The sequence below is a fragment of the Tursiops truncatus genome, chromosome 12 (assembly GCF_011762595.2).
Source record: "Tursiops truncatus isolate mTurTru1 chromosome 12, mTurTru1.mat.Y, whole genome shotgun sequence".
Classification (NCBI taxonomy): Eukaryota; Metazoa; Chordata; class Mammalia; order Artiodactyla; family Delphinidae; genus Tursiops; species Tursiops truncatus.
The window spans coordinates 5983135-7062964 of record NC_047045.1 but is presented as its reverse complement, the minus strand read 5'-3'; the positions used below and the strand labels follow the sequence as shown (position 1 = coordinate 7062964).

The following is a 1079830-nucleotide window of genomic DNA, read 5'->3' as shown; positions in this document are numbered from 1 at the left end:
TTGATAATTGAACTCCTCGTTTTTCTGGTCATACCAAACCTCCTTCTTTATTCATTTTTTTGACAGATGGCACTGGCACATACCTGGTTGCCAAAACCAAAACTCAAGCAGAGCTCCTTATCTCCTGTGTGTACCTGGCCCATCACTAATCAGGCCATGTTGCTCTCTGCTTAACTGTCCTTCCATTTTCCCTCTTCTCCATTCTTACTGTGTTACAGACTGAGTTGTGTTCCCCTCTGCCGCCACAGAAAAACTTCCCTGTTGAAGTCCTAACCCCTAGTAACTGAGACTCTGACTGTATCTGGAGATTGGGTCTTTAAAGAGGTAATTAGGTGGCGCCCTGATCCAGTATGACGGGTGCCCTTATAAGAAGAGGAGGAGACATCGGGGATGTGTGTGCATAGAGAAAAGGCCATGTGAGGACCTGCAGGCCAAGGGGAGAGGCCTCTGGAGAACCCGACCCTGCCGGCACCTTGATCGTGGACTTCCAGCCACCAGAACCGTGAGAAAATAGGTTTCAGTTGTTTATGCCCCCCAGTCTGTGGTATTTTGTTATAGCAGCCCAAGCCTTCTAACGCACACTGCTTCTTAATTTCCTCACTGGGCTTTCTGCTGAGTCCCAACTCCTTTCAATCTTTCCTCGACAGTGAAAACACAAATCAGATGATGACATTTCTTTGCTGTGAAAAGCTTTCCGTTATTTCAGAATGAAATTCATAGCTTTCATGTGACATCTAAGGCCGTTCTGGTGTGTGTCCTACCTACCTATCCAGTTTTCACTGCCATCCCCACAGATGTCTCACCATTATCCAAACGGCTCTGATTTCTCACATCCCCACTCTGCTGAACTGTCCCTTCTGCCTATGACACACTTCCCCTCCTCTTGTTTCCTCAGAGAATCCTTACTCTTCAGATCTCAGCCATGACGTTATCTGGTTAGTTACCTGCCCTAGTCTCCTAGGCACAGTTAGGTGCTGTCTTTTCCCTGCTCACAGGGCTCCCTGTACAGTGTGTTGTGACTGTTACCTTCAGGGCTGCTTCCTCTGGGCTGCAAGTCCTTGAACACATATCTGGTCGTTCAACTTTGACCCTGGTGTCAGAGCATCTCCCTGCACTTGGAAAGCACTCAGTTGGCAGGCGAATTTGCTAATTCAAAGCTTTATGGGAAAAGAATCAAGATACTGGAATAGAAGGACGTGGAGTTCACCTCCTCCCACAAATACATCAAAAATACTCATACATGTGGACAGTTCTCACAGAATACCTACTGAACGGTGGCAGAATATCAGGCACCCAAAATTGCAAGAAAGATCTCCACGTAACTGGGTAGGACGAAAAAGAAAAGAAATTGGGATGGGACCTGCGCCCCTAGGTGGGAGCTGTGAAAGAGCAGAAGTTCCCACATCCTGAGAAGCCCCTTCACTGGCAGAGAGATCGGCCAGGACAGAAAGGGAGCTTCAGAGGCGTGGAGGAGAGCGCAGCAGCAAGTTGACAGCAGGCAGAACAGAAAGAGAGCTGCATAGATGGTCCATGCCATTGCCCTGCACATGCCAGCCTGAGACTCGTTCGCTGTCGCGTGTGGGTCCGAGTGCTAAACTCGGACTTTAGAGGACGGACCCAGGGAGAGGGCTGGTGTCGGCTGTGCAGAGACAGCTTGAAGGGGCTGGCGTGTGGTATGGCTGCAACCAGGGGTGTACACGGAAGAAGCTTGGGCCTGCCATAGAAGTGAAGCGCTTTCATTAAGTGGTGCATGAAGGGAGGGGCCATACAGGCTACAAAGGGATGTTCCCTCATAAAAACAACCCTCCAAGAACACAGTTTCTCCTAAACTCATAGAATCAGAAATATAAGTAAAATGAAGAAGCAGAGGAACCACTCTCAATTAAAAGATCAGGAGAATTCCCCTGAAAGAACAATGAAACAGACCTCTTCAGACACCAAGTTTAAAAAGGATAACGAAAATACAGAAGGGATTAAAGTTTATTGAGGGAATTCCCTGGCGGTCCAGTGGTTAAGACTCTGCATGCTTTCACTGCTGAGGGCCCACGTTCAATCCAGGGATCTAAGATCCCACAAGCTACGTGGTGCGGCCAAAAAAGAAAAAAAGATTATCGATAGAAACGCAAATTATTGTAAAAAGGAACTAGAAACCATAAAGAGGAGCCTAGAAAAATTAGAAAACTCATTTCCGACACAAAAGCTGAGCTAAAGGCAATGAATAGCAGATTGAATAATGCAGAAGAACGAATAAGTGATCTGGAAGATAGAATAATGGAAGTCACCCAATCAAAATAACAGAAAGAGGGCTTCCCTGGTGGCACAGTGGTTGAGAGTCCGCCTGCCGATGCAGGGGACACGGGTTCGTGCCCTGGTCCGGGAAGATCCCATGTGCCACGGAGCAGCTGGGCCCATGAGCCATGGCTGCTGAGCCTGTGCGTCCAGAGCCTGTGCTCCGCAATGGGAGAGGCCACAACAGTAAGAGGCCCACATATCGCAAAACAAACAAACAAAAAAACAGACAAATGGAAAAAAAAATGAAAGCAATATAAGAGATCTATGGAATAATATAAAGTGAACCAATCTATGCATAATAGGGACCCCAGGAGAAGAAAGAGAAAAGGGGTTCAAAAATGTATTTGAAGACATGGCTGAAAACTTCCCAAACCTAAAGAAGGAAATATGTCCAAGTACAAGGTGTACAGAGGGTCCCAAACACCAAGACATACTGTGATCAAAATGGCAAAAGTTTAAAGTTGAAGAGAGGATTCTAAAGGCAGAAAGAGAAAAACAGAGTTAATTGCGAGGGAACCCCTATAAGGCTACCAGCTGATTTCTCTACAGAAACTTTGCAGGCCAGAAGGGAGTGGCATGATATAGGGAAAAATCTGCAACCTAGGATACTCTACCCAGCAAGATTATCATTTAGAATAGAAAAAGAGACAAAGAATTTCTCAGACGAGCAAAAGCTAAAAGAATACAGCAATACCAAACCTATCCTAAAATAAATCTTGAAAGATCTTTTCTAAATAAAAAGGAGCAAGAATCTATAGCAAAGAGAAAAATCACAATTGGAAAGTAAATCACTTAAATAAGCCAGTACACAGATTAAAAAGTAAAAAATCAAAACATTTTTGCTAAAGTGATGATAACCGCAATGAAGAAGGATAAACATGAAGATGTACAAGAGGACGTCTAAATCATAAAATGTGGGAGAGGAGAATAAGAACCTGTAGATTTTTTTTTTAGAATGTGTTTGAGCCTATATGACTACCAGTCTAAAGCAAGTAGATATAAGAAGGGCTTGACATACTTGAAAAACAGTAATCAGAAATCAAATGCATACAATAGAATCATAAAAATCAAAAAGAAGAAAACAAGCATAATACAAAAGAAAATCATCAAACCACAATAGGAATAACAAAAAGAAAAAGAAAGGAAGAAGAAATACAAAATCAACTGGTAAACAAGGTTTAAAATGGCAATAAATACATATAGAATAAGTACAATAATTACTTTAAATGTCAGTGGACTAAATGTTCCAATCAAAAGTCATAGAGTGGCAGATAAAAAAACCAGAGCCTACAATATGCTACCTACATGAGACCCACTTTAGGGCAAAGCACACACATAGGTTGAAAGTATCAGAATAGAAAAAGCTCTTTCATGGAAATGGAAATGATAAGAAAACGGGGATCGCAATACTCATATAAGACAAAAGAGACTTTAAAACAAAGGCCATAAAGATAAAGAAGGACAGTATATAATGATAACAGGATCAATAGAAGAAGAGGATATTACACTCATTAATATATATGCACCCAAATACATAAAACAAACACTAACAGACATAAAGAAATTGATGGAATACAATAATAGTAGGAGACTTTAACACCCCACTCACATCAATTGACAGATCTTCTAGACAGAAAATCAATAAAGCAACAGAGATCCTAAATTATCTAATAGAACAGCTGGACTTAATTGATATTTTCAGCACATTACATCCCCCAAAAACAGAATACACATTCTCTTCAAGTGTACATGGAACATTCTCTAAGATTGACCACATAACAGCACAAAACAAGCCTCAACAAATTTAAGAGGATAGAAATTATTTCAAGCATCTTTTCTGACCACAATTGCATGAAACTAGAAATCAATGACAGAGAAAGAAATGAGAAAAAAACAATTACAAAGAGTCTAAACAATATGCTACTAAAAAACCAATGGGTAAATGATGAAATCAAAGAGGAAATTTAAAAATACCTTGAGACTAATGGCAATGAAAACAACCATACAAAAATCTATGGGATGCAGCAAAAGCAGTTCTTAGAGGGAAGTTCATAGCCATACAGGCCTTTTTCAAGAAACAAGAAAAACCTCAACTAAACAAACTAACCTACCACCTAAAAGAATTAGAAAAAGAAGAACAAACAAAACCTAAAATCAGAAGGAAGGAAATAATAACAATCAGAGAAGAAATAAATAAATAGAGTTTTTTTTAAATAGAAAAAAATCAGTAAAATCCGAATCTGGTTCTTTGAAAGGGTAAACAAAATCGACAACTTCTGGCCAGGCTCACCAAGAGAAAAGAGACAAGACCCAAATAAACAAAATAAGAATGAAAGAAGAGAAATAACAACTGATACCACAAAAAAAACAAAAGAGAATACTATGAACGACTATATGCCAACAAATTAGACAACCTAGAAGAAATGGACAAGTTTCTAGAAACATATGCTCCACCAAAACTGAATAAAGAAAAAAAAGTAGTTTGAACAGATCGATAACTAGAAGTGAAATAGAATCTGTAAAAAAAAAAAAAACAAAAAAAACAAACAAAAAAAAAACCCAAAGCAAACAAACAAACAAAAAATCAAATGCCTACAAACAAAAGTCCAGGACCAGATGGCTTCACAGACCAGCCCTACCAAAAATACAAAGAAGAACTTATACCAGTCCTTCTCAAACTCTTCCAAAAGATTGAGGAGGAAGGAACACTCCCAAAGACATTCTATGAAGCCACCACCACCCTGATACCAAAACCAGACAAAAACACTACCAAAAAAGAAAATTACAGGCCAATATCTTTGATGAATGTAGATGCAAAAATTCTCAACAAAATATTAGTAAACTGAATCCAACAACACATAAAAGAGATCATATACCACGAGCAAGTTAGATTCATCCCAGGGTCACAGGATGGTTCAACATATGCAATTCAATCAGTGTGATACACCACATCAACAAAAGAAAAGACAAAAATCACATGATCATCTCAATAGATTCAGAAAAAGTATTTGATAAAATTCAACATCCATTCATGATAGAAACTCTTACCAAAGTAGGCATAGAGGGAACATATCTCAACATAATAAAAGCTATTTATGACAAACCCACTGCCAACATAATACTCAGTGGTGAAAACCTGAAAGCCTTCTTGCTAAAATCTGGAAAAAGAAAAGGTGCCCACACTCACCACTTTAATTCAACATAGTTTTGGAAGTCCTAACCACAGCAATCAGACAAGAAAAAGAAACAAAAGGAATCCAAATTGGAAAAGAAGAAGTAAAACTGTCACTGTTTGCAGATGATGTGATGCAATACATAGGAAATCCTAAAGACACGACCAGATAAATACTAGAGCTCATCAATGAACTTGTTAAAGTTACTGGATACAAAATTAATATACAGAAGTCTGTGGCATTTGTATAAACTGCCAATTTCTGTTATCAGAAAGAGAAATTAAGGAAAAAATCCCATTTACCATTTCATGAAAAAGAATAAAATAACTAGTAATAAACCTACCTAATGAGGCAAAAGACCTGTACTCCAAAAACTATAAGTCACTTATGAAAGAATTTGAAGATGACACAAACAGATGGTTTGATATACCATGTTCTTGGATTAGAAGAATCAATATTACTAAGATGACTATAATACCCAAGGCAGTCTACAGATTCAGTGCAATCCCCATCAAATTACCAATGGCATTTTTCACAGAACTAGAACAAAAAATTTTTTCATTTGTATGGAAACACAAAAGACCCCAAATCAAAACAATCTTGAGAAAGAAGAACAGAGCTGGAGGAATCATGCTTGCTGACTTCAGACTACCATATAAAGCTACAGTCATCAAAACTGTATGGTACTAGCACAAACAGACACATAGCTAATGGAACAGGATAGGAAGCCCAGAAATAAACCCACACACTTATGGTCAATTAATCTATGACAAAGGAGGCAAGAATATACAATGGAGAAAATACAGTCTCTTCAGTAATGGTGCTGGGAAAACTGGACAGCTTCATGTAAAAACATGAAATTACAACATTCTCTAACACCATACAGAAAAATAAACACAACGTGGATTAAAGACTTACGTTTGTAAGACTGGATACTGTAAAACTGCTAGAGGCAGAACACTCTTTGACATAAACTGCAACAATTTTTTTTCTGGATCCGTCTCCTAGAGTAATGAAAATAAAAGCAAAAATAAAGAAATGGGACCTAATTAAACCTAAAAGCTTTTGCGCAGCAAAGGAAACCATAAACAAAACAAAAAGACAACCCACAGAATGGGAGAAAATATTTGCAAATCATGCTACAAACAAGGGATTAATTTCCAATATATATAAATAGCTCATACAGCTTAATGTCAAAAAAACAAACAACCCAATCAAAAAATGGACAGAAGGGCTAAATATACATTTCTCCAAAGAATACACACCAATGGCCAACAGGCACATGAAAAGATGCTCAATATCGCTTACTATTAGAGAAATGCAAATCAAAACTACCATGAGGTACCACCTCACAGCAGTCAGAATGGCCATCATTAAAAAATACAGAAATAATAAATGCTGCAGAGGATGTGGAGAAAAAGGAACTCTACCACACTGTTGGTGGGAATGTAAATTGGTGCAGCCACTATGGAGAACGGTATGGAAGTTACTTAAAAAAAACCTAAAAGTAGAGTTAGCCTATGATCCAGCACTCCCATTCCTGGGCATATTCTGGAGAAAACTCTAATTTGAAAAGATACAGGCACCCCAGTGTTCATAGCAGCATTATTTACAATAGCCAAGACATAGAAGCAACCCAAGTGTCCATAGACAGATGAATGGATTAAGATGTGGTACGTATATACAATGGAATATTATTCAGCCCTAAAAAAGAATAAAATAATGCAATTTACAGGAACATGGATGGACTTAGAGATTATCATATTAAGTGAAGTAAATCGGGCAAAGACAAATATGATATATGTGGAATCTAAAAAAAATGATATAAATGAACAAATTTATAAAACAGAAATATTATCACAGACATAGAAAGCAAACTTATGGTTACCAAACAGGATAGTGAGAGGGGGAGGAGATAAATTAGGAGTTTGTGATTAACAGATACACACTACTATATATAATATAGGTAAACAACAAGGTCCTACTATATAGCACAGGGAGCCATATTCAGTATCTTGTAATAACCTATAATTGAAAAGAATCCAAAAAAAATATATGCATATGTTTAACTGAATTACTTTGCTGTACACCTGAAACTAACACAACATTGTAAGTCAACTATATACTTCAATAAAAAAAAAATCATTTTGCTAAAGGTAGTTTTATTAAACGAAAGGTTGGCTAATGACATAAAATTTATAAAACTACAGAAGGGGGACTGGTAAACTATGTGAAAAAGAATTTTCTTCAAATGCTTTTAGTATGTTGTTTCATAGTTTTTTCATGATTAAACATAACTTTTTCAGTTTAAAGGTGATATGAACTTGTAAAAGAATTCAAGCAATTCAGAGGTTTTAACTGACCTAGAGAAATAATAAATACAATATGCAGTGATCTCTGAATTTATTTGATCAGGGATTTGTCCTGTATCTTCTCATATGGATCCCAGTGGGAGAAATTATGGACAATATTATGTCTACATTACCTTCCACTTCCAATGTTTGTGTCCTATTTCTCTCTTTTGGTCAAAGAGAATTATAAATGTGACTCCAGAGTTGAAAATTGTGAATACAGTTGTCGCTTGGTATCTGCAGGGGATTGGATCCAGGACACCCCCAGTGGATACCAAAATTTATGGATGTTCAAGTCCCATGTGTAAAATGGTGGAATGTTTGAATATAACCTACCCACATCCTTCCATTTCCTTTAAATCTTCCCTGGATTACTTATAATACGTAATACAATGTAAATGTTATGTAAACAGTTGCTAGTGCACTGGAAGTTCAAGTTTTGCTTTTTTGGAACTTTCTGGAATATTTTCTTTCTGAACATTTTTAACCCCTGGTTAGTTGAATCTGTGGATGTGAGACCCTTGGATATGGAGGACCAACTCTACTAGTGATTATTCCTCTCTGTGTCACAGTTTCTTCATTTGTAAAATTGGAATAATAATATTATCCCCTTCATGGGATTACTGGAGACACAAAATCAGTATAAAATTCTTAGTTTCGTGTCTGTTAGGTGATAAATTCTCAATATTTATTAGCTATTTTTGTTCTTATTTCTAAGGTGCTTTCCTTTATTTAATAATGCTCTTTAATAATCAGGACTCCAAAAACTTTATATTTAAGAAATATTCCTGTAATCCCACCTCTAGTTTAAGTACCTAGTAGATTCAAAAACAAACATTTAATCATATTATGAGAGCTCAGAGTGTAAGAAACCCTAAAGAGGAAATATCCTTGAGATGTAAACTTTTGTAATGTAAATCATGGCTATTAATGTCTTTGTTTTTTCTGCTGAGAGACCTCACTTTCTCAAATTGTATTTCAAGACTCCAAATAATGAAATGCAAGAGTGAAACATCCCAATTACTTCAAGCAAAGGAGCAGTGAGTTATAGTCAGAGCACTAATTATGAAGCACAGCCATTGTGTTTCTCCTTCCTTACAGGCTCCCTTGCTGAGTGGCTAGGAAAAGACTACAGTACACTCTTTGTCTTCTAGGTTTTTGTGTTTCTGTTTACTTAAATGTACAGAGTGGAGAATTTCTCTTCAGTTCCTCCTGGGAACATTGTGAATTCAAAAAATAACATTTGTAAAGCTTTTTTCTCTTTCAGAGTGAATAAAAAGTGTACAGGTACCATCATTGTGGAGTTCAAAAACAAAGTAAAATTAAGTGAAACATTTGTCACTTTAGAGGCTAGAATTTGCAATTCATTACCTAAGCTTCTGTTTCCTCATACACCTCCACCAAGCTTGCTTCCATCAGCAGTGTGATAAAAGTACAAAGAGAAGAAAGACCTAGATCAAAATCTGACCTGAGGTGCTTAGTAGCTGGGTGAATTTAGGCAAGTTACTTTTACTTCTGTAAGCCTGTTTCTTCATCTGTAAAATGGGCTCGCATTGCCTACCCTGTTACCAAAGCACTCAGAACATAGCAGGCACTCAGGCACTTATCACCAAGGACCAGTCTACATACGTACAAGCCTTAGGAAGGCACATGGTTTCAAACCAGAATGGATTTGAGTGCTTTGGGTGGGATGTATATTCTCCAGGGAGCCACACTTCCAATCCAATAGCGTCACACATTTGCAAATACGTGCTCCAAGAAGGCTTCTGAGTTTGGCCCTCGGCAGTGGATTCTGTCCCTAGAGTTCAAATGGATAAGCTTCCCAAAGGAGTACACTGAAAACACAGGTTTCTCTTCCCATTCATTTCACAACTATTCCTGTGGGCTGACTGAGCCAAAGTGGAGACCTACAAAGATGTATAAAGCATAGCCCCTGGTGGGGCCCAGGGCAGGCTGCCCTAAAATGTGCCTCAATGGTATATTGATTCTTTTGAATGAAATTTACTTAAGAAATGGCCAGTGCAAAAAAGGACACTGACTCTCCTGTTTGTCTCCCTGAAAACAGGAAATAAATCTCTCATGTGAAAAGTATGCTTCCTGCGTCTGGAAGTAGAGGGACACTCGTCACCAGGGACAGGGAATTTGGGCTGAGAAGGCTGTATAAAGAAAGCTTGCTGCTTCCATTTAGTACCCCAAGCCCACACTCTTGTTTAGATTCTTCGCTAATTAAGCACCCAAAGCCTAAGTTTCTTTATCCTGTCAATTCCTCCCAAGTTTATTGTTTCTTTGTCTAAAAAGTATAAAAGCTGCCTGCTTTTGGTCAGTCTCTGAGCGTCATTTTATGATCTCCTGTGCACACAAAATTAAATTGTTTTTTCTCCTGTTAATCTGTGTCAATTTTATTCTTAGTCCAGCCATAAGCATTTAAGAGAGGTAGAGGGGGAAATTTCCCCCTCCTGACACTCCTATCCAAGGAACTTTTCCATTCGATGATTTTTTTTAAATAGTTGGAATTAAAATTATGTAGTATATTATGATCAGGGCAAATAAGTGTGACAAAATTGAAAGGCATATAAATATCAGAATTTAATGAATTAATTTTCTGTTTTACCTTTAACTCTTCTCAGCCTACATCTTTCTCCTAAAGCTTTAAAAATGGAACCTCTAATTTTTCATCTACGCTACTTCAGGTGCCAATTTTCGGTGTAAAATACAGTTTCACACTGTCGAAGACAAATGACCCCCCAGGAGCCCTTCTGGACGTGGTAGCTGTCTGTTACCTCAGCCTCTCCCTATTTAGTCGTTGAAGTAATTTCCTCAGAGAATTGTGCGTTTCTCTCTTTCAAAACTATCTTTCTCTTCCCTTTGGTTTGACAGATAAAGAAGAAATTTTAACCATGGAGACTCCACATTTCCCAGCATGACTCCACTTTTCTACTCAGTAAAAGCAATTTCTCACTTTTTTCTAAGTCCCAGTCAATCCTCTCCTTCTCCTGAATTTCTTTGTAGCTGTTGCTCATTCTTCCCTGATCCAAGTTGTTCACATGCAAAAGAGCCAGACTTTCCTCCAACATATATTAAAACAATATTGAAAAACGCATCTCAACAATTCAGCACGTTTTAAACCTAGATGTGAACGTGTCTCCCTACCATACATTTTTTAAATGAAGTAATCAAAAACCAAACAAAAGCCAAGCTTTGATCTCACTCCATAAAAATCACAGCAACTTCAAAGTTACATTTTTGTCCTGACCTTTTGAAATAGAGATGTAAATATCATATATTTATAAGATTAAGCACTTTTAGAATCATTAGAGAAAAGAAAAATAAACTCTATAGAAACTTCCAGAAGACCCCATAAAAGAAAGAGTGGCGTCAAGGGGTCATGCCCTGGCTGTAGCCTCAGTACCTCCCCCTCCAGGACTCCCCAGGTGTGTGTGGCCATTTACACAACAACCCAAAGAGCTCAACTAAGTGCCTAGGGTGACACCTGGCTTGTAGTAGACATTTAGTGAAAGGTAGTTGCTGCTACTTTGTACACTGGTGTTCCTACCAACAGAACTAAGTCTTCCAACCATCTCTCTGTCTTCGGAGTTGGGATAATGGCTTGCTACTTGATTTCATCCAACCATGTTCCCTCACCTCCCTGGATAAAATCATCACTGTTGGGAATGTCTAGGCATTAAGGCACAGCAGATGTTTTCTGTGAAAAGGAACTTTTGCAATTGTCTTAAGTGTTATATAATTTCTGAGAGTGTAGGGACCTTTTACTTGGGCAGTCTCTCACTCAACCTGCAATTAAGAGATACTGAAGAAGTAATCTAGCTGTGACTACGTTAACATTTCAAGATAAATCTCTCGTTACATTGATAGCAGCATTCCTTTGACATTATTTGCCTGAGAGCAGCAATTATTACGAGTCATGGTGACTTAACAAACACAGCGTGCTTTCAATCAGAAACATGTTGTGAACGTTTACCACGTGCCAGACTCCAGGAGATGCTGAGATTACAAAGACAAGTACAGCCTGCAAGACAGAATCCTCTCACCCCTTCGAGAAAGTCTCATTTCATAAATGGGCTTAGGAGCTTTCAGAAAAGCAGATTGTATGACTCTGACAGAGTGTGTGAGGCTAATAATACCAACAGCCCTCATCACCAAGGCTCCTGTCCACCTTCGGTTGGTGGCTGTAAATATTGTTTCCAAAATCCTTGGGCAATTCTCCATACATAATTTATGACCTTTGCTCCAATAAATTTATCTGCTTGTGAGTCACTGGATGGCATTTTCTAGCAATCAACAGGCATTCTAGAACCCACCTTGGGAAACACATGTGTAGACCTCTGTTTATACTCCCAGCTGTACCCAACAAGCTGGTAATTGGTACTTCTGATCTTTTTTTTTTTTTTTTTCTGGGCAGAATATCAACTGTAGCTCTTCCACTTCACTGATAATGAAGCATGGAAGAAGACAGGATTTTTACAAATAAATTGAAGGTGTGAGGATCCTTTTAAGTACAAAAGCTTTAGGTAAACACCCTGTCAAAAGTAAAGGGTTAGGAAATATTAACGCTGGGCTTTGATTTATGATGTTAGGATTTTGAAAATAAATATTTACAGACAACAAATGGATTGTTTCATACCAGAGAGGAGTAAGAGGCTCTGTCCTTTACCTGTAGAACTTACAAACAGTGCTGGGACCTCTGTGTTTCTCTCTCTCTTGTTCGTCAAGCCCCAAGTCTTTGTGATTTGGGTTCAGTGTCGTTTGTGCTTTATTATAAATAATGCCCAAAGTATTACTCAAATCCACTTTTCAAAAACATACTTTTTACTTAAGTGTTCAATCTTATATTTTCATTCTTATTAAAATGGTCATTGGGGAAAATATACCTTAGTTTTCAGAAATTCACTATAGACACGAGTCTTTGAAAGTTTGTTTTAAGCTGTTCAGGGAGATATGCCTGGAGGACATATCGGCGTCAGGCTGTGTGTTTGACTTAAAAAGTAATAGAATCTTGCCCGCTTGGATAATAGTCTTTCATGTCAAATTTCTTGTAGTGTGTTCTCCCTCTTGGAAAAAGTGTAAAGTTTGGTTGGTATGGTGAAATTAGTTATGATTTTACTCGATTTAAAAATCTTTAAACGTTTACTTTTTACATATGGATTTTTTGTGAAGTTTCTGTTATGAAGAACTGAGTTAGGGTGACAGCGCAGAAGAGCAGCTTTGTGGCAGCTTTTGGGGACTCTGGCTCCTCCAGCTTCATGCCCCTTAATGTTTGGCTCCCAGACCAGAAAAGCAGCATCACAGGAGAAGTGATGGAGAAGGGAACTCCGGTGGGGGTGGTTTACCCACATGGCGCCTGAGCCGTCTTCCCCTTTGTCCCTCTGTCCCTTCCAGCTCTCTGTGTTCTGGACCATTTTGTATTTTCCTGATTGGTAACCCTGTTCTCAGCTGTGACCATCTTATAGTTTGTCCATTGAAATTTAACTACTTATTATACATACGTGTTACATAGTAATTATATGATTTTAATTAAATGATCATATGGCAAATATATTAAAATCATTTAATTAAATTATGTACACGTATTTTTTCCAGAAAGTCTATTTTTGTGCTCTAATGTCATGTCTTTAAGATTTATTTTGAATTCTTTTGTGTCTTCACTCTTTTTCCTCAAAGGGAATGTTCTGCTCCGCAGGATCCATTTGGTCTTCTTTTTTCGGGTTACGTGCCCCCTTAAGTGTATTCTGATTTTGTTTTGCTTGCTTGCTCGTGTTACGTCCCCTCGACATTCAGGTTGTTTTGAACTCTCCATCCTTGTCAGCAGTGTCTGTCCTTGTGGGTCAGTGGTGAATGAACTGACCAATCACACTGCCAGTTCTGGGAGAGAGGGACTCTCGACCAGCAGGGGAGGAAAGGGGGCAGTTAAGCCCACCATGCAGTTCCTGCCCTTAGCTCCCCATCACCCAAGGCTGTTAGGATCCAACGAGCCCTCATAAGACCAGAGGTAGCAAGCGAGCAAATTCAGCCCCGCACTGCATCCCGTGCCCGCTCTGAGAACCACAGGGACTCTGACCTGCCCGAGTCCTGGAGAAATGTATGGAACAGGGTCCTTCAGGCCTCCCAGGACAAACCCTCCCCCAGATCCTCTGCTGTAGCTCCTCCCTGAAGTACCTAGATAAAAGTGTCTGATACACACTCCTGAGCTGTTTTACAGACCCCCACTAAACAGAAGAAATGAACTATTCGATGACCATGAGCACGTAGCCCCCAGACCTACTGGAGCCTGAGGACTGGTAACGTTAAGCCCTGTGCCACTGCCCTGTTACCACCATCAACCAACCAGAGGACTGCACAAACTGATCACACACCCTGGGACTCGCTCCGTCACCTGGCCTTTAAAAAGGCTTCCCTGAAACCCATCGGGGAGTTCAGGCTTTTTGAGCATTAGCTTCCCTGGACTCCTTGTCTGGTGCCGTACAAGAAACGCTGCACTTTCCTTCACCACACCCAGGTCAGCAGATTGGCTTTACTGCACGTGGGTCAGTGGACCCAAGTTTTGGTTTCATAAAAGGAAGACAAGGCCTCAAACCACCTCTTGTACATCAACTGTGTTAAGCATCAAGATAACAATTCCTTATTAGAGCAATGTGAATCAAAACTACAATGAGGTGTCACCTCGTTCCAGTCAGAGTGGCCATCATCAAAAAGTCTCGAAATAACAAATGCTGGAGAGGGTGTGGAGAAAAAGAAACCCTTGTAAAAAATCCCATTCTGTTCAGGGGCTCTATTTTTTGCAGTTGGATAGATAGCCACGAATATGACGGCTCTGTCCTTATTCCAATTGTATTGTTTGCCTATTGACTATCTTTATGATCTCTTTGCCATCCAAAGCATTTAAGGTTTATGTAGTCAATGAAATCTATCTGTGCCAGTTATTAAACATTTTGTTTTTAAGCTCCAAAGTCATTCCAAATGCCAGAGCTGAGACTTTGTAAATTACTTTTCTCCTTGCAGCTAGCTTCATGTAGGGTCTGTGACCCAGGCTCGTAGGCCCCCTGAGCTCCTAGGCTTTATAACCCCAACCTTTTCTCTCTGTTCTCCCAGCCTTGGAGTAGCGGGGTGTGTGTGTGTGTGTGTGTGTGTGTGTGTGTGTGTGTGTGTGTTCGTGCTGCTTCTGCAGTTACTATCTCTGGGTAATCTCAGCGTCTTCTTCTTGCCACTAAGCTCTCCAACAACGTGTACCAAATTTTTATACTAAATTCCCTCTGCTGAAACAATTAGTGCATTTCTTGCTTTCTTAAATTATACACAATTTCATAAAACTTATTCACAATTTCATTATCTTGACTTATACACAATTTCATAAAAACTTCTAGACCTTGATTTTAAAATATATTCCCTAAACACTAGTTTGTACATATCTTATATTTTATGTTGATAATTAATTTTCTGTACATTGAAATCTTTAATATATTTGAAATTTAGTTTTGGGTTCTTGTATAAGAGAAAGATTAAATTTTAATTTTATTCCAAATGAATACTCAGCATAGCAGCAGCTTATTAACTAATTCATTGTTTTCCCACTAAGTTATAATCTAAAATTATCATGTTAATTATCATATACACTAAGATATATTTCTAGAACCCAATCAATTTTAGATTACCTCTACTCATTCCATATTGCAATATTATAGTAGATTTATAGCTTGATATATTTAAAAATTTCCTGTTTCTATTTCTAGACACTTGTGTCTAGAAATCTTAAAAAGTTATTGATCTTTTTAATGTTTATCTAGTATTCAGCTTTTAAAATTAAATTCTTATTAATTCTAGAATATTTTTTCTAGAATCTCTTTAGTTGATGGGCTTATGATATATAAAGCTTAATTTGTATGAAAATAACACATGTTAGCATTGTTAAAACAAACATTTTTTGAAATTTATCTAATATTAATTAATTTGGATTTATAAACTTTTTTATTGGTAATTTTCTAGTATGTCTAGAAAATAATTTTCTACTATGTCTTTTTTATTCATTTACTTCAAACTTTCTCTATCCTTTATAATCTGCATGTGGCTAGATTTTTAGCTTATTTCTTAATACTGTCTGACAATATGTCTCTTTTAATTAAAATTTCAGTTCATTTAAATATACCCAATTATTTATAATATGGATTTTTCCTGCATATTTTATAGAGATTTTTATTTAACCTGATTTTTTGTTGTTATTTCTTTCTTCTTCATCCCTCCCTTCACTCTTTCTCTCCTTTCTTTCTTTCTTTTGACTTAAGCTCTATTGCATTGGGAATTATAATCTCTGTTTCAATGATTTTAGTTCATATTCTGGGAATTTAAAGTCTAAATATAGTCAATATCCTTATGCTTCCCTTCAACCAGGGATTGGTAAACTTTTTTTTTTATAAGGAATCAGACAGTAAATATTTTAACCTTCGGGATTTTCTGCAAATACAACTCTGTCATTGTAGCATAAAACAGCCATAGACAATACATAAAGAAATAGATGTAGCAGTGTTCCAAGAAAACTTTGTAAAAATTGATGCTGAGTTGTCACCAAGGGTCCAGAGTGGGGGGATGGGGCTCCTCTAATGCCAAGGGCTCAGAGGGTGGAATATTAAGCCATAGACTGTTGTGAGTTGAACTTTGTCCCACAAAAAGGTATGATGAAGTCCTAACTCCTGGTATCTGTGAATATGGCTTTATTTGGAAATAGTCTTTGCAGATGTAATCAAGTTAAGATGAAGTCATACCGGACTTCATCCTGGGGCTGGTGCCAGACTGCAGTCAGGCAGAGCTGGTTCCTGAATGTATACATATAACCAAATCACTTTGCTGTACACCTGAAACTAACACAAGCATCTAATGACTGTTGTCCCTGTAAGCAGGCCAAGAAGACACAAGCAGGCCCACAGAGGGAAGATGACCACATGAAGACAGAGGCAGAAATTGGACTGATGCAGCTACAAACCAAGGAACACCAAGAATTGCTGGCAATCGTCAGAATCTAAGAAAAGACAAGAACGAATACTTCCCTAGAAACTTCAGAGGAAATGGGGCCCTGCTAACTCCTTGATTTTGGATTTCTAGCCTCCAAAATGGAGAGAACACATTTCTATTTTCCAAAATAAAAGAAAATAGGAGGCAAATGAGTTTTCAGCCAAAGGACATAGTCTGTCAACCTCTGTCATAAACATCAAGTACCTTAGAATGCTTCAGCTCTAGTTGCCCCATCTGTTTGTAGGTTACATTCAAATGGTGACAGGCAATCTAGCTATATCCTTTTAAAAAAATTCTACAAAGTAGAAATTTTTTATTGTTTTTTATTACTATTATTTACTATTTACTGTTTTATATTAATATGTATTTACTGTTTTATATTAATATGTATTTAGATTTATCCATATGTTTATCATTTTTCTTTACCCACTTTTTTTCTGTCTCTGATCTCTTTGTAAAAAAAATTTTTTTAAATTGAAGTATAGGTGATTTACAATGTTGTGTTAGTTTCAGGTGTACAGCAAAGCGATTTGGTTATATGTATACATTTAGGAAGCAGCTCTGCCTGACTGCAGTCTGGCATTAACCCCAGGATCTAGCTGCACATGCCAGTGGTGGGCAACAGCCCCAGAGTCTTCAGGACTATGACTCTGCCCTCTAGTGAACCAGCAGTAGCCACAGGGATCCCCTAGGGTTCCACAACCAGCTACCTTGTGACCAGGCCCCACTAAACAGCAGCATCTGCACAAGGCAGGGCCTGGCAACCAACTGGGCTAGGGACAAACCAAGCTGACAAGACTGCCCACGTAGCCCGCCACAATAGAAGGACACATGTAGCCCTCTTAGGGGGAACCCCTAGAGCCCTAGAGCCTCGGGTGATGAGAGGGGAGTTCACTGCCAGGACAACAGGATGCCTCCTACAGACAGTCACTTCTCCAAAAGTCAGGAACACAACTAACCTACCACATACATACAAGTACCAAAAAAAAAAAACCCCCAAAACCAAAAAAAACCCAACCCTTCAAAACTTAGACTAAATGAGGCAGCAGAGGAATATGTTACAGAAAAGGGAACCAGATAAAACCTGAGAAACAAACTAAGTGATGTGGAGATACTCCAGCCATCTAACTGTGAAAGAGTTCGGGGCAATTTTTGTAAAGATGTTCAAAGGTGGAGGATGGATGCACAGAGCAAGAAGTTAGATGTTTTAAATAAAGAGTTAGAAAATATAAAGAACAAACAAATAGAAATGAAGAATGTAATAACCAAAGAGAAAAATACACTAGAAGGAATCAATAGTAGACAAATTGAGGCAGAAGAACAGATCAGTGAGCTGGAAGACAGAGTAGTGGAAATCACTCCTGCTAAACAGAAAAAATAAATAAATAAAAAGAAATGAGGACAGTTTAAGAGACCTCTGGGACAACATCTATGGCACTAATATTTGCATTATAGGGGTCCCAAAAGGAGAAAAGAAAGAGAAAGGGCCTGAGAAAATATTTGCAGGGTTAATAGCTGAAAACTCCCAAAGCCTGGGAAAGAAAACCATCACACAAGTCCAGGAAAGGCAGAGTCCCATACAGGATTAGCCCAAAGAAGAACACACCAGGATACATTGTAATCAAAATGACAAAATTTAAATACAAGAGAATACTAAAAGCAGCTAGTGAAGAGCAAAAAATAATGTACAAAGGAACTCCCATAAGGCTGGCTATTTTCTGGAACTACCATAAGGCTATCAACTATTTTTTCAGCAGAAACTCTGTAGGCCAGAAGGGAGTGGCATGATATATTTAAAGTGCTGAAAGAGAAAAAACTACAACCAAGGATACTCTACCCAGCAAGACTCTTGTTCAGATTTAATGGAGAAATCAAAAGCTTTAGAGACAAACAAAAGCTAAAAGAATTCAGCACCACCAACCAGCTTTACACCAAGTGCTAAAGGAATATCTCTGGACAAAAAAGAAAAGGCCACAACTAGAAATTTAAAAATTATGAAATGGAAAAGCTCACCAGTAAAGGCAAACACACAATAAAGGTAGGAAATCATCCATACACAAAACTAGTAGAGAGGATAAAAGATGAAAGTAGTAAAATCATCTGTATCTACAATAAGCAATTAAGGGATACACAAAACAATAAGATGTAAAATATGATATCATGAGGGGAAGAGAGTACAAATGCAGGATATCTAAAATGCATTGAAAATTAAGAGATCAGGGTAATTCCCTGGCAGTCCAGTGCTTAGGACTCTGCGCTTTCATTGCTGAGGGCCCAGGTTCAATCCCTGGTCAGGAAAATAAGATCCCACATGCCACGTGGCACAGCCATAAATAAATAAATAATTAAATAAAATTAAGAATTAATAGATCAGCCTCTTAAAATAATTATGTGTATGTATAGACTGCTATACAAAAAACTCATAGTCAACTGAAACCAAAAATCTATATTAGGTATATACACAAAAAGAAAAAGGAATCCAAACATAACACTACAGATAGTCACAAGAGAAGAGAACAAAAGAAGAAAAGGAAAAAAAAGACCTACAAAAACGAATCCAAAACAATTAACAAAATGGCAATAAGAACAGACATATGGGGCTTCCCTGGTGGCGCAGTGGTTGAGAGTCCGCCTGCCGATGCAGGGGACACGGGTTCGTGCCCCGGTCCGGGAAGATCCCACATGCCGCGGAGCGGCTGGGCCCGTGAGCCATGGCCGCTGAACCTGCGCGTCCGGAGCCTGTGCTCCACAACGGGAGAGGCCGCAGCAGTGAGAGGCCTGCGTACCGCAAAAAAAAAAAAAAAAAAAAAAAAGAACAGACATGTGGATAATTACCTTAAACGTAAATGGACTAAATTCTCCAAGCACAGACCAGTTGAATGGATTAAAAAACAAGACCTGTATACATGCTGCCTACAAGAGACCCACTTCAGATCTAGAGACACATACAGACTGATGTGAGAGGATGGAAAAAGATATTCCATGCAAATGGAAATCAAAAGAAAACCGGAGTAGCAATACTCATATCAGAAAAAATAGACTTTAAAATAAAGACTGTTACAAAAGACAAAGAAGGAAGCTACATATTGATCATGGAATCAATCCAAGAAGATACAACAACTGTAAATATATATGCACCCAACATAGGAGCACCTCAATACATAAGGCAAATGCTAACATCCATAAAAGGAGAAATCGACAGCAACACAATTATAGTGGGGGACTTTAACACCCCACTTACGTCAATGGACAGATCATCCATTCAGAAAATAAATAAGGAAACACAGGTCTTAAGTGACACATTAGACCAAATGGACTTAATTAATATATAGAGAGAGCATTCCATCTGAAAACAGCAGAATACACATTCTTTTCAAGTGCACATGGAACATTCTCCAGGATAGATCATATGCTGGGCTACAAAGTGAGCCTCAGTAAATTCAAGAAAACTGAAATCATATCAAGCATCTTTTCTGACCGTAACACTATGAGACTAAAAATCAAGTATAAGAAAAAAACTGCAAAAAACACAAACATGTGGAGGCGAAATAGTATGCTACTAAGCAACCAATGGATCTCTGAAATAATCAAAGAGGAAATCAAAAAATACCTAGCAATAAATGAAAATGGAAACAGGACAATCCAAAACCTATGGGATGCAGCAAAAGCAGTTCTAAGAAGGAATTTTATAGCCATACAATCTTACCTCAGGAAACAAGAAAAATCTCAAACAACCTAGCCTTACACCTAAAGCAACTAGAGAAAGAAGAATAAATGAAACCCAAAGTTAATACAAAGAAAGAAATCATAAAGATCAGAGCAGAAATAAATGAAACAGAGACAAAGAAAAGATCAATGAAACTAAAAGGAACTTGTTTTTTTTTTAAAGATAAAAGAAGAAAATAAAAAGAATGAAATAATGCAATTTGTAGCAACATGGATGGACCTAGAGATTATCAGACTAAGTGAAGTAAGCAAGGAAGAGAAAGACAAATACCATATGACATTGCTTATATGTGGAATCTAAAATATGATACAAATGAACTTATTTACAAAACAGAAAGAGACTCACAGACATAGAAAATAACTTTATGGTTACCAAAGGGGAAAGGATGGGGATGTAAATTAGAAGTTTGGGTTAGCAGATACAAACTACTATACATAAAATAAACAGCAAGGACCTACAGTATAGCACAGAGAACTATCTTCAATATCTTGTAATAACCTATAATGGAAAAGAATCTGAAAAAGCATATATATATGTGTGTATATATATGTGTATATATATATCAAATATATATATATATCTGAATCACTTTGCTGTACACCTGCAACATTGTAAATCAAATATACTTGAATAAAAATTTTTTAAAAAGATGTTCTATTTTCCCACCCATTTGTTCTATCTCTCCCTGCTCCCAGCTCTTATTATATGAGACCTTTACAACATCTTAACTTTCCTCCTCTCTTGTCTGTCTACCTCACTCCCAACTACATGAGACATCTAGAAAATTTTTACTTTCCTGTGTCCTTTCCACTGTATGAATTCTTAGGTTTTGCTGAACTAATTTAGTATTTTAGTTCTACATCATAATTAAAATTTCCATTGAATTCCCTTTTCAGAAATGACTTTGTTTTAACATGACATATTTAAAAGCATTTTTAGGCTTCCCTGGTGGCACAGTGGTTAAAAACCTGCCTGCCAACACAAGGGACACAGGTTCGAGCCCTGGTCTGGGAAGATCCTACATGCCACGGAGTAACTAAGCCCATGCACCACAACTACTGAGTCTGTGCCCTAGAGCCTGCAAGCCACAACTACTGAGCCCCTGTGTTACAATTACTGAAGCCCATGTGCCTAGAGCCCGTGCTCCACAACAAGGGAAGCCACTGCAATGAGAAGCCCGCACACCGCAATGAAGAGTAGCCTCTGCTCGCCGCAACTAGAGAAAGCCCACGTGCAGCAACAAAGACCCAACACAGCCAAAAATAATAAATTAAAAAAAAAGTGCTGTTCAAATTTTAATAAATAAATAAATAAAAATAAAAACATTTTTTCAGAAGGTCTAAGAGATAAAGCCATCAGACTTATCCATGTTCTCCGTTATTTCTTTCTCCCTCAGGGACACCCATTTTGAGGGCTCTGTTTTTCTCCATTTTTTAGTTTGAATAAAGCCCTTTCTAGAGTATTTCTCTCAGTTGGGGTATGTGATATGCTCTCTAAATTTTTGCATATATATAAGTATCTGTCTGGCTTGCTGGTGAATAATTTTGGGCTGGGTATAGGATTCTTGGATTGCAATACTTTTCTCCCATTATTCTCCCATAGTTTATCTGGGAAAACTAAGTCTCAGTTTATCATTAGATTTTCATCAGCAACATTGGTGACAGGAAAGGTGTGGACTCTCAGAGTCTAGATTTATTCCACTGCGTTCTTCTACTACCAGTGTTATATATATGAGAAGTCCAATATTAACATGAGTCTTCTTTTATCTAAATAACTTGCTATTTTATTTAAAGGTTTGATTTTTTTCCCTTTGTCCTAAGAGCTTGAAAATGATACCAGAGAATGCCTAGACGTCTCTTTTCCCACGAATCCTGCCTGAACTCATGAAGTCATTTAAAGCTGCAGGTTCAAGATTTCTTCACTTTAGGTAATTCTTTTCCTAGTACACGTTTAAGCAAATGTTTATGCGCCATGTGTTGTTTTTTCTCTTACTGGAAATGACTGTGATTTTCATGTTACGTATCCTGGCTCTATCATCCAACTCTTATTTTTTCCTTCATTCTACTTGGGGTAATCTGGACAATGCCTCTCCTCAAAGATGTCCACCTCTTAATCCCTGGAACCTGTGGATATGTTACCTCGCAGATATAATGAAGGATCTCAACATCAGGAGATTGTCCTGGATGTTCCTGGTGGGCCAAGGTAACCACAAGGGTCCTTTTATAGGGCTTTTCCTTTTTACATGGAAGCAGGATGTCAGAGCGGAGAGAGGGTGCTCGGCCACTGACTTTGAAGAGAGAGCAAGGGACCACAAGCCAAGGAGTGCACGTGACCCTAGAATCTGGAAAAGGAAGGAAACCCACCCCCCAGAGCCTCCTGAAGAAAAGCAGCGCCAAAGACCTAGTGTAGGCTTGTGATGTCTGGAACCGCAAGGTAATGAATCCGTTGTTTTAAGCCACTGGGTAAGTGGTAATTTGTTAGAGCAGCAATAGGAAATCAATACACCATCTTCTTATATTTTAAACTGTGGCTTGAGATATTTCTTGCATTGATTGTCCATGCCTGTAATTCAAGTATCACAACTATTAGCCTCTCTTTCAGTTCTCCTACGAAAATATTTAGTTGAAAAACATGTGGTTTTTCGGTAACTCCAGAAACTATTCCTTGCACTCTCAAGTATCCTTACGTGTGCCTATTATTGTTTTATTCATTTTGTCATGTGCCTCCTTTGCTGTTGAGCATTCTGTCCTGACTGATATATTTCTCCTTCTAGTTGCTGGGCCCTGTGTGATGTTATTTTTCTTTGCCAGCTCTCTGGGAATTCCTCCGGTGGGGGGGCATACATCTGTCTCCACCTGGTCCAACTGTGCAGAAGCAGACAGGCTGCCAGTCTCTTAACCAAGACACCTGGAGGAAGCCTCCCTGTTTTCTGGTCTCTTTCTTCCCTCCCAGGCTCCAGGCCAAGGAGCGCCTGACCATTATTCCAGCTTCTTCTTGGTATCCTCAGGGACAGGAAGTCTCCACAGGCCCACTCCTTTCCACCTGAGATTCCTAACAGCCTGGCTGTGATCCTCAGCCTGGGCTTCCCGGTGCTGGTCTCCCGGTGCTGACCCAGTCCCAGGGGCTTAACCTCACCTTATGTCTTTCACGGAGCCCACGGCCTTACTTGGATTTGGTTTCCTGTCAGCACCAACAGCGATTTGGCTCAAATGGGGCAGAATGATTGAAATTGATGCTGGAAAAGAAGGTCGTTATCTTCCTGGAATCCCAGGGTCCTGGATATTTTTTAATCCTTTGGAATATTCTTCATATGCCCCGTTTTTCCATTAAATTTAACATATATCAGCACTAATTTTAAGTTTTTTAATGGTGTCATCTCTATTCAAAAATTTATCTTCGTATCTAGTGTTCTGGAGTATGTCTTCACCTGACTCCTCTAAAAAGGTTAATATATTTGCATATCTGGGAATGTCATTTTGGTGACTTTCCACACAAGCAACACCTTGATTCATTCTTTTTGACTCTTTATAAGCGAGATTTCTTCAGATGTAACTCTTTTGTCCTGGCCTGGGTTCATCCAGAGGGGAAAAATATTTCTCTGAATTTTTATTTTCTATCCCTTTAGTATAACACTTTTCAAACTGCATGTTTGCAAAATTACTATTCTTTTTTTTACAGTTTTTTTTCTTTTTCTTTTGGCTGCACTGTGTGGCATGTGGGATCTTAGTTCCCCAACCAGGGATCGAACCTGTGCCCCCTGCAGTGGAAGCACGGATTCTTAACTGCTGGACTGCCAGGGAAGTCCCTGCAAAATTATTTTTACATGTAGCCAATTATTTTTTAAAACCTGAGGCACGGTGATGCCTATTTCTAAGCTTAATTACTATTTTACTTATGTTTGGAACTTCTTCTTAATTTACATGTTTTAAATACCAGTGTCCACATGCATTCATCCTGTGTTCTTCTTTGGAAAATGCTGTCATTTGTAGGTTAGATCTATTATCCCTGATTTTCATCTTTCTGCAGATGTTTTAATATTAACATTTATACCTTTGGTGACCAGGATATAGTTGTCACTTTCATTGTCTACCTTGCTGATTCAGCATTTTGTCATGAGGTCTGCTTTGCTATGATTTTAGGTAAAATTAACAAGTATGAACTACCTACCATGCGCTAGGAATAGATGCAGTGACATTACTTTATTGCAGACATTTAGCATGCTGTGATATGTAACTCCAGGGGCACCGTTTACATTATATCCCCCAGGGTTGTAAATGGGATGTTTCTGACTAGCCTAGAATGTACCATTAACCTCATTTTACATATGAAGAAACTTTTGCTCAGAAAGGGTGAGTGATTTTCTCATGATCACATAGTGTATAAATAACCAAAGCAGTTTTAATCCCAGATCCTCAGACTCCAAATCTCACACTCTCTCCACTCCATCACATAGCAGCTTCCCATAATAACGAGCTCTTGTCTGCTTCCAACAGTGATTTTATTTGGTCTATTGCAGATTTCATTTTGTTTTGTATTTTATTCTGGACTGTCCTTCTTTAATAGATGTCCTGTCCTTTTTTATCTCTTTGAGAATAGATTTTATCTCTTTTTTAAAATCTTCTTGCAGCAAATCTAATTTGGGGTTATGTTTATCTCGGAGCTCTCACAGTTTTGTTCCATTTTAGTGCTACAAAATTTTTCAGTGATCCCAGATTAGTTTTCTTCTGTTTACTCACCCTATCTTGAATTTAACCTGTGGGGCTTTGTGTTTCTGCTGAAAATGATCTATGTGTGAACTATTTCATAAACAAACAAACAAACAGAAACCTCATGAAATAGAGTCTGGAGACCAGCAGGGGGCGCTCTCACACCCTGTGAAGATGGCAGAGCCCAAAAGGAAGGAGAAAGACTCCTCTTCTTTCCTGGCAAGGACTCAGCCAGTGAAAAGCCGTAGACTCTTTGTTTATTTCAGCCCTCCCACCTTCCTTTCCCTCTATAAAGGTCTTCTTTTTCCCTTGCCATAAGGGGACTTGCAAGTGGCTCACCATGGTTGCAGACCCTGAATTGCAATTCTTGCTGATCCCAAATAAACCCACCTTTGCTGGAGAAATATCTGTCAGTTTATTTGTTTTATATATATATACATATACATATGAAATGAGGTGTAGCTATCTATAGTTTTTGCTTGTTTGCTTGCTTATTTGCCTTTGAGAAATACACACCGGCATAACATGGCAAATCTGGGAGCTTATATTAACAGTCCAATGTGTTTGAAAGGGATATCTCCTCCTTGAAGAAACAATACTGTATTCTTTTTGTTGCCTATCCCTCAAATTGCCCAACTTCTCGTAAGGTACGGCCAGTTTCCCACATCACAATTAGCATCCTGTGATTTCCAACAAGTTCTTTCTATTTTTATTGTTATTACTTTAATTCTACATTCTAAAACTCCTCTTCAAAATACGGGGATTAACTTATTTTGGAAACTAGATTCTCTCAGTAGATGTTCTCAAGTTACCATGAATAGAAACTGCTCAGAACCTGCAAAATATCCACTTACCTGACATCTCTTCAAAGCAGATATGGGTTTATTTTATTAGATTTCCTGCTTGTCTGATAACACTTGAGGAATATTCCATTTTTTCATTAAAACTACGCTGTTTTGAAGTGTTTAGCTTGGAGCTAAAAAGAAACTAAATTAATCAGGGTTGCATGTTCCTGTCCAGTGACTTATGTGAAATGACATTAATGACCTGGTCTTCGTTCTTGCTATGTAAATAAACTCCACATGTGAAAATTCACTTTGGCTGAATATATAAAGAAAAGAAAATATTTATCTACTCTTCCCAATCATGGTTTATAACGTAGCTTAGGCCCCAGTTTCTGCTGTCAAACCATTCTGATAAAAATAGTTCCGAATAGTTCAAAATGACATCTTTCCTGTTTGCATTTATAATCTCTTAGGTCTACTTCAACGATGAATAAAGGGATCAAACCTTCAGAGTGAGCAAGTTTCAACAAAGTAATTCAAAGGTTATCAAGCCCTTTTCAGTTATGTTTGTACTTATAAACAACATTCCAAAATTTCATTTAAATAAGTTTTTAACCAAGATCCAATTTTGGTATTTAGATTCCTCTCTCCTTCCTTCCAGAAAGATTATATAAGCAGTGAAATACAGGTTCACCAAATCTACTAAGCTCCACTACCTGCTAAGAACAAAAAGCAGATCACCTAGTTGGGCAGGCATGACAGGCATGTGATGTGATGAAGAGCAAGGGAAAAATAGCGAGAAAGGTCTGAAGAGCTGAGTAATGAAGAGTGACAAACCTCTGAATGGGAAGGAAGTGATTGATAGCCTGTTCATTAATAACAATGTCTAGAGAGGCTCTCCTGCCTCAACCCCAGGGGAGCTTGCCTTGCGAGTCACTGCATTAGGCCCAAGCAAATGGCCCCATTGAAACTGATGTGCACAATATCACAGACATCAAGTGTCAACAAGTTATTAAGAAACCTCTGGCACTTAAGTACACTGAAGAGGGCAACTTAGATGGGACGGCAAGTCTACACAAAACTGAGGAATCCTTAAACACGGAATTAATGCGGAAGAAGGTCTGTTAGAGGAAGTTTGACCTTATAATTTGTAAGGAGCTAAAAATTACCTTCCTCACAGGAGTGGGTTTTCCTATACAGAATTCCAGGATGTGCAGCTTCCTTAAATTATGCCCTTTCTTTAACAGTATTGGCCGTTGTTCATCACACTTTGGGGATGAATTGAAAAAGAGGAATGAAAATTTGTGAATAGGAAATGGAAGTGAAGCAAAGGGCAGAGAGGAAAAAAGATTTCTCAGAGAAAGTCTTGGCAAAAGAAAGGAAACTGGAGGTCCTATTAGGACCGAGTTGAGATTTAACAGCACTGGTAGGTCATCATACTGGAGACAGCTAAGATACATACCTATGTGGTTTGGAGAGGACCCTTGAGAAATAACTCTCAAAATATCCCAAACATCTAAAAAGTTACCCCAATCATCTGCGGCTTGTCCATTGCCCAGAGGTACCATACATGTGACCACTAGAACAAGCCCTCTCCACCCCCTAAAGATGTCAGTAAATGAATAAAAATCAGTGCCTGTAACAGAAATCTCACAGGCCCTTTTAGCCCTTGACCACTTGCTTTTGCTTTCAAATCACTGTTTCCAGTTTCTGAGCTCATTAAGATTTGGTCAACCATTTTCAGTTTTTGCAACATCTTTATTTCTCTTGACCAGAGTTATAGCCTGAAATCTCCCCTCTTCCTGGTCAGCTGGAAGTCACTGCATTTCCGCATCTCTGCATCTTGGATACTGAGTCTGGGGACAGGAGAAGTGAATTCACAGCTGAAACATCTAATCAGAAAGGCGTTGCAGATTTGGATATAGCACTAGACACAGAAAAAATCTCTCTCAGGACGCATCTTCTCTCAAATTTGGATTCCAACTTTTCTTAGATCCAAATTTTTTTTAAAAAGATGAGAAACATATGAGTTGTAGGGTTTTCTCTGCCTCCCAAATGCCCAAAGCCCTATATTAAACTCTCAGGACCATAGAGTGATACTCTTGGGGGAAACCATTGCTCTTGTCCTCCAAATCTGCATCATCAGTCCGGTCTATAAGAAGCTAGAAACAATATCTTTGCTGCCTTTGTAAAAAGCACTGATTCTTCCTGCCCTTGGATCACTCCTCTTAACTGGGTTCGTCCGAGGGGGGTTTCTTCCACTAACCTCCTGTGTAAAATTGATGGCAGGACTTCACTGGTGGCACAGCAGTTAAGAATCCACCTGCCAATGCAAGGGACATGGACTCAATCCCTGGTCTGGGAAGATCTCACATGCCACAGAGCAACTAAGCCCGTGCACCACAACTACTGAGCCTGCGCTCTAGAGGCTGTGAGCGACAATTACTGAGCCCGCGTGCCACAACTACTGAGCCTGCGTGCCACAACTTCTGAGCCCACATGTCACAACTACTGAAGCCCGCGCGCCTAGACCCTGTGCTCTGCAACAAGAGAAGCCACCGCAATGAGAAGCCTGCGCACCACAACTAGAGAAAGCCTGCGTGCAGCAACAAAGACCCAACGCAGCCAGAAAGAAATAAAACAAAACAAAAACCTGGTGGCAGGCGAACCTCAGACTTTTCTTATAGACTCGATAGTTACTATAGAATTAGAAAACCCTGGGTGAGTTTGCTCTGCTCCACTTCTCCCACTTCATTCCTTACCATCGCTTTCTTTCCTTTCCTTGAAAGCGTCATTCCTCCCTGGTCTTTGTACTTGCAAACCCTTTTGCTTGAAATGCTCTCTCTCCAGTTCTTCTCACATCTAGGTCCCTCCCATCAGGTAGGATTCAAAGAGGCTTCTCTAACCAGCCTATTGAAAGTAGCATCCCTTCACCCAGCAGGTGTTCTCTCTACCACTATACTGATTTATTGTCTTCAGAGCAGTTATCACAGTTATTAGGTGGGCTTGATTATTTTTTGTTTCTTCCCACTAAATTGTAAGCTTCATGAGAGTAGGGCCCCAGTCCATCCTGTTTACGGCTGCATCTCCAGCACCTGTCACAATGCCTAGCACATAGTAAGTGCTCAGTGAATATTTTTGAATGAATAAATGAATAAGTGAACAAATGGAAACACCTTATACAGGGCAAGGCATTATGCCTCCGGGGACCCAAATGACTCTGACAGTCCAGCGACCCTTTGGTGAACACAAGTTTGACTCTTCGGTGCGATACCTCCATAAGTAGAAGGGAAATCAGCAGCTGGCATGCTGATTGAAAGGCACCTGTAACTGTCCAGGTTTCTGCAGGAACCTGATGAGAAGGGTTTACTAAAGGGACTCTTTACAAAGTGGGGGCAGAAGAGAAGGGAAGAAACAAGGAGTGGAGGTTTATCAGGCTTGGGGACTGATAAACACATGAAGCATTACCACCCTTAGACATGAAGACACAGAGGAAGATGCAGCCAGTGGGCAGTGACCTGGCAAGGAGGTTGGCTGCGGGATGGTTCCTTACCTTCTTCTACTGCCCTTGGGTCACCTGCTGGTACCTCTCCTGGTGAGCCCAGGCTGGACCAGGGCAGCAGGGGAGTCTGCGGAGGCGTAAAGCAAGGTGAGGTGGATCTGGAGGAAATAAGAAAGGTCTAGCACAGCACCACTTACTCAAATTACCAGTGAAAGCCAGGAAGTCTCAGATGACCGGTATCTGGCAAAAGCTAGAGAAGCGAAGTATCCTGATTAAAAGCCTGGGCACTGGAGCTGGACAACCGGGGCTGAATGCTGGTTCCTTCACATACTATTTGTGTAATTGGATGTAGCAATGGCCTTACAGGTAAAATGGGATCAGAGAGATTTGTCATGAGGATTAAATAACTTAAATAAGCTAATGTGTAAAATGCTCAGAAGAATGCCTGACATTCTAAGTGTTGGGTTTTATGATAAGCTTCCTCTTTATTTCAGTGTCCTGATATGATATAGACTCTAAGCTCTAAGAACTAGCCTAAAATGATATAAAATATTGGTTGTCTGGGTCAGTGACTACAGTTATAGGACTTTAAGCTGAACATATCCTAAGTCTTTGATTCTGAGGTCCTGGTTTGAGGTTTCTTTTTTCTTATTAATGTCCTCGCTGGCTGCAAGACCACCTGTAATTATCATTAATGGATTGGGCTCCATCTTTTCAGAATCGAAGCTCATTTCTTGTCGTTAACTTTCTAATGCCCTGCAAATTTTGCTTGAGGCCCAACAGAATGGACATCTGTCATGGGACATATCCAAGCAATTCCAGTGTCTTGAGGAGAGAATTTTTTATTTATTTATTTATTTTTTTGCGGTACGCGGGCCTCTCACTGCTGTGGCCTCTCCCGTTGCGGAGCACAGGCTCCGGACGCGCAGGCCCAGCGGCCATGGCTCACGGGCCCAGCCGCTCCGCGGCATGTGGGATCTTCCCGGACCGGGGCACGAACCCGCGTCCCCTGCATCGGCAGGCGGACTCCCAACCACTGCGCCACCAGGGAAGCCCTGTTTTGCCTTTTTAGTTGACATAAGTGTGTAGAGGGTTTTCCTGAATTCACTTCCAACATCAGTCTCCTGAACTCCAATGTCTTAAACTTCCCTATCCTCTAAGTTTGGGTTTTTCAGGAATCTATTGAGGGACTAGAGTATTGTACTTTCACTGGATAAACCCAAGAAACCACCCGGCATAAATTGATGGCAATAGGTAAAATGGTCAACAAGTACTATAACCACCAAGGCCAAGAAACATGTGTGTTCACCTGGGTGAGGAAAGAGGCTTAAACAAGCCTTGAAGTCAGAGAATGAAAGGAAGAACCAAAATAAATTAATGACCTACAAATGGAATTAATTCTATCAATAACTAAAACACCCGAACTTCCAAACTAGGACCAAATGTTGATTTAGTCAAGGTATCAAATATAAAGTGGGTAAATTGAGAAATTTTAGGAAACCCAAAAATGTGAAATACAAATGAAACTTTGGTGTAAACATGCTCAGTATTTATTATATCTACAGAGCTGACAGTGTGCGTGGCACTTTTTTTTTTTTTGACACACAAATACATTTCCTGCCCCCAATACAAAAGACCATAGCTCAATAAATACAAAAGTACCTGTTACTCCACTTGCAATTTGTGTATAATACATATTTCAAGATGTCGGCCTACAGTTTGACTCAATTTTTTTTGGTAAAATTCACAATTACGCAAACAGTAAGTACTTTTAATTCTGTATAATTACAGTGAAAAAACTACTTCCAGAAAAATACAAAATTCTTTTTTATCATATAGGACACATTTTTTTACTTTAGATTGAAAATGTAAGACCATGGTTCCTTAATAAAAATAACAGGTTCCAATTTGAAAAGTTATTCTGTTGTCTAGAGGTAAGAGTTTCCCATTTAATGAGCTGTGTGACAGTCAAGTTTTAATACTTTTCCGAAAGCTTCGAAAAGCTACTCTCCTATAATCTAAGACAAAGTCTTATTTTGATATATTCTGAACAAAAAAGAGGATAGAGATTAAAAGCTTAGTATCACATCGTTTTCTCTATACCCAAGTTTTACCATTTGCTGAGCAGCTGCTGTCTGATTTTGACAACAATTTAGAGAAAACTACATTTTTCCTTATGTCCCGTTTCATCATAAGGCTCTTATCTGCTTTTCTGAGTCATTAGCATTTTTCATTTTCCATTGGGGTTTTATTTTCTATTGTGTATTAGTACATGCACACACATCCACCCTTTCCTCTAGAATAGACTCATTTGCCGGCTGGTAGCTTCAGCTGGGCTTTAGAGTGGTGACTTAGGACAGAGTTTATTGTTATCTAATTACTCAGCTGCAGATGAAAGTAAATTTGGGTAGTCTTGCTTGGCCTTACTATACTTTGCCTATAAAGAAAGAATTCATTAATTTTCCTCTTTGAACACAGGGTCTGGTCATTTTCAGCAGGGGCAATTCTTTTTAATGTGTGTAGTTTGCTAAAAAAAAATGCAAGTGTAGGCCAGTTTAATGTATCTTTTATTCTAATTGCTAAACATGGGTGCATCCAAAGTGGTGAGCCTCTATAAAATTAGTCAGAAAGAGTCTGAGCCTAGAGGTGTTACTAGAGAGCGGGAAAAGCAAGCTGACATTTATATCACTTTTTGAGGGGTTAGGGGTTAAGGTTTGAGTTGGTCGTTAGTGCATGCCCGCATCATGCTGCCACCAAAACAAAGAAGCAAAAACAGAAGCACTGCCACCTATTTGGAGTTAGGAGTCAGCACAGAGAAAGAGAAGTGAGTGGCTTTGGGCGTAGAAAACCAATCTGTTCTGGGCAACATTTTCCAAAGTGTGCTTGCTTTTCAGTTAATTGGGGTTCAGAGGGAAAGATGATTTCACATCAATATAATGACCTTGGGACCTGGGCAACTTGCTTGACTTCTCTAAGCCTCAATTTCCTGATCTCTAACTGGAGGTAATCATCACCTGTGGCACTGGATTGTTCTGAGAATCATGTAAGACCATTTAAGAGCTCAGCATGGGCCTCACACAGTGTTAGCTGGATCAATGGGAGGAATTTCAGGACCCTTTGTATTCCCACGTGTACTGTGATCTTTCAGTAGAGTGGTGTAAAATTTTCAACCTTTCTTGACTGCAGTTGACAACAGCTTCACTTCTTTTTCTTTTTTTTAACTTTTTATTTTATACTGGAGTATAGTCGATTAACAATGTTGTATTTGTTTCAGGTGAAGAGCAAAGTGATTCAGGTATACATATACATGTATCTATTCTTTTTCAAATTCTTTTCCCATTTAGGTTGTTACAGAATACTGGGCAGAGTTCCCTGTGCTCTACAGCAAATCCTTGTTGGTTATCCATTTTAAATACAGTAGTGGGTACATGTCAATCCCAAACTCCCAATCTGTCCCTTCTCCGCACCCTTCCCCCCGGTAACCGTAAGTTTGTTTTCTAAGTCTGTAGCACCACTTATTTTTCATTCTGTAGCCGTGGGATTATCCTTCTGAGGAAACATCTGTAGAAGACCTCTCAAGGGACAGTGTTTCATGTAATTTTGAGAGAGCAGCTAAGATGGCGGAGTAGAAAGACGCTGAGCTCACCTCCTCTCATGAACACACCAAAATCACAACTATTTGCAGAAAACCATCAATGAAAAAAACTGGAACCTACCAGAAAAGGTCTTCTACAACTAAAGACGTAAAAAAAGGAGTCAACATGAGACAGGTAGGAGGAGCAGACTCACAATATAATCAAATCCCAAATCCCCCAGTGGGCAACCCACTAACTGGAGAATAATTATATTGCAAAGGTTCTCTGATAGGAGTGAGAATTCTGAGCCCCATGTGAGGCTCCCCAGCCTAGGGGTCTGGCACTGGGAAGACAAGACCCCAGAACATCTGGTTTTGAAGGCCAGCAGAGCTTAATTGCAGGAGCCCCACAGGACTGGGGGAAATAGACTTCACTCTTAAAGGGCACATACAAAAATCTCATGCACACCAAGACCCAGGGCAAAAGCAGTAATTTGATAGGAGCCTGGACCAGACCTACTTGCTCATCTTGGAGAGTCTCCTGGAGAAGTGGGGACAGCTGTGGCTCACCCTTGGGACACAGACACTGGTGACAGCAAGATTTGGGAACATTCAAACACATGAACACTGCTGCTGGTGGCTGCCATCTTGGCTCATTAATGCCAAGACCTGGCCTCACCCAAAAGTCTGAAACTCCACGGCTGGGATGCCTCAGGCCAACAACTAACTGGATGGGACACATTTCAACCCATCAGCAGATAAGCTGCCTAAAGACTTCATGAGTCCACAGCCAACTCTAGACACATCCCTACACATGGCCCTGCCCCCAGAGGGACAAGACCCAGCTTCATCCACCAGGGGCAGAAACCAAAAGCCAGAAAACTATGATCCCACATCCTGTGGACAGAGTCCACCAACAGCCAACCAGACCTTACCCTGGGACTAGCTAGGTCCAGGCCCTAGCACTAGCAGGCAAATGTAAGGTTTGGGGCACTGCAGACCTCATACCTAATTGTGTCAGGAATCGACTCCTCCCACCAATGATCTGAAATGAGCTCTGGGATCCCTGGTCTCTGAAGCTAGACTCCAGGAATGAGCTCTTCCTGTGAGGATCTGGCTTCGCCTGCCAGTGGGCAGGCAAGAACTCTGGAGTCTTTGGGACCCTGACTCCACCCACTAGTGAGCCAGCACTAGACCCAGGACCTCATAGGATTCTGCAACCAGCTGCCTTGTGATCAGTCCCCATTAAAAAGCAGCCAGCAACATCTGCACAAGTTAGGGCCTGGCAACCAACCAGATTAGGGGCCAACCAAGCCTACCAAACCCTCTACATAGTCATCCCACCAAAATAGAAGGACCCACACAGCCCTCTTAGGGGGAACCCCTAGAGCGTATAGCTTGGGTGACGATGGGGTGGGGGGGTACACTTCTGGGGTGTATAGGATGCCTCCTACAGAGAGCCACTTCTCCAAGCTTGAGAAATGTAACTAACCTACCACATATATAAAAATACAGGTCTTCCCCAGTGGCACAGTGGTTAAGAATCCACCTGTCAATGCAGGGGACACAAGTTCGAGACCTGGTCCAGGAAGATCCCACATGTCATGGAGCAACTAAGTCTGTGCACCACAACTACTGAGCCTGCTCTCTAGAGCCCACGAGCCACATCTACTGAGGCCGCACACCACAACTACTGAAGCCCGCATGCCTAGAGCCCATGCTCTGCAACAAGAGAAACCACCGCAGTGAGCAGCCCATGCACAGCAATGAAGAGGAGCCCCCACTCGCCACAACTAGGGAAAGCCCACATGCACCAATGAAGATCCAATGCAGCCAAAATAAACAAATAAAAATAAATTGAAAAAAAATACAAATAGCAACTTAGACAAAATGAGGCAACAGAGCAATATGTTTCCACAAAGGAACAAGATAAAACCCCAGAAGAAGAACTAAGTGATGTGGAGAGAGGCAATCTACCCAAGAAAGACTTCAGAGTAATGTTTGTAAAGATGATAAAAGAACTTGGGAGGAGAATGGATTCACAGAGTGAGAAGTTAGAAGTTTTTAGCAAAGAGTTAGAAAACATAAAGAACAAACAAACAGAAATGAAGAATATAATAGCTGAAACAAAAAATACACTATAAGGAATCAAAGTAGTCTAAACAATACAGAAAAAAGGATCAGTGAGCTGGAATACAGAGTAGTTCATACTGCCACTTAACACAAAAAAAGTAAAAAGAGTAAAAAGAAATGAAGACAATTTAAGAAACCTCTGGGACAACATCAAACACATGGATAATTGCATTATAAGGGTCCCAGAAGGAGAAGAGAGAGAGAAAAGGCCTGAGAAAATACTTAAACAGATAATAGCTGAAAATTTCTCAAATCTGGGAAAGGAAACAGTCACCCAAGTTCAAGAAGCACAGGGTCCCAAACAGGATTAACCTAAAGAGGAACACAACAAGACACATTATAATCAAAATGACAAATTAAAGATAAAGAGAGAACACTAGAAGCAGCAGGGAAAAGCAACAAATAACATACAAGGGAATCCCATAAGGCTATCAGCTTCTTTTTCAGCAGAAACTCTGTAGGCCAGAAGGGAGTGGCATGATATATTTAAAGTGAAGCAAAGGGAAAACCTGCAAACAAGAATACTCTACCCAGCAAGGCTTTCTTTCAGATTTGATAGAGAAATCAAAAGCTTTACAGACAAGCAAAAGCTTAAAGAATTGAGCACCACCAAACCAGATTTACAACACAGGATAAAGGAACTGTTCTAGGCAAAAAAGAAAAGGCCACATTTAGGTGAAATAGAGAAGACCACAACTAGAAATAAGAAAATTATGAAATGAAAAATCACCAGCAAAGGCAAACATACAGAAAGGTAGGAAATCATCCACACACAAAGATAAGAGGGAGGCTAAAATATAAAAGTAGTAAAATCATCTGTATCCACAATAAGCAGTTAAGGGATATACAAAATAATTAGATGCAAAATATGATATCATAAACAGTAATCATGAGGGGAGGAGGGTACAGATGCAGGGTATTTAAAATGCACATGAAATTAAGAGATCAGCACCTTAAAGCAGACATGTGTATATATAGAATGTTACACAAAAACCTCATGATAACCACAAACGAAAAAATCTAAAAGAGATAAACACACAAAAAAGAAAAAGAATCCAAACATAACACTACAGATATTCATCAAATCACAGAGAAGAGAACAAAAGAACAAGGGGGGAAAAGGACAAAAAACAAATAACAAAATGGCAATAAGAGCACACACCTATAATTACCTTAAATGTAAATGGATTAAATGTACCAGCCAAAAGACACAGAGTGACTGAATGGATAAAAAAACAAGACCTGTATACACGTTGCCTACAAGAAACTCACTTCAGATCTAGAGAAACATACAGACCGAAAGTGAGGGGATGGAAAAATGTATTCCATGCAAATGGAAATCAAAAGAACCTGGAGTAACAATACGTATATCAGATGAAATAGACTTTAAAATAAAGACTGTTACAAGGGACAAAGAAGGACACTACATAATGATCAAGGGATCAATCCAAGAAGAAGATATAAAAATTGTAAATATATATGCACCCAGCATAGGAGTGTCTCGATATATAAGGCAAATATTAACCTATATAAAAGGAGAAATCAACAGTAACACAGTAATAGTGGGGGACTTTAACACCACGCTTACATCAAAGGACAGACAATCCAGACAGAAAATCAATAAGAAAACACAGGTCTTAAGTGACACATTAGACCAAGTGGACTTAACTGATATTTATAGAGCATTCCATCCAAAAGCAGCAGAATACACATTATTTTAAAGTGCACATGGAACATTCTCCAGGACTGATCACATGCTGGGCCACAAAGCGAGCCTTAGAAAATTTAAGAAAACTGAAATCATACTAAGAATCTTTAATGAAAATTATGCCATGAGAGTAGAAATTAACTACAAGAAATTAACTGTGAAAAACACAAATATGGGAGGAGCTTCAAGATGACGGAAGAGTAAGAAGTGGAGATCACCTTCCTCCCCACAAATACATCAGAAATACATCTACATGTGGAATAACTCCTACAGAACACTGACTGAACTCTGGAAGAAGACCTCAGACCTCCCAAAAGGCAAGAAACTCCCCACGTACCTGGGTAGGGCAAAAGAAAAAAGAATAAACAGAGACAAAAGAATACGGACGGGGCCTGCACCAGTGGGAGGGAGCCGTGAAGAAGGAAAGGTTTCTACACACTAGGAGCCCCTTCATGGGCAGAGGCTGTGGGTGGCGGAGGGGGAAGCTTCGGAGCCACGGAGGACAGCACAGCCACAGGGGTGCGGAGAGCAAAGTGGAGAGATTCCTGCACAGAGGATCGGTGCCGACCGGCACTCACCAGCCCAAGAGGCTTGTCTGCTCACCCTCCGGGGTGGGCGGGGCTGGGAGCTGAGGCTTGGGCTTCAGTCGGAGCGCAGGGAGAGGACTGGGGTTGGTGGCATGAACACAGCCTGCAGGGAGTTAGTGCACCACGGCTAGCTGGGAGAGAGACCGGGGAAAAGTCTGGACCTGCCGAAGAGGCAAGAGACTTTTTCTTCCCTCTTTGTTTCCTGGTGCGCGAGGAGAGGGGATTAAGAGCGCCACTTAAAGGAGCTCCAGAGATGGGCATGAGCCGCGGCTAAAAGCGCGGACCCCAGAGACAGGCATGAGATGCTAAGGCTGCTGCTGCTGCCACCAAGAAGCCTGTGTGCAAGCACAGGTCACTATCCACACCTCCCCTCCCGGGGGCCTGTGCAGCCCGCCACTGCCAGGGTCCTGTGATCCAGGGACAACCTCCCTGGGAGGACGCACAGTGTGCCTCAGGCTGTTGCATTGTCATGCCGGCCTCTGCCACCGCAGGCTCACCCTGCACTCCATCCCCTTCCCTCAACCAGCCTGAGTGAGCCAGAGCCCCCGAATCAGCTGCTCCTTTAATCCCGTCCTGTCTGGGTGAAGAACAGATGCCCTCAGGCGACCTACATGCAGAAGTGGGGCCAAATCCAAAGCTGAAACCCAGGAGCTGTGCGAACAAAGAAGAGAAAGGGAAATCTCTTCCAGCATCCTCAGGAGCAGAGGATTAAATCTCCACAATCAACTTGATGTACCTGCATCTGTGGAATACCTGAATAGACAACGAATCATCCCAAATTGAGGAGGTGGACTTTGGGAGCAATGGTATATATATTTTTCTCCCTTTTTCTCTTTTTGTGAGTGTGTATGTGTATGCTTCTGTGTGTGATTTTTGTCTGTATAGCTTTGCTTTTACGATTTGTCCTAGGGTTTGGTCTGTCCATTTTTTTTTTTTTTTAAAGTATAGTTTTTAGTGCTTGTTATCATTTGTGGATTTGTTTTTTGCTTTGGTTGCCTCTTTTCTTTCTTTCTTTCTTTTTATTACTTAAAAAAATTTTTTAATAATAATTTTTAATTTTAATAACTTTTCTTTTCTTTCTTTCTTTCTTTCTTCCTTTCTTTCTTTTGTTCATTCTTTCTTATCTCCCTTATATTCTGAACTATGTGGATGACAGGTCCTTGGTGCCTGAGCCAGACATCAGGGATGTTCTTCTGAGGTGGGAGAGACAAGTTTAGGACACTCGTCCACAAGAGACCTCCCAGCTCCACGTAATATCAAATGGTAAAAATCTCCCAGAGATCTCCATCTCAATTCAAGACCCAGCTCCACTCAATGACCAGCAAGCTACAGTGCTAGACACCCTAAGCCAGACAACTAGCAAGACAGGAACACACCCCACCTATTAGCAGAGAGGCTGCCTAAAATCATAATAAGGCCACAGACACTCCAAAACACACCACCAGATGTGGACCTACCCACCAGAAAGACAAGATCCAGCCTCATCCACCAGAACACAGGCACAAGTTCCCTCCACCAGGAAGCCTACACAACCCACTGAACCAACCTTAGTCACTGGGGATAGACACCAACAACAACAGGAACTACGAACATGCAGCCTGTGAAAAGGAGAATCCAAACACAGTAAGTTAAGCAAAATGAGAAGCCAGAGAAACAGACAGCAGATGAAGGAGCAAGGTAAAAACCCACCAGACCTAACAAATGAAAAGGAAATAGGCAGTCTACCTGAAAAAGAATTCAGAATAATGACAGTAAAGAGGATCCATAATCTTGGAAATAGAATAGAGAAAGTGCAAGAAACATTTAACAAGGACCTAGAAGAGCTAAAGAGCAAACAAACAGTGATGAACAACACAATAAATGAAATTAAATATTCTCTAGAAGGGATCAATAGCAGAATAACTGAGGCAGAAGAATGGATAAGTGACCTGGAAGATAAAATAGTAGAAATAACTACTGCAGAGAAGAATAAAGAAAAAAGAATGAAAAGAATTGAGGACAGTCTCAGAGACCTCTGGGAAAACATTAAATGCACAACATTCGAATGATAGAGGTCTCAGAAGAAGAAGAGAAAAAGAAAGGGACTGAGAAAATATTTGAAGAGATTACAGTTGAAAACTTTGCTAATATGGGAAAGGAAATAGTTAATCAAGTCCAGGAAGCACAGAGAGTCCCATACAGGATAAATCCAAGGAGAAACACAACAAGACACATATTAATCAAACTATCAAAAATTAAATACAAAGAAAAAATATTAAAAGCAGCAAGGGAAAAACAAGAAATAACATACAAGGGAATCCCCATAAGGTTAACAGCTGATCTTTCAGCAGAAACTCTACAAGCCAGAAGGGAGTGACTGGACATACTTAAAGTGATGAAGGGGAAAACCCTACAACCAAGATTACTTTACCCAGCAAGGTCCTCATTCAGATTTGATGGAGAAATTAAAAATTTACAGAGAAGCAAAGGCTAAGAGAATTCAGCACCACCAAACCAGCTTTAAAAGAAAGCTAAAGGAACTTCTCTAGGCAGGAAACACAAGAGAAGGAAAAGACCTACAATAACGAACCCAAAACAATTAAGAAAATGGTAATAGGAATATACATATTGATAATTACCTTAAATGTAAACGGATTAAATGCTCCAACCAAAAGACATAGACTGGCTGAAGGGATACAAAAACAAGACCTGGGTATATGCTATCTACAACAGACCCACTTCAGACCTAGACACACATACAGAGTGAAAATGAGGGGATGGAAAAAGATATTCCATGCAAATGGGAATCAAAATAAAACTGGAGTAGCAATACTCATATGAGATAAATTAGACTTTTAAATAAAGAATGTTAGAAGAGTCAAGGAAGGACTCTACATAATGATCAAGGGATCAATCCAAGAAGAAGATATGACAATTATAAATATATATGCACCCAGCATAGGAGCAACTCAATACATAAGGCAACTGCTAATAGCTATAAAAGAGGAAATCAACAGTAACACAATAATAGTGGGGGACTTTAACACCTCACTTGCACCAATGGACAGATCATCCAAAATGAAAATAAATAAGTAAACAAAAGCTTTAAATGACACAAAAGGCCGGATAGATTTAATTGATATTTATAGGACATTCCATCTGGAAAAAGCAGATTACACTTTCTTCTCACATGCACATGGAACATTCTCCAGGATAGATCACATCTTGGGTCACAAATCAAGCCTTGGTAAATTTAAGGAAATTGAAGTCATATCAAGCATCTTTTCCAACCACAATGCTGAGATTAGAAATCAATTACAGGGAAAGAAATGTAAAAATCACAAACACATGGAGACTAAACAATACGGTCCTAAGTAATCAAGATATCACTGAGGAAATCACGGAGGAAATCAAAAATTACCTAGAGACAAATGATAATGAAAACATGACGACCCAAAACCTATGGGATGCAGCAAAATCAGTTCTAAGAGGGAAGTTTATAGCAATACAATCCTACCTTAAGAAATAAGAAACATCTCAAATAAACAACCTAAACGTACACTTAAAGCAATTAGAGAAAGAAGAACAAAAAACCCCCAAATTTAGCAGAAGGAAAGAAATCATAAAGATCAGATCAGAAGCAGCTCATGCAGCTCAATATCAAAACAACAAACAGCCCCATACAAAAAATGGGCAGGAGACCTAAAAAGACATTTCTCCAAAGAAGATATACAGATTGCCAACAAACACATGAAAGAATGCTCAACATCATTAATCATTAGAGAAATGCAAATCAAAACTACAATGAGGGCTTCCCTGGTGGCGCAGTGATTGAGAGTCCACATGCCAACGCAGGGGACATGGATTCGTGCCCGGTCTGGGAAGATACCACATGCCATGGAGCAGCTAGGCCCGTGAGCCATGGCCACTGAGCCTGCACGTCTGGAGTCTGTGCTCCACAATGGGAGAGGCCACAAAAGTGAGAGGTCCGCATACCGCCAAAAAAAAAAAAAAAAACTACAATGAGATATCATCTAACACTGGTCAGAATGGCCATCATCAAAAAATCTATAAAAAATAAATGCTGGAGAGGGTGTGGAGAAAAGGGAACCTTCCTGCACTCTTGGTGGGAATATAAATTGATACAGCCACTATGGAGAACACTATGGAGGTTCCTTAAAAAACCAAAAATAGAACTACCATATGACCCAGCAATCCCACTACTGGGCATATACGCTGAGAAAACCATATCAAAAAGAGTCATGTACCACAATGTTCACTGCAGCACTATTTACAATAGCCAGGACATGGAAGCAACCTAAATGTCCATCGACAGAAGAATGGATAAAGAAGATGTGGCACATATATACAATGGAATATTACTCAGCTATAAAAAGAAAAAAATTGAGTTATTTGTAGTGAGGTGGATGGACCTAGAGTCTGTCATACAGAGTGAAGTAAGTCTGAAAGAGAAAAACAAATACTGTATGCTAACACATATATATGGAATCTAAAAAAAAATTGGTCAGGAAAAACCTAGGGGCAAGATGGGAATAAAGACGCAGATCTACTAGAAAATGGATTTGAGAATATGGGGAGGGGGAAGGGCAAGCTGGGACAAAGTGAGAGACTGGCATGGACATATACACTACCAAATGTAAAATAGATAGCTAGTGGGAAGCAGCCACATAGCACAGGGAGGTCATCTCGGTGCTTTGTGACCACCTAGAGGGGTGGGATAGGGAGGGTTGGAGGGAGGGAGACACAAGAAGGAAAAGATATAGGGACATATGTGTATGTATAATTGATTCACTTTGTTATAAAGCAGAAACTAACACGCTATTGTAAAGCAAGTATACTCCAATAAAGATGTTTAAAAAAAGGAAAGAAATGAAAAAGAAATGAAGCAAAGGATAGCAAAGATCAATAAAACTGAAACCTGGTTCTTGGAGAAGATAAACAAAATTGATAAACCATTAGCCGGACTCATCAAGAAAATAAGGGAGAAGACTCAAATCAATAGAATTAGAAATGAAAAAGGAGCAGTAACAACTGAAACCACAGAAATACAAAGGATCATGAGAGATTACTACAAGCGACTATATGCCAATAAAGTGGACAACCTGGAAGAAATGGACAAATTCTTAGAAATGCACAACCTTCCAAGACTGAACCAGGAAGAAATAGAAAATATGAACAGATCAACCACAAGCACTGAAATTGAGACTGTGTTTAAAAATCTTCCAACAAACAAAAGCCCAGGACCAGATGGCTTCACAGGCAAATTCTTTCAAACGTTTAGAGAAGAGCTAACACCTATCCTTATCAAACTCTTCCAAAATATAGCAGAGGGAGGGACACTCCCAAACTCATTCTACGAGGCCACCATCACCCTGATACCAAAAAGACAAAGATGTCACAAAGAAAGAAAACTACAGGCCAATGTCACTGATGAACATAGATACAAAATTCCTCAACAAAATAATAGCAAACAGAATCCAACAGCACATTAAAAGGATCATACACCATGATCAAGTGGGGTTTATTCCAGGAATGCAAGGATTCTTCAATATATGCAAATCAATCAATGTGATACACCATATTAACAAACTGAAGGAGAAAAAATATATGATCATCTCAATACATGCAGAAAAAGTTTTTGACAAAATTAAACACTCCTTTAGAATAAAAACCCTCCAGAAAGTAGGCATAGAGGGAACTTACCTCAACATAATAAAAGCCATATATGAAAAACCCACAGCCAATATCATTCTCAATGGTGAAACACTGAAACCATATCCACTAGGATCAGGAACAAGACAAGCTTGCCCACTCTCACCACTCTTATTCAACATAGTCTTGGAAGCTTTATCCACAGCAATCAGAGAAGAAAAAGAAATAAAAGGAATCCAAATCGGAAAAGAAGAAGTAAAGCTGTCACTGTTTGCAGATGACATGATCCTATACATAGAGAATCCTAAAGATGCTACCAGAAAACTACTAGAGGTAATCAATGAACTTGGTAAAGTAGCAGGATACAAAATTAATGCACAGAAATCTCTTGCATTCCTATTCACTAATGATGAAAAATCTGAAAGAGAAATTAGGGAAACACTCTCATTTACCACTGCAACAAAAAGAATATAATACGTAGGAATAAACCTACCTAAGGAGACAAAAGACCTGTATGTAGAAAATTATAAGACACTGATGAAAGAAATTAAAGATGATACAAATAGATGGAGAGATATACCATGTTCTTGGATTGGAAGAATCAACATTGTGAAAATGACTATAGTACCCAAAGCAATCTACAGTTTCAATGCAATCCCTAACAAACTACCACTGGCATTTTTCACAGAACTAGAACAAAAAATTTCACAATTTGTATGGAAACACAAAAGACCCCGAATAACCAAAGCAATCTTGAGAAGGAAAAACTGAGGTGGAGGAATCAGGCTCCTGGACTTCAGACTGTATTACAAAGCTACAGTAATGAAGACAGTATGGTGCTGGCACAAAAACAGAAATATAGATCAATGGAACAGGATAGAAAGCCCAGAGATAAACCCACACACATATGGTCACCTTATCTTTGATAAAGGAGGCAGGAATATACAATGGAGAAAAGACAGCCTCTCCAATAAGTGGTGCTGGGAAAACTGGACAGGTACATGTAAAAGAATGAAATTAGAACACTCCTTAACACCATATACAAAAATAAACTCAAAATGGATTAAAGACCTAAATGTAAGTCCACACACTATAAAACTCTTAGAGGGAAACATAGGCAGAACACTCTATGACATAAATCACAGCAAGATCCTTTTTGACCCACCTCCTAGAGACATGGAAATAAAAAAAATATAAACAAATGGTACCTAATGAAACTTCAAAGCTTTTGCACAGCAAAGGAAACCATAAACAAGATGAAAAGACAACCCTCAGAATGGGAGAAAATATTTGCAAATGAAGCAACTGACAAAGGATTAATCTCCAAAATTTACAATCAGCTCATACAGCTCAGTATCATAAAAACAAACAACCCATTCCAAAATGGGCAGAAGACCTAAATAGACATTTCTCCAAAGAATATATTCGGATTGCCAGCAAACACATGAAAGAATGCTCAACATCGTTAATCATTAGAGAAATGCAAATCAAAACTACAATGAGATATCATCTCACACTGGTCAGAATGGCCATCATCAAAAAATCTAGAAACAATAAATGCTGGAGAGGGTGTGGAGAAAAGGGAACCCTCTTGCCCTGTTGATGGAAATGTAAATTGATACAGCCACTATGGAGAATAGTATGGAGGTTCCTTAGAAAACTAAAAGTAGAACTACTATATGACCCAGCAATCCCACTACTCGGCATATACCCTGAGAAAACCATAATTCAAAAAGAGTCATGTACCACAATGTTCATTGCAGCTCTATTTACAATAGCCAGGACATGCAAGCAACCTAAGTGTCCATCGACAGATGAATGGATAAAGAAGATGTGGCACATATATACAATGGAATATTACTCGGCCATAAAAAGAAAGGAAATTGAGTTATTTGTAGAAAAGTGGATGGACCTAGAGTCTGTCATACAGAGTGAAGTAAGTCAGAAAGAGAAAAACAAATACTGTATGCTAACACATATATATGGAATCTAAAAAACAAACAAGAAATGGTCATGAAGAACCTATGGGCAAGATGGGAATAAAGACTCAGACCTACTAGAGAATGGACTTGAGGATATGGGGAGGGGGAAGGGTAAGATGGGACAAAGTGAGACAGAGGCATGGACATATGTACACTACCAAATGTAAAATAGATAAGCTAGTGGGAAGCAGCCACATAGCACAGGGAGATCAGCTTGGTGCTTTGTGACCACCTAGAGAGGTGGGATAGGGAGGGTGGGAGGGAGATGCAAGAGGAAGGGGATATGGGGATATAAGTATATGTACAACTGATTCACTTTGTTATAAAGCAGAAACTAACACACCATTGTAAAGCAGTTATAGTCTAATAAAGATGTTAAAAACACACACACACAAATATGTGGAGGCAAAAATAATTTGTTACTAAACAGCCAATGGATCACTGAAGAAATCAAAGAGGAAATAAAAAATACTAAAGACAAATGAAAGCAAAAACACAATAAGCCAAAACCTATGAGATGTGGCAAAATCAGTTCTGACAGGGAAGTTTATAGTGATACAATTTACTTCAGGAAACAAGAAAAATCTCAAATAGACAATGTAAGGTTATGCCTAAAGAAACTAAAGAAAGAAGAACAAACAAAATCCAAAGTTAGCAGCAGGAAAGAAATCATAAAGATCAGAGCAGAAATAAATGAAATAGCAAGTTAAAAAAACAATAGAGGGCTTCCCTGGTGGCGCAGTTGTTGAGAGTCTGCCTGCCAATGCAGGGGACATGGGTTTGTGCCCTGGTCCTGGAAGATCCCACATGCCACAGAGCAGCTGGCCCCGTGAGCCATGGCCACTGAGCCTGTGCATCCGGAGCCTGTGCTCCACAATGGGAAAGGCCACAATAGTGAGAGGCCCACATACCGCAAAAAAAAAAAAATAAAAAAAATAAAAAAAGAAAGAAACAATAGAAAAGATCAACAAAGCTAAAAGCTGGTTCTTTGAAAAGATAAACAAAAGTGATAAACTTTTAGCCAGACTCATGAAGAAAAAAAAAGGGAGAGGGCCCAAATCAATAAATTAGAAACAAAAAAGCAGTTACAACCAACACCACAGAAATACAAAGGATCATAAGAGACTACTATGAGCAAGTATATGCCAGTAAAATGGACAAACTAGAAGATATGGACAAATTCTTAGAAAGGTATAACCTTCCAAAACTGAACCAGAAAGAAAGAAAATATGAACAGACCAATTATCAATATTGAAATTGAATCAGTAATAAAAAAACTTCCACCAATCAAAGGTCCAGGATCAGATGCTTCACAGGTGAATTCTACCAAACATTTAGAGAAGAGTTAACACCTATCCTTCTGAAACTATTCTAAAAATTTGTGGAGGACAAAACACTTCTAAACTCATTTCTATGAAGCCAGCATCACACTGATACCAAAACCAGGAAAAGATATCACAAGAAAAGAAAATTACAGGCCAAATATCACTGATATATTGATACAAAAATCTTCAACCAAATACTAGCAAACTGAATCCAACAATATATTAAAAGTATCATAGACCATGATCAAGTGGGATTTATCCCAGGGATGCAAGGATTTTTTGATATCTGCAAATCAATCAATGTGACACACCACGTTAGCAAACTGAAGAATTAAAACCATATGATCACCTCAATAGATGCAGAAAAAGCTTTTGGCAATATCCAACATCCATTTATGAAAAGAACTCTCTAAAAAGTGGGCATAGAGGAAACATACCTCAACAAAATTAAGGCCATATATGACAAACCCATAGCTAACATCATACTCAACAGTGAAAAGCTGAAAACATTTCCTCTAAGATTAGGAATAAGACAAGGAGGCCCACTCACGCCACTTTTTTTCAACATAGATTTGGAAGTCCTAGCCACAAGAATCAGAGAAGAAAATGAAATAAAAGGAATCCATATTGGAAAGGAAGAAGTAAAACTGTCACTCTTTGCAGATGACATGATACTATACATAGAAAATCCTAAACACACCACCAAAAAACTGTTAGAGCTCAATGAATTTGGTAAAATTGCAGCATACAAAATTAGTATACAGAAATCTGTTGCATTTGTATAAACTAACAATGAACTATCAGAGAGAGAAATTTACTATTTCATTTACTATTCATTTACATTCATTTACTATTCATTTACTATTACTACCCATTTACTATGGCATCAAGAAGAATAAAATCCCTAGGAATAAACCTACCTAAGGAGGCAAAAAACCTGTAATCCAAAAACTGTAAGATGCTGATGAACAAAATTGAAGACAACATGAAGAGATGGAAAGATATACATTTTCTTGGACTGGAAGAATCAATATTATTAAAACGAACATACTACCCAAGGCAATCTACATATTCAATACAATCCCTATCAAATTACCAATGGTATTCTTCACTAGAACAAATAATTTTAAAATTTGTATGGAAACCCAAAAGACTCCAAATCACCAAAACAATCTTGAGAAAGAAGAATGGAGCTGGAGGAATCAGGTTCCCTGACTTCAGACTATACTGCAAAGCTACAGTAATAAAGAGAGTATGGTAGTGGCACAAAAACAGACACATACATCAATGGAACAGGATAGAAAGCCCAGAAATATACCCATGCACTTATGGTCAAATAATCTATGACAAAGGAGGCAAGATTATACAATGGAGAAAAGAAAATCTCTTCAGTAAGTGGTGCTGGGGAAACTGGACACCTACATATAAAGGAATAAACTAAGGCATTCTCTAACACCATATACAAAAGTAAACTCAAATGGATTAAAGACGTAAATGTAAGACAAGATACTGTAAAACTCCTAGGGGAAAACCTAGGTAGAACACTCTTTGACATAAATCACAGCAATATCTTTTTGGATCCACCTCCTACAGTAATGGAAACAAAAGCAAAAATAAACAAATGGGGTCTAATTAAACTTAAAAACTTTGCAAAGCAAAGGAAACCATCAACAAAATGAAAAGGCAACCTACAGAATGGGAGAAAATATTTGCAAATAATGCTACCAACAAGGAATTAATTTCCAAAATATACAAAGAGCTCATACAGTTCAATATCCAAAAAAAAATCAACCTATCCAAAAATGGGCAGAAGATCAAAGTAGAGATTTCTCTAAGGAAGACATATAGTGAATAACAGGCACATGAAAAGATGCTCAACATCGCTAATTATTAGAGAAATGCAAATCAAACCTATAATGAGGTAACACCTCATACCTCTCAGAAAGGCCATCATCAAAAAGTCTACAAATAATAAATGCTGGAGAGGGTGTGGAGAAAAGGGAACCCTCTTATGCTGTTGGTGGGAATATAAATTGGTGCATGCACTATAGAGAACAGTATGGATGTTCCTTAAAAAACTAAAAATAGAACTACCATATGATCCAGCAACCCCACTCCTGAGCATATATCCAGAAAAGATGAAAACTAATTCAAAAAGATACATGCACCCCAATGTTCACGGCAGCACTGTTTACAATAGCCAAGACATGGAAAGAATATAAATGCCCATTGACAGATGAATGGAATATATATATACATATATGGAATACACACACACACACACACACACACACACACACACACACACAGGAATATTACTCAGCCATAAAAAAGAATGAAATAATGCCATTTGAATCAACACGGGTGGACCTGGGGACTAACATAGTAAGTGAGGTAAGTCAGACAGAGAAAGACAATTTCATATGATATCCCTTACATGTGGAATCTAAAAAATTGATCCAAATGAACTTATTTACAAAACAGACTCACAGGCAATAGAAAACAAACTTTGGTTACCAAAAGGAAAAGGGGGGGGGTATAAATTAGGAGTTTCTGATTAACAGGTACACCGTACTATACATAAAACAGATAACAAACAAGGTCCTACTGTATAGCACAGAGATCTATATTCAATATCTTGTAATAAACTATAATGGAAAAAGTCTGAAAAAGAATATATATAACTGAATCACTGTGCTGTACACCTAAACCTAAGATAACATTGTAAATTAACTATACTTCAGTCAAAAAAAGTAATTTCACATAAATAAAACAAAAGCAAGTTAATTAAAAAATACAAGTAATAAATTTGGCAATAATGTCAACTTTCTTAACGCAATTCACAATTGTTTTAAATACTTAGAGAACAGCCACTTAAATCATTAACATTGCTTTGCCAAGTCACTAGCCAATTCCTCCTTGCTTCCGAGAGCCCCAGCCTCCGTCATGCACTGGCTTTCCTTCTTGGCCACCTTCAGAATTGACTAAGGGCTTCCTCTTCCACTGCAAATGTAGGCTTTTTGACATTATCTCCATGGTCATACAAAAAGTAGTTCTGATTTATATGTGTTTATTAAAAGCATTAATTTTTCATACAGAAAACTTTTACATATACTCTTTTTTGGTATTTTTCCATTTTGTAATATTCCAGAACATGGAAGGGAGGTGAATGAAGTGCTCACATCTCTACACCCCAAGCAACTTTGTCTGTGCTTCTGTTGATTGTGTGTGTTCCTCGAGTGTACTCCGCCCTGACTTCACCTCATCACACACCCTTCAAAACAGAACGCTGGTGGGGACTCCATCAACCTCCCGAGCTCTGGGGCTCAATAGCGGTCCTTTCCCCGCAATTACTCACCTTTGTCCCAGGTTGTCAAACACTGTAGAGTCAGTCCTCATACCTGCTGACCCATCCCCGCTGCTACAGTCATCAGGCTAAGTTAGGATCATTTTCATCCCTTACCTGGAAATAACTTCCTACCTTTTCTCTCTCTCTCTCTCTTTTATATATTTGCTCATATAAGATGCTTATAGTTGAGAAGATTTATACACACACACACACATCAGGTAACTATATCAAATATATATATATATAAAATGCCAAGTAAAATATATTTACATATATAAATGGACAATGTATACACACACACGCACACATAAACCTTCTCAGCTATAAGCATCTGAAAGGTAAGCCTTTGTCTAAATCATTTTTTATCTAATCCACAGTGCATAATAGGGAGAATAATGATTTATATTAAGGAGGAAGACAGGATGGACAGGCAAGGGAGAAAGCTAACTAGAGTGCTATATGACATAACATACGTTACACATGAACATATTAACATTATGTTCACAGAAACGTATTTAACATGACCTTTCCAATGCTGTCAATTTAGACAGTCACAAAGCAGAGAAAACGCACATGTTTTGCCTCTTTCATTATATGGTTTTTCACAAATCTCTTTTTTTTTTTTTTTGCGGTACGCGGTCCTCTCACTGCTGTGGCCTCTCCCGTTGCGGAGCACGGGCTCCGGACGCGCAGGCTCAGCGGCCATGGCTCACAGGCCCAGCTGCTCTGCGGCATGTGGGATCCTCCCGGACCGGGGCACGAACCCGTGTCCCCTGCATCGGCAGGCGGACTCCCAACCACTGCGCGTGGTTGTGAGTATCTTGTGCAAACAAATGAAATGCTTCCTATGTCAAACCTGGAAGCAATATTTCTGTTTTAGGCAAAGATTCCGAAGGTACAAACTGGGTTGAGTCAACTCCTTCACTGGAGGGGACTTGGAACCTTTCAAAACTTCTCATTTTACAGGTGAGGAAATGATGGACGTGCTGAGAGCTAACTAACCCAGAGCCATGCAGCTATTTAATTATCATTAGATTTAGGATTAGTATTCAAGGCCAATACGTCATACTTCCATAGTTCTTCTCGATGGGTTACGATAGAAGCCATCTGCTTTGGTTTTGCCAAGGCTTGTTCTTGGTCTGCAATACCTATTCTGGTACTAGTGTATCTGCTGTGGTGTAATATTGACCATGGACTGGAATGTTGTGTTATTTATTTAAAGTAAGTCTCCTCTGCCTCTTGACTGGGTAAAGTTGTATTTCTTCTTCTTTTAGATTGAAATGGGTTTATATTTCAATATAAGGGGTTGAGGCAAGGTAAGAAACTCTAACAAAGCAGAAGAACAGAAGAAATAATAGTAGATTCCAATCAAAGCACCAAAGAAAAACGACAGAAACTAGACCAAAAGGGTTTTATTTTAGCTCCATGAGGAAAGGAAGATTATTCAGTCTATGTGATAACTGGCCAAATCTGCTTGAATTATGAATTTTGAATCACCTTCTATGCCAGTCCAGCCTCTGATTTATGAACAAAATGATACTAAAATGAATTTGCCCATATCAAACATTGTTAATGAGATTTCTTGATATAAAAAGATATTATTGGTATCACCTTCCAAAAAGTTTAAAGAATATCTTGAAGTCATATAAGAAGTAGCAATTTTCCATTTTCTGTTTGTTAAAAAAAATTGCTTTGTTTTCTTTTTGATATTCCTTTATTTACAATGTATTAAGTACATACTATGTATCGGCTACTCTTTAAAAAAGAACCCATCACCTTTATTCTCAAAATTATTACTGAGGGCTTCCCTGGTGGCGCAGCGATTGAAAGTCCGCCTGCCGTTGCAGGCGACACGGGTTCGTGCCCCGGTCCGGGAAGATCCCGCATGCCGCTGAGCGGCTGGGCCGTGAGCCATGGTCGCTGGGTCTGCGCGTCCGGAGCCTGTGCTCCGCAGCGGGAGAGGCCGCAGAGGTGAGAGGCCCGCGTACCACTAAAAAAAAAACCCAAAAAACTACTACTGAAAAACTGCATTTCACCTGACATTTGTCATCTACACACGCACAACCAAAAACAGTCATGTCATTTCAAAGCTGATTTCTCTCCTATGTCTCCAGCAGTGACAAAAGTAAGACTGCATCTTCTTTTTTCATCCTGGCTTCTTTTCATGGTCTGCTGTGTTTCCTCTGTCTCCCTTGTCCCTTTTTGTTCCAGACCCTTCTTTCTTAAGACAAGAGTTCCTGAATCACTCCTAACGGCAGGGAACCAGGCTCACGCGGCATAGTCAGAGGCAGAGTAACAGCAACTCGGTCTTTCTAATTTAAAGGTTGACTAGCTTCCCCTGTAGCAGAGAGGTGTGGTTTTTGTTTTGGTTTGTTTTGTGGTTTTCTTTTCATAGGTTCACAATAGGAGGTCGACAAGGTGGTTCCGGCAAAGAAAAAGAAGAGGAAATCGCAGCCGTCATACGCCCACAGCCCAGATAATAACAACCCTGCCTGGAAGTGCACCCCACCTGAGCCCAGGGGTTAGGCTTCTCTTTCTTGGATGTCTGGCAAGCCTCTGCCTGCAGGCATGAACTGCGGCCACAAAGGTATGCAGAATTGCCTGCAGCCCTCAGGGCCTGTGTACGACCCAGGGCTCCACCCTTCCCATTTCCCCCCTAGTTTCTGTTCCCAGGAGCTCAGGCTGGGCTTGAATTCTTCCTCAGCAAGGACTCAATCAACCCTCTTCCTTCCAAAGATGCCTCATGTGCAACGTTGGAAAAGGAGAGCTCTCTGGGGCCTAAAGGGGCATTGCCCTCAAGCCTGCCCAGGCCCAGGAGCTGGAAACTGGGTGGTGGACCTGTGTTGGAATAAGGGAAAGAAGGAGGGTGTTGAAGAGGGGAAACATGAACAAAGCGGGGGATGGGGGGCTTCCCTGGTGGCGCAGTGGTTGAGAGTCCGCCTGCCGATGCAGGGGACACGGGTTCATGCCCCGGTCCGGGAGGACCCCACATGCCGCGGAGTGGCTGGGCTCGTGAGTCATGGCCGCTGCGCCTGCGCGTCCAGAAGCTGTGCTCCACAATGGGAGAGGCCACAACAGTGCGCGGCCCGCGTACCGCAAAAAAAAAAAAAAAAAAAAAAATGGGGGATGGGTAGGGGGGCAGGTAGGGAAGGTAAAACCTTCTGCGTTATTTAGCGTAGTGGTAACTGCTATAACAGATAAACCCACAAATTTCAGTCGCTAAATCCAAGAGAAATTTATTTCTTGTTCATAGGAAGTCTAAAACAAGTGTTTCTGATTGGCAAGCAGCTGTTTTCCTAAGCTACGATTCCAGGATCCAGATTCCTTCCATTCTGTGGCTCTACCATCTTTCATGTGTGGCTTCTTAGCGACTGTACATGAACCTAGAGGAGACAATAACCTAAGGGGTCAAGTGGTAAACTGGTCCAGGCTTAGGGGTGGCCCACAGCTCTTTCTTCCAATTCCATTGGCTAGAACTCAGTCACATGACATGCCTAAGGGCAAGGGAGTCTGGAAATTGTAGTCCAGCTGAGTGCCCAGGAAGAAGAATGGCTGAACAGCTAGCCAGTTTAACCCATTTAATTTTGCAAAAGGGAAACCCTGACAATAAGCCAAAAGGATAGGTCTGTAGATTGGAGTTATCATATTCCTGCAGTCAGAGGACTTCTCAGAGGTTGAATAAAACCTGGAGAACATTTAGATTGTGAATGCTGTCATCTGTGTCTTTTGATCATCTTGATGAAGTATGCCAAAATATTTTGGCTTCAACATCTGGTCATTAAATCATTGAAGAATCAAAGGCCTGAACCTATCATACTAACTGAAAATTGAGTCTTCCTTGCTAAGAGGGCCAAAAACTATGTTTAATTACGAGCAACAATGCTTTTTAAATATTTCCCCTCTACAACAAACCATCACATATCTCTACAAGATTTTTACCTATACCATATCATTCCACCTCCAGAGAGTCATATATATATGTTACCAATAGGTTAACAAATGAAAAAATCTTAGTGAAATCATTTTAAAGAGGATAAAAAATTTTAATGGCTAGGAAAACTAATTTAGCATCAGATTTAAAGATGTGCCCCATTATGTATCAGAAACTGGAACCTACAAGAAAAGGTCTTACCCTTGTTTTATATATGACATACGGGGGTTTTTGGTTATACTTAGAGGGGGAATAGGGAAAAGTTTATTTACTCCTTCTTCCCAGAAGTAGAAGTCCAATCTTCATGCAGTTATTTATTTATTTATTTTTAGTAATTTTTTTTAAACATCTTTATTGGAGTATAATTGCTTTACAAAGGTGTGTTAGTTTCTGCTGTATGACAAAGTGATCAGCTATACATATACATATATCCCCATATGCCCTCCCTGTTGTTTCTCCCTCCCACCCTCCCTATCTCACCCATCTAGGGGGTCACAAAGCACCGAGCTGATCTCCCTGTGCTATGCGCCTGCATCCCACTAGCTATCTATTTTGCATTTGGTAGTATATATAAGTCCATGCCACTCTCTCACTTCGCCCCAGCTTACCCTTCCCCCTCCCTGTGTCCTCAAGTCCATTCTCTACGTCTGCATCTTTATTCCTATCTTGCCACTAGGTTCTTCATGACCATTTTTTTTTTTTACATTCCATATATATGTATTAGCATACGGTATTTGTTTTTCTCTTTCTGACTTCACTCTGTATGATAGACTCTAGGTCCATCCACCTCACTACAAATAACTCAATTTCGTTTCTTTTTATGGCTGAGTAATATTCCATTGTATATATGTGCCACGTCTTCTTTACTCATTCCTCCAATGATGGACACTTAGGTTGCTTCCATGTCCTGGCTATTGTAAATAGTGCTGCAATGAACATTGTGGTGCATGACTCTTTTTGAATTATGGTTTCCTCAGGGTATATGCCCAGTAGTGGGATTGCTGGGTCGTATGGTAGTTCTATTTTTAGTTTTTAAAGGAACCTCCATACTGTTCTCCATACTGGCTATATCAATTTACATTCCCACCAACAGTGTATGAGGGTTCCCTTTTCTCCACACCCTCTGCAGCATTTGTTGTTTGTAGATTTTCTGATGATGGCCATTCTGATTGGTGTGAGGTGATACCTCATTGTTTTGATTTGCATTTCTCTAATGATTAGAGATGTTGAGCATCCTTTCATGTGTTTGTTGTCAATCTGTGTACCTTCTTTGGAGAAATGTCTATTTAGGTCTTCTGCCCATTTTTGGATTGGGCTGTTTGTTTTTTGATATTGAGCTGCATGTGCTGCTTGTATATTTTGGAGATTAATCCCTTGTCAGTTGTTTCATTTGCAAATATTTTCTCCCATTCTGAGGGTTGTCTTTTGGTCTAGTTTATGGTTTCCTTTGCTGTGCAAAATCTTTGAAGTTTCATTGGGTCCCATTTGTTTATTTTTGTTTTTATTTCCATTGCTCTAGGAGGTGGGTCAAAAGGATCTTGCTGTGATTTATGTCATAGAGTGTTCTGCCTGTGTTTTCCTCTAAGAGTTTAATAGTGTCTGGCCTTATATTTAGGTCTCTAATCCATTTTGAGTTTATTTTTGTGTATGGTGTTAGGGAGTGTTCTAATTTCATTCTTTTACATGTAGCTGTCCAGTTTCCCAGCACCACTTATTGAAGAGGCTGTATATTCTTGCCTCCTTTATCAAAGATAAGGTGACCATATGTGCATAGGTTTATCTTTGGGCTTTCTATCCTGTTCCATTGATCTATATTTCTGTTTTTGTGCCAGTACCATACTGTTTGGTGTCTATTCAGGTATTCCACAGATGCAGGTACATCAAGTTGATTGTGGAGCTTTAGTCCGCTGCTCCTGAGGCTGCTGGGAGAGATTTCCCTTTCTCTTCTTTGTTCTCACAGCTCCCGGGTTTCAGCTTTGGATTTGGACCCCGCCTCTGTGTGTAGGTCACCGGAGGGCATCTGTTCTTCGCTCAGACAGGACGGGGTTAAAGGAGCCGCTGATTCGGGGTCTCCGCCTCACTCAGGCCGGGGGGAGGGAGGGGTACGGAGGGCGGGGCGGGCCTGCGACGGCAGAGGCCGCCGTGACGTTGCACCAGCCTGAGGCGCCGTGTGTTCTCCCGGGGAAGTTGTCCCTGGATCCCGGGCCCCTGGCAGTGGCGAGCTGCACAGGCTCCCGGAAGGGGGGTGTGGATAGTGTCCTGTGCTCGCACACAGGCTTCTTGGTGGCGGCAGCAGCAGCCTTAGCGTCTCCCGCCCATCTCTGGGGTCCGCGCTTTTAGCTGCGCCTCGCGCCCGTCTCTGGAGCTCCTTTAAGCAGCGCTCTTAATCCCCTCTCCTCACGCACCAGGAAACAAAGAGGGAAGAAAAGGTCTCTTGCCTCTTTGGCAGGTCCAGACTTTGACCCGGACTCCCTCCCGGCCAGCCATGGCGCACTAACCCCCTTCAGGCTGTGTTCACGCCGCCAACCCCAGTCCTCTCCCTGCACTCCGACCAAAGCCCGATCCTCAACTCCAGGCCCCGCCCGCCCTGGCGGGTGAGCAGACAAGCCTCTCGGGCTGGTTAGTGCCGGTCGGCCCCGATCCTCTGTACGGGAATCTCCCCGCTTTGCCCTCCGCACCCCTGTGGCTGTGCTCTCCTCCGCGGCACCAAAGCTCTCCCCCTCTGCCACCCGCAGTCCCTGCCCGCAAAGGGGCTCCTAGTGTGTGGAAACCTTTCCTCCTTCACAGCTCCCTCCCACTGGTGCAGGTCCCGTCCCTATTCTTTTGTCTCTGTTTATTCTTTTTTCTTTTGCCCTACCCAGGTACGTGGGGGGTTTCTTGCCTTTTGGGAGGTCTGAGGTTTTCTGCCAGCCTTCAGTAGGTGTTCTGTAGGAGTTGTTCCACGTGTAGATGTATTTCTGGTGTATCTGTGAGGAGGAAGGTCGTCTCCTGCGTCTTACTCTTCCGCCATCTTGAAGGCCCCTCCTCTTCATGCAGTTTTTAAACATGTGGGTCTGGAACACAGTGAAACCTGGTAGATACTTATCAAGACTCAGAGCTACACGCAATTATATAAAAAAATAGATAACTAATAAGGACCTACTATATAGCACAGGGAACTCTTCTCGATACTCTGTAATGGCCTGTATGAAAAAGAATCTAAAAAAAGAGTGGATCTATTTATATGTATAACTTTGCTGTACACCTGAAACTAACAGCATTGTAAATCAACTATACTTCAATAAAAATTAATTTAAAAAAAGACTCAGAGCTAGGTTGTGAGGGTAGGAAAGAGAAAAGAGGGACAGAAAAGATGGGAGTAAGAGAAAAATCAAATGGAAGGCCAGAGCCACATGTATTCGAGGCGTGCTCTGGGTAGATGCTAGAACTCGAGTGTCTCTTCTCTTTGACCCTCCAACCCTCTACAACAGTGGGGAGCTAGGGTGAAGACAACTGGAAAAGTCCTTAAAATGATGTTGTAAAAACAAAAAGAGTACTAGTTAATAAAAATGCCACAGTTAAAAAAAAGCAACCTTGTAGACTTCTCCGAGTTGACTTTCAGTGAATTAATTTACAACTGTTTCATGTGAGCCAGACAGTGAGATGTAATAGCTACGGACTTTAGGAAAACCCAGCAAATGATTCATGAGAGTCTTTCTTATGTCATTCCTAAGTAAAAGCTGACAATTTAACTCTAAAATCTGACTCAGTGAAAGCGATTTAGAAATTATACTGAGATGGTAGTTCTATTTTTAGTTTTTTAAGGAACCTCCATACTGTTCTCCATAGTGGCTGTATCAATTTACCTTCCCACCATCAGTGCAAGAGTGTTCCCTTTTCTCCACACCCTCTCCAGCATTTATTGTTTGTAGATTTTTTGATGATGGCCATTCTGACTGGTGTGAGGTGATACCTCATTGTAGTTTTGATTTGCATTTCTCTAATGATTAATGATGTTGAGCATTCTTTCATGTGTTTGTTGGCAATCTGTGTACCTTCTTTGGAGAAATATCTATTTAGGTCTTCTGCCCTTTTTTGGATTGGGTTGTTTGTTTTTTTGATATTGAGCTGCATGAGCTGTTTGTATATTTTAGAGATTAATCCCTTGTCATTTGCTTCATTTGCAAATATTTTCTCCCATTCTGAGGGTTGTCTTTTTGTCTTGTTTATTGTTTCCTGCTGTGCAAAAGCTTTTAAGTTTCATTACGTCCCATTTGTCTATTTTTGTTTTTCTTTCCATTTCTCTAGGAGGTGGGTCAAAAAAGATCTTGCTGTGATTTATGTCAAAGAGTGTTCTTCCTACATTTCCTTTAAGAGTTTTATAGTGTCTGGTCTCACATTTAGGTCTTTAATCCATTTTGCATTTATTTTTGTGTATGGTGTTACAGAGTGTTCTAATTTCATTCTTTTACATGTAGCTGTCCAGTTTTCCCAGCCCCATTTATTGAAGAGAATTTTCTCCATTTAGTGCATGTATGTGGAATCTAGAAAAATGATACAGATGAACCTACTTGCAAAGAAGAAATAGAGGCACAGACCTAGAGAACAAACGTATGGACACCAAAGAGGGGAAAAGGGGTGTGGGATGAATTGGGAGATTAGGATTGACAGACACACACTACTATGTATAAAATAGATAACTAATGAGAACCTGCTGTATAGCACAGGGAACTCTACTCAGTGCTCTGTGGTGACCTAAATTGGAAGGAAATCCAAAACAGAAGGGATATATGTATACATATAGCTGATTCACTTTGCTGTACAGCAGAAAATAACACAACATTGTAAAGCAACTATACCTCAATAAAAAAATAAAAATTATACTGATCAATAACCATATACTAACATTCATCAATCACTTAATATGTTCAGTTACTGATGTGTATTCCTTTCCATTATTGGACACAATTCATTGACAGCAGTGGTTTAGGACTTTTTCTGGATCACTGACTCCTTTGAGAATCTGAGGAAAGTTATGGAAACAATCAATATATAAACAGAAAAGCATGTAAACAGAGAAAACACATATAAACAGAGTGGCTATTCAGATGGGCTGCACTGTGACCACATGCTGGCTGGCAACTATTTGGTCAAGGATATACTCCTATCAGTGGTGCCTGAACCACACTTGTTCTTAAATCTTTTAAATGTCAGCCCTGCATTATTAGCACCTAATTTTGTATAACAAGTCAGAAGGTTCCTGAGGTCTCCCCAGATATATTCCTGAACCACTCAGATACCATGGACCTCAAGGTAAGAACCCCTGATCCGGATAAGTGTGGACTGCTTATCTTTCAAAACATTTTCCATTAGTATCAGTTCTCTGACCCAGATTTCTATTACTTATTTCTGTTACTTATCTCAAGCAAGGGTTATATATAATTAGAGATGACTTCAGTACAATCTCCATCACTATTTAATTCAATTTTGGCTATATTCCCAGCTTTAGGCATGATTCACTTACCCTGATTCTCAAGATCCTTCTGAGAGCTGGGTCACTGACGTTTAGCAGCTTCTGTTGGTATCAAGCCTTGCACAACATCTCTTACATGGATTGCTTTACTCTAGTCCCTTGCTTCTTAAATAGTGGTATATGGACCAGCAATACTGGATCTGTTAGAACTGCAGAATTCATCTCTATTGAACCAGAATCTGCATTTTAACAAGATTCCCAGGTGATCTGTGTACTCAGCATTTGAGAAGCAACTCTCTTTCTCTGGAGAAAGATTCATTTCTTTATCAAGATTGTTTGTTCATTTGTTTTCATCCTTTTTGTTTGTTTGTTAGTTTTGGCTGCTTGGCTTGTGGGATCTTAGTTCCCTGACCAGGGATTGATCCCGGACCCTCAGCCATGACAGCATGGAGTCCTAACCACTGGACTGCCAGGGAATTCCCTAGGAAGATTGTGGTTGCCCCAAGATACACAGGAACGTTAGTAACACACTTTGTATAGGACGGCAAGTTACCCAACAATGGATTTAACTCTTGCCAAGTGAATCTACTATGAAACCAAGAAAGCTGCTCTGAGGATTTTGCTTCTCAGGTGAAAATTCGTTCTTGAGATTGAGTTCGAAAGAATGTATGCAGTTGGCTATCTCTTAACAATGATTCCCTTGAGGCCTTGCACCAGACTCTTGCAATTTTCCATTCAGCAAGAATAGGACCAACCAAAATAATGTAGAAATTCTCATCTCCTTTGAAAGTTTCAGAAACTTTATTGCTGATGATGGGGAGAGCCAGGGTTGCCAGATAAAATACAGGACACCCAGTTAAATTTGAAAATCAGATGAACGAGAAATGCCTTTTCAACATAAGTGTGTCCCAAATATTGCATGAGACATACTTATATTAAATATTCATGGGACATGATTATACTAAAAAAAAGTTGTTTATCCAAACTTCATTTTTATTTGCTAAGTCTGGCAGCCATAGGGAGGGCAAAACTTGAAAGAGACAAATTAATGGGAAATCAGAAGACAGTATTTGAATATCAGTGTTTATATTTTGATATAAAACATAAAGACACCCTTTGAGCCTCCAGAGATCACTCTCTTGGTATCGGGACAGCCAAATTTATTCCTACCAAATTGGTGAAGAAAGCAAATGGAAAAGACTTTGATTTTGCATTAATCTGGGTCTTGCTTTTAAGAATGAGTTTACCCTTGATGTAACACATCAAGCACCAGTCCAAATCTCAAATCAATTGCTATGATGTGAGAAAACCAGGTATGCTACCAGGCAATTAGCTCTTGACAGCTGCTAAGTTCAGTAGAGATTTCTGAAGCTGTATCCTTTGAGATGTTAAATTCTGGTAGCCTTGACTGCACAGCTGCAGAGAGTAGGATTCCTCCAACATATTACAATCAACTGTCCTGTAGAAGACACACCTGTGGCTCTTTAGGAACAAGAAATAGGAAAATGCTTGTTCATTCTGCCTTACAACTCAACCTAAATTAAATTTGACAAGTATTCCAAAATTACATAATTTTCCAGGTAACCAGTTTCTTCAGCAGCTTAGACGATATGAAGAAGTCATAAATTGGTTGGTAATTAATTCCTTGGGTAACTTATTCCTATGAAATTAGCTTAGGCTATGAAGTGCTCCTGGGTAATTGTAAAGTGAATTATGCAAGAGCAGTGTTTCACATCAGCAGTTTATATATATATATATATATATATATATATATATATATATATATATATATATATATATATATATATATAATTAAATGCTGCAAGCAAACTCTTAAAGAGTCTAATTCATTTCAGAGTATCATATTTTGCATCATCTAAAGATGGGAAAGTTTTGTCTGTGGTAAATGAGAGAGTTGAACATTCAATTTAGAAATCCATACTTTAGGATGGGTTTCCCCTTATGAATTCTTTTGTTTGTTATTTCACCATCATTATTTTTACTGAAAAAACTTAACTCCTGTTTATAACAGCTCCTTAGTATGAAAAATATCAAACAATCACAAAAGCAGAGAATATTATAATAAACTCTCTGGTGCCCAGAGCCCATCAGCACAATGTTTGCTCTTTCCCTTCATTTCTTCTCTCTACGTGGGATTTCTTGGAAGTAAATCCCAGACATCATCTCTCACCTGTGTATATTTCAGAATGTATCTGAAAGGCAAGGACTTCCCTTTTAAAATGTAGCCACTGTAGGGCTTCCCTGGTGGCGCAGTGGTTGAGAGTCTGCCTACCGATGCAGGGGACGCAGGTTCGTGCCGCGGTCCGGGAAGACCCCACATGCCACGGAGCGGCTGGGTCCGTGAGCCATGGCTGCTGAGCCTGCGCGTCCGGAGCCTGTGCTCCGCAACAGGAGAGGCCACAACAGTGAGAGGCCCGCGTACCATAAAATATATATATATATATATATATATATATATATATATATATATATAGCCACTGTATTATCATTACACGTTCCCCCCAAATAAACAATAATTCTTTAATGTCACCTATCTAGTGGTCATTCTCCACCTATTGTTATGTAAATATTAATTTTGTTCTTGTTTCTTTGTTTGACTTGGTATCAAAACAAGGTCTTGTTTCATCTATAGGTGTTTCATCCTTTTTTTTTTCTTGCTTATTTTCTGTTAATAAACTAGGTATTTGTCCTGTAAAAGTTGCTGATTGCATTCCTTTACCATGTTCTTCTGTCCCTTATTTACTATAAATTGGTATTTAGATCTAGAGGTTTCATTGGCATTCTATTTCATTTTTTTGGCAAAATTACATCATAGGTGGTGGTGTGTACTTCCATCAGGAGGTACATAAAGTCTGGTTGTTTATCTGCCCTGATATCTGTAAAACAGTGCTGTGAAAATCCATTTAATAGCTGGAATAGTTATATAAGGCGATACTTCCCCTCATTAACTATTTGCTTATGCTGAAGCATAGTACATATAGAGGAAGCAGAAAAATGCTAGATTCTTTCACTTTATTTACCAGTTTTCAAAATTATGTTTTGGTTTCTTGTATACTACAAAGGTGATCAATGGGATTTAAAAAAATATTTATCATTATGTACTCATAGACTTAAACATATTTTATATGTTTTAATCTACTGCCATTAGTATCCTTTTTGATGCTCAAATTGTTCCGTAGTAGCCTATTCAAATTGACTCCTGAGTACTTTTGACAGGACCCTAGTAGTCTTTGGTCACCTCATTTTGTTTTGTTTTGTTTTCTGGAATACCAAGATGCTCCAGGATCATTCTAACACATTTCTTGCCCAGACCTGGAATAAGCCACTTCTTCAAGGAGCCCTGGTTCCTTTTAGTGGGAAATGGTATTTAGACACAACAATCCAGGTGTTAGAGTTATTCTTTGCTACCAGGCAGGATCCTGTTTCTAGGCATTTTAAGAACTATGAAGGTTTTGAGATTTTACCTATTTGTAATTTATGAAATTTGCCTTCCAAAGTTTCACGAATATTGGTGGAAGACAAGAGATTCCTGGGTCAAAGATGAAGAAAAGATTATTACTCAATTCAGTAGAAGTAGCTACAGTATCAGCATTTTTACTTCAGTATCTCCCATTTCCCCATTTCCCACACAGTGGGCCAGGTGATACTGCACAGGAGCTGAGTGTGTTGTGCTGAGCTTAGGAAACCTGGATATTTTCTGAAGGGCAATAAGAATTTTTGCCCTGTGCTCTGGAGGAAAACTCTGTTTCCATCTTCCAAGGCTGTTCTCTATAGAAACATCCTTGAAATGATAGTTGGAAAAAAAGGGCAGTCAGTAGCTCTGCTTATAAGATGTGCAGAACTGTGAGACATCCATGGATTATTGTATCCCAACAGGTGTTTTCAGTGGACATTTGAAATGAAACAATGAATCCATTTCCAATTCAAATTTGGGACAATAAGGTTTTTTACTTCATCTGTTGATGTTACATTTGTATTTTCTTTACCACATGCCCCATATCCCAGTTCTCATGAACAACAACATAATTACCCATTTTCCTTGTCTAACTCAAGGAAATAATACTCAGAATAAAAATACCAGTAATAGCACTGAAAATATAAATAATATGATTCCTATAACAGTTAAATTTTTTTTTGCATTTTGTTCTTATGGGTATATATACAAGAATATACAGTCAATTTACAGAACAGAAACAGACTCATAGACATGGAAAACAATCTTATGGTTACCAAAGAGGAAAGGAGGGGAGGGATAAATTAGGAATTTGGGATCAACAGATACGTACTACTATATATAAAATAGATAAACACAAAGACCTACTGGGAACTATATTCACAAGGAGCTATATTCACTATCTTGTAATAACCTATAATGGAAAAGAATCTGAAAAAGAATATATATATTTAACTGAATCATTTTGCTGTACACCTGACAACAAAACATTGTAAAATTAACTATACTTCAATTTAAAAAAAATTAAAAAAAGAAAATACAGTCACATTTCTATGCTTTAAAGTCATTTGAATTAGTTGCCTTTGTATGGTTATTACATCAACTGGATACACAATATATTTTTTATGTTACTTTCAGTTTTTAGGAATTGTTGTTTTAAATTTAATTTGAGCTTCTAAATATGTAAAGTATTTGCAAGGCTTCAAAATAAAATATATGAAACAAGATAAATTCAGAGATGTCTAGCTTCTATTCCTGGTTCCTCCATGACAAATAGTATTAAAATATAAAGCCCTGTGGATTTATCTTTACATATTTTGGCCAGTCTAACTGTGGGACAGACAGAAGTGGGAACCCTGGATCAAAGGGTAGATGCATACACAAAGTGTTCCACAAGCTCAGTGTGTTTTAAGGTTTAACAATGTCAGAAATATAAATGTTTACAAAAACTTATCACTTGATGGCTCAATTATTTAAATTTCATTTACATACTTAATCTTGTCAGTTGGAAAAATAATTTTCTAATTTTAATTTTTCCATCAATGTTTGCATCATCTATGAGAGAGCCTAAAAAGTAAATAAAAATTATTACTTAAAATTCACAACAGTAAGTGAGTATATAAGAATATAAAAAACATTCAAATTATATTTTGTAGGCTTATAGCATTTATTGTTCTGAAGTTAATAAAGCTTAAAAATGCTCTAAGACTTTTGGGATACCCTAGGTTGCTAGGTTTGGTTGGTTTAAACAATAGAAATTTATTTTCTCACAGTTTAGAGGCTGAAACTCCAAGATCAAGGTGCTGGCAGGCTTGGTTTCTCCTGAGGCCTCTCTCCTTGGCTTGCAGGTGGCCGCCTTCCAGCTGTGTTCTCACACGGTCTCTCCTCTGTGCAGCTACATTTCTGTGTCCAAATTTCCTCTTCTTTTAAGGGCATCAGTCGGATTAGATTAGGGTACACTGTAATGGCCTCATTTTAACTTAGTCATCCATTTGAAGGCTCTCTTTCTAAACACAGTTATGTTCTGAGGTACTGGGGCTTGGAGCTCCAGCATGTGAATTTTGAGAGGTTACAGTTCAGCCCATAACAACATCAAAGTCTCCTCCGTGGGGTGGTGACATGTAGCATTCCCACGAGCACTGCCTGGAGGGCCCCTTCCTTCACAGCCTCACCATCAGAGTACATTGTGCATCTTTTGAATTTCTAACAACCTGGTGGGTGAGATATGATGTCTCAGTGTAGTTGTTTCTGTAACTTATCTTGTTGAAGTAAGAGATGCATGCAGTAAAGCACACAGATGTAATGTAAGGGCTCCATTAACTTCTTCAGAGGGAACATGCACATATATTCACTGCCCAAACCAAGACAGAAAACTGCCGTTATCCCAGAAACCTGTCTCAAGCCCCCTTCAGTCATTCTCCCCCTAAGGTGACACTCATCTGACTTCTATCACTCCAGATTCTGTGTGCCTATTTTTTGAACTTTATATAAATGATATCTTAGTTTTCTGTGTCTGGCTCATTTTGTTCATTTCTGTGATATTCATCCATATGCTTATACAGCAATAAAATACCCTCTTTCGTTGTATAACATCCCATTATGTGAACATACCAACATTTATTTATTCATTCTATTTATTGATGGCATTTGGGTTGTTTCTAGTTTGGTGCTACAGAATAACTATATTCAGCTTTAATAGACAGCAATTAATTTTCCAAAGTAGCTCTGCCAGTAACCTCCCCAGCAGCTGTGATTACAATTTCTTTGGTACACATCCCACCAACACTTAGTGCTGTTAGTTTTTAAAATTATAACCATGCAGATGTGTGTGAGGTGTTTTCTTATTATAGTCTTAATTTACCTTCTCTTGATGACTAATGATGTTGAGCACATTTTTACATACTTGCTGGCAATTTGCGTCTTCTGTTTTGTGAAATACCTACTCAGTTCACTCGACCATTTTTATTTTTCCTCATCAATTTGCCTTTTTCTTTATGTATTCTGTATACAAGTCTGTTCTTTATGTTTTCTATATGTAAGTCCTTTCCTGGATATAAGCATTACAAATATTTGTCCCATTCTATGGTGCAGATTACTTTAAAGGTGAATTTTATTTTAGAACAGTTGTAGAGTGACAGAAAAATTGCAAAGATAGTGCACAGAATTCCTGTATATCCCATACCCAGTTCTCTCTATTATTAAATCCTACATTAGTATTTTTCATTTGTTAAAATTAATGAACCAATACTGATACATAAACATTAACTAAATTTCATATTTTATTCAGATTTACTTAGTTTTTTAACTAACGTCCTTTTTCTGTTCCAGGATCCCATCTGGGTTATCACATTACATTTAGTTGTCATGTCTCCTTAGGTTCCTCTTGGTTGTGACAGTTTATTAGACTTTTCCTTGTTTTTGATGACCTTGAGAGTCCTGAAGAGTACTGGTCAGATATATTGTATAATACCCCTCTAATGGAATGTGTCTGATGTTTTTCTTTTTTTGCATTTTATACTTAAGGGTACACATATAAGAAGATACCGTCAATTTACAAAAGAGAAACAGATTCACAGACATGGAAAACAATCTTGTGTTTACCAAAGGGGAAGGCTGGGGAGGGATAAATTAGGAGTTTTGGATTCACAGAGTAAACTGGCATCATGGGCTTTGTGGAGGAAGATCACAGAGATAAAGTGGTCTTTTCATCACATCCTATCAAGAATGCATACTACAAGCATGACTTATTGCTGGCAGTGATAGCCTGATCAGCTGGTTGAGTTGGTGTTTTCTAGGTTCCTCCTCAGTTAAGTGTTTTCTCCTTTTGGGGGGAAGTCACTGTGTGCAGCCCACCCTTCAGAATTGGGAAGTTCAGTTGCTATGCCCCCCATCCTTGAGGGTGGAGTAGCTACAGAAATTATCTAGAAATCTTCTGCATGGGAGATTTGTCTCTTCTCCTTCGTTATTAACTTACTTCATTTATATCAATATGAACTCACAGATATTTGTTTTATTTTTTGGGTTATAATCTAAGACCATTTTATTTTGTTGCTCAAAATTTTGTTGCTCAAACTGTTCCAGCTCTGGCCATTGGGGGCTCTTTCAATTGGTTCCTGTGTCCCTTTGATGTCCCCCCAATATTGTGGGCTATTTTTTTGGGAGCACTTCCTTATTTTCTGGCTCTACAGAGATGCTCAGGTGTCATCTTATGTATTTTCTGTTCAAGTTCTAGAATCAGCCATTTCTTCAAGGATCCCTGATTCCTTTTATTAGAGGGAGGGCACTAGGTGGGATCATTGCTACTGGAGAGTCACTGCTTCTACGCCCTTTCAGCTGATAGAGCAAGGCTGTATATGTGCCTATACTAACCTGTGTATATGCACACATTATAAATGTTTCTGTGTGTAAACATTGATATCTGCATTAGCTAAATGAGTTCATTACTGATGAGTTCATGCTCAGCTAAATGAACTTATACACAGTGTCTAATCCATCACCACATGGATCATTCCAGCCTCTTCCACTTGCTTCTCAATAACCTCTGACTCCAACAGTAAGAAACCTGGATCCCACCTCCCACCATCCATCCATTTAATTGTTCAATTCTGGTACACATGGATAGTGGTATCAGAATTGTTCATCCATGACTCAACTTTATATAGAGTACAGTTTCTTTTGCCTTTAGTCTTATAAAGATGAAACTCATTTGCAAAGTTGTTTAGTTTAAAACACCCACCTCCTTCAGTGAGGTTGTGTCATAAATGTGTAATACAGTTAGATTGCTTTGTCACACTCTACATTCCGTCAATTTGCTAAAATTACCATTTAAGTGTTGCTACAAGTTTATGGCTCCAGTGACTTCTGCTCAGGGTAAGCTGATCTCAGTCGCTATATTGTTCAGCATGTGCCTGTTTCTTCACATTATGGTTTTTTTTGAATTTTATTTTATTTTTATACAGCAGGTTCTTATTAGTTATCCATTTTATATGTATTAGTGTATGTATTCATCCCAATTCATCACACACATTCTTCACATTTTGAAGTCACTGTTTGCCCTGCAATCCCATTCTTCTGATGGATTAAGCAAATTTGTTTATATTCAGTTTGTTTATGTTTTTCTTGTTTAAGGGTGGAGATGATGACTTCCAAGCCCTTTATATGTTGGAGTTTTGGTTTGATTTTTTACACTCTTTTTTTTTTTTGTGGTACGTGGGCCTCTCACTGTTGTGGCCTCTCCTGTTGCGGAGCACAGGCTCCATACGCGCAGGCTCAGTGGCCATGGCTCACGGGCCCAGCCGCTCCGCGGCATGTGGGATCTTCCTGGACCAGAGCACAAACCTGTGTCCCCTGCATCGGCAGGCAGACTCTCAACAACTGCGCCACCAGGGAAGCCTGATTTTTTACACTCTTAATGATGTCTTTTGATGAATTGAGATGCTTTTTAATGAAGTCTGAATTTTTACCCTTTTTGGGTATTACTTTTTCCTTCTCACTTAAGAAATCTTTGTTTTTCCAAGTTTGTGAAGCCATTTTCTATGTTCTTATCTAACAACTTTGTTGTTTTATCATTCACATTTTGATCTATGATCCATCTGAGATTGATTTTTATGTGTTGTGGAGGTGGAATTAAGATTCAATTTTTTCCCCTTGTGGATTTCCAACTGATTTAGCACCACTTGCTAAAAAGTCCTTCCTTTCCCTACTGCATTGCATTGGCACCTTTATTGAAAATTAGGTGATGATTTATTTAGACTCTTTCTAGACTCTTAATTTTGTTCCAATGGTCTATTTGTTTATCCTTGTATGAACATCACAGTGTTTAATTACTAAATCTTTACAATAAGTCTTGATATTTGGTAGTGTAATGTCTTAATATTTAGTAGTAGAAGTCTTTTAATTTTATTTTTCATCAAGATGGTCTTCTCTATCCTTGCTCCTTTCAATTTCTGTAAAAAATTTAGAATCGGTTCAACAATTTTCACAAAAATGTCTGCTGAAATTTTGAATGGGATTGCATTGAATCTTAGAGAAAATTGAGAAAAATTAATGTCTTAAAAATATTGACTCTTCCTATCCATGAATATGGTATATCCCTCCATTTATTTTGGTCTTCTTAAATTTGTTTTTAGTTTTTTCTGTAGTGGTTTCACATCTCTCTCAGTAAATTAATTCCCAGGTAGTTGATATTTTTGACTTACTATAAATTATTTTTAAAGTTCATTTTCTATTTGTTTTTGTCTAGTACATAGAATAACAATTTTTATATTGTCCTTATAGCTAGTTACCTTGTTAATTTAACTTAAGTCTAATAGTTTTTCATAGATCCTTTAAATTTTTCCATGTACATAATCTTATTATCTATCAATAATGACGGTCATATTTCTTCCTTTCCAGTCCTTGTAACTTTTCTTTGTTTTTCTTTTTGCAGTAATGAGGACTTCTCTTACGTTGTTGAATAAAGTCATGATAGCAGGCTTTCTTATTTTATTCTGTATGTCAGAGGGTAAAACTTACACTCTTTCAACTTTAAGTAAGACATTTGCTGTGTAGTCTTTTTTTAGGTAATATCATTGATTACATTATACTAATCAATGATAAGTAATAAGTAACAAGAAGTTTCCTTTTCATTCCTAATTTAATAAAATTATATATATGTGTATCTATACTTATAATGAGTTTTACATTTTTATCAAATGTTTTTATTTTGGCTTTTCTCCTTATTTTGTTAATATGGTTAATTAGGTTAATTGATTTTATATTTAAAAAATTTACATTTGTGGATTAAATCCAACTTGATCACAATGTTTATATTTTACAGAGTTGATTTACTAACTTTTGTAGGTGTTTCACATCTGTGTTGTAGGAGAAATCTCACTGCAATATTCCTTTCTTGTAATATTCTTGCCAAGTATTGATATCAAGGCTATGCCAATCTCACAAAATACTTAGAAAGTGTACACTCTTCTATAAATCTCTGCAAGAGTTTGCAAAAGCTTGGTGTTAAATATTTGTAAGAATTCACTAATGAAGTCATCTGGTTCTGGTGATTTCTTTGTGAAAAGCTTTTAAATTATAGATTCTAGTAGACTATAGCTGTAGGAGCATTTAGATTTTGTTTTTTATTGTGCCAGTTTTGGCAAATTGGATTTTTAAAGGATTTTGCTCATTCAATATTATTATCTTTTTAATATCTGTAGGATCTCTAGTGAAGTCCTTTGTTTACTTCTTAAAATTGGCAATTTATGTCTTCTTTTTTTTTTTTTTTTTTTTTGCAGTACGTGGGCCTCTCACTGTTGTGGCCTCTCCTGCTGCGGAGCACAGGCTCTGGACGTGCAGGCCCAGTGGCTGTAGCCCACAGGCCCGGCCGCTCTGCGACACGCAGGATCCTCCCGGATCGGGGCACAAACCCGCGTCCCCTGCATCGGCAGGCGGACTCCCAACCACTGCGCCACCAGGGAAGCCCTGTCTTCTCTCTTTTTCATCTTGATCAATTTTTCCAGAGATTTATTGATTTGATTAGCTTTTCCAAAAAACCAATTTTGGGCTTTTAAAAATTCCTAATTTTTTGTTTTATATTTTATTTATTTCTGCCTTTTTTTCTTTCTCAAGTCCTCCCTTCTACCTTTTTGAATTTTAACTTTTTCTTCTTCCTTTCCTTCTTCCCTCCCTCCCTCCCTCTCCTTTCTTTCTCCCCTTCCTTCCTTCTTTCTTTCTTCCTCTTTTTTCTTCTGTTTAACTTCCTGATTTATGTTGACAAACAACCTGTTGTACCTTATCAGGGACCTAGTTGGTAATGGCCCAGTGAATCACTTCTGAAATCAAGCATTAAGCCCAATTGTCTTAGGATCATAGTGGTGGTTACCTATAAAATATTGTCATTAAAACAACCTCAAAAATATTAGGATTCATAATCAATCAAATGAATTATTTATCAGAATTCACAAGTGTTCATTTTATTTTGCTTAATAATATGCTGTGAATATTTTTTCACAACACACTAATTTTTATAACACAATTTTTAATGGCTACATAATGTTCTAGTGTAAGAACAAAGCATACTTTATTGTTACATTTAATAAACAATTTTATATTGTTGGATACGTAAGATGTTTCTAATTTTTACGACTGATTTACTTATTGTGCTCTAACTTAGTTAGTAGATATGCTCCTGAAAATTATGTAGAATCTAATTTTTTGTGAATTAATGGTTATTGTGGAGAGAACAAGCATGGTAATTCATTGTGTTAAAAGGAGTAATTTGTTTTCTACAATATTTCTTCCAGGGCTTCCCTGGTGGCGCAGTGGTTGAGAGTCCGCCTGCCGATGCAGGGGACACGGGTTCGTGCCCCGGCCTGGGAGGATTCCGCATGCCACGGAGCGGCTGGGCCCGTGAGCCATGGCCGCTGGGCCTGCGCATCCGGACCCTGTGCTCCGCGGCGGGAGAAGCCGCGGCAGTAAGAAGCCTGCATACCGCAAAAAGAAAAAAAAGAATTTGTTCCAAACGTCTAAATGTTTACATAAAGTTTGACTTAAAATTGGCTGACAGCTGTGATATCATGCTCTTCACTGAATGTAATAATTTTTTTCCTCTCTCTCTCTAACACAACCATACACACTAATTTATATTTTCGGATTTGGCCCATTGGCTTTGTACAACAATAAATTGTTAGACTAAAGAGAACTTGAATTATTTTCTAGAATTTATAAAAATGAGCACTTAGACATAGGAAGATGATGTCACCTATAGTAAGAAGGAAGAAAGGGAAACAGAAGAGGAAGCTTTGCCTTTCATTGTGCTTATTGCCACCACCTGTGGCGCCTGTGTGGTGACTGACAGTTATTTCATGTGGAACCTGCTGGCTTCTTGCTTCCCTGTGCTGTGGAAATCACCTGACTTCACCCTCTGTGGGACGTCTTCCCAGCATTATCCCAAGGGGTATGAGATCGTCACCCTATTACATGATACACCAAGGCCGGGACCACTGAAGGGTTAAGTAGAGATTTTTTTATAAAGCACTTCAGAAATGAAAGATGTTCTACAGATGCCAAGATTATTAAGGCACTTGGCAGCATTTCAGAAAGTGGAACTTTTTCTGCTGACTTAGGTTTTGCTTAATCTTTAAAATGAAGGTGTCAAACCCTCAAATTTCAATTTAATTCAACAAACATTTATTGAGTATATATGATTTTCAAAGTTTGTAGACTAAAATGAATAAAACTTGTTCGTCCCCTTAAAAGGTTTACTGTTTAGTGCCTGGATAGACAGACACACAGCTCCTTATAATACAGGGAAAATCCCAAAAGTTCCTCAAAGAGGTGTACGGTGATCACTGTAGTTGTCAGAGCCAGAGGGCACTTCCAACTGGAGTTAACCAGAGATTGAGTTGTGGGGAAGGAGACGTCTGACCGTGGCCTTGAAAGGTGTTAACGTTTTAACAGAGCAGATCCTGGGAAAAGGGCATTTTAAGCAGAGGAAACTAGGCATTTAGAGGTGGAGAAGGCATTTCATGGAAAATGGAAGTGTCTCAACTTTGTGCATCCTGAGCAAAGATTGAGCTGAGGAAGTAGGGTGGGGTCAGATTATAGAAGACCTTTATTACCGGGCTAAGGAGGCAGCAGAGCACTGCTGAAGGCCTTTGAGAAGGGCAAGTGAGGATACAGGGCATGATTGGACACAAAAAGTAGACACTCAATTGTTTGCGGAGTCATCCAATGCATTACATTTTCTTAGGAACATTCTAATGCCAACAGCAGTTTTCTTAGATAAGTTCCCCTTTCTGTTCAAGGCAATGGGTCGAGTTTCTACGAAGATCCAGGTTGTGTTTTAAGTATATCTGACCTCTTGCTTTGGCAGAAGTGCTTCTCTTTACCTTGTCTTCACCGTTCCATCTTGGTCTCCTCCCAGCACCCCCATCCCCTTGAAGGCAAAGTCACTTCCCTGTTCACTCTTGTGCTGGCATCTCTGGTCGGGTTACTTTCCTTTTCTTACTGATTCTGAGTTCTATTGTTTCCCTTCAGAAAATGGAGAGCTAGGTGTACCCATGAACTTCTGTGATTCTCTTTTTTTTTCTTTTTTAAGTTTTCAGTGCTTAGCATGAATCACTGTAGAGAAAAGTGAAACGTGCTAGTGAACAAAAACAAAGCCCTGAGGGAAGAGAGAGCAGAAGAGAGATCTTTAAAGCATTTTTTAAAACTAGCTATTCAGCAAGAAAATATCTCTGCCTCAGCTTCTTCGTGTATCACAAGGAGGATGATAATGCCTACTGCATGTGTTGTTAAAAGAACTAAATGAGTTCATATTTTGAACAAAATGTTTAGCCAACCGACTTGTACATGGTTACCACGCAGTAAAATTTCCCTTAAACAGAAGGATGAACATTCAGTAGATATCCTAAAGTAATTTTATCATGGAAAAACAAGTTTGCTTTTTCTACTATCCTTATTCTACTTTTCCTCCATCTTGTTCCAGATTTCTTAAGTATTTGTAACCTTGAGAAAACATAACATAACCTCTGTGTAGAGATCCTCCTCTCTTCCAGAAACCAGCTAGTAGAAGAAAGGCCAAGTAGCAGCTGAAGAGACAACCACCTAAACTAAATTTGTATTGAAATCTTTCTTGCTTAACTCCAAATTTCATTGGTTACTTCTTATAAGTGAAGAATGGGATATCTCTTGTAAAAAATTAACGAGAGTCAGGAGGCCAGCAGGGGGCGCCCTCACACCCTGTGATGATGGCAGAGCCCAGTGGGGAGAAGAAAGACTCCTCTTCTTTCCTGGCAAGGACTCAGCCAATGAAAGCTGTGGACGCTTTGTTTACTCCAGCCGTCCCAGCTTCCTTTCCCCTCTGTGAAAGACTTCTCTATTTTTGCTGGGGACTCAGACGGTCACTCGCCATGGTTGCAGACACCAAACTGCAATTCTCTGTTGATCCTGAATAAAACCAGTTTTGCTAGAGAACTATCTGGCAGTATATTTGTTTTAGGTCAACACTCTGCACATATTTTATCTGATAAAGCTCACATATTTTACTCAGTCAATTTCAGTCATAATAGCTAGGATCAGTGATTCTCAATCAAGGGCACTTTCTTCTCCCAGGGAATAGTTGGCAAAGTCTGGAGACACTTTTATCACATCTGGGGGTTGCTGCCCATGGGTAGAGGCCGGAGATGCAGCTAAACATCCTACAGTACACACGATGGCCCTCCACACACACACACACACGAACATTACTCAGGATCAGATGTTAATAGTGCCAAGGTTGAGAAACTCCGGGTCATATTGAGAGGGTCTACGCTTTAGTGCCAGCTGAGAGTGAGGCTTTGAGGAGATGGTGCTAGAGAATGAGCAGGTGGAAAGTCAAGCTGACTACCTGGCATACCTGAGTGGAGGATTCTGGACCAGGGCAGGTAGGAGGAGGACCCTGTGATCCAGGGAGAATTTCTGGCAGTTGGGGTCTGAAACAAGTTTTGCTTATTTGTCAACTTGGTCAAGGCAATAGGAACAGGATATTCAGGGAATCACATGGCTGTAGGCAAGGGCTTGCTGTCATGTTTCTTCTGATTGAGACCCTCCCAAAAGGTATGAATGGTGACCTGGGCCAAGTTGAGGGGAGAATCCAGTGCTGATTAGCTCAGCGTTTGTGGGCACATTGCAATAAAGTCAAGAAAGCAGGAAGAAAACATGACCCGGAGCCAGAATCATTTAGAATATTTGCAATGAGATAGATATAAGTGGTGGGTTTAAAATATGTGCAAAATGCCTCGATATTCCCTTCAAAGGGGGAGCCTAATTCTCTTCCGTTTGAGTTTGGGTTGGGCTTAGTGATTTAGGTCTAATGATGGGCTAAAAAAGAAATAATGGAACATGACCTCCGTGGCTAGGTTACAAGATTCATGGCCTCCGCCTTCTTCTCTCTTTTTGGATCACTTTCTCTGGGGGAAGCCAGCTGTAGTGTCATGAGGACACTCAGGTAGACTCATGAAGACATATGAGGTAAGAAACTGAGGCCAACAGCCATGTGAGTGAACCACCGTGAAGCAGGTCCTCAGCCCTGGTGGAATGCTCAGATGACTGCTTGAGGACACATGGAGACTCTGAGCCAGAACTCCCAGCTGAGCCGCTCTCGTATTCCTGACCCTCAGAAACCGTGTGATAATACATTCTTGGTGTTTTAAGGTGGCAAATTTTGAGGTAGTTTGTTAAACAGCAATATATAACTAACATAAATATTCAGGAGTGAGTTTTTTCATTAAGGATTGTTCTAGATAGTATGCAGGAGGTTTAGGTGTAACTTTTAAGGAGTAGAGGTGTCGTTGCCTCTTCATTGTAAGAGATAGAATTTTGATTCAGAATTGTGTGGTTAGGAATATGGACTTGTGAACAGACTGCCAGGATTCCAGTGCTGATTCCCACTTACTAGCTTTGCGACCCTGGGCAACTTAACCTCTCAGGATTCAGTTTGCTCATTTTTAAAACAAAGATAAGGATTAATAGTTGTAAAGTGCTTATGAGAGTGTCTGGAACATAGTAAGCATGAAATAAGCATTAGCTGTTATTATTATTTCTGTAGTTGTATCACCTTACACTCAGAAGGTGATTCACATTTATAAAATACTCTGCGTATGTTATTGGAAAGCCTGGAGCCTGGGTCAGAATGGGCCCAATGAATGAATTCTCAAATTTAGCATAAAGGGCTATCTTTATGTGGGACCCTGTCCCACACAGTTTTCAGGCTGGCCTGGAGGCTGCAGCACTTAATGCCAACTGTGTGGTGGTTGCTTGTTAACTATTGTCATAAGAACAACCTCAAATACATTTGTGTGAGAGGCAAATAAAATGGTCGTAAAATGTTCATGTTTTTTGACAGCTTGGCTGTTAATGAATACTCTTTCCCCTGAACTCTTAAAGAAAATTTATCTAATTTTAGTGCCAGGTACATTAACTTTTCAAAGAAGGAGATGTGATCTCAAATGTCATGTGCCCTTACATACATTTTTACCCACTGGTTAAGGTTGATAATGATGTTATATGGATTTCAAGTAATTGGCACAAATCTGGAACTTGAAATATAAAATTTCAAAATAGAATTTAAATTTAGCAAAACTCTTCTCAAAACTATCTTTCTGTTTAAATGAGTATCAGTCCTGCGCCTGGCCATTTGCTATCTCTGTTACTTGCACCTGTGAGCTTTCAGAATAAACCCATTGTCATGCACTGAATGCTTGTGTCCCCTCCAAGATTCATAGTTGAAAACCTACCCCCCACAATTAACGGTATAAAGAGGCGGAGTCTTTGGAGGCAATTAGTATTAGGTGGGCTTGCTTCTGAGGACACAATGAGAAGTCAGCCATCTGTAGCTCACAAGAGAGTCCTCACCAGAACCTGACCGTGGGGCACTCTGATCTGGGATTTCCAGCAGCCAGAATATTGAGAAATGAATTTCTGTTGTCGATAAGCCATTCAGTTTATGGTATTTGTTATGCAGCCTCAGCTGACACCAGGCGTATTTACTAGACAGCATCACACTCAAGCCAGCTGTGTGTCTAAGGGGAGAGTAGGGCAGAGCAATGTATCACTTTGGATTTTTTTCTTTTTTTTCCTAATCTTGAAACAGCACAATAAGTGGAGAGGAATTTTAGAAAATTTTGCTGGAAAAATAAAATATGAGAAAATATACCAAGAGCATGTCTTTCTTGCTTAGAAATGGAAATGGCAGGTTTCCATCATGTTTATCAGAACGAAGGAAGAATAAAATCAAAGAATTTGAACTGCATGTGCTTTTAAAATGTAGAAAGAGCTGTACTGTTCAAGAGCCATAGTAAATCATAAAAAGACAGCTTGGCACATTTTATTGTGTGGGGAGGAAACTTAACTTCGCTAAAACTGACACTATTTAGAAAATCACAATACCACCTCTAATCACGGTGTATCTTGTATGGGTCTAACCCGTTTGCTTCACAGATTTTACTGAAATCAGTCTGACTTTGTTTTGTAATTTTTACTAGGATAAATCCTTAAGCAACTGCATTTCAAATTCCTTCTTGATATAAACTGTAGAAGTGATAGAAAGAAGAGAGGAAACTATTTGGGGAAAAATGCTCTCCTTTTTGTATGAAGAAAAGAATTTTGAAATAAATAACTATATTTTGTTTTTCTATAAATAGGGATAATAATATTTTCAACTTTATAGGGTTGTTATCAAAATGAGTTATCATTATGAGTTAATATTAATAAAGAATTTAGAACAGTGCCTTGGTCATAATGCATGTTATATCAGAGCTAGTTAAGTGCATAAATAAGAGAATTTTTAGGATGCAATTGTTTAGGGTAGAAATAAGTGTTAGTGATAATGTGGCATGAGGTAGGTCACTGGAGGTGTAATAGGAGGGTGACAGGCACCTAAACGTTCATTTGTGTGACGACTTCTGTTTGTTTCTTAGCAAACGAAGTTGACCCAAACCATTCAGACAGGTCTGCAGAGGTCTTCTGAGCAGACGAGGACAGAAGATGGGTTGCTTCAGTGCTGAAAATTCTTTGCTCTTCTTTCCTTTGTTAGGGCTTCACCCCTCCTTGCCTGGTTCTAGGAGAGGCTTTCGGATTTTTCTTTAAGGCTTTTTTGTTAAATTTCTTCCATCAGAATGTTCCCTAACCTTATTATCTTGCTTACTGAATTAGAAGAGTACAGTTTTAACATGGTGTATCGCCCCGAAGCATGTGCTCACCTACTCATGCACTCACAGGAATATCTCCTGGCATGAATGCTGGATAAGTTTCAACTAAAGTTTGGATTTCTTTTTTGTTAGAATTCACCTCCAGGGCGATTATTCAGTTAAGGGAAGGAGGGGCTGGGTACTCTGATTCTCTCTGAAGTAGGCTTAAACTTTCTGCGATAATATCAACAACTCACATTTGCTTCTGGCTTTACAATTAAAAAATACTTTCTGGAAATTATCCCTTTTGATTCGCATAACAATCCTGTAAAGTATTAATATTGTTCACTTTTATCTGAAGGGAAAACTGAGTCTCAGAGATTTAATTAACTACCCCAATACCACCACTATACGTAGAGTTAAGAGTTTCCAGACCTAAATTTTCTTCCCAACTTGCTTTCAGGCTACCACTCAGGGTTTTATTTTTAAAACCAGAATCAAGGCAAAAAATTCAATATGGTTAGCAGTTTTGTTTGTTTGTTAGTTTACTTTCCCCCCCCCCCTTTTTATGTTTCACCCTCTCTCCATAGTTGCTTAAAAGAACAAGTTTGAATATCAATTAGCCACACATTAATGCCTTTAGCTTGAGTTTTTTAGACCTTGTGGGAGGAAAAATTCCAGAGCTGTCTCCTATGATTCCCATTCCCTAGTTATCTCATCAGATAGTTGTCTACGTACTGTTGGACAGGGACTCTGCAGTTGTAATTAAGGTTACTAATCAGTTGACTTTAAAATAGGGAGATTATCTTGGATTTTCCAAGTGCACCCATTGTGACACACAAGCCCTTTGAAAGCTGGAGAGGAAATAGCAGAGAAAAAGCCAGAGGAATTCAAAGTGTGTTGACTCCATATTTTGTTGCTGGCTTGAAGGAGGAGGAGGCCAGAGAGGAATTCTGCCAACCACCAGTGAGCTTGGGTTAGGATGCTGAGCCCCAGGTGAGAACTGCAGCCCTGCCTGGTACCTTGGTTCCAGCCTGGTGAGACCCTGGACAGAGAATCCAGCCACGCTGTGCTGGACTTTTGGCCTACAGATCTGTGAGACAATAAATGAGTACTGTTTTTTTTTTTTTTTTTGCGGTATGTGGGTCTCTCACTGTTGTGGCCTCTCCCATTGCGGAGCATAGGCTTTGGACGCACAGGCCCAGCGACCATGGCTCACGGGGCCCAGCTACTCCACAGCATGTGGGATCTTCCCGGACCGGGGCACGAAGCCGTGTCCCCTGCATCGGCAGGCGGACTCTCAACCACTGCGCCGCCAGGGAAGCCCAATGAGTACTGTTTTAATATGCTAACTATGTGATAATTTGTTATGCAGCATTAGAAAACTAACACAGATATGTACATTTAAGTCTATATAATTCGAAAGAGAATATGTGAAATTTTTATTTACCACATTCTCGGCCTCACTGGACACTGAGATGAGAGAATGATAGCAATCTCCATTCATCATTGTCAGAAAGCACATGGCTCCAGGGGATTCTAAATAGCTTCTAAATTTAAGGGAATTCTACTACTCCCTAAGCAGCAGTAACATTGCTCTACCTGGTAATAAAAGGAGTCTGAGTCACTTCAAGAGGTTGTGCATTTGGGTGATTCCAGTAGTGATGATGTTGTCTGCCAAGACGTCTACATGCTATTTCACCTACCTACACTGGCCAGGGCCACACACTTCACACCATAGGGAGTCTGTGGTCTTTTTTTTTTTCTTTTGTGTGACTCTAATTGACCCCATGGCAATGAACCAAAGATCCCAGCCTCCTTTGTAAGGGTAGAAAAAAACACAGCCAGCACCTAAGTGCCATCCATTGGGCATTTTGTTTGGACCATGAGTTCTATTCCCAGAGATTATAGGCTGAATTGTGTCCCTCAAAAATTCATATGCTGAAGCCCTAAACCCCTATTACCTTTTCTGGAGTAGGGTCATGGCAGTGGTAATAAATTAAAATGAGATCATGCTGGAGTAGGGTAGAACACCCCAGTCCAATTTTACTGGTATCCTTATATCAATAAAAAGGGAAAATTTCGACACAGATATACACACACAGGGAGAATGCCATGTGGGAATAAAGGCAGATATTGGGGTGATGCAGCAAAAGCCAAAGAACACCAAACATGCCAGAAAACCACCAAAAGCTAGGAGAGACGCCGGAACAGATCTCTCCTCACTGCCCTCAGAAGGAACCAACACTTCCAACACCTTGACCTTGGACTCCTAGCCTCCAGAACTGTAAGACTATACATTTCTGCTCTGTAAGCTACTCAGTTTGCGGTACTTTGTTATGGCAGCCCTAGTAAACCAATATACTGCGTGATATAGAAACTATTCCCAGACCAGCCTTCATTACAGCTAAAGAATGACGGGGTAACCTGTTCCACAGGCTTGTGTCAATCTAGTTGTAATTTTGACCTTGATGGCAAAATTTTTCTGACACAACCAAGGTGTTCAGCAATCTGGTGTCATCTCTAAACCTTTTCCAGATCAAGTCTGCCTGTGTGATCCTATATTCATCAGTTACCCTGAAGCCCCACATGGAGGTGACAGCACCTAAGATAAGCATGTGACTCATTGATTTGAGATGGGCCAAATTCTGAGAAATATTTTATTGCTTGTCATAAAAATGTGTTAAGTAAGACCACAAAAAGTATTATCAAAGAACTACCATAGTTTCATGAACAATCAAGGCAATGGGTTTTCGGAAGTTAACAAAATCGACTTATTGGTCCTTTACATCAATATAAAAGTTTAGAATAGGGAAAATACTCAGCACTAAGCTTTTACTAATTCTAATAGCTTCTTGTATCAAATGCAAAAAATGCCAAGTATGTTTTTGTTTCTTTGTTTGTTTTTTTTTTTTTTTACGGTACGCGGGCCTCTCACTGTTGTGGCCTCTTCCGTTGCGGAGCACAGGCTCCGGACTCACAGACTCTGCAGCCATGGTTCACGGGCCCAGCTGCTCCATGGCACGTGGGATCTTCCCGGACTGGGGCACGAACCCGTGTCCCCTGCAACGGCAGGCAGACCCTCAACCACTGCGCCACCAGGGAAGCCCGCCAAGTATGTTTGACAACATTTGTCTGTAAAATAGAACATACATTTAAGAACAAAATGTTGTTTTTCTTATCTATGTATTTAGCAACATTGAAAGTTAAGGTTAGATGACAGAGAGAAATAGGAAAAATCTAAAATTTGGGAAACAAGTGTTCCACGTTCTGTTTCTGATATTAGGTACAGTTTTGGGCCATCGTTGTGACCTTCCTCTGTCTGGTTCTTCATCTGTGAAATGGAAGTGAGTGGGCTGCCATGATATTCTTCCCCGGAATGTTATGATGAGATAATGTGGAAGTTCTTTAAGTTCTTTGAAAAATATATCCAGTATGTATTTTCCCAAGGAAATATGAAAACTATTTCTGTACATGTGTGTGTGAAAACTCATCTGGTACTGTGGCTTCTAAGTCATCAACTTATTGGAATCGTTTTCTATAAAGATTTGGTTGAAAAGAGAGGAAAGTGAGCAGGGCATGGAGGCTACAAGGGAGCAGTGGATGCCCTGTGTCAGGGCACCAAGGCGGGAAGGAGACCAGGAGGGGAGGCTTCACTGTTACGAGGGTCTACATTTAGTACCAATACTGATATTATCAATGCCTATGACATTTTGCAAAAATGTTGAGGTTGGGTTGATTGGTAAGCTGGGACGAAGTGAGAGAGTGGCATGGACATACATACACTACCAAATGTAAAATCGATAGCTAGTGGGAAGCAGCCGCATAGCACAGGGAGATCAGCTCAGTGCTTTGTGACCACCTAGAGGGGTGGAATAAGGAGGGTGGGAGAGAGACGCAAGAGGGAGGAGATATGGGGATATATGTATATGTATAGCTGATTCACTTTGTTATACAGCAGAAACTAAGACACCATTATAAAGTAATTATACTCCAATAAAGATGTTTAAAAAATAAAAAAAAAATAATAAATAAAAACCATTTCCAGGGTTTCCTCCCCCCACTGTGTGACCCTTGCAAAAAAGCTTTAGTCTGCTGTAAGCTGGTAATCCGTTAATACATGGATACCCTGGTGGGGAAAATAAAATTGGATTGTATACCTTAAAAAAAAAATGCTGAGGTTGGGATGATTTTATATATGTACGTATATGCACACACACACTCTGAAGCTTCATATAATGAGGCCATGTATAGCAAGCACTTTATATAAAGTCTAAAGCAATATGGAAAGACACACATAAGGCTTTCTAGTTTTGAAAGGTTTATCTCGCAGCCTTCACCCTGACATCGATTCACCTGCATTCACAGATTCAGAGCGGTAAGAAATCCCTGAATTACAGGGTTGTGTGTACAAGAAATTCAAGCGGGGTAACTGGGGCAGATTGATCCAAAACAGCTCCTTATAAAACTTTACTCATTCTTCCAGGCTCAGTCACTTTTTTCCATGGAGTGTTTCTGACCTCCCACTTCCCATTCTGATGCCCCTGCACACAACTGATTCATTTCACGCCCGTAAACTTATCACGTGGTATTAGCTCAGAAATCGCTTTCCCTTCCTCTCGCACAAGCTTTTGGTGCTGAGGTCACAGCAGCGAGTGGTAGGGCAGACCCTGGCAGGGACTGGATCTCCAACCCTCCTCGACGCCATGCAGAATGCCTGCAGCTCAGGCACAGGCGATGGACCTATTTGATTCCATGAATGCCGTGTGTTTATTCAGGACATAGACCTGTGCCTGGCTTCAGTCGAGTTCTCGCTTCTGCCTCTAATCTTTTCTGTAATGGGCCCGATAGTAAATATTTCCAGCTTTGTGGGTCATGTGGTCTCTGTTTGCTCTGCTATCACAAGCGCAACCATAGACAAATGGACATGGATGTGTTCTGATAAAACCTTATTTGCAGATACAGGCGTTGGGCCAGATCTAATCACTCGTCCTGCCTTTTTTTCTCTCCCTTCCTATTTTTCTGAGTTAAGCTATTATCAAGATCCCTACCTAAGGCCTGGCAGTCGTGTCTATAACTGTACGCTGAATGAGCGAACGGACTTCTACACAATTTGATGCTGTGCAGTGTCTAGGAGCTCGGGCTCTGTGATCAGATTTGTACTGAAACCCTATCTTGGTCACTAATTAGCTTTGCGATTGCCGGCAAGTCCCTCAACTTCTGTAAGGCTCATCTGTAATACGCAGGTGACAGTATTTACCTTACAGTGTTATTTGAAGACAGAATCTCATATATAATTAATTATCCTTATGATTTTTTTTATGTCTTTTTTTGTTTATGCCCGCTGTTTACAGGGACCATCTTTATTCACATTTATATCTTCAGAACCTAGCGCAAGGCACCCTGATCTGGCAGTGGGTAACTTAGTGTGGGATAAATGGTAGGATCATGGCAGGTCACTGGAATTTTTGCAGAGACTTTTGTAGAGCAGTTTTAGGTTCACAGCAAAATGGAGAGGAAGGCACACAGATCTGTGATATGCCTGCACCCCAAAATGCATAGCTTCCCCCATTATCAACATCTTCCCCATTGATGAACCCATATTGATGAACATCACAATATGATTTTACATAAAAATATAGTTGGGGATAGAGGAAGAGTCTGCCATGCAGGAAGGCCACTTTTGGACTCACATCCTAGAGAAAACATGTTTTGGTTCTACTGATTTATTCAAATAAGAAGCAAGGGTCACAGAGATCTGCTCTCGGGGGTGTTTCCTGCCAGGACATGAGCTCTTGACACTGAGTGAATATTTCACATCCCTGCCTTAGGTCAGGCCACGCTGACTGTTAGCTACCAGTGAGACGTGTGCTACCAGCCTAAGGTCCACATCTGCCTCACCTGGGATAAAAGCGTCTTTAACTTTCTTCCTCTCAGGGAAAAAGGCATCAGCAGCCTGTGAAATTGCTTCTTGAAAATCAGATATAGGTTTTGCTCTTTGGGCAGACTCAGTGCTCCTCAAAATTTACTGAATTCTTGAAAAGAATATTTCTTAATGGACAATTTCACTTTGCTATGATATTGAAAGTAGCTTATGAAATTCTCACATGCAAAAATTTAACATTTTTGTATAATTACAAAATAATATATACATATTGTATGAAAGTCAGAAAATACATCAAAGAGCTGAGAGGATAACAAGAATCAAGATAAATATTCTGGATTTCTGGATATACATATACACACGTATCTATGTGCATATACACATATATTGAGTTATTCTAAGTGTTCAAATGTATTGTGTCATTTAATTTTCATGATACCTCAGTGAGTTAAGTACAATTACTCTTTCCATTTCACAGATGAGGAAAATGAGGCTTAAAGAGACTAAATGACTTGACTGAATTCATACAGATAATTGTGGAACCTGAATTTTAACTCAGATGCTGTGATTTGCATTTCTGTTCTTCAGTCTCTACGGGGTGTGTGTGTGTGTGTGTGTGTGTGCGCACACACATATGTACAAAACATTTATGGTCATATTGTATATATTCTGTGGAAACCTGTTTTTCAATTGGTTATAAATATTTCCAATGTCATTAATATTTTTCTATGACATAATTTTGGGTTATGGCATAGTTATCCATTCTAAAGCAGGATTTGTTTATTTAAAAACACATCGTTAGACATTAGAGACATTCTCTGACGAATATCAATACTCATAAGTATAATGGTGTCTACAGAATGCATTCCTAGAAGGAAATTGCTGGGTCAAATGATATGCAAATTTTAAGGCTTTCAATATATATTGAACAAAGTGTTCTAAGAATTGTTGCAACTTCTTCCTCTAAAACAGAGGTCTGTCTTACCAGATCTGGCCCAATGCCTGTATTTGCAAATAAAGTTTTATCAGTACACATCCATGTCCATTTGCCTATGGTTGCACTTGTGATAGCAGAGCAAACAGAGACCACATGACCCACAAAGCTGGAAATATTTACTATTGGGCCCATTACAGACAAGATTTACAATCCCCTTTCTACATAGTAGGTTATAAAAAGTATAAGTTTCCTTGCATTCCTGCCTATCTTGGATATAAACAGGTAGATGGACAGCTGTATATATATATATATATATATATACAGTCACAAATTTGGTAGGCTAGATTAGTGTTTCAGTGTAGAAAAGCAAATTTCTTACATTTACTGTCCAGTTGCCTTTCTTCTTTTGTGTCCATTATCCTTTTTTAAATGTTTTTACTCTCTTTATTTGCCATTTTGTTTGTTGAGTTCTTTATAAATTAAAGATGTCTACAAATTTCCCAATAGATGTATTTCCCTTTGAGTCATCTGTCTTTCATGTTATTTACAATGGCTTTTGTTATATAGGAGATTTGGATTGTTGTGTAGTGAAATCTGCCACTACGGTGAAATTTTTATTTAGGATATTCCTTCCTTCAATTAAATTTTACTTAGGAAACCCTGTTTTCCCTTGGGCTTTGTGCAATTCACACGTATTTTCACTTGGCTCTTTTATAATACACTGATTTATTTTTGCATTCATTTATTACTGTTATTTCTTTAATTTATCTGGACTATATTTTGAATGAGGCTTTCAAGTGAGGAACTAGTTTAAAATATCTAGACAGGCAATTATCCAGCCTTACTGATGGGACAATCTTTTGCTACTGATTCACTATTCCACTGTTATCACCTGCTAAATTCTGGTTCACATGAGTGTCTGCTTCTGACTTCTGTGACAGTTCACTCATGTCTGTTCTCAGGTTATCCACTAAATTCGTACTCAGTTTTAGTCGTTGAAAAAAATCTCCTCATTACACTTTTATAATTTTTTTTTGCATCTTCTATCCTGTTTATTCTTTCAACTGAATGAACTTTTGAATCACTTTTTCATTTTTTAAAAAATCAGGATTTAAGTTGAAATTCATTAGAACAATTATTTGAAAGGGATTGAAATCTACCATGTTAAGTCTTTCCATTGAGTCAGATTCTGTTATGTTTCTGAGAAATATTCAGTAGTTTATGCAGTATAAATCCTGCACACGTTTTCAAATGTTTATTCCTACGTAAATCAAATTCTCTTGTGCTAATAAACTTTCGTCCATTACGTTTTCTAAATGGATGTTCTTGGTATTTGAAAAAAGCTATTATTTTTCTAACAGGTTACTTTTGTGTCTTCTCTTAATACTTTAGTTATTCCTCAGTTGATTCATTTGGGTTTTCTAGGTAGAGAATCTTTTAAAATATTATACTTCTGATTTAAGGTTTTTATTGTGTCGGTCAGAAATTTTAGATAGTGTCAAGCCTTAGCAGCAGCTGTGTGCATCTTACCTGTGCATTGTTCCTCATTTAAAAGTAATTCCTTGAATGTTTCTCAGTTATACCTGAGGTTGGCTACTGGGTTAATACACACTTTCTATGTCACGTTAAGGAAGTATTCTGCTATTCCTATCATATTAGGGAGTTAGTTGTTTAAAGATAAGTGTTTGCTGAAATTTAGCAAGTGGGTTTAGATATCTGTCAACACAATTTGTTAGTCTGTGCTTTTCTTTTTGATCTATGCATAGGAAATGTTATATGAATAAGTCCCTAATGTTAAACCATCTTCGTTCTCATGGAATAAGTCCTACTTGCCATGGGGTATCATTTTTTTATACAGTGTTGAGTTTGATATCATAGCATTTTGTTTATTATTTTTAAAACTATAGTTATGATGAAAATGAACTGTAGTTTTATCTTTTTTTAGGTGTTGTTTTTACCAGTTTGGTAACATAAACTCAGGTGACTGCATGCTTTCTGTTGCGGTGGTAAGAACATTTAACACTAGATCTAACTTCATAATAAAATTTGAAGTGAACAATACAGTATTGTTAACTATAGGGGTAACGTCATACAGCAGATCTCTAGAACTTCGTCTTGCACAACTGAAACTTTATACCCATTGGATAGCAACCCCGACTTCTCCCTGCCCCCACCCCCTGGCAAATACCATTCTCTGTTTCTCTGAGTTTGCCTATTTTAGAGAGTTCATATAAGTGGAATCATGTAGCGTTTGTCCACTTGTCCTTCTGTGACTGGCTCATTTCATTTAGCATAGTGTCCAGTTTCATCCATCTTGTCATATATGACAGGATTTTCTTTTTTCTAAAGGCTAAATAGTATTCCATTGTGTGTATATACCACATTTGATTCATTCATTCATCCACCTGTGGACACTTTGGTTGTTTCCATGTCTTGGCTGTTGTGAATAGAGCTGCAGTGAACATGGGGGTGCAAATCTCTCTTCAAGATCCTCATTTCAATTCTTTGGGATAAATACCCAGAAAAGGGATTGCTGTATCATGTGGTGGCTCTATTTTTAGTTTTCTGGGAAACCTTCATATCAGCTGTGCCATTTTACGTTCCCACAAACAGTGTACGAGGGTTCTCCATAACCTCCCCAACACTTACCTTTTTTATTTTTTTAGGACAGTCATCCTGACAGGTGTAGCTGCTATCTCGCTGTGGTTTTGATTTGCATTTCCTTGATGATTAGTAAAGTTGAGCATCTTTTTATCTACCTCTTGGCCATTTGTATGTCTTGTTCAGAGAAATTTTTATTCAAGGTCTTTGCTCATTTGTTAATAAACATTCTGGAACAGCTTATGTAGCATGACAGTTATTAAAATTTAACAGAACTTCCTAGTGAATTCTGTGGACCTAGTGACTTTTATAAGGTTGCTAGTAATGTTTTAAATTGGCTTCTCTCTGGCTAGTGATTTCTTCCAATATTTTAAAAGTTTTGGATGAATTTAAGAAGTATGCCCAATCAGAATATGATGAACTCTCCTGGGTACACAGCTTGAAGATGACAGGACCTGTATGCAAGTAATCTTTTCTAAACCACTTGTTTTCAGTAACATCTTCCTGCTCTCAAAATTCCTGGAGTCTGCCAGCCCAGACACACTCTGCATTACCATCTCTAGGGGGATAAATCTCTGGTCTTCTGCGAGGTGGGAGAGAAGCAGTTGCTGGGCTGCAATTGGGGAAGGGATTCTTTTGTTTTTAATCTCATCCTCAGAGGCAGCTGGTACTGCCAATGGCTGAGTGTTTGGTGGGATTCTGTAGGGTAAACTGGCTGGCTGTACCCACCACTGGCTTCAGATTCAGCTCTTTGGATCTGTTAAGTCAATTACTACTCATTCATCTGTTTCCCTGTTTCCCAAGTTCTGTTACACCTGCTCATCTCTTTGTCCTTGTGGATTTATACTGTTTAAAAGTCACTTCTAGTGGAATTTTGTGGCAGCTGATGAAGCTACCTGCATTATTTACTTCCATATGTTTGGTTGTCTTCTCTTTTTGTTTTTTTAACTTTTTACATTAAAAAAATCTCAAGTCTATGGAAAGTTTCAAGAACATTTTCCTTAGATGTATCAATTGTTAACATTTTTATCACCCTTACTTTATCTCTCTACATATCTTTGATGTATTATTAGTATTTTGATAAACAATTGGCGAGTAGATTGCAGATGTCATGATCCTTTATTCCTAAAAGTTTCAGCATCTATTTCCTAAAAGCAGGATATTTTCTTACCTAGTCATAACACAATGAAAGTATTCAGGAAATTTGGCGCTGTGGCAACACTGATGCAATATTGTATCTAAAAGACAGCCTGCATTCAAACTTTGCCAGTGTTCCCAGCAGTGTCTCTACAGCAACTTGGTTCTTACACCGCATCTAGTTGTCCTGTTGCTTTGGTCTCCTGGATGAGGAACAGTTCCTTTCATTTGAAAAGCTTCCTCAGCCTTTCTTCAATTTTCAGGACACTGACACTTTTGAAGAGCACGAGTCAGTTGTTTGCACAGCGTTCCTCGTTTTTATCTATCTGACTGACTCCCCATGATGAATTCCCCGTTAGCATTTCTGGCGAGAATGCTACTAAGTGATGCTGTGTCCTTCTAGTTGTCACATCAGGAGTCACCTGTTGTCAATGTCTCCCATTACTGGTGATGTTAAATTTCACCACATTTACAGACTGAATTGTGTCCCTCCCCAACTCATATGTTGAGCCTTTAACCCCCAATAAGACTGTATTGGAAGATTGGGCCTTTATGGAGGTAATTAAGGTTAAATGAAGTCAGAAAAGTGGGGCCCTGACTCTATAGGACTGATGTCCTTATAAGAGGAGGAAGGGACACCAGGAGCATGTGTGCACAGAGGGAAGGCCACGTGAGGACACAGCAAGAAGGTGGTTGTCTGCAAGCCAAGAAGAGAGACCTCACTATAAATCAACCCTGCTGACACTTTGATCTGGGACCTCCAGCCTCCAGAAATGTGAGAAGATAAATGCCTGTTTCTCAAGCCATGCAGTCTGTGGTATTCCATTATAGCAACACGAGCAAGTTAATAAAACTACTTAGTTAAGGTTCTGTCTGCAAGAGTTCTCCATTTTATTTTAAAGGAAGTTTTATCTCCCTTTGTAATCAACAGAATATTTCAGGAGATACTTTGAGGTTGTGTAGATATCTTATTATCTAATGTGTAGTACTTTTTACTGCCATTATTCTTCTGGATGATCAAAAGTCCCAGATCCAGCCAGTGTCACCTCCTTCAGGCCGACTTCTTATTCTCTGGCACAAGGTGTTCTTTCCTACTCCACCTCCTATTTCCTTCCTACTTCACACCTGGAACTGGCCATTTCTCCAAGGAACCCACGTTCCTCTTACTGGGGCACATAGATGCACATTGCTGCTAAGGTGTCATTGTTTCTATACCCTTTCGGAAAACAGAGCCAGGAAAAACATTTTTTTAAGGAATGACTTCATACCAATACCTGAAATTCCATACAGTTTTTTCTCATCTTCCTTTATTCTGATTCATATTTTACTTCCCTTTTGATGGCTTTTATTTGCTAATAAACTGACAAATGATGTCAAGTTCAGCTGAGACCATGGAAGTGAAAGAAATAGTTGGAGTTTTGAGGAAAAAGGAGATGCATTATCAGAGAGTAAACTGATTACAAGAATATAGTAGGATTATGAGGTATGCTTGAGGGCCCACTTAAGGTCTGGAGGAATACAGTGGATCTAATCTGTACACATGTGTGTTTTTTTGTAAGCCAATGTCTACAGCTCAAGAACCAGCCTGGAGTAAAGAGAGAACTGAGTTTAATCGAGTTCAGATTTTGCCGACCTACATGAAGTCAAGGAATTTTAGAGTAAATGCAAGAGAGGGATTAAAATGATCATGGAGTCTAACTAGATAAGCAGGTGAGGGGGGAGATGAACAGTGGAAAAGTGGTAGGATAAATGGACAGCACAGAGGGAGAGAGTCCAAGGAAGTTGGCTGGAAAGATGAATGGTGGTGATCGGAAAGGCAGATCCCTGCGATGGGCAGTCAGGAACTGCTGCTGCTGTTGTCAGTGTTGACGTTTGACCACGGGATGCATGTGACAAGACCACTGGAGGAGAAAAAATAAAGAAATTGAGAGACTAGTGTTTGGATGGGATCATTCCTGTTGATATTGAAATAATGAAGAGTCACCATAGGAGTAGTGGTAACAGTAAAATGGAGCACGACTCTACGGTCATTCCTTCCCCAGGTCCTCTGCCTGCCTTTTTTTTTTTTTTTTTCGGGACACAGGCCTCTCACTGCTGTGGCCTCTCCTGTTGCGGAGCACAGGCTCCGGACACGCAGGCTCAGAGGCCATGGCTCACGGGCCCAGCCGCTCCGCAGCATGTAGGATCTTCCCGGACCGGGGCACGAACCCACGTCCCCTGCATCGGCAGGCGGACTCTCCACCACTGTGCCACCAGGGAAGCCCTCTGCCTGCCTTTTGTCTGTAGAAAAACTTTAGCCAAAGAATAAGTTTAATCAGAGAAATGAGAAAATGCAGAAGCAAAGGAAAGCAGTCAAATAAGACCAAATAATAATATAGTCATTAATCAAAGTCAAGGGCATTTAATTCCTCCTCAAGGGTTATAGACAATATTCTGAGCCATGTCTCTTGAGCTCTTTTGTAGATACTGAAAACTTCCCCAGGTGGAAGAAGTTAAGTGCATGATGACCAGACTATAACCATGACATAAGCTGCCACAGTTCGGAGAACTGGACTCAAAGAAATGGGAACAAATCGACCCTGGAACTGAAAACAAACTGTATTTAAAACGATCAAGATGACATTGATCTGACCAGGGCATGACCAATATCAAGACGACTGTCAGAGCTGCCTGTGTTCTTTCTGCATGTAGCCCCCTCCCTCTGCCTGTGCACCCCTGAAACTCCCCTTTAAAAGCTCTTGTCCATTTGCAGCGACATGGATGGATCTAGAGATTGCAGTACTGAGTGGAGTAAGTCAGACAGAGAAACACAAACATCATATTACATCACTTACATGTGGGATCTAAAAAAATGGTACGAATGAACTTATTTACAAAACAAAAAATGGAGTCAGAGATGTAGAAAACAGACTTATACTTACCAAAGGGGGAAAGGGGAGGGGGGAGGGATAAACTGGGAGATTGGGACTGACATATACACACTACTATATATAAGATCACTAATAAGGACCTACTGTAGAGCACAGAAAACTCTACTCAGTACTCTGTAATGACCTATATGGGAGAAGAATCTAAAAAAAGTCGATATATGTAAAACAGATTTGCTTTGCTTCACAGCAGAAAATAACACAACATTGTAAATCAACTATACTCCAATAAAAATTAATTTAAATAAAAAATTTTTTAAAAAAATAAAATAAAATCTCTTGCCCACCGACTGGCAGGGGGAAGTCGGCCTTTGGAGATAAGTCTGCCCTCTCCCCTTGTTGTCAGCCTCTGAAATAAAACAAGCTTTCTTTTCCACTAACCTTTCCTCTTGAGTATTGGCCTTCAAGCAGCAACCAGCTGACCCGACTTTCAGTAACAACTAGGAAAGTCACAAACAAGGTGCTAACACCAGGAAGAGGGTTGACTAGAGACTCAGTAGACAGCGCCCACAGGTGACATGTGCTTCAAAGGGGGTAGAGATTTATGGGAAAAGAGGCAAGAAAATTGTCTGAAGGTGTCCACAGGGATCAAGGAGGACCCACCCTACCTCCAGACCCTGAAGTATATGCAACGTTGGAGGAGAAGGTCCTACTGGAGCAGCTACTGGCATAGTCCTCAGGGTGGGATCAGATTTCTCCAGCAGAGAGTAAAGCAAAGGCTCTGTTGTGAGTTTGAGGATGAGGGATATTTTGCTGATATTAAGCTGCAAGTTACAGAATTCCCAGCTTAGAAGGTCTCAGAGGGGTTAGAGCATGGCTAGGATTAGGGGATCTACAGAGCTGTGTATGATGATTCCAGGTTATAAAAGATAACCCGAGGGCTTCCCTGGTGGCGCAGTGGTTGAGAGTCCACCTGCCGATGCAGGGGACACGGGTTCGTGCCCCGGTCTGGGAAGATCCCACATGCCGTGGAGTGGCTGGGCCCGTGAGCCATGGCCGCTGAGTCTGCGCGTCCAGAGCCTGTGCTCTGCAACGGGAGAGGCCACAACAGTGAGAGGCCCGCGTACCAAGATAACCCGAAAGTCTGGGAATGAGGCCAAACATGGACATAAAACAGAGGATTAATTCCAATTTTTTTTTTTGGAGGTGGGGAAACTGAACGAAGCTTATCTTTGCATCTGAATGTCTTTAAAATGAGAAAATCCTGTATTTAACTTACTGGGCGTAAAGAAAGATAGTGATAAATGAGGTCGAGAGCTTGAAAATGGAACTGACTTTTGATAACATGGGACAAATGTCGACCTCACACATTTGTGAACAAAATCATACAAGTATCATACCTTACATACTCTCAAACATTGAGCACTAAGCAGGTACGATAGAAGTAATTTGAAATCATCTTTACAACATAGATATTCTCTGACATGAAATGGAAGTCTTTGCTATCAGCCATTAATTATTATTTGAAAATGCTGCCCATTGAATCCTTTCCTTCAGAATAATTTGCTGAAGTACAATAGGAAAGCTGATCTTTTGTAAAATCAGGTTATCAAGACAAAAGGAAAGAATAATAGGAAAAGCAAAATCAAATCAGGAAACCGTAGGTTTAACATTTTAGTTATGGATTTGAAGAAGAATCAGAATTAACATTGTGAAACAATTTGCATTTATTCACTTTGTTTGTTTTTCTGTTAAGAAAACACACTTTTTCTACGTCTCATGCTTTCTTTCTGATCCCAAAGTCTGATATTTTTTGTGTTTGGTAACATACTGTCCCTCCAGCCTGCACTGTGGGCTGAGGTTATGTCATCGGGGCTGAGGACAAGTGAGAGTGAAGTGACACGGTGAAGATGCAGCCTCACCACCTGTGACATTTAGGAACCCAGCCCTCCGCTGGTAATCCTTTATGCTATAACCAGACTTACAGGAATCTGGTTGTCACCTGTGAATGCCAAGTACGTTTCCACGTCGTGTTTCACGTTTTATCTGCAGAGACAGTACACCCAGGAAATAACCGGCTTAAAGAATGTGCAAATTCACACCCCTGAACTGCTGAGAAATTCTTTAGTCTGACTTAGTAGCTGTCAGAGGGAGCTATATTTGCTCTCCCTGACTGACGTGTAACAGGAGTTCGAAAAGTCACTTATTTTTCCTTCCATTATTACAAATGTGACTGAACATAGAAGTAGAGTGCAAGGGTTTTGCTCCAAAGTTGAAAAAAATCACCGTTTGAGCAGCATCTGCTACACAGAGCACGGTGACCAGCGTGGAGGTTCCAGCCAGCCCTTCCTGGACCACTGAGGGCACCCGACAGACTGGAGGCTGTCATCTCCTCTAAGCAGGAAGGCCTGTGATGCAGTGCTTTCCTTGAGCGAAGAGAACTCACGACCTATGTGGGTGTCCTGGCTGATTTCATTAGGACAGGCCACTCTTCTGCACAATCTTAATATGCAGTCACAGTCTCCAAAATATTTCTCCTGGTATTGACATTTCCTGGGAGTAATTTGAAAAAGTGGAGGCATAATCGAGACAATGAAATATTTCTATTTCTCCACTAACTTTAGAACTGTGGAGGGGATAAATGCCAAGGCTGAAACCTTGCAGGAAGGCTGACTGTTCCCAGAAGAGAGGTGTTTGCCGCTGGATGAGAACAAGAGGGAGAGACTGAGGAAAATGTCATCTACCAGAGACAGAGCACGAACTTGAGCCCGAGGTTAGGTACGTCGTGGGCCTCAGCACATGACGTCTACCTTGAGTTTAGATTTATTTCTTGGCATGCGGTGTGGCAAGAAGTTAGTCTAGGATCTAGGTGGATGTGTTTGGAAACAGCTGGATCCTACAAGAATGCTCTTTTTAATTTTATGACTGAGTATGTTGACAGCTCATGTCAGACAAGGAGACTCCAGCCTAAGTAATGGTGGGTGAGAGTTTGCAAAGGGGAGGTGAAAAGGGCATGAGAAAAACCAGCGTTACCTCTGAAATAAATGAGGACTTTTCAGGGCAGTTATATGGAATTTCAGCTGCTGGATTACTCCTACAAAGAACACTTAAAACATTGCTCTCCTTCCCTCCCTCCCTCCCTTCTTTTCTTCCTTTCTTCCTTCCTTCCTTCCTTCCTTCCTTGTCAGACAAGCCATGATTTTTACTGCTTCAGTGCTATGCAGTGATGGGTGTGGGTTTATCTTCGGTATGGTATTAAATTAGAGTCGGGTTAGTTTCATTTTGCTGATGAAGGATGCGAGTGTAAGATCATTTTCCATTCTTTCTACCCTGTCCCCTTCCAGAGGCAAAATGGTCTTTGACTTTCTTTACTTTTCACCTCATCCACAAGCTTGTTCATTTTATTATCCATGGTGATGCTGTTATCTCAATCAATCTCTCTAGAGCAGTACTTTTCAAACTGACCTATACAGGGTCTTGAAATTAATTTAGTGGGTTGTAACCAGTGTTTAAAACATGAAGTAGAGGGGACTATATGATATTGGAATGCCTTGCACATTGGAAGAGTCTTGTTTTAATGAAACAGGTTTAATTTATATGCATGGCGGTACTATAAGAAATCTATCCCTTCCTGTGGACACAGATAAGAAAGATTGAAAACCACTGCGGAGGGACGGTGGGGATTCACTGGAGGCTGCTGAGGGGCCCCAGAGGGCAGTGACCACAGTGGCCCACAGACATGCCATCTGGATTACTTGAGGTGCCGTCTTGTGCAGATACCGTTCTTCTGTTTTCTGAGCTCTTGGAGTTGCATTAGTTTCCGTTGTCCAAGCCTTGTCTTTCAGACAGTTCTATAAACTCTCACTATCCTTCCGGTAAAATATTTTGCCGCCTAAGTGAACCAGAGTTGAACCATAGTACCTTGAAAAGGTCTCTGAATTATGCCCTACGTAGAAGAGTTAAACGTTAACCCACCTGATACTGACGCTGCTAGAGTTCTCACATGGGGGAGGTCAGCTGTCACTCGAGTCACAAATCCAAAATGTGTGTGGTTTACTCCCGGTCCCTTTTTTTCTGCCAGGACATACAAAGAAAGGCAAGTTGATTTCACTAATTAGGGTCAAACAGATCCTCCAATGAAGCAGTATTCTGAGTATTGGTGATGTCATTTAGAGTTTTAATGAGATTTAATATGCCACATCACTCTTTTTTTTTTTCCTTGAACACCTCTTTTTTTTATTGAATGATTCTTTAAATTTTATAGTTCTTTACAATTTTCAGAAGTTTCACACAAAGGATTTCATATAATCCCATAATATTTGAAATCTCCCACTCCTGTCTTCCCCCTCCCCCCTTCCCTCTCCCCACTGGTAACCACTAGTTTGTTCTCTATATCTGTTTAGTCTGCTTCTTTTTTGTTTTATTCACTAGTTTGTAGTATTTTTTATATTCCACATATAAGTGACATTATACAGTATTTGTCTTTCTCTGTCTGACTTACTTCACTTAGCATAATACCTTCCAAATCCATCCATGTTGCTGCAGATGGCAACATTTCATTCTTTTTATGACTGAGTAGTATTCCATTTTATATATATATATATATATATATATATATATATATATATATATATATATATATATATATATATATCTTCTTTATCCATTCATCTGTTGATGGACACTTAGGTTGTTTCCATACCTTGGCAATTGTAAATAACACTGCTATGAACATTGGGGTGCATGTATCTTTTCGAATTAGAGTTTTCATCTTTTCCGGATATATGCCCAGGAGTGGGATTCCTGGGTCATATGGTAATTCTATTTTTAGTTTTTTGAAAAATCTCCATACTGTTTTCCTCAGTGGCTGCATCAATTTACATTCCCACCAACAGTGCACGAGGGTCCCTTTTCTCCACACCCTCTCCAGCATTTGTTATTTGTGTTCTTTTTGATGATGGCCATTTTGAAGGTGTAAGGTTGATATCTCATTGTGGGTTTTTTTTTTTTTTTAAATTTATGGCTGTGTTGGGTCTTCGTTTCTATGTGAGGGCTTTCTCTAGTTGCGGCTAGCAGGGGCCACTCTTCATCGCGGTGCGCAGGCCTCTCACTATCGCGGCCTCTCTTGTTGCGGAGCACAGGCTCCAGATGCGCAGGCTCAGTAGTTGTGGCTCATGGGCCTAGTTGCTCCGCGGCACGTGGGATCTTCCCAGACCAGGGCTCGAACCGTGTCCCCTGCATTGGCAGGCAGATTCTCAACCACTGCGCCACCAGGGAAGCCCCTCATTGTGTTTGTTTGTTTGTTTTTAGGTACGCGGGCCTCTCACTGCTGTGGCCTCTCCTGGTGCGGAGCACAGGCTCCGGACGCGCGGGCTCAGCGACCATGGCTCACGGGCCCAGCCGCTCCACGGCACGTGGGATCTTCCCGGACCGGGGCACGAACCCGCGTCCCCTGCATCGGCAGGCGGACTCTCAACCACTGCGCCACCAGGGAAGCCCTCATTGTGGTTTTGATTTACATTTCCTTGATGATTAGCAACGTGGAGCATCTTTTCATGTGCCTGTTGGCCATGTGCATTTCCTCTTTGGAAAGATGTCTATTCAGTTCTTCTGCCCATTTTTAAGTCAGATTGTTTGTTTTTTTGATGTTGAGTTGTATGAGCTGTTTATATATGCTGGATATTAACCCCTTATCAGTCATATCGTTTATGAATATCTTCTCCCATTCATTGTTGTCTTTTCATTTTGCTTAGCCACTTTTAAAAAATATCTTTATTGGAACATAATTGCTTTACAATGTGTGTCAGTGTCTGCTGTATAACAAAGTAAATCAGCTATATGTATACATATATCCCCATATCCCCTCCCTCTTGAGCCTCCCTCCCAACCTCCCTATCCCACCCCTCCATGTGGTCACAAAGCACCGAGCTGATCTCCCTGTGCTATGCGGCTGCTTCCCACTAGCTATTTATTTTATGTTTGGTAGTGTATATATGTCCATGCCACTCTCCCACTTTGTCCCAGCTTCCCCTTCCACCACTGTGTTCTCAAGTCCATTCTCTACAACTGTATCTTAATTCCTGTCCTGCCACTAGGTTCAACCTCACATCTACTTGTTTTTCTCTTTCTGACTTACTTCATTCTGTATGACAGACTCTAGATCCATCCACCTCATTACAAATAACTCAATTTCGTTTCTTTTATGGCTGAGTAATAGTCCATTGTATATATGTACCACGTCTTCTTTATCCATTCATCTGTCGATGGACATTTAGGTTGCTTCCATGTCCTGGCTATTGTATATAGTGCTGCAGTGAACATTGGGGTACATGTATCTTTCAGAATTATGGTTTTCTCAGGGTATATGCCCAGTAGTGGGATTGCTGGGTCATATGGTAGTTCATTTTTAGTTTTTTAAGGAATCTCCATACTGTTCTCCACAGTGGCTGTACCATTTACCTTCCCACCAGCAGTGCAAGAGGGTTCCCTTTTCTCCACACCCTCTCCAGCATTTATTGTTTGTAGATTTTCCGATGATGCCCATTCTAACAGGTGTGAAGTGATACCTCATTGTTGTCTTGATTTGCATTTCTCTAATGATTAGTGATGTTGAGCATCCTTTCATGTGCTTCTTGGCCATCTGGATGTCTTTTCTGGAGAAATGTCTATTTAGGTCTTCTGCCCATTTTTGGATTGGCCACATCACTCTTAAGTAATGTTCACTGAGAGCCTATTGTTATACTTGGCAGTTAGAGTTGGAAAGGATTGTAAAGGGTAAAATCACCAGATGAAATTGTTTGAAGTAGGAAATTTTGTGTCTGTGCTAATAATTGAACCAAATATTAAACACTTATAGGGTTTAGGATCTAGGCAGAGTCCTAAGCTATAAGTAATATATATATAGAGAGAGCACTTCCTTTGTTCATAGTTGTACAAGATGAGACATAATCTAAACATTCATCAATAGGGAATTTTAACAATTAATTTAATTGTTAATTAATTAATTAATCCATTAATTTAATGGATATTTATATAATTGACTATGATGTAATGAAAAAAGAAAGTTTTCTTTATGTACTGGCATGAAACAATCTCTGAAAAAAATTAATTTAAAAAAGCAAGGTGGAGGGTGATGCATATAGTAAACCCCATTTGGTTAAAAGTAAAGAGAATATTACATGTTTGCTTAGGCATAGAAATACCTGTGGAAAGAGCCACAAGAAACTGATGCCTTTGGCAAAAGAAACTGGAGGACAGGGAAGGCTACTTTCCTATTATCTTCTGGACATTTTGAATCTTGCATTAAAAAAAATCAGTAAATTAAAAATGAAAAATATCTTCTACATGCTGATCTTTGATCTGTTTTTTGAGTTTATTTAAGCTTCGTTTTCTCTTTTTACCCTAGCCTTGGCGTGATGAAAATAATAGACTCTCAGAATTCCCCATTTGGGAGAATGTGGAATTGAGACGAATAATTAGCCTTGATGAATCCTGAAATACTGGGGACCCAGCAGCACATGACTTTCCAAGGGTGAAATTTGGCCCTTGTCACTTGGACCAAGTGTGTTTTGGCGTGTTCGAGAGAGCAGCAGCATCTGTTTGTTTATTTTATTATTATTTTGTATTGAATATGATCACTTGTGTTTCTACGAACGGCAGGTATTTAAAGCATGACACCAGATGTGCACAAATAAAAATATCCCCAGTGACGAGGACTTGATTGCTGTCATAACTCATCAGTGCTTCTGAAATTGTCTATTTTGTGACACCCAGGATTATCATTTGCTGCGACTAAACCCGTGGTACTGTCCACTTCTTATCAAGGTATTTCTATGATGTATTTGATGAACATAATTGCATTTTATATTTATGAAACAGATGAAAAAGTCTGATGCAATATACTGGTATTTAAAAAGGCACCGTGGCCTACAGCAGCAAGAACAGCACTTGGACCATAATCCTCTAAAGAACCCAAGAGAAAGGAAAATAATTAGATAATTTTAATAGAATGCTTATCTGTGCATTTGTTTAATAATTTAAACATCTATGCTTCCTATAATCTATATTTTTCCATGTTCTTTGAATTTTTCTAGTACCCAGAATGAAATAAACTCAACATCCCTCTCTATTTTTCCCTTTGAGCCCTCATTTAGATATTAGCATATTCGATCAATAAAAAATATATGTTGTCATAGCCATAGTATATTTCAAGAACTTGACCTAAAATTCTTGATGCATATTGGCTAAGTGGGCGCACTAATAATATTCAATATTCTATGAAGTTTTCTTAGTAGAGGTATAATAATAAGGTAAAAACAGTTTAAACTTTCAGGTTCAACTCCATAATATCTAATTCATTGTATGCATTTTAAAAGGTGTCATTTTCCACGGGTACAGCTTGCATACCATCTGTTCGGTGAGGGGATATTTGGAGTCACGCCAGTTGGCAGCAAAAGCTATTGTTGAAGCTTAAATTTGGCACTTAATACCCTCCTTCTTATCCCTACCATTTATCCATTCATCCACCAATAAATTTACCTGAGCTAAGTGGATAGGTTTAAACAATTCAACCATCCACAGAGTTTTTCTTTCTCTCAGACACAAAGTGACCCTGGAAGAATCTGCAGTAAAGATGTTTATCCCTCCCAAGGCTGCCTGTGAATTTTGGAATAGAAAATGTTTTATCTGTCTATCTGGCTGGCTATCTCTCTGTGTATATCTATATACAGATTTAAGATTTCCCCCTATGGAGTGAAGCTCCACAACATAAAGCAGCAGTATCAGGAATGGTGAGGCTTCTTGGTTGAAGGAAACTGATGATTTTGGAAAACATGAGGGGGAAGGAGGAGACAGTCCATTTGCAGAGTAACAGATGTCTTAGAATGGAAATAGATCTTGGGTTTGGCAAGAATTCGTCAAAGCTTCAGAGGTAACCTCTGCTACCAAAGTTGACATTACCTTTCTTTGTCCAGCAATCAGTTAACTTCAGTAACACCAGAACTTTGGGCCAACAATCTGGCAGGGAAGCTGATTTAAGTCAGAATAAAGATATTAATGTTTAGACAGAAACACCCTTAGGTTTTATGTGGTTATAAAATTGTTTTAAGTAATGCAAACAAATGAAAAATTCAAATTAGGTATTGCAAATGTTATTATAATTTCAGTTTCTTCTTGGTAATAATACATGCCTAGCGGTGCCTTTGCTACTTGGCCTCTGACTTCCTAAAAAACTGTGCTACATAGGGCAGAGCAATAATCAACCAGAAATGCGTTTAGTCCTTTCCCACGGATATATCTACATTTGTTTTTCCATTTGTGCTTCCAAAACATAAACTCTCACATGGATTTTGTTGAATTATTTCACTAGGAAACTGGTAAGTATATGTCCTTGTACTGATTAGGTATAAGGACCTTATTTTGAGACTAGACACGGAGAAACACTGTATCAATTTATTAAGTACATGCATGAAACCATCTTTTTCAGCTTTGCTTTTGATAGTGACACACTATGACTGCTATACTGTGTATCTATATAGTGAAACACATCGATGTCCAGAGAGTGGGGCTTTAGGGTTAAAAGCATGGGCTTTGGAGTAAAGTAAGTTTTGACAGATCTCAGCTCACCAGTTATTGGCTATAGGACTTTGGCAGAACTACTTAATCTGAGTGTCAGTTTTCATTTGTAAAATGGGGAAAGTAATTATACCTACATCAAAGATAGAATTAAATGAATTGCGTGTGATGAGTATTTTTCTTCTGTGGTCAGTTAGTTTTCTTTCTTGGCTTTTTGTCTAACATCTTATTGTTTTACTTATTGATAATCATGTTTTGTATATAATGCTAATAACTTATTATTATATTTGTGGTGAACAATCATTCCCAATTCATAGCCTTGCATTTTGTTTATGATATTTTAAATGTGCAGTTTTAGAATTTTGATGTTGGCAAAATTGCCTTATCCTCTCTAGATTATTTCTTCCATTGTGCTTTACAGTAAGAAAGTCTTTCCTTACCTAGAGATCAGGTCCTCCTAGATATACAAACAGTTGATCTTTGAACAACACCAGCGTAAGGGACATCGATCAAACTCAGAACATGTAGTACTATCGTACGTATTTATCAAAGAAATCTGGTATAAGTGGACCCGTGGAGTTCATACACACACACACACACACACACGGTCATTCCTCAGTATTCACAGGGGATGTCAGGACCCACCCATGGGTACCAAAATCCATGGATGCTCCAGTCCCATAGTTACCTTATCTGCTGATTCTGCATCCACAGATAAGGAGGGCCGACTGTATATGTATTTCTTGTTTTTATGCTTCAGTTTAACATTTATTTCTTCAATTTATTTATAATTAGCATATGATGCCAGATGACACCTTGAATGAATGTTCTTCCAAACAATTAGTCAATTTACCCAAAGGCAAAAATCTTCCCACATCTTCATGTATTTAAAATAATACAGTAAGTTCTTATTTTGCTAGGATTGACTTCTAAGTTTTTTTTTTTTTTTTTTTTTCCTGTTACACTGGTCTCTCTGTTAATTCTTCACTGCTTAAATTTTTCTGTTTATAGCATCTGGTATGGTCAGTCTTCCTTCATTAGACATTCTCAGAACTTTGAGCTTTTTTCCTACTGTTTTTCCAGATGTGTTTTAGACTTTGTGTAACGTTTTTATAATTTTAATTTTTATGTTTTGAAAATGTAGTAGCTGCACAAGCAATAGAGCAGAGAGTAGATATTCCTACCAACCCTGACTCCTACGTTTTCTTCCCCTTGCAGTTGCTGTGTGTAAGAAGTTAGGCATGTTACTTAATCTCTCTGCCTCAGTTTCCTCACCTGGAAAATAGGGATAATAATTGTACCTAACACACTGAACTTCTTTGATGATTAAATTATATAACTAAATTGTTTAGAACAATGCCTGGCCTATTGTAAGTGCTCTGTAAAACTTAGCTGTTTTTTTTGTTTGTTTGTTTGTTTTTTTGCGGTACGTGGGCCTCTCACTGCTGTGGCCTCTCCCGCTGCGGAGCACAGGCTCCGGACGCGCAGGCTCAGCGGCCATGGCTCACGGGCCCAGCCTCTCCGCGGCATGTGGGATCTCCCCGGACCGGGGCACGAACCCGTGTCCCCTGCATCGGCAGGCGGACTCTCAACCACTGCACCACCAGGGAAGCCCAAAACTTAGCTGTTTTTATCAGTAGCAAAGTTTCTTGTAAATCCTTCTAGAGGTAGTCTATGCTGATGAAACGTGCTTTATTGCTTTATACAAACAAATGGAAGCAAAATGTGTACATTCTTCTGCACTTTAAAAAAAAATATTAAATAGATCATGGAGCTCATTCTCTATCAGTATATATGTATTATATATATATATATATATATAAAATACATATATACTTATCTTTTCTTTTTAATTACTTCATAATATATTATTGTATAAATATATTTTTTATTTAAAAAATCTATTGCTAATGAATATTTAGATTGCTTGCAGTCTTTTGCTACTGTAAACCATGTGGCAATGAATGATTTCATCTTAAGCACATGTGTAAGTATATGTTGATCAATTCCTAGAGGTACAATTGTGGATCAAAGTGTATGTTCATATTAAATAGTAATAAATCTTTTTGATTTGACCTCCATAGATATTATATTAACTTGTACAGACATCAGTGATGTGTGATAGATTCTGTGTCAATACTGTATTACTAACACAAGAGATTATCAGCCTTGGTCTTTGTTAGTATGAGAGGTGAAAACTGTTGTCTCATGGTTTTAATTTGCAGTTGTTTATGATTAAGGTGATTTCCTCTGATATGCTTTAAAAATTATATTTATTTTTATTTGAGCAGTCAATGAATGTCTTTTGCCCATTTTTAAAATTAGAGTTTTGCTCTTTTTTATATTGACCTATAAGAACTTTTGGAATATTAAGAATATTTGGTCTTTGACATGTATGTGGCAAATGTATTTTTTCCATCTCTTCACTTGTCTCCCATAGTTCATGAATTTTTTTGAGGTGTAGAAATCTAAGGTTGCTCTCTGTGTCAAGTTAATCCATATTTCTTTCTGTGACTTCTGGGTTTTGACTTCTCTTTTGTGTCAAGGTCTTGGTAGTAGGTCACACCTGTTGTTCCCTACATTTTCTGGGTGCTATTCAGGAGTGAACTCAGGAGACTTAAGGGTTAGGAATAAGATGTTCACGCTCTGATGGTGATCCAGCCCAATTTAATGGGTTTTAAGGCGTGCCACCAGAAGATTAAAGTAATGGAGTCAGAGCAAGGCAATCATCGTCATGTCCATCTGTCATGAGAATGAGCTTAGTGTCTTCCTCTCTAGATAAGGACTGCTTGCTGGTGAACTGCCAACCCACAGGCCATAAGATATAAGCTATCATTTTCTCCCATTTGGTGACTTCTTTTCTTTGGGCAAATTACTAAAAGTGGAATTTTAGACCCAAGAATAGGGATATTCCTAAGGCCTTTGACATCTATTCATATACTATCCTCCATAATTTGTAGAAATTGGTACCAACAATGGGTGTGAGTTCCCTTTCCTAGAACCCTTGTTAAATTTTTAAAATCTCTCCCAATTTGTAGGTAAAATATAAAATTCCATTAATTGTGTAATTTGTATTTTTTTTAATTGCTAGTGAGGCTAAAATGTTTTTGCTTATTGTTTTTATGTTTTTAGAAATGATTATGTACTTAAATAATTTCAAAATTTTATGGTGTTTGACTTTTTATTATTGATTTATAAGTGCTCATTATATATTAAGTTTATTAATCCTTTAACTGTCATCTAGTGTACTGATTATTCAACAATCCAAATGTTCTCCTGGGTTCTGTTAAAATATGTGTATATCACATATTTATACTTAATTTTTACATATCATTTTACCATTTTTCTCTTACATATAAATGCCTATAAAAGATAACTGTTTATATAAATATAAATAAATGCCTATAAATATGCATTATTTCTTTTTAGATTTTAGATAACAATATGACTATAAAGGACATTCATTTACTGTGGCATATTGTTTTGAAATTTGTTTTAAAAATAGTATAATTATAAGTCTCTTTGTTAAAATTTTAGTGTAAGTTTTAGAAGTTCTACCCGTATAACCTTGTATTGAGTGTTAAGGACATTTTGCCTCTGTAATGTTGCTCCAGATGCTTTCTTTCATTAAGAACTCTCAGGAGGAGTGACATCAGCATCATGGTGGTGTGAGATGCTGTCTTTTTCCCTTCAATTTACAAACAGTAAAACATCCATAACTCAACAAATGTTCCTCTGTCCAACACACTAGGACACCAGAGAATTCCACACATTCATACTTCTGAAGGTGGGTGTATTGGAATATATGGAGGAGCAAAAGCTGAGGAGAGCCCACAACTCAAGTAACCCTAGACACAGCAGAGGCACCCACTGTCCTGGTGCCCCAGGTGGTGACACTAGTGACAGCAGTGATACTGGCAGCAACAAGGCACCAGCAACCGTGGAAGCTCAGGTACAACAAGGGCACCAGGTGACATTTCTGGCAGAGGCAATGGAGGGTAGAAAGTGCAGATGAGGAAACCTAAGTAAGAGAAACCAAAAACTTGTGCTATAGCGCCACCTACTGAAAAATAAAGATATCTAATTATCAAGCTGTTGAATTGTTAGAATCAAGTGAAAAAAACAAAAACAAAACAAAACAAAATAAACCCCTCTGCCTAAGGAAGAAAGGTGTTCACTACTTCAAATGCACTAAAAGAGGAACAACTTATCAAGCACATGATAAAACATGGTATCACAGTATTACAAAAAGAAAATGATAATTCTCCAGAAGCCAAACTTAAATTTACAGAATATTGTGATCTAACTGATAGAGAATTCAAAATAGCTGTCATGAAGAGACTCAATGAGCTACAAGAAAAGTCAGAAAGAAAGTTCAGTGAGCTCAGGAATAAAGTTAATGAACAGAAGGAGTACTTACCAAAGAGATGGAAACAATAACAGGAACCAAACAAAAATTCTGGAGGTGAAGAGCTCAATAAATGAGATAAAGAATGCATTAGAAAGCACTGGAAACAGAGAAGATCAGATGAAAGAGAGAATTAGTGAACTCAGTGATAGAAATGATACAGGAGAAAAGGAGAGAGAACTCAGATCTTAAAAAATTAAGAAATTCTACAAGAACTATCCAACTTCATTGGGAAGTTCAGCATAAAGATAATGGGTATCCCAGAGGGAGAAAGAAGCAGAGACTTTATTTAAAGAAATAATAGCTGAGAACTTCCCAAACCTGGGAAGGAACTGGGTATGCCAGTCCAGGAAGCTAAGAAAACACCTAATTACCACAATGCACAAAGACCATTTCTAAGACACATTATATTAAAACTGTCAAAAGTCAATGACAAAGAAAGAATTTTAAAGTGGCCAGGGAACAAAGGATGGCTTTCTCAGCAGAAACTCTATAGACCAGGAGAGAGTGGAATGACGTACTCAAAATATTGAAAGTAAAAACAGTCAACAAAGAATATTCTATCCAGGAAAGTTATCCTTTAGATATGAAGGAGAAATAAAGGCTTTCCCAGGCAAACAAAAGCTGAGGGAGTTCATCACCACCAGACCTGCCTTACAGGGTATTTTGAAAGGAGCTCTTCTCCCTTAAATGAAAGGGCAAAAGTACAGAAAAGTTTAAGTAAGATGATAAATAGAGAGACAGAATCAGAAAATCGCAACTCTATATCAGAAGAGGTTGTTAAACACTTAATTATAGCATAAAGATTAAAGGGAGAAAAAGCAGTAAAAATAACAATAGTTACTTCAATTTGATAACAAACTCCCAACATAAAAGGAGATTATTTGAGACAATAAAAACATAAAAGAGGAAGAGAAAATGGATGGAACTTGTATAGGCAAACAAAGACAAATTTTTATCAGCAGAAAAGGATTATTTTTATCTATGATGTTTTTTTGCATAAAAGGACTATTTTTTATATAAAAGGACTATTTTATACAAACCTCATGGTAACCACAAAACATAAATCTAGAGCAGAGACAGGAAACGTAGAAAAGAGGGGAAACTGAAAAAAATTATAGAAAACCACCAAACTAAAATGGCAAACAGGAACACAAGGACAAAGAAAAAATGGAGATACAGAGCAACCAGAACACAAAAGACAAAATGGCACAACTAAGTCCTCATCTATCAATAATCATCCGAATTGTACATGGATTTCATTCACCAGTCAGAAGACATAGAGTGGCTGGGTGGATTAAAAAACAAGATCCAAGTATATACCTCCTCCAGGAAACACACCTCAGCTCTAAAGACAAGCAGAGGCTCAAAAAAGAAGGGATGGAAGATGATACTTGAAGCAGATGGCAGCCAAAAGAAACCAGGTATAGCCATTCTCCTATCAGACAAAATAGACTTCAAGCCAAAAGAAGTAACAAGAGACAAAGATGGACACTTTATGATAAAGGGGATAATGCATCAAGAAAGTATAACAGTTATTTTTTATTTATTTATTTTAAAGTTTTGTTAGGCTTATAGGGAGCTTTGGTTTTTTTTTTTTCAACCAATGTTTTTTTTTTTTGTTTTGTTTTTTTAGATGTTGGGGGTAGGAGTTTATTAATTAATTTATTTAGTTTTGCTGTGTTGCATCTTCATTTCTGTGCTAGGGCTTTCTCTAGTTGTGGCAAGTGGGAGCCATTCTTCATCGTGGTGCACGAGCCTCTCACTATCGCGGCCTGTCTTATTGCAGAGCACAGGCTCCAGACGCGCAGCCTCCAGACGCACAGGCTCAGTAGTTGTGGCTCACGGGCCTAGTTGCTCCGCGGCATGTGGGATCCTCCCAGACCAGGGCTCGAACCCGTGTCCCCTGCATTAGCAGGCAGATTCTCAACCACTGCACCACCAGGGAAGCCCCAGTATAACAGTTATTAATATATATTCACCTAACATAGGAACATCAAAATATATAAAGCAATTATTGCCAGACCTAATGAAAGAAATGGACACTACACAATAACACTGGGGGACTTTAACACCCCACTTACATCAATGGATAGATCATCTGCACAGAAAGTCAACAAGGAAACAGCAGCCTTAAATGAAAGATTAGACCAGATAGACTTAATAGATTTATATACAACATTCCATCCAAATGCAGCAGAATACACATTCTTCTCAAATGTGTGTGGAACATTCTCAAGGATAGAACATATGTTGGGACACAAAACAAGTCTCAATAAATTTAAGAAGATTGAAAGCATATCCAACATCCTTTCTGTCTTCAGTGGTATAAAACTAGAAATCAACTGCAAGAAGAAAGCTGGAAAAATCACAAATATGTGGAGACTGAGCAACATGTTGCAGAAAAACTATTGGGTTAATGAGGAATGAAAAGAGAAGTAAAAAAATGACTGAAGAAAAATGAAAATGAAAATACAACATATCAAATTCTATAGAATGCAGCAAAAGTGGTAATGAGAGGGAATTTTATAGCAGTTTGGGCCATAAAATCTACCACAATCTAGATTGGGCCACAATCTACCATTACACCTAAAGGAAGTAGGTAAAGAATTAAAAAACAGAGCCCAAAGTCAGTATAAGGAAGGAAATAATAAAGATCAGAGCAGAAATAAATAAAATGGAGACCAAAAATAAACAAAAACGCACACATGAAAGATCAATGAAACTATGAGCTGGTTCTTTGGAAAGATAAACAAAATTGACAAACCTTTAGCTAGACTCACAAAGATAAAAAGAGAGAAAACTCAGATAAATAAAATCAGAAATGAAAGAGGAGAAATTACAGCAGATACCACAGAAATACAAAGGATTATAAGAGAATATTATGAATAGCTATCCACCAACAAATTGGTCATCATAGAAGAAATCAATAAATCCTTAGACTCGTACAACCTTTCAAGACTGAATCATAAAGAAATAGAAAATCTAAGTAGACCAATCACTAGTAAGGAGATTGAGATGGTAATTTTAAAAAACCTCTCAAAAAACAAATATCCAGGACTGGATACCTTCCAGGTGAATTCTACTAAACATTCAAAGAAGATTTAATACCTATTCTTTTCAAATTCTTCCAAAAAAATTGAAGAGGAGGTAATGTTTCCTAACTCACTTTGCATGGTTAACAACACCCTGATACCAATACCCGACAAGGACACCACACACACACAAAATTACAGGTCAATATCTCTGATGAGCATAGATGCAGATATCTCAACATAATATTAGCAAACCAAATACAATACATTATAGAATCATACACCATGATCAAGAGGGATTTATTCCAGGGATGTAGGATGGTTCAAATCTGCAAATTAATTAACATGACACGTCACATTAACAAAATGAAGTATAAAAATCAAATGATCATCTCAACAGATGCAGAAAAAGTATTTGACGAGATTCAATACCCATTTATGACAAAAACTCTCAACAAGGTGAGCATATAAGGAAAGTACCCCAACATAAAAAAGGCCATATACAAGAAACCCACATTTAATGTCATAATCAATGATGAAAAACTGAAAGGTATCTCTCTAAGATCTGGAACAAGGCAAGGACGCTCACTCTTGCCACTCTTGTTCAACATAGTCCTAGCCACAGCAATTAGGCAAGGGAAAAGAAAGGCATCCAAACTGGGAAGGAAGAAAAACTGTCATCATTTGCAGATTACATATGTATAAAACCCTAAAGACTCCATCAAAAGAACTATTAGAAATGTTAAATGAATACTGTAAAGTTGCAGGGTAGAAAATCAATATGAAAGTCTGTTGAATTTCTAGGCACTAATAACAAACTAGCAGAATGAAAAATTAAGAAAAGAATCTTTATGTCTTCTTTGGAGAAATGTCTATTTTGGTCTTCTGCCCAGTTTTTGATTGGGTTGTTTGTTTGCTTTTTGATATTGAGCTGTATGAGCTGTTGTATATTTTAGAAATTAAGCCCTTGTTGGTTGCAACATTTGCAAATATTTTCTCCCATTCTGTAGGTTGTCTTTTCATTTTCTTTATGGTTTCCTTTTCTGTGCAAAAGCCTGTAAGTTTGACTAGGTTACACTTGTTTATTTTTGCTTTTATTTCCTTTGCCTTGGGAGACTAATCTAAGAAAGTATTGCTAGGATTTATGTCAGAGAATGTTTTGTCTATGTTATCTTTTAGGAGTTTTATGTGTCATGTTTATATTTAAGTCTTTAAGCTATTTTGAGTTTATTTTTGTGTATGGTGTGAGGATGTGTTCTAACTTCACTGATTTACATGAGGCCATCCGGCTTTCCCAACACCTCTTGCTGAAGAGATTATGTTTTCCCCATTGTATATTCTTATTTTTTAAACTTTTTAGTTTATATTGGAGTATAGCTGGTTAACAATGTTGTGATAGTTTCAGGTGCACAGCAAAGTGACTCAGCCATACATATACATGTATCCATTCTCCACAAACTTCTCTCCCTTCCAGGCTGCCACATAGCATTGAGAGAGTTCCTTGTGCTATGCAGTAGGTCCATGTTTGTTACCTCCTTTGTTGAAGATTAATTGACTGTAGGTGTGTGGGTTTACTTCTGGGCTCTTTATTCTGTTCCATTGATCTGTATGTCTGTTTTGTGCCAATACCATGTTGTTTTGATTACTGTAACTTTGTAGTAGTGTCTAAAGTCTGGGAAGGTTGTGCCTTCGGCTTTGTTCTTTTTCTTCAGGATTTCTTTGGCATACAGATGGCCAACAGATACATTAAAAGATTCTCGACATCATTAATTATTAAAGAAATGCAAATCAAAACTACAATGAGGTACCACCTCATACCACTTAGAATGGCCATCATCAAGAAGTCTACAAATAATAAATGCTGGAGAAGGTGTGGAAAAAAGGAACCCTCCTACACAGTTGGTGGGAATGTAAATTGGTGCAGCCACCATGGAGAACAGTATGGAAGTTCCTTAAAAGACTAAAAATAGAACTACCATATGATCCAGCAATCCCACTACTGGGCATATACTCAGACAAAACTATAATTCTAAAAGATACATGCACCCCAATGTTCATTGCAACACTATTTACAATAGCCAAGACATGGAAACAACCTAAGTGTTCATCAACAGAGGAATGGTTAAAGAAGATGTGGTCTATATATACAATAGAATATTACTCAGCCATAAAAAAAGAATGAAATAATGCTATTTGAAGCAACCTAGAGATAATGATACTAAGTGAAGTAAGTCAGACAGAGAAATACAAATATCACATGGTATCACTTATATGTGGAATCTAAAAAAAATGATACAAGTGAACTTATTTACAAAACAGAAACAGATTCACAGGCATAGAATAAAACATATGGTTACCAAAGAAGAAAGGAGTGGGGAGAATAAATTAGGAGTTTGGGATTAACAGATACACATTACTATATATAAAATAAATAAACAACAAGGACCTACTGGGTAGCACAGGGAACTATATTCAATATCTTGTAATAACCTATAGTGAAAAAGAATCTGAAGAAGAATATATATATTCTTTATACCTATATATATAAATCTGAATACAGATAATATACAAACATGTATATATATGTATATCTGAATCACTGTGTCATACAGCTGAAACTAGCACAACATTGTAAATCAGCTATACATCAATAAAAAAAAAATCTCATTTACAAACTCAAAAAAATAATAAAATACCAGGAATAAATTTAAACACTGAAAATAGTACACTAAGAATGATAAGATATAGTTGAAAGAAATTGAAGAAGACAGAAAGAAATGGAAAAATATTCTGTGCTCATGGATTGGAAGGGTTAAATTGTCAAAATGTCCATAGTACTTACAGCAATCTACAGATCAATGCAATCCCTATTAAAATCCCAAGGATATTTTTCACAGAAATAGAACAGAAAACTTAAAATTTGTGTAGAATCACAAAAGACGGCAAATAGCCAAAGCAATCCTGAGGAAAAAGAACAAAGCTAGAGGTATCACACGCTCTGATTTTAAATTATATTACAAAGCTGTATTAACCAAAACAACATGGTATTGGCAGAAAACAGACACACAGATCAATGGAACAGAATCGAGAGCTCAGAAATAAACCCATATAGATACCGACAACTAATTTACAACAAAGGAGCAAAGAATATACAATGGAGAAAGATAGTCTCTTCAGTAAACGATGTTGGGAAAACAGGACTGCCACACACCAAAAGAAAGAAACTAAATTACTACCTTACACCACACACAAAAATTAACTCAAAATACATTAAAGACATGAATGTAAGACGTGAAACCATAAAACTCTTAGAAGAAAACATAGGCAATACACTCTTTGTAATTGGTCTTAGCAATATCTTTCTGGATTTGTCTTTTCAGGCAAGGGATACAAACAAAAATAAACGAAAGGGACTGCATCAACCTAAAAAACTTCTGCACAGAAAAAGACGACATCATCAACAACATGAAAAGACGCCTACCAAATGGGAGAAGATTATTTGTAAATCATATATCCAATGAGGGAGTAATATCCAAAATATGCAAAGAACTTACACAACTGAAGAACACCAACAACAGAAAAACCCAAGCTGATTAAGAAATGGGCAGAGGATCTGAACAGGCAGTTTTCCAAGAAGAAAAATGGCTCATAGGCACATGACAAGATGCTCAACATTACTAATTATAAGGGAAATACAAGTCAAAACCACTATGAGATATCACCTCACATCCATCAGAATGGCTATTATCAAAAAGGCCAGAAATAACAAGTGCTGGAGAGGGTGGGGAGGAAAAAGAACCCTCATAAACTGTTGGTGGGAATGTAATTTGATACAGCCATTGTGGAGAGCAGTATGGAGGTTCCTCAAAAAATTATGAGTAGAACTACCATATTATCCAGCTAATTCACTTCTGAGTATTTATTTGAAGAATATGAAAACACTAATTAGAAAAAATATATGCACCCCTATGTTTATTGCAACATTGTTTACAGTAACTTAGGTATGGAAAAAACCTAAGTGTCCATCTATGGATGAAAGGATAAAGAAGATGTGGTGTGTGTGTGTGTGTGTATATATATATATATATATATATATATATATATATATATATATGCCACCTGAATACTATTCAGCCATAAAAAAGATGAAATCTTGCCATTTGTGACAACACAGATGGACCTTGAGGGCTTTATGTTAAGTGAAATAAGTCAGACAGGGGAAGACAAAGACTGTATGATCTCACTCCTATGTAGAATTTAAAAAATAAATAAAATGAACAAACCAAACAAAAACAAACATATAGACACACAGAGAGAATAGTGATTGCCAAAGGGGATGGGGTGGGAAGAGGGTGCAATGGGTAAAGGGGGTTAACTGTATGGTAATGGTTGGAAACCAAACTTTAGGTGGTGAGCCCCCTGTCGTGTATATAGAAGCAGAAATGTAATGTTGTACATGTGAAACTTATATACTGTTATAAGCCAGTGTTACCTCAATTCCAAAAAAAAAAAAATGTTCACTTGAGTAAGACTGACATATTTTGAAGTATGCTTCTTTAGTTACTTTCAAGATGAAATTTCTGCTTCCTTACGCTGTTATTTCAATGTGCATAGAATTTTGAAACTGAAGATGCTTCAAAAGGGATTCTTCATTTCCTTGAGCACATGCAATTCGTTCTTAAAGCAAATCATTGGGTTGGAAGCCTGTATAACTCAGTTGTTTATCTAGTTCACAAAATATGCCTTGCTGATCAATTTGTCATTTTCCTGTGTTCTTTTTAATGCTCATCTCAGGATTCCAAGCCTCACTTTGTCAAATATAAAGCAAGTACTATCACTACACTGTGCTAAATACTGTTCCAAATACTTTCAGTTCACTGTCATTTACTCTTCACAAAAATTCTATAAAGTGAGGTATATTATTACCCCCGATTTGTAGATGAAGAAATTCAGGCACGGAGAGGGTGACTTTGCACAGATCATTCAGTCAGGGCAGCCAGGATTAGATCTACAGAGCCCCAGGTGCATCAGAAAGTTGTATTTTTATGTAAAATCTCTAGATCTGTTAATGGTGGTACCTAACTCAAATAAATTTTAAATATCGTGTGAGTCAACAAAACGCAGGCAAAAGACAAAATATCTGCACACTGAACACAGCTGCACATTCAGTTTTTGACTTCAGGCTTTTAGGATTCCTTCCTCATTTACATCTACCAGGTACTCCTGGCTTTGCTCACCACTGCTGTCTCTTCTGAATCTTTCTATGGGCCATTTACCACACTCTGATTTCCACATTATTAAGTTGGGCTTGTTCACCCTCTTCCTCTCACTTTCTTGCAAGTAATTTAAGAGGACAAATAGGCACAAATGAAGGAGGTGGACTGTGGGTAATGGAAGGACATATATTTATTGAAAAAAAATCTACGTATAAGTACACCCGTGCAGTTCAAACAAATGTTGTTCAGGGGTCAACTCTACACTGAAATAGGCTTTTGAAGATGACTTCAGGAAAATGAAAATGTTATATTCTGAGATGAATCAGGCAATCTTATAAAGAAGCTGTTCCTTGCCTCTTATCCCCTTTAAGAGGTTCTTTGGGCTGAAACACTGCAGTGCTCTGATTCATTAGTGGAGTGCATTAAGTCTATTGTAGGATTATGTTATCTCTCATCTCCATTCTGTTGCCTATAACTTCCTTTTAGAGTTTGAAAACTCCTCAGTTGAAGTTTCTTCCCCATGCTCTTTCTTGTGTTACGTTGGTCATACTTATGCTCTTTGCTTCCTTTCTTTTTTTTGCATATATATTGCTAGTGGTACTAGTCTTCACATTTCAGCTGCACTTTCATTGGGATATTTCATTTGAGTCCTTAAGCCTGTCAGTTTTACACTGTCTTGCTGACAACGTCCAGCAGAGAAATCAGTCCCATCAGTTTTCTCTTCTCTGGGTTGACATCATTGAAGTGCTCTACAGGAAAAGGAGGCCTTGATTCCAGACATAGAGAGAAACTTCATGAACTGAAGGGCTGGTGTGTGACCTGCAAAACCAAAAACAGGATTGACTAAACTGGGACATCTCTGCATTTTCCTGCTGCACTAAAATAGAGAATATATTCGGGTGACCCCATTTGTAGTCTGCTGTTTGAGGCCTCTGTGATAAGGACTAAATGATGACAGGGAATAAAATCTAAACGAATGCCAGGATTTAAAAAAATATATATATATATTTACAAATTCCTTTAAAGATGTAACTGATGCTACATTATAATTTTTTAAAAGAGATCATGATTGACAATTTTTTATTTTGTAGTTGAAACGTTTCCCCTCAATTTTTGTGAAAGGACCCTTTTGACTCATCCAATAATACTAAGCAACCAGATATATAATACTAAATGATATTTTATCTGAATTTTCTCAACATTCTATGTACAATGGAAATTTGGATGTACTCGTCTTCCTTCCTTAGTGAAAACATGCAAACATCTCACAGAAAAGAAATGGGTACAGTAATCTTTGACATGCCCTGTTTCAGAACAGTGGCCATATACTTATTAATATTATTTATTGTAAGAAGAAGAAAATAATTATATAGCAGGGTGATAGGAGGTTTGGGATTTTCTTTAAAATATCCCATAGAAATCTGACAAGTTCTACTTATATTTTAAGTTCAGCGTTTATTATACTTCCTAACTCTGCCAGGCAGAATTAATTATTTGCCTTTTCTGCTTCATAGAGTTTTGTTCAGTCATAGTACTTGGTGTGTTGTATTGTAATTTATATTTCTCTCTCCTCAGAAGGACTGTGGAAGACAGAAGAATTCTTCTGGAAGAATATATGGTATATATCTGCAAAGAAAAGGATCTCACTCAAGTGTTAACAATTATTAGCTTTGGATAGAGAGGTTATTTGTGATCTTTGCAAATAAATTATTTTTTTTCTGTTTACTTAAATTTTCTATTTTTTCTAGTATGTTGTCATTTTTTCCCAGCAAGTACATATTAGCTTTTTGTCAGGTATTGTTCTAGGAATTAGGTAGTATGTTGAGAACAAAACAGAGCAAAATCCCTGTCCTCATGGAGCTTATATTCTCATGAGAGGAATCACACAAAAAATGTAAAGAAGGAAAAGAAGGAAGAAGAGGGAAAAAGGAGGAGGAAGAGAGAAGATGGAGAAGAAAGAAAAATAACACTAGTAGTAGAGATCAATGATGGCTGGAGATCATTTGGAGGTGAAAGCAAGTGAAAGGGTGGTTTCTAAGCCCATGCACCACAGCTACTGAGCCTGCGTTCTAGAGCCCATGAGCCACAACTACTGAGCCCGCATGCCACAACTACTGAAGCCCATGCGCCTAGAGCCCATGCTCCGCAACAAGAGAAGCCACTGCAATGAGAAGCCTGTGTACCACAATGAAGAGAAGCCCCTGCTCGCTGCAACTAGAGAGAGCCTGCGTGCAGCAACGAAGACCCAACGCAGCCAAAAAAAAAAAAAAAAATTGAAGACATTTTTCAGAAAGTAGGAACAGAGGATAAGTAGGAACACAAGTGATGGAAAATAGGAGAATATATATTTAAAAAGCAGAGGATCCATTCAGGAGGCCTAATATTTTACAGGTAAGGCTCTAGTCAGGGAAACCAAAGTAATGAGACAGAAGAGATCATCGATGGACCTGCCATACAGCTTTCCAATTGAAGGGTCCGCCTAATTCACACTCACTCAAACCCACCAGTCAAATGTGAGGGCAGAACAAAGGCTCTTTATACATGTGGGGTCTCACAAAGTTATCTTCTATGTATTTTCTGGAAGTCGGTAGAGGAAGCGCTCCACCAAAACCAGAGGGTAAACAATACGGGAGAGACGTGAGGTCGAAGGACAGAGGGTTCTAACAAAGGGAGTGGGCGAAGGGAATTCCAAGCACGTGGGTGGAGGGAAGTACCAGGGCTTCCACTGGACAAGCGTGGGCTACAGCAGGACACCCTTGTGTGGGGCCACCACACGGAAGTCCCCTCCCAAAGACCCCCATGAACTGGTGACATACCTGATGGGTTTGTACTGAGATGAATCTGAGAGTTTGTTAGGAGATTTTTAAAATATATAACTTTGTGACGAATGCACAGAAGACTAAGCAAGCAAAGAAAATCAAGCAAACGAATAAGCAACAGTAACAAACAGACTAAAACACCCCAGTCAAATAGAAACACTAGAAAGAAGTAAATGAGGAGCAAATGTTAGAAAGAAAGAAAATACAATCCTATATGTACTATGTGAATGAGCTGTAACAACGTATACGTAATCACAATTTTGTTAAAAATGAATAGTGACTTAATAAAAATTATGATATAACCACATTGGGAGAATAGAGTAAGATGTATATGTATTTGCTCATATAAGAGATTTTAAAAAATGTACTTCTGTGTGGGGTGCCAATTGTCAATATCTAAAAAATAAAGATATACTATTTATAAGCCTGCTGTTTAGAAATGGGAAGTAAAACAATAGAATAAAAAGATAATATAGTTTAAAATGATGATCTTTTGGTGGTGGAAGTAAATGGTGAGGAAGGATAGGGCAGGACGCTGGTGTTTTTTGCTGTAAGCCTTACAGTAATAGTATTTGACTTCTAAAATATATACGCACGTTATTTTGAGGAGTTATTTTGAGGAAGGAAGGAAAAAAGGGAACAAAGCAGGAAAGGAAGGAGGGATGGAGGAAAAGAGGGAGGGATGAAAGGAGGAGGGCAGGAGAGAGACAAGGAGAGAGAGAAAGAAAGGAAGAAAGAAGAGTTAAGAGGAGGCAGAGAGACTACAGGCAAATAATAGAATAATAAGTACTTTAGCCCTGCAGAATACATCAGCTATTTTTATGTGTTATGAGGGCACTGGGGGTGGAGAGGGAGGGATGATCTATCCTCTACCTTTTTCCTCTTTGGAGCGAAAATCCCCAAATTCTTGTCATTATAGTGAGAATTCAACACCCAGCCTCACTTTCATTGACATGGAAGCATACAACCCCAGGCTGATCAGCGTTCTCTCATAATTCCGGACAAAGTGATTGGCTCAGGGATGGACATCACTGGTACAGACTGACATGGATACTGGGGGATAGAGTACGTCTTTCTTTTTCCTGGATTTCTTAGCTCTAACCCTGGAGCTGCTGGGGATCATCTTTGCTACCACATGATTGAATCTTTCTGGAATAAAGCAAACACAGAGGAAATCAGAGGGTAAAAAGACACAGCCTCAGATATGGGATGATATCATGCTCCAAATAGGTCAAGGATTTCTTAGTTATTCATGCCAATATCTCTCTCTTGTGCTTCGGCTAGTTTGATCTGGCTTCTGCCATCTGCCACCAGGAGTCTGAGTCACTGAGCCTTATCTCCATTCTCCATTCATTTTCTTCTTTGTCCCTGACTTGTTTATACCACCAACTTTAGGAATCCATAGCTCTCTTTTACAAAAATCCACATTCAAAAAATCTGTATAAACAGTTTTGGAAACAAATTAATATGTTAGCTTATTTGGGAGTATTTGAGTGTTGATATGGCATGAAATAGAGGTGAATATTAGGATGTTCTTTTGAATTTTGTTTTCTTTAGGATATTACTTAATTTATTATTTATGTTATTTATGTTGACTGATTGAAGTATAGTTGATTTACAATGTTGTGTTAGTTTCAGGTGTAGAGCAAAGTGATTCAGCTCTCTCTCTCTCTCTCTATGTGTGTATATATATATATATATATATATATATATATATATACGTTCTTTTTCATACTTTTCCCTTATAGGTTATTACGAAGTATGAAGTATAGTTCCCTGTGCTATACAGTAGGTCCTTGTTGGTTATCTATTTTATATATGGTAGTGTGTAAATGTTAATCCCAAACTCCTAATTCATCCCTCCCCTGCTCTGTTATTTATTTATATATGTATATTTTAAAATTGTATATGTTTAAGGTGACGATTTGATATACATACACATAGTGAAATGATTGCCACAGTCAAATTAATTAGCATATCTTCCCCCACAGTTACCATTTTCATGTGTTTAGTGAGAGCACCTGAAATCTATCCTCTTAGCAAATTTCCATATTCAGTGCAGTCTTCCTACCTACAGTCATCATGCTGTACACTAGATCTCTAGACTCATTCATCCTACATCAATGCAACTGTGCCCTTTGACCAACCTTGCCCCATTTTTCCCACCTCCCTGCATCTGGTAATCACTGTTCTATTCTCTGCTTCTATGTACTTGACATTTTCAGATTCCACGTATAACGGGATCATGCAGTTTTATTCTTTCTATGTCTGCCTTATTTCTCTTAGCATAGATCCAAGGATGGAGAGAATGGAGCATGCCCACCAAACGGAGAAGGTATCTTGAAACTGAAAAATGAAGGAGCCAGCCCCCTATAATCAATGGGTCAGTTTATTACTGAGTAACTTACATACAGTGTGGAATCAGGCAGACAGTGATCCCTCTGCTCTTCAGCAATTCTCTGCACCACCAAGGGGCCACTGGGACAACTGTATAGTCAAACTCAGGCGTGAGGGTACGTGCTCAGAGACAGGGCGTGCATTCCTAAGTCAAGACTGTATCTGATCTATGATGGGTAACTAGACTCATGAGTGCCGGGAACATGTCAGTGAAAAATCTTACTGTCCAAAGACTAACAGAGCATATGGGCTACCTAATGAACATTAAACAGTATTTATTAACTACAAAGCCTTTGACAACAGAGAAGAGATTTACTACACAGTAAAGTCCCAGGTAGGGTCAGAGGAAGAACAGGAGGAGCTGAAGGGGCCCAAGATGGTGTTAGTTATGCTAACAGCTGTACAACATGACAGCCTCCAGGTTCATCCATATTGTTGCAAATGGCAGAATCTCCTTCTTTAAGGCTGTGGCTATATACATACATTTTATATATATATATATAATATAAAATATATATAAAAAATATATATTTTATATATATAAAATATATATTTTATATATATAAAATATATATATATTTATATATATTTTAATATTTTTTATATTTTTTATTTTTATAAAAAATATATTTTATTTTATTTTTATTTATTTTTTTATATTTTTATATTTTTTATATTTTATATATATTTATTTATATATATTTATATATATATATATAAAATGTATGTATATAGATACAATTTCTTCTTCATCCATCCACTGATGGACACTTAGGTCTTATTCTTTAGCCTTCTTTAAGGCTGTGGCTATATATATATATATATATATATATAAAATATATATTTTATATATATATATAAAAATATATATATATTTATATATATTTATATATATTTTTTATATTTTTTATTTTTACAAAAAATATATTTTATTTTTTTTATTTTATTTTTTATTGTTATTTATTTTTTATATTTTTATATTTTTATATATTTTTTATATTTTTTATATTTTATATATATTTATTTATATATATTTATATATATATTTATATATATATATTTTTATATATATATATATAAAATGTATGTATATAGATACAATTTCTTCTTCATCCATCCACTGATGGACACTTAGGTCTTATTCATATCTTGGCTATAATGAATAATGCTACAAAGAACCTGGGAGTGCAGATATATTTTCAAGGTACTGATTTCATTTTCTTTGGCTATATTGCCAGAAGACGCATTGCTGGATCACAGTATAGCTTTATTTTTAATTTTTTAAGGAACCCCCATACTGTTCTCCATAGTGGCTGCACCAATTTACATTCCCACCAACTGTATACAAGGGTTCCCTTTTCTCCACCCCATCATCAACACTTATCTTTTCTCTATCCTTAGGATATTTTAACTGTCTGGAAATCTAGGTGATAATTAGTCAAGCTTCATAAAAGAGAAAAGAAGTATGTTTTAATTCTTGCAAACAACTTGAAATGTTAGCAAAAGCTGAGGTTACCTTTAAGTCATTGACCTCGTGGATGCATTTAAAGGACAACTTAATTCAGTCAATTATTTGTATCTCTTTAGAAATAAAATCATATTTCTAGAATGTGTAAATAGTCAAATAATTGATTTTTTTTCTTTTTCAAAAGTTAGATATATGTCACATAACGTGTGTGACTGTATTTTTCCAACATTTCCCTTCTCAATTATTCTTTCATTTCTCCTATCATTGCTAGAAATTTTAAGCCCACTAGAGAAATCCTTTTGTTGCTTCATGTTTTTTTCTCCCCCTCCTCTTTCTCCAGGGTGAGTACCTTGATTCTGAGAGCTGGCCATGGTGATGAGGCCTGTGTGGGATGTTTTCCTTGGATTGTCACAATGTTTGTACACATCAGTTTCCTGAATGAACTTTCTGGCTAAGAGCAAACAGAAACTGTACTTAAAGGAGCTAACATAGAAGGCATTTTGTGGTTTCTGGATTCACCGAATTAATCAAAAGAAGTCACTGAATTGACCCTTTTTAAATTTCTTAATTGGAAAGTTCTCAGAAATCAGCTGTAATATAAATTCCCAAATGGAAAAACTGAAGATCAGCAAAATTGAAAAACTTAACTAGATAAATGCATGTGTGTTTATTTCACCCACTCTGATTATAATTGTAAAATACCTGCCATAAATAGGGTGAAATTTTGGGTAACTTGGTGTAAGTGTACATGTTTACTGCTGACAGTCTTCATTTAGATTTTAAGAGCTCTTTGTAATTCTTAATGACTTAGCCTGAAACATTGTCTTTGTGAATGAGTAGTTCATCTCGTTACAAGTGTAACATCTGTACAGAGTACTGTTGTAACACCACGTCCTTCCCGTGCCAGGTAAAGGTCAAGCTCAGGAACTTCCTGCTGCTGTTGCAGATATGACTGGGGAGTTTTTATTACAGGGAAAGCTAAAGGTCAGACTGGAACTGAACCAGCACACACTTTATGTGGAGGGAAATGTCAGAGCCAGATGGAGGACAGTGGAATTTCTATCCATGATATAGGGGTGACCCCATCTTTCTTGAATGGTCCTACAGATTGGGAATGAGGACACCTCTGTGTCTAGTTAATGCCAGTTCTTCAAAGTACCATATTTGTGACAAGTTCAATTATGAAGTTTTCCATTTGTAAACTTTTCCAGAGATTAAATTTAGTGATAACTGTTCCTACCTTCTCCCTCTCAGGATTCATACTGCATCAGAATTGACATTCAGAATTACAGGGGAAAGAAGAATGAGAAAGAGATGTGCTTTGTTTACAATGAACCTGTAATCATAGAAATGTTCCTGCCCCTTCTTCATTGCCTCATTTTCACATCTTGTTCTTTCTTCACATCATAAAGATTTCTAATAATAAGTATTAGTGTTTTAAAATAGTCAGTAGTCCATATACTATTTAAATAAAAAGTTGTTATTTTTAAGGAAAAAGTTTCCCAGAGTCACTGAAAGTAGAATCAAAGAATACCAATTCTTAAGTGCAAACTGCAGGACAGTTTTCTCCGATATCAAAGCAACCTGAGATAGATGACCATACATCCTGCTCCAAGGCTTTCTGAGGATGGAGATTGTACTAATGTCTGCAGAAGCTTCTTTTTGAATGTTAAAATCTCTATCAACAAAACTCTCTTATCTCTAGTGTAAATCTCTTCTCAATCACAATTTAAATCCACTTCCCAGCTTATATAGCCCTCATAGTATGGAAATACTAGGAAGTACCCTTTATATAAAATTTTTCTACTTTTTAAAGTAGCCATCATCCCCATTACCTTCTTTTTTGAAGATTAAACAACCCAAATGCTTTATTCTGTCTTAATAGGCTTTAATCATCCCACCCATAATTTTGGTCTGCCAAATGGGAATCAGTGCCTACTCTCATCTGGCCAACTCCTCCAAGTATGAATTTTTAAAGAACTCAGTGCTGACTCATAATAAACTCATGGTCTGTTATCAGTTCCCATATTTAAAAAATGTGGTCCTGATGTCTAGCCAGTGATTTCCACAATTAGGATAGTGTTTGGTTTGGGACTTAAAGGACTGGGAGATAAATGGTGAAATCTTCCCCTTTTTCTAGTCTGACATTAATGATGTATGGTACCCCCATTGTGGAACTGTCAAAATTCTTTATCCTACTTTGGTGAATATAGTCTCATTAAGAACACGAAATATTTTAAGTACTTCAGGAGGAGAGCTACTTGTCAGCCAACTTGACATTGTTGTGTAGAGATACCTTCTCAATCAGTAGAAATAAGCCAGTGGTTATGTTTGAGAAGAATCGCCAATCTGAAACTCTTCTCAAACTTCATATGCATTCATCTGCAATTTGTACATTAGCATATTTATAACACACACATATGTTTATTGTGTATCCTCAGTGTGCTAGGGCAGTGTGCAGAAGGGAAACATAGTTCTAGTCTTTGCAAAATTTTGGAAAAAATAACTTTGCAAAACTGCAGCAGGTCACAAACAGAATATGCATCTGTATAAATATGGTCACATGCATTTAAAATATATACATGCTATAATTCTGCTTTTCTATTTGGGAATTTATTTTTTATTTTTTTCCTATTAAGTAGACCCAGGTAGATAATACAGAACAGTGTCAGACATATGAATCTAAATGTGAGACTCACTCCTTCTTAGACTCATACTTTTCTGAAATGTGCTTGAATTTAAGAAAGATTTTTAATGAAGGAGAAATGATGGTTTAACAGATGGCAGATGGGAGGTTGTTCTAGGTTTTCGAAATAGCATAAACTGTCCTATAAAGCATCTATAGAAAGAGACAGACAGAAGGGGAAGTGAGTGGTATTTCTTGATTACTGTGTTGGAAACAGGTGGGGGAAATGATGGAGGTGTTTACAGGTAGGCGGGCTGGGGAGAGTGACACGGACATCCTGACTGATTGGCAATGCAGGATAAAGCACCATAATCTTCCTCTGAGGATGAAGATCATTTTTGCAGCAGCAAAGGCAGAAGAACCAGCTACTTGCTAAGTGAGAAGAGATAGGATACGGAAAGTAAAAAGAGGAGACTTAGCATATGGTGAACATCCAACCCCTAGAGAGAGTTCCAGCTGCCCTTTCTAACTTCCCACCATCAACTTCCCTTCCTGAGGGTCGGCCTCTGAACTGAGTGCAGTGAGAAGCAGGTTTAACTGAAGAGTCTCTATCTTCCATAAACACACATCCTTCAGCACATCCACACAGGCATGTCTCCAGTCCACAGCACTGTGATCACAAAGGTGGGCAAAAGAGTGCTCCTAGGGCTGCCCTGGTGGCGCAGTGGTCGAGAGTCCGCCTGCTGATGCAGGGGACACGAGTTCGTGCCCCGGTCCGCGAAGATCCCACATGCCGCGGAGCAGCTGGGCCCGTGAGCCATGGCCGCTGAGCCTGCGCGTCTGGAGCCTGTGCTCCGCAACGGGAGAGGCCACAGCAGTGAGGAAAAAAAAAAAAAAAAAAAAAAAAAAGAGCGTTTCTCCCAATCCTCATGGAACTTGTTTTTTTGGGAAGGGATAAGAAAATAAGTAAGCAAACAAGTAAATACCTTACAAATTGTACTAGATGCTGTGAAGAGGAAATAAGAACGTGCAATAAGAGGGACTACTGGGAAATGTCATGGGGGGTGAGAAAACTATTTTAGACAGCATAGAGTTAATAGAAGCTTCCCTGAGGAGGTGATATTTGAGATTAGTCATAAGATCACACAAGTCAGCGCTCAGAGGAAAGAGTGTTTCAGGTAGAAGGAACAGCCTTTGTGAAGACCTTGAGGAAGGAAAGAGCTTAATGTGTTTGAGACTCTAAAGAAGGCCAGTGTGGCTGGAACAGGAGTTCAAGAATAGAAGCAGGAGAGGTGGGGCTGGGCCCGATCACAGTCTTGTAGGCCATGTTAAATGATTTGATTTTGTTCAAAGTGAAATGGGAATAATGGGAATGCTTTTAACAGGAGTGTGACATGGTCAGATTTATTTTTTTGAAAGATTGCTCTGGCTATTGTATTGAAAATAGCTGTAGCAAAGTTGGCAGAATTATACGCAGATATTGTAATAACTTGAACAAGGGTCATTAAAGCAGTGGCAGCTGAGAGGAAGAGACTCAAGATATTTTTGTCGTTGAGTTGATAGGGCTTGGAGGTAGATTAGACACTAGTGATGAGAAGGAAAGAGGGATCAAAAACAGCCCTCGGGTTTGAGCACCCGGTGAATGGTGGTACCATCTTTGGGAATATCAAGGACACACAGGAGAAAAACTGGGAGGTTGAGTATTGTAGGCACTGTGTCTGAGACACATGAAATTTGAGATGTCTGTAAGACATTCAGTTGGAGATATCAACAGCTCTCTGTTTGATATCACGATAAACAGGTGAGTCTGGAGCTCAGAGGAGACGTCTGAGTTGCAGACACACATTTGGAAGTTATCACCTTGTAGATGGTAGAGGAAACATTCATATGGACATACACCTATTCTGCGGACGGGAAATATCCAGGGTACATAAACAGGTATATTCTACCACAAAGTTACATTTGCCATCTTTGATATCTCAGGTCCTATAAACTTTGGACTTTAGGATGGGCTTTAGAGCCTAATTGAATTTTGTGGAAACTTCAGGATACATTTGAAGATGGAAGGCTTAATTTGTTTTAAAGACTATGCTCTGCCAGACAATTGGTGAAGAATCGAATTAGGATTCTCTAATGCAAAACTCTAGTCCCCCTCAGTTTTGCAACTGTTATCTTGCTTTTGCTATTGGGCCCAACAGATTTTTTTCCTTTATCCCTTTCACAGATGGTTGAGGACATCTGTATTAAGCCAACAATGAGGATCACTGCATTGTATTCTTCTTCTTGCCTTTTAGCTGTTATGATAATAATCAAAATTAGCATTTTGGAGTAATCTTTCATACCTTCCAGTTGTTTTTAAAAACACTTACTAATTATTCCTCAGTACACTCTTGTGTAAAAGGAAATGCTTTTATGGATGTAAGGATGGGAGAGCAGGTAAATTGATACCATTTTGACAGCTCAAATTATTTAAACCATCACTGAAATTGCTAGGTGAAATCTCTTAGCTAGTGAGTACAAGGCATTTACTTTTAAAAGAACAGAGTGACAAAGAATGAGTTCATGTCCATAAGAAAGGTAAATTTCAGTTATTCAAAAAACTGAGACTGAATCCTAAATAGCTGAACTATAGTCTATAAAATTATGTAAGTAAATAACTATACATATAAACATCTACATATATAAAAGTTTATATAACTATATATTAACTTAAACCTTTATAACATTATTTATATTATACATAACTATATATACCTTTATATATGATATATAAAGATATAATTTTATAAATAACTATATATATATATGAAAAGTTCGCCTCTTTTTCAGACTTGGAATGTCAACCATTTCGCATAAAATATTTGGAAGAAAACTTTACATCTTCTTTTTTTTTTTTTTTTTTTGCGGTACGCGGGCCTCTCACTGCTGTGGCCTCTCCCATTGTGGAGCACAGGCTCCGGACGCGCAGGCCCAGCAGCCATGGCTCACGGGCCCAGCCGCTCCGCGGCAGGTGGGATCTTCCCGGACCGGGACACGAACCCATGTCTCCTGCATCGGCAGGCAGACTGTCAACCACTGCACCACCAGCGAAGCCCCTACATCTTCTTAATCAGAACAAACTAAACGTAATTTAATATTTTCTAGATTACTTATAGGATTATCTCTATAAACATACACTATTGCACTGTCCTACAGTAATATGAGGCCCACTTCCCAGGAGCTGTGGAAGGTTTTCTTCTGGTTTCTCCATGAGATGGCAAAAGATGGCGGTACTCTTGCCCTTATCTGCTTTCAGTACTTTGCTTCCTGCTCATGCCTGTAACTCTTTTCCTAAATTCTCCTTTATTTACTTACCTCTCATCAATCTCATGCCCAAGGAACCCTATTGGGTAAAAATCAACAGATTTTTAAAAAATGTAAATTTTTTTCTACTTTTTAAAGTTTGTTTTTTATTAAGCTCCTTTAAGCTCTGTTTAGAGAAGTGAGTTATAATCAGAATAATAGAAATCCATCATATTTATCATGCATACATACATGAGTACGTATCATATTATACATACTCATGTATCCACATACAAAATGATTATAGTATAGATTGTCATTTGGATTACCCTCATGGTACCACAAACCCAAACTTAGACAGTAATATAAAAAGTTGCCTGGAAATAGTGAACTCCATAGAGCCATGAACGTGGCTAATTTAGAAATTTGCAATATGGATTTATTCCAGAAATATGATTTAATAATTTAAAAAAATAATAGAATTCACCACATCAGTAGATTAAAGGATAAAAATAATTTTATTATCTCAATAAATGTAGATAAATATTTGCTAAAATTCAACATATGTCCAGAAAACTAGGAATTGCTGAATCTTACAAGGGCTATCTATTAAAAAACCTACAGAAAACAACATACTTAATAGTGAAATATTGGAAGCTTCCTCCTGAGATTGGGAATAAGAAAAAGATGTCCATTCTCACCACTTCTATTTAACATTTGTATTAGAAGTGCAGTAAAGCAAGAAAAGAAAAAGGTAGAATGGATAGAAAGGAAGAAGGAAAACTGCTATTATTCACAATGACATGATTACATTCACAGAAAATTTAAAAACCCTGTAAACAAAATATCAATATTAGAAATAAGGAAGTTAGGTTGCAAGGTATAGATCAGTCTATTGTGTTAACAACCAACAAACAATTAAAATCAAATTAAAAGCAATATCATTTACAATAGCACCAAAAATCATATAGATAGAAATAAATCTAGTAAAAGGGCACAAAAAACTATATGATATTGCTGAAAGAAATTAAGGAAAATCAAATAAACAGAATGATTTACCATGTTCATGGATTAGAAAATTTAATATTGATTATATGTCAATTCTCCATAAACTGATCTGTATATTCAATTCAATCACAGTCACAATTCTAACAAGGTTTTTTGATGGAAATTGACAAGCTGATTCTAAATAGGTAGAAATTCCAGGGAGTGGCATGGACATATATACACTACCAAGCGTAAGATAGATAGCTAGTGGGAGGCAGCCACATAGCACAGCGAGATCAGCTCGGTGCTTTGTGACCACCTGGAGGGGTGGGATAGGGAGGGTGGGAGGGAGGGAGATGCAAGAGGGAGGAGATATGGGAACATATGTATATGTATAACTGATTCACTTTGTTATAAAGCAGAAACTAACACACCATTGTAAAGCAATTATAGTCCAATAAAGATGTAAAAAAATAAAATAAAATAAATAAATAGGTAGAAGTTCAAAGGACCTAGAATAAGGAAAGAAGCTATAAAAAGAAGAATAAAACTGTACATCTATAACATACTTCTTTCCTAAGAAGAAATACTTATACTAGCATATTAGTTACCTATATCATGTATAGCTAACTATCATATCAAGACTTATAGTAGTTACCTTTCAGGTGATATTGATGGATAGGAGCCACAAGGATGCAGGAAACATTCTATGTCTTTACTTGTGTAATAGTTTAGGTATATATTACATATGCAAAAACTAACTAAGCTGAATACTCAAGATTTGTGTATTTTAATATACATATAAATTGTACCTCAACTTTAAAATAAAATTGGTCTTTGGGAAGCCTTATAATCTGGAAAGTGCTTTCTATCAAAGAGGAGCTCACAGAAAAACATTACAAAGTACACAACAAAGTCCATCACCAGGAGAGAAAGAATTTGCTCCCAAGAACAGGGAACAATAGAGCAATATGAAAAACTGTTAAAATAACTGTGTTTAGAACCAGAAGGATAAATAGAAGTTTTATCAAAGAGCTAAATGAATTAGAATCCATAAAACCAAGATAAAATATTTTATGTATGTATGATATATGTATGTATGTCCTATGTATGTATGTATCTTTCTCCCTCGCTTCCTCAAGGTCTGTTTAAAACTAAAATCCATGTCTTGTTTCTTTGTTCCAATAAATTGCCTCCATAAACCATTAAAAAATTAAAGAAACTATTTCAATTCCCATACTGTTGGCACTGAAGTATTTAGAGTTAGGTTTTAGTGAAAGAATTAGTAAATATACATTAGGAAGTTGAATATTTATTATTAAGTCTAAGAAAAGTAAATTTACTTTATATTCATACTTAAAGTTCTTTCTGTATATTAATGAGACAATAGCCATTAAATATATATATATTTTTTTACATCTTTTTAGAGTATAATTGCTTTACAATGGTGTGTTAGTTTCTGTTTTATAACAAAGTGAATCAGTTATACATATATATATGTTCCCATATCTCTTCCCACTTGCGTCTCCCTCCCTCCCACCCTCCCTATCCCACCCCTCCAGGCGGTCACAAAGCACCGAGCTGATCTCCCTGTGCTATGCGGCTGCTTCCCACTAGCTATCTACCTTACGTTTGGTAGTGTATATATGTCCAAGCCTCTCTCTCGCTTTGTCACAGCTTACCACTCCCCCTCCCCATATCCTCAAGTCCATTCTCTAGTAGGTCTATATCTTTATTCCTGTCTTACCCCTAGGTTCTTCATGACATTTTTTCCCCTTAAATTCCATATATATATATATATATATATATATATATATATATATATATATATATATATATATATATATATATATATGTTAGCATAAGGTATTTGTCTTTCACTTTCTGACTTACTTCACTCTGTATGACAGACTCTAGGTCTATCCACCTCATTACAAGTAGCTCAATTTCGTTTCTTTTTATGGCTGAGTAATATTCCATTGTATATATGTGCCACATCTTCTTTATCCATTCATCTGATCATGGACACTTAGGTTGTTTCCATCTCTGGGCTATTGTAAATAGAGCTGCAATGAACATTTTGGTACATGACTTTTCTGAATTATGGTTTTCTCAGCACATATGTCCAGTAGTGGGATTGCTGGGTCATATGGTAGTTCTATTTATAGATTTTTAAGGAACTTCCATAGCGTTCTCCATAGGGGCTGTACCAATTCACATTCCCACCAGCAGTGCAAGAGTGTTCCCTTTTCTCCACACCTCATTGTAGTTTTGATTTGCATTTCTCTAATGATTAATGATGTCGACCATTCTTTCATGTGTTTGTTGGCAGTCTGTATATCTTCTTTGGAGAAATGTCTATTTAGGTCTTCTGCCCATTTTTGGATTGGGTTGTTCGTTTTTTTGTTATTGAGCTGCATGGGCTGCTTATAAATTTTGGAGATTAACCCTTTGTCAGTTGTTTCATTTGCAAATATTTTCTCCCATCCTGAGGGTTGTCTTTTCATCTTGTTTATGGTTTCCTTTGCTGTGCAAAAGCTTTGAAGTTTCATTAGGTCCCATTTGTTTATTTTTGTTTTTATTTCCATTGCTCTAGGAGGTGGGTCAAAAAGGATCTTGCTGTGATTTATGTCATAGAGTTTTCTGCCTATGTTTTCCTCTAAGGGTTTGATAGTTTCTGGCCTTACATTTAGGTCTTTAATCCATTTTGAGCTTATTTTTGTGTATGGTGTTAGGGAGTGATCTAATCTCATACTTTTACATGTAGCTGTCCAGTTTTCCCAGCACCACTTATTGAAGAGGCTGTCCTTTCTCCACTGTACATTCCTGCCTCCTTTATCAAAGATAAGGTGACCATATGTGCGTGGGTTTAACTCTGGGCTTTCTATCCTCTTCCACTGATCTATCTTTCTGTTTTTGTGCCAGTACCATACTGTCTTGATTACTGTAGCTTTGTAGTATAGTCTGAAGTCAGGGAGCCTGATTCCTCCAGCTCCGTTTTTCGTTCTCAAGATCACTTTGGCTATTTGGGGGTCTTTTGTGTTTCCATACAAATTGTGAAATTTTTTGTTCTAGTTCTGTGAAAACTGCCAGTGGTAGTGTGATAGGGATTGCATTGAATCTGTAGATTGCTTTGGGTAGTAGAGTCATTTTCATAATGTTGATTCTTCCAATCCAAGAACATGGTATATCTCTCCATCTATTTGTATCATCTTTAATTTCTTTCATCAGTGTCTTATAATTTTCTGCATACAGGTCTTTTGTCTCCTTAGGTAGGTTTATTCCAAGATATTTTATTCTTTTTGTTGCAATGGTAAATGGGAGTGTTTTCTTGATTTCACTTTCAGATTTTTCATCATTAGTGTATAGGAATGCCAGAGATTACTGTGCATTAATTTTGTATCCTGCTACTTTACCAAATTCATTGATTAGCTCTAGTAGTTTTCTGGTAGCATCTTTAGGATTCTCTATGTATAGTATCATGTCATCTGCAAACAGTGACAGCTTTACTTCTTCTTTTCTGATTTGGATTCCTTTTATTTCCTTTTTTCTCTGATTGCTGTGGCTAAAACTTCCAAAACTATGTTGAATAAGAGTGGTGAGAGTGGGCAACCTTGTCTTATTCCTGATCTTAGTGGAAATGCTTTCAGTTTTTCACCATTGAGGATGATGTTGGCTGTGGGTTTGTCATATATGGCCTTTATTATGTTGAGGAAAGTTCCCTCTATACCTACTTTCTGCAGGGTTTTTATCATAAATGGGTGTTGAATTTTGTCAAAAGCTTTCTCTGTATCTATTGAGATGATCATATGGTTTTTCTCCTTCAATTTGTTAATATGGTATATCACGTTGATTGATTTGCATATATTGAAGAATCCTTGCATTCCTGGAATAAACCCCACTTGATCATGGTGTATGATCCTTTTAATGTGCTGTTGGATTCTGTTTGCTAGTATTTTGTTGAGGATTTTTGCATCTATGTTCATCAGTGATATTGGCCTGTAGTTTTCTTTCTTTGTGACATCCTTGTCTGGTTTTGGTATCAAGGTGATAGTGGCCTCGTAGAATGAGTTTGGGAGTGTTCCTCCCTCTGCTATATTTTGGAAGAGTTTGAGAAGAGTAGGTGTTAACTCTCCTGTAAATGTTTGATAGAATTCACCTGTGAGGCCATTTGGTCCTGAGCTTTTGTTTGTTGGAAGATTTTTATGCGCAGTTTCAATATCAGTGCTTGTGATTGGTCTGTTCATATTTTCTATTTCTTCCTGATTCAGTCTTGGCAGGTTGTGCATTTCTAAGAATTTATCCATTTCTTCCAAGTTGTCCATTTTATTGGCATAGAGTTGCTTGTAGTAATCTCTCATGATCTTTTGTATTTCTGCAGTGTCAGTTGTTACTTCTCCTTTTTCATTTCTAATTCTATTGATTTGAGTCTTCTCCCTTTTTTTCTTAATGAGTCTGGCTAATGGTTTATCAATTTTGTTTATCTTCTCAAAGAACCAGCTTATAGTTTTATTGATCTTTGCTATCGTGTCCTTTATTTCTTTTTCATTTTTTTCTGATCTGATTTTTATGATTTCTTTCCTTCTGCTAACTTTGGAGGTTTTTTGTCTTCTTTCTCTAATTGCTTTAGGTGCAAGGTTAGGTTGTTTATTCGAGATGTTTCCTGTTTCTTAAGGTAGGATTGTATTGCTATAAACTACGCTCTTAAAACTGCTTTTGCTGCATCCCATAGGTTTTGGGTTGTCGTGTCTCCATTGTCATTTGTTTGTAGGTATTTTTTAATTTCCTCTTTGATTTCTTCAGTGATCACTTCGTTATTAAGTAGTGTATTTTTAGCCTCCATGTATTTGTGTTTTTTACAGATCTTTTCCTATAATTGATATCTAGTCTCATAGTGTTGTGGTCGGAAAAGATACTTGATACAATTTAAATATTCTTAAATTTACCAAGGCTTGATTTGTGACCCAAGATATGATCTATCCTGGAGAATGTTCCATGAGCACTTGAGAAAAATGTGTATTCTGCTGTTTTTGGATGGAATGTCCTATAAATATCAATTAAGTCCATTTGTTTAATGTATCACTTAAAGCTTGTGTTTCCTTATTTATTTTCATTTTGGATGATCTGTCCATTGGTGAAAGTGGGGTGTTAAAGTCCCCTACTATGTATGTGTTACCGTTGATTTCCCCTTTTATGGCTGTTAGTATTTGCCTTATGTATTGAGGTGTTCCTATGTTGGGTACATAAATATTTACAATTGTTATATCTTCTTCTTGGATCGTACCCTTGATCATTATGTAGTGTCCTTTTTGTCTCTTCTAATAGTCTTTATTTTAAAGTCTATTTTGTCTGATATGAGAATTGCTACTCCAGCTTTCTTTTGGTTTCCATTTGCATGGAATATCTTTTTCCATCCCCTTACTTTCAGTCTGTATGTGTCTCTAGGTCTGAAGTGTGTCTCTTGTAGACAGCATATATATGCTTCTTGTTTTTGTATCCATTCAGCCAATCTGTGTCTTTTGTTGGGAGCATTTAGTGCATTTACATTTAAGGTAATTATTGATACGTATGTTCCTATTCCCATTTTCTTAATTGTTTTGGGTTCGTTATTGTAGATCATTTCCTTCTCTTGTGTTTCTTGCCTAGAGAAGTTCCTTTAGCATTTGTTGTAAAGCTGGTTGGGTGGTGCTGAACTCTCTCAGCTTTTGCTTGTCTGTAAATATTTCAATTTCTCCAACAAATCTGAATGAGATCCTTGCTGGGTAGAGTAATCTTGGTTGCAGGTTTTTCTCCTTCATCACTATAAATATGTCCTGCCAGTCCCTTCTGGCTTGCAGAGTTTTTGCTGAAAGATCAGTTGTTAACCTTATGGGGATTCCCTTGTGTGTTATTTGTTGTTTTTCCCTTGCTGCTTTTAATATGTTTTTTTGTATTTAATTTTTGCCAGTTTGAGTAATATATGTCTTGGCATATTTGTCCTTGGATTTATCCTGTATGGGACTCTCTGTGTTTCCTGGACTTGATTAACTATTTCCTTTCCCATATTAGGGAAGTTTTCAACTATAATGTCTTCAAATATTTTTCTCAGTCCCTTTCTTTTTCTCTTCTTCTTCTGGAACCCCTATAATTTGAATGTTGTTGCGTTTAATGTTGTCCCAGTGGTCTCTGAGACTCTCCTCAGTTCTTTTCATTCTTTTTTGTTTATTCTGCTCTGCAGTTTTTATTTCCACTATTTTATCTTCCAGGTCACTTATCCGTTCTTCTGCCTCAAATATTCTGCTATTGATCCCATCTAGAGTATTTTTAATTTCATTTATTGTGTTGTTCATTGTTGTTTGTTTCATCTTTAGTTCTTCTAGGTCCTTGTTAAACGTTTCTTGTATTTTGTCTATTCTATTTCCAAGATTTTGGATCATCTTTACTATCATTATTCTGAATTCTTTTTCAGGTAGACTGCCTATTTCCTCTTCATTTGTTAGGTCTGGTGGGTTTTTATCTTGCTCCTTCATCTGCTGTGTGTTTTTCTGTCTTCTCATTTTGCTTATCTTACTGTGTTTGGGGTCTCCTTTTTGCAGGCTGCAGGTTCGTAGTTCCCATTGTTTTTGGTGTCTGTCCCCAGTGGCTAAGTTTGGTTCAGTGGGTTGTGTAGGCTTCCTGGTGGAAGGGACTAGTGCCTGTGTCCTGGTGGATGAGGTTGGATCTTGTCCTTCTGGTGGGCAGGTCCACGTCTGGTCTTGTGTTTTAGGGTGTCTGTGGACTTATTATGCTTTTAGGCAGCCTCTCTGCTAATGGGTGGGGTTGTGTTCCTGTCTTGCTAGTTGTTTGCCATAGGGTGTCCAGCACTGTAGCTTGCTGGTCGTTGAGTGAAGCTGGGTGCTGGTGTTGAGATGGAGATGTCTGGGAGATTTTTGCCGTTTGATATTATGTGGAGCTGGGAGGTCTCTTGTGGACCAGTGTCCTGAAGTTGGCTCTCCCACCTCAGAGGTACAGCACTGACTCCTGGCTGCAGCACCAAGAGCGTTTCATCCATACAGCTCAGAATAAAAGGGAGAAAGAGTAGAAAGAAAGAATTAGTAGAGGTAGAAAGAAAGAAAGAAAGAAAGAAAGGAAATAAAGAAAGGAGGGAGGGAGGGAGGAAGGAAGCAAGGGAGGAGGGAAGGAAGAAAGAAAGAAAGAAAGAAAGAAGATAAAGTAAAATAAAGTAAGATAAAATATAATGAAGTTATTAAAATAAAAAATAATTACTAATAAATAAAATTAAAAACAAACCAAAAAACCACGAATGGATAGAACCCTAGGATAAATGGCGGAAGCAAAGCTATACAGACAAAATCTCACACAGAAGCATACACATACACACTCACAAAAAGAGGAAAAGGGGAAAAAATCATAAATCTTACTCTCAAAGTCTACCTCCTCAATTTGGGATGATTCGTTGTCTATTCAGGTATTCCACAGATGCAGGTACATCAAGTTGATTGTGGAACTTTAATCCACTGCCCCTGAGGATGCTGGGAGAGGTTTCCCTTTCTCTCCTTTGTTTGCACAGCTCCCAGGGGCTCAGCTTTGGATTTGGCCCCGCCTCTGCGTGTAGGTCACCGGAGGGCGTCTGTTCTTCGCTCAGACAGGACGGGGTTAAAGGAGCCGCTGATTCGGGGGCTCTGGCTCACTCAGGCTGGGGAGAGGGAGGGGCACAGAACGTGGGGCGGGCCTGCGGCAGCAGAGGCCAGCGTGACATTGCGCCAGCCTTCGGCGCGCCATGCGTTCTCCTGGGGAAGTTGTCCCTGGATCCTGGGACCCTGGCAGTGGCGGGCTGCACAGGCTCCCGGGAGGGGGATGTGGATAGTGACCTGTGCTCGCACACAAGCTTCTGCCCGTCTCTGAAGCTCCTTTAAGTGGTGCTCTTAATCCTCTCTCCTCACTCACCAGGAAACAAAGAGGGAAGAAAAAGTCTCTTGCTTCTTTGGCAGGTCCAGACATTTTCCCCAGACTCCCTCCCGGCCAGCTGTGGTGCACTAACCCCCTGCAGGTTGTGTTCACGCCGCCAACCCCTGTCCTCTCCCTGCGCTCCGACAGGCTCAAGCCTCAGCTCCCAGCCCCGCCTGCCCCGGCGGGGAAGCAGACAAGCCTCTCGGGCTGGTGAGTGCCGGTCAGCACCAATCCTCTGTGCGGGAATCTCTCTGCTTTGCCCCCCGCACAGCTGTTGCTGCACTCTCCTCTGCTTCTCCGAAGCTCCCCCCTCCGCCACCCGCAGTCTCCACCCACGAAGGGGCTCCTAGTGTGTGGAAACCTTTCCCCCTTCACAGCTCCCTCCCACTGGTGCAGGTCCCAGCCCTATCCTTTTGTCTCTGTTTATTCTTTTTTCTTTTGCCCTACCCAGGTGCATGGGGAGTTTCTTGCCTTTTGGGAGGCCTGAGGTCTTCAGCCAGCATTCAGTAGGTGTTCTGTTGGAGTTGTTCCACGTGTAGATGTATTTCTGGTGTATCTGTGGGGAGGAAGTTGATCTCTGCATCTTACTCTTCCGCCATCTTCCCCTCGTCCCCCCCATTAAATATTTTAAAATAGAAATTGTTGAATCCAAAAATTATAAAATTAACTTTTTTTCTTTAGCTTAAATCATCATCTTTTGGTGCAGGCTGACAACTGCAAGTTGACTTTTTGTGTTTGTCTAAACATAAATATTTTTTCCCATTAAAAACTAATAATATAATGAACAAATTATGTAAACGTGTTCAATATAGTATTTTACCATTTTTGATACCTATACTCCAAAATGTTTCATCTACTTTGACTTCTAATTCCGTATGTGTGACCCCAACTTTACAAAGAAAGGTTGTAGAATTAGCACCTTTTAGTTGTTGTGAAGGAACAGAAATAAAATGTTTACAAGATTCCAGGAGTTTATTGTTCATATACCAGAATGCTAAATTCTTGGCCATAACAATCGTGTAACGTAGCTATAAAAATGAGTCGAGATGCAAATATTGGCCTTATACCCAGAAGATAAATCACTTGAAAACTCAGTAGTACAATAAACTGACAATTCAGAGAACTCGTCAGGATACATTTTTGTCTTATGACGCAGACAAACCATAAATTCAGACTAGAGAGTATATTTTACCTTTTGTTTCTGTTTTGGAAATTGTTACTGAGGGTGATTTATGGACAATATTTAAAGTAATCTTTTTATATTAGTGATGAATTTTACGACTTGAAAATACAGAGTATAATTTAGTGGCTTTATTTTGTATCCTGAAGATTGTTATGTTAGATAAAGCTGCTCTCAGATCCAGAAGAATAGAATTAATCTCATGTGACCTGACATCTATGCTCTTGTGTTTCCTCCTTGACACTTCATTTATGATTACTTTTAAGTCCTTAGCCATGCAGACTTGGTACATTACAGATGAGACAGCCCGGGAGACCCAGGGGTCCAGAGTTAGCTGGGCTGGGGACATATTCCTAGGTTTGAGAAAATTAGTCCATTATTAGATAGACTGAAGGAAGCAAAGGCCTTCTTGCATTATCAGTTGGCATTGTAGTATCTGTCTGTCTCACAGTAAAGAAAGAAAATTAATTTTAAGTTTTAGACGTTTTGGGGGTGGTATTCTGAGTTGGATTACTTCTAGATGTCTAGTTGTATCTGCTGGGAAGGAAAGGGCATTTCTTTTGGATCTGAGACTTGGGTGATATCCAATCAGGAAACCCCCCACTCCCCATATTATTCAACCCCTGAAAGCACACTACTTTAATAATAATAATAATATTATTATTATTAATAATGGAAGCTATTTATTGAGCACTGACTAGGAAAATTTTGCCTTAACCTAGTTGATTAAATGAAGTTAATCAATGTGGACTTCTTGTTTCAGTTTAAGGTTTTTTGTGCTTTCGTTTGGTTTTTGCATATATTGTATTTTTAAAATATATATTCATATTTATGTTGCAAATACACATAAACATCATGTTTTAGAACAAATGTACAGTGGTTGTGCTACATTGATACACAATTTAGATACTTTGGTCCTTTATGCTCTATGTAGGTCCAGGGCAGTGTTGTTATTTGAGTTGTATTTGAAACTGGTATCACTTATTATCAGTTTTGTAATCTTGGGCCCATCACTTTACCTAATGAAGATGATAATTGTGCCGACTTTGTTGGGTTATTGTGACACATTTATGACAATGTGTGACAAGGAACGATATACAACAACAGACAGCTGTTAAAATTCTTTTTAACATTTTCACGAGGCAAGTTTTCAGAGATCAGGGATCGTATTTCTAGAGAAGTCTCTTGGTAAAATTCCCAATATTACACAACGTGCCAGAAGGCTTCTGATAAATGCTGTTTGATTGCTTGATTCTGAATGATCAGGTAAGAAGGATTCAGAATTTAGGAGCTTTCTGGTGCTTTAGATAAATGAGTCAGTAAAATGTAAAGTGATAATAAATTCAAAGATTCCATGGCATAATTTAGTAGCTTTTCAATGATCTGCTAGCTGTTCTTTGATAATGGTGTTGTCCTGCCTTAACCAAATTTACTACTGACATTAAGTGGGGAAATTAAATTCCTGTGATTATCAACATCCTATTGCTTAGCATCAAAAGGAGAGCTCTCTGTTTGGTAAGAGTGGGTTTCTGATCATAGACCTTAAACCTTAGAACAGGGAGGACTGTCACTTTTAAGGGAGCATCATGGAAATGTTCTGTTGATTGTGGAAATGTTAGCAGGTGTTCATAGATATTTTTATTCCTATGTTTCCTCTGCAAACTAGGCTCTCTGCCAATATATACACAATCTCACACTTATCAAATTAAAAAAAAAAGGAAAATAACAACACAGAATAGTGGGATGGCATGGAAGGGAATGTCACCATCATATACTCAACTTCATTTCTGAAGAAATAGAAGACCTCCATGTTTTAATTTTGAGCATCTTCTAATTGTTCTCTCTAGAATAATCATTGTGGTTCCATTTTAGACCCAGGCATCAAATTCTCTTTGGATATTTTGACCATCTTGTTTACTCAGAAATGCTAATGTCTTTTAATTAGCTAATCTAAAATTTATATAGGAAGTTCTTTAATTTTCTTGTCACTTCTTCAGCTATATAACTGGATAAACTGGGGTAATCCTTTGTTTTTATTTAGTTTTAAGGCTTTCTGTTACTCTCTGTGCTTCAACTTTTCTAGAATCATGTGCCTGATTTAAAGTTTAACTTTTAACTTCAAAATGAATTCAAAATACTTTTCTTTGATAACTCATAATATGCGCTTGAGATTATTTTTAAAAATGGCTAGAAAAATACATATATATATATTTATAATATATATCTTTATATGTAATTTTCTATATATTTCTATATAAATATATATCCATCTAAAATTGCATATACATTTAAATATTATTTATATTACAAACTCATATGAAAAGCAAGAAATATGTTTAATAGCAAGTACTGTATAGAGATATTAATCCCATGGAGTAGGAGACTGGATTGCACTGATATTTTTTAAGATACAAATTACACGTTACAGGAATTCTAGCCTTCTCTATTTTACACAGGGAGAAACAGAAGAATCAGACTCTAATTTAGCCATATGTACTGTGTTCCCAAGATTTACTTTAATTCCTGGGAATCCTGGAAAGAGACAAGGAAGACTGAATGCCATTGCCTTTCAGACTTTTCTCTCCTTTTCAATTCATTTCCTTTGAATTTATTTTTGGAAAGTGGTATAAGGTGTATTAGAAATTTAGCATAGTTGGGAGTTAAGCCATTGTTGAGCCCTCTCTTTCCCCACTAATGAGCATCAGAATAATCCTTCATTTCTGCTACTCTTTATTTTTATCTGCATCTCCTCTTTTCTCCTCCATTCTTTTTTTCCTCACATAGATTCTTTTTGTTGTTCTGCCACCATCACGCTTTACAGAAAAATTTAAAAGGCAGTTTTATTATCATCAGTGTAGTACAGCCCACAGATTGCCTATGCAAATGCCATTCTTTCCTACTTCCTTAGAAGAAAGCCCAGAATTTACTCCAAGCAGTGATGTATGTCTACGTAAAGTCTCCAGGTCACAGCTTGCAGATATGGTGGCCATGAGATGTTACTGGGTAGGGATTCCCAAAAGGCTCCTCACAGGTCCTGACTTGGTAGGAGGTGTGATCTTTGCCACCCCCTTTCATCCCTCTTCCTTCCAGGAATGCAGATGGAATGGACGGTAAGGTGACCCTGAGCAAGGAAGCCATGTTCTACTGGTGGAACCAAAACGTATGAGAAGCCTCAGCCACTGGTAACCCTGGACCTGCCAGCCTCCAGATTCCCTTCCTCCAGACCTCAGTCAAGTGAGAGAAATAAATCTTTGTCTTGCTTAGGCCATGTACTGGGATTTTCTATGGTATACTGCAAAATTAAATCCTGTATATGCACATGTACACATAATACAGGATTTGATTTGGGTGCATATCAGAGAATATCCAAAAGTATTTCAAAAATTTTAAATGTCTATAGTGAATAGAATGTGTGCGTGTATATATATATATATATAATATAATATATATATAATATATATACATATATGTGTGTATATATACATATGTGTACATACATATATATTCAACGTAGAAATTTGTTAGAATATGAAAGAGCATAAAAAATTTAAGTAGAAACCACTTGTAACTCTATTACACAGAGACATACATTGTTAAAAATGTGTTTCCTGGGCTTCCCTGGTAGCGCAGTGGTTGGGAGTCCGCCTGCCGATGCAGGGGACACGGGTTTGTGCCCCGGTCTGGGAGGATCCCATGTGCCGCAGAGCGGCTGGGCCCGTGAGCCATGGCAGCTGAGCCTGCGCATCTGGAGCCTGTGCTCCGCGGCGGGAGAGGCCACAACAGTGAGAGGCCCGTGTACCGAAAAAAAAAAATGTGTTTCCTTCTATTCTTATTTTTTGAGACTTTTTTTTTTTTACAAAATTGAGATCTTCCTTTATTTACTTTATATCCTTTTATATCCTGTCTTTTTTCACTTACAATTATATCATATCGTTAAATATTCTTTCAGAATCTGATTTTAATAATCACATACTTGTCCATCTTTTGGATCCACTGCAGTTGATTTACCTAATCTCCAATTGTTGGATATTTAAATTGTCTCCAATGTTTTGCTAGACCAATTTTTAAATCAATCTTTCCATACTTTTATGAGTATGTCTTTAGAATAAATTTATGAAAATGACATTGTTAATCATAGTTTAAAATGGCACAAACATTTCTTAAATCCTTGACAAATTTTGTCAAATGGTATTATACAAAGAACATTCTCTTCATCACTAATATAGAGTACTGCCATTTAAAATATCTTGTGTAACTTGATTGATAAAAGTGGCCTCTCTTTTTTAAGAAGATGTGCTTATTTGATTACTAATGAAATCAAAACTTTTTCATACATCCCTTGGAAATTATCAGTTTTCCTTATCCATTTATAAAAGTACATTGCAGATTAAGGATATCGACAATTTGGGTTGAATTTGCATTGTGTTGTCTGGCGCAATGCTGGCACCTAGTAAGTGCTGACCAATGTTTCTTGATTTGGGGCATTTTTCCTTTAATATTTAAAGGTTGGAACACAGGAAAGTGGTACATTTTGGTTCGTGGTAGAATATAAAAAGGAGACATTCTGTTTTGGTTAAGTTGTTTTGGGGTGTTGATTGGGCATCTAAGTGGGAGTTGACCACACAGCAGTCTCTGGGAAGGTGTATGGGCACCACTTATGCTGTATGGAGAAAATATTGGAACATTTACTTGTGTTTATTTTTAATTTTTTATAAGGAATTGAGCTTTATGAAGTGTCACCTATGGATGGGCACTGGATGCCCTGACTGGTCCCTACATTTTTCACCAGGATGGGTTATACACAGTAAGTAAGATTTCCTGCACAGAGAGTTTAGTTTTGCACTGAGAATTGGGCTGACAGAGGTCCCTCACATGTCTAATCAGGGCCCTGCCACACAGTAACATTACTGGATAAATGGATTTACAGAGCTTATTATTGAGTTTTAATAAATATACCTCAAAAATGGAAAAGAGGTTTAAATATTAATATGGATATTAAACTTGAAAGTGATATCAAAAATATAAGCACCTGTGCACACAAGAAACTGTCAGAGCGACACTCGCGGTAGGAGCTCTTTGTCAGCCTCACTCCATGGTTAGAAACAGCGACCATCTGCTTAGATCTAACAGGGTCCACCAGATACTTTCGCATTATCCACATGTAAGTTTTATAATAACAGTAAGTGAGAAAATAACTGCCTTTTGTACTATAGAGAAAATATATTGAAAATAAACATCTGGATATCTTTTCACCATTTAGCAATACATGCCATTGATATAAATATATATACATACTTATACACACACACACCCCCTCTACACACATTTAAGAAAATTGGAAACAGAATTTTCTAGATAATTTAAAAATATTTCATGTTATTGGGTATTTGAAACCACTTGTGAAAAATATAAAGTAACACTGTCTAATGAGTTTTCAAGGACAATAGGATGAAATCAGAGAAAAAGCATATTTACCAGTTCAATATTTGCTTTTAATGACTGCCATGGCCAAATAAAAAATGTCTCACATAAATATCAAAATAAACTGAATTTCAAAACTGACCTGGAATCTAATTAATGTATAACAAAATACTAAACCAAGGTTTTCAAAAATAAGGCAACATCTTTCATCTCATTGTACTCAATATATTTGGGCAGAGTGGATAAATAAAACTTAAAAATACTGAAAGTGTTATATTGAAAATATTTAATCTCATTGTAAAATGATTTTATCTTTGCACAAGTGTTATAATATATGCAATATATTAATATATTAGCCCTTCAAAAACTTATACAGATAGGGGAACATTAAGTCAGAGACCACTGGAAATAAAAATGTAAGATTTGCCCTTTTTAAGATATTGGGTAATTGAAGTCATTAGGGATTGCATGTCCAACGAGAAAAGAACTAATCAGACAGTTCCTCTATCTCATGACCATTTAGAATCAAATCATAGAGTAGAAGCCTAGAGGATGCGTAATCCACAGAATCGATACTAGAAAGCAGGGTGAAAATGCAAAGGGCTTTGTGTCCAGAAGCCCTCACCTTCAATTCCGCTTCCACTATCCCTAGTTGTACAATTCTGGGCAATTTATTTCTCAGAAATTTAGACTCGCTATGTGTAAACTGTAAATAACACCTACTTCTTAGAATTACTCTGAGCGTTTCTGAGATAACCTGTGTAGGATACTTAGCCTCCCGCCTGGCACACTACAGGTGCTCAACCTACGGCAGTTTTTCCCACAGCATCTTTACAGGTACATGTTCAGTAGCCCGTTTGCTCAGTGTGATGTTATTGCTGGAGAAACTGGATATCCTACTAATTACCAGAAGAGGCTGAATTTCATTTGAGAATAGGAGTCACTACCATTTCTTTTGTTTTATTTTCATTACTACACTGATGTGAACTAGTATTTACTGCAATTTTGTGATTTTGGATGGATATATTTCTGGTTGGTGGATAGGGTTATAAAAGATTCATATTACCTATAGTAGGCTCCGAAAACCATTTGTGTTTTATGTCTGATAAATCATATTGCTTTATGATAGTATCCCCGTGCACTCTTGTCTTGCCCTTGCACCTCTCCACCCATCCCACTGTGATCAAGACACTACTTTTAGACCATCTATTTTTTAGACAGAACATAGTAATGAACAGTGCTGCTGGCCGCCCTACCAGGAAATCTTGCAAACATCTTTTGTAGCCTTTATAGTCTATCTACAGATGCTAGGAAATTCATATTTTATCAACCTCCTAGGGTCCAAATGGTACTCACAAAGTGCAGCCTTCAACTGAGCTTTGTGATTAATTGTTGCTGTCAGTCATTTGTTAGCAGAAATGGTGCCTTCACCTTTAGCTTTTCACCATAAATCAAAAGTCTGGAGACTGCCCTGGTGGTCCAGTGGTTGGGACTGTGGGCTTCCACAGCAGGGAGTGTGGGTTCAATCCCTGGTTGGAGAACTAAGATACCGCATGCTGCGAGGCCAAAAAATAATTAAAAATAAATAAAAATAAAATTTAAAAAAGATCTACATTAAAAAAAAAAGTCTGGATGAAAACAATCAAGAAGATGAGGGTAAAGTTAATGGTAGCTGATCTGAGCCTCCACCTAGAGATCCCTGGACGTCCCCTTCTCACTCAAGTCTTTCCCGTCTCCTGGAAGTGTCCTTTCCGTGTGACTCTTACAGACCTCTGTAGTTGTTATCTCTGCCAGCCTCCTCTGAAGCCCTGGGGCCTTGCAGATGTCCACCCCTCAAACCCCGTGACATAGATGGGAGGGAAGTAGAAACCATCTGCAAGAGCAGCTCTCTTTTTATAATTTTTTATTGAGATATAATTGATATATAACATTGTATAAGTTTATGGTGTACAATGTGTGGAATTGATACATTTGTTTATCACAATATAATTACCACTGTAGCATTAGCTAACACCTCCAACATGTCCCACCATTGTCATTTCTTTTTTGTGATAAGAACACTTAAGATTTAGTTTCTTAGCAACTTTGAAGTATATAATACAGTATTGTTAGCTACAATCACAGTGCTGGGCACTAGGTCTCCAGAACGTATTCATCTTCTAACCTCAAGTTTATGCCCTTTGACCAATATTTCCCCAATTCCTCCATCCCCAGTCCCTGGTAACCACCATTCTGCTCTCTGTTTCTACAAATACAGTATGATGTCACTTGTATGTGGAATCTAAAAATCAGGCTGTATTTTCTGTGGTGGGAAAAATGATTTTTTTAATTCCATTTTCAAAATTTTCAAATGGAATGGCCTTTGCTTATTTATTTATTTTTTAACACACTACTAATATTACGTATTTTATTTATTTCTATCTCCATTTCTCCAAGATCTTAGGGTAAACTCTGTAGGACTGACCCAAGGGAAAAATGAGAGCAATGCTCACGTTATTATACCCCTAGTCAGTTGTTTTTATATCTGGCTGTACATCAAAATCATTTGGAAAACCTTTTTCTCTTTAATTAATTAATTATTTTTTATAGACATATAGTTGATTTATAATATTAGTTTCAGGTATGAGACATAATGATTCAATATTTTAATGATTACACTCCATATAAAGTTATTACAGGGCTTCCCTGGTGCGCAGTGGTTGAGAGTCCGCCTGCCGATGCAGGGGACACGGGTTCGTGCCCCGGTCCGGGAGGGTCCCACATGCCGCAGAGCGGCTGGGCCCGTGAGCCATGGCCGCTGAGCCTGCGCATCCGGAGCCTGTGCTCCACGATGGGAGTGGCCACAGCAGTGAGAGGCCTGCGTACCACAAAAAAAAAGTTATTACAAATTAATGGCCATATTTCCCTGTGCTGTACAATATATAATTTTTACTTATTTACTTTGTCCATAGTAGTTAGTATCTCTTAATCTCCTACACCTGTCTTGCCCCAGTCCCTTTCCCTCTCCCAACTGGTAACCACTAGTTTGTTCTCTATATCTGAGTCTGTTCCTCTTTTATTATATTCATTCATTTATTTTATTTCTTAGCTTCTACATATAAGTGATAACATGATTGTTTTTTTTTCTCTGTCTGACTTATTTCACTAAGCATGATACCCTCTAGGTCCATACATGCTGTTGCAAATGGCAAAATTTTATTTCTTTTTATCCTGAGTAATATTACATTGTGCAAATATGTAACACACCTTTTTTATTCATTCCTCTGTTGATGGACGCTTAGGTTGCTTCTGTATCTTGGCTATTGTAAATTATGCTGCTATGAATGTTGGGGTGCATGTATCTTTTCAAATTAGTGTTTCTTTTGTTTTTGTTTTTTTTCAGATTAAATACCCAGCAGGAGCTTGCTGGGTTATACGGTACTTCTATTTTTAATTTTTTGAGAAACCTCCATACTGTTTTCCACAGTGGCTGCAGCAATTTACATTCCCACCAAGAGTGTAGGAGGGTTCCCTTTCTCCACACCCTCACCAACATTGGTTATTTGTGTTCTTTTTGATTATGGCCATTCTGACAAGTGTGAGGTGATATTTCATTGTGGTTTTGATTTGTATTTCCCTTATGATTAGTGATGTTGAGCATCTTTTCATATGCCTGTTGGCCATCTGTATATCTTCTTTGGAAAAATGTCTATTAAAGATCTTCTACCCAGTTTTTAATCAGGTTGTTTATGTTTTTGATGTTGAGTTATATGAGCTGTTTTTAATATTTTGGATATTAACCCCTTATTATTTGTAAATGTTTTCTCCCATTCAGAGGTTGTCTTTTTGTTTCTTCAAAGGTTTCCTTTGCTGTGCAAAAGCTTTTAAGTTTAATTAGGTCCCATTTATTTACTTTTGCTTTTGTTTCATCTGCCTTAGGAGATCGAAAAAAATATTGCTGTGATTTATATCAAAGAGCATCTTATGTTCTTTTCTGTCTGGATGATCTGTCCATTGATGTCAGTGGGTGTTAAAGTCCCAGACTATTATGGTGTATATTATAGTACATTTTTCTCTTTGTGTCTGTTACTGTTTGCTTTATATATTTAGGTGCTCCAGTACTGGGTGCATATATGTTGAGTGTAATGGCCTCTTCTTGTATTGATCCCTTTATCATTGTATAATACCCTTCTTTGTCTTTTGTTATAGACTTTCTTTTAAAGTCTACTTGGTCAGATATGAGTATTGCTATCCCTGCTTTATTGTCATTTCCATTTGCATGAAATATCTTTTTCCTTCCCCTCAAATTCAGTGTGTGTGTGCCTTTAGCTCTGAGGTGAGTCTCTTGTAAGCAGCATATAGCTTTCTCTTTTTAAAACTAATCATCCACCCTATGTCTTTTGTTTGGAGCGTTTACTCCACGGACATTTAAAATGATATTGATAGGTATGTACTTCTTGCCATTTTGCTACTTGAGTGTCTTCTTCATGAGAGGAATGTGGGTTTCTTACAGCCCCATGTCAGCCCCACTGGTTTTCTAGCCAGCTATGTGGATTCCTCTTTTCTGGTGATGGACCCCAGGGCTCGGTGCCCAATATGTGGCTCAAGCCACTCACACCCCAGGGTGGTTCTCCAGCTGTGAATCTCCCTTTTCCTCTGAGTCCCCTCCCAGGGGCCCAGGTCCTGACCTGATGGCTTCTCCTCCCTTCCTACCTGATTCTGTGTGAATCTTTCTTACAGCCTTGGTGGTACAGGACTCTTTCTGCCAGTCCCCAGATTATTTTCAGTGAGAAATGTAGCTGTAGATGTATTTTTGATGTGTTTGTGGAGGGAGGTGAGTTCCATGTCCTCCTACTCTGCCATTGTGATCTCTCTGGGAAAGTTTTTTCTTTCTTTAATTCTATGTTTTGGAGCCTAAACTTAAGTTCCCAAAACTTGCTGAATGCAAATGTCTAGGGTAGGACCCAAGAATCCCACCTAACACTTCACCTATGAGGGACAGCCAGTGAGTGTTTCTGAACCGCGTTCAAGTACCATATTTTCTTCCTGCCTCACAGTAAGGTCTATGCCTGTTTTCTCCCTGGTTCTCTCTACAATCTCCTTTTTGGAGCTTTTCCATCACTGGCCTTCAAATCTCTCCTCCCTCATCACACATGATTGCATTAGTTAGAACAAGGAGATTAAAGTTAGGGTATAATTGTGAGGACAAATACAAATTTAAAAGAAGAGACCCAGTTCCCTCTGTAGAAAATAAGGGAAGAAACTTCCCCCCTTCTAGTTTTTAGAGCATTTACTCTAGTGAGCTCTTTCTTCTTTCTTTAAAATTTTATAAATACGTTTGAGTACTAGATAGGCCTTTTGTTATCTTTATGACCCAGGAATGACTTTCTCAAGGACCTGGGAACCATCCTTTGGAATGTAAATGTCAAGACCAATACTGCCCAGTCTCTCCATCTCTGTGGGAGGGCTAGAGCCTAACTTTGGGGGTGCCTGGCTACAAGTTGCAAAACAGCCTCCTGTCACAAAAAGATGAGATTGTTTTCCCCTGGAAAAAGCCAATTATCTAACACAGACGGTCACCCCAATAACCAGGTACAGTCAGGATGAACTCTGTGTAACAAATGGTGCTGTCGAGTCCTCTTATGTAAGCACTAGTTATTATCTTGCAAACATATGGAATGGGCTGTATCTGCTCGGCTGTATAAAGGGTGAGATTTCTCTGTCTTTGTATCTATTAGTGGACTGCCTGTGATGCACATCACATTCTGGTTTAATGCTTATTCCATAATGAAACTGTTTTCTTTCTCCTCTCCCTTTGTGGGAAGGTTTTCTGGGTTGGGAGAAGATTTTTTTTTTTGCTGTGTTGGGTCTTCGTTGTTGTGTGTGGGCTTTCTCTAGTTGAGGCAAGCGGGGGCTACTCTTCATTGCAGTGCATGGGCTTCTTATTGCGGTGGCTTCTCTCGTTGCAGAGCACGGGTTCTAGGTACATTGGCTTCAGTAGTTGCAGCACATGGACTCAGTAATTGTGGTACGTGGACTCTAGAGCACGCAGGCTTCAGTAGTTATGGCATGTGGGCTCTAGAGCACAGACTCAGTAGCTATGGTGCACGGGCTTAGTTGTTCCACGGCACATGGGATCTTCCCAGACCAGGGATCAGACCCGTGTCCCCCACATTGGCAGGCGGATTCTTAACCACTGCGCCACCAGGGAATATTTTGTTTTTAATTATCTTTTTCTAACATAATCAGTGAAGGGAAGGCTTATGAAGGAAGGAATAGTGCTTACAGTGAATAAGATAAATTTAACTGCTGGAGAAGTCCCTGATGAAGATGAGGATAAATATGCGGACTGGACTGTAATAGGGTATCTAGGAGTAGATGGGGCAGAAATGTACAGGTGACCTAAGACATCTAAGAAGAACTGCTGCCTTAAAATAAAAGGTAATGAGTCCCTTTTGTTCCTCTTACCATTGGGGCTGAGGTCTCAGAATGATCTGAACCAAGGTTGGTGGAAATGATACAAAAGGTCATAACTTAATGACATCGTCTCGATAAGAAAAAGAAATTTTCTGATAAGAACTTCAAATAAGTAACAATGACTAATGAAGAAATCAAGAAGATTTGAACAAAATGTTCTGTGAAACTGGGGGAATAAGCCTTCGGGGATCTGGACAGGAACAAATTTACTACAACTAACAAAAGACTTGCGAGTCCCTCTGTTGCCATGCCTCCTGACAAGCTTTTGCTTCTTCCATAGTCTAACTCCCTCTGCAGATAGGCAACTGTCTGCCTCTCCAGGGGAGCCTGGCCATAAATAGTGAGTGCAGAGATGGTTTTCACTCACTTCTCCCTTCAGCGGCTCCTGGCACTTATCTGTAGATAGAATTTTTTTTTTTTTTTTTTTTTTTTTTTTTTTTGCGGTACGCAGGTCTCTCACCGTTGTGGCCTCTCCCGTTGCGGAGCACAGGCTCCGGACGCGCAGGCTCAGCGGCCATGGCTCACGGGCCCAGCCGCTCCGCGGCATGTGGGATCCTCCCGGACCCGGGCACGAACCTGTGTCCCCTGCATCGGCAGGCGGACTCCCAACCACTGCGCCACCAGGGAAGCCCTGTAGATAGGCTTTTGACGGGTACCGGAATCGATTCATTTGTAAGAATGTTCTAGGAGCTCTGCTGCCAACTAGAGTGCAGACACAGACTGTACATCACCATGTATGAACTGCAGGCTGGGTTTGCATAAATGGCCCTATACCTTGTAGATAAACGAGGGTTCATCTACCTTCTGCAGCTCCACAGGGGGAAAACTGCCTGCATGTTGGCTCAGGAAATGTTTGAGCTCTGACGTTTGAGTCCTTGACAAGCCAGTGCATTTCTGTTTGCTTCCTGAACTGGGACAAGTATAAACAGTATCTGAGTAGCTTTTTGTTCCAGTGTTTAAATGTATTTGTCTAACGTGCTGTCACTTAGGCAGAAGGTATGGCTGTGTAGCTTCCAGGGCCTCAGAGCATCTCATAAATCATAAAGGAAGGATTTGAACAAAGAATTGACCCACTCACTTCTGCGAAAGCGTGGCACATCTGTCCAATCTATCATACCTAAAGGTGATGTGCATTGTCTCAAGATGCCTTTACTAGGCAGCATGTAACTCTTTGCCTAAATGTCCATCATATGCATTTTCGAATTACCTAGGATGGGACAGATCTTCCTTTGGCTGGTTTGTACATTATGACTCAGGTGTTGGAAGACATTCTGTGTTTAAAGAATGAGCTTGTGAGCTCATGAGTACGTATGGCTCACTTTTGCCAAAATTTATTCGAATAAATCCATCAAATATTTGAGGTTACCTATAGTATGGAGACCCTGGAAATAAAGATAAAACAAAAGAAATTATATCCCAGTCCTTTAAAAGTCTACATTCTCACTGAGCATAAAAGATCAAACACATGACTCAAAGAATGTAATGCAGTGTGTAATCTCAGTTGTCCAAATCCATTGCACTTACTTTTAAATAGGAAAAGAGAAGAAAAATACTTCAGGATGTAGATACAGCATCAACTGCTTTGACTAGTTCATAAAATGTGGTCAAATGGAGAGGGCAAGGGGCCAGTCCAGCATCAGCAAAAGCATAGAGGTGTGGGAATAAGCATAACTGATTCAACAAGTTCTAAAAATATCAGCTTGTCTGCAAGAGAAATTTCCTATAGGAAAATGTGTCACTTGGGATGAGTTACAAGTGCAGAGAAATCTTAATTAGTGGAGGATTTTGTTTAACATAGAATTGCATTTCCCGCTCATGTAAAAACCCAGAGCTGGGCTTCCCTGGTGGCGCAGTGGTTGAGAGTCCACCTGCCGATGCAGGGGACACGGGTTCGTGCCCCGGTCCGGGAAGATCCCACATGCCGCGGAGCGGCTGGGCCCGTGAGCCATGGCCGCTGAGCCTGCGCGTCCGGAGCCTGTGCTCCGCAACGGGAGAGGCCACAACAGTGAGAGGCCCGCGTACCGCAAAAACAAAACAAAACAAAACAAAACACCCCAGAGCTATGTGATCTGAGGACTCTGATGTCAAGAACCCAGGATCTTTCCATTGTGTGGCTCTGTCATATATTAGCTCCCTGTCAAATCATTTGATTGTGCATGCTGGCTTTTCCAGTCATCTGGGCATCATTCCAGCTGGAAGAAAAGGCACACTTTCATCCTTTAAAGTCACTTCCTTCCTTGGAGGACAATTCCTGGAAATGGCATGCACAAGTCCACTGAATTCTCACGAATTTCATTGGCCACAAGACACAAGGGAAGCTGAGAAGTGTAGTCTTCATTTCAGGCTGTCATGTGCTTAGCTTAACAAAATTAGAGAAAGTAAGAATAAATGTAGGGAACAGAAAGACATCAGTGCCACAGAGAGTGATGAGAAATAAGGTGGAACACTTAGAGAGTCTAGATCAGGACTCTGCAAATGTTTTCTCTGAAGGACTAGATAGTAAATATTTTAGGCTTTGTGAGCTCTACAGTCGTTGGTATAACTTACTCAACTCCACCACAGACAGCAGTGAAAAAGCGACCATAGACAATAAGCAAACAAATGATCATGGCTGTGCTCCAATAAAACCTAATTTCCAAAGAGCAGGTGGAGAGCACAATTTGGCCCACAGACTATAATTTTTGATTCCTGGTCTAGATTATAAACTTGACTTGGAAATTTCGTGTGCAGGGCAATGTGAGGACTGAGCATGCCGTGGTAGAAGGAGCACTGAACTGTTTGGAGACCTGAGGCCCCGTCCTGGTCTATCACAAGTTAGATTTGCAAATTTGAGGAAGTCATTTTGCCTCACAGAGTAACAGTGTCCTCATTTTCCTAATGAGGGAATTGAATAGAAAGTCTCTAATGTTATTTTCAATTCAAAAAGACTGTGGAGATGGTGGACTTAAGATGTCTAATTGGAAAACTGTTGCAGGGATCCTGGTGTGAAATGGTGAAGCTAGGGAACTAGCAGGAAAAATGGAAAGAAAATTTCAAAGACAATTTAAAAGGAAAACAAACAGAAAACAAGTGGTGATTAGATAGATAAGGTAGTTAAGGAAAGTCATAAAATGCCTGGAAGGTTTTGAGCAGTGGGGCTGAGAGAATGTTGATCCCACATCACAGACAGAAACATAGAGGGGATACATCTTCAGTAAAAATTCCAGGGAGAATGATTCTTCTCCACTCAGATTTTTCCTTCTTTGTCAAGGGTCAGCAAACTTTTTCTGTGAAGGGCCAAAGAGCAAATACCTTAGGCTTTATGTGCCATACAGTCTGTCACAAACACTCAACTTTGCCACTGTATGGTGACAGCAGCCACAGACAACATGTAAGCAAAGGGGCATGGTTGTGTTCCGATAAAATTTTATTTATGGACACTGAAATGTAAGCTTCCTGTAGTGTTCATGGGTCAGAAAATATTATCCTTCTTTTGATTTTCTTCAATCATTAAAAAAATGTACAACCTATTTTCAGCTTGCAGGCTGTACAAAAACATGTGATGGGCCCATGGGCCATAGTTTGCTGACTCCTAGCCTGTGTGCAAGCAATTCTCTAGATTTCTCATCTTTCCCAACCATCTCTTTTTGGAAGTCTGTGGAGAGAAACTGGGCATGTGTAGCTCTGGGCCTTCTGTTCCCTTTGGTCTTGGAAGCTAGAGCTACCCTCCGTTCTGCTCCCGTCAGTTGGGGATGTAATACAAGACATAATGAGCGAAACTTCTCTGGTCAAGGCAAGGTACCTCTGTTTATTTCCGAGAAATTCTTTCGTCCTTAGATATAATCTGCATCCTCCCATCCAGGTTTACCTGAGTGACATTCTGACCTGCCACGAATTGATCTTATTGGGTTCAGAATTTGAACAGTAAGAGAGAGCTATTTATCAGGTGACCTCAAAGACCTTGGAAGTTGGCACGCGTTCCCAGAGGCCAAAAAAACCATTGCTTCAGAGATTTGGCCACAGTCAGTGGTGACTGGGCTAGTGCCTAGGACATGGGAGTTAATGGGTAAGTGACTGGATGTGTAAACACGAAAGCGTGGGAAGGTCCACCTTGATCCTAGGAATAGGATTCTGGAATGGGGGTAGGGGCCAGAGGTAAGTTGACTGTAACAAAACTGGGGTTATCTTCCTTCAACTCTGAAACTGCCCATCAGCTGATACACGCAGTTGTCAATGGTTTTGACTCAAGCTCTTAGGACTGATAAGAAAGCCTGGGACAACAGAGAACTTCATTTAAACCATTAAGCCCTTCCTGTTACCGAAACATGGGCTTGACTTTAGAGACAGAAACATAACCAATATACGTTTTTTAAATTTTAAGGAGCTGCTTGAGAAAAAAAAGAGTTAACTCCCTTTTGGTAAAAAGCATGCTGTTGCACGTCTCAGAAGCAGAGAGGGAGAAAATCCATTAAAAAGAGATTTATTTGGACTCCTAATTAATGCATCTAAATACAACAGGCAAATTGACAGCAATTACTGGAACTGTTACCCAGATTTAAAACCAGTGCTAAAGGAGTTTACATTTCAGCTTTGTAAGCAATCTGGTCTCTCCTTTTTTTTCATTCACCCCTTCTTAAGGTTTTTCTGCTCTTCTAGACAAGTTGGTCTAGAAAAGACCCTGGGCCTGTATCCCATTCTGTGGCATCTGTGCATGGTATCTCCCTTACTCAGTACACATTCCATGTGGCCTGTCCAAATGCAACCCACTCTTCAACACAAAGCCCAAGTTCCACTTCCTTTAGGATATATTCCCTGACTATTCCAACCCTGATTCATTTTCCCCTTCTGTAAACTCTTACAGTTCAAAAAATGTATTCCCTTTCTTCAGGAAGATGGATGTTGTTAACATTCAAGACCTACCCACGTTGGGCATACACTGGTCTTGACAAAACTATAGAAGAGTATTTCCTAGATCTGCACATGAATTTTGTTGCATAGTATTTATAAAGTGGTTTAATATATATTGACTAACTATAAATGGCACTCTGGTAACAGTTGCTATTTGTGTGATTGGGCCTAATCAAGACAGGTTGTGACTTAGGTTCACTCTCCAGGGCTTTAAAGTAACTCCATCCCTTTTTCTATTGAAGGAAGCCTAGCTGAATACAAGTGAAAGTGAAGTTTGGTACTATGTGGTATCCCATGTGCCTACTGCTGAGAAAAATAAACCAGCCAAAATTTAGTGGCTTAAAACAACAATATTAATTTTGCTCACAAATCTACAATTGGGCATGGATGGTGGGATGGGTCCACTTTGTGTCACTAGGGGTGACTCCGTGAGGGGCCAGAGGGTCACATCCAAAATGCCTCATGGGTGGAACATGGATGTGAAATTGGTGCTGGCAGCTGGCGGGAAGCTCAGCCAGAGCAGGGAGACCAAGGCCCGGCTTCCTTTCCACGTAGGCCTCCCCATGGGCTGCTTGGGCTTTCTCACAAGCGATAACTGATTTCCAAGAGCAAACATCCCAAGGAAACAAGGGGAGAGCACAGGGCACTGCTATGACCGTGCCTCAGAAGTCACTGATGTCTATCTTCCCTTCTCTGTTGGTTGAGGCAGTCTCAGAAGCCTACTTAGGTCCAAAGGAAGGGAGCATAAATGCAGCCTCTTGACAGAGAGTAGAAAGGGTCTAGAAGAGGATGTGGTGTAGGAGGTATTGTTGCAGTCTTCTTTGGAATATACGACCCGTCACAATGGCGTTTACTGTGAATGAATGGACTGCAATGCTCTAGTATTTTAACCACATTTTTGTAGAGGATCCGCTGATTTATAATCCAGTGTTCTGGATTTAATTTTAAATTGGCCTTAAATTATTTTCCCCTGGTTGCAGGTGTACATGGCTTAGTCCCCAAACTAGTTTAAAGGGCAAGGGCCATATCTATGGTTTCTAACCACTCACAAGCCTTGGTGGAATGCTGGACATCTAGGTGATTCAGGAAGTACACATTGGAAGGTGAGTAGAGAAGGGTTTGTGCCATAAAGTCTGTCTAAATAAAGAAATGAGGCTTATGCTTTAAGCAAAACCTATAGAAGTGGTAAAGAGACTGGCCCACAAACTCTCTCTCACCTCAGCCTCATCATGCGGTTGTCTCCTGTACTCGGGGGTGTAAAATGTTGCAGAATTCGGGAACAATTATGATGGAGGAATGGTGGGGATCAAGCCCAGTGTGATTACACTCCCTGAACCAGGTGATAAATCCACATAGCTGGGCAGAGGGAAGCAGTTATGAAAGTCAGGTGGCTTCTGTCTCTGTCCTAAGCATCACCTAAAAAATATTTTTAAGAAACTCCATGCTTTATTTGCTCCTATCTTGGAACTCTAAATTCCACGTTGATCTTTCTCTGTCTTCTGTGTGTGTGTGTGCATGAGCACGTGTGTGTTTAATACCTTGGAATGATTGTATACTTTTGATGAAACTTACCTTTAAAATGGAAATAAAAAGAAATAAGGATTTGGTTTGTACAAACATACCTCTGAGATATTGCAGGTTCATTTCCAGACCACCACAATACAGTGAATATTGCAATAAAGTTACTCACACACATTTTTTGGTTTCCCAGGGCATATAAAAGTTATGTTTACACTATACTATAGTCTATTAAGTGTGCAATAGCATTATGTCTAAGAAAACAATGAACACACCTTAATTAAAAAATACTTTATTGCAAAAAAACTCTAACCATCATCTGAGTCTTCAGAGAGTCTGAATCTTTTTGCTGGTGGAGGGACTTACCCCGATGTTGATGGCTGCTGACTCATCAGGGTGGCCACTTCTGAAGGCTGGGGCAGCCGGGGCAATTTCTTAAAACAGGACAACAGTGATGTTTGACACACGGATTGACTCTTTCTTTCATTAATGATTTCTCTCTAGCACGCAATGCTGTTTGATAATATTTTACCCACAGGAGAACTTCTTTCAAAATCGGAGTCCATCCTTTCAAACCCTGCCACTGCTTTATCAACTAAGTTTATGTCATATTCTAAATCCTGTGTTGTAATTTCAACAATCTTCACAGCATCTTCACCAGGAGTAGATTGCATCTCAAGAAAACGTTTTCTCTGCTCATCCATAGAAAGTAACGCCTCATTCATTCAAGTTTTATCGTGAGATTGCAGCAATTCAGTCACACCTTCAGGCTCCACTTCTAATTCTAGTTCTCTTGCTGTTTCCACCACATCTGCAGTTACTTCCCCAACTGAAGTCTGAACCCCTTCAAGTCATCCCTGAGGGTTGGAATCAACTTCTTCCAAACTCCTGTTAATGTTGATATTTTGACCTCTTCCCATTAATCATGAGTGTTCTTAATGTCATCTAGAATGGTGAATCCTTTCCAGAAGGTTTTCAATTTACTTTTCCCACATCCATCAGAGGAATCACTCTCTGTGGCAGTTATAGCCTTACAAAATACATTTCTTAAATCATGAGACTTGAAAGTCAAAATCGCTCCTTGATCCATGGGCTGACAAATGGATGTTATATTACCAGGCATAAAAAGAACATGAATCTCATTGTACATTCCCACCAGAGCTCTTGGGTGACCAGGTGCATTATTAATGAACAGTAATATTTTGAAAGAAATCTTCTTGTCTGAGCAATACAGTGGGCTTAAAACATTCAGTAAACCATGTTGTAAACAGATGGGCTGTCATCCAGGCTTTGTTGTTCCGTTTATAGAGCACAGGCAGAGTAGAATTAGAATAATTCTTAAGGGCCCTGGGATTTTTCAGAATGGTGAATGAGCACCGGCCTCAAGTTAAGTCACCAGCTGCAATAACCTCTAACAAGAGAGTCAGCCTGTCCTTTGAGGCTTTGAAGCCAAGCATTGACGTCTCCTCTCGAGCTATGAAAGTCCTAGATGGCATCTTCTTCCAATAGAAGATCGTTTCACCTACATTGAAAATCTGTTGTTTGTGTAGCCACCTTTATTAATTATCTTAGCTAGATCGTTTGGGTAACTTGCTGAAGCTTCTATATCAGCACTTGCTGCTTCATCTTGTACTTTCTTTAAACCTCATTAAACAACCTCTGCAACTCCGAAGTTTTCTTCTATAGTTTCCTAACCTCTCTCAGCCTTCAGAGAATTGAAGGGAGTTAGGATCTGGCTCTGGATCAGGCTTTGGCTTAAGGAAATGTTGTGGCTTGTTTGATCTTCTATCCAGACACTAGGAGTTTGCTATCTCCATATCAGCAATAAGGCTGTTTCACTTTCTTATCATTTGTGTGTTCACTGGGGTAGCATTTTTAATTTCCTTCAAGAACTTTTCATTTGCATCCACAACTCAGCTGCCTGTTTGGCACAAGAGGCCTAGCTTTCAGTCTGTCTTGGCTTTGGACGTGCTTTCCTCACTAAGCTTCATCATTTCTAGCTTTTGACTTAAAGTGAGAGATGTGTGACTCTTCTTTTCACTTGAACACTTGGAGGCCATTGTGGGTTTTTTAAATTGGCCTCATTTCAATATTGTTGTGTCTCAGGGAATAGAGAGGCCCAAGGAGGAAAGAGATAGGAGAATGGCTGGTGGGTAGAGCAGTCAGAACACAAAAAACATTTATTGATTACATTTGCCATCTCATATGGGCACGGTTCATGGTGTCCCAAAACAATTATAGTAGTAACATCAAAGATCACTGATCACACATCACCACAGCAAATATAATAATAATGAAAACGTTTGAAATATTCCAAAATTGCAAAAATATGACAGAGACACTAGTGAGCAAATGCTGTTGGAAGAATGGTGCCAATAGACTTGCTCCATGCGGAGTTGCCACAAACCTTCAACTTGTGAAAAATGCAATATCTGTAAAGCACCATGAAGTGAGATGCAGTAAAATGAGATGTGTCTGTAATTGTAGGTGAGGAAAACTTTTCCCTTCTACTCTTCTAGGTTCTTTGGTTGGTCTAAAAATTAAATTGACATAAGACAAATTAATGGGAGAAGAAAGCAAATTTAATTTTGTAAATATGGGAGCTCCAAGGATATGAGGTGCTCAGACAGTTAACTGAGGTTTATACAACATCCCGAGCTAAGGAGAAGGGGATAGGGGTCTGCGGCTTCAAAAAGGAGGAAGAGAACTCACAGGAAGGGGAAGAGCAAAGAACAGCTAAACAAATGTTTGCCCTCAGATGTCTTTCTCATGTAAAAAGTTATCTCTGGTCATAGCTCTTTTCCTGGTCCAGGCCCCCTGTATAAACTCTTCTAGGCAGTTAAGGAAGAGGTTAAAAACAAAAAACCCAACTCTTCATGAGTTTGTTAGGCCTTGATTGCCATCAGCTTAAAATAACCCACGTGCCAACGTGGCATACTTTGGGCTCATATATTCCACTCCTGTTTGTAATACTTCTCAATCTGAGCATGATTTAATTCACAACTTATCATTGTGTCTGGTGAGCAGACTTCCAAGATAGTGTTCATGCCTTTGTGTAATTCCCTCTTTTGAGTATGGACTGGACCTAGTAACTTGTTTCTAAAAAGCAGAGCACATTAAAGTGATAGGATGTCACTTCCATGATTATGAGACCAAAGACTCTGCCTTCCATGTTGGTGAGATGCTCTTTCCTGCCGGAAGGTTCTCTGTTGCATTCTCAGGTTTCTTGCTTTGAGGAAACAAGCTACTGTGTTGAGGAGACTCATGTGGCAAGAAGCCAAGGGTGGCCTCTGGCTATCGGAAGTGCCCTCAGTCCAAAACCCACAAGGAATTAATTCCTGCCATCAACCACACGAATGAGCTCGCAGGTGGATTCTTCCCTAGTTGGGCAGCCTGGCCACCAGCTTTATTACAGCCTGTGAGAGACCCTGAAGCAGGAGATGTAGCTAAGGTTCATCTAGTTCCCTGATCTACAGAAACTGAGGTAATACATTTTGTTGTTCGAAGCCACAAAATGTTGGAGTAGGTAGTTACACCACAATAGATAATTAATACACTGTGATGACTACAGCAAATCTTAATTCTAACATCTACAAGAAAATGAAATACAACCCTGCTTTGGAAAATATAATAATCACCCCAAATCAGGTGAGTGGTATGCAACTAGATATTTATTTTCCTTTTCATGACCTTCGTTCCTTTCTTAAAAAAAGGACAGTTCATCAGTGACAAACTAGTAATGGATTGAAGAAACAAAATATACTGAGTTTAAAAGCACTGGTTTTCAGTGTGAGTTATTTCAAACTTTGTCAGGTGCCAAGTTTTGGTAGAAGTTTTCAGTAGCACTTTCTTTTCCTTTTGCTTTACAATGAATGATACAAATTTATTTTGACCTCAATGATAATTCTGTCAGTAAGTCTGTATCATAAACAATTGCCAGTTGAGGGGAAAGCAATAAATGTAAGAACAAGAATGTAGGTGGTATGGGGCTTAGGTCATTTGAGCAAATGGTACATCCTGTGGGCACCAATGCATGTATATGAGTGTAGAGTCCCCATAGCAACAAGAATTTATATTTTGCAAAGATTTCATTGTAACTTTCTTTGGAAATTTTCCCGCCAACCCCATGTTGGAGGAAAAGCAGTCAAATGAATTCACTCCCTTCATTCGGGAATAATGGTCCAGTGACATTAAAATGATGATTGAATAAAATGCCAATTAGTCATTATTTCTCACAAATCTTTGGTCTCACAAATCAAATGTGGATTTGTCAATTAGGTTTACCTTGTTTCCTTTGGTGTGATGAAAGATAGCTTGTAACATAACAAGTTACATATGGAGGAGTGAAAAGCCCTGAAAAGGCAAGAATAAATTAGTTTTCCACCAACAGTTGGCGGTAGCTTGCAGTGGTCTTTGCCTTGTGTATATTTTTAATAAGTTTGGAGCCTTTACGGTTGGAAACATTCATCCTGTGCTATTTGTACCAGATTCATATTGTTTAACAGTACTACTCTATGAACTAGATGTTTCCTGGGAGATAACTGTTATGAGTGAGTTATTAAGATAACCTCATGGGAAAAATAAAAAACAATGATTGCTCTTCAATGGTGACACTTTGTTTAATGGGGCAATATTTTTCCTTACAGAACTTATTGCTTTCTGGCTAAGGGTAATGAGTGAACACAGGTAGAGCTGTAGCCTGATTTCAGTTATTTTCAGGGTGTGAGGGGTGGGAAATTCCCTCCCAACATCAGCTGTAACTGGCAGGGGCATAAAGCTGCTGCATGGGAATGGCTTACAATTTTTTGTTTTTGTTTTCATGGAAACAATATGCACAGGAAAATATAAATCAATACAGAGGCTGCACTAAGTTTCCAGAATTTGGTACCAAAAATATATGTGAAGAGGGATATGCTTTAGGGTTACCTACGACTAAGGAGGCTTTTTTTCCTTCAACTCTCACAAGAAACATTAATATTCATCTTTATAGTTACATAAGTTATGGGATTTATTAATAACTGCTCATTTGGGGAAATTTGGAGTATATAAAACATGCACAAATATGAAAACAAAAAAGATGCACACTCCCACTGCTTAGAGAGAACTGTGTGTTATGTCCTGGCGTGTGTGTGTGTGTGCATGTGTGTGCGCACGTGTGTGTGTCCAGCTTTGCCTCTTACTGTCTAATCTTAAGCAAATAACTGAATCTCCCTGTATTTTGGCTTCTGCATCTGTAAAATGATGATAATAATAGCATTTTCATAAGACTGATGTGATGATTAAATAGATTTATACACACATATGCCTGGCCCATTATAAGTAAAAGCTATTATTCCTACATACACAGAATTTGATTCAAACTGATATTATATTACACATATGATTTTTGAAACGTTAGCAGTATATTAGGAAAATTACTTCTAGTTCACGCAATAGCCTTTTCTGATAAGATTTAAAATGGCTAGATAGTATTTTGTCATACGAATGTACCACAATTTAACAAATTCTTTCTTGTTAGATATGTCATTTTTGTCGTTATAAATAACACCACAATCCGCCTCCTTTTATCTCCATCTTTACCACAGATCTGACTCTTTCTTTAAAATAAAGATAAAGAGGGGAAATTCTTGAATCCAATGGCATTTACGATTTTAAACTCTTTTTCTAAATTCTGCCCAGTTGCTCACCAGCATATACTCCCTTGGGAAATCCATGAGACTTCCTTTTCCCTGAAACCAAACAGTATGAAAAAACCCTCTTACCCTTCTTACTCCTTAAAAATCCAAACCAACACCAAAACCAAAACCAAAATTGTAACAATTTTATATGGGTAAAAGCAGTATTTTAATTTCCATTTTTATTATTAGCAAAGCTGATTTTTATGTTTATTGATTATTTCTAGTTATTATTATTTTGGTCTGGATGGTCACCTTTGAAAGCTTTATTTAGTTTCCTTTAGACATAAATTTAAAGAGACTGATAACTAAGAAAATACAAAGGAAGTAATTCTTCTATATCTTTGATTAAGGGCAGACAGAGAGGACCACAGCAACCTGCTACTCTGTTAAAGCACAGGTAAATTAAGTTTCAAAAGTTTTCAGCTTAACTTACAACTGACAAGGGTGATTAAATCAGTTAACACCTGAACTGATCTGGTTTAAAAAACAAAATATAAGTGAGATTTACTTGACTTGTGTCCACACGAGGGCTCTCAATGCTGCTAAACTTCATTTCTGGAGGAAACTTTTCTTTTTAGAGAAGATGCTTAATAGTTAGTGAATCCCATTTGATGATTAAATACTTTGGTCTTTAGGAATGTTCCACTATTTCATGTGAAATAAAATGTAAAGCAAAATGTTACAGATGGTGTGATTAACTGCCTTGAAAATCCAAGAGAATCTGCAGACACACTATTACAACCGAGAAATGAGACCAACAAGTTTGCTGAATACAGAAATCACCACCAAAAAAAATCTTATTTCTATATACCATCAAAACCAATTAGAATGTGTGATTTTAAAAACTATTTTGATATAGCAAAAAAAACAAAAAACCAAAAAAACCCCAAACTCTGTATGGTATCATCGAAAGATGAACTGAATGAAACACATTAAAATTTTCAAGAGTTTATTTGAGCATACGTCAATTTGAACTAGGCGGCACCAAACCAGAAGTGGTTAGGAGTGTTCCACCACCAGGAGCTAGGGGAGAGATTTTTATAGAGAAGATATGGAAGCCCAGCCAGCAAATTGTTTGATTGGCTATAGCGTAAGCAGTTACCTTATTTGGGAAAGGTTGGTTGGCTGTTTGTGACTGATTGTTCTTAAGTTTCATTTTCTCAAATTCCAATGTGCTGACTCTTAGGTTTTGATTGCTTATGTGACTCCCAAGGCATTGGGGCTACCGCATGCTAACAGCCTCCTTGTTTAATTACTTTCACTGTATCTAGGAATAAATATAACACAAATCATTCAGGTTTATTATGGAAAAAATCTTAAACCTTTACTGAAGGTAGACCTTAGTAAGTGGAGAGAAATACCATGTTGTGTGTGGAAAGACTCAACATTGTAACTGTTTCTATTTTGCCTGAATTAATTAATAAATTCAATACTATTCATATAAATCCCCAAAATTCTTTTCTTGGAACTTGATAAGATTATCCTAAATTTGGATGGAAGACTGAAGGGCAAAGAATAGCCAAGACAATTTAACTGATTAATTAATGTGTTTTTAAATTGAAATACAATTGACTTACAATATCATATTAGTTTCAGGTGTACAACAAAGTGATTCAATATTTTTGTACAATACAAAATGATCATCGTGATAAGTCTAGTTACCATCTGTCACCATAAAATAATTATAATAATAACTGTATTCCTTATGCTATACATGACATCCCTGTGACTTATTTCTTGTATAACTGGAAGTTTGTACCTCTGAATCTCACTGACCTATTTCACTCATTCCTCACATTGCTTTCCCCTCTGGCGACCATCAGAGTGTCCTCTGTATCTACAAATCTGTTTCTGTTCTGTTTGTTTTGTTTTTTAGGTTCCACATATAGGTGAAGTCCTACGGTAATTCTTTATCTATCTGACTTATTTCACTTAGTGTAATACCTCTAGGTCCATCCATGTTGTAGCAAATGGCAAGCTTTTATTCTCTTTGTGGCTGAGTAATAGTCCATTGTATACATACCACATCTTCTTTATATATTCATCTATCAATATACATTTAGGTTGCTTCCATATCTTTAGCCAAGACAATTTTAAAGGAGAGGAAAGAAGAGGAAATGGAGGAGTGCTTATTTATTCTATCAGATTAAAAAACTTATAAAGTCATCATAATTAAAACTGTGGATATTGATACTAGATTAGATAAATAGGTAAAAATGAACAGAATTTTGAAATTTAGGAAGAAGCTCATGTTTATAATAACTTGTTAAATGCTGAGGTTGCACTATACATTAGTAGAGAAAGAATAACTATTCAATATGTTCTTTCTCCATATGGAGCTGAGACAAAAATCACTATCTCTATGAAAAAAGGTAAAATACTACTCTCAACTTATACTTTGCTTACCCCCAAATTGCAGGTATATTAAAGACTTAAATATGAAAAAAGTAAATTCTAAAACTTCCATGAGAAAAATAGGAGACAATCTTTATGACGTAAGGATAATGAAGTTTTTAAAATAAAACACAATATGCACAAATCATAAATGAAAATATTGACCAATTTCTCTATGTCAAAAGACAGCACTGAATGTGAAGATAAGTTACAGCTTTGGTGAAAATATTTGTAAACCATAGATCTGATAAAAGATTAGTATCCCAAATACATAAAGGACATCTACCTTCCCGCAGGAAAAGAAGCACATCTCTCTCCTTCCTTCCTTCCTTCCTCTCTCCTTCCCTCTCTCTCTTCCTTCCTTCCTTCCTTCCTTCCTTCCTTCCTTCCTTCCTTCCTTCCTTTCTTTCTTTCTTTCTTTCTTTCTTTCTTTCTTTCTTTCTTTCTTTCTTTCTTTCTTTCTTTCTTTCTTTCTTTCTATCTATTTATCTGTCTGTCTACCTACATACCCATGATCCAGAGAAGAAAATTGAAGGGCCAATAACTGAGGGTTGAAAATACGTTCATCCTCACTCATTGTACAGTCAGGATCCACTCAGGAGACATTAATCATACCAATCATTTGAACAGGGAGATTTTAATACAAACAACTAGCTCTCAAAAATGGTTAACTGATAATAGAAGCTAAAAATGACTCTAAGGGTACAGAAGTTACAAATGAGGAAAGGAGCTACCACCTCTAAGCTGAGGGAGAATGAACAAGAAAGGAATTACGAGCTTAGATGACTCTGTCTCTCTTCTCTCTAAAGCTGCCAATGGGAAGAAACTTGCTGGAGGACATGGGCTAGCCAAGTGGCTGAGAAGCTTGCCTAAGGGCATGGGTAGGCTGGAGTCAGACCATGCAGGCCACTGAAGTGGGTACACACCACCAGACCTCTTGTGTACCAATTTGCTGGCTGCTGTGCTAGACTAGAAAAGCACACTGGATTGAGGGAGGGACACCCCTTCCTCTTGCTGTGGCTTTAAACTCCCTTCAGTGACCTCTACTGATGGAGCAATAAAAGGATGAAAGTTTAGAGGGTACAGCTCCAGTAACACAGAGCAGGACAAAAAGGATGGGTTTAAAGCTGAGAGTCAGTAAGTTGAAAACTGGTGCACTGGTAATCAATAAAGTGCATGTAAAACAAGGGGTTACCACTGACAAAACTTAAACAGGTGTGATAATACCAAGTATTGAAATGACAGCAATCATACCTTGCTGCTGAGAATGTAATCAACAAAGATGTTTTAAATTTACTTTTTATTGAAGGAAAGATTCCTTAAATTCTGTAGTACTTTACAATTTTCAAGTTTCACAGATGATTTCATATAATCGCATAGTAACCCTTTAAAAATAATCTCATACCCTTATATTGCCCCTCCCCTCTTTCCTCTCTCCACTGGTAACCACTAGTTTGTTCTTTATATCTGTGAGCCTGCTTCTTTTTTGTTTTATTCACTAGTTTGTTGTATTTTTTAGATTCCACATATAAATATTATATAGTATTTGTCTCTCTCTGTCTGCATAATAGACAAGAGTCCATCCATGTTGCTGCAAATGGCAAAATATCATTCATTTTTATGGCTGAGTAATATTACATTGTGTGTGTGTGTGTGTGTGTGTGTGTGTGTGTGTGTGTGTGTATATATGCTATACCATATCTTCTTTATCCATTCAACTGTTGATGAACACCTAGGTTGCTTCCATACCTTGTCAATTGTAAATAATGCTACTACAAACACTGGGGTGCATGTATCTTTTTGAATTAGTGTTCTTGTTCTTTTTCAGGTAAATATCCAGGAGTGGGATTGCTGGGTCATATGGCAGTTCTACTTTTAGTTTTTTGAGAAACCTCCATATTGTTTTCTACAGTGGCTGAACCAATTTACTTCCCACCAACAGTGTAGGAGGGTTCCCTTTTCTCCACATTCTCATCAATATTTTTTATTTGTGTTCTTTTTGATGATAACCATTCTGACAGAGATGAGATGCTATCTCATTGTGGTTTTGATATGCATTCCCCTGATGATTAGTGATGTTGAGATTTTTTTGTGTGTGTGTGGTACGCGGACCTCTCACCGTTGTGGCCTCTCCCTTTGTGGAGCACAGACTCCGGACACGCAGGCTCAGCAGCCGTGGCTCACGGGCCTAGCCACTCCATGGCATGTGGGATCTTCCCAAACCGGGACACGAACCCGTGTCCCCTGCATCGGCAGGCGGACTCTCAACCACTGCGCCACCAGGGAAGCCCTGTTGAGCATTTTTTGATGTGCCTGTTGGCCGTCTGCATTTCCTCTTTGGAAAAATGTCTACTCAGTTCTTCTGCCTAATTTTAAATCAGGTTGTTTGTTTGATTTTTTGTTGTTGAGTTGTATGACCTGTTTATATATGTTGGATATTAGCCCCTTATCAGTCATATCATTTGCAAATATGTTCTCCCATTCAGTAGGTTGTCTTTTCATTTTGTCAATGGTTTCCTTTGTTGTGCAAAAGCTTTTAGGTTTCATTAAGTCTCATTTGTTTATTTTTGCTTTTGTTTCCTTTGCTTTATTTATTTATTTATTTTTGCGGTATGCGGGCCTCCCCTGTTGCGGAGCACAGGCTCTGGATGCGCAGGCTCAGCAGCCATGGCTCACGGACCTAGCCGCTCTGCGGCATGTGGGATCTTCCCAGACCGGGGCACAAACCCGTGTCCCCTGCATCAGCAGGTGGACTCTCAACCACTGCCACCAGGGAAGCCCTGTTTCCTTTGTTTTAGAAGATGGCTGCAAAAAAAAATATTGCTGCAGTTTATGTCAAAGAGTGTTCTGCTTATGTTTTCCTCTAAGAGTTTTATGATTTCTGGTCTTATATTTAGGTCTTTAAACCATTTTGAGTTTATCTTTATATATGGTGTTAGAGAATGCTCTAATTTCATTCTTTTATATACAACTGTCCAGTTTTCCCAGCAGCACTTATTAAAAAGATTATCTTTTCTCCATTGTATATTCTTGCCTCCTTTGTCATAGATTAATTGACCATAAGTGTCTGGGTTTATCTCTGGGTTTTCTATCCTGTTCTATTGATCTATGTGTCTGTTTTTGTGCCAGTACATACCGTTTTGATTACTGTAGATTTGTCATATAGTCTGAAGTCAGAGAGCATGATTCCTCCAGCTCTGTTCTTCTTTCTCAGGATTGTTTCGGTAATTCAAGGTCTTGTGTGTTTCCATACACATTTAAAAAATTTTTGTTCTAGTTCTATGAAAAATGCCATTGGTAATTTGATAGGGATTTCATTGAAACTGTAGATTGCCTTGGGTAGTATGGTCATTTTAACAATATTGGTTCTTCCAATCCCAAACCACAGTATATCTTTCCATCTATTTGTGTCATTTTCCTTTTCCTTTTTTTTTTTTTTTTGGCTGTACCACGAGGCTTGCAGGACCTTAGTTCCCCAACCTGGGATCAAACCCGGGCTCCTGGCAGTGGAAACATGGAGTCCTAACCACTGGATCACCAGGGAATTCTCTTCAATTTCTTTCATCAGCATCTCATAGGTTTCTGAGTATAGGTCTTTTACCTCCTTAGGTAGGTTTACTGCTAAGTATTTTATTCTCTTTGATGTGATGGTAAATGGGATTGTTTCCTTCAATGAAGCCAGTTTAAATAGTAATTGTCAATCTTGAGCAAAGTTGAAGATGTACAGACCTCATCACCTGCAATGCTACTTCCAGGAACACACAACACAGGAGACCTCCCATACGTGTACAAGGAGATGTGTATGACAGTATATATTTCAGATATATGTTTAATGACCAAAAATTGAGCAGAACACAAATGTCTGTCCATAGGAGTATTACACAATAAATTGTGGCATTTTCAGTGGTATTTTAACTCTGCAGCAATTTGAAAATATGAAATATGTCTATAGATATCCACATTGATAATTTTCAAAAACAATGTGAGTTTAAAAAAGGAAGTTTCAGAAGACCTCTTTAACATGACATCATGTATATCCATTTTAAAAATGCAAACTAATACTTGATATCAGGGACTAGTAAAATTTTCTGTAAAGGGCCAAATAGTAAATATTTTAGACTTTGTGAGCCACATATAGTCTCTGCTGCATATACACATATTTTCTTTTCAACATTTTAAAGATATAAAAACTATTCTAACTCATGGCCATACAGAACAGGCCATGACTGGATTTGATACACAGACTATAGTTTGCATACCTCTGCTCTATATTGTCTACAGAAATGTATGCATGTGAAAGCATGGATAGGAAGGCTACATAACAACTTCACAATGGTGGCTACTTCTCAGAAGGGAGTAATAAAATCAGATTTGTAGATTATGGTAGAATGTTAATATTTTCTAGCCTTGGGAAATGAGTACATGATATAGCTCCCTTACTGTACCCTGTATTTTCTGCATATTTAATATATATTTTATAATTAAACATAACTTGTAGAAAGTATAATGAAAACCATTGGCATACATAACCAGCAGATTGGGACTGGTATATTGCAGGTATAATCTAGTTGAGATAGGCAACTGAGAATTATTTTTCTAGTAATTTTTGTATTATTTATATAAATATTCAGAATTAAAGCTGAAAGTATGTCTCATTGTTAATACCAGTTTGTAGTTGTTTTCTATAATATTTAGGAAGAGATAAGGGAAAAACTACTTAAGTAGTCTTGTTAAAAACAAACATGAAGAAGATAAAATGAGGTCTAGAGATAAAAGAGAAAATTATTTGAGGCAGATATTGCCCTTGTGATGAAAAAAGATGAATAAGGCATAATACCAGAGAAACCAACCTTTTAAAATTATGGGTTTAAATTTGAGGCATTATCTTCATAAACAATACCCATATCATGCATTGGGGGATAAGAAATTTGTTCCTGTTCTTAAATCCTTATGGGGAATCAGTAATATTTGAATTACAGAGTAAAAATCATGACAGATTTTATTTAACAGTGGTAGCTGTTTGCATTTAAAAATATTTTGGAATGCAGTTGTTTCTGCTATTGGTTTGGTAATGATAAAATTCATGTCATAGAGAGCAGTGCTTTACAGAAATGCCAAGGAGACAGTCATCGCCCCTTTTCAAGTGGTTGGAGCTTTTAGGTTTCTATTACATCTTTGTTGAAGGTCATGGAGCACCCTTAACTTATGTGCAGTGTAATGTAGTCTAACATTAGAAATGAGTAGTCTTGTTTTAATTTTAACTTACCTAACATCTTATTGTATTATCTGCCAGGGAAGTAATTTTAAAAGTAATTTAAAAAATATGACCAAACCAAAAATAGAGATCATTATACAAATGCTAGCACATGTTCAATGAGGTCAAATGCTCTTTAGAAGAATTAATTAAAATTTGTAGCTCTCTAGAGAAGTAAATAAATATAATTTTTCCTATGGAGCAGTAATCTTGACAGAGTAGAAGATTGCTTAGCATGAACCTTAGTTCAAAGTCAAATGGTGAGTCATTACCCAGGATGTAGTTTAACCACCATTGTCCTATCCCTCTAGCTTTGACTTCCCTGAGTGTAGTTTGATGTTGATGGTTACTGTGAAGTACCTCACAGGCATTCTCAGTTTATGACATGATACATGAGAAACATCTTTAGCTTTGGGGGGGAAACTTGCTCCAGAAATTTGACATTCATTTTAGGTGATGAAACAGGTAATTACGTCTACCAATATAAATAAATTGCTCATTAAGAACACGTGTACAGTTATGTTCACAGTAAAGTGAAAACCATTCTTCATGAGGGAATTTAACAATTTACATAAACACTTGAAAGATATGATCTTCTAGAGCATTTAAAAATTCATATCATTATATTTCAGGATGAAAGGATAATTGTTTTCACGTTCTATGATATAGATATAGATATCTATATCTATATATAGATATAGATAGCCAGATATGTAATTGATACATTGCAAAATTCCAGAGTTGGTAATACAGAACAAGGGAAATATTAACAACACATTTTTGGTTGGTGATGGGATATTCCACAAGGCTCTGACAAATGGTGATCTCGCATTAATGGTCATGAACCAGATGAATTGTTTATTAATGTATTAAATATTAAATCAATAGATTATGTTTAGAGGCTTCATTCCGGAATTTGCTTTCTTAAAAAGGTATTACTGTTGCTCTAACCAATTTAAAAACTAACCATAAAATCCAAAGAGTAAGTATAGGAAAAGCATTCACATTAGAGCATACTTTAGCAAATTTCCCTGTGTAATTGATTTCATGGAATATTGCTGGGCTGGCATGTTCCCTCAGCACTCCTGGGAATACTGGAAAGACAGGACAGCAACACTTAGTGCAGGGTTATAATAATAAGTTTAATTAAGATAAACCAACATTAATTCAATGGTTTGACTATGAGGTTGGCAGCACCTTTTCCTCTGTACTGCCAATGTCGTAATCTCATGAGTGTCTTGCTTGTTTAGAAGAGCTGAATGTGGGGAGTTTTCCTTTCAGACCTCCTTGAGGAAAGTGCACTTTCCTCTTGTTCAGGACATTTTCATGGTTACTCAAGGCAATTCTAAACTTCTTGGGACCAGTAAAATCCCATAGTCACCCTCTCAACCTCATACCTATGAAGCTTATCTAAAATCTAGACTCGTGACGATGTGACAATGAACGTTTCGTGATTTTTGCCACAGGTTGGGGAACTTCTCATTTTTTACAATGGAAATATAGTTGATTTATAATATTGTGTTAGTTTCAGGTATACAGAATTGTGATTCAGTTATATATATATGTATATATATACAATTTTTTTTCAGATTCTTTTCCATTATGGGTTATTACAGGGTATTGAATCTAGTTCCCTGTGCTATACAGCAGGTCCTGGTTGTTTATCTATTTTATATATAGTAATGTGTATATGTTAGTCCCAAACTCCTAATTTATCCCCTCCTTTCCCTTTCTCCTTGATAACCATGTTTGTTTTCTATAACTGTGAGTCTGTTTCTGTTTTATAAATAGATTAATTTGTATTATTTTTTAGATTCCTCATATAAGTGATATCATATAATATTTGTCATTTTCTGTCTGACTTACTTCACTTAGTATGATAATCTCTAAGTCCATTCATGTTGCTGCAAATGACATTACTTCATTCATTTTTATGGCTGACTAGTATTCCATTGTGTGTTGTGTGTGTGTGTGTGTGTGTGTGTGTGTGTGTGTATATATATATATATAAATATATATAAACAAATAATATAGATATACTACATATATATGTATATATATATGTACCACATCTTCTTTATCCATTCATCCATTGATAGACATCTAGGTTGCTTCAATGTCTTGGCTATTTTAAATAGTGCTGCTATGAACATTGGGGTACATATATCTTTTTGAATTAGAGTTTTCATCTTTTCTGGATATATGCCCAGGAGTGGGATTGCTGGATCATATGGTAGCTCTATTTTTAGTTTTTTAAGGAACCTTCATACTGTTCTCCATAGTAGCTGCACAAATTTACATTTCCACCAACAGTGCAGGAGGGGAACTTCTGTTTTATGACCTGAAGGCCTAGAGGCCTTCAAATGCCAGATTCATCACCTGGATATGGGAGCAAGGAGAGAAGAAGAAGTGTCAATCAACCCTAGCATTTTACTAATTTGCTGATTACTGGTGCACATGAACATGTTCAAACTGTAGTCTATGGATGATTAGAATACAGATTTGTAAAGACACTTGCAATTAAGTCCAGACTCACTCTCTTTTCAGGAATGCCCTCTGTGTGATCTTTCATAGATGAATCTTTCATTAGTCAGTGTTTCTGTAGTGATCATCCCAAAACATTTGTTTCATATTCATTTTGATGCTGGTGGCTCTGGCTCTGCACATGTCTTGTCATTGTAGGACTGAGGCTGAAAAAGTTCCCAAATTCAGGACATGCTGGCTTTGTGGCCAAGGGGAAAAAGCAAGAGAGACACAAGAAACTCATAATGCCTCTTCAAGCTTAGGTGCTGCATAAAGCCTTGCTGCTCAAAGTTTGGTCTGACGACCAGCAGCTGTGACATTACTTGGGAATTTTGTTAGAAATACAGTATCTCGGACCCCTCTAGACTTACTGAATATGAACCTTCATTTTGACAGGATCTTCACCTATTTTTAGACACATTAAAGTGTGAGAAATACTGGGGTACCTCACATCCCCTCACAGTCATTGACAAAACCTCAACGTGGATCAGGGAAGTGCACACCCACAGGAAGATACTGCAGGTCACATGGCAGTGGACAGGGATAAATAATCTTTCAGGAAGCAAAAACTTGAAAAAATAAGACAGTCTGCAGTCCTTAAAGCAGCCATGTAAAACCAGTGAGACTTACTATTTCTTGAGGCAGCCCATTTCAACAGCTGAATGTGTCTACTCATCTGGTTTTCATCCGTTGATTCTACTCTTGTCCTCTGCAATGAAGGATGCACCTACTCCCTATTCTGTATAACTTTAATTCAATGAGTTAAATGCACTGTCTGTGTCTTTCCCTCTCCTGAGTATCATCCAGTAGAAACAGACCTCCTCTCCTCAGCATTTTCCTTGGGTTGTCCAGCCCACTATCCTGGGATCCCTGTTTGGTAGCCAAGCTATTCAGGTCAGGAAACTAGAATTGAATCTGATCCTTTAGTATCTGCCCAGCACATAGAAGAGTGAGGCTATTTAATCCTTTTTTATCAGGACATAGTATTTCTATAATATGAGTTTTCATTAGGTTTATAGTGGTTGTGTCATTCTTGTGGACTCCTACTGTGTTTATGCCACCATCTTAGAGGTTTTCATATCTCTTTCCTTTTCCATTCTGCATCCAAGCAATTGATTATTTGTAGTTAATATCAGGACATTACCTTAATTCTGATAAATTAATCTTGGGATGTTGACTCATTCTTTTAGAAACTGAAGATTTAAAAATTCCTGATTCCATCATACTGTAAATTAAATAACCTACCCAGTTTCAATTTATCTATGGATTTATTAAGCTAGCATGCATGTGGGGCTGAAGCACATCCTTGTTTGGGGATCCTGAACCTTAATATAATTCTAGGAGTTCTTTTTAAAGAAAAAGAATGCTAAAATACATTAGTTTCCCAAATTTCACAAAATCAGTGCTAGGGCTCCTCCAAAGGCTTTGAAAGTGACCTATGGGAGTGAGCGCCTCTGAAAGTTAAGCATCATTAATTTCACAGTAATTCTGCCACTGAACTTGGGATATGATGTATGAAAAATTGAACAGTTGAAGTGTCACACAGTGTCAATATGCTTATTAAAACAGGTATTGATAGCTCTAGAATAGTAATACAGAAAGAAGAAAAAGAATATGGGTAGAGAGGATTGAAAAATAGCTATCTATAAGCTGAAATCAGGAGCTTGAATGAAATGAGCAGTTAAAGCTGGATTAATACCCTGTCTTTCCTTCCTTCTGTATCTTACAGATTATTAATAAAAATCATAAACCAGACAGGGCCATTAGAAAATTCAATAAAGTGCTAATTAAGAAAACCAATAAAAATGTATTTGTGTGAATGTGTGTATATATATATATAATATATATATAATATATATAATATATATTTATATTCCCTCTTCTATTTTATCCATTTAGAGTTCTCTAATTGAGGCCAATAAATTTCCTGTGGATCATGTATTAACTGTACTTTATGTGATACAATCCATCCCTTGACAAAAGTCCATCATTCTGATGTCATATATTTTTATCAAAGACATGCATACAGTTGACCCTTGAACAACAGGAATTTGAAATGTGCAAGGTCCACATAACCATGGAATTTTTTTCAATAATTACATGCCACAGTACTACATAATCTGCAGTTGGTTGAATCCAAGGATGTGGAACCACGGAAACAGAGGGCTGACTCTAAGGTTGTATGCGAAGGGTTGGCACCCCTAACCCCTGCATTGTTTGAGGGTCAACTGTGTTCTATTTTTACTTCATTATAATATAATTTTTTTTTTTTACTGTATTAGTTAGGGCTCTCCCCAGAGGAATAGAGTGAATAGGATTTGAATATATAGAGGGTTTTTTTTTTTAAAGGAATTGACTCACAGGATTATGGAGCCTGGCAAGTCCAAAATCTGCAAAGTAGTCTGGCAGGTTAGAGACCCAAGGAAGAGCCATTGCTGCAGTCCAAGTCCAAAGGCTGTACGCTTGCAGAATTCTTTGCTCAGGGGAGGTCAGTTTTTGTTGTATTCAGGCCTTCAACTGATTGGATAAACTCCACCTACATTATGGAGGGCAATCTCTTTTAGTCAAAGTCCATCCACCAATTTAAATGTTAATCTTACCTAAAATACATCCTCACAGAAATATCCAGTATAATATTTGGCCAAATATTTGGGCACAATGGCCCAGACAAGTTGACACATAAAATTAACCATCTCATTTACTATCATCACCATCAACTGGAAGAAGACTTGAAAAATCTTATTTGTACCCGCAATTGTTGTTTGCCACTCATGTCTTTGAAGTCTTGAGAACTATGTTCCATGTCCCTTCCAAGATTTTCCCATTTCCTCATTATGGAAATGAACCCAAGCTGTCCCAGAGAGTTTGACAAGGCTCATGAAGCCCATATCATGAACCATTTCTATTGATTCATGAAGGTACAATTTTATTGCCTGAAGGAACCAAAAATTCTTTGCTGTTACAGAAATCTGAAAAGAGATGAGGCTGATGAATCAAGAGATGAGCTTTATGAGTTTTGTCAAACTCCAGGACAGTTTGGGTTCATTCTTTTAATAGGGGGAAGAGGCATCTGGGAGAATCTTTTCTAGGACCTCAGACCACCCTACATAGAAAACCATGTAAGGAATGAGAGAGACCCTGAGAACTGAGGCTACTGTGGTATAACATATCAATCCTTTGTCCCTATTGTTTTGAGAGGTTGAAGCATCAGTGTGTGAGGTTACCAAGGTGGGTGGGAAGACCTACAAGAATAAACTTCAAAAGAACACTTGCAAAGTCTGAAAGGCATAAAATTCCATAAAATACAGAGAATAAGACACAAATTATTTTTAGACTACATAGTGGGTAGGAAAAGGAACAATAGAAAGATTTTAACTCATGTTTTATTCTCCACCTTGAATTTTATGGAACCTCCTGACCATTTGATTTTTAAAAATCTATGTGTATCCTCCAATAAAGTTTGCATAACATCTGAATGCCTTCATTATAATTTCCACATGCCCTTTTTTAAAAAAAATAGATTTATTTTTTGAGTAGTTTTCAGTTCACAGCAAAATTGAGCATAAAGTACCTTTGCCCCCTGTCCCCACACATGCACAGCCTCCCCCATCAGAAGTTCCCTGATTTCATAATTTTTTAAATATAAAAATGTGCCACTCTCCAAGGACAGTAAGACAGCCACCCTCTTAAGCAGCGAGGTTCCTCATGGATGGTCCCTGGGTGCTCCGTCGCTGCCAGGTAAGTTTTCCACTGAACTTTGAGTCTACAATTAGCCAATGAATCTTCCCAATTCTGTGAAGGAGACTGTCATCCATGGGCATTGTTGAGCATCAGGGGGACAGTTTTCACTGCAAGTAGCCTCTTATATTGCCAGTATTCACATCCATAACAGTCTAGGAGGTGTCAAGACATTGGTCCATACACAGCCATTTGAGGTAAACAGGAATCACTTTACTTCCTCCAAGATGATGTCCCAGGAAGATGGCACACTTCATAGTTACCCCTCAAGAGAGCTTCTAACTACCTTGATTTTGCTCTTCCTTCCAGGAGTGGCAATGAGACACTTCAGCTAGTGTCTAGGTGTTTCATTAAACATTGTTTGCTAATAATTTTTCAGAAGGGGGATATTTACCCTCCATGGGTCAAAACTCATACTTGTTTTTAAGTTGTGATTGTTTTTCTTCAGAATCCCATTCTTTTTACTCTCTAACTTCCTTACACTGACTGTGATTCCCTCCACTCCCACAAAATCATTTTCTTCCTGGTTTCCTTCTCTCAACTGGCAGGTCCTCATGGTTCTGTGGTGCATATGATAATCGATGATGTAATTATTATTACTAATTTTTGGGCTGGATTATAGTAAGCGTACATAGATGTACATACAATTTACTAGGTGTTTACTCTGTGCGAGGCACTGTACAAATCACCTATGAAATGTTATCTCATTATCTCATTTAAATCCTTACATCAGCCCTGAGGTGTGGGTACTATTATCTCCCTTGACAGATGAAGCAGCCAAGGCACACAGAAGCTTTGTAAAAATTTAGTGATTTTAACAACAATAAAAGACACAACACACAACATAAGAAAAGAAATCTTTTCATGATGACTGGACAGCATCATTTAGTCTCCTCACTGTAATAGCTTATTTTTGACATGACTGCACAGGTACATGTCATGAGAGGAACACCCGTGTCTTCAGCTGACATGTACCTACTTCAAGGTCACCCATACTGCTCTGTGAACGGATTTCTGGTTACTGCCCCGGCCCGGATTTCAGACCTTGACGGTGAAAATTTCTGTACAACAATGAATTACATATCGAAGAGAGCTGCTCTGTTTAACAGCCCCAAATCACTTTCTTTCAAATGCAGGGGACAGTCTCCATTCAAATAGAAGCTTCAGAGAGTTCACATTGCTTTAGAAGGGGTGGAAAATACAGTTGGATGGAAATGCTCACATGGTGCCCTTCTCTCTGTCACTGCTTGATTTAGTCTCTGAAGCTGCCTGCTGGGAAGGACTGGTCTCTGTCATAGTGCTTAGGTGTGTAGGCTCTTGAGTTAGTCTGGCTCACCCTGTACATCATCACTACCCATGAAACATGAGCAGGTTGCTGAAGCTGGGTCTCAGTGTCATCCTCTGTCAAGTGGGATTCATGACTGACCGACCTGGTAAAATTGTCTTATGGACTAAATAAAATATGTAAAGTATTTAGTGCAATACCTGGCACACAGGAAACAGTCTATATTAGAATCTATCATCAACAGTATTATTAATAATTATTACATTAGTGAGCAAAAATAGTATTAATAATAATAAATCTATGTCTACACTCCTTTATATGCAACCCAGTAGTTAAGAGTCTGGGCTCTAGAGCTGGGTCCACATTTGCTAGCTGTGTGTTCGGAGGAAAGCTCCTCTACCACCTGACCCTCAGCTTCCTCACCTGTATAATGGAGATAATAAGAGCACATACTTGATAAGGGAGTGAGAAATTATTTGAATCAATAATATACATAAAGCACTTGCTTAAAATCTGAATTGCTATTGTCATTCTTGTCATGAAGCTTTCCTTCTTGGATTTACCTACCTGTGATGGTTTCCTCAGGTAAATATAGAAAATAGGGACTCCCCTGGCAGTCCAGTGGTTAGGACTTTGCCTTCCAACGCAGGGGGTGTGGCTTCGATCCCTGGTCGGGGAGCTAAGATCCCACATGCCTCGCGGCCACAAAACCAAAACATAAAACAGAAGCAATATTGTAACAAATTCAATAAAGACTTTAAAAATGGTCCACATCAAAAATATCTTTAAAAAATATATAGAAAATATATTAAATATATATATACATATATATACACATAAACACACACATACATAAATATATATCTCATTCATTTCATCAAATAGCACATGCTGAGTTGCATGGCTTATCTTGTTTTGGATTATCCTTCCCCCATCAAGGATGTAAGTCCCTACCCAAAAGGTTCATGTTAACATTGCCATGCACACAAACTGACCCACACATACCTCCTTTGAATCCATATTTGCATCTGATTGACTGCAGGGTGCATATACCCTATGAATGCTCAGGGAGAACAAGTTATTTTGAGTGATTTGCAAATCATTCACTATTTTAGCACACATATTGAGAATCCACTGAGCGCTAGCACTGTTGCAGCTTCTGGGGCTACCACAGCATGTAAAGGGGATCCCTTCCAAAGAAGGGGGTTTTGTGTATCTCACTCTGTGGCAGTTTGGGGTTGAGAGCATGCTGGTGAAATATGAACGTGGAAAGAGGTGGCTGGAAAATGTTTGGTGACAAGATGCTGAGACGGATCGTATGGGAAGTGGAGATGTTGATGATGTTGCAGGGATGCCTGAGGGTTGTCCTCCTGAGTCATAACTGCTCCCCGGGCTCCCTTTGCAGCGCAGTTTCTGCTTCCCTGTCTTGTTGCTACAGTTCCGCCCCAGCCCCTGCCTGGGTCTCTGTCCATCTCTCATGACATGGCACTTGCTGGACTTCTCACTGACTCAGATTTTTGCTAAATTGTGTCTCTCCTCTGATATTTGTCTGATATTTTCATGTGGGACAGAGAGAGACGACACCATTCTTAAGGCTGGTAATTACTGATTAATCTATAAAAGAAAGGAGAGGCTAAGATAATCAAATCCACTTTCTATGCTGTTTTTGTTTATATAATAGCCATCTGACTAGTTTATAAGGATTAATCTGTGCATAAAGTGCCCAGTAAAGTGCCCAGGACTACATGTAGATCATTTGTATTCTCTTGTTTTGTAGGGAATGGGGGTGGAGAGGAGAAACTACAAGGTAATGAGAGCTTCATCTGAGAGCAGATATGTACTTAAGCTTCTGGCAAGTCAAGGATTAAAGAAGACTTTTCTTCTTGTTGCAGTTATAAGAAACCCAGGATCAGCGAAAAGCCTGTGCAGAGATGCTCTGTTTTACTCACAAGATTTTTGGGTAAACTATGGTCTATCATCCTCCGATCTCATCGTATTTGTTGCCTCATCCAGCAGCGTCTGTTTCCCAAATTATTTTTCATTCATTTCTTTATACCCTAGAGCACTGGGATACAATGTTGAAAGATACACTTAATACTTAATGGGATAGTTAATAGTGCTGAATGACATCTCTGTTGGTCACTCAGATACGTTTAATGGCAGAGACAATAATACTGGGTCAGTATTTTTTCTCAATTCTGACCTAGTCAGCCCCTGTACTTCCTTCTGACCCATCACAAAAGGGATAAATCTCAAAAAGCCTTCTCTTTTTTTCCTAATCAATCTCCACTCCTTCTGAACCTGAATAATATCCTAAAAGGAAAAATCCAATGTTTTTATGTATGTGTATCTTTCTTGCCTCAATGTAAGCCCTCCTAATTGAACATGGTACCATTTCCAAATATACAACATGTCTTCATAAAGTTAACTCTGCCTTATCTATAATCTTGAAATTGTTCCATGGAACTCTCAGAAATCTCACAGGAAGTAATCAAGCCAAACAGCTTAATTTAACAACAAAAATAAAATAAAAATGCAGTTGAGTGACTGTATATTAAACATATACTACAGCCAAGTCTAGCCTGCTGTCAATTATCAGATATTTTCAGCATGGCCAAGTCTACCAGCTCTGAAAGTTTTGTAAAACAAAACAAATGCAATAAACTTAGGGTCTTGAGCTTGGGGTTGGATGGAGTGGGTGCAATCCTGGGAAGTACAGGATTCTTCCCTTGTCCTATCGTTGGCTTTGAGGGGTCAAGGCTGGAGATGTTCCGTCAGAACTGTAAAAACACAGTTGGTTCTCCAATTAAGATTTTGAGGGATCAAATTATTCAGCAAAATGATTTAATTGGGGCCTTGGCTGAGCGAATTGGTTGATAATAAAAATATCTGTCTAAAAACTGATTTTTTTAAAACCTTCACTTGTGACTAATATTTGTATATTTTTATGTTACTTTTAGGGCCATGGTTGAGAACTTTTTTTTTAATATTAGAGGACATAAGTTTTAAAAGCAAAAATTTAAATGGAACTTCAAGCTATCAGCAAAGCACTGTTCTGCCTGAAGTTTGGTCTCTACCGCTTCACCCTAGGGATCTGTAGACATGGTTTGAAAGCCACTGTACTAGGATTTAAATTTCTAACAGCCTACGTAGACCAGTGGTCAAGAGGACAGGTTCTGAAGACAGATGAATTTAGGCTCTAATTTTAGCCCTGAGATTTATTAGTCTTGTGAACTTGGGAAAGTCATTCGACTTTCCATGCTTCATTTTCCTTAGTTCTAAAATGAAGATGATAATATTATCAATGTCATAAGGTTATAAGAATTAAATGAGACATTTTAGGGGTCCTTAACCCTTTAGGTGCCATGGAACCCTTTGGTGTAATTGAAGATAACATTTTTCAATTCATAAAATAAAATACATAGAATTAAAAGAAAACAAGTCATTTTGAAATAGTTATTAAAATATTAAAAATTGTGTGCCACACTAGTATACGTGGTTCTTTACACATGAAATAATAAGATCTGAGGACAAGTCAAATAACTCATAATTTCAATGTAGTAATAAGCATAAACAAGTATTTCAAGGTATCTCTCGTAAGTGTAATGTGTGATGAAAATATTTGTGATTTCTATTGGAAGACATGTTAAATTTCTGTTGAAAGAAGTGTTAATTTATGTTAAAAGTTAGGGAAAATTAAGATGTATTTTTTCCCATTCAAATTTATAGATCCCTGGATTTTATTGGATTTTTACTCAAGAACCCTTGTATTAGGAGGTTTTCGCACAGTATCTTATAGATTAGGGGTTTAAGGTATATTTGTTGTTGTTACAGTTAGTACCACCATCATCACTGTCACCATTGTCATCATTTCAGAAGGCAGGAATATGTATTTGGAATTATTAATTTAGCAATAATGTTTGAAACTTCTTAGGAGGTACTAGAAATAGACTAAAAGTTGAATATTCACTAACAATATGGAATGAAGTATGACAGCATCAATTTGGATATTTTCTTAAAACCAAAACGCAGAGGCTTAGAAATGTCAATAATTAGGTGCCTTGCTATCTCTAAAGTTTTTTTCATTTATATCTGTTGGAAAAGTTTTCTTTCTTTTCCATTATAATGCTGTTTTTCCCATCTCATCACTCATTTCCACATGTTGTCATGTTGAATAGATAAATAATTTGGCTTTAGAAACCACTGAAACTCATATAAATCTCTTCAGAAGTTTCTTTTTTGGGGGGGGGATGTATTTGAAGCATGTATTTATTCAACACTACAATTTTTTCGTGGTTTATGTGCATTAAATCATCAGAACACTGAGGTACAGACTCCTACCTCACCTCATCAGCAGGTGCACTCTCCACTCTGAGGTTTACAGTTTGCCATACTCCTCTAGGCGCTTATCCCTATTTTGAAAGCTCACAGCCTGAGAATGTACTGTTTTCCCAGAACCATTTTTACTCCACAGGAAGCCTGCTCTTTGTTCACTAAACTTTGAGTATATAATTCATCACTCAAACTCCACAATACATTCTTTGTCACCTTCTTTTATAAGATAGCTACAGATAAAGTAGTTAATCTGAATACCATGAGCCATTATTTATGTCTAAGATAAATGCACAGTGTGTATTTACCTTAGAAATTTGCACCGTGTATTTCTAAGAGGAGACTAGATGCTCCATGTTCCTTTGAGACACAGTAATCCATCTAGGAAAACCAGAAGTTGCCCTGAGACCAGGACTTGCTCACTGGTCCCAAGAGGACAGAAGCTTCTCGAAGGGGCAGCAGTGGGAGAATTCTATGACCGATATCCAGTAAAACTTCCTAAAATTTTTTCTTGACCGTCTTAACCCTCCAAGACCCATTTACGGGTGTTGCTCCCTACCAGCGATCCTTTCTTCCTGTGGTGCACATGTCATAAGCATACAGCTCAATAAATTCTTACAAGCTGAACTAACCAGCACCTGGATCAAGACATAAAACCTTACCAGGAAATCCCCTCATGCTCTGCTTAGGTACTACAACCCTCCAACAGGGTAGCATGACCTGACCCTTAACATCTTAGATTAATTTTGCCTGTTGTGCTTTTAGAAACACACAGAACTCTTTGGGTCTGGTTTAATTCAGTCAACATCACTTTTCTGAGATCCATCCATACTAACTCATGTAGTTGAATTTATTAGTTGCTGAATAGCATTTCATTGTGTGAACATACCACAGTTTGTCAGTTTTTCTGTATAGGCATTTGGATACTTTATTTTTTTTATTTTTTATTTTTTTGTGGTACGCGGGCCTCTCACTGTTGTGGCCTCTCCCGTTGCGGAGCACAGGCTCCGGACGCACAGGCTCAGCGGCCATGGGTCACGGGCCCAGCCGCTCCGCGGCATGTGGGATCTTCCCGGACCGGGGCATGAACCCGTGTCCCCTGCATTGGCAGGCGGACTCTCAACCACTGCGCCACCAGGGAAGCCCCGATACTTTATTTTTTATTTTTTGCGGTACGCGGGCCTCTCACTGCTGTGGCCTCTCCCGTTGTGGAGCACAGGCTCCGGATGCGCAGGCTCAGCGGCCATGGCTCATGGGCCCAGCCGCTCGGCGCCATGTGGGATCTTTCCGGACCGGAGCACGAACCCGCGTGCCCTGCATCGGCAGGCGGACCGTCAACCACTGCGTCACCAGGGAAGCCCTCATTTGGATATTTTATAGGCATTTTGGATTAAGAATAGTCCTAATATGAATATAACATTCCTGGGGCTTAGCTGAACATCTGAATGACTTCTGTTTGCCATTCATCTATGAGTGCAATTATCGTGTCTGATAGTATAAATTAACACACAGGAAGGAATTATCAAATCAGACTCACGTGAACCACAGAGATCTTATCCCTCAGCAAGCTTTACTAAATAATTTCAATTTGAAGGCGATTGACGATTTCAGAAAGAGAAGAGAGAGTTCAGGGCATCAAGGGTGGCTTCCCCAGTCTTGTCTTTCCTTGCCCAACATGTCCTGCTGGCCCAGAATAATAGATATTACATTTGCGGGGTCACCTCACAAGTCAGGAGCATTTAAATTGTGAAGCCATGGAGCTGTGTAATTTAGGTGAGGTTCTCCAGAGGGCCATTTCTCATGTATCCTGGGTTCTTTTTCTATGGGTAATCCTTAACTAAGACATCCTGCCAAGGGCATTTCAGATTGAAGGTCACTTCTCCCAAATATCATTAGTCTATTTATCTGGAGGTCTAGTTATAGAGCAGATTACACTGGATGACCCCAAGATCCTTTCTCCCAAGAGCTCCCCTTGGTAAGGGCAGTGAATGGATCAAAACCCAGTTGCTTTAACACCCTCCTCTCAGCATGGGCAGTTTTAATAGAGAATGCCAACGAGATTGACAAAGTGGTTATATAAATTTACACTCCCAACAGTATTGTCTGAACATTCCGGTTTCTCTACTTCCCCACCAACGCTTATTTTCCATTATCGTTTGTTTGTTTATTTTCCTTTTCACCATCATTGTAGGTGTGTGGTGAAATCTATTTGTGGTTTTAACGTGCATTTCTGTGATGACTGAAGAAGTTGAACACCTTTTCATACACTCGTTGGCTTTTTGGATATCCCCTTTTGTAAAATATTTGTTTGGGAATTTTTGTCCATTTTCGACTGGGTTTGTGTGTTCTTTCCCTATTGACCTGTAGGAGTTCTTTGTATATTCAGGATAGATTTATCCAGATATATGTGTTATGAATATCTTTTTCCACTCCATGTGCTGCCTTTATACTCTCTTATTAGTGTTTTTTGATGAACGGAAAGTCTTAATTTTATTATCCAGTTTTCCATGTCTTTTTAAAATGTAAAGCCACCTGCTAATGACCTTCCCATTTTCTCTGCCTATTAGTACTAATTTGGGAAATAAAGGAACCAGGGAATTCTGAACAAAGATGATGCCTTAGGAGGGGAGGGAACAGGGAAGATGATGCCTTAGGAGGGGAGGGAACAGGGAAGATGATGCCTTAGGAGGGAAGGAAACAGGGAAGATGATGCCTTAGGAGGGGAGGGAACAGGGAAGATGATGCCTTAGGAGGGGAGGGAACAGGGAAGATGATGCCTTAGGAGGGGAGGGAACAGGGAAGATGATGCCTTAGGAGGGAAGGAAACAGGGAAGATGATGCCTTAGGAGGGAAGGAAACAGGGAAGATGATGCCTTAGGAGGGAAGGAAACAGGGAAGATGATGCCTTAGGAGGGGAGGAAACAGGGAAGATGATGCCTTAGGAGGGAAGGAAACAGGGAAGATGATGCCTTAGGAGGGAAGGAAACAGGGAAGATGATGCCTTAGGAGGGGAGGGAACAGGGAAGATGATGTTTGCTAGTTTGTACATTTCACACAACCATGTAATTCATGTTGTCACATCTTATGCTCTGAATGGCTGGCGCTCTTGCTGTCTGACAGTTTTGGTGTTAGCAAGCCTGAGAATTTTGACTTTTTTTGTGGCTCAGCAGTATCTATGTGCTACTTTTGGCTCAAAAAATTATCACCTAATCCCTACTTTCCACATCAGACATTCAGACATGCAGAAGCTCTGTGTATGTGTGTTCTCTACCCAACACTATAACTAAGCACATTCCATATCTGCTCTTGTTCCCGAGATACAAAGGATTTTCGAAAGCCTTCAGAGGAAAATGGACTTTATCACCAAGCACTTTCTTCAGCCCCTTCCTAATGATTCACTCGTTTGAATAGGACAATTGTAAGAAATTTGTCTATAGTTTCTTAAATCTAAATATGTAACTTTGTGCATTTGCTATTTTCAGGTTTTTGGATTTTATCCATTCTAATAGTAGTGATATAGCACTGTTTTTTTTTTTTTTGCGGTATGCGGGCCTCTCACTGTTGTGGCCTCTCCTGTTGTGGAGCACAGGCTCCGGACGCACAGGCTCAGCAGCCATGGCTCACTGGTCCAGCCACTCCGCGGCCTGTAGGATCTTCCCGGACTGGGGCACGAACCCGTGTCCCCTGCATCGGCAGGCAGACTCTCAACCACTGAGCCACCAGGGAAGCTCAGGGAAGATAATTTTAAAATAAATAAAATTGAATATACTTAAAATTAAATTAGTCAAATCTCAGTTATCCAAAGGCTGGTTGTACTTATAGATTGTCGGTAGCTATGCCTTCTCACATTTCACCCAAGCGTCTCTGATTTGGAGCAATGCTCTTACTCAAATAAGACTTCCTAAAGTGGTTGGGAGTGGGGAAAAAAGAGGAAGGACAAAATCCAAGACCATTTTTTCTCTGTTAGAAACATCAGGGTAAGAAGTGAGGGACGAGGTTGAGACTAATAGATAAAGTGAAGTGTCAGGATCGTGGAAATGAGTTAGACTCTACCCCAGGCCTGCATTATTATACCCAATTGAGTAGATAATATAGAATATAGGATTGGAAAGAGTTTGGTGAACGTTATTAAGGGAAGACCTTGCAAAGTATGAGATTCATCCTCTTCACCTTGTAAAATTTTTCACTCCGTTCACAGTGGCTAGCAGAGTTTTCAAAGCCTTTAAATCATTTTCATCATCAGAGAAGGTTATCCTATTCAAGATTTGACAGTATTCTAAAGACCCACTTCTGTGACAATATGCCTCCACCAAAGAAGAAGGGTTATACATTAGCATTTGCAATGTGATCTGTCAGTTCCTATGAGTTATATCATGAGGTCTTTAAATTTTTTCCTGCAGATGATCAGGTGACATCCTTGGAGCTTTATTTCTGAAGAGCATAGTATAAACTAGTTGGAAGGCAAATAAAATGCTTCTACAAGCATTAACGCTTCATTGGCAAAGTATAGCCCTATGACTTGTATTTAGATGTTAGTTTCTTATTGCTGCTTTCAAAAACACCCCAAAATGTAGTGACATAAAATGACGATAATTGTTACCGAGCCCAAGTTCATACTGCTCGCCTCACGACAGGCCAATAAATCAAGAGCCGAGTTGTTGGGACAAGGAATAGAGACTTTATTCAGAAAGCCAGCAAACGGAGAAGATGGTGGACACATGCCCCAAAGAAACATCTTGCCTGAGTTAGAATTCGGGTTTCTTTTATACTGAAAGGGGAGGGAGTAAAGTCAAACATTTCTTGGTTCCCATCATACTCCAGAGGGGACGTGTTAATATCTTCCTTCCTGCAGCCATTCACAGGTGGGCCTGGTCAGGATGTTTCCTGTGGGCTAAACAAAGGTATTTTAGCTGAATGCTCATCACCTGTGAGACAGGGTTCTCAGCGTTGGGCCGTTGTGTACACTTTAAGGTTATAGGCAACTTTCCTTCAGTGATTAACTTGTGATAGAACACAAAGATTCTTCCCTATTATGTAATTGTTTATCTTTCATTGTTTTTGTAGGTCAGGGGTTTGGGAAGGGCTTGCTGGGGCAGGTCCTCTCTTGAGGGTCTCAAGCAGTTGCAGTCAGATGTCAGCAGAAGCTGCAGTATCATCAAAGTATGCCTGGGGCTGGGGTCCCTGCTGTAAGGTGGCTCACTTAGCTGGCAGTTGAATGCTGGCTCCTGGCACCCAGGTCTCTCCAGTGGGTAGCTTGAGTGTCCTCACCGCACAGCCACTGGCTTCCCCCAGAGCAAGCAACCATCTGAGAACCTAAATGCCCAAGGTGGAAGTTGCAGTGTTTGTTATAACCTCACTTTGAAATTTACAGCCACTCCCACTGTGTGTTATTGGTCACCAGTAGTGTGATTCATCATGGGAGGGTGCTGAGTGGAGCATAAATAGCAAAAGGTATGGCTCCTTAGGAGGTCTTGGAGGCTTGCTGCTGCTCAAACTTACATTTCTTATTTTTAGAAATATGTAATAATTGATTTTATTATTTCCACCCAACAACTGTTCCTTAGAAGCAAACCCATCATTATTATTCAATTTTCTTATACTTCTGCAATTATTTCATTTTTATGTCATTGCAATAGCCTAATGGACTAAATATTCTTCTTCTTTTTCTCTCTTCAATATTATGCTTAAAAACTGAAGTAGAAAAATATTTCTCTATAATAGCAATATGTCAGAGCCATCAACTAAACTATTAGTCAGAGCCATCAACTAAAATCCAGTTCTGTGTCTACAAGAAATCAGCCCATATCTTTATTTCCCAAGATGTATTCTGTGTGCAATAAGTTTCAAGGTTAGATACAATTGTGATATTCTGGGGTTTGCAAAGTTAAACATGCCTTGTTTTTATTTCTAGCTGGATTCTTTCACAGCACTAGTCTTTAATATGCTACATTCACTGCAGATTTCTAAGGGGGGATATAATACGCAACACATCCCAAAGTTCCTGGATCATGGAACAGTTTCCCCTTAGGACATTTTGCATTGGTGTTTTATGAAATATATTTTCGGAAGTGCTTAAATATCTTATTTCACCCACGTGTTCCTTCTGTTTGAAGCTTAGCATTGCCAGCAGCATTTGGGTTTAAACCCTTCCCCATGCCTTCCTGCAATTCATTTCCCATTGCTACAGTCAGTATGTTCTTTTAAAATGCAACTATCACCCAGCTGCATCCAAAAAGTCAAATAATATTCCAGTTTTTCTTACGATTAAGCCCAATCTCCTTCACAAGAGCTTGCATGGTCTGGCTCCTCCAAGTGCACACCCCCTCTCTGCACTGAGTCACACTGACATCACCTCAGTGTTTACTGCTTGCTATGCTTTTCCCATCACAGGGCTTTTCATTGCCTGTGTCTTCTACCTAGAACCCTCTTACCAGCCCTGTGTATCTGATTAATTCCACCTGATCCTCCAGATCTATGCTCAAGGTTTAACTGAAATTTCTCTCACTAGTCTTACTCTGTCAAGGCTCCCAGCATGTTCTACCCTTTGAAGTACTTATAGTATTTACAATTTTGTAATCATTTGTGTTATTATTTGATTACAGTCTGTCTCCCACAATAAATTATAAGCTCTATTAGGGCAAAGGCTTTTGACCACCATATTAGAGATTCCAAAAATATTTGTAAGTAACTAAATTGACTGCCCTCAGGAATTCCCCTGTCCTTTATCACCATTACCATGCTGGTTCAGGCCTTTATAATTCCATCCTTAAATTGCTACTGTCACCTGCTAGTAGATTTCCTTCATTCCAGTTTATCTATGTTCTAGTTCTTATTGAACACTGCAGCCAGACTTCTCTTTTGAAACTACTAATTGCCATATGTTGCTCTTTTATGAAAATGCTTTAAATGACACTCCGCTCTTCAGAGCAGGAGTCAAACCCAAAAGCCATCAGGTGAGGTCAAGTGGAAAACATGTGCTGTTGTTAAAGCCCATGGACCACCAGTATATGACCCTGATTCATAAGTATCTAAATGTGATGTCTAAATTCCTTAGCTTTGTACTCAGGACTCAGATTTGGATTTAACCTGAGTTTCCAGTTCTAATCTGTTCTACTATTACATCAATCACAGTTTCAGTCAAAAATGGTCTCTCTGGGCTTCCCTGGTGGCACAGTGGTTAAGAATCCACCTTCCGGTCTCTTCCCTCCACCGTCACTGAACTACCCCGGAGCCCGAGGGGAGGGTGGCCACACTGAGGCTGCTGGCTCTGGAGGGGCCCCAGCAGCTGAAGCTGCGACAGTCCTGGGGACCGCGGGCCAGTTGTTTCAACAAGTATCTTAAAGACAAAACGGAAAAACAAGGAGGTTTGTGCCTGAGATCATGTTGATATGAAACCAGGGATTGCCACCTTGTGCCAGCCAGCCGTGTGGATGACAGGCTCTTGGTGCTCCAGGCAGGCGTCAGGGCTGTGCCTCTGAGGTGGGTGAGCCAAGTTCAGGACACTGGTCCACAAGAGACCTCCCAGATCCATGTAATAACAAATGGTGAAAATCTCCCAGAGATCTCCAGCTCAAAGCCAAGTCCCAGCTTCACTCAACAAGCAGCAAGCTACACTGCTGGACACCCTATGCCAAACAACTAGAAAGACAGGAACACAACCGCACCCATTAGCAGAGAGGCTGCCTAAAATCATAAAAAAGGCCACAGACACCCCAAAACACACCACCAGACGTGGACCTGCCCACCAGAAGGACAAGATCCAGCCTCATTCACCAGAACACAGGAACTCGTCCCCTCCATGAGGAAGCCTACACAACCCACTGAACCAACCTTACCCACTGGGGACAGACAATGGGAACTACGAACCTGCAGCCTCCAAAAAGGAGACCTCAAACACAGTAAGTTAGGCAAAATGAGAAGACAGAGAAACACACAGCAGATGAAGGAGCAAGGCAAAAACCCACCAGACCTAACAAATGAAGAGGAAATAGGCAGTCTACCTGAAAAAGAATTCAGAATAATGATAGTAAACATGACCGAAAATCTTGGAAATAGAGTGGAGAAAATACAAGAAATGTTTAACAAGGTCCTAGGAGAACTAAAGAACAAACAAACAGAGATGAACAACACAATAAATGAAATTAAAAATTCTCTAGAAGAGATCAATAGCAGAATAACTGCGGCAGAAGAACGGATAAGTGACCTGGAAGATAAAATAGTGGAAATAACTACTGCAGAGCAGAATAAAGAAAAAAGAATGAAAAGAATTGAGAACAGTCTCAGAGACCTCTGGGACAATATTAAACCCACAAGATTCAAATTATAGGGGTCCCAGAAGAAGAAGAGAAAAAGAAAAGGACTGAGAAAATATTTGAAGAGATTATAGTTGAAAAATTCCCTAATATGGGAAAGGAAATAGTTAATCAAGTCCAGGAAGCACAGAGAGTCCCATACAGGATAAATCCAAGTAGAAACATGCCAAGACACATATTAATCAAACTATCAAAAGTTAAATACAAAGAACAAATATTAAAATCAGCAAGGGAAAAGCAACAAATAACACAAAAGGGAAGCCCCATAAGGTTAACAGCTAATCTTTCAGCAGAAACTCTGTAAGCCAGAAGGGAGTGGCAGGACATATTTAAAGTGATGAAGGAGAAAAACCTACAACCAAGATGACTCTACCCAGCAAGGATCTCATTCAGATTTGATGGAGAAATTAAAACCTTTACAGACAAGCAAAAGCTAAGAGAATTCAGCACCACCAAACCAGCTTTACAACAAATGCTAAAGGAACTTCTGTAGGCAGGATACACAAGAAAAGGAGAAGACCTACAATAACAACCCAAAACAATTAAGAAAATGGTAATAGGAACATACATATCAATAACTACCTTAAATGTAAATAGATTAAATGCTCCAACCAAAAGACATAGATTGGCTGAATGGAAACAAAAACAAGACCTGTATATATGCTGTCTACAAGAGACCCACTTCAGACCTAGGGACACATACAGACTGAAAGTGAGGGGATTGACAAAGATATTCCATGCAAATGGAAATCAAAAGAACACTGGAGTAGCAATACTCATATCAGATAAAATAGACATTAAAATAAAGAATGTTAGAAGAGACAAGGAAGGACACTACATAATGATCAAGGAATCAATCCAGAAGAATATGTAACATTATAAATGTATATGCACCCAACATCAGAGCACCACAATACATAAAACAAATGCTAACAGCTATAAAAGAGGAAATCGACAGTAACACAAAAATAGTGGAGGATTTTAACACCACACTTACACCAATGGACAGATATCCAGAGAGAAAATTAATAAGGAAACACAAGCTTTAAATGACACAATAGACCATATAGATTTAATTGATATTTATAGGACATTCCATCTGAAAACAGCAGATTACACTTTCTTCTCCCATGCACATGGAACATTCTCCAGGATAGGTCACATCTTGGGTCACAAATCAAGCCTTGGTAAATTTAAGGAAAATGAAATCATATCAAGCATCTTTTCCAACCACAGTGCTATAGATTAGAAATAAATTACAGAGAAAGAAATGTAAAAAACACAAACACATGGAGACTAAACAATATGGTGCTTAATAACCAAGAGATCACTGAAGAAATCAAAGAGGAAATCAAAAAATACCTAGAAACAAATGGCAATGAAAACACGATGACCCAAAACCTATGGGATACAGCAAAAGCAGTTCTAAGAGAGAAGTTTATAGCAATACAATCCCACCTAAAGAAACAAGAAACATCTCAAATAAACAAGCCAACCTTACACCTAAAGTAATTAGAGAAAGAAGAACAAAAAAACCCACCAAAGTTAGCAGAAGGAAAGAAATCGTAAAGATAAGACCAGAAATTCAATGAAAAAGAAATGAAGGAAACAATAGCAAATATCAATAAAACTAAAAGCTGGTTCTTTGAGAAGATAAACAAAATTGATAAACCCCATTCAGACTCATCAAGAAAAAAAGAGAGAAGACTCAAATCAATAGAATTAGAAATGAAAAAGGAGAAGTAACAACAGACATTGCAGAAATAAAAGAATCATGAGAGATTACTACAAGCAACTATATGCCAATAAAATGGACAATCTGAAAGAAATGCACAAATTCGTAGACATGCACAACCTTCCAAGACTGAACCAGGAAGAAATAGAAAATATGAACAGACCAATCACAACCACTGAAATTGAAATTGTGATTAAAATCTTCCAAAAAACAAAAGCCCAGGACCAGATGGTTTCACAGGAAAATTATATCAAATATTTAGAGAAGAGCTAACACCTATCCTTCTTAAACTCTTCCAAAATATAGCAGAGGGAGGAAGACTCCCAAACTCATTCTATGAGGCCACGATCAGCCTGATTCCAAAACCAGAAAAAGATGTCACAAAGAAAGAAAACTACAGGCCAATATCACTGATGAACATAGATGCAAAAATCCTCAACAAAATACTAGCAAACAGAATCCAACAGCACATTAAAAGGATCATACACCATGATCAAGTGGGGTTTATTCCAGGAACACAAGAATTCTTCAATATATGCAAATCAATCAATGTGATAAACCATATTAACAAACTGAAGGAGAAAAACCATATGATCATCTCAATAGATGCAGAGAAAGCTTTTGACAAAATTCAACACTCATTTATGATAAAAACTCTCCAGAAAGTAGGCATAGAGGGAACTTTAATCCACGTAATAAAGGCCATATATGACAAACCCACAGCCAACATTGTTCTCAATGGTGAAGAACTGAAACCAATTCCACTAAGATCAGGAACAGGACAATGTGCCCCACTCTCACCACTATTATTCAACATAGTTTTGGAAGTTTTAGCCACTGCAATCAGAGAAGAAAAAGAAATAAAAGGAATCCAAATTGGAAAAGAAGAAGTAAAGCTGTCACTGTTTGCAGATGACATGATAGTATACATAGAGCATCCTAAAGATGCTACCAGAAAACTACTAGAGGTAATCAATGAATTTGGTAAAGTAGCAGGATACAAAATTAATGCACAGAAATCTCTGGCATTTGTATACACTAATGATGAAAAATATGAAAGTGAAATCAAGAAAACACTCCCACTTACCACTGGAACAAAAAGAATAAAATATCTAGGAATAAACCTACCTAAGGAGACAAAAACCTGTATACACAAAATTATAAGACACTGATGAAAGAAATTAAAGATGATACAAATAGATGGAGAGATATACCATGTTCTTGGATTGGAAGAATCAACATTGTGAAAATGACTATAGTACCCAAAGCAATCTACAGTTTCAATGCAATCTGTAACAAACTATCACTGGCATTTTTCACAGAACTAGAATAAGGAATTTCACAGTTTGTACAGAAACACAAAAGACCCTGAATAGTCAAAGCAATCTTGAGAACGAAAAACGGAGCTGGAGGAATCAGGCTCCCTGACCTCAGACTATACTACAAAGCTCCAGTAAGCAAGACAGTATGGTACTGGCACAAAACCAGAAAGATAGATCAATGGAACAGGATAGAAAGCCCAGAGATAAACCCAGACACATATGGTCACCTTATCTTTGATAAAGGAGGTATGAATATACAGTGGAGAAAAGACAGCCTCTTCAATAGTGGTGCTGGGAAAACTGGGCAGCTACATGCAAAAGAATGACATTAGAACACTCCCTAACAACATACACAAAAATAAGCTCAAAATGGATTACAGACCTAAATGTAAGGCCAGAAACTATCAAACTCTTAGAGGAAAACATAGGCAGAAAACTCTATGACATAAATCACAGCAAGATCCTTTTTGACCCACCTCCTAGAGAAATGGAAATAAAAACAAAAATAAACAAATGGGACCTAATGAAACTTCAAAGCTTTTGCACAGCAAAGGAAACCTTTGCTTAAACAAGGTGAAAAGACAACCTTAGAATGGGAGAAAATATTTGCAAATGAAGCAACTGACAAAGGATTAATCTCTAAAATTTACAAGCAGCTCATGCAGCTCAATATCAAAACAACAAACAACCGAATTAAAAAATGGGTGGAAGATCTAAAGACATTTCACCAAAGAAGGTATATAGATTGCCAACAAACACATGAAAGGATGCTCAACATCACTAATCATTAGAGAAAAACAAATCAAAACTACAATGAGGGCTTCCCTGGTGGCGCTGTGGTTGAGAGTCTGCCTGCCGATGCAGGGGACACGGGTTCGTGCCCTGGTCCGGGAAGATCTCACATGCCGCAGAGCGGCTGGGCCCGTAAGCCATGGCTGCTGAGCCTGTGTGTCCCGAGCCTGTGCTCCTCAATGGGAGAGGCCACAGCAGTGAGAGGCCCACATACCGCAAAAAAACCAAAACAAACAAACAAAAAAACGACAATGAGATATCATCTCACACTGGTCAGAATGTTCGTCATCAAAAAATCTACAGACATAAATGCTGGAGAGGGTGTGGAGAAAAGGGAAACCACTTGCACTGTTGGTGGGAATGTAAATTGATACAGCCACTATGGAGAACAGTATGGAGGTTCCTTAAAAAACTACAAATAGAACTACCATATGACCCAGCAATCTCACTACTGGGCATATACCCTGAGAAAACCATAATTCAAAAAGAGTCATGTACCAAAATGTTCATTGCAGCTCTATTTACAATAGGCAGAACATGGAAGCAACCTTAGTGTCCATCAACAGATGAATGGGTAAAGAAAATGTGGCACATACATACAATGGAATATTACTCAGCCATATAGAGAAACGAAATTGAGTTATTTGTAATGAGGTGGATGGATGTAGAGTCTGTCATACAGAGTGAAGGAAGTCAGAAAGAGAAAAACAAATACTGTATGCTAACACATATATATGTAATCAAGAAAAAAAAATGTCATGAAGAACCTAGTGGCAAGATAGGAATAAAGACGCAGACATAGAGAATGGACTTGAGGACACAGGGAGGGGGAAGGGTAAGCTGGGACAAAGTGAGAGAGTGGCATAGACATATATACACTACCAAATGTAAAATAGATAACTAGTGTGAAGCAGCCGCATAGCACAGGGAGATCAGCTCGGTGCTTTGTGACCACCTAGAGGGGTTGGATAGGAAGGGCGGGAGGGACAGAGATGCAAGAGGGAAGAGATATGGGGACATATGTATATGTATAACTGATTCAGTTTGTTTTAAAGCAGAAACTAACACACCATTGTAAAGCAATTATACTCCAATAAAGATGTTAAAAAAAAAAGAGAATCCACCTACCAATGCATGGGACACAGGTTCGAGCCCTGGTCTGGGAAGATCCCACATGCCGCGGAGCAACTAAGCCCATGCGCCACAACTACTGAGCCTGCACTCTAGAGCCCACGAGCCACAACTACTAAGCCCTTGTGCCACAACTACTGAAGCCCGTGCGCCTAGAGCCTGTGTTTTCCAGGAAGAGAAGTCCTTGCTCTCCGCAACTAGAGAAAACCCACACATAGCAACGAAGATCCAACACAACCAAATAAATAAGTAAAATAAATAATTAAATAAATTTATATTAAAAAAATGGCCTCTCTGCTTATTAACTCCCGAACAACTTTTACCCTAACTTCCAGACAAGTCTCTGGTCACCACATTCCACTGACTTAGATTCCTCTTCTTCCAGATCTATACTTTTCAGATCTTCCAAAGGCAGGAATGCTTCCTATATCCCAAATCACTGCCCCAGCCAGGATTGATCCCTATCCCCTAGTGGTTAGTTAGCACTAAGATATTAAGGTACAATGTTATCTTCTTTATATTTAAAATATTACTGTTATTTGCATTTCCTTATCGAAAATGTTCTTCTTATTTAGTAAATTCATAATAAATGTTTATCAATTGCTTTTTTAAAACAATCAGCAGCAGCTGTTGTCAACAGGTGAAAATGTAGCAAAAGCTCCTTGAAGCATTACTTGTTAGGCTGAGAACTTATCACTTTCATCTATCTTCTTCAGTGAAGCCATCAAAGCAAATTTCTTCAATTTCCCCATTATTAACACCAATATGTATTCATTCAACTATGCAGAAGAAATTTTAAGTGTTATAAAAATAAAATAGCTTTTTAGGAAGAAAGTACAGCAGAAGTGGCTGCCATCCTATCCCATAGAAATCAATGGAGAAATTTTAGTTAAATTATTTTTTCTGGTCCCAGGAAATAGAATGTATGAAATAAATGTGAGATAGAGCATTGTGATTGATGATGGTTTGGAATGGGTAGAAAATATTGAACAGAGCCACAAACCTACTTCCAAGGAAAGTGCCACGAGAATCCTGGAAATAATCCAGTAGTAAGACATTTTTGAGCTGGGTTGGCAGTTCCATCAGTGACTGAGTGGAATCTGAAAGGACCTGTGTGGTGGTGTGGAAGAAATGCAACCATAGCAGAAAGTATTAGCAAGTCAGTACTTTGATGTTGCTGTTAGATCCTAGAATTACTGAACTATTAAGCTTGCCATGAAGAAATGACTAATATATATTGCCCACTTTCATTTAATAAGCTCTCCTTGTGCTTTATTTTGAACAATCACAATCTCTTCACTTAAAGCATGATCAAATATAGTCTTATGAATAGAGACACCAAGTTCTTGGAATTTATCTCTGGCTGGGCACATGACATTGAGCCAGTCATTATGAATCTTTGTTTCACACCTGGAAGTAAGCCCATTAAAAAATCTCACCAGCGAAGGTTCTTAAAATTCTGTGAGACTTTGAAATGGAAATTTTATATATCACTTCTGTAAATGGTGAGACAGCACATATATTTTATAAAGGACCTGTTAAGTCTAGCATTCTGTTTGCATAGTTCATGTAAGATTTATCTATGATATTATTCAAATTATCATGTGTAATTAATGTTATTGTTTTTAATGTAAGTATGCTACTTTATTGATTTTGTGCCCAAAGGCAACCTCTCTATTTTCTTGCACTGATGTAGCCTAAATTATGACTAATTTCCACTACCTTTTCTCTCCACTAACCCCTAGTTATTATTCCGTTTCTGTGGCATAGTAACCAGATTGGCACACTCAGTACCATTCCATCCCCTGCTATACTACAGAAACTAGCTGGCTACAAATCACACCTGGGGACTCCCTTGCAGCTGGGGTTCTGCACGTCTTTGGGTTCCTCCAAGCAGATACATCCACAGAAAACTGGAGGCAGAAATGAGCGATCAGAAAGGGGTGGCACCGCAAAGAGAGAGGGGTTCTTCCGGGAATACGTTTGAGAAAAACTGTAAGGCTCATATGCTGGAACAGAACAGCTGAGGGGAGTGTCTCAGGGAACCGAATTGGCGATCACATCCTGCAAGTCCTTGTAAGAGATTTTAAAGCCTTTGGTTTTATATTGAGCGAGATTGGAAACAACTGGAAGAGTTTGAACAGAGAGACATCGTCTGACTTCGGTTTAAAGGGAGTGCTCTGGCTGATGTTGAAAAGAGATTGTAACGCTGCAGGGGTGGAAACAGAACGACCAGTTAGGCGGTCATCACAAACAACCCAGAAGGAGGTGATGGTGGCTCCAGTTGGGTGTCGGCAGTGGAGGTGGGAAGAACAGTCAGATCCTGGGTGTATTCTGAAAGAATGCCTAGGGGTTTCCTGGGTTTTCTCATCCCAGATGACAGATGACTCTTCCACTGGAGAGTGGAGTTGCCAAGTGTATCCAGGAGGGGCGCACTCACCCACATCAAATGCTGCCCATAGACTGAGGAGAGAGAGGATTGAGAAGTGAAAACTGGTAATGTGGTTGTTATAGGTGACTGAGACAAGAGTGGTTTTGGTGAAGCTGGGCATAAAAGACACATTGGAATGTATTAAGAGAGAATAGGAGGGCAGTTGGAGACAGTGTAGATAGTGCTTTCGAGGAATTTTGCTCTAGGAAAGCAAAGCAATATAGTGCTACTCTGGCAGCAGAGAGACAAAGGAAAGTTTGTTTGTTTTTTTTTGTTTTTTGTTTTTTTATAGTACCGGAGAAATAACAGTGCATTTTCGTGGTAAAAGACTAGCAGAGAAAATAAATGTGTTGATGTGGGAGAGATAGAAGAGAATTGCTAGAACGATGCCTTTATGGAGGAAAGAAGAGATGGGGTCCTATGTTTATGTGGATGGCCTGGTTTCAGATAGATGCAGGGGTAGTTCACTCTTAGTTACAGATAGGAAGGCAGAGCATGTAGGTGGAGATGCAGGTAGGGGTCTGGAAGTTTTCTTCTAGTTGCTTCGATTTTATCAGTGAAAGAGGACTCAAGGGTAAGAGCTGCCCGTGAGTTCCAGATGATTATTGGGTCAATTAATGAGTAGTCAGGTGAGTGGTGATGTATCAGTCTCAGGTTAATTCAGGGTTAATCACACCTTTGTCCAGTGCCTTGGCATGGCTGGATGGAGAGTAGGGGGAGGTGAGTAAGAGAATGGAGTCTGAACTTTGTTAGGAGGAAACTAGGCAGGAAGTGGGGCAGGGCATCTGGGCCCAATTCAAGAAAACTTGGGGCTCAGAAGAGGTACTGATTGCAGCAGGGGGTAGGATCTGGGAAACACTCTGAAAATCAAGGCAAATGGTGAGGATGCACACGGAATGGGGAGAACCCCTTGTGTGAGGGGATGCACAGACCCCATCCCAGGGACAGCTAGATCCTAGCAGAAACCCTGGCTCCTATCCTACTTCTAACAGTCTGTTCAGGTGCTAGGAGGGCTGAACTGACACATGGAAGCCCTTTGTTGCCTGGAGCTTGAGAATCCTGTTGAAACAAACAGAAAATGGCAGAATTCAGTTTATTTTTGGTCTATCTACGTAATGGTGGAATCCTATCCATTACATTAATGTTTTGTCCACACAAGCACGTAAATTTAAGCAAATAGCTGATCACTGGGCTTGTTCCAACACCGTCTCTGATATCTCAGAATAAGAGTAATTTCTAAGTGAAGCAGATTGTAAAATGTATGTTCCCTTTAAACGATTCAAATGTTCGTATACACTGTAATATGTTATTCTGAGAGGCATAAACCACTGTGAATGAGAAAGCTGTGTGTTAGAGATCAAAACATCCAAGATCACAAGTGGTGATTGACAGGTCAGGACCCCCAATTCTGATTTTGATTCAATGAACACTCACTGAGTTGCTATGTGCCAGACACCCTGCTGGGTGGTTTGTTTCAGCCTCTTTATTTCCAGCCCTCTGCTCTTTGCTCCCCTCCCCCCACAAATAACATCATCTCAAGGAAGCTGCATCACCAAAAGGACTATTTTTTTAGACTAAATAATGTGAAATAATGGTCACATCTTGTATTGATCAATATCCTCCCATTATTTTCACTAATAAGCGATTTCAACTTAAATCTGCAATTATTTTCACAAGGAGGAGCTATAGCCATTTCTCCTGCAGAATTGTAACTGCCCATGTTCCAATTTTTTGTTGTTGTTGTTTAAAATATCATCTTCTGAAAGAATCTTATAAAATGAAGACTATTTTCAATTTGTTAGTCAAAGGAGAAAAGTGTTGGTGTTTTTGGTGGTAAGGCAATTAATGGTACTGAATTCATGTCCTGCCATTTCTCCAACGAATACTCTGTTTTTGACTTCAGACTAGTGTGCATAACAGAAAAATAAGAGGCAGTAAGAAAACTGTGCCTCTCTTGCACCTGTATTCATCTTAGAGGCTGGTGTTTATAGCTACTTTAAATGGGTGTTCAGATAATACGGTGAATTTTGCCATCACTATGCCAGAGCAAGTAATCAGACTCAAGAAAGAGATCTATATGCTTAAAGAAATCTGTCTAGGCTGACAAAGTTGATCTCTATGAAGAGCTAATGGGCTTGACTGTTTAAGTGGTTGCTTGGGAGAGCATTATGTAGACAAAACTAACAATGCCAGTGGCAGTTCAGGCTAACGCTTCAATTGTTTACAGTACTGGTATTTTAAGATCAATATTCCTTTAATTTATACAGTTTGGAGCCAGGATAGGACTTTATGTCTCAGAATTTCACTCTACCATCCAGGGGAGGTTGTTTTTTAAGAACGTACACAACTATCTGAAAATTCCAACATGATGTGTGAGACTTGGCACTCCCGCTAATAAAATATATATATTTTAAAGATCTTTCTTTAGGAAACACGGGGCCAGAAATTGGTACACTTGTTATGTTCTAAGTGTATTGATTAAGTTCTCTGACTTTCCTCTGCCTAACCTTGTTGCTTATCTGAAACAGGAATGGGCTTCTTAATAGAGCAGTGCAAATAGAAATGGGGCATAGTACTTTTAATAAAGAGCTAACACAATAGAGAAAATCCCAAAGGAATTTTCAGAAACCTGTATTTAAAAGCTGATCTTTCAAAAATCTAAACAAATTAGAATTGAGGGACCACTTGGTTCTCTTGTTAAAGAAAATAATTTTTATTGTTTAAAAAAATCTAGTACTTTCCCTAGGGCTGTTCAAACCATTTCTACCACCTTCCTTTAAATTTTTTATACTATTTTTTACCTTAACTTTATTTAGGTTTTTTCTTTTTTTTTACATCGTTATTGGATTATAATTGCTTCACAATGGTGTGTTAGTTTCTGCTTTATAACAAAGTGAATCACTTATACATATACATATGTTCCCATATCTTTTCCCTCTTGCGTCTCCCTCCCTGCCACCCTCCCTATCCCACCCCTCCAGGCGGTCACAAAGCACCGAGCTGATCTCCCTGTGCTATGCAGCTCTTTCCCACTAGCTATCTACCTTACGTTTGGTAGTGTACATATGTCCATGCCTCTCTCTCGCTTTGTCACAGCTTACCCTTCCCCCTCCCCATATCCTCAAGTCCATTCTCTAATAGGTCTGTGTCTTTATTCCTGTCTTACCCCTAGGTTCTTCATGACTTTTTTTTTTTTACTTAAATTCCATATATATGTGTTAGCATACGGTATTTGTCTTTCTCTTTTTGACTTATTTCACTCTGTATGACAGACTCTAGGTCTATCCACCTCATTACAAATAGCTCAATCTCATTTCTTTTTATGCCTGAGTAATATTCCATCGCATATATGTGCCACATCTTCTTTATCCATTCATCCGATCATGGACACTTAGGTTGTTTCCATCTCTGGGCTATTGTAAATAGAGCTGCAATGAACATTTTGGTACATGACTCTTTTTGAATTGTGGTTTTCTCAGGGTATATGCCCAGTAGTGCGATTGCTGGGTCATATGGTAGTTCTATTTGTAGTGTTTTAAGGAACCTCCATACTGTTCTCCATAGAGGCTGTACCAATTCACATTCCCACCACCAGTGCAAGAGTGCTCCCGTTTCTCCACACGCTCTCCAGCATTTATTGTTTTTAGATTTTTTGATGATGGCCATTCTGACTGGTGTGAGATGATATCTCATTGTAGTTTTGATTTGCATTTCTCTAATGATTAATGATGAGCATCCTTTCATGTGTTTGTTGGCAATCTGCATATCTTCTTTGGAGAAATGTCTATTTAGGTCTTCTGCCCATTTTTGTATTGGGTTGTTTGTTTTTTGGTTATTGAGCTGCATGAGCTGCTTGTAAATTTTGGAGATTAATCCTTTGTCAGTTGCTTCATTTGCAAATATTTTCTCCCATTCTGAGGGTTGTCCTTTGGTCTTGTTTATGGTTTCCTTTGCTGTGCAAAAGCTTTGAAGTTTCATTAGGTCCCATTTGTTTATTTTAGTTTTTATTTCCATTTCTCTAGGAGGTGGGTCAAAAAGGAATTTGCTGTGACTTATGTCATAGAGTGTTCTGCCTATGTTTTCCTCTAAGAGTTTGACAGTTTCTGGCCTTACATTTAGGTCTTTAATCCATTTTGAGCTTATTTTTGTATATGGTGTTAGGGAGTGATCTAATCTCATACTTTTACATGTACTGTCCAGTTTTCCCAGCACCACTTATTTAGGTTTTGAATGAATAATACTTTCATATGTTTCAAAAATAAAAAATAATATAAAGATATATACACAGAGAAGTTTTGCTACCACCCCTGTTTTCCTCCATCTCCAATAAGGAATAGTTGTGAAGAAACATTTATTTATTTTCTTGATACCATTTGTTGAGAATCTCTAAGCTCTTTGGGGATGCAGCCGTCCTTCTCAAAGCAAGATCCATTCCAAGCGAAGCCAAGTGAAGTGTACTCTTGATTGTTGTTTCACTGAATAAATACTATGCAGACAAAAAAACTATAGAAATAGCAATTTCTCTTTCCCCTTTTGGTCTGCATAAACACATGGGCACATCATCTCTAAAAGTGGATAAGTCCATCCCTCCATGGGTTGTAAGTACAACAAAATCATAATATATACACGGTACATAGGAAATGATTCACTAGTTCAAAAGAAGTCAAAGCAGACAAAATGGCCCCTGAGGAACTGACTTCTTCAAGAAAAATGACCAAGTTTAAAAAAAATCGAATGTGTCTACTCGTCAGGACTCAAGTGCTCTTGCATTTATATAAACAGAAGAATCAGAAACTGGGACAGTTTTATTTCAGGTGACTTGTGAGTACTGAATTTGAAAAATCAGTCATTGAACAGCAGAGTAGATACCACAGAAAACTGGATCAGTGAACTAGCAAAGCAGCTCAAGAAAGTCTCAGAGAAGATAAAGGAAAAAAATAAAGGAGTAGGGTACAAAGGACACAGAGGATAGATGCAGAAAAGTCAAATATAGGCATAAAGAAAAATACAGAAAGGCTTCCCTAATGTTTATGAGTGTGATAGCCACCTGGACACATTTAAAATGCTGTGTCCTAAGCCCCATCTTCAGAGATGCTAGTTGAGTATGTTGGGGACTCGACTGAGGTTTACCTATTTTTCAAAATATGAACATGGAGTGATTTTAATGATATGAAAATTTGGGAAAATACTGCCTCAGGTGAAGAAAAAGTACCTAAACAAACAAACAAGCCAAAAAAATTAAAATATTCATAGATATATATTATTTCCAGGAATTTTTTAAAGACTTGGTCTTCATAATAAAGGGGTCATCAAATCCAAATAAAATTAATGATGAGACATAGTCTACTAAATTGAATTTCAGAAACAAAGGGGAAATCGTTCAAATATCTAGTCAGAAAATCTTATAGAAGGCAAAAAATCCTTTTTGTTATACTTCTATGAGACTAAACACTAAAAGAGGAGGAAGAAATGTCAGCAGTTGTGGCATAAAAGCTATACTGCCTGAAAAGCCATTGTTCACTGCAATAGCAGGAAAGACATTTGCAGATAAACAACAGCTCAAAAAGTGCTTATTTGCTTACCTCTCCTGAAGTTATTGCACATAGAGGAATGTTAATCATAAATTAGAAATGGAAAAAGTGTAAGTCTAAAATTGTTAACATAGCTTAAAATGCCAAAAACATAATGTATTGAATTAGAATATATGTACTATCGGAAAAGAAAATTAATAATCATGATAAGCTGGATGTTTTGTTTTATTTATTTTTTAAAAAACATTTTATTTTCAAATAATTTCCAACTCTCGTGTTGCATGAATAGCATGACAAATTCCTGAATATCCTTGTCCCAACTTCAAGTTTTGCCCATTGTCAATGCCCTCATAACAAAAGGTCTAATTCAGGACCACACATTGTACCCAATTGTCATATCTCCCTGGCTTCCTTCAGTCTAGAAGAATTCCTCAGTCTGATTCCTCAGTCTAATTCCTCAGACTTTAATGACCTTGACGTTTTTTTTTTTTTTTTTTTTGGTACGCGGGCTTCTCACTGTTTTGGCCTCTCCCGTTGCAGAGCACAGGCTCTGGACGCGGAGGCTCAGCAGCCACGGCTCACGGACCCAGCCGCTCTGCGGCATGTGGGATCTTCCCAGACCGGGGCACGAACCCGCGTCCCCTGCATCTGCAGGCGGACTCTCAACCACTGCGCCACCAAGGAAGCCCGACCTTGACATTTTTGAAGGTCAATTATTCTGTAGAAACTTCCTAAATTTCTGTTTGATATTTCCTCTTGTGTATAACCAGGTTATGATTTTATTTGCTGAAATAATAGAGAAGTGATGCTGTATTCTTCTCATTGCTGGATTTTTCTTTTTTTAGAGACATTATTTCAACAAAAACTTGGGGATGGGAAGAAGAGGAGGTAGAAATATACTAACCTTTCACCTTATGTGTGGCTATCAATAAACATAGTTTATTTTTTACCTTGATAGACTAATATATGTTAAAATGTAATTAAAATGTGAATGCATGGCACCTGAAACAAAGACTACATTTCCCATGCTTCCTGGCAAGTAGGTGTGGCCATGGCGCCAGGAAGTGAGGGGAAGAAATACCAGAAAAGAAAGAGACATGAGGGGGAGCCCCCAAAACTGTGTACTAACTTCTCAAATCCTTCCACATGTGTGGAAAATGCCAGGATGCCCCAGCGGAAAACAACAGCTGGAAGGCTGAAAAAAAGAAGCGGTACAGAGATTTTAGCAGCTACCCTGATGCTGGAGAGACAGAGTTTGGAGTTTGATCCCCACCAATGTTTGGGAAACACCCCAAGCTTTCCATGGAATCCAGAAGGCCATGGTTTAGGAATGAGACCCATGTCTCAGGAGAAAGGGCAGAACTGAAACGCACCAGCTTTATTTAACAAAGCCTGAAACCACACCTCCACACTCTCAACGTGATCTGCCAACAATTTAATTATTTGCAGGAACAAAACTCAATACTTTTCAGAGGAAGTTAACACAGTTTTTTACTGGAAGCCAAGTGCACAAATAGATCAGTAGGATGGAATAGCTCAGAAACAAACCCAGATAAACATAATGTATCAGGTAGTACTAGGTTCAATTGCATTTAATTGAGAACAAAAACAAAAAATGGAACCCTCAGATAACTCTTGCTTAAAAACCTCCACAATGGGGCTTCCCTGGTGGTGCAGTGGTTGAGAGTCCGCCTGCTGATGCAGGGGACAGGGGTTCGTGCCCCGGTCCAGGAAGATCCCACATGCTGCGGAGCGGCTGTGCCCGTGAGCCATGGCCGCTGAGCCTGCGTGTCCAGACCTGTGCTCCACGATGGGAGAGACCACAGCAGTGAGAGGCCTGCGTACCACAAAAAAAATTAAAATTCAAAAAAAAAAAAAAACCCTCCACAATGTACCATCTACAAGGCTTAGTATACAATTTAAAAAATTTCTAGGTATATGATAAAACAGAAAATGTAATTCATAGTCAAGAGGAAAATATGGTTAACAGAAACAGAATAGCAGATCACCCAGATAATAAATTAGCATGTTTAATATGTTAACAAATCTACAGAAAAATATGGAAGCAGTGGGAAGAAATTAAGAAATTTTGGTAAAAAGAATCAAATGGAAATTCTAGAACTAAAAAATTACAATATCTGAAATAAAAACTTAATTGTATGATATTAATAGATTGTATAACTACAGCATACTTGGACTTAACATTTTAATTCTAAAAAATCTATCCAGAGGAAAGAAATATGTGAAGATAGATATTCAATGATATACATATATGTATGTTTATAATAAAAAATAAACATTCTGGTCTGTTGACATTTAAAGTGGTTATTGACAGGTGTATACTTATTGCCATTTTGTTACTTGTTTTCCTAGTTATTTTCTGTTCTTTTCTTCTTTTTGTTTCATTCCTTGTGGTTTGATGATTTTCTTTAGTGATATGTTTGTGTTCCTTTCTCTCTAGTTTTTGTGTGTCTATTTGTAGGTTTTTGATTTGTGGTTACCATTGGGTCCCTACATGTTATCTTATAACTACATCAACTTGTTTTAAACTAATAGTCATTTAAGTTCAAACACATTCTGCAGATCTACGTTTTTTATTCTCATTTCCCACGTTTTGTGTTTTACTTTTTCTTTTTTTTAAATTTAATTTTCTTATTTTCTTAATAGAGCAGGTTCTTATTAGTTATCTATTTTATACATATTAGTGTATATATGTCAATCCCAATCTCCCAATTCATCCCACTACCAGCCCCCCCCCCCCATTTTCCCTTCTGAGTGTCCATACATTTGTTCTCTACATCTGTGTCTCTACTTCTGCCCTGCAAACCAGTTCATCTGTACCATTTTTCTAGGTTCCACATTATGCGTTAATGTACAATATTTATTTTTCTCCTTCTGACTTACTTCACTCTGTATGACAGTCTCTAGGTCCATCCACATCTCTACAAATGACCCAATTTCGTTTCTTTTTATGGCTGAGTAATATTCCATTGTATATATGTGCCACATCTTCTTTATCCATTCATCTGTCGATGGGCATCTAGTTTGCTTCCATGACCTGGCTATTGTAAACAGTGCTACAATGAACATTGGGGTGCATGTGTCTTTTTGAATTATGGTTTTCTCTGGGTATATGTCCAGTAGTGGGATTGCTGGGTCATATGGTAATTCTATTTTTAGTTTTTTAAGGAACCTCCATACTGTTCACCATAGTGGCTGCATCAATTTACATTCCCACCAGCTGTGCAAGAGGGTTCCCTTTTCTCCACACCCCCTCCAGCAGTTGTTGTTTGTAGATTTTCTGATGATGCCCATTCAAACCAGTATGAGGTGATATCTCATTGTAGTTTTGATTTGCATTTCCCTAATAGTTAGTGATGTTGAGCACCTTTTCATGTGCCTCTTGGCCATCTGTATGTCTTCTTTGGAGAAATGTCTATTTAGGTCTTCTGCCCATTTTTGGATTGGATTATTTGTTTTTTTAATGATGAGCTGCATGAGCTGTTTATATATTTTGGAGATTAATCCTTTGTCTCTTGATTCACTTGCAAATATTTTCTCCCATTCTGGGGGTTGTCTTTTTGTATTGTTTATAGTTTCCTTTGCTGTGCAAAAGCTTTTAAGTTTCATTAAGTTCCATTTGTTTATTTTGTTTTTATTTTCATTACTCTAGGAGGTGGGTCAAAAATGGTCTTACTGTGATTCATGTCAAAGAGTGTTCTTCCTATGTTTTCTTCTAAGAATTTTATAGTGTCCAGTCTTACATTTAGGTCTTTAACTCATTTTAAGTTTATTTTTGTGTATGGTGTTACAGAGTGATCTAAGTTCATTCTTTTATGTGTAGCTGTCCAGTTTTCCCAGCACCACTTACAGAAGAGGCTGTCTTTTCTCCATTGTATATTCTTGCCTCCTTTGTCATAGATTAGTTGACCATAGGTGTGTGGGTTTACCTCTGGGCTTTCTGTCCTTTTCCATTGATCTACATTTCTGTTTTTGTGCCAGTACCATATTGTCTTCATTATTGTAGCTTTATAGTATAGTCTGAAGTCAGGGAGTCTGATTCCTCCAGATCCATTTACTTCCCTCAAGATTGCTTTGGCTATTTGGGATCTTTTGTGTCTCTATATAAATTTTAAGAATTTTTTTCTTCTAGTTCTGTAAAAAATGCCATTGGTAATTTGATAGGGATTGCATTGAATCTATAGATTGCTTTGGGTAGTATAGTCATTTTCACAATATTGATTCTTCCAATCCAAGAACATGTTATATCTCTCCATCTGTTTGTGTCATCTTTGATTTCTTTCATCAGTGTCTTATAGTTTTCTGAGTATAGGTCTTTTACCTCCTTAGTTAGGTTTATTACTAGGTATTTATTCTTTTCGTTGCAATGGTGAATGGGATTGTTTCCTTAATTCTCTTTCTGATATTTTGTTGTTAGTGTATAGGAATGCAAGAAATTTCTGTGCATTAATTTTGTATCCTGCAACTTTACCAAATTCATTGATTAGCTCTAGTAGTTTTAGGTGACATCTTTAGGATTATCTATGTATAGTATCATGTCATCAGCAAACAGTGACAGTTTTACTTCTTCTTTTCCAATTTGGATTCCTTTTATTTCTTTTCCTTCTCTGATTGCCATGGCTAGGACTTCCAGATGCTTTCAGTTTTTCACCATTGAGAATGATGTTTGCTGTGGGTTTGTCGTATATGGCCCTTATTATGTTGAGGTAGGTTCCCTCTATGCGCACTTTCTGGAGAGTTTTTATCATAAATGGGTGTTGAATTTTGTCAAAAGCTTTTTCTGCATCTATTGAGATGATCATGTGGTTTTTAATCTTCAATTTGTTAATATGGTGTATCACATTGATTGATTTTTGTATATTGAAGAATCCTTGCATCCCTGGGATAAACCCCACTTGACCATGGTGTATGATCCTTTTAATGTGTTGTTGGATTCTGTTTGCTAGTATTTTGTTGAGGTTTTTTGCCTTTATATTCATAAGTGATATTGGTCTGTAATATTCTTTTTCTGTAGTATCTTTGTCTTGTTTTGGTATCAGGGCGATGGTTGCCTAGTAGAATGAGTTTGGGAGTGCTCCTCCCTCTGCTATATTTTGGAAGAGTTTGAGAAGGATGGGTCTTAGCTCTTCTCTAAATGTTTGATAGAATTTGCCTGTGAAGCCACCTGGTCCTGGGTTTCTGTTTGTTGGAAGATTTTTAATGACAGTCTCAATTTCAGTGCTTGTGACTGGTCTGTTTATATTTTCCATTTCTTCCTGGTTCAGTCATGGAAGGTTGTGCTTTTCTAAGAATTTGTCCATTTCTTCCAGGTTGTCCATTTTATTGGCATATCATTGCTTCTAGTCATCTCTCATGATCCTTTGTATTTCTGCAGTGCCAATTGTTACTTCTCCATTTTCATTTCTAATTCTATTGATTTGAGTCTTTTCCCATTTTTTCTTGATGAGTCTGGCTAATGGTTTATCAATTTTGTTTATCTTCTCAAAGAACCAGCTTTTAGTTTTATTGATCTTTGCTGTTGTTTCCTTCATTTCTTTTTCATTTAATTTCTGATCTTATCTTTACGATTTCTTTCCTTCTGCTAACTTTGGTGTTTTTTTTGTTCTTCTTTCTCTAATTGCTTTAGGTGTAAGGTTAGCTTGTTTATTTGAGATGTTTCTTGTTTTTAACTATAATCTCTTCAAATATTTTCTTGGGTCCTTTCTCTCTCTCTCCTCCTTCTGGGACCCCTATAATGCGAGTGTTGGTGCATTTAATGTTGTCCCAGAGGTCTCTTAGGCTGTCTTCATTTCTTTTCATTCTTTTTCTTTATTCTGTTCCATGACAGTGAATTCCACCATTTTGTCTTCCAGGTCACTTATCTGTTCTTTTGCCTCAGTTATTCTGCTACTGCTTCCTTCTGGTGTACTTTTCATTTCAGTTATTGTATTGTTCATCTCTGTTTGTTCTTTAATTCTTCTAGGTCTTTGTTAAACATTTCTTGCATCTTCTTGATCTTTGCCTCCATTCTTTTTCCGAGGTCCTGGATCATCTTCACTATCATTATTCTGGTTTCTTTTTCTGGAAGGTTGCCTATCTCCACTTCATTTAGTTATTTTTCTGGGATTTTACCTTGTTCCTTCATCTGGTACAAAGTCCTCTACCTTTTCATTTTGTCTGTCTTTCTGTGAATGTGGCTTTTGTTCCACAGGCTGCAGGATTGTGGTTCTTGCTTCTGCTCTCTGCCCTCTGATGGGTGAGGTTATCTAAGAGGCTTGTGCAAGTTTCCTGATGGGAGGGACTAGTGGTGGGTAGAGCTTGGTGTTACTCTGATGGGAAAAGCTCAGAAAAACTTTAATCCACTTGTCTGCTGATGGGTGTGGCTGAGTTCTCTCCATGTCGGTTGTTTGGCCTGAGGTGACTCAGCCCTGGAGGCTACAGGCTCTTTGGTGGGGTTAATGGTGGACTCCAGGAGGGCTCATGCCCAGGAGTACTTCCTAGAGCTTCTGCTGCCAGTGTCTTTGTCCTCACGGTGAGCCACAGACACCCCATGCCTCTGCAGTAGACCCTCCAACACCAGCAGGTAGGTCTGGTTCAGTCTCCCCTGTGGTCACTGCTCCTTCCCCTGGGTCCTGTTGCACACACTACTTTGTGTGTGCCCTCCAAGAGTGGAGTCTCTGTTTCCTCTAGTCCTGTCAAAGTCCTGTAGTCAAGTCTGCTAGCCTTCAAAGTCTGATCCTCTTGGAATTCCTCCTCCCACTGTTGGACCCCCGGGTTGGGAAGAGTGACGTGGGGCTCAGAACCTTCACTTCAGTGGGTGGACTTCTGTGGTATAATTGTTCTCCAGTTTGTGAGTCACCCACCCAGTGGTTATGGGATTTGATTTTATTGTGATTATGCCCCTCTTACCATCTCATTGCTGTTTCTCCTTTGTCTTTGGATGTGGGGTGTATTTTTTGGTTAGTTCCAGTGTCTTTCTGTCAATGATTGTTCAGCAGTTAGTTGTGATGCTGGTGCTCTCACAAGAGGGAGTGAGCATACATCATTCTACTCTGCTATCTTGAACCAATTTCCCCCAATTTTTGTGTTTTTTATTTTATGTTTTATACCGTCATGTTTATCCCTTATCTGTTTATTGTAGTTATACAACTGTACTTGATTTTACAATTTTTGTCTTTTGATCTCTGTACTATCTTATTTAACTGGTTTATCCGTAGTCTTCACTATATATTTTCCTTTAGTAGGGGATTTTCCCTTTCCTATAACTTCTTACTTCTTGTTGTAACATTTTCTTTTCCACTTAGAGAAGACCCTTTAATATTTCTTTTAGGGTAGGTTTGGTAGAGTTGAACATTATTAGCTTTTGCTTGTCTGAGAAGTTCTTCATCTCTCCTTCAATTCTGAATGATAATCTTGCTGGATAGAGTGTCCTAGGTTGCAGGTGTTTCCTTTTCAGCACTTTGACTACACCACTGCCTTCAGACCTGCAACATTTCTGTAGAAAAATCAGCTACTAGCCTTATGAGGGTTCCCTTGTTCTCTTTGTTTTTCTCTTGTTGCTTTTAGAATTCTCTCTTTATTTTTAGTTTTGCCATTTTAACTATGATATGTCTTGGTGTGTGTCTGTTTAGGTTTATCTTGTTTGGGACACTTTGTGCTCCCTGTACCTGGATATATGTTTCCTTCTTCAGATTCAGAGCATTTCAGCCATAATTTCCTCAAATGCATTTTTGATCCCTTCCTGTCTTCTCCTTCTGGGACCCCTATAATGCAAATGTTGGTATGCTTGTTGTTGTCTCGGAGGTGCTTTAAACTGTTCTCATTTTTAAAAATTTGTTTTTCATTTTGCTGTTCCGATTGGGTGATTTCCATTATTTTATCTTCCAGATCATGTATGTGTTCTTCTGTATCACCTAGTCTGCTGTTAATGAGAAGGTCCTTTGCCAAGTTGTGCTTCACTGATAGAATATGTAACGCCTTTAATAATTATCATGTAGATACATGTTTCTCACTATGATATCTGTAATATGTTAAGTGAGGAAAAGCAGGTTTCAAAGTAAAATTCATAGTATGATCATACCTTTTTTAGAATTTAACATTATACACATTCATACACATGTGTATAGAAATAAGTCTCAGATAATAAGCATCAAAATATTAAGCATGGTTATCTGTGGGTGGTCAAATTACAAGTGATATTTTTATTGTTCATCTGGGTTTCCTAAGCAAATAATACAAGTTAAAGACAGTTTCTGGGGACTTCCCTGGTGGTGCAGTGGTTAAGAATCCACCTGCCGATGCAGGGGACATGGGTTCAAGCCCTGGTCTGGGAGTATCCCACATGCCGTGGAGCAACTAAGCCTGTGTGCCACAACTACTGAGCCTGCACTCTAGAGCCCATGAGCCACAACTACTGAGCCCACGTGTCACAACTACTGAAGCCCACGTACCTAGAGCCATGGTCTGCAACAAGACAAGCCACCTCAATGAGAAGCCCACACACCGCAACAAAGAGTAGCCCCAGCTCACCGCAACTAGAGAAAGCCCACACATAGCAATGAAGACCCAATGCAGCCAAAAATTAATTAATTAAAAATAAATAAATAAATACAGTTTCTATAGACTTTTTATACCCCTCCTGTGTTCTGGCTATATTCCTTGTCATCAGCTTATTGAGTAAAATAATCTTTAGAAAAATGAAGGGTTACTGCCGTGTAACAATTAGCGTCTTTTTTGAGGGGCACTTTGGGTTAAACAGGTTTCTGTGGGCTGGCATGTTCACTGTGTATAATGCTGACAGTAGGAGAAAATGAATCTGGGGTTCCAAATAACATTCTTAGGAATAAAAAATAGTGCAGGATAAGAACTTCTCATTCTTTTCTAGTCACTCTGTCCCTTTGGCAACCACTTGCTCTTTGGGCCATTGTGAGTCTCTGAATAAACAAGAGACAATCTGTGTTCATACTTTGAGTGGCCAGTTTAATATAGACAATCCGAAAATTTGAGAAAAGATTCCATCCACTCTCTCTGAGCGTTTTTTCCCCTCAAGTTGGCTAAAGCTCTTCCCACTGTGGTTGGGCTCAGACTTGTGTACATGGAGCTCTCTTGATGCGGTTCAGTACCAGCATCCTGTGGAGCTCAGTCCATTGTAAGCCATGAGAGCTCCTTTTAGAATCTCATCTTCTGTTTCTTGGGTTATGTAGACAACTGCACTCATGTGAGAGCAATACACAAATTTGTTACCAGGAGTGTAAGCTGCTTGAGTTCTGTAATAGGAAGGAAGAAAACCAGAACCTGTGCCACATTTAGATTAAGCATTGGGGAAAAAATGTGGGGAATTACATTGGCAATATGCTATTTCATGCGGAAACAGTAAAACTGAATGTCCATAAGGACAGTGTAGTCAAAGCCCAATGAATAACTAAACATGTTTCCTGTCTCCCTAATTTGGAAAACCATAGGTCCCTTTTAGCTATTGGTGTTGAAATTTTTAAAAATTATTACAGGTTGTCCTTACCTTGCACAGCTGTGAAGGAACAGTAAATGGCTGTGCCAGCTGACACCAAGCATGGAGATCTTAATCATAATTGGGAAAATTTATGATTGTTCTGTGCTATTAGAAACTGTCATCAAAACACTTAAAACTCTCTTACCGTTGGTTTTAAGTGTATAGGGAGATGTTTTTAAATACTAAAACTAATATTTATTTAACATACTGCTATTTAAAATATCAGAGGGAACTTCCCTGGTGGTCCAGTGGTTAAGACCCTGCCTTCCAATGCAGGGGGTACGGGTTTGATCCCTGGTTGGGGAGTTAAGATCCCACATGCCTCGCGGCCAAAAAAACAAAAACATAAAACAGAAGCAGTATTGTAACAAATTCAATAAAGACTTTAAAAATGGTCCACATCAAAAAAAATTAGAAACATTAATAATGAAAGTTTCATTTATTTGTAAAAAACGTACCAAGGGTAGCTTGAACAGTGATGCCCTTATTGTTATCATATAACTAACTGCCTTGGCCAATTATCACATTCCTTTGTAAATCTGGATCAGCTTCCCATGTTGTATCCTTTTCCCTTTCAATGTTGTGAAATATCTCCAATAATTTCTTTAATGAGACATCTTTGCCAGCATCACTTCCTCTAAGACATCATCCTCCTTTTCCTCACCACCGTCTTCTTCCTGTCTGTCCACACCTGTCTGTCCACAGCCTCACCTCCACTAGGCTCTCCGGCTGTAGGTCTAGAGCCTCCCCAATGGTGGCTGTGCCAGTGTCCCCACAGTCAGCTGGGACTCCGTGCAAGTTCCAGTGAAATATCTCTCCCAGTGTAATCACCCCTCATTTCTTTGCTGCACTTGCATTTTTTTCCTTCACTTCTTTATTGGAGTATAATTGCTTTACAATGGTGTGTTAGTTTCTGCTTTAAAACAAAGTGAATCAGCTATAGGTATACATATATCCCCATATGGCCTCCCTCTTGCATCTCCCTCCTGCCCTCCCTATCCCACCCCTCTAGGGGGTCACAAAGCATCGAGTTGATCTCCCTGTGCTATGCAGCTGCTTCCCACTAGCCATCCATTTTACATTTGGCACTGTATACATGTCAGTTCTACTCTCTTACTTCATCCCAGCTTCCCCTTCTCCCCTGTGTCCTCAAGCCAGCACTTTCATCTTTGTTGGCCACTTCCCTCTTTGATTATCCATTTTTGGAACGAGTCACCTGGAAGGAACCAGATGTCTTCAGGAACCACCTGGAGGCACCGCTGGGAGAATGAAAGGGGCGCCATGATGTTTCTACCCTGACGCATAAACGGCATGAAATATCATTTCATCTATAGGCTCAGTAATCTCCTTAACAGCAGTAACGCTAATAATCTTCATAATTTGAGAACCATTTATATCCAAATGAGAAGTCTCAGTAGTGGAACCTGCTACTAATAACCTAGAATGAGAGACAAGGAGGCAACACTAACACGTGCTTTCCTACCTGTGAACCAAACGGGATCTGCAGTGACAGACTTTGAAAGAAGCCATGTGTTTGGTCATGATCCTGAAGCGCGTCTCTTATTTACCTGGTGATTTGTGGACAGCGGCTCGCAGCGAAGTGTGTACTTTATGCAACTGCTCACAGTGATGAGAACATGGGAACTGAAATTTGAACTGTGTGGTTGGGGTCTGCTGCTTTTTAAACTAAGCTCTGGTGACTAGAGTTCTTGAAAAGTGAGGACAGCCGGTACTGGATCAGAATGACATCCTCAAAACTTAGTTGAGAGGAGACACAGTTCTGTGGGGAAAACTGGAGGCACTTCTGAACGTCCAGGGGCACAACTCTTCCGAACTGTTGTATTTGAAGCTGTGGATTGAACAACAAATCACTTTGTAGGCAGCACAACCCGAAAGACTCAGTTGCGTGAATAGAGCGGACACATACGTGGAGTACAGCTGATGTGAACCAAAACTGACATTCAGAGTGAGCCTGTTGGCAGAAATGTAGGGATAGAAAAGAGCTGTTCATCTCGGTGTAATCAGAAGGAAATGAGGAAAGTTGGAAAAAATGTGGAGTGGTTCTAAACATCATAAGTAAAGTCGAGATACTCTGATTTCAACAAGGCAAGAATTTCCCACAGGGGCCCCCCTGGTTATTGAAGGAAGCTAATTACATTAATATTTTCTCCTTGTCTTTCCTCTGTGGTACAGTGAATTGTTTTTCCAGGGTCTTAATATCACACCAAAACAGAACATATTTTTAAAAAATTAAATGGCTAAAATAGTGTCTGGATAACTAAAGTAAAATTTGAAAGAAGAAAAGTTTCTAATAAATAAGGCAAACATTGTGCAGTGAACAAGATTTTTTTTTCTTTTTTTTTTTTTGCGGTACGCGGGCCTCTCACTATTGTGGCCTCTCCCGCTGCGGAGCACAGGCTCCAGACGTGCAGGCTCAGCGGCCATGGCTCATGGGCCCAACCGCTCCGCGGCATGTGGGATCTTCCCGGAACGGAGCACGAACCCGTGTCCCCTGCCTTGGCAGGCGGATTCTCATCCACTGCGCCACCAGGGAAGCCCAACAAGAAGATTTTTTAAAAGTATGTGGGTTGTGCTGATTAAATCAATTAGCAAAAATATTTAAAATTATTTTACAGTAGGAAAGAATTTGTCAAAATAACTTTCAGGAAAATAATCAGAATGCTCAAGAACATTAAAATAGGGTCCAGAGATAAATCTTTGTTTTGACGCATTTTGTGAATCAATTTTGGAGCTCGTAAAAGGCAAGAATTCCATGCAGCCTAGAACTGTTATTTGCAGCTTCCTGAAAGATAGGTAAACACGTGAATTTAACATTAGGCCAGATGATTGTAGAAAAATCTGTACATATAGGAGCAATAATTATGAGAAGAGGTAAGAATAAATTCGATTTCGTCTTCAGCGTTGATTCTTTCCCAACGGTATTACATTAGTAAATACACAGAATGTGGCTCTGCATCTGAGGTTTGCTGGAATAATTGATAGAGTGTCTTGTGAATTGGATTTATTTCCCCAACTGGGTTTAGCAGGCTTGGAGAAGGGCAGCTGGGAATATTGCAATCTGGCTGACAAACCAAACCCTGATAATGGATGTGAGTGGGTCCAGCTGGAGGTAGGAAGGAACTGGTGGGGTGCCTCCCTAGTCACTATTAGATATGATCATAATTAGCACTTTTATGAGGGAATCTGAATAAGGAGTAAATACCAAATTAATGGAACGGCTGAAAAATGAACTAGGAGCCTTAGTTTATAGCAGTGGGGAATGTCATAAAATACAGGTAGGGGAAACTGAAGAACTGCAGTGAGAAAAAGGAAAGAAAAGAAAAACAAAATCGAAAGCTAGTGAATCATTTCCACAAGGATTTTCATCTGAAACTTAATTATAAAGTGCTCTGAAATGGCATAATAATAACTAAAGTTGCCTGCATAGACAATAGACTTGGGCATTATACGTTGTGATCAGGGTTTTGTCATCTGCAATGAATTATTCTGCCCGCCTACACCCGTATCTCATCTGTAGCAAGAAAAGGCCAGGATGAAATGCCTGGATTGGAGTTTCTGTCGCCAGAACATCAAACATACTGTCACACACACATATAAACTGTCTTTGGCAACAAAGCCCATAAATATTTCCATTGGTTATGAAATAACCCTGGATTGCCTTTTATAATCACAGATGTAGGACAGAACCGTAGCTTCATCCTAAGGCAAATGGCGGGTCTGAGGCAATGAGCACCCCGTCAGGTTGAACCCTGAAGGGCGTGTCCTTTACAGGAGGAGCTACAGCTGGCAAGCTCCCGAGGAATTGCTCCTTGAGTCTTGCTTCTTCCTCCTGTGTCCCTCTGCCTTTTTTTCCCCCCTCATACATCTGAATATACAAAGAATACATAGGATGCTGGCCGTTTTTAATCTCTAAATTCCTTTTCATTACATTTTTCAATTCTCTGACTAAGGGAGAACCTTCAGTGATAAATGGATTTCAGTGTCTACTTTAAGACTATAGATCTATCTTTCAAAAAGAGCGTTTTTCTGAAGCTTTTGGTTGGCCAAGCAAGAACCAGCTGGTAGGAGTTGTTATTTAATACCATATACAAATTCCAAACATTTTTCTAGCATTTAACATTTATACAGTTTCTCCTGTGTTCATTTGGAAAGTTGAATGGGTGGATAACATTCCTAATTAAGCAGCAAATCTAATGTAGCCCATGAAAACCAAACTGGAACCCATAAATTCACATGTGAAGGCTTCCTAGGTTACTGCCCTCCGAGGAGAAAAGAGCAGCAAACTGAATTCAGGCTGAATATTTTTCTGGTCTCTATGGAAAAAATTTTCTTCAACTTTTATTTTTTTACCTTTCTGCTCTTAAGTCAATTAAAATCACAGTTATAAGAGCAATTCCATCAACTTTGCCCTAACAGCCAAGGCCTTCAAATCCACTCAAATCCATTTTGTTCTAATGTAAGACTTGTTCTATCTTTTAACCTCAGACTATAAGTCCCCCTTGGCAGCCTGACAGATTCTTTTGTTGTCTCATTGTTGCCTCTAAACACACCGTGCCCTTCTTTTTTCTTGAATAAACTTAGCATTTTATGAGCAAAATCGTATGAAAGCTCTCTCTCAAATCTTTACCTTTACACCTCTATTGGAGTTAAAAAACAAAAATGAAAGCAAAAAAGTAAAACAAAACTAAATCCCAAGGTAACCAATACCAATAATCAACAACAACAACAGCAAAAACAATGACAAAACATCAGGAATTTTAAACTAAGGGCACTTTCAAATCAAGGGAGAAAATTTAACACAAACCACAGAAACAAAACTAAAATCCTTTATTGCTTATTTATTATGAATGCCTTTTTATATAATTTCAACTAGCAGTTATTCTCCTAGTTAAGCCATATAGATATTATGCAAAGAAACAGATTATCTCATTTATTCTTATAACCTCATGAGAATACAGTATCATTGTTCCTACTTTGCAGACAAGGGACGGGACGCACAGAGAAGTTCAGAACTTGCCCAGAGACACACAGTCTGAAAAAAAGGTGTTGAAGGACCCACACTCAATCAGCTGTTCCCAGTCAGCTAGCTCCATTTATTTCTCATTTTTGGTAACCCCATGTTTAAAAACCTAAAAAAGAAACATATCTCATTCATATTAAGAAAGAAGTTCAGTGATGCAAAAGGCCCAGTGGCAATTCAGAGTGGGACTCTTCACTGCTGGGTGAAGCAAAGTGTTCATTTTGTTTTCAACCTTCTAGTTCCAATTTAACCTCCTACAGCACCAGATGAGTGTTTATACTGAGCTGCCCAGCCCCTGCAGAGCAGGCAAATGATAGGGAAGCTTAGTGGAGATATTTATGCTAAAATATGATTGACGGGAAGGTTTCCTGCGTTCTTTCTGATGGAGGGAAGAGGCAAGCTGATTATGGACCTTAATGACATCTGTAAAGTCTCTTTTACCAAATAAAGTAACATAGTCCTGGGAATGAGATTCTGCTACATTAACGGTCCTGCCCATTCTCAAGGGGAGGGGATGATACAGAGTGTTTGCACAGAGAGGCAGGGATCTTGGGGACCAGCTTAGAATTCTGCCTACCACAGAGTAAGAGAAGCTTCTGTGAAATTTGTGTTGCCTCACATACAATAGAGGGAAAAAAACCCTGAGTATTACATCTGTGCACTGATAAAGTCGAACTTTCCCCAAACCCTGGGACCCTGGAAAACAGCTATGGTTAAGAAGTCCACCCACTCTTTTGTGTTTGGAAAAGCTGCTAAATGGAAAGAACCACTCTTCCCTGCATGACTGAGCTATAGCTCAGGGCTACCCCCCTTGTTTGCCTCTGATGAGGCCAGACAGGGACCCTCCAAATTCCCACTCTGCCTCGTAAATGATTAGCGAAACTGCTTTGTCTCTACTAATCAATTGCAGCAAAATACGCATGAATCTGTTATGATTGAACTTTAGTTAAGCTTCTCTCCTTCCCCCGGACCCCTGAACTTTGGTCCACCCTCAGCCTGAGTCAACCCCTCCTAAGAGTAGGCTGACCCTGAGTAGTGCATTCTCTGACCTACTGTCTTGTCACTGCTATGTCCACGCCACATTCACATCCGTCCACTGCCCTACGGCAGGCGCCCTCTGGTTTCCAGATCTGACAGTCAGAGCATCCTTCCCGTGGCAGTAATTCTTAGTCCCCCCTCTTGCAATAATCCTTCCGAATAAAGTCTCTCCTTAACCTAAGTCCCCGTTTGTGGTTTTTTTAAACATACAGCTGTGTCTTTCAAAGCAGTATTCTATTCAACTAATGTAATTTTTTAAACCATTGCTCTGAAAGCAGGGCAATTAATCCTCCATCTTAGCTGCTGTGTGCTGAGACAATGGCCCAAGTGAGTCCTGCAGAAATCTCCACGGAGTCATAGTTCCTTTCCTTGGAGCAGTTAATTAAAAATCACCCCTCTCAGACTCCAGTTTAATCCGGCTAGCTGAAATGAACACAACTAACATTAAAGTAAGTAAGAATTTCAAGGAAGAAAACTTCAAGGAAAGGTCACAACAGTGTTAAATGCATGAGATTGCCATAGATTTTGGCAGTGTGAGAAAACTATTTTTATTTAGAGGCTAAATCAGGATAAAAGTAATCCTAATCCCTTGACTTGGTCGTGTTCTGGGATCCGTATGGAATAAAGTATAACTCACCCAGCCCGTGATCTTCAAATAAGGCCTTATAGTCCAGTCTAGAAACTATTAGTCACACTACATCTTCATTTGGAAGTTTTAGAGTTCTGATGAGGACAAGTTGAAGTTATAACTGATTTTTAATGTTTTTTCATAAACCATAGTAATTGGCCATTATTACTTTACTTAATGATCAACTTTACTATTATTTTTTATTACTTTACTTAATGATCAACTTTACTATGAGATACAAATAGAAGATGCCACAGTTAAAACTACAAGAACCAACTTATTCTTTGATATTAGGTACGTTCAGGTTCTCAAAACTTGAATTAAGAAAACTCTTTGGATTACTGAGGACATTTAGACCTTATCTTTCAAAGTCTAAACATTTGGTTCAAATTTTAAAAGCTCCATTTCTACTGAGGACAGTCCCCTTACCAGATGTAGAGATTTAAAAAGCAAAACGGGACTCAGAGCTTAGAATTTATGGAGTCAAGCAAGTTTTAAAATATCTACTGGGCTGAATTCTCAGTAATAAACACTAGACTTTTATATTTGAATAATGTCATTTATCATACAACATCTACCATACCACATAGTTTAGAGGTGGAAAAGAAAGAAAAACAAATCAACTTAATGTATGTGTGATTTAAGACCTGATATATTTCTCTAGCCACTAGCAAAACAGAAAATCTGCTTTATTTAACATCTCCTTTTGCAGGTTAGCGTAAGCATAGTGGTAATTTGATAAAGGATATAAAAAGCCTGACTTAATGGCAATTAAGTGGGTCCATGTCAAGTCCTGTTATTATAATCTTCATCTATTTCTTCTTTCCTAGCCTATGTTTGAGAACACTGAATAACACTTAATCATCTAAGCTGATATGATGGATTGATATGAAGTTCTTTGGAATTGGGGTACATTTCCACAATTCTCTGGATCTCATTAACTTTGTAATATCACATGAACACCGTATAGATTAAAACAGGGAAATAGTAGCATAGTAGGATATTTGGCACACTAGGACAAAAAAGGGATAGAATTTGCTCTTCAAATGTAATTAGTTCAGGTACAATTTCAGAAGAAACAATAAAAGGAATCAACCTTGTCTAGATATTTCAAATATTTGAATACTAATACTATCTCTTAGTCTTAAGCCTACGGATAAATTACCGTTACCCAGCACGGTGCTATGATAATGTCAACATCATCACCAATTAGAGTCAGGACACAGCCAGTCCCACCACCAATTCATATGACTTGATTTTAGCGGGACCCACACCTGCATTCCGTAACCCTTTCTTCACCTTTAAATGATCACTGGATGCACTGCTCGTGGTACCGTAAGCATGGTGCATTTCTATTGTCCTCCAGTTCCAATTCCATTCTTAGCCTCTTTACTCTTTGTAGATGATTGCATATCAAGACAGGTCCACTACATAAGTTATTTACAAATTTTCTCTTCCATATCAAACTTTCTGCTTTTATTCATCGTATTCTTCGCTTCCACCCCAGAACAAGAAGTGAATTCTTTATTCCATTCCCTCTCACTTCCTCAGGCACCTTGTGCATTTATTAAATCCTATTTCATTGGCTCCTATCCATCTGCCTACGGATATTTTCAAGCCATTAGTTTTCCCACTTTTTCCTTCAAGGTCAATTTTTTCCTTCAAGGCCCTTTTGTTTTTGTTTTTGTTTTGTTTTGTTTTGTTTTTGCAGTACGCAGGCCTCTCACTGCTGTGGCCTCTCCTGTTGCGGAGCACAGGATCTGGATGCGCAGGCTCAGCGGCCATGGCTCACGGGCCCAGCCGCTCCGCGGCATGTGGGATCTTCCCAGACCAGGGCACGAACCCGTGTCCCCTGCATCGGCAGGCGGACTCTCAACCACGGAGCCACCAGGGAAGCCCTCAAGGCCCTTTTTCTCTAAGTTTGTATATGTCCATTTCCTCACTTGTTATGCAAAACTCTGTCCTCGGCAGTCTGGCTATTTCCCAACCATTAGTGACATCGCTATTGATTGCCTAGTTATCAAAGCTTTGAGAAAGAAAAGAAAGGGTAGCCCCTGAGATCCAAAAACACTCACGGCGGGGCCTTTCTTATAAGCTGGTCTGAGTCTCACAGCAAGGCCATATTGCTCTCTTGTTGGACATAAACAATGTCAGAGAATATCAACATCAGAAAAAGTCACTCTAAGACCATCATAAGTGGGACAGAAACAAGTCCACCATGCAACATACAAAATAACAAACATCCTGTGACCGCGACTTCCTTTACCAAATACAGCTTTAGTTTATCTATATAAAGTTATCTATGTATAGAATTTTATTCTCGTTTGCCAGCCTTGTATATAAGATTTATTGAGATACTCAATCACAGTGTGTATGTGTGTGTGTGAATTACCCGGATCCAGTCACAGTGATCCATTTCCCTGAAAAAGATGTCATGTTTCCTCTCCACAATGAGAAAGCCCGATAGTGAGAAAGAAGCATGAAGCCAATAAGCAGAAAAGTGGGGTTAGAAAAGGAGTTGGTGTCCTGAGGTTTCTCTGCCGGTGCAGGAGTTTGTTCAGCTGTTCCTTAGATTCTGAGAATTCATTAGTTTATCTTATTTGCTAAGCTCCAACTGAGTTTCTGTCACATGGAAATGAAATATTCCAAACTAATATTCTTAACTTTCTTCTGCTGATCTGCACCTCAGTCTTTGGGACCAGACCTTTAGAAAGAAGATGACCCATGTTTCTGGCTGGAGAACTGTAGAGGAGGATGTACTTCAAAGACAGACCCCTCTGACTTTGACCAAGATGTGTAGTTTGGGTTTGCTATGCATAGATAAGACCTATACTAGATCTTTCTGTGATCCTCCAGACATTTTTTAATTCTGGAAAAATATTCTAAATGAAAAATGACTTTTGTTGATATGCACCAGCCTTAGAGGATTTGCATGGGATGAACATGGTGGGAAAGTAAATGGTATATAAACTTTTGAAAAGAAGAAGAAGATACCAGCATCTAGCTAAATAATTTATGTTCTGATTGGAATTTCCATTTTTTTTCTAAAGAAACACACATACATTTAGGTAATAATACCTGAATAGCTTTGCAATTTGCAGAGGTAATAAACTCTAGTCTTAGTAAATAAAAATGAATGAACATCACTAACAGGTCTTATTTTATGACCAGATTTCTCCCCCATCTGGAAAAAGATCCTTGGTGTTAGCTCTAACAAGTGACTCAACGAAGGGGAAGGGACAAGCCACGGTCTTCATATTTAGTTCTAGGCAACCTCTATTTGTGAAGTCTCAGGGTTTCTAGACAAAGACTTACCAGAGAGAAAGGAAAAGGGGACCAGAAGAAAAGATGCTTGATTTCTTGACATTAAAATGGCAATGGATGTTTAATGTGGCCAGTGGAGTGTTACAATGAAAGAGTAACAACTATGCAAAAGAAACGTGGTTTCTTTTGATATTATATTCACATGTAACATGGTCCACTGGAAAGTCGTGAAGGACAGCATTGATTTCTTGAATCATCTGTTCCAGAAGATTTTGTTGAGCACCTGCCCTACGCCATGGGCTATTCTAGGTACTAGTGATACAGTGCTAAGCAAAACAAAGTCCCTGCCCTCAAGGAGCTTACATTCTCTAGTGGACAGCAATATACTGAGAATCTACGGTATGGCTGGTCTTCATCTTTGTAGACGGTGCTTGTGAAGACGACGACCATCTTTTTACATGCATGAGAAAGTTGCATCGTCCAAATGGAGTTGCAAAAGCAGGCGTCACTCAGCAAATTTTACAGCAGAAGCAAGACCCTTTGGGTAGGCATTTGCCCCTGAATACCTGTTTTGCCAACATACTGAGGCCTGGTCACAGGGGGTGAGGTCAACAGCCTTCTTCCTTCTATTTATATGGGAACTATATATAATTCATTTTCCAAACTAGGAGACCTTGGAAAGTAAAAGGAGTCACTAATAATAATTATGCCAGGACAACAGGCATCAAGTTAAGCCCTGTGCCCATCAGAGCAGCATTCTCCAAATCCCTTATTCCTGCTGGGGAGGTCTGAGGCTTTAAACAGCCATCTGGTGCCACCTAGCAAGACCCTCGAGCTTCAGAAAAAGCTGGTTGACTCCGGGGATACATATGAGACTCCAGTTTTGACTTCCGTAGTTTGTAGAGCTAGACAAAACTGTCAGCAGGGAATCCTTGATATTTTGACAGCCTCATCCCCAGTTCTACAAAGAAGGAGATGTTCTCTCCAAAAAAAGACCAATCTTTTTTGCTTTATCAGCTTCAAAAAAGGCTAAAATACAGGTTTGAATTTTGAGACCTTGGGGGCCTGTAAGTTAAGAGTGAACTGTGTAAGAGCTCCCTACAGCGCCCCTACTGGGTAATTGGGCCCATTGCACAATTCTCTAGGCTGCCACCCCAGGGGAGAGGGGCAAGACGATGTGACTTATAAAGGCCATTCAGTTTCTAATTTTTATGATATAATTTGTAATGCTTCATAAAAGTGACACTTTTACTATCCAGGTCACAAAACATGTAATCGTTTTGCTTGACAAATGTTGGTGCAGGAGAGTAATAGCTCTGGATTTGTTGTTACTATTTATTATTATTTAACCTTGATTGAACTCCAGTAGTATTGCTATTTCATAAGACACAGTCTTTGTGCTTTAAGAAACGTCTATTATGTTATTTAAAACTCATACACACGTATGTGAAAGTTTGGGGGCAGGGACAGGGTGGGAGAGATTTAGGGAGAAGCTTGCCTTATCTTGGGGTAACCAGTAATTACCAACTTAATTTTATTTGATGAATTAACCCACATTTCCTTCCGGCCCCACTTGTTCAGGCCTCTTTTGGACCACTTTCCCCCAAGACATCTATGTCCCTTCCCACTAGCCTTCAGATCATTGCTAGGATTGCTGGAAGACTGTACCTGCCTTGTTCTCTGTTGAATCCCCGACACCTTGCCCTGCTCATGACACAGTGGTTATTTGTTGAATACAGCAAGTAACATTTTTAGAAATTTATGTGGTTTGGTAACGTGCAGGATGTCAGCAACATTGAAACATAGAAGCTGCCAAAATATGACCTATACTCTGGGGAGTTATTTGACCACACTGTCGGCATATATAATTTCAGTTAACATAGTTTCTGCTGTATTTTAGAGATGAAGCAAGCATCTCTGTGATTTAATTGATGTATATCTAGCAAACATTCCTAAAACATAAACCCTCATCTATCATTTTAGTTTATTTCTTCTGAACTGAAGGACTTTCTTCAAGGGTCCCCTATTAAAATGCAAATAAACTCTGGACTGTTAATAAGCCCCATGGCTGAGATGAGCTCCCCAGGGAACCTGAGAGAGGGCTGCAGCCGTGTTCCCTGCACTGTCTGCCTCCAGTTTGCCCCACAAAGGTCCATGGTAGCATTTCCACATAGGTTCCAAAATACCTGAAAACCTGCAGCTTTGTGGGGAAAGACTCCACATTAATCAATATGTAACTTAAGATTACACAACTTGCAAAATAGCAACCGTAGGCATTATTTTCTCTTTTATGAATCCACAGCTGTTTTGGGGGATAACAACCCTGGATCAAGAGGAGGAGGGTTTAGCTCTTATTTCAAATTAAGATAATCATCAGTTTTTCGAAAACTTAAGAGCAGCAGTGCCAGTGTTATTAGCTTTTCTTTCTGTCTAACTTCCTTGAAAACTTTATTTCAGTAGTGAAGATAGGTTTTGATGGATGGGGTGAAAACTTGTTTTTGCCTTTGAAAAATGTGTTTACTCCTCGGGCACTCAAATTTCTCATGGCAGTGTTGATAATTTGGAGAAAGTTGGGAGCATGCAAGTTATGTTTTGGGTTTCAGAGGACAGAAGGCAGCACCTGTGAACATCAGATCTTCCCATCTGCTTGTGGAAGCACAGTCACTACTTTAATCTATAATCAATTGTCTTCCTTAATCAGAAAAGTGCAGTGGGTGGAAGAATCTCCTCCAGCCTACAGTGAATGCTTTGCAAGGTCAAACTATTTTAAATACGTACTGATGAGTCAATGGAAGCTTTAAAATGAAAATGTTATAACCAACATAGTTTTAAAGGGGTTGCAGAGCACCAAGTGGATGACGGCTTACAAAGAGTTTAGAAAAATGTTAATTACATGGAAAATTTGATGACATGGAAAAGAAAGGGTGAGGAGGTATTAAAATTACCTTACCTTTAATTATTCAAAATTACCTTTAATTATTCAAAATTAAAATTATGAATCACTGACTTCCCTGGTGGTGCAGTGGTTAAGAATCCACTTGCCAATGCAGGGGACACAGGTTTGAGCTCTGGTCTGGGAAGATCCCACATGCCACGGAGCAACTAAGCCCGTGCGTCACAACTACTGAGCCTGCACGCTAGAGCCTGTGAGCCACAACTACTGAGCCTGCGTGCCCAGAGCCCGTGCTCCACAACAAGAGAAGCCACCACAATGAGAAGCCCGTGCACCGCAAAGAAGAGTAGCCCCCGCTCGCCGCAACTAGAGAAAGCCTGTGCGCAGCAACAAAGACCCAACGCAGCCAAAAATTAAATAAATAAATAAATGAATAATGAATCACCCTTTCTACATAAATTACTTTAGCTAATTAACATTATGAAATCTTGGGCTTGTTGTAGATTTGCTGCACTGATGCAAGACTATTTTCACCTAAGGTGTTGTCACCATTGCCATTTAGACATCCTGCCTGTGATCAGCTTGTCTCTACCACACTTCACAAGCCCACACGTTCATGTCTCATCCAAATGTAATGGATCCAAAACGTGCCGCCCAATAAGAAGCAAAGAATGTCAACCCTGAGCTCATCCCCTCTGAGGACATATTTCTTAGCCCCTCTGCAAAAAAGATAGGTTTATATTTGAAATGATGTGGTACCATTATGGGCAGGTCATCTAATATAGTAAATCCTATTTCAGATCTGTTTATTAATATAAGATGAAGGATAAAGCAACACAGAAAACAATAATGTGAGGTGTAAAATAAAACACTTGTTTAGCTAAGGATCATCCCTTAACATAAAACCTCACTATTCTCCTGGCTGTAATATAAAGGTTTTAGCTTTTATTTTATTTTACTTTTGAAATGTATGCATGCCTCACTGCTCTTCAATCTGTCTTCTTCTATTTATATTACCATATCATGGAATGAAAAGATGCCAAAGATATGCAGAGGCCAAGTCCACCCAATTTGATATTCTAAAATACAGAGAAAAAATAACTTCCGATGATATGCAGACAAGAGGAATTTTGGTTCTGGGGCAGAAAACAGTCTTCTCCTACTTTTCTACCACTTATTTCTCTGGGTTTGCTTAAAATATATAGTAAATATATATATATTTTACAATGGCATCACAAAGATTCGGAAAAAAATGGATAAGCTGAGCTGAAGAGATTTTATGCTTACCTCTCTCTTTTTCCACATTGTGAGCTTTTCCTTAGGGTTGCATTTATTTATTTAATTTTATCCCCAGCACTTAGCAAAGTGTTTAGCACATGAAAAGTTGGTGCTCAAAAATGTTTGAATGAACGAGTGAATACAAAATACATAAAGATGAGAATTAATAAGAAAAATTGAGACTAGGAAAAGTGACAGGCCAAGGGACCAGTCAGTTCACCATCCTTTTCACTGTAAACGGGAAGGTTTTGGTCCCCTGATCTTCCTTCTTCTACTATTTATCTTTATAGAAAAATAAAGCGGGCTTCTCTGGTGGCACAGTGATTGAGAGTCTGCCTACCAATGCAGGGGACACGGGTTTGTGCCCCGGTCCGGGGAGATCCCACATGCCGCGGAGCGGCTGGGCCCGTGAGCCATGGCTGCTGAGCCTGCGTGTCTGGAGCCTGTGCTCTGCAAAGGGAGAGGCCACAACAGTGAGAGGCCCGCGTACCACAAAAAAAAAAAAAAAAAAAAATTGCCAATTGTCTGCCGCCTGAAGTTTCTGACTCCAGTTCCAAAAGAAAGCATATTCTCCTGTTTTTGTTTTTTCCCTATAAGGAGTGTTTTTCCTACACTTCATCACGATTACCTTGACCATGATCTGAATGCAGTAGATTCTCACGTTGGTGACTCAGGAGAGATCATGAACACACACACACACACACATTGAATTACTGAATAAATGTAGTTTTGCTCAAGCATTCTCAGTGATCCATTTCTTCCCGGTTTTTTCCACATACTTTGTACTGTTGTGTTAGCAGTAGGTCACAGTTTTGGTTTCTCTGCATCACTGGAGAACTTAATTGATGAGAGCAGCACGTTGAGTTTAACCCTCTTTGCAGTTATTTCCCTAAGAAAAGCCATGGCATTTATTTAAATGCATTTTTGTTCATATTTTATGATTTTTTAAAAAAACACTTTATTGTGGGATAATTGGCATACAACAAACTGCACATATTTCAGGTGTACAATTGGTTAAGTTTCGATATCTGTATTCACAGGTGAGACCGTCAGCATACTCAAGGGAATTAACACACCTGTCATCCCAAATTGCTTTTGGCCCATTTTCTTCAGCGTACTGGACCCTTTCTGAAAGAAGTGAGGTAAAGGGGTGAATTCATTTTGTTTTAGTTATTCTCTCTGCCTATTCCATTCCTGGGGTATAATTAAAACTTGTAAGAGAAATGTTATTTTTACAGTTTAAGATAACTTTATTACTTCTTCTCTGTGACACTGCTGAGGATTGCTTTTGTTTCTTCATACGGCAGAGAAGAGCTGGTTGTCCCCCACTCTCCACACTTCCCCTTTTCCTTATTAAGAGCCACCCTGCATTGTAGCTGGACAGACACACGTCCTCTTAATTGACAGCCAGGTTTCCCAGTTTTCCTTGTGGTTGGGTGTGAGCAGGTTCTGTCCAATGGAGTGTAGACAGAAGTAGCTCCTAGGAGTGCCTTGAGGGAAGGCGTGTAAGGCACTCCCCTTCAGCATCTTAGACCAGGAGACAGAAGCTGCAAGTTGGAGATGGGAAGACAAAAAACAGAAGACACTATCTCAGCCTGAGACTTTCCTAGCAAACTGTTATGTGGGAGAAAAATAACTTTCTGTCTTCCTTAAGATACTGTTACTTGGGGATTTTATTGTTGTTACTGTATCCAAACCTGTATTCTAATTAGTACCCTTCTATTTTATAAATAAGGAAAACTTGGACACAGAGTAGCTAAGTAAACAAATATGCTTTGAGCCATCTTATTAAAATAATTATTTGTTTCTTCTAAAATAAACTCAAGGATAAAGTGTACTATTCGAAATCATTTCCAGTGAGGGGCATAAAATATCAGATATTTATTCAGGAAAATGTTCCAGCAAGATTGGCAACTTGAAATGCTTGCATAGCTGTTGCTGGGCAGACTTCAATGTAGTTCCATAAAGTCTGTTCCCAAGAATTGTCCTCTGGACGAATACTTGGCTAGACACACTAGCATCATTTATTATATACGAGCGTTAACATTCTTCCTATTTCTCTAGGCCATTGCTGTTGCACCTTCATTAGAGGGGCAGTTAGAAACCTTTCTAGATTGATAACAAGAGTTGATTTGATATCATCAAGGAAATGACTCTTGCATGATGCTTCCTTAATGCTCTGCCAGGAAGGACTGAGTGTTAAATATGTCATCATTTTATACTTTTTATGTGCAGAAAGTCTCATTTGACATTATCTCAGTGCCATAGCTGCACCGAATTTCCTTGCTCCCTTCACAGCCCTCAACACTTGGAACTCCTTTATTAGAATGGTAGATATTATGTAATGAAGGTAGTTCTGAAAGGCCATAACATAACAGACGTTTACTGCTGCCGAATTGAAATATCAGGTTCAGAAGATGAACAGGTTGCCTAGCAACTGGTTCTGCAAGCTCCAGTGACTGCTGGTGCCCACTGAGATTGACAAGGGAGCCATCACAGGCTGCCTGTACCTTCCTATTTAGCAATTCTGACAGTGAGACCAAAGCTCCCAAAGGAGGAAAGGAGGTGATTAAATATTCGCATTTAAAGACGGAAATAAAGATATATCTTGTATATACAAAATATACTGGCTATAATATAGTTAGAAACTTTTCTTAGAGAAATTCCTGTATTGATTGAGAGAGAGAGAGAGAGTGAGAGAGGAAATCAAGAGAATGGAGGAAGTAGGAAATTAAGATTTGAAAAAGAGCAAGTTGGAAAAGGGACCTGCTGCGGGCTTTGGTTTTCCGTCTTCTATTGAAGTGCAGTTTATTTTGGCTGAGAGCCTTACCTGATGCATGCATGACTGGGCACGCCCAAGAAGATTTATCTTAGACTATAGCAACCATGAAATGGCTTTTGAATATCTGAGCAGGGGTAGCTCCATGTTCACGGCACTGTTTTATATGCAATCATACTTACGATATGTCTGCTCCAATTGTCCAGCTGTACCAGCGGTCTGACTTAGCAGTGCACAATTTCATCTGCTGGGAATGAGATTTTATTTTTTGTTGTGGTCCAGATAATTAACTCCTATGAAGGATTCCTCTTCTACACTGTTTCACAGACAGCATTTATTTCCTGCAGTTTGTGAAATATGTAAACAGGAAGCACCATTCAAAATGTATCTTTTTGAAATAGATTCAGGGTCTATTTATTGTGCATGACAATTCTTTTGTAAAATGTTCAAGCAAGGGATTGAAACCTCTTTTGTTTTAAGGGAAAAGAAAGAATTCATTTTAAGATCCTTCATATTTTGGAGGTAGATCATTGATTATAAGTTCTGTCCCATTTCAAATAAAATGAAATTCACATTTTGCTGTAAATTTCATCTAGGAATTAATATTTTTAACCTCATGGATATAAAGGACATGGCCCAGCTAGAATATTTTAAAAATACATATACCTTCTGACCTAGCCGGAATTTATCTTAGAATGTGCTCCTGATGTATGAAAACATATAGGTTAAAGGACCCTCAATAAATTATTGATAACAAGAGCAAAAATCTGATAACTTAATTGTCCATTAATAGGGTACTAGTGACATAAATTATTGTTGTATAGCCATAAAATGGAGTCCTAAGAATCTATTATATTATATATTATATATGTATATGTATGTGTATTATATGTATATATTATATATGTGTGTATATATATATGTCTGTGTATACATATACACAGACATACATACTAGGGATGTACATTTTTTGCAGGAAATATATTCAAAATACATTGTTCAGACACAATTTGAAGAAGACAATATAAAGAAAACCACAGAATACATAAATGTTTTATGTGATACAAGCCGTTACAGCAGTTGTTTCTGGAGAAGTGTTTAGGGTACACTGGCCGGTGAGTAAGGAGGGGTTTTCGCTGTTTACCATAAACACTTTTGCATTTTAAAAAAGAATCACACACATGTATTACTTTTATAATAAAAAATGCTAAAACACATATTACTTAGTACCGACATTATAAAATACATTGTTTCGTTTCTGCTTTGTGTAGACATATGCAAACCGAAAATAACTTTTTTTCATATCATTTTAGCACAGCATCTTTAAAATCATCTTGTCTTCAATAATCCTGTTAGGGAAAAGATCATAGAGGGTGTCTCGAGGTCTTCCTTGGGTCTGATGTGTGTTTCTAGGTTCTTAAGTAAATTAACTCATGAACTTTCTGAATTACAGGCAATTATCTTTTGAAGTCTTGAGAAGAGTTAGGGGATTAGGAAGGAACAAATGTAATACTGACCTCTTTCTTTCTTTGGAGCCCCAAAGCCAAATATAATTACCTTCTATTAAGTCTATTTCATCCCCTGGTAAAATAATGAAGCAAGTAGCAGTGAAGTGGCTCTGGAGCCTTGATCATCTCTTAAGCAAAGAGCGATTATTCAAGGATCTGTAGAGTCAATATTCTAACTGGGAGGAAACCGTGTGTCCACCTCGGATGGCGTCACCCTTCTGAACACTCCTCCAGAAACACAACTCATGTGCTTATTAGAGAAAAGCCATGAATGACTTAGGTGCTGGGAATTTGACAGTTTATGAGAATGGTCTGATGTTTTGATGGTTTCCTAACTCTGGTCTAAGATGAGATGGTTCCAATACAATCAGTTTGAGTTTTTTATTACAGCAAGAGCATCTGACTTCTGGTTACCAAAGGTTTTCTGAAAGGAAAGTTAAAATACAGAGGCCCCTAAAGTGGATGTCGTAGCCAATCCGTGGAAGGGCTCTAGCAGAGAAGCCTGAGCTATTTAAGAATTTGCACAAACTAACTCGCATTCCTTTGTAATATCCAGGTTATCCCGTGAAAAATCACACTGTCAATCAATGTAAAATGAATGAGTAATATAGTTTAAATATCCCTTACTATCCTCCAACTGAGGATTACTTCAAAGTGGGTTTTCTTGAGCATAAAAAGGTCTGTATTAAGCCAAAGGCCACTGTAGAATGCCCCCTCCCATACACCATCAGTCCTCCTGACTACCTTTATTCGTGGCATGTTTACTGTAGTAATTGATTTTCCCTCCACATAGATCCAGAAATGTTGCTTATAAATGTGAAATGTTATTCTGTCTCAGTCATTATTGCTGTGCAACAAACAACTCAAAACTTAGTGGTCTGAAACCATCCACATTTGATGATGATCAGAGAGTCTGGGGGTCAGGAACTTGGACAGGGCACAGCAGGGATGGCTTATCTCTGCTCCCGGCCTGGAACTTCAGCTGCGGGGACTCAAGGGTTGGGGGCTATGCATTGACTTGCCTGGAGGCTCTTTCACTCACACTTCTGGGCTGGGGGACAAAGACCCACACCAGCCACAGTGTGTTGGCAATACAGCCTCTCCACGTGGCATGGCTTCCTCACAGCATGGCGGCCACAGGGCAGTCCATCTCATGTGGGCTCTTGGCACAAGCAAACGGGCGGACACTCACAGCCCCTTTACAGCCCTGCCTCAGATGTCACACGGTGTCACCTCTACTGAACACTATTGGTTGAGGCAGCCACTAGCCTGCACAGATTCTGGGGCTAGGGATGCAGACCCCACCTCTGGGTCAGAGGAATAGTACAGGATTTTGGGAGACAATGTTTTGTTTTGTTTTATTGGAGTATAGTTGCTTTACAATGTTGTGTTAGGTTCTGCTGTGCAATGAAGTGAATCAGCTATATGTGTACAAATATCCCCTCCCTCTTGGACCTCCCTCCCCCCAGCCCATCCCACCCCTCAAGGTCATCACAGAGCACTGAGCTGAGCTCTCTATGCTATACCACAGGTTCCCACTAGCTAGCTATTTTACACTTGGTAGTGTTTTTATGTCAAACCTAATCTTCCAGTTCATCCCACCCTCCCCTTCCCCTCCCGTGTCCACATGCCTGTTCTCTGTGTCTGCGTTTCTATTCCTGCCCTGCACATTGGTTCATCTGTACCATCTTTTCAGATTCTACATGTATGCGTTAATATACGATATATGTTTTTCTCTTTCTGACTTACTTCACTCTGTATGATAGACTCTAGGTCCATCCACATTTCTACAAATGACTCAGTTTCATTTCTTTTCATGGCTGAGTAATATTCCGTTTTATATCTATATCTATATCTATATCTATATCTATATCTATATCTATATCTATATCTATATATATATACCACATCTTCTTTATCCATTCTTCTGTCGATGGACACTTTTAAAATTGCCATATTCTCATTTACAGAAACACATCAGCACATTTTGTTGGCCATGGAAAGTCTCTTAACATAAACCAGTGTCATCCGTAACCAGATCACTGAAGGCATAATCATGGAGCCTCTGCTCTTTGCCAGCCCTGTATAAAAACCTCCTATGCAGCAACTCTGCTTAACTGTAGTATTTTCAAACTAGACTATGAAAAACAAACCTTAGAGTAGGTAGAAGAGATCGGAATTTAGGGGCCATTTGGTTTAGCCTTCCATGTAATACAGAAACCCTGTCTACACCACCCTCCCTGTTCTCAGCTAGATTTCCATTGAATCCTTCTGTCACAGGAAGCTTACTCGTTTATGAGAACTGTTCTACACAACTGTAAATACTATAATTGTTTTCACTACAATGAGTAAAAAGATGTGTTTTCATTTTAATCTTTGGCCTTAATTTTGCCTATTATAGCAATGCAAGTATAGTCCTAGCCTATGTGACCGGTTCTTTTTAGACAGCTGGAGAAAGCTAATATATTTCCTGTGAGTTTTCTTTTCTCCAGGCTAACTATATTCAGAGCTTCAAACTTTCAGTTAAATATCTGAATTTCAGGACATATATGTTCCTAATCGTCTTCCACTGAGTGCTTTCTGCTTTGTCCATGTTCTTTTTAAAATGCAGTTCCAGGGGCTTCCCTGGTGGTGCAGTGGTTAAGAATCCACCTGCCATTGCAGGGGACACTGGTTTGAGCCCTGGTCCGGGAAGATCCCACATGCACCGGAGCAACTAAGCCTGCACACAGCAACTATCGAGCCTGCACTCTAGAGCCTGTGAGCCACAACTATTGAGCCTGCATGCCACAACTGCTGAAGCACCCCTGCCTAGAGCCCGTGCTCCGCAACAAGAGAGGCCACCGCTCGCCGCAACTAGAGAAAGCCCGCTTGCATCAACAAAGACCCAACGCAGCCAAAAATAAATTTAAATAAATAAATTTAAATTAAAAAATGCAGCTCCAAAACTAAGCTCAACATCCACACTTGAGTTGATTAGGAAGAAATCAGCTACAGCTGAAAATTACCTCCTTTGATCTGGACAATATATTTCTATTAATACAACCCAATGTTGCATTTGCTATTTAATTTAAGCACATCCTACAACTGGCTTAGCACTACTCATGCCAGAGAGCCTTGCCTAGTGATTGCTTGTGAGGACCCAGAGTCAGAAGGCTTGGTTTCACATCTTAGAGCCATCGTTTCTACTTATATGACCTTAGACTAAACAGTCTGCCCCTCAGTTTCCTCAGCTGTAAAATGAGGCTGGTGATAGCATGGCTGTGACACTGCATATAAAGTACTTAGTGCTGCACTGGGAACAAAATCTATAGTCAGTAGATATCAGCTAGTCAACTAAATCCAATTTATGTAAATTACTCTTAAATCAGCCCTCACTCCTCCCAGAACACCTGTCCTTGTGCAATGTTTTGAATATAAAGTGCGTACCTTCAAATTACCCGTGCATATTCCATTGTGTTAGCTTGGAGATCAAACCTACTGGTATGTGTTTTATTCTTATTCTGTGTTTTGCTGTCTTAGGCATTTCCCCTGTTTTGTATCATCTGCTGAGCTCTTTGCTGTGCCTTCTCTGTCTTTGTCAAAGCCACTGATAATGGAACACAGGCCAAAGAACCAAGCCGCTGGAAACCCTTTCTTTCTTTCTCCCTCCCCGTCAGCCCCACGCTTCTCCTCATCCTCTGAGTGACCCTCCTAGAGTGTCCTGTACAACTACTGATACTCTCACCCCATGGCCTGGCCTCAGACCTGCATTATTCCTTCCATTTCGGAATCCCTGAGGCTCTGAACGGTCCTTGTCCATTGCAGGCACTCAGAAAACAACCAAGCCAGCATTGCAAAGTGCTATGGGAAGACAAAGGAGGCATCTATTGATATGACCTTCAGCAATCAGGGAGGACTTCTTGGTGGTAGTGATGTTAGAGCTGGGCCTGGGAATCAGGAGTGTTATTCCTGTGTTGGTGGTGTTTATATAGACAACAGCACAGTAACTTCAGACCCACAGGGAAAGCCTTGTGCTGGGGCTCTGAGGGTAAACGTTTGTTGCTTATATTCAGAAAATTTAGCCTTAGGTCATTAGCGGATAAGAAGGGAGTGCGTGCATGTGTGTATGTGTGTGTGTGTGTGTGTGTATGCGTGTGTGTGTGCGTGTGTGTGTGTGAAAAGAGGGAGGGAGAGAGCGGGTGGGAGATGAGGCTGGAAAAGCAGAACTCAATTCCTCGAAGCTTTAAGAGCCTTGCTAAAGAGCTGGCCTTCGTCCTGTGGGCAGAATGGCACAGCGGAAGGTTTGCTAAAGTAAGGCTACGAAATAATTAGATTTTTGTTTTAGAAAGATAACTGTAGACAGAAATGGATAGAAGACTGAATCAGGGTGGCAGCAGAGGGAGAGGAGATAATGGAATTGACTGATAAGAGTTTTAAAGGTGGTATCGATAGCATGTGGTGGCTGATGGAAATGGGATGGGGGAGAGGCGTGGGCAGAGAGGGAGGCTGGCTCGCTCCAGGGCATCCAGCTTGATTACACGGGACGGATGAAGAGACCACTGAGGCAGCGGACGGTGCTGGGAAAGACAAGGTGCGCAATCCCATTGCCTTGTGAGTCTGCGTCAACAAAGGCAGACAGGAGATTTTTATATATCCGTCGTGTCATCTATCCGTGGATTCCTAGTGACCAGCACGGGCCTCACGAGCCTTGAGGGCAGCGTCTGGAAGCAGTACAGCTTCCCTGCCTTGCTAACTCTTGGCAGCAAAGTCTTTACTTATCCAGATGTCTTCACCTGTAATAACGCCTTCGGGGAGGGGGTGGCGTCTTTCTTCAGGATTTTAAGAAGAGAACAGAAGAAGGAGTTGAAAATAGCAGACCTCACACTAGGAAATTAGAACTAAATACGCTTAAGTTCAACCCAATGATGGGGAATCTCTAAATAACCACATCCAAGTCTAGACGTTTTCCATTATGGAACTGGTGAAAGTCTTCAGTCAGATGGGGCGCAGATAATTCCTTCTTTTCCTCCAGTGCTACTGGGCCTGTTCTTTATTCCGTGCTGCTTTTGTGCCACACCAGAAAGTGTTCGCCACCCATGACTTCATCAGTAATTGCTCGGATTTTCATCAGAACAAAGCCATAATTGCATTCAGAGGTTCTTTATGTCAAGTGCCTTACACTAAATATATGCTTTCAGTTGTTATTCCTGCTTCCTTTCCCACACGACTGGTCTGCTCTCCCCACCCTTCCATCTTGACTATTTGCTCTTTATTTTGCCCTTGTGAGCTTGCTATTCATTTCCAAGGGGAGGAAGAAAGAGCTAACGAATACTGAATAGAGAATCAAGAAAGTATTCCTCCCTTTTTCCACGGACAGAACTGGCCTGACATTTACACATTGTAATGCTGCCTGCGTGATTGTATTAAAACGTTTTACTGTCTCTTGTACGTGTGGGGTTTCACTATCTTTTTGGCTACCCTTGAACTGTTGTAGTTAAAGGCAAGAATGCACGTGAGATCTCCTGGTGAGGAGACTGTATAGGCGGCAGAGGGAAGCGTGAGAGGGTCCTGGTAAACAAGAACACACACCGAAGAAGGAGTGCGCGGCGTTCTACCCTGGTACATAGGGATCATCAGTTCCACTCCTTCTTTTTCTCTAACATGCTCATAAGCCATTCATTTAATCACCATTCCAGAATTCCGCTGGAGACCGATGCTAAGCTCACGGATGTATAGCTTCTGGAATTCCTGGGACGCTTGCCCATCTCGCCGGGCACATCTCCCAGGCTCTGTTATCCCGCAGTGAGCACGCTCAGAGGCTCCGAGTTCAGCGTTTCTCTGCACCATTCACTGTTCCCTGAGACTTGTGTCCCTGTAGAAGGCTTGGTGCTCTATCACCATCTTGCCTCTCTTACAAAATCTAAATTCTGAATTTTCCTATTAATCTTAGAAGCTATCTTTTAACTCTATGTTATGAAACAGAAGATGTTGGGGGAGAATGAGAAGATCTTAAATCTTATGGAAAACAAATAAAAAACATGGAATGCAAAAGTTATTCGATTTACCTATATTAAACTTAATACTCCGGAGTTGATTAATTTTAGAGAATGGAGTCCTTCTTTGCATCTATTGTACTTAATGTTCTTTTGGAACATTATTTGGTTAAACTATCAGTTTCCGATCACCCCTCCTCACCCTTAGAGTCTCACCTGAATTTTACATCTGCTATAATTTCTTCTCAGGTCACAACCTTAAGCTCCTTAGGACCAGGTCTAAATGCATATACTCGAAGCCCATCAAAACAATGTTTAAACTGTCTGCACATCTCTCTTCCAGAAGTCCAGTGGCAGCAAGAGCTCTTATGGGGGCTCAGGTTGTCAGGGACCCAGGTGCCTCCTCTCTTGCTTCTCCTTTATGCTTAGTTCTTCTTTCCTTTCCTTTTTTTTTTTTTTTTTTTTGGTACGCGGGCCTCTCGCTGTTGGGGCCTCTCCCGTTGCGGAGCACAGGCTCCGGTCGCGCAGGCTCAGCGGCCATGGCTCACGGGCCCAGCCGCTCCGCGGCATGTGGGATCTTCCCGGACCGGGGCACAAACCCGCGTCCCCTGCATCGGCAGGCGGACTCTCAACCACTGCGCCACCAGGGAAGCCCTATGCTTAGTATTTGTTTTCACAGCCCATGATGTGTCACCGGCTAGTGACAGCCTTCACATTTGCATTTCAGCCAGCCGGAAGGAGCCAGGAAGGGCAACCTTTCCTTTCAATGAGACTTTCTAGAAGCCCCATGTAATACAGTATCTTCTCACATCCCATGGCCACACACATCTGCAAAGAGGCTGGGGTAACACTGTGACCAATTAAAAATCTAGGCTTTGTTAAAGAAAGAAAAGGAAAAGGAATTTCTGTCAGGCAAGCAGCTATCTTTGCCATATTGTTATTCCTGAATTCGCATTATACTTACCAAAAATATCATTTACAGAGGATTAACTTTAAACATCCTTGCCCTCTTGAACTTGAGTGTAATTTTCTTTTTTTTACAGTCTTATTCTTCTTTCCATAAGACACCCAGCTTTACGACTGCATCTTAGCACATCATAGAATGTCTTTGGATGTGTCACTCTCAACTCTTCTCACAGTTCCTCACAGGAGTTAGGGACATTGGGGGTGAGTGAGAATCACTTGATCTTTATGTTAAGGTTTTCATGATGGGCTGTCTGCGATGGGTAAGCTCCTGCTTGGATTTGATAAACACTGGAGAACAAGCCATTAGAGAAGAGCAACTTTCAATCTCACTTATAGGTACACCTGTGTCTCCCGGGAACTCTAGAGCATCCCTACGTGGAAACGTGGAAACGTATGCTGGGCGTTTCTCCCCTTGACATAAAGTTGCTTTGTGGAATGCACTGCCCGGCATCTGACTGTTTCCTCCCCGCCCTTCAGCTGTTCCATCTGTGACCCTCTCAGGCCTCCCTTCCCTCTCCCTCCTCACTGTTGTGTTAGAGGTCACGGTTTCCTGGGGTCTCATGTCCTCTGATTCCTCTCTAGGGGCAACGTCTACTCCACAGGTTCAAGGACCTCCATGGCCGACTGTTCACACATGTGTTTCTCCAGTGCAAGCCTTTCCTCTGGGTTGCAGACTGAGTCCCCCTCTTCTGTTGATGGTCTCCAAAGACATCTAATATTAATTAAGCCCCCAATTAAACTCATGCTCTCTAGCCCCTCACTAACCCCTCTACCTGACGACCTCCTTCCGGTATCGTCTCTTCAGTGTTTGCCACCGCCATCCATCTTGTTGCAGAATCTAGACACCAGGTGGCGTCTTTGCACCTTCCTCTTCCTCCTTACACAATCCCACCCATCCTAAATTCTGTCGACTTTACTCCCTTAAATCCAGTCACTTCTCTCCATCTTTTCAGCCAGGTGACTCTCACCTTTCACTTATTCTGCCACCTCCTAACGTGTCTTTCCCATCCACCCCCACCCAGCGCATCTCTACGTCATGTCCAGAGTAATGTTTTCAAAAGACAGATCAGAACACGATCACTCTCATGTTTAAAATACTTCAAAGCTTCCGCCGTTTTCTCTTGGGATAAAAGAGTTGCATACCATTACCTACCATGCTCCATTTGGTGGAGCCTCAAATGTGCACACGCCCTTCTTTGGACACCTCATTCTCCATCTTACCCTCGACCACAGGGCCTTTGCACATGCCATTCTCTCTACCCCCTGCATCCACTCAGGTCACATGGGACAGCTCTTCATCATCACATTGCTGCTCCATCACCACTATTTATGGACATGCTCCCGAAGTTTGCAACCAGGTCAAATCCTCTTCTGTGTTCTCAGGGTACTGTGTCCTAGCACTTCTCTTCTTCATGAAATTTATTTGTTTTAGGAATTCCTGATTAACAGCCATTTCCACCACAAGACTATAAGCTCCACAAGGTCTGGGACCATATTTGTTTTTGCTGTTGGGTTCTCAGTTCTCAGAAGAGCTCCCAGCTCATAGGGGACATTCAATACCCACTTGCTGAATGAATGGATGGCTCTAGTACATCCTTCATAATGACAAGAACACAACTTTTAGGACTGATGCTCTCACAGTGACACCAAGACATTAGTTGCCTTTCCCACTGTGGTGATATTTGCACATTAATGGTGTAAACGCAACAGTGGTAAAACTTCTGGTGATTTTTAACGCAAATAAAATCAGTGGCACCAAACGTTACTAAAAGTCATTCTGTTGTTCTTCACTGCAAGGCATTCTCAGTAGAAAAACAAAACAAAAATGATTAAAAGCAAAGCACAAAGCCAATTTCACATAAGAATGGCATTAATGAATCTGTAAAAATTGTGTTACCTCTTGATCCTGAGTACGTGTCCTTTTAGTATTGTGTAGGATAGAATACTACCAACCTGTAACTCATTGTGCAGCTGAGTTACAAACTGAATGAGCTGAATGAAAAAAATGAATTATAAAAAAGTACCCCCTTAAGTATTTGGGAGACATTTTCTTGAAACTGAACAAAGTGAACCTGCCACTTCAAGGAAACCGACTGACAGTATTTGTTGCCAATGATAAAATTTTAGCGTTCAAGTGAAAACTAGAATTTTGGAAAACTCAGGTCTGCCACCGCAAACTTTATAGCTTCCCTACACTTAGAGACTTATCCGATGAGACTGGTGGTGATATGAATAAATGTGATCTTTTGATAGTACATAAATGAAGTGTTTTTAACACTAGGAAGAGCTGCATAACTTGTCCAATATTTTCTAAATGATCAATGTATGATATTACAAAATTGTTCAGAGTACAGGACACATTCAAAGTACAAGACAGACCAATACATTTTAATGTAAGAGAATATGAAAATTTTACAACAATGATTTCAGATTTGACATTGCAACTTTTTTTTTGAATTTTATTTTATTTATTTTTTTATACAGCAGGTTCTTATTACCTATCTATTTTATACATATTAGTGTATACATGCCAATCCCAATCTCCCAATTCATTACACCACCCCTCTCACACCACTTTCCCCCCTTGGTGTCCATACATTTGTTCTCTACATCTGTGTCTCTATTTCTGCCCTGCAAACCAGTTCTAGATTCCACATATATGCGTTAATATACGATATTTGTTTTTCTCTTTCTGACTTACTTCACTCTGTATGGCAGTCTCTAGATCCATCCACATCTCTACAAATGACCTGATTTCGGTCCTTTTTATGGCTGAGTAATATTCCATTGTTTATATGTACCACATCTTCTTTATCCATTCATCTGTTGATGGGCATTTAGGTTGCTTCCATGACCTGGCTGTTTTAAATAGTGCTGCAATGAACATTGGGGTGCATGTGTCTATTTGAATTATGGTTTTCTCTGGGTATATGCCCAGTAGTGGGATTGCTGGGTCATATGGTAATTCTATTTTTAGTTTTTTAAGGAACCTCCGTACTGTTCACCATAGTGGCTGTATCAATTTACATTCCCACTAACAGTGCAAGAGGGTACCTGTTTCCCCACACCCTCTCCAGCATTTGTTGTTTGTAGATTTTCTGATGATGCCCATTCTAACTGATGTGAGCTGATACCTCATTGTAGTTTTGATTTGCAAATCAAATGATTAGTGATGTTGAGCATTCTTACATGTGTTTGTTGGCAATCTGTATATCTTCTTTGGAGAAATGTCTATTTAGATCTTCTGCCCATTTTTGGATTGGGTTGTTTGTTTTTTTGATATTGAGCTGCATGAACTGCTTGTAAATTTTGGAGACTAATCCTTTGTCAGTTGCTTCATTTGCAGATATTTCTCCCATTCTGAGGGTTACCTTTTGGTCTTGTTTATGGTTTCCTTTGCTGTGCAAAAGCTTTGAAGTTTCGTTAGGTCCCATCTGTTTATTTTTGTTTTTATTTCCATTTTTCTGGGAAGTGGGTCAAAAAGGATCTTGCTGTGATTTATGTCATAAAGTGTTCTGCCTATGTTTTCCTGTAAGAGTTTTATAATGTCTGGCCTTACATTTAGGTCTTTAATCCATTTTGAGTTTACTTTTGTGTATGGTGTTAGGGAGTGTTCTTATTTCATTCTTTTACATGTAGCTGTCCAGCTTTCTCAACACAACTTGTTGAACAGACTATCTTTTCTCCATTGTATATTCTTGCCTCCTTTGTCATAGATTAGTTGACCATAGGTGCGTGGGTTTATCTCTGGGCTTTCTATCCTGTTCCATTGATCTATATTTCTGTTTTTGTGCCAGTACCATATTGTCTTGATTACTGTAGCTTTGTAATATAGTCTTGCAACTAATTTTTAAGATACTCTTCCTGCTGAGTTTTGATATAGTGTCAAAGAAGACTATCCAGAAGTATCTAAAAAGATTATTTAATGACTTCTTCCCTTTCCCATCACACATCTGTGGGGAACCTGATTTTCTTCATCTACTTCAATAAAAACAACATGTCAGAACACACTGAATGGGTGCGTTGAAGGAATGCAGAATGGATCTGAGAATCCAGCTCTCTTCTCTTCAGCCAGGCATACAAAAGATCTGCAAAAAGTGTAAAATACTGCTATTCTTCTTATTAAATTTATTTCGGTTTTGGAAAATAAATTATTCCTAAAATACGTGATTTATGCTAACAGGTTATGGATTTATTATTGTTATTTTTAAATAAATAAAACTTAAAATAAGCAATTTAGATTTCTAATATGTATATTTCAGATATTTTAATAAAGAAACTATTTGGGAGATAGTCAAGAATTTTTAAGAGGTTTTGAGCACAAGAAGAACTGGGGAGCCAGTGTGTGTGCAGGACCCCTGGGGCTGGTTGTTCACTCTTCACAGACCTGCAGCCTTGTCCTCCTGCCCCCAATAACTCTGCAAGGCATGCCAGCTGTCCTCTGACGGTGCACAAAGAAATGGGTACTTTGAGGTCTTTTAAGCATAAGAGGAACTTTGTGATTTTACAAAAAAAACACCTGAAAATGATTTCTGTACATGGCAGAATCATGACACAAGCCCCATCGCTCTGGAAGCCACAGCTCCGGGGTCTGTATGGCTGCAGGTGGGTCAAACTCCCAGAGGACAGGGGAGCATCAACTCCACGGCTAAAGAAAAGCAGGAATTGGAACCAGTTTGTCAGAAACGTTTTGTAACCTTAATTGTTTTCTTAAATACCTTTCCCTCTGTAGTAGGTGATACTTGAGAGGCAGTTATCTTGTCAGCATGTTTCCTTCTTGTTTTACGTTTTGCAATACTTGGGTGATGATGAGGGGGGAGTGGGGTGTGCTGCTATGGGAAGTTTTCGTTGTGCAGCCAGTATTTTGAGTTTTTAATGAACATATTTTATTCTCTTTTGGAAATTGGAGAATTCAGTTGGGGGCTACACTGATCCTAAAATGGTGGTGAAACCATCTCTATGATGTGGATGGAACCAGAGACTGTCATACAGAGTGAAGTAAGTCAGAAAGAGAAAAACAAGTGTTGTATATTAACGCATATATGTAGAATCTGAAAAAAATTGGTATAGATGATCTTATTTACAAAGCAGACATAGAGACACAGACGTAGAGAAAAAATGTATGGACACCAAGGGGGAAAGGGGTGTGTGGGATGAATTGGGAGATGGGGCCTGACATATACTATTATGATACTATTGATACTATGTATAAATGGATAACTAATGAGAACCTACTGTACAGCACAGGGGACTCTACTCAGTGCTCTGTGGTGACCTAAATGGGAAGGAAATCCAAGGAGGAGGGGATATATGTATACATAGAGCTGATTCACTTTGCTGTACAGTAGAAACTAACACAACATTGTAAAGCAACTATATTCCAATAAAAATTAAAAAACATAGAAACCACACACACAAAAAAGAAACTCAAACTTCAACCATTTGATTGGAAGCAATTTGCTAAAAGAAGACAAGTCTGTGATGGGCACATCTTCCTCAGTGTTTTGCTGGAGACCTAAATTGCTTTGTGACAGTGATTATCTACTTATGTACTTAGTGCTGTCGGCAGAGACGTTATAGGCTGACGCTATATCTGAACACAAGTCTTGCTCTAAGTAATCTTAACAATTTAAATAATTCAAATACCTGTCTTTACATAAAAGAAAAAACTTAGAACATAGTTTTTGGTAAATAAATTCTATTCTCTGAATATCTTTGGAAGTGTTCCAGAGGTAGGAGAAATATTGATGTTATTTCAATAACTTTTATTATTATGTGGTTAGATAACATTTTTAAAGGTCATCACTAGCTCTCATTGTGGGACAGTAAGTAGTTGAAGGGAATTCTCTGCATTACTTGAGCAGTTCAAGGTCCAATAAGCCTACCTATGGATGTAATTTCAAATAAACATCGGCAGATTTTTTCTTTTTGTACAATGCTCTTTTTCTAAAAAATAAGAGATCCTTGTGTTGCTTTTGGAAATAATAAATCAAACTCTGAGGTCAACAAAACAGGGATGATTGCTGCATAGTTTGCAAATGTTCCATTGTGTGTGGGGAAACGGGTCAGTCACTGCGCTGGAGAAGCTTTTCTAGAATGTTCCCAGACTTGGTATGGTGGACAAGGTGAGATTCGGGGTCAGGGAAGATTTGACGATGGCTGCTGTGACCCTTTAAGCCTTAGAGCTCTCTAAAGGAGAAGCAGTCACGTGGGGCTCAGCTCACCAGGAACCGACTAGGTAAAAACAGTCACTTAACGGAACACCGTCACTTTACGTTAGAAGAATTGATTTGAGAAGCCAGATTCAGCTTGTAATCAAGTGGAGAACAGACCTTTCGGAGATAAGGCAGAGGAAATAAATGAGCACACCTCACAAGGGTCTGTGCTCCCTGTCACCAAGCAGTATTGGTGAGTTGTGGCTTTCTGTCACTTCCAATCCCTCCTCACCAATGTCCCCAAGTACACTTTCAGCTTTGCTGATCACTTCAGGAAATGAGTCGGCTACCTGATAATCTACTTTTTAATAGCTTAGTTCTTAACTGCATTTGTTCTCCTAGTCAGAAAAGAAAAAGGTTTCTTTATTCTCAGAAAAAGGAGTAAATCCTTGCTGCTACTGGGTATTTACATTGGGCCAGGTCAGTCTTATCATATATTTCAGTAGCCTCTGACTCTCTTCAGAGAAAGAAGGCATTTTCATATCACATCTCCTGTAAGATTATGTAACCAGATTATGTTACAAAAACAGCAATGGACTCAGTGTTGTCTCCTGTAATGTGATAGTGTGTGATGATGATCATGAAGTGCTAACTTTCTTCTCTTTTCTTTCATTAGAGTTTAGGAGCATTCATAGTTTCACTTTCATTAAAAACAAAAATTTAGTAAAAGAAAAAAAGCTATAAATTTTCAAGCCTTTGTCAAATTGTAAATGAGGCATGTACTATGAACTTTTCCCCTGAGACAGAAGCAAGGGACACTTTTATATTACTTATAAACCATGGGTTGGTAATGAGATGGCATTCCATGGAGAAGATTTATATTTCGGAAACTTCTGCCATGGAATCAAAAATCACATGGCCTCTTTAATGACATTCATTTCCTCAATATGATCTTTATGTATTTTGATATATGAATTTTATGGGTCAAAATCCTTCATCGGAATTACAGACTCTTCAAGAGAGAGCAGATTCAACATACCTGCCTCAGGTAGTAAAGCTATTATTAGAGGTACTTTGCTGTCCCACTTTCTACATAACTAGAAAGCAATTATGTCCATGTACCCGTGACCCCTCCTGTTTTCCTATTCTTCTTTTTCTCCTCTGCCACATTTTTTCCTGTCCAGCAGATTCTTTTCATCTCCTACACATAAGTAACCAGAACATTTGTTCCTTTGGGCCACAGGCAATAATAAGTAGTGTTTGCTTTTGTAACCAGTCAATAGTTGAGGCTGAATGAACTCTTGAAGGTAAAAAATCTTAGTCTTGATCTTGATCAGTACTTTAGGAAGATATAAGAATGGACTTCAAGCAGATGAAAAACAGCATTAGTTTCTCTAGATGCAGTATTTCGGTGGTGAGTTTTCCCAGTGAGTTTATGTTTCCCCAGTGAGTTTGTTTCCCCAGTGAGTTTATTCCGTTTACTAGAGAACCTACTTTCTCTAGATACATAGGTAGAATATCTGTATTGGAAAAGCACTTAGGAAGCTTTACTCCTTGTTCATAGCAACAGCTGGAAGTTCCCTGGACACCAGTCTTGACAAAGGACCCCGCAGCTTAAAATCCCGGTCAGTATCTCGGTGTGTCCTGTGCATCCTTATCACCTGCCTACCTTCCTCCCCTCCCGCCCTCTGCCCGGTCTTCTCATTTACGACACTAACGTGCTTCTTGGCCTTTTTTTTTTGCGCAGTGATTTTGCCAAGGACTAGATGCTCTGTGATTGCCACAGGTCTTCATGCTTTTGGCCGGCAGAGAAGCATACGTTTGTTTTCTTTTCCCGAAGTGCTTTCTACATATGCCTTTTCTCTTTCTCTCAACTTAGCTCTCATTTCTCATCCTGATGGCCTCTCTCTCCCTGTCTTCTTACCTCCCTCTGCTTCTCTTTCTTTTCCCCTCTCCTCATCCACCAGCCCCTAAAAATAATGCTCATGGTTGTACTCGTGTGTTGCTGGAAAACACAGGTCACGATGCAAAGTGGCAAATCGATATTCATTCTCTAATTTACATTTTTGAAGCCTTCTGGAAGAGGCTTTTTATACATTTTTGAACAGCAGAGAGACTTTGATGTACAAAAATTTGAAACACCTGGGCTTGTATAACTTGCAACTTAGGAGAAAAGGAGTCATTTCTAAGTGACCTATATTCCTGCATTTGCGGCTGTGAACAGGAAGTAGAATAGTTTGTTTAACCTCTTTCACCCTGAACATAGCAAGTATTTTCAGGGTGGCCCTCATCTGACTATACGATTTTGCAAGATGATGATGTGCAACTAGGCAGGTGCCTGTGAATGCCTACAGGCTTTTCTTGGATGCATGGTTAAAGGAAGCAAGATGATTTCTTTGAATGATGAAATAATTTTTAGAGAATTTTCTCTTTGAGTGTCAAATGATAACTTCTGAAAAAACACCTACCATGCTAGAATTATAAGATTGGAAGTTAATTACACTAATTCAAATGGGGTTAGGAAGGTCTCTGCACAGCTGCAGTGAAGTGAAGCATTAGAAATTACGGACAAGGTCTAGCATCTTGCTATGTAAACACATGGTTGTCACGATGCTGGTGTCAACAGGAAGATGTGCCCTGCCACATCCCAGAAAACGTGTAGGGGAAACACTGGGGCAGAGGGTCTCCGCTTGGGCTCCTGAGAAACCTGGATGCCATGTGCTTACTAACATTTTCTTGGCTGCTCCAAAATAGCGCTTACACAATTGCCTTTAAAAATAAATGTACCAGGGCTTCCCTGGTGGCGCAGTGGTTGAGAGTCCGCCTGCTGATACAGGGGACACGAGTTCGTGCCCCAGTCCGGGAAGATCCTACATGCCGCGGAGTGGCTGGGCCCGTGAGCCATGGCCGCTGAGCCTGCGCATCCGGAGCCTGTGCTCCTCAACGGGAGAGGCCACAACAGTGAGGCCAACGTACCGCAAAAAAATAAATAAATAAAATAAAAATAATAAATAAATAAATATACCAAATAATCTCTAGAATATGCTGGTCTTTTGATACCATCATAAAAAATATTTTTAAAAAACCCACAGCCCTGCTTACAATTCAAGTATTTTTAAGATTCGAATACAATTTTTTCATCAGATAAGTGATCTGCTCAGTCAAAGGAGCTGTGCTGAAGACAAATGCCTGGGGCCTGTTCAGTAGGTCACAGGATAGATTTCTGTGAAGTTGTCTGTAATCTGATGCCAAACTTGGCAGGGACAGAGGTGTGTGTGGATTCTTCCTCCAGGCCTTTCCATGGCAAGAAGAGAGAACCTGGCCCTCACTGAGGCTGCTGCTTCACCCCAGGCATGGTCGGACTATGTCAGCCAGCCCCGGACAGTTTCACAGGCACCTAGCAGATGGGCTTCCCAGCAAATGAGGACACAGATTGGTGAAACTGGGGGACCGTGATAGGGATGGGAGAGCCTCAATTCAAAGCACAAAAAGTATGTGCGCTGTGTTTCCACCAGGCTCCATGAAGAAAAGTAGGTCCAGTTCTCACCTCTAGAATAAATGCCCGAGAATGAAATTGTGCAAAGGAAGGGCTTTGTCCAAGACCTCCCACCGATTGGGCCGTTGGGTATGGCTGATCTGTTTGCAAGTTGGGTCTAAGGAATTCTGGAAAGGAAAAGGAAAGGGAAAGGTACCCCAAAGCTGGCTGTACTCCAAGATCCTGAAACAAGAATAAAGATAAGTCCTCACAATGGCCACATGGTGGAGGCCATTTGCTCAGAGTGATCTGTGGGAACATCTCTCTTTTTCAGGGAAGTCTGTCTGCTGACATGATGAGATGGCTGGACCCCAGGATGAAGAGGCCTTGTCAGGAGTTCACTTGGTTCTTTATTATGCTTTCCTGATCCTTGGGTCACTGGGGAGGTTAGGTGGCAAAAGAAGGGCCAACCAGTCTCCCTCTCGTCCTGTGAAGGGGAGGGTGAGCAGGGAGCAACCACATGGAATCCGTGGACCATCCCCATCTCCCATCTCCTCAGGCTCAGACGTGAGAATCCCTGGGCATGTTCCCATTAAAGGCATTGGGTGGTCAGTGCTCGCTCTCTCTCTCTCTCTCTCTCTCTGTATATATATGAACATGGCATGCTTTAGTAACCTGATAATATTCTCTAAGAAAAACGTACTTTGATGTAAACCCTGGGATCTCATTCTGTCACGTGCCCTTGTGTTGAACCAAACCCAGTCTTGTGCTCCGGGGAAGCTGTTGGCAGTTCTCCCTCAGCATCCTTCTGTATGGAAGGGGCGTGCCCTTCTGGATACCCACATCTCTCTGTTTGATTCTGCAGATCTGTCCTTCATTCATCCCAAATACGTGCCAGTGAGTTTACCCTTCAACTTTCTACCCCCTGAGCACTATTCAGTTTTCAGCAGAATAATTGGGAGCTTAGATTCTGGGGCCAAACTGTGAGGATGCGTCCTGCCTCTGCCTTGTGTCATGTTGGAAGAGTTATGCATCCCTGTGTCTTTATTTGTAAAGTGGAAATAATGATAGAACTTGCCTCCTAGGCTTATTTCGTGGATTAAATGAATATTTATACATAAAGTATTCGCTAGCATGCAGAAAGAGCTTAAGATTATTACCAAACCCTCTGTTTTGGAAGGTCATCTTCATGGGTGATTTCTTGAAGTAGAATGATGTTCTCCTCTTTTTGGATTCAGCCAGATCTTGGGGGAGCTTTGTATTTGTAGCACAATGTTTTGACTGTGAAAAACTGGTTTTGGTGATTGTACTTGGGTGTTATTTATTTGTATTAGGATTCTCTAAAGAAAGAGAACCAATAGGGTGTGTGTGTGTGTGTGTGTGTGTGTGTGTAAATATTTTACAGAGAGAGATTTATTTCAAGGAATTGATTCATGTGATCACGGGGGCTAGTGAGTCTGAATCTGCAGGGCAGGCCAGCAGCTGGACACCCATGGAAGAGTTGATGCTACAGCTCTAGTCCTCAGGCCGTCTGGGGAAAGAACTTCCTCTCCCTTGGGGCATCTCTTAAGGCCTTCCACTGATTTCATAAGGCCTACCCATATTATGGAGGGTAATCTACTTTACTCAAAGTCTTACTGATTTGAATGTTAATCTCTTCCAAAAAATAGATTCACCATGATATATAGACTGGTGTTTGACCAAATACTGTAGTCTAGTCAAGTTGAGACATAAATTAACCATCAAGGAGAGACATACGTCAGACAGAGAAAGACAAAAACTGTATGATATCACTTATATGTGGAATCTAAAAAATACAACAAACTAGTGAGTATAACAAAAAAAGAAGCAGACTCACAGATATAGAGAACAAGCTAGTGGTTACCAGTGGGGAGAGGGAAGGGGAGAGACAACATTGGGATGGGGAAGTGGGAGGTACAAACTACTGGGTGTAAGACAGGCTACAAGGTTGTGTTGTATACAACACGGGGAATATAACCAATTTTTTTAATGACCGTAAATGAGGCGTATCCTTTAAAAATTGTACAAAAAATAATCAGAAATATTTTTATGATCTCCTATATGTGGTATATTAAAAGTAGAACAGGCTTTGTGTAAAAAGAGAGAGAGAGACATGAGAATTATGTCTGTAAAGCTCAGGGAATTGAGGAGGCTATGGGTATGGAATTCACCATGTAATGCAGCATGAGGGTTCATGAGAAGCACCTCTTGGCCTTTTGTGTCTACAAAGGAGATGTTGGCTTTATCTTAGGGTCTTAGGGACACTGTGAACTACATAACTAATTGCAGTTTATATATACATATATATATATATATATATATATATATATATATATATATATATACATATAAGATTCCATGCTGCACCGTGCGGCTGGCTTCTTGTGGGCTCTTATTTCCCCGACCAGGGACTGAACCCACACCCTCAGCAGTGAAAGCACAGGGTCCTAACCACTGGACCACCAGGGAATTTCCTGCAGGTTCTATATTTGCACTGGTTGCTAGGAAGCTCAGAGCCATCACTTGGTTTAGCTCCAGAGAAGAGTCTAGAACCTTGAGGCATACATTTTAGGTGTTAAGTTAGCCTCTATGTCACCTTGATTGTCCTTCCTCATGTTTTTTACCTATGTATCAGCATCTTTTCCTAGAGCATAAGTCCATTAAATTATTGTAATTCTCTTTGTTGGTCTGTCTGTTCCCAAGGATACTAAGTCACTTGAAAACGAGGACCATGCTTTCTTCACTGTTGAATCACCACCTCCTACCACAGTATCTAAATATTTATTGAATAAACATATTAATGTATATATTTTTTATAAATCACCTCTAGTTCACTTCAGAATAAAGCACAACTTAATTACTAAATAAAATTATCTTCCAGTCTACATATAAAATTCTCCATGCATTTTAGAAATGCAATTCTAGATTTGAGAGAGAGAAAAGAGAGAGATACTAGATGATGCTAGGCATTCATCTGAAAAGTTGATACAACCTCCAAGCTGATTAAACAAAAGAACAGGAACTGAAATGCTGACCTTCACTTCTGATCTTTCTGACTCTCCTCTTTAGGTGAAAATTGCTTGTTAAAAGCAAGCTGGCTCCTCTTCCTGGAATTTAGTGGTTTTGGTGAGGAAGAAGCTGTAATTGGACACTTCTCAAGAGGCTCCGAGGTCAAGAGGCTCCGAGGTCTCTGATATCGGTGGTTGCTTCCAGAAGAATCGTTTTCATGATGAATTGCTGTCTTTTGTAGGGGTGAGAAGTGGTTGATGCTTTGAGGGGACTGAACTCTAGTGGATTAAGCTCGCAGATGTCTTAACAGTTTAGCTGGTTTTTAGGTGTCAGTGGATGAATTTACCTGTGACCAGGAAGATCTTAACACCCCCCTCGCCTGACCAAACTTCAGACAGGATTCTCCTCGACTCTAGGCCCCTGACCTGCCTCTTCTTAGAGCTTTTTCTTTAGAGAACTTGGAATCGTTAAGTTCTCTATCTGCCTCTGTGAGATGCAGGTCTTTTTAAAAGCTTCTTGCAGGTTTTACAGTACAGGAATGTCTTGCTCAAGCATCTGGACCAAGTCTTTGAAGTATGATCTTCAAAGAAGGAAGGGCAGGAGCCTAACTTCAGCAGAAGCCTTGCTTCAAGTGGAAAGTTACCTACTCATAAAGAGAGGGGCAAGTTTGCATTTCTTTTGGGTAAAGCAGCAATCTGCGCCCACATCCCAGCTCTATCTGAATCACAAACCAAAGTGCCATTTTTTACATTTTAGATAGATCAGTATTTCCGAACCAGCACATGGTGTGGTGTAAAGATACAAGGAGTCCAAATGAAGAGATGATTGGTGAGCTCAGAATTAAAGAAAATTAGCTGTTCTCACCTAGCTTGGAATATTTACCACTTTCACTTTGGAATATTTTTTGTTTAAAGAGTCATGACTATTGTCTAATATGAGAAAAATCTTTTCTTTAATCACTGCTGGCTGAACATGGACAGTTATTTATTTATTTTTTAATTGGAGGAAAATTGCTTTCCAATGTTGTGTTAGTTTCTGCCATACAATAAAGTGAATCAGCTACATGTACACCTATATCCCCTCCCTGTTGGACCCCCCTCCCTCCTCTCCCCATCCATCTAGGTCATCACAGAGCACCGAGCTGAGCTCCCTGTGCTATACAGCAGGTTCCCACTAGCTCTCTATTTTACACATGGTAGTGTATTTATGTCAAGCCTAATCTCCCAATTCGTCCCACCCTCCCTTTCCCTGTCATGTCCACATGTCCATTCTCTACATCTACGTCTCTATTCCTGCCCTACAAATAGGTTCATCTGTACCATTTTTCTAGATTCCACATATATGCATTAATATACAATATTTGTTTTTCTCTTTCTGGCTTACTTCATTGTTTATGACAGACTCTAGGTCCATCCACATCTCTACAAATGACCCAATTTCGTTACTTTTTATGGCTGAGTAATATTCCATTGTATATATGTACAACATCTTCTTCATCCATTCATTAGTCATTGGACGTTTATGTTGTTTCCATGTCCTGGCTACTGTAAATAGTGCTGCAATGAACATGGGGGTATATGTGTCCTTTTGAGTTACGGTTTTCTCAGGGTATATGCCCAGTAGTGGGATTGCTGGGTCATACAGTAGTTCTATTTTTAGTTTTTTAAGGAACCTCCATACTGTTCTCCATAGTGGTTGTATCAATTTATATTCCCATCAACAGTGCAAAAGGGTTCCCTTTTCTCCACACCTTCTCCAGCATTTAATGTTTGTAGATTTTTTAAAAAAATGTCTTTATTGGAGTATAATTGCTTTACAATGGTGTGTTAGTTTCTGCTGTATAACAAAATGAATCAGCTATACATATACTTATATCCCCATATCGCCTCCCTCTTGCGTCTCCCTCCCACTCTCCTTACCCACCCCTCTGGGCGATCACAAAGTACCAAGCTGATCTCCCTGTGCTGTGCGGCTGCTTCCCACTAGCTATCTATTCTACATTTGGTAGTGTATATATGTCCGTACCACTCTCTCACTTTGTCCCATCTTACCCTTCCCCCTCCCCATGTCCTCAAGTCCATTCTCTATGTCTGCGTCTTTATTCCTGTCCTGCCCCTATGTTCATCAGAACCCTTTTTTTTTTTAGATTCTATATATATGTGTTAGCATACGGTATTTGTTTTTCTCTTTCTGACTTACTTCACTCTGTATGACAGGCTCTAGGTCCATCCACCTCAGTACAAATAACTCAATTTTGTTTCTTTTTATGGCTGAGTAACATTCCATTGTATATATGTGCCACATCTTTATCCATCCTGTTGATGGACATTTAGGTTGCTTGCAGGTCCTGGCTATTGTAAATAGAGCTGCAATGAACATTGTGGTACATGACTCTTTTTGAATTATGGTTTTCTCAGGGTATATGCCCAGTAGTGGGATTGCTGGGTCGTATGGTAGTTCTATTTGTAGTTTTTTAAGGAACCTCCATACTGTTCTCCATAGTGGCTGTATCAATTTACATTCCCACCAACAGTGCAAGAGGATTCCCTTTTCTCCACACCCTCTCCAGCATTTATTGCTTGTAGATTTTTTTGATGATGGCCATTTTGACTGGTATGAAGTGATACCTCATTGTAGTTTTGATTTGCTTTTCCCTAATAGTTAGTGATGTTGAGCATCTTTTCATGTGCCTCTTGGCCATCTGTATGTCTTCTTTGGTGAAATGTCTCTTTAGATCTTCCACCCATTTTTCAATTGGTTTTTTTTGATATTGAGCTCCATGAGCTGTTTGTATATTTCAGAGATTAATCCTTTATCTGTCGCTTCATTTGCACATATTTTCTCCCATTCTGAGGGTTGTCTTTTCATCTTGTTTATGGTTTTCTTTGCTGTGCAGAAGCTTTTAAGTTTAGTTAGGTCCCATTTATTTATTTTTATTTCTATTTCTCTAGGAGGTGGGTCAAAAAAGATCTTGCTCTGGTTTATGTCAAAGAGTGTTTTTTCTATGTTTTTCTCTAAAAGTTTTATAGTGTCCTATCTTATATTTAGGTCTTTAATCAAGTTGGAGTTTATTTTTTGTGTATGGTGTTAGGTAGTGTTCTAATTTCATTCTTTTACATGTAGCTGTCCAGTTTTCCACTTATTGAAGAGGCTGTCTTTTCTCCATTGTATTCCTCCTTTGTCATAGATTAGGTGACCATATGTGCATGGGTTTATCTCTGGGCTTTCTATCCTGTTCCATTGACCTGTATTTCTGTTTTTTGCCAGTACCATACTGTCTTGATTACTGTAGCTTTGTAGTATAGTTTGAAGTCAGGTAGCCTGATTCCTCCAGCTACGGTTTTCTTTCTCAAGATTGCTCTGCTATTTGGGGTCTTTTGTGTTTCCATACAAATTGTAAAATTTTTTGTTCTAATTCTGTGAAGAATGTCATTGGTAATTTGATAGGGATTGCATTGAAACTGTAGATGGTTTTGTGTAGTATAGTCATTCTCACAGTATTGAGTCTTCCAATCCAAGAACATGGTATATTTCTCCATCTGTTTATGTCATTCATCTTTAATTTCTTTCATCAGTGTTTTATAGTTTTTTGAGTACAAATCTTTTGCCTGCTTAGGTAGGTTTATTCTTAGGTATTTTACTCTTTTTATTACGATGGTAAATGGGATTGTTTCCTTGATTTCTCTTTCTGATTTTTTGTTGTTAATGCATAGGAATGCCAGAGATTTCTGTGCATTTATTTTGTATCCTGCAACCTTACCAAATTCGTTGATTAATTCTAGCAGTTTTCTGGTGACATCTTTAGGATTTTCTATGTATAGTATCATGTCATCTGCAAAACAGAAAGAGCCATGACCTTTGTCTAACATGAGAAAAATCGTTTCTTTAATCACTGCTGGCTGCACATGGACTATTCTTGAATAATTCTTCTCATTCCAGTGGGCTTAGTTTCTTTCACTGTGACAGTGTTGAACTTTACCTGAGCTCTATGACTTTGGAAAATGGCAGTGGTTAAGAAATCCCCCACTCTTTTGTGTTCCAAAAAAAAAAAGTTTTACAAAATGCAAAGAACCATCCTGCTGATATTACTTAGACAAGACTCTCAGATGAAACTCTTGTCTACTCACGACAAAAATCAGACACAGACCATCCAGATTCCTATGCTTTGTCTTCAGATTACTAGCAGAACTGTTTGTGCCCATGGACCAATTTGAACAAAATACTTGCTAACTTGACCAAACTTCAGTTGGTTGTCTTCCTTTTCCCAGGCTCCTGAACTTTGGACCATCCTTGAGTTTAAACAACAATCAGGAGATTAACCAAGCAGGGAAAATGGAACCACTGCCCCTGCCTGTCTATCTGTCCCAGAATTGTCTAGCCACTGAGAAAGACATTCCCAGTGCTATTTGGTCCCACTCATCCTACTCTCCCACCCAGTTCCTTCTTGTCTTGCGGACTCACCCCTTCCTGCCTGCCATCTGGGATGTTCTGGATCTCACAGTTGGAGTGTTCTCCCTACTGCAACAGTCCCTCTGCCCTACTGCAGTAGTCTTTTCACATAAAGGTTCTCCTTACCTAAGTCTGGATTTGTTTTTTGACACCTAAAAGACAATAGCCATTTTCATTGGTCACCAAAATTTCTTCAGTCTCTATGTTCTTCTGGTTCTCTGTTCTTATTAAACCTCTTTTCTGTTGTAATATCCCAGTTACAGATAACTACAGAAACATCTCAGGGGCAAGATGATTTTTTCATCATGTAAAACTCTGTGTAGATTGACATGCTGCAGACATGTTTGTCTCATATTCTTCAATGAAGTGCTACAACATTGTAGAATTTCTTGAATTGATTTTTACATCAATAACTCTGGAAAACTAATAAAGTTTTCCTAAGAAGCTAAGAGTGATTCAAAATTTACAAGTTGAATTTTTTGAAGCAGTGGGATTTTGATTATGCTTTTTTTTAAAAAAAAGTTCTTGTGGCTATATATTTTTACCAAGTGTCTGAATCCAACCTGAAAATTCAGGTTGGCTTCTCTCTTCCGTCTCCTGTTGCATGTGTGCAGGTAATAACAAAACTGGGGAAAAATTAAGTACATTTCAAGTGGGTTTGAGAAGTAAAGCAGGTCCAAATAGAACCACACAATGGACTCTAGATCCAAATCTGTTTAAAATCACCTGTTATTTTGGATAAGCCATGCTTTTCTGCTACAATCAGCTCCAGCCCCAGCACTCCCATGACAGCTAATGCATGTTTTCATTTTTCTGCCTCTACGATTCACCTGAAAAACATTTCCATGGAACTTGTTGTTATTTGATTTGGGGATTTAATAATGTAGAAGGAACAAGTGGAAATACCATGGCATCAGGAGAATGACCCCAAAGTAGAAGTCAGAAGACCTGGGCTCTAATAGAGGGTCTGTCATTTACTTATGGTGATCTTAGGTAGCTCAGCCTCTTCTGAGCCCCATCTTTAGGGTAATTAATTCCTGCCCCATGTGGTAATCTTAAGGACAAAAAGACAATATAGGGTAATAAGAGCTTCTTAATATTTAAGTAATATTAATACTTGTTTCACATATGTATCTCATATCTTCAGTATACTGTGAGCTACCTAAAACAGAGGACTTATAGAAGTAAACACATAATAATTGTTCAGTAAACTCTTTTGGATGTGTGATGATATATATGACTGTAAGCAATTCTAAAATAAATTCCACAAATAATTCAACAAATACTTATTGTGTGCACATTATTGTGGTAGGTCCCTTACAGATACAAAAATGGATCAGATGTGAATCCTGCCCTCCAGGCACTTACAGTCCATCAGAGGATATCAGAAATGTGTATAAGTAACAAGATAGAAGATTTTTAAAATCCTAAGAGAGGTACAGAAGCAGGGCTGTAAGAGTTCACAGGAGAAATTATTTTCTAGCTTGGAAAATCATGGATAACTTCGTGAAGAAGAAATATGACGTTATTCTGAAGCATAAAGAAAATCCGGTGATGCGGAAGGGGAGACCTTTCAGTCCAAGGGCACAAGGACCCTGGCAGGTCCTGAGTTGGCTCAGAGGGATGTGCCCAGCACTATCTGGGTGACAGCTGCACCCACTTTGGCAGAGTACGTGTGGAAGTGCAGTGGAAACTTCAAAGGCGTGTACTAGAAGAGGGCTGCCTTAAAATGATGATTCCTTGATACTTACTGACCTGTATTTTTTTCTTACAGATTAAAAAACAAACAGCACCACTACAACTTGGCATCCTTCTTAGAGTAAATTTACGCTAACATTTTTAAGTATGCAAGTTTTGGTTAGCTTTCATATATTAATCTAATATTTAGAGTTATTGGAACTAGAGAAAAATGGCAAAAAGTATAAGTTTTTGTTTTATGGCCATGAATATTATGGTTTTAGAAGAAATATTACTATAATATATTGAATTTATCTCTTTAAACATATAGAATTTGTATTCAAACATATGCTTATTGTGTTTCGTTTTGTTTTTTTTTTTTTGCGCGGGCCTCTCACTGCCGTGGCCTCTTCCGCCGCGGAGCACAGGCTCCGGACACGCAGGCTCAGTGGCCATGGCCCACGGGCCCAGCCGCTCCGCGGCACGCGGGATCCTTGCGGATCGGGGCACGAACCAGCGTCCCCTGCATCGGCAGGCGGACTCTCAACCACTGCGCCACCAGGGAAGTCCTGTTGTGTTTTTTCATTTTCTTTTTCATCAAGATTTTACAGTTTGAAATGGGGAACTGTATATATGATTTTCATTCCCTCTACAGGGTACTGAGATGGAGCTGAGCGTTATGGATTTTATATACATATATGTGCATACGTGTGTATATGTATATGTATACATATACACACATTCATATATGTGTGTGTTTATATATAATAGAGAGAGAGAGAAAGTGAGAGAAATCTACTAAATATTATTCCTGCCACCGGAAAGTCATGTGATAAATTTAATAGCCATTAAATATTACAATTACATTATAATTAGCATCAAGTTTATTTTTATTGAAAAACCAGTCCTTCGTTATGTTGTACTCTTTTTTGCATAATGATGTCACTTTTATTTTTAAAATCTGATTAAAAATATACTTCTCACGACTTTACATGGAGCACAGGAAGGGTATCTGACAGGAGTTGGGTTTTAAGGCGCCCTTGAGGTTGAAGCACCTTGGTGTCTGCCTCGTGGCCTGTGGGCCGGGGTCCCCTCGGTCACTGGCAGAAGGAGCCCATCTGAGTCTCGGCCAGACCACAGGAGGCCGTGCAGCCCAGGCTTAACCAGCAAACTAAATAAACATCTTAGAAATTTCAAAGCCCCCAATCTCCTCCCCACTCCCTTTACTTCCCTCAGACTGAAAAGCACAATCTCATCATCCCGAAAGGATGAGGAAATTGCCGAAATCCTCTCCCCAACCTGCCCCCCTGGCCCCCGGGTTCCTCTGGTGCCACCCTGAGGTTGGGGGGGACATCACTGTGTGGCTCTAACACCAGACAGGACACCAGGGAGCCTTCTGCAGTAAGCTCATGTCAGACTCTTCAAATCACAGATAAATCATCTGCCAATACATTCACTCCCCTTTCCTTCTGCTAGAGAATGTACAGATACAATTTTTTTAAAAATCCCAAATAAGTTCATTTTCCCCATATGCCGTGAAGAACGGTAGTACAAGTAGTTTCTTCTGTGAAACATGCAGTGAACTTCATTACTTATAATAAACATTGTCCCTGTATTATTTTTTGTATGGTAACTTACTGTTTCCTACTAGCAGTTATCTTTTGTTGCCATGAGAGAGAAAAAACGTAATATTTATGTAAGACTATGATGGCAGCAGATTTCTGACAAGCCCCATTTACATGGTACATTGCTCCAAAGGGTGTGTGAGTAGAAAATACAGAAGCACTATACAGACCTACTGTTACATTGGAGAAATCATGAGCCTCAAAGGAGTAATAACGGTATGCTATTAAAACCATGAATACATTTTCAGTATCTGTAGTGAAACAAGACTTTATAAATATGTAAATTTCCGTTCAACAAATCCAAAATAAAATACACTAAAAAACTGATATGTAGACAAAAGTTTATTTACACCATACAACATTTTAAATATTTTATACACAGCTGCAGCAGAGAAAGCTACTCAGAGCTTTCTAGAGAAAACTGCAATAATAAAGATGTGAAATATATTATTCATATAAAAGTGAGATTATTACTTTATTGCATTTAAAGCAATGAAGAATGTAGCTCAACAAACATTCATTTAATGACAAAAACTTTGCTTTTATATTATAAAGTAAAAAGTGTAGTAATGGCCAAACAGACTGTTATAAACTTTAAAAACTGCATAAATATATACATTGTGCTTCATGGTGAAGTTTTTTGAAAACTAAACCATATGAAGCGGTTACAACATGAATCGTTGCTTGAGGTTTATCTATAAAGTTTACCCTACAAATCCATTCCACGGGTACTTACAACACAGGGTGGTCAGGACTGTACACCTGGGCTTCTCTCCACTAGCCTGACTAGGGAGAAGTTACCAAAGCAAACACCACTGACATTTGGCATGTGGAGGTGCTGACATGAGAGAGTCACACTGTCCGGATAGAAATGTCAGGCTTCCCAAGTCTTAAGTGTCAGTGCAATACATTTTGTCTCCACCTCAGTCCATTTTGATTTTGTTAAACTTCTGTTTGAAAGTCCCCCTCCTGCACATCCAGAGGCAAATTCAGACATTTCTCCCACTCTGCTGGCCTCAGTTCCAAGGTGTCCTTTGCCTCTGTATCTAAGACATTGATTGTGGTGTAATGTTGGTATTCACTGGGGTTTTTGAAAGTGTCCCATGGATTCTTGTTTGGTGCTGGGTTTTCCTGTCGAGAAGAGAGGGGAAGAGAGTCATTTATTTGATGGCTAGGATTGCTGCTTGTTGAAATTTCCAGGAAGAGAGGCTGTTCCTAAGCTTAATCCAGTTTATGTGATTCAGAGATGATTTGAAATTGTGGCCAGCTGCAGGAAGTGGTTTTGATTTCAGTTTTCTTTCATTGAACAAATTGATGAACACCTTTTTTGAGTTACCCTAAAATTTTCCAGCAATCAAAGGAAGTGAATAGTATTAAAGAAGGCAAGGTAGATGATGTTTTGTTTTGGGGCATCTTGTGAAGTGTCAGGATGGCTATATGTTCAGGTAGGAAGGAGCGTTAAGTTCCTGCTAAGACTAAATGTAGAAAATTTAAGTATTTTGTCAGAATCTTTGGAGGGATAAAAAAAATTGAGGATATGTCATAGGGCATGTTACGCAACATTAAAAGCTGTAAACCCAAACTAGCCATATTTCATAAAATGAAATTTTAGATCACTGTCTTTGTTTAGTTTCTCTGCAAGAAATTATCCTTTTTAGAATACGAAAATGCTGCTGTGTGTAATCTATTTTTTTATCTGATGTATATTCCCCACAATTTTCTATATACTTGGGTAACACACTAGCACAAATCCTTTCAAAGAGCACACCGTTTTGGGGGAAACATATCCAGCAATATAAGCATTTAAAAAAAAATGTCTACAAGTCATTTCTTCTTAAGTTTCACAGTCCACACCCTCTAATTACCTAAGATTTAAGATCTGCCTAATTATGACACCACCGAGACCTTCCATGTTATAGGTGCTCGATGACTGCATGAGCAGACATCATTTGTGGTTTTTATAGTCTGGTATTTGCTGAAAGTTAGCAGTAAAATTTCTCTATTTTAAAGAAGTATGATTTAAAGATTTCTGTAAAATGAAGGGCTTTGAATAGGATACACTAATCTGAATAACATCAAAGAACAAGAAGGAAATCATGACTGAAATCTCCTTAGACAAAACTTAAGCTAAAACAACTATGGTTGTTAAATGCGTCCTTTACTCCCTCTCCCTTCCCCCCCACCCATCCCCCCACAAATTCTGGCCTTCAACTGACTATAATCAATTAGCAGGGGGAACATAAAACAGGTTCTTGAATAATTATTTGGATTCCATTCAGTATATTAAAAATCATTCTCTGGTTGGGATAGGCCAAAGAGGCGACTTACAGAAATACTTATAACTAGAAATTATGTTATTAAAATTCTCAATACATTAGATGTTTCCAGCACTTATTAGCCTTAATCATGAGGACACACAAGAAAAAATAGCTAATAGGTAAAGATTTAATAAAAAGTTATCTTTGGAGAGATGTACAGTGGATTCATTCTGATTTAGTCTGATACCCTAAAGTCTCATGAACTATATAGTCTTATAACTCTCCCCTTCTCTCTCTCTCCCTTTTTTCTTTCCCTGTCTCCTTCCTTGCTTCCCTTCAACCCATGTTTATTTACCAGCTGCTCTGTGCTGGCATCGTATTAGGTGCTAGGGAGAGTCAGGTGATAAATCACTTGGTGAAAAGCACATGGTCCACCAGGGAGCATAGATTTAAAGCCCAATGCACACAGTACCAAATTCCAGTTACTCCATTCCATATGAACGTGACCTTGAACAATTTCTCTGAATCTCAACTTTACTATTTGCAAAAGAGAGATATGCTTTGTCTTTTGGGCCAAAGGAGTTGGCCAAGGGTGCAGCTCATTACCGACTTTGTGGGGCTGCAAAGATAAAAAACACAGAGGGCTCAGCATGATGCCTGATTTTAATAAATGCTCTCACTAGATGGTAATCATACACATCATAAAGGTGTCTATAGTTAAATGAAGGTATAAAATATACAGTCATATCCACATCTACGAGCCGGAAAAAGTGCTGAGGGAGTTCAGAGGGTGGAAATACAGCTTCCCTTTGTGGAGCACAGAGAACTTTCTGAGAAAAGTGACGTTAAGGCTGGCATAGAAGAATGGGCTTTGTCATGAAGGCATATGTGTGGTTGGAGGTCGGGTGGCTGGAAAGGCACGTGTACCAAGAAGTACAAACCCAGAGAGCGTGGAGATAGGACATCTCAGAACAGTGCCAATTCATTTTAGCTGGAGTGAAAAAGAATATCAGAAAAAAACAGGCAAACGTGAACTGAAAGCCAGATCATAAGGGGCTTCGCCTGCCAGGCTACTTCCCAATTTGGAATTTATTTTGTAGGCAATGAAGAATGGTTGGACCTTAGAGGGCACTACAGGAACCTGAGCCATCAGTCATCAATGGAAAGCCATGGGGTGGATTTATTCATCTTGGAGGAGGGCTGTCTCAAGGAGCTTTCTGGGAATCCTAGCTTTGACAGAAAGTTGAATTAGTTCAATCCTAAAAGGATTCAAGATATGTAAAGTGTTAGTTCACTGGCTTTAAAAATAAAGGTTTCATTATGTTTGGAACAAGTGTGATTTTCCTTTTATATTTTAAAGATCAAGCACCATGGATACAGGAACTAAAAAGGCCCATTTTAAACACTGTCAGGATGTCTAGATTCTAATTTCAAAGAGTATTATTGCCAGTACGGGACCGATCGAATTTCCGAGAGCTTCTATTAGTGGGTAATAAATTAGTTAATGTGGTTCATCTCCTCTGGCATCCCATAGTACTCCCTGCTGAGCTGTGGTTCTCACCACTGTTCCCAAGTGTGTGGACACCCTTGAGTGGAGAAGAACCGCCACCCCCAGCAATCAGGGTGGGAACAGGACCCCCAGGGAGTGAGGGGGCTGGAAGTCAGGGGGTGGTGCCCATGGGGCCACCCATCTTCCTCTGTGCTTGGGGTGGATGGATTCTCGCGTGGAAAGTGTAAACTGTTCAACGGTCCAAAGAACGATCAACCTTGGAACAGCCCGTGGGGATCACTGAATTCCACAGGGAGAGCCACCCAGGCCAGGAAAGCTTTCAGTGGAGGCCTAAATCCTGATATAAAATTCAATCCGAGTGGGTACAAGTTCCTGATTTGATGTAACTGTTTTACGTTGGTTGGTTTGCTTTTTGAGCTCAAGTATAGAGCAGAGGCGATGTACGTAAACTGAAGCATGTGTGATAAAGGCCTGATAAATTATAAACTCAGTATAAGCCAACATGCATGAGGCTTCCAAAAATACAAATATGGTCTTAGGCTGTATAAATAGAGAAGATTAATGGAATATGAGAACTCAGAGCCACCGGAAACATGGCCTGGGCTGCCTGCGTGTTTCCCTCAGTTCCCAGCCGGGGTTGAGGGTCTGGCAGACTTGTGAGTCCCTCCTGCCTCCATCCTTTCCTCTTTCCCTCCTTCCCTTCACCTTTTCTTCCCTCCCTCTCTTCCTTCTTTCCCTCCAGTCTACGGATCGAGGGGACAAAGGGAAAGAGAATGTGTATATTTTACATTCTAAAAGAGGGAGAATTTGGAGCTGCTGCTCGCCGGTGGGATCCTGATGGAGACACTCACAGGGAAAGGCTGTTAACAATGCCTACCCCTTGTAGGGATTCAGGTGCTGTCCGGGCTGGAGCAGGGAGACGGACTTAATGGTCTTTTGGTTTCCCTTTGATTCCCCACATTCTACATAATTACCATCATTTGCAGGTGCCAGGCAGGTGCTGTGAGTTAGGAGCCGGAAAAAAAGATGAAACAGACTTTATTGAGGTTTGTGTCTCGAACATGTCTTTCTCCACCCAATTATGCACTGTTCCATTAGCAATGTGCCACTATGAATTATATGACTGAATTAAGGATAGTGAACTCACTCGCACGTCCCTTATTAATCAGAACTGAATAAGGATTTTTTTCTCTGTTCTCATGTATTTAGGACAATAGTGAAGCAGCAATGACAACTATCCTCCCCACTCCTAACCTCCCAAATGATAAATATTTATAAATCCTTTCTAGAAAAGGCAGGCTGCTGCAGAGCTGTGCTGTAATTAGTAGACTATTTTGGTTGTCAGGAAACTGAGATACAGATATTTGTGCCATTAATGATTTAATACCCAGACAATACAAGGGGAAATTATAGTCATATTATAGCAGTCAGCCAGCTGTATCTGTTGCATAAGGCTTTTGGATTGGTAAACATAACCTTCTCTTAAAAAAAAAACAAAATGAAGTTTCTTCAGTTTATTTCAATGTTAGCTTTCAACATTCCAAAATGAGCAGCTAATAAGTTTAGGTCTAATCTCAATGGTGCAATTTTCATTTTCCTGCTAACTAAAAATGGACAGGTTAATATTTGGGGCAGGGGCGGTAGACGGAGAAAGAACCACTCACTACGTGTAAATGTTTTCTCTACGCCTAGTGCTGTGTTGATGATTCCACATAACACATGATTCCTGCTGTGTGGAGGAAAATAGACTGATATACACAAGCTCTTTAGAGACCAATGAAGAGTTAAAGTGTATATACTTCTGATAACCTTCATTTAACAAATGCAGATTAAACTATTAGACATGCAAGAAATCAAGAGCGGCCTTTTACTGGTCACTTACCATGCACGACCAGCATCATACTCAGTACTGAGAAGAATGCAAGAAAAACACAAAGACACATAAATTCTTGCTGTTGATAAGCTAATGATACTAATCAGGAAGCCAGGATTAAGACCCATACACATATGAAAGAATCACTAGCGTTAGAAAGTGACCCAAAATACCTTAGAGTGACATGTATTTCAGAACGCCAGAGGTTGGGAGGAGTAGGTCCAGCCAAGGCCTGCAAAAGTGTGAGGCAAAGAAGGAATGCCACGCTTGGAGAGGAGAAGCATGGGGTCAGACGGCTGTCCCAGCTCCAGCCCTCAGAGCTGAGTCTCAGCTTGTAGCATCTCAGGGTCCCACCCGCTTTGGAAAGTGCGAGGATCGAAGGAAGCGTATTATTAATGACTGTTTTTCTATGCCCAAATTAGAAGGAGAAAATTGAGGTTCAGAAATTGACCTTTGTAATTTGCTCAAGATCGTTCTTGAGCTCTCGAGTTCTTAGCAGAAGCTAACTATCTGCTAGAAAACTCAAGCAGATAGCTCTTGCTTGAGCTGTCTTCTACAGATCTTCCTCAACTTACGACAGGGTTATGTCTCACTAAACCCATCATAAGTTGAAAATATCATAAGTCGAAATGCATTCAATACACCTAACCTACTGACCATCATAGCTTAGCCCAGCCGACCTTAAAGGTGCTCAGGCACTTACCTCAGCCTATAGTTGGACAAAATCATCTAACACAAAGCCCGCTTTATAATAAAGTGTTGAATATCTCATGTAATTTATGGAATAATGCACTGAAAGTGAAAAACAGAATGGTTGTCTGGGTACAGAACGGTTGTCAGTGTATCAGTTGTTCACCTTCGTGATCTCGGGGCTGAGTGGGAGTTGTGGATCTCTGCCCCTGCCCAGCATCACGAGAGAGTACTGGACCACATCTCACTAGCCTGGGAAAAGATCAAAATTCAAAGTACGACTTCTACTGCATGCATATTGCTTTTGCACCATCATAAAACTGAAATATCTTGTCGAAGCATCATACTGATTTCTGGATGCCTGCTCCAGTGCTCTCACGAATAATGATACAACCCTCTCTGGAGCTTTGATTGTGCCATGCACATAGTAGCTGCAAAACATCATTTTATTTGATTACATCCTACGCTAGCATTATAGTAGTAGGAATGAGTGAAGAGAATCGCTGCAATCAACAATCAAAGCCCCCAGCGCTGATGTGTATCCTGAAACTCTTTTCCCTACTCTGGTAGACAAAACCCACCACTCTAGTTTTAGGTAGCAACTCTCTCTCTCTCTCCATATATATATATATATAAAGAGAGAGAGACAGATATATGTGTTATTTATATATTATACATTTATAATATATATTATCTATCTATATTATATAGGTTATATATATATTACATTTAATGACCTTAAAATGCCAGGCATTCTAATGAAAATATTTAGTCAAGTACTTGGAAATTTGAATTAGCTGACTTTTAACTCTGATGATAAAAGGTCCAAGTGAATCCAGCACATTTTTGATATATAACTAATTGCAATTAGACCTTATAATTGAGGACATTTGAAATATGAATAAAACACTTAAAGACTCTGTCATTCCTAATTGGCCCCTTAGTACATTTCAAAGCACCTTCGGGGGATTATTACTTATTTTTCAGTTTGCCACTCTTGTGTTCCCAAGACATCTGGGAGCTTCCCGAAGGCAGGGGGGACAGCTGACATGATGCATCTTTATCGTGGCATCAGGCACCGATGAAGTAAAGCATACTCACCAGACTGCTTGTATTTGGTATATCCCGAAATCTGTCCAAAGTCTGAAATTTCTGATTGAGTTCCTGAAACAGTTCCATATGCCTCTTCCTTGTATGCATGACCTTCTGCAAAAGAGAGTAAGATGGCTCTCGTTTCTAATCTGATTTATGCGTTAAAAGAAGAGATTTAGTATTTTGCTATGCTAATAAGGGAAATCAAATTTTCCAGGAGCTAGAAGGTCCCAGAAGATGCCAAAAATGCAAACGGTTTGCACCAAATCCTTGTCTTATGGTCCACACTTCTGGAACATGAAGAATTGGCTATTTCTTCCACTTACAAGATTACCAAAAAATAGTTTTCTCCTGTGGGTGCATTAAAAATATAGCAGTCATTCCTCTGTAAGGTTTTCATCATTCAAAGTTAGAGCTGTTTTACAAAAATTGTTACAATATAAAAAAAAGTTTAAAAATTTTGACTTATAAAGCACCACAGTCTCTCAGTGTTTGTCATGGGAGATATTACATTTTTATGTTTTATTTCTATAAACACTAAAATCTTAGCTGGCTGTACTAAAGGGGAAGCAAACTCCCAGGCCCTGCCATTGAAGGCTGACTCAAAGCACTAAAGTGTCTGAAATATAATGTGAGATCTGAAATCTTACACTTTCCCTGTGAATAGTGATTGAGCTTCGCAGAAGGAAAACCTGACCCATAGGTTTCACATATTTGTTTACAAAATGGTCCAGAATCTTAACACTTAGAATTCAGAGCATGAATTGTGTGGTTGATGAGCTTCTACAACCACAGATACAAATATATTGATATCCTTCATCCCTGGTGATATACTTCTTCCAACTTCATCATAACTCAACAAATCGAGTCAGAAATCAAAAATGACCTTGGGGTAAGTATAATACCATGAGCTGAATCTTTTTCTGTTACAGAGCATTTAAAAGAGCGCTAACAAAGAAGAGTTAGATAATAAATACCCTGTATTTACAAGTGTAAAGGAGAAAATACCTTCCTCTACTGTGATTTTTAAAAGTTAAAAATTTCAAAGTTTTGGTGGTTCTCCAAGATTATGCCTTCACGTTTGTGTAAGATTTTATAGTTTTTTTAAGCATGCGATTCATAATTCACCGTTTGCTCTTGTGGATTGCATGGGTATACTGTATTCATGCCTAAGCTAGGATTTGAACATTTGGTCTATTGTTTTAATTATCAAATATTTTCAAAAGTAAGGATTTGTTTTGAAAAAAGAAATATATCTTTGGAGGAAGATCTATAATGCCCAATTTTCTTCTCAAAAGACATTTGCGTAGAACACTTTATCTCCTTGAGAACAAAAATGGCAAAAGAAAAATGCAAATGGCATTTTTAACATATCTTAAAAAGGCTTCTTCTCTCCTAGGCCAACTTTAATTTCCTATATTTAATGAATCTGTGTTTAGGCAATACTTTGTTTAGCTAATTCTTCCATTTTCACTAGCCTACTTTCATAAGAGAGAATTCTGCCATTTTAAGTCTTGCTCTACTGGATTATTTCCACCTTGGCTCTTCTGAGCTCTAGGAGTTCGCTGTTGATGAATCAGGTGGGGAAGATGGGAACATGGCACCATCACTGGTGACAGGAGCATGAAACACAGCCCCCGGCTACAGAGTGATGAACTTCCCTGCAATTTTCGGGAGAGTACAAGAAACAGATTTGCAGGGTTTGCAGAGAAACACCAGACAAACGTAACTTGACTAGTGATAGCTGATGAAGACTGATGAGAGGGGGATTTGCATAAGCAACGTGATGGAGGGATATTAAGGACCAAGTAGCTGGCAAACAATGCAGTACATTCTATCCTTAGGGAGGCAAATATTTCCAGCAGCACCAGGTCCTAAGACACTGACTAAAATACGGATTTGTGTTACAAGGAATGCTTTTTTTTTTTTTTTTTTTGCAGGAGCCAGACTCTGACGGTGGGGTGGGGATGGGTGGGTCTGATGACTTTCAGGGAACTTGGGGTGGGGGAGGGGAGGAGGAATGCTTTAAAAAAAAAACCAAAACAAAGCTATAGTCATCAGAATATTGACTCTGGCTCTAACTTACAAATAGTGATTCTCATGATAACGAGTCTAACCACACAGTTACTTCGTGCTAGGGTGCAGTCGGAGTGACGTCATAGTACTGACATTTCTCTAACGATATTTCATTCTGTCAGTTAATACATATTCATGACATCTCATATTGAGCTAAACGGGGGAGTAACAATGGTGTGCAAAATCTGGCAGAGTCCCTGCCCTTTTATAGTTTGAGGTGTAACGGAGGACCTAGGTGTTAATCACATAATAACTCAAATGAAAGTTAAATTAGACCGTGGTAAGGAAAACAAGCAGTGCTGTTATAGCAGTACGTGACAGGGAAATTTGCTAAGAGAAATCCAAGTGAGGTCAGTTCCCCAATATTTCCATATTCATTTTTAAGTTTCAAATTCTCAAATCAGTTATTCCTGCATCGTGTTTGTTCTCTTTCTTCCATTTTATAAAATGCAGAGAATTCCTAGTACAACTTGTAATCTTATGCCCAAATCCCCTTTCCTCAAGGAGATCATTCCTTTCCAAAGAGATGGACTTAGTTTCTTCTAAGATGGTTGATACTACTAACACAGCAAGCCTGCTCTAACGTGGTCCTGTGGTGGGTTTGCTGTGTCATCTTCCACTTATCTTTTATTTCATCAGAGGGTCCCGACTTTGCACTGGGGAACTGTCCATCAAGGTCTTTACCTTCCAACAAAGTTCTCTTTTGTCTGTCAGTCAAAGTCACTCTCTCTCTCGTAACCAAATATCTCTGATGGGTAAAAGCATGGTTAATGAAGCAAATAAAGTGTCAAATATATCCCGTGGAAATGAGGATACATTAACTGATAGGAGTTTTTAAATCATATCCTGATTGAATGGGCAGTGCCTGATTCTGAACCGAGTGGATTTTATTTTGAGGAGATGGATTGTTAAGACATTCTCAGAAATATATATGGTGGATACCACTATGATATAACCAAAGAGCAGTTTGCAATGTTCTCCGTAAGTTCATGAAAGCTACTCTGAACCATAAAGCTCAAGGACCCTGAAATGAATATAAAGACAAATGAAAAATTTAGATGCTAAAATTCAGGGCCCTTCCTATCTAGAAACATCCTCATGCCAGATAATCATTCTAATTTGAAACTGCCATCTTAGCACAGCCAGAAATCACCATAGCAGTGATGGCCTGCTGCTTCTGAGAGGAGTGTCACATTAGGGTTGCCAAGGGGCAGCTCACGTATCTGTCATGGGCCCAGTTTGACCTTCCATGCATGATTCCTTCTTGTTCATAAACTCAAGTCCATCTTTCTGCTTTTCTTAGTGGGGAAGGTTCCATTGACAAGAAAGCCAGCATCACAGTGAATATTGGATGGTTTCTATCCCAGTAGTGTTCTGGGATAAAAACTTAAGCTGCAGTTTTAGTTGTCACAAGTAATAAGGGTTTCCCTTGCTTTATTTACTTGCCTAAATAATTATTTATTTGAAGCAGTCATGCCTTTGATTATCTTGCTTACCTAATTAGAAGTTTTCATGCTTATAAATCTTACTGGTTCATTTTGATGGCTCTTTTAGGATTTTTACAGACCTTAGTGTTTATCTGTTTACCTTTTCCTTTCTTTTGTGACCTAAACATCCTGTGTCTCAAAGAAATTGACTCCTGTGACAAAACTGTAACTCATGTGGATTTTCTATTGAAGCAATCAAATATATTCTAATTGGCAATACATATAAAATTCAGGTTCCTTCAGTTATAACGCCTTCCAAATATTACAGGCATCTTTCGCAGTAAAGATAAATGCTTGGCAATGCTCCCCTGCACTCAGATTATTATCATTCAGCCTTTTTCAAAGCTGTATTGAAGTGCTATCCCAAGAAGACCAGCCACCTAACTGCACAAAAGTAGTGTCTCCCGAATAGCTTTTTTCATAGGACTCTTATCTTTTATTTCATATCTTTGTAATTCAAGGGAGGCAGTCTTGGCAGCCTTCTAATTGTTGGAATTAGAGAAAAAGTGATACACTGTAAAACACTTTCATGAAATTTCAGATATTTGAGAAAAATTAGGATGGGAATAAACTTCATGTCTTGAGCTCCTATTACATCCCAGACAATCTCCTTGATTAAATACTTGGGACATATCAAATCTAACAGCTCTAGGTCTGGACAAATTTGGATTACGTTCTTACTTCCATGGCTTTCAAGTTGTGTGGTAAGAGGCCCAAAACCCAACCTCCCTTTAGCTACAGTTTCAGTAGTCAGAATAACCTTGGAAGATTGTTTTGAAGACTTAAAAAGGGCTATAAGTCACATCACTGGAGCACACAGGTAAGAGCCAGAGGAGCCATTATTATCTTTCCCAATCCTCACAATAACCCTGGGAGGTGGTGGTCCCTGTCTCACTTGACCGATTAGGAGACTTAGCTTGAGAGGCCGGTAAGGCTCCCAGCTCACACAGGTGGTGGGAGGTTGGAATCCATTCTGAGTCCAAGGGAATTCTCTCTGCATGCTGCTTGCTGTCTCAGATGGACCCCGCAGGTCCAGGGAGCCTCCTTTATCGGACCATTCAAGTCTGTGATTATGCCATCTCAATTCTTCTGATGGAAGAGGAGACGGAACAGTCCAGGGTGGGTGAGGGGCCTTCTGTAGAGAGGCCATAAGCTCTGTGGCTATTGATCACCCTTCAATGGTCCCAAAGTACTGCAATTCTGGTTTGAAGGCTGGTCTCCTTATTTTGTCTCTGAGCACCTCGTGGGCCGTGACTTTGCATCCCTGACACCTAGCACGGTGCTTGACATTCTGAAGGTGCTCGACAGATGGGTGTGGAATAAATTAAATGAATGAGATGTCATAGATACATAGGCCTTGGAAGGCCATCATAAATCTTGCCCCCTCTCGTTCTATTCAAGAGGTCTCCCCACTGGAGGGAAGACTCATTTTATTGGCCCCAGACAAAAAGCCTCCCTCTCTGTTCTGGTCCTCTTGTGCTCCCTTATTTCCCGTACAAGTGTCTTATAAAGGGCCTGCAGGTGGTTTGAAACAAACTGAAGGTTTTCTCTTCCAAATTCAGAGTCTTGAATCATAGAGTTGGAATCTCTTTAAGCCTGAATTACAGATAAGATAAGCTTTACTATATATAAACTTTTAGAAATGGAAAGAAATTGCTAGAAAAAATTGGAGAATCTCCCGACTATAAACTTTAGATTATGGGGCTGGGAAATCATGTGCTGTTAGGAATCAGAAACCACTTGGCCCGAATTACCTTTTCAGTGTTAGGCGTTTATACAGCTATACTGCCAATGTCTATATTTACTCATATAAAACTAGGTTTATCTCTACTCATCTCACTGCTTTACAGGCTTCAATCCAGAGTGGGCTGTTGAATACTAGTCTGCAGTGATGGGAAAACCCATGTCAAGGAAGCAAGAGACACTGCAGGAATTAAGGTTGACTATCAAATCAAAGCCACATTGTGGGAAGGGGATGATTTATGTACTTTTCTTTGGCCAGAGTCCCAATGTATCCATAAGACAGAACCTGTAGCCATTTGAAATGTCTGACATTACAGTGTCTATTTACGTTTCAAACATGTTTCTAGTTGAATAAATATGTACTCGGGGCTTAAAAGAAACCAGACAAAAGGTCTGGAAAGACCGAATAAGGTGTGTGTGTGCATATATATATATATATATATATATATATATATATATATATAGTCACTGTCACTCAAGAGTATACTTGGCTACAAATAAATAATTTTGCAACAGTTTAAATTTAGGAGGCTACAAGAGATGGATATAGCCAAGTTTGCAGTGCTCAAATTTTTCCTCCCAAAATGTGCAGATTGACTAACAAAATGTACCCACTGCTGGGGGTCGGGGACAAAGCAGGAAGGGGACTTTTATGAAAAGGACATTTCTAAGAAATCGTATGCTTTCTATTGATATTTAGAAATTAATTTAAATTTTATCTTCTATGTCATAGCTTAGCTGTGTTCACAGTGATATAAAATCAGTATAAAATAATATTTTATCTTACTTGACTATGTTCTCCCAAATCTTCCAATAAAATTAAGTCCCCACAAAGATACTTCGTGATCACCCTGGATCGGTGCTGTCTTGTGCCTGCTGCCCACCACCATTGCCCAGAGCGAGAAGCATGGGTTTACTGGGAGCGGAGGACTCACTAGAAACGTCAAAGGAACATTCTAAGGCATGTTTAAAAGGCTGCATGGTTCCCATGGAAGAATGTGACAAGGTTTATCCCCATGGTTTTGCAAGAGAAGATACAAAATAGATACCTCTCTCCATGTATTTTTAACATGGAAAGAATAACAATGTCTATTACGGTTTCAGAATGGAGGTTTGTAATAGCGTTCCTAAGAATTCCTTGAGCTTCGTCCTCAATCCAAGACAGACACTTTAAACCACCTGCCAAATATTTTTGATTTAACATCATATTAGTCACCTTAATCCCTAAAGTATTAAAATGCAACTCATCCTAGCTAGATGTCACCTTGGCTTCCCTGGATCTGTTTGTGGTACTGGTAGGAACCCAGGCTCAGACCCATAGAGCTATGTTTCTTCTGCTCCCCTGCCTTTTGACCCTATGCTCAGTTAAGGATCTGATCTTGACTCTGCAGTGTCCCTTTATCCATTTCCTTTCCTACCACCTCTAGGAAGTGGACCTTCATTTCTTCTTTCTTCGACCAGTCACTTCCTAATTTATATTTCAACTTCCTCATTCACCATACTATAATGTCTCCTTCCTATTACTGCCATATTTATCTTTCTGTAGCCCAGATTAGTCCTAAAAATATTCCTCACTAAAAATAAACAAAACAAAACACAACAGAAAAGACTTAGCAGCTTTTAGTAACAAATCAGGTAATTGTTTCCATGGTTGCAAGCCCTTCACTATATGGTTTCTAAATTTCCCCCTCTGTCTGTGCTTTTCTTCCACAGACCCCATGTTATGGTGAATTTTGACTAGCTTCTTGTTTCTTGCACATGCCACACTCAGCCAATCTCTATGCCTTTTCCTCCTCTGGGAATTTCTACCTGCCATTTCTAGCTCCTTGAGTTATATTTGATGTGGGTAACTTTGAAGTCCCATGTGGCTATCTTTGAGGTGTTACCTCCATAGTGGTCCATTTTTTACACTGCTCTCTGCCCCAACTCAGATACAGTGCTTGATCATTTTTTACTAAAGCAAGCCAGATTAAAAATTCAATTTTTCATCACTCACTCAACAAAGCCTTATTGGATGCTTATGATATACCGAGTCTCTGCTTGGAGTTGGGAATACAAATCCAATAACAGGTTTGTTCACAGAACATAGGGTCATCACTACAGTATTTTCTGTGTATTTTCCAGAAAGTAAGAATCCATGTTCCACCATTTTATGACCAGTCAAACTTTTGCTTTCTTTGCTCAATATTGTCTTGGAGATCAGCTCCATGAAAGGGCTCTTCCCATGTATGACACTTACCCACAGGGTTTTATGGATAGGTGAGTTAAGAGAATATTGTTTTCATGTGTAGTTTCTGGGGAGTGTGTGAAGGGAAGATGCTTTCAGGAGTCCAGGAGGCAAAGTTTCTCTGTCACTGACAAAATGCCTGAGTTGGCCATTGTGTGGTAAATCTTCCTGGGGTTGGGTGAGGGTTAGCAGAAAGACTGACATAAACATACTTAATTTATCCAGCCTGAATTAAAATGGGGAGGGGACAACTTGAACTCTTCTTGAAGGACCATCCATAAAGAGCAGATAGATTGTGTTAAACGTCTCAATGCGGCCATAACTTTTCTGAACACAATCTATGAGACATCTGCTACATAAGCGTAGTTGCACGTAGACGAAGGGGAACACTACTAAATGGTTGCTTAAAAAAGAAGTAATACCTCAAAGACTTTTTCTGGCAAGATTTGACACCTATAGAAATCACGCAATAACTAAAGCAATTAAAGAGCACAAGAAAATATCCAGGGTTGCAGTGTTGCCACTTCCTTTCTTTACCAGCAGATGTTTCGATAATATCCTGGCTGTATGTTGGGATCCTAAGCACAGGCAGAAGGATCCGCTTAGGGAGTCTGCTACCAGTTGCCATAGAGAAAAATACAAATACAAAAGAAAAATAACAATTTTTCTAACGCTCCAAAGGACACCGTATGATTAGATCCCTTTTCAGTGCTGGCAATTACATAACTTCAGTTGGTTGCACTGAGGCTTAATTTTAGATCTAGATTTTTACTATATTTTATCACTGATGCCTAGTGGGTTAATTCCCACCTCCTTCCCTTTGTACTAACACAACAACTGATTGTTTTCAAGAATACACACACACACACACACACACACACCACACACACACACACACACACACACACACACACACACACACACACCATGATCCTCTCTTTTGGCTACCTGAAGAATTACTAGAAAAAACCCTAAAATATCTGTCCCTTAAAAGGCACTAAAGAATCTAAAAGTGAAGACTTTTGCTTATTTCTCTTTGAATTTATAGTCTTGATACTTTTACCTTAACAATTTAGAATATAATGAAATATTGGTTCTGTGCCAGGTTACTACAATTGAGCCACATCAGTACTAAAATGTGCCACGTAATCACTGAGGTCAGATTCATTATCATTGCTTTGTATCTTGTACAAATACTCCTGAAATATGCCTAAAAAAGACCAATTTTCCTTAGACTCTATTCAAGGTAAAATCAGGACTTGCTCACCATTGCAGTAAATAAAAACAGTTGACTCCCTTTTGATACCTGATGTGCATTACTGAGCTACAACATTCATCTACATAAATGAAATGATGGAATTATGAGTTTCCATGTTCTGGAGGCTTCTGTAATTTTAGGACTATCAGCTAAGAGTGTTGAGTTCTATGTAAGTATCACAACAGTACAAATATGCTGGAGAAATTGATAACGTATTATATCCAATTATGTCAGCAGGCTATGAATCATATCCAATTATCAAGATGCATAAGTGCATTTTATGTGATGCTCCAACATCATTAATTTTGTGCATAGCACAAGCTGCTCAAACGGTATGATTTCAGTAATTTCTAGCATCAGTATTACAGCAGCAATATAAATTGGAAAATGAACATCTTCGTCTTGTTTATATCTGTGAAAAAGCATTTACCAAACACAGGAGCACATTGAACCAACACTTGCTATTGGAAAAAAGAGTCTGGAAGGTACCACAGGGAGCCTATGGTACCACTGACTCAAGGCAAATCAGTCCTGAGGAAGACTAGCTACCCAGCCAAAGCCCCTCACACGGCTCTCTTCACGTCCTCACTGAAGTAAAACAAACACAATTGTTTTAAATATGAAAAATCAAGAAACCGAAATTCCTACCTCCCAACAAACTGAGGGAGGTAAAAAAATTGACCAAGTTCAACTCTTAACATAAATTGTCTGCTTATCTTAGTGTTTATGAAATGGATTCTTTACTTGTCTGGAAAATCTCAGTCTTAGCATACATTTAAAGCAGTTAGAACTTAAATTTTTTTTTCTACAACTAGTTATACAGTAGGGATTTTAATTAAAAATGTTTGACTTCTCATTTGATTAAAAAAAAAGTAGAACCCCTACACAGATGCACAGGGTAATATGTTTATGTAATTATACACCAACTTTGAATTCAAGTAATTAAAATTAAAAAAATAATCCTTAGACACTTACCTCAAAGTCAAGGTCTGAATATCGTGATTTTCTTCTCTGTTAGATATTTTTTAAAAAGAAGAAAAACCAATAAAGTTATGTTCAGTCATTCAAATAAAACAAAATTTACTGCTTTCAATAAGATAATCCTGCTTCATTGTGTTATAAGTATTTCCTGCACATAAGAATCTGTGAACATTTTTATGATTTCAAACTATTCCACTCACATTATTCCATTTTCACTTTGGACTTCTTTTACAATTGAAGAATATAAATATACAATATATTTCTCTTGGCCTCTTAACTCTAATTTTTTCAATAAGGAAAAAAAATTTAAGTGAAAATTCACACAAAACATTCAATCTTGAAGGAGACTTTCGGTCTACTACAGCAACACTACTTTATAGACACAAAGGGTTCAAAGCTGTGTGGGAAAATCATCTAGCTGTCTCAAGACCTTGCACCATCCCCCTGCAATCTTCATTTCTACCAAATTCTATCCAGCCCTCTGTCTATATTCCAAAGTTCTATATAGGTCTCACCCATAAATTTCTTAGTATTTGGTAGTCCTCCATGACAGGAAAGTCCCTCTCAGTGCTAGGCATTAGGAGCTGAAGTATTTGTTCTAATTTAGTAAAATGAATAACAAACAGTCTACACCTCAGCAGGACATGGATATTGACGTAAATACCTCACTATGCCTCTGACTCTGTTAAACAGTTCCCGAATCTAGTTACAGGTAAATATGCCTTGATAAAATCAGGAAACATGATTAAAATGAAATTAATGTGATTATATAATATTAGTGCAGGGAAGGTGTTCTAAACATCTGCTCTAAGCAGTCACTGGATTCTTAGAATGATTAGCTGTAGAAGGAGATAGCTGATAAATACAGAGTTCACCAAATTGTTGGATATCAAAAGTTTCCATACAGGCTTTTTTTCTCTCTTTTTTTTTTCTTTTTTGAAGAAGTGGGAATGAAATACAGGGGGAATTAATAAATATTAAACAACATGTAATATCCAGGAAGTTGGGAAAATATATGAACCTTTGGACAAACTTCTTCTGTTTTATTTGTTCCTCTTCTCCCATCCCAATAGCTATAGCATACATTTCAATAACCTACGAGGGAATCATATCCAAGATAGGTGAGATTCTTGTAACTGTTGAGTATCAGGAGAGAAAGAAAGGAACTAATGCAGTTTACTGGAAAATATGACTAAATTTCTCCAGTGAGAGTTAAAATCGTCACTATAGACCTGGAACCTTCCTAGGTAACCAACCTCCCCCAAAGGATGTTGCAGTAAACAGAAAGCAACATACCCAAAGAGAGATTTTGTTTAATAAAAAGTTTAGAAGTTCTGAAATCATTTGATTTTGGTGGGGCTGCTTAAAGACTGAGAGCCGCGTCTTTCAATGCCGTTGTGGAGAGCGCTGAGAAGGGGGCTGCTTTATTCAAGGGAAAGTCAGCCTGAGCTCACTTTGCTCCCTGTGGCCAGCAGACTCTAGGCCAGCCCTGGTGGCATCCTGCAAGAAGAGACGTGCGTGGGAAGCTGTTTAACCCAGCCCTCCTTCGCCATCTCCCTGCCACTGCTGTTGTCTGACTGTGCTGTGTAACAGCCAGGCTCCAGCGCACTGCAACCCGCTTTGCTGTGAGATGTTAGACCAAATGTCAGGGTTTCCCTTCTGCTCTCGGACGCTTTGCCTTCTTGGCACTGTGACTCAGCAGGACACTTCTGTAAGTATACGTTAAGCAAAATTCTTTCCTAATACAGCAAAATTCAAGCATGGAAACAGTGTTAAGCAATTATTAACAGAACATGAGTCTCATGCTTTGCTTTCCATTTGAAAATTAAATAGTGAAACCTGATGAAAAATGTTCAGTTAGTCAGCAAAGAGGCCCGTCCACTGCACGTGTTGAGGGCTTCTCCATTGCAAAGGTCCTAACAGCCATGTGCTACCTTCTTCGTTGAATGCAAAGTTGTGTTGCCTAAGAACTGGAAATGTGGATGGATGCATATTGCTGAAGGCTCCCGATTTCAGGCACAAGAACAAAAGATAGGAACCCAGAGGAACGGCAGAGGTAGATTCTCCCTATGAGAGCAGATGCCACCTATGCAGATGTGAAACATAGAAAAGAAAACAGATGTACCCCCGCAAATAAGTTTCTCTCTCGTCTATTCAATTTATTAAAATCACATTCTAACCTAAGAGTATATAGCGGAACTAGCAACCTTGAGGGATTAGACTAGGAAATGAACACGTGAAGCAGATTTCAGTTGAAACAGCCGAAAGATAGTTGGGGGTAAGGTGAAGAGGTGGGCTGGAAAATACAGCAGTGAAGACTTAAAAATTAGAGAGCGGAAAAAAATGTGGCGGACTTTGAGAGTCCAAGGGAGATAAAATGTGCACGTTATTCATATCCCCACAATCCTGACCAAGTGTTCAGACCTTTTATAAAGTGCTTTCACGTTTGAACATGCTAACTGCCCTGTGGGATGGTTAGGAAAGTACTATGCATTATCCCTGTTTATGAATGAGGAAAACTGAGGACCAGAGGAGTTCAAATAACTTGCCTACTTCACCTGGGTAGTTATCACATGGGCTGGGATTCCCACTCAGGTGTTCTGCCTGCAAACCCTGTGTTTTCTCCGCTGTTGCTCAGTAACTGCTCAGTGGTGTAAGGGGTGATGGTTCATAGCCAAGGTAGTTTGCTGACTGCCCCTAGAACTCAGCAAGAATAACATTACGGGATACAGTCAATCCCAGGCTGACAGCAGTGGGACCGAGATGCTCTACAAGCATAAAGCAACGTCAGGCAGATGAACTTTTACTTGTCAATTATATTTTAAAGGAGAAAAAAAGCATCGATATGGCACTTATTTGAGAGAAAAATCGGATGGCAATTTACAATAATTTGTGTCAAATAAAATAACTTAAAATCATTCTAACATGAGATAGTTTATGAGCCATGATGCAACACAGTGGCAGACTTCACTTTCATGATGGGTCTCCCATCGCAAAATCTATTTTACCTTAAAGAAGTATCTGCATTGGGAAATGTGTGATGGAACGGAAGGACCAGAATGTTAACTTCTGTTTATCAGTTCCTCATTATAACACTCATTATCTCTCAGTCTGCTTTGCAATGTGCTGGCGAGTCTTTCAAAGCACTGAAGTCTGTGGAAACTGTGACTGACTTATGTGCTCATTCAAATGTCCCTCTGAGCTCTCTGGAATGTCATTGTAAAGTAGGAAAGTGGTTAGAAAGAATGGTTATATGTTTAAAAGATGAGAATCAATGAAGAAAAGTGATCGAGTCGTAACAACTTTTATGGTAAGTTGATAATTGAAGAAATGCTACATACAAATTTAAAATAAGCCAGGATGGTGTTGACATATTTTAGGAAGATATAAGTCCCTTTCTCTGTACATCCCCTAGTTCCCAAATAACTTGATACAAATCATCCTTTTTGTCATAGTAGGTGACATTTCTTTTATGCTCTTTCCTTTTCTTAATTTCCCACTTAGAACTCACCCCAACTTCTGTTCTGTCCTCAACATTCCATTAAAATTCTTGTTGTCAAGGTCTCAGATGAGCTCCATCTGGACGGTTTCCAAGGTCAATTTTCTCTCCTCATATTAATGGACTCTCAGAAGCTTTTGAAGGTTAATCCCTTCCTCATCTCTCTCAGCTTTTCCTTTTGTTTTCTTTTCCTCCTTCTTATTCGCTCTAGTTCTGTCTGCCAAGTCTCCTTTGCTGGCTCTTTCTCTTCTCCCTGACTTCTAAATGTTGAGTTCCATAGTTTTCTTTTTTCTTATATTCTCTCTTGGATGAAATCATTCATTCCCAGGGTTTTCAATACCATCTTTTAACTTGCAAACACCCTTTTCTTTCCTGTCACAGGAAATGTTGCATATCTAGTTGGTGAAGCCAGGCATTTAGGAGTCACCCTTCAGCCCTCCCTGCCTCTCATCCTGCACATCAAATCCACCAGCAGTGCCATCTGTTCTATATCCAAAACACATCTTAATTTGCCCTCCACAGTCAAAGGCATTCTTGTCTTTTGTGTGGTTGACCTCAGTGGTCTCCTAACTGTCCTCCAGCTTTCTGCTCCACTTCTACTACCTCTCCCACTACCACTGGATCCTAAACCTTTCCATTCCAAACCATCAAAGTGATGGATGGATGGATGGAGAAATGATCATGACAGTTGCTTAACTGTCCTCAATTTTTTCTTTCATTTTACAAGGTTCTGCAAAATCTGGTCTCTTCTTCCTATTCCAACTCGGACTTAAGAAGCTTGCCCCGTGCTACATGTGTCTTCTAATCCTATGAGAATATTCCAAGCTCTTTTCTGCCCCAGGACCTCTTCACCTGCATTTTTTTTTGTCTGAAACACTCCCGATCCTTCAGCATCTCACAAGCCATGTTCCTCCTTAACTTCATTGTTCAGCCCGTGGAGCTTCAGAAGGCCCCCCAGATCACCTCATCTAAAGAAGCCTGTCTCTCACACTCCATGGTTATTTCCCAGCACAGCACACTCTTTTAGATTAATCATTTGTTAACAGTTCACCATCTATCTCTTCCATAGTGTTTATTCACCACCGGGGCAGGATCCACATCTGTCTTGGCCACTTTTATATCCCTGGCATCTATCAGAGGGTCTGGCATAATAGTAGACATTCACAAAATTATTGATGAAAGATTGAAGGAGCTACACTATGAAAGCCAAACAAATCCAAAAGAATGACTTGTATTTTGGTTGTGTTTTGTTCTTTTTCTCAGGAATACTCCAGGAGAATTTGGATAAGCATGTGGGCTATATACACAAAGAAAACCGTTTTGAATAGATCTATTGACAGCCAAGAGGATTGAGACCATTTAGAAGAATACAGGCCCACCACTAAGAGAGGGGAGAATTCTTTAGGATGATGTCAGAGTAAGAAAATGCACACCAGTATGAGGCTACTCAGAGGAATACTTAGCAAGGATGTGTATAATGGCATCTGTCCATAGCAAAGCCTTGTAGAATGATGAATAGTTTCTCAAAGGGAATACTTCATTGTTTGTGCCTTTGCAAATTAAGTTGGACAAGATACTAGAAGATTCACAGTGAGGAATAAATTCCATGGACTAATAAATGTCAATGTGACTGCCATTAAAAGTTTTCATTACAGGCTGAGCAATGAACCCACTCAAGGAGAAAGCTTTGATGTCAAATCCATTCAAAATATCTGTGTAAATGAAACTTGAGAATCATTAATTTTGAAAAATGAGTTATTTGAGCGAATTTTGCTTGTACGCCTGCATAAAAGACAAAATTTCCTAATCCAGGAGCAAAAACAAAACACTGAAGAAGGGCAAGCATTTCTTTCACCACAGCTACATGAGGAAAAAAATTTTCAAAAAAGAAAAAGATACTCTGCCCAATGGTCAGTCCTACAATGGTTTCTGTTAGTGACAGAAGTAACATTTTGTCTAATTTCCTGAATACTGACCTAGTACAGCAAACGAGTTTCTTTACCGATATTCAAGATACAACGGTAATGAAATAATAATCACACGACCTTACATCTGAAGTGCCCCTTACAATGTTCAAAGGGGTTTTCACATACATTATCCAATTTGATGTTCACAACAGCCATAGGGAAGCACCTGCGATGTGCCGCTATAGCTAAAATGTTTTACCTTTCAAAACCATTATGCTGAGAGCTCTATAATTCATGTCCAGAGGAAAACTGGTGTATAAAAAGTTACCCTAGAATGGCACCCATTTACACATTTATACATTGAGAGAGATTTATCTGAGCATGTTTTGAGATACATTGTTAAGTTATATCGGAATGTTCAGAAAACCTGGAGTAGCAGAACTTTGTTTAAAAAAGAAATTGTGCAATTTACTATCTAACTCTGTTTAGTTATAAGAAAAGCTAAGGCAAAGCTAAGCTAAGCACTTAATGTGCTTACATTGGAGCAAAGTGTTTCACAGGAATCCCAGTGATGGAGGAACTGAGAAGCCACAAAAGGGACCATGAGGGAACCCAGAGATTTGCAGGAGAAGGGGCTACTGCCCACCCCCGCCCACCAGGCTGGACGGACATGGGGAGATGACACTTCGACCTAAGCCCAGGGACTGAGGCACCTGGCAGAAGCTGGAGGCCCTACAGAACAGCTAAGGAGACATGGGGTACTGCCCAAAGCAGAAAGAGGGAGGAAAACACCCTGGATTCCTTCTTTTCCCCAGCCTCCAATCTCTCACAGTGTTTCCTAGTGGCCAGTCTTCTCACCCAGCTAGGAACCTGTATCAACCCCGAGAGACACAGGGGAAAAATGGTGAAGGTGGGCCCTGGACCTGCACACGAGGTGGGAAGGCTTTGAGTAAGGAAATGTGTCCTGTTTAGATCTACCAGCTACAAGCCATCGAATGTTCCAATAAGTCAAGACAAATATTGACCTATCTTCTTACACTGATATATCTATAATTTTTCAAAAAGTAAATAGAACCACAGCCCAAGGTTTAAACTATTGATATATCTCATAGTGCTCAATGGCTTGAGAACGCTGATACTTCTTTTTTCCCCACTTGCTTCACAGTACCCCGTAGTTTTTTGCTTTATATACATACCATGCACTCAACACATTTTGCTCATTAATTGAAAGTGAATGACTTAAATGCTGATGACAATGTTAAGCAATTAGAGGACATCTAGGACTGAAGCCATTGTGAGACATTCTACCATGTGCATATTGCAATGAATCCCTAATTGTGGAAATCTAAAGTTTTCAGAATCGCTTAACAAGTCCATTCTGGGAATGGATACAGTTCGGAAATTGGCAGATAACATATTACATGAAAGAAAGACACAAGATAATATTAAGACGGGAGAGAAGCTGGAAATGCTTTTATGCCGAAAAAACTTGATGCATTTATTAAACTTTCTACGCTGAATAATTGGGGGTTAGCTGAACAAGCTGTCCTGGAGGTTGCAGCCTTTTCTGCTGGCACTGCCTTCAGGGCTGGGGAGCCTCCCTCTTGCTTTGTTGCCTCCTGCTTATTTGAATAAATACTTCCACCCACTCTTTGGCTTTGTTTCTTTCTCCTTTGACTCTTGTTTTTCCTCGCCTGCACTCTTCCTCACAATACTGACTTCTGGGCTGCAACTGCCAGGTTTTACCCTCTTCTTTTCCTTCTCCCACCACTTCCCACTTTGTCAAATTGTGAACACCCACTCCTCTGGAGGCAACTTCCTGAATTACTAGGAACATCTTTTTATTCCATCCCTGAAAAGTCCCTGAGGCATCTGGCCGTCCTCTGCCGTCCCGGTTTCCCAGGCAGGGATGCCCCTGTGGCTGGAACCTCCCTTCTCACTCAGAGAAGACTCAAATTGTTCTATGGCCCCATGGCTGCCACATAGTCACTCACTTTCATCTCTGTATTGTCTTCTAGGTCTCAAGACACCTCCTGGCTACTGTTGCACACCACAATCCATGCAGATACTCTAGTCATCTTTCTGCTTTTCCTCTATTGTCAGAATATCAGCTTACCTGCTGGTTCACTGCAGAGTGTGGCTCACTCTGCCCACAAAGGAAGCCACACCAGACTTTATCTGGCCACAGTCTTATCTCCAAAATCTGGCCACCACACTTCATGGCCACAGTCTTGTCTCCAAAATCTGCTAGCTGTATACATCTACACTTCATCCATTTCACGTCTTTATTCCATAAGACCAAGTGTCTGTCCAGGGTTAAATGAACTTTATAAAGTTACTCTCATGCTAGTGTTCAGGCACATGACTGTCTCTTTGAGACAGCGTAAAATTGATCAGGACAGAAAGATTCCGGTCCTAGATTTGCTGTGCACTTACTCTGTGACCTTGGACAAATGACTTTACTTCAAGGATTAGAACAACTTATCCATCGTCCAGAGGTGTCGCGAAGATTAATTAATTCACGTTTTTAAGGTGATTTGAGGATCTGCTAATGAAAGATGCTATATAAATGCTAATTTTTATTATTCATTCCCACATCTATATATTCAGCTGTCTCCTAAAATGGTCACCCTAAGCAATTACTAACTATTAAACTCTTTGAAAGAATGAAAATGAGGAACTGAAATTTCATTCTGAATCCTGAATTTTCTTCCTTTTCAAGATGTAAGCCTTGTGATTTCTAAGTCATTTAAATGCAGATCTTTTGGCTGAATCACACTTATATATGATGCTTATTCTTAATAATAAGGATATGGAGATTTGGAAAAATTACGACTGAACAAAGCAGCACTCAGAAATTCAGTCTATTGTTCAAACACATACAACCTGTACAATATCAAACCCAGCAAGGTTTTAAGCCTTTTAGACATAAAGCATTTTTATAACAAGCAAAATATTTTAATGCAATTCCATTCTAACCCCTCTAGCACACTTTAAAGAGCCATTCTATGGAGAAGACTCCATATGGTCTTTAAGATTATTTACAGCGTTATGTTATTATATGCACACTCACTGAAAATTCTTGTAAAAACTTCTGTGATTTTGCATAAATGTTATGTAGTTTGTGCTTACGTGGTCATTATTTTAGTAGACCTGCTAGTCTCTGGGATATGCAAGTTAGAGATGGAAACAGTGGCTACTCTGCTAATTCAGAATGATTGGACGCTCTTGTCTACAGGGAGCTCCAGCCACTCAAGAGTGAACTTGGACTCACTGCCCCTATGCCTTTGGTTCCAAAGAATGATTCTCCTCAGAAACCCTATTCTGTTTAGGTCTGATCTACCGACAGAATCTAGGGATTTATCCTAGATTCCCATCTACGGTAAAATTTCCTCAATGCAGCTGGGAAAACCCTCAAAATTACACCGCACATCAAGTCACTCCAGCCTTTCAGGGTGTCTCTTCATCTTGGCCTCGTAGAAGGCACAGTCTTGTGGGAAGAAGGAAGGGGCAATTGCCTCTGGGCACTTTTGAACATTAGAATATTGTCAACAAACTTCTGATGGAAAGAGTAGGCAACCGATTATATTGTCTTATGAAATAATCTGTTATATTAAGACAATTGGCAATACATATTAAAAAATGCATATATTGCATTGTATATTGAACATATGCAATATATCCGCAGTGGGTTTACAGCAAAACTTCAAGACAGAGGATATGAAAGTCACATACAAAACAGTTACAGGAGGTATGTCAAAAGAAAACTAGACATTACTTGTCTTACTTGACTTAGATCTTACTTGATTAATTGTAATACAATATGAGTGATATTGATACCTGTTGACTACTCTTTACATCACTTTGTGGGTAGAAAGGAAGCTGAGGGGAGCTTGCTTTTCCACAAAAGCCTTGTGGTTTGACCTCAGAGTCCTGACTCTTGATCTGCTTGATTTACATCCCTCCCAAGAGTTCACAATTTAAGACCAAAACATTTAGTGGTCATAATTCTGTAAGAGCTAAGAAAAAAACATTTCCTCTGAAAGATATCAGTCTAAGGTAATAATGAAGTCTATAATCAGTGTAATGGTAGATCTCATTGAAACGTTCCAATTTTGTTATTTTAACAGCTGCCCTCACACAGAAAACCCAGACCTTGCTTAAAGTTTGTAGTGCCATCCAGAAACTACTTTAACCACCAAAAGACTTCTGGTACCCAAGAAACATCAGGAGGATCTTCTGTTTGTTTAGGAGTGCTCTACTTGGTTCCCATTATGACAGATAGGTATCATTTTAATTATAGAGGGTTCATTTTTAAAACTATGACCTCGAGAAAGGGGATTCTGATGCTCTACTGGAAAAAGCATATGTCCAGAACCTTAAACACAACATACCCCAAATTCTTAGACAATACATAACTGCAAAAGCTAATGTGACCCTTCTCCCCCAGTGCAGTGGCCCATGAATCTATCTATCTATCCATCCATCTATCTATCTACCTCTTATCTATTAATCAATCAGTCTATCTATCAGTGTATCATCTATCTAACTTTCAAATATCAAGGGAAGGCTTGTTCCATTGCTTACTTCTAAAGAACTCATTGATATCGTTGATCCAGTTTCACTTCTCGATAATCCCGCATTTTCATCCAACTCAGAGGCCATGAAGTTCTTCACGGCTGTGCGAGGCTCAAAGGGCAAATTCTGCATATGTTCCTGGGGTGCGAGATGTTGCTCTAAGTTCATATTGAACTGGTCCATGACAGGAGGATTCATGTTGAATTCAGGATTCACTTTGTAGTGCAATAGCCTTTCGTGGGGCAGGGTTTCCATGCCAATATTCATTTTGCTTTCTTCTTTCATTGATGGCTGGGTATTAACAGAACTTCTGGGCATCACAATATAGTCACTCTCCATCATTCTTTCTTGAGGATGAACGATGTCCATATCCGCCCCTCTCAAATTATCATCCGTACATAAGTACACAGTTCTCCGCAACTCACTGTTCTCTTTTTTCAAACATTGATTGCCCAGCTCATTCATACTCATGGGCATGTGCAGACCTGTGGGTTGCTGAATAATGACTTTGGAAATGACGTTTCCAGGCAATGTTGAATAGCTTAGCCCTTCAGGGTTTGTTCCCTTTTCTTCTTCATCATCATTTAGAGAAATCCTGGAGAGGGTGCCTGTTATTGTTGCTGCTCGGCAAGGACCAATATCCTTGTGAAGAACTGTGAATTAGAACATAAAAGTAAATAAAAGAACGTTAATGCACACTTATTGACTACTATTGTATTCTGTTGTCCCTCATTTTACTAAACATTTTCCTTAGTAAAATAAAAATTATTCAAAATTACATATCTATTTTTTGCACATGGTCCAAATTACTCAGTCACTCTGTGTTGATTCTGACATGCTCTTATAGTTCTCAGGCAGCCCACAGATAAAACATATGGGAAAACTGATGAACAGACTTTCAAAAATCTCAGTGCCTTAACCCTAAATAACTCAGCCTAACTTTTCAGGGGAAAGGTAGATTACCAGAGACATTTTCTCCATCTGTCTACTGCAAAGGGCTTTATAAAATTATGGATATATTAACAAGAGTTTGACTTTTTCTTAAAGGGTTTTCCCCTAAAGTATTCTACAAGTTCTACTCATTAAAATACTTCTTGAGAGAGGTAATCAATGAGAATTTCATCCTACTACATCAGAAATCCCTTCAAAAATTATGCCCATTGAAAACTAATGAGCATTTATCTGTGAAGTCCATATGGTCAAGTAGATGCAGGGTTCAAAAGTATTTATCATCTTCAGCTCCATGCAGGAAAAGTAAGGCATTTTTTAACAAGATCAATCCATAAGCTCCAATGTCCTTGAGGGGGTATTAAAAGTGCCAACTGACTTTAAGCAGAAAAAAGCTATGTGAGTCTCTAAAACCTCCATTCCATTTTAAGCCTGCAAAATAATGACTTAGAAAACTTAAAAATGCATGATAACTTGTAGTAAGAAAGAGAACAAAATGAAAACATAAAACACACCAAGGAAAAACCAATCAACGGAAGAGTTCAGAATTCTTTATGAAAATATAGTTCAGTTTTTTCTCTTGTTTGCCTCTCTAGAAGGAAGAAAATCATATTTTATGTGTAATGGAGGCAGAATGACTTGAAGCCTGCTTAGTTGCGGGCAGCTGTCGGTTTTGAGGTCTGAGAGAATGAAATTCTGAAGACGTTTTCTTGGTCATGGTGGTGCTGAAAGCACAGAGAACAGCACTGTGTGCAAGGTGGTTCAACACGGCCTCCAAGTACTGCCCTATCAACAAGTAGAGCCATTGTCATTGAATGTTTTGTTAGCCATAGGTTGCTATAACTATTTGGTTTATTATCTCCTCATGAAAAGTCTCAGACATATTCAATTTTACCCATTATTATCCAGTTTTCAAATAGCATCCTAATTATTATGCATTAAAGCAGAGTTTGCAAAATAGAAGGTTCTGAATGTCTTTCCCTATTACAAAGAAGAGAAGCTTTCAAATTAATTCAAGACATGCATCATTCATGTAATATCTTTTATCTTTAGAGATACTGTATTTAATCATTGTATTAGGTCTCTTTCTTCTTAGATATTCAAGATGTAATTCACCTATACTCCAGTTAAAATTTTTAAAAATGAGCAGAAAAAAACCCCCAAAAAACAAAACAAACAAACAAAAGATGTTAAATCTACATTGCGTATTTTTTATTAATCCACAACTTGGTGTGACTTTTTATATTTAACTATAATGTTTAAAAAGTAGAATAATTCAGTTTAAAAAAGTTATTTCCAAACCTCTTAAATTAATAGATAGGTAATGAACTGTGGTTGCCAGGAACAATTTACTTGAAAATATTCAGAGATAAAGTATGTTAAATTAATAGATTTAGTAATATTCCAAATAAAATACCTTAAAATATCTCCAAATTCAGGGAAGAATATTTTCAATCCTTAACTGTAGGCAAAAATTAATCCAAAATTTATAGCAATACAATATAAAGGCTAGTTATGGGAACCTATTACATTTTATTAAGGACATATAATTTTATACTTTTATCAGTATTTTGTAAACTGTAAAGTAAACCTTGGTACTGAATATTGATCTCATAATCTGCATTTGTATAAAATACATTTAGTTTGTATTAATGTAATATGATTTGTAGTTATAGTAGCACATTTTTATCAATGATACAGCTGTCTTTGCTGAAAATTTGTATATCTTAAATATTTGGGGAAATATAATTCTTCTTATTAAGTAGTGTCGACTCTATATGAGAAATTTAACTGTTTCTTTGACTTACTTAACATGGATATCCAAATTTTGAATATAAAACATAAACAAATCTACACCACCTACACATACAAATGTGATGTTGAAGTGATGGGAATTTTGAGAGAAATTAGTCAAGTTGTGAAGCGCAAAATGCAAATAAAACCAAGACAAAGCAAAAAGCACCTGAATATTTAGCATAATCAGATATACACTCCACCCTTTGGGAAAGTGAATTTCAACAAAACTTAGGGAAAGATTATTCAGAGACCAGGAATTGAGACTTTAACACTGAATATACCTCAACATGGAAGGAAATCTTTAGAAAAACACAGGGGCAAGTTCCTGATAAGCTCAGCTAAAAAAAGGCACAGACAGAAAATGAAAAATTAAAAGAATTTTTTTCTAATAAAATAATGATACTGGCCTAATATTAAGAATACTAAATCTCAGAATACAATGAATCTGGGGAAAATGGGTATTTTAACAAAAGAGAACAAGATGAATATAACTCCTTTATTTGTAAAGTTTGGATGAAGATTTAGAAGGCATTCTTATCAAAATTTCAAAGGCCAAACAATTTCAAATGGATAGAATGGTAACCTAAAACCAGTAAGATAGTAGCAAATAGAGATAAATGCAAAGGCTAGATTTTTCATCAAGGACTAAAAAAACAAACAAACAAGAAAACCCCAGAACTTTTACAAATCATAGACTGGGAAATCCCTGACAGCTACTACAAAAAGTCTTGGGGATTTTAAATGATAATCAGTTGACACTAGTACTGTACCAGCTGCTATGAAATCAGATGCAAAGGTAGATAGCATTAATACAAGGAAAGAGCCAACCGTGATAAATGCTGGCTAAGTGTGGGCAGCATAGTTAAAACTTGGGCACCATAATTTCAAATGATTGACACCTGGGGTACCATGTCTGCCTGGGAGGATGCTCTGAGGAATGAGTGAAGAAACATGGTTTGTTCAGTCTGGAAAAAAAAAAAAAACCTAGATTGGGCTAAGTAGTATTTGCTTTCAAATATTTGGATAGTTAGGTGAAGTGGATATTCACTCTTATTCTCAAAGGCACCACGAAAACCAATGAATAAAAGGTTAAATAAGGTATATTTTGTCCCAATATAAAGGAACATTATTCATCTACTCTTGGTGGGTGTCCACAGGCTGGAGAACAGACGTCGGGAACGCTGTCCCTGGGACCCAGCTCTCTAAGACGGTGTGCGCATGCTCTGAAAATACAGCAACAAAGCTGTGATACACACACACACACCCAAACACACTCACACACAATGGCATTTCATCCTTCCAGCATGGATGAGGAAACTGAGGCACAGAGGGACATCAACTTGACTGGCCTTACACCTGACAACCAGTGATAGGTGGATGGAAGGCTTCTGTCTCCAAGTCAATGCTTTCCTGCAGTCGCAGTACTTCCAATCAACCATTTTCACTTCCTCGCATTCCCCATTCATATTCTCTCTCTCTCTCATTCCCTCCCCCTTCTCCTACATCTGCTATTACAATGTTTCCAGTTGAAAGACTCAATTTACACATTTACAGGAATATGTGATGGGTAAACCACAGCATTTTCTTTAAAATCAAAATCATAAAAATGGTTCAACATCTAATGATTATATTTTCAAAATTCAAATATTCTTACCTGATCTACAAGCAATGTCTACATCCTTTTCAAAGTCTGTCTGTAACAAGAAATAATGACATAGAATCATCATTTAATGAAGACCTCAAGTGACTTTTACTGACCAAATTATCTGAAGTTAACAAATATCTGACTCTGAGATACCAGGATATTGTTTTGTGCAAAGGAAGTTTATCAAGGAATAATCAAATTGTTTTCAAGAGTATTTTCTAGAGACCACATGTTGGATAAAATCAGTGGGAACATGGTGTATGACTTTAATAAGGCAAAACTATACCCATGGTCACCTAACGCCAGATGTAAAAAAATAGAATTTCAAGGCAATTCCTTAAACCACAATAAAAAGATCGGAATGTGAAATATTATGAAGATACTTAAATAAATGTCTTTGTTATTTATATTTTTATGCATTCATTTTGAATATATTGTTTGTAATGCAGTATCTTATAATACAGCTTTGTCAAATCCTTAATAGTCAAACTAGGCTCTTCTGATGATACATTTTCATGCAAATGTGACAAAAGACTTTCAGGCTTAGGAATTAAAATTGAAGATTAAACAATACTAATCTGGCCTAGAACCTGCTTAGAGTTTAGTTCCATCCTCATATTTTCCCCAAACTTTTACTGTAAACAAATTAGTTTATTTTTAATGGTGAAATTAAATTAGCCCATCTTTTTTTTTTTTTTTTTTTTTTTTTGCGGTACGCGGGCCTCTCACTGCTGTGGCCTCTCCCGTTGCGGAGCACAGGCTCCGGACACGCAGGCTCAGCGGCCATGGCTCACGGGCTCAGCCGCTCCGCAGCATGTGGGATCTTCCCGGACCGGGGCACGAACCCGTGTCCCCTGCATAAGCAGGCGGACTCTCAACCACTGCGCCAGCAGGGAAGCCCAAATTAGCCCATCTTAATCAATTCTTAGATTCAAGATATCAGTATTTATCTCTTTGTTTTTAATAAGGAATTAATTATTCCTTCTCCTGTCTCAGTTACTAGTATATCGTTTAGACTGTTTTTGTGTTGCCTAATCCAAACACATCGATAATAAATCAAGCATATTACTAAGAAAACTCTATTTAAGCCATGATGTTAATGACACAGTTTAAACCTTACTTCATTTCGAAAATATACGGAAGTGGTTATGTGTAAAGTACCCCTTATCCCAACAACAGTCAGAGCTCATGTACAATGGTTGGCCTTCTTCTGGGAGTGTGTCTGTCCCTCACACTTTAGGGCAGTGGCTCTCGTCTTGGGCTGCCCCCTGGAGCCACCAATCCTGGGTTCTATCCCAGGATGCTGGTTTCCTTGCTCTGGAGTGCGGCTTCTCTGAGGAATCTGAATGGGAAGCAAGGCGAGAACCACTTCAGGTCTTGCTTTAAGACCAGATGTGCAGGTACCATCCTGTTCTGATCTGTAAACAAACATGATCCTATGGACACACTGTTAACCCTAACTCTGTGTGAGGATGAACATACCCCCTGGTGTCACCCAGAAACTCCACACTCAACACATCAAGGGTCCAGTAACAGATCCAGGACTCCTAACCAGTCCAGACAGAACCGTCATCTGGTATCAGAGTTCCAAGCCTGTGACCGAACTACAGTCAAAGTCATTCAAAATGGAATTTTGATACTATTTTACGACTAAGAATATTTGCTTATTCCCTTGAGAAATCATGACTGAATGAAGACTCAGAGGGGAATTAAAAGCTCACCATGATTTGAGCATGCCCGTTAGGAAAAGAACTGGAAGAATCAGCATTGATTGGGTCCTGACAGTTTCTCAATCGGCATCTAAATGCATCTTGAACCTGTGAAAAAAGGACAAACATTCATTTTCTTCTCTCTTGGTAATGACCAGATACTGTCCATATTGGCAATTGACTGAGAAAACCATTATCACTGTTTTTATGATCCAATACCCGTTTTGTTTACTTGGTGCACCTGGACTTTGGTCCATGCCCAGGGAATTCATCATTTACCAACATCTGTAGAGGGAGGTGCTGGGAACTCCTCAGCTGTCCCGATGCCTGTGTCTGGCTCAATACTAATCATTCTTGCCCGACGGCAGGATTATTTCCACTGCTACAAACAATATGCCTGTCTTACTATTCGGCATAATCTTCACAACAGCTTTAAACATTGGGAAAAATGAGATGACTCAATGATCTGTCCACCAAAATTGATCTGGGATTTTCCTTTTATGTCTTATGTAATGCATATTGGGGAGACCATTTCTTGTCTTGCTTCAAGTACTATGTGCCCTTATGTGCAAACAAAACAAAACAAAACAAAAAAACCCACACACACAATGAAACAAAAAGGTAACAAAAACTACTCTGTTTCTGGTTGATTCTCGTGGAAAAAAAAAAGGCCACTTAGCAAAGCCGAACTTCCTTAATATACATTGACAACTGGATTCTGAGCAAAGAACAAACACATCACAAGGAAATTCGAAGAACGTTAAATCCTTTGTTAAACAGCACATGGATAAACCTGAATAGATGAATAACAAACACACAAATCAGCCGACAGATACTCTGACGTCATGGTACCTCTGTGTCTGCTGGTCCGTCCACCTCCTGCAGCTCATTAGGCCCCTAACAAGCTTGCCGGTGGGCATCACCATAAGTCAAGTCAATGGCAACGTCATTTTACTAGTATTTGGCTTTTCTGACTTCACATTATTGTTACTCCCCTCCTTGTTTATTATAATCTGTCTTATCGGGTTACCAAACAAAGCACAGATGATGCGGCATTCCTTCTATTTTCCTGAAGCACCATTGTAGGGGCCACCAAGGGAAACATAATGATGTCCAGTTTTGCAAAGCATGTATATAAAATATCCTGTCACTTGTTGTGAGATGTGCGTAGTTTATGTATTGGCCATAAAAAACCCTGAGCCTATTAAGCTGTTTTCAGCTCCTCTCACCCATTTCAAAAATTCGTTAGCAGCCTGTTTCCCAAACGGCAAGATGTGGAAAGTGACATGAAGTTTAGTTACCACCACTGAGCCCTGGCTGCAGTTCCATCATGAGACCTCTCCCCACGTGGTGGATTTCTCCCCTCAGATTCTGATCCTGGTGATGCAACCACTATGGCTGTGAATTAAGCGGGGGGTGGGCTCCATATTCTCTGACCCTTCCATTTTCTGATTCTAATATTTCTTTTTTTAACCATTTTTTAATCGAAGTATAGTTAACTTACAATGCTGTGTTAGTCTCAGGTGTACAACAGGGTGATTCAGTTATACATATAATATATATATATATATATATATATATATATATATATATCCTTTTTCATATTCTTTTCTGTTATAGGTTATTACAAGATATTGAGTTCCCTGTGCTATACAGTAGGTCCTTGTTTTTCATCTATTTTATCTATAGTAGTGTGTATATTCTAATATTTCTAAATCTGAAACTTTCTGGAAAAAAGAACAAGGAGTTGTCTGATACAACTGGGTGAGGTAATTTCTTATTTCCTCTTTCAGACACATCAGGAAAAGTTCAGGCTCAGTGAAATTTAGTCTGAGCATCTTCTCCTGAAGAACTGGATGCATATTTGGAAGTAATTCATCCAGCTTCTCCCTTGGAGGAGACATGGCATGGACAAACTAGACTCTTTAGAAGCGAATGCTTCTTAGATTAAGAAGTCATAGCTGTGAGACATAAAGCGATACAATTAATAATCAGAAGATCGTTATACACTAGGGTAATGCGTCTCCTGTTTGCCAGATGATCTCTGCTTCTGTTACACAGAAATTTGCATTTGGGGGAAAACTCTAAGAAAGTATATCTGTTTCAGAAGAAAAATTCTAAGAACTAATGTCAGAAAAATAGGTACTTGCCAATTTTCTGTTTGTGCCCCGAGGCAACTGTTAAAGAAGCACACACTTTATAAAAGAAGATAAATAATGTGTTAGAAATGTTGCCTTCCAGGAGCTTGTCACATGAATTTGTTTCAAATCTGCTTCTGAGCACCAACACCCGTAAAATATGAAAGGTGGTCCTTGGTAAAACGAAACATTAACTCTTGTTCACCAGCCACTCTATTTTCAGGCCTTCAGAGTGCAGTTGTCAAGGATATTTTTGTCTGACAATGAAATACGGAAAAGCAACTCCTGTCAGTTTCTCTTCAAAATCCACTATCTGATTGCTTGAAGGAGATATAAAGGAAATCTCTTTTTCATAACACACACATACAAAATGGATACCTTAAACTACCAAACTCTCAAATATGACAATGGATTAAGGGCATTTCCATACTGGAGAATGATGTCAGCTCCATGAATCAGTCAATGCTAGTCACAAGAAATATAAAACAGAAAAACATAAAAAGTCTACAGTAAATTCAAGGTCATTTTACTGATCATATAAATGCCATGATTTAAGTATTGGATTCTCTGACACTTTTAGTGCCTCTGTTCCTTCTAATTCAGAAAGATTTGCAGGAGACATTCTTCTGTTTGATTAAAAAAAAAATCTTAAAAATACATTCAGGCAATCTAGCTGAACTAGCCTTAAATATTTATCCAGCACTGACAGGGAAGCGTGATTAGACTAGATTCTGTACTGTGTACTATTATCACAGAAAAGGGTGTTTCAAGCAGGACAGTACCTGGAAAATGCATCTGCAGCTATTTGAAAACATTTTGATAACTAAATGAATGTTCTATCAGGTAAACAAAGAGACTTTTATCTTTGGTGAACTAATGTGTATTGTACTTATGGAGAACAACTAGAAGTTTTAAAAAAGCAAGTCTACAAGGACCTTAATTCCGAACAAGGAGAAAGCATAAAAACAAACAAAAGACAGACTCTCGACCTCGCTATTGCATGCTGAAATTAAAACTTTCTGTGCCCAAAGGAGCGTTTACAACGCTGGCCAATAATGGTCTTGGTGTCTTTCTTGCCTTGTGATTAAGACTGAAGAAAAATAACTGTTAGAAGATGCAGATATTTACTATTTAAGCTCCTTAAGCTGACTGACTGTGGAGAACGAGTCACTTATTTGAGGTTCCAATTTAATTTAAAATTTCTTTTTAGATATTAAAATCATTATACCTGAATTCTTCCAATATCAATCATGTTTTAAACTTATGTAGGACCAGTAAATACAATTTTTAAACAAACCCGTCTAGAATAATTAAACATTTAATACCAATTTTGGCACAGTTAAAATCTAGATTTCAAAATGTCCTCTTTTTATAATACTCTGCCATAGATCTTCCACCTTGACGTCAGACAGAGGGTTAAAAAGTATCGGGGGTGTAGCAAAGAACTGATATGTGAATAGCCCTGTAATATTTAGGAGACTTTAAGGAAACCTGGTATCATGTTGTGAAATAAAAAAGAGTGGCAAGAAACATCTCCAAAAATAAGGTGAGGTGAACACAATAAGCTAACAGGTTGTCTTCTGAAAGGATCCTGCCAGGCACCACCAAAGTTATCCCGACCAGATCCTGCTGGGGCTGCTCTAAAATCTCTTGAAAAAGCTATCAACCCTTTTCCTGTGGACAGATTCCTGGATGAGACCAGAGTTCAAAGAGGTCCACAGGGCGTGTCTCTCTCCTGTCCCTCCCCTAGGGACAGTGATTCGGTTCATCTCAGCAGCCGCCAGCGAGAGCTTCTCTGCTGGTCCCCGCTCCGACGACAGCTGGCAATGTCACTGTGAGAGTCGGTGCCAGATTTAGAGATTGCTGGGGAAGAGCAGGGAGCATTGCTTGGCAGTGCTGCAATTCAGAGGAAGCTTCAGGAGAGAGCTGCACTGTTTGAAACAGGCTCTGTATTTAGCTACAGACCCCAAAGCTTCACCTTTTAAGAAGACAGCTTTACCTCCAGTTTTTCTTCCTGACTTCCCAATTCCAGAAGATCATTTTAAGCAAAGAAAAGAAATAAAGTTACATTCTTTTTTTTTTTTTTAAAGTTACAGTCTTGTGATTTTTTTGATTGTTAGCTTGGGAGGAGAGAAGTTTCTTAAATGTTCTGGTTATTTTCTAAATCGAATATCGACTATTGTTTCTATTGATTCACATCTGTACAAATGGCTTTTTAATTACATGAAATTTCATATAATTTCACCATTAAATGAACAAGAGTGTTGTCAATTTCATGGGTCTAATACCAATTCACAGAAGCACCATGAATGACTACACACTATTAAAATATTATTTGACCTCTCTGACAGCAAGGGAAATGAACAAAAATGGTTTGTCATTTGCTATATGTGGAAGGGAAAATATGGACTTCGGTCCCAACTTTCAGTCCTAATGATGTTCTATCGGAATTCTCTAACACCTAAAGGATCTTTCACTTAGTCTCAAAATTCTCACAGCTTTTACTATTTTTTGTATCAGATTTGGGGGTCACATAAGCTGCCCCAGACAGCATTTCACATACAGGATCTGAAAAAATGTAACAGTATTTCTTCGGCATGCAGGAGAGAAAAGAAGGAAAGGGAAGTCATACACCAGCCACCTCTACCCATGCCTTCACCGAAGATACTTCATCATAGCCTCGCGCCATCCACGTCAAGGCAGAAAATAAAAACCTAACTCATGACCTCTTATTTCTTTTATTAATTTTGAAACTTTACTCCAAACATACTCAACTTCCTGTCACCAGCTTAACACTGTTGCAAGCTGGGATCCTGGGGTCTGAAGAGAGAGAGAGGTGAGATTTGCCCTTTCATGCAGGCAGGCACTTGAAGAATTTTGGGTAACAGTAAGCCATGGCTGGATGCTACCTGGCGGACATGCCAGAGTTTGCCAATCTCTGCCATGAGCTCTCTGTGTCTTAATTTGTTCACTGATGCCATTGTACTAATCTGACTTCATGCTTTTGTTAACCTCCTGTATGGAGTTGGAGAACCACGCATGCAGATTAAGATGGGTAGAAATATCCATGACATAATTGCAACTATGCTCCAATCAGGAAAACCTAATCTGGAGTGAGATATAAGACTTATATTTTCCTGCCTAAGAGGTGAGATGACTATTGAGTGAAGGGAGGCTGGTGATTTCTGGGGAAAAGTATAGAGGGTTTTATATGGTCCTTCCTTGGGTCCTGTCTACGCTCCTATTTAAAGGCACTCTCTGTGCTTCCTACCCTCTGTTCCGATTAAAATCCAGCTTTATTGCGGTAGATTTAGCCATCCTCCCACTTCCAGACACACATTCTATCTTATTAAAAACAAAACAAACAAAATCTTTAAATGCATTTCTTTTGAAAGCTTCAATTCAGCACGACCAAGATAAAGCTCTTAGCAACCCACCTCGCTCTCCCTTTAACCCAACAGCCCTCTGAGCAAGGATGAGGACCCTAACACTCCCCACCCCGGGCAACTCACCCACCTTCTAAAATCTTTTCTTCACGACACACTGTGGCCTCTCACCAAGGCTGCTGCACACCCCAAGGAGAAAGTTCTAAAACATCACTTAGTGCTGTGCCCTTAAATGTCGTCAGTTCTGTCTTTCTCTTGGTGCTGCAGTCAGAACCACTAAAAAAAAAATCTCTCCACTTGTTTTATGCCCCCATGTGCCCCAGGTGGTCTCAGAGGAGAGTCAACTCTCTACCACTCACCACAGGCTTCATTTCTTGCAAGTCGTATGCCCGGGACCCTCTCTCCATTTTCCTCCACTTGAAACTTTCGCTTTCTTAATCAGGACCCCGTTAAGTTCTGAAGTTTCCTATCACCCACTCCCCCATCTTCAAAACCCACTGAAGCCCCTGCTCTTCAGGGGGCTGTACAATGTACCTTCTTCCGTGGTCATGAGTCCTACCTAAATTCCCTGTAGATCAAGCTGGGAGATTCATGCAACTCTCCATCTGAACTTTTTTATATGCAATACGACCTCTTTTCAAATTGCTCTCTAGTTATTTCACCACTACTGGCCTCATTTACGTTTTAAAATGATTTGGGGAGAATATTGGTTTTACATGAGATAGCTAAGGAGGCTTGTCTGCTTCATATGATCACTGTCATGTGTTTGTAAATAAGTTTGTTTATCTGTATTTTTATGAAAACAATAAGATGAAATGGGACATTGACAGAAAAAAAAAAGGTGGAAGGGAGTGGGAGAAACAGAAAGAAAGAAAAGAACTGTTCATGTTTATTTTAAGCATTTGTTACAAAATCACTTCCCAGGTTTGGATGAAACTTCTGGGACCTCCTCTGGCGGAGCTTGGCTCTCCTGCCAGCGCTGGGGAAAGAGAAAGATGAGCTTGGCCCTGTTACTGATGTACAGAGCAGCCCTAGGATCCTCACATACCGATACAACAAAATTATCCATTTAAGTACTTTCCTTTTTCCCTTCCTTCCAGTGAAGGGGTTTTATTGTAGCTTATTTTGTACTACAATCTTGTTATTTTACCCCTCTGACATCAAGCTGCCCGACTGTCTTAGAGCCAGGCAGAGCCAGAGACAGGAGAGATGAGAAGAATGTGAAGGCACCAGGAAAGTGGTTTCCTAGCAACAGGAACTATTTCAAAGCTTTCATAACTCTTGTGCAGTTAGAATTTCCATAGCAATGTGGAGAATAGTAAATAGTAGCTATGTCGCTATGTGCATGCTGCAAATGAATTCTTCTCAAGAAATGATGGCTAAATGAAGGAAGCACCTATATTTGTTCTGTTAGACCCTGTCTCATTACGTATGACACATATTAGTTTCCAAGATCTAGGTTTGTTGCTGAAAGTAATGTGTTGTGATAAATCAGATGGTTTAATTTTTAAAAATATTCTTATTCCCTCTTGGTGTTTGCACTTCTGTCAGTGACATCTGCTGAAGCAATTCAAAAGAGAAAGGGACTTCAGAAGAAGACCCTGTACTTCAAGAATAAACATTTTATGAAACTGAAATATTAAGATATCAGCTCTGGAGGTCACAACAAACTGCTAGTCAAAGAACCAATTTGCTTTTTTAGAAAAGTGGAATATAATTGAGTTGAGATGGTAGTAGGATGATCCTTTCTCCTTCCCCTCCTGACTTGAAATAATTTAGGTTTTCTAATTCGAGCCACTGAAAGCAAAGCCACTTTTAAAATGGATGAAGCCCCACACACATCACATTCAAAATGCCACAGTTACAGTATTTCATTTCTTTTCTCCTTAAACTGCAAGGCTCTCTTCCCCTCTGTGCAGACCCACCTGCTTCATAGAAGACTGTAAAAGTCAATATGGGTAAAGCCTTTTTTTGTTGTTTTATCTTTGACTTTTCTTTTTTAACATCTTTATTGGAGTATAATTGCTTTACAGTGGTGTGTTAGTTTCTTCTGTATAACAAAGTGAATCAGCTATATGTATACATATATCCCCATATCCCCAACCTCTTGCATCTCCCTCCCACCCGCCCTATCCCACCCCTCTACATGGTCACAAAGCACTGAGCTGATCTCCCTGTGCTATGTGGCTGCTTCCCACTAGGTATTTCTTTTACATTGGGTAGTATATATACGTCCATGCCACTCTCTCACTTCGTCCCAGCTTACCCTGCCCACTCCCCGTGTCCTCAGGTCCATTCTCTACATCTGCATGTTTATTCCTGTCCTGTTCCTAGGTTCCTCAGAACCATTTTTTTTATTAGATTCCATGTATATGTGTTAGCATATGGTATTTGTTTTTCTCTTTCTGACTTCCTTCACTCTGTACGATAGACTCTTGAGTCCATCCACCTCACTATAAATAACTCAATTTCGTTTCCTTTTGTGGCTAATATTCCATTGCATATATGTGCCACAGCTTCTTTATCCATTTCTCTGTCGATGGACACATAGGTTGCTTCCAAAGCCTTTTGAATTCATATCGGATGAATCATTAAAGACTACAAACAACCACTTTATGTTAGTATGTATCAAAAATACACAGAAACAGAAATATGTTTATCTGTACCCAGTCCCTTTCTAAATTGAAGGAAATATTCCTTACATTGCTTATACACTTTTAAGAAAGAAAAAGACCAGCGAATTCCTTGACAGTCTAGTGGTTAGGACTCTGCGCGTTCACTGCCGAGGACCCGGGTTCAATCCCTGGTTGGGGAAATAAGATCCCACAAGCTGCATGTCACAGGCAAATAAATAAATATTTAAAAAATAAACATTTAGCTTAGATGCTGGCATACAGCAAGAACACCATAAATATTAAACAAATAAAAAGAAAGAAAGAAAGAAAAAGTCCATACAAATTATCTTGAATTATTGTGACGAAAATATTTTAAAGTGAAGAAAGCAGTAGAGATAAAACTGTATTCCTAGCATCTCCTATGGGATTATCAAGTAGATCACTAGATTTGAGTCATTATACAATATGTTACAGGTAGCTACTGAGACTATTTGCTTTGGTCTATCTTTATGAGATGTTTGTTCACAGGATATAGCAAGGATATGGAAAGATGCCTTATTCTCCTGGACTGTGGTTAATGCTAGGGCAGTGTAATCACAGGTACTATGAGATAGACCCATTGCTAGTGTTGGGCAACACACATTTAGAAGGTCAGAAAGAATTTCTATGAATTCAGTGATGTGGTCTTTGGGATTTGCAAAATTTAAACAGGGTTCTTTTGGTTTTTCGGTAACAATTGCCACTGAGGAATTCTGAGAGACTTGCCTATAACTGAAATCTGGTCTGTGTATTTATAACACTGTTACAGGGTATTTTTAAGGGTCAATGAAAAAATACTAGATATGCAAGTTTCCATTTCAGTGTTGGAATGAGAGACATGACACTCTGCTATTAATTTATCAACTATAAAATTATTCAATTTGAACTAATCATTGAAAATGCAATAATAACAGGGCCAATATCCATAGTCTTATTCCCAATAAATACAGAAAATATAGATTTACAGACACCTATTTAACAGAAGCATTTACTATATGATTTAATTACCCTTAAATCATGTTTTTGATAATTATTAGTCCAATTAGCAAGTATGGGAAAGTTCTGATGGGATTGAATTTTTGTGCCAAATATTTTTCTTCATGTAAGCAGCACAACTTTGCGAATCAGCCAACAAAATATCTGTCACTTTAAAACCTGAATATTTTGACCATAGCCCAAGGCTTTTTAGAGAGCTTATTTCTGAAGAAAAAGAGAAGCTTATTTAGAGTTGGGATATTTTTTTCCTCTTTAACACCTAAAGTATTAATATCTTCTGAAAATCTCATGCAGATAAATCATGGATCTTGCTTACAGCCCACACTATTCATCCTTAATCGTCCATCAAAAATGTACCATGTGTCTACACACTTTGAACAATTTTGTTACATAAACATATTAGAGATAACATTAACATATTAGACATAACATTAACACAGAAGACTCTCAGGATAGTTACGGTCGGAGAAGAACATAGCTCAATTTCTTTTTTAACTTTTAAGCAACTTTGGTCTATAAAAAAATCAACTTGGAAGATTTTTAGTGCTGATATTCTAGGTAGAAATTTGTGATGTCTTGGTAACAAAGACCTAGATCAGATTTTTTAAGTGATGAAATCCCCCCTTCCCCTTGCAATGTGAAATCATTCTTCTGTTTTCATTGTTTCTCATCATACGATGTTCTGGGAATACACATGAGGGTTTATTGCTGACATCTGTATTATACTAAAGTAGCTCAGAAATACTGTTCTCCTCATCTGGTAAATGAGGTAAAAACCTTTGCTTACCATCACTCATCAATGTGAAAGCTATAGGATGTGTACTCAGATGCGCATGTGTCTTTTTGCAATGTGCACATCACAATAAAGTTCTCAAACAAGCTAGATAATGTGAAATGACAGTGGAGACCATCTTCTCAAAATTACTAGCATGGCACTGTGTCACTGTGTGTTTTAGTCACCACCGTCCCCAGAGTAAATGCTCAAATGATTCCTAAACCTTGTAAACACCGTATTGGTGCTTGCAAGCACTCGGAATAATTGTTGCACCAGTTGGAAAACAATATTTTATCCCTAAACAACTCAAGTCTGAACTCCATCACTGATCTTGATGGATTTGGTGCAGGTTAGTGTCTCATGAAGGATGACTTCTTTCCTTCACTGCTGCCAACAAACCTCACCAGGACCTGGAGAAGCACTGTGATTACAGACCTACAGTCCTTGGGGACAATTACTGCCCAATCATGCTCCACTGTGTCCATATTTTGTATTTTCTGAGCATTGACATCCATATCAAAATCATCCCCTTTGAGTAACCTTAACCGCACCTTAGTACAGAGACAAAAGAACCCCTCGTTCATCTTCAACATTTTCTTTCTAAAACAAAGTCTGTCAAGTATGAGGAATGAGGTTATGCTGTGTGTAGAAGCATGAGTTAAGGAACAGGTTTAAGAAATACCATCGCAATTACATTTTAGGTACGCCGCCCATGCTCTTATCTACACCTATGATTGCATCATAGCCTCTCTTGAACCCACTGTCCCTGGCTCTTGGCACCTCTGGTTGCGTTTTTCCTTGCATCACCCCATCTGTTCTAATCTGTCACTTTCAGAGTCCAAGGAGCCCCCTTGAACTTTGCCTTTGCCTTTTCATTTCTCTTTAGCGTTGACTCCCAAACGATTGTCTTTAGAGGAGACCAGCTTTAACCTGAAGATCAAGTTATTAAAAGAAAAGATCCTATTTGTTAACATGGAAAAGACTCTTCTAGGTATCATTCTTCTCTCTTGCAGAATGATCTTTCTCACCTCTCTCCGGAGAATGCAGTGGACCATGACAATCACAAAGCCTTGCAATGAATCAAACACAGCAAAAAGTATTTGAAACAAGATGGAGCGTTTGTCTGTCATGGCCAGAACTGCAGACATCCACGTCAGAGCCAGAAGGGGCAACACCACACAGGAGCTCCAAAGAGACGCCCTGTTGGAACACAGAGGAAGCGACATTACGTAGCTGCACATACGTATGCCCCAGGCGATAACCAAACCCCAGTTCAACAAAGCATTCTTGTAGGTGGCACCAAGACATTAACTTGGAAACCACAAAGCAGATAACATTTGATAGTTTTATTTATTTTTTGATAAACAATCCCACAATCGTTACAAAAGCCGTTGCAAACTATAAATATTTAAGTATGCTCTTAGCTCTAATATTAGCAAACATGATTTTTTTTTTTTCCATCGTAGCATTTTCTCACATGCACGGTAAAAGATTTGTCACAAGAAGATGTAAATGATTGGGACTAACATGGCGTTACTGGCGGTGGTGGCTGACAAAGCTGTTGTTGAAACTACTCCACACTTGGCACATTTGAGCGTCAAACCGCTATGAGGCTCACTCATCTGACTGCAAACAAACAGAACACCCACAAAAAGAACAAAATATTGAATTGTCACCAAAAAAAAAGTTGCCACTGCAAGTTAGCTTTTAAATACGATTTCATGCAGAAAAGTATATTTATCAAAGAAGAATGCTCTCTGTCGTGTTAAAGATGCATTTACACTACACATTATTTTTGTAACATTCACCGCTTAATAATATGGGCCTTTGTTACATGAGAAGCATATTTCCATAATTTACACCATAAATGGCCCTTGTGTCTACAGATCAAAGTTGCCCAATACACTGAGTTAAACAAAAGCATGTGTTTGTGTAGACATACAGTGAAAACCCTTTATTCAGACCCTTGATAATCAAACAGGTAAGGATTCCTAGCTTCAAATATTTTCAATGTCACTTACGAAAGACACGTAATATCAGTTAAAACCTTCTGAAATGTACACATGTATCTCAGAAGTCCAATATAGGGAGATATATATTTTAGGCTTTTAGTCATTTGTGGAAGATGTAGCTTTTATCTCAACATATTCATATTTGGAAATTTCTTATAGCATCAATGTACTGTCTATATTTTAGGATGATCTGAATATAGGGGCTGATGAAATTTGATGAAATATTAGTTGATAATAAAAAGAGTGATAGTTTTCTGCTTTAATAAAACACATTTAACATAGTCACCAAGTTCAAAATATTCTTTCTGCACATTTTGTCATAGACTCCAATAGCTTTTAAATGGTCTATTCAAGTCTAGAGGATATTACAGGTAAATTCAGATTCAATCTATTATCACATAGAAGCAAAGTCACACTACGTAGAAAAACTTGACACATTTTTCTTTAGAAAAAAGTCCTTTGAAAATGACTCGTTTTTAGAACCCTATAGTTTTAGGAAAAACCAAAAAGAATTACTTGAATCAAATTTCAAAACACTTTAAAATAATTTTCTGTGGTCTCTTGTCCATTCCCATGTGATGTTTATGTCTAAAATATAGGTTTGCCCAGTAGGTTTTTCAAAAAAATAATATTGTGGTGGGCCTGTATTACTATGTGTAAAATAAAAACAGAGAAAGTCATAAGGGGCTCCTAATTCAGAAAGTCTGGTTTCTTTCAAAGACGTGCCTTCACTGTTGAATTGCACTTGGATGAGATGATAAATCTGAAAGCTATTAAGTAAAGTGACCTGTAGATCCCGTGAGAAAAATCAAAGCTCTCAGAGTTAGATATGGGGGTGGAGAATATGATTCTAAACCGTTCACTTTACTGTTTCAACCCAGGGCATATGTACTAGACACAGGTGTCCAGACTTTTCCAAATAAGAAGTAATAAGAGTCTACCCAGTTTGGTTCATGAATGCCCCAATGGCCGGTGTGTGTGTGAAACTGCTCCCAGGAGAATGCCTAGACAAGTGGTCTCCACAATATCTACTTTAAAATAGTAGATGAGAAAGTTCTGTTGCAGAAAAAAAAAGAGAAAATAAAATATTTTACTTGAGATGTTCTAAAAAGACACATGTCATTGTATCTTGTTTTCATTCTTTCCAACTATCATTTTATGTAAGATGTGTTGATATTTGCAATAAATTCCCCCTTGGTAAATACACTTATGTATCAGAAAAAGTTAATCTAGTTTGGGTATTACAAAACTTGTCAAACTATTGTACTATTATTTAAATATTCATTCACTCATTCCTTTATAAATCTTTACTGAGCATAAACTATATGCCTGGCAGTTTCTAATAATTGATGATAAAAAGAAGAAAGGGAATAGATAGAAGAAGTAGACAAAATGGGAGGAGGAACATCTTGGTACCATATTTGATTCTAAATAAATAATAATGTTTCAAAAGAAACACTTGTTTTATATATATATATATATATATATATATATATATATATATATATATATATATATATATATATATATATATATACAAACAACCTGAAATGGTCAATATTTACAATTAGGGAGATCAGTTGTTAAGTTAATCAATTAGCTTCCTGCCCAATGTTTCTTTAGATAATTCTGATTATTTGTTCTTCACTGAAGTCTTTATTACTGGTCCCACTCCTTCTCTGTGAACTAAAAATTAGCTGCAAATACTCATATCTTCTAAAAAAAGACATTCAATCACACTTTGGAATAGAGAGCAAATTTCAATTTTTAAGCTAAAATAAGATTTTCTACTATAGAAAAAATATTTAAGCCTAGAGTCATTAATTTGTTCATAGTCCTTTTCTGCTTTGGACAGGAAGCAGCATTCTGCTTCTACAACTTGTATTAACATCACCCCTATTTCTCCAGCAGTGGCCTTTGTACCAGAAAAAAAAAAACAAAACAAAAAACTGTTTGACTCAGTTTTTCCAGTAAAACAGGTGTAACTTCTAATGATATTTTTAGAGATAAAGGTTAAAAAATTATTATGTAGATTGAAATGGATATTTTCTAAATTCATAATATGACAATGTTGTCATTTCTCCTAAACCTATATTATCTCTTCCAAAGAGCTATGTGAATCGAACTGGATGTTACGTATAAAATAATCAAATGAGAAAAAAATTCTGACTGAGTTTAATAAATCCTTAGCATTAAGCTCATTCTGATAATCTCGTCTCTTTTTCTGACTTCGGTGTCAGGAATAGTAAAATGATTGACAGAAGTTCAGGGTCCTTTGCAAGCCAGCTGTGCAGCTCGGTTTCTTCATTTCACCCATCATAACAATAGCCACCACCTGCTGAGTGAGTGCTTGCTATTTGCTAGAAATTCTAATGAAAGTTTTATACACATTGTATTTCATAGACTCTATTATGAGGCGAGAGTTATTATCCCCACACACAGCTAGGAAACTGCAGAGCTAAATACTGAGCGTGGATTTCTATTTTATTTTAAAGCTTTATCCTAACCACTAACCCACTCCACACCCCAATTAAAAACAATAATTATACAAGTCTACACCACTAGTGGCAGAACTGAGTTTCTATATCCAGTACCCAATATGAACAATTTATTCTAACATGATTAATCTAGGCAAGAAATAACTGAAGTAGCTATTGCTCCAATTCTAACCATACGTCAGATTAATGAGTAATAGTGTGACAGTTTCAAGTTCACATGGTATAGAAAGCTCAGTGTCTGTACAAGTTCAAGTCTGCCTATTTCAAGTTGCTTTAGAGATTCATCTGAAGTGAAGACAGTCTCTAGATAGGAAGTGATTCCCCCTCAGAAAGGAGCCTCCAATGATGTTTTTATTCATCACAGCAAGTTCTAATGCTTGATATGATTGATATCAAATTTTATACTGAAAGCCACTAAACCTAGTCTTTTACTAGGAAAAAAAACTGCCTGGACTATCTTGTCTTATAAATCATTACATAGATTATAAATACACAAAGGACTTGAAATTCCCACCAGTCAGTGATAAAATACCATGCCTATTAAAGAATACATAAATTATTAAAGAAATGAGAACAATTAAGGGTTAAGTTTTGAATGAAAGTACAGTCAAACAGAAAGGAGAAAGCTATAAACTTTTTATAAAAAATGATACAAAGGGAAACTCAAAGGCATTAATATTTCATTCAAGTTTTTACAAATTTATATGAGCTAACAATATAACCTTAAAAAGCTGCTATCAACCTGCTCATGAAATGTTATTAAGTCATTAGATATGGTGATATTACAATGACAGTAAAATTGAAGGACATGCTTTTCAAAATTTTATAAGTGGTTAAAATGTGCAAGTGACAATTATGAGTAACTCTTTGTAGCAAGTTATAGTGAACATGTCATAAAAATGAATACATATGATAAGAATAGTGTTTCAGAAGTGATTATTTCAAGTGAAGACTTTTTCTGATATATACAATGAATCAAAGAAAATGTAATATTTTGCCCTCCTAAGGTTTGCTGGTCCTGATTCTCTTGTGTCCCATACTGAAATTATGTTCAATCTACCCTGCTGTCCTTTGTGACTAAAACTAGGAGGTCTTTGGAAGCCCACACCCAAGGACAAGAATTTCAAGGCTAGCCTTAACATTTAATCTTATCTTACAAAGAGGCAATATGCACAAACAAATCCAGATTTTCTTAATGGTCTTTTTAATTATTTTCAGATTTTGGTCACACCTCTTTAGGAATAGCCCATTGGAAACTTGAATGACAGAATCTACCATACACACCAGTTTGTCAAGAACAAAATTCAAGGCACGGTCAAATGCAGTCGGTGACCTGGAATTGGAGTATGGGACGCACTGGTAAAGACCCTTCGAAATCCACCAGTTGCAGCTTACCCGGCTCTGTGTTTCAGCTTTCTATCTAGGATCCCATCTCTTGAAACAAGTTTATTAAATACCAAAATGCCAATCACCATGTTGACCTGTCAAATAGAAACAAAGGTTGGCCTTTCAATGATATGGAAGGGGATCGGGTCCCTGATTTTTCCTGAAAACCCACTTTTATCCATTCACAACCTCGGCAGAATTATATACTCACAATGGTAGTGATAGGAAGCACTTCTCAAATATTTTACAAGTGTGTAAAGGAAACTGGGACACTTTAACAGTGGTGTTAGTGTCTGTCTCTTAAAGGATCCTCATGAGTTGGAAAGGTGTGTGACCTTAATGTTTCAAAGTGCATTAAGCACGTTTAATTTCTATGCTTTGCAGCTTACACTGAGGAAATTAACATTCAACTGCCGAACTTTTCAATTGCCATACTATGTCAAGCTGGCATTCTTCTCTCTGAGTCATCCTTGAATAAAATAAATTGGTTAATGAGTTTTACCCTATGCCTGGGAATCAAAAGACTTTGTCTCGCAGTGTGTGGCTAGGGTGAGCCCTGGATCCAAAGGTGCTAAGGATTTGTTGTTGCTCCCAGCTGGCAGAACGGAACGCCTCGATTCTGCACAGTGTGCAGCTATTTCTCCCATGAGGTAGGGAGCATTTTACTGCACCATGCTTTTCTAGACAAAGGAGAAAGCCTCTTCAACTCAGCAGCATCCTTTAAGATGTACACTAACACTAATTTTTACAATGTGCTCCATTGAACACTTCTCAGCCTTTCCTAAGACTCTCTCACCCACTCGAAAGGTCTTTTGCATGGTACAGCTGAAACGAAATCACACATGGTTGTCTTTCTCAAGTCAAATTGTAAAAAGCTGTAGAGATTGCTGTGGTCTATTTTTCTTTAAAGATTTATTATTTATTTATTTATTTAATTTATTTATTTTTGGCTGCGTCGGGTCTTAGTTGCGGCATGCAGGATATTACGGGATCTTCCACGAGGCATGCAGAATCTTTCGTTGCCGCGTGCAGGTTTTCTCTCTCTAGTTGTGGCACGCAGGCTCCAGGTTGCGTGGGCTCTGTAGTTGTGGCACGCGGGCTCTCTTTTGAGGCACGAGAGCTCAGGAGTTGTGGCACACGGGCTTAGTTGCCCCGCGGCATGTGGAATCTTAGCTCCCTGACCAGGGATCGAACCCACGTCCCCTGCATTGTAAGGTGGATTCTTTAGCACTGGACCAACAGGGAAGCCCCACCGTGGTCTATATGTAGCAGCTTTATTCTAAGAGCTCCCGGTTCTCTAACCTACCAGAGCTTCCTGATAAAGGAATCCAGAACAATGCTGGAACCAAGATAGATAATCAAGGAGAAATATTTTCTCCTTTTTGCCTTCCTGCCCCTCACCCTCCATGGTCAAAAGAATCTTGGTGCGACCCCCAATGCAAATGGGGAAGCCTTTACACTGAAACTAGCAGTTCACAAGACTTCTGTTTTAAATGAAGCAGGATGACCAGTTAATAAAAAAAGAAACTTCCACTTCTCCAACATGCTTTGGGCAGACGGAACATAAAGTTGAAATCTGCTGAATTACTGGTGTAAGGAAGATCCAAAGCACCCGTTAGGTAAGGACTTAGGTGTCACTCTTCATAGTTTCCTTACAAGATGCCATTTGATCAAGAGAAAGAGTTACTCATCTTTGTACGTCTATTATTTGAACTAAAAAATAGAAAGTGTATTCCATGGAGTCTATTTATCTACAATTTAATCAGGAGGGGATTCATCACCACTCCAAAGACCTTTTATCTTTCAATTATACACATACTTTTTGTTTCTTCATTTTAGGGTTATAGGTATGTTAACCTAGTAGCCTAGGGAAATAAGTCAATTGATTAAATAAAAATTTAATGCAGCAGACAAAAATGTGTGCAATAGTTTCATTTTCCCTATGCTCTTCTAACCCTCATGCCTAGATTTTCTTTTTCTTGTGAATCACACACAGTTCCTGCTCTCTGTTATAATTTAGAGGCGGAAGGACAAGCTTTACAGGAAGAAAAGTCACGCAGAGTTATTAAGAAAGATATCGCTAGCTTCCAATTTATTGAATGAATTGTTCAAGAAACCAAAGGGTAACTTTTCAATTAGAAATCTAATTGTACAGCGGAATGGATCTTTGTATTTCATTCAGATTGTTTCTTTACTCTCTAACATTTTTCAAAGATTTATTAGGCAAGAAAGATTTGTAATCAATAAATTCAGAGAGAGAGAAAGAAAGGCAGATTAGTGGGAAATTTTCGTGTTCCTATAAACAAACATGTAAAGGAATTCTTTTCTGATTCAGAAAAGAAAAATTTGTAAAACTTATGCATAACATATGGCAGGGGTTCTCAACTGGGGCCAGGGCCGGGGTGGGGGGGGAGAGTTTTGCCCCCAGAGAACATTGAGAAATGTCTGGAGACATTTTCTGATTGTTAACAACTGAAGAGTATTATTGGTATTTAGTAGGTAGGTGTCAGGGGTGCTGATAAACACACAGGACAGCCTCACAACAAAGAAATGTCCAGCTCAAGATGTCTGCAGCACGGAGGCTAAGAAACTTTGACCCACGAACATATATTTTCTTGTTGCTATTTGGTATCAGCCACAGTTATTATTAAGAGATCCTAATAACTATGTAGCTCATACAGAGTAGTGTGAAGCTGAAATAATAATGATGAAATTCTATACATTAATGAGGAAGAATCTACCAAAACTTAAACTTCGTCACAAATGTGAAATTCCTGTAAGAGAAATCCCACACTCCCACGTTTAATTCTTCAGCCTTCAAAATAAGAATATTTTAGCGTAATAAAGGACTGAATGGCAGTTAACATTCAAATTTAAGCAAAGATTCATTGAACTTTAACATTTCTACACAATACGGAAGTGTCTCTCTAATGCAAACGAGGTAGCCTTCCTTTGCTAAGAAAACAAACTAAGTTGATTTCGGTGTTTACCAGGACAACAGCAGCTGCGGGTCCCACAAAAGCGTAGAGCAGTCCTCCTTCAAGGGAGAGCCAGCAGCTGAAAATAACATCAGATAAAAACTAACAAAAATTAGTGATAAGGGTTAAACCACTAAAGTGTGATACAAATAACTTGGAATTTTGGCATATTTCAAAGGTTTGTAGTTTAAAAAAAATAGCACAGAAGAAGCGGAAAAAAGCTAAGATTAGCTCATTTAGTGAGTAAGAAATACTATATACCTCTCACAGAAAAGACGCTTTGATTATAAGGTCTTACTGTTGGGCAGTTAAAACATTTTAGACAAATTACTCTTGCAGTGAGATTTTTATACTGACTTTCAGTACAAAGGTGATGATTAAGTTTTGTAAAATGCTGCTTTACATCCATTATGGAATTTTTCAAATATACTTTGAAGCAAGAACAGCATGTTTTTAGAGTCTTATATGTGCCATTTACCTGTTCTTCTTTGAGACCATTGAGATAGTGGGAGACATTGGTTTAAAAGCCATCATTGCAAAGAATGGATAAACTACATTTTGCATGCTTTTTTTTTCTTCTAATTTTACTTTTTCTTAGACTACTAAAAAAATCACTGAAGATAAGCTTTTGAATAAAAATAAATACAGCTGTGTTTGTTTCAATTACTAGCTTCACCAAGAGAGGCAGGTTTGCATTGATAGAGACATGGTAACCACTTAGGTAAAAACACTCATTCTCTCATAGCAGAGGGCTGTCAAGAGGTCCCCTTGATGCAGTCATGCCCACCATTTCATGCACTTGTCTTTGACCTCTGACCCTTTCCGTATTATTTCTCAGTCCTCCGAATCAGCAGACTGCCTCCAAAGTGACCAACAATCAACAATTAACAATAACTGTTCTCTCTCTTCTAAGAACTTTTCTGTATTGGCTGTGGTGGTGGTTACATGACTTATGCATTTGTTAAAACTCACAGAATTATATACACTTAATAAGGTGAATGTTACTATGTAAATCAGTGCATGCGTGCGTGCATGCGTGCGTGTGTGCGTGTGTGCGTGTGTGTGTGGATTCAAAGTCTGCATCTAGTTATTGCTCCTTGGCCATAACAGTGGATAGATAAAAGTCTACTTTTCCACTTTGAGGTCGACGATTTAATATCTATTTTAAAAATAAAATACCTGGAGAAAAAGCCCTTAGTCTGATAGAATGCTTCAGTTTGGTGTCTCTGAGACCACTACTCAATTTCTACTGCATTTTTGTGTAAATTCACCTTCAAACTGATACATTCCTCATCGTATTGCATTCATTGTTAATCATACACTCCTTGAAAATTGGAACTGTGCCATCTATAATCCTACTTCTTTCCATGGCCCCAACATGGTGCCTTTCAAAAAGAGGCATGCTACTGTGAAAAGCAATAGCTTAAAGGTAATGGTGCTGTACTAGGACTGCTCTACAGCATATGCTACCAGGGAGTTTTTCTGTACTGTCGATTGCATAAGAAAAGCAAGTGCTCTGATGACATGAGTTCTTGCAATTCTTTGGAGGTTTCTTTCGGGTGGCAGGTGAAGTGGTGTCTTTTGGCACACTCTCCAGTTGGATGTACCCACCGGAGGGCCTCATTAGCAACAATCCCTATCTCAAACCTGAGCACAGTTAAACAGGACATCTCCCTTTAAGACGTATGCCTCTAATAAGATGCACATCTCTTTCCTCATTTCTCTACTGTCTCCTCAACTTGAAAGAGCAGATGAAGTAAAATATGAAAGTGCATTGCTTTACATTTGAAATATTAAATGTAGTCTTGACTTATAAATTCTCTCATAGAATGTTATAAGTATTCCAGCTCTGATTAGGGTGGGCTGACGCCACATCCCTTTTTCTCCCTTCTAATTTCTTCCACAGCCCAGGAATTTTCTAGTTTGGAGTCTATTGATTCCCTGAACTACAGGTTTCAATATGCATTACCCTAATATAGCAACAAAACTTGAACTAACGTGACATAATTTGGTGGCTACAAGTATATACTATCATCTGTGAAATCAGAAGCTCAGATCGGAATCATATTCTAAAATGTAAACATTTCAAGGTTTATCCAGTTCTTTAAAAAAGGTATCTGAGATTGAACATGCAAAGTAAATATTGAAATATTTTAGAAATTAAGGACGCTGGTCCTACAAAGACATGGGAGACTGAAACAAGAATTCTGAATAGTCCTGCAGCATTTAGTGTTTAACTTTTGTGCATTTAAGCCACTTCCATCATTCCTCAGTAATATGACTTATACCATTGTTAATGACTCAGTGATAAAGTGCAAGCCATCAGCAGTGCCAGCCAAGACTAATGAAGCATATTTGATGATTTACTTAATAATAAACAAGATTTATCACTGTGGACGGACTTACTAGTGATCAGTGCCATATCCTTTTGTCCTGGTGAAGCCTACTGATGTGGCCACCACTAATGCTGGTAAACCTGCAAGAAAAGCATTGTCACACTTCACATTCAGCTACAACCACTGCGCACACTGGCTCAAGCAAAGCCAGAACAAACTTGGAGTGCTGAAATCGGAGGAACTACCTTCAGATGAATCACTTCATAAAGTATGTTTCCATTACAAAATTTCTTCCAAGTACAAAGACATGAGCACACCAGCTGGGTTTTTAAGTCAGCACATTTCTCTGATGTTGCTAGGTTACCACCGCATTTGACATGGGTTTAAAGGAAACTCATAACAGAGATTTAGTATATCTTTTGTTTTTTTCCCTAGGGGTTTACACTCTTATAAAGGAAATTTATATTTATAAAATCAGAAAGGCAGAAAAAGGATGTTCTGGTGTGATGGAGTATCACAGAAATGGAACATTCAGTTGGCCTCATATCGATCCACATCAAGTTGTACTTATAATAAGATAGAAAAAATAAATCACTTACTTCTTTATGATTTACTTATAACAAGAATGTAGGAACAGGGTTAAGGGCTCGAGGAATTGATTTTTAGGCTTCCTGCCCATACTCCTTTAACAATCCTGAACAAAGTTCAGGGAATTTATGCCAGTTTTTCTTCATGAACCTCTAGGTAGGTATCACTCCGGACAATACTTAGTCCCTCTTGGCATTCAAGTGCCTGCATTCCTGCACCAATTCCGACCTGACATCTTTCGGTTTATGTTTCTATGAATCATGCTTACCTTGCTCAAGTTCAATGGAAACTCCCTGTTTTTGGCGAATGGAGTTCAGTCTAACCTAATGGTTTATCCGGTCATGTCTTTTTATCAGGAAGACCATGTTTGTGTTTTCAGGTTGAAAAATCCATCATCTTCCTGTGTCCCCTCCATCCATCTTCTTTCTTCCTATCATTTTTTCTTATTCTCTTCTGGGAATCTTCAAATGATATCACATTCCTTCACGAGGTTTAAATGATGGGAACTGTAAAGAGCACCTCTGAGGAACACACCATGTTCTTTTAAACAAATGCTGGTCTCTCCCTCTCTCTGCATATATATGATATTATATGTATGTGTATATGTATATATCTCTCTGTATATATATATATGTGTATACACACATATATATATGTACACACATATATTTGTAATATATGTATGTATATAATTATATGTATAATGTCTCTTCCTCCCCCTTTCTTGTCCTCCATCTTCTCTTCCTTTTTCATATAGTTGACCTTTTTGATTGACCAGACCGAGTTTTTTAGAAAAAAATTCTCTTCTGGGTCCTAGCTGAAGAGCTAATAATCTTCATTCCATACAATTTAGATTTAAAAATTTTCTAAATTATTATGTTGCCCTTTGCCGTCATGAAACTCATATGCCACTATTCTGCCCACTCCCAGACCTCCTGACAGTCTAGAACCATTGGTTTAGCTTTTTTGCTACCCAGAGGAGTTTAATATTATCTGTCATCCTGGAGACCAGCTGTGCACCCTTCTCCTCAATATCATCTTTGGTAATGATGTTAAATAAGGTAGCTAAGGTTCCTGACAATTGCTACTCTTTATACTTCAAGGAAAGTCTTCATTTCCCTGCATACTGTAGTTCTTAGACCTAATCAATTCCTGATTCAACTTTAGAAGGTCTTTAACATGAAATCCAGACAAAATTTTTAAGAAACTGTAAGTACATTACATTCTCCAATCTCTTCTTAATGGTTTTCCCATTTCCCTGTGCAGACATGACATCCCCTAGCTGAAAACTGATGGATAATCCTCGTGTTCTTGGTCCTATATTTTCCAGCATGAATTATTCTGGTATGGTAATAAGTCCACTTATTTCTAATTTTTCAGGGTCCCTCTAGCATCCTATTCTCCAGTCTCCTGGTACATTAGGCATTTCTTATATATTTGGTCCAAAATTCTCCAGGTTTTTTAGTGCAGGTCTTTTGAAACTCAAAGGCAAATAAGACAAAATCCTGTTTTTTTCCCCTAAAACTAGTTTCTTAAGGGAATTAAACTAATTAATTAATTAATTATAATTAAACCAATTTATTAATTCCAATTAAACATTAGAATTGGTCCTTTGAAATGTATAGGTCTTCCAGATGTCCATTTCATAAGTCAATGTGACAGAAACTTTCCTAATGAAGAATTAATTCATCCTCAGCCCATCAGCAATTCTGTGTTTCCTTTGAGGACCCCACGGACTAGCCATGAGGTTTCACTCATGGTCTGAACAGCTTTCTCCTGTGATGCGAATAGCTCTATTGAAATGGAGTCCTCAGAGTTTTCTTGTGGGGAGAACAGTACATGGTTAGTGTACATGACTAGAACATCATGCTTTGAGCCCTGAACATCTTAAGACATTTTGTGTTTCCAGAACCTATTAGTAGAGAACGCTTTGATTCCTTGTCTGTAGATACCTCAGGTCTCATTTCCTACCACGTGGGCACTATTGATTATCAACTGCCCAGCTATGTAGTCATCTAATATTCACTCCTTTTTAAAGTTCCAAACGCTCAAAGAATGTTCAAATATGACCAGCCTCCTATATTTCCACTTCCTCATATCAAATTAGACAAAGTAGCCTGGGGATAATCACACTCTCCAGCTTCATTCATTACAGAAGTGTTCAAGGTCATTTTAACAAGAGCACGAAAGGGAATATTAATATGCTTACCCCATCCAAGGCACAAAAAGCGTTTCCTTATAAGCCGCGTCCTAATTTTTCCAGTTACAGCCATATATGATTGCCACGCCTCAGTCAAAACCCAACAGAATGAAGCCAGGAAGAAAAAGTGCAAAAATGCAGTGGTGGTTGTACAGATGCTCTGTGGAAACAGAAAAGACTCACACTTAATATGCGGGCATCACATGTCCTTCAGAAGGTTGTTAATCTCCAACCCATTGTTTTTACTTCAAATATCTACCTCTGCTTTGTGACAGAGTAATTATTTACAGAAATTAGAGACCCTGGAGTCTTTATGCTGTACATTATCTATGATAGAAAAAAATGGCCTAATTCCACTTGTGTGTTCAGTTTTTTATGAAGTGAAGCCTGAATGTAAATTTAAACTCTAGGGAGATTTAAATTAATACTTTACTTGAATTTTTTTCTTGAAACATAATTATGGGAATGATCCTTTCTTTGGGTTAATTTAAGTTACAGACATCTTGCATAATTCTTTTTGGTACATTCTTTATCCTTCCTTTTTAACCAATAATGCTTTGTTGTATTATCTGTTGATGTTAAGATTATATCGCCACAGCCTTTCAAAAGAAAAAAATTACTATGCTTTTTTATACAAGTGTGATATTCAAGGTGTAAGGGCAAAGTACAAAATGAGGTCTGGCTAACAGCCTAGAAAAAAATAGCATATGTATTTCAAAGCACTTAATACATTGCTCTGTGTTATTACACTATAATGTGTATCCTAATCAAATCATTTTGAAAAGCTAACCAAGTCACTGGCAGTACACAGCCATGATTTCAGAGATCTTTTTCTTTGTGCGACTTAATCACTTATATGTGCCACCACTAGTTACTTGTGACTCATCTGCAAAGATGAGCAGCTTCATTTTGGTAAAGGCTGCTACTTACTTCACTACTGGTATAATTTCTTTGTGTAAATCTTGTTAAAATGCCAGTCTTTATAAACCAGTCCCAGTAAGCAAACTAATTTCTTCCTTTGTCAGTTTCAGTCTTGCTGTTTCCAAAAATTGAAAAAAAAGCAAAACATAGAGAGCTACAAAAAAAAATCACTAAAAACTCATAACAAAGAAATAAAAATACAATCCCCATCCTCCCATCTCCATTCCGATCCACTATAGCAGAATATCTTTAAAAAAATTTAACCCAAATTATTCAAATTATTTGTTTATTCTTTGGAAATTCACCAGATGTTAATTTCGCTTTTCAGTTCTTTTAATCATATATAAAAAAACTTTACCATGTTTATCTCACCAGGTTGATTTAATGAGGAGGGGTAATGTACAGATGCTGAATAGGACTGTGCTAGGCAGATGGCAACTGCTTAATCGATTATGAGTATAATCATCATTTTTTTAAGTAGTACTAAAAATGCTGTTACCATTTTTCAGCATGGGATTCCTTATTTCATGTGGTACTTAAATCTACTTGGTACTTAAGTTTATTCTTACAAAACTGATGGGAGTTTGGGACTGACATGTACACACTGCTGTATTAAAAATGGATAACCAACAAGGACCTACTGTAGAGCACAGGGAACTCTGGTCAATATTATGTAACAACCCAAATGGGAAAATAATTTTAAAAAGAATAGATACATGTATATGTATAACTGAATCACTTTGCTGTACACCTGAAATAATCACAACATTGTTAATCAACTCTAATATAAAATAAAAAGTAAAAAAAAAAAAAAGCAATCCATAAAGAAATTGATAACTTTCAGTCTGAGAAAGTCATGGATTTCCAGCACCTTCTTCCTCATCCCTTTACTCCTGTTTCAGCCATAATGCAGGAGCTTTAACCAACTGTGATTCCTCCTGTACTTGAGACACAGACTTTTTTCCACATTGAAGTTTAAACATCTGCAGGCTGATTACTTTGCTCCTTCTTGATCTGTGGTCCCTGATCCCGATTTGAATTTCAAAGATAACCCTTCCATTCAATACCTGGACTAGTTACACTTTCTAATTCACCTGTCATTTCCTTCCAACTGGTCGTCTCCTCTCAGTTGTATGTGTTTATTGATTTATAAACTATCAGTACAGGCTTATATGAAACAATGCAAAATGTTGAAATGTTTAAATGATAAGTGCTAGAGGCACTGACATTTTGTAAGAAGTAGTAAAATGCTCAAGGTCTCACTACAGTGACTTAATTTGCTCTCGCTATATTATGCTTGTTACTTTGGGATTTATGAGACTCCCTTTAATTCTAATGTAAATTGAAATACACATAATACAAATAATTTGGGGTTACTGACATTTATATTTCGAGAATTCATGTCTCTCGGGACAATAATATGGTCACAACGTGTGTGGGGAAATATACAGTAACGAGAGAAGTAAGACCCATTTCTATGGGTGGTGGCATCCTACTATGATCAGATGAAATTCATATACATCTAGAAAGTGCTCCAAGTATGGAATTAAGCTGTCTCAACGTAATAAAGGTGTATCTGTGGACTAAAGATGTCTAAAGTTACAAAACTAATCTTGTACGAAGGGTACAGCAAAACCCTATGATGCTATGATGCTGAGAGAGAGGGAGCTACATTTTGCTTCATTATCACGTGAAGGATCAGTATACTCAGATATACACTTCATGAAACACACACTGATTTTTCTACTGATGTCTTATATTTGCTAAGCTGTCTTTTAAAGTACAACTTTTATAAATAGCGATTTTCAAATAAAGTCTGTTATTTTCACATTTGTCCCATCAGTTTCCAGAAGGTGGCCACTCTAAGTCTGGGGCTCAGGATTCTCTGATTTCTTCTTCCACAGAACCTAAATCCCACATCAGGAACCCACAGAGATCACCCATCCCTGGATCCCCACAGTACTGGGGACTTTTCCACTTATAAACTCAAATTCTGATTTTCCTTTTCTGTCAACGTTCATGTCTTGTCTCTTGGTCAATTCTTCCTGCCACCGGACCCTCTGTGGTGATCTCCACCCTCTCACACCCTGTCTTTACTCAGCCCATGTGTGTCTACTCTCAACTCCATCAGAGCTGGGTCTTCACAGCTTGCCACTCACTAGCTCTTCAAGCTCATCATTCACTTCTTCGGCTCCTCCTTCCCTGTTGTTGATAAATATTACAAAACTTGGAAAGGTATTTAACTTGGCAAACTGAGGACAGTTTATACCTATAACCTTCACGTACACTTTTCATTGCAAATCCATAGGGACAACAGAAAAGGTTGCATAAAATAACTGGAAAGAAAAGATATGTAAACTATGGTAGACTAGGTACTGTGAGAAATGCCTGAAAAACAGAGAGCTGACAAAGGAGGAATGAAGAATACCAAGCCCAAAGCTACCCATTAGGAGCAGAGATTAAGACATGGAAAGTAGGAGATGTACGATATATGGATGATACAGAGGTTCCTACATCTGTTTAAAAGTATTTTTGGAAGAAAAAAAAGAGAGAAAATTTAGGGAGGAGGAAGCCTTTAAAGAAATATTATGGGGAAATTTCTCAGAACATTAAAGATCCTCTAGCTGGAAGACAGATACACACACACACACACACACACACACACACACACACACACACACCAAGATCTATTGTGATGAAATCTGTGAACATCAAGAATAAAGACAAAATCTTAGAAGCTGTCAGAGTCAAAAGAAAGATTACTTCCAAAGGAATAAGAATCACATTGACGTCAGATTCCTTGTGAGCAACCCAGGATATAAGAAGACAATAGGCTATCTTCAACATTCTAAGGGAAAATAACTTTGCAGAATTCTACACCCAGCAAAACTATTATTCAAGTAGAGGCAGAAATAAAGACATTTTTTAGAATGGAAAGGAACTTTGAAGTTTATTACCTTGAGATTCTCTCTGAAAGAACTGCTAGACAATAAAAACCAATAATTATAAAAAATCCAGAAGAAAGGAATGAGACAAAAGAAGTCTCATGAATATCAATATTAAAATATGTTAAGTCTTAATAAATGTTTATTAAAAATTAAAAATATATATTTATTATATAGCCACTTGGATATATAATTCAAAATACTATCAATGAGGGCTAAAAGGTGAGACATAAAAGTTGCAAAGGAGCAGGGTAATTTAAAAGTATGTTGAAGCCTTTTTTTTTGTCTGCAGGAATATTTCAGATACTGAGTAACTCTAGATGTTAGAAAGACATGTTTGAACATTTATGTTAACAATGTTAAGGTAACCAAAAATGGTGGAAACAATATATTTGTAAAATAGTAGAAAAACTGAACTAAGAAAAATCTATCAGTCCAATTAATGGTAGGCAAAAGGGCAACTAGAAAATATAATACACAGAAAAATTAAATGAGGATAAGAATAATTCCAAACTACAGGAATCACAATAAATGGGAATGCTTTAGATTCACTAGTTAAACGTTAAGAACTTTTATCCTGCATAAAAAAAAATAAATCCAGTAATGAGTTTATAAGAGACCTCAAACACAATGACATAGGAAGACTGAGAATAAAGAGATGAAAGAGCTATATTAAGCAAATGCTAATAAGAAAAAAATCAGATGTCACAATGTTAATACCGAAAAGAACATTAAAAGAGATGAAGGACTTTTCATACTGATAAAAGGAGCAGGCCATAAAGAAGTCTCCAAAGTAACACATTTCTATGAAACTCATCACAAGTTTCCAAAGTATATGAAACAAAACCTGAGAAAACTACGAGGACAAACTGTCAAACTAAGTTTACAATGAAAGAAAACCTATAGCTCTCAGAAAGTCACAGAAAAGTGGAGAAAAATAGTAATATGGAATACTATAACAATCAGTAAAAGTGATTAATCTTCTTCCTTTGCAATATTATACATAAGAAACAACATGTGCAGTTCTTTAAAATACAAATAGAATATTTATAGCAGTTAACTAGTGCTAGGACAGAAAGTAGAATAAAATAAACTTAAGTAGTTTGATAACATACAGGACATTTTCACAAACTACAATGTAATGAGGTTAGAAATCAAAATTAAAATTCTGTACCTCTTGGGGGGAAAACTTTTAAATAATTAATAAATTAAAGAGAAATTAAATTCCAAATTATAAACTATTTAGAACTGAAAATCAGTATCAAAACTTGTGCAATTTTACTATGACAGTACTCAGGAGAGTTAAAGCCACAGATAGAAAACAAGAGAAAATGAAAATAAATGGGCCACTTAAAGAAATCAGAAGGAGTTTTATAAAGACAAAAGCAGAAATTACAAATGAAAATATGTAAAAAGAGTCAAATTGATCTACAAAACCCAAGCTGATTCAAGAGGCTAATAAAGCAGCTACACCTTTGGCTATTGTGATTTTTTAAAGGGTGGAGGAGAAAGAAAAATAAATAACATTAGGAATAAAAAATGTTATTAAAAGTATCATAAAAGAATAGCAGGTAATATATATATATAATTGAAAATCTACATAAGATGGACATTCTTCAAGAAAAACATAAATGATCAAAATTGGCCTGAGAGATAAAATTTAATCTTAGCTAAAATGGAAAGGTAGTAAAAGGTAATAAAAGAAATCTTCAAAAATGACAGAAGGTTCAGAAAAATTTACCGGCAAATTCTAACAAACTTAATGTATTATAAGTCCCATTTTATAAAATATTTTCAGGCCAAAGAAAAAGATTAGAAGTATCTGATTCATTTTACAAGGCTAGAATAACATTGACATCAAAATGAACAAGAAAACTATGAGCCACTTTCACTTATCTACATAAATGTGAAAGTATTAAATTAAAGATCAAATCCAGAAATACAGAAAAAAAGATACTAAATCACTGTCAGATAAGTGTGCCCACTAATGCAGGATGATTTCAACATTTAAAGTGACTCTCAATATAATTTATTATATTAACAGATTAAAGAAATCATGTGATCATATCAATAAATGTGAAAGAATTTGATAAAATTCAAAATCCAAAGATCATTTAAGATATCTTCATTACATATTACAAATAGAGGAGAACATTCTTACTTAATAAAGGTTATCTCTCCAAAACTTATGATTGAAAATCATATCTAATAGTGAAATATTAGAAGCATTCCCATCATGAATTAAAGCAGGCTCACCATCACTTCTACTATTCTAAATTGTATAGGAGGTCCTCACCAAAACAATATAAGAAAAAGTAATAGGAAAGGAAGAGACAATATTTTCATCATTGCAGAAATATATCTCCTTACTAGAAAACCCAAAAGGATCAATTTTTTAAACAATTGGAAATAATAAGAAGAATCAACAAGGTGGCTGCAAATAAGATCAACATACAAATATTATATTTCCTGTACACTGATATCAATATACAAAACTGACTTCCTTATATACCAACAATATCCATTGGAAGATGTAGTACAAAATTTCTAACTACTCATGACTGATTTGTCTTTCTTCTCCCTCCCAAACCATGTTAAAATGGCCAAATTTTTAAGCAACAGGAAAAAAAGAGAATAGGCAGTAGACAAGAGTGAATGAACTCAAGGCATTGACAAATTCATAAGATGCTGAGGGAAGGAGGTGTAACTGACTTAGAGTGGCAGAGAAAGTTACAGCCTAAGCTCTTGTAGGGTGAGGGGTGGTGGAAGAAATACTGACTGTAATGGAGACAATTCACCCTGCAGACCTTCAGAGGGTTTAACACGTGGAAACAGTAAGGGCCAGAAATGGAAGGAAGACCCAAGTTTGCATGGGACTGAAAAAGAGCCAGGTTGGTTGAAAACTCTACATACAGAGCAGCTGAAACTATTTCTTCCCAGCTCAATGCAGCCTAGCACTGTCACAGGGAGGCTTAGTCTTTGAAAAATTCAGTGGGTTGGGTTCTGAACTCAGACACCAGTCTCAGTGGGTAAGTGTACAAGGCAGATACAAATGTATGTATTAAACCATAGGGCCCTCCCTCTCTGTCGCCCTCACTTCTACTCCCCAAATGCCAGCAGGTCAGAGGTTAAAATTCTCCCCCAAAGGGGAAAAATCTTCATACCCTGGCTCATCCTTGATTAACATGTAGATTACCTTTCAATAAGTCCATCTATCCTAGTAGAGAACTTCAAGTCACTTTTTAGGGCCTTGCTTTTATATATGATTACACGGCAAAAGATAATTAGATAATTGAAAAAATCTTCCAACGTGGAAGAATGAAAAAAAGCCAAGCGAAGAAAAAAAAAAGTGAGGCAGGAGGAGAGATAATAGAGGTAACAGAAAAATTAAAATTTCTAAAACAGATTAAGTCCTTCAGAAACTGAGAAAAGACATTGCACCTATAAAACAAAATCACTAGGGAAAGATTATCAGATGAAGGAAAAGGTCCTATTCAAAATAACAACCAAAATTATAAAACACCTCAAATACATTTAACAAAAATGTGCAGGAGCTTCATGTAGAAAATGCTAACATTTAATTAAAGTACACAAAACAAGACATGAATAGATGGGAAATATATTATGTACATGAATTGGGAGGCTCAGTGTCATGTAAATGTCAATCTTCTCCAAACTGATAAATATATTCAATGCAATTCCCATCAATTTTTGTTTTTTTTAAGCTTGACAGGCCAATTCTAAGTCATGGAGCAAACCCAATACAAAGAATCCTCCAGGAAGTCTCAAAAGAAGAATAAAGCAGGATAGAGGTTTTCCTAATGGCATAAAAGAGAATAACGTGTAGTCAGATGATCACCATCCCCATTTGGCACATGAGGGTTTGGAGACACTAAGTAACTTGGCCCATGTTTCATGGTTACTGAATGGGGAGGAGCAGTTAAGACATTGTCTCTGACCCCAGAGCTTGTGCACTTCCTTAACTACCTAACTACACTGCATTTTGACAATGTTATTTTGCTCATTAATAGCCTAAGCCTCACAATCTTTTTCATCTTTTTCAGGTCCCAACTTTCCCCCTTACTCTTATATCAGATGGGCTTGCCTTCAACATTACTGATGAGGTACAGACCATCAATAGTATTGTTAATCTCATATTCCCTGGGACCCTTAGCTTCATCTACCTCTGCCTCCTTTCCAGAGCAGACCCTCACCCTTCCAGGAGCTGGTGTAATAGAGCTAAGAGGCAGGTTCACACACTGCTTCATCTGCTGTAAAAATGAGGATGCTGACAGCACCTATGCTGTAGGACTGTTGTAAAGGTTAAATGGCATGATCTATGTAAAGAGCTTGATACATAGTAACTACTCTCGACCCTACATTTGGTCAGCTCTATACTCTCCCCATTTAGTTAGCTTCTATATGCTTATATACATAATCTCCTAGCCTACAAGTCTGTTAAAATATCTATCTTCAACCAACAAACCAGCCAATCAACCGCCTTTTTATTGCCTTTTTTTGGACTGGTTCTCATCGGGTTGCTTTCTCTCTTTCCAGTTGTCAAAATTCTTGAAAGGTTAAGCTGTTCATCAACTTCTTTACTACCAGCTCACATATTCTCTTCTTGCCATACAACATCTCCCCTGAATTGCCCTCCCACACGAATAACCCCTGACTTCCTAATTTCCAGAGCTCATGAATGGAATTCTTTTAGTTTGCCACACAAACTTTGAACCTCAACATTCTCATGCATAATGAGATCTTTACTATATGATCTTTAAAGGCTTCCCTAGCTCTAAAATTCTACAATACCATGAATACTCTCTAATTAAAGACCTCATCAGGATATTCACTTCTTCTTGAATTAATTTAATTTTTAATTAATTAGTTTTGGAAATTTGTTTTCTCAGGAAATTATCCTTTTCATTTACATTTTCCAATGTCTTAGTATCTGGTTATATTAATATTCTCATAAGTTTTTTTTTTTTTTCCCAGTACATGGGCCTCTCACTGTTATGGCCTCTCCCGTTGCGGAGCACAGGCTCCGGAAGCGCAGGCTCAGCGGCCATGGCTCACGGGCCCAGCCGCTCCGCGGCATGTGGGATTTTCCCCGACCGGGGCACGAACCCTTGTCCCCTGCATTGGCAGGCGGACTCTCAACCACTGCACCACCAGGGAAGCCCTCTCATAAGTTTTAAGAAATACCATTTGTTAATTTCTAAGTTTGATTATCTATATTTCTTACGTCTTATTAGGTTTATCAAAGATGTCTATTTTACTAGTTTATTTCAAATCTTAATGATTCTTTAATTCCAACTTGAAAACTATTTTACATTATTACAGTGAAGAATTTTTCAAAGTGTGAAATATAATTATTTCCTCTTTTCATTTGGCAGATTTTCAAGAATTCTAAGAACAAAACACAGTGTTTACCTTATTTCCAACATTCAAATAAGTCAGAGAGAAGGGTGTTAACATTTAAAAATAAGCAATCTTAGATAACTATTTTGTAAATATTTCAAAAAAGCAAAAGAGAAAATGCTTTTGATGAGAGATACATGATATAATAAAACCTCCATGGAACATATAGAATGCAGAGAAACCTGATTTTGTTAAAAATATGAAAAACAGAATATTGAGATGAAGCACTCCAGGGAAATATTTATAAACTATCAAACAGTATCAATATCCATATACTTTAATTTCAGCATTTATGGAGAAATCAAGAATTATTGCAGTTGTCACAACAATTTAACAATCTTAGACAAACTGAAATAATTCCTTAATATGAACGAATTCGTATTTGAATTATTTTAATACTTTCCTGTATTCACATACTGATTTGTCCATAATAAATAAATTATAAATGTGTATACCTTGCTATTCTCATGGAATAAAACATGTATTCAGTACAAGACACACACAGCATAATTTTGGGATGCATCCATAACTCTTTACATATGAATGTTGCTATGGGAAGAAATTATGACTCACCACCGTTGTGATTTTCAAAGACAGTCCTTTAAAGGCTACACTAATAATTTCCTATTTGTAATATTCAGAAAATGGTAGTTCTTACAGACTAAAAATGAATTGTTGTGAGAGTGAAATAAGATAATGGATAAAAAGGGCTTTACACAAAGGTAGTACATAACTTCACATACAGTAAGTGCACAATAAATGATAGATGTTAATAATAGGATCATAATTAAAACCTTAATCAAATACATGAAATATTTTCATTTGGCAAAACAAACTTATTTAAAGATGTTTTACTACATTTTAAAAGATGATGAGAAAACTAAGTTGTTAAGCACATCCTCTGTCTTAAACATTAATTTCACAGCAATGTTACAAGGTCAATATTTATAACTGAGGAAATGAAACTCAGTGAAGTCATGTCTGAAGTTGCACAGGTAGCAAATGAAGAAGCATGTGCTCCTTTCACTACAATATGCTGCCTGTGCCATGAGGGACCTGATTTTGCTAATACTCATATTTATGTGGTTATACTATATCTTTTCAAGCCACCAAAAATTCTTTTTGAAATAAAAGTGTATAGCTTTTAAATAAATAGATATTATTATAAACAAACAAAAAGGATATTAAGTGATTTGTCCTTATTGTCCAAATCATCACCAAATAAAACAGAAAAATGCACCATGTAAAAGTATAGCTTTACAACAAATAACAAATGTTGGTGAGGGTGTGGAGAAAAGGGAACCCCTGTGCACTGTTGTTGGGAATGTAAATTGGTGCAGCCACTATGGAAAACAGTATGAAGTTTTCTTAAAAAACTAAAAATAGCACTTCCCTGGTGGCGCAGTGGTTGAGAGTCCGCCTGCCGATGCAGGGGACACGGGTTCATGCTCCGGTCTGGGAAGATCCCACATGCCATGGAGTGGCTGGGCCTGTGAGCCGTGGCCGCTGAGCCTGTGCATCCGGAGCCTGTGCTCCACAACGGGAGAGGCCACAACAGTGAGAGGCCCGCGTACCACAAAAAACAAAAAAAAACAAAAAACAGAAAACAAACAAAAAACCCCCCCAAAAAACCTAAAAATAGAGTTGCCATATGATCCAGCAATTCCACTCCTGGGTATATATCCAAAGAAAATGAAAACACTAGTTCTAAAAGATACATGCACCCCAATGTTCATAGCAGCATCATCTACAATAGCCAAGATATGGAAGCAACCTAAGTGCCAATCAGCAGATGAACAGATAAATCTACTCAGCCAAAAAAAGAATGAAACTTGCCATTTGCTACAACACGGATGAACCTGAAGGGTATTATGCTTAGTGAAATAAATCAGACAAAGACAAATGCTGTATGTTATCACTTATGTGTGGAATCTAAAAAATAAAATAAATGAGTGAATAAAACAAAACAGAAACAGACTCACAGATATAGAGAACCATCTAGTGATTGCCATTGGGGAGAGAGATGGGGGAGGGGCAAGATAGGGGTAGGAGGTTAAGAGGTACAAATTATTATGCATAAAATAGGTAGGCTACAAGGATATATTTATACAGCACTGGGAATATAGTCAATATTTTTTAAAATGGAGTATAATCTACAAAAATATTGAATCACTATGTTGTATACATGAAACTAATATAATATTGTAAATCAACTATCTTTAATTAAAAAAAGAAAAAATATTGTTGAGACAGTAGGTTTCATGTTAAGTGTTCTATTAAAGACAATAACAACAAGAAAGGCACACAAGGCAACTTTGGAAAGTGTTGGATGTATCTACTACCTTGATTGTGGTGATGGTACAAATTGCGCACATTAAGTATGTGCAGTTCTTTGTATATCAATTATACTTTAATAAAGCTGTTTTTTAAAAAGTACAGTTCTGGTTATATAGATTCCACCAACACATATGCAAATGCCAAATGGAATGAATCATTAAAACCAGTAAGTGTTGTGGCTTTAAGCATCAACATTTCACAAAGTTAAATGAAAACTTTATGGTATTAAGGATTCAGTCAGAATCTTTCTGTTAATGTCACTTCTTCAGGCTCCCTCATTCCATAGCTGCTGTGACATGCTACATCAACAGCCATGTCATTTGCAGAAAACTGACAAACATCTCTCATAGACCCAGATACTTAGCCTGTGCATTGTTCCCCTTGGATGTAAAGGAAAATATCAAGAGAAGAGATATAATGGACTGTAGTTCTCTCTTGAAAACTCTTGGCTCACCATTAAAAGTTCTAATACTCGCTTAAAAGTAGTGGCACAAAACTATGATGAGGAAATGTTATTATATTATTATCTCTCTGATTCATCTTTTTTGAAAAAAAATTGAACAATAGAAGACATTGCTAAATAGTCATGTATGATATGAAATAGTTAATGAATAAAGGGACAATATCAATGGTTGGTAAATATGAATACCTCAAACAATAATAACTCTTATTTGCTAGATTTTTATAATTTCATATTAAAATAAAGCAGCACTATTAAAAAGAAAATAAATGCTAGATAGATGTCAATAGAGATAAAAATCTGTTCCACAGATGTTAAAAATATGTATCTTGCAAAAACATGTTCCTAATTTGCAGACCTTGGAAAGTTTGTCACATATAATGGGGAAATCTGGTTCTTTGAAATATGTCCTTTGGGAATCCAAACATTTGTACATCACACACAGCAGATGCTTCATTATATACTGTTATCTCCAGACTTAGGAAATAACAATTTTATTCAAAATGAAATGAAATTAAGCCACTTGCTAAATAAGGCCAAAAGTTCATCTAAAGCTTCACTAATAACTTGGAATCTTCGAAATGTGTTATAAGCTCTAAGATACTTCTAAAAACTGACTTACATTGTGATCTGTATTTGTAGAGGAAATCATTCATCAGTGAGTGTATATCCCCTGGTTTAAGTAAGCACCATATACAGTCACTCAAAAGGGATAATAGTAACTTGTGTATAAAGTTGCCTTCAACTTGTAACAGCAGAGCAAATAAAATAAAACTCTGAAGCCTTTTTGCTGGGGTTTCTAGGCCTTGAAAATATTTTTCTGATGACTTGGAAGGCAGAGGAAGATAACAAGAAGAAGACATTTTTATATCAAGAAGACATTTATTTATTTACTGTTTATCAAGTTTAATCAACTGTCCACTTGGTATCACAAGACTATTTAAATGTGGAGTGAAAACAACTTTTGATTTAGAGACCACATGGTGTGAAAATGTCCTAGGTTTTAGAGGCAGGCTAGTAATTCTCAACTTTGGCTGGACAGGATTATCACCTAGGGAGCTCTAAAAAATATGCACCAATTAGTGCAATCCCCTAAGACTTTGATGCAATCAGTCTGGGGTGTAGCCTGGCCATTTTAGAATTGTCAAGGCTCCACTTATGATTCCAATGTGCATCCAACATAGACAGTCAATAACTCCAGATGTGTGACCTTGCATACATTATTCAATTTCTCACAGTGTCAATCTTTCATTTGTCAGTTGGAAGTGAAAATACCCACTACATAGGGTCACCTTAAAATTACATATAATTGATGTAAAGTGCTTAACTCTTGATGGGTTCTAAAAAGGATTAGCAATAATGACTATCCACGCAAATTCTCAACCTATTATAGTAACTTATCTAATCGTAGTCAGTTCCTAGAAAGAATAACAAAAATGGGCCCCTCTGCTATGCATTCATATTTTAATTTATAATGCCTATAGAACTGATATACTTCTTTATAGAACCCACTATGAAAAGAGAATCAAGTAGCTGACAATGAAAGGTGTGGAAAAAAACAAGCCAAAACAGAGTAATGGGGCTTCCCTGGTGGCTCAGTGGTTGAGAGTCCGCCTGCTGATGCAGGGGACACGGGTTCGTGCCCTGGTCCGGGAGGATCCCACATGCCACGGAGCGGCTGGGCCCGTGAGCCATGGCCGCTGAGCCTGTGCGTCCGGAGCCTGTGCTCCGCAACGGGAGAGGCCACAACAGTGAGAGGCCCATGTACCACAAAAAAACAACAACAACAACAATACAAAAAACACAACCCCTCCCCCCCAAAAAAAAACAAAACAGAGTAATGCTGTCCTTGGTGGTGCAAGGAGGGAGGCAGACTCCTCCAGATACTTGAGGGAAAATGCCTGACGCTGAAAGACCCCCTCAGTTAAATTATGCAATTCACTCGGCCAGTTATGGGACTCCGGGCATGAAAACTTGTAGAAATCTCAAAGAACTTCTCCAAAGAACCACTTTCAAACCTGAGATTGGGTGGTTCCATTTGTGCTCACCTTTCAAATCTCTATTTCCTTATATCTGAGCCATCCAACCCCAGATATTTCCAGTCCAATATGTCTAAAAATAAACTCTTCACCCTTGCTTTTTAGCTAGCTCTTCTTTTTCTGTTTGCTATTATTGAAAGAACACCCTCATTCTCATGAATGAATGAAATCTAGATGTCAACCTTGTAATTCCCCCACAACCAATCAATTACCCATTCCTATTTGAGTATATTTAATAACGATATATTGACTCCACTGACCTTTCCATTTCCACAACCTTAGATGGTGCTGTCACGTGCTCTCTCCTGAACTCTTAGTGACAGAGTGAGATTTTGGTGCAGACCTCCCTTCTGCCGGCCCCATCTCCAGCTCCTTTAGCAGACTCCAGAGTAAGCACAGCAAGATGTCCGTGCCCCTCCCGTCAACAAGTTAATCAAGGAAAGGTCTTTGATAATTCAAAAAGAGTCATGTACAAAAATGTTCACTGCAGCACTATTTACGATAGCCAGGACATGGAAGCAACCTAAGCGTCCACCAACAGATGAATGGATAAAGAAGATGTGGCACATATATGCAATGGAATATTACTCAGCCATAAAAAGGAATGAAACTAGGTGGATGAACCTAGAGACTGTCATACAGAGTGAAGTAAGTCAGAAAGAGAAAAACAAATACCGTATGCTAACACATATATATGGAATCTAAAAAAAAAAAAAAAAGGTCAGAAGAACCTAGGGGCAAGACGGGAATAAAGATGCAGACCTACTAGAGAATGGACTTGAGGACACGGGGAGGGGGAAGGTAAGCTGGGACAAAGTGAGAGAGGGGCATGGACATATATACACTACCAAACATAAAATAGATAGCTAGTGGGAAGCAGCCGCATAGCACAGGGAGACCAGCATGGCGCTTTGTGACCACCGAGAGGGGTGGGATAGGGCGGGTGAGAGGGAGGGAGATGCAAGAGGGAAGAGATATGGGGACATATGTATATGTATAACTGATTCACTTTGTTATAAAGCAGAAACTAACACACCATTGTAAAGAAATTATACTCTAACAAAGATGTTAAAAAAAAAAAAAAGGAAAGGTCTTTGAATATGCCTGGTATATACTAAGTGCTAAATAAATATGTGGTATCGTTATCAGTATTTTCATAATTATTAGAAGGGGATATGGGTACGAGATTTATTTTCACAATGAGAAATACTAAAGTATGTTTAAATGTTAAGTGAAGAATCAAATAGAGAGAGAAACTGTGAATCAGGAATGAGAAAAAACTGACTGCATCAAGTTCAGGAAAATTCGGACAGAAATGAAATCTAAAGCACGTGAGAAGAACGAACTTTTGAGAAGGTCCTAATTTAAAACAGGTAGAGAAGAAGAATGAGGGGGTGAAATGTAGATGACGTGGCATATTTGTGGTGGGAAAGTAAGGTCCTTCTCTGTGATGGCTGGCAGATTCTTTCTGGAGTAGGATTGAGACAGTTGCTAAAGTTATAGAAGTAGGAGGCAGATCAGAGGTTTGAGTAACTACGGAGGGACTGGGAATTCTCTTTGTTGAGAATTGGAGGGCCAGATGACAGGGAATTGCTAGGCAGCTTTGAAGCCTCTATCCAGCTGAGTGACTATGCATGTATCAGCTCATCACCACTGGAAAACCAAAGACCTAGAGCATAGGCCCCCATCCAACTCTGAAGCCAAGGATTCCAGTCCCCTGAAAAAGTTGAGAAATACTGGTTCTGCTGTTTTTCTGTTTGGGTGTTTTCCTAGGTTCCATTTGCAATGGACCATCCAGTACACACATAATTCCATTTCTCCCCGCTTTGACTTCTTATTACACTCCCCTTGCCGTTGTGCTCTCAGAAGACAGAAACCAGCTCCCTGGAAACAATTCAAACTATTGCCAGGAACAAATCAAAATTTCAGCATATTGGTTGGGATATACTGAAATCACATTGTCTCAAACCCCTTATTCTGAAGCAAGATTGAAGATGTGTCTCAAGCTGCTTCTTATCTTTTAATAAACAATGACTTTTGAAAGTCTGGAACCCTGCCAGGCTAGGTTCTCAGCTTCTCAGCATGTGGGACAGACAACTATGGTCACAGTGCTGTGATCCAGATTGGACAAAAATAATAGATCGCAAAACAAACTATTTCCAGTACCATTACTTTTATAAGTAATGACTATAAATACCTTTAGGAAGACATTCATTTATTGGGAAAGAATAGTTCAGCCCAGAGAAACCCTAGATAATCTTTTTCTTTATCATGTCTTAATAGGTTTTGCCATCAAGGAATTCAGGGTCAAAATATTTCTTGAGTATCCAGTGTATGGAAAATCCTGTATTAGGCAAGTTACAATATAAACATTTTACACAAGAACATAAAACTATAAATTACTTAAGTATAAAACACATCTGCAGTGGGCTTCCCTGGTGGCGCAGTGGTTGAGGGTCCGTCTGCCGATGCAGGGGACACGGGTTCGTTCCCCGGTCCGGGAAGATCCCACATGCTGCGGAGCAGCTGGGCCCGTGAGCCATGGCCGCTGAGCCTGTGCGTCCGGAGCCTGTGCTCCGCAACGGGAGAGGCCACAGCAATGAGAGGCCCGTGTACCGCAAAAAACAAAAACAAAAACAAAAACAAAAACATCTGCAAGCAGTTATGACATATACATGTGTTTAGTACAGATTACTGAAAGGAATAAGGTCAAGAGGATAAGGACACTTCAAATTCTGAATTTAAGTTGCTGGATTTTTGGTGTGTGTATAAAACACATTCTTGGGCTTCCCTGGTGGCTCAGTGGTTGAGAATCTGCCTGTCAATGGGGACACGGGTTCGAGCCCTGGTCTGGTAGGATCCCACATGCCGCAGAGCAACTACGCCCGTGAGCCACAACTACTGAGCCTGCGCGTCTGGACCCTGTGCTCTGTAACAAGAGAGGCCGCGATAGTGAGAGGCCCGTGCAACGCGTTGAAGAGTGACTCCCGCTTGCCACAACTAGAGAAAGCCCTCGCACAGAAATGAAGACCCAACACAGCAAAAATTAATTAATTAATTAATAAACTCCTACCCCCAACATCTTCTTTAAAAAAACAAAACAAAACAAAAACACATTCTTAACATTACTTAATTTCTTTTATCAGTACAGAATATTAGCTAAATTTTATGAGGACAATTCACTTTTAAAGCTGGAGCTTAAATGACACTAGCAAAAAATTGATTGAAAAGAGGAAGGAAGTAAAAACATTATTTTACGTTATTTTCAGAACATTAAAACATTAGCAGTATACTACATAATAACCTCATACTTTGTTTAGAAATGGTGACGGCTGGATCACAATGTTTCTGGGTTGGCCAAAACTTTATTATTAAGCTTCTTTGGTTTCAACGTGACATGTCATGCCTTATACCGTTTCCTTTTATCATATTTTAAATTTTTATTTAAAACCAAAACAGCAAAAATGTGTCAACAGGAAAAGAGAGGCGAAATCCAAAAAGCCATTAAGTCAAAAATAGATCTCACTAAATATTTTAAGTGTAGTCTTTTATTCTTATATCATGACTTTCTGCGGTACGGGGGCCTCTCACCGCTGTGGCCTCCCCCGTTGCAGAGCACAGGCTCCGGACGCACAGGCTCGGCGGCCATGGCTCACGGGCCCAGCCGCTCTGCGGCATGTGGGATCTTCCCGGACCGGGACACGAACCCATGTCCCCTGCATTGGCAGGCGGACTCACAACCACTACGCCACCAGGGAAGCCCATGACATTTAATTATACAATTTAAAGTAATGTGGATGAGCTGAGAAACTCCCTCCTTTTTTACTCACAAGCAAGAGTACAAGCGAGAGAGATCTGGGCTCAAGGTTGAGGGGGAAAGGGTGGGGAGTGCAGGAAGAGTGGAAAGGTGTCCCTGGTCATCTCTAGAGAGCTATCATTTCATTCCCCTCATTTTAGGAGGGCGAAACCCGCTCCTCTCGCCCCACCTCCAGCCTTCCCTCCTTCTATTCTTCTCCATACATTTTTGCCGTCTGAGGAGAGGTGTGGCATAGTCAAAGTTAGTGTTGGAACAGAAAAGAGAGAAGAAAGAGAATTCAGTTACATCCAGCCACCTGTCCTCCTACTTTGACCACAATGTCCTAATGCCAGGATTCCACAAGGAAGAGAGCTTTGATGCAGAATCAACTCGATTCCAATGAACCAAATGCTACACAAATCACTGAATCAGTTCAGATCAAGCTAATATTATATAAATCATATCTATCTTTTTCTATCTACTTATTTATCTTATTCAGTTCTCAATTACAGGCTCTCAATGCATGAGACACTCTCTTGTAGTACTTGAAGCGCTTTGAGAGGAATACACATCCTTCCAGGTTTCTAGGATCCCATTTAATGCATGACTACAGCAAACAATGATTGTACCTCAGAATAACACAACATCTTCTTTTTTCTTCCATGAATTCAAAATCATTTTCTCTTATATTATCACAGTATCTGTTGGAAACTCCTATTTTTATGCTTATTTCAAAGATTATAGCTTTTAAGGATCAGGAATTTGTTTTCTTTTTTTCTGTTCAGTGGAATACCTGGCCCATAGATTTTATCCCGTAAATAGTTGTCCTATGAAAAAATTAAGAAAGTAGCTCTGTTATTAATAAATTCAAAGGCGATTTTGGCCTGAATATACATGCTGTTGCTTGGTGGTGATTAAGTGTGAGGAGTTATCCATTATTATTGTTGTAGAGATGACTAACTTCCTTCAATATTTGTTCACTCCTTGACCTCGTAACAGAATGTTAAAAGATAATACCTGGGCACATAAGTCTCCAGGATAAAAACTGAATTTTTCCATCCTTTCTTTTTTTTTTGCGGTACACGGGCCTCTCACTGTTGTAGCCTCTCTTGTTGTGGAGCACAGGCTCTGGATGCGCAGGCTCAGCGGCCATGGCTCACACGCCTAGCCGCTCTGTGACATGTGGGATCTTCCTGGACCGGGACACGAACCCGTATTGCCTGCATCGGCAGGCGGACTCTCAACCACTGCGCCACCATGGAAGCCCTCCATCCTTTCTTTTAAGGTCATATGATTAGATTCTTCCCAATGCAAGATAAACAAAAATAGTATGGGAACTTTGGAAAGTATCCTTTTCTTTCCCTTTTCCTTTTTGTTGTAAGATGGAAGGTTTACATGATGCCTGGAGCTTGAGCAGCCATCTTGGACACTGAGTGGAAGTTGCAAATTTAGTATGGCAGAAAAAAGTCCAAAGGAACTGAGTCCCTAATGACAGGGAGCTGCCTATATTTATATTAAGTATGGAATAAACTTTTATATCTTTTACATCACTCTTGTTTTGGATTTTCCCATAACCCAGAGCCAAAGTTAAACCTAAATATTATATTTGGTATCAATGTATAAAAGACAGACATGTATTATCATGCTCTTAATTGATAAAATATTATATATTGTGCTAGAGTAAATGCAGTCTGTGAACCAATTGGAATAAATTTTACTACTCTGCCAAGCTCTGAAGTAAATCCAAATATTTACACTCTAATATACTTTGAACCATATCTTCCTCGTCTCCACTAAATGCCCCCTCACTTAGCAATAAACAATATTTGTGAAGTGAGGTAGGTGGCTTTCCCAAAGTCACACAGTAGGGGCAGAGCAAGGACCCCAAGTCATGCCTTTTGATTTATTCCAGGTCTCATTTGCTTTCCTTCACACTGAATGCTATTAGTAGATGTGTTTGACTTGGAAATGACCAATATCATCTAAAATTATTAAACTGGAGCAGATCCTAGACATCTAAAACTTCTCACTAAACAAAATTCTCACCTTGTTCCTCCCTGCCTTTCTAGCAGATGGAAGTCAAGATTCGTGGCTTCATATTTTTCCTAGTGTGATACTGACACCAGAATATACACTTCAGTTTCAAATTTAATTCATAAGTTGGGATGAACACCTCACCAATGTATTTGAGGCTGGGGGCTCTGTAGCAAAGAGAGAGTAACATTTGTGCCAGCCACATCCCCTGACTATTCCCTCATCAGCAGGACCAGTTCCCCAACTTCTTCCATGAGGATGACCAGTTGGCTTGGGCTATTGTAGTGAATTAGAACAGCTAGGAATGCGATCCTTCTGGGATCTTTAAGTACAGATATTGAACCTAGAACTTGGGAGTGTTCTTTCTTTTGAGGAAAAAAGTTCCTACTTGCTTCAGCAAATAAAGGCAGAACCAGGTCAAGCAGAGAATTTCCAAAAGTGTCAGGGAAAGGTGAACAAGAGCCATCCAGGAGATGTGGTTACAATGTAAGCTCCCTTTGACTATTAGTTTAAGTAGGATGTTGTAGGAACTCAAAATGTATCAGTGTTCAAATTATTCAAAAACCAGAGATTATGATACTTCACTTTTTGTAACCTGACTTATTTTTTTTTGACAATCCATTTTATTTTTATTTATTTATTTTTTAACATCTTTATTGGAGTATAATTGCTTTACAATGGTGTGTTAGTTTCTGCTTTATAACAAAGTGAATCAGCTATACATATACATATATCCCTGTATCTCCTCCGTCTAGCATCTCCCTCCCACCCTCCCTATCCCACCCCTCTAGGTGGTCACAAAGCACCAAGCTGACCTCCCTGTGCTATGCGGCTGCTTCCCACTAGCTATCTATTTTACATTTGGTAGTGTATATATGTCCATGCCACTCTCTCACTTCATCCCAGCTTACCCTTCCCCCTCCCCATGTCCTCAAGTCCATTCTCTACGTTGCACCTTTATTACTTTCCTGTCCCTAGGTTCTTCAGAACCTGTTTTTCCTTTTTCTTTTTTTTTTTTTTTAGATTCCATATATATGTGTTAGCATACGGTATTTGTTCTTCTCTTTCTGACTTACTTCACTCTGTATGACAGACTCTAGGTTCGTCACCTCACTACAAATAACTCAATTTCATTTCCTTTTATGGCTGAGTAATATTCCATTGTATATATGTTCTATATCATCTTTATCCATTCATCTATTGATGGACACTTAGCTTGCTTCCATGTCCTGGCCATTGTAAATAGTGCTGCAGTGAACATTGTTAACCTGACTTATTTTTAATGTGGATTACTCAAGCATGGCAATATGTTTTAGATTTGCTTAAAATGCAGCAGTTAACACAAGTGTGACTCTGAAATCCATAAAAAAAAACACTATATTTTTAATCAGTTGCAATACAATTGGCTCTTTAATATCATAACTTTATAGAAGATAATGACATTAAGAGATTTTTAGAATCAAATCCACACCAATGAAAAGGAGTAATTACTGAGAATGCAATGCAGCTGGACTTAGAACTGTAGTTTTAAACTAGAGTATGAGCACAGTTGGGAAAGCAAGAAAGTTCGTGGTGGCAAAAAAAAAAAAAAAGTTATTTTTACAAGTATAACCGATACAATATCTTAAGAACAAAGCACAGAGTAAGGAGAATGAGGGGGTAGCATTGCCCTGCAATGCAACAGAGGCTACAGTAAGAAGCTATGATCTTGTGGTGAGTAGGAATGAATAAGGTGGAACACTCTGGGAAATCTTGCTGGATCTCCAAAGTCTGCCATGTGCCTTCCTATATTCTTGGGCCCCATCCTCTTTGATAAGCACCACTGTATTATCACAGCTCGTTTAATTGTCTATCTACTCTCACTCCACACTGCCACGCACACGTTCAGATGAAAGGACCAAAGAGGAAGCTTCGGTTTGCTATAACTTTGCTGCTGTTCATCATTATAAATGTAGAATCAAGCCTGACCTGTGTTAAGAAATAAAAACTCTCAGTTGCTGAATAAATGAGTGATTGACTGAGTGAGTCATTGGATGAATGAACACTTTCTTGTCTTTGCATTGCTCTGTTTCTAGTTACTTATTTGTCTGGCTTATCTCCCTGAATGCAAGCCTCCAGAAGCAGCTCTATCTCCAGTCCACTCCTCTATTTGTTACTGAGTCACGAATGAGAAGCTCTTCTTATTTTTCCCATAAATGAGAAGAGGTAGCATCTTATATTCTATGTATGACAAAGACTGGAGACTTTGGATAAAAGCAAAATAAAAGATAAGTGTTACTGGTCTTGCTTTTACAAAGAAACTATATGTCGGATGACCATACATCAAGATGTCATTGAACTTATATAGATAATATCATGATGGTGCTGGATGACTCAATGACACACTCCTGATTTCTACGGCATAAAAGAAAATTCACAGTGATTTACTAATCCCCAGTCCAAAACCAACATGTATTTAGAATCAATGATAACAGACCATATGAGGGCTTGAAAAGTCGAGAAAGCTCTGTGGTCAAGGAAACAGCCGGTATAGATTACTTACGTGAGCCTGCGGTCAGGTGGAGTGTTTACCTGCAGCTGCACAAAGTGACCATGGCCCTAGGTCTGGTTCCTCTGTGGGCTGGTTCGTTTCACCCTATTCTTTCTCCCACACCCTGACACACTAACCTTAAGGAACCCCAGAGGAACTGTGAAGGAACTTATGTGTAGAAAAGTATAAATCTAACCTTAGTTCTAGAAAGAGGATTAACGTGACCCAGGAGCCTCTCCTTTAAAGCAGAAGGGCAACAACTTAAGAAAAGCAAAAGATGACCTGATAATTCAAACAGAGAAGTAATTCATCCTCTATCAATCAACCATCTCTATTAACCAGAAAAGTAGATTGCACAGCTGTCACAATGTGAATATCTTGAAATTAATAATCAGAGAAAGATTGAAAGATGTTCCTTTTGTCTTAGAAGCAAATATATTTAGGATAAGTATAATTTAGGAAAACTGTATATTCGATGGCCATTAAAGGTCCTGGTTTTTTTTTTTTTGGTTGTTGTTTTTTTTTGTTTGATTTTGCTTTGTTTTGAGTGGCTGCTATGTGCTAGGCACTGTACTAAGTGTTTTAGCTGCATTATTTCTAGACTTTACCATAGTCCTTCCAGGAAATATTATCACTTATTATTATTACCTTATACAGATGAGGAAAGTGAGGATCAGACAGATTAAGCAACATACTCAAAGTCCAATAAAATGTAATGAGTCATGTTAAGATTCAGATCCAGACTCACAGAACTCCTCAGCCCGTGCTTATATGACTCTGTACTTCCTCTTAAATATTGGAAAATTACAGATTCGTGTATGGTACACAACAGATTTGGACACCAAAATATTCTATTAACTACACCATTTTAGAGAATAGACTAGTACATGCCTCCAAAGCTAAGAATGCTGATAGAAAGTGCTACCCTTATTCTAGAGGCAGATAAACTGAGAAAAATAAAGAAATATTACACCTCCAAAGCTTTGACATACAAAGACTGACAAAATATAATTACCCAAGAAGCAAAAGGTAACATTCACTTGAGTTTAATGAGTTCAAATCAATAGACAGCTGGTCCCTGACTTACGATGGTTCAATTTACAATTTTTAAACATTATGATGGTGTGAAAGTGACAGCGGTCAGTAGAAACCCTACTTGAAATTTTGAATTTTCATCTTTTCCCAGGCTAGTGATACATGGTCTCTCATGATGCTGGGCAGGGGCAGTGATCCACAGCTCCCAGTCAGCCCCAAGATCACGATCGTGAACAACCGATAGACTGACAACAATTCTGTACCCAGACAGCCATTCTGTTTTTCACTTTCAGTGCAGTATTCCATAAACTACATGAGATATTCAACAGCTTATTATAAAACAGGCTTTGTGTTAGATGATTTTGCCCAACTGTAGGCTGATGTAAGTGTCTGAGCACCTTTAAGGTAGGCTAGGCTAAGCTATAACGGTCAGTAGGTTAGGTGTATTAAGTGCATTTTCAACTTACAATATTTTCAAAGTAGGATGGGTTTATCAGGACATAACCCCACTGTAAGTCAAGGAAGATCTGTAGTTAAAACATAAGGAAGACAGTTGCAGCATCTAAGATATCTAATTTCATTTAAAGATCCAGCAGCTGTATTTTCACTATACTCCCACTGCTAGTAGGAAAAGAGTCTAAGAAACACATTGTCCCAGAGAGAAGAGAGAACATTTAAATCTTCTTTAAACAAGTCTTTGAAATCCTAAAATCAGGGGATTGAACTTATAGAATATGTTCAAGCCATGTGGATATTATGTTTTTGTTTTGATTCAAAGCCTGGAGTAAACAAACGGGGTTTTCCATCATGATTTAATTATGCACTCAATATAATTTTGAGGAGAAAATCTATAACATTAATAACTCAAGGATTAAAAAGTTCGACTTGCTTTGCCATTCAGTTACGGAGTGGTAAAAATGCAGTTCAACTTGGAAATTAGAAAATAAGCATATGAACTCCTTTTCTTTAAACTTATGATTTGTTTAAAATTTTTGCTTAGAAGAATATTATCGAAAGAAGAAAAAAAAACAGAAATGAATGTCAAAGCAGATAAAAGATAAAAATCTATTGTTAACAACAATAACAGAGCCTGAGCCTTGAGAGCAATTACAGACTGAGGAAAGCATGCTGAATTCAAGGAAAATGTCCTTCAAAGAAGAACCAGGATTCATAGGAGATTATAATCAAGCTAATGATGGGGTCCTAGTATACAACTTAACCAAACCCCAAACTCAAAAACTAAAAGCTGCTTTTCCCAGGCCTCCCATGAAACAAAAGCTCCTCTAGAGATAGGTCAGTTTTATGGGTCATTTTTAAAATAATGTCTTTTATTGTGTAGGAGAGAAGACCTAGAATGAATATGAGCAAAACAAAACAAAACAAAAAACATAAACAACAAGAAAAAAACAAGAAAAGCTTAAGAAGAAACGGACTCCAGAAGGATCAGATATCAGATGATGTGAGAGGAAGTGAATAAAGGCCAAAACTTTGTGAGATGGAAAAATGCTGAGTGTGAGGACACACCTGGTGAGAAGGGTGACCAAGGACCTTCCCACCCCCTCCTGGACTAAATGTCAGACAGCCTTCCTCTGACTACAGGCCTCACCTCCCTTTTCTTTGAGCATTCACTTTAGGAAACGTGGAATTGTAACTCTTTCTCTGCCCCTTGGAGATGCAAATCTTCTGCCACCCAGGAATGTGTTTCTCAAGGACCTGGGAGCCACCTCTTTGAAATGGAACTGTCTGGAAGGTGGTGCCTCTCCCAATCTCTTCCGGAAGGGTCAGTAACCTTCCCCATCAACCCCCAGTGCTTTTCCAGTCGCTGATTCCAGTGTTTAATAATCCTCTTGTCTTTTGTTTCAGCAGAGTTGAATCAATCTCATTGCCCCGTTGCAACTGTCTTTCTCCTTTATTTCAATAAAAAGTCTTCCCTGCCATTTTTAACGAGTGTACAGTGCATTTTTTTTTCTTTTACAAGGGGAAGAGACTCAGTGCCATGGACTGCCTAGTGTATGGTTTCATGTGACTCACAGTAACTCCCGAGTGACCTGGACTCACATAAACCCCCAGAGGCCAAGTAACAAAAGTGAACATACTTAGTAAGTGGAAGAACAGGGATTCAAACCATGAGCTCTCTCTGTGGAAGGCCAAAACTAACAGCAGAAAGGATAGATGTTAAAAGAGTAATTTGACAGAAATTTATTGAATGTATCTTTCTTATTAGAAACAGCATCATAGGGACTTCCCTGGTGGTGCAGTGGTTAGGAATCCGCCTGCCAATGCAGGGGACATGGGTTCGATCCCTCGTCTGTGAAGATCCCACATGCCATGGAGCAACTAAGCCCGTGCTCCACAACTACTGAGCCCGTGCACCGCAACTACTGAAGCCGGCGCGCCTAGAGCCCGTGCTCCGCAACAAGAGAAGCTACCGCGATGAGAAGCCTGCGCACCACAACAAAGAGTAGCCCCCACTCGCCGCAACCAGAGAAAGCCTACATGCAACAACGAAGACCCAACGCAGCCAAAAATAAATAAATTTATAAAACATAAAAACAGCATCATAAACAAACAGAACTAAATTATCTATTTCAAGACAACTCAGAAAGTACCTTTCATGTTCGTTCGCTCGGCTCCTTCTCCTAAGGATCAGCTGGTGCCTTTCTTTCTGAGTTCATCTTGAACACTTCATGAACCATCTTTTGGAACTGTTTTGTTCTCCTCTCATTTAAGGCCCAAACCAACATCCTCCCCTACTCCACACCAGCTTTAGCCACCTGACTGCTGAGGGGGAAAACTTCAGAACTTCTCCTTTGCCTTCCTCACGCCCTAGTGATAGGAAATGAAAGTACTCTAAGTAGCTTAACCTCAAAAAGCATCCTCAAGCCAGGTTTTCTTGACGTAGTGGTTTCCTTAAGCTTTCCTACGTGGTCTATAGTATTTTACTAATAAAAAGCAGAAAGGAATTTACAGAGTAAAACTTCCTTCGTATTTATTGGGCTGCAATATATCGGTTCTGCCAAGTTCTTATGTTGATAAACAACCTCCACGGGAAACCACCATGACCTCCACTGTCATCACCACAAAACTCAAAGTACCAAGCGTTGCCAACCATGGTTTGGTTTGGCTGTGCATCAATCAGGCTGCGTTTACCCCTGAGTGAAGGTCTAAGAAAGATGGGAGTTGGGACAAATGCTGTTTCAACGTGGCAAGACCATAATCTAAGCCTATGATATAACAAACTCCTGATTTTACCCTGTGGACATGCACTTGATATCCTCTGAACATCTTTTTAAAAGGCAGCTGCAAATTTTCACAGAGAATGTCTATGAATGGGTCAATCATAATCCTAGCGTAGAGTCTAATGAGCCCTGAGGTCCCCTGAAAGTGATGACAAGTCCCAAGGTGGGTTCAGACTTTTCTGCTGAGTGTGCCATCAAGTATCATGTCTTGGTCTCATCTCCCTCATAAGATGGGTGCGAGGATAACGCCATGTGATGCCAGTGGATACATTTTGAAATTAAAGCCTGGTAAGTAAGGAGAATTATTTTTATTACTACAAGAGTGGCCATCTGTTTCTGAGGAATTCAAGTGAGAACATGACCATTCACTTCATAGGGCGTAATTTTCAGATAACAACATTTTCATCACCTCCTGTGCTGGAATGTTACTTGAGCTGAAAGATTCTCTGTCTCATAATTCTCTGACACGTTGAGGGTTTGGATTATTTTTAAGGAAGGCATCAAGTCCTATTAATGCTTGAAAAATATTGCCATGTTCCAAAACTTGCATTTGGGAGATGGGAGAAGTGGGGTAAGCAAGCAAATATAAAATAAGTAAATAATGATGAGATTGGAAACACTGCTGAGTCTCTTGTTTGTAACTTATTATTATAAGAAATAACCATCTATGTTGGTTATTTAACTTGATTAATTTTCATGAGTCCATTTAATTCCTTGAAATTTGTAGTGCAATTCTGTTGATTGTACTCATTACAGCTATTAACAACAATAAACCCTTCTCACTTTGGACATTCATCAACTTAGGTAACATGAATATTTTGACAGAAAGTTCCTCGTTTGGTGGGAGTCACCAACAAATCACAATTTACTGCTTAGCTTAAATGCCAACAGAAACGATGAGGGTAACACAACTACTCAGACTAGCTGGAAGACATCACTAACACTCTACATATGCAAACATGATGCTACTAGTCCAACAAATGGGAAACACCTTCTCAGATTTCCTCCAAGATGGCCACGTGGTCTCCTGATTCACAGACACATCCTAGTCTAGCCTTCCCACGTGAGTGAGGCTGTGCTAACGTTTGGAACAGAACAGACAACCGGAGGCAATACATATGAACAATCAGTGCTTCATGGCTTGGCAGTTGATTATATGGTTTACAGGTTATTGACTTTCATTCTTTGACTCCATTAAGAATGGTCTAGTACTGTCAACTGTGAAGGTAGAATATTGCACGTTATTAATAGTTCAGGTGCAAGTGTTAGAGAACTCTGTTCCCTGCCCTGGCATTTGCATAAGGGAGCATCTTTCTCCCAGGATGGGAGAGTAACCAGTGATGCCTGCAGTCACCTCTCTCTCCTCTCTTTGTTGGGTGGTTTAAGGGGTTGAACATTATTCTTCCCAGGTAGTACGGCCTCTCTCAGCCTTGGGTGCAGCCTCTCCAATCTCCCCTCCATATTCTAAATCACCCAGCCCTCTGGTGAGAAGCCTCAGGCTCTCCCTCTGATCTTCCTGTGTGTCCAGGAGAGGAAGGTCAGTTTGGAGATGGTGGAGGAACAGGATGACCAGTTACCAAAAAACGAAGGCCAAGTTCCTCAATCCAGCTCTACCCGCCACAATCCTGACCCAAGTCTTGATCTGTTTCTCAACCGTGAGGCTTTGATGACTACTTCAGAAATCCTGACTAAAAAATATGGGAAAGGTCTGCAACTCTTGATCACACGCAGCTCTGTTGTTTTGTTTCTGTTGTTTGTTATTTATAGATTAGATCTTGATTCCAAAGGTCCTTGCATCTTCTGACATGGATAATTGAAAATTGGCTGTAAATTTTAGTACTATCAAGCAGTCAAGTTGATTTCTTTGATTTTCCTTCTATTGTAAAAGCTTGGCAGTGTCTGCCAGGTCAGACAGAGCAGGCTTGCTGCAGTGAGAGAGGTTTACAAGCAAAGGCACAGAAGCAGGAGCAACAGAACATGACAAAAAGATCCTTGATGTTTCTCAGTAATTATGTTTCCAGTGATGATTTGGACAAGGTGATATGGAATACAGAATAGAAGTTCTAGCACCCAAATTAGGATTTTTAAAAATAAAAAATCTTATTCTTTACTGAAAAGGAGCAAAGTTCAGAAGTCAGATATATGTCAAATTCTTGTGCCTTCCAGGAAAAAACAAAGAACCACAAACCTAGGGACTGAATCATTATATAACCCAGGCAGCATCTCTCCTGAAGCGTTATCAAGAGAACAAATGTGAACATATCCAGGCCCACTGCACAGGTTTTCTCTCCATTATATAAGTACCATATGTGTAACTCTTATTTTAAGAGCTAGCAGTGTGCACTGCCCTAGTAGAATGACACGTGAAAGAGATCCAACGTGGGAAGTGTCAGAGCGGATTGCAGAGAACCCAAAGGCTGCAGCTCACCAACAAAGACTCTATATTAGGTAAGAGGCAGCATTTAGTTGAATCACTATCACTTTCCTGCCCCTCTGCCTGGCATGTTGAAATATTCCCCTTCTATTTTTCTCCATCTGTCCTATTTACCTTGTAACTCCACATGCAAATTTAGGTACAGCTAAATATATAAAGCCTTTTGAAATACGACTTATGAAATGTGCATATGTTAGGAAAAGGTTTCAATTTTCAGAAAACATTTTATACATCTGAATCTATCTCTGTAACAGGACCTGTTTTCTTTAGTTCTGATAAATGCACAGAATGACCAACTGTACACAGAAAAGATCACTGCAATCTAATGCTTTTTAGAAAGGTTTTCAGTGAACTATATCAATCAGAGCGCAGTCAGGAAAACAGAAAACTTTCTAGGTGTTTCAAGTAGAGGGAATTTAGTGCAGGAGATTGGTTAAACAGGGGAGAGAAGAGCTGAGGAGAAAAACAGAGGACAGTGATGTAACCCAGATGTGACATTAGTGGAAAGATGCCATCACCACCATCCTCGGGGGATTCCTCAAAGTCTTAGAACTGGGCAAGATGGAAGCTGCTCTGGGCTCTTCACTTTGGAAGGCCTCTCTCTGTTCCTCCCCAGCCATGTTCCTTCCTGGCTGGGAAGAACTTTCCTTCCAGAGAGAAAAAAACCTCTGAGTCAGGAGGACATACATTCCTAGATCTCATGCCCTGCCCCCTTCTAGACTATGTTCCAGGTAAACAAGTCCTGGTCTTCCCACCCAAAAGGACAAAGCTTGTCTCCAGGGCCTGAAGAAGCCTTTTACCTGGGTCTGTTCTCTCTCGGACAGCACAGATCCCTGGAGCCAAGAGGTGGCCAAGAGGAGGCAGTTATTATCAAGAGAGGAGTGGGTGGTAGTGGTGGACAGAGTTTGTCTGGGGTCTGCAGTGTCCATGTAGGTGCACTTAAAGCTCCTTACAGTGTAGACAGGAGCCAAGAGATGAAGGGAAGTGGGTAGGCAGCAAACCCGAGGCCTGAGAGTTCTGAACTTGAACCTGGCCTTCCAGCTCCAGGTTCCTCTGAGGAACTTAAAGGCTCAACACCAACTAGACTAGGGCATTAGGGGACACCTGCAGGCAGAGAACTCTTGGCTTGGACTGGCTGGAGTAAAGCAAAATGCCTGGCATCCCCACTCACAGGATTCTCATGGTTACTAGACGTGGGGAAGAGGAAGGACACATAGTCAAGCTTTCTGTGTGGGAAGTAAAGCCCCCGCCCTAATGAGTAAGATAAAAGGGATGTTTATCTTGTGGATTCCCAAGCAAGTGACTTTATTTTTAAATTTTTCATTATGAAGTTGTATTTGCTACACAAAAAAAATAGGAAAATACTTTGAGTCGTATTTGATTTGTAACTTTTAAATATTGGACATATTTGTGGGCCTCCTTTTGTATGCTCACCCCAGGTTCTGCACATGCTGAGACAAGGCTGGCCAAAGCCCCCTGCTGGAGCCTTTCAGTGGGGGCTGGACTCATGTGGGGAACTGATGGGTGGGAAATGGGACAGCCCAACGGGAACCAGAATCACAGAGGAGGAGCAGCCACACCTCCTCTCTCTAATCATCCTCCAGAGCTTCCCATGGGTCATCCTGCCCAGGAGCCAGGAGGCAATGGAGTGTGACAAGTTTGGTTCCCTAGGATCTGGAACAGAGCAGAGCAGTGCAAAAGGCAGGGAATGGAAGTGACAGCAGACAGACAAAAGATATCCCACAAAACAAGTAAACTAATGCAGTCTGTTGTAGACTCCTTGACCTGGTCCAGATACTCTCTGAGAGCAAAAATGTAAACTATGTACACACTCTTTTCAAGTGCACATGGAACATTCTCCAGGATAAATCATATGCTAGGCCACGAAACAAGCCTCAATAAATTTGAGAGGATGGAAATTATATCAACCATTTTTTTTTTACCACAGTGGTATGAAACCTGAAATCAATTACAGAAAAAAAGGTGGAAAGAACAAACATTTGCAGACTAAACATGCTACTAAAAGACAATGGATTAATGAAGAAATCAAAGAGGAAATCACTTATATGTGGTATCTAAAAAATAAAACAAATGTATAGAGCAAAACAGAAACAGACTCATAGAAATAGAAAACAAACTAGTGGTTACCAGTGGGGGAGAGAGTGAGGAGGGGCAAGATAGGGGCATGGATTAGGAGATACAAACTAGCAAGTACTATGCATAAAGTAGATAAGCAAGAAGGATATATTGTATAGCACAGGAAATTATAGCCATTATCTTGTAATAAGTTAATGGAGTATACCCTGTAAAAATACTGAACCACTATACTGTAGACCTGAAACTAATTTAATATTGTAAATCAACTATGCTTCAACAACCAAAAAGAACTGTGCATCCAAAAAATAATATATATATACATACTATGCCTTTCTTGGTTTTATATATCAATTACTTTCTAAATAAGGGAAGGACAATTGGGGTGACCTGGGGGACAATTTGCAAACCCTCACTGTATTTCTTAATAAGAATTTTCCATTCCACTCCCACTGTCTCTAGAAAATGTTTGCCCTGAGGTTAGGGGTTGCTACAGGCTTACCTCACTGAAGAATGCATATAAATTGGGCAGCTTCTGTAAACTGGGCTTCAGGGTAAAAAATATGGAAAATATTGTGATGAGTAACTCCATTGTGAATACTAAAAATAAATGCAGTTATTTAATGCTAATGGTAGTAAGGAAGTTGGAATTCATAATAATAATTAAGAAAATTTTAAATAAGAAGTAACAAGGTATTTTGGGAAAACTATGGATTTCTACATTTGAATCCTAGTTTTGCTGCTTATCAATGGATATTGTATACCTTTCAGTGAAATACTGATGCTCCTTGAGCCATTGTTCTCTCCTCCTTCAAACAGGGATAATATCCACCTATTTAGTGACAAGTTATAATCCAAGCATGTAAATACTCCAGCACATGTCTGTTATGTAGCAGAGACTCAAGTGATGCTTATTAATAGCTCTGATGACACTAATCACAGTAACAATAAAGAGAGTGTTGATGGAATTCTGAGGCTTATCACAAGGAAGACACATGCCCACAGGCTAAAATAGCCCTCATTTCTATTTTCCAGAAAAGCAAATGAAGACATTCTCACAAAAATTGATGTGAGAAACATTAAGCAGAGGATGACAAAGCTTCCTTTAGAAATTCATTTCCAGTGTTTAATATTTTATTCCTCATTGCTAATCTTAATGCTTGAGCTAAACTTTTTCTGTCTATGCAATCAGCTACCACTAAAGCGAAAGCGGAACAGAAAGGGTATCGTTCTGGTAAAGATGATAAACTTTGGCTTACAATTATCCTAAGGGAAGAAACACTAGCTGTTTAGAAAATGTATTTTGAGTAAAGGTCAGCCTTGTTATGAGCTTGTTTTAGATAGTCTCATGTTAACTTTAACGTATCTTTAAAAAAATTATTATATTATTTCCTTAAGGAGTTTCACAGAATTTTGCCTGGGGCACTATTATATATGGTAAACTCATAAAGGCTAGAAAATTCCTTAACTAGAGTTTGTTCAGACTTTTGCTATGAGATGTATTTACTTATTTGTTTGAAATAAAGACTCTGCTTTTTATTATAGCACTTAATGCTTGTCAAGAGTAAAAAGGAGATAGAGTTGCATGAGTGAGTTTGAACATCACACATTTTGAACTTAAGGGGCGTTAGTCGTATACTGACAAATAGAATTAAAGACTTAGAACGTGGCTCAGGTCATTAAGTAGTTATTGTCCATCATGGCAGACAAGGAAAACGTGAATTGAAGTCACCAGTGACCTACCTGTGTCTCTCATCTCTCCTTTTTCCTCTGCCACCTCCCGCCCTCAAGGGTTAATGCTTTGACAACTCCACCATCAACCTTGTCACTAATTATTTTAGAACTAACGCTGCAGCAACTTCTGCTGGGTACGATTGCTGCTTTCCCATTTCTGTCCCTCCCTTCTGTAATTAACCTTGCTATTCTTAGCTACAAAGCACAGATCTCATGCCAGTCTCCTCCACGATTCTATTTTCTATTTCAATGGCCGGTTCCTGTCTGATTTTCTCCTGCGAAAGGGTCTGTAATCACTCAGTTATATTAATGATCCGGCCCCATCACACCCTTTTCACTCTGATAATCTTCTGCGCAATTCATCCTGGGAGTTTAGCAACTGAAACCGAATCGTTTACTTGCCGCCGGATCCGCCACAATTCTGGTCCTGAGGTGTGTGAGCATCAGGAATCGGTGACAATTAAAACGCCCACTAAGAAAATTCAGTGTTTACGTGGGGTTTTAACAGGCTTCCTTCCTGTTAACCAAGAAGATGAGGTGATTCTCCAATGGCTGTACCTCATACAGTCATGGATCACTCAGCCGCTGACTGTCTGTAAACGGGGTGCACAGGATGCAGGGCAATTAGTTACAGACGGAAGCACACCTGAAGGCCAGACACTGCTCCTGGCTCGGGCTGCCTGGCCCTATTTGCAGCGGAGCCAAACCTGCACGGCCAGGGCGGGGGTTATGGGACGGAAAGGCACAGGTGCATCTACCGCAGATCAGGTGCCTGGGCCTGGGGGGGGGTCAAGTCCATGCACACCTGGCGGAAGCTCTTTTTGGTGCCACGTGCACGCAAGTGTCTGTGAGTCACAAAAGGCCATATAACCGGGTGGTTGGGGGATGCAACTGCAAAGAAAAGGCTGAGGCAGAGCTACAAAGCCTGAAATAAATCCGTTCTTACTGAATTAGGAAGGGGGACCGGCAGTGAAAAATAACTCCCCCTCTTTTTTTGTTTTGTTTTGTTTTCTTTTGGTCAGAGATCTATAAAAGTGCTAAGAAGGGATTCGGGTGGTTGTGACAACCTGGGCCTGAGGTCCACACGTGTCCCAGGCATGGCAGCTGGGTTGGGACCTCTGGTGTGTGGAGGTACATTCAGGTGATTTTCTCAGGCTGTGATGGGTGAGGGAGCTGAGGCTCTTCCACTCAGCATCATCTCTTTATTCCCTGTGAGGCCGCCTACCTCCTTGGCGATTGGTTTAAAATTCACACAATTCGTGCTGCACTCTTGGGCAGAAAACCGGGCTCTGTCTCAGGAGGTCCCCTCTGAGATGTCCTCGTGTTACTCAGGGAGCCATGGGACAGACGCCCTTCTCAACATTTATTTTAGTATTTCATCAGCTACCTGCCTTTTTCTTTGGTGGTTGTTGTTTGGGAGGGAGGTGCAAATAGGCCAAAAAGAAATGAACGCATGATAGAGACGGTTTGTTTGGGGGTAGGGGTGCAAGTAGGGGTGGAAGGCCATAGAGGTAGAGGAGGACAAACAGGAACTGGGCTCCTTTGAAGGAGAGATGGCTCTGCTCGCACAAATCATGGCGCCTTGACATGCTAAGAAATCTAACTTGATGGAAAACATTTTTTTCTATCATCCCACTTATAGAGGTGTCATCATTGTCAACAGAAATTGTGCAGCAGGTCTTTAATTTAAAACAAATAAATTTTAGAAATGGTTATGAAGAACCTAGGGGCAGGACAGGAATAAAGACGCAGACGTAGAGAATAGACTTGGGGACACAGAGGGGGGAAGGGTAAGCTGGGACAAAGTGAGAGAGTGGCATGGACATATACACACTACCAAATGTAGACTAGATAGCTGGTGGGAAGCAGCCGCATAGCACAGGGAGATCAGCTCGGTGCTTTGTGACCACCTAGAGGGGTGGGATAGGGAGGGTGGCAGGGAGATGCAAGAGAGAAGAGATATGGGGATATATGTATACGTATAGCTGATTCACTTTGTTGTACAGCAGAAACTAACACACCATTGTGAAGCAATTATACTCCAATAAAGATGTTAAAAAAAACCACAAATAAATAAACAACCACAGCGGGGTGGGGTGTGTGTGGAAAGTGAAACCACAAACTTGCTCAGAAAGTATACCAGCGTTTAAGCCAACGACTCCCTCAGGGAGTAGAGATCTGCAAGAATTGCCATTAGACTGTTGAACCTTAAGCCAGTCCATCAAGATGTAAAAATGGAAGAAGTTCGGAGTGAAACTTCATTTCAGTTGCTAGAGAATGGTAAGTGATGAACTTGAAGGAAAGCAAATGGTTTCAATCACAATGTAAAAGGTACTGTCAGGAACCAAGTTTTGTTGCTACTGCAAGTTTCAGCTGCCCCAATAACAGAACACACTGAGAATTCAAATCTCCACCTTTTTTTTTTTTTTTAAACGTTTCTTGGAAGTTGCCACGTGTTTTAAAGTAACTTTCCCTGGACCTTAGAAAACAAAATGATTGCACTGAGACTTCTGGAGTTATATCAATACTCTGGGGTTTCTCAATTACAGAAAAGATTCAAATAGAAATTCAGGCAATCATACGAATCACTTTCATCCACAAGACCAATTTGGTTTATTAGAGGAGAAACTGAGGCAAGTTCATATTCAGAGAGGAGTGTACAATGGAAAAGAGGGTGGGATTGCAGTCCAGGGCAGCTTGGACCCTGTCCTATCTTATCTGTGTGACCTTGGCCTTCATGAGCCCCAGTCTCCTCCACAGTGAAAAAATGGGGACAATTACACGGCCACTGGGTTGTTGTGAAGTTTCTATAAATCAACATTTGTGAAGGTACCTGGCTTGATGCCCGCCACATAATCGGCTCGTTTTTCTTTCCTACTGCAATAGTTTCTTCCATGAGAAATAGGGGTGAACACTGACACAAGTTATTTCATCTTTTAAACAGAATCCACATGTTAAAAGTTTTCCCATCATCCCCTCCTCCCCGAGGAAAGCTTAATCCATTTGGGGAGTAGAGGCGTTTGAGGTCCCTTCTCACTTAGCATCCTGTCCACTCTGCAGAGAGTGTCAAAGAGCAGACACAGTGTCCTCAGTGACGGACACAGCACGACCTTGAAGGAAGAGGTGAAGCGTGCACACACACACACCATACACACCCTACGCACACACCATACACACCCTACACACACACCATACACACCCTACGCACACAACATACACACCCTACACACACAACATACACACCCTACACACACACATGCTCAAAAACTACAGCCTCCAAACTGTTTTCAGTTTCCTTTGAGAGCACCTTCTGTTCATATATTATGAACAAAACATTATATGATGCGAGTATGGGATCCAGAGCCACAAACTTTGAAATGGCTCTCACATGCGATGGCTGAATAGACTCCATAGAACGTCTGCGTTATGTGGGCTTGATCAACGCTAGGTTGAAGAAAATCGGCAGCATGTGAGTCACGCTAACTTTACTCTTATCAGAGAGGCTGACGTAGCTGGTCACCAGCACACTATGTCTTTAACAGCACAGGTATTACATAGTAATTTAATACCTGAGAAGAATGTGAAGGCTTTATGGAATCTGATTCTACCTCCTTTTATTCTGAGTTAGAATTCTGATTCCCTTTCCTTATAATGAGTTGCTCCCAAACTAAGAGTTAGATGGATTCCATGGTGGATTTAAAGATGGGGGCTTTTTAAACACAGCATTTATGCACATTTCAGTTTTGAAAAGACTCCAACACTATTTCTCCTGGTTTAATATTGGTGTTGGCAATGGCCTTCTCCACTTGGATCACGGGGCACTTTCTGGCAGACCCTTCTCTGGATCACTCTACCTTTCTGACAGCCCAGCCCCCGGCACCTGGGGTTTCTGGTACACACAGCCTTGGTGACAACAGTTAAAAAGGGAAAGTCAACAGCATCTCCTTTGCAACTTGGGGCTCCCACACTGCTGTCAGAAATGAGCCCTTGAAAGGAGGACGGAAGAGGCCCAGCATTAATGGGGGAGGAATCAGGACGGATAATTAGGTGAGGAGACTATGAAAGCAAAGGATTACGAGAAAGGAAGATAGAGGCAAATCAGATAAGGGACAGTGAGATCAAGCAAATGTTAAAGAGAGATGGGAAAATATACGGTTTAGAAATGAAGGATATATTTCTGAAAGGTGTCTTGAACCAGAAGGAAAAAATGGCATGATTAGGAATGAAGATTGTCAGGAAAATTTAGCCAATGCCAGCCTTTCCCTAGGAAGTCATTTTTTTTTGTTCATCTTTTTTTTTTTTTTTCCCCCAGAAACCTGCTTTGTAGATGCACAAGTGGGACAAGAGTGGGCCAGGGTAACAGGAAGGCCCACATTTCAGAAGCGAGAAACCAAGTCTGGGGAGAAGCCAAGCAGGGAAGCAGTCCATGATTCCTTTGCCTTCTTTCATTAGGGAGGTATTTAACTAAAGGAAAGCTCTTGATTTGTCTGCTGGTGGTAGAACTAAGCTGGCATCCGCCTAGAGAGAAGAGGTAAGACTCCAGGGGGTCCACGTAGGGAAGAGGCTAGATGGGGTGGGTGTGGACAGGTGATACAGAACCTCAAAGTACAGAGAGAGGCTTGAATATGCTGCTGCAAGTAGCTCTGGGGTAGGAGACTGTCACGTGAAAGCACCACTTTAACAACCTAAGTGTCCATCGACACAGGAATGGATAAAGAAGATGTGGTACTTATACACAATGGAATATTACTCAGCCATAAAAAAGAATGAAATAATGCCATTTACAGCAACATGGATGGACCTAAAGATGATCATACTAAGTGAAGTAAGTCAGAAAGAGAAAGATAAATACCTTTTGATATCACTTATATGTGAAATCTAAAAAAATGATACAAATGAACTTATTCACAAAACAGAAATAGACTCATAGACATAAAAAACAAACTTATTGTTACCAAAGGGGAAAGCAGGGGGAGGGATAAATTAGGAGTTTTGGATTAGCATATACACACTACTATATATAAAATATTAATAGATAACCAACAAGGACCTACTGTATAGCACAGAGAACTATAGTCAATATTTTTTAATAATCTATAAGGGAAAAGAATATGAAAAAGAATATGTATATTATATATAGTATATTATATGTAATATATATATAATATATTAAATATAAAAACTCAATATATATATTATGTATAAAACTTTTATAAATATGTATATGTATAACTGAATCACTTTTCTATACACCTGAAACTAACACAACACTGTAAATCAACTCTACTTCAATTAAAAAGAGATTAGGATGTGAATGGGGTGGAGGATGGTTTGGAAGCAGGGGTTACTGTGAGGCTACTGGAGGAAGGTGGGTTTGTGGAGACAGAGGTAAAGGAGCCAGACTACTAATAAATTTATCAGAGGAAGTTCATGATCTCTTCCCTAACCATTCACTCTCTAGAAGCAAAGTCATTTCTATTTCCTCTGGCAGGAAACAGAAGTATTCAGACTTCTTAATATTGGGAAGAGGTACCACTATCTCAATCCCCATAGATTATTGAAACATTTACGCCTCTTGGGCAAACCCATAAATTCTTCTAAAGGAAGAACCCATAAATTCTATAGCTTTCTGTGAGTACCTTATTACTACCCAAAGGTGTTACATTTTTTATTGTCAACTTTAATCATTTCTTTATTTTCAATGAGCAACTGTATTCTTAATGCTTTTTCTCTGCAATTTCTTGACAATTTCATTTGGTAAATCTAACTTTTTATTTCCTTAGTGTTTTTCTTACAATTCTCAATTCTCCTTGATTGTTTTCTGCACCAACAAAGCCATGATAGCTGATAGCAATCATTTTTTTTCTTCTCTCAATGTTTTTAATGAAGAAGGGTAAATCAATGCACACAAAAAATTGGTACATACCCATGACTAGACATTTCAGGAAGCCCCTTTAGTCAATTGTCAGGTTAAGTGGTAATGTTCGAGTAAATCTAAGCAAACCCAAGTTATTTTTGAAAGCAAGATACACAATGCCAAGAGAAAGAAAGTCCCACTCCAATTTGCATTTCTGTTCCTTGTAGAAAGGTTCAGAGAAAGGGCCAGTTGTTGAAAAGCAATAACCAGCGTTCCTGGCCCAATTTCATGTGATGCCTGGCCAGGCTTAGTCTTCATTCTGACAGTTTGCAGCCCTCTCCAGTTGCCAGTGTAGAACCCACGACACTGCTAGCCAAGCAGATCAAGTCAGCTGATATGATTCTATTCTCTGACCTTTACCAAGAACACAGCAGGGATCAATTATTTTCATTGCCCAATAACGTCCAGAGGAGAGCTGGACTACACATGTAGTGAAAAAATATGATGACTCTGCACAAAGTAAATGCATAAAGGCTGCAGCCGGAGAGAAGAGATGGAAAGTGGGAGGAAGATGGGGGGTAGCCGAGGAAATCTCAGGACCCTCGTCAGGCCAGCACTGCCAGGCAAGGTGAGGAGTGATAGACCTTCAGTTCTACTCTGCTGGACAAGCCTCCAAATAGAAATCTTAAGAACAATAGGACTTAGAGCTTCTTTGTCATCTACAAATAACAGTAGTAAAAGTAGTTTGGGGCAAAAGAAGCATCGTCATTCCAGAGCCTCTTTTGTGGAAAAAGCCAGTAGCCCATGAGTCACTGTCATTATTTTTCTTTTCAGGGAAGGGTTTACAGACTCTGGAAAGTGTCTCATGCTCTGGATTTCAGTAGGGGAATATGTGTGAAGCTCAGCTGTCAGTTGACACCACCCTGTCTGAACACACTTGCTTGGTCTAGTAATGTCACAGTTGAAAATGTGAATGCCTTACCCACTTGTGCTGAGACTTCTTTGGGATATCTGTGAATCTCTTTGAATGTATAGTTAACGAAGGAGAGTACACATCAGTTTACTGAAAAGAGTATTCATGGACTCAAAGTAAATATATGGTCTATAGTTCCTATTTGTAGTTATAGCTGCTAGCTACTGCCTTTTTCCCATATCCCGACCAATGTGCTAAACTTTCTTCACAGGAGAAGAAAACTGATGGGTGAAGAGCTCAAGTTCACACAGCCACAGTCTGAATATAGGTTCCACTACAAGAAATCAAAACAATGTTCAGCTTCTTTGGCAGGTCTTCCCTCGTGGGATGGAGAAGCCCAGCCTCTCACTGCACTGAATGGGAGGACCCTGCACAAACATGGTGGCTGTTACACAATCAGCTGGGTGGCAGGATGCTCATTCTCCAAACCCTGAAGAGAAAGGTGAAGCATGCATTGTCTGCAGCCCCTGGGCTTGCCAGCTCTGTGCAGTATCATTGGTAGATCAGTCTTACTTGATTTTCATTACAATCTAATCTCTTGCTCAAAGCATTTTCTAATTGTGTCACTACCTTGTTACCAAACAAAAGCAAAAAGATATATCTTTTAATATATCTCCCAGTCCCCCTGGCAATCTCCAAGAGAATAAAGTTTCAGTCATTTTCCCAGGTGCATCCCCCTTTATCCCACTTCCAACACCCTGTGTTTGCAGCAGCCCCTGGACTGCTAACCATTGTTCTATTCTTGTCTTGATTTTCTCCTTTGCACATTTTCCTCATTAGTCCACCTCTAGCTATTTATTTTCTGTCCATCCTTTCTTTGCTGGCCCATAGAATTTTACCTGAACCTCCCAGCTTCCATGTATCTTAAAATGCTTTGAATGGTAAGATGACTTTGCTTCTATATTTTAAGCTACTTAAAGACAGGAATTGTGCTATGTTCATTTCTATTCCTCTTACATGATCCTAACCCAGTGATCAAAAAGTATTAATATCATTACTTGCTAAGCTCCCACCCCATAAATTCAGATTTAGTTTATGCAGTTTATGGTCACCTGATAAATATTGGGCAGTTTAAACCCCAATAATCCCATTATTAATCCTTTTACATATTTTCCACCCTCCCACCTGTCCTTTATGAGAAAAACCCAAATGCAAACTCTTTATCATAACTCTGACTTAAGCCCTTTAAGTACTTTATGAAATTGAGATTTAAAAAAAAATAAATTCTTAAGAGTCATATTACCTAAATGGAGTGACCTAAGTGCATTTCAATTCACTTTTTTTTTTTTTTTTTTTTTTTTTTTTTTTTTTTTGCGGTACGCGGGCCTCTCACTGTTGTGGCCTCTCCCGTTGCGGAGCAACAGGTTCCGGACGCGCAGGCTCAGTGGCCACGGCTCACGGGCCCAGCCGCTCCGTGGCATGTGGTCTTGGACCGGGGCACGAGCCCGTGTCCCCTGCATCGGCAGGCGGACTCTCAACCACTGCGCCACCAGGGAAGCCCTTCAATTCACTTTTTAGGAAAGTAATTCAGACTCTTCACTGCCTTCTTTAAATTTATGGTTTTCTAAAATTTAGTTTTGTGAATGTGTGACTATATGTTTGTTGGGAATTTTTAACTGCTCTTTTAGATTCTCATTTAGTGCCCTTTTTCTTGAGAAAACTCGATGGGAAGTGGAAGCAAGACCCCTTGGAGGATTGGGAGAGACAGACTGTCATCTTAAGCCTCTAAGCTCTGGGTACCCACGGAGGGCCTTGACGGACGCTCACTGTGAACCACCCTTTACTCCTTGTGAGCCTCGTAAGCTGGAGGGATCCCCCCTACTGAGCTTTGCTCAGCCCCTTTCCCAAGAACATGCCTGGATCAGGACACCAATAAATTCTTAAGGAAGCTAGCTTAGCCTCGCCACCGGGGAATTTACTTTTTGCTCCAGGAACATGATTTGTCGTGCAGAATGTAATAGATTTCATTCACTGTCATAGCTCTCCATTGTGTAGCTTCATTTGGCACCCAACACAGGGCAAGGCTTTTGAATTTGCCTAAAAGGGTGGATTCCCCCAGAAGGGAACCCTAGTACACTGTTGGTGAGACTGTAAATTGGTGCAGCCACTGTGGAAACAGTATGGAGGTTCCTTAAAAAACTAAAAATAGAGCTACCATATGACCCAGCAATCCCAATCCTGGGCATATATCTGGAGGAAACTCTAATTTGAAAAGACACATGCACCCCAATGTTCAGTGCAGCACTACTTACAGTAGCCAAGACATGGAAATAAACTGCATGTTCACTGACAGGTGAATGGAAAAGAAGATGTGGTACATATACATGGTGGAATACTACTCAGCCATAAAAAATGAAATAATGCCATTTGCAGCAACATTGGTGGACCTAGAGATTATCACACTAAGTGAAGTAAGTCAGATAAAGACAAATACCATATGATATCACTTATATGTGGAATCTAAAAAAAATGATACAAATGAACTTATTTGTGAAACAGAAATAGACTCATAGACATAGAAAACAAACTTGTGGTTACAAGAGGGAAGGGGGGGCAGGATAAATTAGGCATTTGGGATTAACAGATACACACTACTGTATATAAAATAGATAACCAACAAGGACCTACTGTAAAGCACAGGGAACAATACTGAGTGTCTTGTAATAACCTACAACAGAAAATAATCTGAAAAAGGAGATATATATATATATATATATATCTATCTATATATATATATAACTGAATTACTTTGCTGTACACTTGAAATGAACAGAACATTGTAAATTATTTATACTTCAATAAAAAAAGAGTTGATTCTCCCAAAATGAGCCCTTCTCAATGGCCTCCCTCATCTGGCTCAGCTGGATCCTGGTCTCTCTTTCAGAGCATTCTGCCTTCCCTGGGTGAGTTCACATGCTGGGGAGCCTAGAGCTGGGCGGCACAGGTGCGTTGAGAGTGCTCTACAGGGGCTTGAACCATCCCTCCCTCACCTGAGCCGCACCTCCGGGGTCTGTAGAGGGGTGACAGCTCCACACTGGGTGCAGCTCTTCTGCGTGAGGCGCCCACGGGAGCAACACACTAGCTGTGGATACCACACTGTCGACAGCGCTCTCGCACCACAGCTTCCTCCTCCAGTCCCCGCCTTGTTCTATTACATGTTTCCTGGAAAGTGCGTCAAAGCGCTCATTTCTGGGAATCTGTATATGTGTCTGAAAATGGGTTCACATCCCCTAATACATACGTGCCAGAGCCTGGTGCTACATGCTGTTGGGCCCGCCCTATGGGCGGAGCTCCCCGGTTCCTGTCTACCTCGGAGAGTGCTGGACCAGCGAGCGGAAAAGCAGCTGAAGGAGACCTGCCTGGGCACACAGGCTCCGGTGGCCAGGGATGCTCTAAATTACCAACAAGGCTGTTCCTTGGTCTGTGGCTCAATTAAATGCTGCCAGGCTGACTGAACTGCTTCGTTCTCCAGGTAGCATTGTCCTTTCCACTGAGCTTCATATTAATTAATTGGCCTGCTCCTGTATTTCAGGAGGGGATTCGGAAAGGCTGATTACTAGGACATTTTAGTTTGAAAGAAAGGAGATCCCACTAAGATTCTGTTTCTCTTTACAAAGAACTTGTTGGGTTTTCTTTCTGTCTCTTTTCCAATATGTTTCTTATACATTTTGGTTGTTTCTTTTCTTTTCTTTCTTTTTTTTTTTCTTTTTTGGTAGTCACAGAAACATACAATTTTCTTTTGCCATTAAAGCCTGCTGGCAATTGCCCTTTGGAGCCCATGGATAGCTTTGTCTTTGAGAGTCATGTTAGATACGCATTGTGTGCTGGTCATCATGCTAGGTTCTGGGGATGAGAGAGGTTGATTAAAATCTGTTACTTTCCAAGAAAGTAACACAGACACTTGGCTGGCACTTACTGTGTGCCAGGCACTCTGCTAAGTGCTTTTCACATATTAACTCATTTAACCTTCACAGTATTAACATGAGGTAGATATCATTCCCATTAGACATAGATAGGTAGATAGATAGATAAGGTAATTGGACACAAAGAGGTGAAAACACATGCCCAAGATCTCATAGCCAGAGGTGACGGAGCCAGGATCCAAAACCAGGTAGTCGGAGGCCAGAGTCCTTGATTTTAATCATAATACAGTACTGCTTCTCAGGAAGTCATAGAGAAACAAATATCTGTACGACACTGACATTGGTTCCACATGGGGTGGTGCCCCAAACAGGAGCTGACAGGTCGGTTCTACCTGGTGAGGTCTGGAAAAGCTTTAAGATGTGTGAGCCACAAATGTGAAGTGTTTTGTAGCTTTGCCCATTGAGATATACAGGCGATCTGGCCTCAGCCTTCTGTTATAAGGAAGAATATTGTTCTGCATACAGCAGAATAGAGAGCCAAAGTGAAAACCAGGAACGTTTATTTTTAAAAGTCCCATGTCTTGCCATCCCTCCTTCTCTGGCTGTCAGATCTCCTCTGAGGAAAGCATCTCCTGCCCGTCACTGGGGAGCCTGGCCAGGAACCAGGGACACAGACACCCCACAACTGTGGGAGGCTGCTGACTAAAGCAGCAAGAGGCTTTTCTCTAATGTATTTTTTGCCTTCTTGGAGGTTTTGTTGGAGAGGCAAGATACAAAGAAGGGGTACCAGCTGCCAAGTGTAAGAAGATGAAACTCAAAGATAGTTTCAGTTTAATGCAAGTGAACAGATCCTTCCCAAGCTCCCATGTTGCCCTTTAATTTCTAGGCAAAAGAAAAACTTAGCATCTTTCCTTAAGAGGGCTGGATTCTCTAGACATTGCAATTTTACTATGTGGCCAAAAGCGGTCCACATTTTCACTGAATTGGTTAAGCTAGCAAGTATTAACCTTGACATTGGTCATGTCAGGATGAAACCTATTTATCAAAAATTTCAAAATCAGTTCCTCTGGGATATACAAAAATATATAACTGATATCCGATAGATCAGAATCAGAGTCAAATTTTAAATGTAGGAAAGGAGGCATCATTTAAGAAACAGCTAGATAAATATACACATATATTTAAAGTGCTATCTGAGGTATCGAGGAATCAAGGAAGGGAAGTGAGAGGTGAATTCTTGGAAGAGAATTCTTGTTATAGGACTGTGAAAATCAGGACATTGGAAAAAAACAAAGCTTTCATTTTCTTTTCCAAGAATTCCATGAAGTTCCTTATTTCTGGATCATATCTAAATGTGCTATTAATTACAGTTTAAGTATAGTGAGTACTTTTCTCTATGCCAGGGACTGCTAAGTATTTTATATATCTCTTTACTATCTTTAATCATCAAATAACTGTCTAAGACAGACAGTATTATTACTCCCGTTTTACAGGTGAGGAAATCGAGGCCAAATCAGAGCAGGAAAGCAAAGACATAGGAATTTGAACCAGGAACTCACACTGTTTACCAGGATGTTGATTTACTTCTTGTAGTTGACTATGAACAAATGTTTACTAATTTTTTGAAAACCCAGTTGTCATGTCTGTAGTCCAAAAGAGTTATAGATGCAGGAGGGTTAATACAGAATGTGTTCAATTTATGCTTTTGATTAGCTGTCAATGTTATTCTGCAAAAAAACAGATTGGGTGAAGTGAAGAGCAGTACAAGGCATCAAACAATAGGTAGAAAATAATTCATGAGATAATAGGGGAATTCTAATACACCAACTGTTATACCAAATTAATTCAACACTAATATACTACCACTATGCACCATGAAGTTTTTATCAAAGTTCACTAAATTCAAATCTATGATGATTAACCCTTTTCTAATGCCTTGAAATTAGGAAGAAGTTATAGCAAAGGGTTTCTTGCTTTCTCATAAAAGCAACTGATCACAATGTCTGAGTAATTTTCATGTATGAATATATAAAAATTGTCTTTCCAGGATGCCACATGATAGGAAAATGTTAAACATCAACCATTTTTTTTCACAGTGTGTGTATGGTACATTGACATTGGAATTCTGTGAAAGTGGTTATAAGTCTCAAAACCCTATTCTTTTTTGTTGTCGTTGTTTTCGTTTTTTAATTTTATTTATTTTTGGCTGCGTTGGGTCTTTGTTACTGTGTGCGGGCTTTCTCTAGTTGTGGCGAGCAGGGGCTACTCTTCGTTGTGGTGCAAGGGCTTCTCATTGCGATAGCTTCTCTTGTTGAGGAGCACAGGCTCTAGAGCGCAGGCTCAGTAGTTGTGGCACACTGGCTTAGTTGCTCTGTGGCATGTGGGATCTTCCCGGACCAGAGATTGAACCTGTGGTCCCCTGCCTTGGCGGGCAGATTCTTAACCACTGCGCCACCAGGGAAGTCCTCAAAACCCTATTCCTTTAAGAAACATCTTGTTTTCTGTCAAAAACAGGTTTATCAAGCATCAATAAGAAAAAAGACATGGTGTGTGCAGAGGAGGATATTAGTAAAAAGTAGCACAAATGTCTCCAAGGATAGAACTTTATTCTTGGTACATGATACAATAATTAAACAGCAGTAACAGTAACATTGGGTTGGTCCAAAAGTTCGTTCAGCTTTTTCTATAACATCTTAATGGAAAAACCCGAACGAACTTTTTGGCCAGCCCAATAGTCAACATCCATCAAAATCCTGTTATATGCCAGATACTGTTCTAAGCACTTCACTTGTATTATCTCATTTAATACTTACAACAATACTATGAGGTGTGTGCTAAGACCATTTCCCTTTTACAGATTCTGAAAGTAAAGCAAGAGTGACTAAATAACTTTCCCAAGGTCTCAGAGCTGGAGAACCAGACCCCTGGCTTGTGTTCTCAACCGTCATTTCTTCTGTTTGCTAATGACAACAATGGGGCGATGATGGTGGTGATTGGAGGTGAGGGGAACACAGCCCTCTAGAAGTCATCAGTAGCAGACCACAAGTCTAAAATGTGGCTACTGTCCTCACTGAAAGCTCACATTGTGGCAGTTTCGGAGATGACAGCTGCAAACCCCTTTGAATTCCCTTGGAAATGCTTATTCTACAAATCCACAGCTCCCCCTTGAACTGTGCTAGCTCCATGGTCACTCCACAAGATCTGGTATCCTGTCTCCACCAGTGCATCCAATGTGCTTATGCTGATATTGACATGCAGGACAATGGGCCACTCTGCTCACAAGAGGAACAGTGGTGACCAGTAGAGAACAGTGTTCCAAAATCCAGTTTGGGGTGAATGGATGGAGAAAGGGTTTAAGACTGTAGTGATAATTTTGTGTTCTTAAAGCACCCTATAAATGAGAAGGTGCCACAAGGCTGGAAGGTCCTTAGGCAGACAGGCTGTGAGGCGAAAGCAGCAAGGTGAGCTAATTCACACCATCTACATCTTGTCAATGAATCCAGCCCCAGAAGAGCTGCTTGTTCCCCACTAGTGGCTGATGAGAAGACCTTGGAAAGTCTTCTCTGGGCCCTGGAAGGGTTAAACCCTTCTCATAATATCATGTACGTTAAAAAACCAAAACCTTGGCCATCATTAAAAAGTCTACAAAAAACAAATGCTGGAGAGGGTGTGGAGAAAAGGGAACCCTCCTACACTGCTAGTGGGAGTGTAAACTGGTGCAGCCACTATGGAGAACAGTATGGAGGTTCCTTAAAAACCTAAAAGTAGAACTACCATATGACCCAGAAATCCCACTACTGGGCATATACCCAGACAAAACCATAATTCGAAAAGGTACATGCACCCCAGTGTTCACTGCAGCACTATTTACCATAGCCAAGACGTGGAAGCAACCTAAATGTCCATTGACAGAGGAATGGATAAAGAAGACTTCCATTCTAAATATATATATATGGAAGTTTACTCAGCCATCAAAAGGAAAGAAATAATGCCATTTGCAGCAATATGGTTGGACCTAGAGTTTATCATACTAAACGAAGTGAGACAGAGAAATGTCATGTGATATCACTTATATGTGGAATCTAAAAAGAAATGATACAGATGAACTTATTTACAAAACAGAAACAGACTCACAGACATAGAGAACAGACTTGTGGTTGCCAAGGGGGAGGGGCTCAGGGAAGGAAGGACTGAGAGTTTGGGATTAGCAGATGCAAACCAGTATATATGGGATGGATAAACAACAAGGTCCTACTGTACAGCACAGGGAACTATATTCAATATCCTGTGATAAACCATAATGGAAAAAATATGAAAAAGAATGTGTATATATAACTGAGTCACTTTGCTGTACAGAAGAAATTAACACAACATTGGAAATCAACTATACTTCAATAAAATTGAAAAAAATAACCCAAAACAGGCTTTCCTGGTGGCGCAGTGGTTGGGAGTCCGCCTGCCGATGCAGGGGACACGGGTTTGTGCCCCGGTCCGGGAGGATCCCACATGCCGCAGAGCGGCTGGGCCCGTGAGCCATGGCAGCTAAGGCTGCGTGTCCGGAGCCTGTGCTCCCCAACGGAAGAAGCCACAACAGTGAGAGGCCCGCGAACCGCAAAAAACAAAATAAAACAACAACAACAAAAAAAACAAGAACAAATAACCAAAAACTTTGACAGGAATTCATCCATCTTCCTCTTTTACAGGGACTCCTTTCCTCCCCACCTGCCCTGGGGTATTTTTATTTTAGATTAATTCAGATGTGGACTGACTTATGCTTGATAGGTTATTTGCTTCTTTTTAAAAACTCATTTGAATGCCACCTGACCACAGCTCTGATTTCCTAAGATTGCTTATTTCAATTTCTTCTCCTCCATTTGGTCCTTTGCTAATATCTAGATATTTAGTGTCATTTGTGAATGTAATTAAAATGGTTGCAATTTTTCTCTTCCTTATGGTGTCCCCTCCCTCTTCCTAAGTATAAATGAAGATATTTTACAGAAATCTGGTAAATACCAGATGCTCTAGAAATCTAGGAGAATCCTCTTTTAATTCCTCATTATTTTTTTCCACAGTTCTGTCTGCATTTTCTACCTTATGGGAACAACCAGTGTTAATGCCAAATTTGAATGAAGGGATATTTTCTTATTTAATACAATTTAACACCATGCAAAGAACCACAATTAATGCTTGGTTACCATGGAAATGTTGCAATGCAAGTAAAAAGGAAGAATGGCTGGGACTTAACTTGCATTTGGTGGAATGATATTGAGAGAAACCTTATAGCATATATATTTGAATACAACGTTTTTCTTATTTTTTTGTATTCTTCTTTCCTCCAGAAAGTATTGACCATTGAAACTCAGGAGAAATCATTCCATTAACCTCAAAATACTCAGAGGTCACTATAAATAATTATTTTCATACAATCGCATGTGCTGAGAAAATGTCTGCTGAATTTTGCACTTACACCTAGCCCTGGGCACTATTTGACTTACAATTATCATTTTTGATCTTAAGGGTCTTCTTTATTCAAAATATATCAACAATTAATGCAGGGGCGGGCCATTTCATGAATTTTACAGGGAAAGCTTTCCTGACTGTGTTTCTCAGTGGTATCTGGATCATACAGAACATAATCTCAGGTCCTGCCCTCCCATTCCCCCTTCCCCCAAGAAAGTGAAGTTTAAAAAATGCCTTACATAGAGGCTACTGTTGGGATTTCTAGTCCAATGCGGAATTATAATTACTCATACAGTAATATGTCTTCCTCCCTCCCTCCCTCCCTTTCTATTTTTTCACTCAAGTTTTAGTCTCGTGAGCATTTTTTCCTACAGAATTGCAGTTGAAGTAAAGATGAATGAGGAAACTATAGAGTTAATGACAACTCAAGCTCTGGAGCACTTCTGAGCTTTTGCACAAGGAATTCAATCTACTCCATGTCATGGTCAGTGGGGTTCTGGAAAGAGGCAGTGACGGTGAGATCTCAATGTTCTTGGCATCCCAGGCCTACATGACAGCACTGGGGTGCCTACTACAAGCATAGAATGGTCAGTCTCTGTAAATCCACGACAACCCCCAAAGCGTTCGCTTTCTCTTGTCAAGAACAATTCTCCTCCAAACCTACAAGGACTGACTGGGTAGGAGCTACTTATGCAGCTCACCGAATGCAGAATCTAAGTGGGGAGGGAATGGGATGGGGAGAGAAGCAGTGCACTGGTACATTTCTAAGACTTGGTTTCACTCCTTGGCCAAGGGTCCCATTGGTGTTTTATTGCTGCTCGGTCCAGACCCTCCTCGGTAAGGGGATGTACGAAGGATTTTAAGCCCTTTCTGTTGCCTGATTGACTTCTTTCAGAGCGCAGCCTCATCTGTCCAGTTGGATTTAACTTTCTATTCTGCTAGAATAAAAAAAGGAAATGCAACTACCATCATGAAAGACAACTTCCTCCTCAGCACACGTTTCCCACACTGCACACGCTGCTCTGTAATGAACTCCACGGTTCTTTGCTTCTTGGCATGAACACTGCAAGTCAGGTAAAAATGTTTAGCTGTGTGTGACCTGGGGATGGAAGGGTAAAACTCACAAAATTGGTTTGGCTTAGAACCCAAAGAGTTTTCCCAGAGGCGAAAGGTTTGTGTACCAGCATCGCAAACATGGATGTTTTTGTTTCTTTCTTCTCAGACATTTTGAAGTGCAACTTGGCATTGTGAACACTTCACAATGTATGGATATTCTTTTCATCTCCCGGACCTTGTTTTGCAAAGTATGCCCATTTCAGCTCCTTGTAGGTTTCAGTAGAGATTTGTTGACTTGGGATGTCTCTATTCACATATTTACCTCAACTTCTGAAGAGATCACCAGCAGCACAGGACTCCCACACAGCTACCATCCAGAGCTGCCCTTTCTGTTCTTTTTTTAAATTAATTAATTAATTTATTTATTGCAATTCTAATTTTTTAATGTCCCTCTATTTTCACAGTTTTCAGGCAAAGAAAGCATTTTAGGAAGTTTAATAGACTGGCAAGCCGCCTGAGCCTTAAAACCAAGAGATTTTGAACCAGTTGGTCTCCCTGTAAGTTTAGAAACCCTATCAGTTAAAATTAGGTTTCACAGAAAATGGCAGAAACATCAAGGTAGTAATAAATTTTAAGAAATGGGTAGAAATTACTTCTCCCCCATGTAAATGTACGTAAATACAGATAATCCAAGGTGGACGAGACATTTCCATGACCGCTGGGTCCCAACTTCTTTCCGTTTTTTTCTTTTTAACATCTTTATTGGAGTATAATTGCTTTACAATGGTATGCTAGTTTCTGCTGTATAACAAAGTGAATCAGCTATACGTATACATATATCTCCATATCTCCTCCCTCTTGCGTTTCCCTCCCACCCTCCCTATCCCACCCCTCTTGGTGGTCACAAAGCACTGAGCTGATCTCCCTGTGCTATGTGGTTGCTTCCCACTAGCTATCTATTTTACATTTGGTACTGTATATATGTCCATGTCACTCTCTCACTTCGTCCCAGCTTCCCCTTCCCCCTCCCCATGCCTGAGAAGACCATAATTCAAACAGAGTCATGTACCACAATGTTCATAGCAGCTCTATTTACAATAGCCAGGACATGGAACCAACCTACGTGTCCATCGACAGATGAATGGATAAAGACGTGGCACATATATACAATGGAATATTACTCAGCCATACAAAGAAATGAAACAGTTATTTGTAGTGAGGTGGATGGACCTAGAGTCTATCATACAGAGTAAAGTAAGTCAGAAAGAGAAAAACAAATACCGTAGGCTAACACATATATATGGAATCTGAAAGAAACAAACAAACAAATGGCTCTGAAGAACTTAGAGGCAGGGCAGGAATAAAGACACAGACGTAGAGAACACCCTTTGTATCCTAATTCAATGCATCATCTGTTTCGCCGGGTAGCTGCTGAGCGATGCAAGTTTGCCCCAGGAACACACTGCTCTCTGCTCAGCCCGTATGGACATAAAGGCCCCTGGAGCACAGCCTTCTGCAGCGGAAGCAGAGCCGCGTCACACCTGAAGTCTCTGTAACCCTTCCACGGCTACCCAAGGCTGACTTCTTGCTTTTCCTCAGCACTAGTGGTCTCTTAGAATCACACACAAAAAACTTGAAAGCCGTCGCATTGTTCTGTGTTTAACATGCAAACATTCCCATAATTGGCCTCCAAAGAAAATGACCAAAACCAAGGGAAGAAAGCGCTTCTGATGCTGACCTCTCCTGACGCCCTGCCCGATTCCGTTTTCAACACACCGACCCCAGCTGCTGGCCTGAGTCTTTAAAATCTTGGGTAACACAAACAGCCAACACTAAGGATTTCTGGGTGCATAATACAACCCACATAAAACTAAATTTTCTGTTTTTCTAGACTGTATGCATTTACCCTTTTTTTTACCATGCTAGATGTAATCAATCAAATTGCGATTCTAAGCGGCCTCCTTTTCTTTTTGAGAAAATGGAACGTGGTGAACGTGATTTACACACGTTCCCACAGGCAAACCTGAACTTGGATTAGCGGAACCTGACCAGACCTCAGAGGCACAGAAGTGGATTTGGATGGAAAATAATTATTTTTAAAATGGTAATAAAGCAAAGAGTTACCAGGGATATAACATAGAGGGGAAACCTCAGACTCATGGAATGACTGAAAAGTATTTATTGTGTGCCCAGATGATACCAGATCGGGGAACGGGTGTGAGTCCTGGGTTGATGGCAAATCCTTCCCATCCCCTCCTCTGCCCCCAAGTCCCGCACCCTCTGTGGCTGCTCTGCCTGGGGCTCAGCTCTCACCTGTCTGTGGAATCGGCTGCCCTTTGCTTCCCCATCTCTGGTCTCTCCTGACTCCAGCCCCTCCCGTATACCGCGGCCGGCTTCGTTTCTCTCAAGTTCACTTCCCTCCCCACATCTGTACCATGGCACTCGGGGCCCATCCCAACCCAGCTTCCCCACTTCTGTTCAGTACACACTCCAGGCCCTGACTGTGCTGTGATGCTGGGTACTGCTTACCCCACTCTGTCTGTCTTTCTTGTTGGGCAAATTCCCATTTATACATCAACTGCTTTGCCAGTTCCACGTCCCCCGTGGAGCTTTCCCTAACATCTCCTCCCCACTCCCACTTGTGATGTGGGGATTGATTTCCTGTCTTCTGAGCTAGAGAACAGCCACACTGTGTCCTAATTAATTATCTGCTGACCTGCCCATCTCCTCCAGGGCAGGAATGAAAACCATTTGTCTCTGGACCCCTAGCACCTGAGAGAACGGAGAGCTAAAACAATAAATCTCAGCACGTATTCCAAGTTCAGATGGGAATTTCTACAACTATTGGGACCAAATTTTCCTACACCTATCTATTGGGCAGGACTTTGTGTGTGTGTGTGTGTGTGTGTGTGTGTGTGTGTGTGTGTGTGTGTGAGTGGGTGTGTGTATGTATGTGGGCGCACGCATTTGCTTTTCGTTCATATCATTTTTTCTTTACTTTTTTGTTCTTAATTATTTTTCTTAATTTGTTTGGAAATATTTTTTATGAGTCACTTTTCACCTTTCAGATAAGAAGAGATGTGTGGTATCTGCAACAATAAGAAATGGTGCCTCTGTGCACTGCAATTTTGCTAATAAGCAAGGAAAGATTCAGATCTTCTTAATAGGCTCTGCTAAGTCAAGAAAATGCAAGTGAGATACAGAGCCATAGTAAAGAGCAGGGGTGGCGGTGGGGCGGGGGGTGGGGGTGGGGAGACAGAGGGAGAAAGAGAGAGAGATGGAGGGAGGGAGAGATTGACTTACATCATTTCTGACCTGAAATGAATTCAATAATATGTTTCCCATGATGTTTTGGCTTTGAATAGGAAACTAAAATTCAGAACAAAATGTCATAATGCTACATAATTAAGCGAAGTTTGATGCTGTCTTGTTGATTTACATATTACCCAAAATAGTATTGATGAACAGAAAAGGAATGTGGATGAATGCGTTTTTAAAAATTTTATTTAACTTTTTGGACTTTGGATGTGTAATATCGGATTAACCTTAATCTCTGGTCTACGAAACAGTCTCATCACTGTTCTCTGCATGGCTCTCTTTTTTCATTCACTGATCCATTCATTCGTGGATGTATTAATAATGTAACATGTACTCATGGCCCAGCCACATAACACAAAAGATAGGCCCTTGAAAATAGCTTTTATACAGCCATCTGGTCCTTTGCCAAGTGACCCCCTCGATTCTTAACCTATGGTGACCAACTCTAAACACCTGTTAACTGAGATTGCCCTTTCCTTATTATTTGGTTTTATTTCATATTTACACATTCTCACATTGAATCCTTCCTCTGGGGAAAGGAAGTCTTTAGTCTAGTTCTTACTAGTGTTTACTACAACAGTACTGGAGAATTCTTCCATTAATGACACAATTTTTAGCTTTCCCGATTCAATGCAAATTATGCATGTCTTTATGGTAACTGATCATTTCAAGGCAAATGTTGTCAACTGATCCAAAGCCAATGAAGAGAACACTGTCGTACTACCAATTTACTGGATTGCCTGAAAAATACCTACCTCATGTAAGTTTTTCCATTTAAAATATTATTAGTCTCATCTACTGTAATAAAACAGTATGAAACAAAAATGAAAATATTTAGAAAATCAACTTACATTTGTAGACATCACTGCAATAATCTATGTGCTGTATTGAATGAATGTGGGAAAGTGCTATTTTTAACCAAACAGTGGGGCAGATAGTTGAATTTGAGATCCCAATGATTTGCAATATGATTAAGGCTTACAGTTCAAACTGTTATTAAAATTTGACTGTCAATTAAATCGACAAACAGATTTGGAGTTTTCCTCAGTGTCTTCATGCTTTAAGTTCCTCCTCAGTAAAATGTAAATAATCAGCTCTACTTCCCTTAAAAGGACAATTTGATTACTCTTAAAGTTTCTTTCAAAATAGTAGACACCTTGTTTTTCTTCTCGATATTGAAGTCTTGTAGACTGGTATATCTTATTGTTAAAAATATATTTCATTTTAATCATGCCCATAAGCCTACTCTTGACACTAAGTGTCTGGAGTTCACGTGAGAGACACTGGCCAGGTCAGGCTGATGTTTACAAAGAGGAAAGGGCATATTCCACATCCCAAGACTTATCTCTGTGACAGCCTTCCTTCTTGTTGCTGTGTGACCAACAGTATGCTCGTTTATAATTAACTCATTTAACTGATGAATGTACTTGACATTATGTACCCAAAGCTCTAATCATGAAAAGCCTAGTGATCTAAAACTCGACTTTGACAAGAATTCACTGCTGGAAGTCTAACATCAAAATGTCAGCCACAGTGGAGGAACCATGCTCATTAAGAGTAAAAGACCCATTGCAAACTTCCCAAACTGCCATAATCACACATACAACTCTGGCGAGCCAAGGAGTACAAATGAGAAACATTGCACTTTATACCTTTGTGTTCTAGAGTACTGTCCCTTAATTAAGAAAATTGCTCTCAAATTTTAATTTTACAGTCTTTATCAGTGTGTTAATACTGCACATGCTTTTGCTCATATTTAGTGAAAGAAGGATTCTATAAGACAGTGAAATATAATGTAGTTTCTAAAACACTTCAGTTGTTTTTAAATTTCGAAAGGAAGTTAGTATATATGCAATCCTATGTAATAAGCCTAAAGCACTAAGAATATGATATACTAACTAAATGAAACGTTGTAGTGATATAAATCTTACTTCTCGGACCATTTCTTAGTCCTTTCCTGTAACATCATACGATACTACAAAATGATTATTCCTGTAGGCACAGCAATCATGATATTTCTTGATTTGATTGGAGGTATAAATGATTTAATGCTTGTATTGACCATTTTAGAAATCTCAAAGCTAATGCTAACGAAATATAAAAATTATTTGATAGCTATGCATTTATGCAATTCAAATTCTAATAAAGGAGAACCACTTGAAATATAACATTTTGAATGAACAATTGTAAGCATAAACTCCTTTGTCAAAATGAACACATCAGTTTTTATCTCAAATTACAGGAACAACTATCACTTTAAGATGAATTCTTTACATTTAAAACATTTTTACATGATGGTTCCTTTTAATATTTTTTATCCTCTTCAAAGGAAATCTCAAGGAACACCTGTAGTCAATGAAGACAATTTTTAATACTTCATTTTTCTTTATATTCTAATAAACACCTCTGTATTCTGTTGTAGCTTAGAACACTTTCTGGAATTAGACAAGCCTAAGTTCAACACTTGGTTCTGTCTGAACAGCTGTGTGACCTTGGGAAAGATAGTTAACATTTGTAGGTTTGAGCATACTCATTTTAAAGGGGGTTGATAAAAGAACCTATTTGAATGGATTGTTGGAGGAGAAAATGTGATGATTTATATAAAATGCTTAGCATAATATGTCACAGAAGGTAAATACTGAATACATGTTGGGTGTAATAACAATACTTATGGTGATGATGATTATAGGTAGCAGGTATAGTAGACCAACGGCACATGCGAAATATGTGAACCAAGAGAACCTCATGACCATTTGTTCATCTCATTTTAGAAAAGAAAATGTCAAGGCCCAGACAACTTCAGTGACATCCCCTCTGTGTCAGCCCTCTCGTGCTCTGTAAAGCACTCTGCTAACTAACCAGCCCAACTCCCTGCCAGCCCATTTTAGGAGCAGGTAACACAAGGAAAGTAGCCTAAAGTTAAGGTGACTAGAGATGTTCCTCTAATGAACAGAGAGAAATCATGCATGACAGAAGAGCAAAGTTAAATCACTGTATCGATTGCTCAGAAAAATCAATAGGAAGTTTCTATCTAAAGAGCTGCTTCTGAGCTGAGAATAAGGGGTCACAAAGCCTGAGAAATAAAGGACACGGCTCCCCCCCAGGACAGGATGTGTCAATAGTTGCTGTGGACGCCCACAATGCCCTGGGAGTCTGAGAGCAAACCAGCCCTCCGGGCCACCTGAAAATGTTAGCGGGGTCATCTTGTCAAAATGGTGATGGCTTAGAGAAAAGTCTAACAGGAACAGCAATAAATTCAACTGGATATAATGTCATAACCATTTAATGTAATACTGGGTCTGACGTTGATTTCCTACCTAACCAAAAAGAAACAGACTCTTTGAGTGTACAGATCTTCCTTGATTTATGATGGGGTTACCTCCTGATAAACTCATCATAATCTGAAAATATTGTAAGTGGAAATGCATTTAATACACCTAACCTACTGATCATCATAGCTTAGCCCAGCCTAACTTAAAGGTGCTCAGATACTTACATCAACCTACAGTTGAGCAAAATCGTCTAACACGAAGCCTATTTTATAGTAAAGTGTTGGAATATCTCAGGTAATTTATGGAATACTGTGCTGAAAGTGAAAAATAAAATGGCTGTTTGGGTACAGAATGGTTGTCAGTGTATTGGTGGTTTGCCCTCGTGACTGCGGGGCTGACTGGGATCTGTGGATCTGTGCCCAGCATCACAGGAGAAGATCGGACTGCATAACACGAGCCCAGAAAAAGATCAAAATTAAAAAATGAAAGTATGGTTCCTACTGAATGCATATGGCTTTCACACCATCTTAAAATGGAAAAATTGAAATTTGAAACATTCTAAGTCGGGGACTGTCAGTGCTCAGTTCAATGCTCAAGAAAATAAGATATAGTCATTACATTTGCTTTCAAATAATTCTGTTATGAACTTGGATTTAAAAATTATAATTGGATATTATAAACACATAAAATAGAATTTCACATTATAAGAACATATTGTAAAAACTATATAATAAGTCTTCATAGTTACTTATCCAAATACTGTCACTGTACTGTTAAAATCCTTATTGTCTGATTTTTAATAAGATTCAAAAAGTTGAAAAATAATACAATGATACATAAATCTAAAAAATCATTCTAAATGTTTTCCAAGGTCGGTTAGTCAGAAAAAAACGAATCTTCATATTTTACAAATTGTGAATAGAAATATTTTTGAGTTGAGTATGCTTCCTGGTTTGTAAATAAATATTATACCTTCTTGAGTAGTTTAATGTAAATCAGAAACTGACAACTATATTGAATCAGAAATTATTTACTGATGAACCAACCATTATACAAAAGTAATATCATTACCTAAATGCCATGATTTTCAGGGCTGCACTCAGGATTTTACCGTTGTCAGAGTGATGGCAACCCTGACAAGGGATTTGCTGCCCAGTGGCCAGTGAATATCAGATGTTTATTGCAGGATGACATGAGTCCCAAATTTAGTTAAAATTGCTTAATTTAAATCTCATGAAAATTAAATAGAACTAAAATCAATTTTTCAATTGTTTTAAATAACATTTACTTTATTACAGCAATAGTTTTTAAGTCTCCAGTGGTTTCTACATAAAAGAAGCATTTTATTTGATATTTCAAATTATATTAATTATATTTATATATAATATATATAAATAAATAAATGTGGCTTTTAAAAATAATTTAATATAAAATATTATTGGGTATTTTACTAAAATGTAACACTGAAACTGGTGAACAGATTTATACCTGGACATGTACAAATGACTTTTATGTTCTTTCTGTCATACTACATCTTTTGTAGACTGAGATTAGCCTTTTGTGCCAAGATCTCCACAGAAAGAAATGTGCATTGGCCCTCAAGGAGGAATGTCTATCTATATTTAAGTAATGCTTCCAGAGACTTTGCAAAGTCCCCCACTGTTGCAAAGTACACATAAGCACTGAAAAACTAAAATAAATACCCCTGAATTAAAAACAAAGAAACATACAAACACATTCAGATTTTGCTTTTTTATCCATTACTGTCAACAAGAAACCATGAACACCCTGCACCATCCTTTGATAACACACACAAATATCTAATTATTACCTTTATCTATCCAGTAAATATTTCATGTCAGTCAGTAGCTCTGAACCATATTTTCCTTTTCAATTTCCTCTTTTTTTGAAATTATCAGGCAGAAAAATATAAGCAGAAAACTTACTGACATAAAAGCCCTGCTCTTTCAAAAAACTAAGAAAGCTTCTGCAAACTCTCCTTTATATTCATGTATTTTCTGAAAGGACTCAAGTAACTTGAAGTATTTCTGTAATTTTTTTCACTTATTAAGCATGTAAATAATAGGTCATGGAATGAAGCAGGGACTGAGCTGAACAAACTGCATTTGCCTGAAGGAGTCATTTGTCTTCTGTATAGGAGCAGGTTATTTCCACAAGGGAAGGTGATTCTCTTACCTCAGTCCATCATAGATTTGGGTTAAGCTAATTGAAAATGTCCTTCAGGACACATGTGGAGACAACGATCAGGGAAAATAGACAGAAAGGAAGTGACCAGGAGAACTTTCTATTTTTAAAATTAGCCAATAAGCTCCGGTTTTTGAAATCTTGGAATACAGAAGGTCATATTTTGGATTTTTTAAAATGTTGGGTTAAAATTATTTCTTATTTTTGGAACATGTAATTTGGTAACATTCATCTAAATCAGGTTAAATTTAGAGACGCTTTCATAATGAAGTTAAATTTTAATCAAATTTACAGATTTTCTTTTTAAGAAATACATAACGCTAGGCAGTTTCTCCACCTGGAAGATGGGTGCTGTTGGAAGAATCACATGGAGAGAAACTTCAGTCATGCTCATGAAGAATGTCCTTACGGAGGTGAGGGTAGGTGGTGAGGAATGAAGTGTATGGATGTTTACCTTCTGCTCTATGGATAACGGACTATCCCACCTGTGTCAACCATGCTTGTCACCTTACAGGGTCTATTATAAACTGTGTGCCCTGCCTGCAGAACAGCATCACTCGTGATGCTCTGTATGACCCTCGTTCCCTGACCTCAGCCCTCAGAGGTTCGAATTCAGTTTCATGGTCCAGTCCCAGGACTCACAGCTTTAGAAAGCTCACTGGTAACTCTGATGAGCAACGAGGGTTGAGAACCACTGTTTAAGGCAATGTTCCAATTTATTTGTTTCTGCTGAAAGGCTATTATTTGGACTTCAGCAAGAGACAGAAACAGGGAGAGAGAGTAAGGAGGCTAATTATATTTTGGATAGTGATCTTACTAAGAGAGAAACGAAAGGAACCATATTTCTTGGAATTCACAATTGACTTTCCAGAAATTTAATTCATCAGTAGAATACAATGAACAAGACAGTTGAGAATAACTTTCGACCGCTAATATAAAAACAAGTAGATATTTTTCTGGCAACTATGAAAAGATGTTTCTTTTTAATGTTGAAAAGAACTCTCAGCACAATCCATTGCTGTTATTTTGTATCCTATGGGATAGCTTGGTGAGTGTTTGAAGCGAGCTGGGATGCATACCGTTAACAGGCATATCTGAGACAAGACTTATGGAAAGAACGCAAGTAAGAGTTCACGCAGAAATCTGAGACAGCAGATGTAGCAATACATGGGTTTTTGCAGTAAAATACTCGTTATACTTGAGTATAAAGATGAGTATACTTATCTTTATTGGAGTATAATTGCTTTACAGTGGTGTGTTAGTATCTGCTTTATAACAAAGTGAATCAGTTATACATATACATACATCCCTATATCTCTTCCCTCTTGCATTTCCCTCCCTCCCACTCTCCCTATCCCACTCCTCTAGGTGGTCACAAAGCAGAGAGCTGATATCCCTGTGCTGTGCAGCTGCTTCCCACTAGCTATCTATTTTACATTTGGTAGTGTATCTATGTCCATGCCACTCTCTCACTTTGTCCCAGCTTACCCTTCCCCCTCCCCATGCCCTCAAGTCCATTCTCTAGTAGGTTTGTGTCTTTAATCCCGTCTTGCCCCTAGGTTCTTCATGACCACATTTTTTTTTTTGTTTTTTAGATTCCATATATATGTTACCATACGGTATTTGTCTTTCTCTTTCTGACTTACTTCACTCTGTATGACAGACTCTAAGTCCATCCACCTCACTACAAATAACTCAATTTCATTTCTTTTTATGGCTGAGTAATATTCCATTGTATATGTGTGCCACATCTTCTTTATCCATTCGTCTGTTGATGGACTCTTAGGTTGCTTCCATGTCCTGGCTATTGTAAATAGAGCTGCAATGAACATTGTGGTACATGACTCTTTTTGAATTATGGTTTTCTCAGGGTATATACCCAGTAGTGGGATTGCTGGGTCATATGGTAGTTTTATTTTTAGTTTTTTAAGGAACCTCCGTACTGTTCTCCATAGTGGCTGTATCAATTTACATTCCCACTAACAGTGCAAGAGGGTTCCCTTTTCTCCACACCCTCTCCAGAATTTATTGTTTGTAGATTTTTGATGATGGCCATATAAACAAATGGGACCTAATGAAACTTAAAAGCTTTTGCACAGCAAAGGAAACCATAAGCAAGATGAAAGGACAACCCTCAGAATGGGAGAAAATATTTGCAAATGAAGCAACTGGCAGAGGATTAATCTCCAAAATATACAAGCAGCTCATGCAGCTCAATATCAAAAAAACAAACAATCCAATCCAAAAATGGGCAGAAGACCTAAATAGACACTTCTCCAAAGAAGATATACAGATTGCCAACAAAGACATGAAAGAATACTCAACATCACTAATTATTAGAGAAATGCAAATCAAAACTACAATGAGATCATCTCACACTGGAGTTTTTAGCACACGAGAGCAAAGCCCTGCTGGGCTTGAAATAGCCATGGTGGTTTCTAGGTATAAATCTTAATCTATAGATCACAGATATCCTGCTTGTATTTAACTTCTGTACTGCAAGTAAAATAAATTTCCCTGGAGAGATTCCTCCTCACTTTGTAAGTTGGTTTTTCCAAGAAATTTTAATTGGATATAGTTTTTGCATAATGTTTGCCTTAGATTTGATTTGAAAAATGGGGAGAAGCAGTGACTAAAGATAGCAATTTATGTCATCTCTGGATGAGTGCATTTCTGTGTCCAAGGACATTGTCCTTGTAGCCTCTACAGTTTTGACTCCAGAGTTAAACTGGTTGCTATGAAACATAAGGAAATAAACGGAGTGGGGGGAACATTTTATTTACACAAAGGATATCTAAGTGAGGTTCACCTGGGCAGCATATACATGGAGGAATCTGATTCTGTTGCTGATTATTTGCTTTGATCAACAATCTACTTTGTTCTTTCCTCATTTGTAAAGTGAGAGGTTTTGAATGAAGCTAATCATTAAGACATTACAGTTGACCCTTGACAACGTGGGATGAGGGGTACTAACCTTCCTTACTGTCCAAAACCTGCGTATAACTTACAGTCAGCCCTCCGAAAGCACGGTCCCTCCATATCAGTGTTGTTCGTCCATAGGTTCATCCGACTGTGGATGGAGTAGTACTACAGAATTTACTACTGAAAAAAATAGGTGCACAAGTGGACTGGTGCAGTTCAAAGCCGTGTCATGCAGGATTAACTGTATACAAATTCCTATGAGACATCACATCTACCTCCCTTACCATTCAATCTGCCTGAAAACTCACTTGCCCATGAAGCCTCCTCAAATTAATCAAAAAGCAGACAAGTGAACTGCCCATATTTTAACATGAGTTTGGAACTTTGAGGGCTGCAGTTCCTGAATTTAGACTCGATTGCTAAACATAAATGTAACATACATGAGACTGACACATAAGGCGAATAGAACACACGTGTCTCCGCTACATTGTTGTGACCTCCAAGTTGTGAGGACCTATGAATGCTGCTTAGGAGAAACCGTGGTTCTACTCATGGGTCATCCAAATTCCTTGTGTCAAAATGCAGAGGTCCTTTAGGGGCCACCATGCAAAAATCTCCCTTCTCATCATCATGATCCTTGAAAGAAAAATGAAATTTTTCTGAAGCATAATCAATTACCTATGTTAAATATAGCAGTTGAAGAACATTCACTGAATTAGTGACAGTTCTTCTCCCATTAGTGTATAAAGACAGAGCTGTTTCCCTCCCTTGCCTTACAAACAGCTAACTGAAGAAAGCCATAGCAAAGTGATGTTTGTTGCTTCCTTTAACACGACTTGAGAGCTATTTTTTTTTACTGAAGATAAATGATACTTATAATTAACTCTAACTTTAGCTCTTACTTTTTAATAAATAGATTCCTGAAAACTTTTCAGTCAACCAAATCCAAAATGGCTCCCTTTGGGGGAAATTTGACATCTGTATTTAGAAAATGTTTTGTGTAAAGTCTCAGATGCACTAGTATATTTAAAACATTTGTTGGAATTTTCATGTGAGATTGATGAGAAAAATTGAGGACCTGCCAATAAATGATGGATTTTTCTGGAAAGACAGGTGGAAGCAATTAAAAATAACATGTCACACTAAGGTCCTAACCACACACAGAGAAAATCATTTGTGTAAGTAAAGAACTGGTATTAATAAGACCAAGGAGGATGAGGATGGAAAAAGAAATAAAACTCCTTCTCAAAAATACTCATCTTTCACATGCTTTCAAGTCTGCTTATCTTTCCTACTGAAGATTTCTAGTTTCTAAGGTACCAAAAATTTATATATGTCTAGGAAAAAAATGAAATAAAATAGTCAAGAATTAGCAGGCAAATAAAATTATCCTTTTTTCTTCAAGGTAGGATCTGTATGACCCACAGTGAAACTCTAAACAACAGCACTGTTTTCTATAGCACACACCATAATTTGATACAAGACCAGTGTATCTTGGACCCCATTCAAAGTGTGCTGACTTAAAGACAAGAAAGGGTTGGCTATTCCTGGCTCTTTGTGGCACATTATGTTATCTTTTCCCCTAAAAAAGTTACTTTTCTCCCTATGTATTCATAGGAGATACAGAATGCCTTCGAAGGCAAGGCATGCTAACATTGACTATAAATGTTTATAATCTGTTAATATTGACCCTCTAATTTAATCTCAGTTGTTTCATAAGCATTCAATAATGCTATATTTTTTCCAGCACCAAGAAAGAAATAGCAATGTGAATATGGAATTCTCAACTAATCTTAGGTTCTTGCAATTCTGGTCATACTTGACTATATACTATAAAATTTTCCTTTATTCAAAAGTGTGAAAATGCTTTGGCCTTCACTGGTAATTTTCAACTTGATTGGTTCAAATAAATGCTACATAACCTAACCAAAGACTTACCACTAATGACCAAATATTAGACATTATTATATATAATGACTTGCAAAATCATTCCATCACATGAAACATGGATTCATATATAGTCATGGGTTTATTCTTTTAGGGCTTTGTCATTTTACATGGCACCTGAATAAAAGTATAAAAAGGTTCTTGAATAAAACACTTGAATGATTTTACTGAGACTCTACAATTTTCTGATAGATGAAATAAACATATAGAATCTGGCCTATTTATATAACAATTCTACAATATTCAGCAGTCACTGAATCTGTATTTTGAGGTCAAACTTATTTTCAGCTCTATACAACTGACAGTTCTTCAGTCTAGATGAACTTTGATTTCAAAGGAATATCTTAGTCATGTTCCACAATGTTCATTGCAGCTCTGTTTACAATAGCCAGGACATGGAAGCAACCTAAGTGTCCATCAAAAATGAATGGATAAAGAAGATATGGCACATATATACAATGGAATATTAGCCATAAAAAGAAATGAAATTGAGTTATTTGTAGTGAGATGGATGGACTTGGAGACTGTCATACAGAGTGAAGTAAGTCAGAAAGAGAAAAACAAATACCGTATGCTAACACATATATATGGAATCTAAAAAAAAAAAAAAGGTTCTGAAGAACCTAGGGGCAGGACAGTAATAAAGATGCAGACATAGAGAATGGACTTGAGGACACAGGGAGGGGGAAGTGTAAGCTTGGACGAAGTGAGAGAGTGGCATGGACATATACACACTACCAAATGTAAAACCGATAACTAGTGGGAAGCAGCCACATAGCACAGGGAGATCAGCTTGGTGCTTTGTGACCACCTAGAGGGGTGGGATAGGGAGGGTGGGAGGGAGACACAAGAGGGAGGAGATATGGGGATATATGTTTATGTATAGCTGATTCACTTTGTTATACAGGAGAAACTAACACACCATTGTAAAGCAATTATACTCCAATAAAGATGTAAAAAAAAAAAAAGGAATATCTTAGTTTTTTCAGTCTCCTAATAAAACCTAAAAATATTGCAAGCTGAACTTATGGCATTTCTGAACTTCTATCAGTTCTAACAGCTTGAGACCTTTCTCTTACAAAAACATGCAATTCCCTGCAGGTTTCTGAAAAGCTTCCCAGCAGCACTCATTAAGAAAGGCCACAGCTATAGATTAGCTTTACTGCTACCATTTTCCTTTTAAAGTATTTTTTTGGAGACAGTTTCCTATTCAGTAGTGCATCTGCATATAATTATTCAAATACAAAAGCCTGCTGTAAAAGAATGTGGGGGTGATTCAAAAGCACCAAAAGCTAGTGAACTGGTGTGACTTTAGACACAACTTTGTCCTTCACTGTATTTACCAACAATTACCATTAGGAAAGATTTTTAAGAGACTGAGGGCAGATTTCGTCCATTTGCAGGTAGATAATGTTCCTAAATAAAATTTAGACTGGTTCAGATGTATAATAAACAAAATAATTTGCATCTTTGGTATACTGATGCATCATCATTAAATTGTTGGGAAAAAACTACAATAGCAACTGCTAATGTCCACATTTTGATACCAGGACACAGGGAAATGAGAATATATGAATGGAACATGCTGGTCTAAGAAGGAGTTTATGGAAATCACAACTGGACAAAAATACTGGACAAAAAATCCTTTTTCTTCCAGGTAAGAACCCTAGGCTCTTAGACGTGTAAGGAATTTAAAGGCAGTTTCCATTGAACCCCTCCAAGCAGAGTCCAACGCTGCCCTTACTCCACCCTGGCCATCCAACCTCCACCAAACATATACACACATATTTCCATTCTGCTGTTAAGAAAACTGCCATTGAGACAGGCTAGACTTGCCTAAGATCACCTCTGGATAAGTGACAGGGTTAGGGTCTGAGACAAGGACCCCTTTGTACTAATACCAAGTTGACTCTGAAATGGTGTCTAGAAGGAGGTCCTAAGACTAAGACAAAGCAAATAGACTTATTTCTGCTCCCAGTGAGGAATGTCACTCCTTTAAGAAAGGTAAATACACTGTAGCATAGGGCCTATTATTTATGTGTGCCTAAATTAGAGACTTCTGTAAGGAAGAACGCTAAAGCCTGGTGAGACGTACGGAAGTCTATAGCCTCACTATATAAAAACATAGACACAAACTATTTCCCCCCAAATCTGTACTCATCCAGTCTGGTCTACTATGTATTAAAAGGACAAGATATTTTAAGATGTATTTTAAGTTTGACTTTCAATACTCCCCTCCCATACATCCTCTCTCCCTCCATAACATAGAGAAGTGCCAAAAACCCCTGAACTCAGCACAAAGCACATCACACACACATACATACATACATACATGAATATGATTTTGTTTATTAAAAAAATAGATTTTATACAAGGCACCCCTATGGAAGAGATGGTTTCTGATCTTGAGAATTTGAGTTAAGTAAGATTAACTTTTTTCAACTTCTAGTTAACTTTCTCCAGTTGCCAACTGCAATTTTATAGCCAGGAAAATATGGATTGCTATAACCAAAAAGGGAAAACTTACCCAGCTTAAAGAACTCCAGTACTTATTTTTATTCTCTGATGTATTCAATGCCTTCTTATATCTGATTCCATTAGTATATATAATATTTATATGTATATATAATATTTGCTGGATTATACTCTAGGACATTATTGAAAATAGATAAGTAGGGAGAAAATCTGTAAACATATTCTTGTTAAACTTTTCAAGGTGAAACTAAACATATGTTCCTGAACACAGGCACAGGGGCTACATTAAATAAGTGCAGTCAGAGGGTTGACAAAGTTGGCTGCAACAAGGTTAGTCATTGAAGACTTTAAAAAGACTTAAAATTATTCCCCGTGTAGGCCCAGCTATTGTTGAGTCTCATCTGCTTGGAGCTGAGGGCTTGTATTAATTTTCTGCAAAGGTACTGACTCACTTTCTTATTAAGCAAATTTGAACTGGTATGATATTTTTGGCTTTGCCGGATTCCTTTCTCTTAATATCTTGTGCTTTTCTCCAAGAAGGTCAAAGAGTTAATGTTAATCTTCATAACATTGCTGTGGCATATTCTTATCCTTATTTGACACACAGTAAAGCTGAGGTAAGTAGAAGATTACACGGAATAGACCAAAACAGGAGAAGTATTGATGGGCAAACTTCAGCCTTGTATTCCTTACCCATTTTTTCATTTTCTGGCACAAGCTCTGAGACCAGTGATTCTGAACTAGAATGCCGATCATAACGACCGGCAGGGTATTTTCAATCTGTTCCCACCATTCCCGAGGGCAAAGTTTGGGGAGGACGTGGGGAAGGAGGGTTGAAAACTCTCCATGTGGTTCTAAATGCCCTGGCTCCTTTACCCTAATTGATGAACACTATTGTCTCAGTAGTTTCCCAATATGAGCACTTTGGTTCTTAAATGTATTTCCCTTTATAAATCATCTTTTAAATAATAATAATTTAACAATGCCTACTTTGGGACCCTGGACTATACACTGCTTAGTCTTTAGAAAAATGGTTGTGAGATCTAACATTTTTGACACATAAAGGTAATTTCTTTCTTTATTGACTTTGTAATATTCACTTTATTGAATGCATTAACTTTAGTATTTAATATTTTCATACTCAGCACAATTCCCAACTTTCTTCACTCCCATATACACATGGATTCAATATGCAGACATTTCTTATGTCAACAAGTTGTCCCTTTTACCAGTATTCTATGAAAAGGACCCCAATATTATACCTTACTCACGTTCCCGTAAAGTTACAAGAATAAGAAATAATCAGGTGGGATGAACTGGGAGATTGGGATTGACATACATACACTACTATGTATAAAATAGATAACTAATGAGAACCTACTGTATAGCACAGAGAACTCTACTCAGTGCTCTGTGTTGACATAAATGGGAAGGAAATCCAAAAAGGAGGGAATATATGTATACGTATAGCTGATTCACTTTGCTGTACAGCAGAAACTACAAACACAAACATTGTAAAGCAACTATACCCCAATACAAAATAATAAAAAAAGAAATAATCATGGCTGCGTGGGATTATTTTTTATATTTAAAAATATAAAAAAGCAGCTCTTCTCCATCAACAATATTTCCAATTCTGAAACTTGGTAGTTTTTCTCTAATCCTCAAGAATTCCTTTATTGATCTTAGAATTCTCCCAGCAGAAATAGTTGTCTCTTTTTTTATCCTTCTCTGTGAATACAATTCCATTTCTGAAAATGGAGCTTAAGCATTTTCTTTATGTTGCTAGCTGTGGCAATTTCATTCAAATTCCCCTTTTCCAACAAATGGGTTCTGGAGGCTTAACAAGGATCCTCTTCATGCCTGGACATGAGGCTGGGGAAGATGCATAAACACACTCCAGCCATCTCCACCGTAGACTAACAACCCCATCTCTACAAATAGATAGATCTGCCAACAAGCGTTAAGGACACTGTGTGAGCCACCCTGCGTGATTCCCCGAAGAACTGTGTTTCCCCTTGATGTGCATAGCTGAGCTCTGTTATCACCAAAAGAAATTACAAGTGGGCATCCAGTGGAGAATGTACGCTGAAAATGTACTTTGCTCATAAAACTCACACTATCCCCCTTGGAGACACTAACACAGACCAGTCAACTCAATCTTGAACCTGATCAGCAGACAAAATGGAAAATAATTAACTTTTCCCCCATCTGTGGAATGCATTTTTGTCATTTGTTTTCAACTGAGATTATCACTGCTTGTGAGCCATGGAACTAGGTAAACAGTATTTTGTTTACTTCAGATGGCATTTCTTTTTTTATTTACAACCCACAGTTAATAAACCCAAATGAGAGGACTGCTGGATGCAAGGTTGCCAGAGATGCAAATGGGTGCAGGATGGAATATAAACACATTTCAGGGGAAAAAAAAATCGGTCCTTATTGAATATGAAAAACATCAACACGGTAAATCTGGGAAATAACTATAAGATATATAGCTTTAGGGTTTACTAATCAAAGAAAATGCGTCATTTTTTCTTGACAGTATAGAAAGTAAAAGGAAAAAAATATAGAAATTATTATGTTATACACTCCTGTTTCCATATTCCTGAAACAGCCTCACAGGGACAAATAGAAAAGGCTTTCTAATAGTAAAACACAGTTTATACTCAACAACATCCTTTCCAGTATTTGGCTTATTTTACCTTTTGAATAACAACGTTCATTGTGTTTGCATTAATAGGCAAAAGAGTGGCTATTTTCAGATATTTGGATGCTGAGCAATTTAAAGGAAGCCAGATAACAGAATACTACCTATACTTTAAAAAAAGAAAAACCTAGTCAGTGAAATTTAAAACATAAATGGTTTCCAGACCGAATATTCACTAATGGGTTTTTAAATTTGTTCTCACTCATTGGAGATGAAGTCAGAAGTGGTCTGCTTGGCATAGATTCTGTCCCTTATGCTCCTTTCTCTGCCTTAATTTGAGAACTGCTTTGCTCCCATGTAAAAAGTGTGCCTCTGACCTACTGGAGGGGAGCATAACTGCTCACTCTAAAAACGCTTTTTTTGTGCCTAGTCGTAAGAGACATCAAGAGACAGGCCTACGTGCCTAAAGAGAAAGTGGTCCGTGAACTTTTGATCTTAGACACAATTTTGCCTCAGCTGGTAATTAACAAGCTCAAGAAATTTAAAGAGACGAATTCAGTCCGTAATTGCATATGTTTTGATGAAAATAGACACCATTTTGGAAGGAAAGCGCTCCACATTTTAGAGAAAACGTATGTAGGAAGTAATCAAGTGAAAAGTCCCAAAAGAGAGAAGGATTAAAGAACGAGGGAAAAATTGCTTGGAGCAGAATACTTTCCCTAGAGCAGGACACAGATCCCCCCATCAGTGACACTGGACACTGATTCCCCTCAACTATTTCTTGAGTTTAAACATGAACATTATACCAGAGCCAAAACAACATTGCAGTTTATGACACTCCTTTCTTTCTCAGTATCCTTATCCAATTGGTCACGATTCTACTTCATGAAGCCAATCCACACCCACTGCTACTAATTTAATAATGATAGTTATTGAAAGTAGATATCAATTCTTCCCTACATTAACCAGAAGCACAATGCCAACAAAATCACAACAGGTTTTTTTGCAGAAATTGACAGGTTGATTCTAAAATTCATTTGGATACCCAAAGAATCTAGATCAGGCAAATCTAGACAAAGGATCTAGATTAGATAAAATAATCTTGAAAAAGAAGAATGAAATTAGAGAACTCAAACTCTGATTTCCAGACTTACTATAATTTAATTGTTTACGAAGTTACCTAAGTAATTCACAGGGGAAAGGAAAGTCCTTTCAACAGACAGTGCTGGACAATAGGGTATCCATACAGAATAAAACTGAACTCCAATCCCTACATCAGATTATATATAAAAATTATTTTGATGTACCATAGATCTACATAAAAGCTAAGACTATAAGACTCCTGGAAGATAATTTAGAAGAATATCTTCATGACCTGGAGGAGTGAGCAAAGATCTCTTATAGAATACTCACAAAACACAAACTATGAAAGAAAAATATGATAAGCTAGATTTTAAAAAAATAAAAAAAAACTTCTACTTAGCAAACAATGCCATTAATAAAATACAAAGGTAAGCCACAGACTGGGAGAAAATAATATGTACGTATATGTATCATATATATGAAAGGTATATAAACATTATATATATATATATAAAACAAAAGAGCTGCATTTAGAATACATTAGTTTAAAAACCTCTTACAAAGCAATAATAAAAAGAGAAACAATCCAATTTATAAAGGGAGGAAAGGACTTAAACAGAGACTTCACAGAAGTGGCTCTAAAATGGCCTATAAGTGCAGGAAAAAGAGCTAAACCCTATTACTTATTAGGAAAATGTAAATTTAAATGTTCACGAGGGTGTAGAACACTGGAACTATCATAGATTGCTGGTACAAATATGAAATGGTACAACAATTTTGGAAAAGTGCTCAGCAGTTTTGTTCTGTTAGAAATACTCTAACCTCTCAATATTCTGTGATAACCTACATGAGAAAAGAATCTGAAAAAGAATGAATATATGCATATGCATAACTGAATCACTTTGCTGTACACCTGAAACTAACACGGCATTGTAAATCAACTGTACGCCAATAAAATTTAAAAAATACTCTAACTTCTTTTTAACCCATCAATTCTACTCCTGGGTATTTAACCTAGAGAAATGAAAATACATGTCTGTCCCAAAACTTTTATAGGAAATTTAAAGCAGCTTTATTCATAATAACAAAAAACCCTGCAAATAATCCAACAGTCTCTCAGTTGGAGAAAGGATTAAAAAATTGTGGTGTATTCACACAATGGAATAACACTCAGCAACATAAAAGAACTAACTACTAATACATACAACATGCAGCTCAGAGACACTAGGATGAGGAAAAAAGCCCTGAACGAAAGGTACTCATTATTAGATTCCACTTGTATGAAATTCCAAAACAGACAGAGCTAAGGTATGATGACAGAAATCGGAAGGATGGCAGTCTCTAGGGAGGGGTGGCTGGAAGAGGACAGAGAACTTTTTATGTGGTGGGAACGTTCCCTGTCCAGATTGTGGTGTTGGTTACCTGGTGCAGGTTGGCCAACACTCATTGCATTATTCAGTGTACATCTCCCTGTGTTTACATTTTATCTCTGTTAAAATCTTATCGTGTGCTGGACACTCTCTTAGGCGTCATTTTTTTTATTTGATCCCCATAACATCCCTTCCCCACTTCTAGATTTGAAAACAACGGCAACTTCAACAACTGAGAGTTAGACATCCCCTGCATCTGTATAGGGATATTTGAGGATTGCTTGCTGTTATGTGCCAGGTGCTGTGCTGGGCTGGGGGTACACAGTGTGAATAAAGCAGACAAGGTCCCCTCCACTCTTATCTAAAAATAAGATGACGAGTTACAGTGATGGTTATGAAGAAAAAGAATGGGTTCTTTGAAAAGAGCAATGAGAAAACTATGAGTGTTTTGGTTTGGAGGAGTGGCGTTTTAGGGAAGGACTCTCTGAGTGGGTTAGACTTCAGCTGCAGTCACGTGTCAGTGAAGAGGCTAGTCTCAGAATGAAGACAGAGAGAGGGGATGGGGGACAAAGTCCTGAGGTGGGGACAGAACGTGGCCAGGCCCAGCATACAAAGATGGACATGCGTGAGTGGCCTGCTGGTCTTTGGACCAGGACGAGGGGCACAGACCAGGTGTGAGGTCATCTGGCCGCTGGCTTGCTGGGTACTCTCCATGGTGTTTTGGAAGGAAGGCCAGTGAGACAGAAACGCAGGGAAGGAGGGGATGCAATGAATATGAGCGGTGAGGGAGAGAAGGACTCTGGGTCAGGTCATGTAGGAGTTTGTGGGCTGTGTTATGGGGTCTGGATTTCATTCCAGCTGTAACAGAAGCTTCACTTCTTCTGACTGAAGGGTTTAAAGCAGACAATCTGATTTACAATATAAAAAGATCACTAGGTTAATCATTAGAGAAATGCAAATCAAAACTACAAGGAGGTACCACCTCACACAAGTCAGAATGGCCATGATCTAAAAATCTACAAACAATAAATGCTGGAAAGGGTGTGGAGAAAAGGGAACCCTCTTGCACTGTTGGTGGGAATGTAAATGGGTACAGCCACTATGGAGAACAGTATGGAGGTTTCTTAAAAAACTACAAATAGAACTACCATATGACCCAGCAATCCCACTACTGGGCATATACCCTGAGAAAACCATAATTCAAAAAGAGTCATGTACCAAAATGTTAATTGCAGCTGTATTTACAATAGCCCAGAGATGGAAACAACCTACGTGTCCATCATCAGATGAATGGATAAAGAAGATGTGGCACATATATACAATGGAATATTACTCAGCCATAAAAAGAAATGAAATTGAGCTATTTGTAATGAGGTGGATAGACCTAGAGTCTGTCATACAGAGTGAAGTAAGTCAGACAGAGAAAGACAAATACCGTATGCTAACACATATATATGGAATTTAAGAAAAAATAATGTCATGAAGAACCTAGGGGTAAGACAGGAATAAAGACACAGACCTACTAGAGAATGGACTTGAGGATATGCGGAGGAGGAAGGGTGAGCTGTGACAAAGTGAGAGAGAGGCATGAACATATATACACTACCAAACTTAAGGTAGATAGCTAGTGGGAAGCAGCCGCATAGCACAGGGAGATCAGCTTGGTGCTTTGTGACCGCCTGGAGGGGTGGGATAGGGAGGGTGGGAGGGAGGGAGATGCAAGAGGGAAGAGATATGGGAACATATGTATAACTGGTTCACTTTGTTATAAAGCAGAAACTAACACACCATTGTAAAGCAATTATACTCCAATAAAGATGTAACAATAAAAAAAAAAAAAGATCACTAGGCTGGTGTGTGGAGAATGGAAAAGTAACTTTTGACAAATGGCACATAGCCAGTGGGTGGTAGAGCTTAAAGAGCCTTCAGGTGAGGGTAAGGGAACCCTCCACTCCACCTGAGTGATGAGACACCTAACAGCACATCCTCCACCCCCACCAGCCTCCACAGGACCGTGGCTCTCCCACATCTAATAGCAGCCCCAGGGAGATGCTGAGCAGAGCTACCCACCTAGATCACACCCACATTCCTGACTCAGAAACTGGGAGGACTGCAAATATTTATTTATGTTTAGGGCCATTAAATTGGAGGGAATTTTTTTCGCAGCAAATTATTACCTGTTTCGTTTCTATAAAAGGTGCTCTTCCTTAGGTATACAGGATTCACTTTGTAACTTTCTTTTGGAAATTAGGAAAATATATAACAAAAGTTTCTAAACAGAGAAACAGATTCTCTTATTTTTAACAAAAAGAAACAAAATTAAGTTATCTGTATGAGAACAAAAACCCAGACAACCAGAACTAATTTATATTAGTTAATATAAATATAATATATATATTTATATATAAATATAATAATTTATATTAAAAGTAATATACACTATTCTTGTCCATTATGAGAAATCACTTTAAAATACAAATAGAATTTAATTAACAATAAGAATGTAAAATAGACACAGATAAGATTCATTCAAAATCCTTTGTAGTCCTAGTTGTGTGTATATACTGATGTATCGTCTACCACAGACACATCTATAAAGATATATAAAAACTATGCGTATTGTAGTTTGACATAGAACATGTATCCAGGTCCTCATCATGAATATTTGTGAATTAAAATTTAATTTAATATATAATTTAAATTATATATAATTGGGCTTCCCTGGTGGTGCAGTCGTTGAGAGTCCGCCTGCCAATGAGGGGACGTGGGTTCGTGCCCCGGTCCAGGAAGACCCCACATGCCGCGGAGCGGCTGGGCCCGTGAGCCATGGCCGCTGAGTCTGCGCGTCCGGAGCCTGTGCTCCGGAACGGGAGAGGCCACAGCGGTGAGAGGCCGCCGTACCGCAAAAAAAAAAAAAAAAAAAAAAAAAAATTATATATAATTAAAAATGATCATTCTATGATACATTTCTACTGTTTAAGCTAATGATTTCTTCTTTACAATTGAAACTTTAATCTTTGATTCAGTTCTCTAGCAGCCTAGATAACTATAAATATTTTAATTTACACACTCTGAATTTCATAAATCTTAAATTTCATAGCTAAGACTTAAACTCAATCATATGCCTACTTCATTTTTATGAGGCTTAAGATTTAAAATGAACTGACTAGCATCACAAAAGAACTAAAGAGTGAAGTTTAATCTTCAAACACACTCATTTTTTCTGGTAATAGGCATTAGTGTTTGTGCTTTAGTTCTGAGGCTTGCTGTAGCAATGCTTATGATCTAAGATACATAATAATTATACAGTTTTTAGGCTACAGTGAGTACCGGAGGCTGAGACATGAAAAAAAGACTCTGTCTATGGTTGAACTCAGTGGGGAATTAGCTGGACTCTGCCATCCCTCTTTTCTGTGTCAGATGTTACTTTTCTGCCCAAGACTGTCAGGTGAGAGAGACTTCCTCTAATAGGGGCTTCACCATTTATTGCTGTACTTTAAGAAGTTCTCTTCTACAAAGAGCCAGCTTTGTTGTCTCATGCACTGGGCATTTGTTAGCTGCTTTTAGCTTCTTCAATTCATAAAAGGTCTTACTTGGTCGAGAGTGATTGGATTCATGTTTTATTCTCATTTTGTATATACTGGTAACCAATAGTCACCATATGAAGAAACTCTGTGTTTAGTTCTTGCTCCAAAGAAGGAATTCAAAGTGCATTTCCCTCCTTCTTATCTCTGCAGAGGCCTTTTCAGAAACTGCCACAGGTCTCCTGTTCTAGTTCTGCAGGCTATACAGACAAAACCTTGGGTGGAGATTTCAGAACTGAAGGTTATTTTTACATAAAAGCATCAGCCTAAAAATGGGCTGGCCTCAGCTGACATTGTAGTTCTTCCATTTACATGTACAGTAGATGTTTCTAGAAAACTCAAAATTGCTCACAGTTGGCAAACAGTGACTTCATGTCAAATTCAACCACATCCATGTCTTAATATCCATGCTGATGCAGCTTTTGAGCTACAACAGCTATGCTATAGCCCACAAAGTCCCAAATATTTATTATATGGCCCTTTACCCTCCAACCTTACCAAAATTTGAATTAGATTCTGAAGCACTTATGAAAATATTAGATCACTCCCTAACACCATACACAAAAATAAGCTCAAAATGGATTAAAGACCTAAATGTAAGGCCAGAAACTATCAAACTCTTAGAGGAAAATATAGGCAGAACACTCTATGACATAAATCACAGCAAGATCCTTTTTGACCCACCCCCTAGAGAAATGGAAATAAAAACAAAAATAAACAAATGGGACCTAATGAAACTTCAAAGCTTTTGCACAGCAAAGGAAACCATAAACAAGACCAAAAGACAACCCTCAGAATGGGAGAAAATATTTGCAAATGAAGCAACTGACAAAGGATTAATCTCCAAAATTTAAAAGCAGCTCATGCAGCTCAATAACAAAAAACCAAACAACCCAATCCAAAAATGGGCAGAAGACCTAAATAGACATTTCACCAAAGAAGATATACAGACTGCCAGTAAACACATGAAAGAATGCTCAAATCATTAATCATTAGAGAAATGCAAACCAAAACTACAATGAGATATCATCTCACACCAGTCAGAATGGCCATCATCAAAAAATCTAGAAACAATAAATGCTGGAGAGGGTGTGGAGAAAAGGGAACACTCTTGCACTGCTGGTGGGAATGTGAATTGGTACAGCCTCTATGGAGAACAGTATAGAGGTTCCTTAAAAACTACAAATAGAACTACCATATGACCCAGCAATCCCACTACTGGGCATATACCCTGAGAAAACCATAATTCAAAAAGAGTCATGTACCAAAATGTTCACTGCAGCTCTATTTACAATAGCCAGGAGATGGAAGCAACCTACGTGTCCATCAACAGATGAATGGATAAAGAAGATGTGGCACATATATACAATGGAATATTACTCAGCCATAAAAAGAAATGAAATTGAGTTATTTGTAGTGAGGTGGATGGACCTAGAGTCTGTCATACAGAGTGAAGTAAGTCAGAAAGAGAAAGACAAATACCATATGCTAACACATATATACGGAATCTAAGAAAAAAAAAAAAGTCATGAAGAACCTAGGGGTAAGACGGCAATAAAGACACAGACCTACTAGAGAATGGACTTGAGGATATGGTGAAGAGGAAGGGTAAGCTGGGATGAAGTGAGAGAGTGGCATGGACATATATACACTACCAAACATAAAATAGATAGCTAGTGGGAAGCAGCCGCATAGCACAGGGAGATCAGCTCGGTGCTTTGTGACTACGCAGAGGGGTGGGATAGGGAGGGTGGGAGGGAGGGAGATGCAAGAGAGAAGAGATATGGGAACATATGTATATGTATAACTGATTCACTTTGTTATAAAGCGGAAACTAACACACCATTGTAAAGCAATTATACTCCAATAAAGATGTAAACAAAAAAAAAAGAGTTCTCTTTGGCCACAAAGTTAACATAATGGACTACTGAAAACTATTATCATCTTATCTCAAGGGACTTTCACTTTTGTGAGAATATGATTTAAAACAGTTCACTTTATGTGGTGTTTTTTTTTAACACTTCAGTACTTTAGAGTGTATTCAGAATTCTCATAAACATTATAAGTTATAATTATACTACATGGTTCCCTTGTTGACATTAGACACATCTGACCATTTCATATTAGGTACTGAGAATAGAGAAAGTTAAAAAATCATACATAGGGAGAAATTTGTAATTTCTCTACTGGTTTGATTCTAGGAGAGAAAAATAATCTTCAACCTTTCTGTCATACTCCTGGAGAATCATTCGACTTCTCAAATTCTCTCTCAGATATCCCTGCATCAAAATAAAATCTGACTTATGGTGACCTTCAAAAAGACCACAAATAACAAATGTTGGCAAGGATGGGAGAAAAGGGAACCCTTGTACACAGTTGGTGGGAATGTAAATTGGTGCAGTCACTATGCAAAACCGCATGGAGGTTCCTCAGAAAACTAAAAATAGAGTTACCACATGATTCAGCAATCTCACTTATGGGCATATATCCAAAGAAAACAAAAACACTAATTTGAAAAGATACATGCACCCCAATGTTCATAGCACTATTTACAATAGCCAAGAAAATGGAAGCAACCCAAGTGCTCATCAGCAGATGACTGGCTTAAGAAGAGGTGGTATGTGTATATAGAAATACACACACACACACAAATACACACTCACAGGTGTGAGTGCATGCACGCACACGCGAACACACACACACACAAATACACACGGAATGGAATACTACCCAGCCATAAAAAAGAATGAAAAAATGTCATTTGCAGCAACATGCATGGACTTGGAGGACATTATGCTTAGTGAAATGTCAGATAGAGAAACACAAATACTATGTGATATCACTTATATGTGGAATCTAAAATATAAAACAAACAAATGACTATAACAAAACAGAAACAGAGTCACAGATGTAGAAAACAAACTAGGGGTTACCATGGAGAGAGGGAAGGAGGGAGGGGAAGAATAGAGGTTGGGGATTTAAAGGTACAAACTACAATGTATAAAATAAGCTACAAGGATATATTATACAACACAGGGAATATAGCCAATATTTTATAATAACTATAAATGGAGTATAATCTTCAAAAATTGTGAATCACTATGTTTACACCTGAGACTTTTATAATATCCTATATCAACTATACCTTAATTTAAAAAATTTCCAAGTAAACACCAAAAAAAAAAAAAAAAGAGTGACACCATTAGGCACAGCACTCTAAGCTGCCCCAATATTTTGCAAAATATTTTAGCTCTCTTTGAAGAGAGGACACTGTAAGAATGTGAAACCACGTAATTTCTAAGATTTACTGAGTCCTAATCACAATCTCTTCCTACTGTCCTGCTATGCTCTAATCACTGGAAAATTTGTCACTGCTTATTGTAAATCATATGGTGTTTAAACCAAAAAACCAGACTAGACTCAGAATGTCAGGGAGCCCCCAAATTATTTATGACCAATAGGAAGAATTTTCATCTATGCAAGGCTGGTATACCAAAAAAATATACAACCCAGTACTACCAGCCATGATATACCTCCCCCATCCCCAAACCCTCCAAACTCATTAAAAACAAATTCAAAATTGAAAAAAAAGATAAAATCTGTTTTAACTTATCATCTCTCATCAAAGAAAGATCTCAGAACAAGTCTTAGGTGTTTTTCTCAACTACTTTTTCTCATCACAAAACAACAACAATAATTGACCTTGGTTGCAATTATCCCAAATAAGGCCCCCAATGTACAATTGCCTTTACTGCTGTTACATTATCCCTCATTTAATTGATAGAGCCACAGCTTCATTCATTCAGCATTTATTGATTTCATACCATGTTTAAACAAGTATTAACAGTAGTGGTTTTAAAACCTAAAAGCAGAAAAAAAAAACACCCTTAAGAATCACAGTAAGTGGGCAAGGTTGATCAGTGAATGAAAGTTGTTGGGTAATGTTGGTGCTAAAATTAGAGGTATATACCACATGCTATGGAGGTGTTGAAGGGCTTCATGAGGATGATTTACATAAGCCAACTTCCAAAGGGTGGTAGGTGCTTATCAGGCGAAGTACAGAGGGACAGAGGCAAGGGTGGGCCAAGCACACACGGGCTAGAATGCACTGGGAAGCACAGAGACGGGTCCCCCGGCAGGGAGCAATGGTGGGAGACCAGAAGCTCTGCTGGAGGCCACCTCAGCCTGGAGAGACAGGAGTTTTTTTATAACTCATCTGTCCAGAAGGAATGCCCTTTCTGTGTCCCACAAAGTCAGTTTATGTACTAGAGGCAGCCCTGAATGTACTAGAGGCAGTTCAGACCGTGAGGTTAATCTCATGAGCCCTACGGACCCACTGTAGAGCTGGAAGCAGGAGAATGACTTAATCAGGTGGGTGCTTGTTTTCCTTTAAATTTAGGATCTTTTGCACAGTAAAATGCTAATGTAAACAAAGGCTAAGGGAGCAAGACAAAAGTTGGAAGAATGTTATGCTCTTCCAGTGAGAAATCATGAAGGCCAGGTCTAAAGTGGGGTGGCTGGGATAGACACTAGGGATTGGCCAAATGGAGGAGTCCCTACATTGCCTGTAGAACGTTTCTGCACGATTGCTTGAGGATAAATGAACAGAGGTAGTCAGGGTAGGTCTGACACCCTCCAAAGCAACTACCAGTACACAAGTCTCCCCTGCTGAAGGAATGCTTTCTCTCCAGGAGTTTTGTCCAGCTCTGGAGACTGACCTAAGAACACACTGTGAATATCCAAATGGGCTTCCTTGTTCCTCAAGCTTATTTGCCTCCTGTTACTGTAACCATTCCAGTCACTCTTTGTTGTCAAGGTAATGCCCCTTCCATCTCCTTTGCTTGTTTCAAACCCATTCTTCATATTGATCTTTTGCCCTAATTTGAAGTTGACTTCAATAATGTGATCCTTGGCTCCTACCACACATAACTGGAAACGTATGGTCAGGGGACAAGAAAGCTAAAGTGGGCCAAGAGAGTCCCTCCAATCCCATACCTCTCAGTCTGTGAGCCCCATACCAACAAGGCACAATAATCCTCGCTGCCAGGAGCCTGGGGAAATCAGGAAACTAACATACCATTCTGTTCCATGGTTTGATGAAGGTTTTCAGGAACCTAGAAGAACCCTGGGAGAATTAGTAAGATGCCTCAAGATGGACTCAAATGAATCACACCTAAGCTTATTATATCCAAATCCTTTTACAAACATCACAGCAAGTCAATGAATGAGATTTTAATAAATCTACATAGGAAGCTCTAGCTTCCGCCATTGGAACCACAAATGCATTTGAGACCAAATAGACATGGATTTGGGACATTATTGGCAGGAAGTGACTTCTATGAGAGAAGTTATGAATAAACACATTCCTTTTGAAGGTTAAGAACATTATTTTACATGACTTATCAAGTGGGAATATTCATATTTGTTGGATTTCAGAGTCTCTAACTAAAACCCAGGAACCAGATTTCCTTTAAAGCATGCCATCGATCACTTAGAGGTTAAACCAGGCCCCAGGAAAATAGTCTTTATCACTACGTTGGCTTAAATTCTGTCTAGAATGGGAGACCCTAATCCTTGTAAAACTAACCACAGCTGTTAGCTCCACAGGTATAAGCCTGTGATGAATTCAAATAAATTTATTTACTTATTAATTCAATAAAGATTTATTATATATTTACCGTACTCAGATTCTATGTTGCCAATGCATTTAAGAATGAATGTAACCTAGCCCTGCCCTAAGAAGTGTATAGCCTTGTTGGAAACAGGTAACAAAATACAAGACAGTAGTTTTGCACTAAGAATGATGGAGCCTCAGAGCTGGGGTACCTAAATGTTGAGGATGGGAGAGGGCCTCACAAATGAGGAAGAGTGTCAAGGATGAGCACAAGCCAGATGAAGATGTTTGGGAAATCAGGTGGGGTGCAGGAGAGTAACAGCGCTCCAGGCTGGAGGGGAGTGAGGAATAAGCAATCACCTTGATTTTGATGAACTGTAAGCAGTTTGGTATTGCTGGTGTGACTAAAAAAAAAAAGTCAGTAAAATAGACCGAAAATGAAGAGGTCAGTGCAGGTCATGTTTAAAGTTTCTCAAGTTTGATAAGCTATAGAACTCTTTCTCAATACAATTTATTCCTGAGCCCCAATACATTAATGCAAGAAAATCAGAGAATAGGAAGCTTCACAGATAAATAAAACATTCTCACCTCTTGTGTCTGAGCACAGTTTGAAAATCACCTCTGTAGGAGGTCAGACAACAATACATGTTTGCTAAGGGGAGTGGAGTGGTCGGATTTGAATTTTAGCTCCATCACTTGAGCTACAAGGTAGAGAGTGGGGTTAATGATGCTGGAAGATTAGTGAAGGTAATTCATACCTGACTGAGGCAAAAAGCTGGAGGTGAGAAATATGTGAGGGCACACATGGCACAGGGGGCTGATTTATTAGATTTACTACATGAGGAAGAAGGAGGTATCAAGGATAATGCTCAGAGTTCCAGCTTATGTAACTGGGTTGGAGACTACAGAAAGTACATGCAATTTATATATAATGTGTTTGAGTGTGGGGCAGGGACATAAATGGGAAATTTAGTGGTGAGCAGCAAATTGGACACGAGGAAATCTGAAGCTCAGAAGAGAAATTCAGAATCAGATGTATGTCCGTGAGTCATCACCATCATCACCATCACCATGATCACAAGAACTGTTTAAGGAGTGCTTACAACGTGCTTCATATGTACTCTCATGTAACCTTGACAGCAACACTGTAAGGGAGATACTGAGAGGAAGCTGAGGTCCAGGGAGGCTGAGTATCACGCTCGGGATCACACAGCTAGGAAGCAGGAGATGTAGGATGCTTGGGTCTCTCTGGCTTAAAATGCCTGCTCTTCACCTTCACCACCGAGAGATGGATGTCTCCAGGGAAGCCTGGAGAGCCTGACCCTCAAGAGAAGAGCAGACGGTTTCAGGTGGTATCAGAATGGACAGACTGGGTGGCTGAAAGCACATACTCAGTATTCCTCCTCAGAAACTGAACACGTATAGACTCAGAGGCCAGGCGTGGAAGTATTGATAAATGTGTGGAGAATCTCAGTCTCTCGCAAAAGGAAGTCATGGGAGAAATAAGTGAATTAGAGAGTTCTTCACCTAATTAAAGTATTAAAATTCAAGATTTTATTTAAAAAAAAAAACACAATTCTGACAACACAAAAACATCTTCCATTAGAATAACCACAGCCTTCTAGTTTGGCCTATCTTTACTAATTATCTCTAGGTAAACTACATAACAAAAACATAACAACATGGGGCTTCCCTGGTGGCGCAGCGGTTGAGAATCTGCCTGCCAATGCAGGGGACACGGGTTCGAGCCCTGGTCTGGGGGGATCCCACATGCCGTGGAGCAACTAGGCCCGTGAGCCACAGCTACTGAGCCTGCGCATCTGGAGCCTGTGCCCGCAACAAGAGAGGCCGCGATAGTGAGAGGCCCGCGCACCGCGATGAAGAGTGGCCCCCACTTGCCGCAACTAGAGAAAGCCCTCGCACAGAAATGAAGACCGAACACAGCCAAAAATAAATAAATAAATAATAATAATAAAAAAAAACAAAAAACATAACAACACTTGATAAAGGATAAATAAGCACCGGATGTAGTAAGCAAACTTTGTAGATTATGTGACTTTTAAAAAGTGCTCCAACACAGAGTTTTTATATTTTTTGCAAGACTGAATGAAAAGACACAGGCCTATTATGTAATTCAGTGGTCCATACATAAAGAATTATGAGAGAAATTCTTTCTGAAGAGTGACAAGGAAATGTCTGCACATCTGAAATAATTTGGGAAGCTTCCTTGATTTGTCAATGAGGACTTTTGCTAGGTCTTGTAGGTCTCCTGGGACTAAAGTTAGGGTCTAACTTTGCCCTCTCACATTTAGTTATTCTTTTTCAAAATAAGGATGTCTATTCAGGATGTCTATAATTTATTTTATAACACTTTGGTATTCTCAGTATGATACTATTGATATATATGTGCCAGTTAGTTTAACCTTTAATCCTAGGAGCTGTCCAGGAATGCACAGAACAAGGCAGTCAGCTGGCATTGTATTTGAAAGGGTCATACCCCAGAGTCTTGCAGGGTCAACTGAAAGTCTTTGGGTTTAGGTAGATGTATCCACAATCAACATTTCAATTATTATCAAACTGACTAGAGGAGATTGATCTTTATTGATGAACTAGTGCCTAGTCAATTATTATGGGTTCCCTTGGTGAAAACAAAGGCGTTGAAAGATATGTAGATGAGCTAATATAGTTAAACACTTCTTAGTCTAAATAGACTGCATGGACGATTCCATTGAAGCTTATATCCTGTACTTCATAGAAATGAGGCCCATAGTTTTACCCCCAATCATTCTGTACTCAGACACTCGATTAGGAGGATTTCTGATTGAAAGATGCTGATTGAAGGCACAGAAGTCTGTCTCTAGAGTATTGCTATGTTCACCTGAAGAGAATGTTGCATACAAGGTGTGGTCATGGTTAAAATATCTAAAATGACAGAGACCTATAGTTTCACTGAGTTTACAGAACAGGTTTTGCTCTTGATTTGCTAATAAATGTTTATCTAATAAATATCACACTGTCTGATTGAATCTAGACTTGGCTTCCTTTCATTATAACCTGGTAGTAAGGTTATAGGGAGAAGTTCTCTCTCAGAATCTTCTTGGGTGTCCACCATTATCTAACCAAAAAAAAATATATATATATCCAACTGTTTTACCAAATTTGACTTCCATCAGTTAAAAAGAATGTTATAAAATGGTTAATATGATAAATCATCTCAAAGTGTTTTAGAAGAAGGTAAATATATATTTTTGTGATTAAGAAAACTATTCTCTGAATATATGGCTCAACAAAAACCATTTGCATACTTTAAGGTACAAAGGAAATTCTAAAAATAAACAACATTCAAGTGATAAAGGAACATCGTGGTTGAAATTTAAAATACACAGAGAAATCAAAGGGCAATGAAATTTTATAAGATAGCTTGAAATATAATGAAGTCAGTTATAATTACATTTTATAACTGCATTTTAAGAAGAGATAGAAGAAATGCATTTGATTCCTTTCTCTGCTACCAGCAATTGAATCTATAGTTCAAAGATTTGAATACATCATATTTTAAACAATGGGTCATTTCAGCTTGTTTCTATCCCAACTCAAAAGAAAGCAGAGATACTCAGTAGTGAGATAATTGAATCAATTATATTTCAACAAGCAATTTGGAGAAAGATCCCAGTCTGACACTTCAAAACCATTCTGGACTTCAGTATCAAATACCAGTTTTCACACAAACTAGCCATGACAACTCTCAGAGGCAGTACCAAAGAACCTATTCCTCAAGAAGCCCTCTCAATCTGCCTGCCAATGGAGGGGACACGGGCTCGAGCCCTGGTCTGGGAAGATCCCACATGCCGCGGAGCAACTAAGCCCGTGCGCCACAGCTACTGAGCCTGCGCGTCTGGAGCCTGTTCTCCGCAACAAGAGAAGGCTGCGACAGTGAGAGGCCCGCGCACCGCCGTGAAGAGTGGCCCCTGCTCGCCGCAACTAGAGAAAGCCCTCGCACAGAAATGAAGTCCCAACACAGCCAAAAATAAATAAATAAATTTATAGATATAAAAAAAAGAAGCCCTCTCAGATGCTTCCATTTTTCCAAGTGGGGAATGGTAAAGCATCAATCAAAATTTACCAGGGAAATCAAAGATAGGAATTTGATCAATTACAAAATGCCCACAGCAGCGAAGGGATCCTACACACACCCTAAAAAATATACTGTACCCACTGATAATATTTTACCTTTTTAAAATACTGTCCTGGAGTTTATACAGATCATGAGTTTATACGGATAATACATTTTCATATTTTTTTCTCTCTCTTTTTTTTTTTTTGAGACATCATTAATCCTCCAAACAGTGAAGCAGGTATGGCTTTTCACATACTGCTATTTCACATATATTTAAAATGAAGTGAGGTCAATTTAATTGAATTCAGCACATGTATCGTAATAAAATATACGATTATTTCCTCTGGAAACCTGATATTGTTGAGAGAGACTAAGAATAAAATCCTACTGTGTTGTATTTTTCTCTCCTAGTCACTCCATAGTGGATTGTCCTAGGCTTGCAAGATCATCTACTCAGAGCTAGTAAAGCAAAATTAACGTAACATGAGAGAAAAACAATAATTTTTCATTTTCTTTATCATCACTACCACCTATCCCCCACTCCTCCCCACACGCATCAACAGTGTAGCAGCAGAAATCAGCACAGTCTATCTGGAACAGAACCACCAGGATCCCAAAACCATATAGAATCTATTCTGCAGAAACAGAACTAAACTGACCTTTTATTTTTTTAAACCAAGTCCATGCCGGCCATGCTTCATAATCAGAAATGAAATGTAAAACTAGACTTGTCTTATCTTGCCTTTGATGCTCATAATATTCATAGATATCTAGCAGACATTTTAATTTAAAAAAACAACAACAGGATATTGAGAACCTGGAAAAGCAAAAATGGGCAAGCAGAATGTAATTTCTCAAAACTTCTTTAGTCTCTAAGTATCATTACCATTTAGACCTACACAACATGGTAGTCACTTGGTACATGTAGCCACTGACCACTTGAAATGCACTTGGCCCAAACTGTGATGTATTATAAGTATAAAACACACACCAGGTTCTGAAGACTTTATTTTAAAAAACTTTAAAACCTTGTATTAACATTTAAAAATATTACTTATATGTTAAGATGGTCATCTTTTGGATATACTGAGTTAAATATATTATTAAAATTGATTTTGCTTGTTTATTTTTACTTATTTTAATGTGGCTACCAAACTGTCACTATTACATACATAGCTTGCATTTGTGGCCTAGAGTGTATTTCTATTGAACAGCAATGATCCAACAGAAATACACAACAACCACTAAAATATGTGGTAAACCTTGTGGAAAATTCTACTATTTGACCATTTGGCTCAGAACTTGTAAAAACTTTGCCAGACAGCATAAAGCAGTTTTAAAAGCATATTTCCTACTGAAGACAATGATGTTTTCCATATTCTAATGAGGGACATAACTCAAGAGTGTTTGGAGGGTAAAAAATGACATGGAGACTTTGGTGGAAAAAAACAAAACAAAACAAGCTACCAGCTCAAGCTAACTCTAGCTTGAATTTTTCTGGTTCCCAGACCCAGTAAGTGATTTCTACTTCAGAGGAAAGCTCTTCTTCTTTGCACGGAGGTTCAAGGACAAACAGTTAAAGAATTGTGACCAGGTATGAACAAGTGAAGGAGCATTCCTAAGGGATCTGAGGTCCTGCCAGGTGAACAGCGAGGACAGGGGTGAGATTAGGGATTCTTCACTGCTCAGGGCTCACGGGGTGTCTCCCCTCCTTCATCCCCAGCCCTTTCCTTCCCTTCCCAGCTTGCTTGCGCCTACCCCCATCCATTTCCCCTCTGCTGGTTACTCTGCACACTTCTTTTTCCCCTCCCAATTCCAACTGCATCTCCCTCACTGTGGTCTTTCTCCTTTCTTCCTCTGACTTTCTTTTTCCCATGAATTTCTTGTTAAATTTAGGTTAAATAGTCAGAAGGTGGCCCTGAAATATATTTTAATAGACTTTACTTTGTCTCACCTTTTTTAAGAAGACACAGGAAAGAAATGGGAAAAGAACTAAACATTCAGATACGTGAAAGGTGAAAGTGTTTTTTACTTCCACAAGGCTCCTTATTGGGCTCTTATTGGTGTTCCCTTTTTTGCTTTTGTCCTTCATGGTTAGTGACCTTCCGCTTATCCCCCCTCCACCCCCTCCCCACAGTCCTAGGGTAATATGGGTCAAGATAAAATCTTCATCAGAATCACCTAAGCAGTTTCCCAGACCTCTCTAGACCCCAAATTGTATTCTTTGGGTAGGAATCAGATTCTTAGGAGTGTAAGTTAGCAAAATAAACAAACTATCCATAATCTTTGATGTTGATGCATGTCTTACAAATATCTAATATAGCGAAAGTACCTACTGAAAAGTGCATTGGATGTTCTAAAAATGATAGCTTATAGGGAAGAAGTTCAATTATTGACTTTAGTATTTGGAAAAAAATTAAGAAAAGAACAGGCCCAAACTGACCAGCAAATATTATCAAAGCATTTTTTAACAGAATTCCTTTGAGGTTGGGGTAAGTTAATTTAAGATTTCTATTATGGGTTTCTTGGTATGTATTTCAGAGTCATTTAGCAAAAAGACTGACAGTCATTTCTCAAAAAACATGGTCATTCAACTCAAGTCATATATTTTACATTTGCTGAAGGTGTTACACAGTTAAAGAACTACAAAACTGTTTAAGTATCAAAATACTTTCTGCCTAATAAAACTTTTTGAAAAGCATAAAATCTAGAGTCACTTCCTCCTAATACTGTCTTTGGTTATTGTCTAAAATAAGTTTTTTGGCGGATTTTTCAACAGCTATGTTACACTAGTTAGCAATTTATAGTTGAATTTTAGGAATCAGTATGTTAATAAATTAGATCAAAACACAGGAAATTCTATTACAATTAGGATAATGAATTAAAATTTGTGCTTTTGATGTTCCAAGGCTTTGAACTCATAGAGCTTTGACATAATGTTTAATAAACACATATGTTTACTATTATAAACAGCCTCTCAATCCCCAAGAAATTAAGCCAAGGGAATGTATTTCTTGACTGGAATCACCAATACTTTTATTCAGAAACAAATAAAATATTTTTATTTTTAAAAATAATTTCATCAGAAGTTCCCTATTTTATCAAGAATAAACATATAGATTATCAATAGCCAACTTTATGTCACAACATAAACGCAGAAAGAGAAGCAGAATAATCACCAGTCATACCTTATTATGTGTCTGAGTCTGTCCAACCAGGATGAGGATGTTGGATGAGATGATAGACAGGCAGAAGTTAATCAGAATTATGGACCTCTCAGAGCGTATGTACCTAGCCAGAGAGAGAAAGTGTCCAACTTTAAAATTCAGCGGAAAGATGAGAAATTCTCTATTATGCAAATTGGTGGAATTCATCCAGAAAAAGACACTAACATGAAGCCTTTACATGAGAAAAAAATATTTAAAAAGTTGTTTTTAAGGAAGATTATTCTTAGAGACCCAATTTTATAGTGACATATAATATCCAAGAGACCTTAAATTTATTTTTCTTTAGACATTAGTGTGGACAACATGGCACTTCTGACAGAAGCTTAATTGCACATCTGTTATCACCATAACATTCTTTACTAGAAGTATAAAATTTCTTAGGATGGTATCAGTTAGTATCATTACCTTCCTATTTGTGTATCTGTAATATGCTAATTATTATCATTTACATCAACCAGTAGAAACTGAAAACCAAAAAGAAAAACCCCACACAGATTCTGAAATATCCCCCTTATTTACGAGGAAGATGCCTTTACTCTCATGAAGCCATGAACAATTTGCACCCACCGCTTCACTCGCTCAAGTATTTTTATATAGTTAGGCTGTTACTCTTTAGGTTTTTCTTTTCCTGAATAATTGTTCCAAAACAAGAAAAAAGAAAATGAATCTTTACTGCTGAAATCTAATCCAATCCACAAATGATAATTCATCATTAGGCTGGAAAATTAGTTGGAGCCTGCCATATTTTACCCGTATGAAGAAGTATTTATATACAGTCTGTCATATAATTTTTAAGCACATCAAGAATGTAAGCCTAGGGTTAAGATGGGAATAAAAACACAGACCTACTAGAGAATGGACTTGAGGATGTGGGGAGGGGGAAGGGTGAGCTGGGACGAAGTGAGAGAGTGGCATGGACATATATACACTACCAAATGTAAAATAGATAGCTAGTGGGAAGCAGCTGCATAGCACAGGGAGGTCAGCTGGGTGGTTTGTGACCACCTTGGGGGGGGGGATAGGGAGGGTGGGAGGGAGGGAGAAGCAAGAGGGAAGAGATATGGGAACATATGTGTATGTATAACTGATTCGCTTTGTTATAAAGCAGAAACTGACACACCATTGTAAAGCAATTAAAAAAAAAAAAAAAAAAGAATGTAAGCCATGGAGAAAACTGCTCAGAATCAAATGTTCTACCAGGTGTTTACCCTAAAAGGGTAGCAGCTATCTTGCTTTACTGTACCCTGTGGTAAATCACTGAATGACAGTAACAAAAAGACATATTTGTTCGTGCTGTGTATTTGAGACTGTTCAATTTGTGTTAGAACATGAACTCACTGTCCACAGCCCACAGTGTGGGCTTCCCTGTGCAGTGTTCCATGGGGTTGCCAGAGATCTGGAGGCACTCTTTGGAAGGTAAAAATCTATCAAAGTTCTTACTCTCTGTTTGTGAGGAATATTTAGGCAGAGGTCCTACATTCCATCACATGTTTCAGAAAAGAAAGCAAAACAAAAACAAGAGTAATAATAAAATATACAAAGAAAATTTTTAATATAAAAGAATCTTCCTTTCTTCACAGAACAAACATAGAATGAACCTAGGTGGACCCTCAATAAAAAATGGCCTCCAGAGTAGCTTAATCTTGTCCCTGCATCATCAGTATCTAAAAATATAATAAACCACACACTGGGATGCTGAAAACATCAAATATTAAGTCGTTTCTTTTTTTTGGTTGGGGATGTATCATTAAAACGTTTAAGGGCTGCACACAGTTGACCCTTTATGTGATATTAAAGGCTTCCATGACAGCACAAGTACACAGATGACATGACTGAAAGGCTTTCATCGATATCATTTGCTCAGTAAATAGAAAAATCATGGTAATGAAGACCTAGACTGACCACCTTGAAGAGTCTTTAGATGTTTTCATTTTCATTAACATTGTGACATTATTGCCTTAAAAATTGCTATAAAATGTCTCAACTTTCAAAACATTTCATAAATATGCTTTATGTTTTAAACAAAATTTGTGAATGCATCATTTCAATACATGGATTAAAAGACATGCTCAGTTGCTCTGTGATGTAACAACGTAATTCTACAGAACATATCTGTAGATGGAGAGAACGTAACAATGGATTCATTTTTTGATGAATATTTCTAATGAGCTACATGAGACATCAGCAAATTTCAAAGTGGTATATTATATATAAAATAATTCTGATGTTCACACATTTTACACATCATTAGAAAAGCAAAAAAAAAAAAAACACTAAGCCTTTTAATTAGAAAAAAAAAAGCAGTAAGATCCTGACATGAGTATTATCATACAGGAATGTTACTAGGTAAATTTCATGTTTAGAAAATGCATTGAATTCGTCATGCTACAAGATTCACTTAATAGTTTATGAATCTTGAAACTTCTATCAAATTATTAATATTACTTCAATTCTTCTACCTGTAGACAATGAGTTGATGGCCACTAACGGTTAGGAATTCAAATTTATATTGTTTCTTAGTACTGTCTTCTAAACTTCTCAGTTTCATGTCAAGTTTGGATAGATACTTTCAGGTGGTAATTCCTAGAAAGCTATTGCAATAGGTGATTTTCCTGGATTTTCTGGATTACAGCAAACTTCCCTACAGACTAAATAATCCTGTACTTCTTTGATAACTTTTATATATCATTTATACTAGCAGTGTTTGTGCTAGCGTTAGCCATATGTATTGAGGCGTGAAGAGGTGTAATTGGTGGCTGAACCCTAAGTACTGAGAAATGGAACTTGGTTCTGAACACTTCAGTGAGTATGACTTATGATGCCATTGATGAATTGTGATACTATTACCTAGTATCCTGGCCCATAAACACTGCCTCATTTCCTGAGAAATACCATTCAGGCAATTGTGGGAGAGAAAGTCTTCTTCCCAGCCTTTGTCTGTCTTGCTCTTGTATTACCAGGACAATGCCTGCTTGACTGAGCCCTGAACCCTGGATTCTACTGTCTACAATGCCATGCCTAGAACAAACATTTCTTTCATTTCATGAGACTGGCCATATATTATAAGATTCCCTCATTTGGTATTTCACTACCCTGCATGGGAAGGCAGGACCTCTATTACGTATCTGTATCAATGGATCAAGAATGTGTACATATTTTGTTTCTGTATGAAGCATGAAAATCTTAATATCTTTGACAATATAATATTCTGGACAATTAATTTTTGTCCTCAAAAGAGTAAAAAATATAATGGAGAACAATGATTTTTATTTTTTAAAAAAGGATGTTAAATCAAATGATCTTTCCTTATTAAATTGTAATTAATTTTTCAATGAAATTTTTTTTTTTTTTTTTTTTTGCGATACGCGGGCCTCTCACTGTTGTGGCCTCTCCCGTTGCGGAGCACAGGCTCCGGACGTGCAGGCTCAGCGGCCATGGCTCACGGGCCTAGCCGCTCCGCGGCATGTGGGATCTTCCCGGACCGGGGCACGAACCCGTATCCCCTGTATTGGCAGGCGGACTCTCAACCAGTACGCCACCAGGGAAGCCCTCAACGAAATAGTTTTCTATCCTCAGTAAAAGGTAAGTAAAATACTAGGCCTGGCTACCTTTGCAATTTTAATATTTCAAATATTCAGGAAATAATACATAATTATTTATTTGCTAATATGGTAACTGTTTTTAGAACATTTTAAAGTAATCAAAATGGATATAAAAATGTTTAACATTTGAAAATTTATTGGGAAGTTTAGTTATATAGTAGTTATCAATATGTCAGTAGACATAATAAACTTCACAGGTCTAATTCTCATTAACAGAACAAGAACAAATCTTAGAGAACTACTACATTTTCATACAATGTCAAACAGATATAATTTCACATATTATAGAACAGTATTTTTCAATCACTTCCCCTTGTTTATGTATTTTTATGACTTTTTAAAATCAGTTTGTCAAAATCTGACTTAGTGGAAACATTCAGCTGAGAAGTCTTTTCTAAAGCTTTATGGTATTATATTAATGCATTAATATTATAGAAGACTTTACACATTGAGACACACAGAAAGCATATGTTTAAAACTTAAGCATTTGGAGACCATATTTCTATAACAGAGAAATTAATTTGACTGTATCATTAAATTCTCAAGCTCAATAGCAGTTGGGATAAATATAAACAACACAGAGACTGAACTTGGGGTATTAAGAGTACCATGCTTGGGGTAAGCAACTTGTTGAAGGCTACCATCATTTGAATTGGGAAGAAAAGTGTGTGTGTGTGTGTGTGTGTGTGTGTGTGTGTGTGTGTTTTGTTTACTTTCCCATTGTAGGAAAATACAGACAAGAAAATTAAGTAAACACTTATTTAGTATTATTGAGCTCATTTATTATAGCTCAGTCACGGCAATTATAATCCTGTTTTCAAAGTACTTCTTTCAGTAAATTAAGAAAACATGAGACATATAATAGTTATTATATTCCTTGATTTAACTCTGAATAACAGAACATTCCATTTCTAGTGTATTAATTGACTACATACCTCCATAATGCTGCATAGACAACGGCTAGGGTGATCAAGGCCAAGCAAGAAAGGCCACTGCCTACAATTAGGGTAACTGAAGGTGTACTAGAGGATTCCATGATCTGTAAATTAAACAAAAGAAGCAAAAAAAAAAAAAAAGAGAGAGAGAGAGAATTTTTAAAATAAATTAAAATAACTTCTAAACTCAACAAAACTATCCTAACACTCAAAAATAGCCAATATAGTTGTTATAGTAACCAGATAATTACCCAGTAACCACTCTGTTCACATATTCTCAACCTCTAAAATGACTAATTCTAGCTACTCCCTCTCTCCCACTGTGAAGTAATGAAGGCCTTAAGAGTTTTCAATGCTTGATTGTGGCATATACCCACTTACAGCTTTCTAAAATAAATAACTGAAGCTACAACTTGGTCAACATTAACATGTTAAATTTCATCTAGTTGAAATTTGAAGCAGTATTTATTTTTCTTCAACTAACTACAGTTCAGTTATTTCACAAAATGTATTTTGTTGAAATTTACTTTGATCCTCCCATTATGTTATCTAAATCTGGTACCTAGATATTGAAAATTTTTCAAACTTTCTGACTTTTGACAACTTTGTTCTAAGTCAAGTATTCTCTCATTTAATTTCACTAGCTTGGCCTCTAAGAATATAGAAGAAAATCAAATTTCAAGTGTAAGGCCTTAGAATATATTTGTGATATTTTTTCTGTGAACAAAATATATAGAGATAATCTTCACAATGTCAATATTAGTCTCTAAATACTTGACCTTGAAAAATAAGTCTTATATCTTTTAAAACATATATAAAGATCAAAGAGATTTCTTTCTTTAGACACTAACATGGTACTAACTAATAAAATCTGCTGTTTTTCATATTTTTAGTATTGGAAGTTTAAAGAAATACACTTTAAGATCAAGTGTGTTCCAAATCTTAGATATGCACAATCAATTTTATAGGCATTTTTGGCTATCAAAATAAGGAAAAAGAGTGATGCATATTTAGGCCAGATTTAGACAGAAAGTCACATTTTTCTTAATAATTATTTTTCACCACTTCAATTTCTGAAATAATTTTTCAAAGTACATTTGATGAGGATGTTATTTTTTCTTTCAGACAGTTTATACAACTGTCTGTTTCAGAAACTAGTTTTACAAACCTATATACTTCTAAGGAATGATTTTACAGTTTCTGACAGTCTCTGCTTTCATAAAAATTTCATTTAATTAAAAAAATAAATATCCAAGGACACCCCAGAAAACCTGTACTGAAAATATCCAATGCAGATATGCAATGTGTTTGGCTATAGTGTCTGGGGTCTTCATTCTACTACCAACAGTAACCTCACAAATTCCCCAGAACAGCTTTAGAGTTCTAAAATAAAGGTTAAGCTGACAAGTATTTTTATTTGAAAGTTTGCAGCATATTAGCAATATGATTGGAGTACATCCTCAAAACTATACTGCAGAAATTTCAAGTTAGAAGACATAAAATTGAGTAGAATTTAGTTATAGCACACCAACTAGAATTCATTTCACCAAGCTACTGTAGCTAAGGAGGAGACGAACCCAATTTTGCCACCCTGCAACATTTTCCATTTCCCCATTTAAAATGCAGTTCCCTGGAGAAACACTCTCCACAATGTCCCTGCCTTTGCATTAAAGCCGTGTTTTCCCTTTGTTACTTACTATTTCTCTAGGTTGCTGAGCCAAAATGGCGAAGGTAGAGAGACGATCACATAAGCATTTCGTATGGGATGCATCGGTAAGCACAGTTTTACATCCCTGGGTGGACCAGGTTCCCAAAGACTCGTTCCTGTAGAGGGTGGGGGGGTGGGGGGGAGATCGGGATAAATACGCCTGACTGCCAAATCCGTAATGAAGAAAATGCAATTTAATTGAGAGAATCGTCTACTGTAATTCCCGTACAGGGGGAAAAAAAAAATCTACTTGTTGTTGAACAGGACGTAATTTAGATGCATCTCCAGTAATGCAAAGCGAGAGTGTTTGGAGAAAGCAGGCGGGCGGCGGTACGGCGTGCAGAGAGCTGTCCAGCGCCGGAGGTGCTGAAACCGGGACTGGCTCTGTCCAGCCCTCTGCGAGGAACGGCGGCGGCGGCGGCACGAGCAGCCGCCAGAGCGTTGGCAGCCACTTCCTATGCTCATCGGATCGTTTCAAACACTCATAGAGTGTAAAGAGGCTTTTCACATTGCATACCAGCTCTGATTCCCGTCCCGTATTTTTGGATCGTGAACGCTGACTTTTAAACCGAGGATTTCTCTGAAAAGCCTGCCTAAAAGGTTAGATAGCTTGTGTTGGGTGATATAGAATCTTCTCTGCTGGTTAGGGATTTTTCCTCCCTTTAGAATTAGCTGCTGTGAAAATTTCACCCTGGAAATGGGAAGCAGCAGCAGCGGCATCAGCTGGTTCCGACTCTCATTGCCTTTGCCTGATATCCAGGGGAGTGGTGGGTTTCAGACATCAGCTTCCCACTCCACACTTCACTCAGCCCAAGCTCCTCTGAAGCCCTTGACATTTCTTCCCCTCACCCACCTCTCTGCCCCGGGGTGGAAGCATTAAGCTAACCACAAGACTGCCAGAACATTTAGAAGAATAACCCCACCTCAAAGTCCGGTAGGAATGGGGAAAGAGGGCCTGCTTCAATCTTCCCTTTGGTGTAGCCATTCAAAATTCTAAAGCATATGGTTTCTTTCCCACCCCAGCAGAACAATAAAAATGGTATCAACCTACGCCTTCTTAGTGGGGGGTGAAGATGGGGGAGAATCCTTCCACCCCCCGGCTGAACTACTCTACAGGAAGAGGAAGAAAAGAAAAAAAAAAAAGCTATAGAGTTCAACCAATCAACTTTATTATCATTACACGTGTTATATACTGAATGCACCAATTGTCACCTCCCCTCCCCCAGGCACGGAACTCTCCAAGTAGCAAACCTGTGTGTATGTGTGTGCTTAAATTTCAAACCCAATTACTATCTATGTTAAAAATCACTCTAAAACTCCAGAAGGATAACACATGGCTTGGTGTTAATTTTGATATGGTACTTTTTATTTCATCTACTCCATATCTCTGAATGCCTAAAGCTATTGGGTTAAATATGAATGCAGTCTATTTCTGAGCTATTTCAATGACAGAGGTTTCACTGTGACAGCTGGACTTCCAAGTTGAGCTGTAGAGTATAATTTACACTATCCCTTTTTGGGATTTAGATGCAATATCTTTTTAATATTCATTAATTTGATTTAAATATTGATTTGATATCACTAATATGCACGACTCAAAATACCCTTAATTACAACTTCTTTTAAAAAGGAATAGACTATATTTGGGGAGAGGTACAAAAACGTTATACCTAAGTTCACCCCAATACTTCTAAGTATTAGCCAATTAAAAATTTGGTAGGTCTCTTTTCTTTCTCATGATGTCATACAACCATGCAAAATTATATATATATATATATATATATATATATATATATATATATATTTCAGTTATATCTCAACCAACTGCAACAGTATTAAATTCCAATTCTACCTAACCAGAGCAGCACTTCAATTTATTTCATTGGCTGCCTGTCTCTTATTGTCTTGTGACAAAGAGTTAAGGCCAAATAAAAAACATTTATCTCAGCTGATTAAAGTTTAAAGAAGAAAGATACATTTAAGAAAATCTGACATGTTTTAAAACACAACATTGCATTATTAATCCTGTATGACAGCTTTACTTTAATGCACTATTTGTGCTTTCAAGATGGAGTCCAGTACCTACACTTTTCATATTATGTGGCTATGACCAATAAACTAATTCAAAGTCTTACAAGGAAAAAAGTTTACTGCAAATAAGACCTCATGAGACAAAGTGATATATTTATATCTAGGTAATGAAAGTTTGTTTACTCAAGAAAATGTTAGTATTATTAACCTTTGGCTGTCAGATGTAAAGTCTATGTTCAATATAACGTTGCTAGACTCTGAAGATCATGCAAATTTTATATGACATCTTCAGAAAAGTAGGTCAATTTACTCTGCTCTGTACAAAGATTGCAGTGCTGACCTGGCCCAGCCCCAGGCAAAACTGGGAAGTAAGTGACACTGGTCTCCATGTTTCAATCTTTCATTTCCCCCCCAAGCATGAAATGTTTCTGATCTCACTGGGCCCCTTTTGATGGGTACCTTCCTGAGGCTTACATAACTTTTCTCCTTACCTTTCTTAGGAATTATTATCCCTTTGTTGACTTTACCTGATGAAACTAATGGAAAATATTATGAGTGACTGAGTACAGCTTGATGTGCTCTCCCCAGTTTAATGCAAGTTATAAAACACAAAATAATGCATCTGATAGCAGAACACCAGAATATGATCAGATGAGTAGGAGTGAACATTTTGAAAGGTGAGGAGGTAACTTCCAACTTCTATATTTGGTTGCTTGCAAGAGCTGAGTAATAAGTGTGATGCCATCTGATGCCAAATTTTAAATTGTTTCATAAAACCTCTTGATATTTTAAAACCAGATAAAACTCTTATAAATTAGTTTTTAAAATCACTAGCATACATGTCACTACTATTACAAAAACTATAGTATATGTCACCTGTATTTTCACACATTTCATAGCTATTCTTACTGTACAAAATTCTTCGAAAGCACGGTACATGTGTCTGACTGATTTCAGGGAGACCTTGTAAAGCAAACTGATGTGTGGTAGAGCTAATGTGAAGCAAAATAGCTTCCCCAGTCTGCACAGAACAAGGTTTTAAAGCACGTGGACTATTCCAGCAGTCACATTATTCTTCTAATGTCATAGATTTGCATGCCATGATTAATGGTATATCTGTGAATTATTCTTAGTTATTAAGTCTAGCTTGTCATCAATGGGGCAAGCAAATACAATGAAATATGTATGAACATTAAAGATATAATAAGAATAACAGACTGAGGATGTCAGAAGCAAACACAAAATGATGATACACACGTTTTACTGAAAAATCACATATTTCTTTTTCATAGTGTCTTTTCTGGACATTAATTTTTTTTTTCAAATAGTTTTCAAAATAACTAGGCCTGCAGAAATTTCATATAAGCAGCATATTCTTCGTTGGCTACACCTACATTCACCCATGTTAGCTCTTAGCTGTCATCTGTACCTCTTCTCCTTCTTCCTATTATTAGGCTGGCTAAAAGAAGAAAAGAGTCTGCCTGTCCCAAGTATTTGAAAGTACATACCCACAAGGACAGAATGCTGTGAAAATATATGACACAAAATCTATTATTTCCCACCTTAATATTTATTTGAGGCCTTTCCCCAATTTCCTAAGACTCTACATGATTCCTCTTTGGATCGGAGTTCATTTTTGGGGTCTGGATCTCATGGGAGAGTTAAATAATATAGCATGTGATTATATACTCTAGCATTTAAGATTAAAGAAAAAGATTATCCATTCACTCCAATGAAAAGTTGTTTAGGAAAAAACTGATAGCAAAAACTTAGAGTGACACATTTCAAAACTGTTTCAAGAAATCAAACTTTTACCTTTTGAAATACCCATACAACTAAATATTCCACTTAAATCACTCTTTTATAAAACCATCTATTCTATTTCATAATACATCAGTGTGTAAAGTATTTATCATGAATAAGTTATAAACTTTAGCAGGTTTATATCTCAGGGTCGATTTTTTATTTAATTTTTATTTCATTTTAAAGTATAGTTGATTTTCTTTTTATTTAACAAACTTTTTTTAACTTAAAAATTTTTTTAACATCTTTATTGGAGTATAATTGCTTTACAATGGTGTGTTAGTTTCTGCTGTATAACAAAGTGAACCAGCTATACATATACATATATCCCTTTATGTCCTCCCTCTTGTGTCTCCCTCCCACCCTCCCTATCCCACCCCTCTAGGTGTTCACAAAGCACTGAGCTGATCATCCTGCGCTATGCTGCTGCTTCCCACTAGCTATCTATTTACATTTGGTAGTGTATATATGTCTGTGCCACTCTCTCACTTCATCCCAGCTTACACTTCCCCCTTCCCGTGTCCTCAAGTCCATTCGCTATGTCTGCCTCTTTATTCTTGTCCTGTCCCTACGTTCTTCAGAATCATTTTTTTTAGATTCCATATATATGTGTTAGCATACGGTATTTGTTTTTCTCTTTCTGACTTACTACACTCTATACGGCAGACTCTAGGTCCATCCACCTCACTACAAATAACTAAATTTCGTTTCTTTTTATGGCTGAGTAATTTTCCATTATATATATGTGCCAGATCTTCTTATCCATTCTTCTGTCAATGGACACTTAGGTTGCTTCTATATTCTGGCGATTGTAAATACAGCTGCAGTGAACATGATTCTTTCTGAATTATGGTTTTCTCAGGGTATATGCCAGGCAGTGGAATTGCTGGGTCATACGATAGCTTTATTTTTAGTTTTTTAAGGAACCTCCATACTGTTCTCCATCATGGCTGTATCAATTTACATTCCCACTAACAGTGCAAGAGGGTTCCCTTTTCTCCACACCCTCTCCAGCATTTATTGTTTGCAGATTTTTTGATGATGGCCATTCTGACTGGTGTGAGGTGATACCTCATTGTAGTTTTGATTTGCATTTCTCTAATGATTAGTGATGTTGAGCATTCTTTAATGTGTTTGTTGGCAATCTGTATGTATTCTTTGGAGAAATGTCTATTTAGATCTTCTGCACATTTTTGGATTGGGTTGTTTGTTTTTTTGATATTGAGCTGCTTGTATATTTTGGAGATTAATCCCTTGTCAGTTGCTTCATTTGCAAATATTTTCTCCCATTCTGAGGGTTGTCTTTTCCTCTTGTTTATGGTTTCCTTTGCTGTGCAAAGCTTTTAAGTTTCATTAGGTCCCATTTGTTTATTTTTCTTGTTATTTCCATTGCTCTAGGAGGTGGGTCAGAAAGGATCTTACTGTGATTTATGTCATAGAATGTTCTGCCTACATTTCTCTCGAAGAATTTTATAGTGTCTGGCCTTACATTTAGGTCTTAATCCATTTTGAGTTTATTTTTGTGTATGGTGTTAGGGAGTGTTTTAATTTCATTCCTTTACATACAGCTGTCCAGTTTTCCCAGCACCACTTATTGAAGAGGCTGTCTTTTCTCCATTGTATACTCTTGCCTCCTTTATCAAAAATAAGGTAACCATATGTGTGTGGCTTTATTTCTGGGCTGTCTATCCTGTTCCATTGATCTATATTTCTGATTTTGTGCCAGTACCATACTGTCTTTATTACTGTACCTTTGTAGTATAGTCTGATGTCTGGGAGACTGATTCCTCCAGCTCTGTTTTTCTTTCTCAAGATTGCTTTCACTATTTGGGTTTTTTTGTGGTCAAATACAAATTGTGAAATTTTTGTTCAAGTTCTGTGAAAAATGCCACTGGTAGTTTGATAGGGATTGCACCGAATCTGTAGATTGCTTTGGGTAGTAATTTTCACAATGTTGATTCTTCCAATCCAAGAACATGGTATATCTTTCCATCTGTTTGTATCATCTTTAGTTTCTTTCATCCATGTCTTATAGTTTTCTGCATACAGGTCTTTTGTCTCCTTAGGTAGGTTATTCCTATGTATTGTACTCTATTTGTTGTAATGGTAAATGAGAGTGTTTCCTTAATTTCTCTTTCAGATTTTTCATCATTAGTGTAGAGGAATGCAAGAGAGTTCTGTGCATTAATTTTGTATCCTGCTATTTCATCAAATTCATTGATTAGCTCTAGTTGTTTTCTGGTAACATCTTTAGGATTCTCTGTGTATAGTATCATGTCATCTGCAAACAGCGATAGCTTTACTTCTTCTTTTCTGACTTGGATTCCTTTTATTCCTTTTTCTTCTGATTGCTGTGGCTAAAACTTATAAAACTATGTTGAAAAATAGTGGTAATAGTGGAAAACCTTGTCTTCTTCCTGATCTTAGAGGAAATGGTTTCAGTTTTGCAACATTGAGGACAATGTTGGCTGTGGGTTTGCATATATGGAGTTTATTATGTTGAGGTAGGTTCCATCTATGCCTACTTTCTGGAGGGCTTTTAGCATAAATGGGTGTTGAATTTTGTCAAAATCTTTTTCTGCATGTATTGAAATGATCATATGGTTTTTCTCCTTCGATTTGTTAATATGGATTATCACACTGACTGATTTGCATATATTGAAGAATCCTTGCATTTCTGGGATAAACCCCACTTGATCATGGTGTATGATCCTTTTAATGTGCTGTTGGATTCTGTTTGGCAGTATTTTGTTGAGGATTTTTGTATCTATGTTCATCAGTGATATTGGCCTGTAGTTTTCATTCTTTGTGACATCTTTGTATGGTTTTGGTATCAGGGTGATGGTGGTCTTGTAGAATGAGTTTGGGAGAGTTCTTCCCTCTGCTATATTTTGGAAGAGTTTGAGAAGGAGAGCAGTTAGCTCTTTTCTAAAGGTTTGATAGAATTCGCCTGTGAAGCCATCGGGTCCTGGGTTTCTGTTTGTTCGAAGATTTTTTTTTTTTTTTTTTTTTTGTGGTACGCGAGTCCCTCACTGCTGTGGCCTCTCCCATTGTGGAGCACAGGCTCTGGACATGCAGGCTCAGTGGCCATGGCTCACAGGTGCCGCTTCGTGGCTGTGGGATCTTCCCGGACCAGGGCACGAACCTGTGTCCCTTGCATCAGCAGGCGGACTCTCAACCACTGTGCCACCAGGGAAGCCCTGTTGGAAGATTTTTAATGACAGTCCCAATTTCAGTGCTTGTGACTAGTCTGTTTATATTTTCCATTTTTTCCTGGTTCAGTCACAGAAGGTTGTGCTTTTCTAAGAATTTGTCCATTTTTCCAGGTTGTCCATTTTATTGGCATATCATTGCTTCTAGTCATCTCTCATGATCCTTTGTATTTCTGCAGTGTAAATTGTTACTTCACCTTTTTCATTTCTAATTCTATTGATTTGATTCTTCTCCCTTTTTTTTCTTCATGAGTCTGGCTAATGGTTTATCAATTTTGTTTATCTTCTCAAAGAGCCAGCTTTTAGTTGTATTGATCTTTGCTATTGTTTCCTTCATTTCTTTTTTCATTTATTTCTTATCTGATCTTTATGATTTCTTTCCTTCTGCTAACTTTGGGAGTTTTTTGTTCTTCTTTCTCTAATTGCTTTATGTGTAAGGTTAGGTTGTTTATTTGAGATGTTTCTTGTTTCTTGAGTTTGGAATGTATTGCTATAAACTTCCCTCTTAGAACTGCTTTTGCTGCATCCAATAGGTTTTGGGTCATCGTGTTTTCATTGTCATTTGTTTTTAGGTATTTTTTGATTTCCTCTTTGATTCCTTCAGTGATATCTTGCTTATTTAGTAGTGTATTGTTTAGCCTCCATGTGTTTGTATTTTTTACACATTTTTCCCTGTAATTGATATCTAGTCTCATAGCATTGTTGTCGGAAATGATACTTGATATGATTTAAATTTTCTTAAACTTATGAAGGCTTGATTTGTGACCCAAGATATAATCTATCCTGGAGAATGTTCCAAGAGCACTTGAGAAGAAAGTGTACTCTGTTGTTTTTGGATGGAATGTTCTATAAATATCAATTAAGTCCATTTTGTTTAATGTATCATTTAAAGCTTGTGTTTCCATATTTATTTTCATTTTGGATGATCTGTCCATTGGTGAAAGTGGGGTTAAATTCCCCTACTATGATTTTGTTACTGTCGATTTCCCCTTTTATGGCTGTTAGCATTTCCCTTATGTATTGAGGTGGTCCTATGTTGAGTGCATAAATACTTACAATTGTTATATCTCCTTCTTGGATTGATCCCTTGATCATTATGTAGTGTCCTTCTTTGTCTCTTGTAATAGTCTTTATTTTAAAGTATGTTTTGTCTGATATGAGAATGGCTACTCCAGCTTTCTTTTGATTTCCATTTGCATGGAATATCTTTTCCCATCCCCTTACTTTCAGTCTGTATGTGTCTCTAGGTCTGAAGTGGGTCTCTTTTAGAGAGCATATATATGGGTCTTGTTTTTGTATCCATTCAGCCAGTCTTTGTCTTTTGGTTGGAGCTTTTAATCCATTTACATTTAGGGTAGTTATCGATATTTTTGTCCTATTACCATTTTCTTAATTGTTTTGGCTTGTTATTGTAGATCTTTTCCTTCTTTTGTGTTTCCTGCCTAGAGAACTTCCTTTAGCATTTGTTGTAAAGCTGGTCTGGTGGTGCTGAATTCTCTTAGCTTTTGCTTGTCTGTAAAGATTTTAATTTCTCCATTGAATCTGAATGAGATCCTTGCTAGGTAGAGTAATCTTGGTTGTAGGTTCTTCCCTTTCATCAGTTTAAATATGTCCTGCCACTCCCCCTCTGGCTTACAGAGTTTCTGCTGAAAGATCAACAGTTAACCTTATGGGGATTCCCTTGTATGTTATTTGTTGCTTTTCCCTTGTTGCTTTTAATATTTTTTCTTTGTATTTAATTTTTTATAGTTTGATTAATAGTTCTCTTGGCATGTTTCTCCTTGGATTTATCCTGTATGGGACTCTCTGTGCTTCCTGGACTTGATTGACTATTTCCTTTCCCATATTAGGGAAGTTTTCAACTATAATTCTTCAAATATTTTCTCAGTCCCTTTCTTTTTCTCTTCTTCTTCTGGACCCCTATAATTCAAATGTTGGTGTGTTTAATGTTGTCCCAGAGGTCTCTGAGACTGTGTTCAATTCTTTTCATTCTTTTTCCTTTATTTTGCCCTGTGGCAGTTATTTCCACTTTTTTATCTTCCAGGTCACTCATCTGTTCTTCTGTCTCAGTCATTCTGCTATTGATTCCTTCTAGAGAATTTTTAATTTCATTTATTGTGTTGTTCATTATTGTTTGTTTTCTCTTTAGTTTTTCTAGGTCCTTGTTAAACGTTTCTTGTATTTCTCCATTCTATTTCCAAGATTTTGGATCATGTTTACTATCATTACCCTGAATTTTTTTCATGTAGACTGCCTATTTTCTCTTCATCTTTTAGGTCTGGTGGGTTTTTACCTTGCTCCTTCATCTGCTGTGTTTCTCTGTCTTCTCATTTTGCTTAACTTACTGTGTTTGGGGTCTCCTTTTCACAGGCTGCAGGTTTGTAGTTCCCATTGTTTTTGGTGCCTGCCCCCAGTGGCTAAAGTTGGTTCAGTGGGTTGTTTAGGCTTCCTGGTGGATGAGACTTGTGCCTGTGTTCTGGTGGATGAGGCTGGATCTTGTGTTTCTGGTGGGCAGGACTGCATCCAGTGGTGTGTTTTGGGGTGTCTGTGAACTTATTATGACTTTAGGCAGCCTCTCTGCTAATGAGTGGGGTTGTGTTCCTGTCTTGCTAGTTGTTTGGCATAGGGTGTCCAGCACTGTAGCTTGCTGGTCGTTGAGTGGAGCTGGGACTTAGTTTGAGATGGAGATCTCTGAGAAAGCTTTTGCCCTTTGATATTATGTGTAGCCGGGAGGTCTCTCGTGGACCAGTGTCCTGGACTTGGCTCTCCCACCTCAGAGGCACAGGCCTGACACCTGGCCAGGGCATGTGGACCCTGTCAGCCACACGGCCAAGTACGTGGGGTGTTTCTTGCCTTTTGAGAAGTCTGAGGCCTTCTGCCAGCATTCAGTAGGTGTTCTGTAGGAGTTGTTCCAGATGTAGTTGTATTTCTTATGTATTTGTAGGGAAGAAGGTGATCTTCATGTCTTACTCCTCCACCATCTTGAAGGTCTCTCCTATGTCAGGGCTTTAATGGTCAATTTATTCAAAACCAAAATAGCTACAGCAGCAATTCTTTAAAAAATTACACACAGCTTCTGAGTACACTGTCCTTGCAATGTATGTGCACTGAAAGAAAGTAATTATTTTCCAATCATAACAGTCATTAACTTCTAAGAATTAGGTGAATCTATATCACTTTTAATGTATATGTCATACCAAAATGAATAATGCATATAGTTTCTTTGTATAAGTTATTCTCATAATACAGAAAATTTTGGAGTGCAGATAAAAAATGTTCCCAATTTTGAGTAAAAAACAGTCTTTAAGGGTAATTTCTACTTTTCAGGACATTGGAAATACTGAGAACTTTGTTATCTCTAGCAACCATTAGTATGTTAAAACACAGTGAAACATGAAATCAGGAAGTTTTGCTAGAAGTAACCTTAGTGATTACCTAGCCCGTTGGTTTTCAACACTTGCTGTATATTAACGTCACCTGGAGACCTTTAAAACTTAAATCCTGAGGTGGAGTCTGGGCATTATTACTTTTCTAATGCTCCCCAGATGATTCTAGTGTGCAGCCAATGCTGAGAACTACTGATCTATCCCAACCATCTAGTTTTACAGAGGAGGAAAGTGAAGTGCAGGAAATTCAGGAAGCTTATTTTAAGGCACAGAGTGAGACACAAAGTTGGGCTTCTCATTTCCAGATTAGAGATTTTTTTTAATACTAACTTTTAGTTGTAGTCCGTTTTAAAGCAGAATGTAATGAACAGTCCTATAAAAAGATCTGAATATCATGCCTATTTACACTTGCAAACAATGTGGCCCTCGTATAATGGTTTTAGCAAAGTACGATTTATCAGTGGATGAAGTTAGCTAAGGACAGATTGTCATGCTTTGGTGTTCATCCTGTTTTTTAAGTGATATATCGTATGACATGTAAAAAAACAAACATTGAGTTTATACCAGTTTTTCATGACATAAAGCATCTCTCATCTCTAGTGAGATCATTTATAGCTTGAGGTGATATAAAAGTTGAAATTACAAATTCTGAAAACATGATATTGAGTAAAAGTTATAAGCTCTTGTTTCCTTCTAAAAATATCCTCTATTTAGATACAATAGAGGATTTTCATATCAATTATCATAATGTCTGCATATAGTAATATACACTAGTATACACAGACACATATATAAATATTTTTAATTTAAAAAGAATAATACCAACATAAAGCATTTATAGTTCATTCACTGTGGTGAAATTTAGGAGTAAGTACTTTGCTACCAGCAGGAAGAGAACTTATCATCCACTAGGTTGAACCTGGAATTAATAGTGACCCCTCCAGACCATAATTAACACCAGATTTCCAATTCTTTGCCTAGAAATGAACTAGTTCTAGGAACATGCTACACTTAGATCTTTCCAGCACTCCTCTGTGCATATTCATGTTTGCTGTCCAACACTAGAATATTAGTTGATAAATTCACCTCACTTTCTTTATTTATAAAATTAACACTCTCCATGCCACACTAGAATATTAGTGCTTTTGACAATTGTATCTTGTTCAGATTTGAATCTCTGACATACCGCTTTTCACTTAGTAGGGACTTAAATGTTTGTTCGGTTAATTTAATAATTATTTACACTTCAAGTGATGGCTTCTAATGCTGTTGGACCCAGACAGATTGTCTTAGTTCCAATTCATTTGCTATCCTTCAGCATATAGCAGAAATGCAGTCTGAAGAGTATCAATGGATCTTAATAGGCTTATCTATTTGCTTTTGGTCTTCAAACATCATTTGATGACGAACTCTGAAAGACTCAGCATCCTGCAGTGATTATGTTCACTCCAGCAGTGAGGCCTGAGTCTTCACTAAGCAGTCAATAAGTATTTAGTGACTGCTTTTCAAATGCCAAAGTAGAAGACACATACAAAAAGAAAACTAACAGTTTCTTTCCTAGAAAAGTTGGCAATCTGGTTGGAAGACTATATAATCCAAGAATGTTTTCTATCTTATTTGTTTTACAAATTATTCCCGAAAATGCTGTTGATATGGCCCTTCTATTTTAAGCCACTATCATCTCCCCTCTAGATAAATATCATCACTGGGCTCCTTGTTCCTTCCCTGCTATCTATCCTCAAGTTCAATTTCAACACAGCAGCCAGAGATCCTGTTGACACATATGTGAACTCACATCACTCTTTTCAAAACTCTATCAATGGTTCTTCCCATCTCACTTGGAGTAAATGACAAAGCAGTTAAAATAACCTACAAGGACCTCTACCAGCTGGTCTGTCATTATCGCTTTCTTTAAAAATTAATTAATTAATTAATTTATTTATTTTTGGCTACATTGGGTCTTCACTGCTGTGCGCGGGCTTTCTCTAGTTGCAGTTAGCGGGGACTACTCTTTGTTATGGTGCGCAGGCTTCTCATTGCAATGGCTTCTCTTGCTGCAGAGCATGGGCTCTAGGCATGAAGGCTTCAGTAGTTGTGGCTTGCGGGCTCAAGAGCGCAGGCTCAGTAGTTGTGGTGCATGGGCTTACTTGCTCCATGGCATGTGGGAACTTCCCGGCCCAAGGCTCAAACCCGTGTCCCCTGCATTGGCAGGCAGATTCCTAACCACTGCACCACAAGGAAAGCTCCTGTTATCACCTCTTTACCTTCCTCTCCTAACACAATACCTTTGCTCATCATTTCCAACCACACTGAGCTCTTCGATTTCTCACCTTGGCATTTTGCGCTGGCAAATCTCATGGCCAAGAATGTATTCCTCAAAGATAGTAACGTTGCTATTCCCTCATATCACGTATGTCTCTGCCCTTATGTCATTCTCCCAGAGATGTCACTGACTATCCAACTTAAAGTAGTAACTCTGCATCTGTAGTAGGTAAAAATGGGCTCAAATTCTATATAATTCTTCTCATCAAGAGGTGGAGTTTCCTTCCTCTTCCTTTGAATCTTGATAAGCCTGTGGCTTGATCTGGTCAGAAAAATGCAGTAAAAGTGATGTGTGACTTTTCCTGGAGGCCTCAAAATGTCTTACAGTTTCTACTCTCATCATCCTGAAATTCTGCTTTCATGTGAGGACAAGAAACCAGCACCAACTACCAGCCATGTGAGTGAGGCAGTATTAGATCATCCATCCCTAGGCTGAGCAGTCAGGTGACTGTAGCCTCGTGAACGACACCAGAGTAGACCAGCAGAAGAACCAACCAGCTGAACTCAGTCAAAGAGCTTTGAATCATGGAATCATGAGCATTAACATGATTCTTTCTCTAAGCCACTAAGATCTGAGGTGATTTGTTACATAGGAAGCAATACACTATCCAAGACTTTCCCACATGCCCTTGACCTTACTCTGATCTATTGTTGCCCACAGCACTTATTACATCTATTTATGTATGTATTTTTAAATTCACTTTTTGCCTGTCTTTGCTTACTAGAACGTAAACTTCCTGAGAACAGTGATATTGTTACGTTCATTTCAGTCTTCCCAGATCCTAAAACAGTGCTGGACACTTAGTAGGTGCTCAATAAATATTTGTTGAATGACTACCTGGTACAGATTTTGTCCTATTGTAGTTGGACTTTCTGACCACATTACTTCATTTGTTTATTTTTTTGTAACAAATATTTATTCATCATCAAATAGATTCAGACACTGTGCTAGGTTATTTTGTGGACATATAAATTTCCACTTTGCCTTTTGGAGCTTGAGAGCTTCAGTGGAAATTATCTTGCAGGTGTAGTGTCATTGCCACTTTGTCATAAAATACACATTAAAACCAAGAATATGTTACTCTTGAGGGTCACTGAATAATATTTACAAGAATGGTAGCACCAGTTTTATTTCCAGTAATATTATTTATTTACTTACTTACTTACATTTAAAACTGTGGTAAGAACACTTAACATGAGATCTACAGTATATACAGTTGACTGCAGGCACAGTGTTGTACAGCAGATCTCTGGAAATTATTCATCTTGGATAATTGAAACTTTGCCCCTGTAGAACAGAGACTCTCCATTTCATCCTCCCCCAGCCCCTGGCAACCATGGTTTCAGAAGTATAGGCAACAAAAGCAAAAAAAGATAAGTGGCCTCTATAAGCTAAAAAGCTTCTGCACAGCGAAGGAAGCAAACGTGAGTGAAATGGCAACCCACAGAATGGGAGAAAATACCCTCAAACCATATAAATGTTAAGGGGTTACTCTAAAATATATAAGGAACTCTTACAACTCAATCATGAAAAAAAAAATTTAAAAATGGGCAAAGTATTATCTTTTTTGTTGTTTTTTAAACTAGAAATGTGAGAGTAGAAAGAAGTGTGGGAAGTAATAACATTAAGGGAACCAATCTACTGGCTTATAAATATGTATAAATATCTTCACCATGAGTTATTAATAATTAAACGTTAAAATATGCTAGCTGCCATCATTAATTAGTCAATAGGCAAATAAAAATAATCATGCTAATGAAAATAACAGCTAACATTTACTGAGTGTCTACTCAAAGTTAGGTGCTGTGGTAGATACTTTAAATACATTTATGAAAAAATCCTGAAATGAAATATCAAGGTTGGATAGTACTGACAAATAGACCTAATGCCTCCATCTGGGATCGTGAGGACCCTGGAGACAAAAGAGCCTGGAGTTGGAAGGTACCTAGATATCTCCATCTGTATAAGATCCATGTAACCCCTGGACACCTATCTTTGGCTTTATTATTATATGTTTAAAATACGGAAATGGTGACTTTCCTAAGGCCATTCAACTGGTACAGGGCTATGCCAGGAACTGAGCCCGAGTCTATGTGACTTCAGAGCAGATTCCCGTCCCTCTGCTCTCTCAGAGATGAGGAGATAGGAGACGGCACGGTCTGAGCTAGGAATGCACAGGGAGAGCACCCAGAAAGGTCACGGTTTTGGGAATTAAAACCTGACAGATTGTCATACAGAGTGAAGTGAGTTAGAAAGAGAAAGACAAATATCATATAATATCACTTATATGTGGAATCTATAAGAATGGTTCAGATGAACTTATCTGCAAAACGGAAATAGAGTCACAGAAATAGAGAACAAACTTAAGGTTACCAAGGGGATAAGTGGGGGGAGGGATAGATTGGGAGATTGGGATTGACATATACACACTACTACATACAAAATAGATAACTAATAAGAACCTGCTCAGTGGCACAGGGAACTCTACTCAATATTCTGTAATAACCTATATGGGAAAAGAATCTCAAAAAGAGTGGATATATGTATATGTGTAACTGATTCACTCTGCTGTACACCTGAAACTAACACAACAGTGCAAATCAACTATATTCCAATAAAATTTAATTTAAAAATACCTCACAGAAAATAGGTGGGGTGGATCTCATAAAAAGGTGATTGGAAAGGGCAAACACTTAAGAGAATAAAAAGATGTGGCTTGAGAATTGTCACTGTGGGCACAGAGGACATTAAGAACATTTGAGAGAATGATTTTCGTAGAGGTCTCAGATGGAGACTAGACTTCTGGAAGATAAAAAAAGGAACCCTGTGATATTGAAGAGGTTAGCAACAGAAGAAAAAAGACTGCATGCAAGTCAACACAGAAACATAACATTTTATCAATTATGTTTTTACTTTGAAGTAAGAATAAATCTCCTAATGCCTTCCCATGCAGACCTTAACTGTCCACTGAGAAGAGATTCTGATAGGATGTAGCAATGGTGAGACAGAAGTCCCACAGTTTGATTCAGTGTTGGTATGAGAAAGTGTTATTCGTGTCAATAAAATGAAAGAAAATTCAAGAATAAAGTTTCACTCTGTGTATGGCTGGTTCATTTTGTTGTGCAGTGGAGGCTAACACAACATTGGAAAGCAAACATACTCCAATAAAAATTAAAAAAAATTAAAAAAAATTCATTTATATCATTTTAAGCCTTTTTTGTCCTCAGAAATGTCCCCCAAATTTGTTTAGACAAATTTAAAAGAAAAAAAGAGCAGAATCAATGGGCAGAAAAAAAAAAAGAGATGGTTTGCAGGATACAGAGATAAAATTTTGAATGGAACTGGAGGGGACTGCTATAATACATTTTAATTTATTGATGAATTATGTATGGTATGTCTACTAAAGTAGCAAAAATACACTTTAGTTCTATCTATAACTGGATTAAGAAAGATTTCCAAAGTCATTCTTGGGTGTAGGTAAGGGAAGCTCCAAAAAATTATCTTTCCTCTTATTTCTTTTTAAAACACTTTCAAATTTCTTGAACACTGAGTGTTAGTTAATCTCAAAATCACAAAATAATTCATTCTATTTGGATATTTTCCTCCCTCCAAAAAAACTGTTTATCTGGGCTAGTACCCAGTTTCTTGTCTGATATAATCTGCAACAGCTGAGATGCACAGCCTTAGAAAAGCAGGATTATTGAAATAAAATAGAGCACATGTAAACATATGTTACTTTCCACACTAGTTCTCAGATAATATGGACACAAAGCAGTCCTGGGATATGGCTAGACCATTGTCAATTTATAAAACAACAATGTGTATCCAAACTCTGTCCAATTAAAAATTAACTTGCTCATTTCCTGATTCTAATGACTTCTATTTCTTTTTGTACAGGGTTAATTCCGAATGTGTAAAATACACATATAAAAGAGATTGAAAATATATTTGACGAATTAATTACAGTAGTTGCTTCAGGGTATTGAATTATAAGTATTTTTTGCTTCTTTATATTTTTCCCATATGACTATATTACCTCTATAATAAAAAAAATGTTTTGTGATTCAAAAATAAAATTATATGAAATATCAAGCTAATATATCATTATCAGAAGATTAATTATTTCATAGTGTTTATTTGTAGAAAATGAATATTTCTTCAAAAGTACTTTTATAATTTGCACCACAATAGTCCCCTTACCAGAAAATTAAAGGGATAAACTTAAGGAAAATCTATATATAGCTTTAAAACTGTACATATATTTATATGTGATTCAGGAATCCAATTTTAAATGGATCCTCCAAGTCTTTTATTATTGGATATCAAAAGTCATTTTGTAGCATATAAATATTTTCTCTTAAACTACAGTAGCATTATGGCACACTGAATTGAATTAATAATGGTTGGGGTCATACACTGATGTTTAATTTTATTACTTTCCACTATTTACCAAGGGAGGTACAATCTTATATAATCTTTTGCTAAAGTTATATAAATAATCTACCCAGATTTATAGTGATAAAGCAGACTTTGCAAACTGACATTTAACCACTGACTTACAATGGTCATCTTTAAGCTTTAGCCACTATTTTGACGAAGACCCAGTAAAAAAAGACAACTTATAAGAGAATATATAGTCCTGGACCCACAAGGGAAGGTCAGCTGTTTATCCTGGAAATTTATGCTACATATTTTGGGACAAGATGATAAATGTTGTGAATTCTTACAGGGTTCCTAGCACCTTGAAGTCAAATCACCAAACTGTTGAAAATTTTCAACCAAAAATACTTCATAAACCATTGTAAAAGGTACAGCTATGATTCACACCAGTTTTCTATAGGCAGAAATCCTGGCACAAAAAATTTAAACACACACACAAAAAAAAAAAAATTTCAACACAGAATCACTGAGTAAGTGTCTAAGGCAGCTATTTGTATTATAGAACCTTTTTTTCCCCTATTCCATTTGAGATTATAATTATGATGTGGTTTGGCTGTAAACTGGTCTAGTCATACTTTTGGCACTGGGTCACGGGCCAGCTGTTTTCCAAGTTAAAAACTGGAGCACATGTCTGCAATGTTAACCTAAACTGGAAGAATAGTTCTCAACAATTTACTGTTGAGACATGAAACTGAGGTATCACTTAGGGGTAGAAGCTTAATTCACTCAAAATTCTGATGCATTATTTCTGGGATAAAGCTAAAAGTCTGTTTTTTAATATCAGAGTTATTATTTTCAAGAAACAGAAATTTTAAATCTTGGGTTAATCATACTTCAAAACTTATGATTCATCATTGCCTACACAGAAACTGAAAAAACGAGGATTCATATAGTCTAAATGACTATCTGGGTGGCACGATATTCTTAGAACTCTGAAAAAGGGAGCCCTGAGTATTTGGGGACTGTTTCTCTGTTCACTTCCTCAGTGTATTATGTGCAAATTTGGGAACGTGGATATTCACAGAGAGGAAATGGAAATGATTGTAGTGGCAGAACAAAGTATTACTGCATGCAAACACATTGACGTGAAATAAGATAGTCTATGAAAAACTGAATTCAATTAAAATATAAGCTAAGAAAATAATCTGTTCACTTCAACCAAGTGGTTCCTGGTCGTATACTTATTCAACTAACACACTAATTTTGTACCAGCCCCCAATATCACTCATCTGCAACTACTGAATTCTTTATAAACGAATCAATATCCCAGCATTGCAGTGTTGAAAGTGAAAAATCTCATTCAATAAAAGCCACGCTACAAACATTTTGTACCTACTTGATGACAGAGGTAAGTTCTTACACCAAATCAAACTTTGTAATAATGGCGTCAGTACATATTCTTTTCATCTGTTTTTTTTCCTTCTAATTAAAATTACGCTTTGAATTTACTTGAAACTAGTTTCAAAAGACCTTGCCAAGTTTCCTCCCTTTTATATCATCTATAGAATTTATGAGAAAACAAATATCCTTGTCCTGCATAGTTGTGTCATCTTTGTTTTTTAAAGTCACAGATGTGGCAACAGGAAACACAGTTTCTGGTTTCAGCACCACCACAGTACTTTTATCTGGAGGAAATCCTTAGCCTAACCTGGGACTCAGTATACTCATCTATAACATTCGACAATTGCATGTTCTATCTACCTTTTTGGAATTTGTGTTGAAAAAACTCAAGATAATAGACATCCTTACCTATTATTTATTTAGTTGCTATATGGCCCAGGCATTATTAATGGGGATGAAAATACTTTCTCTAAAGAAAGTTAAAAGATCTATATAAATGCAATATATTATCACGATGATCACATCTACCATATTATCGACAAGAAAACCATGTCAGAGGAGTCAAGTGACGTGATCAAGACTATCCATCAAAGATACTCTCTTTTACCATTGCATCGTAACATTTCCAGGTTTAAGAGTCCGGGTTTGGAAGACCCAAAATTAAAAGAAATAAAGTAATTAATATCCTCCATGGAGAAGAAAAGAGAAGGTATGAATTGATTTTTCACCATGAATTTTTTTTATTACTATAAAGACCTAAAGAATTGAAAACAGAACCCTGAATTAGCAAATCTCTTTGTGATCACAGAATCACACAGCCAACAGCTACATCGCATATTGTTTTTAAGTCATGGGTGGCTAGCAAACTATCAAGAGAAAATGTATACACTACCAGAGGAGGGATCCATGTCATATCCTGAAATGAAATACAAAGGATGTGATCTTTCTACCTCCTAAACACTGCCAAGAAATTATCAGTGGAAACCTCCCATTCAAAGTACTCTCTCTGGAAATTATGAATATTTAAAACAAATGCCCTTAGAAGTATGGTCAAGAAGAACAATGTGTGAAATTACAAAAATGTAGTAATTTCTACAAAATTCTGGCTTTGAGGAAACTTGAAGATAGATCAAAAAGATGTTAGGCAAGTGAGGATAGAGAACCTCTACTGCTGATGAGAGTTCACAGAGAAAGCATTGTTCCCAGACTCTAGAACATCCTGGATCACCCACCTGGCCAGGCATTTGCTAAGCTAACCACTCTTGACTACATGTCAACTTGACAAGAGAGAAGCAATGGAAGCCTGTGCTTAATTCCTCAATGACAGCAGAAGCAGAAAGGATGATAAAGAAGCAGGAGTGACTTTATGTGAATTATGTAATGTGGTTTTTTTAAGTTCAGTGCTTAACAGTGCTTAATGTTTAAGTTGATTTTTAAATTCTGACATAAAAGTTGAAAGAATGGTATTCTCTGTATTCTTTGGTAGGTGAAATTAAGGCTTTTTAGGTACTGTTTTAGACACCATAAAATACTGACTTTCATCATTTAGAGAACATGAAATTTTGCTTTAACCTCATTTATTTGTAAATTTATATAAAATGTTTTAATGCCTTTTTTATGCTCTGCACAGTATAGGTTATAGAGATTTCAAAGACTGAAAGATACACAGTATAACGTGAAGACACACGCAGCTTGTCCATCTCCACTCCCAATTAAGAAAATTTCAAACCCTATAACCCAATTAGAGACTGTAAGAGTGTGGCTAGTGATCTGGTGACAGAGGGAAAGAAGTGTGTGAATCCATTTCTCAAAAGTTTGGCATTTAAAGAAATATGTGTTGCATGTACTTAAATAAATGTGTTCTATCTTCTATAGGCAGAAATCCTGGCACAAAACATTTCAACACAGAATCACTAAGTAAGCATCTAAGGCAGCTATTTGTATTATAGAACATTTTTTTCCCCTATTCCATTCGAGATTATAATTATGATGTGTTGTGTTCTATCTTCCTATGTGTTCTATCTTCCTATCATGCTGTGGTTCCACTGGTACCATGGCTTCTCTGTACATTAAAAAGGTGAGCTGTGAAAATTCATGGTTGAAGGAGAGCCCTGAACTCTCCATGGCACAATTAACATTTTAATAAAAAGTCAGGACCTTTCATGTTTTGGATCTCAACTGTTTGTCGTCTGAGTGGACCTCAATCTGTTGAGCTCAGAGAATGGGGTGATTCTGTCTTAGTGAGATTTTAAACAAAAGTAGATCACACAGGCCACTGTTTCAGCTTGATACTGCTCTCTCCTTCGTTAGCAGAGCTCCCTTATATTCGAAGGTGCCATGTCAGAGTCCAACAACTAGTTTTCAGCTCTGGCTTCTTTTTTAACAGGTACAAAAACTGTATCCACAGCACTCACATTCCGGGAGTGGTTAATTGCAGGTCCCCCTCATTTGCAATGTGCAGCGGGCTAACTGCTATTTGGGGACACGATAACTTGAAAAGGAAGCATTGGGTAATGCTTGTTATTTAATTATTTACAAATCAAACTTTGCCTCATACACCAGAGGCACTAAACTTCTTAATTGGAGACAAGTTTGAAGGTCATTAAAAAGCTATTTGTTTTGAGGTTTCAAAACAAAAACTACCTTAAAAATGTTCTAATGTTTAGAAAAACACTTTTACTCCTAGATAACATCTTTCAAAAAACACTAAAAACTGGGCTTCCCTGGTGGCGCAGTGGTTGAGAGTCTGCCTGCCGATGCAGGGGACACGGGTTCGTGCCCCGGTCCAGGAAGATCCCGGAAGATCCCACATGCCGCGGAGCGGTTGGGCCCGTGAGCCATGGCCGCTGAGGCTGCGCGTCCGGAGCCTGTGCTCCGCAACGGGAGAGGCCACAGCAGTCAGAGGCCCGCGTACCGCAAAAAAAAAATACAAACAAACACTAAAAAACAATATCCTATTTTCATTACGAGGCAAAATAAAAAAACTGTCATGAGAAAAATTCCTATGGGAAAGTTTCAAGCATCTTAAAAACGAGGCTTATAATAGGAAAGCCTTCTCCGTCTTAATATAACATCACTAATATAAAATTCGAGTTGCTTCTCCCTTCTTCATATCTCATTTCTGACTACTGCAGACCCATTACTATAACGTATGTTACACATATAGCACAATATTTGTTATATTATTATTCTTATAAGGTAAAGACTGCAGAATCTCAGGGAATTTTGACTTTCTTAGTGACAAGAAAGCATAGCTCTAGTTATCTCTAAAGAAGGAACATTAATAATACACATAGATATTGAAGTAGCTCAACCACTACTTTAAATTTTGCTTACTGATTCAGTCAAGGACGGCATGCACATTTACCTATGAGTTATGTAATCTTTTAGCAAAGTTGAAGACTCCAGTGGTGTTCGTTGTGTCCTTCAGCATTCCTGTTTCCTCGTAACCATACTCAAGGATATTTTAAAAAAACTTAAAGTATAGAAATGTCTGCCGTATTTAGTTGATTGATTTTATGAAGAACAGTTGTCACACGGTGTCTGCCACTGAAGTGAATGTCATCTGGAGAAGAAGACTCCAAGTCCTCCAAAGAGAATCAGACATCAACATAATGCCCCACAATATAAACTACCTATCTTTGTAGCCAACCATCTAGGATACATAGAAGATCCCAGGAAATCAGAAAGATTCCTATTGAGGATACATTTGGGAAGGCTGGTATGAAGACTGTTTATCCTCAGAATGGCACAGAGAATTCACTTTGCACAATTTCCAACATTGCAATTTTAAGACAAAGAAACAAATTACCTATGTTAAAACTTCTCTAACTCAGGCCATTAGATGTATCTTCAATGTCCTAGAGTTTAACTGTAGCCATTTGGAGCGACAGACACAGAATCAAACATAGCCCTAGGAAGTGTAATAATGAGTTCTGGAGCAGTGGTTTTATATTACTAAGGTGGCTCCTGGACTTTTAACACATGAGACAAATGTGGATAGAAATCCACTTCACCTCCAAGTAAGAGTGATGGTACTTCATGAACTGGTTTGGGAAGACATTTAAGAACCCTGTAGATGTACAGAAAATCTGCTGTGGGCGGCACCGTAAATTTCCACTGGCTCCACCTTTGTCCAATGAGTGCTACTCTCCCCCCTTCCGGAACTGTGTTCACCTAATTAGGCTTCTTTTGCTACCAGGCTTGCCAAACAAAGCCTCCTCTAAAGGCGACAGATTCTCTATGGAAAGTCAAGCACCAAAGAAGAGGAAGAAGGGGGAGAACTTGCTTCTGGAGTCCCCTGTCTCTAGCCCCGGAGTTCAGTAGGATTTCTTTTAGGTTCTGAGTACAGACGTCCTTATGGTAACATTTATTCATATCCTTGTGAGTTTGTTGTCTTTTATATCTTACGTGAACTGTTCACTGTTAGGCAGCTTCTCTTCCCAGAACCAAAGAGATTCTTGACTTGTATATCTACACCAGGACACCAACGACCCAGGGCTGCAGTTTATACAGGAAGCTGACACAGGTAGAGCTTTATAGGTGGAAGAATATTACTAATGGATTCTAAGATTGGACTGTTATTTAAAATACGAGTAGATCCCATGTGTATAAGACTCAGTCTTGACATTAATGGGTTCAAATATTCAACAACAAGGACTTACGGACCACTCTGGACAGAAGTGTTTATACTGATATAACAATGGCTGCTTCATTTGCAGTATAATGCTTGAAAGACCTTGATCTTTTTTTCAGACGGAGATAAGGTTTTTACGGGCACACCCAAAGGTATTAACGTTAAGTGCGAAAAGAAGTGTCTCAAGACAATCTCCTAGATATCAGAGGCCTTGAATCCCTATGCAAGAGTCAGATACTCTGAGCCCAATATTCTCCATCACCTCTTTCATACCTTTGCATTTTTAAAACTAAATAGCTGTCTAGCTCCAAAGGGGTGGGGTGGCAGGGGAAAGGGATATAGTTACATTACTCTTAATTCGGCTAGGTTCAAATCTTACTTTCAGATAGACCTCAGGAAGGACTCAAGGACAGAGAACTCTCCCACCTGACAGCGAAGGGGTCCACAAAGAGAAGCGAATCAGGGTTTTGAATCATCCTAGCAGTACAAAGGAGAAAACACGCTAACACCAAACCATCCATCTCCCGCAGTCTCTTTCAGCCAAATCGAAGGCCATGCGGGACCAGCGTTGAGATCTGCTGCAGCCCAGATGGGATGCTGGCTGACACACTGCTTCCTTTGCCTTGCGGCTAAGCCACCTTGAACAAACCGCTGCATTCCTGCTGTGTCACACAGCCCTCCTTACCAGCCACGTTACCAACTGTAGATAATTTAGGACTGCTACACTCAGGAATAAGGGACAGGAAAAACAGATGCTCAAGGCTGGGTTTTACCAGTTTTATTCTGTGTGCTTCCTATCGCTTCATAAAAACTTTTTCCCCATAAGTTTTAATTGCAATCACTGTGCAGATGGCTCTTAGAGACTTGAGGTAAGGAGGCCAGCCATTGCCTCAGACACGCCTTCAGTGCGGTACTGATAAGTCCCCTCCCTTCTCAGTGACTGCTGCCAGGACTCAGGCAGAGCCTCAGAGGGTCTGTCTGTGCTTATGAAGACTACGTCTCTGGTGAGACCCCTTCTGGACCAGGCATCTGCACCACCCACTCAGGACTCAGAGAAGCTGAGGGTTCTCTCTTGTCAGTCATTGGCTGGACTGGATCCAGAGTGGCTGAAAGGAGGTGTGATGAGTTATACACCCCTTTTGTTCCAGGAAGAAGGATCATGCCCTTGAGTGTCTTTTTCCTTTTCCTCAGTAAGCCCCTGCCTGGCTTCAGGACAAGATAGGCTGCAGGTGCACGTGAGGCTGGTCGTACTGTGCTGTCCCAACGCTAAACCTGAAGGCCTGCAGTCCCTCTGTTGATTGACGGCTGATTTCATCATCTCCCTGAAGACCATTAAATTCAAAGCCGCTGGGATCCCCTGCCCCTGAAATCCAAACACAGTCGCTTTCAGGACCAGTGGACGGGCTCTCTCCAGTTATTCTGGCCAAATAGATTTTGTATACTTTGGGACTCCATGGACTTTTAGGGCTTTCTAGGCTGTTTTTCTGTTTCTGCAGAACGGACACACATGGGGCTTCCTTTTATATGTTCTTGGAATTGCTCTGCTCAGAGGACTCTATATCCCAGGGTTTTCTCTCTCCTCTGGTCTCTCACAATGGGGCCTGTGGTTGAGGACATTTACGCAGCCCTGGTCTTACCCACAGGCATTGCACAGACTGTTGACAACAGTCTCACTTACCTCTGAGCTCTCCTTTGTCTGGGCGGGGGCATCAGTGCCCACCATGACCCCAACAGAGCCCTGCAGTGACTCTTCCCCTCACAAAGTGTTAAAAGCCCTTCAAATCACTAAGCTTCTTGATAGGAACCTTGATCTTGAAATAGACTTAAGCAAATTTTCTCACTAATTCTGGTTATTCAAATGCAAATGCTCCCAGGCAGCAGTCTGTGGGGATGTAAAACAGTTCTGTTTAGACCCATTAGCGCCTCTCAATCAAGCAAATTCTTTGGCCCAAGGCCTCCCATTCATCCATCCACTTAAACAAAGTGTCTACTATTGTCAGGCATTTACTAGACTTTGGGGAAGATGAAAAAGATACTCTGTCACCAAAACCATTATCATCCTTAAAATAAGGTCAATATTTAGTAGCAACTTAAAAACATGATGGGCAGAATACACATGTATTTCTATTGTAATCTCCTTTGCCTGTAGAATATTTTGAAAATAATCTTGCATTCTAGAAAGTCAAGATAGATAAATCGGTTCAGGAGATTTAAATTTATTTTAACAATCTAGGTCAACTGTGAAGAAGAATGAATGGGTTAGCGACATTCGGCTTGAGGTTTATCAGGGCCTAAGAAATGTATTTCATTGTGTAAAAGACAGCCACCACACTTCTCCCCCTCTAACAAGAAATGACAGGAATTTTGTTCGAACTGTGGGAGGAGGTCTTTAAATCATCAAGAATATTATTATGAGAGAATGGACAAGACCACCACTAATAAACTCATTACGATTATTAGTTTGTTTGTTTTTTATTTTTTGTTTTTCTCCCTAAGTCTTTAAAATGTCTCTAATGAGAATTGTGGGGAGAGGTTACATTAGGTCTCTTGTAGGTCTTACAATTCTATGTTACAGCAAAAAAGCTTGAGTTTAGTCAATATTTTCCTGAAAAGAAAATGCCCTAACTTTTGAAAGCAATAGACATTTTTTTGTTGTTGTTGTAATTGGTGAATTTTGTTCAAAGATTTTTTTTTAACATCTTTATTGGAGTATAATTGCTTTACAATGGTGTGTTCGTTTCTGCTGTATAACAAAGTAAATCAGCTATACATATACATATAACCCCATATCTCCCTCTTGCGTCTCCCTCCCACCCTCCCTATCCCACCCCTCTAGGGGGTCACAAAACACCGAGCTGATCTCCCTGTGCTATGTGGCTGCTTCCCACTAGCTATCTATGTTACATTTGGTAGTGTATATATGTCCATGCCTCTCTCACTTTGTCACAGCTTACCCTTCCCCCTCTCTGTGTCAAGTCTGTTCTCTACGTCTGCATCTTTATTCCTGTCCTGCCCCAGGTTCTTCAGAACCACAATTTTTTTTAGATTCCGTATATATGTGTTTAAATACAGTATTTGGTTTTCTCTTTCTGACTTACTTCACTCTGTATGACAGACTCTAGGTCCATCCACCTCACTGCAAATAACTCAGTTTCGTTTCTTTTTATGGCTGAGTAATATTCCATTGTATATATGTGCCACATCTTCTTTATCCATTCATCTGTCAATGGACACCTAGGTTGCTTCCATGTCCTGGCTATTGTAAATAGTGCTGCAGTGAACATTTTGGTACATGACTCTTTTTGAATTATGGTTTTCTCAGGGTATATGCCCAGTAGTGGGATTGCTGGGTCATATGGTAGTTCTATTTTTAGTTTTTAAAGGAACCTCTATACTGTTCTCCATAGTGGCTGTATCCATTTACATTCCCACCAACAGTGCAAGAGGGTTCCCTTTTCTCCACACCCTCTCCAGCATTTATACATATACACATATATATACACACATGTGCACACACACACACACATATATAATTATGTTTATGTTTATTCTGTCACCCTTTTTTTGAAGCTAGGACTAAGAACAAAAGGAAATGGGAAGAATCATAATTTATAGGTTCTCTCTTTTTTAACATTTTATTTTGAAATAGTTTTAGACATAAAAATGTTGCAAAATAGTACATAGAATTCCTGCATATCCTTCACCCAGCTTTCCCTAATATATTAATCTGACACAACAGCAGTGCAATTAATCTAAGTCACCATATTAACCTTAGAACATACTATTAGGACTTCCCTGGCAGTCCAGTGTTTAGGACTCCGAGTTTCCACTGCTGGGGGCTTGGTTCGATCCCTGGTCAGGGAACTAAGATCCCACATGCTGCATGGTGCGGCCAAAAAGTAAAAAAAGTAAAAAAAAAAAAAAGAACATGCTCTTAACTGGTCTGCAAACCTTGCTCAAAATTCAGCCCTTGTACCTCTACTGTCCCTTCTGCGATGGACCATCCCATCCAGGATCCTGCACTGCATTTAGTTATCCTGTCTCCCTAATCTCTAATCTGGGGTAGTTCTCATTCTTTGTCTTTCATGATCTTGACCACTGTGAAGGCTACTGACCACTTATTTTGTAGAACCTCCCTCAATTTAGATGTGTGTGCCCTTTCTTAAAAGTAGATTGAGGTTGTGAATTTTTGGCAGGAATATCACAGAAGTGATGTTTTTGTCTTACTTGGTACATCATATCAGAAAGCACATGATACACATAGGTCTTATTCCTGGTGAAGTTAACTCCAATCACTTGATTTTGCATCTACCAGATTTCCCCACCTTTTCCATTTGTAATTAAGAAATATCTTTGGGGGAGATATCTATGCCCTTTTTTTTTTTTTTTTTGCGGTACGCGGGCCCTCACTGTTGTGGCCTCTCCCATTGCGGAGCACAGGCTCCGGACGCGCAGGCTCAGTGGCCATGGCTCACGGGCCCAGCCGCTCCGTGGCACGTGGGATCTTCCCGTACCGGGGCACGAACCCGCGGCCCCTGCATCCGCAGGCGGACTCCCAATCACTGCGCCACCAGGGAAGTCCTATCTATGCCCTCTTTTTGAAATTATTACAGGGGTGATTCTGGGGCACCTTTTATAGGGACAGGAAGCTTATTTCCTTCTTAACACCTAACACGCTCTACAATCATCCCCATGGCTCACTGGGCGTTGCTCCTCTTAATTTTAAACCTCAGCAGAACTGGGGAGTCAAGTCTGTACAGCCAATGTCACCAGCTTGGCTGTGGTGTTAGTCACTTTTTAGGTTGAACTTGCCAGAATTTCCTTCCACAAATACAGTGTAGTTCCTGAATAGAATGCATGGCCCAACAGTCTCTTTGGCCTAGCAGAAAAATAAAATGGATCTGAATCAGCAGGAATGGAGGATGCTTTAACTCAGTACCTACTCAAGCAGACTGACAGCGGTATTCAAGGGCTGCTGAGAACCCAGATCAGGTACCAAACGTGGTCATTTATTATCAAGCTGACACTCCAATGCAATACTAGCCACAACTGACAACTGGAACAAAAAGGGAATGAAAGATTTTCAAATCCATCGTGCACATCCACGTCTCTGTGCCTTTGCTAAGACTGTTCTTCCCTCTTCTCCCGTTTGTATCGACGCCCTTCCTTCCTTCGTCCAGGTCAAATGCCATATCCTCTATGAAAGCATCCTTGACCTCCTCCTCAGGGCTGCCAGGATTCTCCATGTCCAGATAACATTTGTAGCAAATCCAATATTGTACACTGGTTGTTTACCTTGGTCTCTTTCACCCATACTCAGTTTTCAGGTCCTCAGTATCAGAGACTACATCATTCTACTTGGAACCACAATATATAGCTTTGAATATATCAGGTGGTAAATACTGAGAAATTAACTACAAACTTCAAAAACATTGAAACAGTAAATGCTCTATCATTGTCTTTCTAAGTATCTACTTATCGACCCATCTATCTCCTCTAGCTTTACCCTTCTGGTTACAGAAAGATTTAAGGTGACATGTAAATATATACAATGAAAGATAAATATAATAATACTAAGCAAAAATAGATATGAAAAAGTAGGGGTGAGAAGAAGGGGCCAGGAGTGTATCCAGTGAAATATATTTTATAATATCCTATACTGTTGCTAGGAATGGGGTCTGTTTAAAACTAAGTCTTATGATAAACATGAAAAAAATAGTTCCAAAAATGTCATGAAGCCTAAGGAACCATGCTGTGTAGCCACAGAATGTTCTGTTTGATGATTCTATAAAAAATTAATAAACTGAAACCTCACTTAAACGGGGGGCGGGGGGAATCAGAAGGGGACCTCTCACTTCCTGTGATGATGGCAGAGCCCAGCAGGAAGAATAAAGACTCCTCTACTTTCCTGGAAGGACTCAGTCAATGAAAAGCCATGGACTCTTTGTTTGCAGCCCTCCTTCTTTTCCCCTCTGTAAAAAGGTTCTCCTTCTTTTGCCATGAGAGAACTTGCAAGTGGCTCACCATGGTTGAAGACCCTGAAATGCAATTCTCTGCTGATTCCAAATAAACTCATCTTTTCTGGAGAAGTATCTGGCAGTCCATTTATTTTAGGTAAACAATTTCTTTATCCTAAAGCCAATATATAGTAAGTATTAACTTCTAAAAGCAAAACACAAAAATAATCCTTAATTCATGCAAAAGTCTTTAGTGATCGCCAGTCAAGGTTTGTTGAAACAATCCACACACCTGCTTCCCATTCGCGTTGATGAATCTGAACAAAGCTTCCTTAGAAACAGGCATAGCTACGCTACCCATAAGTAAATTCAATATGAGGGTTAAGGGCAAAGTGACTCTCCTGTTTGTTGGACTTATCTCATTCCTAGAATTAGTATATAGGGAAGAAAACTGTGTGCATTTGAAAGCTTTCTAAAGGGGAAATGGGGGAGTGAGATATGAACAAATAGCTGAATTTGTTTATGTGTGTTCACTTTAATCTTGTGCTAACTGTTCACATTCATCACAACATAAAGCGACTTCTCTGTGAAATGAATGCTTTATCTATAACTTGTACTCACTCAGGTACCTCATTAGATCAGTGGGTTAAAGTGGAACATTATTTGATCACACTACTGGAACACTTTGGTCAAGCTATGCATCAACTTTGTTACACAAGATAATATCATTTTTTCCTCTGCTTTATAAATTTAAAGCTAAAATAATGTCTGCTACCTCCCATTAGCTATCTACTGCTGCAAAGAGGCATCTCAGGCCCACAGATCAATGAGAAATTTCTAAAATCAGCAAGTTGAAAAACTGGTTCAGACTTGCTAATAAAGGTTACTTGCAAAGACCCTCAATCAAACACTACCCATTCTTCTTTTCTAATACATTAAGTTTTCTTATCAAACCAGTGCTTTCATGGTCTGTAATGGGATTTGAAATATGGATAACTAGCCAATTAAATATTTCAAATATTCTGCCTACCAAATCAAGAAAAGAGAAGTGCAGTCAAGGAGTGCAATTTTACAAATGTCCATTAATCTGGAGGAATAAAAGAAAAGGGCTTATTTCAGTATCTACTGGGGAGTCTTCTTTTTCCCCCCTTTTCAAATAAAATTTTTATGGAAAAAATAAAACAGCTAATCACCTTTAACTTTAGATTCATTTGGAAAGAGTTGTATATTAGCTGTCTCTTGTTAGGTCATCTTTTGAAAAATTCAATGCCCCACATAAAGTGGGAACTCAAAATAGTGTGGTCTGAATTACTCTTAAATACAAAGTCTTGCATTTCTTCCATTTCAGGCTGAAGGAACTCATGCACCCACTTTAATTTTTTAAATGTAGCTGCATATGATTTATGTTTTCAGCAATTCAGCAAAATAATTGGAGGGCAATATTGGAAAAGGCCATCATCAAACACATTTCACAGCAAATAAGCGACAAGTAGAATGAGTTTTGATTTTTTTTTCTGATGTTTTATTGCAACCTTATTTGTTGCAATAGGTTGTTGCAGTATGTGTTACTGCAACCTTATTTGATTTTCTGCAAATTTACTATGTCAATGTTGGAACTTAATTGTACTGCTACATCAGAATTTATAGAGGCCAGAAAATATTAAACTTCTTTTATATTTAAGAATAAAAATAATTCCACTAAATAGAATTAAAAAGTGTAGTCGGGTTTCTCTCTTCTTCTCTTGATACATTTCTCCAGATTATGTAATTTCTGAGCATGTATCCCAAATTCAAAAAATGCTGAGGTATGTAAAACACATGTAGCCTAGTTGTAACTCACACAGAATTGGCCTTACAAGATTACACGAGGGAGAGCAATATAATTTGGTGGCTAAGTGAATGGGATTTTGAGTCATCTACTCATATATATTCAACTAATCTTGTTCCAGGCTCAGCTGTAGCTTCTGGGGATATGGCAACAAGCAAAGCAACATTCCTGCCCATACATTTGAGTGGGAAGAAGATGATAATATAAACCAATAAATATTTAATAGAATGTAAACCAGAGCACGGTAGGGGCATAGTCAATGACAGAGAGAGTCCAGGGCTTCTACGTGGGCAAGTTGCCCTCTTTAAGCTCAGTTCTTACATCTTTTATGATAATGCTTACCTCACAGAGTTGTTGTAACACCTTAAATAATATAATGCAGGGAAGATGCTTCGGCAGTACCTGGCACTTAGATGCACTAAAATATATATACGTATATTGTAGACTCACAGGATTAGGTTTGCCAGAAAACCCCAGATGATATTCTCTTACACATAAAAACTGAAGGAAGGTCGCCCCGGGCTGTGTCAGGGACCCCGATTCCATCTCTTTTATTACTTCATTATGCGTGACCTCCAGTTCAAGCACAAAGATGACTGATCACGCTCCATGAGGACCATCTCCATTGCAGCCAGCATGAAAAAATAAATGGAAAGAACTTTCTCCCTTTCCCTAAGGATACTTCCTTAGAGTCACATATACCACTTCTGCTTGTGTCTCATTGACCAGAACTTGGCCAGATTTAGGTGAAAGGGAGGCTGGGACATTGGACACAAGAATTGGAATTGTTGTTTGTTTTGGTTTTTTAATTTATTTATTTATTTTTGCTGCATTGGGTCTTCATTGCTGCATGCGGGCTTTCTCTAGTTGCAGTGAGCGGGGGCTACTCTTTGCTGCAGTGCACAGGCTTCTCATTGCCGTGGCTTCTCTTTGTTGTGGAGCACGGGCTCTAGGTGCTCAGGGTTCAGTAGTTGTGGCACACGGGCTTCAGTGATTGTGGCTCGTGGGCTCAGTAGCTGTGGCACACAGGCTTAGTTGCTCTGTGGCGAGTGGGATCTTCGGGACCAGGGCTCAAACCCATGTCCCTTGCATTGGCAGGTGGATTCTTAACCACTGCGCCACCAGGGAAGCCCCTATGTTCCAGCTCAAAAGGAAAGGAGTTTTTATTGTAGAAAAAGGGAAGAACAATGGTGACAGTCACAATCTCAGACACATGGGGACAGTATTATTGAAAATATTTCTTTACTAAGAACCCAGGCATGAAGAACCTCTTCCTCTGGGCCAGCTTTGAAAACCTAACATCTTCGAGGGTAGAGAAATGCTGTAATAATGAGGACCCCAGACGGTGTGGCTTAAATAAAGCTTTCTTGTATGGAGTGGACTTTAGCTAACTATTTAAGTCAATATTTTGATAATAAGAGCACTAAGCATTAATCCATTACACAATACTGTTTTAATAAGGCTTATTTCTAGCTGGGTTTGCTTTATGTTAAAAATTATACAAATTATTTAGTGTTAACTTCGGTGATGTTTTAAATGAAGGAAATATGTGAGCATATAATATAAAAAGATATTTCTAACATAATATAAAATAAATCCAGCTTTATTATACTAGATTTTGCTGTATATTACATTAGGAACATGTTAACAAGCACACCATAATTTTTAGAAATTGAAAATTCTATAAAGTATACAAAACCTACTTTCTACTTTTAGGTGTCCTTAACTTTGTCCCTTAGTACTGGAGCTATAAAAGAAATTGGTGATAATTTACAACAATTCCATAATTTTACAGTCTTGGAGACTAGGTCAGGGAGGTTAAAGGACTTGCTCAAGGAAAAACAACTAATGATGGCAACTGGAAGGTGAGTCTTCTAATTATTAGATGAGTTGTTTTGTAAAAAAAATATAAACTAGAGAATAAAAGCAGCCAAGCAGATGAATTTTATGCACCCAGGTCTTATCTTATTACCATCTTTAGACAACTTAATTCAAGAGCAGAGAGCGCACAAGACATCCAGTTATCATATATATATATATATATATATATATATATATATATATATATATATATACACCTCAATTTTGTATGAATAGTTTGTTCAGATCTTTAAATACTTTGGACTTTTCATAAGTAAGAAGTTAACCATTTTCATTAGTATTACAGAAAAAAGAAATATGATTTGTGTCAACGAAAAAATATAATGTTCAATGAAAACACTTTTGCCTCATGGAAAAGGGAAAACTATTTTGAGGACTCTGGGCTTTTATATTTCACACAGAATATGTGTGAAATAACAGCTTGAGAGCCAAGCTAATTTGCAGAGAGGCTCTGAAAGTTCAAGTTAATGCGCCCAGGAAAAAGGTTAAGCTTATTCTTAGTGCACCACTGGTCAGCCAGCCAGTCAGTCAACACCATTTACTAAAAACTGAATGTGTTCAGGGCACAAGCTTTGGGAACATTAAAATATATGTGGTAGTTCTGTTTCTCATATCAAAACAGTTAATTACCATAAAGATAACTGAGAAACTCCTCAGATGAAAAACTGGCAGTGACATATATACAAAGCTAGTGGCAACCCTCTTGGCCTCTGTACAGAAGACCAGAGGGATCACTGGAATTACTCATACACAAATTTTGGTAGTGAACTGAAGAAAATTAAACCATGAGATTGCAAATGACGCATCCCATCAAAAGAGATTTCCAGTTCTTTGGAATGACGTAGGATGTTCAGTTGTGTGGAGTTATGTGTGACGATACCGATATGATTGTTAGGTTAGAAGAAAGATGTATGAGAGATAAGGGTAGGTAGGGGTTGCAGAGAACAATGCAAGAGCAGGAAGTAGAAAGCACTGTGGCTGGAGGAGTGACCAGGGGCTAGTGACTGAAGGAACTTAAGGGCCACATTTCCAAGTCTGGCCTTCACCTTGTAGATGATAGGTCAACACTGAGATTTCAAAGGAGAAGGACACGCCTTCCACCAGCTCCAATTTCTCCTATAATTCCCAGCGTGTGTGCAATCCTAGTATAGTTAATCATGGGTGAAATAAAGGGAAGGATGAAAAAAGAAAATTAGAAGAAGTAAAAGAAGTAAGGACAAGAGAAAGGGCTCTGCAATTTTTTGACCCTAAAGCCAAGGTCTCCACTCAATCCTGACAATGCCTCTTTTTGCTGATGAATGATGTTTCACAAAGTATAGTTGTTCAAAACCTACTCAGTGATAATAACAGTAAAACTATGGCAATGATGATCTGCATATAAGACAATGCCCTTGTACTTTCCCAGATTAGAGTGTGATTTAAAACTGTTTTCACAATGTCTTTGCATAATGCAGTGTTAATTTCACATGGAGTTTTTGATGAAATACATGTATTCTTAACTGAGCTCCTCTCGGGCCTCTGCACTCTTATCCTTCAGTGCTTGGGATAAACATGTTACGTTACATGATTACTATCTGTCATGGTGTTAGTTTTCACGTACTGTTTGCTGTTATGATTAGGCACTAGCAGCTGGGAAGACTAATTTATTACTTGGCTATTATCATTGAAGGTCATGTAACTCCAACGTTCTGTTAAAGCATTTTATCACATTCTGCAGCCTCTGCCAGAGAAAGGTTTTCTTCTGGAACTCCTCAGGTTTCTGTGGAATTTATCATTTCTTCAACCAGCAAAACTGAAGCAAGTAGGTACTTATTTCTGGTGGCTGCCAATAAAGTATTTGATTTCTCAAATGCCTCTGTTCTCATAATGCAGCTTTTTCTTGATTCAGTTAGTTGTAAGAAATGGTGTTTATAAAAATTCAACTATCTGTGCCCTCTACCTTTAACTATCGGTTGGAGACTAGCTTGGTTCTAAATGTTATTTGAAATCTCAACTAGGAATAATCTTCACTGTATTATTTCAGTATGTAGAAGAATACTTTCCACTCTAGGTAATAAAAGGTCTATTGATATTGCAAGTGTAAGTTTTGGCTTATAGGATTTTGAGACAAGCAGAGAAAGAATTTATCTATCTATCTATCTATGTAAATAAATGGAATGGAAAGTATGGATTGGAATGTTTTAGAATTTAGTATAAGTGGAATAATGCAACTGGTTAAGTGTCCATGTCCTAGGTGCAAAGAAAAATAGAGTCAGAATCCACTTCAGGATATAGAAAAAGTATAGAGGTTCTTGGGATCTGTCATAGGTACCATAGAAAACTTTGCAATTAGACATTAGTTCAATCTCAGAATTCTTAATATTGAAAAACAGAAGGGGAACCTAAAACATCAATTTCATGAGACAACTCGCCTATCAACATTAGAATATTTATAACTAAAACATGGCCTCAGTAGATTAACATCTGTGAGTTAACAGAAGCAATATATCCTCAAGACAAGCCCAAGTTCAACTTCTGAATGTAGAACCCACATGAAGGATTGCAAATCTCCCTGGTGAACCAAGCTGACATGTAGTCACCATGTCCTGCTGGCACACTTTAAACAGTTCAAAATACTGAGAGCCACATAGTAGAACTCAGCTTTTTACCTGGCTAAGATATTTTAATCGTGATGGTGATGCCATATTTTTGGACACTTTATTTGTGTAATTTTAAATCACAAGGAGACAACAGAAGATATATTGGTATTTGGTGAAATGGCAGGCTGAATTGGAGAGTGGTGGGAATATTCTGAAGGTGGTTGAAGCAGTCTGTTCAGAGAAAGAGTAGGGTCCAAGTGAGAACTCTGTAAACAAGAAGTCTCATGGAAAGAGAGATACAGTGTAGGATGGACCTGATGATAAAATCTGTGTAGTTATAATTCTAGAATGGGCAAGAGAGTGGTAGTGCTGATAATGATGAAGTTAAGAACACAGGCATATAAAGAAGGCAAAATGGTCTACTTGTGCTATTTTAACTCAGTAAAGTATAGATGTATAGAAGAGAATGGAGCCAAAATCAGAACTCTAGGAAATGGTCTCTTTTAGGAGTTAGGAAACAAAAAGTTGGAGGAATCAGAGAAAATGAGAAGGATGGAAGGGGTCAGAGAGAAAATACTACGAATAAGGCAAGATACACACACACAGATACAGACACAAAGGAGGTTGGGAAAAAACAGCAGAGAATTTCAAAATCAAGTAGGTAGTCAATAGTGCTAAGTGTCCCAGAGACAGGTTCAGAAAGAAACAGCTGAGACAAGGCCCTGGGAGCTGGAAATACTAAGGAGTCAGAGGAGGACGTGAGATCCAGCCAATGTGGGGAGAGTGCAGAGGCAGCAGGTGTAGACCCTCTCATGAAGATTGTTCAGTAAAGCACTTTAAGAAATGGGTGTTAGTTCAAGAGGAACCAGGGAAATATTTTAAGATAAGGGAGAAATAATAAGCGTGTTATTTGTTTTTGTTAGTTTATTTCTTCATTGGGAAAGAATGTGGATGGAACTGTGTGAAGAAATAGAATGATTTATGGGGCAAGGTCTTGTGACAATGGAACAACAGCAGTGATTTCTGTGTTAAAACTACAAAGTCATATGCTCTGTGAAGCATTTTTTCATCTTATGTTACTTAAACGAGTGTATTTTTTGCATTTCTTTAACAAATCAATAGCCATAGGAAAGCATGCTCTCAGTCCTTTGGGAACCGCATAGGGAATGGGTTCTAGCTTTGGCTTAGAAAAACTTCTTTTCCATTTCTATTTCTGACTGCTTTTAAAATTCCACCTTGGGGATCTAGGAATTGGCTTCTTCTAGTTTCTCCAAAGCCACCTGCTTGCAGATTTCTGTTTTAGTCTATAGCAAAGCCTGTGGGTCTCCAAGGAGATGTAGCAAAGGAGCCTTGCAGAGGCAACCACTGATCTCCCAGCTGCTTTTCTCAGATCATAATGGCCACTAGCTTTTCTACAGCTGCTTAGATTTCCATTTTGAACAGAAACATTCTATCTTTGGTTAGAGTCCTCAGTTGAATAAAAATTGCATGTAGACAACACCTTGTTGGGGGCTTGGACTCTGACACTCAGCATTTTTTTTTCAGGTGTCATCAGGGTTTCTGTTCTCAGGCCTCTGCTCCTTTCTAATCCACACGTCTCTCTTTAGTAATTTGATCAGTCAACACGGGTTTGATTTCATTTGTTTACTGATGACAACAGATTGATGCTATAAAATTAGCCATAATGTTCTCTCTGCCACATCTGTGCTATATGCTTGCCAAACTAATGTCAAGGATAGGGTATCTAGAAATTGCCTTCAACTTATCACTACCAAAATAGTTGTTTTCATGAAATGCAGACACACTCTTACTCCTTGGTTTCTCCGTCCCAGTTTCTTTAAATTTCATATTGGAAATCAACACCTTGAACATGAGAATATCAGACCCAATAGAGTATTCTCTTTTAATTTTTCTGATTAAAATTTTATTTCTGGTTTAAAAAAGAAAAAAAAGGGATACATAGAGCAGAAAACTGTTAACATAAAGTTCTAGCAATTTAAGTATTAAAAACAACACTTTACTTCTATTTCAGAAAGCAAATGCCAGGGGGTGAAGCCAAGATGGTAGAGTAGAAAGACCCTGAGCTCACCTCCTCCCATGGGCACACCAAAATACCCAATTATTGAAAGGGCAACTACCTATGAGAAGGACCTGAAGACTAGGAGAAAAGATTCTTCATAACTAAAGATATAAGCGCAAACAACACAAGACTGGTATAAGGGGCAGAGACACGGTGTTGGCAAGACTCATGCCCCTGGTTGGTAACCCACAAATGGGAAGATAATCACAATGCAGAACCCCAAGGAGTGAGGGGACCCAAGGCTTACACTGGGCTCTCCAGCCCAGAGGTCTTACACCAGGAAGATAAGCCCCCAGAATGTCAGGCAGGCTTTGAAGGCCAGTGGGGTTTGTGTATGGGAGAGCCAGAGAGTTGTAGGAAACAGAGATGCTACTCTTGAAGGGCACATGCAAAATCTCACACACTCCAAGTCCCAGTGCAGAGGCAGTAATTTGAAAGCCACCTGGGTCAGACCAATTTGCTGATCCTGGAGAGCCTTCTGGAGAGGCAGGAGGCAACTGGAACTCCTCTTCAGAACAAAGATGCTGGTGAGAGTCATTTCTGGGAGCTCATTCACTATGAAGACACTGATGCTGGAAAGTGCCATTTTGCAGTCCTCCCACTAACCTATTAGATCTCCCACCAGCAGGCCAGCTCCAGCTCCAGGATCCCCGGCTCTGTAGTCCACTTCCCTGGGAACCAACCCCATCTACCAGTGGGCTGGCAGCTACTGCACAAGATGGCTGGGCCACCAACTGGGCCAGGGGTCAATCCAGGCAACCAGCATACCCACATACAGCATACCCAGTAGTCAGCACAACAACAGAAGGGTCCTGGCAGCCCACATAAGGGACATCCTTAGAGCATGTAGATCTAGTAACCAGAGGGGAGGGTGTTACCTGGCCCCATAAGATGTCTCCTACATGAAGCCACTTCTCTTAGATTGAGAAATGTACCTGACCTACCTAATACATAGAAATAAGCACAGAAAATTAGGCAAAATGAGGAGAAAGGGGAATATGTTCTGAAGTAAAGAACAAGACAAAACTCCAGAAGAAGACCTAAGTGAAGTGGAGATAAGCAATCTACATGATAAAGATTCAAGTAATGATCATAAAGATGCTCAACAAACTCAGGAGAAGAATGAACGGAGTGAGAATTTTCTTTTTTAACATCTTTATTGGAGTATAATTGCTTTACATTGTTGTGTTAGTTGCTGCTGTATAACAAAGTGAATCAGCTATACATAAACATATATCCCCATATCTCCTCCCTCTTGCATCTCCCTCCCACCCTCGTATCCCACCCCTCTAGGTGGTCACAAAGCACTGAGCTGATCTCCCTGTGCTATGCGGCTGCTTCCCACTAGCTATCTTTTACATTTGGTAGTGTATATATGTCAATGTCACTCTCTCACTTCTTCCCAGCTTACCCTTCTCCCTCCCCGTGTCCTCAAGTCCATTCTCTACATCTGTGTCTTTATTCCTGTCCTGCCCCTAGGGTCTTCAGAACTGTTTTTTTAGATTCCATATATATGTGTTAGCATACGGTATTTGTTTTTCTCTTTCTGACTTACTTCACTCTGTAGGACAGACTCTAGGTCCATCCACCTCACTACAAATAACTCAATTTCGTTTCTTTTTATGGCTGAGTAATATTCCATTGTAAACATGCACCCCATCTTCTTTATCCATTCCTCTGTTGATGGACACTTAGGTTGCTTCCATGTCCTGGCTATTGTAAATAGTGCTGCAATGAACATTGTGGTACATGACTGTTTTAGAATTATGGTTTTCTCAGGGTGTATGCCCAGTAGTAGGATTGCTGGGTCATATGGTCGTTCTAGTTTTAGTTTTTTAATGAACCTCCCTACTGTTCTCTATGGTGGCTGCCTCAATTTACATTCCCACCAACAGCACAAGAAGGTTCCCTTTCTCCACACCCTCTCCAGCATTTATTGTTTGTAGATTTTTTGATGATGGCCATTCTGACCAGTGTGTGAGGTGATACCTCATTCAACCCAATCCAAAATTGGGCAAAAGACCTAAATAGACATTTCTCCAAAGAAGATATACAGATTGCCAACAAACATGTGAAAGGATATTCAACATCACTAATCATTAGAGAAATGCAAATGAAAACTACAGTGAGAATTTTTAACAAAGAGTTAGAAAATATAAAGAAGAACCAAACAGAGACTGAAGAATACAATAACTGAAATAAAAAAATACACTAGAAGGAATCAACAGTAAACTAGATGATACAGAGGAATGGATGAGTTAACTGGAAGACAGAGTAATGGAAATCACCCAAGACAAATTGAGAAAAGAAAAAAGAATGAAAAATTGAAGACAGTTTAAGAGACCACTGGGACAATATTAAGCACACTAACATTTGCATTATAGGGGTCCCAGAAGGAGATGAGAGAGAGAAAGGGGCAGGTAATTTATTTAATAAAATAATCGCTGAAAAATTTCCTAACCTGGAAAAGAAACACACCAGGTACATGAAGTACAGAAAGTTCCTAACAAGATAAATCCAAACAGGTCCACATCAAGAAACATTATAATTAATTATGAATTTAAAATTACAGTCAATTAAAAATGAAAAATATTAAAGATAAAAAGAGAATCTTAAGAGTAACAGGAGAAAAGGGACTAGTTACATACGAGGGGACTCCCATAAAGCTATCAGCTGACTTTTCAGCAGAAACTTTGCAGGACAGAAGGGAGTGACAGGATATATTTAAAGTGATGAAAGGGAAAAACCTACAATCAAGAATACTCTACCTGGCGAGGCTATCAGTCAGATTTGAAGGAGACATAAAAAGTTGTACAGACAAGTGGAAGCTAAAAGAATTCAACATCACTAAACCATCATTACCAAAAATGTTAAAGGGATTTCTCTAAGCAGAAAAAAAAATAACAACTAGAAATATAAAAATTATAAATAGAAAACTCTCATTGCTAAAGGCAAATGTACAGTAAAGGTACTAGATCAATTATAAAGCTAGTAGGAAGGTAAAAAGACAAAACTAGTAAAATCATCTGTACCTACAATAGGTAGTAAAGGGATTCACAAAACAAAAGATATAAAACACTAAAGAAAGTCATCAAATCACAAGAAGAGCAAAAGAAGAAGAAAGGAACAACAACAATAAAGAAAATTGTAATAACAACCAGAAAAAATGGACAAAAGGGCAATAAATACATACCTACCAATAATTACTTTAAATGTAACTGGACTAAATGCTTCAGTCAAAAGACATAGAGTGGATGAATGAATAAAGAAACAAGACTCATCTATATGTTGCTTACTCACTTTAGATCTAAAGACACACACAGACTTGAACGGGGATGAAAAAATTTATTCCATGTGAGTGGAAACAAAAAGAAAAGTGGGGTAGCAATATTTATATCAGATAAAATAGACTTTAAAACAAAGACTGTAACAAAAACAAAGAAGAACATTGCATAATGACAAAGGGTTCAATCAAACAAGAAGATATAACAATTATAAGTATATATGCACCCAACATAGGAACACCTAAATGCATAAAGCAAATATTAACAGACATAAAGGGAGAAATTTATAGCAACACAATAATAGCAGGGGATTTTAACACACCACTGATATTCATAAACAGATAATCCAGACAGAATATCAATAAGAAAACCCTGGTCTTAAAGGGTACATTAGACTAGATGAACTTAGTGGTTATATATACAGAACACTTAATCTAAAAGCAGCAGAACACATATTCTTTTTAAGTGCACACAGAACATTCTCCAGAACAGATCACATCCTAGACCACAGAACAAGGCTCAGTACATTTAAGAAGATTGAAATCATATCAAGTATCTTTTCCAACCACAATGTCATGAGACTAGAAATCATCTAAAAACATATGCTGCTGAACAACTAAGGGGTCATTGAAGAAATCAAAGTGGAAATCAAAAAATAACTGGAGACAAATGAAAATGAAAACACAATGATCAAAAAACTATAGGACACAGCCAAAGCAGTTGTTAAGAGGGAAGTTTATAGTGATACAAGTTTACCTCAGGAAACAAGAAAAACCTCCAAAAAAAATAATCTAACCTTACACCTAATGGAACCAGAGAAAGAAGAACAAACAAAACCCAATGTTAGCAGAAGGAAAGAAATAATAAAGATCAGAGTGGAAATAAATGAAATAGAGATAAAATAACAATAGAAAAAAATCAATAAAACCAAGAGCTGATTCTTTGAAAAAATAAACAAAATTAATAAGCCTTTAGCCAGATTCATCAAGAAAAAAAGAGGACCCAAATAAACAAAATCAGAAATGAAAGAGAAGTTACAACTGACATCACAGAAATACAAAGGATCTTAAGAGATTACTATGAACAATTATATACCAATAAAATGAACAGCCCAGAACAAATAAATAAATCCTAGAAATTTACAATCTCCCAAGACTGAATCAGGAAAAATTAAGAAACATGAGCAAACCAATTACCAGTAATAAACTTGAATCAGTACTCTCAACAAACAAAAGTCCAGGACAGACAGCCTGACATGTGAATTCTACCAAACATTTATAGAAGAGTGAACACCTATCCTTCTCAAAATATTCCAAAACCTTACAGAGGAAGGAATGCTTCCAAACACATTATATGAGGCCAGTATCACCCTGATACCAAAACCAGACAGACATTACAAAAAAGGAAAATTACAGGCCAATATCACTGATGAACATGGATGCAAAAATCCTCAACAATATATTAGCAAACTGAATTCAACAATACACTAAATGATCACACACCAAGATGGGGATTATTATTATCCCCATCTACTGATGCAGAAACTGTGGCACTGACAATTTAACTTACCCAGGAGCACCCAGCTGGCTTAATAAACACTCTGATTCCCGAACCTGTGTGGTTAACGTCTGTTTATATTCCCTTTCAGCTAAAATACTTCGAATGCAGTTGGTTTACCAAGAAAGCTTGTTCTCCAGAATAGTAATGTAACACCCAAGGAAGCGTTGGCAGAGATGTGCTCAGCAATGGAAAAGAAAAGTGAGAGGAATAAAGTTTTTGGTGTAAGTCTCTCCACTGCAGATATTTACTGGCACACCTTCGCTGTTGGATCATTTCTGCTTCATCTCCACGGGTACCCTTGCAGCTCTGGCAGCACCAATAATGGATCTGCATTTAGTTACATACCCAGTTGCTCTAGGGTTCTCATTATTTGCTCCAATGAGCCCAGCCCTTGAGCTAGAGTCACATAAAATGATCGGACTTCTTTTGTGTTTTGATGGAGGGTGTGATTAGCAGGCATAAAATGATATTTTGGCAATTAATCCATTAATTGCTCCGAAGCAAATGTACCTGGACCACACTGTATTTAGGCACCACTGACCCACTTTTTCATTTATTCATTCATTCAGCGGATTCACAGTACTTGCGAAACAAAATCTAAACTCCTGGCTGACTCTGCGGCACTATGTGATCTGACCCTGTTAATCACGCCAGACTTGTCTCTTACAACTTTCCCCGGTGCTCCCTTATTTGCATTTTTTTTCTCTTAAATAAGCCAAACTTATTCCTGTTCCAGAGCCTTTGTAGCTGCTGCTGCCTTTGTCAGAATGACTTGCTCCCCCCAATCCTCAGATTCTCACTTGATTAGGGAATCTGCCCAAAAGTCACTTTTTCCCAGAGTCCAGAGTTCTCCCTCAATCACCTTATCTAAACACCACCCACCCTCCCAGTCCTATCCCTTCACAGTGCCTTTCCTTTCTACCACTTATCCTAAGCAATGATAGCATGTGTGTGTGTGTGTGTGTGTGTGTGTGTGTGTGTGTGTGTGTGTGTATGTTCATTCCCATTTTTCTACACTAGAATATAAACTCAGGGGAGTAAGGGCTTTGTCATTCATCTATGTTATCAGCACCCTGAACAGTACTTGGTTCCCTGAAGGTGCTTGAGTGCCTAGTTTTTTTCCAGGCACTTCTAGATTCTGGATACAGCAATGAACAAGACTGACAAAGTCCTGTTCTCACAGAGCTTATACTCTGATGGGGAAGACTGATTTAAAAATAATGATGTATCATGTCAGATGGTAATGAATTAATAACTTGTATACCTACAGTACATACCGTTGTTAAGAGGTTCAGAAACACAGAACTAGAAAACATCATCCTATCTGACAAATTTACAATTATCCATATAAATATAAAAGAATAAAAGAGAATGAAAAGACAAATCAATGATTAGGGAAGAGTAAAGATGTTAGGGAATCAGAGGAGGTAAGTTTTGAATTAGGTAACAGAAGATGGGGTGGGTAGATGTGAACAAAGGGAGGAAAGGCTCCGTGCACATGAGATTAATTTTTTCCAAAGTGCTTTCTGAATCCTTCTTTATTTCAGGTTCTCCTATTTCCTCCCAGCCTTTCAATTGTCTAGCCTCTCACCTTTGGTTGACATTATACCCACATCGATAGAACACCTACACTTGATATCATTGTAATATGAAGGTTTAATTTACGCCCGACTCCAAACTTTTTCTGTGCCTCACCTTCCTGAATTAGATGAGAGAAGGGGATCAGGAATCCTACACTTAGAACAGGTGAGTGGAAAAGTAAATTTGTAAAAATCAGTGGAGATTTAAGCTGAACATCTGATATACCATAGTTATTCCTTTTCCATGAAATAGCATGTTCAAGGATACGTGTGTTTCTGCACATTTTCTTATTTTGAAGTCCCGAATTCGAGGTTTTCATTTAAGTGTGTAAGTGGGTAACTGAAAAATCCACGAGTGTAAAAAAAAATCCTTAGAATAATGATAAGAAGGAAGACCTTCTGTTAAATGCTCTTAGCATACGCACAAAAATAAGATGTTGGTAGGAACTTTTGGAGGTGATGGATATTTTTATGGCATGAATTATGGTGATGGTTTTATAGGTTTACACATATCTCCAAAATCATCAAGTTGTCTACATTAAATATGTGCAGTGTTTTTGTAGGTCAATCGTACCTCATAAAGTGGTTTAAAAAAATAAAGCACATTGCTTTCGAAATTTAGGCAGAAGCTAAATCTAGTTACTCAATATAATATATATATATATATATGCAACATTAAAAACAATTACCATATGTAATTACATACATATATTTAAAAAATAAAAATGCTAAAATATTTTTGATTTGAGAAAATGGCAAATATACTGGTTGAATATTAGCACTACTGAATATGAAAACAGAGAATATTAAGTTGACCAGTAAACGTTCAATTTAGACCAAAAGCTACTAGCAGAATTTTTATCTCACCTTCTGTCTTGCATTCAAGGGATCCCAGTGTACACAGTATTAATATTAACAATATAACAATGAGCTATTAGACACACACATAAACATGTACAGGTATGGTTAGCAGAGTACAAAGTGCTATTATTTCTTTTTTTCTTTACAATCTGTTTACTTATTTATTTACTTTTGGCCACGCTGGGCAGCTTGCGGGATCTTAGTTTCCCAACCAGGGATGGAACCCGTGCCTTCGGCAGTGAAAGCTTGGAGTCCTAACCACTGGACTGCCAGGTATCTCCCAGTGCTATTATTTCTAATTCTCACAACAATCTGGCAGGGCAGTAGAAGTAGTATCTTTGTTGCAGCTGTAATATTGAAGTTCTGAAAGGTAAATTACTTGCCTGAAATAATGCATTCAAATCCAGGTCTATGGGAACCTAGAGTCTGTGACTCTTCTACTCTGCCTCACTGTCTTTCATTAGATGAAAAATAATCCTTCATGAAAAACCAAGGATTTCCCTTTTTTTTTTTTTTAAGAGTAAAGGGCAGAAGGGATAGCTTGCGTAAAGGCAAATACGTATGAAGAATTTCGCTTGTGGCGAAGAATTCCCCATGACTGGTGTGCAGACAGTGAAGAATCTTTCTTACATGCCAAAATAAAAAGTTTGGATTTTATCGTATCTAGAGAGCTGTTATTGATCAGTACCATCACCTTGTACATCTGTATCAGGGAAGGATTGCAGGAGTTAGTGTTTGTGAGGTACTTAGAAGAGAACTCGGCACATAAAGCTGTGTAAGAATTAAACAAATAAATAAACAAATCGTTCATATTGTATTTTAACTATTCACTAGAAGAACTCTCTTTCTCTTATGCATGTTACTTTTTTTCCCTCTAGGAAATCTATCCATCTAAACATAAAGTAGTATGCCTACCTTCTGTAAACACTCTCATTTTAACTAATTAATTTAACTATGTATTAATTTGTTTTTATGGATGTATTATTGACGTATGACATTTACACTGGTTTCAGAGATACAACATAATGACTCGATATTTGTATATATTGCAAAATGGTCACCACAATAAATCCGAAGTCTCTTTTTAAACAAAAACAAGTATACCACAGGGAACTTATTTGCTCTGCTCTTTCATTATGTAAATGTTATGGACTGAGGATTGCCCTCCCCAAATTCATATGTTGAAGTCCCAAAGCCCAGTACCTCAGAGTGTAACCCTATTTGGAGACAAAGCCTTCAAAGAGGTGACTAAGTTAAAATGAGGCCAATAGGACTGGCGCCCTTATAGGAGGAGAAAGGGACACGGGGCAGGGGTGGTGGGACATGCACAAAGAAAAGGCCACGTGAAGACACAGTGAGAGCGGGATGTTTACTAGCCAAGGAGAGAGGCCTCAGGAGAAACCAGATCTGCTTACACTTTGATCTTGAGTTTCTAGCCTCCAGAAGTTTGAGAAAACAAATGTCTGCTGCTTGAGCCACCCAGCCTGTGGTATTTCGTTACGGCAGCCCTAACAAACACAGGCAATAAAGTTGACCTGTTTGACATTTTATGAAGGCTGACATGACAGATCTATTATTGCCTGGTACTTGAGGTAGGGCTTTAATTCCCATGACATTAGCGAGGGAGAAGATCTTTGCTCTGCAGAAGTTTATGAGTTTATGCCCTGGTGCATTACACTATACACATCATAAGAGGAAGGGAAACTTCCGTTTAGAAGTGATTTAAGGTTCTCTGAGTGGTATACAACTTTTATCAGAAGAATATTCATTCCTCCTTTGAAATCAACAGTTGTTTCTTAAACTCCAAATTTCTAAAGATAAATAAGGCTTTGTGACATATTTATACTTTGGTGAAGCATAGAAAAGGGAGTTTGCTTAAAATGGTGTTTAGAAAGACAGTAGAGGCCAGGGAGAGAGACAGAGATTGTGATTACACAATCCTGGTACGGTGTGGGCTTGTCTGGCCTTGTATATAGAAAACTGGTACAGTGTGGCCTTGTCTGGCCTTGTATATAGAAAACCTCTTTGTGTATTGGTTTCTCCAAATGTAGAACCAATCGATGAGAACATGACCTCTCTGACAGGAAGCAAGGAGAAGGTGTGGGAAGAAGAATGGGAGAATAATGGATGAAATCTGGACTTTTGAACTGCTTCTTGCTCTACAAAGATCAGCCAGTCTTTTAAACCTTGGAACTAGTGCCTGCCATTTGTATAGCTTTGAAACAGTTCCATTAACGAAACTCTGAAAACTGAAAAAGTTCAAGTCCGATGTTTCCAAGGACCCAGTGAAAAGTAGGTATAAGTGGGGAGGCCTGTCCCTCAATTCCTAGGGCATCTGGGTGTCTCTCTCCAGTTCCACTACTGCTCAAACATAGCGGTGCCAACATGCCTGCCAGCTCGGACTTCTCCTCTATAAGCAAACACCCACCTCCGGCAATGGAATCCAGGCATTTGTCCGCTTGGTAAGCGAAAAACACTAACAGCTAACATTTAACATTAACAGCTATGTGCCAGGCAGTGCTCTCAGCACTTTACATGTAGCAGCATACTGAAGTCTCATAATCCTTTAGGGCATTATTACAATCATTATTACATTATGATTATGTACAATTATTACAAGTCACTATACTGAGGTGAGAGAAACTAAGTGCCCAAGGCCATACAGCCAATCAGCACAGAGTTGGTCTCAAACTCAGGTGGTGTAGCCCCAGAGGCTCCACTCTTAAATAGCGAGCCCTGTGGGCTCAAAGACTAACAAGATCCTATGGGATCTTGGGGACCAAGGTCCCTCTAGTATGGTTAAGAGGTTACCCTAACTAGGGGTTAAGAGAGTTGATCACCATCACGTGACTCATCAGTAGTGGAACCAGATCTGGAAGCCAATCCGTCTCACATCCAGGCTCCTTCTCATACAATCAAAAGCTGTTTTGGGCAGCAGAGAATGGAACTCAATGCTAATCCACCTCTTTGTCTTAAGCTGTCTAACCATGCCCTTATCAAGAAGGAAACAGAGAGGTATTAAGAAATTCTCCCCATCTTCTCTCTGGAACACCTGGAGAGGATGTAGTTATAGCATCCAGGCCCAAAGATAAAGGCCTCCCCAGCAATGGTACAGCCCAGGCAGCATCACCATCACCCACTGTGTATGCCGGCCTCTGGGGGACAGAACACGGCACCAAGTGCTGTGTAAGTCCAGTTGCAGGCAACCCCACACACTCTCTCAGTGCAGGTCTGTGTGGTGATACTCTTTCCCACTGCTCTTTGATTTTGAGGAAGCTTCCTTCCTATTTCCTTCACCATCTGTCATATGACTTATATTTCAAAAGAATTAAAAATGAATACACATTTCTTTTGTTGTAGACCTTTATGGAAGCTCCAGAGGTAAATGGAGAAATAAGAAGGAGAGAAATTCCAAAATGGAACTCATTGATTTGGAGATTTATAGAGAGAAGAGAGAGGGATGAGAAGGATGGGAGGAAGAACCCATCATGAGAATGAAATGAACACAGTGGATGGAAAAGACAGGTAAGGGATAGACCATTAGCTGGAGGAGGAAGACAGGTAAGGGATAGACCATTAGCAGGTCAAGGAACAGAACAGACAAAGCCTTATCTCTTTTCCTGGCTCTACCAGACCTGACACAAGTTTCCCATGGGTCAAGTTCTAAAATAATGTCATCTTAATTTATGCTCTATTTGATAGTTCACATAGCCCTTCTTGTCCCTTAATTCACAGAACAATCTGATGACATACTCAAAGCAGGTTATTATCTTACTTTCTAGGTGAGAAGACTAAGATCTGAAGGGTTAAGTAGTTCTGCAAAGGTCACACAGCTGGTCTGTGGCAGAGCCCAGGTATCCCACCTACAAACTCAGTGTTTTTTCTCCTGCAGGATGCTCCCTCTGCAGGGTGCTCTTCAATGTGGTGTCACAGTGTCAGGAAAGGGGAACTAGCATCTCGATGTCTCCAACTGCCTCTGTCTCTCTTTGTCTCCCTCCCTCTCCTGATTTTGTATGAGATTCAGCTAAGAAGAGAAGACTGAGAAAAAGTACACACACGGAAGCACACCTGCGTCCACCAACAGAGGCTATTTCCTTCATACAATTCTCCTCATCAAGACAATGAATGCAAAGGCTCATAAAGTCACAGAACACTGTGTTTTAGGTATGTTTTCTTGCTGGCAAGTACCCACCATCTCACCATCAGGCCACCTCACACTGCTCCGGCCTCCTCTGGGAGAAGAGGGAGCCGCAGAAGTGGGGCTGCTGAGTCAGGGGGAGACGGGACAGGTGTGGAGAGTGAAATGGGAGGTGGGATGAACGTGGCTGGTAGGGGCAGGCAGTCCGGAAAAACTAGCAGAGAGTAATTCACACAAGAATAGGGAGATTGGGATTGACATATATATACGCAGCTGATATTATGTATAAAATAGATAACTAAGGAGAACCTGGTGTCTAGCACAGGGAATTCCACTCAATGCTCTGTGGTGACCTAAATGGGAAGGAAATAAAAAAAAAAAAAAGAGGGGATATATGTGTACGTATAGCTGATTCATTTTGCTGTACGGTAGAAACTAACACAACATTGTAAAGCGACTATACTCCAATAAAAATTAATTGAAAGAAAAAGAATCTTGAAGAGTCCATTCAAGTCTTCATTTAAGAGCAAAAAGAAATCTAGTTTAAGGTAACTTAACTTGATGGTTTGTTTGGACTCATGATATTGAAACATAACAAAAAGAACATCAATTCCTCTATATAAGTTCTCAGGAAATAAGTGCTTAGCCAAGTATATGTTTCCTCCCCAAACTAACTGAATTTGCAGCAAAATGTTGCAGTCAGCAGTGAAAAACTATGATAAATATCTGTAGGTAAAAGCTCTAAGTTGGGGATGTGTCTGCCTTGTTCATCGTTGTTTCACTCCCAGCGACTTTACTGTAGAATATAATGGGTCCTGGAAAATGTCTCTTTCATGAATAAAAATGAATAAACACACATGAATGAAACAGATACTTTTTTTTTTTTTTTTTTTTTTTTTTTTTTTTTTGCGGTAAACAGGCCTCTCACTGCTGTGGCCTCTCCCGTTGTGGAGCACAGGCTCCGGATGCACAGGCTCAGCGGCCATGGCTCACGGGCCCAACCACTCCACGGCATGTGGGATCTTCCCGGCCTGGGGCATGAACCCGTGTCCCCTGCACTGGCAGGCGGACTCTCAACCACTGCGCTGCCAGGGAAGCCAACAGATACATTTTTCAAAATATAAGCAAGAGCTCATAAGAAGGGATCAGCATTGTCTACACACAAAGAAATGGATAACACAGTTTGGTCTTCTTTGAAATAAGAAAAACAAATCATTGAAAGACTCCAAGTTTTAGAACCATTTTACCATTTTGTACTCTCGAGGAGAGAGAACTTATGGGCCGGAATTCCTGAGGCTAAGATTAAAGCTAAGTGTTATTAGATTGCTAGAACCTTGTTTGCCAAGTTGCCCTTCCCTTGCTCCCTGTAACCTAGTTTTAAATTCCCTGCTCTAGACTTAGATCAGGAAACATTCACTCACAGTGGTCCCAGAAGCGCATGTAGCTTACTTTCCAGGCAGCAAGCCGCAGTGGAGAAAACATTTAGCTAGGAGTAGGAAGACATGGGTTCCAGTCTTAGTTTCACCACTACTGACTGTGTAATCTCAAGTAAGATTCTTAATATTTGGAGGCTAATGGTATTTCACTTCAAGGGGGTAGCAATACTTGCCGAGAGAATCACATGCAGTCAAGTATATGAAAGCATTCTGTAAACTCAAAAGCCCCATACAAATATAAAACATTATTATGGTTATATTCTGAAAAGCACCTCTCTATCTTAAAACAAGATTAGATGCCGTTAGTAAATAAGATTCAATATGCTGTATGTATCTTACAAAGTAAAGAGAATAGAATTTTATTGGTGAGCAGTCTAAGGTCAACTGCTGACTCATTTTAGCAGAAATTGGCTTAAATTATAATAGAGGTACCTATTTATAATTCTGAGAGATTCCCTAAGGAGAATCATATTGAGCTAAATGGTATTTTTACCAGACAGACTTCTTTTCCACAGAAATGAATGTGAATATTAATATGTGCTACTCTGGTTACAGTCACATTAATAATTTCATAACATTCCTAACAAAGCAATAATAAAAGATGTTTATGCCTTTTTTTGTGCTGAGTCAATAGTAAATCCTGAAATCTTTCATTGCTGATGTAAAATCTTTAATATGAAAGAGCACCACTGTGGACAAATAGTAGAAAGAATTCTAAGCATGAAAAGTGCTGGTGTAAATGCAAATATCAAAACATAGTTTAACCAATAATAATTTTTAGGTGAATATTTCCCAAAGAAACTGACTCTTTGGGGGTCAATAATGAACCATTCAAGTCTCATTTCTGACTCCATGAGAGAAAAGATGTTATAATAAATTCTGACATCCATGCATTATCTCCAGTTGTGGGACTGTAGTTTTTCTTCCATTTCTAAGTGTTCCTAAAGTACCCACAGTGCTCCAGAAGAAATGATGTTAATGTCAATGGGCATCATTTCACAAGTGACTGTGGAAGAGGAACACAGAACTACTTCCTGTTCCATTAAATTCAAAAATTTACCTTTTACCATAAAATGCCAGAGAGCATTTGTGATATTTTATTTATTTTATCTTACTGTATATACTTAATTTTATTACATATGAAGAGCATTTATAATTAAATTTCAGTTATTTGTGCAGTCCAATAACACTAAATGGAGGCAAATGGTTTATCCAGATATGCACATCCAAGCAAATTTGTCTGTTATAATTTTTATTTATTTATTTATTTAATTTATTTTTTTTTGCGGTACGCGGGCCTCTCACTGTTGTGACCTCTCCCGTTGCGGAGCACAGGCTCCGGACGCGCAGGCTCAGCGGCCATGGCTCACGGGCCCAGCTGCTCCGCGGCATGTGGGATCTTCCCGGACTGGGGCACGAACCCGCGTCCCCTGCACTGGCAGGCGGACTCTCAACCACTGCATCACCAGGGAAGCCCTGTTATAATTTTTAAAAATTTTAAAAAGTTTAATCCCAGACGCACAGGTATTTTTAAATGAGCTTTATATTTTTTGTTTTCAATATTATGACTTGAACACACAATGGCACCCCAAAAATGTGTCTGTTGTGAAAAGTCATGAATCATAAACCTAGTAAAAAAAAAAGAGACTCCAGGAGGGGGACATAAGTGAAAATGGCCTTAAAATATTTCTTGGGTAGTAATTCACAGAGCAGAAGGCATTTCATGGAGAATATTCTGTTTTCTATCAGGGTAAGAAGCAAAAAACAAGAAAACGACCTTACAGTTTTATTAAAATGTTAGTTCGCTGACTCTGGACCTCACTCCCTTCTCTGACCACATCCAGAACAAGGGAATACTGATCACATAATACCTTCCTGAGAACAGAAGCTTGAGAAAGAGGACTCTTACAAAAGAAATCACACCTCAGTGTGATTGCTGAAAGGAACCAGTTTGAGTTCTTTTGGTTCACCAGCACTTTAGTTATCACTTGGACAAGCTCTAGAATAATTCATTTTCTGAATGACCCCAAATTAAAGGGACTTGACAACCTTCAGGTCCTCCTTGCTTTTTGCTGATGTCAGGACTCTCTGGGCATGCAGAGCTTGGTGGCCAGCCAATGCTGGCTCGTTCTGTATCTCGAGCAGCTTTTCCCTTTCACATCCTCTGTGCTCTCCTCTCAAGAGCCTGCTCTGTCAAAACTGTGGAAGCTTCATAGAAAAGTGGGCTTTTGAAAGTTCCTATACGTAGAACATCTACCTAGACAACGTCCTTCTTTGATTTGTGTTAAAACTGATTTGCATTCTGCTTTTAAATTGGCTAAGCTCCAGGAAACAAAACTCACCAGGTAACAACTTCAAAGGGGATGTGAAGCCACAGTATGAATAATCTAACGTGAAACTAATACTGCTGGTACAGTACTGCCTAAATTTCAATATTACACAAGTCATATAATTTCACTTTCAAGATAAAAATATCATTCAGTAAAGACCTGATCTAATACAGGCTATTGTCTACTAGTCCTGTCAGAAAACATCATTATACAGATGCTCCCCTGTAATTTTACTACATCACCAGGTAGCCTCATAATAAGTGCTAGCAGCTGTCATTGCTCTAAGCCTTATATCAGGTAAAACTCTTATCTCTGGCCCTTAAGGCTTCAGATTTAACATTATAGGTAAATATCCTAATTTTTTTTCGTTTTAAAGTTGTTACTTAAATGAATTACCTAGAAAAATTTTTAAAGCAAAAATGATATCGTTCTCTCTCAGTCTTACTCCCTAACCCCTACCGTAGTCCTCATATATACAAACACAAAGCAATATAAAAACCGCAAAGAAGTACACATTGCTTTTGATTCCACCTTTATAATTTCAGGAAGGAATGAGGGAAAATCAGAAAGAAAAAAAATCACATTTTAAATGTTACCTTTACCATCCTAGTTACCATTCTAATTATTGTTCTCTCATAGTTGAATCTGCACATTGGAAACTCAGTTCAGCTGTCTACCTACTTAAAAATAACCTTGCTGTGAGTGTACATGGGATTAGAGACCCAAGCAACTGGTCATAGCACAAGTTTGTTTTTAAAAAAAATGTGTGTACACACACACAAACTCAGACATATATGAGCACCGGCTCTGGCTTTTCCTACTCTTACAGACTGAAATTCAGTTTGGTTCTGGTATTGGCCCAAACGGCAGATTTGAGGAAATAAGAGTTTTAGTTCAAGATGAGTACAATAAGTTGGAGATTTTAGTTTATTCTGCTTAACCATTTACTTATTAAAATCTGTACTAAAAATAGTGACTGAGTTTTTACTACATGCCTTGTATTCTCATTCTACACTGGGTATAAAATAAATGGAATTGGTGATGATGGGAGCAACAGAGCTTCTATTCAAGTAAGTTTTTGTCCATCTTCGCCACTGATTCTAAATTTCTAAGTGCAAGTAAATCAATGCTGCCCTTTGCTTCTATGAAAAAGATGAATAAAATGTGTTTAGATCTATTACTCTTAACATAAGAAGCATGGGGCCTATTTGTCCAGCTGTAGCCAAGGACAAAGAGAACCTACAGAGTTTCATTTGCTCAGTAGAGGGTTGAGGGCCGGTCGACAATTGTTTTGTTGCTGTTTTATTCGGTGGCTCATTTGAAGAATGACTTGAATGCCCAACGGAGCATCATGCCCGGCCTCTTTTACCCCTCTGAGCAGGCTTTACCCAGCTCCCTCTGTAGAAGAAATCTCCAACAAGGCTAAGTGATTACCCTCCCCCTACCGACACGTGTGTGTGTGTGTGTGTGTGTGTGTGTGTGTGTGTACATATACACCATGTGTATTTCAAAATCTAGAATTCTGATTTCCCTTCTTTTACTCTGCTTGATCACTTTGGTCCTTTTGGCCTATTCTGTCTTGATGTGTTTGCTACTAAAAAAGAGACTTCTTACGCAAAGGTATTTTATTGGAAATATAAATGTATCAGGTGCCAGATTCTTGTATAAGGCTGTCATTTATCATTTGGGAGTTCACAATATGCTAACTGCTTCTCAGAGCATACAGAAGTCATCTGCATTCTTTGCAGCCTAAAAGTCAATGATAAGTAGATTCTGCCTTTGAAAGATAAGGCACGTACACATAATTTATTTCTTTCAGTTACATGAATAGAGACCTAAATAGAACCTCATGACATAAGATCAACATATGCTTCTTGTAAAAGAAGTGATAAGAATGAGTGAGGTCCTTTAAGAGTTTAGAAAGCACTTCACTATTCAGAGGGAATATAGTGTGAATAGTGAGAGAGAAAACGAAAGGAGAAATTCCAAGAAAGAGGACTCTGGTCCTCGTACCATTACGCCGTGTTCTGTTCTGTGCTGCGCTGAAAATGTTCCTGGATCTGGTCTAATCTGGTGCCTCAGTTACATGGTAGTTTTTCTTTCATGAATGATGTGTGAGGGTTTATACACTCTCTTACCATTCCTATGGCCAAGAAGAGTTACAGTCAAAACTTTTAAACAATACATCAGTGAATAAAAGTCTGTAAAACTATAAGAAGAGGTTTCATGCTATATTATTCTCTGTTCTGCATTTTGTCAATATTAGAGTTGGATGAAGCAGGTTATGTGTACAGTACAATGATAGGTTCTTGAATTTTCATTAAACCCAACATCCAAAATGGCTATACAAAAGAAGGTATATTTACTGCCCTGTTTTTCCATATATGTTATTTTCCTCAAAGTAGCGTTGGAAGGCTAATCCCAGTTTAGAAAATAATAAAAGAATTTATATTAAAAAATAAAAAAAATGAATTGAGGATGTTTGGCAAGTCTACGTGTGTGTAATGCATGGATGGCTCTCTGTGCTTAATTTAAAAGAATCACTGTCATTCAGAGAACAACCTTCTCTCTCCACTGCATATGAAGAAAATAATTTAAAGCAAGTAATCTTCAAGTAAGGTTTAGGGCACATTATCTTCTGCCCCAACAAGTATGTCCCATGCAAATTATGAATTTAGAATAACAAGGATATTTTTCAAAACATTTTCATTTACATTGTTTTCTCTTCCCTTAGCAGTTGTTCTTCTGGGTTCATATGAAAGTATCTTTGGTCCTTTCCACAGATCCATGTGCGCTTTTTTAAAAAAGAAACCAATAAGATAGAAATATATTTTGAAAGGTCAAATTCTTCCAGTAAGGCAATAATGTCAGGCCAGTTTATAATTTTAAAATAAAAATAATGCTGATTTTAGACTTTACAGATGTTTTAGGATGGTAAATTCTATACGTGACAGAAAAATTACAAAACTCCACAGACAACTAACGTACACCCACAGATTAATGATGTATTCTGTATAGGTTTTTTTCTTTTACATCATTTTTAATTTATTACTATTTTTGTTGATGGTGGTGGAAGCTATGATGGCAACAGTCACTTTTATTTGGGTTGGAGGAAAGAAAGATTACATTTGCATTTTTCCCCAAGTCACATGAGAAGAGTCAAACTGTCACATTCATTTTCTGTTTCTTATAGCACTTAGGACATATATGTACCAAGCGATGGACATGGCACTGGAAGCCGATGGATGGGAACCCATTTCTTTATAATGGATGGACCCACACAGAGTCACTGGTTTCAAATATGATTTGTTAAGTTTATTAGGACACAGAAGTGCTTTGAAACTGTTGAATCCATTTCTTTATGGACAAACATAAACTGTCATGGCCACCAGCCTCAGCTGTTATTTGATTTATGAAGATTAAAAAAGCTTTACTCTCTTTTGCCTACACACCCTTACATTTTCTAGAGTTACTACACTAGCTTTTGTGAATTTATTTTTATTCCAATTGGAACCAAATGACTGCATTAATTAATTTTTCTTAATAATAACTGTTACCATAGTGACACGGAAGATTAAGGGCATATAATTTGTTTTTTACATTGTCCATATTCATAGGGCACAAGAAATAATATTAGGATGTTTTTTTTCCATAAAAATGAGTTTTTTCAGACCTATGAAATTTTAATTTTCATTCATATCTCTTCAAGTCTATAGTATTTCAGATTGTCTAATATAAACATCTATATCTCAGAGGATCAGAATTTAAGGGTGTGAGTTAACATTTGAGATTAAAATATGGAACTGCCTTCATTCTTCACACATATCATGTAAGTTCTTAACTGCAGGTTGAGGAAAAAAAGAACCCAATAATCTGGCCATGTCATCTTAGAAGAAGCTCAAGGATTTTTAATGTATAATACATACTTTGGTAAGGAGCTCTGTACCAGAATCTTGAGTCTAGCGCATTCAGCAATTTAAACTTGCTGGAGCACTTCACAAATTACAATTCCAATCTGAAAGAATGAAGGTCCCCTAAAGACCCACAGCATTCCAATAATTTTAAATTATTTTCCGCTTCGTAAGTTCAGAGTCCCTACTGCTTATAAAGAGACACTTAAAACAAAGTACCACAATCATTTCAAATCACCATGTATAGTGTAGGACAATTTTAAGACTGAAGTACTTGTAGGTTTTCCCATTTCATTTGAAGACTTTCAATTTGAAAGTAAGTCAAGCAGCTTTTACAATGGAACAATTCAAAATGCACTAAGTGGTTTCAAACGGAACCAAAACTATGACAAAAGTAGAGTGCACGTGGTTATAGAAAAATATAAACATAAAGTGTATCCTCTGAAATACAAAAGGAAGTTAAATTGCCCTATAAATTAATTGGCATAAAATAGTGGGAATGGGGGGGTAACATCCATATAACAGTAATATCAGATCTTTAAAGGGATAACAGAGAAAGTAGTTACTGGATTTTATAAGGAAGGATTAGAAAAAGAACTAGAGCTATATTGTTGAATGTTTGATCCAGTGCTATGCTGGGGTCAGTTCCTCCAGGCTCAGCAGAGTTGATCGCACACCTCGTCCTCATTCTCTACTGTTATGTAACATTATGTTGGTAGCTTGAAATAAGTCATGGTAGCAGTATTTACATCATGGAAACTGACAAAGGCTACAAATTAGTTCTTTTTTCCTCTGGAGAGTTAGTTGTTAGACATTTACCAACATACCATTGGTGCATTACATCTAATTCATTTCTATGCTAGGCTCTTTCAATTGAAAGGGGCAGTGATCACTCAGATTGCCTCAAATAATGGAAAGAATAATGGTGGTTATGGGAAGAATAAGGGGAAAATGAATCTTACCCAAGAGAAGAGTCCCAGGCCAACTGGCACAAACAGAACCAAATAGTGAAGAATCAAGAGCATCATGGAAATAACTCAAAGGTCTGTGGTTCAGACTCCAAGGCAGCTCATTCAGCTCAATATCCAAAAACAAACAACCCAATCAAAAATGTGTGGAAGACCTAAATAGACATTTCTCCAAAGAAGACATACAGGTGGCCAAGAGGCACATGAAAAGGTGCTTAACATCACTAATTATTAGAGGAATGCAAATCAAAACTACAATGAGGTATCACCTCACACCAGTTAGAATGGGCATCATCAGAAAATCTACAAACAATAAATGCTGGAGAGGGTGGGGAGAAAAGGGAACCCTCCTACACTGCTGGTGGGAATGTAAATTGGTACAGCCACTATGGAGAACAGTATGGAGGTTCCTTAAACCACTAAAAATAGAGCTACCATATGACCCAGCAATCCCACTCTTAGGCATATATCTGGAGAAAACCAGAATTCAAAAGTGTGCATGCACCCTGATGTTCATTGTAGCACTGTTTCCAATAGCCAGGACATGGAAGCAACCTAAATGTCCATCGACAGAGGAATGGATTAAGAAGATGTGGTACATATATGCAATGGAATATTACTCAGCCATAAAAAAATGAATAATGCCATTTGCAGCAACATGGATGGACCTAGAGATTGTCATACAGAGTGAAGTATGTCATAAAGAGAAAAACAAATACCATATAATATCGCTTATGTGCAGAATCTAGAAAAATGGTAAAGATGATCTTGTTTGCAAAGCACAAATAGGGTCACAGATGTAGAAAACAAACTTATGGTTACCAAGGGGGAAAGGAGGGGTGGGATGAACTGGGAGATAGGGATTAACATATATACACTACTATGTATAAAATAGATAGCTAATGAGAACCTACTGTATAGCACAGGGAACTCTACTCAGGGCTCTATGGTGACCTAAATGGGAAGGAAATCTAAAAAAGAGTGGATATATGTATACGTATAACTGATTCACTTTGCTGCAGAGCAGAAACTAACACAACATTGTAGGGGCTTCCCTGGTGGTGCAGTGATTAAGAACCTGCCTGCCAATGCAGGGGACACAGGTTTGAGCCCTGGTCTGGGAAGATCCCACATGCTGCGGAGCAACTAAGCCTGTGCGTCACAACTACAGAGCCTGCCCTCTAGAGCCCGCAAGCCACAACTACTGAGCCTGCGTGCTGCAACCACTGAAGCCCGTGTGCCTAGGGCCTGTGCTCTGCAACAAGAAAAGCCACTGCAATGAGAAGCCTGAGCACTGCAACCAAGAGTAGCCCCCGCTAGCCACAACTAGAGAAAGCCCACACGTAGCAATGAAGACCCAACACAGCCAAAAATAAATAAAAATTTAAAAAATCAAAAAAAAGAGAAAAGCTAACACAACATTGCAAAGCAACGATATGCCAATAAAAATTTTTAAAAAAAGAATCCAAGGCCGCCTAGGTTCCTCAGCAGTAGGATCTTAGCTTAGGATTCCTCGGCTAGATTTCTGCTTCAGTGTGCAACTCCACACTCATTTCCCCTCTACTAGCTGGTTTCTTCATACGCTACTTTGCAACTTCTCTCTATGTCATAGTTTATGCTTACTCATGATTTTGAATCACTCACATCTCTGTTTTGCACATCTCTTTAAGATCCCTCCTGCCTTATGTGTGCATCTGTGTGTGTGCATGTTTTAATTTTAAGTCCTTGCTTCCTGCTAAACACTGATTATTTCTATACTTCCATGTCAAAATTACTGAGGTTGGGAAATTTGGTGAGCCAATTTCTGCCATGGAAGTCCTCTTATTGGAATCATGGAATTTTATAGAATTGAATTGTGTATTGTATGTCTTCTCTAGGTATTAATGGAAACACAGTGCTAAGTAAGATTACCCCTAAATACAAGAAATTATCAATCTTTTTGACTATAAAAAATCTAGTTGTCTAAAGGACTATAGTAAAATGTAATAAAATAGAAGAAGTACAAAGTAGTGCTATGGACATTCAAAAAAAAAGAGAATATACTTCTGGCTACATGAGGGCATTTTTAAGGGAAATCGTTTAAATGGCCTTTGTAGATGGATAATTATTAGTAAAACAAAGCTTTAGAAGATGCCATTCTAGGCAGAAGAAAGAATCTGGAAATTTGGGGCCGTGTGATTCTCCACAGGTTGGTCACATTTCTGCACACCTTGAGAGCAAATCACTGATGGTCATTTTTCCAGGAATCTGTTCCAAGATAGAGATAGTATCTCTCTTTGGAGCAAGGGATGGGAATTCTCCCTCTTCATCACAAAATATTGAAGCTTTCTAAGCTCGGGGTTGGTGCCTCTCTTATAACACAACCCATTGTTAGCACTAGTATTGTCTCGCTCTCTGTGTCAACCTACGTGAAGTGGGGCCTGAGGAGCTGGACCCCAAAATGACGATACTCTGCTCATAGTTTTGCATTGAACAATCAGCTTTCCTTTGTCTCTGTTCCAGAGTCTCATGGAGTCTACCAGCATCTATGAAGCTGCAACCAGCCAACTTAATTGACTGCAAGTAGGAGGACATCTTGGATTCATCAGAGTTCTTGACAGAAGCACGATGAATAGGCCACATTCCACATACAGGCTGGAACCTGCATATGTTTATAGGAGACTGGAAAGAAATACTGGAATGTCCACCAGGATCCCCTCTGTCTTTGACTGTCAGGATGAGGTGTTTGTATTCTGTCAGGAGTTGGTGCTGAGCCACTGAGAGGTTTTCGAGCAGAGAAATGGTTTCAGAGACATATCTGAGAAAGGTTAGTCTGACAGCAGCGTATATATAGTTCTGATTTGAGTGAGAAGAGGAAAAGGCCAGAGAGGAAACTGCTGAGGAATGAAGACACACTTGTCATTCAGGTCTGGACTGGACTAGTGGTAATGCCAATCAATAAAGAGGTGGGCTTGACTTGAGGCCCAGGGCAGAAACAGAATTAACAAGAATCCACTATTAGCCAAACATCAAAAGGGAGGAAGAACACAGAGTGACGGATAATCCCAAAAGAAGCTTAATAGAGCCGCCATGTTTGACACAGTAATTCTCTTGGGAATCAAACCTAAGGAAATAAGCTTGAAGACAGAGGTTTATGCAGAAAGATAGTATCTCAATATCATTTATTATGGTGAAAGATTGAAAATAATTTAAATATTCAAGTTTTAGGAAGTGATAAGAAAACTATGCCATAGCCATACAACTAAAATATTTATTAAATATTCAAATTATATGTATTTAGTAAAATATATTTCCTTAAAAATACCTTAAGGAAATATTTTTAAAACACAGGGCTATATTTATTTGACAATATATATGAAATAAAAGAAAACATGGTATGATCTCAATTGTATAAAACTCTTCAAAAAAATTCAAAAGGACTTTAGCCACTAGGTAATGAAATTACGAGTATTTTCAACTCTACACATCTTTACCTCTTAGATAGTTTTATAATGCATACCTAGTACCTTTATAAGTTTTAAAAAATAAAATTTATTTGAACTAAAAATTGGGTTTATGAACTCAACCTATGTGACTGTCAAAATGTAATCTTATCTTTTAAAAAGAGGTATATTATAAAGGAAGAGTAAACATGAAGGACATATATCATAAATAAAACATCATTTCATTTAAAATAATGAGAGTTTTAATATTTATCAGTAAGTGACAGAAAATCCCTTTCTCCAGTTCTCTGGAATCTTCAGCCTATCAGCTAAAGTATTTTCTGCAAGAAGGGCTTAGATAAAACTTGGAAGTGAACAGATTCCCATTTTCCCATGTCCACCCTTACCTTCTGCATTATCCTCTTTCTCCCTCCTGGTCACCAAACACTTTGGGTACTCCCAGCATGGTTTCATTTTCCCTGTATTCTCAGGCTTTCTCCTAGCAGTGTGGATTCACACACTGATCCATTCCCTGACCTTCTTTATCCACTGGCCATTATCTATTCAGTATTTCTCCCACTTCTTCCAGGTCCTACTCTCTGCTGGGTAACAACAAAGAGTAGTAATGACTTAAATCACATAGAAAAAAAAATCAATGCTACAAGATTAATGAACTATTGGAATATCTCTTCTGTTTACCTAATGCTTTCATTGTATGAAAATACACGTGTCCACAAACTTACGGTTACCAAAGGGGAAAGGTGGGCAGGGGAGGGATAAATTAGGAGTTTGGGATTAACATATACACACTACTATGTATAAAATAGATAAACAACAAGGACCTACTGTATAGCACAGAGAACTCTACTCAATATTTTGTAATCATCTATAAAGAAAAGAATCTGAGAAAGAATATATATATATATATATATACACACATATATATGTATAACTGAATCATTTTGCTGTACATCTGAAACTAACACAACATTGTAAATCAACTATACTTCAATAAAAAATAAAACTATATATATATAAATAAATATGCCTCCCTAAAAAAAGAAAATACACGTGTCCATCTTCATCTCTATCTTAGTCTAAGCCATCACCAGTCTTCACTTTCAACTGTGAATAGTTTTCTTACTCTTGTCTTATATACTGAGTGATCCATCAAAATGTAAATTATAAATAAACAAACAGCTAATTACAAAACTAGGCCATTTAGTCTCCTGTTTAAAAACTTACTCAGGGGCTTCCCAGTTCCCTTAGGAAAGAATGTGAACTGCTCTCCTGGCCTAGGGGGCCCCATCTGGTCTGGCCCTGCCTGTGAACTCCTGTTTCTGTATGTCCTCTGTGCACTCCAGGTGCACTGCCATTCTTCCTGTTTCCATCTCGGGCCTCTTGTGCTGTCCTGCAGGCCACAGCTCCCCAAGGAGACCTACCTGACTGCACAGAGCAGCCCTTCTCTCATGGAAAGTCTCTCTTCTGCTTGTTTACTTGTTTATTACCTTTCCTTCCCCCTTTAGTGGATCTTGTCTGTGTAGGTCACTGCTGCTCACCAGGGGAAGAGCATGATTAAATTGAGATGTAGCTGTTCTATAATGTAAATGACTCAAAATACCAGTGGTTGAAGGAAAACAGACATTTACGCCTCTCTCATGTAAAAGGAATGTGGTTAAAAATGATATGGAGGCCCCACGATCTTACAAGGAACTCAAGCTCCAATCTGTCCCCTGCTAATCCTCAGCACACAATCTCCAACCTCAAGGTCACAGCATGGTCGAGAATGCAGCTAATAACTCAAGCCATGAAGTATGAGACCTCCAGCAAGTCATACAGAACACCTCTGCTTGCATCTCACTGGCCAGATTGGGTCACATGGCCACACCTCTCTTCGAAAGGGGCCAGGAAATGGAGTGTTAATTCTGCATGGCAGTGTGTCAGAATCAAAACTCGAGGTCCATTACAGAGGAAAATAAGAAAATGGATACAGGGTAGCAATCTCTTCCATGGGATACAGGGTTAGAACAGGCTTCTTGATGTAAGTAGGGTTCTCTCTACTTTTTCTTCAGCGTTGCTCCCGAGTAGTTACAAGATACTGCTTAGCATTCTTTTGTTCACATCCAGAGAGAGAGACAGAGAGAGAGGGAGATGCACCTCAGGCTGCTTTCTCAATAGAGGAAGCACCTTTCCTATACAGCCCAGAAAGTGTCTCCTCCAACTTCATTGGTCACAACCAACAACTACGTCCAGGGGAAGGAATTGAACGTGTTAGCCTGGGGCTAAGTCATATGCACCTTTCTAGACCAGAAGTTGAGCTACTGTGGCCCTAAGCAAAGGGACTGTGGCTAGGAGCTATGGATCCCGGATGAACAAGGAGAATAGCTACCCAGAGCAGGAGAAGGAGAAGGTGGGCAGCTCATTTTGGGGGCTGCATGTGTTTCTCAGCCCAAATCATACAAATACATGTTGAGCAAAATGCATGGTACCTCTTCGTTTTCTTCAGTTTCTTTTTTCTTTAGTTCTTGTCCTCATTAACTAAAATCAGCTCAAGTTAAGAACTGCACTGTCCAATAAGGGAGCCACCAACTACATGGGATTATGCAGCTTTAGAGAGTTAGCTCGTAGGGATTGACATGGGCTGTGAGTATAAAACACACACTGGATTTCAAAAACTTAGTATGTAAAAGAGAATGTAAATATCTCCTCAATAAATTTTATATTGATTGCATATTAAATGTTAATATTTTAGATCTACTGCATTAAATGAAAGATATGATTAAAAATAATTTTACTTTTTTTTTTTTTTTACTTTTGAATGTGGCTACTAGAAAATTACAAATTACATAGGCGGCTCATATTATATTTCAGTTAGACGACACTCATCAAAAAAGTTTTAGATTGTCTTCTAAGACACCGCCTTACTCAAGCTCTCCACCTGGACTTCCTCTACCTTCAAGCAAACCTGAACGACTTGCAGCTGACATGCTCTAAGTCCATACCCAAATCCCACTCCCTACTCACTTTTCAAGCTCTCGTGCCAAAAGGCCATGTCTTCCGTAAAGCGGTACCATGATACCTTTCCAACTTTCTTCCCCCTTCTCTGAATACGACTTTACCTGTGCAGGTTTATGGCAGGAAACACCATTTGCTATGTATTACAATGGATTGTTTACACGGTTTAGCCCCTTTACAGACTTCATGCTTTCTTTTCTGGGCAGAAGTTTTGCTTCTAAATCTTTCTATCTCCCCTTAATTCCTTGGCTGCTGTAAGACTTTAACAAAATATCTGAGGATGAGAGAATAAATAAGTGCTGCTGTAGGGGGGAAAAAAGGGGGGGGACTGATAGGCCTACTCTTGAAGAAAGGCTGAGAAGTTCAAGAGTGAGTGCTAAAGGAGAAGCAAGGGCCCCAAGGGACTTTGAAAGTGATGAAATACCAGTTAGGGATCATAAAGAAAAAAAACACTTCCTATGAAATCTAAAAGTATGCAGGTAAGAATGCACATCATTCAAAGAATTTAGATCTAGGGGCTTTTCAGCAAAATCCTGCATTTTCTACATACACTTGAACTGAAAATGGTTCGAGGGAAAAAGTTATAGACTTGGCCTTATTATAAAAATTTGGAAAATGACTTTTGAGTGTCTCAAAGCAATTCAGTCTAAAATCCTAGTAAAATGTTCTGGGGTCCCTTAAGAGCAGCTTAAGGAAAATCCATCCAAAGCTTCTCCTTTGGGTCAACTTCCCCTCATCATTGGCACTTAGAAATTGCCGCACTCCCTGAAGCCTGTATGGTCTCCTTGAGCTGACGTCTTGGTGGAATTATTAGGTTTCAGGAGTGCACCAGAGAGCCTTCTAGTCAATTCTAAGTTTTTCTGCACTTAGCCAGCTGAGGACCCCAGGGCTGCTAAGACAGAACAGAGGCTGTGCAGGATAATCTAGCCCAAGGTCAGCCTGTAAACTATCATCTAACCAGGCCATAGCTGCCAGGAAAGAGTTCGTGAGCCACTGCATTAGACAAGGTTAAATCTTCCAGAGCTTTAAACTGGAAACCAGTAGTTATAGAATATTACCCTTCTTTATATATTCCCCCGAATCTTTATATTTAAGGTCAAAACAATCATCGGCAGCAGATTCAACTTGCAAGGTCCTTAATACCTATTGTATTTGATTTATTTTATTTATAGCACACGTGTTTTGCGATAGGTTACAGCATTGTACAACATAAATTTAAAATAAATAAAAGAACTAGGCAAAGAAAATAAGTCTTAGTAAAATCTAGTAGACGTTACATTGAGCGCATTGTACATGCTAAGAAAACCTAGATACTTGCTAAATGTGGTCGACGTATCTGAAAATAAGCTGCATTTCTAGTAGTCAGTTGTAAAACTGTATAATGAGGATTTATGGTAAGTGGGTACTTTTTTCCCAATCTACCCAACTGATCTCATTTTGCCCCAACACCATTTGCTTCCTTTTAATGTATATTTGTCCCCTACACAGAATGGCTACAGAGGAACTGTCTTTTTGCCTGCATAAAGTTCCATCTGCTTTATTTAGTATAGCAGGTACAAATTACATTATTACAAAAAGCCACTGAAAGTGAATCCCTTTGAAACATATCAAATTTTTATGGTAAATATTACAAAATAGAAACAGTAGCAACAAGTTAAATTGAGATGTTATCTTAGAGTAAAAAATTAATTTATGATAGCTTATTTTAATAAATTTAGTTTATAATTCAACTAGGCATCAGTTCTTATAACCACTGTAGACTGAATCAAATGCTGATTTTTTCCAACAGAAAACTAAGATAGAGCAAAGTGGCATTCTGCCAATAATTCTGCTATGATATGAGTAATTCTACAAATTTACTTACAGAAACTTCATGAAATCAGATCTTGCAAAATTTGGAATTTCAGTCTGCAATTGATTTGCATCAAAATGAAATTTTAAGTTGGACATTTAATGTGAGTCATAGTCAGTGAGAGACTGACTAATAAAAGGCTTTGATTGAACTGGCATGCATAAATGTTACTGTGAATTGGGTAGGTTGTTTCAATGGGGACTAGTTTTATAGAATATTACTTCATTGGAGAGTGTTTTCCTTTGAGTGACCTTTGGTTCTCCATCATCATCATCAAAACTTGGGTACTCAGATAGTGAATATTTGGGTAATTTGTATACCCCAACATTAACTAGTCATTTAAGTTTCTTTGTTGCTTCTCCATAGATTTTGTTCACCCGTGCTAGAATTCTGCTTTTAGTTCCACATTTAATAATTCAGATAACTACAGCCATATTTCCTGAAACTGCTTTTTCACTGGTGAAAACGAACTTGGCCGTTGCCCTGTTCTCATCTACTTGGTGGCATACTCTTAACTTTCCATTGATTAAACAATTTTCCTTCATAGCCACTGGGTTGTAGTTTATTTGATTCTAAACTATGCAGCAAGTCAGAATTTCAGGCCACATTGGTATAGAGGATGTCAAACTTCTTTAATTTTCTAAAAATTAATTTGTAATATGAGCCTTGATTCTGCATCCATGCTCCAGGGATGTAAATAATCTTTACTATGAGCAGATCATGCATCGTCCCTCACTCTGGACTGCAAGGTCACTCTAAATCCAACTCCAACCTAGTTATTTCTCAGAGCCCTTCTTGAACACAAAGAAAAAGTTCCATTACTGTGGGAACCTCATTGAGGTTGCCTAAGAACTTTACCCATCTCAGAGCTAGGCTCCCCTGCCTCTTGCACTGGCAACTAAGAACTCTGGAGATTGACTTAGACCCTCTGCCCGGCTCCAGTACAGGCTGCCCAGCCATTTCCATGGTGCAGCTTCTGCACTTGCTGGGGAGCAAAAAAACTCTGGGATCTGGTTATCATATTGGGCTCTCTTCAGGAATGCGCACATGTCCCTTCTGTTCTAATATTCACAAACATATCTGGGAAATGTATTATCCTCCTAGCCAGGGAAGACATTACTTAAAATTGGAGAAAACAACCAGAAAAACCCAAATTACTAAATTTAGCTGTTTGGCAAGGAAATCCAGGAAGAAACAGTGGACAATCCTAAACCAATTGGGATTAACTTGTATGCACTGAAAGGATAGAGGCATGGAATGAAAATGAGGATCAGCTTTAGAAAAGGAAAGTTTATTTCTTTTTCTGAACTTTTACCCTTAAAAGTTGTACCTTCTAGAAAATGGGAATAGGAAAATACATATAGATAATTACCTTAAATGTAAATGCACTAAATGCTCCCACCAAAAGACACAGATTAGCTGAATGGATACAAAAACAAGACCCATATATATGCTGTCTACAAGAGACCCACTTCAGACCTAGAGACACATACAGACTGAAAGTAAGGGGATGGAAAAAGATATTACATGCAAATGGAAACCAAAAGAAAGCTGGAGTAGCAATTCTCATATCAGACAAAATAGACTTTAAAATAAAGACTATTAGAAGAGACAAATAAGGACACTACATAATCAAGGGATCGATCCAAGAAGAAGATATAACAATTGTAAATATTTATGCACCCAACATAGGAGCACCTCAATACATAAGGCAAATACTAACAGCCATAAAAGGGGAAATCGACAGTAACACATTCATAGTAGGGGACTTTAACACCCCACTTTCACCAGTGGACATATCATCCAAAATGAAAATAAATAAGGAAACACAAGCTTTAAATGATACATTAAACAAGATGGACTTAATTGATATTTATAGGACACTCCATTGAAAAACAACAGACTACACACTTTTCTCAAGTTCTCATGGAACATTCTCCAGGATAGGTCATATCTTGGGTCACAAATCAAGCCTTGGTAAATTTAAGAAAATGGAAATTGTATCAAGTATCTTTTCCAACCACAACGCTATGAGACTAGATATCAGTTACAGGAAAAGATTTGTAAAAAATACAAACACATGGAGGCTAAACAATACACTACTTAATAACGAAGTGATCATTGAAGAAATCAAAGAGGAAATAAAAAAATACCTAGAAACAAATAACAATGGAGACACGACGACCAAAAACCTATGGGATGCAGCAAAAGCAGTTCTAAGAGGGAAGTTTATAGCAATACAAGCCCACCTTAAGAAACAGGCAACATCTCAAATAAACAACCTAACCTTGCACCTAAAGCAATTAGAGAAAGAAGAACAAAAAAAAACCCCAAAATTAGCAGAAGGAAAGAAATCATAAAAATCAGATCAGAAATAAATGAAAAAGAAATGAAGGAAATGATAGCAAAGATCAATAAAACTAAAAGCTGGTTCTTTGAAAGGATAAACAAAATTGATAAACCATTAGCCAGACTCATCAAGAAAAAAAGGGAGAAGACTCAAATCAATAGAATTAGAAATGAAAAAGGAGAAGTAACAACTGACACTGCAGAAATACAAAAGATCATGAGAGATTACTACAAGCAACTCTAGGCCAATAAAATGGACAACCTGGAAGAAATGGACAAATTCTTAGAAATGCACAAGCTGCCAAGACTGAATCAGGAAGAAATAGAAAATATGAACAGACCAATCACAAGCACTAAAATTGAAGCTGTGATTAAAAATCTTCCAAAAAACAAAAGCCCAGGACCAGATGGCTTCACAGGTGAATTCCATCAAACATTTAGAGAAGAGTTAACACCTACCCTTCTCAAACTCTTCCAAAATATGGCGGAGGGAGGAACACTCCCAAATTCATTCTACAAGGCCACCATCAACTTGATACCAAAACCAGACAAGGATGTCACAAAGAAAGAAAACTACAGGCCAATATCACTAAGGAACATAGATGCAAAAATCCTCAACAAAATACTAACAAACAGAATCCAACAGCACATTAAAAGGATCATATATCATGATCAAGTGGGGTTTATTCCAGGAATGCAAGGATTCTTCAATATACGCAAATCAATCAATGTGATAAACCATATTACAAATTGAAGGAGAAAAAACATATGATCATCTCAATAGATGCAGAGAAAGCTTTTGACAAAATTCAACACCTATTTATGATAAAAACCCTGCAAAAAGTAGGCATAGAGGGAACTTTCCTCAACATAATAAAGGCCATATATGACAAACCCACAGCCAACATCATCCTCAATGGTGAAAAACTGAAAGCATTTCCACTAAGATCAGGAACAAGACAAGGTTGCCCACTCTCATCACTCTTATTCAACATAGTTTTGGAAGTTATAGCCCCAGCAATCAGAGAAGAAAAGGAAATAAAAGGAATCCAAATCGGAAAAGAAGAAGTAAAGCTGTCACTGTTTGCAGATGACATGCTACTATACATAGAGAATTCTAAAGATGTTACCAGAAAACTACTAGAGCTAATCAATGAATGTGGTAAAGTAGCAGGATACAAAATTAATGCACAGAAATCTCTGGCATTCCTATACACTAAGGATGAAAAATCTGAAAGTGAAATCAAGAAAATACTCCCATTAACCATTGCAACAAAAAGAATAAAATATCTAGGAATAAACCTACCTAAGGAGACAAAAGACCTGTATGCAGAAAATTATAAGACACTGATGAAAGAAATTAAACATGATACAAATAGATGGAGAGATATACCATGTTCTTGGATTGGAAGATTCAACATTGTGAAAATGACTATACTACCCAAAGCAATCTACAGATTCAATGCAATCCCTATCAAACTACCACTGGCATTTTTCACAGAACTAGAACAAAAAATTTCACAATTTGTATGGAAACACAAAAGACCCTGAATAGCCAAAGTAAACTTGAGAACGAAAAATGGAGCTGGAGGAATCAGGCTCCCTGACTTCAGACTATACTACAAAGCTACAGTAATCAAAACAGTATGGTACTGGCACAAAAACAGAAATATAGATCAATAGAACAGGATAGAAAGCCCAGAGATAAACCCACACACATATGGTCAGCTTATCTTTGATAAAGGAGGAAGGAATGTACAGTGGAGAAAGGATAGCCTCTTCAATAAGTGGTGCTGGGAAAACTGGACAGGTACATGTAAAAGTATGAGATTAGATCACTCCCTAACACCATACACAAAAATAAGCTCACAATGGATTAAAGACCTAAATGTAAGGCCAGAAACCATCAAATTCTTAGAGGAAAACATAGGCAGAACACTCTATGACATAAATCACAGCAAGATCCTTTTTGACCCACCTTCTAGAGAAATGGAAATAAAAACAAAATTAAACAAATGGGACCTAATGAAACTTCAAAGCTTTTGCACAGCAAAGGAAACCATAAACAAGACCAAAAGACAACCCTCAGAATGGGAGAAAATATTTGCAAATGAAGCAACTGACAAAGGATTAATCTCCAAAATTTACAAGCAGATCATTCAGCTCAATAACAAAAAAACAAACAACCCAATCCAAAAATGGGCAGAAGACCTAAATAGACATTTCTCCAAAGAAGATATACAGACTGCCAGCAAACACATGAAAGAATGCTCAACATCATTAATCATTAGAGAAATGAAAATCAAAACTACAATGAGGGGCTTCCCTGGTGGCGCAGTGGTTGGGAGTCCGCCTGCCAGTGCAGGGGACATGGGTTCGTGCCGCGGTCCGGGAGGATCCCACATGCCACGGAGCGGCCGGAGCCTGTGCTCCGCAACGGGAGAGGCCGCAGCAGTGAGAGGCCCGCGTACCGCAAAAAAAAAAAAAAAACTACAATGAGGTATCATCTCACACCAGTCAGAATGGCCATCATCAAAAAATCTAGAAACAATCAATGCTGGAGAGGGTGTGGAGAAAAGGGAACACTCTTGAACTGCTGGTGGGAATGTGAATTGGTACAGCCACTATGGGGAACAGTATGGTGGTTCCTTAAAAAAACTAGAAATAGAACAACCATATGACCCAGCAATCCCACTACTGGGCATATACCCTGAGAAAACTGTAATTCAAAAAGAGTCATGTACCAAAATGTTCATTGCAGCTCTATTTACAATAGCCTGGAGATGGAAACTACCTAAGTGCCCATCACCAGATGAATGGATAAAGATGTGGCACATATATACAATGGAATATTACTCAGCCATAAAAAGAAACGAAATTGAGCTATTTGTAATGAGGTGGATAGACCTAGAGTCTGTCATACAGAGTCAAGTAAGTCAGAAAGAGAAAGACAAATACCGTATGCTAACACATATATATGGAATTTAAGGGAAAAAAAATGTCATGAAGAACATAGGGGTAAGACAGGAATAAAGACACAGACCTCCTAGAGAACAGACTTGAGGATATGGGGAGGGGGAAGGGTGAGCTGTGACAAAATGAGAGAGAGGCATGGACATATATACACTACCAAACGTAAGGTAGATAGCTAGTTGGAAGCAGCCTCATAGCACAGAGAGATCCACTCGGTGCTTTGTGACTGCCTGGAGGGGTGGGAGGGAGGGAGACGCAAGAGGGAAGAGATATGGGAACATATGTATATGTATAACTGATTCACTTTGTTATAAAGCAGAAACTAAGACACCATTGTAAAGTAATTATACCCCAATAAAGATGTTAAAAAAATGTACGTTCTAAAAATTCGTAACTGAGTATGTCACTTCTTGTTCTAAAACCTGCGATGACTTTCTACCAAATACAGAATAAAGTTCCTACTCCACACACTGGCCCTTCAAATCCTCCTGATTTGGCCCCAAGCTACATTTTCAACCCATCCTCTTTGTATTATAAGCTATAGACACAATTATCTATTTGCCAACATGCAGACATGTACAGAACCATAGTTTTGCTCAAGCTGCTCTCTGTAAGTGATGCACAGGTCCAGAATCCTCCTCTCTGATAGTGAAACTCTAAATAAACATGCAACAGAACAGACATGCCAAAAAACAAACAAACAAACAAACAAAAACCCAGAATGTCAATGGACTAAGACTTCAGTATACTCTAATTGTTAGAATAAACAACACTCAAGAATTTCTTTTTTTAACGTATATATTTTTATTGAAGTATAGCTGATATACAATATTACATAACTTACAGGTATACAATATAGTGATGTACAATTTTTAAAGGTTATACTCCTTTTATAGTTATTAAAAATATTAGCTATATTCCCCATGTTGTACAATATATCCTTGTAGCATTTTTTTTTTTTTCCCTTTTTTGGTACGTGGGCCTCTCACTGTTGTGGCCTCTCCCGTTGCGGAGCACAGGCTCCGGACGCGTAGGCTCAGCGGCCATGGCACACGGGCCCAGCTGCTCCGCGGCATGTGGGATCTTCCTGGACCGGGGCATGAACCCATGTCCCCTGCATCAGCAGGCGGACTCTCAACCACTGCGCCATCAGGGAAGCCGCATTGTAGCTTATTTTATACATAATTGTTTGTAACTCGTAATCCCCTGCTCCTATGTTGCCCCTCCCTCCTTCCCTCTCCCCACGGGTAACCACTAGTTTGTTCTCTAAATATGTGAGCCTGTTTCTTTTTTGTTTTATTCACTAGTTTGTTATAATTTTTAGATTCCACATATAAGTGATGTCATGCAGTATTTGTCTTTCTCTGTCTGACTTACTTCACTTAGCATAACACCCTCCAAGTCCATCCATGTTGTTGCAAATGGCAAAATTTTCATTCTTTTTACAGCTGAGTAGTTTTCCATTGCATATATAAACCACATTCTCTTTATCCATTCATCCGTTGATGGACACGTAGGTTGCTTCCATAACTTGTCTATTGTAAATAATACTACTATGAAGATTGGGGTGCATGTATCTTTTCGAATTAGTATTTTGGGGTTTTTTCGGATACATACACTGGAGTAGGACTGCTGGGTCCTATGGTAGTCCAATTTTTTGTTTTTTGAGGAACCTCCATACTGTTTTCTACTGTGGCTGCATCAATTTACATTCCCACCAACAGTGCACGAGGTTCCCTTTTCTCCACATCCTCTCCAGCATTTGTTATTTGTCTTCTTTTTGATGACAGCTATTCTGACAGGTGTGAGGTGATATCTCACTGTGGTTTTGATTTGAATTTCCCTGATGATTAGTGATGTTGATCATCTTTTCATGTGCCTATTGGCCATCTGCATGTCCTCTTTGGAAAAATGTCTATTCAGGTCTTCTGCCCATTTTCTAATCAGGTTGTTTTTTTGATGTTGAGTTGTATGAGCTGTTCATATATTTTGGATATTAATCCCTTATCGGTCATATCATTTGCAAATATTTTCTCCCATTCAGTAGGTTATCTTTTTGTTTTATAGATGGTTTCCTTTGCTGTGCAAAAGCTTTTAAGTTTAATTAGGTCCCATTTGTTTATTCTTCCTTTTATTTCCTTTGCTTTAGGAGAAAGATCCAAAAAAATTTATTGCCACGATTTATGTCAAAGAGTGTTCTTCCTAGGTTTTCTTCTAAGAGTTTTATGATATCCAGTCTTACATTTAGGGCTTTAATCCATTTTGAGTTTATTTTTGTGTATGGTGTTAGGGAGTGTTCTAATTTCGCTCTTCTACATGTAGCTGTCCAGTTTTCCCAGCACCACTTATTGAAGAGACTGTCTTTTTCTCCATTGTGTATTCTTGCCTCCTTTGTCATAGGTTAACTGACAAGAAAGAATTTCTTAAATATAAAGTGAACTTGTTGTCAGTGATAGAGCCTTGGTAGAGAAGGGAGTCAGGGAGCAAACACTGACGGAGAGCTGACTGTATTCCTCAGAAGAGGGTTCCTTGCCATCACTATCAGCACATGATGGGGTTGTCTCTATAGCACAGATGGAACAATAGGCATATAGGACCTAATGATGCAACCCTGGTATTTAATATCTGTGAGCATAGGATTTTTGTCCCTTTTTGATCACTGTTGTATTCCTCAGTGCAGTGAGTGGCATATAGAGGTACTCAATACTTGTTGGAAAATTGTCTCACCAACTGCCGGAGCTCTGATCTCTGTGCTCCTGGCAATCTTTTAGTTATGATGTAACTTCTCATGTACATATGACAACAAGGCATGAACGTACTTATCAGGGAATGGATGCTGAATTAATAAAGTATCACTTTAATTTTTATATATTGGTTTCTGACGATTTTAAGTCAAATAAATCTAAAAGCTGATGATCCTTAGAAGCACTAATACTCAAGGTTGTGAATCTACAAAGCTCAGAGTGAGACTATGTGATCTTAGAGGGTGAGACTATGTGACCGCACCAGGGTCCTCCTCACTGTGAGCATCTGAGAGGCCAAGAGATCGTCTCTATTTAACGTCCTCTCTCCAAGCTCCAGAACCTGTTTTCAACATCTTCACCCACAGACCAGCCCTCCTAGAAGTCTTCCCAAGGCTCACCTGTTCTGTATTCTGTATTCAGATTTCATAGGAAACACTCTATCAAGGGGTTAACTCTCCCCCCACTTTTAAAGGGGGAAACTAAAATGTGCCTTGCTGAAGGATGATTACTATTACTGATAACGTAAATTTCCAAGTGCAGTGAGAGTAGTCAGTGCTTAGCAAATGGCAGCTATTTTAAGTATCGTTTCAGCAATTTGCTGATGTTTCTAATACTGCGTTTTGAATCAGTTCATTTTAATAAGCATGTTTTCAGATGAACTTCTTGACTCAAGGAATTAAAATTTAACTTCTCTATGACTTGGCTTTTTCAACTATAAAATATAGATAAAAATAATACCTACTTCATAGACTTTTGTGGGATTTAAATTATGTTATATAATGTACTATACTATATATAAAAGATAACTAATAAGAACCTGCTGTATAGCACAGGGAACTCTATTCAGAGTTCTATAATGACTTATATGGAAATGGAGTCTAGAAGAGAGTGGATATATGTATATATATGGCTGATTCACTTTGCCATAGAGCAGAAACTAACACAACATTGTAAATCAATTATACGCCAATAAAAAAAACTAATTAAAATAAAAAACCTAATGGCTGCTCCTTAAGGAAGTATGGGATGTAATATATATTTAATTTCAACTCTGTTTAAAATAAAGCATCAAGTTGTTAAAATTTTTTTTTAATAAATTAAAAAAATTATATATATAAAATGGTTAGAACAGGGCCTTATGCAATTATAAGCTTGGATTCAATACTAGCCATTATTAGTAGTAGTATTAGTAATACTTCTAGAGTTTAGAGGAGTGACATGTAAGTAATGATGATTATAATATAGTAGGACAAACAACCTCAGAGGTATGTGAAAGAACCACAGGTAACCAAAGGAAATAAGGGATGATTTTTATTAGGGCCTATTGAAGGAGACTCCCCAGAACAGGTGAAAGGTGAGCTTGTTTTTGAAGGGTGATTAAAGTTTACCAAGCAGACAAGGGACAGGGTTATGAGATGACAGCACCAACTCCAGGAAGATACATGGAGTCCAGGAGAGCATGGTATGGTTGATGTGCAAAGTGAGGTTAGGGGTATGACTGCTGGGGGAGAGGGTAGTGCCAGAAGATGACACAGAAGTGACAGATAGCTTGTGTCCTACTAAGCAGTTTGCATTTTATCTTGGGATTCTCAAGGTAGAGTTCCTAGACCTCTATCAGGCTTAAGAAATGGGCTTCAGGATGATCACAGACACCTAGAAACTGGGTACAGAATCTTGTGCTGTAGGTGCATTTTAAGTGGGAAAATGACCCATGGCTTTCATCAGAGTCTCAAAAGGATCTCCAGGACCAAAATGAAGGACAACTGTTATCTGTTGGAGGTGACATTCAGGATTTTAAGCAGGATCAGGTGCGGTGTTAGAAAGGTCCCTCTAGTGGCAGTGAGAGAGAAGGCTTGCAGGAGATTTGAGTGATGAGTGAGGAGACTCTCAAGGGTCCAGGCAGAGATAAGGGCCCGAGGAAGGAGGACGATGGACATGGACTGGAGAGGATGGCCACTCTCCACTTGGTGTTAGAATCACTCATTCATTCTACAAGGACCTGTGGATGCCTTATATATTCCAGGCACTGTGCTAACTGCTAGATAATATCGATAGAAAGTCCTAGTGCTTACAGAGCTTTGAAACTAAAAGAAGAAACAGAAAATGGAAAATTATCTAATTATAATTGTGATAGGTGCTATGCCTCCCCGTTAAATAGATATTTCCAGAGTTCAGGGACTGTGCCTTATTTGTCTATCTTCTAACAGTGACTTGCCCACAAGAAGTTCTTGAGTAATGCCTGTTTCATGGAATAAATATCTTGATTTATCCCTTGAGTGGTGACCTGTCACGTGGTGACCTGTTCTGAGTGGTTACCTGACCTGACAATAAACACATCTATACAGGGTTCCGAGCTGGTGCTTTCTCATCATTTAATGACAAGGTTTTGCTTTGAGAGACAAATCTTACCCTAACCTAAAGTTTGCAAGTTACAAAATAATGAATTCATTTCTTCAGGTAGTTCATGGGCTCATTTCAATGTCTGGATATGTGATTACATCTGATTGCCTCCTTTCTACTCTGGGAAAAAAATACTAGAGATACAGAGCTAAATCAGACATAACTTGCACCTTCAAAGATCTCACAACCATATGGATGATTCTGCCTTTAAGAGAGGCAGGTAATACTGAAGGAGGAACAGAGTCATACCTGTAAGTTGTCTCCTTAGGCAATTAGGAAAACTGCTCTAGAATTTAGGAGGAATTAGAAGAAGTCAGGGTTGAAACTAGAAACAGTTCACATAATGCAATATTTGCTCTTAAACTTACTTACTCACTCAAATAATGCCATACTTTCTCACTCTTACTGAAAGTGTTATGCGATATTTACCCATTCAACCAGCCCCTTAATCTATCCTCAGGCAATCTAGGTGACGGACATCTATTTCACCTGGTCTCTGGGTCGCTTCAAAGCCCTGGTTCCACCTACCATTCCTGAAGTGAATTGTTCAGCATCTGTAAGGCCATACTAAAAATGCATCTTGTCTCTGCCTCTTTTAATTTCTTTTCAAATGATTTGCATGGTTTCACTTGCTGATTTTCTGGGTCATAGGGAACCTTTTCAGAATTGCGTACATTTGTACTTTGTTGAGCATTGTTTATTTATCTAGTGGCAATATGGGGGGCAGCTGGTTGCAGTGCAGGCAGAAAGCCATTGCTTGATTAAGATAAAGAATCAGGGCTTTGATACACGTCTCGATACGCACGCTAACTTTTCCATTATTGTCACTATGGCTGAAGTAGTGCTAAGGAAAACACCTACACTTGGGCCGCTGTCCGTGGAACCCGTGACTTTAAGCTGTCGTGGGCTGACGTGATGGGTAATGGTTAGAGCATCTCTGTCCCCCTCTCTCTTTTGGAGATGATTAAGAAAATGGATAACATGTTGAACTAAATGGCAGCCAAAATCAGTGACCAGGAAGTGAGAGCAGACTGAGGCAAGTGAATTGACTTACAATAAGCAAGCCAAGGAAACAGAGCTCTCAGCCAGAGGGGCTAAGCTGCCCCCTGCTGCTGCAGCAAAAGAATATGGAAACTGCTGTTGAGACTGGATGTCCATGACTCCGGGAGATGGGATGGGAACAGCTGATGGGGTGAGGCAGACTGTCTACTTATGAATCTCCCACACTTTTAAAGCCATTTGTTTCTACCTTCAAATTAAACTCATTTTCCTTTCATTTTATGAAATGTTGCTCTATTTTTCATGTTCATTTTCTTAGCAACTTTAACAGCTATTGTGTCCTTGAATATATTATTAATTTGCAGCCTAGTCTAAGTTTTCAGAGAGAGAAAGGTATGTTGAATGTCTGTACTTATGTAATTAGAACTGTCAATTGCCTTTATCTTAGAATGTTCTTAGTGGCCAAGCCTAAAGTACCTTTTCCAATAGTCCAGCCTGAACCCTCTCTCGATTTAAGTACATGTTTAGTGGTAAATAAGGGGACAAAATTGTACTGAAACCCTTAATGAAATTTAACTCCACAGAGATCTTTTTATACAACCTTGAAAGTTATTTTCAAATATCTCATTTATAGAGGAAGTTTAGACCAAAAATTGGAGGCATAATTGTTAAATATGTTGATTAAAAAAGAGTTAATTTTCAAAACATAAAAGAATATTAATTATATAAACATGAAACTTATTACTGCAATAGCTTTCAAAAGTCTCACCTCCATTTTCACCTCCTCTCCATGCTGCATCCCTCCCTGTCACTCACTTGCTTAAAATTATCTACAGCAATGGTTCTCAGACTATGGTCTCCAGACCATCGCCATTGTAATCACCTTGGCCACCAAAGACTCCAACCCCCTGGTATTCACACCCTTCCATTGAGTACGGCTGGATTTAGTGACTTATTTCTACCAAACAGAATATGGCAGATATGATGGGATGCCACCTCCAAGATTAGGTTACAGAAAGATTGTGGCTTTTATCTTGGGACTTCTCTCTTGCTCTTCTGCTTGCTGTCTCTGAGGAAAGCCAGTTGCCATGTTGTGAGTTGCCCTGTGAAGAGTCTACATGGCAAAGAATGGAGGAAGGTCGTCGGCTAAAAAATAACCCAATCAAACAATGGGCTGAAGACCTGAACAGATATTTTTCCAAAGAAGATATACAGATGGCTAACAGGCACATTAAAAGACTCTCAGCATTGCTAATTATTAAAGAAATGCAAATCAGAACAATGAGATATCACCTCACACATGTTGAAATGACCATCATCAAAGAATCTATAAATAACAAATGTTGGAGAAGATGTGGAGAAAAGGGAACACTTGTATACTCTTGGTGAGAATGTAAATTGGTGCAGCCACTATGGAAAACATTATTAAGCTTCCTCAAAAAAACAAAAAACAGGGCTTCCTTGGTGGCGCAGTGGTTGAGAGTCCGCCTGCCGAGGCAGGGGACACGGGTTTGTGCCCCGGTGTGGGAAGATCCCACATGCCGCGGAGCGGCTGGGCCCGTGAGCCATGGCCGCTGAGCCTGCGTGTCCGGAGCCTGTGCTCCGCAACGGGAGAGGCCACAACAGTGAGAGGCCTGCGTACCGCAAAAAAAAAAAAAAAAAAAAAACAGAACTACCATATGATCCAGCAATACCACTCCTGAGTATATATATCCTCCCCAAAATGAAAACACTAATTTGAAAAGATACATGCACCCCAATGTTCATAGCAGCATTATTTACAACAGTCAAGACATGGAAGCTACCTAATTGCCCACCAACAGATGAATGGATTTTTTTTTTTTTAAATGTTGGGAGTAGGAGTTTATTAATTAATTAATTAATTAATTTTTGCTGTGTTGGGTCTTCGTTTCTGTGTGAGGGCTTTCTCTAGTTGTGGTAAGCAGGGGCCACTCTTCATCACGGTGCGCAGCCCTCTCACTATCGCGGCCTCTCTTGTTGCGGAGCACAGGCTCCAGATGCACAGGCTCAGTAGTTGTGGCTCACAGGCCTAGTTGCTCCGCGGCATGTGGGATCCTCCCAGACCAGGGCTTGAACCCGTGTCCCCTGCATTAGCAGGCAGATTCTCAACCACTGCACCACCAGGGAAGCCCGAATGGATTAAGAAATGAACAATGGAATACTACTCAGCCATAAAAAGTATGAAATTCTTCCATCTGCAACAATGCAGATGGACCTACAGTGTCTTATTCTTAGTGAAATAAGTCAAACAGAGAAAGACAAATATTGTATGATATCACTTATATGTAGAACATAAAAATAATACAAATGAATGTATATATATGCAAAACAGAAAGAGATTCACAGATAGAGAAAGCAAACTTGTGGTTACCAAAGGGGAGAGTGAGAGAAGGAGGGGCAAATTAGGGGTATGGGATTAACAGATACAAGCAACAAGGATATATTGTATAACACAGGGAATTATACCCCTTATCTTGTAATAACCTATAATGGAGTATAATGTGCAAAAATACTGCATCACTACATTGTACACTGAAGCTAATATAACACTGTAAAGCAACTATACTTCAACTGAGAAAAATGGGAAGGAAGCCTTGGAAAAAAAGAAGCAGTTTCTCCTTCAGTCAAGCTTTCCAATAAGACCACAGCCCTAGCTGACACTTGAGTGCAATCCTCACCTGGATTCTTGACCTACAAAAACTGAATAAATGTTTGTTGCTTAGCAAATTCGAGGATCTATTCCAGACCTATTGAAGCAGAAACTTTGGGGGTGGAGGCCAGCAATCCGTGTTTATAACAAGTCCTCCAAGTGATCCTGGTGCACTTTCTTTTTTTTTTTTTTAAGATTTTTTTTTTTGATGTGAACCATTTGAAAAGTCTTTATTGAATTTGTTATCATATTGTTTCTGTTTTATGTTTTTTTTTTTTGGCCCAGAGGCATGTGGGATCTTAGCTCCCTGACCAGGAATTGAACCCGCAACCCCTGCATTGGAAGGCGAAGTCTTAACCACTGGACCGCCAGGGAAGTCCCCTGATGCACTTTCAAATTTAGAACCACTACTTTATAGGAGAAAGTCTAAAATCCTTAGCTAAGCCCACAAAACCCTTTCTACGGCTTTTTTTTTTTTTAACCTTTGTTCTCTCATCCTATGTCATTCATCCCTAAGAATTCTCCTCCCCATTGAATTTCAGCAGTAGCACCTGCAGCCGAAGAAGTTTTACAAGCCACTGACTGTCTTCTTAGCTGATGCAAACTATGCTAAGTAAATTGTATACATTATTTCATTAATTAATAATTATTAGAGTCATGATAGATACCACTTGAATGCAGACTACATATCTGGCCACTCTCTAGGTCATATCACATGAGAATCTCCTAACCAAACCCTGTGAAATCTATAGTGTTATTATCCCTATTTTAAAACTGAGGAAAGTAAGTTTCATAGAGGTAAAGTAAGTTGCCTAAAATCACATGGATAACTTTTAGAGTCATGATTTGGCATGAGTCTGACGATAGCCTTTGCACATGGAGCCAGCGGTCACACAGCCGGAACATGCATTTACAGCTCCTTGAGCAGTTCCTATGTTCTCTCAAGTCCCGAGGCCTCGTCCCTCTCTCTGGCATAGATACTTGCTCACTCATTCATGTTTACTGAAAGCTTATTATATGCCTGGAAATATTCCAGGCATTACAAATATAGCAGTGGAAGAAAAAGCAAACAAACCAACAGACAAAAAGTACTGCTTTGGAGCTTACATTCTAGTCGGGGATTGGAGGAGACAGCCTAAAAGGAAATACTTGAAAACAAAGAGTTATTCTAGATGATTATTCAAAATAGCATATAATAAATCAGGAAGTGTATAAAGAACCTGGTGGTGGTAGAGGGAGGGTGTTATGATATTAAATACAATAATTAGGGAGGCTGGAACTGAAAGATAACATTGGAGCAGATTCCTGATGCAGGAAAGGGAGGTGGTTTCTGGTTTGGGTAGGAGAATGCCATGATTGGAAATAAGCAAGTCAAGTGCAAAGGTCCTGAGGTAGGAGATGTCTACCATGTTGGCGCAATGTTAAGGAGACCTGAACAGCTGGAGTAGGCTGACTTAAGGAACAGGTAGCAGGAGAGGAGGCCAGAGAGAGAATGGAGGGCAAATATCAAGAAGGGCCACATAACATATAGCAAGGAATTTGGGGTTTTCTCTGCTTGGGATGGGGGGCAGTGGAAGGGTGTTGAGCAGAGGGAACGGCATGGTTTAACTTACATTTCAGTAGATCACTTAGGCTGATGTGTTGAGAATAGACTACACAGGCCAGGGTGGGAGCAAGAAGCCCATTCGGAGTAGTTAGAAACCCATCTCAGTAATCTGGGGTCTAGACCACTGATCATGGAAGCTTGGGCCATGATGACAGCAGTGGGATTCAGAAGTCTCTGTTTAAAGACAGGGCTGACAGTATTTCTAAAGGATTTGATATAGAGTGGGAAAGAAAAGGAGTCAGCTTTTCTGGCCTGAGCATCTTGAACGATAGAGTTGTCTTTTACTGAGATGAGGAGAATGTGTAAATTGTAGGTTTGAGGGAAAAGTTCAAAATTGTGGGTTTGTATTGTTAAGTCTGCAAAGCAGAAAAGCTATCAAAGTGGAGATGTCCAAGTGGAAATCAGGTATACAGAGACATTCAGAGGAGACTTGATGCTGGAGGTACAAATCTGGAAGTCATCAGTTAATACACAATATTTAAAACCACAAGACTGGTTGAATTATTAAGAGAATGAATAGAGATAGAATCCCTGGGACTCTTTGAACAAATCTGTCTACTCAAACATAGCCCTTTCTCACTCCTTCCTGGCCTTCCTAAATATTTACATAATAAATATCTACTATCTGCTTGGCAACCACCTGGACCTGGTTGGTCTGCTTGTTCATTTCTCTCCCCAACTACAGCAAGAACCCACTGAGCCAGGACTCATTTATATTTACCTTTCCATTCTAGGTACCTGGCATATAACAAGTTTTTAATCCATGTTTTTTGAACAAGTTGTTAACTAAAATCAACTCTACTAGGACTTGAGATAAGAAAATAAAACACAAAAATTTTTAAGAAAACAATTATAGTCTGTCCATAATAATTATGACCATGGTTAAAATGCTCTGGTGGCAAGTAAGGGAAGGCTGTTCATTTTACTTTAGAACCTCTACATTCTACTAAATGATAAGAGACTTTTATTAGGACATGGAACTTAAAAGTGGGTTAGAAACTTATGGAAAAAATTTCAGAAACAATGAAAGGAGATGCATTAGGGGAGCTGAGGTCTAGTCACTTATGAGTGTCTACTTTCAGATGTGCTATAGAAATCCAAAGGACATTTTGGAACTTCAGACATTAGACTAAAGCCATACTTTCTCAGTTTCCCTCACTTGAAACCAGAGAATAATTTCACAAGACATATCAGAGAGGAAGGGGCTTGGAACCCGAGAGAAATGAGAGAAGATGAACAATGCGGCAAGAAAACTGGAGTTAGGAGTTCAGTTCTGCCTTATTTGAATCTTCAAAAAGATTGAAAAATTGTGATAATCAAATGATATTATAGTCTGCATTATGGTATTCTTTACTTTGGAGTTGGGAGAAAAGCAGCTCACTCTGGAAAGTGCTCTTATGTTCACTTTGAAGCAGATGAGAAAAAGCTGAGTGGAAGCAAATGAAAAAAAAAATGATGTCTTCAAGCAGTTTTCAGAGAAAGCTGTCACAATACTTTAGCAATGCTGGAAGACTTATAGACAGGGATACTTCTTCCCCCATAAGATCCTCCAATGAGTAGTAAAAATAAGAGAAGTTTATTAGCAATGTAAATTCAAAATAAATTTTATTTTTCTTTTCCTATTTTTATGAAGCTGTATTTAATTCAAGTGAAGTATAATTCTTAGCTGGAATGTCTTTGAATTAGAGCAACACCCATCTATTACATTTACCCTGCAACTGCTCAAGCCTTGTTTGTATTGCTTTCTTTGACTGAACTTTAGCTGAGAGTGAGAAAATGAATACTTAATGTAATGTGTGTTTTTCAGTCTATGTTTAATTATCTTAGGTTACATGGAATTAGAGATATGAGAGATGGGAGAAGGAAGATTTAATTATCCAAAGCTATTTTAACAATTCAATAAACGTTCATCAATTTCATTTGGTACCCAAGGAACTTTATTAGGTTTTATGGAGGGGTAAGGGAGAAAGAAATAAAAACCAATCCCTGTTTTCAAATTATTTACAATATATTGGGTTGGCCAAAAAGTTTGTTCAGGTTTTTTCTGTTATCTTATGGAAAAACCTGGACAAACTTTTTTGCCAACCTAATAGTAAGGAGGAATCATAGAAATAAATAGTGAATAAGAAAAGCATCATAAATGCTATTAGGGTTCATACCTATTTTACTTGTATGATAAGATTAAGCAGAAGATGGCATTAAAGAGATCCAATTACTATTTGTTGAAAATATTGAATGATCTGGGAGAGTATTTCAGACAGGATGATTCTACTCCAATTAACAAAGCACCAGGCCAAAGAGGCCCAGACCAGAGAAATTTGTTAATAAAGTATACTTAAAAAGAACTCCAGATATAAGTAGTTCTCTGATTGGAGAATTCAGCATCTCAATGACTGCCGGAATCCAGTTATACTGTGATACAATTGGGGTTTCCTCACGGTCACAGGGTGGCTGTCACCACTCCAACCATCAATTCCTCACATAGAAATATCCAAAATCATGGATGGGAAAAGGGGAACTTCTTGGGAGGATTTCTCTCTGGAGTAGCTTTGACAAAAGTTGAAAATTAGCCTCATATTTTCTTAGCAACACTGGTCTTCCTATTTCCACTTTTGTCTCTTTACAATCCATTGTCCACACAGCAACCTGAAGGATCTTTCAAAAATTAAACAAATCATGTTGTTTCTTTAGCTAAAGAACCACTGTTGGAGAGGTTGTGGAAAAAAGGGAACCCTTGTGCACTCTTGGTGGGAATGTAAATTGGTGCAGCCACTATGGAGAACAATATGGAGGTTGCTCAGAAAACTAAGCAATCCCACCCCTGTGTATGTATCTGAAGAAAATGAAAACATTAATTTGAAAAACTACATGCACCCCAGTATTCATAGCAGCACTATTTGTAATAGTCAAGATATGGAAGCAACCTAAGTGTCCATCAACAGATGAATGGGCAAAGAAGATGTGAGATAGATATATATATATATATATATATATATATATATATATATAATGGAATATTACTCAGCCATAAAAAGAATGAAATGTTGCCATTTGCAACATGGATGGACTTGGAGGGTGTTATGCTAAGTGAAATAAGTCAGACAGAGAAAGACAAATACTGTATGATATCACATATATAGAGAAACTAAAAAATAAAACAAACTAATGAATATAACAAAAAACAATAGATTCATAGATATGGAGAAAAAACAAGTGGTTACCAGTGGGGAGAGGGAAAGGAGGAGGGGCAAGATAGGGGCATGGGATTAAGAGATACAAACTATTATGTCTAATATAAATAAGCTACAATTATATATTGTACAGCACAGGGATATATAGCCAATATTTTATAATAACTATAACTGGAGTATAACCTTTAACAATTGTGAATCACTATGTTGTACACCTGAAACTTGTAAATCAACTATACCTCAATAATAATAAAAAGAATGCACACACACACACACACACACACACACAGACACATACACAAGAACCTTAACAGAAAAAAAATTTAAACCAATCATGTCGTTCCTTTAGCTAAAGGGCCCCGTATGACTTCTCATTGTTTTTATTTTTTCTTAATATAAATTTATTTATTTATTTATTTATTTTATATATTTATTTTTGGCTGTGTTGGGTCTTTGTTGCTGCGCACAGGCTTTCTCTAGTTGTGACGAGCGGGGGCCACTCTTTGTTGCGGTGCATGGGCTTCTCATTCTGGTGGCTCCTCTCATTGCAGAGCATGGGGTCCAGGCACAAGGGCCTCAGCAGTTGTGGCTCGCAGGCTCTAGAGCGCAGGCTCCGTAGTTGTGGCGCACGGGCTTAGTTGCTCTGCCGCATGTGGGATCTTCTGGGACCAGGGCTCGAACCCGTGTCCCTTGCAATGGCAGGAGGATTCTTAACCACTGCACCACCAGGGAAGCCCCTCATCGCTTTTAGGAAATAATCAAACTCCTTACAATGCCCTAAAGACTCTGCATGATCTGATGCCAGAGAAAACTGTTTTCTCACCTAATACATCCCTCCTCACAGTGGCTTGTCCTGAGCTGCTGTCTCACACCCCGCGCCCTTCCCCCAGCCTCTCTGCTAACCCAACTGTTCTTTATCACACGATCCTGCTTTCTTTCCTTCACAGAAGCTTTCCATTTTCTGAAATCGTCTTGTTCATTAATTTGAGGGTACAGACAATGCCCATTTTTTTAACCAACACCTCGAATAATAATAACTTGTTGAAAAGGAGCTAACCATTTCTGTGAAAGACAAGTACAATATTTTGGGGTTTAATTGACAGTAAGTCTCAATTAAATATTTTTAAATTAAATCAATCAGCATATATAAAACAATACTAATGTCTCCCAATTACAGTTATATTTTTTGACTTTCATTAAATATATATATAAGAAACGTGAGGACCTATATAGACAGTGTCATATTGCCAAATCAGTGAAAAGGACTAATTTTCTTTCAGGTTTTGGCCAAATATCAGCATTCAAATAATTACTGTCATGTGATTTCTCTCATTTGCAGCTTCCAAATGCAGAAACAAAGCTTTCTCCATTTTACTTCACTATGTCTTCCTCCTCTCAGAAGCAGTTGAAATTGTTGCAGTTTTTAGAAACAGATGGTCCTATGAAAAATTTTTTAACTGATAGAGATTATTCGTACTTAGCCTCTGCTTTAGAAACAGCTCCCATGTGAGGTGACAGCAGTAGACTGATCGGGATGGATGGTGGGAGCTGGCTGCTCTTAACTCCCTATGTTGTGATGATTCAATTAATTCCTGCATCTAATAGTCCTTTAAAAATACTATCAGCTTACATTTTGTAATAATAGAGAATTCATAATGTACCTTGACAAAGGGCAAAAGGTATTATACATTGAGATACATGATGGCCTAATGTCAAATTTCATATTTTCTTGGAAGTTGAAGACTTGATTTCTTGTAGTCAAACAAAACATAGTGAACTGTTATTTCTATTTTGGCAGATGGGAAGAGCCCACACCACCTGCTTGGTGGTCGACACCGAAATGCAGATGTTTATCTTGTCCGAAAGTTAATAGAGGCAGGATTTGGGGAGATGTGTCTAGAAGGGCAACATAGCCAAGGTGTGAAATATTCAGTTGATTCCCTTTTCCCTTCTTATATATACTGGACACATCCTTCCACAGGAGGGCAATTTGTCACATTAGGTTATTAGTTACATGAGAATTAGCTCTCAAGTGTAACTAAAAAAATCAGCTCTTAGATTTCAGAACACTTGTGAAGACTATCAAGAGTTTCAGTGCTACTTAAACAACCAGATGCAGGCAAAATACATTTTCAGTGTTCTCTGTTCAGTTGATCACTTTGAAACTGTCAAAGCTACTACAATTTTCAAACCTTTAAGCTGGTCATTCTTTACTTATGAGAATACGCTATCTCAGCAAGGAGCAAGGGCCTTATAAGTGCGATGAAATCCAATACCTGTTGTCTGAAGGAGTGGATGGATGGACGGATGAAGACTGTGGCCGACTCACATACACTGTTCAGTCCAGCTCAACAGACAGTGGGCATCTAATGTGAGCCAGGCGCTGTGCTGGCCACTGGGGAAATCGACTTGAAGCTCAGGTCTTTGACCTTTGGCCCTGCCCTCTAGGGCGGAGACTGCCCATACGCAGAAGCTCGTTATCACGCGCTGCGTGCTAAATCAGTGGTCGCACGAGGTGCTCTGAGCAAACAGAGGGAGGGGCTGAAGTTGCGACCTGAATTTGCCAGGCCCAGACGAAACACACGGAGAGACTTGGCAAACGGAGTAGCAGGAAGCAAGGTGTGTCTGTGTGGTGTGTTGGGAAACAATAGCCGGCTGACTGCTGGGATAATAGGGCAGGTGCAGGACGAGGACAGAGCGTGATGGAGACAGGCTGGACCCTGGAGCCTCCTAAACCACGCTGAGGAACCTGCACTTTATCTAAGGAGCAAGTGGGGAACCGAAAGAAAGAGAAAATATTCTGGTAGAAAAATGGAAGATGGATTCAAAAACCAAAGACCAGGGGTCGAATCACATCTCCTACTGCAACTGTTGATTATAAGTGCAGGTCTCTCACCATCACATGAAAAGTAGGAGCTGCCGTTAAACCCCAGCATTGACCTCTTAGGGAGACAATGAATACACAAATAGGTTGGCTTTCTCGACGTCTCTAATAAGGTGGTTTAAGTTATTCCTACTGAATTCTAAGGTTGTACTTTTCTGGGGGTGGCAGTCCGAGCTAAGTCAAATGATCTTTGTCTGATGGATTCCACTTGAAATGTCCCTATTTTCTTAAACTTTACTAATTCTTCTTTAGGATAAGGCTATGGTGTTCTACATCACTGAAAAGAGCTTTCCCTTTCTGTGAAACACAGTCACATTTGGATGCAAAGTGCAAACTTCTCTCTCTTTCATTGTTCCCTCCATTTACTTTTTGTCCTATTTTTCTATAATCCTTCTTGGCCTTTTAAAAAAATTCTCCCAACCTCCCTTTCCCCATATTACTCCATCTGTTTGTGTGTCTTTAAGTCTTTAGGGTTATCAACCTTGACAAAATACCCCGTACAATTCCCTGGACCACAAGGCTATATGTTTAGAAGCAGGGAGAAGGGTGAGTCTTGAAGGACAACTTTAGAATGTTCTTCTCTCTGTCTCCATGCTACACTTTCTGGCTTCTGTAAACATCTTCTACTTTTTCAGAGTTTATAATTGAAAATCCAATTTTGTGCTGTTTTCTTGGGTTTTTCCTACATTTTAGTGATGTTTTTTTCAATATCTGGGAGTATACTTCACCCAGAATTCACTTCTAGGGCTATATATTGTTGGTTATGATGCCAAGCTCAGCACCTGAATTTGTTTTATCATCTTTTCCTTAAAACTATGGCTTAAAAATATATTAGAAAATAAGTGAGATCATAAATTAAGTGACTCAGTGCAGCTCCAGGACCCTCAGTTTAGCCAGAGATATAAATGACCCCCTTTATAATCTACTTAGACTTTTCATATAGTATCACAGTATAGTATTAAAATATAGATATAAACCCAATTTATCTACCTGCTCCACCAGCTGTCTAGATATTCAAGCAGATACTATTGTAGAGAATACTATACAAAATCAATATAAATGTGTCACTGAAAATACCTTAAACATGTCTCAGTTGTGAAGGGTCAACTTCGATATTTGTAAGACAAAAACACATACCCAGTTCTGCTTATGAATTCAGGCACTTAACACACTTGTAGGTTTAAAAACTGTGTAGCCAACACAACTGCCCCTCTGAGTGACTTGGGATACACGGAATTAGCTGTTTGTGATGAGGGGTAAGTCACTAACTGCACCTGTAATTAATCACTTGCTCACCTAATTACAGAATCACAGACTAGGTATTCTGGAAAGCGATTCACTTTCCACACTTCAGATTAAAGATACAGATTTACATAATAGGAGAACATTTATCCCACTGATGGTTTATAAATTCACACTCAATTTGCATTCAGGAGAGTCACAATTGGGACCTGAATTTAAACACTGTCTTTCCAAGGTTTCTCTCTGGTGGTAGCTGTGGAAGCTACAAGAAGCAATGCCTCCACCAGATAAATCCATTTTGGAGTATCAAGTGTGGAATAATGCATGTCTTTTTGACAAATAAGAATAAGATGAGCTTGAAAAGAAATACAGTTACTCTTTCCTCACTCCCAAAGACCAGCTTTAAAAAACAAAAATAAAATGCGTTTGCTTTGGTTGGGCCCTTTCAAATATGAAATATAACCAACTAGCCAAACCACTTAAGGTAACAGAAATATATGGACAAGTGCCCCTAGACAGGATTGTTAACAAGACATTAGCTTCATTCATTCATTCAACAAACATTTAATGACTACTTGCTCTATGCCAGGCATTGGATTAGATGTAGCAGTAAATGAAACAGACACAAATTCCTCCCCAACAGAGCTTGCATGGGGGGCAGGAACATGTAATAATCATGATAGTTAGGAAAAAGAATACAGTGTTTGGGCAGTAAATGTTAAGGAGAATAAAGAAAGTGGGAGAAGGGAGATGGGGGGTCAGTGTGGGGGAAAGGATTAATATTTCCTCCAAAGGGTGGCAGAGAATGCCCCCCAAGAAGGTGATGAAGGAGAAACTTCTAACAGAAATGAGAGGGCAAGTCCCACAGGCATCTACAGGGAGAGCGTTCCAATCAGTGCGAAGGCGGTTCTGGAGGGTGCCTGGTATGCAGGAGGGAAAGCAAGGAGGCCACAGAGATGCAGAGAACAAGGAGGAGAGAAGTAGGAAACCAAGACAGAGAGGTAATCAGGGAGCGGGTAGTTCATGCAGAGCCTTGAAGGTTGTAGTACAGACACAGGTATATTCTTTGGGTGAATAGTCTGGGAGGAGCTTTGTCTACTGATAACACAGTAAAGGAAAACGTAGATTGTAAAGTTTGAGACATTGAGAAATTGGGGTATCTGAGTTATGAGCAAGCCTGAGTCTTCCATTTTAAGCTGATGAAATCAAAGCACAGAGCAGTTGGGATTTGCCTACATGTAGCTAGTCAAAGGCTGAATTCTAACTCAATCACGTATGCTGTCTCAAAGTCTCACAGACAGGTTCAGGAAGGAATGTGTCTTAGCTTCAAGGAGGCTGGAGACTCGGAGATTAGTATCGACAAGTTTAGAATCAGTGACCCTAAGCTGAACAATCACATTAACAAAATATTGGTGGGAAAAGGAATTCTCTAACATTATGCTTTGATCTTTCTTTTGGCAAGTATTTCATTTATTGAATTTTTTTTTTTTATTGAATGTTTTTAATCTGATCATGTTCCATGAAGAAGATTTGGTTGGATTCATCTGTCCCTACATCTTCTCTTCAGGCGTTAACTGGGAGTGGTCTCAAAAACTCTTTATAGGACATATAACGGTGGTTTGCTTATGCAAAGGGCATCTATCTTGTCTATAGTTGAGTATGAGTGACGTGCATAGATGCGCAAGGCTTCCTGGGAGTGCTCTATGTCCATTTGGCTTAGTGTGTGAGGCTTGAAGCTAATTAAGTTGAGAGCATGAGGTCTTCCCCATGTGGGCATGTACCTTGGCCCTGTCACAGCTGCAGAATGCATCCCAAACCCTGGCCAGCTACCTTGAAAATGCATGCCCTTGGTCAGAAGGACAGAACCACACAAGTCAATCACTGTGGATGGAAAAAAAATGCTCAGAGCACGTGCCATGCTAATGGTGGCATGCAGCAACCTCTTAAAGCCCACGGTGATCACTCTTCAGTTGGAATAAGGTGGTTAGTTCCCCAGCTCATGACAACAAAGACTAGATGAGCAGCAATGCTGTTTCTCAGTGTGGATGTCTCTTCTCGAGTGCAGGGGCCTCTGTTGAGAGTGTCTTTCTCAGTGGGTCTCTCTGTGTGGGGGTATGAACATGCTCTAATCTGGGATGTGATCAAGGAAGAGTGCATATTTGTTTGTTTTTCCTCTTGTTTTTCCTCTATGCTGTTCTTGAAAGTCTGAGTTTGGTTACTATTTTCATGAATTGTCTTATTTAACCTTATTTATGAGGCTCTTGCATTCAGAGCGTAAACTTAATGACATAATATTACCAATTAGTATGTTGCTATTAAGCTTAGAGTCTTTCCACTAAGATGCTGAAAGGACCAGGTTTGAAAGAGTTCAGTGAGTCATCGAGGCTACATGTCATAGCGGCAAGAATATTCACTCTAGTTCTTGTCTGTGCTGTGCTGCTGACCAATTAACTTACCCTGAAATAGGGACATTTCATTTCTCTGGGTCTCCATAAAATAACCGCTTTAGATAAAGGGATCTCTAAATTTCCTTCAAAATATAAAATGTTTCTAGTTTGCTCACTTCATATTGAGAATCAACGTGAAAATATGTATTTGAAGTCAAGATAGACTAGTTGAAAATGACACAAAAAGAAAACCTACTGACTGAGAGAAAATATTTGTAAATTATGAGACCAACAAGGGCTTACTTTCCAAAATATAGAAACAGCTCATACAACTCAATAACAAACAAACAACCCAATCAAAAAATGGGCAAAGACCTAAAGAGACATTTCTCCAAAGAAGGCATACAGGTGGTCGAGAGGCACATGAAAATATGCTCAACTTCGCTAATTATTAGAGAAATGCAAATCAAAACTACAAGGAGGTACCACCTCACACAAGTCAGAATAGCCAACATTAAAAAGTCTACAAACAATAAACGCTGGAGAGGGTGTGGAGAAAAGAAAACCCTCTTGCACTGCTGGTGGGACTGTAAATTGGTGCAGCCACTATGGAGAACAGTACAGAGGATCCTTAGAAAACTAAAAATAGAACTACCATATGACCCAACAATCCCACTCCTGGGCATGTATCTGGAGAAAACTCTAATTCAAAAAGATACATGTACCCCAGTGTTCATTGCGGCACTATTTACAATAGCCAAGACACGGAAGCAACCTAAATGTCCATCAACAGATGAATGGATAAAGAAGATGTGGTACATATATACAATGGAATATTACTCAGCCATAAAAAAGAATGAAATAATGTCATTTGCAGCAACGTGGATGGACCTAGAGATTATCAAACTAAGTAAGTCAGACAGAGAAAGACAAGCATCAAATGACATCGCTTATATGTGGAATCTAAAATACTACATAAATGAACATATCTACAAAACAAAAACAGACTCACAGACTAGAGAACAGACTGTGGTTGCCAAGGGGGAGGTGGAAGGGGAGGGAAGGGTTGAAAGTTTGGGATTCGCAGATGCAGACTAGTATGTATAGAATGAATAAACAACAAGGTCCTATTGTATAGCACAGGGAACTATTTTCAATACCCTGTGAGAAACCATAATGGAAGAGAATATGAAAAGGGAAATATATATATATATATACACATATATACATATATATATCTGAATCACTTTGCTGTACAGCAGAAATTAAAACATTATAAATCAAATGTACTTCAATAAAATAAAAAAGATAGACTAGTTGTTATTAACACAGTGGGCGTTGGCCCTGGACAGACCTGTGAGCTAAGCTTGTCTCCTACTTAGCAGTTACCGGGTGAGCTTGTGCAACGTGCACAGATTTGAAAAATTATCTTCTCGTTTGTAAAACAAGTATAAAAATCCAGAAATCATTTTTGGGAGGATTAACTTAGGTAACATACTTCAATAATTGAATGGCACGTAAAAGTAAACAATGGTAGCTATTAACTCTTTTTCCCACACATTTCTACATACAGTTCACAGATATGAGTCATTTCATTATATTAGTAATGTACAAATCAACACAATTCTTCACATAAAGGCAACCTTATCCAACAGATATATGTCATAATCAAGGGACAGGGAAGATACACCCACAATAAAATCTCGCACTGAAAGCAGAATGCCGGAAATTCCTGTGTCAGCAGTTACTTTTCACACTAACAGGGCACAGAAGAAGCAGTCCTAATATCAGTAGATCACTCTGCCATTTTTGGCATTTGACTGCTTGCAGGAACAAGTCATTGTGGCACTGCTACCAGGCAGAGAAGTGGTGACAGCAGGGGGCGCACTGCTACCAGGCAGAGAAGTGGTGACAGCAGGAGGTGCGTGGGTGAGTAGAGGGGGCTGGTAAAACACTCCCTTGAGGAAGCCCGGCTGCCCCGTGAAACCAGGTATCTGGTGTTGGGACAGGCTGAGGTGAAGAAACATGAAAATAGGGTTGAAAAGCTCCAAAAATAGGAGGGTCACCATGTTCTGAGAGGCAGAACTTGGTAAGGTACCTGCTTTCATAACCATACATAGACACGAGTGGCAGTCATCTCATGTCGAGCCAATTTTTCAGTACTGATCAGTTTTCAAATAGAAATTCTTGGGCTTAGAGTAAACTCACAAATCAAGATCTGCTTGTTATGAATAGAGCCATGAGCTAATTTCAAAGTAAAATAATATTTTCCTCTAGAGTCTTCTGATGGGCATAAAGCAAGTTTTCTCCCATGAACATTTTTCCTCTTCTAACCTCTGCTTTCCTTAGTCACTTGAATTATGACATGAATTTCATCATAGGGTTCTCCCTTTCAGTCTTAATGGCAGCTTTACAATGGAATATTCTTATTCCTCATTATAATTCATCAACTTAGCATTTTATAAACTTAATGTTATAAATCTCATTAATTTGGAGTTCAAGGAAGAAAAAAAATAGCAACTCCCAGTAAATAAAGGATTCATCATATCTGATAATTCACTTTAACCACCAAAGAGCCTGACACTGGGCCAGCCTCCTTTCTCCAAGAAAAGAACTTATGGAAAAATCAAGTAAGTTGTTGATGGGAACGTGGAGGTCGGGGGTCATTAAGGATAGTGTTAACTCTCACTCTCACTTTGGCACATTTATGCTGTGAACACTTGACTACCATTGAATAAGTTTATCAGTAAACTGTGATGACACCATGATGACACCAGGTCAGGACCATTTCACAGCTATGCCTGAGCCCCAAACAGCTCTGGAAGTTAGCCGCTGAATATATTCAGGCACATGGAGGACCCTGAAATAGTTACCCATAAACTGCCTGTAGCTAGTGTCTTCCAACTACACCTTTCCTGATGCTGGGACAATGTTGCTGAGTAAAATAGATGGTACAGAGACTGCCAGCTATTCTACAAAAAGCTTTTTTTTTTTTTCACCTTCCTGGGAATGTAACTGAGCTGGACCCTATGGGGCCACCCCAGGACAGACCCACCCCCCCCCCACCATGTCCTCTGCCAGCCTTCAGTGTATAGAAAAACTTTAGTCAAAGAATAAGTTTAACCAGAGAAGTGAGAAGATTAAGAAAGGAAAACAGTCAAGCAAGACAAAATAATAATTGTTTAGCCATTAAACAATGTCAAGGGCCTTTAGTTTCTACTCAAGGGCTATAGATAATATTCTGAGCCATGCCCTTGAGCTGTTTTGCGGATGCTGAAACCCCACCAGGTGGGAGAAGTTAACTGCATGCTGCCCACAAACACGTAGACCCCAGACAGGTTGGAACCAGAAGATTGATGATGTTGACTCCCAATTACCTCCCCACCAGCCAATCAGAAGAATGTCCACGAGCTGATCACACATCCCACAACCCCACTTCCTGAAAGCCACTGGGGGCTTTCAAACCCCTTCCTGAAAGCCATCAGGGAGTTCAGGCCTTTTTGAGCACTAGATGCCTAGACTCCTTGCTTGGCACCTGTAATAAACACTGCACTTTCCTTCACCACGACCCAGTGTCAGCAGATTGGCTTTAATGCACTCGGACAAGTGGACCCGAGTTTGGTTCAGTAACAGAAACACATTACACCATACATTCCTGGCTTCTTCCCTGTCATTAGGTATGGTCATTATGTTGTTATTATATATTACATTGTATTATATTGTACTATATTGTATTATATTACATTATATTTTATGTTATGTTGTTATATTTATGATTGTATCTGTGTGTTTGTTTTTATTTAGGTATGATACAGTTTTCACCAATAAAATGTACCTAGAAGTGGTAGGCACCATTTCTAGGACTGGATCATTAAAACCTCCCATCCTTGTTCTTCCCTGTTATTTTCTACTTTCTCTTGTATGGAGTGGACCTGATCCCAAAGCGGCCTCTGCAGATATGTTGCCAATGGAAACATATCCTCCCACTGGGTTCCTGCATGACAGGTTGGAAGAAGGTCACCCTGCCAACCTCTTTATCTCCCTCACCTCATGACCTCTCAACAGGAAGAGGAAGGTATCTATTGTGTTTGAGCCACAGTAAATTAAGGAGCCCTTTCCTACAGCAGCTAGCATACTGTACCTAATATGGAGAATACTACAATTTGAGAAGCTGATGTTTCAAGCCACTGATATTTATTTATTTGCTTGTTTGTTTTAATTTACCATAGTATAAACTATTTCATCTAAACTAGCCAAGTAAGCACAGGAAATATAGGTTCACTTTATCATTTTACGAATTGGCAAGGTCTGTAGCAAAGGATAAAACTACTGAATATAACCTATTGGGCAAAGAGTAACATAGTTGACCGAAAAACAAGTCTGTATAGAGACAAGGGGAAAGGACTTTAGACGTTTATGAACTTTTACATGAGTCCACACATGACACATACAGAATGCAGGAGTTATGAGGGACAACATTGGTCATCTATTTTAATTTCACATTTCAGGCCCCAAAAAGACCTTACAAAAAAGAAACACTACTGCATTTGTGGGGTAAAGAGAAAAAAAATAGTTTTTACTAGAAAAAATATTTTTTTTAAAGAAGGAAATTAACAGTGAGGAATTGAAATCTGTTCTTTACTCAATAAAATCACTGGCCCTATAGAAGATATTATCTATTCATAGTAGGTAATATGTTTAATATACAACCATAAAATGCCGCAAAGAGCTGGGCATTATTCAAAGTAGAAAGATAAATATTCTCCTTTAGGTGTACATATAAATAAAATAGGCTGTTACCTGAAGTTCTGGGTTCTAAATATAGTCTGGCTATTAAAGGAAGTAAAGACACTTCAAAGAGGAACCAAGTAATCAAAAATAATCAAAGACTGAAGAATTCTTCATTTTTAAGATGGAAAAGGGTAGTAGGTAGAGAATAACCAAAAGGAATACAATCATGAAGGGAATTTTTGAAAGAAAATAGATTTGTTTGTGGAATTCTAAATTTATTGACCTAGAGGAGTAGACAGAAAATTTAATATTAAATAAAATAGGCAATTACTTTTCAATATAGTAGGATGTATATTCTGTAGCAAAAAGCATTGGTAGTATTTTGTGTGGGCAGGCCACTACATATACACATTTGTAATTGATACATTCATAGAGAAAAATAGATGTCAGATATATATTCCTAATTGGGGGGTGGGATTTTAGGTATATAAACCTAATCATGAATTATAATTGTTTTTCCCCAGAAATTATTTTATGATACTAGTGGTACTTATAGAATATGGGAAGGGGAAAAATACAATTTTTTACTCATGATGACATTTCTTATGTTTAATTTTTTTATAGCCACAGTAGTTTGCATCTTATTTACAACTATATTCATATATTTGTATATGCACACATACACACTTGTACACAGACACACACGCACACACACGGATACATACATAAACATTTAAATCTGTATATATACACACATATGTATAGTCATGCTAACTAAGGGCATATTTCTGAAATTATTTCTTTTCATTAGAGAATATGCTAGGAAAGAGATATCACAGTTATTATTTAATTTTGGTCCCTGCAATTTTCTTCCTTCTTCAGTGAAGACTAAATCAAAGTTATGCTTGGTACATTTCCTTGTATTTCATTTCAATTACACAGGGAATCTCTTGGAGAGGGAACAATTTCTGTTTTACATTGTTTATCACCACAGACTAACCTGTTATGACTTTACAAAATTCAACACTTGGCACTTTTTCTTCTTCTCTTAATTGTCCCTGTAGTCTCTTTTCCTGGTTATTATGGACCTCTTTTATCCCCAGGCAGATTTTTGAAAATCTTAAGTCAAAAATCAGGAGTTGCTGAATTTTCCAAGTCAGATTTGAAATGGGTCCTTTGGTATTGTTTAGACACAAGACATTGCAAATTCCTAGTAATAAACATGCTTTAATTTCCTGGAATTTTTTTGTGCCAGGACAAGAATTTTTTTAAATAATGACATAGAAAGTGTAAATACTATGTTATCTGTACTTACAAAATTTATATGTAGAAATTAACTCATGTATAGCCTTTCTCCTTGCTATGACAGAACATTTATTCTGTTGAGTGAAGAGAACATTTTTTAAAAAAGATAAATACACTTTTGTTGGCATTAAACTAGCCTATAGAGGACTTTTTTATGGACCTTATTGAAATCAATGGCACCAGGTAAAAATCTGAAAATACTTTACTTAAAGAGGCCTGATGTAATGTATCAAATCCTTTCCACATAAAATGTAGTTGTTATTTTTGCTGAATAGTACTTATATCTGTTAGGCTACTTCTGGAAGAAACCAGAAGATAAGTCTATAATGGACAAAAAAGGTCACTTACTTAGCATAAACAGTTCTGCTACTTATTTGGAATTTACAAAGCTCCTTCCTATTTTAACATTTGTTTGATGGTCCTTCCTTTCTCAAGGGAGTACATTGAGGCTCATTTTAAATAAAATTCTCAATGTATTTAAATTTATACCCCTCAGAATACACTGTGGAAAAAGATGATCTTTCCAGAAAACCAAAAATAACACTATCAACAGGGATTGCTTTTATGCGAAAGGTCCAGTTTACCTTTAGAAAACATACATGCTAAAACATATGTAATCGAGCTTCCCTGGTGGTGCAGTGGCTAAGAATCTGCCTGCCAATGCAGGGGTCATGGGTTCAAGGCCTGGTCCTGGAAGGTCCCACATACCACGGAGCAACTAAGGCTGTGTGCCACAACTACTGAGCCTGCATGCTGCAACTACTGAAGCCCGCACGCTTAGAGCCCATATTCTGCAATGAGAGAAGCCACCACAATAAGAAGCTTGTGCATCTCAACAAAGAGTAGCCCCTGCTCGCCACAACTAGAGAAAGCCCGCATGCAACAATGAAGACCCAACACAGCCAAAAATAAATAAATAAAATAAATTAATTTTAAAAAATCTTTAAAAAAAAAACCTATGTGATCAACCTCTGACTGAATGTATTCTATGGGAATGTTACTCTTCAAATTCTTCTTATAAGTAGCTTGTATTTCCTTACTGTCCAATTGCTCATGTATGGTCTTAAAATTAATTATTCTCCACTTATATTAGGTATGTATGTATATATGCCCCCTCAAGTGGAGAACCCACTTTGCTAGGTTCGTGAGGGCAGAAAATGTCCTTCTGATCAACTTGTATCCTTCTGTCCTTTTTCCAAAGTGGCTAGTGTTTACTACTGTACTTTAAAAAATGCAATAAGAATCACACGTGTGACGTGACACAGGAAGACCCATAATAGTTACAGAGAAGCAAAGGGCATGGCCTCTAATCTCAAGTGTGTTCTCAAAATTCAATTGGCAAAGTAAGACTCAGAAAGCTATCTGTCAACAATGTAGTGTTTGGTGACCAGAATAAATAATCAGTGCTCTAAAAGATACAGAACTTTATGTTGATGAGGAAAAGCTTTCAAGAGAAAGTGGGACTTGAACCCTCAATGGAAAGTAGGAGTTGAATATGTAGAAAAGAGTAAAGAACATAAATGGTGACAACAAAGGGAGAAGGGAGTGAATGTTCTGTAGGTTGAATGTTTATTTAAAGCAGATGTGTGGGTTGAAGACAAGATTACAGAGTAGAAGGACTTGAGCTCACCTCCTCTCATGAAAACACAAAAATCATAACTAACTGCTGAAGAACTATTGACAAAAAAGACTGGAACCTACCATAAAAAGATACCCTACAGCCAAAGACAAAGAAGAAGCCATACGAGATGGTAGGAGGAGTGCATATGTGATATAATCAAATCCCATACCCACTAGGTGGGTGACCCACAAACTGGAAAATAATTATGAGGATCTCCAACAGGAGTGAGAGTTCTAAGTCCCACATCAGGCATCCCAGCCTTGGGGGCTGGCATCAGAAGGAGCCCCAGAGCATTTGGCTTAGAAGGCCAGCAGGACTTGATTATAGGAATTCCACAGGACTGGGGGAAACAGAAACTCCACTCTTGGAGGGAGGACAAAACGTCTTGTGAACATCAAGACCCAGGGAAAAAGCAGTGACTTCATAGGAACCTGGGCCAGACCTACCTGCTGGTCTTGGAGGGTCTCCTGGGGAGGTGCAGTGGGGTGGCTGTGGCTCACTGTGGGGACAAGGACACTGGTGGTGGATGTACTGGGGAGCACTCATTGGTATGAGCCCTCCTGGAGGCTGCCATTTTGACCCCAAGACCTGGCCCCACCCAACAGCTTATAAGCTCCAGTGCTGGGATGCCTCAGGCCAAATAACCAACAGAATGGGAACATCCCCTCCTATCAGTGGACAGGCTGCCTAAAGTCTTCCTGAGTCCACAGCTGCCTCTAAACATACTCCTTAACATGGCCATGCCCACCAGAAGGACAAGACCCAGCTCCACCCACAAGTGGGCAGGCACCAGTCCCTCCCACCAGGAAGCCTGCACAAGCCTCTAGATGAGCCTCACCAACCGGAGGTGGGGGGGACGTCAGACACCAGAAGCAAGAGAAACTACAATCTTGCAGCCTGCAGAACACAGACCACAAACAGAAAGTTAGACAAAATGAGATGGCAGAGGAATATGTTCCCAACAAAGGAACAAGATAAAATCCCAGAAGAACAACTAAGTGAAGTGGAGAGAGGCAATCTACTTGAAAAATAGTTCAGAGTAATGATAGTAAAGATGATCCAAGATCTCAGAAAAAGAATGGAGGCACAGACAGAGAAGATACAAAAAATGTTTAACAAACAGAAGCTGTAAAGAACAAACAGAATTGAACAATACCATAAGTGAAATGAAAAATACACTAGAAGGAATAACAGAATAAATGAGACAGAAGAAAGAAGGGTGGAAATCACTGCTGTAGAAGAGAATAAAAAAAAAGAATGAAAAGAAATGAAGACATTTTAAAAGACCTCTGAAACAACATTAAATGCACCCACAGTCACATTATAGGAGTCCCAGAAGGAGAAGAGAGAGAGAAATCTTCTGAGAAAATATTTGAAGAGATAATAGTTGAAAACTTCCCTAACATGGGAAAGGAAACAGTCACCCAAGTCCAGAAAGTGTAGAGAGTCCCAGGCAGGATAAACACAAAGAGGAACACATGGAGACACATAGTAATCAAATTGAGAAAAATTAAGGACAAAGAAAAATTATTAAAAGCAACAAAGGAAAAGCAACAAATAACATACAAGGGAATCCCCATAAGGTTATCAGCTGATTTTTCAGCAGAAACTCTGTAGGCCAGAAGGGAGTGGCACAGTATTTTTAATGTGATGAAAGGGAAATACCTACAACCAAGAATACTCTACCCAGAAAGGCTCTCATTCAGATTCGATGGAGAATATGCTAAGAGAATTCAGCACCACCAAACTAGCTTTACAACAAATGCTAAAGGAATGTCTCTAGGTGGAAAAGAAAAGCCCATGAATAGAAACAAGAAAGTTACAAATGGGAAAGCTCACCAGTAAAGGCAAACATACAGTAAAGGTAGCAAATCATCCACACACAAATATGATATCAAAACCAGAAATTGTGAGAAGAGGAGTGTACAAATGCAGGATATTGGAAAGGCACTTGAAATTAAGAGACCAGCGACTTAAAACAATCGTATATATATATATATATATATATATATATATATATATATATATATATATATATATATATATATATATATAGACTGCTATATCAAAACCTCATAGTAACAGCAAACCAAAAATCTACAATTGATACACACACACACACACACACACACACACACACAAAAGAATCCAAACACAACACTAAAGATATTCGTCAAATTGCAAGACAAAAGAACAACAAAGGAAGGGGAGAAAAAATACCTATAAACACAAATTCAAAACAATTAACAAAATGGCAATAAGAACATACATACTGATAATTACCTTAAATGTAAATGGATTAAATGCTCCATCCAAAAGACACAGACTGGCTGAATGGATACAAAAACAAGACCCATATATATGTTGTCTACAAGAGATCCACTTCATATTTAGAGACAAATACAGACTGAAAGTGAGGGGATGGAAAAAGGTATTCCATGCAAATGGAAATCAAAAGAAATCTGAAGTAGCAGTACTCATATCAGAAAAAAGAGACTCTAAAATAAAGACTGTTACAAGAGACAAAGAAGGACATGACATAATGATCAAGTGATCAGCCCAAAAAAGAAGATACAAAAATTATAAATATATATTACCCAATATAGGAGTACCTCAATATGTAAGAAAAATGCTAACAGCCATAAAAGGAAAAACAACAGTAACACATTATAGTGGGGGACAGTAATGTCCCTGTAATACCCCTGTAATCCATGGACAGGTCATCCAGACAGAAAATTAATAAGGAAACACAGGTCTTAAATGACACATGAGACCAAATAGACTTAATTGATATTTATAGAGCATTCCATCCAAAAGCAGCAGAATACACATACTTTTCAAGTGCACATGGAAAATTCTCCAGGTGGGATCACATGCTGGGACACAAAGCAAGCCTCAGAAAATTAAGAAAATTGAAATCATATCAACCATCTTTTCCGACCACAACACTATGGTATTAGAAGTCAACTACAAGAAAAAAACTGTAAAACACACAAACACGTGGAGGCTAAACAATATGCTACTAAACAACCAATGGATCACTGAAGAAATCAAAGGTGAAATAAAAAAATATCTAGAGACAAATGAAAACAAAAGCATGACAATCCAAAACCTATGGGATGCAGCAAAAGCAGTTCTAAGAGGGAAGTTTATAGCAATACTATCTTACCTCAGGAAACAAGAAAAATCTCAAATAAACAACCTAAACTTACACCTAAAGCAATTAGAGAAAGAAGAACTAACAAAACACAAAGTTAGCAGAAGGAAAGAAATCATAAAGATCAGAGCAGAAATAAATGAAAGAGAAACAAACAAAGAAAACAATAGAAAAGATCAATGAAACTAAAAGCTGGTTCTTTGAGAAGATAAACAAAATTGATAAAACTTTAGCCAGACTCATCAAGAAAGAAAGGGAGTGGGCTCAAATCAATAAAATAGGAAATGAAAAAGAAGTTACAATTGACACCACAGAAATACAAAAGATCATAAGAGACTACTACAAGGAACTATATGCCAATAAAATGGACAACCTGGAAGAAGTGGACAAATTCTTAGAAAAGTACAATGTCCCAAGACTGAACCAGAAAGAAATAGAAAATATAAACAGACCAATGACAAATACTTAAATTGAAACTGTGATTTAAAACTTCCAAGAAACAAAAGGCCAGGAGCAGTTGGCTTCACAGGTGAATTCATTCAAAGATTTAGAGAAGAGTTAACATATATCCTTCTGAAGCTATTCCAGAAAACTGCAGAGGAAGGAACACTCTCATACTCATTTGATGAGGCCACCATCACCCTGATACCAAAACCACACAAAGATACCACAAAAAAAGAAAATTACAGGTCAGTATCACTGATGAACATAGACACAAAAATTCTCAACAAAATACCAGCAAACCAAATCTAACAATACATTAAAAGGATCATACACCATGATCAAGAGGGATTTATCCCATGGATGCAAGGACTTTCCAATATCTGCAAATCAATCAGTGTGATACAACACATTAACAAATTGAAGAATAAAAACTATATGATCATCTCAGTAGATGCGGAAAAACTTTTGACAAAAGTCAACACCAATTTATGACAAAAAATCTTCAGAAAGTGGGCACAGAGGGAACCTACCTCAACATAATAAAGGCCATATATGACAAACCCACACCCAACATCATACTGTACAGTGAAAAGCTGAAAGCATTTCCTCTAAGATCAGGAAAAAGTCAAGGATGTTCACGCTCACCACTTTTTTTCAACATAGTTTTGAAATTTCTAGAGATGGCAATCAGAGAAGTAAAAGAAATAAAAGGAATCCAATTGGAAAAGTGCAAGTAAAATTTCACTGTTTGCAGATGACATGATACTATACATAAAACTCTAGAAAATTCTAAAGATGCTACCAGAAAACTACTATGAATGAATTGATGTTGGAACATCAATGAATTTGTAAAGTTGCAGGATACAAAATTTATACACAGTAATCTGTTGCATTTCTATACACTATCAACAAAAGATCATAAGGAGAAATTAAGGAAACAATCTGATTTACCATCATATCAAAAAGCATTAAATACCTAGGAATAAACATACCTAAGGAAGCAAAAGACCTGTAGTCCAAAAACTGTAAGACGCTGATGAAAAAAATCAGATGACACAAAGAGGTGGAAAAATATACTATGTTCTTGGATTGGAAGAATCAATATTGTCAATATGACTATACTACGTGAAGCAATCTGTAGATTGCTATACTACGTGAAGCAATCTACAGATTCAATGCAAATCCTATCAAATTACCAATGGTACTTTTTGCAGATCTAGAACAAAAATCAGAATTTGTATGGAAAATGGAGAATTTGTATGCAAAACGGAGCTGGAGGAATCAAGCCCCTGACTTCAGACTACACTATAAAGCTACAGTAATCACAAGAGTATGGTACTGGCACAAAGACAGACTTATAGACCAATGGAACAGGAGAGCCCAGAAATAAACCCACACACCTATGGTCAATTCATCTATGACAATGGGGGCAAGAATATACAATGGAGAAAAGACAGTCACTTCAATAATGGTGCTGGGAAAACTGGACAGCTACATGTAAAAGAATGACATAGAACATTCTCTAACACCATACTCAGAAATAAACTCAAAATGGATTAAAGTCCTAAATGTTAAGACCAGATACTATAAAACTCTTAGAGGAAAACATAGGGAGAACACTGTTTGACATAAATCATAGCAACATCTTTTTGGATCCACCTCCTAGAGTAATGAAAATAAAAACAAAAATAAACAAATGGGACCTAATTAAAAGCTTTTGCATAGCAAAGGAAACCATAAACAAAACAAAAAGACAACCTACAGGATGGGAGAAAGTATTTGCAAATGATGTGATTGACAAGGGATTAATCTCCAAAATACACAAGCAAGTCATGCAACTCAATATCACAAAAACAAACAACCCAATCAAAAATGGGCAGAAGATATAAGTAGACACTTTTCCAAAGAAGATATACAGATGGCCAAAAGGCACATAAAAATATGCTCAACATCACTAATTACTAGAAAAATGCAAATCAAAATTACAATGAAGTATCACCTCACACTTGTCAGAACGGCCATCATCAAAATGTCTACAAACAGTAAATGCTGGAGAGAGTGTGGAGAAAAGGGAACCCTCCTGCACTGTTGGTGGGAATGTAAATTGGTGCAACCACTATGGAGAACAGTATGGAAGTTGCTTAAAAAACTAATAATAGAACTACCATATGACACAGCAATCCCACTCCTAGGCACATATCCAGAGAAAACCATAATTCAAAAAGATACATGTACCCCAATGTTCATTGCAGCACTAATTACAATAGTGAAGACATTGAAACAACCTCAATGTCCATTGAGAGATGAATGCATAGAGAAGATGTGGTGTTTATATGCAATGGAATATTAACCATAAAAAATAATGAAATCATGCTATTTGCAGCAACATGGATGGACCTAGAGATTATCATACTAAGTGAAGTCAAACAGAGAAAGACAAATATTATATGATATCATTTATATGTGAAATCTTAAAAAAGATACAAATGAACATATTTACAAAACAGAAACAGACTCACAGATACAGAAAACAAACTTATGGTTACCAAAGGGGAAAGGTGTGGGGAGAGGGCTAAATTAGGAATTTGGGATTAACGTCCACATGTCACTCAAAATAAAATAGGTAAACAACAAGGACCGACTGTATAGTGCAGGGAATTCTACTCAATATTCTGTAATAAGCTAGCTGGGAAAAGAATATGAAAAAGAATAGATAAATGTATCTATATGTAAGAACACATATATGTATATGTAAAACTGAATCATTTTGCTGTACACCTGAAACTACCACAACATTGTAAATCAACTCTATCCCAACATAAAATAAAAATTTAAAAAGTAAAGCATATGTGTGAATGATTTTTCAAATAGTCCCATTTAAATTTGTGTGCTTCAGCTGCAAACCACCACATGGACACTGTACTTGTTGCTATTACAAACTATGGACTGTATTCAAACTTCAATCTACTTTTTTCAACACCATTTGGTACTAGACGTAATGAGAATGTTCAGTGTCATCTCTCTACTCTGCTTTAAATATAATTTTCAATATTAACTTTCAGTACTCTACTGTTTGACCTCCATGATAATGCCACGATTTCTAATTAAATGCCTTATTCTGAAAGGCTATTGAGTTAAACACTATTCTTTTTTCTAATTTTAAGATAATTTATATTAGGTTTTAACCTTGAAATAATGGCTTTCTTCCAACATTTGAAATTCAGGGCTTCTTTTCAGAATATCACTCTGTTTTAATGGTTCTTAATTCTCATCTGGAGATTTTCACAAAAAATATAATTATAAATTGGGGGAAAACTAGCAAATAACTATGTCTTATATCATTTGGAATTAAACAAAGATTAAAAACATGTTCAGAAACAGACTGAGAGAGGTCTCTAATGGGATTTGCTTGGTGGAAGAACTACTAAAGGATGTATCTCAAGCAGATGAAAATTGATACAATAGGAAGGACTGAATTTAGAAGGAAATAATGGGAAAAGCATTTGCTAATCATATGCAGGTAAAACTTAACAGGTATGACTTTTAGAACAAAAATAACAATGCATAAATTTGGAAAGTATAAACATAAGGTGGATATCAAAGCCTGGAAAAAAATAATGAATGTCAGGAGGGCACGACAGGAGTTAAAGAGTTCCAAATCTTTGTACTGTTCTGGAAAAGGGCTGAGATACTGATCCACACTGAACTCCGTTAAATCAAATTTATAAGTTAAAAATAATGGACAACCATTAGGTGAAATGAAACAGAATATATAACTTCTAAAACCAGAGAAGGGGAAAAAGGCATCACAAAGTCTCAAATTATCTAAAAGAAAGAAACAGAGGAGAAAAAGAAGTTGGGGGTGGGGTGGGACACTTCCAAATCTACTTTAGTCAATTTAGAATAGCACTCTCCCCTCCCTTGGAAGGGTGTTAATGTCAGTGGGTGATACGAGCATGTAAGAGGGCAAAAATGTGTTGAATGAATATGAGTTGTGAACTGGGTATGTTCAGGAAGCTAAGACAACACACAACAAGAATGATAACCAGGGCTTTCCCACCATCTGTCAGGTCAACTAATCTCTACAAAAACTGGTTAGAAATAATTAGGGTAGATTATTTACTGGGAAGGGAAACCTGGTAATGAGACAGAATCTGGGAAAGGTATTCAAGGAGAGGATTGACAGTGTATTTCTGCACGAAAAAGGATCCTTAGCGGACATTTCCTTTTCTGATTTTGCACAATATAAAGACTCAGTGGATAGTAAAAAGCATCAACAGCTGTAGTCCAGTGAAATAATTCTCCTAGCATCTCACCTGAACACATGTCTGGTTTGATTCACATGGGACCACGATTGGGAGGCTGAGAGATTAGGGTGAATGTAACACAGGAAGAAATAATCTAACCACAAGTGCATATCTATTTAAAAATAAAGCTTTTTTATTTAAAATTTTCAATGTGTGATACTTTTCCCAGCCCACCAATAATGTTTTCACAGGCTTTTTCTGTTCAATATTCTCTTCTTCCAATATTCCTTCCCCCCTCACCTCAAGCAGGCTCTTTTAATTATTTTCTCCTATTTGCACCATGAAATCCTGCACTTGGGCTAATTTTCTTCTTCACTGTTTTTATCCCCTATTCTTTCTTTGATGTTACTCTCCAACTTCCTTATTCTACACTTTTCTCTTTCACTTTTGTTTTCATCCCATCTGCATTATCTACATTTTTTAAAGAAATTCTGTTAGGTTCCAGAGGAGTTTATTTAATTCTACACACATGCACTGAATTCTTAACTCCACTAGTTGATACTATAAGGTAGAACTCAAGAGCTGCCTAGGTTCAGATTTTTGTTACCTTACATACTTGTTGTATGGGTTTGGCCAAATCACATTTGTATTTCAGATTAACTTCAGGTTAACTCAACTGTAAAGTAAAGATAATAGTAATACTTATTTCATTAAGTTCTGAAGATTAAATAAATTAATGCATGTAAAGAGTGTAAATGAGTGCCTGACATACAGTCAGCATTTTATAAATGCTATCTATCATTATGCTTTATGCACTGTGTTAGTCTCTAGGCAGATGGACGGTTCATAGATCCATGTTCATAAGGAATTTATGGTCTAGTGGTGTTCCAGCAAGTTAAATTATCTACCCTAGGAGGAGACTGGTGGAAACAAGCTCTACATGGAAAAAGAATTCATAAACTATAAAGAACTGATCTTGCATGTTCACTGCATCATTATTCACAACAGCCAACATAGGGAAGCAGCCTAAGTGTCCACCAGTGGAAGAATGGATAAAGAAGATATGGAGTGCTTGCTTTGGCAGCACATGTACTAAAACTGGACTGATACAGAAGAGATTAGCATGGCCCCTATGTGAGGATGACACACAAACTTGTGAAGCGTTCCATACTTTTATGACACATTAAACAAAATGGACTTAATTGATATTTATAGGACATTCCATCCAAAAACAACAGAATACACTTTCTTCTCAAGTGCTCCTGGAACATTCTCAATAATAGGTCATATCTTGGGTCACAAATCAACCCTTGGTAAATTTAAGAAAATTGAAATTGTATCAAGTATCTTTGCCAACCACAATGCTATAAGACTAGATATCAATTATAGGAAAAAATCTGTAAAATACAAACACATGGAGGCTAAACAATACAATACTAAATAACCAAGATATCACTGAAGAAATCAAAGAGGAAATCAAAACAAACCTAGAAACAAATGACAATGAAAACACGACGACCCAAAACCTATGGGAGCAGCAAAAGCAGTTCTAAGAGGGAAGTTTACAGCAATACAATCCTACCTCAAGAAACAAGAAACATCTCAAATAAACAACCTAACCTTACACCTAAAGCAATCAGAGAAAGAAGAACAAAAATCCCCCAAAGTTAGCAGAAGGAAAGAAATCATAAAGATCAGATCAGAAATAAATGAAAAAGAAATGAAGGAAATGATAGCAAAGATCAATAAAACTAAAGGCTGTTTCTTTGAGAAGATAAAAAAAATTGATAAACCACAAGTCAGACTCATCAAGAAAAAAAGGGAGAAGACTCAAATCAACAGAATTAGAAATGAAAAAAGAGAAGTAACAACCAACACTGCAGAAATACAAAGAATCATGAGAGATTACTACAAGCAACTCTATGCCAATAAAATGGACAATATGAAAGAAATCGAGAAATTCTTAGAAAAGCACAACCTTCCCAGACTGAACCAGGAAGAAATAGAAAATATAAAGAGACCGATGACAAGCACTGAAATTGAAACTGTGATTAAAAATCTTCCAACAAACAAAAGCCCAGGACCAGATGGCTTCACAGGTGAATTCTATCAAACATTTAGAGAAGAGCTAACACCTATCCTTCTCAAATTCTTCCAAAATATAGCAGAGGGAGGAACACTCCCGAACTCATTCTATGAGTCCACCATCACCCTGATACCAAAACCAGACAAAGACGTCACAAAAAAAGAAAAATACAGGCCATTTTCACTGATGAACATAGCTGCAAAAATCCTCAATAAAATACAAGCAAACAGAATCCAACAGCACATTAAAAGGATCACACCACATGATCAAGTGAGGTTTATAGCAGGAATGGAAGGATTCTTCAATATATGCAAATCAATCTATGTGATACACCATATTAACAAACTGAAGGATAAAAACCATATGGTAATCTCAATACATGCAGGAAAAGTTTTCGACAAAATTCAACACCCATTTATGATAAAAACCCTCCAGAAAGTAGGCACAGAGGGAGCTTACCCAAACATATTAAAGGCCATATATGACAAACCCACAGCCAACATCGTTCTCAATGGTGAAAAACTAAAACCATTTCCTCTAAAATCAGGAACAAACAAGGATGCTCACTCTCACCACTTTTATTTAACACAGTTTTGGAAATTTTAGTTACAGCAATCAGAGAAGAAAAATAAATAAAAGGAATCCAAATCAGAAAAGAAATAAAACTGTCACTGTTTGCAGGTGACATGATACTATACATAGAGAATCTAAAGATGCTACCAGAAAACTACTAGAGCTCATCAATGAATTTGGTAAAGTAGCAGGATACAAAATTAATACACAGAAATCTCTTGCATTCCTATACACTAATGATGCAAAATCTGAAAGAGAAATTAAGGAAACACTCCCATTTACTGTTGCAACAAAAAGAATAAAATACCTAGGAATAAACCTACCTAAGGAGACAAAAGACCTGTATGCAGAAAACTATAAGACACTGATGAAAGAAATTAAAGACGATACAAACAGATGGAGAGATATACCATGTTCTTGGGTTGCAAGAATCAACATTGTGAAAATGACTATATTACCCAAAGCAATCTACAGGTTCAATGTAATCCCTATCTAACTGCCAATGACATTTTTCACAGAACTAGAACAAAAAAACTCACAACTTGTATGGAAACACAAAAGACCCCCAATAGCCAAAGCAATCTTGAGAAAGAAAACGGAGCTGGAGGAATCAGGCTCCCTGACTTCAGACTATACTACAAAGCTACAGTAATCAAGACAGTACGGTACTGGCACAAAAACAGAAAAATAGATCAATGGAACAGGATAGAAAGCCCAGAGATAAACCCATACACACATGGCCACCTTATTTTTGATAAAGGAGGCAAGAATATACAATGGAGAAAAGACAGCCTCTTCAATAAATGGTGCTGGGAAAACTGGACAGCTACATGTAAAAGAATGAAATTAGAACATTCTCTAACACCATACACAAAAATAAACTCAAGATGGATTAAAGACCTAAAGGTAAGACTGGACACTATGAAACTCTTAGAGGAAAACATAGGAAGAACACTCTCTGACATAAATCACAGCAAGATCCTTTTTGACCCACCTCCTAGAGAAATGGAAATAAAAACAAAAACAAACAAATGGGATCTAATGAAACTTCAAAGCTTTTGCACAGCAAAGGAAAATATAAACAAGATGAAAAGACAACACTCAAAATGGGAGAACGTATTTGCAAATGAAGCAACTGACAGAGGATTAATCTCCAAAATTTACAAGAAGCTCATGCAGTTCAATATGAAAAAAACAAACAATCCAATCCAAAAATGGGCAGAAGACCTAAATCGACTTTCTCCAAAGAAGATATACAGATTGCCAACAAACACATGAAAGGATGCTCAACATCACTATTCATTAGAGAAATGAAAATCAAAACTACAGTGAGGTACCACTAGTCAGAATGGGCATCATCAAAAAATCTACAAACAGTAAATCCTGGAAAGAGTGTGGGGAAAAGGGAACCCTCTTGCACTGTTAGTGGGAATGTAAATTGATACAGCCACTATGGAGAACAGTATGGAGGTTTCTTAAAAAACTAAAAATAGAACTACCATATGACCCAGAAATCCCACTACTGGGCAGATACCCTGAAAAAACCATAATTCAAAAAGAGACATATACCACAATGTTCACTGCAGCACTATTTACAATATCCAGGTAATGGAAGCAACCTAAGTGTCCATCGACAGATGAATGGACAAAGAAGATGTGGCACATACATACAATGGAATATTACTTAGTCATAGAAAGAAACAAAGCTGAGTTATTTGTAGTGAGGTGGATGGACCTAGAGACTGTCATACAGAGTGAATTAAGTCAGAAAGAGAAAAACAAATACCGTATGCTAACACATATATATGGAATCTAAAAAAAAGGGTTCTGAAGAACCTAGGGGCAGGGCAGGAATAAAGATGCAGATGCAGAGAATAGACTTGAGGACACAGGGAGGGGGAAGGGGAAGTTTGGACAAAGTGAGAGAGTGGCATGGACATATATACACTACCAAATGTAGAATAGATAGCTAGTGGGAAGCAGCCACATAGCACAGGGCAATCAGCTCAGTGCTTTGTGACCACCTAGAGGGGTGGGATAGGGAGGGTGGGAGGGAGATGCAAGAGGGGAGACATATGGGGATATATGTATATGTATAACTGATTCACTTTGTTATAAAGCAGAAACTAACACAGCATTGTAAAGCAATTATACTCCAATAAAGATGTTAAAATAAAAAATAAATTTAAAAAAGAAGATATCTAGTATTACTCAATCACGAGAAATAACAAAATCCTGTCATTTATGACAACGTGAATGGCTCTTGAGTGCACAATACTAAGTGAAATAAGTCAGGCAGAGAAGGACAAATACTATATGGTATGACTTACATATGGAATCTAGAAAAGCCGAGCTCATGGAAACAGAGAGTACAGTGGTGGTTACTAAGGGTGGGAGGCAGGAGAAATGAAGAGATGATGGTCAAAGGGTACAAACTTCCAACTAGAAGATGAATTCCTTCCGGGGATCTATGGATAGCATTATGATTAAAGATAACAATACTGTACTACATACTTGAAAGTCTCTGAGAGGTTAGATCTGAAATGTTCTTACAACAACAAAAAGGTAATTATATGATGTGACGGAGTTGTTAGCTAACACTACAGTGGTAATCATATTGCAATGTATGTGTATCAAATCAACACACTGTACACCTTCAACTTACATGACCTTATATATCAGGTATATCCCAATAAACTGGGGGGGAAAGGACTTAGATGAGACCCATTGACTCTGTGCAAATTCAGCAACCCAGAGTAGGAGGGTACCTCAGGTTTATCCTTACATTTTTATGAAAGTCAAGTATTGTAAAGCAATAAGAATCATGGAATTATGATTAATGTGAAATTGGGATAGTAAGGCCCCTACATGGGATTAACTAAGTTCTTTGAAGATAGTCTGAAAATAAATAATTTAAACAGCATCAAAGTTACACACTGAAAAAAGGTGAAAGGAGAAAGTAGCACCATTCCATTTACATTTTTATTGTGTGGCTTGTTGAGAAAGCACTAAATATAGATTGCTTGGCTTCAAGCCTGGATCAATGATTCTTGGAGCTTTTTTTTTTCTTTTTTCCTTTGGGGAAGAGGGGTTTATATCTGCTATGTGATTCACCAAAGAGCAGAAATAGACTTTGGAAGAAATTCCAAATAGTAATTCCAGTTACTATCCATTAAAGGCAAAGAAGGAACATTTTAAATGATCAGTATTATCCCTGTAGAATAAATCATTGTCTTCAACTCATGGACTACAGGATCCCCTAACAGCTTGCTTCATTTAAACGGAGGCTTTACATTTTAATAAATTACTCTAAGCTGTGGATTTTGTCATTTTGGCTTTGGGGAATGAAGTCTTTAAGTAAAACTGCGATGTGGCAAAGATACTGAAATACGTTTGACTTTCAAATAAAGGGAGAGCTCTTAGATACTTTTTCTTGTGAACAGACAGGTGACAGTGAGGATAAGCAGACGTGTCTTAAATACTGATGATAAGCACACACAGTGTTCACAGGGGCTGGCACTTTTCATAGATTGGGGGCAGCCCTGCTACAATGTCTCACTGGAAATAGAGTAACTGGATTTTTTTTAATGGAGAATGTGTCCATATGTGAACACATTGTGCTGACTCTTAACGTGTGATTTCCTTTCTCTGTAGGGAGACAGCTCTAGTATCTCTTTAGGGGGTGGGCATGAAGGAGACTTTCAAAGGCACTTGTGTCCAAATGCCATGCCAGAAGAAACACTGTTACCTTGGTTGTAATCTTGCTATGTGGGCCCTTGCCTCACACAAATTCCTGGGCACTGGAGCACTCCTGGAGCAAAATTTTAACATTTGGAATTTGGTAGAAGCTGATACCAAGGTGTTCACAGTATCAAGAATTTTTGGAAAAAGAAATCACACCTAATATATGAGGTTGATATATTCTGGAATAAAATATGTTCTGTAGTGCGAGCAAAGAAAGGAAGAAAGTTTACGTTTTTTGAATACTAACCATGATTCAGCTGTTTTGTACACATTGAATTTAATACTCTTTGAGTAGTTTTTATTACATCCTCATTTTTATAACAGAGGGAAAGTAAGACGCACAGGGCTAAGTGATATGGGTCAAGTCACCCCGTGATTAAGTAGAAACTGGATTAGAAGCTACATTTGTAGTTTCAAACCTAGAAAGAACCAGACAATCCCACACTCACTTGATGGTTACAGAAAGAATCGCAATGACTGACTTCGTGTATCTGAAGATATCAGGAAAATTTTCTAACACGGCAGAGTCTACTCATGTTCAAGAATGAGAAGCCAGGAAACCACACGTAAGCAACATGAATTACAACAGCAGTCATTTCTTTTAGGATAAAGAAGAAAACAAAAATTATGGAAGTCTCCAGTTAGGTGTAAGTATCAGTACTTAATTTCCAAAAGAAATACACTATGTGGTTTAAAAAATATGCTTTCTCTTAGTATTTTCAAAGCAACATTGCCTATCAAGGCTTGAATATGATGACAAAGGTGGTAATTACCATGGAACAAAAAGCACATAGCAAAATTTAATGGCAGATTTAGACGTTAACTGATATTAAGGCCTCAAACCTCAAAAACAATTTTGTGTAGTTTATGGGTCAGACTGACCTGTACAGGATCAATTTTGACAGGAGTCAGAAATCAGAAATAGACTTATAAAGGGACAGAACATAGCTTAGGCACTGTCATGATAGAGAGAAACATGTAATTTTGAACCAGAGATTTGCAGACTGCTATGCACTTTTCATAAAACATGGCGAAAAATCCAGTTTGAAAATTGCAATTTAGGAATACCATCTTCACTGACAACTCAAATATGAAGGCAAGAATTATAAAGTTTGGTTTGTTTCAAATTCATGTCAGCCAAGACATAAGCAAACAGTCATTAATATGAGGATGTCAAGAAGGAAATGATCCCAGAAATATTGTGTTACCCTTTTCCCTTCAGTGCTGAATCAAGTCATATTTACTGACTGTAAAATATGTTAAGGCAGAACCTGGTGCAAAGTCTAAGTAGAAATAATAATAAACAAAATGTGTCTTAGTGGGCTTGTAGTAAATGTTTTAATGCCATTTCTAAGCTTCAGTCTTCAGGATTGAGATTGGGAAGAGGCATCGCAGTTTCTAACCTCCTTTCCAGTTTGTAAAGGTATGAGGCAGATGGTTTGGGGCATACCATGAGTGACTTGGGATGATTCCATGTGATAACTACATTTGGACCTCAGAGATTGCTGGAACATTAATGAACGGCCATTATGGTGCCTAAACCCAATTTCAGAGGGAGACACATTTGGATATTTTATCTCTTAGCACGGAAACACAATTACTATCTAATTAGTGATAAATTAGGTATTTTTATTAGACAATGTTTGTAAAGCACCTTACTATAATGTACATTACTGGGTATGAAGAGCTCAAAATGATACAGTCAACATTCAGCTATGGGTGGACATGAAACTCCTTTCTGTATTTATTTTAGAATTGTTCTTGGTTTTCTTCAACATGGTCCCAGTCTCAGTCAGTAGTGATTTGATAAATGTTCTCCAGCCCTACAGTTTTCTCAGTAACTTCCAGATTAAAACTTAGTATCCTTTGGGTGAATACAATCATATTCAAACATTTCCATGACCTCTTTTCCCTTTCAACTCTCTTCCCAAACTCCCTTTCCTCCTACTCTCAAACCTGACTTAAATCTGTGTCAGAAAAGACCAAAGAATATTTGCATAAAAGGAGCCTGTGAACAAATTCGTGACAGGCTGTGACTCCGGTTTGGGTCACTTCTCTGTTGGTCAGTCCTCACCTTGTCTGTCCAATGAATACATCCAGCTTCGGACTCCATGGGTGGCCTGTTTGATGGTTTGGGGGAGTCCAGCTAAGTGACCATCTACGGTCTCCTGACCTCATGCATCTCCCTGAAAAACAGTCACCTCTAATGCACAGTCTATCCCCCTGCCTTCACAGGGTCTTCTGCCTCACTGGGTGGGACGTGGGAGTCCCTTCCTTGGTCATCTTCAGGCCCATTAAAAATTACAGAATTCCCATCCTGTTCATTTTGACTTTGCAGGAACCTGAGGGAAGAGTGATTTTTGACCTTTCCTTTAATTAATTAATTATTTTTTTAATAGATATTTATTGGAGTATAATTGCTTCACAGTACCATGTTAGTTTCTGTTGCACAACAAATCCAATCAGCCATATGCATACACATGTCCCCATATCCCCTCCCTCTTGTGTCTCCCTCCCATCCTCCCTATCCCACCCCTCTAGGTCATCGCAAAACACGGAGCAGATCTCCCTGTGCTATGCAGCTGCTTCCCACCAGCCAACTATTTTACAATCGGTAGTGTATGTATGTCGATGCTACTCTCACTTCACCCCAGCTTCACCCTCCCAGCCCATGTCCTCAAGTCCATTCTCTATGTCTACCTCTTTATTCCTGCCCTGCAACTAGGTTTATCAGTACCTTTTTTTTTTTTAGATACCATATATATGTGTTAGCATATGATATTTGTTTTCTCTTTCTGACTTAATTTACTCTGTATGACAGACTCTAGGTCCATCCACCTCACTACAAAAAACTCAATTTCGTTTCTTTTTATGGCTGAGTAATATTCCATTGTATATATGTGCCACATTTTCTTTATCCATTCATCTATCGATGGACATTTAGGTTGCTTCCATGTCCTGGCTATTCTAAATAGTGCTGCAATGAACATTGGGGTGCATGTGTCTTTTTGAATTATGGTTTCCTCAGGGTATATGCCCAGTAGTGGGATTTCTGGGTCATATGGTAGTTCTATTTTTAGTTTTTTAAGGAACCTCCATACTGTTCTCCATAGTGGTTGTATCACCTAATTTATTTTACAACTCTCTAATCTCTCTACAGCCCTTTGATGGTGTTGAAGAGTGGAGTAATAAGAGACGAGGTACATCCTAGCCAGGGAACTGGGTGCTAATCCCCCTTGTGAGTTGAAATCCTGAAATGTGGGAGGGAGACACATCCACAGGTGGGAACGGAGAAGACTAATGACCTCGCTGCTTCTCCCCACACACTGTCCTCAAAAGTTCCACTCCTCCCTCCAGCCTCTGACCCAATCTCACCTTGCTACACTCATCCCTAGTATCTTCCTGAAGGCAAACTCCAGTGAATCCACTTGGCCTCATGTTCACCTGGGGAAGAAGAGAGTCTGGTCCGAGGGTATTAAGGTTCTTTAATTTAGGAGCTGAAAAGTTAACCACTATGGTTGTCAGCTTGGAGATCCCACTACGTAATCCGGCAAACTCATCTTAGGGTTGAAAGGGTCAATCTCTAAAGGAAGAGAAGGAAGGGAAGTTCTTGATGATATGGCCTCTCTGTGTCAAAAACTACTATGTTAGCCCTTAGACCTAAGCCACTCAAAATCCATAGTCAGAAATATGAGCTGGGGAGTGCAAACTAAAAGATGTGGACTTGACTTGTATTCCCAAATGTGGGACAGAGCACAAGCTTTTCATCGCTTTGCTGCTTTCCCAATTCACTGAAATGACATCAAATATATTTTTAAGATAAGTCCCAAGGTCCAAGTAGAAATTTTGAGACCCTGGATGCAGATGGAATGAGACTGGAAGAGAAACCAGAGTAGAGCCAACTTTCTTCAAGGTGAGAGGTGAGCATTGTTGTTTTCAAAGAAGCGCTGGAGAACTTTCAGAGTCACTAAAGGAATTAAATGAAGAGGAGTTAGTCAGGTGCCCTCCTCCTGTTTAGATGCACATAGACTAATTGAGTTAAAGCTTGAGAAGTCTCCAAAGAAAGTGCTTGATCTGTCTGGGGAGGGCTCCAAATATCGATTTGGGAGCTGAAGAAAGAATCAGAGTGGAGGACAGGGGGAATCTAGACTCCCACAAACGATACAGAAGAAGGGCTCACACAAGGGAAGGCAGCGCTGTCCAAGAGGGAAGTTAAGCTGGGAATTGCTTGGTCTGCCTGCTTGTTCCCTGCCCATGTGCCCTCAGAGGAAGCCTGCCTTCTACAGACCTCTACCTGGTAATGCAGACCCTGCAAGGAGCCCTTGCAGCCAAGGGGAGACTACCCATGGGATTCTCCCATGTCAGATGTATAGATACAAACAAAACACAAACAAACCATGTATTTCGTCCACTAATATGGACTGACAACTGAGCATCTCAAGGCTTCTGAAGAAAACCAATGGCAGAAAGAAAAATACCAGGAAGTAGATAGAGAATGGCAGACTCTAGAGGAAATAGAAACAATTAGGGGAAGAAAATAATTTCACATTTTTCTAATTGTTATCCTCAGGGAGATTTGATAGCATATTGCATACATAGACAAAAAATAGGCTGTTCTGTAGAAAGAATGAGTCAAAAAGTGAGAAAACATCCTTGGAAATTGAAATTATAATTGCCTTAAATTAAAAAAAAATATCAAAAGAACTACTCAATGATAGAGTGAAGATACTGAATGCTGAATTAGTGACCTGGAAGATAAAGAGCTAACATTAGTTTTTCATTTGCTATGAACTCATTTACCCCACATAACATTCCTACAAGGTAGGTACCATTGTTATTACCCTCATTTTATGGATGGAGACTCACAGACAACACAGAGATTCAGTAATTAGCCAAAGGTCATACAGCAAGTAAGTGGCAAGGACAAAATTCTAACTGTGGCAGTCTGTAGTGTAGAAAAAGATAAATATATGGAAATTAAAGGGAGAAAAATTAAGAGATGTGGGAAGAGCTAGAAAATCCATCATCCTTCTTATAGGAATGTTAGAAAGGATGAGGAAATAATCTAAGAAATAACAGAAGAAATTTTCATGATGTTGAAGAAAGATTAGAATCTAGAGCTACATGAAAACAACTTTTGGAAAAAAAGAAAAAAAAACCCACTTGGACACAAACTCTATGTAAAATACAAAGATGATTAGAAATACTAAACATTATGGAGAGTTTAAACTATCATCTATGAAAAAACACAAACCAGAGTCCCATGCAATGCTACGTGGTGGGGGTCAGTGGTGACTCCAAAGTTTGTAGGGAGGATGACTTAATCCCAGAAGCTTATTTCTAGGCAAGCTCTCAATCAAATGAAAATGCAAAAGGAAGAGATCTTTGGATGGAAGCCAGATCACGTAAGTCCTCTGCCCCAACTCTCCAGTTTCTATTTCACGCCAAGTAATTCAGTCCTGACAAAGGCCCACAAGGCTTTCTATATTTTGCATCTTGTTGTCTCCATCTCTGAAATTGCTGTCACTCCTCTCTGGTCATACTGGCCACCTTGCTGATCCTAGATGTGCTCCAACTCCAGGCCTTTGCAGCCCCTCTTCTGACGAATCTCTTCCCCAAATATCCACCCAGCTCACTCCTTCACACCCATGAGGTTTAGACTCAGCTGTCACCTGAGGGACTCCTTCCTTAGGAACTCTATGTAGAATTCCCTTCCTCTCACCTCCCCATTATCTATAGCCTTCTCCCTGTTTTATCTTTCTTCATAGTGTTTATGACATAGCCTGTGTAGCATATTCTGTAATTTGCTGATCGTATTTATTGTTTGCCTCCTTCCACTGGAATATAACTTCCAGATGTGTGTCTATTTAGTGCACCGTTGTATCTCAGGCATCCAGAACAGTACCAGACACACAGAAGATCTTCAACATACTTTTGGTGAATGAATGTTGAACACTCTGCAAGAATATGATTAGAGAATTTCAGAGGTAGGAAATAAAAGTTTCCAAAACAGGCAGATGAGTATTGACTTAAATTGTACTTATATGAGACAAGACTTTTAAAATCTACCTTATTATTTAATCCTGTTATATTACCTTCACTCTCTACTGAATGTAAAAAAATACAAAATGGTAGTTAATTTTTAATTTCCCAGCCTAGTGATGTTCGTCTATGCTCTGAAACTGTATTCATTTCTATGTAGACCATAATAGCTCCTCAATCAGAAACCTAGAATAAGGAAGACTACCATGACTAACTAACTATTAGGTGACACTTGGAAATCAAAATGGCAGAACCAAGCTGGTTTCAAACATACGTATAGAGTTTTGCTAAACCGCTGCCATGGCAAAAATATGTTAGTGACTTCGAATATAAAAACGCATGCTGTGTAACAAGTTCTTTAAACCTTAAAACATTCTTTGCCACCACATAGACTTGGTTTTAACGAATAGCTTGAGTTTTTTTTCTTATAACAAAATGAAAGAATAATTGAGTTTTCCTGGAAACATGCTTCCAAGACTACATCTCCCCTTATTTTTAGCTTACTTGCAGAATTCTGTAAACCCAGACACATCATACTCTACATTTTCTAGAAAAGTGGAAAAATGAACCTAAAGATTGCAAACCAAATTTAAACAGATGCTAAAAGATAACCGCATACACGTAGAGAAGCAAATTCATATTGAAACAGGTTTTTCTATTTTGTAGTAAAAATACAGACTTCTCTTTTCTTTCTATAACCAAGGGAGGTAAAGAAATTATTTAATTCAAACAATTATTCCTTCTACCAAGTCACAAAAGTAGCATCATCAATCTCACATTTGCTTAGCAGTCATCTTTACCTGCATGTTGAAGGTCTAGTGAAAGTTCAAGAAAAACTCTGATCTTCCATGTAACGTTTATTACTTCTTCTTGAAAGCAAAAGGATATTAGAAAAAAGTGTTATCCTCCCCACCCCCAGCCTCCTGTCTCCTCTTCCTAATTCTTACAAAGTGAACAGGTTTTATCTGGTTCCTCACATCAATCTGGCGGCACAGGTATTACTGTCTACCCTTTAAAAGAATAGAAATTAAGTCTCAGGTGGAGGGATCATCTTGCCCCAGTCAGGCAGGATTTGAATCCAGGTCTCCTAACTTCAGAACCCATAGTGTTCCCATGGTCCCTGTCGATGACACACAACGTTTCTCAAACTTGAGTGAGCATTAGAACCACCTGGAGGTCTGGCCAAAGCACAGACTGCTGGGCCCCATGGTTAGAGTTTCTTATGGAGAAGGTCTAGCATGGGGCCCAAGGGTATACATCTCTAACATGTTCCCAGGTGATGGTGATCCTGCTGGTCCAGGGACCACACTTTGAGAAGCACTGCAGTAAACAAATACATACCCTCCAACCTTTTGGGTTCAGAACTCCTGTTCCCTTCCCACAAACCTCGTCCATGAGTCGTTTCCTCCATCTCACTTAATGGCAACTCCATTCCTCCACAGCTCAGACCAATGTCTCTGAAGTCTTTCTTGAATCCCCTACAGCTTTCATACTGTGCATCCAATCTTGCAAACATCTTACGGCCTCTACTGCGACCATCCTGATAGAGACACCAGCATCTCTCACCCAGATCACTGAAACAGACTCACATTTGACCTTCCTGCTAATATGCTCCCTCACCTACAGCTTGTGGTAAACACAGTAGCTACAGAAAGGTACATTTAAAATGTAACTTTATGTCATTCTTCTGCTCAAACCCTGACATGACTCGTGTCCTCAGAGCCAAATCCCAAGTCCTTGTAATGGCCCGGAAGGCCCTGCACCATGTGGCCTTCAGAGCTCTCCAAAGTAACCTCTTGTTAGTCTCCCCCCTCACAGCACTCCAACCGCTCCAGACTCCTTGCTGTTCCTTGGGCAAGCCTGGCACTCTTCTATTTTATGCCTTTTACCTACCCCAGCTGACCCCTCTGGCTGGCATGCTCTGTCTCCAGAGGGTCACGGGAATACATTTTCTCACTTCCTTTGTCTTTGCTCCAATCTCCCATCTCCAATAAGGGATATGCTGGCCACACCCCTCCCCCAATCCCCACCCACATCCTTTTGCTCTACATTTTATTTTTCCCATAGCACGTATTACCTTATATAACATGATTTGCTTATCTATTGTTTCTTGTTTATAGCCTGTCTACCCATGTTAGAATAGTTGCTCTGAGAGGACAGAAATCTTCTTGTGTTTTGCTCACTTCTGTGTTCCAAATCCCTACTACAGTCTCACACACAGCAGGGACAAATAAATACTGTTGAATGAATGAGTGAATAATTATTCCTATTCATTTAACATTTCATCAGACTGATAAATTCCATGCTAACAATCTGCTCTAGAATCAGCCACTCATCAATAATTCTCTCTGAAATAACTTTTTAGCTCAGTGAGACAAAGAAATTAAAATTATCAATAATTTCTGACTTCTGTGTAAGTCAGTAGTTTTCTATGACAGTGATTAACTGGCAAAAAGCCATTTATATGGTGGCATGTGAACTCAAAATACTGTTAATAACAAACGTCAGCTTTGAGAAATCTGTAATCTAGAGTATCAGGATATGTCCATTACAACGGCAGCTCTAATTCTTTTTGAGTAGAATAAAATATGGACAAATTAGAGCTTAATTCATATTATATTCTTTTAGCGCATATTTAACATATACTCTTCATTTCAAGGGAAAAACAATATTTAGAATATTGTCACCAAAAATACAGTTTTCTTATAGATAGACCAAATATAAATTTGGTTATTAATTACTAATTAATCACTTTCAAAATTTTATATGGTAATATATTCCCATTTAAAATAAGTATATGTACATACTAAGGCACATTTTTTTTGATAAAACAGTGGCCTATTCATGGGTTTCTGGTACCAATCAGATATTGAGAACATCTGGGACTGTGGTTTGACTCCCTAAAAAACTATTCCAACCTCCAGTCTGGTGTGACACCTTCTGCTGCAGAGGTTGGGAATCTGAAATGGAACATGTCCTAGAGGCCCTGCAGCCAGGGCTGAATGTCACTTAGTTTTCATCAACCACATGCACTCACATGAGGGCTGAAGTTAGAACTGAGATGAACAAGAAGAGCAGCGGGTACCAGGCATGCATCCCATGGTGCAGATTGGTGTCTGACTTTCTTTCCTGTAGGCAGCTTCTTGATGATAGTAGGAGTGTCACTTATCCGGGTGGCTGGCTAAGTTCTGTGTTGAGGCTTTCAGGGTCTCTTCTAGAAACTGAGCCCAGGGGATTCAGTAAGCCATTTAATACCACATGCTAACCTTGGAAAAGCGAATTGTTTCCTGGTAGTTCGACCAGAACAGAATCCCAGGTCTGGTACCTAGTCATCAATGCATGAGTTCGAACAAGCTTCTGGTCTCCAAAAGGGTGAACGATACCAGAATTACACCATATCTGGAGGGATCTCAATGTTCATGTAGTTTAGCCCTTTCATTTTACAGGTAATGAAACTGGGAGCCAACTGCTTTCTCAGTTTGATTGATGATAGAGCCACAGCCAGACGTCAGGTGCCCCTGACTACCTGTTCAAAGTAATTCTTGCTATAATCACGTAGACTTGGGCCTAAGTGGTCATTACACTGTTACTTCTGTGACTTTGTAAAACACATGTATTGGTAAAAGAGTCAGAAAACAGGAAAGGGAAATCTGGATGCTGCAATCAGACAATGCTCTTATCTTCACGTTTCAAGAAAGTAATTCTAGAAATGGATGATACAGCTTTGAACTGAGGACATCAGCAATTCCTAAAACAGGCAGCAGTGAAGGGAAAGGATGCTCTTTGGAGGCCATTGCATAATAAGCTCCCGAACTTAATTTAAACCTAATTCAATAAAACACATCATACTCAGACACAAGAAGACAAGACGATAGTTACAGGGCATTGAAAATTTGTCTTGGGTTTAAAACCTTCTGCCTTAAGGCTCAAGATAATATAAAATTTAAAAACAAACTGTCCTTGATTCATCACCCTTATTTCTGAACTTGAGATAATTACATTTTAATGTTTACTCCTGAAATATTACCTATTGCCTGTGAGAGTTTGGCTTACTGTAATATGGCTGTGATATTATTTATTAAGGGGTAATGATTTAGATGACACAAGTATATCTTTTTCTCTTCCTGCTTTTTAAAGACAGAAAAAAATTAATTTATGCCTGGTGGCTTGAGAATCACCAAAACCTCAGGAATGTGTATTCTGTTGGAATAACATACTTGGTACTTTATCCGGGGATTATACATTTCAACAGTAGTAGAGAATATAAATATAATGGAGTTCTATGCAGCCCTACCAACAGCTGTAGAAATATACTTATTGACATGGAACTATATTAATGATACAATAAATGAAAAAGCAGGGCATAAAACTGTATATAAAGCATAAACCCATTTTTGCAACTATATTCTCGTTATATCCAGAGCCAGATCTCTATTAACATCCTGGCTAAATGATGGGATTACAGGTACTTTTTTTGTCTATACTTTTTTCCAGTTTCTTTCAGACACTATATATTGGCTTTTGTAATAAAATCATGGTAGACGATGTATCCCGAAGGCTTTGATTTATGAAGTCAGCACAGCCCAACTGGAGGGAAGGGGCATCCAGCAAGCAGACCACCGGCCAAGGTCCAGGACTGCAGTTCTGTGCCCCTTGAAGCACTAATGAAGCCCGCACACCAGCCAGGCACATTAGCACGCCTGGCATGCCTGCTGTCGCAATGTGCTCTCAGAGCTCGGTCCCAGGCCATGAGCCACCTGCCTGAGGATGGTCCATTTGTTATTGAAAGTTGTCTTCTGAAAACCATATATATGTATATTTTTTGCTCTGGCAATGAAGTTTGTTTGTTTATTTTATTGGACTATAGTTGATTTACAATGTTTTGTTAGTTTCTGCTGTTTAGCAAAGTGAATCAGTTATGCATATACATATATCCCCTGTTTTCTTAGATTATTTTCCATATAGGTCATTACAGAGTACTGAGTGGGGTTCCCTGTGCTATACAGTAGGTCCTTATTAGTTATCTATTTTATATATAGTAGTGTGTATCCGTCAATCCCAGTCTCCCAATTTATCCCTCCCCACCCTGTTAACCCCTGGTAACCAGAAGTTTCTTTTCTACATCTGTGACTCTATTTCTGTTTTGTAAATAATTCATTTATATCATTTTTTTAGATTCCACATATAAGTGATATCATATGGTATTTGTCTGTCCCTGTCTGACTTACTTCACTCAGTGTGACAATCTCTAGGTCCACCCGTGTCGCTGCAAATGGCATTATACCTTTATCTCACTCTAGCTGTGTTACCCTTAAAGAAGACACAGCTGTTGTTGGATACTATAGCTTTCAGGATCTCCACCTTCTTCATACCACCTGGGACAAAAAATTGCCTTCAGTTTTCATTGTAATCAGTGAAAATAAGCATCCACAATCCCCGATTTTTCCTGTTCCCTCCTACAGCTTACATGGGTCTCATCAAAGAAAACACAGCCCTGGCCAGTCAGTCCTCTGCCTGCCCCTCCATCAGGGCCTGCCCTTATTCCCCCCAACACCTGAAGTCTCTCTCTCTCTCTCAGTAGGATATATATATATATATATATATTCTGTTTTTCTGGAGAATCCTGACTGACACGCCCACACCCACTTTGACTTCGATGTAATAAGAGTTGGGTAATATTCAAGGATTTTGGAGCAAGAGAAAGAAGGGGGAAAGCTTGGTCTTGTCTTGCACGAGTCCATCACTTTTCCAGGCCTCGGATTCTTTATCAGTAAAATGATGATAATAGTACTCACCTAAGGGTTCTTGTAAGAATGAAAAGTGAAACACTTAGGACAGTGCCTGGGACAGGGTGAGTACTCAGGGGTAGTGGCTTAAAGAAAAAAAAAAGATGAAAGCCATGTTGAGATGCTATGGGTATGCTCCATTTTTTTTCTCCCAAAATGTCATTGTTTGGGTCCTTCACTGTCCTAGGCACCAGAAGTTCTGCAGAAATGCTAGTATGACACTGGGGACATAAGAGAGCAAGTAATGCAAATCTCTGTTTTAAGATGCACTTGAAAGAGAGCTTCCTTGCTCTGTAAATTCTAATACCCAGGCTGACTCAGGGGACATGATTAATGTCTGTCTAAATCAGACCTAAAGTAATAGTCATTCAGTTATTTGGTACTGCAAAGCATTATTAGGAAAAGTCATAAATATAAAAATTATACCCACTGCACCTCACAAGAAGTCTTTGAATAAATCACTTAGCTGAAGCAAAATAATTGACTGATGGCCTCAATCATGTAAGTTTATCCTCTCATTTTCATGCCAGGAAACGTTCCAACAAATAATATAAACTTCAGAACAAGGTAATATGTAAACATATTTAGTCATTTTGTATAAATATTTACAATCTATTGAAGTAAAAATTTGCTTTCTCATTTAATTTACCAAGAATTTAAAAGAAACTGGAATTATGCATTCTATTGTGGTTACTAGTTATAACTTTCTTTTATTTTAGTTTTTTTAGAACTTGAATTTCTGTTAATTTGTAAAATCACGTAAGAATTAGAAAAAGTATTTCTCTGGGGAGTAACTGGAGGGGCGTGTGTGTGTGTGTGTGTGTGTGTGTGTGTGTGTGTGTGAAATTTATGTGCATAATACACATAAAACACACATAGATATGTATAAGATGAATATTTGATGGTATTAATGTTTTAGATACGTGGAAAATTGTGCATGAGGTGCATACTTAAATTGTTTCTAGTACTCTCATCTCTATAGTATTAGAGTCCTAGAAGGTTTTAGCCAGAGGCTACACTTCTCAGCCTTTATTGCTACCTGGTGGGACACACGGTTTTGAGTAAGTGTTGGTCAATGGGACGTGAGTGGAAGCAATGTGACCAGCTACCACATCACATTCTGTAAAGGAAAGTGATCACCCTTTACCCCTTTTCTTTTCCCTTTCTGCTATTCTGCTGGGTTCAATGGAGCCTCTGCCTTTGATCCAGAGAGAAGCCAAGCAGAAGACGATAAAGTAGTACCACCTGGGAAGGGGGTGGTCCTCAGGTGAACTTGTGGACTGAGGCACTTCCCTTCCCTGGCTGGCCTGCCTGCCCACCTATGGACTCTTATGAACAGACAGGGTAACTTCTTCCTTGTTTGAACCCCTGCATTTTTAGGTCTGTTTGTTATAATAAGTTACTCTATGTCTTAAATATCGCAGGGCCCATTTGTAATCAGGTGATGCCAGTGCCCAAATGATGAGATCACTTCTGCCTGTGAGAGGACCTCAAACCACTGGGATCTATAACGGATTACTTCATGGCCACTGAAAGTGACCCAGATGCCAACACATACCCAATAGGCTACCCAGCTGGAAAAGAACTCTTTCATTCTTTCTATCAATGGTATCACAGACAGGTCTTTGAACCTGATGGCTCATATGTGCTCAATGGTTCTGTTTCTTCTGCTTTTCACAAGTCTGAAGTGAAATGATATTTTCACTAAAAATATTTTATTGCGGCAGTCACAATTATCTTGGTTCATGTCATAGAAAACCCAACCCAAACTGAGTAAACAATTAGACAAACATGTTGAGTTGTTTAGCTGAAGAATCCAGTGTTAGTGTGAAGTTCAGGTATGGCTTGAGTCAGAAGGACTCCACGATGTCACCAAGGATATACTCATATTCCTTCCTTTTTTCCATGCTGTTTCCCCATAGTTTTATCCTAATGCTGATTCCCCAAGGTCACAAGATGGTTGTAGGCAGCAACCAGGGCTTCATACCATCTCATTCAGGCCACAGAAAAGGGAGACAGTTGTTGCAGAAGAAGCCATGAGCTGTGGTTTTTATGGATGGCCCTAGGTCAGGTGCCCACCCCACATCCATCAGGTGACCTTGATTTAGGTTAGAGCCATTGCTTTGGATAGGAATAAGGTCAAACTTACACAAAAACCTATGGTTTTATATGGAGAAATGAGTGGTCCTCCTAAGGACAACTGTGATATTCTTCCCAGAAGGAATGGGATTACATGCTGGGCAGCAAAACAGCACTTAATATATTTCAACCCCAGTGTATCTGGCAGGTCCCTAAGTGACTGTAATGTGCTTAAATGAGATACGATTCTAATAATGTTTGTGTGGGGAGCATCCTATTTGTCGATAAAAGTCTCTTTATACTATAATATTATTTCATGAAACACTAAAGCATCAAGAAGGAACCAAATCCGTTTGATATTTTGAATAATGATAAAAAACATAACACATTTTCAAGAAAAATTTCCTAGATGTATCCTATTTTTGTGAGATTGAATGTTCCCACAAATGCAAAGTTTAATCTTGCATATTCCACTGAGAAGCTGAAGAGCAAGATTTCAAAATGTTCACTGTATGTAAACTGATGATAACAAATATCCACATGAGGAAGGTTGTTAATTTTCCTGCTTTCTCTCTACACCCCTGGTGCTATCAACAGCCTGAAAGTTAGGGACTAAATGTTTATCGTTTACCACCTTAGATAAGGTGTGTATTATTCTACAAAATAAATGGGATTTAAAACTTATTGTTAATTTTAAAGCAACCTATCTTCTACCACTTTAATAAGAAAAAGGAAAAAAAGATAAGGATGAAAGTGGTTCCAAGAGAAAAGTTTGGGACTTGATTACATACGCATGATTAAAATAAATTCTACAACAATCAATGAGATTTCATCAAGACAAGATGCTTTTAAACTTCTTTATAGTAAGTTCTGTCTTTCTATAGCAATTTCCTCTCTAAAGTATGATGACTTAACAACAAGGTCCTACTTAGCACAGGGAACTATATTCAATATTCTGTAACAAACCATAATAGAAAAGAATATAGAAGAGGAAAATGTGTGTGTGTGTGTGTGTATATATGTATACATATATATATATATATATATATATATATATATATATATATATAAAACTGAGTCACTTTGCTGTACAGCAGAAGTTAACACAACATTGTAAATCAGCTATATGTCAATAAAATTAAAGAAAATTATGATGAAATTTTTTTCCCATTTTCAACACAGAGTGACTTGGCAATCATAAATCGTTCACTACTGTTAGGGATATTTTGTCCCAAATATGGTCTTATTCCATTTTTAACTCAATACATGGAATGTTTTAATCTCATTGTTAAACATGGGAGTTATTCCAGAGTTAATACCACAGCCTAAAAACAGGAGCAACAGTTCATATAATTTTAAAAAAAAAGAAGGCAATCATAGTATCACTGTGCCATTTCCATTTTGAAAGCATCATGGTTATTAGTTATAAACAACAGTGACAATGACACCTTAAAACAGCAGAAATCACTCAACACCGTTTGCACAGGCAGGGAATTGGCCTTAGAAACTAAACTTGCTACACTAAAGCCAGCAAACAGTATTTAATCTTATCACCTTCTCACCCCACTGAGTCACCAAAACAGAGCTCTGACAAGCTACTGACCACCACCTCCAATACAGGGAGTTGGGGCAGGGGCCCTGCCGTCAGACAATCTGCAATGGAGCCCAACTCTTCCCTTGCTAGTTGGACAAGTCACTGAACCCCTGGAAAGCTCCATTTTCTCTTCTGTTAAGGCTAATAACACCTACCTCACAATTTGAGTTAGATAATGAATGTGAAGCCCCGTAGCATGCTTTCTGGTAATCAACATTACCTATTACTATTTTACTATTCTTTTTTTTTTTTTTTTTTTGCGGTACGCGGGCCTCTCACTGTTGTGGCCTCTCCCACTGCAGAGCACAGGCTCCGGACGTGCAGACTCAGCGGCCATGGCTCACGGGCCCAACCGCTCCGCGGCATGTGGGATCCTCCCGGACCCGGGCACGAACCCGTGTCCCCTGCATCGGCAGGCGGACTCTCCACCACTGCACCACCAGGGAAGCCCTATTATTACTATTTTTATTCATCACTTTTATTGAGTTACATGATGTCTAGCAGAACCAGATAATGAAGCACAAAGGAATGAGAGGGTCTGGGGTGGGTGGGGCTGGGAGACCGTATCGATTCTAAACCTCTCACTGGCCCTTGGTCACTGATCTTGGAAGCATATCCAAACAGTAGGCAGCAGTAAAAGAACTTCTACATCCCCCTTTAAAGTACAAAACGACACTTCTTCCCCATTTATTTCACTAATGAGATACAGTTTCAGAAGAAATCCAACCTTGGCTAAAACATGTCATCAAACTGGCTCTCACTTTGTGTATGCTAAGAGAAACGGAATCCCAGAATCTTACAGGCCACTGTGGTGGGTAGTTTTTACAAAAGCATAGATGGGATAAGGTCACCCTCTAATTGAATGCCTTCCAGTGGCTTTCTATTGCCCTTGAACATGGCCAAACTGGAGGCGCCTGAGACACTCTCTGTTGCTTCGTAATGACCAACACTGCCCCCTCCCATCACATTTGCCCTTTACTGAGCTTCCCAGCTCAGAATATGTAAGTTACGTGATTACCTCCAAATGAGGTCCAGTTTCTTCCCCGCCCACCTGCCCCACAAGATCACTAGCATTTCAGATCCCCGAGGGCACCAAACCCTTTCCCCGCCTGAAGTCCTCTAGCACTCCTCCAGATATCTCCCCCAGTTGACTCTTATCTGTCATCAGACCTCAGTTTGATTTTCTGTCCTCAGAAAGGCCTTGGATTCGCCTAAACTGAACTCTGATCTCCACTCCATTCTCCTCTTTCCTAGGATCTTGTCTTTGCTATCCCTGCCCTTATCCCAATCTCCCATCTCTCTCGCCAGTTACAGATGGAGCTGACCTTAGAACTCCAGTCCATTTGATTTCATTTCCCACACATACATTACCAGGCTGGTCTCACAGCCTAGGTACACACTCGGTTTTCCAACACTCGCTGTACTCAATCTCCAGGGCATCGGAATGGCAATGCAGGGAATCTCTTGGCCAAGTTTGGCAGTGACAGTCCCTCCTCAAAGGAGGAGGCCCAACAGCCTCTGTGACCTGGAGCTAAGATTCTTAGTCCTTTCCACTGACTTACTTCTTGGTCTACACAATCGAGACGGTGCCTTCTTCTTTGGCTCCCGCTTTTTTGCTCTGTGACATATACATATATATTTTTTAAATAGTGTATTTTGTGACTGCTGGTAACCCACACACTCTTAGTTCACTTCTCACAATGAGAAAGCTACAGTCAAAGAAGGGTTCTAAATAAGAAGCAAAACTCTTTTATTCCTAGAACCCTGAATAATGCTTGACACTTATTAGACACAATACATATTTGTTAAATGAATAATTTTCAAGGGTTCTAATGCATATTTAATGCAGTAGATTAAAATAATACAGGTGTGAAAGTGATCTTTTTATATACATTCAGTGTACTTAAAAAAAGAAACATCAGTTTTAGGAAAGCTGGATTTTTAAAACTCTTTTGCTCATCGACCTAAGCAGAAATGTATCTAAGGTTCTTGCTACTTAAAAGAGCACACAAACACACTGTGTAATTTTCTTGTAGAAGGTTAACAAAGATTGGTCATAGTCTATTGTTTTGCTATTTACGAAGAACATCAAGGATTTATTTAGACATCCTCTGATGAAGATAGTTATTGAACAGATTTAAGTATAATCGTAGCACGAAGATCCTGGATGAAGTAATACGAGTTTTGAGAGACTGGAGAGTTGGGCCAGATGTATGTTTGCATGAGTTAGTGTGCTTGGATCAAAACTGCTTCCATTTTGTTTTTTTCTGATAGGAAGGTTTTTATCCCGGCCATGTGCAGGGTCCACAGCTACACCGTACGGCTCCCCTAGTCGGGGACTCTAAGCACATTTAAATCCCGACGTGACTTCCTTCAGCTGTGTAGATACCCTGTTCCTCTCTTCCACAGCCACCAGCACACCGGTCATGTTTACACTCCCACGTACTGCAGGTATGAATGGATAATTTACAACGAGTGCTTTCCCAGAAGCACTACCCTTTACAACAGAAGTCCCTTGAGCAATGTGCCTTTTCTGGCTTTACAATATAGAAGACTATTAAAGCCTCTGGAAAACTGCTGAATCCATTGACTTCTCCAGGTGAACAAGGGGATCTGACCGTGAAGATATAACTGAAATAAGTTGACTGAAGAACAAAAGCTTTTACTGACTTAGATACTCTTCAAAATGTGATTTACTTTCTCTTGGGAGGGACGGGGGGACACAAATGTATTTTCTCACATTTTTAGTGCTGTTGGGACAGGTAAAATAAGGCCTGATAAAAGTAATAGGTGGCAGAAGTGCGGCTTCAACCTTGGCCTGTGGGGCTCTGCACACCACCATCCAGTTAAATGCAATTTAAGCCTCTTTACTACCATATGCCTGTAAGTGCGTGGGGAGGCAGGCGCACCTCAGCTAGGTGATGATGGTGACATTGGCAAAATAATGTCAAAAATGTCAAAACGTAAAACATAAACGATGTTAGCGAACATAAAAACAGTAACAAATTTATTATAAGGTTTGCTCGTTGTTATAAAATAATGTCCTTAGGTTATTACTATTTTTGACACAAAATTTAACTTTTACAGCTGTGTTTGGTTCAGATAGCCTGGTTAATAAGAAGTCTTCTTGGAAGTCTATTTCTTAATGGGATCACAGTGATCTTTGTTTTTTAAATATGACTATTTCCAGGTTCTCTAGCTGAAGTTTACTTCATTCTGTATTTATTAATTGATTTCATAGTATTTTTAGCAACTAGGAAAAAAAATCAACTTTTTAGTCAAGGAGAAATGTATATAAAGTACGTGGTTTTCTGCAAACCAATCTGCCATGTGGCAAGGAGAACTAGTTCATGGCAAGAGGCTGGTAAAGTCAACGTCAGATTATTTTAGCAGCTGTGGTGTGGAACATACACATAGATCCGAGCTTTAGATGAGACATTTCTTGCAGTCTAGAGTTGGTGGTGCACAAGTTATACCCACTATACATCCATTCCATTTACCACTACTATTAGTATTGACTAGCATCCTACTTCACTTACTTAAGGATCAATTCTTAAGTCATTTGATATAAACCACAGCACTAAAGCAAGTTCATTTTCCAAATGTTATCAGAACCATAGCAAATTCATATGTTGTGATATTTGGCTTCTCCCAATAAGAAGGTATTTTAAAAGAAAGATATTTTTTAGATAAAAATGGAAGAATAATGAAACAATATACATATTTGCTTAAACTTCTTTAAGGCAGGCAACAAATAACTTAATTATGAATTTTTCCTAGAAATTTCCAGAAAAGTAAATTACCAGAAAACGTGTGGATTAAAAAAAAACAATATATTGAATTATTGAGCTACTGGGGAAGTTTTTATTGAAACAAATATGTTTTAAATATTATCCCTTGGTTCCTTACCACAAATGTAGTTGGTTAGGAGTTTCCACATGTTTTCTTTATGATATTATAGAAAAGGGCAGAATATTCTTTGCACAATAATTTTATTATGTTTATAGATAATTATATCAAAGGCTGCAAGAAATCTTATAAAAACAAAAAATCACAAACTAAAGATTAACAACAAGAGAAATTTGTGTTCTGTCCTAGACCTTTAACAAATTAAAATATAAAATTTCAGGGAATCTAGAATACAAACAAAAATTTCAACCTCATAACATATTATTGTCCAGAGCCCGGCATATTCACGTGTAATTTAAATATTAATAACAGGACCCAGGAAAGCCTTGAGATATGTTCCAATTGTTATTTAGTTTGCATACAAGTTCTCCCACTGTTACCACCTGGTAATTGTTAAACACAAATGCTTCTGCCTTAATAGATACGGCTTTATAATTATAAATGTATTTTGCAGAAGTTCTCTTGGATCTATAGATGACAAAGAGAACTTTTCTGAGTGCAAGTGTAAGAGAATCCATGCAATTACCCTTCTTCATTATTTTCACAATTCATTACAGGACAGAACTATGGATGGCAGCTATAGGAAAGAATTAAACATCTTTAATCAAGTTTAGGAGCTCATAAAGGATTTTTAAAAGTTGGATAAATGTCATAGATCTGTCATAATTAATAAATATCTAAAGGTTCATTGCTAAATGAGACCTTTTTTTTCCTTAACAAATGTATTAAGAAAAAATGATTATGGAGACAGAAGGTAAGGACATTTTACTTGATTGACAACTGGCACACTCTAGTTATGACATGTATAATTAAATCTATAAACATAACCTGCTTAATGTAGTCATCTAAGCAGAGCTATAGAAAATAGTTTTTTTGATGCCTACTTTGCTTAACGAAAATTAGCTTCTCTTGAAACATCGGCATGGTGTAAATTTCATTCCAGTAAATAATGTAACCATTTCATAGTTATGACTTACTTCTTTCAACTGAATGAAACATAATTTCAGTATACCAGAAACATCTGGACTCTTGTAAAGATCAATATAGCTGAATTTCATCTGTACGTGCCCAAATATGGATTATGCCACCTTCCTTACAGAGGTCAGCAGCTTTTCTTATTTGGTAGTTGTTTTGAGGACAACATCTGAGCACTTTATAATGTTCATTTTGAGAATACCATGGAAATGAATTCATTCCAAGCATACTTTTCTTGTTGGAATTGTTGTCATGAGAACGAATACACAATATAACACAATGTCTTTTTTTTTAAAAACAAAAAAATACCAGAGGTAAAGAACAATAAAAGAATGAAATGAATACACTTTGGATTCTATGGTTGTCTATTCTTATGGAGAAATCTGAATAAATCTAAACATAAGAGTGAGCTACAGCATAAAAAAACTGCAGAGCGATAATTTATTCAAGAGCCCTCACATGAAGTATATCAAAAAAAGGTTACAAGTTTCTTTGAAAGAGGTCAGCTGTATCTGGACTCTCATTACAAGTCCAATCTATTCCATAAATCAGACGTGGCACCAGGTAGCCTCTTTTCTACCATATAATCAGTGCAAAATTACTGAAGCTCTCTTTTCCATTTGGGCTCCACCAGGAGACCTTTGTTGGCCCACTGTTCACTGATCCGTACCTTAACATCACCTTATACTCATGATGACACGAGCACCTCTGCTCCTGTTAGCCCAGGGAACGCGGCCTCAATCACAGAGCCAGAGACCTCTGATTCCTAATGCCATGTATTTAGACAGCTGCTTCTTAAAGGCTAAAACAGGGACTCCCCAGGTGGCGCAGTGGTTAAGAATCTGCCTGCCAATGCAGGGGACACAGGTTAGATCCCTGGTCCGGGAAGATCCCACATGCCGCGGAACAACTAAGCCCGTGTGCCACAACTACTGAGCCCGCGTGACTAGCGCCCGTGCTCCACAACAAGAGAAGCCACTGCAGTGAGAGGTCTGCGCACCACAATGCTCGCCGCAACCAGAGAAAGTCTGCACGCAGTAACGTAGACCCAATGCAGCCAAAAATAAATTAATTAATTAATTTAAGAAAAATAAAGGCTAAAACACATTATAGACACAACTTTGTGTTTCTTGCAAGGAATTTCAGATGTACGTGAAAAACATTACGTGTACAAAAACACACATATTTGAAATATCTTTGCAGGCTTATTCTAAGTTACTCACCATACTGACTTAACCCTATTTATAAGAATTTCAGGACAGATGCATCTCTGTTGTTTGGGATCACTTTATATAGTTCACTACAGCATATTAAATGATTCTAATGTGAAGGCTTCAAGCTGACTGACTGTGCAAACTTTGTATTAAGTGTTTTTAAGATGGAGAGTCTTAACATTATATCAGGAGAAAATATAGTATTCACACTGGAGTAGACTGTCTAGGTTCGAATCCAATTCTACCCTCACTAGCTTAGTGATATTGGACACATTTTTAAATTCTCTGTGCTTCATTTTCTCTTGTATAAATGGGGATGATACTGTCTTATATGGCTTCATGAGATTAAACATATTTGTATCTTAAAAAAATTTGGAACAGTACCCTGCACCTAGGAAGTACCATATAAATGTTTCTCATAAGAATGGTAAATGGAAGTTCAAGTCTATTCTTTCATAGTCTACTTGTGTAAGAAAGATATAAACAGTGTGAAAACCCCAACAGTTCAGTGCCAATTCACCTCTGATTCCTATATTTTACTCTTCAGCCCTTTGCTGTGTAGCACACATACATGATACTGACTATCTGATATTTGCACTTATAGCCCTAATGATCTTCAGCTCTCTCAAAACTTCTAAGTCAAAACAAGGAAATAAAATCGTTTTAAGAAATATTCTACACAAAATTTAATTTTGCTGTATTGTAGAGCTTTAAAGAACAACAATCTATACTCCTGGTATTAACCCACAGGGAACCAAACTATTCATTTAAACTATTCTTCACCGTGTAAGCATTGTAGATCCCTTGAGGGGAGTTGTTAATAGTGATCAGATCCAAGTTGCCCTTAATCTGGGGAACAACGTAGAGCATGAAATCTCATTTTTAAAGTTAGAAAATGCTTTCTCTCCTGTCCGGATCTTGCCATGTGTCTGGGGATGCTTGTCCAGATCTGCAGCTGGGACTTCACCAGCCTCCTTCTCCTTCCCTCTCTCTCTCCCTTCTTTTTTTTCTTTTCTTTCATTAAATCTACACTTTTTCTGATAAGGAAATTGACCTTAAAGTCTTGTTTTACAAGGCCAAAATTTAACAGTAATTGTCTTTCTGAAATTATGATACCCATTTTTTAAGTTATCTTTTGAAAAAGTTCTAGCAGCTGGAATAGTATAAGGGTCTTATCTTATTTGAAACTAGAAGCCAATGTGTGATCAAGGAGAGGTCTCTTTATGTTCCCACTGGCCCATACGCCCCAACGCATTTAATTTAGGGGAAAGGCAACTGTTTTACTTGAGTAAAAGCTCCCCAGTTATTAAAAAACGGGAGAATTTAGTTTTTGCTTTCCTTTTCTCTTTCTTAAAACCAAAGCAACTTTTCTTAGGGATCTAAGTCACACACAAAAAATATTAGTTTAGAGAAGCAGGCATTTTTCATCTGTTATGCTAGATGCTGAAATTCGTAGCTGTGAATAACATTGTTTCTCTGGTTATCACTCTGAGTATAAAGAACATGATATACACTGCAGTAAATTGGATATACCTCTCAATTGTACAACAGAATAAGCAGAAGCAAAAAATACACGGTATTTGTTGGAGGTTATCCGTGCCTCAGTATAAAAATAACTTTTTAGGATTGATTCTGAAGACACTATTTTCCCGGTGAACATTTTATGGATTGGAACAAATTTATTTTTTGGTTTTTATATTTCAGTTACTCTACATCTAGTTACAGCCTTCCAGGTGAATAATGAATAGTATGTGTTTTTCACAGAATACAAAGGACAAGAGCAATAAAAACCAAACAGTAAGGAAGATTGAAGGAAAACGTTAACATATGAGATACATTTAAGAATTATAGATGTAAACAGAATGATTTACAGAGAATTCTGCATCACAGTGGAGGGAAATTCTTTCACACATATTCCTCTGCAAATGGGTATTTCTAATAAAAGTTAAAATAATATCTAGAGGGAGGCCAGTAGTTTATTTTTTTATAGGAAATACTCCTTAATTTGTTCATGTATACATGACTTATGTGTCTAAATCTAATAATAAGGTTTATAAAATTGACTTTAAAAGTATTTTCTACATTTGGAATGACTCCACATTTTCCTATCTTGTTCTTTATGTATATTAATGCAAGAGCCACAAATATTCACACAAAGAAACAAAGGACTGAAAACTATTCCATATTCCATGTGTAGATAGATCTCTGTGGGTGATGATTTACTTAGTTCAGCTTGCATGATACTGGGCGAGGAATGCTTAAGCAGAATTGGCCCTTGGACGGTCTCACCCAATGTACGACCTTGCATTGAATGGTGCCGAAGACCACGTTTCTGCCTTGTGAGAATGAAGGAAATCTATTTTCATCTCAGTTCCCCATCTGGTAAACACACACATGTTCAGAGTGTATATATTTGGGGGAGAATTAATGAATGGGCACCTAGGTGGTAGAAAGTATAGCAAAGTGAAAAGTGAGGAAGGCCACCCTTTTGGGAAACAGATTGGAAGCAGGGCCTTCCCTTGGATACTAAGGATGAAAGTTTTACTTACAAACTTTGTGCTAACACATAAGCAAAGAAGAGAGACTTTCTGCTAACAGCAATATGGCAGGCGTTCCTGAAACACAAGGGTTCGGAGCCCCATCATTATTGCATTATGGACTAGATAATTCTTCATTGCAGGGGACTGTCCTGTGAATTGCAGGGTATTTAACAGCATTCCTGTTCTCTACCTACTAGATGCCAGTGGACCCCCATCCCTGTGTGACATCACTGGATGTCTGCTGGGGACGGTCACCCTCAGCTGTGAACCCCCGGAAGGAACATGATGCTGATATCAAACCTGCACACCATATGTTTATAGATGTAGGAAATTAAAATTAAGTTAATTAAAGATTCCCCCAAAATTGGTGCTCGGAGAGTGCACTGGTACTAATAAAGTTTTCATTGAAATGAGATAAAATGAGAAAAATATAGGACAACATAGTGACTTTTTGTCCTAAGTAAATGTACTTCTTTTTTTCCATTAACATTTTAAAGTTATTGTTTTATGTGAAAAAATGTCCTTTCTTAATGTTCATAATAACATCAGTTTTATTTGGGTTATTCTCGTAAAATAAGTTAACAGTCATTTCTTGGGAACCAATAACATCCCAAGTTAATACCTAATAAGTATGAGTATGAATCTCATGGTGTGCTTCACTCATTCTCAAAAAAGTCTTGTGTTTTCCTAGGGTCCCAAATTAGTAACACTTGAACTTGGTAGTGCATTTTCGTCATGATTCCAGTACTCAAAGTAGTAAAACTCAGATAAGAGGCCCTCCTTCTTCAATTAAAGTTATACTTGTGTGTGCATGTGGGTGAAGAACAGAGAATACAATAAAGGAGTCGGGGGAAAGAACTGATAAAGTGGAGGCAGTTTATTCAAGTCAGAAATCATTCAATGGATAATTCAAGAAAATAACCTATTTTACCTAAATGATCTAAATCCAACTGTGTAAATGAGGCCACAGAATATCTGGTTTTAATGCTAACATAATTATACTTTTACTTTTTCTTTTCATATCGATTACTACAACTATTTCATTTATTGAATGAAATAACTCATTAATGTTTAAAGGTTTTTATCTGTTTCCTAGGATCTTTGGAGGGAAGACTATAATTTTTAGCTATGTTGAATATATTTGTGTATTATTCTGGGAAACCCTTCCAAAGTGCTTGGTATATCTAGATTTTTCCAGTATCTGCAGCAGCCCATAAGGTATATACTTATACCTCAGAGACAAACTGTTTCAAGCACATAGACATGACCAGTTAGGAATATTACATTGGGCTCTGCAGGAAATGCTTCTCATTGAACAATTCCAGGAATTACAAAAAAAGCAACGTGTTTTCAGCAAAAGATTAGTTATTTCATCCGTGACCTAGCAGTTATTTAAAATAATACATTCTTTAAGTAAAATCATTTAATCTAAAGCTGTTCATTGAGTAATATTGTCATTCATTTGAAATGTTTAAATCCATAGCATCATCTGTATTATTCTTACTAATCTGGCCACCCTGTAGAACTTAATCTGAATCATAGATATTCTAATCTCATGATGTGGTAAGTGGCATCCACATGACCTCCCTTTAAAAATTATTGAACATTCTCAAAGATAAAAGGAAACAGAATGTAATATTTACCTCTCTTTACTAGCTATAGCTTTTAAAGTGAAATCGCTTTCTTAGTGTCCTCTTTTAGTCTAATATAAGAGGACATCAGGGTCCCCTTCTAGTATTTATATACGGCAAAAATTCAAACGGCTAACTCACAGAGAGAATGAGATTTCTCTTTCTTTCAGACGCAACGTAAATTCCATTTGGACTCCTGAGAGACCTTGCATTTCACTAAACATGTCACTTGAAATGCAGTGTGTAGTGTGGTTAAAACACAGAACAGAACCTCTGGGTCCCTGACCAGCTCCCTAAGATGAAATGAGGCTCTTACGGAGATCAGAAAGGTATTGTTCTTTTCTGTGGCAAAGATGAGACTTAACGTGTTTGAACAGAGTGTACCAGTGACTTTTAAAACTGGGTAGCAGCTATCAGAGCACAGTCATATGCGTAGAAATGACCAGAGCAAGGTTTTTACAAAGAAAAAAGCACAAACAATAAGCAAAATTATACGGCTTGGGCTTAGGACAATATCAGATTTTAAGTTAAAAAGCTGAGAGTTTAAGTACTTAAGGCAGTGGGAGAGCTAACATTCAGAGTTTTTTTAATAAAAACTTATAAATATTTTAGCGGCATCAAATAGTTGACATAATTGTGAATGTTCCTCTTACGCTCGGGGGAAATCCGCATGTGCGTATAGATGCACAGAATAGATGATGATTTAATGGGTGATGACCAAGGAAAAGAAGAGATCCTCCTCTTTCTTGAGCAGGAGACAATCATCGTCAATCAAAGCAAGCTCACTGAGCTTTGGAACTTGACTTGGTTTTACATCCAGATGCAAGGCATCAGCACATAAAAATGATTACTTAAATTTTAAACTTCTGATGATAGCAGTTTGCAATGAAATATTAGGAAGGCTAAAATATTCATTTATGACCTAATGGGACTTTCCAGACTTTGTCATATTAGAAACATTTCAAATGGAGTCTTTAAAATTCCAGAAAGAAATGGAAAACTCCACTAAAAAGTGCAAAGTCAATCACAGAAAAATCTGAGACAAAACAATGAATACAAGTGTTGATTTTTAATTGTCATTAGAGGTGTTCTAGGTGCCGCAATCTTTATTTTGGATTATTGTTCATTATTTATATCTGCTCTATGTCTACTCAATATTAAAAAAGAAATCATCTGAACTAGGGTCATATGGGACATATAGAAAAGAAAAAAAAACAATATGCAATGTAACAGTACAAACAAGTGTGTGTGTGTATGTGTGTGTGTGTGTGTGTGTGTGTGTGTGTGTGTGTGTGTGTGTACCATCCCAGGTTTTTGAAATACTGAAGTAATAAATTGCAATAGGCATCTCTGTTTGCCAGGTTCTAGGAATCACTTTGTGATTACTTTGCAAGGTAAATAAATGTCTTTCATATGCCCAGAATACATGAACTAAAAAGTAAAAACAATACTACAGCATGACACTTTCTGCCAGTCAAAGCTATTAAAACATTTAGGTAAAATAAAAATCTTACTGCTAAACTCAACCTTCTTAGCTTGGACTTTAAATTTCCTCACCAGTCTCCCCTACCTTATCATCCTAATTACCATTATTTTCACTAACTAAATATGTTGGTTGTGCCTTTGAACAAACTTACTGACCACCCCCTCTATGTCTAAGCTGCTGTCAGCCATGCCTCCCAAGGACCTGTCCCCTGTGCTTCTGCAAGGCTGCACTCAACCTTCACAAAATCCACTTCAGAACTCTTTGCTGAAAGCCTTCTATGATCAAAATTTCCCATTCTTATGGCTATTTTTTCAAATTAGAAATTGCAAAACCAATTCAGTAAATCTACTCTTCTTCTGCTTGTTCTTGGCATTTAATCCAGATTTTCTTGACTGCTAGAACACGGCGAGTGCCATATGTGAAAAGTAGCCTGCAGAAAATCACAGGCCATTCAAAAACACGGGGTTTATTTATTCTGACTTGGGCTAATTAGAACAAAGGCATACAAGAGGGAGTGAGTTATGAAACATCCCCATGCTTGACAAAGGCCTGAAGCATAAAGGCTGCGCTGATGCCTTCTAAGAGACCTGTATCTTTGGTTAGCTTCGTGTAGCTCAAGTCAGAGGTAGCTTGTGATCTGCATTATCGTAAGCACTCCTAAAAGTGTGCTGATGTATACATCTTGAAGTTCTCTAAATAAGTTTTCTGCCTCACATAGGAGTGATCTAGGCATTGGTGGTCTCTCTACAAGTGGGTGGGTATCCAAGCCACATTATCTGACTAGAAATTTAGATTTTTTTCAATGTACATAAGCCATTCAATTAAAAAGAAACTTTAATCTTATGTTCTATACAGATAGTCAACCATGAATATGTGAATGATATATCAGAAAAAAAGTATATTTGGTGGAATAATGAAAGCCAACATCTGGCGACCACATTATAAACACAGAATGCCACATGGCTTTCAACATCTGCTGAATAATTCAATCTCTCCTGTTCTGGGTGCCAGTTGAACTTGGATGTATGCATCCAAACGGCCAACATTAATTAGAGTTTGTGGGTTAGTCTACCGTTTGTGCTCAATCAGAAAGTAGTCTGAACTAAGAAACATCAGTACCAGCATGTCTGTTAGTAAACACAGTGGCAACTAATAAGGGAATCGTTTTAAAAAGAAGAATTTTCATCTTTAATCATTTCAATAATTTTTAGGTCAGAGCATGAGGGAATCATCAATCTTGATGTCTAGGGAAATATATCAATTACGTTTCCCTCTGCAATAGAATAAGTGTCCACAGAGAGAAGGTGAGGCATAGACCCTCTGCTTCGGCCCTTAGAGTCGTCTTCCACTGCTCTCCCTCCCTCTGCCCCGGGTCCAGCTGGTCACCAAGTTCCATTGGTTTTCAGTCACAGACACTCCTCTGACCTGTCCACACCTCTTCATTCCCTTCCACTGTCCAAACTCCTTCCTGTCTGGCCTGGATTCCTATGGGGCCTCTGAAGAAGTTTCCTTCCTGTTGCCTTGATCCCTCTGGTTCAGTTTCTTTCTCCATCACTATCTAAATTTAAATAAATATATGTTTCCTTGCAAATTTCTCTGGTTTCAATAATTTTTGTGGCTCTCCGTAACTTTGAAGAAAAAGTCCGAACTCCCTAGCAAGGCAAAAACAGCTCTCGCCTCTCTGGCTCTGACTATCCATAGTTCTTGGGGCCGCCCACCCCCTGTACTTAGCCTCCAAGCATCGCCAGCAAGCTAGGAGCTCCAACACTACCCTCCACACCCTTACACATGCTGCTGACTCTGTTTAGAAAACTTCCTTCCTCTGCTCCCAACCCACCCATCCAGCACTCCCCTGACTACTTAATAATTCAGGCATCACTCCCGCTGAGAGACTGCCCCTGGGTCTCCTAATCTGATGGGCTCTATATGCAGTCTTTTGTTTGTCAACCGTCTCCATATGTTTACTTTTCTGTTTTTACCACTACACTAATTGTAGCTTCTTGAGGGAAGGCTTCATGATTCAGTAGATCTGAGCTGGGGCAAAATCTGTGTTTCTAACAAAGTTCTCCGATATCAGTGGTTCTCAACCGGAAATGATTCTGCCCCTCCCCATCATCGTCGGAGACACTTGGCAACATCTGGAGATATTTTTGTTTGTCACAAGTAACGGGGAGTGGAGTGCTACCAATCTCTAGTGGGTAGAGGCCGGGATGCTGCTAAACATCCCACAGTCCAAGCTGGAGAGAAGCTGCTGGTTTGGAGACGGAGGGTGTCAGTAAATCACTAATTTACATAACACGCACAATAGAGGCTTGGAAAAGTTCCTGATATTCCCAGGTATACTGCAAGGGAGATACTAGTTCAGAAAAAAAAAAATGATGTAACTGTTCATTCATTGATTCATTCAACAAAAATTCCTTTTGATGTACAATTAGTGAGTACCTAATTGACATATATCTGACAGAATTGAAATAGTCTACTTTCTTTATAAAGTTAATGATTATGCCTAAGTTCAAGGTACATCTCAATAAATATTCTGTGTTAATATTTTTTGACACGTTTAATGACAGTGTGAACTGATTTCTACCCTGCTGACATAATACTATTCATGAAAAGAAATACTATTCTGTACTTTCAATAATAGTAGAAATCTGCAAATGACTTTACTGAGCATTTTAAATATCAGAGAGCAATACAACGCTTGACCTTTAGGGCTTCAAAGAATTTCCACTAATTAACCCTTTATCTCCTTAAAATGAAAGTATCACTCCCGGGCATTTCAAGACAACTGTAAGCCTCCTTTTCTAAACCTGCAATATCAAAACATAAGAATCGTTACTTTCACCAGCTGTGGTTGATTTACCATTTAGCAGAACAAATTAAGAACTTATCAGTAATTATGAAAATAATTTCCTTCTTTTATTGAAATACTTTGCAGCCACGGCAGCTTAGCGCATTATTATTCTGGGTGGCGTAGGTGTTGTTGAAAGGCAGTGTGAAAATAAGGGGCTGAATTATGAATTCCTCCCATGAACACTGAATCACTTTGTGTTTTCTGTGGCAAAAACTTATTTTTCTCTTGAAGGGAAAAGAAGAACAAGAACATTTTAACTTTCAGAAACACATAGATTGCTATATTGAGCTAGATGACCTATCAACTCCGAAAAAGTATTTTATTCTTTATATATGTCATAAAACTCACCATTTTTGTGTAACATATCTATATGGACAAGGCAATAACCTACACAAATTTACTATAAAATTGAATACTTCAGGTTCAACTTGGTAAATATTTATTCAATGCCTACTCTGCCTAGGAACTGTTCTAGGTGCTGAAAAAGCAGAAATGGAGTGATACAGCGAGGGGATTCACAGAAACCTGGGGATGAGGGGAGGCCTCTTAAGAAAGCCAGTGGCACGCAACACCATCTAATAAGTTTTGAGTGCCTGAAACTGTAGAAAATGTACTTTCGTGTCGTTAGTTTTGAAAGGTATCTTACACTTCAGCAACGTGTGATCTGTACACAGAGCCAGCCGAAAAGATCTGTCAGCATAGGACCTACGTTGAGCTGAGGCATAAATGCCTTTTAATTACAGTGATTATTCAAAGGACAGCTGCTCACTTGTGACCTAGACTCATGGACGGTCTGAGGCCATTCCAAAGGTGTTATATTTCTTTTAGCTGAAACACAAGCTAGTTGTCTATAAGCTGTTTTCTAATTCTCCCTACCTCTACCTTTTACATAGTTTCTTTTATGTTCCCAGCCTCAGTTCAGTATGTAACAGCTGTATGGAAACCAGATATTCTACTTTCCACATTTCTAACTTAAGAAGGTGGATGGTAATGGATTTAGTTAGGACAGTGATGTTAAATTCTACCTGATAAGTCTCAGCTCTCTTGTCCTGAGACTTGAAGTTGACAAAGATTAAAGAAAATAAACGAGATTCCCTCTGTAGGCAGCAGATATAGAGGCAGACTAGGCCTCTTCTCTGACTTCAGTTTCAGTGTAGGCTCAAGTTTCAAACTTTAAAGCATCCATATATGTGTATGATTCCCAAAAAAGGAACTGACTGGTTGTGGACTTTGGTAAGTAGTACTTTATTGAGACTTCATGGTACATTATTACAATTATGTTTCTAATAAAAGAGCTTAGGCAGTGTGCAAAGTTTTTCTTGTTACTAGAACACTTTTGGGTGTGTGGTGGGGGGAGGGGGGCATTCCTTGCTGAGTTAATAACTTCAGAATCTGCTTAGTTACATGTATATTTCAAACACACAGGCATCCACACATAGCAATTCCCAGGTGGCTGCCACTGTGATGCTGGAAATGGTTTAAAATACTCTATTGGAAGACTTCTTTCAATGCTACTCCTATTTCCCCTCTTCCCCTTCTCCATAAAAAACAAACAAAAACCTGGCACCAGGTTTCAGGTATTTAACCATATTTTCAAATACAGTTTCATAAAACCTAGTAAACTGACCCACACTTTTTTTTTTTTTTTTTTTTTATGCGGTACGCGGGCCTCTTACTGTTGTGGCCTCTCCCGTTGCGGAGCACAGGCTCCAGACACGCAGGCTCAACGGCCATGGCTCATGGCCCAGGTACTCCGCGGCATGTGGAATCCTCCCGGACCCGGGCACGAACCCGTGTCCCCTGCATCGGTAGGCGGACTCTCAACCACTGCACCACCAGGGAAGCCCAAACCACACTTTTAAAGATCACAACTACATCAACTAGTGAGAGGGAACAATGCCACCCACTCTGAGTTAGCCTACTGAGCAACCCACCTTAGAACAGCGCTGGCTTATGAAGCTGGTGAAAATTCAGGGCAATGAAACTTACCTAGTTCTTGCTAAAGCTCAGTTCTACAAATAGCATTAAAAAGTAGTCACATAACAACAACAGGACATATGAAAAGAGCTGCTTATAGAAAGCACAGAGAGTGGCTAGACAATCTTTTGTGTATTATGTATTGACAACATAGTGTTTTAGTCTGATATTTCAATATAGATTTCCAAATTACTTTCCTTTTTATAGACCATATTTTTTTAAAGGAAATTTAAAAAAAAATTTGCTTTTTTTTCAATTAATTAATTTATTTTTTGGCTGCATTGGTCTTTGTCGCTGCATGTGGGCTTTCCCTAGCTGTGGTGAGCGGGGGTTGCACTTCGTTGCGGTGTGCGGGTTTCTCACTGCAGTGGCTTCTCTTGTTGCAGAGCCCAGGCCCTAGAGCACCCGGGCTTCAGTAGTTGCAGTGCATGGGCTCAGTAGTTGTGGCTCGCGGGCTCTAGAGTGCAGGGTCAGTATTTGTGGTGCACAGGCTTAGTTGCTCCGCGGCATGTGGGATCTTCCTGGACCAGGGCTTGAACCCATGTCCTCTGCATTGGCAGGCTGATTCTTAACCATTGCACCACAGGGAAGTCCCTAGACCATATTTATACATATATATATATTTTTTAATTATATTTATTTACTTATTTATTTATTTATGGCTGTGTTGGGTCTTTGTTTCTGTGCAAGGGCTTTCTTTAGTTGCGGCAAGCGGGGGCCACTCTTCATCGCGGTGCGCGGGCCTCTCACTATCATGGCCTCTCTTGTTGCAGAGCACAGGCTCCAGACGCACAGGCTCAGTAATTGTGGCTCATGGGCCTAGTTGCTCCGTGGCATGTGGTATCTTCCTGGACCGGGGCACGAACCCGTGTCCCCTGCATCGGCAGGCAGACTCTCAACCACTGCGTCACCAGGGAAGCCCTAAATGACTTCTTTTGTTTTCAATCTTTTCAAAATATTGCATCTGCAATAGGAACTCAATTTGACTCCAAATAACATTTTTAAGATATTGTGATTATAGTTGTTACTTGATTCATAGCTCTCAAGTACAAATGAAAATGATTAAATAGTAAGTTTAACTTTTTTAATGAAAATCATGACTACTACATACATTCTTATCCTATTGCTTTTCCTCAATGGTCCCCAAAGTTAAATCTATAACCTGTGGATTTATTATCAAACTTTAAAAAACATTGGTCTCACATTTCCTAATGTTCATTCACATTTTAGATAATTTGGAAGAGAATATTATTAAAATTTTAAGAGATATTTAAGAATATATAGTGAATTTCTTGGTTAATGGGGTCTAAGGAGAGATGACATTACCTATCTTTAATTATTGAATGTATTTAACACAGAAGCTGTCAAATGATTATTAACCATGGTACAAATGAACAGTTCTGAGGCTTAAAATTAAAAAAAAAGTCAATAGCAAATTAAATATTAAGAAAAATGTCCAGTCTGTTGTTTATAGGCTATATAAGTAGGGGAAATTTTTAGCCTAAGTCATCCAAACAGCTGAAATAATGGAGCTCTAAAATTATCTAATATCAATTCTCTGCAATTTAAACCTGGATCTTTTCAGAAACAGAACAACAGACACTGGCAAATTTAGAGAGGTTCACCAGGGACCTTTCCTTACCAGCCAGTTCCTGTTTCTTCCCATTAATACCATATCCAGTAATATTTTAACAACCTAATTTTAAAAATCCTGTCAAAAGTGTTTCCTGGAATCAGCCCAGGGCTCCTGAGAACAGTATAAACTGGAGAGAAATGTTGGATGAATTCCCAATTTTTTTAAAACATTCAGTTTAAGTAAATACTTTGACTTCAGTCACTGTGAAGATGACTGGGAGAAGGAAGGCCCGTGGGTGAGGGGCAGAGCAGGTGCAAACACTGATGAGAGTTTCCACGGCATGGGGCGTCTCTTCCGCAGCATTGCTTGGCTTTACTTTGTCCAGCTTATTTTTTCCCTTTGCATGCTATAATACTACTCATGGTATCTGACATCTTAAAAAAATTACTTTTCCAGATATATTAGGCTCATTGTTCAGACAAGGGAATATGGGTATCTATCCTTCCCTGTTAGAATATCCCAGCAAGTAACCAACAGCCCAGACTTCATTGAACTTCTGCCATGTTAAAGTCACTGGACCAAGGATGTCAGAGCAGATTCCCTGCTGATCTTCAGGACCTCCCTATGCAATAGGCAATACTATGCCCATTTTTACTTTTTAGGAATCTGAATTTTAGAGTATTTAAATATGTTAGAGTTATTTTTATTATCATAGTTTTCTATATTACTGATGAAAAAGTTGAAGCTAATTTTCAGTTTCATATCCTCAAACACGTAGGCAGCCTTACTGACAAATTGAGAGCCCCTACTTCCTATAGTATTTTCACTGAACTTTGAAGAGGAATACTGTGCAATATTATGCCTTCAAAAATTGCACTTGCCAGGGCTTCCCTGGTGGTGCAGTGGTTGAGAGTCCGCCTGCCGATGCAGGGGACACGGGTTCGTGCCCCGGTCCGGGAAGATCCCACATGCCGCTGAGCGGCTGGGCCGGTGAGCCATGGCCATTGAGCCTGCACGTCCGGAGCCTGTGCTCCGCAACAGGAGAGGCCACAACCGTGAGAGGCCCACATACCGCAAAAAAAAAAAAAAAAAAAAAAAAAAAATTGCACTTTCCAGATCATTATTCATATAGTAAATAATTAACTGTAGAAAACTATACATCTAGATATCATTTGTAATATTTTGGTTTTAGAAATGCCTATGGATAAGGTCAGAGAGTTTTCCTTTCTGAATTTTAATGGCAAGTAGAAAATGAATCGACTCTGCCTATCTAGTGTTTTCTTTTTATTAATTTTCAGCTGTTTCAATTTCAGAAAATATTTAACTTTCATAGTTTATGTCTACCACTTCTCAGGTATTACACAATTTAGTTTCATAGTTGGGATAACTGTGGGACCAGAGGGACAGACACTTAGACTTTAGAGGATACATGAAGATGGAAAGCCAGACATTTAATGAAAGGTAACTGGAAAGGATCAGGAACTTCACCACCAAATGTAACAGCTAGTTAGGTAGCCTAGGAAAGCTTCTGGTCAAACCTGAGGAACCAGAGATGGATCCTGAAGTGATACCTTGCCCATTGGGAATATTTATTGTTAAATAAATATTGTATAAAAAAATCTTAGAATAAGTCAATCAAATGAATAAAAATAAATCAACTGACTTAAATAGCACTCTCTACTCTCCTATCTTGATCAAACCCACCATGACATTTTTTACCTTTTAACACACTATATAATTTATTTATCTATTATATTTATGTTCTTATCACTCTTACTTCCCCCATCCTCCCATATAAGCTCCATAAGTCAGGTATTTTTGTCTGTTCACTAATATGTGTGTCAGGCACCTTGAATATCAGAACAAATAATAGGTTCTCAAGAGATATTTGTCATATGAATTAATGAATTTACTCAGCACACTAACTATTTGCAAATCTCTTTGCTAAGCATAGAATTTACAAAGGTGAATGTACTTTAGAGCAGTGCTTCCAACAAATAAGGTGAGCAGTTCAAGAATTAGAGGTGTGATAAGATATTGATTTAGATTTCCGATTTCCAGCAATAAGTTATTTTTCAGATCAGTCCTCCTATGTGAATACTGATAGAAATGCTGGAATACATGAGGAAAAATTGGGACAATGATGCAGTCCTCCTGTAGATTTGCAGCTTGGGTTGACATCACCTGGATGGCCCAGGTAACCTCAAGACTGAATTGGAATCCTGGGTAGTAGTATCACCAAGTGCTCAGAAGAGACAAAAGTAATCATCTTTGGAAGATTATACCTTAATAATAGGTCTCAAAGAATCCTCACAAATAATATTTTAAGGACAGTTAGGATGACGTAATCTGGCACACTTGGAAATAAGGTCTTATGAGTGAGAATTAAGAGAAACAAAAGACAGCAGAACAGACCCACAAAAATTCAAATACAGAAATTATTATCCATTGATTATAAAACTTCACTTACTAAGGTAAAATAAATAAAACATGTTTAAAAATACCTGCATAGGGCTTCCCTGGTGGCGCAGTGGTTGAGAGTCCGTCTGCCGATGCAGGGGACACGGGTTCGTGCCCCGGTCCGGGAAGATCCCACATGCCACGGAGCGGCTAGGCCCGTGAGTCATGGCTGCTGAGCCTGCGCGTCCGGAGCCTGTGCTCCGCAACGGCAGAGGCCACAGCAGTGAGAGGCCCGCGTACCGCAAAAAAAATAAAGAATACCTGCATAAACTAGGAAAGTCTAAAAAGTAATCTAACGGATTAAAAAATTACCAAATGGAAACTCTAGGAGTGAAAAAATGATAATAACTTAAAATCAAAACTCTATGGATAATTAAACAACAGATTAGACAGAAGTGAAGAGAAAAATAGTGAACTGAATTGTTAGGTTAAATTTTTTCCAAAATATATTACTAAGATAAAAAAAAGAAAAACAGAGCAGAAAATCAGGAAGAGAGGTTATGATACAAGGAAAATAGGAAAACAATATTCTTTAGAGTTCTAGAGAATGATGAAACACTATAGGTGAATATGTATTTGAAACAATAATGATTGCAAATTCTCCGTAACTAATAGATTAATAGTTCTCTCCACCCTTGGGCACCCTAACCTGACTCAGCTTGCAAACATTTCATTCATTTATCCCAATGTGCTGTATAATTATTTTCTATGTGTGCCAAGACATGAAAAAGGCTGGAAAACAATTTTTTGGGGCAGGAGTTGCCAATTCTTTTCTGTAAAGGACCAGATAGTAAATATTTTAAGACTTGTGGGCCATATGGTTTCCATTAAAATGACTCAATGCAACAGTTGCAGGACAAAAGCAGCCATAAACAATATGTAAACAAATAGGCATGGCTGTGTTCCAATAAAACTTTATTTACTGAAACAGGTATCGGTCTGGATTTGTCCTACAGGCTCTAGGCTACACTTTGCCAACTCCCATTTTAGAGGATGAAGGGTTACAATAAAAAACATGTGGTGCCATTTTACTCCAAATATTAGTCCTCAGAATGCACGTTAAAGGCATAATGCAATATTTCTTGAACTTTATAGCTCACAATAATGGACATAATGGGTTGTTAATAATATTAGAGGCACTTGTATAAACTTTATCAGTTAAAAGAGATAGTTTATACATTAACAAATCCAAAACTATCCTTTAGGAACTAGATTAGATTGCATAGAATCTATGATGTAATTTAAAACATTCTAAAAATTTTTCAAACATTTTAAAGGATGAAAAAAAAAAACTCCTGAAGAAAGCTGAAACAAGGTCATTTTAAATTATAATGGATTTATGAGAAAACACACAATTGTGGATATATGAAAACTTTAAAAAGTAATGTACAGTCTAAAACAGAAAAGCAAAAAAGAAAGCTTCATTTAGTTTCTTACCAATTAATCTTTAATTATATTGGTAGTTTCTCAGAAAATTAAGGTTTTTCTAATGCTTTTTGCAGTACTTTTAGAAGACTACAGTTGTTTTATGAACAGAAGCAAAAATTTTATCAATTACAAATCTGAACACCAGTAACTATTATGAATTTGGGCATGATTAATTCTGACCATGATAAAATATTTAATTTGGGCTTCCCTGGTGACACAGTGGTTGAGAGTCTGCCTGCCGATACAGGGGACACGGGTTCGTGCCCTGGTCTGGGAGGATCCCACATGCCGTGGAGCGGCTGGGCCAGTGAGCCATGGCCACTGAGCCTACGCATCCGGAGCCTGTGCTCCACGACGGGAGAGGCTGCAACAGTGAGAGGCCCGCATACAGAAAAAAAAAAAATTAATTTGTTGGGAACTGGGTAAATTTTAATTTACAAGGACTCATGTTTTGATAATGCAAGCATCTAATATTCTTATTTCTGTTAACATGTGTATAATCAAAGGGACAAAAAGTACAACACTTTTATATTATTAGAGAACTGATCATTGAGCCTGAATGGATAATGGCAAATTCCATGGAATCCTGACACCTTAGACACAAACACCATAAATTTAACTTAACTGCTTCTGCAGTTGGATCCATATGGGCTCTGAACATACCCACTGAGGCAGAATTACATCAAGTGCCATTCAGAACTAGTTATTTCTTACCACTCTAACTACAGAAAAGCAGGCATGACCTCAGAGACTATCCAGTAAAATTTAACATACTGACCCCTAGGACATATATTGAACATACTAGAAAATGCACATAACAATGTCAATTTGGAAGCTTGAATGACGTAAGATTGTCATATAGTTGTGTAATTTCTTTCCAAAGTATTGACTTCTATGAGACACTCAGTTAAATTTTAATATTTTAAAAGACAAATCTATGCAATAAGAATAATAACGCTTCTTGAAGCTAAATAGTTTTAAAATCATGTCTCTGGTTAATTGTATCAACAAAAATTCCAGGGCTCTACTGGAATCATGACTGTAAGTATGCTGAATATTTTGAATATAGACTTTCTTTTTTCATTGCTTCTCAAGAAAAGTTTTCAGTCAGGTAACTTCAGGTCTGTAAAGGATGTTTGCATTTTCCCCCCATAACAATATGACCAACGTGTTACTGTTTTACATAGCTGTTCTTAGTCTATTTTCTTTTCTTTTTCTTCCAGTTTTCTTGAGATATAATTGACATATGGCACTGTATAAGTTTAAGGTGTACAGCATAATGATGCTGCTTTCATACATCATGAAATGATTACCACAATAAGTTTAGTGAACATCCACCATCTCATATAGACACAAAATTAAATAAATAGAAAAAAGTTTTCCCTTGTGATGAGATTTGCACTCTTAACAACTTTCACATATAACATCCAACTGTGTTAATTATATTTGTCCCGTTGTACTTTACATCCCTAGAACTCATTTATCTTATAAACTGGAAGTGTGTACCTTTTGACCACTTTCATTCAATTCACCTTCTCCTCACTTCTACCTCTGGTAACCACAAATCTTATGCCTTTTTCTATAATTTGTTTGTCTGTTGGTTGGGTTTTGAAGCATAATTGGTCTCTTTTCTTTCTTAACTATTTTATAAATTGTCTCCAAAAAGAGCTCTGCCTTGTTGTTTTTGTTCTCTTATAATAACTGTAAGTTACTGAGATTATTAACTTCTGTCCTTATCAGTTTGCCCCAAGTCTAGCAGTTTAAGGAGAGCGGTTTGAATAGAGTCTATAAAGGAGCTTTATTATTTGGTTATTATGTGGAGGGTAAAGGTTGGTTATCCAATAGTAGCAATGTTTTGTTTAATTGCTCTGAACTTCTACGAGCTAGCAGGTCTTTCTTAAAGTGTATGTTCCTAACAGTATAACATATTTTTCCCTAATGACACAGGTATGTTGCTCATCTAAAGAGCAAGGATGGTGATAACAAGCTCTCTGGAGTGACGGGATGAGGCTAGAGAGTTCGTTTTATATTTTCTAGGAATCACACCATGAGGTCAATGAAATGATGACTTCCAATATAAGTAATAAAAAGAGGATGATGTTCTGGGTATGAAGGAATAAAGATAGCAAAAGCAAAGAAGATGAATCACTTAAATTCAATTACATAACTTTGAGATAAAACAAGCCAGTGTCAGTCTCAGTCAAGATGTGATTATTCCTACTTCCAACTCCAATAAATCAATCTGAAATGTAGAGAAATGGAAAGTCTAGTCTGTAATAGTTTTTGGTTTCAACTATAAGGTAGGCAAATAAGATATAAGTGAATTGATAAAACTGTTTATCAATAGTTAAGAAGTTACAATGAAAATTCTTGCAATTAAAACTCTCAAGGCAGGTGGGAGGGGCCCTCCCAGACTCCAGACTGGAGGAGCAGGAGAGGAGAGGAGGGCGTTTGCCCCACCCACTCGAGCCCAGGAAGCCTGCTGGGCTCCCAGGTGAGGTCCCTGCCCTCTGAGACCAGGGGTGGGGGCCACTCCTGGGCCCCTTCCACTCCTTGAGCCTAAGCCCCAGCCCCCACAGTCCCCAGGGCCTTTTCCAGCCCTGTGGGTCCTGAGCATTGGCCCCACCCACCACCCAAACCTTGCCCTTGCTTAGGCCCCACTCGCACAGCCAAGGCTTTTCCCTGCCTCCTTTTTTTTTTTTTTTGTCTTCTTCCACTTTTTTACTGCTGTTGTACTGACATACCTTATGGTTGTTGATTCATCTATATTTTTATTTTTACATTCTTTCTAACAAAATTGTTAGTTAAATTTTATTTTTTACTTTGTTATTGTTCTCTTTTTTTTTTTTTTTTTGCCACCCCACGTGGCTTGTGGGATCTCGAATTGCAAGCACAGGATTGGACAAAAGCTCCTGCAGTGGGAACTCCAAGTCCAAACCACTGGACTAACAGAGAACCTCAGACCCCAGGAAATATTCATTGGAGTGAGATCTCACAGAGGTCCGCATCCCAGAACCAAGACCCAGCTCTACCCAATAGCTTACAAACTCCAGTGTTGGAAGCCTCAGGCCAAACAACCAGTAAAACAGGAACACAATTCCACGCATAAGGAAAAAAAATAGACAGCAAAAAAATATGTCACAGATGAAGGAGCAAGGTAACACCTCTAAGACCAAATAAATTAAGAGGAAATAGGCAATCTATCTGAAAAAGAATTCAGAGTAATGATAGTAAAGATGATCCAGAATCTCGGAAACAGAATGGAAGCACAGATTGAGAAAATACAAGAATTGTTTAACAAAGATCTAGAAGAACTAAAGAACAAACAAACAGAGATGAACAACATAATAACTGAAATGTAAAAATACACTAGAAGGAATCAATAACAGAATAACAGAGGCAGAAGAATGAATAAGTGAGGTGGAAGACAAAATGATGGAAATAACTGCCGGGGAGCAGAATAAAGGATAAACAATGAAAAGAATTGAAGACAAATTCAGAGACATCTGGGACAACACTAAATGCAACAACATTTGAATGATAGGGGTCCCAGAAGAAGAAGAGAAAAAGAAAGGGTCTGAGAAAATATTTGAAGAGATTATAGTGGAAAACTTCCCTAACATGGGAAAGGAAATAGTCACCCAAGTCCAGGACGCACAGAGAGTCCCATACAGGATAAACCCTAGGAAAAACACACAAAGACACATATTAATCAAACTAATAAAAATTAAAATCAAAGAAAAAATATTAAAAGTAACAAGGGAAAAACAAAAAATAACATACAAAGGAATCCCCATAAGATTATCAGCTGATTTTTCAGTGGAAACTCTGCAGGCCAGAAGAGAGTGGCAGGATATACTTAAAGTGATGAAAGAGAAAAACCTACAACCAAGATTACTCTATCTAGCAAGGATCTCATTCAGGTTCAATGGAGAAGTCAAAAGCTTTTCAGACAAACAAAAGCTAAGAGAATTCAGCACCACCAAACCAGCTTTACAATAAATACTAAAGAAATTTCTCTAAGTGGGAAACACAAGAAAAGAAAAAGACCCACAAAAACAAACCTCAAACAATTAAGAAAATGGTAATGTGAACATACATATTGAGAATAACCTTGAATGTAAATGGATTTGCCCCAACCAAAAGACACAGACTGGCTGAATGGATACAAAAACAAGGCCCATATATATGCTGTCTTAGAGAGACCCATTTCAGACCTAGGGACACATACAGACTGAAAGTGAAGGGATGTAAAAGGATATTCCATGGAAATGGAAATCAAAAGAAATCTGGAGTATCAGATAAAATAGACTTTAAAATAAACTGTTACAAGAGATAAGGAGGAACACTACATAATGATCAAAGGATCAATCCAAGAAGAAGATATAACAATTATAAATGTTTATGCACCCAACATAGGAACACCTCAATACATAAGGCAAATGCTAACAACCGTGAAAGGAGAAATTGACAGTAACACAATAATAGTAGGGGACTTTAACACCCACCTACAGCAATGGACAGTTCATCTAAACAGAAAATAAATAAGGAAACACAAGCTTTAAATGACACAATAGACCAGACAGACCTAATTGATATTTACAGAACATTCTACCCAAAAGTGGCAGAATACACTTTCTTCTCAAGTGTACATAGAACATTCTCCAGGGTAGATCACATCTTGGGTCACAAATCAAGCCATGGAAAATTTAAGAAAATTGAAATCGTATCAAGCCTCTTTTCTGACCACAATATATGAGAGTGGATATCAATTACAGGAAAGAAACTGTAAAAAACACAAATATATGGAGGCTAAACAATGTGCTACTAAATAACCAAGAGATCACTGAAGAAATCAAAGAAGAAAATTTAAAATATGTAGAAACAACTGACAAGAAAAACACGATGACCCAAAACCTATGGGACACAGCCAAAACCGTTCTAAGAGGGAAGTTTATAGCAATTAAATCTCACCTCAGGAAACAAGAAAGATCTCAAACAAACAATCTAACCCTACACTTAAAACAACTAGAGAAAGAAGAACAAAGAAAACCCAAAGTCAGTAGAATGAAAGAAATCATAAAGATCAGAGTTGAAATAAGTGAAATAGAAATGAAGAAAACAATAGAAAATTTCAATAAAATTAAAAGCTGATTCTTTGAGAAGGTAAAAAAAATTGATAAACCCTTAGCCAGACTCAACAAGAAAAAAAAGGGAAAGGACGCAAATCAATAAAATTAGAAATGAAAAAGGAGAAATCACAACTGACACTGCAGAAATACAAAGGATTATATGAGACTACTACAAACAACTATATGCCAATAAAATGGACAACCACAAAGAAATGGGCAAATTCTTAGAAAAGTACAATTCTCCAAGACTGAACCAGGAAGAATTAGGAAATATAAACAGACCTATCACAAGTAATGAAATTGAAACCATAATTAAAAATCGTCCAACAAACAAAATAAAGGACCAGATGACTTCACAGGTGAATTCTATCAAACATTTAGAGAAGAGCTAACTAATCCATATCAAACTCTTCCAAAAAATTGCAGAGATAGAAACACTCTGAAATTCTTTCTATGAAGCCACACTCACCCTGATACCAAAACTAGAAAAAGATATCACACAAAAAAGAAAATTTTAGATCATAATCAATGGTGAACATAGATGCAAAAATCCTGAACAAAATACTAACAAACAGAATCCAACAGCACATTAAAAGGATCATACACCATGATCAAGTGGAATTTATTCCAGGGATGCAAGGATTCTTCAATATACACAAATCAATCAATGTGATACACCACATTAAGAAATTAAAGAATAAAAACCAGATGATAATCTCAATACATGCAGAAAAAGCTTTTGACAAAATTCCACATTGATTTATGATAAAAACTCTCCAGAAAATGGGCATAGAGGGAACTTACCTCAACATAATAAAGGCCATATATAACAAACCCACAGCAAGCATCATACTCAATGGTGAAAAACTGAAAGCATTCACTACAATCAGGAACAAGACAAGGATGTCCACTCTCACCACTATTATTCAACATAGTTTTGGAAGCCCTAGCCATGGCAATCAGAGAAGAAAAAGAGTAAAAGGAATACAAATTGGAAAAGAAGAATTAAAACTGTCACTGTTTGCCAATGACATGATGTTATACACAGAAAATCCTAAAGATGCCACCAGATAACTACTAGGACTAATCAATGAATTTGGCAATGTTGCAGGATACAAAATTAATGGACAGAAATGTGTGGCATTCCTATACATCAACAATGAAAAATCAGAAAGAGAAATTAAGGCAACCCTCCCATTTACCATTGCAACGAAAAGAATAAAATATGTAGGAATAAACCTGTCTAAGGAGGCAAAAGACTTGTACTCAGCAAACTATAAAACACTGATGAAAGACATCAAAGATCACATAAACAGGTGGAGAAATATACCACATTCTTGGATTGGAAGAATCAATGTTGTGGAAATGTCTATACTACTCAAAGCAATCTACAGATTCAATGCAATCCCTATCAAACTACCAATGGCATTCTTCACAGAATTAGAAGAAAAAAATCTTACAATTCTATGGAAATACAAAAGACCCTGAATAGGCAAAACAATCTTCAGAAAGAAAAACAGAGTTGGAGAAATAAGGCTCCCTGATTTCAAACTATGCCACAAAGCTACAGTAATCAAGACAGTATGGTACTGGCACAAAAACCAAAATATACATCAATAGTACAGGATAGAATGCCCAGAGATAAACCCATGCACATATGGGCACCTAATTTACAACAAAGGAGTAAAGAACATACAATGGAGAAAAGCCAGCCTCTTCAATCAGTGGTGCTGGGAAAATTGGACAGCTACATGTAAAAGAATGAAATTAGAACACTACCTAACACAAAACATAAAAATAAACTCCAAATGGATTGGAGACTTAAATATAAGACCAGGCATTATAAAACTTTTAGAGGAAAACAGGAGAAACACTCTTTGACATAACCACAGCAAGATCTTTTTTGACCCACCTCCTAGAGTAACAGAAATGAAAATGAAATAAACAAATGGGATTTAATTAAACTTAAAAGCTTTTGCACAGCAAAGGAAATCAAAAACAAGACAAGAAGACAACCCTCAGAATGGGAGAAAATATTTGCAAAAGAAACAGCAGACAAAGGATTAATCTCCAAAATATACAAACAGCTCACGGAGCTCAAAATCAAAACAATCCAGTTAAAAAATGGGCAGAAGGCCTAAATAAACATTTCACCAATGAAGACATACAGATGGCCAAGAGGTACATGAAAAGATGCTCAACATCACTAATTATTAGAGAAATGCAAATCAAAACTACAATAAGTTGTCACCTCACACTGGTCAGAATGGCCATTATCAAAAAAGCTAGAAACAATCAATGCTGGAAAGGGTGTGGTGAAAAGGAAACCCTCCTACACTGTTGGTGTGAATGTAAATTGATACAACCACTATGGAAAACAGCATGGATGTTCCTTAAAAAACTAAAAATAGAACTACCATATGACCCAGTAATCCCACTACTGGGCCTATACCCTGAGAAAACCATAATTCAAAAAGAGACATGCAGGGTTTCCCTGGTGGCACAGTGGTTGAGAGTCCGCCTGCCGATGCAGGGGACACAGGTTCGTGCCCCGGTCCAGGAAGATCCCATATGCCACAGAGCGTCTGGGCCTGTGAGCCATGGCCACTGAGCCTACACTTTCGGCAGCCTGTGCTCCACAACGGGAGAGACCACAGCAGTGAGAGGCCTGCGTACCACACACAAAAAAAAAAAAAAAAAAAAAAGAGAGACATGCACCACAATGTTCATTGCAACACTATTTACAATAGCCAGGACGTGGAACCAATCTAAATGTCCATCGACAGATGAATGGATAAAGAAGATGTGGCACATATATACAATGGAATATTACTCAGCCATAAAAAGAAACGAAATTGAGTTATTTGTAGTGAGGTGGATGAATTTAGAGTCTGTCATACAGAGTGAAGTAAGTCAGAAAGAGAAAAACAAATACTGCATGCCAACGTATATATATGGAATCTAAAAAAGAAAAAAAGGGTACTGATGAACCTAGTTGCAGGGCGGGAATAAAGAGGTAGACATAGAGAATGGACTTGATGACATGGGGTGGGAGGGCAAAGCTGGGGAGAAGTGAGAGTAGCATCAACATACATACACTACTGAATGCAAAATAGTTGGCTGGCAAGAAGGAGCAGCATAGCACAGGGAGATTGGCTCGTGCCTTGCGATGACCAAGAGGGGTGGGATAGGGAGGATGGGAGGGAGGCTCAAGAGGGAGGGGATATGGGGATATGTGTATGCATATGGCTGATTCGCTTTGTTGTGCAAGAGAAATTAACACGATATTGTGAAGCAATTATACTCCAATAAAGATCTATTAAAAAGAAAAATCTCTCAACAGAGTGACTGAGATGGCAGAGTAGGAAAACTTGGAACCCACCTCCCCCCACAAACACATCAAAAATACATCTACATATGGAACAATTCTCACTGAATCTAGCAGAAAGGCTCCTGCATAACCAAGGCTGCAAGAAATATTCCCATGTAATCAGGTAGGATGGGAAGCAAATAGATCAGTTGGGGACCTGTGCTCCTGGGAGGGAAATCAGGAAAATGGAGGTTACACAGATGGAGATCCTCCCTTGGGAGTGAGCAATTTGAGCCACATATTGAGTGCCCCAGGCATGGGGTCCAACTCTGAAAAGATGAGTACCCTAGACTGGTTGGAGGGCAGGTGGGACTAACAGGAGGTCTGTGGGGAGCCTGGACTCTGCACGTGAGGGATGTGGAAATGTTTGCTTACTCCCAAAACAGGGAAGAGAGGGTGGATTGAAATGGTGTGGATATCTGGCCGGTTTCCCATGACCACCCTGACATGTGACCCAGACGGAGCTGAGCAACCACTCTGGACCCCGTTGCTTCCTGATGCAGCTCCACAGTGGGGAAGGACTGCTCTGGCTAAGGAAAGAACTCAGCAAAAGGCACAGAGTTGACTGAGACCTGAAGAAGCATCTCAGCAGGTTGGGGGTAGCCATTACTGGCGCTCACACAGGCCACATATCAGAAGCAGTCTGGGGCACTGACTATGGCCAGGGCCACCACAGCCTATGTCCAGATCCACACCAAGCAACCACACCAGCCCCTCTTGCTGCTGGACCTCTGGGGTGAGAGTTCCAGTGCTGGGAGAGGGGAGAGGATACATCTAGAGGGAACAAAGCCAGCTCAGACCTGACCCTCCAGGCTTTTGCTCCAGTAACTTGGGACTCAACCCTGCCCCTGATAGGTTGGTGCTTGTCACTGAGCACAGGAGAAGCCCTGCTTCACACTTTGTTCTGGCTCTCTTCCCTCCATATCCAGGCCCATCTCCTACCAAGGCAATAGCTGCCAGCACACACCAAGGAAAAATGTGACTTTTGTTCACATCAAATTCAACTCTCCCACCAAAACCACTGGGCACGTGCAGACTATATAGGAAAGCTCCTATATAAGAACACCAATTTACCACTGCATTAGGTAACACTTTCACCTAAATTCATAGGGACAGAGAAAGTTAAGCAAAATGAAAAGGCAGAGGAACTACTTTCAACTGGAAGATAAGGAGAAAACCTCTGAAAAAATAATAAAACAGACATTTAAAATTGACCAGATAAAGAGTACAAATCATTAGGAATGCTGACTGAATTAGGGAAAAGAATAGATAAACACAGTGAGAATTTTAACAAGGAACTAGAAAATATGAAAAATAACTTATCAGAACTGAAGAATACAATAACTAAAATTAAAAACACACTAGAAGGACTTACCAAACTAAGTTATATAGAAGCACACTTCAGTGAACTGGAAGATAGAATAATGGAAATCACCCAAACAGAACAGCAAAAAGAAAAATATTTTTAAATAAGAACAGTTTAAGGGACCTCTGAGACAACGTTAAGCATACCAACATTTGCATTACAGGGGTCCCAGAAGGAGAAGAAAGAGAAGGGGATCAGGGGGACCTTCAAGATGGCAAGGAGTAAGACGTGGAGATCACCTTCCTCCCCACAAATACATCCAAAATACAACCACATGTAGAACAACTCCTACAGAACACCTACTGAATGCTGGCAGAAGACCTCACACTTCCCAAAAGGCAAGAAACTCCCCACGTACCTGGGTAGAGCAAAAGAAAAAAGAAAAAAACAGAGACAAAAGAATAGGGATGGGACTTGCACTTCTGGGAGGGAGCTATGAAGGAGGAAAAGTTTCCACACACTAGGAAGCCCCTTCACTGGCAGAGATGGAGCTGGAGGGGGGTGGGGGGAAAGCTTTGGAGCCACAGAGGAAAGCGCAGCAACAGGGGTGAGGAGGGCAAAGTAGAGAGATTCCTGCACAGAGGATGGGTGCTGACCAGCACTCACCAGCCTGAGAGGCTTGTCTGCTCACCCGCCGGGGCGGGCGGGGCTGGAAGCTGAGGCTCGGGCCTCGGAGGTCGGATCCCTGGGAGAGGACTGGGGCTGGCAGCGTGAACAGAGCCTGAAGGGGGCTAGTGCAACACAGCCAGCCGGGAGGGAGTCCAGGAAAATGTCTGGACATGCCTAAGAGGCAAGAGACCATTGTTCTGGGGTGCGCGAGGATAGGAGATTCAGAACACTGCCTAAATAAGCTTCACAGATGGGCACAAGCCACGGCTATCAGCACGAACCCCAGAGACAGGAATGAAATGCTAATGCTACAGTCACCAAGAAGCCTGTGTGTAAGCACAGGTCACTATCCACACCTCCCCTCCTGGGAGCCTGTGCAGCCCACCACTGTCAGGGTCCTGTGATCCAGGGACAACTTCTCCGGGAGAACACACGGCACACCTCAGTTTGTTGTAATGTCACGCTGACCTCTGCTGCCTCAGGCTTGCCCCTCATTCCAATTTGATTACCATACCCCTTCCTCTTGCCAGCCAGAGTGAGCCAGAGCCTGCTAATCAGCTGCTCCTTTAACCCCCTCCTGTTGGGGCAAAGAACAGATGCTAGAGGGTGACCTACATGCAGAGGCTGGGCCAAAATCAAAGCTGAACCCCAGGAGCTGTTCAAGCAAAGAAGAGAAAGGGAAATTTCTCCGTACAGACTCAGGAGCAGCAGATTAATTCCCCACAATCAACTTGATGTACCCTGCATCTGTGGAATACCTGAATAGACAACAAATCATCCCAAAATTGAGGCGGTAGACTTTGGGAGCAACTGTAGTTGTGGGGTTTGCTGTGTGTGACTGAATTGTTTCTGATTTTTCTGTTTATATTAGTATAGTTTTTAGCACTTGTTATCATTGGTGGATGTGTTTATTGGTATGTTTGCTCTCTTTAAATTATTATTTATTTATTTAATTTTAATAATTTATTTTAATAATTTTTAATATTTTATTATTTATTATTATTTTTTTCTTCCTTTTTTCCCCTCCCTTTTCTTCTGAGACATGTGGCTGACAGGGTCTTTGTGCTCCAGCCTGGTGTCAGGTCTGAGCCTCTGAGGTGGGAGAGCTAAGTTCAGGATATTGGACCATCAGAGATCTACTGGCCCCATGTAATATCAATCATCAAGAGCTCTCCCAGAGGCCTCCATCTCAATGCTAAGGCCCAGCCCCACCTAATGGCCAGCAAGCTACAATGCTGGACGCCCCATGCCAAACAGCTACCAAGAAACAACCCCACCCATTAGCAGAGAGCCTGCCTAAAGTGATAAGTTCACAGACACCCCAAAACACACCACAAGACACAGTCCTGCCAACCAGAAAGACAAGATTCAGTCCCACTGACCAGAACACGGGCACCAGTCCCCTCCATCGGGAAGCCTACACAAGCCACTGAACCAATGTCATCCACTGGGGACAGACACCAAAAACAATGGGAACTATGAACCTGCAGCCTGTGCAAAGAAGACCCAAAATACAGTAAGTTAAACAAGATGAGAAGACAGAGAAATATGTAGGAGATGAAGGAGCAAGGTAAAAACTCACCAGACCAAAGAAATGAAGAGGAAATAGGCAGTCTACCTGAAAAAGAATTCAGAGAAATGAGAGTAATGATGATCCAAAATCTTGGAAATAGAATGGAGAAAATATAAGAAACGTTTTACAAGGAGCTACAAGAAATAAAGAGCAAACAAACAATGATGAGAAACAAAACAAATGAAATTAAAAATTCTCTAGAAGGAATCAATAGCAGAATAACTGGGGCAGAAGAACAGATAAGTGACCTGGAAGATAAAATAGTGGAAAGAACAACTGCAGAGCAGAATAAAGAAAAAGGAATGAAAATTGAGGACAGTCTTAGAGACCTTTGGGACAATATTAAACACACCAACATTCAAATTATAGGGGTGCCAGAAGAAGAAGAGAAAAAGAAAGGGTCTGAGAAAATATTTGAAGAGATTATAGTTGAAAACTTCCCTAACATGGAAAAATAAATAGTCAATCAAGTTCAAGAAGCACAGAGAGTCCCATATAGGATAAATCCAAGGAGAAACACACCACGACACATATTAATCAAACTATCAAAAATTAAATACAAAGAAAAAATATTAAAAGCAACAAGGGAAAAGCAACAAATAAGATACAAGGGAAGCCCCATAAGGTTAACAGCTGAACTTTCAGCAGAAACTCTGCAGGCCAGAAGGGAGTGGCAGGACACATTTAAACTGATGAAAGGGAGAAAACTACGACCAAGATTAATCTACCCAGCAAGGATCTCATTCAGATTTGATGGAGAAATTTAAAACTTTACAGACAAGCAAAAGTTAAGAAATTCAGCACCACCAAACCAGCTTTACAACAAATGCTCAAGGAACTTCTCTAGGCAGGGAATACAAGAGAAGGAGAAGACCTACAAAAACAAACACAAAATAATTAAGAAAATGGTAATAGAAACATACATATCGATAATTACCTTAAATGTAAATGGACTAAATGCTCCAACCAAAAGACACAGACTGGCTGAATAGATACAAAAACAAGATCCATATATACGTTGTCTACAAGAGACCCACTTTAGACCTGGGGACACATACAGACTGAAAGTGAGGGGATGAAAAAAGATATTCCATGCAAATGGAAATCAAAAGAAAGCTGGAGTAGCAATTCTCATATGAGACAAAATAGACTTTAAAATAAAGACTGTTATAAGAGACAAAGAAAGGCACTGCATAATGATCAAGGGATCAAACCAAGAAGATACAAAAATTGTAAATACTTATGGACCCAATGTAGGAGCAACTCAATAGATAAGGCAAATTCTAACAACCATAAAATGGGAAATCGACAGTAACACAATAATAGTAGGGGACTTTAACACTCCATTTTCACCAATGGACAGATCATCCAAAATAAAAATAAAGAAAACACAAGCTTTAAATGACACATTAGACAAGATGGACTTAATTGATATTTATAAGACATTCCATCCAAAATCAATAGAACACACTTTCTTCTCTAGTGCCCATGGAACAGTCTCCAGGATAGATCATATCTTGGGTCACAAATCAAGACTTGGTAAATTTAAGAAAATTGAAATTGTATCAAGTATCTTTTTAAACCACAACACTATGGGACTATATATCAATTACAGGAAAAAAAAACTGTAAAAAATACAAACACATGGAGGCTAAATATTATGTTACTAAATAACAAGTAGATCACTGCTGAAATAAAAAAGGAAATCAAAAAATACCTAGAGGCAAATGACAATGAAAACATGATGATCCAAAAGCTATCAGATGCAGCAAACTCAGTTCTTAGAGGGAAGTTTATAGCAGTACAATCCTCTCTCAAGAAAGAAGAAAAATCTGAAATAAACAACCTAAACTTACACCTAAAGCAATCAGAGAAAGAAGAACAAAAAATCCCAAAGTTAGCAGGAGGAAAGAAATCATAAAGATAAGATCAGAAATAAATGAAAAAGAAATGAAGGAAACAATAGCAAAGATCAATAAAACTGAAAACTGGTTCTTTGAGAAGATAAACAAAATTCATAAGCCATTAGCCAGACTCATCAAGAAAAAATGGGAAAAGACTCAAATCAACAGAATTAGAAATGAGAAAAGGGAAGTAAGAACTGACACTGCTGAAATACAAAGAATCATGAGAGATTACTATAAGCAACTCTATGCCAATAAAATAGACAACCACAAAGAAATGGACAAATTCTAAGTAAAGCCCAACCTTCCAAGACTAAACCATGAAGAAATGGAAAATATAAAGTGACCAAGCACAAGCACTGAAATTGAAACTGTGATTAAAAATCTTCCAACAAACAAAAGCCCAGGACCAGATGGCTTCACAGGTGAATTCTATCAAACATTTAGAGAAGACCTAACACCTATCCTTCTCAAACTCTTCCAAAATATAGCAGAGCGAGGAACATTCCCAAACTCATTGTATGAGGCCACCATCACCCTGATACCAAAACCAGACAAAGATGTCACAGAAAAAGAAAACTACAGGCCATTATCACTGATAAACATAGACGCAAAAATCCTCAACAAAATACTAGCAAACAGAATCCAACAGCAAATTAAATGGATCATACACCATGATCAAGTGGGGTTTATCCCAGGAACGTAAGGATTCTTCAATATACACAATTCAATCAATGTGATACACCATATTAACAAACTGAAGGATAAAAACCATATGATAATCTCAATAGATGCAGAAAGAGCTTTCAACAAAATTCAACACACATTTATGTTAAAAACTGCCCAGAATGTAGGCATAGAAGGAAGCTACCTCAACATAATAAAGGCCATATATGACAAGCCCACAGAAAACATCACTCTCAATGGTGAAAAACTGAAACCATTTCCACTAAGATCAGGAACAAGATAAGGTTGCCCACTCTCACCACTAGTATTCAACATAGTTTTCAAAGTTTTAGCCACAGCAATCAAAGAAGAAAAAGAAACAAAAGGAATCCAAATCAGAAAAGAAGTAAAACTGTCACTGTTTGCAGATGACATGATACTATACATAAAGAATCCTAAAGACACTACCAGAAAACAGCTAGAGCTAATCAATGAATTTGGAAAGGCAGCAGGATACAAAATAAATGCACAGAAATCTCTTGCACACCTATACACTAATGATGAAAAATCTGTAAAAGAAATTAAGGAAACACTCCCATTTACTGTTGCAACAAAAAGAATAAAATACCTAGGAATAAACCTACCAAAGGAGACAAAAGACCCGTATGCAGAAAACTATAAGACACTGATGAAAGAAATTAAAGATGATACAAACAGATGGAGAGATATACCATGTCCTTGGATTGGAAAAATCAACATTGTGAAAATGACTACACTACCCAAAGCAATCTACAGATTCAATGCAATCCCTATCAAACTACCAATGGCATTTTTTACAGAACTAGAACAAAATATTTCACAATTTGTATGGAAACACAAAGGACTCTGAATAGCCAATGCAATCTTGAGAAAGAAAAACTGAGCTGGAGGAATCAGGCTCCCTGACTTCAGACTATACTACAAAACTACAGTAATCAAGACAGTATGGTACTGGCACAAAAACAGAAATATAGATCAATAGTACAGGATAGAATGCCCAGAGATATACCCACGCACATATGGGCACATAATTTACAACAAAGGAGGCAAGAACATATAATGGAGAAAAGACAGACTCTTCAATAAGTGGTGCTGGGAAAACTGGACAGCTGCATGTAAAAGAATGAAATTAGAACACTTTCTACCACCATACACAAAAATATACTCAAAATGGATTAAAGACATAAATGTAAGGCCAGACACTGTAAAACTCTCAGAGGAAAACATAGGCAGAACACACTATGACATAAATCGCAGCAAGATCCTTTTTGACCCATCTCCTAGAGAAGAGGAAATAAAAAGAAAAATAAACAAATTGGACCTAATGAAACTTAAAAGCTTTTGCACCACACAGGAAACCATAAACAAGAAGAAAAGACAACCCTCAAAATGGGAGAAAATATTTGTAAGTTAAGCGACTGACAAAGGATTAATCTCCCAAATATACAAGCAACACATGCAGCTCAATATCAAAAAAACCCAAAGAACCCAATCCAAAAATGGGCAGAAGACCTAAACAGACTTTCTGCAAAGAAGATATACAGATTGCCAACAAACGTGTGAAAGGATGCTCAACATCACTAATCATTAGAGAAATGCAAATCAAAACTACAATGAGGTATCACTTCACACCAGTCAGAATGGCCATCATAAAAACATCTACACACCATAAATGCTAGAGAGGGTGTGGAGAAAATGGAACCTTCTTGCACTGTTGGTGGGAATGCATATCGATACAGCCACTATGGAGAACAGTATGGAGGTTCCTTAAAAAACTAAAAATAGAACTACCATATGACCCAGCAATCCCACTACTGGGTATATACCATGAGAAAACCATACTTCAAAAAGAGACATGTACCACAATGCTCATTGCAGCAGTATTTTCAATAGCCAGGACATGGCATGGAAGCAGCCTAAGTGTCCATCAACAGATAAATGGATAAAGAAGATGTGGCACATATATATAATGGACTATCACTCAGCCACTTCAAAAAAGAAATGAAATTGAACTAGTTGTAGTGAGGTGGATGGCCCTAGAGTCTGTTACACAGAGTGAAGTAAGTCAGAAAGAGAAAAACAAATAACATACACTCACACATATATATGGAATCTAAAAGAAAAAAAAAAAGGTTTTGTAGAACCTAGGGCCAGGACAGGAATAAAGACACATATGTAGAGAATGGGCTTGATACATGGAGAGTGGGAAGCACAAGCTAGGATGAAGTGAGACAGTAGCATTGACATATATATGCTACCAAATGTAAAATAGATAGCTAGTGGGAAGAAGCTTCATAGCACAGGGAGATCAGTTCAGTGCTTTGTGACCACCTAGTGGGGTGAGATAGGGAGATTAGGAGGGAGACGCAAGAGGGAGGAGATGTGGGGATATATGTATACATATAGCTGATTCACTTTGTTATAAAGCAGAAACTAACACAACATTGTAAAGCAATTATACTGCAATAAAGAGGTTAAAAAATTCTAGAAAAAGAAACTTCCTGTTTGAAACAAGTAAATACAGTCATAAGACATTATATATGAACCTCATGGTAACCACAAATCAAAAACCTACAATAGATACACAAAAACCATAGAGGAAAGAACACAAGCATACCATTAAAGAAAATCATTAACCCACAAAGGAGGAATCTAATAAGAAGAGAAGACCTACAAAAACAACCAGAAAACAAGTTGTAAAATTGTAATAAGTACATATTTATCAATAATTATTTAAATTTCAACAGACTAATTGCTTTAATCAAAAGGCATTGGGTGGCTGATTTGAGAAAAAAAAAAGAACATCTATATGCTGCTTACAAGAGACTCACATCAGAGGTCAAGAAATATACACAATGAAAGTGAGAAGATGCAAACAGAAATGTCGAAAGAAGTGTATCAGTACTCATATCAGGCAAAATAGACTTTATAAGAAACTTTCACAACAGACGAAGAAAGACATTATATGAGGATAAAGGGATCAACAAAAGAAGAGGGTATTACATTCATTACCATATATGTATGCAATATAGGAACACCTAAATATAAAAAGCAAATGTTAACAGACATACAGGGAGAAATTTATAATAGTACAATTACAGTTGGGGACTTTAACACCCCACTGACATCACTGGATGGTCATCCAAGCAGAAAATCAAGAAGGCAACAGTGGTCTTAAATGACACAATAGACCAGTCGGACTTAATACATATGTACAGGACTTTACATCCAAAACCAGCAGAATACACATTCTTCTCAAGTGCATATGGAACATTCTCCAGGATAGATCACATGCTAGGCCACAAAACAAGTCTCAACAAACTTGAGTGGATAAAAATTATGATATATAATCCAGGGACAACTTCCCCGGGAGAACGTACGGCAAGCCTCAGGCTGCAACATCACACCGGCCTCTGCCGCCGCAGGCCCGCCCCACACTCCGTGACCCTCCCTACCCCCCGGCCTGAGTGAGCCAGAGCCTCCGAATCAGTGGCTCCTTTAACCCCGTCCTGTCTGAGCAAAGAACAGACGCCCTCCGGCGACCTACACGCACAGGCGGGGCCAAATCCAAAGCTGAGCCCCTGGGAACTGTGAGAACAAAGAAGAGAAAGGGAAATCTCTCCCAGCAGCCTCAGAAGCAGCAGATTAAAGCTCCACAATCAACTTGATATACCCTGCATCTGTGGAATACCTGAATAGACAACGAATCATCCCAAATTAAGGAGCCCTGTGGATGAAAGGCTCTTGGTGCTGCAGCCAGGAGTCAGTGCTGTGCCTCTGAGGTGGGAGAGCCAACTTCAGGACACTGGTCCACAAGAGGCCTCCCAGCTGCACATAATATCAAACAGCAAAAATCTCCGAGAGATCTCCATCTCAACGCCAGCACCCAGCCTCACTCAACGACCAGCAAGCTACAGTGTTGGACATCCTATGCCAAACAACTAGCAAGACAGGAACACAACCCCACCCATTAGCAGAGAGGCTGCCCAAAATCATAATAAGTCTACAGACACCCCAAAACACACCACCAGACGTGGACCTGCCCACCAGAAAGACAAGATCCAGCCTCATCCACCAGAACACAGGCACTAGTACCCTCCGCCAGGAAGCCTACACAACCCACTGAACCAACCTTAGCCACTGGGGACAGACACAAAAAACAACAGGAACTACGAACTTTCAGTCTGCAAAAAAGGAGACCCCAAACACAGTAAGATAAGCAAAATGAAAAGACAGAAAAACACACCGCAGATGAAGGAGCAAGATAAAAACCCACCAGACCTAACAAATGAAGAGGAAATAGGCAGTCTACCTGAAAAAGAATTCAGAATAATGATAGTAAGGTTGATCCGAAATCTTGGAGATAGAATGGACAATAGAATGGACAAAATGCAAGAATCAGTTAACAAGGACCTAGAAGAACTAAAGATGAAACAAGGAACGATGAACAACACAATAAATGAAATTAAAAGTACTCTAGATGGGATCAATAGCAGAATAACTGAGGCAGAAGAACGGATAAGTGACCTGGAAGATAAAATAGTGGAAATAACTACTGCAGAGCAGAATAAAGAAAAAAGAATGAAAAGAACTGAGGACAGTCTCAGAGACCTCTGGGACAACATTAAACGCACCAACGTTCGAATTATAGGGGTTCCAGAAGAAGAAGAGAAAAAGAAAGGGACTGAGAAAATATTTGAAGAGATTATAGTTGAAAACTTCCCTAATATGGGAAAGGAAATAGTTAATCAAGTCCAGGAAGCACAGAGAGTCCCATACAGGATAAATCCAAGGAGAAATACGCCAAGACACATATTAATCAAACTGTCAAAAATTAAATACAAAGAAAACATATTAAAAGCAGCAAGGGAAAAACAACAAATAACACACAAGAGAATCCCCATAAGGTTAACAGCTGATCTTTCAGCAGAAACTCTGCAAGCCAGAAGGGAGTGGCAGGATATATTGAAAGTGTTGAAGGAGAAAAACCTGCAACCAAGATTACTCTACCCAGCAAGGCTCTCATTCAGATTTGATGGAGAAATTAAAACCTTTACAGACAAGCAAAAGCTGAGAGAGTTCAGCACCACCAAACCAGCTCTACAACAACTGCTAAAGGAACTTCTCTAGGCAATAAACACAAAAGAAGGAAAAGACCTACAATAACAAACCCAAAACAATTAAGAAAATGGGAATGGGAACACACATATCGATAACTACCTTAAATGTAAATGGACTAAATGCTCCCACCAAAAGACACAGATTGGCTGAATGGATACAAAAACAAGACCCATATATTTGCTGTCTACAAGAGACCCACTTCAGACCTAGAGACACATACAGACTGAAAGTAAGGGGATGGAAAAAGGTATTTCATGCAAATGGAAACCAAAAGAAAGCTGGAGTAGCAATTCTCATATCAGACAAAATAGACTTTAAAACAAAGACTATTAGAAGAGACAAAGAAGGACACTACATAATGATCAAGGGATCGATCCAAGAGGAAGATATAACAATTGTAAATATTTATGCACCCAACATAGGTGCACCTCAATACATAAGGCAAATACTGACAACCATAAAAGGGGAAATCGACAGTAACACATTCATAGTAGGGGACTTTAACACCCCACTTTCACCAATGGACAGATCATCCAAAATGAAAATAAATAAGGAAACACAAGCTTTAAATGATACATTAAACAAGATGGAGTTAATTGATATTTATAGGACATTCCATCCAAAAACAACAGAATACACATTTTTCTCAAGTGCTCATAGAACATTCTCCAGGATAGATCATATCTTGGGTCACAAATCAAGCCTTGGTAAATTTAAGAAAATTGAAATTGTATCAAGTATCTTTTCCGACCACAACGCTATGAGATTCGATATCAATTACAGGAGAAGATCTGTAAAAAATACAAACACATGGAGGCTAAACAATACACTACTTAATAACGAAGTGATCACTGAAGAAATCAAAGAGGAAATCAAAAAATACCTAGAACAAATGACAATGGAGACAAGACGACTCAAAATCTATGGGATGCAGCAAAAGCAGTTCTAAGAGGGAAGTTTATAGCAATACAATCTTACCTTAAGAAACAGGAAACATCTCGAATAAACAACCTAACCTTGCACCTAAAGCAATTAGAGAAAGAAGAACAAAAAAACCCCAAAGTTAGCAGGAGGAAAGAAATCATAAAAATCAGATCAGAAATAAATGAAAAAGAAATGAAGGAAACGATAGCAAAGATCAATAAAACTAAAAGCTGGTTCTTTGAAAGGATAAACAAAATGATAAACCATTAGCCAGACTCATCAAGAAAAAAAGGGAGAAGACTCAAATCAATAGAATTAGAAATGAAAAAGAAGAAGTAACAACTGACACTGCAGAAATACAAAAGATCATGAGAGATTACTACAAGCAACTCTATGCCAATAAAATGGACCACCTGGAAGAAATGGACAAATTCTTAGAAATGCACAACCTGCCAAGACTGAATCAGGAAGAAATAGAAAATATGAACAGACCAATCACAAGCACTGAAATTGAAACTGTGATTAAAAATCTTCCAACAAGCTAAAGCCCAGGACCAGATGGCTTCACAGGCAAATTCTATCAAACATTTAGAGAAGAGCTATCACCTATCCTTCTCAGACTCTTCCAAAATATAGCAGAGGGAGGAACACTCCCCAACTCATTCTACGAAGCCACCATCACCTTGATACCAAAACCAGACAAGGATGTCACAAAGAAAGAAAACTACAGGCCAATATCATTGATGAACATAGATGCAAAGATCCTCAACAAAATACTAGCAAACAGAATCCAACAGCACATTAAACGGATCATACACCATGATCAAGTGGGGTTTATTCCAGGAATGTAAGGATTCTTCAATATACGCAAATCAATCAACGTGATACACCATATTAATAAATTGAAGGAGAAAAACCATATGATCATCTCAATAGATGCAGAGAAAGCTTTTGACAAAATTCAACACCCATTTATGATAAAAACCCTGCAGAAAGTAGGCATAGAGGGAACTTTCCTCAACATAATAAAGGCCATATATGACAAACCCACAGCCAACATCGTCCTCAATGGTGAAAAACTGAAAGCATTTCCACTAAGATCAGGAAGAAGACAAGGTTACCCACTCTCACCACTCTTATTCAACATAGTTTTGGAAGTTTTAGCCACAGCAATCAGAGAAGAAAAGGAAATAAAAGGAATCCAAATTGGAAAAGAAGAAGGAAAGCTGTCACTGTTTGCAGATGACATGATACTATACATAGAGAATCCTAAAGATGCTACCAGAAAACTACTAGAGCTAATCAATGAATTTGGTAAAGTAGCAGGATACAAAATTAATGCACAGAAATCTCTGGCATTCCTATACACTAAGGATGAAAAATCTGAAAGTGAAATCAAGAAAACACTGCCATTTACCATTGCAACAAAAAGAATAAAATACCTAGGAATAAACCTACCTAAGGAGACAAAAGACCTGTATGCAGAAAATTATAAGACACTTATGAAATAAATTAAAGATGATACAAATAGATGGAGAGATATACCATGTTCTTGGATTGGAAGAATCAACATTGTGAAAATGACTCTACTACCCAAAGCAATCTACAGATTCAATGCAATCCCTATCAAACTACCACTGGCATTTTTCACAGAACTAGAACAAAAAATTTCACAATTTGTATGGAAACACAAAAGACCCTGAATAGCCAAAGTAATCTTGAGAACGAAAAATGGAGCTGGAGGAATCAGGCTTCCTGACTTCAGACTATACTACAAAACTACAGTAATCAAGACAGTATGGTACTGGCACAAAAACAGAAATATAGATCAATGGAACAGGATAGAAAGCCCAGAGGTAAACCCACGCACATATGGTCACCTTATCTTTGACAAAGGAGGCAGAAATGTACAGTGGAGAAAGGACAGCCTCTTCAATAAGTGGTGCTGGGAAAACTGGACAGCTACATGTAAAAGTATGAGATTAGATCACTCCCTAACACCATACACAAAAATAAGCTCAAAATGGAATAAAAACCTAAATGTAAGGCCAGAAACTATCAAACTCTTAGAGGAAAACATAGGCAGAACACTCTATGACATAAATCACAGCAAGGTCCTTTTTGACCCACCTCCTAGAGAAATGGAAATAAAAACAAAATTAAACAAATGGGACCTAATGAAACTTCAAAGCTTTTGCGCAGCAAAAGAAACCATAAAGAAGACCAAAAGACAACCCTCAGAATGGGAGAAAATATTTGCAAATGAAGCAACTGACAAAGGATTAATCTCCAAAATTTATAAGCAGCTCATGCAGCTCAATAACAAAAAAACAAACAACCCAATCCAAAAATGGGCAGAAGACCTAAAGAGACATTTCTCCAAAGAAGATATACAGAGTGCCAACAAACACATGAAAGAATGCTCAACATCACTAATCATTAGAGAAATGCAAATCAAAACTACAATGAGATATCATCTCACACCAGTCAGAATGACCATCATCAAAAAATCTAGAAACAATAAATGCTGGAGAGGGTGTGGAGAAATGGGAACCCTCTTACACTGTTGGTGGGAATGTAAATTGATACAGCCACTGTGGAGAACAGTATGGAGGTTCCTTAAAAAGCTACAAATTGAACTACCATATGACCCAGCAATCCCACTACTGGGCATATACCCTGAGAAAACCATAATTTCAAAAGAGTCATGTACCAAAATGTTCATTGCAGCTCTATTTACAATAGCCCAGAGATGGAAACAACCTAAGTGTCCATCATCGGATGAATGGATAAAGAAGATGTGGCACATATATACAATGGAATATTACTCATAAAAAGAGACGAAATTGAGCTATTTGTAATGAGGTGGATAGACCTAGAGTCTGTCATACAGAGTGAAGTAAGTCAGAAAGAGAGAGACAAATACCGTATGCTAACACATATATATGGAATTTAAGAAAAAAAAATGTCATGAAAAACCTAGGGGTGAAATAGGAATAAAGACACAGACTTACTAGAGAATGGACTTGAGGCTATGGGGAGGGGGAAGAGTAAACGGTGACAAAGCGATAAAGAGGCATGGACATATATACACTACCAAACGTAAGATAGATAGCTAGTGGGAAGCAGCCGCATAGCACAGGGAGATCAGCTCGGTGCTTTGTGACTGCCTGGAGGGGTGGGATAGAGAGGGTGGGAGGGAGGGAGACACAAGCGGGAAGAGATATGGGAACATATGTATATATATAACTGATTCATTTTGTTGTGAAGCTGAAACTAACATAGCATTGTAAAGCAATTATACTCCAATAAAGATGAAAAAAAAATTATGATATATAAAGTGTTTTTTTTTCCCAAACAAAATGGTATGAAACTAGAAATCAACTACAGAAAGAAGAATCAGAAAATAACACATGGAGACCAAACAACATGGTACTAAAAAAAACAATGGTTTGATGAAGAAATCAAAGGGGAAATCAGAAAATATGCCAAGACAAATGAAAATGGAAACACAACTTTTCAAAATTTATGGCATGTATCAAAAACAGTACTAAGAGGGAGGTTTACAGTGATACAGGTCTTCCTAAAGATATAAAAAATCCTCAAATAAACAACCTAACCTGCTACCTAAATGAATTAGAGAAAGAAGAATAAACAAAGCCCAAAATCAGCAGAAGGAAGAAAATAATAAAGATCACAGAGGAAATAAATAAAACACAGACCACTAAAAGAAAAATATAAACTCAATGAAACCAACAGCTGGTGTTTTGAAAGGACAAAAAAAAATGATAAACCTTTAGCTGTCTCACCAAGAAATAATGAGGACTCAAATAGACAAAATATGAAGTGAAAGAGGAGAAATAACAACTAACACCAGAGAGATTCAAAAAATCATGAGAACAGTATGAACAGTTATATGCCAACAAATTGGACAACATAGGAAAAATGGGCAAATTTCTGGGGACCAACATCTGCCAAGAATGAAACAAGGATAAACAGACAATTTGAACAGAACAATTACCAGTAGTGAAATTGAATTTGCAATTAAAAACTTCAAGTAAACACAAGTCCAGAAGTGGACAGCTTCATAGGTGAATTCTACTAAACATATAAAGAAAAACTAATAACTATCCTTCTCAAACTATTCCAAAAATTAGAGAACACAACACTCTCAAATTCTTTCTATGAGGCCACGATTACCCTGATACCAAAACCAGACTAAGATACTACAAAAACAGACATTTACAGGCCAATATATTTGATGAATATAGATGCAAAAATTCTCAACAAAATATTAGTAAACAAAATTCAACAATATATAAAAAGGATCATACACCATGATCAAGTTGGATTTATTCCAGGGATACAAGGCTGCTTCAGCATTCACAAATCAATCAGTGTGATTCACCAAAACAACAAAAGGAAGGATAAAAATCACATGATCATCTCAATAGATGCAGAAAAAGCATTTGACAAAATTCAACATCCATTCATGATAAAAACTCACCAAAGAGGATATAGAGGGAACATATCTCAACATAATAAAGGCAATTTATGGCAAACCCACAGCTAACATCATGCTCACTGGTGAAAAACTGAAAGCCTTTCCCCTAAAATTAGGAAAAAGACAAGGATGTCTACTTTCACCACTTCTATTTAACATAGTACTGGAAGTCCTGATCACAGTATGAGACAAGAAAAAGAAATAAAGACATCTAAATTGTAAGAGAAGAAGTACAACTCTCACTGTTTGCTGAAGATATGGTAATATACATAGAAAACCCTAAAGTCTCCACCAAAAATCAATTAGAACTAATAAATGAATTCAGTAAAGTTGCAGCATACAAGATTAATATACAGAAATCTGTTGCTTTTCTATACACTAATAGTGAACTATTAAAAAGAGAAAGCAATAAAACAATCCCACTTAAATTTGCATCAAAAAGAATAAAATACCTAGAAATAACTTAACCAAGGAGGTGAAACACCTATACTCTGAAAACTATAATACATTGAAAAAGGAAACTGAAGATGATACAAAGAAATGGAAATATACCTCATGCTCTTGGATTGGAAGTATTAATATTGTTAAAATGGCCATACTACCCAAAGAAATCTACAGATCTAATGCAATCCCTATGAAAATGACATTTTTCACAGAACTAGAACAAGTAATCCTAAAAGTCATATTGAACCACAAAAGACCCTGAATTGACAAAGCAATCTGGAGAAAAAAGAACCAAGCTGGAGGTATCTTGGTCCCTGACTTCAGACTATACTACAAAGCTACAGTATTCAAAACAGCATGATAGTGATACAAAAACAGACACATAGATCAGTGGAACAGAATAGAGAGCCCAGAAATAAACCCATGAACCTCTGGGAGAAAAGACAGTCTCTTTAATAAGTGCTGCTTTGAAAATTGGACAGCTAAGTGTAAAAGTATGAAACCAGAACACTTTATCACACCACATACAAAAATAAACTCAAAATGGGTTAAGGATCTAAATGTAAGGCCTGAAGCAATAGAACTCCTAGAAAAGAACACAGGCATAACACTCTGAGATAAATTGTAGCAATATGTTTTTGGATCTGTCTTTTAAGGCAAAAGAAACAAAATAAAATATAAATAAATGTGATCTACTTAAATGTAAACTTTTTACACATCAATGGAAACCACTAACAAAACAAAAAGACAACCTATGGAATGGGAGAAAATATTTGCTAATAATATGACTGAGAAGGTGTTACTTTCTAAAATATATAAATAGCTCATACAACTCTATATTAAAAATCCAAACAACGCAATTAAAAAATGGGCAGAAGACCTGAAGAGACAGTTTTCCAAAGAAGACATACAGATGGCCAACTGGCATATGAAAAAATGCTCAGCAGCGGTTATCATCAGAGAAATGAAAATCAAAACCACAATAAGATATCACCTCACACCTCTCAAAATGGCTATCACCAAAAAGTCTACAAATATCAAATATTGGTGAGGACGTAGAGAAAATGGAACCCTAGTACACTGTTGCTCAGAATGTAAGTTGGTGCAGACACTATGAAAAATAATATGGAAGTTCCTCCAAAATCTAAAAATAGAACTACCACATGATCCAACAATTCCACTCCTGGGTATATATCTGAAGAAAACCAAGAACACTAATTTGAAAAGATACATGTACTCCAATGTTCATAGCAGCCCTATTTATAATAGCCAAGATATGGAAGCAACCTAAGTGTCCATTAACAGATGAATGGATAAAGAAGAAGTGATATATATATATATATATATATATATATATATATATATATATATATATACTATTCAGTGATATATATATAATATATATACTACTCAGCCATAAAAAAGAATGAAATTCTGCCATTTGCAAAAATGTGGACGGACCCAGAAGATATTATGCTTAGTGAAATTAGAGAAAGACAAAATCTCTGTGTTTTCTTTTATATGTGGAATATAAAAAATAAATAAAATGAATGCATATAACAAAACAAAAACAGATTCACGGATATAGAGAACAAACTAGTGGTTACCAGTGAGGAGAGGGACGGGGATGGATCACAAGTTTGGGGTATGGGATTAAGAGATACAAACTATTGTGTATAAAATGAATAAGCAACAAGGATATATTGTACAGCACACAGGAATATAGCCATTATTTTGTAATAACTTTTAATGGAGCACAATCTATTAAAATGTTGAATCACTATGTTGTACTCCGGAAACTAATATAATATTGTAATCAACTATACTGCATTAAAAAAAGGAAAAAAAAAACCCTCCAAAACATTTTCTGAGAATAAACATGATATTTCACAGACCTGTTAGAATCAGATGGTGCTACTGAAACCCATGGAGAAACACTGCAGGTTCACATAAAGGAAGGATTATGGGTTTTCCAGTGAAAACCCATGTGTGTAGTCAACACACATGATCCAATAACCAAAATCCAAATTTGGAGTAGCCCAAAGAATGTGCAAATTATCAATCACACAAGTGTAATAAAAAAACAACGAAAAAACCCACTTTTTGTAACTAAAATAAGCCTTTTTCTGAAGTGAGGAAAGTACTTTCAGTTTACTTCATGGGTCACCCATGATGAAGCATTTTCTACATCCCGTTAATCAGTTACTCAAAGCAGAATAAAAATGTCTTTTATAATTGTCTAAAACTGTTGAGCCTAAGCAGAGTAAAATAAAAAGGCTTTGTTTGGGATTATCAAGGTAGTAGATTATCACTAGAGTTAAAGTTAATTGTTTATGATGGACCTTAGTACTGTAACACGCCAAAGCATTCTCCCTTCAATCTTCCAATCTAATGATTGCTAGAAGTATATGTCACTAATAAAATGAAACATAAATGAGAATAATTCTTAAGTAAAAAAGATACCTGAGAAATATTCAAACATTTATTCTTATACAAAACTAATCAATAAGTATTTGTTGAATTCATACTATGTGCAGGTGTATCAGGCATTAGTGCAGTTAGTGAATAAGAAAGGTAAAGTCTCTCTCTTGTGGTATTTACTCTCTAGTGGGGATGACAGAGAGTAAGCAAGAAAAATAAATAAAAAGTAACAATGCATGCTGTGAAGAATGTAAAATAATGTTATATAAAGAGAACAACAGGGTAACAAGTTGGACTATGAAAGACCACCTCAAGGAGGGATGTACAAGGAGGTACGCAGAAGAACAGTTTGTACAATAAAATAAATTGAAAACCACTTCAATGCCACCAATATTGGGAATACTAGATAAATTATGATATATCTATACAATGCAGCAGGTACAAGGGATAAAACATATGTAGTGAAATTTTAAAACTTCCACAATAATCGTTGAATTAAAAATTTAAGATGACAAGTGTTATATACAGTATGACAATATTTATGTTAAAATAGTGTTAATTTCTATGGCTACACATGCGTGTCAATGCATAAGTAGATGCCTGAAATTATACATAAAAAAATATAAGTAGGAGTGACCTTGGAGAGGTGGTGGATGTGGAGACCCAAGTTATTAATGATTAATGGGGTCTTGTGCCTTAGCTGTTATGTTTTATAGTTTTACAAGTAAAAGATACTCATGCATTATTTTTGTAATTAAAATTTAACTTTAAATATTTAAAAGTAAGGCAACTTGATATTGCCAGAGGGGAGGGGAGATGGGTGTGGGTGAAATAGGTAAAGGGGGAGGGTCAAACCCTCCAGTTACAAAATGAATCGAACCTGGTAATGTAATGTACAGTACACAGGGGATGACTATAGTTAATGATATCAGATTGCAAAGTTGAAAATTGCTGCGAGTAAATCTTAAAAGTTCTTAAAGAAAAAGAATTTGTAACTATGTATGGTGACAGATGGTAACTAGACTTACTGTGGTGATCATTTAGCAGTGTATACAAATAGTGAATCATATTTCACACCTCAAACTAATATAATATTATATGTCAAATATACCTCAATAAAAAATTAAGGCAATTTGATTATGTAAACCAAAATTAAAAGATAACTTCTAATTTCAATTTTGTTACTGCAATCTTGAAAACACCATTTAGATCAATGCTTTTCTGTGTAAAAAGGAATAGCCGTATCTCTTCATTAACTATTTTTAGAGGTCTTATACTCAAAGTTAACATCATTGCATCGATAAAACTATTGTGTATGTGACCATGAGAGAGTGGCATGGACATATATACACTACCAAATGTAAAATAGATAGCTAGTGGAAAGCAGCCGCATAGCACAAGGAGATCAGTTCGATGCTTTGTGACCATCTAGAGGGGTGGGATAGGGAGGGTGGGAGGGAGGGAGACGCAAGAGGAAAGAGATATGGGAACATATGTATATGTATAACTGAATCACTTTGTTATAAAGCAGAAACTAACACACCATTGTAATGCAATTATACTCCAATAAAGATGTTAAAAAAAAAACAAAAACAGAAGAACAGATGTGAAGAAAGAAAATAAAGTGGTCTTAAACTTCATTGTTTAAAACTCACCCAGAAAAGCAATTTAATGATGAAAGAGTCTGGTAAAACGTGTGATGGGATGGAAGTTCTGTCATAGTGGAAAGCTTTTTGATCACTTTTCAGATACATCAAGGAAACATGAACTGCACTGATCTCTGGAGATAATCTGATCTGAAAGGCAGCTAAGCACACCTCCTATCGCTGAATTGTTTTCTTCAAGGACAACTAAAAAGCTGAAGTTTGTAAAGCTAAGACATGTTCTTTGTGATGGATAAGAGTCAGCAGATATTAGAGAAAACAGAGCATGATTGATTCCTAAACTTAACACTGACCTCAAGACCCAACAGTTTTATAAATTAAACTTAAAACCTTAGAAAAACTGTGAAAGCAAACCCAGAGAGGCACAGAATAAGGGAATATTGTTTCTTCTGTAATATCCCTGTAAGTCCCGAAGGTCTTTTGGAATAACCAGCACGTTCCCCTTTTTGGATCACATAGAAATACATTCTACCCACTAAAAAGGTAATAAAACTAAATAAAAGTTGGTTATTATTCATGGAGATATGCAAGTATCTGTAATCAGGTGCTTAAGATGGCATGATTTTCTTGAGTAGCAAACGTTCAATTAGATTTTTGTAGCCTTTTATTTTTCCCTAAAAAAAAAACTAAACAGTGCCTTAGAATATACTACCAGCATCTTCTCTGGCTATTGGTAAAGAGTAAATCTTACAAAAATTCTATGACCACGGATTTCTCTATGTGGTTTTAAAAAGAAAAAAAAAAATGACATCAGTGAGAAACATCCAGCTCATGTTATCACCAGGACAAGTTGGGATTCTCCATATGCACTACGGTTCCTAGGAGAAGAGGATCCCTAGAATATCAGAATCTATAGCAAAAAATCATGCTTAATATCATTGATTTTTCACCCACATAAATACTAGTTTAAATTACATCAGTATCCTAAGAATTAGCACATTTCCAGTAGGTTTGCTCTTTACCTAGAAAGTCTAAGAATGTCCCTCTTCTAGACTCTCCATAACTACCGATGAGAAACAAGTAACATCATAAAACCTTAGATGTAGATCCGATTTAGGGTGAAGAACATGGGGGGAAATCATAGAATACATAGAACCCAACAATGTGGTGTGTTAACTGACAGCATATACATGGTGGTATTAGCTTTTGAGATTGATTGACATTTATCCCCCCTCCATGCAAAACAAAACAAACCAAGATTGTATAACCTGGCTACTACACTGAAATAAACCCACAGAAGTACTTAAAGTATGGGAGTCTAATTAATCCTTAATCATGGATTTTTCTGCTCTTTGAGACCTTAGAATCTCATAGCATTACCAATGAGATTAAGATGATTTTGACCAGATATATTGCAATTACTTGTTACAAACAAAGTAATACATGGAAGAATTATTCATCCTTACTATATGAATAAGAAAATTAAATTTCACTCAATGTTTTTATAACAAAACAATTTGGAAGGACCATATAAATATCGCATTACTCTGATAATAGATTCAAGGTCATACCTTGAATAGATTCAAGGTAATGTATTGGCTAAATGACCATATAGATTGCTATTTTATTCTGCGATTCTAAGCTGAATTACTAGGGCAAAATGTTGAAATAGCATCTGAGCTCCTATAATTTTAAAATATTAGAGCTTTTAAAAATCCTCATGGAATTCACATCGCAATGTGCCTTACACATCAGGTAATGCAATCCTACCTTGGGATGTAACCTGATGGCATCATCACATACAAACACATTCATCATGCTGTCCTACAGGTTCAAAAAGAAGACTGCTTTCTCTCCTAGTGTAACTCACATCCCACTAACTTATATTCCTGTTGACTAGAAAGCAGCTGAAATAACTTAATGTGCTTTGAATGTTTAGTCCAAAGTCATGTAAGAAAACATCTGTCACTTACGTTTTTGAGTCCCATAACACACAATAAGGATTCAAAGTACCCTAAAAATAAGCAGAGAAAGAATAAATGTATCTTGAGTACATACATAAAAAACTGAAGGATTATGTGAAATGCAAAAAGAATGGCACATTTCTTATCCTGCAGTAAGATTCTTTAAGGATTCCACCTCTATTTTTTTGCTTTAAAAATTTGCATGTCCTTTCTCATAGGTTTAATGGCCCATTTTATGAATTTTATTCATGAAAACTTTACGTTTATTCCAAACATCATAACCCATAGTTGTTTTTTTTTAAATTATAAGTGAAGGCCTCATAAATGACAAGGTACATACTTTGATGATTTCTATTTCATTTTTTTCCCCTAAAATAGTAATTGCTGGATTATTTCTTTTAAGAAGCCAAAGTATTTTCAATATCTAATATTTACAATATTTATAATAATTCAATCACAGTGAAACTTTCTGCATTAGGCACACCTGCCACTTCCTCTTCAGCCTCCAGTGGTGCAGCTTCCAAAAGGCAAGACATGGCTGCATTAATTGTCCATTTCCAGGGAGTCTGTAGACTTGCAATATTTTCTTAATCAACAGATCATATTCCTATAAAATCACATCTAATAAAACTATGGGAAAAACACGCTAAATGTTTATTCAGTTTAATCATTATGTAATGAGTAGCCACAATGATCTTCAGCACGACACAATGAGTTTTCCACATTGGATTATCCACCAAGTACCTTCTGTTTTGAAGAGACTAATTGTTGGAATGTTTTTCTTTCTGTCTTTCTGTCACATTCATTGGGCCCTATTTTTCCCGTTGAAACTAACCTAGTAATTCTTCTTCTCTGATGTTGTGAGCTATCCACAGATCCTCTTCTCTTTTCTATTAAACACACTCTGTAGCTTTCAAGTTCTCTCATCCTCCACGACATTCATCTCCTGGAGCACACACTTTAAAGTGTGTCTAGGGAACCCATCCACCTGTGTCCTACCTGCACAGGACAAAGCGGTACTCTTGCCTCTGCAATGTAGGTGCCATATGCCTAATAATGCATTCCAACGGTGTATGGGATATTTTGGTAATCTTCCCCTGAGCTTGACAGGTATTATTACCCACTGAAGTCTCTCAGGAGCTTTTTGAATTCTGATTTTGACATCACATATATTCACTCTTTAACTTTGTGTCACTGCATGATTAAGAAACAAACATGGTATCTATGGGTTCATCCAGCAAGTCAGTGATAAAAGTGATGAATAGGCCAAGGCAGGTGAAATTTATAGTCCTGAAACAGCCTACTGGCTGCTTCCCGCAGCGGGTCATGCTCCCTCAGAGAACCTGCCCTCGGTCTTGTTTCCAAGTAGATAATCACTGGCGTGTATCTGGCAAAGCAACATCTTTAAAAGTCTAGGCAAGTTCTTCGTGAAACACTGCCTTTCTAAGTGCTGTTCACTGAGTCCATTCTAGAATTCCACTAGGAAAAAGAAACTTAGCTCATTATTCTAAAACTGGTGAAATTTACCCCAACTTTCATTATTCATTTTAATTGGGACATTGACTAACTCCCATATTTTAGCACCATTACCATTCTCCAAAATCCCTCAAAGGCCACATCTCTAATGCATCCTTCTTATCAGATGCTCATACCTATAAACTATGCTCTTAGAACATAAAAAAAATATTCCCTTCCCTGAAATGGGTTATAGCCTTACAGAGATTGAAGAGGAACACACATGGAATGTTCATGGAATAACAAAAAAAGAGACATGCTCATATAAATGTCACTAGTTGATAATTTACTTTTTAAAGGACAAATCATGGACAGAGCATCATGGCCTGTGTCAGAGAGAGTTCCATGGAATAAATGGGCCCTGTTCTAGTTCTCACAGGAGCCATAGATATGGATGTTCAAGACATGGGGAGGGCGATAGTGTTTCAAATTGGTTTCTTTCTCTGTCCTATGAGACCCGGTCTGGTTTTACCTGAAATCCTCATACAGCTTGTGACTTTCTAAGAAATCCTCAGCAGAGCTACAATGTCGTATAATAAAGTTATGCTATATTTATCTAGGGTTCTGTTCAAAAGAGCTCAGAGCACTTTCTAGAAAGAAAATTATCCCTGGAGTATGACAATGAAGGTCATGGGAGTATACATGTCATGGATATAGACTGTATGCGTAGGTGAGGACCTTGAGATTACAGGTCCTCTACATCGAGTTCACTTCTTCAGCAATGTACGAGTGAGATTAAGTTCAATCTCTATATAAACCAAAGCAGGACACTGATTATAGGATTACTGTTTCATAATTAGAGCTCATAACAGGTTACGACAAAAGATAATAATATTAGAAAAGAAATAGAATATGAACTTAATTGTTTAGATATCACCTTCCATTTTACCCCTCGAAAGACACTAATTTCCACCTTAAAACGAAAGTATAAAGGTGAGAAATGCCTCTTCTACTCTTATCCATGCCTCTGTCAACCCTCAGTTTCACCCACTACCTTCCTCACCCCTCACCCCTCACCCCTTAGATCTCATGATTCTCTCTCTTTCTGTCCTTGTGAAAATTTAGAAACAATCCACATGAGAATTATAGGTTCCAAAACACACCACGCAATCTTGCATTTCACTGTACATTCTGGACCTACACAAAAGACAGGCACCCCTCTGTGAACATTCATTCCAGAACAGTCACCCATACGTGGGCCTATGAGCTGAGGTCAGTTATGGAAACATCTGAAGTTTACAAAAATAAGCAGAACAAACAAACTAGAGAAATCTTAGTACCTGGATAGACCGTCACTTAGAGAATAAGAATGCGAGATGGTAAAGAAAGCAAAACCCAATGATGAATGAATTCTATACATAAAAAAAAAAAACCCAGAAAACCTGGCTAAAGGAAACCACTTGTAAAAAATTTGTTATAATTTTCAGATACTTTTCTCAAAGGTACTCTGCTGCAAGATCTGTTATGAGGAATTTACAGAAAATCAATACAGGAAATGGCAAGCCCGAAAGAGAGCGGGAACAAAACGTAATGACAGAAGCAAGAGGCAAATAGGTAGGCTGTGAACCAACTCACAAAAGTGGATATAAGAAAAGCATGAAACTAAGAAAGCAAAAGCTGTCAGGTAAATGAGTCAAACTGGCTAGAGAAGATTAATTTATAGAGCTGTCAATATAATTGACACTTAAAATATTAAAACTGAATGTATTTGAAAACTTTTGGAAAGAATACGTTGTTCTTGAAAAACATATTTTTGGCCAAAGAACTGTCTCTTGACTCCACTGAAAACAGTATAGTTGAACTTGAGTTAAACATTTGTACTCACCCACTTTTAAGCGTTTAAAAATGTACCATGACCCAAGTTTTCTAATTACCATAGATGTTCTACACAGCACTTTTAGTGCTTTAACAGTCTTTGATATTTTCTTTTACTTCTCTTCTCTGTCTCATCAAGCAAACCATTACTGATCATCCTTGACTGGTGATGGGGTTACATTCTGATAAACCCATTGCAAGTTGAAAATATCATACGTTGACAACGCACTTCATACACCTAACCTACAGAACATAATCGCTTAGCCTAGCCTACCTTAAATGTGCTCGGAACACTTACATCGCCTACCTCTGGGCAAAGTCATCTAACACAAGGCCTTTTTTAATAAAAAGCATTGAATATATCATGTAATTTATTGAATACTGTACTGGAAGTGAAAAGCAGAATGGTTGTATGGTTACAGAATGGTCATAAGTATATCAATTGTGCACCCTTGTGGTTGTGTGGCTGACTTGGAGCTGTGGACCACTGCCCAGCATCATATGAGAGTACCCTACTGCATATCTCTAGCCCAGAAAAAGATCAAAATTCAAAATTCTAAGTATGGTTTCCACTGAATGCATATCACATTCCCGCCATCATAAAGTCAAAAAATCGTAAATTGGTGACTGTCTGTGTATCTATTTAACAATACAATACATCACTGGCTTTGTCCATGTATTTTTATAGGTGGTTCTCTCTTTTCCTCTGATCTTCATAACTTTTCTATTTTCTTGTTTGCAGAATAGGGAATTTAGACATCTTTTCTAGCCCTAGCCCTTAACGATTCTAGAATGACATTTATAAATGAATTCCTTTTCTTTTACAAAACTCTCTTCCAAGTCTTTTTTTCCCCCTATGGAATATTTTCAAAACATCTCACTATGGTATAGAGAGAAGAAGTCAGAAGAGTGAGCCAGGAAGATGATCAAAACAAGCTCATCCATTCATGCAAAAGTCACTTAGCAAACACCTGTAACATTCCAGACACCTTGGAGGCACTGGGGCTACAGCATTGAACAAAACAAAATCCTTGCCTCATACACTTAGCTATAGTGAAGGGGGCAGGGAGAGAGACAAAAAACATAAAGAAGTAAATATATAATATGCTAGGTGGTAATATGTGTTATGATGAAAAGTAAAATACATGAGTAGGAAAGACTGCGAAGTTGAATGGATTGCAATTTTGTATATTGAAAAGGCTTCACCAATAAGATGATACCTGAACAAATGCCTGAAGGAAGTCATTTACAGAAAAGATAAAAGTCACAATAAACATGAATGCTGAACCAAGTTACTTTAATTTTTCCTTGGTGCTTTTAAGTTCTGAATAAATTCAATTCACATGCTATCTTAATCACACTCTTGCTATCTTCATTATTTTCAAGGCATTTTCTCTGGACCTACTCCTGAATCACCTGGGATGCTGATGAAAAATGTAGGTTCCTTGGCTCCAGGAATTTTGAGATTGGGGCTTAACTTAGGAACATACATTCTAACGACTCCCTCCACTCCTTATAATTTTTAATCGATATCATATTTGTAGAAGCATGGACACACAACAGAAATAACATGGTTACTTCATTCTGCTTTTCTTTACATTTTCGAATGCTTAGTCCTCATATGCCACAGTAAATTCCTAATCTGGAAACCTCTTAACTTTCTTGTACCTTTCATAGTCCTCTTGAAACAGAAAATATCCTCTTGTCTGTAGAGGTAAAGCACGCTCATAGACAAAGCTTCTAAGGACTTGGAGAAGGCCAGTGACCTCCTTGTCACTCTTTCAACATTTCCAGTGCTCTGAGCAAGATGTTCCAGGGCGAGTCCTTGTGTCACATCTTCCAGTGAATTGCACATTGAGTTCTTGTACGTGGACAGGAGAAAGACTGTTCAACTGAGACTCCAAAGCCTCTCTTCATTTCCAAAACTTTAGATATAAAGGCATTACATTAATAATATCTGGATTTTGCTAAGCTTACCCTTTTTCTATCCCCACTGTTAATTGTATTTCTTATATAACTGCACAAACAGATTTTGGGAATTCCTAAGAACATTTCCAAAATACCTGACCTGACCCACAAAAGACTAATTTATATCCTGCCTATAATTCTACTACTTGAGAAAAGTCACGTTTTAAAATGTTCAGGAATGCATTCTAAGGGAAGTAAGATTCTCGTAGATGTAAATTTTTCCACAGTCAAATCTCTGACAGGTCACGAAAGCTGATCAGTGTGAAAGGGAGCCCTTTCTGGATTATGTCTTCTAACATATAAACATCTTCATAATCCCTGAAAACGTAATGCACCATCCAAGGGGATGATGCAGTTGAAAAGGTATCATATCACATGCAACTCTACAACAGGAAGACAGTCTGTTGAATGTTCTCCATACCTCTTCTCAAGGTTTTGAGAGTATTTTAGCATTTCTAAGTGATACTTAAAAAGAGTTAAATCTGGGTCTAACTCTCATTTTTTGACGGGGTAGCTGACATATACCTGAAGTCCAAAGAGCCTCATTGAGAATGCAATACTTTTCTTACTTAAAAGGAAATGGAGATATGGAATTTTTCAATTTATTTGCATGAGTTCTACAGAAAGCACCTCATTGAGAACCAGTTAAATCAAGATGATGGAAAAGGAATAGTTGTCTTTAGCTAAAGCAGAAGAGCATAGAGGCCACTGAAGTGAGGAAGGCAGAGTATGGTTCTATCAAGACAAGTCACGTCTTCCAGGACCTGGCAGCCATTCAGTTAGAACACAAGGGGAGGGCACGTGTGTAATCCAGCTTCTGCTATCTGGTTACTCAGGACCCCAACTTAACCAGATGACACTATTTTTCTGTCTCTAATTTCTTAGATATATCACTAGTCACTGAATGTACATTATTGCCTGACAAATACTTTCTATTTGACATGTGGGAAGTAGTAAAAGTAGAACCACTATCAGAAATTACTTATATGTGCATCCTTCAAAGAAAATCACTGCCTCCACATATGTGTCTTAGAGTGTCTTCCCCATATGTGACTGCATCATTTCCAACAATGGCTATACAAGTCTGGGTGCACCTCTCAAAAAACAAATGGTTTATCTGTGGGTAAAACTCTCCAAGGTTGAAGTGGCAAATAACTTTAATAAATAAACACTCAAATAACTAGATTCCATATAGATATAGCATACAGCTTGTCTTTTCCTTTTATATCCAAGAGGTTGTAACAATGTGCCCTAGTAGTGCTTTTATGGGGTTGTAGCAGAGACAAGGGCTGGCCAGGCTGTTTTGCACAGTTCCAATCTATTGGCTGCCAGCAGAGAAGTTTTGCTAAATTGCTTCAAGAGCACAACACATCTACAAATATCAGAGTTGCTCCTGGCATCCTCCAGTTTTCCCTAATATCCCACCACCACTTTACAATGGCCATTCTCATTGTCTGGTGATTCCTTTAATCAAATTCCTAAAATGTTAGCATGATAATCAGCATGGAAAAATGTAATCTCTAGTTGCTAACTGACTTTCATTGAGTAATATATTATCATTATTGTAGTTTATCTGATTCAAAATGTCACTGTTACTGTATGCATATATATTATTTTCATAATCAAAAAAATAATTTTGCAATGCTCCAATACAGGGTTATTAGTTTTCTATTGCTGCTGTAACAAATTACCACATACTTAGCAGCATAGAACAACACAGATTTATTATATCACGGTTTCTGTGTGTCATGAGTCTGGTGAGCTTAGCTGGGTTTCTGCTCAAGAAATTCACAAGGCTGGTATCAGAATGTTAGCAGGAATGCAGTCCTTTCTGGATATGGGGATGAATCCACATCTAGGCTCGTTCGGGTCTCAGAAAGATTCAGTTCCTTGTAGTTGTAGGACTGAGGTCCACATTTCCTTCCTGGTTGATAACCAGGGGTTATTTTCAGCTTTTAGAGGCTGCCCATATTCCTTAGCTTGTGGCCCTCATCCTTCATCCTCAAAGTCAGCAATGGCAGGGTGAGTCCTTCTTACCTTGCATCTCTCTGACCATAGCCGGGAAAGGCTTTCCAATTTTAATGGATCATGTGATTAAACTGGATCTACTCACATAATCCAGGATACATGCCCCATCTCAAGGTTCTTACCCTTAATCCCATCTGCAAAGTCCCTTCTGACATGTAATATAATATATTGACAAGTTATGGGGGTTAGGATATGGGCATCTTTGGGGGGCCACATCCTCTTTACCATACAAGGGGTGACAACTCATGCAGTCCAGGGGCCAAATCTGGCTTGCTACCTACTTTGTAAATGATATTTTGTTGTAACAGAGCCACATCCATTTTCATACATTGTCTCTGGTTGCTGTCACACTACAACAGCATAGCTGAGTAGATGAGACAAAGACCATTATAGCTCATATGTCTAACCTGACTCAACTGAAAATGTTTGCTGACCCCTGCTCCAACAATAGCATAATTAGTCTAAAATCTTTTTGAAGAATATCAATGTTGTATTATGAATAAGAATAAACTGAATGTGAAATGTAAGTGGGAAGAATGCTTACTCAAGTTTAGGAATTTAGGATAAAACCAAAAAAAAAAAAAAAAACTGTAGCTAGAGAATAATTTCTATCTCAATTGCAGCCATTGGCAGCACCATCAATCTACCTGTCTACTTAGCATTTCAGGACTCTCCCATAAAAACTACCAAGGGGGTTTTAAGCAGGCAAAACATCAGAAATCTTTTCCAAATGGACGCAAGCTAGGGTAGAAAAGTAATTTTAAAAGTAAAGGGATATGGGCTTCCCTGGTGGCGCAGTGGTTGAGAGTCTGCCTGCCGATGCAGGGACGCGGGTTCGTGCACCGGTCCGGGAGGGTCCCACATGCCACGGAGCAGCTGGACCTGTGAGCCATGGCCGCTGAGCCTGTGCGTCCGGAGCCTGTGCTCCGCAACGGGAGAGGTCACAATAGTGAGAGGCCCACGTACCGCAAAAAAAAAAAAAAAAAAAAAAAGTAAAGGGATAAAAACGCCCGTTTGTAGAAATCATAGATGTATAGAATGAACTTCTTTAAGCTTTGCCAAGTGAGTTTTAATTTGCTGGGTTGTTATCAGCCTTTGCTATTCATGAAAATCACTGATGAATGTTGGAATTTCTTTTCATTGTTTTTCATGTTAATGGTAAAAAGCATATTCATCACAGTTTTCCATTGTGTTTTCCACTATGATTTACAAAGGCCATGGCTCATGATTAATTTTAGTTTATACACATAAAACAAACTCCTTAATTTGTTAGATAGATCCTGTTAGTATGCCAGCAAATACAGCAAATAAAACCGCAAGCCCCAATTCCCATGAGATCTTTTGTGAATATGACCAACTTGAGAACTACAAAAAAACCCAGTGGATTTTCCTCAATCCTGAAAGAGAGCAGGTTGGTCCTACCTAGACCATGAGAGTTGTTGCTTAGAGGAAGAAATAAAAAGAAAGGCGAAAATAGACTGCAGAGGCTGCAGGCCAGGGTAGTCCAATGTGTCCTTCCACCAGAAATGGAACTACATTTAAGACTTTTTATTTGAAAAAAGTGAACTTTCAGGCTTGCAAAGTTGATAGAGCACGACATAACTAAAATGCATTTATTTTCTTATTCTTCTAACTCATCTTTTAACGATAAGGATGTTACATATCTTGGAAATTCACAGCAGGCTCAGATCTGTCAGGACCAAGGCATCCTAATGGTGGGTGTGAGCATGTGTGCATGCGTGTTTGCTTATGTGTGCACATATAGGTGCTTATGCTGCACTTATTTAGGTCCCAACAACGACTTTCAATAAATGTAACAATATTGATAAGTATAAATGTCACACTGAAGAAACCTTAAGTAATATGAAAAACAAAATTCTTTTTCTCAGAAAAGCAAATTTGGGATTTCCTATAATCAAGCAATTGCTATGCCCAAGCACTAAGGACCACAAACTCAGACTCTACAGAGTATAGCAATAAAGCCACGAGCCTAGAAAACTGAACTAAGAATACTATCTTACTCTTTAATGACTTAGGAACTGGTTAAAACTGCAAATGGCTTTGCTGAATACAATTTGAAATTTCAAGTTTTCATGTTCCATTACCTATTCCTACCAGTTCCCAAGGGCCTTATTACACTTAACATACTTTAAATGTTATTTATTTAAAAGCTTTTTTAAAAAGAACATGTTTTGTTTAAATAATGTTAACAGGCTTTTCCCTAGACTCATTATAACTATTAATTTCCTTTCTTCATTTTTTTTGCACATGGTGTATACAACAGATATAATTTGCAAGTCATTATTCTCTGCTGAGCTTAGAAAAGTGCAGCAGATACATTTGCTATAAGAAAATAGGTGAAAGTAGACAGTCTTGATATAAGCAAGATGTCATATCTAAAATAGCTCAACTTTGAAGGCAATACCAATGATAATACATCTGTATCTACATAGTTATAGTGACATTTCAGCTTGTTCTAATCAATTTTAATTTTCATGTTTAAGATACATCTTTTCTTCACATTTTAGTGAAGACTGTTATATGTCAGCATAGGCTCTTTTGACTCTCTCTTCAATGAAAATAAACTAAAATCAGAGCATACTTTACAAGACACTCAATAAACCAGTCATATATTCCTTCTCTCAGCGTACATTAAAGTCCTTAACAAAGTCTAATCTGCATGGTAAGTATAAATATCAATACAACAAGCACTGGAAATTTTAAACAGTAGAACGTGAAGGACTGTAGGTGTGGTAAGACAATGGTGTGGGAGGTATCTATAAAGTGGAGGGAAGGGACTTCCCTGGCTGTCCAGTGGTTAAGACTCCGCCTTCCAATGCAGGGGCTGCGGGTTCTATCCCTGGTCGGGGAGCTAAGATCCTACATGCCTCGCAGCCAAAACACCAAAACATAAAACAGAAGCAATATTGTAACAAATCCAATAAAAACTTTAAAAAGCGAAGTGGAGGAAAGAAATGAGGGATGGAGGAGCCCAGAGAATCTCCACCATGTGCCTGGGAATCAGGGCGGCCTCTGAGGACAGGCACAGGTGGGCACTGTTCCTGACACAGGACGGACGCGGGTGGGAGCACCTCGAGGCATTTTCTTCTCCAGACTAAACTTTTCTTCTTCTCCCTCAGACCCTTTGTGTAACGGATTTGTCTATATTCTCTTAAATCTAGGCCTTCCAGAGTAGAGTATTGTTTTAGGAATCTGGTCAACTCACTCACTCAAAGTACTGAAAGAATTAATTCTAAGTGACTTGCGGTAATCATCTCACCATTCTTATATTCTGACTTTCATTGCCACTCCAGAGTGTAGCTGGTGCTTCATAAAATTTATTGACCATACACTCTGGTTTCCATATGTAGAAAATAAATTTTTTCTACATGATTTATCTCTTTTGAAATTGGGCTGACAACATATGCCCCCAGAAAAGTTTGACTCAAAGCTTAAATCTGTTCATTTCAAATAGTTCTCTTGAATTGAAATAATGAGATTGTTTTATCAACACTATTTTTAAGGTTACTCTTTCTTCAGCTTATGAAAAAAAATGCCATTTAATTAACATGTTCTTTAAATTCTCAATAGTAATTTTATCTTTATTTAGGAAAGTTTTGTGAATGTTCATTTACAGAATTGTGACATTCTGACATTGCATTGCTTTTCCAGTAAGCAATTCAGGGAATTATTATCTCTTACTGTGTTTCACCAATGCTTATAACTGGATAGACGTTACCATGATAAACAATATATACAAACAAATATGTAAATAAATATTTTATAATACATGTTGAAGGTACACAGTTCCTTATTCAAAAATTATGTTAAAAGTATCTCCTAGCTTTCAGTGCAGTGATGAGATTAGGGTCATTAAAGGTATGAGGAGGTAGATATAACAGAAATAAAATACATTGTCAAAGTTAGATAGAACACATATGGTCACATTTTGGCAAAACTGGGAAAAGGCCAAATAGTTTAAGTATCAATCATGATGTTTAAAAGTTACTGCTGAGAGATTTGAGATTTTCATTAAACAATCTAGGAAGCTGGAACACCTTTGTAAAAAGTGGTTTATATGGAAGATAATTGTCATTTTTTAATAAAATGAAGTGGAGCTTTTTAAAATCAGCAATTATAAAATACTGGAGTTGTACAGGTTTTGTAAACTAAAGGATGTGAGAATCAATTTCATCATGTCATTCACTAACTATATGAACTTGGGAAAATCACAATCATTTTGTGCTTTCCATAATTGTATGCAAAAGTCAAGTTCATAGAAACTTTGCAAGGGATTAAAAAAAAAGCTATGTATATGCAACATATGAGACAGTTTAACACAGGAATTGTAAAAGCATAATTAAGAAAGTCTTAATAGGAATCACTTTCCTTGCCCCTTAAGTCAATGATTTAGGTATTTAAGGTGGATGTATAAAGGATAAATAGATATTTTAAATTTCTACATAAGGCCTGAACAAGGTCTAAAGAATTTCAGTTGCAGGTGGATGGATTTAACAGAGGGTTCTTGTCATTCTGGATGGAAGAGCTGGATTTGAATCACTGGAGCACCCAAACAGTTACAAGGAGGCTCCTCTGATCCTGGGTGTAGCACCAGGGTGTAGCACTTTAAAAAGCTGCTTCACTGACTCTCCTACCCTGGGGTACCCTGAAGGACATCACTGCCCTTTGTTTTATGTCTGTAGCTTCTGTTGCTTCATGCATCTTAAATCTGTGTGTTTACATGGCAGTCTTCCTCACCATGTGGCAAGACTGGTTCTTTCATCTTGATCTCCCCCACTTCTTAGCTTAGAGCCCAATAAAGATGTGGGCACTGACAAATTATTAACTATTATCCTGGAGAAATTGAAGAGAGTTTTATCATGAACAAAAGCATAGGATAATGTGTCATTTTGTTTTTATATCATACATATCTTCATAACAAATTAATTCGTTTGCAACTCTAAAGAGTTTAGAAAATGTGTTCTGGTCTTATAAGTCAAAAGAAGGAATGTTAACCTTCTTTAAAAGGTAAATTCTACAAGCAACTCAATGCCAAGTGGATGATACTTACATTAGCCAAATGAGCTAGTTCTATCTCCAGGAATGAATCAGTTGTCTTGGGTTCAGGCCTTATGGTGACCACGATGATTTTGGAATTAACGACAGTATAATTTCTGAAACAGAATAATTATGATTAAAATGAGACAGGATTGATGATGAATATTAATTCCTACTGTTCAATACATGTTGTGATGACATTTTTAATAAATGTATCCTAAGCAAAGACATAGAAAGATCGCTCAAATAGATTTAAAACATGATACTGAACTACTATTCATGGAAAGATACAGTTGATTTTTTGTTATAAATATACCCGATCTGGAACTAGAAAACTTTAGGGGGAGAAAGCTATTGCTGACTGTTACCATTTTAAAGGCAGGAAAGATGGAAAAGCAATAGCACTAACAATTACTTAAATCTGATTCACCTGTGAGACAGGTGGATCATGAATTCAAACCTTCAGGCAATCTTTAAATGAATATAATCCTTTCATCTCAAGGTGGACCTAACAGTTTGGTTTTCCAAGAGACCAAATATTCTTGCAAAGTGCTGTCTTGGTGTTTGTTTTTAGACTATCTCAAAATTCGTTAAGATGAATGATTAGAAAGTGGTGTAGAATGAAAACAAGTAGAATTTAAATATCAATAAACTTTGTTGCTAATTACTGACCATCATTCATTTCAACAATAGAGATATACAGGCCACTTCTTTATCTCAACATGCTAGATGTAAAGAACACATTTGCATTTGGAAATATCTCACCAGTACAGTTCATTCACAAAGAAGTTTTAAATATAATCATATTTACAAGCTACAAAAAAAATTATCCCTAAATATAAACATGTAAAGTGGAACCAGCTCTTTCTTGCATATACAGGTTTTCATCCAACATATATAAAATGCTATACACCTCCTGTAATATAGAGATTTAAAGATTTTATTGTATTTTAGTTATTTGAAGAAATATATATACATATATATGTATATATATATATGTATATATATATTCATCCTTCCTTTTTACTATTCTGAGGAATTTATAACAGGTAACAAGACAAAGTAACTTAACTTTTTTCCTCTTTTTTGTTGTTTAAGGTATTATTTATAGGTAATAAAATTCATCAACTTTAAGTGGACAGTTTAAAGCTTTTGGTAACTGTATGCTACAATGCAAGCACCACCAAATCCAGACAGACAACCCTCCACAGTTTCCTTGAGCCCCTTTGCACTTGATCCCCACATCCCTCCCCATGATTCCAGGAAACCATGGGCATGTTGTCACTATAATTATGTCACTATAATTATATGATTCATTATATAGAATCATACACTACATAGACTTTTGTGTTTGACTTAATCACTCAGCATAATGTTTTTGAGATTTATCAGTCCTGTTTCTCTTTATAGCTGAGTAGTATTTCATGACATTGAATTTGTGATCTATTCATCAGTTAAGTAAGCAACGTTTAGGTTGCTTCTGAGTTTTAGCTTTTATGATTTTTAGCAGCTATTCATATTTGCCTATCATGAATAATTGGTATACATACATTCTGGATGGACATATATTTTCATGTCTTGAGTAAATAACTATGAGTGGAATTGCTTGCTCATGTGGTAAAAGCATGTTTAATTTTATAAGTTACTGCCATACAGTTTTCTAAAATGGCTGTGTCATCAAAGTCATATAATTCTAATATCATAGAACCTCACATTCTTTGTGAAAATGTTTTCTCTAATGGGCTGATCTTTGCCACAAAATTTCACCAGAAAAAAATGCCAACTATGCCACACTTGGAGAATATATAGTAGCAGAGGAACTATAAACATATTCTGAGTGGGATAGTATTTTTTAACCATATATTTAGTAATGTCAAATAACAAATTCTAGAACACTCAGGAAGTTTCATGGTACCCAGCCTAACAGAAAGATAGTAAAAAACAACAAAGTATAAATTTGTTTTCAGTATTCTTTAGGAGGAAGGTGGTTGTAAACAGAGAAAGTTGGTTGACTGTTATTTATTTCATTTAATACTAAATGAGTTGGGCTTCCCTGGTGGCGCAGTGGTTAAGAATCTCCCTGCCAGTGCAAGAGACACAGGTTTGAGCCCTGGTCAGGGAAGATCCCACATTGCTGCAGAGCAACAAACCCATGTGCCACAACTACTGAGCCTGCTCTCTAGATCCCGCAAGCCACAACTACCAGATCCTGTGCGCCTAGAGCCCATGCTCCGCAACAAGAGAAGACACCACAGTGAGAAGCGTGTGCACCATAACAAAGAGTAGCCCCTGCTCATTGCAACTAGAGAAAGCCCGCGCCCAACAATGAAGACCCAATGCAGCCAAAATAAATAAATAAATAAATTTATTAAAGAAAAATACTAAATGAGTCAACTGAAGGTAAGGGGCATTGAGAAGGATATGGAAGTAAGCTCTAAATGCCAAGCTTCCTCTGCAAACTCACTCTTCCCTGTTTCTCTGTGAGCAAAAGTAATCGCGATCACGTGAGAATAAATGGGATTAACTGTGAGGTGATACCAGTTGATTATGTCAACAGATCTGACAGGATTCCCAGAAAATGACTATATATATATATATATATATATAAAACTTGGAGTTGGGGACAAAATTAATCTGTCACCACCAAAAAAATTTATGGCTATTTCTCCCAAAGAAGAGTCCTAGGGAGCTTCCCTGGTGGTGCAGTGGTTGAGAGTCCGCCTGCCGATGCAGGGGACACGGGTTTGTGCCCCGGTCCAGGAAGATCTCACATGCCGTGGAGCGGCTAGGCCCGTGAGCCATGGCCACTGAGCCTGTGTGTCCGGAGCCTGTGCTCCGTAACGGGAGAGGCCACAACAGTGAGAGGCCTGCATACCGCAAAAAAAAAAAAAAAAAAAAAAAAAAAAGAGTCCTAGGACACAGATGCAAGTTCCTTTTTCAGAAATGAATACATTTGAGTTCAAGTTTGGTTATCTGAAACAGAAATATTTACACGTCACACAAACCCAATCTGCCCCCTTATTCTGGTCCTGTTTATAATCCCATTTCCCTGCAATAAATAAAACCAAATACTAATTTATAAACTGCTAATTTTAACAAATTTTAGTTAAATTTGATCGTATACAGGTATTTTATATTATTTTAGAAGTTGTATACTGATTTACTGGAAAATACAGATGTGGGTATTCCAAACAGGAATTTATAACGTGTCAAGACATTTATGAAGTTCTTCTTGTGTGTTTGGGCTTGTGGGTATTTTAGCCCTAGGAAACTGGATGGTGGAGATCCAAGCAGCTTAGATAAGCAGCCTTCTGTCGAGTATTTACTCTGTGACAGGTTCACCAGCTACCTAATCAGCCTGGTGGAGAAGGTTCCTAGAAGATGAAATCTGCCTTATGGCTTTTGCTAAATATGTGTGTGGGGAGTGGAGGGAGAGGGCATGTGTGTATACATATGTTAACTCATTTAGACTACATCTGAGAAGGGATGTGTGTCAATATATTTATGCATATGGATGTGCTTATAACATTATGTGAGTCCCCTCCCACCTTGAGTTACTACCATGTACTAGATCTACCCCACACCCATTAATGCTATATATGTCTCCTTCCACAAGATTATAGTTCAAGGAGGGCAAGATTTTTATCTAGCATTTATGTATCCTCATTTACATTATGCATGGCACATTTTAGGGTTAACACATATTTGAATGACTTATTAAATACCACATAATAAACAAAAATATTAAGCTTTTGGCCAATGTGATTTAAAATATGTCAATGTCACAGTATCCAAATATTTAATGAAGGAAAAATAAACAAATTTACATTATGCAGTGGCTCCCTTTTAAAAAAGTGTACAGTGTACAAAATTTCCTTAATTTATTCCATCAATTTATTCTAATTTGCATAAGTGAATACCTGGCTCCTCATGTGCCATGTCAGGCTTTGTGATCTACTAATGCTTCCTGGCTGGGTTCACATTTGTATTCACTGCTAGAAAAGCAGATCTTACAGCCAAATGGATTTCATGACTAAAGTAATAAAGATCTTTCTTGTCCTTGAGATTAGCAGTAGTCAGTATCTAAAACATTTAAAAATGTGTAGAGTTCTTTATTCAAAGAAGGCTCAAGTTATTCTTCACAATTTTTACAAAGGCTTAAGGTGCTTAAGATACATGAATCATATCTTAAAGAGAGTAAAAAAGTGACTATAAAATGCAATGCAACTGTTTGAAAGAGACTCACTTTAGGTATAGGCCATACATAGGCTGAAAGTGAAAGATCTAAAATGATACTCCATACAAATGGTAACCAAAAGAGATCAGGGATGGACATATTTGTATCAGACAGAATAGACTTTAAGCAAAAACTGTAATAAAAGACAAAGAAGAACATTATATAATGATAAAAGGGTCAGTTCACCAGGAAGATATAACAATTACAAATATATGTAGCTAACAGCAGAGCACCCAAAAATATGAAGCAAACATTGGCAGAACTGAAGGGAGAAATAGACAGTAACACAATAATATTAAACTATTTCAATACAATACCCTGCTTTAATAATGGATAGATCTATCAGATAGTAGATCCATAAGGAAACAGAGGACTTGAACAACACTATAGATCAATTGTACCTAACAGATATATACAGAACACTCTATCCAACAGTAGCTGAATATACATTCTTCTCAAATTGATACAGAGAATTTTCCAGAATAGATCACAGGTAAGGCACAAAAAAAAGTCTTAACAAATTTAAGACAACTGGAGTCATACCAAGTAACTTTTCTGAACACAGTGGAATAAAACTAGAAATCAAAGGCAAAAGGAAAACTGGAAGACTCACAAATATGTGAAAATTAAACAACACACTCTTGAACAATTAGTGGGTTAAAAAATAGATCACAAGGGAAATTAGAAAATATCTTGAGACAAATGAAAACACAACATACCAAAACTTACGGGGTGCAGCAAAAGCAGTACTGAAACAAAAATATATAGGGGTAAATGCCTCCTTTTAAAGAGAAGAAAGATCTCAAATCAATGACTTAACTTTACACCTCACAGAACTAGAATAAAAACAAACTGAACCCAAAGTTAGCTGAAGGAAGAAAATAATAAAGATTAGAGCAGAGATAAATGACATAGAGAACAGGAAAACATAGAAAACATCATCCAACTAAGAGTTGTTTGAGAAAAAAAAAATGACAAACTCTTAGCTAGAGTAACTACTAAAATAAGCAGGAAAACTCAACAAAAATCAGAATTCAAAGTGGGACATTGCAACTGATGCCACAGAAATAAAAGGATCATTAGAGACTACTATGAACAATTATATGACAACAAACTGAATAACTTAGAAGAAGCAGATAAATTCCTATAAACATACAACCTACCAAGGTGGATTCATGAAGAAGTTTAAAAATCTAAGCAGACCTATAACTAGGAAGGACATTAAATCAGTAATCAAAAGCCTCTTGACAAAAAAAAAAAAAAAAAAAAAAAAAAAAAAAACCCAGGACCAGATGGCTTCACTGAATAATTCCACTGAACATTTAAAGAAGAATTAACACCAATTCTTCTCAAACTCTTCCAAAACGTTAAAGAGGAGAGTATATTTTCAAACGTATTTTATAAGGCCAGCATTATCCTCATACCAAAATCAGACAAAGATGCCTCAAGAAATGAAAACACAAGGTAATATTGATATTGAATATTGATGCAAAAATTCTAAACAAAATACAAAACCAAATTCAACAACACATTAAAAAGATCAAATACATGATCAAGAAGAATTTATCTCTGGGATGCATGGTTGGTGCAACATAAGAAAATCAGTCAGTGTAAAACACCATTATTAACAAAATGAAGAACAAAAACCACATGATCATCTCAATTGATGCAGAAAAAGCATCTGAAAATTTTCAACATTCTCTCATGATAAAAATTTTCAACCAGTTAGGTATAGAAGGAATGTACCTCAATGTAATAAAGGCTATGAAAAACCCACAGCTAACATCATACTCAATGGTGAAAAACTGAAAATGTTTACTGTAAGATGAGGAACAAAGCAAGGATGTCATCTATTTCCATTTCTATTCAACATAGACCTGGAATTCTTAACAATTAGGGTATGCCTAGTAGCCTAACAATCAGGCAAGAAAGAGAAAAAAAAGGCAACCAAATTGGAAAGCAAAAACCAAAATCATCTCTTTTAGTAGATGGAATGATCTTACATGTAGAAAACCCTAAAGATTCCACAAAAACCCTTTTAGAACTAATAAACAATGTGGAAAAGTTACAAGATATAACATTGACACACAAAAATCAGTTGCATTTCTATATACTAACAATGAATAATCCAAAAAGGAAATTAAGGAAACAATCCTATTTACAACAGCATTAAAGAGAATAAAATACTTAGGAATAAACTTAACTAAGAAAGTGAAGAACTTCACACTGAAAACCTGAAAATATTGTTGAAATAAGTAAAAGAAGACACAAACAAATGGAAAGACATCCTATCTTCACGAACTGGAAGACTTACTATTGTTCAAATTTCCATAATACCCAAAGCAATCTACAGATCAATGCAATCCATATCAAAATACTAATGACTTTTTTGCAGGAATAGACAAAAAAAATCCTAAAATTCATATGGAATCTGAAAGGACCCTGAAGAGCCAAAATGATCTTTAAAAAGAATACAAAAGCTGGAGGTCTCATACTTCCTGATTTCAAAACATGTTACAAAACTACAGTAGGTCAAAACCGTATGGTACTGGCATAAAGACAGAGACTGATTGAATAGAATAGAGAGCCCAGAAATAAACCCTCACATATATGGTCAAATTATCTTTAACAGGGTTGCCAAGGCTACCCAGTGAGGAAAGGATAATCTCTTGAAAAAATGCTGGTAAAACATCCCATGTTTTCAGTATCCACATACAAAAGAATGGAGTTGGACATTTACATTGCACCATATACCAAAATTAACTTAACGTGGGTTAAAGATCTAAACATAAGATTTGAAACAATAAAACTCTTAGAATCAAACATAAGAGAAGAGCTTCATGACATTGAATTTAGCAATGAATTCTTTGATATGACACCAAAAGTACAGGCAAAAAAAGGTAAAATAGACATATGGTACAACATCAAACTTAAAAACAGTAAAGAAAACAGCTGACAGAGTGAAAAGGCAATCTATGTAATAAGACAGAATATTTATAAGCCATATATAGAATAAAGGGTTAATATTGGGAATATATAAAGAAATACTAAAATTCCACAATAAAACCAAACAAATTAAAAAGATTAAAGATAAATTTTTAAAAGATTAAAAAAGAGACAAGAGACTTAGATATCTCTCTGAAGATTATATACAAAAGGCCTATAATATATGAGAAAACACCGGACATCACTAATCATCACGGAAATGTAGGTCAAAATCACAAGGAAATAAATATTCCTTCACATCCCTTAGGATGGCCAGGATTAAAAAAAAACGGAAAATAACATGCTGACAAGGTTGTGGAGAAACCAGAAGGATTCTGCACTATGGTGGGAATATAAAATGGTGAAGCTGCTATGGAAAGCAGTAGGCAGAGTCTTCAAAAAATCAAAAATATAGTTACCATATGATCTAGAAATCCCACTCCTAGGTATACATGCTAAAAAATTGAACTCAGGGGACTTCCCTGGTGGCACAGTGGTTAAGAATCTTCCTGCCTAATGCAGGGGACCTGGGTTCGGCCCTGGTCCAGGAAGATGCCACATGCCGTGGAACAACTGAACCCGAGCTCCACAACTACTGAGTCTGTGCTCTGGAGCCCATGTGCCACAACTACTGAGCCCATGTGCCCAAACTACTGAAGCCTACGTGCCTAGAACCCATGCTTCACAACAAAGAGAAGCCACTGAAATGAGAAGCCTGCACACCGCAACTAAGAGCAGCCCCTGCTCACTACAACTAGAGAAAGCCCACACACAGCAACGAAGACCCAATGCAGCCAATAAATAATTAAATAAATAAATAAATTTATTTATTTATTTAAAAAAACTGAACTGAGGACTTCATCAATGTCACTGACCTAAATACATTTACTTTTAAAACTAAAATTACCCTATGGCTGCTACAACTAAGGTTGGGCTACCTTAGAACTTTGAAAACTAACAAGAATTTCAACTACTGCAGCCCAGAGTGCTGTAGTCCCCCCTGCATGGACAGGACAAGTGCAGAGAGCTTGGAGGAGGGGGTCTTGAGCACCTGCGTGAGAGTGGCCTGGCAGCAGATGGCGAGGAAGATTTGACTGCAGAACAACTCAGTGACAACAGCACAGCCGAAAACACAGACCTTCAGTGACAAAGACACGGAGCAGAGGTGCTCCCCAGATACGGCCCCAAATCATCAAAGTCCTTGCCTTCTTTTTTCCAATGGCCAGCAAAATGGAATTACCTATAAGAAAGCTTATGCCTGGGCTAATACAGCCGTGTGGCTGACAGGGACTTGGTGCTCTGGCTGGGTGTCAGGTCTGAGTCTCTGAGGTGGGAGAGCTGAGTTCAGGACACTGAACAACCAGAGACCTCCCGACCCCACATAATATCATTCAGAGAGAGTTCTCCCAGAGAACTCCCAAAAGGGAGTGGCAGGACATATTTAAAGTGATGAAAAGGAAAAACCTACAACCAAGAATACTCTACCCAGCAAGGATCTCAATCAGATTCAATGGAGAAGTTTAAACCTTTACAGAAAAGAAAAGCTTAAGAGAATTCAGCCCCACCAAACCAGTTTTACAACAAATGCTCAAGGAACTTCTGTAGGCAGGAAAGACAAGAGAAGGAAAAGATCTACAATAAAAAAAACCCAACAATTAAGAAAATGGTAATAGGAACATACATATTGATAACTACCTTAAATGTAAATGGATTAAATGCTCCAACCAAAAGACATAGACTGGTTGAATGGATACAAAAATAAGACCCATATATACGCTGTCTACAAGAGACCCACTTCAGACCTAGGGACACATACAGACGGAAAGAAAGGGGATGGAAAAAAATATTCCATGCAAACGGAAATCAAAAGAGAGCTGTTGTAGCAATTCTCATATCAGACAAAATAGGTTTAAAATAAAGACTACTAAAGAGACAAAGAAGAACACTACATAAGGCTGAAGGGATCAAACCAAGAAGATCTAACAATTGTAAATATTTATGCACAAAACATAGGAGCACTTCAATATATAAGGCAAATGCTAATAGCCATAAAATGGGAAATTGACAGGAACACAATCATAGTAGGGGACTTTAACATCCCACTTTCATCAATGGACAGAACATCCAAAATGAAAATAAAGAAGGAAACACAAGCTTTAAATTAAACAAATGGACTTAATTGATATTTATAGGACATTCCATCAAAAAACAACAGAATACACTTTCTTCACAAGTGATCATGAAATATTCTCCAGGACAGATCATATCTTGGGTCATAAATCAAGCCTTGGTAAATTTAAGAAAATTGAGATCATATCAAGTATCTTTTCTGACCACAATGCTAAGAGACTAGATATTGATTACAGGAAAAAATCTGTAAAAAATAAAAACACATGGAGGCTAAACAATACACTAAATCACCAAGAGATCACAGAAGAAATCAAAGAGGAAATCAAAAAATACCTACAAACAAATGACAATGAAAAAACAACAACCCAAAACCTATGGGATGCAGCAAAAGCAGTTCTAAGAGGAAAGTTTATAGCAATACAATCCTACCTCAAGAAACAAGAAACATCTCAAATAAACAACCTAACCTTACACCTAAAGCAATTAGAGAAAGAAGAACCAAAAAAAACCCAAAGTTAGCAGAAGGATAGAAAGTATAAAGATCAGGTCAGAAATAAATGAAAAAGAAATGAAGGAAACAATAGTAATGGTCAGTAAAACTAAACCCTGGTTCTTTGAGAAGATACACAAAATTTAAACCATTAGCCAGACTCATCAAGAAAAAAAGGGAAAAAACTCAAATCAACAGAATTAGAAATGAAAAAGGAGAAGTAACAACTGACACTGGCAATATACAAAGGATCATGAAAGATTACTACAGATAACTATATGCCAAAAAAATTGACAACCTGGAAGAAATGGACAAATTGTTAGAAAAGCACAACCTTCCGATACCGCACCAGGAAGAAATAGAAATATAAACAGATCAATCACAAACACTGAAATTGAAACTGTGATTAAAAATCTTCCAACAAACAAAAGCCCAAGACCAGATGGTTTCACAGGTGAATTCTATCAAACATTTAGAGAAGAGCTAACACCTACCCTTCTCAAACTCTTCCAAAATATAGCAGAGCGAGGAACACTCCCAAACTCATTCTACGAGGCCCCTATCACCCTGATACCAAAACCAGACAAAGATGTCACAAAAAAAGAAAACTACGGTCCAATATCACTGATGAACATAGATGCAAAAATCCTCAACAAAATACTAGCAAAGAGAATTCAACAGCACATTAAAAGGATCATACACTATGATCAAGTGGGGTTTATCCCAGGAATGAAAGGATTCTTCAATATACTCAAATCAATCAATGTGATACCCCATAATAACAAACTGAAGGATAAAAACCATATGATAATCTCAACAGATGCAGGAAAATCTTTCAACAAAATTCAACACCGATTTATGATAAAAAAAAAAAAAACCCTCCAGAAAGTAGGCATAGAGGGAACTTACCTCAACATAACAAAGGCCATACATGACAAATCCACAGCCACATCATTCTCAGTGGTGAAAAACTGAAACCATTTCCACTGAGATCAGGAAGAAGACAAGGTTGCCCACTCTCACCACTAGTATTCAACATAGTTTTGAAAGTTTTAGCCACAGCAATCAGAGAAGAAAAAAGAAAGAAAAGGAATCCAAATTGGAAAAGAAGAAGTAAAACTGTCACTGTTTGCAGATGACATGATACTATACATAGAGAATCCTAAAGATGCTGCCAGAAAACTGCTAGAGCTAATCAATGAATTTGGTAAAGTAGCAGGATACAAAATTAATGCACAGAAATCTCTTGCACTCCTATACATTAATGATGAAAAATCTGTAAAAGAAATTAAGGAAACACTCCCATTTACCATTGCAACAAAAAGAATACAATACCTAGGAATAAACCTACCTAAGGAGAAAAAAGACCTGTATGCAGAAAACTATAAGACACTGATGAAAGAAATTAAAAACGATACAAACAGATGGAGAGATATACCATGTTCTTGGATTGGAAAATTCAATATTGTGAAAATGACTATACTACCCAAAGCAATCTACAGTTTCAGTGCAATCCCTAACAAACTACCAATGGCATTTTTCACAGAACTAGAACAAAATGTTTCACAATTTGTATGGAAACAGAAAAGCTCTTGAATAGCCAAAGTAATCTAGAGAAAGAAAGACTGAGCTGGAGGAATCAGGTTCCCAGACTTCAGACTATATTACAAAGCTACAGTAATCAAGACAGTATGTTACTGGCATAAAAACAGAAATATAGATCAATGGAACTGGATAGAAAGCCCACAGATAAACCCATGCATATATGGTCACCTCATCTTTGACAAAGGAGGCAAGAATATACAATGGAGAAAAGACAGCCTCTTCAATTATTTGTGCTGGGATAACTGGACAGCTCTGTGTAAAAGAATGAAATTAGAAAACTTCCTAATACCATACATAAAGATAAACTCAAAATGGATTAAAGACTTAAATATAAGGTCAGACACTATAAAACTCTTAGAGGAAAACAAAGGCAGAACACTCTATGACATAAATCACTGCAAGATCGTTTTTGACCCACCTCCTAGAATAATGGAAAAAGAAGCAAAAATAAAAATATGGGACCTAATGAAACTTAAAAGCTTTTGCACAGTAAAGGAAACCATTAACAAGATGAAAAGACAACCCTCAGAATGGGAGAAAACATTTTCAAATGAAGCAACTGACAAAGGATTAATCTCCAAAATATACAAGCAGCCCATGCAGCTCAATATCAAAAAAACAAACAACCGAATCCAAAAATGGGCAAAAGACCTAAACAGACATTTCCCCAAAGAAGATATACACATGAAAGGATGCTCAACATCACGAATCATTAGAGAAATACAAATCAAAACTATGATGAGGTATCACCTCACACAGGTCAGAATGGTCATCATAAAAAAATCTACAAACAAGAAATGCCGGAGTGGGTGGGAAGAAGAGGGAACCCTCTTGCACTGCTGGTGGGAATGTAAATTGATAGAGCCACTACAGATAACAATATGGAGGTTCCTTAAAAAACTAAAGATAGAACTATCACATGACCCAGCTATCCCACTACTGGGCGTATACGCAGAGAAAACCATAATTCAAAAAAAGAGTCATGTACCACAATGTTCATTGCAGCACTATTTACAGTAGCCAGGACATGGAAACAACCTAAGTGTCCATCAACAGAAGAATGGATAAAGAAGATGTGGCACATGTAAACAATGAAATATTACTTGGCCATAAAAAAGAAACAAAATTGAGTTATTTGTAGTGAGGTGGATGGACCTAGAATTTGTCATACAGAGTGAAATAAGTCAGAAAGAGAAAACAAAATACAGTATGCTGACACATATATATGGAATCTAAAAAAAAAAAAAGTTTCTGAAGAACCTAGGGGCAGGACAGGAATAAAGACACAGATGTAGAGAATGCACTTGAGGACATGGGGAGGGGGAAGGGTAAGCTGTGACAGTGAGAGAGTGGCATGGACATGTATATACTACCAAATGTAAAATAGATACCTAGTGGGATGCAGCCTCATAGCACAGGGAGATCAGCTCAGGGCTTTCTCTCTACCTAGAGGGGTGGGATGGGAGGGTGAGAGGGAGACGCAAGAGGGAGGGGATATGGGGATATATGTATACGTATAGCTGATTCACTTTGCTATACATCAGAAACTAACACACCATTGTAAAGCAATTATACTCCAATAAAGATGTTGAAAAAAAAGATAAAAAAAAAACTAACAAGAATTTCAAGTTAAGTTTGCTGAGGGAGGCAACACCTAGACCCACAATGAAGCCAAGTGATCAGGGATTTAAATTCACTTTCAAACAGTATGGCCCAATTAAACTCGGATTTTTGTAAAGAATGTACTGACTAGGCAATATTACAATATCTTATAGTATTAGTCATGCCAATTTGTCATCCCAATGGATAATTTTAATTTCTAATGTTCTCAATGTAGGGCATTATAAAAAGATACAGAGTATCACAAAACTACAGTATTTCATTGTAAATTCAGAATGAAGTGGGAAGGTTTAGCGTCTGGTCCTCAAACTGAAGAAAAGGTGCCCTTGAGGGAAATCAGTACTTCAGGTCCAGTGCCTTCAGGATGTATTGGTATAAAAATGATTGAACTAGAGACTGTCATACAGAGGGAAGTAAGTCAGAAAGAGAAAAACAAATATCGTATATTAATAATTTTATTACTTAATCACATTAATTAATCATATCAGTTAATTAATCTTATATTAATTATATCACATATATGTAGACTGTAGAAAAATGATACAGATTAACCTATTTGCAAAGAAGAACTAGAAACATAGACTTAGAGAACAAACGTATGGACACCAAGCCGGGAAAGGGTGGGGTGGGATCAATTGGGAGATTGGGATTGACATATATACACTACTGTGTATAAAATAGATAACTACTGAGAACCTACTGTATAACACAGGGAACTCTACTCAATGCACTGTGGTAACCTAAACAGGAAGGAAATCCAAAAAAGAGGGGATATGTGTATACATATAGCTGATTCACTTTGCCATACAGCAGAAACTTAACACAACATTGTACAGCAACTATACTCCAGTAAAAATTTCTTTAAAAAGTGATTATGTTTTTGTTTTTGTATTATTTCCAATATTTTCTAGTTCAACTGTTTTTCCTGTTTGCCTTTAATTCCTATAATATTAGGAACTAAAATGGGTTCCATTTCCTAAATGTGAAAAAAATTAGCACCATTTATCTTTTATTAGGTTGGTGCACTTGACAGCAAATTTATGTGATTTTGCATTATTGACATTTCCTTTTTAAAAGATAGTTTTCATGTTAGTGGCTTATGAGAACGTTGGGGTTTTTTTTGTTGTTTATTTCTTGGTTTCTTTTTTTGGAGGGTTCATCTGTATTTTTCCTGGCACTATAATACTATACTGTCATTTGCATATAATTTTAATTAGATCCTTTACAATATCTCGAGTGTTAATAGCTACATTAATGTGCCTTTTTTACGTTTCTTTTTCTTTATTTCTATTTTTTTTTCTTAAACAGGACTATATTTTCCATACATCCTACCAGGAAAACTACACATCGATCCCATACTCAAAAGTATTGTGATCTTCCTATAGAACTGGAACTTGGCTTTATTAAATGAATCAGAAAATGGGTTGATTACAACTGTTTCTTGAAGTCCTTGGCTTGAATATACTTTTTTTTCCTTAGAGTTAATTTCTGTCAGATACATTCTTACAAGTGGCATTGCTGGATCAATGAAAATGTATTTTTAAAGCCTCCTGAAGTTACCAAATTGTCCTACTAAAAGGTACTACAGTTAAAATCCTCACCAGCAGTGTGAGAACTCACCATGCTGTGGGTAGCCATTAGTTCCCTAATGTGAATGGGGTCTGTGTGGGTGGTCTCAGCTCCCCTCAAAGGACCCCTTGCCCTTGGCTGGCCAGCTTTCAGCTATCAACCTCAAAAGGGATCATGAAGGGTGGGAAGAGTCCAGGCCTTGTTGCCCATAGCCTGTGTTGGGGCCACCAAGTTGACGCCAAGCACCTTTAGCTGCCCATGCACAGCTACCTCCTCCTGGGCCTTTCAAGATTTTCTGTGGAAGGTATATGTGTATTCAAAGGAATGTAGAAATTTGTACTGCTTAAAGGAGTAGATATGAGTATCACAGAGGAAGCAGGACAGTGGAAGTGTCCTGGTTTTGGAGGACCAAAGGCTTGAGATGGACTAGAACCCACCCACCTACTGGACATATCAGCTTTGGCCAGTCAGTGAGGCAATAAGGTTCTCTTGTCTGTAGAATGAGAGTTCTGGATGGCATAACCTTTAAAGGGCTTGCAGCACTAATGTCCACTGGCTCTATGCTTTTTACTGTAAGACATTATTCCAAAGAATACAGTTGGGAGGCTGAGAATAGCCCTTATTTAGTTTGGACTTGAGTAGAGCACATTTCCTTCAGACGAAGGCATAAATTGAATCTACTTAATTGTAAAAGGAAAGACAATCCAGCAGTAAAATAGAAATTGCAGCTTGAAGAATAGTTGAATGCATATTAGGGCAAGAGAAGAAAAGGAAATATCAAAAGGAAAGAGTCAACATGAAAAGTTACTTCTGTCTTCGTAGGAAGGAACATTTCTAAATTATATCTATTCAAAACATTATGTCAAGTTCTCCTTCTGGGTCCCCACGAGGGGAATTATGCAAAGTATTGTTTTAAAATATTGTATCAAAATAAAAAATTTCTGGAGACTTAACAGCAAGCCTAACATTATTCTGTGTCTGGGAAACTTGGCTCCAAAATATTCAACAGATAATTATTAGTAAAATGATCACAGAAGAAAATGTGTCACGAAAATTTAGTAGATAATAAGTAAACATATAGAGCAAATTTGTGTATTTTTTCATGTTGAATAAGAAGATATTTCCTTTTCTGTTGGGTTCAATTCACAGAGTCAAATTTTACAGTAAAACAACAGAATATATGTATTTTATTCCTTTGTTCCTAAAATATTTGAATAGTGTAAACACTAAACTTCTATGTACCTCATTTTTTAAAAATGGCTTATATAGAATATTTTATCAGATAAGACAGTTATTCCAGTAAACATTTCTTGGACCTGTATTATTTATTAAGCACTGTTCTGGGAGTTTTGACAGTAGAGGAGATTTAAAATCATTAAGACAGTTTGGTGAAGAGGGTTGTTCCTTAGTAAATGTTTGTTAAGTGACTATAAAACAAAGACATCACCCTTGTCCTTTGAAAGGCTTATTCTACTCACTAAACCTTCTGGAACAACGTTTTGAAAAGGAAAAAAAAAACAAGCCGAGATTGCTTAGTGGTTACCTTATTTTACAGTATGAAGTAAAAGAAAATGAGAAGTAAATGCTAATATTTCACTTTTCAAATAGTGCTTAAACAAACTTTTTATCCTGAACATTCTATTGTCATTATTTCTAATGAATCCAAAGGTGAATATTGTTTTTCTATATTCATTTACCTAATTATACTTAGAAAGTGTGAGTGGGTATACATATTCATAATTCTTATAAAAGGTTATTAAGAACTTCAAGCTAAAAAATATGTCAGAACGCCACAACCCTACAATTTTACTGAAATAAAGACAGGGAGTTTTTGAAGTTAAAAAGAACCTTTGAGTCCAACCCCATGATTTATAAAGTCAGTGACTTGTCCAAAGGCTAATCTGCATCTGTTTGTGTCCCAGGTAGTACTAGGGGGTGCAGTTCTGGACTTTTCCCAGTTTTACCCATTCAACTGCCCACAATGTCGTCATTAGTCCACCCACAAGTGACCACTACCTCTGCAATAATTTCAAAAATGTTGAAACACGTTTTTTTACAAAAAGGCTGATATCCCTAGATACACTTCCAATTCCCTTGACTGTATAGCTTTATGAAACTTGGAATAATCTGACTTTGTGTAGGTGAGCGAGTTCTACGGTGTTATTCAAAATAAGATTAGTCATAATGAAACTCTGTTAAACATGTAGCAGGGAAACTAATTCACAATCTACAACATTTCATGTTGAATATTTTATTTGCATTCACTATGTCCCTCTGCAGCGAACAGAATGAATGTTGCATATAAAGGTGCTTCTATTTTGAGGCTGAACTGAAGGCAGATGATGACTGAGTGACTGAACAAGTTTATAAATTTCTTGTTATGATAAATTGAAATTAAAACCCAAGTCATCTGATTGTGAGTTAGTGCCTAGTCTAGAATTCCTGCAAGATTAGCTTTATGCAAACGAACTCCCAGTGGAAATAAGGGCCTGACTCTGAGTATCTGGGTACTTATTTTCTTTTTTTAATACTTTATTTATTTATTTATTTATTTATTTATTTATTGTCGGCTGCATTGGGTCTTTGTTGCTGCGTGCAGGCTTTCTCTAGTTGTGGCGAGCGGGGGCTACTCTTCATTGCGGTGCGGGGGCTTCTCATCGCGGTGGCTTCTCTTGTTGTGGAGCATGGGCTCTAGGCACGCCGGCTTCAGTAGCTGTGGCTCACGGGCTCAGTAGTTGTGGTTCACGGGCTGTAGAGCGCAGGCTCAGTAGTTGTGGCACACAGGCTTAGTTGCCCTGTGGCATGTGGGATCTTCCCGGACCAGGGATGGAAGAACCCGTGTCCCCTGCATTGGTAGGCGGATTCTTAACCACTGCACCACCAGGGAAGTCCCTATCTGGGTACTTTTAACTTTACCACATTTCTCCTCAAATAAACATCATACACAGCAATAGAGGTGGTGTAACTATAAATTAATTTTAGCTGTGAGTAATCGTACAGACCAATGTGTTTTAATAAAACCCATGGCAAAGTTGAGAGTAAATATATTAGCTTTGAAAATCTGTTAGTAGAACAAAACCAAACACAAACCTATTCAAATTCAGGAAACCCAAATTCCATCCAGAGAGGAAGGGCGTTAAAGAAAGCTAGATTTCCCAGAGTTGTTTCTGTGGTCAAAACATCCCACTGGATGATCCACAGACTATAATAATAATTCACTGCACATAGATTTTCTCCAAATAATCGTGACTAACTGCAGCTGTTATTGCTTCCTTGGGAGACCTTTTCCTGATGGACTGAACTCTAATTGTTTTTATTTATTAGACCATTTGTTAGGCCCCTGGTATAACTGTATACATCATTCGCAGTCTCTCCTCTTGAAAAACTTAAAGCTTTATTCACGAGGCTGTGGGTACGTGCTCACGGCCGTGTGGCTGTATTTAACTAAAATACAACTTTGTCTCAGTTCTCCACCGTGAGGTGGGGTGGAGGAAACAGGTCACCAAGAGTGAGAACAGCACCATGCAGAGAGATGCGTATCATGTTTTCTGTACAATCTGGTAAAATAGTTAAGACGGCAGAGGAAATAAATTAATGTTGGTAGAATTACTATCTGTAATTGTTTCTTTTTAATGTCTGGGAGGAAAGAAATCAATGGATTTCTTCCAAAATTAGTCCTCTAATTGAACATTTTTCTTAATGTAACTGTAATTGAATATTTATCTAGAGGCAAATTGAGATCTTGCGCAGATGAACAAAACCAAGTATTCCCAGCCATCATGACACTCCTTTAATTTCATGTAATGCTGATGAACAGTACAAGTAAGTACAAATAAAGGGAGAAGACAGATTCATTTTAAAATGATCCGTTCTATTATAGAGCCTTGAGGTTTTCTTTCTCTTACTTTTTTTTTCCCTTGGTCTTAAAGCAAGTCATGATTAGTTACAAAAGAATTACACGGCTATAATCAGGAACCAAAATTGTCTTTCCTAGTTGTTTTTCAATGCACAATATGCTAATAAGCTGCTCATTAAATTGGTATTTTCTATTTCATTTAAGAAAAAAGCCCTTTGTATTACCAAACTTTGTTTGACTATTTTCATAGAATGAGCTATAATCACATATTTGGAATAATTTACAGAGATTACAACAGCTTATTAATTTGTAGCTTACCTCAGAGTGGGCAAAATTAGATCTAAGTTTTTGTACAGGACTGCTCCAAGAACAAAGACCGATGACTCATCTAATTCTAGAAAGAATAAAATTTTAAAATATTAGCAAAACAGCAAGAAAAATATTGTGTCTTATAAAACTTTAATCTCCTAATTACAAGGGGATTCCAGTATCTGCCAATGCAAAGCCAGGTATAAGTAATGCCTTCTTAACTGTACCGGGCAAGTGAGCCCACACACTGCATGCATTAATTGTAGCTCCAGAAGATGTATTTTCAGTGGTTTTGTGTCATGAAGTAACTTTCCTGCAGGCTGAGACAAGAAGCGGCTGTAGTTACAGCTAAGGAGTTAAAATTCCCAATGATATGGGGGAGAGCCAATTCTCTTTTGGAGCTCTCAGTTAAAATGTCAAAATTTCCAACGTAAGAATTAAGACCACAATGTCACTCTTGAAAAGGGCCATTAAATTTTAGAGGCTACTGAAGATGTTCTTAAAACTTAATTTTTTGTTAGATTTGTTTTTAGATACCAACTCTTTTTTTTCAGAAGTGAGGCAGAAACAATTATTTTGCATGGAATGGAAAATATAACACATTTCAATACCTAAACTTAAAATCTTAGGCCAAGTGCTTTACACTGGGATGAGACTGTCAACACTGAAATTTGACCCTGACAAGCTCAGGTCTATAATTTGCACTTGTATTATTTTTTTTCATTTTAATAGAGCCTTTCCTCAAGTAAATTCAGATTTAAAGCCCAAATTAGGTTTTCTATAGTTACAAAATAAGTTTAGAGTCGTGATTGCAGACTGTTTCCTAAATTGCTTAATACATGGGAATTTATGCCAAGTGTATTATTAAATTGAACTTATAAATTTTTTGTTCGAGGCTTAAACTATTTCACATATTTACCTTTTGATGATACGGGGGTAAAGATGCTCTTTGGAATGACCACCCTGTCTTCTGAGTTTCTTGCCCAGTCAACCATGCCCTTCCGTCCTTTCATTGGGAAGTTGATGTCTGTTAGAACAGAGGCCGCAGGAAGCTTCTGAATGCTAGCCACTGTGAAAAAAGAAGTAATGATGTCAACTAAAATCTTTCAGCGTTATCAAAATTGATCAAATTAAACCTTGCAGTATATTAAAAATAAAATTTCTAGTCCTAATTATATTTATCAGAGCTATAAAACGTGCTGATTCCTTAAAATTAGAGGATATTCATTAGGGCTGCTGACTTTTCCTTATTAATTTGGTTTCTGTTGCTTTCAGCAGGGATCATACAGTGACTGTCAGTGGCTGGGTGGACAATCTCATGAGCATTGACAGCTGCGGCCATCCTGGTTGTTCATGGTTGGCCTCCATTCCCATTGTTAGAATCCCCTACTGTATTTTTGTTAAATATTTTGATTAACACACCTGATTCACAGACTGACATTTTCATTTAAATCTGAACTTTGTCCTCAGAGCAAGTTTTCTGCACCTACCTCTGAACACTGTCTTTGGAACAAATATTTCCTGGATGAGATGGGGTACCGTGAAGAGATGAAAAACAAACACATTGCTCTGGGAGACAGAACTGTCAGGATTCAAATAATGAAGCACTAAAAACACCATAACCACAGAGCCAATATTATATGCAGGAGCGTTTAACGAATAGGACAGTAATAACAAACGATTCTTAAAATGCACACCCACAATTGAAAATAATAAATGTATATATGTGAATGGAGAATTCTGTCTTTACTCACAGTAAGTATTTTAACATATATTGAGAAAATTAATGAATAATATGTTTGGTAAAGCCTGAATATATTTTTATTATATATATATATATTATATATATACACACACATATACATCTATATATAACTACATATAACAAAACTATGATAGTAAACACTCAAGCACTTATTGAGTGCACACAGTTTCAATTAAGGAATGTAATCTGTTGAGCTTTTACATAGGTCCATACTTGTTCCACATTAAAGTTTCAGGTGTTCCCTGGAAGATTTAAATGGAAATATGATGAGGAAACTCTAAAAGCTATCCCAATAAGAGAGGTGAAGTAAGAAACCATTAGACTCCTCATAAGTGGATTTCATTCAAAAGAAACTTGTAATTAAAACAAGAGAGAATGAAAATTAAGAATTTAATAATATTAGTTGTATAAATCTATTACTGTACCACTGGCTCAGTTGCAAATTAAACTGGTTATGTATTACTATACTTTATTAAAGCTCTTTCAGGCAATTATACACATCCATTTTCAGCATAGGATAGAATTTCATTTGGCCTGTAATTTGACATAATAAGCTTAAAAAAGGATTTTGTAATTAAATGTTGAAGGAAAGAGGGTGCTGGGTAACTCATAAATTATTATGGATGTGAAAGGCTGTTTTTGGACAACATCTCTAATTATTTTAGTTTCTTTAATAATTCGAACAATGTAGTCTTTGTTGTCCAGAAATAACCCAGTTCATGTGTCCTAAAGGGTCCAAAGCCTTCAGTGTGTACAGATGGACAGATCAACACATTAGTAGCATGCTTTTTCTTAAGGGCCCTACAAGCTTTATCCAATATGCAAAACTAAGTTCATCTACTTCCAAATTCCTTGACTCTAACTTCGGTTGTCTTGGTGTTTAGAGGAAATTTATTTCACCTCTCTGCTCTAAAAACTGATGAAAAGAAATGAAGGTTTTTCTGATTTCTGGTTTCTACTATAAAGGAAAACAAACAAGAGATAAACTGTTGGATCTTGAGGTCTAATAATTCCGCTGTTTCCGTATACATTGGATAGAAAACAAAAATAAATAAACAAACAAAAGAAATAAATAACATACGGAGGAAGCTTATTCTGTACCAATTATATATCACTTTATCCTGAATAAATGCTGGTCTAATTCCTTATTCTTAAAAATATAAAAATGAGATAATTATACATGCATGTATCTCACATTATGAAATGCATTCATTCTTCAGTTGGAGGTACACTGGGTATTAAATGATGACTATATAGATTAGATCGACTTTTGAGTCTAGACTAAAAGAATATAAAAATCAATTAGGATCACTAACTTCTGCAAGAAGTCCTTTAAGTTGCATAGTATTGAGCATCAGAAGGATATAAAAACAAACATGTATTCATTAATTTTAGTAGATATGTAGTCCATAAAGTAAGACGGTATTTTCAATAAATACATTATGAAAAGGGATATGACTTCACAGACTGATAAGCTTCAAATCTAGCCTTCAAATTATCAGTATACACGCTCTTTAAAATATTTAGTGTTTAAAATTGTACATCTTTACCTTAAACCTACTTAGGAAGATGCCTAAGGTGACACTGTGGTTCTTCATGACCCTGCAGTGATTAATTAACATGAAAAACTATTTCCACACAGCAAAAATGATTTAAAGATGACTTTCATTTTCTCCTTCTTTCAGTCCCTGTACCAAACACTTGGACCAAGCCAATCCTCAATTCCTTCCCTTCTTCACTGAAGTTCTCCAAAACCCTCAGGTAAAAATTTAGTTGCAGTTAGTCTTTAGGGAACTAGGGAGCTCAAAAGAGGTAAGATTAAAAATGAATACCTTACATATATCCAGAGAAAACCATAATTCCAAAAGATATACATGCACCCCAATGCTCATAGCAGCACTATTCACAATAGCCAAGACATGGAAGCAACCTAAATGTCCATCAACATATGAATGGATAAAGAAGATGTGGTACATATATACAATGGAATATTACTCAGCCATAAAAAGGAATGAAATAATGTCATTTGCAGCAACAAGGATGGATCTAGAGATTATCATACTAAGTGAAGTAAGTCAGACAGAGAAAGAAAAATAGCTTATGATATCATTTTATATGCAGAATCTAAAAAGTGATACAAATGAACTTATTTACAAGACAGAAATAGATTCACAGACATAGAAAACAAACTGATGGTTACCATAGAGGAAGGGGTGGGGGAGGGATAAACTAGGAAGTTGGGATTAACATATACACAATACTACATATAAAATAGTAACTAACAAGGACCTACTATATAGCACAGGGAACTAAACTCAATATATTGTAATAACCTATAAGGAAAAGAATCTGAAAAAGATACAACATTATAAATCAACTATACTTCAATAAAAAAAAATGCCTTAAAGTATGTCTAGAGTACATATGTGTCTAGTGCTGCAAAAGGACATCAATGCAAAGCATGAGGGCACAATGTACATACTTTGCTTCTGTAACAATTGCTGCATTAAAACCAATCGTGGGTATTTAGATGATAGAGCGTCTTTCCTCAAAAATTGAGAAAATGTCTTTCTTACAGAAGATTAAAGTAGTTAAAAAAAAATCTCAAAGGACACAATGTCCCTGAACAAATAGGCACATCTTGAATGCTTCAAGAACTACCCGAAATTCACTGCATCATGTTTTAATTACAACTCTAGATTTGATTTCTTATGCAATAAAATAGGTGACTCATCATGGATAAACCTTGGAACAAACCCAGCTGACTTTCAGTTTGCATTTTTAATGCTGTCATTTTGCATTTGGATATGCAGCATAAAATCCTCTGACAGCATCATATTTGTTATTGGCCAAGCTCTCAAAGGATTGAGGTTCGGTATAGATTTTTGCTCATCAGAAAGCATAAGCAAATTTTTGCAAATGGGTCTAAAAGCACATGAGCTGTTCTTTTGTTTTTGTTTTTGGTAACCACTGAGCTCTCCTTTGGTTCATCAAAGCAGGTGGTGCTTCTAACCTGTTCCTGAGGAAAATCATGAGGTTTTAGCCCTTTGTCCCTATTAATTGAGGTCCTGGACGATGGGGACTCTTGTCCTTTTCATACTTGTAATATGAATGGCCCACTACAGTTGAATCAGTTGCATCATGAACAAGAAAATAAGGGATAAATTAAGACTTTGGGATTAACATATACACACTGCTATATATAAAAAAAATAGATAATCAACAAGGACCACAGGGAACTCTACTCAATATTGTGTCATAACCCATAAGGGAAAAGAATCTGAAAAAGAATATATAAGTATATATATCACTGAATCACTTTGCTGTACACCTGAAACTAACACAACATGGAAATGAACAATACTTCAATTAAAAAAGGACATAATGATGGGCTTCCCTGGTGGTGCAGTGGTTGGGAGTCTGCCTGCTAATGCAGGGGACACGGGTTCGTGCCCCGGTCCGGGAAGATCCCACATGCCGTGGAGTGGCTGGGCCCGTGAGCCATGGCCGCTGAGCCTGTGCGTCCGGAGCCTGTGCTCCACAGCGGGAGAGGCCACAGCAGTGAGAGGCCCGTATACCGCAAAAAAAAAAGAAAAAAAAGACATAATGAGAAAAAATAAGGCATCTGGAAGGAAAATGCTAGAGAGTGAAAGTGTATGGTAAAATGGTGTAGGAAACAGGAGAATGGGCAAATGAGTGCCAGCAGAGGTAGGTGGCAGTTTACAAGAGTGGGGTAAGTGTGGACTCTGGATCTGGGCCCTGGATTCAAATCCTTGGTAGTTTAGGCTAACTATGATGTCCTAGTTTTTTAGGGCCGGTGCCAGTTCACCTCTGATATTTTGTACAATTATGATTAACATCCCCTATCACTCTCAAAAGTCTCATTTTAGAAGATAAATTCCAAGTTCATTTTATACGTTGTGTGACACTGGGCAAATTGCCTAACCTCTCTGTGCCTCAATTTCCTCTTCTGTACCATGGGAATAATAATATTATCTACCTCACTAGGATGCTGGAGGATGAAATAAGTAACTATATGCCAAGATGTGGGAGTTGGGTGCCTAACTAGGACCTGGAGCATGGGTGGTCCTATGGAAGTGTTGGCTATTCCAGTAGGTTTTCTCATAATCACTTCCAAGGGAACTTGGGAACTACCTCATTGTATGTCCATAGTATGATAAAGTATTTGACTTTTACAACAAACATTCTGTTTTGTTTGTCCTTCAGTGACCTTAGGCATGGGATTACATAGTCAAAACTTAATGTTGACTATATTCAGATGATCAAAGGCAGGAATTGCACTTAAAATAAATAGAGATCATCCTTTAGTACTTTAATGCACCACTAGGGAGTGAATAAGCCTTCCTTTTTACTTATCCCTTCCCTCCCTCTCTCCCCCCTCCCTCCCTTCCTTTTTTTCTGATAGCTTCTGCCAGAGGTAAGAGGGGCCTTCTCTGGTTATTTGGCTACACAAGGTCAGTCAGGTTAAAAATCTATTGGCTGCATCGTGAATGACAAATTCCATACTTCCGTTGCAGCCATGGCCACAGACTGCACAGTGAACTTCAAAAGCACTACTTTTAAGCACTGACCTAAGTGCTTAATGCAGTGACTCACATTCTATAATGAGTGGAGGGAACTCCCAAGGGAGGACACCTAATACTCATAGACCCTTCATTGTCCGGGGCGGATAAAGAAGAAGCTGTTTACGGGATGCCCTAAAAGCAGTCCTTCTCATTGCTCCCTTCTATTGATGTTTCCCATATATTTAAAGTTTGCATCATTTTTCACGTCGATTCAGAGGGCACAACGTACAAACGGGGTCCTGACTCACCAATATTAGAAAATTGGCCAGTTATCAAAATGGAATTGCTTATGGAAAACATCACTCGATATTACTAGATGGTCACCTGCACAGTTTCAAAATCCTGTAAGTAAAACTTGGGAGGGAGGAAATGATGCATTGCATCAGTGTGTTAGAAAGCGACTCAACCATACTAGAAAAGAATATGAAAAAGAACGTATGTCTGTGTATAACGGAAACACCTTGCTGTACAGCAGAAATTAACACAACATTGTAAATCAACTCTACCTCAATAAAATAATTAAGAAAAAAAAATAAGGAACTCAGTCCTGCTCTTGAACCCATATCAAGCACATGGGGGCTGAGCAGAGCCTCTATGTAGTGTGACCCCCCTGGCACTTAGCAGCTTAAGAAGCCATTATTTTCCTATGGCAATGCTGAGTGGCTTGTAAACTCCTGAGGGCGTTTGGGAGGGAAGGGAGCACAGCTGATTTTATTGCACACTTGCCATGGCCTTGGCACTGTCATTACCTGATTCCTTAACTGATTCAGCACATATTTATCATGTAGTTCCTCTGTGCCAGGCCCTGTTTCTAGCACAGCACTTGGCCAGATGCCTTAAACACGATACCTTATTTAATATTTAAAACAAGCCCAGGGGGTATTGGTGTTGTCAGTATCCTTCCTTTCTTAAATGAGGAAGAGGACACTTAAGTGGTGGCATTGTGATTCAAATCTCAGTTGCCTACTCAGAAGTATAGGATTTTGTACTGTGTGATGCAGTTTGATTATACCTAACACATAAACAGCAAATTTACTTTGCCTTACTGTAATATTTTTGCACTAAATATAAAAGACCGGCATAGTGACTCAGTTAGAGGAAATAAAACTATCTTACTTGCCCAACAGAAAATCAAAACTAGGCACCCCTGAAGAGCAATGGTTATCAAAAGGGAATGCAGATATTATATATACACACACGTTAATTGGTCCATCATGATCTCCAACATCGTTTCCAGGAAACACTCAGACATTCAAAGAGATTTTTAGTTTCTCTCCTCCCCGCTCTATTTCCCCCATTTACTCTGTCTCCTTCCCAAAGGCTGGGATTGGAGTGTTGAGGGTTGTGGGGAAAGAACAGGCTCCCTGAGAGCAGCCTGTAGCCACCACTTCCCAGGAAACAGAGGAGGTGGGAAGTGTGTCTGCAAGGACCAGGGTGCTGAGAGCTGAGAGCATCCATCAGTTCAGCCGCCACCATCCCACCTACAGGGTGTAGCATCCCCACAACCCAGAGCAGCACACAGAGATTTAGTTGAGAAACGTTCTTCCCATTAGGAGTTCACAGATTTGTTTTAAGAGAAAAAGCAGGCTCCCCTGATATTTAAAAGTAGACAAACTTGATGGACAGTCAAGAAAGTAACTATGTGGCAAGTCAAAGATTTTTTTCAACTTGCTAGTTTCCAATGACATATTATACATAGTGAAACTTTAAATATTTCATAATTTTGTGTGTTCCTTTCTGGCATCAAAATAGAAAAACCTGTGAATTATCAGCTTCAGATTCTGTTTATTATCCATTAGCCGGTTTCGAAGCCTGGGAGCCTCTGCAGCACAAGGCCTGTTTCTTATTTCTGCTCCTGGCCTTTTTGCCAGACTTCAGTGCTCTCTATGGAGGATTTCCTCAGCTTCTTCTCAGGTCACTCCTATTCTCCAACATGTAATCCTGCTGACACACATGTTTACATGATTACATGGTACATCCCCAGGCAGACACACCACCCTTGTTCAAGCTGAACTCTCTCAACCAGGGACTGGCAAGCTACAACCTACGGTCCAGATCTGTCCTACCAGCTGTTTGTGGATGGTCTGCAAGCTAAAAGTGGTTTTCACATTTTTAAGTGGTTGAAAAACATCAAAAGAAGAATTGTATTTCTTGGCATGTGAAAATTAAATAAAATTCAAATCTCAGTGTCTACAAATAAAGCTTTATTGGAACACAGACACACAATTCATTCACATGAAGCCTAGGGCTGCTTTTAGGCAACAAGAGCAGAGTTTAACAGTTACAGCAGAGACTGTACGGTCCACAAAGCCTGAAATGTTTACTATCTGGCCCTTTACAGAAAAGGTTTGCCTACCCCTGTTGCAGACATATATCGGAGAATCTATTTTTAAATATTACAATCTTTCTTTAAAGAGAAATATTTTCTAAAATATCTTATTTTCTGCACTTTTTCTGTTAACTATTGCATGTTCTTTCTGAAAGCCTTTTTCTTTCTATGCTATGTAAAATTTAATGCGGGAAATTTAACCTGATTATACCAATTTTCTTTCAGGTTTTAAAAAGGGTATGTCACTTATAAATTTTCATCTTCTCTACACAAGTAGTTCATGATTTCATTCCTCACATAAATACAAAACAAAATGTGATATGCAAATCAATTTTGCATGTATACCTGAATGGTAAAACCAAATCAATAAAGAAAATGCTTTAGGAAGTAAATTCTCCCTCTTCTCCCAACCAGTGAAATGAAGAACAGTATTCCTGTCCTTCCTTCCTAGAGGAAGGACCTTTAGATGATAATAAACCAAGTAAAAACAAATGAGAGAGTTTGTGTATGCAGCATTGTGTGTGTGTGTGTGATGTATTGTTTTGATATCTATGGGTATTCAAACCTTACCAGGGGAGTGAGGCAGGAACCTGCAAGAAGACAAGCACCCATACAGTCAGGAAATGACAACCAAGGTCAACAATCCCAGGGCTTCCCGAGACAGTAATCATCCATCCCCAGAAGAGTACTAGCAATGCCAAGTGCTATGACTTGACAGGAGAACGATCATTGTAGACTCAAGAGTTCTGTCTGGAAATTCATTCATCCAGCAAACTTCTACCGAGCGAGCCCTGAGAGTGTTGCAAGCAGGGTCTTACCACTGAGGACCTAGCAAGTGAGCAAGAGACACAAAGTCTTTGCCCTTAACAAGCTCGCAGTCTAGTGGGGGAATGCACACAGTACGTTAGTGAAGAAACAATTCAGATGATTCAAGGTTGTGACAGGTGACATGAAAGAAATAACTGATGAGATGGCGTGTGGTCAGTCGCCCAAGAAAGGCCTCTCTGAAGAGGGAGAATGGGGGCTGTGGTTTGACAGCTGAGTATAAGTTAGGGGAAGAAGAAAGAGCCTGTGCAGACCCAGAGCCTGGAAAAGGGCTGTGATGTTCCAGAAGTATCAGAATAGCAGTGTCTGGGGTATGAGGTGAGGGAACTTACTGTGCCCTAGAAAAAGAGTAACGTTTTTAATAGAGCATGAAGGTTTAGGTAGAGAAGCAGTCAAACAAAGGGCTGGAAATGACACTTTAGGCTAAGTGATCTGAGATCTGGAGCATGATCAAATTTAGAACTTAGAGATGTAAACTGGTTGTCTTCTAATTAGAAGTAATGTAAACAACGAGGTCCTACTATAGAGCACAGAGAACTATATTCAGTATCCTGGGATAAACCACAATGGAAAAGAATATGGAAAAACTTGTATACATATACTGAGTCAAGTGTTGGTACAGCAGAAATTAACACAACATTGTAAATCAATTATATGTGAATAAAATAAGTTTTTAAAAAAAGAAGTAATAGTTGATAATGTGGACATGATAAGTTCCCCCCCAAAGAGAGAATACAATGGACAGATTCATTCATTCAACAAATATCAACTGAGTACCTATCACATGCCAAGTGCAGTTCTGGGCACTGGAAATACACCAGTGAACAAAACAGTTAAAGTCCCTGCCCTTGTGGGACCAGCATGGTACCTGGGGAGAGACAGGGGACGAACAAACAGAACTAGATCTAATGTCAGTAACAGTAACTGATCTACTAGAGAATGATGAGTTGGGTCGGGGACCTTTACTAAATAGTGGAAGCTTCTTTGGTCGGCTGGCCTCTGTGCAGACACCTGCAGAAGAGACATGGTGAGATGTGCCGACATCAAGAAGATGAAAGAAAAGAGGCTGAGAAGTGTAGTTTAGGAGAGATTAAGTTTTAGAGGGTAAAGAGAAATAATCAGGGAAAGACACCAAAAATAAATGGAGAGAGAAAAAGATAAACCACAATAGTAAACTAACTGTGAAACAGAAAGATGTATCTTAATAATGCCAACGTGGCTTTACAAGAAGTCAAAGGCTTTATAAAGATTATGGAAAAGGGCCACTGGTTTAGAAAAAGGAAAACCATACTCTAAACTTAGGTTCTGGCCATGCTCTACGGCAGAGTTGGTAAACTTCCTATAAAGGGCCAAAAAATAAATATTTTCAGCTTCAAGGGCCACCGAGTCTGCTAGGAGGACCTGGAAGCCGCCCCAGACAATTCATAACTGAATGGTCATGCAAGAACATGTGTATTTAATCATAGAAGAACAATTATCTGATGTGACCAGTATTGTGGTTCTCTAATTCAACAAACGTTTTGGGGGGCAAAACTCTTGATTTCCCACCACCAAAGCACTTCTCCTCCATCTTCCTAGAAGGTACCACCAGGTACTCAAGATGTTTGAACCAAAAACGCAAGGGTTGTCCTGGTTTTCCTGCATCTCCTACAACCATCTATCAACACCATGCTTCTTCCCTCTGTCTCCTTTCCAGATCCCTCTGGAAGCCTCCAGTATCTCTCACCTGAGCTAATTCGAGGGCCGCCTGACTGGCTTCCTTGAGTCCACCCTTGTTCCTTCAAGTCCTCCTCTCAGAAACCAGAGTTAACTTTTAAAAATGTAAATCACACCATGTTGTTCTCTCACTTGAAAGAATTCAGTGGCCCATCAGTGCTTTTAGAGTAAAATCCAGATCCACACGAGGGCCTCCCAGGCTCCGCATGGCTGGCACCTGCCTGTCTGTGGATCACGGCCAAACCGCTGTCCTGCTCGCTGCCCCTGGTCTTTCCTCTCCACCACAAGGCTCTTCCTCTCCAACTAGAATATTCTTTTCTACTCTTATCCTCAAGTGTCTGCTAAACTGTGTTTTCCTTAGCTTGGTCTCTCTGAACCACCCAATCTAAAGAAGTTCAGCTCCCTCATTCCTCTCTATTATATCACCTGTTTGTTTTCTTTATGGCTCTATATTCATAGGTAAATATTATCCAGCTTTATGTTGAGTTATTATCAGCCTCACACACTGGACTACAAGCTCCGAAAGGAAAGGAATTTTACCTATTTACTGATATGTACTAGGGTCCTAACATCTAGTAGGTTTGACACAGCTCCTTGTAACTTTTTGTAATGAATGAGGTTTTCTAAAGGCTCACTAGCAAGCACTGGGGTTTAATGTGATATCTTTGGGCCCTGAAGACAAAGACACTTGGTTTTCCAATTACTTTGTGATCTTTGGCAAGTCATTTATTTGTGTTTTACTTTGACCATCTGTAAAAAGTCAATAGCCTTTCATGAGGATTAAGCCAAAGACAGCTCATTTCTTATACACAGTAGGACATGATATATGCCAATTTCCTTTTATCCTTCCCCTCAACCATTCTCCGCCTCGTATAAAACACTGTTGAAGATCCAAAATTTAAAAAGAAAAAAGTCCTTACATAGAAAGAAATTACAACCTGGTGAGACACCTGTTTCACACAAATATCTTCAGTATGGGCTGAATGAGTATAAGAACTCTTCTTCTGAACTCCAAACCTGCCTACTTCAACTCTTCAATGGTATGTCTCCAGGCATCTCCAGTGTAGCATCTCTGGAGCTTAACTCTTGATTTCCACCCACTCTTCATCAAAATATTCTTTCCCTTAGCAGCCTTTTCCATCTCTAACAGGGTACCTCCACCTACTCTTTTCTCAGGACACTAAACAGTAAGTTATCCTCCACATTCACCTGCCAGAAGCGCATTCATCACCGTGGTCACTGTTTCTCTTCCAAAACATAACTCAAACTTGGCTCCTTATCTCCTCCTTGATGGCCCCCCAAGAGTCCACCAAGACATGGAAGCAATCTAAATATCCATCGACAGAGGAATGGATAAAGAAGATGTGGTACATATGTACAATGCAATACTACTCAGCCATAAAAAAGAATGAAACAGTGCCATTTGCAGCAATATGGATTGACCTAGAGATGCTCATATTAGGTGAAGTAAGTCGGACAGACAAATATCATAGGATGTCACTCATACATGGAACCTAAACAACGATACAAATGAACTTATTAACAAAACAGAAACTTATGGTTACCAAAGTGGAAACATGGAGGGGGGGGAGGGATAAATCATGAGCTTGGGATGAACACACACACACTACTCTATATAAGATAGCTAACCAACAACAACAAAAAGAATTAATGTTGGGAGGAAAATGAATACAGGAGCTCTATATTTGTGAACATCGTTTCTTTCCCCTCAAGCTCAGAAAACAGTTTTGGTCTTTGGATCATAAAACCAAACAACCCAAAATAATCCCCAAATAACACTTACTCTTCCTCACTACACACATGCATATGCACAAACACATAAAAGCACACACTCTAAGACTGACTGTTCTATTTCACTACAATAAGTTATATGTCATTAAAAAGGGCACACAAACCAATTACAATTTTGCTTTGCATATGTAGTCTAAATTGTACTGCTCAATAATATACTTACTTTGCTGTTAAGAAATTGATATTTTAGAAGTAAACATTACATATTTCTAATCTACTAGGATACTTTTTGAAATATTATGGATTCTTGGAATACATTTTAAAGATGATAGAGGTTATTCTCTTTAGTAAAAACATTATTACATTTTAGAGAAGGCAAAGAAAAAATTGAAGGAGTTAGGGAAAGTTAAAAGAGAATTAATCAGGCAATGAGTTTGGGGAAAGCAAAAGGAGACTGCCTAGAAAAAAGAAGAGGGTAATCAAGGCTCTCAAATAATGAAGACAAGATTCTTTAAAAGGAGGAAGGTTCATACTTCAAAAAGTAATAAAGTAGCCCAAATGGATATTGAAGTTGACCATTAAAACGTTCTGTAGTGGCAAAGGAAACGTTTCAGTATCTTCGTCCCAATTATATCCCCCTGTATTCCTATTGCACTTTAGACCCTTTTAATAATTTCAGCGTATCAAGCTTTATTTGATATCAGAATATATATTTGGATATATGAACTTTTATCCAATGTAAATCATTCCTGTATGAATTGTTCATTCCCTACGACTATAACATCTTATTCTGTAGTTATCAGCTGCAACTTGAATAAAATTACTGTCCAGTATATAAGGTTATGTGACCTTTACAGCCTGTTATTATTGGGTTTTCAATTCAGTTTAACTTTTATTAAAAAGTATCTTCAGGGCTTCCCTGGTGGCGCAGTGGTTGAGAGTCCGCCTGCAGATGCAGGGGACGCGGGTTCGTGCCCCGGTCCGGGAAGATCCCACATGCCGCGGAGCGGCTGGGCCCGTGAGCCATGGCCGCTGAGCCTGCGCGTCCAGAGCCTGTGCTCCGCAACGGGAGAGGCCACAACAGTGAGAGGCCCGCGTACCGCAAAAAAAAACACAAAACAACAACAAAAAAAGTATCTTCATTCTTTGATGTAACTTTAAAGGAAAAAACACGACTTGTCTCCTAAGCCCATAGTATGAATTTTAATGGTATCTAAAAGAACTGCATTTCGGTTGATAAATATTTTAGGACATATACACAAGGGCACACTCATTCACACCTGCTTTCTCCTATTCATATGCCACCAACCAAAACAGAAGATAAAATTAAAGAAAACACATTAACTAACCACATAAGTCATTAGTTACATTTCTAAAGTTAAAGTTCTTCACATGAAAAATTTATGTGGGCAACAAACAGACCTCATTAGGTTTCTTCAGACCATGAGCAATAGAAAAATATTCTGGACTGTGCAAAAGACATTATTTAAGGACAAAAGAGAACTAATTCATTTATGAATTCAGGAAGATTTAGCACTAGAGAATTATTTAATGCACCTATAGAGACAGTTGATACAATTTTGCAGGTGATGGATTACGTGTTAAGGGGCAGAAATTATAAAATTAAAGCCGAAAAACTTCTTCTGTATAAATCATTCAGGAGAGCTAGGATTTGACTAATGACAAATAAATACATGGAAGAGAGGAGCTTCTTAAGATAGCAAAGTGCAAGTACCAATGAAATGTTTTTGGGCCATTTGTGTCATTACACTACAGAAGACAACTGCATAACAAACTATTTCCAAACAGACAGGCATGGCACCAGTGGTTTCCCATTTAGTTACAGTAACTACCTAGAAGTCTGGGATCCTGGCTGCTTTGTTAAATAAACAATAAGTGTACTATTGAGATTAAAAATAACAACAACAACCAAACGCTTAGGGTCTTAAGTTTAGGTAGCAACTTTGCAAGCTCTCTGGAGGAGCAGACTGTACATATGAGGATGGAGTGACCTGACCAAAGTCACATACCCTATCAGTAGCAGAGCTCATATTTGGCCCTACATTGGTCCACTACCAATTACTGAGGGCCTATTACATGCCAGATGATGTGTATATCTTTAATCTTTATAATAACTCTTCAGGAAAGATATCACTACCTCTACTTTAGAAAGGAGCACACTGAGGGATTTAGAGACGAAATAACCTGCAGAAGGCCAGTTAGTTGTGATATAGCCAAGGTTTGCAGCCAGTCGGGCTCGAAAGCCAGTGTGTTTTCTTGGATACAGAACAGCATCCCTGCTTCCACTGTGTTAAAAAGCATCAGTCTTTAACTTTAATCTGGGGGTCAGAGTTTTCTGTCCAATTCAGATGAGAACCTCTTTTTTTTTTTTTTTTTGGAATTCAGTGAAGGAAACAATGGAGAAGAAGAACAATTTAGCACAGAATTCTTGATCTAACTAAATAAAATAAGACATTTGAAAAGGTGAAACCATAAAAAGAAAAAAATGTTGAAAGGGAATTAGTACTTCTTTTCTCTTCACTGGTTATTGTTGTAGAGGCAAACTGCTATTGCCATAGAGATAAACAATTATTGTCATAGAGACAGTTAAAATGGGACCGTATTTCATATTCACACAAACTTATGGCAACATCCTTCTAATACAGTCGAACAGCAAAATCAGAAAGATGGCCTCCTGTGTGACAATTTTAGTGATTCCAAATCCTTATGACATAAACCAATAGAGACCAGACATGTTATTTTATAACATTCAAATGTTGTGTTTAGTTGGCTTTAGGTTTTATGTTTCTATTCTAGCCTATAAGTGTGAGTCTATTAGATTCCGAAGGAACTGATTCAAAGAGAAGAATGAAGTCAGACTGGGAAGACCTATCCTTCCAGCATCTTTTAGAGGCAACATCTGCAGCGAACTAGGAAGCCATACACTTTCCAACATGGCCCTGTGCTAATCCCACCCCTGAAAGCCTTTCCCTGATTGGAACCCTCCTCCTGATACCCAGCTGATGGACGGAGGCAAAGCATGGATTCCTTTAGGCAAAGCTCTTCACAGCTTCCTGAGGGCACAAGTCACAGTAACTTCTCTGCAGAAACTCATGTTCTCTACAGAGAATAGTTAAAACTCAAATCCAAAACCTTTGTGGTTAGGTCTAGGTGTCAACGCATGTGAAACCCAAGAATTCTGTCTGCATTCTCACCAGAAATCTTAATTTTTGAAATCGTGGTTTTCTATCTCAGGACAGCTTCCACAATTCTTGTCCCATACACCAAGATGTAGCCCTAAGGCATACCTCTTCACCATCTCTGTAACACACATTTCATCCTTTAGGCTTTAAACTCTTCTTCCTTAGATACGCACAGCTATGCTAGAAGCCAGCGTGTCCTCTGCTTTTCCTGTTCCTGCTTCTACACTGCTGAGCACCACTGTGACAGTGTATGTTGTACATTTCCTACTGAGGTTTGTGTGACCTCATTAGGTTTCTTCAGACCATGAGCATTTTCCCTGTAAATATAAAATCCAACAGAAATGATGGGCCTAGGCCAAAGATTTGGTCTTTACCTAGGCATTCTCCCCCAGATAGTTACTGAAGGGATGGAGAACGAATGAATGACAAATATGTTCACAAAATTTTCACTGGCCAAGATATGTTATAAAAGATTCAGAAAAAAGCATCATTCAGGCATCGAAAGGTTAAGCCTCATTTTACTTTGATGTAGAAATACAGAGTACATGAGTAAGATTTCCCTAGAGTCATATCAAAAGCTACAGTGAAGTTCTTTATGTGACAGAAGTAGGTTAGCGTGTGGTTGGCTGAAAAAGAAAATGAAACAAATCTTTAACTTTCAATTACTAAGATGCAAAGGGATAAAAATGCATCCACTCTGGGGCTTCCCTGGTGGCGCAGTGGTTGAGAGTCCGCCTGCGGATGCAGGGGACACAGGTTCGTGCCCCGGTCTGGGAAGATCCCACATGCTGCAGAGTGGCTGGGCCCGTGAGCCATGGCCACTGAGCCTGCGCGTCCAGAGCCTGTGCTCCGCAACGGGAGAGGCCACAACAGTGAGAGGCCCGCGTACCACAAAAAAAAAAAAAAAAAAAAAATGCATCCACTCTGAATGGAAAGCATCGATTGAGAACACATTGCGTGGGTGCCCTTAACGCTCTGGCAGCAAGGTTGTATCATGAGTATTTGTGAAAGCATTAATTCGGGAAACACTGCATAATACAAGGGATGCTTTACCAAAGCTTTTCTTGGAAAGCCTGAGGAATAAAAGTAGAAACAAACAAATAAAAACATTTTCCTATGCATTGTACTCAAATGGCACTTCTGAAAAGGGTTTCTTAGAATAACAGTCACTGTCTGATACTAAGGAATTTTCATTAAATGGATACTCAGATGATGCACACATAAGGTACTATAAGAAAGGAGGCATGCCAAAGTAGCAACATGTAGGCTCTCTATTGTTTCTTTTTTAATATATATTCCTTTTCATATTCTTTTTGGGCAGGGGAGGGATGGATTGGGAGTTTGGGATTAGCAGATGTAAACTAGTATATAGAGAATGGATAAATAACAAGGTCCTACTGTAGAGCACAGGGAACTATATTCAACATCCTGTAATAACCCGTAATGGAAAAGACTCTATTCTTTCTTAACAGTAAATTAAACCAGGGTAAACTATTCAAGATCCAGAGACCATGTGAGAGATTCACAGCAGAGCAGTAGTTAGGATTAGAGTTAGCCGTTGGCAGAGTACAGGGACACTAGAGGGAAAGTTTAGGGCATCTAAGTTACTCAAATGAGAATGAACAGCTATTAGCAATGTTTTCTAGTTCAATTTTTTTCAGGGACAAGAAGGACTATTTAATAATGACTCCATGAATAATTGTGTCCTTGAGCATGGCTGTATAAAGCAGATTAGATAGATAAACCTGGAACTATGTAACTATGTAACAATTATGTAACTATGTAACCATTATTATATGTAACTATTATGTAACTATTTTCACCCCAGTTACCTTCTAAAAGAACACAGACCTACTGTTAATTTGAAGTGCTATCCCATGATGAGAGTTTTCTATGTTGAGGTCCAGGGTTGTAATTATGTAAGTATTACTAGTAGAAATAACATTTTTTAAATTGGAGAGATAAAGGTTTGCAAAGACCTTTGCAAAGATCTTTGCAACTCGGATAATAAACTTTTATTTGTTATTTATTTTCCAAAAAAACTTAAAAAAATACAATATAGTTTAAGTAAGATGAAGCTGACAAGTTTATGGCTGGACTTAGTTGATCCATAAGTGTTCTTCCATTCTTGAGGTCCCAGGACTTTATAAATAGAAGAAAAAATACAAAAATGGTAGGAAAGGTAGAATTTATTTCATGTGTTAACTGGCAGCTCAATCTGTCAGCTTTAAAAAAGTCATTTGTTTTTTGATTTTTTTGTGTGTTTTTGTTTTTGTTTTTTTAAAGAAGATGTTGGGGGTAGGAGTTTATTAATTAATTAATTTATTTTTGCTGTGTTGGGTTTTTTTTCGTTTCTGTGCAAGGGCTTTCTCTCTAGGTGTGACAAGCGGGGGCCACTCTTCATTGTGATGCGTGGGCCTCTCACTATCGCGGCCTCTCTTGTTGCGGAGCACAGGCTCCAGACGCGCAGGCTCAGTAGTTGTGGCTCACGGGCCTAGTTGCTCCGTGACATGTGGGATCCTCATAGGCCAGGGCTCAAACTCATGTCCCCTGCATTAGCAGGCAGATTCTCAACCACTGCGCCACCAAGGAAGCCCTAAAAAAGTCATTTTAATGAACAATTTCATTCTAGCTTTTGACCAAGGATTCAGAGGGTGTAATGATGACAGAATGCTCATGGCTTCAGAGGATAGAATTGCTTAAACTGCAAGAGCAAGTATTTGTGTTGGACTCAGGAACAAGACTACATAAAAAAGAAACAGCATGGTGACTATAATCAACAATCGTCTATTATATATTTGAAAGTTGCTAAGAGAGAAGATCTTAAAAATTCTCTCCCAAGAAAAAAAATTGTACCTATGTGTGCTGATGAATGTTAACTAAAGTGATTATGTTAGTCACTTCGCAATATATACATATATCGAATCAGTATGTTGATTACCTAAAACGGATACAATGTTATATGTCAATTATATCTCGATGAAAATACTTTAAGGAAAAAATAAACCAAAGAGATTGCTTAGGATCCTAAATTTTAGAGACATTTAAATGGCCACCAAAGGAGGTTTATGACATTTGCTTATAGTATAGAGGTTTGGAAATTAACCTGTCTTGTTTTTGTAGTTGGGTTCTTGGAGATGTAGTGGAAACATTTCCTTGTCAATCTCTTTCTTGCACACCCTATTTCTAGCCATCAGTAAACTCGGTCAGACGTACCATTAAAATACCTCCAGCATCTGGCCTCTTCCCACTATTTCCCCTGGCAACTGGTCCAAACCACAGAGCTCTCTCGCCTGGCCTATTGCCATGATTTCCCTCCAGTCACCCTGTATGCACTCATACCCCTGACAGTCCGTAGTCAGAATGGTCCTTTCAGGACATATACCAGATCCGGTTGCTTTTCTGCTCAAATCCTTGAGTGGTTTTGCATCTCGTTCAGAGACCTACAGTCAAACGCCCTCCAAAGTCTGGTCCTCACTCCCCTTCCACCTCTCACAGCCCCTCTGTCAGCCACTCCACCATCAGCGGCCTCCTCCAGGCCTCTACAATGCCAAGCACGTGGACACATCCTGGACTTTGTGCTGGTTCCTTCTGCTGGAGATGGTCTGTCCCCACATGTCACCGTGCCCCATGCTCTCAAGGCACCCAGGTATATACTCAACTAGCACTTATTCCCGACCATCCCCCGCTTCCTCTCTCCCCTCTGTGTCACCCTTCTTGATGACTTGTCTTCGCATCACTTAGAACCATTGGGCATATCAGAGGGTGCTTGACTGACCTCTGTCCCTGCCGCAAAACACAAGTTCCATGAGAGCAAGAGCTTCATTTGATTTGTTCATTGAGAAATGCCCAGAACCTAAAACAGAACCTGGCACCCTCTTAAAGCCAGTTAAATCCATGCGTTATTCCCAAACTGTTACACCGACATTAGGGAGCATCTAAATGGGGTTCTCATCATATCCCCGTAAGGAGTATGTCTTTCCTACCACTAAAAGAGTCTGGTATGGCCCTTTCTCAACAGCCTCCTCAGAGCGCTTCACCCCAACCATTTGGAATAACTGTATCATAGAAAATGCAATGAGATAATTCCTATTAAATGAGAAATCATCAAAGAACTCAATGCTGCATATTATTCCAAGCCATAGTTTTAAAATGCTGCTTGAACTATTTATTTTCTCAATGGAACCAGTATGTTAGTATCATTAAAAAAAAAAACAAACAGGTATTTTTAGTTTGTTCTTTCTGACCTACAGAAATACCATTTGCTTCACAAGTCTAGCAAGAAAAAGTGTAGTAAGCCAGGCAGAGGATGTAGAATCTGACACTTCCAGACTCAAGTCTAGCTGACTGAACCAACATCAGGTGCTACAGATAAACAACAACAGCAAAAAGATGTTAAATTGTGTATTTTTCAGGCTCGGTGTCAACTCACTACAGCCATCTTTTTTCCAAAGAAAGGAAGTTAAACAAGTGATGGAGGTGTATGACCCACAAAATGAAGCAGTGACGGAAAGGAAAATAGGCCTAGAAAGAGAAGCCACTTTATTTTTGTAATTACATCATCAGATTGAAGACGGGTTTCTCAATTGAAGAACAAGATATTCTCTAAAGGAATGATTAAATTTACCAGTGAGTGTAAGAAGTAACACAGGTTTGATGTTGATGAGCCAGCATTGTGGAGAGAAAGGAGATGTCAAAATTGCATCATGTCATTCTTAAGATTGAATTTGGACTCAATTTCAGAAAACACCAAGTATGAATGTTCATTCTGAAAAGCCCAGCATTTCATATTTCTAAACCAAGAAGAGACAGTGATATTTAGCTTGGAAGAGAAAAATGTCTTAACATTAATGTTTTCAAGGCACTGGCCTTATTGGATTACTAGAGAAAAACTGGAACTATACTTTCCAGAATATTCTATCTCTAAGGGTGTACATAGGGGTGACTTCTGAAATTCCTTACAGCCAGTAACTTTAATATTCTGTATCTTGAGACTTTCTTAGCCTAACAATATTCCTTTTTTATCTGATACTGTCAACTTTGAAGAGTTCCTAAGGAACTGTTGTGAGATAGTGTTAAGTGGATGTAGCAACGTTGATCTGTGCAAACTAAATCCTTAGAGATAATTGTGTTAAAAGGTTACGGGTAAATCCATTGAAACCACCTAAAGAGCTTGGAAATTTAGATCTTGTTCATTGTGTCTGCACTTTTCCTGGAGAACTCTTATGTTTTACCACCAGCAATCACATAAGATTTTTCTTAACTCCACTACTCTGAACTTTATCAGCAATTGATATTAACTACAGTATTGTTCTGATATGTTCTCTCTCTCCTATTAATTACATGCCACTGATTTCCTACTGCCCTGTTCCGGAACCCCTTATACCTACTACCTCTGACTATTCTTATTCTGATATCTGTAACGATTCTTTGTTGTTGTTTTTTTCCCTCAACATTGATTTCTATTCTATAACTTACATGACCTCTTCCTAGTATAATGTGTAAATTTTATCTGCAAACAAAATATATTTCTTAACTTGGTTTATGACTATACATACTTTTTCAGGTAATAATATATCCTAGAGATCTCTCCATAGTCATATACAGAGATATTTTTATTGAGATATAATTGACATATAACATTAGTTTCAGATGCACAACATAATGATTCAATATTTTTATATATAGTGAAACGATGACTACAAGAAGTCTAGTTAACATCCATCACCACACATAGTCAGGATTTTTTTCTTTTTAAATATAGGCATCATCTTCCATCTTACCCCTCTTATTACTGTCCTGATCATTGAAAATGCTTTTCTGGTTTCAACCATCACTTTTATGCAGTTGACTACCAAGGGTATATCATAAATTTGACTTCTCTACCAAAACCCAAGACCACATTTTATTTTTCCACTTGAGGGGTACATTTGCATTTAAACATTAATATGTGAAAGACACTCTCAAATGTTCTTTGAATCAATATAATCCCAATTCCTCCCTTCTCTCTGACACCGCATTCAGTTACGGAATGCCATCATTTCAACCCTCAGAGTCTCAAACTGATATAAGTACATTTTGGTTTCTATTCTTACTACCGCTAACTCAAGTCTTCATTATCTCCTGCAAGGATTATTATAAAAAGCCTTCTGGTCTCTGTGTTTAAAATATGTTTCAATCTCAACAAATTTTATTTCTGCTGTGACCTGTGTCTTTCCAAGGCACAGCTCTCACCCATCGATGAAGCCTCAGGAGTTCCCTACTGTCTTCGGAATCGGGAAGCATGTGACACCATGTCTCAGCATGCCTCTCCAAGTTTATTTCATTTCCTTTATCTCCATACATAGGTATTTTTATCAAAATAGACCACGTATCCCCTAAGCACTATCTCAGCTTGGACAACTCTATACTGTTTTTGCTAAAAGAATGTTCTAGCATGTCACCATTTCCTTGTCACTCACTGTGCCTCAGGTTGGACTGTCAACAATCCAGCCATCCTTCAACATCTACACTAAATGATTCCTTCTTGAAGAACATTTTCTAGTTCCTTACATGGAACAACATCTCTCGGAATGAATCTCTGTAACATTTGGTTTCCATGACACACACCAGAGTGCACTTGGTATGTTATTCATCTATGTAATTCTTTTATGCCCACAACTGGACTGCAAACTCTTTGTAGACAAGAAGCTTATTCATTTAATGACCTGAATCACTAAGGAAAGGCTTTGCTTATAGTAAGAGACAAATTCTTTTTGTTTTTAATTGAACACAGTCAGTGGGCTGCAACATACATCACATGACAGATCCTCCTTGAATTCAGTTTGGTGAACACAATTCAGGTTTTAAGTCCAAAACTAAAACACTTAATTTCTAAAGAATAGGCTATTCTTACCAACAAATAAGGCAAACACAATATGCTACTTGAAGTGATTATGGAAAATAGACGACTAAAATCATAATAAAAAACTATAAAACACGCTGCCACAACTTTAGACAAACGCTCGAGAGCAGCTGTCATCCATGCACTTGTCCTGTAACTCTGATCAGGTGAGGTCGCATACATCCTGTTCTGTCTTGGGAACTGCAAACAGCTGGGCCTCAAACAATGTGCTTGTCTCCCCTTCAGTGCATACTCTGCTTTGTTTTACGTTACTGCCTCCAAAAATTCTAAATACCTCTGAGTCATGAGTAATTTTTATCCCTTAATTCTATTTTATAATATAATACATACACAAATGTTAAGAGAATGGACAGTTTCAAGAGACAGTGGGGGTTTAATTTGGCAATTGGGAGTTTCCAGAAGGCTTTTCTGAGGGGAATTTCAGGAAAGTGATGAGAGAAGAATGGGACTGAAAAGAACCGAAGAGGAAATGTTTGGAGAGAAAGCGTAGAAATTCAGTTTAAACACTCTTCAAGAAATATTCTTGTTGAAGAAAAATAACTTGAACGCACACTAAATAATATTAAGATATAGTCCCCCGACCTAATCGATAACAAATATTTTAAAAATATATTGAAAAATTCACATTTTTCACTGAAGAAGACCACTTGAGCATATTTAGAACATGTAGAATACAACTCTAGGATAAACTGAGGCATATTGAAAATTTAAATCTCTCTGTAGCACATCAATTTTTCATATTCATTCATTTACTGAGTCATTATATAAGCTATTTAGTAGTGTTTACTAAGTGCTCACTAAATTTTATTCATTATAATTTATCGTGTGTCTATTTTGAATGTCATATTCATATGTGATATAAAAAATATTCAATTACTTTATAAATGCATTGGATTGTTTAACATCTTTGTTCATAGAATACTTTTTTCCAAGGCTTGTGTTAATAAATTTTTGAGGTCATAAGTCGTTTGAGAAATTGATCAAAGCTATGGACCTGTTCCCTCCCACAATGAACATGCTCACCTTTATACCAACATGCTCATAGTTAGCATATAAGAGCATTTCAGTTATCAAAAGCTGATACAGGTAGGGACACTTTTCAGATAAAAGAAGCTTCAAAACTTTTCATTTGAATTATTTTGGAAGAAAATCTTTCCAAGACATGTCACTCATTTTCCATCTTAATCAGATTATAGAAACTTTTATCTTGATGAAGAGTGCTGTTCCCACCATATGGGCTCCACTCTGCCAGATTCTTTCAGAACTTCTTTTTCTTTATTGTTTCAGGTATTCTATCTGCTATGTATGTGATTCTAACAGTACCATCTCTGCTCCCAACCCTTTCTGTCAAAACAAGGAACCAGAAAACAGAAAACCCCAAACTATTTAAAGTTGAAATAAAATAAGCTATCTGCAAGGTTCTGAGACTCTCTTATTAAATTGTATGGTCTTTCTTTTATTTGTGGTTATTCAACTCTGTCTCTTTCTTCAAGAGCTTATCTATATTCCAGAAAAGTGAGGTGCTGTGCATATAGGCTTTATAAAAAAAAATTCGTAGTCTCTATAAGACATGATCTTTGGAAGTTCTTTAAGGAGTCTTTATAAATTTAATTTTATTTAGTTTTTATAGAGCAGGTTCTTATTAGTTATCTATTTTATACATATTAGTGTATACATGTCAATCCCAATCTCCCAATTCATCACATCACCACCCACCCCCTTCGTTAAGAAGTCTTATTCCAACCCACTGAAAAAAAAAAATGGGCATAAGCAATAAACAAACTTTCTTAGTTACCTAGTCTCTATTTATCACTAACATGCTGTGTATGTGTGTCTGCGAGCCTGCAAGCATGTGTGTGTGTGTGTGTAAGTTTGATGTTGGATAATTAATATTTGGACTTAGGACATAAAACAAATGCCAACTCACACAGTTTACAAGTTGTCACCGCAAATTATTCTCTCTGTGTGTCCTTGTCCAAAAACATTGGACATATCTGACACAACACTATAGTCATGCTTTACATATACTAGTATCAAATTGGATACCATGAAGAATGTGAATAATAAGTGATTATTATTTATATTACCCAATTTGATATGAGTGGATTGTGATGGTTAATTTTATGCGTCAACTTGACTGGGAGGGGAATGCCCAGATGGCTGGTTAAGCCACATTTCTAGGTGTGTCTGTGAGGGTATTTCTGGAAGAGACTAGCATTTGAATCAGTAGATTGAGTAAAGCTCTCCCTCACCAATGCAGGTGGGCATTGTCCCATCCATTGAGGGCCTGAATAGAACAAGACGTCAGAGGAAGGGTGAATATACCCTCAGCTTATCCTGGACATCCATCTTCTCCTGCCCCTGGACATCAGCACTCCTGATTCTTAGGTCTTTGAATTCAAAGTGGGGCTTAACACCATTGGCTTTCCTGGCTCTCAAGCCTTCGGGTTTGGACTAGAATGACACCATCAGCTTTCTGGGCCTCCAGCTTGCACAGAACGGATCTTGGAACTTCTCAGCTGCTGAAATTGCATGAACCAAACTCCCGAAATAAACCTATTTCTATGTACCTACAGATATCCTATTGGTTCTGCTTCTCTGGAGAACTCTGACTAATATATGAATATACTTTGGAAAATTCTTAAATATTATTGAGAATAACCTTCTTCTGGTCATCAAACAACAGTAAGCCAGTCCCTCGACTAGTATTTGGAGAAACCAAAATAAATAAAATCTCTTTTGGGTGGTGTAATAATGTTTGGGATACTTATTCACAGAATATAACCTTTTCTTATATGGATAATCAGTGAAGCAATCAGCAGGCCAAACAATCACACTGCCCTTACACAAGACTGAAGACAATATAGGACAATATTGGTTTTATTTGCAGCATTAAATTGCTTTGTCACTATGCTTAATATACTTCTTAAAGTTTAGTGATGATAAAGGAAGTAGGCAAACCTAGGCGAAGCATAATTTTAACACAAATTTTTCAAAAATACAAGTTTGGTAAGTCAAAAGAAAGGTAAAGAGGAATAAAGATTTGCAATTTATTGATATTTATGGAATTTTTGTCGTAAGCAATACTAGTACCATAGGGCATTTGGTATGCTGTTATTCAAACAGCCTACTTTAAGTTCACATTTAAGTTACTAGACTCTAAGATTGGTTTCGGCTTTTAAAGTTTTTTCCAAACACATTCTGAAGACGTGCCATGTTTCGATCTGATAATACTTTTAATTAGCCATGCGTTTTAGAATTAGGTGCTAAGGTTAACAAAAATCAAGAAAACAATAGCTCTTTGCTTTTTCCCCCTCTGTTTTTCTTGTAAATTACTATTGTCCAAACTGGCATAGCAGCCTTCCTGGTTCCTTCCTCCCCCCAAAAAACATAGGCCCTTAGAAGAGTGGTTCCATCTTGAATGACCAGCGTCCCCAGAATCTCTCTAGGGTTTTCCTTCCACGTTCCCCAAACTCATAACCCAACATGCTACCCCCCTTTTCCACAGATTTTACCTTTCCTCTCTTTGCCCAGACACTTTTGGAATGGACATTTAATTTGGATTTTCTCTGATTTCTGAATTCATCCTTCAATAAAGATACTATTTTCGGTCACTTTTTCTTCTCCTTGCCCATAGCAAGGACAGCTCCCTTCATTCGTGAACCAGCACAAGCTGCTGGACATCTACTCTCGGCAAAAGTCTGGGCCCTCCACCACCTCTGGAAAGTGGATTAAGGCATAACTCTAACTCGTAAGGCCTCAAGCTGCATGAAGATGGCATGTGGGCATGGAACCGTCTGCAGACCTTTGAGGTCTCCATTACACAGGTTCTCTTCAACTGAAGAATATTACCAGTAGTTAGCTATTACCAGTTACAAGTTGAGGTCACCCTGGCAGAATATATCTCAGAGTCAAATGAGTCACTATAGTAGTAAAGGACCTTCCGAAGAAATCAAGTATAAGATGAACCACCAAAGCTGTAATCATAAAAATGTTATGTTCTATACTGTGTGAACTCCCCTAGTTAATCCTTCCTCAAAGTTAGGTCTCTTCCTGATCTAGAAACTAAAACTTAAACATCCTTTGAATAAGAATGTGAGGTAAGATATTGATTTAAACACATCTTTATCTACAGTTAGTAGTCTTTATGTGAAGATTGCTAAAACATGACAATGAAAGAAAATCTGAGTCATAGTAACATCACAAGAGGAAGCTGTAAAGAAATAAAACTGTAAACATGTATCAACTCAATGCATATACTATTTAGGAAGAATAGTTCTTTGTTCTTGCAGTATTTTTAACTACAAAAAGAAATGTGCCGTTTGGTTAACATAATTGCTGTTGGCTGAATGCACAATAATTGTAGCACTGTAAGAGGCCGTGTGTAATTCCTCCCTATAAGAGACAATGTTATAGACAGCTAAAGGAAGAAAGATGTTTTCACTTTACGTGTGCTACCATTACAGAATCCACTACAGAGACCCGAGAGACGCACTGTGTCCTGGAAGTTACTCATGAAAACTTCGGCAGCAACAGCATTGTGACAATGACCCCTAAAGGTCTCTGAAGTGTCCCACCCTTATGGAGATTCAGCAGTTCTTTGGGACCCCTAACAAGAAAGTGACTCGGCATCTTCATGAACAGTGTTTGCGAGACCACGAAGGCTTATTTTTTATATAATCACATAGTATATACTATATATTTTCAACATGAGATTGGATAGCAATAAACATTTGCTATATACGTGTACAGATAAATACAAGTAGGCTTAAATAAATGTATACAAATACACTCAGATGCATGCGAATGTGAGTGTGTAGGTATGTGTCTATAGTGAATATGTGGTTGGCCCATTGAAAAATCAGACACCAAATACCCACAATACATTACTCATGTAGACTCAAAGATATGAACAATGGGTACCACACTTAGAAATGTATGACTCAGATACTTGCAAAGTTTTTTAAAAATTCAGTCAGATTTTGGGAAAACATCCTATTTCTTACCTACATTTCCAGTCATTAAGTATGAATTCTGAAAGTCCATCATCCCCATTCCAACAATGTGTATAAAATCTTCAATCACCTGCATTAACTCTATTGAGCCCGGATAAATCTACAAAAATAAGCAAAGGTTAGATGGAATTTAAAAAATCTATATAATAGAATATATAACTGGAATTTTAAAAAGACACAATGAGATCATAAGTGAGCTCTGATTTATTTGAAGACATTTCTCCAACTAGCAGCAGCTGTATTTTTTTTACTTTTTAAAATTATTTTTAATCATTTTATTTTATTTTTAAATTTTTATTTATTAATTTATTTTTTAACCCATCTAACAGTTGTATATTTTTTGAACTAACAGTTGAGAATGACATCAAATGTCAGCCAGCAAGAACTCTGGAGGTGATATGATGATGTGATTAATCCTTCATAAATCCAAGAAAACTCAAAATATCTAACAGATTGTACACTTAGAAGCAGCATGTCTTTACTTTTGATGGGTTCCTTTCCTCACTTAAATATAACATAGAACAAACACTGAAATTTGGGGGCTTTTTACATTTTTTTTTACTTAGCATCTGTACAATGAACACTGGGGAAAAATAATTATTATTGCCATCATGAATATTTACAGACTATTAAGTTCACTGTAAAATAACTATCTTGGGAGAGACATTTATTTCTAATCATTGTAATAGCTGCTGTATGAATAATAGTGTTGGCAATACTTGCAGGATCATAAAACAGCTCTAGTATAGGTGTTTCACATGTACATATGTAAGACACACCCAACATCATCCGCCTCATACACTGCAAACAGATGAGTGTTTGCTTAAAGATGACCTGATTCTGGCAATAGCTCACAGTGAGAGGAATGTGAGGTCCATTTGAAAAGACAAATGAATTTTAGTATGTGTAACCCATCATGCTGACAAAGTCAGCCTGCATTATATAACCAGATTAAAGCAGAAAGTCTTTTGAAGTTACGTTCATTGCTTTTAGCCATTCAGCACCACTGCAGCTTCAAGCCATGAAAAATTTAAGTGCATTAGAGAATTTTAAATGGCTTTGTTTTGCAAAGGCTTGTGCAGAAGGGGGAGAGAGACTCTGATGAGCAGAAAGACATGCCGGGCAGGGTGGCCAGCAGGCACAGTGCGTATATTTTACAGGAGCTTGCGGCCGCACCCATCCAAAAATCAGACACCTCGAATGCATCGTATACTTCCTCATATATGGTTGAAGACATGAACAATGGTTATTACAGTTAGAAACGTATGGCATAGATAGTTGTAATTTTTTTTTAATTTCAGGAAGACTTGGGGACAAATGCTATTGCTTACCTATCCCATTCCCGAAATGTGTGTGAAATTTCCTCCACATTCCAAAAATGTGTGTGAAATTTCCATCAGCTCCAAACTTCCTGCTGCTACTGTATTTTTTCTTCTATTTTTGTGTAGGTGTGTGTGTCTATGAGTATGTGTAGTGTGTGGGTAAATACAAATTAAAAAGAAGAGGTTTAATCCTCCCAGTTGAAAATAGAGAAGAGACTCCCTCCCTAACCCCTTGCCCCCCTCCCTTAAGAGCATTTACTTTAGAAAACTTGTAATAGTTGAATCCTTTCTCTGTCTCTTTGAAATGCGTGTAAACCTTTTTGAAAGTTAAATAGCCTCTTCCCAGCTTAAAGACCCAGGGATGTCTCTCAGTGGAAAGTCATCATCTAGATTGCTGTGCGGTGGGAGGGGCGGTGGGAGGGTTAGACCCTGACTTAAGCAGGTGCCTCCTCACTCTGAGTTGCAAAACTGCCCGCAGTCATTAAGATATCAGAGCTCATTTTTCCTTTGGATAAAGCCAATTCACTAACAAGATGGTCATCCCAATTACCCAGTGCATTTAGGATGAACTACCTAAAGTCCTCTTACTTGAGAATTAGCTACTGTTTACCTCGAGAACACGTGTGTAATGAGTTGAACATCCGCTCATCTGTATTAAAGGATGAAGTTTCTCTGTCTTTGCAACTCTTAGTGAACTGCCTGTGAGGCACATCACATTCTGGCTTAATGCCTATTCAATAATAAAACTGTTTTCTTTCCTGTCTACTTTGGGGAGAGGTTTTCTAGGGTGGCAGCAGATTTTGTTTGTAGTTATATGTTCCCAACAGTTTTCAAATGTCATAGAGCCGGGGCTGATTTTTTTTTTTTTTTTTTTCTGTAAAGGGTCAGAGAGTGGCTTTGTGGATCACGGGGTCTCTGTTGGAACAACTCAGCTCTGTCCTTGCTGTACCATAGCAGCCTTAGGTACTGTGGCTATGATGCCAAACTTTATTTACAAAACAGGTGCCAGCCTGGATCTGGCTCAGCGGCCACAATTTACGCACTCCTGGAGAGACACAGGAGCGTTCAGTATAAAAAGGAAATACTGATCATCACAATTATCATGAATGAAATGGACCGTCCATTCCAACTACAATGATGGTGTATAAAACAGTGCTATAGAGAATGCAGCCTTTTTTTTTCACTTTAGTATACTGTATTTTTAGTAGGATTCTTTAGCTAAACATAGTTTCATCCTTCATAACTGGGGTTTATGTGTAGTGAACAAACTATGAAATGACACTGTTTATTGTCCAAAAGTGTGAGTTCTAATGGCAAAATGCTTCTGACTTCAGTATTCACCATTTTACTCAGCTAGTCTTCCAAATGCACACAGAGCTATGCTTTATGTTATATTTTGTTGAGACTATTCCTCTAAAATAGACAAAGGATTATCTCTGGTAGATTTTAAACAGCTCTTATTTCTGAAGAGTTCACCCTTTGTGCCCAAAACTTGGAGACTCATTTACCACTTGGCTGCATTTATGAAAACATCGCTACAGAATAGTTGCTTTTATTTCAAATAGTTACTTCAAAGAAGCATTAAGGATCATCACTACTGAAAAAAATATTTAAAAGATAAGAATATACTTAACTCAAAATCACAAGTAAATAGGTGGATTATGGATTCAGGATTTTCCATTGACAAAAAGTTCTGCCACTCTTCATTATTTGCTCAAGTTGGGACCTTGCAGCAAATAACACCATCTGATGGATTGCAGTCTTGTTTTAAATAGGGTATTATACATTTGTCCTAAATATATCCATAATTAATAGTCTCCAGCACTCTACAAAGATGTGCTTAGCCACTTTAGAATACACTTAGCAGTGTATTCTAAGGAAAGACACCATTTTCTCACAGCGAGTGAAGGAGGTTCTCCTCTAGAATGAAGCCAAGGACAAATACATAACTCAAACTAGTAGGAAAAGATAGATTCCGTGTCTTAAACTAAGGAGTGATTTTTTTTTTTTTTCTTGCTATGGCCAGAAGCACAGCACTTGTACCTGATAATGAGGTGGACCCACACTGGACTATTTTTAGAGTCTATCCATAGAGTTCCTATGATAATAGAAATAAAGGGCATGCTTTACTCCTGAAGGCCCAGAACATGATTATAAAGGGAAAGGGAGAGAGAGGGTCCACTTGAAACTCAGGAAGTATTCATTTTCAATATTGCATTGTTCTCGCGGAATTTTTTAACAAGGGTCAAGTAGAAAACGTTTACATTAAATTTCTACAGGATTTTTAAAAACATGCTTATTCTCCCTTTCTTAACTTCTAACTCACTTTTTCTGTGATTTAGAAAACATAGTATTAACCGTGTGTCAGTGAGCATAGCACAAATGGCAGGACCAGGCATTTTTAAAACAATAACTAAACCAACAAGGCTCCTTGCTACAGTTGCCATGCTTAGCAGAAAGAGAAAAAGAGCAGAATACATTTCTTGTAATGAGAACTCATTTTTACAATTCTTGGCTTTGAGTCAAAATGCACATCTGTATACATAATTCAGGTAACACGTAACAGAGTCAATACAGATGATTTTACTAGTTAGTACTCCCACAGTTTAGTTTGCAATGTGTCCTTTTATTTTTTTTATTTTTTAAGCAATATTAAAGTGCTAGTTTATGATTTTGCTGTTTATCCCATCCATAAGTTATCTTTGTATTATAACTGAACATTTTTACATTTCTGTTTTCACAAATGTGCAATCAGGTTTACATGCTGCTTGGTAATTCTTTTTCATTTAACATTCCATTATAAGCATCTTACCACATCAATATTGATATGGCAATGTGTCCTTTTAGATTACCTGTTTTTCCTATAGTCTGTAGACAGGAAAGAAAATGATGGGTAAGGCATAGAGTCATTATGTATTAATACCTTAAAGTTAAACATTACTTAAACCTGCTCTGTTTTTTCACATTTTAAATATCATTGATTCCATAGTTTGTTATGATAAAGGAGGTCACTTGTTTTCTCTAAAATTAGAACGAGATAATCTAGAATGACTTTAAAATTTTTCCTAGTATGTTCTTGGAATAGCGAGCCATTACTTTTTTCACATATTACGAAGCCTTATTTAACCAACTTCATTTTAAGTTCTGAAATAACTTCAGCTTTACCTGTTGTGCATCTTCCCATTTTTCCTTGTTGTCTTCATCTAGAAGGTTGCTAACTATTTGAAAGAAGTTCTGTAAATTAAATTAGATAAAAGGTTTAATGTTACACGAGGGAATATCTTTTCCAGCAACATCTGTTTGAACGCTGAGGGTATAAACACTTTGCAATACTGCTTGATGACCCTAACATGCTATTCTAGAAGATCTCTGAGGACCCTCCCTCAGCAACATGATTCTGGGATTTCTAGAGAACGTCACATATTCAGAAGACATCACAATAGGCACAACACTTACTTTCTATCACAGTTATATGCTCTGCATTCTACTCTGTCAGGCCACCGTATAATTATTCCTTACAAAGAAGCTCTCTTTGTAAGCTCCTGTAAGAAAGTCCCCTGTGTTTGTCTTATTAAAGTCGTCCAGTTCCCTGTGAGGAATGATTGCTACTCACACTGCTGGGTCGAAGGGCATCACAGTGAAGCCACAGGCCACGGGCAAAGCTGAGGCCAGTGAAGCCTTCCTCCTATTGGATCCTGGCTCTGCCCTTCCTGGCTATTTTACTTTAACGTTTACAACTACTTATTGCAACGACGACATGAAATTTTTCAAGTTCCTGCATGGTAAGTGCTCAGGAAGTCTTGGCTGTTTTCAAATTCCCATTCTTAAACCCCCTGCCTTTTGCAGCAAGCCAAAATGGAGGGATGTCCAAACCCTTGTCATCCCCCTGGTCCCTAACTAACTGTTGGAAACACATTGGCTTTAACGTGTTCCAGCAGTGCCTGCGATGAGTTTCGGTTTTCCCTTTCCAGGCAGACAGGCACCTCTCAGTGTTCGGTTTTTGTTTCCCACACATTGCATCATCTGTGTTAGTACTCACTTCACACACGAGGGATCTGTACTAAAGAGAGACCTTCCTATCCTCTCACACTCGCTGTGAGCCAGGAGAGGAAAACCAGGGTGCCAGGGACATGGGGTCACAGGAGACCTAAGCAGTGTAAAGTGAAGCCTTGGCATCTGTCTGAAGCTACACGGACGGTGGTCCCTTGCTTTTATCCTCAGAGCGCACCTCTTCTGGCTGCTCCGTATGTTATGAACAGGAGCACGGCCTTACGTTGATACCTTCACTTAGGACAGGTCTCCCTTCAGGAGTTGGGGGCCAGGTAGTCACAATTTTTTAGTCTCTTCAGCCTTCTTCCCTATCCAGCCAGCTTTTCAAGATAGGTCTTTACTCTAATTCCAAAGAAATTCACCTGCGTGTTTTTAGAAGAAAAACCAAGCAGCTTCATTTCCTCTTGGGGTTTGAATCTGTTAGCATCTATATTTAATTGCCCTATTTGTGCTATTCATTTTAATAGTTCCCGGCAATCATATGGCTGAAACATGTTTCCAGTCACAACCTCTATAAAACTTACAGAATATTTTAGGCAGCTCTTGGGAAAAAAAACCGGCAAGTCTGTCTGAGACCCGTTTTCTAATTCGTTTAACCTTTTTGTACTACCAGCCATTTCTTCCACTGAAAATGTCCTGGCTGGGGTGATAACATTTCAAGGGCTTTGTCCACTGAGCTGTAATTCTACGTATGGGCAGAAAGAATTAACCTTCAGAGTTCTCCGATCGCCTGTGGCTAGTGAACTCAGTAGGGGACGTGGTGCTAGTGAGACCAAAGTTGCAGATTTCATCCCCTTTCACGCCGTCAGCCTTGCTGAGGTCCATGACCGCGCCTACGTCCTAGCCCCTGCCTGCTCTCATACAAAATGCATGCTGCTCCTAACAAGGGTACCGCAAGAATGGGAAGCAATTTGTGCCAACGCATCTCCGTTTCCGGGAAAACATTGCACAAAGCGTGTTTTAGTGACAGGGAGTCAGCAGCTCTGCGCTGTACGTCAAGGCCAGTGAGCACACGCGATTCCTTGATCAAAACGATAAATTCAGAGTTCGGTGTTTCAAAATCACCAGAGGGCATACATAAAAAACCACAGATTATTAAAATATACATTCTAGTAAGCAGAGAGTCTAAGAAAGGCGGTTGTACTATCTTCCAAGGCCAATAAATCATACTTGACTAAATGAACATGGGAATGCCGCACAGAGTAAAGCTCTCCTTCTATCTCCCAGTGGATTGAATCTGAAAATGGTCAGTTGTAGGTTCGTGTAGGGGGACAGGGGCTAAGCCTTAATATCCCAGATGGGGGAGGGGGAGGGGCATTTCCAGGAATACTGAGCTTTGCTTGTTCCTCAGTGTATCCTCGTCGCATGCAATGCCTTGCCCACAGCAGGTGGTTAATAAAGTCCTAACTTAAAGGAAACAATGAAATCACAAAGTCAGTACACCTCACTTTCTCCAACAAGACTCAAGCATCATTCCTCTGAGTTGACCCTGCTCTAATCTGTCTCACACACGTTGAAAAAAAATGTACTTCGATATATCAATTCACTTCTACATTTGCTCAAATATCATACTGACAGATGGAACAAAGCAGAACCAAACAGAACAGCATTTTGAAGAGGGGACTCATAACCTTTCAGACCACTTGACTGAATTTTTGAGAAAAGTATAAAGCAACTTCCACGGCAGCAGATGTACAACTTCTAGAATTTTTCAAGAGCTCTGCTACCTATGGTCAGACCTCTCCTTTGATGATATGTGGATCAAGTCCCTTAGCCCCTGAATTGCATCTGACAGGTTTCTGTTTTGTTTTGATCACATCCCGATCTCTACGACCTAGACTGATTTGAAAAATTCAGCGTCCTTAGCAGAGTCTGAGTTTGGAGCTTGAACTAGGCAGACCTGCTTTAAAAATTCTCCCAACATTTATTACCTGTGTGGTACTGGGGTAACGTTGCCCACCTCCGCCTATGTTCTCTAGCCTGTGAGGCAGAGATGCTAACACCTGCAGGGCAGAGCAGCTGTGAAGCTCAGAGCTAATTCTTAGCACAGTATCTGACACACGCTAAGTGCTCAATATATGGCAGCTTTATGATTTTATTCCCTTTGTGTTATCTTTTTACGACTGGCTGCATGATTTATATTTATAGCCACATTATGGCCCATGATTTGTTCAGCAGAAAGCTCTCCTTCCTAAGAATGTCCTCTGCTGGGAGGGGTTTCAGTGTTGTGATGATGAGACACTCAGCACGTGGGAGACCCTGAGCAAACGGCTGTGGGACACGATGGGCAGGAAGCAGGACTCTGGTTTTCCTCGGCAGGAAGTATTATTAAAATCAGCACAGCGAACGCATGTCGTAAAGAGAAGCATTGATGTCTCTGACCCATTCAAAGTGCAAGTCCTAGATTTGGCCATGTGAGACTAAAAGGACACTCGATTTTCTTTCTTATTGGAGTATAATTGCTTTACGATGTCGTGTTAGTTTCTGCTGTACAATGAAGTGAATCAACTATGTGTATACATATATCCTCTTCCTCTTGGACACCCGTCCCACCCTCCCACCCCTCTAGGTCATCACAGAGCACCGAGATGAGCTCCCTGTGCTATACAGCAGGTTCCCACTAGCTAGCTATTTTACACCTGGTAGTGTATATATGTCTATACAAGTCCGTTCTCTACGTCTGTGTCTCTATTCCTGCCCTGGAAATAGGTTCATCTGTATCATTTTTCTAGATTCCACATACATGTGTTAATATACAATATTTGTTTTTCTCTTTCTGACTTACTTCACTCTGTATGACAGATCTTCTAGAGTAATGAAAATAAAAACAAAAATAAACAAATGCGACCTAATTAAACCTAAAAGTTTTTGCACAGCAAAGGAAACCATAAACGATAAAAGACAACACTAAGAATGGGAGAAAATATTTGCAAATGAAGCAATGGACAAAGTATTAATCTCCAAAATATACAAACAGCTCATGGAGCTCAATATCAAAAAACAAAACAAACAAATAACCCAACCAAAAACTGGGCAGAAGATAGAAATAGACATTTCTCCAAAGAAGACATACAGATTGCCAAGAGGCATATGAAAAAATGCTCAACATCACTAATTATTAGAGAAATGCAAATCAAAACTACAATCAGGTATCACCTCACACTGGTCAGGACACCCAATTTTATGCAAAGCAGTAAGTACGTAATTCTTTGTTCTATATCTGGTTGGCTTCCACTTGACAAATTTCTCAAGGACTCTATACAATTTTCTATAAGTATATTGAAGCACATCTTAGCATGCACTTTTGCTGAATTCCTTATTGAAAGAGAGTTGTAGATTAGGCTCATGATCGGAGATATCTAAGCCACAAGAAACGTGTTCTCCTCCTCCTAACCCAGCAGCAAATGCACCGAGAGGCAGAGACAGGCCCCAAGGAACAGAGTTAAGAAGGAGAACTGAAAGCTTTCAGGAATGGTGGTCATCCCGACATGAAATATAGAGGGATCATAAGAGAGGCTTAAAGGCTAAGCAAGGAAGCAGGGACACACCATTAGGATTAAAATGGCACAGCCCAGGACAGTCATGCATCCCCAATCCAGAGAGCAGTCGACGGCTGCAGGTCAAGCGTGATCCGGCCCCTTCCTGTCTCTCCACTCTGTCTTGAGCGATCCTGTCCCCCACTCTCTCTACTCCAGGCTCAGCAGACTTCTCCATGCATCCCAAACCTGTTTCTGCCCAGTCTCCAGACCTATATAATGCTGCTCCCTTTCTTCAACCACTTTACTTCCTGTTCTTTACTTGAATAACCCTTTTTTTGTCCTCCACGTCTAGATTTACATGCCTTTTCCCCAGAAAGGCTTTCTCCCATCACCACACTGTAAGTATACAAAGTCTGCACAGTCTCTTTATGTTTCTGATTTTGAGTAGTGAAAATTTTTATTTTTCATTTACCAATACTGTCATCATTCATGCTTTGCCAAAAATCCATGGAAAAAAGAAACAGTCCATTCCTGGAAGTAATCACCTAAGAGAATAAGACGTGAAGGAAGAGGTTCTATTGACCAGAAGAGACCTTTGTTCTCTGTTCTGAGAGTCAGCTTTCCCCAGTACCTGGGGAATTACTAGTACGATGGTCTCTGGCTCTCCCGGCCTCTACGTCCATGCATGACCAACCCAGCAAAACTACTGTGCACTCACCCAAAAGGATGAATAAGTGCACCTTCACCCTAATGTAATGCAGGCAGCAGCCAGCTGTAAGGGAGCCACTCACAGGGCAGCAAACATGCGGAGTTGCAGTTGCACTGTGTAGATTTCTTTTGAAGTGTATCACACTTCGTAATTACAATGTATTTATATGATGATCAGTTTAGGGCTTCTTCTCTACCAGCTTATAATTTAGTTGGGACTGTTTCCATTTTGTTCGCTCCCATGCCCCCAGGGTACAGCACGAGGCATAGGAAAATGTAAATACTCAAATATTTCATGTTGGCTGACTGCATGCCTGCTGTGTGGAAGACCATGGGATAAACACTGGGGGAATTAAAAATCACGGATACACGGTCCCCACCTAACGTGTGGCCTCCTTTCAACACCCTCCTCTGCTCTATACCCAGGGTTCTTGTAGGTCCAGGGCAGGAGATAGGGTGCTTATTTTTACAGATCAGAAAGCTGGTTCTCCTGATTAAATATGGGATCGAACTCTTCCTATCTGAGTGGCATTTTGAAGTCTCAAGGCCGTCCTGGTCACAGACACCCACTCTTGAGAAACTGCAGGGCCTCGCAAGTAGAGGACACAGTGGAGGATGTTCGGCCCTGGTCCCCTCCCAAGGAAGGGGTCCCCTCTTCCACACACAGCTGGTTCTTTGCCAAACACAGTGGAGCCCCCTGTGCACCACCACTGCTGCCCCATCCCTGATGGAGCGAGGGCTACCTTGTTCAGCAGCAGAGGGCATCGGGAGAGAGAGAAAATTACACTCCAGGCAGCAAAGCTGGGGGCTTGGGGAGGAAGAAGCCTGGGGAAGGGAACATCCCGGGGAGACTTTACCAAGAGCCCGAGTGAGACACAGCGAGGACAGAAGTGGGCATGAGGGTGGAGGTGAGGAAAGACCCAGGGGATGCTTGAGAGGCAGAAAGGCACTCACTCCTTCAGGAACATTGCCTGAACACCTGCTGTGTACTTGGCCCTTTTCTGAGTTCAGTGAACGCAACAGTGAGCGAGACACACGAGAGTTCCTGCCCTCACGGAGCTTGCACTGTGCTGTGTAAAGAAAGGACATTTAGTAATAAGTAATCATTTAAAACAGGACTTAAGGTGATGAATCAAAAATAAAATAGTGTACGGGGCCAGGAGGGACTGGGCAGGGGAGGGCTGTGTGTGCGTGTGTGCCTGTGTGGACATGTGTATGTGGGTGTGTGTATGCGTGTATGTGCGTGGGTATGTGGGTATCTGTGTGTTTGCATGTCTATGTGCTTATGTGTATATATGTGTATGTGTGTTTGTATGTGTAATTGTGCACGTGTGTATATGTGTGTGTATGTGTGTGTGTAACTGTGTGGATGTGTGCATGTGGGTGTGTGTATGTGTATATCTGGGTATCTGTGTGGACATGTGGATGTGTTTGTGTGTATGAGTTTATGTGTATATACGTGTATGTGTGTTTTCCTGTGTGCACACGTGTGTGTGTGTGTGTGTGTGTGTGTGTGCACAAGGCTGCTTCAGGTGGAAGAGTCCGCAGGAAAGACTTTTCTGAGGAGGTGACATCTAAGCTGAGGACAGAGTGACGAAGGTGGCAGTCATGGGCAGGGCCGAGGAAGAGAGCCCCAGAACAACAGTGGGACGAAGGAACACAAACAGAGAGGAAGCAACGTAGCTGGCATGGCCTTGAGCAGGGAGCTAGAGGAGGGGAGGGGGAGAATATTAATACAGGATGAAAAAGAGAGTCAGGGGCTCAGACAGAGAGGGGCCTGGATCCCACCATAGTTATGTGACACGAGTTTCAGGAAAAATAAAAATCTAACGTTGGCTGCTGAAAACAGAGTACAGGAGAGTGAGAGTGGAAATGGGGAGGTCAGAAAGGAGGCCGTGTTGTCTGCTGGCTTGATTAGGGAACAAAGTGTCATGGTGATGGAGGGAGAGGGCAGAACCGGGACCAGGCCCTGGTTCCTAGAGGACACACAGCTCCGCTGAACACGCAGAAGACACAGCAGAGCTGCATGTGCCCGGGGACTGTGGGCTCAGCTCTGTTCTGGCCGAGTGTGAGGCGCCTGGGATAGAGCTGAGAGCAGATGCCCAGCTGCCGCTGTCCCTACAAGCCTGAAGCTCAAAAGGTCAAAACTTGTGAATCCTTAATCCTAGTTGAAACCTGGAGCCTTTGGGAGAAAAACTAAAATGACCAGGAATAGAGCTGAATGGGATGAACTCGAAGTTAAAACACTGGTGATAAAATAGACAGGAAGAGGACCACGTGAGGTTAGATGAGGGCTTAGGGATAAGGAAGCAGGAAGTGGGGCAGAAGGACTCTGCAGTGGGGAGGTTAAGTCAGATGAGATGGACCAAGTCTGCAGCAAGGTAAAAACCCAAAGAGTTCAAGATACAATGCCTTGGTCTCCTGTATTTTTTTAGCCTCCATGCACTTGGATGATGACACTTGCACGTGAGATGTGCAAAACCAGGAACACACCCAGGTTACAGATTAGGGCCTGGATAACTGATGTCCAATCTATGTGTATGTGTGTGTGTAACTGTGTGGATGTGATTGGGCTATGACTCTACTTCTTAGCCTCCCAGTCAAGAAAGTGTAGAGAAATAAAATTGAGTAAGAGGAATATTATTACACAAATAATCTTAGGCTTGTTCTACTGTATTTTTTAAAGCTAACTAATCCCTAAAGAGTGCTTTGCCTATTTTTTTTAATAGGTGGTCTCTCAACGGATCAGGACAAAAAGTCACATCACTCTGGTTTAATCTTTTATCTAGAATACCTATCCTAGAAGCACATCAACTGGCCATTGGCAATGAGAAACCCTCAAGGATTCAGGAAGCAGCAGATGATAATTAAGGATGCCCCCTGGAAGGCATCAGGGACCAAGATATACGGAGAATATGATTCAGAGACAAGAAACTGAAGCACTGGAAAACCAGAGGATCAATGGGGGGGACAAAGGGATTGGGGTATCAAGGTCAGAAGGTCAGCCGTGGGGTCACCAGCCTGGAAGGCTGTGGTCAGAGGACTCCTGCCAACAGGGCCGGGCTGTCCCAGACAGCCCAGTGTCATATGCCAGATCCAGAGGGTGTGAGAGCCGATTATTGAAGCAAATATTCCCTAACGTGCACTAGTTTAGGAGAAAAAAATCCAGAGCCTTTAAGGACACCTTTGTTTTTTTCTTCTCGTTTTAGTCACAGATATCACCGAAGCTCTGACTCATTTTGGAAACAACATGGAACAGGGGTCCAGGAATCTCGGGCTGCCTTTCCCACTAATCTCACTGCTCTGCCGAGATGGAAGACGGTACCACCTGTGGAGTTTTGGAACTGCTTGGATGGGCAACTTCCTACACGATGCTATGAGTCTTTCCAGGGCAAGTGTAGGATGGAGGGCTCCAGAGAAAGAGCAGAGAGTGGGTCTGCTTTGAGGTGCAAGTGACAACCAGAATGGGGGAGTAGAGAGAAGCAGCGTCTATTGTCAGCGCTTAGGGGGGCCAAGCGTGGTGCTGCTTTACAAATGAAGGGTAAAAACTTTAGTGATGCTAATATGATTAGGTATGTTCATCAATTATTCCCAAGAGGGAGCCCTGCCGAGCAGTCAGTCATAAAAAACATCATAACAAGTGGGGCAAAATCTTCCTCAAATCCAGACAAGGCACAAGGTGAGAAGTGATCACCGCATTTGGGCAGGCCTGGCGGATATACCAAAGGGCCACCTGGGCAGGAAACACACACACATCACAGGTTCACCCCTGGGATGCTGCGAGCAGAGCCATAGAGGTCCTGTCCCTGGGAAGATGCCTGGCACATACTTTTCTTGGCTAAAGGGAAATTCTCACAGTTCCTTCAAGATCCCCTGTTGTGCACTGAATTGTGTCTGGCCCTGATCCATATGTTGAAGCCCTTAGCCCTCAGTACCTCAGAATGTGATTGTATTTGAAGACAGGGCCTTTGAAGAGGTAATTAAGTTAAAATGAGGCTGGGTCCTAATCCAATTTGACAGGTGTTCCTGTAAGAAGAGGCATTTAGGACACACAAAATCATCAGGGGTGACACACACAGAGAAAAGGGCCATGTGAGGCCACAGGGAGAAGGCGGCTGCCTGCAAACCTGCCCACGCCTTGATCTTGGACCTCCAGCCTCCAGAACTGGGAGACAATACACTTCTGTTGTTTAAACCACCCAGTCTGTGGTATTTATTATGGCAGCCCTGCAAACTGATACATTCCCCCATAATTTTTTAAAAGAAAAATTTAATAATAAATGGAATCACAATAGAAGACTACCTGTACACCGTGCACATGCAAATCTCAACATTTTCTTGACTCTGCTGGAAATAATGAGGGATTCTGAAACGACAAAACTACCTATCAGATGCTTTATCATATTTTTCTTAAGTTCCACCAAAGTCATTCATGTACATCACATGGCATGTACCAGGTGATAGGCTCCATTCCACAAATACCTAACCTTCTTAGTCGCCCTTCTTTTTTCCCCCATCTTTGTGAATACTCTATTCACCTATGGAGGTCCTCAGTCCCTCTCAGCCTGCAGCCATCTTCCAAATTTTGTTCATGGTAGGATTTATTCACATTGGTGGGTGAAGCAAGATGTGTTTATTAATATCTCACCCATTTAAGTCAGGTATTTGGCATTGAATTTCTTCTTTCCATCTTATATAATAAGGGCATATTCTCCACACTATCTAGAAAGAGCTTTTAGCTGTACACATTCTCTCTACCACAGAGAAAGAATAGGGAACCGTATCAGGCTGGAAGCATTGAAATGGCTGCATTTGTGACTTGGAGTGATTATCAGCTGGGAGTTGCCATCCTGGGCTCCTCTTGGTTCCCACAGATCCAGGCATCCTGGCTATTGATTCAAGCCATCCTCTCATCCACTTGCCAGCTAACATTGAAATGGCTTTGTGATAAAGGCCTTAAGGACTAACACTTCTTTTCTGACTTCCCTTCTCCTTGATACATTCCCTGCCCTTCTCCTCTACTAAGAGTGGGGGGAAAAAAAGAGTGGGAAAAAAGCAGTGGCCCATTCTTGCATAGGTAATGCCATGGAGAATATTTGACCTTCCTTTGTTCCCAGGAGTGATAGCAAAATACACATCTGCACTGGCAGCAGACACCTGTGGTCCAGAGATGCTTCAGGTGTTTGCTCCATCAGAATCTCACCTTCCCGGATCATAAGGTTCGTCGCCATGTTCCTTGAGCTTTTACTGTGTGCCACATGCTGTGTAAGTTTTACACAGTAACTCAACCCTCACATCAGCACTGTGCATGGGTACCATCATCCAATACAGTGGAAGAGAAATGGCAGCTCAGGGAGGTCCAGTCACCTGCCCAGCATCAGATAGTTAACAAGTAGCAGAGCCCTGACCAGAAGCTCGGGATTCTGACCACGAACAGGCACTCTGAGTCATCACGCTCTATTGCCTTCCTTACCTCTCCGACTTACGTTCCAGGAAATTCTTAATCTTCTGCTGCACAATGTTCTTTAAGCAGAGGATCTCAAGTCATAAGGTACTGTCTTGTAGGCTAGAGTTATACTACAATTCCAAACCTAAAGGGCCCGTACTAGATCTTATTTAGTCAAGAGAATTAGTTTCAGCATTACATAATGGCTTTGGATTGTTAGCCATAATTGCTTCCCCATTTATCAGACCACTCTTTTGTACACAAAAAGTAAAAGCATTTCTCACTGAAAGCATCAGAGAAATAATACTCAAGAATCCTCACCTAGTGCTGGATGGGTAGCACGAGAAAGATCCAACATACGTGCTTGCCTGTCAAGTGTTTTAGGAAAGAAGATGCTTGGCTTATCCGAAATCACTAACTCTGCTTTCAGTTTAATTTCTTGATCACCTAACTCTGAGAATTTTATTTAGAATGTAGTTTGCCTTTAAGAAAGAAATTGGAAGCTGAGTTTTGAGCTTCCTATTTAATCCTAATCATTGGGAAATGAATTTTCAAGCCTAGAGAACACGTTAGACAAACAAGTGATTTTCAAACATTGGCGACCTGTTTGAGGGTCATGATTGACTTTTTATAACCAAATAGGAATGCATAGAAAATACAAGAGTGCATTACCCACAGGAAAAGGGAAATATTATTTTGAAAATGTCTAGTTTTCAATTATATATTGAGGTAAACTGTGTGCCTTACTGTGGGTCATAGTCAAAAACATTAGGAAAACGCTGAGTTAGACCAACAAAAGTTTTGTCAGGGAACAAAAGCATGCCTGAGAAGAGACAAATCCTTGCATCCAGGAAGTTTGAGGGCAACTTTAAACAAGGCGTCTCTGTGGATACTCCATGTATGTATTCTTTCCAATTCTTCTTTCTTTACCCCCAAATATAAGCTGTCTCAGGGGCCTGCCTTTCCTTCCATTAAGTGGATCATGCCTGCTTTTCTGATCCACTGTCACTGAAACATGCTTTCTTTTTGCCAACCTCTAGGTCATTGCTGTAGCCTTTTCACGGGTTTCTTTCCCCCAGTCTTCCTTTACTCACTAATCGCCCTTATCCACCTTGGCCAGACCATCTTTCCAAAAACAGCACTCACATTTAGTAACCTTGCTCATAGAGAATAACATTCAAACTCTCCTCTAGCCTTGATTCCCGTGCCTTCACGATCGACATTTTCCAATGTGAATCCCATTTTTTTTACCAACCTTGGTCTTTTGAATGTGCCACACTCATACCATTTCTGTGGCTTTGACTGGAGTTTGATTATTGTTTCCGCACCCAGCTTGTTTCTCCAAATTCTATCTCAAGGCCTAAGGCTCCCATGAATTAGTTTCTTGTTGCTGCAGTTCAGATTCTATGTCTTGAGAGCTCCTGGAAGTGAGACACTGTCCTCATATCTCTCTTCCTCATTACCGGTCTAGCCTCATTTATGAGTTAACTTTTCCTTCAATGATGTTGTAAGCAGCTTGAGAGCAAGGCCCATCTTTTCCTTTTATGTTGAGTTACAACGCCAGAGCTAAGGGCATTACAGAGCACCTACTCTCTGCTGGACGACTCACAAATACCATCATGTATGGGTTGTTACGTATTTAACCTGAATTACTTCTAAGCCTCGCAACAAGACTGGAAAATAGTTAGCATCGAACTTCATTACTCATGAATTCCGTATCTGCAAATTCAACTCTTCGCTAAAATTTATTTGTAACCCCCAAATCAAAGCTCATAGCTTCAGGGGCATGCACGGTGGTGAATTTGAGTCACCCATGCACAAGTGCCCAGCTCATGTCACATGGCTATGCTCTGAGATTTGGTTTCAGCTCATATCCTGTAAATATGCCCTTTTCATGGCCTATTTAATGCCCAGGTTTCTTTCCATATTTTTTATTGGTAATTTCACTGTTGAGAATGGCCATCAGCATAGTGTGGAGGTCCATCTAGTATTCCTAAACCCAAGAAGGCTGTGTTATGCCTTATAGAGAAAATATGTGTGTTAGATAAGGTTTGTTCAGGCATGAGTTTTATATATATATATACACACACACACACAATGTATATGTAATAATAACATATATATTGTTATATGTACAACAATAACAGAAACACACATAAAACAGGTCATGTATTAATTGGTCGATGAAAATTATATGACAGATTCTTGAAGGAACCCATCCTGTAGTTTCCCTATTAGTAAATGATCAGTATTCTTTCATTTTATAAAATATAACTACCATGACTAAAGAGAATAGACTGTACTACTATTTCTTCTTTAGATATGAAGAAATAAGGTAGAGAAAGATTAAGTAATGTGTCTGAAGACATCAAGATATTTATTGGACAAACTGGAATTTCAATTTGTATGTCTGATTCAACTTTGTCAAGTTCCTGGTGTGGGTGTTGTGAGTTCATCCTCCACTGATAGAATGAGACTCAGTATGAATTTTCCCAGGGGTGGAAAAAAAGACAAGCTTTCCTCTCCTTTTCTTCCTTTCTCTTAATTGGATGTTCAGAGTACTTTTCTTAGTTTTTTGTGAAGTAAATTCCTCAAATATTACTACATTACTCATAGTCACTAATTACTTGAACAAATATTTGCATGTCTACTATGCTCCAAGTGCCAAGCTAAGCCCCAGGGACCTAATTGTCTCTCCACAAGCTTAACATTTGCTGCTGAAGGGAGGTCTGAAAACAAATAACTACAATGTCATGTGAGAGACCTGCTCTAGTAGGGATATTTACAAGGTTTCAAAAAGACCAGACAATTAGGAAAACACTGAATTCTGCCTGAGATATGAAGAGAAGACTTTGGAGTAGGAATGATTTTTGAGCTGGATCCTGAAGGACTTTGGCATCAGATTGGAAATGGGAAGAATAAATTACATAGAGGACCAATATGGACAGAGGTTTGGACATATGACCAAGCCCCAAGGTTTGGAAAGAATATGCCTGAAGGGAAGGGACTTTTGGAGTAATTTTCTACCAGTTTCCCAAAATAAAACTATTACTATGTTTTATCCTTCCAAGACATAAAAGTACACTTTATTTTTTCCCCAAATTTTAACAGGTTGTAGCTATACTATCTCACTTTCATCAATGTATCAAGTCAATTGTTTACTGAATCCAGCATCACCAGGCATTTTACATAAAATGTCTTGCACATAACTACATTTAAAAGAATGTATTCTCTTTAAATAGTTTTCCTTAATCTCTCTTTGGTCTTTGCTCTTTTCCCCGTTTAAAAAAAAAGGATAAAAAAAAGGTCAGTGGTATCTATGTAGTTATTAATTTTGTTGTTAATTAACTCAACAAACATTTGTTGAGCAGCTTCTATAGTCAAGACTCCTCTTTGGGGAGAGGATGACTTGGAGCTCGGCTAGTATCCAAAGATGGATCAGGGATATTTCTTCTTTTTCAAAGATTTGCAGATGAGTACTAATAACTCAAGACATAAAGAGATGCAGGAGAAGTGCTGCTGGAACTCAGAGTCCCAGAGTCTGTACCAAGAGACTGATTTAGGAGACGGAGACAGACAAGCCAGTCTGAAGGCATAGAGGAAGCGAAGGCCCAGAGCCAAGAACGCACAGTGCATCCAGGAAGCAGGAAGTAGTTCACTTGGCTCCAAGTCTGTGAAGGGAAAGAGGAGTCCATGTGCACGGCCGGAAAGGCAGGTGACCTACGTACGGCGGGCGTACTAGAAACCAAGACACAGGCTTCGGGTTGTCTTTGAGGAGGCCTTGGTGCCCCGCTGGAGATTTCTGACTGAGGAGTGACAGAATCAGGGCTGTCCTAGGACAGCCAATGGGACCATGGTGCACAAGATGAGGAGGGATGTTGGTAAGGGTCTGAGGGAGGATGAAAGGAAAGAGGCCATGGAAATAATGGAGGCTGGGGTAACTGGAGGCCAAGACAGGGAAAACAGCAGTGGGGAGAGGAAAGACGGATGGAAGAGGCGCCGTGTAGGCTGACCCAACAGGAAAGGAAGAGAAGGGAAAAGTCAAGATGACATTACAGTTCCAGCCTACGGACCACTAATCCTACAAGGCAAAGTAGAAAATACAAGAAAACGTGGCACTCAAGATGAGTTTAGCTTACTCCATATGAAGCCTGAGGTGCTAGCCAATCGCAAGGGCCCAGAGCCCTTGAAAGTGGAGGACTGGAGTCGCAGTAAGACTGTAATCAAGCAGAGATGACAAATACGTCCAAAAGATTTGTATAAAATTGCTTGTGGAAAGTAGAATAAAAGTGGTACAAAGTTCTCTAGAATTTCAGAGACGAGACAGGTCATTTTCAGATGGAGTTTGGGGCTTGCAGGTCTGGCAGTCAGAAAGACTTGCTGGAGCTGTGTCAGGAGTTTGACGGGCAGAGACGGAAGAAGAAGGACTCCCAGAAGAGGAAGGTTTCCAGGTGCCCGAAAAGACACTAATAAAGACAGTGAAAGAGAAAAACACAGCTCCCGTTTGTAAATGACTAGGACACCAGCCTGCTGAGAATTCTGTGCGCATGTGGAGGACTAAGGAGAGAGTAGGACAGAAACGGAGGAAGGTATTTCTGATCATGCCACAAGGACACCACCACCATCAGCCACATTGCTCTATTTAAGTCAAGCCAGCTGATGTCCATGCCGAAGCCTGTGGTTACACTAATTGTTCGTGGAGTCCGTGCACTCCAATGAGAAGCTCAATCATAATATGTCCCCAATACAACCTGGGATTCTTAGTTTCCTGAATTTCAGCACCTAAAACTCTTAAAGCCCTACACTCACGAGGGTTCAAAGAGGCCCGAGAGCTCACTGTGTGCAGCCTTCTGCCTGATGTTTCAACGTGAACACAAGGATCTGAGGTTTTTCAAAATTACAGCTTGTATTTTATGTCAAGGGTTTCAGATGTTATTTTTCAATGTAAATGCCAATGGATAGAAGTATCTCAGAACTACAGGGAAAGGTTATACTTGGCTTACTTAGTACATTTTTTAAACTGGAAAACTCTCTCATTCTTTGTAAAGAAACAAAAGCATCTTGGGGAGTCCCTGGTGGTCCAGTGGTTAAGACTCGGCACTTTCACTGTCAGGGGCCCGGTTCCATCCCTGGTCGGGGAACTAAGATCCGGCAAGCCATGCAGTATGGCCAAAAAATAAAAAAATAAAAACAAAAAAACCTCACAAATGCATCTCTGAAATGCTCAGATGACAGTAATCTTCCACCTCCCCTCCCTACTATGTAATTTTTACAATTTTTTACAATTAAAAATGTATTCCTGGTGGCGCAGTGGTGGAGAGTCTGCCTGCCGATGCAGGAGACATGGGTTCGTGCCCGGGTCGGGGAGGATCCCACATGCCGCGGAGCAGCTGGGCCCGTGAGCCATGGCCGCTGAGCCTGCGCGTCCGGAGCCTGTGCTCCGCGGTGGGAGGGGCCACAGCAGTGAGAGGCCCGCGTACCGCAAAAAAAAAAAAAAAAAAAAAAAAAAAAAAAAGTATTCCTGGACATTAGTGATATAATATAGAATGCAGTCCCACTAACTCTCATTGCAGCTACTTTCAGCAGTATATGCATATACTTTAAATACTATATGTACCTCTATACAAATTAGGGCATTTAATATTATTTATGAATAATTCCATGATTCCAAAAAGCCTTCTATTCCTCTTTCCCTCAATAGCTGATCAAAATAAAGCAAAACAAAGAACAAAACAAAAAAACCCACCCTCTGAATTCTCCAAGTGAAATGCAAATAAAACTCCCAAAGGAAGAGTGGGCTGAAAGAAAACTACCTGATGTGGGAATTTTGCCAAACCTTTATTTAATGAACTTCATGCCAAGATACAGGAAGAACATTATGCTAGAAATGCAAAAAAACAAGTCAACACTCTTGGCAGGCGTACATTTTAGCCTAGGCACAAGAAGAGTTAACCTGAAATGCAAACTAGAGTTGCATTAAATATGCTTTTTTTGCCATTCAACAAGCTTTGTCTTAATGGCAAAGGCAATTCTAAAACTGGATGAGTACTTAAACTTTACTATGGAAATAAATGATGCTGTTCTAGAAGTCTTCCATGACAAGAAAAATATGCTGTGAGGAGTTCCTGAATTCCTTATTTCCCTACCCAGAACAATTCTCTACTCGCCTGATATTTTCAGACAATGGTTCCACAGAATTAAACATGGCTTTCCCCCTTCTAATAGCAAAACCCCAAACAAAACTTAAACTGTGTCTTCTCTGCATGCTATAGTTAATGTGCCTTCATTATGCTTAATGTACTTTTAATAGTTTCCTGTGGCAAGATGGTGATATTAAATGTGGGAATAAAATACCCACGCTACAACCTGGAATTTGCTATAGTGCCTTTCTGCTGAGGACTCAAATCACTTCACACACATTCTCACTATCTCCTGGAGGTGCATTACGTGCATTTTACGGTTGAGGACACCGAGGTATACAGAATGACTAAGGATCTGAGGTCATTTCCAGAGCTCAGCTGAGCACGGCCTGCATGCCTTCCCCAGCAGGAGTGAGCACCCTCCCCTCCAGGCCAGGAAGCCCCCATGGTGGCTGCACTGGCTTCCCAGGACCACAACTGATCCCAAGCTCACTTGCTTTTCCTTCATGGAATCACCTCCCTTACCTGGACGCCATCAGATGCAGGGATGTAACTTGCCCTTTTAAACGTGTCTGTCACATTCCTGAGGATTTCCACGGACATCAGAAGATCACCTGCATAGAAGTTTTTCCTCTGAGTTAAATCCAACAGTGTCTTGGTGACCTCGGACATCCCATCACCTGCCAGCATTCTCTGCCCTTTCGCAAGGTGTTCTTTGATCTGTGATGGTCAAAAGAGTGGAAAAAACATCAGAATCTTCATTACTGTTTCTCCACATATCTTCATCAAACGAATGTATTTAAAACTGCAGGGACAATGTTCCAATAGCACTGAAAGACCTGGGAGGATTTCAAAACTAAGCTGTGTGTACCCCAAACTCACATGGATAGACCTCCGCATCACTGTCCGCACTTTGGCTGACTTGACGGACTTGCCTCTTCTAGTTTTCAGAAAACAATTTAATACTTCGCAAAAAGCATGTGTTAATTTACGTTTTTAATTGAAATAAAAATATAAAAATAATTTTGCACGTGGTAAACAGGGGAGATTGTTCAGTGAGGTGTGAGCAGAGATGGGAGATTATAAACACTTCAAAATATCCAAGCTGAGGTTAATAATTTTTGCCTTACCTCTTAAAATAAAGACATCTTTATACAGCAGCAAAAATAAAAAAGAGTTTTCACGAGGACATTTAGCTTAAGAAAGACATTTAGATAAACTTTAAAGGACTACTATGACAGAAATGACTGAAAGCTAGATTATTTTGGCTTTATTTAAAAAAAAATAAACAACAACAAAAATCTCTCAGCTAGGTTTTCAGCAGCAGAATGAACTATTGAGATGCAAGCTTAAATTAGTTTGATGGTCAGGGAAACATGCTGTCAGTTTTCATATTTGCTTATCCTCCAGCCCAAGGAAAGAAAAGCAACTTATCATGTGGAAGAATGTTAAGGAAAGAGATGGTAAAGTGACAGCAGAGATCTGTTATACGTTTACTTGTTTACTAGAAGGTTAGTCTTTGTCATCGCATTGTTAAATTTATGATAATGACGACTTATCAAAGGATCATGAAATAACTAAGAACTAACACACCAGAGAAAGACTGGACTAGAAAGGTTCCAGTGTAATAACTATAATCATCAATTTCCCATTAAGGAAAGTGCCAACTAATCCTTTGAAGTATGGTAGTCAATCTGAGCGAATCCTAAAGTTAGGAATTTTCTTTAAAATGGATTTTAAAAAGTGCTATCTTGACACTTCAGATATTTAACTTTTCTCTAGTCTCTAAAGCTCTGTCTAAAAATATTTTGGGAAAATAAAAATCTTCAGAGACATTCTCTGTTCCCATCGCGTTATGTTAAAAGAACATAACATATATAGGGAGTTTGTTTCTTGCCATTTTCTTATTTCATTTCTCTCCTGTCTCCCCTCAGTGGCAGCCATCACCCCCTGACTAAAGCCAGAGGATGGGTGAGACATCAGTGATCTAGTCCTTGCTTATCTCTGTGGTCTCAATGCCCATCTTAATCAAGATGCAGACACTGTGTTGGCCAATCAGAAAGGATGCTGACCTCCAGTAGAAGCCAGCTAGTGCACCACGATGATGTGTGCTACCAGGTTGACCTTCAGTCCTGCCTTTAAATTAGTGATAACTCTTTGCAATTTCCTGTTCAGGTCATGTGTGCCATCACATCCTATTTTTGCACTGGATATGCTAACGTCCTCCCTTATACTGTCTCATGTTTATACACCACTCAAATAGTTCTGCTTTTTCTAAATATCTAAACAGAGTCAATCAACTCCTTGTCTGTGCTGTCTCTTAATTCTTGTATACATCAACCACTCTATCACACTGAATTAAATATAATCATTTGCTTATATGTCTTCTGGGGGTGGGCTTTCTGAACCTTGAGGGTAGGTTCCCTGCCTTCTTCACAACCTTAGAACACAGCACTGTAAAAGTTTGGTAGAGTGAATTCAGTTACGATATTCTAACTAGAGCTTTATGACAAAATACGATGGAATGGGCTTTGGAGCCAGAGCTGCCTAGGTTTTTATTTAAACTATCCAACTTATTATTTGTGTAATTGAAGCCATCAGAGACTCAGTTTTTCATGTATCTTCTAAGCCTTGAAAAATATGCCTATATGGTTAAAAGTTTTAAAAATCATTTAAAAAAATTCAAATGAACTCACACAAGCCTACCATAGTCAGCACAGCTACTGTGCACGGGAAAGCTCCCTGCTTCATCATGGTCTGTGTGTCCTACATGATCTGGTCCCTGGAGACTGCTAACACTTTCCCTCAATTCACTGTGCTCTGGTCACTCTGGTCTCTTTGATCTTCCTCAACAACATTTCGTACAGGCCTGTCTCAGGGCCTTTGCATGTGCTTTTCCTTTTGCCTGGAACAGTCTTCCCACAGAGATCCACATGCTTTTTGTTATTTCCTCAGAGAGGTCTTATCTTACTTCCTATCTAAAATGATATCTTTGTCATTCTCAATGATCTTACCCTTCTATTTATTTAGTTATTAATTTATGTATCTCACCTTTTTAAAAAAATATCTCACCTTTCTTCTTAGTGCTCAACCTTACCTACCACTGTGCATCTATCTTTTGGCTTATTTGTTTTTCTGCTTCCCCCATTAGAACTTGTGAAAGAAGAGATTTTGTGTATTTTATTTACTGTTACATTCCAGTACCTAGAAGACTTACTCAATATTTTGGACAAAAGAATTAATGAACAAATGACTGAATGAGTCCTTCTAAGCTCATGTGAGGTCATGGGATCAAGTTAGGCACATTTGGAAGTCGTCCTAAACTGTTCATCAACATAGTCCATAGAAAACACTGGTATCAAACAGCATGAGATAAATCAACTACCTGACCTACAGAGACAGTGCAGCTCCTGGGCTCAAAAGTGTCTGCTTCAGCAGGTGGAGTTTGAAATGTTGAAGAGAAATGAAATTAATAAGGTCTGCATTAAAAAATGTCATAGAATTCAGTGTTCAGTTTGGTGCTGGCAATGCAAACCACAGCTGAGATGCTCAAAACCAAGGAGCACTGAGACGGTTCTCCACTAGGGATGTGGTGCAGCAACGGTCGCCAAGGTAAACTTCATCTGACTACTCAACTCAGCTCCCTATCTGTTATTTTGGCAACACCTACCTATGTCTGTGAGGGTCTAACTCAGGTAGACAAAATTCATCCTTCCCCACAAACAAAAGCATCACAGCATTGACTTGAACCTTGAGGAATACAACAGTCAGACATGTTTTCTGTTTGCAGTAAAAATAACACAGAAGGCTTTGGATGGCTCAGCTAATCAGAGCTAGGAAAGGCAGTCTTTCACGTCTGGGTCAGCACCAAATGTGGCCCAGTTAGTAGTAAATTAATAACATCACTGCCATCTGACAGCTGGAATGAACTGTTCTCAGTCCTGATCTTTGGAGACAGATGTGCCCAGACCACAACACCAGCTCTCACAATTGGCACTAATTAGCATCCTTCCTGGCATTGTCAGTGGAAGGCACCCAGCCAAGGCATAACAATACCTTGTAATGTTTGTACACACTAGCATAGGCTACTGGTAGCATTTATGAAGGATATAAAGGGTGTTCAGATAAGGCAGACCCAGAACATATTTAGGTGGAAAACAATTCCAGTCTCTTGGTCTTCCTTCCATATCAGAAGAGTCCTTACCTTGCGCCTACCCTTTCGCTACCCTTTTCTAGAATAACAAATCCATGTTTATCTGCTGGACTGTTCTGGATCATGAAGAAATAGAGTTCAGATTGGGTTTGCTCACCTCACCTTTCTCTATTTTCACACTGTTCCTTTATTTGCATCCTTAATTTTCATCTCCATGACTTAACCCTATGATTAACCTCTATGATTTTGAATCCCACCTGTTCTTCAATCTTCATTCTTCTTCAATCTTTCCCTCTCTCAAAAATATGGCCTGAAGTTGGGTATCCTATTTAAATAACAACACCTCATGTTGCTATTTCCTTTCAACTAGTCTTCATTGTTTCTCTTCAAAATCAAAATCAGAGGTATGAAATCTGATTTGAAACCCACAACTCTTTATGTTGCAAATTAAACTCAATAATTACCTACTAAGCATTCTCTCTGGAAATCTTACTAGTATATTATGTTTAAAGAACTGTTGGAGCCATAAAACCTGGATTTAAATGTAGTTCTAATATTTACTACTTAGGAACACTGGACAGATCTTTCCTAGAATCATTTGATTTGTCTGTAAAAAACAGCAAATATCATTAGAATGTTGCTATGATGGGTTACTGCAAAGATAGAGATTAAAAGTAGACACAGTGACTCTTTCCCCTCCTTATTTTTCATCTTCAATTTCTAGTTCTTCTAAATACTAGCTATGTAATGTTTCTCATATCTATCCTTTTTACCTCTGGGCAAGATGGAGCCTGGAACAGGTCTTCAATAACTATCATCACACTCTTTTACATAGTCTCCTAACTGGTTTTACTGAGTCTTTCCCCAAGTTAAACTATCCTACCTTTCACATGTCTGGACATATCACTTCTCTGCTAAAAAAAAAAAAAAGTCCATCACAAAATCCATCCTTTTTCATATTAAATCAAATATACCCTCCATTGTTTGACTTATGAGGCCAAAAAATATAATCTTAACCAACAATTCCAATCTTTTCTCTATTTCATTTTATCCACCCAACCCTATTCTCCCATTATTTCTATTCTGTTAGTGATTATTTCAGTCCTACATTTCCATCTTTATGGCTACTTAATAATTCAATCACTTTGCTTCTGAATTCCTCACAGTAGTCTTTACTATTATTATTTTTGATTTTTCAAACTGGTAATAGGAGATTGGTTCAAGATGGCAGAGTAGAAGGATGTGCGCTCATTCCTTCTTACAAGAGCACCAGAATCACAACTAACTGCTGAACCATCATCGACAGGAAGACACTGGAAATCTAAAAAAAAGATACCCCACATCCAAAGACAAAGGAGAAGCTGCAATAAGACAGTAGCAGGGGCACAATCACAATAAAATCAAACCCTATAACCACTGGTTGGGCAACTCACAAACTGGAGAACAATTATACTACAGAAGTCCACCCAGTGGAGTGAAGGTTCTGAGCCCCATGTCAGGCTTCCTAACCTGTGGGTCTAGCAATGGGAGGAGGAATCCCCAGAGAATTGGACTTTGAAGGCCAGTGGGACTTGATTGCAGGACTTCGAAAGGACTGGGGAAACAGAGACTCCACTTTGGAGAGCACACACAAAGTCTTGTGTGTACCAGGACCCAGGGGAGGGAGTAGGGACCCCACAGGAGACTGAACCAGACCTACCTGCTACTGTTGGGGGGTCTCTTGCAGAGGCAGAGGGTGGTTGTGGCTCACTGTGGGGATAAGGACACTGGCAGCAAAAGTTCTGGGAAGGACTCAATGGCATGAGCCCTGAGCCCCACCAAAGAGCCTATAGTTTCCAGTGCTTGGTCACCTCAGGCCAAACAACAAACACGGAGGGAACACAGCCCCACCTTTCAACAGACAAGTAGATTAAAGTTTTACTGAGCTCTGCCCACCAGAGCAATACCCATCTCTACCCACCAGCAGTCCCTCCCACCAGGAAGCTTGCACAAGCCTCTTAGATAGCCTCATCCACCAGAGGGAAGAGAGCAGAAGCAAGAAGAACTACAATCCTGCAGCCTGTGGAATGAAAACCACAGTCACAGAAAGAGAGAAAAAATGAAAAGGCAGAGGATTATGTCCCAGATGAAGGAATCAGGTAAAACCACAGAAAAACAACTAAATGAAGTGGAGATAGGCAATCTTCCAGAAAAAGAATTCAGAATAATGATAGTGAAGATTATCAAGGATTTTGGAAAAAGAATGGAGGCAAAGATCGAGAAGATGCAAGAAATGTTTAACAAAGACCTAGAAGAATTAAAGAACAAACATAGATGAAAAATACAATAACTGAAATGAAAAATACACTAGAAGGAGTCAATAGCAGAATAACTGAGGCAGAAGAATGGATAAGTCCCTGGAAGACAGAATGGTTGAAAACACTGCCACAAAACAGAATAATGAAAAAAGAATGAAAATAAATGAAGACAGCCTAAGAGACCTTTGGGACAACATTAAATGCACCAACAATCACATTATAGGGGTCCCAGAAGGAGAAGAGAGAGAGAAAGGACCCAAGAAAATATTTCAAGAGATTATAGTCCAAAACTTCCCTAACATGGGAAAGGAAATAGCCACCCAAGTCCAGGAAGCACAGAGAGTCCCAGTTAGGATAAACCCAAGGAGAAACATGCTGAGACACACTGTAATCAAACTGACAAAAATTAAAGACAAAGAAAAAAAATTATTAAAATCAACAAGGGAAAAATGACAAATAACATACAACGGAAATCCCAAAAGGTTAACAGCTGATTTCTCAGCAGAAACTCTGCAAGCCAGAAGGGAGTGGCATGATATATTTAAAGTGATGAAAGGGAATAACCTACAACCAAGAACACTCTACCCAGCAGGCTCTCATTCAGATTTGACAGAGAAATCAAAAGCATTACGGACAAGCAAAAGCTAAGAGAATTCAGCACCACTAGAACAGCTTTGCAACAAATGCTAAAGGAACTCCTCTAGATGGGAAAGAGACTAGCAACCTAAAACAGCCCTGTACATATATAGATTGCTATATCAAAACCTCAAGGTAACAGCAAACCCCAAAACTACAGTAGATACACACACAAAAAAGAAAAAGCAACCCAAAGACAACACTAAAGATGGTCATCAAACCACAAGAGGAGAGAACAAAAGAGAGGAAGGAAAGAAAAAAGACCTACAAAAACAAACCCAAAACAATTAAGAAAATGGCAATAGGAACACACATATCAATAATTACCTTAAATGTAAATGGATTAAATGTGCTAACAAAAAGACAAAGACTGGCTGAATGGATATGAAAACAATACCTGTATATATGCTGTCTACAAGAGACTCACCTCAGACCTAGGAATACATACAGACTGAAAGTGATTGGATGGAAGAAGGTATTCCATGCAAATGGAAATCAAAAGAAACTGGAGTAGCAATACTCATATCAGGCAAAATGGACTTAAAAATAAAGACTGCTATAAGAGTCAAAGAAGGACAATACATAACAACCAAGGGATCAAATCAAAAAGAAGATATAACAATTGTAAACATATATGCACCCAACATAGGAGGATCACAATATATAAGGCAAATACTAAGAGCCATAAGGGGAGAAACCGAAAGTAACACAATAGGAGTGGGGAACTTTAACACCCTACTTTCATGAATGGACAGACCATCCAGACAGAAAATCAGTAAGGAAATGCAAGCTTCAAATGACACATTAGACCAGATGGACTTAACTGAAATTTATAGAGCACTCAATCCAAAAGCAGAAGAATACACATTCTTCTCAAGTGCACATGGAACATTCTCCAGGATTGACCACATCCTGTGCCACAAAGCTAGCCTTGGTAAATTTAAGAAAATTGAAATCATATCAACCATCTTTTCTGACCACAGCACTATGAGATTAGAAATAAACTACAATAAATGGTAATAATTTTTTAACATCTTTTTTGGAGTATAATTGCTTTACAATTGTGTTAGTTTCTGCTGTATAACAAAGTGAATCAGCTATACGTATACATATATCTCCATATCTCCTCCCTCTTGTGGCTCCCTCCCACCCTCCTTATCCAGCCCCTCTATGTGGTCATAAAGCACCAAGCTGATCTCCCTGTGCTATGCAGCTACTTCCCACTAGCTTTCTATTTTATATGTGGTAGTGTATATATGTCAAAGCTACTTTCCCTCTTTATCCCAGCTTACCCTTCCCCCTACCGTTGTCCTCAAGTCCATTCTCTATGTCTGTGTCTTTATTCCTCTCCTGCCTCTAGGTTCATCAGAACTTTTTTTTTAAATTCCATATATATGTGTTAGCATATGGTATTTGTTTTTCTCTTTCTGACTTACTTCACTCTATATGACAGATTCTAGGTCCATCCACCTCACTACAAATAGTTCAATTTCATTTCTTTTCATGGTTGAGTAATAGTCCATTGTATATATGTGCAACATCTTCTTTATCCATTCATCTGTCGATGGACACTTAGGTTGTTTCCATGTCTTGTCCTGGCTATTGTAAATATTGCTGTAATGAATATTGTAGTATATGTCTCTATTTGAATTATGGTTTTCTCAGGGTCTATGCCCAGTAGTGGGATTGCTGGGTCATATCGTAGGTCTAGTTTTAGTTTTTTAAGAAACCTCCATACTGTTCTCCACAGTGGCTGTATCAATTTACATTCCCACCAACAGTGCAAGAGGGTTCCCTTTTCGCCACTCCCTCTCCAGCATTTATTGTTTGTAGATTTTTTGATGATGGCCATTCTGACAGATGTGAGGTGATACCTCGTTGTAGTTTTGGTTTGCATTTCTCTAATGATTATTGATGCTGAGCACCCTTTCATGTGTCTTTTGGAAATCTGCATATCTTCTTTGGAAAAATGTCTGTTTAAGTCTTCTGCCCATTTTTAGATTGGGTTATTGCTTTTTTGTTGATATTGAGCTGCATGAGCTGCTTGTGTATTTGGGAGATTAAGCCTTTGTCAATTGCTTCTCTTGCAAATATTTTCTCCCATTCTGAGGGTTGTCTTTTCGTTCTGTTTATGGTTTCCTCTGCTGTGCAAAAGCTTTTAAGTTTCATTAGGTCTCATTTGTTTGTTTTTATTTACATTTCTCTATGAGGTGGGTCAAAAAGGACCTTGTGATTTATGTCATAGAGTGTTCTGCCTATGTTTTCCTCTAAGAATTCTATAGTGTCTAGGCTTACATTTAGGTCTTCAATCCATTTTGTGTTTATTTTTGTGTATGGTGTTAGGAAGTGTTCTAATTTCATTCTTTTACATGTAGCTGTCCAGTTTTCCCAGCACCACTTATTGAAGAGGCTGTCTTTTCTCCAATGTATATTCTTGCCTCCTTTATCAAAGATAAGGTGACCATATGTATGTGGGTTTATCTCTGGGCTTTCTAACCTGTTCCATTTATCTATATTTCTGTTTCTGTGCCAGTACCATACTGTCTTGATTACTGTAGCTTTTTAATATAGTCTGAAGTCAGGGAGCCTGATTCCTCCAGCTCCATTTTTCTTTCTCAAGATTGCTTTGGGTATTCGGGATCTTTTGTGTTTCCATACAAATTGTGAAATTTTTTGTTCTGCTTCCATGAAAAATGCCATTGGTAGTTTGAAAGGGATTACATTGAATCTGTAGCCAAGAACATGGTATATCTCTCCATCTGTTTGTACCATTTTAAATTTCTTTCATCAGTGTCTGATAGTTTTCTGCATACAGGTCTTTTGTCTCCTTACGTAGGTTTATTCCTAGGTATTTTACATTTTTTGTGCAGTGGTAAATGGGAGTGTTTCCTTAATTTCTCTTTCAGATTTTTCATCTTTAGTGTACAGGAATGCAAGAGATTTCAGTGCGTTAATTTTGTATCCTGCTACTTTACAAAATTCATTGATTATCTATAGTAGTTTTCTGGTAGCATCTTTAGGATTCTGTAGGTACAGTATCGTGTCATCTGCAAATAGTGACAACTTTACTTCTTTTCTGATTTGGCTTCCTGTTATTTCTTTTCCTTCTCTGATTGCTTTGGCTAAAACTTCCAAAACTATGTTGAATAATATTGAAGAGAGTGGGCAACCTTTTCTTGTTCCTGATGTTAGAGGAAATTGTTTCAGTTTTTCACCATTGAGAATGACGTTGGCTGTGGGGTTGTTAGATATGGCCTTTATTATGTTGAGGTAGGTTCTCTCTACGTTCACTTTCTGGAGAGTTTTTATCATAATTGGGTGCTGAATTCTGTCAAAAGCTTTTTCTGCATCTATTGAGATGATCATGTGTTTTTTTGTTTGTTTGTTTTGTTTTGTTTTGTTTGTGGTACACGGGCCTCTCACTGTTGTGGCCTCTCCCATTGCGGAGCACAGGCTCCAGATGTGCAGGCTCAGTGGCCATGGCTCATGGACCCAGCCGCTCCATGGCATGTGGGATCTTCCCAGACCAGGGCACGAACCCATGTCCTCTGTATCGGCAGGTGGACTCTCAACCACTGCGTCACCAGGGAAGCCGATCATATGGTTTTTATCCTTCAATTAGTTAATATGGTTTAACACATTGGTTGATTTGGGTAAATTGAAGAATCCTTGCATTCCTGGGATAAACCCCACTGATCATGGTGTATGATCCTTTTCATGTGCTGTTGGATTCTGTTTGGCAGTATTTTGTTGAGGATTTTTGCATCTGTGTTTGTCAGTGATATTGGCCTGTAGTTTTCTTTTTTTGTGACATCTTTGTCAGGTTTTGGTATCAGGGTGATGGTGGACTCATAGAATGAGTTTGGGAGTGTTCCTCCCTCTGCTATATTTTGGAAGAATTTGAGAAGGATAGGTATTAGCTCTTCTCTAAATGTTTGATAGAATTCACCTGTGAAGCCATCTGGTCCTGGGCTTCTGTTTGTTGGAAGATTTTTAATCACAGTTTCAATTTCAGTGCTTGTGATTGGTCTGTTTATATTTTCTATTTCTTCCTGGTTCAGTCTTGGAAGGTTGTGCTTTTCTAAGAATTTGTCCATTTCTTCCCAGGTGTCCATTTTATTGGTATATAGTTGCTTGTAGTAATCTCTCATGATCCTTTGTATATCTGCAGTGTCAGTTGTTACCTTTTTCATTTCTAATTCTATTGATTTGAGTCTTCTCCCTTTTTTTCTTGATGAGTCTGGCTAATGGCTTATCAGTTTTGTTTATCTTCTCAAAGAACCAGCTTTTAGTTGCATTGATCTTTGCAATCATTTCCTTCATTTCTTTTTCATTTATTTCTGATCTGATCTTTATGATTTGTTTCCTGCTGCTAACGTGGCGTTTTTTTGTTCTTCTTTCTCTAATTGCTTTAGGTGTAAGGTTAGGTTGTTCATTTGAGATTTTTCTTGTTTCTTGAGATAGGATTATATGGCTATAAACTTCCCTCTTAAAACTGTTTTCGCTGCATCTCATAGGTTTTGGGTCATCGCGTTTTCATTTTCATTTATTTCTTGGTATTTTTTTAAATTTCCTCTTTGATTTCTTCAGTGAACTCTTGGTTATTTAGTAGTGTATTGTTTAGCCTCCATGTCTTTGTACTTTTTACAGTATTTTTACTGTAATTGATATCTAGTCTCATAACGTTGTGGTTGGAAAAGATACTTGATAGAATTTCATTTTTTTTAAACTTACCAAGGCTTGATTTGTGACCCAAGATATGATCTCTACTGGAGAATGTTCCATAAGCACTTGAGAAGAAAGTGTATTCTCCCACTTTCGGGTCGAATGTTCTATAAATATCAGTTAAATGTATCTGGTCTATTGTGTCATTTAAAGCTTGTGTTTCCTTATTTATTTTCTGTTTTGATGATTTGTCCTTTGGTGTAATTGGGCTGTTAAAGTCCCCTACTATTATTGTGTTACTGCCCTTTAGTTCTTCTAGGTCCTTGTTAAATGTTTCTTGTATTTTCTCCATTCTATTTCCAAGATTTTGGATCATGTTTACAATCATTACTGTGAATTGTTTTTCAGGTAGACTGCCTATTTCCTCTTCATTTGTTTGGTCTAGTGGGTTTTTACCTTGCTCCTTCATCTGCTGTATATTTTTCTGTCTTCTCATTTTGTTTAACTTACTGTGATTGGGGTCTCGTTTTTGCAGGCTGCTGGTTCATAGTTTCCATTGTTTTTGTTGTCTGCCCCCAGTGGGTAAGGTTGGTTCAGTGGCTTGTGTAGGCTTCCTGGTGGATGGGACTCACGCCTGTGTTTTGGTGGATGAGGCTGGATCTTGTCTTTATTGTGGGCAGTGTCGTGTCTGGCGGTGTGTTTTGTGGTGTCTGTGAACTTAGTATGATTTTAGGCAGCCTCTCTGCTAATGGGTGGGTTTGTGTTCCTGTCTTTCTAGTTGTTCGGCATAGGGTGTCCAGCACTGTAGCTTGCTAGCCATTGGGTGGAGCTGGATCTTAGCGTTGAGACGGAGATCTCTGGGAGAGCTTTCACCGATTGATATTATGAGAGGCTGGGAGGTCTCTCATGATCCAATGTCCTGAACTCAGCTCTCCCACCTCAGAAGCTCAGGCCTGACACCAGGCCAGAGCAACAAGACCCTGTCAGTGACATGGCCAGGTATGTGGGGATTTTCTCACCTTTTGAGAAGTCTGAGGTCTTCTGCCAGCCTTCAGTATGTGTTCTGTAGGAGTTGTTCCACATGTAGATGTATTTTTGATGTATTTATGGGGAGGAAGGTGATCTCCACATCTTACTCCTCTTCCGTCTTGAAGGTCCCCCTGCAATAGTAGACTCCACTGATGATGCCAACCTCTGCAAGAGCTAGAGGTGCAGAGACATTTTTTTCAGAGGGTTTTCAGCTTTTTTTTTTTTCTTTTCCTTTGTGCTTCATTTAGTTTCACTTCTTCACAGGGTGCTTCATGCAGAGGCCTCGCACCCTGCACTTCAGATCAGAGTGCCTAGTGAGAAATGGCTGTGCCAACACCTCAGCTCAGCCAGTGGTAATAATTTTAATCCAATATATTTATTCACTATTGCTTTTCAACCATTGCTTCTTACATTCTCTTCTTTTTTCTGAGCATAGTTTCCTTTCTTCTAACCTTTTAGGAGTTGTTTTAGTAAGGTTCTGTGAATGGTAACTCCTTCAATCTTTGACTTAATTTTTTTAAAGTTATGCTCACTTTCAGTTGATCTTTTTCATGGGAATGTTTATTTTTCCCTTTGCATTTTCATAATATGACGACTTAGTGCCTCTATTGTTGCGAAGTAGACAGCTGATATTCTGTAAATTACCAGTCTTTTCTTTGTGGTAGCTTTAGTGTTTTTCTTTGTGTTTTTAGTACAATGAGGATTACGTTTATGTGGATTTTCATGTATTTATTCATGATTCTTTTTAATCTGAATATATTACCTGTCTTCACTGTGGAAAATTCTTAAGCATTAACTCATAGAATGTTGCTTCTCCTGCAGTCTCTATGTAGTCTCTTTCTGGAATACATTTCCATTATATTATATACATTTCTATAAACTGTATACTAAATTTTCTCTTTTTACTCTTCATTTTCTAAGTTCTCCTTTATGATTTTCATTTCTTTATCTATTCTGGCTTCTGAGTGATCTTTTTCCAAACCTAACTTCTGATCACTAATTCTTTCTTCAATTGTGCCTAATTGTCTCTTTATTCTGTTCATTAATTTCAATGACAATATTTTCCACTTATAGAAGTTCTAGTTCATCTTTTTCACAGTCTTTCATTTCTGAACTGTGCTTTCTGTTCTTTCTTTTATTGCTCAAATTATTTTAAACAAATATGTTATAATTTCTTTCATATGTTCTAATATTTCTACTGCTTGCATTGCTAATTTCTTGATTCTTGCATTTGATAATTCTCCCTCATGATATTTGTTATTATTGCCAACTCATATTCATTAAGGTGTTTTTATCATTTGGGACCCGCATGTTGTTGTTTTGTGAAAGAGTTCTTAAAGACTAGCTTTGAGTGTGCTTCTCTGAGGGTGAGGGCCACAGGCAGTTCGATAATACTGGATAATTTTACATTAATTTCCATGTTAATTCCTTCTGTTTATGGTTCAGCTAAGAGTTTCGGTTTCTGAAAGGTCATTTCTTTCCTCTTCTTCCCAAAACCTTGTATACATTTAAATTTCTTAGACATATCCTAGACCTACAGAGTTTTCCTTGCCCATGAAACCAGAGCAATCAAGATAGTGCCAGCTTGTTGCAGGGAGCTAGGTATAGTATCATGACGTGTGTAGAAAAGGGCTCTTGTCAGTAAACCCAAGACAGCTTTAGAATCTCAGCCTCCAGTACCTAGGACTCACATATAATCTGAAACTCTCCCAGGCTGCTGAAGCATCAGCTTTCCCCTATCACTCAGGCTTTCACTTTTTCCCCCTCATTTCTGGTATGTAAGTATTTCTCTGTCTTTCTTTTGAGCTCAGCTATAACATACTATTTGAAAATATATTCTTGCTGTAGTTTATGCAGAACCTCAGTATGATCTGTGAAGTACTAGCTTGGTCCATCCCACTGTTCCTCTCCTGCTGCAGTTCCCTAATACCAACCAGAATGAACTACTCACCATTTCCCAAAGAAAGCCCATGGATGCTGCTCTTACTCCCTGACTTATGCACTTCTATAACTTTAAATGCTTGCCCCAGAACACTTTGTTAAATTGTTTTCTTTTCTCCTTCCTGAATTCTTTTCAGATAACTGCAATCATTATACGATCTCTACTTTCAAACCTCATATAAGAAATCTTGCTCTATCTTATATTATTATAGTGTTTGTGTTCTTATCTTATCCATTCTATTAGACCATAAACTCCTAAAGGGCCTGTAGTTTCTTTTTTCAATTTGTTTACCCTGTAATTTCCAGCACATTGTCTGACACACAGAGGTATCTTCTCAAATGCTTGTTAAATTAAACTGAAACCACAGAAGAATTTTCTTTTTCCTTCTGTAACTATAATCCTCAAAAGTCAACAAGGTAAAAACATAGCTGTCCACAATTATGCAAAACAAAGAAGTATGTAATAATTAGAGAACATTTACATTTTCTGACAGAACTGCCTTTTAAATGATATCCAATTAATATACATCGGTAAATTATTTCAGAAATTTTAAACTTCTACAGTTATAGTTACAGAATTTCTACCTTTTAAAAAATAATGACAATTACAACAAAATATAGCATTTATTAAATGCCTATTTTATGGCAAGCATGGGACTATGTTTTACATGAATTATCTCATCTGATTTTAAAACGACCATTGGAGGCGCCATAATTATCCACATTTAACAGATGAAGATGTAGAGACACAGTGTGGTGACATGAGTTCCCCAGGATTGCCTAGCTCCTAAATTGTACCAAGATTTGAGCTCAGGCAGTTGGATTCCAGGGTCCATGCTCTTAACACCACACACTTAACTAGGTTTTATACAGCACTGTTGTTAGAAACTATCAAAATGTTTCAATATTTAGAAGTCATCTTCAATCATGTTTGTTTTAAAGAGACACTGAATCTTTTTCATATGTAGAAAGAATACAAAAATCAAGAGACTTGAAGAGCAACTTTCCAGGCTGTTGAGATGCTGTCAATTATTCGAGTAGTGGTCAGTATTTTTGAATGCAATGCAGAAATGTTCCTAAAGCCATTTACCAATAAAAGATTGTGTAGGTAGTTTTACTCAAGTGGAGAGAAATGCCCCCATGGATACATGAAGGTTTCTGTTTCCCTTGGGCTTTATTTTTTTAATTCTCTTATTTTAGTTACTGAAGTAGTTCAGAAAGATTTATAATTTTAATATTTCCTATAAAATTATAATTGTCAGTGATTATACCTGCTCACATTGCTGTACTCTGTGAGCATTTTTTCTCCAAAGGACAAGCTTTAATAGTTTCTGTGTCATTCACATTTAATACTGTTGACAAGATCAACAGTGAAAGGCAAAAAAAAAAAAAAAGTCTAAAAATAGTTGCTTTTTATACTTCTGGATTAAGCCTCCTTGCTCTTTATATAGAGAGATGTGGTTAGGGTCATGGTTTAAAGAGTAGGTGTGTTTCTGAAATAACCTTATTTTTTTCACTTTATGCCTCCCACTGCCAGCCATAGCTGTCTCTATTGTGAATCCTAAAAAATGGTTCATTGTAGTCACTCTGTAAAAATGACACACTTTAAACATCATATATTCATATATTATTTTCAGCTTCAACTCCTACAATCCATCTGTAAGGTATATTAAAGGCTCCCACAGCTCTAAGTGGCTTCAATTAAAAGATAATTATACAAGAAACTTCTTTTCATAAAGCAATGATCTAAATATACATCTTTTGCTTCAGTTAATAACTATCATTTTCTAAGGCAAAAGTCACTCACTAAATGATGGTTTTAAATTATTTACAGGTTTATCTGGTGTCTCCAGGAAAGACAGAGATCATTCTGTATGAAAAAGAAAGTATATCTTTTGTTCTAGTACATGAATACTTCTCAATTTTCCCTATATTTGATATTTAAAAAAACATACATTCATCTTAGGACTAGGACTTCAAATATGAAAAGACAATTCTTTTCTAGAGACAATGTGATAGGGAGATTTAGTTAAATATTCCGCTGCATAAATTATATATTATTGCCCAGAACCCAGGATGAAAAGCATTTGGCCATAGGTGCATTGAGTATCATAATTTCTTGCCCCAGGAATTCCTGAAGTGAGAGAGAGGATGCCATGAATTTGAGGATTGCAAGGTATTGTTATGAGAATAAACTGAGTCATGAAGAAAACTGAGCCAGGTATACACTGTGCATATTTCCTTGTAAAACCTGGAAATTTCCAAAGTAAGAATGAGAGCACAGTAAACGTACCTCCCCACAAAAAACCTAGGAATAGCTTTAATTTCTAGTCAAAATTTAAAAGTACAATTCCCGAGCATAGGCCATAGGTAGGTGGAATTTCTTTTCTTAACACCAAAAAGATCTAGAACGATTATCAATATTCTGGCCCAGAGGACAGCACTAGAGCGTATGCATGAGCTCAAAGTAGTATGGTGGTTCCAGATCGGGACCCAAACTTTCAGGCACCTGCCCAATGGGAGGCAGAGCAGTAAGTAACCCTCCTTCTCTGAGGCTTTTTCAATTCTGTTTCTGTTACTTGGTTTCCTAGTTCTAGAGATACTGCATCAGTCAGAATGGGATAGATTATGCTGTGATAACAAACAACTCCCAAATCTCAGTACCTAAAAACAAAAGATGTATTTCCCACTCACTTTACATAAGCACCCCAGGTCATCAGGGAAGCTCTGTTCATGCTAGTCACTCAGGGGCTTGGGATGACAAAGGATGAAGGATTTTGCACTGGCAAGGACATTTCCAAGACTGAAATAAGAAAGGTCACTTCCATACACAACCAATTGGCTGGAACTTCAAGGGGTGAAGAAGCACGATCCTCCCATTTGCTAGGAGAGAGAAACTAGGTGTCATTTAACATACTATGCCTTTCAATGGTACGGAGCTGGCCAGCACTAATTTAAATTCTTTGCATCCATTCAACAAAACTTCAACCCTAGATAAACTCTGCCACAGTACTTCTTAAATTGTAATGTGTATATGAATCACAAATGTAACTTTTCAAAGTGCAGGTCTGGCATAGGTTCTATATTTCTAACAAGCTCCCAGGTGTTGCTTCTATTTTTGGTCTTCAGAAAATATCTTGGCTCTACCAAATGCATTCTCTGCACCTGCATCCAAGTAGCTCAACTTTCCTGGAGACAAGTCACATCTACACTGGCTAGTTCTACTCTAAGTTCTTTATGTCACACTTTTATACCATGCAACCTTTGGCAACCCCTAAGCCACCTGCCTCAAGTTAATCTTCATCGTCTTGCCTTCTCATTTCAGAAAATGATATCACATCAGCTGCATGTTCTCGCTCAACCTTAATAAAGGGTTCCATCATCTCTCCTCTGGATTCTGCAGTGAGCTCCACAGCTTCCCATCCTGCCCTCTATAGTCTATTCCCTATAGAACGGCTCTCTGACCCTCTTTCATTATACTGAATCATATCACTCCTTACTGTCAATGGCTTCCCATTCCCCTTAGAATAAAATCCAAACTCTTAGCAAAGTCTTTAAGGCACAGAATAATTTTTTCCCTACCTAGTTCTCCAACTCCATCTCATGACACTCTCTTCTTGCTCAAAACCTCTGACCACTGGATCGAGTTTCACTTCCTTAAACACCTCATGGTTTTCCCACATACTATTCTCCCCAGTAGAATGTACACTCATGCCCTGAAAAACTCATTCTCTCCACTCTTTGCATGTCTACATCTATCTCATCTTTCAGGTGACTCTTATAATGTCATTTCCTCTTCGATATCTCACTGACTTTCTTATGTAAAATAGTCCCCAAACTTTATTCCCTATGTTGGCACTTTGTTAAGCTCCTCCAACATATCACAGTTTGGAATTATTTTGTCTCTTTTCCTGTCTACTTTATTTTGTATTTGTTGTGTGTGTCATATTCAAGTTGCATCCTTGGGTCCTTACACTGTGTTGCACCTAGTTAAAGCCCAGCAGATATTTGTAGAATACCTAATGAGTAGCTGAATGGATGGATGAATGATTAAATAATAGAGTACACTTTGCCTTATAATATTTTCCTTCGGCATTAGCCTAAACATAATTATCTGTACAAGTATATTCCGTTAAATCATCCCATAAATAAGTTTCAAGTCAGTGGATTTCAATGCCTAAAACTAATTCTAACATTTCTTCACCAAGTCACAATAATCCGTAATAAGGGAGAAGCTTACAAATCTTCTGGAATTTATAGATATAATCAGTAATATGTTGTGCATTTTTAAAAAAGAGGAAATAAAGTATAATTTTAGAAGTATTTCATTATACAGCTTTGTAATAGACTCCCTTAAAACTCCCTGGGAAACACTATCATATGTGCCTAAAGATTTTTTTTTATATTTTATAATACAGTGAAAATTTATCAGTTTAGTAAAGTGTAGTAATTCCTGTAAGGCCAATGTGTTTGCCACTACAACTAGAAAAAAACATAAATTATGAAAATCATATTCTTCAAGCTCGCAGAGCTTCAGCGAGCTATGGATGAGATGAACTAAGTTTCCAGAAAGAAGAGATCCTTTCTGAGGTAGGCAAACAATTTCAGCCAGCTGTTATTTTTCCCCTTAGGAATGTTTGCTAAATTTTGGCAAAAAGTGAGGGGAAGGTGTGGCCAAGGCAGAGGACTTCTAGGGTAGAAAGAGAAACTAATGTTCTTTGGTTGCTCAGGGCTGAAGAACTATAATGGAAATTGTAGGGTCCCTAAATATCTTACTGGGATTTTTCTCCATGAGACATTGGCTGGATTTTTGTAATGTGTAGGAAGCTGAAGAGTTAGGATAAACACTTGTAAAAAGCAGAGTGCAGTTTTCTCCATCCTTGTAAGTAGGCATTTAGAAACAAACGCCTAGTGAGGGAGGAGTCCAGCTTTAAGTAACCAGATGCCTCGCACTCAAGACATTTGATGTATTTGAAGTTGCCTGGGCAGAAATCCTGGACACTCTAAAGGGCAGAGCTGAATCTTCTACAGTTTCTCAGGGCTGATAGGATGGGCACACATGAGCTCTCTATCCAAAGCGTATAAGACACAGTGGAAAAAGGGAGACTAAGGGGATGTGGTAGTCTGATGAAAACTGCAAAACATCTTGACCCAGATGAATCCTTGGCTGTTTTAAAGTTCCTGCTCCTCATTATGTCTGAAAAAGTGGGAATGCTTTTTGGTGGGCATCAACACTGTCCCAAAATCCTACATTTGTTTTACACAATGACTGAGATTTAATTAAAAATTACTAGGGCTTCCCTGGTGGCACAGTGGTTAAGAATACGCCTGCCAATGCAGCAGTCATGGGTTCAAGTCCTGGTCCTGGAAAATCCCACATGCCGCGGAGCAGCTAAGCCCATGCACCACAACTAATGAGCCTGTGCTCTAGAGCCCGTGATCCACAACTACTGAGCCTGCGAGCCACAACTACTGAGCCTGTGAGCCACAACTACTGAGCCTGCGAGCCACAACTACTGAGCCCACAAGCCACCACTACTGCAGCCCACACGCCTAGAGCCTGTGCTCCACAACAAGAGAAGTCACTTCAATGAGAAGCCTGCGCAGCGCAACGAAGAGTAGCCTCTGTTCACCGCAACTAGAGAAAGCCCGCGCACAGCAACGAAGACCCAACGCAGCCAAAAATAAATAAACACATTTATTTTAAAAAATTTACTACATATGTCAGATGATGTGACTGATGAAAGAAAACAAAACAAGCCCTTCACAGATTATCCATCTTAGATTTTGCTGAAAAGAAATTTTAAATGACTGGTTAAAATGTTAAAGAAAACAGAGAAGAGAAGAACAAAATAAAATTTGTCCATTCTCTGATGGAGAATTCTAATAGAGTTGAAATGTTAAAAAAAAGAAACCAACTTAAAATAAAATGTATATTATAGACCAGGAGTTAGTGAACTACAGCCCGTGGGCCAAATTCAGCCCATTGCCTGTTTTTGTAAAAGTTTTATGGGAACCAAGCCATGTTCACTAATTGCCTATAGTTCCTCTTGTGTTACAACACCAGAGTTGAGTATTTAGAACAGACACCATATGGAATATAAAGTCTAAAATATTCTCTATCTTGTCCTTGAAATACATTGTAAACTTTGACATATGAATTGCTTAAAATACCAAGATTTAATTAACATCTTCCTTCCAAATTTTTTTTCAATCAGCTCCTTCAGGGTAGATAGCATTCAATAAATGTGAGCTATACGAACGCTCAGTAAGCTCATCATTTTATTTAGGACCTCACGTTGAAAACTTTGAGATTGTGAAGTTGAACTCAGACGCCAAAACCTTAACATGTGGTCTTGAATAAATTAAGAGCCTTCTGTCCATTTTAAAGGAAATAATGTTTTCAACGTTTCCTTGGCATTGTTGGATTCTGCAATAATTATTTGAGCTCTGGGAGTGAGGACTCCGACAAACCTGAAACTTGGCAACAGAAATAAGAAGGCAGCCATGCGCTGTGCCTTGAGTACTTAAAAGGAGGATGTCCACATTCTTTCATGAGAGGGCCAAGTAAGTAGAAATACATGTATATGAATGACAAATTAATGTTGTAATTAATAACAATAATAGTTCACATTTATTGAATGTGCACTATAGGCTAGTAACAACTCCACTTAACTGGCCGTGGGTGAACTTCCCAAATTGGTATTTTTTAAAGAACTCCCACATGGTTATTATATTCAGCCAGGATTAAAAATCTACTGATCTAGCTTCTTCTTCCCGATTTCCCTATCCCTTGCTGTGTTCTAACGTTCTACTGTTCTCTCTCTCTCCTAATAAACACTGACATCATACTGCAAAAAACTGGCAGAACAAATAACTCTTGTTCTCTCAGGCTCACTTACCTTTACTTAAGTGATGAATATTCAAAAATTAAAATCATCTGCTAGTTCCACTGGTTGGCTGGACCATAGCACTCGGTTCTTTGTGTTGCAATTGCTCATTAAAAACACAGTAAGACTTGTCCACTTTTCTGGTTCAAAATATATTTGGTGTAAACAAAACTATGGTGGCCATTGCTTTCTTCCTTTCCTCTAAATAAGCTGCAGTCATCAAATGTATTAGCCTCTTTTAGGCAATGTGTTTGGCATTTGTGCAACTAGGTGGTGGCCAACAAAGTGTGATGTGTGAGAAGTTTTGTTGCAATGCAGCAAAATTCGCCTGGAAGGTAGGGAATATGGGTTAATATAAAGCATGTGCTATGATGTGATTTCTCTGGTATTATGATTCCTACTCAACTGGTGTGAAACTTACAGGATTCAAGCTACCGTAAGACATGATGAATGGCTCAAAATGAGTCACAGTGGCCAGTATGAACTTCCATGCTAGTTGTTTTGAAACATCCCCTGTAGGACTGTGAGTGTTTTGGAGTGATAAACTAAGAGTGTTACTTTAGACAAGAATGTTGACGGGCGATGTACTTCACTGGAACAGAGTGAGAATGAATAAAGTCAAGACCCCTTTTCCTGGGGTAACTGTTACTACTTAAAAAGAGACCACTAAGCTGAGTGACGTGAAGACTCTCCCCTGGAGGACCCGACGCCATGCAGCTGAGAGCCTTTCCCATTGCGGGGGACGGCAACTCCCCACTCACGCTTGTCCAAAGACCTGTTGCCAGACCAGAGATCACTGCCTCCTTCCTGGACTTTTCCAGGAGGGGTTTGTTACTCCCTCTTCTATTCTCACAACTCTGTGTTGAGTGCTTATTGTGTGTACTAAACTGAGTGATTCACTCACTCTTTGGTGTACCTCCAATCCTGTGTCACCTGCCCTCCTGCTGGGCCCTGCAAGAAGCAGCAAGTACATTCACCACCCCAGCCTCTCTCTGTCTCTGTCTCTGTCTCCGTCTCATTCACCCTAACCTTCCACCTTAACTCTCTCTATCGTTCTCTCTCTCTCTCTCTCTAATTAACACTCATAAAAGTAGAGGAAAACTGGAGAAACAAGTTCTTAAACCACAATTCAAGCTCCTTGACATCCCATCCCACAAAATCAACCCTTCCATGACTAGACAGATCATTGCTCCAACTTCTGTATCTATTCATCTGCTAAATGACGTCTTGAAAAATAGAAACAGAGGTTATAAAGGACAGTGACCTCAAAGGACACATTTATACCAATTCTTCACATTTCCATGTGGAGGGACTTCTGCTAGGGGAATATCTGTGACCTTGTTCTAGAACTGTCTACCTGCAGACGGCAACCATTCTTCTAGTTCTAAGTCATCTGTCACTTCGGGTGTGTGTGTGTAGGCATGTATTTGTATGTGAATAAAAGAGAGAGAGAGAGAGAGAGAATGAGTGAGAGAGAGGACAGGGTGGGGAGGAAGAGAGAGAGAGAGAGGTACCCTGATTTTCCAGGTGCACCAGAGACAAGGCGGTCTGTTTGTTTAATTTGGGGAGGGGTGGGACTGGCCCCCTTGGTCCACAATATTCACCCATTTTCTCCAAATATTTTTATAAGTAAAAGAGACACTATTCTTAATGTGCCTGAACTCTGTGCCTATTTCTCAATAGGTTCAGAAATTATTTCTACCTTGCTTGGTACAAAATTCAAAAAATATCCCAGAATATGAAATGAAATATTAACATATGGAAAAAACACATGAAATCTCCAAGAATCCCAGAGGAATTAAGCACTTTATTCCTCTAGCCTCACTTTTTTTAAACTGTGTGCATTTGTTTCTGACTTTTTTTTAATAAACAGCAGTTGGATCATAGTGTTTAATTTTGTATCTTACAAAGTTTCCGAGAGACTTCATGAATTTTAGCTTACTGAAATTCTTCTGCAGTGGCCAAGTAAGTTCATGAAGTAATGTCATAAATCACTCCACATTTCTAGATATTTTTGGGTCAGGAAAATTGCACATGAGGGATAATACTTATTAATTTCATGTGGTTAAAATTCACGAACATTAAATCTGGTACATCACCTTCTTAGAACTCTCCAGCTGCCAGCATTCCCCTCCTGATAAGAAAAGTGGCAGAGTCATTCTTTACACAAGCATCTATGGAATATCTAGAATATGCTTAGCATTGTGTTGGGCACTAGAGAAATGAAGATTAAAAGAAATGGTTTCTGTCCTCAAGGAATTCAATAAGTGTTCAATATGACAGATTAGTGATTTTATATAGTAAACTCATTAATGACACCTTTCTGTCTATCTCAATTGGTTTATAAGTATGAGAGTTCATAGGACACACTCAGCTAATGTTTGTTGATGATAAAATGTCATTTCAAACTTAGTCTTCATATATTTTATAAAATGGGCATACAAAATATTGTAATCTATGTGGGTATGTACATATATTGTAATCTATGTGGAAAACACAGATCTACTTATTTTAAATAATTAACTGCCGTAGGTGACAATTAACATTTAATGAGTTTTATGAATATAGAGTGGCAAGAAATGGAATCCCCCAAGGAAAATAGAATATTAAATTGTGAAATGACAAACTCTACTAGAGAAGAGGCAGAGTCTCCAAGGTAATTTAAGAATTTGTAGGAGACAGAACTATTCTACATCGTAAGCACTACCTAGTTTTGCTACTCAGGCAAAGTATGTGAAGCCACAAAAGTACAAGCATGCAAGGAAGGGGATTTTATTTCCACCTCCAAGTGACTTTTCAGAGTACACATGATGAGCTCGATATACTAGGTGACCATTCTTTAAGGCATACATTGGTCCTATACTTCCCTGAACTTGTAAAAGAGAAGACCATGGTCCCTAGGCAAGTACTAGAGGCATGTACGTATGGATGTGTAAGTATGTATATATTTCTATATGTGTATATAAACAGAATTCATCAGCAAAAATACATGTGACATCTGGGACTTCCCTGGTGGCACAGTGGTTAAGAATCGCCTGCCAATACAGGGGACATGGGTTCGAGCCCTGGTTGGGAAATCCCACATGCCGCAGAGCAACTAACCCTGTGCTCCACAACTACTGCGCCTGTGCCCTAGAGCCCATGAGCCACAACTGCTGAGCCCACGTGCCACAACTAATGAAGCTCGCAGGCCCTAAAGCCTGTGCTCCACAACAAGAGAAGCCACCGCAAGGAGAAGCCCACACACCTCAATGAAGAGTAGCCCCCACTCACCGCCACTAGAGAAAAGCCTGCGTGCAGCAATGAAGACCCAACAACGAAGACCCAACACAGCCAAAATAAATAAATAAATAAACAAATTTATTTTTAAAAACCTCACGTGATTAAAAAAATAATACATGTGACATCAATCCTATCCATCCATCCATCCACTCAATTATCCACCTGCCTACCTACCTATCTATCCATTCATCTATATCTATCTGTATTTTTCCACATGAAGCATTCAGGTTAATAACTTGTTGAGTTCTAAAATTTTACTCTTATGGAGATAATTTTTTAACACAACCCATTTTCTTTACCTGTAGATATTAATACCTCAGAGTTATAAAGCCCTTTGCTTTGCAAACATTTCACATACAGTATCTCATCTACTTTTTCTCAAAACCTCCAGAGGTGCTAAGATGAGGCTACCGTTTTCAGTTGCAAATAGCAAGCCAAGACTTGAGTGAGATCACATGACTTTTCCGAAGGACACACAACCAGAAGAAGGTGCCCCCGGCGCCAGAATCTAGGGCAGAGGATTTCAAATCAAAGGCTCAGCAGGGAGTAAGGCCTCCAGAAAGGAGGTTAAGTTTTTGAACAGTTGTACCTGGGATGCAAATTTCACCCTTGCCTCAGGTAACTGGACTGCTCCCCAGCAGAGCTTCAACCTGGGGCAGAGATGCCCACTTGCAGGTTGTGGTGGGGACTGAAGTTAATTTATGACAGTGCCCAGCTGAGTGCTTGGTCCTCTGTGGAAGCTGAATGCCCTGAGGCTGCTCCTTATTCTACAAAATCACGCACTTGATTTCTGTCTGCAAGTCAGCACGGGCACGGACACATCGGCTGTCCAATCACTGACTGCGTGATTTCTATGCGATTCACAGTCCGAGACCATCTCTCCTGTTTCACTGAGTGTTTCTGTTTCTCTCCATTATCAGATGACCTGCATTCACAGAATGCAGACTCATTTAAATACTACTGTGCAAAACACTGAATTTAGGAAGGAAACATTTTCTGCCAACAGCTGATATTATTCATTCTTAACAAATTTGTAAAAATTGACCTATGGTTTACTTAATCCATGTAATTATTCTCATATAAATTACCATGAATAAACAAGAACTAAATATGGATATTATTAAGATTAAGTAAACAGAGTCGAATGTCTAAAATTAGGGGAAAATAAAATTCATTAAAAATTAAATTCATAAGAAAGTCTTGGTTTTATATATATATATATATATATATATATTTACTTAATTCTGAAATATTTCAATTTTGAAAGAAATAAGGCTCAGTGAAGCCAAATATCACCAGATACTGATATGTACATAAATATATATTATGAAACATGTATTTGTGTGTAATCAGTATTTATGTATATATATAGAATAACATGTATGTATATCTATGAATGTACATACACACAATAATAGAAATAAGGGTCTGTGTAGCCAAATAATCATCAGTTTAATTACGGATTTGATAAGTAAGCATATTAGACAGCATTTGGTTTTCAGATGTTTTTAAAACGTGCTTTTTGTTTTTCTGATAATCAAATACGTTTACTTCACTAAGAAGCGTTATTGTACAAGCTACTTCTCCATCCACAAGCAAAAATGTTCTTTAGGATTTTTTTTTAAGAATCAGGCTTATTTGTGAGCAACTGTAAGAAGATGGAAAGAAAACATAAGCACAACAAAACTTCAAGGCTCTTAACTGAACAGCATCCCTGCCAACGTTGGGCTCTCCAGCGGCTCCGGCTTGTATTTTGTTCTGAACCCCGCGATGTTTGTTCACGCAGGAAGCTCTCTCGACTGCCAGGATGAATGACAACAGTCTCCGAAAATGACAATGACTTGCACTCGTAAAACACCAAGTGACACTTAACTGTGCTCGAAATATTCATACAGCATACTCCGTGAATAATTCAATGATATGTGGGAGAAGAGGGGCTATTTGGGGAAATGTGTCCCATAGAATGTTTTGCAAGCAGCTAATTTTCTCTGATACGATAACTCCTGTCTTTTTTTTTTTTTTTTTGGTGTCTTAATGTCAAAATGCAGTGAGAAATTTGATACCTACATGACACAGCTTTATCATTTCCCACCTACTAAAGTTCTAAAGAATTTAATTTTAAAATGTACGGTATTTCGAAATGTCTTATGTAACACAGATTTGTGCCAATCATAATACATAGTTTAACTCTTATAGATAAGCCTGCGTAGCAGATTTTCTTCACGCCTTTCCCTCATTGGACAAGGAATCCATTCATTTAAATAGCAGGATCCAAGCAGGATCCACAAACCCCAACCCTAGGAACAAAACTCTTTAGCGCCGACTTATAAAAATTAGCTTTCTAGCACAGCCTGTTTTCCTTCAGGCATTTTTTTTTCAGAGATTTTACTGATTTGATTGTATGGCAGCAGATTAAATTCTCACACAGCGATCATTAGCAAAAAATAAACAGAGCAAGTACTAAAGCTGGCTTTTGCACCTACTGAATGCTGCAAGTGTCTGTACTCATTTGATATGCATCTTGCAAAGCTCGGCTGTTCCCAGAAGGCCACTCCGTGAAGACTGAGCGAGCAGCGTCTGCTAGCGGTGCCTGCAAGTCACAGAAACAGAGAGCTTTACGACAGGGAGGCTGCGAGGAGACACAGAACTGGGAGGCGGGCTGAAAACCTGGGTTTGTACATTTTCTCGCTTTTAACAAACATGCATGTGACATGGTTACTTTGATCATTTTTTACAATGCATATTAGTCACACGGAGAAACCACTGCATCATCAAGATTTTCCAGGTCTCTTCGTTGTCTCCACTTAGGAAGCCCTTTACTAAAATTGTTTCATTAACTGCTTATTGGACAGATTGATTTTGGATATAGGACAAAGCATGGTGAGGAACACAGCATGCTGCTCTTGGTGGGTGGTCAACTTTGGAGGGTCATCCTACATTACCTGTGGCATTCAGTGGGCACTGATTGAAGGCCAAGTCTCCTGCTGGAGTCCTTTTCCACACCGTCGACATCAGGTAATCCTCTGGGCATATTTCATAAGGTGCTGCAATTCAGAACAGAGGGACTTGAATGCCGGTGGTGTTTATTTTTTAAATGTTGGCAATAAGCAATCCTGAAACGCACCTCAGTGACTGCAGAGAGTTTTCATTTCTTAAAAGTGTACTGTTTACTGAAATGTCAGAGATGTCTTCAGAAATAAAACACCACTAGCTTTCATTTCATTATCTACAAAATCCTCACAGAAATGTACTTTCTTTGGAAAGTGCTTACCGTGCAGGCTTTTTAAAAAGGTCATTTGGATTTGCCTATAAATTGAACATTATATTTAAGCATATACATAAAAATCTTTCCAGTATTCACCTATATTCATAAAGTTTGGGGATGTCATACAATAAAGTGATTTCTAATAAACTGAAAGCCATATCAGAATTGTTAACTGTAGGTGATACGAGTAAATAAAGGGCAAAAATACGTAACTTTTCATTTCTTCATATAAGTATGATGCCAATCATACTACATTATATAAAAATTAACAGATTTTACCTTTTAGCCTTATGCTTTTCAAAAGCTCCATTTGATTACTGAGGTGAGAAAGTTAAAGGGAATTGCAAGAATAATAGATGCACACCAGAAATATGTTCATGGAAAGCCAAAGAATTCATGAAAGAAGAAGGTCTGTCTGGGCTTCCCTGGTGGTGCAGTGGTGGAGAGTCCGCCTGCCGATGCAGGGGACACGGGTTCATGCCCCGGTCCGGGAAGATCCCACATGCCGCGGAGCGGCTGGGCCCGTGAGCCATGGCCGCTGAGCCTGCGCGTCCAGAGCCTGTGCTCCGCAACGGGAGAGGCCACAGCAGTGAGAGGCCCGCGTACCGCAAAAAAAAAAAAAAAAAAAAAAAAAAAAAAAAAAAAAAAAAGTCTGTCTATGTTGCATCAAACCTGAAGGAACACACTAGTTCTTTCTCCAGACAGAACTTCTGTTGTGCTTTCACACAGAACTGCCATTTATATGTTCTGATATTTGTCCTCACAACTTGCCCGGGATAAGTTGGGTCCTCTCATCTCTGTATCTTGCACTTAAAGGTGTGTCTGGCACACAGAAGTTGTTCAAAGTTGAGTGAATACATGAATGACTATATGGCTATAGAAATACCTTTAGTAAGTAAACAAGGACCTACAAAATAACAAGTATCTAATATATACAGGAGTGTGATGTCCAGGGAGCAATTTCTTCCTTTGGGGACAACATACTATTTAACCCATGCTAGTCTAATTCTACTGAAACTAATTCTACTTCAGAATGTATGACCTCATTAGGACCCATTACAGTTGTTAGCAGGTGAAGAATGCAGCTTGAGACATTGCCATCTTGAAATAATATTCACTTTATGATGACCTGAAATAAGATGAGTGGTTGAAACTCGTGGGCATTCAGAACTGAGAGTGGCACTGAAGATCACCTAATCCACTTCCTTCTTCTTTACCAATGGGGGCACCAGGGCCCCCAAAGAAGAGGCTTGTCTAAGGCAATGGAGCTGGTGGAGGTATCAGCAGAACTGGATTCTAGAACCCTGACTCCTGCACACTCTCTTCGCTACGTTCACCAGGCCCATCTTCATAAATATCCCCTCCTCACCCACCAGTGATCTCCTACTGGCCAAACCCAACACGCTCACCTCGGTCATCACTCACTAAACCTTCCCAGCAGTACTTTTTTTTTTTTTTTTTTGCGGTGCACCGGCCTCTCACTGTTGTGGCCTCCCCCGTTGCGGAGCACAGACTCTGGACACGCAGGCTCAGTGACCATGGCTCACGGGCCCAGCTGCTCCGCGGCATGTGGGATCCTCCCGGACCGGGGCACGAACCCACGTCCCCTGCATCAGCAGGCGGACTCCCAACCACTGCGCCACCAGGGAAGCCCCCTGCAGTACTTTTTATATTGACTTCCCCCTCCTCCTTGGAAATCCTTTCTTTAGGGTCTTAGAAATCTCTTCTCTCTCAGGCCTCCACCAAGCACTTGGACCATTCTTTCTCCCTATCTCATTCCCTGCATCCTTTGCAGAATCATCCACCCCTTACATTTTCCTTATGTTAAATGCTTTCCTTAGGGCTTCCCTGGTGGTGCAGTGGTTGAGAGTCCGCCTGCCGATGCAGGGGACACGGGTTCGTGCCCCGGTCCGGGAAGATCCCACATGCCGCGGAGCAGCTAGGCCCGTGAGCCATGGCCGCTGAGCCTGCGCGTCCGGAGCCTGTGCTCCGCAACGGGAGAGGCCACAGCAGTGAGAGGCCCGCGTACCGCAAAAAAAAAAAAAAAAAAAAAAAAATATATATATATATAAATGCTTTCCTTAGATAATTTCAAACCTTTAATAACAGTAATAGCATTGAGCCCTTATTAGCAGTCTTACATGAATAGGCTCATTTAATTTTCCCCAACAACTTTATAAGTCAGACACTATTAGCCCCATTTATCAAAAGGGAAAACAGGCAGGCACAGAGTGGTGAATTGATATATTTTTTCGGATTCCAAATATATAAAATTTTAATTTATATTAAAAGGCAGGGTGTAAAGTGCTACAATTCTCCAGCAACTTCCTTCTTTTATGCCACATCAAAAAAGTAATCTCCAAAATGAAGAGTAATCCCATAACTTGCTGCATAAAATTTTCCATGGTTCTCCAGTTATCTGACAGGATAAAGAGGCCTGTGCTCGCTGTGATGAAATGGTCCTTCCAGCAAGCCTTAACCTCGCTCTCCAATTATGATTCACATTTATTGTCCCATGGACCAGCCACAGAAAACTAACTGTCATCCTCCAGATACCCCATACCAATTTACACTTCCCTAACTTTGCAAAAGCTATATCCTCTACTTAAAATACTCTCTCCCCTCCTTGTTTTTCTGTTTGTTTGCTTGTTGTTAGTAATATTCCTGTATATCATTAAAACACATCTTAACTGGTGTATTCTCTGGGGGACCTCCCTCGGTACCTCAGTCATTGAATATACAAGTATTATATCTCTTCTCACAATGGATGGAAAACATCTGGTTACAGTGTGAACCTCCTCAATTCCTAAATTTTGCCCTTTAGGAGACCAATTATGTTTTACTTTATTTCTCTTTAATCTGCTGTAAGGAACTGCTAAGCTGTCTAGCACATAGTAGGTGTTCAGAACATGCTTGTGGAGTACATCAGTTCTACTGAGGAAACAATATAATAGACTAGCCCATCCAGTAGAACTTTCTGCCGTGACGGAAGTGGGAATTTCACTGTCCAATACGGTGGCGTCTAGTCAATGTGGCAATCGAGCACTTGAAATGTGGCAAGCAAGACTGAGAACTGAGTTTTAAAGATATCTATTTGAATTAATATAAGTTGAAATTTTAAAAGTTACCCCACTGGACAACAATAGAACAGATGATAATTGTGTTTCTGTAAATGTCAACCAAAACTATCACAGAATATGAAAAGGAAACTTATAATACATGTTAAAACTCACAAAATGCATCATGCATAGTTTATTCCATAGTTGAATTCTATAAAATTAATTAATCTGATATAATTCTATAGAATTAATTAATTAATTAACCTGATGTTACTATGACACTTGAGGATTCTTTTTGTTTATCTATATCCAACTTCTGCTCATGGTTTCCCTCATTAACTTTTCCTTTGTAATCTTTCACTTCACTTGTCCTTTTTTCTGTTTTCAAACAATTTCTTCAGTTCCATTGATGTTGAAGTACATTTTGTAAAACTTGTTGCTATAGCTATCGGGGTTTTTTTTTTTTTCTGATTCAGGGTTGACATAAGCCAATGAAGGAGAAATTTGCACCCGGAGGTCTTCATTTCCATGTATGTTTTCAGAAAGCTTTCTACACGTATTGTTCTGGGTTTTTTTCGTTATCCATTCATCTGTTTTTGTGGGGGGTTTTGGAATTCTTTTCTTTTGTTTTGAATTTTATTTTATTTATTTTTTTATACAGCAGGTTCTTATTAGTTATCCATTTTATACATATTAGTGTATACATGGCGATCCCAGTCTCCAAATTCATCACCCCCCGCACCTTGGACACGTATTGTTATTCCCACAAGAGCACCCTGCCCCCGCCGACCTTAGGGTCAGAAAACCTGGTAATTGCAACCGTTCACCACTAGATGGCACGGGTGAGCCAACAGGGTGAGAGGTTTACCGGGCCCACACCTGGAACTGATGAGGTTCAAAATCACGGCAGGATACGGGTGATCGCTCCACTGTTATTTAAAGGTATACCACGTGGGGGAGGGTTCTTCTTTCCATGTAAGTACAACGCTGAGCCACGAAAGGAGCGTCAGCTACAAGGCGCCTCAGTCTGGCCCCTTCCTCAGCTCCCCCCGTCCACTCTCACTGCCTCCCGGGGGCTTCTCCAACTCCAGGAGGACCCTCACCCCACAGCCTGTGCACCTGTTCTTTCTGCCCAGGACACGCCTCCCCCTTCCCTCCCTAAACCTCCTCGTGGCTCCTGTCTGCTGCCCTCAAGCTCTTCTGGAATCCCGCCTTCTCACCCCATCCCTTCCTCTGCCCGGCTGTTCTCCAAGACACCCCTCACCGTCCACTGCTACACGGTGTCCTCCCTTATTTATTAGTAGTAGTATTATTAGCCTCCTGCTAGAATGTGAGCGCCATGAAGACGGGGCTTTTTCTGTTTTGTTTCGTTCTTAACGGCACATAGCACTTATAGGTCCTGGTAAATGATAGTGGGAACTATAGACACACATGTACTTTTAACCAAAAACTACCAAATACGTTCAGAAGATCTATTTTTCCAGTACGCCAGTGCTTAAGATGACAGAGAATGAGGATGATTTTGCAAAGTACTGAGGACTGTGTGTGTGTGTGTGTGTGTGTGTGTGTGTGTGAGAAATAGGCCAGCAGTAGGTAGTCATTTTCATTTAAGAGTAGTAAGACAGAGAAGTTAGCTACAATAGGTTTCCTAAAAATTAGCCAAAATGGGTTTCCATGGTACTGGATATTTACAAAAGTTGACCTTGTAGGGCTGTGCCTGACTTGGTAAGCGTCCAGGAGACCCTGTTCAGAAGCCCCTGATATGAACTGCATACATCCTAACTGGTCAAGGAAGAAGCTGATTCAACAGTTATTTTTCCAACCACACCACTCAAGTAAGTATTAGTTCCCATTTACCTGGTGACAATCAATGTGAGGTACTTTAACCAGACCAAAAAAAAAAAAAAACCCAGTAATTGTTTTAAACCTAGAGAAGTCAGCAAACTTTGTTTTCTCCTCTAAATGCATGAAACTCTGGATTCGTCATGCTTCTTGTAGATAGAAACTCAGTACACAAATGATAAGAAGGGAAGATGACAGAGGAATCAGAGGTTCAAAGTTGCAAATCGGTTCAGGATTTTCAGCTTTTTAGAAGGAATGTCAAATCCTGCAGCTGCTTTAAATATTTCATCAAAGGTGATTTGGCATCTTTGAAGATTAAATCTTAAAAAAAAATTAGTTCAGAAAATAGGTCTATTTCTGCTCATATCCAAAGCAAAAGAGTCTAGATATTAAAATGACAATTTATTTTCTTCCATCTCAGGTTTATGAAGTCCCCAGGGGTGAGAGACTTCCTGGGGTCTTCTCAGTGGCAGGAATGGAACTCATTCATCCTACAAATACTTGGGCTCCTATCATGTGCCAGTCTCCTTGGGAAGTAGTGCACAAAAAAGGACTAGACAGAGCCTCTCAACTCCAAGATGTCGAGGGCCACAGAAGTAGAGACATTACAGTGCCGTCAGCCTTCCACTATGATCAGAGGAGTCCCAGTTGCTCTAGGGGTACTTTAGGGGCGAGCAGACCAGCAGAGGATTTCCAGAAGGATGTCCAAGTTGAGATATGAAGGACAAGGGGGGAGTCAACCAACAAGGATGGGCAACTGTGCCACACGTGGCAAGACCCGGGGCAAGGAGAGCCTGGTCCATCCAAGGCATTGGGAACATCTCCCCTGGGAGAGCTGAGGCTGGACAGAGGTGGGTCACTGCAGGAGGAGGAGGGGGTGAGGGTGACGATGTAAACTAGGGGTGTGAACTTAAGGGTGAGGGAAATAGATGCCATGTTTTGAATGCTGTCCTGGCAGTTTGGAGAGTGGGTTGCAGGCGAGTGAGATGGACGTCAAGGAGGCCTGTGATGATCGAAAGGGTGTAACTGGGGAAGAAGGGCTGTGGAGTCACAGGAAGTGGCTGCAGGAAGTGGGTGGATTCCAAACGTGTTTAGGAGGAGGGATGGGCTCAGCTCCAGGGCAGGTGTAGGAGGTGAGGACAAGAGAGGGAGTAAAGATGAAACTCAGGTATCCAGGCAGAGAGTCTGGTGTGCTCTACCCTGAGTGACAGCACACGGGGAGAACATGGCTTGGGAGAGAAGATGCTGAAAACAGTTCTGAGCGTGAGCTATCTGAGCGCATCCTGGTATCAAAACGCTGGCTGGTGTATGGCACGAAAGTGCAGGAGAGAAGCAAAAGCTAGAGATAGAGGTTTGTGTTAATGTTGTTTTTGGTTTTTTTTTCTGTTTAATGCTACCTGCGTGCACTTGTAAATTAGAAAATGTATAATTAGCTCAGGCCATGCTGCTGTGCTCAAAATAAAAACGTATTATTGTGTAGCAATATGAAGCACTTGTTTTTTTATGCCTCAGCAAAATGGAACCACGACTCTGTTCATCAGCTGAAAGATCCCACTGTTTGCTCTCACTAGTGCAAAGATATAAAAACCCATCTGTAAGGTACAACTGTAGTTGAAGGCACAAGTATGCAGTTAGCGCGCACCCTTAAAACAAGGTGGCAATTACCTAGTGATTAGCTGTTAATCTGTCTATTCAAACTGATTTTCTGTCTCTTAAAAATAGCAAAAATTATACAGGGCTTAAATTAATTTGAGGTGGAAAATTAGTTTTCACCACTTATGCTAGAATTTCAGCATTAAAGAGAAATTGATTCCAAACTGTAGAGGTGCAGGCAGAAAAAGAAAAGAAAAAAATATGCACGATGCGTGACCCCGTATTTCAAATTTCACTTGCTGCCAATTCATTAATTCTTATGTTTTGGGAACCCCCTGTGCTGGGGGGGACAGAGGTAAATAAGACAGATTCAGCCTCTGTGCTCACACAGTGTACAGCTCTAATTCAGCAGTGGAGCTTACACATGTGAAGACTTCATGCAGCTACTAATAAGGCTGAAGGGAAAAAGAGGGGTGTTCATCAGATGTGTTTCGTAATAGCCTTCCTTCTATAGAGAAGGATCGTTATCAGTATCAAGTTGCTACACCGTTACAACAGCAATATTTACACATACTATGAATTAGGCAATCTTCTAAGCGCATTAAATATTTTCATTCAAATAATTGTCATAACCTTTAAAGTGGATGCAGTTATTGTCATCCCTGTAAATATGGGCAAAACAAGGCAGAGAGAGATCCCTCAGTGAGGGGGTGGTGGACCTCAGTCCATCAAACATCTCTCTCGGCCCATTTTCAGAGAATGTTACACCATCTCTAAGCATTTGTTGCACGAAAATAAGTACATAAGTATTTTGCAAAAATTTGTTTCTAAGTCTGGGAGTCAGCAAACCACGAACTTTGAATTCCCTAGCGAACAGTGTGCATTTCAGGTTGCCTGTTTGAGCACTTGGTCTGACAATGTGTTATACGTAACACACACCCCAAAATTCTGAATTAGTATTTTTTAAATTCTATATTTCAACTTAGTCAAGGTCACCCTACTTCCAACTTGTTAGCAAAGTTAAATAATAATTTAAAAGATAGCTAACTTTAACTGTGGGGAATAACTCTTAAGTAACTATCCTTGCATGAGACAAAGTTTTACACTGGAGCACCCGAGAGGTTTGTGCTGTGCTTACTTGCCTTTTTACATCATTTTCGGAACTGCTGAGGAAAACAGCCCTCCACAGCCTTCCCCAGGTCACGGCGGATGGAACAGATGATAACATTTGGAGGCACATTAGGGTGATGGGCAAGGCTACTTCAGGGTCAAGGCCGTGAGCCACGGCCTCCTGTCTTGTGAGCTGCCTTAAGGTCTTAAGAATCCCTCTTTGGGGGCTTCCCTGGTGGCGCAGTGGTTGAGAGTCCGCCTGCTGAGGCACGGGACACGGGTTCGTGCCCCGGTCCAGGAAGATCCCACATGCCGTGGAGCGGCTGGGCCCGTGAGCCATGACCGCTGAGCTTGTGCGTCTGGAGCCTGTGCTCCGCAGCAGGAGGGGCCACAACAGTGAGAGGCCCGAGTACCGCAAAAAAACAAAAAAAGAATCCCTATTTGGGCAAACCTGGGACCCATGCTAGGCCGACAAAATGGTTCCGAGGCCACCTTGAGGAACTCTGGCCTACAAGAATAAGCTGGGCTGAGATTTGGGGGAACTGAGTAACTTGCTATACAGAAACTTACATATTTTTTTACCCCCAACATCTCGATGATTTATTTCTAAAGAAGGAAGGATCGTGCCACAAATTCTAACTACAAAATAAAAATAGTAGATGTGCTAAAAATGTCCATTCAAATTCTAAGTAAGTAATCGAACAGCATTCTGAAAGAGTAAAGTAAGATTATAAAATGTATTACTATCATAGTCATTTTGAAGTGTATTCACATGCTTTTACACAAATGATTTCATTAGTCCAGTTATAGATTTTATGATATGGAATAAATACATTCAAAAGAGCATATAACTAAGGACCTGCTACAGTCAATGCAAAGTAGGGGATTTGGAAGGTGAAAATATATAGCTCATTTGCAATAAGCTGGAATTCTAGCTAAGAGGTATATATATATATATATAAAATAAAATATAATAGCAATATATAATAAGGGAAGCACAAAGCAAGTTTATAAGGGTTCAGAAAAGAAAGAGCACCCATGCAATTGTGGAAGAAAGAATGCTTAAGTGAGAAGACAACTTCTAATGGCTTGGGCTCCCAAGATGCTCCTATTTCAGTAGGCGAAGATGAGGGCCCAGGACACTAGGGGAGTCCAGGTGAATAGGAGGGCAAGCAACAGAGAAAGGACAGACTACGTGCCTCTCGATCCAGGAACCAGAGACTGCGTCTGCTTGGTTGCTTTATATACGAAGATTTGCCGTATGTACAAATGAGCCACTGATGAGGACACTCCTGTACCCAGGATCTCAGTATGCACGGAATCGGGCAGGGAACCAGAAGCCACAGAAGTTTTTTAATGAGCGAGTCCCATGACTAAGGCCATGGATAGGGGAGAATCATCAGATAAGAACCTATGTGGAAGAGGTTAGATAATGGGGTTGATGTCATAATATGGGTAATGGACATAGGAGACCTGCACTGCCCTTTAATCACTCTAATCTAAAATATTCTATCACTGCATCCTTGAAACAATCCCCTGGGCGTGTATCATTATCTCACTTAACATATGAGGACAGAGGCCCAAGCAACCTTGGTTTGACCACACTCCCCAGACTCTTTCCGCTGGAAGGCAGTGTCCGGGGGAGGAGAAAGCAGGGCCCCAGGAGGAAAGACTTGACCCAGGTAAACTCCCCCACTGGGAAAGAGGTTGGAAAGAAGGAGGGAGAACTTCAGACAGAAAAGCTCCCCTGGGGGCATAAGGGTCTCATTTGATACCCCAGTTGGAAAGGTCTGTTAGGTGACAGTTCTCACACAGGTGACAGCTGGAGAGAGAGAGAAAGCAACCAAAGCGCCAGGGGCAGGATCTCAGGGCCATTCACGTGTCAGGATGTGTGAGGGGAGGAAAATAAGTGGGGATGAGAAGTGTCAAGGGCTAACGTTCAGGTTTAGTGTCTTGGGAGACCTTCAACCCAAAAAGGAGTTTACTAATTGCATTAATGTTCATTTTATTCATTAAAAATCATTCAGTGGTTCTTAAAATATGCTTATTTTTACTGTCAAAACAATGTGGACTGAAAGGAAGAAATAAAAAAGGTAAAACGTGCTGATTAAATTTTCTGTTTCCATTTGCGAATGATCGGCGTGTTGCCAAATATTTCTAAACGGGTCAAGGTAGAGTAATATAGGATTACAACAAACTGCTTGCTAAGTTTTTGCTGTGCAGAGGCTGTGACAGTTTTCTCCCAGCTTCATCTGATGAGCAATCTGATAAGGCAAATTATGATAATAATTATTTCCATAGCAACAGGTTTGAATAGCAGGCCTAGAGTACTCTCTGGCATATATACTGATTATGTCCGAGCCCAGCGGTTCTCCCTTAATTCTGCCTCTAACACTGAATCGATTTGCTGTAGAATCTCGGACAGGCGCAGGTCAGGAAACCCCAACTTTTCGGGAGGATGGGAAGCTTCCCTGGAGATTGCTTAAACACCAGGTGGCCTCTCTCCCTATGGGGTACCTTCAAGTTCTACTTTATTTCCCTACTTTTTAGAATGTATCTGAGGTGACTTAGCAAGAAAAAAATAGGGCATTGCAGAGGAGAACAGTCAGTCCCTAGTGCCAGTCCAGTACTGCCACCACTGGACTCAGCGGTTGGTTTCAGGTGAACGGCTGGTATGAACTGTGTGGGTGTGACATTACTTGCCATGTCCAAACATGTGCAGTGAAACACTTGCCTTAACCTTTTGAAACTGAACAGGTAATAATATAGCTCCTTACGGGGTATACACATAACATCCGACAGCAAAAATAATAGCAATTCTAATGAAATAGGAGCTTTTTTAAAGTACTAGTAGTGATTAGTCTTGTGGTCTGGAATCAAAGAGGTAAAGCAGGTGCCAACTTGTATGTGAATATTTCAATAGAGACTAGTATGCTGGGTTTTTTAAAAATAAATTTATTTATTTATTTCTGGCTGCGCTGCGTCTTTGTTGCTGCGCGCGGGCTTTCTCTAGTTGTGCTGAGCGGGGGCTACTCTTTGTGGTGGTACATGGGCATCTCACTGCAGTGGCTTCTCTTTGTTGCAGACCACGGGCTCTAGGAGCTCGGGCTTCAGTAGTTGTGGCATGCGGGCTCAGCAGTTGTGGCTCGCGGACTCTAGAGTGCAGGCTCAGCAGCCATGGCTCACGGGCTTAGTTGCTCCGCGGCATGTGGGATCTTCCTGGACCAGGGCTCGAACCCGTGTCCCCTGCATTGGCAGGCGGATTCTTAACCACTGCGCCACCAGGGATGCCCAGTATGCTTTTTTTTCTCTTTAAAATATGTAAATTTTACACTTACATATTTGGGTTTCCAAGAATGATTACATTTAACCCTAAAATATGGTGGTCCACACAATTCAGAAGTCTCTTTTTTTTTTTTTTTTTTTTTTTTTTTTTTTTTTTTTTTGTGGTATGCGGGCCTCTCACTGTTGTGGCCTCTCCCGTTGCGGAGCACAGGCTCCGGACGCGCAGGCTCAGCGGCCATGGCTCATGGGCCCAGCCGCTCCGCGGCATGTGGGATCCTCCCGGACCGGGGCACGAACCCGTGTCCCCTGCATCGGCAGGCGGACTCTCAACCGCTGCACCATCAGGGAAGCCAGAAGTCTAACTTTTTAACTTGTCTCTAACAGAGACAAAATATTTATGTTGATAGTGATTAATTAATTCCCCACTCCTCCAGCTGGGAGCTGAGAACTTTAAGTCTATGTGAGCTCAGACCCCATCCTCCGCCCTGACACCCAGCCCGGATATTATCCACCTGTGTGTGTGTATAGTAGCTCAGAGCCTTGAGGGACAGAGCAGTGAAAGCACGCTCCTGCTACAGAAGATCTGTGTCCCGGTGGGGCAGAGCCTCACATCAGACAGGTCCCAGTGACACCCCTCCAGCTCCCCACAAAACAGGAATACTAGTGCTGTACAATTGAGCAGCTCTGCCTAAACCACCCTACTTTGTCTACAGCGGCTAGTTAATTGCCCTATTTTTCTGTTTTATTTTGGTTGAAACAAGAGTTGGGTAGGGAGACTTGAAATGCATTATCTGTATTTTCATTATGAACTGATTCCAGAAACAATCCCTCCTTATTTATGTGTGAAGAAGTGTGAATAAGACAAAATTCTGCAGCCTTATTCAAATGATACCTCAACTTTCAACAGTGGAGCTGAGGTGGAGAACTGTTTTCCACTCTTTGTGAGTTTTATCACTAATATTTATTTATTTAGTTAGTTACTTACTTACTTATACTCGAGGCTGGTGCAACCCAGGAGGTAATCTGCAGCATCATCACCATCATCTGGGAGCTTGTTAGAAATGCAGATCTCCAGGCCTGGACCAGACCTACTGAATCAGAACCTTGCAGCAGAGGACATTGGATCCTGAATCTCTGTCTTAACAAGCCCTCTGTGGGCATCCCTGGTGGTTCATTGGTTAAGGCTCCATGCTCCCAATGCAGGGGTCCTGGGTTTGATCCCTAGTTGGGGAACTAGACTCCGCATGCCACAACTAAGAGCCAGTGCAGCCAAATAAATAAATAAAATAAATATTAAAAAATAATAAAAAATGAAACAAGCACTCTGGGTAATGCTTTTGTACTCTAAAGTTTGAGGTCCATGTATCTTTTTTAGTTATAGATTTGTCTGGAAATATGCCCAGGAGTGGGGTTGCTGGATCATATGGTAGTTCTATTTTTAGTTTTTTGAGGAACCTCCATACTGTTCTCCATAGTGGCTGCATCAACTTACATTCCCACCAGCAGTGTAAGAGGGTTCCCTTTTCTCTACACCCTCTCCAGCATTTGTTGTTTGTAGACTTTTTAATGATGGGCATTCTGACCGGTGTGAGGTGATACCTCATGGTAGTTTTGGTTTGCATTTCTCTAATAATTAGCGATGTTGAGCATATTTTCATGTGCCTATTGGCCATCTGTATGTCTTCTTTGGAGAAATGTTTATTTAGGTCTTCTGCCCATTTTTCAGTTGGGTTGTATTTTTTTGCTGTTGTTATTGAGTTGTATGAGCTGTTTGAGTATTTTGGAAATTAAGCCCTTGTTGGTCTCATCATTTACAAATATTTTCTCCCAGTCTGCAGGGTGTCTTTTTGTTTTGTTTATGGTTTGCTATGAAAAAGCTTGTAAGTTTGATTAGGTCCCATTTGTTTATTTTTGCTTTTATTTCTATTGCCTTGGGTGACAGACCTAAGAATACACTGGTATGACTTATATCAGAGAATGTTTTGCCTATGCTGTCTTCTAGGAGTTTTATGGTGTCATGTCTTATATTTAAGTCTTTAAGCCATTTTGCGTTTATTTTTGTGTATGGTGTGAGGGTGTGTTCTAACTTCACTGATTTAACATTCAGCTGTCCAGCTTTCCTAAGACCACTTGCTGAAGAGATTGCCTTTTCTCCATTGTGTATTCTTGCCTCCTTCGTTGTAGATTAATTGACGGTAGGTGTGCAGGTTTATTTCTGGACTCTCTATTCTGTTCCATTGATCCATATGTCTGTTTTTGGGCCAATACCATACTATTTTGATTATAGTAGCTTTGTAGTATTGTCTGACATCTGGGAGGGTTATGCCTCCTGCTTTGTTCTTTTTCCTCAGGATTGCTTTGGCAAGTGTGGGTCTTTTACGGTCCCATATGAATTTTAGGATTATTTGTTCTAGTTCTGTGAAAAATGTCATGGGTAATTTGATAGGAATTGCATTAAACCTGTAGATTGCTTTGGGTAGTATGGCCATTTTACCAATATTAATTCTTCCAATCCAAGAGCATGGGATATCTTTCCATTTCTTTGAATCATCTTCAATTTCCTTTATTAATGTTTTATGGTTTTCAGCATATAAGTCACCTCCTTGGTCAGTTTTATTCCTAAGTATTTTTTTTTTTGATGGAATTTTAAAAGGGATTCGTCCACTAAAGTTTGAGAAGCACAGCTTGGGCGATGTCGAGAGGCACTCAGAGAAGGTAGGAGCCCAAAGGAAGCAAGCATGGTGATGCTTTCTTCCTACTGAAGGAAAATTACTCAGAAACGAAATGAACGGCTCTCTTGATCTTCAAAGAAGACATAATTCTGCTGGGGAGCAATCTTGCAGAGACAGTCACTCCAGAGGGGTGGGGGGCTGTTGAGAGCTTATAGTCGGGCACATTACAGGGGGCCAAATTCCAACACAAATGCATTGCAACGTGCAAGACAAGTCTGAGCCCACAGCATCACTGCTGACTTCCCTTGGGATGAATATCTAGAGTTCAGTATCCCAGTAATTGCTCCATCTCTGGTCTAAGTTGCTGTCACCATGCACATTTATGGTATGGCACCCTTACTTCAAAGTTTTTCTCAGAACATTTAACCTGCAGGCTTCACTTGCCACTTGCAGACAAAGCAATGGTGACTCCAGAAAGGACATTTTATGTATAAATTAAGTGTAATGTCTCCCTGTGAATGGAAGGTTCCAATTTAGCAACTAATGACTAAAGTCATACATACTATAATTGGGCTCTGGAAAGAGCAAGCCCTTCCCTGGGAGCAGAGCAGGGAGGCCCTGGGAAGCCTGGGCTAATGTAGGCCAATCACCAGTAACTCTGCTTTCTGAATGATATTAACCAGGGGAATATTGGGGGAAAAAACCAACCAAACGAAAGATTAAAAACGGTATTTTTTCACATTGTAGCAACATAACATAATTAGGGGAGCTATTAACTTTCTACTATTTTAACCCTCAAAGCCTTGGTGTACAATAAGATTGAGATCAATGAAATCATTATTTGGTGAGGTTGACCAATTTAAAAATTGGGCAACTTAATTATCTCCCTTGTAGCTACTTTATTCTTTAACTAGCAGTATTTTTAAAAAGTAATAATATAATTTTTTAATCTCTCTAATTATCTTTTCTTATGAAGATAAGGGCATCATTGATGTCCTTTTTAATACTTTCATTTTATCTATTTACCAGGAAAGAAATATCCTAATCTTGATGGGAAAACATTTTTTATTTTCCATTGTTAGTAGATGCCATAACAGCTTTTGATTAAACCCAGATGACTAATCATTATTTTTATTAATTATCCAGACAAAGATGTGCATAGATTACATTTCTCCTTCCTGACAACTGAGGGTCTCTTGGAAAACCTGATTAATTTGTTTTGTATTCAAATTAAGTGAAGCATACAAATAAATACTAGTTTGTTTGCTTCCAGCAAGAGGAAGAAAAATTAAGAGAGAACAGTACTAAAAATAATACTAGAAAAAAACATTGTTTCCAAAGAGACATTTGTTCAGGCTTTATCACTGACAAAACGAGAAAAAATGCCTTAGCAACTGTGAAGATAATTTGAAAGTTTTCTCAATTTATATTGTCAATGTGTAAATTTGGAGCAATCTAATGGCAGAAATTAGGAAACCTATGCTCTAATCATAAAGGAATATATATTAAATACAGAGAAACAATTGTGCGGAGTTGAAAAGCCAATATATAAATCAAGTCCACCGTGGAAAACTGAGTTATTTATAAATCCCGCTTTCTTGATAAAATAATCTGGGGATGACATGGCTGTGCATTGAAAAGTTAAAGGATAAATATTAAAAGTAAAAAACCTCCCTTATTTTGATAAAATTTCTATACTGTACAGAGGCAGAAAGCATTGTTGAAATTAATAGTCACATACAATTTTTAATGGATAATGTGATTTGTATGAAGGTGCAAGATTAGGATATATTTTCAAAAGCTTCGTACATATATTTATTTTTTTACCCCTGTATAAGCCCTACTTTGTGAATTGTTTAGCTGATTCAATAATTCATTTTAATTCAAAAATGTTATTTACATACTTGAGGGGATTTCAAATCATATTTTTGAAAAGAGAAAAATGAAAATGTTACAGTTAATACCAAAATTATATATATATATTATATAATCTAAAAAGTGTTTACAGCTTTATATGATAATTTTTCAATCTCCCTGAAAGCACGAAAGCCAGCGAATAAACCTAGCAAATAAGGTATAATATCTTTTTTGTAAATAGATATGTAAAATGTTTTCCAAACAGCAGGTGGCAATCTTTATAAAGCTGATTGCGGGCACCACCATCTTACCTCTATATATGCAGATAAAAGTCAGTTTTAAAGGACCAGTTAAGAACCTTGGCACGCTCAGACTAGTTCAGATAACTTCAGATATTAAAAGGGTCTTATTTAGTCATGCCTACTGTTCCAGTGAAATTTCTCCCTGGGCAAAAGAAATGTTTTTTTTTTAATGCTTCTTAATTCTTACGCAGCACAGCAGAAATTTCATGATGCTAATCTGTATAGGTATCCTTCTAAACAAGAGTCCTGCATGCTGGTTACTTCTTATCATTCTGGATTCATATGGCCTTAAGAATTAACAAAACTAATTTTAGATCTTTTTTAAGAACTAAGAAAATACTACTGATATACTGTTACCCTTAGAGTCCAGTTTCTGTTGCTATTAGTGTTGAACCATGAAAAGTCTTTAGGATTCTAAATATGGAGAAATAAAAAGTTTTGCTCCCTGGATAGCTCTTAGAATTCCTTGTTTTTTCTAAATCCCAGCGGTCATGTTACATAGAAACAGAAATCCATAGTTTCCTGAACTGAAAAGGAATCTCAAACAGCTGAAGTCACCACACCTACTAGGACCAGATAGCCCAAGGATCTGTGAGCTTGCCCACAAGAGTTACTAGTGGCAACAAGGACTCTAACTGGGTCTTCAAATTCTTTAAGTTCAGAACTTTATACCCAGCTATGAAGTTTTTAAATTCCATGCTATTAGCTTTTCCAGCATGTTTATAAAATTTTGCCAATGGTATCATTCTAAAATCCGAATTTTCACTTATTTATTGAGTCTTGAGTGTGTCAATAGTATTTTATGAAATGTACACACAGTTAGGAAGGAGTCTTTGTTCTAAATGAGCTTTTAAAATATATGACCTATAATATAATATAATTTATACTCTGGGCAATTTCTGACCTTCTCTTTTTTCTATGCTCATATGTAAAATCCTCCAATGTTGCAATACTTCCATTTTCTCACTATGAATTAAGGCGTGATGCTGTTATTTTAAAGTGAGTTCCTCACAGGAATTTCCTTTTACAGTGGGAATGGGGCAAGGGCTAGTAACTGGGGTGTCCAAGGTCACACATCAGGATGGATTAACAGCAGAATTTACAAGTTTCTGAGTTTCAACCTCGTCTCTTTACTTCCTTACCAATCTACCTCACACTGATGTCTCTATATTTCTAGTAAAATAATCTAAGGCAGGGGCTTCCCTGGTGGCGCAGTGGTTGAGAGTCCGCCTGCCAATGCAGGGGACACGGGTTCGTGCCCTGGTCCGGGAAGATCCCACATGCCGCTGAGCGGCTGGGCCCGTGAGCCATGGCCACTGAGCCTGCGCGTCCGGAGCCTGTGCTCCACAACGGGAGAGGTCACAACAGTGAGAGGCCCGTGTACCGCAAAAAATAAAAAATAAAAAAAATAATAATCTAAGGCAAGTTGTTTTGTGTTCTCAGTAAACAAATATTTCATAAAGAGAGTGAAAAAAAACAGTACCCCAACCTAATTTCAAAAATTTCTAGCCTTGTTATTGTTCAGTATGCCTACTTTGGTGTTATTACACTTTTCAATGTCATTTTTCAGCAAATAATTTAAAAATGTATAGAAGACACAGTCTATGACACATAAACAGACAAAACGTCATACATTATGGAAAGGAGTAAATTGCCACTTATTATTAGCAATACTTCCATTGAGGAAATACGGGCTTTAACCAATGACAACGTTTTCAATCCTTTTTTTTCCCCAGGTACCAAAGTGTTTCCCTGGGGACGATCTGAGCTCACTCACCAGGACATCGCTGCTCGCTGCACCTTCTCACTTCCTCGCCTGTCCCTTCACACGGCTGCCCGGTCACCGCCACACCCTGGCAGGTCCTCATTCGCCTCTCCCAGCCGCCGTCACAGGACTTGGAGCATCCGCTCCAATGACCCCACTGATTCCACTGACCATTGGCTGAAAGAAATACGTCAAGGTCAGTGGCAGTCATCCAGTGCACACTGCTTTAGGGATTCGAAAATCTGAGGCCCATGGCTGTCTGTTCAATTTTTATTACTCTACCACAATGAATAAAATGGACACAAATATTTAACTTGCTGGTCAAATCTAGAGCATTGTGATGAACAGAAGTTTCTGTAAGTTTGTCAGAAGCTGCAAATGGACATTGACCTTTACTTGTAAAGAACACGAGCTCCGTGCTAGACTTCATCAATTTAATCAAAATTTCATCTAATCTCATTAATTTCATCTAATTTAAGAATCTGTTGAATTTTGTGGCTTTATTCATGCAACATACAGTAGGATGAGCTCTGGTACAACTGGCTTCATTGACTAGAAATGTATAGTTACCTGACGACGCCACGACCGTCTGGCACGATTCTGTCACCTTATCTAAAGGGCAGGCATCCTTCGAAAGCAGGCATCAGGCCTCACCTGTGCACTCAGGGTTGTAGCACTCTCTGCTTTCCGCCCAGGGCCCTCTGCATTCGGAGCCCCCGTGGGCGGCTGCAGTACACTGCCGGCTCCTCTGCTGGGTCCCATTCGAGCAGGTCACGGAGCATCGGCTCCAGAAGCTCCACTCCTGCCACTGTCCATCAACTGCCAAAGCAGAAGCAGAGACAGTGTGAGGAGGTCTTCTAGGAGAGAAGGCTGTACACGGAGTACACTCATGCCTTTACTGCACTGTACAGATAATGCATTTTTTACAAATTGAAGTTCTGTGGTGGCCTGCCTGGAGCAAGCCTACAGGTGTCCTTTTCCAACAGCATTTGTTCACTTTGAGTTTTTGCGTCACACTTTGGTAATTCTGGCAATAACTCGAACTTTTTCTTGCTTATTATATTTGTTACGGTGATCTGTGATCAGTGACCTTTGACGTTAATATTGTCATTGCCTTGGGGAACCAGACACGTACAAGACAGGGAACTTAAGAGAGAAATGCTGTGTGTGTTCTGACTGCCCCACCCATTGGCTGTTCTCCCATCTCTTTCCCTCTCCTCAGGCCTCCCTGACACAACAATAACGAAATGAGGCCAATTAATAACCGTACAATGGCTTCTAAGCTTTCATGGGAAATGAAGAGTCACGCGTCTCTCACTTTAAATCAAAAACCAGAAATGGTTAAGCTTTAGTGAGGAAGGCATGTTGAAAGCTGAGATAGCCCCAAAGCTGGGTTTCTTGTGCCAAACAGGCAGCCAAGTTGTGAAAGCAAAGGACAAGTTCCTGAAGGAAATTAAAAGCGCTGCTCCAATGAACACACGAATGAAGAAAGTGAAACAGCGTTATTGCTAATATGAAGAAAATGTAGTGATAAGATAATTCATGAAGGTGGTTACTCTAAACAACAGATTTTCAGTGCGGACAAAACAGCCTTCTATTGGAAAAGGACGCCACCTATAGGACTTTCATAGCTAGAGAGAAGTCAATGCCTGGCTTCAAAGCTTCAAAGGACAGGCTGACTCTCCTTTTAGGGGTTAATGCAACTGGTGACTTTAAGTTGAAGCCAATGCTCATTTATCATCTGAAAATCTAAGGGCCTTTAACATTATGCTGAATCTCCTTTGCCTCTGCTTTATAAATGGAACAACAAAGAAGCAGGCATGACGCACATCTGTGTACAGCATGGTTTACTCAATATTTTAAGCCCTCTGCTGAGACCTACTGCTCAGAAAAAAAAGATTCCTTTCAAAATATAACTGTTCATCAACAATGTACCTGGTCCCCCAAGAGCGCTGATGGAGATGGGCAATGAGATTAATGTTGTTTTTCATGCCTGCTAGTCATTTTGACTTTCAAGTCTTATTAAGAAATACATTTTGGGGCTTCCCTGGTGGCACAGTGGTTGAGAGTCCGCCTGCCGATGCAGGGGACGCGGGTTCGTGCTCCAGTCCGGGAAGATCCCACATGCCGCGGAGCGGCTGGGCCCGTGAGCCATGGCCGCTGAGCCTGCGCGTCCGGAGCCTGTGCTCCGCAATGGGAGAGGCCACAACAGTGAGAGGCCCGCGTACCGAATAGATTTTGTAAGGCTACAGCCACCATAGATAGTGATTCCTCTGATGGACCTGGACAAAGTCAATAGTAAACCTTCTGGAAAGGATTCAGCATTCTAGATGTCATTAAGAACATTCATGATTCGTGGGAAGAGGTCCAAATAGCAACATTAACAGAAATTTAGAAGAAACTGATTCCAGCCCTCATGGATGACTTTGCTGGGATTAATACTTCAGTGAAGGAATTGACTGCAGATGTGGTGGGTATAGCAAGAAAACTAGAATTAGAAGTGAAGCTTGGGGAACTCTTCTTAATATTATGTAACAACCTACATGGGAAAATAATTTGAAAAAGAATAGATACACATATATGCATAACGGAATCACTTTGTTGTACACCTGAAACTAACACAACATTGTTAATCAACTATACTCCAATACAAAATGAAATGTTAAAAAACAAGTAAAAATAAAAGTAAGGGAACATCGGGACTTCCCTGGCAGTCCAGTGGGTAAGACTCCGTGCTCCCAATGCAGGAGGCTGGGGCTTGATCCCTGATTGGGGAACTAGATCCTGCATGCATGCCACAACTAAGAGTTCACATGCCGCAACTAAAGATCCCACATGCCAAAACTAAGACCCGTTACAGCCTAAATAAATAAATATTTTTTTTTTAAAAAGTAACATTAAAAAAATAATAAAGGAACATGAAAAAAAAAAGAACAAGCGGAGCCTGAAAATGTGACTGGATTGCTGCAATCTCATGACAAAACTTGAATGGATGAGGAGTTGCTTCTTATGGACGAACAGAGAAAGTGGATTCTTGAGATGGAATCCACTCCTGGTGAAGATGCTGTGAAGACTGTTGAAATGACAGCAAAAGATTTAGAATATGACATAAACTTAGTTGATAAAGCAGCACACACATCTGAGAGGACTGACTCCAATTTTGAAAGTAGTTCTGCTATGGGTAAAATGCTATCAAACGGCACTGCATGCTACAGAGAAATCGTTCATGAAAGACAGAATCAATCCATGTGGGAAATGTCACCGTGGTCTTATTTTAGAAACTGTCCCAGCTGACCCAACCTTCAGCAGCCACCACCCTGATCAGTAAGCAGCCACCAGCATGGAAGAAAACGCTCCACCAGCAAAAAGATTACAACTTGCTGAAGACTCAGATGATGGTTAGGATGCTTTAGCAATAACATATTTTAAAGTTAAGGTTTGTACGTTGTATGAAAGACACAATGTTATTGCACTCTTAAGAGATTACAGTCTAATGTAAACAGAATTTTTCTATGTACTGAGAAACCAAAAATTGGTGTGACTCACTTTACTGTGATATTCACCTTATTAAGGTGATCTGGGACTGAACCTGTGATATCTCTGAGGTGCCTGTACAAGGTAAAACTAACCTTGAAGATGAGTCCCGACCAAGAGACTCTAAATGAATGCAGTTAGATTTTATTAATCCCCAAACAACTATTACCTGATTCTGCACTTCTATTTACTTTATGTGTCTGGTATCTCTTTTTATTGACCACTCAACAAGCCAAGACCTTGATCTTGGAGATGGGTACAGCAAGCAATTAATACAATAAATAATGACCAGTAACTCACAGAGCTCATATTTTAGAAAAGGAACCCCTAGAATGAGTTAACTAATTAATTCCATGCTAAATAAATTAATTCTATAGCGTTGCTGCAAAGGATGATTTCAAGAAACTGTGAGATAAGAGTTTACAGAGCCTGGGGAGTCTTCCCGGACAAAGTGAGGTTTCAAGTATGCTTGAACGATAATAGGAAATCCCTAGGGAAAGGGCATGTTCCCTGAACATACACGAAAATCCTGGGCAGGACTGAATGGAGGGTGTTGTGAACAGCATCCAGAGGGCCAGGTGAATAACTACACAGAGAAGTTTGGGAAGAAGATAGAGGTCAGACTTTGCAAACTTTTGGTCAACTGTGTTACGGATTTTGCCTATTTTTCACAGATCATTAAGAAGCCATTGGAAAAAAGAAGAAAACCAAGAAAAAGAAGAAAAAGAAAGAAGCCATTGAGGGCCACACGGGAAGGACCGTGAGTGGAGAGAGGACCAAAATGATGTCCAGGTGTCTGGTGACCAGAATGGAATATAGATGGTTGAATTTGTCTTTGGAAGTTCAAATTGAGATGCATTTATTTATTCACTCATTCGAATGACTGTTAAGAATCTCTTAGTCATCAGACTCTGTGGTAGGTGTTAACAAGAAATACAAGAATTTGAATTCCAACCTCAAAAATAGGATAACTGTAAAAGAAGTACTCTACACATACAAATAAGTAAATGAAAAATTAAGAGCAATACATCTTAAGACAGCAGTGAAGACTTTCAGAGAACAGATCACACCTACTTGGGGGGTAATTATGATTTGGATAATTTAGACAAAGGAGACAGCATTCATGAAGGTATAATCCCACAGGCCACAAACTACAAGGGAACAAAGGAATCAGGCAAAAATATTTACCTAATTTAGAAGGCATAAACTAGCATGTAAGTGTTATAAATGCACCAGGATATGACTCTCTACTTTTTCCAATATCATTCCATGGCTCTTGGTCGATTTCATTACAGCGAAAGAGAGTCCACCATAAATCCAAAGTTCCAACATAAACTAATGCTGCTGTGAAAACCCACCTAAACGAGAAAGCCTGGCAGAATAGGAGTGAGTACTTTCAACCTAATTTCAGGTCTTGCTGGTAGCTGTTAAAAAGAAGCCTGTTTAATATGTGTCTAGTGGTACTTAATAAACACTTTGTGAGATGAAAAATCACAAAATACCAATTTAATCATCCCATTCATGCAATTTTAGCATCTCACTTTATTAAAAGTATCTGACACAATCTTATTGGCTATGTAATCCATTTGCCAGACTAAAAAGTCTAGTGAAATAAGAGGATGATACAAACTATCCATTTCCTCTCTATGTTGGCCTTGAAGATGAATGTGTTTTTCATTTCAGAATTTTGCTTTTCAAAGATAACATTTATTAAGTTTGCTTTTGAGAAGAATGGTTAAAAAAAAACCATTCATGCCTGCAGCATATGTACCATCTATTTGGCCAAAGAATATACAGGTATTCAAATTTTTGAGAACATTCAGAAAGCAACACATAAACAAAGATGAATTAAGGGATGCCAATCTGTTTAGTGCTCAGTGAGTAGAATAAAAGAATATCTCTTTTCCTTAAGAATTCTGGTTTGAGGTAAATTTTTAGCTTTTTTTTTTTTTTTTAAATGAATGTAATAGCTACAAACTCACTGCAAAGAACAGAGGATTAGTGTCTCTGGCTAGGAAGATGTGCACGTGGTAATGACTGAGTCAGAGATGGAATCAGAGAAGATAATTGGGCAGGGGGCTGTATTATGGACGAGGAATGAGGAAAGACCTTGCCTAAGAGAGATTAGGAAAAATATTTGTGAAGTGTTTTGCTCAGAAGTCTTTCTTTGAAAGAAGACTTTGCATCACCATTGTTAAAATTTTTCTAACATTTTAAATCCATACATGTGTAATATTAGTTCAGTCCTTTCTGCCAAAGTACACATTTTCTGTTTTGGCTAAAGTTCAAGAATGAGTTAAATTAGACATTTGAGGGAACTTTTGAGGTTCACCACCACCATAAACATCAACAAAACATATATATTAGATATGAACAGTTTTGTTTATCAATCAGTTACAGAAATAAATAACAATGAAATTGAAGATGTATCAAGTGGATGTGTTTGACGTTTTATTTTACACTGAGAACTAGAAGTTTCTTTTCCTGAACATTCACTGCACCAGTATGAAAGAATGGACTTGACAAAGTAACTGATTGGATATTTTTTAAAAAGAGCAAAAACCCAATATTCCTTTAGTGTGTAATAGAGTGTGGTAAGGCAAAGTTCCATTTTCACTGTGAAAATGGAAAATTGAGAGGTTAGAAAGAGAGGAGTATGTGAATTTAATTTAAAAGATTAGACAACTGACTTATATGTACATGAAAGAGTTTCTTTAGTGCCAAACGTGGAACGTTGTTTTATTTTAGGATTTTTGTTTGTTTCTCATCCTAGAATTTAAAAAAAAAAAACTCATTAATTATGTTCTGGTGGGGAGGGATAAATTAGGAGTTTGAGATTAATATATATACACTAATATATATAAAACAAGTAAACAACAAGGACCTACTGTATAGCACCGGGAACTATACTCAATATCTTGTAATAACCTACAAGGGAAAATAATCTGGAAAAAAAAGATATATATGCATATATAATTGAATCACTTTGCTGTACACCTGAAACTAACACAACACTGTAAACCAACTATATGTCAATAAAAAAAATAAAATAGAAAACAATATCACAATATCGCTGAAATCACCTAAACCAAAACAAATAAAAAAAGATCTTTCAGGAAATGGTAGTGTCATTTTACTGAATGGGAAAAAATGAGGTTTTTGAGAGGTGGAAATTAAGAGTTCTGTTATGGGCATTTAAGCATTTTCTAGTTCAGGGATTAAATGTTGACATATTTAAAAATAAAAACCAATTATCATATGATACACCTAAGATTTCTATTTCATAACCTCTTGTCTAGGTACCACACAAGACATGAAGAGACTTTTTTCTTTTTCTCTGATGCTTAACTGGGATCCAGAGTGGTGCCGAAGATGCTTCTCCTTCAGCTGCGTTCAGGTTTGCTCTCCACCTGGGTGAGTATGGAGGCAAGAGACCACCAAGGCCCTCCCCACCCTACCACCCACCCAGATACGACTGCCTTCCAGACTCACTGCAAAACCACAAGCTTGAAAACACCTCAAAGCTTTCTTTCTAGAACTGTGTTCCTACTGAAGGCTAATTAGCACCTTGTCATCTTGTCAGAAAAGTGTTCCCGATGATTTGGGGAAATGTAAACATTCCCAAACTGGCTCCTCTGTACTCCTGAGTAAAGATGCACAGAGCATCCGCACTGTGACTGGTCTTGTTCTGTTAGACTCAGGGGAAACTGTGCAGATAAAGACCCACCAAGCTCTGCTCTCCCGGAACGTGTAGTCTGAGGGGCTGTGGTGGAGACAGATGATGATAAACAAGTAAACAAATGAGTGAACAAGAGAGTCACAGCTGGAAGTGTTCTGAAAGCAGTGTGACCACAGGAGAGCTTAGTCCCCAACACTAGAAGAAGCCAGAAACATAAGGCTCTGTGGAAGGCTCTACCCAAGTGAGGTCTTGAGGTCTAGAAAGCTTTGTGTATTCAGGGACAGAGACAAGCCTGGGGCTCGTGGGGCTCATGAAGAGGGGGACGCGGCAGGAGGTGGGTTTGGAGGGTGAGCAGAAGTCCGATCCTGGAGGGCCCGGCAGGCATGGGGCCAACAAGGTGAGGCACCACGAGAGGACTTTAAAGTAGGGAAGAGATGTGACATTTTAACCCTTCATTTTGCGGTTGTGTGTAGATTGGATTGCACAGAGACAAGAATGGGTATGGGAGACATTGGGGACTAGAGTGTAGGCCAGACATGGGTAAATGGTAGAACCTTTTACTGAACTGGGTTAGAGTAGGTTTCAAACAGGTCCGCGGGTACATAGTCCTGAAATAAGAATGTCTATTTGGAACGTGTTGAATTTGTGATGCCGTTATAGACCTAATGCAGGGAGTCTTACTCTGAATAGACTTTGTTTAAAGCTGTAGCTCCCAAATTTATTTAAAAATAAATCCTCCCTCCCCTCTTTCCCTTTTTTTTTCCTTTTCATGGGACACCATTTGGTAAACATTGCATTAGAGGACATAATTTCTTCCATGATAGGCAGACAGGTTAAGAATCAGAACTGTCTTAGGCTTTTTACTTTCTTTTCATTTCCATCATAAGCATTTGCATTTGGATTTTTCCAGTGCTATTTTTCAATTTAAAAACTCCAAATGCCTATTTCTTAACGAACCATCCCACAAAAGGTGACTAAGAATAGAGAATGCGAGGCTGTATTTTGAAGCTGGGAGGATGCTGAGATCAGCCAGTCCTACCTTCACGTAACGTGCTTCCTTACACAACAGTGTCACTCTGGGGACACAAAGTTTTTTTACAGCAATGTGACACATGACCAGACTTTCTGGACCCAGAAGAATTAAAATTGCAATGGCTAAAACATTAGATTCCTGGGGTTTTCTGTGTTAAAGAAACTTCCTTCTGCAATTGTGTTCACCAGGAAGAAAATCCTGTCTCCGATGTGCAGGGAGCAATTCCTATGATACATTTTATCGTATTTTATTATTTTAAAAAAAAATTTATAGTTGATTTACAATGTTGTGTTAATTTCTTCTGTATAGCAAAGTGATTCAGTTATACACACACACACACACACACACACACACACACACATACACACACACACACACATATATATATATATATATATATATATATATATTTGTTTCTATATTCTTTTCCATTCTTGTTTAACCAAGGATATTGAATATAGTTCCCTGTGACTTTCATACATTTTAATGAAAATACTATGTTTCAGTCTATTTTCTCATCTTGACCAATAACTGGTGACACTATAGTATAGGTTGGATAACAATAACCACAAGGTAAAGTCATGAATATTTTGAACACTAAAACCATCATTTCAACAACTGTTCTGGGTTGATTGCTGATGACTGATGAAGTTACCTGCAGGGAGGAATCGGGGGAGAAGAGTTCTGGCCCCTTTGAGGCTATCTGATTTAGGCTATCTGATTTGGCTCTGGTTTTTACTGAATTGGGAGTTACCCAGGGGATGGGAAAGACTCCTCTGGGATACAAGACTGAAATGCAGAAGAGCCATATGCTGAAGAGCAAAAACCTATGTTTCCTATTTGCCATTTTAAAATAAATGACAAAAGAGGAAAATCAAAATGAAATATCATGTTTAAAAATTAGAATTAAGAATAGAGGCAATCTATAGTGGTAAGGGCTAAGAAGATTAAAAAAAGAAAGGTTGGTAAGTAAATTAAGACAAAGTTTGAATGAGAAAAATATTACATAGTAAAAGAGAGCAAGCCAGGATTAAGAAAGACACAAATTTTTAAAACTCTCATAAGCTAAGCACTGAAAGATCACCAGAATAATGCTGAAAATCTGAAATGACACAAAATGAATACAATTGCCACATAATAGACTAGAAGGTTAAGATGATGAAATGCAAATTTTAATTAAAGACCAGGTTAACGAGCCAGCATTTGTGTTTTAAATTATAACACCCTCATTTTGAGACAATCAGGGACCTCTGAACCAGGGTAGGGCAAAGGCTCAGGATGTTCCCTCTCTGTCCTCACAGGAATGCTCCCTGCAGAGGGACTGTGGGGAGGTCACCCTCTCACAAATGCTGAAGGATCAAAATACTAGAACCACAGGAGACCAAAGCCTCTTGCTCTAGGTAACAGATATTAGGTTCCAGCTGTGTTCCTCAGGACCTATCGTTGGGTGGTTCTTTCCTTCTCCTTAGAGTTTATGAGTCTGAAAATATATCTGGAAACTACAACCTAATGGGATCTGTCTGGAACGGTTCTGGATTCTCAGGAATGAATTTCTCAAATGCAGGACTGCTCGGCCCCACAGACTGAAATGGGCCCTTACGCAGCTACTTCTCCCTAGAACAATCCTAGCCAAAGAATCCCTTTGAGTGTCTGATGAAGGCTATCCATAAGAAATAAAGCTCAAAAACTATCATAATATCCTGAGTTTACTTCACCAAATCCCTTGCTTTTAAAGTAATATTCCCATATAAGTCATGATCCTTGACTTCATATTGTTTTGTAGTTTTCAAGATTCTTCCACCTAATTTTAATCACATAACATTCCTATGATATAGAAGGGTAATGAATACCAGCTCTATTTTAAAAATGAAAGAAGTGAGGAATAGAAAAGAGGAAGAAGTTGTCCAAGTAAATATTTAAAATTAAGGATTGGAAAGTAAATACATAATACATAAGTAAATAAGTAAATAAATAAAATTAAGGATTGGGACTAAACCTTAATCCATGTCTTGTGAACTCCAGAACACTGAATCATATAATTATATTCATTTAAACATAGCCCCATATATAAATGAAAACTTGTCAATAGTTCTTTATGTCAGTCTTCAATCTGTCACTCACTTATTTATCCCTACCTATCCTCTATATTACTTGTACGCTACTTCATAAATATATATCAGAAAGAGAATTGTCAAAACTGAAACAAAGAGGGCCAAACTTAATTCATTGGTTCTTCCAGTCTTCAGCTACTGACAGAGGGAAAAAAAATTATTACTATGAAGTAAAATACTACAAAGAAAATTACCATAGAGCTTGAGGCTTTGAACTAAAAACTTAAGCTTTCATTTTCCCAAAATTATTTAATTTTGGAAAAGACAATATCAATTTTATTTTGCGGATATACATTATATAATTTTAATGGAGGGCCTACCTAGAAAATGCAAACATACCATATTTCTGTGAGTTTTCTCCAGCTGAATATTAATCAAAATCAAAATCATTTAAAACGGAAGCATCTAAAGTGATCAAATCACCCTGGAGGAGGAATGACCACCAAGGTGACACCCAGGTTCAGGTCTGACACTTAGCCAGACCTCAGTACTGTTGGCTACTTGCTTGGTGTCACAGCGAGGCTGTGTTATCCCCTGTTGGACCTAAAATCATCAGAAAACACATTAATAACCAGACAGGGTCACTCTGAGACTGTGATAAAAATGAGGTAAAACAAGGTCACTTCATAGACAAAGACAAGGTCCCCAGGGAACCCACAATATTCCAAACATTCTCCTCTCTCAGCTAAGATGAGGGACTCACTTCTTCACCAACTGCATCTGGTCTTCCCTCGTTCTAGATAATTTACTAAGATACCCAATCATAGCATTGTCCCCCTTCCCTGACACCATCAAATCTGGAGCAAAGCCCCACTTTTTTAAACCTTCTGTGAAATCACCCAACACAAGCCCAAACCCTTGATAAGTCTTTCCTAACACCCCCTTACTAAGATGCCCTGCAATTTCCTATGTTGATTTCCCCTCACTGCCAAGAGTAACAAACCCAACTTGTTCAACTACAAGTGTCATCCTGATGGACTCTCACTGGAGACACTGACATGATAATAATACTAGTATTAGAGAGTGTTTCCTAGTTTGCTACCTACCATGGTCTTCTCATGAAGAGGGTATTACTATATTGTCCTCATTGTACAGCTGAAGAAACTAAGGATCAGAGGGGCAACACAGATATGAAAAGATGATATCTAAATTTAAATATGTGTTCTCTTGCAAAAGTCCAAGATCTTTCCCCTATAACACATTAATGTATTATTAAGTAGGCACAGAAAATGTCCTAGAAAAATTTGGATGAGTATTAAAAATTCGTACATGTCAAGAAAATCCAATCAATAGTCATCTATCGCATACCACCAGGTACAAAGATGCATGGAGAGATAAACAGGAAATAAAAGAGCATTTCCTTGTCCTCAAATATATCAATTATGAACTTGATGCTCAATTAGTGACTGCCATGAAAATTCAGAGAAAACAGAAAACATAGGTTGGACTGCCAGAAGTTCTGAGTTTGGTGATAAGAGAAACATACCCCAAAGACCCCTGAACACACACATACATACACACATCCTTCCATAGTACCACACGTAATTATTACTACAGATGAGAAGAGGAGGAAAACGAAGTTACATCACGTTTATGAGCCAGTGAATGAATCGCAGTGAAATCCTTTCGTTGTTCTGTATACCTCTGGCCCACCTCCCCCCAACCAACATCAATCACTGTTCTCAGACACAGTGCACAAGTCGGTAACTAGTAACCCAAACTAGGAAATATCAGATCAGATCTACCCTTTCCTTCCTTTCTTCTCTCCTTATATGGATCTCAGGTAAGTGGTTTACTTTCATCGATAAAGAAGTTGGGAGAAAGTTGGACACTGACTAAGGAAAGTATCAGATAAAAATAGGATGCCATCTCAGGCTTCCGGAAAGATGGTGGAAGAGTAAGACGCGCAGATCACCTTCTCCCCACAGATACACCAGAAATACATCTACACGTGTAACAACTCCTGCAGAAAACTTACTGAACGCTGGCAGAAGACCTCAGACCTCCCCAAAGGCAAGACTCCCCACGTACCTGGGTAGGGAAAAGAAAAAAGGAAAAACAGAGACAAAAGAATAGGGATGGGACCTGCACCAGTGGGAGGGAGCCATGAAGGAGGAAAGGTTTCCACACACTAGGAAGCCCCTTCGCGGGCAGAGACTGCGGGTGGCGGAGGGGGGAAGCTTCGGAGCCGTGGAAGAGAGCGCAGCCACAGAGGACAGCACAGCCACAGGGGTGCGGAGGGCAAAGCAGAGAGATTCCCGCACAGAGGATCGGTGCCGACCGGCACTCACCAGCCCGAGGGGCTTGTCTGCTCACCCGCCGGGGCGGGCGGGGCTGGGAGCTGAGGCTCGGGCTTTGGTCGCAGCGCAGGGAGAGGACTGGGGTTGGCAGCATGAACACAGCCTGCAGGGGGTTAGTGCACCACGGCTGGCCGGGAGGGAGTCCAGGAAAACGTCTGGACCTGCCGAAGAGGCAAGTGACTTTTTCTTCCCTCTTTGTTTCCTGGTGCACGAGGAGAAGGGATTAAGAGCGCTGCTTAAAGGAGCTCCAGAGATGGGCACGAGCCGCGGCTAAAAGCGCGGACCCCAGAGACGTGCATGAGATGCTAAGGCTGCTGCTGCTGCCACCAAGAAGCCTGTGTGCGAGCACAGGTCACTATCCACCCCCCCCTTCTGGGGAGGCTGTGCAGCCCGCCACTGCCAGGTTCCCGGGATCCAGGGACAACTTCCCCGGGAGAACGCACTGGGCGCCTCAGGCTGGTGCAACGTCACGCTGGCCTCTGCCGCCACAGGCCCGCCCCGAAATCCGTGCCCCTCCCTTCCCCCCGGCCTGAGTGAGCCGGAGACCCGATAGCGGATCCTTTAACCCCGTCCTGTCTGAGCGAAGAACAGATGCCCTCCGGCGACCTACACACAGAGGCGGGGCCAAATCCAAAGCTGAACCCCGGGAGCTGTGCGAACAAAGAAGAGAAAGGGAAATCTCTCCCAGCAGCCTCAGAAGCAGCGGATTAAAGCTCCACAACCAACTTGATGTACCCTGCATCTGTGGAATACATGAATAGACAACAAATCATCCCAAATTAAGGAGGGGGACTTTGAGAGCAAGATTTATGAGTTTTTCTCCTTTTCCTCTTTTTGTGAGTGTGTATGTGTATGCTTCTGTGTGAGATTTTGTCTGTATAGCTTTGCTTCCACTATTTGTCCCAGGGTTCTAGCTGTCCGTTATTTTTTTTTTTAATTTTTTTCTTAATAATTATTTTTTATTTTAATAATTTTATTATATTTTATCTTTATTTAATTTTACTTTATCTTCTTTCTTTTTTTCTTTCCTTCCCTCCTTCCTTCCTTCCTCCCTCCCTCGCTCCTTTCTTTCTTTCCTTCTTCCTTTCTATCTTTCTTTCTACTTCTACTAATTCTTTCTTTCTACTTTTTCTCCCTTTTATTCTGAGCCCTGTGGATGAAAGGCTATTGGTGCTGCAGCCAGGAGTCAGTGCTGTGCCTCTGAGGTGGGAGAGCCAACTTCAGGACACTGGTCCACAAGAGACCTCCCAGCTCCACATAATATCAAATGGCGAAAATCTCCCAGAGATCTCCATCTCAACACCAGCACCCAGCTTCACTCAAAGACCAGCAAGCTAAAGTGCTGAACATCCTATGCCAAGCAACTAGCAAGACAGGAACACAACCCCACCCATTAGCAGAAAGGCTGCCTAAAATCATAATAAGTCCACAGCCACCCAAAACACAACACCAGACGTTGACCTGCCCACCAGAAAGACAAGATCCAGCCTCATCCACCAGAACACAGGCACTAGTACCCTGCACCAGGAAGCCTACAAAACCCACTGAACCAACCTTAGTCACTGGGGACAGACACCAAAAACAATAGGAACTACGAACCTGCAGCCTACAAAAACGAGACCCCAAACACAGTAAGATAAGCAAAATGAGAAGACAGAAAAACACACAGCAGATGAAGGAGCAAGATTAAAAACCCACCAGACGTAACAAATGAAGAGGAAATAGGCAGTCTACCTGAAAAAGAATTCAGAATAATGATAGTAAAGATGAGCCAAAATCTTGGAATTAGAATAGACAAAATGCAAGAAACAGTTAACAAGGACCTAGAAGAACTAAAGAGGAAAAAAAAACGATGAACAACACAATAAATAAAATTAAAAATACTCTAGATGGGATCAGTAGCAGAATAACTGAGGCAGAAGAATGGATAAGTGACCTGGAAGATAAAATAGTGGAAATAACAACTGCAGAGCAGTATAAAGAAAAAAAATGAAAAGAACTGAGGACAGTCTCAGAGACCTCTGGGACAACATTAAACGCACCAACATTCAAATTATAGGGGTTCCAGAAGAAGAAGAGAAAAAGAAAGGGACTGAGAAAATATTTGAAGAGATTATAGTTGAAAACTTCCCTAATATGGGAAAGGAAATAGTTAATCAAGTCCAGGAAGCACAGAGAGTCCCATACAGGATAAATCCAAGGAGAAATACGCCAAGACACATATTAATCAAACTGTCAAAAATTAAATACAAAGAAAACATATTAAAAGCAGCAAGGGAAAAACAACAAATAACACACAAGGGAATCCCCATAAGGTTACCAGCTGATCTTTCAGCAGAAACTCTGCAAGCCAGAAGGGAGTGGCAGGACATATTTAAAGTGATGAAGGAGAAAAACCTACAACCAAGATTACTCTACCCAGCAAGGATCTCATTCAGATTTGATGGAGAAATTAAAATCTTTACAGACAAACAAAAGCTGAGAGAGTTCAGCACCACCAAACCAACTTTACAACAACTGCTAAAGGAACTTCTCTAGGCAAGAAACACAAGAAAAGGAAAAGACCTACAATAATGAACCCAAAACAATTAAGAAAATGGGAATAGGAACATACATATCGATAATTACCTTAAATGTAAATGGACTATATGCTCCCACCAAAAAACACAGATTGGCTGAATGGATACAAAAACAAGACCCATATATTTGCTGTCTACAAGAGACCCACTTCAGACCTAGAGACACATACAGACTGAAAGTAAGGGGATGGAAAAAGATATTTCATGCAAATGGAAAGTAAAAGAAAGCTGGAGTAGCAATTATCATATCAGACAAAATAGACTTTAAAATAAAGACTATTAGAAGAGACAAAGAAGGACACTACATAATGATCAAGGGATCGATCCAAGAAGAAGATATAACAATTGTAAATATTTATGCACCCAACATAGGAGCACCTCAATACATAAGGCAAATATTAACAGCCATAAAAGGGGAAATCGACAGTAACACATTCTTAGTAGGGGACTTTAACAACACACTTTCACCAATGGACAGATCATCCAAAATGAAAATAAATAAGGAAACACAAGCTTTAAATGATATATTAAACAAGATGGACTTAATTTATATTTATAGGATATTCCATCCAAAAACAGCAGAATACACATTTTTCTCAAGTGCTCATGGAACATTCTCCAGGATAGATCATATCTTGGGTCACAAATCTAGCCTTGGTAAATTTAAGAAAATTGAAATTGTATCAAGTATCTTTTCCGAACACAATGCTATGAGACTAGATATCAATTACAGGAAAAGACCCGTAAAAAATACAAACACATGGAGGCTAAACAATACACTACATAATAACGAAGTGATCACTGAAGAAATCAAAGAGGAAATAAAAAAATACCTGGAAACAAATGACAATGGAGACACGACAACCCAAAATCTATGGGATGCAGCAAAAGAAGTTCTAGGAGGGAAGTTTATAGCAACACAATCCTACTTTAAGAAACAGGAAACATCTCGAATAAACAACCTAACCTTGCACCTAAAGCAATTAGAGAAAGAAGAACAAAAAAAACCCAAAGATAACAGAAGTAAAGAAATCATAATAATCAGATCAGAAATAAATGAAACAGAAATGAAGGAAACGATAGCAAAGATCAATAAAACTAAAGGCTGGTTCTTTGAGAAGATAAACAAAATTGATAAACCATTAGCCAGACTCATCAAGAAAAAGAGGAAGAAGACTCAAATCAATAGAATTAGAATTGAAAAAGAAGTAACAACTGACACTGCAGAAATACAAAAGATCATGAGAGATTACTACAAGCAACTCTAGGCCAATGAAATGGACAACCTGGAAGAAATGGACAAATTCTTAGAAATGCACAACCTGCCAAGACTGAATCAGGAAGAAATAGAAAATATGAGCAGATCAATCACAAGCATTGAACTTGAAACTGAGATTAAAAATCTTCCAACAAACAAAAGCCCAGGACCAGATGGCTTCACAGGCGAATTCTATCAAACATTTACAGAAGAGCTAAGACCTATCCTTCTCAAACTCTTCCAAAATATAGCAGAGGGAGGAACACTCCCAAACACATTCTACGAGCCACCATCACCTTGATACCAAAACCAGACAAGGATGTCACAAAGAAAGAAAACTACAGGCCAATATCACTAATGAACATAGATGCAAAAATCCTCAACAAAATACTAGCAAACAGAATCCAACAGCAAAGTAAATGGATCATACACCATGACCAAGTGGGGTTTATTCCAGGAATGCAAGGATTCTTCAATATATGCAAATCAATCAACATGATACACCATATTAACAAATTGAAGGAGAAAAACCATATGATTATCTCAATAGATGCAGAGAAAGCTTTCAACAAAATTCAACACCATTTAGGATAAAAACCCTGCAGAAAGTAGGCATAGAGGGAACTTTCCTCAACATAATAAAGGCCATATATGACAAACCCACAGCCAGCATCGTCCTCAATGGTGAAAAACTGAAAGCGTTTCCACTAAGATCAGGAACAAGACAAGGTTGTCCACTCTCACCACTCTTATTCAACATAGGTTTGGAAGTTTTATCCACAGCAATCAGAGAAGAAAAAGAAATCACAGGAAGCCAAATCGGAAAAGAAGAAGTAAAGCTGTCACTGTTTGCAGATGACATGATACTATACATAGAGAATCCTAAAGATGTTACCAGAAAACTACTATAGATAATCAATGAATTTTGTAAAGTAGCAGGATACAAAATTAACACACAGAAATCTCTTGCATTCCTGTACACTAATAATGAAAAACCTGAAAGTGAAATCAAGAAAACACTCCCATTTACCATTGCAACAAAAAGAATAAAATATCTAGGAATAAACCTACCTAAGGAGAAAAAAGACCTATGCAGAAAATTATAAGACATTGATGAAAGAAATTAAAGATGATACAAATAGATGGAGAGATATACCATGTTCTTTGATTGGAAGAATCAACATTGTGAAAATGAGTCTACTACCCAAAGCAATCTACAGATTCAATGCAATCCCTATCAAACTGCCACTGGCATTTTTCACAGAACTAGAACAAAAAATTTCACAATTTGTATGGAAACACAAAAGAACCCTAATAGCCAAAGCAAACTTGTGACCGAATAATGGAGCTGGAGGAATCAGGCTCCCTGACTTCAGACTATACTACAAAGCTACAGTAATCAAGACATTATGGTACTGGCACAAAAACAGAAAGATAGATCAATGGAACAGGGTAGAAAGCTCAGAGATAAATCCACACACATATGGTCACCTTATCTTTGATAAAGGAGGCAGGAATGTACAGTGGAGAAAGGACAGCCTCTTCAATAAGTGGTGCTGGGAAAACTGGACAGGTACATGTAAAAGTATAAGATTAGAACACTCCCTAACACCATACACAAAAGTAAGCTCACAATGGATTAAAGACCTAAATGTAAGGCCAGAAAGTATAAAACTCTTAGAGGAAAACATAGGCAGAACACTCTATGAAATAAATCACACCGAGATCCTTTTTGACCCACCTCCTAGAGAAATGGAAATAAAAACAAAAATACACAAATGGGATCTAGTGAAACTTCAAAGCTTTTGTGCAGCAAAGGAAACCATAAACAAGACCAAAAGACAACCCTCAGAATGGAAAAAAAAATATTTTCAAATGAAGCAACTGACAAAGGATTAATCTCCAAATTTATATGCAGCTCAATAACCAAAAAACAAACAACCCTGTCCAAAAATGGGCAGAAGACCTAAATAGACATTTCTCCAAAGAAAATATACAGATTGCCAACAAACACATGAAAGAATGCTCAACATCATTAATCATTAGAGAAATGCAAATCAAAACTACAATGAGATATCATCTCACACCAGTCAGAATGGCCATCATCAAAAAATCTAGAAACAATAAATGCTGGAGCGGGTGTGGAGAAAAAGGAACCCTCTTGCACTGCTGGTGGAAATGTAAATTGATACAGCCACTGTGGAGAACAGTATGGAGGTTCCTTAAAAAACTACAAATAGAACTACCATATGACCCAGCAATCCCACTACTGGGCACATATCCTGAGAAAACCATAATTCAAAAAGAGTCATGTACCAAAATGTTCATTGCAGCTGTATTTACAATAGCCCAGAGATGGAAACAACCTAAGGGTCCATCATCGGATGAATGAGTAAAGAAGATGTGGCACATATATACAATGGAATATTACTCAGCCATAAAAAGAAACGAAATTGAGCTATTTGTAATGAGGTGGATAGACCAAGAGTCTGTCATACAGAGTGAAGTAAGTCAGAAAGAGAAAGACAAATACCATATGCTAACACATATATATGGAATTTAAGAAAACTAAAATGTCATGAACAACCTGGGGGTAAGACAGGAATAAAGACACAGACCTACTAGAGAATGGACTTGAGGATATGGGGAGGGGGAAGGGTAAGCTGTGACAAAGCGAGAGAGAGGCATGGACATATATACACTACCAAACGTAAGGTAGGTAGCTAGTGGGAAGCAGCCGCATAGCACAGGGAGATCAGCTCAGTGCTTTGTGACCGCCTGGAGGGGTGGGATAGGGAAGGTGGGAGGGAGGGAGACGCAAGAGGGAAGACATATGGGAACATATGTATATATATAACTGATTCACTTTGTTATAAAGCAGAAACTAACACACCATTGTCAAGCAATTATACTCCAATAAAGATGTAAGAAAAAAAAATTGGATGCCATCTACTTAGCAGTAGACATCAAAATTTGCATAAATAGAACCATTTCATTATTTGATGTGAGCAATATTCATCATCTCTACACAGTATCCACTTCATTATGGGGGTGATATGTGCTTCCTAAGAGCAGGAAGCTGGGACGCTGCTCTAACATGATCCCACATTAAAACGTCACTGCCCATGACCACAACCTGCATGGTCAAATCTTGCAAAGGTGGTGAGCAGAGACCCAGTTTGTTGTTTTGAATGTTTCCTCTGCTCTCTTCTGTTCTTCACTTCTCAATGTGCCTAACCAAAGAAAACCAAGTGTGGGTCTTGGCCCACTTCTTCATCACTGACACTTTTCCCATTAAAGGTTTTCCCTTAAGAGGTTGTCTTAGGGATCTCAGGTAGGATGGCTACAAGAAAAGGAGGTTGAAACCACTTAATATTCAAATTACCACCTCTCATTGAGACTAGAGTGTTTGTATGTGTTTTTCAGAATTGCATTCAATTTTTCACATGCTTATTTCTAAATCCTTAGAAGATATTACAAATTTCTTGAGATCAAGGACTATATATTCTTCTCAGTAGTGTCTTACATCTAGTTGATACTTAATAATGCTTTATATTCAGTGAAGGTGCCTGAGATTAGCTATAAGAAATTAGTTCTAATTCTTCTAATATCTAGGAAGAATTTGAAATATTTGTACCAAACATATCTTATATAATTTAAAAACATAATGCCAAAATGTTGAGCAGAGTATAAAAATATATATTTTTTAAATCATAGCTATAAGAATTCCCTTTCAGATAGTAAGGAAATTGGGATAAAATATGGTAAGAATTTTATCCTTTATGATGTAACTAAATCCAAGAATGGAAATAACAGAAGTCAGAAACAACACATTTATTAAGTATTCAAGATAGATCCATAATGCTCACTTTATGAGAAAATATGAGCTAGGCCAGATTTACAATTAGTATAATCATAACTCCCCAAAATTAAAGACCTAACAAAAGAAAGCCAACCAAATTTAAGGGTCTTAGAGTGGCTCCAGTGATGGTATAATACAGGTAAAACACACATGGTTACTACTTGAGTGATAAAGCAAAAACTACATCAACTTAGAAAAATGAGTTTTCTTATCTAAATTGTAACAACTCAGCATCTCTGTGTACTCATCCAAGCTTTTTCCTGCTAGAGAAAATTCATGGAAAGTGGACTATGAAAAACCTGGTTGATAACATTTTACTGATCAGTGCCATTTTATCTTTGTACTTATGGGGATCAACTGAGGTAAAAGAATTAATTAGAAACTAATATATTAAAAGAGAATCTATAGTTAGCTATAATTTTTTATTTCCCAGTGTTATCTATTTTTTCACACTCCACAGAAAAATAAGAGTGAGCTCTGACTCCCCATAAATATCACAGCTCAGCAGTTAAAAAAAATTCTAAAATTTGTATAAATTTACTCAAATCTTTGGAAAAAAGGCAGAGCATAAATATATATGTGTGTGTCTGTGTGCCTATCTGTATGTTTACAGAGAGATAGACATAAGACAGATCATAAATAGATTTTCTGGGAGTGATTTGCAAATAAGGAATCATGATTATTGACTCCCCAATATTCATAATACCTGAATACTGAATCATATGAGTTTATTCACTATTTGTAGAATTCATAACATTCTAAAAGTGATGATATTACTCAATACAACTACTACATATTTATATGTATATTCCTAAGTGTAGCAAGCCAGTAAAAGAGAACAATTAAGCTTGTTAGATGACAGTTGCTTCTCTACATTTTTGGATGTTTTTCAGTCTTCAGATGTTTTAGATTCTTAAAATTTCCAGAAGAACTTTGAATTACTGCCTTATGATATAGGATATTAACTTGGGGAATTTAGAGGGCAAATGGGACTCAGTGTGAGTTGAATAATGTGTCTGGAGCTCACTACTGGCATCCCAGCTCTGTTGCTTGCATGTAGAACACGTGACTGCATGGACAGGTGAGAAACTCTCCCAAAGAGAAGATGATGCTTATTTATAATGGTCCCATTGTCATTTTTGTTAGCCTCTGCCACTTGCCACTCCTGTCTGTGTCTTCCTCTAGAAGTGCCTTTGCTTTTCCTGGGGAGATTCTATCATTTGCTTGTTTTTATTTTCTCTCATAAATTGCAAGCCCCTTCAAGGTGGAGATCAGTCTTTTTCATTTTGTAGGTATCTGTTTTATGTGTGAATGTTTCAGCAACCTAAATAATAGCATTATGAAGACTTCTCTCTGGAGTAATGGGTAGAATTAGCAAAGTCCGTTAAAACAGAATTGAAATAGTTTGAAGGAAAAAAAATTTAAATAACATAAATACACTCTAAGAACAGACTATACAGTCTTCATAATCACATAAAGACTGTATGTCATTTATGATCTAACCATTTTATGCATCTAGCAGTGAATCTAGAAAGTCTGATTTCCTAGCAAATGTCTATCATGCTCACACGTGGTCAAGGGTGCATCCCACTCCTTAGCTGAGTGAGTGTGAGAGAATAACATCAGAAGGATTGCCTCCACACTGGTCTCTCTAGTTACAATGTGGATGCAACAGTCAATTCAGGTCTTTGGGATGGTTTATAATTTTTCCAGGAGGGAAATCCAAGTAGAGATAAAATCTTAGTGTGAATCATTAATATACCTATTTATAGAAATCCAATAAATGTGAGCATTCATTGGTACTTAGTCAAGGAAATATTATACACAATTACATATGATAGAAGCAAGGAAGGTACCCAATTTTATTTAAGCAAGAATCAATAAGCAAAGGACACATTTTCCAGTGTGACTGCATGAAGGTTGTACTCTTAATATCTCCTAGGTATCCTAGGGACCATACACTGGGACATAAATGCCAAGTTCCCCAAATCCAGAACAGGCTCACCTGGGCAGAGAGCGATATTACAAGGCTTATGATGAGTCTCGGGTCCTTCACACGGCCTTCCCCCATACTGGGGCGGAGTGCACGACCGTGTTCTTGTTCTTTGGCCTCGACCACACGTGAATGAACACAAACTCCACGGAGACCACTCCTCCCAGACTCCATGGACTGTAATAAAGCAAAGAAGCTTCAACAACAGAAGCAGAGAGGCGAAGTCAAAGATTATTTTTCTTTATAATTAAGAAAAAAACTCATCAAATAGACAAGTATGAAGATATTTTAAAAATTCAATTGAATTACTCTTATTTGTCACAAAATGTAAGTTAAGTCAGCAATCATTTAACTAATGGAAAATTGCATGTACCTCTTTTTGTATTTGAACAATTATTTATGTTATAAACTTTAAATGTTTTTATTATTTTTTTAATGGAAATGCACCTCTCTCCCTCATAGTAAAATAGTCATGAGTTACTTCTATGTAAAAGTAACATCAACTAAATTTCTTAGAGTGATCTTCTGAAGTTAAAATTGCATTTAAATAGATAAGTGTCAATTTAATTCTTCCAACATCTACAAAGTTTCAGGATTAATAAATTTTATGGTGTCAGAGAATGAAAAAAATCTGAAAATTGATGGTACATATTTTAAACAGCTTTTTGACCTCATATTTTAGAAAACGTATTTTTGCCATTTAAAAAATGTGGGCGTTTAAAGTCACTGTCTTTTGAATAAGAGGGAAATTTCAAGAACTCTATCTACTTGCATAAGAGCCTCCTCTCTCCCCAGTTTTAAAACGAGGGGCAAATATGAAGACCTCTTTCTAATAGCCAGAAAAACAGAAGATATCTGTCCTCTTCCAGTAACTGGATAACACTGGAAATCCTCCTAATTAATAAAAATTCTAGAAAAAAACATATGATCTAATTAAGTTATGTCTCATATAACTATCAGTACACCAGTACTTCAAATACGCCATTACGATGAATTCACCCTTGATCGGAAATACTAACATAATTTGTGTTCCTCCATAATAACCACTGCAAATAAATGTTGACATCTTTTGCAGAAAGTCCATTAGGGTTCAAAGTTTAGGTCACTTTCTTGCACTGTCAAATCACCAATCCCATCCCAATTCTTAACATTTGGGATGGTAAGCAGTAGCACTCCACGGATAGTACAAATCAAAAGAAGCCAGGCAAAATGTCCTTTTCAATTCAAAATTCCTGTCTTGATGCTGAACCTCTGCCTTACTCTTAAAAGTTCCTCAGCAGATGTTTGATATAACACCCACTGACATGAGTAGGGGGAGTAGAAATTTATCACAAAACATGACAAAGATGTTCATTTTCTCCTCAACATTGGTCGGGGTAAGCAGAAGTGTCAGAGGACACATGCCAGTAAATATAGTACATCTAGAATATTTTGCACATTATCTGCTGACCAAGTTGTTACTTTAAAAACACAGATATGACATCCTTAATTATGAGGCAACCCATTCTCTTCTATTTATACTATTTAGTTGCCCAACTTGTGAAAATATGTTCAAATATTGGAAAAATTAGACAAATTTAGGTAATATCCAATGAAAAATTCTTTAAGATTCTGTGAAACTTGCTGGAAAGTATATTTCAAAAATACTATACAGAAAAAGTGAGAGAAATTAAGATGTTTGCATTTTTCCCATTTAAGTCTGGGAACACCAAAGACAATTTGTATCCATTGGTATAAGAATAAATAGTAAATCTGTATTTAAGTCTAAGGAAAAAAAATACACATATACCTATATTTACATATAGGTATATATGATCAATTACAGCAAAATAATTTAAAAGTAACATATATGAATATACTGTTATGTAAACTGTACACCTGTAAGCAATTTTCGCATTTATTTCTAGTTACCAAATGTTCTCCACTTAAAAACCACCTTTTCTCCCCGATTTTCTATATAAGATGCTAATAGACTATATAGAATTTTTATTTCTGGTTCTGTTCTGTTCTGGTTCTGTTGTCTTCTATCAAATCACATTGTTGCACATGCAGTGAACAATCTCAGAAGAAAAAGCTGCTAAATTGGCAGATTTTTCTCTAAAGTCTCAAAGAAATGTTCATTAATCTTGATTATTTAGTTAAATTATGGAGCTGGAATCCTCTGAAAACTAATCTTGTTTTTTGAATTTTTTTTTTGAATTTTATTTACTTTTTTTTTATACAGCAGGTTCTTACTCACTACCTTTTAACAGCCTTTATTGCTCCATGGTGAAATTTCATGGCTTCTCCACATCAATTTTAAAAAGCAAAAATATGTTTTTTCATTTGAAAAAGACATACAATTATTAATAATTTATTTTTGATACTTGATACTATTGAATTAGTAGGAAATTGTAGCACAAATCTTGTAATTTTATGAATCCTTTTCATAAAGATTTATGATAAATATTAAATATTTTTATTTTAATGGAAATGCGTTGGATGGACTACTTTATTTTCAGTAAAGTATGAAAATCTGTAAATGATCTAGTCTATTTGAAAAATGTACCTAGAAACTAAAATCAAATTGATCCATTTTTATAATTTTCTTCTTTAGACCCTAGCTATAATATCATGTCTCTGACTTATCTAGAGACGAAATGAGGAATACACAATACCCAAATTATATTACTACCAGGTTTCTGAAATAAGTATACAAAGTATCTTGTGATTCAGATTGGGATGTATAAAATAACTCCTTTAAGTGAAAGCTTTTTTTTCTTAGGGAAATAAATGGATATGAAAACTGTGACATTAAAAAAAAAAAATCAAAACCATTCCTTAGCCTAAATCAGCTTTTTTCTAAAAGACTGGAATATAGAGTAGACTAGTGGTTCTCAACCAGGGGCAATAATGACCTCCCCCTCCCAGGAGACATTTGGCAACATCGGAGACATTTTTGGTTGTCATGGCTCAGGGGAAGAAAGGGGGCTACTGGTATCTAATGAGAAGAGGCCAGGGATGCTGCCAGACATCCCCAAATCCTCAGGCCAGCCCCACAACAAAGATTTATCCATATCGAAATGTCAGTGGTGCCAAGGTTGAGAAATCCTGGAAGAGGTCATAAAACTGTAAGTCAGAAACCAGGGCAGTAAATACATAATTTCATGTACCTCTCTATTTTTCTCAATTTACTTTCTGTTTATCCGGATCATTTTCTGCCCTGAGCAATAAGAGTTTCTGAAGACACTATGATGTCAGAGCAACACTTTTGTAAAAGGCTGGATATCTTAGGATTCGTATTAGAAATAACACATTATTATGCAATTTAAAACTCTTTAAATGTGAATAATGTGGGTGAAAGTTTACTAATTTATAATACTATTGATTAGCCTTTAAGAGTACAAATAAATATAAGCTCTAGTTCTATCATCCCGCATATTCTGTGAAAAGTGGCATTAATATTCAGTTTGTCCTTGTGTCACTTTCATTAATTAAATAGCAAATACCCTTGCTTATTCACAGTGTGACAAGTAGGTTATTTCTGAGATAATTTTCTTCTTGGGAATAAAGTATTTCAGAAAGATATTTACACTGTTCAGCGTGTTATGCTAGGTTTTAAATTCACTTTTTGTCACTGTTTTCATTATATGTTGTGTAAAAACATACATATTTACCAGCAAGACAAATAATTGAACAAAATATCGAACACAAAATATTTCATAACAATCACCATCTGAAAGGTATCACAATATCCTGTAGTGGGATACTTATTCTACATTTTTCAAATAATAAAGTTGCCAAATTATTCTTCATGTTTGGAAAATTAAAAAGAAATCAACAAAATGCTTTTGTCTTTAATTCAACATCTGACCTATAACAATGATTAAAAGATACGTATTTCTTATCATCAGTACTATTTAAGCAAATTTAAAAGATAAACCTACACGTATACGAAGGTGAAGAGAAACCAGTAATTAGCATGTACTTCTTCAGTAGGCATAATAGTAGAAGGTTTAAGAAACTGAGGAAAAGCTTTATAATCATAGAATATTATTCAGTTTTCTGGACATGAGATGCAGGGTGAAAGGGAGTACACACTGGTCCCACTATACATGGTCTCCACGCCCAGGGAGGGGATGAATCAGCAGCCTCGGGCAGAAGGATGGAGATTCCCATATGTCAGCCAGGTGAGTGTTCATAACTAGTGTTTGGAAAGTAAGCTCTGAATCGAGAACTGTGGGGAACACTTTAGCACCCACTCAGACTTCCATTTGGGGATCTGTTTGCCATTAGAGTCTATCCCTGTATGTTGAAAGGATCTTGACTCTTCAAAAGGATGCTGATAACATAAACGTATATGTCAAGTATAGCTTAACTCTCTGTTGACACTTTTCTTGTTGCCAAGTACAGGGCACTTGATCGTGGAACCCTTAACATAAATACTGTAAATAGGGCCCAGCTTTAAGTTCTAGTCCAGGCAATGCACTTAACCCACACCCACCTGAAAATCCACTAGCATTTCCTCATGAGGTCCTTTTACCTATAAAATTTAGACACATTACAATTTCTAAAATGCCCGTCTCCTTACTGCTCTTGTTTCCCTTCTCTTGCCTAATGTACGTATGTTTGCTCTGTGGCCCATGTTATTGTCATCTTTTTTTGTTGTCTTCCCCACCCATGATCTCCTTAAGCATCTTCCCCCCTCTGTTATGTTTTTATGTTTCATTTGATGTTCTTTCTCATCTAGTCTGATTCCCTCTGATTCTCACTGACTTTTCTTATTTTCAGTGGAACCATTGCTCTTTTCCTACTAATTCTGTCTTCCCTCCCTCATATCTTTCTGCCCTGTTTATCTTTTTTTTTAATTGAATAGTTGATTTACAATGTTTCAGGTATACATCAAAGTGATTCAGTTATGTATATATATATATATTTTTTATTCTGCCCATTTTATCTTTTAATTCTACCTTTGTCTACCTTTGTGCCTCCCAAGCCCGTAGCAAAGGGATCTCCCCCCTCACTGCAGCATTCTTCCTCCACGACTGCCCACCACTTCCTTCCCCTTTTATTTTTTCCAGCTTGCCTTTTCTTTTATCGGAAAATTTATCATCTAATCCTTTTTAAGTGTACAATTCAGCAGTGTTAAGTATATTCATAGTGTTGGGAAACAGGTCTCCAGAAATTTTTCATTCTGCAAATCCAAACTCTGTACCTATTAAACAGCTCCTCCTCCAAATTGTTTTGGAGTGGGTTGCTCTCGTCCCTTCTTCTGGGGAATTGGGATTGTCCCTGCCCCTGCCCGATGCCACCCACTCTGTACTCTTGCTTTTAGCAACTGCGGAATTAGGCTTCTCTGGAAATGGAACTTGCAGAAGACTTAAGCACATTTCACCAGATGAAAGGCGGCTGTAGTGCCAGGCCCTTTCCCTGTGCCCACCTCACTCCAGAGGCCTCTGGAAGGGCTGTGAATGCAAGTCCATTGTCAACTGCAGTGGTCTGAGTCGGCATCACCCATCCACCAAATGGCTGAGCAGAAACACAGACCTGGAGATTCACAGGATTACGTGCTTCGGACTTCTTGAAAGAAAGCCCAGAATCCTTTTAGTACTTATTTTTACATGAAAGTCAGTGGTCTGAGAAGAAGAAATGCTTATAATATGCATGTATGCACCGACGGACAAAAAAAATGTTGATGTAACATGGAAAAATCTGATCCTAAGTGGGTAAGCTATTACCTTATGCTCCATTTAACATGAAAGATCTTTTTTTTTTTTTTTTCCATTAGTGACTTTAAGTTTACAGAGCAGAGGATGACTCTGATGAGGGCAGGCACTTGAATGAAATAAACTAACAGAAAGTCCTTTGGCCCGGGGCACTATTTTCCCCGATGGGGTCAAATAAGTGGTAGGAAAATAGCTGACTGCCTTAAAGGCTGTATCAACCACTGCCTTAAACACTGGGTACTGATCACATTTCCAGGATGCTGGCAAATTTCACTATTCCTACAATATTTAGCTGGACATTTTCACCATCTAAAATAAGGACAGACTTGGAACCTTAAATACCATTAGAAACAGATACATAATTTCAAGCTTATAGCTGCAGTGGGTAGGGAGACACTTTTGTAATTTCTTGGCTGCTCTGAAAGCGGAAAGAATCATATACATGATAAAATTTCACAGTTGAATACAAATTACACTTATCCACTCTAATTAAAATGCCTATACCAGGTTCATATGAAAATAACACATCGTTCCAAATGCATAGCATGACACAATTCAATAACATCCACAGTTGTAGTTGCTGCTAACACTACCTGGACAGAGGGCAGTGTTATTGCAAACCCTTGATTCTCTTAATGGGCCGCTGCAGTGTGTCCCGTAAGGTGATACACAAGTTCTGGTTCGCACCTGCGACCCCTGACCACAAGTAACTGAGCATGTGCTCCACTGGGACCACTCTTCCACGCCAGATTCACCTGTGTGCAAGATAACAAATAAACATGAAATACTGTATTGAATATTCATCTAGTAAGCATTATACCAAACTGACGCTACGACACACAAGAATAATTTCAATGTAAAAACATGACAGTACATCAAAGATACACAAAAACCTTTCAGAGAAAAAGAAACTTAAAGAGAGATACTATTACGCTGATGCAAGATCCAAGCTAGCTATAACCTTGTTAGCAAGACTCCACTTCACAAATCCACTGGGCCATGGAGGCTATGAAGGGACAAGTCAGCGTTTTTCAAGAATGATTGTTGGAGCGATTCCCTTCAAGCCAATCTAAAGCTTTGTCCTTTGATGGAAGAGGAAACAAAATGTATTGCTAAACTTACTCTGGCTTTGGTGAGTAGGAATATATTGATGTATCCTTCCCCAGTCGTTTGTTCCATAATCTCCTTTCTAATGCTGATGAGGTAGGGCTCTGGGAGTTTGGGCATACCTAATTTTTATTGTGTTGAATACTCACACTTGTTTATAATTTATTCCTTGTGCAATTCCTACTTTTTCATCCTATGACAGTTATTTATTTTGTGATAATTTGTTCAAAAACATTCTACTCACAATTTTCCCCATGATGATCTACAGTAGAGAAGTAAGTTTTACTTGAAATGAAGGAAAATTCCTCTATGATTTCTCTTAATTTAATCTGGAACTAAAATTTACTAAAAAAAATAGGGCTTTAAAAGTCACTGAATGTCTGAATTCATTAACTTTCTTGGAGTAGGCATCACCCTGAGACTACGTCTAAGTTCTATTATGATCCAAAGTCATGTCCCAAGGAGACTTAAAGTCAAGAATTTCTAAGACCATATCAACAGGCTTCTAATTCTATTATGGAATGGTGTTCAGGATAGATTTTTAACTCTAATTTGAAAACTTGCAGTTGCTTTCCTACAAATACAAAATTGGGCCATTTACCTGCTGGCAGGAACTAGTTAAATTAAATTTAGACTTTGGTGAAAAAGACACTTTTTCTTCACTTGGTGAAGTGTTTCTGAAAACTCTGTATCACTGATTATATAAATCAAGGAGCAATTTATATTTTACAGATTCTGCTTAGAATTTGATTTGCCTTTAGCAGAGAATTCAACTGATAGAGTATGATGATCCATTTTCCACCTTTTTTGGAAAGGTTAATACATGACTTAGAAATGACTTGCAGTGCAACTCAAGGCATCTGGTCCACGGGCTGGGACTCTAGGACAGATGAAGTTTGGACCAGAGTGTAAGTCAACTTGCTGATCACTGAGAAGTTCTTTTTCCAAAAAACAGAGTCAGATGAAATAAAACATGTGTTTGATAAAGTAGTTCAAGTTACATTCTGGTGTAAGCTTCTTATCTCCTCGAGGGCCCATGACAACCAGGTCACAGACAAGCACACTTTGAGTAGCACTGTTTGGAAGCATTTGCTCTTATACTGGTCTACAGTATGCACCCAGAGGTGTAAATAATATAATGCATTTATAACTGGATATATATCATAAGGGCACAGTGGTAACTGGGATGACATATTCTATTAAATAGGACATCTTTTCAGTGTTGTGATCAGTGTTTGTCCTGGTCATGCTCTATACGTCACCCTTGATTATTTCAGTATTTTTTGCCTTTACCAATTTATATATAACTAATCTATAAAAATGTTATTCAATGACCATTTGAATAATATTTAAAGCTATGCCTCATAGTTTGTTCTTTTACATGAAAGAATACTCTATCAAGGTTAAAAATAATTATTTTAGAAACCCTATAATATGACAATGGTTAAAAAATATCTACCCATATATGTATACGTGCACATATATATTTAGCAGTGAAAAAAGTTTAAAGTTGGGGAAAATCTAATGCAAATTTTTTTCTTGTGATATTTCAACCTGTCTTTATGATGAGATTAAGTGAAGTAGAAATATTATGGTTCAATGTGATTAATTAAAAGCCAGAAAACCTTGAACATTGTGAATTCTATAATAAGTAAAATGATAAAGGTTATGAATACAATTAGTTCTATTTTTCCACAAGAGCACTGCATTGTTATGATGGCAGGAAAAGAAGGTTTAACTAAACTGAGCAATGAATCAAGATCAAGAACGATTTTTATGTGCATTTCTGTAAAATTTTGGGTTGCTTCTGAATGTATGAAGCTACAATGATGTTGAACAAGCTAGATAATAATGACTGGGTCATGAGAGATTGATAATTAGTGTTCAGAATTGGCATTATTCACTCCCCTTCCAACTGGTGGTTCATTCTGTTGATCAAAACCGAAACAAATAAATGAATAAGATATATATGGGCTTTCAAATTCTGAATCAAATCTTGCCATTGAAATACTGGCCCACCTACGAAAATGACCCCATTATATCTCAATCTATAATTTCAAGTGACATTTCCATGAAATAGTTATGATTTCCATGCTGCCACAGCGTCATCCCAAAAGGCATGAAGGCTGTTCTAGTCAAGCACATTGGGACTTTGTGAGAAATACTTTATAGCAAAGATATTCTGTAAAAAATTCACTGACATTAAGACAGTAAAGTATACTATTTTTAATATATATGTCTTTGGAGATAGCACAAACTAATTTGGTTCCTTAACTTGTAACTTAAGGCATATTACACATTAGGTATTCTACATTATGTAGAAGGATTCAGTATCTAAGGTACTATTAAGGCTCTTTATTCTGACGCGAAACATGAAAGGGAAATGAAAAAGCACTGCTATTAAAGTCAGAAGCTCTGTCGTTGATGGAAAGCTACTGCATATTAGCTCTGTGACCTTGAGAAAGTCACTTTATTTCTCTGAACCTCTCAATAAAATGAGTAATACATATACCTCAAAACCTATTTGTGAGGATTAAATGAGGTAAGGTATGGGAGTGCATTTTAAACTATAAACAAAATACTAATAAAAAATGTTGCTAGTATGTTAAAATCATGAAATTAGAAACACACAATTTTATTTTTCTGTTTTTGATAACATGTGACATACTATTTTCCCCACTGGAATAAAAGACTACTTTCCTAAACATGTTTATAGGATCATTTGATAACTATGATGTTAAAAATCATCAGTATGTATAATTAAGATGTCCTAAGCCATCTTGTTGGTATTTAATTTAGATGTCTATATTAAATATCTATATCTTATCATGGCATTTCACTTCCATCGACTATAAATAGAGCTGTGTCCTAGACTATTTGAGCATTGTACAATTATGTCCAAACTAGCCGATCTCAGTTACTAAGCTGACCAAAATGGTCAAGTTATTTTGATAAAGTAATGTGACTTTACTAAATATTACTCTTCTAAAAACATTGCCAGTCACATTATTACTTTATAGAAAGTTTGTTTTTAAATACTGGGTTGACTGATCATAATGATTGAAGAGGCCAGGTTACTCATTTTGAGAAGTAATTCTTAAGTTATACGGTTTGATAGCTTTTGCTTTGTTTTTCCTCATGACTAACATAAAAATATATTGTGTCTTATTATTCAGTTTTACCCCTATTGCATTATTCTTTGTTCTCAAATTAATGCTAGCAATTACTCATCATTATTTACATGCAACACCAATTTCTTGGTTTGAAAGACAAATAGAAAAGTATAAATAAAACAACTTTTGTAGAATTTTATTGTGTTATACTGAGCTGTATTTATTCAGACTACCTTAACATTTGAAGAAAGTATAATCTCAGAAAATATTTAAGGGCAAAAAATAAAAAACCTGCTCTTTTTAGCTTTATAATTGCCTCGTGTCAAATTATGTATTTTAAAAACTATGTTAAATAATGCAGTTTTCCAGTCTTTAATCAGTATCATAGAAATGTAAATTTAAAATGTCTTATACCTGTATTTATATTTACCTATACGATATTTGGTTTAAAATGAAATAATAACTATATGTTATTCATTAGTTAAAGCATCCAATCAATATTTTCAGAACTTTAATTCTGAAGTTCATTGACTTTTCTGACTTATTGTTAACAACATGGGGAAATAGTTTTAAAGCTCCTCATGGATCTGTCTAATAAGCATTTCATTTATTTTACCAAATCATTTGTCCCTATATATTAGATACAAAACAATGCCTGGAAAATAGTGAGTAGATTAAAATGGAAACTAGTAATTCCTCACTAAGAAAATAGAATGTTCCTTGTGATTTGAATTTGCAAAAAGGTTTCTGGCTGAAAACTCTGAATTTTCTTGGTATGTGTCACAGGCAAATCCAAAAACTAAACTTATATAAAAACTCCTAGCCAAATTGCATAATATTCATGCATAAACTAATTTTGCTACATTATTGGAAATTTAAACTATGGTTCACCATTTCATTATTAAGTGACCCCAATTTTAAGGAATTTCAGTAAACCAATGTCTGCCACTTCTTTTGCAAAATGTCAGGACACCTCTAATCTTACAGAAATGCCCCATGAAACAGCACAAGAAGGAGTCTGAGTAGTCAGCCCATGCCCTGTGTCTTTACTTAGAGTCAGTCACCCCCTAATTTCTGGTCAGTAGTTGAGACTTTTTGATCCTTGTAAGGGAGAAAAATACATTTAGAAATTTGAAAATTTGCCTGAACCTGGTCATGCACTTTTGGACTTGTTCAATCAAATAGTAAAAATATAAATCACCTTTTCTTAAATAAGAAGGTGCATGAAAAGCAATCTAGATAAGCAAGTTTTCTTCATTTCTGGATTTGGCTGCAACATATATTTTTAAAAAGATAAAAAAGTGTCCTTAATGTAGAAGTTATTCTAAATGTTCTTCCTTTTCTGAGAGTTCTTTGACCTACTTGCCACTAATGTATTCAAGTCTACTATTCACCCATTACCAAGAGCACAATTCATTAAGAATATTTGCATTTTTGAGTTATAGATTCAAATCTAGTGTTCTGAATAAGTATTATCCTAAGATCACATGAACTAAAGGAAATATTCATTCTTCAAGGGAATTTCATCAAAATCAGTCTGAATGTCATGTCAAAAAGCTGGTCATGTGCTTGAAACTTCTGTATTAATAGTAAAACACATCATCTAGATTGGAATGTATAAGACTTTATGAAGACATAGATGAAACTGTTAGTTTGCAGTTTCCTGCAATAAAACTGACAGATGAAAATGTTTATAACACAGATTAATCATGTTTTCATTTAAGAATGTTCTACATTCAAAGAGGGGAAATTATAGCCCATATATTATGATGAGACAAAAGAGGAATGCATTTATTTGTTTATATATATATATATATATATATTTGGAGGGATGTATTTTAAAGTAATCTAACTTATTTAGGATTAAAAATACTATAAACCAAAAAATCATTTTTGTTGATAGCTAATTATTTGGAGTGTATTATACCTTACTAATAAAGACTGTCAACTGTTTATTATTTAGCTTATATAACAAAACTCTTTTCAAATTAAAGATATTAAATTCTAAAAAAAGTTTCTGACTAATTGCTATACACTTTAACAATCAATTAATATTTATATGATACATGACAACTGAAAAAATTTTCAACATATTAAATATTAAATTTCATCAACTAAAGTCCTGCTTAATATATTAATTCTAAAAAAGTCCTAAAATAATCAATTATTGATGAAATAACTTTGCTGAGTTTCTTTAAAAGTTTAATGATACATTTTAAGTAGTTAATTAACATAAGTAAATAATAATATGTAAATCCTAAATGTCCCACAATGAAATCAAAATAAATCTTACACATTTTTTGTGCACTTTTCAGTTCACAGCTACTTCATTTATGGACTTTAACTGGTGACAAAAAAAAAATGGTTCAAAAAATATTAGCTCCAAAAACTGACAAATGTGCAGCAAAAGATTATGAAAACATGCAGTGGTTTCATTAAATTAACAACAATAAATAGAAAAATGTAACTAACGTATTACCAGTTTGTGCCATAAATTTAGCAGCATCAGCTTGTTCCTGAGGGACCCTTTTTTCATGAACAGATCGAGGTCGCTGACTTTTAATTGTATGATCTCCCATCATTCCAAATTCTAAAGACAGAATAAAGGTATATGAAAGCTTGTGTGTAGACATTTCTCACAAATTACATCACTATCTCATGCAATATGTTCCTACACAGACCTAGAAGTTACTGATTAAATCCACGATTCTAAAATTTTTCGGCTGATCTGCTTGGAACATTTCTAAACTCAAATCAAAAAAATCTATAAACAAGAACAAGGTTTCAAGAAACAATGCTAACAGTCAGAGAAATGACACATCAGGTTTTAAGTCAGCTGAAGTAACAGAAATAGTGTACTCTTTTCTGATCGTGTTTTGCAGCAATACATGAGAAAAAATACAACCACAGGGCTAACTTTTGTTTTTCAGAGATAGAATCCTGATGCAAACCAGCTGTTGCTTTGCTGAAGAATCATCACCCCCGACAAGTTTTTTCAGCACATCCTTGAGGAGTGAGTGACCATGTAACCTAATTTACCTAAGGCAAACATTCACTTGATGGACTATTTTCCCAAAGACGAGGTTGCCCTTAGTGTCCTCCAAAGCTTATAGAAAATGGTGGCTTAGATAACTCTCATTCTCTCCCGCCTTGTGCCCACATAATTCTTCATCCCTTTTCTAACCACTTGGAAGAGAGTGTTTTCTCCTTTAAAAGTTATGTTTAAGAGAGAGAATGACTCCAGGTTTCTGTTATTTAATCCTTTCAACATATACCTCCTAGGAAAGGAAAATAATCTGGGCCTAACTCAGAGACAGATGGGGGAGAGAAAAAATAAGCTGAACAAAAGAATAGATTCCACATAGCATACATTTATTTAATCTATATGCTTAGAAATCTGTAAGCATTCCATGCTTATTTCACTGTTACTGTAAAATAATCGAATAAAACCAAAGCCTGATGAATGGAGTGGTTAGTTCTGGCTCACAGGACTGTAGATGGGGGAAGAGCATTGCTGAGGGGCAGGGGTCAGTGGTGCTCAATGTTCCAAGAAAAGTTTTGGGTCTTTAACACCAGGTCTTTCATACATGACACACATGACTGGGTAAAATATGTTCTAATGATAGTGCAAATAGATTGCTAGAACTAATAATGTCAACATTTGGGAATGGATAATTTCACCAGCTTATTGTTGTGGCTTTTCCCATCCATCTTTAAATCATCTTCTGCTAAAAGATTACAATGTACCTTGTACGATTAAGCAGTGTATTTTTTATACACAACTCTGATCTTTTATGCAAGGAGAAAAGACTAGCACATGTTTTTGTCCAGCCTGGCAGATTTCCTCATATATATTAAAGTATGGCTCCTGACAGATTGATTTGTCAGAAATTCTTTCAAGATATTCTACCCAAGAGAACATCTCATGAGAAATCTGAGAAATCTAAATGTGTGTTTGTTTTTATCAGTTTAGATAAAATCCAAGGCAGGAAATGGAAATTTTCATAAAATGTCAGTTGCTTTAATCTCATAAAATCCATCACTGTTTTCCATTACTGCCAACATCCTTTCATTCCATTCCTTTATGTGTACGTTACGTGCTGCCTAAACCATGCTTCATTCTGCTAATGAGAAGTATCTAATCACCTATCATTTAATGATTTGGGAAAGTGACCACGTAGAAAATTTATATCTAGATTCCTGCACTATCCAATATTTTGAAATATTATATATAATTGAAATTTCTCTGGATCTGAAAATAGCGAAAGAAATTTAATAGTAATTTTTATTAACAGTATGCTTTACCTTCTGTCCTCTTGAATTTATCATTTAAATTGTGTATGTGTGTGTCTATCATTTAGGGCATCTGAGTCAGAGCACATGTTCACATAAGTAATATGGGGGCTCTGATGCTTACACTAAGGTAGTTTGGGCACCCGGAGGGCAAAGGACACCAAAGAAAGTATCCAATGCCTACAACTTCCTAACTACAAGGTAACTTTATTACCTGTTCTAGTAGAAGGCAATTCTTCAACTCGGTGGCAGCATGATAATAGCCTGCAATTTGTTTTCTAAGGAAAAATTGTTTACAGGGATTATGATCCTGAAATTTAGGGGTCTGAGGATATAGGTTGGCTCTGAGATCATTTTAAAAGTGTCATATTCAATTTTTAATGATTTCTGAAATTTAAACACGAGTAAAGTACTATTTTTTTTAAAATAGGCATTAGTATTTCAGTGAACTATTTCACATTATTAGCTGGAATGTAATTGAAGCTTCTCAAATACAAATTACAAATTTTATATTACAAATTAAATTTCCATATTCTTCACTCTAGTCACTTCTACTTATTAATAATCAATGTTATATGAGCATTAGTGCTAATGCCTTATCATGGGTCATAGCATTTAAGAAATTCTTCAATCATATGTGGACTTGATTACATAAGTTTTACATAATCGAAAGTTTAAAATAAATTTTCTGATTATTGTTACCAATATAATTTATATTAAAAATTACTTAAAAATTAAAACTATTCAATAATATGAGGTCTTGATATAACTAAATTCCCTATAAGATAGAAGACATGCTAACAATTTACTTCTTTTTCTCAGATGGAAAAGCAACACTATGGTGGTATTTTTTTAATGTGCTAGACGGATTGTTTCAGACCTTAAACAATCCTAATTTGTAAGTGAAACACATAAACTCTTATCTAATTAAGTGAGTTTCTTCTGCCAATGTTTATGTGCCAAGTGTCTGAAAAAAATCTTCTTTGTTTAAGGGTTGTTATCAATGGTAAAATTTAACAACAAATGCTATGGCTCCATCCATTTCTCACAATGGAATACTTTCAAAATATTTGTGCTCTCTTTCAAGATGATATCATATTCAATTTTCTTCATTTCTCATGAATATAAAGGCCAATTGGATCATCTAAACTTAGGGAGAAAAAGCTATCATTTTTGCTATTATTCTCTTATTTAGTGAATATGAGTTGAGGTAAACCTTTAGTGTGTTATGCTTTCTGAATAATATCAGTTCTTCATGGTTGTTGACTTATATTCAAATGATTCTGAGGTGGCAAAGATCATATACTACATTAGTTACACGAGAAAAACAGCATAGCCAAATAAAAAGATGATCTGCTTTGGTAAAAGCAATGAAAAGCAAGTTATGAAATCAAATGAAGTCATGTACAGCATAATATTGTATATGTACATATGGTACATGGCTTATGAAAATACAGGGTTATTTCCTATATCTTTATGTTGATGGTATCGATGAAGTGGTGGATAAATAACTGCGTTCATATATAAAACTCATATGGCTTTCCATGTTTAGGCACATTTTCTCATACACACTCTTTCACTGTGCTTCTTGATAAAAAGCAGTAGTCTCTGGAAGTACGGTACAATCAAAGTCACATGAAAAAAGGTTTTGAAAATCTGTTGCTTTAGGTATAGTTTTATGTCTTTTCTTCTCCCATCCAGGAATATTATAAGTAGATCGTTAAGAAACAAATACACTTGAAAACTGACTCTTCATAATCAATTATCAGTCATGAAGTTTTTGTCTGGAAATCAAGGGTTATAATAATGTGAAGTCATCAAAAAGTTAAAACACACACATATCCACTTGTTATTTTACCATGTTTATCCTTCAATGTATGGACAAGTAGAGCAGCAAATTAGTCAATAACAGTTATTACTGCAAACTATCTTGCAATATAAATATTAACTTCACATTGTTAGCTAGCTTTCCTTCGCATTTCTACAGAAACTATTCTAGCCTACTGTTGCTTCTCAAGAAACTCCCAGAGATATGCCCTACTTTTAATCTACAGCCAAATTGCACTACTTTTTGTCATGGAAATGGTCAAGCCAACGCAGCCTTTCTCTTATTTTCCTTCACCTGAAACATCTGTTCCTCCAGCCATGCCTGCAATAAAGCCCTCTCCAAATCCTCCTCAAATGGCACCACCTCCATGAACTAACCAACTAATCAGAATCAGCCTCTGTCTGCCCTAACTTCTGTTCTGCTTTGTATCAATAATGGACTTTTACTTATTAGACTGTCTTATTCCCCCAACTGGATTATGAACTTATATGGAAAGGAAGTATGTCTTACAAGTTTTAAAAGCACCTCCTGCTTTGCATATAACTGGGGCTCAATATTTATTCTATAAATAACTTTCATGCTAAGAATTGCTTCTCCAAAAGGCAAATTTCTAGATGCCTAGAACCATTTCTTTAACTTGTTTGGTGAACAGTTCAATGGGGAAAAGATAAAATTCTTAGAGAAGTACTTAAAAGTTAATTATGTATGATTATGATGGTCAACATTTCTTTTGTCAACAGAGTTAACTATTGTTGCTATTGTGTCGATAAATATATTCAGATTATTATTTAAATAATTGAAATATTACTTTATTTAGAACTTAAATCTCACTGTCCCAAAACAAAGCTTAATGCCCTAAAACAATGCTTAATTTTTGTCAATAAACATTTATCAATTACTTACTGTTTTAGGTATTAAAATTACAAACATAAGTAAAGTATGGTCTCTGATATTCTCACACCCAAGAAAACCCACTAAACATGGCCTGTTCCTTTCAAATACATAAAATTATTTACCTTAATCAAAACATTAAGCTGCACTTGTATGTTATTAAATTCGTTCATTTATTTTTACACTTATTGGAAACAGAGTTGGCACAATTATGTTGCATGCAGATTTTTTGTGTGCATAAGATGGTCTGGAGATATTTAGGTAGTGAAGAAGAGAGCAGATCATCAGTCATTTTGATAGTCTTCTGTTTTCTGAGATTATTTAAAAAAATTTTTTTGGAATATGATTAGACGTCAAAATTGTTTTCTCTCCCTCAACAACTCTTTGTTGAGTGCCTATATAGTCAGGTGTTTTATGAAAACATAGAGCTGATTGGGAAAAAGACTATTATCTACATCATCAAAGATATTTCTAGAACTGGCATGAACTATTGGAAACAAGGAATTTTAAAATTAGACATCATTAGCTGGAATTCTGAAGAACGCTGTTTAAGAAATACATTTTACTGTTAATTATACATTAATTTCATTTTCCCAAAGAACCAAACAGGAATAGAATAAGTGGATGAAAGACAATTTCCAAAGAATTAATTCAAATTAATGACAATTATATAATAAATATCAGGAAATATTTAAATAAATTTTGAGAAAATCAAAAATTAATATTAAGAAATATTTAAAATAAATTAATACATGTTAAGAAATATTAGAAATCTGAGAAACCCATCATTAAAAGTTGAAAGGTTAACTGATATTCTTTCCTTCAAATTATTTCTTGGTTCTATTGCCGTAATTAGGTACGTGGTTATAGGCATGAAGATGCTATTTATTACAATAATAAAACAGAATCTTGCTTTTCAAAATACTCCCACAGAAATGATTTTATTAGGTAGTCGGCCATGACTCTGTTAAGTAAATGGGTGATTTTGTGGCACTTCTAAATTGGACAAAACATAGTGTAATGAAACGATATACTGATAGCATGTTTATAGAAAAAGTTTAAATGATCAGATGTTTTCAATTAAGTTGTGAAATTATGAAACCCAAACTATTTTATAGAAGAGATTGTCAAATATATTTAGTGTATATACTCTTAGTCAATGATGATATATTCTAATTCATTTTATTTCCAAATAGAAGCTTTGAAATAATTACATATAATGATAGATTCCTTTTAGAACTTTTCAAACATGTATTCAAAAATTATATTATAAAACATCTTATCTAGAATGATTCCAGGACATTTGGGGTGTAAACCCTTAAATCATCATTTTTACACTTACTCAGTCTTACTTCTGGGAAATGTTAGTAAACTGGATGCACGGTTCCATGTAAGAAATCATCAACGTGTGAAATCATGTAGGAATTATTTGTTAATATTTCTTATATATTATCCAATTGCATTTTATGATCTCATCTCTTTTTGAGATAACTTTTGGATTTGTATAAACTATCAGTAATGGTTTGCTTGAAAGATACTTTATTTGTTGGTGATGAGCAAAATAAATGTAGAAGCACATAAATAATAAAGCAATTCTACTTCCAATAGCAAACTAGTAGGATTCATCTTTCCTTGTTGACCTGTATCAGAATTTAATTTAGCATTTTAGTACATCAGTGGCAAAATAAGATGCTGTGTTGCGAGTTCCAGCACCTTTTGTAGGGGACTAAAACCCTCACACTATAAGACGTGAATAATCTTATTGCTAAAGTGGCCCAATAAGATCTTAGGGATGTGAATTACAAGAAAGTAAACTGGGTTGTCCCTGGATGAAGCATTTCTACATTTTCCTAACAAGACCAGGGCTGGCTTGCTTTCCTTCCAAGCTCTCTGACATGCAGAGGGAATCAGGCCCACAGAAAGCTTCTTTGAGGCCTTATTAAGAACCCTGGAAAGTATCTCTACCCGATTAAATGTGAAACTTTTGTAGGGGTTTAAGAGGCAATGAGTGAGAAATCATGGTTTGATTTGAATTTTAGATAGATAGATTACTGTAATTGAAGAATGGATAGCAGAGTCTAGGGGAGCAAAGTTAGAGGCAACATAAACTATGAAGAGCTACTGCAATTGTCCATATACAACTATTTGTGATTGGGTAGGGCGTCGGGTTTGATCGATGGGTCACCAGCAGCTCCTAAGCCTGGGGGAGCAAATGGATGGGGTACCCCCATTAGATAAGAATCAGAAGTCCCAGCTTACTGCAGGTTGAGTACGTCTTTGGACGATTGGGTCCAAATTGTTGGCAACTAGAGCAATTGTCAGTGTCCCAAAAGTTTACAGGGAAGTGTTTTATAAGAAAGTTTACACTTAAAAAATGTGACACTTTTAGTATGGTATTTTTGAGAGATGTTACCTTTGTATATATATTACATTATGCGTATTGTATTATATGTATTATATTATGCATTCATTTAGAATGTTTAAGAAAAATGACTCCTCTATGATTTTTTAATTAAGGCTTATATCCATATGGGACTTTTCCACTTGCTGAAGTTCAATCTCATTTCCTATAACAGTACAGCACAGAATAATTTAACTTAAAGCAATATCACTGAACGCATATTTACTGAAAGAAATAATTTAACAAGATACCCCATGAGAATAATTAGTACATTCTACACTCCAACTGAAAGTTAAAAGATTAGGTGAATTGTTGCTTCACCCAAACATCTCAACATAAATACACAGTGGGTAAACCATGAATGGATTTTTCATGCTTTTTCATAAGGCACTGGTATCTGGATAGTTCTGAAACATATTTACTGCACTTAAACCACCTTCATGTGACTCACATGATCTCAAGCTTGTACCTGGAGGTAAGAAAGAAGTTCCTTTGTCATTTATGCTTTTTAACTCATCTATTTTGTTCCCACAGAATTTCTTTTTTAGAGAATCTATAAATATCAAAATAAATAGTTCTACTCATGTTTTACCATTTATTGCTATGTTTTTGTGTCTTATCACATAATGTTTTAGTTTACAGCAGTATCATTGTATACATGTTTACTGAAAGAAATATCAAAACTGAGTTTTTAATGAAAATGATTCCACTAAGACATACATATAGTGCTTACAGCAATTTCTAAAAATAACTATAATACTATCTTAACTATCCTCTCAATACTCTAGCTTATTTTTCAGGGACACATGAATACATGTGGATAATAGTTTCAGTATTTTTCTAGTCTATAAATTATCCTTATAATCAATTAACATATATTCAAACTTGTTTCCATCATTTATCATTATCTGTATTGAAGCCCAAGGGGCATTCTATAGAGAGAACTAAAAATGATTAGCCATTTCAAAGCAGTGTTTCAAATACCTAGAGACAAGGAAGACCATTAAACTAAGATGTGAGGTGCAGCTGAATTGTCAGGGTGGACAAATAAAGTGAAGACCAGCAGATGCAGCTCCTGTTTTGAGCATCACACCTGAAGTTCTCCAAACCTTTTTCCTCCTGTTGCAAAAGGGGATTCTGGGAACAGGGTCTCTGAGGTCTTCTGAAGCTCTAAAATTGCATTACTTTCTCAGGTCAGAAGTTGGCACATGAACATAACATACAGGCCGTCTCTCAGCAGACCTGGAGGCCTAGAGGCTCTGACCAAGGTTGACTGGGGTGTGCAGAGACACACAGGCACCCGAGTCTAAGTAAAACACAGAGTTGTAGTTGCTTCTAAAGCTTTTCTTAAGTCACTCAGTGTGGAACAGTTCCCTGGATGCATGTCTAAGCACCAAAGCAAGGTTTACTTTGCATGGGAGGTCTCAAGATTGCACAGTACTTATTTAAACACCTTAGCCAGCATCCACGCTGGAGAGGGAATTTTTTAGAAGACAATATGCTTTCAAAGGCATTGAGCATGAATAGAGTCCATTCGTTCAACAAACATTAAATGAGCAATTACTATATTCCAGACAGGATTCTAGGTACTGGTGATATAGCCATGAACAGAGTAGACAAAAATTTGTTTTTGTGAGAGAAAATTTTATAGTTATTCCTAGTCTGATAGGCAAGGCTTACAAAATCTTTCACAAATATTAAATTTACTAGCCAGCCCTTGGAAAGTTTCATTATAAGCAGTCAAATATATATGTATCAGATTAATAACTTTTAATTTCACTCTTTCATTCACAAACTGCTTCAGATAAAACTGATTTAACTGCATGTCTCATTCATATCATTCAACAGAAATCGGTTAAGAGGACCACTTAGATGAAAATGGTTGACTCAAAAGCCGGGTCACCATATCCAAAACAATGCTGTGGTCTCATTGGTTTCTCTTCTATTATCTTCAGAGTTTTCTTTCCTTTCAATTTTAATGGATTTTGCTATACACTGATCTAGTCTCTTTATACCCCTTAAGAAATGTTTGTTCTTTCTCATTCCATTCACTATTGTCATATTATATCCTTTATATCTTTTTATTTTTGTAAACTACCCAAGAAGACATAAATATGCTTTCATTATACCATGCCTCTCTATTTTCCTGTGGCCAGATATTTACATCTATGTTGCCTTCAGAGGTTTGCCTCCAGAGGAAAGACTCCTAGAAGTGGTTTTGCAGTGTGATGTCATCTCCCATCCCAAATATACTTCACAACAAATAGTGAAGGTAGGGAAAATGTTAGATTTTTTTGATCTATTTTCTGTCAAAATACAACACCCCTCTTCATCCTAATTAGTGCTTTCTCTTGTCCAATTTTGCTTGATATTAATACTATTATTGCTGCTTTGTTAACGCCTTTGCTACATTTTTTTCCATATGCCTTCTACTCTTCAGTGTCATTTTGCTTTAAGCATATATCTTATATAAAACATGTATAGTTGTATTTTAAAAATCCCATCTGATCCTCTTCCTTTTAGTAGGAAATTAAATCCATTGACATTCACTATATTTATTATAAGGTTGGACTTATTTCTTCCATCTTATATTAGGATTTCTCTTTAGCATATTTTCTTGCTGTTTCTTCATTTTTCCCCTATTTAAATTTTTTTGGATCAGTAGGAATTTTCAGTTACATTTTTTCCTCTAGTTATCCTTCTTCAATTATTCCAAGTGCTGTACACTAATTTTATCACATACACTTAAGTAAATTTTTAAATCTATCACTATCTATAGTGAATCAGTATCTGTACTCTTTCCCAAACCAAGACAAGAATTTGAGTGTGCTATCCATGTCTCACTGTCTTGATACTCACATATCATTTATTTCCAAATGATTGTATATTGTGCTGAAATAATTAGACTTAACTATTAGTATCAGCTATTAGTCTATCAGTATTAATTTCTTTGTTGATCTTTCTTAGATTTGTTTAATTTTGATCAAGTACATCCTTTAACAGAGAAGAGTCTAAAATTGACTCATCTTGCCTTTACACTTGAATGCTAGTTTGGCTAGACCTAGAAATTTAAGGTCAAGAAGTTTTATCTTAGTTCCTGGACCAGGGACTGAACCTGGGCCCCCAGCAGTGAAAGTACTGAGTCCTAACCGCTGGACCACCAGGGAACTCCCAAGGTCGAGAAGTTTGTTTTTCATACTGAACTTTGATGATAACTTGGACCCTGAATGCCGGTATCCAGTGTTGCCTGTGAGATATCTTCTGGTAAGAGAATTTGCTATTCTTTCTGGAAGGCTTTTTTGGGATTTTTCCTTTTATCCTTGGAAATTTTACCAATGTATGTCTAGACATCAGTCTTTCTCACTCAGCTTACTTGGTACTCTGTTCCCTTTCCATACAAGGACCAACCCTTTAGCTGAGCACACTGAGGGCTTTTCTCCAACTTCCTCTTTTCTTGGTTTCCTTCCATATCGGGGTGTGGAGGTTCGGAGTTACTGCAAGCTGCTCTCTGCTTCTATCCCAGCCCCTCTGTATCCACTAAGAACTTCCTCTGAGAAAAGTCAACCCCTGATTTCTGACTATTAAAGGATAAGTGCAAACCATATTACTTTCCATGTCGTTCTCTGAACAGTTCTCTTTCCTACTTACATAAGTCTTTCAAAAGCATATCCTCTAATTGCTCACTTTCCCCTCGCCCAATAATGTCAGGCTATCTGACTTCAAGCCTCCTTCCCGGAATGAAACTGCTCTCTGGGAAGTCAGCTGCCTCTTAGAAACTGTCACGTTCATCCTGATTCCTTCAGCATTTGACACTCTCCCACGCTCCCCCGTCCCACAACTTTTCCTAAAACGTTCACCTCCCTTGGTTTTCAAAGCTGACGATTTGATTTTCTTCCTCTTCCTGACGGCCTTCCATCCATTCCATTGCTTTAGTGGCTCTTCATCCTCTAAAAGCTAAGTTTTCCCCTCGGGATTCATCTCAATACTCTCTCCCTGAGAAATTCCATCCATTCCTACAGACTCAGGTACCGCTCTTGGGCAAGCAACCATCAGTCTTCCACTTCTCTAGGCTGAACTATCTCCAGACCACCTACACTACAGTGGCCCCTAGATACTGTGACACAAACTTAGTATCTACGAAAACAAGCTAATCCCTGCCTTTACAAGAGCCGGTCCTAGATGTGCATTTCAAATTTAGTTTTAATAAACATATGGTGCTCAAGATAAATCGTTTGTGAATAAAGAGCAAAATAAAAGTTGACCAGAAATAATGCAGAAAATTTTCTTAGATTTATCAAAAACATCCTGATGGACCAGTTTGGTTATGTAAAGATGGGCCTTGGCACTAAATCTGGAAAACTGAAGGTGATAGAGAGATATTATTTTGCATAATAACAGAGTAGTAATTTGAAATTTACTGAGGTTGCCAGGGAGACAAGGTGAGGCTTCCTGGGGAAAATAGAGGAAGGACGTGAGGTTAAAAGGAGAGGCTTCAGGAGTAAGGAGAGAACCGTCCAGAAAAATGGTGGAAAGTTGAGACCAGAGGAGAAAACTGTTGGATTCCATGTGGAAGGAACATCAGGATCAATTTTAAGAACACTGATACTTAAGTATAAATGTATATACTGTGCTGGGTTGAAATAAAATCCCTCTACACTACAACCAACTTTTATTAAAAGCCTATACCCTGTATTAGAAATATTTACAAAGAGGTGATTAAAGAAAAGAAAGATTGATTTCACATTGAGGTTGACAAGGGACAGAATAAAGAGAATAGCCCAGACACAAAATACAAAGCAACGATTGATGATATAGCTAAAATACATGTAAGAGTGGATGGGCAGGAACACACAAGTCCTCCCTCAAAAAATCCTTAGAGATATTGGGAGTATATTGAATTTATAGTTCTAAATTATGTGGCAGATCAAGCCAAGTGTTTATTTAAAAATTATACTAAGGTAAAGATAGTCTTCCAAAGGCTGGAGAATTTGGGAGCACATCAATGATAACTGTAGGGTTACAACTTGACATTCTTATACTGGGCTCTGGATAGCTCATACTGTAATATATATTAAACATTGTCCCTCAGCTGATTTTGTACTTTCTGAACCATATGCAAACTCTAACCTAATCTAGCAAGGAGTCCTAAGTTGTTTACTAGTCATCACCTAACTGGGTTCTACAGGACTGGTGGCCAAGTGGCCAAGGATTGGCAGAGAGGGTTAAAGACGGCATCTCTTATATGCTAAATCCTTCCCTATTTTGGTTTAGGGCTTTTTCTTCTTCCCTCACCCCAACCTTCACAGGAGACACTAGCTTTGACTATTGTGAACAGTTTCACCAAGACTTAAGTGGGAGACGTAATTAAAGTTTTGCTTTTCTGAAGGAAAAACAATGTCTTCTTTGTGTTGTAGTTTTAATGTTTTCCTTAATTATAATATCTCTTCAAATCGATGTATTCTGTATATTATTATCTCTTTGCCAGACGTATATGTCAGGGTATGTCTTCTAGGCTGGGATCTACCTGGCATAACAAGTTATTTTAAAGTGAATATATTGGATTTTTGATGACTAAAGTTTGATGAGTCAACACTGTAAAATAGCTGTACCAAAACTCAATAGAAACTTTTGAGTTTGGGATTGACATGTACTCACTGCTATATTTAAAACAGATAACCAACAAGGACCTACTGTATAGCACAGGGAACTCTGCTTAATATTATGTAACAACTAAAATGGGAAAATAATTTGAAAAAGAATAGGTGCATGTATATGTAGAACTGAATCACTTTGCTGAAAATAACACAACATTGTTAATCAACTCTACTCCAATATAAAATATTTTTTTTTAAAAAAAAGATCATTAAGAAAAATTTTGGTTGCATTTTCTAAAGTGTGGAATTCAGGACTTTTGGTCTACTTAGCATTTAGTTGTGGTCACTAGTGTTTTACAGAGGAATATTGATAAATATGTAGAAAGAATACTGCTCAGAATGGTAAAAGAGTGAGAAATGGAGTGAAGACTGTCTCAAAAATTATAGTTTAGTGTCAGGCTTATTTTGGAAGTAAATTTTGAGTGCCCAATGGAAAAGCGCTTCAGGGAAAAGAATCTAGTAGAAAAGCTAGGGAAAACTTAAAGAATCAAACCTCATTTTAGAATTATAATCTCTATAAGTACCACAAAAATAGATTCTTATTAGAATCAAACACTGGGTATGTTTAGCTTGGAAAAAAACTCAGGAAGAAATGATAATTTTCTTTGGATATCTGGAAACCTCAAGTAGCAGAAGGATTGCAAATAAATTAACTATGTTGTTTATTAAGAAAGAATTAAGGGGAAGGGTCAAATCCATAGGAAGAAATTTCTAACAAATTGGGGTCCATAAAACAGAGTGGGTGGCCATATGAAATACCAAGCTGTTGGGCTTCCCTGGTGGCGCAGTGGTTGAGAGTCTGCCTGCTGATGCAGGGGACATGGGTTCGTGCCCCAGTCTGGGAGGATCCCACGTGCCGAGGAGCGGCTGGGCCCGTGAGCCATGGCCGCTGAGCCTGTGCGTCTGGAGCCTGTGCTCCACAACGGGAGAGGCCACAACAGTGAGAGGCATGCGTACCGCAAAAAAACAAACAAACAAAAAAAAACAAGCTGTTAATCAGTGGAAGTACTTAAGCAGTGGCTGTGCGACTAATGAGTATTGTAGCAATAATTCCTACATGGATGTATCTCGGATTCCTAGAATCTGTGATTCTTCCTGTTCCCCCAACCCCATAGTCTATCAATTTTCCACTGTCATGTGTCTCCATCCAAAGCATGTTCCAAATCTGTCAAGGTCTCTTCAGCTCCACCACCACCACTCAGGTCCACACCCCACTAGCCTCCAGCACTGGGATCATTGCAATGACCTCCTAACTGCCCCCCACCCCTGTCACCACTTCTGCTTACAATCCAGTCTCCACAGAGCAGAAAAGCAGATATTTTAAAAGATAAAACAGATACTGTAAATCCTCTTCTTAAATTCCTTTCATGTCTTCCCAACTCTTAGAATAAAATCTAAACTCCTTACTCTGGGTCTTATTAAGAGCCCTGTGTAATCTGCCCAGCCTACATTTCAAAAACCATCTCACATCCTTCTCCCCATGACTAACTGTGTTCCAGCTGCACTGGCCTTCTTTTAGCTCCTTAAACATACATTGATTTCTTTCACTGGAAATCTCTTCTGATCTTTGCATGGTTGATTCATTCTTGTCATTTTTATCAAAGCTAAAATCTCACCTCCTTCCAGAGGTGGTCCCTGACCACCAAATACAAATACAGTCATTCTCTAAAACCTGAATTTAATTCTCTACAGAACTTATCAATATCTGTGTTATTTTTGTTTTTATGTATTTGTTTAATAACTGTATCCATCAACACACTAAAATATGAGCTTCATAAGACTAGGAGTCTTGTCTATCTTGTCCATCACCATATCTTGTGCCTTGTAACTGACTAAAAAGTACAATGGAGAGAGAGAGGAAAAACAGAGGAAAAAGGGGAAGAACTTGATTATTATTGAATAATATCATGATCTTAATCTTACTCACTGTACTCTGGGTGACTTCCTCAGATCTACCTTCCAATTCACAAACATTCCCCTTGACAGTGTCAAATTAGTATTTAACCCATCTACTGAATTTTTAACTTCAGTGACTATATGTTTTATTTTTGGTAGTTCTATTTTTTCCAAATCTATTTTCTGTTATGTTGTTCTGTATTATTTCTTTATTATTTCTATACTTTTTAAAAAACACTTTAAACATATCTCTTTTATGGTTTATTTAAGGATTTTGCTTGTTTGTTTTCTATTTTGGAGTGTGCTCCTTGCATTACATCTGTTGCTTCCCCTGCATGGCTTTTGTTTTCTCCTATATTTTATTTTATTGAGTGTTCATCTTGCACAGCATTTTCTCCCCTATGAAACTCCTATAATCCTCACTGTAAAAACATCCTTTCACAGCAGTAAATTTCTTGGTTCTAGGTTGCTATATCACAAAAACATCAATTTCTATCATATACCTGCATGGCATGTGCTACTATTTGTTTCTTTTGTTGGGGGGTGTGCCTTTTTTCTCCCCACCAAGGCTCTTGAAAGAAGGTGAGCTTCTTTCTCACTGTTTCCTGGGGCCATCAAATAAAATTTCTCTAAACCTCCTTTGACAGAAAGGGTAATTCTGTGAGGCCCCAGGCTTTATGTAGTTGAATTGATTTTAGTTCTCCAAACCTACACAGGTTGAGGACATTCTTCTCTCCACATAGCAACAATGAAATCCTAATTCTTAACCATTTAGAGCTTATAACTATTCAAAATATTTAAAAGCCCCCAGCTTACCCCTAATACTTTGTCTTTTGTCTTTTTATTGTTGTTGTATTTTATGGACACCTATAAATCTCCTTTTATTTTCAGTGTGCCTCATTTTTGTTGTCCTAACATTTTATCCAGCATTTCTATGAGTTTTTATCAGGGCTGGGGTCCACCCACATCACTCATTCTGCCATATTGTTCGAATCCTTTCCAAAAGTTAGGTATTGTGTTTAAGTGCTATCTTCATCATGAGTTAGGTTCTATTATTATTCCCATTTTAGACATGGAGATGACGACGTTTCAAGAGGTTACATTACTTGTCCATCATTATACAGTGAGGATGTTTTGGGCTTGGGATTCAAAAAGGTCACATATAATTGATGCCCAAGCCAGGCTTTCAAGTATAAGGCTATATAATTAATAGAATCCCTTTCAACTTTAAAATTAATTTTTTATCCTTGCACTTTGCATGGTTTATTTCCCTACATTGGAATATGTGGTTTCATGGTGTTAATAATGATGGAATATATAATCAGGCTAGTGTTTGCTCAGAGATTTTAATAATCTCAGCTGCAGTTCACTTCCAATTGCTTTGTAGGTTTTCCATGATACTCCATGGGAAGGAAAATATGCTAAATTAAGAGTTTCACAAAGTGAATTAATATTAAGATGCCCTAAAAAAGTATAATCTTATAGTGTCATTAACATGAGGTTGAATATAATGGAAATATTTTAATGGTGAGTAATGTATCTTACTGCTCCTTCCCTAATGTTTTCATCATTGACGATAGATGCCATTTTAACTTGCCTTTACCAAAATTTCCTTTACTGAGCATAAATAAGAAGATGCATTTATATTTTCAATAAAGAATTTAAAAGTGTGAGTACTAGGCCACATTACATTCATTCGGGAAGAGGCACATAAAAAATCAGAGAAATTTATATATTCAATCTTTCAGTTACTGAGATTGAAAAGACATTAATTTTGGTGTCCTCTACAGACTTAAAGGTTTTCTGACTCCAATTTTAATAAAAGAATAAAACTTTACAACAGTACTCAATTCTTCTTAGTAAATGGCCGAAAAAGAACTGAACTCCTTTACCAGACAAGCAATCCGTTAATCATTCATAAAGGTCACGACTGAGCCACACAAGAACTTAATTTTTCTGCGTGACAGTGCTCTGTTTTTCTCATACCCTATGGTTTTAGAGGATCAGAATTTCCCACTACCTCAAAACACTAGCTTGACCTCAAAAACAAGTCTGGAAAAAATATTCTTCCAGACATTAAAAAAATGCAACATGAACAAATACCAAATGATGTCTGACATTTAAGAATGACCTTTGTGCAGCAAATAAAGTCATTTTCCAAAAAGCCAACATTCAAACTTTCCCAGAAACACATTTGCAAATGAAAAGACATCACCAGCTAAAACAGTAATTGCTAGCCATAAACCTTTTTTTTTTTTGCAAACACCACTAAAATTAGTGAAGTTAAATGCCCAGATTAAGAAGAAATGCTCCATCGATTCTCATGTCACTTTTGTAGCACTGTTGAATCGGTTTTGGTAACTTTACTGAATGAACATTTTCTTTTTGCTAAACTGCCTTCTCTTGCAGCCTCCTCTAAAGACGGAGAGCATCTTATGCCAGTATCCAGACAGTCTCACTGAATTTAGTGACTTACAAATTTAAAGGAGGTTCATGGTTTGCTGTCTTGACCTCAGGTTTTGCCCTTGAAATCTCACACTGATTCTATAAAAAGCAATCTCCAGGCTTCCTGGAGCAGGTTGTCTGGAAAACAGTGGTTAGAAGCATTTTGGTTCTACCCTGAGACCAGCCAGTAAGTGATATCAGCAAATACATTAACAAAGTTACCATAAAATTCTTATATGCATATACCTGGAGAAAACAATAATTCAAAAATTACATGCACCCCAGTGTTCACTGCAGCACTATTTACAATAGCCAAGACATGGAAACAACCTAAATGTCCATCAGCAGAGGAATGGATAAAGAAGATGTGGTAAATATATACAATGAAATATTACTCAGCCATAAAAGGGAATGAAATAGTGCCATTTGCAGAGCCGTGGATGGACCTAGAGACTATCATACAGAGTGAAGTAAGTCGGAAAGAGAAAAACAAGTATTGTATAATATTGCTTATATTTGGAATCTAGAAAAATGGTAAGATGAACTTATTTGCAAAGAGAAATAGAGACACAGATGTAGAGAACAAACTTATGGATACCAAGGGGGTAAGGGCGGTGGGATGAACTGGGAGATTGGGATTGACATATATACACTACTATGTATAAAATAGATAATTAATGAGAACCTACTAATAATAATGTCACTTACACTATACATTAAAGCGCAGACATTCAAAATTAGGTATGTCTGTTTTCAAGGCCTATGTTCATTGCTTTACAATATTAAAGTAAATACACAAAGGGACAGCATCCATCCCCTGAGTAAAAGTAATTCAAGTTCATTATGGAAAATAAAGATGCCAGAAAAAAAAATTATGTTTATCCCTATTCCAAAAATTTCTTAGTACTGCCAAAAATTTCTTACTACCATTATCTTCCAAGTTTTAAACTTTCTTTTGGGGGGAGGCATATGTCATAAGATGTTATGAGGTTTCCTTTAGAACTTGTACAGGGGTGACGTTATAGTGCAAAGATTTCACTGTTGAGAACAAATTTACTGAATTAAATCTCCAGCATCTGCCATGGACACAAGAACAGCTTTTACCATTGAAAGTCATCCCAAGGTAAGGGTATTGATGGTGTTTTTCCCAAAAGAAGAAAAAGAGGTCTCTGGAGAATCACTGATATATTTAGGGGAGACTAAAACATTTCCTGGTTGGACATTCACTGAAATCATCAGACTTGCTTGTCAGCCATGTGTTGTCACATAAAGAGGAGAAAGCACCAGTGGGAGATGCTTCCATGAGACCACGTCAACTAAAAATACAAGAGTGGGTTAGTTTTTGCAGCTGAGGGAGGGGGATGAGGATATGGATATCTTCAGGGTTTAAAGATAACAAGATTTAGAAGGAATGGAAGTGATACCTTCTATGGGCAATCAGAAAGTCACAACATGGAATCACTTTTGAGAATTTTATGACTTCACTTTCAGTTTAAGATGAGAATGAAACTTCTTTGTGAAAATGTAGGCAGATGAACTAAGAAAGTCAATATGAGGAGGTATATATATATATACACACACACACACACACACACACACACACATATATATATTTTTTTTTTTTTTTTTTTGCAAGAAGCACTTTTAACTGGCCAAGGAAAAGGGTTTTGTTTTTGTAAAAAGTCAGATCAATATATTTCCAGGAAGTAATTTTCACCCCTACATATTTTCACATAGAGATGTTACTCTTTTTCTATTTACAGTGCTAGGTACAGACTAAGTTTTTAACAAATACTTATGGCTTGATCAGTTGGTTGAAGATAACTCAGACTTGCCTGAGGCATGGAAAGTACAGGGTGAAATAGGAGGAAAGAAATTAGAGATTGGTGAATGTGCGTGAAAAAAGACTTTCCTCTCTGGTTAATAGCTTGCCCAGGCGAGAAAGTGCATTTGAAAATTTCGAAAAGATCTCTCTCCAAGAGCAAACTATTATTAATTTCATTCTTTAAAAACAGAAAATAAAATAGTAATCTTGGTTTCTAAAGCTTCCTCATTTTAAAGCTTATTGACTTTTTCCTGTGATAAAGGTTGGGTGAGGTCTACAAAACAAAGAAGGATCAGAAACTGCTTTGGGAGAAGGCCCACATTTGGGATTGGAAGAGGAAAGTGGAACTTTGAAGTAAGATTGAGAGAAATAGTGAAAGCAGACAGAAAACCTAGGAGAGTATTTCACCAGGGAAGCCCAGCATTCAATGAATAAAAGGGAGTTTAGAAGGTTACTGGATTTGGAGATTAGGTAATCAATGGTGACCCTCAAGAATCAAATAATTTTCAAAAAGATGAAAGAGAAATAACTTGATTAGAAACAGAAAAATTAGAATTGAACATTGATAAAGCCAACAGATATGTCTTTTTGAGATTCTAACAAATGCAATGAAGAAATAAGATATGTATAAAATTAAAAGGGGAAGAGATAACCATATAACTTATTGATTTTAATATTAAGGAGAATATTATATTTGTAAATATTAGATTTTATTGAAATTAATAATTTTCAGAAAAAAATTAACAATAGTAATTCAAGAAGCAGGAAAGATACTTAATTGTCCAATAAACAAAGAGGACAGAAAATGTTGTTAAAGAACTATATGCAAATAAGGATCAGTTTCATATACCTTGGGAGAGGCTGACTTTTAAACTTTTATAACAAAGCTATTTCCTGATATACACAAAATGTTATAGAACTTGCAAAAGATGAAAAACTACCTAATTTGTTTTATAAAATTAGGATATCAAAGATAGCAAAATATAACAAACAAAATGGTTAAAAATAAAAAGCATAAAGCAAAATAATTTATGTGAAAGTCCTAAATAAAATGCTAGGATGAAATTAATAGTGCATGAGAGGAAAAGGTCTCTCACAACTGGGTAAGGTCTGTTCATGGAATTATGTATCAATATTAGAAAATCTTTGATAAAATGTATACCTTTAGAGAGATCTGGAAAAGCCTGAAATTCATCAACTTTTCTTAATTAAAATTCTTTTAAAACTAGTGTAAAACAAAGACTGTTGCCCACCCTCCAGTTCTACAAGGGGCAAGTCATTAGCCACTGCAGTCACTGACACAGTGCACCTGAAAGGAGTTCAGGATGAAAAACAGGATAAAGTGCTCTGTGCTTTGGAAAAACAGCCCCCTTAGATAGTTAGGATGCATGTCCCAGGAAAAAACGTTAGTGAGCCCAGATTCTCGCATCTTCCCATACACAGAAAAGCACTGAAACCATTAACTGAGTTGCCCACCCCTCAGGACTAGCAGTAATCTTTCACCCGGAAGTATGCTTGGCTTCATGCACCCTCTTTGCCAAAATCATACACACACCGGCCTCTCCCTTTACCTCTTCAGAGGAGCAGTTCCTCAGAATTACTGACAGGCTGTCTCCTGGGCTAGAGTCCTCAGTAACGTCCCTGAATAGAATGAAAACTCACAGCTCTCACACTGTGCGGTTTTGTTTTGTTTTGCTATTTCAGCCAACACTCAGAATCCTCAATCTGATTAGGGAAAACAACCACAGAAGTATCAAATCAACAGCCTTATCATACTTAGAAACAAAACTCTAGAGACATGCTCATAAGTAAAAAGCACAAAAAAGGATGCTCATAATAACAATGATTGCTTCGCATTAGTTTGGAAGTAGAACCAACACAATTAGACTCAAAGCATTTATACAACACACATAGTGGGAAAAGAAACCAATTGTCTTTATTTGCAGACAAAATTATTTACCTAGACAGACCAACTGAAAAACTGGTAGAATTAATAAGATGTCATTATGTCTGCATATGTGATAAAATACCCCAATTAATAGCCTGACTATAATCAAAAATAATAAAGTATAAATATTTTCTTAAAGTATACTAAAATTATAACACAAGCAATTAATTTAGCAATAAATACGCAAAAGCTTTCTGAAGCAAAACTACAAACCTCAGTCAGAATTACAGAGTGTGCCAGACACTGTGCTTCACAGTACGACGTACAATTACCCTTCATGTATGTATAACGTTGTTTTGAGGTTTATGAAGATGAATAGCCTTGTCTACTGTCTCACAGATAAGTGGCAGGAGGAAGAGAACAGGAGGGCAAGAAAAAGGGAGGAAAAAGAGAAAGTGGTGGTTACACAGGCTAATAGTCACAGACATAAGAGATTTTACTGTCGAAGGCTTTCTGTACACAGTAAAGATTTGGTTTATCAGAAACATCATAAACATAAGCTAAGGTTTAACAGCAAATCGGCAAAGATATCTGTGGTACTGTTACATGAATACACAATTAACAGACAGGGCTTCCCTGGTGGTGCAGTGGTTGAGAGTCCGCCTGCTGGTGCAGGGGACGCGGGTTCGTGCCCCGGTCCGGGAAGATCCCACATGCCGCTGAGCGGCTGGGCCGGTGAGCCACGGCCGCTGAGCCCGCACATCCGGAGCCTGTGCTCCGCAACGGGAGAGGCCACAACAGTGAGAGCCCCGTGTACCGCAAAAAAAAAAAAAAAAAAAAAAAACAGACAAAAATGATAATAACTAATACACACGCTAACTCCACTAGCAAAGCAGATAAGATGAATTGCAAGAACAAAAAATTATTTTAATAGATTAGCAAAAGTTCAAAGTGAGACAATCCTTTTAAGAGCTCATTTCACGAAGTGAACGCTCAGAGAATGCTCCTGGAATCCGAACTATCTCAACCTTTGTCTTTAGCAACAAGGCGATTTTTACCAGGAACTTTAAAACTGTCAATATTGTGTATTGACTGGGCAACTCTACTTTCCTGAATATACTAATATCTGATTCAAAATACTGGAGATGTGGTCAAACATGTATGATCAAATGTTTGTTAGTTTCTAATAGCAAACAATCAGAAACTAAGCAACTAGGAATTAATGAAATGAATGCAGCACTTAAAAACCATTAACAAGAAATTTTAATGGCAAAGGAAAATGTTCTTGCTATATTTATAAGCACAGTAAAAAAAACCAACCAACCAAACAAGCAAACAACTCAAAAAGAAACCCAAAAGACAAAAATAGGCCCACAGTATTTACCTCTGTGTGAAATAAACAATTTTTGTGTGTCTTTATAATTCGTTGTCTTTTCCAAGTTATCCACAATGATTATATGTTATTTCTAAAAGTCAGGAAGGGAGCATTTGAAAAAATTTGTTTTCAGCACAATTCCTCTAGAATACAGGGAGGGAAACTAAATTCATGTATTTAAGGAGAGTAGGTGGTGAGAAAATGGAGACCGTGATCAAGTTCGTCCGTTCTGTAACTGTGAAGAGAGAGGAGGAAACTGGGACAACAGCTAGAGGGAAGAATAAAGTTTGAAAACTTGGGAAACTTTTTAATCTAATTTGTAAAACTCATTTACAGTTTGGAGACAAAGAACTGCTGTGAGGGCTTCCCTGGTGGTGCAGTGGTTGAGAGTCCGCCTGCCGATGCAGGGGACACGGGTTCGTGCCCTGGTCCGGGAAGATCCCACATGCCGCGGAGCAGCTGGGCCCATGAGCCATGGCCGCTGAGCCTGCGCGTCCGGAGCCTGTGCTCCGCAACGGGAGAGGCCACAGCAGTGAGAAGCCCGCGTACCGCAAAAAAAAAAAAAGAAAAAAAAGAAAAAAATAAACCGCTGTGAAGCGAGGCGCCGTGCTCCATGCTGGGCAGAGATGAAGTGGAGGATGGAGGTCATGGACCAGCCTGCAGCAGGTGTCTCTGAAGTGGGACACCTGTAATTATCTGCTTGGCCAACAAGCAGAAAGGGAAGCCTGCTAGAGGCCTCATTGCTTAGTGATTAAAAGAGATCACCGCATATTTTGCTACAAAATATATCTATTCACAAGTAGCCCTACAGCTTTAGTCCATAATAAAGGAAGTGTTTTTCCTCAATCCTTATGGACAGTAAATTATGAGATCTCACAGAGTACAAAACAGGATGAACTTATTATTCGTTATTCTTAACGTCAGAGGCTCGGGAAGAGGCTTTGTGGAGTTTATGTCGGCTGCAGAAAGGATAAAAGTAGCACTGACAGCATAAACCTGAGGATGAATTAGAGGGCTCTTATATATGTATACTAAGTCATATGTTGTTCATCTTTAGGAATAGAGCTCTAAAAGCTCGACATGGTTTTGGACCTGTTATCTGGGACTATTACTAAAGATATGATTATAAAGTATAATGATGCTATACACTGGTCAGATAATGTAATACAAAGGAGACAGCTCCATCAACCTAAACATACATTTTCTTCATTATGATGTCATCCAGTATGAGCCAAAGTTGGCAGCCACACACAGTGGTCATGTCCATCTTTATAAGCGGAGTAAAATTCAATTCTCAGGTAACGGCATCAATTGTATGAACATGCCTTCCTTTAAATTACAAGAAAAGGAAGACTTACATTCTTAATGGTCCTAACATCACTGAAATCACAATAGAGCTTCATTAGATTGGGTGTTTGGGGAAGAAATGGCTCTGGGGATTAGTTTCAGTATTTGAAACAGGATCATGACAGAAACATGCAAAACAGAAAGTCACAACAGAGGGTTCTTGGAGGCCCATGGTTGGAAGTATGTCCATGGAAACAACCTAAATATCTATCAATAAGCAAGAATGAAATTAGGATACAGCCAAAAATACAGACTATTTTGCAAGCAATGAAAGATGAAGCAGATGCGTGTGTATAGACTTGGAAGAACCTCCAAAGGCACATTGTGAAGTGAATAAAGTGTCACATAACTTGCACCTGATTCCATTTATTCAGACCTTCACTAAAACACGAGTGTGCTCCTGTGTGTGCTTGCATGCATGTACAAATGTCTCCGAAGGATCACACCGACATTGGTGACCTCTTTGTATCAAGGTCAGATGGGGAAGTATGAAAGTATGTGATCCGTATACTCTTGTACTGTTTGGGGTTTTTACAATAAATATTACAATACAAATTTTATAATAAATATTAACATTCATGTTAACTAGGATAATAATTTTAAAATTGGCACTGAACAGTTTTTTTAAAAGTCTACAGATTACAAAAAAAAAAGTCAAGTAAGTAAATTACACGAAAACTCAGAAAGGTCCTAATCCTTGTAAATCTATATAAATGAATAGGAGATTGTATACCTCACAGGCAATTGTAAGCTGGAGGTGGCTCTGGACTTCAGGCACATATAGGAAACATTTTCTAAAAGCTGAGCTTTAGGGAATGTAACTGAAGAGAGAGGTTCTCACAGTAGGAGACCACAGTGCAAATTCACTCTTCATCACTATGGCAATGCCCTGGTTTGGGCAATGATGTGGGTATCTCTTTCAAGTCACAACTAACTCAGTTCTGCAGTCAAAATGCAATGAAATACTGATCCCACTGAGCCCTGGGTCACTTCCACAGGCACAGTCGTTTGCATTATTTTGTTTCTAACATAGTTGTACTTGCAGGGACATTCTCACACAAGTCTTTTCGAAATATGATTCTCAAAATGAATACTTTCATGCCTATTTAGGCACTTTTCTCTTTATTAAAAAATTTTATTGAAGTATAGTTGATTTGCAATATTGTGTTAGTTTCAGGTGTACAGCAAAGTGAATCAGTTATACATATAGCCACTCTTTTTTAGATTCCTTCCCATATAGGCCATTACAGAGTATTGATTAGAGTTCCCTGTTGGCACTTTTCCTAATGTTAATCATTAGACGAGTCCGGGGCGTGCTTTCTCAGAGATCATGTGATGCTGAAATTACTAAACTAGAAACCTGAGGTCACCCAGAAGAATGTTATACTCCCATCAAGCCTGCCTAAAATGTCCTGCCACTTAAATTTTGCTCTATCTCCTTTCATTTTCAAACTTTTAGAAGAAATAAACTTAGACCATGTTTAAAAAAGTTTAGATTGCCTAGGAAATACCTGTTATAGCTTTTTAAATACATATCAGTGCCTAAAACATGCCTTAAGAATTTCACAGGAGATCTATATTTCTGACTTCTATTTAAATGTCTGAAGATCTAGCAATTAAGGCCAGTCTTCTTCTATGGAAAAAAATTCTTTGGACTAGATAGTCCCTCTCCAGTCCTTAGTAGCTCCACGAGTTCCTAAATACCTTTCTTACCAGTTTCAGTAATTGATTTTTACCTGTTAGGACTTGTGGTTGCCAAGGGGGAGGGAGTGGGGGAGGGATGGATTGGGAATTGGGGATTAACAGATGCAAACTATTATATATAAGATAGATAAAAAATGAAGCCCTACTGTTTAGCACAGGAAACTATATTCAATACCCTGATAAACCATAATGGAAAAGAATATAAAAAAGAACATATATATATATATATATATATATATATATATATATATCACTTTGTTGTAAGCAGAAATTAACACAACATTGCAAAACAACTATACTTCAATAAAATAAATTTTAAAAATTCTACCTGTTAGCAGCTCTAGACTTCAGAATTTCTCACACCTACATAGAATCTGGCTATTCCATCTCATAGCTCAAACCTAATGTCTGACTTTCAGACTGAACTTGGTAGAGGACCCCTTATATATGCCACTGTGTGCTGAAAGGTCTAACTAAATTATTTGGTTTGATTCCTCAAAAGGGCCTTGAGAGATGGCTAGAATTTCTTCAGATTGAGTAAGTGAGTGAGATTTAGTTATTGCTCTTAGGGTGTTATAGGTATTACAAGTGTTATCAGTATTACAGGCAGTATTGTCATTTTATCAAGTTTCAAATAGCAGTAATTCAATTGTAGGCATCCTAATTAGGTAGGACTTTCTATTAAAGAATACTAATAGGATATTGGCTGGTTAGCTCTTTCATGATTAAAAGTCTGATCCCTAGAATAATAAATACATACTGAAGCAAATAAATATGCGTTGGATAGCTTATAATGTTTTTGAAATATCATCATCAAATTTGTAATCTCGTTCCATTCATTAAGAGATAGGTACTCCGTACTTTCATGGTGGCTTTTCATTACAGGATAGATCATTTCGGCTACTTCTCGATTTTAAGTAGTAAGAGATTTAGAGCCACAATACTGTTTAACATCATCATCATCATCATTATTATTATCCTGAAGCTGTTTAACTTCAGACTGTCATATCCATTATATACTGTCATCATTTATCATTGACTGTTACTTAGAAAGTTGCTCTTGTCTCCCCAGACAATTTATCTCCTTTTCACAAAAGACTTCTTTCATGGTTAGATCACTGGGCCTATTGATAGTGAGTTCAATTCAGAAAAGGAAATTATGGGCCAATTAGTTTTTTAATCTTTGTCCCGGATTAAATTATATGTCCTAGATTTCTAGAGGAGTCCAATTAAACAATTCTATACCCATAAATACATTCTTACATATCAGAACATGTGGATTGATATTTGTTTCTATATTTCATACTCAGAGAGACTTCACAGGCAGCAGAGACCTTGCAAAGGGGTTCTCCCTGGTATAAAACAATTTAAAAATACATCGAAAGCATCTTATTACATGAGGTCAGAGAGACTTTGAAATCACATTGTCTAAGCCCTTCATTCTACTCCATCACACAGAGGTTAAGTTGAGAGTTCTAGTGCCAAGTTCATTAGGTAGGACTTTTTTTCAGTTTATCAGCCAAATGGGAAAAGGAGCATATGATTATATTTGGAAAATGAATTTTTTTCACATTTATAGCAAAGAATATAGTTAGTCCCTCCAACACCTTATCTAAACAAGATTGTAGACTCTTTCACGGCTTTTTTTCAAGGTTATCATATATATGTATACCATATATATATATATATATATGATATATATAACATAACATACAACCAAGTATATTAATCACAATTTGGTGTTGAAATCTCAACTAACAGTATCCTAATTACTTGTAGCCTGGTTTCAGAATACAGATAAGAAAATACGTGGTACAAAATTGTGGATTCTCTATACACCAGGATGACGTTACTAAAAACCTGATGCCATGAGTAATAGAAGGTTTGCAAGGAGTCATCCCTACTCTTAGTCATGTCCACTTTATGACAGTACATTATCCAGAAATATATTACTAATACAGACTTGGGGAACAGATGTAGGGGACATTGTAAGAACAATAGTGCCACAGCATGGGAAAACCATCATGTTTCATTTACTGGGAAATGAATTCCTATGTTAGAAGAGCTGCTCTTTGGAATGTCACAACAGTGGATAAGACCTTCTATAAACCCACAGATGACAGTGTTGGCAGAAGCGGTGTGGGGAAAGAAGAGTGTCTGTTTTAGTAGATGTTGCCCTTTCCATGATGGAAGTGGTTCCACTGGTTGAATGAGATATACATATCTTCAAATTAGTTTGCCTACTTGGAGAGGTCTATCCATGTACCTCCTCCCCAGACTTCCTTGTGACCAATTTTCCAAGCACGTTCCTCCCGAGTCCCTGACAATCTATCCAAGCATTTAGCCATGATCTGTGAATCTCCGTAGACCTGTACTTCTGGTTATGCAGCAGTAGGTAACAAATACACTTAAGAACATTCTTAGAAATGGAATTACAGGATCAAAGGTAATAGTAATTTTAATGATTTTGCGTTATTATTTTCCCACTACCATTAAATTTTTTCACTGCCACCAAACAATATGAGAGTATGTTCATTTGACTGCTACCTTATTGTTAATTATTATATATATATTTTTTAAATTGGTGATTTAACTACTGTGTGCCAGGCACTGTGTTTAATGTCTTATTTTATCACCTACAAGGAAAAATGTCAAGTTCCATATTTTGCGTTTACCCTCACCATAGTGTTCACGTTTTGTTCTTAGTCATCTGTTGAACACTTAATTTAAAAATATTGGTTTACTGGAGTCTTTAAATAGTATATTTTAAACTTTTAATAGTGTTATATATGCTTCACATTGTTTAGGCAGAGGTTTAAAAATATGTATATACTAATCTTTTCTAACTTTTTCTTTCTAACACATTAAATCTTAGAAAAATACTTTTCTGAGACATATGTGGTCCTATTATTGCTATATTTAGTTTTTTATATTTAACATTTTAGTCCATTTGGCTTACAGTTTGTTACATAGATATTATAATAATGATGTAAGAATGGCAAAAGCATTTATCTAAGGAATAGTTTTATCGCACACAATTTTTTTCCAAAAGCCTTTTAATATTAAGTTGTAGGTAGCTGTAAACTAATTTTTTTAAATTAACTCTTTTAGGTTACTCTTAGATGTACAGAAAATTTGGAAGATAATACACAGAGTTCCTGCCACCATACACCCAGTTTGCTCTATTGTTAAAATCTTCCATTACTATGGTACATTTGTCACTACTCATGAACCAATACTACTCATGTTACATTTTTAGTAACTAAAGTCCATATTTTTCAGATCTCCTTAGATTTTAAAGTCTTTTTTTTCTGTTCCAAGATCCCAGCCAGGACACCACATTAGATTTAGTTGTCAAGTCTCCTAAGGGTCCTCTGGGTTATGACAGCTTCCCAGACTTTCCTGGTTTTTGATAACATTAACAGTTCTGAAGAGTTCTGGTCAGGTATTTTATAGAACGTTTCTCAACTGGCATTTGCCTGATATTTTTCTTATGATTAGACTGAAGTTATGGGGCTTGGGGAGGAAGGTCACAGAGGTAAGGTACCATTCTCATCACATTATATCCAGGGTACATACCATGAAGATGACTGATCACTACTGATGCTGACCTTGGTCACCTGGATATAATGGGGTAGTGTTGACTGGTTTCTCATCTCCACTGTGAAGTTATTCTCCCCCCTCTTGCCATACTGTACTCTTTGGAAGAAAATCATGTGTGCTGTCCAAATCTAAGGGCTGGGGAGTCATGCTCTATCTCCACTCTTTTAAAAATAAGTGCCAAAAGTAAATTTTCTCTCAAAACACTCTGGAGCTTTGCTATATATAATGTGTTTCTCTGCATTTCTCGTAGTAGATATATTAAATCTGAAGTGTTGATGTTTTACAATAAAATTATCTTCATTTCCTCTTCCTTCTGCAATCCGTTTATTTCTTCACTATCTAACCACCCTCCCACCAGCTACACATACACCAGTTTAGATCAGTTGGTGGGTTTATTGCTAACTGTGTTCTAGCCTGGAAAAAACACGGCTGAGGTTAAACTCTAATACCTCAGTGAAGCCGGGAGAAAAAATTAAGTCTAAGGTTGATCTTGTAACCCAGGTGAGGTACCTAGACTGGCAGCTGGGTGTGGCAGGGGACCAAGAGATTTATTGACTTACAGATAAGAGAATGTTTTTTGCTTTGTTTGTTTGTTTAAAGCTATAGGCTCTGATTCTACGAATCATGTGTTAGAAACCATCTTTCTTACTATCGGGAGAAGCAAGAGAATCAAGTTGCCTAGCCCAGCAGACAGGCATTTTTATCTGTGATGATCGGGTGGGATCAGGTGACAATTTAGAATATTAGTTTTCTTTAAAATTCTTAATGAAACATCAGATGTTCAATCCCCATCTCCATTCTCATTCCCTTTACTGTTTCTCTCCTTTCCCCACATAACTTGTGCTTCCCAAGCAAGAAATAGGTTTGTGTTCTGTGAAACGTACACACCTACGAGATTACCTTTTTCTAGTAGGATTTATTAAGGCAGGAAGGTGACAGTTGGGAGAGGTTACAGTCAATTAAAAAGAGAAAAACTGGTTCTTGACTAAAGGAAAATTCTTCTCATAATTTTCTGCTTGCTCCATAACTTTAGACTTGTAACTTTAAAAAAATAACTTCTCTCTCTCTCTCTCTCTCTTTCTCTCTAACAGCTAAGGACTATCAATTTTTTTTGAATTTTATTTATTGTTTTATACAGCAGGTTCTTATTAGTTAGCCATTTTATACATATTAGTGTATATATGTCAATCCCAATCTCCCAATTCATCACACCACCCACCCTCCCCCCTCTTTCTCCCTTTGGTGTCCATACATTTGTTCTCTACATCTGTGTCTCAATTTCTGCCCTGCAAACTGGTTCGTCTGTACCATTTTTCTAGGTTCCACATATATGCTTTAATATACGACATTTGTTTTTCTCTTTCTGACTTACTTCACTCTGTATGAGTCTCTAGATTCATCCACGTCTCTACAAATGACCCAATTTCGTTCCTTTTCATGGCTGAGTAATATTCCATTGTATATACGTACCAAATATTCTTTATCCATTTGTCTGTCGATGGACATTTAGGTTGCTTCCCTGATGTGTCTATTGTAAATAGTTCTGCAACGAACATTGGGGTGCACGTGTCTTTTTGAATTATGGTTTTCTCTGGGTATATGACCAGCAGTGGCATTGCTGGGTCATACAGTAATTTTATTTTTATTTTTTAAGGAACCTCCATATTGTTCTCTATAGTGGCTGTATCAATTTACATTCCCACCAACACTGCAAGAGGGTTCACTTTTCTACACACCCTCTCCAGCATTTGTTGTTTGTAGATTTTCTGATGATGCCCATTCTAACTGGTGTGAGGTGATACCTCATTGTAGTTTTCATTTGCATTTCTCTAATAATTAGTAATGTTGAGCATCTTTTCATGTGCTTCTTGGCCACCTGTATGTCTTGTTTCAAGAAATCTCTATTTAGGTCTTCTGCCCATTATTGGATTGGGTTGTTTGTTTTTTTTTAATATTGAGCTGGATGAGCTGTTTATATATTTTGGAGATTAACCCTTTGTCCATTGATTTGTTTGCAAATATTTTCTCCCATTCTGAGGGTTGTCTTTTCATCTTGTTTGTAGTTTCCTTTGCCTTGCAAAAGGTTTTAAGTTTCATTATGTCCCATTCATTAATTTTTGTTTTTACTTCCATTACTCTAGGAGGTGGATCAAAAAAGATCTTGCTGTGATTTATGTCAGAGAGGGTTCTTCTTATGTTTCCTCTAAGAGTTTTATAGTGTCCAGTCTTACATTTAGGTCTTTAATCCACTTTGAGTTTATTTTTGTGTATGGTGTTAGGGAGTGTTCTAAATGCATTCTTTTACATGAAGCTGTCCAGTTTTCCCAGCACCAATTATTGAAGAGACTGTCTTATCTCCATTGTATATCCTTGCTTCCTTTGTCATAGATTAATTGCCCATAGGTGCGTGGGTTTATCTCTGGGCTTTCTATCCTGATCCATTGATCTATATCTCTGTTTTTGTGCCAGTACCGTATTGTCTTGATTACTGTAGCTTTGTAGTATAGTCTGAAGTCAGGGAGTCTGATTTCTCCAGCTCCATTTTTTTCCCTCAAGACTGCTTTGGCTATTTGGGGTCTCTTTTGTCTCCATACAAATTTTAAGATTTTTTTGTTCTAGTTCTGTAAAAAATGCCACTGATAATTTGATATGGATTGAATTGAATCTGTAGATTCCTTTGGGTAGTACAGTCATTTTCACAATGTTGATTCTTCCAATCCAAGAACATGGTATATCTCTCCATCTATTTGTATCATCTTTACTTTCTTTCAGCAGTGTCTTATAGTTTTCTGCATACAGGTCTTTTTTCTCCCTAGGTAGGTTTATTCCTAGGTATTTTATTCTTTTTGTTGCAATGGTAAATGGGAGTGTTTCCTTAATTTCTCTTTCAGATTTTTCATTATTAATGTATAGGAATGCAAGAGATTTCTGGCATTAATTTTTTATCCTGCTACTTTACCAAATTCATTGATTAGCTCTAAGAGTTTTCTTCTGGCATCTTTAGGATTCTCTGTGTATAGTAGCATGTCATCTGCAAACAGTGACAGTTTTACTTCTTCTTTTCCAATTTGTATTCTTTTATTTCTTTTTCTTCTCTGATTCCCATGGCTAGGACTTCCAAAACTATGTTGAATAATAGTGGTAAGAGTGGACATCCTTGTCTTTTTCCTGATCTTAGAGGAAATGGTTTCATTTTTACACCGTTGAGAATGATGTTTGCTGTGGGTTTGTCATATATGGCCTTTATTATGTTGAGGTAGGTTCCCTCCATGCCTACTTTCTAGAGAGTTTTTATCCTAAATGGGTGTTGAATTTTGTCAAAAGCTTTTTCTGCATCTATTGAGATGATCATATGGTTTTTATTCTTCAATTTCTTAATATGGTGTATCACATTGATTGATTTTCATATACTGAAGAATCCTTCCATCCCTGGGATAAATTCCACTTGATCGTGGTGTATTATCCTTTTAATGTGTTATTGGATTCTGTTTCCTAGTATTTTGTTGAGGATTTTTGCATCTATTCATCAGTGATATTGGTCTGTAATTTTCTTTTTTTGTAGTATCTTTGTCTGGTTTTGGTATCAGGGTGATGGTGGCTTCATAGAATGAGTTTGGGAGTGTTCTGTTGTCTGCAATTTTTTGGAGGAGTTTGAGAAGGATGGGTGTTAGCTCTTCTCTAAATGTTTGATAGAATTCACCTCTAAAGCCATCTGGTCCTGGACTTTTGTTTGTTGGAAAATTTTTAATCACACTTTTAATTTCATTACTTGTGATTGGTCTGTTCATATTTTCTACTTCTTCCTGGTTCAGTATTGGAAGGTTATACCTTTCTAAGAATTTGTCCATTTCTTCCAGGTTGTCCATTTTATTGGCATAGATTTTCTTGTAGTAGTCTATTAGGATGCTCTGTATTTCTGCAGTGTCTGTTGTAACTTCTCCTTTTTCATTTCTAATTTTATCGATTTGAGTCCCCTCCCTCTTTTCTTCATGAGTCTGGTTAATGGTTTATCAATGTTGTTTATCTTCTCAAAGAACCAGCTTTTAATTTTATTGATCTTTACTATTGTTTTCTTCGTTTCTATTTCATTGATTTCTGCTCTGATCTTTATGATTTCTTTCCTTCTACTAACTTTCGGTTTTGTTTGTTCTTCTTTCTCTAGTTCCTTTAGGTGTAAGGTTAGATTGTTTTTTGAGGTTTTTCTTGTTTCTTGAGGTAGGCTTGTATTGCTATAAACTTCCCTCTTCAAACTGCTTTTGTTGCATCCCATAGGTTTTGGATTGTCCTGTTTTCATTGTTATTTGTCTCTGGGTATTTTTTGATTTCTTCTTTGATTTCTTCAGTGATCTCTTGGTTATTTAGTAATGTACTGTTTAGCCTCCATGTGTTTGTGTTGTGTACGTTTTTTTTTCCCCTGTAACTGATTTCTAATCTCATAACGTTGTGGTCAGAAAAGATGCTTAATATGATTTCAATTTTCTTAAATTTACTGAGGCTTGATTTGTGAACCAAGATGTGATCTATCCTGGAGAATGTTCTGTGTGCACTTGAGAAGAAAGTGTAACCTGCTGTTTTTGGATGGAATGTCCTATTAATATCAATTAAGTCCATCATGTTTAATATATTATTTAAAGCTTGTATTTCCTTATTAATTTTCATTTTGGATGATTTGTCCATTGGTGTAGGTGAGGTGTTAAAGTCCCCCAATATTATTGTGTTACTGTCAATTTCCTCTTTTATAGCTATTAGCAGTTGCCTTATGTATTGAGGTTCTCCTATGTTGGGAGCATATATATTTATAATTGTTATATCTTCTTCTTGGATTGATCCCTTGATCATTATGTAGTGTCCTTCTTTGTCTCTTCTAATAGTCTTTATTTTAAAGTCTATTTTTTCTGATATGAGTATTGCTACTCCAGCTTTCTTTTGATTTCCATTTGCATGGAATATCTTTTTCCATCCCCTTACTTTCAGTCTGTATGTGTCCCTAGGTCTGAAGTGGGTCTCTTGTAGACAGCATATATATATATATGGGTCTTGTTTCTGTATCCATTCAGTGAGCCTGTGTCTTTTGGTTGGAGCATTTAATCCATTCACGTTTAAGGTAATTACTGATATTTATGTTCCTATTACCATTTTCTTAATTGTTTTGAGTTTGTTTTTGTCAGTCCTTTTCTTCTCTTGTGTTTCCCACTTAGAGAAGTTCCTTTAGCATTTGTTGTAGGGCTGGTTTTTTGGTGCTGAATTCTGTTAGCACTTGCTTGTCTGTAAAGCTTTTGATTTCTCCATCGAATATGAATGAGATCCTTGCCAGGTAGAGTAATCTTGGTTGTAGGTTCTTCCCTTTCATCACTTTAAGTATATCATGCCACTCCCTTCTGGCTTGTAGAGTTTCTGCTGAGAAATAAGCTGTTACCCTTATGGGAGTTCCCTTGTATATTATTTGTCATTTTTCCCTTGCTGTTTTCGATAATTTTTCTGTCTTTAATTTTTGCCAGTTTGATTACCCTGTGTCTCGGTGTGTTTCTCCTTGGGTTTACCTGTGTGGGACTCTCTGTCCTTCCTGGACTTGGGTGGCTATTTCCTTTCCCATGTTAGGAAGGTTTTCAACTACAATCTCTTCAAATATTTTCTCAAGTCCTTTCTGTCTCTCTTCTCCTTCTGGGAGCCCTATAATGTGAATGTTGTTATGTTTAATGTTTTCCCAGAGATCTCTTAGGCTGTCTTCATTTCTTTTCATTCTTTATTCTGTTCTGTAGCAGCGAATTCCACCATTCTGTCTTCCAGGTCACTTATTCATTCTTCTGCCTCAGTTATTCTGCTATTGATTCCTTCTAGTGTAGTTTTCATTTCAGTTATTGGATTGTTCATCTCTGTTTGTTTGTTCATTAAATCTTCTAGGTCTTCGTTAAACATTTATTGCATCTTCTCAATTTTTGCCTCCATTTATTTTCCAAGGTCCTGGATCATCTTCACTATCATTATTCTGAATACTTTTTCTGGAAGGTTGCCTAGCTCCACTTCATTTACTTGTTTTTTGGGGGGTTTATCTTGTTCTTTCATTTGGTACATAGCCCTCTGCCTTTTCATCTTGTCTCTCTTTCCATGAATGTGGTTGTTGTTCCACAGGCTGCAGGATTATAGTTCTTCTTGCTTCTGTTGCCTGCCCTCTGGTGGATGAGGCTATCTAAGAGGCTTGAGCAGATTTCCTGATGGGAGGGACTGGTGGTGGGTAGAGCTGGGTGTTGCTCTGGTGGGCAGAGCTCAGTAAAACTTTAATCCGCTTGTCTGCTGATGGGTGGGGCTGGGTTCCCTCCCTGTTGGTGTTTGGACTGAGGTGACCCAACACTGGAAACTACCTGGGTTCTTTGGTGGGGCTAATGGCAGACTCTGGGAGGGCTCACGCCAAGGAGTACTTCCCAGAATTTCTGCTGCCAGTGTCCTTGTCCTCATGGTGAGACACAGCCACCCCCTGCCTCTGCAGGAGATCCTCCAACACTAGCAGGTAGGTCTGATTCAGTCTTCTATGGGGTCACTGCTACTTACCCTGGGTTCCAATGTGCACACTACTTTGTGTGTGCCCTCCAGGAGTGGAGTCTCTGTTTCCCCCATTCCTGTCGAAGTTCTGCAATCAAATCCTGCTAGGCTTCAAAGTCTGATTCTCTAGGAATTCCTCCTCCCATTGCCAGACCCCCAGGTTGGGAAGCCTGACATGAGGCTCAGAACCTTCACTACAGTGGGTGGACTTCTGTGGTATAAGTGTTCTCCAGTTTGTGAGTCACCAACCCAGCAGTTATGGGATTTGATTTTATTGTGATTGCGCCCCTCCTACTGTCTCATTGTGGCTTCTCCTTTGTCTTTGGATGTGGGGTATATTTTTTAGTGAGTTCCAGTGTTTTCCTGTTGATGATTGTTCAGCAGTTAGTTGTTCTTCCAGTGCTCTTGCAAGAGGGAGTGAGAGCACGTCCTCCTACTCTGCCATCTTGAACCAATCTCTCCTCCAAGGTTCTTTACAGCACATTCACCTGACCCTTCAGATGTATCACCTGGCACAGTGCCCAGGACTATCTTTTGAATAGAGAATCTTCTGCATCATATCATGGCAATCTCTGACCATGGTTCCAAGGTAATGTGGATTTTTCATCTGGTCTCCTCTCTATGTAAGTGTGTATCAGGACATAAAGTACTTTCAGAAACTATTATAAATTCTCCAGTTCTTTTATATATTTTTCAAAACCCTATGTGATTATTATCTGCCAGGTCAACCAGTTCCAAGGGAATTGTAGTTTTCAGGGATTACTTGTACCTGAATCCCTATCCTTCTCCTTCTTTTATCCATCATTAAGTGTTTATGTTCCCCTTAAAAGAAGCTTCCAGTTCCATTAATCTTTTCAGTTCAAAGAAAGGCTGTGCTAACCTTGTTTCTGACTCTTGTCTTTTTCCAGAACTTTAAGTTCCCCACACGAAATTGTTGCCCACACAAAGATTTACCAGTTTTCAATTCACTTTTGTCCTCAATTCCATAACTTCCTTTAATAACAAATGAAATATTTTGTTTTTAAAAACTATTACTTTGATTCTTTATAACTTTTTTTTTGTCTGCTAGTGTAGTTCAGTTTTGTTATAAACTGTTTCTTCAAGAATATATACACTGATAACCATTCATCAAAGAAGTGACATCCCTTAACATTCCTGGCCACCTCCCCACCCCCTACATGTTCACATTTCATTTACCTGCTGTGGGCCTTGGATATTCTGTATTTGTAACAAGTTTCTTCGTGACTTTACTCATCAGGAAACACTGATATGAATAACTGACATACTGTGTAATATCTTCATCCTCTACCAAAGTCAAATTTTGAGACAGCAAGACATAACATTTATACACTAATGTTTTGAGACATGGAATATTTTCATGTGTGAGAAATTTAGTTTAATCCTCTTAAATGCTTGCATACAACAAATACTCCTCCCCTCCTATAGAACACATGGCAGATCTATGGCATAGAATACAGAGAGATTTGTTCAATTCCACCCTCTTGGTACATTCTAGAACCCCAGACCCAGAAAGATGCCCTCTTAAGCATCACAAAAATTTGCAAATCCTGGACCCTAAATACACATTCCACAAGACTTGCAAAAATAAAACAAAGAAAAATGAGAGTGCAAAAGACATTATATTTCAAGTCAGTGTGACTCATTTCAAACATTTAGTCAGGAAGTATAGTCTGCACACATTGAACTTAGGGGAAAAAAATCAGTCTCAGCAGAATCATCAGCTTGTGAAGTCAATGGAATATTTCTGAATTAAGGAAAAAGGGTATGCCAGAGTAGAGTTACATCTGGGAAAGGATTATTATGTTAATAATTATGCTCTGTTTCAGAGGGGAATGCCTTCTAGACTTTTTGTTTCTTGTGTTTAAAAAATGCACTTAATACCACTTCAATTATTTTTCCCACTCACTCCCTTTACCTATGAGATCTAGATTTTGACAACAGTGTTTTCTTTTTTTCAAAATATGCTTTTTGATAACCTAAAAATGCAATCCATTAGGAATCACCAAATGATAATGGAATCCCACCTAATTATATACACACTAGAACACTGAAATTAAAAAAATATGTTAGGGCTTCTCTGGTGGCACAGTGGTTGTGAGTCTGCCTGCCAATGCAGGGGACACAGGTTCGTTCCCCATTCTGGGAAGATCCCACATGCCGCGGAGCGCCTGGGCCCATGAGCCATGGCCTCTGAGCCTCTGTGTCCGGAGCCTGTGCTCCGCAATGGGAGAGGCCACAACAGTGAGAGGCCCACGTACCACAACAACAACAACAACAACAATATGTTAATTCACATAGCAATTGGATTAATAGTTATTTAAAGTAACAACTTAAGCTTGTATCCTAACTCTTATGATTTGAAATGAAATGTTTATGCCCAAATGACTGGGGAACACCACATGTTCCTCAGACTCATTTAAATTTTTAAGATCAGAATGAGTTAGTGTTTTGACAGAGCTATCTAAATAATTACCTCATCTGCAATTCTCTTTTCATACTAACCAATCCATCTGTGTATACAACATGAGCTCACAAGGTAATTATCTATTTTCTAACATGCCCCTTTGGGCAAGGGAGGAAGATAAAGGAAAGACATAGTCTTTCAAGGACTCATGTTGTAATTTTCACCACTTGAGACTCATCTGCCTTTTATTTTCTCAAATTCTCTACCTAAGGAGGCATAGTCCAGCAACAAATTAATGATACAAAATTTGTAATTCACATAGTACAGAGACTCCTTCTCCAGAAGAGACATTCTAGAAGTTCAACAGTTATATCAGAAGAACCTTACAAAGCTCATAAAATATGTCTCATTTTTACGTCCCAAGTTATTATTCAGAATACTAAAACAGAGACCCATTTTGCTTTCATTCTTTAATGTAGGACATTAGCCGACTGTACTGTATTCCCATGTAGGGAAGTTTCATGATTATCTAATTAACAGGCACCACGTGCTAAGTAATGGGTCATGGAGTAACTACGTTAAATTCAACAGGAAAATGAAGGAATTAGAAAAAGGGTTCAAAAGAGAGGTTATTTTACAGTATTATTCATAAGATTATCTTCAATTTGGGGACAACTTTATTGGACTATTTTTTATACTTAAGGCTTAATTTTATATTACTAAAATATATCATTAAAAATCACATATGTCGGGCTTCCCTGGTGGCACAGTGGTTGAGAATCTGCCTGCTAATGCAGGGGACACGGGTTCGAGCTATGTTCTGGGAGGATCCCACATGCCGCTGAGCAACTAGGCCCATGAGCCACAACTACTGAGCCTGCGCGTCTGGAGCCTGTGCTCTGCAACAAGAGAGGCCACGATAGTGAGAGGCCCGTGCACCATGATGAAGAGTGGCCCCCACTTGCCACAACTAGAGAAAGCCCTCGCACAGAAATGAGACTCAATACAGCAAAAATATATAAATTAATTAATGTCAGATGGAGAGGGAAAAAAAAAGTAGTGAAATCTGTCGTCTCAGTAGCCTCTTATTTAAAATAAAATAATTGTAAAAAATCATATATATTCATTGCCCCCCCAAAAAAAACCCCACATATGTTATCTATATCCATCTATATCTATACCCATCTAAGAAAGTTCATGTTTTTCAAACAGCTTTCTGGAGTCACTCATTTGGATATGGGTCTAAATTTCAGATGAAGGAAGATATATAAGTATTTGAATAGAGTTAAAGTTAGAATTTGAAGCTGTTTTTTAAATCCAACTTTATTTCCCAGACCCTTGGCATTTACAAAAACTACACATCAGCATAAAAAATTAAATACATGGAATTTATTTTTAATTTAGATATGGAAATAAAATTAGAATTTAGTAAACTCATATTTTTGAGGTAAAATGTGCCTGCTTCATCCTAGCATATTCAGTTATACTTTATTCATTTTTGTCCTTTTATTTCCTTCTTCCATCACTGTCCTTTTCCTTTTGTATTTTTAAAAACATTCATAGTAGTGGAACAGGAAGCATAACACAGGGGGCAGGGGGGAAGAGCTGCTTGTCCTGGAGATACCTTTTTAATCAGTAGATATGAACCCTCATTTTAAATACTAAGGAAAAATACTGGCTTTCATATATGTAATTTCTTTATACATAACTTTTAAAAGACAAAGGTCTTTTAAAAACTTAAAAATGATGCACCATCAATTTCATTCCTACTGAAAGAAAATTTTATTAAAAGTAACATTCTCTGGTTACTTAAGTAATGGAAGCAGTTCAACAGGCCAGCTGCTTTATTTCACTCATATAATGAAAGTAAACAACTATTTTTCTGAGTGATAAATTGGTCCTAATTTCTCATGCATTTCCAAGCGAAAACAGATCATTTCACTTTCTCTTAAACGCTGTCAATATGAGAACCAAATGTTTTATTTTATTTTGTTTTCTAAATGGTACTAATGAGGCTTCCCTAGTGGTGCAGTGGTTAAGACTCCACCTGCCAGTGCAGGGGTCACGGGTTGGAGCCCTGATCTGGGAAGATCCCACATACCGCGAAGCAACTAAGCCCATGCACCACAACTACCGAGCCTGTGCTCTAGAGCCTGCAAGCCACAACTACTGAGCCCGCGTGCCACAACTACTGAAGCCCACATGCCTAGAGCCCATGCTCCACAACAAAGAGAGGCCATCCCAACGAGAAGCCCGCGCACTGCAACAAAGAGTAGCTGCCACTCGCCGCAACCAGAAAAAGCCCTCGCACAGCGACAAAGACCAACACAGTGAAAAATAAGTAAATACATAAATAAATAAATAAATTTTTAAAAATTAAAATGAATGGTAATAATAGTAGTGTCTACCTTCCATTATTATTGACAATTCCAGAAAATACCCTGAGCAAAAGTGTTGCAGTGTTTTCAAGTGTCGTAGAAACCTAAAGAATATATCAGAGGTAGGCACTGGAGGGGTAGCTAAGAAATAAAATCTTCTTCTGGTGCAGGAAGAAGCTGAGTGGAGGTAGAGAGGCTGGGAATTCCAGGCTTGAGGCTCTACAAAGTACAAAAGTTACACAACTTTATTCCACATGAAGTACTACCCAAATTGTGTCTTTCAACACATATTATTTTAGTTTCTTCTGTTTTAAAAGACTTTTCCAGGTATATATTTTACCAATCTGTTTGTATAAGTTCCTCTGAGCATTTATTTGCTGAAAACAGACTCATTTCACAGCAACAAGAGATTATTTATGGAAACTTGTTTGTAGTTACATAGTCTTTGTCAGGCAGTCTTTGTTGGTACTTGATCAACACTCAACCAATATTTATTGTGCACACACCATATACCAGGCACTCTGAGAGGTTTGAGAAATAGAAGACACACATGATTCCTGCCCTCAGGGAGTTTATAGTCCAGTAAGGGAGGCTGAGGGTAATATATAGATGATTGAGTGCAAATTATGGTCCATGGCATAAAAGAAATAAATTGTTGAGTTGGAGAATACGGGGGCCATCTGGCTATTTTAGATAAAGGGCTCAAGGGAGACCCCTCTGAGGAAGGACACTTACACGGAGACCTGAAAGACTGAGAAGAAGGGACACTAGAAAGAGCAGGGGGAAATGAGGGAGGGGCATTAGAGAAAGGAGGATGAAGGCCTGGCCTGGAAAGGATCGGCCTGCTCGGGAAGGCTGATGTGGCCGGGGCTTTGGCTGGGAGGGTGAGATTGGAGATGCCTCCTCAGAGCTGTGATGCAGTAGCTTGGACCTTACTGCAGACACTGAAGAGCCACTAGGAAATTTTAAGCATGGAAAGGACATGTTCCAGTTGCTATTGTAGGGGTGTCACTTGGTGGCTGAGTGGAAACGCAATTGCAGTGAGACAGAGTGTGTTGGTCCTCTCTGTAACGCACTTATCAATGAAGTAGCTATGTGGCTATTTAAAGTTGAAACTAGTTAAAATTAAACAATATTTACAACTCAGGTCCTCACTATTCCCATGCGGCTGCTGGCCACCAAGCTGGACCGCATAGATGGAGAACATTCCCATCAGTGCAGGACCTTCTCCAGGCAGTGATGCTCTGGGACACCATCCATATCTTCTTGGGCTCCATCCTTACCTCCTCACATTTCCACGGAACCTGCCAGCTATAAGATCTCTCTCGGCTTCCTCATCCTCACTCCTCATTTTTCCTGACTGTTCCACTTTTATGCCCATTTCTATGCCTCCTACTCCATCAAAACTTTTCTTTCCTCTTTCTCTGTTCCAGACACAGCCTTCCAGCAGCCTGTTGCACATCTTCCTAGAACAGCTACGATGGCAGTGTAAATTCAAGATGCCCATAACTGTATTATTGTTCCCTGTGACCATGAACTCCTGCTGACCCCTCTATTTTTTATTAATGGCACTACCAATGTCTTAGTCACCAGATGGAAGTGCCCTGCACTCCTTTCTCAGGCAGCCATTCGATCATACATAATCTACTTTCTTAATGTCTTACATACTTAATGTCTTACTTTCTTAATGTATTACATACTTCTTATTTCCAATGTTACCAATTAATTCTTGCCTGGGCTAATTTTATAATTTCCCCAATAAAATTCATTCCAAATCAGCATTGGTAGATACATCTTCTTGAATTAAACTTTAAACCCATGTCTCCAAAGATGCTGCTGCTCAAAGATACATATTCTTTTCCCGGTACAGTACTGCTGTGAAAATAATGTTAGATTTCCGATTTTACATAGCTTGTTTGCTGTTGCAGGAACCTATCCTGTGCATTTCACCCTAAAACTTTGTTTATGCAATTCCCTTTCCATCCACAAAACATCTCACATCCACTTATGACTATCCAAACTCTCCTTTACGATCTGTCATAAATACTACTTGCTCTCTGAATTTGTTCTTTAGATTCAAAACTTGCTATTTTCTCTGGTTAATTCCCAGTAAAAGTTGTTTATTTTCTTTAACATTTTTATTGGAGTATAATTGCTTTACAATGGTGTATTAGTTTCTGCTTTATAACAAAGTGAATCAGTTATACATATACATATATCCCTATATCTCTTCCCTCTTGCATCTCCCTCCCTCCCACCCTCCCTATCGCACCCCTCTAGGTGGTCACAAAGCACCACGCTGATCTCCCTGGGCTATGCGGCTGCTTCCCGCTAGCTATCTATTTTACATTTGGTAGTGTATATGTGTCCATGCCACTCTTTCACTTTGTCCCAGCTTACCCTTTCCCCTCCCCATATCCTCAAGTCCATTCTCTAGTAGGTCTGTGTCTTTATTCCCATCTTGCCCCTAGGTTCTTCATGACCACTTTTAAGTTTTTAATGTCTTTTTTTTCTTGAGTTTAAAATTTTTCACCCTACATTACAGAGTTTATTAATTTCTTATACCTAATAATCTCTAAGATCAAAAATAGTGTGCACGTACTTATATCCAAGGAAGCATCTAACACATTTATTTAATTGAATTAAGTAGAATATACAAACATCTCCACATTCATTACAGATTTCATTGTAGCTCTCAAGGAATACCCTGCCTAGATTTATCTAGGTATCAAAAAAGTCTAATGTCCTTGTAAAGATTGCTCAAGTATAGTGTAACAGAGTTCCTTTAAAAAGTTTGGGAGTGAGAACTGAAGTCTTCCATCACTTTGGAATCACTTTATGTGGACTGCTCTTACCTGTGAAAAGAAGCATAAAATATTCTGTTTTGTTAGGGCAAAAGTATTTGCTAAGGATAAATAGAACATCCTATGTGAAATTCTTAAGTGATAGTACTTACCTGTAAGTCAACCTCTGCAAAGATTTCAATTCTCAGATTCTTTAGACCAAGTTGAATTCCTGAGAATGTAAAAGTCATGATCTGCTCTTGGATACTGAGCACAGTTTTCTCGATGGGTGGCACATACTGTGAAGGACAGATATGCTGACATCTTGATGAACTAAGTCCTTTAGTGTTCCCTTAGGACTTTATTGAAAGAAAGATTTCAAGAAAAAATACCTTTATCGTTTTAAAAATCATAATATGTACAGAAAATATCATTGAATTTTTATTATTTGCATATTCTCTTGGAGAAATCACTTGGAATTTTTTGAAATTCATAATTATTTGATGGTCATGTATAGAGTTTTACAACAGTACTTATTATTTATACCTACATATAGCCCTATATATAATGGTATAGATAGATAGATCGATAGATACAAAAGAATATGGAAATTTTACTCCATAAGGTTGGATTAATCTTGCAAACTCTATTAATGCCATAACTGCTGCTCATTTAGATGTCAGGGATATTTACTTGATGTCAGCTGGAGCACCAAACAGGATAGCCGAAAAGATAGATATCATACACCTGGTTCCATTAGTGCGGCTGGATAAACTCATTGTCTCAGGTCAATTAGCCATCAATCAAAATCCAGGACCCAAATGTTGATGTAACTTTTGTAAGACTCATTGTCCTAAGATGCTACTTTTTTTGTTGTTGTTATCATAACTTAAATCATGTATGGAAATCAAGATGCTGAGCTAAAAGGAAGTCTCGAATTCAATATTTGGATAAGAACAATGTTGAATTCTTTAGTCATTAGAGGTCATTAGTCACACCACTAAAACATTTTTTTTTTAATAAATTTATTTATTTATTTTTGGCTGCATTGGGTTTTCGTTGCTGCGCACAGGCTTTTCTCTAGTTGCGGCGAGCGGGGTCTACTCTTTGCTGTGGTGCGTGGGCTTCTCATTGCAGTGGCTTCTCTTGTTGCAGAGCACGGGCTCTAGGCACACCAGCTTCAGTAGTTGTGGCTCACGGGTTCTAGAGCGCAGGCTCAGTGGTTGCGGCGCACGGGCTTAGTTGCTCCGCAGTATGTGGGATCTTCCTGGACCAGGGCTCGAACCCGTGTCCCCTGCATTGGTAGGTGGATTCTCAACCACTGCCCCACCAGGGAAGCCCCACTAAAACATTTTTGTTTAAAATTTATACACTAACAAATTCTACTTTTTCCCCACTATCCTACCTACCCTAATTCAGCTTATCTTTCCCCTGACATCTACTTCTATCAGCCTCTGTCTTTAGACATTTCTAACACTAAAAAAAAAGTGTGCCTAAAAGAAAATACATTAATGAACATAAACTTTAATTTATTTATTTTGCGGTACGCGGACCTCTCACTGTTGTGGCCTCTCCCGTTGCGGAGCACAGGCTCCAGACGCGCAGGCTCAGCGGCCATGGCTCAGGGGCCCAGCCGCTCCGTGGCATGTGGGATCTTCCCGGAAACGGGGCACGAACCCGTGTCTCCTGCATCGGCAGGCGGACTCTCAACCACTGTGCCATCAGGGAAGCCCCTGAACATAAACTTTATATGCCCTACTTTCTATTCATTTGGGGCAATTAATAGATTTGAAGTTAAATGTGAAACAGTAATTCAATAAGAAATTGAGGAAGTAGTATAAAGTTTCCAAAATAATCGCTGAACGTGCTAAGAATCAAGCACACTCCTGTTTCGGGGCCTCCCCATGTGCTGTTCCCTCAGGCTTGATTTACTCAGGGAGTAAATCATTTTGTACTATTACCGTATCTCTTATTAATACATGGAAATAATTATTAAACTGCATTAATAAGCCCACTATTTATCTCCTGTAAATACTTGAGAAGGGTGGTTACACATACTCTGCAGAAGCATTTTCTTCTTACCCTCTCCTCTGTTCTCACCAGATTGGTCCCTGAACCTCATCAAACTCTGATTTCCCACTGTCAATCTCAAATTGTTCCTCTACCCCCAAATTTCCACCTACATTTCTAGTTTTTATAAGGATATATTTTCTTTAAGCAACTACGATTTTGTGTAAGAAACTGAAAGGCATTGTTTTGGCATGCGGTAAGCACAGCATTTGGAAAGGGCTGCCAGTGAGAAGAGTGAAAACTCAGCTCCTGTTACCCACCAGGTATACGAGCAGAGATTTCAATTTTTATGATAATTCATGCTAACTAACTTTGAAATCTTCCATGTTATGCTGCCTGCTCAGATACTGGTGAATATAAATTTTTGCCTTCAGTGGCAGTACAGGGCTACCACTTAAATTTTGACTTTTACAAGAAATATCTCTTTTGACATATTTTAGGTATTTTTATGAAGATAATCCCCATAAGAGAATGGTCAAATAAATTACATAAGATAATGTTGGTAAATGTCACCACTTTTATTCATTTTCATTAAAACAAACATTGAATAAAGAGTTTAGTAAAATGAACACTGCTGATGTTAAAGAATACCAGGTGTTTAGTATGTGGATTTTTTGCCACGGCACAAAAAAATTGTTTTGCAATAAAAGAATAGACATAACAAATCTAATTATTTCAATAATCTTTTAAAGCTAGTTGTGGGGCTTCCCTGGTGGTGCAATGGTTCAGAGTCCACCTGCCGATGCAGGGGACAAGGGTTCGTGCCCCCGTCCAGGAAGGTCCCACATGCTGCGGAGCAGCTGGGCCTGTGAGCCATGGCCTCTGAGCCTCCACGTCCGGAGCCTGTGCTCCACAATGGGAGAGGCCACAACAGTGAGAGGCCCACGTACAGCAAAAAAAAAAAAAAAAAAAAAGCTAGTTGTGTTGGTTGATGGTCATAAAAATATTTAAGAAATTGGTTTGAACGCTTGTGGGAAATGGGCAAAGAATAAGAACAGTTCAAAAAGGAAAAATACAAATGACCTATAAACGGAACAATATAATGTTCACCTACAAGTAACTCACAAACGCAAATTAAAACCCTGAGATATATTTTCTAGGTAGTAGACTGCTCATTGTTTTATTGTTGAAAGAGTGAGGAAATGACTATTTACATTTTCTACCTAAGGGGTTATCCACTTCTATATGAGAATTTGAAAATATGTACGATAAGACATAAAATTGTACAACTTTGAACTAACATCGTGTTTAGAAATTTACTCCAAAGAAATAATGAGACAAATGTGTGAATACACATACACATGCAAATACATGCATGTATATATGTGTATATCTCTATATGTGTGAGTAGGCAAATATTTTATGATAACAGTATTTATAGTAGAATATATTAGAAACCATCTAAACATACTAGAAAGTTACTGAAATAAAATTTAATAAAGGTTATAGGGATGATGCTGTTTAAAATTATTCACTGAAAAGACATTCACAACTAATTATGGTTTGAGAAAAGTAGGTCACATAACAGTAGGTACAGAATGTTCACATTTTCAGTACATAAAATATGATCACATTTCTATAATAAAAGATATTTTATGTATATGCAGAGGAAATAAGCTGACATAAATCAGTGGTTATCTCTGGGTGGTATGATGATGGCTGATTTCAATTCTGTTTCTTTTTTCTAGTTCAGTTTTCTTAATTTGGATGAATTTTAAAAAATAACTTTGAAAGCATTTTGAAAACTTGCCTAAAAAATATACAAGATATTTTGGTTGGAGAAAGTTTATTAAACAATGAGTTATGACTCACTGTCTGGAAAGGAACTGTGGATAGGTCCAAGAATGATTTTGGAAAGCTATTCTTGTAGAAGGAGAAAAAGGGAGTATATGTGAAACAGTCCATATTTCTGACCAGTGGTCCACTTTTACTCTCCAGGAAGAGACAAGTTATAGCACTTAAGGGTCATCATTGCCCAAGCTACACCTGGTAGAAGAAAGCCACATGGAGGGTTATATAAATAAAGTACAGCCACTAAGTAATGAGTATTGTCCTTTTGGTTTATGAAAAATATTAGTTAGAGAGAGGTAAGTAAATAATGTCAAATAAGTAAACACCAGCCCGCTAATACTAGCAAGTATAAACACCAGGATTTGACAGCAGTAGCAATACAAGTGCTTTCACCTACTATCCTAACAAGCAGGTGACAGTGTAGACTGAGACTAGACAACATTTCTAGTTGATGTGTAAGCTGTATATCTTACTGGAAAATATTGCTGTTACTAATTTACTGAATTAGAATGCATCCAACATTCCAATTGATTAAATAGTGACAAAAACTATTCCCCAAATGTATGAGGTACAAATTTCTGCTTTCTAGGACTCCTCATTTTTCCTTGAGTTCCATATCCAAACAATTACCCAGTCCTGTCTCATCTTGTTTCCTTACTTTTGTTTGATCTCTCAAAAATACTCCTTACTTTCCATTTGCATATCCATCACTCCAGTCTTTACTGACTCAGGCCAGGATTCTGACTCCAGACTTCTAAATGTGACGACCATTTCTTCTTTCCAATCCCTTTGTTAAGGCTTTCACTGGATACTTTTGACCTATTTAATTCCAGCATTTCCCTGCTCCAAAGCCTACAGGGGGTCCCTGTGACCCATATCATGAAATACACATTCTGAAGGCTGGCGTTCAGTATGATTTGCAATCAAACTGCCTGAATTCTGATTATGTCACCAAATTATAGTGACCCCAAAACATCTTCCAATTTCCCCTTCTATAATCTCCAGTACTATTGGTCCTGAGATGTCATAAACCCTCCTCTCAGGTCATTCAAATACTCTCAGTTTTTCAAGATCCCAAACGAAGTCCCTGACCACTGTGGACCTCTGAGATGTCATTGTCTGCTCAACTGATTAAGCTATTATACATGGCTTGTTTATTATAGTTTTTTGATTTCATCCTGAACTGTAAATTTGTTATGATTATTTATCATTTCCTAAGTTCACATCTTTTCTATCCAACGAGATTACAAACTCTCTGAGATGAGGAACAGAGGTACTCAAGTTGGGTAATAGTACTCCCACGTGGGAAATGAAGCCTTTGAAGGAATATCTGCAGATGCTTAAATTCCACAAGGACTCTGACATGAAATGATTTCCTTGAGAACCCAAACTTTTCAAAAAAGGCATATCTGAACAGAGCCTGCATTTCCACAGAGCTGGAACTCCCAGCTCGGGGTCTCTTCCCTCCACCGTCACAGAACTGCCCTGGAGCCCGAGGGGAGGTCGGCCTCACTGAGGCTGCTGGTTCTGGAGGAGCCCCAGTGGCTGAAGCCGTGACAGTCGTGGGGACGGCGGGCCGGTTGTTTCAACAAGTAACTTAAAGATAAAATGGAAAAACAAGGAGGTTTGTACCTGAGATCATGTTGATGTGAAACCAGGGATGGCCACCTTGTGCCAGTGTGTGGATGAAAGGCTCTTGGTGCTGCAGCCAGGAGTCAGTGCTGTGCCTCTGAGGTGGGAGAGCCAACTTCAGGACACTGGTCCACAAGAGACCTCCCAGCTCCACATAATATCAAACGGCGAAAATCTCCCAGGGATCTCCATCTCAACACCAACACCCAGCTTCACTCAACGACCAGCTAGCTACACTGCTGGAAACGCTATGCCAAACAACTAGCAAGACAGGAACACAACCCCACCCATTAGCAGAGAGGTTGCCTGAAATCATAATAAGTCCACAAACACCCCAAAACACTCCACCAGATGTGGATCTGCCCACCAGAAAGACAAGATCCAGCCTCATCCACCAGAACACAGGCACTAGTCCCCTACACAAGAAAGCCTACACAACCCACTGAACCAACTTTAGCCACTAGGAAGACACCAAAAACAACGGGAACTACAAACCTGCAGCCTGCAAAAAGGAGATCCCAAACACAGTAAGATAAGAAAAATGAGAAGACAAAAAAACACACAGCAGATGAAGGAGCAAGATAAAAACCCACCAGACCTAACAAATGAAGTGGAAATAGGCAGTCTACCTGAAAAAGAATTCAGAATAATGATAGTAAAGGTGATCCAAAATCTTGGAAATAGAATAGAGAAAATGCAAGAAACATTTAACAAGGACCAAAAGAACTAAAGATGAAACAAGCAACGATGAACAACACAATAAATGAAATTAAAAATAGTCCAGATGGGATCAATAGCAGAATAACTGAGGCAGAAGAACGGATAAGTGACCTGGAAGATAAAATAGAGGAAATAACTACTGCAGAGCAGAATAAAGAAAAAAGAATGAAAAGAACTGAGGACAGTCTCAGAGACCTCTGGGACAACATTAAACGCACCAACATTCGAATTATAGGGGTTCCAGAAGAAGAAGAGAAAAAGAAAGGGACTGAGAAAATATTTGAAGAGATTATAGTTGAAAACTTCCCTAATATGGGAAAGGAAATAGTTAATCAAGTCCAGGAAGCACAGAGAGTCCCATACAGGGTAAACCCAAGGAAAAATACGCCAAGACACATATTAATCAAACTGTCAAAAATTAAATACAAAGAAAACATATTAAAAGCAGTAAGGGAAGAACAACAAATAACACACAAGGGAATCCCCATAAGGTTAACAGCTGATCTTTCAGGAGAAACTCTGCAAGCCAGAAGAGACTGGCAGGACATATTTAAAGTGATGAAGGAGAAAAACCTACAACCAAGAGTACTCTACCCAGCAAGGATATCATTCAGATTTGATGGAGAAATTAAAACATTTACAGACAAGCAAAGACTGAGAGAGTTCAGCACCACCAAACCAGCTTTACAACAAATGCTAAAGGACTTTCTTTTGGCAAGAAGCACAAGAGAAGGAAAAGACCTATGATAACAAACCCAAAACAATTAAGAAAATGGGAATAGGAACATACATATCGAAAATTACCTTAAATGTAAATGGACTAAATGCTCCAACCAAAAGACACAGATTGGCTGAATGGATACAAAAACAAGACCCATATATTTGCTGTCTACAAGAGACCCACTTCAGACCTAGAGACACATACAGACTGAAAGTAAGGGGATGGAAAAAGATACTTCATGCAAATGGAAACCAAAGGAAAGCTGGAGTAGCAATTCTCATATTAGACAAAATAGACTTTAAAATAAAGACTATTAGAAGAGACAAAGAAGGACACTACATAATGATCAAGGGATTGATCCAAGAAGAAGATATAACAATTGTAAATATTTATGCACCCAACATAGGAGCACCTCAATACATAAGGCAAATGCTAACAGCCATAAAAGGGGAAATCAACAGTAACATATTCATAGTAGGGGACTTTAACACCCCACTTTCACCAATGGACAGATCAACCAAAATGAAAATAAGTAAGGAAACACAAGCTTTAAATGATACATTAAACAAGATGGACTTAATTGATATTTATAGGACATTCCATACAAAAACAGAAGAATACACATTTTTCTCAAGTGCTCATAGAACATTCTCCAGGATAGATCATATCTTGGGTCACAAATCAAGCCTTGGTAAATTTAAGAAAATTGAAATTGTATCAAGTATCTTTTCTGACCACAATGCTATGAAACTAGATATCAATTAGAGGAAAAGATCTGTAAAAAATACAAAGACATGGAGGCTAAACAATACACTACTTAATAACGAAGTGATCACTGAAGAAATCAAAGAGGAAATCAAAAAATACCTAGAAGCAAATGACAATGGAGACACGATGACCCAAAACCTATGGGATGCAGCAAAAGCAGTTCTAAGAGGGAAGTTTATAGCAATACAATCCTACCTTAAGAAACAGTAAACACCTTGAATAAACAACCTAACCTTGCACCTAAAGCAATTAGAGAAAGAAGAGCAAAAAAACCCCGCAAAGTTAGCAGAAAGAAAGATATCATAAAGATCAGATCAGAAATAAATGAAAAATAAATGAAGGAAACGATAGCAAAGATCAAAACTAAAAGCTGTTCTTTGAGAAGATAAACAAAACTGATAAACCATTAGCCAGACTCATCAAGAAAAAAAGGGAGAAGACTCAATAGAATTAGAAATGAAAAAAGGAGAAGTAACAACTGACACTGCAGAAATACAAAAGATCATGAGAGATTACTACAAGCAACTCTATGCCAATAAAATGGACAACCTGGTAGATATGGACAAATTCTTAGAAACGCACAACCTGCCAAGACTGAATCAGGAAGAAATAGGAAATATGAACAGACCAATCACAAGCACTGAAATTGAAACTGTGATTAAAAATCTTCCAACAGGGCTTCCCTGGTGGCACAGTGGTCGGGAGTCTGCCTGCCAGTGCAGGGGACGGGCGTTCATGCCCCGGTCCAGGAGGATCCCATGTGCTGCGGAGTGGCTGGGCCTGTGGGCAATGGTCGCTGGGCTTGCGCATCCAGAGCCTGGGCTCCGCAGCGGGAGAGTCAGCAGCGGTGAGAGGCCCACGTAACGCAAAAAAAAAAAAAAAAAAAAAAAAAACTTCCAACAAACAAAAGCCAGATGGCTTCACAGGCGAATTCTATCAAACATTTAGAGAAGAGCAAACACCTATCCTTCTCAAACTCTTCCAAAATATAGCAGAGGGAGGAACACTCCCAAACACATTCTACGAGGCCACCATCACCCTGATACCAAAACCAGACAAGGATGTCACAAAGAAAGAAAACTACAGGCCAATCTCACTGATGAGCATAGATGCAAAAATCGTCAACAAAATACTAGCAAAGAGAATCCAACGCACATTAAAAAGATCATACACCATGATCAAGCGAGGTTTATTCCAGGAATGCAAGAATTCTTCAATATACGCAAATCAATCAATGTGATACACCATATTAACAAACTGAGGAGAAAAACCATATGGTCATCTCAATAGATGCAGAGAAAGCTTTAGACAAAATTCAACACCCATTTATGATAAAAACCCTCCAGAAAGTAGGCATAGAGGGAACTTTCCTCAACAACATAAAGGTCATATATGAAAAACCCACAGCTAACATAATTCTCAATGGTGAAAACATGAAACCATTTCCACTAAGATCAGGAACAAGACAAGGTTGCCCCCCTCACCACTATTATTCACCATAGTTTTGGAAGTTTTAGCCACAGCAATCAGAGAAGAAAACAAATAAAATTAATCAAAATTAGAAAAGAAGTAAAGATTTCACTGTTTACAGATGACATGATACTATACATAGAGAATCCTAAAGATGCTACCAGAAAACTACTAGAGGTAATCAATGAATTTGTTAAAGTAGCAGGATACAAAATTAATGCACAGAAATCTCTGGCATTCCTATACACTAATGATGAAATATCTGAAAGTGAAATCAAGAAAACACTCCCATTTACCATTGTAACAAAAAGAATAAAATATCTAGGAATAAACCTACCTAAGGAGACAAAAGTCCTGTATGCAGAAAATTATAAGACACTGATGAAAGAAATTAAAGATGATACAAATAGATGGAGAGATATACCATGCTCTTGGATTGGAAGAATCAACATTGTGAAAATGACTCTACTACCCAAAGCAATCTACAGATTCAATGCAATCCCTATGAAACTACCACTGGCATTTTTCACAGAGCTACAACAAAAAATATCACAATCTGTATGGAAACACAAAAGACCTCGAATAGCCAAAGCAATCCTGAGAACGAAAAACAGAGCTGGAGGAATCAGGCCCCCTGACTTCATACTATACTACAAAGCTACAGTAATCAAGACAGTATGCTACTGGCACAAAAACCGAAATATAGATCAATGGAACAGGATAGAAAGCCCAGAAATAAACCCATGCACATATGGTCACCTTATCTTTGATAAAGGAGGCAGGGATGTACAGTGGAGAAAGGACAGCCTCTTCAATAAATGGTGCTGGGAAAACTGGACAGGTACATGTAAAAGTATGAGATTAGAACACTCCCTAACACCATACACAAAAATAAGCTCAAAATGGATTAAAGACCTAAATGTAAGGCCAGAAACTATCAAACTCTTACAGGAAAACATAGGCAGAACACTCTACGACATAAATCACAGCAAGATCCTTTTTGACCAACCTCCTAGAGAAATGGAAATAAAAACAAAAATAAACAAATGGGACCTAATGAAACTTCAAAGCTTTTGCACAGCAAAGGAAACCATAAACAAGACCAAAAGACTACCCTTAGAATGGGAGAAAATATTTGCAAATGAAGCAACAGACAAAGGATTAATCTCCAAAATTAACAAGCAGCTCATGCATCTCAATAACAAGAAAACAAACAACCCAATCCAAAAATGGGCAGAGGACCTAAATAGACATTTCTCCAAAGAAGATATACAGAGTGCCAACAAACACATGAAAGAATGCTCAACATCACTAATCATTAGAGAAATGCAAATCAAAACTACCATGAGATATCATCTCACACTGGTCAGAATGGCCATCATCAAAATATCTAGAAACAATAAATGCTGGAGAGGGTGTGGAGAAAAGGGAACACTCTTGCACTGCTGGTGGAATGTGAATTGGTACAGCCACTATGGAGAACAGTATGGAGGTTCCTTAAAAAACTACAAATAGAACTACCATATGACCCAGCAATCCCACTACTGGGCATATACCCTGATAAAACCATAATTCAAAAAGTGTCATGTACGAAAATGTTCATTGCAGCTCTATTTACAATAGGTAAGAGATGGAAACAACCTAAGTGTTCATCATCGGATGAATGGATAAAGAAGATGTGGCACATATATGCAATGGAATATTACTCAGCCATAAAAGGAAATGAAACTGAATTATTTGTAGTGAGGTGGATGGATCTAGAGTCTGTCATACAGAGTGAAGTAAGTCAGAAAGAAAAAGAAAAATACCGTATGCTAACACATATATATATGGAATCTAAGAAAAAAAATGTCATGAAGAACCTAAGGGTAAGACAGGAATAAAGACACAGACCTACTAGAGAATGGGCTTGAGAATATGGGGAGGGGGAAGGGTAAGCTGTGACAAAGCGAGAGAGTGGCATGGACATATATACACTACCAAACGTAAAATAGATAGCTAGTGGGAAGCAGCCGCATAGCACAGGGAGATCAGCTCGGTGCTTTGTGACCACCTAGAAGGGTGGGAGGGAGGGAGACACAAGAGGGAAGAGATATGGGGACATATGTATATGTGTAGCTGATTCACTTTGTTATAAAGCAGAAACTAACACACCATTGTCAAGCAATTATACTCCAATAAAGATGTAAAAAAGGAAAAAGAAAGGCACATCTTCATAACGCGGACCCCCTCTCTCTCCACCTCTGTCCCTTTCAGATTGTTCCCATATTTAATGAAAGCCCTAAGCTGGCCTCAGGCATCCCATGATGTACTTTCTGTCCTCTCTCTGCAGCCTCATCTCAGACACAGACCCTGTCCTGGTCCTCTGGGTGATTTCATCCCTCTGCCCAGAGCCCAGTTCTGCTTCACTCCACCTGCTGCTACGTCTCACTTCTCAGATTTCAGCTCAACACTCTCACTCTTTCAGAGGAAGTCCCAAGTCTCACTTTAGGTCAGGATCATCCCGCTATTGTCTCCATGACATACTTGCTGCACTAGTCACAATTTCTATGTGGCTACTGATTTCTGTGATGATGTGCTGTGTGTCTCCTCCTGGACCCAGGTCCCACAGCACAGAAACTGTGCCTGTCACTGCTTCATGCCTCTGCCCAGCAAGGTGCCCAACATGAGGGAAGTACTCAGAGTATAGCAAAGACGATTTTGATTCTCAAAATTAAATCTATCTTAGACTTAGATGAACTTTGGAGATCTTGAAAACCACATTTGGTAAGGGAAAAGGCAGGGACTCAAACCCAGCACATGGATTTCTAGTCAAATTCTCTTTGAATTCTGCCACTCTTATTCATATATCACTGAACAAATATCCATTGACAGAACACCAATCTAAGCAGTATGCTTAACTTCTTGTTTGACTTCAAGCCTCATTAATTCTAACTGTAATCAAATACACGAAATGTCTACAGTTTTAAAGGTATCTCGCTTCAGTACTCCCATCTGTATAGTATGGTGATTCTTCACAAAAGCAGCTTGGGGAGCCTATCAGAAGAACAGACTATAAAATATCTAATTTCTTTATCACTTTGGTACTTGGAGAAGAAGAGCTTTGATCTTTCTTTTAATCAGTTACCTAAAAGAAACATAAACATTATAACATGGTCAGTTAAGAATTAAGGGTAATGGAATACTTAAGAAAATTAATTACTCTCAAATGCCTTTCTTTAGGAAGAGTTCCACAGTGCATCTCAGAAAGACAACTTTGCCATCCTGAACATTTCCTTGCTCTGAAGGCTGTTTCCTCACACCTGACTTATAAAACCAGTAATGGAAGCAGCAGCCAATGGAACTGTATTCTTACCAAACGGATCTTCCAGGGCAATAAACATTAGGGGCCTCTTTCATATTACATTATCTCAAAAAGTCTTTTTAGATGGTGTATAAAAGTGTCTATAGTAAAAGCAGGGAAGAGGAGGAAATCTATATTGCCACAGAAAACACCTCACATAATTTGTGTAAACTAGCATAGTTGAGGTTTCTTATGTCAAGGATAAGGGAGGCATCTACAGACCATTAAAAAGAAAGGGGGTGATCCCATCCACAGAGTAAATTCAATTCAGAGAGAGAATATAAAGGATATTATCATAAAATAGAATAAGGTGATACAACGTGAAGGAAGCATAGCATTCTTTAAGACTATAATCTATTTTAAAAAAATCACAACAAAGCATCATCATTTTATTGTACGTTTAATACAATAAAATGGAAATCTATAGCTCTTCAAATGGAAGACCAGTACTACATTTACATGGAAAATTCCCAACAGGAAATGAGAACTTCATATCCTGTGGCTTAAATGTTACACGTGAAAGAATAATAACTATTATTTGCATGCAAACTATACACATTACCAATATTGAATCACTACTTCAAAAGATTCTTTTGAAATACCTCAGGACTCTACAATCTAAATATATTTTTTCCTTGTGGTAATAGAGCAATTACTGATAGTATCCATAATTTTCTGCAGAATAAGATCCATATTATGTCTCAGGTTTAGAAACAGCATTAGAGGAATATTTATGAAATTAATGGGAATGCAACATTTCTAAGTCAAAGTCAAATCACCTTTAAGAGAACATTAAAGACTGTTAATAGATCTAGTTTATCAACACTTAGGAGGATACAATAGTATACGAAAAAGGATTCATAGATTTCACATAAGCAATTATGAATGGATTATCATAATCATAGACCTGCGTACACAAAATCTGATGTAACTTGCCTAGCAAAATAAAAAACATAATTATAGTAATACTTAAATATACATCAAATATTTTGTTTACTCCAGTATGGAACAGATGAATATGATAATCATTTTTACTATTTTAAACTGAAACACAAGCATAAAGGAAGCAAATCCTTGTTTCATTCATTTATCAAATAAGTTAATTAAAAACTATCTATTAAAAGAGAGAGCTACCTTCCAAAACATGAATCAGAATGTTCCACAATGAACTCTAATCTCCAAGAGATTCCATGATCTCTGAGACTAAAACCCCATAACCCTTTGTTCAGACTGTAATGTTGCCTTATAATAGGATTTGTGTCATGACTTATCCCCAAACACCTATGCACACTAAGTGGAAAGCTACATGAAGAGAAGAAATGTGTCTTAGTCAACTTTAGATTGCAGAGAATAGAGCCCTGTGCACTCAAGATCACTTAGGAAATATTTCCTGAAGGGAACATAGTTCACCCATTCAACATATACTAGCCACACACCTACTCTGTGCCAAAATTGTGCTAAGCACAGAACAAAGCAAACATCGTCCTTGCCCTCAAGGAGGGCTCCATATTAAATCTGTTTCTTTTACTTTAACCTTTGTGTTCTGTTACCTATGCTTAGTCATGCTAGCTCTGCGCCTTTGTAAAAGAATGTTGCCTATAGCCTGAAATATACATGACAGCCCATTCTCAAGGCTCTGACCTTTAAAGGTATAATACATTTCCATTCATATAGAGATAAAAAGTTGCAGAACAGAGAATAACATTTGTGTTGGTGGTGGTTTACAGGAACATCGTGACCTGACCTATGTGGACAGCTGCAAGAACAAAGGATTCCAGCACCAAGAAGTTTGCAATTACCAGCCACCACACCACGACCACCCCTGCCACTTTTAGTATAAAAGAAGCCTGAATTCTGATTGTGGTAAGATGGTTCTTTGGGACATTAGTCTGCCATCTTAATCTCCTGGCTTTCCAAATAAAGTCGCTGTTCCTTGCCCCGATGACTCATCTCCCCATGGTCCCCTCCCAGAGATAACCACCACTAGCATTTTGATGCATTTCCTTTTTAATGTCTCACAAACTTGATACAGATAGTGTTAAACTTTTGATTAGTTTTATATTCCCTGGCATTTTATTTTTTTTAACGTAAGATCTATACTTTTATGATTAAAAATAGACCTTTGACAACAGTGCCTAGAATATTATAGGCAGCCAATATCTGTTGAATAAATATATGAATACACTATATTAATTTGTTCTGGGGATGATGGCTCTTTTGATTTTCTTTTTCCTGTGTGCTGTGAAAAATGCCCCACCTTCGATTTGAATTGTAAAGTCTTCTCTGGTGCCTTCTTTAACTGTCTTCTTTATATAGTACAAACTCTTCAAAAAGCATTGGTTTGGTAGTTATTTACACTGTGGTATGAATTAGGAGAGTTTTGTGGTTCCCTTATGATACACAGGATATCTAGCCAGCTTGAAAGGAGAGTGTTGTTAAATGCAGTGGGAAGAGATGCTTTGGAGGGTGGGGTAGTAAAACAGATAATTCAATGTAACAGAAGCTTTGACTGTATAAACATTTTTACACTTAAAGAAAAAATTTACTTAGATGTCCTTTTTTAAAGTGATAATAATATTATGTAATTGTACAGGAAACAGGAAGGGATGACGCAGGCCATCTTTAACCCTGCAACTTATGGCCATGACTTGTTTTAGCTGCAGGAGTTGTGATCAGAGGGGGCAACCTGTCCTTCTGAGTCAATGTCACAGACAGAACCCAATAATACTCTCCCCTTAACCCCAGGCAATGTCTGTGCAAATCTGGAGGTCAAAAGTCAGGATGTCTGACATACCAAACCTTCTGATAATATAACAATGTCCCCTGATTTAGAAATCTCTCTCCTTTATGTAGTTTCAAGCAGTCTGATCATACCTAACTATTATTATAAAGGGGCTACAACTTGCACATTGCCATTTTATAGAAATTGGTTTGCATCTCACAATTTGTTATGCAGTCATGTAGACAAGCTTTGAACGCAATTGACCTGGGTCAACGTGCCAGTGGAAAGAGTGAAAATCCTTAATATCTGCTTTGGCTCATTTAGCCTAAATTTTATTGAATATAGGAATTAACTAATACCCCAAAATGACTTAGATGGTGCATGAGCTAAAATTTGTCAAGGCCTGATCACAGTTTGAACTCAGAAAAGATGCACATTGAAAGACTGATTCTCTGATTTAGTCTGCTAATATTTCTCAGTACCTAAATACATAAAGTACCTCAGAAAACCAAAGGCCTTTGACACAAGACTCTTAAAATTTGAAAATAGCAGATTCAGAGAGATAGAAATATTATGATCACAAGGAAGCAAATAACTGAATTCTGAGGTCATTGAGTAAGAGGAACACCCACCAGTGGTGTTCCCTTGTGGGTTCTCTCCCTTCCCCCTCTTCTCCACCTTGCCTGCTGCCCTTTAATCTTGACTTTAAACAAGTCAATTACAAGAAGGAAACTAAGTGGTTTAATTTAGATGAGTCCAAAAAAGTCCTGATATGTTTACTTTTAAAGAATATACTGGATCTTAATTTTACTTCTCTTAAGTATATGTGTATACATATATATAATCTAGTTTTTTAAGTGATTTAAGCTATTAGAAGGTGAAGCTAATAATTTTAATAATCTTTAATAATAATTTTTAATAATCTTTATCACAAAACTGTTAACTCTGTCACTTCCATTAAGGACAATGCTCAGTGTGTAAGTTTTTGTGAACTCATATCTCATTTAATCCTTATTAATGCATTATTGTATTATTGCATCCCATCTTGCTGAATAGGAAACTGAGTTTTAATCCAAACGTTGTAGCTCTATAGCTATTACAGTTAAAGTAGATGAGAGCAAATTTGAATACTGTACCTTAAATCGCCCCAATTTAGAGGATATTTGCCTCTGCAATCATGTCCTTTTACAACGATCATACTTGCGTAGAATTCTTAGATGATACAGCTTTTAAAATAATAATCTGAACTTTTATTATGCCAATATATAGAGTTAAAAATTGTTACAAAGGTCTCATCGTAACACTACTACAAGAATAGGAGAACTTTAGAATTTTTAGTAATATAGCATTTTATACAAAAATATGCATTGTAGTCTAATTATGCTTGATTTAAGTTAATTGGCTTGCTTTTGCAACTGGCTTTAGTCAGCAATATTTGATTTATGTACTGGCTATGTGATCATAATGAGTTTTAGAACAGTTAATCCATTCATTTTTATTTCTGTCATTCTCTCTCTGGTGCTCTCTTTCTTCCCGTATCTTTCTCTCTCTCTCTCTCTCTCTCAGTATAAAACAGTCTATGATTTCACTTTACAGGTACGATGGTACACATCTATAATTTTGGTTCTCTGGCATATATTTTACTCCCATATACTTATTCTCCAAGTGAAAATTCTATTTGCTCTGGGGAACCACATTTACTTCTGCTTTCGTCATGTGGTTTGGACAAGGCTGATCCTAGCTCTGTCCTCCCGGAAGGTGCTGGGGTGAGGAGGATGGAGGCCTGGGACCCGGGCCCATCCGTCAGAGCCTACTTCCTAGTGATGACAAGCTCAGGGGCGGGGATGGAACTCAAGCTGAGACAATGAAAGCCCTCCCTGGAACTTCCACTGACGTCGCTGGAAAGATGCACCCTTAGGCTTTTTCTGCCAGGGGTGCCAGCCAGGAGTGGTGGAAACCTGTTTTGCCACCAACTGGAAGAGAGTCACTGAGAATGATGCCAACCAAAAGGAAAACAGAGAAGAAAGATGGAGAGTCAGATTTCTGAGCACCTGGGTCCAGTCAATAAATAAACAAATCCTTTCTCTTCCTTAAGCTATTTTAAGTAACTCATGCAAATGAAAGAATCCTGACAAAAACTGAAGTGGTCACAGAATACACATACTTTTGTATCCTGGAGAAATTAAAGGATTATCCATTATCCCATATTTGGATCTTTAGATACTTTCCAAACTTTCATTAATATAAACAGCATAGCAATGAATAGCTAAATCGTGAAGGGTTTTCTATGGTTTGGATTATGTCTATAACTTTTAGATGATTACTGGGTAATGAGAATTATTTTTTACAGTTTTGCCAACAATCCATCGAAGTTACTGCAAACGCTTCACCCTCAGCAAAATGATTAAATTTTTTGAACAGGCAAAATAAACCAATCTTCTGGACCAGGTAGCTATATATAAACATGACTTTAATTAAGTTCCTCGAAATTTTATCTCTCTCTAATAATAACAGAATAAGCACTTAAAACCCTGTGAACTTAAATCAATCAGGATAAAAATAATGAAATGTTTTCCAATAAGTACAAGGATAAAAGAATATAAACCACTATTTTAAAAGTTACTCTAAAAGATTTTCTTGCATATATTAAAATCTAAATGGAGTAAAATAAAAGAGAGAAATTTTGAGCTTTAATATAATGAAAAGTTACAGCAACAAGAATTATAGTCATTGTGGAAAAGCTGACATGATCCTATGTGAAAATTAAACACTCAAATTCCACTAAATGTCACAGATTCTAGTCATTTCTTTATTTCCTAATGAAGTTGGTCATATATGGCCTGATCTTGATTAGGTACTTGAATAGTGAAATAAAATTACTTGACCTCAAGTTTTAAAAAAGGGAACAAGATTGAGCTGTCAACTTTGCAACAAAATTTACCTTTTATGATGATTATTCTAGTTAGCAACTAAGATGGTCTACTAACCAGAAGTGTTGCTATACATTATTTTTAAACTGTATTTTCCTGTTTCATCTCTTACTATACATCAATGTAAAGTACTTTTTCACAAATGAATTGCGAGGAAGGAAATATCTTCTTATCTTCAATACTTCAGAAAGAATATTCAGATATGTCTAATTAGCTAAGACTCATTAAAATTGGGGATGTGCTGGGAACAAAGCCCCCTTAGGAATATCCATTTGGAAGACTTCCCCCCACTTCAATGAAAGTATGATAAGTGAAGAAATATCAGTAAAAAAAGATGATGGGCTTTTTATGGGGATAAAGTAGTCTTATGTGGACAGGAAATATTTTTTATCATTCCAAGTTATGAGAATGTTCTATGGTTTGCTTAGGGATTGTCTTGAATCTAAATACAAAGTATAATAAATCCCTAATCCTTTCTTTTAAACTTATGTGTTATTCTTCACCATATTTTTCTAAATGGTGGCAACTTTCTACGTGTATGTATAACTGTTCTCAAACGCTGCCACCTAAAGGTTAAAGTTGGGCACAGCCTAATAATGTCTAGAAACCAAAAAAGTACAGAACCTGAAGATTCACAGAAATCCAATCATCTCATTATATCCATGTGTTAATTTACATATACACTTATCTACCTGAATGTTTTGAAGAGAAATATAGAAGTAAACTATTAAATATTTAATGAATATTTTATAATGACCTTACCAAATAAAAAAGGTAAAATAATCAAGAATGACTTAAATATGTACCAAAACACTACTACTACTACTATTACCACTACTGAAAATTAAAAAGATGTTTTATGGGTCATTTTACAAATTAAAATGTTTGAAGTATTTTTTCTGATTAAACATTTTAGATTACGATATAGCTAAATGAGACCCATTTTTGCCAATGCATTATTGGCTGGTTATAAATTGATATTTCTAATTTTGAGAAAAGGTCAGTAAAATCCATCATGCAACCTAGTTAAAATCACCAATAAAAAGCAACCTTGGCCATACGTAAAAATACTGAACACACTTGGTCTGAAAATATTTTGCAGAAGGCAAATGTCCAGGTCAAATCCAGATGACTACCGTATATCCAGGAAAGACAATACTGAAATGTAACTGTTAACCTACCTAATGATTTTATAATGGTGCTTTTAGTAACCCACAAGAAGAATACACAATACAACACAGTATTCTTAAACTTATGCCATGTTATATGTCGATTACATCTAGATAAAAGCTGGAAAAAATTAAATTATGTAAACTTACAATTAAATTATATTAAACACAAAAGAAAATAAAGAACAAAGCAAAATAAACATTTTGCAGTGTTTATTCATTACTTCCCATAAAGATTAACATTATCTGGAAAATTCTGGCCAGCAAAAAGTTATTCTACGAATAGATGGGAGATAATTCCCTGGAGGAAAAATAAATCAACCACCTGTTGACACCATCGAAAACCCTTTGGTATGATTATATATTTATCAAAATCTTCTTCAATACTTTCAAGTCCCAGGCACTTGCTATGAAGGCATTACATAGTGTCACCTTTAGAAATCAATAAAATATTGCTTTGGCTTTTATACCTCTCTCTTATGAATTTAGTTAAGACGGGTCTGTTTATCAAGGATTGATCATCTCCTGGTAGAATGATACAGTTTGGCTTCAGAAGCCACAAAGAAGGCTCTGCAGATTCCACCAAGAAAGACACAGTTCATGGAGGGAGTCCTACACAAACAGCAGGTCACCTTTCTGTCGGATGTCTTTTTAGCTGTGATTCATCTTGTGTCTGTGTATAATCATCTCAAGACAGGAAGGTCCTTGAAGGCAGAGACTCTCCATTTGGTTCATTCGACCTCTAAGCTCTGGTATAGTCAATACATATTTACTGATTGAATGAATAAATGCATTGTTTATACTTAAAATTAAAATGTATACAGTTGTTTATTAAATCAGATGTGAATGGAAATAAGTTTCAAATATAAAATTTTACAAATTCATATCCAAAATAACTTCCATGAAGCTTCATTCTAGCTTATACTTTAGCACTGAATAGAAAACATTGATAAATTAATTTCAACACACAGTGTATGGACAATAACAGAGCTTGTAATTTTCTTGGGCAAACGTGGTACACATTACTAAGCTTCCCATTTGAAATTTTTAAAAAAAATTAAAACTGCTTGTCTAATAAAATATTCTCAGAAAAATTTTCACTTATTAACACCAAAATCATTTACTTGAAATAAGGTAATTTGGTTGTATTTTTTAATGTGATTAAAATAGTATCAACAGAGTTATACTTAAAATATGTTGACACTTTGGAACTCAGAAGGCAGAGACTCAAATCCCACCACTTTTCTGCTACTTCAACAAAATACTCAATTTCCTTAACCCTTAAAACGGCAATAATAATACTTGTAAACACATAGGAATGTTGTGTCAGCATAATGAAACAAAATAAAATCTGAATAAATGATAGGCATGCATCAGGAAGAGGAAGAACATCTGGTAATTGACTTGAGCTCTTTCTTATAGTTCTAAGTGGACATGTGCCCTTGTTGCTAGATGTGGTCCTAGGACCATGTCATCAGCTGGGGGAAACCATTTGTTTTATGTGCAATGGCTCGCTTTCAAGCTTCCCATTTAACCCTAACAAAAGTGTCAGCTGATTTAGGCAAGTATTGATAAGAAAAAGATCTAAGACCCAATGTTTTTTTTGTTTTGTTTTACAGTTTTGCTTTGGAGAAAAAAAAAAGAAGGAAAGAAAACATTTGTACCCACACTGATGCTTGCGGTGGGTTGTCATCAGGGCACTGCTGTCTGCATCAGGACCAGTTATCGTTAACACCCAGGCTTTCACTCACAACATGAGGCATCGTGGGACCAAGCTTGCTCCCAGCATATACCTTTGCTCCACTTAATATAACATTCAGTCATCAACCTACTTTACTCATGACTCCTTAATTCAGATTTATGAACAGCAAATGTACTATGTGAATCATGATCACAAAGTCATGGGACACACTCATGGATGGACAGATTAACTGAACAATTTCATTGCAAATTCCATGAAAGTCACTAATAGTTATTTAATACATGGTCATCAATGTTAATAATTAATGGACAGTGGCTTTATTTGAATTTCAAGTATGGAATTCCACTAGGATCTGGCTCTATACATATGAGTTACTAAAATATTAATACTGGCCTCCTCAGTTTTCCTAAAATCATATGGTTTTTGTTTAAGGAACATAAAGAGCATTTTCAAGTTTGCCTAAATATGAAGCTTAACATACTGATGCATAGAAAGCTAATTCAGGGCATAGGGAAATTTTTATTTATTATTAACTTTCTAAGAGGCCGGGGTGCAATGCAGACCAAATGCTCCTTGAGGTAGGAATTTTAAAAGGTATATTTAAGAGTTTACGGTTAATAATCCATAATCCATAATTCATAGTTTTGAAAAATTTATAGTCATAAGAGTCAAGCTTGGAAACTTGAGTGTTACCTGAAAGTGTAATAATAAATTATGAAGGTACAACATGTTATTTCCCAGAAGGTCATGTTTTAAGAAAACAGTTACAGTAGCAATATTTATGTGAATTCATACATTTTTATATTTGCCAGAAGCACCTTTAAGAACAGAAGCATTTATTATCGGGAATATTATCCCATCTATCAGAAAACCCCAACATTATAAACAATATCACATGGCATAAAACATATGCACAGGCAGCACTTCCGAAAGTCAGATCTCAGAGTCGGTACCTACTGTGATGTGTGGAATATTAGCATCTAGAGATCTTCAGTCTGGAATCATTGGATTTATACTGTTTAACAACCAATATAATTCTAGAGCTTTCATTTAATATTTAGGATTTTCTGAGTTATGTTAACTAATTTGGAATGAAGAGAGAATATACGCTAAATTTTTATAAAATAAAAAGGTCCTTCAAAACATACCGAATTACCTTTAGAGAAATGTAATGTAAGCATTTTGAATATTTAATACACTTCCCAAGTATAATGAAGTTATCATTCCTTCATACTCCCCTCACTAAGAATGAGTACTTTATTAATGTTGCTTCTTTGGTGAAGAAACTTGGATCTTGTAAGATCTTGCACTTTTCACTGTTGGAATCCAGTCAATAATCTAAGGTTGAATCTTACACATTATTACTTCAATGTTATTGAAAACAGCAACTGAAGTCATTGGTATATCACGGCACTTCCCTCAGGGCACACAGAACCTTGTCCCCCCGCCCCCCTTTCTCAGCTTCCCTAATTTAATCCTCACTGCTGATGCAATGACTCCTGTTTTACCACTGGCACGTACAGCACCCACATCTGTTATCCTAAATGTTGTCCCAGTTATTTCTTCTCCAGGGATTAATGGCATTACATCCAGAGGATTTTCATTAGCCTTCAGAGAGAAAAATACATGAAATATAGCTGTAATCCAAACTACAATCTTACAAAGAGTAGCCAAACCTAAAACCAGAAATGATTAGAAATGATTCACCTGCTGTTTAGAAATGATTTTCATCCATTTTCTTTGCTGAGACTGATTCAGAATTACACAAAGCTAATGCATTTGCCATACTACATTTTCTTTTAAAGACTTTTTGATGCAGACCATTTTTAAAGCCTTTATTGAATTTGTTACAATATTGCTTCTGTTTTATGTTTTTTTGGTATTTTGGCCACGAGGCATGTGGGATCTTAGCTCCCCGACCAGGGATCGAACCCACACCCCGTGCATTGGAAGGTGAAGTCTTAACCACTGGACAGCCAGGGAGGTCCCAATCATACTATGTATTTATGCTATATATTTTAACACGTCTTGAAGGATTTGTCACAATTTTAGTCATTTCAAACTCTTCATTTATAAGTGGCTAGCTCAGTTCTTTTGATTTCTAGCAATGCCGTTTTCCAAAAATCAGCATGTCTTCCAGGAGCTAAGGACATAGAGAAACACATGTAGTTGTGGGTTTGTGGAAACTGGAGAAGGATCAGTCTGTAGCCATTAGGTAAGTGCGTTTATGAGACCAAACAACCAAATATTCAATACATTTCTCTCCTAACTCCTGTTCTTTCTCTCTCTCTCTCTCTCTCTCTATATATATATATATATATAGAGAGAGAGAGAGAGAGAGAGAGAGTTAATATTTATTTATAAGTATTTATTTATATTTACATATATTTTGTGTTTGTGTGTGTGAAATGATCTTAGAATGTTTGAACTTCCTCAACCAACAATAAAATACATTAAAATTCTAATTATGGTCCTAGAACTTGTCAAAGTACCTCTAAATGGGTCACCAATACAGAACCACTGTGTCTTTTCTGTTCAGAGCAGCTAAGCACGAGGAAGCCCTTTTGAACTTATATTCCAGGTTACACTTAAGAGCAAATATAGCCACGTGAACCGTAACTTGATTACAGTTTTTATGGGTTCGTTATTGCAAGAAGTAGATCCTTAATTCAATGATAAGGTAACATAAATCCCAGGATTAATAAAGAACTCATTCTCAAAAGCATTTGACCAATATTTTTGACGTATATTACAAACCAAACAGTAAACACTGACAAAGCCTAATCTAGAGACTTTAAAAATTCTATATAGGAGAATTAAAGAAAAATGAAGCTTAAAAAAATATGACAGACTTTCAATCCAACGAGCTGATCGTTCTTCTATTTCTTGCTTTCTCTTCTCATACATTTCTTTTTAAAAAATCCCTTTCCTAGTTGTTTCTTCTGTTCAAATCATACCTTCCCGACAATTGTTTTCACCTTCTCCATACTTTCTTTCTTTTTTCCTATCGGTAGCAACTTAGCTATTGCATTATTTAAAATAAATAACAGGTTGCTAAGTCAGTACACAGTAGCTCTACAGGCAAACAAATGCTATTTAAGGCTGGTATACACTTATCTTCAAAAAGCCTCTCATTTCCTGCAACCTGACAGGAGTCATTGGCTGCTACAAATTCTGTAAATATTGCCGTAACTGAATTATAGTAAAGCTTTCTAACTGCTACCCAAGTGTCAGAGCCTCACACATATGGATATTTATACCTTTTCTTTAAACCACTGTTTTATTGAAGTCTAGTTAATTTACAACGTTGTGTTAGTTTCAGGTGTACAGCACAGTGATTCAGTTATATATGTATATGTATATACATGTATATACCTATATATATCTATTCTTTTTCAGATTCTTTTCCATTATAGGTTATTACGAGACATTGAATATAGTTTCCTGTGCTATATGGTAGGTCCTTATTGTTAATCTATTTTACACATAGTAGTGTGTATATGTTAATATCCAATTCCTAATTTATCTCCCTTTATTTATACACCTTTTATTTATATGAAAAGTACAGCAAGAGAAAGTTAATTTATAAAATGTAATTGAAATCATAAAATTAGTTATAATCATTGAAAATAATTAAATTTGTTATATAAAATCTTGGCGCAAGTTTAAGCATCAGAGATGATCTTAGGAAGACACAGATCCTGTCTAAAGAAGAAATAGATTAACTCTAGTGAAATACTATTTACTCCATAAAAATGTTCTCTCTTGCTTTTTAGGTAGATTTTAGGGTGATAAAAACAAATTTAATTTGACAAGAGGGTAATGGGGGTCCCACATTTTGATGAGTATGACATATGTCTAATAGATATCTGTTGAAGACAAAATTTTTCCTTCATGGATGACACCTCAATGTTTTCACCTGTGAAAGATGGGCTAGATCAGGGGTCAAAACCTCAAGCATCTTTGGAGGTTATGCAGGTACTAAGTTGTGAAATTTATTGTTTGCAAGGCCACGGGGATGAGGGGGTCTGTGGAAACCTGGAGGAGACACACCCCTCTATAGGGCTCAGTTGTAGACTCAGCTTCACCTGATGGCCAGACAAGCCCAGTGTATTTTCAAGCTGATTTTGATTTTTCAAAATAAGCTGAGAATCAAGATGTCTATGTGAAATTTCCAAATATTTAAAATATTAAGGAGGTCAAGCACGACTGTGGTTGAAAGCTGTCTATGAGTCACCAGTTGGTTTTTTCCAGAGCCAGTGCCCTAAAACTCCCCTACAATACCCATATGGCAGTGTGTTTAGTGGTCATTTCTCATGGGAAACTCAAGGCAATGATGTCACTGGTTTTGGACATGCTGTGAAAATCCTGTGGCTACTACATCAAGAAAGATGAGTTTGTCTTACACTGCACAAGAATATTGTTGCTTTTTAAAGCCCTGTGTGTGTGTGTGTGTGTGTGTGTGTGTGTGTGTCCCTTACATAAAGTTGGATTTTAAGATAGCTCTTCATGATTTTCCTTATGTGAGAGTGATTTCAGAACTCTAATTCAATTGAAAACTTAGATACTTTTTCTTATTTTCTTTATATTGGGAATATTACTTTTACATTGTATTCATAAATGGAATGATCTAGCTGACTTGACTATACAAATATTGCTTACTAAGTTTTACTGTCAGCTATTATTCTTTGCAACATAAACGCTCAATTTGATCTTTGATTTTCCTGCATGATTTCTCTCCTTGTTTCCAGTCTAGAAAATTTAAGGTTCTATAGATATAATTATCAACCTAAATTTGAAGCATGCATATGGCATACTCAAAAAACTAAAGATATTCCTTAAATTTTCTATTGCAGAAAAATCTCTCTGAAATCTCTCTGTGGTTTCAGTCATAGTTAAAATTATAAATATATAAAGAACTATGTATGTCAACTATAAGCTATTCACATTTCTGAAAGGACTATGAATTTGGGGTTGTTTTTCCTATTCCTATATTTAGCAAGTGAACGATAGATGGAATTAGTAATTGCAATGATAAATGCATAATAATTGAAATGCAAGCATCTTGTAATTAGTTTCTCTCTGATGAACTTTAGCTTCCAGTTGACTGCTGAGAAAGATAAAATCTTTGAGGTTAAACACATTAGTTTCATTGGTATCTTCTGCAAAGGATTCATTTTGCTTTGAGAGGCATCAGCAAAACCAAAGCATAAAGTTTTAGAGCTGGATGGGATGCTGAGATGAAATTCACACACACACACACACACACACACCACTATCTGCCAGTCTTGTCTCCAGAGTTATATTCAGTGTATAAAATACTTCTCGTTACTAGCCTTCCAGGAGTTTGTATTATTGGATTGCAAAGCTGCATGTCATCACACATTTGGCATATGTCTACACAGAAATATTGCACAAATGTGTATTATAATATTTATTCAAAACATCTCAGAGAATGATAATAATAGTTATCAAGGTTATGACAATTCCTTAACTAGATTTTCCAAAATAAACCTAAAAATAGCAGCATTTTATATTCACTTAAAAACAGGCATTTGGAGAGCAAGGGAAAATAAATGTTTATTTTAAATGTGCACTGTGAAACTACTGTATAATTGCTTAAGCCAAATTTTGTGGCTTTCATTTACAAATTAGATCGTTCTGTATAAAATGATACGTGGTCCCCACTAGGAACACCATCCTAGACGTAACGGCATGTAAAGTGGGACTAGTGCCAAAACTGGACACAAAGAATTTTTAAGCAACTCTTCTTTCTGAAGAGAGGTGCCTGGAAATTGGAGCCAGATCTCTTCCCCGTGGGTCGCTAAGAATCAAGAAATTACAGAACCCCTCCTTATCTCTATCTAGTAAATAGATGGGGGAAGAGCACAGGTGGAGTGAAGGTGGCTACATCTTGTGAAAATTTGATGCTACCGCTTGGAGGCCATGGTGAAAAGGAGGGGGACTCCCATGATGTTGCATGGCCGGACATCTGCTGGGGTAATAGATTTACTCCTGTGACTCAGGCCCTTTGGTCAAAAGAGAACTGGAGAGAGACAGCAGGGAGGGTGGATGGAGGGGGTAGGAGTGGCCCCTACATGCCACATATACACGTTTGGTAGAGAAAGGTGTCCATGGACCACAGGGACACGGAAGGCAGACGAGGCCTTGAATCCTTCCGCTGGCAGCCCACGCAGGATGAGCCTTCATCTCCTCGATGAAGGGACCCCTGCGGCTGGAGGGTGTCCGTACTCCACGAGGGGTGAGGGCTAAGAGGGCTGCAGGGTCAGTTCCAGAAGGATCTCCCACTCCCACACTAGGGAACTGAGCTGCAGGAAGGGCCCTGCAGGAACCCCCCCCCCCCCACCAGACACCAGAATTTTGTCCTATCATCACAGAGAAGGTGAACCCTAAGAGTGAGATGGGGTGAGAAAAGGCAGACCCTTCTCCTCCCTTACCACTCCAGGCCCCTCAGCCAGGGCCAAGTTTGTGCTTGGAAAAGAAGAGAAAATGAAATATTAAGCAAGTTTGAGAACTGAATTGGGCTTTTAATAACCAAATTCATTCCCAAGAAAAATTAGCAAAATATCCAAAACGTTGTTAAGGGATAGGAAAGGGTCTGAGGACAATTGTAAGATTAAAGAAAAAAGAAAAAAAAACACCTATTTTAGATTAAACTTCCCCCTGAGTTAAACCCCTCAATAAACTGGGGTTTCAGCAAGACTCAGGTTACTTTTGGTCTTTATTCTATTCTGTTCTTTGAATCTATATTTGGAGAAGAGGTAGCTGAAACTAGAGGTGCAAATAACTCTGCAGACCAAGATTTATAGGCGGCAGACAAGTTCATCATTCCTTCAAATCCTTCAAGAGGCCAAAGATAATAAAAACTTAGGGTATATTGTTTAGTTTTTCAATTTGAGTCAGAGCCTAAGAAGACTAAGAAACATAGTCCCGCTCTAATCAACACCTCATTCATACAGCACTGGCGCTATTTATCATCTAGCGAACTAATAACCTAACAACAGCCAACTATCTTCAGGAATCTAGTGTTTCAAACCTCAGGGCCTGAGTAGACGAGACTGAGTAGACGAGACTGAAATAAAATCTACTGAGGTTTTAACTGAAGCCAAGAGCAAATGAACCGGCCAGTATCTTGAGCAGAGAAGATGCTGTCTTCACACACTTAACTCTTCACTTATACTAATTAGGATTCACGAGCAGAAGCATAAAAAGACTCCAAATAATGGTGACTCAAACAAAAGAGAAGTCATTTACTTTGCCCTTAATTCGGGGGTCTCTTTGTCAGCTTTCCACTTCATCATCATTACGGTGTGACTCTTATCCTCTCCTCACCAAGGGAGGGCTGTGTCCTCTAAGCAGTTGGATAGAGAGAGGCGGAAAAGCACACCGCTTCCTTTAAGGCTGCGTCCTGAAAATGGTACACTTTCCCTCCATCTCTTTGTCCAGAACTAAATCACAAGGCTGCTCCTTCCTGGCTGCTGGGGCCCAAGTGAAAGTGAAAGTTTTACTACAGTAGAGGGAGTGTATAGGGGCCAACTAGCAACCAGCATTTACTAACACATACATCACTTTTACGACAAGCTTAACTAGACATAGATAAAGTCATATCTAGGAATTAACTAATCGTATATTCTGGACAGTCCAAATAAGTATTACAAACTCATGCACTAAGTTTTATTCACACAAGAGCCCTTATATCCACACTATTAGTTTTTACCCTGATCAAATAATTTTGATTATATGGTACAAAGCCCACAGTTCAAGAGAAGCAACCAGTTATAAGAAAGGAGAGGAGATGAAAAAGGAAGACATACCAGATTGTAGTGAGCTCTGGTAGCCCAAAAGCAAATGTAACTAAGAAAAAGACACAACTCAAACAGCACAGAGATCTAGAACATTTAGTATATTTTACCCTACAAGTATCCCTGGAATAATGACCGAGGCTCATTATGAGCCTTCAAAAAAGGCTGGGCTCTTTTAAGGAAGTCAGTGTTGAATGTAATGCAGGTTTGGAGTGGCTCAGTTAAGCTGCTTTCTGTGCTTACAGACAATAATCACCAGGCATTTCAAAGACTCAGTTATTCGGAAAAATCCATTCTCCATGTAAGCCAGATATCTGAGAGTTTCACTTTAATGTGTCCCTGTGTGCATTCTTAAGTGTGTTCATCAATAAACAGCTTTTATGTTTTTGGACATACAGATTTTTAAAACGTGTGAGATTATAAATTGATTGCATTACACATAAGGAGGATTATAAATTTTATTGAATATCAATAACTAGGGTTCATAATCATTCTAATAGATACATTCATTTTACCCTGAAACGACATTATAACTTGTCCTAATTGTTAAAGTATTCCAAATTACCCTAAACTTGTCCCAGTCAATGTGCAATGAGAAACACTATAGACTGTCTTGTTTTATGAATATAAGGTAATTTTAATAACTAACTTTTAATATTAAATTAAATGAGAATTTCTATTAATATACTTCTCTTAGATGAATACATCTGACTATTTCTTCTCATCTGTACTGATAAAATTGGATTTATGAGTATTTAAAATATCTCTGAAAATCCAAATAGGTGGCAAATAGAATGTGTCAATTAATGAAAAGAAAATGACTCTTTTAGTTTCACGTTCCTTATAGAATGTCTTGTGGGAAAATGCAGATAACTGGCAAACATTTGGGGATTAAAATGGTGATAAGTATGCACAAAACTTACAATATGAAAATTGTAGTAAAATGAAAATAAAACATAATTATTAACTTCGGGGAAGACAAAAAGTAGTGAATAAAAGGAAAAGTAATCATAGCTGTGAATATCATCTATATAATCATAATAATGTAAATATTTGACACTGATCTACACCAAAATTATGACCCAATCCTATGAAGAATCTTTCAAGGGTGCACATGTGTGACAGAGCAGGGAAAGAAAGAGAGGCACCAATTCTGATCTTCTGTAGTGAAAAGTTAAGAAATCATTTCTAAAACTGCAAGTCAAGAGGAAGCAGTACAAACATATCCTGCTGAGACTTGAAGGTGAACACTGAATTCTTCATCCAAGAAGTGGTGGCTTTAACAGTAAGAAGAAGAGTACAGGATTCTTATTTTATGAACAATCTTTTATTTATATTTTTGATCTTTTAAACTAAAAATAAGAACAAAAGTAGACAAAGTGGGGGGAGGGAAATTTAACACACAGAAGCCAGGCAAGCTTGGCTAAGGCAGCTCAGGCAGACACTGTCACATACTGATGCTTTCTGTGATTTGCAGCAAATTACTCGATCTCTCTAAGCATCGGTGCTCCTAACCCCATTGTTGTAAAATAGGATAATACCTTCTTCACGGAATCACCGTAAAGATGAAAGATTATGTTGGTAAAGAGTTAACACCGCATATGGTTAAGTGCACAGGGTCCTGCTTAGTCCCCTTCTGCTCTCTCCTGGGTTGTTATTATTGTGTAATAAAATAGGATGGAACACTGACTGTTCCCATTTCATCCATGGTGTCTATAGGGTAAATAGCAGACACAAAAATGAGAGAGACATACCCCATAGACAGAATTAAATGAAGTAATAGTTGAAAACCAATGTCATAACTTTTGTAGTTTTTAAAATTTTTATTGAAATATAGTTGATTTACAATTTAATTTTTATTGAAATATAGTTAATTTCAGGTGTATGGCAAAGTGATTCCTATATATTATTTTCTTTTTTATTGGGGTATAGTTGCTTCACAAGGTTGTGCTAGTTTCTGTTGTACAGCAAAGTGAATCAGCTATATGTATACATATATCCCCTCTTTTTTGGATTGCCTTCCCATTTATGTCACCACAGAGTACTGAGTAGACTTCCCTGTGCTATACAACAGGTTCTCACTAGTTATCTATTCCATACATAGCCATGTATACATGTCAATCCCAATCTCCCAATTCATCCCATGTCCCCACTTGGTGTCCATACATTTGTTCTCTACATCTGTGTCTCTATTTCTGCTTTGCAGATAGGTTCATCTGTACTGTTTTTCTAGATTCCATATATATGCGTTAATATACAATATTTGTTTTTCTCTTTCTGACTTAACTGCTCTCTGTATGACAGTCTCTAGGTCCATCCACATCTCTACAAAAGACCCCATTTCATTCCTTTAAATGGCTGAGTAATATTCCATTGTGTATATGTACCACATCTTTTTTATCCATTCCTCTGTTGATGGACATTTAGGTTGCTTCCATGTCCTGGCTACTATAAATAGTGCTGCAATGAACATTGGGGTGCATGTGTCTTTTTGAATTATGATTTTTCTCAGGATATATGCCCAGTAGTGGGCATTCTTTTCCATTATTGGTTACTACAAGACATTAATAATAATGAGTATTAGTTCCCTGTACTATACAGTAGGTCCCTGTTTGTTATCTATTTTGTATATAGTAGTGTATATAGGTTAATCCCAAACCCCTAATTTATCTCCCCCCACCACTTTTCCCTTTTGGTAACCATAAGTTTGTTTTCTATGTCTGTGAGTCTATTTCTGTTTTGTAAATAAGTTCATTTGTATCATCCTTTTTTAGATTCCACATATAAGTGATATCATATGATATTTGTCTGACTTACTTCACTTAGTATGATAATCTCTAGGTCCATCCATGTTGCTGAAAATGGCATTATTTCCTTCTTTTTTATAGTTGAGTAATAGTCCATTGTGTATATTATACCACATCTTCTTTATCCATTCATCTCTTGATGGACATTTAGGTTGCTTCCATGTCTTGGCTATTGTAAACAGTGCTGCAATGAACATTGGGGTGCATGTGTCTTTTCGAATTAGTTTTCTCTGGATATACGCCCAGGCCTGGGATTGCTGGATCATACGGTAACTCTATTTTTCTCCACACCCTCTCCAGCATTTATTATTTGTAGATTTTTTTGGTGAAGGCCATTCTGACTGGTGTGAAGTGATACCTCACGGTAGGTTTGATTTGCATTTCTCTAATAATTAGTGATGTGGAGCATCTTTTCATGTGCCTGGTGGCCATCTGTAGGTCTTCTTTAGAGAAAGAAGATCTTTTAGATCTTCTGAAAGAAGATCTAAAAAAGAAGATCTTTTTAGATCTTCTTTTTTAGAAAGAAGATCATTTAGATCTTCTGCCCATTTTTCAATTGGGTTGTTTATTTTTTCCCATGTGGATCAAGAATATCGAAGGTGGTCAGAACGTGAAGACGAGGGGTTTGTGAAGACATTTATTTGGAAAGAGTCATAGTAGATCCCCTCCCCCTATAAGAAATTGTTGCTGGAGTCAAGGCCTGCTCTTCTTCTTAACCCTAGAGTGAGGGCATTTCCGTAAGATAAGTTGGAGAGCCGGAAATAAGTTCCCTGTGGTTGGGAGCCAGGGCAGGACAGTACCTGACTCACTTCTGGGAAAGCAAGAGTGGCCAAGGGCAACAGCATAAGATAACAACAGTAGTAGTAGTAAATAACAGCATGCATTCATCTAGCCCTCACAATATGCCAGACACTAAGCACTTAACAGGTACAGTTTCACCTTATTTAATTCTCACAGCTTCCTAAAGGGCATGAGGACTCTGAAGGTGCCATAGATAGAAAATGGTGGAATCTGGGTTTGAACGGAGAAAATCTGGCTCCTAGAATGCTTGTGTCTAAAAATTATGCTAGGCTAATTATCACTTAAGATGAGATTCAACTACAATTGAGTACCTTGCCAAAAAGAAACTGAGGGGACTGAATTTTGACATGGTCTCTTTGACAATGAAATATGCCACATTTGCACATTTGTGCAACTGTGGTATACTGAAGAGTGCATAAAATGTTCCAGTTAGACAGCTGGTGAGTGGTAGAGCTGGAATGCAAACCAGTCGAGCTGGAATATAAAGTCCAGGCATCGTGCACTCAACTAGAGTCAGATTCATAACCTGCAAACAGAGGGCAATAGGGTATATTTCATATGGTCTTTTGTTTTTCAAAAGTAATGACTAGCACAGTGGTTCTCAAAATGTGGTCCAGGAACCGCTTGGGGCAACCAAGACACTTTTGGGGTCCACAAGGTCAAAATCATGCACAGGTAAAAGATCCACTTGAAGTTCAAAACAAACCAACAGACTTTGATGTAATGGGTGTGTAATGTGTATTGACATGGCTTCCAAGTTTACGTTTAACTAACTTTAAAGAAAATACCACTTATTGAGTTTTGGGGTAGCGCCAAATAATACCCATAGGTATTTGAAAAGGATATTAAAGAATCCTCCCTTTTTGAACCACCTATCTGTGGGAGGCTTGATTTTCTTCTTACACAGAGTCAAAATAGCATATCAGCATATACATAGTCTAAGAGCAAAACATACACACTCAATGCAGAAGCAGATACCGAAATCCAACTACCTTCCATATACCCAGACGTTAAAGATATTTGCAGAAACATAAAACGATGCCACTCTTCCCATTATTTTTTGTTTTATTTTGAAAAATACAGTTATTTTTCATAAAAGATTATATTGCTACTAATATGCCATAGATTTATTATTTTATTTTAAATGAACTAACACATACTTTAAACTTTTCCCAGTTTAATTTCAATTAATAGATATAACCCATATAAACAAAAATTTGGGGAGCTCCTCAATAATTTTTAAGCATGTAAATTAGTTCTGAGTGTAAAATGCTTGAGAAAAATTGTCCCAATAAATACCAATACCTTCTCCCTTAATTTGGTCAGTAATGGGTATAGTTTTCTAAAAAATCTTTTAAATTTTTATTTCTCATTGCAACTTAAAAACAAGTCATTCTACTATGTAATAATGTACTAGTTCTGAATGCCTATGTTATTCAGTTGCATAAGCATTGTGGAATTGTTACTAATCCAGTACATTCTTAATATTTAGCAAAACAATGAAGCCTATAATGTTATCATTTTTCCATTGCTCTTTACAGAGTAAAGTTTATCGTCATCCAACACCCTGTTTCAAAATTATTTTGTTTAATAATGGTGTATATTGGAGAACACAAATGACGGATCATCTCAAATAGAAAAGCAATCTATAATACCTGAGGAAAAAAGGATACACTTTTAGCACAATATACTTATTTTAAGAAATCACTAATAACATAAGGGTTTTGAACTAGAAATTACAGTTGCTTTTAGTTTTGAGGGGTTTTTGTTGTTTTGTTTTACTTAAGTATTGAAATTTTAATTTTATGAATCACAAAGCTTATGTTCCAGTACACTCTCATTCAGACAGTAGACATGAAACTATTTGAAGACGCTATAAAGTAAAGCTATATCTGCTATTTACAAACATTTAAAATTAGAGTTCTTGTTGTCTTTAAAGAGCCTATCCCACAAGCACCTTGGTTGTAGATATTTGAAGATGTTTAGAGTTTATACCTACTAAGAGGCAGGCATCAAAGAGTTAAACAGAAAATTGAACTTTCGTAAAGGAAATAATAATGCAGCACACAGCAAAAGACATGGGGCTCAAGGGGAGCTCTTTTATGTCAAAATAAGTTTGGAGACAGGTTCCTTCCTGACCAAAACTGTCCTGCTTGGGTCTAGCTCCTTAGGCAGAGACAGGAGCGGTGAGAAGCTACACGCAGGAGGAGGGTACAGGGAGGGGTTCTCGGAGCAGGTCCAGCAAGAGCCAGGATGCCCTTCATGGATACCATGCCCTGAAGGAGAAATGAAGACAGATGGGGGAGAGCCTGGGGTCTGCAGCCGTGGGGACACAGTGTGGAGGGCAGAAACTGGGTCAAGTTCAGATCAGAAAGAAATGTGCCCTAGCTTCAGAGTTGGAGAGAATGATGTTGAATACGCAGTGGATAACATCTGGCAGTTGAGACTCTAAACCTGCAAAACCCTGGCACAGACAGGACATTACTTTTCTTCGTAGCCAAACCCTTTGCCAGGATGAGAAAATTCCTGATGGGTTGGTCACCTCTCTGCACCACTCAGCCCAGCTCTAAAAGCTGAGCTCCTGAACTTGCAAAGATGCAAACTAAATAGAGAAAAACTATTTCCAGAAAACTAGCAGCCATGGGCAGAGATCTGCAGAGACTGCCCAAGAGAAGGAAACAATAAGTGCTATAGAGGGACAGTTGATAGAGTCTGGGCCCACAGAATCTTTGATCAAGCCAAGACAGAAAACCTTTAGAATGAGTCTTGATAGGAAGAAGCAGCAGTCCTTATACAGATCACTACAAAACAAACACAGCAAGAAACAAGCAGATGGTGCAGAATTAAGAATCAGGATGAATAATAAAAGGTCTGTAGAGGACAGGGTTGAAGAAAATTCCCTTTGCACACACGTGGTTAAGGATTCCAGCACTTCCCTGTTCTGCAAGACTGAAAGTAGACATCACAGCTCCAGTATTTGTAATCTATGCTATTCTTATTCATGTTTCAGTGAACTTTCTAATAAACTGTATACATTATGTTCCATGTGTGATCTCAGTCATTCTCACATTATTTACCTTGTATTTTGCAAGTCCAAGTTTGAACAACCTCTTCACTTAGTGTTAAATGAAGACATAAAACAGATCCCAGTTCACAGATACTGAGAATATTCCCAGACGCAGCAGATAGCAGTGCTACACCCCTCACAGAGCTATGTTTAATTATGTTTGTTACTCAAAATATTAACAGAAACATTTCAGATTTTAGTTGTTTTCCCCACTGCCCACATGTTGTTGCTCTGTGTAATAACATTTTTGATTTCATATTTCTTCCAATAACAAAATCTGGGTTGTATTTTTACTTAGAAAGATAAGAATCACTATAGAATGAAAAACATTATTAAATATTTTGCCAACAGTTGAATGAAACCACTCATTTTTTCAAACTTATGGTTATTAAATATGGGGCTTCAAAATCTTTTGAAAACAATACAGGTTATGAAATCTCCACTCAATTATAACGTAAGTTAATTGTTTTTTTCCCAAATGCCTTTTCCTTTTTACTTACTCTGGGTGATTTCTGTCAGATATTATTGTACAAAGATATATCATACGTTGTTCTGCTCTGGCTTGTCATGATTGCAGAAAAGATTAGAAGTTTACCCATGGGTAAAAATAAATTATATACACTAATGAATAAGAGTTGCAGGAGAAAAAAAAAAGTCTGGTCTCTAGAATGTACACAAAGCAAACGATACATAATTTCAGGGATGAATTTAAACACTGATCCTGGTCAAATTGATCCCATCTGCACTGAGGACATTTCTGTTGCTGAGCGATACACACAGCTCATCATTTAATATTCCAGTCACAAAGGTGACACGGTTTCCATTTGTGGCATTTTGCTCAATTGAGCCTAAAGAAGTAACTCATTATTCCATACTCAGAGCCAACATTTTCTACTTGAGACACAATTCTAACAAAATTAATGTGAGAGGAGGATAGTATTAATTCATTTCCAGCTAAATTAGTTCTCCCGTCTTTGAGAGCCTGCGTTGCCCCCGTGTGCAGGATTGAAAGCCACAGGGTTTTATTTAAAGAAAAAAATAGGTTTAGAACTTAAAAGACACAGATTATGCTCACGTAGCATTTTTTGCAGAGGGACACCATTAAAAAGATGTCACTAATGATGCTGACATAAATCCTAAAAGGTATACGCTTTGTTTGTTTTAAGTGAAAATGTTTAATGATGCCAAAATACATTTATTTACCTCTGAAACAAAACAATTTCAGATGGCCTTTATGAGTTTTTTTATCAATAACTCCAGTGTTTACCCACAGTATTTAAAGATACACGTTATTGGGTATATACTGACACAGTTTTCTACTAACTGTATAAAATAATTTGAGCATTTTAATCAGAGATCCATTACCATAATTCTTTTATTTTGAATTTATTTAGGCTAACTTAGTGTACCCAAAATATACTTAGCTTTAAAGACTCCTAAACCCTTTACAAAAATGCTTTTATCTGTGGAGACCTTACTAATTAAATATAAAAGACATTAAGTACAAATATGATTTTTCAAATACAGAGGCTGTAATTCAAATTGAATTCAAATTCAAGGCTGTTACAAAATAGCTGATAAATCTAGACACTCATGATTAGAACATATTTGTAAGTACCTGGCCTTTGATATATGATTTTTAATATCATGTTTTAAAAAAATGAAGAAATATAAATTACCAGTTTATTTAAAAAAGTAGATTAAAGCATAAGGACTTAAATATCTACTATGATAGATTATAATAATCAATGTTGAAATGAATAGTCAATAGAGATTTTAAATATGTGCTTGTGCCTTGCACATGTAAGAAAAGAAAATGTGCTCATTGTATAATGTAAATAAATAGCTTACATTTTTACAAATCAGTCAACAATATCAGAGGATAAACTGGCTCTGTGAAAATCATATGTTTAATGCAACTTCTATTTACTAGGTTGAAGCTCTTCAAAGTTATTTTACCTACCAATCAGAGGAAAAAAAATTCAGAGATACATTTAAGGACCATCCACATACATTATGATAAACTTTCTGTTGTTAACTAAGGGCTATTTTACAAATGCAAGATATTTTTAAATGCCACAGTTCATGTAGCATAATTGTCTCAGAAATATAATGATCATAAAAATTATATGTGGTGTTGGGAAAGTAATTTGACAATGTATGTGCAGAATTTTAAGATTAAAAAGGGACTTCTGGGTTAAGATGACTAAAATATCTTCAGAGTATTAGCATTTTCTCCACCGATACCTAACCATGAACAAAAAAGGATCACACACACACACAAAATAACCAATAGTATCCAGACAAGAAACTAGGCTAACATAATTCAATGATCTTCAAAAACTAGCAAGCGGGCTTCCCTGGTGGTGCAGTGGTTGAGAGTCCGCCTGCCGATGCAGGGGACACGGGTTCGTGCCCCGGTCCGGGAAGATCCCACATGCCGCAGAGCGGCTAGGCCTGTGAGCCATGGCCGCTGAGCCTGCGCGTCCGGAGCCTGTGTTCCGCAGCGGGAGAGGCCACAACAGTGAGAGGCCCGTGTACCATAAAAAAAAAACAAAACAAAAAAACTAGCAAGCAAGACAGGGAGAGAGAGAAGACTTAGATGAAGAAAAAGAGGAAGAAAGAGAGAAAAAGAGAGAAGAGAGAGGGAGAGGAGTGAGACAAGCCAGGGACATGCTCTCTGGGGTGGGGTTGCTGAGGTCAGCCCTTGCTGGCACCTTTCTCTGCCTCTATACTACTGAGTCACACACTTGATAACCCTCAGTAAGGGTACTTAACCTGTAGGGAAGTAAATCTGAATGGGCATCCTTATTAGTAAAGTGCAGTAGAAGTGAAGATTCTGGAAGATATGAAATGAATTGGAGGGCTGATCCAAAGTCCAAGGGTTAACCCTTTGAAAATCATATATATCTTCACCCTTAAAGTCAGATGAAGTTAATCCAGAATTGAATATTTGACAAAATTTCAGATGGAGAGAAAACTCTAACAAACACTGTGCACCACCTCAGCTCAACCTCCTACTTCCACTCACTCTGTCATGCTATAAAGCACAGCAAGCTCAGCTCAGTGCTCTGTGACAACCTAGGTGGGTGGGATGGTGGGGTGGGAGCGAGGCCCAAGAGGGAGGGCATATAGGTACACATATAGCTGATTCACTTCACTGTACAGCAGAAACTAACACAACATTGTAAAGCAAGAATATTGCAATTAAAAATTTTTTTTAATTAAAAAAAATTAACCTATGACAAAGGAGGCAAAAATATACAATGGAGAAAAGACAGTCAATTCAATAAGTGATGCTGGGAAAACTGGACAGCTACATGTAAAAGTGAAATGAGAACATTCTCTAACACCGTATACAACAATAAACTCAAAATGAATTAAAGGCCTAAATGTAAGACCAGACACTATAAAACTCCTAAAGGAAAACATAGGCAGTACACACTTTGATATAAATCACAGCAAAAATGTTTTGGATCTGTCTCTTACAGTAAAGGAAATAAAAGCAAAAGTAAAAAAAGAAACCTAATTAAACTTAAAAGCTTTTGCACAGCAAAGGAAACCATCAATGAAACAAAAAGACAACCTAGTGGATGGGAGAAAATATTTGCAAATGATATGGCTGATAAGGGGTTGATATCTAAAATTTGTAAACAGCTCACACAACTCAACATCAAAAAAACAAACAATTCAATAGAAAATGGGCAGAAGAAGTGAATAGACATTTTTCCAAAGAGGAAGTGAAGATGGACAACAGGCACATGAAAAGATACTCAACATTGATAATCATCAGGGAAATGCAAATCAAAACCAAAATGAAATATCACCTCACACCTGTCGGAATGGATATCATAAAAAAAATAACAAATGTTGGCAAGGATGTGGAGAAGAGGGAACTTTCTTACGTTATTGGTGGGAATGTACATTGGTGCAGCCACTGTGGAAAACAGTATGGAGTTTTCTCAAAAAGCTAAAAATGGAAATAAAAATATGACCCAGCAATTCCATTCCTGGGTATATATACACACCCCAAAAAAAACCCCCAAACCCCCAAAACATTAGTTTGAAAAAATACATGCACCCCAATGTTCATAGCAGCATTACTTAAAATTGTGAAGGTATGGAAACAACCTAAGTGTCCATCAAAAGATGAATGGATAATGAAGAAATGATATATATATATACAAGGGAATACTCAGCCATAAGAAAGAATGAAATATTGCCTTTTGCAGCAACATAGATGGACTTGGAGGATATTTTGCTAATAGAAATAAGTCAGACAGAGAAAGACAAACACTGTATGATATCACTTACATGTGGAATCTAAAAAATATAACAAGCTAATAAATAAAATAAAAAAGAAGCAGACTCACAGATATAGAGAACAAACTAGTAGTGGTTACCAATGGATTACCAGTGGTTACCACAGTTTAGTAGTGGGGGAGTGGGAAGCACAAGCTATTGTGTGTAAGGTGAGCTCAAGGATGAATTGTACAATGCAGGGAATATAGCTAATATTTTGTAATAACTGTACATGGAAAGTAACCTTTAAAATTGTATAAAATTTTTAAAATAAATTTAGATACATGCAACCAAAAAAAAAAAAAAAAAACCACAACAACAGGATAAGAAAACCAAATGTACGGCCCTCAATCTGCAGCTCCAAAAGAATACTTAACTGGTGTTGGATATAGTAGGAAGAGAGCAAACATGTCAACCATATTTTATCAGAGCAGATAAGGCCTTTGTAGAATTCCCAATATGAGCAACTAAAGGCAGAAAGACCAAGTTTCTAACATCGAAGAAAAATAACTCATGGAACAAAATGGAATTCCTCACAATTATTTCATGATATAAAATAACACTGAGAATGTGAATTCTGCAAAAATGAGCTCAAAGATGAGATGAAACGACTACATGAAATTAAAATGCTTATCAGAAAATTGAGAACACAAATCAAGGATCACAATTCCAACATTACATAACAATACATAATATAGAAACAGTAGAAACAAAATTGATTAAAGATCAAATAAGTGATAATCAAGTAATGAAATTGAAACTGTGATTAAAAATCTTCCAAACAAACAAAAGTCCAGGACCATATCACTTCACAGGTTAATCCTATCAAATGTTTAGAGAAGAGCTAACACCCATACTTCTCAAACTCTTCCAAAAAACTGCACAGGGTAGAACACTCCCAAACGCATTCTACAAGGCTACCATCACCCTGACACCAAATCCAGACAAAGATATCACAAAAAAAGAAAATTACAGGCCAATATCACTGATAAACATAGACGCAAAAATCCTTGACAAAATACTAGCAAACAGAATCCAACAGCACATTAAAAGGATGATACACTGTGATCAAATGGGATTTATTTCAGGGATTTAAGGATTCTTCAATATATGCAAATCAATCAATGTACACAATATTAATAAATTAAAGAATAAAAACAATATGATCATCTCAATAGATGAAGAAGAAGCTTTAGACAAAGTTCAACACACATTTATGATAAAAACTTTCCAGAAAGTGAGCATAAAGGGAACCTACCTCAACATAATAAAGGCCACATACAACAACCACGCAGCAAACATCATTCTCAGTGGTGAAAAACTGAAAGCATTTCCTCTAAGATCAGGAACAAAACAAGGGTGTTCACTCTCTCCACTATCATTCAACATAGATTTGGAAGTCCTAGCCATGGGAATCAGAGAAGAAAAAGAAATAAAAGGAATACAAATTGGAAAAGAAGAAGTAAAGCTGTCACTGTTTGCAGATGACATGATACTATACATAGAAAATCCTAAAGATGCCACCAGAAAACTCTTAGAGCTAATCAATGAATTTGGTAAAGTTGCAGGATACAAAATTAATACACAGAAATCTCTTGTACTCCTATACACTAACAATGAAAGGGCAGAAAGAGAAATTAAGGAAACAATCCCATACACCACTGCAAAAGAAAGAATAAAATACCTAGGAATAAACCTACCTAAGGAGGCAAAAGACCTGTATGCAGAAAACTATAAGACGCTCTTGAAAGAAATCAAAGATGACACAAACAGATGGAGAGGTATACCATGTTCTTGGATTGGAAGAATCAATATTGTGAAAATGACTATGCCACCTAAAACAATCTACAGATTCAATGCAATCTCTATCAAATTACCAATGGCATTCTTCACAGAACTAGAACAAAAATTTTACAACTTGTATGGAAACACAAAAGACCCCCAATAGCTAAAGCAATCTTGAGAAAGAAAAACGGAGCTGGAGGAATCAGGTTCCCTGACTTCAGATTATACTACAAAGCTACAGTAATCAAGACAGTATGGTATTGGCACAAAAACAGAAATATAGATCAATGGAACAGGATAGAAAGCCCAGAGATTAACCCACACACCTAGTCTATGACAAAGGAAGAAAAAATATACAATGGAGAAAAGACAGCCTCTTCAATAAGTGGTGCTGGGAAAATTGGACAGTTACATGTAAAAGAATGAAACTAGAACACTCTCTAACATCATACACAAAAATAAACTCAAAATGGATTAAAGACCTAAATGTAAGGCCAGACACTATAACTCTTAGAGGAAAACAGGCAGAACACACTTTGACATAAATCACAGCAACATCTTTTTTGACCCACCTCCTGGAGTAAGAAAAATTAAAACAAAAATAAACAAATGGGACTTAATGAAACTTAAAACCTTTTGCACAGCAAAGGAAACCATAAAGAAGACAAAAAGACAACCCTCAGAATGGGAGAAAATATTTGCAAACAAAGCAACTGACAAAGGATTAATCTCAAATATATATAAGCAGCTCATACTGCTCAGTATCACAAAAAACAAACAATCCAAACAAAAAATGGGAGGAAGACCTAAATGTACATTTCTCCAAAGCAGACATACAGATGGCCAACAAACTCATGAAAAGATGCTCAACATCACTAATTATTAGAGAAATGCAAATCAAAACTATAATGAGGTATCACGTCACATGAGTCAGAATGGCCTTCATCAAAAGATCTACAAACAATAAATGCTGAAGAGGGTGTGGAAAGAAGGGAACCCTCATACACAGTGGTGGGAATGTAGATTGATACAGCCACTATGGAAAATAGTATGGAGGTTCCTTAAAAAGCTAAAAAACAACTACCATATGACCCAACAATCCCACTACTGGGCATATACCCAGAAAAAAACATAATTCAAAAAGACACATGCACCCCAATGTTCATTGCAGCACTATTTACAATAGCCAGGACGTGGAATCAACCTAAGTGTCCATCAACAGATAAATAGATAAAGAAGATGTGGCACATATATACAATGGAATATTACTCAGCCATAAAAAGGAATGAAATTGGGTCATTTGTAGAGACGTGGATAGACTTAGACAGTGTCATACAGAGAGAAGTAAGTCAGAGAAAGAAAAGCAAATATCATATAATAATGCATATACGTGGAATCTATAAAAATGGTATAGGTTATCTTATTTGCATAGCAGAAATAGAGACACAGACATAGAGAACCAATGTATAGATATCAAGGGGGAAAGGAGTCAGGTGGGAGGAATTGGAAGACTGGGATTGACACACATACATTATTGATAATATGTATAAAATAGACAACTAATGGGAACATACTGTATAGCACATGGAACTCTACCTAATGCACTTTGGTAACCTAAATGGGAGGGAAGTCCAAAAAGGAGGGGATATCTGTATGTGTATGGCTGATTCATTTTTTTTGTGCAGTGGAGGCTAACACAAGAGTGTAAAGCAACAATACTTCAATAAAAACTAATTTAAAAAATTTTAAAAAAAGATCAAATAAGTGATTTGAGGAAACAACTGAGGTTTGTATAGTGAATGCTAATTTTTTTAATGTAAGGGATTAAAATGATTAAAGTAAAACAAATATAGAAGCAAGACAAAGGGAATCCAGCATAAAGATCATTTATGTTCATGAAGTAGAGATGCCCACAAATGCAAAAGAAGATGCATATTAAATCTCTAATATAACTCCCTCAATGAAGAACTGAATCTACACATTAAAGAATACACTGTGTTGGGCTTCCCTGGTGGCGCGGTGGTTAAGAATCCGCCTGCCAATGAAGAGAACATGGGTTCAAGCCCTGGTCCAGGAAGATCCCACATGCCGCAGAGCAACTAAGCCCATGCGCCACAACTACTGAAGCCCATATGCCACAACTACTGAAGCCTGTGCACCTAGAGCCCATGCTCCATGGCAAGAGAAGCCACTGCAATGAGAAGCTTGTGCACCACAATGAAGAGTAGCCTCCGCTTGCCACAACTAGAGAAAGCCCGCACGCAGCAACAGAGACCCAACTCAACCAATAAATAAATAATAAAAATTAAAAAAAAAAAAGAATACACTGTGTTTCAAACAAATTTAATACAGAATAGTCAATGCCAAGACATGGCCTGGTCAACCTACTGACTCTACAGAATCCCCTAGTCTCCCTTAAAAAATTCCTTAATAAACATCAGGCTAGCAGCAGATATTTCCAACTTTCAATGCAAGAGGTAATAAAGCAATGTCTACAACGTTCTAGGGTAACAAAAGTGTAACCCAAGAATTCTATAACCAGTCAAGATGTTATTTATGTGAAAAGGCAATAGGCAGATACTATTCTTAAATAGGAAAAACCTGAGATAATGCAATGCCCAGAAGCCCTTGTTGAGAAAACAAAAATGAAACAAACAAATACAGGTAGAGCATTAATATGTCCAATTAAGAGATAAATGAAAATAAACACTGAGGAATTAACAAGCTATGGCAAAAGTACTGGTGAGGCACATGAATCCATTTACACACAGAAATATTAATAACACCCCACGGGATCTCAGGTTATGGAACAAAATATGAATGTCATATTGGACATGGGAAATGTAAAAACAATAATATGCCTTGTTAAAATGAGTTGTAATATATTCATCTTTTAAACAGAGTTGATAGAGTTAAAATTGAAGTAGATAGTTTGGGGAAAATGACTCTAATTTAAAAAAATGTATACTTCCTTCTCCATTCTCTTCTGTCTTCCTTTGCCTTTTCCCTCCTTTCCTGACCTCTTCTCCACTCTCTATCCCAGTCTCTTTAACCTTAGAGGCATACTTTAAGAAGTACTAAGTTTAGTGAAGAATCATTTGTTTGACACTAAAATTTTTCATTTTCGTATCAGTTTATTTTTCTTCTATGAAATTCAGATGAAACTAAAGTTAAGGTTTTTACTTAAAAACACATCTATACTACAGTTCCCATATTATAAATTATTTCTGTGTTTTCATCCATCCAGCAACCCATGCACCCAGATATTTAGCTGTATTTCTGCAAAGAGAGAAGGAAACTGGTGCATTGAAAGATGGGCTGGTGTCCAGCTAATGTTCAAAGTTATTATTTTAGAGTGGTAGAATTTAAATTTTCATCTTTAATTTTCAGTATTACTTGTATTCTTTAAGCATGTATAATTATACCTCCCAAAATGAAATATATTTTTCTTTAAAAACTGGAAGCAAATGTGTAAAAATGGTGTACTATTCAAATTTTCAGTAGCTGACTCCTAATGGAAGATTAATGACAGGTTTAATTTGGATACTCTGGGTATTTAACAATGTGTATACAATTTAGCTACTCATCCCTTGATATTTCCTCTCTTAAGATATCATTTTAAATTTTATCAAACCATTTTAAAAATCATAAATCTGAATTTAACTTAACTGTGCAATTTAGATGAGAGTGCCTGCATTCTGGTCTTTCCTTAGACTTTCCTGCAAAATCTCCAGACACAGATTCTAAAATGGTATTAGTAAAAATATGTCATAAAGTACCTCCACTGGGAAATATTTAATTTAAGAACATTCATGTTTTCCAAAAGCCATTTTTCATGATTCAAGAACCATTTTTCACGTAAAAAACATCAAAGCAAATATCATTCCTTTTCAAAGACTTCCTGATAAACAACTCAAACATTTAATTCACCACAAGTCTGAGTGAGCATTAACACTTTTAAAAAAATGAATCAGCCTTAGAGAGCAATCTTCTGTCTTTCCTCTAAAAAATTTAAGTGAGGTTATGGCCTTCTTATTTACTGGGAAGAAACATCAAAATTTGCATTAGTCTTTGAACTGTCAACGTTCAAAATTCAACAGACAATTCACATAATGCTAATGTCACCTCAGAAAAAGATTTTTAATGTTAGTATATATATATATTAATTATTAAGTTTTATTAAATTTTGGTAGCATTGATCAAGGAAAGAATAATAACTTCTAGGGTGAAATAAATTTCAGCAAAACAAATGAACAAAAGCACTTTTACATTATTTTGCTCCTCAGTTAGAATTTTCCTTTTCCCTGTTGATCTTGAAACTGTGAGTCTGTAAACCATACAAAAAATACAATAAGCATATTTTAGTAGAATTATGTAAAACATGGTAGAAATAAATGTTATGAGTCTAAGAAAGAGAAGACCCTTTAAAAATATAAATGGAATCTAGAAAAATGGTACAGATGACCTGGTTAGCAAGGCAGAAATAGACACACAGATGTAGAGAACAAACACATGGACAACAAGCTGGGGAAGAGGGGAGTAGGATGAACTGGGTGATTGGGATTGACAGATATACACACTAATATGTATAAAATAGATAACTAATGAGAACCCGCTGTATAGCACAGGGAACTCCATTTTACTGTACAGTAGAAACTAACATAACATTGTAAAACAACTATACCCCAATTAAAAAAAAAAAAATATATATATATATATATATATATATATATATATATATATATATGGGATATTTGGCAGTTAGTTCCTTAGATCAATGCAAAACAATAGCCATTATGTTGTTTCTATGCTCTTAAGAGTCAATATATTTATAGGAAAAGCTGATTTTATTTTTATTTTTTCAATTATTTATTTACTTATGGCTGTGTTGGGTCTCCGTTTCTGTGCGGGGGCTTTCTCCAGTTGTGGCAAGCGGGGGCCACTCTTCATCACAGTGCGCGGGCCTCTCACTATTGCAGCCTCTCTTGTTGCGGAGCACAGGCTCCAGACGCGCAGGCTCAGTACTTGTGGCTCACGGGCCTAGTTGCTCTGTGGCATGTGGGATCTTCCCAGACCAGGGCTCGAACCTGTGTCCGCTGCATTGGCAGGCAGATTCTCAACCACTGTGCCACCAGGGAAGCCCAGAAAAGCTAATTTTAAATGAAAACACTGAAAACTTGAATTTCAACCTGTCTTCCTAGTTAGTATTTGTTAACAGTGAAGATTAGCATTTTTCCTTCAGCTCTTTAGATGAAAGTTTTTATTGTTGTTGTCAATGGGAATAATAAAGTGTCATTTATTTATACAGTATTTACCAAAGCGCAAGAGGAAGTAAAGAGACCCTGGGGCTTAATATCCAATGTAGAAGATTTATGCTTTTTCTTTCACCTCTCTTAATTGCTTTTTTTTTAATTTTATTTTTTTATACAGCAGGTTCTTATTAGTTATCTATTTTTTACATATTACTCTATACATGATAATCCCAATCTCCCAATTCATCACACCACCACCCCCGCCACCTTCCCCCCTTGGTGTCCATGCGTTTGTTCTCTACCACTGTGCCTCAATTTCTGCCCTGCAAACCGGTTCATCTGTACCATTTTTCTGGGTTCCACATATATGCGTTAATATACGATATTGGTTTTTCTCTTTCTGACTTACTTCACTCTGTATGACAGTCTCTAGATCCATCCACGTCTCCACAAATGACTCAATTTCATTCCTTTTTATGGCTGAGAAATATTCCTTTGTATATATGTACCACATCATCTTTATCCATTCGTCTACTGATGGGCATTTAGATTGCTTCCACGTCCTGGCTATGGTAAATAGTGCAGCAATGAACATGGGTGCATGTGTCTTTTTGAATTATGGTTTTCTCTGGGTATATGACGAGTAGTGGCATTGCTGGGTCATATGGTAATTCGACTTTTAGTTTTTTAAGGAACCTCCATACTGTTCTCCATAGTGGCTGTATCAACTTACATTCCCACCAAGAGTGCAAGAGGGTTTCCTTTTCTCCACACCCTTTCCAGCATTTGTTGTTTGTAGATTTTCTGATGATGCCCATTCTAACTAGTGTGAGGTGATACTTCACTGTAGTTTAGATTTGCATTTCTCTAATAATTAGTGATCTTGAGTAGCTTTTCATGTGCCTCTTGGTCATCTGTATCTCTTCTTTCAAGAAATCTCTATTTAGGTCTTCTGCCCATTTTTGGATTGGGTTGTTTGTGTTTTTAATATTGAGCTGCATGATCTGTTTATATATTTTGCAGATTAATCCTTTGTCCGTTGATTCATTTGCAAATATTTTCTCCCATTCTGAGGGTTGTCTTTACGACTTTGTTGCAGTTTCCTTTGTTGTGCAAAAGCTTTTAAGTTTCATTAGGTCCCGTTTATTTTTATTTTCATTTCCATTACGTTACGAGGTGGATCAAAAAAGATGTTGCTGTGATTTAAGTCAAAGAGTGTTCTTCCTATGTTTTCCTCTTAGAATTTTATGGTGTCTGGTCTTACATTTAGGTCTCTAATCCATTTTTTTGTGTGTGTGGTACACGGGCCTCTCACTGTTGTGGCCTCTCCCATTGTGGAGCACAGGCTCTGGATGTGTAGGCTCAGTGGCCATGGCTCACGGGCCTAGCCACTCCATGGCATGTGGGAACTTCCCAGACCGGGGCACGAAACCGTGTCCCATGCATCGGCAGGCGGACTTTCAACCACTGCACCACCAGGGAAGCCCTCTAATCCATTTTGAGTTTATTTTTCTGTATGATGTTAGGGAGTGTTCTAATTTCATTCTTTTACATGAAGCTGTCCAGTTTTCCCAGCACCAATTATTGAAGAGACTGTCTTTTCTCCATCATATAACCTTGCCTCCTTTGTCATACATTAGTTGACAATAGGTGCGTTTGTTTACCTCTGGGCATTCTATCCTGTTCCATTGATCTATATTTCTGTTTTTGTGCCAGTACCATATTGCCTTGATTACTGTAGCTTTGTATAGTCTGAAGTCAGAGAGTCTGATTCCTCCAGCTCTGTTTTTTTTCCCTCAAGGTCACTTTGACTATTCAGGGTCTTTTTTGTCTCCACACAAATTTTAAGATTTTTTTTGTTCTAGTTCTGTAAAAAATGCAATTGGTAATTTGATAGGGATTGCATTCAATCTGTAGATTCCTTTGGGTAGTATAGTCATTTTCACAATATTGATTCTTCCAATCCAAGAGCATGGTATATCTCTCCATCTATTTCTATCACATTTAATTTCTTTCATCAGTGTCTTATAGTTTTCGGCATACAGGTCTTTTATCTCCCTAGGTAGGTTTATCCCTAGGTACTTTATTCTTTTCATTGCAATGGTAAATGGGACTATTTCCTTAATTTCTTTTTCAGAATTTTCATCAATAGTGCATAGGAATGCAAGAGATTTCTGTGCATTAATTTTGTATCCTGCAACTTTACCAAATTCATTGATTAGCTCTAGTAGATTTCTGGTGGCATCTTTAGGATTCTCAGTGTATAGTATCATGTCATCTGCAAACAGTGACAGTTTTACTTTTTCTTTTCCGATTTGGATTCCTTTTATTTCTTTTTCTTCTCTGATTGCCATGGCTAGGTATTCCAAAACTATGTTCAATAATAGTGGTGAGAGTGCACATCCTTGTCTTCTTCCTGATCTTAGAGGAAATGGTTTCAATTTTTCACTATTGAGAATGATGTTTGCTGTGGGTTTGTCATATATGGCCTTTTTTATATTGAGGTAGGTTCCCTCTATGCCCCCTTTCTGGAGAGTTTTTATCATAAATGGGTGTTGAATTTTGTCCAAGGATTTTTCTGCATCTATTGAGATGATCATATGGCTTTTCTTCTTCAGTTTGTTAATATGGTGTATCACATTGATTGATTTGCATATATTGAAGAATCTTTGCATCCCTGGGATAAATCCCACTTGATCATGGTGTATGATCCTTTTAATATTTTGTTGGATTCTGTTTGCTAGTACTTTTTTGAGGATATTTGCATCTATATTCATCAGTGATATTGGTCTGTAATTTTCTTTTCTTGTAGTATCTTTGTCTGGTTTTGGTATCAGGGTGATGGTGGTCTCATAGAATGAGTTTGGGAGTGTTCCTTCCTCTGCAATTTTTTGGAAGTTTGAGAAGGATGGGTGTTAGCTCTTCTGTAAATGTTTGATAGAATTCACCTGTAAAGCCATCTGGTCCTGGACTTTTGTTTGTTGGAAGATTTTTAATTACAGTTTCAATTTCATTACTTGATTGGTGTGTTCATATTTTCTACTTCTTCCTGGTTCAGTCTTGGAAGGTTATACCTTTCTAAGAATTTGTCCATTTCTTCCAGGTTGTCCATTTTATTGCCATAGAGTTGCTTGTAGTAGTCTCTTAGGATGCTTTGTATTTCTGCGGTGTCTGTTGTAACTTCTCCTTTTTCATTTCTAATTTTATTGATTTGAGTCCTCTCCCTCTTTTTCTTGATGAGTCTGGCTAATGGTTCATCAATCTTGGTTAGCTTCTCAAAGAACCAGTTTTTAGTTTTATTGATCTTTGCTATTGTCTTCTTTGTTTCTATTTCATTTATTTCTGCTCTGATCTTTATGATTTCTTTCCTTCTACTAACTTTGGGTTTTGTTTGTTCTTCTTTCTCTAGTTCCTTTAGGTGTAAGGTTAGGTTGCTTATTCGAGATGTTTGTTGTTTCTTGAGGTAGGAATGTATTGCTATAAACTTCCCTCTTAGAACTGCTTTTGCTGCATCCCATAGGTTTTGTATCGCCATGTTTTCATTGTCATTTGTCTCTAGGTATTTTTTGATTTCTTCTTTGATTCTTCAGTGATCTCTTGGTTATTTAGTAACGTATTGTGTAGCCTCCATGTGTTTGTGTTTTTTACGTTTTTTTCCCTGTAAACTGATTTCTAATCTCATAGTGTTGTGGTCAGAAAAGATGCTTGATATTATTTCAATTTTCTTAAATTCACTGAGGTTTGATTTGTGACCCAAGATATGATCTATCCTGGAGCATGTTCTATGCGCACTGGAGAAGAAAGTGTAATCTGCTGTTTTTGGGTGGAATGTCCTATAAATATCAATTAAATCTATCTGGTCTATTGTGTCATTTAAAGCTTGTGTTTCCTTAGTAATTTTCTGTTTGGATGATCTGTCCATTGGTGTAACTGACGTGTTAAAGTACCCCACTATTATTGTGTTACTGTCGATTTCCTCTTTTATAGCTGTTAGCAGTTGCCTTATGTGTTGAGGTGCTCCTATGTTGGGTGCATATATATTTATAATTGTTATATCTTCTTCTTGGATTGATCATTTGATCATTATGTAGTGTCCTTCCTTGTCTCTTATAACATTCTTTAAAGTCTGTTTTATCTGATATGAGTATTGCTACTCCAGCTTTCTTTTGATTTCCTTTTGCACGGAATACCTTTTTCCATCCCCTCACTTTCAGTCTGTATGTGTCCCTAGGTCTGAAGTGGGTCTCTTGTAGACAGCATATATATGGGTCTTGTTTTTGCATCCATTCAGCGAGCCTGTGTCTTTTGGTTGGAACATTTAATCCATTCCCGTTTAAGGTAATTATCAATATGTATGTTCCTATTACCATTTTCTTAATTGTTTGGATTTGTTTTTGTAGGTCCTTTTCTCCTCCTGAGAAGAGAAGTTACTTTAGCATTTGTGGTAGAGCTCTTAATTGCTTTTTTTTAATGTTTTTTTAAATTACTTACCACTGTGTTGTTTTCTGTTTTAAATGTTTTAAAAGTCCTTTTTAATTCATAAACTTTTTTCACTTTTATTTAACAAATTGTTATTTAATTTTACAGTGTGCTTAATAAATTTTAGCACTTCCTCATATTTAAGTCTCTGAGGTTTTTAAAAAGTATTTTACATTGATACCTTTTTTGGACTTAATTTCTCAGTCGTATGATAGAAGTTCTTAAATTTTTACTTTGTTAATACCTCTTTCCTTTTTTTTTCATTATTCTTTTCTTTTGCAAATGTCATCCTCTCCTGGTTCCTTTTGAACATGGATTTTATACTTTAGTTACACCTTCTGATTTCATATGCTTAACAGTGGCCAAAGGGGAACAGGATTGGAAGGTTACGACTAGACAAAGTCTACACCACCAACAGGAGATTTGAACTTCTTCCTAGCAGTTAGCATCTGTGTAAAATTAGCTCATCAAAAAGTCATATCCCTGGGTACTTGGAAGAATGGAAGAGTAAACATCCCCAGGACAGTAAGTACTGTTCACATAGAAATGGTAAACTTGACCTTTTAGAATTATGCTGTCTTTGACATTCTACATAATCAAGTTATCATATAAGAAGCTGTACAGGGACTTCCCTGGTGGTGCAGTGGTTAAGAATCCACCTGCCATTGCAGGGGACATGGGTTTAAGCCCTAGTCTGGGAAGACCCTACATGCCACGGAGAAACTAAGCCCATGAGCTACAACTACTGAGCCTGCACCCTACAGCCTGCAAGCCACAACTACTGAGCTCACGTACCACAACTACTTAAGCCCATTCACCTACAGTCTGTGCTCTGCAACAAGTGAAGCCACCGCAATGAGAAGACTGAGCACTGCAACAAAGAGTAGCTCCCACTCACCAGGGCCAAAAATAACTTAATCAATTTTTAAAAAACGGAAGCTCTACATTCTGAAGTTCATGGTTTCAGATAAACTTTGACTAAGTGTGCTACAACATTGGAGTAGAATGATGGCAGAATAATATATACAACTTCACCTGACCTTCCTGAGAAGCTAGATGGTGACAAACTCCTATGAGAAAATGACAGAAGAGGTTCTTGTATTTCTATCACAGGACGTAGATGAAGATCATATTTCTAATTTGTACCACTGTGTTCACAACTAGTCATAGCAAGGAAGTGAGAGAGAGTGACTCTGAGATCATGTGCCCATTTAGCCTTCCCTTTTGTGTTGACTTCCAGGAACTGAGAGCTGATTTAGTCCCACTTCTGGTCTAGTCTTGCCTTGTTCCAATTATCTGCTCATATTCTACATGTCTCTCTAAGCCACTTCAAACAGATTTTGGAATAAAGAGGAGTTAAAAAATCAAACACACACAGACACATGAAATAGTCACCAAACAACCCTTTAAATTAGTTGAAGCATCTCGTCCACTTTGCTTATCAGCATATAAGGCATGGAGAGGTGAAGCCATTTATATAAACCAAGTCAGTATATAAGTAACAGATCTAGAACTCTAAACTTAGGATCCGAGTCCTACTTAAACCAATGTTCTTTTCAATATCTCATTTGGCTATGCTACAAATTTTAATTTTACTAACAGAAGAGTTTACTAAATAAAAGGAATATACAGTTGCTTGCTGTTATATCCAATCTGGATTGGTAGTATTTGCAAATAAGGTAACAGTGGAATAAGAAAAGGGGACAAAGAAGTAAACCCAGTTCTGTTCAGGAATAAAAGTGTGTTGTTGTTATCATTTGTTTCCGTTAATACTTTGATAAGAGCAAAAAAACAAAGTGAGGCAAATTGCTGCCTATGCTCCAGGAGCTACATTTCTGCATGTGTTGTAGTAAACAGCTGAGCTGCAGGGGGCAAGGGGACCAGTGTTAGAGCAGGCTGATTGTTCCGACAAGACATTATCATGACAGAGCTAATGTTAATTCCTCAGTTTTGAAGAGACTTTGGGAAATGGGCCTAGTAACACATGAAGCTTCTGGAAAGCCATGTTTACCACAACATCTACTGACTGGTTTCTGAAGCCAGCATCCTGGTAACAGTCTGCAGAGTTCCTGGCATACCTTTACTATTATATTCCAGGTTGGTATTTCCCAATATAGTTTTTTTTTTTCTTTTTCTGAATTCTGATTTTTCCCTCTGATTGTTTTTTCACATGAAAGTGAAAATGTAGGAGTTGAAAATTCAAGATCCGGAATGAAGGCAATGGCCATCAGAATAGGCTTGGAAGTTAACCTTGATGGGAGATATTACAGCTCAGCTTGAGATGCTGTTTGGTGGTTGCTACTACAAATAGATTTTGTACCTGGTTAAACCCTTAGACAGCAGCATCCTTCTTAAAGAGTGTGAGTGGGAGTCCAAGTACAAGGGTGGCTCTAAATGATAAATTCACTCAGATGAAGCTTGGCCTTCAGAAGCCATGCAAGAGACCCCAGGTCAACAAACCAATTTTTCAAATGAGAAAGACTATACTCCCATCTTGGAAGGTTATCTTTAAGCCCATATCTATTTCTTGGGCTAGGACCATAAACTATCCCTGAATGACACAACTCAGTTTTTAGCCTATTTCAAGTCTTCAGAAAGAGCAAATGAAACTTTTTATTGATACCCCTTTTTCTTTAAAGGACATGCACTTAAAAGAAACTCTTGCATTTATCTACCTTACACTATACAAATTACAGATTACTTTTACTATATTATTTATAAAAATATTTGAATAGTTGCACAAATAACACAGTTATGCTCTATATAAAGTGAATATATTATATAAGAATTAATTTAAGGCAAAAATATATCAACCATAAGACTTTTACACGTTTTGTGTTTATTTTTCTAGTTTGAATTATTAGCATCTGTATTCATTCTTATATTCTCACGCATCTTATGGTGTAGCAAGTAACAAAAGGACTGGCCTTACGAATCAAGATTGTTAATTAATTCCTGTACCCCAGGAAAGCTTCATAGCCAGCAAGTTAGTTATAGAACAAAGCTTATTAGTTGTGCTGTGTTTTCATCCAGTTCCTGGTTTCTGGTGTGTATCATTCTAGGAAGTAATGCATTTCTTCCTGTCCAAGGGTTTGAGTAGGAAAGAGATGGTGGAGCAGCAGGATCAGTGGTTGGATTGGTGAGTGCGGGGCTGCAGGGGGGAAAGCCAAACAGTTTTTCAATTTCTCTAAATTTTTTTTTTTTTTTTTTGGCTGCATTTGGTCTTCGTTGCTGCACGTGGGTTTTCTCTAGTTGCAGCGAGCGGGGGTTACTCTTCGTTGCGGTGAGCGGACTTCTCATTGTGGTTGCTTCTCTTGTTGTGGAGCACGGGCTGTAGGCCTGTGGGCTCAGTAGCTGTGGCTTGTGGGCTCTACAGCACAGGCTCAGTAGTTGTGGAACACGGGCTAGTTACTCCGCGGCATGTGGGATCTTCCCAGACCAGGGATCAAACCCGCGTCCCCTGTATTGGCAGGAGGATTCTTAACCACTGTGCCACCAGGGAAGCCCTCAATTTCTTGAAATTAGCATCCTCACAAGGAAGATTCCTTTTTTTGAGGCACATGGACTTTTAACACCCTGAGTTCCCAATCAAATGAAAATGAATGTTGAAGTCATAAGCACCGTACCTTCATGTTGTTTTCACCCTCCATCCACACATCCTCTTTCAGAGTTTACTCTTAAAATAAGGTGCATGGAGATGAAAGAAGAAATTATGCATTGCTATTCTTTAAAATAACAGTTAAAGATCCGGAAATAAGGTTGCATTGCCTGGTTCTTCTTTCTGAAACTAACCAACAAGAATACAAATATGGGAAAGAAGAACTTGTCTTGGTGAAACTAGAAAATGGCCACAATCCTGACGAAGGATCTAGGAAGATGGGCAGCGAAGAGCAGTAAAAACTGGTCCTGGTCCAGGGAAGAAGTATAGAGGGCCTCCCTGCTCTGCAGCTCTCAGGCAGCACACGGCCCACAGTGTCAGGCCAGTGTCCCTCATCTAGAAAGACAAGATGGACCTGTGAGGGCAGATACGCAGGAAATCCCTGAGCTCCTCATTCCAGGGCAGCAGATGGGAAAACACACATCTGTGGCATCTCCAACACAAGGCAGGCTTTTGATTTGTCCCATGGAGGAGAAAAATCACCTCTGTGCCTTTGCTTTGGTGTATTAGAGTAAAGCAAGGGGTGATGCCCAGGACTGGTGACATGTAATGAATTGCTGGGAGCCTACCTGCAGCCCTGCTAGCCAAGAGCAGAAGCGATCTCCCTGCAATGTGGAGTGGGGGGTGCTGGAGGGGCGCAGCCCCAGCATAAACCAGCTAATACCCCACTAGCTCACCTCCCCACGCCAAAATTACAAAACTGCTTGTCCAGGGAAAAGAGATCACCTCTACTAAACAGTGAGTACGATTCCGGAAGAAAACCGATTTTAAGCAAACTCAAGTCGAAAAAGTGCCACAAGGAAAAGAAAATGACATGAAAAGCTAGAGGCAGATCAAGAATCTATAGCAGAAAAATTATGCTGTAAAATAGACAAAAAAACTATAAAAGACTCCCTGAAACCCAAGAAATTGCAGAAGTTATGACCTCTCTAATACATGAACTCTCTAAATGAATGTAAGGGCTCAAAAAGTAAAAAACAAAACAAAAACAGGAGATGAAATTTGAGATGGAAGAGCCAGAATAAATATGAAAAAGAAAAACAACGGTAATAGGATTATGCCTCATGTTTATGTGGGATGTAATTTGTTTCCTTAATGACTCATCTAGACGATTTTCATTTACATTTAGGATAGTTATTTTTTCCTAAGATAATTGAAAAAGAAACATAACACACACTTCTTTCTTATGAAAATAAGAGGACAAGGAAGCACCACACATCATTTGCAAACATTTTGTCTAAATATAAACTCCACGGGAAAATCAATCACTTCAAATCACTGAACAACTACTTAAATTGATTGCAGTGATATCAATTCAAGCTGAATCAGAAAATTAGCGTCGGCAATGATGGCAAGTCAGACCGCCTAACTCCTCTGTGCCGCCTGTCAAGACCCCTCCAGCCCCCAGAAAGCAGCAGGTGAGTACATGGAAAGCATCGAATATGTCTCCTTACTTTAGCAGACCTAATACTAAGCGTCTTATCTTGAAGTCCCGCTGTATAAGCGCACAGTATTTTATGTATATCTACTTATTAAGGTGGTCTGATGATTCCATTCTGTAACTAGTGTTGACAAAAACTCCTGAACTTTCTTTTAAAATTTTCCCCTAATACAGTGTGCAAAATATTTTAAGGGTTGACATGACATAAATAAATACATTTAAAAAGTTTTTAAATGGCCTAGATATTGGTTTTCTCAACTGAAATATTTTCTATCTAACAAAGTCATAATGTTTAGTTTGAGAAAAAAAAAATATTTATGCCTGATTTGTCCAAAACTTAAAGGCTTGACCCAGATTCTTGAAAACAGAATCTTGAACTTGATTTTGTAAACAGTATTTCACAAGCCCTTCTGAATTTGGGCAGGATCTTAGTATTTTCCTGCTTCAGTGACTCATCAGATCAGAGCAAGAGGCCACCCATAAATATATTCTTCCAGGCTCCCTCCACACTGAACAGATGGAGTATCCATGAATAAATGCAGCAAATCTAACTCAGAATATAAAAAAAACTGCGGAAACATCAGCTGAAGTATTCTCCTGAAGGAGTTCATCTTGGCTGCAGTCTTCTTGATTTCTGGTCCTCCACACAAGGTGGCTATTTTTTAAGTTGCTTCGTTTTATAACTTTTGAATTCAGATCAACTAGTTACAGAATGGAACCATCAGGCTACCTTAAACCTTTTATATTTTTGATTTTTAAAACTAAACTTTACACGTAGATATACACAAAATCTTAGGCACAGTCCCATTATTATTTTAACAATATCCTATTGTTCCCGAATTAAAATAATACTGGCCCACACTCAGGAGAACTTGAAGTTCAAGTAATTATTCTTACAAGTAATTATTCATACACAGTTGGTTATTATCTTTGTGTTGATCTACACACACCTTCCCTTGGTTGAAATTAGACCCCTGTACATTAACAATGAAAGGGAGAAGAGCATGGGGACCTCAAGACCCTGCTGTGAGGGCACGCGGCTTTGGGTATTGTACAGACTGGAAAAGGGACCAGAGCTGATCAGAATGATGTCAAAGAGTTTATTGGTCTCGGTTTACAAGTTCCTTTTCTTTGTGTGGCACAATTATGTTGATTTATAAATACAATATGGTTCCCAGATTATCAGATTCATTTTCATTCATTTACCAATCCTTATTAATTACTTATACATAAGCACTGTTCTTGGTGCAGACGGTACTGCAGAGATCAAAGCAGACATGAAGCTTACACTCTAGTGCAAAGGAAAACGATTTCCTCTTGACTGGTTATAATATCAAACAAATTAACATTTTCTTTTCCCTTTTTTTTTTCATCTTTTCTAATTCCAGAAAATATGTTTGCTTTCATTTTTTTGAGGTAATAACTACAAATTTTTTTTCCAGCAATACTAGAAGTAAATCATGTATAAGTTATGAACCTTTTTAGCAGAGTAATTGTCAAGAAAATAGTTATTTTTTTCCATTTTAAATAAATTTGCAGTAATATTAATGAACTTCTATTGTTTTAGTAAGTTTAATAATATTTAGCAAGTTGATATACTGATTTCAGGAAAATAGGAAGATAATAAAGATTCTGACTTCAAATAATTTTTCATCCTTTAAAGTAAGAATGCTTAACTAGTTAAAATAATAATGATTTTTTTCTTTTAACTACTTGCAAATATAAATACAATAATACTTTAGTTCAATGATTAGATTTCAACTTTTAGATTTGACTAAAGCCACAACCTGAACGACTTGATATATTGTGTTCCTTTGACAGTAAAAGGCCTTCAGAGTACCAATAATATAATAAACTGAGTAACTATAATATTTTCAATCTTCGTATTCCCATACTTATTCAATTTTTTAGTTATAGTTTTTATACACTACCTTAACATTTTTTTTTTTTTTTTTTTTTTTTTTTTTGGGGTATGCGGGCCTCTCACAGTTGTGGGCTCTCCCGTTGCAGAGCACAGGCTCCGGAAGCGCAAGCTCAGTGGCCATGGCTCACGGGCCCAGCCGCTCCGCGGCATGTGGGATCTTCCCGGACCGGGTCACGAGCTCGTGTTCCCTGCATCGGCAGGCGGACTCTCAACCACTGCGTCACCAGGGAAGCCCTTAACATTATTTTTAACGAAAAAATTTTGCATTCTACCTATTAATTTGTTTCATTTATAAAATAATTTTCTTAAAATAATTGAGCATGAAAAGTTATTTGTAATCGAATCAAGAAATATTACAGTATCTTGGATTTTTAGATTGCCTATATATGCTCTTTCCCATACAGAATGGAGATGGCTATTTTGGTTTAAAATCATAGGCCTTTGAAATAAACATGTCTTTTTAAAAGTCATGCTTTAAAACATGAGACAGCCTTATATTCCTTAAGTGTGGGCTGACTGTATTTCTGAGCACACTGCTGGTGACAGCACGCAGGAAGGTACACAGCGAGCAGATGCTAACAGGTCAATATTGGAGGATCATGAATACAGGGAATTCAGGTCTCAGGCAGCACAAAAAATATGTGCTGTTCCTTAAGAGCAAACATGCTACTGATCCAGACTGAATAGATATGTTCTTTGAACTCATTTTCCAGGTATGTAAATGGATTTGTAAATAGTTTTTCCACTTCTGTCTACCCACTGCCCCTTTATTTTTAACCAATATTCCACAGCTGCAAATGTGGCCAAGGTTAAGACTGAATCTGTGACTCTGAGAAAAAGAGCTAAAAGCCGCACACAGAACTCAAATCCTAGGTTGATCATATTAGTACCACACTGTAACCAATCTAATCACTAGTCAAAGCTGTAAGAAGAAAATTAAAGAAGCTAATTTGAAAAACTGTGAAACCCACAATGTGATTTGTTTTCATTGAGGCAGGAGCAAAATTTAATCTCATCAAACCGGATAAATGATTTTTGTTGATATTTTTTTGATATGATATATTGAGAAACATTTTACTTTATCTCTAGTTTTGGATTTTGGGTCTGGAGGCAAAGCAATGTGGGAAACTCAGAGATGAGTCAGAAGAGTCCTCTCACCAGGGAAATTAAGAGTTTAGTTGAAGACGTGAAATACCTAAATAATTACAAAACAAAGATTAAAAAATGATGTATCTTTAAGACTATAATGATATAGATGTTTTAATAAATGGTAACTTAATCAGCATTATACTTTATATACACTTTATTCATAGAAGCATAGTTATTTTAATGATTGAGTTAAATACTTTCTGAATGTCTTCAGTCTGTTCTTACAAATATGGTTATGTCATATAACCTTAAGGATATTAATGTTAATTCTATTCAATCCTACTAGGTTCTGGATACTTTGGATACAAAGTCCAATTTAGAACATATGCTTTAAAATACACATAGGTAATTAAAATGAAAGGCTGTGATTTAAACTCCTTAATATTGGGACACCAACAAGAAAAGGTAGCCACGAGGTTCATAATTCGATCACTGACCATGATCCTGGTAGCAATGTCATCATTGACTCTGTAAGTCCATCTGGGCTCAGATCATGGTAAGAACAGTCAAAAGTGATCTGCAAGAGGGTTTGGCATTCTAATGATGGATGGCTGGAAATACCCTTTGGGGCAGGGGACATAATTTACGATATAATTAGGATAACTGTTTTCCCCAATCTCTGAAGCACAATTTATTTTGTCATTTCATTTGACTTTCTCCAGAATCTGATCCTTTTGACCATCTCCCTCTTCTTAACACTATCCCCTCTTGACTTCCCAGCCCTTTTTCTCTCCTGGTCCCATTCCCACCTCCCGTTGACCTCCTCAGCTAATGGCTTTCCCAGAGATCCACACTTGACCATCTTCTCCCCACAGCTCACAGGCTTTCTCCAGGAGGTCTCATTCATTACCCTATTCAATGACTCTGAAACCTTAACAAGGTAGACCAGTGTGTCTCATTGACAGAAAATCAGTTTTGAGTAATCTGATAAATACAACTCAGTCTTCTCTCTTGGGTTCTACCCTCATTTTCTCAACTGCTGAATGACCTTCCACCTAAACAGTCCACAAAAATCCACATGTCCAAAATCGTTAAAATGAGGCTTTCCTTCTGTCTTCTCCACTTTACCATTCATCATTTGCCTCAATGAGAAAGAAGCCTTGGGGACACTGTGCCATCTTTGTTCTTTTACACTCACAGCTGGTTCATCACCATGGTTCCTATTGTGACTCTACAACTTTTCCAAGTGTGTCCCTTCTCTATACTCCTTTTCTGTTTGGCAGTCAATTACTGACATTTTCAGGTCTATGGTATTTTTAAGCATATAATTTCTGGCCACCTAGGCACAAAAAATGTCAGTGAATTAAGTTCAGGAAAGGAATTCACTTTGCTTTTCTAAATTTTTATATACCAGTTGGTTTAATTTAAACTGAAAGACATTATTATTGTCTCTTAAAGCAAATAACATGTAGACGTGAGAACTAGGACAGAAATTCCAAGTTCTATATATTGCTTTTAAACACTGCATCTGTGGTTGGAATTGAGAGATGTAGGTGACAGAAAAAGTTGCTTGACATTATAAATTCTAAATCTGAATATGAACCTTTGCTTCCTTTGAATTCTCTCCTCTTCCCTCCTTTATCTAGCATTTTATTGTCCATATGACAGTAAAGCGAAAGGTATTTCCAGTTTTGATACCATTATAGATCTTAAAATGTCAAAAATAACACTTGCTAATGGAGACTGTTAACTGGCTCTGATTATGATTCACAAGAAATCCAAACATTTCTTAAAACCAGCCTCATCTATCACTATTCTGCTCTAAGGTGAAAGTTTAGACCGCTCGGACTATATCTGCTATGACAGTAAGATCTTAGTTGCTTACTGCTCTGCTTAAACAAGGTACAATTCTACTCACTGATGATCATTTTGTAAATTCAGTATGTCTGAAGAGCAGATGTAGCTATCTATTTCAAATACTCATTCTTTTCATTATGTTCTATCTCATACGAGATTATTTTACTTTGTCTTCTAATAATAGTAAATTCCATTCAGAACATATTCTATTTTAATCAATGTGCAAAACAATACTCTTGTTTTGTGATAGTCATTTAAATATGAATGTGGGAAAATTAATAACAATTAACCTGAATAATCTGACTTCTAAGTGAGCTCTTTTGATTATACTTCAATTCAAAAGCAGATCCCAAGAAAGAAGTACCTGAAGGTACCTAATGTATTTGTCAATAAAAATGTTTCCTGTTTTATATTCATCAAAAACAGGACATTAGGTATTAAAACAGTTCTATTAAAAGCATGCTGAATAATTAATATTTTCTCTTTATCACAGCTTATTAACTCCTTCTAACAAGAAGGCACTGCTGAGCATGGTGATTTCACTTTGAATCAACACAAGGCAAAGAATCAAACCGGCGCATGCGCACCACAACACTCAAGTTACCGAAGTTAATACATCTTTGAAAAAAGATGAATTCTTTCTAAAAGATTAAATTAATTCTATATTAAGGAGAATATGAATTTTTCATCCCCTGCCTCTATTGATGCTAAAATAATACAGAGTATTGCACTAAAGATCCAAGTAATTTTATATAACACCTCACCCCACCATAATTCCTTCATTCCCTTGGCTTTGTGTCATAAATTTCTCTACTCATTTTCATGCCATGAACTGTTAGGACTGACTTTTGCTTTGGCACTGCAGCAATGATATTATAGCAGTTATTTGAAAGGTACATGGATTAAACCTTGTCTGTTCTACCTGATATATGGACTCCATGAGACATCAATTAAAGGGATAATACGGACCTTGAGGCTGCACTTTTAGGGATGGAACTTCTTTTAAAGTGAATGAAAGATTCTTTAAATTCTGCAGTGCTTTACAATTTTCAAAAGTTTCACACACATTATTTCATATAATTCCATAATAACCATTTTCTTTTTTTTTTATTCCTTACCTCTCTATTCCCCCTCTTCTCCTCCCTCTCCCCACTGGTAACCACTAGTTTGTTCTCTATATCTGTGTCTGCTTCTTTTTTGTTTTATTCCCTAGTTTGTTGTATTTTTTTAGATTCTACATATAAATGATATCATACAGTATTTGTCTTTCACTGTCTGACTTATTTCACTAAGCATAATGCCCTCCAAGTCCATCAATGTTGTTGTTCCATTCGTTTTTATGGCTGAGTAGCATACCATTCTATATATACCACATCTTCTTTATGCATTCATCTGCTGATGGAAACTTAGACTGTTTCCATACCTTGACAATTGTAAATAGTGCTACTATGAACGTTGGGGTGCATGTATCTTTCAACTTAGTGTATTTCTTTTATTCAGATATATGCCCAGGAGTGGGATTTCTAGGTCATATGGTAGTTCTATTTTTAGTTTTTTGAGAAACCCATGTACTGTCTTCCACAGTGCCTGCACCAATTTACATGCCCACCAACAGTGTATAGGGGCCCTTTTTCTCCACATCCAAAAGCCAACATTTTATTTGTGTTCTTTTTGATAATAGTCATTCTGAAAGGTGTGAGGAAATGTCTCATTGTGGTTTAGATTTCCATTTCCCAGATGATTAGCCATGTTGAGCATCTTTTCATGTGCCCGATGGCCGTCTGCATTTCCTCTTTGGAAAAGTTTCTATTCAGTTCTTCTGCCCATTTTTTAATTGGATGGTTTATGGAGGTTTTTTTGATATTGAGTTGTCTGAGCTGTTTATATATGTTGGATATTAATCCCTTACCAGTCATATCATTTGCAAATATCTTCCCCCATTCAGTAGGTTGTCTTTTCATTTTGTCCACGGTTTCCTTTATTTTTCTTTTAATTATGCAGCAGTCTCTTTCTGTGTCACACATACTGTTAATTGCCATTTCTACCATGTAGACTCCGTTCACACAGTGGGCACATGCAGAGGGACAGCACGGTCCCTGCCCCTCAGGTGTGGAATTCGGTCTGTACACTCTAGCACTCTCCTGATAACCACACAAGCAGCAAGCATCAGGACCAAGCACTCTTTTATAATAAGTCCCCTACCTACGAACCTTCACGCTGCGAACTTTCAAAGATGCAGACGTGCCTTCCATCCATGTCAGGCGTGAGTGAAAGTGCAGCTTGCCCTCCATCTCCTATGGCTGGCGATCCTTCAGCTCTACAATCTCCTACCTCCTCTCCCTCCTCCAGTCAGTAACTCTTCTTTCCTGCTCACTGGATGCCAGGCCCTGTGTGCCAGCTGGTGTACTGGACTACTGTATTTTTCCAGGGACTGTACTGTAAGATTAAAAATGTTTTCTTTATTTTCATGTTTGTTTTTTATGTATTATTTGTGTTAAAAGTATTATAAACCTATTACAGTACAGTACTCCATAGCCGATTATGTTAGTTGGGTACCTAGGCTAACTTCGTTGGACTTACGAACGAACGCGCTCTCACAATGGACCTTGTTCATACTTACGGGACTTACTTGTATTTGACTCCTGCTACGTTTTAGCTATTGTTGAAATTCTCCTGATTTTTGGATATCAGCAAGATATTTTAGACACACTGTTTTATTCCTCATTTTGTTGTTTGTATATCAGTTGAATCAACGTGGAGCCAGTGATTTAATTTTATTTTGTTTAAATTTTGATTTCCACCCCCCCTACTCCCATAGGCCTGCTCACACTTCAGCCTCAACATGCTCCACTAAAGACATGCTTTTCCCAGACCACTGAATGCTTTATTTCAGTAGGAAAATATTATACATATTTGAGGCAGTGCTATCTCTAAATTATAGAAGCAAAATTAAAGGTTCTTAAACTGAAGCTTAATTTTGGATGTCTAAGTAACATTTGCTGTGTACATGTATTTTCTACTTTTGAACAAAGTGGCAAAACACCTTCTTCTGATGTAAAGTGACTTGCTGGCTTATTGAGATTACATTCTACTTGTTAAAATATGTTATCCAGGCAGCAGAGAACTAAGTACAATTATGAATGTAATCTACTTAATCCGTATACCACCTAGGCAGTCAAACTGAATAGCAGGAAGCACCTACCTTATGTACTTTGTATGCTATAAATTAAAAATATAAACTATAAATTAAGTACATTTTTTAAAACAAAAATGTATCTCGTTCATACCATGCTTGCCAATCAGTCAATAGTGAATGTTACTGTTTGCTTACTCAGTATACTCTGTGCTTTTTATACATTTTAAGAGATGTGGTCAAGCCTCATGTGATTAAAGCCTAGTGTTAAAGACTGGCTTTCAGCAGATGATCCCATGATTGAATGGAGTTACATCTTTGGAAAGTGTTACAAAGGTCTGAATGAAGCCACGGGTAGGTACCCTTGCAGGCAGATGTAACTGCTATGCAAAGGTTCTGTGGCGAGCAGGGAGCTTCTGGAGACCGAAGGTCATTGTGGCTGGACCACAGAGAGAGACTGGAGTATGCAGGGTGTTTCATGCTGCACTACCAAAGAGGATGCATTACGGTTGTCAAACTATCTGGCCATTTCTGACAATCTTGTAGATTATATGAGCAAAAAACCCATCCATGAAACACTTTAGAACAGACATCCTTTTAAACCCCGGGCCTTGCCTCCACTCATGCTGTGTTGCATCAATGCCTTCCCATCTATTCCAGAGCGAAGTTCCAGGAGTCTCCCTTCTCTCTCCTGCATCATCAATTTTTCTCTCTCTTCAATTTTTTCCCTCTACAAACATGCTCTTTTCACCACCCGAATAATACCCTCTTTCAGCCCCACTTCCCTCTCCCGCTATGGCCCCATTTTCTTGCTTTGTTAAAAGAAAGAATCATTTCCTTTCTTCTCATGCTCTCTTGAACTCACTGCAATCAGCCTGAAAACGCCCCTCCAGACTACAAAGCTAAGGTTCAATCACAGCCCTCCTCTCCACGCTGTCAGCGTTGCTCGCCCACTTGTCACTGTAGTGCTGACCTCACTTCCAGGACGCCACACTCCTGGTCTCCCTTCTAATATGGGGCCTGCTCAATTTCAATCCACTTTTCTGGTTTCTCTTTGTCTCCAGACCTCACAACGTAGAGCTCCCGAGATTAAGGCCCTAGAATTCACCTCTTTTCTATCCTTACTACTTTGGGGAGCTCATCCAGTGTCAGGGCTTCAAATCTCTATATTGATGCACTCCAAATTTATGACTCCACTCCTGCCCTGTCCCCTGAACTCCCGTTCTCTTTGAAGTCTCCACTGGAATGCTTAGTTGGCATCGCCAACCTAACGCCTCCCAAGCTGACCTTCCCCTCCAGATGGTAGGTATCCTATTCCCTTTCCCATCTCTGCTAGTGGGGAAACCATCCTTATAGCTGTTCAGACCAAAAACAATGTGGTCACTCTGGACTCTACTCTTTCACACACTACAACCAACACATGGACAAATCCTGTAGGTCTGTGCCTTATAAATACCTCCAGAATCTGACCCCTTCTCACCACCTCCACTGCCGTCACTCCGGTAAAACCACTACTACCTGCCATCTGGGCCCCTGAGATGGCCCCCTGGCAGATCTTCCTGCTTTATCTTTGACCAATCCCAGTGTATCTCAACACGGCAACCAGGTAGATCCCTTTAAAAAAATCAGATGACACCATTTCTGTCCTCAAAACCCTCCAAAAGCTCCCAGCTCCACCTGGAGTTGAAGCCAAACTTTTTTCCAATGTCTGCACAGTCTGGCCCTGTTCTGGCTCCAATTTCATCAGTTACTGACCTCTCTGTAATCGCTCTGCTCCAGCCAAGCTCCCGTGTTCTTCCTTTTCCTAAACCACCTTTGGGCTGTTGTGTTTTTTTTACTGTTCCCTTTGCCTCAACTATCCTCCCACATAACTTCCTTACTCACTCCCTCACTCTCTTCAAACCTCTCTTCTCAGTGAGGCTCTCCCTCCCTGAGTATAACTTTCAAAGTCTAATTTCTGCCCCCGTGAACACTCTGTCTATACTATTCTCCTGGACTCTCCTCTGTAGCATTTATCCCATTGGATATACTCCATATGTTACTTACTCATTTGAAGTATTGCCTCATCCCTACTACAATGTAAACTCTCTAAAGGCAGAGGATTTTGTCTGTTTTTCTCATTTCTGTGTCTGCAGCAAGTAGAATCATATCTGAAACACAGTGGGCATTCAGTAACTATCTGCTGAATACATAAATAGGTGAATGAATTCCATAAAAGAGAAAAACTGGTACAAACGTAGGGAGGAAGCTGAACACCAATGTGGATGGTTAGTCCTGAAAAGTCACTGTAAATGGTGGTCATTTAGAGTGCAGTTTCTTAGTCCAGGGGTAGTGAAAAATGTATTAATTTCATTATTCTGTTTTATTTACATATGATATATATATATATATTACTTATGTATGTATTCCCTTATATATATGAAAAGCCTATTTATATGTGACGTATTACACAATGAAAACTATAAAGTGATCTTGGATGCCTGTGGAGCACCTAGAAAGAAACAAACGCAAATTCTCCCCTGAAGAGCATTTCCACACTAAATTAAAGGTCAGGCAGAACTTCCAGATGAAAATGTGCAAAAATATGTGCTCACAGTGCACATTTACAAAACACACAAGGAGCAAAGCAACCATGAGCATAATGCATCAAAAACAAACTGAAACAGAAATCCAACCATAATTAGACCATAAGACGTTCAAATTAGAGAACTAACTGGATGCCCATCACAAAACAAACATTTAAAAGCTAAAGACACAAAAAATGAGTGAAAATATGCGAAGGCAATAAGATACTGTCAAAAAAGATGAGAAATGTTAGGAAAAAATAACTAATATAAATGCTTTCTGGGGAGACCTTCAAGATGTCAGGAGAGTAAGATGTGGAGATCACCTTCCTCACCACAGATACATCAGAAATACACCTACACATGGAACAACCCCTACAACACCTACTGAACGCTGGCAGAAGACCTCAGACCTCCCAAAAGGCAAGAAACCCCCCATGTACCTGGTTAGGGCAAAAGAAAAAAGAATAAACAGAGACAAAAGAATAGGGACGGGACCTGCACCAGTGGGAGGGAGCTGTGAAGGAGGAAAGGTTTCCACACACTAGAAGCCCCTTCGCGGGCGGAGAATGCGGGTGGTGGAGTGGGGGAGCTTTGGAGCCGCAGAGGAGAGTGCAGCAACAGGGGTGTGGGGGGCCAAGCGGAGAGATTCCTGCACAGAGGATCGGTGCCGACCGGCACTCACCAGCCCGAGAGGCTTGTCTGCTCACCCGCCGGGGCGGGCAGGGCTGGGAGCTGAGGCTCAGGCTTCGGTCGGAGCACAGGGAGAGGACTAGGGTTGGCAGCGTGAACACAGCCTGCAGGGGGTTAATGCACCACGGCTACCCGGGAGGGAGTCCAAGGAAAAGTCTGGAGCTGCCGAAGGGGCAAGAGACCATTGTTTCGGGTGCACGAGGAGAGGGGATTCAGAGCGCTGCCTAAACGAGCCGTGGCTAACAGCACAGACCCCAGAGACGAGCATGAGATGCTAAGGCTGCTGCTGCCGCCACCAAGAAGCCTGTATGCAAGCACAGGTCACTATCCACAACCCCCTTCCGGGGAGCCTGTGCAGCCCACCACTGCCAGGGTCCCGGGATCCAGGGACAACTTCCCCGGGAGAACACACGGCGCGCCTCAGGCTGGTGCAACGTCATGCAGGCCTCTGCCGCCGCAGGCCCGCCCCGCACACCGTGCCCCTCCCTCCCCTGGCCTGAGTGAGCCAGAGCCCCCGAATCAGCTGCTTCTTTAACCACGTCCTGTCTGAGCAAAGAACAGACACCCTCAGGTGACCTACACGCAGAGGTGGGGCCAGATGCAAAGCTGAACCCCGGGAGGTGTGCGAACAAAGAAGAGAAAGGGAAGTCCCTCCCAGCAGCCTCAGGAGCAGTGGATTAAATCTCCACAGTCAACTTAATGTATGCTGCATCTGTGGAATACCTAAATAGACAAAGAATCAGCCCAAAACTCAGGCAGTGGACTTTGGGAGAAAAGATATACATATATTTTTCCTTTTTCTCTTTTTGTGAGTGTGTGTGTGTATGCTTCATTGTGTGATTTTGTCTGTATAGCTTTGCTTTGGCATACGTCCTAGGGTTCTGGCTATCCATTGTTTTTTTTTTTTTTTTTAGTATAGTTTTTAGCACTTGTTATTGGTGGATTTGTTTTTTGGTTTCGTTGTTGTCTCTTTCTTTTTTTATTACTTTTTAATTTTTTTTAATAATTATTTTCTATTTTAATAACTATTTTATTTTCTCTTTCTTTCCTTCTTTCTTTCTTTCTTCCTTCCTCCCTCCCTCCTCTCTCTCTTTCTTTCTTTCCTTATCTGATTCTTTCTTTCTCCCTTTTTCTTCTGAGCCATGTGACTGACAGGGTCGTGGTGCAGCAGCCAGGAGTCAGGCCTGAGCCTCGGAGGTGGGAGAGCCGAGTTCAGGACATAGGACCACTAGAGACCTCCCGGCCCCATGTAATATGAATCGGCGAGAGCTCTCCCAGAGATCTCCATCTCAATGCTAAGACCAAGCTTCACTCAACGAACAGCAAGCTACAGTGTTGGAGACCCAATGCCAAAAATCTAGCAAGACATGAACACAACCCAACCCATTAGCAGAGAGGCCACCTAAAATCATACAAAGTTCACAGACACCCCAAAACACACCACCAGACGTGGTCCTGCCCACCAGAAAGACAAGATCCAGCCTCATCCACCAGAACAGAGGCACCAGTCCCCACCACCAGGAAACCTACACAACCCACTGAACCAACCTTAGCCACTGGGGACAGACACCAAACACAACAGGAACTACAAACTTGCAGCCTGCGAAAAGGAGACCCCAAACACAGTAAGATAAGCAAAATGAGAAGACAGAGAAACACACAGCAGATGAAGGAGCAAGGTAAAAACCCACCAGACCTAATAAATGAAGAGGAAATAGGCAGTCTACCTGAAAAAGAATTCAGAGTAATGATAGTAAAGACGATCCAAACTCTTGGAAATGGAATGGAGAAAAGAAAAGAAATGTTTAACAAAGATCTAGATGACCTAAAGAGCAAACAAACAATGATGAACAACAAAATGAATGAAATTAAAAATTCTCTAGAAGGAATCAATAGCAGAATAACTGAGGCAGAAGAACGGAAAAGTGACCTGGAAGATAAAATAGTGGAAATAACTACTGCAGATCAGAATAAAGAAAAAATGAATGAAAAGAGTTGAGGACAGTCTCAGAGACCTCTGGGACAACATTACAGCACCAACATTCAAATTATATGAGTTCCAGAAGATGAAAAGAAAAAGAAAGGGACTGAGAAAATATTTGAAGAGATTATAGTTGAAAACTTCCCTAATATGGGAAAGGAAATGGTTAATCAAGTCCAGGAAGCACAGAGAGTCCCATACAGAATAATTCAAGGAGAAACACACAGACACATATTAATCAAACTACCGAAAATTAAATACAAAGAAAACATATTAAAAGCAGCAAGGGAAAACAACAAATGACCCACAAGGGAATCCCCATAAGTTTAACAGCTGATCTTTCAGCAGAAACTCTGCACACCAGAAGGGAGTGGCAGGGCGTATTTAAAGTGATGAAAGAGAAAAACCTACAACCAAGATTACTCTACCCAGCAAGGATCTCATTCAGACTCAGGCGAGAAATTCAAATCTTTACAGACAAGCAAAAGCTAAGAGAATTCAGCACCACCAAACCAGCTTTACAACAAATGCTAAAAGAACTTCTCTAGGCAGGAAACACAAGTGAAGCAAAAGACCTACAATAACAAACCCAAAACAAGAAAATGCTAATAGGAACATACATATTAAGAATTACCTTAAATGTAAATGGATTAAATGCTCCAACCGGAAGACACAGATTGGCTGAATGGATACAAACACAAGACCTGTATATATGCTGTCTACAAGAGACCCACTTGAGACCTAGGAACACATACAAACTGAAAGTGAGGGGATGGAAAAAGATATTCCATGCAAATGGAAATCAAAAGACAGCTGGAGTAGCAATTCTTATATCAGAAAAAATAGACTTTAAAATAAAGACTATTACAAGAGACAAAGAAAAACACTACATAATGATCAAGGGATCAATCAAAGAAGAAGATATAACAATTGTAAATATGTATGCACCCAACATAGGAGCACCTCAATACATAAGGCAAATGCTAACAGCCATAAAAGGGGAAATTGACAGTAACACATTCATAGTAGGGGATTTTAACACACCACTTTCACCAATGGACAGATCATCCAAAATGAAAATAAATAAGGAAACACAAGCTTTAAATGATACATTAAACATGATGGACTTAATTGATATTTATAGGACACTCCATCCAAAAACAACAGAATACACTTTCTTCTCAAGTGTTCATGGGACATTCTCCAGGATAGATCATATCTTGGGTCACAAATCAAGCCTGGTAAACTTAAGAAAATTGAAATTGTATCAAGTATCTTTTCCGACCACAACGCTATGAGACTAGATGTCAATTAAGGAAAATATCTGAAAAAATACAGTTAGAGGCTAAACAGTACACTACTTAATAAGCAAGAGATCACTGAAGAAATCAAAGAGGCAATCAAAAAATACCTAGAAACAAATGACAATGAAAACACGCTAACCCAAAATCTATGAGATGCAGCAAAAGCAGTTATAAGAGGGAAGTTTATAGCAATACAATCCTACCTTAAGAAACAGGAAACATCTCCAATAAACAACCTAACCTTGCACCTAAAGCAATTAGAGAAAGAAGAACAAAAAAAACCCCAAAGTTAGTAGAAGGAAAGAAATCATAAAGATCAGATCAGAAATAAATGATAAAGAAATGAAGGAAACGATAGCAAAGATCAATAAAACTAAAAGCTGGTTCTTTGAGAAGATAAACAAAATTGATAAACCATTAGCCAGACTCATCAAGAAAAAAGGGAGAAGACTCAAATCAACAGAAATAGAAATGAAAAAGGAGAAGTAACAACTGACACTGCAGAAATACAAAGGATCATAAGAGATTACTACCAGCAACTATATGCCAATAAAATGGACAACGTGGAAGAAATGGACAAATTCTTAGGAAAGCACAACCTTCCAGGCCTGAACCAGGAAGAAATAGAAAATATAAACAGACCAATCACAAGCACTGAAATTGAAACTGTGATTAAAATTCTTCAACAAACAAAAGCCCAGGACCAGATGGTTTCACAGGTGAATTCGATCAAATATTTAGAGAAGAGCTAACACCTAACCTTCTCAAACTCTTCCAAATATAGCAGAGGGAGGAACACTCCCAAACTCATTCTCAACCCCAGTCAAGTGGGGTTTATCCCAGGAATGCAAGGATTGTTCAATATACACAAATCAATCAATGTGATACATCATATTAACAAATTGAAGGTTAAAAACCATATGATCATCTCAATAGATGCAGAAAAAGCTTTAGATAAAATTCAACACCCATTTATGATAAAAACCCTCCAGAAAGTAGGCATAAGAGGGAACTTTACTCAACATCATACAGGTCATAAAGGAAAAACCCACAGCCAACTTCATTCTCAATGGTGAAAAAATGAAACCATTTCCACTAAGAACAGGAACAAGACAAGGTTGCCCCCTCTCACCACTATTATTCAACTTAGTTTTGGAAGTTTTAGCCACAGCAATCAGAGAAGAAAACAAATAAAAGTAATGCAAATCAGAATAGAAGTAAAGCTATCACTGATTGCAGATGACATGGTACTATACATAGAGAATCCTAAAGATGCTACCAGAAAACTACTAGAGCTAATCAATGAATTTGGTGAAGTAGCAGGATACAAAATTAATGCACAGAAATCTCTTGCCTGCTTATATACTACTGATGAAAAAACTGAAAGAGAAATTAAGGAAACACTCCCATTTACCATTGTAACAAAAAGAATAAAATACCTAGGAATAAACCTACCTAAGGAGATAAAAGACAAAACAAAAGGTTTTCTCTATGCAGAAAATTATAAGGCACTGATGAAAGAAATTAAAGATGATACAAACAGATGGAGAGGTATACCATGCTCTTGGATTGGAAAAATCAACACTGTGAAAATGACAATACTACCAAAAATCAATCTACAGATTCAATGCAATCCCTATCACACCACCAATGACAGTTTTTACAGAACTAGAACAAAAATTTCACAATTTGTATGGTAACACAAAAGACCCCGAATAGCCAAAGCAATCGTGAGAAAGAAAAATGGAGCTGGAGGAATCAGGCTCCCTGACTTCAGACTATACTACAAAGCTACAGTAATCAAGACAGTATGGTACTGGTGCAAAAACCAAAATATAGATCAATGGAACAGTATAGAAAGCTCAGAGATAAACCCACGCACATATGGTCACCTTATCTTTGATAAAGGAGGCAAGGATACACAATGGACAAAAGACAGCCTCTTCAATAAGTGGTGCTGGGAAAACTGGACAGCTACATGTAAAAGAATGAAATTATCACACTCCCTAACACCATACACAAAAATAAACTCAAAATGGATTAAAGGCCTAAATGTAAGGCCAGACACTATAAAACTCCTAGAGGAAAACACTGGCAGAACACTCTATGACATACATCACAGCAAGATCCTTTTTGACCCACCTCCTAGAGAAATGTAAATAAAAGCAAAAATGAACAAATGGGACCTAATGAAACTTCAAAGCTTTTGCAACTAAAGGAAGCCATAAACAAGACCAAAAGACAACCCTCAGAATAAGAGAAAATATTTGCAAATGATGCAACTGACAAAGGATTAATCTCCAAAATTTACAAGCAGCTCATGCAGCTTAATATCAAAAAAGCAAACAACCCAATCCAAAAATGGGCAGAAGACCTAAATAGACATTTCTCCAAAGAAGATAAACAGATTGCCAACAAACACATGAAAGAATGCTCAACATCACTGATCATCAGAGAAATGCAAATCAAAACTACAGTGAGGAGCTTCCCTGGTGGTGCAGTGGTTGAGAATCTGCCTGCCAATGCAGGAGACACGGGTTCGAGCCCTGGTCTAGGAAGATCCCAAATGCCACGGAGCAACTAGGCCCGTGATCCACAACTACTGATCCTGCGTGTCTGGAGCCTGTGCTCCACAACAAGAGAGGCCATGATAGTGAGAGTCCTGTGCACCGCGATGAAGAGTTGCCCCTGCTTGCTGCAACTAGAGAAAGCCCTCGCACCGAAATGAAGACCCAACACAGCCAAAAATAAATAAGTAAAAAAAAAAAACTACAGTGAGGTATCACCTCACAACTGTCAGAATGGTCATCATCAAAAAATCTACAAACAATAAATGCTGGAGAGGGTGTGGCGAAAAGGAAACCCTCTTGCACTGCTGGTGGGAATGTAAATTTATACAGCCACTATGGAGAACAGTATGGAGGTTCCTTAAAAAACTAAAAACAGAACTACCATACGACTCAGCAATCCCACTGCTGGGCATATACCCTGAGAAAACCATAATTCAAATAGAGTCATGTAGCACAATGTTCATTGCAGCTCTATTTACAATAGCTAGGACATGGAAGCAACGTAAGTGTCCATCAACAGATGAATGGATAAAGAAGATGTGGCACATATATACAAGGGAATATTACTCAGCCATAAAAAGAAACGAAATTGAGTTATTTTTAGTGAGGTGGATGGTCCTAGAGTCTGTCATACAGAATGAAGTAAGTTAGAAAGAGAAAAATACATACTGTATGCTAACACATACATATGGAATCCTAAAAAAAATGGTTATGAAGAACCTAGGGGGAGAACAGGAATAAAGATGCAGACATAGAGAATGGACTTGAGGACACAGGGAGGGGGAAGGGTAAGCTGGCATGACGTGAGAGAGTGGCATAGACATATATACTACCAAATGTAAAATAGATACCTAGTGGGAAGCAGTCACATAGCACAGGGAGATCAGTTCAGTGCTTTGTGACCACCTAGAGGGGTGGGATAGGGGAGGGTGGGAGGGAGATGTAAGAGGGAGGACATATGGGGATATATGTATATGTATAGCTGATTCACTTTGTTATAAAGCAGAAACTAACACACCATTGTAATGCAATTATACTCTAATAAAGATATAAAAAAATGTTTTCCACTATCATTCTATTTATGTACACACACATATAAATATACAGTTATATACTTGAAATCAGTAAAGTTTATTTTATGTAAATTATACCTCAGTAAAGGTAATTTTGAAGAAAGTTACAGAAAGAGAAAATAGTCATTGAAATAAAGATGCAGAGAATGGTGTAAGCAGTAGGTTACTCATGGTATGAAAAGTAGTGACTTAGAAGATGAAGGTAAAGATGTGACTCAGAATTCTTCATAGAAATCTAAAGAAATGGAAATATAAAGAGAGGTTAGGAGACGTGGAGTACAGGGTAAGTCTCTCCTGGCTCTCATATGACTTTCACAATGAGAAAATTGGTACAGTGAAAGATGGGACATATTCAAAGTGAAAATGGATAAAATAGTCTCATAAATGATGAAAGACATGAAACCTCAAATGTAGGAAGAAGAGTCCACAGCAAGTCAATTATAAAGAATTCCACAGCTAGGCACACAGCTCTAAAACTTCAGCACTGTAGGACAATGAGAAAAATACTACAAGCTGTCAAAGAAAAACTTCTATGAAGGAATAACTATTAGACAAGAAAGAAACAACAGAAATCAGAGGATAGTGGAGTAAAATCTTCATTTTTCAGAGAAAATAACAAAATTAAATAGCCAACTAAATTATCATACAAGAATGTGGGAATTATTATGAATTTTTAAATATAAAACCCAAGAAAGTTTACCAGTAACAGAAACTCACTTGGAACTTCTAACATGATAGAGAAAAGCAGTGATTACTTAGTGTAAGAAAGCAACTGAATTTCATTTCCTGTTTTATGACATGACCTCAGAGTCAAAACATCTTTTCAAACTTCTCACATCATCTAACAGGGCACATCAAGCATGAATGGCTTTTCATGAAGACTGCTGGTCACTGACATGATTATTAACCAAAATATAAGTAGTTCTTATAAAAATCATACCATAAACAACTAGAAATAATATCCATGACTGGAAAAAAAAAGTGTTCCTCATTATTTATCATGAAGATCTTAAAAAACCAAGAACAAGAACATAGAAAGGTAATCATATTTTCTTCTTCATTACCTTAGTGAGCATCCCCACTGTTTAAATAAATAATAGAATAAAGAATAAGGAGAACTTGCTATAACATTTTTGAGGTAAACTCATTTTTTTCCATCATAAAAGTAATAATTTCTCATTCAAAGTGTAAAAACGCCTGAAGTATGAAAAGTACCTATACTTGACTTCCTCCATTTTTCTCTATGCCCCATTTTTTAGAATCATTATCATATTGAATTCTGTGCTCTAAGCATTTTAATGAACATTAATAGCACCTTTTAGTGTCTCCATACTATTCCACCAAACAGACGAAGGTTTGAAACCTGCCTGCCCCTGCCCTGTGAGAGCCTCTTCAGCTGCTGTGAATTATCTGAGAGTAGCAATCATCTTGGCGCCTAAAACATTTTGTGCTTTATGTTTTTTTCTTCCGGTTAGATTCCTAGAAGTGGAATGACTTATTCTTTAGCTCGGGAACCAATACAGCTTTCTTGTCGGATGTAAAAGGAAATGATGCTTCTAAAGATTCTTAACTTAGTGGCAACACAACCTCTTTAAGAAATTGCCACTATCTCTAATGACCAGAAAGCCATTTAATTCAGAGTCTAAAATGAAATGCCTCGTAAAATGCTTGGATGACAATTTCTATTTCTCAAGATCTTTTATAGAATTTCTTAAGGCATAGTCCAAGGCTCTAAAACTGAAGCTTTACACAGAAACTTTTTTTTTTTTTTTTTAATCTTCATGATGAGCTATTCCTTTGGTTCATCCTTTGGAGATCTGGTAGTTAAAATCAAGATCAGATGGACCTTGAATAGCAGCTTTTGAATTTTAATAAGAAAAACTGCTAAACAATAGGAACATTAGCTTTCAGAGGACACAGTGAGTCTATCTGAAGAAAGCTTTTAAAGTATTCTTATTTGGCAATGCATCTCAAATATATCAAATAATAGGTATTTCAAACGTAACAAAATGTGAGAAAAAAGGAAGTAGTCAAAAAGGAGCCAGATTCTCTAATATCAAAAAGATCTCACCTGGCTGCTTCTGATCCCTGTGTTCTGATAAATTTTGGAATTGTACGCCTCAAATTACAAATAATTATTTCTTTTTCCCCTAACTTCTCTTTTTGTGCCTTCTCCTTAAATTTATTATTCATGAATTTGGAGATGATGGAATTGGTTACATAAAAAGCTGTCTGTTAAATTGTGCCTGATATATTAGGAACACACTTGAGATCAGCCTCTCAGCTCTTTATTTCCTTTATGGCATCAGTGTTCCTTTTTCTCATCTCACAGGCACATACATCCCTAGGGAGAGCCAGGAAAGCAACATTCCTCAGGGCACAGAATCTGAAGTCAGGCTTTGTGGATCTCCGAGCCTTCTACTGTTGGACAGTTTACATGAACTCTGGGTGCTTCATGTTCTCCATCTGTAAACCTGAATAATAACAGTGCTGGACTTCCGTGGTGGTTGTAAAATATTAAATGGGTTAATATCTGTCTTAGGAAGAGTGTGAGACACACTAAGTACAAGCCTTATTTTAACTAGTATTATCGATAGTTTTCCAATTCTCCAATTGAACCATGGAACTAAATTACTTTGTTTCTTAATAAGATACATGTCAGAAAGTTACAAATAATGTCTCTAATGCAACAAAAGTTTAAATAAAACAAGGCAGCTTTGCTATCAATTGAGTTTACTAAAATTATCAATCTTTTCCTAAGCTTTCTCAGTTTATACAACACTATACTAGATTCCGTCAAGATTTTAAAAATAAGAGGCAGATTATATATATGGTCCATTTCAATCAACACTTAAAATTTTTATAGAAACAAACAGATGAGGTCATTAAGTCATGCCATTGAAAATATATTATCAAGCAGCAAAATGAGACCACTCCCAATACCACAGTATTGACTAATATTTGTATCTAAGTAATGAGTAGTAATATTTGTATCTAAGTATCTAAGTAATTAACATAGATTTGAATGAATATCATTTATTCAGTTTAATAAATATTTGAGAGTACACCTGCATGGTACACTGGGCTAACCATCGCAGGGTTAGAAATATAAGTAAAATGAAGCCCCTGCCTTTTTGGTGCTTACAGACTGAAGGGAGGATAAAATAAATATACAAATCAGCATAGCATAAAGCACTGTAATACAAATGCTATAAGACAAGGTAAAAACAAATAATTAGGAGCTTCAATTCCTTATTTGTTCGATTAGTATTTATAGAGCATTCACTATAACCTCTTTTTAAGGTGCTTGGAGGGAGCATTTTAAAAAGAGAAACCATGAGCGAAGTAGAGAGATATGTACAGCTACAGTAAAACTAATTGGGTTAAATTAAATTAACATGAAGGCAAGTACTGGGTACAAGGTAGATCAGCTTTCTGTGTAGGGCCTTGAATGCCAGTCAAAGCAGAAGGCCATGGAAGCTACTTTGAAGGAAACTTGTACAATCAATAAGTCTAGCCTAGCAGAGATGTAGGATGGATCAGGAAAGCAAAAGAGATGATGCAGAACCAATGATAAGGGTATTTATTAGAGTAGCTCAGGCTGAAGGTAACAAAAGATGTATGGTGATAGTGGGGGGAAAAAGAAGTAGGAATCCAAGTCGCTACTCACTTTCCACTATGGAGGAAAATTCCATAGCGCAAAGCAAACAAGAAGCGAAAAGGAATGAGAAAGTGAAGTTTCCTTTGTAATTTCAAATCTGATATGTACTACCAGGGTAAGAAAGGAAGGAGAAATAAATCCCCATGAGGGATGCAGCGAGTTTTGCCTTGGGACTTTGGACGTTGAGGTGCCCAGTGGTGCCTCTTGTTGGCAGAGATACCCAGGACCAGCTGGATATATACGCGATATGTCAGGACCACATATAGAGATTTGGGAGTCACGGCGCTAGAGGTACTAACTAAACTCAACTTGTGGTCGTGAACGAATACACCAAGGAGAGTGATACAGAGAGCAGTCACCTGAGGATGCAATCTGGTTGCAGACAGGAGAAAGGCAGGCTAACATAGGAGACAAGGAATGGAGGGGAAATGCACAGTGGGGCAGAGGAGAAAGCGTGTATGGTAGAAGGGGCCACACAGTGCAGAGACACTGCAGAGGAGAGAGAGTAAAAGCATCCAGGCAGCTAGAGGGCTGTTGAAATGGGAATGAGAAGTTTTAATGGAGTGAAGCTGGTGAAAGCCAGATTTTAAAGGGGTGGGGTGAGTGTTACGGACATGCACATGTAATTGGCAATAAGCAGCTAGTTACAGATGAAGATAGGTGTATGCCATTGCTTTCAGATAGAAAGGTGAGAAAAATGAAAGAAGGCTGGATATACTGAAAGCTGGATAATTTCTTTAGTGGAATAAACAATACTCCACTCATTCAACCATCACTGCTGTAACAGATGACAGCTGTGAAAGTTCAGGATAAAGAAGCATCTGCCATGTGCTTTGTTCCTTTTAAGGCAAATGTTTTATACACTGAAACGTGTACTTATCAATCTTTTATAGAAACTGTTGATTTCTTGGAAATTTATCTTCCTCAGAGAGTTGGTTTTCTTTAAGAATTTGAAAGAGAGAAAGTCTGGAAGATTAAATAAAGAATGGAGAGGCTCTCTCATCCTTGAATTTTCCGTCTTTCAAATTTTTGTATTGGCAAAATATCATACCATTTCTTCGGGTCCATCTGTCTGTGGATAAGAAGACTTGCTAGTTCTTTCTGGAACCGTAGATAATTTGAGCTGCAAGTAATAGATAACTAACCCTACATTGTATGGGAGAAAAATGAGGTCCAAAAAGTTTCCAGGGACCAAGATTATATGGCTAGTGGGAGAAAGCCTTTTCTCCTTTCCATGATAGTTACACAACTGACTCTAAATCAAAATTTCCTTCTCTTAGTTTTCCCCACCAAACAAAGCTGTTTCATTTCTCCAATAGTGTTTTCACACATCACAACTGTTTGGGCGGAGGGTCAAGAAGAGGAAAGAGGAGGGAGAAAAACTTGAGGACCTGCCCTGTGCCGTGCTGGATGCTCCTTCACTCCTCACCAGTGGAGGTGGGCACCCGGCTTCCGATTATACGTGACAGAGTGGTGACATAAAAGGCGTGAAGCCGGGCTTCCCTGGTGGCGCAGTGGTTGGGAGTCCGCCTGCCGATGCAGGGGATGCGGGTTCGTGCCCCGGTCTGGGAAGATCCCACGTGCCGCGGAGCGGCTGGGCCCGTAAGCCATGGCCTCTGAGCCTGCGCGTCCGGAGCCTGTGCTCCGCAACGGGAGAGGCCACAGCAGTGAGAGGCCCGCGTACCGCAAAATAAATAAATAAATAAATAAATAAATAAATAAATAAATAAATGGCGTGAAGCCAGTGAACTGTGTGTGCTGATTTCCACTCACACTGCAGGGCAGTGCAGATGGAGAGGCTGAGGGCCCAGAGAACGATGCCTGTGATTTGCATTCTTCCTCCTCTGAGGCCTTTGGTCTGTGAGCTTCTCACCTAACTTAGCAAAGCAGAAGGAATGGGTCCCAGTTACTAGAACAAAAAGCTACTCTCTTTCCTGAGCTTTGGCTCCTTTAAAAAAAAAAGAAAGAGAGAGAGAGAGTAACTCAGTTACTCTCTTTCCTACTTTCCTCCTTTCACCTCCAGCCAAAGATACAAAACATGACACTAAACACTTGAAGCACAACAGTCATTTTACAGTAATGAGCAGGTAGGTGGCAACGCAAATAGTGAAACTAGATCATTAATTCTTTTTTTCTCAAAGTTCTACCATACAACTTTCCCGTGTGTAGTAGCATAACCGCTCTTTTTAATTGTCTCTCTGCTACTCACAAGTGCATTTGGCTTGAAAATCAGCATGAAATACGACCATAGTGACAATTTATTGAAGGCTTGCCACAGATGTCAGGCACTATCCTAGATACTTTTTAAAAACATTTTTACTAAAACTTGCAACCGTCTTAAGGATTATTAGAAGACCCTTTGTTTTTTTTGTTTTTTGCGGTACACGGGCCTCTCACTGTTGTGGCCTCTACCGTTGCAGAGCACAGGCTCCGGACGCGCAGGCTCAGAGGCCATGGCTCACGGGCCCAGCCGCTCCGCGGCATGCGGGATCTTCCCGGACCGGGGCACGAACCCGTGTCCTCTGCATTGGCAGGCGGACTCTCAACCACTGTGCCACCAGGGAAGCCCCAGAAGCCCCAGAAGCCCCATTTTACAGAGGCATTTGTGTGTTGCTGAATGTTTTGCTAACTATTTTCTATACACAGGACTTGTATGCTTTAACTTAACAATCCTCTTAGCATTCTAGCAGCAGACCACATTCAACAGCCTCTTTATACTATACAGTGATACCAGCTGGAAAAGAGTATTCAGACATAGGGAGAAAAAACTAGCTAGAAGAACAAAGCTAATGCCTTAAAGGGAACAAATGTGAAATACAGAGTCACAGATTTTATACATATAAGGATAAGTAGAAAGAATAAATAAACTTTCACCATTTATTACCTCATAACTGATTAAATAAACCCTCGATCTTTGGCATTTATATCAAGCTTGGTACTGAGTCTTTCTTCTACTCATTTATTCAACAAATATTTACAAAATATCCACAGTGGCCAAGTGCCTGGCGCTGCTGTGGTGTTAGCCTCTGAGAAATGGAGGTGAGTAAAACAGGTGTTTACTGTTCAGAAATTTTAGTCTAGCAGGGGAGAAATGTATGGAAGACAAGTATATTTTATAAAAGATATCATAAAAAATACGTTGTGAAGATTTCAGCCAGTCTCTTTGGGTTAGGAGATAGTCTCCACGTATTTCCCAAATAATATTTGAGAGAATAACAATTGGTGGATTCATACTGGACTAGTGAGCCCCCAACAAGAAATTTAGAAGGCCACTATGGGATGGTATTCAAGAGAGTTTTGAGTTTTGACGGGGCAATGGGAGTCATGAGAAACCAACCTAAATATCCCTAAACAGAGGAATGGATAAAGAAGATGTGGTACATATATACAGTGGAATATTACTCAGCTATAAAAAGGAATGAAATAGTGCCACGGACATAGAGAATGGTTGTATGGATACTGGGGGGGTGGGGCAAAAGGGGCGGTGGGATGAATTGGGAGATTGGGATTAACCTACTATGTATAAAGTAGATAAATAATGAGAACCTACTGTATAACACAGGGAACTCAGTGCTCTGTGGTGACCTAAACAGGAAGGAAATCCAAAAAAGAGGAGATATATTTACAGATATAGCTGATTTACTTTGCTGTACAGCAGAAACTAACACAACATTGTAAAGCAACTGTACTCCAATAAAAATAAAAAAAAAAAAATTCATAATTATACTACACTTAAAATGACTTTTTCTTTTATCAGGATTCCCTCTCCTGGGCCTAATCATCTTTTTGTTTTAATAGACATCTTTTATCAAAGTCCAATTTACATGCAAAAAAACACACAGATTCCAGGGTATAGTTCAATAGATCATATCACAAAGTACACACTCGGTTAATCACTACACAGGTCCAGAAATAGAATATTACCCTAACCTAAAAGCCCCGTCATGTCGCCTGACAATCTGTATCCCTCCCTTCTCCCCAAATGTAACTTCTATCCTTACTTCTGTCACCATAGATTAGTTTTGCTTATTTTCAAATGCTATTTAAATGAAATCACACAGTATATGTTTCCTGTGTAGGTGGCTTCTTTGATCAATCTTGTGTTTTTGATATGAATCCATCATGTATGTAGCAATAGTTCATTATTTATCTTTGTTGTGTGGTGTATTATATTGTATAAATAAACTATAATTTGTTTATTCATTCAAAAAAACAAAACAAAGCGCAGGCCTGGGCTGAGGAGGGCTGGCTGCGTGTGTGGGGACCTGGTGCTGATGTAGCCCCTGAAGGCTGCTTACATGGAAGGGGATTGAAACACATAGTTGCAGGGAATAAAGGGCACGCCATCACCATCTACAAATAATTTACAAATATTAATTTGTTTAGGATTGGGTCTTTTTTTTTTTTTCTTTCCTTTTTCTCATTTGTTGTAGCCTTTGTGCGATTCCATGAATAACTTTAAGTCCAAGTAGGGAGAAACAACTGAAACTTTCATGCAGTAGGAAAGGGAGGTTGGGAGCCATAAGCATTTAGAGAAAAATAAATAATATATTTGTTTCATCAATAAGAATTTGCAAACCAACAAGAGGGAAGAAAGCTTTCCTCTTTAATCTGGTTGTCATTAATACTGCAGGAATTATTTTTGCACTCCTGTAGAGCTAATTACAAATCAATTTTATATAATTAGATATTAATACTCTCTGTTATGTTTTCTAATAACTCTCCATTTAACAGTCTCATAACTCAGTACAGATTCTTAATCATTTTCACAGTAATAAATAATCATAACTTTTATTCCAATAAGCATTGGCTGCTTGTTCCAAACTAAATACTTCTAGGTTTATTTCAGATTTAAATACATCTCGGTATATTCAAGAGTGTCTAAATTACTTATTCAAAGTCAATTTAACTTAGTTTGCTAATTTAAAATCAATTAAATAGCATTTATTTTCCTATATCAACTAATTTTTATACTTTCATATAGAAGCTTTTGCCCACTGCATTTAATTTTATTCAGTCTTTGAATTTATTCTGTTCTTCCTCCAGGGACGGATCCTTGTCCTTCAGGAACTTTCAAAGCTAAAAATAGAAGAAAGGATGACAAGAAGAAAGAAGAAAGACACCTTCCCCCGTCTGCCTACATGATTGACGGTTTTCTTTCAAGATATACAGTTTTTTTGTTGTTGTTGTTGTTTTTTAACATCTTTATTGGAGTATAATTGCTTTACAATGGTGTGTTAGTTTCTGCTTTATAACAAAGTGAATCAGTTATACATATACATATGTCCCCATATCTCTTCCCTCTTGCGTCTCCCTCCCTCCCACCCTCCCTATCCCACCCCTCCAGGCGGTCACAAAGCACGAGCTGATCTCCCTGTGCTATGCGGCTGCTTCCCACTAGCTATCTATTTTACGTTATCACAACCAGTTTTAAACCAAAAGCATATACGCTCCAACAAATAGGAAAGAAAGATGAAACACCATGAATAGATACTATTTTAAAGGCTTTCTAACGTTTTTAGATAAATTGTAATGTCCAAAGGCAATTTCCTCCCGTTACCGTATTCTTTTTTGACATATTTTTGTTCCAAAGTATTTTTATAGTCTAAAATTATGACATACTGTGCCATTAAAATTTCAGAGAAACTGCAAAAGATTTTAGAAGTTCTTTAGTCTGAGGAGGATAATAATTTGCAGCTGAAAGCTTAATATTGCGTGAGAAGAGACGAAATAAAATGACTCTGAGTCTGGTAAATAAATCTATCAATGTGAGTATGAAAAATATGTGTAATATTATGACTTTTTAAAAAAGTATCAAATATAGCATAACATACACCAACCAAATTATTACATTCTTTTTGGAAATATGTAAAGCAATGCAAATATTAAAGTTCTGTGGAAGAAGGATTTTTGGTTGTGTATCTTTAACATATGTCTATTTTTTGCAATTATATATGCAAAATACGCTTAAGGCCAGTGATTTTTTTTTCTTTGGCTGAGTTTCATAATTCAGCATAATTCCCAAGAGTTTTCAGGGAACTGTTATCTCAGGCATGGACGACACATACACATATTCTCACACGGAGATAAGTGTTCATGATAATCAAATCAGTCATGTGGGTATCATGAAAGTTGAATATTCAGTACTGAAAGTATTTGTGGAATAAGAAAAAGTACACTAAGAAAATGAATATTTCCTTTGGGAAGTTAATAAGAAGGGTCTCCTAACTCAATAACATTAGACAGAATGCTGTTGTTTTACTTTTCCATAAAAATTAGACTACTTCAGTTGACTCTGATAAATTTAGCCAGTTGGCTAATAATACCAAGGCTATAATTAACTTATACAAAGATTCAAACTACATAAGGCCCATCTTCTGAGATTCAGTATTCAGTTTGTGAAGACCGTAAAGGAAGAGAGTAAGAACTGAAATGTAAGTTCTAACTTAAACTCCGTATTGAACACTTAAAGCGTCTGAGCAAGGGCCCTCTGAAGGATTGGCCAATGGGTGTGAAACAAAGCATTACATTATTCATGCAAAGTCAAATTCTTTTCACCATCTGGTTACTGCATGTGCTAAGTTAAGGTGGGCCTACATGCCTGCTACAAGGTAATATTAGGTCCACTATCTGGTATTTTTGGAAGCCAGCTTATGTAAGTGTCACTATTTAACATATTTAGCTGACACTACCAAGCACAATTTAGCCCAGTGGGTACAAAAGTAGTGTGCCGTACTGAGGATGCTAAGAGCATTTAGGTTCCCTGGACTCAATTCTTGAAGAACCTCTAAGTAGTGATCTTTGTACATGGCCCGGTGGGAGCAACATTCACAGTTAAGCATCTGATAAATGACACTTCGTGAGGAGAATAAACCTTAATGTGCTACACAGGTCACTAACGGGTACAGTCATTCAGAAATAAGAATTAAGGTAGATTAATCTACCCTCAGCATATTTAATCATGCAAAGATTTCTATTATCCCTAAGCTTTCTGCTGCCCACAGGATAAATTTCAAAGTCTACTAGCCTGGCATTTAAGACTCTTTACAAGTGGGTCCCAAACACATATACCAGTTCTCACATGAGGTCCCTGCAATAGTAGGGGTCCGTCTACTAACCTGTTTGTGTCTCCCAAAACCACTTTACAGTTGCAGACTCATATTTTTATTCATGCCGTTGCCTCTGCACCTCTTGACACCTGTTCAAACCCCAGGTTTGACAGTGGCCAAATAATTCTACAATCGTTACAATCGTTTCTTTACTACAACTGAAAATGAATTCTTCCTCACTCAATTCTTAGAGTATTCACTGACTCAATCACTCAAAACTATTCATATGTTTAATAGCAGATCAGTTTTGTGTATGCGTATGTCTGTCTATCTGCCATCATCATCTGTCTGTCTGTATATCTCTAGCATATCACATTTTTCTCGTGGCATTTTGAAAAGTGCCTGGTCCATTCTGATGTTCTATGAGTAACTGGTAAAAAAAATTAATTGATTTGGCATGATGGTGAGATCTAACACTGAGTCATAAAAAAAAAGGAAAAGAAAAAGAAAACTCATGAAATACAAATCCTAGTCAGATCCATATGGTTTATGCCATATATAAACTTCGGTAAACTGGTTTGTTTAGATGTAGAAAACTCAGCAAGTTTCCAATACACAGAAAATGCAAGTGCCTAGGAATTAAAATGTTCTTATCCTTAATTATTATTATATAAATAAACAACTAAAGTTGTTGTCATTGCAGGTCGTGTCTGGGGCAGTGATTCTCAATGGGCTGGTGTTTTTGACGGTGTGACTGTTTTCAGAAGCATTTATGGGACATTTTGAGTTACAGACAACATTACTCCATTCTATGCTAAGGACCTGACATGCCTCAATCCTCCCCGGAATCACAGCTGCCCAACACAGCTTACGTTATTGGCCAGGAGTTTTGTGCTTGTCATCGGTCACTGATCTTTTGAGTGATTTTCCATTTATGCTCCTACATAAGGTAATAATAACAATAACAACAACAACAGAATGAAAAGGAAATTAGTCCAATGCCAGAAAAAAGTCAAATATTAACATCTTTGGACACCCACAAGGAAGTTAAAACTCCTAAATCATTTGGTAAAACCAGGAACCCACAAAATTCTCTTACTACAAAGCTCAGAGCATTTTTGCATAAAAAATAAAAATGAACTTTTCACTAAATAATGTATGCTAAAATATGTATTTTTTGACATTAAATTTTCAGAGCTGTGGAAAGAATTGTCTTGATTTGCATATCCTCGTGTTGTGATTCAACTTCAAACATTGGAGGGAAAAGACGCAGAGATTAATATGTTTTTAACAGAGATTAAAATGTACAAGTCAAAAAGAGCGCCACAGAAAATGTATTTTTCATTAATAATCAATAGTTTTGACACTGATATTGGTAATATGTTTTTTAAATGAAGGAAATCCAAAATTAGCATTTGACCTTTGGGGCTGTGAATTCACTTCTTGGTTTTTTATGCTATTTTTTTTCTCAGATGAGAAAATTTATTTAAATTATATAAATAGAGAAATAGTCTTATACTCTCAGAAGTCATAATAAATATGCTCCCAAATGTATTTTTTTGGTTAAAATGAACCCCTTTTATTAGCAAGGATCAACTACCATTATCTGCTCTTTAGGTGGTATTTATATTATTTGCCTGGGCAAAATATGTTCCAACATCAATAGATTTAGAGTAAATATTTTGGCATACAAACAGCATTTGGTATTCAAATTCTTAAAATAATTTGTATGCTTCAGCAATTCAGAGAGAGGCTATACCTGCACAGCTTAATTATTGTGTTACTTAAACATTAATTACACTCATCATTTAGGTTCTCATGAAAGAAAAACACCCTGCAGGTAAATAGTCATTCTATCCTAATATGTCCCTGCTTGCATTTCAAGGATGAGCCTTCCAACAGGAGTGAACAGTAAGTGAATAAGTCCTCAACAGTTTCTGCTTTCCAATGCGTTCTCCATGGAAAGTCTATTTTCTTAGAGGGTTCTTAATGCTTGAGAACAAGTCAAAACATATGAGTAGATTTTCTAAGCCAACACAATCTTTTAAAATCAGGCTATGGGTCAGAATTTTCAGTTAACTTTACACTTTGAAATCAGTAGATTTCAGACTTCAGTGGGCACAAGATCATCTTCTGTGCTCCTGAAAAATACAGATCCCTGAGTCCTGTCCCAAGAGAAACTGACTTAGCAGATACGGAGCTGCATGCAGGAATCTCTGCTTCTAACAAGCCCAGTGTTAATGCTTTTACAGTTGGTCCTCTGACCACACTTGGAAAAATACTGCTGTAGTTGATTCTCTGATGACAGCTGCCTATGCAAGGACCTTCTTTTATTCATTTGACATTCATTTTATTCCTTTCTCCCCCTTCTCTCCTCTCCCTCTGATCCTTTTCATCCTTTCCTGTCTCTTCCTTCCTGAGGATATCCACCCTCGAATGGATACAAAATGTACTTTTTGTGAGTTACCTTGTATAGTATTTCATGGATGTTAGTACATTCTGAGGGGTATTATGAAATATACAAGTATTATATCTGGAGTCTAACGTTATACATTCACTTTACACATTCCTAGCATATAGTACTTTGGGGACAAAAAGAACTGTTCAGGAGGGGAAAAAAAAAAAAGATACTATCTACATAGTATTGAAAAGGGATTAGATTTGAAAAAAATCTTAAGTGTAGCAAATGCATACTTAGGGATAGCAAAAGAAAGGTTTTGAGAAGTAAGGTATTTTTGCCAGACTTATATAGATAACAAGCCTGTGGGACTGAGAACAGTTCCAGAGACATTATCTGAAACAGAAGCCAAATCTGGACTTGGTGTCCAGCTGACAAGGTGACGGATGATGTCACCAAAACAAGCACCCCTCCCTTTGACTGGACTTTTGACACTCCTAAATGCCAGGTCAGAAACTACCACACTGGAATCCCTGGAAGTCTGATTTAATTTTATTTTGGCTTTATTTTTTCAGAGATAAAAAAGAAATAAGATCAATCTGACCTTGAAATATGCTTATTGAACTAACTTTAGAAATATTTCAGAGCTTTCTTAAGGCACAACAAAGTTATCGTGACTAGGTATTAAAGGAAATGCAAATAAAAATTTGCATACTTAAATGTTTTCCTCACTCTCGGTCCCTGAAATTCTTTCAACTATTAACTAATGATACATTTAACTAACTGAGCTGTTGTAAGTGGTTCCACACAGTATCCTAGACAAAAAACTCTAGTTTTTTTTTTTTTTTAAGGTTTCACAGATTTCTGAGCCCTCGCTTAAGTGAAATACACATAAACATTTTTAAAATTAATTTGAAAGAACTCTGTCTACAGTCTACTGATAATTGAAATGCTACTGCCTGTGCATCATTACCACACTGTCTCTATTTTTATTTTGGAATTTATGGTCAAATGGCAAGCAGAGAACACATCACTAATCACTGTCATGTTAAAAGAAATTCATAGCTATTTCAATGGGATAAGAAAAGAACAAGTCCAATGTCACCATTATCTCACCTTATCTATAATAAAATTGGGTTTTATTTGAGATATTTTGTAACATGCAATTTCAGCAATTCATGTTAAAAGAGTTCTTTTTAAATGTTCAAAAAGGCTAGGTTGTGTTACATCGTTGCTGTTAGGAATGTAACTTCACATAACATTTTCTTGATGCTGTCTAGTGCACAGGTATCAAAGCCTTAAAAATGTGCGTACCTTTAACACTACATTAGGAATTTATTTTAAGTAACTAATAAGACAACTGCATAATGATATGGATGTTTTCCATAGCATTGCAACAAATTAAGTATATTCTAAATGTGCAGTAATACGGACCACTTTAGAATTATGCTATATTTCAGAGAGGAAATACTATGCAGATAACTCTGATTTATAAATGTAAATATTGGTCATAATATATATTAATAAGATTTCTGATTATAATTTGTATATTTTTATTATATATTATATGGTCACATTTTAAAATATACACATATTTATATGTCTGTTTGTATAAAAACTTAAGAAGATAGCTAGATATTTATAAGATTCAAGATATATTCTAATATATTAATTGCCATTGTTTCTGGGAAGTGAAATTATAAGTACTTTTTCTTTTTAATTCAGGCTGCTTGCTGGCTTATAAGTCTATACAATAAACTTGAATATTTTGTAAGTAAATAGTAATGAGAGTGTTATGTAAATTTTAGAATATCAGATCTCTAGACTACTATGCAACCATTAGAATAATAACATAAAAGATTTTAACAACACAGACAATTCTGTTTGGCAATATGTGAATACACAGAACACAAAACTGTATATATGCTAAGATTCCAACTTAGTGTCAGAAAAGTTATCTGGAATGGAACACAGAAAGGTAATGCCAATGATTTGCTAGGTTCTGAAATTATGAGGGCTTTTTCTTTTTTTTAACATTTTAAATGTTAATAGTGTTATAGTTTTTTAAAAAATCTGAACTCGGGTGCTTAGATCCAAAGTTATAATCTACAAATATGAAGCACCCACCCTGAAGTTCAGACTCTGAGTACCTATTTATTTCTGAACCTCTGGTAACTGGGTAAGGTCCTTACTGACTACAAAAGAAGAATGTGGGCTGTGATTATATAAACCAAAGTGTTCATATTAAAAGTTAACAAGTGTAATCATAAGGACAGTTTATTTATATTATGCTTACAGGCAATGCCATGATGTCTGTATATTTTTTTTAAAGGACAAAAGCCAATCCTCAGGAGTTAAAAAATAATCCATCTTAACTTTAGTACTTTCATTTCGTCAAATCATGAACATCGATTTTGCAAACACTTATAATCGTAAAACTACACAGGAAAGATAATGTAATGAATTTAAGTGTGTAAAATAATTACCATAGTCATTCATTCATGCACATCTATAATCACAGCCCCTCGCTGAGCTCTGGCACATAAGTGCCTTATGCAGTCACCTAAGACTTGGCTCCTGCAATTGAGATGTGAACCAGTTGGTGAAGGCAGGCGCCAAACGCCTCCTCCCACAGTTCAAGAGCTATAGATACTCTGAACTTTTATTTCTGGTCTCAAGGCCTTCAGAGAATGAAAACAATTCCAGAATGTCCCCTGCGGGATGGGAGTTTCTTTCTTTCATGGGTTTAATAAGACAGAACTTGCCCCATATCAGGCTTTCTTAACCATTCAATTATACTCATTAGCAAGACGGAGTTCAATTAAGTAAATCCAATAAAATTAGACTGAGAAAAGAAACAGCTATCAAGTGAGTGATCAATATTGGGGGGAGATTAAGAGTTTGTAAAATGTTCACATTCTGTTCTGTAGAGTGTACACAGTCAGAGAATAAACTCATTTTAAGCCGGCATTTTTTCAGAACCACGGTCTACACATTTTAATAGAACGTGAGAAATCAGAGAAAAGTCAGAGCTAAGAAATCATGAAAGATGAAAAATAAGAGCTACAGTTAGTATTAATTGAATTTGAATGATCAGATATGTAAACAAAAAATGAGAAATTATATTTTAAAGTATTCATTTAAAATATTGAACTCTGGGGACTTCCCTGGTGGTGCAGTGGTTAAGAATCCGCCTGCCAATGCGGAGCAACTAAGCCCATGAGCCACAACTACTGAGCCTGCGTGCCACAACTACTGAAGTCCACGCGCCTAGAGCGCATGCTCCGCAACAAGAGAAGCCACCGCAATGAGAAGCCCGCGCACTGAAGTAGTCCCCGCTCGCCGCAACTAGAGAAATCCCATGCACAGCAACGGAGACCCAACGTAGACAAAAATAAATAAATAAATTTATAAAAAAAATAAAATAAAATATTGAAATCTGTTGTAGTCATTACAGCAAACACTTTCTTCCTGACTGCAAATTCACCATTTAAATTGTAGAAAAGCTATTTTTTATTCAATCTCTTTCATCAACTGATTTTATAGAGATATGTGATATGGAGGAATATTATAGAATTGCCCTCACCAAAGAGCTCTGATTGAGGACAAACTATTATCAAATAAATCAATACGTAGTGACCACTTACACTGTGATAAGCACTGTGAATGTAAAGATGAATACAGACCCTAACCTAACTGAGGAAATAGCCTAATGGGAAAAAGAAAGTTTTAAAAATACTTTCAATATATGACATGAACTATTACTGAAAGTTTGTAATACACATAAAACATGGGAAAGCAACAGAGGCAGTTGCTAATTCTCCGCGTAATAATTAGAGAAAGCAGGTGGTCCAGTGGGAGTGACATTTGGGAGATAATTTGCAAGATTATCATGACTTTCTCAAGTTGGAAAGTGTGAACCAGCGTTCTAGACAGAGAGCAAGTGTTACCCAAGGCCTGGAGGTATGAGTGTGCATGATATTTTGGAGGCCTTCTGGTGTGGCTCTAAAAGGTTGTGCAAAAGTTAGATTGTAGTAAAATGTGACAGGCCAGTACGTTTATTATGTAGGTAATGGGGAGCCACTGATGATAGTTGAGGAAAGGCATGTCCAACTAGGCTTTCAGCTCCTAACAAACATGAAAAGAGTCAGAAAAGCAGGAGCAAATACTGGAACATCCATATTCTTCAAACCAGAAGTGGGCAGTATTTCATGAAAGAATGTTGGAGAAAAGTGAAGAGAATGAGAACAAAGATGGAAAGAGCATGGATTTGGACTTCAGAACCACGTCAGCAGTGCAGGGAGACTTAACACCTGGGAGCACAGAATTGAGGAATAAATAGAATTGAAGTGGAGTCATAGGTATCCACTAGCATTTCCACATAGTTTTCATCAAATAAAAAGCAAGCAATGAGCAACGTGGCAGATGCTGGAGAAAGCAGCAGAGATACTAGAAAACACTGTTGTTTAAAATGAACCAAAATGAACAAAATTAAAAACAAGTAGAGTGTAGGCTGACAGAAAGGAGGTAGTGGAAAAGAAGATATCAAAGGTACGAGAAATAGGTCATCATCCGAGACAAGGAAAGGGATGCCACGGAGAGCACAGGTGGGCGATCTGGAAGGGGACACGCTGCAACGTGGGGCAGGGAAGCCAGAGTGAAGGCATGGATGGGTCTACTGGAAGCTGAGGGTACAGTTTGGTCGAGTTCACACCGACCAGCTGGTTTCTCAGTGAGTCAGCTGAATGAGCAGTAAGGGCAGCTTGAAAATAGTGGAGAGTTGAAAAGAGTGGTAGATTTGAACTGGCCACTCTGGAGAATGGAAAAAGAATGCAACTCTCGGTAGGGAAAGGGACAGCTGAGTACCCTGGAGGGTCCTGTGAATATGAGATTCTGAATTATAACAGAGTCCAGAAGCAGTTATTGGAGTCTCAAATAAGTTGATATTTGATGGGGGTCTTTGAAGAAGTCATAGGCTTTCAACCAGTAAAGAAGGATCAGGGCTTCCCTGGTGGCGCAGTGGTTGAGAGTCCGCCTGCCGATGCAGGGGACACGGGTTCTGTGCCCCGGTCCGGGGAGATCCCACATGCCGCGGAGCGGCTGGGCCCGTGAGCCATGGCCGCTGAGCCTGCGCGTCCGGAGCCTGTGCTACGCAATGGGAGAGACCACAACGGTGAGAGGCCCGCGTACCGCAAAAAAAAAAAAAAAAAAAGAGTTTGGCTAGAAAAGTGATTGAGGAAGAGGGACCAGTGACACCATTGGAAAGGTAAGTCAAGGTAGATGGAGAGGACCCTGACTGCCATATAAAGGAGTTTGACATTCATTCTGTTGGAAACGGGAAAATATTTTAAATAAGGGGATTGAATTAAACGGAGCGTTTTAAAAAGGTAACACTGGTAGGAATGTGGAACCAGGATTGGATTGCTGGAGATTGTATTTATCTAACCACCTACCCGGAAAATCTAATCCCCAGCTATTTACACAAATAAATTTTTAAAACTCTAACATTATCTACACAAGGCCATTGGTTTAACTGCTTACGTTGATTCATTAATCAAGTATTAGTTCAGTTAGACTTGTATTTCAACTGACGAGTGGTTTCTGGAAACACACATCACTACGATTATTTTGTTATAGTCTGCTATTTTACACAAGATTCATGAACTTCAGAAATTAAGTATTAAGATTTTATACTCTTTGTCAATATTTATTAAGTTCCCCATCCTCTAAGCAGATCTAGTCAAAACTATTGCTTCTCCATTACAAGTGAATACAATTTGAAGCTTGAAACACAAAGAGAAATTAGCCAAGCATTACTGTACTTCTCTTTCTGCATCCGTAGTATGATGTATCCACATATTACCACGTTTGTTCCCCAAACCGTGCTCTTGTTTCCGGGAGTACAGTAAAATTAATCCACCTACTCAATGGAAAGAATTAGACTGTATTGAAAATTCAGTTACCGTGGCATTTCTGTGTGTATGTGTGCGTTTTTACTTTATTGGAAAAAGAAATAGTCTAAGGTTTGGAAACTCGGGTACATGTCTGAGTTCTACAAAATTCAGTTTTGTGTCTTTAGATGCATCCATTAAATTTATTGGATTTCAGTTTCTTCAAGTGAAAAATAAAGTTGGATTATTTCCTTTTCTTGCCTAAGGATCTAAGATTAATTTTTTATGTCTGCTTCATTATTGTGTGCTTTCAATCTCTTATAAATCCAAGAATCTATGTAGCCGAGTTCAGCTTAATCTTAGGCTATGTCCTCTGCTGTAGTTCAGACACGTCTGGGCATATTTGTCAGGCTAGTGGGACAGACTGGAGGAGAGTGCATTTATCCACTCCTCGTGAATATCTTTCTTTGGCTTAAGAAGGAAGGGGCAATCCTTGTGCTCTTGGTTGAGAGGTATTGGGGAGATCAAACACGATAAGGACAGGATAGAGACACTCTTTCTGTTGATTTTGAAGCCTGTCTGAAGCCCCAAACTGGAGGAGAGTGATGCTAACAGCCTCGAGGAATAAATCATGACGCTGCGCAGGGGAGAGAAACCTTTCTGTTAAGAAGAGAGCATCTGATGTACCCACGTTCTGCAAACTCCTAGAAATAACACAGGGCAAAGGAGACTGATATTTCCCACCATGCACATGGGCAACAAGCAAGTAAAATAATTAAATGAATACGTATTAATTAAGCCTAAACACACAGGCCAATGGAGCTGGAGAATATCGAAAGGAAATTTCGTTATTATCTCAGCAGCAGCACTGAGTCCCTTTCCCTTCTGTCTCAGAATTAAGTTTCTGCACGAAACAGTTTGTCAGGAGGAAGCAGGCCTTCTTGGTCTCAGATGCTCTGGACTCTGCAGTCGGCTGCTTGCTCTGTCTCATCCGCTGTCTGCCTTTTAGACACTATTCCCTGTTCCCTGCTCCCACCACAGTGGTTTGTACCTGTCTTGAGCAATGATACTCTCCTTTTTGTACAATAGGTTTATATGTACTGGTCTTAATTACAATTTTTTTTCATTTTTAACATTTTCTGTAATAATTTTTTATAAGAGAACTTCTAAACTGAAAAAGGAAAACAAAAACCAAAATGGCTATAGTAAGCACACAGGAAGCAAGGGAACTCTCCCAAATATTCTTGGGTAAGAGCCAAATTCCTTCTTTTTTTAATTAACTTATCAAGTATAATTAATTTACAATGTTGTGTTAGTTTCGAGTGTACAGCAGTCAGAATATATTAATATATATATATATTCTGTTTTAGATTCTTTTTCATTATAGGCTATTACAAGACATTGGGTATGGTTCCCTGTGCTATATAGAAGGTCCTTGTTGTTTACCTATTTTATGTATAGTAATGTGTATATGTTATCTTAATTCCTAATTTTTCAGCTAGATCATTCAAAGGCAGAATCCTGTTAATTTTTAAAACTCTGCAGTAACTCAAGGTTTAATTATCTGACCTGTCAGTAGCAATTGACATAATTGATCTATACCCTCCTTCTAGTGATATTTTTATCAGTAAAATTCATAGATAAGATGCCCCAAATCTCTCAGTGTTTCTTCTCACCCTATTTGCCAGCGCCCTTCTCAGCCTGATTTCTGCATGCCTCCAGGCTCACTGCCCCTCTGCCCTCTTTCATCCACTGTCCTCCAGTCCAGAAGATCCCATTCACATCCACACTGATGACTCCCAAGTTTAGCGCTCCACCTGGAACTCTCTCATAACTCCTGACAACACGGTCCAACCATGGACCCGACATCTCTTCGTGAATGTCCAAAGGCATCCCAAGCTTAATATGTCCAAAACTGCACTCTTAATCTCCCCATCTTCCATATTCCCTCCAAACTGTGCTCTTCCCACACCGTAATGGCTCAGGCCAAGCACCTGGCATTCCTCCTTGACTGTTCCTTTTCCTCACCTTGGGACTCATCCATCCATACAGCCATATATTGCAATACATATTGATCCTAAACACTGCTCAAATGCTCAACATCTCCCTAGTCCAGGACACCGTGATATCCTCCTGAACTGCTGAAACCACTTTCTAACTTGTCGCTCTGCATCTATGCTACCTTCCGACAATCAATTTTCTATGCTCCACAGCCATCACAATCTTCTAAAGACATAAATCGGATATTGCCACTCTGATGGCCAAACTCTTCTGCCATAAAATCCCAACTCTCCTCTATGGAAAGGCCACTTCCTCTCTCTCTGAAACTCACTTCCTACCCCATTTCCCACCTTGGCTGTCTCCACTCCCACTCGATGCCAAAATTACTCCTGTTTCCTGTTCTCTCTTCCAGATCTTCACGTGGTTGTCTGCCTCATTCATGTCTCCAATTAAATGTCACCTTCTCAGAGAGAAGATATTTAGGTATTTCTAACCGTCTTGCCTCCAGCAGGCTCCCCAGCCTATAGCCCCTACTGGCTTATCTGCTTTAGTTTTCGCTAGAGCACTAACCACCACGTGGAATTCTATTATATATTCTTTTTTGCACATTATCTGTTCTCTCTACAGACTGTGAACTAGGAACAGGAGCTTTGTCTGGTTTGTTTTTTATATGTACAGCACTTAGAGCAATGCTGGCATCTAGCAAACACTTGATGATATTTGTTAAATTAATAGATGACTGCTCCCTCCAAAACATCTTCGTTCCCATACCCTGTCTAGATAGGTGGTACCACTTCCTGTTCTTCCTCCAAGGCCTGAAACCTGGAAGTAATCTTGGGCTCTGTCTTCCTCACTATTTAAATCCAATGAGCCACTAGTTTCTGGGGATTCTCCCTCCTAAATACCTTTCTCCTCCCTTCTCCAGGGCACTGCCTTAGTGGAATGGTGGCTATGCTGTGACTTTATGTGTACTTGGGTTTCAATATTTTATTATCTGTTTTGGGATTTTGTAACCATTTCCTAACTAGTCTCCCTTATCTAAACTTGCACTCTTTTTACCTTCTTTTACCCACCAACATATTCTGTAAACTGAAAAAGTATTTATTTTTTCTATTATGTAAGTCTGTCCAATTATCTTTCTTGCCTTAAACCCTCTTGTCTTCCCACAGCCCAGAGGATAAAGTCGAATCAGTCAGGTGGGTATATAAGACCTTTCACCCAGCCCTGCCGGGACCCTACCTCTTCCTGCTGTCCTTCCACACTTGAAGTTTAAGGCCGATGCGCATAACCATTCCTGAGCAATTCATGGCATTTCACCCAGCAACATCTTTTTTTTTTTTTAATTGAAGTATAGTTGATTTACAATGTTTTGTTAGTTTCAGGTGTACAGCAAAGTGATTCAGTTATATATATATATATATATATATATATATATATATATATATATCAGATTATTTACCAATATAGGTTATTACAAGATACTAAATATTATTCCCTGTGTTGTACACAGGGAATTCTTGTTGCTTATCTATTTTATGTATAGTAATTTTTATCTGTTAATCCCATGTCCCCCTAAGATATCCTAATCTATCCCTTCCCCCTCCCTTTCCCCTTTCGTAACTATAAGTTTGGTTTCTGTGTCTGTGAGTCTGTTTCTGTTTTGTATATAGATTCATTTGTATTATTTTTTAGATTCCACATATTATAAGTGAGATCATATAATACTTGTCTTTCTCTGTCCGACACAGTATGATATTTTCTAGATCCATCCATGGTGATACCTGTTTAATTAGTCCTACTGTATTTATCTCCTTTAAAAAAACTTACATTATGTATCAGATCAATACATAATAATATGGTCTATAAAATTTAAATATCCAATATATATTTCTTACTTTAATTTTTGATCGGTCCACATATAAGATTCTACATATAAGTGATATCACCGATATTTGTCTTTCTCTGTCTGACTTGCTTCACTTAGTATGATATTCTGTAGGTCCATCCATGTTGCTGCAAACAGCAAAATTTCATTCTTTTTTATGGCTGAGTAGTATTCCACTGTATATATGTACCACACCTTCTTTATCCATTCTTCTGTCATCACCCATCAACATCTTTACACAGAACATTCTTTCTACTGGGAAGATTCTGCTGCCAATAACTTGCTCCTCCTAGAAAACTCCTTTGCTGTTTGGAAAGCACAATTTGAGGTTCCTTTCTCCAGGAAGCTTCTCCTTCCTCTCCAGGCTGAGTCACCCTCTCATCAGCAACCTCTCTGTATTTTAAAAGTGCTCCCACTGCTGCACTCTGTATTCAGTGTTCCAATTCATTAGCTTAAATATTTGGCTTCCCTACCAGTCTTAGAACCCTTTGAGGATGGGGCCAGTGCTTTATTCATCTTCTAATCTTCCACGTGAAGATGGAGAACGGAATCCAGAATAGAAGCCTTGTGAACGCATGCATATTTGCCAAACTCAATGAAAATATGCTTCCATAAATTGACATCATGTATAGGTTCACTGTTTTTCAATAAATCATTCATGTTAATGAGTGTATTTTCAATGTCATTTAAAACTTTCAGCCCTTGACTTGCAAAATAAGTCTGTTGCTGAGGGAGGGGTAGAAGGAAGAAGTTCTTTAATTTTAAAAGTGCATCTTAGAGAGAATTGCTTCCAACTAGAAAGGGAATAAAGGAAATGTCACACTGAGAAAGGACAAGGGGGTGGAAGGAAGCCTAATGAGGGCAGAAAGGCACAGAGGTACATCCATCGGTGACAGGTTACAACCCATCCAACCAAGATGCTTTTCAGTGGTTTACTAATAAAGCAAATGTTATTACATGGTTTCAGCTTTCCGTTTGAGGTCTACAGTCCAACAGAGGTGAAAATAACATGACTGAAGAGAAATCCAGATACAAATGGGAGGAGCATCCTTGACCAGAGGAAGGCTCCTTGTCTCTAGAAGCCACAGCCATGGAGCACTCTGCGAGATGACCATGTCACTAGGGCAGGAGCTGGAAGCCTTCACCTCAAGGTCAATAACTTAACTCAGTAAACAGAAGCCTCCAGGCCAAGCCCTTAACGACTCGGAACCTCTACCCAAACTTCTGTTAAATAGGAAACTGACTCCTAGGAGTGTTGCACGGGGACCCAGAGCCCTCCCTCCAGTGGGTGGATGGCTTCCATGTTTCAAGGGGTGCAGGTATCCCTTCCATCCTTCTGCTAAAAATGGTCCCACTCTCCACCTGCTGAGACTCAAATGGAAAATATCTTCAGAAAGCTTCCCCTTACAGCTTCGTGAAGGATGGAACGTTTCCCTACGTTGTTTTCCACCATGTGCTTGTTTACATGTCTGTCTCCTCTTACTGTCCTCCTCTTCCCTGTAACCAGAAGCTTCTATCTCAGCGTTCGAAGATGCTAGACACCCAACCCACGTGTGTGGAATGAATGGATTCGGGAATGACAGGTACAAGGGACCATCATCATGGCTCATTCGTTTCTGGGGGTGGCTCCCCTCAGCTGCCAGACAGGCCTTCAGATGAGGACAAGTGGACATATTTTCCCTAAAATCCCTCAGAAATTAGGAAAACAAATTCTCCTCATGTCTCTGAAAATATTTTCAAATATCTTTTATCCTCACCCGTGAGAGTCTTTTCTCTCATTTTACAAAGGAGGATGCAAAGCACAGATACAAGTATACATAAAACGTATATGTTTTGTTCTCCTACACGATTTTTCCCCACAGAGGATACCTATACATAAGCACCTAAGAAACTGCACCCAGTGGTCTGGCAAAACCATTCTATTTTATTTCATTTCCAGAAAGAATTGTGCCTAAGTTGTTATAAGTGGACAAAGGTCTTCCCTGGACTGATTGTGTCAGAAGTTATAGAAGCAAACATTTCATTTCACATTTCTCTGAATTTGGGTCAATAATAGTAGGACTGTCACCAAGACAGCAGAGACTGATGCAGTGAACCCCCAAGACGGGCCAAGCACATTCCCAGAAGATCCGCAGTCAGTAAGTGCTCAACTGAGGCTTTTGGAGAAAACAGGAAATTCTAAGAAATCACTTGGAAAGACTGGCAGAATGACTACAGATACTCTGACATAAACATATGACACTTAAAAAGAAGGGTAGAGATAATGGGAACACTTGTAACCCCAGAGTAGTAGGAAAGACTGGAGGAGTCGTCAGGCAGAAGAGGGTTTAGACTTGTAATGTATGAGTGCAATGCTTCAAAAAAAAAAAATTAGAGGAGAATTATATCTTGGCAGATTACAGTCAGTAGGGTACATAAAAGAATATTCTAATAAAATGGTGAAACACAGAATGGAGAATCTTGGACTAAAATGGAGTTCTATCTGGTATGCATATATATATATTTTTTTTCATTTAATCCATCACAACCTTATGCTACATGATTACCATTATTACAAGTAAGGACGATGAGATTCTAAAACTTATGAAATGTGACCAAGTATCAGGAAAAGCTCTGAACACAAACTCTAACTGCCTCAAAAGGTTCTTTTTTCTCCTTTCACAGGAGTGATTCTTTAGCACAGGCTTATCTTCACTTGGCAGCAAAAACAGAAGAGATTCACAAAGATGGAACCTGGAATTCTAGGAGCCTATGATTCTACAACATTATACAAAGCCATTAACACACATTAGGTAGGAAGTCTCCAAGCCAGTCCAGTTCATGGACAGGTTAAAAAGAAAAAGAAAAAAAAATACTGTTCTAAGGAAATAATAATAAAATAATAAGGAAATAAATATTAAGAGTTTTGGGACTCTTGGAAATCTGATGAAAGATACAGACTTTCTCCTCGGATGCTTTGCATTTTAATTCAAGGTGTTCTTGGAGACCTTCAAGCTCACTCATGACCATTTGATGTTTACTTATTACTTAGCTTAACCTTTTTCCAAGGACTTCCAACAATTTCAGCTTTTAGATTCCTCATAAATATTCAACCTTTAAAAATTAAAACTTGACTGAGGAAAAATTCTGACGTTTTGATTTGAGAATAAAACATTGATTTAACCTCTAGCTAGCTAAGAACACCTTAAGATTTGCATTTCTATCACTGTATACTTGCATCTGATTATTTTAAGAAGAAATATAAAACTGCTCCTGTATTATCAGAGCAGCCTCCAGCTTCTTGAATCTTTATTTTTAAAGAATATATCCCATTTGTCTTAGAGTTCTGTGCCTTTCTATACTATATACTTTGTTTTATTTCAAGATATATGTTTTTCCTTCAGGATTATTTCATTTACCTGTAGTTTATCAAAGATCACTTTAATAACTCCCTGTTTTTATCTCCCTTCTTTCAAAAATTCCACGGGCTGATTGCAAGTCTTAAGATGTAAGATTGTTGAAATTATGAGTTTCCAATGGCATATGCATGAAAGCCCAGGTAACAGCTAACATCCCTGAACTCATCTGATGGTCCAGGGGCTGAAGATCTAAATGCTACACACGTGTTCACTTTCACCTTCATGGAAAAGTTACTAAAAAGCCCCATCACTTGGTTCCACCTGGGTACTTCTGGTTTTAGTCAATATTTTACATAATCTCAAAATTGGCAAAAAATAATGATGGTTAAGCATAATAAAGTTTATGACATTTTTCATAGACCTTCCCCAGGAAATCAACTGAGAACGTTTTGGTTGATTTATGTGAACTGAGGGAAGATATATAACATTCTGCCGTCTTAGGACTCCAACAGTGCCTGGCATTAAACTTTTAAATTATCTGAGCACAGTTAACAGTCAAGTACAGGACAAGATCAAGCTGGATTTAAGTGATGAGACCCCAACACCCCTGTGATCCTTTCTACACACAGACCTCTCAGGAAGGATTATCTATCGGGGAAAGACTTCCAATCCCTGACTTATCCTCTTACTGACTTGTATTCCTAACATGCATATGGTTCATCACTGTAGCTCTCATTTCCTTCAAAACTGCAAAGTAAATAAAGCCACTAAAATAGACCACCGGATTGTAGATATGCTAACTGGCACATTCTGGGTAAACTACTTAATTTCTTTAGGGCTCACCTTATATGTAAAGTAGGAATAATCATGGTACTTGCTTTATAGGGTTGTTGTGAATATTAAATAGATGAGCATATAAAGTGGTGCATGGTCTGTGCTCAATATGCTGGAGATATTACCATAGCATCAATTTCTTCCCCAGGTAGTATCTCATTTTGCAGAAGAGTAGAACATAAATACTTGCACTTCAAACTGATTGCACAGCTTTAATAGTTCTTATGTTTCATTGATCTATGTTTATATATTAGTATAAATACACACATACAGTATCAAAACATAAGATGGGTTAATATCACATGGCTCTCCCTTAAGGGATTATATTTTGATTCACCTATTTGCTCTGGCTAGAGCTTTGAATCATTTCCATATTTAAATGATACGTAAAATTTGCTAATATACATAAACAATTTTACCATCTGGGAGCTCCAGCCTCGGTTTGGTTACATTGTAGAAAGTAAGAAACAGGATATTTGAGCTGAAATACTGCTTCTCACATACAATTTCCAAACTGCGCAGGCGATTTTTAACACTTAGAGTTCTAATGAGACAGGTTTACATGCATCTTGAGAAAGCAGCAGCGGAAGAATTCACTCTGTCCTGAATGCAAGGGTAGTAAATAACACACTAACTGCATATAGTTTCCAGATTTAAATATGAAGGATTTTTTTCAATGATGAGTGAGACTGTAACTAATATAAACTAGTCGGTAAAAAGGGTGATAATTGTAGCCAGTTAAAATTTTAAAGGACAGAGTATAAATTTGAAGAAATTACAACTGCCCTAAGAACAAATTCATGCATAGAGCTAGAAAAGCAATTCACACTGGACTATGTAGATAAAGGGACAACCTCTGGATGTAAATACTGTTGACCCTTGAGCAACACAGGGGTTAGCAATGCCCAACCTCCATTAAGTGGAGAATCTGAGTATAAATATAGTCAGCCCGCCATATACACGGTTCCTTCATAGCCCCAGTTACACACCCCCACTCTCAACCAATCCCATGTAGCACTGCAGTATCTGTTATTGAACAAATCCACTTATAAGTGGACCCAAGTAGTCCAAACCCACACTGTTCAGGGGTCACCTGTAGTGTATATAAATACGCATACACACACACAAAGAATACAAAAGATACAAAAAGACTAGTTTCACTTGGTAAGACACTGTGGGCTGTTGGAATTATAATAACAAGCAGCAAATTTTAAAGATCAAAACCCAGCTATCTTCCCACAGGGGTAGGAGGACAGCAGGGGGTTAAGATCCTGGAAGACCCACTGGGCAGGCTCCCAGACACCTTCCTCTGCTCTGTCAGAACTGTGTGCCCATGAAGTCTTCTTTTAGGTTTATCCAGGATCCTAAATTGAACTGAATCATAAATCCAAATGCTTTTCATGGAAAAAGTTACCAGAAATAATTCCAAATAATTCCAAATGCTTGATAAGAGAAATGAGGGGGAAAACTGTCATACAGAGTGAAGTAAGTCAGAAAGAGAAAAAGAAATACTGTATGCTAACACATATATATGGAATTTAAGACAAAAAATGTCATGAAGAACCTGGGGTAAGACAGGAATAAAGACACAGACCTACTAGAGAATGGACTTGAGGATATGGGGAGGGGGAAGGGTAAACTGACAAAGTGAGAGAGTTGCATGGACATATATACACTACCAAACGTAAAACAGATAGCTAGTGGGAAGCAGCTGCATAGCACAGGGAGATCAGCTCGGTGTTTTGTGACCACCTAGAGGGGTGGGATAGGGAGGTGGGAGGGAGACGCAAGAGGGAGGAGATATGGGAATATATGTATATGTATAGCTGATTCACTTTGTTCTACAGCAGAAACTAACACACCATTATAAAGCAATTATACCCCAATAAAGATGTTAAAGTAAAAAGAAAAGAAAAGCAGCCACTAACTAAAATGACCAGAAATGCGTCCCCTGGAGATAAACAGCTGCATTGGCCAAGGGCTCCTTTCCTGGGTCTCCTTGGCTTGTGGGTAGTGAACTCATCCAGACACATCGGTCGGGGTGTTAAGTACTCTATCTATTAAGGTCGGTGAATGAAAACTGTACCAGAAGCATGACGGTAGGCGTCGCCCAAGCATACGGGGTGGGGGTGGGGGGCCGTAATGGACTATATGGTGAGATTTCTTCCCTCAGCTTCCCTCCTCCTGGCAGGGAGGATTTCTTCCCTCCTTCTTCCCTCCTCTTGTAGCTTTGTGTAGCCCATTTGGCCGTCCTACCTGTCGTCCCAAATGACAAGAAACATATAGCAGAGCAGGAAGCAAAGACGCTTCACCTGTAATGCAGCTCAGCTATGCCAGGGTGAAGGGCGGGAGCTTGGGGGAGGGGTACTTTATTGTTGACAGAATATAGCCTAAGTGTCATCAGATTAGCATTGTTTCTGCTCAACATGAGGCATACCTACAGCAAACTGTTTCTGCCAAGAGGGCTAAAATGCCAGGGCTCTTGACAGTGAGTGCAAAGGTTGACTGTGCAGAACACATGAAGCTGCCAGGACATCACAGTTACAGACACGGAAGAATTCAGGTTGGAGAGATGGAGGGCTTCAGCACCACGGACAGCGTCACTTGGTCGTTTACACAGGAGGAAAAGCAAGGTGTTACTCAGAATTCAAAGACCACCAAACAAGAGACTAAGCACCTACCGTAACTAAGCAACAAGGGCCCTGAAACAAGACTGGGCAGCGTAGCTCCCAGCACAGGAGCCACACCGGCCACTGTAAGGACCATGAAGGAAGCCAAATCCCACTCCCTGCTGTCAGGTAGCGCCTATGCTGGCGCCCCCGTAAGGAGGAGAGGAGGAAAGGCAGATTCACAACCAATCACCTGCACTCAGGTGTCCGTCATTCTCACAAACACGTTTACCACAAAAAAAAGTCTTGAGTAAAATAATCTTTAGGGATACCTGACTCCGGAACACCCCCTATAGCACTTCTAATCAAGATTCTAGGGCCTAGAAGAGGTAAAGGAGGAAAACAATGCTCATCTTTCTACCAACTTCTTTCTTAACAAAGATTCTTTCTCTGGCCGAGCTACAGGTTATGCGATCCCTGCTCTAGTGCAACACCTGTCCATCTGCATTGACCAGAGACTTTGGACTCTGATTTCATTCCTAGAACTTGTCTTTCTGGGCCTTCCAAACCATAACTCGGATTTACCCACAAACATTATGATAATACCCTTGGTTTGTATTGTCACATTTAACTGACTTCTAATTGACCTGACGGAAACATTAAAAATCATTTCCAAAATGTAATTTGAATACTTTGTTCATCAAAGTCTCATATTTTTTAAATATAAAAAAAATTCTATTTACTTTCAAAAAAACCATTTCAGGTTGCTTATGTGGAAAACGAGGTACAGTTTCCTCATTCAGAGTCAGCCAGCTCGTTCTCTAACTCAGAGAATCTGCAGTGTCTACACACTACACAGCATTCGGTTTTTCCCAGTAGGAAGCTGAATTCCCCTAGATAGTCAATTTCCATAGAAACAACAGCAAACAAAGGAGTAAAAAATGGAATAAAAATCATAATCCAATTTTCTCTGTATTTTATATTGTATATATTCATTATACTGCATATATTTATAATTTATATACACACAAATTTGTTTTTAAAAGCAATGCTTTCTAATTGTCACCTGCACAGTCATGAATCACTCTGTGAATATATGTACACATGAGCACAGTGTGGAAAAAACATAAATGAATGTTCATTTTAGAATCATGACACTGACAACTTTAAATCCTTCCTCTGAGTAATGCCTGTTGACAAGTCAGAAGAAGATATTACCAAGGAAACTCAGAAACTAGAGGTATAAGCTGTCATTTAAAAATCTAAGATTTTTTTCTTTTATCAGATATAGATAACTCAATTCCAATATAGGCTCATTAACACTGAATTATTTTGCTAAATAAGTAGCGCTGATGAAGGTCTGCGAGAATCAGAATGTCTTGCATCCCTTCTTATTCTGGTTATTGACCATAAGTAAATCCAGCCACTTCTCTTCTCCACTCACTTAAATTGCTTTAAACACAACATGTGGCAGCTCCCTAGAGAATTCTGACATTCAAATAAATAAAATGAACACTATTAAACTCTGTGATGAAAAAGAAAATAAGAAAAGAACATGGACTCTTTCAATATTAAGAATTCTTTGCTGATTGAATCTGCTTTGCTGATGTGAAGCTACCTCCATTTTAACACAGATGATGTATAACTCAAATGAGTTCCTAAAAGAAAGTAAATAAATCAAAGAAGGCAGGAAAATCATTTCTCACCTGCTAGCGAGAAGCCCAAAAATGCATTTCTACCTCTAAAGCATCTTGCAACATAATGGAAACGAGGTAAAGCTAAGTTTAAAGCTCATATAAAAGCATTCAATAGCTTTCTATTTACTGAAGAAATTGATATCCTTGACAAGTGACATTTCTGAGATGTAGACGATTGCCAAAGGAAAAAAAAATTAAATCCATCACAAAGTCCATTACTGAGAAGTTATAAATGTGCATGCAGATACAAAAGGAAAACACAATTCACAGAAAAATTGGGGGAATTATATGGAAATTTAATTTCTTTAAATAAATACATGACATAATCATAACAGAATAATGAGAGATAATTTTGAACCAAGTTAATAAAGAGCTCAATCAAGCACTTATAGCAGAAGCCTACTCAAATATCACCAACCTCTCTTCAGTAAAATCGATTTACAATGATGAAGTTAACAAAGAACGGTCAGTGGTCAGATGAAGCTGGTGGCATTTCTACTTGACTAGCATAACACTTAAGTTCCAGTCTGTTTTTTCAGGACATCTTCTGACATCTACCCAGTCCCAGAACAATGATTAAGTATGATATGAACATGTCGTAATAGCTGCCTAACTGCAAGCAGGGGAGATCATCTAAAGCAAAACTGTCCAGGACTCTCCACAGCATACAATCAGCAACAGTTTCCCACTTTCTCCTGGATGAAGTGTCTCTTGAATATGACACGGTTCTCACGTGGCTCCTGGCTTCATCACCTTTTCTCTTACCACAGTCCTCTTCCCACGCTAGGCTCCAACAGCCCCGTGTTACCTGCTAGTAGCCAAGTTTTCCAGGCTCTCAGAAATGTTATTCAGGGCTGTCACCGCTGTTCTCTGCTCTGACCGCCCCTGCCTTTTGGTTCCCCTGGAGAAACCCTCACTCTTATTCCAAGTGCAACTTGACTGTACTGTCTCCTTTGAAGTCTCCCCTGCCCCCGGGACAAACTGGTCACTTATTCTTTTGTACCTACCCTATACCCTGGACACAGAAAAAATCCTAAAACTTTGAACACTTTATCATACGTAGGGAGGCCATATAGGATTTTAGATTCAGATGGTCTAGGTCAGAATCTTTGCTATGCAGCCTTGTGACCCTTGGCAATACACCTAACCCCTGAAAGCCTCAATTTCATCATCTGTAAAATGGGAATAATAAACACAACTCAAAGGGTTAAATGAGGAACTACATTTAAATAATTTATTATCACTCCTGGCACCTACGGAGTGCTCAATGAATGTAATTGGGTAGTAAATACGAGTTGGCAGCAGCAATAAGGATAGTCGTCGTTGTTTATTTGATGGCCGCTTCCTACAAAACTGATCATCTCTTCCCAGCAGAGATAATGTGCACTTCATCCCTGACCTTTGCGCTCAGCAACAAGCCATCAGGTGGTATCTCTGTTAAAAATGAGAAGTACACCTGGTCCAACATTATTTGGCACTTTTGCTCTCAGATTCGCTCCCCACTCTTCCTTTCTTCTGCTTGGAATACATGTGGGTGTGAAACTATGTTTCTCCCCCTGCCCAGACAGTAGGCTTTGGCTAAGTTTGGCTGGTGGGTGGCACTGGTTTAACATGGTACCTCTGCTTCCTGGGACCCAGTCACCCCATCTCTGCTTTTTGCTTCTCCAGCGAAGGCAGACAGCTTCTGGTGCTTGTCAACCTGCTTGCTTCATTTTCCCATGGTTATTCTTGTAGCTCTTCCATCTAATTCTAACCAACCTATTTTAAATGCTCCATATTAAAGTGAGAGAGTGGCATGGACACATACACACTACCAAATGTAAAATAGATAGCTAGCGGGAAGCAGCCTCATAGCACAGGAAGATCAGCTCAGTGCTTTGTGACCACCTAGAGGGGTGAGATAGGGAGGGTGGCAGGGAGATGCAAGAGGGAGGAGATGTGGGGATATATGTATACGTATAACTGATTCATTTTGTTATACAGCAGTGACACACTTTGTTATAAAGCACTAACACACCATTTTAAAGCAAATATACTCCAATAAAGATGTTATAAATAAATAAATATCCTCTATTGATTTATCTGGTACAAATATGCCTTCCCAGCTGCACCCAGTTTTTTTCTGAATGGGTCTGATTATAGTCGCAGGGGCCCACAAAGCTTAAGTGGAGATAATAAAACATTTGCTCTGCCTGTATCACAGGGTAGTTGTGTGGGATCCAGGAAAATCCTGCTCATGAAAGTATTCTGAAACTATAAATGGTTGCACAAATGTAACATTTTTCTCTTAGCATTTTCAGTTGCAAAGGAACAGCTTAGTTTCACTGATCTATAGCAGCAATGTTCCAAACGATACCGATGTCTTCCAATGACATCATGCCTGTAATTTGCACAGTTGAATAAAGGGGAGGACAAAGTCCAAGAGATAACTGAGCTTGGCATTGCAGAGCTCCTATGAGCTCGTAAGTCAGAAGACACAGATAGAAACAGTGAAAATTATGATTTTACGGAAGACGAGGAACCACTTGGAAGACAGCCACCTTAGACGTTCTCCAAGTCTTAATTTTGAAGAAGAGCAATCACATCAAACTCCATAAGAATTCATGCAACGGCAGGTTATAGTATCTGCCTATTTGAGAACAACGCAAAAGCAAAAGCAAAAGCAAAACATATATGCAGATAGGAAAGCTTTGCTTAGGAAATCCAATTTTCAAGTAAATTTTTGAGATCTGAATTAAGACATATTACAAAGCAGCTATCTGAAACACAATAATTTTAAAAACAATCATTAAGACATGATAAATAATTTTTTTTAAACTGCATAATTGTGAAATTCAAATAAAGTCTATAGTTAATGGTAGTGTACCAATGTCAATGTCCTTGTTTTGATAATATATTCTGGTTATGTAAGATGTCATCACTGGAGAAGCTAGGAACTCTGTACTAATTTTGCATCTTCTTATAAAACCAAAACTATTTAATTCAAAATAAAAAGCTAAAGAAAAAAAGACAGTATTTCATATGCCAAGGGGATGTATACAGGAAAAAATCCATTAAAATTTGAAGTGCAGACTTTGTACTCTTAAAAGGACTGTCTGGGACTTCCCTGGTGGCACAGTGGTTAAGAATCTGCCTACCAATGCAGGGGACACGGGTTTGATCCCTGGTCTGGGAAGATCCCACATGCTGCGGGACAACTAAGCCCGTGCGCCACAACTATTGAACCCGTGTGCCACCACTACTGAAGCCCATGCACCTAGAGCCCATGCTCCGCAACAAGAGAAGCGACCGCAACGAGAAGTCCTCGCACCGCAATGAAGAGTAGCCCCCGCTCGCCGCCAACTAGAGAAAGCCCGCGCGCAGCAATGAAGACCCAACGCAGCCAAAAATAAAATAAATACTTTTTTTAAAAAAAGGTCTCGATGAAATTAGAAACAAAATTCTTGCTCTGCTACGTGACCAAGCTACTTATGCATTTTCGTATCACTCCACAAACATTCACCATCAAGACATTATGCTCTCATATATTACCACATTTTCCTCCTCAGGCCTTTTACCATTTGGAAGATGTTCTACAGTCTTTTCTGAACCACCCTTCACTTGGCCATGGGTTTCAAGCAATTTAAACTCCTCTGATTGAAGTTTACTCACTCCTCAGGAACATTCAAGGACAACTGGTCACCAAATACCCACAACTCGCTTTTCAAAATTTCAAACAGACCACATTCCTATCAAACGTGAGGCTCTGACCACTTCCCATTGATATTTACCTCTTGGTTGATATGTAAGGCTTGTTTGAGGACTGGGAAAACATCTGGACAAATAGCACAGTTCCATTCTTAACCATGTAGATGTTTGGGGATGGACCCTTAGGGATGGGTTCCTCCCAGAGTCTGGTGATGCCCGCAGTTACTCAGAAGGATGCCTCGAGCCCGGCACTGACAGGGAACATGATTATGTAAGTTCTGACAGCCATCCTGACTTTCCTCCAGATGAAAAAACATACAGGCATCCTTTTCTTGGACTCAACGGAATTCTTCAAGCTCGAAGACGTCACTTTCAAAGAAACAAACATACTCTTAGGGAAACTGCTCTATAGGATATGAAAGTATCTGTCCTGGGGCTTTATCTCCTTCCAAAATGTTACTGCGACACACAGGCACAGCTTGGGCGAGAAGCAGGGAAAGTAAGAAGTCAGCAGGCTCCCTCTCAACCCCTCCCTCAGATGTAAAGAGCTGCTGGGGGCTCACCACATACAGCATCAATGCTACTGTCTGGCTGGGAACGTTCTTTAGCCTTTCTGCGCCTCATATAAAGTACCACCACATGTTTGACGTCTGTGATTAGCTTGGATGAATTTGGCACAGTGCTTGGCTCACAAGAAGCCCTTTGCTTCCTGAAAGCTAGGAAGTCAGAGGTAGACCTATTATTCTGAAATACCTGGGCACTGACTCTGCTCTCTTCCCATGGATGACTGATACTGATTTTAGTTCAAGATCAGGTGCGCCAAGTCTTGACGAAGATTCCCTCCCCAGTCCTCCATGATGTGCAATTCTTCTGCAATGTCCATGTTATCCCTGAGGGTCACAAGGATACACAGCAAGAACTGAAGCCTCCAGGGCTTCACAGACCCCCATGTTGCTCCGGCAGCATCATATGGCCACTGTGGGGCCCTGTTAAGGACTCTAGGGAGGGGGCCTTGCGGGGGGGTGTACGTTTGTGGGGAGGTAACTTTGCTGTATCTGCTCTAGCTTTAAATGCACTTCGTTTCCACTGAGATGTTCTTTACCTTGTCTAACAAACACACACACACACACACACACACACACACACACGTACATATAACATGTGTGTGTGCATGCGCTGTTTGTGAATAAATATATATAATTAAAAAAAATCTTGACAATAAAGTTGGGAGAGCGATCTCTTCTCACCAGTTCACCCCCATCATAACCGGTGCAGCTCTCAGTGATGGTCTTAGCTGCGGTGATCCTTATCATTGTCTTGTTTCTTCACTGTAGATTCAACTCCATTTGTTATACTCACCCTTCAGAAACCTGAGAAACCATGATCAGGTTTTGATGAGGTCCAAGCCAGAAGTGCCTTCCCTGTTCCACCAGATGGCAGTCCCGCATCAGGACCAGAAAAATAAAGGGGCGTGGGAGGGAGTTGGTGGTAATATTTTGGATATAGAAGTATGTAATTCTGGTATTTTCTGTGATGGGGAATACTGACAAATATACAGGCTGATTCCATAAGAAACGAAGTGTAGGTGTTTTGTACAAACTCATCACAAGTGTTCTGCAAAAATACAAAAGCAAACAATTGGAACTGCACAAATTAAAAATATTTTGAATACTGACCTAAGCTTCTGCTACCTGACACTGAGAGTTGAAAACAAACTTACAGAACATAGAATGTGTTCAAGTATGTGGTTACAGTCACTATCTGGATTTGGTTAGTATTCTAAATATACCTCTGCTTCATAGCTAAAAATTGCCTCAAATTTTTCATTTGGAAAGTTAATATGTCCTGACGACGTACTGTCGTAGAACTAAGTTAGAACACAGGCACGTGTAGTGAGCAAGCTTCAAGGAATTGTCTTTTTTGTGGTGATAAAGGGCTCTTTTAAAATCTAGTTTTGCCCAGCAACATGGGGTGTATGAAACCTTTCCATCCGTCTCTCTCTCACAGCAGCCTTTAGCAAGGACCAGGCTAGATAGCTCTCGTCTATTCCTGGGAAATCCAGTCCGGAACCTAACACATCTCTCATGCCAGTGGCTTGGCCCTACTTCAAGACCTTGTCATTCTCTGGCAGTAAGTGATGCTAATGAAATAGCATCTACTTCAGGATGCCTGATGTGATGTCCATGAAGGGCTAAAGGGCAAGCTCCATAGGTAAGAATGGGCAGACTCATGCTTGTAGCCTTTCACCTACAGAAACCGAATGGGGCGCTGGCCTCTTTCGCTTTGTGGGTGCGTTGCTTTTAGGATGTGCTAAACTAACTAGATCAGGATGATCTGGCTTTACCTTGCTTGTCAAGGTAGCATTTTTCAGCATGCTCTGGACATCACCTAAATCAACCTTTAGCTTCAGCTTTCAATTTTGTATTTTTGAAACAAACTGTTGTACATTTCTGTGCATGAGTCTTCTGGACCTTCAACTCCTCTTAGTTGGAAGTCATCTGTAAACCCCTTTGACGGATGGTTCAAAATCTTTTCTGTAGGTAGATGTTAGCATATCATGCTTATCTTTAGTAGTTTTCTTACTTCCTGGAGAGATCGATTAATTGTTCCCTATGCCCTTTGGTCCCATTAGCAGCTTTCCAGTATTAAAGAAGCTTGTGTTTCTTTTTTTAGCCATTTGCCGCCACTTTTTTCATGTGTCCAAAGACATTTTCCTCCTTGATACTGTGCCTTTTATCACAGATTATTTACTTATTCTGATTATCACTGGTAGGTAATATGAGTTTGTACTTTGCTTCCCTAATATATATTTATCTTGTATGATCCAAGTATAGAGAGATTTAGAGAAGGAAAATTATTTGGAAAAAAAATTTCTACATTTCTTCCAGAATTTTGGGTCAGGCATATTTTTTTGTTCAGGTATTACAACCAAAATGTTGATGTCTACAGATATGTGTTAATTGCATCATTGTGCAAGTGAACTAAAACCAATTAATTTACCACAAAGTTTGTCAGCAGTGGTAAAAATACCACTATGCTTTTGGAGATAACATACACTTATGCACCATTACAGTGCATGGTTCAATTTCCCCTGCACATAAGGGGAGGCATAAACATGGAGCTTGGCAAAGTCTACATTTTACGACAATTGAATTGCATTACATCACAAAAGTAATTATCACATATTATAGATTCAACAGGAAAAAAAAAAGTAGGTCTGCTAGGCTGTTTTGTAATATTTTCTATAATCAAGTAGCTAAATGGGTCACAATGTAATACTTTATATATTTTTCCTAACCCAAAGGCCCTGTAGAAAATCGACCTAATTCAAGTACTTCTCAGCTGACATCACTGTTCAAATGGTATTTTCCTGCAAAGAAAAATTACATGGCTAGAAGAGTGTCCAGTAGTAATGTGCTTGCTAGGCAGTTTTTTCTATACCCTGAGAAAACCATAATTCAAAAAGAGTCACGTACCACAACGTTCATTGCAGCTCTATTTACAATAGCCAGGGCATGGAAGCAACCTAAGTGTCCATCGACAGATGAATGGATAAAGAAGATGTGGCACATATATACAATGGAATATTACTCAGTCATAAAAAGAAATGAAATTGAGTTACTTTTAGTGAGGTGGATGGACCTAGAGGCTGTCATACAGAGTGAAGTAAGTCAGAAAGAGAAAAACAAATACCATATGCTAACACATATATATGGAATCTTAAAAAAAAAAATGGTTCTGAAGAACCTAGGCACAGGACAGGAATAAACATGCAGAACTAGAGAATGGACTTGAGGACACGGGGAGGGGGAAGGGGACGCTGGGACGAAGTGAGAGCGTGGCATGGACTTATATACACTACCAAATGTAAAATAGATAGCTAGTGGGAAGCAGCTGCATAGCATAGGGAGATCAGCTCGGTGCTTTGTGACCACCTAGAGGGGTGGGATAGGGAAGGTGGGAGGGAGACGCAAGAGGGAGGAGATATGGGTATATATGTATAGCTGATTCATTCTGTTATACAGCAGAAACTAACACACCATTGTAAAGCAATTATACTCCAATAAAGATGTTAAAAGAAAAAGTTAGAGTTTCACCATTGTTTTTAAATGTTTTATATTATAGCTCTTATAATTATTACAAGAAACACCAGTATCATATTTGCCAATGAACGAAAGAAATGAACTGTAAGTCTTTAAATATAAATTAAATCACACACATTAGAATGGCTGTAAAAATGGCTTGAAACATTTTAAAACCTATTATGAGACAAAAAAAATATCTCATCAATGGTGATTCTCAAGGTATTCAGGAGACTATTAATAAAACGTCTAGAAAAATAATTGTGTGAATCTCTACCAAATGTAAAATAGATAGCTAGTGGGAAGCAGCCACACAGCCCAGGGAGATCAGCTTGGTGCTCTGTGACCACCTAGAGGGGTGGGATAGGGAGAGTGGGAGGGAGGGAGACGCAAGAGGGAGGAGATATGGGGATATATGTATATACATAGAGTTGATTCACTTTGTGATACAGCAGAAACTAACACACCATTGTAGAGCGATTATACTCCAATAAAGATGTTAAAAAAAAGAGAGATTTTAATTTTTCCACTACTGTGAATTTTATTTACTTATGAAATGAAGGTTAATGATTTCTTTTTGATTACTTCCTATGAAAATCTGCAGTAGAATCAAAGTAGATTAATAGCTTTAGAAACAAAGGTAATACTCATCAGACTACAGCCTTTCACTGTGAGCACGCACTATAATCGGCAGTATCATTCTTCCTAGGTTTGCTTACTTTCCATTACTCATAATTGCTTCTTTTAATTGGACCAAGCCAGCTTCCTTCAGACTCCCCTGGAGAGTGATGTTGGCAGAAATGATTGGCAGTTCCCTCTCCTACACGGTGCCATCCTGAAATTGCAAATGTCAGTTAACAGGCTTCTTTCTGTCTCCAATGTTTAAGAGTGGGAGTCTGCATTTAGCAGAAAGCAGTCTGGGCGCACATAACTCTGAATAAATGCATGTGAAATTATGCATTCAAATCATGGAATCAGGGGACTTGAAGGATGCCAGAGAGGTCAACCACTCCATCCGTTGCCCGCTTTCCAGTCCTTCATCTATTTGTCAGCCACTCCGGGCAGGTGAAACTATAGCTTACTTTTAAAGATCATTATATGTAACCCCTTTTCAGTTATCTATGGTAGAGGGTTAAGAAGAGCAGCGCTGACTTAATTTTCCAAAGCAATTTTTTTTTAATATCACAACTCTTTGCACTAAAGCTTTTATTAGATGTTCTGACCAGGAATAAAGTGTCAATTCCTAGTCCCTTACCTCCTTATTTTTTGTGTCCAATTTAAATTGAGGTACTATTAGCAGTGAAATGGCCATTAAGTGGGGGGCAGTGTGATAAGCAGAAGCTATCGAGGTAACGGAGTCTGTGTTTGTCCCAACCTCTGGATCATAACTGAACACGTGCTCTCTATGTACTACAGCGTGTAAGGAAAATACTCAGCCACGTTAACCTATGCTAGAGGGACACAGCACAAGGTGGGACCCTTGACCTCCAAATCCTTATCTATCACACCGCTGAAAACAACAAAAGTAAAGTCTAATACTGAATAAATGCTATACGAATCAAATGTTTTTATAATAAATCAGCTAGGTGTTTATTTTAAGGGAAAGAAAGAAAAGAAAAAGAGAAAAAGAAATTCTTTGGGCAGCCAGGCTGGCTGGATTCAAAATGAACTGAGGAGCTCTAGAAGAGGATGCTTGCCAAGGTTAGGTCATAATTAGCGGTGGCTCAAGTACAGAAATCTGGGACCAGAGCGGATAAAAGGAGATGAGAGGCCCCCAAAGCAATCTTGCTACCTTTATCTGTCATGGGTGAAATCTGAGAGAAGTCTTGGTTTCTGACTTTTATTTTATCTGGAAGAGTTACATGCTTGGGCAGCCACTGTTCTGAGGGCTTTAGAAACATGAACTCATTTTAATCTTGGGTATCGAGGCTAAGAATGAGGCTTGGGGGCCTCCAGCTGCTGTCTGCACGGAGGATTGAAGTTCCTGACTTAATCCTACTGTCTTCTCCCTAAAGAAGGCACTGTCTGGTCTGCACTCCCCATGGCCGTCTCCAGGGAACTGCAGCGGCCAAGGGCCCATAAACGTTACATGATGTACAGAGGCAGCCATGTTCTGTGCCCCTGGAGCAGTGGCGGTGTCCCCTCAGGTCAAAGAAAGGCAAAAAGGCACTAACTCCCCATTCCCACCCCTGCTCCATGTCAGGAGCCACAACGAAATGCAGACTGGAGTTCAAATGGATGAAGGAAGGAAAATGAACACTTTTTTTTTTTTTTTCCCCTGAGCAATTAGCTTGTGAGAGGCACAGAAGTAAGGGTTTGTGGAACTTATCTCATTTAATCCTCATGAGAAAGGTTCTTATCCCTGCTTTACAGGTGAGGCTGTATTAGTCATGAGCCTTTCTCTCCCCATTCCCCAGACCTCCCTGTCTCCTGCCCAATTACTCTCTTAACAAACTGATATGTCTCTTGCCTATGCAAAAAAAAAAAAAAAAAAAAAAAAAAAAAAAAAAAGCTCTCTTCAAGAACTCCTCTTCCCAAAACCTTACAAGATAAGGGCATATTTATAGAGCAGGATTTTGCTTAGGGGCTGGAATATATTTGTTCAATCCTGAACAGGTTTTTTGCTGGAAGTGTGTTTACTGCTATGATAAATACACTTGTTGATAAAATGTTACTGTTGTAACATTCATGTGGGTGAAAAATGTTTCAAAATAACCTATTTGGGGAGCCAACTGGGATAGAGTCCCAGGCCTCCTATTGTATTTCGCATCTTCAGAAATGTTTCTGAGAAACAAATGTGTCTGTGAAGCATGATCTTTTCCTGAACAGAAGTATCACTGGAAAAGAAGATAACAATAAACATAAGAAGGCCACATGCCACTGCATGCCCAGTGTCCATAATCCTTTTCCTGTAATTAAAAGTATTTAAAAGCCTGTGTAACAACAAAAGCAAAATTGGGGGAAATTAATCTAGTTTCATTCTGAGGCTGTTAGAGCTAAATTCACATATTTCTGAAAGCGATCTTGAGTATACCAATACTAAGAAAGTTCAATCAAAACTTCAGTGATTCCATACCCCCCAAAAAAGGAAAGGAGGCAAAGTGGAAAATTCAGCATTATTCTGTCTAAAAATGGCATTAAAAAGCACAAAATAGGGGCTTCCCTGGTGGCACAGTGGTTGAGAGTCCGCCTGCCGATGCAGGGGACACGGGTTCGTGCCCCGGTCCGGGAAGATCCCACATGCCCCGGAGTGGCTGGGCCCGTGAGCCATGGCCGCTGAGCCTGCACGTCTGGAGCCTGTGCTCCGCCACGGGAGAGGGCACAACAGTGAGAGGCCCGCGTACCGCAAAAAAAAAAATGCACAAAATAGATTATTAGAATTCTGAATCCAGTCCGTCCTGCTCCCTACATGCCCTCTGCTTTCTTAGGACCAATGACTTAACAGACAATAATATAGAGAATCACAAGGATACTTCACTTATTCAGGAATACCTTAGTTCACACAAAACCATTTTCCAGAAAAATTAAAATTTAACAGTAGGCATTACAAACTTAAAATAAAATCTTGATAGAAACCTGAAATGTATTAGACATTACTCTGTCCTCTTTATAGAGAGAATCCATCGCATATAGTTTTACAAATTTACTTGTAATTTAGGTGTCAAGGCCCCACTTTTCCTTCTGCCTCTTACCTCTTCGAGTTCGCATGTGGACACCCCACCACCTGACCCTTTATGCTCCAACAACACTGTTCCCTCTTAGGCCTTCCCATCTTCAGATCTTGCTGCCTCTTTAATAAACCCAACTCATCACATCACACTTCTGATTTCAGCTTAGATACCATAACCAGCAGGACCCTATGGGGCCTTCCCGGGATGGACCCCTCTCCCATATCCTCGGCTTTAGCCCCTCCCTGTAGCACCCAGATGATGGTGTCTGGTACACATTCCTGAGCTGCGTTACACACGCTCAACCCCTACCAATGGAAGAAGTTAACTACCTGATGACCATGAGCATGTAGCCCCCAGACCTACTGGAGCCTGAGGACTGATGACGTTAAGCCCTGTGACACCGCCTGGTTACCTCACCATCAACCAACCAGAGAACTGTGACCGAGCTGATCACACAACCCTGGGACGCTCCTCCCTCACCTGGCCTGTCAAAATGCTTCCCTGAAACCCATCGGGGAGTTTGGGTGTTTTGAGCACTAGCTGCCCGTTCTCCTTGCTTGGCACCTGCAGTAACCGCTGTACTTTCCTTCACCACGACCGGGTGTCAGCAGATGGACTTTACTGAGCACTCGGGCGAGAGGACCCAAGTTGGGTTCTGTAACAGTGTCACCTCCCATGCGAAGTCTTCCCTGACCCTCTGAATCTGGGCTCCACATTACTCCTGGGTTGTCACGGCATCACACACTTCCCGGGACAGAGCTAACCACATGGTCCTTATAACTGCCTGCTTATTCCTCTGTGCGTTTGGATTAATTTCTACCTCATGCATTTTTGATCCTCTCAAGTGAGTACACTGCCCAACGCACAGTAATCAATAGATGTGTGTTGAATGAATGAACACAGTAATGAACGCAAACGACCTCACTATGCACTAATATGAACTAACTTAATTGGGTTCTATCAAGGTTTGTGAACTGAACAACAGGTTGGTATTGGTTTCACTGATGTGTCCTAATTTAGGGAGTTGGCAGTGTTTAGGATGACATCAGTGCTGTGAGTACAGCACAAGACAGAAGAAGGAATCTGTAGTCTTTCCATTAAACAGTAGCATAAGGAGCTGGCCTTGAGTCCTAACTCTGCTACATATGACTTGGGCAACTTTGGGAAATTGGTCAGTTTCTTTAAACCTTAACTTCCTTCTCTGTTAAATGAGAATGTCATAGTGAACCCACAGGTTGTTGTCGTGGAAAGAATGAGACAATGTATGCAAATTTTTTAACAAGCTATAAATAGCTACTTGTGTCATGTCTGTAATTACTATTCCTAACTAATATAGAGCTATCTTTGCCTACACTAGCCCGAGCTGCCTTAGTTTTATTCCATTTCAAATGTCTTGACTTTTCACATTAGAGTAACTGATAGAGTAACATCTCTCAGAATTGGTTACCGGTATGGTAATTCATTACTGACACTTTTGTTCTTTTTTTTAAATCACATGTCCCAGCTATCCCATTTTTATGCTGAACATCTTTACTTCCAAATATGCATCTTGAATTTCACACTTTCTTCCGAAATCTGGCCCATAGCTGCATGAGATTCCTGGATACCTCAAATCAAGAGCCCTATCATTACTTCAAAAGTCTCCATCGGAAATTACCTGTCACAGCTCCAGAAACCTGCTCCCATATCCATTTTCCATAACTCTCTTCATGGTTTCACCATCCCTTCCTGGACTCAGGCTCAGGAAACCTTCAGAAGCCCCCCCAATACCCCGATCCTTCCTCCCTCCCCCATGCACACACCCAGCTGCAAGCCTTTTCAGCTCTGCATCTGCAATACTACGGGCCAGTCCGCTCTGTGACCATCCACTTCTCGCTTGCCTGGGGAGTTGCTACGCCTTCCGAACTGATCCACCTCAGTGGGATCTTCCTGCTCTAATTCCTCCCACAAAGTGAAGTGGAACGCTTCTCCACTTCTAAGTACAGCTCTCCTCACAGGCATCCTCTGCTTATAAATAGAAGCAAGCATAAGCAGAGCTGTTAAAGGTTTCCCACGCCCTCAGGAGGCCACACTCCATCCCCAAGCACTCACGCAGGACCCCATGCAGTCTGATCCACAGTGCCTGGAAAACAACCTCTTCTCCCTCAAGTTCAACTTATCTTTTCTGTGCTGCAACCTCTCCCTCCCCTGCCAGTCAGGTGCCAAGGGGATCAGAGAACTCTTCTCTATACATCTTATCCAGCTAAGCACATCAAGAGCACACCACTGTCCATCTCCTTACGCTGCTGTATTTTTCTTCGTGGTATCTGAAACCACATGATATTAATGACTTGCTTGTTTGCTTGTACGTTATCTGTCTCTCCTTGTGAGAAAGTAAGTTCCCTGAGCACGGGGACTTTGTTTCATTCACTGTTGTATCCTCAGAACCTGGACTCAAGAATGAGCACTCAAACGATACTTATTGGGCTTCCCTGGTGGCGCAGTGGTTGAGAGTCCGCCTGCCGATGCAAGGGACACGGGTTTGTGCCCCGGTCTGGGAGGATACCGCATGCCGCAGAGCAGCTGGGCCCGTGAGCCATGGCCGCTGAGCCTGCGCGTCTGGAGCCTGTGCTCCGCAACGGGAGAGGCCACAACAGTGAGAGGCTCGCGTACCGCAAACAAAACAAAACAAAACAAAACAAAAAAAACTTATTGGATGAGTGGATGAACATGGCTGTTATCACATTAGGCGTTAAAAATACAATAGCTGCCTACATTTAAACCTCTTCTATTAGAATGTAATCTACATATGAACACGGGCACAGCTCTTGTTTATAAACCTTTCAGCACCCAGCATGGTCTTGACACATTATAGGTGTTCAGTAAGTGGTGAATCAAATCGTATCATATGCATACCTTGGGTATTTGATTTTTATTACTGCTCACTTTTCAACCTCTTAAGGAAAAGAAATTTTACACGTTCCAATTATTCTGTTTTTGAAGTCACCAAAAACTAACATGTGGAAACCGAAACATTTCCATAATTATAATAAAAGTTTACATAGTAAAAGTAGAAATTCAATATTAAGATAATTCACTATGATCCACTCACGGTCACACTCTTCACTTAATCAGTGTAACAGAACTTTCACTCAACATTCATGAACCAAGCAGATGCTAATGAGAGGCAAAAAAGGCCACAGATAACACATAAAGTGATGAAAAGAGGGTCTACGTATCTCCGACCTTATAACTTGAGACAGAGACGTGGGTTACCAAAATTACAACATCAGTGATTCTGGCAACCACTTATCAGACAGTGTTGCTGTTCTCTTCATGTATTCCTTCCAGAGTTTCTGTCTTACTGGCTAAAGAATCAATAAGAGCCCTGGCATAAAAATGAGAATGAAGTCTCAGAATCCATTTGCTGAGGTTTGTGTACAAAACAGCAGAAAACAAAGTATGCAGATCTCTTTTTCTCATTCTATTAGGATGATAAAGACAGTGTTTGTCAGTTCAAAATGAAGACAGCCAGAGTAAGTTGAGATACTGAATGAATAAAGATATGCCATGCCATGTTTTTAATGATTGAGCTTCAGTTAATTTCAATAGGAAGTCATTAAAAATTTAAGGCATTCTCTCAGGGGTCAATTCTCAGTTTCCCCCGTCTAGACTAAGAGGACAAAGGGTTTAGAAATTAGTTCTTACCTGATTGATAGCTATACTTTTAAACTTCTTTAATAAGAATGATTTCAAACATTTTTATCAGAACTTTATTTCCTAAACACAAGAGAAAATACTGCTACATGTCCCATTTGTTTTCATACAATTTAGAACTTAATTTTGAATATTGAATATTTTCAAGAACAATAATCCTGAGATTATGCTAGATCCAAAATTCGTATCAATATATTACAAACGCATTATGAACCACTATGCTAGAGTACTTAATATGGATTGAAATGTCTTCTATAAGTTTAATTATGCCATATATCAAATGAACTTGTTTCACAAAGAAAGGCTTGCAATAAGAATGGGGAAAAAAATCGGCATTTGTGTTTTGTGTATTTTTTTAGTTGAATTAGACAAATGTTTTTTAAGTTTTGACAAGGAATACACATATTTGTTTTTCATCTTCTTTAACCTGAAGGAGATTGCATACTGTCACTAAGAAAGAAACTGAAATACAGGCACACCTCAGAGATACTGCAGGTTCAGTTCCTGACAACAGTGAAGTGAATATCAAAATAAAGCAAGTTCTTTTGGAATGTCTGTCTTTTCTTGTCTACCTGGTAAAGTGTTACTCATTCTTCTATACAGGCACACCTCAGAGATGTTGTGAGTTTGGCTCCAGACCACTGCGACAAAGTGAATCTTGCAATAATGCAAGTCACACACAATTTTTGGTTTCCCGGGACATATAAACGTTATGCTTACACTATACTGTGTAGTCTATTAAGTGTGCAATAGCATTATGCCTAAGAAACAATGTATCGATACCTTAATTTTAAAATATTTTATTGCTAATAACTGCTAACCATCATCTGAGCCTTGAGCAAGTTGCAATAGTTTTACTGGTAGAGGGTCCTGCCCTGATGCTGGTGGCTGCTGACTGATCAGGGTGCTGGCTGCTGAGGCTGGGGTGACTGCGGCAGTTTCTTGAAATGAAACAGCAGTGACGTTTGCTGCATCTCTTCCTGTCACGAGCGAGTTCTCTGTAGCCTGCAATGCTGTTCGACAGCATTTTACCCGCAGTGGAACTTCTTTTCGACATCGAAGTCAATCCTTTCAAACCCTGTCCCTGCTTTGTCAACTAAATTGATGTTAATATTCTAAAACTTTTGTTGTCATTTCAACAGTCTTCACAGCATCTTCACCAACAGTAGATTCCATGTCAAGAGACCACATTCTCTGCTCGTCCATAAGAATCAACTCCTCATCCATTCAAGTTTTACCATGAGATTACAGAAATCCAGTCACATCTCAGGCTCCACTTCTAGTTCTAGCTCTCCTGCTGTTTCCACCACATCTGCAGTGACTTCCTCCACTGAAGAGTGAGTCCCTCCAAGTCATCCAGGAGGGTTGAAATCGATCTAAATTCCCTGTTAATGTTGATGTTTGGACCTCTTCCCGTGAATCACAAATGTTCTTAATGGCATCTAGACTGATGAATCCTTTCCAGAAGGTTTTCAGTTGACTTTGCCCAGATCCATCAGAGGAATCACTAACTGAGGCAGCTATAGCCTTACAAAATGTATTTCTTATTTAATAAAATTTGAAAGTCAAAATGACTCCTTGATCCATGAGCGGCAGAATGGATGTTGTGTTACCAGGCATGAAAACGACATGAATCCCACTCCATCAGAGCTCTTGGGTGACCAGGTGCGTTGTCAATGAGCAGTTACATTTTGAAAGGAATCTTTTCTTCTGAGCAGTTGGTCTCAGCAATGAGCTTAAAATATTCAGTAAACAGTGTTGTAAACAGACATGCTGTCACGCAGGCTCTGTTGTTACATTAATAGAGCACAGGCAGAGTAGATTTAGCATAATTCTTAAAGGTCCTAGGATTTTCAGATGGTAAATGAGCATTGGCTTCAACTTGAAGTCACCAGCTGCATTAGCTCCTAACAAGAGAGTCAGCCTGTCCTTTGAAGCTTTGCAGCTTTGAAGCCAGGCATTGACTTCTCCTCTTTAGCTATGAAAGTCCTAGACGGCATCTTCTTCCATTTGAGGCTGTTTCAACTACACTGAAAGTCTATTGTTTAGTATAGCTGCCTTCATTATCTTAGCCAGATCTTCTGGGTAACTTGCTGCAGCTTCTACATCAGCACTTGCTGCTTCACCTTGCACTTTTATGTTATGTGGATGGCTTCTTTCCTTAAACTTCATGAACCAACCTCTGTTACTTCAAACTTTTCCTTCTGCAGATTCTTCACATCTCTCAGCCTTCAAAAAATTGAAGAGGGTGGAGGCCTTCTTCTGGATTAGGCTTTGGCTTAATATTCTTGATATTCTACTCAGACCACTGAGACTTTCTCCGTATCAGCAATAAGGTTGTTCTGCTTTCTTATCATTCATGTGTTCACTAGGGTAGCACTTTTATTAATTTCCTTCAAGATTCACAACTTGTCTACCTGTTTGGCACAGAGGCCTAGTTTTTCACCCAGTCTTGGCTTTCAACATGCTGTCCTCATTAAGCTTAATCATCTCTAGCTTTTGATTTAAAATGAGAGACATGTGACTCTTAGTTTCAATTGAACACTTGTAGGGTGATTAATTGTCCTAATACAAATACTGCTGTGTCTCCTTGTAGGGTCATTACTTGTCCTAATAAAATATTGCTATGTCCCAAGCAGAGGGAGAGAGACAGGGAACAGCCAGTCAGTGGATCAGTCAGAACACACACATTTATCAATTAAGTTTGCCATCTTATATGGGCATGGTTCGTGGTGCCCCCAAACGATTACCATAGTAACATCAAAGATCACTGATCACAGATCACTGTAACAAACACGATAATGAAAACATTCGAAATACTATGAGAATTACCAGTATGTAACCAAGACGCAAAATCAGCTAATGCTATTGGAAAAATGGCACCCACAGACTTGCTTCAAGTGGGGTTGCCACAAACCTTCAATTTGTAAAAAAGTATTCTCTGAAAAGTGCAATAAAACAGGGTTTGCCTGTCTTGTAGAAGAAAATTGTCTTATCTCTAGAAAAAGGAATTTTACTGTGAGGCAGAGATTCTAAAATATAACAAGCATGATATTTTAATACAGATTCTCCTGTCCAATGTTACATGTCCTGTGGCTCAGGGCAGGCTGCCCCCAAATGTGCCAAGGTGGCATATTGATTATTTTAAAGTTAATGGAGGGGCTTCCCTGGTGGCACAGTGGTTGAGAGTCCGCCTGCCGATGCAGGGGACACGGGTTCGTGCCCCGGTCCGGGAAGATCCCACATGCCACGGAGCGGCTGAGCCCGTGAGCCATGGCCACTGAGCCTGCGCATCCGGAGCCTGTGCTCCACCACGGGAGAGGCCACAACAGTGAGAGGCCTGCGTACCGCAAAAAAATAAAGATAAAAAAAATTTTTTTTAAATAAAGTTAATGGAGAGACAGCTGGAAAAAAAAGAAAACTCTGGCCCTCCTCTGTCCCTGTGAAAGCAGGAAACAAAGCTCCAATGGGGAGGTATCCTCCCTATGGCAGGGGGATGGAGGGCATCCTATTGCCAGAGACAGGGAATTTGAGGCCAAGAAAGCTGTCTAAACAAACCGTGTTACTTCTTCATTAATCTGCTACCCCAAGCAAAACCCCTTTGTTTCATCAAATCTTCACACATATTTCATTCTTTATCTAAAAAGGTATATCCACAACCTGCTTCAGTCACTTCTTAGTTCCCTTACCTATAGGGCTTCCATACTTACAAAATTAAATTTGTTTTTCTCCTGTTAATCCATCTTATGTCAATCTGATTATTATACCAGCAAAAGGACCTCAGAAGTGTAGAGGAAATCTGCTACACACACACACACACACACACACACACACACACACACACACACACAAGCTTCATGGTGGAACTGCTGTATCTACTAATCTTTTACAATTTTCTTTTCTTTATTGTCAACACCTAGAATATTTTGACATATAAAATATAACAGCCATGATTTTTATCATATATGCAGCTACCACCAATTTTTAACTTTAAATTTTTTTTTTTTTTTTTGTGGTACGTGGGCCTCTCACTGTTGCAGCCTCTCACGTTGCGGAGCACAGGCTCCGGACGCGCAGGCCCAGCGGCCATGGCTCACGGGCCCAGCCGCTCCGCAGCATGTGGGATCCTCCCAGACCGGGGCATGAACCCGTGTCCCCTGCATCGGCAGGCGGACTCTCAACCACTGCACCACCAGGGAAGCCCAACTTTAAATTTTTTAAGTTTAAAGAACCGCAGATTTTTTCAGCCAAGAGTTATATTACACTATGATTTTAAAGGGAGAGATTATGTACAACTTTGCCCCTGGAATCTTTTAAACTACAACTTCCCAAATTGTACTTAAATCAGTATTGTAATGTTATTTATTCTAATTCATAAAACTTAAGAGATGGGCCAATATACTCCGATCATTTCTACATCAGTGATGTGGAGATGCTAAGACAAACAATTTATGCCTCTAGAAACATACAATTAAGGAACTAAAAAAGCACTTTTATTTTAAAGAAAGTCTAGAGTTACAGAGAATACAGACAATATAGAGAGAATGTAGTTCACCTGGCATTAGCAAATATGACCATGTAGGGTCAGAATGTATATGAGAAACCCTAAGAAGGGTGTGCTGATACAATTTATCTTGGGAACCATGGATTACAAACCAGTGTATTACAAATGAATTATTGTTCCTTAATCAGATTTCACCAAGTTGATCTCTGCATCAGGAGTTGATTTATGTATTTATCATTAACAGAGACTGTATATTTGCATCATGGATAAACTATAACTTTTTTCTATAGAGAATCTTCTATGGATATATCTCTTTTGGAGATTGTTCCAGTGGGAGTAGTGGTTGTGAAGTGTCTAAAGAGGAGTTGGACAAGAAATAATAAAAACATTTTTAAAACGACTACTGCCTGGGATCCTTTCATGGACTTGTTAACAATAATCTGTAAGGTAAATGGTTTATTAAAACAATCAAGAAAACATAAATCAAGTAAATATAAAATTATGTTCAAAACAGCCTTTTCTAAGAAGCATCAGCAATTGCATTAAAGCAAAAATAATATGTTATTTTTGTTCATTAAATTGCAAATTGCCTTTAAGATCTATAATTCTAGATCTAGGAATAACGTGGTCCTGAAAAACAATGCACTTTCACACATAGAGCTATTGTGTGTATAAATTGGCACAGACTCTGTAAAACAACAGTCAATACATGTATAATCCTTTAAAAAGTTCCTACTACATAGGAAACAGCTAGTACAGTACCTCCAGGAAAATGTTTAGCCAAAAACTCATTTAATAGAAAACATGAAAAACTGAAAATAAATATTCTGAGCATTCAGTGGAATAAGTTTAAAAAGGAAGACAGAATTAATACAAGAAATGTAAGGAAAAGAAACAATTGAGGGAAAAAGTAATTAAATAAAATAGAAACTAAGAACAAAAAAACACAGTTGATATGGTCAGTAAAAATAATTTCCTGTGTTTTGAAAAAGAACCCAAAAAATATCTGACAAGATTAAACAAAAATAAAATAATAGCTCACATAATATAAAAAATGTAAAATAGATATATCTTCACATAAATTTGTGACTTTAAAATACATAATTTATCATTAAAATATGTCACTAAATTTGAAAACATAAGTGAAACAATATGTTCCTAGAAATTTGTTAAGATTTAGAAATATACAAGTTACCAAAATTGATCAAAGAATAAAAATAGGTGTCTCATCCAGGAGTATTTGCAGAGATTGTTTTTGAAAATTTCAACTAATAGATAATCCTTATACACATTGTTCCACAGTACAGAAAAAAATCCACAATCATCCAATTTTATGAAACTAGTATAAACTTGATCTTAAGGCATCATATGTAAAGAAAGCTATAAACTTGTTGAACTTATAAATAAAGATGAATTTAAAAAGACGAGAACCTTGCAGGAATCGATAATAACACACTGTGAACTATGCAGTATAAATAACCCAACCTTCTGCTGCAGTTGGCTATTTAAAATATTCATATATCATAGACAAGAAAGGTTTTTTTCAATGATGCTCCACATTTAGAAAATCTACCAATGTTATTTCATCACATAAAGGATATGACCAAATTTAATAGATACAGAAAATGTATTTGATAAACCTTAATGTCTATTCATGACTAAAAGCATCATGAAAAACTCGGGGAAAGTTACTTCCTTAGTCTATTAAAAATAGTTATCCCTCTTCCTCAGACAAATGTAAACTAAATATCATGTCTGATTGGTGTAACTTTACAAGCAGTCCATAAAAATCAATGCATGAGTATCTGGTATTACTTCTGCTGTTCAACATTGTCCTAGAGGCCCCCCCAGGACAAAATGATAGTGAAAGTAAAGAAAAGGTATGAGAATCATAAAGCAAGAGTCAAAACTGACACATTCTGCAGAAAATGGACATTTATGATCTTCATATGAGCCCAGAGAATCTACAAACTCTTAGAATTAATAAGAAAGGTCAAAAAATTGCTGGATATCAGGTCAACATGCTAAATTTAGTAACATTCCATTAAACCAACAGTCACCAAACAGAAATTTTAGTAGAAAAATGTTGAGGAGTAAAATTTTCTAAAATACAATGGGATAAAGTTTACCAAAATGTGAAACATTTTGCAAATGAAATTATATATTATTATTGAAGAACATAAAAGAAGACACAAATAAATGTAACATATTGAAATATTTAAAGATGAATTAATCAATGAACTCAATTCTAATCAAAATCCCACCAGGAATTATTTGGAGAACATTTTTTTCTGATACAAGGATAATGTTATTAAAGCAAAGAATGGAACATAATTTCAAAGGACGTTTTTAAAGGGACTCCGTCTCCAGCATCTTTCCCTTTAAATCTTCCTTGAGGAAGTGTGCAAGATTACGTTCACCTTATCCAATGCTGCTCTTCTGGCTCCCCTTGGTTTGGTAATCGCGCCTTCACTTCTGATTCTGGTTCTGACAGGAGTCATATATACTTCTTTACTCTTTTCATTCTCCTTTTGAATCATGGTCATAATCTGTTTGGTATCCTATGATGTTACAGCTCAGGCACCATATTCTTTACCTCTTTTTTCTAACTGAATCGTGATTTTCTCTAAAACTCTGACGTGTGCTAAATTTTACTTGCTCTAGAACTTTATTCAATAAAACTAGAAGGTTTTTTGCAAGTAAACTTTTGCAAGAACTTTAACTACTGATTGTAACTACTTTTGCAAGAACATTACTACTTATTGAAAGAACAACTGTACACAAAAATTTTATAAAGCCCAATGCCTGTTTGTGTCTAAAAATATTGTTTTAAAAAAAGGAATAGGGGCTTCCCTGGTGGTGCAGTGGTTGGGACTCTGCCTGCCGATGCAGGGGACACGGGTTCGTGCCCCGGTCCGGGAGGATCCCACATGCCGCGGAGCGGCTGGGCCCGTGAGCCACAACTACTGAGCCTGCGTGTCCGGAGCCTGTGCTCCGCGACGGGAGAGGCCACAACAGTGAGAGGCCTGCATACCGCAAGACTTTTTAAAAAAAGGAATAGAAACAATTAAGGAAAAATAACTTTTTTTCAAAAACAAGCAAATAACATGAAATCATCCTTAATGATCAATCCTCAGATGCATTTCCATTAAAATCAGAAACAAGACATGAATCTCTGCTGACACTTCTAACAAATTCTCCTTAACATTTAAACTGTGCATCCCCATCATCCAGTCATTTTAGTAGAAGGAAGAAATCTTTCAATAGGTGCAAAAAGGTGGGTACATGAAAATGTTCATTTGCAATAGGGAGCATCAACAAGCAATATAAATGTCCACCAATATGACATAAAAGAATAAAATGAGTAGTCCATTCTTTCGAATCATTAAAACCTAACACTTAAAAGCAGAGTTCTCTCTTAAACATGGGTGTGTATATCAAAAAGTTCATCTGAGTGTTATAATATTAATAAAGTAAAGCAACCTAAATAACTACACACAGGAGTGTTTGAAGTGATTATAAAAAGTCAGACTGAAGTTTAAGTTATGACAGAGTTTAGTGAGTTACTTGAAATCTAAGACCTGTGTTCCTCTCCAGAAGATCACAGAGATTATAATGTGAGATTCACAGAGGATTAAACATGGTATTGTAAGTAAACCACTTATCAGAGTTTCTGACATTATGTAAGGTTTCAAAGAAGGATAGGTGGTATTACTATTATTACTATAATTCTTATTTTATTATTTATATCTGTAAGTCATATTCTTTGATCATTGTATTTGGGTTCCAATTATCAGTGATCATATGATAATATTATTTAACTTTAATTACAATATAGCATTTAAAATTTATGCAAATATGTTTATGATTTATTTCACTGCTTTCTTGTTTAGGTGAAAGGTTAGAATGCAACCTTTCCTTTTTTACTTTCTTTTACTTTTCAGGTAATTAATTTACCAGTCCTACTTATTGAACAATTCTTTGATTCATTAATTTGGGGGTCACATCTATTACTCATTGTATATTTATCCATATTTGGGCTTACGAGGGGGTGGATTTATTTTGGCTGAATCTCATGCTTTATCTATACAATAGTAATTTAATCATTGTGAGTTTACAGTAAGGTTTAGCATGGAAATCAAGCTGCTGTTTATTACTCATTTTTTTTTAACAAAACATATACATATTTCTCACCTGTTTTCTCTCCCATATAAACTCCAGGATTACTTTCACAAGCCCTTAAAAAAATGGATCAGAAAAAAAGAGGAAAAGTAGAAGGAGGAAAAAGAAAAGAGAAGGTTGAGCAGAAGAAGAAGGGGGAGAATGGGGAAGAGGGCAAGCCTAAAAAAGCTGCAGTTAATACGTAGCGTAGTTTGGAAAACAGTGATATTTGCACATTACTCAGTTTGACCAGCAAGAGGCATGGTAAATCTCTCTACAATATTTAAATATATTTATATACTTACTAGGTGGACATTTTAGATCAAAGTAGACTTTAAATGTGGTGTCACAGTTTAAATCATTATATGAATGATGAAAATGAAAATGTCATTCTTCAAATACCATACGATATCACTTATATGTGGAATCTAAAATATGACACAAATGAACTTATCTACGAAACAGAAACGGACTCACAGGGAATTCCCCGGCAGTTCAGTGGTTAGGATTCCAGGCTTTCACTGCTGGGAGCCCAGGTTCAACCCCTGGTCAGGGAACTAAGATCCCACAAACAGCATGGCGTGGCCAAAAAAAAACAAGAAACAGACTCAGAGACATAGAGAACAGACTTGTGGTTGCCAAAATGAGGAGGGGGAGGGATGGATTGGGAGTTTGGGATTAGCAGATGCAAGCTGTTATATGTAGAATGGATAAACAACAAGGTCCTACAGATTAGCACAGGGAACTATATTCAGTATCCTGTGATAAACCGTAATGGAAAAGAATATGAAAAAGAATGTATATATGTGTATAAGACTCACTTTGCTGTACAGTAGAAATTATGCAATATTGCAAATCAACTATGCCTCAATAAAATAAATTAAAAAAAATAAAATCTGTCATTCTTATACAAAAATATTAGGCAATAAAACGTTCATATACAATACCTCTCAGGTAACCCCAAACTTGACCTACGTATTATAGAATTGACCTCATAAGAACATTTTCCATTTTTCAATTACTATTTTGGAAGACACGCAAGTATAATGATGAGGAAATCTGACAATAAAATAGATTAGCAGTTTCATGTTTAAAAAACTTAGACTTAATCTGAGGAAAAACAAGTTGGACCACCCCCCAGAAAGCAGAACCTAAACAAAGATAAGGAAAAAAAATAAACAGGCCACTTAACATCAAGTACAGTCTATATGATAAAACGGGAAATAGAAAATACATGGTGGGATCGTACACAATGTGGATCATAGGAGCAGAGTAACATTGTGGACTCCTTGAAGAAAACCTACCCAACATTCTGTAATAACCTATACGGGAAAAGAATCCGAAAAAGAATGCATATGTGTATATGGATAACTGAATCACTTTGCTGTACAGCAGAAACTAACACAACATTGAAAATCAACTATACCCCAATAAAAATTTAGAAAAAGAAACAAAAAAAGATAACCAAGCGAGGCCCACACAGGTACTCCAAGAGGCTGCCGAGGATACTGAAGGACGGCCCAGGCTGCCCTGGGTGTATAGTAAGATACACCAGTAGAGGTAGAGCCTGATTCAGGACCAAGGGAGCCCGGCCCAGAGACCAACAGGGCAAGACCAAACCTGACCACATCCGGTACCAACTAAAACCTGGTTGATTCAAAAGAGGGACCCCAATAAGAAGGTTTAGGGTGTCTGTATAAAGCCATACATCCAAGCATTCTACTGTGAGACTATTTAGGGCACTCCCTACCTTCTACTTGTCTCCCTGCTGCCTCTGGGGACTGGGAAGTGGGGAACTCCTTGCCCTGACAGGGCATGGGGCTGAGCTGGGCTGCAGGAATCAAACCAGTATTTGCTGCTCTGAGCAGCCTGTCCCTTAGGACCACGGAGGAAGAGTCAGAACACCCACTGGAGGAGGTTGCTGGAACGGAGACCCAGGGAATCGACTTTTTTCTTGGGTTGTTGGAAACAACCCAAGCTATTTAGCTAGAAGGCAAGGTGCAAAAGGATGCTAATATATTTTAAAAATTATAAGTTTGGCAAAAAGAAAAATGATAGGATTTGAATATTTTCCCTTGCTTCTGCTCTATGTCATATATCTAAACTGCAGCTGGCAAATTTATTCAGAGAACTGAACGTGCTGCACTTATAGCGTCCGAGGGTAGGCTCAGCAATTGGACACCGAATCCAGCTAGATTTCATCCCCAGTTATGTTTTGCTGAGGGGAAATCTATCCTGGCAAATGACAGGGCTTTCTCTAGCTGGAACACTAAAAGGGTCACTGCCCACCTGCATAGCAGCTGCTACCTCACAGATGCTTCACCAGCAGCCACTATTTAATAGAGTTGTGGTCATATCATGTTTGTGGTTTTCCTTCTGACACAAAGCAAGATGAGCTGGACTGGAACTTTTGCCTTCACTTGCTTTCATAGTTTCTATTATTTTTTAGGAAACAATACTTGGTAATGTCATTTTATTTAGTTCTCTCCAAAGCAATCCTTTGATATTTTATTAATTACTTATCTCATTTTAATAAGGCTTAACATGGAAAATTAACTTCCTATACATTCCTAATTAGTTTTTAATGAATTTTAGCTTCTCTGTTAGGAAAAGATCTATCCAACTAACTACTAGGAATTTAATCTCCATTACTGAAGCATATGACAACCATCCCTAGGGGAGAAATGGCCTTGAGGGTGTGTGTGTGTGTGTGTGTGTGTGTGTGTGTGTGTGTGTGTGTGTGTGTGAGAGAGAGAGAGAGAGAGAGTGTTGTGTGAGAGAGAGACAGAGTGAGAGAGACAGAGAGACAGTCATTCTCAGAAACAACTAAAATACCTAATTTTTCCCTTCAACTTTGATGGCATATGGAGCCAGCATCATTTGCAACTAATGAATGACTTTTATTATGAAATACTGAGCATAACATAAATTACATGATGCTCAGATAAGCTGAATAGCTTGCTTCTGTTTATATCTTATGCTTTTAATCAAGATTTAATAGAAAATAATGGACCTAACTAGCTAATGATTACATAATTAAATAGAATTTTCCAAGTTAAGAACACACTGACTAAAAGGAAACCAGTGGCATATATAGTACAGCAAAAGGAATAATCTCAAACAATTAAGATATTACTTTAGTTAATAAGCAAAAATTCATGGGATTTTCTTAGGTTAAATTTTGTAATATATGATAATGTAATGAAATGATTTGTGCTATTAACATCCATTTTCTTCAACTATAGCCCTTAATTTTTACCATTCAATTGACCTGGTTTCTTTGGCTTTTCTGGAAAGAAAAGTTACTTTTCACATATTGAGAAAATTTTCATTAACACAAGAACTAATCTACGTTTAATTGTATTTGAGTTTAAGAAATATTGGATATACATTTGGGGAATATCTCATATACAAAAGAATCAATTTGATCTAAAGACTTCATGAGCACCATTTTATATAAAATTAGGCCATGTCAGAATGTAAATGTAAAAGTAGTTCTGGAATAAGGAAAGCAGTGGCCAAATATTACACACACAGTAACTATATTAAAAATAAAAAGAAGCTGGGATTGGAATTAATACAGACAATGGAAAAAAAGGACTTGCCAAGAATGTTAGTTAATGAGGAGCACACATTTTGTTAGGCGAGAATAGGTGAATTATCTTTTAAGAACTGAATAAAAGAACTGTAAGTGGGGCTTCCCTGAGAGTCCACCTGCCGACGCAGGGGTGCGGGAAGATCCCACATGCCACGGAGCGCCTGGGCCTGTGAGCCATGGCTGCTGAGCCTGCGTGTCCGGAGCCTGTGCTCCGCAACGGGAGAGGCCACAACAGTGAGAAGCCCGCGTACCACACAAAAAAAAAAAAAAAAAAAAAAAAAAAGAACGATAAGCAGTTCAGAGTACTATATAAATATTTTTTACTCATAAATGAATACTAAATTCATTTAAATATTTTGGAATATATTTATATTTTCTTTTCATTTTGCCTCAATATAAGGAAAAATAAATGCTTTTTATTGAATAGCTATGTACTCTATATAATAATAAATAATAATAAACAGGCCACAAGCCATCAAAAAAACACATATTTAATTACCCAGATCTTTTGTAACTCGGTATCTATTCTTTTCTCAGCAGGTAAGCAAGCAAACAAGGTAGTTTGCTTGTTTTATACTTTATCAAGAGTAGCCTCTTCCAATGGAATGATCTTCCTGGGTTTTCAAGCCACAAGAGTTCATGGCCTAGAATTTCATATTCTGGGTACCTACTCTATTTAAATACCTTTGAAATTATGTGTGTTTGCAGGCCTATATATGTAAAACTGCCAGTCTCAGAAATCACCCAGTTGAGGTACAAAGCTGGTTGTAATTCAAAAAGGGATGAATCCATGTAGTTACCCTAGGCAGCTTTTAGGATTAGGAGAGGGGTGGTCAAATAGACAAATAACTAACTCATGATACTAAAGCAAAATAACATATATGGCACAAAGCTCTAGAAAGTTCTGAATACACATAATGGGAGGAATATTTAATCATTCATTTCCAACTAGGGGCTGTAAAATTTGCTTTAAGAAAGAGATGCTAATTCAGCTGGACTGTATATGTAAAAAGGCACAAGTAAATAACATTTTTGGCTGATAAGACAACAAACACTAAGGTACAGGAAAGGGAAAGTGTTTGAAACCCTGCTGTTCAAACTCGAGATGTATGGAAGAACACGTTCTAAGACCAAGTCATAGATGACATAAATGATATTATGAGGAAATGGGTTACAACTGGAAGTTTTTTACAACAAAAGTGACACAATGAAACTCTTTTTTTCAATACTGTGTTACAGTTGTGTTACTGTGAGTGGAAGCAAATCAGCAAGCAAGGGATAATGCGTGAAAATATCACGAGATAGGAACCTGGTGCTCCAATAACTAAGGTGATGACAATGTTGATGGTGATGATAGTGGTGATGGTGATGCTGGGATACTGGGATAATGATGGTGATGGTGATGGTGATAGCAGGGATGCTGGGATGATGCTGGTGATGGTGATGGTTGTAATTAGTGATGTTAGGAATCCACATAGCAGGGATCATTTACTGAGGTCTTCATATGTATCAAGAACTTGCTAAAAGTTAATATCTATTACCTCTAAACTTAATAGAAATTCTGCAAGGTCAATTTATCTCCCACAGATGAATACATGAGCCTAAGAAGAAGTAAACAGCTCTCCTAGGGTCACACATGTATTATCAGAGACCAGAACCAAAAGATGGGTCTGTAAGGCTGCACAGCCCACATATGTAGACTTTCACCAGGATGCTTCCCATCAGTGAAAGGAAAAGGACACACATTCTAAAAACCAAGAAGATGGAATGAGGAGTTTCTAATCAAAGCTGCAAGTGGAATCAAGCAACAAGTAGCATAAATATTGCAAGCAAATACCCAAATCAGTCATTTTAGAGGTCCATGGTAAGGCTAGAGAACATTTCCATAAGTAGTAACCATGGAAACCGACTGTAAGTGACTAAAATGGTGGTAAGCTTCCAGTAGTTTTTCAGGGAGATAAGGATATAGGTTATTATTTTGAGGGAGGAAAGCAAGACTAAAAGGTTATTTATTTTGTTGTTGTTGTTTTGCTTATTGCAATAGGAAGTTCTCAAGCATCTTTAGGGCTTGCAGAAAAAGAGCTGTAAAAGGCAAGGAGGAAATTTCAGGAGCATATGGGGAAATGGAGGGGCACAGCACCGGAGAAATGAAACTGCATGTGATTAAAAGCACTGGTAGATAAGTTGGCCAAAGCCAAGGATTTAGAGCCTACAGGCATTTTATTTTCAGTCTCTGTTCCTTGAGGCACCTTCTTCCAACATTAAAAACAAACATGTGAGAAACAAACCAGCCCTCAGCTCCCATCTGGTCCCCTGCATGGACCTGGAGAGATTTTTTTGGTATTGAATATGGCCTGCAGGAAAGCAAACACCCACACGACAGGACAACAGCCCACCGCCATCCTAGCAAACAGGTTTCCTTTTTTTTTAAGGCGTTTTTAAAAATTTTTATTGAAATATAGTTGATTTACAATGTTGTGTTAGTTTCAGGTGTACAGCAAAGTGCTTCAGTTTTTTATATATATATATGAATATATATAATATTCTTTTTTAGATTCTTTTCCCTGATAGATATTACAAGATATTGAGTAGAGTTCCCTGTGCTCTACAGTAGGTCCTTGTTGTTTATCTATTTTATATATACTAGTGTGTATATGTTAATCCCAAACTCCTGATTTATCCCTCCCCCCTCCCCCTTTGGCAACCCTAAGTTAGTTTTCTATGTCTGTGAGTCTATTTCTGTTTTGTAAATATGTGACCTACCGCCATCCTAGCAAACGGATTTCCTAAACAAGGAGCCTGTGCTTTGATTCGCCTCTTTGTATCTGAGCGATCGCCTGCTTCCGCAGCTTTCTCTGCTGTCTTTGTGCCCACTATTCCCCTCGGATTGAAGGTGCTCTGTACACTCTTGAAATATGATCTTATTAAATTGTTTTAGTTCTTAACTCTCAAGGCCATGGGGTAGATAGGAAGGAAGCAGTATTATCTAATTATAAAGTAACTTTCTCCTTAACCAAATGCTTTAAATTATTCCAGGGCAATTTTTTTATTGGTGGCATTTAAATGGAAGTTATATACAGCCGTCTCCTGGGGCGGGAGTACTCTGTCCTCTACCCTTAATTTGACCTGCAGAGATTTTCCAGAGCTACGTTAGCCAGCATGCCCATCAACTCAGAGGACACATATATCAATGTTTTCTAAAGGCTCTTTCTAACAGGGCCTGGAAACAGGCAGAGGGGTTTTTACTGTACCTGAGAATTACCCTCCTTTAATGTGCTCCTGTTTGACAAGCGTTTTATTTTAGTGGAAATTTAAACAAAGGGACCATGTCTACAGCAGAAGGTTGACACAAAGCTACAAAACACCCTTTATCAGAAAATAGGATGTCTTAGGTGCAATGTTCCAAAGGAAATGTCCTCAGTTAACTCTTCAGAAAACTATTTCCTCTGTGTCTGCGACCTTCCCTCTTCCGGAACCAAAGAACTCAGCTCCTGCTGTTCTCTCTTCTGTCATTAATATTTTGAATCTTTCTCCCCCCTTGTGGTTTCTTTCCTCCTTCCTTCAAATCCGGAGTGCTCAGTTTTCCCTGGGCTGATCTCTGTTCCCTTCAAACTCCCGCCATCTTTATTCATCTTACTGATCCCCTCCCACAGGGGTCCCTACTGACCTTTCTTTCCTCTTTCAGGTCTAAGTCAGCCCCATCGTGGGTAGGTGACCTTACCATCTAATTCTCCAAAAAAGACCAGACAAACCATTGCATCTATCATGAGCTCGTGCCTAGAGTTCCCGCCACTTCAATCAGTGACACTAATGTCTCTCATCCTTCTCTCCAAGGTCAAAAATTAAAGATACCCCATCCTGCTTAGTGGGGCCCAAGCTGCCCACCTCTCCCTCCCCAGGTGGTTTTTCAGGCAACCTCATCAAAGGCAGCATATTTGCTGTCTTAATTGTCTTGCTATCTTTCCTTTATATCTTTTTTTCATAATATGCAGCTATTTACTTTTTAATTTATTTTATTTTATTGAAGTATAGTTGATTTACAATTGCTGTTAGTTTCAGGTGTACAGGAGAGTGAGTCAGTTATATATATCTATATATGTATATATATATACAAGTGTGTGTGTGTATACGTGTATACATATATATACATAGATATATTCTTTTTCAGATTCTTTTCCCTTACGGGTTATTACAAAACATTGAGTATAGTTACATAGTTATACCTCTGCTATACAGTTGGTCCTTGTTGGTTATCTATTTTGTATATAACAGTGTGTATATGTTAATGCCAAACTCCTAATTTATCCCTTCTGGCCCCCTTATTTCCCTTTGGTAACCATGTTTGTCTGTACATCTTTTTTTGTTTGTTTGTTTGTACATCTTTAAACATAACTGTATTAACAAATAACCTGAGGAAAGCTCACCCTCCACCCTCACAACGTGCTTGACCCTGCTGTTCACTCACATGGCCCTCAGTTCCACTCAGGACCCCCACTTCCACTTCAGGACACTCAGTTCCACTCTCATTAGTGCCTGCGAACTGGCTCTGCACCCACTCCTTTGTGCCAGATGCAGAGGAGCTCACAGGGCTGGTTCCACCACAGGCACGTGCAGTCACACCACACACAGAATCCTGCTGACATGCACAGCCCTTGTTCTGGGGACTCTCCCTTTGACGCTGTCACATCAACTTGTCCTGTGTCCTCCGGCACCTTCAGTGCCTCATCTGTTTGACTGGCGGTCCTTGTTTGTGATGTCAGCACACGTCCCTCTCCCCTGCCCCCAGCCTTCCTCTCAGGAACATTACTCAGCCCCTCAGCCCTCTGCGCCCACAGTGAGTGTGTCCGTGATCACATCTGCAACTTCCCAAGTGGTGGTTTGTCAAACTGCCCCCCTCATGCTGCACACACAACACGTAACATTGCACAGGTAAGCTCTCTCTTAAACGAGAGTCTCACCTAGATTTCTTTATGAGTTACTGGAGCTCAGGACCCATATTTTCTATTCTATACAGTTCTCATTCCTCGATTCCCTTTGCAGAAATTGTAATAGGGAAGAATAAATCTGACTCCATATTGGGTCTGTTCCTTTTATTTTAACATTTGTGTTCTATTGCTTTTGTTACAAGTTAATCACTAGAGGGGGGCTGCCTATAGTGTAAAGTATACATAATTGCCCATCTCTAGGAACCCTGACTCCCATGCAATGAGTATCAAGCTAAAATACCTTTGTTTAGCTCACAGGAAACATCCTGACCAGGCCCAACTGTGAATGGCTACAGGAAAGAAGAAATTAACACATCCCCTCCAGAGTCTGGTGGAAACCAGGAGATATTTGCAACAACTTATTGCCTTATTTTACTTTGCCTCTTCACTTCCCCCCTCTTTGTTCTATAAAAGAAACTAGCATCCAAACCCCAAGATGGTTCTTTGCGACACTAGTCCACCGTCTTGTCTGTCTGCTGGTTTCCAAATAAAGTCGCTATTCTTTGCCCCAACAACTTGTCTCTCGATTTATTGGCCTGTCATACAGCGAGCAGTACAGGCTTGGACTCAGTAACAATAGTGTGCATTCAATAAAAATTTGGGGGCCACCTATCTGGTACTATGTTAAGTGCCAAGAAGAGAAGACAAATGAAACACAGTGCATGCTTGGTGAGTCTCCCAGGACGGAGGCGGCACCGGGGATGGTAGAGCAGACATGTGCATAGAGGGGAAGCCCTCACTCCTACCTTCTTAGTTCTGAGCTGCCCTCCATCATCACTCTTATCCAGACTCCCTGCCCCCACCCCGACTTCTTGGTCTTTAAGACTCTCTTCCTCTAACCAGAGGGCTGGCAGGAAAGATGAACAAACGCCTGCCTTTCCTAATCCAACATGGGGATAACACTGTCTGTTCTGCCTCACTCATGATTGACATGAATATCAAATATGCAGTGCACTTGAAAGCAGTTTGTAAATGTTTTATCCTTAGTTTTAATCTCTGACTTCCAGAGAAAAGTAAAGCTTGCTTCCTAAGTCACCCAAACCGCAGTGTGACACTAAGCTTTCCCCCCAGGGACCTGTTCTTTTACAGAACTCACACCTCCTCTGGATTTATATTCATTTTATATTTTCAGCTGTTACCTCAAATACTATACCTTCTCTGGATACCAAAGTCCTTCTATTTAAAGTGATTTAATTTCTAAATCTCATTTTAAAATGACCTTGTGCTTTTAAAAATTACATCTCTGACAGTCTAGCCAAAGTTTCCAACTTGGTACTCTTTCAAATCTCAAACCAAATTTTTCACGTTGTCTTAGGGATACACCAGCCCCTCTAATCAGCGCCAGGCTGCTTTACTTTTGTAAATGACATACCATCTTAAAAACACACCAAGTTAGGAAAAATGACTTTTCTTTACATTCGCTTTCCTACTCTCAGTCAGTTACTGAGATTATTTTTTACAATGTTTCTTAATCGGTCCTGTTCTTTGTTTTTCCATTACAGCTGGCCCTCAGTATCTCTGAAGAATTGGTTCCAAGACCTTTCATGGATACCAAAATCCGTGGATGTTCAAGTTCCTTATACAGAAGGAAGTAGTACAGTGAGCCCTCCATATCTGTGGATGTACAACCCAGGCATACAGAGGGCCCTACTGTATTCTCCCCTCACTATGGAGGACTTTACCTGGACTATTATAATTTAGCAGCTCTGCTAGCCTTCATTTCTACCCTCAGATCAAATAATGCATCCTTATTCATAACTCCACTTAACAAATGTTTTCACAGCAGCCTTATATTTAAAAATCTTCCACGGGCACCCTTTGCCAGAAAGGAAAGATGAGCTCCAAATTACTCTTTGCCTACCTTGCCAATCTGATGCCCATCACTGAACCTGCAGACACTGGGAAGACTCAGCTGATTTCCTCTCATGCCTTTTGTCCATTTTCTCTCCTACTCTTCCTGAAAGGCTCAGCTCAAGTCCCATTCTGTCCAACAAACTTTCTAACCAATCTCCATTGTTGAACACATGCCCAATTTTGACATTTTCCTGGCAGGTGACGTTGTCACTGATATTTTATTTGTATAAATTCTGTTCTCCTCGTAAATCATGGATGGAGTATTAATACCACACTCTATCCTTATCTCCTAGGGTGGTGCCTTTTCCATAGTAACTCTCCTTATTCTATTTTTTTTTTTTTTTTTTTTTTTTTTTTTGAAGTACGCGGGCCTCTCACTGCTATGGCCTCTCCTGCTGCAGAGCACAGGCTCCGGACGCGCAGGGTCAGCGGCCATGGCTCACGGGCCCAGCCGCTCCGCGGCATGTGGGATCTTCCCAGACCGGGGCACGAACCCGTGTCCCCTGCATCGGCAGGCGGACTCTCAACCACTACGCCACCAGGGAAGCCCTCTCCTTATTCTTGATGAAAATGCTGACGATGTGTTGTCATCTCTTCAGCCTCAGGCCGTTAACACCTTCCACATGTACCTGTTCCAACACCATCTCTATGAAAACAACACAGTCCTTCACTTTTCATCAGCAGCTTCTCGATGATTTTCAAAGTTAACTGCATTTTCTTATGGCTCAAGGCCTGCCTGAATCTTTGATGTTAACTTACTTCCTGTTTCTCCCATCACTAAAATATTTTGCAGGTCTGTATCAGATTTACTCATTAAAATATGACTTTATCAATTGAAACCAATTAATCACACACGTACTGTATGTGCCTGATTCTCTGGGGCAAGAACGTCAATGTTGCCTCTTGAATGTTACCCCAGAAGCTCAGTGTGACTCCCATGAGCGCCCATCAACTGGACCCATCTTCTCGTTTCACATACTTCTCTTTATTTTTTTATTTTTTATTTTTTGCGGTACGTGGGCCTCTCACTGTTATGGCCTCTCCCGTTGCGGAGCACAGGCTCTGGATGCGCAGGCTCAGCGGCCATGGCTCACGGGCCCAGCCGCTCGGGGGCATGTGGGATCTTCCTGGACTGGGACACGAACCCATGTCCCCTGCATCGGCAGGCTGACTCTCAACCACTGCGCCACCAGGGAAGCCCACTTCTCTTTATTTAATCTCTATATTCTGAGACTTGTTCAAAGGTAACTTCATATTTCAGGAATATTCTACTATAACTGGAAAGCCATTACCTTTTTTGAGCTAAGCCAATTCTTATTCTTCTTTAGTAAGCTAACTAATTCCCTATCCCAACTTTAATTTCTTTTAATATTTATACTGTGTTATGTTGCAATTTGCTTATATATTACTTACAAATCACGTCAACTTTTCACGCGCACATTTTTACCCAATTACATCATAGGTTCCTAAAAGCTAGAACCTGTGTTGTAAATGTCCTTGTATTTTCTACAGTATTTGGCAGGGGTTGATGTGAGATGAATAGTCAGCTAATGGTAATTGAATTAACACAGAATTACAGGAAATACATAATTAGTACCCAATTATTCGTATCACTGCATCACAACCTTAAGGGCCTGTATGTTATATTGACAGAGGATTTACAGTGGTGTCACACACAAAGTTTGTACTCAATAAATATATACTTATATATATACTTAATAATATATACTTAATATACTTAGTATATACTTAATAATAATACTTAATAATAAAATATATACTTAATAGTAAAATAATTGAAATATGTCTTCTTCCATTTATCTTCTCTCTGCATATGAAATAGAATTTTCTAGCAGTGAATGGACTCCAGTTCTGACAATGGCTACACACAGATGGAGGAGTGAGGACAGGATATATCTGTATTTTTCTTTTTAAACCATCAGCTTTTCTTAGTTCTCTGCAAGTTGCATTTTAAATTGAGTGCAAAATGCTTCCTTGATACGGGGGAAATTTTAATAAGCCTTTTGGTTATGTAAATGTGTTATAATACCTAGGAGACAAGCATTTTGCATAATAATATATTTTAAACAGGTTTCTTCCTTTCTCCATGAATTTACATGTCTGCCGTTTTATCACTTTATTTTATTTAACTTGAAGGCTGAGCTGTGACTGGGCAAAGGGAGGGGGGGTGGAGACTTGTTTTCGAAACCCTGCTGAGCCTTAGCAGATGAAGGGCAGCGCGGCGGGGAGGGGAGTAGGTGGGCACAAACTGTTTGGGGGTGAGCTGGTAAAGGAGGGGGGGGTGAACTGGCCTCCGAAACACAGAAGAAGACAGAAGTGAGCGCCCAGCGAGAGACCAAGTCTTGTCCTGTGTAGCCTGAGAGCAGTTACATCTAGCATGGAGTCAGAGTCATTCTTGCCCATCTGGAATTTTCTGTAAATACTGTGAGCAGAGCTTGGACCCAGGTATGCTCTGAGTGACAGGCTTGGTGGAACAGCCATCCTGGGAGAGGGATGCTGCACATGAGGTGCAGAAGACAGCAAGACTGGGTAAGATCTCAGTCAACCCAGGGCAGACGGGTGAGAAAGAGAAGAGTTCTGACTCTCAGAAACACAAGAGAACAGGAGCCTGGTAAAGGACAGGCTCCCTGCAGCCAGGTCTGCTGCAGTTTAGACAATGGCAGTTTGGGCATTAAAGGCTAAAGGCTGCAACGTGCAATTAATTGCTTTAAAACTCTACACTTTTCTGGCTTATATTACAGACATCTTCCACCAACCCGCACCTCCCCTCAGCCGGCTCCTACACCCCCAGTCTCTCCCCTGGTCAATGATAGGTAAGAAAATATGTTGAAAGAAACATTGAATGAACCATTATCTTCATTTAGTTACAGATATCATATAGCGCTTTGATTGCAAGATCTGCATATTATCCATTATAAATATTTCAAGGCAAGTACACTCCAAAAGTTCTCTAAATATGGGTCCAAACAAAACAGCAAAGCAGTTGTTAAAAGTAAGGCAGAGGTGAATGGAAGGGTCGCAGAATAAAGAAACTTGTTAAATGCCAGAAAGAAAAAAAATGTCACGGACAAAGTTTAAGCAAAGATAAAATTAAAGATTAATTAATTGACGGGACTTCCCTGGCAGTCCAGTAGTTAAGACTTCACCTTCCAATGCAGGGGGTGTGGGTTCAATCCCTGGTCAGGGAGCTAAGATCCCACATGCCTTGCGGCCAAAAAGCCAAAACATAAAACAAAAGTAATGTTGTAACAAATTCAATGAAGACTTTAAAAACTGGTCCACATTAAAAAAAAAAAAAAATTGAAAAGTTATTTGTTCATACATATTTGCTTCAGTGCAAATACACAGAGGAACTACGTTTGATAACATGGAAAAATAAAGGCTAACATACTCCATGCATTCATTTATTTATAGGCTCTAAACAATGGAAATACAAAAACACTCTTCTTCTGGCAGTAGATAACACATATGCCCTATTTTGAATGACCCCCTTCCACACATTCCTCCTACCCTCAGTCGCATAGGCAGAAACTGTGTACTCAATACTGTATAGTTCAGAAACATATAAAAGCTTTTATAGCAATTCAGTGATCACAAGACTCAGTGCTTAACGAAAGACCCTTGATTTGATATTAGCTTAAATATAAAGTATTCTAAAACTCCCTACTTCCTTTTAGAGCAATACTTTTTATTCTTATCACAAAGTATGTGGATACTGATGTTTATGCCGGCAATGTTAACTGGTGAATTTCAATAAACCCAGTTTCATAATTCAGATGCTGAAATTTTAATGTAAATTTTTTTCAATTATCCACTATGGCATAAAATGGAAACTCAGTTAAATATTCTGGTTACCATAGAGATGCTTTACGTGGGTTACCAATTATCCAAGAATTACAGCACACTAAAAGAGCCAATTCCTCAATTTTTATAAAGTTTCATTTTTTATAAAGAATGACTGTGCTTCAGGGGCTTGTATTACTGTAGAGTCATATACGTCTATCAATATCCTTACAGATATTTAGAAATGCTGCTACACACCAGGTACCGAAGGCTTTACCCTAAGTTTGACTATTGTGACATTTTTCCTTGGTCACAATCCTTGACTTAGAATGCCAGAATTCTTTTTTACATATCCTGCAACTATGCAGCAATTACTGCTGCAAAATGTTAGACTAGGTAATTTCTGTGATTAAACCATGGTGACTTATGAAATTTAGTGACACTTTTTTTTCCTGACAGACAGTGTTACTGGACAGATTCACAGGGACGTGAAACTTAATCATGATGTAGTTAATCTGAAACCACTTTCATTCAACATTACAATACTAGACTAATTTACATGCAATATTGCCAGTGAAATGCTAATACTGCTAACGACAATTTTTACCAAGTGACAGTATGAATACTGTGGGCATTCTGTTGCCAAAAAAACTCTCAACTAGATAATTCTGATGATTTCTAGGTTTCACAATCTCCCATGAACTATCCAAAGATTCTTCCATTTCGCACTTTTTTATCAACCTTCTTCCCTACTCTATGACTACTGCCAAATGTACAAATGCAATTGGCTGAAATGGTTCCATGTACAGTACTTAGATGAATTATGCTGAAGTGTATGGAAATGGTGTATCAGTTTCTGAGTCGCTAGGAGATTCGTTCTGTTGCTTGAAAATGCTTAGGTTCAAATGGATAAAAAGTATAATTAATTAAAAAGCATGTCATCAGACTGTAAAACAGTGTTCTTAATCAATTGCTCCATTACCGCAAACTCTGCCCTGAATACGAATGTTACAGAAATGCTTGTCTTTGAGTGACTTCACTACTTTCGCTGCTCACCACACATGTGTGGCTGATTCATTGCCCTGAAGAAGAGACACAGGCTCACACTCACAGGACCCTATTTTTCTGGCCACATATCCAGACTCTTCATTCAGATAGGCTATGTTACACCAAAAGCATTTTTTCAGTTATATAAATATATATTAATACATAAATAAATTCATGCATTACGTGTGATTGGATAACTTAAGTTCTTATTTCTGTGGGCCTCCCTGTCTCTTGGCCTGCCCACCCGAGCCCTGTGTAAGCCACCCTAGTACACGCTGCCATAACAAGGTAGTGACTTATGGGAACTATGAGTTGACTCTGAGCCCGTTTTTCTGTTTTGTTTTGTTTTTGTTTTTAATTAATTAATTTATTTTGGGCTGCGTTGGGTCTTCGTTGCTGCACGCAGACTTTCTCTAGTTGCAGCGAGCAGGGGCTACTCTTTGTTGCAGTGCAAGGGCTTCTCATGCGGTGGGTCCTCTTGCTGTGGAGCACGGGCTCTAGGCACGCAGGCTTCAGTAGTTGTGGCACGCAGGCTCAGTAGTTGTGGCACGCAGGCTCAGTAGTTGTGGAGCACAGGCTTACTTGCTCTGCACCATGTGGGATCTTCCCGGACCAGGGATCATACCCGTTTCCCCTGCATTGGCAGGTGGACTCTTAACCACTGCGCCACCAGGCAAGTCCCGCCAGGCAAGCTTTTATGACCAATAGATCCTGTCCAAAAGACACAAGAGCCCAATGACAGAGCAAGTTCAGCAATCCACAGGGGAAAACAAATGGACTATGGGGCTAACAGCATAGAGTGAAATATTAGAGGATGTGAAAACCAAATTATCTTCAAAGAGTATTAAATAAAATTAAAATGTTAGTTTAAAAGGATTAGAGAGAGTCAAAAAATTACTTAAGAAATCAAATGAATGTTTTTGGAGAGTCTGGAAAAACCTACAGAAGAAAAAAATAGAAGAAAGCCCAAGGATAAATAATAAAATGCTCTACTAGAAAGAGTGAAAAAGGAGAACATTTTCACAACCAAAGAAAGAGAGGGCTAAAAGGCCACTGAGACAACATCCATGTCACAAGGCCCTGTGGGATGAGCTTTATTTAGACACAAGAAGTAGGATTCTAAGCACAGTTTAGTATCACGTCCCATTAAATAAACTCCAATTTAGTTGATTATATAAAGACTATAAGCATTTCTATAGTGAGATTCTTTCTAAACAAAGTTGCAGAATGGGTTCCTGTAAATTAATAAGGAGACAGCAACAATCATAATAAAAAGGCAGAAGCTGGCTAAGGATATGAACAAGAGGTATCCGGAAAACATACAAATCATATGGTACGTTAAAAATTACATTAGCAAACACTGTTATGTCTCTAGATAAACTATTTAAATTGATATTACCCAATATTGGCAAGGTTATATCAGACATTCTCACGTTTGTGGAGGTTAATTTGCAGTACCAATTTAAAAAAGAACAAAAGCGTAAATATAAATATCTATGATTGAGAATTCCCCTTATAGGAATGCATCTGTAAGAAAATTTGTACAGAGTTGGTGACTGCAGCACTTTCTACAATAAATATGCCCATCAATAGAAGAATGACTGACAAGTGTTATCCTGTCAAAAACTGTGACATCATTATAATCAACATCATCTTCCTTACAAACTGTACTGAACAGACACAGAAGGAGAGCTGTGTTATATTGACAGGTGCCAAAGGCCAGCTGCAGCACGAAAGAAATAATAAGCACTCGCTTGGGAGAAAACAGTAACTAGTTATACGTATGTGTGTATATATATTTTTTTATATATGTATATACATTTATATTATATTTATAGGTATGTTCTAAATTAATTTCTAAATATATAGATATAGGTATAAGACATAATATATAGGTGTATATATAGATATATATGTGTGTATGTGTATATATAAATGTATACATACATTTATACACATACACATAAATGACATATATGTATGTGATTCACAAAAATCCTGTGGAAGGATGGAAGGATACATAATGATTTTTAAATATTCTTTTTTTTTCAAGTTTATAAAAATAGTTTATTTATTTATGTTTTGATATTTATAACAGCTTTATTCATAATCACCAAAAGTTGGAAGCAACCAAGATGTCTTTTTTAAAAATTTTATTTTATATTGGAGTAGAGTTGGTTAACAATATTGTGTTAGTTTCAGGTGTACAGCAAAGTGATTCAGTTATCCATATACATGTATCTATTCTTTCTCAAATTCTTTTCCCATTTAGGTTATTACAGAGTATTGAGCAGAGTTTCTTTATTGTAGTTAAGAAACACGTAACACAAAATTTACCATCTTAACTGTTTTTAAGTGTACAGTTCAGTAGTGTTAAGTTTATTCACATTGTTGTGAAATATCTCTAGAACTTTTTCATCTTGCAGATCTGAAATTCTATACCCGTTAAACAACAGCTCCCCTTTTCCCATCCTCTTTCAATTATACCAACTCAATTTTCAAACAATGAACCTTATTTCTGAGAATGAAGGTTATAGACAGTGTTTTTATTTTCTCTTCTCCCTCTCTCAGAGTCAAGTCCCAGAGGAAGTAGGAAATCTGTCAGATTCGTTGTTAAATGTACATTACCTGTCACTGGAAAGGCTTGAACCTTCATTCAGACATTTATGTTGACATATACTATATAAACAGTGTGCTTAATTAGCACTGGAGAATCCACAATGTACACTGAATTTGAAACTGTTCTACATCATGAAGAAGCTACTCATTAGCAATGATTTGTGATAACACTGGGGAAAAAAACAAAAACAAAAACCAAGCAACTTATTTTCTAAGATTTCTCCAAAAGTCAGTTGCAAGGCAATAGTAGTGAAAGACGTCACTGACTCGTAGCTCTTATTTCAGAGAAAGTGTTCCTGTGTTATTTTCTTCATTTTTAGGTGAAATTCTTCATACAAGATACATGCATATTCAGCCCTTTCACTGAACTTTCAACAAAGGAATTTGTTCAAAATCTTTATGAGCTTTTTCAGGTTGCCCTTCTTTCCAAAGCAATATAGTCACTCGTGAATGGTGATGAGAGAATTTACACACTTAGCTAAAATACTGTAAGAAAAAGAATGTAAAAAAGACGGGAAAGATATTTTAAAGAAAATTTCATCAGAAGAAGATATATTCAGTCTCTAAGGAATTAACAACATGAATCCACCATGCTCCCTCAAGAAGCCAGTTTGCTGTGATCACCCTTCTCTGTGTAGGATGGAAAAGGTGATATGACCTGGTGGGTAAGAAGGCCAGGCTGCTTGTGGTCAAATGCCAGCACCACCCCGTGCTAGCTGTGTGACCTTGGGAAGGTTCCTTTATCTCCTCTACCTCGGCTTCATAATCTGCATCACGTAGATAAAAATAGCCAAAATAGTTCATTTTTGGTGACAATTCAGTTCAGCTCCCCAACTCCCTCAGCTAACCTTCAGATCACTGTATGTATGACAGAGTATAGGGGCAGGGCTGGGTCATACGAAGGACGCCTACCAACATCCCCCTAACTATGCTTCAGTATCTACAAACTCACTTAATCTTTGTTAAGAGTGTAAGACAAATGGAACACAAGGTGTGTCCCAATTTAAATTTTATTAACAAAATATTACTTCTGTCCTTCTACAAGTACACTGAAGCTAGTTTTCCAAATGTATGGATACAAGTAAATATTATGTCTTACTGACACAGGAAGAACGGATAATGCTGCAACCACTGCATACATGTTTTTAAAACAAAAGCTCATGTAAAAATGAACACTGACATTGTGGTCCATACAAGGCCAAGGTTCCTACAAAGTCCATGGTTCATTCTCACTAGCCAACTTGAATGTTTCTGAAACAGTGTAGCGAATTCTAAACCTACACTTCTGCCATATTCCCACCTGAGGTTAATGATACAAGTTGATTTTTTTATAGATTTTATTATTATATTTTAGGCCACCTTTAGTTTACCTTGGATCATCTTTCTTCAGAAGATATTTTCTCTTTTTTTGTCTTTGTTCATTTTTTTTTATTGAAGTATACTTGATTTATAATGTATTAGTTTCAGGTGTACAGCAAAGTGATTCAGTTATACATATATATATATCAATTATTTTCAGATTCATTTCCCTTATAGGTTATTATTGTACAAAACATTGAGTAGAGTTCCCTATGCTCTACAGTAGGTCCTCCATGGTTACCTAGTTTATATATATAGTAGTGTATATATATTAGGAGTTTGGGATTAACATATACAAGTTGATTTTTTAAGGTGTTTTAATTATCTAACTATCATAAGAATGTTTTTTTGTTTGTTGTTGATATTTGTTTTCCACTTATCACTTTATGGATTTTTGTAACAAGAACTCTTTGAAAAGCTTGCCAAATATACAACATTGTAATGATTATAAGTAGTACAGACTCCCACTCACTAAAATATACGCTGAGATTTGTTTTGAAAGGAATTTTTTATTGATCAGCAGAAAGCAGTAGAAGCAGAAACCATTATAGGTGCCCAATCAAGTGTACAATATCTGATAAAATGGAGATGCCAGCAAGCTTTGTGAGGATCTCCTACTTCTGAATAATTGGAATTAGTCTCCCGTGTTTGTACCTGTGTTGATGAATATTGTTGTTCACTCGAAAATGCTAAATCAGCTTCTCCCTTAACAAGCTACAAAATTTTGCTACCAGTAGTCCAGGAAGTTGAACAAAAGCAAAGAAAATTACAGTAAGTCCCCTACGTACAAACGAGTTCCATTTCAAGAGCGTGTTCCTAAGTCCAGTTTGTTCGTAAGTCCAACAAAGTTAGCCTAGGTACCCAACTAACACAATCGGCTACACAGTACTGTACTGTAATAGGTTCATAATACTTTTCACACAAATAATACATAAAAAACAAACAAAAAATAAACATTTTTAATCTTACAGTACAGTCCCTTGAAAAGTACAGTAGTCCAGTACACCAGCTGGCGTACGGGGCTGGCATCGAGTGAACAGGCAAGAAGAGTCACTGACTGGAGGAGGGAGAGGAGGTGGGAGATGGTAGAGCTGAAGGATTGTCAGCAACAGGAGATGGAGGGCAAGCTGCAATTTCACTCACGCCTGACGTTGGTGGCACAGGTTCTGGTTCCTTGCTGGATTCAATTCTATCTACCCTCTTGAAAAATGATCTAGTGATGTCTGGGTAGTTGCTCTTATTTTCTCGTCATAGATGACATGGTAGCACTGGATTGCATTCTGAACGGCTGCTGCAACCTTCATGTACCGTTCTACATTCAGGTTCTCTGCCTCAAAAACTAACAGTGCCTCCTCAAATAAAGAAAACCCCTTTGCCATTTCCTGCAGTGTGAATCTCTTCCGTTCTTCAGTTACTTCTTCTTCCTCTTTTCTTTCTTTGTCCTTTCTCTGGGCCTCCAATTCCATCAGGTCTTCATTAGTCAGCTCCTTGTCTTGCACAGCAAGGAGTTCCAAGAAGTTGTCCTCTTGCAGATCTAGCTCCAGCTTCTTGCTGAGGGTCACTACTTTGCTGAAGACCTCTTTGGACTCCTCATCCACCTTCTCAAATCCATGAAAATCATGAACAAACTGTAGGCAAAGGTTCTTCCAACCCCCATTCATGGTTATGGCTGTAACCTCACGCCAAGCAAAGCCAATGTTTTCTACGGCATTGTAGATGTACAGTCCTTCCAAAATTGTCGCAAGGTTGTTTCTGATTCCTCACTCACCTCTACTGTCTGATGAAAAGTGTGACATAAGTAACAGTTCTTAGAAGTCGCTATAATTCCCTGGTCCATAGGTTGGATGTGTGATGAAGTATTCGGTGGCAGATGCACTACTTTGACATTGGGATGAAAGATGTCCTTGAATGGGGGGTGGCCCAGAACATTGTCAAGCAGCAAAAGAATATTGAATGGGACATCCTTCTCCAAGCAATATTTCTGTACCTCCAGGATAAAGTGGTGGAAAAACCAGTCCTGGAAAATGGCCTGTGTAATCCAGGCTTTGGGGTTACTCCTCCACACAACAGGAAGAGAGCCTTTGGCTATGTTTTTAAGAGCTCTTGGGTTCTCTGAATGATAAACTAAGAGAGGTTTCAGCTTCGTTTCTGCAAAAGCATTGCCAGCAAACAACAGAGTTATCCTATTCTTTGCTGCTTTATAGCCTGGCATCAACTTTTCCTCCTTGCTGATGTAACTTTGGTCTGGCATCCTTTTCCAGTACAGTCCTGCCTCATCCACATTAAAAACCTGCTCAGAAAAAACAAAAACAAAAACAAAAAAACCTGCTCAGGTAAATACACGCCTTCATCAATAATTTCTCGAAGAGTTTCAGGAAATTCCCAGGCAGCTACCATATCTGCAGTTGCTGCCTCACCACGTACTTTTACGTTGTGAAGTTTGGCTCTAGCCTTCAACGGATAAAACTAGCCATGGCTGGCATTAAAAGAGGTGCCCTCTGATTCTTCGCCGTGTTTCTTCTTCAAGTCTTCATAAAGGCTGTTAGCTTTCTCTTGAATCAGCATTAAGCTGAGCAGGACTCAGCGCTGATGTTGATCCTGCATCCGCACGCTGAGAAGTTTCTCCATCTCCTCCATCACTTTTCCATGCTTCTTCGATATTCTGTCAACATCGTTGGCACAGGAGACTTCACATGTTCCATAATTTTGTCCTTGTTCTTTAGAATCATGCTAATGGTTGAATGATTCATGTTATAAGAATGAGAGACGTCAACCATCTTTCTGCCTCGCTCCACTCTCTTAATTGTTTTCACTTTTGCTTCCATCGTTATCACTTGGCAATTCTTAGCAGTACCAGCTCCATCACTGGTGCTTTTATGCTTCCTTCCAGACATACTGGGCTTGAAATAAAAATACTGTACTACTGTACTCTATACAGTACTGTACAGTTAAGTACACAAACGCACAACCACTTGTAGAGGATGCACACACGAGACAATGTACGCCAGACACGTGAACTAACTTATGTGACTGAACATGCGAACGCACATTCACATCTTTGAAAGTTCGCAACTTGAAGGTTCGTAGGTAGGGGACTTACTGTACTTAAAACCAAGCAGATGAGATAATGAAACAAAATGACCACTGATAGTTTAAACTCTCCACAAATGACAAGAGATGGCATGAAATCTATTAATAATTAACCTACAATTTGAATATGTGAACACGTGGAATGTATTTAGTACTATGATTTTTGAAAAATAAGTCGGAGTTAAGAAAGGACAATTCACTTTCCCAGCCAACTATTCCACATATTTTTTCTTTCTAGACCTTCACCGCCTCCCATCCTCACTTGCGGCTGAGCTTATAATCACAAATATAAACAAGCAGAAAAGAGTTTCCAAGGACTCTCACCTGCGTATCTACCATCCACCTGCATCTGTACCTACAGACTCTGGTTCTTTCATCTCCTCCAGGCTCCCATCTGAAGAACGGCCCCCGAATTGTGCACCAGGATTCATTCCCCTCTCACCTATTTAAGGGCAAGTTTTCATCCTCTTAGTTCCTTATGTCATCAAATTGTTCTCCTCAGAATAATTCTCATCAGAATATTAAAGCATCCTGAACATTTTCCCACCTTAAAAAACAAATCACAACAAAACTCCTGCTTGACTACACATAACTTGCCAATATCCAGCTCTGTGCCCTTCCCACCAAAGTTTCCAGAAGGAGTTGCTTTATTTGTTGCTTCCGACCGCTCTCTTCCTATTCACACTTGAACTTAATCCACTTTGGTTATGCAGATTTCTGTCTGGTAAAACTGCACCGAAGTGAAGAATTCTTAGCGTGGTCATCACTGACCACCATATTCCTAAGTCAGTAGAGATCTGTCCTCAGTTTAATGACCAACAGCAGAAGGTGCAATGTTACCTCATGCCCATTCCCCTTTCTTTCTTCTCTTCCCCCCGCCCACTCAGAGGCACACAGTGTGTTTATTGTCAATAATTTATCTGTCTTGTCCATCACCATTTCCTCAGAACCTATAGCACCCATGGAGGGTTTAATGCTGCTCAAGTAATTTTTTTAGTATTTTTTTCTTCTAGTTTTATTGAGATATAATTGAAATGCAACACTATAAATTTAAGGTATAGTGCATAATGATTTGACTTAAATATATCATGAAATGATTATCCCAATAAGTTTAGTGAACACCCACAATCTCATAAAGATACAAAACTAAAGAAAAAGAAAAATAATATTTCTCCTTGTGATTACATCTGTTAGGATTTACTCTCTTAAAAATGTTCATACACAACATACAACAGCGTTAATGATATTAATCACAATGTACATTACACCCCTTCCCCCTTCTCAACTTGAGTACAGGACACTACACTCTTAGTTTTCTATCTTAGAACAGGTACCTCTCAGTCTCCTTGGCTGTACCCTCTTCATGTCTCCAAATATTAATGTTGGACTGAGCCAGGTCATAATTCTCACACTTCTTCTCTATTTAGAGTCACTTTCTTGCTAAGATCATAAAATTTCATTTTAAATTTTATTTTTTTAACATCCACTGATGACTTCCATATTTTTATCTCTACTTGGACCTCTGTGAAACTCCAGGTTAGTATATATAATGGTCTCTACTGAATGTGAAATGTTTCTCAGATTTATCATGACCTAAACCAAACTGGTTATCTTCCTGCAAAACTTGCTTCTTCCATGGGCTTCCTTATCTCAGTAAACAGCAGCTCCATTCTTACAGCTGCTCAGACCAAAATCCTCAGGGCCATCCTCGCTGAGCTGATGACCCTCTTATCTTCATGTTCTATACTCATCATCCAGGAAACCCTGGTGGCTCTTCCCTCTAAGTATAGCCAGACTTGAATAATTTCCCACCATCTCCACCACCTTCTCCCTACCACCACAGTTATTGCCCTCATTCAGTCCATCGTCATGTTCTGTCCTGGCTCATGGGAATAGCCTTCTAATGGGTCTCCCTGCTTCCACTGTGGTCCTCCAACTGTTCTCAGCTCAAGGGCCAACATGATGCATTTAAAACTTTTCTCAGATCACGTCACTCCTCTACACAAAATCCTCTGAGGATTCCCAATCCCACCGGCCCGTTGTGAGGACCTGCAAGATGATACAAGTCCTGGCCTCTCCCCATCACTCAGACTCCATCTGCGACCACTCCCTCCCCTACTCTGGTCACACAAGCCACACAGGACATCCAGACTATCCTCCAAATCGCTAGCAATGTTCTTGTTTTATGTCTCTGCATTTGCCATTTCATAACCGTTTACCTCAAAATATCAGCATGGCTCACCCCCCTCCTCCTTTCAGATCTTTCCTCACAGATCATTTTCTTATTAAAACTTGTATTCCACTCTCCCCAGCAAAGCTGTTCCTTTTCTCTTTTATTTTTCTCCATAGCACTATCACCACCTGGCAGATTATATATTTATAATTGAATGTATTTACTGTAAGCCCTCCCCACTAAAATATGAACTCCCATAGGCAGATATTCCTTGTCTACATTTGTACTACTCTATCCTTGACCCCTAAAGTCCCCCCTAGCTCATAGGTAGCTTTCAATAAATATTTATTGTTGGCGACTTGCAGTTTCACATTTTTTGGCTTTACTTTGAATCAGTCTTGTATAGGAAGCTGAGCTGATTTCTGGCCACTGAGAATGAGGTGATTGCTAGAACCCCCAGGGAACCCCCAGGAAAACCCCCTTTTATTTCAGGGCCCTCAGGTTCCCTGGCCTCAGTTTCCTAGCTTATATCTATACAGTCCTGCCACCTCCTGCCTTCCATTCAGTGCCTGATAATAACATCCTGATTCCAGACGGAGCAAGTGGCCAAAACTGGCATTTTGGGAGCCTGAATGCCCTAATTCAAATCCTGATGCCAGCCTTAAGGAGATAAAAGACTTATTATTAAAAACAATGTCCTTATATTTTAAATAGAGATTTATAGAGTAGTAAAGTAATAACGCCTAATAACAAAAAAATGAAAAATATACAAGGGCCTTTCCTTTAAACTTTTTTTTATAATTGGGGTATAGTTGATTTACAATACTGTGTTATTTTCAGCTGAACAGCAAAGTGATTCAGTTATACACAAATTTTTTTCAGACTATTTTCAATTATAGGTTATTACAAGATATTAAATATAATCCCTTGTACTATATAGTAAATCCCTGTTACTTATCTTTTTTATATATAGTGGTGTGTATCTGTTAATCCCATACTCCTAATTTAACCCTCCCTCTCTCCTTTCCCCTTTGGAAACTATAAGTTTGTTTTCTATGTCTGTGAGTCTGTTTCTGTTTTGTATATAGATTCATTTGTATTATTTTTTAGATTCCACATATAAGTGATGTCATATAATATTTCTCTCTCTCTCTCTCTCTCTCTCTCTCTCTCTCTCTCTATATATATATATATATATATAATCACATCTTCTTGAACCAATCATCTGTTGATGGGCATCTAGGTTGTTTCCATGTTTTGGCTATTGTAAATAAAATAGTGCTGCTATGAACATTGGGGTACATGTATCTCTTTGAATCAGTGTTTTCATTTTTTCCAGATATATACTCAGGAGTGGAATTGCTGGATCATATGGTAGCTCTGTTTTTAGTTTTCTAAGGAACCTTCGTACTGCTTTCCATAGTGGCTGCACCAATTTACATTCCCACCGAAAGTGTAGAAGGGTTCCCTTCTCTCTGCACCCTCTCCAGCATTTATTATTTGTAGACTTTTTGATGATGGCCATTCTGACAAGTATGAGGTGATATCTCATAGTTTTGATTTTTCTCTAACAAATAGTGATGTTGAGCATCTTTTCACTTGCCTGTTGGCCATCTGTATGTCTTCTTTTTTTTTTTTTTTTTTTTTTTTTTTTGCGGTACACGGGCCTCTCACTGTTGTGGCCTCTCCCGTTGCAGAGCACAGGCTCCGGACACGCAGGCTCAGCGGCCATGGCTCACGGGCCCAGCCACTCCACGGCATGTGGGATCTTCCTAGACTGGAGCACGGACACATGTCCCCTGCATCGGCAGGTGGACTCTCAACCACTGCGTTTTTCTCTGTTGTATATTCTTGCCTCCTTTGTCAAAGATTAATTGACCATAGGTGTGTGGGTTAATTTCTGGGCTCTCTATTCTGTTCCACTGCTCCATATGTCTGCTTTTGTGTCACACTGTTTTGATTCCTGTAGCTTTGTAGTATTGTCTGAAGTCTGGGAGGGTTATGCCTCCAGCTTTGTTGTTTTTTCAGGATTGCTTTGGCAATTCTGGGTCTTTTGTGGTTACAAATTTTAGTATTATTTGTTCTAGATCTTTGAAAAATGTCATAGGTATTTTGATAGAGATCACATTAAATTTGTAAATTGCTTTGGGTAGTATGGCCATTTTAACAATATTAATTCTTCCAATACAAGAGTATGGGTTATCTTTCCATTTCTTTGAATCACCTTCAATTTCCTTCATAAATATTTTATAGTTTTCAGTGTATACATCTTTCACCTTCTTGGTTAAGTTTATTCCTAGGCATTTTTTTAATGCTATTTTAAATAGGATTTTTTTTTTTTACTTTCTCTTTCTGATGAAAAAATATACAAGTGACTTTTAAACATGGGGAAAATGTGCAACATCACTAGTAATGAAATAGATGAAAATAGTATTGATATCATTTTTCCTAGTAAATAACAAGTTACAAAATACTCAGTGCTATGAAACATGTGGGAAGCTGGCTCCTGGCTGAAGGAAGATTATTTGATACAACCCTTCTACTTCATTCATAACTCCTAATACAGTAATTCCAGTTATGAACATTAATAACCTGAGGCTCACATAAAGATTTAAGCATAAAAATACTCATTGTCACATTATAAAGAAATGTTGGAAAAAATCACCAAATTTTTATAAGTTTAAAAAATTATGATGTGTTCACAGACTAGAGTATATCATAACCATATACAGTATCTCCTGTTACACAGGAGAATGCTCATTATGTCTTATTAAGGGAAATATTCTTATTGAAAGGTATAGGACATTAAAATGCTAAACATGACTCAATCAAGTATGTTAAAAAAAGATGGAATGACAGAAAGTATAGCAACTATTAGCAGTGAGTGACTCTGGGTGTTGGGACTACTTTTCTTAATTCAAAAAAAAAGTAAATATATTTTTTTTAAAGTTTGCCTACTTCCTTTAGGACTGTAGGACAAAGTAGAATAAATTCAAAGATGTTGAATTAATTTAACAACAGAACTTATTTGATATCCAGCCTTTTATTTTCATAAAACTAAATCTTCATTCTCCTTCAGTCAAAAGTTCACGAGTCCTCTAAAGGACTCTAAGTCCCCAGTCTTGTTTTGGGAACTTGTCAAGTCTTCTCCTCCACCCCTCTCTGTTACTTATCCATCCAGAGGTCTTTATCTTAGAGCCTTCAATTAAACCCTATCAGCATTTACACAGAACAACAATATACCTTCATTTAAGACCAATTGGTAGAGACACTCAAACTGTGGGAAAACAAAACTTGTTTGTTTGCAGTTAAGTGGAGTTCAAATGAATACAGTTTAATATATTTTTTATTTTCATGGAGATATTCCATGAATATTATTATTATTTATATTGTAAATTTTTTTAAGAATTATTTTTCAACTTCCTGTTACTCTGATAAGGACAATAATCACTCTTGTAATCATTATTATTATTTCAAATTTAATTAGTTCCATTTTGTCATAAAACATTGATAAAGCCATACTGTTCTCCACCCATAATGCAAAATTCAAAGCCAATAATTATAATAAAATATTTTTAGGAGAAAAGGAGAATTCAGTGGCTGTTGTGTTATAAAAATTGTAAAATCTTTTGACTAAAAACCTTTCACCAAAACTGAAGCATTCATCTATTTTAAGACAGATGGGAAAAAATAGGTTTCCAGAGTTTGCCCCTAATATGGGATTATGCAATATCTAGGTTTTTTCCTCTATAAATTAAATCCAGTCTAATACCTTAAGCCTCCACTGAATAACTGTTTCAAGCAAGGCATGGTGATAGGATAACCCGCAGTATCCAGGTTAGAAGCCTTTCCAGAGAATAAGTTTGAAGATGGAATTTTTCCCCCCTAATTTTGTTATAATTCCAAAGCTAAGCATGTTAAAAAGCTCCAAAATGTGTAATCAATTTAATTAGGCAAAACTTTAGTTTCCAATGTATTTTAATATGAGCACAATCATATTGTTCAATCATCATAACCTCCTTAGTACTTTCCAAATAACTGCCCAGTAAATTAATAGACGTATTTCTATCTTTAGTTTGTAACACTATGTTCACCTGTTTTCTTCTCTATCATATACATTTACACAGCCTACAGTTGTAATGCAGTCTAATTATTCTTAGATGCTAACAAGTCACCATTGTGTCCTCCATCATAGAAAAGTAAAAATGTGTTAAATATTCTGAGCACTAAACAGGCTTTTAGAAACGGGTAAGCCTATTTTTTTTTTTCATGTCAGACATGTCTTAGATTCAGCTATCTATATTTTATAGTTTAATTAATAACCTTGATTCTAGAACTTGATTATTCACTCTTTCAAATAATATTTTTTATCACATGCTATGTATGTACTAAACATGGCACGTAATAGCAGTGAATCAGATAGAATAGATTGTTTCCAGGAGATGGCAGGCTAGAAGGGAAAAAAATGGAGGAAATATTCCCAGGTATGGTGAGTGTTATAAAGATGGTTATGCAGCTCATAACCAGAGACCCTAGTAGATACACCAAGTTCAGGAGGAGGTGAAGTCAACAGTATTCAAAGCAGAGAGAACAGCAAAGACCATGAGGCAGAAAAGATCAAGGTGAATTTTTAGTACCTGAACTGAGTCCCAGATGGCTTGAGGACATTACACTGAATGGGGGAGAGAGCTGAACAAGATGAGGGTGGAGATGTACAGATTTAGTATTTTTTTTTTATTTTTAGTTTTTTACTTGCAATGGGAAACTAAGAATAGTAAATTAGGAGTGACATGGGCAGTGATAAAATGATCACAATGTTTGAAGTGTTTCTTGAACCTTTGCATCAGTATTAGTCATTTTCATGGTACTGCTGACCTTGTGTGATCTCTATTTTCTGCTTCATTTTACTCATTCACGTACTGGATTTCCTGGAAGCCCAGGTTAGACTCTATCAAAAGGGTAAGAAGTAGGAGGCCTTTCAGGTGGCCTGACCAACAGGCCTGATCTGAACCAAAACCTGGACTCTCCCTCCTCCCATACCATGTTCCTATAAAATAGCTGACTATTCTTCCAAATGTTTCATTAAAAGCCAATCCAACATCCTCCTCATTCCTCCTTGTTTTTTGTCGGTGACAAATACGCTCCCTGGCTAGACTGCCAGGTAGCCTCCTTGCCCTTGAATGTCCTCCATATCCTGTTCATATCCACCTGTTCCCATTTTTATTACCATCCTCCAGCATCTGGGATACTTCTCAACTTTCTTACAGAATGTTCTTACAGAATCCATGTTTTTCTTCTACATTACCATCACCCTGGATATACCTTTAAATAATCATATGGAATGGCTCTTTCAAAGTTTCATGATGTCAACTTCAGTGTCTTCTTGTATTTATTCCTTCTGCACATGCCCAAGACTTAAACCACATCCTCAGGATAACAGGCAGAACTTCATGTCACTCACCAGAACATTTTGATCTTTCACCCTCTGAATTTTCAAACACCTCAGAACTCCATATCACTAGCTTCTTTAAACTTCTTGATAAAAGTACCTCTAAGTATTACTTTTGCCAAAGGTATCCCCAGCATGGATAATCTCCAGGCAAGATAAAGGGGAAAGATTTTTTCAATGAGAATGCCTACCTATGAATAGGTAGTAAGAGCCTGACAGAAGATAATCTGTAGGTTCACAGAGCTCAGAAAGGAAAAATGGAAAAGAAATGTTCAAAAATCAAACATTCAAAGCCACTCTGAGGGAAGAGGGGAAGATGTCTTTACTCCCTTCCACCTGTATTCTATATTCCTCTGATATATGTCATCATTAATAGTTCTTTTCGGGCTTCCCTGGTGGCGCAGTGGTTGAGAGTCCGCCTGCCGATGCAGGGGACGCGGGTTTGTGCCCCGGTCCGGGAGGATCCCACATGCCGCGGAGCGGCTGGGCCCGTGAGCCATGGCCGCTGAGCCTGCGCGGCCGGAGCCTGTGCTCCGCAACGGGAGAGGCCACAACAGTGAGAGGCCTGCGTACTGCAATAAATAAATAAATAAATAAATAAATAAATAAATAAATAAAATAGTTCTTTCCTTCTCAAGTCATATGAGAAACTTCCACACACCTTACAATTTTACTTAACTATTTTCTAGTACCAAATATTTCTATGAACCTCACTTTATTTTCAAGTTTCTGTTTATATATCTGTGATATCACTTCTTCCATGAAGAATTTGAGAAAGTCCCCTCTCTAATTATTGATTAGCACTCTTGCATCTTCAAACTAAAATTCTCGTAAGGATGGTAAGCAGTGGTTCTCAGAGTATGTTCCCAGGCTGACAGCAATTCATGTATTTCTGAGATGGTATCAGAAATATAAATTCTGTCCTGCCCCAGCCTACCTGAATCAGAAACACTGGAGTGGGGTCCAGTAACTTGTGCTTTAACAATCCTCCAGGTGATTTTAATGCTCTCCAAAGTTTGAAAACCATGAATAATTTTCCTTAACCATGACAGCACCTTAAAACTACGTGGGATCTTTTAAATAAGACCCTTGCCTAGGACTCACCACAGACCATGCCAATTCCAATATGGCAGCAGCCCCAGGTTTTACCAAGACTCTCATACACAGTGAAGGTGGAGTCTACATTTCCTTCACCCCCCGCACAGATATTCTGCACTTCAATCCGACTCCTGTCCACCCTCAGAGGAACACTCTGCAAATCATCCTGGACTTCCTGTCCCCCAGTTCCTCAGACCTCTTCCCAGTCTCCCTGTCACCCACCATCTCTCCAGCTCCACACCACAGTCTGAGCAATGGTCCTGTGGTAGGACAGCATGGGCTCATATCTTCTTCATTCAGGTCTGAATTTCAAATTGTTATAGCTTTTATAACTAGAAATAACTCTCCTTTAAAAATAGTTCAATATTTAAATAGTTTAAAACAATTAAATTGAATGAAATTTTAAAACTAGTAAATTCCATTTTTAAATCACTAATTACGTAATAAAGAATTATTTCACTATTATAAGGAGCAATACTAAAGTTAATTGATTTATACAAATACATTTATGAGTAGATAAGCTAAATATACCCACGAAGGTATTACTGCATGCTTTTTCACTCTATTAAAGAACAATAAAATCTTAGAAAACAACCCAAAAGCACTGAACAGATATATCTGTATATATGCCCATAAATGAAGATATATATATTTAACTTGTTAATAACTATAATTTATTCAAGTCTATTACTTTTATAAACTGTGATCAATTTTTGTATATAGTGATAATGTGATTCACAAGTCTATATATTAGTAATATCTAAAAAATATCTCATTTCTTTTTCATCCTTGAAATTAAATATAATTTTACATTGTAAAAGTGATTAAACTTATATTATTAATTGTTTTGCTATAAATGAAAATAATTTGCTTTAGGCATATGTCAGTGTATGCTATAAACTATGCCTGTGACTAAAGCGTGAGTAATCCAAAAAAGTGTGTAAAAATTCTGAGTCTGATCACCAGTGACACATCATATTATTAGAAAGTGCAAAAGTTTTGAAGAATATCATTTTTTTTTTTGCAGTACACGGGCCTCTCACTGTTGTGGCCTCTCCCGTTGCGGAGCACAGGCTCCGGACGCGCAGGCTCAGCGGCCATGGCTCACGGGCTTAGCCGCTCCGCAGCATGTGGGATCTTCCCAGACCAGGGCACGAACCCGTGTCCCCTGCATCGGCAGGCATACTCTCAATCACTGCGCCACCAGGGAAGCCCTCAGAATATTTTAAAAAACATTTATGTTCTGAACTTGAAGCTTTTTAATAAAAGAATCAACATTGTAGATCATATTTTCATGTCATAGTTGAAATTTTAGGCTTTTGTTTTTTTCAGTAGCTCTTTTTGTGTGACTGGTTTGTACTCATCTTGACATCTTGAAATGCAGCTTAAGCTATGCATTAAAGTATAAGTATAATATAGTTTATGTTATTGCATCAAAGATAGGCATATTCCTTGTAAAAGACTCAAACAGAAATAACTTAAGTCAAACCCTAGTGGAGTTATGTTTCTTTTAGGAAAAAAAATATGTATAATTGACCTATAGTAAACCAGTATCATGAGGATTAAGATATCTATGGGCAAACACTCTTCTGAGAGAAAAAGATTATCCATGAGATTATTGATCACATATTCATTTACGTATCTGTCTCATTGTCACTTTTATTTTCAAGTCTCTTTCATCTTCAGCAGACTTGGAAGGAAGGGCTTATACATCTTTTGTGACTCTTTCTTATACTTTCTTCAACTCGCTCAAACTAACATTTGATTTCCTCGTTGCTTGGCTGTAATCCAGACATCTCATTAATTCCTTCTTGTTTTCTCCCTAAAGAAGTTGTTTTCTTTTGTTTTGTTTTGTTTTTTTCCCTGCCTCTGTGAATAATTAAGATTTTTCTTCTTCCTTTCTGAACATTACTCTGCAGGTCTGTGATTCACATCAAAGCAGTTCACTGTCTCAATCTGCAGATGAACATCTGGAACAAAAGCTAACTCAGCCTCATGACTAATGAAAACAAGGCCACTCATGCATCAAGGAAAGCTACATATAATTAAAAAGCCCGGGACTTCCCTGGTGGCACAGTGGTTAAGAATCCGTCTGCCAATGCAGGGGACGCAGGTTAGATCCCTGGTCTAGGAAGATCCCACATGCCGCGGAGCAACTGAGCCTGCGTGCCACAACTACTGAGCCTGCGTGCCACAACTACTGAAGACCATGCACCTAGAGCCCATGCTCCGCAACAAGAGAAGCCACCGCAATGAGAAGCCCGCTCACCGCAATGAAGAGTAGCCCCCGCTCGCTGCAACTAGAGAAAGCCTGCGTGCAGCAACAAAGACTCAACACAGCCAAAAATAAATAAATAAACTTAAAAAAAAATAAAAAGCCCCATTTAAACTATTAGTTTTCACATCTTCCACTACTACTTCCCTTTGTAACCGAGTTGTTGAAAATGATGGAATCTACATTTGAGAGTTACCTCCTTCTTTCCAGCTCACCTGCTAGAAGGGTGAGAGCCCAATAATGACCAAAAGCAGGGAGCAAACTGGGGAGAACGAGGGAGGACTCTACAGCCACAGCCTTTCGGTAGCCAAGAGGCAACAGCGTGCGGCTTTCCTCCACGGGGGCCAGTTCAACACGGACGTGCCCACGTTTCTAATTCATCCTCTGGCTCCACAGCGTCTGAGCCATCATCTGTGTTGGACGTTTGCTAGATGTGTGCCATAATTCCACCTTAAAATGCAAACTGCTAAAGGAAAGAGATGTCATGGCGTTTACATTCTACACAGCAGTGCAGACGTACACACAGAAATGAAACATTACTCCTCTTATGGGATTAATTTCATTTTCTCTTGCGAAGCTTCATCAAAACTCTTATGATGATGGGCTTCCCTGGTGGCACAGTGGTTGAGAGTCCGCCTGCCGATGCAGGGGACACGGGTTCGTGTCCCGGTCCGGGAAGATCCCACATGCTGCGGAGCGGCTGGGCCCGTGAGCCATGGCCGCTGAGCCTGCGTGCCCGGAGCCTGTGCTCCGCAACGGGAGAGGCCACAACAGTGAGAGGCCCGCGTACCGCAAAAAAAAAAAAAAAAAAAAAAAAAAAAAAACCAAAACAAACAAACAAAAAACTCTTATGATGGATCGTTCTAGAAGTTTAGAGTAGGAATGACTTGTACAAGATCACATGATTCATTTTCTATGGCTAAAAGCTACTAAAAGCTTAAGTATAACTTTACATTTAATTGAATATAAGAATTTAGATATTTACCTGATTCAGCTTCGAAAATATTTCTAAATGCCAGACATTTATAAAGATAAATAAGAAACTGACCCTCTTTCCCAAAATTTCACTGTTTACTCATAGAAACAGACAAGTAAACAAATGGAATAGGATATAGTCTTATTTCCAAACACCAACTGCCTTATTTTTCAAGCATCCTTTTGTTACTAGATAGTAAACTTCTCTAAGGTAAAGTCGGTTTCTTATTCATCTTTGTATTCCCAGAGCTGAGGAAGACTGAGGAAACTGCTTTTACTAGTTTATAGCTTGGCACAGTAGATTTTTGGCTTCTAGAAGTGGGAGCCATACTATAAGAATATAGAGGAAAAAGTGTGTATTTATAAATGGAGAATCAATAAAGCAAGGAGCAAAGCCATTATCTGACTATGCTCCCCTCAGCACAGCACTGATATTAACTGCTCTGAAAAGTGCTACTGTAACAGCAACATTAGTTGCAAGAACTACAATTGAGCAATAATTGAAACTTTGGCCCTGATTCTGTAAATATAGCAGTTAGTGTGGGAAAGAGATTCTCAGGTATTCTTCTATGATCCAACCTGGCCCAGGGCCCTTCACTGCCTGCCCTGGAGCACAAGAGCCCCACAAAACTTCAGGCTCTGGATCTCCAGGAACCAGAGACATCCCTCCGGGTTCTGCTCCCTGACGGTCATTCAGATTCTCCTGCTCCGGCCTTTGATCTGCAGTGTCCATCACGCTCTCTAGCACTAGATGGGGCACTCTGAATTTGGGGTTACTTGGTTGAGTAATCAGATGGCATGCATTTCCTTAAAATAATCAAGCTTACTAAGATAAACACAGACTTAACAAAACACACGAGAAGCTTGTTGATACCTCGATACTGATTTTTATGGCGAACTGAGCATTTAGAAAAGATTTTAATCCCAGGATTACACCTTCCAAAGGGACTTCATATTTTCCTGATGACTTATCCGAGAAAGCCCCAGGTACTGACCTCTAGATGAAGCAGCAACAACACCCACAAGGCTAACAAGGGGAGCTTTCAGGACAGCTCTGCCATCCAAGGGGGCGACCAGAGCAGGGCAACCGGGCAGAGGGACAAAATTCCTGCGGGTGGACCAACACTGCCTGTTAATGCTGTTTGGAAAAACTTGATGACAAAGCAAAACTCTTCTAAATTTACTCTTTGAGTGTTTGGATTATTCTACCCCTACATCCTCAAAACTTCTTGCCTACGCCAGAGTGGCTTAGCTGAGTTTGTTACTCACTAGAGGAAAGCGAAAAGGTTCATGAATGTCTCTTAATGGAAAAAAAAAAAAAATAGTACAGTGTAGAATTCTAGCTTGAGTAAGAACTTCTTTTTTTTAAAATCTTTTATTTGAAGTATAGTTGGTTTACAATGTCCTGTAGTATAGTTTCAGGTATACAGCACAGTAATTAGATAGATAGATAGATAGATAGATAGATAGATAGATGAATATATAGATATATACCTTTTCATATACTTTTTCCTTGTAGGTTATTACAGAATATTGAGTAGAGCTCCTTGTGCTCTACAGTAAGTCCTTGTTGGTTATCTATTTTATATATAGTAGTATGTACATGTTAATCCTATACTCCTTCTCTATCACTCTCCCACCCCCTCTCTCCCCTACCCCCCCTTTCCCCTTCGGTAACAGTAAGTTTGTTTTCTACCTCTGTGAGTCTGTGTCTGTTTCTGTTTCGTAAATAAGTTCATTTGCAACATTTTCTTAGATTCCACATAAAAGAGGGGTCATATGATATTTGTCTTTGTCTTTCTTTGTCTTTCACTTAGTATGATAATCTCTAGGTCCATCCATGTTAAAAAATTAAAAATAGGGGCTTCCCTGGTGGCGCAGTGGTTGAGAGTCTGCCTGCCGATGCAGGGGACGCGGGTTCGTGCCCCGGTCCAGGAAGGTCCCACAGGCCGCGGAGCGGCTGGACCCGTGAGCCATGGCCGCTGAGCCTGCGCGTCCGGAGCCTGTGCTCCACAACGGGAGAGGCCACAGTAGTGAGAGGCCCGCGTATCGAAAAAAAAAAAAAAAAAATAGAGCTACCATATGATCTTGCAATCCCACTCCTGGGCATATATCCGGAGAAAACCATAATTTGAAAAGATACATGCACCTCAATGTTCACAGTGGCACTATTCACAATAGCCAAGACATGAAAGCAACCTGAATGCCCATCGACAGAGGAATGGATAAAGAAGATGTGGCATGTATATACAGTGGAATACTGCTCAGCCATAAGAAGAACTTCTGATAGTTCTTTCGTCTCACTGGGAGCTGCACTCCATGTCGCATTTTCAGTCAGAGCTGCACAGCACTGTTTATTGGGTAGGTTCAGGGACCCAGGGATCAAGCTGTCTTGAACACAGCTCTGCTGCCTCTTGCTGGTTGGCTCACCTTGTGCCTCAGTTACCTCACCTGTGAAACAGGTGAACAACAGTTCTTCTACCATAGGGATGCTTTCGAGAACAAATGACATGAATTACATATATAATTTAGAAGAATGCCTGGCACTCATTGCTATGAAAGCATTTACATGTATACCTTTGTGTGTTTTTGCAAAATAAAATATTTTGTAAAGAAAATTAGACTCTTTATCTGGTCTGGAAATTCAGTGACTGTGGAAAAAAAGATTTCTTCATGGTTTCAGCAAGTTTTTTTGTTTTGTTTGTTTGTTTTCTGGTTCCATATCCCTAGACTGGGAGATAAGAGTTTTGTGGTATTCATAGACTGCCAAGCACTCAATTTGCTTACATAAATCTAGACACAGAAAGCTGTACTGCAACATTGTCAAATATCATCTGGATTTGGAGGGGAAAGTATGGCTTGGGGAGCTACCAAACAGCAGCAGCAAATATGTCATCAAGCTGCAAAGGAAATCAAAATGTACCTTAAAATGTCCCTTGGGTGTTCTCTGTCAATATTTTATTTTTCAAAGAACACAGCCTATCTCCTAGAAATTTCATTAATGTGTTAAACCATCAAAATGTCAATTTGAGTGAAACTTACAAGCAAAAGGCCATTCTCACAGAAGAGTCGGAAAAATCAAATCAAGTAAAATTCAATAAAAATGCCCAGATCAAATCAAACAAAAGAAATTTATATTAAGCTTCCGACAAATAAATGCCTGATTATTTCATTCTCAGAAACTATTAAAAGTTCAACAGTCCTCTTGGTGAAGGAGTTCAGCTGGCCTCTGAGAATTGTTTTTTGTCATCTGATGGAAATGACAACCATTTTATCACCGAGAAGGACGTGCTGTCAACAAGTTGGATGCAGTACGCTTAAGGGAATTCACACAAACAATTCCTAGCACCAATTTTCTAGTTTTTCACGTGACATTGGGATTTCCAAGCAATGGCTATAGAACGTAAAGTCCCAATGTAAGACAAATCTCATGAACCTTTAAAAGTAAACTGAAAAAGTCCCAATGAAAGAAAATATAGAATTGTAGTGACTCCTTACAATGACAACCATGCCTTAGTCTAAAAAGTGACTTCTGGAAAAAAGGGAGTTAAATTACAATGTACCACCACAGATTTCTGTGTATACCTCTTTTGTTTTTTCTCAAATTTTATGGAATAGTACTGAAAGCAATTTGGAAAGCCTGTTTAAAAACAATCAACCAAGAAAGAGCATCCTACTAATTATGTCTTGGTGTAATTTTTCTGATAACCTTTAATGTTCTGATAATATTTAATGATTACATTAAATGATATATATAGTTTTTAACCTAAAGGATTTTAAAAAAATTTTATTTTATATTGGAGTAGAGTTGATTTATAATGTGTTACTTTCAGGTGTACAGCAAATTGATTCAGTTATACATGTATACATGTATCTATTCTTTTTCAGGATTTTTAATTTCTAGTTTTAAATAAGTTTTCCAGGAGTTTGCAACTATGTCATTATGGGCAACAAATAATAAGCCTGGAATTATTATTTATAGTTCTGGGTTTCTATTTGTTTTTCTGTTGTATAAATATAGTTTAAGTGCATTTGCTTTGACAGTTTCAACATAGTAAATTAATACTTAGAACACTTGGCTACACGGAGCTACTGACTCTGAATCCTTCTATTGTAGAATCATGGAATATCCAAGCTGAAAGGGAACTGGACATCAGGATTCACAAGCCTAATGCCTTCAGAGGCCATGACCTGAATACCTGGCAAGAGGACCTAAGGTATCCTAGGGAAAGCATTTCTGGTTGAAGACATTAAAATTCCAACAGTTGTGTGAGCTCGACCAAACAAGCCTTCAATGGACTTCAAAAGACCTCCAGTTTCAAACCCTGACCTAGTCCAATAAGGAAACTGAGGCCCATAGAGTGCGAAGTGTCCAAAGCACAAAGTAGCACACTTGGGGTCAGAATCTAATTTCCCCGATTTCCACCCCAATGCTCTGTCTACTTCACCCTTTTCTCCCTCTAAAAGCAATGTATTCTGCTCCATTTTAACATTTTAACATGTACAAAATACAGCAGGTCTAATGAGAAGACACAGAGGTCTGGAATCATACAAAACAGGAAATCAAAGTCAGTCCTCAAAAATACCACAGCTCTAGGAATTTTCTCATAAATATTTTGCATCTTCCATATTCCAAATCTGGAAATAACCAAACCCCCCAAGTAAAAGATTTTCCATGCCCTGCCCACATGGTCCATCTAAATGCAGCTCAGCAGTCTCAATTCCTAGGAGTCCAGACTGAGCTTCAAGACAGATGGTAGCAAACCATGCAGAACATCTCTGCAATGACACAGCTCATTTGTTTTTCTCTGCATAGAACTGACCTTTATCTTTCTGTTCACGGAATAATGGATAATATACCAGACCACGAATCAAGAGGCCAATCCCAGATTTGGTTTTACAACTGACTGTGTGCACATACTGGGCAAAACACTTAACCTTTTTGATTCTAATTTCCTTTTCTCTAAATTGAGTAGGTGGAAAAGGTAATCTATAAAGCCCTTTTCTGTGTCCCTCTGTTATGTTTGCATGGGTGTACATACCTTTGGGTGAAAAACATTCACTCAGATGATAACCAAAAAAACTCATGGAAGAAAAATGTCCAGCTAATAATGTTTGACAAATAATCCTCACCAGAACTAATCTAATCTAGATAGCACCCCTCCAACAGTTCTTGCTTTTACCCACAAAAATGATGGAAAAGTTTATAGTCAATAATAGTAATAGCTTCCTAGCTGCCAAATCCATAGGCCTGTGTCAGAGCCTTTACCTTTCTTAGACTTTCTGCAAAATTTGACACTGTTGTTCATCCTCCAGCCTTCCTCTATTTCCATCTTGATTACTGTGACAACACTCCTTGAGCCTGTATTTCCTTAATTTAATTTACTTTCACAGTCTTGGCTTCTTTTCGTCAACCCTTTCCTCAAACTTCTGTCAACTATGCCCATTCTCACTCTGTGCTGGTTACAGACTCATCCCCCCCTTGGCATCAGAACTACCAACTGTAGTTACTAATGATTCTCAGATCCAAATCTCTGACTCCATCCTCTCTCCCAAGGGATCTTCCCAACTGCTCCCTAAATGTTGCACAGACAACTAAAAACCTTTCCTCTCAAAACAGGTCTTTGGTCCGCATCCTCCATGTCACCCAAGCTAAAACTATGGCAAGTTCATCATTCTTAAGTTGTTTTTTATTACTTCTGGAATCTAATTGATCATCAGTTCCTTTCAATTTGTGATGAAAATGTTGTTGAAAAACACCCCGTTCTGGGCACTGTCTTCTGGCTTCGTTCCTATCTTTGGCATGTGGATGGCTACCACAACCTCCTAAATAACTTCTGTCATTCTAGTTTTCCTTCTGTCTAATCTATCAGCGGAACTCCTGAATTATCTTTCTAAAACAAAAATCTAATCATGCCATTCCCACTGCCTTAAAAATTTAGGAATCTAAATTCCATGAAATAAATCCTAAAATTCTCAGTGCGTCCTGTATCATCCTTCAAATTCTAGATGAGCCACTGCTTTGCCTACTCCTCCTACCCCAATGGGTGGAGGGGCATTGGTTTCCTCTTTTTGAAATTTGTGATGCATGCTTCTATTACAGTGCCCTTGAATGTCACATCCTTTCTGCCCAGAAATCCCAACCCCTTCCTAATCTAGGAAGCTTTCTTAAGCTCCTCAAGGCAACTGACAGCACAATTCTCTGACTACCAGTAGCATAGCCAGGAGATCTGACAAATACAAATATATTCATGGAAACTATAGGTTAGATTACTAAACATTAAGACAGCATTAGAAATACTGGGATGTATGGTGGCCGTATGCATGCCTTTGTTACAGCAGTTGTGACTATATTTCTATCAAGAGCACAGACAATGTCTTGCTCTGGTTTATATTCCTAGTGACTAACAAACTGCTTATGCATCTCCTCCATGAATTAAAGTAAATGGTTCTTGGATAGTTTTTCCCAATGACAAAAGTTAAAGTAGAGATGATGGGCTTCCTTGGTGGCGCAGTGGTTAAGAATCCACCTGCCAATGCAGGGGACACAGCCCTGGTATGGGAAGATCCCACATGCCGCAGAGCAACTAAGTCCGTGCACCACGACTACTGAGCCTGCGCTCTAGAGCCCATGCTCCACAACTACTGAGCCCGCGTGCCAAAACTGTTGAAGCCCGTGCGCCTAGAGCCCTGCTCCGCAACAAGAGAAGCCACCACAATGAGACGCTTGCGCACCACAACGAAGAGTAGCCCACGCTCGCTGCAACAACAACAAAAAAATGAAAGCCCATGCTCAGCAACGAAGACCCAAGGCAGCCAAAAATAAATAAATTTATTAAAAAAATCAAATAGAGATGAATGGGAAAGACTCTTTGTAAGAACTCGTAAAGAAATGTGAGTTTTTACAGACAATTCACTTTTTTAAAATCTGTGCTTGTGTGTTGTATGCTCTAGCTTGGATCTGCCAGGATCATAAATCTAGAAAACAAAGGGACACACAAAGTCAGTAACCAGTTCTCTTCTTTTGGCATCTAAGAGTTCAAATTAAAATTTTATGGTTATTTATGTATTTAGTTTGCTTACCTCTAATACAAGATTTGTGAGAGTTTGTGTGTGTGTGTGTGTGTGTGTGTGTGTTTAAAGATGTTGGTATCCAGGAAGTAGAAAAGCTTGTTTTCACTACGAGCCAGAATTATTAAATTAAATACTTCTTCCCAGGACAATAAACCATTGAGATTTAGAGACCTGACCTACAGTTGACCGATATTTTGGCCATGCCCAGAAGTCAATAAAAGTCCATTGAATCTCTAATTTAATATCATATTCCCCATTTTGCAGTTAAAATCTGTTTCTAGTCAGGAATTTGGAATCTGTGCAATACAAGCTAAAGAGAATCAATGTCTGAAATCTGAACTTCTGAATGTGATACCATGACATCTATATGATTCTTGAAACTATCTGTCAAGACTTCAACATTTCCTGGACCAGTACATAATAGCAAATTATAAAATAAACGGCCGGATAAAAACAACATTTCCACGGAGGCTATTTCCTTAATACTTTACATATACTACCAGGTCATGGAGAAATTTATCTCCATTTGTTTTAACATCAGGTCAAAGTTTCTCAAACCTGGCAGTGCTGGGCTGGATATGTCTTTGATATGGAGGACTGTCCTGTGCATTGTACAGTAGTTAGCATATCCCTCAGTGGCACTAGATGACACTAGATGTCAGTACGGCCCCCCAGGTGTGACGCCCAAACATGTCTCCAAATGTTGCCAAATGTCCCCCAGGCAGCAAAATACTCTCCAGTTGAGAATCATTGCTTTAGATGGCGAGCAAAGTGGCTAATACTTTTTTATATAGTCACCACATAGCACCTCATCCAGCACATAATAGGTATTCAATAAATATTTCCTGGAATAAATTAGTAAGTGCTAATTATATTTAAGACTGTATGCCATACTGTAACTCAGCAATCCTACAATTACGTATGTATTAGCCCCAAGGTATATCCAGTCCATAAGTACTGATGAAAGATCAGCAACTCCCACCACTCCTGGGAAAACGTACAAAACCAACAGCGTGTGACTTCCTTATATGTAAGTAAGTTGCACAATATTCTATGTGAGGGTGAACACAATTGACCATCATTCCTCTTCAGAGATTACAGACTCATAGTGCAAGTGGAAAATAACACTGCCTTCTGAGAGTTAAACTGTCAGGCCATCACTTAGCAGATAAGACAGAAGTCATAAAAAGTCATCTTAAAGGGGTCAAATGTCTCCAAGATTGGCAGACCTTGGCTATAACTTCACTGAATGTATTAACATCTGAAGATGGAAGATGCCAGTTAAGAGAGAGCTGCTCAAGCTGGGAAAAAAGTCATGAAGGCAAACATGGGGTCTGGGCAATCCAGGGACTGACGCCATGTAGCGTGTTATCTTTTGCAAATCACATCTTTTTACAAGCAAACTACACGGGAAGCCAAATCATCAGAAGTTTGCTAGTTGGGCATAAAATCAGAACAAAAGAAGTTGGTTATATAACAGAACATTTAATATCTGCAAACACTGTTATTTGCATAGCAAAAATTCACCAAATGAACGTCACCATACAAAGCCCTCAGGACACCCCAGGGTTGCCCTCTGAGAGCACTGTGCCCTCGGGGGCCTTTTACGGCCTGTAATTTCCTCCTCGGAACTTCTAAGATATTTTTTCCTTGCCTTTTTCATTTGTTTGCTTGTTTTCTTGGTCTCATTTCTAAATGAACATCACCAAATGCAGTAATTAAATGTAGATAACATGGGGTCACTCCCTCAAGTTATCTTTTAGGAAAGAAAGGGTTGATTTATCTTTGAGACTTCACACCATGTCTCATATTATGGAACAATTTCTAATCACTTTGTTTTTCAAAATAAAGTGCTATTGGTGGGAATGCACATCAGCCTGAAATGACCTCAAGCAATGATGGTTTGAGATACCGAAGGAACCTGATGAAAGCAACTAAAACAAGAGGGGAAAAAATTAAACGCAATTCATTATTCAAGGCAGTATGACATCATCTTTTAATAGCAAAAACATTCTGTGGCACCTATGAACATACACCTCAGGATCAATTTTTTAAATCCTCACATTATGCAAATAACTATGTATGGCTTGCAATAAAATTATACACAGATTTAAAAAGTGCTGCATTTCAAATAATTTGGTAGGAAGCAATGATATTGTCAATCTGCACTACATAACTCAAAAAATAATCCTGGTGATGATGTAGACACAGCTCTGTACAAAATGCATATGAAAAGAAGGAAGAAAATTATTTCATAAAATGTGAGTGAAAAATGTTTAATAAATTTTATTGCATAGTTACATTAGTAAATTAAATATGATCAGCTAAAGAGATGCTTAATCTACATGTAAAAGTTCATTTAAGTTTGTCCTCCTCTCTGAAAGATCCTCACAATGGAAAAGGAGAATTTACCTAATATTACGGGTTGCCACCTCTTTGGGCTCATAGATCAATTTAAAGTATGGCTTTCTCTTCTTCTGCTTTGCTTGGATGATTTAGAGGAGACCAGAGCAATTTATTTTACATATATACATAAATATATTTAAATATACATATCAAATGATCGTGATAGATACCTACAGATAAATATATATACATAAATAAAATATCTATATATGGATGTATCTATAGATACCTACTGAGACTGAGGTGATAATTTAGGTGGATGCCTCACTTTTCTGAAGAATGGAAAATTCTCAGAAAGCTTGAACACCGTAGCATCAATATAATGACTATTTAAAGACATGCAAATGACTGCTACAAAGGAAAACAGCATTATTATCTTGCTAATCCGAGCTCTGTCTACACTGATTGACAGGACAATTCTAAGAAACAAAATATTCTGTGAAACAAAATATCCAAAGGATGTTTGACTACTCTCCTTACTCTGCAAGGTGACATCAGAAACGGCCTCCCTTCCACCCTGCTCCTTTTCATCACGTGCTAGATAGGGCTCTAGCCTCTGTCCCTAAAGAGTTGTATGTGCATAAAAAATCAACTCCTTGAATTTGCACTTTTCCACACCCATAGGATTCTCATCAACTATGTTCATGCACACGGAAGTTTAACTCAATTTCAGTAAACACAAGTGCAGAGATGATAAGTACACAAGTAAGCTGGGGAAACGTAAGAGCCCCCTTTCTCTACAACCAATGACAATGCATCCAAGTCCTGTGCCAGCCTCACCCTCCCTGCTTTTCTCTTTCCCTATGGTTACTTGGCATCCGACCTCAGCACAAGCACACACACTCACACATAGAATCTATGTGTGAATCTTTAAGTGTTTCTCATTTCCTTCTTTCACGTTTACCTTGGCATATTTCATCTTTGAAAAGATGCCAGTTCATCAGTGCAAATGCTGAAGGACCCTAGAAAAAAATGGAAACTTAGGAATAAGACTTTATATCTCTAAGAGTTTTGGCCTAACTTTTGAAATCCGTTTCTTGTTTTACATCCAAACCCTAGAGTACTAGCCAAAATACAACTAGGGATCACAACAGAGGGATCAGAGCTATCTTGTAGACTTAATTCTTCTCTCTCTCTCCCTCTCACTGCATGCAGTTCATCTTTAGGTAGAACTATGTATAAACCCGTCTGTTTTTTCTTCTATCTGCATGGTCCAATATGGTTCGACTAGCTACCATATATTAATTTTATATTAATTTAAATTAAGTTAACATTCAGTTATTCGGTTATACTAATCACATATCAAGTACTCAATAACCACATGAGCCTGTGAATTTGAAGCACAGATACAGAACACTATCCATCATCACGGAAAGTTTTACGGCAGCACTGAATGCCACCAAGGACAAGGGCTCAAAAACAAACTGAGGGGCTTCCCTGGTGGCGCAGTGCTTGAGAGTCCGCCTGCCGATGCAGGGGACATGGGTTCGTGCCCCGGTCCGGGAAGATCCCACATGCCGCGGAGCAGCTGGGCCCGTGAGCCATGGCCGCTGAGCCTGCGCGTCTGGAGCCTGTGCTCCGCAACGGGAGAGGCCACAACAGTGAGAGGCCCGCGTACCGCAAAAAAAAAAAAACAAAAAAAAAACTGAGGCAGGAATGGGAAAAGAGTTTAAGTTTATATTTCCCTTTTTGACATAATAAACATATTTCCCAACTATTTCTTCATTTTGTCACCAATTATTTTATATAACTTACAGGGTACCAAAACTCTACAACACATTCTATTAAACACTGATGCATAATTAGTATATAATACAGCACATATTCTAGTTCTGGGTTGGCAAACTCTAAGGACCCAGGTGGTAAGTATCTGACTCTGAGGACCATTGGTCCCTGTTGACACTACTCAACTCTGCTGTCTTAAATGATGCGCCGTCAAATGGGCATGGCTGTGTTGCCGTAAGACATTATTTATGAAACAGGCATGGGCTAGATTGCCCACAGATCACAATTTGCCAACCCCTTCTCTAGTTGATGGGTAAGCACTTATCTAATAGGTAAAGAATTGTATATATATGCAAGATACACTGTGATAAATGCTATCTCATGTTCAATGTCTTAAGGAAACACAGAGTTGAGAGAGAGGTTTTGACTGAGTGAACTGGAGATTTCCCAGGGGAGGGGACATACGAAATGGGTCTTGAAAGATAAACGTGACCTCAGTGAGTAAATATGAAAAGAAGGGAATTTCAGTGACAGGAAACAACCTGAAGAAAGACAAAAGGCTTAACAGCATAGGACCTGCTCAGTGAGTTGGGGGCAGATCCCTGTAACTGGAGCTGACAGAGGCACCTGGACATATATTAGTAGGAGGCCACCATGCTTTCTAAGAATACGCCAGGATGTTCTTTCCTAACATCAACAGGAAGCAGGATCTCTCTAAGTGGTCCATGGCTCAGCTGCATCATCTCTGGTGTTTGTTAAAGTTTAGAGTCGTGGGCCCCAGCCCCCAGAAATTCCAATTCAGTGGATTTGTGGTACTGCTTAGAAACGTCCATTCTGAGCAAACATTGCTGTGATTCTGAGGCACATTTTTAACATGTGAGAACCACTGACATACATGGTTAGTTAAAACATCTCTAAATACAATTCCTTAATCATTTAACACAGACGGAATAGTTTGAACATGTAAAACGAGCTAAACATTGAATAAAGGTTGAACAGTCTTAGAATTATTATTGAGCCCATTTCCATCCTTCATCCTCCCTCTAAGTAAAAGTTAATTTACTCCTCACTGTTTAAGTGGTTTCAAGAAGTTCCTCCTCATTCTAACTCATTTCAATTCACTGCATGAGCCTGTGTTCACCATATCATTCCACTGATGAATTTTTATACTCTAGTTATTCCCTTTTCCAGGCCTGTTTTCTGGACTGAAGTATATGACTCCTTAAAATGATTCTCACTCACACCCCTTGCCTCACATTTTCCTGATCAAATCATTTGTCCAATGGAATTTCTCCATAACACATTCTTTTTTTTTTTTTTTTGCAGTACGCGGGCCTCTCACTGCTGTGGCCTCTCCCGTTGTGGAGCACAGGCTCCAGACGCGCTGGCTCAGCGGCCATGGCTCACGGGCCCAGCCGCTCCGCGGCATGTGGGCTCTTCCCGGACCGGGACACGAACCCGTGTCCCCTGCATCGGCACGCGGACCCCCAACCACTGCGCCACCAGGGAAGCCCCATAACACGTTCTTGAGACATACTAATGAAGTTTATGTAACATGGCAGAAACACACTGTTTTATTAATTCACAAAATCATAAGAAAAATATAAGTAAATTTTATATCCTCATTAACTATGGCTAGTGATGTGAAGACCTCTCTAATCAATAAAAGTCCATCAAGTTCTTATGAAAAGAAAGGCTGCTTCCAGCCCTTTCTTGGTACAAGAGCTGTCTTGGACCCGAGTGACTTCCAAGCAGAATCACGTTTCCCTAGAAGGATTACCTTGAACTCGTCTACACTAAAACTCATTTTTATCTTACCCATTCAGGAAGACTTTCTATAGAATACTTTTTATTTTCATCATTTTGAACACCTAAGACATTTGTAGACCAGCATTTGTTATGACTTGACATTCTAAAATCTATCATTTTTAATGCCCAGGCTTTCATTTGAATTGGAGAAATTAACATCTGTAACTGGAGCTCTAAATTTGGAATTATTATAAAATACAGAGAATTATGTTTAGATCTATTGTTATATGGACCTTCTTAAGAGCTATGCATACGTAACATTTAAAACTGTTGATATAGCAGAAATTAAAATTTCCCTTAATGATGGCCCTTTATTGAAATGTGGTTCAGGAAAATTGCAATTTACTGACAAATATGTTATAAAATATAGTGGCACTTTTTGAAAAAGAAGGTCCTTTTTCAAACAAAACATTCTTGAGTAGAACTTGAAAACTGCTGAATATCCCACGTAGAGAGATAAGCACCTAAGTGAGAAGTGAAGAAAACCTATCACCAGGTCTTTTCATGGAAATAAAGAACATGAGAAAATTAATCCTACAATAAAGAAAAATCTTTGAATCTTAAGTTTACAGGCTCAGAGAAAGTAAATCACTTCCAAAAGTCAGAGCTTATCTCTAGGGAACAGGAGGGTAAATTATTTTGCTTAGATGCAGACTCTTCACAAACCTCCCAAATACTTCAGCAGACTTCCCAGCAGAAGAGTTAAAAGCAGTAATGAGCTTGAAAACGTTTAACAACTGGTTCTCCTGGGATGTGAGGAAGGAGGAAGCTCTGAGTTGCAGTGTCTGCCAATTTCTGTGGTAGAAGTACTCCTAGTGGGCAATTTCAAGCCGCCAATGTGAGGTCACTGAATGTGGAGTGAGGAAGGAATGCCAGCTCTGTGAGCCTGTCTGAGTTGTCTCTACGACACCTCTAGAAAAGAAACCAAAATGAAGCTGTGATACAAATTTTAGCATGTCCAAATAAATATAGAAAACAGAGTCTATATTACAAGACCAGTAAAACGTGGGTCCACAACTTCAGGAGGTGTTTAATATCTCCAGGGTTCTTTCATGAGTCTGGACATACTAAGTTGCTCAAGCAGTTGATCAAGTAGGATAATAATATTTCAAATCAACTAAACTACATTGTACTTACACATATAGTCCATATGAATCTACTTATGTACATGAGTATACATAAATATATTCATACAAAACGAGCAATGAAAATTTACCCTGCAGTTTAATGGAGGCAGATGAATACATCAACTCCAGGTGTTCCCAAGGCATTTTTATGGAAGAATGGTTGTGCGGTCACTGGAAAAAACACAGTATTTTCACCTTTACCCTGACTGCATGTACATTTTAAATTGAAACACCCTCAAAACAATTTTTCAACATGCCAATTATATTGTGGGACACAGAACATTCCATCCTGCTGTGTTTTGCTACCTGATCAGCATTTTTCACCATTATGTTCCAGACTGCCTACCAGGTAAAATAAATCCATGAACCTAAGTGTGGTTTGTGCACACCCATGCATCACCATCCCACTACCACCGTATGGTGATAAAACTTGTGTAAACACTGACAATAGTGTCACATGACTTGAACAGAATGAAAAATACCATGTGTGCAATAACCTTTAGACGAAAAGCTCTTTCCATAACTGAAAATCGACTTATTGTTTTGGATATGTCCTCTCACATCTTCTTATCTTTGGAAATTAAAAAAAGAGTTGCCTAGACTACACTGATGAATGCTCAAAATGTTTTGAAACTAATGTACGATTAACGATATTTTTTCAAATTCAAAAGACTATTTCAGAAATCAGAGCCTTAAGTCCAGATTAAAACCACCAAGGCACCAAATATTTTAAAGAAGTTGCCAAACAACTGTCTACAGTATATAGGTAAGAACATAGGTACAAAGTGTTTAGACTGTATGTAACCAAAGAATACTTTTTTAAAACATCTGTTAGCAAGTATTTACTGCCCTTCTAATGAACAGAAATTACTCCATAATGCTCTTTCCATGTAAAATGTTATTTATATTTTAAACGCATATATAAAACATAAGTGTTTTAACTTATTAAATAGATATAGATGAATTATCTTGGGATAAGAGATATTAAATTCAACTTTCTAGGTGTAAAAGTAAAATTTTCACTTGGATTTAAGATACACATGTGAATACCTGAAAGGAAAGCAGTTGCCCTTTGTTAGCCTTGGAGTGTTCCAACTAAAGAGATGCTACCTGATGGGAGGTTATAGCACAGTGGTCAAAAGAAGACAATCTGTTAACAAGAAGGGGGGCAACGGAAGACCCACAACGGGTCACAAAAGTAGAAGTTAGGGGACTTCCCTGGTGGTGCAGTGGTTAAGAATCTGCCTGCCAATGCAGGGGACACGGGTTCAAGCCCTGGTCTGGGAAGATCCCACATGCTGTGGAGTCACTAACTCTGTGCACCACAACTACTGAGCCTGAGCTCTAGAGCCCACGAGCCACAACTACGGAGCCCGCGAGCCACAACTACTGAAGCCCACGTGCTCTAGGGCCCATGCTCCACAACGAGAAGCCTGCGCACCGCAACAAAGGGTAGCCCCCGCTCGCCACAACTAGAGAAAGCCCGTGTGCAGCAATTAATACCCAAACCAGCCAAAAATAAATAAAATTATTGATTAAAAAAAAAAGTAGAAGTTAAGTTGGCAAAGCAGATGTTAGGGTAGAATTAAGAAATTTCCATTCAATTCAGAAAACAATGGATGGTCAGAGACAGAGACCCAGCACACACAGAGATGCAGAGACAGAGCAGTGACACTGGGTGAAATGCCTCCAGTAGTCAATCTGGGAATGATTTTGTTATCATACAAATTACGTCTCAGAGTTAAAACATAACTCCAGGGTACAGTGGAAAGGGAACTGGAATCTTCCAGGTATGAGAGCACGGACTGTTTGCAGTGGGAGCAGGTAGTCAAATGGCGGGGGCTCTGGTTTTATGACTCAGAACAACATTCTCTGAATGAGTGCTCACAAAAATTGAAAATTGTGTTAAAGTGCCTAATCCATTTACCTCTGAGCCCTTTCGTTTCCATCAAGGTGTCATTTTGTTATTGTTGTTCACACCATATGTTTTCCCTAATTAGACCATAAAGCTGAATTTGATTTGAAAGAAAGGGCTGAGAAGTACAAAATATCTGCTGAGTCAAAATATAACCTTCAGCTATTTGGGGTGCAAGGTAGCCTTAATAATCCAAAACCAAAAACAAACAAACAAAAAAGATTTTCTGCCAGTGTTTGAGGTGTTTACGCCCATATAATAAACTAACCAAAACCTGTAAGTCCCAAAACAAATTTATAAAAGAATTCTTTCATCCTTCAGCAAAACCATCAGTAGTCAATAAGATTTATTTTAAAAACATCAAAACTTTGAACCCTGAAAATTAAAGCTGGCAAGCTCCTTCCATGGAAGAAAGGGGTGCTCTTAACTATTATAGAGGGATTCAAAATAACAGTGATAAAAGTTGAGAATGGCTATTATCCAAGTAGATAGGAAAGAGCAAAATCCATTCAACTGGTCTAAACATCCAAAGTCATAATTTACCAAACTTCTCTTTCATGTTTTTCTCTGTTTTTCCTTGTCTGTCCAGGGTGTCCTTTTCCCCTAATACTTCCTCCTATATTTCTACCTCTTTGTCTCCATCCATCCTCCTTTTCACAACACTCCTTTCCATACCCTCTCATTTTTACCCCTACATTCTTTCTCCTCCTGATTTCTGAGACACGCAGGGTACTAGTATAAGAATATAGATTCCTAGTGATTTTGACCAGGTAAAGAATAAAATATGCTAGAGGCAAAAATTCACATTTGGCATTCTAGTATTAGAAGCAAAGCTATTAAAATGCAAAAAATAAGAGTTTAAAATGAATTTTAAATAGTAGCTATTGAAATACCTGTGGTGAAGGTCAAGACCAAAATCATTAACATAGCTGTGCCCTTGAGACCCAGAAGGACCCTGGGAGGCCTTGACAGTGACAAATCTTTGAGTCACCGCTATGCAGAAAAACCAAGCCCCTCGCCCAGGTGGAGGATGGTGACTACATGCTGACCACAGGCACGTAGACCCCAGACTGACTGAAACCAGAAGGTTGACGACTAAGATTCCAGAAAAAACATCACCCTGTTACCTCACCACCAACCAACCAACTTATTGTTACCAAAGGGGATAGGGATAGTGGCCAGGAGTGAGGGGGATAAATTAAGAGTCTAGGATAAATTAGCAGATACACGCTACTATATATAAAATAGGTAAACAACAAGGACCTACTGTATAGCACAGGGAACTATACTCAATATCTTGTAATAACCTATAATGAAAAAGAATCTAGAAAAGAATATATATTTTATATATATGTATACATAACTGAATCACTTGTACACTTAAAACTAACACATTGTAAGTTAACTATAATTTAGTTAAAAAAATTTTTTTAAATAAAGTCCATGAGCTGCAACTCTCATCCCAAATCTTGCCTTTAAAAACCCTTCCCTGAAAGCCATTGGAGAGTTCAGGTCTTTTGAGCACTGCCTGCCCCTTCTCCTTCCTTGGCACCTGCAATAAATGCTGGACTTTCCTCCACCACAATGCAGTGCCAGTAGATGGGCTTTACTGCACTGCGGGCAAGCATACCCAAGTCCAGTTCAGTAACACTCTTTGCCCTCTCGGTTATAGTCACCAGAAATTGCTGCCTCTTTATTTATTTAATTTATTTATTTTTGGCTGCATTAGGTCTTTGTTGCTGCGTGTGGGCTTTCTCTAGTTGAGGCTAGCGGGGGCTGCTCTTCATTGCAGTACACAGGCTTCTCATTGCAGTGGCTTCTCTTGTTGCTGAGCACAGGCTCCAGGCATGCAGGCTTCAGTAGTTGTGGAATGTGGGCTCAGTAGTTGTGGTTCGCAGGCTCTAGAGCACAGACTCAGTAGTTGTGGCGCATGGGCTTAGTTGCTCCGTGGCATGTGGGGTCTTCCCGGACCAGGGCTCGTACCCGTGTCCCCTGCATTGGCAGGTGGATTCCCAACCACTGTGCCACCAGGGAAGCCCTGCCTCTTTATTTATTTTATTTCTGCTGAACTCAGACAAGTTGCAAAATAATGATGTTACACACAAAAATTAAGCCTCTGCTCGACTTCCATTCCATAAAAAATTTTAGTGCACTTTGGAAGTCAATAAATGTATTAATAATATTTTGGCCTCAGTCATTATTTTTGGAACTTTAATTCATACTTTTCAAAGACATTCAACCCAGAGTTATCTTTTGTTTCCATAGCATAATATTTCAGGACAAGAACAGACAGAATCTTTAAGATATAGTCACATTAAAAGTATGGATAAATTGGAAGATTAGGATTGACATACACACACTACCATATATAAAACAGATAACTAATAAGGACCTACTGTATAGCACTTTCCTAGAGTAGCACTTGCCTTGAGTAGAGTAGGGAACTCTACTCAATACTCTGTAATGGCCTATATGGGAAAAGAATTTTAAAAAGAGTGGATATATGTATATGTATGACTGATTCACTTTGCTGTACAGCAGAAACTAATACCACATTGTAAATCAACTATACTCCAATAAATAAAAAACTATGCCTTTCCAAACTAATATAACATTGTAAGTCAACTCTACTTCCTTAAAAAAAATAAAATAAAACCAAAACAAACAAAACATGCCTTCCCAACAAACCATGTTCCCCTAAAAGCCACTCCTTCCAACCCTATCTCATTAAGTAAGGTATTTCCACAGTGTTTAGTTTACAAAAAATTTTCATGCTAATTAGGTTTAATGTACTAAGGGGCAAGAACCATGTTTCTCTGGGCGATGTGATGAGTCCCTGTGCAGACATAAGTTGATCAGTGGTCATGGGTGTGAATTAATCAGAGTGGCTGCAGAGAATGAAAGCAGCAGTGGGCCAGCAAGCCGTCTGGACAGGACAGGCTAACAGCTGACCCAGCAGCCGGGTCAGCCTCATTCTCCTGGAGCTAAAATCTCATTGTCTTTGCTGAGCAGGCTGAGCCCCAAATAAAAACCAGAGGCTGGCAGGGGGCATCCGTGCAGAAAGTCAAGGGGCAGCTGTGGGGAATATTAGAAAGCACACTTAGTTCCTATTTCAATTTGAATTAAGCCTTCAGAGAGTTTGCATTTCCATGATTGTCATTATTTGCTTATTTTGTAAATTCCGTTTGCTTTCCTATGAACTAACCATAAGAACTCATACAAAATAGAAATCATTTTATGTGCTGTTTATAAAAACTGTATGGTGAAAGAGGGATTCGAAATTATAAACAGATCACCAGTCTTCTGGAGGGGAAAGGAGTCCAAGACAAAGAAAATGTTAGAAGAGGTGTAAAAGTAAGAGAGACAGAAATGCAAGCAGTTCACAGCCTTGGCAGGAGGAAAGAAATAAGGTCTTAAGTTATGGCTCTGAGATCTAGAAAGATAAAGATAGCATCAGTTGTCCTCATTCCATAAGGATGAAGAGACCTGGCCTGGGTGGAAAACAAAGGATGTATAGACACAGATGGAGACTCACTGGGGTTAAATTCACAGCAGTCTGAGGGGTGAGAAGGGAGAGTGGTAATTAGGGTAGTTAACTTTCCCACCAAAGTCTTTCATTTATTTCAAGAAATGTAAGGGAAGGAGAAAAGACAAAGGGGTCCCAGAAAGAAAACTACTGTGTGGGGGTGTGGGTGGGGGTGGGGGTTGGGGGGAAGCCCTCAGGGAGATTTAAAACTATCAGTGCACACATCTGGGAGTCCAATTTCCATGAAGACCAACCAGCTGAACCTACAGTAAGGGAATGATGGGAACCCTGGGCCATCCCCTAGTTTAAGGCTCTGAAACTAGTGTAGAAGTCGCGGCTGCCCTCTGATCATTAGTGGCTTCTGCAAAAGGAATGGCCCGCAGCAAGCTCAGTAGAGATGCACTCTCAGGGGCTGGGGTGGTACACCAGCACTGTTCCCGGACCATCCCCTCAACTTCCTTGCAGCAGCAGGAGAGAAGGTTCTGCCTTAAACTAGAAACATCCTAACAATGGCGTACATGTAGGAAGTGGAAGCTGGCTCTTCTTTAAACAAAAGCAAAAGTGCCTCTGTCACCGGAAGTCAGATAAACCCAAATAACAGATGGCACTAATCACTAGAAATGCCACACTCAATACAAAACAAGAACAGGAGCAGAAGACTGAGAACCACCCAGAGTAAAAGTTGCTGCAGAACAGGCTGGACACTGTGAGCCAGGGGGCAAGAAAACAGAAACTCATAGCACCAGCTCTGAAGTGGATTTAAAAACATACAAAAAGAATCAGGGGACGAAAGGGGATTTCAGGGAATGAGGTTTCACTGATTCTGCTGAGACGAGCACAGGTTCAAGGTTGTATCTGAAACACTTTTGAAAAAAAACACAGCCTACATCTTTGATTTTACTCTCCTCCCGGCATCCACCCACCAGCCCCTGTAACCTCAGGATGATGGAGAAGTTGACAGGATGAAACCTGGAGCCAGACCACCTATGGGGACATCTTCTGTAGGACATCAGGTAAATGACTCCACCGCCAGTGGAGTTTTTGCTTATAAAATATAGATAATAAGAACATCCATTTTATATGTTTATTGTGAGGATTAAGGGTGATAATCTTTCAAAGCAGTAACCACAGTCCATCACCCAGTAAGTGTACAATAAGTGTTAATGTGTCAGTTATTCTTTTTTTATTATTATTTGTATTTTTATTAATGTAAGATTAAGATAAAAGGAAGAAAACAGCAATAAGACTTAAGATAAAAGGAAGACGTAAGCAAGGATGAGGAGTAGGAAAAACATAGTGTGTTTCAGCTTCTTAGGAACCAGAGAGCATAATAATCTACACCAAAAGAAAAACCCACCGACCTGAAGTAGTCCTTCAAGAGAATTTGTACATTTAGGTCAAGTCTATAAACAGAAACTTCCTTTTGCCTATGTACTGTGACACAAATAACGTATCCCAGTTTAACATTTTAATATAGGAGCTGTGTCCTTGATGAAAATGATATTCCCTACCCTCTAAAAAAATCACACTATTTGGAGAAAATAGATGCTTTCTCCTCTTGGCGTAGCCTCCCAGTCCACAGGCTCTGCTCCCCCAGCTATAACGCTGAGGCACATTTTAAACACTGAAAAGTTTCTGAAGCTTGAGAGAGCTAAGAAAAAGCCCCCTGATTCTACTAACAGATTCATTAGTGGAAAAGCATGCACTTAGTATTCAAGTAATGTTATTCTTATGTAAAATTATTTTCTTAAATCTGATACAGATTTGCATGGGAGGAAAGCAATGTCATATAATTATTATAATTTTTGCAAAGTTAGATTGATTTAAAAGAGTGTGGTAGAGCTTAATGCACATTTTACCTCTTGTAAAAGGCATTAGAATACAATTACTATGCAGTACTTCACCTCCACTGGAAAAGAAAGAAATCAATGTGACCAATGGGAACGTGAGCCACTATTAACAGGCGGACACAGCAGTGAGGCTAATGTATCTGCCTCTCATTTTGGATTTAATTATTGCAATAACATCACATTTGCTTTAAGGTATTACAATTATCTCCTGTTTTAAATTGAAAGGTATTTTAGAAAGAATGTGGTCAATGAAGCAAAGGTTCAAAGTGTCCAGAGCATTGAGTTTTAAAGAAGAACCACATACATTTTAAAAGAATCCTCACTGAAGGAGTGCCTGGGAAATGCATTTCCTCCCATCCTAGCCCCAGTGTCTGTGGCCCTGAGTGAGGCAGAAAGTTTTTTTTCTGATTTCAATGCTATTAAATAAGAAAATCATATTAGGTACAGGTTGATAATAGGCATTGATGTGAATCAAGCTCTTTAAAAAGAAGCTCACTTTCAGAAGTTCATAAGACACCATTTGCAAGTATGAAACATTTGCTTAATTTTTTGGTCAGATAAAACTATTTTAAAAATGAAATCAAGTGAAGCTTCAAACCTGATATGTATCAAGAGTCAGCCATTATCTTGTTCTTAATTAGGTATTCCTGAAATAATTCAAAATATTTGTTTAAATATTCAGGATAGATGTCAGTGGTTAAGATCTTTTTAAAGGTAGACCCCTTTCATTAGAAGTATCTTTAGTTTTTGTGTCTTACAAATCTAACAATGTGTGATGATCCAAACTTCTGCTATTTTTATGGAATGTATGTGCCTGTGAACTGAGCCCTCCAGAAATCTTGGTGGAGAAATGCCCTTTTCTTAGGTAGGGCAGCAGGCCAGTGCTCTTGAGACAGGCTGGGACCTGGGACCTGGGACCCTTTGCTGCACCTGGACAAACCTGTCCTCAAGGCACAGATACAAAGAAACCACAAGGGACTAAAAATAACTGTGCACATGCGCAGTTGGAGCAAATTATGGACAAGAAGATACAGAAAGTACAAAAAAAAACCCCAACCATCACTTATGAAGAGCAGGGACAAAAACAGAGTGTCGGGAGCAAAAGAAGGGTCCTGCGCATGCCCCCTGCACTCATCACCACCAAAGGGGTGGGCACACCACCTAAGCCACGCCTTGGCCTGACCCCTGGACACACCCCTACCTCACGCCATATAATGGAACCAGCTCGCCCCACCTTGGCAAGCCAGCAAGGGAACCTGTTACTTGTTTTCGCTCCTCCCTGCTGCAGCAGGGGTCCCAGTAAAACCTTGCCTGAATTTCTTGTCTGGCCTCTGATCAATTTCTCTTGATTGGGGAAGGTTGAGAATCCTAGTTGGTATCACTCTGATGGCGGGGGAGGGGTGCAGGTCAGAATAATTAATCTCTTACTGCCCCTACATTGCTAGACTTCCTCCTAAAAATAACTTGCCCAACTTCATTCTTCCATTTACCAGTTAATGCGATTATAATGATTTGATGAATTTATTTTGAATAAGAACAAAGATTATTTCTCAATAATTTATAAGTATAATTACTTCATCTCATACTTACATGAAATTATATTTTAATCTTTAGCCCATCTGATTGGATTACAGTAATTGAACATGTAACTATATATAGCAATATATATATAGTAGAGTTATAGTATATCGTATATAGCAATATAACTAATTATAGCAACTGACACATGGTAAAAATAAACCCATTTTGTCTTTTTTCAGAGTATGATTGCTTATAATAATAAATTGTTTATACTTGAAAACTGTCTCTTCACACACACATACACACACACACACACACACACACACACATACACACACATGCATAAATACACAAATGATCTTACCTCACTTTTAACAGAAAATATTTAACCAAACGAGTTTCTTAAGGTATTTGGATACACAATGCAGATGTGGTGTTAGGAAGGAAAATATCTACAGAGCACAATTAATCCAAGAAGATGTGATTTAAACTCTATTTCAGCTTTGTTTCAAGGCCAATGTCAATACAATCCATCAGATGATCAGTTCAAATAGGCTATACAAAAACAAAAAGAAGACCTTTTTGTCACTGGTAGAGTCACTGTCAGCAAAATCCTTTAGTCAAAACAAACAATTATAATTGAATTACTTATAGGTGGATATATAATGATATATATGCATTAAAAATTATTACATATCCAAGGAGTAATACTAATATCGAATAAATCTTCATTACATCCCAGGACTTGTTCTCACAACTTGTATATCTCATCTTATTCCACAGCAAAAAATACTGTTATCCCCATTTACACAGATGTGGAAATGAACACACAGAGATATTCAGTAACTTGCTGAAGGTCACAGAGGTAGTAAGTGGCAGAGCCAGGATATGAACACCGCCAGCTTGGCTCCAACACACCACCAGCGTGTGCTCAAACACTGCGGCCACACAAACACACAGATGTACATCCGTGCTGTACACACACGGTTCCCTCCTTATTCACAACCAGCTTCACTTTCTCACAGGCTAGGTAAAGCAAAAGTTAACGTTCACCAAATTAAATTGTTTTTCTGCTTTAATTATGTTGCCGTATCTTTAATTTCTTCAGCCCATTCTTGATATATTCGACTTAGAAGGTAACTCTCAAATCAGAAGAAAGTTCAAAGGCTAGGAACCTGAGAGATTTAAATTGTGTCTATGCTCAGAACACCAAGAACAAGGAAATTATAGGGACTGATGTATGCTGTGACTTACATATTTTTCTTTCTTTCAATCTTATGACTACAAATTAGGTCTTACTGTTCACATTTTATTGATGAGAAAATAGCTTTCAAGAAAATGAACAATTTGTCTAAAGGCACCAGCCAGTGAGCATATGCGTGATTAGTCTCCAGTGACCCCTCCTGTCTCTTGTGCTCTCTTCTGCCTGGCTCTTTGCTCAGGAGAACGACCTCTATACATGAGCTCCCTTGCTGCCTGGCCTCCTGTTGGGTTGGCCAACTGGGGTATTTATTCTTCACTCCCCAATCCTCCCCACGCCCAGCTCCGTTTTTAATGGGGTCAGAATTTTAGCAGTGGCCTCCTGCAAGCCCCAGCTCCTGCAGTGTCCTTCCCTTTGCCCCTCAGGGCTAGAGGTGCTAACAGCTTCCCTCTAGCCAGGCTCCTTTGAACCCTCTTGTCAACCATGCCTCGACTTTTGAACTTCTGTGTCCATCTTGGCATTGCCCAATTTTAGCAAAAATTCTGCTAAGTCAGTTTACAGAGAATCCCGCACCCTCAATATCTGATCACGTTGATATCTGACCAAGGTGATGATCCTTTGGATCCCCCAGGTGACACCTGATCACACTAGCCTACCTTCTTAAGAATCTTGTTGCATCGGTTTAGCCAAACACTCCCCTTCTGCCACTTAGTAGTGTTCCATCCACTGACCCAACCCTGCTCCTGGGCTATAAGTCCCCACTGTCCATGCTGTATTCAGAATCAAGTCCAGTTTTGTACCGAGGACTCTCTTCCTCTATTTCAGCAGTTCCTGAATAAAATCTGGTTTTGCTGCTTTAAGTCCTGTCCAATTATTTTTCTTTAACACAAGTCCTTGAGCACTTCCTATCTCGGGTTGGTCAACTTAAGCCTGCCCACACCTCTAAACGGCCCTTCATTAAACTTTCTTCAATGAAACCATGCATCTGCTTCCTAGAGGCCACTGACTGACCCAGAGAGACCTAGAATCGTCAACCTAGACTGACTCTACCAGGACTCTTCAAAGAAACACACATACTATGGAAAAGAAAAGGGAGGACCCTGAAATTAGTTTGCTCTCTTTCAAGACTGCTGAAATGCTGATTGGCATTAGAATAGCCCTGAGAGAAGGCAGGCTTCAGAGGATAAGTCAACTGTTCCAATTCACTGAGCACTTACTTTGTTCCAGAGGGGCTACAAGCATCAATGAATGGGCACTGGAGAAAACAATCCCTGCCCAATCTGGGCTTAGATCCGAGGGGAGGAAATATACAAGTCAACACAGTAGTAAGCACTACAGAGTGCTATATTTGGGAGAAGAGAATTACATAGATGAGCCCATTTTCAGGTACAGGGAAACAGACCAAGAGAAAGTAACTCTAAGCTGGTACCAAAGAGCAAAGGGTAGCTGAACAAGTGAAAGAGAAGCACGCACATTCCAGATAAAGGGAACCATAGCCTAGAGATCTGTGACCTGTTCCAGGCATGATATTTCAAAAATATAGCATTCCTTTGTCCAGTAACTATTCTTAAATGCATTTGTAAACTCAAAACTATTTTTCTAGTATTTCTTCAAATAAATCTATACTAACATACTTGTAAGTACATTTGAAATATATTGTTTATGATGTAGCTTTAATTACTAAGAAGATGTTACAGCTTTCAAGGACTGGTTTTTATTTTTTCATTTAAATCCAAGACAAAAGTATACCTCACATTATAGGATCTTATTTTTAATGGAATTTTAAATTTTCACTTTTAAAAGGAGCCCTTTGCCATAAAGTGAGGTTTCCATATGGCAAAATATTTTGCAGCCATTTATCAAATCAAAGCACAAGTATATATATTTGAGGACTCCCAACTAAACTGAACATTTTGAGACTTTGGTTGTTTGCTTCTTTGTTTTTTAAAGCAAACCTGTATACTCCGCTTCTTTATTTGGACTGCTCTTGAAGTGAAAGAATTTCATTCTCAGATGCAAAAATACCAGATCATTGCAAGATGGGTCCATAAACTGCAACCTCAATAGACTTATAATCTAAAATTTATTGACGGAAATATTTTCTAAAAAGAGTGAAAAGCTTTAAAGTAGGTGAATTCAAATTTGGTTCTGTTAAAAATAGCTGCTTCCTAGAGCATGCTGTTCTCTCCTTAACTTTTAATGAACTCTTGAAAGCTCACTTGAGAATGATAATCAGGTTGGCATTATTCCCTAAATGCCCCAAATCTAAAAACAGAGCAAAACTTTTACAACAACAAAGATGTATAGTACATGAGGTTAATAAGACTTGATGCTTCAATAATACCACGCTTACCTCAATATCCCAGAGGCTCTCTTTCTTATACTTTATTAAAAAAAAAAACAAAAAAAACTTTAACTTACTACCTGTAAATTAAATGCAGACATGTGGAAAACAGTATGGTGATTCCTCAAAATATTAAAAATAGAACTACCATTTTTCCCCTCTAATTTTTAAATTGTCTCTAGTATGTGCTTATCACTTGTACTTTTACTATCTTAATTTTTTCTGATTACAAAACTAATATATTGTAAAATGTATCACATGCATGTTGTAAAATATTTCAAGAACTCAAGCAATTTTAAAACATTCCATGTAGAACAATGAAGATTGATTTTTTTTTTTTTAATAACTTTAAAATCCACACACACAAAAAATAGAACTACCATATCATCCAGCAATCCCACTTCTGGGTATATTCAAAGGAAATGGAAACAGGGTATTGAAGAGATATCTGCACCCCCATGTTAATTACAGCTTCATTCACAATAGCCAAGATATGGAAACAACCCAAGTGTCCACCAACAGATGAATGGATAAAAATATAAGGTGTGTGTGTGTATATATATATACATATTCTATATGATATATATATATCATATATATTACATATGATTATATATTATATATGATTATACATCATATATATTATATATGATTAATAGTATATATATATATATGATGGAATACTATTCAGCCATGAGAAAAAGGGAAATCCTGTCATTTATGATGGGCCTTGAGGATATTATGCTAAGTGAAATAAGTCAGACAGAGAGAGAGAAATTCTGTAGGATATCCCTTATATGTGAATGAAAAGAAAAAGAACTCAAAAAAATAGAAAATGGAGTAGTGGGCACCACTGTCTCGGGGGTAGGGGAATGGTAGAGATGTGGTTTAAGGGTACAAAACGTTCAAGCAGTAGATAAATAAGTCCTGGAGATCTAATACACAATACAGTGATTATAGACAACAAAACTGTATTTTAAACATTACACTTGCTAAGTGACTAGACCTTTCCCATCACTAGAAAAAATGATAATTATGTGACCCAATAGAGGTGTTAGCTAATGATACAATGTATCAAATCAATATGTTGTACACCTTAGATTTATACAATATTATATGTGAATTATCTCAGTTAAAAAATTAAATGCAGACAGTGCTTCATGGTAAAATATAGATAACCAAATAGGTTATCAACATGTATTAGGGACTTACATATCAACAACACCGTTCTCATAAGCTTCATGCAAAGGCCTCCTTTAAATGCAATAGGGTGACATACTAATTTCACTGAGGCTTCTTGCATTTAATATTTTAGGCATTATGCAAAAGTGTCAAGTAAATCCTTGAAACAGGAACGGTCCTCAGTTTTAGCCATAATTTCTCTTAGAAATTATGTGAAATGAATAACAATGTTAATTTCTTATATTTCAATTATGAATCTGGCCTTTATGAGTATATGACAATGCTCCCAAAATTTCAAAGTCCTTTGGTGATCTACAAAATAGTGGTAGTATATAATAAAAAAGACTGTTTAAATTGCATTTAAGTATGCTTTTCTTATTAATTTTTAGCTAATTAGGAGAACAAAAAATATTGATTGTGAAGTAAATCACTGATTCTTTTTTTAATTTTTAAATAATTTTTTATTGGAGTATTGCTGTTTTACAATGTTGTGTTAGTTTCTGCTGTACAGCAAAGTGAATCAGCTGTAAGTGTACACATATCCCCTCTTTTTTGGATTTCCTGTAAATCATTGATTCTGAGTGTCAAAAAAAAGAAATCGTTTTGGAATCTACAAAATTTGATTTTTTTTCCAAAATTTTATTATGAACATTTTCAAACATACAGCAAATTTGAAAGATTTTTACAATAAACAGCTGTGGACCCACTACCTTGACTCTACTATTACTATACTTATTTTATTAATATCAAGCCACTATTAATCTTTCCCGACAACCATCAAACCATATCATTTTGATGTATTTTAAAATAAATATTTTAAAAAATCATAGATCTATCTTAAATACTCTGTGAAATAATCATCAAAAAGGACAGAAAAGGTATGCCACTTCTAACCACACATAAATATATCCAGAAAATAAGAGTAAATCCTACATATTTTATATTTCATCCAAGTGCATCAGCCAGTTTCCAATTAGGAAAACAGAAACCACTCTCAGTAGTTCCAAAAGACCAAAATATTACCATGAGAAATTTACAATACTTTTATCTTGGTTGATTATAGAGTCTCTCAGATTCATACACATTCTTATTAATGGGCCTGAAATATTAAGAGGCTCTAATATTGAACCCTAAAGGAGTTGACTGTTGTGCCCTTTTGGCCTCAGATTCTTCCCTAGCCCACTCCTGCTCTACTCTGGGGGGCAGGAAGGATTGACCCTCCCACCAACAAGCTGCCTCTGTACACTGACACTCAAGTCATTAAGGAGTTAAAAAATAATTTGATGAATTGCATAAATGTACTCAAAGATTTATATATAAAGTAAATTTTGCAGATTCTAAGACAATTTACCAATCCTTCGAAACCAGAATCAACCATCCCCAGTCTCTTTTGCTTCCCCCAGTCTGGGGAAAAAACTAACACAAACTGAAAACCTCAGGTGTTTATGAACAACATTTCCATCTTTAAAAAGTGATTAGGACAACGGGTGAATGTGGAAAAGGAGGATTTTCCTGGCCTCATGTGTCTGTGGCGTTTGATCTGGGAAACTTCTGATTTCCTTTTGTGAGGCAGAAAAATAACGAACAGCCAATTTAAATGCCTTTCAAAGCACAGGAGAAGAATGACTTTTTTGTTTTGCAAGCTGCCAATCAAGAACCCTGAACCAAGAGGTGGTTAAAAAAAAGAGAGAAAGAGAGATCATTAAATAAAAGAAGCAAGTTTTCAAGAAGACGTTCTGTTAATTTGAGATGAGGCAGAGCTATAATCATAGTCACAAACACCTTGCAAAACAAGCTTTGAATGTTGTTTTTTTTTTTTGGCTGCACAGCACAGCTGGCAGGATCTTAGTTCTCTGAGCAGGGATCAAACCTGTGTCCCCGCGCGGAGTCCTAACCACTGGACCACCAGGAGGGAATTTTTCCCCCTCTAATCCATGCAGTTACCAATGCAATTTTATATCCCTTAAAAGGAGGAAGAGTGGATTTTTATTGTACATGTTGAAAGGAGGAGGTATGAGTATTATGTATTTAATTGGGACAAGCCATAGTCTTAATGGAGCTGTGGTCTGAGTTTGTTATCCTGGACTGGCCATTGCATGTACATACAATATGCTCTTTTGGATGTAAATCTTAGAAACGCAGTATGAATGTTATCATTAATGAAAACATTATCCCAGTCTAAAAATATAAATATATATATATATACACATATATAATAAACATTCACACTAATAGGGGGAGGGTGAATAGGGTTTATCTTTTGTGCCAGTTCTGATCAACCGGTAGTGACAGCCTGGGGCCCTCTCCCCTCTCTCCAGTGTGACTGTGCATCCTCATTTGTGCCAGGTGGGAAGGATGCCTGAGTGGTGGTTGATGGCTACTGCTGGAAAGGACAAAGGGAGCTAGCGGAGATTCACGTTTATTTGTCAACCTTGGCCCAAGCATTAATTTGAAATTACTGTATAGTCGTTGGCTATGAAATATCCAGGTAATATAATTGATTTCTTGGTTTTAATACTGTACCCTTTTCAACACTATATGATTTTTTTTCAGAGGCCATTTGCTTGCTGACAAAAATAAATGACAGTTTCATAATGTCAAGTTTCATTGATTATTCAGATCATTTCAGAATGCTTTTCATGGTGCTTCAGTATAGTTTCAAAGATATCAGTTAGGATATCTTAAGGCTTTCATGTGTTCTGTAGAATTCCTGGACTAAATCTAAAAAAGTTATAACTTATTCATCTTAGTTACAAATAAGGAAAAGGCCCAAATGTTCCTTAATCCCATGATAACGAACAACTGATATATCAAAGGGTTTTCTATTTGTTTCTCTTACACTCAAAACTGTTTAGATGTTGGTGGATGGGTAAAAACAAAACAACACACACATTAAAAAAAAATAAAGTAACACTGCATATAGTTTGTATTTGTTTTAATCGCAGGAGTTAGAGGAGAATAATAACACCAGATCCCTTTTATACTCTCCTATGACTGGGAAATACTAAATTGAATCCAACTCACTCAGCATAGATTTTCTTTTTAATCTCTTCTTGTATTGAATGCAGTAAGTGAAAAAAATGTTTTGAAAATAAAATAGATCTATTTTGAACAAAAATGTGTTTTATATGACTTTGAAGAGTGTAAATATTTGGTGGTGTGTTTATGAGATGCCTACTCGAAAATCTGCTGTGGGTACAACCTTTCTGAATTTGGACCTTTTGCCCTGTCTCCACATTACAGTCCCAGGACCAGGCTTTCTCCCTGCTCCCTGACCCACACACCTGTACATGCTTCTGCATTATTTATATAAATATCTGACTGTGCATTAAAGATCAAACCTCGTCCATTTACTTCTTCTTTGATGCCTTTGTCTCCTCTAGTCTCTGGTTTCTTAGTGTATGTGTGCATTTGTGTGTTGTACAGACTTCCTAATGATGGCTAGTGGACATCTTCACCATTAAGTGGTGAAAGAAGGATCTGAGTCACAGGGGTAAGGGTGGAGATGCCTTTGAGAACCACACCTAGGCAAGTGTTAAGTGTTGAAGACTGTCCTCTGCTGGAATCACTAACTGCCCCTGGGACTCAGGTGTCTCGTTTGTCTGCCAGCCCTGGGATGACCACTTAGAGCTGGGCACAGGGCAGGGGGTCCCAGGAGCACATCTCGCATATGCTCACCTGCTCTGGGTGGTGATACACAGTCACCTTCTGCCTCTTGTTTTTCAAGCTAATACACAGTTCTGGGGGTCTGTATTTTGTGTGTGACTGTGTGCCCAGGACAGCAGGTCTGATTTGGTTCTCCAAATGAGAGATGCTCACTTAAATCAAAGGAAACTATGGAATGTTAAAGGAAGAGCCTGTATGAACAGAAGAAAATGTGATCGATCTAACACCACCAGCTGCTGCACATGATACATTTTCAATTTCACCCAAATTTAACCTAAAATATTAAAATGTTTATCCGTCAAACTATGAAGATTCATCCCCTTTTGCCAGGATTCAAAATAAATCACTACATCCCAAGAATATCTCTTTGGTTTTAAAAAAGTTTTTGAAATATTGAACTCTGAACATTTCTAGGGATGTTAGTTGGATTTACTCTTTAGAATTACCTCATTTATGTGGCTGTTTTTTTCTCAATAGCAGTAATTTACACAAATAGATACACCAATCTAAGATTAGCCTGAAGTATCTGCAAATTGTACAGTGTTTATTCAAAGAACAAGTTTCCCCAGCTGCTGTTAAATGGGGAAGAATTTATGTCCATTCATATTACGGAACTCGACTTTTCAGGATTTGTGGTCCAAAATATGTAGTGTGCAAGGAAATGATTTCATCATAAATAAATCCTTCCTTTTAAACTGGTATTTCTAATATGCATTTTGTTAATTAGTTTTTCTGGAGAAAAAACTACAGAAAAGTTAGAGACTTCTATGTTGAAATAAAAAGAGCAGTGGATAGGCACCAGAATCACCTGGGAATCACCTGGGAAGTTTTGTACTAATAATACATGTGCCCAGATATACCTATGCTAGATTCTGACTCAACAGGTCCTGCTATTATCCTGTGCCAGTTATCTGTGTCCTTCTTGCTTTGTTTTACCTGTAAGTCACAAGGCTGATCACATAACCATCTCCTCCATGAACCTTCCCCAAACCCACAGATTGGAATAAATACCACTGCTATTAGCTTTCCTACCACCCTCTCTCTCCGGCATATTTTATGCCATCATTAATAACCATATTATCTCTATATTACCAGTTTTAGTGCCCCTATGCCCATCACTAACACTCAGAAAGGTACAATGATGCTTTTTGTCTATCACATGGTAAGATATTCAATGATATCAGTTAAAATAAACAAAGACTGACAAGAATGAATAAAATAAACAAAACAAATGATCTAAGATAATTAGATAAATCAACAAAATAGAGCAATTAGTAGGTCATATTATCTATGAATCAAAGTTTTCTATTTATCGTGGAAAATTCATTTCAATTCACCATGGTATAATTTAAGTTCTTTACAATTTAGTCTTTCCTCATTAATACCTATCCTTTATGTTATAATCATTCGCATTCTTAAATGATTACTGTCTCATTTATACTTTGTATAAGACTTGCTTTTTTCTGTTTTGATGACCTTTCCTAGGTGTGCTCACCACCAACCAGATAAAGAGCGTTCAATTCAAAACTGTTCTAAATCGGAAGGCAATTCGGGAAAATTAAAATATAATTAGTATTCCATTGGTTAGTTACAAATCCAACACAAATAATAATCATGTAATCATTATATTATACTATAGTTTAACTGTAATAGTTATAATATTTTGTGCTTAGTAATCTACATCAATTTCTATATACATCTGTAAATCTATACATCCATTTGATGCTTACAGTAACCCTAAACAGTAGGTATTATTCCAATTTTACAGATGAAGAAACTCGTTTACCTTACAAATAACATGCACAACGTTATTTGAATATTAATTGGTGGAGCCAGAATTCAGCTGTATCAGTGCTTGTCCAGTATTTTGCACTGAACAGAAGACAAGGAAGGCAGAGGATGGCTGAATCCTTGCTTTCTAAACAGCGATCACCATTATTCCGAAACAGCTATGTCATTCCACTAGGATGATTGAAATTATTAATAAAATAATCAGCATCACCTATTAGAATGGCCAAAATCCAGAGCACTGACACCACCAAATGCTGGCAAGGATGTGGAGCAACAGGAATGCTCATTCACTGCTGGTGGTGATGCAGAAGGGTGCAGTTCCTACAAAACTAAATATACTCTTACCATGCTATCCAACAAGCGTGCTTCTTGGTATTTACCCAAAGGAGCTAAAAACATATGTCCATGCAAAGACTTGCACGCAGATGTTTATGGCAGCTTTATTCTTTTTTTTCTTTTTGCGGTACGCGGGCCTCTCACTGCTGTGGCCTCTCCTGTTGCGGAGCACAGGCTCCGGACGCGCAGGCTCAGCGGCCATGGCTCACGGGCCCAGCCGCTCCGCGGCATGTGGGATCTTCGCGGACCGGGGCACGAACCCGTATGCCCTGCATCGGCAGGCGGACTCTCAACCACTGCGCCACCAGGGAAGCCCGAGCTTTATTCTTAATTGCCAAAACCTGGAAGCACCCAAGATGTCCTCCAGCAGATGAACAGATAAACAAAGTGTGGTGCATCAAACACTGGAATATTATTCAGTGCTAAAAAGAAATGAGCTACCAAGTCATGAAAAAGACATGGAGGAAACGTAAATACACACTAAGTGAAGGAAGCCAATCAGAAAAGGCAACAGACTATATAATTCCAACTATATGACACTCTGGAAAAGGAAAATCTACAGAGACGGTAAAAAAAAAAAAATCGCAAAAAAAAATGAAAGCAATTTCCAGGGTTGGCCAGGGCAGGCTTGAATAGGCAGAGCACAGAGGATTTGTAGGGCAGTAAAAATAATTTCTATGATACCGTAATGATAGATACATGTCATTACACATTTGTTTAAACCCAAAAAATGCACACCACCATGAGTGAACTGTAATGTAAACTATGGACTTCAGGCGAATGTGATGTGTCAAAGTAGGGCTCATCAATTTTAACCAATATGCCCCTCTGGTGTGGGACGCTGATAAGGGGTTATGTGTATGTTACGGCAGTGGGGATACAGGAAATTTCCATACCTCTCTCTCTATTTTGTTGTAAACATAACACTGCTCTAAAAATAAAAGTCTTAAAAAATAAAAAAAACAACAGATGGGTCAGTAACAAAGAAGGTTATTATAAGGGACTTAGCCTCCTAAAATAAAGATAAATGAGTGAAAAAAGAATACACGCACAGAAAAGTATTTCATGTGTTTTTATAAGAGTAAATAATGTAAATAAACATTAGTTTACAAGCTCAGAGAGGAAAAGTCAGTCATTTGCTACTTGGACTAATATAAGCAAGGATATCAATAAAGATGACCAAAAGCAGACTGTATAAAAAATTTTCTAGCTTTAAATATAACAGAATCCTTATTTTCAGAGGTTCATTCTGAAATGAACCATGAAACAACTGGTTAATTAAAATGAAACAGCAATTTTATGAAATTTACCTGTGTCAATATAAATGTAAAAATGATGTTCCACCAAAAAGGATGGTGTTAATTTTTAGGCAGAAGTATTAAAAGCTGTATTTAACATAAAATCACAGCTGAACATTTTGATCTCAGGTTTGATCCATCCCACAATCAGTCCCTCAGAGAATACCTTCACAGGATCCTTTACATCACCTGAGGTCTTTTTATTATTTTCCCACTGACTGAGCTGACAGGTGATAATTCTCCAAGAATAAGAAGCACCACACTATGATGGCATCAATTTACAGGAGAATGAACCGTCCTTTAATTAATCAAAACAATCTGGGGCTTTCTGGACGTTCTTTAAAGCAAATGCTCAAGCAAAGTTAACTACAACTTTGCTAAATCTGCTTCACATTGATCTTCTATAATATACAAATAAATGGCCAATTTTCTTGACTAAGGGATGTATATACTTTATGATCTCTAAAACCGTTTAATGTTCAACTCTTTGGAGCCAGATTGGAAACTGCCCCTTAATTACTTATAATCATTAGGACAAAAATTACATAAGTGTTTAGGATTCAGAATTTTTCATACAATGTGAAACATCTGATTCTCGTTAAACATTTTAAAATGAAGCTCAGGAGGAGATTTGCTTTTCGTCCAGACAATAAGATGAAATTCCGGGGCTTTCTTTATCGAAACAGTCTCATTAATTCAGTTGTAGTTTGTATTTTACTTTTAAATGAGGCTGTGCAAAATTTCATAATTTTCCCTTTTAGATTTTCTCTTTATTTTTTAGGATACAAAAGTGACAAATGTCAATTTTCAAAAACACAGCAAAGTATAAAAAATTTAAAACCCCCAATTCATAGGCTGCATTATTAATATCATTGTATAGGTCCTTTGTATTTTTAATGCAGGAAAAAAAACAATATTCATTTTTAATTTCAAAAATAGGCAATTGATTCCACAGTGACACAACAGTTATGAAAAAGCCAGGCTTTGCCTAAAGAGACAATGAGAAATTCTCAAAGTTCCCTTTAAATATTAAGACTCAAGCTTGGCTAATTCAGATTGTGAAAATTTACTATTAACCATTGATAACAGGATGTAAGACAAGTTCTGCCCAAGCAGGAAGAGGAAGGGAAAGCCTTCAGAGGAGAGCGGGGTGGGGGGAGAGTCAGTTAACAGACTCTGTCAAGCAACCACCACTTTGGCCTCAGCCAGATATGGGTAGGGGCTGAGAGAATGCACAACAGAAGTTCCAGAGGTGCAGATGAAGACCTGAGCTTGTGGTTGAGATGAAGAACATCTGAGAGTGTGGCTCCTTCCCCACCACACTTAATGTCACACAGGCTGTTCTTTTGCCTCTGTAGGATCCAAAACACTGGGAAATGATGCAGAAACTATCTGGGCTCTCAGAGACCTTCATCTATGCTGTCCTAGAGAGCCAGCAGTCTGATCCCATCAATGCTGGTCAGACTAGGGGAGGTGACCGATAGCAAGAGCCACCAAGAACAGACCAGGAGTCCTAGCTGCTGTGGGCTTTGGCAGCAGGGGGTGAGCCATGCCCAGACACCAGACCTCTCCAGCCCCAGTCTTCAGGAGACCGAAAGAGACCTAGACAATGGCATGCAATCCAGGGGGCCCCTTCCCATCCCCAGAAGACATAGCCGTAGGCTTTCTTTCACATCCTGTTGCCATCTTGGAAAGTGAAGGAAAGAATTCTCATGAAAGATGGAGGATTTAGTCAGAAGAGATCTTTCACTGAAAGTTTAGATTTCCCATCTGCTCTCCCTGCTACTCACCTGCACCCACTGGTGACAGAGGAGCACAAGTAGAATCTATTCAGAAAAAGGGACAAGATTTTCTTGCAGGCAGCCTGAGTTGCAATGAGTAAAATTCATATTTAACATGCTATATAGCACTTCCCAGATGTGATTTTAGGACTGCCAGATATTTAGTCATTATAGCCATTTCTCTAAAAGCCTCATAAGTCTCCCCTTTGTCCTTTCCCCACATTCAAGCAGTTACCTGTGCTAGCGAACATAGCAGCCACTAGCCACATGTGGCAATTAAAATGTAAATCAAATAAAACTGAATTAAATTAAAACTTCAGTTTCTCAGTCACACTGGCCGCATTTCAAGTGTTTCAGAGCCACATGTAGCTACTGGCTACCACACTGGACGGCTCTGATAAAGAATATTTCCATCAGCACCACAAGTTTTATGGACAGCACTGACAGCAGACTTTACTGTGCCTGCTTCCTTCTAACAGGAGATATAAAATAGCCCAACACAGAGAAGAAAGGAGTACTCCTGACTTTAATTTCTGAAAGCCTAAACCCATAGGGACACACAGAGAAGTCCAAGGCGTACCCACAATGTTTAGGAGAAAGGGGTTTAAGGAGACTGAAGCTTTCTCTGAAGATGGGAACCCTGGTCTGGGGGCAAGGAATTGGTGATTATGGGATAGAATCCAGAGATGCAGCGGAAGTAGGCAGTTGCTGGGATTTTGAAAAGCACAGAGTACGTACTTCCTTTCCCTAATGTAGCCTGGAAACAATCAAATGTTGCCAACTTTGGAAAGTGAGAGGGCACCAGACCTTAAAAGGTTGATCTGACAGGAACACAGCATGTCTCTGAGGTAACCTGTGGGAACAATAATTGAGGGCCATATGGGATGACAGCCATCTCAGCAGACCTCTGTGTGTGTAGGCAGAGGACCTGGAAACCAGATGGATTAGCCACCGCCACGTCTTCCCTCCACCCCACTTCCATGACAGTATCTTGATACCAGTTACCCCAAACTTGGATAAATCTCAGGGAACTGAGGGGGAAGGGTCGGCTCAGAAACTCATTGAAATTGACTTTCTGCCATCTTAATGGATGGTGATTCCAAATGGGTCTATATGCCTTACCACCCAAGTTGAGAAAGGATATTCATATTCTTCATGCTTTCTTACAAATAGGGTTCACTATGTCAATTCACCAGGCCCCTGGCATCATGCCTTGTGCAAAAAAAAAAAAAAAAAAATGCCCATTTTGTCAACAGTGCCAAATTCACAAACAATACTTTTGAGTGCTTTCCAAATTTGAAGGTAGATGCTATGTGTTCCTGGTGATTAATGTGCACCTAATTTGTCGATTAGTATAGAACACCCACTCCTGCTGATGTCGTAAGTTCAGGCTGAAAAAAATTATTTTGCTAACTCATAGGCATAAACATACATGAAAATCAAAGACCAATATACATCATAGGAAAAAAACCACAAGAGTATACGGTATCATGCAGTACTTAATTTTAAGCAAATCCAAAACCATTCCTAAGGAATCAGGGGAAAATGATATGCCATATTCTAGTTAACTGATTTATATTATAAAATATGGAATGTTCTAGCAATATCTTTTTAATAATTTTAAATTTCTTAAATGTTGAAGACCATCTTTAAAATATTGCAATGTTCTTCTCACACTGGGTATGTTTCAATAGATGGCCAAACCCCAAGACTAGCAATTCATTTCATTTGCTCTCTTTGTTGTGCAATTCATTTTCATAAGCCTAAATCCCAGAGTTGGAATTATAGGGACATATGAGGAAAAATGTGGTCAATGAACTATATCACCCATTGAACTCACAGAAGAGTGGAGATTTTTATCAAGAAAAATCTGACCTCAAGCAATTTCCCACTATTATTTCCTTCCTCAAATTCAGTTATCTTTAAAATTGAACATGCTGCCTGTTTGAAGCTTCTAAATTTCCTTAAATTGATTACATGGAGCTGAGTAGTCATATAAGCACCAAGCAACAACTTGTTTCTTTTTTTTTCAGTATGTGGTTTTAAGTGTGTGATCTTAAGAGCTCTTTTGAAAACATTATTTCATTGTTGACATTTTTAAGGAGGCAACTCTGTCTGCACGAGTAGCTACCACTCTCATTTCTCTTTACGGCCCCCTTTGCAGTAGGAAAAATCATTTTCCAACATCTCAAAATAGAAGTGAGAGTCAAAAGGCAAACTCTTTAAAACAATATTGAGTTTCGAAATTCTATCCGCTTCAAACTTCTAGTAACACACACAGCCATGAAATGTATGATAACCTCCAACAGACAATACTGGTCTCAAACAACCACTTCAGAATATCCCTAAGGCTTCCCTTGCTGGTTTGATTTCAGCATTAGTTAAGGACCATTGATGGTGAATGTGTATTTCATGGGCTTTTGGGTAGCTACAGTATAGGTTTAAGTAACCTCTAGTATACTTCAGGTTTTTTCTAACCAAGGTGCAGAAATGGTGTAACATATGGAATATTTCAATGTAATGCCTCACTTCTTAAAATTAGAAAGAAAAAAAATCCTTGGAGCTTAGCAGCATAAACAAAATTTGAGCATCACGAATTACATTTTTTTCAGTATCCTAGCTTACAGTCCTGCTATTCTTTACGTTTTTTTTTTTCTCTGTAATTTTAAATGTGGAAGAAAGCAGATTTCATTACTTTAAACACCAAATTAACTTCCTAGGGAATAATCAAAGTAGTTATTCCATATGTAAACAGCATTTTAAATGAAATCAAAGTTAATGGACTCTAAAAACTGATTTCAAGAGATTTTGCATCGTTACTTCAAACATTAGAAAATGTTTACCCTATTTCAAGTTTCCTAGGGAATACATTTAAAATTATCTTAGGAATAAATATTAAAATCCTCCTTTTATAATTATACAGTAGTCTAAATATTGGAGTTAATCCATCATAGATTTTGTATATATGAATGTGTATGTACACAGCTGTGTAATTGTGTACATATGGCAATTCTTTTGTCAGTCCTCTATATGCTAGCATTTATTTGTGAATTAAGATCTAGCTTCTTCCGTTGAATTCATTAGTATCTGTTAGGAAAATATAATGCATTTGAAATTTATAAACAATCCAGATATATACATATTTACATGGGGGCTAAATTTACTCAGATATTTATAAATTGTGGTCCTTTTAATTAAGGCTCAGAATAGTACTCAGTCTCAGGCAGAGTAGAAATAGAAATTGGCACTTTAATAAGTGCTTACTATTATTATTTCATGGTCAACATTAGCCCCTATTGTAGCTATCTATGTACTGAAATAATCTGTGATCTGAAATTGATAGTTATGAATTTATTTTAATGACATGAAATATGAATTTAAGACGACTATATTAATGTCTTTCCAATGACTGCCATCATACCTAAGATTGTTGGATAAGAAAGTGGCAATTGGGGAATTCCCTGGCAGTCCAGTGGTTAAGACCCTGTGCTTGCACTGCAGGGGGCACAGGTTTGATCCCTGGTCAGGGAACTAAGGTCCCAAATGCCGTGTGATACAGCCAAAAAGAAAAAAAAAAGTGGCAATTAAAGAACCAATGCATTTAAAATCCATTACACTTGGGTGGGTGTATATATAAAATATATTAAACTTAAATACATGGTCTTCAGTCTGGGGAGTTCACTAACTGAGATACTGGGTAATAAAGAAATTTCCACCAGTGTATATAAGCTGCTGCAAGTCACAGACACATAAATTTTAAAATTTCCCCAAGAGGGATAAAACTCAGACAGTGCACATTCATCTATCAATTGACCAAATGCAAGTTCCTTGTTCCAAGGCTCTGGAAGTTTCCTGCAGCTGAGCCTCAGACTCTTACAAAGTCAGCAGCTACTTTCAGAGAGAAGAGCACAAACATGATTGGAAACCCATCCCAATGCCTACTACAATTCTGGCATTTAATTAAGAAAAAAAGTCATGTCCTCTATACAACACATTCCATTTTGTTTAAGATCCATTCAAAAACTCAACTGGTGCCCCTACAACTAAAATGGGCACATGATCACATCTAAACCTATGGGTATTTTAATCTACTTCATCCTAAAGTCTACAGCAATAACAAGTGAATTAAAATCAGTGAAAAGAATTTTGGACAAATATTTATCAGGTCCTTAAAATATGGAGAATAAGGTGGCATTGTTGGATAAAGCACCCAGTTGTCTAGAGAAAAATATTATAGTCATTTTATAAAATGATTACTGGTATTCTTTTTTAATTCTTTGAATAATTTATTCCTTTCCTTGAGAAAAGTATAACCCAGAGACAGAGAGCAAGACGGCGGAACAGAAGGACATGCAGCTCACCTCCTCCCACAAATACATCAAAAATATCCATACACGTGGACAATTCTCACAGAATACCCACTGAATGCTGACAGGGGATCTCATACAACCAAAGCTGCAAGAAAGATCACCACATACGGAGAAGGGGAGGAGAGGGAAGGGGGAGGGGAGGGGAGGGGGAAGGGAGGGAGGGGGAGGGGAGGGGGAAGGGAGGGAGGGAGGGGGAGGGGAGGGGGAAGGGAGGGAGGGAGGGGGAGGGGAGGGGGAAGGGAGGGAGGGGGAGGGGAGGGGGAAGGGAGGGAGGGGGAGGGGAGGGGGAGGAAGGAAGAAAGGAAAGGAAAGGAAAGGAGAGGAAAGGAGAGGGGAAGGGAGGGGAGGGGGAAGGGAGGGAGGGGAAGGGGAGTGGGAGGAAGGAAGAAAGGAAAGGAAAGGAAAGGAGAGGAAAGGAGAGGGGAAGGGAGAGGAGGGGAGGGGAGGGGAGGGGAGGAAGGAAGAAAGAAAAGGAAAGGAAGGGAAAATAAAGGAAAGGAAAGGAAAGGAGAGGAAAGGATAGGAGAGGAGAGGGGAGGGGAGGGGAGGGAAGGGAAGGATAACCCAGAGTGGCTACTCTATGAAATGAATAGGAAAACAGACATAAAATAACAAAGCATGGAGAAAAGATGAAAAAAAGGGAACTGTTATATTCGGGGTGCCGACCATATGCTAGATACCAAATAGAATTAGTTTTACCTGTTTAAATATATTTAGTCCTTACACAAGGTAGCTGTTATCCAAGCTCATATTATGAAAGTTAGGCTTGGAAGTCAAGCTCAATCTCAGAAAACAAGTAAAGTGAATCAAACTGAAGCTTTTCTAAGTCAAAAATCTACATTCATCCATTACCCCAAAAGAAGTGATGATTTAACATTATTCAGGGGTTAGAAATGCAAACTTTTCTTCTTAGTTTTTCTATGTATTTAAAATATAAAGGAATTTGATCCTGTTTATGGAGAACATACCAGTGGGCAGAAACATTCATTCTGACGGCAGCAAACCTATTATTATATCGCCCAAAAAGGAGTTATTCCTAAATTCTGAGAGGAGGAAACTTGTAGCCCCTAAATATATGTTAAGCTGTGTTTCCATGCCTCAGAACACACAAAGAAACAAAGGGGCATTATAATATTTCCAGATCTTTTGGGGACAAACCTCCCCCACACACCAGAGTTGCAGTTAACCCCACACGTTGTTCCTGGCAGCTCAGTAGCACATAAAGGCTAAGATTTGCACCCACATCAATTATTCACTTCTTCTCGGATTGCAGGATCCAGGAACTCAGGCAGGGAGGAAAGGCAAGGCCGCCTCTCCCTGGCTGAGAGGGGCTTTACTGTCACAGCCACGTAAGCCTGTCACCACCAACACACTGGACAAAGACTGTGCCCAGAAGGCTCAGGACAGAGTGCTTTCTAGGAAGTTGCTGGTGCAGGAGCTGTAAGTATAAGCATCAGGAAGGGCAAAAGACAGGAGATGAGACAGTCAAAATGCTGTCGGCAGGCTGGTGGATGCCCCGGGCCAGGAAGCTGTTCTGTGTTCACAGGGGAATTTATTGTGTGCTTAAACTACAATTCACCCTCCTGTGATAGTATGTACTCTTCACAAACATATTTAGCAATAAATCCCTCAGCATTACATGATTTTATTATTTCACCCTGTAACCGAGAAGGATGCTATGGGGCTTTCGCGGGACAGAACCCTCCCCCCATGTCCTCTGCCTGCCTCTTGTTTGTGGAAAAGCTGAAGTCTCCCACGCCTCCCCTGAGTCACAAAGGCCTGACTCAAGAATTAATGATTGAAAGGATGTGAACACGTAGTGACAAAAGTAGCAGCTGGACCAGGAGAACCGGTAACGACTTAAACAGGAAATCAGCCATGTGGCAGTCACAGAATCTTTAGTTCCTCCTTGAAGTACCTAGATAACAGTATGTGATGCACATTTCCTGGGTTGTTTTACAGATGCTAAGACCCCCACCCAATGGAAGAAGTTAACTACTTGATGACCTTGAGCATGTAGCCCCCAGACCTACTGGAGCCTAAGGGTTGATAACGTTAACCCCTGTGACACCACCCTGTTACCTCACCATCAACCAATCAGAGAACTGTGCATGAGCTGATCATATAACCTGCAACCACCCTCCCTCACCTGGGCTTTAAAAATGCTTCCCTGAAATCCATCCAAGAGTTTGGAGTCTTTTGAGCATTAGCTGCCCCACTCTCCTTGTCTGGTACCAGAAATACAATAAATGCTGCACTTCCCTTCACCACAACCCGGTGTCAGTAGATTAGCTTTACTGCGCACGTGGGCAAGTGGACCCAGTTTTGGTTGGGTAACAACAACCCCTTATGGACTTTTTTGAATTGTTTTGTTTCTTTTAGCCTCTATCATCAAAAAAGCAGAACAGGCAACCAAAAAAAAACAAATAAAAACTACAAGAGTGTTGCGTTCTTGTTCGTGGAGTTTCAATTAGTGGCAAAGACAGTTTAATTAGTGGTAATGTTAGAATTCGTATAGACATGTACCCAGGTAATCAAATAGTAATCTGCGTTATTCAAGACTTCATTTCAAGGGTACTTGGGGGCTGTGCTGGTTAATTCTGGTGTGTTCCCCCACCATATTCATTGTCTGCCTTTCTCGGCTCCGCTTTGTACCCTATGAACTGCAGCACCCAGGGTCCCTGAGCCTCTGGCGGACCCCTGGCAGCAGCCAGTTGGGAGGCACCAACAGGAGACCTGAGGAGGTCGGGCTGGGGCCGCTGCTGAGTTCTCTGCCTAAAACCCCAGTTCTAATTCCAGCTGAGTCCTCCATCCCTCCCCCTAGGGGCCTCAGGCCTCCCAGGCTCCAGCGCTAGCGCTTCCGCCATTGGCCCTGCCAGGCCTGGGGTAGCTGCTGACAACTTCCCACTGAGCCAGTCTCTGGGCACTTCACCGGAACCCTAGCCACACCTCTGTAAACAGGCCTTCCTTAAACTGCATCAGGGAAAAACTCTGAGGGTGTGTTTTGTGTCTGTGCACAATATGACAATGACATAGCAACAATTAAAACAATGGGAAATCGTCCATGGAAGGATTAAACAATCCCAGAGAAAAGCCTAGCCCTCAGAAATGTATTCCAATCAGGTTCTACAGTCCATTGATCAAGGTAGGTTGCAAATCTGATTCCAAGCTTTCAGAGACCAGAGGCTCATGTCCTGTGAACTCAATGAAGCTTCAGCTTCAGGGCCCCTTGCTTGCAGGGATCCTTTTTCTTTTTTTTCATTAGTTTTCAATTGAAGTCTAGTTAATCTACAATGCTGTGTTAGTTTCAAGTGTACAGCGAAGTGGTCCAGTTACATATATATATATATGTATATATATACACACAGGAGAGAGATACATCTATTATTTTTCAAATTCTTTTCCATTATAGGTTATTAGAAGATATTGAGTATAGTTCCCTGTGCTATACAGCAGGTCCCCACTGTAAATTAGGAGTTCAGGATTAACATATACACACTACTATATATAGAATGGGTAAACAATGGGGACCTGCAGGGATCTTCTTAAGATCCTGGGAGGGAACCTAGCAATATGCTTATGTGGTAATTTATTTTGTCAAATTTGCATAAATAAGATATTTCAGTTGCAATCAGTGAAGTCCATTGTCTCTTTCTAAGACAGTTTTGCCTCTATCAGACGGGGTGACAATACAATGGCCACGGGCAATCTGAGACCCAGCTACGGGCAAAGGTAACTAAAGGATCCATTTAGTTTGGGTCTTGTGAGATCTAGGTATGTAGTCAGAGTAATCAATGTATCATTGCTGTCCTTCCCAAGGGAGGAATGGATTCCTGGAATCCTCCCGGCTGGTTACTTTCCAGGCATTGTGACATGAAGGTTTTATCACAATAAAAGCATCTCCTACTGTGCCCAGTAGTGGAAGTATGTGGGTGGCGGAGGAGAAAAAAAGATTTGCAAATATACAGAACATGATGTGAGTTCTGTAGAAAATTATTCCAATCATCAGGCCTATAAAACTCTAAGTGGAGAATTTGGTTCTCATCAATGCCTAGTCAAAACAGAAGTTCTCTGCTATCAGCAAGACACTTGATAAACAGCCATACTTTCTCTCCTATGGATGGGAATCGTATGAAATAGAATTTATCATGACCCCTGGGTTTTCAGAACACAAACCTGGAGCAGTACTACAAATAGCACATCGGCCGTTGTGCAAAGTTGCATGTATTATTCATTTCGGCTATCAATAATAAAATACATGCTAGGGGAAGACTGAATTAGCTTCCTATTTTTCTCAGGGGGAAAAAATATAAAATCAATGTCTTATGAAGAGGAGATTAAAAAAAGGCAGTCAAAAATTTAGGAAAAATGTTTTAAAAAGGTATCTCAGTCACTTAACTACTGAAATTATTAAGGTATTGTTCTGAATTTCATGACATTTGTGGCATTTATCAGTTTTTTAAATTTGCATTTTCTTATGAATTTGTTTCCTTGTCTTATAGTTTTGTATTCTTTCTTTAAAGAGACTTCAAAATTGATTAAGGATGCAGAGACCACAAAACCTCTTTTGCTTTGTTTCTTGGTTTTCCTTGACATGGTCAAGCAAAGATCACCAACTAGATAAACATGATCCCTAATATTAAAAACTATATATACTTTTATTAAGAGGAAGTACATATTTCCTTGCACTAGTGTCTGTTAATAAAGGAATGCAGAATTCAGATCAGTAGTAATGTTTATGTTTTAAAAATTTTAAGAATGAATATATAATACCCAGAAGAGAAAAATGAAGTTAAAAAATTCCACAGAATTAAACATGGATTGCTTATATTCAGTGTACCCCTTCTCTTTAACACTCACCATATAATTTATGTTTGTTGGGAGTTATTAAGGACATAAATTTAGGGCAGGCCTTTCATAGAAAACCAAGACAGAAGCACAAGACGTATTTCTATAATCTTACAGTGAAGCCTGTGATTGCACAAAAATCAGTGGAAAGGACAATATAAGCTGTGAACCTAAGTGAGTATGAAATAGTCTGGGATTTGGGAAAGAACAAACCGGAATAGGTGAGGTTGGTGCCCTCCTTCTAACAGAAATTCCAGCAGGAGGAAAAAGATAAAATCATGACTCAGACTAGGTATCTCAGGAATTGCACCTTTACTGAATCTTTCAGGCTCGGGTGAATACCAAGTATCATACCCAATTAAGTATAAGTAGCTGAAGGGAAAATTATAATCTCTTACAGAATGGAATATTTAAAGAGAAATTAGAATCTTTAACAGTTAAATGGAATCTAAAATTAACCTCATTGATCATGGCATAAGGTCAGGGAGGAAAGAGAACAGAAGCCTTATGATCAATTCACCTGCATACCTATTCAGCTCCCACACTTTTCTGACACTGGGAAAGTTCCTTGACCTAAATTTTATCATGTGTAAAATGATGGGGCTGGAGTTGAATTTCTTAGGTCCTTTCTCTATCAACAAGCCAAGCCTGACAACTCGGTCCTATGACTGGTGCCTGGATCTAAAGAGCCCCAGCTCTCCTGACTTAAATTTCTTTGACAAGTTACTCAATCTCCCTGTGAATCAGCTTCCCCAAGGGCCAAATACAGATAACAGTATCATTCTCTCTTTCTAAACGTATTTGATAGGAATGGTGAAAAAGTACATTGTTCTTACACTAAAACTTAGTGTGCCTTAGCGAATAATGCACCTCAGAAAGTTCACTTTATAAATGCTAGTTTTTAGGGGAAAATATGCATGGAGACTTTCAGGTATTTTACATATGAAAACTAAGCATATTAAAGAACATTTGCATTCTCATAGCACTCTCTCACAGAACCTATCAAAATTGCTAGTTGTATACTATTCGTGTAAGTTACATATTCAACATCTCTGAAAGGTGAGATTCATGGTCAGTGGTATATAAGAAATATACAATATGTGTTTTTACAGACATGGTTGAAAATGTATGTTATATTCAAAGACCTGCAAAAACAGCAATTGTGCAATCTTCCACAGTAATCCTTTCCATCAAAAATATTTTTAAAAAATTCTTTATCTTTGTGATTTTGGACACAGAAATGTTAGAGTTCCACCTTGTACACAAGGATTCTCACCTATCCGAATAACCGCTTTACTCTTATCCTCCTCTATCCCTACTGTTATCTTTAATTACCTCTGGATTCTTCTGCTCTCTAAGTGGCCCATAAACTTGCACTTAGCACACTCTAAGTTTCTTTATTCCGTCCCAATTTTCATGAATTCGTTGTAGCTTGCAGAAGAACTACAGGTACTATATCCTCTCATTAAAAGAAGTCTAATTCTCAGGAAGATATAACTTGATCATCTAAAAAGTGATCTCTATAAATTAATAAGTGATTTTTTAAAAACATATGCTTTCTGAAACATTAGGTGCATTTAGTGATTTTTAGTAGTTTGGGGTTTTATATATTTATACATGGTAACAGTTGCATTCTATCAGGAAAATATCCATTTTGTGTGTGGCAAAATTTCTAATGGTCTGAATATATGGAAAAAAATTCCTAAATAACAGCTTTGAGTCAGGGAAAAACAAGATTCCCTTATTAGTGTTATATGGAGAAAGACATTTAAATTTCACATTACATATGATTTTTCTTTTGAAACTTTTACACACCCCTATATAATGAACATATTATATTGGTACATGAAAACTATTAACATTCTCAATTTTGAGTCAATACCATAATTACATAGAGTCTGCTATTCTAATTTGTTTCATGAACATAAAATAATGTTCCAGAGCAAAGTATTTTCTGAAGTTGAAGTAACAGCCAAAGACTTTCCAAACACATGTAGCCATATTTTAAAGCCCCATGCCATGATCTCTCCAAGAGGCACTGCAGGTGTGTGCGTCAATAAGATAAAGCCTCTAGGGACTCGCAAGCTAGTAGGTTAGATATACACTGCCAAGAAGCACGTTAAAGCCACTGAGCGTCCTAAGGGCAACCAGAATGAATTGGTAAATACTTGGAAACGATGAGGGATCATTAATCTGCTTCTGGATTGGAGAAAATCAGAGAGAAATCAGAGAGAAAAAAAATTTTTTTTTTTTTGGAGTGCAATCTGGTTTTATTAACACATTTGGTCTGAGGAACTCATCTCTGTTTCCTGATGGACAGATAGGACACTAACAAGGCTCCGATGATTAAGGTTCCAGAAAGGCCAGCCACCCATAGAGCCTGGGAGTCTACAGGAGACCTTGAGCACTTAACGGAGCTTTTCTGAAGAGTCCTGAGTGGCTTGGAGTAGAATCATGGGACACTGGCTAGAAATTCTAGCAGTGCTGTTCTGAAAATGGATGTCAGAGCTTCTTCTCGTCTGGCAGGACAGGCTGTCGTACAGGATGGTGCCCCAGCAGGCTGGCAGACCGATGCAATGCAGTGCAGATACACCGGTCCCTTGAGTGCCTGCTTTGCCACTGAGTCCACGAGACTGCAGGTGGAAATGCTGAAGCGCTGGTAGTGAGAAGGAAACGGCAGGTCCAAGGCTTCCTGGACAGGGACCAGTTGGGTCTGATAGTTGTCTCCAGTTTAGGGCATCCGTTTACCAGCATGCGCCCCTGGGGCTGGAGCAGGGCGTTTGTGCTGGGTGTGGCCCAACAGTGCTGTAGGCACGGCCCTACATGATGACTTCCGTCACAGATTTCTCTCCGATTTCTGAGAAATCAGAGCTGCATCTTAATATTTGAAGTTGGAATTCTGCACAGTTTTAGGTATGTCCACATATCTGAGGATATCCTCTTCTCTGTGAGCCGCCTTCTGTACTGGCTGCTTGCTGGGCTTGTGTACAGATTACCCTCTGTCATTACTCTGCAAAATCCCTTCACCCCTCCCTGAATTTCCTGTTTTACGGATCCCATACCTTCCTCTTTCTTGGTTTACATATCATTTTGCTGTATACCACCTAGAAGCTTCCTGAGAGAGAATACTGGGAAGCAAATTTTTGCAATTTTTTGGTCTTAGAGGGTCTATAGTCAACCTTTATGCTGGATTGATTATTTAGTTAGGTATAGAATTCTTGGTGGAAAATCATTTTACTTGAAAAATTTGAAGGAATTTATCTTATTATCTAGCTTAGAATGTCTCCATGAAATGACATTCTTTTTTTTATTCACTGGATAACATAGACCTTTTGTTTGTTTGAATTTATTTTTTCTTTAAATCTTTTTAAAAATTTACTTTTTTTTTTTTTTTTTTTTTTTGCGGTACGCGGGCCTCTCACTGCTGTGGCTTCTCCCGTTGCGGAGCACAGGCTCCGGACGCGCAGGCTCAGTGGCCATGGCTCACGGGCCCAGGCGCTCCACGGCGTGTGGGATCCTCCAGAACCGGGGCACGAACCCACATCCCCTGCATCGGCAGGCGGACTCTCAACCACTGTGCCACCAGGGAAGCCCAAAATTTACTTTTTTTTAATTGAAGTATATTGATTTACAATGTTTTCTTAATTTCAGGTGTACAGCAAAGTGATTTGGTTATACATACATATATATCTATTTTTTTCAGATTATTTTGCCTTATAGGTTATTACAAAATATTGAGTATAGTTCCCTGTGTTATTTAGTAAGTCCTTGTTGGTTTTCTGCTTTATATATAGTAGTGTGTATATGTTAATCCCAAATTTTTGATTTATCTCTCCCTGCCCCATCCCCTTTGGTAACCATAAGTTTGTTTTCTATGTCTGTGGATCTGTTTCTGTTAAGTTCATTTGTATCATTTTTTTTTTTTTTTAGATTCCACATATAAAGTGATCTCATATGGTATTTGTCTTTCTCTGACTTCCTTCACTTAGTATGATAATCTCTAGGTCCATCCACGTTGCTGTAAATGGCATTATTTCATTCTTTTTTTTTATGGCTAAGCAATATCCCATTGTATATAAATACCACATCTTTATCCATTCATCTGTTGATGGACATTTAGGTTGCTCCTATGTCTTGGCTATTGTACATAGTGCTACTATGTACGCTGGGGTGCATGTATCTTTTCAAATTATGGTTTTCTCTGGATATATGCTCAGGAGTGGGATTGCTGGATCATATCTTAAAAAACTAAAAATGAAATGACATTTTAACTCCCTATATTATCTCTACTGTTTATGTGCCACCTGTTTCTCTGTTTTGTTTTTGTTGTTTTGCTTTTCTGGAAACTTTAAAGATCTTGACTTTATTCCCAATGTTGAGAATTAATAATGAATGCTATGCCTGCACCTATAACCTCCAAATCACTGTCCTGGGAAATTGGGCCCAAATCTGGATACCATGTCCTTTAGTCTTTATTTCTGAAAAACTTAATAATCAATTACATATTCTTATTTAATTTCTGCCCATGATATTTTTCTATTTTTGGAATTCCTATCAGCCATTGTGTCTTACAGACTGATTCTATATCTTTTTAATTCTTTCAGTTCTCACTATCCATCTTTGTACTTTTACTTTCTATTATCTTTAATTTTATATTTCAACCTCATATATTAAACTTTTATTTTGCTTCTCATATTTTTAATTTCTGAGATTCTTTGTTTGTTGATTTCTTTTTTATTTTGTTTTAGAGATACAATATATTCTATTTCTCTCAAGATAATAATTTATAGCTTTTTTGAAGTTTTATTTTGCTCTCTGAAAGTCTTCATTTCCTGTGTTCCTTGTTCACCCGTTTTATTTGGATTCGTAGTATTAGAGGTTTTCTTTAATTTACTTACGAGTAAAGCACTGAATAAGTGGCCTGTCACTGCAGCTTGTGTCCAATCAATGGGGTTCACAGATGCAAACAGAGCTTTCACCAGAGATGAGGGTCAATGTTCAAGTGTGTGAAGGTCTTTTGTCTGAGTTGGTTCAGTTTCTGTTGACTCTTTCCCTGGAGGGTGTAAGGGTTTGAGTATCTGGGCTCTCATGGAGTACAGGAGTAAAGCACGGTCTCTTCCTTGACATATTTTCACCCCCGTTTTGTCCAGCACATCACCCCAACCCCCTATGACTGTGAGAACCAAGTCCAAACACTCTCTGGTTCCATATTTGTGTATTTTTAACATACACAAAAGTATAGGCTCCTATTTTAAGAGTGATTATTTTCAAAAAGAGCATTTTATGATGATTTTAATGACAAGAATTAACGTAAAATTAAATTATAGCCATATGTGGCTATGGTATATGGCATTAGTTCCACTCCAAAAGATCATCTATTTATGTGTAGCTAGTCTACTGTCTCTTATAAACACATCCTCAATTTTTTTCTGGAAAATTGTCCCTATATTCATATTAGAATCTTTCATAATTGCAATTTATATCATATTGCTCTCATTTTCCTCCTCCCAATGGAAATCCCTCTTAATAAAGGCTATATTAAAAGAGCGAGGCCTCATTAAAAGTAGGTCAGACATCTCAATTCAGATTTCAATGACCCCATTATAAAATGTAGGATTAAATCTTAAGAAATGGCCATATTCTGCATTTCTTAAGTGTCGAGGGTTTAAAAAATACATCTTTTGTACCTTTTTTGTCCCTGAGCTAAAAAGATTGTTATAAAAAGAGCAGACTGAGCTTTTTTTTTTTCCCTAACTGACTTAGTATGAACTGTACAATGCAGTGGAATTAATACAAAGAATAAAATGGCCAGGAAAGGCATTGCATAGGCTCAAGAACAAACCAGATCAATAAGCCAGATGGGTAGATAAACCAACTACATTAAATCCAGAGTGACCGAGAAAACTGGAGGGCAGTCATGAGAGCTCTCAAGAAACTACTGGAACAGTACAAATTATCCTAAGACACTAGGAATGAGAACAAGACAAAGGCTGTGAGCGAACATTCCAGAGCTAGATTTATCCCACATCTGTGTTGCCTCACATTGTAAAAGTTTAAATTCATATGAAAATCTACAGTTTCAATTCTTCTTGATAATATTAGATCAAGTTACACTTGCCCCCATTTCCAGTGAGGGCCGTCACTTGGTGCTAGGAAGCAGGTTCCCCTCCAGACTGTTTACTGGTGTCCTCACCACTCACACAGTTCAGGCATGCCCATGTACTTACCCCTGACATGCTTCAACCAGTTCTGTACCTGCCTGGCACAAAAATGCCCTTGCAGTTGCTGTGCCTTGTATGAGGCACTAGTACAGACAGAAGAACATCACCTTAAAGGTTAAGTGCAGGAAAGCGTTAGCAGGTATTTATAAACCTAAGTCAGCTAACATCACTCCTCTGCTCACAGCCCTCCACGGGTCCCATGTCTCACTCCAAATGGAAGCCAAAGGCCCTATAATATCAACACAACCCCCAGCTGCCAGGCCACAAAATTAATCATGATTCCAGTGATCAACTCATTATTTTTAATGTGAATATTTACCTAATATAAAGAAATGCATACTCACTATAGAAAACTTTAAAAATATGAAATATGTAAAGAAAAAAATACTCATAATCCCATAGTCTAAAAATAATCACTATACTGTTTGTTTGGGGTTTTTTTCCAGCTGCTATATACAAATCATGTTACTGGGTTTTAATTTTTATTGGAGTATAGTAGCTTTACAATGTTGTGTTAGTTTCTGCTGTGCAGCAAAGTGGATCAGTTATACGTATACATTTATTCACTCTTTTTTAGATTTCCTTTCCATTTAGGTCATGACAGAGCACTGAGTAGAGTTCCCTGTGCTACACAGTAGGTTCTCATTAGTTATCTATTTTATGAACAATAGTGTGTATATGTCAGTCCCAATCTCCCAATTCATCCCACCCCCCCACAACGTCCCCCCTTGGTAACCATAAGTTTGTTCTCTACATGTGTGACTCTATTTCTGCTTTGCAAGTAAGTTCATCTGTACCGTTTTTCTAGATTCCACATATAAGGGATATTATCCAATATTTGTTTTTCTCTTTCTGACTTACTTCACTCTGTATGACAATCTCTAGGTCCACCCACATCTCTGCAAATGGCACTGTTTTGTTCCTTTTTATGGCTGAGTAATATTCCTTTGCATATATATACCACATCTTCTTATGCATTCCTCTGTCGATAGACTTTTAGGTCACTTCAATGTTTGTTTTTAATACACATATCTTTTTGTTAACTTGCTTGTTAAAATTTAATAATAGTAGTTGTGCAAACAAATTTACCATGTCAATAAAAATTTTTGAAATAATCTTTGTTTTATGACTGTGTCATATTACCTCATGTTATGTTTGGGTACCTTGTTTCTAATACAGTGTACTATAAATACTACCATCATAAAAATATTTATTAACACCTCAGATTATTTTTGCAGATAAATAATGGGAAGAAGAGTTATGAACCAATTTATTTACAACTCTACAGGTAAACCAACTTACATGATTCTAGCAGTGTGTATCTTAAGCCTTAATCTAACCAGTGTTGGTTATTTTTATTTTAAAATATTTAGTTATTTGGTTTTTAGAAATCATTGAATAAACTACTCATGTGTCATTTGTCATTTACTTTGTTTATGGTGCTTGGTATATGCCAAAATTTTTTTATCTTGAGGAGTCAAATATACTTAACTGTTTTGTTAATGGTTTCTTCCTTTCCTTCTTATGGTAAAATGTCCCACTGCCGCAAAGATCAGATAGTCAATAAATTTCTTTAAGAATTACAACTGTTTATTTGGTCTTTTTGAAAAAAATTATTAATACTTCTGAAACTTTACTTGGTGTATGATGGGAAGTTTTTTTTAAATTTTTTTAAAGTTTTATTTATTTTTTTATACAGCAGGTTCTTATTAGTTATCTATTCTATATATATTAGTGTATACATGTCAATCCCAGTCGCCAAATTCATCACACCCCCACCACCTGCCCCCCGCTTTCCCCCTTTGGTGTCCATACATTTGTTCTCTACATCTGTTTCTCTGTTTCTGCCTTGCAAACCAGTTCATCTGTACCACTTTTCTAGTTTCCACATGTATGCATTAATAAAGGATATTTGTTTTTCTCTTTCTGACTTACTTCACTCTGTATGACAGTCTCTAGATCCATCACGTCTTGACAAATGACCCAATTTCATTCCTTTTTATGGCTGAGTAATACTCCATTGTATATATGTACCACATCTTCTTTATCCATTCGTCTGTTGATGGGTATTCAGGTTGCTTCCATGACCTGGGTATTGTAAATAGTGCTGCAGTGAACATTGGGGTGCATGTGTCTTTCTGAATCATGGTTTTTTTCTGGGTATATGCCCAGTAGTAGGATTGCTGGGTCATATGGTAGTTCTATTTTTAGTTTTTTGAGGACCCTCCACACTGTTCTCCATAGTAGCTGTATCAATTTACATTCCCAGCAACAGTGCAAGAGGGTTCCCTTTTCTCCACACCCTCTCCAGCATTTGTTGTTTGCAGATTTGATTTGCATTTCTCTAATAATTAGTGATGTTGAGCAGCTTTTCATGTGCCTGTTGGCCATATGATGGGGAGTTGCTAAACTAACATTTTTTTCTGCCAATTAAATTTAGAGTGCATCGCACAATTGAAAGTTATCAATGTAAATAAAAATATTAAAGTAATTTATTGTTCTGAATTTATTTTCTTAGGTTTAATTTCCAGCTTCAGGCTACCCTGATTGTTATCTTCACTTACGTAATAGGTTTTGTCTTCAAGGGTATTCCCGATTTTGGGGTAAAACAAAATAAGATGACTATGAGTGAAACAGCATTAATTTTTTTTTTGGTTGCGTTGGGTCTTTGTTGCTGCACGCGGGTGGGCTTTCTCTCGTTGCGGCGAGCGGGGGCTACTCTTCGTTGCGGTGCGCAGACTTCTCCTTGTGGTGGCTTCTCTTGTTGCGGAGCACAGGCTCTACGCACGCGGGCTTCAATAGTTGTGGCGCGCGGGCAAAATAGTTGTGGCTCACGGGCTCTCGAGCACAGGCTCAGCAGTTGTGGCACATGAGCTTAGTTGCTCCGCGGCATGTGGGATCTTCCTGGACCAGGGCTCGAACCCGTGTCCCCTGCATTGGCAGGTGGATTCTTAACCACTGAGCCACCAGGGAAGCCCCTGAAATACCACTCTTAAGAGATTCTTGTAAAAGATGGTCAAAAGCCAGTAGGGTATATTTGTGCCACAATTGGGTTCAGGAAGGAGAACTTCAGCTGCTAAGGGCTGAGTAGAAGGACACCCATCTGCACTGGTTCCCCAAGCACAGTGCCCAGTGGTTTCTTCCTTGGACCCTTGGTTTCATGGTCGGCCTTGACCAGGGAACTGCCCTTGCTGGACTGTCAGAATCTTCCAGGTGCCTGCTTGCACGTGACCTGCTTGTCTCCAACACCCCTTCTTCACACTGTTGGACCTTGTCTACTCCTCACCTTGAGCCAGCACTTCAATCCAACGTCACACTAGAGTAAATGCAGAGGTTCCTAGGACAAGTTCAAGAATATGGTCCCTGCCAATATCGAAAGTTGACCTAGATAGCTATAGAATCTCTCCTGGATTAAATGGAAATAAGTTCTAAGCGCTCTAACCTAGTGCCTAGTTCGAGGACCACAGCCTGTTTGCTCTTGTTATAAAGATTATTATTTACTTGCCTAGAGGCCAGTCTGTACCTAGCATAGTTCTATAGTGAATATTCTGATCTCAGATTTAAAAAGTAAAAAAGAAAGAGAAACAATGCATCTTGAGAAAGTCATTTGTAATTAAAAGCCATGACAGATACACATTAATCCATCTTTTCTTTGAAATTTAGGTAGTTAAGTATATTTATACATTGAGTGCTTCATACTGTCCTATAGTTAGATTAATAAGGACTCAAAAATTGATGCAAATTTTCCTAGAAGTTTCGGATGGTTAATTTTATGTGTCACCTAGACTAGGCCACAGGGTGCCCAGATATTTGGCTAAACATCGTTCTGGGTGTGTCTGTGAGGGTGTTTCTGGATGAGAGTAACATCTGAATGGACAGACCCAGTGAAGCCAAGGCCCTGCCCAGTGTTGGTGGGCTGCACCCAATCCACTGAAAGCCTGAATAGAAAAAAAAGGCAGAGTAAGAGAAAATTTTCTCTCTCTGCCTGTCTCCAAACTGGAACAGTCTTCTCCTGCCCTAGGACTCAGACTGGTACCGGAACTTAGACCATCAGCTGATCCTGCTGGTGGACCGCTCGTCCTGGGACATAACCTCAGGTTATATGGACATAACCATATATTCATTCATTCTAGTATATATATATATATATATATATACTAGAATGAATGAATATATGAATATACACTGATATAATAGAATGAATGAACAAACAAACACTAATGGTTCTGTTTCTCTGGAGAACCCACGTTAATACAGAGTAAAAAATAACTCAACATGAAAATTAAAAAAAAATACTGAAAGAAAATGTGTAATTGTTTTTCTGAAAGAGTCCTTGATTGTGCTGATGTAAATGTAGCAGTCATGAAATGTGCTTTGTCATCGATATAAATGTACCAATAAATTGGAATTTTCTCATTTAAGTGCCAACAGATTGCATTTAACTTGAAATATTTTCTCCAAAAAGTCCTTTGGAGATACATTTCTTCATTCTTAAAACTGTGCATACCAAGTATATCATAGATATCTCTAACTTACTTCATGTCAGCATTTTGCCCACCTAGTAAAGAACTGCATTGTAATGTGAGCATTGTTCTCAGACTAGGGAATAGAAAGGTGTCATCAGAAGAGTTTAGGTTCTGGGTATAGACAATTCTTGGTTCCAAGTCCAGATCCACCTGTGGGATTTAGGAAATCACTCACTTCAGGAATGGCTCACTTTCCCTTCAGAATTATGAAAATAGAATTAGCCCTAAACTGTAGGGTGATTAGAACATTTTAGATACTATATAGACAATGTCTGCCACATTACATGTCGTTATTATCCTCACGGTTTTTTATTATCTCTAATCTGAAAGATCACCAATATTACTAGAATTTTTATAAATTAAGTTAATCAATCCTCAAAAACAGCTTGAAAATATCCTCTGATAAACTGAGGAATCTTTAGTAGCAATCATATGACTGTCATATCAGCCTGATCAGAAACTTTGTTTCCTTCATCTAAATATCCAGGTATTAAAAGGGCTGAATGGCTATAAATTCAACCTCATTAAAAATATTAACTAATTTCATTTTAACTAATTTATTAAAGATATTAACTCTATTGTATCTCAACAGATTTTGGAAAAGTTTGATGTTTTAGAATAATGACACAATTCACTAAAGAGATTTCATTTTAGAGGAACAAAACAAAACAAAAAAGTGTAGCTTTAAAAATGTCCTAATATGTTTCCAACTTCATGACCCTGGTAACGTACATTTAATTTCTGATAAAATAATAATGTCACAGAATTTGAGCAGAAGTTAACTTTAATTTAATCACAGTTTCTTATCTATTCATCTGTCAACAAACATTTAGCTGGTTTCCATATCTTGGATATTGTGAATATTGCTGCAATTAACATGACGGTCCAGGTAATAGAGTAAGAAAGCAGTAGAGATTGAAATAGCGTTATTCCATGGGATAGTTTAGAGATTTCAAAGGCTATGTAACTCATTTTAACTATCACAAGTAAGCGAGAAAAGATGCAAAGGTAATGAATAAGAAGACAGGTGCATTTATCCCCTTATAACTAGAATCTCTTTCCTTTTTGGATGATTTTAAAGCATCCTGTTGAAATCATCCTTACCCTCTATGCTATGCCCCCATATTACTGACAAACTGATCTCCTATATACTATGTAATTTATGGGATAAGAGCTCTGAGTCTTCTGATAGTAACCCTACAATCCCACAATTCTGAAATAGAAAATAAATTTGGCAATACATAGTTTAATTTCCAAGTTATTTTTTTCTTTTTTTTTTTTTGGCTGCATTGGGTCTTAGTTGCAGCATGCAGGGTCTTCCTTGAGGCATGCCGGCTCTTCATTGTGGCGCGCGGGCTTCTCGCCAGTTATGGCACGCGGGCTTAGTTGCCCCACGGCATGTGGGATATTAATTAGTTCACTGACCAGGGATGGAACCTGCATCCCCTGCATTGGAAGGCGGATTCTTTTCTTTTTCTTCTTTTTTTTTTTTTTTTGCGGTACGCGGGCCTTTCACTGTTGTGGCCTCTCCCGTTGCGGAGTACAGGCTCCAGACACGCAGGCTCAGCGGCCATGGCTCACGAGCCCAGCCGCTCTGCGGCATGTGGGATCTTCCCGGACCAGGGCACGAACCCGTGTCCCCTGCATCGGCAGGCGGACTCTCAACCACTGCGCCACCAGGGAAGCCCAGGAAGGCGGATTCTTTACCACTGGAACACCAGGGAAGTCCCTCCAAGTTTTATTTATTTATATGTATTTGTATTTTTATAAATATGAATTTTATAAATTCACACAAAATATATATAATTTTATATGTATATAAAAATACTCGTATTTTATTGTTGTTAGTAACCTGTTAATAGGTATCTGAATGTACACCTCAAAGGAAGGGTAAACTAACTATGAGACCACTTTCAACTGATTCCATTTAGTTCTTCTGGTTCCTGATCCCTAGGCTTAGAAATTAATTTCTATGCTGTTGGGTTGCTCCAGTTATTCCATTCAGAGTAGCCTAAAGACTTCAGGCTTAAAGAAGATGAAGCACTCTGCCACATTTCAGACACACTAAGAGTCCAGAATGCTCCACAGCCTGTTACTAACGTGCACAGCTGAGCCTGTCCTCAGGCACACACTTCAAAACTTCCCTTCTTAGTCCCTGTCCACTGGCAGTCTCCCTCTCTGCTTGGTTTGTATATGTCAATTTTTACTGCCTCTACCTTTCCCCTTTTGTTCTTTTCTTTTTTCTTTTTCCTAGCTTATTGTTTCTTGCTTTTTTTCCAGCTTTATTGTGGTACAATTGATAAATAAAAATTGTATATATTTAAGGGAAACATCATGTTTCATATATGTATAGGTTGCAAAATGATTGCCACAGTCGCGATAACTAACATATGCTTCACCTCTCATAGTTACAGTTTCTTTGTGCGTGGTGAGAACACATAAGATTAAGTCTCTTAGAAAATTTCAAGTATATAACACAGTATTATTAACTGCAGTTACAATGCTGTACACTAGAGCTTCAGAACTTATTCATAATGCATAACTAAAACATTGTACCCCCTGCCCAACATCTCCCCATCTCCCCCACCTGTCAGAACCTGGCAACCATCATTCTACTCTCTGCTTTTAGAAGTTCCATGTTTTTGGATTTCACACATGAGATCATGAAGTATAATATCTGCTTCTCTCTATCTAGTTTATTTCATTTAGCATAATGTCCTCCAGGTTCATCCATGTTGTTACAGATTTCCTTCTTTTTTAAGGCTGAATATATACATACATATATATATATATATATATATATATATATATATATATATATATATATCACAGTTTCTTATCTATTCATCTGTCAACAAACATTTAGGTGGTTTCCATATCTTGGATATTGTGAATATTGCTGCAATTAACATGACGGTGCAGATATCTCTTCAAGATACTAATTTCATTTCTTTTGGATAGATACTCAGAATTGGGATTGCTGGGTTATATGGTAGTTCCATTTTTAATTTTTGAGGAACCTCCATACTGTTTTCCATAATGGTTATACCAATGTACACTCCCGCCAACAGTGTAAAAGGGTTCCCTTTTCTCTGCACTCTTGCCAACAAACTATCTAAAAAGGAGATTAAAAAACAGTCCCAATAGTAGCAAACAAAATGTATAAAGTACTTAGGGATAAACTTAGCCAAAGAGTTGAAAGACTAGTACACTGAAAATTATAAAACATGGATGAAAGAATTAAAGGAGACACAGATAAATGTAAAGACATTCCATGTTCAAGGATTGAAAAATTAATACTGTTAAAATGTCCATACTACATATAGTGGTCTAAAGATTCAATGCAACCCTTATCAAAATCCCAATGACAATCTTTACAGAAACAGAAAAAACGGTCTTCAAATTCATATGGAACCACAAAAAACCCAGGATAGCCAAAGCAACCTTGAGGAACAACAGAGCTGCAGGCATGATACAAAATATATTACAAAGCTACAGTAATCAAACCAACATGGTACTGGCATAAAGACAGACCCAGAGACAAAGGGAACAGAATACAGAGCCCAGAAATAATAACACACATCTACAGTCAACTGTTCTTAGGTGCCAAGAATAAACAGTGGGGAAAGAACAGTCTCTTCAATAACTAGTGTCAGGAAAACTACATAGCCACCTGCAAAAGAGTGAAACTGTACCCTTATCTCACACCATATACAAAATACAAAAATCGACTCATAATGGAATAAGATATATATAAGACCTGTAACTGTAAAACGAATAGAAAAAATAGAGGGAAAAAGCTTCTTGACATTGGAGCAGGCAATGATATTTTAAGTTATGACAGGCAGCAAAAGCATAGGCAGCAAAAGCAAAAATAGACAAGTGGGATTGCATCAGACTAAAAATCTTCTGCACAGCAAAGGAAACAACCAACAGAATGAAAAAGCAACCTACGGAATGGGAGAAAATAGTTGCAAACTATACACCTGATAAGGAGTCAATAAGCAAAATATATAACTCAAATAACTCAATAGCAAAAAAAATAATAATAATAACCTGATTAAAAAATGGGCTTAGGACCAGAATAGACTTTTCTAAAAAGAAAACAGACAAACGCCTATCGGTATATGAAAAGATTTTTCCTTTTGTTGCATCCTTTATTCCTCCTCCTATACTCATCTGACAGCAGTATACTATGAAAAATAAAAGTTTACATTTACTGTTCTCAATTTTTTCTCTATAGGAAAAAATAACTGAACTCAGCTTTTTTTTCTTTCGATGATACCTTTCTTTTGAATGTGTCCTCAAGTTGTTTTTTGTTTACTTGTTTCTCCTTGGAAAATGATGTTGACCTCTTTACTCATCAAAGCCACTGTGATCAGTATAGAATGAGGTTTCAAATGGAAGGATTCATTAATGGTAGAACGTAGGATTGACTAATTTTTGCCAATAAAAATGTGAGCAGAAATGGCTCTTCTAGTCCATAAGAAGCAGGTGTGTCTTCTTTACAAGCTTTCCCTTTTCTCTACTTGGGTACAAGAATCTCCATGTCCCTAAGGGGTGAAGAGCCACAAGCAAAGAATCTGAATCCTGGGACTTTCCTGGTGGTGCAGTGGTTAAGACACTGCACTCCCAATCCAGAAGACCCCGGTTTGATCCCTGATCCAGGAACTAGATCTCACATGGATGCTGCAACTAAGAGTTAGCATGCTACAACTAAGGAGCCAGCAAGCTGCAACTAAGGGGCCTGAGAGCTGCAACTAAGGAGCCCACCTGCTACAACTAAGACTCAATGCAACCAAATATAAAAAAAAAAGAATCTGAGTCCTTCTATCACCCCATAAAGGAAATCTGCACACAAACCAGGAACATCTTCATTGAACTGTTACATGAGCAAGAAATAAAATTCTACAGTACTCAGCCACTAAAACTTTGGAGTTTGTTACAAATTAATACACTATCACACTATAAATTAGAGTGATTTTTTTTTTTGGTCTGGTTTTGAATATTTTCATAGTAATCAACAACTATTTAATTTTATGCAAGTGTCTCCTATACAATTTGAATGTTGAAGTCCCATCATAAATATTCAAAAGAGGATTCATAGAAAAACTGTAAAAACCTAAACAATGAATAAACTGGGATAAAATTTAAAAGAAAAGGAGTTAAGAAAAGCCATTCACTTGTATTTGTGTGCATAACACCAAAATATCTGTCAGGTAAGTCACTGGAGAGCTTGAAATAATATCCTTTTGAATTTTTAAAATTATTATTATAATGTTCCTTTGATTTTGTTATTAGATTTTAATTTACATATCCTAGACTTTATGAATCCTGGAATTAATGGAGTATTAAGATTTTTATACTACTGACAACCTTGAATATTAAAAATTATAATAAAGTTAATGAGTATGAGAAATTCTAAAAGTGACAGATGCAAAACTGGCTATTAGACCCAACAGGGAGGAATCCTGAAAATAAAGGTCCAAACCGGGATGTACTCTCAATTTTATCTTTCAGTCCACTTAATTTTCCTCTGATCTCACCAGCATTCCAACTCCAAAAGAATTCAATCTTTTTTTTTTGAAACCACTGTTTTTCATTCTATATACCTGTCACTTATTATCTGTTCTACAGCAGAGATCACAAATCCAAAAGCTTAAAGGGGATGAGGCCGTGGCCCAGGCCTGCAGGTTATACTTCCTCAGCAGTGGTGAGCTTGTGAGGAAATGGGGGAGGCAATGCCCCCTCTACAGGAAGCAGATGCCAGGCTCCAAACAATGCCTTGTGGACATGTCAGTCTAGTGATTCTGATCCTCTAATTTTTTTCAGAAAAATTAACAATCCAGAACTGCATGTGAAATTAACTTAACTTCTGAGACACTGGGAAGCAACCACAATACATGATGGACACAGCTCTGACCTGTATTCTAAAGATTCTACCTGTCTGTGAACAACTGAGGGTGTATTTTAAATTGATGAAGAAAATGAAAAGCAACAAGCATTCAGGAGCAATGATACTCTGGCCTCTCTTTTGATTTAGCATGACCTGAAGAGACAAGATGGCGTTTTCTATGACGTTTTTATTAATGATAGATTATCAATACTGTTATTTTTTTCAGGATTATACCTGATGCCATCACATTTTTTTCATCTAAGTGAATAAAGAAATTTGGATGCTTCTTTTTTCATAGCCCCCTCTATTATTACTTGAAATTACATTTTAAATTCCTACGATTCCATTTATATCAATAAATTCTGAGTGTTCCCTTGAAACATTCAGGTGGGAAAAAAAAAAAAAAACACAAAAGGGAAAAGTAGTGACATCCCATAAAAAATTCTGAGATAGCATCTGTAGTGACAAGAAGAAAATAACTTAAGAAAATAATTCTTCAGAAAACCGAGAGTTATCAAATATTTGTATTGAACCAAAGCCAGTAGAAATGCACAGAGGACAGCAAATATTTTACTATTTAAGAAATCTATATGCAGCACAAAAAAACAGACTTTCAGTTTTACACAATGTACATATTGTTTTGTTCTGTTGTGAGTCTTTTAAAAAATACAAATGTCTGAATAAAAGAAAGGACAGAAACTTGCCATATAAAGCAAATATTCTTGCCAAAAATTAACATATGGAGTACTTACTCTTTATGTATACTCTTTGCCAAAAAGACAAGATGAGCACTACATAGGATTTAAGAGTTCTAGAATCAAACAGCAAAATGTAATTAGAACAAACGATATTCTGCAATGGCTGGGTCCTGAGTAACTGCATCATAATTTTTTGCAAATTGAATTAGGGAGTCTCAGAATTTTTTAAAACATGTCCTTTTAAGGAAGCTATCTCCATTTAAATGTAGGTTTATTAGACTGGAAATCCTTGGTTACATAGATATGTTACCTGACTCCTTATGTGCACAGAAGAACCGTATCATTAATTCAACTAACACACATTAAAAAGCACATTGTACTCAGCACGATACCAAGAGCTAAGGAGAACATAAAAGCAATAAGATGCTGTCCTTGTCCTGGGGGATTTTACAGTCTGGCTGGAAACAGAAGACCACAGAAATATTAGGAAACAAAAGCAAGCGCCTAATAATGCAGCTGGAAAAAGATTCCCATCATAGGTAGGTGCTTAAACAGCCGTTCTGTGGCCGTGAGTTAGCTTTATTACAGTTCCATTATTACATTAGCATTCTAGGAAGAAAACACCATCCATAAAAATGGCACAATTTCATTTAGGAAACAAACAGCAAAATGTTGGCAGACGATTTTAAAGGAGACTACTATGTAGGTCAAAACATTTTGAATAAATATGTACAAGCTATTTTTTTGATATGAATGATAAAATGGGACAAAGAAAATAAAGCATTTTTGGGGTGAGTGGAAAACAAAATGGTGAGCTGGCAAAGAGAACAGACATTTCTATAATTGTATAAAATTTTTTAATTATGATAAATCTAATCAGAGAAAAATAAAGAAAATCATCAAAGAGCAGAATTGACATTTATAAACAATGGGTTTGTCAATTACTACTTACGGGGGGTTTGGGTGATTAGAGAAGATCCCAAATAAAAAAGTGATTGAGGACCTTACCTAAAGCTCCCCTTCGAGGGAGACATGGGGAAACCCACCTGGGTGATGAGGGGCTCCCTCACCCAGGGCTTTTACTCTCTCCACCTTATATGCAGGTTTTATCCTCTTACTTCACTTTGGTTTCAATATTTCTTTCTATTCTAACATTTTTTTCACTCAACTTTATTTCTCAGTCTAAATACTATTTTTAGATTTTAAGCCCAGTTGTAATCATTTTTCTTTTTCTCCTTGCTTTTGATCCTTTATATCTCCTATCGTAAATCTTCTGTGTACCTGTTTCTTTCACTACATTTTATTCTGGCTACTAGTTTTCAGCCTGAATTTAAATGTCACAGCAATAACTTATTATTTACCTCCTTCGTTTTCTCTTCTTTGAACTGACGACCAGCAAGATGCCAAGCTTAGAAGAATGTCAACATATCAGACTAAGGAGAATGGAGGTTATCTAACTCCCAACTACCCTGCACTTTTAACCATGGGTTCAGAAGAAGATGTTAAATTTTCCCTGACAATACCAACTGTTTACGACTGCCAACTAAAAATTGTTGCTTCCCATCTGGTTCTAGAGGAATAAAGTCACTGGCCACTGCAGCCACTGACCTTCAACACCCCCTGAAAGGAGTTCAGGGTGGAGATCGGGAGTGAGGCCCTCTGTGCTCTGGGAAAAGCTGGCAGAACAGGCCTTCAGACAGTTAGGTATCTTCTTCCGGAGAAGATATTATGAGCCCAACTTCTTGCATCTTCTCACATCAAGAATATCGCTAAAATCATTAACAGTGGCATCTGCTCCTCGTGACTAGAAGCCAGCTTCTACCAAAATGTGTGCTTGACTGCACTCAAATCACATATACACCGACCTTCCCTACCTCTCTGGAGCAGTTCCTCAGAGCTACCTGACAGGCTGTCTCCCAGGCTATAGACCTCATCTTGACCCCAATAAAACTTAACTCACAACTCTCACGTGCATTTTTTTTTTCCAGTCGACACAACTAAACTGCATTAAAGTTAGGACTGGTATATAATAAATTCCAATATTTGCAAAATTAGCCAGAATGAGGGCATTCTCTGAAACAGAGTCCAAAATCTTAACTTAAAACTAACTTTCCTATCATATCTCTTACTTTAGTCCACAACCTCTGTCCAGGCAAAACCTAACTAATCTATGAACCCCGAGAATGCTCCTCTGCTCTCCCAGGACAGTTTTAGATAAATAGGAGATTTGGACCTAGAAACACTTGACTTTTAATGTTGCTTCTTTTCTCAACTGGTCCGGCGCTCTGGGAAATGACTCACCTGAGCCACTCCTTCCACTTAGGCTCCAGCGAAAGCGGTTCCCTTCCCCCTCCTGTTATTTGATCTCTGTCCCCTTGCACAGGGTACACATCAGGGTTCCTAACACCCCCCTTCATGCATCCCATTGATTTGCTAGAGTGGCTCACAGAACTCAGAGAAACATTTTACTAACTGGGTTATCGATTTAGTATAAAAAAGACTGGGCTTTCCTGATGGCGCAGTGGTTGGGAGTCCGCCTGCCAATGCAGGGGGCGCGGGTTCGTGCCCCGGTCTGGGAGGATCCCACATGCCGCGGAGCAGCTGGGCCCGTGAGCCGTGGCCGCTGGGCCTGCGCGTCCAGAGCCTGTGCTCCACAATAGGGAGAGGCCACGGCAGTGAGAGGCCTGCATACCGCAAAAAAAAAAAAAAAAGATATAACAAGGACTTACTGTATAGCACAGGGAACTCTGCTCAAAAAAATGTAACAACCTAAATGGGAAAAGAATTTTAAAAATAGCTACATGTATATGTATAACTGAATCACTTTGCTGTACACCTGAAACTAACACAACATTGTTAATCAACTATGCACCAAAATAAATTTTTAAAAAATTAATTAAAAAAAAAAATGTAACTCGGGAACAGCCAGATGAAGAGATGTGTAGGGCAAGGCATGGGGAAGGGCTCCAGGCTTCCAGGCTCTCTAGGAGCCCCACTCTCCCAGCACTTCCACATGTTCACCAAACCAGATTTTCTCCAAACCCCTGATCCTCTTCAGCTTTTATGGAGGCTTCAGAGTCATGATTAATTAATCGCTTGCCTTTGGCAATAGATTCATCTCCCCTGCTGGAGGAGGCTGGGAATTGGGGGAGGCTGGCTACTGAAACCTCCAATCCTGTAGTCACACCTTCTCCTGCCAACCAGCTTCCTGGGCCTTAGGTTACTTCAGGGTCGCCTCATTAACATAACAAAAGACACCTTGATTGCTCTAATCACAGGAAATTCTAAGGGTTTTAGGAGCTCTGTGCCAGGAACTGAGTCTAAGAACAAATAAATATTTCTTATCATAAATCACAATATCACACCTTCCTGATATGACTTCCTGCACTATAGATTTTGGAGTACTAGAATCTACATTTCTCAGACTTTCCTGTATGCAGGGTTTTTGACCTAATTTAGCTACAGCTTATTAGACAGCACCGTACAATATTTGAAAGAGAGGTGCTGTCTGCTGTAAGGCTGCCCACGAAAGCATCCGTCTTCAGGGCAGTGGTCCCTCAGTGACGGCTGCTGAAAGACAGCCCTGGGCTTTAGTCTATCTGGCAACGGCTGCACAGTTTTGAGCCAATATCTGACCTGGTAACTTCCTGTTCGCTGACTCGTACCAAAGGGGATTATCACGAGTTAGCTTATGCTGCACAGTATTTAGCAGCTTAAAACCACAAACATTTATAATTTCTCAAGATTATTCAGGTCATATGTGTGGTTCTTCTGAGCTTCAGGCAGTCCCAGCTCCAGCTGGACGGTCACACACCTGTGCCCACGGTGGGGATGGCGGGGACGACTGGGTACACCTGGGCTCCCTAGCATGGCTGGATCCTCTCTCCTGTGGTCTATCACTTTCCAGAAGGCTAGCTCTCATTGCAAGCATTTTTCAGTGTCCCACTGGCCAAAGCAAATCACACTGTACAGGTGATTGAAAATGGCAACCATATTTTGCAGCTTCTCCCATCCAGCATCTATTTCCTCACCTCATGAATCTGGGCTGCCCCTGATACTTACTTTGACAAATAAAATATGGTAGAAATAACAATGTGCTGCTTGGAATCCTGGGCACAAAGATGCCCTGGGCACACAAGCCTTTCTGTGTCCCCCATTTCTCGATTACAGGAAATAGGCTTCATTTGCCCTCCTGGAGGTTCCCTGAGTTCCAACAATCAGGTTCAAACATTTGCTAATCAGGGAAGGGAGGGGATGCAGAGACAACGGAGGAGTAGTCAGGAAACAATAGTGCAGCCTTGGGGCAGGGTCCTGGTGCCCCCTTAAGGGATACACATAAAAATGACTTTAAGCTCTTCTGCTATTCGGAAACCCCCATCAGGTGGGAGAAGTTAATTGTATGCTGCCCACAAGCACGGGTAGACCAGTCGGGTTGGAATCAGGTTGACAGTGTTGACTCCCACTTACCTCCTCACCAACCAATCAGAAGAACATCCACGAGCTGACCACGCCCTCTTTGGACCTTTACTATAACACTCCTCACTACCCCCTCCAGGTTGGGACAGTTTTGAGGACATTAGCCCGCTGTGGCTCCCTTTGGCTGGCAAAGCAATGAAACTATTTTTTTCTAATCCTTCACCCAAAACTCTGTCTCCGAGATTTAATTTGGTATCCAGGTAGAGGCTGGACTTGGCTTCAGTTTCTGCTGTTGCTCTTTTGGGACTCTGAGAAGCATGCTGTGAAGAAATGCAATCTAATCTACTAGAGACTGAGGACATGGGGGAGAGCCAAGATACCAGCTGATGTGCATAAAGCCACCTTACCTACTCCGGCCCCATCAGGACATCAGAGGAGAGCTGTTGTGCCCTTTATCTGTGTAAACATCTAACCTTCTCAAGCCCTTTGTGCTTAAATAGCTAGTTATTTAACTGAACTTACTGCGATTTTTATCATAATATATATGTATTGAAGCAATAAAGTATATCTTCTGGGATTGGCAAGTTTTAACCTTACTATACAGTACTTCCTTCTATGCTCTTTGTACTCACTGGACAAAAAGAAATTAGAAACACGAAGAAGCAAATGAAACCAACCCATAATCCTACTAGAAGTAAGACAACTAACATTTAGGTGTGTTTCTATATAGTCTATACATATAGATGTAATCTAAAACCAAACTTTGGCTTCATAACCACAATTTTTCTATGTTTTTTCACTTAACATTATATCATGGTCATTTTTCTATGTCATTAAATTTTCAAAACCATGAACTTGAATACTCATATTATTTCATCATAAAAATATATCATAACTGAATTAATCACTTAGTTATTATTGAGCACAAGAAGTTTTCCAGTTACTGACAAATATAAAAATTACACAAGAACATTACATAAAGATTTCTCTGAAAATTCAGTTATAGTCTTAGAATGAAGAATTACTGGTTTAAAGCTCTTAGTATATATTGCCAATTTCTTTTTATATAGTATTTATCAATAGTAGTCTAAGAAAAGGCACCTATGATTTCACTCTTATTATCACTATTGTCTTCTTTAACATTTTCTGATTTGATAGATTAAAAAGTTGATATCCTAAATGGCATCCTAATTGCTGTTCCAGTCATGTTTCATTCTAGTGATGTTTGGTACCCTAATATATTTACTGTACATTTCGATTTACTTGTTTGTCTATTCTATTCAATCCTCTATTTCTTCATTACAGTATTTTCTGCTTCTTTATTAATTTAAAATAATAATGCTTTCCAAGCCCAGTGGAAAGCAGAAATTGGATTTATAAGAGCTATTTATGCAGTAAGGACATCAACCTATTAAATGAAATATTTTTTTAAATATCTTGCCTATTTGGAAATTTGGCTTTTAAGTTTGATTATATAACATTTTCTGCTATGTATTAGTTTTCTTTTCCTTTCTTTTTCTTTTTCTTTTTTTTTTTTTTTTTTTTTTTTGTGGTATGTGGGCCTCTTACTGTTGTGGCCTCTCCCGTTGTGGAGCACAGGCTCCGGACGCGTAGGCTCAGCGGCCATGGCTCATGGGCCCAGCCGCTCCGCGGCACGTGGGATCCTTCCGGACCGGGGCACGAACCCGTGTCCCCTGCATCGGCCGGTGGTCTCTCAACCACTGCGCCACCAGGGAAGCCCTTTTTTACTTTTTGATGGTCAATTTAATAAAAATTTTCTTTTGTATTTTTTTCTGTTAAATACCTGAGATTAGTTAAGTATCAATATTTTCTTTCGAATTTTGAAACTACATTCTTACATTTAACACAGATGTGAAGATTTTTAACCCATACAGATTTTTAACCTTTCAGCATAAGATTTGAGGGGAGATTTTAAACTTGAATTGTAGTTTTCCAAGTAGCCCTCCAATGCTACGGGTTGAATCCTTGATTCCACTTGTATTTGTTACTGATGCTTCTCTTACTGAATATTAAGTTCCCATTTATAGTAGGGTTGTTAAGGCTTTATATAACCTCACTGATATATGTTAATGTTGGCTAAATACTGAGGCTCTTTACTTACAACTTTATAATTACTTGGTAATTGAGTTCCCCGCAGATCTCTTTCAATCAAAAAAAACATGTTATTCGAATAACGTTTGCAAAACTTTCCATTTGAAAAATCCACTCGAATGATAATCTGACTTTGGAAAAATTAACATTTTCATAATTCTTGGATTTATCTTCTAAGAAAATACCCAATTTCTCCATTTTAAAATTATGTTCTTTACCAAAGCATTGTACGTTTTCTTCAAATATTCCCAATAAACTTTTATTAAGGTTGTCTGTAGTTACAGTTATGAAATTTTGCTATTGCTGCTATTGTGACTGGACTCTTTATCGTATTGATTTCTTTTAAAAATTTATTTGGAATACATATTAATTCTAAGAATTGTTTGGCTCTCTAAGGTTCTGTAGACACAAAATTCATACTGTCAGAGCTCCTCAAGTTTATTTTATGAGTCTATTGCCTTAAGTTAAACAGAGGAGTACCACTGCTGACTTTGAGCAGAGAAAAGACCTATGAATTAGCATTTTTACATTCAAATCCAGTTTCAGTAGAAGTGTGAAACCACCAAGCAGTTTGATGTGTTCTGCTTAAATTTGTAATATTAAATGTTTACTTTCATCATACTACGAGCAAATAATCATTTTAAAACCTTATCAAAGCCCCCGTTTAAGTAATGTCTTCTTAGTCACTTTAGAATTATAACTCAAATTATAACTTGATCTCAGCTAACGAAACCAAGTTTGATATTCATATTTTAGTTATATTTCCCCCAAAGTAAAAAAAAAAAAAAAAAAGCACACAAAATACATCAGTTCTATATGGAAGACCATCATTGGTTATAAGGCAGTTTGCCTATAAAAATAATCTGCTAGAACCACTGAATGAAAACTCTTAATTTTCCAGGTAGTACTCCTGACAGCAGTGGGTCAACTTCATATTTATAAAATACTAGAAATAATCATTAATTTGGATATGATAGCTTTTTTTTCAAAGGGTACAAACCACTTCCCTTTAAACTACCTCATTATCTTGACCTTTAGCCTACTGAAATCCCATGACTATTACATCAAGGTCATTTGCCATTACTCTTTTTGGGGTAGTCATCTAATTATGCTTATGGAATTCGAAATAAGTTACAGTTTTGACATTCACAAGTCTTCAAACATTATTTTAAGAGAAAAATGAAAATAGCCAATGACAAAACTGATTAATGTTAAGACAGAATCTAAATTTGCTATTTTTATAGTGAATTAATAATATATTTTTTCCTTGAAATACCTTTATAGACTGCAAAATAATGAGCACTTACAAAAATAGTAATATATTATTTTCTGGGACCCACGACTAAAAGAGAAACAGCCATTCTTCCCAAGTGGAATATGACAGTTACACGTATTCACCAAAGAGCCTAATGGATGGGGCAGGTGGGTGCAAATAAAGACCAATTTGTTCACCTCTCTAGCAGAGAGGAACAGTCATATGGATATGCAAAGCCTTTAAAGTGGGAAGCAACCTCCTAGATACAGGTCCAGGAGTCAAAACCTCAATTCCGTCCGTGATCACACACCTAACCTGAGAGTATAAAGCAGTGGTACATAAGCTGTAGAGTCTGAAAAGAACTGGTGACCCTGACTGAGGCATTTAAATTAAAAAGTGCTTTGAACTCTGTGCTGATACATCAAAATATTTCTCCAGGCAGATTCAGGTCTGCTAGTCTATGATTCTAGAACTCATGTATGAGATATTTCAATAATGAAGACCATGAGACTCACAGAAGTGTCTCATCTAAGGTCAGGGTAAATAAAGCCTAGGAATATATTCTAACTGGGATACATATATAAATAATTGAAAGATACTATATTAAACCTCAGGATACATCTATGTATCAGTTGATGTCAGATAAACAAATTTGAAGAGATCATACTGAATCACTAAACTTGGGAATACAGAAATTAGACACTAATATATTCATGCTTATGTGATATAGATTTACAAAAGTATGGCTGCAGCTTCTAATAATGTCAAAGCTCATTTCATGGATCTACTGACATTCAATTCCACTTCAGTAAAGAATTATCAAAATTATTTTATTTCATCAATTATTACATTCAAAATAAAGTATTTGTAGAGTTACTGATTTGAATTAATTCAGAATTTAAAGTGAAATCCAAACAAAACAGACATATAATATTAGCCCCCAAAAGCCCCAACCGTGATGATAATGATGATGATGATGTTGATGACAGCTAAACATTACTGTGTAATTATTACAGTATATGGTACTTGGCTAGACACTTTGCACATCTGTCAGCTTCATTAAACCTCATCAGACTTCTGGGCAAGAGCTACCATTGTAGTTTTTTTTCATCCAGAGGCATACATGTTGTACTATTATAATTTTAATTTAGATAAAATTCTTCTGAGAAAAATATTTTGGTCTACAGTTAAAGCCTGCAAAGGATCTGTATCTTGCTAAACCTTTTCTCAATCCCTGAAACCCAACAGGCACAATAAAACAAACATAAAGAGAAAGACGAACTCTCCAACCCAATGGGTCCAATGAAACATATATAGAGGGCAAGACTGACTTCATTTTCATCAAAGAAATGAAACCACCCTAACCTCTCAAACACCAGCCACAGAGAACCTACAAATATCAGGAAGTGGGGAGTGTTGATGAAGAGTGGTACCTCCCTCCTCACCCCTCCAGCACGATACCGAGTTCCCTAGAGCATCCTGCCGGGTACAGAGGGCTGAAGCTGATGCCTGGTGAAAGTGGAGGGGGTGAGATCCTGTGACCTAAATGACCTAATCTGATCCACACACTAGGCGTCTGAACACAGAAAACTGAGAGACAGGCTCTCAACCAACCACCAAAAAGGAATTAAAAAAAAAAAAAGATGTACTAAGAATGTTTAAGACTATAAACTCTAACGGAAGTCGCTCCAACATACTCGCAACCACACTCTCTCCGCTCCCCCAAACTCGCTCACTTGTCCCACTCCTATGTAATTTTTCAGCAAATATGTGGGCGCAGTGAAGCGCGGAGCGGTGGTGAAGGGCATGGGCTCCAGGGACTGACTGCCTCGGTGCAGACCAGCGTCCTGCCCTGCGAGTCCTCCAGCAATAATTACACGTAACCGCCGGTCCTCAACTTCCTCATTTGGGCCAGAGCACATAAACACACTAGGATGACAAGATATTTTATGCTAAACATCAAACACGTCTCGAACATTTTCACACTGCTCAAAAAAAATACAGTTTTGAGGATGATGGCCCAGCAGGTTTATGGAGTGATAGTATTGTAAAATAGAAAAAAATGTGATTAAGATTATTTATTCTATTTTATAAATGTAGAACACACTAGGGGAGATAAAATAAATTAGGACGAATGAGAACATTGATCATTAACAAAATGACAAATATCACTCAGCATATTTTGCTCCATTTACAAATAATCCTTTTATCCCATGAATGGAACTTCTATATTCAAATTTTGCTGACAGGGTGATTTTCCTATTGACTCTCATGCTTTTAGTGAAAATTAAATTGCACAGAAAGTGCCACACTGCAGATGTTTCAGTTGGGCTACTGGTAATTTATAGATAATGTAACTCTAAAGATCGCAATCTGTGGTATACGAAAATACTTGAATCATTTGGCTTTCCCTTATTTAATACTGAAGCTTCTAGATGAAGAAGACAGTGGAAGGCCAAGTACTCTGCTAAGCTCTTTGTATTTAATTCCTGTTGAAATCAAGGCAATGTGCTCATTGATAGCTGAGAATTTCTATTTTAAAATTATTTTTATTCAAAGCTATTAACAACTTCAAAGAAAGACAGGAAACATTTCAAGCGGGCAACTCTGAATCCCATCTTCTTTAAAGGCAAAATGTGTCTTTCAAAGTAACTGAATTCCTACAGTGCGCTGTAGGCAGAACACATACAGATATTAACGGCAGATTTCAGCAAATACAGGCAATTTAATAAGCATAAAATTGGCTGCATGGGTTTGGATGAATAATTTAATCCTATTAATCTCAACTTGAAAATCCCTAAAATACTATATAAAGATTTTTTCAAATACTAAAATGTGATATGTTTATGCATAATTTATTGTGCAAATTTTTGGTAATCATACATTTTTTTAAATTCTAAGAAGAAAAAAAATGTTATTCCAAAATCAAGAACTACTTTCAACAGCTTTCAAAATAGAACTGATGGGGAAATGGTACAGTTCTATGTAGAAATTATATAGTGAACACAAACTATAATTTATTGTATACAAAATACCATTAAAATTCTTTCTTAGAATCTAGATAGTCTGCTTCATATTTATTTATGAACCTTCAGAAAACTGAATTTGAATAACAGAGAAAAGAAAATATAAGTTATTTAAATTTTTTTCTTATCTATTTTAGTTCTTATTATTTTGAATAACTTGTTGAAAGCTGATAAAATGAATATAATAAACATTTATTGTTTATTTGACAAGCAAGATTATATAATATCTGGGAAGAAACTTATAGCAACATTTTTTTCATGAGATAAATAACATCAATTCTTAAAATCTCAGGTGTTATTTTCTCTTTTCATTTTTCCCCTTTAAGGGACTAGTAATTCTAGATTAGTGATTTTTATATTTTGTGAAATAGTGTCGATGAAGAAAGGCAACAAGCACTATTTTCATGATTCCCTTGTAATAAAATTAATGTATATTCATAAGAGATTTTTAACAAGACTAAAAACGATATTTTTATATATGACACATTGTGGTATAAACTTTCTATAATGAGTGGATTTTATACTCTAACATTATTTTAAAAGTACTTTTGCCATTTCTATCTACAGAGTCGCAAGAATAAAACCTTTAACTTAACTCAATGACCCCTAAAAGACAATGTTTAAGAAATACTGAAAGAAGAAATAGTTTTATATTTTGACTAATCTCGGCTCTCTTTTTGCCTTGCCTAGCACCATTTTGATTTTAAACATTAGACTTTACAGTGCTTTGGGAAAAAATACAACTCCTGAAATACATGTCCTATGACAAGAGCTTTAAAATCCTCACCAAAAATTCTTTACTTAAGCCTTCAGATCCTGTTTTTACCTCTCACCACTTGGCTACTCTTGAGGACTCCCAATGATCTCGCCCTAGACTCCAAACTTGACCCCAATTCTCTACATTATTGTCAATTTTGATCATATGAAATAAATTATTCCTCTGAAAATTAACTTAGATACTTTCTCCAATTATTTACTATTTTCACCAAAATTATTAAGCACCAATTACATGCAAATAACTACTCTAAGCTCCTTAGATAATTGATTTCTGTGGTGAGTCCCATAGCTATTAAGTGACAGAGCTATAATATGAAAGACCGTTTGCTTTTTCACAGGACACGGCCAAGTTAATTATCTGCCAAAACCTCAGACTCATCATTTATGAACCATACTTGACTGAACTTGAACCAGCTCCCCTTTGCAAGTTGCTAACCTGTCCCAATGCCACACTCATCAAAACTCAGACCTTTTCTTTCCCTCCGGTACTTCATTTGAAAAATGTGTCACCTCATGCCATTTTAAACATCGCAAATGGATCACATAGCTCTTCACCATAGCTTTTCAATTATTACTGTTCAGTCACGCTTTGTCTGGATTATTGCGGAAGCCCCATCACGAGTCCCCGCAAGGCGTCTGATGCCCTACATCCCTTCCCAGATAGTCTAATTCTGCTAGTTTAGACTGCATTCAATCTCTACCTTCTTGTCAGCCTCCCACACACTCATCATGAAATCCCTTCAGATTAGGTGCCTAGCCTAAATAAAGAACCCTCTGACCTGCCCCACCTAAGGCTATCTGTGCCCATACCTCTTTTTTTTTTTTTTTTTTTTTTTTTTTTTTTTTTTTTTTGCTGTACGCGGGTCTCTTACTGCTGTGGCCTCTCCTGCTGCGGAGCACAGGCTCCGGACGCGCAGGCTCAGCAGCCATCGCTCACGGGCCCAGCCGCTCTGCGGCATGTGGGATCTTCCCGGACGGAGGCACGATCCTGTGTCCCCTGCATCAGCAGGCGGACTCTCAACCACTGTGCCATCAGGGAAGCCCGCCCATACCTCTTACAATCCAATAACCACACCACTGAAGAGTAGTGCATAAACATCTCCTGGTATCCATCTCTGTTAAAGCTGTTTCCTTCATCTCAATTACATTCTTGCCAATCTTTGAACATCCAATCTAATTCTCAATGGCCATGAGCCATATTGATCTTTTCTTTTTGACCTTCTATAGTGTTTGCTTCTTTTCAATAACGGCAAAAATCTCAAATACTCTTCTCATTTGGGATATGTATTAAATGCATTCCCTATTTCTATTACATGGCTCTGATTTCAAGGCCAAGAACATAATATATGCAATTAATACCTGTTTGCCATTACTGGCTCATCACTGGTGATACCATACCTAGAGACACTTCTTAGAAAGCAAAGTTCCAAAACAAATATTTTGTATATAATTCAATTCAGCTGACTACATCACCCTGAGATACTATGTATATGCCAGTAATTACATATTTTGAACTATGATATATATATAAACTTCATATAATTTTATTTTTCAAAAATGGTCTCAGGGAAGGAAAACACCAAGAATCATGATTTTCTTTCAACTATTCAGCTTACCTCATATGAAATATATATATATATATGCCATTTACAACCATTGTAACATGGCATGAACTAAATAAACCTTTTGCTAAAGAGAGGAAGCACTTGGCAAAACTAAATCCTATTCCTTGACAAGAGCTTAAAAACTGGAATTATTGCTGTGCTACTGAAGCATTTAGCTAGAGATGAGACATTTTAAAAGAAATCCATTACGGTTTACTTTATAAGAATTTCAACTTTATCTCTAATTGTTTTCACTCTATTAACTGTGCCTAGAAATTTAGATATACAGGATTAAAAATTTTAAAGGGAGGGGTATCAGTTTGTGGGATTTTGAGTAAACTGAAAGGACAATTTATTCTACCAACTTCTGGTGTTTTCTAATAACTAAGAGTATAATGATCATTTTTTTAAATTGAATCAGAAAACTAACCATTTTTCACTGGGATCTGAGCATGCGATCAAGATCATTTAACATTTCTAACTGAAAGCATCCCAAAGTTATCACCATACTAAATGAAAATAGATTAATACAAAAGTAGATTTATTTGAAAAGGTAAAAACTTATAGTATTAAAACATACTGTACTTATTATATATTACACATATTGTACATACAACATTTATAACCTAACAAATATATTAAACATCTTCAAAGGTGTGTGCTCAATCCTTATCTACGAACCAATTCACCATTAAGGTTCTGCTGAATGACAGGGCTGTTACTGCAATGTGGTTTATTGCCTAAAGTATGCTGATTTGCTTTGCAAGGAAATTCTAACTATCTTAACTATCTGTATCCACTATCAAGAGTTAGCTTTCTTTTTACAGTTTATGATAATGAATTTGGAATCTGATTTTAATCAGTGTTATTCCCATTTTTCATATAAATTTCAGCTGACATTCTACAGTTTGGAATTCTCAAATCTTCTTTTCCCTTTTTAAGTAAATCCCTATAGCAAAAGAAAGCAAGAATTAATAGTAGTTAATCCTTCCTAGTGTTAGGGAGTGCATCAGGGATCAGTGTAAAAGATGGTTACTGCTGCCTTAACTCTCATTACTACAGCTGTTAACCAGATGTTCAAAACAAGTAAATTACCGAAATGTTTTTCTAAATTATTTTTCTTAACCTGCTAAATTATGCAAATGCTAGAATATTTTTAATCATGTACCTAAAGTCCTGCTACAAAATTAGCATGATATAAGAATTTGGGAGTAATTCAAATACAATACCTTTTGAAATAATGAAGTATAAAAGTGATTAGTATTGGGTCTGACAGGATATAAGATATATTTATGTTGATTAAAATGTAAGATCTATAAAATTCAATAAGAAACACAGAATAAAAAGTCATTGGGGAATATGTCTTCCTAGCTCATATAAATGTGAAAGAAACTCAAGAAAACATAAAATAAATGAAGAGAAAATGGAAATAAACCTTAAATCTTCTGTGGTAACTGAACTTTTCAGAAAATTATTTTTCAGTTTTCTTTTCCTCTTTTTGCTTTATGACATTTACCTACATAAAGTCTCTGAATTCCCCTTCTTAGAATAAATGGAATAGCTGTTCTTTTTATGAAGAAAAATAATTTTATTTTGATTACTCCCTCTCAAGAAACTCCTACAACCCCAAAACACTTAATCACTATCATTCGGAAGTAAAAGTTGGCATCAGCTTGATTTTCAGTATTTGAATGTTATCACAGTTAAGAAAATTCCACAAAGAATGATTTTAGTCGGAATGGATCAAGATTTATTCTTTTTCCCAGTAAGACAGTATTCATTTTCAATGCCCAAGCATATAAAAGTTGAGAATTTAAAAAGAACATATCAAAATCAATTTAAAGACAAAGATTAAATAAAATATTCTCTGAGCTAGGGAATGAACTTTTCAATTTTGTTTCTTTTTATAAGTATCCTGTATTTTCTAGTATTCAAGACGCTTAATCTAACTGTAACCTATTTTTGTCTAATATAAATGGCATCTTCCCAACTTAAAATCATTAACTTATACAAGAAAAGATAATTGTCATTCTAATTTTATTTTGATCTTCTACCATCACAATTACAGAAAAGATTAAGCACCTCATTGTGTTAATATGGTACTAAGTAAAGTTCAAGCAATTAAACCATAGCCTTTACCAACCTTACTCTTGAAACCTAAGAAATTCATATTTTATAGAAAACTATTAAAACAGACTGTACTTATATCTCAATGAACATTTACATTAATTGCAAATATAAAAACTCAAAAATGTATGTGTAAGAGTAGAAAGGACTTCATAAGCATTGCATGTCTCAGAGCAGGTCAAAATCAATACTCTTATTTTCATCAGTTGAGGTTTCCTGGGAGAAATGAGATTGAAGAGTTCTGTGAATAATGGACTTGGTTAAAGAAGAAAGCTCCTTTATTAGTGAGGCTGTAACACAGGCTACAGCTTGGGGAAGTCTTAAGGCTGAAGGAGCATTAACAGATCAGAGGCTACAACAAACACAGGAGGAAATGGACTTTGGAGAGATTAAAATAAAACGTGATACTCTTTTAATACATCTTATAGTTCCACAGGATAGCAAGAGTTAAGCACCTTTGCAATTATTCAAAATATTAGACTGGATTCATGTGTACAGAGTAGAGGTATACTGTACAGATTAAGAGAAGAATTCAATTTCAGTTCTGTCCCTCCTCAGTGTCATTCTGGCAGGTCACTCAGCCCTGCTGTGTCTGAGACACCTCATCTGGAAATAATAACAATAACATCTCAGAGGAGTCTTACAACATTAAAAGAGTTGATATATAAAATTGTACCTGACACACAGATAGGTATTCATTAGTACTGTGATTAGAAAATAAACACAAATAAACACATTTACAAAAAATACATTTAAAAAGTATAAGCTGGGTAGTCTGTTTTGTTCCATTTGGATTCTCTTCAAAATATCCATCATGCATGGTCAATTGCTATTAAATGGATCTCGAAAGTATCCGGTTCTCACTGATGTCAGGTTAACAGAAAAGTTTATGACATTAGGCGGTTAAGTTGTACAATGCCAAGGTGTAGGAAGCTGGAAGTCAAAATACTTAGGCTTAAACCTGAATTATGGAAGGTTTATTTTAAAAATCTGAATATAGTTTCACCGATTAAGTTTGCTACACTTGTTCAAAAGCACACAACTGTTTTTAAAAACTGTTTACCAAGTATTAGGTTTGCCAAAACTCCTTAATTATTTTAAGTAGAAAGTAACGGGTATGCATTTTATCTACTAAATTTGATGGATAATCCCATCAGAACGACTACATGTCTGGCTACGACATCACATTTGACCTCGGAAGTATTCCCACCTATGACCTATAGAGAAGAACAGATTCCAAACTGTAGTCTTTTCAGGACTGATACAACAACACTCCATGAAATTATGAAGCTCTATCCACATGTATGTATATTTTAGTCTGTTTCAAAATTTACCCTGATGCAAAATTTACCTAATTTGTATTCCTTAAACATTAATATGTTTAATTTCTAATTACTTGATACAGGGTAGAGAAACCCTTGCTTATTTACATGTAGCTTTTGTCCCCTAGAGAAAACAAGTAGTTCTGTAAAATTACAATTTCTCCCACACAGTTTTTTGGCACTTGGGATAAGGTTTCGGGCAAGAGTTCATCTACTCATTCTCCTCCAATGCCAAGTCTTGACTTTCCCAAGACACAAAAGGGAAGAAAGGATGTGTTTATTTTCAAACTGCTTCTCTGACCGACATGGAGTGGAAGCTTGTTATGCAGTGATTCATTGTACTTCTGGTCTTCATCTACAGATGAGGAAAGCTAGAGCTGAACACAATTGAAGTCATACTTTAATTCACTATGGGCAGCCAAAAACTTAGTGTTCCATTACTTAAAAACTGCATTAAGAGAACCGACCACTTCTGCATTTCTCATGCATTAATCTTAATATTGTTTTTGTACAGACTATATTAAAAAAAAAAAAAGCAACGGCATAGAGGTGATCTCCCTTTCACAGACAAAGAAAATGTGATTCACAGATACGAAGCAAATTGCCTAAGGTCACAAAGTTGGCAGAAGGCAGGGCTGGGAATCAGACTAAAAGGTTTGAATGTGCAGCTCAAACTGTCACAGCTTCTGCTGACATAGGAAAAAGCAAAAAGAAAACAACAAAGGAACAGTGTTTTCCTAGGGACAGGTCAGTCTTACCTAAAAACGCCAAGTCCAACAATCCAACCAACAATCTGTGATATTTATTAACACAGGACAGGACCATTATTTCACATGCACACTTGCCAATGAACTAAACTAAAAGACTTAATCAAATTTACAAGTTAATATTGTCAATGACAATAATAACAATATTTCTGGATGCCCCTCTTCATTTTCTTAATGGCTCTCATATATAGTACAGCTTTACTTGCCATAGAATCCTATGAGCTTCAGATGCCCAATTTTATTTTTGTAACTGAGCTAACTGAAACTCTTTCTGAGGGATGATGTGACCTGCCTGAAGTCAAGGCACATCTCATCCAGAAGGCAGCTATTCAGTCTTCTCAGTGCTCTTCCAAATACAAAGGACTCTAGAGAATTAAAGAAAATCTAAAGCCATGTTGCCAATTCTCTTGTTTATAATGGCAAAAGTAAAAGTTTCAGAAAAGCCAAAGTAAAAAAGGATGATCTTTTGAAAAATATTATATGGATTTATATTTGATTGATATTTTCTTACAGTAAGCCTTAGAATAAATGTTACCAAGCAGGCAGCAAGCAAGTTATTTTTCCAGGAGATCTGACTCTGCTCAGAAGGAAAAAGGGATTTGTTGCAGGCCAAGATGTAGGTTAGCAGTTTGCTTCATTTTAACATGTATACCAACCCTAAGAAATCAGGATACAGATTTTAACTTGTCTTAACCAATAAAATGTGACTGCATTTAAACCGTAATGTTATGGAGAAACGACTAGCCCAAAGGGACACAAATATTTTCAGGAAAATACACAGAAGATGAAGTTGCTGAGGTGGACAAAATACAATCAGCACAGCTTTCTGATTAGAGGGGCCCCAGGTCTTCCGGAGAACATCATTTGGGGCAATCACCCTTTGCCAAACAATCTGTGAATATCACTGGCTAGTCTGTTTTAAGAGAAAAACGATGATGTTGGGAACAGAGTGATTCACTTCTGAAATGACGAGGAAAGGAGAACAGATACGGCACCTTAACTCAGACTGTTTTTCTCAGGAATGTGAGGCTTCAGAGGGAAGAAAGGATGAAAGATACAGTGCATTTCTCCAGACTACATGACCCAGGAGGCAGTTGACTTTCTTTGAGGTCATTTAAATAAATTGATTACTTTTTTATTACAAATCAAAATTTTATTTGTTGCCTAAAGAAACCTCATGCAGTAAAGGGTTCCAGAATCATCCAATTACTGAAAGGTGACATTTATTGAGCCTGTACTACACAGTCCAAGAATCATGTTAACTTTTTACACTAATGACCTCATTCAATCTCTCAATTACCTCACTACAATAATCACCTCTTCACTGACAAGAAACCGAGGTTTAGAGAGATGCATGATGTTCTCTGCTAGAAATGGAGAAAGTGATGGTTTCCCCAGTGGCGCAGTGGTTGAGAGTCTGCCTGCCACTGCAGGGGACACGGGTTCGTGCCCCGGTCCGGGAAGATCCCACGTGCCGCGTAGCGGTTGGGCCCGTGAGCCGTGGCCGCTGAGCCTGCGTGTCCAGAGCCTGTGCTCCGCAGCGGGAGAGGCCACAATGGTGAGAGGCCCACGTACCGCAAAAAAAAAAAAAAAAGAATTTGAAAGAGTGTTAATTTGTTATGACATAATATATATGAATTTTTCAGAAATGGAAAAGTTAAATTATTCACTTTTTTGAACTGACATTTATTTTCAACTTTTAGAAACTTGCTTGGCAAATGATTTACTCTTATATCCTAAGTAAAACTTTAATTTCTGATCTCCAAGAAGATCCACAGAATACTGTTCTGAATGTATCTGTTAAAAGGACTCCAAGAGCATTTTCAAACATATCAATATAAATGTTAAAGCTTCCCTTGCAAACGGTATCTTTATTCTTCATCATTCCTGTGATCTTCTCATAAGTCACTCTAGGTAGATTTATATTTATTAAATATTTAGTTAATTAATGCAGTTTAGCAGCGAATATATTCTCAAACTATTGAAAAACGTTCATCTTTTCAAATCATATTGCATGTAATACCTGTGAGAATTTAATGTCACAGATTCATGCATAAGTGACTGGGTGTGTGTGTGTCCCACAGATCAGATATAAAACACGTGGGAAGGAAACTGACAATTCAATGCATACCTGGATTTTCTTCAGAACATGATATAAAATGAAAAAAAAAAGAGAAAGTGTTTGTGTTCATTTTTGTTTTAATTTCTCAGTTGCTCAATGTTCTGTATAGCCCTGTTGGAATCCTGAAGTGTGTCTCTTATAGTTAATGAGCATATTATAATCCAAACTTGAGAACAGGAGAGGCAGGGAAATAATGCAAGGCTCAGCCCAGTGTAACAAAACTTGCCCATGTACCATCAACATTCACTCCTGCTAAGGAACGCTCAGAGGTGTGTTCAAAGTTCACATCAGCTCACTGTTCCCTCCCACCTCTCCTGGAAAGGAACAAGGCTTCTCAATGTGGCAAAAGCCTACCTACTCAAACGGGAGGTTAATTATTACTACATAATTAACCTCGCTATAGAAAACTGTTAAGATTAATGAAGCAGTGATTATTAGCTCCCCTTGAACTACCCTAGAAATATTTGTTTACCACAAACACCTACATGTATATTGATAACAGATTCTCTACAAATTATTGCAATATGAGATCTAGGTAAACACATATAAATCATAGCCTATGTATCTGAAAAAAAAACAAGTAAGAAAGGAGAAAGAGGAAGAGGGGAAGGAGGGGGACGGAGGGAAGGAAGAATTAAGATAAAGAAAAGAAGGAAAGATCAAGGACAGGGATCAGAACAAGTTTCTACCTTTCAGCAAGAACTGCCATGCCAAAATGAATCCTTCCACCTTAGTTCTTTGACAATCATGACTCGGCAAGAGACCATGATACCCTCTCTAATCTGGGTGAGTTGAAAATATAGAAAAACCCAATAACTTTAAAAGTATGTCAGAAGAACGGTCTCTTGTAATCTAAACATACACTGATTGTAGTTAATTTAGTATTAATTTTAATTAGGCTAAAACAAGTAAATACTGATAAATACTACCTAAAATGAGGTCCAGAGTGTTGCTAACAATAAGTACAAATTCAGCTACCCCAGAGTACACTGTAGAAAATGCAGGTAGGTGAGTTCCTCTCCGCAAAACATCACAGACCTGTCTGGTCACCACATCATCACAGCTCAATTACAGAACACACCACCAATGTAACTCTTCACCTTTTAGCGCCCTCATTAGCACCACCGTGCCCCAATCCTCCCTAACTGGACACTGTATCAGCTAGAATATGCTAGGTCAGGCTGCAGGAACAAAGACAAACTCCAAATCCCCAGTGTCTCAAAACAGAAAAGGTCCTTCCTGGCTCAGTCTTCAGGACCATCACAGATCAGCAAGGGCATGGGGAGGGGGCTCCTCTCCTTTCACACATTCAAGGATGCAGGCTGACACAGGAGACCCTTCTCTCTGGCACAGGTCTCCCTGCCAGAGGTCAAGTGACCTTGGTGGTCTGACTCCAGCAATGAAATGACCCAGCTCAGAGGTAAGGAGTGCCACTGCTGTTCACAACTCATTGGCCAGAGCAGGTCACATGACCCCATCCAACCACAACTGGTCCAGAAAACAATCCCTACCTGTGCCCAGAATGGTGGAAGGCTGGGACTATTGGAAGAGCATTAACAACACCTCAACTATCCACTCATGTCTATGGAATGGCAACGCTAACATGCTTTCGGTTATTGTTTTAATAACCTGCTTCAGTTGTGCATATCCATTACGTGTGAACAATCAAAGGAACTCAAAATAAATCTCATGCCCTAATAACTTTAGTTTATTCCAAGAAGTTTGACCTTTTGCAACTGAACTGTTTGGGGATTAACAAAACATTGAGGAAGAGAGTCAGAATGAACACCATCAAAATATAGTACATTTATAAAGATTTAACATTAGGGCTTCTAACTGTTTATCAATTAAAGTTTAAGATCCAAAGGGATTCTAAACCAATATTCATTTTTATCTAGGTAAACTCTAGTCTGTGAGCAAGAGGTATGATCGGAATAAGCGTATTTGCAGGTTTGGGAACTCCGGGTGGAAGAAGTTTGGAATACAGATGACGAGACAGAACGATGGAGAATTGGGGTGTTCATCCTGAAATCCTACATGCAGCCCCAGGACGAACTGACTCCAGAGAGACCATGAGGGAAGTGTTCACAGGACTGGCACTAGGGATGGGTCATGAACAGGTCTCTCATTCCACAAGTTTGACAGACAGGAGAAGGGGGGCAGTCTCACCTCTGGAGACCCTTTAAGCTAGGCTCTGAGCCTCCTCAACGAAAGCAGCTCTATTTTTTTGTTTTGTTTTGTTTTTTGTTTTTGCGGTACGCAGGCCTCTCACTGTTGTGGCCTCTTCCGTTGCGGAGCACAGGCTCTGGACAGGCAGGCTCAGGGGCCATGGCTCACGGGCGCAGCTGCTCCGCGGCATGTGGGATCCTCCCGGACCGGGACACGAACCCGCGGCTCCTGCATCGGCAGGCAGACTCCCAACCACTGCGCCACCAGGGAAGCCCGCAGCTCTATTTTTAAAAATCTTTTTTTTAATATACTGTCGTTTATTTAGAAAAAGAGTTTCCACTGCTAAGGGGAAAAAAAAAAAGCTGTATTAATTCACATCCTACACGTACTTATTTCTTTTGCATTAATCAGTTCTTGCTACTTAGTGGATTAACTTCTAGTCAGCTCCACCTCTGTGGTTTCTCTGGCCTAAGGATGCAGAGACCAGTGGCAAGGACATGTAATATTCATTAATGCCTAGAACTCATTTATGCCCTTCATCACCAACCGAACACCAAAATATAGTCATCAGAAAACTCCAGGAAAACCACTAAACAGAAAGAAGCCATACATTTTTAAGAAAATGGATTGTTACTATATTACAAGCTAAGGAAGGCATTAAAGTTCTATGCTGTACAAATGGAACAATAGTTCTTCCTGGCATTTACTTCAGATGGAAGAGCTGCACTTGGTTAATTTCTCAGGCACCACTTAAAAAATATACAGTGTTTGCCCTCTTAAGTTACAAAAACCAAGGCCAGCCAGAGAGCTGACCACAGGCTGACATTTCTGTAAAGGAAGCTGACCTCTCTGGGAATCCAAAATAAACTGGAATTTCTCAGCCTACAGTGCAGAAATAGATCTTTGAAAATTTTCCAGATTTATGTGGAAAGATTATATAAACAGATTTCTGTCTTCCCAAGGTGCCCTCTTTTCCACATTACAATTATTATGAGCCAACATTAGAAGAAATATTTCCAAAAGCATCCACTGTATAATAAATATTTGTTATGTACCACCTATTCAGAAAACAGAAGGTCAGAAAAAAAAAGAAAAGGGTTAGCCCCTTTGGTTTTTTGAAGTTACTTTTCTTTTTGCCTCTCAGGACACCTCCTTGATGTGAAGGGCCACCTCAAGACCAACACAGTTAAGAGTTAAAAATTGCAATTTTCTTAATGAAATTATAAGGGCAAACTTAACTGCCTTGGTTTCTTTTTTTGCAATGAAACGAAAGAAAAAATGCCTTGTGTGAGTCTTGTTGGGTTTTTCATTGTTTTTGTCTTTGCTTTCAGGGGTATAGTGAAATCAACAGGCAAAATGATACCTATATTAGCAACTGAAATTCTGTTTTCATTTTATATTTCCATTATTATAATCATATAAAATTAAAACTAAATAGTAATCTGTCAGGATTTTTTTACGTTTTATATGCGAGCCTTGAAACTACCAACTTACAAAACTTTCTTTGAATACCCAGGCCAGTTTAAATGTTCTGCGGTCACATCAACACTGAAAAATTGTATGGAAGATGTATATGAATGTATACATGTTATGTGATTTTAAAACAAGCTAAGTAATCAACGAACCAACAGGTAAATATAGAAGAACTCTTGGAGGAGGGCCTAAACTCAATGGAGTTACGAAGATGAACACATATTGATCCTGAGTTAGGACCAAGTATAAAAAATACCACATCAACTGAGTTTTAAAAAATGACTGACTGGTTTTCACTTTCATTAACTCAATTCTTTAAATTATTATTATGTATTTATTTATTTAATAGGGCTGGCCCATATGCCAATCTCCAAAAGGGCTAATCATTACATAAGACCTTTAGCACATTAAAAGGAAGGATCAAAAGATCAAAACTTAAAATGCTGATTTCAGACCAATCCCAAAGTAATTAGAAATCACCTCACCACCAAAATCATACACCCCTGTACCAGTCAGGATCCTAGTAAGAAACAGAGAGTGTCCTCAAGTTCAGTAATTTGAAAAGAGCACAAGGCATGGATAGAGGCTGGAGAAACCAAGGAGACAAGAGTACAGTCCTGGGGTGAGAATCAGGGGGCAGGCAGGCCTCAGGAGTGAGAGGAGAGAGGGGTCTCCAGAGAGCCCAGGGGAAGGATACCCCACAGGAGCCGTGACCTTCAGTACAGGGAAGGGACCCTGACCTCACTGCCCCAACCTACAGCAGTATTTCTCAGTGCACCATGGGATAACTAAAAAATGTGACCTGTTATTTCTTTAAAACACAGATTGCCCTAGAGAAATAATGAAATGAAAATCCAAGACAGACCTTGATAAATCATTTTGCTAAATCTGGACAGACTCTGCACTTGAAACACATTTCTCTTTAAATTTAATGAGCTTAGACTGAAAATCAATCGGTTTTTGAGACCTGCATCACATTTGTTTAAATAATATAGGACAAAAAAAAAATCTAATGAATGAAAGCTCTGATTTGTACAGACTAGTCTGTATTCAGTAGTCTAGCAAAGTATACTCTGATTATTGTCTGGGCTGGATACCAGGTAATTTTTTTAAAATAATTAGAACTATCCCACCATCCTAAATGACTGTGTCTCTTTTACATTATAGAAATGGCATTAAATATAAACTCCAAGAACACTTATGTTCAGCTGAAATAATGTTCCCATGATACATCTGCAGATTGGGATTCCTTTAATTAGGTAAGATTTGGACTAAGCTAATGCCTAAAGCCCCTTATGAATCTGAGAATTTGTGATTCAGATTCAAGTGTTCCAGAAAGAGTGAGAAAACTCACAGCTTTGAAATTCTGTAGTTTTTCATTTGAACCAATTTGTATTAAAATTTTTAAAGAAAGGAAAGCCATGGTCGGTCTTCAGGGTATAAGCAGCCCATGTTGATAACAGGTGTCTCACACAGTTACTGCCTAAGTAAAACAATTTGTGCCACAGACTTTGTAAACTGGAAAGCACTTTCTCAACGGCAGGTTTCATTATACTCTTTTAATTTATAAAACGTTTACTAAACCACTTTACGTCTTTATTTTCTTAAGAGCGATATGTAGATGAAGCTTCTCTTTAAAAATAGTTTATTAGAGAACAAATTATCCTTATTTATATATGCAAGCATAGAACTTAATTTTTAAATAAATTTTTAAATTTTATCAAATGTTTAAACATTATTTTAAAATGGAGGAACATCAGTAGAAATGTCATGAAATAAATACTCTAAACCATTCACCCAAGATGAACTACCCAGGAGAGCAAATATTTCTGTGACATTTCGATCACCTTAACATATTTATTGCTAAAAAGTAATTCACCAAGGTAACGTTCTCTGGTTGATTCCACAACTGTTTTAATGCTTTGGATTATGTCTAAGTGCGTGTAAACTGCATTCTCAACATTGTAATCTGGTTCCATCAGTGTTCCAATGTCTTATCCATGCACCCATTTGCTCAGTTTTCCCAAACAACTCTGCCTCCAAAGAAACTTGTTATCTAGAACAAATAATTTGAGACTGTAATAGCCAAGATTAGGTTAGCAGCTAAATTAGTTCACTTAACATGGCAGAAACCAAAGAGTAACCATTTGGCCTTCGTATTTTACAACATGTTCCAATCATAAGGAATGTGTCGTAAGGCAGGGGTCCCAACGCCCGGGCCGAGGACAGGTGCCGGTCAGAGGCCTGTTAGTTAGTGGGCCGCACAGCAGGAGGCGAGTGGCCGGCCAGCGAGCGAACCCCATCGCTTGCATTACTGCCTGAACCATACCTTCCCCCAGCCCCGACCGTGGAAAGACTGTCTGCCACGAAACCTGTCCCTGGTGCCAACAAGGTTGGGGACCGCTGTCGTAAGGGGTTGGTTATGAGGAAAATGCGAAAATGCACATCAGCAAACATGTCGGATTTCAGAAAAGACACCTATTCAGGGAATTAGTTTTGAGAGAAATAGCTCTCAAATACATTAGTAAATACTAATGTATTTACTATGCATTTGTTACTTAATTGCACTTTCTTTGCAAATTAGAAATATATTACTTATTATTATTTAATATAAATATATTATATCTATAATAAAAATAATTATATAATATATTACTTTTCTATTTATAATATATTATAAATATATTTATAATAATAAATAATATAATATTTTACTTTATTATTATAAAGGTTAATTATTATTAACCTTTATCAGATATGTAGCTGGTCATTCTCTGCATGTGAGCAAAATTCCTGAATGACAGTTGAAAGATAATTGAACATACAGCATTTAGCATTTAATTGAACATACAACAGTTAGCATTTTATGGAGTCTTATAGATGGCATTCTGTAATTCTGCTTTAAGAAAATATCAGAAGCTGCAAATGAGTAGTAACAAAATTTTTAAATCTTCTTTTCAATACCTGAATATGCAAGCCTTTGGGGGACTCTTAGGGCTCATTGGCCTATAACAACTGATCATAATTCAGTGGGAAAAAAAATGCCAAAAAAGTTCTACTTTTTTCCAAATGATTTAATATAGGCTTAATGTTTCAAGATAATTCCTTTACAAAACAGATCTCAAAACATGAACTTAACTTTGCATAATGCAGCAGAGTAAAATACTTGGAAACTGTTTAATTTACATTTAAATTTTACAGACTTTACAAAGGATCAGCAATGATATCCAAAGGACAGCTTCCTAGCCCTGGGATGTCTCGCAGCACTAGCTTGGTCTATTTGATGTATTAGTCATGCCACCATCAGCACAAAGGTATTGAAATGGGACCTTTTCTTTTCTTTTTCTTTTTTTTTTTTTTGCGGTACGCTGGCCTCTTACTGTTGTGGCCTCTCCTGTTGCGGGGCACAGGCTCCGGACGCGCAGGCTCAGCGGCCATGGCTCACGGGCCCAGCCGCTCCGCGGCATGTGGTATCTTCCCAGACCAGGGCACAAACCCGTGTCCCCCACATCGGCAGGCGGACTCTCAACCACTGCGCCACCAGGGAAGCCCGGGACCTTTTCTTTATATAATACAAAACAGACATAACTTCAAGATGTTTAATGACCCTTTGTTAAATGCCCTAAATTCCTAAAAAAGTTCAAATAATTAAATGGCAACCTACTTCATTATATTATCAATCCTCCATCATTTGTAGCTAAAAGATAATAAAAAAGAGGTTTCAAAAACTGAATTGAGGGCCTAATATAACTCGAGCATTTGACTAAGTGTCTTTCATGTGCAATCTCATTTAATACAACACGCCACTACAGTATAGATTGCTGAGTCAAGCTCAGTAAGCACAGTCTCTTGTCAAAGATGCTACGAGGTGGCTGAGTCACTCTCAGGGCCCAAGTGCATCTTACACCAAAATACACCTTTCATTTCAATGAAGTGACCACAGTTAGAAAAACTGAACACACCTCTCTGATTTGTATTAGTTAATTGAATTAGTAAGACATTTCCACAGGGCTGACAGGAACTAAAATATTCCAAGCCATTAATTTTATTCATTTTGTTTTTATTACTACATAATGTCATATCCTGTTCTTCTGTACCCTGAGGAATAAGCATTACTAGCAACCCAAGAAGGGAAGTAGTTGACACAGCAGAACACAGTTCTGAGGTGGACATACAGGTTTAAAACTGGCTCTCTCTGTTCAGAATCTTTAAACCCAGCTCGTGGTATTTTGAAAAAGTAAGAAAGGCTGATTTTTGAACAAACATTGATTTTCGATCCAAGGGCCAGATGACTTTTACAAGAAATACATATCAAAGTGACTCTAAAGAAACCTATATTCTATAAAAGTATTCCGTTTAACAATAAAATCACTTCTATTAGGAAATGAAGCATAGGAATGCATGAAGCTAGATTCTAAGTAAAGTAAAATTCCCATCTCAATTTTGAAGAAAACCAATCTACGGCACATTTATCTACAGCCACCAATAAAACTGTAACGGGGAAGAACCAAATCTGACTCCATGTTGGATCTGTTTCTTTTACTTTAACCTTTGCCTTCCTTTGCTGCTTTTGTTCTCTAAAAGGACACCGTCTATACATAATGGCCTGCCTCAGGGAACCCTGCCCCTCTGCCTGAATGTTAAACCAAAGTGCCTTTGTTCAGGGAAGCATCCTGACCCTGTCCACCGGTGGATGGCTGCAAGAAAGAAGAAATTAGCACCTCCCTTCCTCGAGGCTGGCCGTTCCAGGGGATATTTGCAAGACTTATGGCCTTTTTACTTTACTTCCTCATCTCCTCCCCCTCTCTGTGCTATAAAAGAAACTGGCATCCAAACCCCAATAAGGTGGTTATTTTGAGACTTAAGTCTGCCATCTTCTTGGTCTGTCAGCTTTCCAAATAAAGTCATATTCCTTGTCTCAACACCTCGTCTCCGATGTATTGCCCTGTCATGCAGCAAGCAGAGAGAGCCTGGACTCAGTAACAAAACCTGCCTGACACACGTGCATACACAAACATTTTCTTGTTACTATTTTAATTTACTGTCTACGAAAAGAATGTTGCCATATGATGGAATTTTTATTAATACTATATATCTGAGTCACTTCCTAAACTGTTTGACAAAATTCTACAATGGCAAAAGTAAAAATTAGGGCATCTTACTTGGCCAGGCCTACAATTTTAGTAATATTATACTATTACTATATGTATAGATTACAACGTAAGTAAAAGGAGTAGGTAACAGAAGCACTGAACTTGACCTGCAAGTATTCTTCCTCTTTCTCGGAAAGAGTTTGCATACGCTTCTCTTCAAATTGTGGAAGAAAAGATTTGGGAAATGTCATTTCTGGAGAAGTAATGCTAGAGCCAGAAGAAAGAAATGTCGATGGAAATGAAGGCAATTAAACAGATAGAAATTTGGCAAATTTTCTTACCCTTGTTTTTGCAGACAGCTGTGTATAGAAAGTTTTATTTATCATTAATCTAATCTATTAAAATAAACACATAGGTAATTAAGACTATTTCTCAATGACTCCATTCTTCTTGTTCTTTTAAAAATGTTATTAAACAATACCTTGAGATAAGGTATTGTTATATAAATAATACATTAATGGAACTGGAAATGCTATAAATGGTAGCCGTCTCAATTTATTGCTATCTTTCCTATTGAGTTGTTTTGTTTTGTTCATTTAACATTCGTTTCAACCAATATTTATTGAAGGTCTGTTTAGACTGTGCTAGACTACTGGAAGACCAAGTCTGTACACTTGAAGAACTCGCAAGACTAGTAGAGGAAGATGGAAAAAGAAATGGAAATATGCGCTAGAACAGAAGCACAGTATGTTCAAAGGGCTGTGGGTCCAGGCAAGGGGCAGGGCAAACTGTCACATACAACATACTCAGTAGATCTTTCTACATTCTGATAAAGAGTGTGGGATCACCGCATTTACAAAGGAAGTAAGATCAAAGGAGGGTAAAGAGGAAGGGGAAAGGTGGCTGAAGCAGTACTGAGGACAAAAACAGCAAAGGTAGAAAGAAATGAAAACACTTAAAATGAAACACACAAATTGCTCTAGACATGCAAATGCACACACAAACACAGGCTAGATTTCACACAGGCACATGATGAGACTTCCCTTGGGCGGCTGATTACCAAGGATTAGCAGAGGCAGAATGAAAAGACAAATAAGTGTGTGTGTTCAGATTTCCTGGAATCTATACAGGGATCCCAATCTCCCTTCACATAAGTAGCTCCATTGATGTAAGCAGGAAACAAAGGTTCCATTAAGGCTTATTATGTGATTTAGATATGCTGGTGTGGAATTTTTCTCTCCAAACTGTTTAAATTACTTATTTCAAGTGAAGTACGAAGAAATAAGATCATACATCACCTTTTATATTTTAGCTAGATAGTCCAGAATCATCTTTGGTAAGAGTCCTATAAAACATATTAAAGACCTCATGAATCAATGTCAGTCTTGCCCCATACTCATATCTGAAAACCAGGTAAATAGCAACGTTATTGGAGTTTTCTTTTAAAAATGGTTATATACACTGTATGTAGACAGCTTTTTTAAAACAACTGCCTGAAATAAGACAACATTATTTTTAAAAGGCTTCACTTTGTTGATTTACTTGGTTTTCAAAACTTCACGTAAAAATTGGGAAATGACAACAAAGTTTCTATAATCACATGGCACCCTCAAATATGTCAAATGCAATCTTAAATAGGAAGACACTGAAAAACACTAAAATCTCACACTTTAATGAAGCATCATTCAGTAATTTACTTTTATAACGTATTCAAGATAAAATTTGTCATTGTTGGTGTTGTCACTTCAAACAGTGACAGTCATCTTATTATTTTCTGGCTATGAAATTCTTAAGTACATGAATGTATTATTAACAAATATCTTAGTAGAAATCCTATCAATATCCCATTGCTGGGAGCCCATAGTTTCCTCAAATACTAACTAAATATGATAATTCCAGTGGACACATATTCCAAAATATTCAGTATTTAGTATACCTTTGCCATCACTAACAGCATCACGTAAAAAAATTCTGAAGCTGCGTTTACTGAGTGTAAAGACCCTTCTGTCAACTTTGTGCCACCTCTATGATATAATAAGCATCAAAATATTTCTACTCTAAGCTTCTGAGTCAGTACTTATTACAGTGAATAAAATGGGAGTCAAAAACCATGGAGAATAATTTTGTATATATTCCCCTGATGATTTACAGGATGGTTTATTTTTCATAGAAAATAGAAATCATAAAGTACTATAAAATATAAGTGGAATTTTTAAAACCCCATTTTAGAAGTTGGGATTACATGTTAACCAAATAAAGTAAAGACATTTTGTAATAAAATTAGATATGAGTAGCACAACTATATGTAATTATTACATATAGCCCTCAAGCCCTGTGAATATCATTACGTGGTAGTGTACTTGAAATAGTATTAAATAATTCTTTCATAAGATTTTACATATCATTTATATCAACTATTTAAGATGTAATGTACTTTGCATAAATTTGACTAAGTTACGCATCTGCAGATTTTCACAGTCCTTTCCTACAATGCAGCTTAGCCTAAAAGGTCTTCTTTGAATGAGGGAAAGAGTGCTATACACATATTTTATAAGACTTACTTATAAATGCATCAGCTACAATTATGTCATCAGGAATTACTTATCGTTACCTTTCTGACTCAGAACACCTAAACAATTCAAGAGCACAAATGTAGAATACAGAGACTATAGGCTGTGCAATTTTACTGATACAGCATATATTCTTCCCCATTACATAAACTTTTCCTTGTCAGTTCTATTAACGTGCTAACAATTTTCATACAGTCTTTGAATGGTCTGTGGAGGTATTTCGTTCTCATTTCGCCAGCTAATTAGCCAAAAGAAATGTACGTTCTCCCCCATGATTTAAACATCTAATGTCTAAAATCACTCTTATTCTTCGTCGTATACTAAAACGAATGGCCATCTAGTCCAAATTCTATAAATTCCAGCATTGTCCTAACCCACATCTCATGATCATGACCAGCAAATCTCTGAAAATCATGCTTAGTGTGCACACGACTTTGTTTTTTGTCACTTGTCACCATTCACAAAAAAGGGTTGTACACCTGGATTCTCTTTCCACTGTCATCTGCAGTCAATTTGATGATAAAATTTTAACTACTGAAGATACAGATTTTCTCAATTTTATTGGAACAGCAATAAAACAAACGAGCAAAAACTAGTTTCTGGTGTTAATTGTCTTATTAGCCAGCTTGTAACATCACGCTTTCCTCGCGTACTGTAGCTTCTCATTCTAGGGGACATTAATTGGTTTTAAATGGTGTTAAACACCATCCCTGCAGTTGCAAGTGCTTCTTTGGGATTTATACTGGAGAAAAGAACTCCTGTAATTTAAAACCACTTTGCTTTCTTCAGTCACAGCTGTTAGGGAGACACTGACCTGTAGAAATCTTAAAGGTTTTTCACCCCTTTCCCAGTGCCATTAGTCTGCATTTATTTTCTAAGGCTTCTTTGCCCCTTGTGCCATGGCTCTTCCGTAACTCCCATCCCCCAAAATGCTTTCAGAAGAAAAATCACCGCTTTTCGCTGGTTAAGCCCTTTTCTCTCTCTTTCCCCACCCCCTGCCCCTTACAAAACCTTGGCTACCCTTAAAGAAAATTCTCCAACAACGTGTCAATTTTATATTGGCCACAAAGACAACTTCTGTTGGGAGAGGGGAGGAAAGAGGGACTGGAGCTTGGCTGTGCCTTTCCACAGACAGGGATCTTTGTGGCGATCGGAAAACACTTCCTGCATAAAAATTCAACACACTCTCTGGGTGCAGGGCTGGGGAGCAGAAGCGACTATGTACCAGCAGTGCCCTCAAACGAATGGAACGCATGCCCTAACCTTCCAAACCGGAAAGTCATTTTCTCTCAAAATGTGTCAGCTTTTTTGCCTTATTAAACATAATCCACTGTCTCAGATCCCGGGGCAGCTCCCCCTCCAGCGTCTGGGTGAAAGCTGTAAATCACTCCTGTACTTTCTCTCCTTCCTCTGCATCTCTCCTTTCTGTTGCACTGTTTTTGCATCTAGCTCGGCTCTGAGGAGCTCCCGTTCCTCGTGGGTACCCGCGAACGGGATACCAGGTCTTGCAGGACCCGCCTGTGTTAATTCCGCCCCCTCCCCCTGCCACGTGACTTCACTGCCCGGAGACCCGAGTCTGCACCCCCAGTGAGCTTCCCTGGACGAAAAACCCGGCACGTGGGCTCCTTCCCAGGCCTGGGGAGGAGGGGCACCCTCGCCCTCCTGTGTCGCCAAGTCATTTGGTCCACACAGACTTGCCACTGAGTTTGTGTCACCTTTCGGTCACGAAGCCCCAAGTTCCAACCTGGAAAGGGGTCACGGAAGGGAGGGTGGGCCGGAGGTGAAGGGAGAAGTCTACAGATCCATTCACAGGTGTGTGTGTGTGTGTGTGTGTGTGTCCGTCTCCCAGAGGGGCTGCAGCCTAATAAAGCGCCCCCCACCCATCCCTCCTCACCGACCTCCGGCGCAAACTGGCTCCACGTTTTAGCATCTCATTTCCCCTGAACATGCCACTCGCACCGGGCGTCAGGTTGCTGAGCGCTATCCCATCCTCCCCGCCCCATCTCTCAAATCTTGAAACGTAAAACTAGCTTTAGGAAGATCACAAGTCAAATCAATCCAAGGGTGACAGAGGAAAGGGGCAAGGGTTGGGCCGGTGTGTGACACAGCACGTTTTAACTCCATCCCCCGGCACCACTCCCCGCCCAGCTCCCCCTCTCGGCCGGCGCTTACCTTCTTTGGGCGGTCGCTTGGCCTCCCTGGTAAGATTGCAGACCTGGGTGGTCTGCAGCTCTTGGGTCAGGCAGCCCTCGGTCTGCTCATTCAGGGGTAACACCACGTTATTTAACAAAACCAGCGACTGGTCGTCGATTCCCCACTCTCCCAAGTGCTGAGGGCAGGTGCATTTTGTATACATGATCCCGCAGGTCTCTGTTCTCCCATTTTCTGATTTCAAGCAGCTCTCCAACCAAGTGCATAATACGTGGCAACCAAACTGGCTTGGGCTCACCTTGTTCAATACCAAAAACTCAAAAAAAGATTTCTGATCTTCTTCCCCTTTTTTCTGTAATCCTGGGAAATCGGTTGGAAAGACCCGACGTATTTGAATAAAATTTTTATCATACTGTAGAAAAACGAAAGCATTCTTGGATTCGCAGAGTTGCATTATAGAATGATTCTTTCTTAAAAGATCCTTGATTTTTTCATGGGAAAAATGATCAAACTGATAAGCCAAGAGGGAAAAGTTAGAGCAGCTAAGGTCCTTTTTGGAAAATTTCAGGTAAATGCTATATTTGGTTGGATCTGGATTTTCCAGCGTCCAAGTGCAGTTTGTAAAGTTTTTGGGAAACATTTCACTTACAGAATACGATCCATAAATGACTCCTTTCACCAAAGTTGAACACCAGAAGTCTTGGGCAGCATTAAATCCAAACATAACCAGGAGATAGGTGGAAAATATATAAATCAGCAGGTTACGAACAGCCTTCATCCTATGTCATTTGGCCTGTAAAGATGGCAATGAAAGAAAAATGCAAGTAGGAGTCTACGCGCATCGAAAAAAAGAAACTCCTTTCAATATCACAGCCAGCTGTTTTCAAGATTTCAGTAAAAAACCCTTTTTAAAAGAAGGGCAGGTAATTTTTATTTTATAACGCACGAAAATTATCTGTTGCTGTGTGAACAGCGCCCTCACGTGGTCATTCACAGTGGCCAAATTCCCTACATTCAATATAAGAATAATATTCAATAGATTATTAATAGGAATGCTCTTAATTTATCTACCAAGATTTCCTTCAAGTGCGTGGTGATTCTATTGAAAGAAGAGGAAATTTTTGTTTTTTTTAATGTAACAGCCTAAATGTTAATTTTTGAGATATTTTTAAGCAGCCTATACAAACCTTTTCTCCCCCCTTAGCCCTCTTCCTGCAGTAAACAGCACCACACAAAATCTAATCTGATAATCGGAGAACAGCTATCGGCATATTATTTTTTTTCTTTTAAATGTGAAAAGCAATTATGATCCATGATAGCCTCAATTTTAAAAGCACAAATGATAATTTGTTGCAGCTGAAACATCATCACCCAAATCGTCTTCGCAGGGGCCACTGGGTGAACTGGTGGGAAATTCCTGTGCAAAAATACAGGTATTCGTGTGGATTAACAGAATTTGTAAACCATCATCCAAGAAAGGGCAGATACATAGGGAAGACCTGCTTTTGGACATTATCATTGAGAAGGCAGTCATTTCAATGTGACATGCCCTCTTGGGATATATAAAGTAGACCACTATATTAATATCTGTATCCAAAGGCGATGTCCGTGAAAAATCCCAGAACCACAGTAACTGAGTTGGTTTCAGCTTTATTTTTTTTTTAATAGGGCTATTTTATCTAGAGTTATCTACTGGTATTTAAGATTTACACATGGTACATAAAAGATATTAGCTTTGTCTTTCCTAGCTGATTTCAACTATTGTTCCCTCTCCAATAACAGCTTCAAAGCTCCTTTTTTTCTCTATTTTTTTAACCTGGCCTTGCATAATACAGTAATCCTTGGTTATATTTACCTCTGTAAGTTGTCATCCAAAAGTAACTTGAATATTTTTCAGCTGTAACCTTTAAGAAGTTATTTCTTAGAATAAATGACACTGCTTTTTTTTTTTTTTTTTTTTTTTTGTTAGCTTTTGAGCTAAGTGATGCCAAGTTAATTTTAAAAGTCTTTAGGCTGCAGTCTCTTCCACTGTTCTGTAAACAGAGACAGACACACAGACATATAGATAATTAAGAGTTTTCATGTCTTTGCCTGGGTCCTCTCTGAACCAAAGGATAGAAACCCTCTTCCTTCCCGTTGCATAACATACACCAACGCATGCACACAAAATCCAGTGACTTAAGTCCCTGAAGACAGATCTGCATTCCCCAGTTCATAATACAAATTCTAAGTTTTGATATAAGCAAAAACAACCCCAACTCTAAAATCTCCATATAACAGCAGTTTAAAATAACATCAGAATTGCGGGGACTATCAAAACAGTGTTTTCCTAATTCAAACATACAGTTCAATGAATAATGTATTTTCTTCTTGAGAAAATGAAGCCAATGAGCATGTAAAGGTTAAAAAATAGGGAAAGTTATAAGAAATTCTGGAAGGAATTTTCCTTTTTTTTTTTCTCTTTTTTTTTTTTTTTTTTTTTGCTGTAGCACTTTGCAGGCAATGCAGGTCTGCGCAGTGTTCTTCAGGATAGAGTGTAGGCGTTGAGAGCCAATGTGACAATAAGTGTCTAAATTAGGAATTCCATCCATGAAAGGGGGCTTCATTTTATAATCGCCAACTCAAAAAGGGGTCTATTTCTTTTCCTAATGAAATCCGGTACTTTTTCTTCCATCTATTTGACGGTGCAAGTCTGCATTTCTGTGCTCATCAAGGATTAGAAAGAGTGAGGAAATGGCTCTGATTTCGCTTTCAAGCCGGCTCAAGAAAGCCCCCTCAACGTAATGCTCTTTATTTTAATCATTCAGCCTTGGTGTACGGAGTCTCCTTTAATTCTAACTAATCACAGATGAATCACTGAACTGTCGCTGCCACCACCCCCAGCCCTCGCCAGCCCCCGCCTGCAGGGCCACTTCAAACAACTGTATTTCTCCCTTTAAGAAAGAAAGACGAGGGTGCGGGTGTCGAAGGGCCCGGCCCCCGAGGTTTCAAGGATGTGGCATTTATTTATTTATTTGCTTGTTTCCTGCTGAGAGGCAAAGCGGCGTTTAGTTTAGCTCTCCTCAAAACTGATTCTCTGGATGACACTTTTCAGTCGAACATAGACGGCGCCATCACTCCACTGAATTTTTTTTTCCCCAATGAAAGACCCACGGCCTCCCCTTATCTTAACTTCCTTTTAACCTGAAATTTCTCCCCATCAAATTACCCCAATCACACACAACTGTCAGGTTTTGTAGGTCTCCCTGCCGATTCCTTCCAACCCAGCACATCTCTGGAAAACCAGACTTCCCCAACTTTTCAACTGCGGCGTTTAAGTAAATGCAGGCAGTCGGGTTTGCTCGCAGCCTCTCCATCCGCCAGCAACAGCCTGGCCTTTGCAGGTCTTCCCTCCGCAAACACCCGGCGGAAAGCTCCTCGGTGGTGCCCCCGGCAGAGGGAAGGTGACCCCCGGACCCCCGTCCTTACCTTCCACTCCGAAAGCTCAGGGAGGCTCTTGCTCTAAGACACCAGCACAGGCACGCGTCCCAGCAACAGTGACGGAGAGACTCCCCTTCGGTCCCAAGCACCGTTGCCCATTTTCCCCGGCTGAGCTTCAAAAATCAGGATTGATTTTTTTCTAACGCACTCATAAGAGAAGCAAAAGATGTGGGGCGGGGGGTAAGAATCAAAGAGTGGAAGGGTGGGAGAAAAAAGCCCCCAGGACCCCGGAGCCTAAGCCGTAGCCAAGTGAATCCAACCTCCAACCCAGGCGGGGGCGGGGGGAGCCCCCCGAAGACAGACACTAAGGAATCAAAAAAAAAAAAAAAATGCAAGTGGCTTAAGAGCGAGGATTTGCTTTTCCAAATCTACCCCCCAGTAAACCGGTCAGCCAAGAAGCCGAGAAAGCGCTGAGACGAGAAGCGGCGGCGGCTGCTAAGGCAGATTTGTTGGGGGCGGTGGGTTTATTACGGGAGTGTTCGTGGTCGCCTCGGAAGGCTGGAGCTCATGCTTTCTCCTCTTTCCGCTCTCCTCCCGCCTCCTCCTCCCCCCTCCCCCCCCCACCGCAGGTACTGATGGACTGACGGCGACTAAGGAGAGGGGAAAAAAATCCGCGACTGGTGATGTCGGAAAGCTGTTTGAACGCCGGGCGAGGAGGGAGGCGCGGGAGGGAGCGAGATAGTAAAGCTCTGTCTCGGGTGTGCGCGCGGCGCGCGGCGCTCGCTCTACCCGGGCGCGCGAGGGAGGGGCGCGCGGCCCCGAGGCGCGCGCCGGGCCCCGCGTGCTCGTGGGCGCGCGCATGCAGCGCGGTGAGCCCGGCGGCCGCCTGGGGTCCGCGAGCGCAGCGCGGCCGCGGCGCCTCGCTGAGCTCCGCCTAGGCCCTGGCGGGGCGCGGAGAGAGCGGCGCGGGAGGGCGGCGGGAGGAGCTCCAGTCCGGGCCGCGGTGCGCCTGCACGTCACGGCTGCTCCGAGCCCAGCACGTCCCGGGAGCGGTGCTTTCTGCGCCTGGGAGGTCTGTGCCTCCTCAGTTCCCAGCGCCGCTGCCGACGGCGAGCGGCCGTCAGAGAAACTCCCGGGGAGGCGAGGCCAGGGGGGTTGCGGAGGACGGGAAGGCGACTCCCGGGGCTGGGGAGTAAATGCCGCACTTGATCGTCTTTCTTTCTTTCTTTCAGCGCCGACCTGTCGCAGCGCTCATTTCCGCACCGGGATTCGGAGGGATGGATTGCCCGCCGCGGAGGGGGCAGGTCTCGGCCTTCGAACTACTTGCGTTCCCGGGTGGAACAATCCTAGTTTTTCTCAGCGAGGCTGCAATTAACATCTTACTTGCTCTGGCTGATAGCGGCGACCGAGGTTGGGCGTGTGCGTTGCTTTCTGCATGGCAATGGGATCGTGGTTATGGGGTCTAAACTTTTGTTTTCCTAATGTTTCCGATTCTTTTTTCGAGTTTCCCTAGTAACAGTTTGGGGACGCAGATGGGAAGGAAGGAGGGAAAGGAGGAGGAGAAATGACCAGATTCTCGATTTATCAGGGAAAGGGGGATAAATTTCCACCTCTCCCCACCTCGATTTTCTTGCTTTCTGGACAGTTGGCTGACAGGTATTTGATGAATTAGATTACAGTACGTGCTGCAAAAGGTCATTCTCCTACCGATTATGCCTCTACTTGTAAACGCAGTTGGTGGTTTGCAAAACAGGTGCTAAAATAGTGCGTTGAAGTGGTGGGAAGAGACCACACTAGGTAATTCATATAAAGTGTGGAGTCTTCCTATGGGCGAGTTGCTTGAGCGACAGGTGAAGTTGAATAAAACAAATTCCCACCATTTTCTCTCCGTACTTTTTCTGCATTTTTTCTTCCTCTTGTTGTTCCTCACGCCTGGGGCGATTGGATAGCCAAGAACATCATTTTAAAAGAGGATTGTAGTGCAAACAGGGAGGTGGGCTACAGTGATCTTCTATTCACAGGAGTTGTTTGAAATATTAAAATTGGCCCTTTACTGCTCAATACATATTAATAGGGTGACCCTCTTTAAGTCTTTTTCTTCTGGGACAGGTGTTCAGAATAACACTCTGTAAGGGAAACAGTTAAGCATTCCCCATCCAGCAGGCTTTAACCATGTTCCAGGAGAATTCACTGCTGAGAGAGCCGCCTGGGTGGCGTTTTGGTTTTGTGTCGTTTTTGGTTCATTACAGTATTTTGTATTCATTTAAGAGAATGCGAAAGGAAAATAAGCTTTATGTCCAGGGCGTCATCCAAAACATTGTGTCTTCAGCAAACACTTAAAAAAAAAAACACACAAACAACATTCAGCGACAGAAAGAAGAAACACATTTCATTTATTTCAACTTCCACAGAGATTGTGATTATGATATTTGCAAGACATTTTGGTCAATTCTGTTATTTTTGCCAGAAGCAAAAATAAAGAGACTAATGACATGCAAAAAAAATGGAGAAAAGGAGAATGGTTTGCATGCTTTGTACATAAAAAAGAACCACTGTGAGGTTTAGAAATACTTCTACTTTGCATCTAGAGGTTTCTCACATTATCTTTGAACACTGATTTAGATGTTTCTTTAAAAATCTTGTGTGTCTCATGACAGTGACATAAGAATAACAGCCAAAAGGGACAATTTAAAAAGCCTTAATCCTGCAGGGAAAGGAGCACATACTCTCAGAGTCATTTATATTCAAGAGGAATGCAGGATTGGGTTAGGGAGAAAGCCACCCTTAATAAAGCACTTCACCCTTCACACTGTTTCCTATAACCTTCATAAATTGCGGGCTACGGAGCCGGCCTGATGATGATCTGGCTGAGGTATATTTATAACAGATGATTTGTGGGTGATAAATATGCAGGGCAAGACACGGGCTCCAGTACCCCCAGGCTGGTCTGTCTTGCTCAGGGAGTCAGAATCGAGAATCACAAAAAGACCCTTACATGGAGAATCCAGTCTCGGGCCCCTGGCGACAGCATGCTCCTGAGGCACAACGACGGAGAACCACCCTGCTCCGTGTCTGCACAGTGTTCCACGTGAAAGCACTGCTGGCACATTTACCCTCCCCCCCCAAAAGGAACACAACAGTTGACATGCTGTAGGCTCTCTGTGTCCTTTCCTCCCTTTTGAGATTGGTCTATTTCATGCTTTTATGCATCTTAAATTCACCATTTCAAATTATTATCATCAGCTTTCCTTGGCCTCTTTCACAAGTCCATGTATGTGTCTGTACATAAACATGTGCACACACATATTTTACATATACACGTGATACATACACGTGTGCACATATGCACACATACGTAAGTGTACATACACACATAAATATATAATACGCACATATGTGTTTCAGTTGTTACACATGTATTTGGGAGGATGGTTTCCCTGCATTGCTGTATATTTCTCTTTGGTAATTTACTCTAACCCCTACACTGCCAGATTAATTGTATAAACTAATTTTCATTTAAGTGTCCTTTCCCGACTTTCAAAAGGACTACTGGGAAACCAGTGTTCACAGCAAAATATAGTATTGTATTTTAAATTGGCCCAGGTTTGTAAAGTTAAAATCTTTCAAATTTCTTTCTCCTATTATTGATGGTTTTACTAAGATTACTACAGAAAAAATGAGATTTCTGTGTAATTTATCGCTTGCCTTTTCTTCTATTGCCTTTTTTTTCTTGCTAAGGCTGATCCTTCTGCATTTGAAAATCACCCCGTCTCCTATAATCATTGCTTAAAATTCAGTATAACCTGCACAATTTTCCGGCTCAAAAAATGTGTTTTGAATATGTTTACTCAATTTTAGAAAGTGTTTTCTCTCTCCTCACCCCTTTCTCTCCTAGTCTTTCTGGTATTACTATATTACCACGTTCTAAATTTTATAACTTTTCTTCAGTAAGGCTTTAAGAGGGACAAATAAGTTTGTAGAGTATTCCTTGTTCAATATGCTCTAATTTTTCAATACTTAATGTTTCCAGTATACACCAAAAAGGACTTTTGGAAACTACTAATTCCTTTTAAACAATTAATGTAATGAAGTTATAGTAGTTTCCAAAAGCCTTTTTTGGTATAAAGTAGATAACTAACGAGAACCTACTTTATAGCACAGGGAACTCTACTCAGTGCTCTGTGGTGACCTAAATGGGAAGGAAATATAAAAAAAAAAGGGGATAGGGCTTCCCTGGTGGCGCAGTGGTTGGGAGTCCGCCTGCCGATGCAGGGAACACGGGTTCGTGCCCCTGTCCGGGAAGATCCCACGTGCCGCGGAGCGGCTGGGCCCGTGAGCCATGGCCGCTGAGCCTGCGCGTCCGGAGCCTGTGCTCCGCAACGGGAGAGGCCACAGCAGTGAGAGGCCCACGTACTACAAAAAAAAAAAAAAAAAAAAAAAGTGGATATATGTATACGTGTAACTGAAGTTTGCTGTACAGCAGAAACTAGCACAACATTGTAAAACAACTCTACTTCAATAAAAAATAAATTGAAAAAAGAATTAATGTAATAACTTCAGAGATATGAACCTTAACTACCTTATTATTTACTATAATCAACTAATGCTTATATATGTTCTGTTAATAGGATGATCAAAATATTACATGATTAAATTGTTATGAGTACTTCCCTTATACTTAAGATAAGCATATTTACTATGAACCTAAACAACTTCTGTTTTTCCTCCTCTTTCTTCTTCTCCCCTTCTGTCTCTAAAAACAAGTTGGCTGTTTTCACTTAGACATCTCAGAATAGAAAGTACATGACAAAAGTACTAAAAAGTAGAAGGATAGCGTAAAGAACTATGTGACATGGTCATTATCCTGGTTGGTTAGTCCAACTTGCCCCATGCCAGACACAGCCAGAGTTACTTCTAGTTGGAAGAGCCCAACTACATCATTTTTCTATTTTTGTCTTTGTGTCCCTCTACAGTGACACATGTATGGAATTTAAACTGGTAAAAAGTTTTAGCCATCAATTCCCAAGAATTCATCTGAATCTCAGGAAATGCCATGGGTAGGTAACACATAATGTCACTTTTGTGTGTTGTCAAAGCATCTTGGGAAATGACTTTAAAAGCTCAAAATATATGTTTTCAGTTAAATGTGAATTCACCCCCAAATCCTTCCCTTGTCAGCTACTTTGTTTGTCTACTTTTTTTTTGTATAAAGTTATTATGCCACTATATTTTATCCCCAGAATTTCAAATGAACTAAAAATCAAGATTCTTCATTTTTATCCCTGAACCTGACACTGTTTTTACACCTGGTCATGGATGAGATGCTGTGGACTCTCTGGGCTTCAGCTTCTTCCCAGGAAAGACTTTGAGGAAATAATTTCTAAGGTTTTTCCTGATATCTTCTAACTAAAAGAAGGTATCTCACAAGAAGTGGCAGCAATGAGAGAAAAATGCAACAAAGTTATAGAGTAGGAAGAATCACAGTTGTTCCATTCAAGCACTGGAAACTCCTCTATCATAATTTTTAAAACCTCCATAGTTTTACCAGCTTTGGCCTTTCTTCCTTGCTAATTAGTCACCTGCTAATGTAAAGACAGCCCTTTACCTTCTTATTCTTCCCTCACTGTGATCATTTCTCTCCTAAGATTGAGTTCCCACACTACCAGTAATGACGACAAGAACCAAAGCTGTGAGGACCAGCATGTCTGTTGACTTTCATCAGCACCAGAGATTGAGGTCTATTAATCACCCATTATTTCTGAGCTCTTGTACCTTTCCAGCCCAGTTCCTTACCAATCCTGAACCACCTATTCCTGCTTCTGCCAAATTCTCCCTCGTTGCCTTCTAAGAACTCCTTGCTGTTTGATGCCAACACATCTTTTGCAGGACAGTAACCTCTGTACCCTCTGTTGACTGAAAACTGCTCTTTCACGACAAAATGACATCTCCTATTTGCGTGCCTCTTCTACACCTGATTAACTAGGGTCTGTGGGGAGACGGGGTCATTTCCCTTGCTGTCCATTGCTGGTTTCAGATCTTCACTCCTCATCTGCCTTTTACACCTCTTTCCCCTTCAACAGCTTTGCCTCTTCCTCCTTGCTATAGCATTTCCTGACTTGCAATGTTTTGCTTTTTGTTCATGCAGTCCTTTAGCTGCTGGCTCACAGCTTCTCCGTCCAAGTTCCAGTCTTCTTTCTCATGCTTCCAACATCTGTGTCGATGGCTTGTATGGCAGAACAACTTCTCGGTTCCATTTCTGTATTTTCCTTCCTACCCACTCAGCCACATGTTTCTCTGGTCTTCAGCTAAAGGGGTCATAAACCACAACATCTTCAGCTAAAGGGGTCAATGACCACAACATCTTCAGTATTTCCAATTTAATGTTTCAGTCTCTAAGTACAACCTTCTACACGTGTATACTCACCTGCTCAATAACCACATAGAACCAAGTCTTCCATAAAATTTAGATCTTTAATCCATTGACCCTGCCAATTTCTTCTCCCTCTTTATACCCTGTTGTAGGCAGCCCCTAACCTGGCCCCCAATCATCTCTACTTCCTCTCATTCGTGCTCTTGTGTAATCAGCCCCCCTGGACTGTGGGCTAAATTTAGAAATTTGCTTCTGATGAATAGAACATGGCAGTAGTAATAGGATGTCACCTCCTGGGTTGGGGTATAGAATGGCTGTGTCTTCCATCTTAAGAGCTCTTTCTCTTTTTACCGGCTCTGAGGTCAGACAGTCCCCAAGGTGAGAGACAGCCCTCTCGGGAGGCTCGTGTGAGTTTGACCTAGGAGCAGATCTTCTGAGACCTGTCCTCAGCCATGTGAGTGAGTCAGAAGGGGAAGTTTCCCCAGTCAAGTCTAGCCATACCAACATCTCAGTAGGAGCCTTGTGAGAGACCTTGAATCAGAACTGCTCAGCTAAGTTGTTCCCAGTTTCCTGACCTGCAGAAACTACAAGATACCAAGTGTCTGCTGTTTCTGATTGCTAAGTTTGGGGATAACTTGCTATGTAACAATAGATAACTAGCATTGTGTCTCTTTTGCTGGTTCTTCTTCTCCATGACCTTGAAATGCCACTTCCTTAGAGGTAAATCTTGGGTCTACTTCCCTCCATTTCTCTACCTTGTCTTCCTTGGTGATCTAATACATTCCCTGATATCAAATATCACTGTAAGAATGTATGCACACGTACATACAAACATATATACACACATACTTACATACAAATGCACAGGCACACACATATATATTTCTTTAGCCAGGAACTCTCTTCTGAGCCCTAGATTTTTATATAGTCAATTGTCTAATTGATACCTCTACTAAAGACGCCTCACCGTCATCTCAGACTTAAGTAACCCAACAAAACTCCTGGTTTCCCCAGAGAAATGTATTCTCCCTCAGTCTTTCCATCTCAGGAAATGGCACCATGATGCACCCAGTGATTCAACCTGCAAACATCAGAATTATGCTTGTGGCCTCACTTTCTATCACTCTCAAATCCAATCTCTTGATAAGTGCTTGTCTGTTCCACTTCGTATCCATTTGCTGGGGCTACAAAACAAAATATGACAGACTGGGTGGCTTGAACAATAGAAATATATTTTCTCATGGCTCTGGAGGCTATGAGTCCAAGATCAAGGTGCTGACAGGGTTGATTTCCTCTGAGGTCTCTCTCCTTGGCTTTCAGATGGACACCCTCTTGTTGCTTCTTCACGGGATGGTCCCTCTATGCCTGGTTCCTCTGGTGTCTGTAAGTCCTAATATCCTTTTTTTATAAGGCCATCAGGTAGATTAGATGAGGGCCCACCTTAGTGACCTCATCTTAAATTAATCACCTCTTTAAAGACCCTGTCCCCAAATACAGTCACATTCTGGGGTACCGAGGGTTAGAGATTCAACATATGAATTTTGAGGGGACACTAGTCAACCCATAACACATCTCAAACACATATATCTCAAATCTAACTAATTCTTTCCCTTTTCACTTACATCTTTATTTTCCAAAGCATGTAGTTTGTGCCAAGTTGACTGTAGTAAACTTCTACCTGGTGTCCAATATTCTTCATTAATCTACCTTCAATCAATTATGCTCAAGGCAAAAATGTGCTCTTTTAAAAAGGATTGAGAATCCTTTTTCTTTTTTTAACCCAAGTTACTTCTCATGGCACATATGATAAATCCAAACCCTTCACTGCAGACAACAGGGCCTCACATCATGTGACTCCTGTTTCCCTTTCATCCTGCACTGCTTTTCTGCTTACTTACGATGCCCACGCTACTTAAACTTTCTGTGCCATAAAGACACCAAAATGTTTCCTTTCCTTACAGCCTTCCTGTAGAAGGAATGGACTTCCCTCGTCTTGCTGTTGGGATAAATTTCATTGGCCTGTCTTTTTCTCATTCCTCAGGTTTCATCTTGAAAATCCTCTCTTCAGAGAGGCTTTTTTAAACCACCCAATCTATGGTCTCTCTCCTTATATTCTTTTCAAGATACTTATGTGTCTGTTTTTTAGTATTTGCTAATTTTTAATTATTTAATTGTTCTTTATTTCTTTTCCTCCTTAGTCTACAAGCTCCATGATTATATCCTCGTCCCTAACACTGTGCAAGGCACACAGGAAGGGATTATTAGGTATTCAGTGCATGAATTGGTTGGAATTTGCAACATGATAAATTCCATACATTGGCATTAGTTGGGCCCACTGGGGTATTTTCTGTTTTAATAGCTGTATAACATATACGTGTATCACAGCTCAGCTAGAGTTCTCTCTTCCCTGGACTTTATTTCCTTCAGTCATTTCTCATGTGCCTTGTCTCCAAACTTTTCACCTTTATGGCTGCTTTCAATTGAATTTATTTCAGTTTGTCACAGTTCTTGGATGCCCTAATTTTGTTGTTGTTGTTGGTACGCGGGCCTCTCACTGTTGTGGCCTCTCCCGTTGCAGAGCACAGGCTCCGGACGCGCAGGCTCAGCGGCCATGGCTCACGGGCGCAGCTGCTCCGCGGCATGTGGGATCCTCCCGGACCGGGGCACGAACCCGTGTCCCCTGCATCGGCAGGCGGACTCTCAACCACTGCGCCACCAGGGAAGCCCTGGATGCCCTAATTTTTAAAATGACTCCTTCTTTTAACTTTCCCATGTATGTAAAATAATCCTATTTAGTGTATTCAGTTTAAATAAATAAAGATTTACTGAGCATCTACTTAGCCAAACTCTGTAGTTAACAAGGATGGAAATCTCATGGTCTTCTATTTGCAGAGAAGAAGGCTTTAAACCCCCTGAAATAAACGAGTCATTGATGTATTTAACACGTAATTACTAAGCACATACTCCATAGAAGGCATGTTGTACGATGTTTGGGAAACGGAGGTGTTACGCGAATAGTCCTTGCCATCGTGAAGACTGTCTCTGTTGGCAGAGGTAACTAATGAACAACTAGCCACTTCTTAGTTATAAATCACAAATGTGTCAAATGTCTCAGAGGACAAAGCTATGACATTCTGAAAGGTGAGGAGTGTATGTGGTGGGGGAAGGAGTGTGTATGACCAGGTATGGGAGGACAAGGAACATTTTCCTGAGGCAGTGGTACTTGATCAGAGATCTGAAGGACAGTGAGAGATTCCTAATCATCCCAGGCAAGGGGAACAGAGAGCACAAGGATATTGAGGCAGCTGGGAGCAGAACACATTCTAGAAAAAGAAAATAAAGGTGAGGGGAATGAAAAAAAATAAATAAAACACAACGAAGGGGTCATGGCAATTGATGTTGTTGATAAAGATTAGGATAAAAATCAGTAGATCTTTATCCTAATAGCAATATTGATAGAAGGATTGTAAACAGAAAAATAACTCATTGAGATTTATGTTTTTAACAGTCCATTCTCACTTCAGTGTGAGGAGTGATTTGAGGGAGGTAAGAATGGACGTGAAGAAACAACTTAGGAGGCTACTGTGTAAGTGACCACACTGGTGTCAGTGGAGACGGAGAGAAGAAGGAGTATTCAAGAGACATTTGGAGGTCAAATCAATAGAATGTGTCAATGTTTACATATAGCAAGAATGACTGGATTTAGATAAGGGCATCTGTTAGTGAATTTGCATTCTGCTGGTTCATATTGAAGTAACAGTCAGTTTTAATACTTTGATCAACGTATTTATGTACTTATTTATTTCTACAATTGAGTATTTTATCCTGTGTGTGTGTGTATAAGAGAGAGAGAGAGAGAGGGAGAGAGAGGGAAACCACATCCCAAGAACATGGTGGCTTAATAACAATCATCTATTTTTCTCATAAATATGCAGTCTGAGGAATGCTCTGCTGGCAGAAAGGATTGCCTCTGTGCCCTGCAATGTCAGCTGGGATAGATTGTTCGACTGCATCCAAGAATCGGCTTCCAAGATGGCACACTCAATGACTGGCATTTGGAGTTGGCTGTTGGCAGAATTTGTCGGTGCCCCTTCCCATTGGCCTCCCCAGGGCTGCTCTACTTTCCATGCAGCACTGTAGCTGTCTCCCATGGGTCAGGAAAAGAAGGCTGCCAGTATCTGAAGGCCTATGTCTGGAAGTCGGTACGGCATCACATCCGGCATTATTCTACCAGTCAGAGGAGTCGCTAAGCCTGCCCAGACTCAAGGTACCTGTGGAAGTGGGGGGTGGGGGACACCTTGATGTAATCACCTCTCCATGGAAGGAGTGTTAATGAATGTGTGATACATGGTGCCCACTCTGTTTATTGACATCTTATTGGTGGATAATATTATTCAAAACATTCCTTAGTCAATGGCATCTGTACATCTGATGTGCTTATCCAAGTCAATGGACCATGTTAAATAAATCAGGTTCAAATAGAGTGTCCAATAAAATGCCACTAGGACCTTCTCTCCATTAGAATATAAACTTCTGGAAAGCAGGGATATTGTCTTATGCCATGGCACTCACCAGATGAATATTTGTTGGCTAACCCACTAACTGACATTCTTTTAGTTGTTAGAGAATGCATTTTAATCAAACAGCACATGCTTATCTTTCCTTTCTCCAGGAATATGCCAGATTATGTTAAATACCTTGTAATCAGAAGCACAGGCATTATCCTTATAACATTCCTCTCTTGTAATATCCCTAGAAATAACCATTAGATCAACAATATTGTTTCTTAGTATGTCCAGGGGTGTTCCTCTTTGTCACCATTTTGCTTTCTATATATTCACAAACTACCTATTCAATAATTTATTCTGTAAGTTTTTCCAGGGATCAATATTGAATTTGTTAAACTGTGATTTCTAGAAATTAGTTCTCTCTCCCTTTTGAAACAGAGTCAATATCTACCATTTAATGATATGTTTTTCCTGTGCCTACTTACATTCCAGGATTTTTCAAACATCGTTGAAAACGCCTTCCTAAGAACATTTATACTTTCTTTATACTGTGATGCAATCTTTCTAGACTAGGGCATTTGAATCAATATAAAGGATTCAAGGGTTCATTTAATATTTTCTTGACTTCTTGAGTATCATTTCACTCAGACATTGTTGGACCATACTTTTAAGGTGAAAGGTCATTCTCTTTTTAGTGGAAGATAAAATCAAAGTAAGAGTTGAATAATGCTGCTTTTCCTGTCTTCTATTGTAATTAAACATTCTGGGCCGTGAAGGCAGGATCTTCTTCAGACTTTCTGTTATTATTACACATTTGAACATTTTTGTTTCTTTTATCTTTATGTGGTCATCTTTCTTTTTAATATTCTTACAAAATTTTTTCTAAGTTATTTTATCCTAGTGATGCAACTGACTCGCTCATGTAATTTTGGCCTTACTGAACAGGCATTATGTAGATTATCCATTTGAGGCGATTTATTTTCTTAATACTTTTTTATATTGAAGTATAGTTGATTTACAATATCATGTTAGTTTCAGGTGTACAGCACAGTGGTTCAGTTATACATAGAGTCCTTTTCAGATTCTTTTCCCTTATAGGTTACTATAAAATATTGAGTAGAATTCCCTGTGCTACACGGTAAGTCCTTGTTGGAACTTTCTTAATACTTTTAAAATATTTTTCTTGAAGATAAAGTGATCTCTCAAAAATTTCAGAGTCTTTTGGAGGGAAATTTGTTTACTGAAACCTCTTGTAAATATCCTGAATTTTAATACTATGGAGAATTTGACAGTTCCAACTTGTAGAGAAGGCATTTCTCTCTAAGTTGCATAACCTATAAATAGGTTAGTTTTGATTTTGCTTTTGGAGATGAAATCTCAGGCAAACCTGCCATTTCTGTGTCAACACCATCTCTCTATGGTCTTAGCTGCTCTGCTAAGGGAAACATTGGTAAACAACTCCTTACAAAGTTCCCTTTTTAAAGGGCACCTGACCTCCCTAACTGATGCTTTCAGTGTCAACATCTGGAAGAATGTCTGTATCTCCCAGAGCCTGCTCAGGGCTGCTGCGGAGTTTGCTGCCCAGATTGCAGGCAGAACACCCGGGAGACATGCTAATCCATAGATCACTAGCCATAAAGGAATTATTCAGTGACTTAGAAAAGAAGGGCAAACTGCTGATGTGATGCCACTCATCAAGATGCATCCTCATATTTTCTTTTCAGGAAAGAGGAGGGGATTCAATATGGATTTTATTAATCTTTTCCTTCTGTGCCTCTCTTGAATCACACAGAATTAGAACTAGTAAAAATTTCAAATTAATCTGCCATATAAAAATGCAGATTCATATCAACGTATTCAGTTTCCCCATAGGCTAAAAAGGAAGTCTCCTCATTGAATAAATGTTACCTTCTGAATTACTGAACACGTTAAACACAGAAAGAATTTCATGCTTCACACATGCAACTCTATTTTGGTTTACTCAAAATTTCATTCTTCATGCTGTCCTCGTGTCAGGACCACCAGTAACAGCAGAATATATACTGAGGCTAAATTTTATTTTCTTCAAGAAAGTAACTTACAAACTGGAAAGAAAAACCTAGATTAAGCGCAAGTATTGGCAATGATAAATCATTCGGTTTATCCACTCTCCATTTTTCTACAGAAAAGTTTGCAGAGTTGTAAGATAGATTATAGATTTTCATAACCATAAGCAATACTAGAGGCAGTTTACTCCTGTGTTTCTGAAACTTGCCCCATCATCAGTGTCAACAAGGATCTTTATTAAAATACGCATTCCCAAGACCCTTCTTCAAGGATTCTGATTCTCTAGGCTTTCCATAGTTATATTTTTAACATTGACCCTAAGTGATTCTTATGATCAGATGAGTTTGGGAAATAACGGTGTAGCTCAAGGTCCTCATCTACAGATAAGGAAAAGGAGACGTAGGCTTCAACAGTGAACTATCCAATATTGCCTAGCTGGATGATGACAGAGCTGAGATGGGAAGCTAGGTTTTCATGGCCTGTTGCTCTTTCCCGTTTCCAAAATCATTTCTATTTTGATGTTTTTATCTTGATTCCTGAAAGACGATTATTCATCCAGTTCTCCTGAGTAGGTGTTTTTATCATTACATGAGCTTATTTGAACAAAAAATATACTGAACTATTTTCTCTTACTTGATGGTAAGACATAGGCATTGCTTTTCTTTCTGCACTGGGACCTGCAATATACCTGCATTATACCTGCATTATAGCTGCTCAACCTTCACATGATGGGAAGCCATCTGGTGACCCCTCTTAACCGGGCCTGGAGAGAGAGCTGCTTAAATATCTTGTAACCACTGAGAGCTTTGATGGGTGCACTTCGAAATTAATTAATTAAAATTGTGGATGAAATTCATGGAAGTAAAAGAGGGCTATTCTTAAAACTAATAAACTTTTATTAATGCATCCATTTAAGAAGAATGTTTGTTGTGCCTTTGTTTCTGCAATACACATACTATATTTGAAAAAATTCAAAAAGATCATCATGGCCTACAATGCAAAGATAACCAAAATGTGTTAGTGATGTAGTATAGGTTTTGAGACAGACTAAAGCTTGAATTCTGACTTGGCTTCCTAGTGACTGTGTAGACACAGGCAAGTCACTTTACATCTGAGCCTCAGTATTTTAAAAAATCAGTTATTAAGGCAATACAACTTATTTCACATCATTGTCATGAGGATTAGGGATGACATGGGAAGTGCTAAATATGGTAGAAGAAATGAGAAAGACCTCATTTATAAAAATATATAACTGTTATAATTATAACATATAATTATAATAAATTACCATTATAATAAATGGTAACTGTTAGCACTATTTACAAACATATTGTTTGACTCTGAGTCATGTATACTGACTCACATATGCTGAGTCAAACAGGGGTGATATGAGGATGAGAACAAGAGTTTCCTGTTCTCAAGGTCAAGGAGAGGTTAGACCTGGAACATTGCCCACTTATTTTACATATATAGTTTAGACTAGAGACTGCTTGTTGTATCAAACATTCCAAGCACTTGACAGAGAAAGGTTAAAATGAGCTAACATAATACACATTTTGTGTTATGGTTTAACTGTTAAAATATAATTGTTTAAGCTTATTTGGCTATATATATTTTTTTCCTTGGAAAGCAAAATAAAATCCAGATATAGAAAAAATATTTGAATTAGTTTTCTAGAGATGGTAACATTCAGGTCATAAACTTTGGCATCTGAATGATTATCAGTAAATCCTAAACATGTTTAATTTCTTTTCAAAAAAAGTTACTTGTATGATAGGATATGAATTATGTATTCATAGTTTTACATACTAAAATATAAATCTGTCTTCATATGTGGATATAGCATTTGTTATTTTATTTATTTATTTTTATAAATTTATTTATTTATTTTGGCTGCATTGGGTCTTCGTTGTTGTGCTCGGGCTTTCTCTAGTTGCGGCGGGTGGGAGCTACCCTTCATTGCAGTGCATGGGCTTCTCCTTGCGGTAGCTTCTCTTGTTGCGGAGCACGGGCTCTAGGCCTACGGGCTTCAATAGTTGTGGCATGTGGGCTTCAGTAGTTGTGGCTCGCAGGCTCTAGAGCGCAGGCTCAGTAGTTGTGACGCACGGGCTTAGTTGCTTCACGGCATGTGGGATCTTCCCGGACTAGGGCTTGAACATTTGCCCCTGCATTAGCAGGTGGATTCTTAACCACTGCACCACCAGGGAAGTCCCAGCATTTGTTATTAGTGGTATATAAAACCAGCATTCAGATACATTCCTAATTATATTGAATAATTTTATATAATCAGACGGGTAATGAATAATGAGTCTATGATTCAGAAACAATATTAGTGTTTTAAACTTAAATTTAGTTTTATTTCTGTGAAAATAAGAGAAATAAAATATCAAAATATCTATTAAAATTCTTCTACATGTAAGAAAGTGATACTGGGATCTTTAAACCTACTTTTCATTTCTGATTATTTAATAGTAATAATCTTAATTTTCAAGGATTGTATAAGAATAAATTCAAGACATATGCTAACTAACAATTTTCATGTTTTTTTTCAATCCATGTTATTAAAAAGTTTGCCGAAAGAGGCTTTGAATGTAAAATTTTATTCTGAGATGAACATTGCCAGCTAATGTCAAACTATTCATAACCTCCTGAAAAACACTCAGAGAATATGACTTTGGCAGTATAATTGAGTGCTTCCATAATAAAACCCATGTAATTGGAAAATTAATTTTCTGTAGTGTGCTTACAATAAAAAGTAGGTTCTAATAATCGTTGAAAATTTAGTTCATATGAATTAGAATTTCAGATTAAACTCTAGCTGTTTTTAGGTATGACTTTTAGAAGATGTTAAATGGTGTTAAATGTTCTGGGATCATTTTATGTGTTACTAAATAGTGACACTCTTTTCAAGCAATTGCTAGGTATAAGAGTCAATTTGATACAACCACCAATATTTTCATTTTATAAAAATTGCTAAATGTATCAATTATTTTAATACAAAAAGAGAAAAGGACTCATGGAAACTTTTGAAAAGAATTTTTACCAATTGTCAGACAAATTCTTCTTACTCTCTTTAAAATCTTTGTAAATAATCACTAAGTAACCAAGACACCAGATTTGTACATCATTGCCCATGGAGTTCATAAAACTTCAGAATTCCATTGAAATTCAACAGGAATTTTAGAATCAAATTATCTCCCTTGTTACATAAAGAAAATGAATGTTGAGATCTGAACAGCATTTCGGATCTAGTATACTATACAAGAAGACATTTCATTCCTCTTTGTATAGTCTCCTCATGTCTGGTAGGAATGTGGAATGGAGCCAGATTTCAGGATGAACAAACTTCAATTTTGATCAAATTCCTGTAGCATCTGTCTGATACTTTCAATATTTTAATTTATTCTTTCTTTTATTTTCTTTAAAGATTTGTTTTGTTTTTTTTTTTTTTTTTTTTTACTGTGTTGGGTCTTTGTGGGCGGAGGCTACTCTTCCTTGCAGTGTGAGAGCTTCTTATTGCAGTGGCTTCTCTTGTTGCAGAGCACGGGCTCTAGGCACACGGGCTTCAGTAGTTGTGGCACACAGGCTCAGCAGCTGTGGCTCATGGGCTCTAGAGCGCCGGGTCAGTAGTAGTGGTGCATGGACTTAGTTGCTCTGCGGCATGTGGTATCTCCCTGGACTAGGGCTCAAACCCATGTCCCCTGCATTGGCAGGCGGATTCTTAACCACTGTGCCACCAGGGAAGCCCCTAATTTATTCTTTCTTTTTAACACAGGTATTTCATTTCCACCTTTTCTCAACTTGTTTTAGTTATAAATTTATATAAGAGATATAGTTACCAGATAAGGTTAAAAGAGCATTTGAAACCTATGTATGAGAAGGAAATATTTGAATAAATCCCCTAGTAATGAGAATGAGCAAGTCGGCTTAGGTAATCTGGTAAGTAAGTTAGCTGGAGTTTTGTTACCATAGCCTCTACCAGATAGATGGATACATAAACTGATAGATAGATGAGAGATAGGTGATAGATAGATTATACATAGATACATGGATAGATGATAGACAGATGGATGGATAAATAGACAGATGCTAGATAGATCAATCAGATGTCATTAGGACTCTTCTATGTCTCCTGAGATCTTAAAAGAATGCTTCAAAAACCCAATCCCAATTCACATCTGTGGAGTGATTATATCACAAACCACCCAACACACAATGTGACATTACACATTATACATTCATACTCCTGAAATTCTCTTTAATTATATAGCCATTTTTCTCTCCTCTTCCAGCTTTCTTTTCTTTCCCTTCAGAAACAATGACCAGAAAAATTCTTATTTTCAATCATGTCTCTGTACCCCTGTATTCAAGTCTTACCTCCAAGCAACTCACCAATGTAATTTTCCAAATAAAGATATATTTCCTCCCTGAGTAAAGTTCTGGTACCAGCTATAAAGATAGTTTCAATCTTATACTATATAGTTAAGTCAATATGAACATTGGTATTGATATTGCTAATTATATTTTGCATATTGTACTGGCTAAGAGGGTGAATTCTGAAAAAGAGAACACTGGGTTTAATTTGTAGTTCTATCACTTATTCGAGTTTCTTAACATCTCCTGGATCCCAACTTCTTCATCAGTAAAATGGGGAGACTAATGCTCATCTTGTAGAGTTGTTGTAGGCTTAATGGTAAGGAGTATTAACCCTGACTACTATTCTCAGTGTATCAAAGGTACTCAGTTTCCTCAAATCTAAAATGGAGATAATAATAGTACCTGCTTCATAAAGTTATTGTGAGGTATGAATGAAAAAATTTCGACTAAAACACAGCACATTAAGTAGCACAGGGCACAGTAGTGAGCAATATACTTTACTGTTATTGCTATTAGTGATAACTCAATGTCACTTTTCTATTCACACTATAAATTTCATATACCCAGAAATTAATAACAATAACTGTTCATTATTTATCTTATTTTAGTAATACTTTTATACATAATATTAAATTAGATAGTTTATTACTGTCCACCGTATAAGCAAGTCATTCTACTGGATCCACAAATTCAAACTCAAACATTAGCATGTATTTAATAGACAATGTAAAATACCTAGGAAGAAATACAGACTCTCCATTTTACAGTCCTTAATGTCCTAGCCATTATTTAGTAGTAAATTTCACATTAAGAGAAAAGATAATCTCTGATCCTCATTATCTACTCATTTAAATATTTATAATAGAATGACAATATTCTGGGTATAGTCTTCATAGCTTACTATTTCTTATGTGTGTACGTATATGTATGTGTTGAGGGTAATAAGGGGAGAAGTAAAATAGAAAAAATACATAAATCATGATAATAAACTAGATCAAAATGATTAATTTAGGAAAGTATAGGCGGTTTTAAATGTAGCACGTAGGAAGATTCAGGCACATCTAACATCTGTTAAACAAATTGTCATCAGAGAGGAGAATAACTCAAGTGATATAAAAGAGATTTCTAACTAAATCCTTTGGCTAGGTTCATACTCAGTTGCTTAATTTAGCTTTTGAAGTAGTGACCTAGAAATAATTCATAAAGGTCCTTGCTTATTAAAATGATTTGCTATTATAGCAATAACACAATCTCATTCTAGATAACATCCGAAAGAATCAGTACAACGCTCTACCTCTTTCCTCCAAGTCCAGGGTTTAAAAAAAAAATTTTTAACACATAGCTCTATTCTCCTGGCTAAGTTCATATCCTCCTGGTTTCCAGCCAATTTTTAATTGAATTCGGTTGGTTTAATTGCTCCTCAGAGATGTCCATAAAATGTGTTCTCCCAGATTTCCTAGCAGAAGTGCCATTGTCTCTGTTCAGCATTCATTCTCAAGCAGACAGCAAAACTACCATCAAGTTCCGTCTTGCTCAACAATGACTCTTTAATGTGGTCACCTCATGTGCTTTGTATTTCAATTATAATTTAGAATGAATTAAAATCCATTTAAATGGATAGCATTACCTCTTACTACTCTGATCAAGATCCACTTCAGAACATTCTCTTTAAGGTAGCTCAGTAAAAGTGTGGGTTATATTATAGATCCTTAATTTTATGCCATCAATTTGATTCCCCTTTATAACTTAATCCTCCATTTGTGTCAATGTTCATCAACCAAATAATATACAGTCATGTGTTTATGCCATATACTCTTCATAGGTGAAACATCAAAATTTTACACTTAAAGATATATTTAAAATTCTAGGGTTTTTTTGTTTCAATATTGTAGTGCAGATTTTAGAATCAAGTTTTTTGTGGAAGTGACTAAAGTTAATTGCTATAGACTGAAGAATCATATTATGGTGTTTCAACATAAAAATATCTCATAGAATGAATTCTAAGCTTATGAAATCATTAACGATAACATCATGCAAGGGTATAGAAACTTACATTTTATGTGGGAGTCCATTCCTATGTATTTCATCATTTACGTCAACCCTGTCAAAGAGCTGGGACTGGCATTATTATTCCCATTTCGTACATCAGGAGTTGGCATACTGTGGTCTGTGGGCTAAATCTGGCCAGCCACTTGCTTGTGTAAAAAGGTTTTATCCGATCACAGCCGTGTTCAATCATTTACATATTTTTTATGGCTGCTTTGGAGCTACAAAGGCGGAGTTAAATAGTCATGACAGAGGAGTATAACCCACAAAACCTAAAATATTTACTATCTGATCCATCACAGAAAAAGTTTGTCCAACTTTGTTATAAATGACTAAAGTGAAATTCAAAGTTTGATTAATGTTACATATTTATATAGCTAATCTAATGCACACGTGCAATCACTCAAATGCAAATCCAGCTCTTCTGAATCCAAGTCCAGGTTTATTTTCTCCTTAACATAGTATGAATATTAGCCAAAAACTCCTGTCTCAACAATGAAAAGCCTAACAATCCATTTTTATTTGATATGATTGCATAGGTGTCATTTCAGTGTACAACTACTTAATTATCTGGACTCTACAAGATATAAAAACGATGAGAGGGGGAAATCTGAGGCACCAGAAATCACATTCCATAGCTGGTGTATCAGTGCATAGGAGCCAGCAAGTACGAGGCTATGCAATCTTTGCCATAGAGGGATGCAACTTTGCAGAAGCCCAAACTCAGGAACGTGGTACCCAACCGGAAGGAAGCTTGAGTGAGAGGGGTTATTGATGGAAGCTGAAGTCAGAGGGAACTCTGAGGACGAACGCTGAAGTTCCAAACAAACAAACAAAAATATCCTGGATTCCAGAGCACTGCTGTGCCATCTGCTCTAACAACGGCTTTTTAGACTCCTTGAGCTCCTGGAGGCTCTCTTCTGGTTATTGTGATAGATTTTACTGTACTAATAATAGCTATCTGGGTTTTTATCATAGAACTCACTCTCATCTCAACAAATACCATGATGATTAAACACATTTACTCTCTTATTCCAATCGCTGTGGATGGCTTGACAATTTCAAACAATTTTAGTAACATTAATAAAGCTTAGGGTTTTTTTAAGTCATTTTTCTTGAATATAGGTTACATTTTATGTTAGCCCATTGCTTTCTTATATTTATTCAAATATTTTCTTTCTCTTTATAACTCTATTTCTCTAGTGGAATAATATGCTGTATTTTTAATTTTTTGCTCCAAGTGAATTAGGATTTATTATATGTCAATACAGATTTCATTTAAATCATTTTGGCTTGTAAATTAAACCCTTTGCAAAAACTACAAGTTTTGGGCCCCACTCCCACCCACATAATACTAACAGATGAATAAGTCCCTCAATTTGCATTTTTTTAATTTTTATTTTTTTTTGCGGTACGCGGGCCTCTCACTGCTATGGCCTCTCCCGTTGCAGAGCACAGGCTCCAGACGCGCAGGCTCAGCGGCCATGGCTCATAGGCCCAGCTGCTCCGCAGCATGTGGGATCTTCCTGGACCGGGGCAAGAACCCGTGTCCCCTGCATCGGCAGGCGGACTCTCAACCACTGCGCCACCAGGGAAGCCCTCAATTTGCATATGTTAACTGAGTTATGGAAGTGATTCTTAAAAGTTGCATATACAAATAATATATATAATTTAAAAAGGAACATATGTTCATTAAGAATGTGACCAGTTGGAGGAAGAAAAATAAACATGCTAAGATTTCTATTTATAATCATCCACATTGTTGCCTATGCATAAGTACATTTAAGTACATATGCACAACTGTGTCATCGTGTGTATAATATTTTGTAACATATTTTTAATTAAGAATAATTTTGAAATACCTTAATAAAGTGAATGATGTAAAGACATATATTATAATTTTCAAATTTCAAATAAGTAAAGTGGAAAAACTAGTACTACAATATAAAGCAATTTGTGTAAAATTTCAAAATCATCTATTATATGGCACACAGAATACTAAGGGTAACAACACAGTCAGGAAACAAACATAACAGTTTCCAGATAAGGGTTGATTCTGGATAAGAGGGAAATAATAGGATAGTGATAAGAGGGTTTTAAAACTGTATCAAAGTTTTATTTCTTTATAAAATAATCAGTGGGAAATATTGCAAAGATTTAACATTTGTTAAATCTGACTATAGTTGGCCCTTGAACAAGGATTTGAACTGTGTAAGTTTACTTATACAGGGATTTTTTTTCAATAGTAAATACTATACTACGCGATCCACAGTTGGTTGAATCTGTGGATATGAAGAAACTATGTATTTGGAGTGCTGACAAAAAATTATACTTGGATTCTTAACTACACAGAGGGCCATAACATTTGATGCCCACGTTGTTCAAGGGTCAACTGTATATCATTCTGTTTTTATCCTAGTACCTTACTGTTTTGATTACTATAGCTTTGCAGTAGAGTTTGAAATCAGTACATGTGATGCCTCCAGCTTTGTCCTTTTTTCTCAAGATTATTTTGGGTATTTAGGGTCTCTATAAGTGCCATATGGTTTTCTCTGGGTATATGCCCAGTAGTGGGATTGCTGGGTCATATGGTAACAATATTTTTAGTTTTTTGAGGACCCTCCATACTGTTCTCCATAGTGGCTGTATCAATTTACATCCCTACCAACAGTGCAAGAGGGTTCCCTTTTCTCCATACCCTCTGCAGCATTAATTGTGTGTAGATTTTCTGATGATACCCACTCAAATGGGTGTGAGGTGATACCTCATTATAGTTTGATTTGCATTTCTCTAGTAATTAATGATGTTGAACAGCTTTTCAGGTGCCTCTTGGCCATCTGTACATCTTCTTAGGAGAAATATCTATTCAGATCTTTCACCCATTTTTTGATTGGGTTGTTTATTTTTTTGCTATTGAGCTGCAGGAGCTGTTTGAATATTTTGGAGATTAATCCTCTGTCCATCGATTCCTTTGCAAATATTTTCTCTCATTCTGAGGGTTGTCTTTTCGTATTGTTTATGGTTTCCTTTGCTGTGCAAAAGCTTTTAAGTTTCATTAGGTCCCATTTGTTTATTTTTGTTTTTATTTCCATTACTCTAGGGGGTGGGTCAGTAAAGATCTTGCTGTGATTTATGTCAAACAGTGTTCTTCTTATGTTTTCCTCTAAGAGTTTTATAGTGTCGGGCCTTACATTTAGCTCTTTAATCCATTTTGAGTTTATTTTTGTGTATGGTGTTAGGGAGTGTTCTAATTTCATTCTTTTACCTGTAGCTGTCCAGTTTTCCCAGTGCCACTTGTTGAAGAGACTGCCTTTTCTCCATTGTATATCCTTGCAACCTTGTCACAGATTAGTTGACCATAGGTGCATGGGTTTACCTCTGGGCTTTCTATCCTGTTCCTTTGATCTATATTTCTGTTTTTGTGCCATTACCCTATTGTCTTGTTTACTGTAGCTTTGTAATATAGTCTGAAGTCAGGGAGTCTGACTCCTCCAGCTCTCTTTTTTGTTTGATTTTTTGTCTTTTTCTCAAGATTGCTCTGGCCATTCGGGGTCATTTGTGTCTCCATACAAATTTTAAGATTTTTTGTTCCAGT

The 1079830-nt window shown here is 38.3% G+C and overlaps 1 protein-coding gene and 1 non-coding gene across 2 annotated transcripts; one reads left to right on the top strand and one right to left on the bottom strand.

Moving 5' to 3' along the window:
- Positions 1–256322: 256322 nt before the first annotated feature.
- On the bottom strand, positions 256323–1054246 carry ADGRB3 (adhesion G protein-coupled receptor B3). Its single transcript, XM_019929178.3, has 30 exons — positions 1053490–1054246; positions 750449–750559; positions 744343–744504; positions 738057–738221; positions 716350–716514; positions 715708–715872; positions 697888–697989; positions 697429–697535; positions 670578–670772; positions 653395–653463; positions 648899–649007; positions 621732–621881; positions 620822–620897; positions 602025–602127; positions 589637–589677; positions 407217–407343; positions 405520–405623; positions 400944–401046; positions 312980–313130; positions 310253–310322; positions 307859–307925; positions 304878–304963; positions 300500–300598; positions 300001–300172; positions 289036–289131; positions 287324–287363; positions 282934–283577; positions 272935–272970; positions 263178–263282; positions 256323–256876 (listed from the first exon to the last, which is right to left on the bottom strand). Exons 1-30 carry the CDS (start codon positions 1054244–1054246, stop codon positions 256688–256690), a joined length of 4566 nt encoding a protein of 1521 aa, XP_019784737.1. The 3' UTR covers positions 256323–256687.
- On the top strand, positions 515101–515207 carry LOC117307564 (U6 spliceosomal RNA). Its single transcript, XR_004521331.1, has one exon. It is a non-coding gene; the product is annotated as a U6 spliceosomal RNA (small nuclear RNA).
- Positions 1054247–1079830: the final 25584 nt, after the last annotated feature.

Bases quoted from the DNA above. Each gene is read 5' to 3' on its own strand.
- ADGRB3 (XM_019929178.3), bottom strand. From the start codon at position 1,054,246: ATGAAGGCTGTTCGTAACCTGCTGATTTATATATTTTCCACCTATCTC. The intron at 407,344-589,636 runs GTAAGTGACAGA...CACCCTCTACAG, and splicing joins GTGTTATGGGACTCAAAAAC to GAACGAGTCTTTGGGAACCT. The intron at 263,283-272,934 runs GTAAGTGTCTAA...TCTCTTTTGCAG, and splicing joins ATTCAGACCTTGACTTTGAG to AAGGTCATGCATACAAGGAA.